Raw genomic sequence first — 1072956 nt, 5'->3', positions numbered from 1 at the left:
GTTAAATGTCACTACCAAACTATAAATTCACCCTTGGGATCAATGCAGTCTGTTTGACTATCTGCAAACCTTTGTGTGTATATGGCAGGCAACATATGCCATGTGGATGGATTACTAATCAAGAAATAGTGATGGATTAATAGAAAAAGTCAGAAACTGGAGAAATCTGACACATAATTATTATCCATCCATCTGTCCATCCATGCCACCTATACAGTACAGGGTTGTTATGAGCCTGACCAAGAAGGGCAGGGAGCAAGGCAATGGGTATGCCAGGAGCTGATTACTTACACAAAAATGTTCTTAGGGCAGAAAGAATACTGATTGGTTCAAAGATTTAACCAATCAGATTGTAGAGGCAGTGGGTTCAAGTGCTAGAGGAGGTGGGACCAACCAATGAGATGTCTTGGTCCCACCTCCTCTACAATCTGATTGGTTATCTTTCTGAACCAATCATTTTTCTTTCTGCCCTCAGAACATTTTAGTTTAAAACTTCCACAAGCCACCCTGGATGGGAGCCAGTTCAATGCAAGGAGCATACTCATATTACAGGTAATTTAGAGACATCAGCTGATCTAGCTGGACATCTTTGGACTCTGCTTGGAAGCCAGAGTTCGTAGAAAAAAAAATCAGCGTGAACATAAAGAGGACATAGAAAGAGCAGACACAGAACCAGGCGTGAGCATGAGGCCGGGAGCTCTAAAGCTAGAGTCTGTCGCAGAAAATCCCCTGTTGGTGCACGACAGAACCATATACAATGCAGTGTTAAAAACCAATCTGAAAGGCATTTCCAGTGCTATGACATTGCTTATTATGAATGACATTGTAATTATTTTACTCCGTCATTAGTTTCCTAGCAAGGGATATTTAATATGCAAAACCAGAAACCAGCCGATTTCAAACGGTGTAGGAACACAAAGACCACTGGGGATGGCTGCTGGAACCGAGAGTCATGAAATCGGAAACTGTGCGGCAATAAGGACGTGTGAAATGGGACCAGTTTAAAAAGGCTGCTGGGGAACTGGCCAGTGGAGCTGCTTGGAAGTCACCTATAGCTTTGTTTTTATAATCTTAAACGTTCAGCAATGTCACATACGCTTTCAATCTGCATAGCCATTTACTTTTAATATCTCGCGGTGAAACAATAAGAGCTGCTCAGTGTCACTGCTGGGTTTTCACTGTGTGACACTCGGCTCAGTGTTAATGACTTTCCTGCCTTGAACTGCTGTGTGCTTTTACCAAACGGCAAAGGTGCCATCCTGGATGTGGGCTGAGCTTGTATTCTGCGTGATTTGAATCGGTGCAGTTTTGACATTTGCGATGGTTTGTGTTTTGTGGTCAGTGCCATTGAAATTGGCAGCACAGGGAAAGATTCCACAGATGTATTGTAATTTTCAGTAAAGTGGTGCTATATAATTAAAATGAAAGTGAAACTTTTTTTAAAATTGATGGTAATAAAGCTCAATGAGGCCATGGAACAGTGCAGCTGCGTGCTCAGTGTCTAACCGGTCACATGGCGCTGGAGGATTGCCAACCTTGGCCGGATATCCAGGCCTTCTCTTCCACTCTTCTGCTCTCTGGTCTTGATTGCCAGGCCATCGTTGGCACCGTTTCTCCGTTGTTGTCCTGTACTGCCACAGTGTCCCATTTCCTCGGTGACCTCCATGTCGCGCTCAGCTCTGCCCCCCTCGGCAAATCACTCCTGATTGCTCACAGTCTGGCATCATCCATTCATTCCACCTCATCATACTTCAAACTGTGTCTCCCCGTAATGCTAACAATCAGCTTGACCCGGTTGCCTCAGAATGTCCAGACGCTTCCCAAGAAGCCACCCTTCCTATTCTGCCAGCTGTCTTGCCCATTCCCTCTCATTCACTTCCTGCCCTGCATGATCACCAAAAAGCCCATTTAGAACCATTGTCTTCTAGGATTAACTTCTCTGTGTATCTTTGTGTTGCACAACCCAAGCATTAAGGCCTAGAGCAGGGCTATTCAAATCGCTTTCCTCAAGATCTGAGCACTGCTGAATTTCCATCCTTCCTTTACCTGTGAGCTGGGTATGAAGCCTCTGGCCAATCAGAATCAGTAATTATTAAACTAACTACCTGGGAGAACTGAAAAACAAGGCCTGGATTTGGAATGGAGGGCCAGATTTGAAGAGCCTCGGCCTAGAAGAGACTCCTTCATTCCACTCTGCGGTTTCGTGTCTTAGGGTGGCTGCCTGTCAGCTGTGGTCTGCTGTCAATGACCCACCAAAGCTCCTCTTAAACAACTGACAGCGATCCCCTGCCCCTGCAGCCCTCTGCACTGTCCACACTGTTCTCTCCACCAAACTCCCCTCGTTTCACCAGCTGGCCCCCATCATTTTGACCCAGTCCCATCTCCCCTACTCCAGACTAACTCTTTGCACCTCATTTCTTTGACATAATTTCTTATAAACTCTCTTATACAATAAACTGCGAGTCCGATGGCTCTTCTCACTGCCGTTAATGAACCACCCCTTCTGAAGAAGCCAGCCCTCTATCAAAGTGCAGCTCCGCATTACACATCTCTCTCCTAACCTTCCTCTGCTCACCCTTAGAAGTTGCTGTTTTCTGCCATATGCATGTTATTCTCATAATAAAATACTAGTCATGTGAGTTCACATTCCAGACCAGGTTCCCGAGTGCCCTTCTAGTTTGTTTCGAAGACTTCCTTTGTTAACCCTTTACATCAGCACTCCTGGCTGCATGGCAGACCATCCTTTCTTGTTTGTCTAGCAGAAAAATCAGATTCTCTCCGCCAGACGGCCCAGTGCCCTGAACATTCTTCGTCACATTAAATGATTTGATAGTAACATCAGCAGCACCTGTCAAAGGAAGGATTCTCCTGTTCCCCCAAGTGTTCTATGTTCTATGCGCATGATCCAACATCCAGTAGATGTACAGGATAGCCCTGCTGAGACCAGCTGCTGAACTGGGCTATCCTAGACTCCTACAGCGCCACCCTGTTGGGCTTCTGGTTCCCCACACCAAACTGTTCCACCTCATTCAGAACCCTGCTGAACAAATTATGTTTAAGAACCCACCCCCCCCCCCACCCCCCACTCCCACTCACATATCTCTCCCTTCCTGGTCACCCCCCCCCCCCGACTGGCTACAGGGTTAAAGTTAATTTCCTTTACTGACCTTTAACTTGCTTCAGGAGAGAGTCTGGAAAATTAACAGATATAAATGTGTAACGGATGCGTAGTCAATCATGTATCTGTAATTCAGTTCAAATGTGAGTTATTTGACTATATGGCTTATGCTACCTTTCTAATTGTTATAAATGTCCAACAAGTTAGCAATCTGGTCTTAGTGCTATGGAGACAAGATTGATGATGCATTCCATTAACGTAATACAGTTATGTTAATGCTGGACCCAGCCATTTAGTTTACTTAAGACATCCAGCAGTAACGTTCAGCAGATGTAATTGTATCTTTAAATTTGCTTGGGGAAAACGGAAATACAGTACTTCATAATGCAGCAAGTACATGGCAGAATAAAATCACATTGCATTACTGCTTATTATACATCTGCTGCCACAGTGTGCAGCATTTAACTGACAGACTAAAATTAATATTAATACATTCCATGCTGTACATCATCTTAATTATCACGAAGCTTCATGTGGAGATTGCATGTTCTTCCTACAATTGCATGGATATTTCCCCTGTAACCTGGTTTGCTACTGCAGTCCAAAACCATTAAGTTGAATCGGTGTCTTTAAATTGGCCATAGTGTGTGAGCTTGTTCTCTGCGATGGACTGGCGATCCTCTCCAATGTCTCTCCAGTCTTTGTCCTGCAGAGGAACATTGCAATCCTGAACTGAATGTACTGTTATGGAAGACAGACAGATGGATGCACTTCTACTCTTACAAGAAATTTGATTTATGCTTTTAAGTAATAAAATTTCTGTGGCAATTGATACAGCTGGTTTAGATAATTACTGCACAAACCCAGATTAAGTACCATGCTCAAGGCTCCAACATATGATCTTTATGGAAATTCAGCCTGGAACATTCTGGCCAGAGCTGCAGTTTGGCCACTAGCATCCTCTTCCCTAAACTAAAAAACAAAAAAAACAAATGAGTGTGGGTAAGTCAAAGCAGGTCTACATGATTGCCTCTTATCTTCCTTGGCTGAAGGCACTGAGATGCAGGAATGCAATCTTCTGGTAATTTACAGCTCTTTCTCTTACTTGTGGGCTGCTCTGTCTATAGTCTGTGTGAAATCTACTTCAGTGCCAGGGACACCCTTAGCGATAAGACGACGATTCTTTTCTCCAGCATGTAATACGAAAGTACACACCCTGACCTCTAATCAGCCACTAGTCTGAAAAACTGTAATTTAACTCAGAAAGTCCAAAATCGATCTCCAGTTACTGCCAGTGGTCTCTCATCACACCAATTCATGAGATCTGGTTTGAATTTCTGATAATAAATATGGAAATCTGGTAGAGAGCACCACGCAGATCTCTTTTGTTAGCAGAACCTTTCAATTGAGGACCTTCTCAATTAAGGATAGATCAACACAGTAGTTATGGGTGAATGAATTCCTTCATGTGTGCAAGAATAATAGTTTCAGGCATCACCTTTATGTGTTATGGAAGAATTCCTGTATTTTTGTACGTATTTAAAGTGAACTTTAATTGACTTGCAGCTTTAAATTAAGAATATTTAAGGTTTTATTTTAATGGTGTTGATAAACTGTCTGACATACTGAATCAAACGTTATAGGTGGAAAATGGTGCCATAAAAGGCGGTTTTACTTGCATAAAAATGTTCTGAGAACAGAAGGAAAAATGATTGGTTCAGAGAGAGAACCAATCAGATTGCAGAGGAGGTGGGCCCAAAGCATCTTACTGGTTCAGAAAAAGAACCAATCAGTTTTCTTTCTCCCCTCAGAATGTTTTTGTGTAAATACAACTCCCACAAGCCTAGAAAAACACCATTGTGTACAGATTAAATAGGGAATGAATGATACAGAGTGGTATCCTCCCCAGCGTGTACTCTAGCCTTGTGGCCCGTGCTGCCTGGGATGGACAGCAGGCCCCATAAGCAGATTATATATAAACATTAAGGTGCATTTTAGATAGATTTTTTTCTTTCTTTTTTTATTTTTCTATATAATAGAATATTATATAAGTGTCACATGCCATTTGTGTGACTGTGCCTATTCTTTTGTTTACGTCTTCTCCCAATTCAGTGTATAGCGCTGTCGGAGTGTGACACCGGGCGTGACCATGTCCGTGAGCATGTTAAAATGCAGTGCTACTCCATGCCTGCCAGGAACAACAGAATAAGAGACCGGCTTGAAAATGGACGTCCACGTCTTGTGGCGATTGCTTCAGAGCTTTTTTTGCAGTCAGAAGCTTTGGCATCTCACCCAAGCTGAAAAAAAAAACAGATGGGCATTTCTGTGACTTACCCAGCCATGGGAAAACCCTTTAAATCCCCACTTATTTGCTGATGGTAGACGGTGCCAAGTGGAACAGATGATCCCATACCAACAGCAAACGATCTAAATCAGGTTTCTCTTCCAGACGTGCTTATGCAAACAGCTCCTGCTGTATTTACAAACCTGTCGGCTGTTTCCTCGCACAACGCATCGAACGTCGCTTAAATTGAAACAGGCGTTTCTCTGCGAGATGCTTACAGTTTATCTAACACTGATTCTTGACAGGCAGTCCTGCTTATCATTCTATTAGACGTGTTCCAGCACTAAACAAACAGCTACTGGAGGGTTTAACGCGTACTGAATACTTTAGGCTTCTGCGTTTCACTGCTGTGTGATGTGTTTCTATCAGCAGACAGAGAAACAGGACACATGGAGAATATGGTACAAGTTCAAATGTTTATAGGTCATTCTTAGGGTAACGTGGCTGACCAAATGGCATGGTCCAATTATGCATAGTGTGATTTGTTTTAGTTGAATTTGGGATGTCCTCTAATTAGCCACTTTAATGCTGCTTTCTTTGTGTCTGATTTTAAAAAATATATATTTTAAGTAGGGAATTGCATGAAAGTTATTCTATGCTGTAATTCGTATCGTAGCAATGTGAGAAATAATTTCACTGGCATACAGTGGTTTTGCTGCCAACGATGTCCGAATGGTTTTATATTAAGTTTATGGTGCTGATTAAGAATGTGGCTTCTGTTTTGCCTGAGATGAGTGTCTGAGATATTTAATAATTAATTAATTAACGCAACACATTTGAAAAGCATTCAGAATTGCAATTTTTTTTTTATTTTAGTTACAGCTAGTAAGTAAACAATCTAACATGATACAAAAAAAGAAATGTAAAATATCTAACAGTGACAGGAAAAGTTATGTATGATTTGATTAAATAATACAATATTAATTAGTTATTAATTGTTATTAATGTCAATGCTTCAAAGAAAAAGTACCGTGGCTGGTTGAAAAAGACGACTAATGTCTAGGAAGCGCGATGCGACCTTTGTGGAAAAGTCATCAAACTGGCAACAACGGGGTCTAAAGCCACCGACTCACATATCAGGGGAGAGAAGCACAAGCGTTTTGTCAAAAGTCAGACAACAGCTGTTCCCATTCAGTTGTTTGCCAGTCCTGCAAGTACAACCTCTACAGATAGACCTACACCCACTTTGGAGGTGTCTCCGGATCCCACGACAAGCAATGCCTTCAGTACATTCTCCTCAACCGACACACTGAAAGCAGAAGTGCTATGGGCTTTGCAAACGATTAGCCGACATCACTCCTATACGTCCAAGGATGACACTCACACTGTGGTGAGAAATTTGCTGGGACACAGTTAGTAATTGTAGGAAGTTGTGGCCTACATACCCTTCACAACTCATTCAAGACTGGTTTTGAAGTGTGGATGGTGGAGAAAGTGCTTAAAGCCCTACATTTTTTTTTCCACTCGGCACCAGCCAGAAGAGAGGACTTCACAGCTGCAACATCATCCTCAAGATCCCCTCTACCTTTCTGTGGCCATCGGTGGCTCAAAAATTTGCCAGCTGTCGAACGAGCATTGGAAGTCTGGCCCTCTGTTGTGAAATATGTGGACCTGGTGAAGTCAGAAAAGGTGAAAAACCCAGGGACGTCATCTGTTGACTGCATTTGTGAAGCCCGAATGGATCCCCTTCTTCTGGCCAAACTACATTTTTTCATCGCCCTATCACCAGCATTTCAACCATTTCTGGATAAATACCAGACAGATGTTCCCATGATGCCCTTCCTTTGGAAAGACTTGGCAGATTTGATCCGGGTAAATATTCACCACCACAGTAACAACAGCAATAAATAAACATGCAAACGCGCACATGGGTCAGTCCATGTCAAATCAACCAGGGGCTCCATGGGCATCATTCCTGATTTTGATGAAAACTTGGTATTTTGATCCTTATAGAGAACACTGAAAATTCCCCAAGTGTTGCTGAAAAATTCTGATGCAGTCCAAAGTTTGGCCCTTTCAAATTTGGGTGCCACGCCCCTTTTTTGCACTTGCGAATCGCGCATATAATTTGTAAGGGTTTTCAGGAGACCATATCTTCATTTCTAAGCATGCTAGAGAGCTGAAAATTGCTCTCCTTGCATACTTTTCCCTGCTCTTTCAGAATCATTAAAATTAAGCTAAGGATCAAAATACCAAGTTTTTATCAAAATCAGGAATGTTGCCCATGGAACTTTTCTGGACATTGGTTGATTTGGCTCGGACTGACCCACATGTGAACTTAACTCTGATTTTATTTTCAGACTCTCCTTCAACGCTTCATCATTCATTGCTTTACCTAAGACACTGTTAAAGAGTGAAAAGACAGACCAAAAGCTATTGCATTTGTTATCACATACAAGTCGCATTGGGGGAATGCATAATTTTCATGGATGTCTATTATCTCAGCAAAATTCAACAAAAGTAATGCGATTTTTGAATTCAGCATCCTCAAAATACCCTAAATCTATTCAAAAAACCTTGGCAACTGAAAAACTTTATTTTTTTTTTTGTAGACCTGTGTTACTATGGTCACATTCATAATGCATGAAAAATAAGGTTTGTGGCCGTTTAAAGACAATGTCTTTTAATTTACAGTTATTTGTATTTTATTAAGCAGACACATGCCCTAAGTAACATACAAGGCAGTTAGCTAGTGTCCATAATTTTGGGAACACCTAGTATTTTTGGCATTACGCCTTAAAGATTACTACCCAAATATCGGTGGCAATGTTGATGAGCATTCAAAGAATGTTTACAAATTTCATACCTTGGATCGTTAAATACGTAACTGGGGTATGGAATAAAGTTCAGCAGTCTCTAAAAATCGGAAGTGTTTCCACAATTTTTCCCACTGTTGTACATGCTGTGATGGAGTCGAATAGGCAGGAGTACAGCTAGGCTGAGCTTCCAGTGAATGCACAGGTTCGGGTGTGAGCAGCACTGGAACAAAGCAAACTATCATATATATCTACTGCAATAATAGGTTGAGACAGCCACGCTCACGGCCAGCTGTGCAATGGAGTGTGACTGGACCTCTGGGCTGCCGTTCCCAGAGGGGATTCCACCTCCAGCGTTCAAAGACTGGGGTCTGACAAAGGCCATGCCAAATAGGGAGGCACTTCAAACACAACATCAGCTGTTCTCTGTGCTTTAAAAATGCAATCTGCGCGATCAATAGTGGAGGTATCTCTGCCCCCTTCTCAAGTTGTATAATTAGACTCAGCTGGCATCTGGGTATTATTTCTCTGCCTCGTGTTTTTCTTCCGAATCGGTTCCCAGCCAGTATGGACGTCTCTGCTCCGCTGGGGAAAAGGGGAAATGCATATGGCCAGACATAATCTTTACAGTTCGACCTGCAGGCCGACAAGCAAAAACACAGCTTAGTGTAGGGTTACAGGCTTATTGACGTTTTATCATAAAGCTTCTTCGTCTTCCTGTATTTTGAGGTCCGTATCATGCAAGCGGAATGATATTTTAGGAAAAACAGCCACTGTGTGCACTGTGTGTATTGTGTGCACTGTTGCTGTTTATTTTTGTTTATCTCTTTGCTTTTCCGCACACAGAGGAGCCTTTTGAACATGGTATCCAGGTACTGAGCGGTTTACAAAGAAGAGACTTACAAACAGACTGCCATGCAGTCTACTATATAAAATATGTGAATTAAATGCAGTGGTCCATAATAATAGGTGCACATACTACTTTGTAATGATCATGAAAACATTGCTTGGCTTCAGAGCTCAATGGCTCAATGTACAGTACAGTATTATATGTGGATACTTGTATTATTACTGTTCTGACTTACCTATAAATTCAACCTCAAGACAGACATAGGGAATGGATCTTGTTGATAACCTGGGAACTGCCTGCAAATAGAAATTGTTGCCATATAAGGGAAACTTAATGACGTAGAGTAAACAATGCTGCTACGAACAGTACAGAAGAATAAACAAGGTCCATAAACAACGGCATAGAAACCATAAAATGAGGACTGTAAGATGTGTCAGATTTAAATGTCTGTATTAATAGTGATTTACATTTTCCGCTCATGTTTCATGTGGACAGGGGGACTCGTGGGGGGGGGGTGCTAATGCTGCACATCTGAGTGGAACCCCAAACACATCAAAGCCTCCCATGCATGTGTGTACCCTGAGATATATACTGGCATCCCAGCCCACCCCCCCCCCCCCCCAGGCTCTCTATTGGAGAAGTGGCTGGAAGCTGGATGGATGTTGCCCGTAGATATTTTCAGAAGTCCATGGATATTAACCTGTATGCACTGAGCAGGTGAGCAGCTCGCAGGTCTTAATCATTAATACGTGTTGCATGACTTTTTGGTCCCCCCCACATTTGTCAATGTAACATAATGTTCACACTCTCCTGTTTTCCTTATTCACTTTCCATTTTCTGATCCACAGGTGTCCATTAATGCCATTAGTAAAGGCTTAAGAGTAGCTTACATTAATACCAGATGCTCCTTGGCAATGGCACCAAAGTATTGTCTAACCGCCGATAATGAAGGACATGCCAAGAGGCATAAATGGCAACCTTGGTATTTATAAAACTGAAGTCACTGCTATTGAATCAGGATTCACTGCAGTTAGCAGTTAGCGGTTAGCAGTTAGCAGCATGGCTCTGGATTCCAGCAGGTATCCCCGTTAACTTCTGTATCCTTATAAAATGTCTAGCCAGTTCCCATAAATACATTATAACTGCATACCTACGGCTTCATATGCAGCCTCTGTTTTTATCCATAGTTAACAGTGAGTTTGTGTGATGTTATGCAAGATGTCTGGGTCAATGAACATTGTTCACACTGTACACTGTTCCAGACAAATGCTTGTTTTGCAGAGAAAAACAATTAATAGTTCCCTTTGTTACATTTCTTACATAATAATATGAATTGTAATTGTTGTTGCCACTGACATTGCTGTCGACTGCAGCTCCAGTCTGGACACACCTACCCATAGAGTTTATTTGTACTATTCTCTACAATTTAGAATAGTTATAAAGACATCAAAACTATAAAATCACAGACATGAAATATTGCACTGACCAAAAAACAATGACTTTGTTGGGAGGTGGGCAATGCATGTTCAGATCTGTGGGTTGAGACTCAGAAGGTTGCTGGCTGAAATCCCGAGGTCGGCACAGTGATCCTACCATTGTGCCCTTGAGCAAGGCCCTTAACTTCAGTTGACCCAGGAACTGGCTGGACTCAGCTTTCTCCTCTACACCATTTCCTGAGGTGGCCTCCTGGGATGTTTATACTCCACCAGTTGAGTATAAAGAGTCACAGTTACACTCGACTGGTTGGCTGAAACAAAATCTTGGTCTGGATTTGTACCTTCTGGACCTGAGATCCTGACCAGTATAATGCATTATAAAGGTATCTATAGTGCATTATAGATAAGAGCTTCAACGGAGCTTATGAAGTATTACAATCAACACAATGATGCCTTATGATTGTCAATAGAAGATGTTGTAATGCTTTATTAATTCTTATACTGACCATTATAATGTATTATGAAGGTATCTATAATGCATTATAGATGACAGCTTTAAGTAAAGTGTTACCGGTCTATCATTAAAAAACAGATGGCTGTCATTCAAGACTGTGGTGACACCAGATCGATTTTTCCTCTCCAAACTGAGAAAGAGGAAATCGATTCAAATTGCCAATGCGAAACCAACTGCGGCATTGAACAGCTGAGGTCAGAGGCTGGGGAGGGTAAAAATATCTCTGGTCATTGAAAGACGTTATTATGCAGAACACCCCCCCCCCCCAAAGGCCCCCACTGTGGTAGCATGAGGTTTAATGGGCCAATCAGAGTAAGACCATTCACTTCACTCCACGGTTTGCTGCTGGCTGACCAACTTCACACCAAGAAGAATGAAAGAAAATGCTGCCTTCCCAAGTGAATGAAGTTAGCTGGAATTTATTTTTATAAAAGAATCTCCTGCCAAATGTGCTCCAGCAGCACTGACTCAGTGGGATTAAACAGTCCGGCACTTTTTTTGGTTATTTTTTCCTTTGCTCTTTAACCTGTGACAGTGTTGTGTTTAATAATTATATATAGAGATTTTGACCTTAGTACAAAAAGTTCAGATAATGGTCATCAGTATGTAATCAGACATAAAAATACATTTTAATCACCTTCCACCGAAATGTTTGGGTATAGCTGTGAAATAACCCATGTTTCTAAGGATTTTTGAGGATGAAATAATATTTAATAATACAATTTTAAATCCAGCTCCTTCTCGTGATGAAAGCCCATCATTTTGCATAGTGTGGTTCTGTGGTAGTCATTTTTAAACATCTTCCCTGGATAGCCCAGCTTAGCTATTAAATGTAAAGTATGTACATTCATTTGCATAAGCAGTGGGTCCCAGTGTTATAAGCGCAGGAGGAGTTTTGTGCAATTCCCCATGAGCACTGCATCACCATTTACTGATGTACCAGTACGGTAATGAGGATTCTGTGCCGTACATGGGATGCAGCGTTTCCCAGGCAGCATGGGACACATTTTATGGGTTAAAATATGTATTGTGAGAGAAAAAAAACCCATAAAATCTGTTGTATTCATTAGTGGAAGTTCAGCAGTTCTTGGAAATCGTTGGTGATAAGTATCAATAGTTTTGTGTTAAGAAACGGTTCGTATGTTTATAGGTTAGATTTCATTTATTGTTGACATTTATTTCGTTTTATGCTGGAAAGATCATGAAGGTAAGGAAGAGGATTTGTTATTGTGTAGTTGGGGTGCCGGGACACAGAGCATGTGGTGGTAGCTGATTGAGCGACTATCTTCAGAGGTTGGAGGACGTGAGAGGTGGGATGGTTTTGATGACTGGACTAGTATTAGCACCACATGAAAGGTAAGGCAAGGTGATTCGCAGAAAATAAAAAAGAAATAACAGTCGTGAGTTACATATAGGCTCCGGATCCCTGAGACCCTGTATAGGACAAGCAGGTTTAGAAGATGGATGGATGGAGTTACAGAGACGTTGATCTATGGTAAACAAGGACTCGCGGGTTGGCTGTGGGTTGTTGTTTAGTTGATGCTTGGGCAGACACTGAGGTTACGGCGTAGGAGGGGGAGCCCAACAGAAGTGTGAGTGTGTCAGGGGTGCATTAAATCATTTGCCTGCAAACCAATGAAATGTGATTTCCTGATTAGTCAAGGGATAATCAAATAAGTATAAGAAGAGTTTTGTGAATTATGTGGGGAGAGACGCTATTCTCAGGAGTGGGACAGACTCTCCCTTTGATCAAGCACAAGAAAAAAGAAACCTGAAAATGCACTGGGCTGTTTTTGTCCGCTTTTCTTCTCTGTGGCATTTAGGAATTTGGGCATTTTCAATACCCACAGTATCGAACCAGAACTGGTGGTGAATCTGTATGTGTGACAGATGCAATGTTTTTTTTTCCAGTGATAATTTCCTTAGAGTGTTAGTGTCACCTGACCCCGTGTGTCTGTCCCTGTGAACAGTGTGTCTCCCTCGCTCTCCACGGCTGAACCGCTCCTCTCCGTCATTAATCGCCGTCCTGTCATTGTTTTCCCGCTGCCGCCACGTCAGCGCCGAGTTGTGATGGAGCTGCCCGCCGTGACGCTGACAGCCACCAGAGCACCTTTGCTTTGAACACACTGACCCCTCTTTGCTCATGGGCGCACCTCCTCCTCCACCTCCTTCTCCTCTGCTTCGTCCTCCTCTTCATCGAGGGAGTTCCAGACCCTGAGCGCCACCTCTCCTCCCTTGATGGAATGTAATCCCGTCCGGAGACCAGCCTGCAGAGGGAACGAGAGGAGGAAAACGGGAAGGGAAATGAAGGGTGAGAACGGGGGGCATCGCAATGAGTGAGCCGCGTCCCACTGATCCGCCAGGTGGGGGCCCCATGTGGCAGAATGAGCTTGGCAGGCCCAGCAAATTGCCCTGGCAATATTCTCTCCCGCATGGCGCTGATCTTGGCAGGGTCCCTGCTCCCACCTCCCCCCCCCCCCCCCCACACAGAGAGTCATGTATGCCCAGCTGTTTATCTGTGTCCTGGTTTTGTAAAGAGTGTAAATCCCAGGTGGACAAATAGCTGGGAAAGATGTTGTTAATCTGGCCACTCAGTCGCCCCCATGATCAAAGGCCCTGGAGGTGGGACCCACCTTCTTCCTGTCAAGTGTGCATCACTGCTGACTCATACAGACAGCTACTCACCGCCACATGTAAATCACCCTCTCCTAATTCCAAGATCTGCTTCAGTTAACTGATGCATTAACTGATACAGGCCCAATTTGCCATCCAATGACCCTTTTTCCCAAGGTGTAATGCACGCATATAAATATTGCATATGCTGGTAATATGTGCATCTGAGAGCTTTACGGCTGATTTCGGGCTGATTTAGGGTTGATTTCTTTGCTGGTCCCCCCAGGATGGTCCACCTGAAGGGGGTAACTGCACACCCACAGACGCGTACACACCCCTGGGCCTCCCTCGGCTGTGCCTGTGACTTTCTGGAGTGTCATGATGTGAACGATGTAGGCTGAAGTGTCATTCTCCCATAATCCCCTGTTTTTTGGTTTAGGAGCAGAGCCTAGATCCATGTTTCCCAGCATCATGTGCTCATCTCTCTCTCCTGTTTGATCTGGAGTGGCTATATGGGCTGGAAGTGGGTGGGGGCGGGGGGCACCTACAACCCAGTTTCATTTTGTTTATGTAATATCATCACCTCCGGGCCTCACCTTCGCCGCCTCTTCTGTAGCCAGTCTGCACAGCCTGTACCTCATGGATATTTCAGGGGGGTGTTGGGGGGGGTGGGGGCCAGGAAAAAAAAAAATTGTATTTCAGTCCCCAGTTGACTTCCCCTGATATAAGGAGAATGGGTTTTTATCTTTTTCCCCCACCAAGGAGATGGCATCCACATACATGACCAAAATCCAAAGGCATCCAAAGATGTCCAGAGTCACCACGATGACATCCACATGGGACAGTGCCTCGTGGATCGGCACCCAAACACGCTAACTTGCCGCAAATGCTGGCTATGCTAACAGGCTAACGCAGAGAGGGGCTGTGCCCGCACTCCGGCGTCGCGTATCACTGGGTGTCCGGCTCGTACCCTCCCCGGCTGCGGTGGCACGAGGCCAGCGGTCTCGCCAGCTGAGCAAATACAACACGGCTGGCACTCGGTGCTAAGGACCGGATCTGAGAGGAAGCTAGAGGATCACCAGCAGCCAATCAGCAGCAGGTTCCCTCTGCTGCAAGGGTTATTATTCCAAGTATGGGCATCAGAAACAGAGCTGCAGAGATAAAACAGTATCATGTCTCGGACGATGAGCGGCCAGTTGATGTTCTCCAGCATCAAACACGCAGGTCCCTGGATTGTTTTCTTCGTGGAAGTAGCTCTTGCTATAAATAAGGCTGGACACCTGGGTGTTTGGTTCAGATCCCGTCTCTGATCCATTTGTGAAGATTGCATCTTCTCTCTCTGTAGCCCAAAGACATGCAGTGAGGCTAAGTGGCATCTTTAAATTTCCTGTAGCGCATGACTAGGTGTCAGTATGGGGTCAATGAGAGACCAACATCCCAGCCATGTGCCTTTACTCTGCCTGGAATTGGCTCCAGCCCCCTGACTATGACAGGTGGATAGACGATGGATGCATATCTGTTGGTCATCTTCTTTCCTCATGAATGTAGTTTGTCCGCTAAACGTAAGAGAAAGGCCACAAACCATGGGTGCAGGATAACTAAGTATTTAAGGATGGTTATACCAAACGTGTAGGACTAATCAGCAGCTCCCTGAAGGGGGGAATAAAGCGAAACCAAAAAGACAATGAAGATGTGCCAGTAGTTTGCAGTCTGATATAACTTATCTTAGAATTACTTTTAAAACGACGTTTGAAATTCTAGTCAGGTAACCCTTTCAAGAGACCCCGTTCAGTGTTTCAGTATAATGTATTTAACCCTTTCTTTTCTAACTGAAGAATAAAAATTTTATGTGGACAGCTATCGAAGTCAGACGCGTGTGACCTTAATCAGAATGCGATGCAATGATCTGAGATAGTTTGCAGGATTAGAGCAGCTTTTACAGACGTGACGATTCTCCAGGGGCTCTTGCCGAAACGGTGGAGAAAGACCAGAGGTGGATGAAATGCCGCTGCTGCAGAACCTCTGGCACTGGACCGACTCACCTAGATATATTAGAAACAGTCTTTTATTTCTTGGACAAATCCCAAGACACAAATGTTCTGTGCGGCCCAGTTTCAGAGCGTGTGTTATCTTTTCTCTGGTCCGGGGTTTGGGACAATGGGATGTGAAAAATCGATCTTAGCCTTTATGTGGTGCGGCCCTGTGGTGAATTTCCTGCATCCTGGTTCGATGTTGCCTGATTGCATTTTAATTGAAACTGGACTGGCCTTGTGAAATCTTCAAGGACCCTGCAGGTAAATGAGGTATGTGGGGGGGGGGGGGGGGGACTGTGAGGACTGTCCGCATGCTGATTTGGTATTACCCCCCCCCCCCCGACAGTGGGGCTTGAATACACATACCTGCCGGTGCTCTAAGAGGCCACAGGAGCCCAAGGAGAGCGGCCTTATCACGTGATGGATCAGCACCGGTCTGAAGGGAGCCAGCATGAGAAGGATGAATTCTATAATAGAAATAAAGTGTATAATAGATATGAAGTGTGTAATAGATTCAAGCAGGAGCTCATCTTTATCTCAGCGTTATCATTTTAAGCTACACATGTAGGTTTCTTAGAAAAGCACGGCTCTATTTGGCGCCAGCCTTTTAAGATAAACCCGCGACCCGGGGAGAAGACGGATGGATCATATGATATTATGGAAGAAGTTACAGAAATAAAAACCACGAGAGGGTAAATATGGTTTACATTTTCAGCAGAGGAATGCGGGAGATAAAATAGAAAAAGGTACCTTTCTTGAGCCTTTAAGAGTATAGAGTTGAAGATTGGGGGGGGCTTTTTGTCATAACCCGCTCGTCCGATCCTCCTGAGTGCCACGCCCCCTCATCTACCCCGTGTGGATTCCCCGTGCTTACCAGCTGTTTTCTGTTATTTTCGATTACTTCAGTGTGTTTAAGTCCACGTCAGCGTATGTTTCCCCGGACCTGTCAATAACGTTGCGTGTACTTTAATGTCCCGGGTTAGGATGGTTTTCCTAATAAACCCCGCGCTCCCCGATTCTGGACTCCAGTTCATGTTTCCTCGCTCCGTGTCTCCCCGAGACGTGACACTTTTCACGTAAATGCCCCGGAAGAAAGCACAAGGGGAAGGCACTACCTTTCCTTTGGCTTGATTTGCATAATATGGCAAATAATTCATTCACTATTCAGTCTACTGTCTGTGATATCTTCATGCATTACACCATGCCTGATCTGTGTAGTGTCGCACTGCATTGTGGGTATAATTACGCTTCCTTGACAACACAGCAGATGTATTCGTTATTCAAGGGAATTTACATTATTTTTTTATGGACAACTGACCAATGATTCAGTAATTAGGTTGTAGTGATAATTAGAGTATGTCCCAGTGCTGACTATATTCAGGTTTAGTAATGAGATGCTTGTCAAACGTTAAATAAAGGCTAAAATAATTCATTACATCTTGAATCTGGTATCTGAGACATTGAAAATCAAGCTGGATGTCATCTTTTGCCTTTGGCGTATTATAAAAAACCCCTCCACAGCTCTTATCAGAATTATCAGAATCTGTTATGATAGCCGATGAGTTGGTAATTATTGATACAATAAATAGATTAGATGGAAATAGTGAGGTTATTAAATTGGCACGCCTGTGAATCACAGATGGGGGTCGATAATTCCTGATGCCATCGCTTGCTTCTGACTGGCGGTTATTGCCAGGCTTTCTCTCCTTTTCTCTCTCTCCTTTTCTCTCTCTCATCTCATATGTGCTTGCTTGACAAATCTTTTGTTGGGCGTCTTGCTTTTGAAGGGCCTTTAATAACCTGATCCACTTTGCAGATTAATTAGAGACTGTCACTGCTGCAAGACGCATCAAAAACACACAAATCTGTAGGTCTAATTAGGGACATTTAATTTCTGATGCATACTTATCAAAGGCCGCAATGATCTGCCTTTCAGGGCATCGAATGAAAGTGAATTTCTGATAGAGGGACATGCTTTAGGGTTTGTGTTGGCATGGTGTACAGAGTCCTGTGTCCTGGGGCAGAGAGCAATTTACAACAGTTACTCTCTTACCGCTGCATTTTGTGTGATGCTGTGAATATTATATGATACATGCGGAGTGCATTTCCTTTGTAAACTATTATCACTTGCCCAAGTAGGGCAACATGTAATATTTACAAAAATTTTTCAGTGCACAAATACTGTGAATTAAGATCTATTTCCAGTTTTGGGTTATTTCCAATAATGCAAATTACTTATTTTTCAGAAAAATCTTTATATATTCAGATAAATAACCATAAAAATCTGTGCTTGTATGTTTTACACAGTTATAACCACTGCACTTAATAATACAAAAATTATATCATAGTAGTATAGTTATTTTTGTTATGACATTACTGTATGTGACTCTCTTTGTTGCGTAGTTCAGTGTTTCCTAACCCTTTTCGAAAGTGGCACACTTAACGTAAGGCAGTTATTCCGGGCGACGCCATTGATTAACACGTAATATTAATTAGCCCTTATCTTCAACGTGAAACTTCAGTTTCAGGATCAAGTATGTTTTCTGAAATTTTCCTTTTTAAAAATTTGTCCAGGATCTTGTCTTTTCACTACAGGACAGTTTGCAAACTGTCGAACATGTGAATACAAAGTGGTGTCAGGCGTAGGGTGATCCTCATCCTGGCTGTATTTGATTACATGACCAATGCGTTTACAGCCGATTGGACAATCAAATGAATAATAAGTCACTTATGTACAAAGCTTTTTCTTCGTCAAAGCCACTTGGAGTAAATTGAAATGTAAGTATAAATACAAAAGCTTACCTTATGTACCTGGCCAGCTCTAACAGCATACTAGTGTGGCTGAAAAACACTGGTGTGGTTAATGCAGTGCTATTTAACTTTTATAAACGAAATATTTTATTTTCCGATGGTGATGCCAGGCTATGTGTTATAGAAACACTATTACAGCTTGTAAATTCGCACAGACACATATACAGCTATACTGGGACAGTGTCATTTTTATTCTGATTTGAAAAATTGCCTGAAGGTGCAGCCCCCCCCCCCCCCCCCCCCTGCCCCAATTCATTACTAAAAGCACAATTGTAAATGTTCCAAATGTGTAAATGTTGCATTTCAAATGTAAATCTAGGATTATAAGTATTATATATATATATATATTTATCTATCCCGTTTCATTAATTAAGGCTCCTCTGCTATGCTAGTTATGGTGATTCTCTGTGCTGTGATCGAATAACAAGAGAGTAGGTTGTAAATGTAAATGTAAACCTGTCTCTGCACCAGGACTGGGTGGGAGGGGGGCGAAGGTGCCAGTTAATTATGGATGGAGCATTTGCTGGTGCCATATCACTGGCGTGCATCTGGAAGCCTGCTGTTGTAACTCTAATAAAGCCGAAAATCCAATTTTCTTGCCTGCCCCTGCTTCTAGCTGGGGTCACGTATACTGAGCTAATTTGTTTGTCCGGCTCCTGCTTAGTACTAAACAAACGGTCAGTCATCTGAGTGTGGCTCCCAGTCACTCGCAGGACAGTAGATGCAAATGGTGGGGGCTCTTAAAATGTCTAAATATGAAAGGTGTTTTCTGGATCTGGCAGAGTCCTGTTAGAGCATGTGGTTTGCGGACGTGCGTTTGCGTTTGGCTCGGTGATGAAAGGATGCCAAGTTGATCTGCACTCCTTTGGGCGCTAAGGTGAGTGACTCAGTGGCCCGGGGGAGTCATTCGTCAGTTTTTTCAATGATGGAGACCTGCAGAGTCCCAGCCTTTGGGTTTCTCCAGCTCCAGTCACTCACTTATCTCACTTTGCTCTGCTAGCCACAAGGTGCCAGGCACAGTTAAGAGGCCAAGCTCCCTGGATCCTGTTACACTTCCACAGCCCATGTAAGCCTGACTGGTCTGCTTCGCTTGGGCTCCCAGTGCCACCGTCACTGAGTGTAAAGCTCATCTCTCGGCTGGGTTTGGAGTCTAGTTTCTGGGTGTGTTGAGTTGAGTTTAATGTCTCTGTGTTTTTTCTCTTGGTTCCTTTCTGCTTTTCGCACATCTTGTCACTGGCATCGTGGTTCTCTGTTCTAGTGTCTTGCTTCCAGTTTTACGGTTTCATTTCTCCTTGCATATCCTATCAGGTTCTATGGTTCTGTCTATGGTTCTTGTTTCCATGTTTGTGGTCATAGTTATTTGGAATTCTGCAGCTGGTGTGCTGAGTCGCTGGGGTCTTGTTTTTAGGTTTATTGTGATGGTCTGTTTTTGTGATTCAGTCCCATTCTCCAGTGCTTCACTCTTGAGTCTCCAGGTGTGGCGAAAATCAAGTACTTGTTTGTATGATCTCAGACTTTATACCTTACAAAAGAGCAATCAAATTTCCATCAGCTACCAGCCCCTTGTAATGCAGCATTAAATGTGCAAAGAAGATCCTGACTGATCAAAGAGGCATGTTACCAATGGCCTGCTTACGTACCTTAAACTGAATTTGACGTATAAATTGAAATTAAAGTATTGACTATAAATTGCATTTAATCATGAATATAATTAAATGTAAAACAGTCATATGAGCTGCTCTGAAGGACATCTCATGCCATCCTCTATCTGGGTGGTCCTCTTCTGCACAGCAGATTTTGCTTAATCTGCGCAAATGTGGGACAACGGCAGACGATAAGCATTTTGCATCCCGAAACGTTAACGTTCAAGAAAGTCGCGTAATGTTTAATGTTAGCGATTCTCTCCTCTGATATGCATACATACAAGCAAATGCACTATTCATTTACTGTCCTTTTACATTTCAAATGGCAGCGTTACATTTCTGTAAATATGGAATCATAAAATAAAAATTACAATTAACAACCTTTTTCTGAACGATCTCTTAAATCATTATGATTGCAGGCTTTGCAGATGCTAAATTGGGAAAATATCTCATCACACGAACCCCCATGCAAGACATCACACTTTGCTGAGCCTCACTGCAGACAGGCTGTTAACAGATTTTAACAGGAGATGTTCCAGGACGTATCTGCCACAAGGACGAATGACCTGTGGATCTGTGACCAGCAGATGGACATTAGCCTTTAGCGTGTCACATGCATTCACAACCTTTCCCAAACCCCACATCCTTACTTTATTAGTTTACCAATGATCAGCATGCAATGAAATGTATGACGCATTTGTGTCTGATGAAGGTGCCTATAGCATAAATGTATTATCACACTGTTCTATTCATAGGTAAAATGAATATTTTAACTTTTATAAATAAATTTCCTTGATACGGATGAATGGTGATGCTGGTTGCCAAGGGAACCAGAAGTCCATAAACTCCCCTGTGCAGCTTCCTGGGATGGTTGGTAGACACCTTAGGGTCTTTTGTCCTGCTTGCTTCTAAGCTAGGGCTCATAGCGTGACCATTTGAAGGTGTCATTAAAGAGGATTGTATTCAAAATGAAAATGAAAGCAAACGTGCCTTGAGGTCTGCAGGTTCTTTTTGTCGTCTTGGGATTTTCCTCACAGGCTGCATGTAGTTCAGTGGGAACCACCTCCATGCTTAGGACTTGTTCTCACGTTCGAGCAGGTTTTCCTGGGCATTCTGACTTCCTCCTGCCACTCGAATGCAGTTAGGAGAGCTGACCTCCTCAAACTGCCCATAGTGTGTGAGTGTGTGTATGTCCTGTGACACACTGACCTCCTGCCCTGGGTGTCCCCAGCCTGGTGCCCTGTGATGCCTGGGACAGGCTTCTGAAATTGGGTAGATGATACTTGTTGTGACTTGATTTAGGGCCCTATTTTAGATTGTCAGCATGTCTGACATTTACACAAAATAAAACAGTACATTTATAGCGGAGATAAACTGCAAAATATTTGCTGTGTAAAGGATTCACATTTTACTGTATTTAAACATTCCAATATCACTGCTCCTGTTTTCCAGACATTTATGTGATAACAAAGACTTATGTCTTTGGAATTCACATAGTGGGCAAGAAATATAGCAACATAATTCAAAATATTGTTCATATATTTACATAAAATAGTGCCACGTTACCCTATAACCTAGCATAGGCGGGGAAGTAATTATTGCTGAGTTTTCTTTCTTGTGGATTTTTAAATAGCAGGTTTAAACTTGTTCTTCCTTAACTTTGCTGTTCCGACCATTAAGAAAGATTTATCTCCCTCAGATTCAGCCTCAGTGTAACTTTCTTTTGGAGAATTTGTCTCCCTGATCCCTCAGAATGTCGACAGCGCCTGTATCTTATTCTCTCTGATGTGTCTGACCCTCAGAGATTACTGCTTTTTGGTACATGCCCCTCAGATTTATGCTCTTTCCATTTCTCCTACAACAGTCGGACTGCTCTCTGTGAAAGGCCACTGTAAATAAACACTGCAAATAACTGGACATGACACGAAGGTCCTGGTTTGCTGTATCTTGTGGTTTTACCGCTCTGCAGTACCATTCATCTCCCTCGGCTCGCTCCGTCTCCAGAATGTTCCAGCGTCCCAGTCCATGGACTGTGACAGGTGTTTTACTGAACGACACTAAATCAGTGACTCGTCGATTCACCCTGCAGCCTCGTGCCTCCTGAGGTGTGAGTTTGACTCCTATCCCTGGCAGTGTGGGTGGAGTTTCCCCATTTGTCTTATGTCTGTGCAGGTTTCCTGTCACAGTCCTAAAACGGCTTGACTGAAACATGTTTCTCTAACCTGCTTTGTGTCTGTGTGTGTGTCTGTGTATTCATATATATATTACATTGTACTGGAACACAATATTCACAGATTCTTATTAAAAAAAAAGATGCCCCCACAATGTGATAAAACCTGCTATTTTGACCTTATGGGGACATAAGACTCTATGAATGGAATTTATCAACTATATGTGCCAAAAGTGTTGTACTTAAGTTGGATACCTATAGTTAAGGTTGGGGGCGGCATGGTGGTGCAGTAGTTAGAGCTGTTGCCTCACACGTCTGGAACCCGGGTTCGAGTCTCCGCCTGGGTCACATGTGTGCGAAGTTTGCATGTTCTCCCCATGTCGTCGTGGGGTTTCCTCTGGGTACTCCAGTCTCCCCCCAAAGTCCAAAAACATGCTGAGGCTAATTGGAGTTGCTAAATTGCCCATAGGTGTACATGTGTGAGTGAATGGTGTGTGAGTGTGCCCTGCGATGGGCTGGCCCCCCTTCCTGGGTTGTTCCCTGCCTCATGCCCATTGCTTCCAGGATAGGCTCCAGACCCCCATGACCCAGTAAGATAAGCAGTTTGGAAAATGGATGGATGGATGGTTAGGGCTGCGTAGTGGTTAAGGTTGCCATTGTTGGGATTAGGAATTTTCCTATAGGAAAAAAAAAAAATATATATATATATATATATATATATAATACAAACGTGTGTGTGTGTGTGTGTGTGTATGTGCTTGTATGTACTGTATGTATGTATGTGTGCGTGTGTGTGTGTGTCCGACCTCTTCTGTGTTACCAGGAATAGACTCTGGACTGAATCGATTCGATACACTAAATCAAGTTAATTTCTAATAAAACTGATATAACTGCTTAATGTGAAATATCCATTTAAGCAAGCCGAATGGCCGTCGTTCATTTGAGGTGTTTCATATTCTTATATGCAGCAATTAATTTGTGACCTGTTGGCTTCCTGTGTACCATTTGCTTAACCACAGTAGAACATTGACCCAATAAGACTACAGTATATGAAAATATGGGTAAAAGTGACCCGTGTTCATAGATGAGAAACCGGCTAGCTTGGTGGTGTGGGGAGGGGCCCTGTTGCCTCACACCTCAGGAAGTTGGGGATGACGAGGCTTTCCCACAGCCAGTAAGAGTTTATCATTGTACGTTATGCGCAGCTGAGCCATACCCACGCTGACCCAGCAGGGCCGAAAGCGTGATCAATTCGACCTGGTTCTGTCGCCACCATCTGATTGAAATTCAGGGAGATACCGGTGTACTGCATTGATATGTATGGGTTATCCGAAGGAAAAAAGGGCTTATTCTACATATAGGATATTCCCAGGTTATGAATGAGACCTGTTCCCAAAGTCAAATTTGTAGGATGGTCGGAATAGGAAAAATACTGTACATAATAATAATAATTATTATATAGTAATAAAAGTAACAAATATCATACTGTACCTCTAGCCGAGGAACTGCTGAAGCCACGTGTTTTCTGAGTGTAACAAAGTATTGTGTGCGTTTGTCATTATGAGTCATTTAACTCAATTTTTTTATATAGTAGCCTTTATAGCAGTCTGTTCATAAGTTCAAGTTGCCTGTAAGTTGTGCGTTCTTAACCTCCTACTTAAAGTACTAGAGAACGGCTGAACAGAATGGATTTGTAATGCTAATTTACGCAAGTTAATGCTAATTGCGCTAGTGTTTGATGTTAAAATAGCACAGAGATTCTCACAGATGTGCTAACGGAAATTAGCACATAGTGAATCAGGATGTACATCCATTCAGTTTTACTTTATGAATCACTGTCGCTCTCCAAACTCGACGATGCCTTTACCGAGCCTGCCCTTCTGCAGTGGAAAACCGAAGTGAGCTGGAACCGTGCTGTAACTAGTGTCTTTTGTGGTATGGGTTGGGTACAGCCTGGTTCCTGTCTGCCAGTGGAAAAGTGCCATTAGTGTGCTGTGTGTGTGTATGTGCAGTTAGGAGAACTGGTATCTTTGAATTGTCAGTAGTGCGTCATTGTGTGTATTTGCAGGGCTGGACTGGGATCATACAACTACCTTGGGCCCTCGATAAACTGTGCTGCCAAGGGGTGGGGGGTGGGGGTTAGTCCCTCTCGATAAATTTTGTCAAACTTGGGGAGTGCAGTATCCTCAATATTCCCGATATTCTTCAGGATGCCGGTATACCAGGTGCCACATGGCCCCTTTCCACGCCTGTACATGCCTGTGTCTCCTACGATGGCCTGCAGCCCCACCCCGGGTGCCCTCCCCCCTTTTGTGCCCCATACCGCTTAAGAAATGTCTCCACAAAGCCGTCCCATTAACCTCCGTGACTCTGTACTGGATATGAAGTTGCAACAGGGATGGATATTATAGGAGGAATAGGGCATTTTCAGTGGCAATTTGGTGCAAGATGCTTCTCAAATGAAAGGGAGTTTCTTTATGCAATCAGAGTTGCACACACAGTATTTAATGGGATGAGGGAGTTATCCCCCGCTTGCAGATAGTGGCACCGGTGACCTGCCATGAAGCACCCGTGGATGTAACTGCTTACAGGCGGAAAGCTGTTTGGAGGTAAAGACTTCACCAGCTGGGGAGGCTGGGATCCTGCTGGAATCACTTCTCTCTTTCTTCCTGTTTTTTTCTGACTCTCGAACTACAAAAACTGGTTGGCATATTTTTAGCTGGGGAAGGATAAAAAGAGATACCAAGAATCGTGATTTCGTTGTGTTGAGTATTGCTCTCAGTGTAAAATAAATCAGAGCGCAATGTGAAATCCGCTATTACACAGCACACTGCTGTCATTTTCTGCAAGCAAAGCAAGTTTTAAAAGCATGTTACGAGTCTTGAAAAAGTATTTAAAATTTTTAAAACCTTAGTTGAAGTAGCTTAGTTGAAATAACTTTCAGTGAGAGTTACACTTGAGCATTTACATTTCATGTTTGTATAATACCATCTTCAAGCAATATGACCCAATTTCACTGACTTGTTATGTCCCAGTAAACTAAAATAAAGATCCTTTGTCATTCTGCTTCCAGTTGTCCTGGGATTTTAATCATATTCCTGCAGCCAGCTTCACTCGCCAGTCATTTTCAACACAGCTGGTTATTTTACTGTTTTATTCAAATATGTATATGTTGCACTGAATATTTTTTAATGAACAATGTGGGACATATAAGAAATGTTATTTAAAAAAAAATCCAGAAGTCCTTTAGCTTATGGGTCAGCCTGTGTTTTCTGTACGGATGATAGAAAGTTATCTAAATCAGATCTAGTTACATGGGAAATGGCTGTCTGTGTTTGTTTTGTAAATTATGTCCTGGGTATCAATAAGCCCTATCAGCCCACTGGCATACCTAAAAACGAAGCTATAGAACTGCGTTTGAAAATAAAATGTTAAGAAAAACGATTTATGACAGAAGACGGAACCCTCGGCCAGGAATAAAATCAGGGCCTAGAGTTGATGCGTATATTCAGAAAGAATCCGATTAAAACAAAAAATGAATCCCGGCATGTAGTTCGATCATCTCCCTTTACGGCTTTTCCGAATTAACATATCTAGTTTTCCCAGTAACATTTTTATATCTTCTATTCCATCTTTTCAGTTTGTAGGGGAAGAATAGCTTTCTAAGGCAGGAATTGTCTAAAGCAAAAATGTGTAAATGAAAATCCACACTGCATGCTGACTTCATAAAGTACTAGGAAGATTCCCTACCTGAGAGTAATCCAAGAGTTACCAAGCTCCTGGAGTAAATCACCCATAATGTCAAGGTTTATAGTCATTTTGCATTGATTTTTGGAGACTCGGTGAGCTGAATACAGATTTTCCTTGAAATTTCACGGCAAAGTGCTTTCATCGAGCAAAATAGCCAAACTTTCTGGGCACCATGCTGAAGCTGACAAAGGAGAAACAGCGAAAGGTCCTTACCCCAGAATAATTCTCCAGTTCTCCAATTGGGGTTGGCCCCTCCTGCCATCATCTTCTACCCCTGTTGGCTCCATGATTGACCAGGTGTCCTGCTAGGATTTCTGCCCCATGATCTCACCGGACTGACCAGCATCGCAGCTGAGCTCAGGGTGGTGAAGAGCCCAGCTCCGTTTCTTTTTGAAAGAAATTTAATCTGTGGATGAAAAGGGACCCTCAGGACCTAAAGGGGAGGCACTTTTGATCATCCAGGTAAACGGAGTAAGTGCTGAGACCCCACGACCCTGTTCCCTAAAACCATAAAATTTTATAGAACCGCGAGTACGACAAAAAAATAAAATTGTTCATTGTGTTCAAAAATTGTTTATGCAGCATTTAATTAGAACATTAGGGTTAATGTTTCTATAAAATGACTGATATCCACACTCAATAAATAAAGTTAGGATTGTCATTTCATAATCTACTTATGTTTGAATTAGAAGCTTTGTTTATTGTTTCACAAGTGGTCGAATGAAAAAAAGTTAGTTTAATAACAGCTATTGGGTTGGTGCTCATGAACTCTATAGAATGCAGTATTGGGATCACCCAGGGTGAACACGACCACATGGAACAGGGTGGAAGTGAGTTTCTAAAAGTCAGTAGCCATCAGCAAGGGTAGCACTCAGGTGTCAGATTATGGGCGGATCTTCAGCTACCATGTGGGGAGGAAACTGGACTTGGCTTCATATATATTAATCAGGAATCAGGATCAGCTGACCTTTGGCCACTTGACCTCATTTGCCGATTTGAAACATGCATATGAACATTACAGCCGTGTAGCTGTTACTTATAAATGTAATTGCATGTTCGATTTAGAGAATACCATATCATGACTGTAAACAGTATCCTTTTTGTAGTTTGTTTGCCTCTCGAAAAAAGAATATCGCTATGAACGTACTAAAATATTTTAAAAAACTTTACATTTTAGTTCGTGTTTCTTGTTTGTGTGTCTCTCGGAAAAAAGAATCTCACTCCAAATCTGCTAAGATATAAAGCAACACACAACAGCGTGTTCATGGAGGCAGCCATGTTTGTTCCGAGATGTGGTAGCTCGACCGGGAGATTGTCGGACGTGATGTCACTCACCTCGGGATTTCCCAGTCCTGAGATAATCGAATGCACCAACAGGACTGGGGGAGGGGGGTCATGGAAGGGAAGAAGGTCCTCATAGGTGTGGGCCAATTCCCACCAAACACCCACACCCGTCCAAAACAAGAGTCGCGTTTAGTTTACTAATTAGGCCTCACAGCTTTGATAGCACAGCCTACATGCTTGAACTGCTCACAGGTCTGTCTGCCTGTTGGTTTTTCCTATACAGGGAAACCAGAAGAAGTAGTGGAGTCAGATTTAATACAGATTGAGATTTAATACAGATAAGAAAACACTGTCTAACAACAGCAGTGCGATGTAACTGCACAGTTCTGTAGCAGTAAACCCTTATTGGGAAATCCAGTGAACTAAACATTATGCCAGTACCATTTGTGTGTGTGTGTGTGTGTGTGTCAGCATCATTTTAAGGGTATACGCAAGTACAAAGAACTAGGATGCTGGGAGTACGCACGCTACGCTGCTGCGCGGCGGGAGTAGCGGGCAGAAGTTGTACTAGGCAGAATTAGTGTGCAGAAAAAATTATATTACAGACAGGAAACGGGAGCCCAATGAACACAATTTGGACTTACTCTTTGGACTCTTTGTTCGTATGTCTGAAAGTTCGTAAACTGAAAGTTCATAAGTAGAGGAGTGTCTGTATATATTAGGGGTGGTACTTGATTAAAAAATTAATCTAATTAATTAGAAGCGTTGTAATTAATTAATCGAAATTAATCACATTTTAATCACATTTCAATATTTGACACGTGAAATAAGAAATTTTAATTTTCTTGATGAATGAATCAATATACATACAGGAAGCTTAAACTTCAAAATCTTGTTTATTTTCCCATCAGTTTACTACACAGACCAATAGATGAGTGTAGAAAACACAGAGCAAACTGTTTTCAGAACACTGAAAATTTTGACCAAAAATGCCAAAGTACTGATTGGGAACTGCTCCCATTTTTCAAACATCGTGTATGAAAAACGAGAAAAACCAAACAATCCAATTTCAGTCAAAAACTCCCTCAAGTATCCCTGGCCAAAAATAAACAGAACAACAGCTCAAGATAAAATGCTATGTCTACCATCTGTTAAGCTGTTAAGTGGTTCGCGATCTGTGAAAAAGGTAGTATAAACACTGAAGTGCTAATCGCGCTAGTGCGGCAATGGGATGTACAATGTTATATTAGCATCCCGCTAGTCGCTAGTTAATTTAACCGTTTGTAAGTGCAAAGTATTTATTGTGTATTGTTTGAATTGTAATATATGTAAGATGTGTTCAGTTTTACAGTGCCTCTTTTAGTAAACGTCTCAAGATTCAGTAAGCTATCTGTCAAGCTAAAAACTGCGCACTCACATTAGCAAGGACAGAATAGTGCAAGTGAAATGTGTAATCTTTTCTAATTTGTCATTTTTTCCGTAATTAATTTGCGGAATTAAATTAGCGCGCTAAACTATATATATATATATACACAACTATTATCATAAAAATGATAGTCTTGTGTAAGGAGAACCTGGACATCCATCCATCCATCCATCCATCACCTTCCATTTGTCCGGGGTTCAGGGGTAGCAGCTTCAGGAGAGATACCCATTTACATTACATTTACATTTACAGTATTTGGCAGACGCCCTTAGCCAGAGCGACTTACATAAGTGCTTTAAGACGCTGCGATTAATTTTTCCGATACTAGCTCAATAAGGACCCAGGCTATGAATAGCCTCCCTCTCAGCAGCTCCCAGACCTCCCTCTCAGCAGCTACCAGATCTTTGGGGGGGATGCTGAGATATTCCCAGGCCAGCCGAGAGATATAATCCCTCCAGCGTGTCCTGGGTCTGCCCCAGAGCCTCCTCCCTGTAGGACAGCTGCCCAGGAGACATCCGTGCCAGGTGTCCAAACCACCTCAACTGGCTCCATCCGTGCCAGGTGTCCAAACCACCTCAACTGGCTCCATCCGTGCCAGGTGTCCAAACCACCTCTACTGGCTCCATCCGTGCCAGGTGTCCAAACCACCTCAACTGGCTCCATCCGTGCCAGGTGTCCAAACCACCTCAACTGGCTCCATCCGTGCCAGGTGTCCAAACCACCTCAACTGGCTCCATCCGTGCCAGGTGTCCAAACCACCTCAACTGGCTCCATCCATGCCAGGTGTCCAAACCACCTTAACTGGCTCCATCCGTGCCAGGTGTCCAAACCACCTCTACTGGCTCCATCCGTGCCAGGTGTCCAAACCACCTCAACTGGCTCCATCCGTGCCAGGTGTCCAAACCACCTCAACTGGCTCCATCTGTGCCAGGTGTCCAAACCACCTCAACTGGCTCCATCCCTGCCAGGTGTCCAAACCACCTCTACTGGCTCCATCCGTGCCAGGTGTCCAAACCACCTCAACTGGCTCCTTTCAACGTGGAGAAGTAGCGGCTCTACTCGGAGACTCTCCCGGATGTCCGAACATCTCACCCTATCTCTAAGGGAGAGCCCAGACACCCTGCGGAGAAACCTCATTTTGGCTGCCTGTAGCCACAATCCCATTCTTTCTGTCATTACCCATAGCTGATGACCATAGGTGAGGGTAGGTACGAAGATGGTCCAATAGATTGAGAGCTTTGCTTTCAGTTCTTTCTTAGCCACGACGAACCGGTGAAGCGCCTGAAAAACTGCAGACGCTGCTCCTACTCGTCTGTCCAGCTCTCGATCTCTCCTACCCTCACTCGTGAACGAGACCCCAAGATACTTGAACTCCTCCACTTGAGGCAGTATCTCCGCCCTGATCTGAAGAGGGCAATCCACCTGCTTCCGATTGAGAACCATGGTCTCGGACTTGGAGGTGCTAATCCTCATCCCCGCTGCTTCGCACTCGGCTGCGAACCGCCCCAGAGCTCGCTGGAGGTCCCCAGCAGATGAAGCCAACAGGACAACATCATCCGCAAAAAGCAGCGATGCAATCCTGAGGCCACCAAACTGGACACCCTCAACACCCTGGCTGCGCCTAGACATCCTGTCCATAAATATTATAAACAGGACCGATGACAAAGGGCAGCCGTGGTGGAGCCCAACACGCACTGGGAACATTTATTACTGGTAATGCGGAGCAAACTTCTGCTCTGTTCATACAGGGACCGAATCGCCCACAATAGTGGACCCCCAACCCCATACTCCCAAAGCACCCCCCACAGCCCCCACAGCGGACCTCGGGGAGCCCGAGCCTTTTCCAAGTCCACAAAACACATGTTGACTGGATAAGCAAACTCCCAGGCCCCCTCCAGTATCCTCGCAGGGGTATAAAGCTGGTCCAGTGTTCCACAGCCAGGTCGAAAACCGCATTGTTCCTTCTGAATCCGAAATTCGACTATCGATCTCACCCTCCTCTCCAGTACCCCGAATAGACTTTCCCAGGAAGGCTGAGAAGTGGGATCCCCCTATAGTCGGAAGACTCCGGTCCGCTTTCTATTCTCTTAAAAATGATAGTCTTGTGTAAGCAGAACCTGGACAATTAGCACTTAATCTTCCTGACTAGTTATTATCACCACCAAGGTCATTTATTTATTTCTGTGTACAGATAAACACACCCGCCATGATCATTATGTTTAAAAAACAGAATCTGTCCATTTAGGAATGCAATGCAGAACATGGCTTTTAGGCCTGAACTCTGCCTGCCTTTCATATGATCATACCGATTATTAAGAAGTGTAGCAAATGACATTAATGAGATACTGTATGTTGCGGGGTTTGCTGCTTGCTGTGGTGAATTTTTCATTGGCTTTGCATGTGCTCCCTTTAAGCCAAGTTATTAATTCCAGGCACGTTTAAACAAAAAGAAAGACTGCTTACAACAACATTTCACTAGTCTCCCCAAAAGACTCCGCCAATATGAAAAGCAGATTCATTTCTAAACTCGTTTATATGCATACTGGTCCCTGGTCTCATTTCTTATATCTGCAGATTCTCTTTTGATTTATACCGAAGGCTCCGATTCTTCCGGAATTCAGGCAGAATGTAGCATCACCCTCTGCACATGTGTGAAAATGAGTACAAATGGACGCTAAACCTGCTGCATATCTGGTGCTGCTGTCATCTGTAATCATACTCACTGGTCGCTATGTCAGTGCACAGCCAATAGAGTTATAGACAGAACAACCACAGTGTACATAAATCACTCTTCTCATAGGTAACATTCCTACTTAAACGAATCCAGAAAGCTTACAAACATAATACTACGGACTAATAGTGTGAAAGAATATTGTGTTATTAAGTGAACTGGTTTCATCTGGAGAAAAGCGATACTGTTTTATGATTTTAGGTAATTAAGGTTCTTTGTTATTTTGTCCGTGACTCAAAGAGCTGTATAAGTAAATCACACTATTTCTAGGTCTGACATTACTGTGCTGAAATTATGCATAGTTTTTCAGTTCAGGCTATTATATTTTTCTTTTTTTTTTTCCTGGTATGAGCAAAAGATGTGCATTATATATGCAATAGTAGTGTGGTTGATGTAAATTCGATTTATCTCTTACTTTACTGTGTTTTCTAAATGTTAAATGTCAGCAGTTGTTCTTTGTAATCTCATAAAAGGATTCCAGTTTCATTGAGCCATGTTTTAATGTGACTTCAAAAGGCCCAGATATATCACCTGGATTAATTAGCTCAAAAGAGGCCCTGAACTTAAACCGCGGCGCTTGGAGGAACGAGTGTTAATCGGCACATCACACTTGGGCATGCTAGCTCTTTAATCTGAAAGACGGATGCTGCCCGTGATTATTTGATCATAATACGCCAAGTTAAATGTTACAGATTGGTGATGATAATGCCCATCAGTTTGTGATGTCATCTCTGCGCAACCACATGTGCCTCACGTGTATCACCTGATTCGTCGCACATCTGCTCTTTGTTTTATTAGCTTCCTGCATTGTTGGATGATGTTGTGTAGCTCTTGCTTCAGTAATAGACGCACATGTATCCATTGGAAGCTCAGCCTAGCTGCAGTTGTGCCTAGCTGACTCCTTGACAACATGTGTGTTTGTAATGTGCTATTTGCCTCAATCGTATGTCGCTTTGGACAAATGCACCTGCTAAATAAAAATAAATGTGAATTTCACCGAGGAGCAGAATTTTCACAATTTATAGAGAGCATTGATCATATACCAAGGAGTCCTTAAGTGCGTCAACAGGCAAATGGTAGGAAATGTACGATTCACAAACTAACTGCAAAGCGCAAAAATGATGTTCATTCACATTAAGCTAAAATAGCATTTTACGGAGATGTTTTTCAACAGCCACCTTGACAGCAGCAAATGAACATTTGCGACTAACTCTGTCAAACTGTCAAACTTGGCCAAGATTAGAGGAACTAGGCACAGGTATTGAAGTACTATTTCTTGCAGACAAAAAAAATCTTGCTATAACACATTTCTCTTTGCTTAATGATAACCTAACGATAGGTGTCACTGTGAAGTGAAAGCTCGGCTTTCTCACAATGGTACCGTCTGAGCGCGTGGACAACTCAGCCGTGTCTCTCATGGCAATGGGTGGCCCTAGAGATCTTCTGGAAAACCGTCTGCCGCCTCAGGAACAGTGGGTGGGGTCTTACTCAGGCGGTGTTAAGCCGGGATGGGGAAGTGTTAGCCAGCTCTGGGCGTATTGTCTAGTAGTGAAAATAACACTGAGAAGCTCCTTTACATGGCAGATGTGACATCTCGAAAGAACATGCACTTTCTGCAACTTTTTTGATCCTTCACCAATCCAGTCCAATACTTATCCAATGGGGGAATACTTGGTGACAGATCTTATGCTGAACTATGACTTTCTTCTGCTTCGTCTTCGTTTCCAGCAGGATGACTGACAGTCAGTGGGGGCATCAGAGCCAGAAATAAGCTCTGCTATTTCTATTATTTATGAAAATATGGGTCATTGGTCAAACAGAGTGGGAAATTAACAGCAAGTTGTGAAGTGAGCCCCGTGTTGCCACATCCCCTCATTACTTAACCCCTGGTGATCCCATTACGGGCACTTCAGCTTTCATTACACTGGATACAGTGTACGCTTTGTCCTCAGGACAGCGGGAGTCCTGGGGATCCCCTGGTAAGACTCTCACATTACATCTCTTGGGCTGAAGGAATGAATCCTGCCTCCTACTGGCCATGTGTTACATTTGCATCTTTTCTCTGTGTTTTATAGATTTTCTACACACATGCAGCTACAGTAGGCAGACTGACATCTCTGGAATTGCCCATAGTATGTGTGCCCTATGATGGACTGGCATCCCGGCCAGGGTTGTACCCTGAATTGTCATTCCCAGTCTCTGTTCTTAAAAGAAGAGACAAATCTCTGATCAACTGCAAGAGAACTTGGAAAAATCTCTGGTCAATGAGATTATTTCCTGTTACTAAATATTGAACTCCAGTTCATAACTTTAAATAATTAGGCGTTATACAGTATAATGGATTATAATTGCGAAATTATGTTTAAAAAATAACATATATCTACATAATAATACAACACAGAGGTGAAAAACCACACTGAATCCATTTACTGTTACACCTGCATATGAATCAGCCAGCTTGCTAATGATGATAATGGCCTTTGTAATCACACCCCAAGCAGGAAGTACGGGTAAGAGATGTAATTGACTCATGCAAATGGCAGCATTCCTTAAATATAATACTCAACATCACATGAAGTGCCTATTGTATTTGGCAGGAGAATACAGTACTTTTATAAACAGCCTAAGAGTGAGCAATTTCAGTGCTTGAGCACCCTGAAGGATAATAATTTCTGACCCCCGGCCTCTGTACTTTTTCACATGCAAATATACCGTATGATTCTATTTTTCTTTACAAGCATGCTTGAGGGTAAAATTTGTTACCGCTATGTTCAGTTAAAACTGGGGTGACAAAGGGATGTAAAATTTCTGATAAATTTCTGGAAACCTTCCATGGAAATATTAACATGGAAATTTTGAGAATTTGTAATGCATCCCAGTTTTGTATCTGCTTTTTGCTTTCACTTTTTACGAGGGATGGGCCGATCCACATTTTTTTTCTCAGCTCTGCTTCCGATACAGAACTGCCAGTACCGATACAGATTCTGAATATTAATAGTATCTTTAAAACTAGTAAATAGAAATGAAAAAATAATGTATGCCAAAAAATCTTTAATTAGGATAACATGCTGTTCCACCTCGTTTGTACATCTTGTTTTAAGCATTTGCAGTTCAATTTGGATACCTTCCAAGAGAGTATAAGCAAAGGGGCGAATGCTTAAAATGCCCCACAATGTTTCTCCCACTGGCAACAGTGTCACACTGCATTGTGACAGCAGCCCCTCGTGTATCACAAGCTGCAGTGAGTGTGCAAAACAGCCCAAGCCAGCGACACCCGAATCATCCTGTGCTTTTTTCCATATTGCTCACGTTGTGTCGCACAATTGCATTTGCTTTCTTTAGTGGGATTTTCCACTAAACGCTACTCCCAACCCTCAAAATTTTGTTTTTACAAGGGTTACAAATCGCTGTGTTACTAGTTGCTGTTAAAAGCGTAAAATACTTCTAGACCGTCACATTCTTATCTATGGCAAGCCATTTTAACATTTAATCAAGTCATACTCCCATCTGTAAATACATTTCAGATATCCATAATACCATTTCTCCTAGTGAAAATTGTATTTTCACTAGTCAGAATGGTAATTACAGATATCTACAATGACATTCTTAGTAGCAGAAATTGTATTCAAGATATCTAAAACTTTATTTATCCTAGTTAAAATTCTATTTAATAGATAGTATAAGATGGTATACTGTAAGTGGCCATTTTGACATTTAATAGGTAGACTGGATATGCATTGCAGATATATCTAATTCAATTCAAAAAGAGCATTTCAGATATCCACAATGACATTCTTCCTATCCACGATTGTCATTTCAGATATCCACAATGACATTCTTCCTATCCACGATTGTCATTTCAGATATCCACAATGTTGTTCACAAATTCCATCACTTTTGCCATTCATGTGTATTGGATTTCATATACTGTATGCCCAATTGCATTTGTACTAGTCATAATATAAATTGTAGATATCAATAATTATATTTTTACTTGTCCAAATGTATTTTTGGATATACAAAATTACATTTAAAAAATATGGATAGCCAGAGTGTTTTTTTATGTTGAATATCGGAAATCAAATAATGACTAGTAGCTACTAAGAGTTAGGAGTTTTTTCTAATAAGCATTCTTTTTCAGATATTCATAATGTTATTTTGGATATCTGAAACTGAAAGCCCAACAGACATGAATGTCAAAAATGACACAATTTGCCCTAGGAAGAATGTCCTTGTGGATATCTGAAATGTTCTTTTTAGCTAGAAAGAATTGAATTTCTGATATCTGCAACACATATCTATTCAAAATGACCAGATATACTTTGTAAATATTTAAAGATATCTTAAAAGAAATTGTGACTAGGAAAAATAAAGTTTTATATATCTTGAAATACAGTTTCTACTAGTAAGAATGTGATTGTGGATGTCTGTAATTGCCAATCTGACTAGTGAGAATATGATTTTGACTAGGAGAAAAGGTATTGTGCATATCTAAAACGTAGGTAGTCAAAGAACCCTTTTCATAGTAAAACGGCGACCTATATACTTATCGACAAATATCCACAGTACATAATATGAATTGTGAATATCTGTAATATCTGTAATGACATTTTTGCTAGCCACAATGTATTTTGGACATTCACCATTACATTATAGATATCTGGGATGGTGTTTCATTATTGATACCTGATATTAAAATTGTTAATTACAGTTGGATTGTAGATATTTGAAATGTGAGTCAGGTACTTTGGAATCTTGCTGGCTAATTTGTGTCACTGATGTTTCAGTAAAGTTTATTTTGTGATGATGTAACTCGGCCTCAGTCTGATGAAAAGGTCTTTGCTCATCCAAGGGCCTGTTTCCGGTTGGTCAAGTAATATTATGAATGCTACAACATCAGCTGCCTCTGAACAAGTTAAGTCTAAATGTCTTAAAAATCTCTTCCCTTTTTATTACTGTTTTTGTGTGTACACATAGATATATACATAGGAAACAATAAACACTTCAATATTTTCCATTAAGTCCAATAGAAAGTTCTCTCCACTGAAAATTCCTGGCATCCCATATAGGGTGTACCCCAGCCGCTTCACTGATCTGGTGTAATATTATTACAACTTAAAATACGCCCATGCTACCATTTTCAGGCTCCACAGCACAGCATATAACTAAATTTAAATCAGTTTCATGTATGTATTTAATTCACTGCACTTATCAACAGTCTTACAGATCTGATGTGTTTTCAGGAGGCATGGTGTGTGTTTTTCTTTTAAGATTGGTTGCTGATTTGGGTAACACTCTACTTGAGGGGGCACAAATAAGCACTAAGCAATTACGTATGTATTAATTAACCACAGACCAAGTCTAAGTTACATATTGATCTCAAAATGTTTATCATTAATCGTCATGCATCTTATCAAGTATGTCAAGTAGCTACGATATTTGTTCATGATTAGTACTTCAGTTGTAACTGAGTTATTACTGTTTGTGTCCTCTGAAGTGAAGTGTTACCTTGACTTGTTCTTAGTCATGGAAGAATCTTTTTAGCTAGAGAAGTGACCAAACTCTGAGTGTGCGGATCCCCATGTCAGTGGTCCTGTGGTTCTGACCCACAGTGGTATTATAAACATGGGAGACATGTAGACCTGTTATAGTGGGATGAAATACATATACTGTAATACAAATAAATTATATATATATATATATATTTATATATATATAATATTGTTTCCAATGGACCTGGGATTAGGGAAAGGCATTGCTCGGTGTTACAGCCAGTGTGCATAGCTTGGGAAGCGTGTAATTGAGTGCAGAGCCGTGGATCATTTAAAGGATTTATTCACAGTCATATCGGAGCTGCGATTCCTAGGGAAAACTCCAGTGGCGCTCAAATCTGCGGGCTCGCCGGGCTGTGAAGTGTGGCTTGTTCCAGCTGTGCGCTGTCATTGAGACAGATGTGCGTGCAGATGAGCAGAGCAGGCAGAGTCATTGTCGGGAAGAGGGGACTGAAAAGATGAGAGGGGCTCTGTTAAGCAGACCCTTCTTATATATCTGCTCAGCGCATGCGGTCTTGTGTCTCTGGCCATCGTCAACGGGACCACAAACTTAAGTTTAATTTTGGAATAAAGAAAGAAAAATGTTCTGCATGTATGACTGTCCATCTCTTTGTCTTCCATAGCCATTAATCTCATGAAGTAAATGAAGAACATGCGGACTCCACGCAGACATGGCCAAGGGAGAAATTGCAACCCCCAACACTGGAGGTGTGAGACTACAGTCTTGACGACGGAGCAAAAACATGGACTGTCTGTAGGCCCCCAAGGATCGGACTGGGAAATCAGTCCTCACAGGTTTAATCTTTGTCCTTCACTGTGTGCGAACAGCCGCTGTCCAGCATGGTGCCGCTGAACTTGTCTGTGGTCCCACTCTGCACCACTGCTCTGCCATGAAATATATTACAGGAGATATATGACCAGCAGAGAACGATATCAGATGTCTGACATCAGCTCAACAAACACGTCATGCAGACCGAGCTTGGAATCTGAAGCCACACGTTCTCTGTAGTGGGTAGGTGAGATTGGCGTATGGTGCTGCTGTTTAAGCTGTTCACGGACACCCCATAACTCTTCTGTGCAAAACAAAGTCAGGGCTACAAAGTAAATTTAAACTTAATTTTCCACTCAGGTGTGGTTTCTACATCAACTAAAAAATTTACAACCGGTCTTGAGTGGTTTGAAACACTGAAAAGCCCAGTGGGTCATTATTCTGGTTTTCAGTATCTTTGAGAATGTTGAGGTCCCTGGGATATGTCTGGCTGCTGCTTCAGTGAGGAGGGCAGCTGACCTTCTTGGTAAACCAGGTGGAACTCTGGCCAAGGTCATCTGTGATCACGTAAGTGACTAAGAACTGTTATTTTTGTGAAGCAGACGACGAAATCAACATTCTGTCAGTTTGTGTCATGTTTCTGCGGTTCTCCCTGGCTTATATTAAACCCTCCGCTGTGATCCGTGTGGGATTATGACGGGTTTAATTCCGCTGTGCGCAGCTGAGGTGAATCTATCAGCCTGATACAGTAGATCTTCCACACCACAGTGTTGTCTTACTGAGGGCCTTGGAACAATCGCCAATCAATCACTTTGTCTGGAATTGAAAACTCGATCCGTATGTCATCGGTCATTATTAAAGTGATGCAGCCACACAGTGGCGTCAAGCTCTCCTAGCCGACGTTTTCCAAGCGAAATATTTAGCGAGACATTGTTATGGGACTACGGGAATATATTTGCAGTGTGTTTGACACTCAAATGGCAGCATTATCACCCAGTCATCCATCTGTGCCCGCTGGCAGGATGCCCAATCACAGGGCTCAACCAGTACAGCCCAGTTGGCTCAGGATTATGGGTAATAATTAAGCACCAAAGAAGTTAGAAACAGGAAACGTGCAGAGAATGAAGGCAAACGCTCTGGTTCCTTATGTACTAGACCAGTCAGTGGTCTTTGGGGAGGTTATATAACAAGGTACATAATCAGGCGGGTGTGCCTGGGTGCAGTGGATCATGTGCTCACCGAGACGTGCGCTTTTCCATGCGAGGATTGAAGCCGGAGACGGGGTCCTCGCTGGCATCTCTAATTTATGCCGTGCTATTTATACGTGTGCGACTGTGATGATTTCCCTTTGCTATCTGACTCAGAACATGGCAACCCCAAAGCCTTGGGTGTTATATTTTCAGACAGGATGGTTAATGAGCAAAAAGACACATGGTAAGTTCCCATACATTCAATTTAAAATATTTGAAAATAAATGTAATATAAACTTTGACTGGGATCCTGTTGGAAAGCATCCCCCAGGCGTGTGCCCCACGCTGCCTGGGATTCGCTCCAGCCCCCCTGTGGGAAATCCTGCACCAAACAGGCATTTGGATGAATCTCTTGATAACTTTATAGAGTTTGTCTTGCGCCATGAGTTACAGTCATCCTCCTGACCTACGCCAGTACAGAAAAGCCGAGACCCTTTGGCCCGCTGTGCTGTATATTCAGAACCTCTCTTCCTGTTTGCCTTTATCCCTCCTTAGTTCCAAGTGATCTTTGACATTTGTTATAAATATTCTATTTTATTTAATTGTGGTGCCTAATTAAATTCACAGTATAATGTTCTTTGCTTTGCTGGCATCCGTCCTTTCACTGAGAATTGAAAGATAAAAGTCACCTTTCTTCAGTATTGTTTCATAGTCCTGGATATATAAGGCTGCACACAAAAGCCATATGTCTGAGTGAGAAATGAAAATCCCATTTGAAATTGCGGGATGAATAGGTCACAGTTATTATGCCACTTCGTAACATTAATTTGATAGCACATACAATGGTGTGAGTTAATACTCTGATTGATATCTCTGTCCTCCCATTTTAAAGTACAAGTTATGGCATATCTGTGTAAAAGTAACTGAATATTACACGGTTTGTGCGGTGAATGGTATGGCAGGCGATGCCAGATGCCATCAGACACAACGCGGGTGCGGGCTTTTTGATGGCTCCTCCCCAGATGCATTGTGGGAAGGTGCCGCTGCCTTTCTGATCATCTCCCGCGCATACACAGGAGGTCCTTGCGGGACCTCAGGCTTAGGCAGCTCGCAGGGATTAATTGTTAATAATCTAGCAGCATTGTGTTACCAGTTCAGCATGTTCACTTCACTGTTACTGCAGTGCTTGCTGTGCCAAAAATAGCTGCTGGTTTTTATGGACAAGAAAATATTGAACTTTTAATAAAGCTGCTGGGACCTGAATGTTACTGTGTTTTCAGGAGTTTAGGACTGCAGAGAGTAAACTGCTTCCTCTTTGCGTTAATTAGTAACCTGATTTTTGGTGTTCTTTGTATTGCAAGTTTAAATTAAAATATATACAAATAGGATTATTTTTCTATCGACAAGCTAAGAAAATCATTATAATTCAGAAATGAATCTTTGAAATTGATATTTTTCAAATTATATAAAAAATTAGAACTTGAAAATGCCATACTTGATATGAAAGAATTTCACTCCCTTTGTAATAACAATCTAAATTGGGAAAACTTTACATTTTCATAAGAAACGACGTTAGAACATAAACGAGCCTGACCTGTGTTGATGTTAGTCCGCCATGAATGCAGAATGCATGTTACTGACCTAGAGTAAAACAGATCAGTCATGCAGTTGTGAAGACCAAGGGATCGTGAGTTGGGATGTCGAGATGAAGGAGGAAAGGAACTGCAGAAGTTTATAAAGCTTCGAGCCATCCCAGAAGCACAGTTAAGTCCATTGTAACGAAATGTGCAAAGTACGGCATGACCCAGACGCCTGAAAAGGCAGGCCGTCCACACTAGCAGTGCCACAGAGCTCAGGGGCTGCGAAGCGATCAGCCGTCTCCTCAGCAGCACAGAGATTTTGGAGTCTTTAGGACAATAACAAAACAGAAGCCATTTCTGGGAAAGGCCAGTATTAAGTAATGTCTGGAGAGTGCTAGAAGCAATGTGACAGATACAGAAACAGTCTGGAAGAAGATTTCGTTATCTGATGAAAATAAAGCTCGGCCTGAATGCGGAGTGCTGCGTTTTGATCCAACATAGGCCGTCATCCAGGCAAGGCCACATCCTATTATGAGGAATGGTCAATTCCATTTTGATTTCGAGATATTTTTATATAGCACCTTTCACAACAGAGTCACCCCAAGGTGTTTTCCATGGCTGTGTTGTGATACATTCCTGCATCATTTACACACAATAATTTAAAACAGGCAAAGGGAAGAAAGAAGGAAGGAAGAAAGGAAGGAAGGAAGGAAGGAAAAGAAAAAAAGAAAATAAATGGTAGTGGAAACATCCTGATAGCAGGTATTTTCAGCAGCAAGGAACAGGAAGCTTGGGTAGGACCTGTTTCAGCATGCAAGCCCATAAAGATTCATCCCTAAAGATTCATCCCTAAAGATTCATCCCTAAAGATTCATTCCTAAAGATTCATTTTGCAGTAGAACGTGGAACCTTTTAAAGAAGTGTCTGAGCAGCAAGAAGGTCCGTATTCTGCAAGGCCCGGCCTAAAATCCTTTCGAAAGTCTATGCTCTGACCTTAAATTTGCTGTCCACAGCTTCTCTTCATCTCACTTGGCAGAATAGGGCGAATGTTCATAGAGGAATTGGCGCAGATCCTGAAATGGAAGTGGGCCAGCCTCATTCAGGCCTATCAGCAAAGACACAGAGCCGCAGTGGCTGCCAGATGAATGAGCGGCAAATATTGACATGAGGGATGATACTTCTGTAAATAAGACGTGCAAGTCTTTCATATTTGGAAACAAAGTTAACGGTTTTTATCCAATGTCATAAGTACGTCAAATGAATTGTGCCAGTGGAAAGGATTCTTCTGTTCATTCAAATTTTTTATGTGTCAGAGAACAGAGTGGTGAATGCTGTGTGTGCATATATATGTGTGTGTTTGGGGGGGGGGGGGGGGTTGGTTCCCCTACTTTGGTTGTGAATTAAAGTGCTACTTCAAGAAATTCCAGCCGTTGAACTAAGATCTGGTGCTTTCTAAATGTTAAAAAGGATGACAGAGATGGGCCCCCTATCACTAGACTGCACTATTCTGTGGATGTGTGACATCAGCTCTTTGATTTTGGGTAGTCAAATGCAAACGACTCTTTGATATCTGGTAAGTTTCTGTTTGTGCATGTATTATACGGAACTTGTCCTTATCCGTATGGAGTGGTACAGTTAACACAGTTTGTAGCATCTCCTATGTTTCCTGCACAAAAGTCACTTCCTCTAATGGCTTATATTAAATTTTACTGTCCGTTTAGGATGCAGAACATTTTATGAACATGAACCAGGAAATTTGCCCACAGGGTATAAAACAACAAATATGCTTTATTAAGCATTTGCGCAAATACAGGTATGTTGGAATTCTTCTCTTAGCCTACTCCATCTTGGTCACAGCACATGATCAGCTAACGTGCAGCACCCCTGGAGCTCGGGGTTAAGGGCCTTGCTCAAGGGCCCACAAACATGTGACTGCACTGTCGAGGTCAGCGCTCAAACTGGCGATCTTCTAATCACAGGCACAGAGACTTAGGCCACTAAGTCACTCACCGCCCCCAAAAAACTGCACAGAGGATTATGGGAGCCAATCCTGCCCACCTTTACCATCCCACCGTGACTAGGAGTGGGTGACTGGCAAGGACAGCACAGTCACATGATACTCTCTACTCCCTCTGCTACTCTCTACTTTGAAATGTCTACATTGCATTACTTGTCATTTGGAGTAACTTTTCTAGTAGCAACTTAGTTATAACAAGTTAAATCTCTCATATTCTTGCATTTTTCTTGATTAGCTGTTGCTTTTTGCAATATGAGCAACTTTCAGGCATTCATAATACTAGGTTTATTAAAGAAATAACTCCCATTAAGTGCTACTATTAAATATACTGCACAGCGGCCGGAAGTTAACTTCATAACGTGCTCTACTTCTCCCCAGCATGGTGCCTATTCCCAGTGCAATTTCGGTCCCCCAGGTTTCCCAGGATTACTGCAATTCCAATTTCCCCCCCCAAGGGACAATGTCTCTAACTAAGGATGGGCTCCTCCAGCTTGAGAATAAATGCTGCTCGAGGTAGCAAAGGCAATGAAGATAAAATCATTCGCAGTGTCAGCAAGAGATTAAACAGAATTAACAATGCTTGATATTATAGTGTTTCATCCGCCTCTGTGTGGTTTTTATAGAAAGACATTAATTTTTCAGCACTGCTTTCACTGTAGGTAATTGTGAGGCAAGCCTTTGAAACGTAATGTAAGTGCAATGAGCATTAGTTGGGAATAATTCAGACTCAAATGGCTCGGCTGGATTGGAGCAGTGGGGTTATTATGTAGGACTGAGCCCAAAGCACTTGAGGGTAGCACTCAGCTTTCAGATTGCATCACAATGTGCTACAAATTAAATGCCAAACTGTCCAGTTGGACCATGCTAGTTAGTCTGTAGACTTACGCAACTTGCCCGGAGAGATCCCTCTGCTTTACTCTGTAGGTTATAAGACTGACTTGTACATGTAAAAAATGTTGGAAGCTGGATTTTTTTATTTAGTTTAATAAATTATGTCCATCTTTTCCACTTATTGCAGGACACACACACACACACACAACAGGAAAATGGCAGTTTCTAGTTACTGGTTCAACTGAACTACATAACTACCAGTGTGGGAGGGAATTGGGTAACACAAGCAAACTCTACACACAGAGTCCTGAAGCCATGTGAGCTGACTGGGCTGTTCACAGAGGTAGAGGAAGGACAGCTCACAGTGTGAAGCAGGGGTGGGCACCAGGCCCAAAAACAGGAATAAAAACAACACAAACTGCTGGAATCATCCATCCATCCATCCATCCATCCATCCATCCATCCATCCATCCATCCATCCATCCATCTTCTGTTACCGCCTTGGCCTATTCAGGGTGACGGTGCTCGAGAGCCTAACCTGGAAGCAATGGGAACAAAGCAGGTAATAACCCAGGATGGGGCGCCAGCCCATCACAGACTCCTGGCATCAGTCTATTATGTCTATTTCATTTTAATGTGAATTGAGATCCTTGCCAGTCATGACATTGATTTTCAGCGTCCTTGGTACTAAGGCAACTCACCTGAAAAAAAGAAGCATAAATACTGAAGGAATGAAATCAAGCTCTGTGTGTTTGATGTGCACTTTAGCAACCCATCCTACAGTACTTTACACTTTAAAAGTTAATTCAATGTAAGTTCTAGAAGGCTTTCCCAGAGTTTTTGAGGAGATCTTTAAATCCAAATATCGTAATACAGAAGACCCCTTTGCTGCAGTTAGTGAAAATGCAGTACATCCATATGGATTATGCTATCATAAAACATGTAGAAACCAGCCACTCCTCTTACAGCAGTCTGCTCTAACAATGTCCCTTTGCACATCTCTGACCCAGGGATTAAATGGGTTCTATCCTGCCGGTAACTTAAGAAGGATCAGCAAATCTCCAAAGCCCCAGTAGAGATAAAAGCAATTATGTGGTAATAAAATTGCTCAACCATCCCCAAAATCTTCATTTGCATTTGTTTTACATTTTCTGGCTGTGGACGGGCTCTCTGGGCAAAGCCTGATGTACAAAATTCCACATTCTTCTCAGTTCCACTGGTCTCACGTATGAGCTGTCCAGAAGGTAGAGTGCATTTCTGCTTTGGGCTCTTTTAATTGATTCAGGAATTAAATAGGCCAGTATAAGTTTTCATCCTCCAAACTGTAGTTACAGTAGATCTCCTACATTTCTGCTGATTGGAAACTCCAAATATAAGATAGACGTGCTCTCTGATTCTCTGACAGAAAAGTAAGCTACAGTAGTTCTTTTGTTGTAGGTTTGCGACCACAACAGTGGTAATCATGCCTTTCCCATCTGACGGGTGACACTTACACTGATTTCAGGTTCTTCAAGCTTAATATTTGCCTAAGCTTTAAAGGAAATATAAATGTCAACATACTTCCTAGCCAATGCTCTGCCACCCATCTAGTTGTTGCTGTGGAAACATATAAAGAGATTCGTAGACAGTATGAGTCACTATGAATTTTGTCACCATGGAAACAGTTGGCTTTCACTTCGGCTTTGGGATCCTGCCTGTCTCTTCCTTCCTAAAAGCATCAATTCGACAATGTAGCGGAACCACCCCGGAGCTGACAAGTACACTGTGAGTGGTACTGTCATCAGCGCCGTCCACATTCCGCAATAATATGTCTATTTATCAGTATCCTAAATAAGCCTTGTGATGTGAATACACTTTCGTTAATAGTTGTATTCTGCTAGTTACTATATGCATTGTTTGGCTCAATAGGTTTGGGGGCTGTACCTGTCATTAGAAGGTTGTTGGATTGAATCCCTGGGTCAGTAGAGTGATTTTGCGGTTGGGCACGGCCCCGAACCCCATCCACTCCAGGGATAGCTTGACTCTGCTTTGTCAAATATATGTCGGTTTGGATGAAAATACATTATTTGCTAAATGTAAATGCAAAAATGCAACAACCCTAAGGCTGTGACAATGAGTATGTTTGTGTGTGTTCGTGTAACAATATGGACAACTTTCCTTTACAGCATGGAATTAACTGATGTTACAGCATCCTATTGGCATACTGGCATAGTCACATGTAGAACATCTCAGAGTGTACAAAAACTTTTGACTGGTAGTATATACATATATATATATATATATATATATATATATATATATATATATATATAGACAGTAATGACAAATATACATCTTAAAATATCACTAATTAGCTTATAGCATATGTTCAGCCAGCTCTGTTGGTTCCTGCAGGGTCTGCTGTGTGTCTGAGTTGACATTAATCTACTAGAACTGCAGCAGTTCATCAGCCCGTTTGAGGGACACGTCAGCAGACCTCCAGCACTTTTTTCCTGGATTTGACTTGTTTGTTGCCCGAGGCGAAGGGATTGCAGACAAGCTGCGCCGTAAGCGCACTCAAAATTGGCCCATGGTCATGAAGGAGCTCTTCGCATTGTGATGCCACAGCTCTGTCAAAATAAACAAAGGGAACCTTTTTATTATGCAGATGCTGGGACATGCTGGGCAGCAGGACCAGCTAATGATAGAGGATTAGGTAGAGACCTGTCATTCATTTATCCTGTTCCAGTTCTCTTTTTCACTTTAGGTTTCAGGACATACTGTATATCTGAGGGAACCTAACAGCGATGTTCTCTTGGGGTCCAAGCTCCACTTTTTAGCAGAGAGGGGATCTTGCTTATAGCCCATACATCAGTAGGCTAATCTCAATGTATTCCAACAGGAAATGAGTTTCAGCCCACCTGCTCTTTTTGTACTGATCAGCTTGGCCCTTTTTTTTTATCTCCCTGCCAAACCACTCTCCCACTGGAGTTATCAGGCTTGGACTAATACCTGACTTATTGTTCCAAATTCAATTGCACCAGAGAGTCTCTTTATAAAAAAAGAAGTCATATGCAGTTCCTGCAGGCTTTTGCAGAGCCTTCTGGTGGCTGCTTCCACCACAGAGAAAGGAAACTTGAATCCTGGAAGCAGTCAGTGCAAATGTGTTGCAGGTTACAGGCGCTGTAATGGGCACTTTGAGAACCGGCGCCTCATCACTGAAATTCAATCCCCGCATGTCGCACCTGTCGAAACCTGACGCCTAAGTGAGCATTTGCTGTCCTTAACACTGTAGGGTGTTGATGCCATTGTGTGAGGGAATGCAGGAAACCCTTTATCGGGGAATGGAAAGGTCCTGCCAAGGGCACAGTGTGACTGGGATTAAGGGTGGATATACTGTGGGATCTGTTATATAAAAAATTACTGATGCTTGCTTACAAAGGGTAGAGGATATGTCCTTTGAACACTCATTTTCATTTTAGGATAAAATGATGACATCAGCCAAACAGGAAGCCTTGCACCGGCTGCTATGGGACTGCAACTTGAATTCCAAGGACCACAGAACTTTCTGGAATTCAGCATCCATGAAGTAAGGACATTGTGGAAAGGGACAAAGACTTGGAACGGTGATCTTTGCTCAAAGAAGGTGTGTATTCAGTTTATTGCCACGTAAGAAATTTTAATATATAGTACAGAGAATATATAGAATACAAATCAACATCCGTAGAGAAGAAACCTCGATCAACATAAAAAATGGAGAATTAAATATATCGGCAAAACTGCTACAAAGAGTAATTTTGATGGGACAAATATTGCTCACCATTTCTCTTTATACTTAGAAATATTACACGTTGAAATAGCAAATTCCATTGACTTAAGATAAATAAAGGCTATGTAATGATGAAACACACTGGAATTCAGTTACTGTGCAACCATGGACCGTAGAAGGGCACTACAATAAGGTGTAACTCGTGTGCAGTGTTACGTCATTGACAATAACAATGCACGTATGCTATAAATACATATATATATATATATAAACACACACCATGAATTCCATGTATGTATATCTTAGTCAGGTTTCTTCATTATGAACCTTCTAATAATCTACTAATGATTTCAGACAGCAAACAAAGAAAATGAAGAGGCTGCTACCAGTATCAAACAGAAAAACACACTTTCCCTTGCCTCATGGCTCTGTGAATTGCAGCTCGCGGGTGGGATGGCGTGCAGCGTGTCCAGATTAGAGTTAAGCAGGCTTTTAGCTTCTACAAGAGCAGACAGAGATCCTAAGGATAATTGGATGGCCATTTTTCACATGGTATTCCATGTTTATGATTAGAAATATCTGAAAATCAAACGGGAGGCGCCAAAAAGATGGTATTAAGCATTATGGCACAATGAAGTAAGTAACCTGAAAAACTGGCCATTTGAAGCAATAATCGCTGATGAACAGAAAAATGGACGTATGAGAATGGTGTTCACATGTAATATCCAATATGTATAATCATATTTATTCTCATATTAAATTTCTATAAATTTAATTAAAAAAGAATTACATATTTTTGGCCAATATTAACCATGATATTCAAGATTTCATGCCTGTGATTTGAAGTCTCTGCAGTGGAGTTTCTGAGGGTTAAGCACATATAAGGCAACATTTGATCTGTTCCTAGACATTCAGATTCGCATTAAAAGCTGTAGTTTATAGCTTAGCTATTATATATATTTTCTATATTTCTATATGAATGTTTCTCCGCCAGAAAAAACCCATAATAATATTGTGAATAGTGTGTGTGTGTATAAATATATATATAATATGTGTGTGTGTGTGTGTACACATACATACATACATACACATAATTTCCTCAGATGAATGTTAGACATTATGTTCATGATACATGATACATGATACATAACTCTAGTTTCTAAATAACTGCAGTTTCTACTGCTCAGCTTTCCATTGGGGAGTAGATTTGTTCATTTATTATTTTCTTTTCAGAGAAGTGCTTGTCTCACTATTAATCTCAGTACTAACTCTCAGCTTGTCCTTTTCAATAACGCCATTATTTCCTCATACAACCTATGACACTCTTCAGGTAACGACAAAAGTTTCCAGTCCAGTGAATGGAGAATGGCTCCCACCCAACCCCTGACGTTATCGCATATCAGTTAATCTGAGCTTCCTTTATTTTACCGACAAACATTGCAGCCCAAGTCTGAGTTACTCACAAAAAGTATTTTGTTTTATTACTTGTATTATAACCACCTCAGGACAAGGTTGTGGGCTCCCTACAAGCATGCATGTTCTAGAACATTATTATTACTCTTATTATAAGTAATTTATAAAATTAGCTCGTAAGACATATATTTACAGCCATTTGGGTTTATTTCTGAAATATATAATCCAAGTCTAAATCACGGACTGCGTAAGGTGGACATGCATTCCTTAAACTTGTAAAAAACTAAAGCATAGTTTCCAATATTCTTTATAATGTTTCCTAATTAACTTGTATTTATTTTACATTAATATTTTTCTAATTACTGACTGAAAGCAAAATAATATTACAGAGACTTCATTGATTTATCACCCGAGAACCACAAGAACTCACATGTAGAGCAGCTTTTTCTGTTTGTACAATTTTTAGTGTCCCCAGTACCAAACACAGTAGCATTTATTTCTAGGAATTTGTATCACCTGTAGTTTGTTTTAATAACCAATATAATGATTCGTAATTCAGTTCTGCAGATGCATGTTCACACATTGCTAAACAAAAACGAGACTGAGGACTTTACATTTCCTAAATTAGACAACTTCTTCTGTCAGACTTAATTCTGCTGTCTTTAGCCAGCAGAAATTTGCAGTGACGTGGGAAACCCCTTGTGGGATCAGCCACCTGCTTTAGAGTAAATATGAAACAGCCAGAAATGGTGCCTGCTTCCCCAGATTCTCCCTCGATGCCTCATTGGATTAATAAATAAGGGGGAATTTTTTCACAGCCAATTAAAGGTCTGATCGTGATAGGAGATTAGGGACTTTCAGACTATAACAGTACATATAGAGCACAAATTCCTTATGCCATGTTCATTGCTTGCAGAAATATTGATCCTGAATGACCAGGTTGATTGGTTTAGGATGTAAGACTAGAACATATCCTGAAATATGACCTGGTAGCCATGTGCCCACTGAAGAAGCACCATAACCACTATTAAACTATATTGTTCTGCGGCTTTCTGCTGGCACGAGTCTCACCTTTATTCCACAAATCAAACATGGTGTGTTATTGAAATGTAAGAGGTATTGGCTGTACAATGACTAACACAGTGAGAACTGTCATCTGTTCCATTAAGCAGGGCCAATACAGCCCCTGGAATTCAGTGAAAAGCTTTTCACCGAAAGTTAAATGACCACCTGAGGGAACTGGAAGTAATTGGCATGTAATTCTTCATCCAGAGAAGGGGAAATGGGACGAAGAAAGGGCAGCGCAACATTAAACAAGGATGGATGGAAAATGATGATCTGCTGAAAGTCAGCTATTATTTCAGCGCCGACTGCAGCAGTCCCTCTACAGTATCGAGCATCAATTCGGTATCGAAAATGCTGAAAGATCGCTGCATCGACTGATTTTCCCACTCAAGTCGAGTATTTATATTAGTTGCACATAAACTGTCAACATGTCATGAATACAAACTGTTAGCAATACCAATGGACCTAATTTATAAACATTTGTAAAGTGGGTGATTAATACTTTTTAAAAATAAATACACATACAGTGTTTAATTCCAAAATAATTTTACAGAACATCAATATTATTCAAACCAATTTAAATAAATTAATCCATATTTTATATGGTACACGCACATGTGGATTGGTCCAGGAATACATTACTTACTAACTGTTTGGAACCGTATCATCTATACGCTATAAATAAGACCATTATGCAAAACTAGAATTTTCTAAACACACACAAGCACCGTATGTGGGAAACACAAACAAGGTTTCAGTTAGTGAGTCGAGCAAAGTTTCGGGTTACGAAGCACATGGGCCGGGTACAGAGCGATGGTAACCACAGCAGCACTGGGAGCTGAGGGCTAGATCCTCGGCACACACTGTCACTGTCACTGCGCACGCTCCAAACGCTCTAAGTGCCACTCTCAAAATTCCTGGTCATCAACAGGTTAACCAGGACGACAAGACGTTAAATGACCTTTGCTTCAGAGCCCCTCGTTAAATAAAACCATTTTAGCATATCTTACATTACAGTTTTTCATGTTAAAATCCTTGTTCTAATCTGGCAAATATATCAATATATCCAGATGAAATAATCAAATATTATATTGGGACCTTTTCATAGCTATACGCTTCTTGACATTCACTTTTATTGTATTACTTTCATAAAATCCAATAGATTTTGTAGTTCAATAACTGAATAATAACAATAACTAAGTATAACAATGAATAATAATTTGAAAACTAAATTTAATTACACAGAACTGTCAAGTAGCAATAGGTTATTGTTTTTCTCTGTTCGTCTGTCTTCCAGCTGCTTAATCTGGCCAGGGTTATGGGGAGGGTCTGCAGCCAGTCCCCGGCAGCTCAGGACACAAGGCTGGGGACGCCCGGGACAGGACACCAGTCCATCACAGCTATCATATGTGCATGTCTTTGGACCATGGAAGGAAACTGCAATAGCTGGAGAAAACCCACGCGATTTGGTAAGAACATGCAAAACACAGAGCAGAGGCTGGATGCCAAACCCTGACCTTGGAGGTGCTACCCAATTACTATCATTATCATTATCATTATTATCATTATTATTATTTTTATTGCTGCTAAATTATGACATAGTACTGAATATTCTGTATTATAAATAATATATAAAGACAAGATCTGCAGGAAACACTGAATTTAATATTTAATATCAAAAACCATGCAATGTTCAGCCATGCAGCTAGACAGAGCCTAAGCAGATTCATGAGGAATGTTCTCAGACTGGAGGGAATTCTGCACTTTCACAGTGGAGTTACACAGCTTTGTATAATGAGAAATCAGACATGCAGTCAAATTTAAAAAACAAAAAGGCTAACCCTAACCTTCGCTCTCATTAAATGTCTCTCGAGCTTCAAACACTGTGCATTTCTGCACTTTTAAAACCTGCAGTTGGTCCCGTTGTTGTAATGACAAAAATATTATTATATATTCTTGCCATCAGGAGTCCTGCCATTCAGTCAATAAGATATGTGCTCATTATGACTAATAATAATCAAACTTTTGTGTCTTCATCCTGCACTTTATATAAAAGTTAACCAAGGGAATTACTGGGTTCCAATTCAAAAATTACACTAATGGCTGCTATATTTCTGAATAGACATACAAAAGACAGCAGAAAAAGTTGCAAAATGTTCAAAATGTTGAGAAATAAAATAGTTAAAAATAGACATCCACATTTCTAAGCTTGTAGGGTGTGGTCTTCTTGTCACATAGACATCTTGCTTTTCTATTAATATTTTCCTCTTTCTTTCTGTCTTAGTGAGGATGTATGATGACAACAATGCCATAGGCATCACTAATTAGCAACACAGTGAACCGTCAGACATTTAAAGGAAGTTAAAGGAAGCCGTTCAGTCATTAAAGTTCTTTGCTATAACACGTCTTAAGTTTACCTTTTGCAAAATATTACAGACGGTGATTTTGGTTCTGGAGAGTCGATTGTGTGGTACACAGAAGGATGTTACTGGAAGCATCAAGGTAACTGTCATCTGGGCATGAGATCAACTGGAAAGATTCAATGCAAGCTGTGCTCTTCCTGCGTCTTCACTCTACACTGTAAAATCAACACCCTTAAGCCAAAGTAATACCGAATAAGCAAAATCAATACTCCCATGGATGCCTAGTGGTGGGTGAACTGCCCAGAGAGAGGATCCAGCCACAATTCCCTGCCACGCCTCACTAACCATCTGTGGTGGAGGGATGCCCCCCCCCCCCCCCCCATACCCTGTCTCTGCAGCGGGACAGTGCTCTGCCTCTGGACGTGTGAGTTAAAGGAAGCCTGTGGTTCTAGATGCACATGTCTGATAGCCTCTGCAGGTGCCCATGTTGAGCAAGAGATCTGCTAGAACTGGGGAATTCTATAAACTGGGACAATAAAGAATAAATCAGTGTTCAGCCGGGTACCACACACTGTACGAGTGTCTGGTTCATGATGCACTCTAAATAAATCTTTAACTTGTGTTTCTTTTCTTCCTAATTTTCCTAATATATACATATATCTTTAGCTGTTTGTAAGTTTAGCTCTTAGACACAAATGAACAATAAAAAACAAAGGCACAGCCCAACATATAGGAAACTGCATCAGAGGTCACACGGACAATAAGAGTTCGTTGTTGGTTTGCGTCGATTCCCCGTCTGCTGCTTGCAGTCCCTCCTTTCCTCCTCCTCATCAAGACTGACTCAGGAGGAGCACAGATGTGACCCCATCACCTGCATCTTCTAGTTATCGCCTCTGCTTCCTGGTAGATAATATCAGAGTCACTTTCCTTGCAAAGCTTAGCAGAAATCAGAAACCTTGATTATCTCACTGTTATGTCAATACAAATAGGCTTGGCCACCCCAAGGATCATTTGTTTTCCTTCTGGATGAGTCAAATAGGTTGGGTGTGACACACACACAACCAGGGCCACTGCTAATATTGCAGACACAGTCCAGGCTGCCATATCTGCCAGTTCGCTCTGAACGTTTATGAGCTGTGTGTTCGCCATCTCACATCACTGTGGATGCAGTGATTTCTGTGTTTTATAGTGGAAATCCCTCGTTTCTGTTACTGTAAATGAACACAATTATCATCACTTTTACTTTTCTGTTAACAAGGATTATGACCATCGATAGGAAGTTTTACTGCAGTGAGTGCGTCACATGGGCAGAACACGACATGGGATTATGGGATGCCCCTGCCGGCGCCTGTCCTCAGCGGACGTGGTGCAAATCCGCACTGCCTGGAACCAGGCCCTGATGGACCCCCATGCTTGTTTGTTTTTTCACTGTCAGGCTGAACAGGGAGAGGGGAGGGGGGTTGGTTGTGTGGGTGGGTAGTTGGCTGTAGGGGCAGGGTGGGGTCATGCCAATGACTCCCTCCTACACAGTCACCTCCGTCTTGCTGTTGGTGACAAAATAGGGGTGGAAGTGCTGGCCGCGGGCCGCATGCAGCTCATTGACCTCCTCCACGGTGCACTGCTTCTTGGACGTGTGGCCCTTCCGCCGCTCCGCGGTCTCTGTGCTGCCCCAACCCTTCAGCGCTCCTGGGCTGGTGATGCTGTTGCAGCTGTAGGCCTTGGGGTGGGTGCCATGGCCCTTGGTCATTTTGGATTTGTGGCCGTTCTGCTTGAGGCAGGGCTCCTCGGGGCTGTAGGGGCCGCCGGGGTTGTGGTCCAGCCGCACGGGGTGCAAGGGGAGGTTGCCCTTGGCCGCCAGCTCCGCCAGGTGCCGCCGCTTGCTGTAGAAGTCATCGCTGGCCTTTTCCGCTGGAGACAGAAAGCCCAGGATGTCAGAGCAAAGCCACAAACATTATTATTGTGCAAAGCAGGGTGCCTGCTTCTCCATCACGACTACACAGGGTGTTTTTTGGGACAGATTAACCTGCCCCTCCATTTCTGATGACCAATCAACAGGGCACCGCTGAAGCACCCTTCGCAGTAGTTAAGGCACGCCTCATTTCTAAACTGTTTTATAAATCAGGAGAACTATGAAGTGCCAGAAATTGTTAATGTCGACACACCACACAGTGCACAACAATGAAACGTGTCCTCTGCATTTAACCCATATGTGACATAGCATCCATCCATCCATTTTTCAAACCGCTTATCCTACTGGGTCGCGGGGGGTCCGGAGCCTATCCCGGAAGCAATGGGCACGAGGCAGGGAACAACCCAGGATGGGGGGCCAGCCCATCGCAGACGTGACATAGCAGTGGGCAGCTATTATTTTAGCGGCCAGGGAGCAGTGCTTGGGGGGGGGGGGGGGGCGATACCTTGCGCAGGGTGCCTCATTGGTACCTTGCTGCTTGAGGATTCAAACCAGCAACCTTTCAATCACACTTCCCTAACCGTTAGGTCACCACTGCCCCAGTGCTGGCAGGAAAATACCCAACAGGGTTGTGCATGAATATTGATCTATTCCCACACACTGGTTGGCGCCTGCGACTGCACCAGTAAGCTTCACCCTTTCAGGAAAGTAGTAAATGCCGTCAACAAAGAGCCTGTCTGTTATCCCAGCTCACGCAAACCTCCGAGCTCCATCGCAGGCCTGTGGGAACGGTACACTTAGACTGTCAAGCGGAGGGACCTCTCAAAGGCAAGGAGTTAAAGAAAACAGAGTGACAGATCTAATTTTGACTTGTGTAAAAATTATTGCCGAATCTAAATATCCAACTTTGCAGTAGTAACTAGAAATAAGTCAAGGCAGCGCGACAGCCTAGTGGAACGTAAGAGGCAAAATGCAATGTGGCTTTCCCTGCCTCCATTATCTACATACGGCCGCTCTTGTTTACCGAGAACGATAAGGTCTCCTGTCAAACCATCAGCTTGAGGAAACTTCTGAAAAGCTGCTCCACGGAAGCCACTCACAGGCAATCAATCATCTTTTTCTGCTGGCATTATTATTAAGATTATTATTATTTTTTTACTTTTTCCTGAAAACTCTCCCATCTCACTTTAGCTGTTTTTCAGATTCATTGTCACAAGATTGTGTTACGGGGGTCCCATGGTGGAGAATATATCTTATAATTGTCAGCAATGGATAAATTGGAGGCATTGCGCTCAGCAACTTATGCGTTATAATACATACTGTGTACGTCTAGCTGGGAAATTCTGCCAGTAGTGTAATCCGGTGCTTTTAAATAACTGCTGCAGGGTATCTGTTATATTGAGAAAAAAAGAAAAAAAATCAAATTTTACTTTCTAATAAAAACCCAAACCAATTTACTTTGAAATGGGAAAGTTTGGAAGTGAACTGTTCTAAAATAGCGTTTCTTCTGAAGAAAAGGGGTATATATTGCAAAACGAAAGCTCTTTTTGTTAACAGTTGAAAGTTTGCACTTAAGTTTACATGTACATTCTCTTCTGCTCAAATATATATGCAGGGGAATGTTTCACTGAGAGCTTAACAGAAGGATTAATTCATGGTGAGAGGGGGCAGAAATTGTTTCGGCATTTAAAAGTCAGGTTTAAAAAAACTACAGTGTAAAAGCAGTAAAAGAACTTAAATAGATTTTTAAGGGTTTTTAAGGTGTCATGAATAATTCATTCTGGCTAAGTGACGCTTACTTTGAATCCATGCCGTTAAGAGTTATTACCATCACGGCACGTGCCCTCTCAGCAAGAGGAGAACAGCTCCCGCCTGCAAGCCGCTGTGCACCACCATCCATTTGTCCTTCAATATCCATGCATGCGTGTGAAATGTTCAGCTGTCGTTTTATAATGTCTGTTTACCCCTGTCTGCCCATGATCTCCGTCCCATGACATCTCTGCACCTGCTGCCCCGTGTTTTTGCTGTGTTGAACTATTACAGTTCATTAAAGTTTAAAAAACAGGTGGGACGTCTGCCCTTTTGAGGGGGGTCTGGTGGGTGGAGTCAGGGGCCAAGTCAGGACAGTCAATCAGCTCACAGGTGCCTGACTACGGGATCATATCAGACTGGCTTTGGTTTCTTCTCCTGATCCCCAGAACTCATGCCATTCCAGAGCTGCCACACTGCTGTACCCCCCAGGTCCTCTTTTCCTACATCTTTCCCTTGCTGAAAGGCTGTCATTCTATGAAGTTCCCCCCCCCCATTCAGTTAAACCTGCCTCCCCTGCTCCCCAGGGCTGGCTCTGGCTCTAGGCAGCTGGCTTGGGCGCCTGAATTACCTACGTCAAGGAGAAAGTGAAATGATTATTAGTTCTCTTGGAGGGGGGAGCTCCCAAGTCCCAAGTAAAGCTTTGCCTAAGGCCCTTGAAAAGGTACAACCAGTCCTGCTGCTACCCCATGCCACTTCCTGGGGGGTGGGGGGCACCATAAGACAAGGTGAAAATCTAGCAGAGCGTTCTGTCACCCAAAGCCAAAAAGAAAGAGGAAAAGCAAAGAGGTATGTGTGTGTTTCTACAGAGTATATTAACATCCGCGTTTTTCATTATCATTATCACGATAAACCAATAAACGAAAATAAAAGAAAAGTTCTTTCAGTCACAATGAAAACCACACATTTGGAAAATGTTTATCGTGTTGAAAGGAGTGGCATTTGTGAACTCAGTTACGGAAGAACAGTAAAAATCCCAGACACCTTTTTCTACCCCATAGCAGGCCGATTTCGCTCCCCTGTGATTCCCCCATTATGTGGCAGGGGGGCGGCCCTTCAGGGGATTATAATTGGCAAAGTTTCCTCTGATCATCCAACACATTCACGCTTCCCCATGGCTCCTCTCCAGAATCTTCTACCAAACAATGAAAGCAGTCAGACGAATGAACATTCTGAAGAACTCTAGAATTGAGGGAATTTCTGATCCCTTAAAATTATTTTACGGGTTGCATACTCCTGCATTTATTCCTTATTTTCTGATAAGTAAGTCAATTTTATAAAGTGATTCCCGATTCTTAAATTGAGTTTTTGTGCATGATTAAGTCTCTTTAAAAGCCCCGACACTGCGAATGGGATCACTTATGTTCTTGCTGCCCACCCTACACCAGACGTGATCCTACAGTAGGATTTTTTAAGGTGGAGGGCCATAATTCATAGCCAATCTCATTAGCCAATGACATGCTTTGACTTGGCAGGGGAGGGGGCACCCTGGGGGCCAATCAACTTTCAGCTGGAGCCGGTGCCCCTGTGGCCCCTCCCTGCCCTGCACCTTATTTTGTAAGAACAATCCCTCTGAAACCATACAAGCAAACGACGAGGAGCTTTTGAAGGACAAAAATAAGGGTGTCAGACTGGACAAAGTGTGCATGTCTGCAATGTCCATTATTAGGCAGCCATTCGATTAGCTAGTCAAAGTTCTCCCAGCAGTGAAGATACACTATCAAAATACCTTCGGGCAAAAGTCCCCGCTACTTCTCCTTATTAGACACCATAGCTTCTAGAAGAAATCTGATAGCGTGACCTTACAGGCACATTTGGGGACGATGAAGAAAGAAGCTGATTGAGGTTTGTTTGTGGCTTATCAACTTACAGACAACAGACGCAGAGTCCTTAGGGGATTTAACAAGAAGGCAATTAGAGCCAAAACAAATCAAATGGCAGTAACTCCCGAAGTAGGAATTATTGACTCTTCTGGATCAAACTCTGGTTAAAGTCTTTCATCCCATGACCAACAAATGAGTCTGATAACCCCTGACCAGAAGGACTTAATGAGTGTTACCTGCACTGTAAACAATGATCACAGATTAGTACTTTTAATTTCTTGTTTTTCTCTGTGTTTATGAATATTCTGGAATATTCTTTCACGTCATCTAAAGCTATAATGAAAAAGAATAAAATATAGACAAACCTCTTCTTAAAATCATCTGTATAATACAGGCATGTCTTCATGGTTAATTACCGAATGTGTCATCTTACTAATAGTCTGGTGTTTGATCTGTAGAATATGTTAACCTCATTTAAATCTCTTTAAGAATCAGTCTGTGTGATTGTACATTGTACAACAATTGACCTGTTTGACTCATGACCTGAGCAGAAACTATGTAAAACACTGATTTCTTTTCTCATGAAATTATGCACATATTTAAATGCAACCGGGAAAAATGTTTTTACACCACTTGCAGGATGTTTAAAGACGTTCAACGAGCCCAGGTCAGAAAATGGCTTTCATGTGCCCATTTAAATGGAGGCTTAAAGTTTCACGTTAAGAAGATATGCTTTCATGTCATCTATCGTCAACGATCAGCACAAGTGCTCAACATCCCCTAAAGAACTACATGTTTTTCAAATGAGTAACTGTCAAACCCAAAAACCGGTCCCTTAAATAACAGAAACACAGAACGCCCAACTCCCATAACACTCCTCATGTGTTAATTGCATTAAATATGTGAGCGACTGATCACTAACATTCACGTCTGATTAAGGGTAATGTTACACAGAGGCAGAATGTCCCCCTTCCGATTGCACATGGAAACGTCATTTCTGCCGTTCACTGCAACGATGAACCAAATAAACAGAAGCAAAATGAAAAGCACTCCTTCCTTTCAATAGAAAGTGTCATGTAATTAGAGATCTCCCAGTAAACAATTAATATATTTACATGGAGAGAAAACATGGCCAGGAAAGCTCTGAAGGTTAATTAAAAGAGGTGTGTTTGGGTATTCCCTGCAGGGTGAGGAGAAATCCTATTAGCCTATTATCTTCATTTATTCTGTCCCCATGGGAACAGCCTCTTGGGAATTCCGGCATTTCTCATAACATTACAGTCACATGTCATAAAATTGCAAATTGACTCAGTGTAATAGACAGAGTGTGATTAAAGTCATACAGCGCGCCTTGGTGTGAAGGTACTGTTTACTTTGATTTAACTTCTTAAGTGTTCTACTGGCACCATTTAGTTTCTGATACTGATACTGAGAGCTTGGTACTGTTCTGGCACATTAGCTTAACCCTCTTGTAAAAGATCCAGGGCTGTTAAGTTTAGTGGTACAAAAAACTTTAGTGGTTATTAAAGAGGCATCATCGATTCATTGAATATTTCGCATGAGAAGCAATTGTCTGTAGGTCTGTTGGCTTATCGTAATTAATTACCGATATAACTTGGTGAGCAAAATTAACCGTTTCACATTTTACTGCTCAGAGCAGCTAACCTTCTGCTCCATGTTCAGCCCATGACGCTGTAATAAGGGATCACAAACGGCAGCTGTTACAGGAACCTGGACCAGGAAGTCCCATAAAAAAGATGTACACCACCCACTTTAATCTTTTTCACAGTTAATGTTTCTTGGTGCGAATGGGTTTATTCTTGTTAATGAAATTAAAATTATTAAATTGATACTAACAATGTAGCTAAATCAAAACAGAATTCAGTGACACACAGATGCTCTCCACGTATAGCATTTGGATGTCGGCGCCTCCTTACCCACGGCCTTCAGAGAGGCGTACTTGTTCATCTCCTTGTTGGGCTGCGGCTGCTCGTATGCGTGGACCAGCTGGCCCAGGGCCGGGTACGAGTGAGGCTGGGTCGTGGTGGGTAACAGCGGAGAGCCGGGGCCTATGTGGTTTACCTGGGCGCCCTCTACAGTCAAGACAGGGACAGGGGAAACTGCTGGAGCAGGGTGCTGGCAAAAGGTGGCATTCAGACAATGAAAAGCATCATGCAAATACCAAGTAGCATCACATTTATAGTCTGTGTATTGTTGCTTAGAAGGGTTATATAAAATTTGATCATGTTTATGGTTTTGGATTATATGGAAATCTGGAAATGAGAGAGGATGGTTATAGAGAGTCGATGTGAACACAACATTCACGGTAACTTTTTTACAAATACAAATCACTTAACGAGAAAAGAAACCCAGCCTGTATTCCTCTGACAAAACTTCTGTATGCGAATCTCAAAAGGAAAGTGGATTTTAGCTGTGATTAGCGATATGTTTTTTTTTTCCTAAAAAGATGTTTCTTAAACAGCTTGATGCGGATGAAAATCTCAACAGATTCGGAAACGAACGTCACAGCCTGGAACGTCAAACACTGGATGGAGCATTTGCTCAGCTCACTTTGACAGCTGGGAAAAAAAGAGCAGTGCCTTGTTGACTGGGGGCCGAGGGGCAGAGCGAGCAGATGTGCTGCTTTCAGTTTCACGGCGACAGACACAGTGGGACCATTGGCTTCACTCATCTTAACTGGGGTGGCAGGCAATATAAGTGAAGGTGCTGAAGTGAAAGTCCTGTCAGGTGAAGGAACATGCGGCTGTCAGGACCTGAGCAACAGATGGGTGCTGGATCGCAGGAAGGTTCTGCATTGTAATAAACATGCCAGGACCAGTTTGGGTGAGACTCAATGGGGAACCACCACCCGACACCACAAAGCTAACCAAAACATATCTGAGGCATTTATTGGAATGGGCTGTAATTCAGGTTCCCCTGCAGATGAAAATCTTCTTTCACAAGGGTTTATAAACAAAAATAGCACAGACAAAAAAGGGATTTTGACTTGTTCCTTTGCTTTCTGCAAATGTTTCTAGCAAATGCCCTCAAGGGAAAGTAATCAGTCGTCTGCAGCAAATTAACTGTTGCAATGTACTGGTGAAAAAAAATCATGGCATCTATCTACCACGCTGAGGCCTCAGTTGCCCCTCAATCTCTTCTTTAAGAAACTCTTTCCTATTTGTGTCTCCAGTGCAGTCTCACACTCACTCGCCATACAGAAGCAGGACAATACGCCTGAAAGCCAGAGAGAGTGCACTTCCATGGCTGCGGTAAGCATTCTGTGACGTTCGTGATCACACGGGCGGACCGTCTGGGAGGGGGCAGCAGTCACGAGCGGCTTGTTCCCACTCGAGGGACCTACGGTCACACATTAAGTTCACCAGAGCAGCATGTCTTTGGACCGAGAACAGGAAGAGAATCACGCAGGGAACAGACAAAGGAATGACGACGATCACAGACAGGTAAGTTACACGAGTGCTGCCACACAGAGACCATGTCCACGTAGACTAAGCGGGTTTCTGTGTAACTTCAGCGCTCAGTAAGAAAGTCAGGGCGTCTCTTTCATTTCCTTCCTCTGTGTTCTAAACTTTTTATGAATTTATACTTAAAGTGAGTGGTCATACATACTGATTCTGGAATGAAAAAACATTTGTCAGCTAGTGTTTGTTTTTTAACTGAAGCTATTTGTCTTACCTGTCAGAAAATCTGATTAATTTTATTTTCCTTGCTACATTTTTCCCCTCAAGGGTCCTGCTACAAAAAAGTATTTACATATCTCTCAACACACAAAACGGCTTTACAGCGCACAATTTCAGGAAAATAAAAGAAATATATTAAGTGTCTTAATTAACGAAAAATATCTCATTTACTTGTGGTTCATTCTGAAATCCACAACTTAACAAGCACCAAGGGCCCTGTCTACACCCCCCCCCCCCCAAAAAAAAAAAAGGTGAGAGTCGTCTAGGGGCCGCTAATTTGTTCTATAGCTACAGCACCGGATTGCTTACAGCAGAGTCATTTCAGTGCAAGGTCGACAGAGAGATAAAAGAGCATGTGTAGAGGGCACACAGGCTCTGAGGAGAACAGTCCTTCCAGAGAACATTTCAAACTATTCATTTCACTCTAATATCACCGGTATTGGTGCATGCGGCATCTTTTCATAGAACAGATTTATCATCCTACTCACTTGAAACATTGACAGAATGAAGTGGGACTGGCTCCACAGGTGCTTAAACTAGAATGCTTTGTTATATCTGTGTATTTCTTATCATTTTGTATCTATTTTTTAATGTACTAGAGGCTGACTCACCTCTATAGGGAAAAGTTTGAAAATATGTCATGGAAGCCCACTGTCACACAGTATCTGTTTCCATAACAGTTTCATTTAAGGCTTCAAAAGAAAACATATGTATCATTTTGAATGACTATTCTTGGGGTGTTGAAGCTCCACATTTTGGGCCTTTTTCTCCACATCTTCTCCCCAAACCCAAAGGTGCAGGTATTCACCCCAGATTTAAAAAAAAAAATCCAGACCATCAGCTTATTTGTTTATCCATCCATCCATTTTCCAAACTGCTTATCCTACTGGGTCACGGGGGGGGTCCGGAGCCTATCCCGGAAGCAATGGGCACGAGGCAGGGAACAACCCAGGATGGGGGGCCAGCCCATCGCAGGGCACACTCACACACCATTCACTCACATATGCACACCTACGGGCAACTTAGCAACTCCAATTAGCCTCAGCATGTTTTTGGACTGTGGGGGGAAACTGGAGTACCCGGAGGAAACCCCACGACGACATGGGGAGAACATGCAAACTCCACACACATGTGACCCAGGCAGAGACTCGAACCCGGGTCCCAGAGGTGTGAGGCAACAGTGCTAACCACTGCACCACCATACCACCCCCCCCCTTATTTGTTTATTTATTTGTAAATTGTTAAATCAAGCAACTAATAAAAAGTAAATGACAAAAGAAATAAACAATATTTGATACATTTTAATGACAATTAATGGTAATGAGTAACTGATAATTCATGGTAATTAACGGGGTACTGGCTTGGCTGGTTAGGACCCCATGCCAGAGATCAGAAGGTCACCGGTTCGAATCCCATGGCAGACATAGTGATGTCACCGCTGGGCCTCCTTTGACCCCAGCTGCACCAGGGACCGACTGACCCTTCTTTCTCAATTGTACGTCACTTTAGATAAAAGCATCTGATAAATAAAAAATGTATTTTTTATTGAACAAAATCAATTTAGTTCTTCCTAAATGAAATAAAATGATTTTTTGCTGCAAAAAGGGAGACAGAATAAGTACAAGGACAACACAGTCAAACAGATTTGTTTAATTCCCTCGGTGGTTGCGCACTTATGCATATAAATGTTAAATGGTTTAATGCTGTCAGAAAACAGCGAGCAGGTGAAAACCATACAAACGAATGCATTTTAATGAGGATATCAACACAGTCACTGTCAGGAGAACATCGTGCTGCTATTTCGACATAAGCATAACAGCCGAGAGGATTAGCTTTTCATTAACTGACTACCTCTTCTGTTCCCTTCTCATTTATTTTTGAATGTTACCCTTTTGTTACTTGTTCTTTTAAAGGAGTGTTTTAAATCTTTTCAGCTGAAATTTTCTAGTGGATTTTGTTAATAGAAATATAGAAATATGTACTGTAATCTGTATTAATTTGCACTACTGGTCGTACTATTGGGGATGGCTCTAATCAAATCCACTTTATTATTATTTTAAATTATTTGTTTATTCATCACATAATTCATGTTTATGTTTATTCATTAGACAAGTTGTGTTTGTTACATAGTTAATATTAGCAAGACCATGGAGCCAACAATGGAAGGGACCAAGGCCATAATTATCTATTTATATATGTGTGTATTGTGTGTATACACACGTGGACAAAATTGTTGGTACCCTTCGGTCAATGAAAGAAAAACTCACAATGGTCACAGAAATAACTTTAATCTGACAAAAGTAATAATAAATAAAAATTCTATGAAATTTAACCAATGAAAGTCAGACATTGCTTTTCAACCATGCGTCAACAGAATTATTTAAAAAAATAAACTCGTGAAACAAACTTGGAAAAAAATGATGGTTCCCCTAACTTAATATTTTGTTGCACAACCTTTTGAGGCAATTGCTGCAATCAAACGATTCCTGTAACTGTCAATGAGACTTCTGCACCTCTCAGCAGGTATTTCGGCCCACTCCTCATGAGCAAACTGCTCCAGTTGTCTCGGGTTTGAAGGGCGCCCTTTCCAGACGGCATGTTTCAGCTCCTTCCAAAGATGCTCAATGGGATTGAGGTCAGGGCTCATAGAAGGCCACTTTAGAATAGTCCAATGTTTTCCTCATTGGTTAAATTTCATAGAATTTTTTATTTATTATTACTATTGTCAGATTAAAGTTACTTCTGTGACCATTGTGAGTTTTTCTTTCATTGACCGAAGGGTACCAACAATTCTATGAAACGCAGAAATGGTGAGGCAAGCTGACCTCTGAGGAATTTTCACCTGCTCTGGGGGCATTTTAAGCAAAGTGCACCATTATCCCAAACTTTCACCACAGCGTCTATCAGTGCCCCTAAAAGTACATCTGTGTGGGATAAGACATCTGGGAAGTCCGAGCAGAGCGCTGAAAAAGAAAGATGCTTTCATGTGTTCAGGCTGATCACGCAGAGCTTTTCAGGCAGGAACAAAATATTCAGCAATGAAACAGCCCTTAGATCGAGGAGCTGGGCTCAGCGGCTACTGGGCAAAGAAAACAGACATAGAAACAATCTGTGGGAAATCTGTGGGTGACGATGCAGCAAAGACGTCGTCACCTGCTACAACAGCTCAGCTGTTCCACTTGGTTGACGCTGGGATTAAGAATGACATGAATGTAAATGTATAGCGTCCGAATGTCGCAAACCAGCTGACGCAAATGCAGAAAAGCTGTACGCAGAACAAAGATACCTTTCTAACAATTAAATGCACAAACTCCACTGTGATGTATGGTGAGTTTTTTTTCAGTGGCTGCATATCTAGTTGTGCTGGAAGGAAAAATCATCAAGGCGTGTCGGTGTCTCGGCCGAAACGCACCAATCAGAGCGCAGTCACATGCGCACATTGGCCTTCCTACAGTCACACAAGGTATCTACTTTTACATGTCTTTGGACTGGCAACGATATATAATCATACAAGCAGGCTACAATTAAACCGAAACTGAAAGTAAAACTCAACCCAAGCCAAACAGAAACTTCACAGTTGAATACGTGCACTTTCACAAACATTCCAGAATGATCTTGAGTTTTGTTACTAGCGAAGCCGTCGTAATGTGAGCTCACATGGCCTGACACAGATATACTGAATCCAAAATGGCTGCCTTTCCATTAATCCCCCCCCCAGATGAAGGGGTTATGCAATGCTGCCATCCCGGTGTCACAGGGTTGCCTGAAGCAAGACTTTCAGCAACAAATAACAAGAAATACAATTGGAAAAAAAATGAACTCATAAAAGACTACTTACAAGAACTTTCATTTTGTAAATGGACTTAGTGTGCCAAACAGATGAAAAGCAATGCATTAAAATACAGTGTTATCAAGTCCAAAGACAACTAGCCGGCCTGAAAACCCTAACTTATTAGGCTACAGGTTAGTAGCATATTAAGCGAGCAAAATCGATATATAACATTTCCCATCTGTTCCTGCTTCTATTCTTCTTACTCATTCTGCAATCATATTTCCATAATCAGTTTCATTTAGCGCAGAAAAAAAGCCCAAGAGAGACAACGGCTCATTCTGCAAATGGATCTCATAGTGGAAATTTCAGGCGCGCCTGCCCGATCACAATGAGCGCGACTGCTCCGCCTTGCCGAAAAAGCAGGAGGCTCCCATTCTCTGCTCGTTAATGAGGACACAAATGGCTTCAGAAAGCAGGCGGAATGGGGGACCGGTGTCATTTTTCAGCTCTGTATGGTGGAAGAAAAGTCTCTTACATCATACATCCTATACGTTTAAATTTTTCTTAAACTGTTCTTAAACACTGCGATGGGCTGGCCCCCCATCCTGGGTTGTTCCCTGCCTCGTGCCCATTGCTTCCGGGATAGGCTCCGGACCCCCCTGCGACCCAGTAGGACAAGCGGTTTGGAAAATGGATAGATGGATGGATGGATGGATGGATGGATGGATGTTCTTAAACAGGCTACATTTTCTAAGCTTTTGTTTCTATTTCCTTAACCTCTCCTTACAAAGATTTTTCATACTGGGTGGTATTTAATCCTTCCCATTTGTCCACTTAAAAAGCGTATCACTTTCTATAGGAATGATACTTGGCTACTTTACTATAAATAACTACAAATACTAAAAAACAGCCTTAAATTTGGCAGTAGGACTTGATTTAATCAAGCATCCTACTTGATCTGAAAGTGCCTCATTGAGATTGGTGGACACAGTGCTGGAAGGCCTGCTGAAAAGGCCTGAATTATCCGATGCTTGGGTGTCTTTGCTCTGCCACTTGTCCAGTCATATCTGCCGAGTCACATGAAAGGCTCTCATTATCCGTCGCTCAATCTCCAGCAGTATTGCCTGCACTGCAAATAACAAAGGGGGCTAAGCAGGTGACCTTTGAGGTGGGGGAAATAAAGCTGGAATGGGAGCACAGGCCCCCACGTAGCCCACATTCCAAATATATCGAGGTGCGCTAGCTGAGGAGAGCACAGAAAGCAGCTTATAGACCCACTGAGGCTACAGTGTGTGAGATGCCTGCTTCCAACATTCCACCTCGCTGCTGTGTCACTGCGTAGCTATTAGTGTAAAGCAGGCTGAGGTGGGAAAGGAAGGCATGTTGGCACTTTGGTTAGCACTGCTGCCTCACACACCTGGGACTAGAGCTCATGTCCTTGCGGGGAGTTTGCATGTTCAGCCCATGGATGGATGGATGGATGAATGGGTGGATGGGAAGGAAGAAAGTAGGATTTCATTTTAGAATGGAATTGACTGTTCGGAAGGAACGGGAACAAAAGACAGACAGGCACTAGGTCAGCATGGTGCCTGATGTATTTTCTATGCTTTTTTATTTATTATAGTTGCCATTTTTTAACCTTTTGGTGACCTATTTTAACCTTTAATTGTTATCAATTTCTACTGCACTGCCTCACCAGCTCAAATTCCGGTGTACCATATGCATTTGGCGAATAATGATTCTGAATGAGGGGCGGCATGGTGGTGCAGTGGTTAGCACTGTCGCCTCGCACCTCTGGAACCCGGGTTCGAGTCTCAGCCTAGGTCACACATGTGTGGAGTTTGCATGTTCTCCCCATGTCATCGTGGGGTTTCCTCCGGGTACTCCGGTTTCCCACCACAGTCCAAAAACTTGCTGAGGCTAATTGGAGATGTTAAATTGCCCATAGGAGTGCATGCGTGAGTGAATGGTGTGTGAGTGTGCCCTGTGATGGGCTGGCCCCCCATCCATGCCTCGTGCCCATTGCTTCCGGGATAGGCTCCGGACCCCCCACGACCCAGTAGGATAAGCGGTTTGGAAGATGGATGGATGGATGGATGGATGGATGATCTTCTTTAGGAAGAGGAACGGAGCTCATTGTTGCAGAATCGGCGATAAGACTCAAGGGAAGTAATAATCAGTGAATTTCTGACAGAAAGTTTCCATACAGCACTCTGGTCATGCCAGAATGGGCTGGCAGGCTGCTGTGACCGTGGGCGTAGCGGCGATCACACGTCACGCCTGAGTTACGCCTCCAAACGCTGCCACCGCGAACCGGCTGGGCCTCACAAGGAGGATGCTGGGAAACACTCGCGACTCATCAGTTCGAGCTGTTCTGGGCCATTCAGCCTCCACAGCTCTGGGGCAGGTGAGTCACGATGACTCCTAATTCATGACGACTTTAATTTGTATTTTCTCTTTGATGTGATCATTACTCTGAAAGACAAATAATTGTGTTCTTTGCTAAGCGTTAGATTTGGCACCGAGGGGGTTATTAATCATGGTGATGCAGCCTTCTAGGGTTGACTGCCTCTATTTTTAAATATTAACCTTTACCAGCCTTGATTGATATAGCCAGATTATGAGTGTAATAGCTGGGATCCACTGTAGGACAATAAGGACAGCATCCTCATTGTATTTAAATGGGGAATCATACCAGGGCCGCATGGATATCATTTAGCTATCATTTAACTCCTTCTTAGGATAAGTGCATGAGTCTCAAGAAATATGTTGACTGTCTATCATAGGCATGGTGCTGAGCTGCGCCTTTGATTTAATTCCAAAAACATAAACACTGATGGTACAGGACTGGGCTTTTGAAAATTCAGCCCCAATGCAAACAAATGGAGCATAGCTGACACTGCCAGTCATAAAGGTGCCTCAGACAGAGATGTGCACATCTGTGATTCGACCCGTCTTCTGTTAAAGCCTCAATTAAGGCATTTTAGTTGTTTAATAATATGCGCAGACCCAGAAAAGCATCTTCAGAAAAAAGATCCCTGAAATTGCTAAGAATCCCAGAATGGTTGATATCAATTTTCCTTTTAAATGACATATGCTGCAATTTACATATAAAATAAGAATGCTCATATTTTAGTCTCAGTCAACCTAAAAGAATAGTAAAGCATCATATAAATACCTTCAGAGTCTGTTATAATTAACTTATGATCATATTCCTTACAACAGTTTACTTCTAATTATAAACTTTATAAATATTAATACATAGTCAGAAATAAAGTGGTTAACATTTTTTACAATCCATATTGTTGTCATTAGTAAATGCCCACCTCACTGGATACTCAACACCCTCTCCAGTCCTGCCTATCCAGACCACTCCCACCTCACTGGATACTCAACACTCTCTGCAGCCCTGCCCAACCAGACCACGCCCACCTCACTGGATACTCAACACCCTCTGCAGCCCTGCCCAACCAGACCACCCCCACCTCACTGGATATTCAAAACTTTATACGGAATGATTCACTGGGGAAATTATGAGCTGAGACTGATTCTGAGTAATGTAAATGTATTACACCAATACAGTACCAGTCAAAAGTGTGGACAGGCCAAGGAGAGTCATAGCGTCATATTACATGACTTGGCCACCTGACCTAAACCCAGTAGAGATGGTTTTGGAGGCGTTTGCCCGGAGAATGAAGCAGCCCATGAGTGCTCAGCATATGTGGGCACTCTTTCATGACAGCTAGAGAAACATCCCAGGAGGTCACCTCATGGAACTGGCATAGAGGAGACAGTAGGGTCAGGGTTGGTACTCATGGATGTAAATAATGGGGGGAGGAGGGGTTGTAACCTCTCCAGTAATCAAAACCAGCAAATACAACTCCCTGGACCCCCTAAAATGTGTGGACACCTCAACCCCTTTATGCCCTTACCGGTACTGTAAGTGAGACCTCACTGAATGTGTTCTCACTCCATATAGGTACGTGACACACTGCCAGATAAGCCTTTATTCATGTCCATGCAAATCTACGCTTTACTTATAAAAATGCAAATAATGATGCAGTGAGGCATATAAGGCACAGCTTGTGTCCCCTGAGGACAGGAACCACCCACCCCTGGCTTAAGGAGGTTAATAAAGCATCCTATTAAAAACAATTACCAAGGTTTGCTAAACCAGGTGTGAGAGCGAGTCTGTAATGTTTTTAAAAAGTAAAATAACGATGTTTCCTGAGTAACTTAATCTTGTGTGAATAATCTCGTTCTTAGCTCAGGAATTTGCTTATTCAAGACTGAGGTCAGCACTGTTAACTCGTCAAAGATAAAGTCATGTTCATTTGAAACTTCTTAGTACTGTAGCTGTGTTTTCGTATCAAAACCGTGCATGTTGGGAAGCACAGCAGCTAAGAACTTAGATAAGTACACTGAAAACTGCTCAATCGAGTCCCGGGCCCTTGAGCAGACTACTTATCCTGAATGGCTCCTAGGAATTATTCCGCTGTATAAACTGTACGTTATCTCATACATAAGTGTCCAACAAGCAGCTAAAATGAAATATAAGTGCCAGTTAAACAGGATGACCCACTGAAAATCATTTGCATCCCGTTGACACTGTTTTCCGTGATACCGCTTCAGCATTACACATAATTTACAAATGGAGAATTCCAAATGCTGATGGCTTTTTTGTTATACACCTGTCAGCACTGATCACATAAACAGCCAAATGTGGGCTTTGCCGTATTCTGCTGGGCCGGATCAGAGCTACAGCGGGTTCGAGAATGCTGGCGCTGATATGCAAGTCAGTCTCTTCCTTGGTCTGACCTGTCAGTCAAGTCCTTCTGAATGACAGATTTTCGATCCTCAAAACGTCAAGAGGTAGGAGGCAAGCATTATCAGCATTAAATAAGGAATATTTCCCTCCCAGTGCAATGAGCATGCTAATGATTTACTCAAAGGATTCCTGAGATTATTCACACATATTACTGTGTATATATTTCTATAGCGATCTTTTTCTGCACAAAACATGTATCCATTTCTTACGTAAGGAATGCTTTACACTGCTCCAATTACTCAAAATTAGCTGATCATAAGTTCAGGGAGATAAGGTTAAAACAACTCCTTTGCTTTCCATCTTGCAAAAAAATCAATTTACAGTCTTGTGGGATTATGCAAACATTGTTAAAGGTACTGAACAGAAATGCTGTCAGAGCAGTGCTATGAATTACAGGGGGATACTGTGGGAGTGACCGTCCCTTGAGGGATAAACCTGAACATGAATCCATACCTTCACCGGTATTTTCCTGTCCAGACTGGAATTGACTTTTTCCTCAACAGACCATCCATCTTCTTATCAATATCAATATATATGCACAACGTTTCAGGTAGAATTTCTCCGGAAACAAATGTGAGTACATGAGTTGGTTTTATAAGCAGGGGGTGTAATATTAGGGAACACGGTCACTGTACTCAGGGGCGCTGCTAAGGATTTTGGGCCCCATGAAAAGAATCTTGACAGGGCCCCCAACACATTTATTGGGGGCTTCTCTGGGCCCCCTCTCAGTCATGGGCCCCGAGAATCATCATCGTTTACCCCCCCCCCCCCCTTTACAGCGCCCCGGACTGTACTATCAGCTTCTCCTTTTTTCCTGTCAGAAGGCCCCTCTTTTTGACCATATATACTTGTTTCTCATTTTCAGTGCAGACCACTTAGTTCCCTCTAAAAACGTGCTTCAGAACAACAGAGCAATACAAGATAGTAAACAAAAATTTCTCCATACAAGTACAGACAGTTGCAGTCAAACAATGTAAATATTTACGTTAATTTTCGTCTAAAACTGACGATGGAATTTAATTGTTCTAAATTTTTAAATTAAGACAAGGAAGAGAATTTGATAGCTGGTTGACATCTCATAACAGAGCGGCAGTCAAGCTGAGCGCTAAGCACGACTGTCATTTACATCGTGAGTCCGTAAAAGGAGAACTCAACCGATGACAGTGCAGATGTCATTATTCAGGGGAGATCAGTGCATGGAGGACATACTTACTGCAGCTGAGGGCTGCACCATATGTTTAGATGGGCCAATCCAGACAGTGCACTCCTGAAACTCAGACTGAGTCAGAATCTGGATGAGATGCGTCACCGATCTCACAACACTGGGCTTTAGCAGAAACCAAACAAACAACGTGTATTTATGAAATGAACTCATTCGCCGACAGTGTTTCATTCTTCCGACAGACACAGCGATACAGTACTGACTGAGCTACACACCGGGTATCCCAAAGCCTCTTATTTGCTTCCTGATGATGATGTTGCGGGCAGCACTGGGGTGGATGAGAAAAGTAAACAAAGAATAAACAAGAGCTGTGTGAAAATATGACACACACAAAGACACAGAAAAACACCATCTGCTTTTTTGTTGCAAACTAGCAACTTTGCTTTGGTGTGGAATTGTCATCGTTTTATCCCCAGTACAGCACAAGTTGTCACTGCTAACATATAGTTCCGGTGTTGTCCTCGTCTACCTACAGTAATGTGCACCTGCCACATATTCGTCACATAGTCTCACATATTCTTGGTCGCCTGGGAAAAGTCCACAATAAACAGTCAGTAGTACATTAATCAAAGGAAATATTTATGACTTATTTGTCATATCAGCTTACTTAGAGTAACAGACAAATAAGTATCAGCTGTCTGACTCCAGGATCCCAGATCCAGCCCAGGCCTTCATACAGCCTGCTACTGTGCTCCCATCACCATCTTCTGTGAAATGAAATAATCTGGGGGCTATTTCATTGTCTACCTAGTTAAACACCAGTCTCCGGCAGCTCACTGTGAAGTACTGAGAGATCTTCACCATACTGAGTAATTTTCCTCATGAATTAGCATTAGCGGAGTTATTCAACCGTTTGCCCGTTTACCAGACTTTGATACTTTGGATGACGATTCTGTTCTTGGTTCCATCTCGGTTTGGATTACTGACTATTCTGCAGAGGTGGAAGACCCAGAGAGTACAAATCCCGACAGAGATTCTGTTTCGACCAGCCAGTTGAGTACTCTGTCACTGACTTTATTTACACTTAGTTGGTCAAAACGAAATCTTGATCTAGATCTGTACTTTCTGGACCTGAACTTTCCACCTCTATTCTGCCTGTTTAAGTTCTGGAGAACCCTACACTGGCTTGTCACAATGAGAAAAATACAGAATAGTGATGTGCTCCAAAAGTCTAGGTATGTTAGTGTAATCAGTTAAATTGATAAATGATTTTTTTTTTCCCTTCAGAATGCTAGATTTTGCTTGCGTGTATTTTACGATAATTGATCTCTTTGACTTTCAAAGCAAAATTATTTTAATAAAACCTGAATAATAATTTGGAGATCAGTCAATGATTCTGTTACGGCTGAACAAACGTAAAATGTGCATTAGGTGAGACTGGCACTGCTAACATGGGAAATTTACCATGTTGATGCTACGTGATACATGTGAACGATACATAAAAACAATGCTGTACATTAACAGCACTGGTTTTATTCATCAGCAAAAAGAAACGTTTCAGTTTTACAGCAAACCAAAAATAATAATTAAAAATATTATATATTAGGTTCTAAATTCCTCTTCTTTAAATTCTTGAATTTCACATTTTTAAATGACGTGGAAATATTATTTTCTGTTAAAAACATCTAAGAAATAAGTCACAATAATTAAAATATGCTCAAATAAAAATGAAGTATAAAAAAAACATTCATTTGTGTTAAAATCAATATTTGATGTACGAAGGCATTCACATTTTTAAAGCTAACCTGTAAAATGTCACTTAAAATTTAGAAAAAGCAAATATGAGATCTGTCACTGGTGGATAGTTGACTGCCGTTTGGTCAGCTGAGGGGGGGGGGGGGGGGTCAGTTTGGTGAGTTAGCGGATCAGGTGCTAGACGAGCTAAACCTACCGCGGGTGTGATGAATTCATGCCATGTCCAAATTTCCCACTAGAGGTCTTTCATGCACTAAAGTTGATGAAACAACATTAATTATGTGACACACAGCAAATTCATGTACTAGATACAGGCAATATTAGATTAAACATATGATTTCAGATTTTTAAAAATACATTTTAGAAAAATTATATCGTATATTTATTGATTACTTCAGTCATGAGGATCACAGAAAATTCCTGCTTCAGATGTAAAATTCCATTTAATGTTTAACAGGTTTTATCTTTAAACTTGTTAAGAAAGCACCAGACCCCAAAGACATTACAAACTTTTGGGCTTTTTTCCAAATTAAATCTTGGTCTCGGGGTAATTGCAATACATCTACTCTTTTTATTAAGGCTGACTGAAACCCAGTCAAGACAGACTAAACCAAATCTAATGAAATCTGATGTGCTCACCGACATTTGCCTACATAAATGTTATCATCTTACAGAGCGAACTAAGCCGCTTTGAAAGAAACGACACGTCCCGACTCTTTGAGAACGAAATCGAAGATTACTGCAGATGGAGCACCGGAAGATCCAATCAAGACAAGAACTGAAATCTCCACCCAGACCAGGAAGCACAGCCTGAAGAAAGGAAGGTTTTTTGGGGGGGCAATGCAGGTTTCTGTCAGGGATTTCAGGAGCTTGTGACTTGCATTACTGTACTGCAGAAGTGAATGAAAGAAAGAAGGGAGGGTTGGGAGAGAGAAAAGAAAAAAGAAAAGAAAGCTTCTTCCGAACTGAGAAAACTCACTGTGAAATATGGAGCGCTACGCAATTCATCTATCGCGGCAATAAGCGGCACATGTACCCGCCCTCTCCTGGACTGCAATCACAGCAGTGCTGTTTGGGAAATAATACCTGCAACTCATCTTCGAAAAATTATAAAATACACCAGGAAAAGTCATTAAAACAGCAGAGTCCCAATTACTTTGGGCTTTGATTTGCCTATTTATATTATTGCAATAATCTGTAAGAACACATGTTTTTATTATGACATGAATTAATTACAATATAACGTTAACTTTATTCAAGCACCACTGTTTTCCCAAAATGTCCAAATCTCACACACACAGGCTCACACGCCCATTTTCCCTGCTTATGTTATTGATGCTGTTGGAGGAACAGCCCCAGCTAAACGATGCTAATGAATAAAACAATCCTATTTGCCCAGCCAAGCCTGGTTGGGGCGACCAGCGAGAGGAAACTGGGTCAAACGACAATCCCATATGGAAAGTCTTCACCCCACAGCAACATTCTCAGCTTCTGGCCATTTCTGTACTCCTACCAGCAAGAAGCGAGCACCTACCTTATGGCGCTGTTTAAAAAAGGAGGTCCGGCGAGATTGCGGGTGGCAGGAGGCAGGTTTATAAAAATGCCGGCCGACAGCTTGTGATAATCATCAAGAGGAGGAGGTTGTTGATGTTGGAGACTAATCCCACGGGAGCAATATCCCTCTCTTATGATCGACTGCACCAGCTGATGAAAATCCTCAGAGAAGCTGCATTCCGTTTGTTTAGCATTTCTTTGTTCTTACAAGCATAAAGATGCGGCTGTTTTGCTTTGGTTACAGGACATTCTCATCATCAAAGCTTAAAGTCAGAAGTACAGTCAATATGTAAAGAGTATGAAAGACAGGATATGAGACCCAAGAAGCCTGCATTACCCCTAGACCCTATTATTACTCCATATTATTACAAATTGGATTGTCATCCCCCTTTAATCTGCGGAGACCATGCTTATGCGCATGGATCCTTTGGTACTGAGCAGTAATCCTTAAATCAAGCTTAGTCTGTTGATTCTTCCCTTGACAGACAAAATTTTCCCCTTCCTTTGTTAATGATGTTGCGGTGTAATTTACGGCCGTAAAATACATAAGAAGGTATAGCAAATAAAATGCATTCAAAAGTGAGGAAGGGACGCCTCTTACTGCACAGGCGAGGTAAAATGAATTATCAGCAGCAAGGGCACGGATAGCCTGGCAGATGCAGGGGGCCCAGCGCTGTCCAGGGGCCTACGAGGGGTAACATTATACGTAAAATTTGGTGCAGGGGGGATTTCAGATTTCAATGGAGACACAGTCCTCAGAGTTTTAATGACTGCTTAACTTGGAATGGCTGGGAAGACAGAAAGGACAGGAGAATGTGTCCAGGAGTGACGTGAGGAGAGGTGCTGGTGGGAATGACGGAGAGGTAAGGAGCATCCCTCAGGATCCGCAGATCCGCACAGCGTGGCTGCTCCACACCATCTGTGCACCTTCTCCCTTACGCTTGCCTCTGCCATGTCTGTTTAAAGACACAGTCCCGCCACACGCAGTCTCTCTTTTTTTTTTTTGTACTAACAGTCATCGCATGCAAACTCACGTGTGCACGTCGCTCTTGTGGAGTAGTGATGAAATATTCACAGTCAGAATTTAATAGGAAGTGTTTTTAGAGTCTATTTGAATGGTGAAATGTTTGTTTAAATGTGTCCTACAGTGAGAATAACATAGTCTGATCTTGCCAAAATAAATTAGCAGGAGTCTGCAAAACGAATGTCACGCGGCAGACAGAGCAGCGTTAATCTGGGCTGAAGGAGGCTACAGGAACTCCATGGAAAAAAGCTTTATACCTTTACGAGTTCAGCTATTGTGTTTCTTGGCTAGAAACCAAGCAATTACAACAGAAACACAACTCAGGATGGCATGACACCAGGTAACTTTTACTCTCTAATAATATCCCCAAGATCTTTTAAGTAGAACTTTTACAAGAAGTGCCGCTAAATGTCTTGTCACAACTGTAAAGGGAAGTGAAGGACAGCTGAGATGAATGAGCCGTCTTGGCCAGCTCCCAAAGCACATTCCCCTAGAGAAGATTCAAAGTAGAGCACAAACAGCCTGGATCTCTGGGAGGTGCTGCAGAAAGACTGGGAAAGCAGAAGTTTTCTGCTGAAACTTCTCAACCGAATGCAACGTGTCTGTGAAGGTACTATCAAGACAAATGTTTGTCTTGAGGAAACTGAGATTTAAAGACATTTTTCAATATTCCTAGATGTGTTGCCGATTTAGTTGTCTGACTCTCCGCTGAATGAAAGCCTGGAAATAAGAAGGCCTTGTTAACAATATACTGTAAAGCTCACAGCAAAAGACCTTTCAGGATGTGACCAACTCACTTTTGCTAGTTTAACAGCAGACAAATCGTCGTTGTGCCAGGCACATGATCCAATAGGGTTCTACTCATAATTGTTGTGTTTGGTGAGTAACATGCTATAAACCAATCAGAGTGTCATCTCCCAGTCCCATTAAGGGACAGGGGCGTGCACCTTGCTGGATTGCTATTATAACCAAAAGGGCCTGGAGAATGCTCGTGTGCGGAGTGAAAGGGCGCGTTCCCACTGGACGTGTGGCACGGGACCATTGTTTCATCTCTGAATGCAGGAATGGGCAGCAAATGACTGCGAGAGCAGAAATGTATTTTTATTTTATCAAACTATTATTCATGAGTGAATGTAAAGCTGCATTAAATTTTCTGCTGAATAAAAGAAAAATAGGCTATTATCCCTTCATTTGGCTTTCACACAGCCAACGTTTTCTGGAACTTTTTGGCATTTTTAAAGTCCTTTGTCTAGTGAGCGTCCAGCTATTGATGGCAGAGCCTGCACAAGAATGTAAGGATGTAAGTGCCTGCTTAAGGAGAGATAAATATAAAACTATGCAACTACTTAATGCCAAAGTAAGTAAGGGGAAATCAGATATTTGGCAGTCCTGCTCATTGTAAGCGATCACAATGGGAGATACTTGCCTTTGGCTTATTGTGATGAATACAACCACATGCTATCATACACTGGGCACAAGTCTGGCACTTGAGGGCCACGTGTGTTCAGCTTCAAAGGGCCACTGACATTCACTGCAAGTGCAAGCAAATCAAACGAATTAAAAAACGGCAAAAAATGCCTTATGGGTGACTAGCCTACTATTATGTGAAAATGTAGCCTGTTCTAAATGTTACATGTTGAGCTTATTTGTTAAAGCTACTGGTCTGCCTTTTTCTTTACATGAAAATAAGCATATGTTTCCTATGGGTGGGAGCGGGACAAAATATCATAGAAAATATTTAATTATTTTATATGAAAGACCTGCAGCAAAGCCGTACAGTGAATGTGTGTCACGCTGGTTTCCACCGACTGAAGATTCTCAGACTAACCACTATGATATCCATCCATCCATCCATCCATTTTCCAAACCGCTTATCCTACTGGGTCGCGGGGGGGTCCGGAGCTTATCCTGGAAGCAATTGGCATGAGGCAGGGAACAGCCCAGGATGGGGGGCCAGCCCATCGCAGGGTACACTCACACACCAGTCACTCACACATGCACACCTATGGGCAATTTAGCAACTCCAATTAGCCTCAGCATGTTTTTGGACTGTGGGGGGAAACCGGAGTACCTGGAGGAAACCCCACGACGACATGGGGAGAACATGCAAACTCCACACACATGTGACCAAGGCGGAGATTCGAACCCGGGTCCCAGAGGTGTGAGGCAACAGTGCTAACCACTGCACCACCATGCCGCCCTACACTATCACACAGATTTCTTAAAATATTTCGATGTACAAATTAATAATGTTTCACATTGTAATCATATTAAGTAAATTTTGCAGCACATCCCTGTGTTTGTAACAAGCAGTGTACTGTATGTGCACTGTGCATTGATAACGCTCCCTTAAAATAACAGAAAATCTGTTCCATTGGCTTTAGACCATGGGGGTGTTCCACAGAGTAGTTTTTCTGAGTTACAGGTAGTGCACTCCTGAAAAACCTCGAGACACTTGCCTCATTTTGCGCTGGATGCTGAACGGTGCCCAGAGAGTTTTCAGTCTGATCAGTTCACTGCCTTTTTCAGGACTGCCGAACACTCACACCACTCAAGAAAAAGTCACAATCCACCTTTCAGCTACGTTTAAGATCCATCCATACTGTTCTGTGTCACTTTATTATTATTATTATTATTTATTATTATTTATGGGTGGTATCTTAGCAGCACTCTAGTCAAGCTAATACAACTACATTCTATCATAACATTTTCCATGAAAACATAAGAAAAATAACCAGCTGGGTCTGATTACATGTAGTTGGGATAGAGCAACATTCAGGGTATAACGTGTTTGATTTTGGAATATCTGTAAGTGAGGAAAATAAATCCTTTGGTTTGTTCAATCATCTATTATAGGTAATTACTGAAAACTTCAGGTGGATTTCCTTGTGCTGAATCACCCTAAAGACTGGAGAAAGGGCTTATTTGCTGGTTTCGGACTCAGGGGCAGAAAATGTAAGTATACACTTACCCCCGGTAATGTTAGATTGACATTACTTGACAGCCTGTGATAAATTTCCTATATTGCTTTATTGATTTAGCTACTTGTGATGGGCTGGCCCCCCCATACTGGGTGGTTTTCTGCGTCGTGCCCATTGCTTCCAGGATAGGCTCCGGACCACCCGCGACCCAGTAGGATAAGCGGTTTGGAAAATGGATGGATGGTTTAGCTACTGTACTTGGGGAAAAATATGTATAATACCCAGGGTTAAGAAAAGAATCTTAACTCAAGATGAAAATGCGAACTTCATTCCTAGGTAGAAAACCTATTTTTTTTTATTTAGAGTTTTATCTTTTATTTCTCTTTTGTGTGGTGTTAATACTGTAGCTATGCCACATACTACACTTAATATGCTCACATTTTACAGCATAGGGTGCCTAGTACTGCCGGCTCTGCGCTCTGACTGTCCAAGCTGCCTGTCCCTCACCTCTCTGACCCCGGTTAAGGCCACAGCGGGGTAAAACAGATGTACACTGGCACCTCGGTGTTCCTCCCCAGCCCAAAATGTGATTTACCGTTTTTTGTGTTTCTTCAAATGCTAGAGAGACCAATGGCATGTCATCAATGATAAGTTAATTAATGAATCGGGTTTTAAAATGCGGCGAGGATCATGTTAAAGAACAAAGCAGACCTGAGGACATTGTGTGAGAAAATCCTAAAATATTCAATGTCTTTATTAAGACTACTGATATTTTGTGTAAAAGGATTAATCCCCTCTGAGTGTGGACAAGATCATCTCCGAAATACTCCCACTCTTAAGGAAATTGTATATCCATGCATCTTCAAGTGCGAGAGAAGAGAGACTGATAGAATGAAATTGAAAAATCATCTGTTCTGCTGACTCGTTTCCCTGTAATTACTTCATTTTTCAGAGCAATAAGGGAACCCCCCCCCTCCCCCCCCCCCCCGGCCTCCTGACCTATTTTAATATGAAATTCATAAGGTGCTGGCAGCATGACTCTGGGGAGGGAGAACACAGTCGAAGGGTACATTTGCATTTCCATTCATGACTAAAAGTCGAGGCACAAAGAAACACTTTGCGGCACTTAATGTGGGGCTGCCATTAAAAGGTCACTATCAGGAGAAAGGTTAAAGAACACCTTTGTTAATTACTCTTCCACTGGTATGCCAAGAAAGTTATTTACTTCAAAGAGCTTAGACTTCCATCCGTCCGGAGCTTATCCTGGAAGCAATGGGCACGAGGCAGGGAACAACCCAGGATGGGGGGCCAGTCCATCGCAGGGCACACTCACACACCATTCACACACACACCGTTCACTCACACACCATTCACGCACACATGCACTCCTACAGGCAATTTAGCAAGTCCAATCAGCCTCAGCATGTTTTTGGACTGTGGGGGGAAACCGGAGTACCCGGAGGAAACCCCACAACGACATGGGGAGAACATGCGAACTCCGCACACATGTAACCCAGTCGGAGACTCGAACCCGGGTCCCAGAGGTGTGAGGTGACAGTGCTAACCACTGCACTGTCTTTATAACCTTATAGGGTCAACTTTTTCCTTACAGCTACGCTTTTGAAGTTCAGCAGTAAATAAATAAAATGGAACCGGAGGTGACTTTGGAAAATCAATCGATATCTCATTAATTATTAATTATCTGAAGCAGACAGGAGGCCCTCCAATCATTTAAAAAAAAAAAACAAAAAAAGTGCGTGTAGGAAATTCGGGGATTTTTTCAGATGTTCTTGGCGTTTTGCTTTTATGTGAGAAAGTTCAGATCAGCTGAGCAGGAAAAGAAGATTAGCATACAATATCTCCTGTTCACCATGCCCTATGAAAAAAATGACACTACATTCATTAAAATGTACTATAACAGCTTACTCTTGTCAAGAAAATACCATATTGAGCTAATTAAAAAACATCTGGCTGAGATGGGGGGCTTTTATCAGTGGCTCATTCAAGCTTCTGCAAAACTAAAATCCATGCAGTTCATTTGTCTCACACATGAATGAGATCTGATTTTCGGTGGTTCCATTCAATGTTAACAAACAGTGACACCAATGTCACAACATCCATCGAACCCCTTCACATTTTCCCGCGCATTGTCATTTTATGTTTGCATGCTTTTCAGTAACCAAATGATATTTGTTTTGACCTTAGGGGGAATAATTACACCATGGGTACAGTTAATTGTACGGAGTGCTTGCAGAACACTAACTTTTACTCTTTGGCTGTGCACATGAAGATTTATTTAAGGAAGCATTTGCTGAAGAATCACTCGCAATCTTTGGGATGGCACAGTGGTGCAGTGGTTAGTACTGTTGCCTCACAGCCCTAGGGTCTGTGTTTGAGCCTCTGCCATGGCTCCGTGTGTGTGGGGTTTGTGAATTATCACAGTACCATCGTGGGGTTTCCCCCCCACGGACTAACAACATGCTGACGGTAACTGGAGTTACCAATTTGCTCATAGGTGTACGCGTGTGAGTGAATAGTGCGTGAGTGTGTGTGTGTGTGTGTGTGTGTGTGTGTGTGTGTGTGTGTGTGTGTGTGTGTGTGTGTGTGTGTGTGTGTGTGTGTGTGTGTGCCTTGTGATGGGTTGGTGCCCCATCCTGGTTCGTTCGCTGCCTTGTGCCCTGTGATGGGTTGGTGCCCCATCCTGGGTTATTCCCTGCCTTGTGCCCTGTGATGGGTTGGTGCCCCATCCTGGGTTATTCCCTGCCTTGTGCCTTGTGATGGGTTGGTGCCCCATCCTGGGTTATTTCCTGCCTTGTGCCTTGTGATGGGTTGGTGCCCCATCCTGGGTTATTTCCTACCATGTACTTGTAGCCTCTGAGAAAGGCTCCTAATCCAATGTGACCCTGAATAGGACGAGTGGTTACAGAAAAGGGATGGATGGAGTGATGCTGTCTCCAGCCCCCATAACAGCACGGGGACTCATAGCATGCCTGAAGTCACCTTGTCCTTAACTGTCATACATAAACTGGAGTACTTTGATGTATGGAGCGAAACAAAATGTTATCTTCCTGCAGCAGACTGTCCCATTCTGAAACAATGCTTTCAATATAAACGTTTACTGCTATCAGAATAAGAGGCAAACCTATAGGGAAATTCCTGGCCAACATGTGATTCTTGTTACGGTGCTAAGCCGTTGTCTGCTAATAGGTAAATTACTAATTCTGACAGGGCTTCCACAAAAAAAAAAAAAAAAAAAAAAAAATATCTCTCCAAAATTTTCTAACGAACTTCCAAAAAGAAGCACAGTGACAAGCTATCACCATCCACACTTAAGTGCTAATTACTGAAATTTGCCTCTGAGCCGCAGAGCTTGGAGGAGAAGGTGGTATTTTTAACTGCTGAATAGCATTTATGATATGTAGATAAAATAGGATCCATAAAAGTTGTTTACGCACTACTAGCCCACATTAAGAGATAATAAAACACCCCAGGAGGGAGATTTCAGGGCCCTCTGCTCAGAAAACTTTTATAATGTATTACTGTTGTCTCACACCTCCTGTGTTGAAGGTCTGAACCCTGCCTGAACCCTGTGTGTGTTAAGTTTAGTTAATTGGCATCTCTAAACTGCCAATTGTGCATATTGGTGCCCAGTGATACTTTGGCATCCAATCCAAAATGCAGCCCAGCCTTGTGCCCGGGGCTGCCTCAGATAGGCTCCAGGCCCCCATGAACTGTACCATAATAAGTGGATAGAAGATGGATGGATGTACTTTGAACTCATCAGGGGTCCTTGAAGCATCATTACAGAACAAAGGGCAAAATAAAGTGACTCTGAAAGAAGTTCTCTCGTCGTAATTGCGGTGTGATGGTTCTTATTACAAACTTATGCGGACATAAATATATCTGTTATATGCTGTGGGTAACAGAATTGCCAGAAAAGAATAATGTTCACACCATCAGAGGACTATATTTGCAAAGCATGTGAGCGCGGCTCAGACTGTCAGCGGCACGTCTGCACACGCTCCCACACTCTGACGCACGTTGGACAGGCGCGCATCCCCGCGCACGATCACCCCCCCCCGGGAGCAAGCGGTCTGCCAGCCCGCCAGAACTGGCAAGGGGACCGAAGCTGTTGCTCCCTGGCCAAGGAGCGCAGACTCACCGGAGGGCCGTGAGCCACAGACGTAGGGCCGTGCGATGGCGGAGATCACGTTCACCGGCCCAAAGGATACCAACTGCTGCCCCGTGGAAGGTGGACATCGGTGAAAGCGTGTCAGGTACAGTGCCTCCTTCTGGCCCATCTGCTCCACACCTGCTTGTGGGAGTTTCACGTGCACAAAAATGTTCGGAGAGGAGAATGAAAAACAACTGGTTCAGAGAGAGAACCCATCAGATTGTAGAGGAGGTAGTTCTGAGCAACCAGAGGAAGTGCGACCAAGACAGATGATTGGCTGGACCCACCTCTTTTACAATCTGATTGGTTGTCTCTCAGAACCAATCATTTTTCATTCTGCCCTCAGAACATTTTTGTATAAGTGAACCTCCAACGAGCTCCACACCCTCCACTTCGCAAAGGACCAACTTCCCCCATCCCCTGCTTAACATTCCATTTGGGATCTCAAAAAGTGAGCCAGATTTCATACATACGCAATGATCAGTGTGGAACTCATCAGACATGCCGAAAGTTCTAGCTTGCCATAGTTCATTGTTATGTATATAGATCATTTTCGACTGTACAGTGACATTCAGGTTCATTATGTGTCTGCATTAACTAGCATTATTCAGGAAAAGTACAAGCTGGATATTAAAATTGAGTAGCAGTACTGTGTCCTTTCACAATCACCTGACATCAGAAATCGTTCCGTACTCAGGAAAGTAACAGGGACGTCACGATGCTTACTATACGTCTCACTTTCTGAGCTTATATTTTTCCAGGCTGTGTACCTTTATTAAAAAGTGTTATAAGTACTACTGTGAATGTGTGCCATTTATTAAACAACTTCACCATGATTTTTTTATTGAAATAATTGTCACTGAATAAACTAGACAAGATGCTGTCAGACTGACAACAGTGTACAGTCCTGAGCAACAAAAACTGGGCCAGACCCAGTACAGGACCTTTGTATTTATTTTAACAGCATAATACTCAAGGTGAGCAAGCATGTATATTGCAAAAAAGCTGAAAAAAAATGACATCGCCATATTCCCTGGCTGGCTGCGTCAGCCCCCCTCTCCCCTGTCTAATCACTACTCCACTCACCCCCCCCCAACCTTTATCTGTAGCCCCCCCAGAATAGGCTTTAGCAGTATCTAATTTTTAGATGCATTTTGCAGAAAGAAAATTTCACAATAAACTGAAAATATTACCGTAATTCTGCCCTAGCTTACCCTGCACAATCTACACACCTCTCCAAAAAACCTTTATTGAAAGCCAAACTGAAATGAAAATAAAATGATCCTTTATTTACTATTTGCACAAGTACAAGGTACATCAGAATAAATTTGCTAATCAGCTACTGGACTGCTACTGATAAAATCTGCCATGTGGGGGACTGGTAACGAAGAAATTACACATTAACTTTATTAAGAATACAGTGGCAACTTGGTATACGTCCGCTTTGGAATAAGTCCAACTTGCTGTACCTCCAGTTTGGACGCAAAACAGTTTGTTTGGTATGCGACCTTTCTTTGGAATATGACTCGCATGCTAGAACTTGTATGGGTCAAAATGAGTCACGACACCACACGCTGCCCTTGTTTATCTCAATCGAGACAAAGCCACGACTGCCCACGAGCGTCAGTACGCCAGTTGCTACCATTCAGTGAACAACCCGTGCTATAACACTCTTCATTTATTTCATCTAATCGCTTTTGTATCTATGTATTAAGCAGTGTTTACATTATTTTATACACCCCCATCAATGTATAATGTGCCAATAACAATATAATTTTTTTATGGCAACAGATTAATCATTTTCCCTTTATTTCTTATGGGAAAAATTTGTTTGGTATACGTCCTGTTTGGTCCAGGATCTGGAACATATTAAGGACGTTAACCGAGGTACTACTGTATTCCAAAAAAAATCTTGCGGCCCACAGTTTGAGAATCACTGACCAGTACAATGTTCCTGGGACGTTTGAAAGAGATTTCACATCACTGTGTTCACAAGATGGCATCTGCAAGCCTTCTTATCTGCCCTCTGCTGCCACCCATCCTTGCCGTTTCAATTTTGGGGCAATTTGCCTCAGGGCAATCAGGTAACTTAATGTATTTTGTCACGTCCCAGCCTGGAGAAGTCCTACTGATGTCACCCAGTTCACGTAGGCACTACTGTACGTGTCTCGATAACCACGCTCCCTGTGGAATTCCCATGAGCAATACTTGGCCACTCAGGGAAGCCCTGTTCCACATGCACCAGAATTCGCCAGTGATTCTTATTTGGGGTCATGACCCTTCCCGGTTGCAATCAGGCTTCCTGATTGTTTTGCTGTTTTAATGTGTTGGCACAACTGCCAAACGCAAGATCTTCTCCATTTCCTGAGAGGTTGAACATTTCCCTAGTGGTTCAGATTTTGTCTGCCTGGTTTTCTGATTCAGTTTTTGCCTCTAGATCTATTTTGCTTTGGCCTTTGATCGACCATCGAAAATGGCCTGACTTTCGCCTGCCCCTCGGCCTATGTCTCTGCCTGCCATTTTGGATTCTGTTTTGGTCTCTCTGGCTCTGACCTGGACAGTTTGACTTTGATTTGTGCTTGGGTTAATAAAAACAAGCAAATTCCTGAACCTGATCTGCAGTAGTGTCCTCTTTACTGTGCACTGTCAGAGTTTCTGTGAAGTGGTAATAAGATCCATCAAAGATCATATAAGTAATAATATGAAATACATTTATCCCATTTCACAAGGTCAAGCGTCTTATCCAAGTCACCCGTCCCTTTGCAGCTACGAAATGTCATTGCTTCAATTTTAGGGCAATGTGTCTTAGAATTTGAATAGGTCCAGATCGTCACCCATACAACATGCCTGCAAATTTGGAAAAGATCTGAAAAATAATTTTTGAGCTATCATGCTGACAAGGTCAAGTGACTGAGGCTGCTATTCTCTTTGCAATCACTATGCAGCATTGCTTCAATTTTGGTGTGATTTGTCTCAGAATTTCATCAGGTCGAGATCTTCACTCTTACAATGTGTCTGGAAAGGTTGAAAAGGATCTGTGAAATGCTTTTTGATTCGGTCAAAACCGCCCTTTTCTTTGCTATCGCTTTATGGCACTGCTTCAGTTTTGAGGCAATCCATTTCAAAATTGAATCACTTCCAGTTCGTAAAGTTGAAAAGAGGTCCATCAAATACTTCTTAAGTTATCGCACTGACAGTATCAAGCGTCAAAAGTGCCCTTTTTTGCTATCTTTATGCAGTCTCAGAATGTAATCAGAAAATATGTCTGCAAAGTTTCAAGAAGATGCATCAAATACTTTTTGAGTTATGCAGCAGCAGCAGACCAGTCCCAAAACCAGATGTTTTCTTTATCTGGGAAATACAATGAATATACCAAAAATAACTAATAAGCCAGAATTATTCTTTAGTTCCTTAGATATTTGTACATGTTTTCTAAGCCATAACCTTAACTTAATAGGCAGTTAATTTGCATACATGAGTTTATTTGACCAACACTTTTCTTGATAAAAGACTATCAGCAGAAGCCTTATGTACAGTAACATGGGTCATAACTGTCATTGTGAAATGTTGCAATATGGACTCACAATACTGTATAAAAGAAATTATATATGCTCAGTGCCCCAAGTGAATAGATGTGAAATGAGCCTCAGAAATCACACCATACATATAGAATACACACAAAATAGATTTATAGCAAGGGCTACTGGCAGTAGCTAAAACATGGATTCGGGTATTAGGGAAGACGAGGAAATCAGGGCATCAAATGTACATATGTGGGTATATATGCTGATATATATGCAGGTACATATGGAAGACTGTGCAGGGAGCCATGGATTACAGCCGTAAGTAGCACTAAATCTATAGAGGCACTAAATCTATCTGGTAGCCTATTGAATGAAATCCAGATGAGGGCAATAGTTCAGGGTTGAAGTGATGTCTAAGGAGGAGAGTTTGGGCTGCTTACTTTAAGTGTAGGAGGGACACTGCATTCTTTTGGCTAAGAGGAAACTCATTCCAGCAAAAAGGAGCGAAGATTTAAAAAGACAGGATTTGTACTGCATACCTTTCACATATAATAACGAAGACGACTTTATAGACCTTGAAGAAAAACTTAGGGTCAGTATAAATGTGAGTGATGTGATTGGATGGTCAAACTCAACTTGTACAGGGACATTGTGGAGGGCCAGAGCAGACTGATAGGCCATGCTGGGGGCCCTGTGAGGAACCATGGCCTGGACTGGAAGCTGGTCTGACAGTATTGTGGGCTTTTAACATATCTATAGGATATGGTATAACAGGAAACTGCTCCTAACTCCTGGTAGAAGGCAAAGTTTGTGTCAAGGATGACACCAGATTTTGACAGCTGTTAATGATGCTACCGTGGAGTTGTTTAGTGCGATGGTGAGCTTGCGATAAAGTGATGGCCTGCCGGAGATATGAAGTCTCGTTCCTCCACGGGTTATGCTAGAGATAATGGCCTGCCGTCCTCACGGAGATACGCTGCAATTCAACATCGAGTGTCAGAGTTGGGAAAAGGGATGGAAAGGGGCAGAGGAGCCATGAAAATGTTGGAGAGGCAGCAAATTACCTTAGCAGCAGATCTACAGCATCATCGTTCTATTTCAGTTTCCTAACATCTTTCATTGTCTCTATATCCTGCATAAGACAGAAGTAATCCATAAATCCATCAATTTTCCAAACAGCTTATCCTACTGGGTCGTGGGGGGTCCAGGCAGACAGAAGTAATACATTTGCAAAATAAAGGTTTTATTTAAAAATATAATTTTAATAAGCTTTTTATAAGTTTTTCTTCATGATAGTCAGAATTGTATGCAATGCCTGAAACAGAAATCCAAACCACCACCCATTAAGTAAGTAAAAAAAAAAATCCTTCTTCAATTCATTCTGAATCAGTCCCCAATCATTTCTATATGTGGTCTTCCATTCTCAAATGAGTTCCCTTGTGAGGGTCTTATTTATACTTCTCAGGATTATTTTAAGATTAGGATGGCCTTCAGTGATCTCAGGGGGAAGATTCTGGTGAGAATATGGTGCCCAGACAAGCATACATATAGTGCCAAATAAAGGACAAAACATAAAGCACAAAGACAACTCATGCGGTGCAAACACACAAGTATGGTGCAACGCTCGTAAATTTTGTTTAAATGTAAACATTTATACTTGTTCTTTTATTTTCTTAAGATTACTGCATTAAACGTGTACTTTCTAACTCGTGCAGCCACTCCTTAATCTCATTAGTTAGTCACTCTTTGCTGAACTTTTGTAACATAACAGCAGCACCGCATGGATGAGCACTGGAGGGTGCCCACAGCTCCTGGCACGTCAGCATTCGTCTCCCAAGGCGCAGGAGCCCACGTCCAGCACTGGGAGCCGTCCAAATAGACGCAGCTGCAGGTGAAGGACACGCAGGAGGAAGAAGAGGAGCCGGAGCAGAGACGGACCAGGGCTAATCCCACCCCAAAGGGTGAGAGGAGAACACAGCACTAAACCAGGCCTCACCTATGCTGCCATTCACCATCATTCTCACATTTAGATAATCGAAGACCTACAAGCAAAAATGTATCAAATCCTACCACTGATCAAGAATAAATAAATACATTTTATATATATAAGTATGTATGGTGAAGGTTATAACATTACATGTGCTAAGGTGGTATAGATGAAAACTGGGCAATTCACAGGTAAAGAATTTGACAAGCAGTGTCATTCATTTATTTTTATTTTACGATGCTAAATGACCATTGTTTAAAAAAAAAAAAAATATATAGATTTCTCTCTCTCCCATGAAAGACCTTCTGCGTAATGCAGTTCTGTTGAGATCCAGTTATATTCCCCAGTATCTACTGGGCTGCCAGTATCCGGCGTGACGCTCAGGCTTTCAGACTCTCACGCTCATGCAAGAAATCTTACAGCAAATCTATATTAGTACATTATAAACCTAAAATTGGCTACATCAAAGGTGTAATAAAAGGTAATAATAAAACTGTTACATACATGTAAGTGCGTGTGCATCTGTGTGCGGCCTTATCTTAAACTGAAAATCTCACGCCATGCAGCTGCCCAAAGCTGGCAGCCCTGCCTCTGTCAGCTTGAGGTTCAGCCTGCGGTCGGCCTGGGTCTCCCTCTAGCAGCAGCACGTCAGCGGCTGACACCTGGAAAGTGACCCTGAGGAGGCAGATCCCAGCACAGGGCAGAGCACGTGGCATCAGAGCAGCCGAGGGGGACAGAGTGTAGGCTGGGAGCCAGGGGGAGAGATCAAAGCCAAATCCAGACTGACGCCTACAAGGGCAAGTAGTGCAGGATGCTAGATAACGAATCGGCAAAATTCTGTGTCCGGTGACTCGATGGTCGAGGTTCCCACCGAAATGAACAAAACCCAGGGAGAGTCCAGCTAGGAGAACACTATCATTTACTGGCAGGGAGGAACCAGCGTACGCAGAAAAAATAACTCTCCTGCAAATGTACGTAAGAAACCGTAATGCAGCTGTACTCGAGCAAAGCACTGCTATACAGTTATTACGCAGTGAAGCTTCCCTTGTTCATCCACACAAGAACTGTACTCCAGCACAAAAGCTTGGAATCCAGACCAGGGGTCGCCAGTCCTGGAGAACTACTGTCCAGTAGGTTTTCTATCTTACCTGGCTTCTGATGAGCCACACCTGCTCTCAGGTAAATACCAGGTGTGGCTCATCAGAAGCCGGGTAGGATAGAAAACTTACTGGACAGTAGCTCCCTAGGACAGGAGTTGGAGACCAAAGATCTAGAATAAGCCCTAATCCCGAAGCCTGTGTTATTATTCAAAATATTTTATTTTCAATTGTAGCGGTTTGTGATAGGATTTGCTTTGTGATACTGTTTTATTTTGAGAATCTATTAGAATAAAACATCACTTATCTACAATAAAACATAGCTCATGACTCCCACTCAACCAAAGCTTCTGCAAAAGGCACCTTCTGGACCCTGACTGTTCATGAGCTTAAAGCTAAGAGGCACGAGGCACTAGTCCATTCCAGCCAATAATTATTTCGATAGCAAAATGAACCCTTTGGGTGCCCGTAGGGGTTGATGTATGTTACTGTGAAGGAATTGCGACACACCATTTTACACGCACAAGAGTGCCTGGTGTCTTGCAGAAAAGGCCACGTACTACATCAGCACCTGCAGTCAACCTGTGCAAATTTCAAATAATGACATCCATGAACAGCAAGGTCTCTCTGTCACACAGTTCAGTGTCCGTAGACAATGCAAGTAAACCTTTAAAGGAGGACCCTACCTATTACATCAGTAAGTTATTTCATGACAATGCTCAAATGGCTTGACGTCATTCAAAAACAACTTCTGAAGAAAGTGCCAATTAGTTCAAGAAAACGCTGCACGCGTAACAGATCCTGACGTAAGACCTTCCTCAGTGTCAAATAAATAAGGCACTTTTGAACATCAAAGCCCGCAAAATACTCCGGTAAGCTAACATGCCCCCGACATTTAAAAACACGTTTCCCTCCTTTTGGAGAGATGTGACAGCTGACGACTGAAGGACACCTTCTAGGACGTCGACTTGGTGACACCAACCATGGATTATTCAGTGAGTAAGAAGAGGAGCATCGATTTAAAGTCTGAAAAAAAATGAAAGCCATTGCAATTGGCAGAGAATGGAGTAATGCTATCTTTGTACCAGCTCTTAAAGAATCTGCCTAATAAATAACATGCCTCTGGAGTTCGAGGTCAAGCACCAAACAGCTTCAAGCTATACAAGGGAAAAAAATTCAGGCGATCAGCATCCCAATAAATCCCATTTAGAAAATCTCTGTACAGTTAAAGAGAACGTTCGACATTTGCAGAAAACGGAATCCCCCTGGCATGTCTAATTATGGGCCACTACTCCTCCCCGTAACCTAATACCTGCAAAATAAGCAACAAGAAGCTTGTAAGTCATCAGGTGGAAAAGTTCACCACAAACTCAAAACAAAAAGAAAAGCCCTGCTCTTTAAGTGATGATTGTAATATTTCTTTAATGTTAAGATTCAACAACAATTCTGGTATTAGACTGTTCAAATCACATTATTTTTCCCAGTGTAATTTTGTCCAGCTGTGTGTCTATTGTACGGACACCGATCTGTCTGAGGTGCCACCAGTGATATACACAAGCAGCAGCTGCTGGATGTAAGCGGAGCAATGCTTGCATGCTTCATTATAAACTAACCCCCTCAGCAGATCACACCCAATGACAAATCATATTAATATCACCCCAGATCCAAGCTCAGCTGCCGCTCAGCACCACAGGATAATGCCTAATTCGGGGCACCCTTACAGAAATACGGGCCGCACCTGAGGCGTTAACAAGGGCGGGTCGATTTCAGACGTCTGCTGTGGCCAAGGGGCCCAATAAACACGAGGTAATGGATTCACAGGCCTTCTGCGGGGGAAACACATTTAGCTAAGTGGTTTGCAGAAGGGAAAGGAAATGAGGTGGGCAGAGAGGCCGCGCCGGACGGAGTGGCCGCGATGAGGGTCCACACCGCCGCTGCACTTCAGAGAGGGATCCCCTCCACGTCCTTGAAAACATCAAGGTCGAGCTCTCTGTGCTTGGAGCGCCAGCACGCCGTGTGCAGACATGCCAAGGGCTTCTCTGGAAGATTCACTTCAGTTACAAAAAGCATTTGTCATTTATACTTATATGGCTTTTAAAAACTTATTTGTTCCAAGACACTTCAGAGGATATCGACCCAACGGTGATAAATAAGCACTGTAATGTCACGTTGCATATGAAAGACTCCTTTTGTTTGTGTGTGTGATTTAATTTATTTTACGTTTGCGTTGATATGTCACTGACACTGAATGCCCCGACCACCCCTGCTGTTCCATCACTAGCGCCTCCTGCAGTCAGTTTCTCGTAATGACAGGCAGCCAAACCTAACAAGCCTTTTTTTTATTTAGTGCATAACAGCAAAACACCACAAACTTTTATTAGCTGTCTTAAGAAAAAGACAAAAAAATAAACCAGTAACTCACTTCAGAAGCACTAAAAATTGCTTCCTGTCTTCTAAAGGAATCAATGTACCCAAAGTATATATTTATGAACCTACTAACCAAGTTATGTTGATATGAAAAAACAGTAAAAACACGTAGTGAATGTCTATAGTATTTTTATTTAGTTTATTTTGTTTACAGTCAGGAATCTCCTGCCAAAATGTCCCATTATTTTCATTGTTGTAGTCCTCCTATTAAATTTGTTTAATGCATTTAATGCTACGTTATACATGGTCATATGTTTTTGTTATTGTTCATCCACATATGACTGTGTTACAAGTGATTTACACAAATGAATCCATTTGAACAAAGCGTTTGTCTTGTTACATGGTCTGTAAGGCACACTCTTTATTTAAATGGAGGGAAATCTCACTCTATAAATTTGCCCAGCCAGCTAACCAGCGCTTAAATGAGTTAAATATTCCTGATATTTACTGCTAATGACTGTGCAGCTCAGAAAGGAGAAAGATTTATAGAAGCTGATGGGTGGCGAAGGCTGTTTTAAAATGAAATTCAGAGCCCTCAGCAGTTGACCTTGTACTCTGGAAAACACAAATGGTGCATTCTGATCCCACGTCATTCAAATAAATGAGATTTTAAATTCCAATCATTACCATTTTTGGCACAGGAAAGAAGGTTGCGTACTCTAAACTGACAGTTTACGTTGGCATCTAATACAGCCGGGCTTCAAAACTGCAATCAAGGAGTCGTATGCCTAGAATTTACCCTTCAGATGTCATCTTTTTGTTCAGTCATGCTGCTGCCCATAAAATTAGAAAATTATAAAGTTCTCTTTCTGGGAATAGATATTCTGGTACCAGAAGAGCTCCTGTGCCCTTTCTTCCAGGGATCTGGTGCCATCTGTCCTTTTTCTGCTGTGTATTTCTGATTTTTAAAAATGTGTTTACACATAAACTGCAATATCTGAAGCAGAAGAGCATTTTTTAACGTTTTGCTACTTTTGACAGTGTGCAGGCCTACAGAAGATATTTTATACATGATAATAAAACAGATGAGGCCTCTTCCCAGGATTGGCTAGAAATTGGTTTTGTTTCTTACTCGCAAATATCTTATGCAGTTCTATTTCAAACCCATAGCACTGTTTTAAATAATACTAAAATAATCACAGGTTCAATAACAAATTCTTAATCAATTACAAAGACAACAGACAAGGAGATGAAGAATTTTTAGGGAAGAGAAATGAGTTACCACTGTAGACAGGACTGTAGTACACAGTCTTTATTGCCTGTCAGTGTGATTTAGATTAATGGGTTTATGAGCAGGCTGACAATTTGAGAGAAAACTGTACAACGGAGGAAGAAACCATGAACACTAAACATATAATACATCTGCTGCTTCCGTGAAGAGATTTCAGTGCGATGCACCCAGGCCATATATGCGTGTTTAACAGCTGCTCTTTATGAAATTCTAATGCACTGACTTTAATATACATATATAGTATGTTTCTATTGAGTGAAACACTATTTTCATATAGCCTGTGTTTCATCTTATGGACTGGAAGACATGAACCATCCCGTTCACTAGTGAAATACACAGATGCTGGCATAGGCACACAGAAGAACACGTTACGACGGTGTTTAGGGTTTGTGTAGAAGCTCGATACGTTACATTCACACACAGGCTTAGCTGCATAGTGGAGAGAAACTTGGCTTCAATTATCTAAATGCAGTTGGCAGGGTGACGATACGCTTTAATTCACCCAATTAATATAATTTTCTTAAGTAACTATATGGTTATATGCTTCTATCTTTGTTTATTATTTATCATGATAACCCATGTCTGTTGACACTGCACCCAGTATATCTGCGAGGACGGACGGACGGACAGAAGTCCAGCAGTCAGTCCGTCCAGCAGTCCGTCCGTCCAGCAGTCAGTCCGTCCGTCCGTCCGTCCGTCCATCCATCCATCCATCCATCCATCCGTCCGTCCGTCCATCCATCCATCAGTCCATCCATCCATCAGTCCGTCCATCCATCCGTCCGTCCGTCCATCCATCCGTCCATCCATCCATCCATCCATCCGTCCATCAGTCCATCAGTCCGTCCATCTTCTCCTGAATAGAGGCATGAGTAGTACAATAAAAATTTTAATTTATATTGCACTTAGCAGCTCCAGCATCCCACAATCCTTGCCGTTTCTTTAGGACATCAGTCAAAATTATTGCAAAATAAAGTTCAGCCAATTGCTCCCAGCACATCGATTACTGCTATTGTGGCTCCTCTGTTATTATTACTGCAGTATTCCTTAGTTAGACTTACTGCATAAACTTGGATGGAAAGAAGATGAACAGCCCCCAGGCCCTGGTGCCAGTTTACAGTAATCTATAGAAGAGAGCCATTAAGGTGCTACCTCACACTAATGTAAGCACATAATCCAAGGGAAGCTACTGAATGTCCAAACATGGATTCTAGCAAGTGACACACAAGTGGTTCACCATATATGTGCATTTAGATGCATGTCCATGCAATTTAAAGCCACGGACGTTTGCTAAGTTATACTGAAGCTGCAGCACAGCGCGAGGCGGTATCACTGATGCACAAGCCTGGGTCGTGTTCCCAACACCGTACACGCGGGCTGTTGACACCACAGTCGCAGCCTTGCCAGCGCGTTCCGCATTTAGCGTCCCTAAAAGCGGAAAGCCGAGGAGGATGGGAAACTAGTGACGGTGTCGCAGACAGCACCTCGCCGCAGACACGCAGCAACAACGCCGCCGTCTCATCGCAGGCCCATGGAAATTCACACTAGAGGCGCCTCACTGCTGCCACCCATGCATGTCAAGGCCGACTTGAGAATCAGCTGATCATCCTCCACACACTTCATGGCTTTAGACAGCACAGAAGGCATTAATACACACAAAGCTGTTTTAACAGAGCCATTTGGGTGTCAGTAACGGCAGAGACCTTCCGTGCTTCATATCCAGTTTGAGTGACTTATGTGCCAATTTCCTGGATTGAAACAGCATAGGGATTAACCTTGATTGATCTTTAGTGCCGTTGCTCAGTGTATAAACGCAAGACGTGTATCTAAAATCCAGTGGTGGTGAAGGATTCTGAGTCCTTTGACGATGCCAGACAGGACATCAGTTTACTATGTTAAAGAAGCACGATGGCCTATTGGCATTTGACTGACAGAATCCAACTGTATGACTTTTTGGGGAGTAGAGATCAGTATCTCCCTCTCAATTTGGTTACGAAAGGTTCCAGTGAGGGTGAAAACTCCGCCTGAAAGACGTCTCTGAATGAAGGTTCTTGCTACGCTGACTGGGTTGAACAGGCTATGCAGTCACTCACATCCTTCCATGTGTCAAAGTGCCGTGAGCTGTTGTGAAGCAATCCAGGCAGACCCCACAAGTCCCGGTTAGGAGCCGTGTGCTTCCTCCTCTGCTGTGCAATAAAGTGATGCCTTCTGCACCGGTCAGAAAGACCTTGCGAGGCTTTTTCCCAGAGTAATGACCTTCTGCTGGTGGTGTTTTTCTGTGGTCTCCACCTCACTTTTATGTTATTACTCCAAAGAAATGAAAAACCACGCTGTTGATGCTAATGACAATAACTATGACCAGTCGATACCTTCCCTCTGACTTCCAGGCACTTATTCCGTTGAGGGTTATGTGGGGTGGGGGAGCTCAAGGGCACATAGCTGGACACATCCTCACAAACGCAGTAGGCGTTTCGGCACCCCCTCTTGGCCGCTCTGGCTTTCAGATGAGGGATTCTCAGCTGTCTCTGAATTAAAAGGGTATTCAGCTTGTACACAATTTGAAAGGTGGCATCTGATCACTGGCTCTGTAGGCATTTCATGGGTTAGGGAGCACAAAGTATAGCCAAAATTGGGCCCTTTCTAATGTACAGTGTAGTGAGGGTCCTTTGCCTCAGAGGGGCCCTTGAAAATACACTGATCTGAACCACAGTCCATCACTGGAGCAAAAGCTTCAGAACTTTCGAAATAGCTGGTCTTGATGTGACGTCTTCTATCTGTGTGGATTCCTATCCAGGAATTCCATGCCTTGGGCTCCGGCCCCCTCCCCGAACCCCACCCAGGATCGACGGCTCAAGGAAAGATGGATGGATGGATGTTACACTTCATGTGATTTCAACAGGCGAGAGAAACTGGCTTCTTACAAGCATGAACAAGAAATCAGTTACTTGACTGACATTTTTTTTTTACCTTTCTCAAAATGCCCTTGAACACACTTTCAAGGTTTAATCAACGTATGAAAAGGTTTATCTCAACATGTTCAGTACAAGTTATCCACATGCATAAATTCAGCATACATATATTAAAACCTACATGAAATAAACACTTACATGATGTTTTCTGAAGCTAAATGGATGATCTGCAAAGATTCCTGGAAAGGATACTGTCCATTTAAACTGAGATGAATGCTGAGTGACAATGACAGGCAGATACTGAGGGAAATGAAGAGGGAACCATCACTTTATGGGTGTCCGTGAAACAAGGCATTAAAAGATCTGAAAAATGCTGATTAACACACTAGAATCCCCCATTCCACTTTTTTTTCCTTTTAAACGTCTTTATGAACGCATTTAGATATCATATTAAATGTGTATTACACTGAATATTCAATCTGCATAACCCATTGCAGCAGCATGCATTCATGTACCGACATCCCTAAGCCATTACATATGAAATAGCCTTCTGAAAGTGACACGCCAGTAAAAATATCGCTTTTCTTAGGTGTTTTTTTTTCCAGTTTTTCGCACTGCATGAGATCCCTCCATTGTACTTCTGCACGTGAAAGATGTTCCCGATGTTCCAGAGATGATGTGGCAAAGACAAGCTGCCCTACCGAGATCCACCTTACGCCCTTTTCCGTGCAGGACATTACAGCTCGCCTTTGCGCATTCACATTACGGAAGGTTCGGAGTTCTTTGCCCACGGTTGTTCCAAAGTAAAATTCGGCTGTTGTCATTAAGGAGATGTGACATCCATTTTTGGAGTTTATGGTTGCAATGAATTGTACTCCAGGATAACAGGTACAAATCATAACCCAAAAGGACAGATACAAAATCGAGCGCAACTCAGCGCAGCGAGGAACAAGTTAAATACCTCGCAAGGGTTCAAATTTAGAGGTTTTTATGTCAATCTTAGTCAGAATTTAGGATATACAATGTCTGAAGGTCCAACAGCTTTCCTGTCCGCAATCACTCCCCACTGTAACTGGCTTGTGTTTCATCGATGCGTCCCTGCTCATCTCATGGAGACACAATCATTTAATACTTTTTAAATAATCATATAAAGTTTGACTTCTGTCATTTATTCTAGACTCAAGGCCATGTTCTCTCTCTTTCCACAACCTACCTGCTCAGTTTGCTACTCCATTTCCCTGGTCCTGAAGGCAAAATGGCTGCCATTCTCCTCTGTAGCTGCACACTGTTCTGCTGAAGCCACCTCTATCCCCACCCCCGTAACCCATTCTCCTTTCACGTGGCTGTTTCTTGTTCCCACCCCAAAAAAGTCTCACAGTTGTGTTAGAACTTTTTGAGCTGTCTTGCCATGAAAGCTATTCAAATCACTGTTCAGCAGCTCAGTGCATCATCTCGGTGCTTGGATGGAGTCTGCAGACAGACGCTCGTGCGCATTTAAATACAGAACGTGCTTATAAGTAATTCCCGTTTCCTCATATATATTTGATTTGCATAGCTTGAATATTTCTCCTACCAGTGTAATTGCGATGCTTTGGGGTGCTTCAGCACCATCCTCACTCAAGCATGTAAATAACATTGTGAAATAAGTGTTATTGATGCATCATATGTGCACCAATATTCTCTGCTAATTGCATTGCAATGCAGGCCTCATCATAACCCACATGGGTTTCCAGTGCGCCGGATAATTATTACACAAAGTGCGTCTGATCCTTATCTGCAGCGTCTCTTACGAACATTGCCAAGTGAGTTTTGGGCTGTTTTCACACTCCCGATATTTTGTTGAATTATACACAAAGTAACCTAGACTCTAATCATGTTCTAAAATTAGATATGACAAACAACAGGAGGTTGACTGGATTCTTCTCTCTAATTTGCACAGAATTCAATTGAGTGAACCATGCAAAATGAATAAGGACACCCATAAACAGCTGCCTGCAGATGGTATCGGGATATATCATGTGATAGGCGGTTTATTTCATTTCAAAGGTTTCCAGACAATCTTAAAGGGAGGCTAAAGATGGATTATAGCCATGGATCAGGGGCATGAGTGACAAAGTAGTCAAAGAACCTGGAGGAACAACAGTAGCCTGCAGGTTAGAAAAGGCAGGAGCAAAAAAATAAAAAAGTTGATTAAACGAGACAAAACTGATCTATCTATTTTCTGTACATGCTGATCCTATTCAGGGTCACAGGGGATTGGAGCCTAACCTGCAAGGCAGGGAATAACCCAGGATGGGGTACCAACCCATCACAGGGCACACACACACACACACACACACACACACACACACACACACACACACACACACACACACACACTCCCCATGTGGGAATAACCCAGGATGGGGTACCAACCCATCACAGGGCGCACACACACACACACACACACACACACACACACACACACACGGCCCATGTGGGAATAACCCAGGATGGGGTACCAACCCATCACAGGGCACACACACACACACACACACACACACACACACACACACACACACACACACACACACGGCCCATGTGGGAATAACCCAGGATGGGGTACCAACCCATCACAGGGCACACACACACACACACACACACACACACACACACACACACACACACACACACACACACACACACACACACGGCCCATGTGGGAATAACCCAGGATGGGGTACCAACCCATCACAGGGCACACACACACGCACACGCACACGCACACACACACACACACACACACACACACACACACGGCCCATGTGGGAATAACCCAGGATGGGGTACCAACCCATCACAGGGCACACACACACACGCACACACACACACACACACCCCATGGTTTTTCCATCTCATCTTTGCATGCTTTTGGACCATGGGAAAAAAACCCTACACAATCACATGCACCGCATGCAAACTCCACACACATGGAGCCAAGACAGAGATTCAAACTCTGGTGCCAGAGGTGCGAGGCAACAGCACTAACCACTGCAGCACCATGCCGCCCAAAGACAAAACCTTCCTTAAGAATGTCGCGCAGAACACACCACAGGAATTCACCTTGGACCACCTGAGCTGACTTCATGTAAATCAAACGAACATTTATATTCAGCAGAAACTATGGATTCCTATACTCATTTTGGTCATTTTCGCTAAGGAGCACCATAGTGGCCTTACACCTCCCTCTTTCATGAAAATAAAGTCATTTCTATATATTTAGGAAAAACAGAAGTCTGTGCAGTAGCCAGCTAGTAGCCATTCTTGAAGTATGACTGGCTTATGACATGAGAAGAGAAGCGTCGGCCCCATTTATCTTAAGCGCGGCCCGAATTTCCTTTCCACGAAGGAAATGCATTCAAATATAGCCCCGAACCGCTCTGGTACCAGTTGCAAATTACAAACGGCTGTACCTGTCTGATAAGCAAATCAACGCTGTGAGGACGACACGCACAAGAAGCCTTAAGCTTTAAGTCTGATTTTACAGTACAGGCATGCTGGCAGGGAAACAGAGGCTGATCTATGGGGATCTGGCATGACTGGCGGTGATTTCCTGTATGCAATCGTCTCTGGGGTCTCCTGCATGAAAGGCATGATAGCGATTTTGCGACTAACAATAGCACGGTCAATTAGTAAATAGCAGAATTGTAAGAGAGCATGTTAATCAGAGAATAATGGAAAGAGATCATTCTTACACACAAAGCACAGACCTTTAAATTGCCCATATTTCATCAAGAGCGCAAGAAATACAAATGAGAATATTGTCTCAGTGCATATTTAGGAAAAACATTATTAAATGTACAATTTCTTCTTATAATAAAAAAAAAATCTTGTTTTCCACAATAACCACTGCTAGAGCTAAATATTCATTACTGAATATGATGAGGCAAGACAGTGATATGGAGACCATTTTCTCCTCAGAGATGATTTCAGTTGGACTGAGTTACAGAAATTAAATTTCCAAAGATTTATTACAACCGAGAGAAACCTTTGTATTTCAGCAATGGGGCTAGAGTACAAAGTGCAGACACTTCAGAGAAAGCTGTAGATCAAGCAACTGCACAAAGCGTGACATTCATGGAGACAGACACTGCGACTGGGCTGTCGCACGAATTACCTAATCCTGGCCTGACGGACACACGTGCTGCCACGCCACGGACAGGACAGCCTCACCATCACTTTTTCAAAACAGCTGAGATAACCCAGAGCTGAATATGGTGGCTTGATAGGGCAGATTGGGTTCAGGTCCTTCCCCGACTTCCCCTGCCTGTGTAGAGTTTGTTTTTGATCGTCCTCCTTCTGTCAATACAAGTTTCCTCTTCCAGTGCAAAGATCTGCAGGTAGTGGTGCACCAATATGGAAATTTTGGCATCCCTTATTTCATCATATTGAAATGGAATAAAAGTGATTTATGAGTTGATGAAATCCCTCACCTACTGCTATGGAGAGCGGCTGACCATCTAATACCATCTTCTCCATTATTTTAACAGTTTAGTTATGGTGCTGCTAAATTCTAATGTCGACAAAGTTTAAATATCGACCAGCAGTTTTGCCCAAGACTCACACATTGGACCAATATGAATATCTTGATTTTTAACGACCATCGTTCGATACCATTAGGTGAATCGGTGCCTCTAATTACCAATAGTTTGTGAATGTGTGTGTTGGTCATGTATAATTATATTGTGGGAAACTAAATCTGCCCACAATGTGATAAAAACCTATTATATTTAAGTCCCCATAAGGGGAAACTCAATTTTATAAAAATTTGTGACTACAATAAAAATAACTAACAATGTCAAAGTCTTGCATTTTGTTCCAATTCATATGGATAAAGTTGGGGCTGGGTAGGGTTAAGGGTGCACTAGTTGGGATTAGGGTTATGTCCCCACAAAGATGTGAATGTGTGCATCCTGAGCTGGACTGGCAACCCTCCCAGGGTGTTATCCTGTCTGGTGACATACGCTTCCTGGGACAGGCTCTTTGCCTTCCAGGACCCCGCACTGGATAAGTGGTTATGAACGATGGAGGGATAGATGGATGGAGAGCAGTAAAATCAGTGGGGGTAAAAATGTCCCCATAAAACCCTGCAGAAGCATAGCAGTATGGCAGCCTATTTATCTATTAAAGTGAACCTTTTTGCTGCAGGGCCAGTGCCACTCACATTTTATGTTCTCCCATTATTTTTAGCATGTTTACTCTCTAGACATTTTCATTGTTATTTATTGACTTATTTGTATAAAGAAATATATCTTAATGGAATTTTAGGTGGCAGTAAAATTGCTTGCATTATGGTTTTACTTTCAGACAATTTATGACAGTATCCACCAAGGGACTTTTCTGTAATAATTCCTTTAGGCAATAAACAAATTACAGGATTAGCAAAATTTGCTCCAATCCATCTATAGCAAATTCCTACCAAAACCATCTTGAATCGTAGTCCTGTACCTAAAGTGTAAGACCACTCCCAGGTCCCAAGCCACCTAAAGAGTGCATCTTCAAGCTGCAGGAAAGGGAGGCTGACATAACGACAAGACTATGAAGCAGGCATGACAGGAATGACCAACAAAGATGGGATTTGATTACGCTTTTGCTGATATGATTCATGTCAAGCTTAGCACCCGAAAACAGAGTACATTACCTGCTAAGACTTAATTTTGGAATTACAATTTCTGCAAACAAAGATACGGACCTTAACAAAAATCATTCTCAGACAGGAGAAAATTCAGCTTGAAAATGAAATATCACTAGGTGAAATTACATCGTTAGTTATTTATGGAGAAAATGGATTGAATAATCCGGGCAAAAGCTTATTTGCTTTGCAGTTGGTCATGCATGGAAATGTAATGAGGAAATGTGACTGAACTCAACCACCTGTTAGATATTGACTTGGCAATTTTATTTTATTCTCATAGAAATAATTTGAAAGTTCACGCTTGTAGTTACAGATAAATCTGACCTTAAGACACATAATAAATCAAAAGCCCGTATTTTGCCTGATAAAAGTGACTGTTGATAAACCTCACATTAATCCTCAATGTACAGTAGTAATTTAAAAAGATTTCTGATTTATTTCTGTTTACTCCTTCAATTATTTCAACAAACTAATTCATAGTTTGAAGGCAGAAAATATTCACAATGCCCATAGAATTTGCCCAGTGAAGAATCAAATGTACCGAAGACACAGATGTACAAAGCTTCAGTCGCAAATCGATAATGAAGTTGATTCTCCCAACTGCCTTCAAGCAGGATTTTTTTTTAATTCATTAAAATAATTATTTTCCTCATTCGGTTCACATAACCTCACCCTGAAAGCAGACAAATTCAACATGTGTGTCCTGAGTTCCTGTCGGCTGTGAGTCAAGAAAACCATAAACAAAACTGGACAGTAATTTGTTACCTTTAGTATAAAATACCTCTACAAGATACTCTACGTCATCCTAATTTACATGATAGCTGTGCTTAAAAGAAACCCAGTATGGTTGTCAGAGTGTCAACACATACAGCACGATAAACTGACCAGATGGATAAATACATTTTATATTGCATTGACAGCAGCGAACCAGGGAATAACAACTGGCACCACAACTAAAATGACACACGTGTATCCTTCCAAAACTGTTATATGTTTTTATTTGAAAGTAAATAACTCATCTCCAAGACAAGACCCTTCAGGTCAACACAAACCAGAAATTCACAAACTGCAGAGTGGGCCTGGCCCATCAGTGTCTGTTCATATAACCCAAAGCAGAGGCATCACCCCCGAAGACACACGCTCACTACGATCATCAAAAACAAACATGACAACCTAAAGCAAATTATTAACTTGAAGGCTTAGGCAAGGGCGTAACTTTTGGCTAGAACATTGGGGGGGGGGGGCGGGGGTTGAGTTTTATAGAGCCCTTTTTATAGATCCTGAAGCCCTGAAGGCACACAGCAGCTCGACATCGTGCTGTTGCAGATATCTGATAACTGAACCCTCACCAACTAACACAAAAGGTAGCAGAAGCCTGAGGTCACACCCCCCCCCCCCCTCCCTCCGTGGGCAGGTACTCGGGTCATAATACCGCCCCATCAATATCGCTCTTTGCTTCTGGGCTTCGTAGCGACTCTGCAGTACGAGCTGCTGGTAGAAGCGCTGCAGTACTGCTCAAAGACTCTTAGAAACAGGAACATTCGCAAGCAGCTGCGTGACTTACGGAGGCTGTTAGCCGTCGCTCTAGCCTGAATGTTTTCATAGTGAGGAACGTGCATCCCCAAGCCGTCTTCACGTGGATGCTCTCCAGGGCAGGGACCTTGTTGGTTCATCACATTAGCAAGAGCCCTGAAACAAAACAGGCTCCCTTGGTCAGTCATCACGAGAGCTTCGTAACACACTGGGGACCAGAAAAGTACTTGTCAAACCTTAAATCCCCAGTTCAGTAACAACATTATTATTTTTAGTAGGACAGAACGTCACAAACCTCCTGAAAGATGTAAAATTCTGCATACACTTCATGACAGAGGCTGCTAGTTCATGTGTCCTGGTGAGACACTCTGCAGTTGGTCACTGGCAACAGACCAGTCCACTCCTAACTTCTGTATAGTTAACTGCTATGAACTGTCAGCCAGAAAAGTGAACTTACTAGTACTAACAGTCATAAAGTTACATATTCATTATTCAAGTATATAAAGTTTGTAAAGTGTTTTGCATAGCTTGAATGTACAGTAGGCTACTACACATCCAGTTAGATTAATATAACTACCTACCACTTCCCTACATCCTTCATCAAAACTAAATGTGTAGGAAAAAACAATAGTAAAAGATGTATTTCATTTAAATATATGAAATAAATCAGTGTCCTTACATTAAGATATTAAACACAGTTGAATCGCACTTATTTTGTGAACGCTGGGAATATGCTGCACAAAAAGAAGCAAAAATGGTCTCGCGTAACTAAAACACATTATAGACTTATAAGGTGTGTTCACTACAATTATGCATAAAATAATTTAAACTGTAATGTTGGTGGAGTAGTCCCAGGAGATGTTGCATATATAGGAAATTTCTATGTGCGGGTTGTTGGAGCAGTGTCTGAACTCGCGGAATATCCCGTTAGAATTTCAGCAAACTGGGTTTCTAGTGAATTGTCGCAAATAATATTAGCGCTGACATTGCGTGATCATATTAGTGCCTTGTGTCTTTATCCTTGGGGATTTGCTCTCACCTGTTCATTTTTAAATAGCAGGTTTGATCCAAGCTGCTACTGTTCGGGGGGAAAAAACCGCATGCATTCACGAGAATATAAAAGATTTGCGCGTAAGCTGATGCTACAGTTTGACGTAGAATTCATTGAGCAATAGCTGAGATCTCAGAGTAAACTCGAAGAAGCCATTTCGCCGGGAGCTCCTTAGAAAGTCCGTTCACTTTCGAATACAACTTGTTGTGGCCATTAGCGTGAATGTAAGATTTCTTTGGCTAAAACGTAGCGAAAACTTTTACTAGAGAAGAACTTAAGTGGTCATGAGTAACCTAGCTCTGGAATCCACAAATTAACCTTATAAATTCTGATAATACGAAGAAAGAGGGGATGAAGCTGGGACATCAGACTACCAAAATGTGTTGGCTGGAGGATGTTCTACTTTTTATTCTGACAAATACATTACGAGGAAAGCAAATTTTTAAAGTGAAAACGATATAAGTACTACTCTAGTTATGAAGCTAGGTCACATCTTTGAATAATCGATTGTGTTTAAACGTTGTCACTACCAGATGCATTTAATCATCTTTATTATGCAAGATGCTTCAGACCTTGCATAAACAATATGAAAGTAGCTTAAAAGCAGTTCCCATCATGAGACTGAGCACCTTGAGCATTTTATTTGGAGGAACATGGAATTAAACGTCAGCGTAGATCGCAGAGCTCGTGACTAAACTACATCTTAACTACCGCTGGCTGAGATACATGAGCGTCTAACGCTTGTATGTGTGCATGAGTAAACGGTAACTTGCAGGTTTTACATTTTAAAGGTAGTGCTTTGCACAAAACCAAGCCAAAAACCGAAAGCATTATCATTGTATTAAAAGCCTACCTGGACATATTCTCTCTTTGTGGTCGGTGAGCCTTTTCCAGTCCAAGTTTGGTGAATATCCCAACAAGCGCCATGATGGCCACTACTCCACAAATTATGTAAACAATCAAGTTAGTTTTATCCTTGGTGGGATCATGCCTGGGGTCGTTCTTTTTGAACGGGGTCTGGCCCGTCATCATCCATACAGGAGTGTCGTAGTTTTTGCAGGTTTCTTGATCGAGACGTGAGCTCTCAAAGGCGCAGCAGAAGCGGAAACCACAAGTCCCGCAACAGTACAAATAATTGCCGGTCTTGCAAACGAACGGTGGATCCCACTGGCCCATTACATCGTAATATCCACGGCATCGGTCTTCTGTGTGCGGGGTATGTGGAAAGCTATTGTCCGCTGATCCGTTGGACCCCGAAACCATCACGAATCCATCCAGGTTCTGCTGCCCAGGTTCGCCTCCGGCGTCGCATTCCGCCACCAGAACTTTGACCAAAAAGTAACCAAACAACAACCTCCTGTTTGTCATCCTGTAGTTTTCCCCTTTCGGTTTTCTTTAGAACGAATACAGAAAGGAAGAAAGTAGATGATACAGGTGAAGAGGGTTTGGTATCATAAAAAGTCAAGTACCATATTCCCAGTAGGTACATCACCGCGCTACCCTTAGCATTTTAGATTTTTTTTCTGCTTAAAACTTGAAACGAATGAAGCTTCAATATGATAACTACGTCGTTAAGATAGATCAAAGAAGTATAGGTAGATGCACTTGTGCAAGTTCAGCACGTTTCTGACACATGCATAGACACATACAGGTGTTTAGAGGAGTCCCTCAAGCGTCATTAACCCAGCCCTGACTCCTTTACTACTCCCTGCGCTTCCAGTCATTTTCTCCGCCAGCTTTGGAAAAACGTGCGATCACACGCAGCTCCTCTCTGCGTTTGCACAGATTAAACATCACAACAGATAGGAGAGTGAGGGAACACGATGAGAGGGATGTGGAGTTAGAAAACCCTGCGAGGTAGGGAGGGGGGAGGAGGCATTGAAACAATGAAAAAGCCTCCGTCATACGCTGCGATGTGTTCCGAAAACCCAGATGGTAGCCTAAATTGATAAGTAACAAATGCTTTTATGTTTGTCATAAATCGACCTCGAAGGTCAAACAGCCACCGCTCCTCCCTGGTTTTTCAGCATTGTTATTTTATTGTAGTAAGACATTTTAGTTCTACAAAAACCTTGGTGCGGGGAAAACACGAGTGCAGAGGTAACTTTGAATCATATAATAAATCAATACCAGTTAACACCGAGGGAAAATAAATCATGCTAATTCAAATGTGTTCTTGCGATGCACTCAGTGTCATTTCGGAAAACGTTCTTTTAAAATAAAGTAATTAAATATTCATTGTTGTTGCTGTTAATTGCGTTACAATAATTTTATTAGTGATACCTCATTCAATAATGGGAAACATTTTTCAGTATTTTAAATTGTTACGGAGAATCGCATCCATATTACAGAGCCTCTTCTTTCCCACCTGTATTGTAGTGTACTTGTTTTTTTATCCTTTGGCACTGCCGATTACCTCCGTTATATAGTACTGTGATATGCGCAAGCCGCTTTCCCTCTTCCCGTTTTGCGCATCTTTACCAAAAGTAGTATTGTTGTTGTTCTTATTATTGTTGTTGCTATAAGTAGCAGTAGGTATGTTTTTTTTAACCGTGGGCGTGTCTTTTTGGGATCATTTCGGTAGTTGTATATTCTGTTGTAATTGAAACAAAGAACGAAGCACAAAGATGTGCGTGTAAGTCGGGACGTGTATTGAGATTGTTGCGCAACGTGAGAAACGCCCTTGAACTAAGTTCAAATTTGTTTCCTAAACAATTAATATAAATCTATCAAACAATAAACCAAAAAGAACGATCTATTGAACCCTGGAGGCGTTGGTTAACCTGAGTATGTGAGAGCGGCAACGTTGCCACGTAAAATAAAATATTACTGCGCTTGCTTAGGTCATAAGGCAGAGTATGCATGTCATCTTGGAATGCAGCAGGTGGTGCGGCGTGAGCTGGACTTGAATTATCAAAATAAGCCACATATAATAAATATGATGTATAGCATTTCTATCCTTGAGTCAGCCGCTTGAACATAAAGATTTTAACTTTATAAACTTTTTATAAACTTCATAAGAGGATAAACAGTATTTCTGAGGGAAGTTAATGGTTTCATCAATTTGTTATTTAGGTCTATAGCAATCTCTATTGGGTTTCTCAGGTGACAAGGTGGCTCAGCATTTAGCACTGCATCCTAAACTCATCAATGGCTCTGTGCTTATGGGATTTTTATGTCCGTGTGAGCTTTCATAGATCAGTTGGTGTCGCTGAATTTCTCACAGTGTGCCTGTGTGTCCACATTGGGCTGGTTTCCTGCCTCTTCGCTGTTTCTTTTCATTGTGCCCTATTCTGCTCTAAGTTCCCCCATGATCCTGTATTGGACAAACAATTGGAAGATAGATGGAATGGACTACTACCGTTATCTATATACTCTTTATGTTCTTTAAGGTTTTTCCCCCCATTTTTCTGGATTATCTATATAAGAGTTCAGGCATATCGCCATATTTAACGTAAATATGTCATAATGCACATTTAAATATACATTTCAAGTAATGCATAGCATTGAATCCATATGTCCTATGAAGTTAAATATGTATATACATATTTGATTACTCCTTTACAATACCGAGTATCGGCGGAAGCCATGTGACGCCCTAGGCAACCTTGACCGCCAGCGCCCACTCGTAAGCCGCCCCACCCCGTGTATTTTGTTCATAAATCAAATACTTGTTTCATGGACATAAATGCTTTAACTCACATTAAAATATGCAATATACGCCATATTATCAAATCAGAATAAATGAAGTGCTGTCTGCTGATTCGCGTGTTTGAAACCATACTTTACGGACTACGATGGCCTTTCGGTATAACAAATAGAAAGCAGGGATTTTGTTTAAATATGTGTTGGGAAAAGTTGTGAAGTTGCCTTGGGGTATTGTTTTCATTCATATTCAGTAAATAATTTAAAGCAGAAGTAAAAAATAAAAAGACGTCCGCTTTAAGAGAATACAGGCAGAAACAATACATGATCGATATAATCGATCGATTCACGAGGAAGTCAAAGTGCATCAGGCTGCGACGTTACGCTTAGAAAAGCGGCTGTTCCGCGAAAGATTGACCATAATAAACCAGGACACACACAGGCAGCAAGAAAACAGGGCTTAAATTACAGGCCGAAACTATGGCAACGGAGGAGGATATGTTCCTTAGAGCCAAAGATCGGAGCTACCGCGGGCTGACTGAAGGTACCCGTTTATCATCGCTCGTTTCGCTGGTTTGTGTGTGTTTACGGCATCAAAGTGAAGGGCACGCAAAGCCGGCCGAGTACACGGGAGGTTTACTGATAATTACTCCTATCAGAATATAAATTTAACATAAAGTAATAATCCAATCCCAAAACGTATGGATAATAATGACACTCACTAAAGTGTATCCACCTTAGGCTGTTTCATTAATGACCTGAACATTTCCACAAACCCACTATGTGTCTGAGAGTGTGTGTTTATATGACACACACACACACACACACACACACACACACACACGCTTGCTTCGCTCCGCACGTTTGCACGCTTTATCTCTCCATCCAGCCACGATCCACATTCGGCTTGGTAGCAGAGATCGGGCTCGATCTATGGGGGAGAGAAAATGACCCGAAAGTCACAATCAATACAGCAGATTGTTCCAGAATGGTTAAGGTTACAAAACCCTAACGACCCCGAGACTTAGGACCCCCCGAAGCAGGCCTGGTTATCTTTTCTTAAGGCAGAGGAACATATTCCTTGGCAGTCATGGGATCTGAATATCTTAACCAGTGAAATTCGGAATGGTAAGACAAAGTTTTCTGAAAAGCAATAAGAGCAGACAAGTTACTGTTGTACATTGAAACTTCTTTCCAGCCTTCAATTAAAATATGTGCTTCTTCAGCAGTTAATTAGTTTTAGTTTTCTGTTTAGTGTCTTATTACCAAGAAATTAATTTGAGGTGTGGGATATCTTTTCAAACATGAATTAGTTTTTTTTTTGCTTTTGGGGAAATGCTTTCATCTTGAATTATTGTTTGTATTGTCTGAAAGCACCATCTGCCACCTGAGAAATCTTTTTTTTTTCTTTCTGAAGTTACTTCAGTGCAGCCATACATTTAGTTCCTATATTTACAGCCGACTGCCTGGGGTACTCTGGCCATTTTTCTCTGTTGATGTTTATAATGTTTTCTGAAAGTAGTTCACATGCTCCTCCAGGGATTTTACTTTTTACCAAAATCCAACATTTCAAGAGTAAGGAAGGACCCAAACTCTAGAAACAAGGGCAGTTTGTTAAAAATGACAGTCTTGTCTATATTACACATTTGTTTCTTTGATCTGAAAACACAATGACATCGTTGTCGGACTTCACTGGTAAACCACAATAACTCCCTCCTTGTCACTAATTTAGGCAGTTCTTAAACTATCATAACTCGCATATTATTCAAAATAATGTCATTTAGTTTAATAGTTAATGTGGTTTGTCATTTAATACCATATGGTTGAAATAAATAAACAAACAAACTGGCAGTCTGTCCAGGGTGTCCCCCTGCCTTGTTCACTACACTGCCTATAATAGGCTCAAGTCCACTCCCCCATTGGATGGATGGATAGAAGGATGGATGGACAGGAATACAAACCTTTTTGTCTGCAGAAAGTAGGACACTGAAACCATGTGCTTGTTACCCTGAAGTTAAGCAGCAATAGCTTGCCCGAGTAGCAGGTTGGGAGACACCCAACTGCTGTTGGTACACCTTTGTAGGGTGGGAAGGCAGAGCTCTTTGTACCTTGTTTTCTCACTGACTAAAAAAGGCCTGCAGTATTTGCGAAGCCACCTCATGCAGAAACTGGAATCTGATGCCTTTTAGGTTGAAAAATAGCACCCGGCACATGGGATCAATAGTCCAGCTCTCTGCACAGTGTGAAGGAAGGTGGGACGCCTGCACAGCCTTCGTTCAGTTTAAAGGAGAAGCCCCTATGGAATAAGCCAAGCCCTGGTGTCTCTGCTCGACATTCTCACTGCTCCTGTTTTAACAAAGCCCCGTTGAGGATGTTAATCATGCAATATTGACAGAATGTTGCTGTCCAAACAAAACACTTAAACTCTCTCCATTCCAGTCACTGAACCGAGTCGCGGATAGAAACAGTGGTAGTTTTTAACCTTGCCTTTTGTTCTTTTTTAGGTTATTGTTAGAATTTAGAAATTGGATTAGATTTTTTTAGAATACATTTATTTCTATCAAGATGCTATTTTAGAATAGTGACTACAGAAGATTCATGGATTGTATTTATTCAGTCATTTTTCCACATGATTGCCAAATAAAATGCATATAAATGATAGTAATCTGTAAATTTCGATCACAGTTAGTGCACCAGTCTAGCGCTAATCACGGTATTGCCAGTTATCAAAGTCCATTGACTGCTGTGTGGTGTTTCTGCTGTAAAAAGCTTTAATCTCCTTTCAGCCGCGGAGCAATGTTCTGAAATTCTCGAGTGCATCTTGAGTAAGTCAAAACACAATTAAAAACCTGTGAAAAGATTAAGTACCTTGATGTCTTGTGAGTTGGGGCATGTTTTTGATGAGGAGAGCTTTAAGATTTTAAAATGCTGACTACATTCAGATTCGTTCAGGGAAAAACCGGAATCCTCATTCCATTTCCCTTCTCGCATAATGAAAAAATAAAGGCGGAAATGACCAGGGGACGTTTGGTTCCTTTAATGCTTTTCACTGTAACCGCTGTAACAATAAGCTAGTTTATTAAGATAAATGTTTGTTTATTGCTGAAATCAACAGACTGGTATCATCTTACTTAATTTTACTTAGCAGGTGCCTTTCAAAAAAGCAACATACAAATGAGAGAGCAGAGTCACTCAGTACCGGGAGCAGTTGGGGTTAAGGGCCCAGCGATGACATGGTTATTTTGCTGGTAATGGGATTTGAACCTGCAACCTTCTGCACCCTAACTTAGAAAGCCACCATCTGAAGTGTAGTTTGCCTTGTGTTTTTTAATAAGTATTCATCACTGAGGCTGCTCTTCTCCCCCCAGACGAAGAGAAAAAGTGGAATGGCCCCTTCTACTTCATCCAGGCTGCCGACCCTCAGCTGGGCTTGATGAAAGCCTGGAAGATGGGAGACTGCGACGGTGGGGGGGATGAGTGGGACGACGAGGTGCGCCTCACAAGGCAGCTGGTGCAGGCCGTCAACAGACTGCAGCCCCGGCCGCGCTTCATGGTGCTTTGTGGGGACCTGGTCCACGCCATGCCGGGTAGGCCTGTAGCACCTCACCCCTCTGTAAGCTTATGGTTAGGAATCTGTGGGCCAGGGGTTGCAGATAGTTAGGGTTATGCAGGCTTCTGCCCATTTTTTCATCCTTGCTCCCTGATATTATATAATGTTATCTAACCTCGTTCTCTTAACACAAGGGTGGCCAGTGTTACTCAGAGCTGCAGCTCCCTAATTAGATTACTAATTAGAGTCCTCACACTTGGGTGTGAACAGCTGACCTACAGGTTATCCCCAAAAGCCGCATACACACCGGCCCTTTGCGGATAAGATTGGCCCCCCCTTTCGTAACATGTCCCCTATAGGTGAGTCTTATGTTCCAATAAGTCATATTATGAAGCAGCAGAAAATCTCCTTTGAGAATTTGTGATGGTCCCAAGACGTGTCCTAGGCTTCCCAGTAATGTCATAAAATCTTTGAAACTGGAGCTTCTTCTCCACTGTCTTTTAGGTACAGACTTGCTGTATTGTATCTGCTTTAATGATGCCAGATCGCTTGCATGTAAAGTGGATCAGATTTTGTGCTCTCTCCTCCTTATCAATACTGTGTTGCAGTAAGCAACCGGTAACCCAGTGACTGCATATCAATTGCTGCTCACAGGAGTGCTGTACACATGCTCTGCTCCGTATTAACAAGCTTTGACAGTTACTCACTGTATTACAGCATTGTTTGATTCTTTACTAGATTTACAGGCTGTTTGTGGTCTTGTTAATATTATGTGCTAGAGTAAAAAAAAAAAAAAAAACACATTTAACCCTTGAACAAAACTTCTGTAAAGAAACTAAAAGTGATTTAAATGAATCCCAGGTAATGTGCAGTAAATTGAAAAATCATACCACGCTTTAGTGCACATTTTTTAACCTTCCCCCTACAAAGAGAATTGGCCTTTTTTAAATCTTGATTTGTGTCTAGCTGTAGTGAAAATGTTCAATATCAGTCATATCTCATTTTTGTAAGAAACATATGCACTGTATATATACATGGGCTGTTACTTTCTTATCTGGCAATTCTACAATAATATGGGCAATAACAAAAAACAAGCTTAGTCCCCATTCACCCCCCCCCCCCCAATCAGTCATTAAACTTTTTATTTTTTTTCTCAGATTAGTTTGACTGGAGGGGAAAATATACTGGGGAGTTTGAATAAATATTGTCCTGTATACAAGGAATATCAATTCTTTTCAAATGATTGTTGAGTGTGGGCTCTGGGGCAACCAGATGTATTAATTATGTCGCAGATTCTCTTTATATTATGGATGCATTTTCGGTAGAGTGCCTTCCATGAGGGTTGCCTTTTGGGCAAAGGGGGGACACTTGGGGAGGGGGGGGGAAGCATGCAGTTTACAGTGGTTTTTGGGTTTGCTGGCCTCGTATTGCTGTTAAGCATGTCGGTACTGTGGGATACCCAGGGCCACGCAAAGGCATGACCGAGCCCCTGAAAGACTCTACCGAACAGATGACCACAGCATTTCTCTCAGACGCTCCCTAGTATCTTGGCCACAGAAAGTCATCCCCTTTCTCCTCCCTTATGGGGATACCAGAATCGGGGCTGGACTCCCAAACAGAGACACCTGGGATCCCTGAATCTGACCGTAACCCCATAAAATAAAGTCATTTCTAAGCGTGCCTTTGTTTTGAATGAGCGGTGCACGTGCGGCCCGGCAAGGCTCTCCAGGCTTCCTCATTTGGTTTGCGGACACATATTTTCCAGCTTAGGCACAGGTCTGAAGGCTGGAGCACTTGCTGATTCGCATGTCACGCTTTCACAGCGTAGTCATTCTCTCTGACGAAGCGTGCCTGTTTGTTTCCTTTGAAGCATTTTTGTTGAACGAAATTGGAGGGGAACAGAAGAAGCCGTCCGTCCAAAGCGGAGCCTCTTTGGCTCTCTTATTAGTGCAGTGGGAAACTAATTTGCCTAATTGCTTCCAACTTATCAGTAAATGTCTATAGAGCTGAGAAAAATGGATCTTTATTCCAGTGAAATGGAAATGAAGCAATGCCCTGTGCAGACAGCAGTCAGACGATAGGTCAGGAACCAGAGACTATTTGAAAGTGGTCGAGATGCCTTTACCATTGTGTCCCACTGCTGAATTATATGGAATTATTCAATGATATGGGTTATTTTCTTGATCCAGTACTGCTTGTACCAGGACATTCATTGGAAGCTCAGCCTAGCTACACTTATGCCTAGTTGACTCCTTAGCAGCCTGTATGTTTGCAAAGTATTGCTTACCTCACTTGTATGTAGCTCTGGATGGAAGCATCTGCTAAATAAAATAATTAATTTAGCATATTAGGAGCAGAGCCAGCCCTCCGCAAAGCTGTCTTGAGCGTCACACGGGGATCGAAATCACTAGACGTGCTGACGTAAGGGGCCGGTGCTGACGTAAGGGGCCGGGGCTGACGTAAGGGACCGGTGCTGACGTAAGGGGCCGGTGCTGACGTAAGGGGCCGGGGCTGACGTAAGGGGCCGGTGCTGACGTAAGGGGCCGGTGCTGACGTAAGGGGCCGGTGCAGACGGCGAGTCCGCTGTCTGTGTACAGCATGCTAAAGTACGGGGCTGCTCTTGCCCACTCTGCTAACAAGTAGCTTTTTAATAGATTATAATAAGCTCAGGCAGGACCTGCTCACCATACACTAAGCAAGTCAAGTATTTGAGAGGCACGTTAAAAATATGCACCTTCTCTTAAGTGGACCAGACAGCTCTGAATTCATTCATAAAACCGTAAGAAATAACATACATTTAAATTGCAATTTGTTTTTTTATTGTATCGACCATGAATACGTTACAATGAGGGTGATAATTGTTGTTACTGACAAAGCATTCGCACCCTCACACCAAGTTCAGTGGTATGTTCACGCTGATGCTTTCCTACTGATAAATCATACTGTTGGTACGTTTGAGGACGACAAATAAATCCTTTATTGGCCATTTGCGCAAGTACAAATAGAGGCAGAGTGGAATTTGTCTCTTCACCTAGCCCAGGGGTGGCCGATCTTATCCGCAACGGGCTGCTATGAGTAGCACTTGGGGACCGCAATGCGACCATAGTTTGCCGCAGTCCCACCCACTGCCGTAAAAATACCATACGTGAATCTGCTGTTCTCTGCTCACACATGATCAAAATGTATCATTTTTGCTCTGAGCTCGTAGCACAGCGACGCTGAGTGGCATACCCAAGCCAGATCGTGGAAACACACTGTTCACCTTACGACTGAAGCCCATCTATGAATTTGCTTGCTTATTGTACTGCTGCCTTGTGGCTTCACAGCCCCGAGGTTGCGGATCTAAGTTCAACCCCGTTTTGGTCCTGCTCTTGTCCTTGATTTTCCTCTGAGTCTTTGCAGGGCCTTCTGCTTTGAGCTGATTCACAGTGCCCTGACACACCCTACCCAGGTGTATACTGCTGTCAGGTTTTCAGGGTGGCCTCCAAGACCAGTTGGAAAAGTCCATTTTGATAATGGAAGGGGTTGATGAGGTGATTTTAATGGTGTTTAGCAGATGTTTTCAGCTGGGGTGCTGTGCAGAGGCTCCCAGTCCACGCAATAGCAGGCCTGCCCACTAGCATCTAAATAAGGGCTTCTGGCAGCAAGCCGTTTTCTGTTTCCTCGCTTCCATTTTCTGTGCCCTGCTGTCTCACGGTAAACAAAGGCTTCCATCGGGGGCTGTATAAAACTTACTCTGGTCAGGTGCGTGGAGGATGGAATGGGGGATTTCATTTTTTCAATTCAGTTTTATTTGTACTGTGCATTTCCACAACATTACATTGTCTCAAAGCGCTATATGTTATCCCTGCCCAAAGCCCGCGAGAGAGCAAGTCAGAGGCGACGGTGGCAAGGAAAAACTCCCTAGAAGGAAGAAGCCTTGGGAGGGACCAGACCCAAAGGGGGAGCCCATCCTCCAGGGGCTGGCAGAGGAAGTCAAATGAACATATTTGGGTATGGGTTTGACGAAACGGTAGAAAGGAAGTGATGGATGCCCATTCCATCTCCAACGCAGGGAGAAGAGACTGGTGTCAGGTCTTGAAGGACACCAATCACAGAGATCAGAATGTGTGATCTGGGCCAGGAGGAAATGACAGAAACCAGGAGCCCAGGCCACTGAACGTTCTCCTCGTCCAATTTTAAAATATAACTCAGGAATATGTATTTAGTTTTGCCTTTGTTCATTTTTAAAACTAAACATTAATACTCCTGCTCTGTGTTTCCATGCATGCTAAGCAGCTAACCTGAGCTTGGGATTTGCAAACCGTCTGTCTAATGACCTTAATGCTCATAGCAAACTTATTGCTCGGCCCACTGAAGACATTTCAATTTTCCCCACAGAAAGCCTCTGCAGCTTGCTGGTGAATGTATAAATCGCACGCATATACAAATTATAGCTGTTCATCTTTGAAAAGATAGTAGAGCCATATTTATGTGAAGAGGTAAAGGAAGGGAATCGTTGCTAATCTTTATTGTGTTCCGTCCAGCTGTGAACAATAATTCAAGCAGAATATTTCACTTTAGTGCAAATGAAATGCTGAAGAAAGGTAAAACATTGCCTAAGGTAACTGTACGGAACAATCTTCTTCCCGAAAAACATACCAAACGGTTTAATTTTAATAGCGAAATGGCGGCATCCTGCACCTGATGAAAGTGATGAACATTTCTGAATCTGAGCAGTTGTATGTCATGGTCTGAGCATTTTTGTCTTTAGTACTCATGAGGTACAATGTGTTTACAGCCCGTGAAGAGTTTTTGTGTATGGTTCAGCCGCAGGAAAATGCCGAACACCAACATTCCTTAGGCAATGGAGAAGCATCCCTTCACAGTGTCTTTTATGGTAACGGTGTCTCTACATCAGAGGCCATACAGCATGATTTTTCTGATATACTTCTACAGCCAGTCATTTCTATTTCTTATACATATTTTTTTTTCAGGATATTGCTGTAGTGCACTGACAGGTTATAACTTATAGAAGTCTTAAAGCCCAGCAATGCTATCATAAAAAATGTGTTGAAATTGAAACGCTAACAGCGATGTTCTCAGGGGTTTGCACAGTCCCAGAAAGTACAGAAATCCGAGGCTGCATTGGGCCAGTGGGAGGCGACGTTTGCCCGTTCCCTCTTTAAATGGATGCATCTAAAAAAATAAGAGGCAGTACTGTTCTTTTGCAAAGCACTTCTGCATAATTAGCTTTGAATAAGCAAGTTTTCCAGATCTGAAGAAGTCTACGAAACCTCGGCTGGAAAGGTTGTTGTAGTCATTTTTTTTTTTTAATCCCTCATCAACACTGAAGTATTTTTTTATTGGATGATACAGAATGTGTGGGCGTGGTCATTGCTGCTGTTCGGGTTAAAGACAGTTGTGTGTCAAAGATGGGTGCTGGTCATCTCCGCTGTTTTCTGGGTAAGGGGTAGGCTAAAGTAAATGGGATGATGAGTGGGGTGTCTGAAGCAGTCCCTGACGGAGCCCCTGGATATGAATGGTACAGTAATTACAGTGTGAGATAATCACTGCAAAGACTAATTAGAGCAGCAAGGAGGTGATGGGTGCTATGTTTACCTTCCCTGCTCTCTGTGTTCAATAAAGGAGCAAAGCCGGCTTCAGTCACGTCAAACCCGGCTCCCCGTGTCTCCCCAGAAGTCTGCCCGGCATAACCAACCCCCCCCACCCCACGTTAGGACATCTTTTCAGTTGGATGCTTGCTTGTTCTTTTCATCTGCTCTATCCATTCTCGGTTTTCGAGGGCCAGGTTAAGTCCTTGCCGCGGAGGACACGTGCGAGCAAGGGGAATGGTTACGGCAACTGTCCGCGATTCCAGGAATGAAACTGAATTGAATGAGGCAGTAATGGTCCGTCAGAAGGGCTGTGAAAGACTGAAGTGAAGATAAAAACACCTTAAGCGGTTCTTGTACGTTTTATGAACATATTGGGGAATAGTGAAGTGGTCAGGCAGAGAGACGAATGACGAGCCGGTGATGTGTTTAGTGGTAAATTGCTGTTAAACATGTGAGTGATAAATAATTCTCTGGTACATGCCGCTAGATATTCATGGGAAATAAAGAGTAGGCCGACACCTCTCATGGTGAGGAGTAGCCTGCAGACGCTGAGCTGAATCAGCAGTGAAAGGAGCCTCCGTGTTCAGGAGGGAAACGATATTGCGACTGAATGGTGCATACTCTGTGCGGTGAAAGGTTACTGTTCTTGTTGGCCTGGTTATTGATCCCTCATGGACATCATTATCACTATAATGTGATTGAGAAAACTTGATCTTTCACATGTCAACAACTACGCTGCCCTACAAAGGCAAAACACAATAACCGCACTGATATTTACAAAAGGGTTTTGCCTTGGTTGTGGTATGGATATTGTAGTTACTGTAATTTCTGCATTCTGTTTTCTTCAAAACCAAGCTCAGTTGAACTAAGATATTTTGTCATAATATAAAATGGAGCATCAGAGAATTACGGATTACCCTCATAACTCATTTTTGATTAAATATGCAGTTACTGCGTTCTGCCTTTCAAGGTCAGAATGTGTGAAATGTGCCGTGATTGGTGGGGCGAAACTGCTTTGCGGCATATCGAAATGTGTGTTTGCCGCCCTCGTGAAAACCCACGTTGGCCGTGCCCTCTTTCGGGGTGTTTAATTTATACCTGCCCCGCTGTTGGGGGTTTGCCGTGGGAACAAGGCAGCGGGTGGTGCCACGTTAATTACGAAGCTCTTTGCTGTATCAGCTCGGGCATCAGTGTGTTTGTTGTAAGGCTTGGTTCCTCCCTAGAATAAGAAGAGAGCTGTGTGTGGGCGTGCTGACCAGCTTCTTTGGAAAGCGCTCTATTGGCCGCATATAATTATTGCGGCATATCGGAAGGACCATTGTCTGCTCTGTGTTTATTTTGCAAATGTCTGCTTGACTAATGTTTTTTTTTTTTTCCTCCTGCGTTTGTGTCAATAGGGCTGTGAAGTCTGCTGGTTCTTTGTGTCCCAACACTCGAGTGATTCTATACTGGCGTCGCTTTGGCTGGGAATTCCGCCGCTTGGCGAGAAAATGGCATCACCCAGCCTTTGCAGGTGTGAGTAATTTACTGATCGGGCCACTTTCCAGTCAGCAGGTAATTTTCACTGCAAAAAAATGTGGGTGATGTACTGTTCTGTCGAAACAAAGTATTTTGACTGATGAGTGGAATATAACCCAGGCTCCTGGCCATCCTACGGCAATGGTGACCACCTTGGAAGTTTCACAACAGCAGACATGGAACCCATCTGTGAAATCCTTCATGTTGATATTGTTATGCAGATATAACTATACGACTATCATTCATTCATCTTCTAACTGCTCATCCTGGTCAAAATCATTATAGGCATAAGTTTAGCTTTACTGCTTGTCTTTGGACTGCAGGAGACACCTGGAGCTCTTACATATGTACTTACTTATACCGACAGGATGGGTGAGGCATGACTGACTTTCATGTCACATTTCATTCATTCTGGTCTTGAAAGGTAGAACACAGTAACTGGTACTTGTGCTTTTACTATATATGCAGGCATTTCAGTAATGGACAAAATGAAGAGCTGTTTGTTGCTTGCATTTGGGAAGCACACAGAATGTTATAGACTTAGAAAAAAATTAAGGATAAATTTATGATAATATAAAAATGCTTATCAACGTTTCGCGAATTATTTTTTTTTCTTTTCAAATATGTAAACGAACTGTCCTTCAAATGAATTCGTTGATCTTTTCTTGTTATGTATAAGCAAATGAGAGAGAGAAACATTGGAGCCACATCTGTTTTGGTGAGTCCCTGCGGTCTTTAAAGTAACAGAAAGACCTTAATTTGTCTGCAGAGTTCTGTGTGCATTGCTGATAGGAAAATTGAGCTCAGAAAACCAATCATTAAAAGGTATGAACAGAAGTTTCAGGCTGTTAATAGTCGGTGCCACGTTGAGAGTGACGTGTGAAAACTGCACATCATTCTTGTGTCAGACTTGATGTTGACCCGGTCAGGGCTTTGTGGAGTACACAAGTACAGACCAGTTTGTCTCAGAATGTAGCGTATTAAGCTGTTGTGGAATTGAAGGGAACTGAGAAACGTTCTGCCATTGGCAGGACTGGTCAGGCTCACGAAAGTGCAGTGAGGATTGAGCGAAACACCATTTAAGCCACGTGGCTTTGGAGCCCGTTAGCTGTGACAGAGGAGGGCCGTTTATCTAAGTGGGGGGGGGTATTTGTGGGGAAAGCTGAGGACCACTGTGGCCAGCTGTGGGGGTTGGGTGGGGGGCAGGGTGTTCTAGTGATACAAGAGTATTCAGCTTGCCAATCATAGTAAGATAACTGACGAATGGACACCAGGCCCTGTTAAACATTTCTGCTTACTGTAGAAAGGGGAACAGATTTTCAGTTCCTGTGCACACTGCATAATCCCATATTGGTGTAAATAATCTGTTCATTTTCAGTTGGCAGCAGCTGGATGTGTGCTGAGATTTTAGCCATTAATATCTGTGTAACTCTATGTAGGTGCTCGGATATCTATTTGCACCGAACCAAGCAGGTATGTTAATGCGGTGCCATGTGATATTCTTCCGTGTGTCTTTGCCTGCGTCTGACTGCCTTCTGAGGTGCATCCCGTCGTCGTTCCTGCAGTTTCCTTGTCTTCTCCCTCTCTTTGGCCTTGACATGGTTGTTCGCGTCTTCTGTGCTCATTTTGAACTGTTGGTGCTCCTGAAGTTTAAAGATGAGGACTTTTCTGGTGCTCAGTGCAAAAAAATCTGCTTTTATGCTCGTGTAAAATGTGCAGGTGGGATTGTTCCCATAATTTTTTATTCTGCAAAATAAATAATGAAACGGTGTTTTTGTGAATAACGTTTGTGAAATCCCTTAACATCCAATTTTGGAAGTGTTACCCAAACAAAATCCTCCTCATGCATATTGATATACTTACATATTGCTTTATATTCAGGACATTTGTTTTTAATCCATTTCTGCTTTACAAAAAACATAACAATAGGGTTAGGGTTTGTCTTGATGAGACTCTGTCATCATTACTGTGCCCTTAACATTTTTTGAAGGGGACCCTAAACCAGTAGATTATCATGGTATTTCTATATTTATGTCCATCACCGTAACCAAAGTTAAACTGTGACGTGCTTTATCAGAAATCTGGCACTTTCTGTAAATCAGATGTAGGGTGAATCCACTGAAGGTTTTTTTTTCCCCTGTCCTTCTTGAATTGCTTAGAAATGAACACACTGGATTGTATGCGGTTCTGTTGCCTTGTTTGGAATGCTGATCCACTTTCGGGTGGGGGGGGGGGTGTCTGACATTAGGGGCTCTGGAAGCTGAATTCTGCAACACTGAGGTTCACCTTGCTGAATGATAAAAGCCTTTCCCCCAAAAGCAGGCGTACAGAAGCACCATCTGAGGCTCGACTTACGAGCTGTAAATGCAGTCGAATGGGGATCACATATAAAGCATATCTTTATTACCATTTCCTAAAGGCACAGGAAAGCTGTTCGATCGGCGTGTTTCAAAGGGAGCTTAGCGAGCCGCTCTTGAGATGAAGTAGTGCACTTGTGCTTTTTCCTTTTCGCAGCTTTGAGGTAAACTGCCCGAGCTGCAATTAACTTAATCCCTTCTTTGAAGGAAGCTGGTCGTCTTATTGAAATGTTAATGTCCTTTTGATATGATACATTTTTGAATTTTCTTCCATCGCAGTCTAGCAGGCTTCATTTTTTATCAGTATACAAACATTACGCCTAAAGATTATTGCAGTATATCTTTAGAGCTTCAGGAAGGGCTAGACCTGTGTCACAAGCTACTCTGTGTTTTCTTTTCACCACAATTCTTTCCAAAGCCATCTCAATTAATGCAAGGTCATCTGTGCAGTTTGTGCTTCTGCGTTAGACTGATGCGTAGCGAAAGTGCTGTCTGTTGATTGGAAACCTCTGAACATCTAAGTGTCAACACGCATCATTGCTGTCGGAATCCATGACATTCAGCCACATTAGTCGACATGCTCCTAACAATCATTTCCCATCAACAATCCACAGGCCAGCTTGAATCTTGTCCAAAATGTCGAAGCTTTTATGACTTGGAGGGCTATGATGGACTTGTGTCGGGGAAGTGAATTTGATCCCTAGAGCTTTAGCTGTACTTAATGGCTTTTGGTTATCGGATTTTTTAGATATTTTTTCATAGTGTGGTGGAGACATTGCATGAATACAGTATAAGCATGATGTTAAATGTAAATAAAACACTGATTGGTCCGTGTGGTAGCATTCATTTTTTTGTGGGAGTGAAGACAGCATACATCCCAAGTATACTTACATCACTGATTGAAACTGAAGTGATGTTTATATCTAGCATTAAATAACCCACCCAAAGCATCTTAGCAGCAGATCTACAGAACTGCTCAGTATGGCTGCCAATTTCAGTAACCTACATTCAATGTATCCGTACTTTACAAGTTAAAAGTAGTATAGACACTAACTATAAAAGGAAACGTATAAAAAGTGACTTTGTAGCAGTTTGACATTCTTCCAACTTTGTCTACAGGAGATTTCCAGCTGCAAAAATATAATCAGGACTCCATAAATGGATACTTTGTTAGATGTTTGTATTTTGTTCTTTTTCAATCGCATGGTTTAAGAATTTGTGCACCGTGGGAAGACGATAAATGCAACATCCAAAACTGTATGCCACCTAGCATTTTGGCGGCGTAATTGCTGAGCCACACAGACACCCCAACGCACAAGTATAAATGCTCGCAACAGTGTCAGCCACTGGTGTAGGTCATGGTGTAGGTCATGGCGTAGGTCATGGCGTAGGTCATGGCGTAGGTCATGGTGTAGGCTCAACGCCGAAGTACAATTCAACCTTAACAATTTTGACACCAACCATCTCATTACTCTCAAAATAAGTCACCATTCTGTTTATTGTTAGAAGCTGCCTGGATCTTGTATCACATTATCATATTTTACTTGCAGGAAAATAAATTAATTATGTGTAGAAGCCTGAAAAATTCTGATATTCATCTCTGTCATAGGGATGAGCTTAAGAAAAACCAGAACACAGGTCTTAATCGATCTGTCTGCTCACCTTCATTAAACACTCACTTGTATACTTGACGGGTCTCTGTAAGACAAATCTGTAACCCGAAAATTCACATGCCTTAGAACAGCGGGCTAGCGGAACATGCTAAGGACATCGCAGTACCTGATGACTCGTTTTGCATCTGCGGTTGAAAGTGCTTGAGTTCTGCCGTTGAAGGGCTTCGTCCCATTGGCACAAGAGACGCACTTGGGCTTTGTGGAGAGGTCCTGTACTTAACGAGAGTGGCTGAAGGTAATGCCTGTGGGGTTATGCTGGAAGCCTGAGGAGAAGGTCAAGAGAAGTCTCTCTTTAACACGCCATTCCCTGCCTGGGATGCGTGAGCCCTTTAATTGCTCTTAGAAGTGGATAAATGAAGATCTCTGTGGAGTTGCTGTACATCAGTTGAGGTGACCAGAAGGGAACCAGTTATAAAAGAAGCCTTTGTCCGCATGTATATCTGCCTGATAGGTACTTCTGACTTGATGTGCTTTTAATGGGTTTCGCTGGGGCTGTGAGAGGTAGAGGTATGTATTAACCTGTGGGAGGAATGCTGGTAATAAATCATTAAAAAACACTTGACGCTTGTCACTTCATAATGACAATAAGTACAGTGGCTTTTTATCAAAGCCTGAAAAATGATCACAAATTTGATGCTCTGATAGAAGCGACTTGCTTTTTTCCGTTATTTCCTGTCGCTGTGTCAGGATTGTGCTGACTTGTATGGTATTTAGGCAGATTTTTTTAATGCAAAAATTAAGTGAAAATAGTTTTCTTGTTACTCAGAAATTCAGTAACAACTTGTGACTCCAGTAGCCACGAATTTCTTCCCGTACTTTATTCTGTATCAGGGGTGGCCAGTCTTATCCAGAAAGGGTTGCTGTGTATGCAGGTTTTTCTTTGCAATTCCCTAGTTGTATTACTAATTAGAGGACTGACTGGCTGCAGAGTCCTCACACCTGGGTTTGGGCAGCTGACCCTGATGTTATCCCAACAACCTGCATACACACTGGCCCTTTGCCCACCCCTGCCCTATATTAACAAGCAAAGAAGTATTTTGACTCACCCACCCGGCTGGCAGAATGTAGTCCCTTGCCCTTACTTACTCTGGTCAGACCCTCCCCTATCACCAGTGCCTCCAACTAGTGCTGTGTGGTATACTGGTTCATACCGAAAACTGTTTTTCATTATTGTTATGATATGAATTTTTCTTTTACCACAATACCGGTTTAAATAGCCTACACAACGTTCGGAAAGTGGCGCAGCTGGAAACTGTTTAAGGGCTGACATTTTTCACTGCTGTGTCACAAAAAATGTACCGCAAAAGATCAGAAATGGAAGATATAGCTGACGCTGGAGTTGAAAATGACACTGGGGTTGTCAAAAATCGATTCGCAGATATTAATCGATATTAAAAATTAGTATTTCATTAAATACTCATTTTCACCATTATTGACCAACAGTGTGCTTTTCGCCTCATTCGCCACACTTCACATAGCACCACTATAGCGCAGGCGCGCATGTACGCACACACATGCACACACACGCACTCACACACACGCACTCACGCACACGCTCACGCACACACTCCCACAGTGCAAACAGTGCTACAAAGTTGTGGCGAAGCATCTTAAAGACCGACATTCCTGTCTTTATGAGAAACTTCGCGAGGTCAGTAATGCTCACGTTTCAGCAACACTGAACTATTAAACACTCAGCAAAATTGTTAACTTTGCCGGTGCACACCATAACAGTAGCTGTTTATCTATGAGCAGTTAGCCAACAAACACATTAGCCGTATGTTATCATTAGCGGATAAGCGCAATAGCTAATAATAAAATAATATAGGGTATGGGAACAATGCAAAAACGTACAATAAAAATGTGTCCTGTAAAATGTGGTAAACGCCCAGTCATACTTTTAAAAAAAAATACCATCATATACCGTGAAACCGATAAAACCTTGAAAAATACCATGATATAAATTTTTGGTCATACCGCCCAGGTCTACCGCCCACCTCTCTGAGCTCCAGACCTGCAACAAACCAGTTAGGGACTCTGCCTGTTGCAGGCAAGGCTGACAAAGGTCCTTAGTATGACACACCGGGATCTCGCTGATGTGACCCTAACCCTAGTCCTAACCTCATATACCTGTTGGGTTTTCCTGAGCATCTTAGCTGCTCCCTAAATGCCAAAAAAGGGGCAGAAATTCTCATGTCATATAGCCAACAAGCCTGTGTACTGTGTCATCCATCACCCACCCTCCCGGCTGGTTAGTGTCTAGGCGTTGAGCCTATACACCGCACTAAAGGGATTACCGCTGTTGTGTTCACCAGGTACCCCCTACCGGGAGGCCCAGGAGAAGGATCTGAAGGCGGCTCTCAAGGACATGGACCCTTCCATCCCGCTGGTGTTTGTCAGCGGGAACCATGACCTGGGCAACACCCCCACAGCGCAGAGCGTGCAGCAGTACCGCCAGGGCTGGGGTGATGACTACTTCAGCTTCTGGGTGGGGGGCGCGCTCTTTCTGGTGCTCAACTCGCAGTTCTTCTTCGACAGCTCGGCCTGCCCCGAGCTGGGGGAGGCCCAGGATGCCTGGCTGGAGACGCAGCTGCAGATGGCCTCTGCCGCGTCCTGCCGCCACCTCGTGGTCTTCCAGCACATCCCGCTGTTCCTGCGCTCACCCGATGAGGACGACGACTACTTCAACCTACAGAGGGCCGTGAGAGAGAGGCTGATTGGCCGATTCCAGCAGGCGGGTATGTTTTGACCTGTGCTGCCGGGGGAGGCTGATTGGGCGATTCTAGCGAGGGGACGTGTGCCGACCTGTGCTGCTGGGGGCATCATCCAGCAAGATCCTCACACTCATGGTCAGATCAGGGCCCGATTAACTTCTCTGGGGGCCCTACACAGACATAAGGAGGCCCCTCAAGCTATTTTTAAGATGCAAGAGAAACAAGAGAAAGTTAAATAATAATGCAAGGTCAATAATGTGGGATTTAGGTGCCCGCAGATCACTGTTCCATTCCTCCCAATGGCAGGGTCCCCTGATTTCTTCGGCACCCTAGACTGCGACTATGCCCCTGGGTCAATCCCACCACCATTCAGACCTTTTCTCACCATCTTGGCATTTTTCTTCCTGTTTTGTGCAAGCTGTGACAGGCGCTGAGCATTTCGTATGCTTACTGTCACCCACAGCGTCTGTAAAATAAGCACTAGAGCATCTTCACTTACCAAGCAGGTTTGAGTAGGAGCAGATGGTATTTTATTTCACGGCTACTCAGTGACCGAGGCGAGTTCTCTGTATTTTCTAATGTGTGTCTAATGGTTCCTACCATGTTTGATTCCGGTTCTGACATCTTCAGACTGATCTTTCATGAGGAGTTTTTTTGTGGAGAACACAGTTTGAAGACTTCTATAAATTAAGGTATTTGTTCTAAAGATGAATGCTGAAATGCAAGATTTAAAAGGATGGGATTAGCATCGTAAAAATATATGCCTAGGTGGAAAGTTCAGGTCCAGAAAGTAAATATCCAGACCAAGATTTTGTTCCAACCAATCAGTTGAGTACTCACTGACTGTGACTCTTTAGGTTCAACTATGAGTAGTTTGTTGGAACAAAATCTTGGTCTGGATTTTTACTTTCTGGACCTGAACTATCCACCTGTTGATTTGTGTGGGTCTGTGCCAGTTTTCTGTCTGGTGGATTAGATGAATCTCCTTCAAGTTACTGAGGGCTCGGCTGTGGACTGCACTTTAACCCACAGGTTCACTGGGACAGGGTTACCAGTGTACATCAAGTCTGCTGGTATCTGAGAGGGGAAGACACATGTGTCACTTAGGCATAGGGATGTTTGACATGAGCTCCGCTTGATCTTTTTTAGTGAACGAAGCACCTGAGTGATTTTGAGGGGGAAAGAATAGCGTTGACCGTTTTGAGATCAAATCCGAACTTGTGCCGTAAAAGGTGAGCTTTAAACTGGGATCAGGCCCAACAGAGCACATCATCCTGTCAGCATCGTCCCTGCAGCACGAGGCCTCCTCTGCGGGGGACGGGAAAGCTTGTTCGGATTAAAGGGAAGAGGATGGGGCAGAGGAACAAAGAGACCGGCGGCCATCGCGGCCAAATGTCAGGCGCAGTGATTCGAGCAGTTACGCAACCGGCATTCTCTTCTTTCTTAATGTAAATGTAATAAAGCTAAAGAATAAACCATTTAGTAATTTTGCTCGGTGGGACAGCATAGAAAGAGCTGTACTTCAGGAAGCTGAATATCCCTGGTTTTCATATGTTGTGATGTGATATGACATAAAATGTATAGAAAAGGACTGAATGGCAGTGTGTTTGTGACGGAGGGGCGAGGTTTGGAGCCCACTCCAGCCCGACCCGGCCCAGACCGGTCCGCGCGCCTCTCTCGCTTCTTCGTCAGCGGCTCGTTTGTCCCGTATCCCTGAACATTGGAGGCAGATGGCAGAACCTGGCTCTGCAGTTGAAACTGGACCGGTGTCAGGAGCGGTCCTTTATTCCGGTGCAGTCAGTCAGACATTGATCGCTTGCATGTAGAGAATGTGACAGGCAGTCTGCCTTGATTGGGGTTACCCGTCTGAGTCACACAGGGGCCGTGCTCACTGGGGATGTGTACATGACCATATGTAATATACAGTATGGGTGCAGCACTGTAGTCTCACACCTCCAGGGTTAGGGGTTTGATTTCCAGCCCTGGGTCTGCATATGTGGAGTGTGCATGTCCTCCCAGTGCAATGGGGGTTTCCCCTGTGGTCTCTGGTTTCCTCCCACAGTCCAAAGACATGCAGTTTGGCTAATTGGTATCCCCAAATTCCCCACTGTGTGTGTGTGTTTGTGTGCCATGTGATGGACTGGCATCTCATCCAGGGTATACCCCAGCCTTGTGCCATGTGCTTCCTGGGACAAGCTTTGGCCTCCATGATCCAAACCAACATAACATGGATGGATGGATGGATCATGGGCTTAACTTTTGAGGTCTCCACCCATTTGAGGGGGTCCAGGTGGTTGTATTGACTGGTTTTGATTATTAGGAGGTTGCAACCCCTCCATACCCTTCATAATTTAGACTCGAATGGATGGGTGAATGGGTGGGTGAATGGATGGGTGAATGGGTGGGTGAATGGGTGGGTATGCATTATGCACTCAGTTGTCTTGTATAGTTTTGAAATTTTGGACACGGTAAAAATCCTTCTCTAGTCTTTATTGTCAAAATGCACATATGTGCACTCTCAAAGCTAAAACAATGAAATTATGTAAATTATGCTTAATTCTGTCCCATCAGTAAATAGAAAGGCCGTGTTGGTTTGTGACTCGCTGGCCTGGATATTTATTTGTTCGACTAAAGCCCCTTCCTACCGCTGGCCGTCATTCCCCTCCTTATCATCAGAGGTGTCAGGTCTTAAGAATTGAGCACTAATCCCGCTGCAGTCCAGCGACCCCTGCTTTGCAGGTGCCAGCTCTCAGCATTGACAAGCCACATCAATCAAGGATTTGTATTTCTCCTTTCTTCCCTCTCTCCCTGCTTATCCCCTTTCCCTGCTCTAAATGCCTTGCAGTCTGACAGCTCTATGGCCGGACTCCATGTCTTTGTGCTCCTCTCGGCGGTGCTATAAAGTGCTGAGCACCTGTAGCGTGCAGGATTATGGGTAAAAAGACGTGAGACCGTTTCTTAAAAAGAAACCTCAGTGTCTCTCTGGCCTGCATACCTGATGCTGGACACACATTGTGCTTTTATTTTAGATTGTGACTGTTGTGCCTTTTCTTTATTTCCGTGTTTTCCCATGCCTGATGCTGTTTAGGTCTCTTGTACTGTGGGTGTAAAACAATAGAGTCTTGTCCTCTTGTCCTGGTGACACCTGCCAGTCCATGCATTTTTTTCTTAGTCGGTTTCGAGTACCTTTTGCTTCGTGACAAATTTTACGGTCACGAGGAGACTTTGAAGCACCGGCACACATATGAAAGGCAGCACTGTCCAGGCCAGATAATGGAAAGTGAGCTTTCGGGGCCCCGTGCCATTATGTTACAGTGTGCCGCCGTGCACGGCTCTTCCCAGACAGAAGCAGACTTACAATGTGGGAGTGCAAGCAAACTCATTTCCCTACTTTATTGGAACCTTCAGAACCAATACAAGCAGTCAGATTCCATTTGCGTGATCTGAGAAATGCTTTATGTAAGCTGTCGCATGTTATCAGAAGCTCATCCATTCTTATACATGTAGCCCATCCTGCTGTAGCCTGTTATCGCAAAGCCTGCTCCCAAGTGCTTTCATTTCTAATAATCAAATTCATTCTGTTTTTTTTTTTTTGTGTCCATTTTGCATTTTCTGTCTGCTTTAAATTTCCCTTTTATAATCTCTCTTTTATACACATTGTTCTGCAGAAAGGTGGGTAACTTGGGAGGCCACAGTGAATTTTGTGGCATGCTTTGGGCTGATGACAGAGAGGGGCTGCTTTTCGCCTGGACATTCCCAGCGTGCATGGAGCCTGTTTCTTGGAGTTGTGTACTAGCAGGCCCTCAAGATGGTAACAGTTGACATCCACTGCTGAATTATATAACCTGATTGTTTTCTTTTGTTCCATTTTAGTGGAACTTTTCCCCCAAAATGCGACCTCTGCTGTCTTACAATCCCAGTATTTAATTATTATTAATTTGTTACAGTTTTGATTAAAAATTTGATCCTACGGTAGAAATCTGCCTTCGTAAATTGTCTTGGGGAAGAGATGATGGCATTATTTCCATAAACAGAAAAAACACATTTTCAGAGTGGCACAAATAACTGTTTAGGTGGGGTTTACTCACAGATGGGACCTGACACCAATTACTCTCCTCGTCAGAGTGCTGCTCCTGAATTAAGGAGCGCCGCTCCGAGTTTTTCCTGACTTGGATAAATATACAGAGTGTGAGAGCAGACAATTATTCCAGGAGAATGGACTGCAGAAATGTGTGTTTGTTGCCTGGTTGCCGTACACACTCCCTCTGCGCATGCAGCATGGGTGAGAGCCCTGATAGGCCAAACTGAATAGAGCATGGCATGTATTCATGATGTGTTGGGTCTCAACCGAATGATTCAGCTATAAAATCCCACCAAATATGTTTAGAAATCATCTTTTACATGTTTATTTGTCTCCAGGAAGCGGTGAAAAACCCGTGATGTCAGCAGAATCAGATCTGGCAATGTGCTGTAATGAGCCAGAGATCGTTTACCACTCCGTAACGTCCATCTGCGGAGGAGTGCCCCTTCTCGCGCTCTTTGCGGAAGCTTATCGGCTGCCACCTGTGGCGTTTCATTCGGCTGCTCTGGGATCCATCGCCCTGGCATTATCAGCACCTGTAGCAGATGTGGAGATGGTACCTGAATGTTCATTATCTGTCCTGCTTTTAAAAAATGTCAACGTTTGCCACAAAGTATTTTTTAGCTATTTTTTTGCAGTGTAAAAGGAGTAGTGTTTCACAGAGTGGTATAGCTGTTTTTCCATTGAACCAGAAAGAGAAAATTGCTTAAAAGAACATAGTTCATTACCTGGGTCCTGGGCCACCCTTTGTCACCATAGAGCTACCTGCCTAAGAATAGATAACACAGCCTGGTGTTTGCTGAGTCATGAATCAAGTCCTGCAGAGAGGTGCTTTGTCTTTCAGTCAGAAAACTGGAAATCTCAGAAGCACCCATAGCACCCCCTTGTCCCCGAGTGTCCCCCCCCCCAGAGCCCGCATGTGTGACTCAGCTGTTGTCAATCCGAGAGTTGACTTCCCATGACTATTAACATAGTCTAAACCACTGTAATGACTCTGTGGTGAGTGCTGTCATCTCATAGCCACAGGGTTGCGGGTTCGAATTCCATCCAATGCTCCCTTTGTCTCTGCACCTTTCCCCCAGTCTGTAGGAATGTAGCGCAGGCCAGCTGTTGACTGTTTTTTTGCCCTTGGTGCATGTTGGTGCGTCACGCATATGTACTATGTCAAGACATGCAATCTGGATTTCCGTGTCTCTGACTGGCTGCAAACCGGTGAATGTGGAAAAGCACGGGGATTCATCTCTGCCTTAGTGTGCGGAAAAGGTACCATGGCACTTTCAGGGCAGCAAGGGAGTGATAAGATGATTAATATCGGCTCGGCGTGTGACTGAGAATGACGCACCGTCAGTTATGAAATGTCCTTTTGGGATATCCAGAATGTTCATTTCCATGCGTGCTCATTGTTTAGCTAATGGGAAGTTAAAATTGATTTTTAAGTAGGACGTTCTTTTACATTTTTTCTGTTCTTTTTTAATGTAGTTTCTCCTGCTGTTATTTTCTCTTCTGTTACAGTGCAGAGCCGTAATGATCTAGGGGGGAGTGATATTCTGCCCAGCTTCAGTTCTGTGTCCCACATGTATTTTATTCCTGGTTCTGTTTTTCCTTTATCGCCCATCGATCATCCATCCATCTTCCAACTGCTTATTCGGTACAGATTCCCAGTTCCCCATGGATCATCCATCCATCTTCCAGCTGCTTATCCGGTACAAATTCCCAGTTCCCCATGGATCACTGCAAATTAAATCAATAGATCTATAATCTGGAGCAAGTGTGTGTGTGTGTGTGTGTGTGTGTGCGTGTGTGTGTGCGTGTGCGTGTGCGTGTGCGTGTGCGCGTGCGCGTGCGCGTGTGCGTGTGCGCGTGTGTGTCCACAATGTGGTAAAAACTTATTTTGACATTGTGGAGACCATTTTTCCGGTCGACGGGAAACTCAATTCTGTAAACATCTGTGACTGCAATCAAAAAAGTAAAAATGCAAAAAGTCTCATATTTTATTTGGTTACTTAGGGTTAAGGTTAGGCCTGGGTAGGGGTTAAGGGTGTCATTGTTGGTATTAGGGTTTTTCCCATAGAAATGAATGGGCCATCCCCACAAAGATATAGATACCTAATCTGTGTGTCTGTCTGTAATCATAATCTTACTGCCATTTTTTATAATCCAGTAATTTAAAAGAATTAGTATTTGAGATTGTATTTCTACTGTGCAGTCAGTAAACTGATGATGGTCATTTTCATCTTTATCTTATCGGTACTGTCGGCCAGTTTATCATGTTGTGTGGAAAGTTGTGACTCTGTGAGTTGGGTCTCTTTGCTGGCAATCGGAAGGTCATCGGTTCAAATCCCATGCTCAGAAGAGTGATGTCACTGTTGGGCACCGAGCAAGGCCCTGAACTCCCAGTTGCTCCAGAGACTGGTTGACCCTGCTTTATCAAAAAACGCAGTACGCCAAGTCAGTCAGGAGGGATCCTCAGAGTAACTGTCAGCTGAGAAGGCTATGGAGGCATGGCTGACTCTGTGAAAAAGGTTACTGACATTTACACATTTACTTTGTTTGGATTGTGCCGTATTCCAATAAATGGCAACAGTTACATTCTTGCTTTAGTGAGTACAGCATGAATTAGTTGTATATTATACCCACATGTGGACTGTGGGAGGCACCCAGAGCACCAGGAGGATTGGAACCTTGAGCCCTCTCTTTACATACACCTTGATAGTGAAAGACTACGGCCTTCTGGAACTTTCCAGTTCTGGTACATGTCCGCTGTGTGCATGCTGTTAGAGAGCATTATGGTTTAGTGGGTTTCTGAAATAGACAACTGCACCTTGCAGGTCATTCTTCTGCATGTTATTGAATGTGCTTGTTGCTCATTGAATTTGTCCAGACTGATAAAATTAAATACTGATGTACAAGTTCTAAAATAAATTCCTAAATGTAACTGAATCATCGGTGTATTCTACTGCAGTGACGAATGATTGTGATAAAATGAAATGATGCAGTAAATGCAATGCTCTGGTAATGATACTGTTGAGTATTGCCTGCCTGCCTCTGGTAAGGTCTGCATGGTCCAGCAGACGTCGTGTTGAATGCACATGCTCTACAGAAAGACGGGTGCGGGTCTCCAGCCTCTGCTGCATTGAGAGGTCACATGGAGGCAGCAGGCAGTTAGAGATGGAGAAGGTAGTGTTTATTGTACATCATGATAAAAACTACAGCGACATTACATGCTGATCTTTCCACCTCAGGCCAGGTGACTTTGCTAGCAAAAACAGACTGGGAAATGAACGTAAACCTTCCTGTCTTTTTGGGGTAAATGTAGTGGCTTTTTTTTGCCTGTATTTAGTTTTTTGTATACAAGACTGGTACCTTGCAGTGGTCAGTGACCTATGACGTATGACATATTCTGAGAGCTTTTTGCTGTTTTCTATTTGGTTTTGTCCAGTCAAGCCTTTGGGAAAACACTGGAGCTGAGCTACAGAATCTGTGAGCAGTGAAGCGCCTCGCCCAATCACTAGCTGTCCGAGCCTTCACATCAGGACATCACGGGCCCCGTGGTTTTCACCCAGACTCTGTAGTTAGTCGTTGAGTTTCTGCTCCAGTCTGCAGTCAAAACTCCTACAGGAGACAGAGAGAAATGCTTCCTAAATACTTATTTGATCAGCTCTTGTTCAGTTTGTCATGCCTAATTAGCCAGGCTGAGTGCAAGCTTCCTGTTGGATCAGATTCAATTCTTTAGAGATATTAGCAATGACACTTTGAGTCTCCCCTAACATACGATACTGGTGGGATGATTTTTATACAGTATAAGCTTGTCATACCTACATATAGGCCTGAGCCCTATAATGAGCCCTATAAAATTGCATATACCCAATATGCATCTTCTAGTGTAGGTATAACTGTTTCTGTCTTGTCAAAGGGAAATTTATGCAGGTATATCATTAATGCAGTTGGATTTCTGTGCTCCTGTGGATTTGGTGGTGAAATGCTGCTTATTAGATTGGTGAGGTTTAGCCTTAGGGCCTGGTTTAGACTCAGGATTAGCATTAGGCCCTGGCTCAGAATATGGTTAATCTGAGGATTAGCATTAGTTTTCGAGTCAGGGTTAGGCTCATGGTTAACGTTCAGCTCAGGGTTGGGATTAGGATTTATGTGGCACCTGGCTTTTGTGTGCAGGGTACTCTGGTTTTAGACTGATGACATACAGAAGCATGCACATTAAAATCAGACGTATAGCTCTTGTGTTTGAGGTAAGGAGCATGTACTGATTACAGCACCCACCACACGACCAAGCACCTAAGAGATAAGAACCTGAGTGTAGCTGCGTGGCAGGTGATACTTCAGCACCACACTAGTCCAAATAAACCAGTGTGAGTTTTTTTTTTCCAGTGGCTGGAGTGCCTATCTTGCCACCAACCCCCTTAAGTTGGAGGACCTCCTTATGGGGCTGGATGTAGATTAACATCATACCCAGGACAAAGCAATTGCAGGTTAAAGGCCTTGCTCAAATCACTCTAGGCATTCACAGGATTTGAACCAACAACCTTCCAGTTGCTGACACAGAGCCATCTGGCTGTCTCAGGCATCGCTTGTGTTTGGTAGGACACTAAATGCCATACCAGAGCAGAAATGATTTGTGCTGGTTTATTACAGTCGCTTCTGAGTAATGTGCACCTCGATTTATTTATCTGAAAAGCATATAAGCTGCTAATTGAAAATATCCACCTGTTTTTAGTACACTGCCACTCAGATGAATGCATCCTTGCTGCATGACAGCCTTTGTGTGAGTAACCGGTTAAATGCTGTGCTGTTTTATATCTTACAGCTCCAGATCATTTGTTTTCCTGATTTTATTTTTTTTTTCTCGTCTGCCAGTTTTATGCGCACAATTTAGTTTAATCTTTTTTATGACAACAGGAAATGTAATATAATCAGTTTGAGTACTGATATTTAGTCATCTTGGGTTTCTTTGAGGTTTCATACTGCTGCTGCTGCCTTCTTTGTTCAATAGTACCTTTAGTGCCACAGCACCTGGGGGCGGCTGGGGTTCCTGGATTAACGTGACGCTGTATAGTTAATTGTGTGATGGGATTAATCATAATTACCACCAATTAGGCTGCCACGTTTGGCAGGTGACTAAGAACATTGTACGGGACAGTGTATAGCAGGTATATCTGCTGTAGACACTGCCAGTCCTCCTACGGCAGGCTTCCTGGCCGCTGACCTTGGTTGTATGACACCAGCCCTTCCGTGTAATCGGACCCTGGTGACAAGGGCAGTTTTCAAACAAGCCGTGAAGCTGCCTGTGTCCATTGCAAGCTATCTACAGAGGAAGACTCTCTTAATGCCATTTTCACTGGTGACACTGTGACCCCCCAGCTAATAACAGAAGACGGTATCATGCACTCTGGCAATCAAAGTTTAATTTGCTCTGACTTGAATTCCTTGGCAGTTCTCATTTCATTTTAGCAAACAGTTAATTAGTACTTCAGAATCAAGTCTGCCATGTGATAATACACAGCGCAGCCCCGTTAGAATAATGACTTTCGATGCTTCTAATGGTAATGATGTTTTAAGTAATTTGTTGTGTGTTCAAATAGTACTTTGATTTTTAAATGTTGTTCTTGAGCAAATCAATATTTTCAATGAAATGAGTTCATTTTAGTTGAAGTAAAAGTTCAAGTTTTCAGTTAAAATTGGTTTTCCTCTGTTTGGCATCGAGTCCTTATTGAGTTTCTGTGAAAGTTTTTTTTTTTTATCTAAAATTATAAGTTGGGCCTAAAACGGTTTTTTAAATAATGTAGGGCCGAAAGAATTGACCTCAACTGCAGCAAAATGCTATTTATGTATTTTATGGTTTTTTTTCCCCCCAGTCCAATTCAAATTCTGCCTATTGAGCCAGAATTGTACAGTTTGATGATAAAATACAAGATTGCACTGCAGTGTGTCCATGGCTTTTGGGTTCACTGTCGCTCTTTGGTGTGTTTGACCCAGGAGTGAAGGCGGTGTTCTCAGGCCACTATCACCGCAACGCTGGAGCCTCGCACGACGGCCTGGACATGGTGGTGAGCTCGGCCGTCGGCTGCCAGCTGGGAGCGGACCCGCACGGCGTCAGGATAGTGGTGGTGACGGGGGACCGTCTGGTTCACCGCTACCACAGCCTGGATCAGCTGAGCGAGAAGGGCGTGGATGAGGATCTGATGAATCTCCTGGCCTGATCTCTCAACCCCCACTGCCCCTTCAGCAGATGGTGCTCCGAGCAGAAGTCCAGCGGGGGCGCCGTTACTGAGGAGAGCCGTTTGTCTTCCAGGATCTGTGATAGCCATCATTTTCCGGACCTGATCGGTGTATTGTAATGGTCTCTTTCACTGCCCGCCTTTCCTACATAGGCCTGTGAGTCTTTCTAAAAGGGATGCTGTCTGTACTAACCCAATGCTGCAGAACGAGAGTGAAATTATCACATGTGGACAGACGTGTTGCCTCCACATTTCAAACTGGGATTTGGGTTTGCCCGTCTCGTGATCTGAAATGTGATTAATGTGATGACAAGTCCGATTAATCCAACTGCCGTTCATGCTACGTCTCCGGTGAGAGAAATTGCGAGGGAAACGTATAAAACAAGGTCGACAGTGGTGGAAAGATGCTCATGTGACCTGTGAGCTGACCTCATTTCATGCTGTGTTGGACTATTCGATCTGCTCTTTCCTTTAAGCTTGAAAGTACAATGTGAAAGAAGGCATTGTAGACTTTAATATGATTATGTGACAGCTGACTGAAGCCAGCTCTCATCACTGCATTCTCAGGCTTTCATTCTCATGTTATAATCTTTTTATTCACCATCTGACGTTGGTTACTGGTGCTTCATTTCCACTTGCATTTAAGGTTTTGGTTGATCTATGCTTGCTTCAATTTCTATGGCTACATTCATTCCTAAAAACATGATTTGTAGGAATACAGTTTGCTAATTTCTTGTTAATGACAAATAACAGACATTACCAGTTAACATATAAATGGGAATGAACCAGAAAAAACTGAGCAATCAGGAGTCTGTTAAATAAAATCTGTATTTACCAAATGTATAATTGTGTCTGGTCCACATGCTGCTCACAGAGGTTACATATCACAGGCTGAGAACATATTTATTTAGTGCACTTCTGATTGAACTACCTGGTTGATTTATAGTCGACGTCAGGGGGTTGGCTGATACATGGGATATTAGCGAAAGTTTCTTGCCAATTACTCTGATGTGATACTTGTTTTAGGGTAACCTCAAACCCTCTGATATTCTCATAAACATTACCACTCATATATATTCCTATAGGATGAACACTGGAGGGAAGGATTCTGTTTTTTGTTTGTTTTTTTTTTTGAGCTGCGGACCATCTTCGTGTGATTGCTACATTCAAAAGGGCCATTATCCGAGGTCTGGGGTCTTCTCTAATGTAACACGAGTTTGAATCCAAGGGGCCCCTGTTCTTATCTCTTCCAACCTCTGTTTGGTTTGTTGGTTCTCTCAGGTTTACCATGACGAAGGTCTTTCTTCCGCTGTTCGTTGGAAGTTCAAGGTTACCTCCAGAGCCGCTCCTCCGTTCAGGTGGGGAGGCGCGGAGACAGTTGGGGGGGGGGGGCAGGACTCCTGCCGGTGACAAATGAGAGGGAGCAGTGAGTTATTGATCACATCTGCCCCTCTTCTGCCTCCTTATCCGTTCTGGGCACCGCGGCGACCTGCTATTGGATAGCTCTGATGGAACGCCGCTCTGCAGTCGTGCATGTCTCTCTCTCTCCCGCCGCCGAGATCAACCCCGGCTCCTAAAAATGGCGCTGCTGTCGCTGCCAGTAATTGCCCGACTCTCCGATTATGTGAGCTAATAGACACGAGGAATCTGTTAGCCTGTCAGCATTTGAAAATGGCTCTTTTGAGATGCTATATAATTAATCCAACCCTCTCCTCTTCCCTAATTTCTTTGTCAGCTGTATTCATTTGACTGAGCCGGAAAAAGAAACATTTAGGCTTGAACATGAACGCAGACGTGAATTTTGCAATGAAGCACGTAACCATCGATTTAAAGAGAATGTGTTCGGATAATAAGTCCTACAGCGTAGCTTTTTGAAATGCTTTTATACAAGGACAGTACAGACGTTCTGTTTTAACGACATGCAGTATCCCAGCCTGTTCACCCAGGCTGAGGTGCTGACCTGCTTATGGCAGCTTCGCTTCAGAAGTGTGGGCTTTGCTGCATTCATTTTGGCTAAGTATTGTACTTTTGCGCAGCTCGAATGTGCAACCTAACCTCTAAGTGGCTGCTTCGCTCCGCTGCTCCTAGTCTCACGGAATCACCGATGACGGCTCCGTGACCCCTGCTGCCCCTTCCTCCCACCCTCTGGACAGAGAGCTGGTTGCCTTGTCCATGTTTTGACAAGTATGCTGCTTGGCCTCCTGCTGATCCTGTGGTCTTAGGCCACAGAGCAGACCTCCTCCCTGAGTGCCTGGCCATGAGAAGGCTGCTCTTACTCACCCGTCTGCTCCCCCAGGAAGACTTGCCGCTGACTCTACATGCAAACTTTCTTTTGGACAGTTCCCCATCCGCATTCCACCCACCACCGCTCGCACAACCTCACCCTGGCCTGCTTCATTTGCATCTTTTTAAAAAAAAATAAAATTCAAAAGACGTACAATTTAAAAAGTTGGATCAGCCAATCCCTGTAGCAACTGGGGTTAAGGGGCTTTGTCAAGGACCCAACTGTGAAATCACCCTGCCACCCACAAGATTTGAACCAGCGAGCTTGTGATCATGGATGTTGGATCCTAACCCTCATGGTCCATAATGCCCCAAACCAGGCCGAACCATTAGATCTGTTCAAAAGTAACAGCAGCCCAATAGAGATGCATCCAAGTATTCTCTCAAATGTGATGCTAAGGCTTGGCGCTATGGCATAAAATTTATATCGCAGCATAATTTAAAGGACTATGTATCGCGGTATTTTTGTTTTAATTAAAATATTACTACAAATGCTTCTGAAGGAGTACAGCACTAATATGGCTACTGCGTGGCAGTTATTACTGTACTCAACTGTATTACTTGGACATATTTCACATAGTACACAGGTATTTTAATAACATCCAGTGATTTTTTTTAGAACCACTTATCCTATTCGGGGTTGCAGGGGGGCTGGAGCCTGCAACAGACTGATGCTGAGGCCTGCTCTACTGGATAACATGGTATTGTCCAAATCTATAACTTAGGGCAAATTTATACCAGTGTACGTATATTACACTGTCTGGCAATGAAGCCAGAACCACTTTCTGTTCTCTCAGGCTTTAATACTTCGTTGTGCTCTAAAATAAAAAAAAAAATGACTACTTCAGAAACCTTGCGTTGTGGTTTTTCAAAGTGCTGTTACTATAATGTGCAAGAAAAGGCTTTTAAAACTACTTTGTACATGTGCTGTAAATTTCACAGACTTTGATAGTTCCTGCTGAGCCTGTGTAACATCATGGGTTTTCCAGTCTTTTCCCCACCAGTCACATGAGTCCATCCTGGGATCACCACGAATCAGTCAGGACGTCGTTCCCCATCAGCCAGAAACGCTACGGCTGGCCGGTGTCTCCCAGTGATGGACTTTGAGTGCTTTTCCTGCAATGGCGACACTCGGTTAAAATTAGAGTCAGATGTGAAACGATGTGGGAATTAATAAACGTAAAGCTTGCCCAACATGAGTCACCCCAACTTAAACTAGCTGGAAAAGAATGAAGACCACACCAGTGACAGAGATCATCAGCGGGCACATATCGGGACAGGTGGCGAATCTGTGAAATAAAACTCAGCGTACCCCGTCATGGCTTGGCACAGGAGAAATAACCCTCTCACCATCTGCCCCTAGAGAGAGCACCATCTGGGAGCCCTCCGCCTCTCACTGCCCCATCCACGCCGTCTGTCTGGCCCGCGGCCCGCCTTACGGAGCATGAGCCTCTAAGAAGTTCCCCATCCCCTCCCCCGCCCCCCACTCTTACTTATTGGCACAAACAATATGTATTAACATATTAAAAATGAGAATAATCAGTGTGTCTGCCTGCCTGCTGTGTGACGGAAGCGTTCAGAAATATTTATAACTTCTTTCTAAACACGAGAGCTCAAGAGTGTCGACACGCACGGTGATCTTGCTGGGTTCGTTTGTTTATCGTTAGTTGCAGTGGGTGCATCGGAGGTGGGGGCAAAGCTAGGAATTCTGGGCCTCTGGCGAAATGTCACCTTGAAATCATCTTGGTCTTACGTCAGGGTCTCTGTAGCATATTTTGCCAAGCCTTGGAGTATAGATTTTGGGGCCCCTATGTTGCGCTGGGGCCCCCTGAATCTGCCAGGGTATCAATGCTCCTGTAACAAATGCTGTGAATATACCCTAATGCTGTCTTAGTCACTATCTAGACAGAAAGTTTATCTATTTTCTTTTTCTATTTTTTTGCTACATTGTCACAGTAGACATGGCAGCAAATGTTATCTTCGTTTCATTTTGGTTACAGTGAAGGCAAAGCTGTAATCCCACTGATATTTGAGTCGTATTTTTATTCCAAATGCCTCTGTCACAGATGATATTAGCTTATTAATCACAAAATTACACATGCTGTTTTTTTGTTTGTCTGCAAGGTTCAAAATAAGTAAATCGCTACTGCTGGTCTTGTTGCATCAACAGTGTTGCACGTGTCATATCTCAGCTGTGATGGAGATCATTGATTCGATTTCCAAGCTGTCAGTGTGTGTGGTCTGCAGACATGCTTCCAGTGTAATCGGTAACTGTCAATGGTTGCGTTTCATGTTATGATTTTGACAGACTCATTATAAGGACAAAACTTCACCAGAAATAATTTAAGGTCCCGCCACCAAAAATGACATTGCTTCACTTTGTTGTTAATCCCCATTGAGTTTCTGCAAAGAGGTATGAGACACAGACACAGGTTGTTTTCAAAAATAAAATCCCACTCTGACGTCATCAAAAGGTGTTGCTGTTGTGTTTTGCTGCTTATTTTTAATCACCTGTGTGTTTCTGATTATTTATCGTTAATGTAACATGCTCTGCATGTCCGAAATCTTTATATTTAAACGTAATTTATCATCATTTCCGCTTTTCAATGCAGCATTCTTAATTCTTTAATAGCCTACTGTAGTCCAGATGATGGTAAAATAGGTACTATGCATGAAATGAAGAACTACCAGCCGTAACTTTGTTTTATTATTTACAAAAATGAACTTGTTCAGCGTATATGTTGTGTAACATATTGTGTTTCTTTCCCTCATTTATAAAGTTAGTTTTGTCGGGAAAAATGGAAGGCTACTTTCTGGGTGCATTTTAGAAACTGTTTTGCAAGTGTAATTTATTAAAATATAAAAACGTATGGCAATATGTTATGAATGGTCAATCCTGACTGATGTATTAGCGTTTTGTGGCACCCCAACACTGGGCCGCTAGCTGGCGTTTGCTAACTGAGTTGCAATTGCCACAGTATCACTGTAGGGGTGCCCATGCCTGCAGGACAGGGAGAAACATGCACAGTTTGTCCACATTTCAATATTTCAAGCCCATTTGAAATGGGGTGTTAGTTTACGATGCACGGAAGGAAATTTATTCATGAGATTTCCTGTCGTGGGTCACGACCATGTGGAGGGTGCCTGAGTTATCATTTTAATGTATGGCAGGTACGGAAAGATCCCAGTCCTCGCCGGCGTTCATCTGAAGTCAGAATGAACCCTCCCCCCCCCCAGCCCCACTGGGCCTGTGCTGGATGAGAACAGAAGAGGGGAAGGGGACTTCGCTGTCAAGACGTGGGATTTCTCAGAAAAACATCAGTGATGTTCAGGATTCCACGCAACAATAGTATTGCTATCGTGGAAATTCAGCTCTGGTGCGGTGTTTGTGTGCTGTTTGTTCGGAATAGCACCAGACCACCCCGGGGAGAAGAGCTTTGCCGCTCGGCTGTGTAAATTGGTGTAAAACTGTAAGCTATGTGTGTCACTTTGGATGGGAGCATCTGCTCCGCAATTAAATAATGCAAATCCTGCAACACAGCGAGTGAGCGAACCATTGTTATCTCCTCAGATATGGGCCACGCAGATGAGTTTTCTATGGTTGCTGCTTGCTCGCTGTGGGCTGATGGTCATCAGTGTTTGTGTGACAAGTTTTTTGCATATAAACATTACTCAGCAACCCTGACTATTGTCAGCTTGGCTGGGGGTAGAAATAAACAGAATGACAGTTTGTCACACAGCACACCGAACTCTCTGGTTCTCTTCTTAAGTGCTGCAGCTCATAATGGAGACGATGTAAAATGTATAATCAGCATGTAAATCTCCCTGTGAATACTCTAAGAATCAGATTAAAAAACATTCAAAATGCTGATAGGAGATCCCGAGGTTGCTGCCTCCTGTGTAGTGAATACTAAATACAGACGCTCCACTACTTACGAACGAGATACGTTGCGAACGTTCGTAACTGGAAATGTTCGTAAGTCGATTTTAAACACGATTTTAAAACACGATTTTAAGGGTATACACAAGTACTAAGAACTAGGATGCTGGGAGTACGCACGCTACACTGCTGCATGGTGGGAGGACAGAAGTCGTACTAAACGGAATTGGACACAATTTGGACTTACAGTCCTCTTCGTTCGTATGTCTGAATGTTCGTAAGTTGAAAGTTCGTAAGTAGAGGAGCGTATGTACATTATTACCGGTTCAGTAAGTACATGGATCATAAAGATATTAGCACTGATGATACATATGATGTTGCCTTCAACTGCAAGATTTACTCTGGTCAGGCCAGTGAATACAAGCATGTCTCGGGTTTATGGGGAAGGGGGGTACAGATTGGGATTTAATTTCGACCCTGGAATGAATTTTGGGGGCTAGAATGAAAACATACAGTAATATAACAGCATCAGCTTGAGCACAAGGGAAACGCACCAGAAAATGATAGTGACTGTAGATCTTGGGTTAAGATTGAGATCAGGCAAAATGGCATGAACCACAATGGCCAAAACAGGTTATATGATTGGTAGTTGAATAGATGCTTAGTGCCCCCCCCCCCCCTCAGAAAAAAAGATTAGAATTTTCTCCTTAGGATAGGGATGAATGTGTTTTGTACAGGCCAGTGATGTACAGGGCTTAGGTGGGCCAAATGATCTGTTTACCCTGGAGAATATTGTGGTGCTTTCATCTGCTGACTGCAACTTGACCCAAACTCCTCTGGAGCACAAGCACGCCCCTATCTGTCATTTAGGATTAGTGTTTCTCTGGAGTATATAATAAACTGAGAGGATAGTGCACTGTCGCTGAGAGGATGCCTTTCAACAGACATCATAACAGATTTTTTTTTTTTTAAAAAAAGAAATGCTTTTCTGCATACACTTGTGTTCCTCAGAGATGTTTAATGCATAACCACAGTGAAAGAGATTATAATTTGCATTTGTGTGCACAGACGCGTCTGGGATATAGTGTTAGACACATTTTAGTTCAGCACTGTTATAAAAAAATGTTTCCCTCAACCGTGTATATGCTCAGTGTGACAGTGTCAGTTTCACAAGATGGAATATCCTGAAGTTGAGCAACAAGATTCAAAATTCAAGATCTTTCTTGGCCGTACGCAACATGGGCATTGGAATGCATGTTCATTCAGCCACACTTGGCTACAGACTGACTAAAGATACAATACAAGACAGAGAAAAATATTTACACAGCACTGCATAAAGTAGACAATATGTTGATAAAGTGACTGAAAGTGAATGTGGACACATGTAGAGGTACAAGGGAGGACAAAGCTGCTGACAGGCAATGGATCATTCGTCAGGTGAGTGAGCAGTCTGTAAACGCCTCCCACCAATCAGACATCCTGATTCACACAGCCGAGCTGGGGCTGCCTATTGGCTCCTGCTGCCAGTGGCCCAGCTGATGTCAGCTTGACGCCTGCTCACTTGTTTAGTCAGTCCGGCAACAGAAGGGACCGTGACATTTACCAGGTTGCCATCTTCCACAGAGCAAACTCAGGGTTTGCATGAGAGGCTCCTATTTTTTATTATAATTGCTCTGTTCCTAACTAAGCGCCTTTCTGGCAGTGCCAATAGCTTGAGTGTCAGCCATCTTGTTTGCTGAATACCTCTGGCTGCGATGGTTCCCCATGCCACCCTCCCTGATCCGATATCACAGCCGCCCTGCAGCATGCTGTCCCGGCTTCCTACATACCCCACCTGTGTCGTGGAGAGCACCACACTGCCATCACCTTGTTTTATCCTCAGAAACCGCCGCCATCGCTTCTACAATAGTAAATTTAACCAGTGATGCAAAATCTATTTTCTATTTCTTGCACCTATCCCCAATAGGTTTTTTTTTTTTACTATTATTGGATTTTGAATCACTTTTGATCCTGGCATAAATCTCCAATCCCTGTTGATGCGCTGAAAGTTTGCTGTAGTATTTTTCAGCATTTACTAGACGCTGATGCATGTTGGGGAAACAGCAGCTACAACTTCCTACTTTAAGCTGTGTGGCACCCTGATCTCATGGCACCCCTGAACTCCTGAAAGATGCATTTGCTTTAAGTCTGTAGGCTGGTACTGTCTCTGTCATAATAGAGCTCTTTTCGGGAGCAGCAGGCATTGGGAAACATTTAAGAAAATCAAGGGGGAAAATTCCCCAACGTGCTGAAAGTGCTATCAGATCCTCCAGCGGGACAAATGGTGAAACAGTGCTAGCAAGTAGCGTGAAAGAGGCTCGTCCCTGAAGGGGTGGAGCTGAGCTTCTTTTACTGACATGTTTACAGCAGCTCTGCCAGTCTGTCTGAATGAAAACAATACATTTGTCACATACAACTTAATATGACTTACGACTCATAGGATTTAAAGCACTGATTGAGCAGGCTAGCGGTGGTCAGGTTAGTGGTGGTCAGTCTACAGGCGGCATTTGGGCCAGTGTCTTCGTGGCGAGGAGCGCTTCTGCGCCTCCTTCCTCCGACTTGTTATTTCACGGCTCTCCTAGGAGCATCCAATATACTTTCTGCGTGTGACCACAGGCGAGAACAGAGACGACAGTGCGGGAACGGGGACTGAGGGAGGATGCTGGAGGGCTGCCCAGGTCCCCAGCAGGGGAAAGCTAACAGACTTTTGGGCTGATCCTATGGTTTCTGAGACGTCACAGTATATAATGGGCTTGTGTGCATCCTGGAGTTGTTATGCTAGGGAAGCACGCATGTCAGCAGCCTCTTCGCAGGTCTGCGCTGTGTCACCCTTATTCGGTTCCAGCTGGGGTGGTGAACAGACATTTTGGCATCAGAACATGCAGGAAAGAAAACACTATACATGAATAGTGCATCAATGTTATGTCGTCTATTGACGACGGCTGCTATGCTCCCTGTGATGTGACTCCCCAGAACTGCGTACATGGTTTTCTGCAGGGGTACCGTTCCAACAAAGCTAAGTGCTGCTGGGTGGGGGGGGGGGGGGGGGGGGGGGTTGGGGGGGGACTCATTTTCAGATCACACTTGAGGATTGCATCGCTTTTTGTCAACAGTGGACTAACATTCTTCCTGCTTGATCACCCTTCACTCCATTTATCCATTCTTCCTGCAGATGTGTTTTTCTACAAAGTTACAAAATACCCAACCTTGGAACCCTAACACAATTTGCCAAAGTCTTCAACCAAACAAACATTATCCTTATCTTGAACCGTCTTTGCCCACCGAATCAACGGGCCGATTCACCTTCATTCTCTCTGCTCTAACTATTCTGCCCTCTCACTGCAGTATCTGTCACATGATCACAGGCTGCTTGTCTTCTGATTTCATCTGAGAATGTCGAAACCATCCTGAAGGAACCTTGCTAATTCAACTTCATGAAGTCAACTGTGAGTGAATAAACATGTTTTTCTCTGACTGACAAAGTCAGTGTTACCAACCAAGTCTGCTTTAAAAGTTGTTTTATATCAAAACTCTTTACTCTTCCCCAGTGCTCTGTTCTCATTGCCAGTGCTCCTACCCTTTCACCAGTGCTCCTTACTCTTTATCAATACTCTTTACTCTTCCCCAGTGCTCTGTACTCATTGTCAGTGCTCCTACCCTTTCATCATTGTTCTTTACTCTTTATAAATACTCTTTACTCTTCCCCAGTGCTCTGTACTCATTGTCAGTGCTCCTACCCTTTCATCATTGCTCTCTACTCTTTATAAATACTCTTTCCTCTTCCCCAGTGCTCTATACCCGTTGCCAATGCTCTTTACTCTTCGCCGTTACTCCCATAGTAAAGCTCTCCTGAGCCTCAAATGCAGCCCCACCTCTTTTCCATGTTTACACTCTCCCACCAAGGATGTTCAGTCTTTCTCCTCCACAGCATTATCACCCCCCAGTGAAGAAACCCTCCTGCTCACCAGGGTGTTTTTGATTTGACCTTCACTGTGAACACCAGCATGGACATACCTACGCTAGTAGAGTGCCGGCCCCTTGGGGCTTAAAAGCCCATTGATCTCCTGAATAAGAGGAATTTCACAGCTACTTATGGCCATCCTGGGACTGCTGAGCTAATAACTGGCAGCACACACTGTAGGGGTACCGTCCTGTCTCTTACCAACAATGTGCTCCACTAAAAGAAAGCAGAGTACCTGGGGGAATCGGAGATGGGGGCCAATTATGAGTGTATGATTCATCGAATTTGTTTCACCCCTTCCGTGTCAACCTGCAAAGCAATTTGGTTTCAGAATGAATTCATCTTCAATAATTTATGAGTAATATATAGGACATCTAGGGAGCAGCATGGTGGTGTAGTAGTTAGCCCTGTTGCCTCACACTTCTGGAATCTGGGTTCGAGTCTCCGTCAGGTTCCATGGGTGTGGAGTTTGCATGTTCTCCCCGTGTCATCCTGGGGTTTCCTAAAGGTACTCCACAACATGCTGATGCTAATTGGAGTTACCAAATTGCCCATAGGTGTACGCGTGTGAGTGAATGGTGTGTGAGTGGTGCCCCATCCTGGGTTGTTCCTTGCTTTGCGCCCATAGCCTCCTGACTAGGCTCCTGACCCCTTGCAAACCTTAATAACACAAGTAGTTAGAGAAAATGATTGAATGGATGGATTTAGGAAGTCTGCTCAAAGGTATTAAGTGATACCTGCATGCATGGCAGAGGCTGAGTGAAACCCAGCACTGTTTTAGGTCCAGTCAGAGCCACTGCACCATTAGGGCCGTGCAACTGGAGTGGCTGCACTGCGCCCCATCCTCTATGGGGACCTGCTCAATAGAGAAACTTGGCTAGATAATTATAAGCTAAATTATACAGGACCCTGAAGTCCCAAAAAATTATATATTTTTTATCTTGCGCGTACAAGAAATTATATTGTGTGCACAATATATTATCTTGAGCGAAAAATAAATTAACTTGTATGCACAGTATAATTATCTTGTGCGTATAAGATGATTATGTTGAGCACACAATATATTACGGTGAGTGTACAAGAAATTTTATTGTGTGCACTAGATAATCGGGGTATTGAGCACACTTATGTGAACATGGGGTAGTAAACACAGCTCTTAAAATTCTATTTCCATCTTGAAATGTCTTGCAAAGACATTCTTGTTACACCATGATGAAGTATTCAGCCTTGAGGCTGTAATATCTTTTGACTAAAGCAAGCTAGATGGTTTTTAATCACAGATGTCCAGTACACAGACAGCAATTCACACTGAACGATTCAAGCCCTTTCACCCTTTGAAAGAATCAGCCTCCCCACTGGGACTGTCATACCCTCCTGTGTCTAGAGTTTACAGAGAATGGTGTGCTGAACAACAAGCATCCAGAGAGCGACATTTCTGTCAGTGAAAACACCTTGTTAATGAGTGAGGTCAGAGGAGACTGAGCAGACTAATGGGCTAAGCTAACAAAGGTGAAAAAATAACAGCTCAGTGCAGCAGTGTTTAGAGGAACAGCTTCTCTAAACGCACAACTTAACTTTTCTACATCAGGACTGATTCTAGGGACAAAGTGGGTCCTACCCAACGCTAGCTAGAATACGCTAAACATGTGTGTGTATCTCTCTGTGTATATACAGGTCTTTCCTCTTCCCCACTCTAGTGTCATTGTGCAAACATTTCAGTTACACCTACCTCTTATACACTTCTTTCTTTGTCACCGTTATAGAATGTTTCACGTGCTTTCAATAAAATACTTGCAATCATGTAACAATGAAAGGATTCCCCATTAAACGACATTAAAGTGGCCCAGTTTAATTGTCACCCGCCTGCTGTAGCGTGAATCGGGGCAGTTCTGATGCCGTGACGTGACTGGCCAGCTGAAGTCCATATGTCTGCATTTTACATCCCCCACCTGCACCAAGCTCTTTAATGATTTACAAACTTCCCAACAGTGCAACGCCATGCTTCTTCCCAAACCATTTAAAATGCAAAAATTCTCAATTTTCCTTTCGTTTAAAGCTTCCCCCAAGCATAAGTCGTAAATTATAATTAATGACTAATGGCAACAAAACTGTCCTGGTGTTTTAGTAATAAAGCAGCATTTTGCAAAAGCCATTAAAGTGTGGTAATTGGTGTGTGAGTGTTTTAAGCCATCCAGAATTAAAAACCAATTTTAGAGTCTGCTGGTCACATGAATAATCCGAGATTATTAGTGTTTTCGACTCTCTGCGTATTACCTATTCTATTCGCTGCTTCCTTTATAGAACAGTGTGGCCCTACGTAATTAAGGCGGGGCCTGTGGAGGAGGGTGTCACATGACATCACGTGAAATGCCTTCAGCTCCTGGACGGTTATGGGGTGCAGGGTCTGCATTTTGCGGGAAAAGGGGGGAAAGCAGCGTAGTCTTTGTCATCGCGGGGCTTTTTCTCTCTAAGCTCATGCAGAATTAACACGACTCAGTCTCTCCTCTGCATGTTAGTTTCTGCAAAAACGGAAACTGAAGCCAGTCACTGAGACACCAAACAGCAGCAGTGAAAAGTATAACTAGGCATTGGGTTTTTAAAATTATACTAATAAAATCACATGAAAGATCCCATAAATACAGACTTCACTGTGTAGCTTTGGGAATGCCACAGAATTTCAGGTTGTTTTGTGCATTTCCAAAGAGAGCGCATAAAGATGCATGTTTCACTACTGCACCAGCTCCTTTGCTGTGTGTGGTAAGCAGGCTCAGTGTCGCTGTTCTTACATCTATAAAACCCTAACCCTTCACTCAGGATCCAGGCTGTCATCCATAAATTAACAATTAATTTTGAACAATGAAGAAGTTATTTCATTAGGAAGAAAAATTGCACTGAGCTGAGTCGCCCAAGAGGAATTTATTAGAGAAGATCTTTGTCTCCTGATGAGCACACTTAGGGTCTTCACCAAACGAGGTCTGATTTCAGCTGTCCTATTTAAAGTTGTCTATTTATACTGGTGAAAGCTGATTCATAGGCCTGAGGGAGGGCAGCACAATGCGGCAATTCAGCTTTCACACAACACAGCACTGTTCAGGCCCCAAGATTGCTTCTTGATGGGTAGACTGGGTCCTGGTCTTTGGGTAGATTAAGTCCTGTTCTTTGGGTAGATTGGGTCTTGGTCTTTGAGTAGACTGGGTCCTGGTTTTTGGGTAGATTAAGTTTTGTTCTTTGGGTAGACTGGGTCCTGGTTTTTGGGTAGATTAAGTCTTGTTCTTTGGGTAGACTGGGTCCTGGTCTGTGGGTAGACTGGGTCTTGGTCTTTGGGTAGATTAGGTCCTGGTCTTTGGGTACAACTGGGTCCTGGTCTGTGGGTATATTGGGTCTTGGTCTTTATGTAGACCATTATATAATTATCTCTAAGATGTTGCTTGTCGTAACTGTAAAACATCTTTGTTCATTTAATGATGGTGTGTTGGACTCACATCGATGCCCTCCTGGGTAGTGAGTCCCAGGAACAGCAGATCGTGTTTTCTGGAACTGGCATCTCGTGTCTTCTGACAGTTCTGTCACTGCTGTCTTTCTCAGATGCCAGCCTCACCTCTGCATTTACCGAAACTCATACAAATATATCTCTTTGTCCATACATAGCATTTCCTGGGTGTTTAAGTAAAATTGTTTCGCTAAAAGAGACTTGACAAGCTGAAAATGTCCTTTGTACTGCATACCACAGCTTTATGAGTTCATCAAAAAGGTATATTGTTTTTTCCCATTGAGTTATTAATAGGCATACTTTACTTTCTGTCTATAGATGCCATATCGTAACATGTAAGAAGCCCCACGAGGAGCAATTCTCTTCCACTTAGGGATCCGCTGGATGGTAAGTCAATAAAAGCTGCTGTCAGGAGGTCTTTTTATTGTGTTTCACAGGGCCTCAGAGCAGCTTGCCTGCGGAAAACGCCAATCGCTCTCACTGCCAGCAGCTGGCAAATGGGCCAGGATGCTTTTTCACCTCAGACGTTACAGCCAGGCAGGACCGCAACAGCCTAAATGAATACTAATGGAGGCAAGGATCCTGGCTGCAATATCACGTGGATGATTTTTCATAGCCTTAGAAGGGCCGTGCTTCTCTGCTCATCAAGGCTCTGTGTCTGCAGCACTGCCTTTAGCCATAAGCTTGTTCTACAGCTGCATCCGGCTAGAAAGGGAGCTGCTGAGGAAGCTGACGGTGGAGCAGATTAGGGTTGGAAATGCAAATAGATCCAAAACTGAACTGCGCAGCGTCGGTGCGTGATGGACGGGAGCCGCTCAGAGATCATGGTGCCGGGTCTCGTGGAGGGGCAGCTTTCATGGGAGTGTTACCTTTCGAAGGAACATGACCTCAGTTAAGCCTCCATACTATCGGCAGTAGCATGCAGTTCATGCATTGAAAAACTGCTGAGGGATATTCACCAAATAAAAGGAACTAGTATGGGAAGATGCATGCTGTCGTGTTTATTATGGCCTAAAAGATCTAGGAGTGTCTCCCCCTTGTGTCAGTTCACACACAGCGCTCTCCTGCCAAACCTACACACATGTATTTTAACTACAACACCTACTAATACTACCATTACTACTACTACTTCTTCTACTACTACAACTATTACTACTACCAGTACTACTAGTAATAATAATTCTTCTTATTATTATTATGATTATGGTTATCATCATCATCATCATCATCATTATTGTCATCTTCATCATCATAAAAGTGTCTTTTCTTCACTTCCTTATGTGGCATGAGAACCTTATACAATTACAAGGTTGAGACCAGAAGTGGAGATTTCAGGTCCAGAGAGTACAAATCCAGACTAAGATTTTGTTTCAGCCAACCAGTTAAATACTCTGACTGAAACTTTATACTCAACTGTTTGGTTGAAACAAAATCTTGGTCTGGATTTGTACTCTCTGGACCTGAAATCTCCACCGATAGTTGAGACCAGTGGATAGAAAATGCTCTCTTACTGTAACCACATATACAGATTGTCAGCGCATTTAGATGCAGCCTTCACAAAGGTATACATGTGAGGCAGCCGTAATTGGACTGAGCCAAGTAAATGCCATATAACTGAAAAACTCATAAGTGTTCAAGAAGCTGCACACAGACGGCCCGCTTATTATAATGTTACCATACAGAATCAGTATCTCACTTGTTTTAAGTTTAATTGGACCATGGTCACATATTATTATAGATTTTTCAGGATGATCGGTGTCAGAATATAATTCTTGTTATTTCATTCCTTAAAACATCTTGTGAAAGTCCAACAACAGCAATGATGTTAACTTGCATAACATCGCTCTGAATTGAATGGCTGGTTGAGTCTCATCCCCTAAATCCATCCATCCATCCATCCATCCTTCTTCCAACCACCATTACACAGTCTGGGTTACCCTGGCACCTGTCCCAGGAAGCCCAGGAGACAAGGTAGGGGCTGCCCTACATAAAACGCCAATCCTTGGGCTGTCAGAAAACTGCCGGCAGAGGAACATCATTCAAACTCCACACACAGGCTTCAAACGAAGCAGCAACTCCCAGCATAATCACGCCACCCCACATGATTGCTGCACCTGATTATCGCATACTAGTTGCTACAATAATAATCGTGTTTATCTTGATTGTGTTTACTTGTAAGGACATAGTTGCTGCAGCTCAGGTACAGTTCATGTGATGCAGTATTTTTTGGCAATAATTTTGACAGGGTTCGGCCTCAGCTGTCCAATATATGCACTCAAGTCTTAGGTAGTCAAAGAAATTGATGTTTAAATGATCTCATTCATGTTGGTGTAAAATTATGATATTATGTTAGCTTGGCCATTTCAAAACCTCTTTTAAAGTCACCCCAGTATTCTGCAGCAACCATCCAAAACTCGCATGTATTTTTTGACTGGATCACTAACACATCTTCTAATTGGGGTGTAGTGATACTGTGTGCATACGGTTCGGTATGTATCTACATCGTGCTCCGATTTTATCGAACCATTTGGTATGCCATCTGCTGACGAGAAGTTTGGGAGCTGAAGCGATGTTCTTCAGGCCATCCAACACAATATCTGTGCTTTTTAAGATAACAAATGAAATTCTCGTTAGTTTTTACTATGTTACTGTTCATTTGCATATATTCCAGTGTTAAATTGTGTGTTTTTTTTTCCCTGAGCAAATATACACTCACTACCCAAATAAATAGCTTTCATCATTTTCTTTAACAGCCTAAGACTTTTGCACAGTACTGTATATCATACTAAACAGTTATTTACTGGACAGACCTGCAGCTGATCCATAAGAGATAACAGCTAGATGTGGAAAAATTGAGAAGGCGAGCCAACATCAAAGAATATGTTTTTTTAATGCCATTAAGCCATTAAGCAGACACTTTGCAAATTATTCTAATTTAATTTTACACCGACATATTTCACGGCCATCTCTCCTCAGATATTTTAACGTAGGCAGTGTAGCCTGTATTGGGAATTATTTGAACACCACAAAAAAAGTGATACATTAATGTACAAATACGCACACTTTGGACGGGGATTGACAGCTGAAGAAGAGCAGTGCATTTCTGATCTCTCAGTGCTTGTCCTCCACTGCACTGATTCCCTCTGCTTTCAGATGGCTTCACACAAACTCACAGAGTATCTGCGTAAACACACAAGGATATTCTGGACAGTAACCTGGCAAAATTAAGCATGGCAGGACTGGGGGGGGGTCTTACATCCAAACATATATGTACTTTTACATATACAACACAATTCTGTTTGGAGCCCATCTTGGGACACTCATTAGTTTATGCCTTTTAATGTTTTTGACAGACCTCACACTTGAAATATTCTTGTTGGATTGATCTTCCTCCTTTCTCTTTGGTTGTTCTGAATTAAGCTTTCATCTATCAACTTCAATAACCTCAAAATGGTTAACCTCAGTAACCTCAATAAGGTTACTGATTTTCATAATAGTAAATCAATAAATTAAAAAATGCTCAAGCTTTTTCTCCGTGAGCGCGGTGCCTATCCCAGCAAGCACAGGGCACCAGTCCATCGCAGTGCACGTTCACTGTAGGTGACTTAGGAACAGGAAGTCAGCTGACTGTGTTCTCAGACTACAGGAGGAAATTAAAGTACCCAGAGGAATCCCGTGCAGACATGGCGAGAAAAGGCAGGTCACACAGGGAGCCCCTGCCCTGCTAGGATGAGATAACTGCACTAACCACTGCCAAAAAGCAGTAAATCCCAAGATCATGGTGTATGTAACACACAGGCTAGTTTCATTAATGTGACTGACTGACTGACTGAATCATTCATTATATATTCATGGTTATCAGAAACACTTAATCATGAACTGAAGCTGATGTCTTACATTGTATCCTTTTCTTTGCAATATCATTTTTGCTGTATCTGTACCCATACTAGACAAGGAATGTTGTTTTAATGTTTTTTAAGAGGCCAAATCCTAGCCTCTACTGAGAAGTACAATAAAAGACCATTGGAGAATAAACACCCAACCACTTCAGAAAATGAATAAAATGGATGTTTGCAGAGACCAAAATGCAAAAATGTTCTCTTCTGCATTGATTTAGGGCACTATGTGAAGACAAGACTTACCATCAGTTGTACTATTTTCCTTTAATCACGTTATCTTGTTTTTTGTAAACTGATTCTTAAACGTCAGGGATAAATAAAATACATTTTTTTTGCAATAAAGCAGTACTCTACTCCCCTCTAGTGGTACTTACACGAAGTAAATTACAAAGCAACTTAATAAGCGATAATCGCATTGTGAAATCTATTACATTATTTGATTGCTACAGGGGATAAAACTGATCCCAATCTACTAAAGCAGGTAATTGTTTTTATTAAGTCATTATCTGCAGATTGTTGCTTATGTTTCCCTCATTTACATGCTTGCGGAGAGTAAGTTGTATCGCTGCACCCCTCCTTCCTACATTTATTTTGCAGACAGAAAGTGACATACGGTTGTGAGAACCGGATCATCCAATTGCTGGCCCAATTTGACGTATGACGCTGCTCTAAGGCCTAATTGTGAAATCATACTACCTGTGCATCAAGGGATTTGAACCAAAAATCTTCCAATCAGGAGCACAGCTTCCTAAACTGCTAACCCAAACACTGCCCCACTTAATACTACAAAAATACAACATTACATATATAATATCATTATTTGCCACATGCAGCCTGTCAGTCCTTACCGACTATGTTTCTTTAAGCATTCACATCAATAATCTTTAATCTTAATCGGATTTACTCTATACCCAGACTGTAAATGCACGACGGACATGATCTGCCCTTGAGAGAGATTATATTTTCTAACAAATGTATGTTCATTATTTTAAAATAACAGTAAAAATATATTTTCAAAAATGTGATAACTAGCAAAACACATAAGCATCAGAAATCAGCTTTTCGCAATTGGCATCATTAATCGCAGAAGCTGACATAGTGATGCATTTCTGGCTCATTGCAGGTTCTTTTCCCAGAGGAAATGCTGCAATTCTGGCAAGGAGGACGGCTATTAATCTCCATTACTCACTTAACACTATAAACACACCATCATCAACGCCTGTGTCGGCTGTGACAAAAAAAGATTGAATGGTCGGTCAGCTAATATATTATTACCCTGACACCTGTCTTCTGTCAGGGCTGATACTTGGCAGGTTAACAGGGTGTCGCGATTCACTTATAGATACATTCAAAAAGCCACACACAGCCAATAGCAGATACAGACCCATGTAGATTCCACACACAGCCAATAGCAGGGCCAGACCCATTCAGATTCCACACACAGCCAATAGCAGGGCCAGACCCATGCAGATTCCACACACAGCCAATAACAGGGCCAGACCCATGCAGATTCCACACACAGCCAATAGCAGATACAGACCCATGCAGATTCCACACACAGCCAATAGCAGGTACAGACCCATGCAAATTCCTCACAGGACTAACACCAGGTACAGACCCATGCAAATTCCACAGAAGTACAACACATTGCTGCACCCACCACATGGCAGACCAATGCAGGGGTGAGAATCTGAGTGCAGCCATGGAGTAGGCAGTACCTCAGCACCACACGAGTCCAACTGGTGCAGTGTGAGTTTCTTTTTTTTTTTAATTTTCCCCCAGTGGCTGGAGTACCAGTCCTACCACCAACCTTTCCCTGAAAGTTGCAAGACCTGCATGTAGATTAACATCATTCCCAGGACAAAGCAATTGCAGGTTAAGGGACTTGCCCAAGGGCCCAAAGGCGTAGAATCACTCCAGGTATTCATGAGATTTGAACCAGCAACCTTGTGGGCACAGACCCTTAGCATCAGAGCCACCACTCCACCCCTGTGCAAATTCTACACACAGTTACTGTCAGGTACAGACCCATGCAGATACCACAAATAGCTGATACTGGAATGATGTGAAAGCTGAACAAGGAAGAATCTTGGCAAGAGGAATTTCAATGACTTCGATATTTGGGGCCAGAGAAAACTTAAGAAAACTATGGACTGCAAGGGGAAAATAACTGCGGCCTTCTGAGTTCTTCAGTTGAACCAAAACTGACCGGACTGAAGCTGCCTTTTTTGGCCATGTTAGCAATAGCAGGGCCAGACCCATGCAAGACAAGAAACAACCCAGGATTGTAGGCTACACTCACACACCTGTCACTCACAGGTGTAACCAAGCCACCCAGTTATTATTATCCATCCATCCATCCATTTTCCAAACCGCTTATCCTACTGGGTCACGGGGGTCCGGAGCCTATCCCGGAAGCAATGGGCACAAGGCAGGGAACAACCCTGGATGGGGGGCCAGCCCATCGCAGGGCCCACTCACACACCAGTCACATGGGGAGAACATGCAAACTCCACACACATGTGACCCAGGCGGAGACTCGAACCCGGGTCCCAGAGGTGTGAGGCAACAGTGCTAACCACTGCACCACCATGCCGCCCCAGTTATTATGATGATTATTATTATTATTATTATTATTATTATTGTTGTTGTTGTTGTTGTTATTGTTATTATTATTATTGTCATTGTCATTGTTGTTGTAAATAATGAAATCAAATATCCTTTCCGTTATGTCTACCTGTAAATGAGTTGCTGATTAAACGAAAATTTCACGGACCGTAAGTGTTACTTGTGTTAGTTTGACTGTTCTGTTTGTTAGTCCCCCCATCCGCCAGAGGGCGGTACCGATTTCTGCGTATCCTTCCCAAAAAGAACGAGAGAACGGGACGTAGTCATGTGACATCAAAATTCAAAATATGGTGCCGCAATGTTTCCGGAATTGAACTTGATAACCGGTGGTAGATTATTTTTAGGGCAGGCGTTTTAAAAAGCATGTATCTAATGGTGAGAAGTATGTATTTATCTAACATAAAAACTTTTTATCAGTCATAACAGACATAAATTTCTTTTTTTTTGCGTTTTGACAGTTAGCGTGCTGCTTACGCGTCTTAAATTGTACAGTCTTCTGTGGTCCTGTTTCTAGCAATAATGATTATCAGTTTTGCCTTGGAGAAAACTTTAATCTTACTGAGAACGCCGATCGTTTGTGACAGTGTGTCGGATTATGTCAACATTAATTTTTTATGTCTTGTATAGCGTTGTTTGCAAAGGTTAGTCTTGCGTTCCACATTACTAATCGTCTGTGGAAAGCTTCATCACGATATGTCGATATATGTGACGGTAACTGTACAGCATTTTAGGAGAATTATCTACCTCAATCTATAAAAGGATTTGGAGTTACAATGGCCAAGCATTTAGTGGAGTTTGAGACTGAGATGTTTCTCGGTCTTTTCGAGACGGATGGATTGCTTGTAACAGCAGAGGGAATGGGCATTGACCGTATACTTCTGCAGTTTTTGCGGGTATACTCAGAGGAGGGGAGCCTTGTGCTTTTGTTAAATACTACTACTCCTGAACAGGTGAGTCTGTGTTCTCTACGTCTGACACAGGGGCATTTCTTCTTTTTCAGTTTAGAAGCACTACGTCGGGTTAACAATCAGAAACATAGGCAGAGAAAATATAAATCCGTGCAATCGAATGACTAAAGCGCGCCCTCATCTCGCTAATCCGGCACCTGGAATCAGCACTAACCAGGCAGGTATGTAGTGAGGTTAGATGGGATGCATTGAGCTTAACCTCCGGAAAGCAGATAATCAGAAACTACTTATTATTCAGCGGCCGCATTTAATACAGTATTCGTTTGATCTCGGATTAAAGTACATACAGTGGGTTCCGTTGTTAAGCGCGACTTTATATATTCCTGTCAAGTGTGTTTTATGTGAAAACGTCCTTAAAACTTAAAGCACAACGCGGAAGTCATCTGTCTAAGACCTAAGCTGCAAGCCTCACGATTTACCCCTTTAATACGACAGTTTTAAGTAATTTGAACGAACAGATATGTTTTCATTACTTCGTAGGAGTACTGCTCCGAGCGGTTGCGAGCAGAGGGGCTCAGCCACCTTCCGCGCACCGTGACCAGCGACGTGCAGAGCAGCGAGCGATACGACGTGTACACGCAAGGGGGCGTCCTCTTCGTCACTAGCCGCATCTTGGTGGTGGACTTTCTGACAGATCGCATCCCAGCACACCTTATCTCAGGTGGAATATCAGCTGCGTGTTAAGCGTGCTGGTCCAGACATTTTATTATGCTGTTATGTTTTTATTTGTGGCTCACACTGTATTTCTTTATTGTTGAATGTTTAAAAAAAATCTCCAGCAGCAGATGTGTCTGTGGAGGAAGACTTAATGTTTTTAAATGTAATGTCATATTTCTTTAGGGATCTTGGTGTATCGGGCCCATAAAATCATCGAGTCCTGTCAGGAAGCCTTCATCCTGAGGCTTTTCCGGCAGAAGAACAAGACCGGGTTCATCAAGGCTTTTACAGACAAGGCGACTGCTTTCTCATCTGGCTTCTGCCAGGTCGAGCGGGTCATGAGGAACCTTTTTGTCAAGAAGCTGTTTCTCTGGCCCAGGCTAGTGTCTTCATTTTGGCTGTACAGACACAGAGCTGAACTCCATGGTGTCTGCTTTTGAAAAACATATAATTCAGGCTTTTTCAGATAGTTTTCTCAGTGTGTGTTGAATTATTTTTAGGTAATTTTTCCACTGCATACTTAATGATTCTCCCGAATCCCCCCACGCACCCCCACCTATTCTGTGGCTTACACTGTAGTGTATGTACAATAAGTTTGATATTTTGGGGGTCACAACTTAATCATTTAAATACAAAAGTCTGTTTATTAAGGAGATAAATGAAGCGGTTTCTACATGCCTGTCTGTGTCCGTCAGACACCGGCTTTCGGTGTTAAATCCGGACATCCTCAAGTCCGCTCTCCTAAATGTCCGGCAGGTTCCACGCCGCAGTCAATTCAGTGCTGGATAGACACAAGCCGGATGTGGTGGAGCTGCACGTCTCCCTCACTCCGGCTATGAGGGCCATCCAGAGCTCTGTGCTGGATGTTATGAACGCCTGCCTTAAGGAACTCAAGCGGTACAACCCCACGCTGGAGGCGGAGGACCTGTCCCTGGAGAACTCGCTGGGCGGCGCCTTCGAGAAAGTGAGCAGCCTATTGACACACTTGGGCTTTTTTTTTAATCAAATATAATACAGGTTCTTTAAAGGGTCCAGCTTTAAAGGATGCTGTACAATGAGAAACTGCCCCATATTTCGTTCTTTGCTGTTTTACTGGGCAGTTAATGGACATTTAGCATTTTCTTGCTCGTGATCATATGTGAAATGTCTTCATGATCGGTGTGTTTTTCCCCGCAAAGACGATCCGCCATTACCTGGACCCACTCTGGCACCAGCTGGGGGCCAAGACCAAGGCCCTGGTTCACGATCTGAAGGTTCTGCGCACGCTGCTATTCTACCTGACGCAGTACGACTGTGTCACGTTTCTGAACCTCCTGGAGTCCCTGCGCTCCAGTCAGAAAGCCTTCGGAAGCAACTCGGGTAAAGGCCCGCGGAGCTCTGAATGCTCCAAGGCCGCCTTTATCCACCCATAGGTCCGAGTTCATGCATGTACATGCGCTGCTGATTTTACACGAATGCTACAATTTTCTGTAACTTAAACACCATTTCTGTACTACGATGATCTTTAATGATCCAGAACCACTGATAAGCTGCTGCTCTTCTTTAGTTCTGTGCATTCAGACCTTGGACGTGCAGATTGCGAGTGTCACTCTTGCTTGTGGCATCCTCACCTTGCTTTTCCCCTAACCGCCAGCTGCCCGATCGCGAATCGCATGCTGTTTCCGGCGTGCTGTTTCCCCTCCTCCTTAGCAGCATGCTCTTTCCACAGGCTGGTTGTTCTTGGATTCCAGTACGTCCATGTTTGTCAACGCCCGCGCTCGTGTTTACCGCGTGCTGGAGGCGCACAAGAAGCTGAAGGGAGGGAGCGACACTCAGAAGAAGCAGGACGGCACAGGTAGCTGACACCCCCCAGCCTGGTGTATGTCTAGGGGCAAAGGGGCTCACTTTTTACTGAACACGGAGGCCCTGATGAGTAGGTAGTCAGTCGCACATAACGGGATAATCGGTATACTGCCCAGAGACGCTAACTGCAGGCATCATGGTCACCAAACTGCCTTGCTTGGCCCCTGGCCTCCGTGTGCACATCCCCCTGCTCTCAATGAACTACCCCTTCCCCAAACTTCACCCACATACAGCCTCAGCTGAGGTGAGGAGGGAGCTCGTCCTGGAAAAGAGCCCTAAGTGGGATGCCCTGACTCAGGTGATGGAGGAGATCGAGAGAGAGAACAGCAGCTGCCAGGAAGACCCAGGTGAGCGACGGGGGCGAGTGGGGATAGCGGGCAGGGGAGCCCAGTCTGTGCCTGATCGCGGGCAGGAGCGTGGGTGGTGGGGGCGAGTGGGAGTGATTGCGGATAGTGGGCAGGGGAGCCCTGTCTGTGCCTGATTGCGGGCAAGAGGGCAGGAGCGTGGGCGGTGGGGGCGAGTGGGGATAGTGGGCAGGGGAGCCCAGTCTGTGCCTGATCGCGGGCAGGAGCGTGGACGGTGGGGGCGAGTGGGGATAGCGGGCAGGGGAGCCCAGTCTGTGTGCAACATCCGATCCTTTTCCATGACCAGAACATGATTCATGAATGTAGGACAATTTTTGACATATTACTCTAAAACATTCATTCATTCATTCATTCATTTGTTCATTCATTTACATTTTTCTAAAATTCAACTTTAAAACTGCAGGTGAATGCTCAGCTTCAGATTTGGTTAGAAACTTTTCAGTTATACCTAAAATGAATTTTAAAATCAATGAATGATCAGTCAATGCACTCATTTTAAAATGGTCATGCAAGTACATCTGTGTGACCGCATTGTATGCTAGTACAGCGTGTCCCCCTCCCGACTTTCAGGCCGGGTGCTGATATGCGCCAGCGATGACCGAACCTGCGCCCAGCTGCGCGAGTACATTAGCCGAGGTGGCGACCGCCTACTCAGCCGACTCTACGCTCGCACCCTGGGCAGGAGCGAGGCTCCCCGCGAGCCGTCCTTCGAGCGGAGGGGCGGAGCTCGGGATGGGAAGCAACCTGAGAAGGACGGGAGAGGCAGGAAATCCAAAGGCAAGCTGAAGAGGGACAAGAAGAGCCAGAACAAGGAACGTCTCACACTCACGCAGATGGTGAGGGAGGGCGTGCTGGAGGTTCAGAAGATGGGCAGCAGCGAGGATGAGGAGGAGGAAGAGGAGCTTCTCCTAGACCTACCCGGAGATGCCTACTATGGCATCCTGAAGGAGCCGCTGACTGTGATCCACCCGCTGAAGGGCTGCAGCGACCCCTACAGCCTGACACGGGTGCTGCACGAGGTGGAGCCTAAATACGTGGTGCTGTATGATGCGGAGCTGCCCTTTGTGCGGCAGCTGGAGATCTATAAAGCCAGCCGGCCAGGCAGAGCCATGAGGTAGGTGGACGTCAGTCAGGCTAACAGTTATAGCAGTGCCACCGTGTGTCATTTCTATGTCTTTATCATGATTCAGCAATTTTCCTTCAGGGTCTATTTCCTCATATACGGTGGCTCCACAGAGGAGCAGCGGTACCTGACTGCCCTGCGCAAAGAGAAGGAGGCCTTTGAACATCTCATCAGGTCAGCAGCCTGCAGTTGTAGCCATCTCTCCCTTCAGGGGAGGCCTCTGTTACTCTCCATGTCATTATGGCATGTAGTGACCGGCAGTGGTGTGATCTGTGGATATGTGCAGGGAGAAGGCAAGCATGGTGGTTCCTGAGGAGAGAGAAGGACGGGGAGACACCAACCTCGACCTGCTCCGCAGCCAGGAGGGAGCCGACAGCAGCTCCAGCACTCGCAAAGCAGGTGAGCCCACGCCCCGCCGCTCGTATCCTCTGTGTGTCTGCTCCGTGTCTGTGATTATCAGCAGCCCACGCCCCGCCGCTCCCCGCTCGTATCCTGGCTCAGTGTGATGTCACACGTATCCTCTGTGTGTCTGCTCCGTGTCTGTGATTATTAGCAGCCCACGCCCCGCCGCTCCCCGCTCGTATCCTGGCTCAGTGTGATGTCACACGTATCCTCTGTGTGTCTGCTCCGTGTCTGTGATTATTAGCAGCCCACGCCCCACCGCTCCCCGCTCGTATCCTGGCTCAGTGTGATGTCACACGTATCCTCTGTGTGTCTGCTCCGTGTCTGATTATTAGCAGCCCACGCCCCGCCGCTCCCCGCTCGTATCCTGGCTCAGTGCAATGTCACACGTATCCTCTGTGTGTCTGCTCCGTGTCTGTGATTATCAGCAGCCCACGCCCCGCCGCTCCCCGCTCGTATCCTGGCTCAGTGCGATGTCACACGTATCCTCTGTGTGTCTGCTCCGTGTCTGTGATTATTAGCAGCCCACGCCCTGCCGCTCCCCGCTCGTATCCTCTGTGTGTCTGCTCCATGTCTGTGATTATTAGCAGCCCACGCCCCGCCGCTCCCCGCTCGTATCCTGGCTCAGTGCGATGTCACACGTATCCTCTGTGTGTCTGCTCCGTGTCTGTGATTATTAGCAGCCCACGCCCTGCCGCTCCCCGCTCGTATCCTCTGTGTGTCTGCTCCATGTCTGTGATTATTAGCAGCCCACGCCCCGCCGCTCCCCGCTCGTATCCTGGCTCAGTGCGATGTCACACGTATCCTCTGTGTGTCTGCTCCGTGTCTGTGATTATTAGCAGCCCACGCCCTGCCGCTCCCCGCTCGTATCCTCTGTGTGTCTGCTCCGTGTCTGTGATTATTAGCAGCCCACGCCCCGCCTCTCCCCGCTCGTATCCTGGCTCAGTGTGATGTCACACCTATCCTCTGTGTGTCTGCTCCGTGTCTGTGATTATTAGCAGCCCACGCCCCGCCGCTCCCCGCTCGTATCCTCTGTGTGTCTGCTCCGTGTCTGTGATTATTAGCAGCCCACGCCCCGCCGCTCCCCGCTCGTATCCTGGCTCAGTGTGATGTCACACGTATCCTCTGTGTGTCTGCTCCGTGTCTGTGATTATTAGCAGCCCACGCCCCGCCGCTCCCCGCTCGTATCCTGGCTCAGTGTGATGTCACACCTATCCTCTGTGTGTCTGCTCCGTGTCTGTGATTATTAGCAGCCCACGCCCCGCCGCTCCCCGCTCGTATCCTGGCTCAGTGTGATGTCACACCTATCCTCTGTGTCTGCTCCGTGTCTGTGATTATTAGGAGGTCAGGACCCAGCGACGCCCCCCTCCCGTGTCATTGTGGACATGCGTGAGTTCCGCAGCGAGCTGCCATCCCTGCTGCACCGCCGGGGCCTGGACATCGAGCCTGTCACCCTGGAAGTAGGTGACTACATCCTCACAGCGGACATCTGCATAGAGCGCAAGAGCGTGAGCGACCTGATCGGCTCACTGCAGAGCGGCCGGCTCTACACACAGTGCCTCTCCATGACCCGCTTCTACCGGAGGCCAGTCCTCCTCATCGAGTTCGACCCGGCTAAGCCCTTCTCCCTGGTAGCCCGCTCCGACCTGCGGCAGGAGATCTCAGCCAGTGACGTCACCTCCAAGCTCACCCTGCTCACCTTACACTTCCCGCGGCTGCGCCTGCTCTGGTGTCCCTCCCCCCACGTCACGGCCGAGCTCTTCCAGGACCTGAAGCGCGGCCGGGCCGAGCCGGATGCCTCCGCCGCACAGGCCGTCACCGCTGAATCCGACACGGTGGCGGAGTCCGCTGACCTCTACAACCCCGGCCCCTACGACTTCCTGCTGCGTCTGCCCGGTGTCAATGCCAACAACTTCCGTGCCCTCATTAACAACGCCGGCAGCCTGGCGGACGTAGCCGCCCTCAGCCAGGACAGGCTGGTGGAAATCCTGGGCAGCACCATCAACGCCCGACTCCTGCACCAGTTCCTCCACGGCTCCATGCACGATCAGCAGGCTACAAGGGAGGCAGAGTCTCGGGACAGGAGGTGACCAGCATTTGTCTCTTCTAAAGCAGATGAGACCAAGAACTCCTACTCCTGCTGATCAAGATTCACACCCAGCTGATGTGTTAAGAACTGCACCCGACCATAAAATTTTGGAGCATCTGGCTCACAACTATTTATTTTTATACATTTTTAATGTATACATGTGGATGCTGTTTGCCATAGCATTTTAAAATATTTCAGTACAAAATCTCATAAAGCACAGTTTTCACTGCCTCTCTGCTAGTTTTTCTGGAAGCTCAGTCTTTCCTTGGAGACCCGCCACCTCCAGGTGAAATTATGGGATGCGCACAACTGTCTGTCTTACAAAACTTGTCCTAAGTGGGAGCTGAAAGCTCTGTCTTCAGCAGTATGAAGGGCTCTTAAATAATTCACTGCACATTAGATAACACCATATACAACCCATATATTCATTTATTTTCTCAAACGACGTTAATATCCGTATGTGCCAGTATTCTCAGAGATGCTGTTTGTAAGCCGTGATCACGTACCAGTACTGCTGTCTGTCTGTTCTGGCACAAAAACACTTTGTCTTGTGTTAATAGCTGACTTTCGTAACACTTGGGGTATCTCCAGGTGGTGAGATGCTTCCAGCCATTTGCCAAAGTATACTAAGCGACGGTTTACTTTGTTTCAAAATAGCTTAATGCAAGTACTTCCTTTAATATGCTTTGTTGCTCTTGGTAAGAAATCAACAGCAGCCCGTTTCCTTATTTTGGTATTTAGGGGAGGAAAGGAGACTTTGGGAAAATACTGTAAAGCGTGTGAAGTAAGACGTCCCGTTTCCTTTCTGAGAGTCTTTACAGCTGCTGAACGCAGGAAGGCCTTTTACAGGAAGGCCTTGGGTACACAATGTGCACCACACTGACCGGCAAGGCATCGGCCTACAATGTTGGGAATTGTGAAAATGATCCCCAGTCACAACACTAAGGTGATAAAATCATGCTGATCTAAGTGACAGGATCACCGTGCATCCGGCCATGTTCATCCTAATCGCTGATCCTTAATAAATTCATCCTGCATCACCTTTTCTTTTTTAGATCCACCAAGTTCACAAATCAGCTACATCTGCAGGCCATATTTTGCATTTATTTTATATTAATTCATTTACCTCCACAGAGGCAAATCACCAAGTGCAGGCTTGCCTTAAATTATGCTGGCCCCATAACCTATTTCAAAGCCCAAATCAAGTACTGAGTACCATTATAACAAGGCAAGGACATTAATAAACTGGAAATTGAATTTGCAGCTATTGTGTTACCAGTCAAACCGTTTATACCATGACATTTAAATGTAAAAAACACTAAACTGGATTTTAAAGCTAATGGTGTGCTAATGAGGTTTTTGTTAAATATCAATTGGAGGGTCCATGACCTTTTATTTACAAGTCCATTTACCCTCGAAATAACCCACAATTAAATGGTTTTATGCATTGATTTAGAAAATCGGGAAAAAGACGTTTGGAGAAAAAAAATCCTTCATAAGCCATGATGTAATCAATTACTTAGGAATCTAATTTCTTGTTTAAAAGAATCAATATGTGGTTAGTTCCTTAAAATGAATGAGAAAATGTTAGTGGCTTAATTTCCTAACCCACCATCCATCCATCCATCCATTTTCCAAACCGCTTATCCTACTGGGTCGCGGGGGGTCCGGAGCCTATCCCGGAAGCAATGGGCACGAGGCAGGGAACAACCCAGGATGGGGGGCCAGCCCATCGCAGGGCACACTCACACACCCCTAACCCACCACTGTTAGCCAAAATAAATACGGTTTATATAGACTCAGCAATGCAACCATACTGGCTATAGCAGCCTACTTTTTAGTGGGAAAAATTAAACAAATATCAACATAAGTGTGTGTGTGTGTGTGTGTGTGTGTACATCATATAATGTAAGAGGACGGGGGGGCAAAGATAAATTTTGTTAGGGGGGTCCAACTAATGTCCAACTACTCCCCTGTTTATCAATACGAATAACAAGGAGTGATTAAAGGAGGTGGACTTACTGCGGTTCAGTGTCCCAGGAGTCGCAAAATCAGTTTGATTAGCCTATATGTTTGTAAGACATTTCGTTAATTTAATGCAGACACACAGGAAGGCATACTTTTTATTCACGACTGTTCGCATTTGTCCCATATAAAGGTTGCAGAGCGTAAATGATCTTTACTTATTCCTGTACAGCTCTTCGGCGCACATGCAGGCTGCCTTCCTGCCTTGGGGACTTTAAAGAGTTAAGGGTAAGATCACCATCACGTCACCGAGTTAAACCCAAACTGAGCTGCAGCGGCCATCTTCTCCCAAGACCAGCAACTTCACTTCTACGGGAAAGGGACTATTTATTGATATTTGGCGTAATCGCAAACCTAGACGGGCGAAAATAACGGCTCGAAGGTGCTTCCATACGGGACGTCGGACGAGCCGGGTAAGATCCGCGATCGCCCGATCAGTATATGCGGCCAGCCGGCCGACGGGCTTCGCCGAGATGCGGCAGTAATAAGCAGCCGAGCCATAGTGTATCGGCGTGAGGGCAGAGCTGATAGACACGGTAACACAGGTTGTCTTCTGCTCCATCTGGTTTATTTTAGGGGAAACATCGTGGTTTGCTTCGGCACGTTAATCAACGGATCCTCCAAGTTCATCTCATGGGAGGCGGTGGTCCGTAGCATGATCTTCCTAAAATATTCCCACATTGGTCCGTAGCATGATCTTCCTAAAATATTCCCACATTGGTCTGTAACCGGCAGAATCGAGTAGAATATTCTCATATTGGTCGGCGTGTTCTACCTGAATCATTCCCACATTCCCACATTAACCCGAATGATTTCCTTACAGTATTCTTTCAGTTGCGTTATAACGTGACATGCACCGCTGATGGCATTATTTTCATTTGAGAGTTTTTAGTGGTCAGTCTACTGAAGTACTTGCATATGAAGTCAGGAAAGGCACGGTACACTACCCTGGTGCCTCGATCGCTCTCATGTAACGCTGTCACCGTGTCTTTTCTTACTCAGCCCATGTAAACAGTATCATGAGGCTTGTGGCTGTATTTTGAGCATATGCTACGGAACCCATAAAATTTATATGGGATTTGTCTACATTTGAGCTAGAATTAAACTCCAGGATATGGACTGAGTCATGTTATATGTGCCGGGATAGGATTCGCTAGCCCAGCAGCCTGCATTGGGTCTTACACATTTCAGTAGCCAAGTGGACAGTGCTGCTGGAATGTGTCCGAAATGAAAGCCTACCATGTTAACAAACACTGAAGACGATGTTTAGCGGCACTATACTAATTTGCAATACAGTTGTTTTTTTCAAATTGCTGTGTGATCACCCACGATAAGATGTGGTTATTCAGTTTCTGGTGTGTAGTGAGTTGTTACTATGATTATACCTTAACTTTAAAAGAACTCATGCAGTGCACCACACAAGGCAGTGTTATTACACAGAATGCAGAGACAGGGATTTTTAGAAACACGGATTACCTGACTGTGTGCCTTTGGGCTGTGTAAAGCAACCAGAGCACCTGGTCTTTCTTTCTTATATACTGAATTTTTTTAATTTGGTGATCAGTGGTCATTGTTGACACACCACAGCATACGACAACAAAATGTGACCTCTGCATTTAACCCATATGTGACATCGTGACATATCAGGGGGCAGCTAATTCAGCGCCCTGGGAGCAGTGCTTGGGGGCGGTACCTTGCTCAGCACACCTCAGTGGTGCTTTGCAGGTTGGGGATTCGAACCAACAATCTTTCTGTTGCAAGTGTACTTCCCTAACCATTAAACCCCCACTGCCCTGGCTTTGTGGTTTCTGGAATTTACTCATATTCAGAAGTCTCTGTAAAAGATTTTGCTGTTATTAAATTACAGTGTAAAATAAGAGACCATCATATCATATAATTCACTAGGTAATGACATCGAGTGATAATGCTGGCATTTTGTTCTGCATTTTATCCCCGGTGCGTGTGTGTAAAGGATGTCAGGCAAGCCGAGATACTAATGATTGCAAGAGTTTGCTAATCCCAAGTTATGCATACTAACAGTCTTCGAAATGTGGCTGCTGTATTTAAATGACAAATGTATTTGGCTTGGTTGGTAGGGTGGCGGCGCTGAGGTCTTCCAGCATGTGGGATGTTGTGGGTTAGACTTGGAAAAGCACATAGGCAAGCAGTGATGGTGGATATGGGCATGTGGATGTGACCCACTTTTGGGGACGGGACAGAAAAGTTTAAGTGTGTTCCAAAGAGCTATGGGACCCAAGGATTAACGACAGAGGGACCAGAGTTATTGGGAAGGATCAAGCCAGGTGGCTCTCTGAGGGGAGATAGGGCAGCTGGTAGGAGGATCATTTCAGTGTCTGTGGAGCCAGTCTTCTGTTTTTTTTCCCATTGAAAAATGTGCCAGTGTGGTCTCCTGTGAGACGTGAGGAGGAGGCAGAGGAGGTGGGTGGCTGGGGGGGGGGGGGGGGGGGGGGGAGTGATGCGCAGGTCGCAGGCAGTATGTGCGAGTTCGAACTGGACTGTTTCTGACTACTAATATTTATTCCTGGCAGCAGAGATGGTAGATTAGATATGATACTCCCCCCCCCCCCTTAATGCGCATATCAACCAGATTAGCAATACTCTGTCTCGTTTGCCGCGTGTCGGCTGGAGACGTACGGGCTAGTTTGGGGAACCTCAAGGTAGATGGGGTGTGATTGATCAGAACCAAATGTTCTGTTAGTCACTAGTCCAAAAGAAGCACTAATGGCGACAAAAGGATCGTTAACAAAAGGGAACATTACACTGGACAGTGTGCGGAAATTGGGGGAGTCACTGCACAGTCACAGTTTGTGCTGGCGGTGTGGAATGTAGACATTATACATGCATTTCACAGTAATGCAAATATGCAGACAGATGTTACAGCATGTACAAGTTTTCTACAGTATATTGGAGATACTTCTTTCATCTCTGTGGGTGCATTGTCTTTTCGCCTGTCCCATATTAGAATTTAGTGATTAATGGTCTGAATGGTCAATCTTTCAATTACGAGTGCGCTTCCTCAACCATTAAGCCACCACTGCCCACAATGCTCTATAAGACACACGGATTGGTTAGAGCAAGTTTTGGGGTCACAGTGCAGGGTCAGTCAGCGTCCAGTGCCCCTGGGGCAATTGGCCATGATGGCACGTTGTTTTTTCAACTGACATGTGTAGTTGAAGGATACTGGCCCAGCAGGGATATGGCCTTGATAAAGAAATAGTCTGGCTGTCTGGTTTTGGCTTTGATTGCTTTAAAATAAAAAAGTCTTGTATAAGCTTTTGAAATAAGTGAGGAGCAGGGTTTGGGAGATCTGCAGTGATCTTGGTGGCCTTTCTGGATTTGTAGAGCACCGCTACGGAAGGTTGGAGCCAGTCATCACCTAAGCATACTTGACAGTTCGCTGAAATTGGTTTTTGAACTGTGTGGTATTGGATTCACACCAGATGGTGATAGAAGAAGTTATCACACACTCAACAAAGTCTCTGTAGAACTGTACGAGAATAACTTGTTCAGTGCCAGGTGTCTTGGGATGTCTTAAGAAGCACATGTGCCACTGTGCTTTCTTTATAGTGCAAGTGACATTTTCATCCCGGTGGAGTTGGCTTGAGAATTTACAGGATTGCACCGGATTGACTGTAGTGTCCTGGCTAACTGGATGGGGGCTTGTGAGAGCCAAGTAAGGCTTGCTACTCAGTCTTAGTGCCGAGTAAGGCTTGCTACTCAGTCTTAGTGCCGAGTAAGGCTTGCTACTCAGTCTTAGTGCCGAGTAAGGCTTGCTCCTCAGACTTGGCGCCGAGTAAGGCTTGCTCCTCAGACTTAGCGCCGAGTAAGGCTTGCTCCTCAGACTTGGCGCCGAGTAAGGCTTGCTCCTCAGACTTGGCGCCGAGTAAGGCTTGCTCCTCAGACTTGGCACCGAGTAAGGCTTGCTCCTCAGACTTGGCGCCGAGTAAGGCTTGCTCCTCAGACTTGGCGCCGAGTAAGGCTTGCTACTCAGACTTAGCACCGAGTAAGGCTTGCTACTCAGACTTAGCACCGAGTAAGGCTTGCTACTCAGACTTAGCGCCAAGTAAGGCTTGCTATTCAGATTCAGTGCCGAGTAAGGCTTGCTACTCAGACTTAGTGCCGAGTAAGGCTTGCTATTCAGGCTTAGCGCCGAGTAAGGCTTGCTCCTCAGAATTACTCTAGTTAGTCTGGAAATGTGTGAATCTGTTTGCACAGGGAATGATTAATATTTATCTCGGAGAGTTTTCTCAGTAGTAGATCAGGGTTATGATTGTGTTAGATGCTGATGTAAAATCCATCCCTGGACATTAAAGCAGACTGTGCCACTGGGAGCAATGGGTCCTCAGGTGTCCTGGATGGATGTGTGACAAAGCACAGAGGGGGATTTTGGAAGATTTAACTTTTAGGAAGCATCACCCCCCCATCTGAATGGTCAAATCAGATACTTCTAAGGTGACACAACAAAAAGTCTTACGCTAAACAGACATGACTAATTATGGACGTGTGAAGAAATGAGGGAATATTTACCTGCACAAGCATCAGATGACGATGGCCATTGGAGATTTGCAGGGAATGGAGGAAATAAATCGTGGGATTCGTTTGGAATTCCATTCATAGTCAGTAGTCTTGTTCACTAGGATGTTTTAATGGCTGCAGAAATCCATGATGGCTTTCGCTATTTGTTGGGGCAAATATTTCATTCACTGCAGAAGAAGAGAGAAACATTCAGCTTCATAACAGCTGTTTCCCAATTTGGAGGCAGAAATTGAAAAAAAAAATGTTGGGAGAGCACCAATAAAGATATAGAAGATGAAAGATGGAAAGATAGAGATGAAAGTGAGTTCTGAAGTGATGCAGGTGCACATCAAACAGATTGTCTGATGAGCCCCGAGCTGCAGCGTCGACTCGTTATAAACCAGTGGCTTGTTCTTTTTTAAACAGTCACATTTAGATCATTTCTATGTAACAAGTCCAGACTATATTTGCAATCAGACTGAGCTTTGCAGGGAAATAAACCAATTATAATTTAGATTAAAGTTATTTATGTCTGTCTTTTAAATAGTAGTAATCATCGTTAGTTTCCGAAAGTTGTAGTGGACTTAATGGCTCAAGTAATTCAAGAACTTAGTCTGCTTGCTCATGCATTATACTGTATATTTTGTACTGAATCCATTCGCAAATATTCTGCTATTAAGTGGTCTTGGTGGTTTTGACTCAGCCCACAATACCTGTTTATATTTCTGCTTTCATGAACGTACTGAAAATCTCTCATTCAGTCACTTGTGATCTTTCACTTACCCTTTATTGTCTCAGTGAGATCACCATTCGTAACTGAGCAGTCATGCACAGGCTGGTGTGTACCTCTGTGGGCTTGGACACTGTGCTCATGGCTGGAAGGTTGTCAGTTCAAATCCCGTGACTGGCATAGTTGTTGTACAAACCCTAGCAGGCTTGTAAAATTAAGGCGCATGTTGAATCGTATGAATAGTGTAAATTCCTTCTTTAACTCTCATATGAATATTTGCCATAGATATGAAGTGACATTGGATTGTAATTCATCGCCCGGGGACCACCTGGACTGCCAAAGTCTCCAGATCTTTTTCCATTTGCTACTAAGCCTTAACATACCGAGTGTGGAATGGCTTGGCAAGCCCTGTGTTACTAATGTTACTGCGTAAGTTTTCCTGGGGTGCAGCAGCGTGTGCGAAACGCTGTCCTCCAGTAGGACGTCTGCTCAGTGTCAGCCATCTCCATCCACGCACGCTCTGCTCTGTCAGCGCTGGGCGGTGCGGCTTGCCGGAGAGAACGCTGCTCTCATGGAGCGCAGAGTAAATACCATGGGCTCAAATTTAAGGGCTCGTTCATCTGTGTGAGATGGTGCTTGCCGGTATCAAATACGCGCGCTGACGAGAAGCGTGAAACGATATCGTATCATCGATCTCACTGAGCTCACTGAAGGTTCTGCAAGATGAATTGCAGCTACATTATGCTCCCAGTTATACATTTTTCTGGATCTTCTTCTTTAAAAAAGTAAATCCCGCATTTAAGTTGGTGTGTCTTGATCGTTATTAGTAAAGAGAGTGTCTCGCATTCTGAAGGTTTCGCTTCGTTTGGCTCGCGGTAGCACAGGCATCTTAATCATCTCTTTATGGGATCATTTAAAAGCAGCTCGGCTTCCAATTTCCTCCTGAATATGTATTTATTAACTGCTTTGAACGCTGCCAACAATGCCGGTGCAGGGGCTTTTTGAGACCAAATCCTGCTTTCTGCCGTCCTAATGCTCTGATACTGATCCCTGACTGGCACATGGCGCAGGTCTGAGGAAAGTCGCGCATTCGCCTGCGCATTCGCCTGCGCCTGATTAACATGCATCTGATGCTGATGGATGTGGGACTCGCCTGCCCACAGAAGATCACGCTCTGCTGCCCACGAGCAATGTGCCTCTGCTGCTAGCCAGGCCAGGAAGAACCCTCTACTGATCCCTCTGGATCTTTCTATCATATCTGATGCTCTATGCCTCCCTTTGCTCTTTTGTTTTTATTGTCTATATTTATCTTTTTTTTTATTATATATGATGTTATTCACACACACACACACACATATATATGCCTTTATATTAGGCTGTGTGCCAGGTACTTCTATGGTGAGTAGCTTTCTGGAAAAGCTGGATTATCACTGTCGGGTGTGATGCTGTGACTGTTATGGTGGTTCTGTAGGTAGGACTGCTCCCTCACATCTCCAGGGTTGTGTGTTTGAATCCCACCTCCATTCCGTGTGTGGAGTTTGCATGCTCTCTCCGCATTATGCAGATTTCCTTCTCAAATGGAATGCATGCCTTTATGTTGCCCACGGTCTTTGTGCCCGGTGATGGTATCCCATCCAGAATAGAACCCAGCCTTGTCCCCTGTTCTGCCTGGGGTCAGCTCCAAGCCCCTTCGCCAACTCTGATCGGGATAAGCCGTAGGACGATAGGGGTTTAGGCTGAGTACCTTGCTTGCCATACTATACCGTGTTTCTGCCTGGAATGTAAATCGTCATATAAGTTTCAAGTTCAACGGCTGTCCAAATATAGTAGGAGACCCATGATCTAAAGAAGACTCGGGAATGCAGTCTGTCCACAGACCCTGCTCTGTTTCACCATCCATACAACATTGCTCTCTGACGAAGGCTTCGTTCCTTTTCCGAAAGTCTCCTCTGCTGATAGACGTGCTCAGTCTTTTCCCCTTACTGGCTTGGCAGCGGGTGCATGGCCCTCGTACCCTGCCGCTTCTGTCTTCCAGCATAGTCGCATGTTTACGGAGACCCTTGCAGGTCTGGCTTGTGTTTTCTGTCTCTCTTGCGTTGGAGTTTATTCTCGTACTGCTTTTAATGCCTGTCATTCATTAACTGCATGTATAGCAGTTACTGCTTGCTGTTAAACTCAACGTAATGTTAATGTTAACCTGTAAAGGAAAACCTGGTCTGTACTTTTAAATGAGCCTATAATCTGTCAGGAAATACCCCGTCAGGTGACTAATTACAATATGGTATTGTAGAGGGTACAAGCCAACCTAGAACATGAGATGGATTTGTCAGCCAGCAAGCCTTTCAAAAGTAGCACAAGACCTCGGAAACTGTCAACTGAGTCATTATTTAGTTTAAAAGTACAAAGAAAAGAATTAAAGTGAAAGAGGTGTGAGGTGCTTTCCAGGTTGCGTTTGCCTGTTCCTGACTGGTCGTGAATCCCGTCACTGTCGGCAGATTTGTTCTCCGGCTAAATGTCTCCTGTCGGTCGAGCCAGACCGTCCGCGCCCTGCAAAGTGCAAGATATGTGAGACGCTTGCATACTTCTAGATGCCTGGGGGACGCCTTATTGCGTGTCACCTGTGCTACGATGGAACACTTTCTTTGGCTACCATCATTGATCAGGGGAGGCCTGGGTCTTCACTCGAGAGTCATCACCGGTGCCCTTACGGTCCCTGTAAAATCCAGAAGCTTCTTTTCCTATTTTAATCTGTTTAGTTTCTTAGCAGACGTAAAGGGATGATGAAGCTCTTGCGCGCCTGTAGTTGAGGCCCCTTGAATTTCTTCAGAGTGAATGTGAGTGTTTTTTTTCCCCCCCTCTGTTTTCGTAACCCTCCCCCCCACCAACACACACACTGCAGTGTGGCTCTACTTCCTGCTGGCCGCTATTCTTAGCTTTCCAGCTGATTTGCTTTGTAGTGGTGACAGAGTAGAAGGGACAGGAGGTTCTATATGTATGTTTACACTGCGGCCCCTGATGAAGCTGCCCTCGCTGTATGCACGCCCCTGCTTCACCATTCCACCTCATCCTGTACCATTCGGTGAAACGTTCCCCTCTTGCTTTGAACCATTGGACTTTCCCATTCTAAAAACACCTCGCATGAAGGCTGAAAGCGTGTCTTGCTGGCGAATTGGCCCCTAACTTCTGCACCCTTCCTTGCACGCGAGCTTTTCCTCTTCATGGGGGGCCGTTTCCGACTCGCTATGGAGCGTTTGGACCCGACTATGTGGCATCAGATCACGCTGTTTGGAGTTTCTCAGCCACACGTGTTTTCTCTGCCGAGGGACCGAAAACCCTACGTGGGTGACTTGCAGCTTTTGTACTGGCAGTAGAGGCGGGACTGGCGGGGGGGGGGGGGGGGGGGGGGCGGGGTTGACTCCGGCTCGTTCTCGTTGGCACAGCCTCATTTGTGGCGTGACTTTGAGTGTGAACGTGGCCCCAGAGCTTTGCAGTGTTAAGTCTTCAGGTCACTGCACGTTAAGCCAGTCCAGCTGCTGTGACTCTGCAGTGTGGCCATGAATTTGTGCAGCCAGAATTGGCCTCCAGGAACACGTTCTGCCACTTCCCAAACCACATGGGACAGCGTCCCGTCGCGGCCAGATTCGCCGATTTAAAATAATAACTGTTTCACTCAGACGTAAAGCTGGACAGACTGGCTGTTGGCCTTGTTGTGTTGGCTTGTTGACCGGTGTCCATTTTGGGGCATTTTCACGCCTCCTGTTGTCAAATGAGCGATGTATCGGCTTTGCTCTCTTCTGTAGAAATGTTATTTCACGCAGTCGTAAGTTGCCACGCGTCTCCTGGACACTGAATTCTGCTGGCTGGCCCACCCCCATTCGCCGCACAGACAGAAATGCACCGCGGTCTATGTGGGACACATGAAGACAATTTCCCCACATGGATGAATGAAGAATTACTGTTCTACTTTATAAACTTCCTGCCGTGTTGCTGCTCAGTGGGCAGATTGCCCAGCTTGGGGTGTTAGACTGTGTGCTACATTCACAACTACATTGTTTCTTTTCCTCACGATTGCTCCGGTTTCATCCCACGAAAGGAAAGCATGTGTTTTAGGTGGATCGCTGTATTTGAGTGTCTCGTGTGTGTTAATTATGTGTCGGACTGGCATCCTGTACGGTTCAGTACTAAAACCCCAGCGCTAACATAGCATCGGTTCCCATATGATCAGTATGTACTGGACAATATTGCAGTGCAGATTTTTGGTGCCTCATTTCAGTGCCAAAGCACTGAAGTGCTTAAAGCCGTCAATTGAAGTATTTGCCCTCTGGTGCATAGGCAGGAGAAGCATCACTGTAGCCCACGCGCTATCGCTAGCTGACATTACACCGTTAGCTAGTAGCTACGTTAAACCCGGTTAAAATGCCTAAAGCTAAATGGTCTGAGGTGTAGCTGCATTTCACTTGAAAGGACTCTGATGCCAGGACGTACAACAAATGTTTCAAAAACAATTGTGTGTTTCCTGGGACACGTCTCAGGCTCTCCACAGTCCTGCACTGGAGAAGTGTTTATGGAAAAAGCATGAATGGATGGTGGGTGCTTGATATCGCCGTTCTCTTCAGCCCATGGCATCAAGCAGAGTGAATTAATTTCCTTCCCAAAGGTTTTTCTTCTTTCAGCCAAAAATTTATTCTCATACATTTTCTATTTATGCTTTGTTCTTTACGTCTTTACAAAGTTGCTTGAGAGTTTTTTTTTCCATCACCTGCCAATTGTATGACTCTATTAACCAGCGATATTGGTGGAGATAAAAATAAACTTGGATACATAGCAAGTCTTATCTGCTCCATATCCAGTGTGAAGATAACTGCAGCTGTGGTGCAATTTCAAAAATAATTTCTGGATATGAGGAAAAGTGCGTGTTTAGCAGATACCTGTTTCCACTGACGTCTGGGGGTGGCACGCAGCCTCTGGCAGTGACGCAGGAGCATTTAGGCAGCGGTTCTCTCACGCTACCTTTTGCAAATGCTGCTTTACTGAAGAGCCACTTATGTGTATAAAATCCGGTCCTGCTGTTGTTGCTCTTGTTGCATGTTCTTACGAATAATTTCCGTTTCCATAGCGATCAATGGGGATGGACTGTATACCAGACTCGAATCCCAGTCTACTTGACATTTTACGGTTGTGAATCTTAAATATATAGATGTGATAAACCCTCTCATCTGTCACTTGAAAGGGTCTGTCATCTTTTTATGATGATCCTTGGCTTTTTTCTTCCCAGAAAACAACCTGTTGGACTAGAATGAACCTTTGTAAGTTTGCTAGATCACCTGGAGGAGGGCCCAGTTTCTGTCCGTTTCCCTAGAACATATGTCACTTATTTTGCTCCTTCTCCCTCTTACAGGTTGCTCACAATGGCCTAGTGTGCTCTGGAGTGAACAGGCGAGGGCAGCTCTCCGCACAGCTGATCGGCACTTTCCCTCGCAGGTAAGTAGAGCCACTAGTTATCTGGTTTGTCACCGAGTTTGTTACATATAACCAAAACTTGTTAGAGGACCCCTGCAAGCCCCTTTACTGCATAAGGTTCGTTCTCTTGTGTCCCCTGGTGAATATTGTCAAGGTTGAAGTGCTGTCATCGCTCTAAGACAGAGGTAGTGTTTCCTGTGTGCGCCGCGTAGCTTGATGTGAACGAGCTTGTTTTCGGTACAGCATGAGGCATAACAGGTTGGATCGGCTGCAAACGCCTTGGGCTTCAGCTCACTTTTTAAACAAACCCTTTATTGGTGTGAGTACGGAGAAGTGGGAGGCTTTAATCAGCGGGATGCTGGCATTTCTGTCACCCATTCAGATCCTAGTGCACAGCTTGCTGGACCTTCAGTCACTGCGATGAAGCTTCATGGTTTCATTTAGCATTATATTCGTCTATTCATCCGTTTGTCTTTCATGCCGATTATCTAGTAAAATAAGATATAATGAGATTTATTGATTCTTCTGCATACAGCAGCAAAGTAGATAAAGTGCAGACAAATAAACATACATTTTCATGGGGGTGGGGGTGGGGGTGGGGGGGCAGCTTGGAGCTGAATCACAGGGCTCATGGGATGCCAGTGCATTTCTGAGCTCACACTCACACACAGTCACTCACTATGGGCTGTATACTTGTACAAAATGAAGCTAAAGCCCAGCGCAGCCTGCTGAGCTCTGACTGCTGCTGCACCGCGCAGTTGGGAGACCCTGGCTGACTGCTTCTCCCATCCCAGCCGCGCTCCGTCTCTCACGCCCTGCAGGCCGCCTGACCCAGACCCGAACCCGCCGTCGGCCGGCCTGCGATCCACACGCGAGGCCCCGCTGCTCTTCTCGGCGTCATAAGCAGCGTGAGTCTACAGACAGCAGGTGTGACCGTCCTGCCTGCAGGATTCTGAAGGTCGTTTGCTGGTTCCTGTAACCATTATGTCGGTCTGGGACGAGTTCAGGTTCTGGCTTGTTTTCTCTGTTTTAAATGACGACTCTGAGGTTTTCCTTTGCATGTTGGATAGTGAATAAACGAAAAGGCAAAGAGTGCGTTGGAATCGTCTCGGAGAAGCTGGGCTGGAGTCAGCGCGGCCTCGTGCACGTTCGCTAAAACGCGCCGATGGTGCCGCTGGAGTCCCAGGTGCAGAACTGCGCCTGTGCTGCGTCTCCCTCATTTCTTGCCTTTCTGTTCATGACCAGCTGCAGTTCATTAAGAGTTCCTTGTTACTTTTTGACTTATTGTGAATAATTTTGCATTTCCTTGGGCGGCTCACCACCTGTCTGTGCTTTTCTCCGGTGGAGCTGGAAGGTCTGCGTTGTTGCTTTCACCGGCACCTTTAGTGAGTAGGCGTGGAATGTTAGTAAAATGATGCATGTATTTACCTGCAAGGGAACTTGCAGAAAATGAATAAATGTGCAATGATATCTGTGTAAATACTAGCTACATAATGCAGACTGTTTATGACTCATGAATTGAATCTTATTTATTCTTTACCGGAATCCCTTAAGCATTTAATTAAAATCTAAACCAGGGAATTTCTGTTTCAGAACTTGTGGTGTTATATTCTTGCATGTATTTCTGTATGTTTTACATATATTTAGTTGATGCATTTTAGTCAACTAGTCCCTGGAGCAATTGTGGCGAAGTACTTTACTTAAGGACCCAACAATAATATTCCTCTACCGACCGTGGGATTTGAACCAGTAACCTTCTGATCACCAGCAGAGAATCCTAACCTGCAGAATAAAACACTGCCCCATTGGTATTTTGTGTAACATTTTCCATTAAAGTTGAATTTTTCAACAAAGGGAGACTATCCACCATGATACATAAGAAATTTTGTTGTTATATGGCAATTCTTTGTTACAGTAATATAAGCTTGGGTTAATGTCTAATTTACACCTGAAATTGTTGTCATGAAACCTATACAACTTTATCGAATTATCCTACCCTGGTTAGCTCAGCAACTGAGCACTGATCAAAGTACACCAGACCAGAAATGGAAACTAGTTGGGTATCAGTCTAAATGATAAAGAAGATGTTTTTTTTACACATTTATTTTACACAATTGGTAGTAGATGTATGGTAAGGAATTGCATTGTGTGGGTACGGTCTTTTGTTTTCCTAAACAAACAGTTTTACCTGCACTTAATAATTAATATCTTAAGATAGGCAGGCAGACACAACATCGTATTTATAAGACGTCTTTTCTTTTCCCTGAGGTCAACTCTGCATCCATGATTCACACACATTAAGGAGCAATGCAGGTGTTTGTGAGAAAAGAATATGACCACTGTTCCTTTTAACTTCCTTCTTATGGAAGGGAGAAGCTAAGCTTTTGGATTACATTGCTATACGGACGCTTCTCTACTTACGAATGAATTACGTTCCGAATGGCCGTTTGTAACTTGAAATGTTCGTAATTCATTATTCAGCATCATTTTTAGGGTATACGCACGTACTAAGAACTATGATGCTGGGAGTACGCATGCTACGCTGCTGCGCGGCGGGAGTAGTGGCCAGAAGTCGTACTAGGCGGAATTGGTATGCAGAAAAAAAAAATTATATTACGGACAGGAAACGGGAACCCAATGAACACAAATTGGACTTACAGTCCTCTTTGTTCATATGTCTGAAAGTTCGTAAGTTGAAAGTTTGTAAGTAGAGGAGAGTGTATTTTCTCACCATGTTAGGGTTACGGTTAGGGTTCCATTGGTTTATTGACATACCATATTAAAGTTCCATCGGTTCACTGACAAACCATGTTAGGGTTCCATTGGCTCATTGACATACCATGTTAAGGTTCCACACCGTGTTAGGGTTCCGCTGGTTTACTAACATACCATGTTAAGGTTCCATTGGTTTATTGACATACCATGTTTGGGTTCCGTTGGTTTATTAACATACCTTGTTAGGGTTCCGCTGGTTTATTGACATACCTTGTTAGGGTTCCGCTGGTTTATTGACATACCATGTTAGGGTTCCGCTTGTTTACTAACATACCATGTTAGGGTTCCGCTTGTTTACTAACATACCATGTTAGGGCTCCGCTGGTTTATTGACATACCATGTTTGGGTCCCGTTGGTTTATTGACATACCATATTTGAGTTCCATTGGTTTATTGACATACCATGTTAGGGTTCCGCTGGTTTATTGACATACCATGTTAGAGTTCCGCTTGTTTACTGACATACCATGTTAGGGTTCCGTTGGTTTATTGACATACCATGTCACATACTTCTTGCATTTTCATTCAAAGTTAGAAAACAAAGCCTGAAATAGCCAATTATACTGCCTTTCCACTGTAGGAACTGTCTGGCCAGCGTATCCAATTGACAGAAAGATGTGAAGATCTTTATCTACCTGTCTGAAAGATGCTGCCTCTATTCCTGTCCATTAAGGTCTGGGTGGTGGTGCTGCTAGGAGGGGGTCAGTTGTCCACACAGGTGCAGGTCAGGAGCCAGGCAGGACTGTAGCCCCCCCACAGCTGGCAGCCCCATGACCGTTCTGTGCTGCAGAAGATTTCCCTGCATCTGCCACAGCTTGAAGATCTGCTGTACCGGGTCCTTTGAAAACCTACCCTAGTGGAAAATGGGCTTTATGACAGAACAAACATGAATTGTGCTTTGGGAGGGGTCACAGATACATCTGATATCTGCTTGAACCCGAGTGTTCATCCGCAGGGAGTGCTCTTTGTTTCAACTTGGGTTCAGCTAAAGCAGGTTTGTGGTGAAAGCAGTACTTCACATGCCTAAGCTACATAATAAAGCCACATGGAATTCCTAAAATAGCTCTCTGTGTTAATTCCTTTAGGATTAGAAGGTGTTTAATGGGAATTTGCTGTAAACATTTAGCCCGATGTCACTGAATTTTTATATACTATTTAGATTTAGGTTCAAACAGTGTTCATTCTCTTTTTACCCTCCTGCCAACCAGCCTTGTCATCTGCCTTTGAACGTTCGTTTGTGCCGTGATGTTTGTCGTGGGGTGAGGAAAAAAGTTGAATTAGTTTGACAGATTTCGCATTGAACTTAATGGATCTAAGCAGAAATCAGCCCATGTTCCTGCTTTATGTGAAACGGTTTTGCTCTGAGTTTACTGCTCCTTTGTAGAACTTATTAAGAAATTAATGAGGGCGTGTGGTGAACGTTGCCAGTGGAGATCCGGGGGTGTAGATGTTTCACTTTGGGGAGGCAGGAGGGGAGGCACAAAGATTACAGAGGTATGGCACCTTTGCCAGAAGGAACAAGCTGCAGTGGGCAATGGGTGGAGATCTGCGGGAGTCATGGGCTCCATGGCTCCCAATGAGGAGCTTGTGAAGGGAATAGTGTAGGTACAGAGGACATAGCCAGCTCTTTTCCTTCCCACCTCTATCTCCTGCAGATCTGATTTTATCCCACTGCTGTATGGATGATGTCTTCAAGAGTCTCTTGTCTCTCTAAAGTCCACCGATGAGCTTCTGAGCTTCATCAGCATATTTTATAAAGATTTATATGTTAAGGAATTATATTTATTAAGAAGACTGTACTGCATGGCTTTCTAATCATAGTACAATGTAGTTGAATACTGAGGAGCTGCAGTTTGGCCCACTGTCTTGATTATGGCATTTACAGGAATCTCCTGCTTCGCAGGGTCTTTGAGTGCTTGCATCATACACATGGGATTATGTCCAGACAGAACGTGCTGTACTAAGAAGTGCGTGAGTGACCACAGCCATTCCTTGTGATTTTCATTAATAGTGCAAGTTCCACCCATGTGCCCAACAAAGCTGGTTGATTTCTTGCCAGACCCTGCTTTTCCTTATGGGAAACACCTTTCTCTTTTCATCTCATTTTATGACTCCCAGTCCATGTATCGGCTATTATTATATCCTTAGTTTGCCTTTTCTTAACAACTATCCAATAGTACAGGACACATTCCGGAACTCTGGAGCTGTTCTGGAGATGGGGCCGCAGGTGTTTGATTGAATGCTGGAGATCCATTCAAATCACTGTGAAGGATTATGCCCTATGAGCCCTCTTTGCTTTTCAGTGTTTGTTTAAATTTCTAAAACTCGTTTTGGTGACATACGTAAAGTGTGTTCTAGGTCTGTTAGACATTTTCAGGCAGCTCTGTCCTATCAGTTACATTGTTGCATTGTTACATTGTTACATTTTTGCATTGTTACATTGTTGCATTGTTGCAAGCTTAATTGTGTAACTGAGCAGGTAGCAACTATTTCGTATTTCTCCTTGTTTGTAGGTAACCTTCTATACATGTATATGTTGGCTTTTATTGAATGTGAGAACAGAAAAAACTGAAAAAGTTAAGAATTTTGATAATAAAAATCTGGGAGCCTGGCAGCTAAGAAAGTCTGTATTAGAGTGTCATGATCCCACACAATGATACAATGGATGATTCTCTCATAATGACTTTCATCACCCACCATAGAACCTCCTAATTGCTCATGTCATACTGAGTCTATCCAAAATGACTCAGACCTCTTAATTTATACACACCTGGAATTATTTATAATTGTTATTACATCAGAATTCTCAGGTAGGGGATGGTTTTAAAATCTGACATGAACATGTGTTCAAGCCAGTCCTTCACCTGAAATAATTTGAAAAAATTCTATTGATTCTGATCCATGACTGGAGAACCTGGAGTATTTATGAAATGCAATGGTTTACTTTTTCAGAAAAAAATATTTTATTTTTCTTTGAGAATTAAATGCTAAAAATATTCATCATGATTTAGAATCAATAGCCTGCTCGAGTCCCCAACAAGGATGTTGGTATTCTGCCAAGGATGGGATTCGAACTGACGACATTCTGATCAGAGTATCAGAGGCCTCAGTCGCTAAGTCACATACCGGCCCATAGATACCGCTGTGCATAGCTAAAACTGGGTCAGATCTTCTGGAAAGACCACTTAATGGTACCACTTCTGTGGAATGTCATGGCGGTCTGGGAGTTTCAGAGTTTTTTTGTATCATTTACAGGAAAACCAGAGTCTGCAGAACTGGGTGGGGATTAAATATGAGGCAGGATCCAGGGATGATGAGATCAAGTCTGGCTTCAGGATTCTGTGGTTTTAACCTCTGCGAATGCCTGCGAGACGGTTCTACATGTCCGTGTCCAAACCGCACTGTGACAACACTGCTGCCTCTTACTCCTTGATGGACATCGATGTTTACATGCCCATCATTGTAGGCAGGGTTGCGGCAGGCATATGGAGACCCTGACAGATTCAGGGCCCCCCAACACTTTACTTGGGCCCTTGAATACGTACAATTATGACTTTTATTAGGTGAGGGGGGCCCCAGGTGACATTTTGTCAGTGGGTTTACCGGTGAAAATGGGGACTTATGGCAAATTCTTGCACGGTGTTCGAGAATCAGTCCTGGAATGCTCTCATTTTCCTTTTCAGGCGCCTCATCTTCTTAGCTTTTACCTCGTCGTATCCCTTTTAGCCGTTTCTTTCGGAGTGAGTAAAGATTAAAAAGTGTGGGAATAAAATGTGTTTCCTTCCAGTGGGTAATCGGAATGCTTCGCAGCTCTAAAATTGCTCTCCGGGATATGCCGGGTAATTCTTTTCCTGCCTGCTTGGCCATACCTTGATAACAGGAAGAGAGTGTTGTCATCCAGCTGGGCTTCCATAGCAGTCACACCTACTTAACATGCCAGTAGCTGGGAGAACAAAGCGACTGGCTGAATAGTGCCTCCATTGTGTGTTATAGATCTAGTCGTTGGTTGTATATTCCGAGTAAAATGGGGTACTGAGTTTTGTTCTTTGGCAGAGAAGCTGCCATTCTCACTCATGAAGAATAAGCCGAGTGAGTATTGTAAACAGATCTTTCACCATAGCATGACTGAGATTCACTTGATAGCAGTTGGAGCTCAGCAAAGTCTGCTAAGCACTGCTAGCTCATTAGACTGAAATGCAGAATATCTTTCAAGGAGAGAGGGTTACTTTTTCCAAATGAAAACTAGTTTAAGTCGGGCGACCGAACCTCTACAAACACTCTGGTAGGTCAGCAGTTTGCTCTATATCCCAGAAGTCCCTCAAAAATAGGCTAATGTAGTCTGCTATCACAGAAGCTATCTTCTGGAGACTAGGGACCTAGCATTGGGTTCATGTTACAAGTGGCATTGGTGCATTGAGGTGGCAGATCTGAAACTGAGAGATCTTTATGGCTGCGTCGTGTCATTTGTAACCCTCTCAGAATTTTTGTTCCAGGGAGAAAGACCTCCTTTTTAGGAGAAAAGCTCTGCATGCCCCCTTCTTTTGGCCAAAGGGTTTGATTTGTTTTGATTACTGACAATCTTCCTTAATCTCTTAAAACATCACCAAACTTTTGGAAAGATTTTTCGTTTGCAGCTTTTCAGTGTAATTTATTTTTCTTTTGTTTTCCTGCTTTGAATAAGAGTCATTTTTCAACATCCTGGAGCCTTTTGCTGTCTTGGCTTCTGTGATTAGTTCCAGAAGACCTGGATCATGCCCTCGTTTCAGTGTGGATGACACGTCTAGCACATAGTGATTCAACACCAATATTTCACCAGAAATATTAGTAACGATGTTGAAGATACTGCAGGACTATCCCACTGATAGTGTTATAAGTATAGAACAGCCTCGAAAGTCGGAAGTTGATGAAATGCTAATCGAGGCACTATTTACAGAGCGAGTGAACACAGTCTCAATATGAAACCAATTACGAAGCAGTTTATCATTGCGGCTGGGCCTGTTTTGGATCCATGGTTACCGTGCTGTTTGTTTACTCACCAGAACTTTAAAATTTCTCTGTTCACCGAAGTGACGGTCCTATTTTCATCATTTCCAGTGTGGTGTATCTATTTCCATCGTACTTTTTAGAATGTTCTATGGTAGTAAATAAAGCACTGTCCTTAACGGACGAACTTCTAGTGTATGTTTTGGGTAATCCATGTTTTGAGTCTGATGTATGTCAACTTCTTTTTATAAACAGATCATATCACCCTGCCATGTCATTTTTGGGGGCCAACAGTGTATTAGAACTTTCAGCTTCATGAACAGGCTCTTATATATATCTCTTATATGACCTGCTTAGAATATTTTCTGTCATGATTATTTTATGCAATTGAAATTTAAAAATTTTGATTTGTCCACCATAAGTTCAGTTTTTGAGTAAGAATTATTTAAAAAATATGTACTGTAGTGTAGTGTAGTGTAGTACTCGAATTGTGATCATTTGTCAGGTAGATGGATGGATGAAAAGAACTGTATTGATATTGGGCCGAAAAAAGTTTATGGTAAATTGGGTGGGATACTTCCAAACTTTGTAGCTCGTGTTGGGGAACTTACCCAGAAAAGTAATCCATTACAGAGGTGGAAATTTTCATTATAGAAAGTACAAATCCAGACCAAGGTTAGGTTTCAACCAACCAACTGTGACTCTTTATGCTCCACTGGTTGGTTGAAACAAAACCTTGGTCTGGATTTGTACTTTCTGGACTGGAATTGTCCACCTCTTTCTCTAATGTATTACCTTTGTGAATAACTTCCCCAACACTGCTTATAGCATGCTAGCAACTGCAACTAGTTTATACTACACAGTGTTACTGTAAATCAGGCAATTTAGTTCATAGGATATGGATATACACTGAACTTAAATAAATTCTCTTCAATTTCCAGGCAGTACGTGGGAAGCACTGAGGGTCCGAGACTCAGTTCTTGCTGGTAGACCCCTGACTCCTTCCCGCAGGAGAGATGGAGCCTCAGGGGCTGCTGGATGTAGAGGGTGATGCAGGGATGCTGGGGCTGCTGGTTCCCAGTCCACAGAGTGAGACTGTGACCCACGAGCTGGAGGAACTGTCGCTGCAGCCTAACCAGAACCTGCCAACCCTCAACGAACGCAAGAATGGTAAGTAGTGGCTGTGTGTGGCCCTCAGGCATCTGATGTCTGGCCTCCCAACTCCCTGAAGCTTGAGTGTCACAGCATATCTTAGACCTGGCTTAGCAGTCTCAGTATGCTTTATTAGACAGGAATTATAGGGCCCCTTAGCCATTAGAAACACTCGTAATTTATCCCTTTATCTGCTGGGAAATTTGGTGGGAACCAAATTACACTTCATAATCATAATTAAAAGGGTTTCTAAAATCTGTTTATCTTCATTATTCAATTATATATTTTTTATCTTAAATAGTTTTAGATTGTATTTATTATCTTCTGGAAAGTATTCACTTCATAATTTTTAACTTCCTGTTGAAACTTTGCACTGTTTTCTGACAGAATTCCTTAAACTGATTCGTGAGAGCAAGGGCTGAAGGGTGGCATGTTTTCCGAAATCAGGGGTGTTTGCAGAGACCCAGGTTCAGTGACCTTTGATGCAGGAAGGCTTGAAATACCATCTGTCAAAATGATTCACTACCCAACTATAAGCTGTGAACCATGAATGGGGTATTTGTGCCCTCAGGCTGATTACAGATGACTTCTCAATGATTGTTTCCATAAAGTAGGTTAATACCATGGCAGAACTTATTAACTTATTAGGTTCCCCTTTTTGCTCTAGTCCCACTGATGTCATATTTACTGGTCTCTTATGTAGAGCAGTCTGAAGCACGACATGATCCCATTCCTATGTAGAGCAGTCTGAAGCATGACGTGATCCCACTCCTATGTAGGGCAGTCTGAAGCACGACATGATCCCACTCCTATGTAGGGCAGTCTGAAGCAGGACATGATCCCACTCCTATGTAGAGCAGTCTGAAGCACGACATGATCCCATTCCTATGTAGGGCAGTCTGAAGCATGACATGATCCCACTCCTATGTAGGGCAGTCTGAAGCAGGACATGATCCCACTCCTATGTAGAGCAGTCTGAAGCATGACATGATCCCACTCCTATGTAGAGCAGTCTGAAGCATGACATGATCCCATTGCTATGTAGTGCAGTCTGAAGCACGACATGATCCCACTCCTATGTAGAGCAGTCTGAAGCATAACATGATCCCATTCATATGTAGAGCAGTCTGAAGCATAACATGATCCCATTCATATGTAGAGCAGTCTGAAGCACGACATGATCCCATTCCTATGTAGAGCAGTCTGAAGCACGACATGATCCCATTCCTATGTAGAGCAGTCTGAAGCATGACATGATCCCACTCCTATGTAGGGCAGTCTGAAGCACGACGTGATCCCATTCCTATGTAGAGCAGTCTGAAGCATGACATGATCCCACTCCTATGTAGAGCAGTCTGAAGCATGACATGATCCCATTGCTATGTAGTGCAGTCTGAAGCACGACATGATCCCACTCCTATGTAGAGCAGTCTGAAGCATAACATGATCCCATTCATATGTAGAGCAGTCTGAAGCACGACATGATCCCATTCCTATGTAGAGCAGTCTGAAGCACGACATGATCCCATTCCTATGTAGAGCAGTCTGAAGCATGACATGATCCCACTCCTATGTAGGGCAGTCTGAAGCACGACGTGATCCCACTCCTATGTAGGGCAGTCTGAAGCACGACGTGATCCCACTCCTATGCAGAGCAGTCTGAAGCACGACATGATCCCACTCCTATGCAGAGCAGTCTGAAGCACGACGTGATCCCACTCCTATGCAGAGCAGTCTGAAGCACGACGTGATCCCACTCCTATGTAGAGCAGTCTGAAGCACGACGTGATCCCACTCCTATATAGGGCAGTCTGAAGCACGACGTGATCCCACTCCTATGCAGAGCAGTCTGAAGCACGACGTGATCCCACTCCTATGAAATATGAAAAAGACCATGCTGATGCTGTATGTACTGAGTATACTTTTTCAGAAATCAGCTATCATCCATGCGCTAATTAAGAAGGTTGTTCTAAAAGTGGAATATGGCAGGGTCATGTGAAACTCTGCTGTGTGAGCTTTTACTTATCAAATTAAAATCTGTTAAAAGCAATAAGGCATTTATTGTATCTCCATATAACTTTTTGGCAGTGCATTCTTTCTGCACACAGAATAAGTTTATGTAAGAAAAGGGAAACAGGGTGGTTTTGTCACAAAAAGCAGGTAGTAAATTGGATTTGTTGAGGTTATTTGTCATCATTCTGGCCGAATGCTGGAATGCACTCGTGTTGCAGGAAGAGCTGCACTGATGGTCTGCGATGGTTAGCTGCCTCCTGCCCTGACCTGACTGTTTGCAGGTCATTTGGAGAACCAGCTCTGCCAGAGGTCTCAGCTGAGGTCACGTCACCTTGACAGTGCCTGAAAATCACACTTTAGCTGACGTCTGACTTGACCTTGCCATTTCCTTCACCCGTTAACAGTTTGGGCACCGGCCTGTCTCCCCACCTTGTGAGATGTTTGTCTGTGTTCTTGTTTCTTTGTGAGTGGAGGTGTCACAATCCATAGAGACTGCCTGGACTGTTGCCATGGTTTCCCGCTGCCTTGCAGGTGGTCTAACCCATCCTTCAACTTTTAATATCATTACTTTTATTTGTTATGTGAGAGAGAAGATGTATTCTTCCTGGAGTTGACTAAAGTTCTTGCTTAGCAGCAAATAATAATGTTGTTTTGAGCATTTCTCTGATTCACAACTGTGGACCACAGAAGATTTAACTTTCTAACAGAAAACTTGATCCTTTACGACGTGTCCATTAATTAAGCAATCACAACAATGAAAGTTTCTACTAGTGTCTGACACAGTGCCACGTTGCTGACTGACATGTTTTTAACCAGATTTATTCTGATTAAAAAGGAAGTGCAAGTTATGGACAACATAAGAACTTAAATGCGTATGTGGTTGTGCTCAGCGCTGAGAGCAATGTGTCTGACACCAGCGAAGGCATAGCACTGGCCTCTCATTGGTGAAAGCTCCATCCTGCTGGCTCTCATTGGTGAAAATGCAAGAGAGGGGGCGGGATAAAAGGGGTTGAGGTATCGCTCCACAATGTCCCGGTCGGAGGCTCTTCCCACCTCTTTGTCCTACTTTATTTGGACCAGCACCAACGAGTCCAAACAGTGTCCACCTTCAGTGTCGTAATACGGGGGGGCGGCGGAGGGGAGGTGTAATTTAATGCAGGTGTGCTTGTCTGTTTCCTTTCCCCTGGTGACATCACCCCGGCCCCAGGCAGAAATCAGCTGCCTAACAGTGTGCTGCTGGATTTATGTCTTTCAGTAAAACAAAGGCTTTAAACGCTGAGTGATCCAGCCCTGGCTCTGTTTAAAAGCATGGTTTTCGATGTACTAATGATGTGATCGTGATAATCAAAGACCTCCTGTTCACTCTGGATTTGTATTTACGGTGATTAGGGCTGATCATACCTGTTTCCTGCGTTTATGTCCTTTTGCCTGATGATCGTTTGAGGTAGATTTCTATGGTTGAGTGCTGTTGGCTTATGTCTGTATATTGAGCTTAGTTGTGGTGAAGCTGCATTTTCACTGATAGCTGGATGATTTTTTTTTTTAAATAACAAACCATTAAGATCTGCAGATTGACTTCAGTACTTCAAAAACGAAACGATTTTGCGGTGCCCTGGTCATATTGGTGGATTTTGTTTTTCAGGTACCCACGTCATCACTGTCTGGTATTTATTTATTTTATTATATTGGTTATGTTTTCTGGCATGTAGAATTGCATATAACCACTTAGTCACAGATATTCCTGGTTTAGGGGTCTGATTTTTATTTCAGTAATTCTGCTGTCGAATCAGTCCGATCAGTTTTGCATATTTGGCTCACGATTTTATCTCTGTTGGGAAAGAGCCATTATTTGTGTTTCGCCAATTTCCACAAAAAAACAGACTATAGACGAAAACAATGGAAATATTTCCTTATCTTAACAGAAGTTAGCCTGCAGTAGGGGTGTCGTTAGCCCCACTAAAATGTTTCAGCCCCCCCAAATAATTGTGTGTTTATTAGTTTAAGTCATTAGTAACTTTTTGTTTTATATGTTTGTCACGCCCCCCCCCCCCCCCCCCCCCCCAGTAAGGCCCTGGCCTGCAGTACAATAATGAAGGCTATGCACTTAATGATTGCAGTTTTACGAAGACCTTCAAAACATGGAAGTCAGAATGTTCTCCTTTTGTTTACAGACATGATCTCAGGGCACTGTCACCTGTTACAGCACCTGTTACAGGATCTCCTTCTGCATTAGCGGTCAGACTGACAGCAGAAATGGCAGGATGTGCACTCTGGGCACCATTACCAGAAATATCTGAAGCAGAAACCATCCTTCAGGGCTGTCAGGGAAGCCTCTCGTAACTCGTAACTCCAAGCTGGCCTGGAACGGGGTCTCAGTGATCTCCCAGGCCTGCCTCTCACAGCTGCTGCGTTTATTTTTGCCGCTGTGAGTCAGTGTTTTTGTCGGACGGAGCGATATCTCTTACGGACTGCCAGCTCGAGTCGCTCACCTGAGACTCGCAGTGTCTCGTGGCTCAGGGCTTGCTCCTCGTAACATGTCAACAGTTCTGCGTACTCAGCTGCATTCTTTTGTATAACCAGCACCCTGAAGTTCGTGTTTAGGAATACTCGATAATTTTATGCATCCAGATGAATGTGTTTAAAGTACCCCGTGTCTCCATATTTTTCCTCAGCATTTTTAAGTCACTAAACCTAATGTACGTTTATGTTTCAGAAGAGTCTTAAGAAGCAGTTGACTATACATTTTAGAAGGAGATTCTGTATTTTCGTTTCCACATTGCTGTGTCGTTTCGGAGTGCAGGGACGTAGCCGCTCTGCAGTCTGGCAGAGTCATTTGCTAGTGCGTGATGGAGAGGAAATGCATAGGATGTTTGTGGCGCTCGGGCAGCGAAGCGTGTGCATTTTGGCTTTTCATGGTGGCAGTTTTCTCAGCATGGTCCTCGCAAAGAGAGCAACTGCTGAACTTCAGACCTTCTGAAGACGTCCTCATAAAACTGTTTTATGCACTTTTTTATTCTTTTAGGAACCATGCAATAAATCAAGAGTTTAATTCACTGGGAGGACTTAACAAAGAGAGAAATACAAGTGCATATCTGTGTGTGTGTGGCGGGGGGGGGGGGGATTATATTACACTGTGTCCCCACAATGTGATAAAAACTTATTATTTAGATGTTGAGGTCCCCACAAGGGGAAACTCAATTTTATAAAAATCTGTGACTGTAATCAAAAAACTAAAAATGCCAATACTTATGGTTGTGGTTAGGGCTGGGTAGGGGTTAAGGCTGTCATTGTTGGGAATAGGGTTTTTTTCCCATAGAAACACACATACACACGTGTGTGTATACGTGTTACATAACAGTACCTTCTGAATGGAACAGCACATCCTGCCCTGAGGAGCCCACAGGCAGGCAGAGAGTCTGACCCCCTGCTTTGTTGCTCCCACAGTCCTTCAGCTCCGACTGCAGCAGCGACGCACCCGGGAGCAGCTGGTGGACCAGGGCATCATGCCTCGTGAGTACGGCCGCCTGCCCGCTTGCTCGTCGCCTCCATGGGTCACGGGAACACAATGCCCAGGGGGCAGTGTCCCTGTAAACCTGCCCAGCGCCTGAGTACTTAAAGGTCATTCTCTCGTTACGTTTCCCATTTTATGCTGGACATTTGAGATTTTTGCGCTGAACATGTTTCAGCGAGGGGCGTGGCTCACAAAGCCTTTACTGCGACTTGTGTTTTAGGCCCATGTCCCTTGTTATCAGCTTGGCTCAAATACTTACTGATTGCATAGTTTGTAAAGAAAGCCACTAGTGGTAACAAAAGGCATCCATCCAAGTGTTTGTGATGCCAATGAACAGATTTCTCCAGCCCCCTTACAGACCTGAGTATGTTTCATGCTACATTTAAGGCAGCTTCACAATTTATTAAAAAGTGAAGGGTTTATCATGGGAAAAACATGGATTTCTCTACCTGTTAGTATCTCTCATGTTAGCAGAAATAATTGAAACCTGATCATGTCTGTGGCATGTCAACTCTCCGTCAAAATTCTCCCTGGTGTCCGTGTCATCTCCGGCTCCGTGCCATCCCGGGCTCCGTGTCCGGAATGGCGTTTTGGCTCATGGCAGCCAAACAGGAATGCTGTGTTTATAGAACAGTTTATAAACTGCCCTGAAGACATCGAACTCTGGTTCAGTGCTGGCACACGCCCTCCGGAGCAGGGTCTCCCCCAGGGACTGGCGTTACTAGGAAGGGAAGGAGGCTAGTGAATGTGAGCTGCAAGTGGGCTTCTCTCTATTACATCATGTTCCGGTAAACCAATCAGGCCCTGTGTTGGCCCAGGACAGCTGGACGGAGACAGTCTTGGTACCATGTGCTATTCCTACGGGTGTTTTCTACCAGCTGTGCCACAACAGCTTGTGGGCTGCAGTGTGAGGTGCCCTGGTGGGGGGGGGGGGGGGGGGTTTCTCTGTGACAGGGCTGGGGTTCTCCCAGAGTTTAGGTGCTCTACCTGTAGGTCTGGGACTGGGCTGTGTGCTTCAGATGCAGCCGCCTCCCATGTTAAATAGAGTGCATACAGAGGAGCAGGATGTACTTTGTACCAGGGCTGCGCGATATCACATAACGTGGGTGTAAGTAAACGCCCATATGTTACCAAAAAACTGGCATCCAGACGATTGTTTCGTCCGTCATCTGAAGCCCTGGTGATGATTCCGAGCCACATAATCGTCAGCACATTGCGATGTAATATCACTCAGCCCTACTTTGTACCATATGTGAACAAAGCAGTTAACATCAACTGTACTGAGTGAACATAGCCTCAGTGATATACCATACCTTCAATAAATACCATACCATTCAGATAATATCTGTTTATTTGTTTTCTAGCAGCAATAGCACACAGTGTCTCTCTTAGCGATTTCATGGGGGCTGCAAGTGCTGTTCCAAAATATAACTGATTATATTTATTTACTGATTATTACTGATTATAAAATGGTCGTTCCAATAAAATGTCTATGAAAGTTAAAAAAGTAACCATAAAGGACTGATCTAATGAGACCAGTCTTCCTTATTATCATAGTTTTCTGGACAATTTGTATAAGTACAGGCACACTGTAATGTTTTTTCCCATATTCCATACTGCTCTCCATACACATGCATGTAGAGGTGAGAGATTTGGGTCTGAGTACAGGATCAGCTGTCTGTCCAGCACTGCTGGAGCTTCTTTCAGGCTGTTAAAGGCCCTGCTCGAGGGCCCGGGGGGGATGTGGCTACTCTGCCAAGCACAGGATTCATACAGGCGACCACAGATCACAGACACAGAGGCCTGACCCGCTGAGCCGCACTGCTCCCCCCATGTTTAAAATGTGGCTTGAAACTGTCATTATCGGGATCATCAAACATCAGAACATGCTTTGCCGAGTCCCATGATCTGCTTCCTTCTTACAGAAGCAGGACTTAATTGTGCATTTAATGCCATGAATGAAACTACTAGAAATTCATGGCTTGTAAGCAAAAGATGTGAGTGTGTTTGAAGTGACCGGCGCTCAGCCGTGACCTTCCATGTCCCCCCTGCAGCTCTGAAGAGCCCCGCTGCCTTTCACGAGCAGATCCGCAGCCTGGAGAGAGCCAGGGTAAGCGGCATGCTACCGCATCTCTGCCGGGCCACTCCCCGAGTCTAGCCCCTTCGTCCTGGCTAGCCTCTGCCCAGTGGAACCAGATCAGAACTCTTTAAGCATCTCGTTAAGATGAGAATTTCCAGTATTGTTTAAAAATGCATGTTTCAATGTCCATTCAAAACCATGACAAAAATGGCCTCCATCTTGCAGACCGAGAACTTCCTTAAGCACAAGATCCGAAGCCGTCCTGAGCGATCTGAGCTCGTCCGCATGCACATCCTACAAGGTAAGCCCTGCCGCATGGCCGCAACGTCACAAGCTCATCTGCTTGGCGGGCTTTGAAGGTCAGAATTGACACCTGAAGCCTGCACCTCCTCTCCCAGTGGAGTGGGATGTGACTCCAGGCCCAGGTGTCCAGGGCCTCTTCAAGCGTCGGTAAACCTTGTATCGAAATTTTATGAGAAACCCAGGACAGTGGTGTTTTGTTGCAAGAACATGTCGCTTAATAATGAAGAAAACTTTAACTGTCTGGAGTTGACGGCAATTGTCGGAAGTATTAAAGTTTTTAAAATTAGTTTAAATCGGCAAAAAATAAACCATGTCACCTTACTTTGTTTTACCTGCATCGGGGGCGTGTAGTGCCGCCCTCACCTGAAGATCGCTATTCGCATTATAAATAGCCGCATTTCCGTGTATTCAAATCGCATTCGCATGGTAATTAGATGAACAACGCAAAGGTGAAACGCGATCCAGATACATCCCCATCAGCGCTATAAAAGGGGGGATGTGGCCAGGTGTGAATGGCTCATTTATACACATGAAATGACATATTCAATGAAAGGAGCCCAGAAATAGTGACATGAGTTTGGTTTTTCTTATTTATTTATCCAACTGAATGTTGCAACTACACCATTTAGTCATTTTTATGTAGTCAAGACTTTGGTGATCAGATATCTGGGATCAAAACAAACTGCCACCATTGCTTACTATGTACTTTCATAATGTTTCTGAAAGTGTTCCAAACTGCATTTTGCAATGTCTATACTTTGATGTCAAATTACATACTTCACATAAATCTGACACATTTATAAAGTACACTACGATTAAGATGAGTTTAATGCCAAAACAAATATAGAAGAAATAATTTATTTGCCATGAATTAAGTTTATGGTATTGAATGAAATGTGTGACCATGCCCCAGTCAGTGAAAGTCTGTTCCCTACCCTTAGAGCCCAGAGGGTTAAACTTTACGGCAAATGTTTGTGTCTGAAACAAACAGGCCTGAGATTTTCAAATTATATATAGAAATAGGATTGCCAACTTTAGTCAGCTGGCTGACATGAGATTTTCAATTTGAGACAAATCTTCACACTCATTTAGAGGTATGTAACATGTTTTTGCAAATAGCCTGTAGGGTTTGCAAACTACCCCAACACTTCTGACGTAGTTTAATTTTAGGTTTATAATGGAATAATATAGATTTGCTGTAAGATTGCTTACATGAGCCTGAGAGTCAGGAAGCGTGAGTGTCACGGCAGATTAGTGAGAGCTGGCAACCCTGATAGAAATGATGTCATATTAGCATATATGATTTGGATAGCGGGAAGTTGGACAGGTGAGCACTGCATTGTGGTGTTGTGCTGGGCCTAACCTGTGGGGCTTCACGGTGCTGTCAGAGACCCTGGCAGAACCCTCACTGCAGGCCACCCAGCTGAAACTGAAGAGGGCCCGGCTGGCCGATGACCTCAATGAGAAGATCGCACAGCGGCCGGGGCCCATGGAGCTGGTGGAGAAGAACATTCTGCCTGTGGACTCCAGCGTTAAGGAGGCTATCATTGGTGAGAAGCCGAAAGCATTATGGAAATTACTAAAAAATGAAGAGAACATTGATTCCAGACCTGCAAGTAAATGAAACTGGTAGAAGAACGAATAAAAATTCTACAGATATAATATTACCCACGCTATCCTCTAAAGTAGGAATTCCCTCTCTGACAGTGCTGGAGTAGCTACTGAGCATTTTATTATTATTTTTTGAGCATGAAATACCATATTCCATGCCTCGGTCACCAGATCTCCAGCCAGTCGAAGACTTAGCGGAGACTTTGGAGCAGCACCTGTGGCGACTGAAACACTGCGGTCGACCAATCAGACTAAACAGTTCAGTTTATCTTCTCATAGCATCTCAGCGCTGCCTCAGAGCTCCACGTCCAAGTCGGATCTCTGCCTGGGCAGCTATCTGAAGCTGCTCTATGAACTCAGGGTAGCACCGGAACCTGCTCAGCTACGCTGGTGCTTCAGTCATTTTGTAGTTACCCGTATATGTGTATAATTAAAATATTTTGGTGCTAAAATTATAAAGGAGTTTGTCGTATATGATGTGGAGGGGACTTCCCTCTGCTTTTTGTAGTGGTGAAAATGGTGTTGGGGTGAATCTTAGTTCCTTATTTCTTGCACTGATACCTCATGAAAGAGATGCTTGGTATAATTTCTGTGGCAATATTTTTCAACATTGCACACCTGACCTTGTTCTGACAAGCCATGCTCCTCTTTGTCCCCTGTGCCGGCCCCAAAGTGGGCCAGGTCAACTACCCCAAGACGCTGGACTCGTGCCCCTTTGAGGAAGACAGCAGTGATGCCCTGTCCCCAGAGCAGCCGGCTAGCCAGGAGTCCCAGGGATCTGCAGCTTCACCTGGGGAGCCCGAGGCCAAGCCCAGCGAGCCTTTGCTCTTGCTGCCCAGCTCCGGCCTGCAGGTACAGGTAACATTGCCTCTCAGGCAGTCCGTCATGGATTACAAGCGCCTTTGAGGAAGACAGCAGGTCATTTAGTCTCTGCTGTACAGCCCATCTGCTCCTATGAGCAAAAATGGTAATTCAGTTTCACATCAGCATCATATAACAGATGCTTATACCAGTATTAGTGTCTCATTATTAGTGAAGTGACAATAATAGCTTGCAGTTCTTGGTTATGTAGAGTAAGTCTGGGCGAAGTGTGGGTTTGATTGAAGTGAGTATGAGACTGTAGGTGTTTAGATGTTGTCTGATTTGTATTTTTGTCTCCTGGTAGAGTTTCTCTTCCTTTCTTACACAGCCGAGCAAAAATAGTCATCGTCTTGGGCCATATTGTTTATATTCATCTCTCCTCTCTGACGCAGAGCTATCTAACTGCCTGCCAGGTTACAGCTGACGTGCCCAAGCTGCTGTCCACTAGCGAGCAGCCAGCCAGTCGGGTGGTGATCAGTAGTCAAGCCGTACCCTCCGGATCAAAGGCCGGGCCCACCCTAGTGAAGGTAAACCAACGACACAACATGTTCTGATGCAGGGCCTGGTGTGTGGTTTAAACATGGGGAAGCCTTCCAGTTTGACAGATGAATGTGCTGCTCATTTAGCATCATTCTCAATTCTCTGTTCAGTGGATCTTCCCAGGTAGTATGTACTCCTTCAGCTTGAGTCTGCCTCGAGGTTCATCCGAAATCACATACTTGTTTACTATGTAGGAGTCGAAACATAATATGCAAAGTAATCAGTATGCTATGAATGGATGAGACAGTAGGTGAATGGTACCCGGATGACATACTATGTTCTGTGAAATTCCTGTGTGAAAAAGTGATGGATGCTACGCTGTCCCACAGGCCACACAAGGCCACTAGAACTGCAACCAGAGACGAATAATGTCACCTGCTCAGAAATTCGCCAATTGCTTAATTCCACTGGTTTCGTTGATACTTTTTATCAGTTTATTAACTTCCACGGGGGTCAAGCTACATCACTGGAAAACACCAAGGTCAGGCTACATGGCTACCGCGGTGTGTCCGAGTGCATACTGTACCTACTACATTAACGGCCAAGTAGTATGCTTCTAAATTGTATTGTAATCAGTATGTATTGTCTAAGTTGGCAATTTTGGATGCACCAAGGGAGTTTACTTCCCACTTCCTGCGGCTCGGGTCACTGAACTTACATTTTGAGTGTAGCTGCAATCTCAGGTTAGAAGTAAAATCCTGATTTTGAGAATAACAGAGAAGGGCAGGTGTGTCTGTTCTCTTCTGAGCATTCCTGTTTGGTCTGACAAGGTCATTGTCTCAGTTTAACATTTGATGGGTGCTGTTATTTAGGGTTATTTATTTGGTGTATCCTGTAACAAAGTCACATCCCGTATCAAATTATGTTCCTGTTCCTACGTGACCTTATCCTGTCTTTCCAGACAAAAGCTGATGTTTCAGTGAGAGACACTGAGGGCTTTCATTTACACTGCCAGCATTTCTATTTGGATTAACCATCTCTAGTTCACTTGCTTTGTAATCGTAGCCAATATTCAGTGATACACTCACACAGCCATTGTTCTGCTTCTTATTGTTGATATGTATGTGGAGATATTTCAGGTTAAATTCCTCCTCCTAGAGACACTCGCAGCCCCCCCCCCCCTCCCACCCCGGGGCTCCTGTTGTCGGCCTTTTGATAACCTGAAGGGGAGGCTCGCTTTTACTCCCTTCTATGAAGCCCTCCTTTTCTTATCCCTTCTGTTCTCCTTCCCTCACTGTAGCAAAGCCAGCCCAAGCAAGCAAATGACAAGAGTCGCAGTAAGAAGGGCAAGGAGGCCAGACCCCGGGTGAAGAAACTGAAGTACCACCAATACATCCCCCCTGACCAGAAGGCGGAGCCCAGCGAGGCCCCCATGGACTCCTCCTACGCCCGACTCCTGCAGCAGCAGCAGCTCTTCCTGCAGCTGCAGATTCTGAGCCAGCAACAGCAGCAGCACTACAACTACCAGACCATCCTACCCGCCCCCCTCAAGTAGGCCACACCCCCAGCCCTACCTCGTTGATTTGAGAGAATGTGGTCTGTCAGATAGCAGGTTCCTTGACCCACCATGAGCCTGGCTTTACGCTCCCCAGGCACCTTTCCCCTAACCCTAACCTTACTAGACCATCATATCCACCCTCTGAAGTAGGCCACGCCCCTAGCCCTGCCTTGCTGATCCGGGAGGATGTGGTCCACCTGATAGGAGATCCTGCAACCACAGGCACATGGAAGTCACTGGTCCCTGACAGGAAAATGGAGGGAACAGCAGGCAAAAAAATACCCTGAGATCCGAGTGAACAATCAGGAAGCACGAGCGAGTGACCAATCAGGAAGCACAAGCGAGTGACCAATCAGGAAGCACAAGCGAGTGAACTTGGGCCAGAAGCCACCAAGAGGGTTTTTTCCCAGCATCTGTGGGTTTTGCGGAAATGGTTGGAGTCACACTTCAGACAGCGTGACAGATACTGATTGAGATCTTTTATCTCTCCTACATCTAAACAGTTACATTTATAGAGTCATCGTTTGTTTCTGTCTGGTTGGTTAATAGAATATTTGAAGTAGCAGTAATGATTTATAAAATAAACAGTAGTTGTACTGCACCTTTAGATGAATAAGCTGGGCTTATGTTACCCTTGCTGGCCATTTTAATGCAATTTCCATATCACTGTTAATGGAGAAGAGTGTTTATTTCAATTCCATTCATTGAGTTTCAGTATTTTTAGTAACTTACTGTGGAATACTTGTGGATGATTTAAAATGAGTATGAATTATAATCCAAGCCAAAATCAAAGAAAAAGGTCGATTAGCTGCATTCAGTGGCATTAAAATCAGCTGGGGGTTGATGCATTTCTCCTTCATACCATCATTTCTGTTTTGATGGGAATATTGTGTGACTCTCGCCGCCGTTTCCATCTCTCATTGTTCCGCTATTTCCCGAGCAGGAAGTCTAGCCAGACTCTTCCCCTCACCCCCCTCTTCCTTCCCCTGTAGGACGCTGACTGACGGGCAGGTAGCAACCGCCGGCGTAGCCCTCAACAGCAACAATGCTCTGCCCAACTCAATCGTGGTGTCCTTGCCCACCGCTGCCGCCATAAGGCCTAGCAACACCCTGGCCAATCGCAAGCCTGGCCCACTGCCGCCGAACCTGGAGGAGATGAAGGTGAGAGATTTGATGGATGCAGGGATTCCGCTGACCCTGATGCATGAGTAATGCACCATTTGAGAAGTGAACAGTGATGTCTGGAAGCTAGCAGATGAAATATGTTTGAAACGGCTGGTAAAATGTTTCGGCAGGTGGCCGAGCTAAAGATGGAGCTGAAATTGAGAGGCCTGCCCGTGTCAGGGACGAAGACAGACCTCATAGAGCGGCTGCGGCCTTACCAAGAGAGCTCCTGCAGCGGCGCACCACAGGCCACCTCCACCAGCACCGGTCTGCCCCTTGCCTCTATGGAAGTGACCACCTCGTTGTCCAGTCAGCACCTGTCATCTATCCAGCAGGGGGCGACAGAGTGCATGAACGCTACTCCCCCCTCTTCCCCCGTGCCCTCGGAGCTCTCCAGCGCCAGCCTGGAGGAGGTGCTGGCATCAGAAGTCTCGAAATCACCGCACAGAGTGGGCCCTGAGGAGAAGGACCGGCGCCTCCATGAGAAGGAGCGACAGATCGAGGAGCTGATGCGCAAGTTAGAACAGGAGCAGCGGCTGGTGGAGGCGCTGAAGATGCAGCTGGAGGTGGAGAAGAGGGCCCAGCAGGTCTGCCAGGCCGCAGAACCGCCCCCTGCTGCCGTCGTGAAGGAGGAGAGCTGCATCCCCCCGAACTGCTCGACTGTGTGGACCCCCCTCGTCCATCCAGCCTCGCTTACGGTCAAGCAGGAGGAGCCTGTCACACCTTCTCCTCCAGTCCCCATCCCCTCGGTCGCACTGCCCCCCTTTTTCATCCACCCGCACGTGCCCCAGGTCCTCGGGCAGCCCCAGGCCCTGATCCCCACCCAGGCTGGCACAACCCAAATCCTAGTGCCCGTCTCTCTCCCTACCAGCGCCACCACCATCCAGCTACCCAGCGCCAGTGTTAGCCTCAAGGTACCGTGGCCATACCTGGGGGCGGAGTCCACTGCTGCCCAATCACAATGCAGACTGCGGGGTGGGCTTTTGATAGCGCGAGATTGTCCTCAGAATCGCCCCAAGGTCTGGGTTAGGAAACGGCGGCTTACGTCATGGAATTAATCTTGGTTATTTTTATGTGTGTAAAGCTAATCATTAGCCTTTGTTGGAAATTATTATAATTTATTTTAATTGTCATATATATAAAAATATTAATTAATATGCTTATTAAATTATACTCCAATATTATTTTTATTAAAGTGATATCATGGTTGGACAAAGCCTTTCAGTTGTAAAGTGTTATTAGGAGTAGGTGTTAAATAAAGAGAAAGGTGCGTCAGGTGATTTCTGTCTTTAAGTGTGCTTTTCTTGACTGTTTAGACCCAGCCAGTTATCCAGGCCGCTGTCCCAGTTCAGAGCCAAGGTATCCTGCAGTCTTCTGCCCCGAAAACAGACAAGTCGCCCTCACAATACAGCAGGCAAGAACATCACATTGCTAAGGTGAGTCAGACTTAATGAGTGCCGGGCTTGGGGAGAAAGAGGTGAGGTTTTACTGAAGCAATCACTGCGAAAAGATTACAACACTCCTCTGAAAAACAACCTTTATGGATGAAAGAAACCTTCAGTCACCAATGAGAAGACATCTGTGGTTTGCAAACCTTCTTGGTAAGTCACACGTGATGGGACCTGTTAAAAGGCCGATTTAAACGGCAGAAAAACAAGTCAAGTGCACAATTTGGCTGAAGGTTTAAAAGTATAATATGTAATGAAACTGATTTTAAGTGTCTGCGTGTTATGCTATGCAGTGGTACCTCAGTACTCAAACTCATTAGAACTCGAATTTCTTAAAAGTGGAACCAACCAGTTCGAAAAAAAATGACCTAGAACTCGAAATGAATCTCAGAAGTCGAACCGTGAACACCGACCTAAGATAACTTGTACCCGCAGGGAAATGAGTCACGCGGCGCGTCTCTCAGCGGAAACAAATGTTTCAGTTTCAGCCTCGCATACGCTGTGATAGCATCGTTTGTTGGTGATAGTGTTTTTTATTGAAAATATCAGGTAATACACTGAACTTTATATCATTTTGGTAGCCATTGCTCACCAAAAAGTTACGCAGTAGTTGTACAAATGTTACAACTTAAAAGTTTGCAATTTACGAACAAATTAACGAATACAGAGTAATAATAAATATGAACAACGGACCGCATGTCATAGTCTGGTGTTGCCGTTGTGTCTTGGTTTATGGAAAAGGTATCATTGGTTTTTTTTTAACTTTACATATTGTTTGGATAGATTTATTTTCTTACTTCACAAATGACTGTTTTAACCAGGCATTAATTGGTTTTCCATTATTTCTTATGGGGAAAATTTGATCAGAACTCAAACTTTTTAGGATTCGAACCACAGTTTTGAACGTATTAAGTTCGAGTTCTGAGGTACCACTGTACTTTGCCTTTTTAGTGTTTTGTGAGAGCCTTAACCTTAATCATGTAAATGACAAACGTCACTCAAGCAATAACATCTATATCATCACAAAATTATACAGCAAAATTCCAGCAAAGTAGTAATTAATTAGAACATATTTTGAATATTCCAGTGACTTTACCTCCGAGGGGATGTACTTCTTTGTGCAGAGGTCACCGGCTGTCAGTTTTTAGTTCTTACATTCAGTCTTATGAAATGACTGAAGTATTTTACTGTCTTTGTAAATGCTAGTCACGCACAATAGGTGTTGCAATGGCCACTTCTTAGTTAATGACTGTGATATTTATTTGCTCTGCTATGGTGTAAGATGTACTTAGTGAAAATTCGACTGCCTCTGCAGACAATGAGTGATGAGAGATGTAAGCCTTTGAAATGTGACAGAATAAAATGTGCAAACAGATAAATTACTGCTTATTCTACAGAGTATAATTCTAAAATGGCCTGGAAGGATTTGCTGGTGACCCTAGAAAAGATGATAAATAACTGGATTATAGTGATTTTTCAAACTGTTCTCTTTAATTAGCATTGCTTATCTTCTATCGTGTAATCAGCCATTCAGCCTGTTTAAATGGAGAAAAGTGGTCACTGCTGTTTGGTATCTTTGTGTGAACTACACAGAACATGGACCAGAGAAAGCAATGGAGAGAGCTGTCTGAGGAGATCATAAGGAAAATTATAGATACGCTTGTTAAACACAAAGGCTATAATAAGATCCATGGGACTGTAGCCAACCTCTTTGGGTGTGGAAGAGGAAAACGGAACCCAGATTGAGCAGGAGGATAGTAAGAATGGTGGACAAAAAAACCAAAGACGGGTTCCAAAGAGATACAAGATAAATTCCAAGGTCTAGGTCCAGCAGCGTCTGGTCGCACCATCCGTCACTTTTTCAGCAACAGTGGGCTCAGTGCAAGAAGAACCAGGCGGATTCCACTGTCAAAAGAAAATGTGAAAAAGCCAGTCTGAAATTTGCTAAAATGCAGATTAACAAGCCCCGGTGCTTCTGGGAGAACGTCCTTTGGACATATCAGACAAAACTGGAGCTTTTTGGCAAGTGACATCATCTCTATGTCCACAGACGACAAAAAAAATGAAGGTTTACAAGAAAAGGAAAGAAGGTCACATAATTTTGCCCGTGCTATTTCCATTTGTGCTATTTCAAATATTCTGCTTGATCACAAGCAAAGTTTGATTTTTATTAAATGTGGAATGAGCAATGATGGGTGCAAATTACTTTTGTCAGTTTCTCAATCATTTTTCCCATGAATGGAAGTTATTTCAGAGACAGTTGTGGGTTGTTCTTTTGTCATGGAAGGGTATCAATAAATTTACCCACATCTGCATATGTAACTGCAATGTGTGCACTTTGGTCCCTAAACTCTCCTCCCAACCCGTGCCGATTGGGGACCCGTCACTCGCTGATACGCGCTAGCTGGACATGTCCCAGACCTCTGGGTGGCTAAGGGCCCTGGGCCTCACTCCCCACAGGGGATTGCTGGGACTTTACCAGGCTTTAGGCAAACTCTGCCGGCCCTCTAGTTTCTGTTCTGCAACCCAGTCCCATGATCAAAGGGGAATTTCTAAACAAAGCCTTGCAGTGGTAAATGTGCTTGTTCCTGGAAACTGCCATTGTATATTGTAGACTACCTGAAATGAACCGTATTAATACCTAAAGCAACTTGAGGCATGGTTATTGCTGTGTATTGAAGTACTTCAAATAACGACAGGTAATTTATGATACATGTTCACGTTAATTTGTATTAACAGTGGGTAAATAAAAATCTTTTCAAGAGCAATAAGTTGGCACACTGAGTTAGTTGGGACACAGTTCTTATTTAATTTTCTGCTTATATTGTCATCTTTTACACTTTTGCAACATGCTCTTTTTTCACGTGAATCAGGAACCCCCCCCCACACTTCAGCCATTCTCACTTTCAGGCCATTTTTCCTTTTCATATTGCTCTGCAGACCTTTCCAGTATGCACCACTCCAGAAACTGGTTTCCAGTACAGCACCAACCAGAACCATCTATTGAAAGACATACCCCAGTGCTTCCTGAACAGCTCCCCGGAGAGCAGACCCTCCACCGTTCTCCCCAACGGTCCCGTGAGCGAGGTACCGCATCTGTCCTCCGCGCACCAACACATGCCGAATGTGTGACGTTATCCACAGTGTCGCGCCTGGAATGTTCCATTAAGAAAAGCCTCCCTGCCTTCCCTCCAGGCTCCATCCTCCTCTCCTCCCACTTTCATCCTCCAGTCATCTACCTTCCAAAGCCACGCCCCCAAGAGCAAAGACCCGCCCCGCTATGAGGAGGCTGTCAAGCAGACACGCAGCCTGCAGGCTCCGACTGTGACCCAGGTGACTGTGGCCACTTTATCCATGATAAGCAGAAGCTTTAACAGCTTACGCCTCATTCTCGCTGCTTTTTAAGTTGCCAGGTGCACAACTAGCACAGAAACTAGCCGCCGTACCGCAGATGGGTCGACCAGGAGGGAGCAGGAACTATTACAGTAATCCAGTCTACTGGAGATAAAAGCACACATATGTTTCTCTAGGTCTTGTTTCTCTAGGTAGACAGCATCTGAGTTATATTTTTGATGTGGTTGGTGAAGGTCCACGTCTATTATGATACCAAGATTGGGAGCATATAAAGTTTAAATTGGAGGGGCCCCGGAATTGATCCTTGAGGGACTCCATACTTCATGGTAGTATATTTGGACTAATAACTGTGTATGGTACCTTCTAGGTACAGTTTGACCCATTTAAACACTCGATAGGCCTTCCCAGTTTTCAAACCTATCTAACAATATTTTTTGGTCAACCAAGGCAGTACTGAGGTCCTGCATCACCAGGATGTTTAATTCACCTGAATCTACAGACGAATGTCATGCATTACCTTTATTAGCGCGGTCTCAGTACTGTGATGTGGATGGAAACCATATTGAGAATGGTTACGGTAGTTATTCATGATGAAGAAGTTTGTAATTTGGGTAATGACTGTTTTCTCAATCATTTTTCCCATGAATGGAAGACTTGAGGTGGGCCTATAGTTATGAAGTACTGAGGCATTCAGGTGTCTCTTTCTTAAGAGGAGTTCAAGAGCGGCAGTTTTCAATGAGGCCAGGAAAGCTGCCCGACAGTAGAAAGCAATTAAGTATTTGCAGTAAATCTAATGAAAGGCAACTAAAAACACTTTTTAGAAAATCAGCAGGCAGGATATCAAGGCAGCAGGTAGAGGGTTTAAGGTGGTGTACCCTGTTCTCCAGGGTTTTGTAGCTGATAGCATTAAATTCTAACATGACAGGCATGTTCTGCTTGTGTAAGATAGTTGTCGTGTCATTGCCTAAGGGGCTGGAACAAATGAGTGATTTATTGTCTTTAATTTTGTTGCTGGAAAAAGATGCAAACTCATTACACTTTTGAAGAGAATTTAAGGATTAACTGTGTTGGGGTATTTGGTAATTTGTCCACAATAGCAAATAGTTTCTCTCGATGCTTTCGTTAATCATATTAGAGGATAAATCTGCCTGGCCTTGCTTAGCTCAGAGTTGTATATTCAAAGTCTTTCTTTATAAATGTCAAGGTGACTCTGAAGCCTCCATTTACACTCTGCATCCTGTGCTCTGTCTCCTGTTACAGACCCCTACAGTCACCAGTCAGCAAATGGATGACCTGTTCGATATCCTGATAGAGAGCGGAGGTACGCATGTTCTGTTTTTCAGCTGTGGCAAAACACTTTTTAGTAATACTTGTGTGCCTCAAATATGATTTATTATGAACCAATGCTTCAAAATGTTCTACCTGTTCATTTTCATGGCCACATGTACGATGGCGTTCATTGATATAAGAAACTTCATTAAATGTTCCTGGCATGCTGGGCTAAGATTGGGCTTAACCCCAGCCTAGACGAACACAATGCGAGTGTATATAATTATCAAGAAGCTGACTGTTTTCATACGGTCAGGAGTGAGGCAGCAGTGGAGCTCTGCACATCACTTTGCCAAAAACACAGATCAGTTTTTTACCAAGATGCATCATGTTGTCTCCCTGGAAACCCACTGAGAATGACATCACTTCTATTCCACTGTCGGTGTCCTGGACCATGTGTCAGGGTCATTGCCTGTCTGATCCTGTCCTATGTGTCTTGTCCCCTTTTGACCAGCAGGCATCACTGGTCATCCTGTTTCCCCCCCCTCTCAGATTTGGATCCCTTCAACCCCTAGTGTTTTTCCCTGCTCCCCAGGCTGGGCTCTTGGTTTTCTGGTTCCTTAGTGTCTGTTATTTGTTATCTCTGTGTCCCTGTTTATGGCTTACCCTGCTTGTGCCTGGTTTAATTCTCTTCTCCTTGTATCGATGATCCTAGTCTTTCCTAGCGTTAAGCCCTCAGTGTTCATCAATGTCCTCTAGTTCCTGGGTTCTAATTTATTCTCGTTGTCCTGCATCTTTATTGATTGGTTGACTTTGTTCTGGTCCACACCTGCCCCTTGTTAGTCCTTGTATCTCTGTGTATTTAAGTGCCTGCTCTGTTCCCTAGTGTATTAATTCGTGGTTCTTTTAGTTAGTTCTTATTTTTCCTGTTTTGTTCTTCACCCCTTGTGGTCCCTTTCCCTCCTGTTTAATAAGCTCTTTTTTGTGAGTTGCTTTGTGGATTGTCACTCTGTTTCCACCTGCGCCATGCCCCGCCTTAACACCATGTGGTCCGAGAAGGAAATAAACAAACACTAATGTTAATACTAAGTATGGTATGTAGGTCTACAGCCTGTCATGATGTTTATAATATAAGGGATCACTGTTTGCAGAACTTCATAGGCAGATTGTTGTGTTGCTTCTTGCACAGAGATCTCCCCCCTCATTCGACAAGACCTGCCCTCGGTGAGGAAAGTGCTGCCCGTGACAGCCAGCATCACCACCCTCCCTGTCAACACCGTGCTGTCCCGCCCCCCGCCCCAAGTGCAGCTGGCCCCAGCCGCCTCCATGACCCTCGACTCCACACCCAACCTGGCCATGCTGGCCTCGGACAACCAGCTGGAAGCTCTTCTGAACGGCACTCTGTCGGAAGACCCCGAGCCCCACACACTGGGACTGGTGGAGGAGCTTCAATGCCAGCTGCTGGAACAGCCTCACTCTCCCATGGACACATCGGAACTGACGTTTGCCGACGCCGTCCCTGTCACCTCCTTTGACCTCCAGGACGCTAATCTGGACAACATGGAGTGGCTGGACCTGACCATGCCGGGCCCCCCAGGTGGGCTCACGCCACTGGGTATATCCTCCGACATACTTGACGCTCACGACCTCCACTTACACTGGGACTGATGCTGAACAGGCCCCATCACTTCTAGGATGCACAGAGAACCGAAGCGGGCGGTTGCCTCCCGTTACTGCCTGAGCCAAGGTGGACGCTAAACACATCGCTAGCAGTTAGAGGGCTGGTCACATGTGCTCCCAGTGGGGGTCCCACTCTAAGGCCCTGTGAGGTCACACTCTCCACATTCGGTGGAATCCGATGATGGACTCATTCTTCCGCACACTATTTACTTAAGCACCACTGACTGACTTTTATTTTGATTGCTGTGTGTGTGTGTGTGTGTGTTTTTTTATCCCTTTTTTAAGCTGGCTGTCCTTCAGGGCTGTGCTGGTATCTGAAATTGTTCATAATCATGTGCTCTAACAGCTGGAAAGAATTTCTTGATTTTATTATTGTAGTTTTGTATGCTGTGGCAACAGGGATCATTGGCTGCTACATATCACTATAAAAGCGGTCAAAATGCAGGTAGAATGTGAGCGTTAAAAGGGTATTTTGAAAAGCTGTTGGTCCTTCAGGTTGATCACACTATGCTGTCTTTCTTGTTCATCCATACTGTAACGGCCCTTCTCTTCCCCACATACCCTACAGCAAACAGCTCGGCACATTTAATTACATCAGTATGGGTGAGCACCACCGCTGTTCCCCTCAAAGGGATCTGACTGACATTAAATGTTCCTTCGTCCTGCTCCAGCCCACTGATTGCTGCTGGCAGCCCACTTGCTTACTGTCATCTCTGTGCTCAACACTAAGACCACACACTAGTGTAGGTCCTCCCACTCTTTACAAACTGGAAACAGGTGATTTCTTAGAATTTTTTTTTTTTTTTTTTTTTGCATAACAGAAAAGAATGAGGAGCTGAATTATGAAAGAATCTCACACATGAAAAAACACAGTGCATTAATTTCTTCCTCGACCCACAAACGTTGCCTCCATCTGGTCTTTTATGTGCCATTCAGGTGGTCAGAGGGAAAAGCCGTGCTGCATTTTAGCAGGATGTCGGGGGTGGGGGGGGTGCTTTGCGTTTCCCCTAGAGGATGCTGGGGTCCCATCCTCGCTTCTGCGCCACATCACTATTGAGTTCTGACTGGCGTCTAAGGAACCCTCTTGAGCTCCTGAGGTGGTCGAAAGAGAGGTACACGTCTGCTTTCGCTTGGCCGGCAGGCGTTTGCTTAACTGTTTGAGAAAAGATCACTGTTGGAGGAGCTTACTTTAGCCATTTGTCCTTGTACAAAAAAAAATGAATGCTTTGACCATCATGTAAATACATGTAAATTGAACAAGCAGTCTATTGTGTAAATACTTCAATAAGTAAATTATGATGAGGGTGATGTTAGTTGGGATTTTTAATAACATTTAACTGCTGTACAGTCTTGCTGGAATTTTACTGGATACATGCACATCTAGGGTGTGGAAGAGTCGCATATTCTGTAAAATTTGGTGATGCTGTGAAATGAGATACAGTGAGTGTGTGTGTGTGTGTGTGTGTGTGTGTGTGTGTGTGTGTGTATGCATATACAGGCGCACGCACATGTCTGTCTGTCGTTTTCTCTATCTGTGTATATGTCTGTGTGAGCGCAAGAGTTCAAAGATGGTAGAGTAAACCTGTTACTGGTGTCTCTACAGCTGGTTCTGGACCAATTCATTGTTTTGGGCACAGATACCAGTAAGGGTTACCAAAAAAATGCATGAGATTAATAACCTGCACAAGGCATCGGTGTGCGCCATTTATTTCATGTCACGTTTTGCACATCTTATATTCGTGCTGCAGAACAATGTTTTGCTGAAATTCGCTGGGAATTCAGATGGAGAAACAAATTAGGGCACTTGGATGAATGTAGCGCTCTGTTGTTAAGTCCTCTCACTGGCGCCATCTGCTGTTGTAGCATGCATATTACAGAGATTATTATTTTGCTGCACTTAACACCAGTGCTCACCTAAATGAGAATCGCAGACTTTCTGCCGAAGTTGATAGCTGTTAATGAGATTGTGCTTATTGGGTGGGGGGAGGGGTGATTCATTTGAGGTTTAGAATAGTCAGATGTACACTGAGAAACACAAGGGATCCGCCTGATGAATCAGTGTTGTTAAGCAGTAGTACCGCTTGCCTTGCGAACACCAGAGATTATATCATCATATGTGTCCACCTGCCCCACAGCACAGTATTCCTGTGCTTATAATAAAGTAAACAACACAGTAGAGGGACAGCATGGTTGCCACAATGGCTTTGCTGTGCTTCCCTCTTTTCTGCCTTGTATGCTGGGGCTCATGCTCTCCCCACGCCTACTGCTTGGTGAGGTCACGACATACAGAATGCTGGAGATGTGGTATCGACTGCAGCAGCCATGTTTTTGTAGTATCCCAGAGGATCACAGTGAAGCAATTTGCTCTGAAGCTTATATGCGTCACTGCATTTATCCAGGGCTTTGATAGACCCCTTTTACTGGGACAAGCGCCCCAGTATTTATGTAAAATCTCACGTTCAGCTTTCAAAAATTATATGGGTATTGGGGGAGTGGGGGGGCCTGTGTCCCCGTAGAACTTCAGGTCTAGCAGCGCTCCTGGTATCCCATCGTGGCCCTGGCCCTCCGAAGTACCAAGAGATACACGTATGACATTAAGTTCCACTGACACTTTTCTTATCTCCCCGGGTAATAGGATGGAAGCCAAATATAGATCATCATTCTCATCCGATTAATAATACACATTCTAAATAGTGTGGCACTTGGTTTTAGGTCTGAGGGTAAGAGTGGAAAAGAAGAAAGTAGGAGTTTAGTTCAGAAGTAGTGTAATTCAGTTAAATACCCCCAGCAGTAGGGGGAGCCATTTATCTGTGGAAGATGGAACTCAGTGGGAGTCTAATCATATAGTCCATACATTTTGCCAAAGAGGGTGGTAAATTAGTGATGCCCCTTACCTGCTTTTATTTTCTATGGTTTTGTTGACGTGAACAATCATTTTTGTGTCCTTCAGTGGATGGTGCAGATGTACATAGATTTACTTTTTTTATTTTAAATGGATATTTTATAGTAAGAAGCACTTGACAGCCAAATAGGCCAAACGAAAGGGGGGAAAAAATCTCCGTGTTTCATTGTTTCAGTCCCCTGACCTGAAACACTGAGTCAGCCATTTATGATCTGGGTGTCAAAAGACAGGAACATATGAGCAGCGGGCATTGGCATCGTGCTGGATGTGGAATCAGTGTATTGCCGCACCATGGCGATCTTAGAGCAGTTATTCTGAAGCACACTGCTTATGTCGTTGTTCTAGCTTTAAGGAGGCTCATTTTAACTTAAGAACCTAAGGATAATATGACAGTTTCAGCTGAAAGCTGATTGGGTATAACTGAGATATGTCTGACAGCCTTCTCTGTGCAACTGCCCATCAGTCCTTCCTTGTGAATTATCCGTGTCTTCCACGTCTTCATTATTTTCTGTTGCAGAAATAAAACTATTGAGAACTATTCCAAGGAGGTATCAAAGATCTGATCATCGTTTTAAAGCCTTTTCTTGCTCTGTCTCTATTGTTTGTATGCTATGTTTTGCACACAGTGTATATATTTATATAGATGTAATGCATATTTTTATATGTGGCATATTCATGAGCTCTATCTTGTAAATATTTGAAATGAATACACTGTCTAGTGTGTGTGTGTTTGTTTATATATATGTACATATATAATACACTCATTTCTGTCAATAAAACTGGTGATGTGCAGTGAGAATGCGGGTTTGTTTTTGTAAATTATTCTCATTTTCCAACACGGGACTATATGCCTGTGGTAGGTTAAAATGGTTCTTTATTTGGGCTATTTTTACACATCAGTAAGACTTGGGATGAATTATGTAACGTATGCAAAATAAATCAACATCTTAATAAAAATGCACTTACAACTGTTTAAGGTTTAGACACAGGTTTGTTCATTATAAAACGGTTTGATGACAAATGTTAACCTTTGAGTTACACGCATTTATATTTTTCAGAATTTATATGGAATATAAATACATAAAACGATACATTTCCAAAGTGATTAAATTACAGTAATGCATGATTAAATCATTTGCTTTTCTTATGTCAACTGCATTGATTCATTGTTAATAAAATGTTGAATTTTGAAGAAAAAAGAAAACATCAGGCATTGTTATTCATCAAGTATTTCTTTGAATTTACTATGCAATTTCTTAATGTACTGCTTCATTAATTCAGGTGAAGGCATCCCTTCACAGTTTTATGGTTAGGGTTAACCCCTCGCAGATCTCTTTAGGTGAGTGGTTCTAAACCTTTTTGCACTGCGACCCAATCTTTACCATCTCAACTCAGTCGGCAACCTAGATAAAGTTTAGGTTTAAATTAACGCTAGATCCAAGCATGCAGTGCGCTCTGAAATTTACGCCAATGAATGCCTATCGCACAACCCTGATTGGATGTGCCAATGAATTTTAAATTAAGCGTCTGTGGTTTGGTTTCTTGGATTGGTTTAGCGTTCGCTAGTTTTGCGCTAAGCGATTGCAGACCTAAGATCCATTTATATAAGTTCTATGACTCGGCTGGTAGATCTGATCGTGGATCAGCATAGGAGCTTGCTCATTTTTAAATGCTTTTCCAACTCTGTCTCGTGACTCTTTCTGAACTTAGCGTGCCCCGAATTTTGGGTTGAGAATCGCTGCTTTTGGTGCTTCCATTCATTAACCTTTATAATAGCTCGTAGAACCCTTCGTCTGTTTATAGATTTTAAGGCAGTAGTGACGGTCTCTAGCATTATAACAGTCTGATTACATTTTAAACCATTTGATAAATCATTTCAATCTTCGGCCATGTAGTTAAATAAAAATTGTGTCCACCTTTAAAGTTACAGCAAATTTTCCTTTGGTGTCCTACAACTTATCACCTATTTTACCTTTTAAACCGTACATTCAAATCTTTGCTGTAATCATTTTAGATTTTTCTAACAGAATTTCCGTTTATATTACCTGTGCTCACAGAGAAATGTAGCTTTAATAAAGATTATTTTTTAAAATTACCTTTTTATATTTAAAACACTAGCTCTTACTCTGCCCAATACATGCCAGAGTGGTAGGGCAGTGTATTGAGATCTTTCTGCTGGATAGGCATTCATTCATAGTCTGTCGTTGCTTCATAAATTCACCAATAGATGTCACTCTAAGATAAAGTACTGCTGTACTTTGCCTTACAGTCTAGCAGCTCTAGCTTGCCTCAGCTCCTGGGGCTGACGTCACAGCCACACCTACAGGTCTCATGAGGTCTCTGTGCAGACTCACGAAGCTACGAATGGATGTCAATGCGCGTCTGTGGGATGTAACTCTGTAACACAGCGGCGCGTTTAATGAAGGCTGGACTGCAAGAAACACAGATAAGACCTGGTCACTCTGACTGCTGGCCTTTGATTAGCCCCCAGTGACTGTGGATCTCATACTTTAAATCTACCTAATGCTTAGTTCAGGACTAATGAGACCTTGTCCTTTTAAAGGATTAAATTCTTTGAATGCAATCAAAAAACAAAAAAATGCCAAAAGTCTTGTATTCTGCTTGGTTAATTATGGTTAAGGTTAGGGCTGGGTGGGGGTTAAGGGTGTCATAGTTATAAAGAGTTAGGGGTTATGCTCATAGAAATGAATGGAGAGTCCACACAAATATTTAGATACCTAATCTGTGTGTGTGTGTGTGTGTGTGCGTATGTGTGTGCAGGCGTACGCCCTGTAATGGACTGGCATCCAGTCTACGGTGTATCTCAGCCTTCTACACTGTGCTGCCTTGGTATGGTTCTATACGCCCATGGATCCCACCCCTCCCAACCCTGACCAGGATGTGCGGGTAGGAGGCGGATGAAAAGATTGTGAAAATTGAATCGCCTTGTTCCCAAGAGGAATGGCCTTGTTACCCTCACTGGAGGCTCTTCGCTTTATCTGGAGCGTTTCACATCCAGCAGCAGACGGCAGATACAAGCAGGCGTTACTGGCTGAGAAAAAACTAGAGAGAAAACGATAATAAAAGGCTGTTATTGAGTTAGAGGGCATTACTGCTGTTTGTTGTGAGCGATAATTTATAGCTATTTATGTCCTGTGCCTTTGTTCCTGAACAATCAGATTCACAGCACATTTACATTTATTTATTTAGCAGATGCTTTTGACTGAAGTGAAATATCAGCCGGGATAAGAGACCGGGGTCAGACGGTGTCCCAGAGGACTTGGGGGGGTAGTGGCTTTGCTCGAGGGCCCAGTGCTGAAACCACTCTGCAAGCCATTGAATTTCAACCGGCAACATTCTGATCGTTGAGTCCAAGCCCACAGGGCCACACACTGTGCTGAACCACCATAAACAAAACTGATAACTGCATGGCTATCTGGTATCTCTGTAAATCAATGATATGCATATAAAATATTAGCTTTCTCTCTTTATAGGACAGGGGTGTCACTCCAGTCCTGGGGGGCCGGAGCCCTGTGCTGCTTAGTTCTCTCCCTGTTCCACCAGAAATGATTCAGCTCAAGAGCTGTGTGGTAATTAGGACAAGGAGCTGAATCAGGTGTGTTAAATGAGGGGAAACCAAAAATGTGCAGGGCCCCCCAGGACTGGGGTTTGACACCCCTGCTATAGAGGATGAAGTCCTCGGTAAACGTTGCCCGAGACAGTGTAGCTCCCATTCACTGCATTCATCTGAGCAAATTCCATTGCGTATGGCCACAATGTGCTCTTCTGTCTCCGCCTTTTCTGAATGAAAACATTGACAGCCACTTCCTGCTTGCGGCGAACAGCTGGAGCCTCGCTGTGAGTAACGAGGAGGGAATGAAAACGCCGACACATGAGAAGATCCCAGCTGGCCACGAAACGCTGCTCTGTGGCGCCGTCGCCTTGAAAGTTACCCAGGGCTGCTCCCTCTGTGCCCCCCATCCCACCCACTACCACATCTCAGTACCCAGGCGTGACCACCCCATGTGACCATCGGCTCCGGGATGTGTAAAGTGTAAAAACTACACAGCGCGCAGCTGGACTCCGTCAACAGACAGGCATAGGAGAATTAGGACATAAAGTCAGAGGTTCTTAGAAAAAACACACTTTGAAATTTAAATATTTCCCGCTGAAGTTTAAGATTTCGTAAGCTTAATATTGGATTAATATACATGTGCAAATAGGCAAATTTACTCACCAGATTATGTCTTCATAATTATGGGGATGTCAAGAAAATAAAAGGCTAAAATAAATGCCAATAGACACTCTGATGTAGAGTAATATCCCACATACAGTGACAGACGCCTGGCTGAGTGTCACAGCCTCCTCACTCACACCTGTCAACAGATAACCAGTGTTATCAGTGCTTTTACACAAATCCATAAACAGCAACTAAATTCAGACACTAAATTCTCATTTATTACATTTACTATTGCCTGAGGAACATTAGCCTACACAGAGATCATTTACACAGAGCCAGCAGCTGAAACATGCTCTTCAGAAGTGACAGCTGAGGCATTAGATACATCAAAGTTCCATTATTACCAAATATCCTGGCCTCTTCTTACCAACGGCACATTCTTACATCAACACCCAAATATGTCACTGGTCCTGGCATAAGCACACATGGAAGAGGGAGTCAGCACAGAGAACAAAGCCAGCCTTTTGGAAGGTGGGGGGGGACATATTAATGCAGTGGGAAACCTCCAGAGGACACTGACCCCCCTACCTTCTCACCCTGGACTCAGAGCACATGTTTCACAGGACCAATCAGCAGCCGCGTTACTGAAATCACTGTCACTCACCCTGCAGCTGGATAGCAGAGGAGCTGCAAATGTACTCAGTGCAGCTGTGAAGGCGGCGAGGGTATAAGGTGCAGTGAGGGTTGCTGGGAAGTGCCACCACAAAATGCAATGTCAAGGTATCTTCTTGCTGGCATGTTTGTGTTTACTGCCTTCAGACCTTTCATTCCAAATGGAGTACTGCCTGTGTAACGCAGAATGCTGATGAACGATAATCTGAAAATGCCCCTCCTCCACCATCCTCTCCTCTCCTCTACTCTCCCCCCCGCTGCAGCACTCGCGCCCCCCATCTCTTACCACCTCCCTCTGTCCTCTTTATGCATAATCTGCAATTTTACCTGCACTTGCTTCACTTTGGGTGAAGTCCTCTCTTCACAGAGCTCCTCACGCAATGGCGAGGCATTAACTATGCATGACCTTTAGCTCACGGTGAAGCCGACGCCCCACAGCCCTGACACATTAGCTGCTGAGCGCACAGGACGCCAGAGCATGTCAGAGCGACACGCTGCCCACGATTGGCCTTGGATTGATGAATACTTATGGCTTTGTGCATTTTCCTGTGTTTTTAAGGCAGCCATCGTAGGCTTGGCCGCCACTCACTGTGTACCTGTGACCTCACAAACCTTATACAACAGCGGGTTGGCCGGGGATCTGCTGATGCTTATTGTAATGTCTTTCCTTCCCCGTCGACAGCTCCGCATACACCTTCAGGCACATCTCCATGCCTCCCTGCTTCCCAGTCTGAGCCCTTGAGGAGCTACAGCTTCTCCATGTTTCCATGGGCTGATTTGTGCAGAAGACCTCATTTCCAAGGCTGCCACCCAGCCGGGGCCTATGGGGAAACAACACCTAAGAACAGCCCATCTGCATTCCCATTAGGACAAGACTGTGTCGAGATCTGGCTCTGGCTGTTTTGCTACAGCACAGAACGATGTGATTATGACATCTGTCATGTTATTTATGTAGCGGCCTAATCGAGTGCGATAAACATAGCTTATGCAGCCAGATATTTACAAAGATGATTTAGGTCAAGTTTTCTCGCTCACGTGAAAAACGTTGCCGTCGGCCCATTTTTGCACTGTTGGTACTGTACATTTGTCTTGTTTTATTAATATGCAGACTCCAGTCAGTTCATATAAATATTTAATAGACAGTAGTTCATACCTCATATTGATGACTTGCACAGCAAGATTCGTCAGTGGGGTTTACCTGGTCGGTAGGGCGGCTGCTCTACCGACCAGATTTACATATTTAATGGTGGCGACGCCCATGGCGTAACTAAGGTAACAGGCTTGTTACTACGTATAGTACAGGCATCATCCAGGATATTCCTGGACGGGAGGAGCGGGAGGGGCACGCACCACTGACACACCTTCCGATGTAGCGGGAGGAACACGCACCACTGACACACCCTCCGGTGTAGCGGGAGCGACACGCACCACTGACACACCTTCCGATGTAGCGGGAGGGACACGCACCACTGACACACCCTCCGGTGTAGCGGGAGGGACACGCACCACTGACACACCCTCCGGTGTAGCGGGAGGGACACGCACCACTGACACACCCTCCGGTGTAGCGGGAGGGACACGCACCACTGACACACCTTCCGGTGTAGCGGGAGGGACACGCACCACTGACAAACCCTCCGGTGCAGCGGGAGGGACACGCACCACTGACACACCTTCCGATGCAGCGGGAGGGACAGGCACCACTGACACACCCTCCGACGTAGCGGGGGAGACACGGCACCACTGACTGTAGGGTGGAGTTTCTAGTAGAAATGATTCCCTGTTTGTATGCTGTGACCCTAACAGAAGGTCAAGGGAATGAGATATGGTTGTGAGGCAACTACACGATCGTCCGACCTATCATGTAGACTGAAATAATGCAGCTTAAGTACCGTTTGCAGGGACAGTGGGACATCGCCAGACTGAGGGTTTTAGCTTACAGCCGACTCTTGCTGAGGTCAGTCTCCTCACGTGGCTCGTGAAATAGAACTACAAAAATAACATGAGTCACAAGTGTATTTCGTGCAAAGCTGGGACCAGTAAGGTATCCGTAATACAAAATTGACAGCAGCAAAGTGTTAAGCCAATGCTGTCATTGTAGTTTTGTATTACAGTGATTCAATTACAGGTGCAGAACATATATGGCAGACTGTGAAACGTGGCATGTCGAGAGAAGAGACTAGAGAAAATCTTCTCTTTGGGTCTCTCTACAGCAAACCTTACCATCAATTTTGGCCGTAACATTGAGCAATACCTCAAATGGCTCCATGAAACTGAATCAATTTGTCAGTTATTATAGCTTTAACCTTTGGAAGCTCCAAAAACGGTAGCTGTGCTTTGTGGCACAGAGAGATAAATCAGGTCTGAGTCACTGTGCAGCTGCTTTTCAGAGCATCTATGTCTACGGTTTGCTGCCCCAGCCAGGTAAAATGCTTATTCTCAATTTGTAGTGAAGTACTTCGAAGCAGTGCTTCACTGCAGAAATGAGAAAGATGGTGGAACACTGAAGAAAAGCCTCTGCACATTTAAAATCTGGTGTTCCCATTAAAGATAATAATTAAAAAACTGCTCCCAAATCTTTTAAATATGTGTTTAGGCTTATGTGGGTAGGTTAGGGTTAGTAGTAGTCAGTAGTCAGTGTGTATGTCAGTGTGAGGCTGTGGCTGCACAGCTGTCTTCCCTCATGACATCAGCTCCTGGGCAGCTGGGGAAAGGGAGGGGTGGGTCTTACGGCTCAGTGGCAAGATGGCAAAGATTTGCAAAATCTGTGACACGCTACATCTCCTTTAAATTAAACTCTTAGTAACTCCTTCACATGAGGCCATTAAAAAGAAATAGAAAGTCATATATGCAAGTAATGGTCATTGTTTAAACTGCATTTAACAAAAGGCATTTTGATATAATAATAAGCGAAAAAGGTGAAGAAACATTCTCTGGTGGGAGGTGAGAGTTTTGAAAAGGGGAACCGGGTGACCAGGTTCGATGTCCTGCTTAATGATTGATTAATGCTCATGCTCTTGATGGGTAATACTGGCGTTTTCTAGTAACTTGGCAGGATCTCCATTCTTATAAATATGTTTCACTGTCTCTGGCCTCCCAGCACTTTCCTCAGCCTGACTGCTGTCAATCAATCCATGCTGAAATGCATAATGCAATGTATGCTATCTGTCCTGTTCCTACCCTACTTTGCTCTCCATAAAAATGATATTTTCCCCAAAATAAAGTTTGTTTCCTGTTCAGTCCCATATCTTGTGGTTCTATCTGCTGTCCTGGCTATTCTTGCAAAATGTCATCCTCTTCCCAGGCTGTCTAGACAGGTGTGGGTTGATTTGTTTACTGTAATGTTTGTAAGATGAGGGCACTTCTGCTAATTTACAGAATGACAACGGGCACAGGATTTGGACATAAAATATTTATTTAAAAACACAAATATGATAAGTTAATTATCAGGTAGTCCACAAATATTGTGGGAATGGTATCAATACAGTCAGAGGGAGAAGAAACATACATGGAAAAATCTTTCAGGAACAGATGATCCTACAATATTTTGATTAGAAAATTCTTTTAAAATTTTAAAATGAACAAAATCAGATCAAAAGGACAGTAATATTAATCCTCATTTGAATTGTTCACTCTGTCTTCTCTTCAGAGAAAAATGACATAACACTTGTTTTAATAACAGGACAGTAAAAAAATGTGATGAATCCTAGTCTGAATTTGCATATCTCTGCTCGCCATCTCCCTGTAAAATATCTTCCCTCATTTCAAGAGCATATAGTCAAAATTTAAGTGTAATACTCTTAAAAAGTTAATTGGAAAACAAGAGAAACTGATGTATATTTGCATGTGTGTTTACTTAAAACAGACGGTAAACATTTAAACATATCATGCAAAAAAGTAAAGTCTGCTCAAAACTTTAATAGTAGTCTGATTTTGTAGCTTTTTAAAATTGATTTTTTTTTTCCCCAGGGGAAATATGTAAATGCCCCCAATGTAAAATAAACCATGATTTAGAATAACTCTGCAGAAAGACTTTATTTCTCAAGTCCATGTTCATAAATTCATTGCGATGTTTCTATTGAATAAAATAAATCAGATGTAATTATTTAAACCCAGTTTCATCAAAGTTGTAATTAACAGCTGAGATCCCTAATTGGCTAATAAAGTCAGGTGACTGCTGAGGTAAGCAGTGTCCCATCTGCCCCTGGGGTGGAAAATGTGTCCGGGTTGGTTCATTGAGTGGTATGTATGCAGGTGTGTGAAAAGGCAACACACCATACATGCATTAAGGATGAAGAGTGAGTGGGAAAAGAAACATAATCATCAGCGAAGGACATCCACACTCCTCACGCGGCGCAGACACTGGCAGTGGAGGCCTGAGGTTCGGCACAGATACCAGATCCGGAGGGAGATGAGAGTTTTGGTAAAAGCGTGTGGCCAATCAAGCCCACAGACATATTTAACAAACAATATGAAGAAGCGATCCAGGGCTGAGATGTAACATGAGTCTTTTGTAATTCCATTTGAGGGATCAAATGGAACCTAACAAAACCTCCCATGGCATTTGTGATAAAGTTAATAATGTGCGCGTCTTTTCTTTACCTTTTATTAGCTGTGTGTTGGTTGTTCCCCTTAACAGTCCGCGTTGCTCACTCGTCTTGATTTCGGAGCCCATACCCACCTTCCAAGATTCTCCACCAGTAAAAGTGAACAGAAAATCCACCAGCCACTTACCCCCCTCCCCAACCCTCCCACTGTCCAGCCCCCCCCCTGCCCCCCCCCCCCCCCCCCCAGTATAGTGAGAGACCCACAGCGTCCAGGCCCTCATCTCTCCGCTTCCATGACAACGCTGGCCTTCTGTTCAGCAGAGGCTTGCTGAGTGACTGCGGCGGGCCAGCCAGGAGGGGGCGCCTGAGAGGCCGCCTGTCCCTGTGTCCACAGTCCCTGTTGCACGGTCCCTGGCGGAGGGGAGGTGGCCACGGAGCTGCTGCTGCCGCCGTTGAAGCTTTCGGAGGCTTTCAGGCGTGAGAACATGGTCAGAGCGTCGGGGAAGTTGGGGGGCGTGGCGGGCGTGTTGGCCGGAGTGCACATCTGAAGTGAGACGAGAGAGGGCAGAGGCACGTCACGCATACAAGCGGGGCACGATGGGGGGCTTCGCTAGCATCCCTGACGGACTGTCAATCCTATTTCCCTTTGCCACAGAGGTGTTTCCTGCTTGAAGGTTAGTGCTATTAGTAACAGTTACTAGCTGTTTGTACAGGAATCTCCATGTTGTTGTTTTTCTGTTCACCTCTTAGAAGGAGGGAGAGGAATGGAAACAGTCCCCCCCAATAATCCCCAAAGACCATGCCGACATTCCTGCCCCCAGCCTGGAGTTCCTCCTGTTTATTTAGAGTCATCCACTCAATGGCTCTGTTTCCTGTATCCGAGCTCAAGCCTGGCATCACCCTGTCCCTGCTCTGGTGCCCGCTCCCTTCCGCACGATGACCTTGCCTGACCCGACCCTGCATTGTTCTCCCTGCGAATGCCTCAGCAGACAATATCTCTCCCCCCATCAAGGACGACTGCCTCCCCCTTTGTGACACCTGCTCCACCAACAACCCTCCGGAGCAGAAAAACACGGTCACAGTGGACACCATCCACGTGGGTCAGGGCAAGGACACGTTGTGACCGGCACCGGGGCACAGCAGCTACCGAGAGACACAGCAAACGCCTGTTTAGACGATGATGTGGGCCGTGCCGTAACCGGAAGGCGTGCACAGCAACTGCAGGGTTCACGTGCTATTCTTGGCAAGTCCCAATTTGCTTAACATAAAAATCTGTTAAATGACACAGAATTATGTTTGCTTTAAGCCCAGTTCCACTCATCGTTTTCCAGTACAGGAATGATACTGGGCCAAGCCCAGCCCAGGTATTGGATATCCTGGACAGGAACCAGTCCATCACAGGGCCACAGGACCCACACACTAGGGTTGTAACGGTACACGGTATATTATCAAACCGTTTGGTACGCCCCCAATGGATCAATATGCACATGTGAACCACGGTAATTACGGTATCCCTGTCATTTTGCTTTGTCTACTGGCACAAATAATAGACCAGAGTTTTTTTTTCGAGGACTAGAATTTGAATGTCATTATACAACAGCAGATGTTGTAAATGATCCACCTCCTGGCTAAAGGTAGCCACATAATTTGTGATCGTCATTTTAGCAATACGACACTGTATGAGCGGTGATCCCACCCACTGGCGACAACTGGCTGACATAATGTGACTCTGTGGGCTTGGTCAGCAGTCGGCATGCTTTTACCACATCGCACTTATCTTTAAATGGTGAAATTAATTTGTGTATTTATGTTACTTGTATATGTAAATGTCGTATCTCTATAATGTTTGGTGGTGTGTGCGTTTCATTAGCGTGTAACTGCGAGTGTCATGTAAACTGTTGGTTTCCTTATCAGTGTCACTGCTATTATTAAACTGATATTGACTGTTAATAAAAAGAGTATTTCATTTTAAAAGAGCCATCATGTTCTTTATTAAAATACTTTTTTTTTACCCCATTTATGTGGGTCTGCTGCACCAATAACATTCCACACTGTCTTGGGTTGTGCAGTTTGAAATTTTCATTATCTATCTATCTATAATTACTATGCTGTCATTGCATGTTTTTGCTTTTTAACTTCCTATAGGTTCGTTATAAAGAAAAATTATTTTACTTGACAAGATAAATTTGGTATTCCAAAAGTTTTCTAAAAATTTAAGCAATATTGCCTGTACAGGTATTGTACATAGTACAGTGTATACATTGATCATTTAAAATAGTACTGACTAAACACCTACAGGTTATCAAAGTTACCATATAGAGCCACTTTGTCTGCGTGTCCGTGGACTGTGACAGGAGACTGGAGAACCGAAACAGAACTGGGATTCGAACCCCCAGCCTTGGAGGTACGAGATTGCAGAACTGCCACTGAGTCCCTGTAATCAAAATTCTGGGGTCTTAATGCTAATTTATTACCATATTGAGTCAGATTAAGCAAGTCCTTTAACACGATGAATATAAAAGACTAAACGACAAGCATGGCCTCCCGAGCACCTGGGTCAGGAAGCATCTGGCCTTTCGGAGCAGACAAACCCTCTTATCAGAACTACATGAGTGCACATGCTGCTCTGGGCATCATCCTAGCTGCTCATCATCACAGGGGGTCCTACTGCGGGCACAAGTGCCACTAAACCTGGCATGGGACACAAAGAAGGAGCATGAAGGTGCCCGCATCGGTGGCCCGGCCGGTCCGTGACGGAAAGAGGCGTGTGCCCTGAAACCCGGGGGAGTCTCTGCCAAATGCTCAATAAGTCAAGAGGAAGGGATGAATCTGTCGGCCTGCATTGCCTTAGCTTAGCATTACTGCAGATTCTCTCTCCTAGAATATGAAAATAAATAAATAAATAAATAAATACAGCCACTGAGCAATTCTGCCCACCCAGATAAGCTACACTGTTAGATTGTCTTACGCTGAATCCACATCTGGCGAGCTCACACAGATCTGCAGCCCCGTCTTTGCTGGAACAACCTTGACTGGGACTTATCGATCAGCAATAAGAGAATCCGGAACGGAGCCCATTATAAATGTACAGCCGGTTATGGAAGCCAGTACACTGCACCAAGCAGGGTGCCCAAGTAACGGAGAGCATTTGGGAGCGACATCCAAGCCGAGTGTAACACGCCCCATGAAAAAGCTGGCTAAGCCCCACTGAGGGGGGGGGGGGGGGGGCAGGGGTTTTGCAGGGAAGGGGGGATGCAGAAAGCCCAGTGCTGCTCTGCTATTAAGGCAACTAAATCCATGCATGCCAGAAACAGTCGCTGCGGAAATGCTATCTGTCGGCCGGGACAGAAAGTGAGCACCCTCTGCCTTTGGACCACGTCAGTCCATGCTGACATTCTGTTCAATTTTATGTCATCAAAAGAACAAGAAAAAACAAACAGGCATCCCAAAGAAGTCCTGCTGTACCACAGCCAGACGAGCTAAAACCCAGCTTGGCTTGTGTTCTTCAAAGAATTCACGATGAAACTGTACACACTGTACAAACTGCAAATTAACTGAAACATGCAGTGATTTTTTTACAATCTGATTTTCAGTCTCATTCCAGAAAGCCAACAATATGCCTCAATTAGTCACGTTTTCAGTGGATTGGGGTTAATTTACTTACTTGCAACTGCAATTTTGCACTTATATACTGAGAATCATTTTATCACTTAATTTGTTTACTATTATTATTATTACTACTTTTATTCAGATTTTTTTTTTATTTTATTTGTTCTATTTCTTTAATGTCTGGTTCTATGTCTGTGCAACACTGCTCTACGTGCCTCGAATTGCCCCTCGGGGACAAATTTGATTTGATGTAGGAAATTTCATCATTGTTACAATTCCCGACGGGTCAGGCGTCGTTCAGCATAATCTAACCTGTGCCACATGTCAAAAGCAGGGAGTAGAAAATCGAGGCCTGGAATTTAAACCCCATAAAGAATCTGTGGCCAATCTTCAAGCCAATCTTCTACCTTCGTGGAGTGGAAGGTACCACAAAAGATAAGCTTATTCAAGCATAATTCAAGTACAGTACTGGGACCCCAAGATCATGAAAGACTTAAAATTGCAGGACGCTATGTCAAATCACATCCAAAAAACAGAGGAGGCCATATTATATATTGAAATGTCAATATGTTGAATTTGGTTCAATGAATTTACACGAGAGTGTATTTCGTGTGGTACATGCAGCATTCTTGGAAATGGCTCGTTTATGTGTGATTTACACAGACAGATTACCAATTATTAATTATGATTTTTGGAAAAGAAATTGAACACTTGAGTGTGAGGTTATCCTTGTCCCCCACATCCTTCTTGGTCACATGGCTTTCAGACAGAGTGTATTCTCGCCATTATTTGACTCTGGGCCTGTAACATCTTGTATTTGTCACTTCCCAAGGCAGCATAAATCATGAGGAGAAGCTACTGCTCTGGCTTCTCAGAGGCAGCAGGTTAACGACAGACTATTACACTGAAGGTTCCTGGGATGGTCCCCTCAAAGGAACTAGCAACAACAAAGAATACGTAACTCCAGTTAATCCAGTGAAAGAGCAAACTGGATGAGAGGCCTCCACTGTGGGCCCAGCTAATCCACAGGCCTCCCCATCCCTCCTGGCTCCCTGGGAGTGCTGGTGAGCACAGCAGAGGCTCTGAACCCTCCGTTTACAACTTTCCCCATCCCTCCGTGCCATCTGGGATTAGTTCCGGGCCTCTGCTGTGGGTTTAGGTGCAGAAATCAGCTGGCACTCGGCCCAATAAGTGATTCACTGTTGATAAGATCTGAACATCCGCTGTCAAATTCTCAAATGCCAACTAGGAACACATATCTTTACTGTGGAATAAGCACCAAATAAAAAAATGTAACAATAAAATCAGAAAATAGGTTTCTATCAAATCTCAATGAATGTACAAAGAATGCTTCATTATTCCACATACTAATGTGTGTTGCTACGGAGCTCTAAAAGCTAACAGCTTTATAAACGCAGTAGCACTCAGGTTACCGCTGATGCTTCAGACTCGCACCCTCACCCCAGCTCAGGGGGGGTGCAGTTCACCTCATTGCAAGGAGTTTTCCTCCCACGGTCCAAAAACATGACTGTCTATGGGCGCCACTCTGACCAGGATAAACAGTTTGGGGATGGACAGTTGGAAGTTATTAAAGCAATTCGTGGCGTCAGATTGATATTGCAAGTTAAAGTACATGGCAAATAAACACAGGACCTTCCCCCACCGAGCCAGGTCTGTACAGCCATTTCTACTCTATTACCTAAGTGTGATAAACAGGCAGCGTGAAACAGGAATTTCCTCTAATAAAAAACAAATCCAGCATCAACCAGCACCTTAATTGTGGGAGGATTATCATAGAGAGGGCAGACTGATCATTAACCCACCTCAGGCTGACTGTTGACACGGCAGTGATGTTTTCCCATCAATAAGCGTGGTGATAAAATCCTCCACGTGTGCTCATTAGGAAAGGGAGAGGACTGGAGGAAAAATATCAGATAAAGAACAGCCACATTTTCCTAAAAAGGGGGTTTATCTGCATGGGCGGTCCAGGCTGACCCATAGCGATTGACTATGAATCAAGAAGTTTGCATGCATTGTGTGGTTTATGGGAACGAGCCCTAAGCCCCCATTAGACTGTATAGGTGAACGAGCCCTAAGCCCCCATTAGACTGTATAGGTGAACAAGCCCAAAGCCCCCATTAGACTGTATAGGTGAACGAGCCCAAAGCCCCCATTAGACTGTATAGGTGAACGAGCCCTAAGCCCCCATTAGACTGTATAGGTGAACGAGCCCTAAGCCCCCATTAGACTGTATAGGGGTAAAAATCCATACTCTTGCCTCAGTTGAGGTCTGAGGTGGACTAAGAGTCCCACCGCTGACACATATCCAAGAGTTATGCGGGAGAAAGATGAGTGCTGATATTTATTTCCCTGAGAAGGTCATGGTTTAGCTTAGCTATTTATCTCCCCCTTTGCCACACTCTCACACTCACAAAACACCTGAAGAGAGACAGCTGTGCGGCTGGAAAACATGTATGAACCAGCAGCAGCAAACGGTCAGCTCACATCTGCTCCTCACCCTCCTCTGCTCAGCCCTGGGAACATTTCTTCCCGGAAACCAAGCTTGACAGTGGAACCATGGCCAGACCTCAGCAGTGGGGCTACCATTCAGATGGGACTATGTAGCCCTGAGCAGATGCCACTTAAAACACACATAGAGGATCCATAAGTCCGTCTGGCACTCAACCACTCCACAATCAAGAAAAAGCTATAACATCTCGTTATAACATCCAAGGAAATATCATAAAGAAAAAAACAATCGCAGTTCCATCTAAGGAACAAGCAACTGACCATGTAGAAACACAACCCAGGAGACAGAAAAACACCGTTTCATAACTCACAGGACACCAAGGGCACGGTGACCTTGGCGAAAGTAACAACACGGCTTCTATGGAAACTTGACCTGACTTTGTAAAACTTCACCCCTCCCCATAGCAATTAGCCCACACTCCAAAGTCATGCTCTCAGGTCTGGAACTGAAAACACTGTTAAACTTTGACTCTCCTTATCAGCATATTTCATTATTACTTCTGTTTTGCTCTCCAAAACACCTGGAGTCTTGTGCATTAGGGTTCCGGGTGCCTTTCCAAAATGAGAAACTCCTTTCATTAACAGAAGAAGACTCTCGTGCTTCCTTAAATATTTATTGTTGTTATTGTTAATTATTGTTTATTGTCAGTTGTTGTTCTATATCAGATTTTTGAGACAACTAAATGGATGCTCTTCTCCGCAAAACTGTTCATTCTGACTTTTTCTAGCCCCTTTGTGTCCAATACTAAGGACACACCCCAGAATGTACACTGAGTCAGTAGGAAGCAGACTGGAGGAAAGGCTGGGGAACAGGTCTCACAGAAAGTCCCCCACACTTCTCCATTTTAAAAGTGACAGTTATGGCCTAGTGAAGCGCCCCTCAGAAGGTTCTGGAGGAAGCCCACGCACGTTGGTACCAAAAGTCACAAACCGATAATTCCGCCTTTACCAGGATGACATGACACAATAACAACCCCATGAATGTTAACCCAGCTGAGAACCCAACACGGTGCACAGAAGCTCTACATTTTTTCCCCAAACACTGAACACAGCTCACAATTAGCACCTCACTAGATGACAAACTGTCTAAAAATCATACGTAACACCATTTTGATAGATAGCTTACTGTACACTCAATACACTACAACTGCTCTCCAACAATATTAAATTCAATGAACTGAAGCAATATATATGGGGCGTTTTCACAGAACGGCAATTTAATGTCACACTGAAATATCAGTTTGATATTATTGCATTTCTTATATTACAAAACACCTCTTCACTGTTACAGATCAATACAGCAAAGCACTAGATGAGTGAGCATTGTGCTTATCTTAGTAAGCAAAATATAACAAGGTGTCTAGAGACTCAATGAACAGTAACACACAGAGAAACTTCAACACGCAGACCAGCACCGTATATAAACTGGGTCCTCTTTACTGACATTATGTAATACTGGGATTTTTTGGTATTTTCATGGAGGAAACAGCCTTAACCCAGAACGTGGTCAACAGCAATTGGTTTAAAAAATATATATATAAATAATGATAATAATAATGATAATAGTAGTAAATAATAATAGTAAATGTTCTCAGGCCTAAAGTCAAACTGCTATCCTTTTGCTAACTTTTTTTCTCCATTCGGCCTCAAGCTACAGAAAGTGACCGTTTTCTGGGTGTGCAAACTGAGGAAACATTTGTGTTTATACACGCCGGTTGTTCGATTCCTGGTGGCTGAAGGAAGGACAGTCATTGGAGAGGGGGGGTGTGAGGGGTGGAAAATACCGGTGACCAAAATACAAACACGGCAGGGCATTCTGAGCCGTTCAGGGTCAGCAGGTGGCGTGGTAATTAAAGTACTGAACTCTCGTCCACATTCAACTCCACCCCCTCAGAAAAATTTCACTTTAGAAAAACACATTCGTAAGCCATCCGGCTAAAGGGGTGAAAATAAAACTAAGCTTCACCAGCCCCTCGAGAGAGTGGTGTCTGTTTGGCAAACAGGCCATGTAAATATTGGACAGCCGGCCTATAGACCAAGAGCTCCGCCAAAGGCTGTACAGAGAGAAACCTCACTGCTGACCTACAGACAGCGTAACAGGCTGGCCACTTGCTTCACGGGAGGATAGCCACACTTTAAATCACGAGATATACCCACTTTCATTAAAATGCTTTCAGATATTCTTTCTCAAAAGGTACAGTGGCGGGAACCCTGCTTGGACTTGGGAATGGTCAGAGAGTAAAACAGTGACAGTGCGATTTCATGAAGAGCACACAGGGCAAGAGACACGCCTCAGTGCAATGGCAGCTCTACCCTGTCCCAAAGGACCTTGGGCATCACACTCCTAAGGAGAGGAGGTGCACCCAGAGAGCAAAGCTCTGCAGTCACCAAAGCTACATCACTGCTGTGGAGCTTGAGCCTAAGAGTGAGCTGGTCCACACCAGCGAGACCATGCACCCCTACCTACTCGACCGTTCTACCATGAACCAAAAGGTTTTCAGGAGAGTAACTCTATTAATGCTGACGTTAAGCTATAGCTTGGTTTCCTATCAAGTACTAGAGTGCTAAACTGAGACTGGGGGCCTGCCTGAAGTAATGCAGCATCACCGATTTACAAATATTTATGCTAAATTCCAGATTCCCAGGACACTCCCAAGTCGGCCCTAGCTGACACTATGCAGTTATAAAACTGGTCTTTTTCATTGCATGGCATAAGTATGAATACAAGTCTGTGTGAAAGTTTGCCACATCTGAAACCTCTGTTCATCTGATTACCAGTCAACTAACCAGAAACCCAGATAGCAAATGACTAAAAGAGTTTGACATGGAGGTAGACCAACGGCATTTTGGATTGCATGATGAGAAAGAAAGCAACAACATCACTCTGCATTTTAGTGTGCATAACATTCCTTTTTGCTTCTCCTGCAATCAAGGAGTATAATTTATGCACCCCTGTAGACGACTCAAGCACACCGGAACAGAACCTCAGAGCGTGCCTGTACACATCCCCCACCATCCAACATATCATCAGCCTGTTTAAAGTGAGATTTCATGAAGCCTAACCAGCCTCGAAGGTCAGGCCATGTTTTACTAAGCTGCAATTGGCTGGTTTCTACATAGCAGAACAGTTTCACCTTGTAACATTATTAAACCTTAAGGGGGGGGGGATCACAAATTATAAAAGCACTTTCTAAATCAAAATTCAAAATCAAAAATTATCACTAAATTGCCAAAGATTGTAACATCAGTTGCGACTGGGTTCATTTCCAAGGTAGAATTCAATTACAACAATTTCAGAAGTACTGCAGATTAATAGGCAGCCCCTTCATGAATATTAGCTTTCAGAAGTACTTCAGCGTTGAATTTCTTCTTAGATGATTAGTGCACTATGAATAGTGCACACGTTTCTCTATACAAGCAGCTTCGCTTGCATCATATATGTCTGCAAATATATGATATATGAAAACGTTTTTGTGTACAATTTGGCATAAATTAACTTTAAACAGGTTTCCTTAATTTAATTACGCTTAAGCTTTGCATTTTCACCAGCAAAATCCCAGGATTTTGCAAACCCAAAGAAAGAAAGAAAGCAGGCAAGTGAACCCACAGGAGTTTTCTACAAAGCTAAAATGCAACGTTTCTGGAAAGGAAAGAATATTCCATAGACATCCGTCTATCTTCCATAACCACTTATCCAGCATAATGGTGCGCTGAGTCCGGAGCCAGTCACAAGAAGCAGAAGGTACGTCAGTCCATTGCAGGGCACACTCTATTATATTGAATTTCTCTACAAATCACCCCGAATTCTTCGAGTGACCTGACCACTACATTTCTACGTAGATGTCACACACTGATCATTTTTGAAAAATATGGTTATATAAATATAGCTATGGTATAACCCAACCTGAAATGTATGGACATTTCAACAAAAGAGTGACACCTTAATAATCTGTCTAAGCTACACCATAACCACCGTTAACTAGCCAAGCAGACTGACAATAAATAATCATCGTAATGTAATCATCGACTGAAATATTTCTCATTGTCCATTGTCCGACTGTACAACCATATTCATTAATAAATAAAAGTAGAAAGCAGGCAGCAGAGTCTTTAAGCACAGGCGGTATGCATGCCCAGTATTTACTAATAACGATGCCCTGGGGTATAATGAAGGCAAATGTGAACAGAGAAAAGAAAAGGGGAGGGAAAACTGCAGCACAATGCTGGTCATGTTCCTGGAAACACCCGCCCCACGCTTGTGAGATACGCTTCCAGTGCCGCAATAAAAACACGGACAATGAGGCGGTGAGGGGATGGCGGCCGTGCTGCACTTGCTCCCGGCCGCCACGTCTCATTTCAGACGCTGCCGCGTGAAATTAAGCATTGTGGACATTTCACTGCATGCTAGAAATGTGAGACTGGGAGTTTTTAACGTGGCAAACTGTGTTTATTTGCGGCTGCCTCGCGTCTCCGCAACATGGCGGACAATGACACAATGGTGCTAGTAGTAATAGTGATAGTAGTAGTAGTAGTAGTAGTAATAGTATTAATAATAATAATAGTATTAATAACAATAATAATACTCACCATTTGATGGTGGTGGCTGTATGGGATATTTGTTTCTTGAAAAAAGGCACTAAGTGCAGTCTAAACAAAAAGAAAACAAATTACCTAGTTACAAAATATCACTATATTGTTCCTTTCCTTCAGTGCTTTGGATAATAAGGTCATTATTTAGATAACGCGCGCAAATCATTAAAATTATTTTCAAAACGTGCCGTCCACATCATTCTGTTAATTGTGTAGTCTTCCTTACTAACCAACAATCAAAACTGCACTCGTTTCTGTTCATTTCTCAGCAGGGATCTCCTCCTGAGTTAGAAGGAAACGCTTTATACTGTTTACAGTTAAGTACAGTCGTAAACGTTTATCCACGTTTAATTTTTTATTGTAATGCAACGATCAAATATCTAAAGAAAAACATATGTGTATAATAAGTATGGATGAATAAAATATCTTGCATAATTCATGACACAAACCAACAATCAACATGGCAATCCGATTTAAGTCATGAATACACTGTCACATCCACAATATACTAGCTTGCTAGCTAGCCGAGTGTCCTTACCTCGAACTGCCAATGTGCCGCTTGTAAAAGCTGCTTCGCCTGGTCCGCCGCACATCCCGCTGTCAGGACAAACTGGTTTATCATTACTTGGTGCTTCAGTTCGTCCATATTTGCCGGAGCGGATTTTCTAAGCGTGTATTTAGTGTTGAGCCTGGGGTTCAGTCTTTGTAGTTTTTTCCCCCTTTTTCCTGTGGTTCCTCTCTCAGTCATCCACCATTACAGCCGGCTGAGCAAACACAAATATTTACTGTATGAGCATTGCCAATGTACTGAACGGTACGGGATTGACAGGTCGGAGCAGCCAATGAAAAAGACGAACGGCCACCGGTGGGGGTGGGGACATACAAAAGAACCGCCTCTACTGAGGGTTCTGCTGAGAAACGGTTTGTTGTAGGTTGCCAAAGAAACATATCGTATATAACATCCGTTGAAAATGTGGACTTAGAAAGCTTCCTCTACTATTAATAAAGAATACTAATACATATTTATAACTGTGACCACATATATAGATAAGTACAAATATATAATATATCCTTATTTGAGCCACCTTCTTTGTTTTTGCTTGGCTTTGGACTACAAGTCCCGGCAGCACACGTTTTGTTTGTAAAATTCAGCAGGAGAAAAATTTGTGAATGACGGCCACTCCTGCCCAGTTTCCATGCGCTGTCACTAGCTTACCAAATAAGGTAAACAAATGTTTAAGCACCAATAAAATCGAGCCTGGGCGGCGCCGTCTTGTATGCCTGCGTGTGTCGTTGGAGAACGACTGTGTGAATAGGTCACATATTTACGCATTCAGGTTTAAAATGTCTGAGTATTCTTACCTAAGTAACGACACAGCTGTCTGGATGCTGTCTCAAACTACAACATACTTCTTTTTCTGTATATTATTTAATACTTGTAGATAATGGATATCCACACCACAAAATTCTGAAAAGTATGTGGTTTGTAAATTATACATTGGGTACGGCTTGAACGCTTATGGAATTGTTTTGGAATGAGACATCTTTACTATTATTATTATTATTATTATTATTATTGTTGTTGTTGTTATTTTATTTAAATATTTAAACAGCATTTATTGATTATTGATGTGACAGTTCCATATATGGAAATTCATATTTGACGTTATGGTTAAATTATAAATTAAAATCGTGTAATTAAAAAAAATATATATTTATTAAAATACACATTTACAATTCATTGCTTATAAGTTATAACTGACAACATATAAATATGTAATATGTGTTATCCAATATGTACATATGAAATCCTAAAAGGTACATTTCTTTTTATGGTACAGCTTGCTATTGTTATTTAGTTATTTGTTTGTTTGTTTTTACTACCTATCATTGTGTTCCATTTCGTTTTGTGTTTCAGTGAAGGGGTGTTACTCAGTTTTCCATTTTGGATGTCCATGCTAAACTGCATTACGTCGTGTCTCTGAGTCACTTGGGGATAAATTCCAACTCGATTCTGAAGAATGGGAAATTTTTACCAGATTAATTGTTAAACGAGGTCATACAAACTGTGCTCTGGACAGACTGGGGAGGTCATACATATCTTATTTCTGGTATGAGGTAATCTGGATCAGAACCCCCCAAATTCTGTTACTTAAATATGAGCAATCTGTCTATCCTTTTGTGTACCCAAAATATATTCACGACAGGCATGCATTAAATCTCTCTGTTGCAAGTAGTTCTGGTATTTATACTTCTGTTATGTGAACTTACTACTGCGTGTGCACCAGCTTGTGATAAAGTCACTGCTATGTTTTACTTGAGGCTGAATTCCATTAACGTTATCTTTCCCTCTGATTTGCATGTGATAAGAGATGAATAATATTTAACTGGAAATAAAACTGCTAAACTTCTATTTCTGCAGATTTGATGTTGTGAGTGTTCGATGAACAAATGGGCGATTGTTTCCACTTGAATGGTTGCAATGAAAGCACAGATTATGTTTGTATTTTGTTTAAACCGAAGGGCCCTGTTGAATGAATGTTCCAGGGTTAGAGTTAGTCATGTGGGATTCAAATGGCCTGCCCCGTGAGGCAGTAGTGCTACCCACTAAGACACCTCATTGTCATTGAGTATTTTTTTTTTTAATATTTGTAAATGCCAGATGGCTGGTTATTTCACGTGAACTGCTACTCAGCTAACATACAGTAATTGGATTCCAGAATTAAATAATCAAGGAGCTGCAACAGTTACATTTGCAGCATTTTCAGAGAGCGATCACAATGAAAAGATGTCCATGGGTGCTATGGAATTGCCAGTTGCCTGAAATATTAGCCATCTTATTTTCCTACCTCCTCTCCTGGTGGGGATTGCTGTAGATGCATGTTGAACAGGTCTGACCAAACCAGACTCCTCTTTCCATCACCACAGACTGTAAATCATACTGGGGGGTCCTTAAACATTTCCTTAGTCCTCTCCTAGACGTCCCCTCTGAAGCCCTCTCTTGCCAAACTGGTCTGTAGAGAGCGGCTGGATAAAACATGAGCCAATAAAAAGCGGAGATGAAAACTACCTAGAAAAACCACGATGAACAGTCAATAATAGGTTTACTGGGACCCAGCTGCCATGTGTACCATCATTAACCCATATATTTGCATGGGGCGGCTGAGGTTTGGGGGCCTCTGTTGGCCACAAACACTCACTACACTAGGGGGGCACCCCAAAATGACATTCTCAGTCCCTGCTAAGACGTACCTTTGGAGTTAGACGTGGGGCTGCTATTCACCAGTGAGCAGCCCGGTAACCCAGGCGGGCTCCTCCCAAAATGGGACGACCCATGAGTGTAAGGATTAACATTCCAGATAGACTGAAATGTTACTGACATTAAAAATTGATATTAATGGCTAGGTGACATACAAACGAATTAAAGCTATGGTACTTTCCCCGAATATTTATGTATAATTTTATTTATCTAGCAGATAGTTCTTATCCAAAGCAGCATACATTTTTTGAAAGAGAGCGGTGCTAAGGAAAAATTAAGGATCGAGGGCTTTTCTAAGGGCCTTAACGACAAAATTACTTTTTTGAATCAGGGATTTGAATCGGCCAGCTTCTGATCATAATCACAGCATCCTAACTCGCTGAGCTACCCGCTCAGAAGATGCCTGTGTGAAAAAATGAGAGCTTAGTTTCATTTCCTCTAGAAACACATGTTAAAAAAGTACAGTTTTGAAATACAATTGACCACGCATAACGCACAGCGGTCAGTGATACTTTTTGAACTACACTTCCCACAATCCTGCCCACATTCTTCCACCCATCGCGCGAAGTACTGGAAACGGGGAGTGAAAAAAACCATCCCGTGCTGTGTTTGTTTTGTTTTTCTTTTCTTTCTTTTTAATTTTTCGTAAATGTTCCGTAACTAACGACCATCGTATATATTATAGCTTAATACACTTAGGAATAAGGAAACGTTCTTAAAAACCGTTACTGGCGAAGGCAACATAGAAAATTGTCTTTGTAACTAGAGCAGCTACTCAGACTTGTTACCCTGGAAAACATCGACGTAGGTGGACCAGGCAGGACTTAGGGTTAAACTGATATAACGTTTGGTTTGCATTTACACGATGTATTTGTTTTGAGAAAAAAATACTGAAAGAGCGAGCTTTCGTGGGAGCTGTGGTTGTCGCTTCGGTGTACGCTTTAATCTGTTGTAAAGATGGGATCCATTCTCAGCCGAAGAATTGCTGGCGTTGAGGACATCGATATCCAAGCAAATTCAGCCTACAGATATCCTCCAAAATCTGGTAAGTAACTGTAAACTGATTTCACATCATTCGATTGTGTTATTTCAACCCCTGAAATGAACAGAGGCACAATTGAAACAGATATTCATCAGTGTTTCGGACTGCCCGAACTTTTTGTATTAGTTCTTCATGGAAATGGCCTCGCAGTAAATGTATTGGCCTATTGAACATATTAACTGATGTCCACGGAGAGACCATGTTTTCCCTTAGAATAAAATTAGTTATATTTAAGGCAACGAAAGCTTTTAATTAGACAACCCATAGAGCTGAATGAATTATTTATAGCTTATCTGTAATTGAAGGGACTTGTGTTTACCTTCTAGTTTTGAAGAAACTGCTCTACATTAGAATCAAGTTCACACCCGATATCACTGGTTTAATATTATGTGATTAAATGCATTTTTAAAAGTTAGTAAATTTATTTATTTGGAAGTAAAAGATCAATATCAGTCTTCACCTGATGTTTAATACTTACCAAAGTAATATTGTTAAAATGTTTTAATGAAATGAGTGAACAAGGCAACTTGATCAGAAACGAGAGTAAAAAAAAAAGCAATATTGGAGTGCCCTGGCATATTTGACTGTAAATTTTTCATGGGTCCGTTCCTTAAGCAGTCACCATGAATCTCACTTCTAAACAAACTGCTCTCAAGTTAAAAATAAATTGCGGGATGTTAAAACCTAACCTTTCTCCTGGTTGTGTAACCTTTTAAACATTTTACATTAGCATATTTCAGCTGTTGGTAAGGGGCTGTGAAACCTGAAAAGATAATCATTGCTTAGAGTGGTAGACCGATGATGACCCATGCAGAGTCTCATGTTTGCTTATTGTCCACCAAGAGGGATGTTTTAGAAGAGCCTGAGTTTGGCTTATGTCCTCATATAAAATTATTTACATTTCTCTGAAACAGTTTCAAGTTTGTCTGAAAAGTTTTTTTTTCTTTTCAGTCTAAGACAGGGGTGTCAAACTCCAGTCCTGGGGGGGGCAAAGCCCTGCACAGTTTTTGGTTTACCCTCATTTAACACACCTGATTCAGCTCCTTGTGCTAATTACCACACAGCTCTTGAGCTGAATCATTTCTGGTGGAACAGGGAGAGAACTAAGCTACACAGGGCTCTGGCCCCCCAGGACTGGAGTTTGAGACCCCTGGTCTAGGAGTCATTTCCTGGTTTCCAAGGTGATGGGCTAACCCAGTGCAAGTCTAGTGGGCAGATTAGCATGAAAGCTAAGAGGACTCCTTCAGTGCATGAAGTTAAGCATAAAGCCTCCCTGTGGGGTGAACCTGACCTTGTAATTCATTGACTTTGTGAAAGCGTCTGCTTGGGGGGGGGGCTTTATGTTTGTGGGCTTGTGATATATGCAGCTACTTTGGGTTTTATTAAACAGTGATTCACCTTAAAATTCTTTGTATCCTTCTATACTGAGCCAAATGACCATCTAAAGGAAATGCGTAGGTGTTCAAGGATAATGATAGATGGAGAGATTACTGCTGACCACTTTTTTTTGGCTTTTTGAAAATGTTTTTAAAAACAAATAAAAATCCAAAGCAAAGAATTTTATACAGTCGAATACAGAACTTTCTTTATATTTTTGGATTCTTTTTGGTGATACCTCCGGAGATGTTTGAACTTAGGAAGATAAAAGGATAATTGTACTAAATGTAATTATGATAATTTACTTACTCTTATTACTTAATGGGTCATAGCCTATGAATATATAAACTGAGTGAGGGATTCATCTTAAGTGCAGTTAGAATTTGTAATTTCTATTGCAAACTTTGAATGTCAATCGAAAGGTGACCAGAAAAGTCAGTGTACTGCATGTTCAGTAGATGTGTATCCGAATCAGATGGTCCCATATGCTTTTAAATTCAGTATAACTCAAACCAAGGCCGGTGGCTTTCTGTAAGTGTCGTGTCATGCAGGATACCGGAAAATAAAATCATTATGCTTTGGAATGACTCTGGATTAATTTGCAGTTTATGTACGGTGCTGAAATGGGCAAAGCTGAGACCTGAGATTACTCATGTTGTCACTTGTATGTTGTAGTTTTCCTTATGGTTCCAGTGCTAGAAAGCTTCTGTGGGTTGTGTTAGTCATTCTGCAGCCGGAACAAAAATGTCAAGAATGGTGTACAGATCTCTTTTCTTATTCATTACTCAAGGTATCATGTCATTATGTTAAGGCATGCTGGATTTGCTGTTCTGATTCAGATGGCATCCTGCTTTAACACAAGCTGATGCAGAAGACGCCATCTGGCACTGAGCCACAGCAATGCAGTTTGGGTGCAGTGCGTACGTGTCCTCAAGTGTGACATGCGGCATCCCAGCTGATGTGTCACATGGAGTATTTTGGGAAATTCTTTTTGTGACAGTTTATCATCTTTTCTTTTCCTCAAGGAAACTATTTTGCCAGTCACTTTTTTATGGGTGGGGAGAAGTTCGACACCCCGCATCCTGAGGGATACCTGTTTGGGGAAAACATGGACCTGAACTTCCTTGGCAACAGACCTGTGCAGGTAATAGGGCTAGGAGTCGAACATTGTTATTCTAATGAGATTAGCTTATCGACCTTAACCTTATTTGAATAATGTAATTTGAATTAAAAAAAAATTACATATGAAATATTCAAATTTTTGAAGATTTATGTGGGTTAAGTCATCTAACACATTTCCACATTTTTGTTTTGCCTAATTGCCCTTGTCGCTTAAACAGAATACAAGATTTGCTTTTAGAGGCTGACTGCCATATTAATTGTGCTAGCCAACATGGTTGAAGGTAGCCAGCACAGAAACTAGTGAAATAATGTGTGAATCAGAAGAACAGTAGCTCTCAAAAACCTGAAGAGGTTTTTGCCCTCAAAGTCTGGAAACTTTGGGTTTTGCCTTCAGTTTTTAACATGCAGACCCTTAGGTAAATAAATTTACACATGTTGTTATATATATTTTTGCTCTGTCATTTTCCTCTTTTAAGACAATAGTAGACTAGCGTTGCAAGTTTCACCTTTCATGGTTGGTTGCACACAATTGACTTAGGCTTCTGTGCAATGAGGGGCCGGATCTGTAGTATAACTGTAATTAATATTAGAATTTCTTTGAATGATAAATCTGTTGTTATATAAATTCAAAGTTTCCCAGCCCTAGCAGCCTCAACTTGCAAAGGGACATAGAGCCTGAAAGGAAAATAGTCTTTTCTGAAGTCTAAAGAAGAGCAGTGTTTTAATTGCACTATCCCCTATTGCTTTTAGACGTATCCTTTACTCATTGTTGTGATGCCTGGCCAATCTGATGGAAAAACTGACAGTCATTGTGGTGTTTATATGTCCTTTTAGGTAAAACCACCATAGTGCTGATGCTATATTGGGTTCCACTCGCATAGCGTTGACTGCATCTACAACAGTTAATCATTATAACGATTTATATCATGTTTTTTATTGTGCAGTTGTCTGGGGAACTCGCAGGCTGGCCTCTTATTTCTGATTTCACAGGAAGGTACACCCACTGATAAGAATGCAGTAGTTCATAGGGCTGATCTTGCAAAGGATATTTAAAAATAAATATTAACTCATTCACCGGCCGACGCGTCTGTTTCCATTGTTTTTAATGCTGTCTAAATGATGTGGAAAGGGGTGTTTAATGGAGCTTAAGGCGTAGGAACATGGTTAACTGGTGTCTGTTCTTGGTGCCCAGTTTCCTTATGTGACCCCAGCTCCACACGAAGCTGTGAAGACATTGAGAAGCCTGGTGAACATCAGGAAGGACTCTCTACGACTCGTCAGGTGATACCATGGATCCACCAGGTCACAGCTAGAAGCCTTGTATCATGGTGTCCAATATGTGTCTTGCAGTCCTCTGTGACACGGACCTACTTGCACCATTAGCAGGCAGAGCTTTAGTGTAATATTTGTAGGGTAACTATGGCAGTTAAATCCTGTAATATTTGTATGTACAGAATGCTTTTTCTGTGTTAGATGTGCTTTCTTTGGTAGAACGAGGAGGTCTTATGAAGGTTGTTGTTGCCTATTGGCAGGTATAAGGATGATTCGGACAGTCCTACGGAGGACGGGGGGAGGCCCCGAGTGGTATATAGCGTGGAGTTTACATTTGATGCGGATGCCCGGGTGGCCATCACCCTGTATTGCCAGGCCTTTGAGGAGTTCACCAACGGCATGGCCATGTAAGACAGCAGATCAGATCATTAAAACCAGCAGAGTCATGTTGAACTTTCAATTAAAGCTGCTTTTAGCCTTTAGCATTTTATGTATAACTGTGCATATCTGTAGGCTTTGTCAGTGGGTGGTTTTTTTCCCCCAGAATTTTCGGTGTGTCAAACACACAGGTATTTACTTGAGTTCTCCTACTCTGGGAACTCGTATCCACACCGTCGCCATGCATTATTGATAAGCTCACGTCACCGTTGACTGGAGCAGCATATTCGTTGTCTACTGTTAAGGCCTGAGAATGGAAATTGCCTTATTTCCTTTGAAGCTATACTCCCAAGAATCCCATGATGGTGTCAGAAACAGTACACTACAAACGAGGAGTGAGCCAGCAGTTCTCACTCCCGTCCTTCAAAATCGATTTCACCGAGTGGAAAGAGGAAGAGGTGAGTGTCACTCAAAAGGCTTCTTGGGCCTAGCGGGGGGGCGGTGCTTCCTCTACCCTTCCCTGCCAAACTAAACTGGGGAGCTTATACCCTCAGGCCATCAGGCTTCTCAACATGGACTTCATCTTCATTCTTTTGGTGCAGTCGCAGGAGAAAGCCAGATTTTCATTTCACTGCCAAGTACCAGTATAACTGTGCATGTGTCAAATAAAATATTCAATCTTGAATAAGCCTTATGGCCCCTGCTGCTGAAAAGCTTCGGCAGCCGAACCAAAGAACGACCCGGGATTGCTTATTTTCCTCAGTGGTCTAGCATATCATCTGTAGATGTGACGGAGGCCCATTTCACCCCCGACATCATTGTCTTCTGCGTAATTGCGATATCATCTCCCACCACAATTATTATTATTGGGTTACTGGGTGCAGAGGAAAGCAGCTGTGCTGTTTTTTTTTTTGACGGCTGGTGATGGAAAAAGGAAAATTTGATTAGTGCAACACAACTGGAGAATATAGAAAATTGACAGCCTTTAATGTCCCATTGTAAACACAAGTGCCTGAGTGCCAGCACAAGAGTGCTTTATAGACCTGAATTCATAGATTTCCCATCTATCCAGTACATTTTTTTCTAGTTATAGTCCTGCTTGTGTGTAAGTTTCTCAGAGTGCTATCGGAAATATGATTCTCCCACTCCCCTTTCTAGCTCAGCTTTGATTTGGACAGAGGAGTCTTTCCAATGGTGATTCAGGCTGTCGTGGATGACGGCGATGGTAAGTGCATTTCAGAGCACTCCTCACACGCAGCTGGAGGCAGACCGCATCTGCGTCCACTGTGCTCTCTGCTAGTTAAAGGCACGACTCTCTGCCGTGTCATCAAGAAGTGACCTCATTCACCACACCATTCATCTTTTATTATTAATGTTCTTCTCCTTTTATAGAAGTTTCTGGACATGCACATGTGCTGCTGGCTGCCTTTGAAAGAGTAAGTATCATTTTCAAAGTTCTCATTGGGTTTGGGGCTAATTTTTCTGCATGGCATTTAACATTAAAGCCTAATGTGTTGCAGTGACTCCAGATTACTTTTGCAGAAAACCGCAGTGGAGTGAAAGTGGTTCTTGGTTAATCATCTGCATTAGCTTTATTTTTTAATAGCGCTATATTTATGGTTGACTTTGTTGTTTGGACTAAAAAGAAGAAAAATTATGTGTTTGTACTCCCAGACAAAACGCAGCATTCTGTTTTGTTTGATTTTATGCAGGGCTGGCTGTGCTGGGCTCACCACCAGGAAAAGCCATTAGCACTTATGAAAGCGTTTAGCTCAAAAAGACATATAACAGCAATTATCTTTTTAACAAAGATGCTGGGCTTGACATTGCATAACACAGATACCATGGGGCAGCATGCAGCCAATGGAAAAGATACTTAATTCCAGGAACAAGTATAACCTATTTGGAAAGTAAAACAATTCTTCTCTTGTCAGCATGTAGATGGCAGTTTCTCTGTGAAGCCATTGAAGCAGAAGCAGATCGTGAGTAAATACTCCCCTAAGTGTGGACTCTGCATGTTTTGTACAGACCCAGGCTTTTGTTTTGAAGCCTTTCTCATTATTACATAACGGATTTCTTGGATATTCCAAAAATAGTATCAATCATGAAATAACTAGGTTTTCCATTGACTGTTTAATTCTAAAACCAATTCTATGCATCCAACCAGAGTTAAACATCAACCCATGTTTGCTTGGGATTCTGCCCTACAGATAGGAACAGAGAGGTAACTGTGTGGAAAGACTGAACTGTGGAAGGATCCTGCTCGAAAGAAATATTAGATTTCATAGTGTATAAAAAGAGAGAATATGTAAATATTGGTCACATGGAGGAGACCGTCACCATGCAAGGAAAATTTCCTCTCGGAAGAGAAAATTACATTTTTAGCAGGCTCCTAATGGCCTTTTGATGTTGTCTCAAAGCTGGGTAGCTATGAGCTGGTTTCTTTAACCCCACATAATGTGCATTTTTATTCAGTCAAAAACAGATAAACCCTTTTGCGTCAACAGTCTGTGCTCATACCAGCAGTGTAGATTTAGGTTTGGATAAATGACATGTCTACCAATATTATGGGGGAGGGCATGTGTGGAAAAACCAGTTAGAGCAAGTAATGAGCTCATTTGCAGGTTCCCAGTGATAGACAACATACAGCTTCTGCTTCTTTGCGATGTCTCTGCCCAGGTGGATCGAGTCAGCTACCTGTTACAGGAGATCTATGGTATCGAGAACAAGAACAACCAAGAGACCAAGGTACGTCTGTTTTGCTGTTTGCCATCCTCTGGTTGGTCAACCAGAATTTAAAAGTGAAAAGCAGTTTTTTCAGGTACAATGTCCAGAATAAATGAGTGTACCCCAAAGAATTTCTCAGAAAAGCAACTGTCGCTCTTTAGAATTAATACTTTCTATGGGATCCTATACCATCAAATCTGTTTTTTTTGGTTGCAAAAATGAGTACAAGCCCAATGAAGTTCTAAAGAATAAAACGACGAAATGTTAACAGGAATCAACAACAGATGATTCTACTCGGTCATCACACAGGTGGCCAAATAACTGACAATTAAGGGTGATATTTAACAAATAAAATCCCCTCCCACACAATCTTGACAGTAATGGAAGAGAAATGTGACAAAAATTGAGTCATTTCTTTACACAAAAAGGGTTAGGTGACCAGAAAACCTATATTGAAGGCCACTGCTGCATTTCTGAGGAAGAATAGGGTGAAAGTGATTCAGTGGCCAAGCATGTCAGCTGACCTCAACCTAAAGGGCACCTGTGGGGAGTTCTAGGACAGGCTGAGCATCATTCTCCATCCAGCATCCAGGCTCGGAATGAGCTCATCGTTCTTCAGTAATAGAGAGATGTAGATGTGGGAGAATGTCCCACAACTTCATGTCTACAAGAGTGCTGTTCTTAAAAATCATGGAGGCCATGCAAAATATTAGAATTGGTGGAATTTGTTATAGGGTGTATTCATTTTTACAACTTGAATAAAATGTTTTTTTTTATTATCTTAATGCTGGTGATCAAGATTTTATGTTAATGAAATGAATGTTTAATAAAAATCAGTTTAACTCATAATTGTTCTGTGCCCACTGAGAAATGTATACAAATCTACAATTTTCAAAGTGGGTTTACTCAGTTATACTGAGCGCTGTGTATAGTGGCCAGTCTATAGCAGTGTTTCCCAACTATGTCCTCGGGGACCCACAGACAGTCCACATTTTTGCTCCTCCCAGCTCCCTGCTAGATAGTCCACATTTTTGCTTCCTCCCAGCACCCGGTATTGTCTGTGGATCCCCAAGGACTCGATTAGGAATCACTGATCTGTTGGTCCTTGAGGATATGTGCTTGTTCACCTTACATTTCTTTGTGATGTTGAAGTGTAGCTGATTCACTCCGTTAGTTGCACGAAGCTTGTCGGGAGCCGTCTGGCAGTCACTGAATCATACAAATCTCATTTTGTTTGCAGCCAACAGATGATGAGAACAGCGACAATAGCAACGAGTGCGTTGTCTGCCTCTCGGACCTGCGCGACACGCTTATTCTGCCTTGCAGGCACCTATGCCTGTGCAACTCGTGCGCAGACACACTGCGCTACCAGGCCAACAACTGCCCCATATGCCGACTGCGTGAGTTTGTCGAAACGCAAACACAGAGATGTGAAAGTGTTGAAATGCAAGGCTTATCCATGTATACCTCCCAGAATAAAACTGGAGTAAATTCAGAGTTGATAAGATTACTGTTTAATTTTTTATACTTCGTATTCAGGTAAAGTAGCTCACCATAGAATAGTCATTTGCCAAATGGTTGTCCCTAGATAGACATTTTGTTTTCAAGCCAAAATGGTTTTGTTTGTGTTTTTCAGTTCTTATCCACAGTAAGCACATCTGTGCCGGTTTTCGTGTAGTTGGAAAAATGGAGACACCTGGTGGACAGTGTATTTATTCAGACCCACAAAAGTTACACATGACCATGGATTAGAGCAAAATCTAATCCAGTGTTCTACTAGATGCAATAACCATGTGACAGTTTACATTAAACAAACAAAAATAAAATTCCCAAGCAGATCATGATCTGACCGTTAGACTTTTGTACTTTAGTAGGGAAAGAGAACCTCATGGTCACCCCTCCTCTTTTGAAAGATGCCCCGGGGTCTTTTATGATCTCAGAGAGTCAGGATCTCAGTTTTATGTCTCATCCGTCGGATGGCACCATTTTTACAGCACACAGTATCACCGTCACTGTAAATTCCATAGGTGCATATGTCCTCGCCCTAATCTGTCGTTGTTGTTGTTTGTTTAAATTGCCCTGTGCACCTTTGTGAAGTGTCTGCTGCTGAAGCAACTGTACTGCAGGTCGCAAGAGTGAGACCAGGCATTGCTTTTATTCCGAGTTGACTTTCTCACACATGCCATGTGGCACTCTGACGTGACGTGTCCAAACGCATCCTTCCAGCTTTCCGGGCCCTGCTCCAGATCCGTGCTGTTAGGAAGAAGCCCGGGGCGCTGTCTCCTGTGTCCTTCAGCCCGGTCTTAGCGCAGACCATGGAGCACGATGAGCATTCGGTACGGCACTTCGGGCTCGTCTTTTACAGTTTACAGCTTGTCCCGTGAGTCTGAATGGATGGCTGCTTTTTGGAAGGTTTACACTGATAGGAACTCCCACTCCCCACCTTTGCCCCAGTTAACTTGGGATTAGCTTACTGGGGGGAGAGAGAGAGCAGAACACTTTGGAAATGGAAGACCACGCATTTGATCGCTGCACGGCAGACAGCAGAAGTCTGTAACTGTATTGACGTCCCTCAGAATTTCTCACATGCTGCCGACGTGGCTTGAAATTGAATGTGGGAAATGTGGGAAATCAGACAGAAAAGTACTTTTCCACATTAGAGTGCGGACCTCTGTACTGCGCTGCTGCAATATTGGAAAATGGTAACTGGAGGGGCCAGGCTCCTCCCCCTGCCCCACCCCCAGCCTGCTTATTGCACATTTTACCACCAAGAAACGTGGGCTCCTTAAATAGCTCTGGCTTCCTTCCCAGGCCCCAGCAGCCATCCATGAAGCAACAATGCTCTGAAATGTTGTGTCTGACAGAGAATGAAAGGCAGTCAGGCAGATATTGCGCAGCCTCCGCATTGACCTCATTGAAACTGGGAATTTGAATGTGTCTGTGTGTGTCGGGTCTGTGTCTGTGTGCCTGTGTCTGTGTGTGTCTGTGTCTGTGTCTGTGTGCATGCATATGCGCTGAATGTAACCTGGCCCTCCGCCGATCTTGCTGCAGAATTCGGACAACGTCCCGCCCGGTTTTGAGCCCATCTCCCTCCTGGAGGCGCTCAATGGCCTGCGCTCCATTTCTCCCAGCATCCCCTTGGTCCCCCTCTATGACGACATCCATTTCTCCAGCGGGCTTGGGGATCCCTTACCGCTGTCGGGTCGGCCGCTTGGATCGGTGGAGCGCTCCGGAGATGCGGGACGAGGTCAGAAGGGCAAGGTCAGCAAGTCACCTGACAGGTGAGAGCATGCCCCGCAATTAAACATTAACCTTGGCTGTGTTGTGCTCCAGTTCCCCTAGCCACAAAATACATAGAATTATTACAGCCCCTTTTTATTCATTTATGTGTATATTTTAATAAAAACGCTCATAGAGGCAAGAGTAGCAAGTCTGTACTCTGACGTTATCTACCAGGAGCACAAACGATTAAACATTTTTGGAGGCAGATGGAGAATTTAGAGCTTCGACCCACCCCTCCGGTGTCCCACTGCATGCGCGACTTCAGCTGTGCGTCTTCAGTGTCCAGTGTTATACAAGACCCATACGCCAGTTTGTACTTGGCACTGAAATGTGATTAGACACACTGCTGACACACACAAAAACAGCTTTTGGTTGGGAGCAGAGCTGCTTAAGAAGTCAGCGTTTTCAGTTATTAAGCCATAAATTATGTCTGTTTTTCCACAGGTCAGGAATGACAGTCGCTCTCGTGCGTAAAATAAAGATTGTAGCCAAAACCTCAGTGAAAAATGCTCGGGTTAGAGTGCCAGGGTTAAAACTAGACTTAATATACATTAAAAGTGAGGAATTGTCAATGTATACTTACAATTTTTGGTACTACAGAGGGTCAGAACACAGTGTCACTGTAATTTGTGGTATACACAGTGTTTCTGACAAAAAAAAAAAACAAAATATCAGTCCTTTGTTATGACTTGATATAAATAACAGAATAATTATGGGTTAAATGTCCCAGATACACACAAGCATATGGTTCCCCTGTATGTGTAAAGTATTAGTTAATCCATGTGAATTGGTCTGTGTGAAATCCGTGTGAATAATACATATTTCCTATATTTAATATATCCTGGTCACATTACTTAGTTTGTAAAAATACAATAAAACAAATGAGTGCATCCTTAAATCATCTATTATACAGTTGAAAATGCGAATAAAACAAAAAGCAGTAATTGGTAAATGCAGTTTTACTCATAAATAATTGAAAATACATAATATGTAAAGTTTGAACTAATCAGCTTCATTTTTTTTATAAAACACTTATTCTAAGTGTGATGTTTGCAGTATGTTTGGAAAAAAAGTGTGACGGGGCTTGTTTTCCAATGATTTATGTGACTTTTGCTTTCGATGACATTAAATTGTTTGGGAACGGACATTAATTGTAATTTTGAAAGTATAATTTTTGCCCCCATTCCTGCTTGATTTAGGACTTCAGCTGTTCACCACTACTGGGGTCTCCTTTGCCATATTTTGCGCTTCTTGGTGCGGCACATATTCTCAGTGGGAGACCGGTCTGGACTGCAGGAGGCCAGCCAGCGTAGCACCCACACTCTGTGACTACGAAGTCGCACTGTTGTAATACATACAGAACATGGCTTAGCAAAGTCTTGCTGAAATAACCAAAGGTGTCCCTGGAAAAGGTGTCATCTAGATGCCAACATATGTTGCCTATGTTCCTTCAGGGTTTGTAGTGTCTTCACAGATGTGTAAGCTCCCCATACCACACCCGCATATCATGACCGACCCTGGCGTATGAATTTGGCATTGAGAATAAGAATGATCCTTTTCCTCTTTGGCTTGTGAAACACAACATACGTTTTCCTCAAATATAAGTTGAAAGGTGGACTGGTCAGCCTGCACCACGTGTCCCCACTTTATGCAACCGAATCAGAATCTTTATCATTGTACAATGAAATTGGATGCAGTCCCTTTCAGTGCAAAATGATTTTAAAAGGTAAATAAAAGTTTGAATTGAAAAGCTAGTACGACTTTTGGCCGCTACTCCTGCCGCGCAGCAGCGTAGCGTGCGTACTCCCAGCATCCTAGTTCTTAGTACTTGCGTATACCCTTAAAATGATGTTGAATAACAACTTATGAACATTTACGGCAGTTCAGAACATAACTCGTTCGTAAGTAGAGGAGCGTCTGTACACTAAAAATAAATTTTATTTATATATATATATATATATATATATATATATACACACACACACACACACACACACACACACACACACACACAGTGCACCGTATTGCACCATATTGCACATGGAAATGAGAATGTATGTGACAATGGACATACATTGCAGTGGATGCTCAGTGTTGTACAGTGAGAGACTGGATAATCATTCATTTCTGTTCGTTGTCCATAACAGCAGTAGTCCTGGGATATGTACTGTCTGTCTATATGAGCTTTAATTGCTCTGTACCTCCTGTCTGAGGGCAGCAGTTCAGACCAGTGGTGTGCTGGATGTGACGGTTCCTTTAGGATGCTCCTGGCTGTTCTGTAGCAGCTGGACTTGTAGAGCTCCTCTAAGGACAGGAGAGCACAGCCGATGCTTTTCTGGGCCGAGTGAATGACCCTCTGCATCTTGGGCTTTCTGGATGTAGCCGTCGCATGGCTTCTGCTTTGCACAGCAGACTATTAAAGTGCCTAATATTTCTACACATATTACGTAGTTCTTCTCATCAACCCAATATCGTCAGTTCACATTAGCCTCCAATTAAAAATGGACCGTATCAACATAGAGCATAACCAGCAGTACTTTCTGATTGGAGTAAAACCATGGACACTTTCCTGTGAAGAATTATTAAGCAAATGCATTATTACTATTAAAATGAGTCAGAAAAGGACCTTGCAGAGAGTTGGGGGAAAACAAAATGGTAAAATTCCTGTCAGAGGAATTCAAGACACAAAATGGGAAGTGAGTAGAGAGATGATGACAAATCAAAGATGTGTGTCAAATTAAAGGGGAGATTTTCAGAAACACTTTAGCAACAAATACCGCTGTTTTTTTCAAAACCTTAATATGAATCGAATTTCTGGAAGTACCAGGTGCTGTACTATGCGTCGTTGCTAAGGTCACAAAGGCTGAAACACAACCTTCACTCAAGTGCACTGAAAAGAATGACCAATAGTTTATTCTTCATGCTGACTGAATAACTAAAATGTTTATTATTATTTATATAGATGTTGAAGAGAGAAAAATCCACTTAGTTTCTGATTGCCTATCAATTGTACACACTGATAGTCAAATGTTTTTCTTTTATTTCTGTTCATGACAGACTAATGTGATATTGACTCTAAATTTACTTGCCGCAAAAGAGAACTTGTAAATTCACTTTTATAACTCTGCCGAGGTTCTGCTGAAAATTATCTCAAGGAACAATACTAGCCTAATAAATCCGCACACAGTGTAGATGCTGTGACTGATTGTGTTTACCACCATTGCTTTGCAGAATATTGCCAAGCACGTTTGCTTACAGTCATCACAAGAGAGTGTCAGTTTTCAGTGCAGTGCCGTCTGAGGGCTTGAAGATCACAGGAATCCCATATTGATTTGCAGTCTTGCCTTTTATGCACATTGCTTTCTTTGGATTCTCCGATTCTTGTAGGGATGTTATGGACCATAGATGGTGGAATCCCTGAATTCCTTGTAATCATCCATTGAGAAATGTTGTTTCTAAACTGTTGAGCTCGGCTCATCCTTTCTTGTACACAGCTGAGTCTTTTGTGGATTCTCCTTTCTTTACCAATCAGAATAGTCTCACCTGTTATCCATATTCACAGAATGTCCCAGTTTAAAAAAAAAAAAAAAAACATTCCACTGGAAAAAAGCCCCCCCTCTCAACTTTCTGAGCTTATATTTACAAAAATAACTGTTAAGTTCAGTTCAAACTTATGTCTTTGTGGCATTTTCAGTTACATTTAGGTAAAATAGAATCTACCAGTCATCGCTTTTAGTTATTTGTATTTTCACACGGTCCCTGCTTCTTTGGAAATGGGGTTGTAGATTTGATATGGAATGACTCCTTTTGATGTGGAATGACTGTAAAACATCCGGTGAAATGTCTGACGCATGGGTCTGTTCCCAGCAGCACCCTGAGGTCCCCATCGTCGCCCATTCAGGAGGAGGATGAGGAGAAGCTGTCTGAGGTATCTGACAGCCAGCCTCACGCCCTGCTCTCCAGCAGTCCCGCCTCCACCGAGGTAGGATCCCCCCCACCTCCCCATCCTCCCGGCCTGCTGCTCCCTATAGCGTTCTGCTAAGAGTGAAGCTGTTTCTCCTCTCGTCTCCTGCAGGCCATTGCTGCCGAGGAAGGCCCTGGGTCTGTCACTCCTGATGAAGGTCAGTGATGGGGTGCAGGGTAACAGGGTGTGCTCTAAGTGTAAGTGGTGTCATAGGGAGTGTGGCAAAGCCCGCTCAAGTTTCACAGCTAAGACACATACTTATTAGACTGTTATGTGTGGGGATATTTTAGTTATTAAAAACGAAAGCTTGCAACCAATGATTCCGAATTTCCAGAAGGAACTTAGTAAGGGCGGCATGGTGGTGCAGTGGTTGGCACTGTTGCCTCACACCTCTGGGACCCGGGTTCGAGTCTCCGCCTGGATCACGTGTGTGGAGTTTGCATGTTCTCCCCATGTCGTTGTGGGGTTTCCTCCGGGTACTCCGGTTTCCCCCCCACAGTCCAAAGACTGCTGAGGCTGATTGGAGTTGTGTAGGTGTGAGTGACTGGTGTGTGAGTGTGCCCTGCGATGGGCTGGCCCCCCATCCAGACTTGTTCCCTGCCTTGTGCCCATTGCTTCCGGGATAGGCTCCGGACCCCCCGCGACCCAGTAGGATAAGTGGTTTGGAAAATGGATGGATGGATGGACTTGGTAAGGTACTTGCAGACAAAAAAACAAGGAAATAGGAGGAGGAACTAGCAGTGTGCATGTTCAGATTACTTATTAACTCTGTTTTCTGGTTAGCTTTGCATATCGTTACATGAATGAGAACACTTCATTTTTCATTTGTTGAAGCTGTTCTCAGCCACATTTTTACATTAAGCACATTTTGCAAACATACTTTTTAAGTCATACATCTCTGCTTCCACTGTGCAGAAGATCGACTTCACTCTATGGGTGAGATCTTTCATGACAGCAGCAGTGAGCACAGCCGTCTAACAAAGACCGAGAGTGACCCACCCGTGGAGCTGTCCCTACCAGGTGACACTGTCTCCCCCCGTCAGTGCCTGTTCCTCTCTTGCTGTCAATGCATACTCCCTTCTCTGGAACTTTCCTGCTATCATGGAGAACTAATCCCTTCCCATCTGTGCCCAATTTGTCTGCCTTTGCTGCTGCACGAAGAATTTCTGCTTTTTGTCCTGGTCTTTACCTTGGTATTGGTCTGCAGTTTGCATGCACAAAAGGAATCAGATTGTTGAATTAATGCTTCAGTGTAGATGGTCTTTCGTTGGGGCCCGGTTGTATAAATTGCTTGCTATTCTTGCATTGTTCCTGCACCTCACCTGTACTCTGCTTTTCTCCTTGGTTTTTATAACCCTTCTGCCCTGCCCTGCCCTTCCCTTTCCTACCCTGCCCGCTTGCTTGCTTTCTTGATGGGACAGCCCCAGTTCCTGACTCCTGCCGTGTTCCTATTGAGAAATAACACCGGTAGGTTCCGACTGTCCTCTCTCCTCCACCACTGGCGTTCTCACCAACTTGCAACTTTTTTTTTTTCATAATATTATTGTTGATTGTGTTTTGTTGTACTTGTAGAAAATGTATCTATAATAAGACAAATGTCTTGTGTGCATTATATACAGTACTGTGCAAATGTATCTATTTATCTGGGTCATAAGTATATATTTGCTCAGGAACAAAATAGGCAAGTTAAAAGTAACCTAATAATAACTAACAAGAATTGTTTATGTTCTGCAAAGAAAAGTTCCTGATGTCTTGTTGGATGGCTAGAAGAACCACCACTTCAGTTCCCAAACCTCTCCTCAGGGGCACCCCAGCCATTCCATGTGTTTGTTACATTTTGCCACCAACTCACTTAATTTAACTAAATTAATGAACTTGATGGCGTATTAATTAACCAAATATGGTATGCTAGCGGTATAGGCTAACCTGTTGACAGACATCATAGTTTTACACCAACGTGAGATTATTTATACATCTTTTTCTTTGATGGCCTTAGACCTTCTCGCAGTACCATGTGCTTATGTATATTCTGAATAGTACTGATAGCATTGTACACAAACGGGATGAGTATGGTGTACACCTCTCCCTTTCTGTTGTGGGTACATTTCTGCTCCTCTAATTCCCCTTCACCTCTCCTCGCTCCTTGCATCCACAGGCTCGTCAGAGTCTACGGAAAGTCTGAAGAGCCAGAGCACCAACAGCTCTAGCCAGCCTCTCCTGTGCCCCCCCAGCAGTCTGCACATTGAGGATGAGCAGCTCATCCCCTAGCGCTGGGCGTGTTCTCTAGACCCCTGTTGCCCTGTCCCAAGACCTGCCTGGTCTAGCTGTCATCCACCTTCTCTGTCCTTATTGTCGTCCGTTTGTCCGATGGATCGCGCCTGGTTGCATTCAACCTTGGGATGACTAGTGCCAATCAGCACTTGTACAAATGTCGTCATCACCTACCATGTCTTCAGTGTCCTAGCCTTTATGTGTCGGTGGAAAAACTGCAAACTCCAGGAATCACCCCTCTCACCTATGAAGAGCAGCTACGCTACCTTTTAGTGCAAAACCAATGCACTCGAAACAGGCACTTTTCCCCAGTCAGCTCCAACCAGAGGCCCCGTTGCCGGCACTCGGCCAATCTGTGCCAGTGGCAGACTGGACTGTTCTACCAGACAGCAGAGATCACAACTGAAAATGGCACAGGACTGTCCATACCTGGTAGCACAAACACACATCTGAATTGCCATTTTGATAAATCTGATTTCGCTCCTCATCAAACTGATTTTAATGGCTGAAAATGATCACGCTGATAACCTCCCAAGGTTATGTGGTTGACCCATGACCTTACTTTTAGGGAAATTAAATATTTTTTTGTCGCACATGAATTATACTAATGTCCAGGGTGCCTTGAGAACGTAACCCCCAACACTTGAACGGGGAAAGGTGGAAGATTCACATGTAGTGATGTCACCCTAAATCATCATTATTCACAGTGACTAAATCAGAAACCGTGTATTCCAGTGGTTTGCACTGCTGGTGAAATACCCCCTGCATGCTGGCTGTCAGTGCAAATCGTTATCTTAGAAGAGAAACTACAATCATATATGTCTGTGGTCATTATGCTCATGTCTCCCCGCGTTTCCCTGCTCTGTCTGGCCAACATTGCATCCTCGCATGTGACTAGGCCACTGAAAGGTCAGGCTTACCAAAGGTTGTTGGTCAGGAGCTGTTTTCTCTGTGTTCAAAGCTCAAAATCTAAGAAATCATTTCAAATACTTGGATCTAAGCATCGTTTCACTAAATAATAGTATTTTTCAATCAAGCTTTTATTCTTTGTTTTATATTGCTGATTTTAGCTGAAGATTTATATATGCATACACTTGTATATTTTACTTGCTAACTAGCAAAGCAGATTTTAACAAGTCTGCTATCCTGTATGCATGTTTTAGCTTGAGGGATAGCTATAATTTAAATACCCTATTACCTTTTTCATACCTAGTGCATTTGTAAATTAAAAATAAAGGTTTCTTGCATACATATATTTTTTGATTCACTTATGTAAACAGCATTGTCATACAAGTACAATTTAACAATGCTGTCTTCTATACAGGAATTACAGTATAATCTTCAGTAGTGACTTTGTAAAGCACAAAAATATGTAACTTTTTCCTCATAGAAAATGATGCACCCTGATGCAGTAAGCAGTGGATTTTGTTAATGCGACCCAGAAATCGCACATTTTGCTGTATGTTCCTTTACGGTCACACTCTGGCATGGCTGCCTGGCAGAAATTATAGGCTTTGTTTTTTTTTCCCTTTTAAAAATAAAATCTCTACTCTAAAGTATCCAGAACTTACACATTTGAGTTGCTTTGAAGGGCTTTTATACAATTCTGCCGTAAAGGTGCTGTCTTGGGGGTCAGATTTAACTTTCAGTCTCTTTTAACTGTCATTCACAAACTAAGAATATACCCAAAAATCGAAAATACATCTGGGAAATGGGCAGGGATGATGGGCACAAATGAGGTGTCACTTCTGATAACAGTTCAGCTTCACATTTTCCATCAACACATTTGCTGCTTTTCTTACAGTCATCTACCTTTTAACTATTTTGGGAAAAGTTACTCAGCTTTGCAATGAATGTCTAGTTCTGGGGTGGGAAATCTTACCCAGAAAGGGACACTGTATGTAGGTTTTTGCTGTGACTCCCTAATTATATTACTAATCAGAGGACTGATTGGCTGAAGAGTTCTCACACCTGGGTTTGGACAGCTGACCTAAAGGTTACCCCAAAAACCTGCATACACACTGTCCTTTGTGGACAGGATTGCCCACCCCTGGTCTAGGAAGTGTAAAAGGTGCCTTATTTGTCCCAGAAAGTCATTTTAATGAGTGATGCTTGTTTATTATAATTCACTGTAGGGGAACTAGTGCTTGATCGTGGAAATAGCAAGGTTTCCTTTAGATGGTGCCTTTTCAAAATCATAATCATATCAGAATTAAACCTCTTAAATGTGTTATTCTAGAGAGGTATATTTTAATAAACAAAAAGTTACCTCTGCCCCCCCTCCCAAATTCATATATTTTTTACTGCACAATATTTACTGTTGGTTATATGCATGTCATTCAGTACATATTATAGCATCTAAAGTCATTCACTGTCCATTTACCTGTATTGTTATTTTTTGCAGTTTTGGCAGCAATTTATACCGGTAGAGCAATGAAGTAACTTGAGTTTAGCACGTATTAGAGGGTGGAGACAGGCGAGCAGTTCTTTAATCAAGTCGGGATTCCTTTTTAAATATCTTAAGATGTTTAGGATAGAATTTTTTGGAGTAGTATATAATGAAAATATTTTCTGCCAAGTAGGAAACAAGCCTGTAAGAATCTTCCATTATTTTATATCTACAGGATGACAGCTGAGAGTAAAGGCCTTTTGTCTTGCTTATTTTGCATGGAAATTTACTCTCTGTTAAAACTATTAAACAATTTTTTGAAAAAGGATGTGCAGTATCTAGTCTTTGAAGTGTTGGCTTTTACTGGACGTTAAGCTGCAATGAAGGCAGAGTTAATTGAATAGTGTGGCATCTCAACTTAACAGGGATCTAAATAATATGACTGCATTGATTGGCTTCTGCATTTAAAATTATGATAAAATGTTCAAAGGAGACCACCTCCACTATTTTGCATTAGCAATAGGGTTTAACAATTTTGTTTCAAGTTTCTAATGCTATATTAATATTAGTATTAATGTTGGTTTGTATTAATCCGATATGCTCAAGTTTTTTTTAAAGCTTCCTATGCACTAGTATCCATTACTTGTCAGATTAATACATTTTCAATTTATATTACAAAGTTCATGCTGGAGAGTGGCACAGTGGCCACAGCATCACATCTTCAAAGCTTTTTCGGCTCTGTGTATGTTACATGTTCTGTGTAGCTCAGGTCTCCTATCAAAATATGGCTACACATAAAGTACAGTATACTGACAAATGTGTGAAGACGTCTGGCCATTACACCTACAGTAATTTTTATGACATCCTGTTAGCTGCAAATCTTCTAGGAAGGCTTTCCACAGGATTTTGGAGTGTGTCTTCAGAAATCTTTGCTGATTCATCCAGAAGCACATTTGGGAGGTAAGGCACTGATGTTGGATGTGAAGGCCTGGCTCTCGATCTCCGTCCTAGTTAATCCTAAAGGTATTTGATGTGGTTGAGGTCAGGGCTCTTCCACATCAAACCCACCCAACCATCTGTGTATGGACCTTGCTTTGTGCACTGGGGTACCGTTATGCTGGAACAGAATAGGGCCTTCTTCAAACTGAATCCACAAAGTTGGAGGCGTAGAATTGCCCAAAGTGTCTTGGTGTGCTTAAGGATTAAGAGTTCCCTTCACTGGAACTATGGGGTCTAACCCAACCCCTGAAAAACAACCCACTGGAATAGAGCATCCAGAGGAATTCCAGCAGAGACTCGGGCCTGTGCCTGAGATGTGAGGCAGTGGTGCTAACCACTGTGCCATCATATTGCCCCCCCAGTTCAGCCCTTGCCTTTGAAGATTGCAGGTGTTCTACTCAATTTCTGGGAGGTAGTAATTCAAGTCCATTCTGACACAAAACCTTGTTTATTTGTGTCATACGTATTTCCTGGTACTTGTGAAGTGTGGGCCCACAGTATAGTCTCATAGGAAAAGACTTGCTAGATGCCCACGCTTTAAGTGGACAGGGAAGTAAGCCTGTTTGCTGTTGCAAAAACAACCTCTAGATGGCAGTGAATCGTTCAGCATTTTTTTTTTTAGTCAATGAGCATAGATGTTGGTCCCCATTTTAAAATGAAACCAACTTGTGAATCCTGTAGCTGATTAATGTTTTGCCCAAAAGCCACATCTGCCAATGTTTGCAGGGATTCTCATTACAGCACAGCCTAGATATTTCATACTGTTCCCGGTGTGACTGTAGCACACAGGGGGGCACACTATGCAAACTTCTCTCTCTGCACCCACCATCCCCCTGAAAATGCTGTCCCGCCAGCACCGTGCACGCTGATTAGTGGCTTATTGCTGTTGCATCATTTTTAATTCTCTCTCATTTCTATTTCAGCCCAAGTGGCATGCTTGGGGGGGAGGGGGGGGGGGGTCCTAGTGATGTCAAGTTAATCCGCTCTTGACTAAAAATATGAAATCCAATGCACATGCCTATATAAAAAACAAATTAAATATATAAAAGCACACATCCATCTATACATTATGTCATCAGCAGCTTATCCTCATTTCCTTTTCTCTGAGCCAAAAATTAGACAGGCATCCCCAATAGGTGGCCCAAATCAAATGATTGGTCCATGTGACCAATCCCCCTGGTTGGCAAGTTTTACAGCAGCGGCCCTTGAATTGTGTTTCTTATGCAATTTCAGGAGCGATAACTGAGGAACCTTCTTGGGGAAAGACACTGGGCCACTGCTCCCATACATATATTTTCTCTCTCTATGAATATATCAGGCTGATATCATTTTCCTTAGACAGCAAAGCTGCATCTTTGACTGTCAAAATATTGCATTAAAGATATTTAGCATCAATTGCTTATTTTTTTTTTAATTCATGTGGTACAAAGTTTATATAAGATGTGCTTTATCTAACTTGAGCTGCATGTCTTGAAGAAAGGCTTTAATAGCTAAGATTTCATTAGGCACTAAGCAAAAGTAGGTACCCAGCTTGACTCTGCCCCAGACGTTGTTTACTTAGCAGTCTACTGATTTTCTGTCACCTCCACTTCATAAAGAAACCAATTTGCCCGCAATCCAACATAAAATGCACCTCTAATGATGCGCAGTGCAGGTCCAGAGAGCGGCTGAAGTGCTACATTATCTAGGAAATGCCCTAACCTTACATTGAAAGGAAATTGAAAAATAATAGTAAGGAAGTGATTTTTTTTTCTCAAAAACTGTATTCAGAAAAAAAGCGAAGCTCTCAAATTCAAAGATTTTAAATGCCAGAATGCTTGTCGGTAGTGCCTAAAATGTTAAAACGCTCCATGTTCTCCATTTGGAACAAATGTCAACCGTAATAGTCTCCAGCCAATTTTCAACAAGTGATTTAATAGTGTTGTGCATTCATGGTTTGCAATGCCAGAACTGCAGAACTTCAGTTAATTAACTAACTGATTGATGGGTTGGTTGGTTGGTTGATTTCTCCATTCAAGCTTTATTGTTGCGTATTTGGTGAATACAACAGAATTCTTGGGCTTCATCACCCTGTTTGCCACAACATGCGGTTGGATGAGAGGGTTGGAACACGGAACAACACAGTGATGTAGTTCAGCAAGGTGGCACTAATTAATAAGTAGTTTTTAATTTTAGTTATACTTTGAATTTTAGTTATGCTGAGAAGCTGAGTATGCCAACAATTCCTAAAGAATGAATGGAAACATACAGTGTGTAAGATCTGAGTTTCCTTCACCCAGTGACAGAACTGGAAGTAAAAAAGCATTTTCTGTTATTCACTCACTTCAAATGATAATACTCCATGCCATTTTTTGTTTCTTTTTTCATTTTTGTGGCCAGTTCTTGAAAGTCACTGTAAGTATTAATACCTCTTAGCCCCCTATTTGTGGGAAGGTGGGGATTTGGAAGAGGTGGGAGCAAATACCTGGCAGATAGATGGAACTGACGCTGATGTCAGGTCACCAATAGGCAACTGAAGAACATCTGGAACTCTAAGAACCAACTCTACAAACAAGAATCAGACTGTTCAACTCCAGTATCAAGTCGGTCCTTCTATATGGAGCAGAGACCTGGAGGACAACAGCTGAAACAATGAGGAAAGTGCGGACCTTTGTCAGCACCTTCCAGATCCATTGGCCAAACACCATGAGTAACCAGGACCTTTGGCGGAGAACCAACCAGCATCCTGTAGAAGATGAGATTCTTGAACGGCTCTGGAGATGGATCAGCCGCACGCACCCCAAGCCAGCCTCAAATGTCACCAAGCAAGTGCTCACATGGAATCCCCAAGGAAAGAGAAACGGAGGACGGCCAAGAAATATGTGGCGCTGAGACCTTGAGGCAGACACCAAAAGAATGGGATACACCTGGAGTCAGCTGGAGACCCAGGACTGAGATGCCTGGGAGGTAGGTTGTTAGAGATGTTCCCTTGCTCCTTTGTTGGCAGGCTATGCCCCAGGAGGGGTAGTAGGTAGAAGAAGCCCCCAATTTAAAAGTAGCACATGCAACAGGACTTTCACGAAATAAAATGCTTAAAACACTCAAACAATTTGAACATGTCCAAACACAGTCTAGTTAAAACACAGACACTTGGTGTCGTATCTCGGACCGGGGAAGCAGGAGCAGGGAGATGAAGAATCGGGGAATCAAGGGATTTATTCAGGACACGTCATTCAGGAACATAAAATGGCAGACGCTGCAATGCTAATGACCGGACTGGGGAACCGCACTTAAACGCAGACTTAAATACACAGGACTAATGACAGCAACTCGAAACAGCTGATCACACGGGGATTCCACACGAAGTAGGTGAGATGGGCGTGGCACACGGGAGGAGCGGACGAACGGGCATGACACTCAGAAGATACTAACCAAAGACAAACTGATTTTTGTAAGTTTTACTTATACGAATAAACTTGTCTGAACTGGTTCAGCAACTGCTCCATTTAGTCACCTTTTCTCACAGCACCTCCAGTTTACCTGGCCTTAAAAACTGCAAATAAAAGTGTTAAAAAGTACCTTATGGGAAGATGGTGGCGCAGGAGGTAGTGTTATCGTTCGACATCTGGAGGGTTGCCGGTTCAAGCCCTGGTTCCAACTGACCCTATCAGAGTGTCCTTGAGCAAGACACTGAACCCCAAATTTCTCCCGATGAGCAGGTTGGCGCCTTGCATGGCAGCCTCTACCAATGTGGTGTGTGGATGGGTGAATGTGAGGCATGAAACGTAAAGTGCTTTGAGTACTCATAAGAGTAGAAAAGTGCTATATAAATGCAGTCCATTTACCTTACCTGTGATTAGTTGTAGGTCTTTCTGCCAATCCTTTGTTTGCTAAGTTTTGTTCCTGTTTCATGGGGCTACAGGATGTTGGGTGGCCTAGAGGTGCCTAAAAAGGGAGGGTCCATAGTTCCCATGTTATGAGTCAGTTGGCTGGAAAGCCTTGCCATGCAGCATAAATCGAACAAATAGGCCCATATCCCTTTGTTAAGTAGGCTGACAACGATGTGTTGAACACTGTAGCTCATGTGTGTACACAGTGTAGGTGCTGAAATCCACAGGTGAAAACTGATGATGTCACAGATGCTATATTTATAGGGATAGTTTTCTCTGTTTTCAAGCATTATAGCTCGTTTTAACCCTAAAGTCCTAAAAACAATATCGATCTTTGGAGTCTTACTGCAATAGAAATGCCAAGATCAACATACTTTGAGTGTTATGTTAGCCATAAACAAACAAGAAGTGTACAATCTGCCTAGTGGCCATATTGAAATGCTAGCAAATTTTATTAATATTTTAGTGACTTTATGTCTGAATGATGTTTTTTTTTAAATATTTGGAATATTTGGTGTTTTACTACAATTAAGTAATTTTCAGCCAGAATTTTTTAACTCTACAATATTTTTATTGAAGTCTGGAAACTAGCAAGTCCAATAAACAGATTACTATTGTAATGACTAGTAGACCCAGGCATTGCTGAGGCAAGAACATAAGAGAAGAGATGGTTGTAAAGGGAACATGCACCTGAATTACAGCCCTTAGAAGGACTAAGACAGACACTAATCACGTCATCGACATGAATAACGGGGAAACATGGGGGGGTCTGACACCAGAATGGAAGGGGAGGGCTGAGGGCATGGAATCGGGGCACACACAGGTAAACACACTTACATAAACTGGGGACACAGCACATGTATTTACAATAGCAATTACACATGGGGCCATTTACAGAGCTTGCAAGCATGCCGTGAAATCCTAATGGACTCCACTATGCATCTCACCGGTGCTACATTGCCCTCCCCTTAAAGATTGTCTGTCCCTGTGACCACCACACCCAGTCCCAACTCAGCTGTGAAACAAGTTCCAGAGGTCCGGTGGCAGCCACCAGTATGAGGAGACCAGGTGGCTGGCAGACACTTAGCTGCTGATGGGTGCTGGCATTGCAGGTCTCCCTGGGCTCCAACCCTTCACCTTATGTGGCTTTGTGGGAACTTGCTGCCCCTCCTGCTCTCTGGGTTGGGCGTCTTCATGTAGCCGCTCCAGGTTCTACTGGGCCTCCTAAATGGAGCACGCCCCCTCCTAGTTAAGCAGCACATTCAGGCAACGCTGCTCTTGTTTGGGGACTTACAAAGCTGCTCCCAATCCTGCTGCTTCCACTCCCACTGCTCGTTTAGCTCCTGAGCCTTCCGCCAGTGGCATGCCTCCTCACGGCCGAGCAGAGCAGCCTCTGCCCACTGCCTCTGTCGGTCGCAGTCACAGCTGGCAAGCTGAGAGCCCTCAATGGCCGGTGAGTGATCAGAGTCTGCAGTGGCGACCACCTTCTTTGGTAGCTGACATCTTCTCAGACAGGGCACCAGCAGGCTGGCAAGGACGGCTTGAAGATGCACTGCATGGTTCCGGGGCGTTTCAGCGACTGGGCGGCACCTCCCACGCTGCTCTGCTCCCAGCTCGTCTGCTAGTTAAGGCAGACTACCGGGCAAAGCCCGTACCCGGTGTGCCCTCTTGCCGCAGCCCCAGCAAACAAGACTAGACATGAAACTGCCACCTTTCCACAATCGCCACTCTACAGATACCTGCAGGTCTGCCAGGCTGCAGCAGGCTTGCCGAAGGAGTCAAGGAGTGCCCGCTCCAGCAGTGCTAGCGGGCTCACTTCTGGCATCCTGCTTCTGACACCGATGTCATTACCAGCAGACTGAAGCTTCGCGGCTGTAGGAATGTAAAAGATGACACGGTTGTAAAGAGAACATGCTCTTTAATTACAGCCCTTACAAGGACTAACACAGAGACCAATTACCTCATCAACACACATAACTGGCCAACACAGGGAGGTCTGATGCCAGACAATAAGGCACAGATGGCAACTATTTACAGAGGGTACAAAAGCACATGAGTAACCGAGTAACTGGAACAGATTGGGCACACAAAGGTAAACACACATGCATAAACTGGGGACACAGTACAACTATTTACAATAACAATTACACACAAAGATATTTACATGGCTGGTGAGGATGCCAGAATATCCTATTGGGGTTTTCTGAACCATCTCACCGACGCTACACTATGGTCAAATATATTTACATATAATATATTTTAATGACTTAAGACTTAATGGAATTTACAAATTTAAGTGTAAACATTTAATATGGTAAATTCAGATTATAGCAATGCTTTTAACCAGTGATGTCAGGCATTCATTCATACAGTTGGCAGTACAGTGGGATCTGCAATTAACACGCCAGCTCTCACTTCTGCGGTTGAGGATTTGTGTGTGTTGCGTGTGTTCGCATCGGTTTCCCCCATGTTTCCTGGCTTCCTGTCCAACACCTCCAGTGCCTTGTGACCTAACCTGGGATAGATTCCACATTAGACCTACTATGAAACTGCAGTAAGTGAGCAGTCAAGAAAGATGGATGAAAAAAGACGACTGAATGAATCAGTAACGGTCCTAGCTAATGAGGTGCCCTGGGCAAGCACCTTCGCTGATGCCACCCATCTGAGGGAAAGTGAGATTGGCTGGCAAGTCAGCGTCCCCTCAAAAGTTGGTGCCCTAGGTGGACACCTATGTTGCCAATAGGATTGACCGGCCCTCGAATGAAGGATAAGAACCTGTGCTTCCATTCACACATATATTGTCCACATTTAAGCAAAACTAACATTTTTCGCTGTTGAACAAAGTCCAGCCAACGTTAATTACAGGGGGGATATGGAGGTCGTAACACCCCCAATAATCATGTCTCCCCCTCAATGGGTGGAGATCTTAGCCCTCTCAATGTTCAAACCAAAGTTACACCCTTGTGTTACCTTATATGTATTGGATGTCATTCACCTCTTGGTTAGCGTTCAGTTAGGACAAGCGACACAGTAGGTGTGGAATGTGGACAAGAACCTGCCGGGCGAAGCAGGTCTGGAGGCGCGAATTCCCAGTGCAGTTGGTCTGGAGGTACGAATTCCCAGTGCAGCTGGACTGGCATTAATCGCCTAGCCGAAGTTTTCAGTCTAAAATAAAACAGTTTCTATTTAAGGCAAACTGTATGATTTCACAAATAATGCAAACGGCAGATTCATATTATATATCATATACTTACATGTATAGGCCAATATGTCTAAAGGCAAATGTTGGACTTTAAATAAATGGGGTGCACAATATCACACCAGTGGTCACTCTTGCAGCCCAGATTGATTAATACCACCTCAGTAATTTTCAACCACAAAATCTGATGCAAAAAATATCACTTTTACAGTAGGCCTAGGTATTATTAGACTAGCTATAAAGTAAGACAACATGCACCTACTAATTAATTACTGAAAAGAAGTAAATTAGCTTGATGTTATTGGAAAGTGGTAAACAGCAGTTCATTAACTACAGCTCTTGAAAAAGACCACAGCAAATTTTTCATTTTCACTCATTTCTCAATTTATGGGTAAGCGCCTGCGTAAAATATACTTTTTTTTTTTTTGCAAACTCTAACCTGGTTCTTCCCTGTTTCTCATTGATGAAGGGCTTCTTCCTTGCTTTATGGATCTTCAGTCCTGCTTCTAGGAGCCTGATACAAACTTGTTCTAGCCGTGCACTTCACACCACTTAATGTTTCCCATTCGTTTTGAATGTCATTTGGGGTCATCCTTTGATTTATAAAGTACTGTCAGATAAGTTGATGATCATCTCTGGCATTAGAAAGTTGCTTCTGCCCTCTACCCGGCTGGTTTCTGCTCATTCCCAGTGTCTTCACCTTGTTTTTACGTCCTGCTGTCTTAGAAACTTTGAGTCTGGAAGCAGCCTGCCTCATAGTGTAGCTTTCTGTCAGCAGAACCAGGATTTGAAAAAGCAGATTTTTAAAAAAAATATAGAGTGGTCTTTTTTATTTTTCCCATAGCTGTGTATGCTCACCAGTTCACTAACTGGTGTTTGGTTTTCAGTCATTTGCCATTTTACTTTTAATAGTTTTGATTTGTGATTTTTCTGTATTTTTGAATTCAGAAAAACATTTGTTTCTCTCCCCAAAACTGAACTGACGATAAATTGAGACTCGGTAGTGCTATCTCGCTTGTACTGCAGAAAGTGGTGCATTTATAGAAACGCACCTTCGTTTTTCCTTTTGCGCTTTTTGTTGTTGACGCTCCCTAATGGTTTCAAGGCACGCTCCGTTCGAGCCAGTGAAAATGGATGGAAAGCTGAAACCTGGATACCATTTAACCAATCAGCGACACGCGATGTGCTTCCAGGATTATTAGAGTCCTTGGCATTCTCAAGGAGGGGAAGGAAACGTTCGTGGCTCGTGTGTTATTGTCAGTGAATAACAAATCGTTTTCAGTGATATTATTTTAGATGCACACGGATATAAGTTGCTCATTTGAGTGTTTGCATTTAAAGATCCAGACGTTTGTAATTTCATATAGAGAAAAAGAAGAAATCCGATTATTTGTACAGGTTTGCTTAAGATCTTCCCTATACACTTGTTGCACATTGGACAACTGCACCTCAGAGACGTTTGAGAAAGCCAGGTAACATCCAAGGATTGCAGTACATCTTGCGATCGTCTCATCATCTCTCAGCTAAAGAGGGATGTAACTCGGGATAGTGACTGCGAGAGGTTCGCGTATTTTCTAAAGAGGGACATTTCATTTATACTTCATTCTTGTTTTTATTTCGGAGATTATAAAGTATTCCGGTAGATTATAAAGTAACGTTTTTTTCTGAACTTGCCAAATTATCGTTTAATGTAAATAAAATATATTAAATGAACTGCATGTGAAATATTCGACAAACTACTGTGCATAATTACTAACACAAATACATCGTATACGTTATTGCATATTGTTTCAGCTGCGAGGAAGACGGATTGACAATATTGTGATATTCAGAAACTGACTGTTCTTTATCTCTCAGGTCACTATCTGCGCGTCACTCATCAAGACCTCTTATTTCATGATTGCTGCTAATTTACTCGCAATGCCCGTGCTCACGAGTCCAGAAATTGCCAACAAGTTTAAGGAGAAATGGATGATGCTCCATCCGGAGGATGTGGACAATGTCAGCGGCTCGGTTCATCTTGACGACAGTCTTACCAGCCTCCAGTGGCTTCAGGATTTTTCGATCCTGAGCGCCTACCTGGAAATACCCCCCAGCTCCGGTGATCTTCCGCAAAATGTCGCGCTTCACAAACACGTGTGTCCGCGGGGTAACAGCTCGCCGGCGAGTCCAACCGCAGGAGATACGGCTGCTACAGGAATGCCCCAGAGTTTGGGAAAGCCTGTTACCTCCAGCAGCGTCTCAGCCATCGTTACTAGCACCAGTTATCTGCATCAACCCTTAACCCACAATCAACAAGTCTCAACACTCAGCAACCCTCATGAGGAAATAGACTATACGATCAACCACCAAGTAAAACCTCCATATTCTTATGCCACGCTTATTTGCATGGCCATGCAAGCTAGCAAGAAAACTAAAATCACTCTCTCTGCCATATATAACTGGATCACAGAAAACTTCTGCTACTACAGACACGCAGATCCCAGCTGGCAGGTAAGGGACTCCGCTCAATTTATTATTAACGAGGGACAAGGTAAGTGAGGGTGAAGGTAAAAAAAGAAAGTATATAAACACAAAAATATATATATTGAATGAAATGATATTGAACGTGTTTGACGTATGTAGCCCAACAGACGAATAGCAAACTAATAATTTAAATAACCATGTTTAAAGAGTCGCTTTCGATTTGATGTTTTGACAGTTGCTTTTTCGAGTTTATATCACAATGCCTGTGAAGAAATCGCACTGCTTGGTATAATATCAGCAATCGATATGGACTCACAGGAGCGGATGCCACTAATAAAGGGCCGATTCTCCGCAAATGATGTGAACACTACCCGCTGGTTAAAAAATGCATGAGCTGTTCCTGGCAGTAGAAGGGTGCGTGTGACAGGTGCACACAAAGGGGCTTAATAGTCGCTCGTATGGCCCAAAATGGTCATGAAGTTTTACCTTCTTTATCGTATTGAGGCTTTACTATAGGAGTAGCAGCGTATTAACAAGAAGGGAACAAGTTTTTTTTTTTTTTTAAGTGATAATAGTATCCTGTGTGCGTGGAAGAAACATTTTGCTTTTGACAGCGAAAAATTAAGAATAATACTGTAAAATGCTTTGCATTACAAGTGAATGTGATGCATGCTTGAAATGTGGATTATACAGTTTTTTCTGGCTCTACCCTGCCTCCTGTCCTAGGGAGTCTTATCAATGGGAGCTTGTTTCCCTAAGCAAATCTGGATGTTTAATATTTGAAATCCACACAGCTTTCATACTGGAAATCGTTGCATGTGTTATACTTTGGTGTGTTTTTTCCCATTTGCTTCTTACTTCCTTTAAACGATCAGTTAAAAGCCTCCTCACCTATACAATATGTAATGACACAGCATGGGTTCTGCAAACTGTTATCTTTTTGGGACTGTGCTCCATGCACACTGCTGATAAGGTTTTGCCGTCTAGTCACTGAGTAAATTGACGTAGCCTAAATGCAGAATCACACAATAAGCCGAATGATATCGTTGAGTGGAATGGAAGTGAATATCACTTTTAGGGCTGAATGACTGGTTCCGTGTTTTTGATTTAGCATGAAATATGTGTGTGAAGATTTTTTTTTTTTTTACATTTTGATTGGCATTAAGAGTTTTCGCGCAAAAAAACAAGTGCGCTAAATTACGGTGTTTGGCGGCGTGCCGCGAGGCAACAGTGAAATCATAAAACATATGCAAATGACAGGGGTAATCTGGATGTCAGTGATAGACCACACGGAGCCTGATGAATCTGTGTAATAAGAAGGGCCATTATTTGCTGCAAGTGCAGGCAGATATGGCAGTGCGCTTTATACGCCTAGTCACTGGGTAACACAACATTCACATCTTTTCTGGTAGGCCTATAGCTAGCTGGGTCTTCTTGTTTATTTAAACAGAAACCGCAAATATACACATATAGTCAGGCTCTGGGGGAAAGCTAGAACAGCCTTACTCACAAGGGAGGAGAGAAGAGCTGATGTGCATAATTTGTATTTCTATTGATGAAAAAGGTCTTTTAGATATATTTGGAATATGTGGAGGGGAAAATAAATCAGTTATTCTTCTTTACCACTGATTATTGCATTTTTAGTGATTTGGTCAATTTTTCCTGACTTCTTGCCATGTTCTCCACAGAATTCGATCCGCCATAACCTGTCACTCAACAAGTGCTTCATGAAGGTGCCCAGGCAGAAGGATGAGCCTGGGAAGGGGGGTTTCTGGCAGATCGATCCGCAGTACGCCGACATGTTCGTCAACGGCGTCTTCAAACGTCGGCGGATGCCTTCTAATCACTTCAGCTCCCAGAGGCAGAGCAAGATCTCATCTGCTTCAGAGGCCTCTTACTGTCCGATGGGCCTGGGGTATCAAAATGGCTACCAGCTTGGCTTTGGGCAGTTTCAGACTAACGGAGGATTCCAGAGAGGGGCAGGACTAGGCAACAAACGCAAGCAGTCCTCCCCTAAGCGAAGCTGTAAAGTGGCAAGGCCCAAAGAAGAGGCGTTTGCCCCTGAGGTGAAGGAAACAGAGGTGCTTAAAGGGGATTTTGACTGGTGCTCTGTGTTTGATGATGTATTCAGCGGCAGCAGCAGTAACTTCGAGGACCTGGACATCAACGCAGCACTCAGCTCTCTGGGGTGTGAGCCGGACCTCTCCACGCAGGGCCGGAATATGGCTGCTGCTGGCAAGTGGTACAGCGGCGGGTTCGAGCAGCCTTGCAGTTACTTGGAGGGGGCTAGTGCCATGGGTGCCCTGCCGTACGACGCCCTGCAGCAGGCCCCCGTGCTGGCACAGCACTTTGAGGAGGTGTCTGTGGAGCCTCCACGACATCCATGGGAGGAGTTCAAGGAGGAGGCACAGGCCATCCCACTTCCACTGGAGCACGGCTTCCCCTTCTGTGAGGGCTTCATGAACGAGATGCAGCCCTGGGAAAGGCCAGAGTCATATCTGTGACACTGTCCACTTAATCTGCTGGACCTAAATAAACACTTCAGTTTTGCTATATTAGCACCATAAACACAGATGAACAATCTGTATTCTTGATGTATGTTTTGTCCTTTGTTGCTTTTCAAACAGAAACATTATTCATTTGCAGTTGATTCTTAATTCTTGTGTCGGGCTATTGGCATCACTTTGAAGCATCGTTGTTTTCATGTGTCAGCTACAGTATGTATGGCCTATAGTTTAGAGTCATTTATAAATTACTGATCCAGATTATATTGCAAATTTTTAAAAGGGAGAGTATGAAGAAGCACAATAAATGACTTCCAGACTTCCATGCACGTGCACTTTGACAGACTACAGTTCATGGAAGGGTAGAGAAAATCTACTTCTGTCGCATATTCATTCTCCTTTATTGTTTCACAGAGACATTTTAAAGACCAACAGAGATTATTGCAACACAGTATAATGCAGTTTTACACAGTTAATGTTGCACAAATGCTTGAAATGCCACCTTATTGTACTTGAATAAAATCCAACAACTGTTCACATCAATGCAAGTGATTTGAAAATTTTTTAAGGGTATTTGAGATTTGTAATGAAGTCTGCGATTGATTGTCGGCCTCTGCTAATTCTCAGACTTTGTATAACGAAACACAATTGATGTGAAAATATAACCTTGATTCTTGATTTCTTTTGAGATTTGATTGACAATTATCCTGCTGAGGTCAAACACAAAGAACTTTTGCTCCTAATGTTTTTGTGATATGATCCCAATAAATTCAAATGTTCATTGGAGACTTTGGTCCTCCTTTATCATATAGAAACTAAGTTACATGTAACCTACCACTTTATTATTATTTGATTAAAACAAAAAGTGAGTTACTGATTTGTATCCAACACTTTTTTGAGAATACTGCTGAAGGATTATGTCAATGCATTGGAAATTATCATAGCTGTGTACTGGTCCTGCTATTTAGAAGAAACTATGGTAGCTACATATAGCTTTGTACGATTATTGTCTGTAAGTATACGTACCTATTGTAGATTTTAAAATGATTCGCACCAAGGTGCCAGTGTGTGACTCCGCTGCTCAGCTATCATTGTAATGCTTCCATTTTTATGATGAAGTTTTAAAAATATTGAATGCTATTTGAATTTCATGAGAAGACATTTCATGAAAATGCTTTTTTTTCACAATTATGGCTTCAACATGCAGGGGTAATTTGTTTTTTGATTATTCATTAGGATTGTTTCTTCTTTTAAGGTGACATGCACTGATTGTGTAAATGGAAAAACATGAAGAGACAATGACAGAAGTTTATTACCAGAAATCGCGGGTCATCCAAAGGACCATGAAGTCTGTGCAGTGATTTTTTATTATTTGTATTCCTAAGCACTCCATGCAATAAATATAGTGGATTTATTGAAATGTCTTATGGTCTTATGGTGTCGTGTTCCATAGCAATACTGGGTTTTCTTGTGCAAAGGTTACCTAGATTATGTAGATGAAGTGAGCATACAAAGCAAGGCATTAAAAAGTCTGTACCTCCAGTTTTCAGCAGCATAAATTTATAGGCAATCGGTTGGAATGCCAGTCCATCAGAGGGCACAAGGTAGGGCGGCACCTCGGATGGGATGCCAGTCCATCAGAGGGCACAAGGTAGGGCGGCACCTCGGATGGGATGCCAGTCCATCAGAGGGCACAAGGTAGGGCGGCACCTCGGATGGGATGCCAGTCCATCAGAGGGCACAAGGTAGGGCGGCACCTCGGATGGGATGCCAGTCCATCAGAGGCCACAAGGTAGGGCTGCACATCAGTTGGGATGCCAGTCCATCAGAGGGCACAAGGTAGGGCTGCACATCGGATGGGATGCCAGTCCATCAGAGGGCACAAGGTAGGGCGGCACCTCGGATGGGATGCCAGTCCATTAGAGGGCACAAGGTAGGGCGGCACCTCGGATGGGATGCCAGTCCATCAGAGGGCACAAGGTAGGGCGGCACCTCGGATGGGATGCCAGTCCATCAGAGGGCACAAGGTAGGGCGGCACCTCGGATGGGATGCCAGTCCATCAGAGGCCACAAGGTAGGGCTGCACATCAGTTGGGATGCCAGTCCATCAGAGGGCACAAGGTAGGGCTGCACATCGGATGGGATGCCAGTCCATCAGAGGGCACAAGGTAGGGCTGCACATCGGATGGGATGCCAGTCCATCAGAGGGCACAAGGTAGGGCTGCACATCGGTTGGGATGCCAGTCCATCACAGGGCACAAGGTAAGGCTGCACATCGGTTGGGATTCCAGTCCATCACAGGGCACAAGGAAGGGCTGCACCTCGGATGGGATGCCAGTCCATCACAGGGCACAAGGCAGGGATCACCTCGGATGGGATGCCAGTCCATCACAAGGCACAAACACTAGAGAGTAAAAATGTGTGACAACCATCCCTATTCTCCCCTATTATTTGACCTGTCATTCACGTGTTAGAAAAAACTGCAATATTTCTTCAAAAATAGTAACCAAGAAAGACTTCCATGTACACATCAACACTTCCCGCGTTCTTCACATGTCCTTCAATCACTGGGAGCCATCAAAAGGAGTTTTCTGTCCCAGCTTAACACTGTCCTTGAATTTTGAATTCCTGCACTAATAGTCTGCAGTTGCAGAACCAATACCAGTGCCTGCATAAAGGCAGTCTGTGTCTATAAAGTAAATGGTACTCAAGGTCTATGACTGGTAAGGTCAAATATTTTTTATGTTCCATTTGCATTTAGACCCTCTTGGCGTCATTGTAGACTGAACATTGGAAAATTGGTTTATTTTAAATGAGTGTATCTCAGCATAAAATGTCACTAGATTAGAGACATGAGTAGGCATGTAGTTTTATACAGTGAGGAAAATAATTATTTGACCCCCTGTTGAATTACTAACTAGTCCCATTTATTCAAAAATGAGAATCTATCTGTAATTTCACTGGTAGGTTCATTTAATACCAGAAGACAGATTTTCAACAAAACAAACAAGAAAAAAATCATCATGTAACTGGTACAAATTAAATCATTTATCTGGGGAAATAATTATTTGTTCCCCTACAAGCCAGCAAGACTTTTGGTCAAGTACATGTGCACTAACACAACACAAGTAGTACTTAATTAAGTATTAACAAATACCAAGCCATCATTGTCATTTAATGGCATTACTTTGTTAAACAGTATTCTTGGGTCACTAACCTGTCTACATCTTCAATCTTATCACAATGGGAAATAACAAAGAGCTAAGACAAGATTGTGGACCTTCACTAAGGTGGAATGGGCTACATGACCATCAGCAAGCAGCTTGGTGAGAAAGCGACAACTGTTGGTGCAATTTTTACAAATGGAAGAAAGACAAGATAACTGTCAATCACCCTCAGTCTGGGGCCCCAAGGAAGATCTCATCTCATGCAGCATCAATGATCTTAAGAACTGTGAGGTCTAACTCCAGAACTACATGGGAGGAGCTCGCTAATGATCTCAAACCAGCAGGGACCACAGTCAACAAGAAAACCATCAGTAACACATCATGCCGTTACAGTTTGAAATCCTGCAGTGCTCCCTAAGTACCCCTGCTCAAGAGGGCCCGTGTTCAGGCCTGTGTGAAGTATGTCAGTGGACACTTGAATAATTCCAATGAGGCTTGAAAGAATGTGACATGGTCAGATGAGACCGAAATCAAGCTGTTTGGCATCAACTCTACTCGCCGTGTTTGGAGGGAAAGGAATGCTGACTATAAGCCCAGGAAGACCATCCCTACCGTCAAACAGGAGGTGGAAGCATTGTGCTTTGGGGGTGTTTTTCTGCAAAGGGTACAGGGCGGCTGCACTGCATTGAAGGAAAGATGGATGGAGCAATGTACCGTAAAATCATGGATGAGAACCTTCTTCCTTCAGTCACCCCTTCAGTGGGTCTTCCAGCAAGACAACCACCCTAGGCATACGGCTAAAGCAACAAAGGAGTGATTCAAGAAGCAGCACATTAAGGTCATGGGGGGCCCTTGCCAGTCTCCAGACTTTAATCCAATAGAAACCTATGGAGGGAACTCAAGCTTCATCTATCCAAGTCACAGCCTAAAAACCTTAAAGATTTGAAGGAAGTCTGCAAAGATGAGTGGATGAAAATTCCTGATGATCTGCACACAATCCTGGTGACCAACTACAAGAAACGTTTGACAGCTGTGCTTCCAAACAATGGTTATTACACCAAACACTAAAGCATGTGTTCTAAGGGATTAAATAATGATTTCCTGAGATGAATGAAAGATTGGTTTGTAACTGTTACATAATGATATTTTCTTGCTTGTTTTGTTGATAATCTATTTTTTGCTGTTAAAATAAACCTACCAGTGAAATTATAGACTTCTCATTTATTTATTAATGGATCAACTTAAGAATACAGCAGAGGGTCAAATATTTCCCCTAAGTAATGCAAATATTATTCACTGTATGTTCAGCTCAAATCTCTCCCTATATATATTTTTCGAAAATATGCATTTTTAAGTCCTGGTTTAATCGTGGATCTGCTGACAGGGGGCTACACTGCAAGGCAGGCTGCTTCCAGGCTCAGTCTTTCAAAGACAGTGGTACACAAGAATGAGGTGAAGCAGGAGACACTGGGAAAGACCAGAAACTAGTCAGGTAATGGGCTGAAGCAGTTTTCTAATACCGGAGATGACCGTCAACTTATCCGGCAGTGCCTCATAAATTGGAGGTTGACCTCTAGTGACCTTCAAGAAGAATGGGAAACATTAAGTGGTGTGAAGTCACTGCTAGGACAGTTCATAAGCAGGACCGAAGATGCATAAAGCAAGGAAGAAGCCCTTCATCACTGAGAAATAGGGAAGAGCCAAGCTGGAGTTTGCAAAAAAATGTATATTTGACACAGGCACCTACCCATAAATTGAGCAATGAGTGAAACTGCGAATGTTGGTATCTTCTAATTTTTTCCAGAGCTGTAGTTAATAAACCGCTGTTGTCCACTTTCAACTGATGTCAACTACATAACTACCCCCTGCACAAACGGTTTTGAGCATTACAGCATTTTTAGTTGACTGATTCTGTCCTCCTTACACAATAACAAAGGCTGTTGCTCATTGACAAAGGCAAACATACCACAGTCAGGCCCAAACTTGTCTGGCTTCAAAAAAAATTACAGTATCCACTGGACAAATAACTTCAGTGGAACTTGATCTTCTTTCTGGCCTCCACTTTAAAACAGGTAGAGGATGGTGCTCGGTAAAAGTGTCAAGTGGAAGTACTGGGGCAGGCCCAGGCACGTTGGACGCATTGTACATGTCACCTTAGCTGTACACTAGACACCTGGCATGGGATTTGGGCTGCAAAATCTGCATTTCAATACCAAGCAAACACCGAATGACCGGACATATCCACATACATCAGTAATAAAACTGGTTTTGAATATAATAATGGAGAAATAGCAACTAATCTCTCTTATGTGCAATATTTTGTGAAATATACAGTATATGCTTAGTATACTTTATGCTGATCACCCTGAGGATCTAGATATTAATTACACTGCAGTTCTTTTAATCTTATTTTAGCTGGTATGTATTTTTTATGTGTTGTTTTAAATGGACAACTCAGGGAATGCCATTGTAATCTTATTGCTTGCTGTGTGTGTGTGTGTGTGTGTGTGTGTGTATGGGTGTATATATATATATATAGTAAAGGCTGTTTGCTTTTGCATCTGAAATGATGTTTACATGAGTGACAAAGAAATGTACTGTCTGCATAATTACATAAAAATCTTTTTTTAATTAAAGACTAAGAAGCAGCAAAATTAAAAGAAAGGGGATTATGACGTCGCTTTAGTCTCAATCCCACTGACAATAGGTCAAAGGTAAAGATCACGCGGAATTCTGGGAATTTTTCAGATTCCAAGAAACACTAAGCTGTAAAAATAATAGACTCAAATAGAAGGCTGTGCTGAAAAACTGTATAACCAAGAACTTTTGACATAAGACTGATGCTTAGTTGTTCTCGGGAGGCGGAAGAAAGGGAAGCGCTTCTTTGTAAGTGGACATCTGATTTAACATGGGAGTTAAGGGACGTTTGTCATTGTGGTGATGATATGGGGCCGAAAGTGTAATGTTTCACACTGCAGACTGTTAGGGCAGAGGAGATGAATCTTCAGATCACAGCTCCTGGAGTGGAGAGATAATGCTATCTCCCTGGAAGCAGTGCCCAGTGCTCCATTCACACACCATGCTGCCATAATGCCACACCAGACAGTTCTGTCAGCAGCAACAAGGTCAGCTGTCAGGCCAGGCTGCACTGCTTTATGTCCCCCCAGGACATCAGTGCGGGGAGCAATTACAGAGGTACTCGGTGGAAAAAGCCAAGCCACAATCCCAGAAATAGAGGGAAAAGGCTACATGGCTAATCTGTGCTTATATGTAGTGGGCAAAGTTGCTCATTCCAGCTCAAAAGGCACTATACTACGTATTGCATTTTTTAACTACAATGTGCCCTTTAGGGCTACTTAAACTATACTTCAACATCGTCATCATTTTACACTGAAGGGTAATTCAAGTGCTAAACTTAAGTTTAGAGCCAACGACGATACCTAACAGTGCCAATGAAGCTGCAGGATGAACCTACTCGGCTGCCCTGTAAAGCAGGGACTGATGTTTATTCTCTTACTCAGCAACTTACAGTAACACCGCAGCACCATTTTGCTGTTCCAAGCTTCATATTGGAATATTTTGGGTAGGCAAGACAGCTTAGGGCACTGCACTAAGTGCTATGCTGTTAGAATGTTGAAAGAGTACCAGAAGTACGTAGGTTTCCCTGCAAAAACTGGCAGGGTATTTTGTACTGAATTCATAGAATAGGTTTAGTATGTAAGACTAGGCGATGTGCAGCATTAATACCAACATTGCATGTTATGCACAGGCAAATACTTACAATGCAAGGACTGCGATAGCCAGATGGGTTGAGGATAATGCAGGGGTTTCACTAAAACAATTTTACTCAGTCATAGTAAATAAAACTTAGCAAACTTTGCAATCTTAATGATTGTTCCTTTTCAAGATTATCTAGTATATGTTTAAAAAAAACTGTTTGTAGTTTACCATCACTGCTTTCGCATGAGCGCTGCATGCGCTCTCTCAGCCAATCATAATCATTTTCCTCCTTGCTGTTTAAATCATTCCCAGATGGGATTCTGAGAAATGTATTTATTTTCATCTCCTTTTTTACTTTATAAATATCCCCATATTTATTTCTGCAAATTCACATTTGAATATTTGAAAAATTTCTAATATCATGTAGCCGTAGTATATTATAGCAAATGCTTTTTTATTTCTTGTCATGCATATCTCTTTGAATCTCTTATTCGGACCCAATCACAATTAAAGTTTGGGTCTCCATTTGTTCACGCATCCATTACAATTACATTTCTTTTTTACTTACTTTACCATTGTTTTCTGAGTTTGTAACTACACTTTTTAAGGATTATTATTTTCAGGCTTACAGTGGATACATTTAGTGTTTGGGGCGGCAGGTTATTTGCATAAACAATAGAAAATAAACATGTTTGCAAGTCTTGCTCCAAAGTCCTGAAGAAGGACCTCCGCTGATTTGGTTCTTTTGGTCCTGGTACTTTTGGTCCTGGTACTTTTGGTATTGGTACCTGACTGGAAATCAACGAAAAGAGGAAAGTACTGAATTTTGAACAGTATTGAACAGTACCTGGTACAGTGGAAAGGTGCCCTTAGTTACATATTTTGGACTGAGAGGGCTAGTATAGACAGTTAACAGGAAGCAAAAGCGATTTAGTTCATTCTAGAAAAACTCATAGTTAGGCCAAGACTGCTCATACGTACCAAGGTCTTGAGGACGGACACTTATTTTTGCAGGAAATGGCTATACTGGTAGGTGCCCCATGATGGCATACACTACTCTGTGTTGTGGGACAGGTATTTTTATTAAACAGCAGAGATATACCAATTCCAGTTTAAATATAGCCAGAAAGCTAATTAAGCTACCAACAAGCAATATAGTAATATCCCACAGAGCACAATGTCCACAAGCTAACCCTAACCCTAAACTTATCCCTAAAGTCTTGTAACAACCCTAAGCCTAAATCTAACCCTTTGGGTAACCCTAATCCTGTAGCTCTAACCATAATAGGCACCCTAACCATAACCTGAGCTCTAACCTATTACCAACCCTAACTCTACCCATAGCTCTAACCATTATGGCAACCCTAATCCTAGCTCTAAACCTTATGGAAAAGCAGTTCTGCATTTCCAGAGCTGTTAGCCTGAAAAGAGAAAACAGAGAATATCTAGTATATAGGTTCAGGATGTCAAAAAAAACATCTTCACATCATCACACTCTGTCAATAATAAGACTTTCTGGTGGCTGCATATAGTTATAAAAGTGTTCGGTGGAAATATTGTTAAAACGTGGCTAATCAGCATAGCAATCACATGGTAGGAGCCCATAGTGGCCTGGAAGCGTCTCTGCTGTGGAGGTGCTCAGGGAGCTGAATAGACAGATCTGACTCCACTGCCCTGGACATGCGGCGTTTTGATTACTTCCCAAGGACGTTTTCTCCTCTCTCACGCTTCTCTATAGCATTTCTCAGGGCTTCTGGAAAAAGAAGATGCTGTCAAGACACAGCTGTCACTGAAAATTTTTAAATATTTTTCAGTCTGAACTGCAAACATTTGGTATAAACGTTATTTGTATCTGTAGTCTGTGTGACTAATAGTATTAGTTTTATATCATTATAATATCTCATTTTATAGGGGCTCATTTATCCTGCTGCATGAGTCAAGACAAAACACTGAAGTTCAGATGTATTCATATGAATTCAGTGATAGATTCTGAAAACAGTCGTGTATTAATGTCTAGTTGAAATGCTATTCGTCATCAGCCTGCTGAGATTAAGGGAAAATACAGCTAGTAATATAAGGTGCAGCTGATCACCAGCAGAGTTGGGGTTACAGTGCTGAGGCTGCCAAAAGCCCCTCTCAGAGATCTGCTACTAAGAAGGTCGACCCATTAACGTTTTGGCACAACGATTTTGCTAATTAATATTGTTTCCATCTGGAAACAGATTAGGCAACATTTTCAGAATCATTCATATAAGATATATACAGTTTCTGATTTGCATCACAATACAGTAAAACAATAATGAGTGCAGGTTATAAAATATCTGCTTTTCTTAAATTGCTTGGATAGGTCCCCCCCCCCCCCCCCCGCCCCCCTGCGACCATACATCACAAAAGTGGGTATTGAAAATGTATTTATGGATAATATAGCATATATAATATGTGACACTAGTATTACAACAGTTTGCATTTCCCAAGTAAATTGGATAAAACAAATCACCTGGACTGAAAGAAAATCTCGTAGGATGTGTAACGTATTAACTGATGTGTGCAGGAGTTGACGTGAAAGGATGCAGCTGTTGTGTGAAGCGGGAAATGGACAGAACGAGGACAAAAACTCTTCAGGCGAGTTAATTTTCATCCTGAGACTTGTTTTCTTAAAGAAATAACTCCAGAGCACGGGTTGGGCAGGCCTACAAACCTGTATGGTCCAAGTTAATCAATACCAAATCCTCCTTGGTATATGTTTAACAGCTGTAATTAATCATAGCTTGTTTTTATATGGTAGGACAGCTTAGGGTAAACTAAATTAAATAGAGTAAAATAAAATAAAACCTCACAGAACCTCTAAAACGTATACAGCGCACTTAAACAATGACTCTGCACATGTGCTTGAACGAGAATTGGATGTGGGGTGTTAGGGTTATCTTCTTCTGAAGATACGCTGGAAACCAACCAGTCTCTGAACACAGAACAACACAGACAGCTGCAGTGACTTTTTACTTGCTGCAAGGGAAGTCCGGTCTCGACCCTGAGGTGTCAGCCTCCCAGCCTGACACAGGCAACTTCGAAGGAGGAAGTCCCCTCGTAGTATCTTTTATTGAGGTACACAACCAGGATATGCAAGTAACATTCAACATTGTTTATCACCATGTATGGGGTGGAAATATTCAAGCGACAGTTCTTAAGACGTGTTATTGCTAAATTAAGATCAAGCTGCTGCAGGGTGTTATTTCTAAGAAATGGCATCTAGCAAAATGACAATAAAAAAGTACATATTTCTCTAACATGGGGTTGTAATTGGCTATAATTATTACAACACTTTTTCTTTAATCATGAGTATGTTTTTTTCTGCAATTATTTCACATTATTCATATTACTTGGCATATTGGTTTTTCTCATTTAGATTTTAAGACAAGTAGCAGAAACTAAGAAAATCATAACAACAGCAATGCTTGATTTTTAAAAGATACACTAGTTTCTATTTTTGTTCTTTCAAAAAGATGTCGTGTTAATCTTCAGTCTTCTCCGATAATAGTTTCATTTTACTTATCACCCCATATGACATTAAATTGGCTTTCAACCAACTGTCAACCTTTAAATATTCATAATATTTACAATATTCTGGGAAAGTATTTTAAGCTCAACATTTGCAAAATGTTTCCATAACAACCACAGGAAATTCCTTGTATACTTGTATACTGTATTTAAAGGTAGGAGGTAAACTGCATAGGATCCGCATAGAGTAACTCATCAGTAACAAAGTATTTATTTTTTCTGTAGAAAATACACCAAACAACTATAACATTAAAACCACTGGCAGATGGGCTGTGTAGCTGCAGACTGGTCAGAACACCCATACTGACACCTGCCCACCACCAAAAGTGCCAACAATGGGCACGTGGGAATCAGAACTGGACCATGGAGCAATGGAAGAAGGTGGCCTGGTCTTATGAGCTACGTTTTCTGTTACATCATGTGGAAGGCCATGTGTGTGTGTGTGTCGTTTACCTGGGGAAGCGATGGCAGCAGGATGCATTGTGGGAAGAAGCCAAGCCAGAGGCAGCGTGATGCTCTGGGCAATGTTCTGCTGGGAAACCTTGGGTCCTGACATTCATGTGGATGCTACTCTGACACGTACCACCTACATACAACATTGTTGAGGCCCAAGTACATCCCTTCATGGCAGCAGTATTCTCCAATGGCAGTGACCTCTTTTAGCAGGATTGTACGCCCTGCCTCACAGCCAAAACTGTTTAGGAATGGTTTGAAGCGCGTGAAAAAGAGTTCAAGGTGTTGACTTGCTCTCCAAATTCCCCCACATCTCAATCTGATCAAGCATCTGTGGGATGTGCTGGACAAACAAGTCTGTGGTCCCACCTCACAACTTACATTTGAAAGGATCTGCTGGTGCCAGATACCACAGGACACCTTCAGAGGTTTTGTGGAGTCCATGCCTTGGTGGGTCAGAGCTGTTTCGGCGGCACGTGGGTGACCTAAACAATATTAGGCAGGGGGTTCTAATCTTATGACTGATCAGTGTACATCCTCAGTGAAATTATTACATGCTTTTCCTAAGATGTTATATAAAAATTGAATGATTCCCAAGAAAATAATAATGTTTGCTATTAGCTGAATATTGAACAGAAATAAACAGAATATTGTCTGACAGTTCATTACAGTTGGTGATGAGCAGTAACATTTTGACATTTATTTTCTTTAGCAGATGCTTTTGTCCAAAGCGATGAGCAATTGAGACACAAATGTAACTAGGCTGAGCCTCCAATGGATGCCCAGGTACATGTGTAAGCAGTGCTGAAGCAAGAGCTACACAACACCTTCTAACAATGCAAGAACATCATGATAAGACAATTCAATGTAACAGGGGTCAAATGGCACTGTTGCTTCCTATTGCAATGGTTTGGGGTGAAACTCCAGTTTCTTGCTGCAGTACAAAACATGCAAATAGGCAAAATCTTGTCAGTAAATTGCCTATAGTGTATGTGGGCCCAGTTTTGGATGACCATCCTATCCAGGGTGTTGCCCTGTCTTATGCTGCCCAAAAATAGTACTGGATAAGCAGATAAATAATGAATGGGCTGATATGTAATTAACGTAATTTAAGCCATTTAAGTATCATAAATAGTATGGTTAGTTTGTTTTGACCAACAAACATGGAATTCTGGACTTCCTTGCCAATGTACTACCAAGATTAACATTAGAGCTCAAATACCATAGGGCCCAATGCATTTGCTCAATTTTTATTTTAATGGCATAATTCCATTTATTCGGACACACACAGACACACAAAAATCCCCACATGCCAAGACCACGGAAAGATCTCTCGCATACAGTTGTGTTTAAGGTCTCAATGTTAATTTCTCTACGGAATGGAAAGGAGATGACATTTCTTTTAGGAGGGAAGACAAAGATTCTTATTGCATTATTGATTATATTGCAAAATAAATCACATTGCTACATACAAACACAGCTGTCGTAGTTATTTGGGCAGAGATCTGTCACAGAGACTGGACATAAGGATTAAAAAAGGTGACAAGGTCCTTTAATGAAAGGCATCAGCCGGACCCTAACAAAACCCCCAAGCTGAGCACTTCATCAAGCTTCTGTCAAAATACGCGTCAGCACGACACAGCTCACTAGAAAAGTACTTTCATACCAGCTCTCCTGAAGTCCCCACAGTTGACCCTATCTAAAGCTTAACAAAGATGGAGGGTGGGGGTGGGGGAGGGGTAGCCTAATTATGGTCAGCTGGGCTTCATTTCCTGAAGAGCTCCTTGGCTCTGGGCTAGTGATCAATTGCTATGGATATGCAAATGATCAGTTTTACCCATCACCTGGTCTTTGCTGTTGTCCCCATTGGCTCACATAAGCACAGCTGATACACGCGTCTCTAAGATGAACAGAAATACAGTATCGTATTGGTTATTCTACTCAAGAGAAATGACAGATTTATCAGTGTAAACAAGCGAAGTTTCATTCAAGCTGACCACGTAACCATTACGCAGGAAATGCGAAGCAGAGCCCCTCTTGGAGTTCCATGCTCTTGAATGCTATGCTGCCCACGGCGCCTTTATTTCTTGTGATATAACGTTATTTCAGCATTAAAGCTGAAAACAGCACCAATATTCACTTTGTTGCGCAATTTAGTATCATTTATGGTCATTATTTTAACAGCACTACTACATCATAATAACAATCCAAAGACAGCAAGTGGAATATTTGTGCCCCAGTTCTATAACAAATAATTTAAAAACCGAATACATTATATTTTGCTCAGCTTATGGCATTTCCAGGTAGTACGATTATGCTATTATCGCTCCATTTTCCACAAACACACACACACAGACGCGCAAACACATACAAATAAGTACATTGTTAATCACAGCGAAATGAATTTGTATTATCCCTTCTGTTGTTTGATCAAAATTACGTGTATATTTAGGAACTACACGAACTGGCACTTTCATGTCATGTTACAAACTAGATCTAAATTGCTTGTATTTTTTCTTTGTATGTGTGTGTAGCTTAATATGCAGAGCTATGCCAGTGTTGTGTTGGATCTATTTCAGAGACACACCTAATTTAGTTGTACATTCATACAATGACAATAAAAGGCATTGTGAACCATCTATAGGTGCAAGCTGTCAAAAAAAGATGACATAGGTCATGTGGGTGAAAGTAATGATGAGCATAACTCTGGTAAGATCCATCATTCAAACACTAACTAATGATGTGGACTTTGTTTTGAGGGATGTGGTGCCAGCAGATATTTGATGAGAAATGCTGGGCTGGACATCCTGTAAAGTAGGGGTGGGGAACCTGGTCTATGGAGGGCCGGTGTGGGTGCGGGTTTTTGGGATGGCCTCTCAATCAGCCAATAACAGCGGGACGCCAGGACTAGAGTTGAGAACCCTGCTTTATTATTGGCTGATTGAGAGGCCATCCCAAAATCCCGCACCGGCTCTCCATGGATCATGTTCCCCACCTGTGCTGTAAAGGTTCTTATATACTGTATGTAAATCACAGACAGGAAACATAATGGAAGGATGATCTGGGTTGTTCCACACACACAGGCTGCTGCTCTACCAGGTTACCGCAGAGCACATGATAGAAAGGGTCTAACTGAAAAAGGCCCACTGATTAGATTCTGTGGCTGCAGACAAAGGAAGGTATTAGTTTATGAACCTGTCTAGTTAACTCTGCCCAATGCATGTATTTCTTTTTTGATCAGAGGAGACATTTAATAAAGGGCATTTTTTGCCACCGTATGCTGCCTTACGCAAACTAAACAGAGGAAAAGCATTAATTTTGCGCTTGTTATGTACACTACAAAAATCACAGGAACAATTAAACACCTAGCATTTTTATCATTACACTTTAAAAATTACTACACAATTTACAAACAATCAAAGAATGTTATAAATATCTTACAATGGATGATTAAACAAGTATCTGGAGCAACAGTTTAATGAAGTACTGCAATCTCTAAAAACTGGATATGTTTCCACACTTTTGGCCACTAGTCTATTTATTCCCATTTTAATCTACAAATACTTCATCATAACAATATGAAACCATTTAGGGATTCAGAAACAATTCAAAAAGACCAAAGGACTTCATGAGTGAAGTGGCTAGGTCAGGGTGAACATGAGTTCCAGTGGCTTACACTGGAATTTCTGAGGCTGAACCTCAGAAGCTGCTGTTTGGGAGTGGGATAAGGCAAACACTCTGCAAGCACGTAAAAGGGGGCAGCTTCTGCCACTGTTGCAGCTTTGCACGCTCATTTTACTTACACAAAAATATTCTGAGGACAGAAGGAAAAATGATTGGTTCAAAGGGATTACCAATCAGAGAAGGTGGGACTTAAGCAACTAGAGGAGGCAGGACCAAGACCTCTGATTGGTTCATCCCACCTCCTCTAGTTGCTTGGACCCACCTCCTCTACAATCTGATTGGTTATCTCTCTGAACCAATCAGTTTTCCTTCTACCCTCAGAACATTTCTGTGTAAGTAAAACTCCCATAAGTGCCTTGCACTCTCATCCTTTATGTCAGCTTGTTTCCTTCCTGCAAAACCACAATATTAAAGCTATGAATCTTTTCGCATTTCTTTCCATGTGCCTTTTTGAAGTAAAATTATTATTTTTTTTTATGTGGGTATCATATCCCACTGCATCTGCACATTCTACGTCTAATCAGACTTTCTACAACGATAGAGAACAGAAAAACTGAAACACTCCTTTCCTGGTTTTTACAAGCCCTCAGATAGAGAAACGCCAGGTTGAAACATAACGGGAGCTTATTTATCAGGAGTCATTTTCTCCTTTTTTTATGCAGTCAGAATAAATGCTCTCACAGCTTCCAACGACTCCCCATAATGAAGCATTTTTAAGCCAAGAAAGTGATCAGTGCTACAGTATCTGTGGAGATGAGCTCAAATGTGGACATACCTGCTTACATACATTTTCTCATTTATTTCATTTATCCGTTTATCCAAGGCGTCATTGTTCTCTGCAATAATAAAGGCTGAAAAATTAAAAAAAAAAAAACGGTAACGTATAACCCAGCCTATAATAGTACCGAGCATGTCATTTAACATATACAGTATGTATACACAGTGAAGACAACATGACTTTGTGGGTCTGCAATGATGAGAACAAATGTCAGAAGCAAAGAAGATGTCAGAATGCAAGGGGAATGCGGCACGTATTGCGTATTTTGTAAAACAGTCACCAAAGGCTTTTTCCTGCACATCAAAGTTAAAAATGTGTTACTTCGGCCTTAGGGAATTTCAATGATGCACAGAAGTTGTGCCTGTTATCGTGATTTTCGCAGCTCTCATGCTTTCTGAGTGGGAAGAACTCTGCATAACAAGGAACCTCTTGTTGCTCAGAGAGATGCATGCAGAGCAATATGTTATGTGCACGAAGTCCAGCCGTGCTCATGACTTTGGGTTTACGTCTTTTCCTTAGCACTCATGCAACTGGATTTAACCCTGCATTTCTAACACGTTTTTTTGCATATTTATTTGTGATTTGTGAACCTTTACCGTTTCCACCCATGTTTAGTCTTTTTTTTTTGCATCCAAACTCCCAAGACAATGTATTATTGTATTAGGTTGTAACTGTTCTTGGTAATTTTGATTCGTAAATACTGCAGCCCTTTGCATGTTGCCAGGTACCTTTGTCGTGTCACACTGGAAAGAATCTTTTTCAATGTATAAAACACAAGCATGCATTAGATGTCATGTTTCACACAAGAAATAAATGAGTCATTCTTGCTCGGGCAGTCTTACTGATAATGCATTCTGAAAAATAGCTTGATTGAGGATGTGGTCCATATGGTTCATATGTAAAAAATAATATAAAACAAACATTGTGACCAATGTGCGAAGAAATAATTATACATACATGTAAATATTACAAATGTACCATGAATAGAATGTGGGCAGTTAGTTTGCAGGGGCTGTTTTTATGTGTTTTGCAATATTTAATAATCAATGTTTTTTTTGTGCAAATGAAACATGATGATATATTTACCAAATTCAAAAATATTTCTTTTTCATAATGAACATATCATTTTGGCATTGGTAAAATGTTCTGCTGCCTGGATACTTAATGTCTGTAATAGGGATTTTGTTTATATTAACATGAATTAATAAATGATTAATTATTTAGCAGTTGTGAGCTGAAGAAGCTGGCTGTCGGCGGCCAGGCGCCTGCAGGTGGACATAACGTGTAAATGGGAAGGCCTCACGGGGCCCAGGAGGTTGCGGGCAGGAACGGCAGCTGCGGAGAGGGGCCACAGACGCTCACTGGGGGTTAATTAAGAAGCAGCTCAATCCACCTGGGACCTCACCTGATCCTGGCAGGCGCTCTCCTTCGCACACATCTGCCATCTTATCATGAGGGGCTGGGGGGGTGGAGCTCTGTATGTCCTGGGGAGGGGGGCAGGGCTACCTCCACCCCCCAACCCCCCAAGACTGCCTGCAGGTGCATGTGGGGCAGCCATATCACCTGACAGCGCTTCAGTATTCATGGCTCACTTTGGTTCTCCCAGATCAGCTGGCACGCTGGTGGATTCTGTCAGATGACTAGGGATGTCTCGCACAGACACACGCACGCATGCACCATCTTGTTTACGTGCAAACGTGCTCCTTCAGTCTTTAGTAACTTATTGGTCCCTTTGACGTGCAGTCAGTCTGCATGACCTACAAACCCAGTTAACAGCAAGCAGCCCTACAGACATCATGGCGGTGGCCGGCAATCAGTCAGATCCAGGCTGAAACCTGCAGAAGGTGGAGTGGCATGGTTTACTGTGGCAGAGAAACCTCCCCCCCATACCCCAAAGGACCAGCCAGGCTGTCCTCTGTCTGGGCTGGGTGTTAAATCACTGCTTCACTGTGGGGAGGGGGAATTACTGCAGCGGTGGAAATGTGCACCTTACGCTGTTGTGGCAGGTTTCTGGAAGCCTAATTGGACGCTGGAGTACTGGGGATGCGAAAGGTCTCCTCTGGGCTTTGGGGCGGAACACGGTAGTGCAACAGAGAAGTACAGAGATACGTGTTTGTGCATCTGCGGATGATAGCATGTTTGTGTCTCGGTACAAAATGGATGATCAGGACTCATGAGTGTGTTCAGCCATGATAATTACTAGACATATTTGCTAACATCCACGTGTAGTGTAACTAATTTAAACCTCCATTGTGGTTATACACCTTTGGGTACAGTCGCGCCTCGAACAAACAAATGTACAGTTAAGAAGCTCTGAATTTATTGTTTGTCATTTAGAATATTTATGCTCTCGATGTACTACTGTAGTCCTAAGAGCTCTTGTCAGACCGAACTTCTGCTTCGCATGTAGTATATTTTTTATGCTTTGCATACACTATTAAACACTTCTACAAGATTTTACAGCAACAAGAGAAGCTTCAGAAATATTATTATTATTATTATTTAACTGCCCCATGATTGTTGGGTCCGTGCTCAGTGAGAGTTTACTTCAAATTGTTTTACTGAGGTTGTAGGCGGGAGGAAATTAATGGACCTTCTGCGGTTGTACAGGTGTCCCTTGGGACGTTTGTGTGGCATCGTGATGCCGTCAGGAGGATCAAGGGGGAAAAACATGTACAGCTGGGGTCATGCAGCAGATTCTTATGTTAAGGCAGGGAAGCAAAAGGGCATCCATGCTATTGCCTTTCTCAGTGCACAAAATATGGCCAAGGGCTATTGCACTTTTAGTGGTAGCTGATATATGCATGTAAATGAATGCTTTCTTTTAAGAAAGAAAATTCTTTAGGACGAGACAATGTGTTTAAGTTTTCATTGATTTAACCATATCATTTCTGTGTTGTGGTTTACAGTGATCTAAATCATGCTCACTCACACACACACACACATACACACACATGTATGTAGGGTATCACGTTATGGGGACATTGTGTTTCCATAAGGATAGGTATACCAGCTCGCACATACACAGACACACACACACACACACACACACACAGAGTTGTGTAATCATATCTAGATTTTTATAAAATAGAGTTTTCTCATATGTGGACCAGGAAACTGGTCCCCACAAGGTCAGGTATATCTGGACCACACACACACACACACATGCATTCACCCTCCAGCTAGACACCTGCACTAATGCATATGTTTATGGTCATTAACTAAGCCTCAATCATGGATCTTTCAGGAAATTTCTCTTTAACGTCACATTTTCTCACATTTATCTTTCGTGTTGCACTTTTTCCAGCAGGGTGACTCCTTATCCCTCTAGTTTGAAGGTGCATTTCATGTCATTTTGCAGAGAGAATTATATGTTGGTAACATCCTTCGGGGAAGTGGTTGGGGGTGATGCTGTGGACCGAGTGGGTAGGGGGGTAATTACAGAGCTGGGCTTTGGCGGACGGGGGTACATAGAAGAGGAGGTGTCTTGGCTCTTGCTAATAATGCCTGAGATGCTGACATGTGAAGAGGAATAGTTGGGGATTTGAAAGTGGGGGGAGGGCTGGACTCCTTAAGCCCTGTCACCTACAGAGATGCTGCCCACAACTCTGCCAGCTGCACCTGAATGGACGTCACTGCATCAACGCATCACACGCTCAACATTTCAGTGAAGAGTAATAAAAATGCTCTCATTTAAGTCACCTTCTCCCTCCCCACAATTCTCATTTTTCATTCGCTGCTAGACATGCTGTGTCATCGCAGCGGCAGTCATTTCCTCGCTTGTTTTGTTTTGGTGTTGGAGGGTTTCCTGCATGTTCCTCCTGGAGAATCCCTTTGCGGCCAAAGCTTTGAACAAAGTTCTTGATGTCTCCACCTTCTGTGGAGGTCAGATTTTTTTTTCAGCCGTTTGGATTCATGCTTGGGGTGGAGACTCTTTCTGTGAAAAACTTAATATATACCTGTGTCTTAAAAACTACTTTTGTGTTAAATTTGTACAGTGGAAAGTGGGTATTTTTAAGTGGTCATATCTAAGAAGTCTATGGGTGTGTGTGTTTTAGGTCTTTCAGGTTGTGAGTCTGTGTATGTATTAAAATACAATATGCTGGTTTTTCTTCACGTGTCTCAAATATCCTCCCTTTCCAGTTAGCCATGTAGATATTTGCATAAGAAGGGGAAAGCTTCTTCCCCATTGCTATGCCATAATATTACCAGATCTGACCATTGAATCCAAAGTCATTCTTGTTAGGCTAATCTCCAGTAACTGGATCAGCTCATTGTCTATTCTGTCGCTGTCAACGTACCTATTCGTCGATTTTCAAACAGCTTTTAATCCCACCGCTGTTTGCATGTTTGTGAACACCCTGTCAGTGTCTACTGTGAAGGAAATGCGTTTCAACTACTGTGGTCTTAATTTTTTTGCAAATTTAGCCTTGTGGAGGGTGGGTGTAGGAAGCCGACTGCGACACGATGGACTGCCCAGCCCAAATTCTATAAGGAATGATCCAGTGTTTGGATCCAGATGAATTTTGGAAAAAGGTGAAGTATTTTCTTTACCTTTCAGATCTACTTTCTTTGCCCGCTGATGTAATGACTGTGTTCACCTCCTGGTTCCCAGGTTGAAAGTCTTTCTTGATTTTACTTTTTCATCTCTCCATTTGTTTTCTGTAGTTCTCATGCTGGCCTTTATCCCATAGGCTAACATAATCCTCTATCACAGTGTTACCCAATCCACTCTTTGGGGACGCCAGACAGTCCACCTTTTTGCTCCCTCCCTACTGTAAGCTGGGAGGGAGCAAAAATGAGAACTGCCTAGGGGGTCCCCAAGCACTGGACTGGGAAACACTGCTCTATCAGATTGAATTTGGTGGTCAGCATGATAATAGTCTTCTTCATCTATCAAGTTTACCACCTGGTCAAGATTTATCCTGACAATGTGTGGAGTTCAGTGCATCATTAGCACGATCATTTCAAAGCCCTACAGCTACAGCAAATAGGGTATATTTCTCCTGATACACCTGCTTTTTTTCTTCCAGATTATTCCGGGCCCTGGGAGTAGTTAATAAGAAGGATCCAAATGTCTGTTGCCGGGAATACCTCTTCCGCTTCTCTGAGCATTACTTACAGTCGATTGATTACAGTTCCTTGTGGTTTTTGTTCCCTGTTGTTGATGTCAGACGATAAGGTCACTTCCTGGATCCTTATCTTTGGGCTCAGTTTCTGTAGTTTTTCCCCAGCTGTTTTTGACATTTTACGTCTAAGTGATACCGCATCATCTATGAATGTGTGACTTAGTTACTAAGCTAATCATCTCAGCCTGTTCCATGAATGTTATTTTGCATGTAACCTAATGCACACAGTTATCTCACTGAGTAATAAGGTCCGTTAACTTATACTCCCTATTCAATGGAAGCTTTGGATGATACATAATGCAAATTCTTAGTTATGGAAACCTGACCAGAGACAACCAGGATCAGGACGAGGTTTCTGTCAGGTTTTCTCTTTTAAACATGTCAGCAGTTTTTGTCCAACACCCTTCCCTTTAGTTACTGATCCCAGTCAGCACGATACCACCAGAATACAAGTAAAATATAAAACTCTTAATTACCTCCATAATTAGTAGTATAATCTCCCAAAACACAGTGGCTCTATTTTAATTCAAGAGGTCTTGAAGAGGTCTAAACTGTGATTCCCATCATGTACACATTACAGACTGGGTACCATTATGGTGAAAACTTATAAATAATTGATGACTAGAGACCGGAGACGCGCGTGGTACATTCTACTAGCAGGCAGGCTAAAGCTTACTTCAGGCGTAAATAAATATTTACACTGCAGCAAAGAAGTCAGTTTTAATTCCTTTACAATAAATATGCATAGGTTTACGGTGGCAACGGAGGGAACATTTTACAACAAAATTCTATAAAGAATTTCAATTTTAAATACTGTATTTATGCAAGCTAAACTCGGTAAAGTGTTATGTTTTCATTTTTGATTTTTCTGCACAAATGTTATATTTCCTGTTATATTATTCACTGGTGTTTTATTGTTAATAAGGCAGGGGGAAAAATAATAAATCGCAATCCTGGTTTTGACAATTGGACAAGTCTTTTCCAAGCACGTGAATATACGGAAGAGATTAAATAGGTACTTTATTCTCACACCAATCATTTTCAGTACACTGTTCACGGTGACAAGAAATAACGTTATATAAAAGCAAAATAAATAAAAACCAACCATCTAAAGAGAAAACGGATATCATTGGATGTGATCTTCTGTCAGTTTTGAGAATATTGTTATCTGTCTGTCGTGGGTAACAGTGAAATAAATGAAAGCGACTAAAAGTATACAGGTATAGTTCATATATTTCTGGCTGAATACAAGAACTATAGAGGGAAAAGTGTCAGCGAAATATGTCGGTCCATTAATGGGTAAATACAAGAATAAATTTCATACTTATTATTATAATGTAATCCAGTCGGGGACTTGTGAAGTGATGACTGATTCCCGGCACAATACCCGTATGTTCCTCGAATAAGACTCTAATTTATGTTTTGGCATATATCTTTAAGTTAAAATCCTTCTGAAACACGGCGCGTGAGTTTTAGACTTGCCTGTTTTTATTTTCAGCCATTCTATTCAGTTAGAAGTAATGTTTTTGTGCTTTAAGGAACTCTACTCATATGTTCCACAGATAAAAAGATTTTAGGTATACAAGCCTTTTCCTTACTGGTTTTCACAGTTTGCTTCAGGTGATTCTGCATTTGCAAAGAGTCCATATTTAGGATTATTATAACTTGTGCCGAAACTTGTTTTTAGGGCCTTCACCCACTGTGGAGCAGAAATATGCTGGAAGAGAGGTGTCTAGGATGTGAGGGTGAGACGTTTGGCCACTTCATCATCCATGATGAATGCAGGTCATCAGGGGAGGCTGACACCAATGATTTTCTCAGCATACTGCAAAATGCACTAAAGTGTCCACTTAGATTATGAAGCTACAGAGACTGGTTCCTTGAGGTTGGTTCGGATGCTGTTCCCATAAGCAAATTTCTTCACCTGATTCGGGAGGTAACAGTGATTTTGGGCAATACTGCTGTCCCACTTGATATCCTGTGAAGTGACATCCAGGAGTTTGAATGACCTGGTTCTGCTTACTCTGGTGCACTGAATTTCCAGTGGAGATCATGAACATCATTAACTCCACACCACCAATCGATTTCCTCCCAGCAAGTGGACTTGTCACAGTTTGTGGTTGAGTCTAAGCAGAATAGGGTCACCTGAAAATTTTGGAAGTTTCACAAATTCCCTTCATGGCGTAAAGTCATTTGTGTACAAAGAGTACAGCAAGTGCACACAGTCTTTTGGAACCTCCACTGGCATCACTGGCCCATGTTTTCATAGACATCTACAGCATCTTTGTCCCTGTCCACCTTGTCCCTGTCCAGCTATCAAAAGGATAGTAATTGTTCCACTGCAGAAAAGCTTTAATGTTTGAATAACCTCTGACAAGTGGCACTATCCTCAGTGGACCCACTATAGTTTGCGTACCGGAGGTCAAAAGATGTCACTGTCTCTGACTTGCTCCTCACACCACCCTCGAACACCTGGGCAGAAGAACTTTAGCCCAGTATCCTACAAGACCGGTTAGGAGAGAAATTCAGGGAACTGGGCTTCCGTATAACCATTTTCATTTGGGCCCTGAGCTTCCTGACAAACAGATTACAGGGGATTAGATATGACACTTCAGAGATATTTTAACGGTGTGTTAATGGTATGTCAGCAAGACTAGCGAAAAGCAGACAGCAGTTGAAGACACGTGTACAAACCACGTGGGACAGCACGGACATGCTAGGCAGACAGACGCCAGCAAGTTAAGCAAGGCTGATGTTAATATACTAACAAACAGCGACATCATTAATGTTATACATTCAATGAAGAAAGATTCTGCTACGCAGTGTACAGGTGTTATGGAGGCACTAAATGGCATTAGAACTAAGTTAAGTTAAACTCAATAAGGATTGAGGAAGGGGAGGATAGAATCACACAAGCAGAAGAGCATGTCTTGGCCCTCCAGCAAAGAGTTAAGAGACTTGAAAATACAGTGGAAATATTAAATGGCAGGATGCAAGATACGGAAGATTGAGGGAGACGCTCCAATCTGCGGATAGCTGGTGTGCCTGAAAAAGCAGGGGGGGGGGCAATTTGTGTGCTTTTCTAAAAAACTGGGCGATGTATTCACCTCTGTCCCCCTTATAAAGCGAACACATTGTGCGGGACAACTTAATCCAAATCGCCTCTCCATCTTAGAACAACAGTGGGGAAGTTTCTTCGTTACCAAGATTGTGAGAGCACGCTAAGAGTAGCAAGGCGTCTTAAAGAAGCGCAGTATGAAGACCATCAAACTCCTCTCTTCCCTGACTTCTCTGCCGAGACATCTAAGCGTAAGTGGTAGTTTCTGGGTATTGGATATCCACTGTGGCACATTCCTGCCGCCCACCTGATAATCACGCACGCTGGCCAGCACACCATCTTTAAATTGGTACAAGAGGCAGAAGACTTCCTCTGAGGGACACAAACCCCTACAGAACCAGCGACATACTGTAAGTTTGCTGGAAATTAATGCTGGTCTTGATATCCTTAAGATGTCCTACTGAGTGTAGCTAATCACTCCCACACGCATGGATAATGAGACACATTAACACGATACATTGTTTCTTCTATGTGGGTGAATCTGTAAGTGGCTGACCCCAACATTTACATACTTGTTTTTTTTATCATTTAATAACATTTTCTTCCAAAATTAAAACATATTACTATGATAGTAACACTTGACTGACAGGGGTGGTGTATGCTTACTCTATAATGTCCTGCTAACTGAATCTAAAGAAAATTCCTGTTTGTATCTATTTGCGTGAGAAAAAATGATCTATGGACTCTATGGATAACTAGAGACGACTGGGAAAAGGCATGCTGTTTAACTCAAACCAGCTCCATTAATAAAGTATTATAATACAAATGGCTTTTGAGAAGTTATGTACGCCTCTCAAATTTTTATTTTGATTTTATTCTGATATACTGGATACATGCATGAATTGTAATGAGGCAGTTGGTAACCATTTTCATTGTTTCTGGCAAGGATGGAAGTTCAGATGTTTTGGAAAGGGGTGCTTCAACTAGTATTTGATTTAACTGAGATAATCGTTTAATTTCTTAGTGAAGTTTATTTCATATCTATCCTTTGAATTCTAGTGTAAAGAGACGAAAACATGATTTCTGTTTATTGTAAGTAAAATGAGTGATTGCTATAAAAGGGAAAGATGTAAGATGTAGAAACACTGACACGAATAATCAGAGAGGCTTACAGCAGGCTGTACAAAAGCCATTTTTATAATTTGTAACCAGATAACCAAGTTGTGAATTTGGGGTTGAAACTGAATGGAGAATTTAACGTATATGCCAACAATATAATCAATGGAAATCAGTATTAAATAATAAAACAACCAGTAAATTGCTGTAAACCTAATTTCTTTGCTTATGATAGCAGAGTGGAGGGTGGGTGGTGGGATTAAAAATGCTCTTTTTCTTGTTTGATCTCATATGTTTGTGCATGAATACATAATGAGATTATTTCAATAAAGATATTTCTAAGAAAAGAAATCAAACTTGTGCAGGGCTGCTGTATGAGCCGTGGGCCGTACTCCCTCTTGACGCGTGACTCAAATAGCACCATAACAATAACCTCACCCTGACTATCAATAAAACAAAAGAGATTTGTGGGGCATGGCAGAAGTCACACACCAAATACCACCTATGACTCTCATCAGGGTCCCTGAGCTCCAGATCTGCAGGTCGAGGTGGACAGAGAGCAGTCCTCACTATAGCCTGTCGACGTCTTCACTTCTTGTGATGGCCAAGGAAATGGGGGATGAACAAAGCCACAGATACGATGTTCTACTGCAATACCAGTGAAAGTGTCACATGACATAACAACACTAAATTATCAGCTACACTGTATACTAAGGCTACCTACTAAAGCAACGTTATCTACCAGCAACCGTGACAGAAATGCATGGGGTTATGGGGCCATCTTGTGGTGAAACTCTGCTACTACCCTAACACGAACGTACATTATTGTACTCGTAAGGTATACAACTTGTATAGAGGTTCTTTTAACGATACATTGAGTTCATATTTTCTTTTGTTAAGCTAAATCAAGTGAAATTTGCAAATTCAAGAAATACAAAGGATTATATTTAATGGTCTGTTTCTGCTGTGAAACGGATAGGCCGGTGGTTCGGGGGGGGGTACCTATGTTGCCTTGTGTGTATCTGTGTGTAGTTTGGACATTCCACGATTTAAGCCATGATCTGATACAATGGGTCTATTGGGATGAATCTGAAAAGGGACTGTACAGGTGTCTGACTTTTTATGATTTTTTTATTTTTAGGGCTTATACAAGGGGGCGGCATGGTGGTGCAGTGGTTAGCACTGCTGCCTCACACCTCTGGGACCCGGGTTCGAGTCTCCGCCTGGGTTACATGCGTGTGGAGTTCACATGTTCTCCCCATGTCATCGTGGGGTTTCCTCCGGGTACTCCGGTTTCCCCCCACAGTCTAAAAACATGCTAAGGCTAATTTGAGTTACTAAACTGCCCATAGGAGTGCATGTGTGTGTGAATGGTGTGTGAATCTGGCCCCCCATCTTGGGTTGTTCCCTGCCTCGTGCCCATTGCTTCCGGGATAGGCTCCGGACCCCCCACAACCCAGTAGGATAAGCGGTTTGGAAAATGGATGGATGGATGGATGGGATTATACATCAAATACTATGACTTACGTGAAGAGTTTGTTATTTATATTCGGACATGACAGAAATCATTTGGTCCTTATTAGAAGTCTGATAAACATCTATTTCAAATTCAAAATCTGGTTCAAGTATCACAGAAATCTAGTAATGGAAAACAATACACCTACCACATCACTATTACTCTGTATTCTGTATGTTACTGCAGTATTTTTATTACAGTGGTGTTAGTAGACAGCAATTAGCAGGTGTAGCAGATTTAAAACAGTTAGCCCTGAAAACTGACTTTGCAGGGATAACAGGGATAACAGACTTCAAAAGCATAGCTAGGAAAAGAGAACAGCAGAGTTGGCACAGTTAGCTGGGATCGAACCACACACCCTAGTTCACACTATTGTGTGCTTATGTTGCACTGGCTACAAAATGTTTATTTATTCCAATTCCTATTTTTATGTATTCCTCTTCAAATCATATAAGTTAATTTAAAACTTTTTACGGCCTTCCAACATTATGTTGTTAATATTCCATTCAGTGGCAACAGCAGCGTCTTTTCAGATCAGTGGCAAGGTAAGTAAATGCAGATTCCGTTTATTTTGTCATTTTGAATTTAATCTTGAAAGTCAACAAAGCTGAGTTCAGAAGGAAGGACAAAAAATAGGGATGAAAAAAGAGGTTAAGGTTAGAGAAGGGTTAACCCACACCTGTCCTTTGTTATCTGTGTATTTAAGTGTCTGTCTTCGTTCGTTTCTTCAGTCAGTTATTGTAGATGTTACTGTGTGCTTGTCTCCCAGTTTTGCTCCCAATTTTGCTCTGGTTCCCTAATTAGTGTTCTTTTTCTTTGTGATTAACTTAGTTTCTTCTATTACCTGTTCTGGTTTTGACCCCTTGTTGTACCTTTATTTTCTGGCTATCCCCTTTGTATTCTTTTTGGAGATTAATTAATTCTTTTGGTTTGTGGTGAGCTGCTTCGTGGATCGTCCGTCTTTCCTTTGCCATGCCTCGCCATAAACTCACCACCAAGCTTATTCCCAACCCAAGCCCAAATCTAAAAGGACCTAAGGGCAACAAGGAACAGGTGAGGACAATTAATGGATACAACGGGAAAAAAACACCAAAGGAAACTAAAACAGGGACAACTGAACATAATACAACCAGGGAGCAAACAGAATGGACTGTAACAGGACACATGTTAAATCAAGAGAACACAAAACATCAAGCATGAAATCACAACCCAAAGGGGATTAACGATGGATGACCGCTCAGCCTGTTAAGCAACACGGTGGTTTGGAGAATAGGGAAAGACAGAGGGACATTTGGGACAGAGGAGCTACAAGACAGAGGGGAGAACAGGGTGGCCATTGACACTTGCTGGCCAAATGGGGACAAGACACATGGGACAGGGTCAAACAGGCACTGATCCTGACAGATGAAAATTAAGGTCACTCAAAAGCAGCCCTACAGCCTGTTGTCTAATTAGTTTCTACAGTTTCATATTTGTTTCAAATTAAATAACACGGCATGATTACAACTAGGCCTGTCACAGTAGATTGATCGTGATTATTTGAGCTGACCCTGATTATTTTTGCATAATTGCTATAGAGTCGTTTCCAGTCATCTATATAAAAATAGCTTAATCAGACCGCCATATATCTATTACTATTTCCTTGTGGTTTTCTACCTTGCAATGTTTGACTGGCCCTTGTAGCAATTGCCCTATTTGTAGCTCGCACGACCCAAACTGATCCCCAATATTTCTTTTCACTGCAGCAGATTAATTTCACGTTTTGCTTATCAGCAATCTCCACCAGTGGAACGAGTGTATGTGTCCCCGACAGCTCCCACTAATATGCAGCTACGTCAGTATATTATGCCAATACAGTAAAGAACTAGATAACATATGTTATTTTCTCTATTTTTCTCTATTTACCGTGCTTTTAACCTTTATGTGGCTCATTTGTACTTCTTTCGCGGTATAAATTAAGGGTAAAATGCAGTGATTTCTTGTCATAAGAGCGCGAATGCACATAAATACATAGGCCTATTTACTTATTTCGCCCTTCATATAAAAAATGTTGAAACAAACATATTGAAACTCCATATTTCAGTTTAGAGTGAACCAAAGCTATATGTAACCAAAATACCATATTATATGCATGTCCTCAGCTAATATTTAACGTTGGCCCAACGTTGGTAGAACGTCGGACACAACGTCAGCCCAACGTCATTAGCAGACGTTGGCTGGATGTGCATCTACACATCGGGTTTACGTCAACTCAACGTCTGCAGCGAACGTCAAATGCACGTTGTCCCAACGTTCAGTAAACCAAGTAGTGATAAGCAAATGTGTGCAATTCCCTGTGGCCAACGTAAAACCAACATCCCACGGACATTATGGGGACCATTATGGGGACTTTCAATGTCTGGGTTACGTCAACTCAACGTCTGCAGCTAACGTAAAATGCACGTTGTGCCAACGCTCAGTAAACTAAATATAATGAAGTAGAAAATGATCAAAATTCTCTAAAAAGGGAACAAAAAGACACACATACTCAAATTTTACATATTAAATTTATTATATTGTCTTAAATTTTACAAGGGATATGAAATATTAAAATCCCCATAATATCTAACTTTTTACATGTACAAAGTTCCGAGGTACCAAGTAAAACTGACATCAAGAAATACACAGCATCTTGAACATCAAGCATTACCCAGGATGACATCAACAACCCAAATACATGTAATATAGAATGTTTGAGGTCACAACTTGTTGCCTATAATTTATTTCAGGTAACCCTTAACATTCCAGTTGTTATGATAACAGCTATGTTAACAGGACATTGATAAATAATTCAACTCAGCAGTAACAATGAAAAATGAACATCATTAAATTGCATCACAAATAATAAAATCACCTTGAATTTTAAAACATTTGTATCCAATTATGTTAATTTTCTTGTACTTTCACTACAGGTACTTGTATTCTATGTACATAACACATGGTCCATTGTGAATGCTACAGTTTAATAAAGAAATATTAATATGACATTACCCTGCTTACACAATACATGTTTATGCAGAAAATGATTTAAAAGATATGCAGTTATATATCAGTTTTTTGGTCCCTGTCACAACTGTGGAATGTGTTAAACAAGTATCTGTACTCCGACCTAACACACAGCCCATTTATAAAATACCTATTTTAATCAGTTACTTGTTAGGCATTGATTCAAACAATTTTAACCTAATATTCAGGAACACTTCAAAATGAAAGCCATTATAAACTACTTCACAGAAGCAGATATTTAAACAAATATTAGAACATTTAAGACTAGTTAGAATAGTGGATGCCAACAGGACCAAATAATGTATCAACGCCTTTTTTAGTTATAAATGTGACCCATCACAACAAAACCGGTCATAAGTCGCTCTGAACTTGACCAGGTTAATATGGACTCGTCGTTCATTTCCCTTTTGTAAGCTTATTGTGAAATAAGAGTGCAACAGATTAACTCAGATTTCACAAATTGCTGTCAAGTTCAGCGCGACTTATAACCGGTTTTGTTGTGATAGGTCACAAATAAGGTAAGTGTAAGTGACTAGCTCTACATTTTGAGATACAATCTGCAAATAGGCACAGTTTCAACAGCCAAAATGACAACTTTCTTTCAAACATTTGCAACTATGAAATTTTTAAATAAAGGATGGACAGAATATTACACCAGTCTCTACAGGAGTTATACAAAAGATATTTATAAAGTATAGACTAGATTATAATTTATAGTGAAACTGAAAGTGTGCAACACAAGATTCATCTCACAAAATCCGAACAGTACTTGTGATTTTACAAATTCCACCAATCACCAATATGATACATAAGCGAAAATTAATTCTTTATTAGATAAAAAATGTTCCAACCTTGAAAAGGATTCAAAACCAAATTGCCTGCTTTCCATAATGTAAATTTACTTAAATAACTTTATTAGTAGCACCAAAATAGATAGAAAAAATGAACAACTCCAGATTTGTGAAATATCGAACGTGTCCTAATAAATTAATTGTATCTCCAAAACTATTCACCTCAGCAGAGGCTCATCACGAGGTGAGCGAATACCCAGACATGTACTTTCAAAAGGTAAAATAAGATATCTTCTAGGGTAAAGACAGAGTTATCTCTCATCAACTTTAAAATTACAGATCTTCATTTGGCAGAAAAATTGTTTGTGTACAAAACTAAATCATTGTGTAAAATATTGGTTAATGGAAGTACCCACAAACGTGCTCATCTCATCTCATCATCACTTTTGTCACTCAAGACAAATAGGTTAGGTTTAGGATATGTTTTGGTAATTACTATAGTAGTTTTCATTAGTTTTGTCAACTAGATGTTTCTATTTTCTCTAAGACCGGTCTGTATACTTAGTCTTGGGTTGATAATTAGATTCACTAAACTATTTACATTCTTCCCTTCAGCAACTCTCAATCTGAAAGAGTGTGCAACTCTTTCTATAGCGTCTTTCTTGAATGTACTGACCTTTTAAATCAGTGTTCTTTTAGGATACAGCTGAAAATATACTATTCAACTCAAACCATATGAACAACATGGCAAAAGAATTCAATAATGAACAGTACATTACATAGGATGTTTTTATAATATGATTCAGTTCAATGTTCCGTTCAGTCCTCATTCATTTAATCAATGAGAGGTAATTGCACAATCCTACCACAATATCAGTGAGATTATTTTTCCTACTGGAAGACTAAGTTCAAACCGTGTCCCTTCGAGCCGGTTGTGACGTTGTCTCAGCCTCTTAAAGCGCGAAATCCTGGGGCAAACCTCGCCGTCTGATGTCCTTGTGCACGCGCGTCTCCTCACACATGCACATGAACTTTCGTCGTTGTCCCTCGATGCCCGGGAAACTCTCCCGGGTGGAATAAAAACCTGGCCAAAACTTCTCTGGTTAAGGTCGCTACCGTTTCAACAATCTGCAACACTGTTTTAACTAGAAAAGATCCGAAATTCACCTTGAAAACTACAAAATAATTCAAACTTCGCATCTCTGCTGCTTCTTTAGGCTGTTGCCGTTAGTCTCTCTCTCTCCTATGCACTACATTACTGCGCATGCACGAGGAGAAGGGAGGGGCACAACGTTTTTTTTGATATGTAAATGTTTTCACGTGTAAATTACACTATTTTATAAATCTTTGTTTTATGTCTTATCTTATAGTTATTTATTTACTAACTATTTATTTATTTTATTATTTACAATATTTGTAACCTGGGTTACAGACGCGATGAACGTCTGTCGGTAAGCTGACGAAAACTTTCAACAGGATCAAGTTTATTTATTAGACACGCCTTGATAATAGCAATATAATTAAGTGTCTAAAATAATCGTTGGGACAACGTGCATTTTGACGTTCACTGCAGACGTTGAGTTGACGTAAACCCGATGTGCAGATGCACGTCTGGCCAACGTCTGCTAATGACGTTGGGCCGACGTTATGTCCGACGTTCTACCAACGTTGGGCCGACGTTAAATGTTAGCTCGGAAGCTGTCATGGTTGTGGTATACTGTACATTCTGGACGTTGGCTGCACGTCTGGCCAACGTCCTGGACTGACCATGAGTTAGTCAATACCCGACGCTGTCAGAACATGAAGCCAACAGAGTAAAGGGATTGTTATGGAATACTTTAAACTTTTTCTGTGGAGGTATAGGTTGTACAGTTCATCTTGATCTGAAAAGAAATCTGTATAAATTCGATCTTAGACATAGAGTAAAGGTCTACGAGACGTCTGCCAGACGTTACGCAGACGAAAAATTTGGACGACATCAAGTGTATTTCATCGATTCAGAAAGAAAGGAAATTAGCCTATTAAAAGGCAGTTAGTGTATCTAACAAACAATAATATCCAAAAATCTTATTTTCATTATGTTGGCCAGACGTTGTGTCGACGTCCGCTTTTGACCATCGACATAACGACCAACAGCCGACGTCGGCCCAACGAAGCAGCTGGGTCGTTGGATAGCAGCAATTACAACTGATGGAAATATAAAGAAAAAACATTTCAGATATGGGATATTTAGGTAATACTGTTGATCCGGGCGAAAACTTAAAATGACAAGCAAAGAAAATGTACTATTTTTAAGTCAACGGAATCATTAACACTACGGGTCTATAGCCTATCATGTTTCACGAAGCCGGATTTCTTGCTTAGCCGGATAACTTGTCAGATTTAAAGTGCCCCAGTTTAAATGGAATTCATTGAATTCACTTATATTTTCCCCAGACTACCTCAATTCCAATAACGTATCTGGCCTAGTTTGCTGTAAATGTTGACAATACGGTTTGCCGTAAAATTGCAGGATGAACGATCGGGCAGTCCTGACGTGCGGGTTAAAATCGCGTATGTGGTACGGATCGGGTAGTGACAACAATTGGACCTACTGCTTGTCTTGAGGCGTAAAAACAAATCATTGATAACAATTTTGAAGATATTAATCATGACAATCATTGAGCAAAATGAAACAATTTGAATTACAGTTTGTCATACTCTGGTAATTTTACCGGTGAGGCGTTCACCTCTAGTTCTCTCACACTGCCACACAAACGCAGTCACACAGACAGAGCGAAAGTGTGAACTTTCAGCAGGAGCTACTGAGAGCTGGCGAGCCTGCCAAGAAACCCCTGATTAGGATTCCATCAACATAAAAATAAGTGGTTAGTGTGATATGAGAACTAGCTGCAGTCGGCCACTGAGCTACTGAAGAAGCATGACGATCTTTACTGTGGTGTAACCTGAGCACCTTTGCCAGTTCTACTACCAAAAGCAGCTAGCCTTGAAGAGACCCCTAAGCACGTCATTCTGATTTTTGCAGCATTTTACTGCCCCGTAGTGACGACAGTGTGAGTACACATATGAAAACAAAGCTGACCTCATTGCAAAGAAGAATAAAATGCCCCAAATGTTCAGCGACTAGTGCAACGATGAAATATTTGCTACATTACTTGTTTAATGATAGCATGGCGCACCTCGTCCAACAATCTAACATTCAGAAAAATATCATTTCCAAAATATGTTTTTTATACATACAGGAACAGCACCCTCTATCGTTGCACATAAAGAACACATACGCCTTGGAAATACGGCCGATTTAACATTCAACATAATCTGTTGGTCGTACGAATAATGGTGATGTTTCCTTGCATTGTGCTTGGTGATTTTCTTTCCTGTGCACAGATAGTCTTGTGCATGTTGTACGCTGGGGGTATAGTACAATAACAAATACACTATAATCAAAGATTCTCGTCATTTACCAGTTTCTTGTAGTTGGAATTGTATGCTCTGGTTATGAAATGGATAAAATATGGATAGTATTGCCATAAACATCAACCAATAACAGCTGAGTTATATTTAGTTTCTGACAGGTCAGGAGTGCACATCTTCTCTCTTTCTGTAGCAGTCGGTTGCTTACTGTTTGCTCATTGTAATATTTATTTATAGAAGAAGAACTCATGATGATTGCAGTCATTATGTCAAGAATATCAGGATATTAAAGATGAACTATTTGGGGCAAATAACACAGATATCATCATTGCTAATGATGCAAATATAATATGCAAATATAATTAAAATGTGAATGCTACATCAGTGTCATGCTGTTTACCAGATCTTGTTATACTGAAATATCCAACTTGTATTTCTTGCCAGGAAAACTACAGGCAGGTGGTTTCAGGCAAGGAGGCATCAGGTATGCAGGCATCAGGTAAACAAGCATCAGGCAAGCAGGCATTTGGCTGTAGGCATCAGACAAGCAGGCATTAGGCTGCAGGCATCAGGTAAGCAGGCACTAGGCAAGCAGGCATCAGGCAAGCATGCATCAGGCTGCAGGCATCAGGTAAGCAGGCACTAGGCAAGCAGGCATCAGGCTGCAGGCATCAGGTAAGCAGGCTGCAGGCATCAGGTAAGCAGGCATTCGGTTGCAGGCATCAGGTAAGCAGGCATCAGGTAGGCAGGCATCAGGCAAGCAGGCATTAGGCATGCAGGCATCAGGTAGGCAGGCAAGCAGGCATTAGGCATGCAGGCATTGGGCTGAGGGCAGGCAGGCATCAGATAAGCAGGCACCAGGCAAGCAGGCATTAGGCTGAGGGCATGAGGAATTAAAATGGCTATAAAGTGTGTTTAATGTCTTTAGAATGAAAAAAAAATCAGTTTGTTCTTACCGTGAATCATTCTTTGCCTGTGCCCTGACATCCACTCCTAGCTGAAATGCAAAAGTCTTCAGGCTCCTGGCTTATAATTGTAATTAAAACCTATAAATAGGGCTCCAGAGGCCCCTGGCATTAAGTGGAGGTTGATCTGTCTGGTCCATGGTATCACTGTAACCCCCTCGCTGCGCTCTTTCTCCAGCCTTAATCGAATCAGCCCCCAGAGATTTTCCTAACCAGCCTGGCGCCACATTTGTCACAGATTTCCCTCCTCTTTGCGAGGCCCAGCCAGACTTGTTCAGGATCCCACCTACTGTGGATGGCATTAGGCTCCTGCCGAGGAAAATCGTAGCAAACTCTGCGCTCCGTGCACCACCATGGCTCCCAATGTATGACTTGAGAGTTTTGCATAATTTACGTATCATACACATCACGTATGGATTTCCATTATAATATGACTGACAATCCCTGTCTCCAAGCAACCAAAAGTGAAGAACAGATGGAAACTGCTAAATAAATTAAAAAAAAAAACACCTTTTTTTTTTTTTAAACGTGATTATTTTCTGGGGACTCCCACAATATCGTATTTACTGTATAATGCTGTGCCAATAGCAAAATTTGTCCCAAAACTATAGCAAGCACACACATTCTGGTGATTGCAGAAGGTTTTTATTTAAGATAAATCAAATAGCTTTCCATGTAATGGGGACATTGAAATTGAATGTTTGACATCTGTGTGAACCTGGACCTTGTCATCCTCTTCCCTTAGTCTTCCATTCCAATGTACCCAGAGGTACAGCGACAGGACAGGCAGGGCAGGCAATGGCCTGGGGCCAGTTACATAGCACATTACAAAGACACGTCTGCTACATTTGTGTATTCTGCTTTTCACAAAAGTGAAAATAAAGGTATTGTGCTTATTAAATTTTCTTTGTTGATATTGTAAATTTTACCCTTCACAGTAAAATAAAAGTAACACATTTTACCATGTCGGGTGGGGTGCGTTGTGGGGCCCCATGAAGTTTTTTGCCCGGAGTTCCCAGAATGGGCTCTGAACGTAGCGACTGAGACAGGGTCAACATGTGACCCACAAACACACACAGGTGCTTCAGCACAGAAGTTAACCCATTTCCCGTACCTCAGTCGACCCGCACATCCCCTCCGCTCTCTCCTTTTTATTTTCATCAGCATGACCTTTTCAGGATCATGCAACTGCAGCCCAATGCCTGAGGTAGTCTTAATATTAGCAGAGGTGGCTGCAAGTCATATTTCCTCTCTTTCTTCCGCAAGGCCGGCTTTCATCCGTTCATATCAGCATGTCTCAGGGGCTAATCGTTATGCCAGTCGATTCTGGCAGGGACTGGAGAAGGAGGCTTGGAGATAGGGAGGGATTGAGAAAGTAACAAAATCACAGGCAATTTGGACTGAGATGAGATAGAGAGGACCTGGGGTGTGTTCGGACCCTGCTGGGTGGCGACTGATTGAATTAGAAATGCACTGGGGGGGTTTAGGTTCTAACAGAGGTGTCAGTATCTGTCTGACTTTAAAAGACATATTGAGACACTGGGGTGGTTCATGCTACATGTCATTATCATTGGGATTAGAGTTTTGGTCCAGATTTGTAAGACAATCTACCTGTCTTCAGTTATTGCTCTGTTGGTTTGCAGCACATAATGAACATTTGGGTGCAGCGTATGATGTCATGAATCACATAGTCATGTGACGAATTGACAGGCAGTATAGTGCCAGCACTATGGCATCTGTTTAACTAACCTGCACTTTTCACAGCATGTGGTTCTGTAAAATCCCATAGAAACAACTGCAGCACGTGCTGGTAGGTGCCAGCCGGTCCAGTGAGAGTAAGTCCTTTAACCAAGTGTTTCCCAATCAGGGGATCCACAGACAGTACACGTTTTTGCTCCCTCCCAGTTCCAGGCAGCAGAAAAGTGGACTGTCTAGCAGGGAGCACAGGAGGTTGATCCTCCACATCCACCGTGGGCTATCCGTTCTTGTTCCTGCTGCCTCTCTGTAAAACCTTACTGGATTAATATCTAAAGATGAAGTTAAAAATTTCGAGTATCCCTAAGCAAAAAAAAACACCTCACAAAACTAGTTCTCAAACCATAAATTTGTCCATATTATCAAGTCCCCACTACATCTGTATATTGTCCTTCTAATGTCTAGGTTTTGGCTGTTCAACCAGCAACAACAGACTGACAGTGGATTCTTAACCGGACACTAGCAGCTACACACTGCCTACCCTGAGTGCTTCATGTCCCTGTAGATGGATGGATAGAGGAGTCAGTGCAGGTGGGACCTGGAGGGCAGGTTAGGGGGACACAGGAAGCTGCAGCAGTGGACATTCATATCAAGAAAGGCCTCGTTTAGATGGCATCAGAGCTCAAGGGTAGAGAGCTTAGCTGGAGTTAGGTAGTCACACAGCCAGTGATGGGATCTCACTTGATAAAGGGGAGGTAGGCAGAGGAGGTGGGGTGTGATTAATCACACACAGTCCCACTAACTGGCCTCATGCACCTAGATATAAACCTTGTCGAGTCAGAGGGGCATTGGCATACTCGTAGGGAGACTTTGCAGACGCTCCTGAGTTCCATGAGCCGATGCATTCCAAAGGCAGAGGCCCTGAGCTCTCAAACGCAGACATGCAGGATAGGAAGGGTAAGACAAGCCGGGAGATCGGGCGGGGCAAACTGGACAGGGAAGACCGGGGTGGTGCAACTGGCGTGGCCACAATGGCGCGACTCTACCAGGGCTTCGACCCAACCGCATACCTGCAGTACAATTACACGCCTCCCCGGGCTGACTTCAGCCGCGCCGACAGCATCATGCGCTGGAAACTGGCCTGCCTGCACCGAACCTTCACTGAAGGTGAGCTCGAGCGTGTACAGTGCACGCCTCTGTTATTCTGAATTGTAATTCGCAAGCTCAAAACATGGATCGAGTGCTTTTTTTACATCCATCTTCCATAACTCTACCGCTCAGGATCGCAGTGATTGAGCGTAAATCTTTTATTTGCATGAGTACATTGTACTGCTTCTCTTTGCATATTCTTGCATATCCTGCACTCCGTGGGACACACAGACACATATGCAGGTGAGAGCAAGCCTGAGAGTCACAGTGCCGGATCAGCCAGTGTGCAGTGCCCCAGGAGCTGAGGATTAGGGGCCTTGCCCAAGGGTCCACGGACAAGTGACCATTCTGCTGAGGCCTGAGCCATCGAACTTCTGTACCCAGACACTTAGCCCACTGAGCCTAGATCAGGGGTGAGCAATCTTATCACAAAGGGCCAGTGTGTATGCAGGTACTTGGGATAACATTTAGGTCAGCTGTTAAAACCCTAGTGTGAGGACTCTGCAGCCAATATTTAATAATCTAATTAGGGAGTTGCAACGAAAACCTGTATATCTTTCTGGATAATATTGCCCAGCCCTGGGAAGCCTCTTTTCCTGTCTCTTTTTTGAAGATTTTTTCCTAAGCTTGATGCCTGCCTTTCACCCTTATCCATCCCCCTGATTGGTCTGCATCCCTCCTTTCTGATATATTTTCACACTTCCTAAATCTGTAGGAATATTGTCTCCTCTCCTCTGCCTCCTCTGTTATCCTTCTGTCCTTCTCCTTTCTCCATATCCTACAGGCGACGTACAGGGAGAGACGCTGGTGGACATTGGATCTGGTCCCACTCTGTATCAGGTTCTGAGTGGCTGCGAGGTTTTCAGCCGCGTGGTTCTGACGGACTTCCTGGATGTGAACCGGCGGGAGCTGCAGCGCTGGCTGGCAGGCCAGGAGGGCGCCTTTGACTGGGCGCCGTACTTGCAGCACGTCTGCCAGCTGGAGGGACGAAGGTGAGAGCTTCTGGAGCTGTTGCAGAACACGCAGGGAACTCACTCAGAGCACACTCAGAAGTCAGAACTCACTCAGAGCACACTCAGAAGTCAGAACACACTCAGAGCACACTTGGATGTCAGAACATTTCATACTTTGTATCACTTATTCACCACACAACTCGGCAGCTAAGGGACAATACCAGTATATGATTAGATGATTACTTCTGATGACCAGTACATGATTACCTAGGTATGATTACCCTCTTGTGATTGTCTATGTGGCATTAGCTGCATGTAATTGCTGTTATTATTATTAAAATGATTATAACGTACTGGAATCCCATTCACAATGTACCCTGGCCATGTGCCCAGTGCAGCCTGGGATAGGCTCCAGACCAGCCGAGTCTGACCAGGATAAGAGAATAACTGCTCAGAGGATAGATGGCAGGATGACTATAATATTTCTTAGATAACTCGTATTACATGTAATCTGTGACATTAATGGTTGTGCGTTCATTGTATTCAATGAAATGCCAAGTGTGTGTGACGGTATGCTGAGTGAGGTTTATCTCAAAATCACCGAATGTCCAGCTCATGTCTGTAGCCTGCACCATGTCTGCGTGAGAGTATTGCCAAATGTACACTGCGTGCCGTTGTGTGCCGTGCCAGCCCCTCTGCTTGGCGTGAGAAAGCAGCCCGCCTGCGCTCGGTGGTGTCCGATGTCCTGCCCATCGACGTGCACCAAGCTTCCCCGCTGGCCGAGGGCAGCCTGCCCCCCTCAGGGGCCGACTGCTTGGTTTCCTCCTTCTGCCTGGAGAGCGTGAGCCCCAACTTGCCCTGCTTCACCCAGGCTCTGCGCCACATCGGCTCCCTGCTGCGTCCCGGGGGCTGCTTGCTCCTCATCGGGGCCCTGGGGGAGACCTATTACATGGGGGGGCCGGGCGTGCGCATCCCCGTGGTGCCGCTGGATGAGATGCAGGTCTGCGCAAGCCTGAGGGCCAGCGGCTACCTGCTAACCCAGCTCTGCGTCTACACCCTTCCTGCAGACATGAAGGTGGGCGTGGATGATGTCACCGGGATATTTTACGTGAAGGCGAAGAAAGCTGTAGGATAGCTTACTGTAGGAGAGGAGTGACAGCCAATAAGCTGGAATAGCCAGTTAATAGCAGTTAAATAGCCAGTTAATAGGAGACACCACCTGCTGGAATATTGTATGGCTGCTACACACTTAAATACTGTTATCATGCAGTTACACATAATTTCCTTATAAATGAAACAATAATTAAAGAATTAGTTGCGTTTGCAACTGGAAGGCCACTATAGGTGGTTATATGATTTATTATTATTATTATTGTTATTATTATTATTATATGTCACATATGTGTTCTGTGTAATATATTACGTTTTCATGTTTTCTCTTTACCTTAATATGACCTGTTTAGCCTATAGTATGTTTAGATGGGTTTAAGCTTAAGTATTGGTTTTTTTCTGTCCTTGAATTTGCATTGTATTGCAGTGTTAATGTATGTCAGACAGTATTATAATATATTATAATTGTCGTTACCCTGTCCATAGTCCTTTTGTTCTATATCTCTCAATTTAAATAAATCTGTTAGGATACAGAATGTTTTTTCAGGTCACGTACTCTTTGGACTGCGTGCACTGTCATGTAGAAGTCTGGTTTGGCCGTGATATTATCTACAAAGAGACCATATATTTTTCTTTGCAGGGAAGTTGATTAAGTTGGGAAAATAAACTATATCTTTCCGGTTCAGAGGACCTGGGATTTCCATTATGACACATTAGTTCCCATACAGGAACATTACATCGTGAAGCAGGAAATCACTGTATTTAATTGTTATTGCACATTTGTAACCATAAGCAGAGTGACGATGCAAGAGCCTGAGTAATGAACGTATCCTGTTGGCAACATTTCTAGTTCACCTGAAACTCTCACTAACTCTGTGGAGTAAACACAGTGCAGGACTGCCTTCATGCCTGCTTGACTTTATGACCCCGTTGTATCAAAAGCCTAATACTGTATATGACTGCCATTTTAGCTTAGGCAGCCAAAGTCAGCAGGGGCGATCCGAGGACGTAGTTGGGGCATGAAACGAGAGGTCAGAGAAGCCAGGGAAGTCAAACTGAGGATGGCCATGAGACGTGGGGAAGGAAGACACAGGCAGGACCCGAGGAAGCGGGGAGGAACGGGAGGACCACCGGAGGACAGGACTAGGGCTGTGCTCAGTAAATTGCTTCCAAGTATGAACAAAACCTCGCGCTGGAGTGTCGTGAGTTCAGTCTATTTAAAGCTGCCTCCACGCTTTACTGGCAGGTGTGCTCTGCTTGTCGGGGGTGTGACTGGGGTGTGACAACTAGATAAGACTAAATAACAATACAGGGTAATAATCAGTGAATTTTAGGTATACCAATAGTCAATGATTAGTAATAATTAGTGTTATTAATCTACCACTCCACTACAGTCTATCTGGACACATATCCAGTAATGCATATAAACTCAAAATGATCTTCAGTAATTACTGCGTCTCAAACCTTCATATAAGGTTTACGTGACATTCATACACGCTTTGGAGACTGATTACGAAAAACCGGATGTGTAATCCCATTATACAGTATTAGAGACTTTTTCACAGATATATACTGTATTATTGGGGTTGTGCTGTGGCCCACTGGGTGGCACTATTGCCCCTTCTCTGTGAGTTCAGTTCTTAGCTGTGCATGTGTGGCGTTTGCTGGCTCCTTGTGCTCGTGGGTCTCTTCCTGCAGTCCAAACACAGGATTCTGAATGATCATTGGCAGTAAATTCCTTATAATTTGTGCCTGTGACATAGGATGGCTTATGCACTGTGTTTTCTTGGATAGACTCCAGGTAGCCTGAGACCCTATAATGAATTAGAGGGTATAGTGGATAGAAGGAGAACAATGACTGTTTAAGTGCAGTCAGTGAGTTTTAAGGGAACTGAGTGCCTCCTTTTTAACCTTTGAATATAGTACCTGTCTGTCAGATCATCTCTGCACAGCCCCGCCTGTGAGAATCCAGCCTTGCTCACTCATGTAATAATACATTTCAATGCCAATACCATCATAGCAATTCACCTTTCATTACTAAGGTGGAGTGGTGGCTCTGTACCAGCAGTCAGTAGGTTGTTGATTTGAATGCCAATGCCAGGACTGGTCCTGCTCCATCGGGGCTTTGAGGAAGATCTTTAACCTGTAATCGCTCTATCCTGGGTCTGATGTTAGTTTCACCCTTTTTTTACAGTAGAAAACGTTTCTGCTTCACTGGAATTTTAAAATGATTGGGTCCATAATAATTTCGCTCCTCCTTTTCTTCTTCCTCTCTCTTCTGCCCCCCCAGTCTTTTTTAACAACCCACCTCCACTTATGCTTCCTGCGCCGCCGTCTGCTGCTGCCACTGCCCCCACGCCGCTGCACACCCAGGCTAACATTTAAAACTCTGTAATTAATCAGCACGGTGCTGGCTAATCTGGAAGCTCTTCTATTTTTAAAGCCATGTTGCTGAGTTGGTAAAACGGGGGAAAAAGAAGACAAAAGCACAGAGGGGTTAGAAGGAGAAACGTAACAGGTGCTCTCTGTGAAAATTACATTAATTCCGAATTTGTTTTAAGAAAAAAAGAAGGAGAAGAAAAACGGACAATGGGATCCAAATTCCCCTTCTGTGGGCAGGAATTTCTGATGCATAATCCTAGTTAAATAGCTTTTCAATGTGGTGCTTCGATGAGTAGAGCTTGAACCGCCTTCTTTGCTGTTCTCGTTAAGCCGAGGATCAGCAGAGGAAATGGTGCATTTGCGTTATGAAAGGGCTGCTCAGATTTATAGGCACTCAGAGCAATGGGCCGCTGGGGAGGCATCTCTGCTGCCTCATCATCGCTCTCACACTGATATTCACGGTGAAGGTAAGCATGTCACGTCATGCGTCGTCGCCGTACTCACGGTAAAGGCTCTGGCCTCTTGTGGTGCCACTGATATTCAGGATGCAACTTCATCATGCTCTCTGGGAGAAGCAGATCCAGAGCCAGTGGCACAAGCAGAGCTAATGTGAAAGGAGGGCAGTGGAGGGAAACTGTAGATGTACCTGAGGAGAGTAGATGGCTACCGCTGTCTGTGCTGACCTGTGCCAGAAAGAAAGTGTTTTGCTACAGGACGCACAAGTACATTGAGGTCAAAGTTTGCACTGCTTCAGTTATTCCATATCTCTCAATTGTGCCACCCCCTACACACACACACACACACGTTTGTATTCATATCTTTGTGGGGACCATCCATTCATTTCTATGGGAAAAAACACATAGTATTTGGTCCCCACAACGTACTGTAATATATACATAACTCTCCCACCCCCCCACTCACAAAATTCTCTACAGTGAGCACAGTCATTGCCTTAATTGCATGGCATCGCAGTGTCTATTACCGCCAGTCGGTTGCCATGGCTACCCCCACCTGTTAGGACAGACCCAGCAATGGGGTGGAAGTGATAGTAGGAGATGTGCACTTTACTGTGGAAGGATTGGGAGCCAGACTTAAGCAATCCACTCACTAATAATGTCCAGCGCTCTTGTTAACATGACAACGTAACTTTAAAAACCCCCTTCGAGAAAATGTTTTTCCCTTCTTTTCTTGAAGCTGAAGGTCACCCTTCTTTGTATTTCTCTGATCCCAGTGACTCATTCAGGCGACACTGCTGAGCTTCTGTCCTGGCTGCAAAGCACCTTCACAGCAGTCAGCTCTGCCTGGCTTCCACCTGCAGGAGACTGAAGAATGGGCCTGACACTTTAAGTTTCAATGAAAGCCAAAGATGAAAGGTGAAGCCAAAGAGGCCCAGGGTGTGAGCTTTATAAGCATGTTAGACCTCTAACTGATTGAATTGCTACAGTATAACCCCCCCTCCGCAATTTCTGGCACCTCCTTTTGTTTACAATAAAGTATCCAGAATTTACACTCCAAGATCTCTCATGCAATATCAGTCCACAACCTAGCAGACGTGCCCTTACAGTTGTTGTAGATATGTCCACATTTTCAGCATTAGACATTCACAGAAGGTACTGCTATGAAGTATCTTCATGCAATTGGGATTCAATACTTCAGCCTTCCTGTGCGGTACATGCATTAGACACTGTGGTCTCTCATGTCTTATTAGGGCATGTTATGTACATGCAAAATGTTTTGAAACTTTCAGCCTACTTCAGTCCGGTGATCGTGTGTCACCTGGGATGGAGACCAGTAAACTTGAAAACAAGAGTTTGGATGAATGCGCCACCCACTGACACCACCTTTCTGATGACAAATGGAGGTAACGTCCTGAACGGTGACCGAGGGCAGTAGGAGCGAGCCAGGCTGTCCATTATCCCACCCCCAATTAACAGCTTCCTCTTGTCTGTGAAGTCTGTTGATCCCATAAGAGCAGAACCATGGATTCAAGGTTCCTACTGCTCACTTTTCTTTCTTCAAGCGACGTCCAGTGTTCATCTCTGGTGCCCAGATTCAGGGTGAGTCAGAGTAACCTTTAAACAAGTTTCTTTAACTTTTTTCCCTTTCTCTTCTGGAAAGTAGCTATCAGTCGTTAGTCTGTTTGCTGTCATCCCACTGTGACACCGGCTGGCATCCTGCAGGTGTTAGGCGATGGAAAATGAAGTCCTCACAGTGAAGAGCTTCCAGGACATTCTGCGTCCTTCATCGCAGTGTCAGCATGAAAGGTGAACTGACAAACCTACTGTATGTGTTTATACTGACTGACTGGGCCAACACAGCATAACAAGCCCCTGTAAAAATAAGCCTACTTTGCAAAGTTGCTCCCTAGGCAGGGCAAGACAGAGGAACATGTTGGGAGAAGTCTAGTCATACCCTGTTATTTATTCTAAAATCGGAATATCACACAATAACGGACCAAAAAACAAAGAGCCCCAAGTCACATCTTGAGAACTGGTCTATACTCCAATCCAACATACAGCTCAGGAAAAAATATCTTTTATCTAATATATATAATATATTTTTTTAAATCCACATTTGTAAATCCTGGTTTAATCCTGGTTCTGAAAGCAGGAGGCTATACTGCCAGGCAGGCCGCTTCCAGACTCAATATTTCTAAGACAGCAAGACACAAGAACAAGGTGAAGCAGGAGACACTGGCAATAAGCAAAAACCAGCCAGGTAGAGGGCCGAAGCAACTTTCTAATGCCAGATATGATCATGAACTTTGTCTGACAATGCCTCATGAATTTGAGGATGACACCAAGTGTCATTCACAAAGAACGGGAAGCATAAGTGGTGTGAAATGCACTGCTACAGTGGGATAATTCATAACAGGCTCCTAGAAGCAGGATTGAAGACCCATAGAGCAAGGAAGAACTCCTTCATCAACGAGAAGCAGAGAAGAGCCAGGCTAGAGTTTGCAAAAAAAAAAATGCTTATTTCACACAGAAGCATACCCATAAATCGAGAAACTAAAAATTTTGCAGAAGTCTCTTCATTATTTTCCAGAGCTGTATGTTCTTCTAAGTGAATGAATCTCCTTTTCATAGTTAAACGCAGCAATTCTAGGAGCAATCCCAAGGATGTTATGGTGTCTGCCTTCCATATTGGTTCCTCCTGGAGACCGAGCTATACTGGCAACAGAAGCAGAATGAGGACTCATACATTGCTTCAACCTTACAGGTGGAAATTAAGTGAGAGTTACCATTTGTGGAAGTACAGCTACATAGGAGCTCTTTGATTTTCACATCTCTCATCTTGCTTTCCCATGAGACCAGACACACATGTACAGGTGATAACAAAGTGCAGAGTCTGACATTTATCCGGTGCCCGTGGAACAGTTTTAAGAGTTAAGGGTGTCACTCAAAACTGAAAAGTGTTGTGATACAGTCCACACAGACTTTTTCAAGTGATCCAAAAAAGGGCATGTAGTGCTGGGAACAGTATAGGCTGTGAGACCTTGACAGAAATGATTCTGACTTCATCCGCAGTTCATAGTTTTATAGATTGCTTTAATCTTTAATTAAGCTATTTTCTGAATTCTCAGACATTCTAGATATTGATTTGACTTTGTATATCCAGCCATCCATCCATTTTCCAAACCACTTAACCTACTGGGTCGCAGGGGGTCCGGAGCCTATCCCGGAAGCAATGGGCAAAAGGCAGGGAACAACCCAGGATGGGGGACCAGCCCATCACAGGGCACACTCACACACCATTCACACACACATGCAATTTAGCAACTCCAATTAGCCTCAGCATGTTTTTGGACTGTGGGGGGAAACCGGGGAAACCGGAGTACCCGGAGGAAACCCCACTACGACATGGGGAGAACATGCAAACTCCGCACACATGTGACCCAGGCGGAGACTCAAACCCGGGTCCCAGAGGTGTGAGGCAACAGTGTTAACCACTGCACCACCATGCCGCCCCACTTTGTATGTTATTAAAAAATAATAATAAAAGACTAGACAGCTGCTAGACAGCTATGAAATTTTGGTGAAACCAAAATGAAACTATAGCTTATTTCTGCAGTCCCTTATTTTTTTTTCTCCAGAGCAAAAAGACACACACAGTCTCATACTAGCCTCCCTTTAGGTTCCATAAGAGATATCATCAAGCTCTATAATAGTTCTTAAGCTGGGTGCACACAAAGCCGACAGCAGCAAAGCAACGCTAACCAAGACCGATTAATGGTCAGGTCCTATCAGCTCCCTCTGTTTGCAAAAAGCTTTGCTGGAACACACCAGCATGAGGTGATGATTGGCATCATGCCCAGTCAGAAAACTCAGTTTCCCCAGTTAGCTTCAATGTTGATTCTAACTGCTAAACTGGCCAAAACAGCAGAGGCAGGGGCCAGCTGTGTCTGACCATGTCACACCTACCAACCCAACTGGCAGTCACCGGCACTCGCGTTCAGAATACGAAATCAAAAATGAAATAAACGAAATAAAGTACGAAATAAAGTGAGGGCGATCGCACTACTCATTCAACTTCCTCACTTTTTTTTCTATCTTCAGCAGCAAGAGTAAAACCCTCAGATAAACTGGAGCCCTGACGCTGATGAAGCAGCGTGCTGCTTGATCTGAAGCTTTGTTAGTCATAACAGACTTTTAAACATTTTCTCTATGAGCTGATACATACAGAATGTTAAATCTTAAACAGTTTGATATTGACTGAAATACAGGATGCTTTGACTGTTTCTTATGGAAGGAATTAACACATACAGCTAAAAACTACAAGTGCTGTATAGGTACTGTATAGGGGTTTGTAAGAAGTCTGCACATGACCCTGACACCTACCCCCCCCCCCAACCCCCCGTGTGAGTTTTCCTCAGTGACAGCCAGGAAAGGTCAGCTCTTAGCCTGCTACCTGTTGTGCGCTAACTGTAATGTCTTTCTACATTTTGTCCAAGAAAGCATAAAGACTTCAAAACGAAATCAAAATGTGCACAGAATTGATATCAGCATCTTGTATTTCGTGGACAGGAGGCTCAATGTATCTGTTTTCATTATTAAAAAAGTAAGAAAGTAATTTTGTTCACAAAATGCATTCTGTCAATTTAATAAATTAATTTTGTGTATAAAATGCATTTTATGAATGAAAATCATTTTATGGACCCTGTAGAGATAAGTGCATATGTGTGTGGGTTTTCAGCTCTTAGATGGAGTGAGAGGTCTGGTTTGAAAGGACCATCAGAGGCAGTTATTAGTAAACCATCAGTAAGGGGTTGATAGCACTGCTGTCAATATGACCTCATTCCCATCACTGCAGTTCCCCAAGACCAGGACAAGTACTTTTAATGCTTAAGTCATATGATTTTATAGCTCACTGTATTAGGTAACAGAGTCTATGGGTATCTTTGACATCTGAACCAAAATAGAGAGTCTTTTTACTAAACCATTGACTTAACGTCACTAGCCAGCCCCTCTCATGGGTAATTTCCCATAGAAGCTTCTTCTGTCAGGGTGCAGTGATACATGGTCGCTCTTCATCAATTACATGGCAGTCAGGGAGACAATTGCTTCAGCTAATCTTTTGAATTTTTTACGAGCTGCTGGATGCACGGATGCAGCCTCTTATTTTGCGGCTTCACTTACACGACGGCCAGCGTGAGCAGATACTGGGCTCCAGTTGGATTGCCCTCCAAATGGACTGTGATCCGGATGGACTCCAGACAGACTTTACTTCAGGAAGGCCTGCACTCCAGACAAGCTAAGCTTCTGACTCTCTGGGGAGCCAAAGGTAGACGGCCGTTGAGGATAAAGGGATTTGTTTGATAATCCAATATTTGCATCACCCAGGTGTAAAATTGGATGATAATAGAACAGTAATGTGGGAAAAATAATTGTGAATTGATAGAATGCTGCTAGAAGCTATTTGTAAGGTAGGGTGGGGAGGGGGTGGAGAGGGGTGGAGATATCCCCAGGCAAGATGAATTCACCTGAATATGATATATGATATAGGGACAGACCACACACTCAGATCTTCTTGCCTCAGTTGTAGACTTTTCACCCCAGATTTTCATTCCCACCCTTGCATACAGTATGTGCTTTTCTTTTCCGTATGCTTGTGTGAGTTTCCCTGCAGTTTCCCATAATGTGTAATGGAGCATTTCATAGTGGGGGTCATGTGTTCCGAGACACTGACCTGGGAGAGGCTGCAGTCACACTGTAACCCTGTACTAGATCAGCAGTTTCGGATGATAGACTTCCCGAAAAGACATGCATAATCCTGATCTGCTGCACAAAAGGACAAATAATAATATAATAATAACATGAATCCTGTTCCTCTGATGACCCGGTCTTCTCACAACAGGAGAGGGGAATTCCAGTACATCAGGGTTACAGTCATACAAGTTTTGTATTAATCTGAATCAGGGATGATTCAGCCATGAGGCTGAATAGACTTACTCACTGTCCAAAGAACAACCTGTCAATCCAAAGCCAAGGTCCCCCATGGTCCCAGAACTCCCCATTCACCCAGTAGATTATAAGGTAGGTGCTGGTTATGCTTCTTTCCCCCCCATCATGCATTTCGAAACTTATCTTCTCCATTGAGTCACTGATAAATTCCACACCTCCCACTTGCTGCTCTGTGAACATCATTTATTCCAGTCACTGCTTGTCAGGTTTGACCCCTGTTGTCTCAGGCTTTTGTGTCCCTTCCCTGTTTGGCCAGCAGGCGTCACTGTCCCTCCTGTCCCTCCTGTTAGTCTTTCTGTTTGCCCTGTTTCCTGTTAGCCACATAGCTCAACTTATTGAGCATGTGGTTGTCTGTGAATAAGGATTTATTTAATCCCCACGTTCCCAACATCAGATAAATGCCACAGTAAGGCACCAAAATTATGTTATATCCCTGACAGACTCTTCTTGCTGTGTTGGTTTATTTTTGTTAACAACTGGCCCCCGCATTGCCAAAGGTTTTACCTACATTTAATGTGACATGTGACTAAAAATAATCTGTACAATTTCAGAAACCAATTGTTACTGCTCTGCAAAGGCATTTCTAACTCAATATTTGTTTTCAATTTCCTGTCAAACTCATTTTCCTTCTGCCCTATTCCGCTCACACTCCACTGGTTCTGAAAGTCTGAGAAAACAATGATTCTAGTTTTGGGCTCTCAGTGATCAAACAATATCAATGTCCTGAGTCTGCAATTATGTGGATTATTCAGCATTTTGGCCTTGTTGGACAAAAGCCATATTCATACTGGATGGCTTATACTAACTCAAAATAAAGACAGAAAGAACAACAAAAATGCTGTTTTAAAAATAATTATGTTAACAGATATTTTAAATTCAATCACTTAATAATAGTTTAAATGTGGGGTGGTGTCATGCCCGGCTCGTCCGCTCCTCCTGTGTGCCACGCCCCCTGATTACCCACGTGTTTTCTCCCGATTGTACCCAGCTGTGTCTAGTTAATTTGCTCAGTCCTGTGTATTTCAGTCCGTGTCTTACCTGAGTCTATTGTCTGTCATTGATGTTGTCAATGCCTGTGTTCCATCCCGCTGTACTCGCTCCGTTTTCCTCAATTAAACCCCCGTTTTCCCCGTATCCCGCTTCCCTGCCTGCTCCTTGCTCGCTCGCCTGCCTGAACGATCGCCCGCTCCGACCACGGACGTGACAGGTGGCATGGTGGTGCAGTGGTTAGAGCTGCTGCCTCACATCGTGAAGGTTCCGGGTTGGATCAGGTAGGGTATAGGTCCTTTCTCTGTGGGGTTCGCACACTCTCCCCGTGTTCACACGGGTTTCTGCCAGGGGCTCCGGGTTCCTCCCATGGTCCAAAAGTGTGCAGGGCAGGTTGATTGGTGAGTCTAAAGCCTGTGCTCACCCTGTGGTGTGTTGGTTCCTGCCTACACCCCTTGTTTCCAGGATAGGCCCTGGTCCCCATTGTGACACCAGTTGAGATTAAACAGTTATGGCGATGGATGGATGTATAGTTTAAAGGCTGAAAAGTAGAAATCCGTGTCTTAGTTCCAATAAAGTAAATGCTTGCAAACAATGCATAGAGAACATATGCCACCATATTCAATCAGAATCTCTCTGTCTGTCCACTGGGGAGTCATCTGCTTATTTGGGAATTATTGTAATCACAATGACACTCGGGGAACAAGCTCCAATTCAGCATGTGAACTTCTCTGCAGTTTTCAAGACCAGAAACCCTGATACTATAGTCAAAACATAAAAGAATACTCAACCCCGGAAGTGTAGTAATTGTACTTAGCCAAGGCTGCTTCTAATGGCTTTCCATTTGTACTTTCATTCCGTAAAACCCATCAGAGCAATGCTTCCAAATGGACCACCTGCTTTTACTCTCTCTACTTTCCCTTCATCTGTCTCCAGTCTCATCTGTATTGCCAAAGCTGTTCATGTGGTTTAATGTACATTACAGTGTGCCATTGCAAACTCTGAGACTGTACCCCTAAATGAAATAACTGATGATGTTCACCAGATGTCCAGGAAATACAGTCGCCACTCGCATTGTCTCCAAGCCCAATTTTAACTTTTCTTATTTTTGCTATTTGTTATCTGGTTACAGCTCATAAAGATGTGAGAGTGTAGTTCTCTTAAAATGTATCCAAGCCAACCATCAGATGTGAGTTGTAAACTTTTTGTTATCTTAATTATTTAACAATAAATTATTTTATTATAGCGTATTGATTTTTATGCATCCACAAGCCAGATATTATATTCCATGTGAGTTTTCCTGGAAACCTGCTGGTAACATACAGTATACGTACATATATACATAAATATGTATACAGCTGCGGAAAAAATTAAGAGACTGCAGCACAATTTTTTTTTTGTTTCACTCATTTCTCAATTTATGTGTCTGTCAATAATATATATTTTTTGCAAACTACAGCCGGGTGCTTCTCATTGATGAAGGGCTTCTTCTTTGCTTTATGGGTCTTCAGTCCTGCTTCTAGGAGCCTGATACACACTGTCCTAGCAGTGCACTTCACACCTGCACTTAATGTTCCCCATTCCTTCTGAAGGTCACTTGATGTCATCCTTCGATTCATGAGAAACAGTCGGATAGTTTGAGAGTCGTCTCTGGCATTAGAATGTCACTTCCGCCCTTTTACCTGGCTGGTTTCTGGTCGTTCCCAGTGTCTCCTGCTTCACCTTGATCTTGTGTGCTGCCATCTTACAAATTTTGAACCTGGAAAAAGCTCAGTGTGGCTTTCTGCCAGAAGAACCACAATTACCAAGGGTTTAAAAATGCAGATTTGTTTAAAAAAATATAGAGAGGTCTCGTACTTTTTTCTGCAGCTTTTTTTCTGTATGCACACACACACACACACACACACACACATATATATATATATATGTGTGTGTGTGTGTGTGTGTAATCTGCATGTTTTAAAATCACATTCTGATCTCACCATGAAACACTGGATTAATGATTTTCAGAGATAACCATTTGCTGTCCCCATTCATCACCTCCGGTTATCTGAAGTACAGAGCATAACACTTCACTCATTCTAACAATAAACCTGTGATGGTCAGGGCTTGAAGTGAGGAAAAGCACACGCTGCTACTCCCCTTGTTATTCAGTACCTGGCGATAATGAGACGTGCCAGTACTCTGAAGGGAAAAACAAAGAGGTGCTGCTACTGCGCACTGCTGAGTATTGTCCTACACTTCATGCACTGGTGTTGGCAGATAATGTTCCTTTGATTGTCATGACAAGACATTTTAGAAACTTAGTTTTCAAATAAATTGATAGCATGGGGCACCTACAGTGAGTTTTCAAACATGCAAAAGATTTTATTATTCTTCTTGTTATTATTCTGAAAAACCTAAATTTGTCAACGGGGAAATTCCATGAATATCAAATGCTAATGGCTTGGGAATCTTGCTCATAATGTCGAGACTTCAGCCGTCTTTGTTTATTCAGCCATGGCAAACCTGCGTCACGGTCCCACCTCAGCAGTTTGCTCTCCAGCTGCATCCTGTCGTTCAATAGACCCACCCCAGGAAACAAAGAACAAAGAGAACAAAAAAATAGTTACCCATCATCCACATAACTGTCATTGTTTAATTGTTTTTATACCCCTTTGTACAATGACTGAATAGAATTTTCACAAACATCACTGTCATATTTGGGCTGCCTTTAAACTGAAAATCCCAGTTAATATTGTTGCATATCAGCATTATTTTCATTTACGTGGGTTAAACAACGTATCACTACCCAACTCTGTTCTAAATACAGTCTAGGAATGTCTTTTCCTCCATCATGTCACATACTCTAGTCACAGGTTAATATTCAGAGCAATTTCACTCATTATCACTGGGTTTGCACAAAGCAGTACACCTACAGATGCACTGTAAACATTTTAAACAGTTCTTTGATCAGAGTGTTTTCTGTGTTCCTTTCGAAGCTGAGGTAACGGCAGTGGGAGGGGGCACCAAAAGCCTGAGAGAAAGAGAGAGCTGTGCGGGGGCAAAGAAATATTAGATTCTATCCTTTATCTGTGATCCCACGTAAGCTGGAGTTTGAGTACTTTCAACACCTACCTCTCTCAGGCGTAACCTACTGTCCTGTTCTGGATGGACTGGACTGGGTAGATAAGCTCCTAGCACCAAATGCAACAAAAACACATTTTTCTGTTTATTTTTGCACCACTTAATATTTTCACATGTCTAATAAACCATACATCCTATTCAGTAATTCTGAACTTAAATGGTTTTCTACATTTAGTCGCATAATAATACGTTTAACAATAAATCACTTTTATTGTGTAATGTCAACATAAATATAGAAACTTCAAACATAGTTCAATAAAAACATGTACTGCATTTTTAATGCACTGTACTATAAATTTCCCACAATGACATAAACCAAATACTTGATAAATAAAGAGGAAACGGTTTATTATAACTAATAGTCCTGCCCAGTTTTCCCCACTTGGCCAGCAGTTGGTACTGCGCCTCCCGTTTGGTGTGTCTCCGCCTCCTCAGGTCCCAGTGTAGCTCACTGGATTGCGCATGGTGCTCCGAGATTGATGTTCCTTTTTGGTTACCCCGCCCGTGCCTTGCTCATGTTCTGTTTAATTGTGTCCCTTGATTTCTCCTGGTGTTCATAGTCCACTGTGTTTCTTACTGTTTCCTGGTCACTGGGGTCTGTCAATTGAAATTTACTCCATCTGTTTCTCTGCTGCCCCATGCCCTTAGCGATTGGTTAATTTGGTTGTGCTCCTCACCTATCCAGCATCATGCCTTCTTAGCAATGTATTTAAGTGCCTGGTCCCCTGCTTTTCCTCAGTGGTTCATTGTGGCTGTTTCCTTGTCTTGCAGTGAGCTTCTTAATTCTAGTTAGCTCATGTTAAATGGCAGTTTGCTGTGTTTCTACCTACCGCTGGTATTGTTGTTCCTGGTGTTGCTCCCTGCCTTAGTTTGGTTCTGAAACCCCAAGGTCCCCTTTATTTTCTAGTCCTCCCTTGATGTTCTGTTTTGTTAATAAACCCCTGTCTTGTTGGAGCCACTTCATAGATCCTCTCCTCTGTCATCACCCCCCATAACACATATAGAATTAAATCTTACATCCCATTGAGCTTGTTTCTTGTTTCCTTACCTGCGTCACCAATATGATCGTTCATATTTAATAATTCCTTGTACATTTACATTCCTAGTGATGCGTATCATGGGAAGCATCTAAGAGCAGAGGACTGGACCAACAACAGCTATTCTCCTATGGCCCTGACACTGGAACAGCAACCAAGTGCTTGAATAAGCTAACAGATCATTTAGTATCTCAATACATATTTCAGTATAGAATATAATGTTCAGTTTAAATAAGCAATTCGAAACATTCTTTAAAATTGGTGAGTTTGGTGAACAAATGAAGTAATAAATGTTATAAATGATAAGGGAATGCAGAGAAATTAAGTGACTAAAGTATATTAGAGTCAGAATGATTTTCAAGTCCACAGATATTGTCTCCACATTTGAGTCATGTCAACATACATGTTGCATGTTTTATGCATATATTTCATAACTAATAACGAATTGTCTGATATATTTTACAGCCTATGATGATTAAAAATGTTTTATTTGTTTTATGGGGGGATTTCAAATGTGACAAAACAAACATTAATTAACATCAGATATGGCGATTATGATATAAAGGTTATTGTTTCCTCCCCGCGACCCATAGGATAAGTGGTTTGGAAAATGGATGGATGGATGGATGTTTCCTATCACTATTAAATCCACTGGTCAGGTTCGTGCAAAGTGTAAATTGCACGATGAATAAATAATTAGTAAATTAATAAATATGCAGTTCGTATTAGCTGCAGGAATTTTGGAAGCGAATGACATACATGTTCGTTGAAGGTGTTTTTGTTATTAATTCATACGGCTGCACTCAACATCACCTGCAGGAGGTTACCCTCTTGGACTACATACATACAACCTATGTTAACACCTGAGTGTCTTGTAGTCCTGGTTGCATTTTAGACATCAGTCACAATTGTTTTAACATTCAGGGGGTATAATTTATTGTCTTCTCACCTCCCATCTTTCATACACTTGGAGCAACGTAGCGCTTCTATGGTTACTGAAAATGGGTGAATGTGTTTATAATATTTTTTCAGCAGTAGCTGTGTGAAACAGCCACTACGATCCTGGCACTTCATTCAGGGAGCGAATCGGCTAATTTGCATATTTCTAAAATTATACCGTATTTAACTGATACTAAATCGCATATGAATAACCCATGTGCCACTATTAAGAAGCAGTACTGAATATGAAATCAAATGCATGGCACATTAAAACGAAAAGTAATACACTAAAAGTAAAACAGAACATTTGAAACTTTTATTATTAAGTAATTTAATATTAGTTCCGTGAAGAGAGTCTATCTATAACAGAACAAGCATCACAAAAATATTAATAAGGACCTAATTTCGAGGAATATGTTCTGTAGTACAAAATCATGCAAAGCAACGGTTTGAAATCACCAAACAATAAATACACATACTTTTCAATATAATCTTAAATTTGGCATATAAAATTAAAATAATGTGTTTTTAATAAAAACAACTGATTAGCATACGCATTCCCTGTAACTTTAGCACCTTTATCAACATGCCATACAGAAATTTTATAAATTATACCAAACTATAATTTGTTGGCATCTCCTAAAAAGTTGTTTACACGCATATTGAATTTCGTGCCATAATTTTCCTTTAAATACCCCCGACGGGAAATATCACACTGCATTTCTGACTGCAAGCACCCTCACGTATTCCGGGGCCAGAAATTTTGAAAGTATCATTCAGTTAAGGCCGATGATGACTGCCTCGACGTCCCTGGAAGGTCTCCTGTCTGTGACCAGAAAGTTAATCATACTTTCCGATTTTATCATAAGATTGCATCCGAGAAAAAAAATTCCAAACATCACCGTCAGCGAAAGGACGCACAGCACTGCGATCTGGGCTATCCTGCGATCTGGGCTATCCGCTTCAGGTGGCAGAACCAGGGAGCCGCCGTCGTCGGTGGTGACTATACTCCCATTACAGCAGCGGATTAGTGTCTCGTCGCTTTCCTGGCTTCGGTTGAAAATGTCGCGCATAGTCATAGTTTCGTTGAAAAACGTGCCATTCATCTTTCAATGACTAAAACGCGCAACAGGAGAGTAAAGAGATGTGGTGTGGTTCTGTCTTGCTCCGATTTGCTCAAAAAAGTCGTAAGAAGTGATGTGAAACTGATAAGCTATTTAGAAGGTGTTTTGTAGAAGGTATTTTCAGCTTTTTTATAGATTCTTATAGTATCACCAGTCATTACCTTTATCTTCGCAAGTCAGTGCAATACTAATAAATGATTTGTAGGTCTGTTTTGCGCCTGTCACAATAACTATACACAGTCTCCGACGATTTATCTTGAATATTCCATGCAAACAGGTTTGTATCCTTGTTAAAATCCACGGGGGGGATCTAGCAGTAGTTGCATCTTCAGTCGCCTGTACTCTTGTTCAAAAAGAGCTGCATCTTTTCTAATGGGTTACGGTTCCCATCGGACGACACCCCCATAGCACGAGGGGAGTTTGCATGAAGCGCTGGAATGAGCCAACAAGCCCCACACGCACCTCTGAGCTCAGTGTTCTCCACTGCGATGGTTTGTGGCCAAGACCGAGACATTTAAAGTACGATTTGAAAGTTGAACAGCTGTGGATGAATGCCAGTGCATACTTACGATAAAGTTTATTGTACTATTTCTGTTTGCTTCCGTTCCCCGGGATGTGAATGCAAAACAACCTTAATTTAAAAATCAATATTTTGAAATGTGACCAATAAATTATTGAATATGTATGTTGACATGAAACAAATGTGGAGACACCATATCTGTGGACTGAGTAATATTGAATATCATACACTAAATGTTTCCCGATAAACATTCCTTAAATTTAATGGTGATTAAGTAGGCGTACAGGAAATGTGTATTCATACAAAATAGGCTGTTGCTAGCTTTAGTTTGTCTATTGTCTGATATGTATAACCATACTAATTTCGCCTACATGCCACTTTTATGATCAGAGAAGAATTAGGATAGCTTTTTTTTTCTTTGTAAGCCTTGTGAGAATAGGGTACTCCAAAATCATCATATTGCCACCAAGTGTACATTTATTTGAGTGAGGTTTTTTGAGCAATTTCTGCGGAAGGGTCCCATTTGCGACAACGCATTTCGCGCGATCGTCCTTTCATTATTCTATTCATATTGGAATTGGCGATCCAGTCCAAGATTACAATAGATCTTCGATTTCATTCTACGAAACACAGCACCAGTGGTCCAGTAGAGTGCACCCACCAGAACTGCATGACGATACAAGAGTCATAATCATTATTGTCTAATATAACAGAATCTGGCGTTTTTTGAGCCGAAAGAAATCTATTGTCTACATTGTGTATAAGTGTGACTGTCACTTGCATAGAACTGGATTCCTGAGGTTAACTGGGCTTTAAGTAGGAAGCTGCAGTACCCGGAATAATCTTGGGAGATGCAAACTGTCCACAGAAAAAGCCAGCAGTCAGACTCCAGTCTGCTATAAACCGAGAGCCCGTGCCACCCTTTGGTCTTATATTATAATTACTTTTCTTCAAAAATGACTAACTTCTTTAATAGTTTATAAAGTTTTTTTCTGAAATGTGCCCTTGAGAGGTAAAGAGGGCTATCCCACAAAAATAAAGTTTCTTCACCAACAGATGCCCCACAGCTGCTGGACCCCACGACCCTGCCCAACACCCAGTCCATACAAACCTTGAACAGTGTAGGAGCAACAACACATCCCTGGCGAACCCCAGAATCAAGTGGGGTTCTTCCTCCACTCTGCACAGCACTCACTGTACCAGTGTACAGGCCAGACATGACGTCCAGCAACTTCTGGGGCCGGAAGTAAACATTGCCAACATTGCCCACAGTGCCAGGAGGACAGCCTTACCACCAGCCTGGAGAAGTTAACTCCAGATATCAGAGATCCCTGCAGCCTTCCCTACCTCCAGTTGATTCACCACCCATGCAATCTCAGTGTGATTGGATGTTTCACAATCAAATTGTAGACCCAGAGATGTCTAACGTTCTAGCCAGAGGATCAGCTTTAAACAACTGTTCAAGTCAACTCAGCTGGTCACAACTGCAGTGTCATCCGTAAGGACTGTTCCATCACCCTCCCTGACTGCAAGTCTCTAAGGAACAGATTCAGATGTGCATATTGCTTCAGTTCTTCTGTCAGCAGGACGTGGGTCACTGGACCACATACGATGTGTAACCTGCTCACAGATTCATCTAACAAACAGGTCCTTATCTACCCTCAGAACCCTCATAGCTTCCTTCTCAGTTCCCAGTACAGACTGGAGTTGCCACCAAGTCATGCCCGGCGAGATGAAACACCTCCTTCTGAAAACCGCGGCTACACCAACACAAAGTTCAGCAACCATCAGGGTCTGATCACAGAAGGTCTCCCACATCACATTAGAGTCAGCAGTCACACCCCAGCCTGCAAGTTCCTCACAGAAACTACATGCAAACTCATCAGAAACAGCCTGATCTTGGAGTCTGGCCAAGTCCAGCCTCATTCTCCTAGTAGATGGTAGCCTACTGGATCTAAGCTGAATGTTCAGAATAGCAACAACAAGTCTGTGGTCAGAATTCACAAACTGGGAACTTCCACAAGGATGCGATCGATCTCCTTCACTGCCCCACCAGTATTGGAGCACCAAGTCCAACGATGTGGCTCAGGGTGTTGGAACCAGGATCCAATCAGCCGCAGCCCCTGATCTTTCACAAAGTCAAGGAAGATGGAGCCACTCTCACCCCAGTCTCCAGACCCATGGGGACCAACACAATCCTCATAGCAAGTGTCACCTCGTGGGAACCCATCAACCACCAAGCGAAGTTGCGAGTAAAATGTCTCCCTCAATGAGTCAACACTCATCGCAATTGAGGTATGCATTGAGACACAGACAAAGGAGGCATTGAGACAAGGAAGGAGTGCCTCATAATGAGCAGGCGATGCCTGAACTGCACAGCAGGCCCGATTCCCAAGAGGCCTGACCCTATTAGCTCTCTGACGGTTGCGACTCTTCTGGGGATGAGGCTCCTAAAGGTTTTCCCTCATCCCCTTCATGATGCGTGCAGCCGTCCTGTGGGCAGCTGCAGCAGAGCTACTCCCACGGAGAGCAGAAAGGTAACATGCCTGTTTAGACCGAGCCATTGTGAGCTGTTTTACTGTGGCTGGAGTGCCAATCCCGCCACCAATCCCCAATTTTTTTCCCAGCAAGTCGGAGGAACGCTTGCAGGGCCAGATGCAGTTTAACATCATACCCACGACAGGGGTCCTGAGGGGCCCCCACCGCCATAAAATCTTTGGAAGTTGAGTACATGTTGAGCATATGTTGCGGGCCAGTGTGTTCTGTTTATGACGGATTTGCAATGATAATAAGTTTATGAAAATGTAGCAAGACAGAAGCACAAAAACAAAAAATAAAAAGAGTTTGATTCATGATCTGGCTGTGAAAATGGGACATAATATAAATAATCAATTAAATTAGAATGCAAAATAATGGCCTTGTAAATCACTGTAACAAATAGTGTCATTCGGTTTAGCTTAGTTTATCAGTTAATGTTTAGGTCTACCTGTATATTTAAGTCATACTTAAACACCTATATAGCTCACGTTAAATGTTAAGGTACCTTTACAACTAAATCTTTAGTGGTGTGCGCGCCATTCCTCAGAAATGTTTCCATTTGCAGCATGGGTTTGTATTTGAGATAAGCTGGATATTTGGTGGACTCTCCAAATATAAAAATACACTAACTGTTGTGCAACTGACACAATATTTCATAATTTATCTGAAAGGTTTGTCTTTGTGGGGTCAGCTGTGGCCTCAGGAATGAAGGCATGTATCCTTTTGTATATTCATTACATTTATGCAAACACATATTCTGGTTAATGTTGCTACCTCGAAGAGAGTAACCCATAATTCTAACAGATGGTAAATAAAGTTGTTTAGGCATTTTAAGAGATTGAATGGAGAGAGTTGGTACTTTACCAAACCCCCCCCCCTAACAACCAAGCAAATTTTGTGACAGGTAACCGATTCCAAAAAAGTAAATCAAAATCAGTACTTCTGACTGAAACAACTGGTGATTTATCTCAATAAAGCCATAACAGCCTTGTAATGTCTGCAAGGCTCATTCTAGGTAAATTCAAGATAATGCTTTATAACTGTGGAAGCACAGTCACAAGACTGTGGCACAAGATTTTTGGCATTCGTTTCACCGATTGTTCATTGAAACAACATTACTGCATTGCTGGGGAGAGAAACATTGTGCCAGACAACGATAATGTCTTTATTAATTATTCATTAAGTTGCATTAAGGAGATAATGGGTGTGCTGTAACGAGTGCTTACATGGGTCAGGGCATGTTCTCTCTCCCTCATTAGGATTTCATGGCCTAACTGAATCAAATTTCTATTTATACATTGGCGTATATATAAGGTTACAAACATACAGCTATGCAAGACAAACCTCTCTAAAGTATCTCAGTCGAACATGCCATGCTTGTGCATTGAAAAATTGTTTATTTATAATCATTGTCTTTATGTATCTGTAGGAAAAATACAACTGAATGAGCTGGACATTTAACGTTCCAAATCAAATCAGCTGTGAGAGTTTTTGGTTTAGGTGCCGTTTCAGACAAAAGCCAATATGATTCCCAAGTTAATGAAACAAATGAAGGGAAAATCCACGTGGAAGAAACATTTGACAAGGAAAACACTGACTTGTATTGAGTGGTTATTAGGTAGTGGGATGTCCCACTGGCATTTAATCTTATGAATGATGAGGGGGACAATAAGAAGGACTGCAATTCACTCCTTTTAATGGTTTAAAGAATATCTCAACTCAGAAGTTATTCTTGCTTATTAGTTTTAGTGAACGATTGAGAAAAGGTAGTGTGAGTGTTTGCAGAGTCCTTACAACTCAGTAAGAAAGGAGTCAGTAAGAAGACACATTTAACCGTAAAAGCTTCTCAGGCATGTGTCTTATAATGGACTGGGACTGAATGCAAACATATTATTATTAATTATCCCGATGTTTCAAATTAACCTAACAACCACTGGGTCGACAACATAAAGTTTAAGCATTTCGTGAGTTATGAAATCATTATCCCCTAGAGGGCGATATATTCCTACTAACCGCGAAAATAAATAAATAATGATCCTATTACATACGACAGTTGAGATACATTTAACAACACACAAGTTTCATTAGATATATTAGTAGTATTAGTTCCTGCCCTATACATATTGCCCTTCATCTTCAATATTTGTGTATTACTAGAGAGAAGACATTTGGTAAACTGCGTTTACAAACGACATTTACTACTAGTCCCATCTACCAAACAAGCCTTACAAAACAAACATGGGTAATTTCAATCCAGAATATACTAACTCACAAAACTTAAACACTCGTCGAAACATTATTTGAATGTTAATTGTCCAAGAAAACGATGTCAATGTCATTGAGTGACGGTAAGTAATTCCAGGTAAGGCAGTTGGGAAAAAGTTGCGCCAGTTTTCTAGATCATTAAATCAAATCCATTGGTGAGGTTTCTAGCACAGCCCCCTGGATGGTCCCTCCCTTCTGGTCGACTCAACTTTCCGCTGGGAAACTTGGTCCATGTATGCTGTTCAGTGATTCCGATGTAGAAGCAGTCATTTGGAGTGACAGGGAACGGGGAACTAACGGCTTGGCACTGGACAGAGGGCACTCTGAGATACCGTATCGCTTTCACTATGAACTCTTTCACACATCAGCTCAGCTTCTGTATAACTTATCTGGTTTTGTTTGCTTCATCGCCTGGTTTCGGTAAGCCAAACCGCTGAAATTCTACTATTGTAACAGTAATCATCATAAGCTTCTTAAGTTACCATGGCTTTTGCAGTATGTTTTTTTGGGCTTGTATATTTTGAATTATTTGTACACGCGGTGGTTCTTTGACATGACTTGTGTAGTACATACATGTACGCCTAGTATTTAATGGACATGGGGAAATCCACGAAGTGGGAATGCAGGTTCTTAATTGGGATAGTGAAATGCACAAGCCCTTATATGGATGTCGAATCTTTCTACGCGATGAGCTTGTTTTTCGTGTAATAGCAGTGACTGGTATGGGAAATATGACTGTAGGTATCACGAAATTGGATGTTTAGAAATGAAAAACTTTGTTGTGTACAATATTACTATTTGGTAATTGTGATGGACTTAAGTTTTATAACAATTTTTTTTTGACAGCCAGTTTCTTTCCTTTCCACTTAGTAAATCAATGTTTTATAATTACATATGTTTAAATAAGGATTATGGAACAACCACCCAGCCAATGGCAGTTTTGTATCGTAATGTTTCTCTTTCCACTGTGCAGCGGCAGTTTGGTTTCAGTGACGGCAGTAATTTGTTGGGCATAATTTGTTTGCATTTTACGGGGGGGCGGGGGGGCCTTCAAAGTATGCCAAACTGGGGCTAATTAAGGTACAGTATACGAAAATAGGGGATGAATCGCTTAAATGGGTTTATAAAAAAAAATCAAGAGGTCTAAAACACCCCTAAATAGGGTCTTGAATGATGGTAGCCATTGTTTACATTCTAGGGTGTAAGTTTGGTTCCACCATTTGTAAGGGCGAAATCAGCCCAAAATCCCCCGTCCCCCTAAACACGCACGTACTTAGAATAATGGTAGGGATCCGTCGCTACAGTTCATACCCCAATCTGCGCCCCTGTCTACATTATGCCACCCATAAACTGACACGTTCATATTTCATTGCCCTGCGAATGAATAATATGAAGAGAGCTATAGAAAAGAATGCATACAAATGTTTATTTAAACACAATGCCCTTTAATTAGCACGATGAGCCTTAAAATTAATTCATAATAATTAGTAAGTCGGTTAAATTTGAAAAAGAATACTGTTCGGTGTTAGGTGTTAGTTCTTAAAAGTGTGGACATAATATTATCCATCCATCCATTTTCCAAACTGCTTATCCTACTAGGTAGTAGTGGGCATGGGCATGAGGCAGGGAACAACCCCATCGCAGGGCACACTCACACACCATCCACTCCTGTGGACAATTTAGCAAGTCCAATTAGCCTCAGCATGTTTTTGGACTGTGGGGGGAAACTGGAGTACCCAGAGGAAACCCCACGGTGTCATGGGGAGAACATGCAAACTCCACACACGTGACCCAGGCAGAGACTCAAACCCGGGTCCCAGAGGTGTGAGGTAACAGTGCTAACCACTGCGCCACCATGCCGCCCCCATAATACTATCCATTTCACTTAATGTTCATGTGATTTTAAACATAATGTAGAATACCTCAAAGAATTTGTGTAGCTTGTTTTCTCAAGGTGGCAAATAACAATTCAGTAAGGAGAGAGTACCAGGAAGTCTTTAGAGTGTCTGTTTTATGAGAAAGACACTTATCACACGGCAGATCTGTGTATTCTGGTTCCAGGAACTTTTGAACATGAGGATTTTTATTACTGACGGCTCTTATCATTTTTGTTTATACCCTTATTAAGAATGTAGGCTGGTGTAGCGATAACCAAGGAGAAGATTATTCAATGCAGGAGGGGGGTGGCGTTTAAGGAATGTGGAGGGAGAGCAGCAGTTTGGTTGTCATGCACAGTGAATTGAGGTGTGATGGAGTGGTAGGGAGAGTACGTGTATATGAGCAGTGGAGAGGGGAAATGGACAGTGTTTGTTAAACACTGAGAGGGCTCATATAAAAACAAAGGACAAACACAAAAGGGAACAACTTCTAGTCTGAACATTCGTCCTAGATATAGTTGAATACTTACATCACATTTACATAAATTGAGCTTGGAACAGAAAATGTTAGACGGTGCATTATAAAGCTTTGGATTGGTTGCAGTTCTATAAGTGGAAGAATGTCAACATGCATAATTGAAATGTGGAACTTCCTCTATTGTTTGTAGAACGTTTTGTAATCATTTAAATGATTAGCGATAAAGCTGTGAGAGCAGCTGGAGGCAAATGCGGGAGGTTCATGCAGTTAAATGGATGTGCTGTATAAAATAGGTCAGCCGAGTAGCCTGTATGCAGCGTTTCTTAGAACGTAAAAGTGTTTGTGTTAACTATGTCATGTCTCAGCTAGAGATTTTGGACCCCAGATTTTGGAAGGCATATCATATTATATCAGGCCCCCAACCCAGACCAATCCAAATATATTCTATTTTTAGGGCCCCTTGTCACTCAGGGGCCACTGGAATCATCCCCCGTCCCAGGTTGTTGAGTTGAGTACCTTTCTCATTCCCCTATGCATTGCCTGTTTACTTGTTTGTGAAACACTGCAAGAAGCAGGCGATGATCATTTTGGACTTGTCATGTCAGGTCTCTCGTAACGTACGTGTGTCATTTACTTGTGGGCTTTCAGCAACATCTCAGTCTTTGCACAATTACAACATTTACAGTGTTAGCATTGCACAAGAGACTCTTATGACAGATCCTTACCACACTGCTGGTACTCACCTGCCCTGGTGTGACTGTCTGGTCTGCAGTTTCTTCCTTGTACCTATATCTCCACATAAACACAATTATGAGCTTAGCTTTGGGGAATGATGGGTTGCCAGAGGGGCTTGGGTGGAGCAAAGCTGTTTGCTTATGAAACCTTATCCTCCCTTAGGCTCCAATATCTGCACGTCTCGAGGGGTCAGCACCTGTAAGCAGTGTTTGGCTGTCCATGCCAGCTGCGCCTGGTGCTTCCAGGAGGTAAGGATGTAACTGCCATTTCTAGCTGTGGTGGGTAACACTCCTGTCCTTTGTCCCTCTTCATTCCTCCCGGATATTATAACGCTACCTCCAGACAATTTCCCACAAAACCACGCACTGTGGGTTTACACCCATGCTGTTCGCATTTGACATGTTGACTGCAGATTTTTAAAAAGCACTGCATTTTAATATACAATGTAACATGATGTCTAGGTTTGTTTGTATTTCTTTTTTTTTGTTTTTCAAACATGTAAAACAGATTTCCATAAAAACCGGCGGTGGTAATTTAACACTAGTAGTGTTACTCTGGGCACTGCTGAAATTTGTTAACACTCAGAGTGTTGAATTAGTATTTTCAATTCTGTCATGCATTTATATACAAAGGTGCTGACTGAGTATAAGTATACAACATCACAGAGTATAAGCACTTCACTTCTTTGCAGTGAGTGAGTCATAGCACTGAATGCTTGGTTCTGCAAGGCAGGGATGTGGTCCCTCCCTGTATGATCTGTCCAGCCCTGTGATCCTCAACTGTTGCTCAGAGACTCTCAATTTATCCACTTTTTCTCTCAGTTTTGTGTATTTGTGTATCAACTGTACCAGTGCAAAAGTCTAATGCTTTTTTTTTTAAAAAAAAATAATATCAGTCAGTGACTTAAAACACAGCCCCTTAGCTTCATCCCATAGCAGTCGAAAGGTTTCTGCTGGTGTTGGTGGTTGCATCCAGAAGTGTTAAAACACTATGACAGTTTTAAAAAGTTTTTAAGAAGTTTTCAAAGGTGCCTTACTGTAAAGTTAAGGAGCACTGGGTACTGTAACTTTGGTAATAACTAATAAGTCAAAGGCCAGTCCAGCTTTTTGGGTGAGAGAGAATTTTCTTTTGCTAAGTTTCCAGTCAATAGGCCATGACAGAGAACAAGTGGTTTTTTTTTGCAGCTTTCTTTCTTTATTTATTTCTTAGCAGAAATGCACGGCTTTCTGTTGAGGGAAGCTTGTCCTCAGAATTCCCAGGGACTCTTGTGTCTTTCGATACACCATTGATGTATTTTTTGTGTGACAGTGCAGTTTGGGTCTCTGTAGGAAAACGCTGCGCTCTTTTCCCCAGCGGTGCACTGCAGACTCTGATGGGTAGTGAGCTCACCGCAGACTGATGAGTGTTTTCTAATGTTCTCTGGCTTAAGCTTTCTGAAAATAAAACAGAACACCACAAACAGAACATTACTATTACTAGAATACTACTTTGCCACTGAGGTGAGACAAAGAAGAAAAAAAATTCTGTGCTTCTTGTTCTCAGCACTCTTACGTTGTCCTGACACCTGTCGTTTATAATTTTTTTTAACTTGTCAGTGAGAATCCTCCCTGATGACAGTCCTCACTTTCCCTTGCTCCGCTGTGGCAGGACTTCGGACAGGGGACAGCGAGCTTGTCCCGCTGTGATCGCAGGGAGAACCTGGTGGCGGCCGGGTGCAGAGCAAACGCCCTGGAGTTCCCGTCCAGCCGGCTGCGGGTGAACGAGGACCTCCCGCTGAGCGACAGAGCCTCCTCAGCAGCTGCTGATGTCACACAAATTCGGCCTCAGAAGCTACAGGTCACCCTGCGGCCAGGTGAGGCTGCTCATACACACACACACCCACACACACCCGTGCATGCATACAAACACATGGATTAGGTATCTATATTTTGGTGGGGGCTCTCCATTCATGTCTATGGACATAACCTATTATTATTATTATCATTATTATTAATTATTAATTATACAAATGATACTACTGCTACTAATACTACTACTACTGATACTACTAATAATAATGACCCTAAATAACCAAACAATATACTTTTGAAATTTTAGTTTTTTGATGGACGTCAAAGATTTTTATAAAACTGATTTTCCCCTGTGGGGACTAGAAAAATATTATATAAACATGACCGTGCGTGCACACACACACACACACACAGGGTTGTAATTATATCTTTGTGGGGACTCTCCATTCATTTCTATGGGGAAAACTAATCCCAACAATGACAACATTAACCCCCAGCAATCCAGAACCATAAGTAACTAGATATACAAATCCTTTGGCATTTTTAGTTTTGTGATTGCAGTCATAGATTTTTATAAAATTGAATTTCCCCTTGTGGGGACTGAAAAAATGCCCCCCACAATGTCAAAACCACAGGTTTTTATTACTTATGTATCGTGGCCTGATTCTGCTATTATATATTTATCTTTTTTTTTTTGTAGCAGATACTTTATCTCAAGTGCCGTGAGAGCATCCGGGTCAGACAGTCCCTGGAGTAACTGGGGGGTTACGCGCCTTGCTTAAATCACTGGGATTTGAACTGGCAACCTTCCGATCGCAGGCACAGCATTCCCATACCATATCAGCAAAAGCTTATCTTAACTTTAAAAGTGTTGCTTTTCATGTGTAAGATTTAAAATAGTTTGCTTCGCTTTGTCAAATGGATGCTGAAGAAATGGCTTTTCAGAATGAGGAAAGACTGCCATGGATACAAATAAGATGAGGGGTGGTGGAGTTTAAATAGTTTGTTACTTAGCTAGCCGGATCCGGCACACTTGTGTAAATGTTTATGTCACACGTATCTGTTTTGTTGGCCTGGCAGAGGTTGCTATCCTTTGCAGCTTGCTTTAGTCATTTTATATGCAGTCATCCCTAGGGAAGATGTTCACTTTAAGTATGTTCCTCAAGAGCTAAATGCTCAGAATGACGTCACTTTGGCTTCCCTGCAGCATGTCGAAGTGCTTTTAATTAAAAGCAGCAGTTCTGATCCACATTCAGACATGCAACCAATTTTGGAAGAAAAAAAAAAAAACAAAATAAAAGCAAGATCGGCATCAACGGGACTCAAAACGAAACTGATGGTTCTACGAATAACCTCACCAGATATGTTCATAAAAAGATTCTGCGTTTTTTTTTATTTATAAGAAGTGCATGTCACAAAGTCACAATCCGTTTTGATGCAAAAACTTTTATAGCAGTTTCTATTTCATGATTTCACTGCTGTTTGTCGGAAAACATTATCTTAACTGTTGGTAAACTGCGACAGCCAGTTTTAATTATTGATTTTGATTAAGCAGATGCATTTTTGCAAAGAGACCAAGGAGGCAAGATAGCCTTAGCATTACTAAGCATATTGTGAATGGGGGGGGGGGGGGGAGGCTCCCTGTTTATTTCAATTTGAAGTCCAATTCCTACTGGCATGTGAAACTATATATTAAAAATGTTCATATATACAGAAGTATTGGTGATGTCACAACAGACACAACACATGACTGTCTTTGCAGTGAAGTATCTGAGTCTATGTTGTCTGCCCTGTCCCGGTTTACTTGCACACTTTTGAAACACCTTCCGAGCCTCATGAGGATGCCATAACCCTTTGCAGGAGACTCGCAACGTTTCACTGTGAAGGTCCGACAGGTTGAGGACTACCCTGTGGACCTCTACTACTTGATGGACCTTTCCTATTCCATGAAGGATGACCTGGCCCGCTTGCGCTCGCTGGGCAATGACCTGGCCCAAGCCATGGGCCGCACCACCAGCAATCTGCGCATGGGGTTTGGGGCCTTTGTGGACAAGCCCATGTCCCCCTACATGTATATCTCCCCCAAGGAGGCGGTGGAGAACCCCTGCTTCAGGTATGTCGCCATTGTTAGTTCTCACATTCATTTTTATTGTGAACTCAATGAGTGGGGCTGTTTTCCAGGATTGGAAGAATTACTTGGAAGAATATCGGGCAGCATCCTGTTCTGATCTTCAAAAACCTTCAAAATTTAATAGTTTTAAGTCCCTTTTCACAACAGTACAACAGTATTTCACAACCGTACAAAAGTCTTGTTTTATCCTATTTGTACACCTAAATATTTAGCTTGCACAGTTCAAACAAAATGTCTTGGTGAAAGATACGCAGCGGTACACAAGCAAAACTGGATCTTACATAAGAAACTGTACTGGCTTTTATTCACTGCCCCTGCCTCGAACCTTAAATTCTTCAGTGATGCCGTAAGAACAGGATATAAGTGAAACCAGTGCAGCAGATATACATTAGTTGTTACCAGATGAGTCTTGTTTGTTCATCATTTGACAGCACACTGCCCAGGATGCTTTAACCCAGCACTTGTCCAACGTGTTGTTTTCCTCCCTGTGGTCACTGCAGCATCCATATGACCTGCCTGCCGCAGTTCGGCTACAAGCACGTGCTGTCGCTGACGGAGCAAGTAAGCCGCTTCACGGAGGAGGTGAAGAAACAGAGTGTGTCCCGCAACAGGGACGCCCCCGAAGGTGGCTTTGATGCCATCATCCAGGCCGCGGTCTGCAAGGTGACACGCCCCCGGGCACAATGCCTGCCGTTTCCTCACTCGCCCTCACGTTCCCTTGCATGTGTTTTCTTCGCACGTCACATGGTTACCTGTTATCAGTTCAGAGTGACTGCATTGTAGAGCCGCTATTGTCAGCTAGTGGTGATTACTGGCATGTAGTCAGGGTTCAAGAGGTCAGTGGAACACAATACATAAAGAACAGAGTATCTCATTCCCTTTTATATCTATGTGAACAATTTCTAGTGGTTTATCTGTCTCTATCTATCTATCTATCTATCTATCTATCTATCTATCTATCTATCATAAACTTAATTAAAATGTAAGACTGCAAACTATAGGACACACTATATATTGTCATGTAAATGGGTGCTGGGCCGTTATACCACAGATGGAAAGATGAAGGTCTGAGATGTTTCCCGTTTCCTTTTGCTCTCAGGAGAAGATTGGCTGGCGTCAGGGTGCCTCCCACTTACTGGTGTTCACCACGGATGCCAAAACCCACGTGGCACTGGACGGCCGCCTGGCAGGAATCGTGCAGCCTAATGACGGGCGCTGTCACATGGGCAACGACAACAACTACAACATGTCGACCACGCTTGTGAGTGTCCCTTTGACGCCCGCAAATGTGACCACAAAGGGACGAAAGCCAGGCGGATTAAACGGCTACGTTTGACGTTGCTGTTTCCATGTCTCCCCCATGCAGGATTACCCCTCCTTGGCCTTGATAACCGAAAAGATGTCAGAGAACAACATCAACCTGATATTTGCTGTGACCAACCACGTGGTGCCCCTTTACCAGGTGGGTGCACCCCCCCCCCCCCCAAGCACACGGCTATGGAATATCATTCGGCATTTTTTTAGTCTTACACAGATGACTCAGCTTCCCTGCTACACAAACTCACCCGCCACGTCCTTTCCCCCCCGCCCTACTTTTGTCTGGTCAGAACTACAGCGAGCTGATTCCGGGAACCACGGTGGGCACGCTGTCGGATGACTCGGGGAACGTGATCCAGCTGATCCTGGATGCTTACGCGGTGAGTAGCGGTCAGCTGCTGGGGGCCAGGGGAACGTGCAGAGCGAGAGCATCAAGGGCCAGGGGAACGTGCAGAGCGAGAGCATCAAGGGCCAGGGGAACGTGCAGAGCGAGAGCATCAAGGGCCAGGGGAACGTGCAGAGCGAGAGCATCAAGGGCCAGGGGAACGTGCAGAGCGAGAGCATCAAGGGCCAGGGGAACGTGCAGAGCGAGAGCATCAAGGGCCAGGGGAACGTGCAGAGCGAGAGCATCAAGGGCCAGGGGAACGTGCAGAGCGAGAGCATCAAGGGCCAGGGGAACGTGCAGAGCGAGAACATCAAGGGCCAGGGGAACGTGCAGAGCGAGAGCATCAAGGGCCAGGGGAACGTGCAGAGCGAGAGCATCAAGGGCCAGGGGAACGTGCAGAGCGAGAGCATCAAGGGCCAGGGGAACGTGCAGAGCGAGAGTGACATCACACCCCCCAGCAAATCACACATGTTAGCTTGACATGTTGCATGTGCAAACAGAGCTGTTAGTCAGTGTGACAGACTGCACTGCAAGGAGCAGGACCATCACCAAACTGCAGGCGCTTCAAATACTGTGTGTACCTTAGAAAGGGGCTCCTTTATCTATGTAAAGAATATGGTGTAACACTGTGTAAGCCCCTTTGCCATATTCATTTAATGTGACATTTAAAAATCCTAAATGAACCTGTGATCCTGGCATGAATAAGCCATTGGAGGATGGATGGATGGTTGAATGGATGGATGGTTGGATGGATAATCCAAAATCCAGCACTGATAGTAACACGCCTATTAACACGAGCGTCCACTGTCCACTTGATCTCTGTTGTGTAGCGATATTATTTTTGCGCTTTAAAAATGTTCTTTTGGGATAGAAAATTCGCTCGAAGGTGGAGCTGGAGCTGCTGGACGTGCCGGAGGAGCTGTCCCTGTCCTTTAACGCCACCTGCCTGAACGGGGAGGTCATCCCGGGGATCAGGTCCTGCTCCGGCCTCAAGATCGGAGACACCGTCAGTTTCATTTCCCTCTTCTCATCTTCGTCTCTGTCACCTCATGCTAGCCGCCTACCGTTTATTTTATTCATAATCATAAATGACACGACATTTGCACAAGGAGCACCTGCGCAGCCTTTCGCCTTAGCAAGCTGCATAGTCCCCCTAACAGCTGGCGTAATGTCAGTCTGAGAATGCGGCCATCGCACTCCATCACACATCCAAACGGTGATTCTGAAGTGACAGGCATGGCGGCTCATTAGCTGATGCAGTGTCGGGATGTGGGGCGTAGGTCGGCCACATGGCCCGGATAGAAGCAGCAGAGGGTGGGACAGCAGGGTTAGTCAAACAAAAGGAATTTTTTAAAGGGGTAGAGGCCCAACTCAAAACTAGGTCAAGGCCTCTTTAAGAAAACCCGCTGAAAAATTGGGGAATGCAGGAAAACCCACCCAGCTAACGCTATAAAGTCCAAGGCAATTAGTCCAACCAGGACCATCTGGGTTTTATTAACCGCATTACATGTAAGCACTGGGCTAGTGATTGATTGCTATGGAAATACAACGGCCGGCCTAAACCTGGGCCCGTGCCACCGCAGGAAATGCAATGGCTTTCGCATTTTTTTTTCTCCTTTTGTTGTCACAGCCGTGTTTCTTTCCACCAACCTGTCCATTGCTGGGCTCGAAAACGACAGATAACAAAATTAGGTTAAAGGAAGACTTTCTTCCTTTCCTCCGCTTCTCATTTAATCGCAAACATGCCGAAAAGCGCGACTAACAAGCACGTGAGGCAGAAGATGTAGTTAAGCTTTAGCGGTGCTGTGTGCAGTGTGCAGTGTGTGCAGTGGGTAGCTGAAATGTCACTGATGTACATTATGCAGACAAAACAGCATCTGGGAATAATGTTTTGCAAAACACGCTTGTATTGGCTAATATGTGAGCCCGCGGGGGGGGGGGGGGCAGCTCAGAGAGGACGGCTCTGTCTGACTCACCTCAGCTGGTGTCAGCTGACTGTCTGGCTGGGATTTTTTGCCGCCAGTCAGAAGCTTGTCTGTAACTCAGTACATTCATTGACTGCCTCAGTCGCCACCAACACGATAAATGCCCAAAAATGGACTCACCACTTCCTGTCAGATATCGCTGTAAATCAGTAGTCTCCAACCTTTTTTACAATGTGCTGCATTTACAAAGAAAACATTCTGGCGAGCTACCGAATCGTCCAGTATATTTCGCCAACCCCCTCGGTATATTTTGCCGACTGCGTGGGAATGGGGGTCGTGTCATGTTCCACTCAAAGTGCTCGCTCACCACCACTGCGCATGCTTGTTTGCGGCCTGCCTCCGCCAATCCCTGCAGGTGTCCTTCAGCGTGGAGGCCCGGGCCCGTAGCTGTCCCACAGACATGCGCAAGACCTTCACCATAAAGCCGGTGGGCTTCAAGGACGCACTGCAGATCACCGTGGACTTCGAGTGCGACTGCAAGTGCCAAGCACAAGCACAAGAATCCAGCCCGGCGTGCAACCAAGGCAACGGCACCTACGAGTGTGGCATCTGCCTGTGCCACCCAGGGAGGCTGGGCCCACGCTGCGAGTGTGCCGAGGGTGACTACAGCCCCACAGAGCAGGACCACTGCAACGCCAGCCCCGACGCGCCCGTCTGCAGCAGCCGCGGTGACTGCGTCTGCGGCCAGTGCGTCTGCCACAGCAGTGACTTTGGCAGGGTGTGGGGCAAGCTCTGCGAGTGTGATGACTTCAACTGCCTGCGCTACAAGGGCGAGCTCTGCTCAGGTAGGCCACATGGCGTCCCAGCTGGGTGATGTCACAGCTACTAAATCTCTCATTGGCCGTTTGGCGATGGTGGGTGACTGTGGAGTTTTTATCTATTAGCTTTGGTAATTTATTTAGAAATTTCTCTTGTAATGTATTTATACCAGCAGCACTATGGACAGACTTATCAAAGTGTGATTTTTTTCAAGGGTGGAAAGTTCAGGTCCAGAAAGTACAAATCCAGACCAAAGTTTTGTTTGAACCAACCAGTTGAACATAAAGAGTCACATTCACAGAGTACTCAGCTAGTTGGTTGAAACAAAATCGTGGTCTGGATTTGTACTATCTGGACCTGAACTTTCCACCTCTTTTCAGGATAAAGCTGCTTTCCCGAGTTTCTTTTTAAGTCTCAATAAAAACTCTGCTGGATTGTTTCTATTATTGGCAAAAAAAATATATGATCAGTTTCATCCCTCTGTTATACTGGATAAGCGATTGGCTGGACGTTCACTTTTAATGAGTGCAGAAATGTGTGCAAAAATAATAGACAAATCGCCAAAGTGATTTAGAAAAATAATTTTTCAGGGGAGACAAAAAAGTGGGCTGAAGCCTCCCGAATAGGGTCTGGAATCACCTACTGTATGTCTGTTACTAAGCAGGGAATGTTTCAGTTTAAGTGGCACCTGCAGAAGTTTGGGTCTCTCTGTTTGGGGTTTGCATATTCCCTCATGTTTTGTGGGTTTCCTTCCACAATCCAAAAACATGTGGTCAGGTTAAATGGTGTCTTTAAAGAGACTACAAGTGTGTGTGTGTGTGTGTGTGCCCTGTGAAGGACTGGCATCATGCCCAGGGTGTCACCTGCCATTTGCTTTCTCCTGGGAATGAAGATGGTTGGATGCCCTCAATTATATTGTTCAGGAAATTAATAATACTGTGAGATGGAATTGTTATTGACAGCAGTGAACGAGCTGATATGAAAGACTCTGAGCCATGTGTGACTGTACGTGTCCATTAATTGCACTGTTGAAAAGGCTAAAATGGGAAATTAAGGCCTAAACGTGCAGGTGTACAGTCAAGGAGTTAAGTTATTCCTCCATGTGCATGATACTCTGGATTCAGGTTTAATAGTGGTGTCTTCAGGCTTTGCAGACCGATCTCCAATCCTTCTTCTCTTCTCAAGGAAGACGATCTCCAAAACACATTTTTAGTGCTTCGGTTTGTCACCTCTTGTTCTGTTTCCCAGGCTACAGCAAGATAGGGCTACAGGACACATTTGAATGTTTACTGGCCAATCAGAATTGAGTATTTAGTGAAGTAATGTTTATGTCATGTGCTTCGAATGATACATTTCACTTCCTTGCTAGGCAGCAGGAATTAATAGCAACAGTCAGTGGTGTTGGAAGGATTTTGATATTGGGGGGAGCGGATTTGTCCTGGCAGCGCAGTGGGTGGGGTGGGTGCGCTGTTTATTGCAATGGGCATACATGCCATGAAAGGATGCAATGTAAGAAAGATTTAAAAATAATTTTAGAGTAATAAAAATTTCATTAAACTGAGACTAATACTGTTTAGGGTACCTTTTCACTTCTGAACATAGGTAAAAAAAATTACTGATCCATATGATAAACTGAGTTTGTCTGATATAGCCATCTATCCATTGTCCAAACCACTTATCCTATTGGGTCGCGGGGGGTCCAGAGCCTATCCCGGAAGCAATGGGCACGAGGCTGGGAACAACCCAGGATGGGGGGCCAACCCATCACAGGGCACACTCACACACCATTCACTCTCACATTCATTCCTACGAGAAACTTAGCAACTCCAATTAGCCTCAGCATGTTTTTGGACTGTGGGGGGAAACCGGACACACCCGGAGGAAACCCCACGACGACATGGGGAGAACATGCAAACTCCACACACATGTGACCCAGGCGGAGATTCGAACCCGGGTCCCAGAGGTGTGAGGCAACAGTGCTAACCACTGCACCACCATGCCGCCCCGTTTGTCTGATACAGGTTTAGAAAACTTTGATAGGTGTGTTGTGGTGCTTGGCAGACCAAAGCATCACAGCAGCAGCAAAATGAGGTAGCAACGCGGTTTTACACGGAGATGCACTTTACTGTAGTCCAGGGGTGTCACACTCCAGTCCTGGGGGCCCTTAGCCCTGTGTAGCTTAGCTTGTTCCCAGTTCCACTGCAAAATGTTCAGCTCCAGGGCTGTGTGGTAATTAGCACAAAGAGGTACAAGGAGTTGAATCGGTGTGTTAAGTGAACGGAAACCCAAAAATGTGCAGGACTCCAGCCCTCCAGACATTCAAACAGCAACATCCATCCATCCATTTTCCAAACCGCTTATCCTACTGGGTCGCGGGGGGGTCCGGAGCCTATCCTGGAAGCAATGGGCACGAGGCAGGGAGCAACCCAGGATGGGGGGCCAGCCCATCGCAGGGCACACTCACACACCATTCACTCATACATGCACACCTATGGGCAATTTAGCAACTGTGGGGGGAAACCGGAGTACCCGGAGGAAACCCCACAACGACATGGGGAGAACATGCAAACTCCGCACACATGTGACCCAGGCGGAGACTCAAACCTGGGCAAATAGCAACAACACTCTGATATCCACATAGCAGGGAAACAGAGAGAGGTCCCATAATGGAAGGGAAGGCTCACACACAGTAGGTCGCTACACAATGCTAGAGCATGTCAGAATTACACATATAACACACGCGCATATCGGGAGCACAACAAGTATTTACATTAAGCACAGACAGCTATTTATAACAAGCTATATACATGGCTAGTAACCATGCTGGGATTTGCTAATCCCGCTGGCGCTACGCTACCCTTTCCCCAGTGGTCGGCTGTCCTGGTGCCCACCAGCCCCCAGTCCTGACCTCGACTCTGGGACACGGTCTACTGGTGTGTCTCCCATGAAGGGACGAAGCCGTCAGCTCCCAAGCTTGCAAGCACTGGTAATGCTTAGCTGCCGGCAGGCGCTGGCATGACAGGTTGCCCTGGCCACTGACCCTTCAACTTTTGTGGCTTAGAGGGGACCTGCTGCCCCTCCTGCAGCCAGCATCAGGTGGTCTTGCCACCTCTTCCTGCAGCTCACGGTGCTCCTCAGCCAGCCGGGCTTCGAGAGCACGGCGCACCTTCTTTTGCTCACACAGTGTGGCCTCAACCTCCTGCTTCAGCTTTGGCATGTGGTCATGTATCACCACCGGCATCTCCTCTCACAGGCAGTCCCGCCCCTCTAAAGAGAACTTCCGGAACTTGTCCTCCTCCTCCCGCAGCCATCACTGTTGTTCCGCCAGTTCGCTGTGCTCCTGGGCCAGCTGGATCTGCTCGTCTGGACCGGACTTATAGCTCGATTTTGAGTAAGACCTGATCTAGCCCTGCCAATGGGGTTGCTTCTGGCGTTCTACTTCTGACTGCACTGCAGCACCGAGCAGAGTGTCGCAGCGGCAAATGACGAGGAGGTTCCTTTATGGAGAGAACACATCCTTTTATTATAACCCTACAAAGGACTGACACATGAACTCAGCAAGCACCGGGACCAGTACAGAATGGTACACATGTTAGGTACTTCATACAATGACTAGAGGCACTTGAAGATCGGAAAGGGTTCGCATATGACAGGGAAATGCACATGCAACTAGCAGGAGAACGACAAGTATTTACACTAAACCCAGACAGCTGTTTATAACAAGACATACACAGGGGTTATATACATGGCCCTTGAACACGCAGGGATACACTATTCCTGCGGGCACTACAATGTGTTTTGTCCTTGCACTCTGCATGCACAGCGAATTGGCCTGAGTAATACGTGGATTCACAATTCCTAATGATTATTATTAATGTTTTTTTGGGGTGGTGGGGGTTTACCCCCTATTTCCATTGCCCTTGGCAATAGTCACCTATAAAAATGGTTAGAGGTGAAATGCACAAGGCATACATTTGTAATAAAGCATGAAGGTGCACAGCCAGAAGAAATTGCACAGTTTGGGAAACATGCGATGATTCTGCATTTCTGCTGGGTAGCTCAACATGCCGCAAAACCCAGGAAACGCATGGTGATATGCGTAGACTTGTTAATGTTTGACTTTTTCTGACAAGGCTGCTTCCCTGATGTTTCTATAAAATGCCACTAAAAGGCTCAGCGAAAGCTCACTGGGGATAATGCAGGAGAATTAGTATTTAATTTTACATAGAAATGGTTTATATATATATTGAGGTATGTAAAATGCGTGCCTTTGAACTAAATATTTAATAGTGCGTATTTCACTCCAGTGCTGGCTGTTCCCCTGAACACTCTGCAGAGTGAGTTGAGTAACTATGGCTCAATCTGCAGTTCGCCACACCATTGATTCTATGACAATCTGTAGATTGCCTGTGACTCTTTGTATTAATCCGTTCATAGTCGCCATTTTATTGTCGCATTCTGTACACAGCCTACCCTGTGTGTCTGGACAGTGTTATTCAGAGGAAAGTGGCACGGTAACACAGTCTACAATTGGAGGGAATCGACGCTGAGATTTTTCATTGGCTTAGAAATATTAAAAACGTAATAAAAATAGTGATACTAATGAGTACATACAACAGTAAAAGTATGACTTATCTGTATTTTTATTACATTTAAATTCCAGCTAAACGTGATTACATGGGACTGCAAAATCAAAGGTGACACTCCACCTTCTGGTCATGGGCCGTTACTACTCCCCCCACAGGTACTTCGTACCTTTCATGACTCGGCGAAAGACAAAATGCATTTCATGGTTCCACAGAAACAATATCGTCCGCAAAATGACTTCCTTTCACTCACGAATTGCATTTTGTGAATGAAATGATTTTCTTTTTATTCGTGACAGCAGATACATTCAACCTTCTGACCGTGAAACGATATCAATTCTGTGCACAAAATAGGTTCAAGGTTCAAAGTGCAGTAACAGAGTAAAATAAATAAATATTTTAAATATTTTAATAAATATTTTAATTAAATATTTTAATAAATAGGACGATAAATAGACATATTTATAGTTGTAAAATTAACAATGCTGAAATGGATGCATGATGCGGCAGTAACAGTGGACAGTAAGTAAAGTGCCGTTGCAATTTAGAGGTAATTTGTGTATGCAGAAATGAAACATTCATTTCGATTTCTGTACACGAAAGTGAAGTCTTTACACTTCTGAAGACAAAATGTAGGCCTAACTGAAGTTTGTCTTTCTACAGACAAAATGCAGCGAGGCGTTACTTGATTTTGCCATTAAATAATGTTTTTTGTGCACAGAATGTATTTTCCACATGAAAATGAGCGCTTGACACTGGCCAACCCATAGTCTAACACCGTCAGGCTATGTGGGCAGTTCTATAGCCAGCCTTGTGTGTGAAGTTTGTCCGTTCTCTTCTCTGCATCCATTTGGATGTTCTAGCCCCACATTGAAAAAAGCATGTAGTGATAAAATATTATTAGAAATTTCCAGCAAGGTTTAAGTGTGTGTCCTGCAACAAATGTACATCCTCTACAGGATGTGTGCTATGCTGCCTGACAAAGGCTTCAAGATCAGCACAACTTTGTGTAGAGAAGAAGTTATGGTAGATGGAAGGAATAAAAAATATATATATATTATTCTGCATTTTGTTTATAGCTCTACATTTTTGTGAGTAATTTAAAACACAAGCAGTAATGATGTCATGAACCGCCTTGAAACTAACCTTTAAGGGGTTGGCTGATCATTCCGGTCATTCTTTCATACATTTTTTTACTTGCCCTTTGAACCTCTGCGCATACCCTCTTTCAAAACAAGCCAACACTGACCAACCACACACAGCATCCGTAACAGCAAGGTCAACAGACATTTATGAATAAGAATGTGGTTTGGATGAGAGGAGCTGGTTAGTGCCCAGCGGCCAAACACATCAGATGCATATAGCTGGTTGTGAGGAGGGATGTTGTCCAATCTGGCATCCTGGCATGAAGTTGGTTACACAGCTGATATGTCTGCATTCTGTTGAGCCAAACTAGTTACAGTCCAAGTTGTGAACCAATATCAGACCAATATAAATTCATATAAATTTCAGCCAAGAGGGCTGGAATCGTAACAAGGCAGGATTTAAATTCTGATGCCAACAGAAGCAGAAACTAACCAGATGGACATTGGTAATTCCCACTGGACGTCTTTACAGATCATTGGACCCCATTCTGGTGCAGCAGTATTGTACAGCATAATTGATTGGATGTCAACTGACATCCTGTCCAGGGTGTCACTGCCTTTCGGGTTTCAGGTTCCCCTGACCAGGAGTAGCATTTGAAAGATGGTTGGGTGTAGGGGCGTTGTGCAAACCAAATGTATGGGCAGGCACCAAAACCACACACAGGACAAGAAAAATATACATATGCAGATATTAATGTTCTTGTAACTTTATGCAACTACTATGCATTGAGATATATCCAGCTAACCTTGTTTACTGCAGCTGAGATGCGAGTTGTCAGTGTCACAGCATGATGATGTGGAGAGTTATGGGTAGAAGATGGAATTGATAATGGGGGGTATTAAGAGATGCGACCCGGTGGGGGAAGCTGGCTCATTGGCCAGCTTATCCGTACCGCAAGTATACTGTAAGTTTAGCGATGTGTTATTCACAGTACATGTAGGCACGTTATTGGATGATTAAATTATTTATTTATTCGTTACATTTTTACAAATGATTGGGTGCCTACCTAGAACATCTGCCTAATTTGATTGGGGCAACACCACTTGATGGACAAATGGATGCTTTTAATGTTACTTTTACTAGGAACCCTGGGGCCAGAATATACTGAATGTCGGATTACTTGCTTAGCCGGATAACTTGTCGGATTAAATGTTCAGCTCAGTCTACCTTAAGTCTGACAAGTAAGAAATCCTACTTCGGGATACGGACTCCTGATCCCCAACGCAGTTGTTACTTAAACAATGACTTGCTTTAGCAAATAATCCCTAAAATAATGACTTACTTAAACAAGCTCAGACTGCAGCTGAAAGTGCTGTTGGGTAATGATGTTTGCTTCTCTCGGTGGTTAGAGTAAATGTTGGGTATGAATGCGGAGGAGGGGAGCCTGTCAGTCCTCCTGCAGATGAGTGTCCATGCTTCTGCTTGCGGTGTAACATTTATCCCCATCCTGCTAATTTTGTTTCCTCACATTCCTCCTCCTTCCCTAACTCAACCATTTCATTTTCCATCCCCGGATGGAGATTCTGGCTCAATCAACACTGAGTTTTTTTTTTTTTTTGCGGCATAAGCAGTGCATCCCTCAGGGAGCAAGAACATTTCACAAGGCTGCTCTTGCATCCACCCAACACCAAATCGGCATGGAAAACCAAAGTCTCGCCCAGATGAAGCTCACTTAGTACCCTCAGCCCATCCCGCTGCTGACCTCGTGTGGGAGGCACAGACAATGACAACACACCATGCTTTTCATTCGTTTAGGAAGCCACTGCAGTCTGTAATTAACACGACCGCACTGCGTGGGTTCCGGCGGGAACATTGCACTATGGTGTAGAGTGTATGTTTGTGTCATAAGAGGCTGCCCTCCCCAGGGACTAAAGTGTGGTAGTTTTTTTTATAGTGACAGTAGTAAATAGGTCGTTAGGGATGGCTATTTATATTACCTTGTTTTCATCTGGCTAGACCTTTAGCTAAGTAGCTGAACTGGCATAGCTAACAGACAATGACCAACATAAGCAAACAGTGCATGTTAAATACATCTAATTCACTATGACTGTGAATTGCTGTGAAAGCACCAGAGTACAGCCCACATATACAGTTCCTGCTAGTTAGTAAGTAATAATCAGAGTCAGAATCACAATTCATTTTATTGGTCAGGTACAACTGCATGTACTAGGATTGTGTTTTGACAGTGTTGGTGCTTACATTCACTCACTAGTGTGTGTGTATGCGTGTGTGTGTGTGTGTGCATGCATGTGTGTGTGTATGCGTGTGTGTGCCCTGAAATTTGTACAATGCTGCTTGGGGTAGGTTTCATGATGTTCGTAAATTTATAAACAGTTGAAAGCTGGATGGATGGATGGATAGATGGATGCATTATCTGCCCATGCAATCAAAACCAGCCAAAACAACCCCCTGGACCGCCTTAAATGGGTAGCAACCTCAACCCCCCTATGCTCAACCCAAAGTTATGCCCTTGGATGGATGGTACATCCACAGTATCCTTTGCCTTCACTTCAGTGTTCTAAACAAGGAAGTGCCTTTCTAGGGCATGGCTGTCAGCTGCTGATTGTTCACAGCAACTCTATTGCTCTGAATCCCCCTTGAATTTCATCTCTCATCTTCCAGTAGCCTACCTTTCATACAAATGAGGTATCTCTGACGTCAGCACCAGGCCAGAAGAGGAAAGGCTGTGGCTACAGCAGCATTATGCAATATTACAGTTCCTTTTAAAGGCTGATATTAATATCCAGCATCCAGCTTTTTTGCAAAAATTACAAGCAAACATAATTTGATGCACAAGCAAATGCTTTGCAATAGGTGTGTAGTTCGGACCGGTATTTGAAAAACATTAACCTGTGTAATCTAGCGTGTACCGGTAATTTTGAACCACGAGTATTCTTTTATTAGTGGTCCAAGTCTACTTTAAAAGTGCTATTTCATATTAAATTATTCATTACATAAAAATGCATAAGTCACCAATCAGACTAAAGTCTTAGCTATTGTGAATAATAGCAGATAATACAGAAATGTTGAGCTGACCTGGCTGGCCACACCACTGCAATCATGGTAAAACAAGAAGCATGTGAGTCACCAATGCATACAGTAGAAAGCATTGTACTGTTGTACTTCATGCTGGATGCTCATACACTAACAGCTTACTTTTTTTGTAATGTGTCTGTGTTTCATGCACTCTACAGCCATAAGGATTTTTCCGGCAAAAAGACTCTTTGAAAAGGCTATTCTGCATTGTCACCGTAGCTGGTGATGTCACAGCCTGTGCTGTCGTAATGGTCGATACTAACCAGTTCAGAAGACCTTCTGATAACGGCGTCTAACTTTAGCGTGTAGCAGGCTTAGCGCAAAACACAGGAAGCTGTGATGAGTTTCATTGGTATCAGAGCGAGCCAGTCCGAAACATGGGAATGAGAGGCCAACGGGGAGCATCGGATCACTTCCTGTGTAGCATGTTATCTGGGCCTGCTGTGTGTTGCTATCCTGCTAGACTGAGCATGGCATTACCAGCCATGCTCATAAAGACAGTACAGTTAACAGACGCACACGGGTGGAAGGAAATGACAGAGTTAATCCTGCAGGCTAGAGATCTGGGTTTTGCAAAGGCAAACAGTTTGGAAAAAAATATAGCTCATGGAGATAAGGGAAGTGACAAATGCGAAAATGATGATAAGCTTATTTAAAAAATTTTTTTGTCAAAGCAGAAACTAAGGCAGAAATGCAGCCCTTAATATCAGCACCAACCCATGACTTGGTCAGCTCACTTGGAGAGAGCTGGATTTCATCACCTCTGGCGTTTGCAGGCAGAAAGGCTGCCAGTGAGGCACGCCTTATATTTTGTTTTCTAATCATTCCGAAATTCCCGTTCCTCCCATCCTCATTCCCCAAGGTCACGGCAAGTGTTACTGCGGCTTCTGCCAGTGTGATGCTGACTGGAAGGGTGAGAACTGCAACTGCTCCACACGCACAGACACCTGCATGTCCAGTTTGGGCCTCCTGTGCAGTGGGCGTGGCCAGTGTGTCTGCGGCAGCTGCGACTGTACCCAACCAGGTGCCTACGGAGCCACCTGTGACAAATGCCCCACCTGCCCCGATGCCTGTACCCTCAAAAAGTGAGTCCTGAGCCTGGTGCCTATGATGGGGCGGGCTGGGGGGAGGGCTGGACCAAAACACATGTTTTGAGGGTATAAGTGCACCATCACGTTGCAACATTCTTCCTTGTAGCTTCCTCAAAAACATCTCCTACCCATGCTGCTGCTCTGAGATGACCCAGCTACCCTTACTACCCTCCAGTGAGGACTTGACACATGTCAGGCTTATGCCAAAATCATTCCTTCTCCATAAGGAAGCATTTGATTTTTGTCTGTATTGTCACCAAATGAAATGAATTGAAGCTTTATTTGCCAATTGCACAAGTATAATTGGAATGCTTCAGGTTTGGCGTCTGTTCTACTTTGAGACAGATACACACATATACAGTTGAGTGCAAAGCTTGGGGGCTGAGCACACGGTCAGGCCATTTGTCCAGCATCTCTGAAGTATTTCTGGGGGGTTAAGGGCCTTGGTCAATGGCCCAGTGTACTTGGTACTGTGGTGGAAGCCGTTTAAATTGCCGACCATCTGATCATAGGAACAGAGACCTAACTCTGAGCCTCCAGCCACCACCCCCCCACCATAACCTTGTCTCTGTAAATTGGTGTTTTTCATTGAAAGGGGCTCACATGTACAATTTTTACAAATTTATACTGTTGAATGGTTTTACTGTAGCAGCTCAGGTTTAAGTACGTTTCTCAAAGGTAGCACAATTACTGCTACCCATCAATGTTGAGATGGTGTCAGTGACTGGATCTGATTGGATGGCTATGGTGTCCGTTGATGAGGACGACACAGGCCAGCAAAACCGACGGTTGTGTTGGTCACAGGGAATGTGTGGAGTGCAAGCACTTCAAAAGAGGGAAGCTCTTAGACGAGGGCACCTGTGGTCGGATCTGTCGGGATGAGATCGAGCTGGTGGAGGACCTTGGTGAGTGGAATGCTGCAAATTCCATCCTGGAACGTCATTACATCATCTGTACATTGCCCAATTTGATTTAAGCCCTTAGTGTTTCTTTTGCTCTTTTGATTCGTGGTATTAAGCATGACGTTGCTTTTGGCATATATTGTTAAACTAATTATTTTACAATGATTATTATCTTGAGATTTCATCGCACCATACAGAAACTTTCAGTTTCCCAATGTAATTTTTTTGGAAACATCTCAAATATGTTTATATCTTCATTTTTGTATCAAAACTATATTTAAAAAAATGTGGGATTTTCTCTGGCCTCCTTAAGAATAACCCTGCATTTGTGGCCTCAGTACTCACCTCTGGCTCCATTCATGAGCCCATAAACTTAATTAAAGGCTGAATGTGCCTCAGGACAAAGTGTATGGTCTCACTGGCTTTATATAAACAAGTTGTTCTTGCCGCATTTCCTGTTAATGGTCTGTCTGGGTTCCCTGGGGTGTTAAACAGAGGCTGTTGTGGGTGTGGAGCTTCTAGACTTCTCTGGTAACGTCCAAAACGTCCTGCTGTCTCCCACCTTCCCCCTGTCCGCTCATTCTCCTCTCCTGCCCGCTTTCCTCTCCTTCAGTCTTCCATGACAAAAATGCTGTGAACTGCACATATAAAGATGAGAACGACTGTGTAGAGCGGTTCCAGTACTATGAGGATGCCAGCGGAAAGTCCATCTTGTTTGTGGTCAAGGAGCCAGGTAGAGTGTCTCTCTGTGTCCCTCTTATGCCATACCAGCGCACACATCATCATACACACACATCACACACACACATCATCATACACACACCATCTTACACACACATCATCATACACACACATCACACACACACATCATCATACACACACATCATCATACACACACATCACACACACACATCATCATACACACACATCATCATACACACACCATCATACACACACATCATCATACACACATCACACACACACCATCATACACACACATCATCATACACACACATCATCATACACACATCACACACACACCATCATACACACATCATCACACAAACACACATCACACACCATCATACACACATCATCACACAAACACACATCACACACACCATCATACACACATCATCACACGAACACACATCACACACACACCATCACACACATCATCACACAAACACACATCACACACACACATCATCACACACACCATCATACACACACACATCACACACACCATCATACACACACATCATCACACGAACACACATCACACAAACACACATCACACACATACATCATCACACACATCATCACACAAACACACATCACACACACATCATCACACACCATTATATATACATAATCACACACACATCATCACAGAAACACACATCACGCACACATCATCATACACACACATCATCACGCAAACACACATCACACACACATCATCACACACATCATCACACAAACACACATCACACACACACATAATCACACACACATCATCACAGAAACACACATCACACACACATCATCACACACACACATCATCACACAAACACACATCACACACACACATAATCACACACACATCATCACAGAAACACACATCACACACACATCATCACACACACACATCATCACACAAACACACTATCACACGCAGTGTGCATCATCTCACGGATGAGGTCGTGTTTAAATTTCTAGCACTGAAATGTATCTTCAAACATCCTGGAGCCCTCCCACCCTAGGTCCATAATATGCACCTCCCCACACACACACTGGCACAGTGTAGTGCCAAAATCTACTGTCCCAGCAGGAGCAAACTGCTTGTTAAACCTACAAGTTCACAAATTGAGCAGGAAGAGGGGGTGGAGCCAGGCCGGTAAGACACTCTCACCCAAAGAACGCTTTGCCTGCAGTATAAGCAACATGTGCAAAGACTGAAAAAGTCTTTAAGCAGTACAGTATCACTTCCAGTTCCTACATGCTGTATAGAAAACAGTGAAACTATAGTATATTGGCAGCACAGTGTTTATGCAGCACAGTGATAGCACTGTAAAGGAAAAGTCTTCTTAGGCAAGTTATGTAATCTGGGATATAAAGCAAACATGCAGTAATCCCGATTATTTAATAGGTGTCTTCAGATATAGAATTCATAGAGATTTAATGTGCCTTTTTGTATTTTGACAGTTTCTGAAGATAAAGATTTTCTACTGGCACTGCTTTGAGTTTTCTCATAGAAATGCCCTGTATTTTAGCAAATGGTCTCCATTTCAACTTTAATTTCTGTAGTCTAATAGCATGTGTTACATGCTTAACTCCCCCCCCCCCATCCAATTAAGCCGGAGGTAAAAGTCAGTTAGGGTCGAACCAGAAGCAGTTCCTGCAGAGAGAATCTGTAAGGCAGACCCTCCCCCCCCCAATGGGCCCACATGTGGAATCTGGCCTAAGCTAAGCAGAACAGAGTCAGAGCCTTGAAGAAAGAACAGCTCCCTTTGTAAAACACAGCAGTAAATGGCATCGTAGCTTCTGGGTGTCTCGCTGACACGGCACACACCACCATCGGTGATCTGCGGAGGGAGAGGGAGGGGAAGGGAGAAATGTAAACAAGGAAAACATGGTTCCACTTAGATACTCTTGATGACTGTGGAGGGAAGTCGAAGCAAAAGCAAACCCTTCCTAGTTTTTACGCTCCATCTGACCAAAGGGGCACTTCTGAGTATCATCAAATGACTTGAGGTCAGTACCAAGAATAAGATGCCATTTGACTGAGAATTCTGGACCCTCCCCCTGCTTTGCAGATTGCCCTAAGGGGCCCGACATCCTGGTGGTGCTGCTCTCCGTGGCTGGGGCCATCCTTTTCCTGGGCCTGGCGGCACTGCTCGTTTGGAAACTGCTGGTCACCATCCACGACCGGCGCGAGTTTGCTAAGTTTGAGGAGGAGCGGAGTCGCGCCAAGTGGGATGCGGTGAGAGAACGGGCGATTGAGTGAATGAGACGTGGAAATGCACCTAAGCAAAAGCACACAACTCTCTCTGGAACACCTACTGTACGTCTATGCAAACACCAGTGGTGTGTGACTCTGCAGGTTAGGACTCGTGGTGCCCAGGACTGGAAGGTTACTGGTTGATATCCCATGTCTGGTAGAGTAGTGCTACCATTGGACACTGGGGCAAGTTCCTTAATCTCAATTACTCCAGGGGTTCTGGACACTGGCTGTCACTGCACTGTGACCTTAGAATCCTTGCTCTCACTTGTATGTGTGTCTGTACGTTTCATGGAGAGAGAGAGAAGGGATAGGTGGAAAATGACCCAATATCCCCAAGGGGATGAATGAAGTATCACTGGTCAGTGGTCACATACATACTTTCCATATCAACATGGATATGCACACATAGTATTTTAATAATTTTACTCTAGACAAATGCACACACACACACACACACACACACACACGCACACACACATATATATATATATATATAGCATTACACAGATACAGTGAAACAAGACAGTCATTTAAGCAAACAAACAAGGGGATTTTGCTGTGGAACCCCATGCATGTGGTTTAATAAAGGATATACTGTACAAAACGGTAGCATCTGTAACATTTAAAGTAGCCTACACTTTTAAAACAAAGCAAAATAAATAAATGTACCAAAGTTTATCCAAACTACATCCAAAATATATTTTTCAAATAAAACTATCGTTGTGTTTTGTTGTAAACCATGAGGAGATGGGGAATGTGAGAGGAAGTCTGGACAGTATGGCTGACCATGTTTCACAAACAAAATTGTGCCTATTCTTTGGGATCAAAAGCTTGTTTTTATATCAGGCAATGCTAATTAGGATTTCCTGCCAACCAGAGCTGTTTGTTTTATGCTGATTTCCTCACATTTAGCAGCATCTTGTGAAACATATCTAGATTTCTCTGTAACAGGTTCCTTCGTAGGTAAACCTGACTAACCATTTTAACTTAAAGATGCTCTCGTGAATTTGTGCTATAATAATCCCACAGATTAATTGTAATCATGTTAGAAATGACTGTAGACCTTTCTGTTTTGTCAGGGTAACAATCCACTCTACAAAGGAGCCACTTCTACCTTCACTAATGTGACCTACCGTGGCAAAGACTGACACTGGTCCGGGACAAAAATGTTCCAGCAAAACTCAGGGGTCAAAAAGGTGAAGGTTTCAGGATGGGGGGACTTATACTGTTTTTGAGCTTCTTTTATTGTGGGGTGTTTTGTGTGCAGACTCTACTGTCGCAGGACAGAATAACTAAATATTTTCAGCAATTGTAAATATGTATGATAATTTAAAGAGCAGAATTATATTAGGACTAGTGACACGTAAATTACAGGCTCACCACTGGCCATACCCCTCTGTCTTTTCCGTACAGCAACATTCAACCTGCTGATGAACTATGGGAAAGAATCTCACGTTCACCCTTTGCTGTAGGATTCTGTCGTAAGAAGCATAAGGGCAGAGAATTATTTTACAAAAGGAAAATCCCTCCATCACTAATGTCCAGTTTCACAAATTAAATCCCCTACACATAACACAAAACACAGAACGAGAGGTGGATATGTCCACGTGTGATCAGACAATGGATCCAGTGTTAGCGGAATGCTAATGCTGCACATTTTTAATTTCATCCTTATTTGTACATTTATACATTTTGAGATGTAGGTATGTACGATTTAAGCCATGAATCCAGAGATACCGTGTTTGCCCGTCACTAATTGAAAGTCAAGAGTCTTCAATCTTAATCAGATATCTATTGACGTCAAATATTTTAATAGCTTGGAAATAAAAACAAATTAACCCAGAAAGGAAATTTTTTTAACTTATCAATGATAAATTACTTCTTTAACAAGTCATACCGTGTCACACTAGAATGTTGGGCGTGAACATCTACAGACGGCTTAAGAAATTAAACAAACGGAGTGAGATGTTTCATAACTACAGCCCCAGAAAAAATTACGAGACCACAGCACAATTTTTTTGCTTCACTTCTCAATGTATTGGTGTGCGTCTGAGAATAATATATATATTTTTTGCAAACTGGTTCTTCTCTGTTGCTCATTGATTAAGGGCTGCTTCTTTGCTTTATGGAACTTCAGTCCTGCTTCTAGGAGCCTGATACACACTGTCCTAGCAGTGCACTTCACACCTGCACTTAATGTTCCCCATTCCTGCTGAAGGTGATTTCATGTCATCCTCCCATTCATGAACTGTTGGATAAGTTAACGGTCATCTCTGCCATTAGAATGGAACTTCCGCCCTTTACCTGGCTGGTTTCTCGTCATTCCCAATGTCTTCTTTTTCACTTTATTCTTGAGTACTGCTGTCTTAGAAATTTTTTACCTGGAAGCAACCAGCTGCTCAGTATAGCCTTCTGCCAGCAGAACCACGATTAAACCAGGATTTTAAAATGTAGATTAAGAAAAAATATATAGAGTGGTCTCTTAATTTTTTTCTGCACTTTCACACAGACTACTACGAAGGGTTTTCAACAAATGTAAATTTGTTGTTTCTCCTACCCTGAAGGCACATAGTTCTTCCAGGAATTATCTCCACTGGTAATCTGTTATATTTTCAGGGACAAGACTGTGCTACTTTAAGTAAAATAAAGGCATTACAGCCAAGGTGTTTAATTTTATTTAAGCATTTAATATTACTGATCTCCAAGAACATCAAAGAGAGTACCCACTGAGAATTTATTATTTTAAAATAACTAATGCAATATTGATTTTTTTTTTATTTGTCTTGGTTGCCTTTGTGGCTTTGGCTTAATTAGGCATAAAATCCTGCAAATATCCCCAGCATCTTTCCTGCCCTGTTTTTGCCTTCTGTAAAGCGATTGGATCTTAGGGAATAGGCATAAATGCAATTTTTTATTTATTTCTGATTTTAATTACTTCATACTGAGCAAAATACTGTAAATCTGAAGATTGTTTTGGGGGGGGTGAGAAGTATTATTTTCTGCTTTCTGGCTGTTTACATTCATGTTACCCCACAGAGACTTACATCTGAAATAAAATGGTTGGAATTAAAGTAAGGAAATGAGGCTAATCTTTGTAGATTTGCTGCCCCAAACAATGATTCAGATGGCTATGCGTAAAAATAACATGGTACACCCACTTACACTGTGAAATATAAGTGGGAATGAAAGCTGACTGTTGAACTCTGCTGCCCCCCTCTGGGATGAATGTACATTTCAAACTCTGTCCTTCAGCTGCCACTGATGCTGAACTGTTCAAATCCACCCCATCCTCTGAGACATATTAAAAGTATAAGAAATATAAATAAATATTATAAATAAATAATGTATAGAAAGTAAGGCAACATTTTACATAAAGCAATTATCATAATGCATTACAAATACCTTATAATGCATTCATAAAGTATTATAAATGTGGCTATAATTGTTTGTAAAGGCATAAACCATTTTAGCCATGTTTATTATGCATTATGAATGCTCTAGGAAGCTCTCATCTATAATGCACTATATGTATGTTTATAATGCATTATAATGTCAGCTGTGTTTATAATACTTTATGATTGCATTATAATGCATTATGAAGGTATCTATACTGCTTTATACATGAATACTTTAAGGGAAGAGTTACCAAAAGGAATAATAATCATATTTTCCTTAGGTTGTGAAATTTCATATGGTGCCTTTATGATATACATAAAGCTGCTTGTTCTTTTCCATATACACATATGCTTAAACCTTTCACAGAGCCACAAAGACACACTTCTTTTAAATGATATTAATAAAAATGAATAAAAAAAGAAATGTAAAGTTATAGAAACATTATACTCTTATGGGTCAATCAGAGAAATAGTGTTTTTTTTGCAACCGAACCCAAAATGTCACCATAATCTATACATTAAAAGGTCAGATACATACTGTTGTTCTATTTCAGTACCATTCAAAATGAAGTTATATATATTAAAACCACACAAAACGCATTACACACATGGAACCATGGTGGAGACTAGAACCCAGGTCCCAGAGGTGTGATGTGACAGAGCCAACCGCTGCACCATTGCACCTCTCAGTAGAAATAATCTCTTCTAATAAAAAAAGCAAAATCAATAACTGAAAATCAATAAAATTTTGGAAAAAAATGGAGGACATTATGGTAGTGAGTTTCCTTACGCAGTCCAATGACAAGCAGTTTGGCATCTCTAAATTGCCCCTGGCATATGCCCGCGTGTGAGTGTATGCATGTAGGTGCCCCGTATTGGACTGTCCTGCATGGGATAGGCTCCACCCCCTGCCCCCAAGTCTTGGTTCAAAATAAGCAGTTGAAGATGGATGGAAATCATATGCAAGTCAAATCTAAGTAATGTCATGCATTTTGCAGAGTACAATCTGTTTATGTGCACTGGATCAGATAAAAAAATCATGGAGACCCTGGAGCCTATCTGAGTAAGCGGAAGCCAGGTCACCCTGCCCAGAGGGGGGCCCTCACCCACACATCGACACACTACAGGGACTCATGCAAGCTGGGGCCAGGTATTGAACTGTTAATTGTTCAGGAATTATTATTTAAGTAGGGGAGGCACAGTGGCTGAAAGGACAAGTCTGCTACCTCACACCTCCAGTCAGGCATCTGAATCCTATCCCTTTTCTTTGTGTGTGGAGTTTGCATGTTCTCTGCATGACCCACAAGCTTTCATCTCACATGAGTGGTAAATTGCCAGTGTATGTGAGTGTGTGTGTGTGTGTGTGTGCCTTGTGATGTGACTCTCCAGCATGTATCTGTGCCCCGTGTTACTTAGGATAGACACCAGGCTATTATCAACATTGTACTGAATAAACACCTGGAAATTGGTTATAATAAACTCACAAGAACACAATAAAAAAATCACACTGATCTTATTGCATACGAAAAGCAGATGCATGCTTTGGGACCCGAATGAGAGAATTGCCCCTATAAATGTTTGTCTTGTAATAGTTTATCGGAATAGACTGATTTCTGAATGACTTTACCTATTACTAAATTAACTGTGAAAAATAATCCTTCTGAAGATGCTGAACTGCAACTTTTAACGTTAACTTTCCCGTAAGACTTAACGGTACGCTTAACTTTTCTACTGCCTCTCCTGAGATAATCTCTAAATTAGTAAAACATGCACCGAATAGTGAAACGTAAATAATCTGTTTCACATGGGTCACCTGTATACGAACCAAGGCTTCGCCCGTTAATATACATCATCATCATCATCTTGTTCACGCAAGAGAAGCGAGTGGCACAGGGCAGGCAAATGCAGATTGATGGTCAAGTTTCGGAGGACCCGCTTCACAGGTCTCGCTTTCCAGCGAATCGACTTATTCACGTTGGTCGGGGACAAGCTTCAGTGGGGTAGGGAAAAACACACCCGATACCATGATCTCACGAGACATAATGAGATTTACCGATTGTTGTTTACATTGTTAAAAAATACCCAGAACCGAACCGATCCGATCCGACCCAGATTTACACGCCGTGCTTGCTTGCAAAATGAAATTAATGGGAGACGAGATCATTTCCGCGGCAGCCCGCTGACTGCATGAGTCCATTTTTTTGCATATTGGCCGAAGCGGCTCTGCATCCTTTTAATTTAGGTTAGCGGCTTGGTTGTCGTGTCTCATTCCAAGAAAATAGAAGAAAAGGAGGAAGAGGACGAGGAAGAGGAATACGGCCGCGCAGTTTTATTGTGACATGCATCGGATGAACGTCTCGGGGTGATCCCGACTGTTCATCACAGGCAGAGACGGGGCCTGATACGGCAGGAAGGCGGATGAGCCCGTGATACTGGCATAGGGCAGCGGCGGACGGCGCCAGGCGACGCCGAGGATCTGCGGGCCTCCGCGCGGGTGAGCCGGGTGGCTTTCGGAGAAGGTCGGCCGCGGCCTCCGCGCCCCGGAGCCCCCGACACGAAAAGAAGGCGAAACGGCGGTGGACTCGGCGGGTGGGCCCCTCTCGTCGGGGTGGGGGAGAGTGGAGCGCCCTGGGCCTCCGGGGAGGAAACGCAGGTATGTTGGGCAGCCGGGCACCTCCGAGATGGGGACGCCGCGTCCCTCCATTGTGGACACACTGCAGCGGCAGCCGGGGATGAAATGAATTAGTAAAAAAAAAATCAATTTACACAGAGAAGAGGTGTTTCATGGGCGAGCTCATGTGGTTGGTACATTTTGAGCAATTTCTTCGCGAACAGGTATAAAATATTTGGAGTAAAATAACAAGTCCTCCATCTCCCGTGTGTTTACGTATGGTCACCTAACCAGCCGGTAACCCTGCCCGGTAACTCAGGGCAGCCGGACCGGGACTTGGTGGCTCACCTAATAATAAACGTGGACCAGACTACAAGTCTTATAGAAATGTCTGGAAAATCACTGGACAGACTTCTCAGATTTGCCAGTTGATTGCTTTATTATTTCTCATCCACTAAGACTAAAAGAGAAGAGTCATTGTCATTGATAGTTTCATCTCATAACGGACCCGTAGAGAAATATTGCCCATCAGATATGTGTTTTATCTTTGCTTCTTCCACTTACTTTAATGGTGTTAGAAATGTATATGGAGACAGTTCAGTGTTGAGTATCCATTAAATGTCATTCGGATAGTGATGGATCATAAGAAAGGAAGGATGTAGTAAAGCTTTGTTTCTGTACAGTGGTTCATCTCCTGCCCTCTTCTGAACAGCAAGCTTCTGAGTAACACTATATATATATAAAAAAAGTAGGTGGCTGAACTGTCCTGGTCTTGATTTGTCATTGTGGCCAGGGTTTACTAAGAAATCTGAGTCAAATTTGGTTTGTTGATTTTGGCGTGGGCTTTTGGCTTACTATATGTCTAAGTGCCTGTTTCTCTAGCAAGTGGAGTTACTTTGTTTTCCTACCAGATCAAAACTGATGTTGAGTCTGGCCACAGAGATGTGATTTGGTAATGATTGCTTTCTTGTTCGGCGTCAAAGCCTGCATAGCCTGTTTTGGTCTGTAAAACTTTATCAGGGGGATCAAGTCTCCCTTCAAATATGATCACGCAACAGTATAGATGCAACCAGAGTGCCTGAGTTATTGCTGCGTCAGATATTGTGAATTTTTTTTAATGATTAGTGTACTAGACATTGTATCGCATCATTACATTAAACTGTTAATAAAGCAGATTGCATAATTTGTGTCACAAATACTTCCTAATATAGCCCCCCTTCCCACCAGCCTTTCTGCAGATATGATGGAGGAACTGCACAGCCTGGACCCTCGGCGGCAGGAGCTACTAGAGGCCCGTTTCACCGGAGTCGGCGTGGCTAAGGTCTGGGACTGTCTCCATCACAGCTGTCTTATCCTTAGGTCATGTAGTTCCTCTTACCTAATAGAAAAGGGGTTTGGGACCCCTGCATTCGTTTTTTGTGAATCCGAATCGCTGCTTGTGAGGGGGATGGCTGGCAGTAGCGTGGTGGGGGTTGGGGGGGGGGGAGTAATGATGGGTTTGGGCAGAATAAGGAAATTCCGGCACAAAGGTTGCCAGGTTCAGAAAGTCTGCCACCATAATAATGTTGTAGGATGAATTGAGGCTTCGAGTGGTCCCTGTGTCTTCTGCTCTTTGTTGAAAGTGCTGTGAGCAAGTGGCCGTTGATGGGGCGTGAAAGTGAGCACAGTGCCAGAGTCGTGGGCCAGCTGCCAGGCACCAGCGCTGGGCAGCTCGCAGGAAAATGGCGGTTGCGGGATCCCAGCAGGCCGCACGATTCTGACTCGTGTCGCATGAAAACAGGCAGTGGTGGTAAAGCTAGTGCTGGGGTCTGATCCACGCATCTACTGTGGAAGCCTTGAGGACCCTAGTACATCTGGCTTCCATGTTTTTAACTCGTTGATGGCCATGCAGCTAGCAGATTTTTGTCAGGCGAGTTTGTGAAATCTCTCCTTAGTGGAAAAGGTACCTGTGGTGGTTTCGTCAGCCTTCACGGCAGTGTTGCTTCACTTGGCACTTTGTGCTGTACGTGAGATTCGGTTTGCGTCCATTTCAGAAGCCGTGCAGAACTCAGGCCTTAGATTTCTGGCCTGCATCCTCTGACAGACTCTTCCCAAATATGTTGGTTTTTGTTTACCCCTGTTGCCCTGCTTCATGTGGTGCTGCTGACAGCCTGTTGGAACGTCTTCTGTTGGTGGCATTGAGGTGAAAACTAAGAATCTGATCTGTGAAAGCAGAGGCTTTATAAAACATTTGGACAGGGCAGTGATTTTTTCTGACCAGTTGCTCCTTTCAGTAGCTTTTTGAGCAACGCTCCTCAGTTTAGTCATTAAAGTTCTGCAGTTTTGTGTGTAAATGGCAACATACCTGTTCCTTTATGGTTTTCTTTTTATTCTATAGGGTCCAGGAAATAACGAATCATCCAATCACAGTCTGTGCAGCATCGGCTCTCTCAGCGACAAAGAGTTGGAGGTCTGCAAACCTTTTCATGGGGGCTTTCTGGAGCATGTCTGATATTCATGCGATATGCTGTTTCGCTGTAGCTACGCCATGCTAATAATTATGCCCTGGCATCAGAGACACTTTTACCCAACTTAAGCATAGCCTTAAAGCTTTGTTCAAGTTGCGGCATCGTTTTTCTTATACCTGCATGGTTAGTTTGTGTTGTGGATGATTGCAGTGTGTCATCTCGGCCCAGACGATGACATCATTGTGTTTCAAAATTCTTTAGACTCCTGAGAAAAAGCCAAATGACCAGAGAGCAAGGAAGCGGAAAGGAGACTCTTACGAAGGCAGTCAAGGCATGTGTCACTTTTGGCTGTGAATTTTGCATGATGTGCATTAATTGCGTTGGGGGCTGCAGTCACTCTCCTTTCTGTACCTTTACATGTCATCTTTCCCACTTTCAGGAAAAGGTGGAGGGAGGGGACATAAAATCAGCGATTATTTTGAGGTGAATAACCTGAAACAATACCCTGTTGTCATGCTGTGTTTGGGGGGGGAGCTTTGTGGTAATGGGGGGGAGATATCGAAAAATCCTGAAAATGATTCAGTCAGCCTTTGCACATTGTCAGCCTGCTGGCTTGAACTGAACAGGCTTGCCTTACTGAGGTCTATGTTCTTCTTCTCTTCCTCATTTCCATTCTTTTTTTCTTCTCCATTTTCTTCCTCCTCCTGGACCACCCCCCCCCCCCCCCTTTAGTTTGCGGGTGGTAGCGGACCTGGTACCAGTCCCGGTCGCAGTGTCCCACTGGTGGTCCGCTCTTCCCCACAGCACTCCCTCTCTAATCCCCCAGTGTCGGTGAGCTCGGACACCTCTTCTCTGAAACTGCCCTTTTCCTGCCTTGATATGTTCACCCTCACTGTCTCGTTACCCCTGCAAAGCTGCCTTCCTCAGTCCAGCACAAAGGACCTATACAAATACTGTCATGGCATAGCATCAGTTGATCTTTTGTGGGAAAAGGTCTTAATTAAAAGTAATGTCAGGGTGTTATAGTAATTGTATTGTGCTGGATTTAAATCTGGCCCAAGGCAGTGCTGCCAGTGAGCCGATCGTCACTGTCCTTTGGATGTATCTATGCCACAGGTTCAGCAGGGCAGCCCCTCCTCCGTCAGCTCCGCCAATACGGATCACTCCAGCAACTCCCTGAAACCAGCAGCACTCCACGCACTCCACAAAGCCACGCAGGTGAGCGGCTCTGCGCCAGAGTTCCCTCTACTGCCTCCGGCCCCGAGCACACGTACCACCTCCCAGGCAGGGCAGGGCCGGAGAGCAGGGATCCTACACAGTGTGGAAAAGTATGCAATTTGATTTTGAGGGTTTCCATGTCGGGTAAGTATGGAAAAAGGACAGAAAGCTTGGAAATATTTTGGTATTTCGAGACTATTGCAACAGATAGGTCTATATATTCTATATCAAATATTTGAATTTACTTTTTAATGTTTTTGATGAAATCACCAAGTTATGCCGGTTGGCAGTGCCAGATTATGCTTATGGTGCACATTGATGAGTAATGTCCCAAACTCCAGAATGGGGATGTGTCTCTGGGGAGGATGCGCTTGATTAATCTCCAGTAAGAAATATTGATGTGGGCTAGTTTGCAGTTTACTTGCATTAGGGAATTGCATGTGTTTAACTGGTTGCCGTGCCTATGTTAAATGCTAAATGTGTGTGGAATATGTACCCCTGGTTGACAATTTGTACCCAAATTGTACCCAGATTGTCTCCACGCCCCTAAAGTATGGAAAAGTATCACATTTAAAAATAGGAAGTGAGTTGGAATCATGGTAGAGGGAAATCCCAAGGAAACAGCAGGAACCGTGGCAATCATTGCACAGTAATAGTGAATATGTGCAAACCTGTCCATTTAATATTGACCTTAGCAAGGCATGGCAACCTGACTGGCCAGGCTTCACGTCGAGCTCATCCTGCCACTTCACCGCATCCTTTTTACCTTCCCTGTAGTCTGACCTAACAGTAGAGAAGCTAATTGCACTGGAAAACAACAAGAACTCGGACCTGGAGAAGAAAGAGGGGCGAATAGACGACCTCTTGCGGGTGAGACTGAAATCTTGCTCATCTTTGGTTTTGGCTGTTTAGTTTTTATTTATTTATTTATATGAAAAATAAAGGTATAGTAAATATCTGTGATGCCCGGTAACCAGGCTGTAATAGTGGTGCTCGTTTTCATTGCGTTGCTGTGCAACGTGGAGCGGATTCCTGCAGCCGCTGGCGTCTCCTCTGACAGGTAAACTGTGACCTGAGGCGGCAGCTTGACGAGCAGCAGCGCATGCTGGAGAGGTACAAGGAGCGACTGAACAAGTGCGTGACCATGAGCAAGAAGCTTTTGATCGAGAAGGTGAGCCCACCCTGTCACGCATCTGTCTGTCTCTGCTTGAGGAGAGAATGTATCCAAAGTAGCAGAGGTGATATGAAATGACATCACGACAAGATGTCTGCTGCTGTGCCATCTACTGTCCTGGAAAATGTATGGCTAAGTCAGCAGTGCGTGTAGCTGTAATGAGTATGGATTGGCAGAAGTCAGATTAGCTCAAGAATGGACTGTGTCTGCAGTGATGTCATCATGACATTATGATATAATCATTATTAGGTTTCCTGTTTATAAGAGAGGATTGTGATGATCTGTCATTTCCAGTTTTGCATTTTCATTAACTGCTTCCGCAGCTAAAACCACAGTATCCTGGAGCCCATAGAGTGTTCGGCTCGTAAACCTCGAATTGGATGCTAGTCCAGCGCCTATGATGGCGGCAGCAGTGATGTTTGAGTTTAACCCAGCCATTAGGATTGTATATCCAAACCCAAGTTTGAGCATATGTTACAGCACATGATGTGATTAGCCTCAGGACTCATGTGCCTTCTGTCTGTGTGCCCCCAGTCCAAGCAGGAGAAGATGGCCTGCAGGGAGAAGAGCATGCAGGATCGCCTGCGGCTGGGCCACTTCACCACGGTGCGGCACGGCGCCTCCTTCACGGAGCAGTGGACCGACGGCTACGCCTTCCAGAACCTCATCAAGTGAGGCTGCCCCCCAGCTCCACTCCTCTCTTGGATGTGGTCTCATTGTCCTTCCTTCATCCCAGTTTGGAACACAAGTTCCCTTGATGCAGCGGTTCTCAATCCTGCCGCTGGCCACCCCCTGCCAGAATGTTTTCATTCCAATCCACACTGATTTCATTAGTAGCCTATGAAGGATCATATAAGCCTGATTAAGGTCAGCTTGGAATGATGGCGGGTGGGGCGTGCCAAGAACAGGTCTGAGAACTTCTACTTTAATGGCCGTTGGTTGTATTTTGTATGTATTGTCTTCCTTTTTAATTGGTATTCAGAAATTCCGAAACATTACAGTATCCAAAAACCTTTTTTGTTGACAGAACATCCATACATTTAATAGGTGAGCGTGTATGTGCTGGATTAGGTAATAGGGTTTAGTGGATTTGTTTCTTATTTTTTGTTGAGATCTGAGGTGATATATTGTTGCTGCATCCTTCCCGCATTACCACATGTTTTGTGCTTAATCTCACATTAGTCTAAATGTATGTTAATTTGTCCCAGATCTCAGGAAAATTGTAGGATTTCTCTTGGTTTTGTATCCCTCCTCTCCACTTCTGCAAAGCTGTCCTCTGTACCCTGACCTCCAATAACCTCGAAAAACTGTCCGCAAAGAGTTAGACCTTACTGTTCCTCTCTGCCTCCCCTCCCCTCGTCCCCAGACAGCAAGAGAGGATCAACTCCCAGAGGGAGGACATCGAAAGGCAGCGGAAGCTCCTGGCCAAGCGGAAGCCTCCTGCGATGGGGCAGACTCCTCCCCCCAGCCTGGAACAGAACAAGCGCAAGAGCAAAGCCAACGGAGCAGAGAACGAGGCGTAGGGGCCCCTCCCTTTGTCACCTCCTGCTTGCTTTCACAGTCGCCTTTCACGGAATGCATTTCGCTTCTGATGTGTGTCCAAACACACGTTAATCTCTGCCATGTCTGCATCAGCGTTCTTCACTGAAGAAGTGTATAGAAGCTTGCATGCTTTCTGATCTCTTCAGTCAGGAGTTTCTCGCGTCTTTAAAAAAACCTCTTTCCCAATACAAGTATTTTTACGTTAGAGGGAGCCATGAGTAATTTTAGTTCTAATTCCAGATAAATTTTTGCTGAGTTTGCACTTTACGCCTGCTTCAGCATATTCGGAACTGCCGCCATCCAAAATGGCTACTGCATGGAAAAACCTGGTTTTGTCTGTCTGATCCGTGCTCTCCTGGCCCACGCAGGTTGTCGCTTGCGGAGTATCATGAGCAGGAGGAAATCTTCAAGCTGAGGCTGGGTCACCTCAAGAAGGTGTGTCTCCCGTCTGGTCTCCTTTATATGACGCCTTCTTATCAGGGTTCGGTGAAGATTGTATCAGCAGAGCCACGTCTGTGACCTTCTCCGTAGCCTGTAGTCCATCCAGGTGGAAGATCCTCTGACGTTGTGGATTTCTTTACCTTTATCTTTACTCTGCTTTATTCTATCTGCGTATGGTTTTTGATCCGGTCACTTTTCTGCAGGAAGAAGCAGAGATCCAAGCAGAGCTGGAGAGGTTAGAGCGAGTAAGAAACCTTCACATCCGGGAACTGAAGCGGATACACAACGAGGACAACTCTCAGTGGGTCCTGTCGCCTTCTCCACATTCTTACATTATGGGGGTGGGAAGTTTCTAGAATTTACTTTGCCTGACTTTGTTACACAAACATGTACTAATTTCCAGAATCAACGGGTGTATGTTTTCAATTTCAACTTGAACATTCACCCTTCTTGCTAAGGACGAGGATCTTCTGGTATTTTTTTCTAGATTCAAAGACCATCCCACGCTGAATGACCGGTACCTTCTCTTGCATTTGTTAGGCCGAGGGGGCTTTAGCGAAGTCTATAAGGTGAGGAGCTTTCGGGAACGTCTGTAACCGTTGAAATGTATTAACCCACACACAGAATGTGCCAGTGTATTTGAGAAACAGCCGTCGCTCTATATTGTTAATGGAGATCACGGGTCATTCTCGCAGGCTTTCGACTTGACAGAGCAGAGATACGTGGCCGTTAAAATACACCAGCTGAACAAGAACTGGCGAGACGAGAAGAAGGAGAACTACCATAAGTGAGTGAATCGCTGTTGGCGTGGAGGCCTTGACTCAGTCGCTCGTTCTAGAATGACCTTCCGAGTAAGCAGTGGTGGAGACCCTTCCCTATACTGGGATCTGTAGATTTCTGTAGATGTGACATGTCACATTTTAAAGAAGCGATTGTGGGCGGAGACTTTTGGGTGTTGTTTTTGTGAACATGTGTGTTGACGTGTTTCAGGCACGCTTGTAGGGAATATCGTATCCACAAGGAGCTGGACCATCCTAGGATAGTCAAGCTCTACGACTACTTCTCCCTTGACACAGACTCGTAAGTCACGTACAAAGCATGAGCCGCGGGGCGTCAGCTGGCACAGAAATGAATCCCTGTCTGTCCTCTGGAAATGAACTGGCTGTCATTCCTTCAGAAAAGGATGATTTTTAATTTTTTTTTACATTTCTAAATTTCATAATCCTGTTCCCACCATGTAGGCAGAGCTTTACAGCTGAGCTCTAGTCTTGATGAATTCAAATGTCCTGGGGAGAACAGATTCTTTAATTCTATTCTTTCCTTTTTTTTGTATCTCCAGTCATGTAAGAGCTCATTTTTGAGTTCACTTGCACAGGTATTCCTCAACTGTTTTGTTAAAATGTTGCAGGAATATTACATAAAGCAGTTTAAAAGTTAGTTATTAGGAAAGTGCAGAAGTACATTTCTGAGGACAAAACAACTGCAGACTGCATTTACTCGTGGTGTGAAGTTGTACTTCTAAACAGTCCTGAAGGGATGGTGTGATTACCACGTTCTGCTGGATACCACGTTTACCTCTGAACACATGCAATGCACATTTATTATTTTAGTTAACAAATGCTTACTTAACAATTCCCAAAGGTGGAGCAGGTGTTTTTGCTTTGTCCATTCTATAAATAGCTGAGTATTTAACTTTTTGTTAAATACGATATTAAATATTGTCCCGTGACCTGAAATCTTGCGTATTGAATTTGAAGGTTTTGCACGGTGTTGGAGTTCTGCGAGGGGAACGACCTGGACTTCTACCTGAAGCAGCACAAGCTAATGTCTGAGAAGGAGGCCCGCTCCATCATCATGCAAGTCGTCAATGCACTCAAGTACCTCAATGACATCCGGCCACCTATCATTCACTACGACCTCAAGCCCGGTAAGTCGGGCTCTCACTAGCTGCCACCTCCATCCTCTCTGAGTGTTCAATCTGACACATGAACATATTTAACAGTCAAGTATGATTATACCATACAATGTGGTACCAGAAAAGTCATTCAGCTGGTCCTAATGGACGTGGTTCCATCCTTGAATCCAGCCGGGCAGCACTGTGCCTCTGTTGCTGCTCATATGGTTAAATACTGACTTTTTTGATCATGACAGGTAACATCCTTCTAGTGAATGGTACAGCCTGCGGGGAGATCAAGATCACCGACTTTGGCCTCTCTAAGATAATGGACGACGACAGCTACAACTCTGTGGACGGGATGGAGCTGACGTCACAAGGAGCAGGGACCTACTGGTAACCATGGCGCCACCGAACACCCCCCAACAAAACAAACAGGGCCAGTCAAGTCGTCACAAAGGGACTAGTTTGCCGTCAAGTTAGAAAACGGACCCAGGGTTATGGGAGCGATCCTGGTAGCCGTTGTTTTACAATGGGACTGTGATGCTGGACCCAGGGCACACCCACCTCTGCCTATTTGCATCTCTGACGTGTTGCCACTCTGGGCAGCGGAGGTAATCCATGCCTCAAATGTGACATTCCAATCGTGCGCACAATCCTATTGGCCGGCAGTCATGCTGATGTCATCTTTTGGCACCCTGCAGGTACCTGCCCCCGGAGTGCTTTGTGGTTGGGAAGGAGCCACCCAAAATCTCTAACAAGGTGGACGTCTGGTCGGTGGGGGTCATCTTTTACCAGAGCCTGTATGGACGGAAGGTACTGGTGCCCATAATAGGCGTAAAATGGCAGCTCACACTCCCATATAATGGTTTGCCTGGTTTAATTTTGTTTTGCCTTCTGTCTTGTAGCCATTCGGGCACAACCAGTCACAGCAGGACATCTTGCAGGAGAACACCATCCTCAAAGCCACAGAAGTGCAGTTTCCACCCAAACCGGTCGTCTCACCAGAAGCCAAGGTATGCTGAGGGGATTGTACATGCTGTAGCGGACAGGCGTGCTTTCCGTTTCGCACTTAACGGCCATGCGATGTGAGCAAGATCTTCCAGCCCGGGGATGAGGAGCTTGCTCTAAGATTAGCAAGTTAAATGCAAGAAAAAGGAAAAGACACCAGTGCTAATCATCACTATTCCTAAGCCAGTAAAAATATATACGACAGAATTCTAGGCAATTTAATACTTTTAAGCAAGCAGTCAATTTGGATATTTTTTTAATCACTCTAGAAAGATACTTATAAGATTTCATGCTGAATAGCACCTCATTCTATAGAAATGGCCAAGGGTCAAGGTTCTGTTACATACAGTAAGCACTTCCATGGAAAAATAAATGCGACTAACTTATTGCAAATGTAGAAGTTTGTCCAATTGGTTTTATCCCAGTTGTTGGTGATGGGACCAGCTATATTGATGCTTGGTTGTGGCACTTATACTAAAGCCTGGTCCGTACTTTACTTTTATGTGTATACTTTCAGGCTGGGGACGGCCTTCCGCACAGCCGCTTATGTTCATACTACGTTTGGCTGCGGATGCGTATGGTTGCGGTCGGTACATGCATACAGCAATGATATTCCACCAGACCTGGAAAGGACAGATGTATTGCAACAAACACAAATACAAGCAGTGTAGTGAAAGGGGTAAATTTTATGAACAGCTTTAAAGTTATTAGTCAAGACTTGGGCAGTATTACATTAATAAGGCATACCATCGTATTTTGAAATCCTTATGACAGAATTAGCTGGTACCAACCCTTCCACCCATTCGGCGAATATTTTCACCAAAATTTCAAAACGCCAGAATAATGCTGCTTTTTAATATACTGTATGCCTCGGAATAATGTCTGTACGTTATTAAAAAATGTGATATGTAGGTACCTCCAACCATCCTCATGCAACTGCTCATCATAACTACACCAACAACAGCATCTCTTCTTCCTCTACTCCTTCGTCGTTGACTGCTGATCTGTGAAAGTTGCCGGTGCCACCTACTGGAAATTCTCATTCAGTTATCTTATACTCCCACTGTCAGGGACGCACCTGGTTTGCGTTAGACAAAAATCTGCGCGACACGTGCACTGACCGCAGCCGTTCACAGCCAACCCCTAATGACGAAATTCACCTCGCGTCCCCACGTCCGCACGTAGGAACGAACCACAGCAGGCGAAAGTGAAGCATAACCCTCTGAATTTGATACTGTCCCACAACTAGACAAATGAACCAGTGTTTGACATCACTGTGGTCAAAGTGTGTGTGCGTGCGTGTGCCTGTGAACGTATGCAGTCTGACGCTGTTCAACGTCTTTGCGCCCCAGGCCTTTATCCGCCGTTGCCTGGCCTACCGCAAGGAGGACCGCATCGATGTGCACCAGCTATCCTGTGACCCCTTCCTGATGCCTCACATTCGCAAGTCAGTGGGCAGCACTGGGGCGCCGGGGCCTGCCACGCCCTCCACCTCCAGCTCCTTTAACAGCAGCGCTTCAAACTGAGACTCCTGCCCTTCTGCCTGTGCCCCCCTACCCCCCCGCCACTTTGGCTGTTATGCTCGAAGAGGTGGGTGGGCTGCCCAGTGAGGACTCTCCCAGGATACTGATGCCATGATCATAGAATGTGTCCATGCAGAGAAGAGGATGTGCGCCAGGGATGTGAACGGAGCCCTGAGCTCACATCTCTCACCCCCCTCCCCATCTCCACCTCCTCTCGTCATCCCTTCTTCATCCTCGCCCCTGAAATGAGACATTTTAGGGAGGATTTGAGAGCACACTGCTGGTGAATATGAGAAGGGCTTTTACTTTTATGTTAAGCATCCTTCAAGAGATGACGTCAGAACCCAAAGTGGTCAGACAGCATCTGCGTCTAAGATCCCCGCCAGCAGGTTCGTCTTATTGCAAGAGATTCAGTGGATCTTTTTTCCTCTCTGTCCACGATGAGCACAAATTTCTTCATAAGAATTAATGTCATCCTTCATTAAATGGTTCAATACCCAAACACTCAAAGCTTCTGTGTGCCCATGACCTGTTCCAGTTGTCCTCCATTTTGGGCTCATATGGAAGTCTTTCTTTTTGATGACCAAAGTTCAAGACTGCCTGTTGGTGGCACTGTTCTGTTGGTGTTTTGGGTTTATTTTTTTTTTTGTAATAGCGAGAAGTTGGAAACAGAGGTTCCTGTTTCTTAAAGTAACAATTTCAAGTAATTTAGTATTTTAACAGCTAATTGGACTTTTAACTGGTTTTTTCAATCCATCTGTATTCAAAAATCTTCCTCCCCCATTTTATTTTTAAGTCCTTGGGGGATGCAATATCAATGTCTACTGTGAGGTGGCGAGAGGGCCTTAGCAGAGAATTGCATATAAAACCATTAAATACTATTGTTTTGAAAATGGTTGTTTGCAGTTTCCTTTTCATCCCATTGTTCATGTGCAGTTCCAGGGCCTTGTGCTTCCAGCACTTGACACTGTACCAGTTATATCGCTGATAATACAGTATTATTCTGAGCTCTTGTTGGAGTGGTGTTATTCAGATTTGCCCGTTGGCAGATTCATAAGTTCTAACCCTAATTGACATCTCTTGGGTGAAAGGCTGTAGCACTCCGCATTCAATTGCACCAAATTGCAGTTGATACCATATTTTTATGTGTGAGTTTGGAGTTTTATAGTGATCCTCAAGTAACACCCAGTTTCTGAAGTGGTGCTTCATTTGGCTGTAGAAAGCTGTGATCAGACACGCTAGTCTGTCTATGGTGCCTTGTTAGTTTACTGGAAGCAGTTGCAAACGTTACAGTCCATTTTCATGGTAGACCTCATATCAAGTTATCCCACTGGGACATTAATGAATCTAATTTGATTGTACTCGGTTATTCCAAACCACAAACTATTTTACACTTGTGCACCATTTGTCTTTTGTAAAGGGTTTAGTCATAAATTTATAGTGGGGATATTTGACTTGTGGCAGCAGTCGAATAGAAACCGATGCTATAGTTTATACCGCAGGGCTGGAAGTGCTTGTCTAAACTGCATCATCTAATTCCTGAGAGAGACTCTGTAGGTGGTGCAGCGGTTACCAGTGTCGCCTCACACCTCTGGGACCTGGATTCCAGTCTCCGCCAGAGTTACATATGTGTGCAGTTTGCTTGTTCTCCCCGTGTCATCATGGGGTCTCTTCCGGGTGTCTCTGGTTTCCTCCCACAGTCCAAAAACATGCAGAGGCTAAATGGAGTTGCCAAATTGCATATAGGTTATGTCTGTGTGGATGGTGTGTGAGTTTGCCCTGCAATGGGCTGCCCCCCCATCCAGGGCTGTGTCCCGATAGCCTCCAGGATAAGGCTCCAGATCCCCTTGAGTTGGACAAGCGATTTCAGGAAATGGATGGATGGACTCTGTAGACTTATTGAGCTTTTAACTCACAAGATAATTCTGTATTAAGTGAGGCCACAAGGTTTCCCATTAAACTGCCACGTAGCAGAAAGATCCTCTACATGAAATCATAGTGACCACGTCGTAAAAACCCTCCCTAACATCCAGCCCACCAGTCTAATGCACCTACAAGTACTGTGTTTCCGGGGTTTTACAGCCAACCTTTTCCAAAGAAATGCTTGCTACTTTTTTTGTCCAGATGTCAAAAATCAGAGTTTTCCCACCCACACAGGAATTTACTCATTCCAGCTGTTATTTAGGACCAGTGAGCCTAGAAAATAATGTTGCTGGGAAATGATCCCAGGGCTCAATTAAGCATAACTTGTCTCCATATAATATCTTTGACCTTTTTAAAACATTTTCCCACGCTCTGTTTCTTTTTTCACCTTACAGCTCATAGTGTACTTTTAGCACATTGATGGGTTGAAAGTATTCACACTGAAGGCAGGATTATCTTTGTTAGAATAAAGGTCACACATTTGGCAGTTGTGTGTTGCTCTCGGTCGTTGTCGTTGACCAATAATAACCAGATGCATTTGGTTGGGCAGCGTGAGTGTCATGACTAGACCTGTCTAGCAGCAGTGGTGGTCTCTCTTCTACTGGCACACTGGCTCTGCTGACTAGCAGGCGCATTGGAGGGGCATATTCAGGGGGCCCTGTAGTGTATAGGGCTGCAGAATCTACCAAGGCTTCCCTGGTCAGCAAAATGGGAACCCAGTACTTCTACCTACTCTTCAGCTAAGCTGGTACCAATATGTGTGCACCTACAAAATAGAATAGAGAAACTGGAAGAAAATTATCTAATAGTTAATATTCCCATATAAATATAAATTACAAGGTGATCAAAACAACAGAATATAAGTAATTCAGAAATCAACTAGTAGGTCATGTTTTCCTTTATAACACCCAGCCTACAGGTAATAAGCTCTTGTCAATGCTACCTGCATACCATATTAAACACAATTTTTGTCATCTAGTCATACTACAAAATAAAATTTGTGGTTATAATACTTAGATACTTCATCAAAAGATATAATATTTAAATACCATTTAAATACCAATGGCATAAGCCATTATAATGCATTATGAAGGTATTTATAGTGCATTTTAGATGATTCATAATGCATAATAAACTTGGTTTATTTTGGTTTATAACTATTTTGTAGATAGTTATAGCTGTGTTTATAATACATGAATGCATCTGTTACGTGCGATGCCCGTAGCTGCGCCCGTTGTGCGGGTGTGTGTGTGTGTGTGTCTCTGTCTGCTGTGCGCGCATGCCTCGTTTTCATGAATAACGCATTATGAGGCTATCTATTATGCATTATTCATGAGTGCTTTAAATAAAATGCTACCAGAAATTTTACTTATACTTTACCATTAAATAAAATGCTGGCCCAGATTACCTTAGTTACCCGTAGGTAACAATATTTGTTGATCGAGAATCTGTATGTCTTATATTTTCCATATTAACTACGGATTCCAATTAGTACAATAGGACTTTTTGTTGTTTTGCTATCTGCAAATTAACATGCATAACATCACTTTGGAGGCACTGAACTGAAACAGCTGACGATTAAGTTTGGGAGGGAGGTTTTGTCTCCGGTTATTCCTCCCTTATATTTCTAAATACCAAACTACCTTTGCTCACATATAATTGCATCTGTAAGGTATTTGCTGCTGCAGTTATTAGTTTCAGCAGCATAATTTGCTGTCAGGTCCACGATGCCTTCTGATGACCTACAATCTGCGTATCTGTGGTTCAGGTTAATGGTCTGTCTTGATTTACCCAAGAATCCACTTCTTCGCTTTCCTTGCAGTCCATGGTATTCTTACGCATCTTTGCCAGCAAAGATGTTCAAAGGAATTAATACTCTTTATTTTACTGCTTCTTTACAACATTCTGAACAATTCTGACCATTATCCTTAAAAGATACATCAGTATTTTCATCTAGGTTTTTTTCTGCCAAGTGCTGGTCTGCAACATAATACTGTCCTCAAATTACTGTTGGATCTTTTGTTGTTGATGATTCTTCCAAGTAGGCAAAAACTCCCTATAATGTCTCAGAAATGCATCAGAAATGATGTTTCTTGTTCTATCACCTTTCCTTCTACAGCAGGATATAATGATTTTTATTTGAAACAATGGACGCTGTACTTGATACATAAAAATTGATAAAATTGATCAGTTCCCTCCTTTGTCTTGTGGGCACTTAAGCATAGTACACATGGCTTCTTGGGGGCGTGGCTTAGTGCTGAGTCCTTGGCCTCTATCTTCCAGGACTTACCTGTGACACTCGGGAACTTGCATGCTGCCAGGCAGCTAAGAATGGTGATTTATCCGCATAAGATGCTTTTCACAAAGGCAACAATGTTTGAAATGCAAAGTAACAACAGTGTAAATGACAGACATAGCAGTAAAATTATAAACAAGGTGAAAACAAATATAAAATATAAACGTGCAGACTTTAAAGTGGCACTAATAAATGAATAGTAAAAGTTTGCCATTTCAGAGAAAGGTACTTTGCCCTTCGGTGTTGTTTGGAAGCATTCTGGATTAGGAACCTAATGTCCTAATCCGTTTAATACCAACCAGCAAGAGAGCAGGATTGTTTATCATATAGCAACCATTTGATCTTGTGTGTGCAGTTGGAGGATAATGCTTCCTGCATTTTTCTAGCTCCCCCTTCATCCACAGCATGTTTTGAACAGTTTTAGGGATCCCAACCCGAAAGCAAGCAAAGGGAGACATGGATACGGACAACGGACTTTATTGCAGGGTAACACACGTAAAAACACCGGTAACAATAATGACAGGACTAGGGAAACAAACTGAAACGTGGACTAAAAACGGACTGATGACAGGCAACAGGAACAGCTGGTGAACATGGGGTTAACGAGGGGGCGTGGTTGACGAGAGGGCAAGACAAACGGAGCATGACATTAAACCCCCCCCCCCCCTCAAAGGTGCTTACACTGGACGCGCCCAAGGGGAGTGAGAGGATGAGACTGGGAACCGACAGGACCTGGGGAACAAGAACAAAACATCAACGAGGGACCGGGAACAGGACGGACACACAGACACTGGGATAAGAAGCAGGACAACCACTGACAAACCAGACAGACAGACACAGGGGCACCAAGAAGGGAGACACCAGGGAAACACTAACAGGAGGAACAGAAGGACCAGGAGCGAAGGAAGACACAGAGGGACAAGGAGCAGACACAGGGGGCACAAAAACAGGAGGCAGGAAGGCAGAGGACGGGGGAAACACAAAGACTGACAGGAGGGACAGGAGGGACAGTGACGCCTGCTGGCCAAACGGGGAAGGGACACGAAAGACTGAGACAACAGGGGCCAACCCTGATAGAACAGTGTGTCTGTGTGCAGCCCATTACAGAGCCTTGACTGCCAACTGAGATGCTGAGCAGAGTAATGCTTGTCCCTCCCATCCTGAACAGCCTGGGGGCCACAGCAGCCGTCCTGATGCCAGCGCCGGGCATCCTGACCAGTTTTGGTAGCTTCCATTCACTTCATGTTCATAGTTGTAACCTTCACTGTCAGAATTATTAAACACCAGAGGTGTGACCATGAGCTTCAAAGTAAAACAAGGGTTTACAGTTGATGAAATGACATGTTTAAGGTCGAATTATAAACTTTGTGATAGAATTATGAATAATTAAGGTTTAATTAATAACTTCACAGGCTTGCTTTGAACTTCACAGTGCATTTTGTTCCTGCAGGAGTTTTGATTTGTCATTTATTTTCCCAACTTTTTGCTGGCCATCATGTGCTGAATTGTAGGGGTTCCCAACCTTTTGATGGCCATGGTTTACGTCATTCAGCCCCCAGCGTCCCGCAGACCGGGGATAGGTAGCCCTCCTGTACTGCACTAATGTTTGTTCTCCCTCCCCAAGACCCTTCCCTCAAATGTGGCACAAGAATTTCACTGTGTTCCCCAAATACATGCAACAATAAAAACCTTAAACTTGAATTAAAAAACTTAAGGTTTGATGTGTTCCACTCTGTAATGTCACTTACTTATATTACAAAGACAGAAGCCAGAGAGATTTAAAGATGATATCACTCTTGATGTTAGAGACGTTTTAAAATTTTTAAGTTAATATTGTAACTGTGGATATTGCCACCATGAGTGTGCTGTGTGGATGACAGCAAACCAACACGACATATATGGCTGCCCCTGCGGATGGCCCACAGCACAAGGGCTGCATCAGCATTGACCAGGAGAATGACCGCATGTAGTGGGCAGTATATTTTCTGGGCTGTAGGAACCTGCTGCCAGAGCAGTTTGCAGGCAACTCCTGGACTAAAACTTGTTACAGTCTGTGAACTGTGAGGATCAGATCTGCTTAATGTCACAATTCACAATTGGGCCGACTTCAATGGTGAGTTGGAGATGTACACAAGCATCTATGGGCTTATGCAAACGCTCCCCGGTGTCGCTGAATGTGTAGACATCCTGAAAATGTCACCAAAACATCACTGGGGGCTGGAAGTGGGTGGACACCTCACTACACAAATTCCCCAGTTGGCCTGTCAGAGTGCAGAAGGTGAAGATTGAGGAGTCTCTACTACTGGGATGTTCCTCAATACCAAGAACACAAAGAACTTACTTGTGCTCTTGGCAAGACCAGTCTGGCTAACTTTGTGGTTGGAATGTAATGAATCATGGGGCTGCCGTCATTTGGTGAGGACGCAACCAATGAATTCTTGATATTTGGAGTGGAGCAAGAACAACATCCGGGGATTTTTACCTTCCTTTTAATTGGCACTGGTCTTCGGCAATGAAAGACGGTGTAAAACGGGTACATGAGAACACAAGTATGGTCAAGTACTCATATTGAGAAACCCCTCTGGTTTTCTTCTGTCCCTCTCTGCACTGAACACAGACTATGCTGAAGAGCAGAACCATCGTGATCCTGACAGACACAGGGTATTGACTGATCCATACATCTGTCCAACAATCACAGAGATACTGCAGGCTTCTCCACCTTCTCTCAATCGTCTCAGCACTTGGGGACCTGCCTTTGCAATAGTGACAAGCACAGGCTCCGAACAGACTGACGTCATTCTAAATGAGACACGGTCCGCTCATGCATCCCAGAGTTACGCTCAGCTGCTGCAGCCCTCTTCCCCTGAATCCTATTCTCCAGTCATTCTGCTGTATCACCACAGCCACTCACCTCTAGTGTATCTCCTCGTTCTCTTCCACCTACCTGGAGGTCTGCTGGGCGGATAAGGGCCAGTGTGGTGTGAGCTGGGAGCTTTGGAGGTCTCAGCAGGCTTTTATAACACAGTGGAGGAGAAACAGGCACCAGGAGGCACAGGAGACCTGCCAGGGGGTGATGGCCAGGCTGCTCGACACCTAGGCGTCAGCCTGAGCTGGAGCTCCACATCCACAGCTTCAGGAGATTTGTGGGAGGCATTGAAATACCCATATTTGCCCTTATTTTTTCCTGCTATCAGTAGCACAAACAGACACACCCACGTTATTATCTGCAGTGATACTAACAGCCAAGCATGAAGGAGAACACTGCAACAGATGGAAGAGACTTACAGTAAAAATTCCAGTGAGACATGAGCAATGCAGTAGAGGTAATAATCACATGAAACTTATATACTACAGTAGAAGGAAAGTGACCTGTTACCTCCAGGTTGCTGTCATTGTCCTTTGAGGGATCTTGGATTTTTACACTTTAGTGACCAACTTCCCCTAATATCTTCAGTAACTTCAGTCACTTGGAGGTAAATGCAAAGGAACACTTCTGTACTTACTTTTATGCCACTGGCCATATACTTTGAAATTACATCTTTTTACATAAATTGATATACCTGTTTGAGCGAATCCTGTTGATTTTTTGACCAACTTGAACTTGGTTTTTAATGTTAGTATTGCTGCAGTTCATTATTTACGAAGAGCTTAATGAAAATATCATTTTACCACCATGTGGGGCTGAATTTATGGCCTAGACCAAACAACTTTGGCTGGAAACTCAATAAATATATACTTATGTATACTATACATACACACTGTCAGAATACTTTGGCCCATGTTTTCATGGATAATGGCAACAAGAGTATAAACTCCTTTAACTGCAGCGTTATACAAAGTGTGACATAGCTTTACCTTCTTCATCTAGACTGAGTACACTGTGTTCCTCCAGTCTAATCTGCTACAAACAAAGCCAATATGGATTTTTCTGATTTTTTCTGACAGGCAGACATCATCCTATTGTTTCAGCATATCCAGGGTGATACAATTTGACTGATAATTAAATGAGGTAAAGAAAAAAAAAAAAAGCAATTGCTCACAGCCAGAAAAGCCTTCCCAAACATCAGCATATGTAGGGAGAACAACACTGGTCCCAGAACAGAATCCAGGTGGAAATCTGCATCTGCCTGATGGTAGTGATGAAGCAGCATATTGAAATCTATGAACATAATGAAAAATAATTACATAAAAGAAGAAAATGTTTAAGAACATATCAAGACAGGCAGACATACTACTGAAGCACATTTAGAAAATAATAAGCCAAAGCAGCACAGAGTTATGGAAAATGACTGTTGTCACCTTTCTTTATCGGATAACAGCATTTCAGTTATACATTTCATTATAGTAGTTATTTTGGGGCTAGGACAGAATAAAACTGTTTTATTTTACATAAAAATTCAAGATATTTAAGAGGAAGGCAGAGATGACCTTTATTATTAAGTCCAAGTCGGGTTTCTTAAACATCGGCCTGATTACAGCCTTTGTTCTCCGGTTCAGGTTTGCAGCACTCATGAAACTAGAATCTCCTTCGAACTTCTGCCAAACAAGCATTTTTCACTTTTTTCATCTGGTGCCTGCCTCGCTGCTACACTGCAGTTATGTGGACGTTAAGCAACGCGTTCCTAGCCTTGAACTTCACATTGCTTTATATTATATGTGGTTCTGAGCCAGGTTTCTGTGGGCAGCTGAAGTACAGAGTGATAACATTAACCAGAGCAAGGATGGACATTTAAAAGTGAGCCTCTCAAAATAACCCAATGAGGGTTATACAATCACATAATGGAGTTACTAGCCCAGGGGAGTGTACTTCTTAACTCTTGACTTCTTGTATTACATGTGCATTTCACCTGTAAAATATTTTGGCGGACTGTGCAAGTACAGAACCACATGGAGCCAGAAGTCATTGAGTAGGATTTGTTCTGCATGTCAGACCCACACAGACATGAGCAGTGGGGTGGAATGGTATCTCGTGATCTCTCGTGGAGCAGATAAACTCTGTTCAGGTGGGTCCATGAGAGGTGATTCTCCTGCATGTTCCACTGTGTTGCTATTCTTCTTTTATCTGATTTGATGAATGCCAGAGGGAGTATGTTTCCAAGGAGACCACAGGGATCTCGCTGAGGAGTGGCTGGGTCTGTCAGTTCCACAGCTGTAGTCTTTGGTCGAGGTTCAAACTCGCTTCATGCAAGGTTACACTGACAACAGTATCAAACTTTAAAATAAAAGGGATTATACTTTGATTGCACTATTCCGATTATATTGTATGCTTCAATCAACTTCTGATGTTTTGCATCCCTGACAACAGCCTAGAGAGGTAAGGAGCCTGCACTAATTACAGTGTGTTGCCACACCCACCACATGACAAACCACCTCCAGGATGAGAACCTGAGTGCAGCCAGGTGGCGGGTGATACCTCAGCACCACACTAGTCCGAATGGACCAGTATGAGTTTTTTTTCCCAGTGGGTAGACTGCCAATCCTGCCACCAACCCCTACGTTTTTCTCTGTAAGTTGGAGGACCTCCTTATAGAGCTAGATGTACATTAACGTCATACGCAGGACAAAGCAATTGCAGGTTAAGGGCATTACTCAAGGGCCCAATGGAGTAGAATCACTCTGGGCATTCATAGGATTTGAACCAGCAACCTTCCAGTCGCTATCACAGATCCCTAGCCTCAGAGTCACCACTCCACCTGGAGAGGAATGAGGATATTTTTATATGGATACTGGGAGTCCTGTCACCGAATAAGGCAGATGGTCCGCTCACCTTCCAGAAACTTCTGTGCACCTCCCCCATTTGTTCTATAAATTCTGATTAAATGAGTAATAAATTCAGGGAGATAATCTTTAGCAGAACTCTTCAGGCCTTTATTGTTGTAATTCACAGCAAACCCCTCCCTCTGTCTCCCCCATTTCCTCATAAATTGGCTGCCTGTCACCCCTGCTCTTCATTCTTACACACCCAGTCTCGCAGCCTTTCAAATGTGGTGATGGCCTCATTCCTGTTTATGTGTCATGTTTTGGGGAAAATCAAGAACAGACAGACATATGAGACTGGGTCATTTAGGGGACTGGATTAAAAAAAGACCTTGTTAATCACTAAATACTGAGGGTCGGCAGTGCCTTGGTCATCATACTCAAACAGTTCATTTAAATGTCGAAGTCTCAAGCTGCAAACGGTCCATGTTTACCTGGGAGAGGCCAGTGAGAATGGATAGTCTGTGGGTCCCCGAGGACCAGGATGGCAAACACGGCTCTATGGGGTCAGATGACCACTAACCATTTTGTTTGGCTTGCTATATAAACGACAGAGAACATGTTGGATTTTACTCATCTGTCCTTCTTTCATCCAACCAATAAAGGTCATCACTCTCTCACCAATCAGAGCGAACTTCATAGTCCTGTTCTAAAACAGAATGCCAGCCCCGTTTATTTACCATGGCAGAGCAGTACAGTTACGGCCTACACCTCCAGCGAAGGTAAACCATAGCAGCAGAGAGGAGGACAAGCCCCCCCACCGAGCCCATTCACTCTAGGGGGAGAGCTGCAAGTGCTGATCGTAAATATAATCTGCTAACCCCTTAAAGAGTTGCTTTAAGTGTTAATCTTAGTCTCAAATATAAAACCTGCTCAAACTATATATTAAGGAAATATGTGAAGGAAAAAACCTACACAATAATTCTGAAATTGCCTTTTTTATCTTTTAATGATACAGCTTTTCTTAAATGTATCAAAACCCAGTTCTTCCATCATTTATTTACAGTTGTATTTGCTAAATGAAAGGCAAATTTCTGCATACGCAGATCATCTTTGCTGTGTGTGAAAAAGCAATGATCCCCATAAGAAGAAGGAAAGGTTATACTCCTATTCCTAAAAACTTTCAAGACATGTCTAACGACGAGAGGAGAGTTGCTCTCTCAGTACGCATCTGCCATCTCTCAAAATAAACACTTTAGAAATATGAGGGAAATGTAGATGTCAGCAAATCACACATCTGTAAATCATTTTCAGCATTATCCTAGACATTGAAGCAAATGCTAAGGGTGGTTACTGTGACAAAAGGGATTTGTTTCCACCCCAAGGACTGATGATCCTTGAAAGCTTGATTGCACATAATACATTATCATATACAGTTTGAGGACCTGCACTTACGATCAGTCCAAATGAATGACTACTATACAAAGGGATTCGCTTCAAAAGAAGCTGAGGCTGCTTCAGTTCCACTGTACATCTTGTTCTTGCCAGGACCCTTTTGCGTGGCCCCAGACCGGGGCTGGCTTCCATCTTGTGGCCGTCCTCACTTGTTGTAAAACTGAGAAGACACCCAAGCTAAGCCCCACTTGAGATTGGTGAGCATGAACTTCAATGCCTTGGTCCACTGCTCCTCAGAGTTGAACTGCGTCTTAATGGAGTACGAGCCGCCACTGCCGCCTGTGTCCTCGATCTTCCCCTTTTCTACATCCATCCTAGGTCACAAGGTTAAATAAAGGTGAGACAATTGACCTTAAGTGGCTACATACTTGCTCTGACTATTTAGACTAAAATTATTTTCCTTAACTGGCATAACAGCTTTAAAAATTTGCTGAAAACTCAATGCAATAAAATCTAATGATTATGACCATCACAATAGTTACCATAGAATGCTGATACTTTATTCCCCCCCCCCCCCCCCCCCCATCCCATGTTGCTCTCCATGAGACACGAGGATACATATAGAGGTCAGAGTAAGTTTTGGGAGCACAGTGCAGGTTCAGACACTGTCCAGTGCTCCTCGGGCAAGTGGGGCTAAAAGCCTTGGATAAGGACTCCAGGCCAGCATCAGTATACAGGCCCCCGGGATTCGAACCAGCGACCTTCTCATCACTAAGCTGACCACCCAAGCCAAAGACTTCCAAATATACACTATCGGGACAAAAGTATTGGGACACGCTTCTTAATCATTGAATTCAGGTGTTTCATTCGGATCCATTGCCACAGAGGTGCTTGACTTTATACAAAACCATGCAGTCAGGTTTACAAACATTTGTGAAAGAATGTGTCATTCTGAAGAGCTCGGTGAATTCAAGCGTGATACTGTCATAGGATGCCACCTTTGCAATAAGTTAATTTGTGAAATCTCTTCCCTGCTAGATATTCCAGCGTTAACTGTAAATAGTATTGTTGCATAGTGGAAGCATTTAGAAACAACAGAAGCTCAGAGATCACGTAATGCAGCAAAGCGGGACATGGAATGGGCTTCATGGAATGGGCTTCTATGGCCGAGCAGCTGCATGCAAGCCTCACAACACCAAACACAATGCCAAGCATTGGATGGAGTGGTGGATTCTGGAACAGCGGAAACGTGTTCTGAGGAGTGACGAGTCACGCTTCTCTGTCTGGTAGTCTGATGGACAAGTCAGGGTTTGGCAAGTGCCAGGAGAACGGTACCTGCTTGACTGCCTTATGCCAGCTATAGAATTTGGTGGAGGAAGGATAACAGTGTGGGTTGACTGGCCCGCAGAGCCCTGACCTCAACCCCATCAAACACCTTTGGATAAACTAGAACAGAGATTGTGAGCCAGGCCTTCACATCCAGCATCAGTGCCTGACCTCAAAAATGCTCTTCTGAATGAATGGGCAAAAATTCCCACAGTTATACTCCAAAATCTTCTGGAAAGCCTTTCCAGAAGAGAGGCAGCTGTTATAGCTGCAAAGGGACAGGACCAGCTCCATATTGATGCCAATAGATATATAATAAGATGTCATAGAAGTTCCTGGGGGTTTAAAGGCCAGGTATCCCAATGCTTTTGCCCATATAGTCAATATTCAATCAGATTTTACAAACACTCTCTCTGACAAGCACCACTCAAATGATACGATAAACCAGCTTAGCTATTCTCTTTCATACATTCAAGCATGTTTATTAAGGTATGAATATTTTTTGCCACCTCTGAATGTCAAATGACAATGGACTTCCTCTGATACGAATTACAGTAATTCAGAGAAGATTATACTGAAGGAAATAAGTGGCTTTGAGCCATGACTCCCAGCTCCCCCTCCCCCCCACCGGCCATGACCCACCTGTACGGCAGACAGAACCCAGTGTCGCCTTTCTCCACCTCTTCCTTGAACTGTTGCACACAGTCCAGGAAGGCCACCATGGCGTGGTCGAACTTGTTATCCCAGAAAAAGCGCAGGCCTCCAGAACAGTAAAGAGGCAACTCCTGGGGGGTAAGGAAAGGGAGAGCTTTTACTACAAACATAAAAGCCAGATACATACAAGATACAGAAACGTCATCTAAACAAAAACACATGCAAACAGAAATTCTCGTCTAACCTTGGACTTGTCTGTCAGAGACTCCAAATAGGAGTGGTTCCCATACGGGACCAAGCGGTACCTGTGAAGGGCAGACAGGTACTTACTATTCGGGATACCAGTATGTCAACACAGTCGTGGAGCGGTACTTCTATCAAATCCACCCAATGAGGTACACAGAAGACCCGCTGTTTGAGAAGGACAAGCGCATCTTTCCAAACTACTGCCAGTAGCACTGGCATCGTATTACCATACAGAAATCAAATACAAATTTAAATGAAAAAAATCCTGTCATTTGCACAGCTTTATTTTCACAGAAGCAGCTTGTGATAAATATTCTGCTTATTACAGAGCAGTGTTGGGGGTGACACTCTACAATGCACTGTACTGTACTGTACTGTAATCCCTGTAATCTAGGATTGTGCGATATGACCAAAATCACATATCCCGGTAACAATATACATCATGGCTGCACCTCGTATTTATGGATTTTTTCTACAGATTAGCAGCCACTTTCCGGCAAACCCCCCTGGTATTCTCGCTTGATGATGTATGTGGGGATATGCAGATTTATACTGAAATGTTCCAGAAAGACGGTTCAAGTTTGAACCTTATCTCCAACACCGTGGTAATGTTACCTTTATATGCAGTTTCCGCTTGGAATATCTTTCAATGGTTGTCATATATTTCAGTCTTTTTATGTGTGTGTTCAATAGCCCAGCTGTCTTGCTATTAATAAATACATATAAAACACGATATGAAAGTTACATGGTGTACATTGTCCCCTGTAGTTTAATACTTAAAGCACACTTTGCAAGACATGTCTGTATTATTTAGATTTATCCATACCATCACGTTGCAGCAAACAGCAAGTGGGCACGTGTAGTGGGATCTATTGCAAGTGAACACAAAACTTTAAAAAAATATTTTCCCACCCAGACCTCTTAGGGGCTCCGTAGCTTTACAAACCGGACAAAAATCCACAAAAATCGACAGGAGGGACGTCACAAATGTACCATAATCCACAAATACACAGAACGGGATCCACGAATGTGCAAAACACCTCTCACATGTACAAATCACTCTATTTTTGTGGACATGATTTTACACAACACAAATAAAAAAAAAACATATGTGGATAGTTAAATATTTGTGAATCACGGTACATATTTGTGGATTGTCTTTAGGTTACAAATAAAAAGTCTGATAAAAACTTCCATACAAGTGACACATTCCATGTGGTGGTAAACTGTCATCCAAATGAACAAATGTCGCCCTAAGCAGTGAATTTCAGGACTCCACAAAATAAACGGTAGAGTGTATTGTCATTTCACACAGCCCTCCTGTAATCTAATCCCCTCTCTCTGTAACAAAGTAGTGTAATGGACTACAATTTAAATTTTTGTAATCATATTACACTTTCTACCTTAAATTTCAAAAATATATACAGGTCATTCCATATCAAATCACCGAGAGGATTCCAGGTCACTGTCAGATTGGCCTCAATATTCACTCCTAGACCAAACTTATTAAAAGTCACAAATATTAGGTCTGTATCGTTAACAGTTCTGAAACTACAGCTTTTTGAAATTTTAAATAATTTTGTGCATTTTGCAGACTTTGCGTTTTAATCCACCCTTCAACATTCATAGCTCCTTTGATATGGCATGTACAGCTTTGAAACTCTGTGAGTAGGGCTAACTTTAATAAATGAATAAAACTGTCTAACTCGAAAAAAAAAACAATGTTCTTAATTTTCACTATTTTTATTAATTTATGAACGGGTACTATGTTCCTTTCCTTGGGAAAAAGTGTATCAGGCAATTCTGACACAGAACTACACAACACCTGTGTTTTGGTTGAATTTCTCAGCTCGTTCTTTGAAAAAAAAATCATAACATTAGAAGGATGTTCAGCAACTACACCAAATTTTTGGTTAAGAATACATGGAAAAAAATATGAAACTGATGGTTCGATTAATTTTTTGTTGATTCATAGGAGTTTGAGAGAGCAATTAAGAATATGATCAAATTTTCTGGAAGTAATCTGTAAAGTAATCCGGTTACAATCTGTTATGGATTGCTTTTTTTCAGTAACTTCCCCAACATCATTCACGAGTAGAATAGCAGTACTCCTTACTGGAAGAAAAATGTCTGATTCTGCTCAAAAACCCAGCCGCTTAACCAGCAAACTGTCACTCGGCCTCACACGAGTGCGGGGGGCACCCTGGACCAGCATGTCTCACCTCTGGAAACGCAGCCCCATCTTGTTGGCCAGCGCATGCAGGAGCAGCACCGTCTGCCCCCAGGCCGCATTGATCTCGTTCCACTCCACGGGCACGCTGGGCAGCCGGCCCAGACGGAAGTTGTTGATTGTCCCAAACTGACCACTATGCCTAACAACAGGCAGGGGTATTTGAGGGGGGGAGAGAAGCATGATGTGATCAGTATGTGCTATTCATGCGATCTATAACCACACCCAGAGCGGTTTGCATGTATAAGATAACATTAACACACCACAACCACCCCTGGCTCCTAGTGGTACCTTCCTATACCCCCCTTAGTTTGTACCACTCCACTTCCCTCTAAATTATCGCTACATTTGACTTCTTAAAGGCAGTCCAGGGCAGCAGGAAGAGCCCAGCCCATTCAATCAGCAACAGCTGGCACTCGGTGCTCAATGAACAGAGTCTCATTTAAATTTCTCCTCTGCAGAACCTTACCCATTAATGTCAATGCATTTCCTCCTTCCCTTATCTCATTTCTAATTTTCTAACTATATAATCATAGTTTTGCTGAATTATTAATATTGTTAATTCTTAATGTCGCCAGCTGTTAATCTGATTATTATGCATAAATAAATCTGTTCCATTTTTGGAGCCGATTTAGAGCAGCACATGTATTTGTTCATTAGCCGTTACAGTTGCTGAGCAAGCATTTGTATGCGATTACACAGCTTCAGGTTTGTTTTTTCCTCATTTGCATGACTGGGCATGGTAATGTAGGATTTTAGGACAGGAGCTTGAGTGTAAAATGGCCAGGCCCTCTTGGGACTGGAACCAATAACCACCCATTACCCTCCAGGTCCCGCTGGAGCAGCACTATTCACTAATCGTTGCGTATTGAATCTACACCCATTTGGAGGTGAACGGAGGTCGGCAGGCTACCAGATGTGGAAGGTGGCGTTGAAGACGTTGGTCTTCTTCAGCCGGTCAAGCTGGATCTGAGCATAGCGCATCTGGTTGTCGGCGCTCTTCAGCTCGTCGTCCAGCTCCAGCTGCTGCCGTTTGAACTCGCTGTACTCCTTCTGGTACCTGAGCGTGGGGGCAGACAGGGCACAGGGAGTCCATCACTCAGCACCCGCATAGCTGATGCTCAGCTTCTGCTATGATCCAACGTAGACGCGCATTTCACGCGAGGCCTGTGCATAACTCTTTATAAACCGAAAGCATCTCTGCTTAGACCCAGACCCGTACCCAATTAGTTTCCATTGGCTGCCTGGTGTTTTTGAAGCATTGCAACTCAAGGTTCTCCATTACACTCAGGACTGTGCGTGTGACATAAGCCCTCAGCTGCCCTGCTTTATGCTAAATAACTTAGCATCATTGACTTAGCATCATGATAGCACTGTGGACCACCCCCTTTATAAGCAGAAGGACATGAGGTCCGAGGCCACTTCCTGCCGCAGACACTCACTGCAGCTCCTCGCTGTCCAGCTGCTGCGTGAGGCTGCGGCCCTGGGACAGCTCGTGGGCGACCACCCCCCTCTGCTCCTCAATGGCCTCCAGTTGCTGGATCAATGACTCCTCTTCCTCCTTCAGCTGCTGCAGTTCTGCCAGCAGGGTATCTTCCTCTTCCTCACGCAACTGGGAGAGAAGCTCAAGACAGCTCCTATAGTGGATTGGGGGAGGCAGGGGGGAGTTAAGAGCAGTAACCACAACGAATGAAGAGACCTATGAAAGCGTATCGTATTGGCCCCCCAACCTGAACCAATGCAATTATTTTCCAATTATTTTCCTCCCTTTACAGAACCCCTGCACTGAAGACATGCATTTATTCTATATAACCTCAACCGGAGGTAATGATTTATTTTAACAATATAAAATATGTAGCTAAATTAGGCTTGCATAATGTGTAATGTTAATATCAACACCGCATGTTACGCATGTAAAACTGACACATAAAGGAGCGCAATTCTGGTATTTTAAATCCTTGGCAACAAAATTCGCCGGAGTGCTGAGGGGGGGATGTTTCCAAATGGAGATCATCAAGTTTTGCTATTATAACATTCTGTTTTTACTCTGCCAAGGGAAATATACCTTTCCAAGCTTTGCAATTCTAATGATCATTTGCTGCTGTTTTTGTATCACAATCATCTTCCTCCATACTGTTAAAATCACTCCCAGACAGTGTAGTGCGTTTGTGAGAAGTTCATTGGAAGCTCAGCCTAGCTGCACTTATGCCTAGTTGACTCCTTGACAGGATGAATGTTTGCAATGTGCCATTTGCCTCGCTTGTACATTGCTTTGGACAAAGTGCCTGCTAAAATTGAAAAAGTAAATGCAGATACGAAGTTCTATTTGGCTCATTTTTTGACTTTTATAAAAACCACAATATATATCTCAAAAAAATAAACATACTGAGATACTTCAATTTTCTAGTATTGTGCAGTACTAAACGTAACCAATGCCACCAAAATGACATGCTTCTAAAGGGTCACATTTTCACAGACAATTTATGAGTCCAGCAGGTGGCGGCAAAGAGCCACTTTGCGTTCCTTGTTGACTCGCCTGTAGTTCTGGCACTCATTCTCTGTGATGTTGAGCTGTGTGTCCAAGTGGTCCAGCAGAGTGTCAGTGCACTCTTCACACAAGGGATGGTCCACATCAGTTTGACCTGACATGATGTCAAAGAGGTCGCTTGTCACCTGTAGAAGTCGGAGAGGGTTGAACGTAGATGTATGTTGAGTGGTTCTCAAGCTGCTCCACTTGATGAGATTTTTCAGAATATGTAAATGTAAAACTATAGGCATGGGCTTTAACTTGAGTTTCTTTGTCACTCATAAATATACTTTCTTCTCAATCAACAATTCTGTTAATTAAGGGCACTGAACTTATCAAGTAACTCAATAAAATAATCATGATAATTTGTTCTGAGACAAAATATATATATTTATTTATTCGCTAATGCAACGAGAAAAAAAATGCCTAGATTAATCAGAATTTAATCAGCAGTAATCAAGCCTAATTAACAAAAAGCTCAGCAGGAACAGAAACTAGCAGATGCAGAGTTACGCCAGGACCGAGTTTGATCTCTGTGGCTGGATGCAAGACAGAACCTCTCACCTTCAGCCTACGGCTTAGGTTTTCCATGGTGCCTCCATCGGATGCCTCTCCAATCAGCGTGAAGCTGTTGGCACTTTCTGTGGACATCATCCTGCAAAGGATACAACATCAGGGTGGAGCATAAAGGTCCGTGGTCTGTGCACTGGTAGACAAGTCTGCTTTGTTAAGTGAGCCAGCTGAATGCTTACAGACTTATGCTCCAGTATTGCACAACAGCAATGATATAATCTTACCATTAGGGTAAAATTAAACCATTTATCAGCTACTTTCTATACTGAGAGGGATTAAGACTTGATGCTAAACATGTGACTCTTAAAAGCATCCTACACATCTCTTGCCATGAGTCAGTTCTGTTTAAACATGGGTATCTTCTGGAGAAGGTAGAGATAACACATATTACCGTGCTGGGGGTATGTACTTCCTTGCCACTCCATCTTGTTTGCTTTCCACAAATGTTTCCTTTAAAAAAAGTGTAATAATGAAAAACAAAAGCTTAAGAGAATTGCGTAAACATTTTAAACCAGTGGTTCTCAACGTTTTTTGCACCGCAACCCAATTTTTACCTTCCCAACTCAGTTGCTACCCTATATAAAGTAAAGGTTTAAATTAAAGCTATGATCAGGCATGCAGTGCACTCTGCAGTTTGCGCCAATCAATGTCTATCACACAAACCTGATTGGATGAGGCAGTGAATTATAAATTAAGCATCTGTGGTTTGGCTTTTTGGATTGGTTGAGTTTTCACTAGTTTTGCGCTAAACATTTGCAGTGCCAAGACCTGTTTATATAGATGAATTCTAGGGTTATAGCTGGAAAATCTGATCGTGGATCAGCATAGGAGCTCGCTGGTTTTTAAAATGCATGATTTTAAAATTACATTTCCAACTCTGCTTCAGAACTTGCCACGACCCAGCCACAGGTTGAGAATCTCTGTTTTAAACAACACTAATGACCCCTCTTGACACAGACTACCAATTCATGCTTAAATATGACATTTAAAACAAAACATGTCAAAAAGATTCTGCTTACAAAGCTGCAAATTTGCTTATTCAGGCAAAAAAAAAAAACAGGTTTGTGATGGAGAGCTACTGGGTTTGACTAAATGGGCTCAAAACAACGTTTCACATAAACACACCAGTGGCATGAAACGTGGAGGCGACTGACCGCTACACACCTCTGTGGCGCTCTCTTCCTCAGTGCTCTCCACCTGTTTGCTTTGTGTCACTGTCACTAATGGGGCTACAGGGCAAAAAAGATGGAGAAAAAATAATCGTTATACGTGTTATGCATGTTAATGCAATAATGTTGGCTCTGTTCTGCTAAATTCCCAAAGTATCATCCAAATCCTGCCCTCTGAAATATACAGTGCTTTGGACATAAGAATATGCTAAATGAAAAATAAATTATATAAATGTTAAACTTCACATTTTTGGACTGCAGATTTTTTAAAAGTGTAATGACTGTGAAATATAACAATGTCTCGTTAATATCATTTAAATGAAAAAGCACAGGATTAAATAAGTTTAGCATTGAAGCGCCGTATAGAGAGCCGTCCTACCTATGAGCTCCTGGATGGTGACGCGATCCAGCACGTTGAAGGATGTGTCCAGTTTGAGAGGCTGACTGCAGCGCTGACACACGAAGCTAACCTGCATGGTGGAGCTGGAGGACTTGGAGCCCTCCATAGCTGAGCTCTAAAACGGGGTTTTACAGATGTAGCTAAATCAGTTCACAAGTGCTGAGCTGGGAAGAGGAGGTGAGATTCACACAATATGACATCTCCCGAAATACAATGTTTCATCTGACACTTCAATCACTTAAAGTCATGAAAAAGCAATATCACCAACAGCAATAAAACATCGCAATTACCGTTACATTTAAATGGAACAGAAAATGTCACAAATAAAGCAGAATGAAAATTATAAGATGGTTGGCCAACCATCCTTTCATTGCACTTGTAATGACTGTCTTGGTGAAATGTGATATGGAATGAGAAAAACAGGCTGACGTGATACAGCTTCTGCTTTAAGCTAAACCAATCGCAGACTTGAAAACAGTACAAGTACGGCAAGTATTTGCACTGGAGCTTCTTATCAGACTCGTCGTTTTACATTACGCAAATAAACCAAATTAAAACGGGTAGCAAACGCATAACACCTATAATGGCAAAAAAGATACAGTATTTACCTATTTATACACCAGCCGTTGAGTTACAGTTGTTGACGGTAGCTAATCCTTCTGTTGTCGAGTTCAGGAATAAAATCTGTAAAATCAAATCTGAATCTTTCCGCTGAAACACTTGTAAGCTTTTAATGGCCTAGTCGACAATAAACACTAAACGGGAAATTTCAAAACTGCATCACTAGTAGTTAGCTAATAAGGCTAATGGGAAAAGCTGCGTTCATAATTGTAAGACATTTCCGGCACTGTACTTGTTTATTGCGGAAATTACGCAATGATAGTGCGTCAGGACTTCTAGAGGCTGCCCATGTGTAGTTCTTTAGCAGGAAGGTAGCCTGTTCACAGATGAACGAACGCACCAAGAATGTTTTTGAAAAAGTGAATTTCAGAGTTTTGTATACTAATTTTGGGAGACATACAATAGAATTTATCTATATTTTGTATATGCACTGAAAGTACATTAACTAAGCCAAAACAAACGCAGACAAGAAACGTAAGCGCGGGTTGGCTGTAAAGCGGTCATGTGACAGCAAAGTTGCGGGAAAACCGAAAAAGACTCCAGCTGGTGAACTGGTCTAGTGTTTGTCTCCTCATATCCTCTAATTTTGTTCCAGATCCATAATTTTGCCTGGTATGTTATCAATTTCCGCAAACTTAATAATAATCTTTGTAATTATTTGTAATGTATGCGTAGGTAGGTAACTGTCAGTGGACTACTAGTGTCGGATGAAGTAGTAGGGCCGTCAAACCAGCACACTTAGACAGTAGGGCCGTCAAATCAGGACGTTAGGGAGCGATCTCTAGGTGAGTATTGCAGTGACTGAAACGACTGCAACGTTTAAAGTCGGATCAACTGCGAAATGTTATTCTTACGTGCTGTTACATTTACTATGTCACTATTATAGGTTTGCTGGTTTGGTATCTGGATCATAACTGGATTTTTAGAATGTGCTCTGTAACACTTAAAATGTTTGGGTTGGATCAGAAATCGATAGACTGTCCGTACACGGACAAACGTGTCTATGGCAAGTCACATATGTATAGTGTCAAAATATTTTGAGTGGAAAAAAAAACACGTAGGCTATGTTTTTAAATGCGATGTCCGTATAAAAATAGCATTTTTTATCAAAATGTGCTTCAGAATTCGTCATGGATTTTACTGTACGTAAAGAGTATTTTGTAATTATGTGATATTTTTTACAGATGCAGTAAAAAAAAAAAGTTCTTTTAGTTGTCTGGATAAAGTTATGGAAGAGCCGAAGATTGAAGAAGTGAGACGGAGTATTTATGTCATTTGGGAAAACCTCCAATGTCCAATATGGTGAGTGAAACCGTGCAGGAAGTGAACCTGAATGAGTAAAGTGACTTATGAAGCTCCACTCTTTTAAATTAACCTTTACTGTAATTACATTTTATTTTATAAATCAAGATTATAGAGGAAGATAAGTTAAAGTATGTTAATTAATGGATACATTTTTAAATGTTAACTTTTAATTATGGAAATACAAATGGAGAAATTGCATGGCTGCTTCTTCATGTTGAGTGGGGTCAGCTGGGGTGCTTTGGGCATCTTATATGGATGCCACCTGTGTGGTACCGAAGGGGGCTCTAATAGGTGGTGGCGGCCCCAGGATGTGTGCAAGAGGGATTACATCTGCTATCTGGCGTGGGAACATCTGGGAATCTCTCAGAATGAGCTGCAGAGCCCGAGGTTTGGCCTGACATTAGGGGTTTCACCATATTCTGGTATTTGTGGTAACCATTAAATTGCTGCTATTCAGCGATGTGATATTTTGCTCGTCTTATAGCTTTGATTCACTCTGCATTGAAATATGAAGTTTGGTGTATTTTGTGTTTGTTTCAGCCATTCTCCAAATTACTTGGGGGGGGGGGGGGGGTAGCCTTGGTTATTTTTTCGTCATCCATTAAGAAGTGTTATTGTCTACATTTTCTATACATATCACAGTAATATCTTTATCATGAATAGTTTTGCCCGTGATAATTGTGTAGTGAATACACACAGCCCTATCTGACATGCTTGGCATGTGAGAAGCCATACGACGGTGAATGGGAGCAGAGTAAAATAACAGAGGTAATAGCATTTAAGTACTTTGTATGACATCACATCCATGTCAAAACTAGAGTTATGGTGTTAAACTAGACTCGGCGCAACCTGAATTTGAATTTATTTACCCAAATTTGAATGTTTACCCGAGCTTGAATTTCATTACCTGAATCCCAGAACGTGAATTTTAATGTTTCCCTGAACTTGAATTCATTACCCAAACTTGAATTTATGTTGCTTGTGTGGTAATAAATATTCAAGTTCAGGTTGTAAAATTCAGCTCTTTGGTTTGTAAGATTCCGGTCAAGAAAATCAGGGTTGAGATATGCTCAGAAAAAGCAAAGGGGCTTGGATCTAAATGAGCATCATCCTGGCCAATCACAAGACAGGTCTCCAGTCATTTGAGTTGGGGTTTTATACATCCGCCACCCTAATACGGTGGCCAATAACATGCTGCAAACTCGGGAAACACAAATTCCATTAAACATGCAAAACAAAACAAAAAAACAATTCAAATCCGGTCACAACACAGCAGAAGTTTCCGGGGGACAATGAAACTTGACAAACTATTGGGGCTGCGTGATAAATTGAATGTTTATAGTGTGTGTGTGTATATGTGTATATGTATATATCTATCTATCTATAAATAACTATCAAATCGAGAATGGAAAAAAACATTCAAGTAGAATTGAGCACAATATTGTAATATTGAGCACGATATTACGAGTATGACGCAAATGCACGCAATTCTTTCTCTGCTCACGAGTTTCATATTTGTGCTCATGAATGGGATTTTTACATGTGCAACATGAAAAAAATAAACCTGCAAACACCTCGTGTTTTATCGCCCTCTATTTCTGACATGGATGTGACGCCATACTCTGCGTATAAAAGTGTTGTTTAAATTTTATGTATATTACAGACTATTTTATCAAAAGTAACGCACAGTTGACAGCAGGGTGAGCTTGGGGGTGAAGGAGGGGTCTCACAAAAGGTTGACAGGGGAGGGGGTGGGTTCCTCTTGGTAAAATTTGCATACCTGGGTGAGGGGGGGGGGGTGAATTGATGCAAATTCTACGTGATTTTATATGAACTACTGACCTTCCGAGCACAGGCCCAACTCACGGAGCACACACAGAGCACCGTAAAATAAATGAAATGTAAATGAAATTGTAACTACCTTGCATGATTGTGTGAAGCAGAGATTTGTGCATGCTGGGTTTAAGGCAAGAAAGCACAGGGTGTAAATACAAGGTGGCTGATCTGATCATCTATAGTGAAGCCACACTTAACCACTCAGGCTAAGTACCCAAGAGAATTTCCTGCTAGATGCTTAATCTGATCAGTTGTGTAACTGTCAGTTTAAAAATGATCTAAGCAGGGTGGAAAAATAAATAAAATATCATCAGCATAAAATATATATATCTGTAATGATATCTGTTCTGTCATCACTTACACTGGGACCTTGACCTTGACCAGACCCCTTGTCTGTTTTTCCACTGTGGGCTCAGCTGTTGCATGGTCATTTTGTTTCCCAGTGTTATTGATCAGAAGTGCAGACAGCCGTTGATCAATTTGCTTGCTGTTCTCTTTGTGGGCTGCGACGTTTCTGGTCACGTCACTGGCATATGGGAAAAACTGGTGTGTTTTTTTTTCCCCGGTTTGATTTATGACCTTTTTGTTTTGTAATTCTGGTTCCTTTTGCTGAGATTTTATGATTAATTTTTAATTTTTCATTGTTTTAATCCAGTATATTCATGGTTTGTTATATAGTTTTATATTATTGTCATTTCTGTTCCTATAGTTTGGATTTGATGAGCTCTCCCGTCTCCACAAAATGTGACCATCAGTTTTGCAGGTGAGTCTCAGTATAATGTCACTTTTAAGAAGGTACATATTAAGTTCTAGATCTGCAACCTTTATGCTAATATAGTACCCAAGGCTTATTTGAATAAGGTTAGTTAACATTAATCTAAAATACCGTAGCCCTGCTTTATTCATCTTGGTTGCTTGTCAAATCCTTATCAGGTTTTGCATAATGAAGCTGCTGGACAATGGCAAGACGCGGGAGGCCAGCTGTCCAGTTTGCAAAGCGAAGGTGACTAAAAGGTGAGTCATCTGATTTTCTGCAGAGTCATAGAGAGCTTTTTCAAGCTGCTGTCTTGGTCTGGAATTGCTAATAAATTCCTGTAACTGTTATCAGTTGATTGCACGCTCCGTCATGTCCTAAAAAGCTAAAAAGCTATTCTTTGTCTTTAAGGTCAGCATTGCCTGCATGGTATATGTATGTGATGCAGATTTGTAAGTGAATGCCCCGTGAGGCTTAACTCCCCAGCACTCTTCAATACTGTCCACAGAAGTTTGCAGGAGAGCCCTGGGTTCAAGAGACTGGTGGAGGGACTGAAGGGTTTGGTGCAGGCCTTTGAAGACGACACTTGTGTGGGATGTGAGTCTGTCTGTAGTTGCAGCTTGGGATGCCTCCGATGGTGCATGTGAAATGTGTTCAGGCTGTTTTTCAGTGTGCGACCTGTTCTTTTCCTAGATAACAATAAAGTGTCCCAGAAGCTAGAAAACTATGGGTAAGTACAATATTAAATTTTGATATGGCAGGAATATACAATTTTTGGTTATTCTCTTGGTAAAATAATACAATTATATGGCTTAGCTGGATATTGTGGGTGTCATTTGTTACTTTGAAAGCAAGCGTTTTCAGAGGTTAGCCCGTTTGAGGAAGGAAAAACATGTAGGGCAGTTTTATCTCTATTTGTCAAGTGCTGTGGAGAGGAGATGCAAAGAGGTTCAGCTCGAGGAAGGAACCACGTCTGAAAGCAGACCTGTAAAAAGCACTGCTGACAATAGCCAGTCCAAAGGATCTGAGGACATTACAACTCCTTCCGCTGAAGGTAAAATCCTGTTGCCTGATTTCCTGTCATTCTCTCAAAAAAAAGCCATAAGACAATTAGCAAGTGCTGTCAAGAATTTGTTGTGAAACACTTATTACAGCAGATCACAGCAATTTTGGTTAAGATGTTTCCCTTTCTACTTTTGTTTAGTTAAGGAAGGTTTCGCAAGACTCATGGACCTTAAAGATTCCTGTGCCATCACCTCTGACAGAGAGGATTTGGAGAGCGCAGCTGCTGACTTTCAGCGTACCTCTGGAGGAAAAGCGGATAAGAACAGCAGGTCTGGTCATTCTGGTCCAGAAACGCAGGTTCCACCTCTACAATTTAAAAAGCATGTATCCACAGATAGGAGAAATTCCCAGACGATAAGTGTAAAAAAAAATAATAAAAAAACACTGTCAACTGATGATCTTTCACTTGACAGGAAGGTCGCTGGTGAAGAAGACACAATCCCAAAAGAAACGGAGGGGCAAATCAGTGAAGGTGGAGAAACACGACCCTCAGATCCAGATGCGATTTTAGACAAAAGACAGAAGAAAAGCCTGGAAAAGGTATCTGAGTGGCTTTTAAATATCTCCCCAAGTGCCGCAGGCAAAGGTGGTTCAGATCCCAGTTGCAGTTCCCAGCGTGAGTCAGAGGACTGCTTGTCTGATGGAAACACTAGTTCATCCACGGTGGAAAAAGAGAAAGATGAGGATGAAATTAGGAAACCTAAGAGGTCTGGACACAGCCTTTGTCTTGAGGAAAAAGTGTTTGGAGTGGTCTACAAGAGGGGTCGAAAGTCTGTGAGACCCCAGGTAAACAGCTGTTTAGAAAAAGTGAAGGCTAGTGAGATCTCACACCTGTCTCCTTCCAGTCCGATTAAGACACCAACGAAAGCTGCTAAGAGGAGTAGCAGCAAATTGAGTCCTGATTTTATTAAGAGACCTCACATTGAACTGGAGGATGGAAATTCTGGGAAAAGGGTGAGTGGCACAGAATTGTGTGAAATGGGAGAAATCAATGGGAAGGAGACAAAGGGATGTGAGTCTTCAGAAGAGAAGGAAGAACTAAAAGTCAGCCCTGTCTTTGAGGTGCCGCTTCAAACTACAAGGACACACAAAACTAAAATGCAGGGGGTGTCGCAAGAGGCAGGAAGCAACCTGGTACAGATGGACAAAGTGGAGGAAAACGCTAAAGAAAATAATGCATCAAGTGATAAAAAGTGCCTGTCTAATAAGAAAAGGAAAACCGTGGCTCGTAAGAGGCTTTCTAAAGGAACTAAGGCACTGGACCTGGTTACTGTTGAAATAAACGACCCAGATCCCGTGCTGAAACCCACAAAAGGAATTCCCATTGAGGCCGATGTTCAGATCGACAGCTACTCCAGTAGTGAGGACCCAGGGACCCCTGGTCTCAAGTCATTCAGGCGGAGTGAAAGGTTGAAGCTGTTTACAGAGGAGGTTCAAGGAAACAGAAAGAAGGCCTTGCCAAAGAGGTCCACAAAGAATGGGCAGGAGAAGAATATTACAGCACCTGACGCAGTTGAAAAGGTTCTTACTCCATTGACAATGGAGGCGAAGAAGACTGTTGTTAGGAATGGGTGTGTAGCTTTTGTGGATTTGTCAGGCATTGAGGACGACAAGTTAAGTGTTGGCAGAAACTTGGGCCAGTGCGACCAGAAGCCGTGCCATACTGAAACAGACCTTCCTATGTCTAATAGTGTTGTAGAAGGTCTTCAGGTTACCCTGGCATGTTCACCTGTCTTGACTGACCACCCAGTGTCCCCAAGGAAACATGGGTCAGATGCTGTAGTACCTCTATCCCCTGGGAACTTAACAAATGAGCTAACAGATGCTGAGTTTAAACAAGATAGAATCGACAGTGAATTAGACACTGAACAGTTGCTGAAAACCTTTAAAACCACAAAGAGAAGATCTTTCTGCATCGGTAGTCCCAGTAACAAATGGTTGAACAGAGGTTTATTTAATTCTGAAAAGCTGCCGAATCCAGAGGTTAAGCAGAGTAAAGATAAAATACTCACAACACCCGAGTTAGTTTGCGTGGCTGATTCTGCAGAATTAGTGCAGCAAGATGCAGAGAGCTTGTCTTTAGGTGTGGAAAATCATTCAGTTTCCACAGATTCATCTAATCCTAAAGGGTCTCCTAAGAGCAGTAGGGTTGGATGCCTAAGGAAGAGTGATGCACTTCTGAATATATCAGCATCTAAGTCCAAGGATTCGGTAGAGCAGCTATGTTTAAATGCCTTGGAAAATAATCACAGTCGTTCAGTCTGTGGTTCTAGTGGTATGGTTGAGTCCAATGGAGTCAAATTCCCTGTAAGAAAACAAAAAAAACAAAGTTCTGCACATATAGTCAGCAATGAGGAAGTGGGCCCTGAGCTTGTCTTCACTGCTTCTGAAGAGGAACCACAAAACCCTTCTGGAAGGATCACTGAGGAGCCGCACCCAGGACTACAGAGTACAACTCCTGGAGACCCTTCAGGAAGTGCAGATGTTGGAGCTTGTAACTTGGATACAGTGTCTCCTGTGTGGGGAGTCAATAACTTATCGACATCCTCCATGACCCCAGATGATCTACTGCCTCCAAATATTGTTGTTCTCGCTTCCAGCAGAAGTGCAGCTAGTTCCAGATCAGAGGATCTTCCGCTTCAGTTGTGCAGTCAGATAAATTTATTGAAGCGGAGAAGACCTCAGAAACTGGAGTCTTCAGAGTCTGAGGACAGCGGAGAAGATGACCAGCTCCCTTCACTGGCCAAGCTGTTAGGACATACCAGCTCTCATTCGGAGGATCTCCCCCTCCTGGGCCAAGAATGTTCTAAAAAACGTTCCAGTGGTGAGGCATATCTTTCTGAAGTGCCAGACAGATGCCTGAGTCCCTGCTCTGCTCCAGAGGGAGTCCCTGCCAGCCAGGTGTCTGTTGACCTCTTTGGAACTCCAGAAGAGTGTGAGTTGCTTGCATATTTCCTTGTTTACTTATAATTCCTTTGGTCTTCCTTTTAGCCAATAGGTCTGTCCTTGCTTATCTCTCTAACTTTCTGTGCATCCAGGTGAAGGTGGTGCTAGTGGGCATGGATTCTCTGGAGACTCTTCACAATTTTCCAGTGAAATTATTGGCACCCAGGTGAGGACATGCTTGTGTTTTTCACAGAGTTAAGTTCCCGATTCTGCTAAATAATGTAAATTAAACCCATTTTTCTTCTCCGTGGTTGATATCAGGGCATTTTCATGTCTTATCAATAACCTACAACACAGAAACATCAATTGGTAATCATGACAATCTGATATGTCAGTTCTCTAGTGTCGACAGACAGGCTGATGAACGACATATTTCACTTCTTTGTTAGTATTGAGCCTGATGCTTTTTTTTTGTAAAATGCATTGAATTTGTTTTTTCCCGTAATATTTCGTAGTATGTTTTATCATTTGTGTAATGTGGTGATAACCTCAGTTACTGTTGAAGGATTATCAGATTTAAATGTCCTGCATGCCTTTTTTGTCTTGGCAAATTAGTCTCTAAGCAGGCTCTTTTTATCATCTTTTTGATGCAGTCATGCTGGACCAGATAAATGAAAAGGAAAGGTATCTTTTGGTTGATTATTCCCTACTCACCGCAGCTGCTTCTGCAGTTTGCGTGAGTTATGGGCATAACCACTAGGTGGACATCCTGCAACTTGGTATGGCAATATGTGACATTCTGGAGGCAGACTGGGTTTTGCTGGAAAGCCTGCTTTGGGCAAACTTTGAATTGCGTTTTTTTTCCCAGACATGCATTCACTGCACTATCCATATAGTTGTTGTTAATCCACTGGTACCTTTGATACTGGGTGGCTTTGTGGCAATCCAGATGTGCAGTGCCCTGTGGCCTTAGGATTTGTCACATAGTTTTTCTGCTGGAGTTTCTGTTGAGAGTAGATTACAGCTCCCCCTGTCTTCCAGTGCCTTGGCTGGGGGCTCCTGGTTCTGCTTTAACGTTCCACTGTTCAGGTAACATGGTCTGTGATAATGAGTGCCTTAGAAACCCCTTATAACATGCTGTTCCACCTCGTTTGTACATCTTGTTTATAGCGTTTATGAGGCATTGGCAGTTCACCTTGAATATCTTCCAAGAGAGTATAAGCAAAGGAGCAAATGCTTAAAATGCCCCACAAATGTTTCTCCCACTGGCAACAGTGTCACACTGCATTGTGACAGCAGCCCCTCGTGTATCACAAGCTGCAGTGAGTGTGCAAAACAGCCCAAGCCAGCGACTCCCGAATTATTCATTGTTTTTTTCCATATTTCTCGCGTTCTCTGACACAATTGTCTGTGCTTTGTTTAGTGGGATTTTTCACCTTTTCAAATTTTTTTTTTTCTTTTTTTCAATGACTGCAAATGTCTGTGCTACTAGTTGTTAAACGCGTAAAATGCTTCCTGATTGTCACCTTCTTATCTGATGATTTTCCACTGCCCCTACTGCATAAGGGTATACTCATGACGTCACAGCAAGCGGAGTCACTGCGCTCACACCTACTGAGTGACAAATAAACTGAGAGGAAGCGTTAGCGTGCAGCTTGAATGCCGCAAAAAACGCATGTAACACAGGAATGGGCTGTCATGCAATTGATTGTAGAAATAGATTTAACAAGAAATAGGAGCCGTCTTTTTACAGACTGCCGAAAAAGTAAATAAGTAAGTAACCGATGTGGATTGATCACTTATGGCCAATACCCAATCCGTCTAATAGGTCTGGATCGATGATGATACCGTTCTGAATATCGGATTAGTGCGACTCTACTTCAGACCAATGCTTTTACTGGGCGACAGTGGTGACGGACCCTAAACAGTCATTCTCCCCACTCTTCAGCAAAAGCTAGCCATGCAGCAGGAGCTGCGCAGGCTACAGCAGATGATGGTTCTCGTCACAGAGGCCCTGCACCAGAAGGAGGGTGGCGGCAAGCCGAGGCCACCTCCCCCCTCTGCGTCTGCAGTGAGCGCAGGTGCCGTTGGCTCGGTCTCCCTCTCCTTGTCAGATGAACAGTGAATTAAAGTTGTCCCGTTTCTTCTCATTTGCTGTGAATCCCAGGCCAGCACATGAAGAACTTGCCTTTGAATGTCTTTTTCAGGCGCCCATCCCTGCCCGACCTCACCCTGTGACAGCCGGACAAGAGCGAGCATCTCTAGGTAATTCGTGGACCTTTTAATCCTAATGACTTCAAGAAATAAGTACTTCCCCTTGATTATCATTAATTAATTTAAAGTTGACCTTTTATGCAAACCATTCAGTTACATTCTTTTTTTTTTTGTTTTTACATTCTAAAGTGGTTGTGGCTGAATCTTTTTAGTAAAATACGTTGATGCTTAATCAGAAGTACAACCTTTGATTCTTGAGCATTCAAGAGTTTTTTCGGACAGGGTCCGGTTTCTTTAACCAGTCTGTAATTCATTCGCAGCCACTGGGATATCTCAGCTCTTCAGGAGGCTGATTTATTTCTGCGGGTGTAGGGTATGTAGGGTCTGAATTTTCAGAGTGTAGAGTAGCTAATAATCTCCCTAATGAAGCCAGCGCCTCCCCATGCTGCGAAGAATGAGGACGCTATTAGCAGCCTCGTTGTATTTGTCATTTTGAGGCACTTGAAGGGGGAAGCTGTAGAGCAGTTATAATTTATCTCCCCTGCTTCGGTGCTCCTCTCACAGGGAGGTAAGTGCTCCCCTCAGTGACGGCGAGGGAGCAGAGCTACACAAGGCGCTACGTAGCTTTTCATTTAGCTGCAAACTCTTATGAGGCGATAACGCTTCGTGTCCGTGAGACTGCAGGTGACTCTGTGCAAGAGGTCGAGGTTCCGCCAGGTCCAGGCTGCAGGTGACATCACTGTGCCTTTCCCCCCTGGTCTTCTGCCAGACCCCAGACCCCCCCGCCTGGCCAGGCCCTCGTATCCCCCACCCAGAAGCGGACCCTGGATCCTGTCTGCACCCTTCCTGGTCCTTTAGCCTCAGAAGTCCAACAAGATGAAGGCAACATCGCAGCAGGTTAAAAAAATGTGACTCTAACTTTGACCATGATGGGTTTTTAAAGTTTGCATTAGTAGTAAAGTATGGTAAGTAAATATAGTGGATGTTTGCAAATAAAGTGACCAGACTGTTTGACTGTAACAGCATTATGGGGGAAGTATTTCTGCAAGGGTTTAATTTTTTCCCAGCATTAAACACTGAGACATTACAGAAGGGAGATGGAATCTGGAAGCAGGGAATGGACTGACAATAGGCTCCTTGTATAGGTGGTGCAGGGATACGTTTGGGTCTGAGTGCGTGAAGCCGGACCTCTGGCAACCTGATGATGATTCTGGGCTGCAGCTGGTATGAGCATGGGGCAGTTATCCGCGTTAGGGGCAGTTATCCGCGTTAGGGGCAGTTATCCGCGTTAGGGGCAGTTATCCGCGTTAGGGGCAGGCTGTGATGTCGGCGCTCAGGCCGGCTCTGCATTCGGAGCTCTGACAGGGCCAAGGGGCTAATCGGCTCCTTGGTATGAAATCAAAGGCACTGAAGTTTCCACGCGTAACGGTATGGGGGTGTGGGCTTGGCATGAGGAATAATGATGAGATGGCATGATTGGGGAATAATGATGAGATGCGAGTCGTTAGGAATGATCCATCGTTGATGTCGTAAAAGCAGACTGGCAGACATATGTGTCTGTGTGAAAAGTGGAAGTGATCCTCGCTTAGGGCCAAGACCACGCCCTCGGACTTCCATCCCAGCCCAAACGTGTGCGGGTAAAACCCAGTAACTGTGTCCATCTTTACTTTCTTTATGCTCTGGGGCTTCTGGGAGTGCTGGGTAGACTGGCACTGCTCTGGTGCCAGCTCTTCACTTCGTGTAAACCCAGTGGTGTTTCTGCCATCTACCCAAGTGCTTTGTCATCTCTTCCCATTTGCAGGGAGGCCAAAGTGTCCATCTCAGGCTTCTTAAGAATTGTCCTTCAGAAGTGAATGCATTTTATGCTGTTTTTTTATAAAAATTAACCTAGTTTATTATGGTGGTTTGGTGCTTTCTGTGTTCACACTCACGGTCCGACATTTTACATTTATCTGACACTTTTATCCAGAGTCACTTAGAGCAGAGGGAAGGGTTACAATTTAGATGTACTCCCTGGGATTTGAACCCACAACCTATGTTGGTGCAGTGCTTTACTATTGGATTATAGCATCCATAACGACTGCTTCGTTTTGTATGTAAAAGTGTGGTCCCTTGTTGGGACACGCTGTTCTATTTCCAGGCACTGGAAAGCCTGTCTCCTGAAGGACACACCCTGTGTAGCCAGCTGGGCTTTAAAACGCAGTTTCCTGCCGCAGAGACTGAGGGGCTGTTTGGGGCTGAGGTTGTTACCCACGCAAACACAGCCGTAGATGGCATAAGCCACCTCCTTGAGACACCATGATGGATTGTGTGTTCAGGGACAGGAGTCGTTGTTTATGACCCATGTGTTGCAAACACTCGTCTGCAGAACCAGTGGAGCACCCGCCTGGTGCTAGTCTGGGCTAGCTCCTCTGGGCTTGTTCTCCAACGTGTCAGACACTTTGTGAATGTTCCGTCCTCCATTGCATTTGGGTGGAGTGGTGGCTCTAAGGCTAGGGACCTGTGCCAGCAACTGGAAGGTTGCTGGTTCAAATCCCATGAATGCCTAGAGTGATCCTACTCTATTGGCCCCTTGAGCAAGGCCCTTAACCTGCAATTGCTTCGTCTTGGGTAATGACGTTAATCTACATCCAGCCCTATAAGGAGGTCCTCCAATTTACAGTGAATAACTTGGGGGATGGTGTCAGGATTTGCTGAGGTATCACCCACCACCTGGCTGCACTCAGGTTCCCATCCCAGAGGTGATTTCTCGTGTGGTGGGTGCGGCAGCGCACTGTAATCAGTGCAGGCTCCTTACATCTCTCTCTCCATTCCATTAGCCTAAATGCTGAATGTTTTGATTTATTTTAACAATGATAATCTTCAGAAATGTTTTCAGTGATTATCTCCCGTGGCTCTGGGTTAGACCCTAATATTTAGAATACAGTTTCCTTCTGGTTCTCCAGATTCCCTCTACGGAACATGCTAAGGTGAACTGGAGTTGCCAAAATGGTGTGAATGTGTGTGTGAATGGTGTGTGTGCCCTGCCATGGGTTGGCATCCAATCCTGGGGTCTTCTCTGCCCTAAACCTGCTCAGGACAACTGGGTAGAGAAGCTGGGTCGAAAAGTAAGTAAAGTTACAGACTGGAATCCAGCTGTGTCTGCTGCTTATGCCAGACTGGGATTGTTGTGTCTCTGTATGTTATGTTTTATGTTTTATATTAAATGCAGAATTCTGATTATTCTTCTAGTCTAAAGCTGAAAAGTTCTATACGGTCAGTCTCACAATCAGCTGTATGCCTGTACATCAGAGGGCGACGGAGACGAGATCGCTACGGCGACACTGGAACGGAGAGAGGGCAGAGCCCGACACTGCTCCACCGGAATGCCCGTGGGGACCACAGGGGTGGAGCATGGCCCGAGAGGTGAAACCTGCTTGCCCCCATCGCAGCCGCGTAGCGACACGCCCAGGCAGCCGACCCAAAGCCGCGCCAGATGCGGCAAAATGCTTCTTGTGGCTTCTGGGCTGAGCACGGCAGAGCTGGTGAGTGAGGAACATACTTGGAACCTATCGCTGGCGCGGCAAAAAGTGCATGAGAGACGAACTCGCCGTACTTAATTTTACTTCATTTTGTTCCTGCCATCTGCCCTCCTTTAACGTAAATGATCTGCACAGTTAGCACCGAGAACCATGAGTCAGATGTATTTTGACTCATGTTCTTTGTCCCTGCCATTCCCACCCTCATCCCCCTCCTCCATTATTTAGTCAGTGGTAAAGAAGTTTGCCAGAAAGATGGGGGGCAGTGTGTGTGCGGAGGTGACCCCAGAAACTACCCACATCATCATCAAGACGGGTGAGTCATGTACCAGAGGGCCCCCCAGTTAGCACTCAGTATTATTATTAGTGGTCGTAGTAATACTTGTAGTAGAATGGATGGCTTCAGCTTTAATCAGTAAAAGCACAGTTGCAAAACCCACCAGGTCTTAATTGCTTCTCTTTATTCTGTCCTCAAAGTCTTCTCATCCAAAGCCTCACATCTGTGGACTAGTAATGAAAATGTTTCCCTGGCAACAAGCAAATGGAATTTCTGGCTCGTGAACTGAAGGCGGGGGGAGGGGGGTGTTGACGATAGGTGGCAGGACCTGGAGAGGTGGACGGGAAGTAACATAACATTGTTCTTGGTTGGGCGGGAGGGGTCAAATTTTTATTGTTCCGGCCCCCCTCTGGGTGTGAATAAGAGTCTGCCCAGACAGTTGTGATCAATAGCGTCAATTTGAAATATAAAAATGCCCCATTACTACACTTATACTGGTTTACTAAAGTCAGCTCCATGGTCCTGGTGCTATGATTTGCCTTTTTTAATGTTCCTGACTGGGGCTGTATTGGCTCATCAGACTCATTTAGCCGTAATAGGTGGCGGTTTTCTGTGGTTTCGCCGATGGCCCAGTCATGTGCGTGTCTGATGAGCCCTGTGTCGCCCTTTGGGTCGACCACGCTCTGCGAGGGCCTGCTCTGCGAGGGCCTGCTCCCCGAGGTCCTACTCTGCTCCTTTGGCGAAGGCGGTCACTGGACTGCTGTGCTGGCTGAAATATGGTGTACAAACCTGTACAAAGCCAGTGCACCTGGAATTGTATTTGGGTTACCGAACCTTGGCATGTACCCAGCTGATCTACATCAGCTGTTTCGCACTCTGAAGATCAGCTTTTATCCGGATCGATGTCGTCACGTCTGCAGAGGGTAACGTTAGCATTGAGGTTGCTGGTGCGGCTGTTTAACAGTGGTCAGTGTGGTGGTACTATATCGACAGCATCCACATCAATGCCATGCACTAGCTCATTAAAGCAAGCAATCATATATGCATAATTAGGGGGGGAGACCTTATAAATGAAGGGTGCTCTTTTGTTATGGGGGGGCAGGTTTTGCTGTTTACTTTGTTACTGACGTGCTCACTGCTGCAAGCTTTTAGGGGGGTAGGACATGTGACTGGGAGGTGGCAGACAAAGCAGATTAATAAATAATGGAGTGCTGTGGGGGGTGATTTCTCTTGTTTCGTTACACCCCCCCCCCCCCCCCCCCAAAAAAAAAAAAAAAAAAAAAAAAAAAAAACCTGACTGGGCTAGACTTGTATTCAACTTTCAGCAGCGAGGAGAAGCAACTGGCTACAGTAGATTTCAGTGCTGTAGGCTAACAGTATTGATTGCCAATTAAGATTGCGATTCGACCTGTCTGTTCAGCAGGGAACATGGTACACTAAGGCATTTTCTGGAACATTCCTGTAACTTGGGGTCGCCAAGTAATGAAAGATGTTGTTTAACTTGGCATTTGAAACTACTAACAAAGTCAGACTCTACAGAATCCGGGGGAGTGTTTCACAAAACTGGATTTCTCATTTAGCTGGGTCAACTTAGGATAGAAGTCATGGTCATCCAATAAGAGTTTAGGTGAAGGGCAAACCTATTGGATAATCATGACTTCTAGCTTAAGTTAACCCAGCTAACTAAGAGATTCCGCTTCGTGGAACACACCCCCCTTGGTGTGTGAAGAGATTCCGCTTTACCTTAAAGTATGGTTAGCATTTTTCCCTGTATAATGGCTTCCTACCACTAATTTAATGAGTTAAAAGCAGGTGTTTGGGTCAGAAGTCAGGAAAATATAGCGAATACACAGCTGCATAAAGTGCTTTAAAATATTCTTGGGTCTTTTGCAAGAACTATGTGCAAAAAAAAAGTTAATTATGAGAAGCAGCAGTCTGGCTTATCCATCTGCAAAACAAACAATATTTTGCTCTGGGACCATAAATCTCACTGGAGGCTGGGGTTGTAGCTCTGAATCAGCAAAGTAAGAGCTGGAATTGGCTGCTTGAAGACAAACAATGTCTTCTTTGGAAATTTTAAGGAAATTTAAATGGTGATTTTGTTTGTTTTTGTCCAGACAGATGAGTCTCTCCCTTTGTTCAGTAGTTCCATTCTTCTGTGACCTGTGTGAGCAAGACACAGTGTGTACACAGAAGCGTGTTTCCGTGCGACATCGCCTGTTGTGCCGCTTGGCAGTGCCCCAGCCACCCTACCTCACCACCTTGTTCTGCTCGTGCTGTTTGCAGACGGCAAGCTTGTGTGTGAACGCACGCTGAAGTACTTTCTGGGCATCGCCGGGCGCAAGTGGGTGGTCAGCTTCCACTGTAAGTGTCCCGTGGCGCCTTACGCCCAAGTGGCTTGAAACCTTCTGTTTTTATACAAGTTTCACGAGTAATACTGTCTGTGACGACCCATAATGCCTCTGTGCTGCTTCCCTGCAGGGGTCACTCAGTGCTTCAAACAAGGAAGGCTCCTGCAGGAAGTGAGCTCTCTCTTCTGCAACCATTCTAACTTCTAAAATGATTTCTGCCCCCCTAAATCACCCCCATATGTTTCCCATGTGGTCTGTGTAAACCTGAAAACCTGTGCTTTGTTACCCCTATAAACCCCCCATAACTGGCCTTTCATTGTGTGTGTGTGTGTGTGTGTGGGGGGAGGGTAATTTAGTTATCACATTGCGGTGTTTAAAAACCTATAACTTTTTACCTTGTGAGGACATTTCTCTAGTACCCAAAAAGGAAAAATGCTATAAAAACTTTAAACTAAAAATGCCAAAAGTCTTGCATTTTGTTTGTTTACTTTTGGTTGAGGTTAGAGCTGGGTAGGGGTTAAGGTCATCATAGTTGGGATTACGGTTTTGCCCATAGAAATCAATGGAGAGTCCCCATAATGTATGAATATCAACGTGTGTGTGTGTCCATCCTTCCTTTAGGCACTGTTTGAGGTTCGAGGTGACACTGCAAATGGGCCAGACCACCAAGGTCCAATGCGAGCCCGCATCACCGATGAGCAGAAGGTGACCACATATATCTTTTGCATTCATTGCTGGAACGTTCCTGGTTTAAAATTCCATTTTAAGCAGGCTGTCGAACCACCAGGCTCCAGGTCTGTGCCCTCGGTAATCAGACCGGCTGAATGAGCAGAGTCACTCCACCTGTCATGGCCCTGTGGAAGCAGCCACAGCTGGCTCAGTGGCGACCTCTCAGGCCCGGTACAGATGGAACACGGCGGTCTGGGAGATGATGTGCCTCCGCCAGTGCCTGACGCGCTCTCTAACAATGCAAATTGGCATGATTAATTAGCGGCCAGTAAGAGGAGCCATGTTAATCGGACCTTCTGTCTGGTCACCCACTCCTGCCTGCTGTCCAGCTCATGGTCTGCGTAGCTGCCAGCTGGGTACTGGAATTGATATAGTGAGTTGACACTCTTTGCTCTCCTCACCCTCACTGGAACAACAGGCAAGCACATCTTCTCATCCTGCCCCCAACCCCTCCTACCCATTTTTTTGGGAACAGGCAGGAGTAGCACTGGATAAAAGCCTGCTGGCTTTTATTTTGTCCCTTTCATACCTGGCTTTGAGATTCTGACTGTGAAGGCTGCTCCCTCCGTCTCGCTCAGACGGCCAAGCACCCCCGTCTCCTGCCTCACTGCTTCGCACTTGGCTCCTTTGAAGTGCCCTAATTGAATTATTCTTTAATTTCAGGCCTATTAAAGACTTAATCGTCATTTTCTTTTTTCCAAACTTGGAAGAATTCAGGGAGTCTGGTGAGCCGTTGTCCCTGTGTGGAAAGCTATGCTACAAAAGAGAGAGGTTAATTGTCTTTTGGCATTGGTCACAAAGCAAGGGGATTGGGGGGGGTGGTTCTCCCAACCAGCAAGGACCTAAACTGGAAATCAAAACTGTGGATTTTTATTCTGAAACACGTGCTGCTGATAATCACTGGAGAGGGGCAAAGACCCAACATATTTAATGTTTTTGCATTATGAGTTTTTATGGGGTGTTGAGTGACTCAGCGGGTTAAGGACTTTCTGCCTGTGATCAGAAGGTCACCGGTTTAAATCCCCTGACTGGCAGATTGGTGCCACCATTGAGCCCTCGGCAAGGCCCTTAACCCCAATTGCTCTAGGAGTGCTGGACCCTACCTGACCCTACGCTCTAACCCCCTGCCTTTTTTTTGTCTCTTGGTGAGCACAGTGGCATTCCCCATATGGATGAATAATGTATCTGTATATTTGTGGGTCATTGCCATATATAACAGTCTTCGCTCTTTTTTTTTTTGGTATAGGCACAGAGCCTGATTGGCTGGTGGTTGCTGTCCTGGGTGTGCTCCCGTCTGCACCACAAACACCAATCAAACTATTGTGTCCCCTGTATATTCACAGAGGGTGTAGTAGGGGGGGCTTGTGCAGTGTGTAATTAGAAAGACCAAACCTTCACAGTTGGACTCTGCTGAATGTGGCCCCCACTGCTACTCATCTACTGTGTTTTACTTCATGCCTCTTAGTGCCTGTCTCTCTCTCCCACACCCCAGCTGCTGATGAGAGGCTTTGAGATCTGCTTCCAAGGCTCCTTCACCAACATGACATCAGGTACGAGAGACCCAGAGAGTCCGAATCTGTCAGATACACCTTTACCATGATCAAGCCTCCAGACGCTAACTGATTCACCCAGATGGGTTCTTCCTAGTTTACCCATCGTTAATTTGGGAAACATGGCGGTATGTTTATTCTGTGATTCAGTTTACGTGGCATTTAAGAGAAGATGAACTTTATTAATTGCATGAAGGGAAATTTTGTGTTACAGCAGCAGTTAAAAGGATCAAACACTGCACACAGTATAAGAGCACAGTATGAAGGGATGTGTTTATGTGCATAGATGTGTAAAATATACGATGGACTGTATACAGACATTCAAATAGTAGCCAGAGTATAAGACCTGGAGTAGTATTATAGAAAGTGAGGACTGCCAGAATATGCAAGCATAGGCCATGAGGTTAGATGCTTCTGAGCAGACATAGCAAATAACAGGAATAATAATGACAGCACCAGCAGCAACGACAACAGCAAGAATATCAATGATAATTTCCTCATGTTGCGATTATGCTGTAGAGACGGGAAGAAGATTTTACAATGAAAACTGGGTGCTGAGCATGGATGCGAAGATATTTAGCTTATTTTAGAATGTGAAAGTGAAGATTTGGGTTTTAAAAATTGCTACACAACTAGAGCTTAAGGGGTGTTACTACTGACTAACCAGGTGCAGGAGGGGAAAAAAACGATTTTGCTGCAATAAGCGATGCTTCGGGTTGTGATTCTTATGTCACCACCAGAGTTACAAACACATTTCTAAATGTCAGTATAAACATAGGTTACTGTAATTATACTACTTTGGAATGGTTTTAAACCGCTAGGAACAGTTGTAAACCAAACAATAGACAATATGTCTGACAGCATGTCCAAATAACAAATCCTAAAAGACATTTGTTTGCACAGTAGAAAAATATGTAAAATAGGTAAAAATTAAAAAATGACTGGATCATAGCAATGATAATTAACTGAATCCCTCGCTCTCTACTAGTAGTGCTAGCAGACTTCTGCTGAATATGGCTGCATATCTATAGAGATAATCACTCCTGCACCCTTAGTTATTGTTTTAGCCTAGTTTGAATTTCCTGGCAAAAGCACCTTAAAGGGAGACTTAACTTGCAGAGGTGATTTTTGCCTTGTTCCTGTTGCAAATAGACTTGAATAATGTCATCTGGAACGAGTTAGCATGTTCGATGTATTTACTGAAACATATCAGTTTGGTGTAACAAGACCAAGACTGCCTGTTGGCACTATCAGCTACTCTCGGGTGTTCATGTAATTTATTGAGAAACCGAAACGTTCCCCAACTGTTTATTATGACTGAGTGACTAACCAGCATTAGCTGTAACCAACTCACAGCCACAATTTCCATAATGTTTTTCATGTTGAATATCTACTTCTGAGTTTAGGTTCGCCTGTGTCAAAGTTCCAGATAACGTCATTCGATATTAAAAATTTTTAAATGTTAAATAAAGTTTGTAATTTTACGAATTTCGATATTTATGAGGCTATTATCGTTGTTATCGTGGTTTTAAACTGAACGAAAACTGTGAACGCACAAACCGACAGTTCCAGTATGCAACTGCTGCACCAAGGGGGCTACACATCTAACCCTGCAAAACCTCCGTCGCTCGCTGACCCTGATCCATACAAGGAGTTTAAAGAACAAATGCAGTATTGTATCTCGTGTTTGTTTTCATGTTCAGCCGACATGCAAGTCCAATCATATCTCTTTCCCCAGTGACGTAAAGTAGGATAGGCTGAATGACTAATGGAATAAACACAAATATTAACTTAACATTAGGATATTGTCGATGAGATTTTGTAAAAGCTCAGGCCAGATTAATATCAGAATCTGTGTATTGAATGTATTGTCTAATTTATACATGTTTCACTGATAATGTTAAAACATTTCAATTCCACATGATTTTTAAACAGGGATGTTTTATAGTATCAATTTAAGTATTGATTTTTGTATTGAACATGAGGTACGAAAGCTGGTATCAGTATCAAAGTCAAAATTTTGGTATCGATCCAACTATAGTGCCAGATACTCGGTTTTTGAAGGAAATGTTATCTAACCTCAACTGCCTTGATTCTGAATGCCTGCTGAGTCGCGTTTCCTGCACCGTTATGCCTCTTGAACTGGCAGTTGAAATGCTTTGGCTATTGTCAGCAATGGTTCAGAAGCACAAGCTCGGATGCTGTCAAGGTTATACAGAGTCCTGTCTGCTGAGTGAAAAGGCGCAGGGTATGTGGTGGTTAGGTTTCCGGAACTCCACATCTTTGTCCAGCTCCCCGATAGGAACTTTCTCCCGCACCCATTATGCATGTGCTGCGCCTGAATCGCCCGAATTAAAAGCCAACAGTACAAGTAGGGAACAAAACGTACAGTATGAGCGCTCGTTGATTTTGCATAAACATGTTTTGCATGCAGGCAAGCAGTAATGAGGAAAGGTAAGTAACCTTTAATTTTAAGGAGGATTAATCCCTGCAGCTGTGCTCCAGTTGAACCCAGGGTTTTGTAGGGGCGTTCGAGAGGACCTCAGTTTGAGAAGGCGCACCGACCAGAATATGTTTCACAAACACTTTCGTTAGAAGAGTAATTGAAAAAAACACCACCTGCAGACCTGGCGGCTGACCAGGAACTGATTACGGGGTTTGTGGCACTTTAGCTAGTTTTAAAACCATTTCCCTTAGAATCAACTAAAGGTGTTTTTGTCCAGCCTTGATAGGGGCTTAATGGCACTGTTAGGTACGGCACTGGAGAGCTTAGAAACAGTAGCTGTGGTAGATTCTTTGAGTTAATCTTCCAAGGGATGTTTTATGGAGCAACTAAAATACATTGTAAATCTGTATACTCGTCCTGTATTGAGCCCAGTAAGGCTCAAGGATGAAAGTGCAAAAAGATCATTCAGCACCTTTTCCCGGGTTAGTCAGTCTCACTGTCAAGGTCATCTTTTCACTAAGTTATTTCCTTGACCCAGGCTTTGTCTTTGAAGCCAAGTGCTTCGAATAGAATGGCACTTCAAAAATGCTGTACATTCATCCATCTGTTTTCCAGAAATGCTCTTCTAGCTTAGGGATGCAGTGAGTCTGTAGCCCATCATGAAGAGCAGAAACCCTAGACAGCATGCCAGATCACTGCTGGGCACGTGCACACACTCACGCTGTGGCCAATTTAAACACACCGGCTCACCAAACGGCATGGGAGGTGTGAGGCTGTGCGGCTGAGCCCATATGCCCCCCAGGCGTAAACTAAAGAGCAGTAATGATTTAAGACGTCAGAGAAATATCTGTCCGATCTTCCATCTTCCAGCAGTTTTTTTTTCCTGGTCAGGGTCAAGGGGACAGAAATGTCCTGCTTATAAAATTAACCTCATGAGGCACGTTGGGGAGTTTGCCAGAGAGCAGATGCTGAACACACTTAAAATCTTTCGGTAGCCTCTGCCAGAGTTTTTATACGTTCTCGGGACCCAAATTTGTTGAGACGAAAAAGGCGCTGAGCTAGTGAAAGCCGAGCAGTGGACACATTTACGTTCTGCCGGCAGTAATTGCGTTCTGGATGAGTCTCCTCATCCTGTCATGAGAATTGGCTCTGCTGTTTTCATTTGTGCTGTGATTTTGATTAATAAGTGGGTGAGCGAGCAGCCTGATTATAAATGTGCATGAGTGATACACCTATACAAATGCAAGAATTAAATAGGGATGCTGATTTAATGCCCAATCAGACCTTTTGAAGGGCCACTGGCTCAAAGGATTCTTCAGATTTTACAAGCCACATAACCCCACTTAATTTAACCATCTTTATTTTGGGAAACAAGGTGATGCTTTTGTTTTTGTTTTGGAAGGTTCTGATCTTTATCACCAGTTCTGCTTTCCATCCACAAAGTCTAACTGTGTGTGTGTGTGTGTGTGTGTGTGTGTGTGTGTGTGTGTGTGTGTGTGTGTGTGTGTGTGTGTGTGTGTGTGTGTGTGTGTGTGTGTGTGTGTGTGTGTGTGTGTGTGTGTGTGTGTGTGTGTGTGTGTGTGTGTGTGTGTGTGTGGGGGGGGGGGGGGGGGTATACATTACATTGTGGAGATGAATGTCCCCACAATGTGATTTAAAAACCTGTTATTTTAGTGTCATTGGAACCATTTTTTCAATTCCCACAAGAGGAATTTAATTTAATAAAAACCTGTGACTGCAATCTAAAAACTAAAAATGCCAAAAGTCTTGAACTTTGTTTGGATACCCATGATTGAGGATTGGGCTGGGTAGGGGGTAAAGGTTGTCATTGCTGGGAGTAGGGGTTTTCCCATAGAAATGAATGGACAGTTCCCACAAAGATATGAGTACAGGTGTGTGTGTGTGTGAGAGAGATGCTTTGCATGGATATGAGCTTTTTTGTTGGCAGCATGCCATGGCTTACTGATGTCTGGCACATTGATAGGGATCTGTCACGCAGGCATTTCAGCTGCTGACTGGCTGATCAGTGTGCAGGCTTGGGGTAGAGCCGTCCTTAATGGAATGTCTTCTCTTGGTGTGTTTCCCAAGAAACACAAGGTCCAGTTATTCCCTTCCGCTTGATCTCCTTCACAGGAAGTTAATTTATTTATCCAGTTCCTAGGAGCAGATTCATTGAAAAGCTCAACTCTGTATTACACTTAGGACTGAAACAGACATGTGACATGTGGTCTGAAAGAGAAGATTAGAAGTTAATGAAACCCAATGCTAAATCGAATGTTATTGCCAGTTTGGGTTGCAGTGGGCATGAGCATGAGCCTGGGGTTGAAAAAGAAGGTACCGGTTGTTAATGCCAACTGCGTCTTGGTCTCTCCCAGGTCAGATGGAGTGGATGGTGCAGCTGTGTGGGGCGATAGTGGTTAAAGATCCTTCCCTCTTCACAGCAGAATGTGTAAGATTAAAACATCTTATTTTTTCCTTACTTCCCCGTCGCTCTCCCTACCCCCTCCTTTGCATGCCCTTTCTCCCTCTGCTCACTATCCACTTTTCCTCCAATTACTTTTTCTTATCTCATGCACTGGCTGGAGGAAGTGGGCAGACCTGTGCTGAGCATGCTGGGAAATGCTGAGCATGCTGGGAAATGCTGAGCATGCTGGGAAATGTTGAGCTCTGCATCGCCTCCTTGAGACAAGCCGCTTCTCTCAGCTATGGCACTGATGGCTGACCTGTGTACTGCTCTGTCATCTGTACTGTAGAATTCCAGCCCGGTTCCATCTTTCTTTTTTCTTTTTTTTGCCTCAAAAATCGATATCACTCTGTCATTATTACAGTTTGTTTAAAAAAAAAAAAAGAAAAACAATAAAGCCCCTTGTTCATCAGTTTCCAGACTCCGTTACCCTCCGTTATACGTCTGTGATGCTGAAATAGTGAGGGAGGTGACTGTGGGGAGTGACATATTTACTGCAGTCTCAAACTGTTTTAAATGAATATTTAACATTTTTTTATTTATGTATTTTTTTAATTGATAAGGTAATAAGTGTTATTGAATTTATTCATTGATTTATCAATAATAGTATTTATTAATGTGAGGCATAAAATGCCTGCCCTCCTTACTAAATATAAATCTAATGCTTTATTGAGATTAGTCTTCTGTCAAACACTGTTTTCTAATCCCTGAATTGCTTATGCATCTTATGCGCTAATGACTGAAATGTCAAGTAATCTGTTTAAGAAGTTTTTGTTTTTGTACTTTGGCTCTGCTCTCTGCTGTATTAAGGCAGATTTGTGGTTATTAGATAGAGGTTTTAGCTTCGGGAACCATCAAAGAATTACATAGAAAGTAACTGGAATTTCAAGAAGTTTTATGGAATGTCTTAAGCTCAAATAATTCTGTAAGAAATGAAGAATTAATTGTTTGTTGCCACTGTTCAATTCTGCCTTGTTCAAGTAGTTTCTTTGAGTCTGAAACTGTCGTCTGTTGCACATGACTCCTCTATACCATGAAGACGGAGGCTGTGAGCTTGTTCTCACACAAAGTACTGTCAGACCATGTCAGTGTATCAGTTTGCCTCATCACGACCCACACAGTGCTGTGAAGGGGACTCCGTGCCGGCTGACACATCTCTCACCATCGAGCTTTAAGGCGCCCGACTCACAACAGAGAATAATGGCTGTTACATCACACCGTCTTCATTGGCCAGTGGCACAAGGCGGTCTCAGTTGTCCAGTGACACAAGGCGGTCTCAGTTGTCCAGTGACACAAGGCGGTCTCAGTTGTCCAATGACACAAGGCGGTCTCAGTTGTCCAATGACACAAGGCGGTCTGTTGGCCGGTGGCATGGCGCCATTAGCTGCATAAGTCAGGCTGAACTACATAGAAGTTCTTTGGTTTCCAGAGTTGTTTGGACACACAATGTTTTTTTTTGCTTCTTGATCTTTGCTGTTCTATTGGAGATCATACCGGGTCTAATCTTGTACGTTTTCCCATGTTCTTCTCCTATAGAAGTCTAACCTACGGTTTGTGGTGGTGCCTGGAGATTCCCAGACGGATTACAAAGGTGAGCCAGTAGGCAAAATCTAGTCTGCCGTCTGCACTGCAGGACTCAAAGCTCCTGCTGTTTGGTTGGCTGCTATGAAATTCCCATTTAGGAGAAACGTTTGTTGTAAGAAAGTTCAGGCATTCCCTATCAGAGCAGTGCTGACTCTGTAAATTGGTATGGTTCTGCTTGGGGGTTCAACAGGATAGCTGCCGTTTTTGAAAAGCCCTGTTTTTAGCTGCTGGCCTGAGCCCTCTCCCTTCATCCACCTGCCACTGTTTTATCCACAGCTGTCCAGCAGAGGGCGATGGTGGTGTCCCGGGCCTGGTTACTGGACTCTGTGGCTACTTACACCCTCCAGAATCCTGACGACTATACAGTCTGAGCTGGCTGTCCCGGGGGGGGGGGTACTCTGGGCCGTGGGCCCTCCCCAGCATGGTCTTGAAATACTGTGGGAGATGTCAGCTTTTTTTTCACCCCCACCACAGTTCTCAGCACTTTATGTCCCCCCCCCCTCTTTTTTTTAATGTATGCTGCAGCATCTTTGGTCCTGGGACCCATTTGAATGTACGCGTTTGTATGCAAAAAAGACAAACCCACACATTTTGCTCTCATTTTTGACCCATGACCTCATTCTTTATCAGCGTATCCCGTGTTGCACCAATATAAATGTTGTTTTTGTGTTTACTTTCACTTCTGTGTTCCTCCTGCATCAAAGGGGGAAAAACTGCATCGAAAGCTGTCTGCAGGCCTGGGGAGGGAGGGGGGGGGGGGGGTTCATTTGAGGCTATTGCTACTGTAAGTGATTAAATATTTGTATTACCTCCTCATGTCTTTCGGGGGCAGCGCAGTAAATTACATTTGAAGAGGTCCCCCTGTCCCTGACGTCTACCTGTTCTGTTCCCATCTTCACACCTTCCATCTCCCCTTGTTTTACTCTTATTATTATGATGTTTTAAATCACAGGCCCTGTGTTCACCATCTCCGTCTTACTCGTGTCCGCCCACTCCTGGCTGCCTCTGACATTTACCGTGTGCAGTGTCATGAATGGATAAGCTGTCTGAGCAAATGTCATACTCGGATTCTGACGGCGAATGCTGAGCCGGGCAGGGCCGTGGGCGGAGAGTGGGGGAAGATCTCTCCTGGGGTGCCCTGGCCTTTCCCGGCTGCTGTCTGCTCTGCAGATATGCCGTGCAGCTCTGGCGCAGAGTGGCGTCTCCGGCACCGCTGGCTTGGCTTCCCTGCATCAGCGGGCATCTCCTCACTTTCAGCTCTGTTTGACCTTCACCTGACTGCCGTTATCTCGCCTCTCCTCGCTTGTCTTATGCATTGGATGGAGGCGTAATGCAGAGAGAGAGAATGAATGAGTGGTTTGCCGTAACTCGGTAAACAGGGCTGGTGGGTTCAGCAAAGTATGGAGTCCTTCCCTCTGGGTGTGGCGACGCTCTTTGAGCTGTGATCTTGAGAGCCCTATAAAATGAGAGGACAGCACACCTGCAAAAAATGCTTGATGACAAGCGGCTTTTTTTGAAGTTAAAACATTTCAGTTACTTTCACTGAGAAACGAACAGGTGTGTATTTCATCGAGACATTTCCGTGCTGCTGGTAGGGACAGTGGGAATTTTTTAGTTGTGTTGTTTCTGTTCTTGAATATCCAGCCTTTAACCACGGCGAGGCCCTGAACGCCAAACTTTCCTGCTTTGCCTTAGGAGAGAGCGTGGTTCTTGCGATTTAGGAACACGGATCTCTTTGTCTCTGGATTTTATCATAATTTCATGCACGTCAAGATCCCAAAGAGTTCACTATTCTGTTGGGTTTGTTTGACGGTCGGAGAAGCTGTTTTACTTTGTTTTTAATTCCTAAAATTTGAGGTGAAACTGAAGGTACGCACGTCTGTCTCAGATCCGGTATGACTGAGTCAGATGAGTCTGCAGTTGACCTTTGGTGTAATATAACCGTCACTTTGGTCTGCATTCCGCACCTTGTCATCCAGGCTTTCGTCTAGCCTTTAGGTAGAGATTAGTATGAGAGCGTCATGGTTTTTGTATGTTAATGATATTGTAACACCAGGCAAACCAAGGAATTGCGAGAGCAGTGAAGGACAATGAGACCTGCTTGCTGGGGCTGAACATGCTCTTTATTGTAGTCCTGAACAGGACTGTAACAGACACCCAACGAGCACCCAACCGAGGATAAGCAGGGAAAATCAGGGAGGCTAGATGCTGGGAATCAAGGTACACACACGGTGGGTAATTTACACAATAACTTGAGACGCATGAGGATTGAACAGGGACCACATAAGACATCAGTGAACATACAAGGCACAAATGGGAATTGCAAGTATTAACTATAAAAATGCAACAATACAACAATTACATTTACAATTACATGCCAGGCATGCTGGGACATTTACCGTTTTGTGCAAAAAGGCTTAGATTTCCAAAAAGATTTAAAGCTACTGAATGAAATATATTTCCTTATGAAAAATCAGTTTTACGTTAGAATATATACAAATAAACAGTGCTATACTGAAGTAACAAGAATTTTTTGTTTTTTTACACATTGCCGACATCTTATTGGACGGTAAGCATGTAAACCTCTCCTTAAGGGCCCCCCAGCCAATGTGTAAAATTTGTTCAATTCCTTCTCAACCTCAATCACTGCGATTTGTTAACTTAATGAGGTTCTAATTATCTACTATGCCACTGGTTGAACTTCAGCAAATGGATATATTGGATGATCACTGCAATTATTGGAGTAACTTGAGGGGGGGATTTTGAAATGACAAAGCTGAGATACTAGGAAAGATTATATAAGTCATAGGGATGCATCAATATAAATCAAGTCAGGCTTTTTCTGTGGCAGCCTAAGAAAGCACTTAATATAAACATGCTACATAATATAATGTTGCATGCACATACTGATCTGTCCAATAACTGCTTCTCTAGCACAGGGTACAAAGCTGGGAATTCTTGCCATTGGGTGGCGTATAGTACGCATTATATATTGCAGTGCTTCTGTTGTAAATGGTGTTGCACTTCAGTGTACAGTGCATCATTTATACTGTCCTACAGATGCCAAATACAGTAATTCTGCCGATACTGAAACTGGAATAAAGTTTTATTGTCCATCCTTACAGCACTATGCAAAAGTCTTAGGTAGTCAAAAGAAATGTTTAAAGCTGTTTATTTGTGTGGTCAGCGCACATTTGCTCAGAACAAAAGAGCACAATTTAACATAAAATAACATAAAATAAGCAAATAAAGAGCGATGTAGTAAAAACTAGTAATTTCTTCTGTTCTCCAAAACGTTACTGATGTCTAGCTGGATGGCTAGATGAACACCGCTTCAGTTCCCAAACCTCTCCTCAGGGGCACCCAGCCATTCCATGTGTTTAAATTTCCCCACCAGCTCACTTAACTAACTTAATTTTAACTAATTAAGTTGTTCTAGTGGTCAGGTAAAAAATACATGGGTATATTATATGGTTGCTGGATATAATGAGCTGGATGTATAGAGCAGCGTGCGATTCTGCCCTTTCCTGGCACATCTTGCCTTCACACGTGCATATTCACCCTTCCCTGTGCTGCACAGACTTCCTACATCTGCTGATGTTTCAGCAAAACAAAAAAAAAATTATCCTTGGCTGCCTGGCAATGCATGATCTACAATTTGTTCTGTTAAAACTACAAACAAGCCTTTGACCAGCAGATCGAACCTTAAAAAGGGTGATTAAAATTAATGAACTGGGCTTCTTCAACAGGCTATAATTTAGCAATCTGGACGCATATCCGAAAGAAAAAAAAAATCTTCATTGTGCTTATTCAGTGCCAGTATTAAATCCAACTCTCATTTAGGCTTAATTAAGGGGTCAGCTGGAGTGGGACTCAGCATATACATTTAGGGCACGTTTTGTGGGTTTGTTGGCTCTGCCCCTTGTCACGAGCCCAGTGGGTCCTGGCTGAAAAACTGGCTGTGATTCATTTTGCAGGATGGAAATTGGGCAACAGCTTGGGCCAAAGACTCCATAGGAGGGTAAAACTGGAGACTGACCATTTTCAAAAAAAAAAAAAAAAGCTAAGCTTGAACTTGGAACTGATCAGACATTTTTAGAAAGGGTTCTAATTATATTAGTCTGAATTCTTACCTGGAATCCTTAGTCTGGTTACATACACAACCAGGTTATGTACTGACCCAAGCTTGTGTTCATTTCGAATGTTACTTCTTAGCCAGTGTAGTTGTAAACATGTAGTCAGTGTGGTCACCCATCTCTCCAGGTGGCTGTGTTTATGCAGCTCTATCCATCAGTCTCCAAATGTTCAGTTAAGTAAATTAGTGACTAAATCATCATGTCTATGTGTGCCCTGCACTGGACTGGCATCCCATCTATGGTGTCCCCAACTTGTGATTCCTGGGATAGTCTCAATGTCACTGAAATTCTTTATTAGATGCATAGATATGGAACATGGATGTTAATTTTTAAGTGTATCGCTATAAGTAAATTGTGACCAAATACTAGATGAGCAGGATAGATGAAATATGGAGCGAGTGTTTCTAATTACTTCCAGTCTGCGAAAGCATCACAAGCTGTCCCATCATCCTTTTGGCGAACGGTGGAGTTTTTGACTTTTTTAGCTCACTCATGGCAAGTAAAGTACTGGTGGTGATTCAGTCCCATCTGAGTGGAGTTGGACCTACTATCAGAGCCAGGAGCTACTGGTAGAAGCCCAGCAAAAAAAAAAAGTGCAGTGAACAGGGACATCATCACCAGCTGTCTCAGGTCATTTGTCGTTAGAGAGAAAAAACAAGATCATTTGTATGATCAGTTTGTACGATGGTCAGGGGTGCCTGGAGCACGCTCAGTACGCATGGCTTTCCACAGGCTGCCGCTCATCTGATACGTTTCTCATCCAGACACTGCATCATGTGAGGGGGGAAGCTATTACTTCTGTATTATACCATCTGTTCTAGATGTTGATGATATTTATGTCATACAGTTATTGGGCAGCGTCTTTCAAACTCATCACATGACCTTGCACGCTGAAGGTCAGAAACTGAAGCAATGCCACAGCTCTCGAAAGCCACAGTTAAGCATTCAAAAGAGTTTCGTGAGATGTCCATGTCATGGAGTGTGGTGAAGGTTCGCGCCATTGACGCAGCTAGAATGCTGTTCCCGTCCCTCAGGAAGCACACGATGGCAGCCAGAGAGCATTAATGGAAGCGTGAGGCCCGGCCCGGCCAGGAACCAGTTGGGCGGCCTGCTGGGAGAGGCCCGGTAATCACACTTCACCTCCTGCGCGTGGACAGGCAGCTTCACACCCCACAGGAACGTTCACAAGCGGCCAACCTGACAGGAAGCACGCTGCCTGTTTCTTGTCCCCCATTATTGCGATGATAAATGTACGCTCATTTTGTTCTAAGTGGGGGAAAAAGATCATGAATGTGTCATTAACGGCAAATGAAATCGCGGTGCCTCCAAAGTCTTATTTTTTTTTAAAGCTTTTTCATTGGGTGCATTAGTTTCAATAGACCAGTGTTACTCAACTCAGTCCTTGAGGACTCTCAGACAGTTCATGTTTTTGCTACCTCCAAGCACGTGGCAGGGAGCAAAAACATGGGGGTCCTTGTGGACCGGGTTGAGAAACACTGCTATAGACCCATGAGAAGGTCATGAGTGAAGGCCATCTGAGTGTATGTCTATGCCCTCTCTGCTCCTGTTGGCACCATTAGGCTTCATTCCATTTTGTCCCATAATGATCCCTCCCCAAGTAGGTAGGTAAACACTATTTGGCTCAAGAAACTTTTTTTTTTTTTGCATTGCGGTCCTGTTTATGGAGAGTTGGGACAGCATGCAACTCGTCTGATAATCCAGTGACCCATGACTCACCAGCTTAACCTACCCTTAAACACCTTTACACTCATCGTCCAAATGAAAGGCTAATATATCCGCGCCCTGAATATATCAGCGTGTAAAGGAGTTTCCTTCCTCAGCGGCATCTTGTGCTTTTATTTGCTGGGGAAAACATCTTGTCAGCCGAAGTCAGGTTTGAGGTTCTTTCATTTCGTGTGGTTTATGCGAAAGCAGGACACATTTACATGTGCTTTATGCCCTGGTACACATTAACAACCCTGACCATATACACATTGTCATGCACCGATGTAGTAAATTTATGAAAGGCAACACAGGCCCAGTGACAAATCTGAATCTCCTTTTTAGGGACGTTGTTAGAATCTGGATGGAGATAATAGAAACTATCCCTGATGTTGTCATTCCCTTTTGTACTAAGTTTTGATATACACACAAAAACAAGAACATTAGCATTAACATCATTGTTTTGCCTCTGAGGGCTTTTCAAGCACCAGATGGTCATTTTAACATTGTAGATAACGATATTTTTTTCATCAGCTCCTTTGCAAATAATGAGGCCTTTCATCAGCGAACGGGCACGAATGGAAGAGCAACTGAGCGGCTGAAATGATCTTGAATGACTGATAAGGGACAGGATGTCAGAGGAAAATATGAAAATGGATTTCGAAAATTCCATCGCTGTTTCCTCCACCCCAGGGATTTAGCATTAACACCCAAGTCTCCCATATAATTAACTTATAATTTTTTTTTTTTTTACGAGATATTGAAGTAGGTCAATAGACAATCGAGGACATTGTGCGCTATCTGCTAATATTACTGTTTTTGATTATTTTTATATGTTTAATCAAGGGGAAAATAATGAAGGATACGACTGTCCCAGCAGGCCCGGCATTCATGTAGTATGTCAAGATAGCGTTATTATTTGTAGATGACCTTACATAATCCTTCCATAATTCTAGCTCATCATAAATGATTGACCTCTTCATTAAACAGAAACATATCCCAATAAATCAAACCTACAATCTAATCCATAAATTTTTGTTTGACTTTGAAAATTGAACTTTATCAGTATTTACATCTCCCTCTGCAAAATTGTGTACTACATATTTCAGGCTAGTTGCGTCATGTCTAATGTTGGATAGCTGATAGGAGCAGTGACAGGTTGCGTGTTGACAGTGTCTGACATAAAGGGTCATGCTCACAGTAGACATATTGCATGGCTGGGATTTTCAGCTACCTACATTTACTTAAACGGGATGCGTCATACATCTCAGCTCTGAAATTTGATCTGTTCCATCGATTATCGCAGCAGATGTTTACGTCAGAAAGGATAGTATGTGCAGCTAATCTTTACTTGCCTTGAAAGCAGAAAGAAGTGCAGAGGTGACAATAGTTCAGTTGAACTGCTTCTTGGTTCAGTCAGGCTTAGAGGTGTGAGTAAAATCATGACTGTGATCTAGCCTGAAAAGTTCAGGATTGTTTATTCGTTAGACGATACAAAGAAAATCTCACGAAAGTGTCTTCACCGTCCTGTTTCTCTTTCTGCTGCTTAATGGCACATTTTCAGCTTCACTCCTTCTTGGAATGCTGTCATATAAGTCCTGACCTGTGTCTAGTAGATTAATGGATGGTCCTTCAGGAGAAAAACTCTTGCAGTTTGAGGGATGAAGCAGGTAGAAATCTACTTTTTCATTAACTCCAGAGCTATGCAAAAAAGATCTATGAAGTTTATATCTTGTTTGACAAAATACTTTTATATATTTTTTTTAAATGTTTGCACTTCAGGCACAGGTAATTTGGCATTTTTGGAACTCATGATGTTTTCAAAACTCATTTATCAAAATGCTTGTTAGACGGCTTTTGTATCTGGGACGCGCTGTTACTTGGCATTTAACCTCATGACTCACCTTTATGGCTCTATTTGTAATTGGGGTTTAGTTACTTCATGGTCCTTTTTTGTGGTGTTTCTATAATCCTTGTGTGTGTGTGTGTGTGTGTGTGTGTGTGTGTGTGTGTGTGTGTGTGTGTGTGTGTGTGAGCGTGTGAGCGAGCGAGCGGGTATACCTATCCTTATGGGGACACAATGTCCCCATAACGTGATAAATATCCGTTTTTTTTCCCCTTATGGGGACCGGTTTCCTGGGGGTTCAGTTCCTGTGTGAAATGTGTGGCGTAAGCATTAGAACAGCTAAGATGTAGGATCCAAGTCATTTTAACTGTAGTCTGATTGTTGGTGTCAGACAAAAATCAGGCCTGTTCCATAGGCTCCGGCTCAGCAAAACAACCAGAATAAGTCAGGGAAATAAAACCTTTCTATCTTCTTTTTTTGAGAACGTGTTTCTTTCAGGGGGCGGCATGGTGGTGCAGTGGTTAGCACTGTCGCCTCACACCTCTGGGACCCGGGTTCGAGTCTCCGCCTGGGTCACATGTGTGCGGAGTTTGCATGTTCTCCCCGTGTCGTCGTGGGGTTTCCGCCGGGTACTCCGGTTTCCCCCCACAGTCCAAAAACATGCTGAGGCTAATTGGAGTTGCTGAATTGCCCGTAGGTGTGCATGTGTGAGTGAATGGTGTGTGAGTGTGCCCTGCGATGGGCTGGCCCCCCATCCTGGGTTGTTCCCTGCCTCGTGCCCATTGATTCCGGGATAGGCTCCGGACCCCCCGCGACCCAATAGGATAAGCGGTTTGGAAAATGGATGGATGGATGTTTCTTTCATTACTGAAAACAGCATCAAGCCAAATCACCTAAGGATGATCAGCCTAATTTGAGCTGGATCCTTCAGCTGGATGAAAACAGTTAGCTATTTTTAAAGTTTTGGTGACAGTTTAGTTGAGCTGCAAAAGTAACTTATTAACTCAAATACAAATCATGTACAAATACGGTAGCTTATAGTTAGGGGAAGTTATGATTGATAAATGATGTTTTTATGTTTGATGTTTTACGTCGTAGGATGATGTTTTTACTTTGTAGCACTTTGTGATTTGTTTCAAATGTAAACAAGTATGATACAAATGATATGTATTATTATTGTCATTATTATTGATATTAATAATAATGAATGAACGTGTACATGTAACTAATACTTAATTTCTGGTTAATTCATTCATTACGTAAGAATATACAGTACTGCTACATTATTTGTGCCCCCTCAAGTAAAATGTTTTTATTCTTTCATTCTGTTTTATTTTTCTTAAATGATAAAAAATGCAGGGTCGTCTGACAGTAGTAATGTGTAACAAACTGTAGTTTCATCTCTCAACCAAATTAACTGGGTTTGGCTTATTGGAGGCACCTTTTGAGCGGAAAGTCACAGATAATTGGACAGCATAAGATCCGAAATCCTTAGCGGAATCCCTACTGAACAATAAACAAGAACATGCTCCATTATGGCCTCAAGCTGTTTCACGGCACAAGATCCTAAGAGCATGTTAATCTAGTCAGTCTGAGTCCCCTGTTAATTAGCTGAGGTAATCAGCAGATCCTCACTGGAGGAGGCTACAATAAATAGAGTCATCGCAGTGAGTGGAAACTGGGTCCATGCTGAAGGTGCTGGTTAGTGTGCCTGATGTGATTAATGCTCAATGCTTACTGCGGATTCTGTGTTCAACCTGCATTATGAGTTAAAGCTCATCTACTGCTTGCTCTATAGATACTGTGTTAATCAGGCCCCAAACCTAGAAAAACACATCCTCCGCCTTCTAGAGCAGATTTATGATATCAGGGTAACAGCTTCTCCAGTTTCTCGGAGGAGCACAGGGCTTGGTGGGGTATCTGAGTACAGCTGCTGCGTTGGGGGAGAGCCGAACACTAACGGGGGAGTTCCGGATGGGGGCTGCATGGAAGGCAGAGTCAATGCAACCGGTGCAGGCATCTCAAGTTTGATAAGATGAGTAATAACAATAGTTTATAGGTGCCGTGTTCCCCTCTAGCTGGAGGAATGGATGGAACGTGTTTCACAGATGTGAAATTACTGGAGTGTGGTCCCATTTCCCCGAACGGATGGTACCAATTTAAGGGCTTCACGGGGGAAATTAATTTGGAAGGGAGTATTCACTGGAGCCAAAGAAAGTAATGTGTGCTTTGGAGGATGTAAGAACGTGGGGTGCAAGCATGTTTGCGTGCATCTCAGGGTAATTTAGTGGCATGTTGTGTGTGTCTAAGAAATGAAAAGGAATTTAACTTCCATCGCCTCATCAAAGTGTAGAACAATTATTAGTATATAAATCTAAACCACGTGCAGAATTGTAGAGCAAAGACTATTTCTTAAGGGTGTTATCCATAAAATGTAAGCATAAAAATGCACACTTATTTAGAGAGAAAATGTTACATAACTCAGTTACAAACACTTATAAAAAAAACACTACCACTGTGCTTGAACTTTAGGCACAATCTGATTGCATGTCTCTCTTTCACCATGAACATACAAAAAAGTGTTGGCCATTCTTAACAGTACGTTTTTTAGGTTAATGTCGTCATTAACCCATCAGGAACCATTATCCATTGAACCAGTCAAGGTTTTATATCACGTTCACTTATTTATGTGCCTTTGAGAGGTAAAGTGGGCTATCCCACAAAAACAAAGTTTTGAGAAAATGAGCTCCAGAGTTGAAATATTTTCATAAAATCAGTGTGCCTATACCCTACAATTCATATACATCATAGGTAGCACAGATCTTGGTAAATTTCAACTATATATAGACCCTCAATAATTGGACACTAAACTCATTTTTGACTGACATGTGGGATAGCCCACTTTACCTCTCAAGGGCATTTATTTCATAGATGCCTTTGTCTAAAGCAGTGGTTCTCAAAGTCCCCACTGCCCTGCTTGTTTTCCTGCTATCCCTGCCCCACACACAAGTCCCAGCTGTCTTTCAGCTTCAGATTGACTGAACACACCTGATCCAGGTAATCAGCAGTGTGTAGGGCAGGGATAGCTGGGAAGATAAGCAAGGCAGTGGGGCCTGAGGACTGAGTGTGAGAACCTCTGGTCTAAAGCAACATACATGTGAAGATTATAGAGCAGGGTCAGCCCTGGCGAAATAATGGAGTTAGGGCCATGCTTGAGGACGGTAACACGATTGCCCTGCCATCCCCGGGATTTGGGTTATCTCCCTTCCAGACGTGAGCACACATCCCAAACTCACTGAGATACACACCATTACTCATCCTGCATTAGGCTGGGCAGTTACGACAGCCTCCCCGCATTCTCAGCCCCAGAGAAATGCACTCCTTGCTACTTTGGTAAATCTCACACCTAAGTACAGTGCAGTGGTTCTTATGGGGTTTGAACGCAAGTGATGAAAGGTGCCAGTAGCATTCAGTTTGTGGTTAAATCCCTGCTTGTGTTTTTTTCTGTGTCGATGGAGAACTTGTACTCCCAGCCTCAGCCTGACAAAATGAGCTATATTGCATCATTGCTGACAGTGCAGGGAAACCTGACCAGAGCAATACAAACACCATAGCCTGAGGTCCCATCCCTGCAGTGATCCAGACAGATAATTGGAAAACATAAAAAGCCCTCCTTTCTAATGATCTGTTTTGCAATCCATTTTTTGAAAATATATTCTGCAAAGCTAAGTCGTCCTGTTTATGTAAGCGTGAGCCTTTGCAGGATTAGACATAGTCATCCATCAGATCTTCCCATCTGCTCATTCTCAGCTTTACATCATGGGGACTGCACTGCGATCATGGGGACTGCACTGCGATCATGGGGACTGCACTGCGATGGCTCGAGTTTTTTCCTTTCAGATACATCCTTGCTTTTTTCTCTGGGACAGTGGTATCAAAGTCACATCATGCAACAATTGATGTGCCCCAAGATTTGATTGTTGGGGCTGCCCCTTCTCTTTGCATACCATCTCTCCTTTCCTTCCACCACCACACAGATGATATCCATCTCTACCTGATCTTCCCTCCAGAGGACACCACCGTCTCAGCACATATTTCTGCTTGCCTCATAGACAGCACAGCCTGGATTAGGGAACTTCTGCTCAATCTGCTACTGCTATGTGGATGACATCCAATTCTACCTGACCTTCACTCCAGAGGACACTAGTCTCAGCACATATTTCTGCATGATTCACAGACGTTGATGCCTGGATGAGGGAACTTAAGCTGAATCTCTCAAATATAGAGCTTCTTATCTACCCTGCCAGCTGTACTATTCAACACAACATCACTGTCCAGCTTGGAACGTCAATGTTATCCCTGTCAAGTTATAGTAAGAGTAATGACAACCTATATGTGTGTGTGTGTGTGTGTGTGTGTGTGTGTACGTACATTTATTCAATCAGCCTAGATGCAGGATACATCCCTCTGTCTCCCTTGAACGGCTTCCTATTGCTGCTTGCATCGAATTCAAGTCCTTGATGCTCAGCTATCAATAGAACAATCAATAGAACCTTCATCAAATTATCATGTCACCAGAGGCTGTATTACATCCAACCTTTTAACACTGACAGGTGAATGGTGCCTAATAATTTATCCACGGCATGGAAACAAGACTCTTGCTCGATGTTTTACTCTGCGGGTCATTGACAGTGCGGTGAGCTAATGTGGAGTCTCTGACATCCTTAAATAGCAACTTAAGACTCATCTCTTCCTCAAAAACGTCAGCCCTACCACTGACCCTTACTGATTATCTACTATTGACTTTGTGAAGTGGTTTGTTTGGCCCTACTAATGGTTCTTCTGTGTCATTGTGTGTTCCACGTAGTTTCTTTCTAGATTCTCTGTTGGGAGTTGCTTGTGTGTTGATTGTCTCACATCTACGATTGCCTACAGTAACATGCTTATAGCATTTCCTCTACAGATATTTTTTTTTAGCAGCGTTTGTGTATCTTTTGCCCACAACGATCTTTCGCTTGTTTGTGGTACTGATGCTGTCTTTGGAAGTTTAGCCTAATAGTCGCAGAGCTGGCTCCTTGATAGCTCCTCTTCATAAAAGTTTTAATCAAAACATTTATTCCTGAGATTTAGTAAATATAAATTACATAGAAACACAAAGATTCACAGCATAATACTCCACCTTCTCAATTTACCACATGCAGAGTGTCCCTTGCCTTGGCACTCTGCTGTCTGGGATAGACTCCAGGCCCTCCTCGCAACAAAGGGAGCGGGAAGGCAGCTGGTGGATGGAAGGAGGGGTAGATCTAATGGACTAATAAATGAAAGGTCGTCAAATGACAGTTATAATAAGTGGTGTAAAAACACATTTGTATGAAATGAATAATAATAATGCATTTAGCTTTTTTTCTGTCATTAGGATTTTTAAGGCATTTTTACTCATTTGAAACTTTACATAATAGATGTAATAGGGTTTTACTAGCAGGGCTGTTTGATCATCTCAGATCCTACCTTGTGTGCTTGATACCCGCCATCTAATCGTAGCTTGGACACAAAGCTAATATGTTACTTAATGTATGTAATACCACAAATATTTTCAACGGCAGTACAGTGGAAACACTTTATATTGTAAAACATATGCTTTAGCTATGTTTCCCCTTTTTGTCTATGTATTATGTTTATAAATTTACACAAAAGTTAGGAACTGGAAATCAATTAGGCGAGGTATATTACAGAATTTACTGTTGAGCATGTTGAACTGCATTGTTTAATACGACAACACAAAGTTTCAGATTATGCTGTCATTACTGTGTATAGCTTTTAATCAACTACATTTTAATAAGGCAAAATCTACTAGAAATATATAGACAGGAACCTTAGTGAATAAAGTATCTGATGTTGATATTACTTGTGTATCTACGGGTTATGCAGTGTCCCACTGCATGAAAACATAACTCTTCTTTGAAAATGAATTCTCTGGCCCAGAGCAGAATTCATAGGTCTTTCAATAACAGCGTCCAAAGTTCAGGTGCAATAAAGCATCCTGAAACTACGACACCACCTACACCACACTTTACCATTGATTGGAGGCTTTTACCATGGAATGTAGTGTTTAGTTTTCACCAGACATGACAGGCATCATGGTTAGCTTAGCTCACCTTGGCTAGTGTGGCGTTTCAGCACATTGCCCTCAGTGAGTAGTGATTCCTGCCTTGGTATGCTACCTTGAACATAATCAGTACTGATGTTGAGTTCATTGCAATCTTCTAAATGATGGTGTAGCAGACAACAATAATATGATTAATATGATATTAGGCATGGCCTAATCTGGCCTGATTGTTTAAAAAGGTGACCACAGTTGGCCCTAATTATCAGACGGACTGCAACAGTTTTTTTCCAAAGACTCCTTGACTGATTAAACCAAACAAATGAAAGAAGAACAAATGCATGGTATAATTTGCCCTCTATATATAACTGTGTGTGTGTGGGGGGGGGGGGGGGGGGTTAACAAATGTCTCCACAATATGATAAAACCTGTTATTTGGACAATGTGGAGTCCATTTTTACAGTCCCAACAATGTGTAACTCAATTTTATAAAAATCTGCAACTGCAATCAAAAAACTAGAATAGCCAAAAATCGTGTATTATGTTTGGTTACTTGTGGTTAGGGTTAGGGCTGGGTTGTGGTTAAGGCTGTTATTGTTTTGGATGGGGTTTTGCCCGTAGACATGATACATAAAGATATGAATATACAAAAATACACCACTGGCCATTACTAATGACCTTAAATGATATTTCCAGGGCCCTGTCTTCATTGACTGTTTACAGAAGCACCTTAAAGTGCTTAAAGTTCCTCAGCTAGTAAGAATTGCTCCTGGAGCCAAAGGGCAGTTCTGAAAACAAGTTATACAGGATGAGCGAGAGTGCAGGGAGAGATGTTAGCGCAATGGTATGTTTTTCTTCTCTATTATTTTATAAAATTGATGACAAAAGCACTGAACAAAAGTAACTGCATTTTCTATCAGACCCAAAACTGTATATTAGTTGCAGAGATGTGCCATGCAGTGGCGGTTCTAGACCAGTTTGATTTGGGGAGGCAGAATGGAACCAGTTGTTCTGTTAGTGGGGGGCCAGATGCATTTGACCTCAGCGTCCTGCAATTATTACTTACACACAACTGCCAGTGTTAAGAAGCAAAAGACAATTCTGAAAACCAGTGTTATTTATGCAGTGCTTTGCAGTCACGTTTGTCTGTTTTTACAAATATGTAACTCACTGACAATTTAGACTGTCTTTCTTCCACAAGCTTGATTTTTTTTCTGTCTTTAGCTCAATAACCCAGCGCACCTGCATTGAGTTCTTCAAAAATATGTGCTTACGTTTGTGCTTCACCTGTTCCCAGCGCACAAAATTATAGCCCACATATGTTAATGTAAATAATGATAAAGGTAATAAAAATACATTTATTTCAGACCCAAGTGGCATACATATTTACTGGGGCCACAGGAGGGCCATACATGTTGTCACTGGGGCACTGACCGCCCCCCCCCCCCCCAACCTCCCCTAGGGCTGTGGGTACTAATCTAAGTGTTTTTTATGTTAATGCCCAGTTGAGGATTCACCCGGATAACCGGCAGCTATCTCAAGCGTGACGCTCTCCTGGAAATACCTGTTTCTCTGGAGAGCCAAAGTGGGCGAGATGCCACTATGAATCCACTTGGTTCATCTGCAGTGTGTAAACAACATCCCCCCCCCCCCCCCCCCCGCAACATGTCTGCACCTTTGCCATTTGATCTCCTTTTTGGAAGAACATCAGGCTTCACTGTACCACTGCCACTTAGAAATAGAAGCTGCTGCGCAATGGTGCCACTGTAACATCTCTCTGAGCGAAGGTCCTACACCACGGCAGCGACATCCTCCGTCAGGGCCTACGGCGGAATCTGAGCATGTGAGGGCTGCACACCTGTGTGGGGGAACCTTTGAAGAAATATGCTGCGAGATGGCCAAGGTCACTGGATCTTAATATGTCTCACCAACTAGGGAACAGCCATTAACTGTACTTAATTTGATTGGTTACCCCTTTAAATTCATATATGAAGCGAATCCAAAATATATCATATGAACAGCACATGGGGCACATATGGAAATGAAGAATGGAAACGTGCGTGTGGGGAGTTGGACATGTTCAGGGATTTCCTGGCTCCTGTTGCTCCGTCCTGGTGCTGGTGCTGTGACAATGATGGCTGGCAGAGTGTGGCAGTCTGAGAAGCAGATGGCGCAGGGTCCCCGCTGCCTCGGGGGGCATGGAGCGGGGGGCTACATCTTAGCATCACAGTGCAGCGGTGCTACTGTAAATAATTAGTGTAGCTGTCAGTGGCCAGACCCGTCTGCCTCCCCACCGCTGCGGCTCTGTCACCTAAGGCCCCTCACCTCTCTTCACCCTCTTCCCCCCGTCGCTGCCCCCCCCCCGTCTATCCACATGTCACCATGAGGCTTGTTTTCGCCTCCTCTCCTCTGTCTTCCCCCAGTTGTCCATGTCCATCACAGACACACACAATCACCAGTTAAATAGAGTTAAATCCTTATCTTTTTATGAGGGAAAAATGAACATTAATGCCCACTGGGAATCCAGAAAGGATCTTTCTCTTTGAGGAACGGAAGGCGAGCTGGAAGTATATTTTTAATCTGATTAATTATGCAAGCTGTGTAAATGGACCATGCATTTTTAATGTCAGCCTTCTGGTAACAAAAACGACGACAGCATCATTTCTGGACACCACTCAGATATGTTTTTATTGTGACTAAAAACATATGAAGCGTTTGTGTGTGTGTGAGTGGGGGGGGGTGAATAATAATTTTTTTTTAATGAAAGGAGGTGGGCTTTGTTCTTTCAGCTGGGCAATTTGGGGGGTTTATAAAGGGAGGGGGGTTAAAATGAAACCCAGGCCTGGAGCTGGATGGTGTAAAATGACCTTCATCACCCACCGCAACTACTCCAGGCCAGAGAGGGAAGCAGTTGTGCTTCTGAGGACAGGTGACCAGAGACCGTCAGCCCTGTCAGGGGGGTGTCCTTTGACCTGCATCTACAGTATGTACACCTTGTCTACAGGTGGTCTTACTGCTGGCTTAAGTGGTGATGAAGCAGGAAACATTCATGAGACCCTGAGGAGAGGCATGTCGGTGCTGGACTGGGGTGGCCCTAGGGAGACGACCAATCCGTTGCTGTCAGGCAAGCCAGCCACACCGTCAGACTCAGGACTGGAAAGTAACAAAATCCGTCGGGGGGTTGTATTTTAATCTGAAGGAGACCTGTGCATTTATTTGTGATCTGAGGCATGAATGAATTTTAAAATGTTTTTCAAAGAAGCAGAGGCTGGCAAAAACTCTGATTCTGAGTCTCTGATGGCCTAACGACAGAGTTAAGAGGAAATTTGACCAGCGGCAGAATTGAAGTAAAGAACATCAAAGTATGTGAATGCTGGACAGGGCACTGTTGGAGTTAATCCAAAAGCGTGGTATTTCTGCTCACATCCTGGGGCTCAGGTCCCACATGAATGTAAACAGCAGTACCAATAATAAATATTATTTATGCAAGAAGAATTCATGACACATGCTTTCTCAATAAACTTGCCATTCACTTATATACATAAATATAACAGACATACACTATATTGCCAAAATTATTGGGACACTTGCCTTTACACACACATGAACTTTAATGACATCCCATTCCTAATACATTCGCTTTAATATGGAGTTGGCCCACCCTTTGCAGCTATAAGTCTTCTGGGAGACTGTCCACAAGGTTTAGGAGTGTGTTTATGGGAATTGTTGACCATTCCTCCAGGAGAGCATTTGTGAGGTCAGGCACTGATGTTGGATGAGAAGGCCTGGCTCTCAGTCTCCGCTCTAATCCATCCCAAAGGTGTTCTGTTGGGTTAAGGTCAGGGGTCTGTGCAGGCCAGTCAAGTTCCTCCACACCAGAGTCGCTCATCCATGTCCTATGGACCTTGCTTTGTGCACTGGTGTGCAGTCATGTTGGAACAGGAAGGGGCCATCCCCAAACTGTTCCCACATAGTTGGGAGCATAAAATTGTGGTTTTGAGTACTGCAGCAATAATAGTTCCTTTCACTGGAACTAAGGGGCCAAGCCCAACCCCTGAAAAACAACCCCACACCATAATCCCCCCCCCCCCACCAAACTTCACACTTGGAACAATGCAGTCAGTCTGGTGACCACCAAACCCAGACTCATCCATCGGTTTGCCAGACAGAGAAGCGTGATTCGTCACTCCAGAGAACACGTCTCCACTATTCTAGAGTCCAGTGGCGGTGTGCTTTACACCACTGCATCCAATGCTTTGCATTGTACTTGGTGATGTAAGGCTTGGATGCAACTGCTTGGCCATGGAATCCCATTCCATGAAGTTCTCTACGCACTTGTTCTTCAGCTAATCTGAAGGCCACATGAAGTTTGGAGGTCTGTAGCTATTGACTCTGCAGACAGTTGGTGACTTCTGCACTCTGTGTGCCTCAGCATGCGCTGTCCCCGCTCTGTGATTTTACATGACCTACCTCCTTGTGTCTGAGGTCTGATTTTTAATAGCGAGGAAATTTCACAAATGGACTTATTTCACAAGTGGCATCCTATCACGGTGTCATGTTTGAATTCACTGAGCTCCTCAGAGGGGCCCATTCTCTCATAAATGTTTGTAGAAGCAGTCTGCATGCCTAGGTGCTTCATTTTATACACCTGTGGCTATGGAAGTGATTGGAATACCTGAATTCAATGATTTGTAGGAGTGTTCCAATATTTTTGGCAATATAGTGTAAGTATTATTAAATGAAATATTTCAAATGAAATGCACCAATCATATGGAGGATATTGGCCATCCCTGTGAATGGAGTACACCATCACGCCCCTTGAACAGATTACCACAGGTGTGTTACCTACTGCAGATTTCTCAGTTCACTGCAGATTTCTCAGTTCACTGTCGCCTCTCAGCACCACTCTTTGTCCACTTGGCACACACCCCACCCCATTCCCTGTGTTCATTTCTTGCCTTGTATTCCTCCCTATCTCTCACTTGCTGTTTAATCATTTCTGTTTACCATGCTTTCTACTCCGGTCCCTTCCTCTTTTTCTCTCCTGCTCTGCCTAAACTTACCTACCCCGTGTGTAGGGGGTAGGGGGGGTGGAACTGCAATCCAAAAATGAAAATACCCCAAAGTCTTCAGGGTAGGGGTTAAGGTTACCATAGATGGGATTAGGGCTTTTTACATAGAAATGAATGGAGAGTCCCTGCAAAGATATCGATACCTAATGTGTGTGTGTGTGTGTGTGTGTGCGTGTGTGTGTGTGTGTGTGTGTGTGTGCGCAAGAGAGAGAAATGCTGCCAGGGTTTACCATTCAGCTGGAGAGTGTCAACTTGTGTTTTTCCCCCTAAAAACAACTGTAAAAAATAAGATGCTGCTTCAGTCTGCTACAGACATTTCTAGCAGGGTTTCCCGCTGCCTCTTTGAGGCTGGGCGATGCTACAAAACAAACTGTGCCTCTTCCATACTGACTCTGTGTTCATGTACAGGTATCCATCCATTTTGAGTTTTCCAGAGCAGCTGCAAGCAGAGCATGTGCACACCACACTCCCATGAACACACAAACTCACTCTCGCCTTTAGCACTGAAGCCTGCCAATAACTAATGGCTTGGAGAAAACACAGCGATTATGCAAATGGACTTGCACATGTGCCACTCGCTCTCATTGCATGGATCAATGAGGCAGTTGCTTTTTTAAAAAAAAGAAAAGAAAAAAATCATCTAGGACGCAAAAAGAGAAATGTGGGTACTGCAATTTAAAGGGTTGTCAGTCTTCTTTGTGTGATCAATTAGAGGGTGAGGGGAAAACAAACAGCATGATTAATTATTCACTCACTTTAGCAGCAGTGAGGAGGGGCTATGTGCACAGTAACCGGTCCTGCTTCTCTGCACCAGCCTTATACAGGTTTGTCTGAGCTTTGATTTGTTGCAGTGCACGGACTTCACGTACAGTGCTGCTTCACATTGTGTATTCAGTTATTAATTGTTTTTCATAAAACAGTCCTTGTAGATGTATCCTTTGCCGTTCGACACAATATACTGAAGGAAAAACAAAATGCAAAAATTCAATGATACATTTGCTGGATGAATTATTGATACACCATTGCGTATACCGAGAGACATCTCATTTTGTTTTTGTCTGAATTATTTAAATAATTATGAGTGCCAAACTTTTTCAGTCATGCTGCTTGAAAATCAAAGTAGGAAGAGGTCTTGTAGTTAAATAACCAGAAAATGGAAGGTGGACCTTCCAGGAGGCAGAAACGAAATCTGCCCTAGTGTTGCAGCTATCCAACTTCCCAAATGAATGTTAAAAATAAAGACTAACAAAAAAGATGGATGCTTTATCGAGGTCTGACTTTATGAACCTTGTTCACATGTAGAGGCATGGATCTTCTCCTGGAGCTCACCTGTATCTTCTTTTAATTCAACTGATTGATCGAAGGTTAGCCTGCCTTCGAAGACCAGAAAACATAAGTCAATTCCGGGGGTTTCTAAGGAACATTGTTTCCCAATCCAGTCCTCGGGGACCCCCAGACAGTCCACATTTTTGCTCTGTCCCAGCTCCCTGCCACACAGTAGTTTTCCATGATAAAACATGGTTTTATTTAGTAATTTTCCCATTTTAACTTCTTTAATACACCGTACCAACATTTCCAGCGTAAGTGCTTAGTGGACCATATCATCCTGATTTATAAATTCAAAGAATTTAGAGTTCCGCTAAACAACATTCTTTTTATGGAACATTCACAGGAAATTAATGTGCAGCAAAAATCTCCCATACAAAGTAACTTTGTTGGTTTGTCACAGTGCTCATTGACAGTAGAACAAGCTTGCTGCGATTGTGTACAAGGACAATGATTAAAATACATCTTTGTGTTAAGTCTTTCGTAAACCTTGTTGGTATGAAAAATTCTCTGACCTGTCAGGTGTTCTGTAAGGAGCGGCCACAGGCATTTTACCCTGAAAAATAGCTCAGCAGGCATCGGCTGTAATTTCCCACTGAAACTGAATGGCAGCCAGAAGCCTTCCAGGCTGCATTCCAGCTCCTGACCTGCCCAGAACTACGTTGGGTCCTCCTCCACGCCCATGCTGTCGAGGTAGCGTGATGTGAGCTAACAGTCCCATGAAGTACCTTGGTGTCGTCGTCAGACCAGCAGAGCAGCCTCACTGGATCCAGAGGTGGGGAGGTAAGGGATGGGATAAGCCCTGCACGAGCCTGTATAAAGTCACAGATATTTGGCACAAATTCATTTATTTTTCATTGTTAGTTCAACATCAAAGCATAACAAGCCTTATTCGGGACATTATTTCCTGTCTGTGTACCACGTTATGCAGTGTTTTGATTATGACAGTCCTATACATCTAGGCAAGGCCAACACCCATAGGAAAGAATTCTTTGTCAGTCTAGTGCCAGGCTTCTCTGAAATGTATGTAAGTCACTCTCACAGATCTGTCGCAGCTTAGCAAATCGTGGGAAAATGGAAACAACTGTGATACCTTCTACAAATCCTCTAAGAGGGCGTAATTGTAATGGGACATGTAGAAAGCCACGGAGAGCGTGATTACATTTATTTATTTAGTGCTGCATCAAAGCTGAGATTAGTCAAATCGACCATCCTAAGCCTTCGGTATGCAACAGAATGTTTTAACAGCACTTGCTCCTGAAGCACTGGACCATTCTTTACCTGACTGCACCCTGTGGGGTGTTTTTCAAGGTCCTCCTTTGCACTGATGCGCATTCATGCTCTGTTTGTGCAGTTACTGCACTCAGGTTCTTATTAGTCAAGTTATATTCTTATAGCTAGCCACCCAATCATGGGATACCAGAGTAAAAATACACCTACAAAATTATTTGATGGTTCATTTGAGTACATACAGTATGTGCTGGAAATATAAATACATCAAATGTAATGGGAAAAAAAATCCAAACACAAGAGATCGGGGTTTAATCAAACACAGACAACATGACTGAATATTTACTTGTGGCCAAAGGTTTGGAATCTAAAGTCTGGCAATGTGTCTTTCTAAAAATATCAGTTTCTGTGCATGACCGAGTGTGCCACAGCTTCCGCTGGGAACTACTATTCTCATCTCCGTCATGGAGGCCTTTGGTCTCATTAACACTGTGGGAAAGGTGCCCCACTTCAAATGACTGCTTCCCCTCCACCCCAACCATCTGACCAGCAGGCTGTGCCTCTACAAAGATGGATAACGTCACTCCTGATCTGTCTTTAGAAGATCGCACGCAGGTGTCCTTGATTACGGCGCGGGAACGAGGATGCGATTAAACGAGGAGAGCACGTCGCGCGCCTAATCCTTATTCAGCACACGTGGAGTTCCAGCAGCATAACGATAAAGAGCTCCGTCTCCTGGAGACCATGATGACGTTCATTTATTCTACAGTGAGAATTAATAAACCACCAAAATGATCCATAATCGCAACGTGAAACAGTGTCGTAAAACGACGGATGTTTGGACGTGTTTTTTTCCCTTTACTTATGGTGGCAACACACACAAATCTTAATAATCATGGCAAAATATTCATGTTGTACGAACGTTATGAAATAAACGTTATGACAAAAGTTTAGTTTAAGCATATATATTATTTTGCGTAATAACCAATTCAATTAACTTAACTGTGTGCGCTGGTGGAGTTAATTCTGTTAAAGAATTTAATTAGTAATTTACGTGTCCCAGCGCGAGCCACCAATTGTTTATCTGTGGTAAAAAAAATTCATATGAGAAATTCGTATTGAGAATCGTAACGTAACCAAAAATTGTTTAATTTGAAATTTCATTATTATTATTCTTTGTTTTCGGTAATAATTATAATAAGAATAACATCATGTGTGCGTCTAAATATAATGAAATAAATAAATATAAATATGACCAATATAAATAGATCCAGCAATATGGTCTCCCTGGCATTATTATTTAATAGGATTCAATGTACATCACCGGCCCAGACAAGAAGTATCTCATTTCCTACCATTGTTTTGTGGCCAAGAAACACCGATATTTGTGAACTGTGAAGGAAAACGTATTTATTTTTAAATTCTTATTCTTCTTATTTCCATTCTCACTTCGATCATTTTCGCCGTCATGTCTCTGGAAATTATTAGGTCGTTTATTAATTCTCATTTACTGAGGTTTCGGGGAAGAAGCTGGGTGTATATTATTTTGCTCAATTTTATGTAAGTTTGTAAGGCTTAGTCTTATATTGGAAAAAAAAATTAATATTTAAATGTAGTAGTTTTGCACGACATAACTTGATATTATATGCTATAGTTTGTCATTTCGATGAGCAGATCTGATTATCTCTTTGCAATACGTATGTTTCCGTTTTTAATCATTATTTTATTTCTACTTTTGAATGCCATCTTAATTTTCAAATGTCCTCTAAAACATAATCACGAATCGTTTGTAGAAGCCCTTACGGGATGAGGTTTTTATAGTCACCATTGCTGTGACTCATAATATGCATATTACGCTCTTTCGGTGCATGCAGATCACTGTTTTTATTTGTATTTTGCTAATGTCTCCATAAACTGGAGACTTTGATCATCTGACCATGATCAAACCCGTAGTCATGCCATTATCGAGGCATTTTTAATTTATTGCTTTCGATGAATCTGAGTTTGTAGGCAATTTTTATTCACAGTTTTCAAAATATGTATACCTTGTTTCACACTGGGATTTAGCATTTTTTATATGTCAGGAAAGATTAAATCCCTCCGAAGTGGTTGGTGACACATGTGTACAAATGTGATAGGCTTCTAGGCCTAGTACTAAAAAGTCGATTGATGACAATATTTCAGTATGATCTTAACTACTTGCCACTGAAAGAACAAGGCAGACCAAAACTGTATTCCAGGGCTATTCAAATCACGGTCCTCAAGGGCTGAGCCCTGCTGATTTCCCAGCATTCCTTTACCTGTGAGCCAGGTGGGCAGCCTCTGGCCAATCAGAATCAGTAATAATTAAACCAACTACCTGGGACAACTGAAAACAAGGCATGGATTTGGAATGTAGGTCCAGATTGGAAGAGCCTTGCTTTATTCTCACCTGCAGTCCTGCTGTTAATCCGGATTTATACTATAGGTACGCCTATAATGGATTAATGTTAGGAAATGTGTCTTATTAAGGTGCAATGTTTTTACCAAACATGCCAACGATGCAGTCACTGTGCAGTATTCTCGGACATACCATAATGCGTCGAACGCACTGAACATCTGATATTAACAATCTGTGACGTAAATCCAATTCCTGTATCATTTACTCGATTTTAATTGCTTATTTGAATGTAATTTCTTGCTGTTTCACTCGGTTCAGTGCTTGTTCATTCTCTTTCTCATCTAGACCGATCTGCTACAGTTTGTGGTAAAAAAAAAAAAAAACAAACATTTTTTTAAATTGCACAAGGCAGTGACTGATTCTAAAAAATATGTAGGTGTGTTTGTGATTCGCAATTAACATCCAATGAATTCATGGACTGTTACCATGAAGGAATGAGTCAAAGAAAATAATTATCATTTGTTTACTTTGGTGTTAGTCGTGATGTTTCTCTGTCTTGCCTACAGCTAAGACACCACACTCTGGATTTGCACAGCAACAGGGGCCCTGTCAGTCATGGATTGGTCTTTGGTTTCTGACTCTGTCAATGAAATCCAAGAAGAAGGCTCCCTATGTTTCGATGTTAGCCATGTGTGGATGGTTAGCTTTTGGGCCACCACTGAGGATTCAGTATTGAACGATTACAAAAACAAAAACCTACAAATAATGTCAAGTAAACCATCCATCTTTTGTAGCCATTTGTTGTATTCGGCATCCTGAGCCTATGGGTGTAAAGCAGGGCACAGCTGAGGCTGGGACACCTACACATCACAGGGGGACACACACCAAAGGACAGCCAGCCTCAGTTCACCTCAGCATATTTCTGCACTCAAGTACCCAGACAAATCTCTATACTAATACACAGAGAAAACACGCTCAGAGACACACACAGAACCACGGTGTGGACTTAAGCCCAGGTCGCAGAGGTGTGCAGGAACAGTGTTAACCCCTGCAGCACCACACCACACCTATTGCAAAGTGTTAACATTTTATTATACAGTCTTTTTAAGCAGGAAGTTATATCCGAGTTTTTCAAACGTAGCCCCACTTGTTCGGATGGCAGTCTGCCATCCACATAGCCATGTCCTTCTTCATGTACACCTTCACCTACTGTGTATGTACTGTGTCCTTCAAGCATATATACTCAGTAAATATTTCACTATGCACTCTTATTCATTAATGTAAAAGGCCTACTGTACTAAACAGTGAGGCAATATGCAAAAAAAAGCCAAGAGGTGGATTTACTGCATAGCTAGGCATTAAAATGGCTAAGATGTGTAATCTAAGTCAGTGTTTCTCAACCCAGTCCTCAGGGACACCCACACAGTCCATGTTTTTGCTCCCTCCCAGACAGACCACATTTTTGGTAGGGAGCTGGGAAGGAGCAAAAACGTGAACCAGCTGGGACCGGATTGAGAAACACTGATCTAAGTGACATTCAATGTGACGTGATTGTTGGTGGCAGACATGGTGGTTCCAGCTTGTAAGAAGGAAGACCATAGTGCCTAGAGATTACAGAGAATGGTCCCACATGCAAAACATATCCAGTCAGCAGCAATTCTGTTTCCAAAGACATGTTGTTAATGAGGCATCACCAAACGCAGAACTAATCAGTCTATGGTGTGGATCTGGGGACAATAAAGGGGTCCTACCTGACACTATTGACGAGACACCTAATAAAGTGGCCACTAGATGTAATTAGGTGTAATTCACCATGTACTCCACTCAAAGTCTGAGTGTGTGCCAAGGACTTCGGAGAGCCGTGTACCCCCTCCCTCCAGAAAAACAGGGAATTATGAGCGTGCATTCTCACTGGCCCGCAAGGTACCGGCAGCCCCCCAGAGTCGCTGAGGTGATCCCAAACATGTCTGCCTGGACAGGGCCGGTGCCTTCAGTGGCTTGTTACAGAAAGCTGTAATTAATGTGCTGTGACAGGAGCACGTTCAGTTCCCAGAGTGGGAGGGTGGCTGAGCTGGGCCGGGGCAGCCCTGCTTTCAGAGCTGTGGGATTTGTGGGCTTGACCGGGGGGGGGGTTGTGACTTCTGATTGTGGGTGTCAGAACAGCTGCCACTTTTGAGGTGAATTGAGGGGAGGCTGGCAGTAGCAGTGTGACACTTCTCATATTCCCAAGCGTCAGTCCAACTCTGAACTGTTCAAACATTTTACCAATCAAACTGGAGGCTCTTTCTTGCTCTAAAAAGCTTGTTTCTTTTAATCAATGACTCATATGAGGCAGGACATTATACCTTTTGGTAATAATACCCCAGGTGTTTGTATGATAAATAGAATAGATTAGACTGAGCACTTCTGGAAAACCGTGAAACAATAATCAGTGGCTACAAATAAAATGCATTATTCAGCGGTAATCAGAACAAGCATGTGGGAATTATGAGCAGCTGTATGCGATTGTATGTGCTGCTTTAGGGTGTTTTAGTAGTTAATGTGTCGGCGGCGATGGAGATTTTGCCGTCGCCTGGTGGTATCTGCACTAGGAGCCCGCTCACCGGGGTCCGTCCACCAGCACCGAAACCCTTCAGGAACTCAGCTACGGCCTTTGTCTAAAGATAAAGGTGATAGACAGTCCCAGGTTTGGTGGAGCTTAATGATTCAGGGGAAGCCAAGGGCCAGCTTTAGCCTGCTCTCTTGTCTCACCTCCCTTGGATCTACAATGCTAATCCGCTTACTTTTCACACACCCGCTAGGGGCATCTGTCTATCTACGCAACGTGCGGGCACCAGGGCGATGGCCCCCTCTTTCCTGACCCCTTTATTATTTAGAACAGGTCTGTACAGAGCTGTCTATATTGTATTGCGTTATGGTCTCTCAGACCCTGTCACATTCTAGGTAACTTCCCCGTGACACGCAAAGCACTTTGACACAAGAAGCCCCTGACTTTCCATCCACGATGTGCTCCCAGGTCTCAGCGCAGCGTCAAAGCCACAAAATGTCACCTTGTCACTCTTCCCTCTTATCCCAGAGTCCCTGTGGACTGCAAGACGTTCTTTCAGACCTGGGCAAATTGAGGAGATCTGCTGCATGAAGAGTCCGGGCAGCTGAACTCCTGAGTATCTTGAGGGTCCCTATAGATCAATATGCAGATTTCCCAAATACTTGTAGCCAGCAGACCAACCACCATCAGGTTACAGAATGGCTGGAAGCAACATATATATATATATATATATATATATATATATATATATATATATATTTATTTATTTATCAAGCACAATCTACAGCCAGCAGAGGTTGGCAGGAAGCTAAAGTCAATGGGACTAAGGATGTTACCAACAAGAAAGAGAAGTTGGTAGCGCGAACAGACCCGGAACCGTGCCGGCTGAGCGGTTGCCAGGTGTCACACGAACAACAAAGCTGGCCTTCTCTGTGAACGAAACCCCCAGAAGCCAGTCACTGAATGAGTCAATTTATTTCCGCATCACACATACACATCCCAAAATACTGCGAAACAGCCCGATACCATTATTCTGGTCTCCGGTTAATGTTACAACATAAAAATCTGACAGAAAGATAAAAAAAAGACAGAAAGAAAGGTTCTAAATAAAGTTTAACGCAATCCGTATTTTGAAAACAATCGAAAGAAAAACAGATAAATTATAAAATTAAATGTGTAGAAATATAAAGTGACTTTAACTTGAAAGCACTTGTGGTTTAGAGAATTAGTCCTGCAGGATTTCAAAACCTGAAAACATACTGAAACACTCTCTAGCCTCTCTAGTCATCCCACAAGCTGCTTTTACCCCTCAATTTTCTATTATAGTTGTGCAATTATTTTATCACAGTTTTTTTTTGTTACAAATTGCTAGAGTAGGATATTCTATATGACAGTAAGTTGTGGTCTCAGCTCTAAGCTAAGAGCAGAAGTCATTGTTTTTACAGATCACAGGTCAACCACTTATTGATTCTGATGTCAACTGATCAGGACCAGCCACCAAAACATTTAAAGCCATTATGTGGCCACATGTCACACTGCGCAAAAGGCCCAATGCTCCAGAAATCCCCACTCAACCTATTTCCATTGCAAATCGCTGCATTTGACTACTGAGATCCCCAATCCTTCTACATCTCCATTCTTCTCACCTCCAGTGCTCAGCTTGCCATCAGCTGCTTGGCACAGCCAAAATGCACAGTGGAACATTACTTAAGTCCCACAGTTCAGCACAAATAAAAGTGAAGTCTGTACGCTCGGTCGTTTATATTTTTAATTTATGACATAAAGCCTCGTCTGCCCCAAGAACTTAAGCAAATCGAAGGGTCACCCAACAGCCCTCCGCAGCTTCATGTCCTTTGCTGCTTTCCTTGTCTTTTCTCTCAGCAGTGCAAAGATGACATAGAAAACAATAAATAGAGTTCCTCTATCATACATATAGATCTCTGTTTCTCTGCCTTTCTACATAAGCACGCAGCTCTTGGCCCGCTCCTTCCTCAAGCCCGGGGTGTGATCCAGGACCTCTTGTTGGCTGGGTGGCTGAGAGATCCTCTTCAGGCCACGTCGGGTCGTGGTGCGCTTCAGGAGTTGGCTGCCTACTGACGCCAGCGTGGTCACGTGGAAGACGTCCCGCACGCTGTTCTCTGACATTTTGGAGGAGCATTCCGTATAAGCCACCGCGCCGATCTGCCGCGCCAGCATGCTGCCCTGGGGGAGAGGAGATGGGGTCAGGAGCTTTGCCCTACTTCCTGTTTCAGTGTGTTACCCTCACTGATAGTACTGACCATACTCCTGCATGGTGCGGAGTTATCATGCCAAACACATTCCCACCAATCTAATGCTTTCACCTCCAAGTTAACCAGAAGGGAACCTTTGGACCCCAAGCCCCTGTCCCGTGCCCTACATAAAAAGTATAGCTACACAGACAATGATAGTGTCGGGCTGGAAATGAAAATGAAAGTGGCTTAGGTTGGGCTGGGCGTCACTCCTGGACTGATCAAAAGACTGAAGAATATGCTAATTAAACTGTAAGTGCACCTACATATAACTAGACTCAATTAGGGGATATCTAACTAGATATCTAATAAGGCTTTTTTTGATATATACGTAGGTCACTATGGTGAAAAAGAGATTAAGGTGGGGAGGCAAGACGACAAGAAGCCTGAATTTTTTGAAGCTGACTGGCTTTTAACCATGAAGCCCTAGTAGATAAGCATGGCCCACTATGATACCATAATCATGCGAGACTCCCTCATTTAAACTGATAAGGGGATCGTAGCCCATTGTGATGTCATAACAAATAAATAAACAATGGAGAATGAAACATGTGGGAAGCCCATTATATTCTCACTGGAGTTATTTGTGTATTCTTGGCCTTTTCAGGTTTAGGCTCATTACCGAAATGCTCTCTTTTCAAATCCATGGAAGGATGCTGCTGTTGCACTTTCTGCACTTTCTAAGCCACCAATCTTTAAGCAACTTAACAAATTTATATAAGTTCAATATATAAATTCTACAATATATATATAAGTAGAATTCTTCGGAACAATTGATTTACTGAAAATCTACTCAAGGAGTTCATTGTCAATTAGTACAAAATAACAGTCCCCATCAATGTTGCCACTGTCCCCACACATGCGTATCAAATTCCTTGAATGTTTTCAGCAGTGACAGACCCAGAACCATCTCATTTTAGGGTGTAATTCTAGGGTGGGGGGATGTAATTGAGTTACAAAGATAATTTGGAAGTATTTCCTCTCAGTGGATTTGTTAAACTCTGATTGGTTAAAAGAACTATCTGGGAAGAAATGGGACACTGACAATTTGTTTTGTGCCCAAAGAGCGAATTAAAACCTTGTGAGGACTTAACAGTTGTGGTCCTGTGGAGACTGAATTATTAATTTTCTTGAATTTTCTTGAAGACTGTTAGGTAACTGTGTCTTGGAACATAACTTAGTTACGTTGGGTTAAGATTTTCTATCTGCTTTATCTCATTCGCTTCACGCCCGCTATGTTCCCCTCTATCACCCTTCTTTTTGACCAGAATGCAAACATTCATTTTCAATCCAGGCTTCCTCAGAGGGAAAGATAATTAACAGCAGCATTGAAATCAGTGTTGTACGGGACTCAATTTACATGGAAAGAGGCTATTAAAATACGCAGATTAAGAAAACAAAGGTTTGTGTTGCGTGTACCTGGGGGACACTATGGCAGACAATCATAGTACTCATAAATTTCATTTTGTTCTGCATTCAAGTCCTTTGATAGTTGCATAAAAAAAAAATGTCACGTTCAGTGGAAAAGCTGCTATACTGACCCAATGCAGCCAAAAATAAAGATAAATAGCAAACACATAACAAACAGGATTTTTAACAGAAAACAACAAAGCAGGATCTATGAGGGTTTGTTAACTGTAAATACGTCCCCCTTATACCATATGCCCTTTGTGGATTAGTCAGTCTAACTCAGGCATTTAGTCAGGTGCCGAACGAAAACATCCACCACAGCCGAGAAAGCTTGGGAATTTCCCACACTGTCGCCTGTGCCTCTCTCAGAAGCCAAAACATGCCTCCTCGCAGCAATCACACACAAAACATGGCAACAAATTCCAAAGGAAAAATAAGTTCAAACCACAGAATTTGCATAACACCGAATCCCATGTCAAGCAACCCAAACAGATGACACCCATTTGAATAATGTCAAACGATGATCCTAGTGCTCATGTGAAAGTCAAATCCTGGGCTTTGTTTTCACCTAAGTGCTTATCTGTGTAATCGGCATTAGGCATCATAAGGTGTGGCGCTAAGCTGCCATCGATATTGACAATGGGCCCACCAGCATTCCTTCGGTCACCCTGCTTGGCAATGTAACGGCAGAGCCGGGGGTGACCTCACCTGCTCATGAGTGACGGGGATGAGCCTCTGCTTGGACAGCTCCCTTAGCGTGCTCAGGTCCGTCCGCTTGTCCAGCTTGCAGCCCACCAGGACCACCTTGGCGTTGGGGCAGTACTCCTGGGTCTCCCCTTGCCACTGCAAAGGGGACGAACAGAAAGAGGGGGCACTGTGAGCACACGTCTGAGGTGACAGCCTCAGGGATGTTAACAGCACACTGCAGACGAGGCTGCAGACTCAGGCTGTGTTGCATGAGATCACCTATACAGTGACCTAATTACACCACTTCATTATAAGATGACACAGGGCCAGTCACACTTTCACGCTGCATCTCTATGGAACCTGAAGACAAGGATTTTCCTTAAGATGTCCTGGATAATGGTCACTGTGAAAGAGCGACAGTGAACGATGCTGAAATCACATGTACGGTGCAGGTGTTGTGGGAGAGCAGTGGGGGTTTATGTTCCTGAACCTGTTAGCAGAGAAACCGTCTCTCACAGAACAATGCATTTTGCAGAAGCGCAAGTCGTCATGACGTAAACCTGCCAACATGTTTTAACTCAACCTTTGCTGAGTTTACTTGCTGTCTTTTAGCCACTACAGCCCGATTCTGAAGTATTTCACTGAAAGCATCAAATAAACTACTGGCAGAATTTAACCTTTAACCCTGAGGTCTAGATATTTAAAGCCTAAAATATATAACCCATCACTTCTTAACCCGCCTCAGCCAAAGTATGTGTGTTGCTTGGGTAGCCAATCTTGACCCTGAACGCTTAATGTTGTCTGCTCTCATACAAAATCTAGCTATACTTACTGTGTGAACACGTTTTCTGTTTTATATACTTCCATGCATAAATGACTCACCTATGATTATGTAAAGTGCTATTGTTCTTCAGCTGTCATTATTTAATTGTTTCTATTATTTACAAATTAAGGGCTTCCTTTATCTTGCAGAAACTGGGACAGTTTTTTTTCATCCCACTGTGGCACTGGAAAGTGAAGAGTGCACAAGCACAGCTCTCACACTTAGAAATCATGCACTGCATTATACTGTAGCCATTGCCTGCGAGTCAACAAAACCTAGGAACCCTCCCCCATCCCGGTGCAGAGGAACACACAGCCTATGATGTCGTGGCTCTTGAACCGTTGGCTGAAAGCCGTGAATAACGTGGAAATCCAGGTGCGGGACACACACTGTCCCCCTCACTGAACAATCAGAGATAATTGAATTATATACTGTAGCTCTGGTCCCCTGATTAGTTAATCATTTCGCATGTCGCGTTTTTCTTTCATATGTTACGGGAAAGTTCTGAAGTAGCTCTTTACGTTTCCTTAAATAGAAGAACGGTTCTCTGGACTTTGACCAACAAGGAGGGTCTCCTAATACATATTCAGCAGACAGCAGATTAGAGGGCATTATGCTGGCGGGGGTCAGGCCCCCCACTCTCACCACTCCCCAAAAACGGTAAGGGAGAGGAGGCACTGTGTTCTCACCTATAAAAGCTTATGCAGGTTCAACAAATCTCCAGCGATGAGAGTAAGTGTGATACATCCTGCGGGGGCCATTGGGGGGTGGGGTTAGTTGGGGAGCGGCCGTGGGGGCTGGGTGACTAATAGACAACGGGCTGAAAAATATACAGGCAACAAACGCAACCAAAGCTCTGAAGTAGAGAGGCTCAGACAAGCCTTACATTTACAGAAGAACTTTGCTTTTTTACTTTGAAATGCCTTAAGATTCTTATGGCATTGGGAAAATCAGCACCAAATCCATCCATCCAAACATTAATTTTCCATTCTCACTTGGGGGGGGGGGGGGTGGAGTTTATCCCGGAAACAACAGGCACAAGCAGGGAATAACCCAAGATGGGGCACCAACCCATTGTGGGGCAGCATCAGATCCGTTGAACAATTAAACAAAACAATTAAGCTACTTATGATGAATTTATGTTTGCCTCTGTATTCTTTATATCTATTCAGTAGTGATTTTTACATTCTATTTTGTGCCTGGGTAACTGAAGTAATTTCATTTCACTTATTCATTATGTCAGTGTCTCCCAAGCTGAGTCTATTTGGGGGTCGATTTCTCTTTCATGAAACATCAGACTTTGAACCCGAGTCACAAGACCTTCACATGCGCGGGACTCTAAAGCTGCTCCTCCTCCTGTCCGCTTTGTTTCTCAACATCTGCCTCATTCCCAAGAGGCTCAGAGGGTCAAATAAGCTCCCAGAAAAGGGGCCTGGCTAAGTGCCAAATCAGTGTATATACAACAAACCTCCCCTTTCCACTCAGCCTGAGGATATATACATTAAAGTATATACTTAAAAAACTACAAATCTATCTTCCAACCACTTCTCCATTTCAAGGTGGCAACACATAGTAACAAATTTCCGATTTCTTATTTATAATAAATATTTATTCAGCATTATGGAATGTAACAGTAAACTAGTAGCCAAAATTTAACATTTTTGGTATTACTCTTTAAAAATTACTACACAAATATTGGCAGTAATGTTTATAAACAATCAAAGAATATTATAAATATCAAACATTGGGCTATTAAATAAGTAACTGGAGCAACAGTTGAATTGTTCTGCGATCTCTAAGAACTGGAAGTGTCTCCACAATTGTGGCCACTACTGTACAGTGCTTTGGCTATATAAATAAAATACGGCGATTAGCTTGGCAGCAAAAATAATTCCTAGCTGCCTTTAGTTTCTTTAGCCTTGTGAGCTCTGTGCTGTAATCCGGTAATTTGCTGAGGTCGCCAAAAAATGACAGAGACCTTTGGGTCTCACCAGTCATTGGGGGCAATACTGGCAGCTGTAGGTCGCGTCCCCAGTCAGCCCTGAGATCTAATGTGCTGTGGGGGGGTGGGGAGTATTAGAAACTGGTACCTTCTGCACTCTCTGACAGGAATAGCACATCGGGGAAGTGACCATATAACTGCACGTGCAACTAATTCATAGCAGGAAAATGTCTCTGGTGTTAAAAGAGCTTCCTGGGCCTGTAAGAGCTGGGGTTGGTGGATTTATTAGATTTTCAGATATTTGGTATATGTGACAATAAGACGTACAGTGTTTGGGAATCAGGTGTAATTATTGCTGTGAGAATAATGATGCGTGAGAGAAGAGATTGATGATGTGAACAGGAGCAAGAGAAGTTCTGACCTTCTTCAGTACGCTGTCCAGCGTCTCCGGGCGGCTGACATCAAAGCAGATGAGCACGGCGTCCGAGTCCGGGTAGGCCAGAGGTCGCACGTTGTCATAGTACGAAGAACCTGTGCACACACACACACACACACACACACGTCAATGTCAATCCTGTCTCATGGAGGGATTTCTGCACTAGCACAGACCGCACTTAGCATACAGGCAGGATCCCGAACACACACAGAGCCCCCCCCCTCCCCAAGCCCAGTTATATCAACACTTTGGCCCCATTCCGCCATCACCCTGCGACTCTTCGTCACACCCCAAACCTAGACAGGGTGTGCAGAGCCACACGCCGCCACTGGGGGAGCTGTGCATGAAATGTGCATTAAATAAACGATCACTCAAAGTGTCACACCCTGAAGCCGAGTGACACATGCCCTCCAGCACACCTGCGAGAGGTCAGATGACCTACTAGGCTTCAGAGCACACCCACCCCCAGCCCGTATAGGGCACCCCGGGAGAAAGGCCAGACAGAAGGCTGTGCCCTTTTCCCCGGCCCGTACCGCCACCCCTCATTACGCTTCGCCCCCTAAGGCGGCTCTTCAGTGCCAGCTGCACATGCTGTGGATGCAATGGAGACACGACACCCCGGTTCTGGCCTCCCCAACCTCCATTAAAGCCCCCAGAGAGGAGCAGCAGCCTCCACCACTTCCGGCTGCATCTGGGTGCCATTCTTGCCAGCCCCCCAATGCCAATGCACCCCTCTGAAAGCAGCAGAGTGCCAGGAAGACAATGCTCCATTCAGCGTTCTGCAGTGTGGCTTTGCTGGCTTAAGATTCTTTTAGCCTGTCATGGATCCTACTGACGAGCACACAACTAATACAATAATTCTATTTGCACTGTCTGGGGTGTCACTGCCTGCGATGCATGATGGGAAAGGAAATGAATCCTGCATATTTCAGCGTGGCTCCACCCCTTCAGAATTCGATATGGTATAGCACACCTGCGACAAGTTAAGAAACTGCCCTCCTAGCCGCAGGCAAAGCCTTCGGCTAGCAGGGCGGCGGCCTAGCGCAGCGAGTTTGCTCAGCCCATACTTTACTGCTGCCCCAGCAGCTCCTCCCTTGTACACGGGCCCCGCTTGCCTTCCCTGCTACGCGCCGTGCCCCACCGGCGCAGTGCTACGCCCAGCTCTCAACAGGAATGCGGCTTAATTGGTCACACATGGCGGCGAGGGGCAGTTAACGGCGGTGTGTAATACACGTTCACACGGCCGGGGTTAGGAAAGGCGCCAGGGGCACGGAGAGGGGGGGGGGGGGGGCGACATGAGAGAGAGGAAAGGAGACAAATAAAGAAGGGGGAGAGGAAGGAGGGGAAAATAACAAATAAAGGATGGAGAGTTGAAAGAGGGGGAGGTAGGCTCGAGTAAGGCCCGGGGCAGCCGGGAATATATGTCAGGGGATGTTGTCGTGGAAGGAACCAGAATTATTAGGAAAGGCGTAGGAGCTAGCGGACGTGAAGAAGAGCGACTTAAAATATCGCAACGCCCAGTGGGCAGCAGGCTGACACTCCGACATCCTCCAGGAGGCCTAAGCGAACTGGATGGACGTCAAATAAGCAATGTTGACAAAAAAAAACAAAGGTATATGGAAGACACGGACAGCACGAGACATCCTATTCAGCCCAGCCAGGAGGGAAAAAGGAACTATAACAACCAACTGCCTGAATATGACGAAAAACGGGGCGCCTGGCTTCAAACACAAGCACCTTCACAATCATACGCTCCTCGTGGCTAGAACAGAATTATTCAGTTATGCATGCCCCAAAGTGGCTGATGTTTCCCCAACACTGCACTAGTGTAACTCGTTCTTTTTCCAGGCCATGGTGTAGTAATGTTTTAGCTTTTTACTGGGCTTCAAGAATAGAGCAAACTCGAAGTCCTAGGGGCAGTCAGAGTCCAGAAGATATTATAGACACGTCAGCTACAATGTGAGTCAAAAGCACTGTCTGTGTGTCAGTTGACTTTAATAAGGCCATCAAGACCTGGGGCGGAATTAAACCCAGAGTCTCCTGCTGCATCCACCCTGTGACTGGAAACCGACTCATCACTCTCACACGCAATTCACACGGTGAAGAATCGTTACCGTCTGTCTCCGTTTGAGAATTATATCCGTTTCGTCTGAATACGTCAGCAGCCCATTGGCCTCAGATTGAATCCTTTGAATTATGAAACTAAGCTAAGAAAATGTTTCCTGGCAAATAACAGAACTGGGCGATTTAGCAGGAATGCAGCACATGACTGCTGGTCATAGGAAAGACACATTTGTCATGCACCTTCTAACGAACATGAATCGTCCTTTGATTGACTTGTCATCCTAAACACGAATGAAAATGAAAGTGACAGCAAAGAGAAAAACACTTTTAGTGAAAACCCAAATTGCGAAGTCTGTACATCATTTATATTTCTGGTCAACCTGCAGATGCTAGAAGGTTTTTGACCACTCTAACGCTAATGGTCAGGCCAGCATTACGATGGGCCAATACTCTAATTCCACATAATTATTTCATGAGATTCAATATAGATGCTGCAGTTTCACATCAGGCCATTGCATTCTGCTTTATTTTGAGTTTTCTCGGCAAGTTTCTTTTTAAACGATGTAATGAGCGATGAGGAAAGATGCGTCTCCATGACCTCTGAATAGGAACCATCTAAAATGCTGTGCGGGACAATTAGCATAAGCAGACAATGCAATCACATTTGGCGTGCAGCTTTGATTATTTCAGATTAATTTTATGCTGCACTGAAACTCCCCTCACAGCCCCGCCCTGTTCAAAAATATAAACATTTCTGCTACTTAAGGTCAGGGTTTGCACCCCGATCCAGTTTTCCACCAGGCCACAGAACGCTGGGAGTAGAGTTACCACCCGTACTGTATATTAAGGCATCACCGCATATTGGGAAAAAATACAGTAGTCCGTATTGATCTGATTTGTCTTGTATTTCTGTACCAGTGTGTGACATTTTTGTGCAATATAAACCAGCCCGCAGACATCAAAAGGACAGAAACTCCTGATGTCCTCCACAATCACAACCCTGCTTTGTTAACCTCCAGCACTATAACAAACAACAAAAACTAGGCTGAATCTCACAAAACATTGCAAAAAAAATGATGAGAACACTTCATTCATAAATTATGTATTAAATAACCCCTGTCCCAAAAATATGTGTTTCTAAACGGGGATAAAAATAGCGTGTAACTGCAGTACTACAAGCTTGACAAAAGGGTTACTTGAAAACCCATAACAGCATTATGAATCATGTGTTAATCTCTAGCACCTGACTCCTGTCTGGCCATTACCAACAGGCTGCCAATGCCTTATAAGTGCCCATTAGCTTACATTATAGCCCTCAGCCAGGTGATTATTGATCTTATATCCCTGTGCCAGGGGCCTCTCAGGAAAGCAAGACCATTCCCAGCTGCACTAGGACGACAGTCTATCATGTTCAGCTCTGTAACTGGCTCGGAAAGAGCTAAAAACTGGAGCGATGAAAGTTACAAGGTGACAGTACAGGCCCGTTCAGCTTTTCTCTCGTTTCCTTCTGATATTTTGTTGCACCCCGCTGTCACAAAGCAGAGCTATTGGTATATTTGATTTTTTTTGTTGCATTTTTGATCTCTCACGCTCCCTTCCTGTTCCTATCTGTCTGCATGCCAATGTGTCTGACATTTCCTCAGTTAAAAGAAGACCGTGTTCCCAAAATACTGGTTTTAATCAAAAGCAAGCATGTGTCTTTCTCTGTCTGAACTGCTAATGGCGCTCTACTGAACTGGGAGGGGGGGGGTCCCTGAAACAGCCACTCTGCACAGCACAGTGTGTCATATCTACCCTTCACGTTCACCCAAAAACAGATTATACATGACAGCGTACGTAAATATGCAAACAATGTTATGTTGACAACAGGAACAAAGGGACCAGACAGGAAATTCCAGTTTAGGACTAATTTGCCTGGTGGTTTTATCAGCTGGAAGTGCGATGGGAACTGAAGAGATGGGCATACCTGTTTTTTTGGGGGAAGTGAGGGGATGAAGCGAGCTCTCCCGCCCATTGTTTGCCGCCCTTCCGCATGCACACCCAAGTACCAGTAAAAATGGCACCACCTTTCAACACAATGTTCCTCCATCACACTTTGAACTGCCGCCTGAAAGTCTCCTAAAAAGCATGAATTGCGAGCTCTGGACTCCGATCTACGATCTATATAAAAGGCTCGGCTTGCAGACACGTCAATACAAACTGGGGCCATTAGCGTAGTCCGACCGTGAACTTGCCAGCTGTTTCACAGTCACGTTATTTTAGCTGATTCTCAGAAACTCCATTATGCAGTTACTCGTGCTTTAGAGCCGTGTGTGAGCCGCCTCGCCGAGAAGCTATGCGCTGTCACCTGCCCTTCCCTAATGTTTTTAATTGCTGCTTTTGAAGAAAGAAAAAAAAAAACAAGCACATACACAAGAGAAGAAATTATGCTTTCACTCAAAACAGCGAAAAAAGCACCACCTCCGAAACCTGGGTCGCACGCTCTCATTTAAAGAAACGCAGAAGAGGATGTCACTCCTGCACGTGAGCAAACCTTGGAGCCAATGATCCAACACCCACATAAATGAAATGTCACTAACTGATTCTGCTCTTACCGCACTGGCACAGTATTTTAATAGTTCAACCTTCCAGGTTGCTTCAGTACAAAAAGCACAACGGTTTAAAGCTTCTCTCCTCTCTTTTTTTCAGTCTTCTTCCTGCCTGGAAGAATCACCCTTGCACGTCGTCACGGCCATATTGGGGGGTCTGATTTGCGGCTGAGGTGCACAGCGGGTCTGAGATGACGCGAGATGAGGAATAATGAGCCGCGTTTCTGCGGTGGCCAGAAGGGGTAAGACACCCAATTACTCAAAGGCATTCGCACGGGAGTCGTGTGAGGAGAGTATGACATTATGACAAAGTTCCTGATGACTTCAGAAAGAAGGTGGCAGGGCCCAGCCGGTTTAATGGCCAAACGATCTGCTTCAGACACACACCCGTGACAGGCCATGCACCCCCCGGCAGCCATGTGGCCTCACACATACCCCCCATGCCTGAGGGGCGTTAGATTCGCTGTAGGATAGAAAGGGAATAGAGGTCACAAGGGTGGGGGAAGGGACAGCAGCGAGGTCACCCCCCCCCCCTCCCAGCCAGACAGGCCCTGCATTATTAAACAGGAAGCGCATTTGTCTCTGCTGTCCCAGGAAAAATCATCGTATTGCATTTTCGGGAAAAGAAACACGGTCAGCGAATGGGGTGAGAGTAGCCATTGACTCGGAGCGTCGCCTTTGTTGGAAAGTATCATGCCACAGTCTATAGGGGGAAGGGGGGGGTAGGACTGGCACATTATGACTGTCTGCGGCTCTTCATCCAGCCCCACCTCCCTTCACACACACAAAGCACGGCATCGTCATGCGCTTCTCCTGCTTGGCTCCATGCTGCCTATAGAGTCGGGGGCCACTGGGACACACAGGGCTGTCTTCTACCACGAGGGCGGCAAAATAAAAATGTAAATGTAGTTGAACAGGAGCCAGGAAGAAGATGGGAAGAAGCCTAAAGGAGAAGGCAGCAGACGGTAGGTGGACTCTGAGTGGCTTAATAGCCAGTGGACCAATTTCATGGGAGGAATGACGGGTAGGTCAGAGGCACAAGGCCTCTAGCAGGCCAGCTGCCATGAGCCCCTCCAGGCAAGAGGAGAGCCACTGGAAATGGGGGGTGCTGAAGGGGAGACACTAGCACTGTGTAAAGTCCTGCATTCTCAGACCCTCATGCCCTCAACCTGGGGGCCGTAGGGTTGAGGCACAAAGACTGCGGAATCGGGTCTGTTTTAATTGCCATAACAGGCACAGAAGGTTGGCGTCACTGGGGATATGCGAGCGTACTGGTAGGAGCGCTCTGGAAAACCTGCGCGCATCATATCACCCAGTCCTGCCTGCACTTTTTACTTTATTTTTCGACCGGTGTAAGTATAGATGGTGATAGACACCAGTGTATGAACATTTAACTTGCAATAATAGCTGCTAATGTGTAGCCTAACAGGAAATAGCTGTTCTCTTGCTACTTAACACCGAGACGAAGTCAAGCGGAACCCATGAGCTCATGACAGTAGGACACAGAGGACTTCACCCCGGAACAGTGGTGCACAGTTATGTCACAAGACTTGTTACTATGAGATCAGTTGTACCAATAGCAAGAAAGAAAAACAAATCTTCTACAAGTAGCAGGTCTGTTTCTGCTTCTCGCGGCTTCCTCCTCACAGGGGACCTTGTGGGAGTTGGGCCATGCGGCACAAGAGCGAAGCAGCAATCATAAGCAGACTGTTAATTCTACACCTGTTCCACCTACTCCCTCATGTCTCCCGTTGCTCCTCCCATGGTCTCATCAAAAATACATTCTCCTTCACTCTCTGAACCCCCCCGGCAGCTGAGAAAATGGGCCAAGCAGCACAGTTACTCAGAACTTCTGACTGGCCCTTCACCCTGTTCAGTCCATCCGAACTCTCCTCCCCCGTTTTTCTGATCAGCTTAGATGTAACAGAGAGGTCAGTGGGTCAGGGCTGCTGGGATTCCCATGGGGGGGGGGGGGGGGGGGGTTGTGGCTTAATGAGGAGTAGGTTCGCCTCTCCATTCAGGTCCATTCTGGGGCGGCATGGCATGCGTGAGAACTATGAGTTCAAGTGTTCAAAGCATGAGGAAATGCTTGGGGCGGTACCAGACCTGCAACTTAACGTCCTTTATGCAAAAAGGCCGTTAAGGAAGCTCGCCATCAATCTAGCTGGTTCATCTATGGACAGATTTTCATGATAACCGAAAGACAACGAGTGCCTTAACCACAAACTGGTATTATTGAATTCCTTTGTGAGCCTTCTGCCAGAACTACCTGTGAAGTAAATCCTACAGGGAAATAAACTCCGTTTGGATGACTGTGGTGGTAGAGCTGAAGTTCTGCTCAGTTAATGGCATTATATGCTTCTGTACCTTAAAGGTTTAACCCATGTAAAATATGGTTTGTTTTCCTAATGAATGCACCAATTTCATTAGTTGCAGTAATGGCGAGATTATAACTATGACCCTCTAGATAAACCACTGAATTAATTAATAATAGAATTTCTCATAGTAGTAGTCATTTAATTGGGTTCTTGCTTCGTTTACTTGTGGCTCTGGTACCAGCACGTACCTAGACATTCACTGGAAGCTCATCCCAGCCTCACTTATGTCCAGTCGTCTCCCTAACAGCCATAAGTTTCTAACGCGCTATTTGCCTGACTTGTACGTTGATTTGCACAGTACCATGTCTGTCACAGTGTGTGTCAGAAGCACAGTGCTAGATCACAATAAATGTAAATGCAAGATGTGATAATAATACCGAGGACGAAGTGTGAGAAGGAGGGTATCACGCATGAATGCGTAAGGTAAAAACAGAGTACCACAAGAAAGCAGACAGAAGTAATGGAGCTTTACTTAAGCTGCATTGAAGCTTTAGGAAAACATGTTATGCTGAAGGAGGAAGGGGAGGGGCTAGTTAGCGACGACGAGAGGAACACTGGCTGAACAAGGAAGAACGACAGGGCTAATTGCCGCTCCCGTGTTCCTGTCAGCAGACGGGTCTCCCCGGAATCTCTTACACCATGTCCCCAGCTTGCAGTTAATCATGGTACTAATGACCTGGAGAAAAGAAGGGAGAGGGGGAAACAAACTCCACCCCATCTGTCCTCCCTGCCAGGCTTATTGTCCCATGGGCTAAAGTTACAGGGCAAAACTCTGAAGCAACAACCCTACTGGGGTGAAAAGACCCAGGTATGAACTACATCTCCCAGAAGCACCTCTGTTTAAACAGACGCATGTATCTGTGTTTAGGGACACATGGAACCCACAAGGTCACCGGTTCCTTGAACACAAGCACGGAGACAAACAGTGACAGCTCATATGACCAGGCCCCATCAGCGCACCCTGCCCCCCCAAAACTCTCAGCCATTCATGAAGAGGAAAAGTCAGGCTCAACTCTCATAACGCAGGAACCCAGAGCCATCCATGACAGTTACGGCAGGCAGGTCCACGGAGGATGAGGTAAGGCCCCAGGGGAATCCGCTTCAGACTCAAGGGAGCCATGCTGCAGCCTTTTATCCCTCAAATCCCCAGAGCGCTGGTCTCTGGACACACCGTCCCCTTTGCGTTCCCTAGTGACAACCCCCCCCACCCTCCTCCAGGGGCTTAGGGCACTCCCACTGCAATTTAGGCTTATCCCAGCATGTCTGAAGTGAGACTACTGACAAGCCTCAGTACACAGCACTGACATAAGCAGCAGTCAGCAAACCAGCAGCAATATATGTGTGGTGATAAGCACTGTGTACCGTGATGTCATAATGGGGGGTGGGCAGGGGGTGGGCTGGTTTGGAGTGGCTTCACTTCATGCATTGATCAGTTGTTCAGCTAAATAAAAATAAAGTTGTCCTCCGAAGAGGGGCAGTGATGGTTGGGCATTAAAAAAAAAAGAAAGCATGTAATGCCTCTGGATAGATCTCATATCGGCACTAAGGTCCCCCAGGTTAGCTGGCGCTGCTACGCCAGGGCTGGGGGGTTTGTCACATATTCATTCCAAGCTAACACTCCCTCAGCTGCTATGAGGAGTGTGTAGTCAGGTGCCTTGGCAGTTGTTGGTTGGGTTTTGGGGGGGAGGGGTAAAATATGCATAAACAACTTTTCAGTGGGGCAGATTCTCCTACTGAATGCTATAAAAAGGTTTCTAGGGAAATTGCCCAATGATGAGTTGGATGCCTATTAGCTGCGTTTAGAAAGACCTGTATTTACCTCAATGGGAGTGTCAATGTCCACCCCCATGCAACAGGTGTTATAGGCAGCACGTACATCTAATCAGACTCTCTGTGTAGCGCTACTAATAGCAGCTGAGTAACTGTTTGCCCAGTTACCAAGACCTGTATTATCAGATTATGATGATTGTCAGCAATCACTGGCTTTCCATTCCAGCTGCTCAAATGAGGGGAAAGAATGTTACACTGTAATAGATATTTTCAGGAGAACTGTACTAGAGGCCAAGCACCAGAATCTCTAATCAAAGCTGGCTGATGATTTTAGCATTTACTCCCCACATTACCATTGACATGTGAAGCTCTTTGCACCGAACAGCAAAGCTATTGTCAATGGGCAACTATGCCAAGTTTCCAGAACTAGTCAGATACCATGTAAGGAATCTGTCTGGCACACCTGGAGCACACACCCAGCCATTGTGTCCCTGTCTCTCTAGAGCTACAGCTCTGCGCGTAACGGGGCTTCTTTGCTTCTTAATCACCAAAAAATTGGGAGAGGCCTTTAAATGCAGGTGCGTACACCTGTTTTTCCAGCCCGTGGCAGTTATGAGATTCGACTTTAACCAAGAGAAAATTCCAGACAAAGAAGAAGCACAGTGAAATAAATATTTTTCAAAATACCACGATGCAACCATATGTTTGTAATGACTTGTTGAGTTATGTCTCGAGCTTCCGAACATTTGCACTTTAAGAAAACTTAGTGGAGCGCGCAGCAGAGCGTGCAACCGATGCTGCTTCTCAGCCCAGCTGAAGATGTCAAAAACAACATGATTTGGCAGCGAGTGAATTGCTGTGCAGTGTTGCGCAGACAGAATGAGGATATGGAGGATGTGAACTGAAAATGTGTCACATGAAAGGATCGTAGAGTATGTTCACCCTTCATATTTTATCCATTGGATCTATGATAACATCCCCCCCCCCCCCCCCCCGCACTCAAATAGCTTCTAAGGAGTTATAGTAATGGAAAGTTTGGGCAACAGAGCTGACATCTCTTGCAGAAATAAAGTGATTGACTCTAAGCCCCTTGTTGGTCTGCACCCTTGCCCAAAAGCAGCTACGTGCCTCCAGAACTGTGGCCTCCAGCATTCCTGCTTCGCCCACAGGTAGAAGTTACCTGAGTCACCGCGGCTTTGCCCAGTCCAGCTCAAGGTCGACATAACTCACTCTATTCTTGTTATGAGTCAAGCTAGTCTCATTTATTCTCTCAAACACCTAAGTCTCCTATGTAAACATGCCGCCATCAGTAATTAGCATTTTCCTGCTGCTTTCCACACCTGGAAGGAACCAGACTGGTTAAATGGCTCAACCTCCTGTCGCCACGTTAATCAACGGACACAGCGGCATTATCAATTGTAATGCGTACCCTGCAGAACAAACAGTGATTACAGGTGCAAACGATCATTCTACAGATATTGCTCCACATTGTCTGCAAATTAGATCACATAGGGGCACTCAGACAAACATGACAGGACAGGTGGCCAAGTTCCACTAATGTGTGTTTTGTTTACACTTTGTTTTTTTTTCCAGTGTGAAACTCAAACAGTCGTGTAATCCCCAGAGAGGACAGGTCTTTTGTTCTCACCAAAGGGGTTTAACAAGGACTGTATGCTGGGAAGACAGGCCAGTAACACTGAGCGTAGAACTTTATCCAGTTAAAACCAGAGGGATTAGCCAATGGCCGGACTCCAGTGGTAATAACTGCTGAGGACTTGGCTATGTACTGCCCAGTTCTATGTCTATAGAAGCCACATGCCTTTGTGGTAGCGTGTGTATTTTAGTGCATAAATGTGAACAGGAGGGAAGCTAATGATGTGTGTATGTGTGTGTGTGTGTGAGAGAGAGAGAGAGAGAGAGAGATATGAAGCAGTGTCAGATTACCTTATATTTATTTTCTTACTCATTCAGGCTTAATGTCAAGCTCTCAGTTGTGATCATGACGTAATTTTTCAGCGATTGGCAGGGGGTTCTTTGCTAAGGAGGAAGAGCTAATCACTGGCTAAGTATCACTGGGTCTGCTAGGAATGGATTTAAAACTGCTACTATGCACTTTCCAGCTTTGGAAGGCATTAAACAAAGAAAGGAAATCAAAGCTGAATGCAACACCCATTGTTTTCTGAGTCAATGAATCAGTGTCAGTTATGGGAACAAATGATTTTCAGTGTCAATAAAAATGCAGCAAATTAAAAAAAAAATCCATCCAACTACCACATACCACAGCTATGCTAAATTTACATGTAAATGGCCACACACCAGTAAAGTTATCACCTTCGGGTACCGTCGTTAGATCCTATAGTAAAAGCTATGATACAGGGGAAACCGGTGCGATGCAGAAAACGTGGGCCGAGCATCATCCGATGGCATCAGTAGCGCGCAATGAGACGGGAGAGTCACTGACGTGGTAAGTTGTTTTAATAATCGTATGTCAGAAACCCCCAAGATAAAAAACACACTAAAATTATAACTACTTATATGTAGTAAATACAGAATGATCTGGTCAAATCAACCACAGCCGCGTCAGGTGGTCGACAAAATACATCTATAAGAATTTCCCATGTATTTCAAACAAATTTAACCATTGCTATACTGACATGTGTGTGCGTTTCTACTCTTAAACCCTGACTGTAGTGCCCTTACTTTTACTTGGACAAAGTCCAGTATCCCGCATAGTACTCATACGATTAGACCATCTGTTCGAGTGTATGTCAATAAAAAACCACGTCTAGTCATTGCGTTTACCGGGAGAAATAATATAACTGTTGCTTTTATATTTAAGCCATAAATACAAGAAACAAGTCATGGCTATTTACCTGACGTGTCCCACATGTTCAGTTCAATCCTTTGTTTGTCGATTTCAAAACTAGCAGTGTAGTTTTCGAAGACTGTAGGGGCGTAATTCTGCGGAGAAAATCATGTTTTACGGCATTAAAACGCCAATCCGTCCATTCAACAAATTCGGTTAATTAAACACGGTCGCAATGATCCACGTTTGTTTCCGAGTTTTTTAGGACTACCGGTAATTTTACTGGTAGTTATCCAGTACTCGCGTATCTTATCTGTGTATTGGTGCCGTCATTTCTATTGTTTTTGCTTTTACTTTTTGTACCTTAGTGATAATAAGAAAACAACTACAATAACGTCGAGGAAATACGGTTAAGTAAGAAGAACTTAGTGTCATTATCTTGGGTAGATATACTAGGGCTCAGTAAACGAATGCACCTATTAAAAGTGTTATGATTTTAAAACATATTCAACATAGCCTATTCAGAATCACTTACACCTCTATATCATAAAATAAAAAGAACCATGCAATAATCTCACAATCGCTTAGATTCAAAGCAGGCAGGTGCTAAATGAATATTCGCCTTCAATTAATTGTTAATTTCGTGAGTTCAATAAACGTCATTTCATAGGAAAGTGTGTGAGTCTAAACAGTCAACCTGTAAATTTTTAAATTGATTTATTTATACATTTTCGTTTCCCATAAATACAGTATCGGAGGTGATGTCTAGATAAAACAGTTTGATACTTCTGCGCACACGCTGTACCGTAATTATACAATCACTCTTATAACATCACTTTCAAAAAGAGACACATGAGACACGTACCTGAGGATAGTAGTCCTTCGCGAACACATGTAACAAGGCTGTTTTGCCACATTGCATATCCCCAACTACAACAATCTTACATCGGATGCCCTTACTCGCCATTATGGTCTGTCAGTGTCCCTTCTGGACCAGACTCCTTTTAGGGTCCGATGGGCTTTGGGCTAAAACTGGATGCGTGAAAATCCAAAGGGCAGCAGAGAAGCTGCGTCGCGCTCCTCGGTCCTCCGGCTTTCCGCTCCCTTCAGTCGCCTCGTCCCCACTCAGCCTTTCAGCCTCCCCTGTTCCCACGGTGACACTTATGCACTAGGCGGCTGCAGACTCATCGCCCGAGCATGCCGCTTCCTATAAACTTAATTCTTTTTTTTTTCTTTTGGGCCCCTCCCAGCAGCTGATATCGCCCAATAAGATTGAGGCGAATCCTACTGGTTTTTAATTCAGATAGATAGATAAATGGATGTACGTGGGTGTTTTAAAGTACAGCTTTACGGCTTCTGAAATTTGTGGGGAGAAAATATTATTTTTAAGCAAAGGAGGGAAAAATACATGACCATTTATGATTATATGGCAATACCAACTTTTATAATAAAATAAACCAAATTATAAGTAACATTCGCCAAATGTAATCATTCATCTTTCTGGCTTCTATGTTGTAATTTATGTTTAGATGGCTAATAATCCCTGGTCCCCCAACTATGCTAAGACATGTACTGTTACAAAATTTGTAGATAAATGGATGGATCGACGTATGTTAGATGGATGGGTGATGCCCATTATTTTATGCTGAATTATTTGCCATACATTGATATTAGCTGAATGCAGCTTTTGCTGTTTCTTTTCCCCCAATAACTGTCGTTTGCTCTTATTCGCCATTTATGTCCGCTGACTTCTTAAACTTTCCTGTACGGTGATTCGGAAGCGAATGTACAAGACAGTAGCCATATAAAGCCTAAATATCACACTTAACTTACTGTTGAAGGCGAAGTAATAAGAGCTCTGCGTTTTTTTCTGTTCATTTGATTGACAAAGTGAAACTATCAAATTCTGCTACGAACCCGAATTGTTTATTACCAGTTTACTTTCTGCCATTGGGCTCAAACACCCTGGTACATGTTTGTCACACATGCGAAGTGAAACGTCACTGGCGACCCGTAATAGCTCGAGATGATTGTTCCAAATGTCAACGCATGTGTTAGCAATCAAACACCTCTGATTTCATCATAACTTTAACCTTTACTTTGTTTCAATCACGACCCTTATCTGTGTGATTTTTTAATTAACTCCTTTTTATCTGGGATTTTTTTCATAGCCTATAATTTGGTTATTTGGTTTATGGAAACGCAAAAAAGGCCTACATACTGGCACCGATGGCTATGAACTGGTATGTTGTCGCCATCTATCGTCTTAGATATGAATTTCTTCTTCTAGGAATTCCTTGTCAGAATACGTAACTTCATTGCGGAATATCAGTCATCATATGTAAAAATGCATCTCCTCAAATTTTGTGAATCTTCAGTGAAAATGAGGACTGGGTCAATAATAAAAAGTGTACAATTATTTCAACTGTTGTGGTTGTGGTGAGCAGACTGAAGAGGGTCTGTGATGAACCTTTGGTGTGACGGGGTCAGGAACTGAAACATTTTCATAATTTTTGAGTCCATTTCTCTTATCCTTCTTTGGAACAGGAATGACGACGGGCGTTATAAAGCAAGCAGGAACCCTGCACTGGTCCCAGGACCAGTTAAACAGATCAGTGCATCTAGCTGGTTAGCACAAGTTCTCCAGTGATACAGGAGAGAGTTCATCCAGAGCAGCAGCTTTCCTGCAGTACTGCCTCCTGAACAGCCTTCAGATCAGACCTCTTTGATGAAGAGGTGATGTGGTGGAGGTGTTAAGCAGACAAGAAAGGTCGGGTTGTAAGTGTCCAGGGAGCGACAGGGACATGGGGGCTGAGGATGGCGGGAGTCAGACTGAATGGCTAGAGGTGAGAAATACAGTCGTTAGTTGTCTGGCTGTTTTAATTGTAGCCTCACTGAGAGTTCTGTGATCAAATGGGATTCCTTGCAGTTTTGATCATTTTTGCTGAGTTCTGCTACTGCCTTCTCGCAGTCCTCGTGATTCTCACTCTTGTGGGCCGCCTGCTCACCGCACAGAATTTGCGGCTGTTTAGCGAACCATGGATGGTCATTGTGGACAAAGGTTTTGCTAGAGATGCAGGGCTTCTCACAGAACCTGATGGGGAATGAGAGAGTGTCAGTGTACTCATCAATATCATCACCACATGCAGCTCATAAAACACACATATAAGGAAATGTAAGATATTTCACTGAAAGGTTATTTTTTTAATATCAAATGATCTCTGGATTGAATGAACAACAAAAATAAAACACTTTAAATGTTAAACTAAATGCCTTAACTGAAGTAATAGTTTTCTGGTAGTATTCTAGTGTCATTGTAATGTTAAACAATGATTTCTTTTTAATATGTCTTGGTCTTATTGCTTTAAATTATTAATACAGTGTTTGACTAACCTTGACTCACTCAAATGAAATGACATTTTTTAAAATTACTATAGATACCACTGAAAGGGAACGTCTTTTAATAATAGGTGTAAGCTTTTTAAAATAATGGCTAATGTGATTGTGGATAATGTGATTAGGTAAGGTATTCTGTAATGCAATTTGAATCTCACAATACATTTGATTAACATAATTTAATAAGTCTAATTGACAGCTCAACTAGACCAAAAGGCAGACACCATTTATCACAGTTGGGAAATTCTATGTATAATGTTGGTTCATAGTCCTCTGATGACTTTCTCAACGGTGTATTTCGAAAAATGTATCAGAACAAGTAGCCTAACCAGGAAAAGGGATGAGTGTTGCATTACGTTAACTATAAATGCTTATGCCTTAGGGAGTCAACAGACAGTCAGTCTATTCTGGGTGACGTAGGTTACAAGTTTAGGGACACCCTAGACTGGAAGTGGAAGCTAACTAGATAAAATGTAAATAGAGCTGCTTTCAGTGAAAGGCCATACAAACTAGCAGCAAGGCCTAGACGTATATTCACACACAATCAGACACAGAGTAAACGACAGGCCTGTATCACAAAGTCAGTTAACTTAATGGATGTAAGATATTCCAATTCAAATAAAATTTTCTTACTCCAGACCACCTTAAATACAAAAAGTTATCTGGCTAATGTTGGTCTTACACCAAATGACTTTTCATGCAATTTCCCTGTCACAGACAAATTTCCAGTGTTGGAATAAGATCACGAGTGTTTTGCTGCAGTTGTGGCTTGTTCCTGTATTCTTGATTACTTAGTTTCAGGTGGTCAGGATAGCTGTCTTAAGGCAGTCTTTTTCTTGACGTTCCAATAAAATCAACCATGTTTAATATTATCATAGATTTTAGTTCACACAAAGACTGACAATGACATTGTCAACAACCAATAGGATAGCTCTTTCCAGCACCAAACAGGAAGTAGCAAAGTGGGTACAGAATCTAATATAGGACAGAGTGACATGAAGGAGCAGGTACAGTATATCATACAGTAAATATCACCAACATGGTGTCTGTGGGCACCAGGATGCCCCCAAGGACCACATGAGTCGCCCGCGGATCTGTTCTAAAAATAGCACAACTCACCAGTGAGCAGCGTCTACAATTTAATTTGATCCTGTTGCCATTCTTCTTTAATCACATTTACTTTCATATAGATTTGAAAATGACAATATCTAAAAAAAACACATTTAAAACATGTTTATTATACATGAAGTTTAGATAAGTTTAGAAGCATTTCAAACTGGTAGCCCTTGGTATGGCTCAGTACCCATGAAGTAGTTCTCAGTTTCAAAAAGTTTGGTGACCCCTGGTGTAGAGGTACAGTTTTTTGAATGTAGGTTGCATTGAATTTCCACTGCATTTGAAAGTCACTGTTCTATTTCACACTATTACATCCTATTGTGCAGTGTTGTTTTTCTAAGAATTATGGTCTTTATTGCATTTATTCTATGTACAACAATTCTGTATGTACAGCAATTCTGTACAATTTTTTGTTGTACAAAATTACAGAAAAATCTGAAGGAATCTAGTTGCAGTCTTGCAATTCGTGAGCCTGTAGGATCCCCAGTTTTTGCAAAATCATAGTCTGTGGCAAAAAAAAATCTTAAGAGAAAAGGGCAAACTGGATCTAACCAGATAAAGAAGTGAAAGGCCTAGATGCAAAACTGCAGAAGATGGTATGCACTCCAGGGTCTGTAGTTTGAGAAACTGGTGTCTTACAGGTCTCTGGCTGGCCACTTCCTTAAATACACACGTGGACAAAATTGTTGGTACCCTTCAGTCAATGAAAGAAAAACTCACAATGGTCACAGAAATAACTTTAATCTGACAAAAGTAATAATAAATAAAAATTCTATGAAATTTAACTAATAAAAGTCAGACATTGATTTTTAACCATGCTTCAACAGAATTAATTTAAAAAAAACTCATGAAACAGGCCTGGACAAAAATTATGGTACCCCTAACTTAATATTTTGTTGCACAACCTTTTGAGGCAATCACTGCAATCAAACGATTCCTGTAACTGTCAATGAGACTTCTGCACTTCTCAGCAGGTATTTTGCCCCACTCCTCATGAGCAAACTGCTCCAGTTGTCTCAGGTTTGCAGGGTGCCTTTTCCAGACGGCATGTTTCAGCTCTTTCCAAAGATGCTCAATAGGATTGAGGTCAGGGCTCATAGAAGGCCACTTTAGAATAGTCCAGTGTTTTCCTCGTAGCCATTCTTTGGTGTTTTTAGCTGTGTGTTTTGGGTCATTGTCCTGTTGCAAGACCCATGACCTGCGACTGAGACCAAGCTTTCTGACACTGGCCAGCACATTTCTCTCTAGAATCCCTTGATAGTCTTGAGATTTCATTGTACCCTGCACAGATTCAAGACACCCTGTGCCAGATACAGCAAAGCAGCCCCAGAACATAACAGAGCCTCCTCCATGTTTCACAGAAGGGACAGTGTTCTTTTCTTGATATGCTTCATTTTTCCGTCTGTGAACATAGAGCTGATGTGCCTTGGCAAAAAGTTCAATTTTTGTCTCATCTGTCCATAGGACATTCTCCCAGAATCTTTGTGGCTTGTCCACATGTAGTTTGGCAAATTCCAGTCTGGCTTTTTTATGACTTGTTTTCAACAATGGTGTCCTCCTTGGTCGTCTCCCATGAAGTCCACTTTGGCTCAAACAACGACGGATAGTGCGATCTGACACTGATATTCCTTGAGCTTGAAGTTCACCTTGGATCTCTTTAGAAGTTTTTCTGGGCTCTTTTGTTACCATTCGTATTATCCGTCTCTTTGATTTGTCATCAATTTTCCTCCTGCGGCCACGAGGTTGGCTACAGTCCCATGGATCTTAAATTTCTGAATAATATGTGCAACTGTAGTCACAGGAACATCAAGCTGCTTCGAGATGGTCTTATAGCCTTTACCTTTGACATGCTTGTCTATAATTTTCTTTCTAATCTCCTGAGACAACTCTTTCCTTCGCTTCCTCTGGTCCATGTTGAGTGTGGTACACACCATGTCACCAAACAACACAGTGACTACCTGGAGCCCTATATATAGGTCCACTGACTGATTACAAGATTGTAGACACCTGTGATGCTAATTAGTGGACACACCTTGGATTAACATGTCCCTTTGGTCACATTATTTTCAGTCTTTTCTAGGGGTACCATCATTTTTGTCCAGGCCTGTTTCATGAGTTTTTTTTTTATTAATTCTGTTGAAGCATGGTTAAAAATCAATGTCTGACTTTTATTAGTTAAATTTCATAGAATTATTTATTATTACTTTTGTCAGATTAAAGTTATTTCTGTGACCATTGTGAGTTTTTCTTTCATTGACTGAAGGGTACCAACAATTTTGTCCACGTGTGTAGTTCATGCTAAATATCACTGTCATCTGCATCTGAGACGACACCGGGATGCTGGCCATAGAGGCACAGTTAAAACACAAGGCATATCTAAAATTAGAAAATAAAAAGGAAAGGTTAAAATGGGCAAAAATATACAGACTTTGACTGGTGGATGCTTGGAAAAGCACATTATGGATGGATTAATCTAAGTTTAAGGTATCTCGATCAAGTAGGAGAACAAATGCAAAAAGGATGCTGGTGGGCTGCTTGTTACAATGCATTAAGTAATAATACTGCATTGTGTAATAACTTGACTAAGTGTCAACGAAGACATCCATTTTGGTTGTTTATTGCATAAGGCACAGTAAGACATTTTCATCATTAAAAGGCACCACTCCCACATTTTGTAATAACCATCACAAGAGGTAATAGTTTACACGGAAATTCATTACATATTGTTTTCAAGTTGTCTATTACAAAACTCAATTACAAAACACGGGTGCTGTTACACAATGAAGTGAAAATTTGTTACTTTTTGTTGAGTTGTTGAGTTGCCTCCCCTCCCGGGCCTATCAATGTCCAATTTTACTTACATTATTATTTAATTTTACATTACCATATACATAATGCGGTAATATTACATATAGTACTGTATTGTAACACTGCTTGATGCCTTCTGGCAAGCATGGTGGAGGAAATGTTGGGACTACTTTGGTGCTGGGAGATGGGAGATCGAAACAAGGTGCGAGGCCTGTAGTTAGCATTTAATGTTAATATTAAAAGTAATTTAATATAGAACAGTAAATGAAACAGGCAAAATACTGGACTGCTAAAAACTAATGTTAACTTGGAGGTGGATGGAGACTACATTGAATAAATGTAGTAAAATGGACACTCAGCTCTTCGGACGGTTCTGTCGAATTTGGTTTCTTCACTTGCATAGGATTAAAACATAGGCCTTATATGTTGGTTATGCTGCCTATGGTTCTATGCCAATACCGAGTGTCTGTCAGTTGTTGTTGCTTTAATATTGTCATAGCAGTATTACTAGCATTACTGTTGGTGGGTTGAACTGTGCCCCCTACACGATGTGTAGCCCATCTAGCACAACAGTTCTGGTGCCAGGGCTGGGTGTAGAAAGAGGAAGCCAGAATACAGTCTTTCCTGAACAGGCTGGTGCAATTATCAGATGTGAACCATTGAGATCCTGTCGGAAGAGCGTCACTGTGAGGTCTCAGAAAATGCACTAAAGCTACCTCTGAGAAAAGCATGAAGGCATGAGTTGAAATTTCCTTGAATATCTTCAAAAACCGACAAATAAAGCCAAAGGTATAATTGCTGGAAAGTGAGGATTCCTTGAAGAATGCAAAGTTTGATGAATACAGCAAATGATATGAATTAAAAAGAATGTTATGACACTATGAGTGTACTGACTACAATTCCTGATTGGTTTAATGCTACCTTGGTGAATAAAAGTATGTGTTTCTACCAAAAAAAAGTTCTGGGTGATTCCAAACTTTTGAGTACTACTGTATTTCATTCTTATGTTTATTTGACCATGATGGGGACCTTGATTTTTCAAACGGAAAGCAGTGCTTGGAGGGGTTGAGTTCAGTTGAGGTTTTGAGAGGAGAATGACATTACAGGTCCAGAAAATTCTAGCCTTGGTTTTATCTTTCCTTCTTCAGACTGATTTTCCAGGTGAGGGTTGCAGAGGCAGCACACCAAGAAAGTCAGATCAGAGTTCTTTCTCCAAGGCCTCCAGCTCCTTCAGCAGAAATCCAGCTGAGAGATATCATCCCTTTTTACATGCCCCTGCTGTCCTATCTAAGAAGAAGGATGGCACTTGGCAGTTCTATGTTGACTACTGTTGACTGAACTGGTTGAGTTTCTCAAACCAGTTCTGCAGTGTTAGCTTCCATGCTTCTAGCAGAACGGGTCCTTAAGCCCACGGGAGGTCGACAGCCCATGCGTGTATAGGCTGAAGATACAGCCTGCACAATCCAGTGGAAAAACCTCTGGTGGGACAGTAGCGTGCCCCTCCGGGGGTTAGCCCAAGATAGGAACAGCTGATCATGACTCCTGAAGCCCAATGTCCTGTCTATATACACAAAAGGGGTCAAAGGTAGAAGCAGCGTTGCCCTGCGAGAGAGATATTTCAACCTCACTCCATTTAAAGGCTCAAAGGGGTGATGAAACAGGGCATCCAACCCCATAGACAAATCCCACAATGGAACCGATACTTGCAGTATCGACAACTGTTGGGAACAGGTCTGCAGGTCTTCAGGTTCCACCACTCATGGGCTAAACTCAAAGAGTTATGTTGTCTGGGTGGGGATGATAGATTTCTCCTCCCGTCTGTGACACAGGATCCTGGCATGGTGGAAGGAGTCATGGTGGAGACCTCAACAGCTGAATCTCAGTCACACAATATCTGGATAGCCAATTTCAGTGGCAGACCCTGCTCCCTTACCCTGATTAAATGTGGAGGAAAATTAGACTCGATTAGACAGAATTAGGGGAGGAAATGCATGGAGGAGGGTGTTTGACCACGGGTGGGTTAGAGCATCCACACCCAACGGTGCATTTTCATCCAACAGGGCAAAGTACAGCGGACACTGAGCATTTTCCTGCAAGGTGAAGAGATCTACAGTCGCCCATCTGTCACACCCCGACCGCAACCCCAACATGCACAGAGCACCAGCTAATCAACAGGGAATTGCCCACACCTGAAGAAGCGTCAATGTGAGGCATTGTTGGTTTTGATGTAACTTACTGAGCGCTTTCTCTTTGTCTTCTGTACAGCCCTAGTCCTGTCCTCTCGTGGTGCTCCCGTTTCTCCCCACTTCTCCAGAACCCGCCTGTGTTCTCCTTCCCCTCGTTTAGTGACAACCCTCAGCTTGACTTCCCTGGCTTCTCCGACCTCTTGCTTCGTGCCGTTTCCGTATCTGGACTGGCCCTTCTGACTCTGGGGGGGGGGGGGGGGGGGGGGGGGGGGGCAACACACCATTTAAAACCCTGCCCATCAAGGTTGCATCCCACCCTGACTGGGACCCATCTGTTGTCAGCGTCACTCTCGGAGACACCACCCCTAAAGGGATGCCCAATGTGGGAGAAGTCAGTTGAAATAACAGTGAGGGCAAAGATGTAATTGCACCACCCAGCACTGAAAATCCCTTAACATGAGGAGACCTAAATGCACCACGATATCACTGACACCATGAGTCTTAGCAGACACAGACAGAGTCTGGTTGAAACCACTTACCCTAATGGAAAGCGGGCAAGATACAGCGTGGAAGACAGTATCCTCCTCTCTTCTGTTACCCGATCGGAGAGGGAGTCATTGTGGAGACCCAAGTTTTCCATGAGCTGAAAGGGGATCACATGGCTCTTTTCCTGAATCCTGAATCCCAGATCCCTGAAATGAGTCCAAACCATTTTGGAATCTCTGACTGCTTGCTCCTTCAAACGGGAACATATTAAATAGTCGAATATCCTGATGCTGCAATGGCCCAAGAGCCACATCCATGCACTTTCTGAACACCCTCCGAATGTGATCCACTGATACTCGTGTGTCAGAAAACACAGCAAATGTTGATGCATGAAGCTTCACCACGCAGATCTCATCCCAATGGACCAGGTTTGGTACCCCTGAGTCCACCTGTTGGTCCATTTTCTCCAAGATCTCTGCCTGGTATGCAGACAGCAGTCTGACTGCATTCAGAGAACACAATACCCATACATCTTCTGGAAAGTGGATGTGGTCAGGCCGTCCAGCTTATCAGGCAGAGAAATGTGGGAGCAAGCACAGATGGATCGGCAATTTGGCTAGAGGTGATAAGCCACTGGGGGCTCCACCACTGGGGGTCCAGCCAGCCCCAGCTCCTCCATCCCCTAGATTTCCAGCTTAGAGTAGCCCTTGGTAGCAGGCTTAACCTTAAATGGGCTGGACCAGAAGCAATGCATCTCCTTCATGCAAGCCAGAACTGTAGGTAGGAGTTGTCGTGCTGAGGGCTGCACAAGTATAAGTCTCTTCCCATTGTACAAGTCCCTCTCTGTCCCTCCTGCATCCAGAGCTGCAGGCCAGGGTATGCCAAGCTTAACTGCCGCTCGCTTGCAAACCTTATACAGGTTGCCGTCTTCCTCTATATCTTCTCCGCATGAAGCAGGTAGGATGCAGCCTCATTGCCTTTTGGCTCAGGCCCTTTAGCAGGGGTAATGGCCATTGACATAGTGGACTGAGGGGAAGGAAATGGATAACACTGAAGCGTAGAACCCAAAAGACTCCTCATGACACATTAGTCTGTAGGTTTTTTGGTTCACCAGATGGGAAGTAACTCAAAACGCATAATATGCAAGCTAACCAGCTAGAGTATTCACGCAATAAGCTCACCTTGATGCAGTTAGCCTGGGCAACTTAAATTAATACTGGATAGTTGGAAAAACAGTAATTGCTTGAAAGACCACACTAAGTGACTGTCGAGTAACCCGACGGATAGTTCGCCACGATCGCTAATCTGACAATGCTGACTGAACAGCCAGAATAAAACTTTCTCAACGTCTGAATTACTCAGCACTAGAGCCAAAATCGTGTCGATGGACTCCAATGATGGGCCACCTTTGATAAGCTAAATCAGCTTATTAGCTTGGCTGAGGAAGCTTGTAGCAGGGTTGCTACCTCTCACACATCTGGTGTGACACACTTTCAGACTCATGCTGACGCAAGAAATCTTACGGCAAATCTATATTATTCCAAATAAACCTAAAATTAGCTGCTTCAAAAGCAATGGGGTAGTATCAGAATCAGCTTTATTGTTATTCAAACCACTTGACATTATAAGAACAAAACATAGTTTCTCAGGTCTCGGTGTACACAGCGTGACTACTAAACAGTAAATAAATAAAATAGTAAAATACTAGAACAAAATATCTAAGAAAGGTAGGGTTTGGTAACTATATAGACTATTTGAAAGGTAATAATACTGTTACATACCTGTATATGTGTATGCAGACTTACCTTGCATGCAACTTACACTCCAATCAGCTGACTAAAATTCAGGGGAGGTTTTAGACCATTCGGGGGTGGGCAGATTGGGGGCAGTTGTTCGGTTGGGGGGGGGCAGATGCATTTGACCTTCATCATGTCCTCCATGAATGAATTACACTAGATTGCCAGCATTAAGGTAGCAAAATTTCGAAAACGGATGTTCTTTATGCAACGATTTGCGGTTAAAAGTCAGTCAAGGAAATGTGCTTACGTTTGTGTTTCACGTGTCCCCAAAGAGCAAAATATTAGCTCACATATATAAATGCAAATAATAGTAATAATAAAAATCATACGTTTATTTCAGTCCCAAGTAGCATACGTATTTAAGGGGGGCACATGTATGTCGTCACGGGGGCGCTGTCAACCCACCCTTACAAAGTTAGCAATATTGTTCCGCTTCCTTACGGGAAGAAAGCGTGAACAACTCTCGACCGCCTTTCAAGTTCAAGGGCGGAGCCTGGGGCTTCAGTAACTGTTTACGCCCAAAGCGATTTCCAGAATTACAGGGCGAAGTTAGAAAAAGTTAGGAAGAGAAAGTTTCGGTTTGCAGTCAGAGGAAGAATTTATTACCATGTCCGTCGAAGAAGCATCTGCGCTGCAGCAAATTCAAGAAACTGAACTAAGCAAGGAGCCTAATGAGGAAGAGTCGCAGCCATCCTCCGACACAGCTGCTGCCAGCCCGGCGGCTGAGGAAGACGCCTTCACCTACCGCTCCTTGGTACTCTGCGGCCACGGTGGCTACGATAAAGTAAAGCTGCAGGTTATGCAGGGGATGCCCGTCCCGAAGAAGGGAGAGCTGATGATCCGCGTCAAAGCATGCGGGCTGAACTTCGCGGACCTAGTGGCCAGGCAGGGTCTGTACGAGCGGCTGCCACCTCCACCGGTCACACTGGGCATGGAGTGCTCCGGGGTGGTGGAGGCTGTGGGTGAAGGAGTGACGGGGAGGAAGGTGAGTCCTCTTTCAACTCCGTTTTTATCGGCGACCTCCTAATCCACATATTATCGACCAGGGGCGTAGTACACCATCTTGGGCCCTGGACACAGCAGTGCCACTAATTTGTTTACTGAAAAATAAGTTTTCAAAACAAATATACATATACGAAAAGAAAAAAATATCAAAGTCATAAGCCAAAGATGCAATAATAAATTCTGGGGAAAGAGAAAAGGGTGCCACTTTACAGTAAGGCTACCCATATAAGGAGTTTGTGAATGGTTCATAATCTGGGTACTGATTAGGTTGTAACACTTTGTAAATCTTTAATAGACAATTTTAAACAAGTTATAACACAGTTTTCTTTTTATTAATGAGTTGCTACCATTTACAAATTGCAAAAGGGAGCCTTATTGTAAAGTGGTACCGAAAAAAGAAACACATAAGGGGCTTTACGTAACAAAATCAGGATACATCAGCGATTTGTTACTAGCAAAGTGGAGGCTGTATGTAAAAGCGAACGTATCTTGCTTGTCTCCGTGTGCTTAACATAATCAGATTAACCGCAGATCAAACGGTTAACCACTGAAAGCGGGCCACGTGCAAAAATTGTACCAAACACAATCATCTGAAATTCTCGTGGAGTGTGTTTACAACTAACAAATCATATGATACTGGTGATCATGTTATCTGTGGCTGCAAGGAGTCACAAACCTCTCGCGATCTGAACTTTACAGTAGGCCTCAATACTTTTAGTTTCCTCTCCTCATCTCATCCGTGATGAGAGAGTGAGACTGATGATGAAGACAACAAAATACTAGTAAATTGATGATTAATACTGGAATACATAGAGAGGCTATGGGGTGGGTCCTCTCTGTAAATTGTCGCTGATTCTGTATGATGGTCTGTAATGAGGACTGGCAGTGGTTAGCACTGTAAGGGGCAGCATGGTGGTGCAGTGGTTAGCACTGTAAGGGGCAGCATGGTGGTGCAGTGGTTAGCACTGTTGCCTCACATCTCTGGGACCCAGGTTTGAGTCTCCGACTGGGTTACATGTGTGCGGAGTTCGCATGTTCTCCCCATGTCGTTGTGGGGTTTCCTCCGGGTGCCCCGGTTTCCCCCCACAGTCCAAAAACATGCTGAGGCTAATTGGAGTTACTAAATTGCCCATAGGAGTGCACATGTGAGTGAATGGTGTGTGAGTGTGCCCTGCGATGGACTGGCCCCCCATTCTGGGTTGTTCCCTGCCTCGTGCCCATTGTTTCTGGGATAGGCTCTGGACCCCCCACAACCCAGTAGGATAAGCGATTTGGAAGATGGATGCTGTGTGAGTGGATGCTGTGTGAGTGGATGCTGTGTGAGTGGATGCTGTGTGAGTGGATGCTGTGTGAGTGGATGCTGTGTGAGTGTGCCCTGCGATGGGCTCCCACTACCATGAACACCGTGATCACCTTGGATGTCTCCAGAATTGCCTTGAGGATGGGGGAGTGTGGGAGGGGGAACTCATTAAAGCAAGGGTTTAAAAAATATCTACAAAGATTTGTTTAGGTAGTGTTTTCTCATTTATTAACATTAAATCAGACCCCTCTAGTAAAATATGTTTTCATATGTTTGTAGTAACAATCCAGCACTCCATTCTACGGCTCCCTCTTCGCTGCGTGTCAGTGAGCTCTGTCAGCCTTCTGTATTTTCAGTTAGCTTCTTCTGCCCTGCATTGCTGGTCTGGCCCTTCGTCCCTGAGCCCAGTCTTGAAAAACAGGGAAAAAAACCAAAATGAGTAGGTAGGGTTTTAGAGAGGAAGTAGATGTTTCTGTAGATTAGTGTGCAGTGAGCTTAAATGGCTACTGTAACACGGACCGCTAATGTCTTCAAAAGGCAGCCATCAAATCTGAAAAACAAAGATCAAATGTCTTAAGGTAACAGAAAGTCCTTGAACCGGTATGTGCTGCACTGTGCTGTGTGAGACTCAGACTGTGATAGCATTACACATTGTGAGAGTTGCTTTACAGATTTCTGTGGTCTTGGGAGAGTGTCTGACTGCACCTGAAAATGTCCTTTTTTGGAGGGGTATGGCAGTATGAGTACAGGGGAGACTTATGAGAACAAGGAGCATTTAACCTATACTCAATGCAAGGAACCCCAATCTAGAATGGCTACCCAGTTTGCAAATGTTATCCATTATAGGCATCCCAGTCCTCTGCATGACAATCTCACCCAAGTCGAATCTTATTCATTCTCTGCTGCTTATCTGGGGGCGGAGCAGTGACAGATCTTGAACATTTTTCATGGTGTAGCAAGAATGTCTAGCAGGACATGGAGTTCTCATAAAGCAATGTAATTGTACTTCTAGAGGTAAATGTACTAAACAAAGCATCCAGAAATACATTTTTACAATATTTTTAGCATTTTGTTAATACATACTGATCCAAGTTTATGTGAATCGACAACAGGAACAACAGGTCAGTGTTCATGCAAACCACTGTGTGGCTCTTGCAGGCTCTGCATCACCTATCTAGTCATGTCTGACCAAATTTTTTTGACAGCTTAAGGCGATGGTTGTTGTGCTGTGCAGAAAAAGAAATATATCCAAATTAAATGCTTTTGCATACTCGTGGTCAATGCGGCGAACAGCTAGATTCCTCATGTGGTCATTTGCCACGGTTGCAGTGAATTTCCAAGCTGAAAAGCTATCTTCAAACCTTACAGTCCCCTCTGGCAACCCACTGCTTAAATGTTACGGATTCAGATATACCAGTGTGTGGCAGCCGTTTTGACTAAAACGAAAGCTAGCTCATTAAATCTAAAATGCTCCTGAAGATTATCTCTTTCAACTCCGTTTAGTGAGCGAATTTAGTCTACTTTTGGCTGACATTAAGGTAATGCACTCTTATTGTCACCATTTGCATGCAAGACATTGTCAATTTAGCTTAAATTACATTAATTACTAATTACAGTAACAGTGCTGTAGCTAAGTTTTTTTACAAGTACAATACCAAATTTGCCTTTGAAATGTTTCTATGGACCCTGTTACTGATACTGTCCCCTTCATAAGCTGTTTATTTTATGTGAATGACATTATGTGAAATGTTAGCCTAAGCTAACCCATTTAGCGTAATATGAAAAAAGCCCAATCTTTAACATGGTCAGAGTAGTCTAGACTTCGCTTGTATGTAACATGTTTCCTACAATTATGGGGGTGCAGTGGTCCTGTGATCATCCTAGGTTGTTCCCTGCCTTGCACCCGTAGCCTCCAGGATAGGCTCAGGGTCCTTAGCTCAGCAATTCAGCACATTATGAGGATGATAATGATCAATGGCCCCCATCCCCCACCCACCTGTTTCTCTGTTTTCAGGTGGGAGACAAGGTGTTTGTTGTGAACGCTTTTGGACTGTGGCAGGAAGTGGTTTTAACGGTCGAACAGTTTACTTTCCCCATGCCGGAGGGGATGAGCTTCGAGGAGGCTGCTGCCTTTCCTGTCAACTACATGACTGCCTACCTGCTGCTCTTCAAACTTGCCAACCTGCAGCCCCAACAGAGTGTGCTGGTGCACATGGCGGCAGGTAAGGAGCGCCAACAAGATCCATAGCGCTGCTGAAAATGGCGACATCTGGTGTTTGAGGAGCACATTGTCATTCGGCATGTGTCGTAATTACCCATGGAGTGATCCTTCTAAAATTTAGCAACTACAAATAGCATTCCAGTTAAAGTTGGAGATCCATGTCTGGTAATAGAGAAATGAAAGCTATGTGTGTGTGTGTGTGTGTGTGTCTCGTGTATTTGAGTGAAGCATGCAGACATGCTTGGGGGGGTCAGCCTGGGTTTGCATTGAGAATGAGTGAGTAGCTGCAAAGGATTAGCAATTAGCAATGTGCACATGATTATTGAAGAAAGCATAGCAGTGCTGAAGCCAGGTGAAATGTTTCTATCCATTAATTAAAGTGCTGAAATGGCAGTGGAGCTGTCTTTGACATTTAATTAAGGTGTCTCTCCATATCCCTTCATCTCTGTGTTTCTGTGCGCTCTCTCTCTCTCTTTCCTACCTCTCTCTTCTTGATGGGAGCCCTTTAAACGCGAAACCCCAGGCTGTTATGCTACCGTGAGGTGTTTCTATGACGCTGGGAGGTGTTTGGCTCTGCAGGTTCTAGCTGTTCTGTGGATAGATGTTTGACTTTAACTGGGGTGGAACTACTTCAGAATGTCCTTTCCTACTATCAAGGAAGACACGAATTTGGGATTTCGTGTAAAAAGTTGTGTGTGCACATTTTGGGTGTCCTTTTGGTCTTGCATCTCCCCTTGTCTCTACTACCTCTCCTCAGGTGGTGTAGGCACCGCGGTCACACAGCTCTGCAAGTTGGTAGAGGGTGTGACTCTCTTCGGAACGGCATCAGCCAGCAAGCATGAAGCCATCAAGCAGGAGGGAGTCACTCACCCCATCGAGTACCAGAACTATGTGGACGACATCCGCAAGATCTGCCCCAAAGGTCATTCCAGGATCGTTATCGTATTTCAGTATGTGGTAGGCATACTGCCAGTGAGGGCACACGCCCTCTAGCTGGTGCCGCGGGAGACTGCCCCGCCCCGCAGCTGGTGCCGCGGGAGACTGCCCCGCCCTCTAGCTGGTGCCGCGGGAGACTGCCCCGCCCTCTAGCTGGTGCCGCGGGAGACTGCCCCGCCCTCTAGCTGGTGCCGCGGGAGACTGCCCCGCCCTCTAGCTGGTGCCGCGGGAGACTGCCCCGCCCCGCAGCTGGTGCCGCGGGAGACTGCCCCGCCCCATAGCTGGGACAGTTCTTAGTCTCCTGCATGGCGCTGATTGTCTCCTACTGGTGTGCAATGGCCTTCACATCATGAGTTTTCAGAACTGTTGAAACACAATCCTTGAACAGCCGTTATTGTTCTAACACTGTGCTTAATTTATCAATTCAACTTTATACTCATTCTCAGTATTATGTTATATGCATTGTAACAAAATTCACTTGTTGAAACGTTCTGGTAAGCGACCAAACTCTCACAGTTAATGTGCAGCAGCGCTGACCGTTTGCGTTTTGAGAGCATCAGCAGCAGCATTAACAAGTTTGAATAAGTTGTTTTGGTTCTTATTTTATTTCACTGTGGGTATGACTCACCAGTCAATAAAAAAGCCCCCGCTATGATAATTTATGAAGCAATTGAATATATTAAACACAGCTATTAGTTATATCAGGGATTTTCTAAAATGAGGTCAAGGTGTGGATCTTCTTGGCTCCGATCACACACACTACCCATCACCTTAGGGCTTGCAACAACATTCAAGTACGACAGCATCATATGAAAAGCACCCAGTTACGGTGGCTGCCTGGTGAAGCACAATCCTCAAATGACAGTTACTCTTCCTTGAATAAATATAGATATTTTTATGCTTTTTGTTTTAAAATGCTTAAGCACAAGGTCAGGGCACTGTGACCTGATAATTACACACATAGTTCCTCTGATGTCACCTCATTCTTCTCTTATCATTCCAAAGGTTTGGACATTGTGCTGGAGCCTCTGGGAGGCTCAGACGTCCAGCAGGGCTTTGACCTCCTGAAGCCCATGGGCAGACTTGTTACTTACGGTAAGAGTGAAAATGAATGAATACACCTCATTTGGATCACCTAAATATAGACCTGAGCATCCTAGACTGGACGCACATGTATAGCATCCCTCCCCAGGATCTAAAGAAAGCAAATGCTGTCCTGGGCCTATCAAGGAACCAAAAGTCCCGAATTCAATACTTGTCATGAGGAATATTTGGCTGTTAGGGAAAGGTTTCCATTTCATGTTTCAGTTTCCACAGACAGTCCAAAAACTGACTCTTGTGTCTCTGCTGTGGTCGTAATTGATCAACTGCATGTTGGTATTCACATACCAGAAAGCTCAATGTTTACATCGGATTCCGGTGCCCTTCTGTTGGTGCTTCATTATATTGAACGTGAGCAGCAGAAGGCCTCTTTTAGTGTTGCACCATTGTAAAGATGTAGACCAAGCTAGCTAAACAGATTATTAGTATTCATTCTTGTTGGGTTCCAGGTCATTGAGAGAACTCAACGACTTTACTCAGCTAGTTCCAGAAAATCATTAAATATCCACTGGAGTAATTGCATATACTGATGGCATATTCTGAGTCTAATTGGTTTAAACATTCAGCATGTCCGAGGTTTTCGAACTAATTAAGAGTAAGTGCTTAGTTGAAGTAATATGTTTCACTCTACAATCCAAATAATACTTTTTAAATATATATTGTAGAGTTATCACATTTTATCTCTGTATATATTTCAAATAATCTTAAGTGTGTCATACAACATCTGCTTTACTGTCCTTGTCTGTTTAGAATTGTGATCGAATTGTGATATTGCTTGGTGAGCAGAGACGATTCTAATCTTCCTCACTATCCTCACCAGGTTTTGCCAATGCACTGACGGGTCCAAAGAAGAACCGGATGGCTTTGGCCAAAATGTGGTACAACGAGTTCTCTATCAAGGCCATGTCTCTCATGCAGTCCAACAAGGTAGTATGTGGCCTCCACTTGGGCTACCTCTACAAGGAGCGTGAGATCTTTGTAGAGGTGGTGGGCAAGCTGCTGGAGCTGTACAAGCAAGGCAAGATAAAGCCACGTGTGGACTCTGTCCACCACTTCGAGCAGGTGAGCAGAGATGAAGAGATTGACCAGCAAGTGTGAATGGTAAACTAGATTAGTGATAAGATGTTTATCACCTTGAACAGAAATCTATTTGATCTCATCACTCTGTTTTATCTTTAATGGATCTTATTACCACTATAGAAGAACACGTGGATGAGAATCTACACGTTATACACCTGAAACAAATCACCCTTAAACTGAAGCAGCAGCGATAGGTGGCAGCAGAGGACATCTCGAACATAATCTTCTAAGCATATTTTCTGGATTGTTCTTCAGCCTTCACAGGAGCTTACAGGAGTTCTCCAGCCTTTACATTATTCTGGTCAGCAGTTCTCAAACTGTAGGGACGTGAGATGATTTTCTGAATATTCTAATACTCTAAGATAAAAAAAATGTGTGTGCAAACTTTTTCATCAGGCCCCCCACTTTGCACAATTTATCAGTAGCAGCCAGGTAGCAGTTCCACGAAATTTATCCTGAGGAACTTGCCAAAATTTATTGGGGTAGATTTTTAATTAAAGTTAGGCTTTTAATAAGGATTTTCTGAGAGATGTGTGGAGTGTGTGGTTTCAGCTCAGGTGGTATGACAGTGATATTGTCCTTGTAATGCATTAGATTTTCTTGTAATGAATTAGATATTGCCAAAGCCTGCTGTAGGGGGTCTACAGAGGGGGATTTGGAGGGAATAGGAGTAGTAGTGATCATATAGGGTGATTAGGGGTGACAGGGCTGTCCGGGGGATACATCTGACAGCATCCTTTTTAGTTTCAATATATGTACGTTTTTTTATAATGACAAATAACCGCATATCAGTATGTGATGCGCAAATCTTAGCCATTGTTCCACTTCGATCCTTATTAAGCGCCTGCTAAGTCATCTGGTTCGATGTTTAATGTATGTCCCATTTATTTATTTACACTAGTAAATACAGTATCACTGCTTCAATATCAGAGCCCCCCACCCGTATCTCTTTACTTCAGTCATCACCTCAGATTTGCCCTCTTCCCCTTGCTCTGTGTGTGAATGTCAACCATCCACTTCAAAGAGACAAATGATTGTTGCTTTGGAACGCGCCACCGTTGCTGTTCGGTGGTCAAGTTGCTGGTGATGAGTGACACAGTAAGATGGCGATAGTCTGACTCCTTGCCGTCCACAGGAACGGGGTTAAGGGGAGGACGTCTGTTGTTCTGTTGCTTTTGCAGGCACGTAGGCAAACCAGCTCCTGTATTCTTTCATTATTTCTCCTCCTCCTCCTCCTCCTCCTCCTCCTCTCAGGATTCTTGAAATGATGCATCTTTTAACCAAATTGAAGTACATTGGAATGCTTTTCTCACTCGTCCCATCTTGCTCATTTTCGGATATACGCACATGTACAGTTGAGAGCGATGCTTGGGGGGGGATCTGGTTAATGTTGGGACAGGTGAAGGAAAATGATGTCCGACCACCCCTCTCATCCACCATTTTTTTTGTTTTTTATTCTCCGTCTCTCCCCCTTTCCGCTCTCTCCAAAAACCTCTTCACCCAATGCCACAGGTGGGCGATGCTATGAGGCGTATGCAGGAGCGACTCAACATCGGCAAGGTGATCCTTCTGCCAGAGCCCAAGAAGGAGAAGGAGGAGGAGTCGAAGGATGAGGCCAAGAAGGAGGCGGAACTCAAGGATAACGCAGCACAAGATGAGGAACCTGTGAAGGAAGAGAATTGAGAGGAGGAAGCATGACTTTTTAGATGACTGGTCTCTTTCTGCTGTGCCCTGCCCATGATTCTCAGTCATGGAGTCCTGCATGGGCTCGGCTGCTCACGGCTACAATTTATTGTATTTTTTTCATTATGTAAAAAAAACACTCTTTGCTCCAACTAATTGCTTTGTAAAATCACTGTGGATCTGTGCTGGTGCATCTCTGTGTCTCCCTCTTCTCTCTCAGGATTCAATGCGTTGGTCGACATTGTCGCTTCAGCTATGAAATGAAATGGGTAGAAATCACCTATACTGAGGAGATTTTTTTTTTTTTTTAGTATTTCAATAGGATGGATTTCTCTAGGCTTTAAGAAGGTGATTGCTAGGATTAACTTAATTCCTCCATACTAAACCAGCCTGCATTCTGGCACCAGACTGTGGTTCCTGTCTGATACCTGGATGTTCTGTATTCAGGAACTGTAGTTTGTTAGCATTGCCCACGGGATGTAAACGGGTAGTGTGTGGCTCTGCAGGTTAGGCTGCCGTAGTTGCTTGCTATTAGTGATGGCCAAAACAACGTTTTCTGTATTTTTTTTTTAACCCACTAGGTGGTGCCCTCTCTGTTTAAAAATGGGCTCAAAGCATGACTGAGAAAGCCAAGAGTGCCATCTAGTGGAGTTAAAAATACAACAAATGGTTCATGAGGCATCTTTTTGGTCATCTAGTTCTCATATAAAGAGAGAAATCCACATATTAGTAACTCCATCCATTCATATTCTACATGATCAGTTTCACTTTCTTTGACTTTGCAACAGTGTCATATCGATGCAATTCATGTAATACATGTTTGACAGTATATGACTTAGCTGACTAGTGCATGTTAGTATTTACACAATCAGCATGATATATACATGTGAGAGTAACGAAATTCAAAAGAAAAACTGTGTAATCCATTTTCATGACAATGAGAGACAATTGTACTTGCACAATTGCATGAATTGATCCGTCATTTCAATTTTGCGTCAAAGCAATGAGAAATGCTTATAATGATATGAATAAATGTGATGATGAAATAGAGAATTACAGTATTCAATGAAGAGTAACTGTCATTTGAGGATTGTGCTTCACCAGGCAGCCACCGTAACTGGGTGCTTTTCATATGATGCTGTCGTACTTGAATGTTGTTGCAAGCCCTAAGGTGATGGGTAGTGTGTGTGATCGGAGCCAAGAAGATCCACACCTTGACCTCATTTTAGAAAATCCCTGATATAACTAATAGCTGTGTTTAATATATTCAATTGCTTCATAAATTACCATAGCGGGGGCTTTTCTATTGACTGGTGAGTCATGCCCACGGTGAAATAAAATAAGAACCAAAACAATTTATTCAAACTTGTTAATGCTGCTGCTGCTGATGCTCTTGAAACACAAAAGGTCAGCGCTGCTCCACATTAGCTGTGAGAGTTTGGTCATTTTGTATAATTAATTTTCTCCCATTTCCGGATCAAAAGAGCAGCCATGACGACAGACTTACTGTCACCCAGTGGTGGTCAGTTTCACAGAGACACACAATGGAGGGAGGGCAGCAAACTTAGCTTTCAGAAATAAAGTTTTCTAAATCCTAGAAAAAATATTCTATAATTCTACAGAATATCCTTCCTTGGCTACAAGAAATACCAAGTTTTTGGTAAAGTGCTTAAATTAAAGGAGCAACTGAGGGTTTGGCACCAAAGAATGAAATATAAGATATTGCTTTGAACTAGTTGGATATCAAAGAGAGTGAGATATTTTATTGTCAATTCACATTATATGTGCAAGACATACATGGGAACCGAACTGCCGTTTCTCGTTCACTGACCAGTGTTTCCCAGTCCAGTCATCAGGGACCCACAGACTAAATCATGTCTAAATCTTTGCTCAGATAAGCGAAAATACAGACTGTCTGGCAAGGAGCTGGACCATCTGTGGGTCCCAGAGGACCAGGTTGGGAAACACTACACTAGACCAATAGCCTATACATAAGCAGATGGTAGGAAATTCCCCCAGACCATACTTTGAAGATCAGACACTCCAATACATTAGTTACTCAAAACCTTCAGTAAATAATTACCTTTAACTGAAATCTTAACCATAAAAAGAACAATTAAAGGCGCTCATGTGATTTTCAAGGCTGCTGGACAATTGTATGTAGAAAAATCTCCCCCTGTATCTCATCCCTTCTTGTTAGTGAGATCAAGATGTGTTAGTTTTTTATGCAAATCTTTATGTGAACACAGTAATAACCGTTCCAGCTTCGGTCTTTTTCATCCTCTAGAATTTATTATTCTATTTAGTGGATCAAATCTGTATATCTGGTAGAAAATTTAAAACTACAATCTCTCTCTGCAACTTTCATGGACTTTACACTTCTGTTTTGCTTCATACAAATGTAATTACTATTATAAAACACCATAAACAGGCTATTACACAGAATATGGTGATGGGTTTAGATAACAGAATTGTAGAATTGTACATTTCCCTGTAGATTTAATTTACATTCAGGCCTGCATGTCAGAGAATAACGTGTGCAGTACAGCCAGCAAATATGTTTTTCTAATGATGCCATGGCTCAACCACATTCAAACATAAAGCAGGTGGAGCTTACGGAGTTCGGATTATCTTTGCGTTTCTCTCTCAAAAAAAAAAAAATGACCCTCCTACTTATTCAACGTGGAGCAAGACAGCTTTGCTGACAATGGGCTAACTGGCCCGTCATGTCGTACACTGTTACAGAAACCCAGAGGACCTGGAGGAAATCAGTGCAGAGGGAACACATACATACACGTGCATTCAAATTGGGGTTAAACCCGCAATCCTGAAGGGAAACCGCAGTGCTACTTACACATCCATTGTTACAATGCTATTGTTTAAAAAAAAAAACAGTCCCACAAAAACATATTAGTCATTTCCAAGTTTTTAAATCAAACAATAATAATATATAAATTTTCTCACCGTCAATAAAATTGTTAATGATAATGTTACATACTATACCATGTAAGACATGACTGTGTAGTTGCTGTGAGTAAGCAGAATGGTGTAACTTGCATGCTGTGGAAGATTCCGAATGCCAACGCTCCATCCAAGACTAACTGTTTTTAACTGTGAATATTCCTGTAATATTCTAGCTGCCTCCTTTGTATATTGCTTTGGACAAAAGCATTTGGTAAATAAATAAATGCAGAAATACAAGGAACACAGTTATTGCTTCTTCAGTGATATGCATAAACCGTGGTACCCGGGCCTTTCATTAATGTGGCTTATCCTCAAATGGGCACATCAGTATTATCCAGTGGTTGATGCTTGTCCACATTAGACTGACAAACAGCAGATGTCAGGAGTCCTACTTGCACGTATAAACATATCCTCAGTAGGTTTTTATCTCCATCTAAATTTTCCAACAAAATTAAAAAAATTTGGTATCAATTTTTACTCTGTAAAAAATCAGTTTAACCGTTTACTAAACCTGATAGCCCAGAATATGTTCCTCAAAAGCTTGGTAAAATGAACAGAAAATTATTTTTGAGTTTTCATGTTAGCATGGATGTCTTTATACTATGTTTTATTAAAATTCTGGAAGAGTATGCGGTATAGAAAGGCTAACAAGATTATCAAGTGCACATGGTTTTCTACATTGTGGTAGCTTCTGTCAAAAATGCACTTCAGCTGTTAGTTGCATAATTAAGACTGCAAAATATATAGAAAAAAACAGTTAATGTGACATGCCCTGCACAGGACTGGCATCCTATCCAGGGGGCACCTCTGCCTTATGCCCTATACTTAAAGGGATAGGCTCCAGTCCACCCCTCCCCCCCCCCCCCCCCCCCCCCGAAACCTGTAATGGATATGCAGTTAAAATATGGACGGACTGGAACAGATTGTTACAAATTACCTGTTCATAATTTACAAGTGATTACAAGTAATTTTCAAATCTATCATTATATACTGATGTAAAGGCACATAGAGTAAATGCGGGTTAGAAAATATTCAGGTTTTGTTCTTTTCATGTCTTCTTGTACTTTCTCTGCCATCTTCAAGTTACCAAGGCCGTCAGCACTTCACTTAACGTTTTGAGGTAGCTGGAGTCTGGGTATCCATTTCTGCAAAGAAAAAGCAGAGGATGATGCTGAGATGCGAACCTCAGCCTTTATCTCACCATGCAGTGAGCTGTTGTGTTCTTACACATACCACATTGAACCATAGACTGACTCACTTTGACTTGAGTTCCACACTGGTCTTGTGTGGGATGCTGCCCCAGATAACCTGGCCTTCCTCAGAGACAGTGAAAGTCAGGCCCCGAGCAAAAGCCTTCTCCAGCAGTGGTCCCAGCCTCCGCACCTGTTCGTTGAGTGGGAGGTACGCATAAAATGTGCCTCCTTGAAAAGGGGCCCCTGGATTTGGATGATTCTCCTGCAAAATGGGAAAGATGACAAGCAGCAACTGAATATTTATTGGCCATTCGTGTAAACACAACTGTCAGCCACAATTAGTAAATACAAAATATATGTAGCACTTCAGTGTCACTGTAAATGCAGAACCAGTCAAAAGTCTGGAGACACATGCTTTTACTGGATTGGTCTCTCTTTTAGCTGTCATTCACCTTACAGTTAAAGGCTGCAGGGTAATTAAGTGATACAGTTGTGCTCAAAAGTTTACATACCCTGGCAGAATTTGTGATGTTTTGGCCATTTTTCAGAGAATATGAATGATAACACAATAACCTCTCTGTCACTCGTGGTTAGTGGTTGGGTGAAGCCATTTATTATCAAATAATTGTGTTTGCCTTTTTTACATCATAATGACAACAGAAAATATCCAAATGACCCCGATCAAAAGTTTACATACCCTGGAAATTCTGGCATGATAACATAGACACAGGTTGACACACACAGGTGTAAATGACTACTAAAGATTACCATCCTCACCTGTGATCTGTTTGCTTGTAATTAGTGGGTGTGTATAAAAAGTCAATGAGTTTCTAGGCTCCTGACATGAGTCATTCAGTATTGCACTGATTTTTGTTGGATTCCGAGCCATGGGGAAAGCAAAAGAATTATCAAAGGATCTGCGGGAGAAGGTTGTTGAACTTCATAAAACAGGAAAAAGATATAAAAAGATTTCCAAGCAATTAAGAATGCCAGTCAGCAGTGTTCAGACCCTAATTAAGAAGTGGAAAATGAGGGATTCTGTTGAAACCAAACCACGATCAGGTAGACTAACAAAACTTTCAGCCACAACTGCCAGGAAAATTGTTCGGGATGCAAAGAAAAACCCACAAATAACTTCAGCTGACATACAGGAGTCTCTGAAAAAAAGTGGTGTGGATGTATGAAGATGCACAATAAGGAGGCACTTGAAGAAAAATGGGCTGCATGGTCGAGTGGCCAGAAGAAAGCCATTACTGCGCAAATGCCACAAAATAGCTCGCTTACAATATGCCAAACAGCACCGAGACAAGCCTCAAAACTTCTGGAACAAAGTTATTTGGAGTGATGAGACTAAAATTAAACGTTACATTTGGAGAGGACTCAACAATGCCCATGATGAAAAGTACACCATCCCTACTGTGAAACACGGAGGTGGATCGCTGATGTTTTGGGGGTGTGTGAGCTACACAGGCACAGGGAACTTGGCCAGAATTGATGGCAAGATGAATGCAGCACATTATCAGAAAATACTGGAGGAACATTTGCACTCATCAGCTCGGAAGCTGCGCATGGGACGCTCTTGGACATTCCAACATGACAACGATCCAAAGCACAAGGCCAAGTCAACTTGTCAATGGCTACAGCAGAAAAAAGTGAAGGTTCTGGAATGGCCATCTCAGTCTCCTGACCTCAATATCATTGAGCCACTTTGGGGAGATCTCAAACGTGCAGTTCATGCAAGACAGCCCAAGAATGTACAGGAACTGGAGACATTTTGCCAAGAAGAATGGGCAGCTTTACCATCTGAGAAGATAAAGTGTCTCATCCACAACTATCACAAAAGACTTCAAGCTGTCATTGATGCTAAAGGAGGCAATACAAGGTATTAAGAACTAGGGTATGTAAACTTTTGATCGGGGTCATTTGGATATTTTCTGTTGTCATTATGATGTAAAAAAGGCAAACACAATTGTTTGATAATAAATGGCTTCACCCAACGACTAACCACGAGTGACAGAGAGGTTATTGTGTTATCATTCATATTCTCTGAAAAATGGCCAAAACATCACAAATTCTGCCAGGGTATGTAAACTTTTGAGCACAACTGTACATATCAAATACTGCAAACATCTCAAAGTTCTCTCAGATTTTAGACTCTTCAAGCCCCCTTTTGCTTCTATGATACATTGCAGACTCATTCTTTCAACCGGTTTCCAAATGTGGCCACCTAGAAGATTGCTCCAACAGTTGTGAAAGTGTTTCCACAAATTTTTGGCACAAGTTTCCTACCCTGCTGTTACTCTTCGTTCTTACTCACCCCAAACCAGCTCTATATGGTTTAGGTCGGGGGGGTGTTGCAGTACTCCAACTCTTTCCTTGTTCACAAGATAATACTCACCACATATCCACAAGGTGTGCTTAGGGTCATTATCTTGTTCAGTAAGTGTCTCCAGACTTATGACTGGTATAGGTATCTGCTGTTTAACATCCACATTATGTTCTCTTAAACAGTACGTTAAACGATGTGGACGCTGATCAAACATTACCATAGTCACAAGTTTAGGCTACTCTGCACTGCCGTAGTCTAAGATGCCTTTAACTACTGTACTAAGTAGTGTAGATAGTGCATATTTTAAACTTCATTATGGGTTAAAACACAATAAGAAAACATTTAGTACAGAACAGTAATGCACAGTCATTCTTTTCTTTTTATTTTTTATAACACATGAAACCCTTACTGTGCATAGTATCAATCACATATCACGCGTAGTAGCATGTCAGTTTTAAGAAGTTCTGTATTCAAATAGTCTTTAAACATCGGGCAGCTCTGTACTGTACCGTGTTTTTGTTGGCTGTCAGTGCTACCTACAGCCTGCCCATGCATTTTAAAAAACAGCGGCCGCTATGTCCAGCATTAAGACACAGATTTTATTTTTTATTATAACACGGCTACAGCCGTTCACGCGAATAGATGGGGGATATCTGTACTTTACATGCCATTCGCATTGTCTCTAGTTTCTCGTTTTTATCCCATAGTGTCCGACAGTTCCATCCATCTGCCTCCGCTTATATACAAACAGGAAGCATGAAAAGGGGAACATCTGCTTACATATAGCCTTCAAGAGTTAAGACTAAAATCCCAGCAATTCCAGCTATGGTTTTCAAAAACTTATTTTAATGGGAAAAACTTACCCCTTGGATGCCATTCGGAATGATGTAGGTAATCTTGAGTGTCATGTTCTTTGGGTATCCAGGCAAACTCAAGGACAATTCACTGAAAATAATTCTGCCCTTGATGCCACTTACTTCACCTGCTTTGTGGCAGACCTTGCAAGTGGAATGGGTTTGTACAAGGCACTTGGAGCAGAAGGGGGCACCGCAAGCCATCCTGACCACTGGTCCCTCATTCATTCCACATGAACATGTCGTGCTTTCATATTCCTGAGTCTGGCTCTCCTCGTGTGTCCACCTCGAGGTTTTGGGATCCTTCTGTTTGGAGTTCTCCCAAAGTGGATTTTTTTGGTCTTCTGGATCAAGACAAGAGTGGTTATTAAGAGCGTTCACCTGTGTATTTTTTTCTTCTGCCCCCAAGATGTTCTGAGTCTTATAAGCAGAGGATGACTGTAATTTTGGTCGACTCTGTGTCCCAGCAATCTGGCTGGCCTCTCTTAGCAGAGTCTGAGGAGTATCAGTATTGAGGCTCGCTCGGCCTTTTGTGCCATGCTGTCCCAGCGTAAGCTTCATGATAGAATCTTTCTTCATAACAGACTGATTACTTTCACCCTGATTGGTTGCCAAATCACATGTCTGGATATTGTTTTTTCCTAGTCTGCTGGGCACACTTCCATCTTCTCTCTGTGTGCCTTCACTGCCCAGAGTACTACTGCTACTGCTAAGACACCGAAGTAGGCTTCCATTGATTAATCTGCCACTTTTGTAGGGAATCTCTTGGTCCATATGGAATTCGATCTGTTCCTGAGGGGGGAGGTGCTGAGTCTGACTGGGAGCTAAATTGGTATGGTTGGCATTCACCCCGAAGATCTCTTCTTCCTTTGACGTCTTCCTTTTTGTTGTATTACTTAAGGCCCCTAATATACTGGAATACACCTCATCACACAACAGTTTTGGTCCCGAAAGATAAATGGCCTCTGGATTTTGAACAATCATTACCTTATGAAACTTTCTTCTCAATTCCATGCAACAAACCTCCAAGGTCCTGTTTAGGTCTTTTGCGTTCAGCTTTGTCAGTGACAGCTCCTGTACACTAAAGTCAGCAGAAACAGCAGATACGTGCTTCTTAACCTCCTGCTGGCAGTTGCTGAGCTTTTTTAGGTCAGTCCCACTCAACTTGAGAGTGAAAAAGTCAGCCGATTTAATTTCCTTGATATTCACAGAGGACTTTATGTCCTCAACCCAAGTGTGATACATATTCTTCATGTAAATCCATGTATCTTTTAAAACAAGCACCTCCAGACTGTAGATGTACCCTATGCTGTCACTGACACCAGTAGTTCCAGTTTTACTCTTTCTTTGGTTGCCCTTTGACACATCTCTTTCTTTCTCATCCTGCTGAGAGCGCACTAAGCCAGAAAAACTGTTACTCCTTCTCAGAGTAGACTGGGCTCCCAGTTTTGGTGAAGGTGCTACAGTATCGAAGAGACTTCTTTCCTGAAATAGGTCGCTCTGCAAGGTAGAAGGAGTGCCTGTAAAATATTTTGCTTTATTGGGTAACACAGCACTGGTTGGCACCAAGGTCCGGAGTGAACTAACTTCACTTGTGGAGGCAGATGCAGAGTCGGTCCTCTTCAGAAGCTTGCTCTGGCCGGGATCGCTTAGTCCTTGAAGGATAGGTAACCTTTGAAATCCACCCCCATCTTTAACTCGTCCACTGCCTAACCTCTGCTCATTACTTGTCATCTGTTTTAAATCAGCAGAGGAGAAATCTCTCTGTGTATCCACATGTGAAAATGTATCATCTGGTGAGGATTTTACCGAGTTTTCCGCAGGAGTTTCATTCATGACTTCCTTGAACTTGGGAGCTAGCATGTACTGCCTACCTGCCTCTGCTCCCATAGCTCTTGTACCTTTGTACGGCTTGTCCTCATTGCTGTCAAGTTTTTTGGCCGTGGAGGTGAAAAGACGTACATCCCTCACCTCCTGTTCCCCTGACTGAGTGTGACTTGCTCCCTTCTGCTTAGAATCTTCCTCCGAATCTCGAATGTAAAGGAGATGCTGTTTAGCCTCAGAGACGTCGCTGCTGCTGCCCACGAGGTAAATATATGTTTCATCATCAGTGAGCATCAGCTTGGGCATCTGCAGCTGCAGGGCCTCGCAAGTTGCCTTGAGGTCAGTCGTGAGAAGGTACCTCTTGGGAAGCTGCTCCTTTCGTAACCTGATCTCCGTCTCCTGGTACAACTGGCTCAGCTCCCCGTGCACCTGCTGTATACGATCCAGCTGCTTCCTCGAACCACCTTTTGCTCCCTCTAGAGCCCGCAGATAGAGTGTGGTGACATCCTGGGTGGTAACATCCACGACCTCCACCCTGTGCTGTCTTAAAATCTGCATGTATTCTTCACCACAGAACTGCTGCAGGTAGCGGAAGATGTCAGAGTCCAGAACCAAGAAGTAGTCCTCCAGTGAAAGCTCCTCTCTACGGGCTGCCCGCACCCCATAATCATCCAGTTCAAGGCCAGAGTAATGAAGTCTCTCTGACTTCACTTCCCCTGATATTCCAACATTCAAATCAAGGGCTTTTCCAGGCTGTGTGGTCTTCTCCTGACTTCTGCTGCTCCTGTGGTGATGCTTTCCCTTACTGTCATGGTTCTTTTTGCTTCCCTGTCCATCTGTCCCAAGCACAGAGGTGGCTTCAGGTTCCTGCGTCTCTAAAAGGCCCAGAAGCTGGTTGATCAGGGCCTGAACCTCAGAGTAGCTACCACTCAAGGTACAAAGATCTTTCTCAGGGTTGAATTTGAGCTCCACATTAGGGAAGCCTTTTTGTAGGCGGGTCACTGTCCCTTTTCCCAGTGGAAGTTGGCTGTAGTTTACAGTGAGCTGTAACTGTACAAGAACCTAAAGGAGAGAGTAAGATGACAGAAGGGCAAGAGAGATAAATAAAGGACATGAAGTAACATTAATTAATATCTGAATTTTATGTGAAATAACGATAATCCTTCATAATGCGCACGTATTTTACTCTAACATGCCCATGTAAGATTTTAAATTCACCAGAAGGCACAAATAGTGAGGTGATGGAATCGAGGCTTGAAAGAGGGTGTGATTTGATTTACTTGTTCTTCTTACCTCCTCTCGGTTCACATTTTTCTTGAACAAACTCACAGAAAGCTCGTATTTCTCATCGTCAACCAGTAGGATGTGTTTCCTGTGCTGAACTACCCTCTGAGCCACTGCATTGCAAAAAACATCATTGTTACTTTGAACAGGCACCAACAGACAGATGTGGTCCTTCAAATCCATATCTAACATCAAACTACTTGTAAGTAGTATCTTTATTTCCTGGTGATAAGATAATTCCATGGTAACCTTGATCGCGGATCCTTCCCCATCCAAATTTTTTTTATTATTATTTTTCTGTGTGTCATGTATTGACATTCTTCAAATTGCACTGACCTGTACGGTCCTCAAAGGTAATCAGTGCACAGCCAGGATGGACTTTGGTGATGGTGACTGAGGCTATTTCCCCACCTCCGTTTCTCTGCCTCAAAAAGTGGATGTAGAGCTTATCTGTTAGCTTTTCTTCCTCGATATCAGTCGGTAGTCCACATACCCTGACAGTCTGTTCATCTCCTTCCATCTTGCAAATAGAGGTTTGGCCGTATTTACAGCTGAACTCAGAAAAGAAAATTAAACAATGCAACATTAAAGCAATACTCGTACATACTGCAATTTTATCATGCATTTTAATATGTACGTACTTTTCTGTTATAAGATGTCTAGCTGCTATGCTTATAAGCTGTGTACTTGACAACAGTAGGCATAGTAATTGAGTTAAACACACTGCTTAAACCTACGTCGTGCATTGAACAACGTTGTTAGTTATTAATAATTCATCGTTAGTTTAACTGGAAATGGAGACATGCACTGGAACTTCTAATGCAACATCTCGGGAAAAAAACTGACATGCAAATATTAACAAATGCATTTACCTATTTCTCCTTCAGCATGTGCGACACTACAAGCCCTATTTCTTGAGACGATAAAATCCTCCTCCGCATGCTAAGAAAAAAGTAAAAACAACAAACTTACACGAAGTACAGTTTAGTTTATTTTTTTCAATGTATTTTCACGGGGTTTTGGCATCCGTGTATTAGAGTATATTTGAAATAAATAACGCAGTTTTATAGAATCCCAAATTACCTATTATTTCCTTCTCAAAATGAGGACTGTTTACGTGCACCGACATTTTCAAGAAAGAGAAAGTAAAACAAGATTGTACGCGTTGTTTCTTCTGAAACGCTAGATGGCGTATAGTTACGCCAGAGACGTGGGAAGGTGTTATTCACGTGTAGGTTATGTTTAGCAAGCTTTTTTTTGGAATCAGGATTATATGTACTTTTGTAAATGATCTTTAAAATGTGATATACAAAATGATGTGCGCTGGACAGCATATAAATGTTGTTTTTTTTTTCATTTTTGGACTCTTGTGCTTCTTCCTTTTCTAAAATAATGGATAGTTCTGATAATTATTTATATACACTCATTGAAATAAAGTATATTAGAAGCAGAGTGCATTTCATAACTTCATATAATGATCACATAATGTAAAATGTTAAACATTTAGCTCCAACATATTTTGCCGTATGATGAATGTATCTGGTTTTTTGGACATGAATTTCAATCGCTGACCACTAGCATTGTGAGAAATATAAAATAACCTATTTTACAGAAAATGGATGGATGGATAACATATTTTGTCTTGAGGACAGAACCTTTCATCCATCCATCCATCCATTTTCCAAACCCTACATCCATCCATTTTCCATTATCCTACTGGGTCGCGGGGGGTCCGGAGCCTATCCCGGAAGCAATGGGCACGAGGCAGGGAACAACCCAGGATGGGGGACCAGCCCATCGCAGAGTACACTCACACACCATGCACTCTCACATGCACACCCACGGGCAATTTAGTAACTCCAATTAGCCTCAGCATGTTTTTGGACTGTGGGGGGAAACCGGAGTACCCGGAGGAAACCCCACGACGACATGGGGAGAACATGCAAACTCCACACACATGTGACCCAGGCGGAGATTTGAACCCGGGTCCCAGAGGTGTGAGGCAACAGCCACCATGCCCCCCCCCCAGAACCTTTCACTTGTATATTATTACTTTTTCAGGATAAGCAATTGGAAGTTGGATGGATGGTACATTTTTAACGATAAATGATTTATAGAGTAGCACAGGAAAGTCTGGGGGAAGTCATAGTGTTGTTTTATATATTAGTATGATTTTATTTTAATTGAAATACCTATGTATTTAACATAACGCTTCAGAAGCAAGCTGGAATTCTGGTGTGACAATGGCGACATTAAAACTACAAATCCCGGTATGTTTATTGCTGCAGAGTCTAGCCAATCAGGAAAGAGGTTGTTAAAATTGGTAGGCATGCGCTAAGGACAATTCAATGTGCGCGTTGGTGCTTGTACGGAGCAGTGTGCTGGAGGTCATACCGAAGGATCAGACCGGTGAATAAAGCAGGTAATTTGGTTTTATTTGTCACAGAATGAAGCGCAGTCGTAAATTGTACATGCTGTTCATGTCTCGTAAATGGAGTTTAAACTGAGAAATATACTTAACATACTGAATTGTCAACTTTCCGATAATTCTGCATAGATATGGCAGTATAGCGAAAACTGGCAGCCTGGCCTTTTAAGATTTGTCTAGATATTTAAAGAATACCGTTTTACCGAAAAGTCGTAACATGTAGTGATAACTGCGAGTGTATTCGGTATTTAAACGTTATCTGAGTCGGAGCATGCCAGCTAAGCGCCAGCGTGTGTGATTAACCCAACGGGATAGGCCGGTCGCAGGTGGCGGACAGGGAAGGCCAGGTTGCAGCTACATTTAGATTTTATATTAAAGTAGCTAGGTGGTCGTTTCAGTTCTTTTCGGTTTTCGGTAAAGTGACGCCCGAAGATCCCAGTTCAAAGCTGCATTGTAATTTGTCCTTGACTTTCCGAGAAATGTGAGAGGTAGAATGTAATTTTGTATTTCTAAATTTTGGAAAAAATACGATGTACAAAGATTTTGCCTAGGATAATGAGCCCTTTCTATTTTTCCTTTTTATATTAATCCAATGAGCATTTTAAAATAAGATTATGTGAGTCATTGTAGTTGTCACATAAATGTTTACAGACAGAAAATGATTCAATTTGGACTGATCCGTTGCTTCTGAAGTGTGTTCATGGTTGCCACTGTGCAGTGAAGTTTCTGTAGTTAACCATGCGATGTTCCCTTTCCTTGCAGGGCTGCGAATAGTCAGCATGGCAAAATTGTTTGAGTCTCTTGGGAAGTTGGGTCTGGCCCTGGCTATTGGCGGTGGGGTGGTGAACTCAGCACTTTACAATGGTGAGAATGCAGAGAAATTTGTTTATGTTCATTTAGCGCTCTACTTTTAAAAAGTTAAGAGAAGTGAACTTACCAGTATGTATCCTGTGTTTGATTAATATATTTCAAATGTGACAAACATTTTAAACAAGGTGTGTATCATATAGTATTTGTATGATGTTTTTAAAAATATGTTTCAGTGGATGCTGGCCATCAGGCTGTGATCTTCGACAGATTTCGGGGGGTGCAGGAGACCGTGGTGGGGGAGGGGACCCACTTTGTCATTCCTTGGGTGCAAAAACCAATTATCTTCGACTGCCGCTCTCGCCCCCGCAACGTCCCTGTGATCACCGGCAGCAAAGGTGTGTGCGTGTGTGCGTGTGCGTGTGTGTGCGTGTGTGCGCGTGCGTGCGGTCCATCTCCCAGCCAACATGTCTGTTAGACAGCAGCCAGGTACACTGATTTGCTGCTCTACATTTCACCATTCATTAATTTCTGTCCTGTTTAATACTCCTTTCATTCTCTACCTTGCTGTTTTAGTGAGTAAAAATCAACTGTTTTTGTGTTATTTCCTCATGGACTAAAATATAAAAATTATACCGTGAATTAGGCAGTTTAATCATCCAGAGCATGATCAAAACCTGACTCGGGTGTCTTTGAATGAGGCACAATAAGTTTTATTGGGCTTGATTCAGTTCTGGCTTTGATCCCTGAGACGGTTCCTTACCTCCTGCTCATGACCTACCATCCCTGTCCTCCACAGATCTGCAGAATGTGAACATCACGCTGCGCATCCTCTTCCGGCCATTGGGCAGCCAGCTGCCACGCATTTTCACCAGCATCGGGGAGGACTACGACGAGAGGGTGCTGCCTTCCATTACCACAGAGGTCCTCAAGTCTGTGGTGGTGAGCACCTGAGTGGGAGGGCTGGGTTCCGGAGCCGGTGAGGCACAGGGGATGTGGCTCTCTGTGACTTTCTCAGCCATGAATGATGCTAATGAGCTTGGGTGGAAATGGGCAAGATGTTTCTTCAGTGGTGAATTAATTGTGTGTGTTCCCATGCCTTTCTCTTTTCTAAAGGCTAGGTTTGATGCTGGAGAGCTTATTACCCAGAGAGAGCTGGTGTCCAGGCAAGTCAGCGAGGACCTGACAGAAAGGGCCTCCACCTTTGGGCTCATTCTGGATGATGTGTCATTGGTATGTTGCCTTTCCGACCAGATGTGCTGATCCAAGGTAGCGTTCCTGTGACGGCTCAGCTTTAGGGTTCACATCCCCTGCCCCCTTTCCCACAGACCCACTTGACATTTGGGAAGGAGTTCACAGAAGCTGTGGAAATGAAACAGGTGGCCCAACAGGAAGCCGAGAGGGCGCGGTTCGTTGTGGAGAAGGTGCGAGGGGCTTCGGCATGTGAGAGAGACATTGCGGGGGGGGGGGGTACACAACACCCGGGGGAGGCCCTGTTCTCAGGGACCTTTAACTCATTAGTTCCTAATGCCGATGAACCCAACAGGTAAAACTCTTGCCTTACAGAATTGTGTTAGGGATACAGTCAATGGTTACAGTAAAGTCCCAAACTGTGTGGGTGGTCAGATGCTCCAGGCAGCCATTTCCAGGTCTGTCACGTCATTCCTGCCGATCGCAGGCTTGTTAAATATGGAAAGATGCCAGTTGACTTATTAAGCATCGCTCTGTATAATTTATCATTAATATAATGATTACGGAAGCCTGGCTCTTGACGCTTGATTCCCAAATGAGAGTTCTGGTCCGACCCCTTGCTGTTCTCCTCCTCCTCCCCAAAAGGCTGAGCAGCAGAAGCAGGCAGCGATCATCTCAGCGGAGGGCGACTCCCAAGCAGCTCTGCTCATCGCTAACTCCCTGGCCACAGCGGGCGACGGCCTGGTGGAGCTGCGCAAGCTGGAGGCGGCCGAAGACATCGCCTTCCAGCTCTCCCGTTCCCGCAACATCACCTACCTGCCCTCGGGCCAGGGCACGCTGCTTCAGCTGCCCCAGTAGACCCACCCCCTTCACGTTCTTGCCCCCCAACCCTCATTGGTTGAGACTGTCACCCACTTGCGAGTGGTCTAGATTGTGAAGTGTATGCCCAGCTCTCATCTAACTGGGGTCCAGTGGAAGCGAAGCCTTGAAGAAGCTTGGAACTTTGGGGGAGTGTGTGTATATGTGTGTGTTTGCCAGAGTCTGCGGGCAGTGGATCCTACAGCAATTGACCATTTATCCCAATCAGAATGCTATAGTATGTGCCCTGCTGTAGTAACTCTGATTCTCAGGCTCTGTCCACTTCATGTGTGAATGCAGCTGTGGGTGTGTCCTCCTCTGTGACTGAGAGCTGGGGGGCAAATGTGTCACTGGGGGGATTTGAAGGTGTCTAAAGTTCAGCAACCCGTTCAGTCCTGGAAACCTGTGGAAGGAACGGGATACAAATGGAAGTTTTTTTTTTTTTTTTTTTTTTTTATTAAATTAATAACCACCCTTTATTATAAGCTCTAATGTAAGAGTCAGTGGGTTTGGTCTATCCCTGAAGTACAGTGAGATGATTTCCCAGTCTGGCTTTCCAGGAGAGATGTCCCCCAGTGCCATTTTGTCTAGAAACAAAGTTTTCATTCCACTGTATGTCTCAGCTGAACTATTAAAGTATACAATTTCTACTCCGCCTTGGTGTCTGCTGTGTTGGTATGTATGTCACACAGTCCTGGGTGACATTATAGCATACTCTTAGCTAGTCCTGGAATTGTTTTAGTACTGTTACTCATTTAGTGAAACAGTAATTGACTGCAAATGAAAGTCCTACCCACGCTGGAATTTGAATCCTCCTCGCTGTCCACTGGATGGCGACAATCTGCTTAAACGGCTCTGAAGTAACTAAAACTTATTCTGATGCAGCAGTAGCTTTTCCACCAGTTCAAGAAAAAAAAAAACGTTGAATTTATTTACATCAGAAACTGTCCATACTGTGAAACATCCCCTGCAGTATTTAGGTATAGATTTTAGAGTACATGTAAGTTAGAGTATAATTAGGTGATGTAAATGTTATCCTGTGTGTCTTTTGTTTTCCTGGTTTTCATACTTTCTGGTTTAGTGGGTATTGTAACACTCGAAGGGGATGTTCATTAGTGGTCAATATTCCTGTCTTGATTAGTGGAATACCATATACTGAAGAGCGGACTATGCTAGACAGTTCTTTCAAGTGTGATTTTTGGTGTTGTGGTCATTCGATGGTGGGGTTTGTGTTTGGGCTGGTGTCGTCAGATCCATATATCTGGTTACTTAATGCTGTACAGTGACTCACTGGTGATCGCCTTCTACGTGCCATCATCTAATTGGAAGTTGAGGCATCTCAACATGTGTGAAACCGGTCGATTTTTTTAAGTACAGGAAGTTGTGTTTCCTGTTTATTTTCTTCTCCAGTCCGATACAGGTCTGTGCACTTAGCCACGCTTGGGCTCTGCACGGGGTTGTCTTGTTCCGATAATGTTGTACGTTTCATCCTTGAATTTCCATAATGCTCATTGTTACCACAGTGAGATGAATAAAGTTCAGTTATTCAGCTGCAGGTTCCAGTGAAAACTGGAAAAACTGTGATTTTGTTCCAGAAGGAAGCACCCTGCTGTATTTCTCACTTGATGTGGGCAGAGATTCAGATCCATCTCAACCTAGATCCCAGCACTAGCATGAAGATGCAGTTTTATATAATAAACAAATGTAATGTAATGCAATGATATAATACCGCTTTAAACTCACGGTTATATTTAGTGTAATGCAGCTGTCGCATTTTGCTTATGTGATGTACACATATGTAACAGACATCTGTGCAATACTGCTCAACTTCTCACTGCAATATCTGCTCTTTGGTAATATCTGATTTTCATTAATAAAAAAAAAAACTATATATATATATGTGTGTGTGTGTGTGTGTGTGTATTCTCCCTGTTCAAATTGTGGTAAATTCTTGGATCATTAATCAAGTTAATCTTAGTCTTAATTTTAACAAATGGATTCATAGCGTGCGTAACTGGTCGCCTTAAGTCACTGTACTGTTTGGTAGATAATTCCATATAGTTTTTTCCGATATGTCAGCAGTAATACATGGGCTGCCAACTCTCGCGCGTCTGGCGTGACACACGCTTTCTCACTGTTACTCTCACGCAAGAAATCTTACGGAAAATCTATATTATACCATTATAATCCTAAAAATTTGCTACATCAAAAGCGCTGGAGCAGTTTGCAAACCATACAGACTATTTACAAGGTAATAAAACTCTTACATTTAAATGTGTGTGCAGGCTTGTTTCGAATTGAAAATCTCACGCCAGCTACGCTTAGAAAAAAAGGGTACGAGTTTGGACCTCTGCTTGTCACTGGGACTGTACCATCAGGGGCCTGCCAGTTGTACCCTTAGCTGTAGGTAACTGTACCTTTTAAGGTACAGAAATAGACTCTAGCCTTTTTTTCTCAGAGTGTAGCTAACCGAAGTTGGCAACCCTCTAATACTGCCAATAAATATTATACTGTAAGATTTCGACGCAGGCCTACGTGAATTTAATTGGCATAAGTTTTTAAATAAATGCGTATTACTAGTATATAATTACTTGCTGCTGAGAGTGGAACAGTAGGCTGGCTGTTCAGAGAAGCAGCGAAGCGCGCAGCGTAGTTAAAAAGAGGCGCACGGGTGCGCATCCCATAGCAAACGGCGGAGGAGAGGGCGCTGTATATGCAGGGTGAGTATGCGCGTCTTACGGCTTATACTGCGATAGCGAATGCCCTTTATTTAACTAACATGGGAAAGAATCGCAGGAATAAGAAATGCTATCTTTAAAGCGAGTTTTGTTTTTGTTTGGGTGGGGGCATCCGTCGAAGGTTTAGTTTCCTATTTTACAGTTTTGTTTTAAACAGATTCCACGCAAACTAGGATTTTTTTATCATTTTGGGTGGAGAGTAAAAAGAGTAATCCGTTCGAAGGAGACGGAAATGTGCCTTCCTTGAGTAATGCATGCTACGTAACGGTTTGAAAAGTATACTATTCATGTCCAAACTTGACACTAGCCGCAGTACTGAAGTGATCGAGATAGTAGTAGTAATACGGGGACGGTATTGAGACTGACAGCCGAGGGCAGTCGCCGAATTTTCTGAATGATTGAGCGCGTGAAAGTGCTCGAATTCACGCGGATTTCAAACCAAGTGTACGCAGCGATATAGATGCTTGAAGCTCGTGACTAACTCTTTTTTTCTACTAACATTTCTAAATGAATTGAAATTCTATCTGAGCATTTGATGGAGTGATTAGAACTGAAAAGTCTTGATTGATTGTGTTACCGGTCTTATTTGTCCAATCTAGTATGACAATTTTTCCTTTATCTATGATAGTTCACACTTGAATGATACAGCCTTGAGTGATGCTTTTAAATGGTTTGTTGGCAGTACACGCATTGTCAAGCTTTGCTAACCACTCAGAGTGAAATTCCACTGGGTTATGCCGCAAACACGGTGAGAGGTTTTGGTTTTGGAGATATCTGCAACATAAGTCAATGTATATTATGTTAGGTAGGCTATCAGTGCAGCAGCGGGAAAGTAAGCCAATTCTTAAAATCCACAGCTGCTGTACGTGATTAACATTCATAGCTGTGAGTGTTTGTGTTGATGATCGGAGGTGATGCAGTCGATACGTAGAGACACAAAATAGTTTTACCATAAGATGGAGCTCCTGGCTTTGAAAACAGCCACTAGTCAGCCAAAGTTGAAAGCAGCGTTCTGTAAAATATTGTGGCTCTTTGTGGTTTTGTCTTTTCATTTCTAAACTCTTTGAAAGACACCCACGTAGTGCTTCGCCCGCAGCGTAGGCGTAGTAATCATTGGAAATCAGCCCAGAGGTTTCTCTACGAAAAGCCGACGTACCTGACTTCCTGTGAAACTCACTTTACCGACAGGCAAAAGCAAAAACAGTCACGATGTCCTCTGTCCTTTCTTGGAAATCACAGTGTCACTAAGCTGTGTTTCAATCCAAAGTTTTTCAGAATGTTTTAGAAATGTTCCAGATCTTTTCCTAAAAGTACTATTCTCTCCATGGACGATGAAAGATTTATAGGCTAGTTCAGGGGGTTCTAACATTTATAAAACCACCGACCCCCAAATGAAAACAGACACACCCAGCCTCTCTTCTGATTTTTGTTACAAGGGGAGATCATGCCCAAATTCACATGTGACACTCCTTTTTTGAAAAGTGCGGATTTTAAACCATCTTGGGGTCGTTAGTGGGTGATGTTTGCCAGGTCTGTGTCAGAGCAACCTTCATCCATCATCAGCATCTAGGTCCTGACAGCTAAACATTTTCTTTATTCCTTTACCCCCAGATTTACTCATTTGATTATATATAATTCCACTGTAATGTCTCCCATAATGTATATTTGTGATTTTCATCTTGGTCCAGTTTCCCCTGTGGGTCCTCAAGTGCCTCGTCTTTGAGTCATCTTGACACACACAGGTTAGATTTCTTCAAAGGTACACAGTAGGGCCTGTTGTGGACCTGATACATTTTGCACAAATGTTCATTAAGTTAACCATTGTATTGCCTAGTGTCGAATTCAAGAAATTAGAGACAAACTGCGCAGTCAGAGAATATGGTATTTTGTGCTTTTGTTTGCTGAAGAACAAATGTGATTAAGATCTGAAAACATTCACTGACAACACAGGGTTGAATCTCGGATATCGCCTTGAAGTTTGCTGTCGTTATGGGTCATATGACACCGCAACACTCAGGCAGGAGACTTGCTCTCCTAGCCAGTCTGCACACCAGAAACACAGTGACTAACAATATGAACAGTCATTTCATTTTTGTGTTTATAAATTACCGAGTTTAAATTTTTCACAGAAAGAAAAATTTTGACTGATATTTTGGAAATGTTTAAATTGCATTAACAAAATAGGATTTTGGTATTTATAATTATTCATTTGGATCAGAATTTAATTGTATGGTATATATGCATTTGCATTTAATCATGACTGAGTTCAATAATTTGTTCACCTATGTTTTGAAAAATATAGATTTTTCCTTTATGCACGTTTTGTTCAGGTTAACCGTATGTTTAGTTATTAAAGCCATGCACTTACACTGATCAGCCATAACATTAAGACCACCTACCTAATATTGTAGGTCCCACTCATCCCACCAAAACAGCTCTGATCTGTCGAGGCCTGGACTCCACAAGATCTCTGAAGGTGTCCTGTGATATCGGGAACTAAATTGTTAGCAGCAGATCCTTCCAAGGTGGGGCCTCCATGGAACAGACTTGTTTGTCCAGCACAGCTGCTTAATCAGATTGAGATGTGGGGAATTTGGAGACCAAGTCAACACCTTGAACTCTTTCACGTCCCTCACACTATTCCTGAACAATTTTTGCAGTGAGGCAGGGCGCACAATCCTGCTGAAAGAGGTCACTGCCATTGGAGAATACTGCTGCCATGAAGGGATGTACTTGGGCCTCAACAATGTTGTATGTAGGTGGTACGTGTCAGAGTAGCATCCACATGAATGTCAGGACCCAAGGTTTCCCAACAGAACATTGCCCAGAGCATCACGCTGCCTCTGGCTTGCCTTCTTCCCACAATGCATCCTGCTGCCATCGCTTCCCCAAGTAAACGACACACACACACACACACCTGGCCTTCCACATGATGTAACAGAAAACGTAGCTCATAAGACCAGGCCACCTTCTTCCATTGCTCCATGGTCCAGTTCTGATTCCCACGTGCCCATTGTTGGCACTTTTGGTGGTGGGCAGGTGTCAGTATGGGTGTTCTGACCAGTCTGCAGCTACACAGCCCCATATGCAGCAAGCTGCATTGTACTGTGTGTTCTTACACCTTTCTATTATAGCCAGCATTAACTGTTGCAGCAATTCGTGCTACAGTAGCTCTCCTGCGGGATCAGACCAGACGAGCTAGCCTTCACTCCCCATGCACATCAGAAAGCCTTGGGCGCCCATGTCCCTGTCATTGGTTCACCAGTTGGTCTTCCTCTGACCCCTTTTTTTAGGTATTGACTACTGCATACTGGGAACACCCCACAATACCTGCTGTTTCGGACATACTATGACCCAGCCATCTATCCATCACGATTTGGCCCTTGGCAAAGTCACTCCTTATTCTTGGTCATTTTTTCTGCTTCCATCACATCAACTTCAAGAACTGGCTGTTTGCTTCCCCAGTATATAATGGTTCCCTCAACAGGTACCATTGAAATGAGATAATCAATGTTATTCACTTCACCTGCCAGTGGTTTTAATGTTATGACTAATTGGTATATGTAAGCTGATAAACAGGAACAGGAACTGTCTAGCATGAGTGATGGGGGGGGGGGGGGTATGCAAGCCAAGGGTTGACTGGAAAAGTGACATTCACAACCATTTTCATTAAATGCAGCAGCATGTATACAAACATACAGGGCTGGGCTACAGTGTGGGGTTTGAAGGAAGATAAGAGAGTGATATAACCTTATTGTTCATGAGTAAACTAATCAAACATGTATACAGATATCATAAAGCTTATTGATTTGCCGTATATATTGTAAAATTGATTGCAAAATAATCAATCATTAAGAGATTAAGCTGATAAAACACATAAGGTGTGCTTATGGAAGAATAATTTAAACAAATGCTGAGATTGCTAAAATTGGCATATACACATAGGTTGCTAAACTGAATCTGGAAAAGGGAAGAAAGTAGCATCCAAAGAAGAGCAAGATGGATCTGAAGATATCGTTCTGGGTTTGAAAGAGATATAATGCAAAAGATCGGGTTATTTAGAGAAATTGGGAAGCATTGCAAAACAGGGTTAGTCAAGTGAAAACCTAAAGAGGTGATCTGGAGTGTGTGCTTTGGGAAACATCGAAACAGTTGGGAGCCAATATCAATTCAGCTGAAGTAAGCAAGTAAGGGGACACAAGTCATAGAATGAAGGTGAGATGATTTTGGCCATCCATCCATCCATTTTCCAAACCGCTTATCCTATTGGGTCGCGGGGGGGTCCGGAGCCTATCCCGGAAGCAATGGGCACGAGGCAGGGAACAACCCAGGATGGGGGGCCAGCCCATCGCAGGGCACACTCACACATCATTCACTCACACATGCACACCTATGGGCAATTTAGCGACTCCAATTAGCCTCAGCATGTTTTTGGATTGTGGGGGGAAACCGGAGTACCCGGAGGAAACCCCACGACGACATGGGGAGAACATGCAAACTCCACACACATGTGACCCAGGCGGAGACTCGAACCCGGGTCCCAGAGGTGTGAGGCAACAGTGCTAACCACTGCACCACCATGCCGTCCTGATTTTGGCCAGTCACAGGGAAATGTATATATGTCACTAAAACACATGTAACCTGGAATCATCTGCAATGGAGCTGAGACACCCTGAGAGAAATCTTAGGTGTGGCTCTTGCATGTAAAGCAAATAAACAAACCTAGAAATGAAAGAAGCTCTCCACCAGCCTCGTCTTTGATATTTGTTTATTGCTAATCTGCTGAGATGCAGTTTTTCCACCACATGACTTCCTGGGGGGTGGAATTCAATTCAGTTCAAAAAACTTTATTTGTCCCCGAATACCTCTGCCAAGGGAAATATGTCTGAGAATAGTTGACTAGTCTGACCCTCACTTCACATGATGTGACTGTGCTTGTATTTGAGTGCAAGACCTGCAAGAGAGGGACACGTCCATGTGTTAGCTGCGTCTCAGGAGAGGTAGCATTTGTGTCACTCAAACTGGCTTTTGACAGGGCGGGTCACGTACTGTATGCACTAGTGTTGACACTGTGCAACCTTGTCCCTAATCCGCCGTGCCATGTGTGGTTTTCTGGTACTGAAATGAAAGCCCTGCGGTGAGGGACTGTAGACTTTTCTGCATGAGAAAAGCCAGACTTTAGTTTTGCTTTGCTGTTGTTTGCCTGCGGAGATTCTGCCATGGTGCCCAGGGTAGAGGAGGGGGGAGCGACTGGGGTTTGAAAAAACCTCTGGATTTTTAAATGACCTCCTCTGACTCACCCCTTCTCTGCCTTTCTGCAGATCATGATCTTGTAAAACCGCCTCCCTCTTATGCTTTAGGCAACATCTGAATACCAGCCTTGCCACCACCCAGCCCCCGTCTCCAGTGGACCAGCGCCACCGATGAGCTGCCATACTTGCTAGTAGAAGGACATGATAACTTGGTAGAGCAGTTTCCTTACTGGCATGAGCCTCTCGCCTCGTCATTTTCCTGATTTAGTGCGGAGTCGCATACCTGTGGAATGTGTATGAGCCCCTTTGAGCCGTTTTACACTTTCAGTGGTGCATTTAGGTGTATGCTGTGTTTTTAAAGCATTTTTATAAATATTTTTTACTTGTTTTTGTTTCTGGGGATTGTGGAACCACTGTTTGTTATCCTTTAACTTGAAAGGGGGCACGGAGGATACACACTTTCAGGAAACGAGGCCAGCTGAAGCAGTCTTCTCTCTCTGCTGCTCTTATAATATCTCGTCAACACCTTCAGAGAGGGTCTGGGATGAGGATGACTCAGAATGGCAGCCAGAGAACACGGGAAGCTGAGTTGTACCCTCGCCAGGAGGAGGATTTGGGACAAATGCAGCCTCTGGCCCAGGTGGGCCCTCGGCTGTGCCCAATAGAGGCTGTGGAGGAGTGCAGTGTGGGTCAGTCTTGTAGTTACTTTGTGCAATCAGTGGATTTGGAGGAAGAAGCTGCCAAGCTGGAGGAAGAGCCCTACCCACAGGAACAAATAATTGTGGAGGTGAATCTCAACAATCAGACTCTCAGTGTCTGCAAGGGGGACAAGTTGGCTACCCCCACCGAGCCTCCCCCCCAGGGCCATGTCACCGTGGTAGAGGCGGATTGGCTGAACTCTGTGGATGAGGAGCAGCAGAGCAAAAGGAGATATCTGAAGAGTTGGACAGCAAAGGACATAAGGACCTGCAGACCGTGGGAGGTTGATGTGTCACTTCCCACAAGGGGGAGCCAGAGGGCTATTAGCGTTACACATTCCTTCTCAAGGACACTTGGCCAGCAGAAGGCTAGGGAGCAGCCTGAAAGAATGCAGCTGTCACCCCAAGACCCCCAGAGGGCGCTGTCCACTCACTCCAGCAAGCGCCCCCGCACTTTGAGCACCTCCAGGTCTGAGCAGAAGTATGGGAGCACCATGCACCAGCACATGCATGTCTGCAACAAATGCGATAAGAAGTTTTTGCGGGATAGCGATCTGGCCCTGCACCAGCACACAGATTGTGAGAAGAACATACAGGTATGGCCTCCCGAGTCTGGCATGTTAAAGGGGCGGTTCATCCAAATACAGAAAAAAAGTATGTTTTAGGGGGACGTTAGAGCTATCAGTCAGTCCAGGTTGCTATGCTGGGAGTTGCCTAGTTTTGGAGATATCGGCCGTAGGAATGTCAATCAAGACCGGCCACAGTGAAGATGCAACTCCGGCATGCTGGCCTTCTAGGCAGAATTGCAGAGAAAAAGCTGTATCTCAGAATGGCCAATAGAAAGGATAGATTGAGATGGGCTGACGGTATTCTGTGTATAATAGAGCGGCCAACTACAGTCACCGCATCTCAACGCTATTGAGCAATTATGGGAGCAGCTTGACCGAATGCTACGTAAGAAGTGCTCATCAAACCAATCCAACTTGTGGGAGATGCTTCAGGAAGCCCGGGGTGAAATCTCATCAGATTCCCTCAACAAACTGGCATCTAGAATGTCTTTGACGAAAGCAAAGTTTGAATAACACAATTATTATTTTAATTTCAAAAATGATTATTTCCTACTTTGTCAACAACTATTTCCTGTTTGTTTAGCTATATTTCCTGGAAAGACATTTCTAAATGACCCCAAATTTTTGAACAGTAGTGTATATTTTTCAGTTTTGGGGTTGAACTACCCCTTTAACCTACAGAGCTCTGCTTTATTTGGGACCCCCCCCCCCCCCCCCCCCGCCCCCCATTTAAGAAGACCAAATGTATTACTGCTTCATTGCTATTGTTTCACAGCTTCAAACCAATGTGATCAGTAAGCGTAGTTTTGCTTTGCCAAAGAGGATGGACACCCCTGTTGAACGGACTGCAGGTCCCTTTGCCTCATGTAGACCTAAGCCTGCATTGTTGGTGTCTGATGCAGAATCTGGATAGGGTTCCCTTAGCAAGGCTCTCAACACTCGGTATGTCCTAATACTCAGAGTTCATGCTAACCAAATAGATCTGAGATGACATACCTTCACCACCAAACTGTAAGCGGTTCGTGACTAAACTGAGATGTTTCGGTGTGATAAGTGGGTCAGATAAGTTGAATGATGTGACATGTGGAAACAATGCCTTATTTTGGACAATAGAGGGCAGCACAGATTCACCCATATACAGTATATCAGGACTTTTTAATATAAAAAAATTATTCTAATTTGTAGTAGTTGCATCTTATTTGTATGAATGAATGTAATAAGATTTAATATGAAAAATTCTACTTAGATAAAGGCACAATGCTGTTAGGAAAGACAGGCTTTTAAAATCATGGACTTGATATTAATCAGATGATGTATTAGATATATGTACAGTAGGTGATATTATTTTATTGGTCTATATCTGCTTGACTGAATCTTCTGTGAAGGCCAGACTTGATTTCTGGTAGCAAGTGTTCTTACCTTCAGTCTTGGGCTGGGGTGACCAAATAATCTATGTCAAGGAAAAAACTTGGAGATACTTCAGGTTTTACAAGCTACTTTAATGCTGAAAGATTCCCATGCTTGGCTAAATAGTTCATTTCCTCTTGCACTTTGATCTGTTTCACTGATTGAAAGACCCATCCAGCTGTTTAACATTAGTGACTCATGACTATAGATGACTGACCAATCAGCACACAGCAAGGACTCAGTGCTTGAAACCCAGGTCCTTGTAATTAAAATGGTGGTTTACAAATCCTGTCCCAGCCCTGACATGGATTATCTGGTCACCCCACTTGGACCCAGTGAGTCCATATTGCTAACGGTAACAGAGAAGTGTGTGAGCGACACTGGGTCTGCCCTGTCTCTGCCTCCAGTGCACGTCATGCAGCAGGTCTTTCCAGGAGCTCTGGGTCCTGCACAGGCACCTAATGGCTGTGCACAACCTTCCGGAGAAGAAGTTCACATGCCAGCTATGTGACAAGAAGTTCTACACGCTGACGCATGTTCGCAAACATATGGTCGGTAGGTGAGGCCTGACTTTGCATCACATGTTTGAAGACCAAAGCACCGGAATCTCTTGTTTGTTGCCTGTGCTTTCTTGTTTCTGTAACCAACCTTTAACCAGCATTGTATCAAACTGGACTTTGTTACTCTGGTCACTTAGTAAACGCTTTAATTTACAAAGCTAGTTAGCCTCCAGCTCTGTACAGTTTTTCCATAACTGCTTTTCCAGTTCCAGCCTTGTCACTCATGAAGAAACCCAGTCCAGTACAGATTCAAACTGTCCTAGCAGTACTGTCATATAATGTAGCCTGTAAACAAGAGTATTTTTAATGACTTTGACTATTTAAAAAAGCATTTTACCTGTCATTTACATTTAATTAGCAGAGATTTTTATCCAAAGTGATGTACAATTTGTAAAGCTGGGTAAGCAAGTCTGGAGCAACTGCCTGGGGGCTATTTTAAACTGAAATTTTAAATCGTTTGACGTGATTTCAGAGTAAGTCAGGAAATGATCTGCCGCAGGCCATGCTAACAATCTCCGGTCCCAGTGACTCCTGTCACATGTCTTCCATGTCCCCAGCCTGTAACCACCCTCTGTCCTGTGACCCAGCATCTAATGTTAGCTGTTCTCTCCCCCCCCCCCCCCCCCCCCCGCCCCCCAAACCACCAACAGCTCACACAAAAGACATGCCGTTCACCTGTGAGATGTGTGGTAAATCCTTCAAGCGCAGCATGTCCCTGAAGGTGCATGCCCTGCTGCACTCTGGGGAGAAGCCCTTTCCCTGTCAGGTGAGCCCTGTGTCATGCAGCCTTTGCAGTACTTTTCCCTCAGTGGTCCTCAAACCCGGACCTGGAGACCTTTACTCAGCAGTGTGATTATTCCAGCCTTTCTGGGTTGTACCAGAACACTGATTCCACTTATAACCGTATCGGTACTCCATTTGATTTTATTTTTTAATATACAGTACTTTGTGGATATTGCGCAAATTACTATTTAACTGTACAATAGCCACAGAGTAATCAAGCAGAAAGAAATCTTTACTTTTGCCCTTATCAGTATAAATAAGTCTTTGAAATGCTCAGAGAATTCAAGAAGATCCAAGTTTGTCATGGTTAGACTTTAACTCCGGCTCCTGGCTGACATGCGGCTGGTGTGGTGGTGTCAGCTCAGGGCATCACCCCGCAGGAAGGCTGTGGGGGGCATTTAAGGCAGTGGTCTCTTATGGAAAACTGCCGACTTACAAATGAAACATTGTTGTTGTTCTTATTGACTCATTCTCCGTTCATATAAAAGGTATGTTTTTGTTCTTAAAAGGCTGGAGTAAATAAACGTTTGTAGAGAGGTTTGCAGGGGAGGTAAGCACGCTCGGGGTGACTCAGATGCCAAAACAGTCATCTACCTTTACGGTTTCCACTCCATGACACCAGGATAGTCATCCTCTCCCCATGACGACACAGCTGTAATGGTAATTACCTGCACTGTTGTGATTGTAATGTGGAGACATTGACAGTGATATCAACAGCGTCTGGTCCCACTGTGCAGTGTCATATATTACTGTCATATAATGTTCCCAAGAAGGTTTTGGCGCCGGTCATAGGTGACTCCGGGCTTTTCTCCTATGGGGTATGAGGGGAGAGAAGCCAACCAGTCATTCATTTGGAAAAAATGAATTTATAAAAAAACATAGCAGATGCATTTGGAACCACCTGGGTTATTCCCTGCCTTGTCTGTAGCTTCAGGGATTGGCTCTGGACCCCTGTGACCCTGCATAGGACAAGCGGGTACAGAAAATGGATGGATGAATATGTTCAAATAGCATTTTCATCTGACCAATAAATGAGCGGCGCTATTACATCCTTGGTAAAATCACCTGTGGTGCAGGTTGAATTACCCATAGTGTGTGTGTGTGTGTGTGTGTGTGTGTGTGTGTGTGTGAGCGGGTATACCTATCCTTATGGGGACACAATGTCCCCATAACGTGATAAATATCCGTTTTTTTCCCTTATGGGGACCGGTTTCCTCTATTTAATAAAAATCAGTGACTGCTATGAAAAAACTAAAAATGCAAAAAAACGTGTATTTTGCTTGGTTACTTATGGTTATGGTTAGGGCAGTGTGGGATTTAAGGTTGTCATAGTCAGCGTTAGCATTTTTCCCATAGAAGTGAATGAGTGGGCCCCAAAAGGACAGGTATACCCTACGTGTGTGTGTGTGTGTGTGTGTGTGCCTAATACCCTTAGCTTCCTAATATACTGTAGGTTCCAGGTTCACTCCTTCCTATTACTTTGGATGGATGGATGGATGGATGGATGGATGGATGGATGGGTTTGAGCTACACTTTAGGGCCTGGTGACATCTACCGCTGCACTGGCAGTTGACTTTCCCTTTAGGTTTGGATTAGCTTCTCTGTTTGCGAATAACATGTGACAAACTTCTGCTTCATTTAGCGGTCACTCTTGCCCTGGGCAGCTTTGTTGGCGCAGTCTGCCTGAGGCTGAACAGGATGCAAAATGCAGGGAAATTAAAGAAATTAGGCCTCTCTCTCTGCATGGCAGAACTGTGACAAGAGGTTCCAGTACAAATACCAGCTACGGTCCCACATGAGTGTTCACGTCGGACACAAGCAGTTCAAGTGCCATTGCGGCAAGGACTTCAACATGAAGCAGTACTTCGATGAGCATGTGAAGACCCACACAGGTGAGAGAGGGAGTGCTTATGAATGCATACTAATGAACAAAGTGTTTTCTTTTCCTTTATCGTTAGCTCTGTTTGGAAAATCATTTGTATCAGCTTCTGAAGAAATGCTTCTAAAAGATTTCATTGATTGCATTTTTAAACATGCTGTATGTTTATGCTTCAAACATTTGTTTGATCTTTCATGGCTCCTTTCTTCTGCGGTCTGATGTTCTTGCGTTACACTTTCATATTACTTTGTAGAACAAATGTTATCTTGGTTTTTATCTCAGTATATGATTGATGTCAGAATGTTGCCACCCTTATATCATCCCTAAGAGAAATAATGTCATCGACAATTCAGCGAAGAAAAAATTTACCATCGTCAACTTCTAGCCTTTTTGTCATGCAGACGTTTTCTGACAATTGCAAAACTTAAAGATGCAGAACGTACACCTCTGGAATATTAATAAAGGCATACTATCCATTCTTGATCATGGTGGGGCAAAGTGAACTTTGGAATACACAGTAAACATTTGCACATAAAACGCCTTTTTATAGATTGCAGTCTGCTGTGCTATTGTGTGCTTGTTTGTATAGCTGCATCCTGGTCCGAGGTTATGCCTGTCAGTTCAATGTATGTAAGAAAACACGCAAGCGACATATGTGAGGTGGAGGCCTGGAGAGGGCCAAGGTGGTAAACCATGGGAGATGTGTGCTTTGTCTACAGCATGGCCCCAGGATTAAAGAGGGATTAATCTCAACAATGAGACCAGCACACAAGGGCAGTGGTTAATGTGGTCACCTCACATCTCTGCAGACCAGGGTTTCATTCTCCACTGTGTGCAGGTAGTTTGCATGTTCTTGCTGTTGTTGGGTATCCTCTGAGGTGAATTGGAGTTCCCTGACTGTTTATGAATGGTATGTGTGCCCTGCAATGGCTTGGCACCTCATCCTGGGTTATTCCCTGCCTTGTGGCCATTGTACAATGTCTTGAATGCGTGATGCGATCATGCTTCAGTACAAAAGGAGCATCCGTAAAAGGCTCAGTTGTTTACGGGCAAGGATGGGTCTAGGCTCGCCGCTATACGCAAAACTGCGTGAGCAAATAATCCACCAGCTTAAAACTGTTTCTCGACATACAATGCAAAAGAATTTAAGGATTCCATTCTCTACCATGCATAATATTATTAGATGATTCAGAGAATCTCTACTGTTAATAATTGAGGTGTGTTTTAAAAAATAATAAATATCAAGTGAAAATCTCTGTGACATGATACATGTGATGTCAAGTTAAAGTTGTAGCATTGGAATGTAAGATTATTAGTCCCTAAGGTATTGCCTATTCGTGATCTCATAACTGACGTAAGTCTCACTACCTTATAACAGAAATCTGGTTTAAACAAGACGGCTTCATGGCACTAAATGAACCTGGCCCCTTTGGACATACTTGCACAACCCTCATTTAAATCGTTGTTCTTAATGTTGCCGGCTCAAACTTATAGTTCTTCTTTATTGTGATTTACTTTTGTTATTGTCCACAGATCTGGGGCCTGCATCACCAAGCCGGATTTCTTGCTTACCTGAGTAACTTGTCAGATTTAAGGTAGCCCAGTTTAAATGGACTTTATCTTCGTTCACTTGCATTTAGCCCAGGCTACTGTACCTTAAATTCAACAAGTTATCTTGCTAACCCAAGAATCCAGATTCGTGAGACAGGCCTCTGTTATTTTAGTCGTTTTAAAAACGAGTTTTCAGACTTCCTGACTAATCGGTTCATTTGCTCAGATGAAGCTTTCATTGTTGGGGATTTTAATATTGATATGGTAAATTCTCTTCCATGGAACATGTGTCTGTTCTTCCACTAAATCCCCCTGTCTCAAATAATTTAGTTTTGTGGATTAACTAAAGCTTGCTACTCAGAGCTTTGCCCATTGTATCACTTCAGTACTTGCAGCAGCCTTTCTTAGCAGACTTCCATAGTCCCTGATGTGGGCCTATGTGGCCTCTATTGAAACCGAACTAGCATCTACAAATACTAAGCTTTTTTGTAGTAGCTGTGGTCTGTTTGCTTCATTTAAGAAAAGACTTATGAAATGTACAGCCTGACATATTGGTCATACTCATAAAATTTAAACTTCACACAAACTAATGTGCCGTTCAGTTACAATAGAGCAGGGGTGTCAAACTCCAGCCCTGGGGGGCCAGAGCCCTGTGTAGCTTAGTTCTCTCCCTGTTCCACCAGAAATGATTCAGCTCAAGAGCTGTGTGGTAATTAGCACAAGGAGCTGAATCAGGTGTGTTAAATGAGGGTGAACTAAAAACTGTGCAGGGCTTCAGCCCCCCAGGACTGGAGTTTGACACCCCTGTATTAGAGGTTTACAAGACTGTCTGTCTGATTTTGCTGTTTGTTAGAACCAATTTTTCACTCACATGGGAGAGTCTTCATTTCTGTGCTTGCATTTCTTACTCTTGTTATGCTATGTATGTACTCTGGATAAAAGGATCTGCCAACAAAACACATCTGCAAGCCTTGAATATCTCCCAAAACCTCTTAAAATTTACGTCATTTGATCTCTCCTTAAAAAAACAAGTCTAAAATCTATTTACTATACAAATTTACAAGTTATCACTAATCTACCACTTGTCTCAAAGATCTGGGAAATTCAATTGCTATTAAATTTTCTTCTACAGAGGAAGGGCAATTCATTATCACCTTAGACCCCATCACAGTATGAGTAGAAAAACTGCATTTGTGAAAAATTATATATATATTATGTCCCACAAATTGTGATTTTTTTTTTGTCCATGGTGGTCCTGTTAGATAAAACTACAGAATTCAATACTGTTGACTATGGTATTGTTTTGTACCAGCTAGAATGCTCAGTCGGTATTAAAGGGCAGGCCCTCTCCTGGTTTCAGTGCTGCTATCAGGTTCTTCATGTAAACAGCCATTCTCGTGAATCCACCACAGTAAAGTATGGTGTCCCACAAGGACCAATTCTGGGCCTGGTGTTGACTTGATTATGTACTAGACAGACCAATACAGGATTTTTTGATACCAATACAGATTTCGATATTTGAGGATTTAAAAATCCGGTAATGAAATATCAGCCAATTTTGATTTAATTTATTTTACATTATTCCGCAGAAACTTGTAATATAAACAAAGATTTCCCTAACATTTGTTACATGTTATAGTTTAGAAGTCCTCACCAAGCTAACATGACATAATGTATTTTAAAAATAAATTTTGTCTAAATAGTACTTTTGGACAAAAACACGACAAAATACATTGACATTTTAATAAGAGTCAAATGTATAAAAATACAAGCAAAAGTTTGTGGCATTCGAAAACACGTGTTGTCGGCAGGGGAGGTGCAGTGTGCCCTCTGGTGGACAAACTTTGCAACGACAACAATCATGGTTGAAGGATCCGTCTTCCATCTGTTTCTTTTTGTCATTTATTGGCTGTTATAAAAGCCAGTCCTGATTTATCTGCAATTAGCTCATATTGGCCAATGATATCGGCATGCTGATTTATCAGTCAAGCAGATATTATGTACAGCAAATACGTATCATTCAAACCAGGTGAGCTGTCAACAATTGAAGACTCTATTATACATTGTAGATATATGAAGCTGGACAACCAGTAACTTCCTCTTATTTAACACAGATAAAACAGAATTATTGTTAATTGCCAACATTGTTATTATAGTTGGCCCTTAATGATGAAAAACTTAGGGTTTTCCGATAAATGCAGGACAGTGGTTGAAAATTCTGATGTCATAGTTCTGACGCTCACATTCAAAATGTTGCTTCACCAGTTTTCCTCCGTCCAAGGAACATAGCCAGGCAAGGAAGATGCTGTCCATCTCTAATATGGAAAATGCATGCCGTCATAACTTCTTTACCGTAGCACTTATGATTAATGTTACACTTAGTGCTCTTACTGGGACTTCCTCTTGACTTCCTGATAAACTTCACATATATTATAAGCTATTACTCCTAACCCATAAAACTCTGGTTGACTTTACCGCAGGTACTCGCGTGATCTTTTCTATACAACACCCCTTGCTGGCTTCAATTTCAAGGGCCAGGTTATCTGTTTCCAGAGTGGAAAGGACCGCATTTGGCTGTAGGGTTTTCTCTTACAGAGCTTACAGATAGAAGTCTTCCAGCAACGAAGGAATCAGGCCCATTTTCGAGCTTTTTAACTCTGTGCTAACAACTCTTGTTTAGTTTACTTATACTGCATTGCTTTTACCTCCAAGGCTAGAAGTCAGAGTAGGGATTAGCATCACACCCGAGTTAACTGCGTTCCAGTACAGCAAGTCAGAAAACCATTTAGCAAAACCAGGGACCTGTTTCAAAAAGCAAGATTTCTTGCTTAGCCGGACAACGTGTCGCATTTAATTTACCCCAGTATAAATGGCCTTTATCTTCGTTGAGTTTCATTTAGCCCAGACTCCCTTAAATTTCACTAATTATCCGGCTAAGCAAGAAATCCTGCTTCCTGAAACAGGCCCCTGTTCTAGCCCGGTTATTTGTTAGCCATTGTTAGCAATATCAGTTGATAACAACACATTACACGATATTTTGCACGAATAACACGAAAGTGCTAATAAACAGTGTAAAACTTCAGCTGTTGATAAAGGGCACAGCCATCTTAAATTCTGAGGTCAGGGTTGTGTAGATTCCTCCAACTTTATGAGTAGGAATTCCGACTTCAGGGGGGCGTTCCAGTTGAAATTTCCAGGAACTTGGAATTTCCGAGCTACGAGTTCAAATGGAATGCAGCATTATAGCAGGGGTGGGCAATATTATCCAGAAAGGGCCACTGTGTATGCAGATTTTTGCTACAACTCCCTTATTATATTACTAATTAGACGATTGATTGGCTGAAGAGTTCTCACACATGGGTTTGAACAGCTGACCTAAAGGTTATCCGAAAAGCCTGCGTACACTCTGGTCTTATGTGGTTAAGATTACCCACCCCTGGCTTAGGGGGGCACTAGCTGTCAGTGCAGTTAGCCTTGCTTTGCCTGTGGCCTCATTTACTGCTGGAGTGCAGGGATTCCTCATGCCTGTGTTCTCACCTGCCTCTCCAAAGCTAGACCTACCTGAGCTTGCATGTCGTGCATTGTCAGTATCCTCTTCCTCATTTGCCAGTGCACTTTCCTTTTCCCCTCCCCTCTCTTTGGTGAAGCAATTGGAAGGCTAGATACAAGGGCGTTCCCTGCCTTCTCAATGGCCTGACATGTCTCTGCCTACCTGTCTCCTGTCTGTTCCAAACTACCTACCTAATCCACCTCACCTGCCTGCCTCACTGCTGGTATGACTACCTGCCTAACTGCGCTATCCTACCACCTTCTACTGCCAAGTGCCAGCTACAGGAGGATGGGTTTCCCCTGATTTCTGCCAAGGTTTATTCCCCTCTCCCATTGGTGGATGCCGCTCTCCCATTGGTGGATGCCGCTCTCCTATTGGTGGATTCCGCTTCCTTGCCACTGTCACTTCAGGCCTGCAGCCTGGCTGTGTAAAAGTCAATGTTCCTTTTTAAAAGTGCTTTATACTGGAAATACAACTCTATTGGATATATTAAAATCAGTTACGGATGTTGAGATATTTCAGGTGGCTTGTTCCCTAATAAAGTTTTTTTTTTTTTATGTTTGCTTTTTATGACTCGCTGATTAGTAGATTTATCCGTGGGTTAACGTCCAATGGCCAGCTCATCTGTTGCTTTTCTACCTGCACTGTTTGCCTCCAGGAGAAAAGCCTTTTATCTGTGATTTCTGCGGGAAGAGTTTCACCAGCCGGCCCAACATGAAGCGGCACCAGCGGACCCACACGGGCGAGAAGCCGTACCCCTGCCAGGTGTGTGGCCAGCGCTTCCGCTTCTCCAACATGCTGAAGTCCCACAAGCAGAAGTGCTTCCCGCTATCTGGTTCTGTCACTGACGTGCTGGCCAGTGGTTGTGAGGCCCCGCCTCCACCATCCCATCCTAGTCACTGCCCTACTGGAACTGTCTCTTCCTCCTCGTCCTGGAGCCCCAACCCTCAGCCCAGTGAGTGGGACACTTCCTCACTGGTCAGGCACCCAGTTCTCCCCCACTGTCTCCCCCCCTGCGTCATCCCCCCTTCCAGTGCCTCCACAATCTTTAAAACTGAGTCCCCCAAACAACTAGGGTATGAAGACATTATACTGCTTCATTAGAACACATCTGCAGGCCAGAAGCACTGCTGACATCCAACTGGGGGAGGGGGGGTGCACATCTTTATGGAGAAAAATAAAGCCATATTCAAAGATCATCATCACTGCCCTGCAGTGGAATGGCATCCCATCCAGGATGTACTCTGCCTTGAGCCCTGTGGTTCTATCTGTAAGTTTTAGCCTCCCCGTGATCCTGACCAGGATAAGTGGTTTGAGGATGGATGGATGGATGGATGGATGGATGGATAATGTCTGCCAATAATAATGAATGCACTTCTGTCAGACAGTGTTAAAAGACCTCCTTGAATTATCCCGTATCCACTATGATTGTGAACTGCACCAGGTGTGGTGCTTTTCAGACTTTTGTTTCCGGTGGTTGGGGGTTGTATGTTTTGCAAACTCTCATCAGACAATGTGGAACCATGCTACCTTTGTGCTTCTAATGGGCAGGTCTCACAGACCTGTTCTGTCATAAAACCAAGCTTATCAAAATCATGTATTTATATTGTGCTTTGGGAGACTTTCATTTCAATGAAGAATTATGATATAACCTGGTAACTGCTCCTTGTTTCCATCTGTCCTTTTGGAATAAATCCATATAATTTGTTCAGGCAATTCATATCCCCCCAACAAAGAGAAATCTCAGTCCTTGCCACAATAACAATGTTGATTTCTGTCATAGGTGTTTCATTTAGCTTGCATGAAAGCAGTGTGGGATAGGGGTTGAAGTGGTCTGTCAGCACTCATACTTCTTGCTTGTGGGAGTTTTGCTTACACAAAAATGTTCTGAGGGCAGAAGCGAAAATGATTGTTTCAGCGAGATAATCAGATTGTAGAGGAGGTGGGTCCAAGCAACTAGAGGAGGCAGGATCAAGACATCTGATTGGTTGGTCCTCCCTCCTTTAGTTGCTTGGACCCACCTCCTCTACAATTTGAATGGTTATCACTCTGATCCAATCATTAATCTTTCTGCCCTGAGAACATTTTTCAGTTCTGAATATAATACATAATGTAACCTGTGTCTGTATGGATCATAGCCAGAAGAAGCATGTTGTCTTGATCCAATTTTTACACTAAAAACAAATCCTATTCATGTGGTATTGAAGGAAAAACAGTAGTGACAAATGTAAGTCTAAATAAGGTTGATCAGACTTAATTAGTTTGTTTGTGGTTGTACACAATAATGAATCACAAGAATGCAATTGTATGAATCTGACGCAAAATCCAGTAATGACCAGTCACTTACTCCTAGTGGTTAATTTGTGGAGTCCTCATGGGAGATTAGATTAGATCTCTGTTTATTGTATCATACCCGGCGCACTTCTGACGTTAAATGCTGGTTCATTGTGCATTAGTTTCTTTGGGCACTGGTTAATCGTTGCAATTACACTGTACTTTAATGTGTTTGATTCTGTTGTTTAAGTAGGCCCATTGACTACAGTAGAATTACTGAGAGTGAGTTGCTTAGCTCTGAACTGGACACTGCACTATTCTGCCTTCACAGACATCCTCTTATGAGTAGCTACATCTCAATGTTACTCTTCAGACCACTGTAGCCCTTGATTGGGGATCCTTTGAATCCATAACCAAGCTCACAAAAACATGATTCCATTCCCATTCATGACATTCTGACCATTGTCTTTGCAGAACCTTGTTCCTGTTTGTGCTGTAGATGGGTGACTTATTTATGGTTGTGTTTTCATGTTTGACCTGTTGCAGTGTCCCTTTGTGTCTGGGAAGGAGAGATAGAGCTGCATATCTGTTTACGTCTCTCAGTCATAGTGATCTGTCCACTTGAGAACTGTTAGATGGGTCAGTGGCTCAAATTTCTCATTTTCACTTCTGCTTCAGCATTACTTTTGTAAGAGACCAGTCAGCTTCTGTGGGTATTTCCGGGTGAATGATTCACCAGATCATGCATTTAAACAGTATTATGCATAAATCAAAATTCAAAGGCAACGTTTAAAGCTATTTGAACATTTGTGTGTGTGTGTGTGTGTGTGTGTGTGTGTGTGTGTGTGTGCGCGCGCGTGAGTGTCCGGATGTTCCCACAACATGATAAAAGCCTGTTATTTTGACGTTTTGGGGACCATTTTTCTGGTCCCCATAAGGATAACATCAGTTTTATAAAAATTGGTGACTGCAAGCAACTAAACATGCCAAAAGTCTTGCATTTTGTTTGGCTACTTATATTTAAGGGTAGGGCTGGGTAGGGGTTAAGGTCATCTTCTTTGAATTTTGGTGTTTCCCATATAATTGAATGGATGGTCCCCACAAAGATATGACTATAGGTCTGTGCGTGTGTGTGTGTGTGTGTGTGGGAGAGAGAGAGAGAGAGAGAGAGAGAGGAAAAAGAATTCTTTGCACTCACTTCTTTGTAATGCTGAAAAGTGTAAAAAACTTGCTTCAAAAAAATAAATGTATTGTTATATTTAATGTATGTATAATTTATACCACTGGATGTAAGATGTAATATATTTCGCATTATCTATGCTGGCATCTTGTACATAGCGTGAAACTTTTTTTAATGATTTAAAAAAAAGTTAATACATGTTTAACAGCTAATGGAATAAAACCTAGTCATAGATCTTCAGCATTTCCTGTGTTTGTTGTCCTTGTGTTTGAAGGAAATGACTCATTATGACTTTGCTGTGCTAGCTATGTCTACTCACTGTGACTGACCGCTATGCTGAAAGCCCATTGATTCAGTCCTTATTTCACAAAAGGCCTTCCACTGCCCTGTCTTGTGTAAAGGCTGGTAACTTCCCTAAGCACGGTCAGCTTTATGTGTTACTAAACATTCCTGTTTACCACTGACTTACCTCACTTTTTTTGGACTTTGGAGCTGATGAAATGCATTGGACCTGTTATCAGAATTGTTACTAAATGAAGACCTGCATCCAAAGGGCTCATAGGTGCAGAAGATTTGTGCTTTAGCGCCGATCAGATTTGCCATTTTGCTTTGTCAGGTGTTGGACTTTCTGCTCGTAACAAAGAAGACAGTGTGCGAATTAAGTGAAAAGGACAGAGCATCTAAGGACTGTATTGCTAATGAAGCCAAGTCTACCAACGTGGGCTAAACATTCATACATAAAGGTAGCTTTAGAAACCCCATTTTAATCTTAATTATACTATAACGATTAACGATTGTTCATTTTCTTAGAGTCAAACGGCTCTATAGCGACAAACACAAAAAGTGCAACAGGAGGCCACATATCAAAGTCATAACAAAAATAGCGATATAATATTTAAAACAATCTTGGAGAAGAAGCACTTTGAACTATAAAGCAGAGTACACAAAGCAAAAGGTGATCAAATTGTAAAAAAGCTTAAAAATTATCCCGCAAAGATATAGCAGTAGGTCAAATGGTTGTTAACACAAGATATAATGCTCTTTAATAGCTTTTGTTATGGGACAAAGACTGGCATGTTCCACCATAACTTGAGCCACATATTGAAGCATTTAGTGACTATTATTATTAGGTTTTATGGTGTTAAATCACGTTGTGAAAATTCTAAATATGTGACCCATCAACTATGCCTTTTTTGGCAGTCTGTTCCATGGAGTTCAATAGCTGGTAGAGGAAACTGTGCTGACTCATGTGCCGTATTAGTGTCTTCCTAAAATGCTGTGCGTGACTCCCGTTCTTGGCAAGCAGAGTTGTTTAATGTTTGATCATGGCTTGGGAAACTCTGACTGGCCCTGTCCTGTATGAGCCGGTACGATTCTTCCTACCGCCCTAGAAGCCTAGAAGTGTTATCTTCCTCTTAATTGCATAGTGTAAGACTACATCAGCCTCTGATTAGCATAGAACGGAGGCTCAGTAACGTGTGTGTGTGTATCAATCAAACAGTCGGCGGACCCCCACAGTCGCTCAAAGTGTTAGGTGTGTTGCCACGTACGGCGAAATGAGATGGGAGTCGTTGATTCATGGTGAGGAACTGAAGAAATAATGTTAGACTTCGCAGAACCGCGACCCACGCTGGCACGTAGTCTGCTCCTAAAATAACTGCCCATCAGGCTGTAATTTGAGCTGCCCCTAAACAGGGTAGTCACTCGTCCTCCGGAAAAGAGAGGGTGAGAAAGAGACAGGTATACTCAGACAACACAGGGAGATACTGCAAGCAGCTCCTCAACGAGTTGCGCAGCTTGCCGACAGCTTCCAAATGAAATGCTCCCATCTGAACAGTAAAGCAGGGCTTCAAAGCAGACTTGCTAGTGGCTGTTGTAGTACTTTGTGCATCTCCCACTCAGACAACGCGCTAACTTCTGGACAACTGCCTCAGGCAGGACTGAATGTGCAAGAACACTCCATAAAGGCAAAACCGCTTCCGTGGGCATTTCTATTATACAGAGCAAACTCTGTTTTCATAGTGATTCCAAACAAACAATGCTGGTCGCATGCAATAAACAGGCTACAGGAGGCTTCCTTCTTTATACTATCTTCCCTTCCTCTCGAAAGCTAAATAAACTGTGCTGCACGAACGCAGCTCACTTATGAATTCAAGCAAAATGCAGAACAAACGTTTGATACCATAGTTTTAATTCGTCATTAAAATATACTTAGGTTAGATCAGATGAACTTTATTGATCTCAGAGGGAAATTCTTGAGCATGCAGCAGCAAGTACATAGAGCACAGATGAAATTACATATAGTGGAAAACAGACAAGGTGCAAAGCGCACACAAACAGCGCAAAATGAAAAATAACACAGTGTACAAACACAGTCCTGAAAAAAAAACAATATTATGGAGCTTTAATGGAATAATAAACCTTAGGAATAACATCCACAATAATAATAATAATAATAATAAGAAGAAGAAGAAGAAGAAGAAGAATTATATCAAATTAGCAGATGGTAAAAAAGACAACATCGATTATATCTTAAAAAGTTTAAATAAATACTAGAAGTAATTAACTAATATAAATCTTTTCTAATTCTGACCAACTAACTACTTAACTAGTCCTGATGATCCCAACACCCTAATATTCACACATAAAATGGCAAAAATTTGTACATTTGCTTGTCACCCTTGTAATTGTACCTTTTAAGGTACAAAAAATGGACTCTGAGGAACATCCCAAAGGTACAAACAGCAATAATGTTCCATCAATGGTACATAATGTTCCATTTCTGTAGCTTAAAAGGTACAGTTACCTACAGCCAAGGGTACAATAGGCGGACCCATGAGACAAAACCGTAAAACTGATTTAGAGTAAGAATACTTCACCAGTAACTGTTTGTAATGCCATATTTTAATGTGTTTGGTTATAGCGATATTAGGTTAAGTGTGTAAATTGTAATTAAAATACGTAAATGACCATCAAAAAATAAAATAAAATCAGCGGCTTTGATAATAAACGCATGGCCACAAAGACCCTTTAAGTAGTAGGGATAGGAGCGCGCCTCATTGGCCCGTTGCCCCAGACGTCATCGGTACAGCCCCGCACGGTGCCGCTTTGACAGTCCATATTACAGGGCCGAAAATACCCTGTTCCAGCTGGAGAAATATACCCGTGTCCAAGGTATGGATATTCCTCAGTGATTTCACACGAAAGAAAAGTGAGTGATTTAAGGAACAGGGGGTTTCCTCGTAGCTTAAACCGAACCGGGACAAAAAATGTATATCTTTCTAAATGCACTTTTCTCCTTATGCGTACAGTGTAACGGGACTGAAATGAATATTACGGCTAATATGTTAGAATGTCTATTTTATTCAGCTTTGTTTTCCTCCTTTCTTTTTAATTCCGCAGTTGTCCCGGACTCCGCGGTTCTGGGATTAACGCTGTTTTATTAAGGGTAACTATAAGGATTTATTTATAATTTATATCCAACCTTACATCAGCGTACCGCTTTAAAGTTCATTTATTTATTTATTCATTAAGTGCGCTTGAAAAGCGGGGTACAACATATGCAGACTACCTCTAAACCGCAGTCAGACCCAGCTATGCGGGTAATTGCGGTACAGGCTGAATTAGCTCACTGCAGTGACCGCTACCGCACTGGAAATTGTCCTCACACAGTGATGGCATGTCTGACCGACACATCCTACCACACGTGTCCGCCTATACGCTGAGCCGGAGAGACAACTTTTTAAAAGATATTCGCTCATTAAATAGTATAAATATTATCACATTTTTAGTAATGTTTCATAATGAGATAAACACGTGTATCATTGTTTCTGATAATGAATTGAAGGTGTTGACAATTCCATTCTGTCCCACTGTCTCTGTTTCAATAAACTGGTATCAGTAAAATATATTAAGACTGTTCGAGATCTATTGCGTTCCATCTCGGAGTAAATTTTTAACCTATGTGCTATTTCGTTTCCATGCAATATTTATAATCTTATTTACTCTAATAAGTACGATACGTAATGAAAATGAGAAGCGTGCTTAAAATAACCTTGGCCAGATCGAGTAACATTGCAGTGTCTTAATGTCATTGTCGGATTCGTCTGTGATCGTTTCACGGTTTTTTTTTATATACCCACCTTTTGAATGTTCCCTCACTCCATTGACCTGTGTCCTGTGAAAGCGGCGACGCAGGATTTTATTTTGACTCTTTCTGTCTGAGCCTCGGACTCCGCGTTCAGTATCCGGCCAAGCGTGTTAAACACTCCCGGCCACTGCAGTCTTGATGAGAGCTCGGATTTATTTGCCGAGGCTGCTCTCCGTGTTCCGTCCAGTCGCTACTTCTTCACCTTACCGCAGTGTGGCGCACTAGCTCTGGAAAGTAAAAACTGGTTGTAACCTTATCGGCTTCAAGTCGGTTAACGTCCAGTGGTGTTGGTTTACTGCTAGAAATTTGGGTATTGCGGTGTTTTATTTCGTTCCATGTCGTGGCTTATCCTTTTAAAATCTCCCTTTAGAGTATTGAGCGTATGGTTGCTTGTGCATTTTGGTTCAGACTCTAACAGTCTGGAGAAGGCGTTTTAACACTTTAGGAGTCTGGGGTATTTAATTTGTACAGTAATCTAGGATAATTTTTAGTTGGTCATATGAAAAATAAAAATTAGACTTGCTAATTGAAATCCATACGCTAATGACATTTATTTCATTTGTAGAAATGCAATGGTTTACTTTCTCTTCCAGAAGATGCAGAATAGTAGCAAAATAAATGACATTCTCTATCCACCCATGTGTTTTGAATAGTTATGTGTGAACAGATCAGGTTTACAAGGGTCACTTTATTAATGCGCACCCTCTGGTGGAAGTCAATCACTCAAATTTTGTTCCGGAACAATATATTTTGTCGACTTGCAGTAATGATCCCCCAAAATAAATTTTGCCGGCCCACATACCCATTGACTCATCAGTACAGCAGATGGCTAGCCCTGTCCTGCCCCTGCCCTGATGTCTGTCCTGCCCCCTGTCCTGCCCCTGCCCTGATGTCTGTCCTGCCCCCTGTCCTTTCCCTTGTCCTGCCTCCTGCCCTGCCCCTGTCTTGTCCCCTTTCCTGCCCCCTGCCCTGATGTCTGTCCTACCCCCTGCTCTGCCCCCTGCTCTGCCCCCTGTCCTGCCCCCTTCCCTGCCCCCTGTCCGCCACCATGTCAGCTAAAATACATTTACAGCTAGCCAAGTATATGGACCATATATGTTCATACTGAGAACTTGTACTCTGCCAACATTCTCTGCTCTGTTTGTCTCCTTATCCCTCACCTGTGCATCAGAGAAGGGAGACCTTTTAAGTGAATGAAATGCATTTGTATGATGACAGAAGCTGTATGTTTTCGTCCGCTCTCTAGGTGAGGTCTCCTTGCATTCAGACAGCATGGAGGACCAGAGCATCCCCGGTGGCATGAGCTCACGCTTCCTCATCATCTTCGACTTCGACGAGACCATCGTGCACGCGAACAGCGATGACGTCATGGTGCAGGTAGCGCCAGGGAAGCAGCTGCCCGATTGGCTGAAGGACTCATTCCGTCCGGGACACTTCAATGAGAACACGCAGCGTGTGTTAGCCTACATGGCGGAACAGGGCGTTCCCCTAGACACCATCCGCTCGGCCATCGAACAAATCCCCCCCTCGCCTGGCATCCTCGATCTTTTCCAGTTTCTGCAATCCCATCCCCATGACTTTGAGACGGTGCTGGTATCCGATGCCAACATGTACTTCATTGAAGCATGGCTTCATAGGGCCGGCGCACGCCAGCTCTTCCTTAAGATCTTCACCAATCCAGCCAGTATTAACACCAAAGGCCAGCTGCTGCTGCTGCCCTACCACTCTCACAGATGCCCCCGCTGTCCAGACAACATGTGTAAGCAGGTGATCCTGCGGGATTACCTAGCACAGCGGACTAAGGAGCGTGGGGGCCCTTTCCAGAGGGTCTGCTATGTGGGAGATGGTGCCAATGACTTCTGTCCCTCTCTGGCCCTGGGGCCCAGCGACGTGGTCTTTCCCCGGGAAGGCTACCCCATGCACAAGATGATCACAGCGACTCAACAGGGCGAGCCTTCAGGTTTCAAGGCTGCCATGGTGCCTTGGGTCAGCGGGGAGGACGTGGTAGCACATCTCAAGAGGCTGGTGGAGGAGAGGTGAGGGAGGGGTGCCTGGCGGAGGAGGTTGCAGGCAAAAATCAAGAAGCCGTGATCTCCTGTGACACCCCTTCACGCGGTGGCGTACAATCAAGCATACGGTCTCAGCTCAGAGAAACCCTGAGCTGGAGGATGTCATGCTGTGTGAGGCGTGTATTCTTTATGCTGTGACTTCTGACCCCAGTTGCCTTGAGAAATTCACTCACTTTTTTTTTTTTTAAAAGTAAAGTCAACAAACCCCAGTACTGAACCACAGACAGAGAAGAACCACGGTCAAAGGGCCAACAGAGAGAAATCAGAAACTCCAGTCGGACTTTCAGACTTGGACTCTTTTCTGAGGTTGTCAGCTGACTCAAGGGAAGAAATCACATTTTTCTCCATGATGATTTGACGGTAAAAACTAAAAAATAGCACATTACTTTTGGAACAGATTTTAACTATAAACTCTTGAACTTGAAACACGCCAGTATATAGAGAATGTTATAGGTACAGAATTTATGTAACTTGAAATAATTTTTAATATATCACACTAGAACCCTAGGAAATATTTTCTGTCATTTTCAGACTGTGGAGAATGACAGATGTGTGGATTTATTTTACATGTGCTGCATGAAAGATGTAAAATTATTCAGGGTAATTTAATCTGTTTATTTTCAACACTTTATGCATAATTTTGGTGCTATTTAACCTACCCTGGGAAGGATTAGAGCGTGTATAACATTTTTATAAATTATATCTAGTGTTCTGTGTTGTCCTTCATATTTTAAATGTGTAAACTTGCACATTCTTTGTACACAGTAAATTAATTGGCCCCATCCCTGTTGGGTTAGGGTTAGGGTTAGGGTTAGGGTTAGGTGGAAAGTGAAAATTTGGAACAGCTGCCATTTACTGACTACTACATGGAAGTATATTCAAGTGTGCAAGTATGTAAATTAATATATGGAACATACATATAATTTGAATTATATAAATTATATTATTATTATATTGTCATTATATTATTGAAATTATATTATTAAGATGTAATAAATATTAAATATTCATATATAATACACATTCATGCACTGTTCATTTTATTAGGAAAGGCTGTTGACCTGCTCATTCATGCAATAATCAGCCAATCATGTGCCAGCGGCTCAGTGTATAAAATTGTGTTGCCAAGAGCTTTGGATGATGATTATATCCAACACCATAGTGGGGGGAAATGCGGTTGTTGGTGCCAGATGGGACCGCTTGAGTATTTCAGTACCTGCTGGTCTCCCGGGGTTTCAAGCTGACAGGAGTGTTACGGTAAATCTGATAACCTCTCTTTGCATGACACCGTATTTTGAGCTGGATGGGTTACAGCAGTAAAAAATGACACCGGGTCCATGTCAGCTAAGAAAGGGAAGCTGAAGTTACAGTGTGCACGGGCTCAGGGAAACATGACAGCTTGTTGCCTGCTCTGATGAATCTTGATTTCTGCATGCAGACAGTTTGGCATAACCAGCATGGATCCAACCAATGGATTCAGCCAGACCTAAATTGTTCAGGATGGTGGTGGTGTGGTGATGTAGCGATGTGGTGGATGTTATATTGGTGGACATTGGGCTGCCTAATACCAATCAGGCATTGTTTACAGGCCACAGCCAACCTGAATATTGTTAATGACCATGTGCATTTCTGGATGGCCACAGTTTACTATTGGCCACTTCCAACAGAATCTTAAACCAGTTCCCTGTATATGACAACGAGTTCTGTGTACTTCAGTGGTCTCCCCAGTCATCAGATCTGAATCCAGTGTATCGCTGCTCTGGGATGTTGTGGGATGGGAGATTCTACACATGAATCTGCAGCTAAAACCTGCAGCAATTACTTAATTTAACTCAGTATTATCATATTAACATTGCCCATTTTCCTGGTTTAGTAACTAAAACGCTTCCTTGAACACTTATTAAATTGTTTTAGTTATGTTTTTACACAGTTTTATAAAGCAATGTATCATAATTAATTCTGAATCATTCATACCAGAGAATAACACAATTTTATACTGACGATCTGACTGGAAAATCAGTTCAGTGTTAATAAGGGTAACGAAGGGCAATGGAGACATAAAGTATTAAATGGGCAATGTTGAGGACCCCGGGGGGAGTGTTTGATTGAAGCTGAAACTACTTGACCTATTCTTTTAAGGAGGCCAAGTATTTTGAAATATCTGACATAGTTATTATACTTGTGTTCCGAATAACTTTAATCGAAACTGTACATTGGGTTTGGACTGTCTTCATCCCTATCGTCAATGAACTGAATAATTACATTCATAAGCAAAAAAGGGGAACACAGTGTAAGAGAATTCGATGTTGAATAAGTAACTACTTATTAAATAAAGGCACCCAGTCAGTTAAAGAATTAGTTTTGTCACAAAAATTGCTGTGGGTGTTCTGATTAGTCATTGCAAGCACTGGCCATAATCCATGACTTCATTTTGCAATTTTATGTGAGCGGATGATTCACACAAATGTTAGAAATTTCTGGAGCAAATGAAGCAGGCTATTCTTCCAGTAGCTCATAGCTAAACTTCATGAACAATATTAAAAACAAATAAAAAATAAACAACACATGAATTAAAAATAACAAACAAAAACCTTTCCAGTTTAAATTTTGCTGTGTATTTTTTTTTTCATGTAATACATTTTCAATGCCAAAACAACGTTATTCAACACCTCCAGCTAACATCGTTTATTTTTTTAAAGTTTCGTTTGTCACTTTTACACTTGTACATGCATTTATTTTTATGAAGGGTGACATATTTATTGGAAATGTGAGATTTGACAGTGGATGTGAAGACCTGTATCCGGGTAGTGGACCGACATCCCTGAGGGACCAGAGTCAAAAAGGGATTCCACTGAACATTCTGACCCTATATAGATTCAGCAGATCCCAGAGATCCTGATGAATTGTGTATTTTGTTAAGCGCCTGTATTCAGACTGACCTCTACCTTCTACCCTGGGCTTGCTGGCCTTGGCCATAGGCTCATTGTGACCATATACTGGGTAAGTGGGTATGGATGAACTGCAATCTGGAAGGTCAATAGCAGAGTTTTGCACTTGACCCAAGTATTAAAGGAGACCAGGAGGGATCAGATGTGGGACCATACAGACAGAATTACGACAAGGCTCACAGCAGCGTGTTGAGTAAGGTGCAATAGCACTGACTGATTGTCTGACCATAAGGGGAGGGGGGTGCAATATTATAGAGTACCATAGCCTGGACTAGGGGAGGGGAAAGCTAAAGATGTGTTTATGCTGAGCGGATGCTAGGACCAGCTCTAGCTATAGGCAGAATAAGGTCTAGGATTCCTGAACTACTAAAACTTTTCCTCAGAACACCAGGAACCAGATTGCTTGCATACAGATCCTTCTCCCAATCTGCATAAAAGTCTGAATAATATGGGGAGTACTGATACGTGTTTATTTTTTTCCCCACCTCAAGTACATGTCGTGATAGATGATGTAGCTGCGCTTATTGGGTTTTGGTTACATATAGTGACCACTAGATGGGGCCAATACTGTTCAGATCACCAGCACAGATAAGGTCCTGCTGTTACGGTACGCCACGGTTTTTTACGGGTATCCTATTTAAGGTAGTCAGGAAGATAGCCATACTGAAATCAGTCTCTAATTAATCAAAAGAGATTTACTTTAAATATTTACAACACGTTGTTGGAAGCATGGCAGGAGAGTAGATCAGCAGGAAGAAAGGCCAAAAAATAATAGGTTAACCCAAATCCCTACAGACAGAACAATGACTGGGAATAAACTCTGAGAAACAGGCTTATTCTTACACCAGGGCCAACAGAGGGGAATGGACACGCTGGCAGATTCATCCAGCACTATAGGGGCTCTTGGGTAGACCAAATTATGAATTATACATGGCAAGGAACTTTATTCAATAAAATGCTATACACTGCTACACTATGGACATTGTTACCATGGGGAACAGCCCTCTCCCCACAAAATTTAATCGTCAAGGGGTGGCATCCCATATTTCTTTGCAAAGTGGCAACCCTAGTAGAGGGCCCAAGGCAACATTTTGTCAGGGGGTGCTGAAGTGCCCCCGCTGTCAGCTATTAACAGTGAAAGCAAAAGAAGACCGACCTAAGAAACCTGACTGCTTGGTAACACTGTGTCTTACAGTTCAGAGAACAAGAATAGCAGAGGGAGTATATTTAATCCTTAACAGCAGACAAGCAATACTGGCAAGCAATACTGTACGGGAAGTGGAAATCATAAACTTCATGTTAGGATTACCATTAGCCTGTGTACACCCCCCCCCCCCCCCACCAGATGGGTTGTTGACCAGCACTGCGTAGAAGATACATGAATAGGGACATGAAATAGTACTGTGCTGTTGGATGTTACTGGCTGTTCTGTTGAATGAACTGGATGAACAGTGATATGAATGACATGATAATTCATTAATTTTAATGGTGATATTATGTCACCCAAGTGATGTACAAAGTACATTGTATAAAGTATTAACCTTCCACTAGTGCTTTACGTTTTAATTCACTACGGTTTGTGTGCATTGCGGTCACATGATAAATAAATATTGTATCTTGCTAAACTGTTTTTGTATCACTAATTAACCATTCCTGATTAGTTGAATTCCTCTGAGGCGTTAAATCGGCTTAGTTTTGAGTCTGTTAACTTTCTCAGTCAGTTGAATCTACTGTTATCAAGTCTGGCTTTAAGGTTCCAGCTTCACCACAACTCTGTACTGGATGAGTGGTCATGGACAATGGTTTAATGGAAATTTGTTTCCTGAAGTTTGGCCTTAATATGCAGAGGATGCTGTTTGGAAACATCTGCAGGAGCTACACCATCAACATCATCCTGAAGAACATCATCCTAGGGTCTCCTAATCTGCACATTGACTCTTAGAAAGTTGAAGGATTACTTCTGCAGCTGGCATGGTCAGGTGTTAGTTTTTTTCACCTTAGTTATCTTTACACCAATGCCACAATTCTGGGTTTTTTTTTAATTCTTTGAGTGTTTTAAGAGTAGTGTTGAGTGTTAAATTAAACAAAGGCAGTAGCTTTGTCATTAGTTCTTATTTGTGTTTTCTACAGTTGACTTCAGAATCTTTTAATATTGGGTTGCGATGTTTGCAATCTCGAATGGAAAATGCTGTGTTTTCCCAGGCTTGACAGGCCCAGCTAAAGCTACGTTTAAACTAGACCTTGAACCCATCGTTACAGTAACCACCACTGTGCCAAATGGAATTAAACCTGGCTGGCCGCAAAGACATCAAGCTATGACAATTTTTAAAATAAACATCCATCCATCCATCTTCCAAACTGGTTGCGGGGGGTCCGGATCCTATCCCGGAAGCTATGGGCATGAGGCAGGGAACAACCCAGGACAGGGGGCCAGCCCATCACAGTTAAAATGAACAAAATTAGAAAAATAAATTGCCATAATACTGTCATATAGAAGCAGTTTTTTCTAGATTTATTTAGTAATTTCCATTTGCCCACCAATGGATCTATGCAACTGTAGCACATAAGTTCATTTACTGAGTTCATAGACTTTGTTTTTAGCCACGTCTTTACCCTGTTTGTGATTGATCTGTTGAAACCTCTGTATTCCTGTTCTTAGTGTCAAGCCTTCAGTTTGGATAAACTGAATATTATTTAATTTTACTGGACCTGAAACTTGCCTGAATTTTGACTATGGATTTTTGGACTTTGTTGTTGGGTTGTGTTTCAAATTATGATTCATTACACTTAACTTTGCATTACTTATTGCCTACCTGGTTATATGAACACCAGGGGCGCCGCTAAGGGGGGGAAAGTTGGGACAATTCTAAGGGCCCACGCCCTTTAGGGGCCCCCAGAGATCTGAATGGGTGTGGTAGGGGGGCCCAACCTCATATTTTGTCATAGGGCCCAAAATTGCTAGCGGCGCCCCTGATGAACACACAACACAGTTGTTCTGACTAGACCTCCAAGATATATCCTTAATTAGATACTCTTAGAGACACTCTTCAGAGACAATCCTGTCCCCTCCACCTCTGTTCCTGTCTTCAGCTTTTCAGCCATAAGTAACAGTGGAAAATTTGACTAGCATCAACAGCTTATTATATCAAATGATGGTTTAATACCCATGGGCTTGGATGGAAATACTCCATTCATTTCTCCCTCATCGGTGTCCCTCACTAACACACTTGATAAGGCACTTTGCCATCTCATGCCCATCAGTGATTTGGCCACAGTTAATTGATTGGCTTTTCTCCTTCCAATTACAAACTGAACTTGGTTGAAAACTGAGGTCACTTGGAGTTGGAGATTATTAATGGGTTCCCTTCTGTTTTTGATCCAATCTTCCTCATAATCATAGCCTTCAGTGATGTTCGCCAAAACAGGGACTGAAACGCTGCTTAAGATCTATTGCACATTTTCCCAACATTATAATAAAGAAAAAGAAAACATTGTTTTCAGCAGATCTGCTGCTGTACTAGATCACAGGCCTCTCTGTACATAAAATGACAAAAAGAATTATGAGGTACGAAATAATGTGGTTCTAAACGATTTTAGACAAGATTATCAGGGGGACTGATGCCTCAAAAGAAGTAAGTGCCCTTCATCATGCAGCATGCCTCAGATACTGTGTCTCATTAGCTGTCAGGTCTGCTTGTCTTTCTTGGTAATAGTGATACTTCTGCAAGCTCCTCATTTGCTCACTGTGAGTTCTTGCCAACTCAGATGCACTGACACTGCTTTTTCCAGTGGTGGGCAGTGCCTTGTACTCAGCAACTGTCAAAAAGCAATTCCAGTTTTGGGATGTTTTTATTAACTACTTTATGCTTTACAGAAATGTGGCTAATGAGTGATTATTGTGCAAAACACATAAATGCAGAATTTATTGTTATGTAGCAGGACATTTCTCAGGTGAAATTCTTTCCAAACAGGGAACATTTATTGTATGGTTTCTCATTGGTGCAATAACTCAAATAGTATTTGACAAGATCTTTTGCAAGATCTTTTTTTGTCTTGTTTTGTTGGTGACAAACTGTAACTAAATTTTAAAGGGTAGAGTCGGACAGCACCAGCCATACAGGATGATAAATGAAAAGTATTTGAAGGATCTTTTTCAAATTTTGCAGACATATTGCATGAGTGAGGAATTGGAACTGATCAAAGTTTGAAACAACTCACCCCGAAATTGTGGGTGTGTTAGTAGTGGCAAAGGTAAGGGTGACTGCAGATTACATTTGACCTTATGAATGAGATTAGTCAAAAAGTACTTGATGAATTGGTAGCACTTTACCTGACGGGGCACCAATATTTAGTATTAAGTCATTTACTACTGAAGTACAAATCATGAACAAATATAGTCGCTGCTTGAGAAAATGCGTCATGATTCATTAACGATGAACAAACCTGAGATCAATATTTCATTTTTGTTATTCATTACTTGTTCCTTCAGTGATTCACAAAGGTTTACAGAGTAAGATATAGTAACAAATATACTAATTGCTTGAGATAAACAACCACGATTCATTAAGGATGAATTAACGTGAGATCGGTATGTAACTAGGACTTCGTTTGTGGTTAATTAATACATACCTGTGAAGGTGTTACAGATGAATTGTATTCACAATTCACAAAAAAAATATATATATGAATGAAAATCTACATTTGATTTCACTTTGAGACAAACTGCCCAAAATATTAAGCAGAAGAGCTATGTGGCAGGAAAAGAAGGAAAGAGCAGCTGTTGAAGATACTGGTCTTGTGAAAACAGCCCCTCCAGGGCCCAGAATATACCCTTGGTGCGTCTGTTACAGATCTCACTGATATGTCACAGAAAATGTTCATCACAGTACACATGAGAAATAGAACATAAATATTTAGACATATGAAGAATATAAGTAATCGAAATGATATTTTAAGACATGGACATTAAGACATACACAGAAAAATACCATTAACCACCTAAGGGATGGGGAATGACGGTGCAAACTGGCATATAAGTGTAAATGTACAATAAATGAACAGGTGTAGTTTCAGTTATGTGTCATGAAAAGGACCCAAGCATTCAGGTAAAACACACTAATTGGCTTTAACATTTCCAGTTGAGTAAGTGGGGGGAGGGAGACATTGATGTGGTTGAAAGAGCTTCTTTTCTAGTTTATATTTTTAAATCACCTCAGCGTTCTGCTTTGTTAACCTCAGTTTCAATATCCCCTGAAGCCACAACGCTGTGGTTTAATTCCCAGTAGCCCCAAAAGAGAACGCTGCCCCCGAGAGTCTCTATAAAGCTAGACCTTGTTTACCTATTTCCAGCAGGAGATCTCGGTCATAATGAGAATCTCAGTATGGCTGCATCGTGTGCAGCATATCAGTACTCCAGCTGGGCCAGGCCTTCCCAGCCTTGCGCCAGTCCAATTTATCCAGCTAGGGGAACTCAGTTCATGCAACACTGAAAGAGCAGAGCAGTGCTGACATGCTTTTAACCTTCTATGTAAACAACCGACGGGTTAAGTAAATGTTTAAGGCCAAAACATACTCACTGTGCAATATACGTTAATTATGGCCATATTCAGTTTATATAAGCAGCCATGTTGTACAGTGTACAGTTTTTGTGACTATAATCTTTATGTTGTTTCAAATGTATTTAGAATTGCAGAAGACTGTGGAGGATGTAATACATTTTCCTTTAAAAATATCCTAAAACATCTCATTTTAAGAAGTGTTTGTCAAACATTTTTGGAGATTCCTCCCAAACCTACTCCAGAATAATGTCCTGACCAGCAGTTATATATATATATATATATATATATATATATATATATATATATATATAGGAGACAAATACAAGTCTTTTGTAAATGTGTGGGTTGGTACAATGAAAAAATGTGAGAGGACTTATATAGCCTACGTACTCATTCCTTAGTAAATGTCCAAAGAACTCATCGCCGACTACACTAAAATTTCTTTTAGAAGGTTAATAGTTTTTCTTTTTGAGGACATTTATGCAATAGCTTATATATTTGTAGTATCCTTAAAATAGTAAGCCAGCTAAGTTACCACTACATTTAGTGACATCATCTTTCGTTCAGCTTAATGCATTTTCCAAAGTCTGTGCTACCATAAACAAGTCAGTAATTCAACCTTTTTATTGTTCGCTCAGACACTGCATAAAAGTGAAAATGACAGAATACAGCTTTGCCGTTTCGTTCAGTATATAAATTATCTACTGCATCTGGCCAAATATAGCTTGACCTAGAACATATTTCCTAAAATCATTTTTATCATTTAAGTTATACTTTCATATTACAGTTGTAATTTTTGATAGAAGCAGTACAGTAATTGTATTGCCTTCATGCACATATACCATATCTCTAACAAGATGTTTCTTAACACACAATGATAATATTAAAGACATGGGAAATATACCATGTGCTTTTTGTGCTTATTAATGTTAGGCCTACTCAATGAAAAAGTCCAAAAGTGTGCTGTAATGCGATTGTAATAAATCACATTTTCAAAAAAATCTGTTGAAGTGGGCGCTGGGCTGTCCCAAGCAGCGCCCCCCTCCGGGGCTGGCCGCCGTCTGGCAGCAGTGCTGGATCCGCCTCACATGGACTGAAGTGTCATCGGGACGGAGGAAAGTGTGATCCGTCGGAGGAATTACCATCCCAGACCAGTGAAGGGTACAAAGGGAGCGCAGATTCAGAGGCGCGCAGTCCGGCCGCGGCGTCCCATGGAGGGGGTCCGGTCGCCGCTTTCGCCCGAAGCTTTGGAGGTGAGTCAATCGGCATGCTGGGGCTGCTGGTGCGGGGCGGGGGAACGGGCTACCAGGCGGGGTATCGGCAGGGTTTAGGCGTTTGTTACATGGGTACGGGGTTTAAATATAAAGCCGGAGGGATATATTTACGGATGGAGCCATTTGTTTTTTCTTTTTTCTTTTTATTCTATTGGACCTGAAGCGTTCGCTGGTTCCCGACAGCAGTTTTAGCAATCCAAATTAGCAAGTTAGCTTTTCGTTCACTTTCGTAAAGTAAAGGGGAAAAAAATAAGAAAAAAAGTACTATTACAAATAACGGTGCACTTAATAGACAGTTAACAGTTAATAACATTGCGATGGATGCGGTGCTAATGAGCCCAAGAGAGCGCGAACCGCTTTTAAATCCACCGGGTAACGGCGGAGTTTGACGTCGAAAAGACCGTGAAGGAACCCGCATAAGGAACCCGCATAAAACGGAGGGACAACCGAGACCGAATACAAGACAGCTATATTATTATTATTAATAATAAAATTAATATTACTAATAATAATAAATTAATTAAATGCGGACTCCCCAACTTCTTTGGCTGTATGCCAGTTAACCAGCTAAAACTTTACACTCTGGAAAAAAAGGTTTCAGGCGTACTTTGGATTTAATCAGCATGTTAAACTGTAGAAGTAAAATAACTGCAGTTTTAATGCTGCAGAAATAATTGTGAGCTGCCCGTGTTACCAAGCACGCACTTATAGTATTTCCCATACATCTTGTTGTCCATCCATCCATCCATTTTCCAAACCGCTTATCCTACTGGGTCGCGGGCATCTTGTTGTCATGCAGTATTATTATGACCAAGTCATTTTGCACCACCCTCACCGAATTACACTGAAGTGATCCATAAAAACTTCTCAGACTGGTGTATATAACTGTCTGGTGTGCAGTTCTTATAAGGAGGACGTGCACATGGGTGTGTTTTTTGTGTTTATCTTTCATGTATCGACGGTAAACCCGCGTCAGTACGATACAACTGCAGCTGACACAAAGCAGCTCTCCTCGGCCGATTCCAAGTGGTAAAGCGCTACCGTAATGTTCATTTGCAAGTGGCTTTTTGTGGGTTGTGTTCAGATGTAGCCAGCAGAAGGCAGTAAGTGTTAGTTCTGTCTATCTGGAGGGATGGAAATTGCCCCCTGGGCACAGCATGGAAGCAAGGATTCCATGCGGCTGCAAAGCCTGTACCCAGAGCACCCATTCATGAATGATTTCTGTAGTACATACGCATTTCTACTCAACTCTCATCTGTTCAGTCTGAATTTATATTTCATGCTGTGTTTTATAGGTGTTGAAATACTTACTTCTTGCTTTTATCCTGTCGTTACTGTTGTATGTGTGTGTGAGTGTTCGTGCGTGTGTGTGTGTGGGTTTGCATAGATCACATTTGAGGACCAAATTGTTCCCAAAGTGTAGTAAAACCTGACATTTCCCTACTTTTGGGGACATCTTTTGAGGTCCCCATCTGGATAACCTCAATTTTATAAAAATCTGTGAATGCAATCATAAAAGAAAAAATGCTTTTTTAAAAAATGGTTAGGGCTGGGTAGGGGTTAAGGGTGCCGTGATTGGGATTAGGGTTTTTCTCATAGAAATGAATGGAAGGTCCCCATTTAGATAGGTACGCCATCGTGTATGTGTTTGTGTGTGTGTGTGTGTGTGTGTGTGTCCGCGCGTGTGGTTTCAAAAGTCTTAGGCAGTTTAAGAAAATGATATGTAAATGATCTTCCTGTTGGTGTGAAACTATGGTATTATGCCTGTCAAACCATTTCAAAACCTCTCCTAAAGTAACCCCAGTGAATCAATGGATCGTATACTTTTCTAATTAATTAAAGTATTTAATTAAGTGAGCTGGCGGTGAAATTTAAAGAATACATGGAATGGATGGAGTTAATTTTCATATGCTCTAATGTTAAACTGAGTTTTTGTTCTGAGTGCATGTACACCTACTACCCTGATAAATAGCTTTAAACATTCCCTTTGGCTCCCTAAGACTTTTGCAAAGTACTAATTAATTTCCAGTTATCTGTCACATTTTGCTGCTCCATACTCCTTTTATTTATGTTGACCTTTGCAAAAAATATAAAACTACAGGTCTTTAATATTTTTCTGTGTGTAAGTTTAGTCCCTTATATGTCACCAGTAAAATTCTTTACCCCAGTTTGCTATCTTGTATCCTTTGGGATTGTTTTATATGGGTTTTAATTACCTGGATTCTAAGCTAGATGAGACACAAAATGCATAAAACAGGTATGCTATTTATAGCACTTTTATGTTCCTGTGCTGCACAGTTAAGTTTGACAGTTAAATTATCAATTTAAAATGTGTTGTTAAGAATAGGTTGGATATCATACTTAAGGAAAAAGTCATTTTATTCAGAACTGGTGATTTAAAAGTATGTTTATGATTGATGAATGATGAATGAACATCAGGATCAGTACATGACTAAAACTTTGTTTCTAGTTAATTGATACATTAAGTAAGAGTATATTACTATATTACAGTATTTGTGCCCCTTCCAGTAAAGTGTCACCAGATTTCTGCCATAATATTCTCAATGACAGACTTTCTCTTGGGTCTATAAAACATTGTCTGAAATTTTTGGCTCCTTTATGTTGTCATTGATTGGCAGTTTTTGACTATATCATTAGGGCTGGGTGATATATCGATAAAATATTGTATTGCAATTATTATCATATTGTCATCCGTTTGAATATCATAAGTGTTGTGATATAGTCTAAACACTTTTTTCTTGCATAATTAACTGTTATAATTCACTATTTTTACACAAATTCCATCAAGATATGAGTCTGTCGTTGGTGTAATTTAGCATTATGCCTGTCACAGAACTACCAATTAAACAATTTGGTCATCAGAAAAACTCTGATCTACCTGTTATATTTTACTGTTTTCTATATTTTTCAATTTTAGAATATTGTGATAAATATTATTATTGTGAAAATATCAGAAAATATTGTGATATCATTGTTATTTCATATTGCCCAGCCTTATTCAAACTCCCTCCTTGGAACGAACAGCGAAGCAGTCAGAAGAAGCTGGTAACCAAACGTACTGTCTGCATTTTCTAGTGTTATGCCCTATAATAAAAAAGCTTATTTTCATATGATTTATTCGTTAAAATTAGATTTCAGTTCGTGGTCCATTCAATTAGTCACCTTTTTCATGTTCTGAATTAGACTAAGCTCAATTTTAAGGGAATTTTAAGCAACAATGGAGCATTGAAGCAACAAAATAATGACATGATTTGTACTTAGCTTACGGATGTCCATTTTGGATTTTTTGGTAACCGATAGTCGACACTTATTAATGAACTATTAACCGCTAACAGATAAGAAAAATTTTAATATTTAGAACAGATGCAAGTCCGGCACTGAATACTAAAATAACAATACAAAAAACTCTTTAGGAATTAGAAGTGCTTTATTTTTTTCAAGTGCAAACACTTCATAATTTTGAAAGTTTCTTACTTCATAATGCATTTTTTAAGTTGTCAGTACCTTAATGGTAGCTGAATGGATGGTCAGCATAAACTCTCCAGTGAGACCTATATAATCAGCACAGAGAAATTGGTTAATTTACCACTGAGGGTGTTTATTTGACAGCCGTTTGATGTGTGCTGCATAAATCTCCAGATTCAGGGTGCTGTATGCGTGTGTAGTTTTTTTGTTATACCATTCAGCATTTATCATTGATCTACTTTTTGCTGTATAAGTACTGTGGCCAAACAGTTGTACATAAAATTTTCAATGGCCTACAGAGGCTGGAGTCAGGACAACATTCTGCACAAACCCATTTCAGTACTTTTCAAAGTGATTACAAATTCATTGCAAGTAATTACCTAAATGGAGCCCTCCATCCACAATGAAATGATTCTTCTTTAATTTACTGCGCTCACTCAACAACTGTCTGGACCTGTTTACGGTCAGAAAACTCAGGATCGGGATACTGACAAGACAGTTGGATTGTTCGCAGTACATTTTCGAGTTGTGAAACTGTGTGTTTTGCTAGAGTGGGACAGAGTCTGAGATTGGGAAAAGGAAGTGGGGGTGGACATTTATTGTGTGCTTTGAGTGTGTTACTGACTGTTTCTGTATCCAAAGGGTTCAGAGGTTGCTTTCAAAGAAAAAAAATGTTTCCGTTTTCCAAAAATGTGGAACGTTTGATTGACCATGTAAAATTGTCTTCATAGTTCTTCATAGTCTTGCAGGCATTAAATATAAGCTTTTTATGGTAATCATGCATTAGTGTTCCATTTTAACTTAAATCCATCCATTTTCTGAAACCGCTGAACCCCATTTTAACTCAAATAAACCTGTAAAAAGACTTAGATTTGCTGTTATAATAAACAATAGGTTAATATAGACTCTTTTTTTAATTAGTCCGGGAAAGCCAACTATGAAATCAGCTAAGTTGGATTTATTCAACGGCACTGTTGAATTCTGAAACCTGATAGGTCAGAATAGTGTTGATTAATTTTCTATATCTGCGCATGTAGTGCTAGCCAGGCGAATTGCAGTAGTAAATCGATGCACTGTTAAAATATTTAATTCTAGCATCACTTAAAATTCCAGATGTAGAACACAATTTAATTAAGAGAAACTAAATGGAAATGTGTAATCATTGGTGGGAAAAGTAGTTCTATTAGTAATTGTGTTTTCGGCTTATAAACATGAAAATAATGTCTATGGGTATAAGTGTGCGAGCCAAATGTGTAGTAACCGTGGTATACTGTAAGCGGGTTATTGCACTCCAAACTGTGCATTATATATTTTTAAATGGACTTCATGGAGGGAACTGTACGCCACTGTTAGTGTTTAAAAACATATTATACACAGCTTGTCATGCATTAACCCTTACATAATGCATTTTCCATCTTGATATTCAAAATGATTATTTAAACAATGGAGTTGTGTGTGTATATATACTACTTAGTCTGTCATGTCTAAGTATAAATTTGAAGTACCCCCTCTATGGAATGCATGAATATAATGTCTGGATAATATAAGAGTATGGAAATTAGATGCCTCTCAAGCCTAATATAAACTTCTTTAAAATGTATGTGATATTGGTTTGGACAAACGGTTGTGCTGTGTTTTGAAGATGCTGATATTTGGGATCTAGCATGACTGCAGGGTGTGCTGACCCAGAAGAAGAGGATGTACTGAACCCCCTCAGGGTACTTGGACAGACCCCAGACAATAAACAGTTTCCATCATTAAAGAACATAGGATCCCACCCTGTAGATTTTATTGGCACTTGTACTTAGAGTTTCCACTGTGAGGTCTTTTTCCATTGTGTGAAGAAAAATAACCATACAGGGAACAGCAGATAAACAGATTTTTTTTCAGTTAAAATGAAGTGCTCAGAACTGAGGTATTGCTTTCTGATCTTTTCTCTATACCTGCTTGCACCATAGTGTGCAACTGAGTCTAGCTTCTGTGTCTGTATGTGTATAAGGTCTGCCTTTCAGCATTAACAGACCTCCTACCTCACATAAGGTCTGCCTTTCAGCATTAACAGACCTCCTGCCTCTCATAAGGTCTGCCTTTCTGCATTAACAGACCTCCTGCCTCACTTAAGGTCCACCTTTCAGCATTAAAAGACCTCCTGCCTCACATACGGTCTGCCTTTCAGCATTAACAGACCTCCTGTCTAACATACGGTCTGTCTTTCAGCATTAACAGACCTCTTACCTTACATAAGGTCTGCCTTTCACCATTAACAGACCTCCTGTCTCACATACGGTCTACATTTCAGCATTAACAGACCTCCTGCCTCACATAAGGTCTGCCTTTCAACATTAACAGACCTCCTACCTCACATAAGGTCTGCCTTTCAGCATTAACAGACCTCCTGCTTCACATAAGGTCTGCCTTTCAACATCAACAGACCTCCTACCTCACATAAAGTCTGCCTTTCAGCATTAACAGACCTCCTGCTTCACATAAGGTCTGCCTTTCAACATTAACAGACCTCCTGCCTCACATAAGGTCTGCCTTTCAGCATTAACAGACCTCCTGCTTCACATAAGGTCTGCCTTTCAACATCAACAGACCTCCTACCTCACATAAAGTCTGCCTTTCAGCATTAACAGACCTCCTGCTTCACATAAGGTCTGCCTTTCAACATCAACAGACCTCCTACCTCACATAAAGTCTGCCTTTCAACATCAACAGACCTCCTACCTCACATAAAGTCTGCCTTTCAGCATTAAAAGACCTCCTGCCTCACATACGGTCTGCCTTTCAGCATTAACAGACCTGCCTCACTGCCTTGTCATAGGAGCTTAGACAAGGTGCAAACTAAAGTTAACCTTGGCTTGCAGAAATAATATTCCTGGTTTGTAGACGCCACACTTCATGTCAGTTCGTAGGAATGGCTTGAGAAATCTGCCTATAAATTATTTTACATTAAAAGTCACATAGTCAGCATTATTGGATGAAAATGCATCGTGTACCAGGGTACATCCTGAAAAAAATTATCCAATTCAAAAAGAATATTTTTTCATGCACTTTATACATCTTAAACATAAAATTAAAATGAAGTGACAAAAATATAATCCGGTATTTTTGAAGTGGTGACTTTCACTTGTTTAACAGATCTAACCTATTACAGTTATATATTCTTAAGTGCAGTGATTGAAAGACTGACAGCTTTCATGTTAGAAAGTGGAAGAACTGGATTAATAACCAAGTACAGGACTTTCATGGACGTCTAATGAATAAAGATCCCTTCATAGTGTGCTATGGGAATCTCCCTGGCTGCTTTTGAAGAGCTGCAATGGGAATCCTCTCTCGCGAAAAAAATGAGTTAAGAAACGTCACCTTGGGTGTGCTGTTTTTGTACTGCACAGCTTTGAGTCGTGACTATGTAACCCTTCTGCTGAAAGGAAATGACTCATAGTCCCCAAGAAGTAAACTGAAATCCTTCAGTTTGTGCCATTTTCGCACGTAACTCATAGTTCTTTCTAAGGTGTAGCCATTCTGAAATACAAAACCAGACAAGCCCTCTTCCCACACACTATTCAGGCATATTCTACATAAATGAGCCTATATTATATTCATCCATGAACAGAATAGTCATGCTGGTGGGGGTACACCCTGGAGAGGATGCCAGTCCATGGTAGGGCATACGTACACGTATACAATTTAGGTAATTCCAGTTCACATGATTACTTGTGTTTGAACTGTGGGAGAAAACCTTTGTGATACGGGTACAATATGCAAACTCCTAAAGCACAGAGCAGAGGTGGTACTCAAACCCCGCACCCTGAACAGGCGAGGTCACCTTGGTTTAGATAGATAACGGTGATAAATCTGCAAAACTTTATTCAGTAGTTATTCATCAGTTTAGCAGAAGTCTCTCATAGTTACTTGCATATGCCTAACTTTGCTCTCTGAAGGGTGGCCCTGTGCTCATGCTTTGCTGTCAGTTCCTTTCAGGGAATGAAAATTCCATTCTGAGAAAGTCATTTTCCATATAAGCAGTTATCAGATTGCAGAGTGCTTTTGTGTCAGTGGCATTGGTTGTGACCCTGACAGATCGAGGATGAGGGAAGGCTGAGACGGCTGGGGAAAAAAGAATGGATAGACAGTGATTCACAGCCACTAAGGAGGCGGGAGAGATGTGGCAGGAAGTGTCCAATTCCTTTTAAGTTGTCCAGTCTGAATCAGATTTTTCCCTCCTTTTTCACCAATTCTTGTTGAAATTTATTCTCCTAGCAATTTAACCAGAAAGCTCTTCATAGTGTAGTCAGGACTGCTGAAAAACACTTACCAGTCCAGGTACATATTTATTAGCCCGCAATGTACAATGGAATTTTCATTTATAAAGAGCTTCACATCTTACAAGAATAAATTTCCATGTAAAAAACTTATTTTCAGTATACCTTTTATTAATTTCCATAAACAATTTACTCATTCAGAGTAATCACACGATATTCAAAAATGTCCTGATTCTCGCTCCCTCTAAAGCTTAACTGATTAATGTGGTGATTTATAATACATATTTTATAGTCTGTATATTCAGTGTAGAAATTCAATTCTATTTCAAATCTTTGCTCATATCAAAATGAATGCAATTAAAGTTAACATGATTAAAGAAATAACACATTATATCATGCGTTAACTTTAACAACCCTAGTTTATTTGCACACCTACATTTTTATTTATGAAAGATGTTTTTGATTTGCATTTCTTTTGTAGCATTTGTTAAAAATGTATTTAAATGTAATAAATATGTTATTATTATATAATGTTACTAACTGTTATTTATTGAGTTATTATATTAGCCATTTACACATTATTCATTTTGGCATCACATGTGGAATCTGGCAGGACATTGGCATCGAAGGTTGTCTAGGGTGCTACTAATGCTTTGATTGACCCTGAGTTTCAAAGTAAGGTTGACTTAGAAGGATGTTGAAGATGTCATCACCCCAGAGACCTTTTAGACAGACAGTGGTCTACATGCCTATGCTAAGAAATGAATATGCAGTGTAGTGTGTTTTTTTTTTTTGTAATCTGACATGCCTTTTTTTACTAGCTATAGAGATTGTGTTTAGTTTTTGTGCTCCCCTTTTGTCTAAATTACTTGAGGCGGGCAAGCTTAATTTCCAGCCCTAGCTGAGCACATCTGAACCCCACTACAGGTCAATCTCATCCTCCACAACCCGCTGCCACAGTCTCCATAAAGCCCTAAACACTGACTCAAATTGCCCGTTTACCATCTGGCAAATAATTTTGGACTATGTACACTCACACGCTTCCAGACCATGGAACTTCCCTCCCTAGAGCAGTCACACTCTTCTGTTATAAAACCAGCAAACCTCTAATTTAGCTGTTTTTATATTTATCGTGTTCATACTGAAATCACACTTACCCACTTACTGTTAGTTGCTGCTCATTGCTCGTTTTAGCCCCCTGTAGAAATTCCCTCTGGAATGATCATTACATTTATACTCATATTCTATATTGGGTTAATTATTCTTTTTTGTATTTATTTATTTATTTATTTGTTTGTTTGTTTGTTTATGTATGTATGTATGTATGTATTTATTTATTATACCGCTTCTGGAAAGTAGGGACTCCTGATCTTGTTGTACTAGCATAATGACAAGTAAGACTTTGAACTTGAACCTTGGTCTTACAGTCAGTAGTATCTGGAACTCATTACTCTTTCGTGTTTAAGCCCTTCTTCTCTGCCTCACTCCTGACTTTTCCTCACTTCTTCTCACATAACCAGGCCTACCATCCCCTTCCCACACGCGGTAGCCATGCAGCTGCTGCTCTGTCAGTTTCACTCCTGTTCTGTGTGCTGTTGTCCCAGCTGGCGACATCAAGGCCCTGGCTGCCTCCCGTGCTCAGTGCCAGTTAGAAACTGTATAACTGGCAATGTTGTAAAACATACTGCTTCCGCCACACCAGTAATAAATAGATCGATAACATCCAGGTCCAGTATGAAATCAGTTAGGCCCACTGCACGGTGCCCAACAGCTTGTTTCAGGCAGAGAACGGGTCTTTCTATGACTTCTTTGCTAGATTTTGATACCCTGGATTCTAGAAGGGCTCTCTGTTTACTTGGATGGTATGATGCTTAAACATTCACTCTGTTCTGTGATACTAAAAGTTTCTAGATACATGTGGTATGGATGCTGACAGGCATAGAAGTGAGTTATGTATGTAGGTATGTATGGCTCTTAGATTAATCAGTAATGTATTTTTTACATTTTAATAAAGGACACATGATGTGGCACTGCTGTCTCAAACCACCTGGTACTGATATGGTATCTCTGTGCCAAATGGGTTTCCTCCTGCAGCTCATTGACGTTCAGTTAGGTTGAACAATAGCTGAACAAACATTGCCATAGTATTGCCATTGTATAGCTCAGCGACTCAGTGATGTGCCCTGAAGTTCCTTTGAACAAACTCAACTGGCCAACCAGAGGTATAGATGATATAGAAGCAGCCCAGCATTGTCCATTATAGAAGCTCAGTTGTTTGCAGTCCCACCAGGAAAAGTGGCAGAAACGATCTGAAACTCTATAACTGGTAATGTTGTAGAAATATTGAACAGATTGTCATGTGTGGAACACAAATCGCTAAATCTACTGAAAACATACTGCTACTGCTTTGTCCCAAAAAAAGCATCGCTAAGGTGTTTAATCTGTCCCCAGGTTTTGTTTTTTGTTTCTTATCAGTCTTGTAGAACAACGTATGTTGTGTGGATGTGTCTCACAGGGAACATAGAACAACTAAGTACTGGGGGCCGTCAGGTCAGGTGCTAAGAAAAAGTTTATATTCTTTTAAAAGTGTCTGTTGTTACGGTGAACAAGGGCACGGACCGAGGGAGCAGAGGCAGGACTTGAGGTGTCGGGAAAATACGGGATTTAATCGAAGGAAGGACACAGTCTGGAGACAATTACACCACATAACGTCGATGACCGGACTGGGGAAACATACTCGAACGCGGACTTAAATACATCAGATTAAGTAACAACAACGAGAAACAGCTGGTAACATGAGGATTCCACACGAGGTAGCGAGGGGGCGTGGCACACGGGAGAACCGGACGAGCAGGGGGTGACATCTGTGTCCTTTACACTGTATTTGTGAAATATCTCTTGGGAGTAGTACCCCTACAGTCAGGAGAAGACTATAGACCTTTTCCCCTCTCTAGTGTCATAGTCACGGGCAGAAAACTCCTTTCAGGATGAGGATGGATTGATGGCTCCTCTATCATCACACTGAAGTGAAGGACAGACTTCCCTATATCTACACTGCTTCCCAGTTTCTCCCCAAATATTGCCCTGGCAGTACAGCTCAATCTTTTGGAAGCTCAGTCTGTTTTGCAGTTAAGCTTTTTTTTACAGTTCTGTATTTACAGTATCTGCCGTCTTTAATATATTCAACCCTTGAATAATTTGAAATTAAAAGCAGAGCTAAATGACATGGCAAGGCTATGCTGATGAGTAAAGAGACGTCCTTCTTTCACTCAAGGAACTGCAAGTCCTAACAAGGGCAACAATCGGAAAATATGAATGCAGTATTATCTATTGACAGGAGGATGAAAACAGCAAAGACTGTAACATTTCTCTGGCTGCCAGCTAGATCTTTATAGTATACAATGGGTCGTTAGACACCCTGTGAAGAAGTGGTAGGCATTCTTTTGAAGGGCTACAGTATAATGGAGGTACAGATGTAGCTATAAGAAATGCCCTTGTTTTGTAGTGCGTGGCCAATTAACAACAGGGGTCATGGCCAATGTGACAGCTGCTGTATCTTTTGCGGACTTAATGGCTCCTTGATTCTAATTCTGTCAAAGAGACAAAGTTATAGAAGCTTATGGAGGAGCTTATGGAGGCTTCATCATTCATCATGCAGAAAATTTTACCGTCACATGCAAGATAAAGCATTTAAAAATCGGTATGCAGATGAACCTCAAGAATCACCTGGAAAGAAAATGGGGTGTTGGGTAGGCGGCGGGGAGACCAGGCTTTGTTGTGGTTTAACCCCTTTATGGTAAATGGAATTAAAAAGGCAGAAGCCAGATCTTCATGCCCCCACAGCACAGCATGCGGCTGTCTTTAAGATGTGCAAGCAAGCTGTGTATTTCCTTTCAAGTCCAAAATTAAAATATCTTTTTTGTTTTACTGCCTCGTTTAAGTCGGGTGTTGCTGGGTTACATCAGACATCTGGGCACACAGAAGGTATGTTCATCTGCAGGCATGTAATTCAGCATCTTCCCCTAGACTTCTCTTCAGAATTTCTACGTGTATTGCTGTGTTGGTCTTGGATTTGTATTTAGTATTATTAGCAGTGAGCATTTAAATCCAAATGCTTATTTATGTATTTACTTTTTAATCAGCTATTTAAAGAATTCCCTTTTCATCCTGTTAACTGCAATAAAATTAGTATCTCCTAGTCATCTCAGACCCTACCACACTACCTATTTTCACTACTTGATGTTAGTTTATCTTGACTTGCCTAATGATTGAATCCAGTCAGATAAGAGGAGAGGATTCCTCAGCATGAAAGTCCATGATGGAGTTTTGGGGTGGCGGAGGTCACCAGTATACTAGTATACCATCATAAATAATTATAACAACACTGATGGCTATACGGGTGGTCAGTGTAGAGGCATGTGGTTTGATGCAAATAAAATGTTAACTGTGAAACAGGTGCAAATGATGCCTGGTGCTGGTGGAAATTAACAAGGACTCAGGGTAATTTGCAGTAATGAAAATTGGGGAAAAAGTCATTATCCCATTAATTTTAATATGTTCTTTCCAGCAGAAAAACATTTTTTTCTATTTTGAGTCCAAATTGTGTATAATCAAGTAAGAACAGCGTAACTTTAATATTAATTCATATATAGGGCTCCAGAATCTTGCAGGTTGTTCCTGCTGCTGTTGGATTTGAGATGATGCTTGCAGTACCAGAACTTTTCCCATAAAAGTTTCCAAAGGTCCATACATTCCTGGAGCCAGTCTATGTCCCAAATGGGCAGGGCCTTGCACAGCCCCTCCAGATGGTTCTTATTAGATGTTTTCTGTGCTGAAAACTCAAAACAAAAAGGAACTTTTATTCTGTTACAAGGTAATTTGCGATGATGAATGATAAATTTTAGGTACTTGCATGTATCACTGGTTCCAGTTCTGAAGCACCACAAACATTCAGCAGATGACTAACTCTGTGAATATGTTGCAATACTGGAAAAGACAGGTTAAGGAGTTACAAAATTCAGATTTCTATTAACGCACCCCAATTATCAGTACAGTTGTCTTGTAGTGATACTGTTAAGAATCTAGACTGAATCATCGCTTGGTGCTGTAAACATGTCGTTATGGCTTATATGCAGTTCATGTGCCTTTGTGCTTTGGGGGAGAAGTTCTACTTGTAATGGTCAAAAGCAGAATATTATTTGTCAAAATGGCAGCAGCAAGGCAACCAGTCTTAGCTGCTTTTGATTGTGTATTTGTTAATTCAGCCTGCCGAGGCCAGTGACATCCTGCAGCAGGCTGGATGACTACCACACACAGATGGTTACAGCGGGAGACACAGTGGACAGCTCAGAGAGATGGCACTTGGGGTGATAGGGGTTAGCACCTCAAAGTGCAGATTCTGTGCGGAAGAACCCAAATCAGCTACATTAAACCTCTTTCGGGTCCCTCAATTGAGGGGAAGACGGGCAGTTTATCCAGATGAAAACACTGGAAATGACCCAAGAGAACAGAACATCAACTGCGAGTGCAAAGACCTGTATGAGGTCTGCAAAAGCCCATGTGAACTATGCACAGGAATGAAACCTAGTGAGATGCAGGGGGAGCCAGGCCCGGAGTGACCTCCGCAGTTTATGGAACCTCCAGGGGCTGCTGGCTCAACCCCAAGGTAGAGGAGTCAAGTGGCTTCTGGCTAATGAAGAGAGTGGCTGACAAGGATCTGGAAGGGGTTGTCATAATAATAATAATTGATACTTTATTGTTTCCCATGGGGAAGTCATTTTTACAACTTGCTCTTTGTAGAGTAAGTTGTCTGCAAAGGGCAGCCACCTGTTGGGGTGCCCTGGGAGCTGGGGGTTAAGGGCTTTGCTCAAGGGCCCTCAGACAGGCTGAGGTTGGGTTTGAACCGGCAACCTTCTGATTACAGGCACAGCCCACAGAGCCACACTCTGCCCCCCATAAAGCCGTAACCATGAACCATGAAGTCATAACCATGGCAATGAAAATCAGCAGCTCCAGGTAATAACAATAAGCATCATAAGCAAAAGGGAAGGTAGCCCAGCAATAAATATTTGCAGAGGATGTCCAAATTCCAAGGGAGGAGAACTCAGCCAATAACAAGCAGTTCAGGGTCATCCCCTTCTTCAGTGTGGAAGGCCAGGTGATTTTAGCATTCTTTCCAAATGCCTGAACTCCTCCTACATTGACACTTGAATGCAGAGGGTATCCCAAGAGTGTCAAGGTGTATTGAGCACACACAGATTTGCCCATTTGATCAGAGAAGTGGAGAGGAGACCACACTGTTTTGCAGCTGGATCTTGTAATGCCTATGGTTCTGTATCTAGCAAGCTGATGAACACTGAACCGGCAACATGTCCCAGGCAAGATCTGGAATCTAATTTTGGACTCTTACACCAGCTTAATATGAGATTCATCCCTTGAAGAATATCAGCATGGCATCAGTTGGAGAAGGGGATCATCACTCGTTACACCATTTCATTCATCTTGCTCACCTTAGCTGGAGATATGCTGGTCATGTCAGCAGAAGTGGATTTCAGAGACCTAACTGACTAAGCATGGGGTCTGGCTGCCCCCCATCAAAGCATTTATGGATTGATCTGACAGTGACAACATTATCATGCCTGGATTGCAGATGGGTTCCTCAAGGGATTAAAGAGCTCATTAACTCAACTTGTGTGTCCTTTAAGACAGCAAAATCCAGCTTCCTGGTTTTGAAGAGGGGGAACACAACAGACAAGTTTTCTTTCTTCATCGGAGGGTGTCCTGATTCCAGGAGTCATACAGGAACCAATCTAGAGCCAGAGCAAGTTCTTTGATGATGCCCTGAAGGACACGGCAGCATCCCAGGTGATCAGCTGGAAATTGGAGTCATGGCAACTATAGGAGAAGTTATGGCTGCCTGAGAAATGGGATCTACCAGCATGGTATCATCCCACAAATCCACTGCCTCTTCATGAAATTCCACACACTGCTGTCAAAGGCTTTGAAAGGAATATCAGTCACTTCCTTAGTAGGTGGCTGAGCCTACTACAAAATCGAAGCAGCATTGCTTTGCATGGGAACAACAAGCAATGCCTCCCATTCAGCAGTCTGCACGAGGTATTTATGGTTATCTCTGTAGGAGAGGTCATACTGTACAGAGACCCAGTACACAATAAAGTCTTAGAAGCCTTAGAAATGAGGACTGGGAGGAAGTGGAGGGCGCAGGATGCAGTGGACCGGGTGAGTGTGGTACAGTCTTTCCACTGCATAATTCCCTGACCAACTAAAGAGCACATTCAGTATCTGACTTGTACAACTGCTCTGTTCTCGGAAGTGTTAACTGCAGGGGATCTTTTCTGCCAGTTGCCTTCAGACTGTATGACAGATGTATGAATCATCTAGCATTTATCTTAATAATTGTGCCAGTGGGGGTGGCATGGTGGTGCAGCGGTTAGTGGTGTTGCCTCACAGCTCTGGGATCTGGGTTCAAGTCTCTGCTTGGGTTCTGTTTGTGGAGTTTGCATCTTCTCCCCGTGGGGTTTCCTCCAGGTGCTTTGGTTTCCCCCCACAGTCCAAAAACATACTGAAGCTGACTGAGTCGCCAAATTGGCCATAGGTGTGCTTGGATGAGTGAATAGTGTGTGAGTGTGCTCTGTAATGGGCTGGTGCCCCATTCTGGGTTGTCCCCCACCTTGCCTGTAGGCTATGGATCCCACTGTTACCCTGAATAGGACAAGTGGTTACAGAAGATGGATGGATGGAATAGTTGTGAAGATGAATTGCTCTCAAAGTTCATTTTAAAGTAATCTTACTATGAAATACTTTCACGGCCTCTGCTCATGTGAAAGCCATCGGTGCAGTGGCTCAGAGTGACTTGCAGGTGCGTGGACAGTGTTAGTGATTGTTACTACTGAAGTCAACTAACTTTATAAGACTTCAGGTGAATCTCAAATGGCAGTTTCCAGCTGACATGATTTAGAGGGGACTGTGTGTTGGCCTGGTTTGTTTTCGGTTGGTACTATATGACTATCAGAAAGAAACAGAAGGGGCGATGGGTCAGTGTGGTTGTGTATGTGTTTGACTTGTTAGACTTTTATTAAATACATGTTCTGTACAAATTCTGGATAAATTTGGACCTCTAGTCTAGCAGATTGTTCTTTATTAGGAGTGGAAAAACGTGCGCATGCTGCCTTCGGAGCTTGCCAGCACTGAACCTAAGGCAATAGCCTGGAGCCCGTGTGCTCAAATTTACTGGTGGAAGGGATGAAAAGAGCTGCATTACGGAACTGCGAAGAGGTACCTGTGCAAATCTCCTGCCGGTGGGAGAAACCCTTCAAAAATCTACAGGTGCCCTATGTAGTGGGGAGCAGGTGCAAGGATAGGAGGGCAAGAGTCTGGCCCGTGTCAGCTTGTGCACAGAAGGTTGTTTGATCTAAGCATCGTTTGTGTACACAGGAAGTGTGCCAGTGACTGGAGCAAGATAACTAAGACTGCAGAAGGCCCTCTTTGTCCTCAGGGAGGTGAGTGGAAGAGGCGCAGAATGCTGAAAACTTACTGCCCTTGTGCTCTGATTAACAGCAGGAGGGTTTCTCTGTGGACCTGTTGTGTTTTTTTTTCTATGTACCAGTACAGCAAAACGCATTAGTAAAAATATTTAGTCAGGAGCAGAGGTGGAGATTTCAGGTCCAGAAAGTACAAATCCAGACCAGGATTTTGTTTCAACCAACAAGTTGAGCATAAAGAGTCACAAGTCACAGAGTTTAGTCACTGGATTTTAGTCACAAGTCACTGGATTTAAACTTTCTGGACCTGAAATCTTCACCTCTGGTCAGGAGTGTGTTTAGTGCTGGTCCACCTAATGTGTATTTGTTATCTGGAGGTTAGGATGACTGTTCTTTCTTTTACAGCTGTATATTTTACTTCTCAGGGCACTTTCTGAGTCTTAGGCTGGCAGCTTTGTTACTCCTTGTATTCAGCATGCACTGTGTTTTGGAGCCGATAGGTTATATATAGCAGCCCGTGCGGAAACTCGAGCCTGTTGCTTTTTGTAGGCAGACGTCTCTGTGCTGTTTATGCTGCTTCTTGTCAGTGAAGCTCAGACTGAGGTCGATACTGACCCATGGGGCTTCATCCTGACATACAAGGAGCATGTGTGTGTGTGTGTGTGCTCATGTTCAAGGGAATGAGGGAACACAGGAGCTCTCCACATAGTGTAGCTGATATGAGAGAACAACGTTTTAATAACTTCTCTGTTGTGTTATTACATTCACAGCTGGAGTATGATGTGCTTAACTACTCATGTAGTTAGGCTAAATCATTCTATATTTTTGACAATATTGGACAAAATAAATGTATGTAGGATGCTAAGATATTCCTTTAGAGTCTTAGCAATTTGTTGGTTAGATACTTTTGTTGCATGTTAAGATGAATTTTTGCTTTTAATTCCAGGCTTCCCATAGTGTTTGCCATTAGCTACAAACCATAAGGCTATATTAAAACCTGACTACATCCCCATTCACATTGAGAATTTTGGATCAGCAAAGAAATGATGCAGTATCTGCAGTGATGGTCAAGGTCATAATGTCCTGGTCAGAAGACTGCCTCTGGAATGGCGCGCTGGAGAAAGTCACCCACTCCATACTGCCTACTTCTCTGGGAATCAGGTCCCTGTCAGCTTGCTTCCTCTCTGTGCTTTATGTGAACATTCAGGTCCAGAGGGCGCTGGGTCACAACAGGACCTAAGTTAACTGTACACTAAGGTGGCTGTCACCACTACACTTACCATTTGCGGTTATTTGAGCCTAGGACCATCCCCTTTTGCCCTCTCCCTGAATGGGCTGGTTCCCCTTGGTGACCCAGTAGAACAGGCCTGCAGCATGGCCAGAGGTGCTGCTTCTGCCACCGTCCCCATTTTCATCACTCTGTCACGGCCTGCTTATTGAGTCCCCGGTTGCTCCCATTTTTGGGCATGGTTCACAGCAGTTCTATTCTGCTGGACATTCAATGCGTTCCTTCTCATCTGCCTTCTGATAGTGATTAATTCTTCTCCGTCTGCGTGAGACGTTTCCGCTAACTGAATGTTGGCACAGCTGCAAAATGTGACATAGCTGCCTATCAGGAAATAGGGGGGGCAGGTACGCCATGCATTGTGTTGGCCCAGCGTTGGTGCCAGCCTGCGCCCCTTGTTCCTGGGATTGGGATTGGGATTGTCCCTTGTTCCCCCTATTGACCCCGGTTTGGATTAAGCGGTTACACCAGGGGTAGGGAACCTGATCCATGGAGAGCCGGTGTGGGTGCGGGTTTTTGGGGTGACCTCTCAATCAGCCAATAACAGTGGATTCCAAGGACTGGAGTTGAGAATCGCTGCTTTATTATTGGCTGACTGAGAGGCCATCCCAAAAACCCGCAACCACACCGGCTCTCCATGGATCAGGTTCCCTACCCCTGGGTTACACTAATGGATGGATGGATGGATGGATGGATGGAGTTACAGGTAGCTATGGCTGCTGATAGCAACCATCTAAGCCCAGCCAAGGTGGAAGCAGTAGGCAGCATGGTGCTTGAGATTCATCAAAACCTAATATGACCCACTTTCGAAACTGACAGTAGTGGGAGTATTTTCTACATGTGGGAGAAAAACGATGGATACAGGGAATCCACAACTGGCAAAGTCGTCTTGTTGGCATTCCCTTATTTTAAAGTCAGAACAACTTTGACTTATGTCTCTTTAAGCCTATAAGAAAATTATTCATTTCTGAACCACCAGCTGCAAACTAGGTGTGACCTTTCCTTAAATGTCTGTGTTAATGTTACAGAATGGGGGTGAATCATACGTTAATGTAGTCTGATGCAGGGGGAAAATATTTGAAATGAATCGACTGGGCAGAAAAGGTATTTTTGTCCTAAAAGTTAGAGGTCTTTGGTGTCTTTTTGTATTATAACCACACAATCATACCCTAGAATCAGCAGGCATAATTTAGAATGACTTCAGAAGTACGGGAGTAACATACTGCATCACAGATGGAATAGATTTGGGTCTGTAAACACTGACAGCTTGTGATTGCAGTCTTTGTCCGGATGAGGAGCGCAGTGCAGTCGAGGACATATGCACAAATGATCATTTCAAATTATTTTAAATGTGGACTTTTTGTGAATAGAATAGTGATACTTTACTAATTCATGTGGGGAAAGTGTTTTTTTTTTCTATTTTCCGATCTCATCTTACTTCCCATGCGGCACACAGACACATACAAGTGACAGCAAGTAGTCAGTGCTACTTTATCTTTTTGAATTCCCAAAAAATGAGTAGCATAATAGTAACATTCCTGACTTATGTGTATACAGCACTCGCAGAAAGTCTTAGGCCGCTTGCTTTTAATTCTGTAAAAATGTTGCAATTCATTTGTTTCATGACGGAAGTCCTTTGACAAGCAGTGTTTAACATATTTGCACATATCTTCAGCAGAAACATTTTTTACTCTCATTCAGTTCTGCTTTTCTGTTAATGCAATTGTAGCTATTGGCCCCCAAAGGGACACTAAACACAAATGTTTGGTGTTTTATGTTATTGCGAAGGTGCTACTAATTAAAAAGCACCCAGTGAAACTGCTTGTTAATTAACATTTCTTTATCTCAGAACAGCTCTTTTAAGAGTAGAATTTGGGTTTCTTGGGGTTCGATTTATTATTGAATAACTAAATAAATGTTTTACTTAAAACTACTGGTTGTTTGTAATGTGACAAATTAAGCAATGATGTCTGTTATAAAACCAATAAAATTGTAGTATTTTTACTGAATTAATGAAGTATCCCACGACTCTCCTAGCACTGTGAGTACAGGCATGTGTAGCTGTGCTTTTCGGCTGCTCGTCCAGGATGCCTAAGTTACACCTCGTGGCAGTTCTCTCTCCCATAACATATATATATTATCTAATAATTGCTTATTTCCATTTGGAAACTTGCCAGTGCCCATGGCCTTTAGCACTACGCTACCTGCTGTCCAAACATGCCCCTGAATCCTAATACCAAAGAGACTGTGTTTTGTTCTGCCGCTGGATAAATATAGCTTTACATGGCTACTATATTGTATTAAAAAGCAGTATCCCAACGTGTCTGCACCTACTGATACGATTAAAGCTTTTCAGTTTGGAGAACTTGAAGAGGTTCATGTTATCTTACCTTTGTATTTTTAGAATGTTCTGCTTGTTTTGTGGGTATTTTTTCAGTTCCCACAAGGCGAAGCTCAGTTTTATAAAAATCTGACTGCAATCAAACAACTAAAAATGTCAAAAGACTTGTATTTTGTTGGGTTACTTATGGTTAAGGTTAGGGCTTAAGGTTGTCATTGGAATTCGATTTTTCATATAGAAATGAATGGACGGTCCACACAAAGATATTAATAAAATGAATATGTGGACTGTGTGTGTATGTGTCGGGGTTACGCTCTGTTAGTCCTGTTTCTCAGTTTAGTGTATCACTATAGACATGCTCTCCTAAATAATGGACATTATTGAAGTATGTGTACAAACACTTAGAAGAGAATTTCTCTGACATCTGCTTTGCCCATCACCATCCTATACATTCCTGATAGATCAGGTGTCGGCTACAGCAGTATCCCTCCTCCACCTTTTCTCCAACTGCTGGCCCATTTTAACGTTCTTCCTCTAAAGGGGGAACACTCACTCCTCTCCAGTATTCATCAGTACTGACACTGCCAGCTTCAAAGGCTGAGCCCTGACCTTATAAGGGCACAGCAATCAATTCCGTGCATATTTAAAGGAAAAGCATCTGTACAGTAGTGCTGCATCTCGTTAAAGGCGGGGTTTGATGTATAAGTGCGGCGGGCAGAGATCCAGACTTCTAGCCAGCAATAGCTCAGTTTTAATTGCCCGATGGAGGGACAATGTTTGGATCAAGTGGGCAATAATTAGAAGTTGCTGTCATCTCCATAAAAGCTGCTTGGCTGTGTAAGACGAGTTATAAGCAGACACGCATGGACATGGGGCACTGGTAGAAACACAGGCTGACTTTGTCAGAGTCAAGGAAGCACAAGGCCAAACTCTGCCAGTCCACACTGTTCTCCTGGGTGTCCTGGATGTCTCCTCCTCAAGCTGTCATGTTCCATTACACTCCGTTCCTTTGTCACTTTCACAGCATTTCACATTCATTTCAATTCCTCTTCCTGATAACTGGCTAAAGTAGAAAAGGTATTCCGTTATTTCTGGCAAAACTTTTTACATTGTATTCCACAAAAGTCAAACTCCCCCTGCGTCATCCAGCAGGTAGGCCTGGATTTGTGCTTCAGAAGCCTATGGAAGCTGAGTATCTGCTCCAACTGATCCATCATTTAGGCTTAACTGTTTCTTACAGTCACTTGCTCTCTTTCTGCCTGGGCCAGTGCTGCTGGTGCTGTTTCTATTAGCGCTGTTCTAATCATCGGGCTGATCTAATGCCGGCCACCAACCATGACTGCTGTGATGTTCTTCAACCACCAACAGATTTACTTGTTCATGTTGGGTCACAGCATGCATCTGCCTTTGCCTGTCTTGTTGTGTTGTGTCTCTTACTACCCTGAATGTGTTCTGCATTATGTTTTGGCAGGACGCCCCTGTTGATTTTGCAGTTAGCCGTTGTCTAAGCTGGGTGGTTATGTTCTGTTTCTATTTTATTTATTTAAAAGCCTGTGTTGCTTCTGGCATTTGAATCGCTCATACTTTCTACAGTTCACAAAGGCAGTGTAATATTTCAGCATTATTGCATACAGATGTAGGAAGATCACATTTTTAGTCTGCTTTGTAATGCTTTGTAGCAGAAATATGGATTCTTCACCTGCATGAAAGTTACAGAAACATATCTCTCAAAACAAGTTCACTTTAGGTGCACCATTATAATTCTGGATAGGGCCCCCTTTGCTCTCAGGAAAGCCTGACTTCTTTGTAACATGGACTGAAAATGGTGCTGGAAGGACAGATTCTGATCTGTGTTGATTGTATCGCATAATTGCAGATTTGTCAGTCGCATATTCATGCTTCTAACCTCTTCCACTAACCCCTTCCATTACCCTAAGTTTCTTTGCTGGATTCAGATCCGGTGACTGGGGAGGTCATTGAAGCCCACAGAACTAATTGTGAGATTCATGGAACCAGTTAGAGTTTACTTGTGTTGGTAGTGAAGCTATGTGTAAATGCTGAAAGAATATGCATGTGTGAATTAGGTTTATATTATATTGTGAGGACCAAATGTTCCCCACAATGTTATAAAACCTGTGATTTTGATCTGTCAATGCAGTCAAAAAACTAAAAACGCCAAAAGCCACAAAAATATAATTACAAACTTCTGTCTATGTGTATATTATTATTATTATGCCCCTGCAGTAATCAGGTGTATATAAACCAAAAGATCCAGAGGGAGGTCAAACAGCTGGGATGGTGCTTTTTCAGTCATATGGTGAAACATGCCCAGTCCACCTGCAGTGTGTGATAATTATAGGACCTAGAACCTAGAGCTGGGCCGTATGACCAAAAATTTATATCACGGTATTTAAGTTATATCGGTTTCACTGTATACGATGGTATTTTTTTGTGGTAAGCGTTTACCACATTTTACAGGATTTTACAGGACACGTTTTTGTTATACATTTTTGCATTGTTCCCACATTAACTATATTATTTTAATTTAGCCATTGCGCCTATCCGCTGCCTTAATGATAACATACGGCTAATGTGTTTGTTGGCTAACTGCTTATAGATAAAAAGCTAATGTTAAGGTGTGCACTGGCCAAGTTAACGATTTTGATAAGTGTTTAATACTTTAAAAGTGTCACCCCTTAAACAGTTTCTGGCTGTGACACTTTCCGAACATTGTGTAGGCGATTTAAATCGATATTGCGGTATAAGAAAAATTAATGTAACAATAATAAAAAACGTTTTTCAGTATGAACCGGTACACCGCCCAGCACTAGACCAATGGTATAATCACTCCTAGCATTTGACCTGGCACCCATTCCAATCATGCGCACAGAGTCCTAACCCGCAGCTAAATACATGGCTAAATACGATACTAGACAAAAGTGTTGACACATCTACTGAAAATTATTTGCACACCTCGAGGTTATGTAGTAAGCGTTACCTTTGGAAAAGGTAAGCAATGGAGTACTGCGACATGACCTGGCCCCCACAACCCCCTGACCTAAACCCTTTAGACCTTGTTTGGGATGAGTAGGATTGATGAGTAAGAGCAGCTAACTTGTGCCCAGAACTTGTGGAAACTCCTTCAGGATTGTTGGAGAAGCATTCCAGGTGGCTACATCTGGAAGCTGGCTGAAAGTATGTCAAGTCTCTCTCATCAAAGCAAAAATGGGCAATTTTGAAGAGTCTAAAACTTGAGCAAACTTTGAGATTTCGAGCACATTACAATATTTTATATGTAACACTTCATTACTCTCAGAACTTTTACTATAAGGTGAATAACAGCTGAAATTGAGACTGATGCATTAAAGTCAGGTGTGTCCAGACTTTTAATTGGTATTCAACGTGCTTCTTGTACATAGATTTTTACTGGAAAGTAAGGCAGTAGTGTCGTACATGTCCAGTGTGACTTTTTTAAGCGGCACAGTCCTAGCCTTGTTGCTGATGCTCTTTCCTGTCCCCCACAGAGTGAATGAGTGGTGCAACGTATCTACCGTTGGCTTGTCAACACCATGAGCTGGAGCTTCCTCACCCGACTGCTGGAGGAGATTCATAACCACTCCACCTTTGTGGGGAAGCTGTGGCTGACAGTGCTCATCATCTTCCGAATCGTGCTGACCGCCGTGGGCGGGGAGTCCATCTATTATGATGAGCAGAGTAAGTTTGTGTGCAACTCAGACCAACCAGGCTGTGAAAATGTCTGCTACGACTCCTTCGCGCCCCTGTCGCACGTGCGCTTCTGGATCTTCCAAATCATATTGGTGTCCTCGCCTTCGCTCATGTACCTCAGCTATGCCATCAACAAGATCGCCCGTTTGGAGGCAGGGAAGGAAGAGGGCATCTCTGGGCGACACAAGGCGCAGAGGATGTTCTTCAGCAACCGGAAGCAGCACCGAGGTTTGGAGGAGGCGGAGGACGACCAGGAGGAGGACCCCATGATCTACGAGGTCCCCGAGATGAGTGGCCCCAACGAGCCCGTAACCAAAGGAAAAGCTAAGGTCCAGCATGATGGGAGGAGACGCATCAAAGCGGATGGTCTTATGCGCATCTATGTGCTACAGCTACTCACTCGCACGCTGCTGGAGGTGGGCTTTTTGGTGGGTCAGTACGTCCTCTACGGCTTCTCCGTCTCCCCCCTATATGAGTGCACTAGAAACCCCTGCCCTCACACGGTGGACTGCTTCGTGTCAAGGCCCACTGAGAAGACGATCTTCCTGCTCATCATGTACGGGGTCACCGTGTTCTGCCTGCTGCTAAACGTGTGGGAGATGCTGCACCTGGGAGTGGGCACCATCTACGACGTCTTCCACAGCCGCCACGCCCCACACGAGGAGGGCGAGTACCGGCTGGGCAGCAGACCCAGCATCTCCGTGGGCAAGGCAGGAGTTGAGGAGACCTATGGGAGCTACCCCTTCTCGTGGAACGCTCCCTCAGCCCCACCAGGCTTCAATATTGTGGTGAAGCCTGAGCAGATCAAGTTTACAGACCTGAGCAACGGCAAGACGGTGTGCAAACAGAACAGGGCTAATATTGCTCAGGAGGAGCAGCAGCAGTTCGGAGGCAGTGAGGACAACCTCCTCGCTGCCGACATGCGCGGAGCCCTTCAGAAGGACATACAGCAGGCCCAGGACAGGCTGGATGCTGCTATCCAAGCCTACGGCCAGCAGTGCCACAATGACAGCAACCACAGCAATGTGAGCCAGTTGCACCATGACCACAAACATCGCTCGGGAGCCAAGAATGGCAACAACAAGGACAACTCGCGCGGGGGCAGCAGCAGTAACAGCAGCAAGTCAATGGAGGGGAAGCCCTCTGTGTGGATCTGACAGGTGACCCAAACCTGCCCAGCTCCACCTAAGTTATTCTCCGTAATCCTCGTACTGTTACATATTGTCAGTTATGTATTTGTGTCTCTGTCTCGGGGTACTTTGGAAAAGATCAACACTAAATACTTGAATCCAGCAGCAGAGCATATGTTTTGCATCAGCTTTGAATTCCAGTTCCAAGAAACTGGCAAATCAGTTGAAAAGGGAAATGAAATTATAAAAAAAAAAAAGGAAAAAGTTTTTCCTTGGATTAACGGGAAAATCAACAGCAAAAATATTACTGTACCACTTTTGTCAACCTAGCTACCCAAAGACAGCACACAGCAGATAGAGGACAGACTGGTGTAACTGCCGTTCTTAATTGCCATGTATTGGCAGCCAAAATATGTGGCAGTTGATTCCCTGCTCAGTCATACTAAAAGGAGCTTGTTAGACTGTGAAACTATGTCAAGCTGTAGAGTCTAGTTACATATCAAACACACCCCATCTCCACTATGGTAGCCAGGCTGCTGTGAATGGGCCTGATCTGTGGATGTGGTCAAAACCCGACACCCCACTGACACTCCCACCGTGACCACCATCTGCTATTTCTAATTAAGGGTATTTACAGGGTTATATCAGGTGCCATAAAAAGTAGCTGTTTTTGTGAATTAAAAGCAGTTGGGTTATGTTAATGTGCTGAAATTTGATGTAATATTGTGCCTGATGAAGGAGACCGGCTTAGGCCTGGTTTCACTGCTCTGTACCACCATCACTGTGGAGGAAAAGTAGAACTCAGTTCAATGCCTTAAAATCGTACTTGGTGGAAGCAGCCATTGCAGAGTGTGGATGCGCACGGTGATGGTGGGAGACGGTGCTGATGCCTGCGTACTGAGGTGTGATGCACCGGTCACGTCCAGGTTCCCCCCCAGGTCAGCGGTGGCTTCCAGTCTGGTGTCCGCCAGCCAGCACTTTTCACAACCGTTCTATCCACTGTGCGAATGGGGCTGGAGAGGGGGGGTGCAGTAACTGATGTAGCTGACACTTAGTGACATTAAATTAATACGCTGCGATTTCTTAGCCGTGACTGCAGTGAAGGTTCATTTAGATCCATCTTGAGAATGTGTGTTCTGTAGTGCCTCTCTCACCCTTTATTACGACCCCTGCAGTGCTTTGTCATTCTTATATACAATGGCCCATTATTTTATTCTACATGCTTTTCCATTCTGAGATATGATCTCAATTTTTTCGTTGAATGTAGTTTCATCATTAAGTTTTGGATGAAGTTGGTATTTTACTGTTTGTCTGGTACAGTGAAATACAAATTTAAAGCTCCGAATACTTTTCCCTTACGTAATTCATATGTCACTGAAAGACTTCTACTTCTCTTTTTTGGTGCACGATGGCGTCGTGTTACACCGTCATCCATTCATTACATGACATTTGCTGGCTCTTGGGAGCCCTCTGGAGGTCAGTGGAACAAACACACCTCCCGGTACGTTCCAACCCTCCTATGGTTTACTTAACCCTAAAATCTGACTCAAATTTACGTTTTGTAATAGGAAAAACAAAAGGGTTGTCGATGATCTCATTTTTATGCAGTGGAAAAAAGCTAATTCCTCTTTCCTAAAATGAAGATCAGGTCAAGATCATCCTATGATGACTGCTGTACATATTTGTGTTTCCATAATGTCAGCTACAGATGACTGTTTCATTGTAGATCCACAAATCCACATTTAGGCATACAAATGTTTGAAAAGAATGCAGGTTGTTGATGTAAAAATGTCTTATGGTACAGTACGAGGATTCAGAAGAACCCTGTGCCACATTAAGACTAGACACTCTATTAGTCACGAAGCGCTCTTTAGTAAAATGTCAAGTTATGTTGTAGTTTGACTGTCTTTGAGAAAGGAGAACAGGATGCATGTTATACTACAGTAAAATGGAAGGTTTTGTTTCAAAACAGTGTTTATATTTTCATAATTTAAAAGTAGCTTTAAATTCATTTCGTAGGTTCATTTCATTTCCGTTTAGTGTGAGACACACTTAAGCAATTCATTTTTCTACTGAAGTTTTGAGTTTTGTAATGTTATTTTTTTAAAGAAATGGAACATATTCATTGCCAATTTTCTTGAACTTACTATATGATTGTTATATTGCCTTTTTTATAAACAGTTATCTTCTGCAAGTTACTTGTAATAAATAAAACTTGTAATAAATAATTTGTCAGCATATTTTCACAGTGTGTTGTAAAATGTTTTCCCGTCCTGTTAATAGAGGGATTTCAACATTTTTGAGTGGGCAGGACTCTTGATCACTTCATGACGCAGAGATGTTTAAACATTAATTTATTGTAATGATACAGTAAACCATCTTCTGTAAGAGGTCCCCCTGAGGACCGCTAACCATTCTACTGACAACTCTGATTAAACTAATCTTAGACTAATCTAATCTTCAAGCTCATAAGACGAACTACGGTAAAATAATGTGTGGTTATGTAGGCTAGGACTCCAATCCTGTGCATTGTGGAGTGATGTCACCTTTGGGCCCTTGAAAACTGTCTGAGCCTGCCCCCGAATTCTTCCTAGTATGTCCCTTTGTATGTCCCTGTAAACAAAAGGAAATAGCTGCCTTTCTCATCATAATAGTTTAAAGATACTTTATGAGATTCTATATAATGTTTTCCACTGTTAAGTTTGTGGAACCTTAATATTGCAAAGTGACAATCCACTGGGAGTTTGCTTGTGCACCAGCAGAGGGCGATCAGCATCAACGGGGAAATGGTAACTGTGGTTTCGAACAGTAAACCATGAGGAGTGCTAATAGGACACAACTGGAGGCTGCTAATTTTCCCAGTCAGGGGGCAGGTCTGCTTTCCTTAGTGCATCTAGAAGCCTGTGGTGGGGAGATGATCAGGGAAAGGAGAAAAAGGGTGAGTTACTTATGTGGACACCGTCCACAAAACTGGATAGCCTTTCATTAGAACTGCATTACTGTTTTGTAGGGTCAACTGTAAACGTAGGTGTCACTTTTGACACATTTCTGTCATCTTAACCCTGGTTGTTTGCATGGTGAATGAAGTTTGTGTATCTATCCATAGCTGCAAAGACTATCTCAATGCCAGGAAGCACAAATTATACTCTCTGCCCTTCAGTGAACTAATGTTGCAGTGAGAATCATACCCAGGAGTAGAAAATATGACCACATTGCACATGTTCTCTTTACCCTGCTATGTTCCAGAAATCCGATGAACTACTTTTCATTTGGGCAGCTTTGAAAGGCCAGGTCCCTGCCTATCTAACAGGGCTGATGGCTGAATGTAATCCAGATATCATCCATTTAATTGCCATAATAAGTAAAAAAAAAAAAAAAAAAACTGTTGCCATTGAAACATCATCTGAAGGGTTTATAACCTACATGGACATTTTATAAGTAATGTAAAGGATTTCCATCTCTCAGTGAATAGCCTAAATACAAGCAAAAGTCCTGTTTTAGATTTATTTAACCTGGCTGGTCTTAGTTAAACTTACCACTGGTTTTATACCACTGTGTAACTGCTGTGTCTCTTGTGATGCTTTGTGTGCTAAGATTAAACTAAGGCAATTATGCTGGGATAAATGCGATATAAACACTGGTGGTACTAAATTAAAATCTTTTAGATAGCCTCCTTAATTATGCTTCATTGTGGAAGACGTCCCTTCCCTCATCTTAAGAGGCTCAGCGCAAAGTTTTTGCATCTCTTTCATTTGATACGAATCGTGCATATTTGTATAATTTCTGTGAATTAAATTTTCAGGATTGAAGCATGGAATATTAAGCAATGTTTCTAAAGCTGGAACATTTTTATATAAGAAGTTGTGTCCATTTTCCAAACCGTTTCTTTGAACAAAAAGCGTCATTCAAATCAGGACATTAGTAGCGTCACTTTCGTACACAATGTTACTTCTTTCAGCTTATGACATGTTGTAAATGATGTGAAATCCTGCTCATTTTAACTATTCATTCCTGTGCACCTGTACTGGTGGGCCTCGGTGGTCCTGAGACCACCCAGATGGAACTCAGGCCCATCCATTAACCGTTTACAGTGAGCAACACGGTATCATGTCTGACAGGTATATGTGTGTGTGGTTAGATCAATTGGAGGAAATGTACTATTGAAAGGCAAATGACTTTTCATTACTGGTCTTAGTATTGCATGGTATATCTATAGTGATAATTATCTCTTTATTTCAATAGAACACCATAAAAAACATGAAGGCACAGCCGTTCTTGGCTTCCATAGTATGTGTGTAGAGCTGTTTCACACTTTTAGAGTGATGCTAGTTGTTCATGGGGGGCAGGTAGGGAGGAGGGGAAAAGGAGGACAAGGGGGCTAAAAGGAGGACACCCAACAGCAATCTGGACAGAAGGCTGGAAAACCAGACTGTCCACACTTAATCTAACCGAGTGGACACCCTAGGTCTGGGGTATATACTTCTGCCTTGATAACCTGACCAAAATATGTGGTTGGAAGAAGTCTGTCAGTCCAAGGAAAACATGCCCTATTCGTGATATCTCATAAAGGAGACTGGTGTGTGTGTGTGTGTGTGCGTGTGTGTGGGGGGGGGGGGTTGCATAGTTCACATCTGAGGACCAAAGTGTAGTAAAACCTTAAATTTCTTTTGAGGTCCCCATTTGAATAACCTCAGTTTTATAAAAAAAAAAAAAAAAAATCTGAATGCAATCAAAAAAGTAAAAGTGCTAAAAGTCTTGTATTTGAGTTGGTTAGTTATGGTTAAGGTTAGGGCTGGGTAGGGGTTAAGGGTGTCGTGATTGGGATTAGTGTTTTCTCATAGAACTGAATGGACGGTCCCCATTTAGATAGGTACACCAACTTGTGTGTGTGTGTGAGGACAAGGCACTAAACAGGAACTGTATAACATGATATTTATGTTTTCTGTTTCAGGTCGATGGCTGAAATTTATCGGACCTGTCCTCGTGCTCAGGTCTGACTTTGGGCACTTTGTGTAATTAAACATGGGCAAGAAGCTATTGAGGAGTGGTTGCAGGATTGCCGACTTCGGTCAGCTGGCTGGGGTTAGATTTTCAATTTGAGATAACTCTGCACATTCATTTACATGTATGTAGTAGTTTTATTACCCTGTAAATAATCTTTAGGGTTTGCAATCTGCCCCACTTTGATGTAGTTAATTTTTAGTTTATGATGGAATAATATAGACGTGACGAAAGATTTCTTGCGTGAGCATGAGTCTGAAAGTGTGAGTGTCACGGAGGATGTGCAAGAGTTGGCAACCCTGTGGTTCGAAAATAGATGGATGGGTTTTCTAATCATTAGAAAAGATATAGAACTAAGGAAAATGTGCAATGCCAATAATCGTATGTCTATTCATCAAATGCTTGATCAATGAGCGGACAGGCCTACGGAGCAGCGATATATTGAACATTCAAGCATAGGTATTTTGAATCGCTGAGAGTGTTTTGTCCCAGTTGGCGAGCCATAGCATAGAGGGAATGTCCCGGATGTAAACAGGAGGGCAGTTTCAAAGCTTGATAATGGAGCTGGGAAGAGGAGGGAGTGTGGAAGTCTGTTGAGGTCAGTTGTTAATTACTGTGAAATGTTATTACTATAGATTTTAACAAAGGTTTTGAATCTTAAGATGATCAGTTTGTATGAGTTAGCTAACAGTGTACTGTGAGGATCCGTGTTATTATTATTTAAATACCTGTGCCGCCATGTGTTTATTTAATCCCCTAACCAGCCAACAAGTTATTGATGGCTAATGAGTTTTTACTATAATCAGTACCCCGGTGATTGTGCACACTATACTTTTTTGTCAATTTGTGTACTATAAACTTTACATTTACACCAAATACGTTTTCAAAACACAGTTTGTGTTTTCAGTTGTGGCGAATTTGTTATTCGCTAAGGTAAGGTTTAGCGGTGGTATTGACATTGTGAGAGGTAAACAGCGTCACGCGATGGTTTAGACGTTCTGTTGGCAGATGGAGGTGATGCAGCGCCGGCCGCAGGTGCAAGACCTGCTGGGGCCGCTGTCTCCGGGGGTGCGGCAGCTGGAGGGAAAGACTTTTTACCTGGATGCTGTGCGAAGCCGCTCCTCTGCTCTGCTCGCAGAGGCTATAGCCCGTCTTGGAGGGGTATGGAACCAGATGGGGGGAACTACCATGTAAAGGGAGTGGGGGGCCTGGCAATTTATTGGGGGCAACTTAATGTAACTGAAGGTCTAGCTTGCTGCATGAGAAGTTTGCTTAAGTTTTCAAATAAATGCTGTATTTTTAGGCTGTTGAGTCATGTGATTTGTGTATATGATGACATGATGGATGTAGATTGTGTTTCATGTCCAGTGTGATCGTTATGTCCCTTTGCAGAAAGTGGAAAGCTTCCTTAATAAGGACGTGACCTTTGTGGTCTCTGGGAGTCGGGACAACTGGCAGGGTTGGCAGTCTGTCCAGGAAGGGGAGGGCCCTAAGAAGGTTGCAGTGGACAGCCCCCCAGTTTCCTCCCATCACCGGCAAGCTCAGGGCAGCTGCAGTAGCACCAGTCAGCGCACTGCTACTCCCAGACCTCAAGTAAGTTTCTCTCTCTTAATCATGTCTGTTACAGTCATCTTTAACTGGAATTTAATACTGGAACGGCTTATCATTGTTGCTTTGTAGTCTTTCATATGCTGTGTTTGGTCACACTGTAGTTGTAGTGGAATTTTTCAAAATGGCGTCTTGTTAACGAGCACCATACTATGCTGGCTGTGCAGGCGTACAGAAGCCGTGGAAGGGCCCTACTGGAGAGGGCCATCCGTAGCAATGTAAGTCCTCATGTGTGAAACGTTGCATTATCCATAGTGATTATGAAATCATTAATATGAAGAAGCATATTAAGGGTAAAAGTGACAAATTTAGTTTTGTTAAGTCGTCCTGAATTTGGGATTGGTACTGGTGAGTTTAGGATGATGGTTATAATGGCCGCTCTCAGCTTGAGATGTGAGCCATTCACGCTGTTGGCCCTTTATGATCATTCCCGTGGTGTTGAGCAGGAACGCTGTCCGGCGACCGGTGTCCTGGCCAACGCTGTCTCTTGGGGCATCAAAATTCTCCATGTGGATGGTATCCTTTTTTCCAGCAAAGACCTCCGAGAGAAGCTGGGCTTATGTGCTGAGGTCTTACTGTATGAGGAAACGCTTCCGTTTGCTTGTTAGACACAGTTCGCATTGAAGATGCAAAGAAATACATTATCTTGTGCCCACCAGAATGTCTTGCCTGCAACAAGATCCTGTAACTGATTCTCTTTCGTTGAGGTTGCTTTTAAATAAATAGAAGCTTGTTTGTCAAGCTGCCAGCAGGGGGCGACATGGACATCAATCTCACAAACTGCAGGAATAAAGGAATGAAGCAAAAGTACAAAAGAGAACGGGATCGTTTATTGGAGGGGACCTGACAAAATTCATTTTTGTTTCCTTCTCCTGTGCTGCTCTCCTTCACTTATTAAAATGATTTATAATTAAGGACTAATTCGCTGGGGGATTCTGGGGAGTTTGGAGGTTTTTTCTGATGTCGGTGCTAAAACGATTTAAAGCTTTTAAATACAGTGCTGGTCCCCGAACCAGTATTTTAAAAAACTAAAAGCACAAAACGAAGGTCGACATTCATGGGGGCCGTAATCTGCATTGCATTACGGTCCAGTGCATAGCTGTTTTATATGAACTGGTGCCATATTGTCACTGGGTGTCAGTACCCACCTTTAATGAACCTCTCCTTCTCAGCATTGTTATAATAAATCCAAAGCGAAGATGTTAGCCTTTCATTGCTAAAGGGTTCTGACTTGCCACCAGATCATAGAACTATTAAAAAAATAAAGATACACTTAGTGACAAAAAAGTGAAGGATCCAGATGGAGTGGTGGAAATGAAATGAATGTGCACGTGGTGAAAGGTCAGGTGACTGAATCACAATGATTATAATATCAGATCAAACAGACAACAGAGTTGGCAGTATGGGCACACCGCTGGTCAGTAGGGTGTGGAACCCCCCCTCCCCCCCATAGGCTGGATACATGTGGCAAAACGGTGCAGTAGGGAGTCATACAGCTGTTGTATCCTCTTCTGCTGCAAGTCAGCCCACAGCTGTTGTAACTGGCCCTCGAGATCCTGCAGATTGGCACTGGGTCTGAGTTGATGTCAGAGCCGATCCCACACATGTTCGATTGGGGAAGGATCGGGGGACCTGGCTGGCCATGGGAGGACCTTATCATGACGCAGGCAGTCCATAGACACACGTGTTGTGTGTGGACGGGCATTGTCATCTTTAAAGACTGTACCGGGGTGCTGTCTCAGGAGGGGTAAGACATGCAGGCGCAGGATGTCACTGACGTAGCACTGTGCTGTCAGGGTCCCCCGAATCACTACCAGAGATGATCTAAAATCATACCCTATGGCTCCTTACACCATGATGCCAGGGGTAATGTAGGTGTGTCTCTCCACAACATTGGCAGGATTGGCCCCCCCTGCCATACGCGCAAGTAACGGTCATCTGTGGTAATGCAGAACAGAGATTCATCACTGAACATGGGACAATGGGACTTGTCATCAGTCCATAACTCCTGCTTCTGTGCTGGTGTTAACGGCACAGTGGGACAGTGATCCAGTAGTCTGGCTGATGCCAGTCATCGAGACACGGTGCAGGATGACACAGGGTTGTAGAGAGTCCAGTACCTGTGTCTAGATGGCAGGCACAGATGTCATGGGGTTCTGTAATGCTTGGCGCACAATACAACGATCCTTACTTGGTGTGGTCTGTCTTGGGTGACCGGAACCTTCACGACGTGTGTGGGTGTCCTTACATTCCCATCGGTTCTAACTTCGGGCGACTATGCCCCACACACCAGGCAATTGCACGATACGATCGCTCAACCTCATGCAAACCCACAATGTGACCCCTATCAAACTCCGTCAAGTGCTGGTAATGCTGTCTAATGCACCCAGGAGGCATCCTCTGTGGTGACTAGACATGTCAGCTTGCAAATCGAATCATTTACATGCCCATTGCTGGTCTGCACATGTGCCAAATTACATCCAAATCGGGCCATTACCTTTGGGTGCTTCACTTTTTGCATCAGTTTGATCTTTTAGTCTTGGCTTATTACTGCCTGCTGATATTCAGACTTAATTTTGACTGATAGCCGATACATTTTTCCACATAGGTGCACCACTAAATGTACAGATTGTCCCTTAAGTCCCTAGAGCAGAGTTCCTGCTATACTTAAACCGACTTACGGAGGAAAGCTCCCGAGCCAGGAGCAGGGAACTGCAGGTAACTTGGCATTTTTATTAGTCTGTGTTCCTATTAAAAGTAATTTGTTTTCCCTTTATGGATGATGCAGTGTTTTTGAAGAAGGCAATGCCGGAATGGTGAATGCTGACTTTGTATGCATTACTCCTACAGAAAATGGGAAAGTCTTCGGCATGGGTTGTCAAAGGTGAGTAATGTTCAGCATCCTAGTAATGAGATGATGTGGTGGGCTCATGCTTTGGGCTATTTTTTGTGTATTAATTAACAGTCAGTCCATCTGAAACATTCAAGAGGATGGCATTGTGAAAGAACAGCCATGTTTTCTTGCTAAGTACCCCCACACACACACACACACACACACTCATTAACTGTCCTCTGTCTCTTCTTTCATCACCAGCCGGAACCCTGAAGTCTCCCTACATTAAGATTGAAGATTCCAGCAGGTCAGTGGATGTTGGGTGTCGGAAAGACAAACCTGGTCCATCTCCCCTTTGCAGCAGCCCCTGTTGGCCCTGATGTCTGTCTTTTTCTTAAACCCAAACTGCTGCGTCATTGTGATAAATTGGTTGAGTTGCTAAAATGTAGTTTAAAAAAAAACAAAAACGTTGAGGCTCGAGTTGTAATGGAAACCAGCAGCCACCACTCCAGCTGGCCCCGGGTGTCCAGACTTTCCCCACTCAACTGCCTCTGACCCCCCCGGGCATGTAAAGGGATCCGGTCAGGAGCCCCATGGTTAAAGTTTAAACACAATCAGGGGAGACACCCGGAACAGAGCTGGTGGTAATGTGCATGCATGTTGCCTGTGGGAGAGGGCTGAGGTTTCTCCGCCGTTTCTGCCGCTGCCTCCACGCTTGGAGAGACCGCAGGTCTTTCCGGCCGCATCCGCGGCTCGGCTAGTGAGCCACCAAGGGAAGCAGGTGGCTGCGGCTGACAGCACGAACAAATCCAAGCCTGAAACACCTTCGGTCCTCCACCCGCTGGGGTGGCTCTTTTTCTCCTGCATGTTCCTCAGATGCACCGCCTGCTATCGGCCTGTGGGACAGGAAGGCGGCGATCATCCTAAGGACAGTCTAGGTCTAGTGTAGGTTTCTGTAATGGAAAGAAATTGTCTGCAAATTATAGGTCGTATATGACCCCTCAAAACAAACAAACTAATTCATGAATATCAGCAAGTTGTGTGTATGTATTTTTTTCTCCTTTCTGTACAGCTTAGTAACTGCAGGATAGTTTTTCTATGTTTTTTTTTATGGCTGGTTTGTTTAAGTTTGGTGTGTGTGTGTGTGCAGCAGTCTGACGGCTCTTCCCGTCTTTTGTAAATAGGAAATACAGACCCCTTCACACGCAGTCAGCGGTCTTCCCCATGCTGGACTTCACTGGCAAGTTTAGTCCGTTTGAGCCACCTGCCCCTCTGCCTCTTACAAAGAGGAAGAACCAGGAGGATGATCAACACATCAAAGCAAAGTCAGTCGTCATGCGGTCCCCGCCTTGTCATCAGTTCTCCTTTGCAGGGTTACAGGCCAGGGAGACTTTTGTTGACTCTGACTCTGCCGCAGTGACAACCTGCCAAGTGAATGTTTTTTATTTGCAAACATCTGATTAGGTTGAAGACGCTGAAAACTTTCCCTCCAGCAGTGGTTGTGCTTGAATTGACAATAGTAACTGGTTTTGGTTAATGTGGTTTGGCATGCTGTCATGTTCAGTAGCCAGAGTTTGGTAATTCAGGTCCCCTGAACTGTGACTTTGACTCTCTGGACCTGAATTACCCAACTCAGTGAGAAGCACATGTGTGTTTTTGGCGTGGGTTGAATGTCAGTCGTCTCGCACCTGCACCACAACGTTCCAGGAAAAGGAATGTGGATGCTGGAAGCAGCCGATGCACGGCTGGATGGGACCTTCCGCCGACTCTGACTCCTTCGCCTCCCAGGATGCGCAGGAAAACCCAGGGATTCTGCGAATGCTGCCAGCTCTCTTTCAAGGAGCAGGCAGAGGTGAGAGCGTGCCCCCCTCCCCCCCCTCGGTGCTAACCCTGGGGACCCGCTGGGCACACAGCACTGCCATCCAGCAGCATGCCAGGTTAATTAGGCCTTGCTGAGCTGTTGATTAAATTCTTGCTGTGATTTAACACATCGTGGTATTTGCGGGTGCTGGAGGTTGTTTGTGCTGATATACAGGTGAAAGGGGGTCTCTTTTTGTAGAATAAAATAAACATATTTACATTAAAGACTTTTTATTGGTAAACACCCCTAAGTAGTACTTATAGATTTTATTTCCACTGTTCTATTTGGGTAAATGCTTTACCGGTTCACCTGCATTACCTTATAAAAGTCGTGTAGCTGTTAAGTGATGTTAAATCTGCAGTGATACGTCATAAATGCTCAGTCACAAGGACCACAATATACAGCCTGGTCCTGGAATTGGCAGTGAGACGCATTCTTCACTAAGGGTATCGGACGGAGGAGCCCTTTCTCAGCGTGTGCGCTGCCTTGCACCCACAGCACCTGCAGTCAGACCAGCACCGCCAGTTTGCCCGAGACGAGTCCCACTATGTCGTGGTGGACAGGCTGATCTCCCTCATGCAGCCAAACTTCTCTGAGATCATGGTCCACGGTCACATGCTGATGCGGTGAGTCCCAGCTTCCGTTAATCTCCATACTAGCTGACATCTGAGGTGACTTCTGTGTTTCTGCTAGGTGTAATTACACTGATGCGGTTTGTAATTAAACTTGATTTGTGTTCCTAATGTCCAAGTATGTATGTAAATAAAAATTTACTAAGTAGCTTAACTGGTGGCAGTGTGGGATACACGTTGTACAGTTGTACAAACTGAAATTTCTTTTACAATTTATACAAGTGCTATAATTGCTGTTCTTTTTTCCTTTATTTTAGCGTTAACTGTTATTTCCTGGCTGGCTCTGTGGTACAGATATAACGATTCGGTTCCATAGACGATACAGGGCTCATGTACACTAACAATATATTTAGCTGTATAATACTGTAGGGCTGAACAGTGTACGGAAAATATCTAAGCACAATTTTTCCGACGGGTGAATATCACTTTTTAAAAGTGAAGCTTCAGTTCAATATTCAGTGTGTAATCAATTTACAGTGTGACGCAGCATCGTCATACGACATACTATCAACATATTAAATGGTCTATATTCTACTGCAAGGATGAGAACTTAAACATGTGAATTGCCTCCAACATGTATGTATTGCTTTTTTTTAATTAGTAGAGAACAATCAAACATAAAAATCACACAATCTGACTCAGTTAAGCAAAATAAGGTAATAATAAACAGTCCGATAATACTGAAAACAAACTAAGATCTCAGTGCTTATTCCTTTTTACGCATGCACATTTACAAGAAAAGCTGTTTTCTAACCATTTCTGTTTTCTTTCAGTTCTTTCAGTCAAAACTAAGATGCCACCTATTGCACCTTCTTGCATTAACATTAATAAATGATTTAATGCCACAGTGCCTTGTTACATCCCTACAATGCATACATGCACATTTTTGAATCGCAAATATGTTGTGCCACAGTGCGTAGATACACATCTACTCTGTGCGTTTCACTGCCGCCGTACATCTTCAGGGATTGGGTGCATGAATCCTGCCTCCAGTCTGTATGCAGAGTCGGCCTGTTCTGGCAAAGTTTATGCAGTTTTTCCTCCAAGGACTCTAGTGACTGTAAATTACCCATAATATGTATGTGAGAAAGACAGACAGACTGACGGAGTGAGTGAGTATGTGCCCAGTGCCAGACTGCCCCTGTGCTGGAAGACGGAGGAATGGATTGTGTTTTTCAGGCTGGTATCTATTAGTGAGATGATCATGTTGTGTGGTTTTGTTGCCCCTCAGGTCTCCTCCTCAATTTTTCCACACACATCCATGCCTGGATCTAGAGCCCCAGGTGAACAGTGATGCAGAGCAGGCCTTGCAGGCCCTGCTGTCGCCGTTCCAGCCAAACGGCAGCCCAGCTGCCCAGGAAATGGAAGATTCCAGGTCCACCTCCATCACAACGAGCACCGCCCCTTCTGTCTCACCAAAGCAGGAAGCGGTGAAGTCGGTGCCCGCAGATTTCACTCCCTGCATCACAGTAGCTAGCACTGTGTGCCCTCTGCAGCAGTCCTGTAAACCCCAGACCAGGACTGCGTGTGGGACTAGAGGTGGTGAAGCAGGATCCGGGCCGAGGAAGCTTACAGAGGACGTGGCAAAGTGTAGCTCACCGCCCAGCGCCCGGCCATTGATATCCCGAAATGGCAGAAAACGTGGCAGGTCATGCAGTCTGAGTCCCAGGGTCAGAAAGAAGCGGAGGACTACAGCGTCAGTACCCTTTAGCCGCTGTGCCGCTGTCCCGGCAGCCCTGCATGGGGAGCCTTACCTGAGGCCCCCCCTCAACACGCGGGTGACTCCGGCCACTGCCAGGCCCCAGCTTCTCACCACGCCACCTCCTGGAGAAGCTTCCAGCTCAGATCAGCTTGTGTACACTGCAGTGAGACCGGATACGCGTCTTGCTGCAGGTGAAATTCCATGTACGTCTACTGAAGATGAGCTCCTTGGTGCGTGCGGTGCCCCCGGAGAAGGTCTTCCACCAGTACTTTGTAATGAGATGCTGCCGCCTGTGACACCCTCTGCCTCGGGGGGGCAGCTGGGTTTGGTGTCATCTGGCGTGGCGCTCGGTAAAGAATCTGACCCACCGCTGACCCCTTTGGGCTCGACCCATAAGGCGCCTTTACCCGTCAGTGCTACCTCAGCCACCGCTCTGCACCAGACCGTCCCATCCCTGCTCTCCCCACCACCTTTTCAGCTGGTACCCCTCCCATCCCCGCCTCAAGGCAGCCACCCGCTCCTGGACGACAGTCCAGATTCCAGCCCTGCCCCTCTGTCCCACTCATTCTCCTCCGTCCGCATCGAAGCCTCCCTGCTCCCAGACCCCTCGGCCTGCTCCCCGTCCTCCTCCGTGTCGTCAGACTGGGACTGCGACCTGCTCTCCTGGATGTCCCGACCCGCCGCGGGTGGAGGCTGCATCCTGGACCTCGAGTTTCTACAGAGGCCCTGCATGACAGTGCGGGATGTGGCCTACGAGTCGCGGCTCTGCTCTGTGCTGCACCCCCCAACCCCACCTCGGTCGCTCTGTGAGGAGGACACAGACCCCACCTTCAGGACCTTCGAGCACACTGCAGAAACCCCTGTCGCTCAATGACAGCATTCAGCATCAACAATGAACCTCAAGAGTTTGGAATACGGATGGAGTTCTCAGTGACGCGGCCTGTCGCTGGTGTGTATTTGTTATGCAGCGGTGTTAATTAACTCCACCTGTGTCGGGCTGCTTTGACACTAATTGGCAGCTGGATGTCTGTTATGCAGTGACCCCATCAGAGCATTAATGTCAGTGGCTGACTGCAAGTGACTCTCAAGCTTTATGTCAGTTGGCCTCCTTGGCACCCTTTAGTGTTAAGTGTTTCTGTACTCAGTAGAAGGATATCTGAGGGTTACTGGGAAGCTCGGTGCATTAGTCTAAGTCTTACAGCTGGGCAGGGTTCTGTGAACCCCCCCCCCCCCACCACCCTTCCATATTGATTTTGTAATATTTTTTTTTACGAGGGAGGTGTCTATTCTCAGAGACCCATGTGAATGTAGATGAGTCAGCATGTTTTGTTTCCTGTGAAGTCAAAAGGATGAACCCGTCTCCCCTTCTGAATGAAGGTCCGCTCAGTTCCGGCGTCAGAAATCTCAGCTCACCTTCAACGCGGCACCATCTCGCCCGGGCAGCGTTAGCGTACGCCCCCCCCCCCCGCAGACATTGCTGTCAGAAAGGCTGTGCTGATTTGCAGGGATGATCTGCGTTGTCATGAAATGAAGCTTCCCAGAGCTCCTTATTTACCGGTTCTATATGAAGCTACAGTATTTAGGCCCGCTAGGCCCTCGGTCGGGGGGGACGTTGTGGCTGGAGAGCTGGTGACTGTTTCCTTTAGGTCCAGCCCCCCCCCAGTTACAGGGACCCCCTCAAGGTGGAGGGGTCATGTTCATGTTGAGAATGCCGACATGCAGCAGTATTACAGAAGAACTGTTTGAAATGTGTTTTGTTTTTACTGATCTTATGAAATAAACCTGAAATAAAAAGTGATCTTCAGACATTTGTTTTATTCTCCGTATAGGGGGGTGTCTGTCTCAGCGCTGGCCGTCTCATAGCCCATCATTTAAGTATGGCCGTATAGGATATAGCCTATGTCGTGTGATAATGAAGAAACTAAAGGATTTAGGCTTTGGGGTGACAAAATCTCGATCGACCTATATAACTTACTTTCATTCGCAATTAAGCAGAGACGGAGACCTGATTGTGTATGTGCCTATGGTTAGAAATACCAATAATTACAGGAATAGTTAAATTTTACTTTGTGCCCCCTGTTTCTATTAATTGCCTTTCTGCCTTGCACGCCCCAGACGAAGTGAATTTATTGCCGATAAATTATCGTTTTTTTTGTTTGTTTTTTGTTTTACACTGGCTTAAACCCGGACCTCAATTTGATCAATCTTCGTCCTCTGACAATCACTTCTTTTTTTTTGCTATAAACGCAGCAAGTTCTTCTACTGGAAATTGTAGGTGTTTTCTCAGAACACGAGGAGGAGGAGGAGGAGGGATACTCTCTGGGAAAAAGGGAGGGCTCTGCAGGGCCCACGTGCTCCCCCAAGCGCAGATCCGACGCTCCTCTCCCCTCCCTCTCTAGCCGCCGCTTGCAGAACCGCAGTGGTATCGAAGACGAATGACCCTCGCACCCTAGCTGGGAATCATGTCCGTGAACATAGTTATCCCCCCTCCGCACACTTTTCGCGTTTTCGCTTCCGATTTCCATTCACTGACTGTTACTGCGTCCTTTTTCCGCACAGTCACGATGCTCTTCAGATTTGCCAGGGGGGCTTTTTATAACTAAAAAGCAGCAATGCCGGGGGAAATACGAGAAAACCGTTAGAGATTTAATATCAGCTATATTTTTCATCGTCATCTGCAGTTCATCTTTGATCCCCCCTCCCCATTATACACTGTTCATTCCTCGCACTTCATGTCATTGCCGGGGACTATGTGAACATCATGCTGGCGATGCGGTGTCTGGTGTTTGCTGCAGTGAGTGCACGGTTCGCCGTGACAGGTAAGGGAGACGGAGTGAGGGAGGGGAAAATACGCGATGCTTTTCGTTTATCAACTTTTCTCCTCCCTTGACACGTTCAGTGTTTTGCACCAATAATCACTTTTCCTACTTTTGATAACGATTCGGCGGTAAGTCACTGCTGGCTTTTGTCGGTTCGCATTTGCGTCCCTCTCGTCAGCTGAAGCGATGCGATGGATTTGCTGCATTGACAGATTTTTCCCCGCAGCTCGTCTGCAGAACTAAAACCGTACTGCATATAAAACGGGCAATGGCAAAAGAAAAATCGTTCGTGCTATCCGGTTGGGCGTTTATTGCAATTGATGCATTGCCTTGGTAGTCACGTTTTTAATTTACGATTGCAAAACAGATTAATCACCTCCCCCGCCACCTTGCCTGCAATGTGTCCCGCATTTCAGCCTGGAGCGTCCCCGTGGTGGCGGATGAGGGAGCATGGCAATGGCCAGCACCGAAGGACCGCGGAGACCGGACCGGTTCCGAAGAGGAGGTCACCAAACCCAAGCGGCTCCTGCAGCAGATCGATTCAGATGGGGAGGTTATTCACAGCCGTCTGGACACCAGGGTGAAAAATACCACGGAGGGGGCACAGGTGAGTGAAAACTAACTGTGCCTAACTTCTGGTTTCATTGTATCAAAACATCGATCGATTTGAAATGGATATGAAATATGGTAATGATGCAGCCATTTATCTACATGAAATCCTCTGGGAAATGCCCTATGCAGTTTTTGAATACTTCAAAAGTTGAGCTATATTTAGACTTCTTCAGGTAACACCATAAATGTTCCCATGAGAGACATTAGTAGTTGTGTGTCTTTCATTTTTTCCTCTAATCGGTGCTGCTTGACACTGTTCAGCTCGCACCTGACCAGCCTTTTACTCACCATCTCGAAATTCCACCTGCTTAGTAGCCCCCCTGACCCCCGACTTCGGTATATCTGCACGTTAGCACCGAGCCAGAGCTATAGGATATCAAAAGTGAAACTCCCAAGTTGCTTAAATACCTCCCTGCCAATCACCAGTAACTAGAGAAGCCCGCTATTGCAGATTGTTGTCATTCTAAGTCCGATTTAACCTGAACTGCAGTGCCAATCCTGACTTGAATAACCCAAGCAGTTCCTGAATTTGAGTAATTATTGTCTCTGTAGTAGGTTTTCCAACATTATCGCTGTCTTTGCCAATGCTTACCTCCTTAACTAGGTGCGGTTTGTGGGTCGCAGATGCGCAGAAGCAGGAGGACAGTCAGGGGTAGCGGCTTAGGGCTCAGGTGGGGCCAGATACAAACAGCTGTACACCAGCATAGCCCGTGTGGACATGTGACATATGGATGCACTTTTGAGCAATAATGCTCCCCGGTATGGTTGCTGGATTTTGAGTAACCCCTAACACAGAAATAGTTTGTGAACCACTGGCACAATACTGATCATAAAAATGAGCGTAAAGGGTTGTGTTGTAGTCGAGGAAGTAATCTGTCTGTAACATGGAGGTGTGTGGCTTAGTGCATTTGGACGCTGTGCCTGTGGTCAGGAGGTTGTTGGTTTAAGTCCTGTGCTCGGTCCTTGGGTGAGGCCCTTAGCTCCTGCTGTACCAGGGTCTGGCTTTCTCAGTTGTATGTTGCTTTGGATAAGCTCGTCCTCTAAATACGGAACCGTAGGTGCTGTGGTGCAGACCTCATATGGTGCATGAAGACCCTTTAAATGGGAGGTTTTCTGTGATGGTCTCGTGGTTTAGATATGCTGTTATTTAAAGAAATTTCATTGGCAGCTGATTTGAACAAAATTCTGAATGCTGATGCAAAATGGAAAAATAATGCAACACATACTTCAGTCCTAAAAAAAAAAAAAGCGTACGTGAGCTCAGTGAAGGAAATCCTGAAGCACACATTTCCATGCTAGGATAGGGTTAGGATAGGGTTAGGGATCTATTGATATTCAGGGGTGTGTTAAATAATTAACCTGTTGGTAAACTGGAGAGCGGACATGGGGAGGGTTGCACTACATCCTAGTGATGAAAAACGAGTGAAAAGGAGAAATACCTTATTTGCTTAATAGAATATATTATCAGAGGTCATTAACCTAATTAGAGGTTCAGGTTTAGTGAAGGTGGGGCTGGTGTCAGTTCTGGTAGCACAGACTGTTTGTTATGGTGTCTGTCCGTATTGAATTTTCAAGCAGGGACCCCTTGGAAGTTTCTGGCGTGTTGTGTGTGTGTGTGTGTGAGTGAGTGAGTGTGTGTGTGTGTGTGTGTGTGTGTGTGTGTGTGAGCAGGTATACCTATCCTCATGGGAACACAATGTCCCCATAACATGATAAATATTAATTTTTTTCCCTTATGGGGACCGGTTTCCTGGTCCCCATAAGGGAAAACTCTATTTAATAAAAATCAGTGACTGCTATGAAAAAACTAAAAATGCAAAAACTCTTATATTTTGCTTGGTTACTTATGGTTATGGTTAGGGCAGGGTGGGGGTTAAGGTTGTCATAGTTAGCGTTAGCATTTTTCCCATAGAAGTGAATGAGTGGGCCCCTACATATACCCTACATGTGCCCTACATGTGGGTATACCCTACGTGTGTGTGTGTGTGTGTGTGTGTGTGAACACCACAGTGTCTGACTACATGCTACACAGGTTCTGCAAGAGCCCATGATCTTCCTGGAGGGGGGTCGTGACCCTAAATGGGTGTGCCTGTTGCCCCACTGCTCCTAGGTGACAGATCACCAGGGGCCCGCTCCAACACACAGGCATGCCTGTCGCAGGGCCCCAACGCCCCTGATTACGTTTCACACCTTGCCCTCTCCTGTTACCACCTCTATAAATATTGTCTGTCAATCAATGTCCGTCTCTCTCCGGTCATCGCAGTCGGGCGACCTTGGTCTGCCCTGAGCATATGTTTCAGCCGTCTCCGGCTCCTGCACAAACCAGATCGGGGCAAGGTTTCATGTCCTGGGCAAGGGACTGGATGCCCTCTTGCCAGCCAGGTGAATGGCCCCAGTCCTTTTTCCGGAAACTCTATAAGTAAATGGAGTCTAGTTCTGTCTTATCCTGTGTCACTTCAGTTCTAATCGGCCATTCTAGCCAGTGTTCCTGAATTTGTGTAATTATTGTCTTTGTAGTTTGTAAGTCATACATGATTTCCAACAGTTTTTGAAATGCGACAGAATTACCATAAGGTTAAGTCTCCAGGAGGCAAACAAACTTAATCGCAGTACAGGCAGTCCCTGGGTTAAATATGTCCGTCTTACGGATAACTTGTACTTACTTCATACTTATGAACGGACTGCTGTAAAGCCTATCATATAAAAAATATGGGGTGCTTTGTGACGCTCGTGAAACCATTGTGTAGTATAGTACTGTATGTAGTAACGTCTACTGTATTATTATTCATATAATTAACAATTAATTATTAATAATAATAGATTGACAGAAACTTAAATACAGACTTAGGGAATGGATCTCATTCGTAATCTGGGCACTGCCTGTCATCCCGTCTTTACTTTCTAGGTCGGTAATAATTGCTGCAACTAGCCTCCGTTAATATAACGGCAGATAAGAAGGAACTGGTCACCAGTTAGGGACTGGGAGCCACAGCCTGACTGTCTGACTCCACCCACCCCACGCAAACAGTCAGGGCTCCTCCACAGCACCCACAACCTCATCATTTCTGTTCACATCATTTTTAAATAATCACAATGTTTCATTCTTTCATCCTCTATGACACCGGGTTCATTGGCAGTTGTGACCAGTCTTGTAAACCTCGCACACCTGTGCCTGTAACCTGGTTCTTAGTCATTTCCTAATTACCATGGAAAACTTGCCAAAATTAACTCTGAGGGTCGGACCACTGTTCCCTATTACTCACACACTAACTAACGTGTCGCTAATTAGATTGGAAGAACATTAATGTCATTGTGGCTTTAAGGATGAGATAGCCAATAAACTGGGGTTTGTTTTTCAGTGACGCACCATAAACATTCCCGTTTGTTCCGCCCTGTAAGCGTCTTTCTGTGTCCTCAGGCTCAGCCCCTCCATCTGGCCCAGAGCAGTTTCCTGGTGGAAGCCTTTAGGACCTCCTTCATCTTGGACCTGGAGTTAAACCAGTGAGTGGATCCTTTGGACTTGGACGTGTGACGCTGTCCTCATGCTTCAGTTGACGCGTTTGCTTGTAGTCTCTCTAAAAAAAGAATGACCATATGGAGATAGAAGGGTATCGATGGGAGTCATTACTGTGAGGTCCCTGGTCCCTGCATGCACACACCACACTCACACACGCACACGCACGCGCACATGCACGGTCCCCACTATTGCTAAGTACACCATTCCACTGCTTCCTGCTTAACCCCAGGAGAAGTTGTGCGATCAGCACACTGCATTATTCATGTTTGTAAAATGTAGAGCTGCCCCCATGATGAACAGAAAACCCCAAGGTATACCATGCAGGACTGGGGGGGTGAGATATCGGTTACTCTAAGCAGATTGCGATGAAGAAGAGGGTTATGACTCCATTAACCATCAAGAAGCTGTAACACTGATAAGGCCGGTCATTCGTCTCGAGAGTATGTCACATTGGTGCTCGCTTACCCCGCATGCTGCGGTGGTATCTACTGCATGAATCATTTAAAGTTCGACTGAAATTCCCAGCTGTCAGAAAATCACTGGCGTCTACCTGACGGTCATCCAGGGCCTGACCGGTGTATGGGTGTTAACCTGCGGTCAGGGGAGCGCACGTAAGTTCAGCAGTGCAGTAGGAATGCATGCTGTCACACACCACAGAGGCAAAGACCTCTGAAATAGCAACAGACCAACCCAGTCTAGGCTGAGCAAAATCAACATGGCATCTCTGCCTGTACCTGTGCCGATTAACTGACTCTCAGATAATATTTCTGTTCCCTGCACAGCAACCTCCTGTCTTCGGATTATGTGGAGAGACACTTTGACAAAGATGGAAAGCCGTCACAGACCTTGGTAGGAGAAGAAGCCGGCTGAGGATCTTGTTGAGGGGGGGGGGGGGGGGGGGGATTGACAGAGTTAGCTACTGGTTACTGTGGGGTGGGAGGTATTACAGGATGAGATATGGTTAAGCGCTAGGAGACTCATTTTGTAGACTTTCGATCTATAGACTGGCTTGTTCATCCACCTTCCAGCTGCTTATCCAGTAGAAGATCACAGGATTATCAGCTTATAATGATGTAAAAAGTGAAAAACAGCTTTATAAATAACAGATCCCTCCCCAATTCTTCTTTTAATTAGTCTGTTACATTACAGTCTGACTTGACTTTGTAAACAGGATGTTGCATTAATTTTTGTATAATGTAATTTTTTTTTTTTACTTAGTGCATTTTTGTATCTCAGTGTTTATGCATTTTCAAGAGCACAATTCCAAAAAATTTTCAAGAACATTTCTGTGGACCTGGTGAGTTTTGGATATTTGATTCGAGTTCTTCCCTGGATTAGATGAGGACTTGTGGAAATGTGCTTTTCATTTGCGGCGTGTGGAGGTCATGCTTCCCCCAACTGGGACGCCAATGAACCCAGTCAGGCTGACTCACTGCCCTGAATGGTGATGTAGATAAAGGCGGCACTAATGGGTCTGATGAAAGACTGAAATAAACGGAAATCATTTAGAGGAAGCTGTATATGCTTATTACAGCAGAAGTGAGGATATTGACTTTCAATGGGGAAAAGGGTTTACTGCCTCTGACAGCCGCTGCAGCTTAATACCACAAACCTCAAATCGCCATGCAGCTGCCTGCTACACCTAGAACAGTGTGTTGAACCTTTTGAAGCGTCCTGATTGGCCCAAGGGCCAGTGTTGTGCCACGTGTTCAGATTAACCAGCTTGTCTGATTGGTCCTGGACATGAGTCTGCATTTCTTTTTTAAGGGACATAGGAAAGACCTCCTGGACAGGGCTTTGGGACGTCGGTAATACCCGTGGACAGGGCTCACCCACTGAAAATTGTATTGGGGGTGACAAATGGGAAAGTTCTAGGCTGAGTGATGTGCTTGGCGCAGAAGAGAAATTTCCATGATGGTGGGCAGACACGTGCATGACGGAAACAGGGCACCTTCCCGGCAAAAAAAGCATAATCGAGCGGGATGTGGGTGGTGTCATGGTCTGAGTGCTGGAGCCCAGCAGCATCTCTTTCCCCGTGTAGAGCATCTCTGAAAAGGAGGAGACTGGCGCAGTTAAGCACGAGGAGCAAAGCACTGCCCCTCCACCCACTCTTTCCGAAGTCTCGCACGCCTACATAGCCAATCAGGTGGCGGTTCCCATGGCAACCACTACCTAGAAGCCCCGGCCCACACTGGCCCAGTCCTGTCACTCAGCAGTCGGCAGTGCGCACAGAAAGAAAAGAGAAAATAAAGAATTGTGGAAATTTTTCAAAGACAGGGATGAAATGCATAGATGATAAATAATTACCCATTATCTGAAAGTCCTTTGCTACTGAGGGCTGTAGTCAGATCTTAAATTCTTTCTGTTTTACTGACCTAGTTATTTCTCAGTCTCTGTAGCTATTTCCTGAACTACCCTCTCGAATTGTTTGCTTGTTAGCTTTAAGTTATGCAAGGTTTACGCGTGGGCTTGGAGAATGTGCACGGGAGTTTAAAAGTTTTAACACCCTCCCGGGAAGCAAGTGGGAGGCTGCCCGAGACTGCATGTCAACCACGGAGAGATGGGGGGGACAAAGGGGTCGAGTGGAGAGAGAGAGTCCAGATGTCTTTTTCCCTTGGACAGAAATAGTCAGACCGCTGAAGGTAAAGGAAAGCTAACGTGTTTGGGCTACGGAGGGAGGTGGGTACAGTTACGGCCGTCTGTCGAGCCCAAGGTCGTCCTAATCGGAGGGCATCAGGAATCAATTCTTGCTCTCTTCTCATTTCTATATGCGCAGTAAATCTGCCCTGCAATAGAACCTCACACACTTAGGAGAAGCACATCTCTGACGGGCGTCATCGTGTTGGGTGCCCTATGCTTCTGTACCTTAACCTCCGCCAGCCGGAAACCTGTAAGCGAAGGTCCCTGAGGCACCAAACGGTGCGCTGCGATGCGATGTTACGTCAGAGCAAAGAGCACCTGTCAGGCCGGTGGGCGGCGACCGAGGAAGAGCGTGGAGGACTAATGTGCGAAAACAGAGTCAGTTTGCCCTGTCAGGCAGCTATCTCCTGTGCTGCTTGGCAGGAGTGGGTGAGATGGACTAAAAATTGTATTGCAATACTTTTAGTGTTGTGGATTACATTTCGAGCCTTTCCAGTTTGTTGTTCATTTTAAATGCAGTATATTTCAAGAGATACGTCCACTTTAAACAAATCCCGCTTCTCTTAATTTAAAGAAACTTCATGAAGTCTTCATGATTCTGTGCAAGTGTCAGGAAGGCTGTACCTGCACCTCCAGGTTGGTCAGCCCGCTATCCTGGCGTATCTGCATTTGTTCGCCGCCCCCCGGCATTCCTGAGGGCACGTCTATGGGCTCCAGCTGGAGGCCTGGCCTGGCTTGGAAGGCAGATGTTATGTAATATCCGCAGTCCCCTGGAGGCGTGTCGGCACGCAGTATGGCAGACGCCTGCAGTGGTTCGCACGCACACAGGGAGCTGCCGTCCTGCACGGTGACCCCCGTGTCCACACTCAGTCACGAGCGCATGCTTCCGCAGTCCCTTGCTGTCTCATACTGACGGGGCATATCGTGGACTAAGCCCTTCAGGTTCCAGTCATGCTCGATCGGGATGTTGCATGCACAAGTATGAATCCACATATATATAGTTATTTCAAGTGTTATGATTATTTTAGACCCCATACTTTCCTATCCTATCATTTAGTCCTCATTTTTCACACGGGTTATGAGCACCTGCAGTGTCTATGCAGACCTATGCATTCGTGCTGCAAGGTGACCCATCATGTCGCAGCATCAAGTCCAAATGAAGGATCTGTGCCACCCAGGAGCCAAAATACACCTGTGTAATGTACAGCGGTGTGTGTGTGTGCACCAAGCTTTTGTGAAAAGGGGACGACCTGCGAGGAATGTGTGCTGCGCTAACCATAGTCTTTGCTAACACTGCAGAATGGACACCTGATACTCTTTTGCTAACAGCCTGCCGGGATGCAATCCGATTTCCTCCATTTACCCCCCTGTGATCTCTGACCTTATTTATTTATTTCACCGCGGATAAGTGCTGCACACGTGCCCGGTAATGCCTGCGGACACTCTTAAGTGGCTGTAGTGCGTCTGCTGCAGAATGCTTTATGCATTTCCTGCCAGTTTAAAGCTTGGTTTTTTATGGTGATTCACTATATCTGAGTAAGGTGGGGCTGGTGCCCCCCCCACCCCCCCCACCCCCACTATAGGCTTCATGGGCTGCTGCAGGAGAAGAGAGAGGAAATGTCCGGCTCTCCGTCATGTTTCTTAGGGAGGATCAGTGGGTCGCACTTCCTCCTCCCTTCCTTTAGCCTTTGATTCCCACCCCAGCTGCCTGTGTTCGGTTTGCATATCCTCCCCCAGGGCTTCCGGATTCCTCCTGCAGACCAGAGACTTGTGGCTGAATGGGTGACCTTCCAGTAAGGGGAACCCCTCTCCTCCTCATCATGGGATCCATGTTAACCATAATCCTGTGCTGGATAAGCAGTTGTGGAATGCGGATGAGTGCACAGCTATATATCTATAATCCTTGCTGGGGGGACTGTTTATGTTGGGGAGGTATACCAGTGCAGCCTTGGGGTGACTGATGCCCGCTTGTGTCTGCAGGGGGGGGAGCACTGTTACTACCACGGGCGGGTGAGGAATGTGCCAGGCTCTTGGGCGGCTCTTTCCACCTGCCACGGCCTCCAGTGAGTAGCTGCACATCATGTTCTTCATGGCAGACTTCTGCACCTCTCTGTGTAGCTGAGGACTGCAGTTCCTCTGGAAAAGCATCTTCCGGGCTTCTCCCGGCATGAACCCAACCTCTCATTTCTCTGTGATGTCTGCCTCCTATAGGGGCATGTTCTCCGATGGGAATTTCTCCTATGGAATCGAGCCCGTTCTCCACGGCGGTGATCAGGTAAGCTGGAAGTCTGGAATGCAGGTGTTAGCCCTGTTACTCTTACCAAAACTCGAGGTACATTGTGGCATATCATATTATTCTATCACTCGACAATGACAGTATGAGAGGGTTAGGAATTGTACCCACCCCCTCATGCGGAATCAAGGGAAGTCTTTGTGTCACTGGTTTGGGGTAAGATATAGCAAGACGTGCCCTGGACCAGATGGGCGATATGGATGCCAACAGCAAGGCAAACGCAGCGTAGGGCCCCTCGATGGTGACGCTGACAGCCTGGCTGTGACAGGTGGCGCGTGTGTTGGTGTCTGCAGGCTGGCGGCCAGTGACCCGTTCTCTGCTGCGGAGGGCCGTTGAATTAATCATCAACCCAGTACGCTCCAGCCCTCCGCTGCACAGCCAGACGCACACATGCGCTCGGCAGTCTGCGTAGAGAGCAGCCGTCTCTTCAGACAGCATTTGTGTGGCTCCAGACGGAGAAACCGTTTGGGATGAAGAGTGGAAACTTCTCTTCTACCCCTCTTTGGCAGATCCCCCAAAATCATTTCTCGAGTGTCTTCTGGCTCATTCGAAGCATGCATCCTCCCATTAGGTGTGTCTGAAAAAGAGCAGCCCTTCTTACTTCGCTGTCGAATTGTTCCCCCGTCACAGGATGGAAAGCAATGAGCTGATGCTCTATCCCACAGCAGGCTACTGTCCTAATTGACATTGGGAGTGAGGTGGAGTGGGGATTTCATGGCAGCTGCGGCTGTAAGCAGCCACGTCGCTCGCATAGGTACCAGACAACCTCGACACGTCTATCTGTGGTTGGAGTAGCAGGATGAGAAAATCAGCCCCTCTTGCGCCACAGATGTTTTCCAGAACCTTCGTCCACGCATCACCATGGCCTAGAACAAACAGACCGTGAATGACTAAGTCAGAAGGTCCACTTTATGTGATTTATTTATGAGTGTCCTAAATTTACAGCTCTATATTGATGTTTGCAAAGTGCTTATATATCTGACCTCTCTGAATCTGGGACTCTGTTTTGTACAGAACATAGTTTACCAGTTTTTGTCACTCATACCACCTACTACATTATTTTAGTGCATACACTTTCTTTCCTATTCACTTCCTTCTACACAATTATTTAATTCCTGTGGGCATCTCTGACTGAGACGCTGAGGTCAGAGCGACCTGAGCTATTCCCAGTTATGACTCCGGGGGATATAGGTAGAGTTCCATTTCATTCCTTTGCAAGACGTATCGACCAAACCTTTCTCCGGAACATTCAATACCTTCTGTTCCCCCTGCTTTCCCCTTGTGGCATATAATGGGGTATTTTTATAAAGTAACGTGTCGTCTAAGGCTACTGTTACCTCCTAATTTTATAGGCCAATCCAATTCTAATGCTTTTACAGCAAATGATGGAGGGTCGTATATGGTGTAGAGCCATATATTTTTAATAGGATCGATTCTGTGATTTTGTCGCAGTGCTGTGAGCGTGTGGCGCGATCTCACTGTAACGCTGCAGCTGATGTGGCTGTGATTGGTGTTTGTTTGGTGTAGAAGGAGGATGCCCATCTGGTGCACCGGATGCCCCCCCTGGAGCTGCCACCCATCTGTCCAGGTGTGAAGCTTCTTAGGGTGTCTACCCCCATCCTCCCTGTCTGCTGGTTCTTTTGCTCTTCGTCTTCTTCCTCTTCATTTTTCTGGCCTCTCCCAGTGTCTCAGCTCCCCCCACCCCACACACCTATACCTCAGAAGCCCCCAGAATTTCCTGTGTGAAATCCTCCGGTCCCATGGCTCTGGTTCATCCATGCTTCTCCTCTTCCATCTAATATCTCCTCAGTGTGTTTCAAGTCTCTCGGACCCATTTTCCAAAATTGGATATTAGTTCCATGAAATAAATGATGGAGACATATATCATTTTTCTCATTTATCCTCTTCTCGAGCCCTCATTCCTTATTCCCAATCCTTCCGGTCCCACCTCTCCGAAACCACCATCCCATTCTTCTCCCAACAGGATGCACACAGAAGAGCAGAGACGCGGGCGAGGACGAAGACATCAATGGTGACAGCAGCCCAGAGTCGGGGGAGCCCACGTTTACAGAGGGGCTGAGGCGCTCCAGAAGACAAGTGAGGCCTCTTCTCCAAGAGCAGCTTCTCACTGCTGTATGAACAATGTGCAGTGCAAGAAGATGGCAGCATGTCTTACTGACCAATACAGGGAATAAATTAACATAGCCTTGGAACCAAGTGTGAGACTTACCACTTGATCAGCCTTGCTGATTATTTAGTTACAGATCTGGGTAAACTCAATATTAGATTACAGGTTGAATTAATAGGTTGAACTTACCTTTTTTTACTGCCCCCCCCCCAGGTGCGTCGAACTCAGCATACAGTCCAAACTGAAACTAAGTACATTGAGCTGATGGTGGTCAATGACCATCACCTGGTGAGTCTGTGCTCTTCCAATACAGAAGGAAGCATGTCCTGCAGAAATACCTGCAAGTGAAATACCTGCAAATAGTCTTTGCAACTACGATAATGTACATTATCAGCAAATGTGAAGAGCACATTCAGTATGGAATGCAAATGATGTTTCGGCTTAGAGAATACATTTTAAATACGTATGTGAAAATATATTAAAAGCATTATATATGCATGTCTTAAAACATGAAATATGTACACCAGAACTTGAATGGTTTATTTTTAATAAACTGCTGTGTGGCTTAATGGGCTAAGCAGGTGACTGTGTCATCCAGGCTGCCATGTTATTGTGGGTTTGAGCCTGGCCTCAAACCCACGGTAACATATGGGCGGTTATGGCTTAATGGTTAGGGAAGCGCACTTGTAATTGAAAGACTGCAGGTTCGAATCCCCGACCAGCAAGGCACCACTGAGGTACTCTGAGCAACACATACAGGTTTCGCCTGACATCCAAAGCGTTCCTGTGAAACCTTTTGTAAGCCGAAATAGCATAAAGTGGAGAACAAATTCGTATGGGGAAATTATTTGAGCGTTCCAAGACCAAAAAATTTATCAAATAACACATAAAACCTAAAATAACACTAACATATAGTAAAAGTGGGGACGATATTATAAACACACGGCCCCTGTAGAAATAATGTACGTACAGTGTAGTTTCACATACCAGAATCAATACACAGGTGGCATCCTATTACGGTACCATACTTGAATTCACTGAGCTCCTCAGAGTGACCCATTCTCTCATAAATGTTTGTAGAAGCAGTCTGCATGCCCTAGGTGCTTCATTTTATACACCTGTGGCTATGGAAGTGATTGGAACACCTGAATTCAATGATTTGGAGGGGTGTCCCAATATAGTGTATATTAAAGCTGTTAAGGTATGTTAGGATGGTAAGGTATACTTACATAGTACTTATGACTGCATTATGAATGCATTATGAATCTATTATGAAGGTGCGCTGAATATTCCATGAATGTATTGTAACAGCATTATGAAGGTGCAGTTAATGTAAAGCATGACTAAATATATTTACAGAAACCTAGATGGTATAACTTACTACACAATATATAAGATATAGCCTAAATAACAATATAAAGTTCAGTATAGTAAATACATAAATCAGTAACATAGTTGTTTATTAGCTTTATGAAGTACTGTGTGTTGTACATGATTGTATGTGTTATACTTTATATGACTGGCACTGCGCTTGCACTGTGACGTTACAACGGCTACTATGTCGCTAGGTGATTGGAATTTTTCAGCTCCATTATAATCTTATGGAACCACTGTCATATTTGTGGTTTGTCTTTGACCGAAATCTCATTATGTGACGCATGACTGTATATCTGTAATTGGCTCGCTGATAAACACACACTGAATGCTGTTTTCACTTTTCTCCTCTTTTCATAAAAGCAAAAATCCTCTTTGGATTTGTGTTGTTTGGTAACGAAAAACATGCTAAAGTAGGTCTTTTGTAAAAGCGAATGTTTGTAAAGTTGTGGGAAATTTTTATGGATTAAAAACTGGGTGGTTGGGAACCACCTGTCGAGAGTGCTTCTGCCCTTGGTCTCGCTCTCCTACTGACATGTACTTGTTTGCCCTGTCCATCCCCTCTGCCTTCCTTAACCTCAGTTCCTGCAGCTGCGCAGTTCCACTTCTCAGACCAGGAACTTCGCTAAGGCCGTGGTCAACATGGCCGATGCTGTGAGCACTCTTTTTTACCTGCATCACATCTCGGCGGTCACAGTAACCCAAACTCTTATAGGCATGTGCATGTGTATATGACTGCTGCCTAGTGGGAAATACATTGGCAGTGCGATTGTTCACGACAATTCTCTGAGTGTAACTTACTGTGCTCCAGATGTTAAATATTAATCACAGATTTAACTTAACATCACAGGGCCTCGAGAGTGTGTGTGTTTTGCACTAGCGCCATATGTACTTGTTGTTTCCAACGTGTTAAACATTATTGAGTCGAAGGGAGGAGGACGGTGCGGATCTCAGACACTTGTCATTGGCTGCTGGTCACCGTTATTGTGCTGACCTGATTGCAGATCTACAAGGAACAGCTGAACACCAGGATAGTTTTGGTTGCCATGGAAACCTGGTCATCACAGAATATGGTTTCTGTTGGCAATGACCCCCTCCTGACCCTGCGTGACTTTATGAAGTACAGAAAAGAGAGCATCAAAGAGCACAGTGACGCCACTCACCTACTCTCGTGGGTACTCTTTCTCCCCCCCCCCCCCCCCCCCCCCATTAATGGAAGGGATAAGCGATAGCATTGGTGAAATGCAAGGGGTGTGATGGGTGCATTGAGTAGGATGGGGTGCATTATGCAAGGCAAAGGCTTGTTAGAATGAGTAAGTGTCTGTGAGAGTTGGGGAGGGATCTGTGCTGCTGCCAATAATCCAGGCTGCTGATGCTGACATTGCTGGCGAATTTCCTCCTCGCCTCCAGAGGGCGCACCTTCCAGAGCAGCCGCAGTGGGACGGCCTACATTGGCGGCATCTGTTCCATCACTCGAGGTGGAGGCGTCAATGAGGTGAGGGTTTCGTGCCATTATAGTTCTCCATTTCTTTATCATTTTATCCATCGGAGACCCTGCATATTCAATTTTTTCCTCGATTATTCTCCTCACCTACAGCTCTTCTTCCCCTTGTGATCTCGTCTGTCTTCCCAGCAGACTCTCAGCCCTGTTGGCAGGGACGTTGCATCCCTCCCCATGTTTCCTGGCACTTTCATAATGATCTCAGTGCTAGAAATATCCTGCCCGTGTACCGTAGCGCGTGCTTGCCGTGGCGTTTCGGGCATCGGCTCACGGTTTTATGAGGCTGCCGACCCCCGAGACCATCCCGTCACGGCCTCTGTCCTTACTTACCGTCTGTGTGTTTTCCAGTATGGCAATGTGGGCCCTATGGCCATCACTCTGTGCCAGAGCCTGGGCCAGAACATCGGAATGATGTGGAACAAGGACCAGACAACCGCAGGTAACGTCCCTAAAACCCGCCCACAATTCCATGCCACCTGCTCCATGCTTTCCCAGGGCTAGGAAACCCCTACTAACTCCAGAGTTTGGGAAGCACACAGGGATCATCTTCCGTGCTGAGTGGCTGTGCTTAGAACCCTCTGCTGGATGGTGATTAGTCATCGTAGCTGCCTGCTCTGTGAAGGGACGCCTGGAACAGCTCGACTTATTAGCGCTGCAGTCCTGCTCCAGCATTTGCGATCATGCAGGATCAGCTCCAAACTCAGAAGCTTTTGCTGGGGTTATAATCTACGCGACTGGTCATCTGGTCATGTTCAATGGGCCATTTTAGAGTAGAGCGCTGACTTATTTTGAGTGTCCGCCAACCCTTTTATGACGTTCTGTGTCACTGGCCACTTTGCCACGAGTAGCCAGAGCATGTTTAGTAGCTGTAGCTGCTTCTTACTCCATGGCAGTTTGGCCTGCTGGGAAACCCCCTGAGGAGTACTGTAGGCCATCCGTAATTAAGCGACAGACCAATTTCCACGAGGTCGGCGGCCTTTAGAATGGGCAGGCTGCTGAGGAATGAGTCAGTCCAAAAGAACTTGCTCTGTGACTCCGGCTTCTGGTCAGGTCAAGTTAGGCCACAAGTTCACCATCATTTAGTGTATAATGACCTATTGTGCGTACTACACAAAAATTGTTGTTATGTTGGTAGAAAGACCCAGATTACAGTCTAGGTTCTGGTGGACTGATCAGATAATGTAATGCAAAAATGAAGCGAGGAAGGAATGAGTGCGTGAATGAACGGGTGAGTGAGTAAATGAATAAACAAACGAGAGGGTTTCTTCTTGAATTTTGGTTCGGGAAACGTTCCAACTATACACAAAAAACTCCAGTGCTGACATGATCCCCTACTGTAGAGTGTCTTAACGCCAACGGTGGAAAGATATGGACAGTAATCAATAGTAAGTAATAATAATATAGTACCTGTAGTTATACTGTGTTATTATTATACTGTAGCAATAATACTTCCATCAAGGGTTGTTCCATGCTTTGTGCCCATAGCTTCCGGTCTCCAGATCCCTGAGAGATAAGGTGGGTGTAAAGAATGGATGGATGAATTTAATACAATAATAATACAGTATACGTTATCCGAATCGGTATAGAAAGACACAAAATTATAATGTAAAATACATTTTTGTATATTGTTGGTGGAGGGGGGGGGTCTTAGATATTCTTAGAGATTCTATTATAGCTGTCCTTCATGGAACCGTGAAAGCGTAGGTCTAACCAAGGGAAAGGCTGCTGTCATTATCATTAATATTCCTAACTTATTGAGAATGACGTGTGAAAGATTTTGGTTAAAGTTATCTAGATGGCTAGTTAGCAGACTGGAGCAGAGTCTCACACTCAGACATGCAAATAAAACGTGACAATGCTGATGTGAGACCAGTGAGTACTGTACTCAGCAATTAAACATTATAATATTTAAAGCCCAGATTATTTTTTTCAAACTCTGACAGGAGCTCAGTTCCCTTTACTTCCCATTGTTAGTAATTATAGATAAAAGGCTGCCAGGAATTGCTGTGATTGGATATTAGGTATTCCTTGATTATTGGGTAGTGGAGAGTGGGCTTGAAATCACGGTTGTGTAGCTCTGCTATGACCTCTCAGTGCTGGGTGCACTGCCCTGTGGCCTTGGTTATAGTCCTGGTAGACTCTGATGGCTCTCCTGAATTGCTGTGGTTCTCTACTGCCCCTGCAGGCTTCATGGGTGACCGTATATTTCAGCTGGTAGCATTGGAAATGGCTTATGCCTGCTCTTGGTTTCCCTCCTGGCTTTGATTTAACGATGCAAGGTTTGGGATGAGGGCTTGGGATGAGCAGTTGGTTGAGGGCCTCCTTGGGTAGGGCCATGATCCTTATGCTGTTACGGTGGTTAGTCAGCTTTGATTGATCAGCTCTGTACTCTAAAATGGTCCATTGCACATGACTAGATGACCAGTCGCGTAGATTATAACCCCAGCAAAAGCTTCTGAAGTGTTTGGAGCTGATCCTGCATGATCGCAAATGTTGCGTAACCATGTTCTGTCTTAGATCAGCGGCTTTAGCTTTTAGCTGGACATCGCTGTTGGATAGCGCTCCGCTTATCGTTTCCAGTGCTTGCATGTGTTCGCTAAGTAGGTTCGCACTGCATTCAGTGTAAGCGATCCGCTGGGCAGACTGCGTGACGTGAAGCTTTGGATGTAATAGTAGACTTGAACTCGGTGGTCTTCTAAGAGGCTGACAGGGTTGCCACGTTTAAATCATCAGAGATGGCGAGTGCTTCCTGTCAGACACTATTAGTGTCCTACCTAACTTGCTTGGTGGAATTCGTACCTTTATCTGGCATCTATCTTAGTTGTTGAATTCTCCAGATAATGTGTCAAACAAGGTACTTTGGGGCATTTTGTCTATTCCATTTATACCGGCTCAATGAGGCTTCGGTTAGATCCGGCGATTTGGAGCTTCTCGTTTTCCTGTACACCTGTCAGATGTGCAGGCAACCCACAAGCTGTCTCCAACTTGGACTCTGCTTATCTCTGACTCCAGCCCTCTCTCACAGGAGACTGCAGGTGCCCTGATGCCTGGCTCGGCTGCATCATGGAGGACACTGGGTATGCACCACCCTCCACTAGCTGGGCACGTCTTAGTAACACCATGCACTTTAGTCCCACCGATGGATGACTAAAAATATTTGATCCTCATATATGCATCACAAGTCAATGTGATGCATTTTTTTTCTCGTTTAGAACACAATAGAATTTGGAGCAAAGCTAACGTTGACCACACTGCCCAGTAATACCCAGCAATGTCATTTCATCATGGCCATTCTTCTTGGCTCTGTCTCATTAGGTATTACTTGCCCCGCAAGTTTTCTCACTGCAGTGTGGAGGAGTACATTCGCTTCCTGCAGCAAGGGGGCGGCAGCTGTCTCTTCAACAAGCCCAGCAAGGTGAGCAAAGTGGGACAAGGTGCTGGGGCTGGTCCACTACGCCCTCCGCCTCTCAGCGGACGTGGGCGTCCCGCAGCGGCTGGCTAAGTTGGCAGCCCCACAGAAGTCGGCGCCCTACATGGTACAGCCGCTCTGCGCCGGTACTTCTAGGGGCTCGAGAAAGTTCACTTTGTCTAGAACGTGCGTGCCGTGCACAACTGAAAACAGCTGGATGTGTCGGTGCCCCCCTCAGACGTCAGTGCCATAGGCACCCCCCTTTGTCGGCCACGGTTGAGCCCTGGTGGTTCCATTGTTGTTGTGAAGTACGCCGAAGTGCTGAATCTTAGTGTGTGATATACCAGAGTCGGCATCAGATTAAAGAACCTTCAAGTCTGTAGTCCATTCAAAGCGGTTTAGAGGCAGCCCAACAAGAATACTTAGGAAATATGTACCATGACGAGGTCATGACATTTTATTGGTTTTCACCCTTCTGTGCCTTGACCCTTAGCTGCTGGACCCTCCCGAGTGTGGGAATGGTTTCGTGGAAACGGGTGAGGAATGCGACTGTGGCTCTCAGGTGGTGAGTCTCTATCGCGGCTCAGCGCTCCCCCTAGTGGTCTTTTGTGGTGACAGAGCTGAGAGGCAGAGCAGGGGAGCATGAATACTGCAGACTTAATAAATCAGGATTTATCCATTTATTACTGATTAACTGATTTTTCCAAATATTTTGATTTAGCTCAGGTCAGCTTCTCACTCATGTACTTTCTGATAGTGTTCTAGGTTAACCAGTAAGATTTTGGTTCCCAACCGCCGATTTTGTTGGTACCTCCAACTATTTCATGCCACTCTCTGTTTTGTATTAAAAACCTGACACATAAGACTGGCCAGCTATCTACATCTTTCTCTTATCCACATTTGCATTATGTTTACATTTCACTACATTACGTTGTTCCATGTCTGCATATTTATTGTAATAATTGTATATATTGTCCTCCTGAATGCACCTTAATTTATACTTGCCTTCTCCATAGTAGAACTGACTGTTTACTGTGCATAGGACAATAAGCTTTTAAATCTTGAATCTCATGCCGCCTGGTAATTGTGTAGTCTGAGTAGATCTGTCGGCTGTGTCCCCGCAGGAGTGTGCACGTAGGGGGGGTGCTTGCTGTAAGAAGTGCACTCTGACACATGACGCTATGTGCAGCAACGGCCTGTGCTGCCGCGGCTGCAGGGTAAGAACCCTGTGCTCCTTTACTGTGCATCCTCTGCCTCTGCTCTGCTGCTCTTGGCATCATTGAGCCCTGATTCTCTGCTTCCCAATCCCTGTTTCCGTGTACTGTGTTCTCTCAGTCTGTGCCCCATAATCCCTGTTTCTGTGTGCTGTGTTCTCTCAGTCTGTGCCCCATAATCCCTGTTTTTTTGTGCTGTGTTCTCTCCGTCTGTGCCCCACAATCCCTGTTTCTGTGTGCTGTGTTCTCTCAGTCTTTGCCCCACAATCCCTGTTTCTGTGTGCTGTGATCTTTCAGTCAGTGGCCCACAATCCCTGTTTCTGTGTGCCGTGTTCTCTCAGTCTGTGTCCCACAATCCCTGTTTCTGTGTGCTGTGATCTTTCAGTCAGTGCCCCACAATCCCTGTTTCTGTATGCTGTGTTCTCTCAGTCAGTGCCTCACAATCCCTGTTTCTGTGTGCTGTGTTCTCTCAGTCAGTGCCTCACAATCCCTGTTTTTGTGTGCTGTGTTCTCTCAGTCAGTGCCTCACAATCCCTGTTTCTGTGTGCTGTGTTCTCTCAGTCTGTGCCCCACAATCCCTGTTTCTGTGTGCTGTGTTCTCTCAGTCAGTGCCCCACAATCCCTGTTTCTGTGTGCTTTGTTCTCTCAGTCTTTGCCCCACAATCCCTGTTTCTATGTGCTGTGATCTTTCAGTCAGTGCCCCACAATCCCTGTTTCTGTGTACTGTGATCTCTCAGTCAGTGCCTCACAATCCCTGTTTTTGTGTGCTGTGTTCTCTCAGTCAGTGCCTCACAATCCCTGTTTCTGTGTGCTGTGTTCTCTCAGTCAGTGCCTCACAATTCCTGTTTCTGTGTGCTGGGTTCTCTCAGTCAGTGCCCCACAATCCCTGTTTCTGTGTACTGTGATCTCTCAGTCAGTGCCTCACAATCCCTGTTTTTGTGTGCTGTGTTCTCTCAGTCAGTGCCTCACAATCCCTGTTTCTGTGTGCTGTGTTCTCTCAGTCAGTGCCTCACAATCCCTGTTTCTGTGTGCTGTGTTCTCTCAGTCTTTGCCCCACAATCCCTGTTTCTATGTGCTGTGTTCTTTCAGTCAGTGCCCCACAATCCCTGTTTCTGTGTACTGTGATCTCTCAGTCAGTGCCTCACAATCCCTGTTTCTGTGTGCTGTGTTCTCTCAGTCAGTGCCTCACAATCCCTGTTTCTGTGTGCTGGGTTCTCTCAGTCAGTGCCTCACAATTCCTGTTTCTGTGTGCTGGGTTCTCTCAGTCAGTGCCCCACAATCCCTGTTTCTGTGTACTGTGATCTCTCAGTCAGTGCCTCACAATCCCTGTTTTTGTGTGCTGTGTTCTCTCAGTCAGTGCCTCACAATCCCTGTTTCTGTGTGCTGTGTTCTCTCAGTCAGTGCCTCACAATTCCTGTTTCTGTGTGCTGGGTTCTCTCAGTCAGTGCCTCACAATCCCTGTTTCTGTGTGCTGTGTTCTCTCAGTCAGTGCCCCACAATCCCTGTTTCTGTGTGCTGTGTTCTCTCAGTCTGTGTCCCACAATCCCTGTTTCTGTGTGCTGTGTTCTCTCAGTCTGTGTCCCACAATCCCTGTTTCTGTGTGCTGTGTTCTCTCAGTCTGTGCCCCACAATCCTTGTTTCTGTGTGCTGTGTTCTCTCAGTCTTTGCCTCACAATCCCTGTTTCTGTGTGCTGTGATCTTTCAGTCAGTGCCCCACAATCCCTGTTTCTGTGTGCTGTGATCTCTCAGTCAGTGCCTCACAATCCCTGTTTTTGTGTGCTGTGTTCTCTCAGTCAGTGCCTCACAATCCCTGTTTCTGTGTGCTGTGTTCTCTCAGTCAGTGCCTCACAATCCCTGTTTCTGTGTGCTGTGTTCTCTCAGTCAGTGCCTCACAATCCCTGTTTCTGTGTGCTGGGTTCTCTCAGTCTGTGTCCCACAATCCCTGTTTCTGTGTGCTGTGTTCTCTCAGTCTGTGCCCCACAATCCCTGTTTTTGTATGCTGTGTTGTCTCCATCTGTGCCCCACAATCCCTGTTTCTGTGTACTGTGTTCTCTCAGTCAATGCCCCACAATCCCTGTTTCTGTGTGCTGTGATCTTTCAGTCAGTGCCTCACAATCCCTGTTTCTGTGTGCTGTGTTCTCTCAGTCAGTGCCTCACAATCCCTGTTTCTGTGTGCTGTGCTCTCTCAGTCTGTTCCCCACATTCCCTGTTTCTGTGTGCTGCATCGTATTTCAAGTCATTTCCGTGTGTCACATCTTTTATTTATGTAACATACATTCAGCATGGAGCAGGAGTTGTGTAACCATGTTCTGTGTTAGAGTTTTGGTATGTGTTGTTTGTGGCAGTACGAGTTAAGAGGAGTGGTCTGTCGAGAGCCGGTCAATGACTGCGACGTCCCAGAGATGTGCACTGGAGACTCTAGCCAGGTATAGCCAGTGCCGCCAGTGCCTGCGTGGTGCCAGCGTAGTACTGTTCTCTGGCATTTATGATCAGACATTTAATATGACTGAATCCTTTGTGAAACTGTCCCCAATGCAGTGTCCTCACAATGTTCACAAGCTGGATGGGTACTTTTGTGACAACAGCCAGGTAATGGCTCAGTTGCCCTTGTGCCTGAATTACAGGGCTGTGTGTGCATGAATGCATGGTTGTTTGGGTAGGCCTGTTTGCAAACCCCAGCTATGCAGTGCTGATGCTCTCTGTCTCCTTCAGGGCCGCTGTTATGGAGGGCACTGCAAGACTCTGGATGCACAGTGCAGAAGCCTGTGGGGCCACAGTAAGTGCAGACATACTCCTCTCTTCATCTCTCCCGCATTCACCCTTGTAGATTTTGCAGTTTATCTCAGTGGCTTTAGTACATTCCTACATTTTCAATTCTTTATGACATGTTGCTCAAAACGTATTGTACCGCTACTCTGCCGAATAGTCTTACAGACATGGACAAATTTGTTGGTAGCCTTCCACAAAAAACAAAAAAGCACAACTGTCTCTGAAATAACTTGAAACTGACAAAAGTTTAATGTAATCTCTTATTCTTTATTCCGTATTTAATTGTTTTGGATTATTGATTCAGTTGAATATTTTATATAATTAAACAAATGAAAATGACGTGCACAAAAAAGATGGTACCCTTAATTTAATCATTTGTGGCATCACCTTTTGCAGCAATCACTGCCATCATGTGATCTCTGTACTTCACAGTGAGACGTCTGCATTTGCCAGCAGGTAGTCTGGCCCACTCTTCCTGAGCAAACTGCTCAAGCCGTCTGGGTGGCGTCTCCACACTGCAGTTTTCAGATCTTTCCATAGATGTTCAATAGGATTAAGATCTGGGTTCATGAAGGGTCATTTAAGAATAGTCCAATGGTTTTTTTCTTAGCCATTCTTGAGTAGCTGTATGTTTTGGGTCATACCTGGGCAGTATGTTTCACTCCAGGATGCCTTGGTAGTCTTCAGACTTAATTGTGTCCTGCTCAGATTCAAGGTTCCCTGTGCCAGATGCCGCAAAGCAGCCCCAAAATAAACCCGAGCCCCCTCCATATTTCACAGCTGGTATGGTGTTATTCTCTGTTAAATCTTCATTTTTCCTTCTGTAAACACAGGGCTGATGTGACTGGCCAAAATGCTCCAGTTTTGTCTCATCAGTCCAAAGGACATTCTCCCAGAAACTGTGCGGTTTGTCAAGATGCATTTTGGCAAATTCCACTCTGGCTTTTTTCATGTTTTTCTGTCAGTAGTGGAGCCCCCTGGGTCTTCATCCATGGAGCCCATTATCGTTTAAAATGCGATGGATGGTGTGATCAGAAAGTGATGCACCTCGACCTTGGAGCTCAGCTTGAATGGTTTTGGATGGTTTCCTTGGCACTTTCTCTACCATCCACACTATCCTTCTGATCAACCTGGGCTTGCATTTCCTCTTGTGTTCCCGTCCTGGGAGGTTGGCTACAGTCCCATGAACCTTATACGTCTTAATAATATTGTGTAATACTGTGGTCACAGGAACATGAAGCTGCAAGGAGATGATCGTATAGCTTTTACCTTTAACATGGTTATCTGTAATCTTCTTTCTGAGCTCCTCACACAGCTCTCTCCTTTGCTTTCTCTGGTCCACGTTCAGTATGATGCACACAATGATACCAAACAGCACAGTAGCATGTTCTTTCCCTTTAAATGGGCTGAATGGCTGATGAAAAGCTTAAAGCCACCAGTGATACTAATTCAGGTTAAACACTTAGTTTGAAACACGACTATAATGTAAGGATAAATAGTCTCTTTAGGGGCACCAGCAAGTCTATCTGTATTATTTTTGCATAACTTTGTAAAATAAACAACAAATCCTTTCTTTTCATAATTTTATTGGTTTACTCTATCACATGCTAAAGGCATGCAGGTATACATTAGACACTTGCTTTTAATTGAATCACTTTTCAGAAGAAGTGAAGCATTGTTTCTTGAGCTGTAAGGGTACCCGCAAATCTGTCCATGTCTATACTCCCCAGAATATCTAGGCATTAGTTTATTATATAAGTTACAAAATGCTTGAACCAGTTGTCATAATCAATGAAGCAAATTCTCTATACATCTCTTTTGCAATTTTTTTCATATAAATCTGTCCTGAATTGATGAATTGCTCTCAGCTGAATCTTGACTTTCACCGATATAGTAGAAAGTGTTAGATCAACCAGTGATCAACCATGAAGTATAATTGTGCATTTTCAATCAATGTCATCAAAACCTTCATAGTTCACAGTCATAGTTCACATCGGAAAATACTTAGAGTACACTACTGTTCTATTGACAACATGGCTGAGCATTTTGACTGTCTTGTTCATGAACAATGACACAAAGACTTGTCATTCCGGGGGCACTGACAGGTTCATTGAAATAAATATTTCTTTAGAGGGATTCTGAGAAAGTTACAGGCTTTTGCAGGTGATCCGTCATGTGGTGCTGTTTGTACGAATTGTTTTGAGAAATGCACTTACCGTTTTGCAAATGTTTAGGATGATTCGAGAAATGTACCAAAGCGACTGAGGAAAACTGTACAACCGCTGCTTAATAGAGATATAGGGTAGTGAAATGAAGGAGGTTGTCAGTTTGTACAAGACCCATCTTGTGCTAGGAATGTCGCATTAGATTGAAATGGGAAATTTTACCTAGAATCATTAAGTCTGCAACCACCTTGAGCTAATGCCAACCTTATATTGTAAAGTTTTGTCAGGTGCTATATATACATTGCTATTGTGAGAAGTATTTTTTTATTCAAATTGTCAAAGACATGGTATAGTGGCATGTAGTGTTGTAGTAGTGAGTCAAGTCTTGGTCTCGAGACCACTTTCTCTCTTATTTGGTCTCGTCCTGGAATTGAAAGCATTTGTCTTTAGTCTTTAGTCGGTCTCGGACTATAGTGTTTATGTTCGAATTTGTAATTTTAGAATCAGACGCGAGACTGGGTGTTTTTTCACCCCATTGATAAAATTTTATTCACCTTCATTGTGCTAAGCTGTGTAGCGATTTATTTTGTCTGATTCATTTTTGAAAAGACGGTGACACTACCCTGGAAATAACTCTTCAGAACAGATACGATGCTGTTATTCGATTTGGCGTCGTTAATAATACAAGTAATGTTCTCAAATGCAAGCACACTCTGCTACAGTCCTTCGATTGCTTTGCCTTTTCATTACCATGTCAGCTTTGCATGCAGCAGGATCGGCTTGTAGAAAAAAACAGCAGTTGTATCACATGTGACATAAACCACAAATCATTTCTCTTTATTTTTCATCTTGACTGGTTTCAGACTTTGCTGAGCTAATAAAACTGAAGAGGGAAAACTGTTCAGACTGTTCTGTTCCAAATTGAGTGAGTTGGCACTCACCCTGTATATGGCACTCCCTCCCTTGCCACAGCAAAAAAAACCAGTTGGAACCCCCCCTTTAAGGACAGGGTGGGTGATAATTATGATGGTGCTAACTATCCATCCATACATTTTCCAAACCGCTTGTCCTACTGGGTCGCGGGGGGTCCGGAGCCTATCCCGGAAGCAATGGGCATGAGGCAGGGAACAGCCCAGGATGGGGGGCCAGTCCATCGCAGGGCACACTCACACACCATTCACACCTATGGGCAATTTAGCAACAACAATTAGCCTCAGCATGTTTTTGGACTGTGGGGGGAAACCGGAGTACCCGGAGGAAACCCCACGACGACATGGGGAGAACATGCAAACTCCACACACGTGACCCAGGCGGAGACTCAAACCCGGGTCCCAGAGGTGTGAGGTAACAATGCTAACCACTGCACTGTGCTAACTACGGAAATCTAAAACTGTGTTTGAAATTAAAGGATTGTAAATAATGAAACAATGCTTTTAATTATTAGCCGTGGTGATGATCAATATAATTAAAACCATGGTCTTGAAAACGGACTTTATATTTTCTGGTCTCAGTCTTGTCTCTGTCTTTAGTCTCCGCACCCCCCAAATTCTCAGTCTGGACTTGATCGCGACCCCCTCTAAGTCTTGGTCTTGACTTGGACTCTGTCCTCCAAGGTCTTGGTCATGCACTCGATATAAATGGGTCTGTCACGATATTGTGCTCATTAGTTCTTATACGGTTTATTTAACATTCACTTTCATCTAAAGCCGTAGAGTAAGAATGAGAGCAGAAAGGGTCTCTGGAGCATTTGGAGTTAACAGCCTTGCTCAAGGGCCCAACAGTGACATCACTCTGTTGGTCATTGGATTCCAGCTGGCAGTCTTCCAAACTCACAGTCCAAGCCCCAGTGTTTATGGCTTTATGGCGTTTCTACCCATCTAGTGGATGAGTGTGGTATTGCATCGCACCAGTGCTACATGCCAAATAAAGTTCAGCCTGTGTCTTGCAGACTCCGCCGACCGCTTCTGCTATGAGAAGCTGAACAGCGAAGGCACAGAGAAGGGAAACTGTGGTCGCGATGCCAGCAGCCAGGTCTGGGCGCCATGCAACAAGCAGTGAGTCCGCAGCCTCGCAGTCACCTCAGCCTTTTTTTCTTAATAGACATTCCCTCTTATGAACATCCTGTCATCCTTTTTACTCTCAGACATGTGACCATTTTTACACGTTTCTTTTTCTTCGCATTTTGCATTTTTCCGTTTTTCACTATTGCTTATTTTTCTAGCACCCATTGACTCATCTCATTGCATCATGCTGTACGCCTTTACTCCCCCCCCACCCCCCCCCACCCCCCCCGTTCTGAAATGTCTCTTCTCCTGCTCCACCCCTCTGCCCCGATCCTCCTGACTCATGCTGTCAGGGATGTGCTTTGCGGATTGCTGCTGTGCTCCAACATGACTGTGAAGCCGAAAGTGGGGGAGGTGCAGGGCGAGGTCACCAGCCTGACCATCTACCACCAGAACAAGTACATGGCCTGCCGGTGAGCTTCCCACAGCACTGGGAGACCGACTTAACTGATATTTGGTCGGAAACCATTTGCAGACAGTGTTTGTAAAAAGACACATTGTGTAATTTCACAGCACGTCAGACTTATTGCAATAACTTGATTTTGGCACAAGTGAAGAATGTACATTTCCAACAAACCTCTGCACTCCATATCCATTAGAACTGAATGTTTCTCAGCTTTTGAGTGAACCTAAAACCCTTCCATTTGGTCATGCACAATACTACTGCCTTCCAAAAGTTTGGATCCCATTTAAATATGGACCGGCATTCTTAGCAAGTCGGACTTATTGAGTTCAGCTTATTTTTATATAACATATTTCACAACAGAGTCGCCCCAAGGCATTTGACAAGGGCGTGTGGCAATCCATTATTACATCATTTATACAGAATGGTGCATGAAACTGGAAAAAGATGGACAGAAAGAAAGCCATGGCAACGGAGGAGAGGAACCAAAAACTCCCAAGTAGCGAAATTAAAATCTTCTGGAGGTCCTAAGTCAACCAGCTGCCCAACTCGCCCCCCCCGGGCATTCGAACATCAGAAAAGAGAGAAAATAGGCCCAAAAGCTTTTAATATAAGCAAGGCGTTAACAATTGTCATGCTTAAAGTCCATCATGGAGTCAGATTTCCGTGCAATTCTGTGTGAGTCGGCAGGTCTTAGGTCACACCCATGATGTCACAGTTCATAAGCTACATCTCCGATGTCATGCTTCCTTGTGACAAAGCCAACACTCTGGCTTAGACGGACTTAGTGACACTAATGCTTCGTGTAGGAAGGTCTTCTGACCTCCTGTATAATGATGTCCATTTTGAGGTTGCCACAATTCCATTTCTCCTGATGGATCTTCAAGTTGAGGTGGGAGCTCTGTATTAATCAATGGTCCATCGTTTGTAATGTTGTGAAAACCATCCATCCATATATGCCAGGGGTGGTCATGCCATGCTTGAAGATGGGTCAGATCTGGGCTATGTGGAGGACGGCACACCCTGCGGGCCCAGCATGATGTGCTTGGACCGCCGCTGCCTCCCCTTGGCTGCCTTCAATCTCAGCACCTGTCCCGGTTCCTCCCCATCGTCCTCCCGTATCTGCTCACACCATGGGGTGAGGGATGGGGCGAGATCTCCAATTACTGGCTGCTGCTCTGGGTCAGCATGGCGCTACACAAGAGAACACAGCATGAAAAAAATACGTGCTCTAGGTAGCTGTTCTGCTTGGAGGTCTAGCATAGCTGTGGATGTGGGTTTGATTTCCTTCCTTTCTGTATATACATTCACACCGATGAACCACAACATCATGACCACCTCCATTTGAAGCGAATAATGTTGACTATCTCATAAGAATGGTGTGTGTCAAAGACTGGGATATATGAGATGGTAAGACAACGTTCAGAACACATAGGCGACATGTTGAATGCAGAAAAATTGGCCAGGAGTGAAGATCTGAGTGATCTTAACAAGCACCTAATCATTATGGCCAGACAATTGCATCAGAACGTCTCCAAAATGGCAAGGCTTGTGGAGTGCTGGTGGTCAGCTGTGGCGAGTACCTACTGAGAGGGAAAAACCATGATCTGCCAATAGATTGCAGGGTGGCAGAGACTCATCAATGCAGGATATGAACAAAGGCTGTCCCATCTGGTCCAGACTCACAGTAGGGCCACTGCGACACAAAAGGCTGATAATTATGATGGGTAGGGGAGCGATGCGTCACGACACCGAGGCATCAAGATCTGCTGCGTGTGGGACGGTGTAGCTGCGGATCGAACATGTCGGTTCAACGCATCCCACAAATGCTTGATACTTACCCGTCTGTCCACATGATGCAACAGGAAATGAGATTCTTTGCACCATGTGACCTTCTTCCATTAATCCAAGGTCTAATTCCGATGCTCGCATGTCCGTTGTAGGTGCTTTTGACAGTAGGCAGGGTCAGCATTGGCGCTCTGACTGATCCCTGGCTACCCAACCCCATACACAGCAGGGCTTGATGCACTGTGTGTCGTGACGCATCACTCGCAAGACCGTCATCAAAAATTATCTGCCATTTTTGCCACAGTTGGCACTGTGCAGCTGCTGTAGCCTTTGTTCCTCTCGCATTGACACCCCGCACCCAACTGGCGGTTCATGGTGTTTCCCTCCTTGGATCACTCTCAGTAGGTACTCCCCATGGCTGACCAGGAGCACTTGACAACCCTTGTCATTTCAGACATGCTTCGATGCAGATCTAGCCCTTGTGAAAGTCACTCAGATCTTTTTCCCTGCCCATTTCTTCTGCGTTCAACATGTTCATCACCTATACTGAATATTAGCTTACTAATATATCCCAGAGAAATTTAACATGATTCACTTTACATGGGGGTGGTCATGATGTTTTGGCTCATGAGTGCATATCGAGTTTGCATGTTCTACTCATGACGTGACATGTTCTTTTTTTTTATGGGTCTTCTGGTTTTCCTTCACCACAACACGCAGCTTTGGTCAGTCGGTGTCTCTTCATTGCCTTTTGTGTGTCTGTGTCTGTGTCTACGAACCCTGTAGTGGACTTGTATCCCATCCCAGGTGTGACCTGCATTGTGACCTTTGTTTGGGTTCGGCTTCAGATTGCATCTCGACCCTGCATCAGAAAAGCAATTATGCGAAAATAGCTTCATCCACTAATTAAATTACTGCTATCATGAATGTCGCTAGTTAAATCAAGAATAACATTTGGTAGTAGGGTCAATATCTCCTCAACCCTACCTTGATACCTTTCAGTACCTTGGTAGGTGGTTTTTTTTATTGTATGAATGCAGAAATGTATTTTAAAATGGACTAGCACTGGCAATATCTATGGTCTTAGAATTAATCATGATCATCTGCACACATGCAGATTTATGCTTGATATATGTACAGCTTTCACAGAATAACACTGAAATGGGAGGCGTTGTAATAAACACTGACTCTCTTTCTAACTCTTCGTTATTTCCATGTCAGACTTGCAGTAATGAAGTAAAATGTATCTGCGACCGCGACTACACTGGGAAGGACTGCAGCGTTTATGACCCCATTCCCGACCCCAAACTCCCGGATGGCTTTGAGAAATACAAAGGTTCGTACCACACTGCCTCTCTACGCGTGCATATCGCTCTCAAACAGGAGCCTGTAGTTTGCTCCATCTCCACACATCTGTATTTCACAGTACAAATCTTTTACCTGCTTTCCATTTGCATCTGCAGAGTTCATGTTTTAAATAAATCCCTGTGATCTGAATATATTTCAAGGATGATGTAACCTCCTTGTGGGATGTATATTGAGTTTGTGTTGGGATCTCTTCTCCTGTGCGTGCACACACGCACACGCACACCCTAAAGAGTGCCACCACCGAGCTTATATAACACAGGGCAGGCTGAAGCAGGAGTTCCCCATCTAGGAGGACCTAAGAGATCTAGCACCTCACCAGTTGCAGCTTTAGTCTGTATGTCCTGATCTGTATATGCAGCAGGCATTAAGCTCCTGCCTCAAATGTGTCTTGCTTATTTTCTTACAGTGTGCCAATGAGAAGGGGGGGGCTTTATGGCAATTTGCTTGTGCAAAACAAAAACCACCACAAAGCAAGCGGATGCCCTGCAAACTAAGAGTGGTGGGGGGGGGGGGGACAGGCAGAAGTAACAGTAAAAGTCACACTGCTTTCTTCATTGACTGTCGTCTCCGTGCCCACCCTCCTTCCCCCCTTCCCTTTTCCAGCCGGCTGTGTTTCGGTGCTCCTGCTCCATTCTGACGTGTTTGGTGGTACTGACCCCCTCCCACCATTCTTCCCCTCCTCCTTTATACAGGTCCCAGTGGCACCAATATCATAATAGGGTCCATTGCGGGTGCAATTCTCCTGGCAGCTATAGTCCTGGGGGGGACAGGATGGGGATTTAAGTAAGAGCCTTCGCATGCCTGTGTGATTCTGTCTGCTTGTAACCGGTACCCAGAAAATACCCAACAAGCACTTTGTGTGGCAAGAGGACTCCTGGTTCCATCAGGGATGAAGATGGGGAACTACAGGCAGGGGGCAGGACATAGTGCAGATTAATTTGCTAATTTAATTTGCAGGTTTTAACTCCCTAGCAATGAACTCACCCCCTTTGCAGCACATTCCATGATTTTGTAAGTTCAGGCGAAGTAAGAAAATTTGACTTGCACATTTTGAATTGTCATAGTCATTCGAAGTCCCTCTGTCATGGTGCAGGTTTTGATCTCACTTGCTCATACAGCCGCTGAACTCTACTCATGGGAGTATTGTAGAGGTAGAATTCCTCATTTAAAATTGGGTCCCTGTAATATGAAATTCCTGAAATGCCAGGGTAGGAGTCTGGGCGAGTCCTACCTCTTTTCCTGAACTTTATGTTCGGGCTGCCAGGGACTTGTTTCATCTCAGTAAATGCCCCATCCTGCCCTGCGTGCTTGTAATGGATGTTCTTGTTGGGTGTTGTGCTCTGGGGAGGGACTGGGGCTTAGTATGCATGACTGCATGGCCTGTAGCTATTGGTGGAGGTTGAGGCAGCAGCAAAGATGGGTTTTGACCGTTCCTTTGTTCCAGCGTTATCCCAGCGATTAACACAATGAATTTTCTATCTCCGCTAATGTCCATCACTAACCAGTCTTTACTAAAACCCAACAAGGTCTGCTGAAATTCAGTGCCACCTGTTCAGTGCTTTGGGCCAACCATGCTGGGCAAATATACATTATTTTATGATATAAAAAATAAATTGAAGTGGATTTTGCTGCATGTGCTTGTATCTCCATGTATTTCCATCTGTATGTTTTGCAGCCCTGCTGTAGTACAGCTAAACACAGTACTCAGTGTAATGTGAGTAAATAATTAGAAGTGAAAGCTAGATAAATACATTGGGAGCCTCTTTGGGCAAAAGCATCATCTATCAATGCCTGACACAGAGTACTTAATTCTGGATCAAATTCTGATTTACTCAAAATTGTAATTGCTTCAAGCAATGATCAGTATTTTTTTTATATCTATATTTATTCTTATTTTATTTGAAAAAGGTTCTGTTTGTTTCAGATTAAGGGATTTCTACTTGTATAACATTGTCAGAGACAGAATGTTTCTTTGTGAGTTAGAATTCCAGAAACACAATGAAGTATCTGTTTCTTTATACACTACTTCTAACCTGTCCCCTCCCTCTCCCTCACCCATTCCTTCCATTACGGCTCTCATAAAGAAACATCCGGAGAGGAAGGTACGACCCAGCCCAGCAGGCTAAGCTGTGAACTCCCTACTCATTTTAAGAGCCTTACCTTGTTTGTGCCCAGGCTGTCTCCTAATATTGTGTAATCATACAGTACTCGGTAATCGTTTGCATTGCATTGGATACATGCACTGGGATTTTTACCAAAAGTCTGTCCTGACAGTTAAATTAAAAACCGCATGGTGCTTGGTTACCTCCGAGGAATGTGACCTATGTAGCCCAAGACCAAAATTCTTCTCTTCCTCTGCTTTGTTTTTAAAAATCTGGAATCGAATTCTAATTCTGCTAATGTTTCTTATAGTATATTTAAGTATGACAGTCTTCTAATTTCAGCAACAATGACAAATTCAAAGAAAAACCGCATTCATTCCCCCGAAGGAAGCAACGGATGTCGTTGTTAGAGATCTTAGGTCCGATCACTGCTCACTGAGACATCTTGGTTTTATGAGCTTCAGATTAACGTCACAATACAAGTCATGTTAACATAAATTATTGGTGCAATGTAGTACATGAAATTAGACATAACAGATCTTTTTAAATTCCTGAAGACAGAAGCAATTATACAACTTGTAACCACATTATTTAAGACTGAAGAAAGTAAAAAGGATTTGTAATAAAACCGATATATATATTATTGATTGCTAAAGAAATGTGACATATTTACTTATATAACGTATATCTTGTCCCCCAATGCCAACTAATTTAAACATTTCAAAAGCCACTTCAGGTCATTATTACACCATAGAAGGTCTTAAACGTTGAGCTATTATAACATTTTACAAATGATATGAGTTGCTTTAAATTTTAAGTGCAGTGAAACTTATAATGACATTTTACAGTAATTGAAATGTGTCCATAACCGTTTTGCTAATATGGGAAATAATGATGTCAGAGCAATTTAAAAGTCAAAAAGTGAAAATAAATAAATTCCATACATGGCAGAGTGACCTAGTGTCTTTTTGAATATGCTGTTGTATTTTGCTTAGAAGACTTTTTCCATTTCTTAACATCCTTGTAATATTTTTCTGCCAGTCTTGTTTTATCTCTACACACGTCTTCAGCTGTCTCTCTTATTTCTCTTCTAGATCTGGTGGTGGTTAGGCTCACGGTCTCTCAGTTCCTCTTTTTCTGCACTGTGTCCTTTTCACTGAGGAGGAATTAAGAAGAAAAAGTCTTCCACTCATCGCTGTACTCCCGCACCTTGAGTGACCTGTCCAGTTATTCCACCCTTCTGTAATCTCCTCCGTTCCAGCCTATCTCCACACGCATCTTCCTCCTCACATGGTCAAAAACCAGGCATTCCAGTAAGAACCAACTGCCAGTCGTTTCTTCAAGCACAATTCAGATCTCCAAAAAAAAGTGGACTTCCAGTGGCAAGAAGGATTTCTTCCAGTGTCCCAAAAGCTTTATCTTTTTTTTTCTCAATTTCTATTTTCTATTCTATTTTTCATTTTTATTACTGCGAACCAGATGAATGAGACACTGCATTTCTCAGTCATATTTCACAGAACTCCATACACTGGACTAGAAGTTTTGGTTCTCCAGAATACAGACTGATGCCTGTTTAAATGAATTGGAACATTTGAGAATTTCGAGTTATTTTTATTTTTGATCAGGGTAAAGGCTAAAGCGAATGAAGCGTGCCACACTTCTTCCTCATCCAGTTGTCCCACATTGCGGGAGCCACTGGTGGGTGTGAAGGAAGAGGGAGATTGTGGAATCACCTTTTGCCTCTGTCTTAGATTTTCTGTACTTTATGTCTTAAGTGTTGGCACTTACCGGGTAGAAGCGCCCCATATATTCTCAGCACTGCCACCTCTTTCCAGATCGGTGCAGTGGACCGCATGGAGTACTGTGCCAACTCACAGCAGAGTTTTGTATCTGTTCTCTGTCTACTTCAACTACTCTGTTTGTTTATCATATGGCTACTTTTATCTTGTATCTACTAACATTCCAGCCAATGTAACTGTAATAATATTTTTATATTTTATTTATATTTATATATGTATATTTCAAGATTATGCCACACTTTAGCTGGGTCCTGCAGTGAGCTCTCTCACACACTGTGAAACAGCTGTTTTTTTCCCCTTAACTCTTTTCCATGCAAGCAAATGTCTGTGTGCATGCATGGGCATCTACGTCAATATGTGTCCACATGGGCACACCAGCTGGTGGCTGGGGAAAAAAGGCAGTACCATGCATTTTTTTTTTTTTGCGTATGAAGATGTGAAGTGTAGACTGTAAGATACAGTTCTCACCTGTGATGGAATCACCGTCCTTAAATGGACGCATCTGAGTATCTGTAAACGTATGTCATCCCGGGGGGGGCGATTTGCTCGTTGTCTGGAAGCTATACTGTTTCATAGGTGCCAGGCATTTATGAACACTGATGTGTAAGTGGATCTAGGTCTCTCGTCTCTACCACCATAACTGGACTTTGTGTACCTGTTTCAGAACCTTATCAGACTAATTCCCATTGTCAGTTTGTGCATGTGCTTGAGAATGAAGGTTCCATGGCAGTAGGAAGCTCTATGGATTGCAAACTGCAAAGGTAACTGATGTTTGTTACGCTGAAAGTAAAACTAAAATTGGATCTTATTGGATCTAAGATCCTGAATATTGAATTGTTACTTATAATTATTTGTTACTTTGTGTGGCCTCTCAGTATCCCCTAACAGTGAGCCACTCTATCTAAATTCTGATAAACAGGTGAAAAAAAGATTACAGGCTGGAATTGCAGTATTTATTTCTGATTTTGCAAAACAAAAATACACCACTGGCCAAAATCATGGAAATGGTATTTCTGGCATTACGCTTTAAGAACTACTATACGAATATTGCCGCTAATGTTAATAAATAATCAACGAATCAAGTATCATGCACTGGGGGATTAAATAAGTAACTGGAATACAGTTGGATGTGTTTCCACAATTTTGGCTACTAGTGTAAGTAAATGAACAGTATTGTATCAATCTGTAAAATAATCAACAAAAAAAAATCAATGATTAAGGAAAGAAAGCCCCATACATAGACCCTGTATTTAGTACATTTCATGGTAGCCACTCCAAATACGTCATGCCTGGAATAAGCATCCCTGTGCCGCTCTGATCTGCCTGCTCAGTCGGCATGCCTTCTGTCTCCCTCATCTAGTCTTTCACTGGCAAACACACAGCATGATGAATGCAGTGCACCACCCGATAACTTCAGACGCTATGCTCACTTCATACTTTTGAATAATACCGTCTAGTTCCATTTGTGATTTGTTACTTGCTGGAAATCATGTGATAGGGTGGCACAATATAATTTTTTTTCTGGCAAGAAAAAGGCCAACTGCTGGTAGAATAATTCCGTTCCTTGCTAATGTTTCCTAATACTGCCACCATGTTGCTATACTTCTCAGGCGATTTCCCACTGTTGCGCTGGGCAGAGGATCCAAGTCAATGTCCTGTTCAAGTCCTAAAGCCAGCTTCACAGGAAGTGTTTGGTGGCTAGTTCATTAGTTCGGTTGACTTTCACAGGATAAAATGACAGAGGTCAAAGGGCATATTAGAGCAAGACCTGGTGATCGGATAGCAGCCGCTAGAAACTCAGGAACAAACTGTGTCTGTGCTACGTTACATGAAGACTCCAGAAGCGGATGGAGTGTTGTGTACAGTAGTTTGACTTTGCACATTATGGGGAAAAAAAATTCTTTGGGAAAAAAGGCCATTATGAGCAGCTTGCACACTACCTAGACCTATAATCCATTAGTGAGAGTTTTGTCTAAGATGAAATTCAATCCAAAATGAATCCAAGATCATTTCCAAGCCCTTGAAAATGTATCATAGCTATCAATGCCTTGTTTAATCAATGTACACACCTTAAAGAGCAAAATTCCCTTGCTTCTGTAAATGTGTATAATACTGTGTGTATTGACTGTATATGTTGACTATGATATGACTGTAAACATAGAAGACTCATGAATACACAATACGGATATACGTTATAAGGTAATATTTACAGAGATGGATATGATCCATCTCTCCACCTTGTACCTAAGAAAGTATATTCCAGCTCATATTCATACTCACGATTGTTAAACTGTGTATATTTGTTGAGCATTTGACTAGGTGTCTCATTGTAAAAATATTCTGAGTTTATTTAATCATATCTCTCAGTGAAATGTTCACCCACCCTCCATGCATTCCTGTTTGTGTTATGATTTGAACGCCATCATAGATAAGGCCATATAACACATATTAAAAACAGAGAAGGCCTTTCTCAAATATCAAGTCTAATTTTTAAGGTTTCTTTACCACTTAATGAGCAGGTGCCACCAATAAATTAAACTCTGTGAATAAACAACTAGAATTAAAATGAAAAAAGAAATTATTTCTGTGTGCATTATTTTGCTTGCTTGTTTCTGTGTGTGTGTGTGTGGGGGGGGGTGTCATGTATATATCATGTTGTGGGGACAATGTGATAAAAACCTGTTTTTTATGTTGTGGGGGCCACTTGAATATAATGAGCAAAGCTGAACGACAACATTCCCCATTTCCAAAAGTTTGACTTTTACTGTACTTCCTGTTTTATGAGACCATAACATGATTTCATCTTTAGATACAATATTCAAGGCATTCTTTGTGATTGTACTAAACGAATGTTGTTAAACACACAAAAAAACCATTTCAAAATCATGTTGCATATTTCTGACATTTTTTGTTTTTAATGGCTCTATATTGCCATACAGTCCTTTCAATGGATTGCTACCTTACAATGTCAGGGAGGCTCATGTGTCCTAAGAGATGCCATCTGTTGTGATATTTGTTCATTGCCAGTGTTTCCCATAGCAATACAATTAAATGGAGGTCCTAGGGAAAGCAGGACCAGTGTATGCTGTATATGTAAGTGGTGGAAGCTGATCCTGGTCATTATGAATTTGACAAATCTAACAATACATTCCATCTACAAGGAATTTCATTCTGGCTTTCTGGAATTCCTGGATTTTCATGATTTCCAGGGTTGACTGTGCAAGGCCCTACCTGATAGGTATATAAATATTAATTTAATTGTTTCAGCTAGATAAAATAGTTCAAGAATTATTCATTTTTATCATTGTGAACAATCACTTGCAATATAAAAGCCCCATTGCTTCACTATATTTGAAATAAAAACTAGGCATACCTTCAATTAACCATTCTGTAAGTAGATATAGACATAGATTTATGACTTTTGACTGATTTAATTTCTTTAAGAAATGTTAACTCTCAATTAATTTATTTTCAATAAAGTTGCCCCTATGAGAGACAACTTATGCATTTGGGTTACGATCCAGTCACATAAAAATATACATTTCAGACACCTCAGCTGATCAATCAATGATGATGATTGTTGTTCATTTTTAAAATATATCCCAATCAATTGGAATACAAAAGGGCCCCTTTGCACTAATATACATTACTCAATAAGTTAGGGATATTGTAATGTACACGAGTGCTTCTCCAATTTGCTCTGAATATTAATGAAATATGTAAAAGTTCCCTTTGATATTACTAATAATGTAGAGAAGAAACAACATTGTCATTAGCTTAATATTTATTACCCCAAAAATTTAGACAACAGGGACAGCCCCAAATAACAAAAATTGACAATGTCAGTAGCGGGTGTTTCCACCATTTGCCGCAATGACAGCTTGACAGCGACGTCTCATGCTCCTCACTAGCTTCATGATGTTGTCCTGAGGCAATGCATTCCAGTCTTCCACAAGTGCTACACGCAGTTCTGCCAGGTCACATGGGGGTGGGGTACGATCATCCAGTCTCTGCTTCAATTGGTCCCAGACGTGCTCTATGGGGTTCAGGTCAGGGGACATTGATGGCCATACCATATGAGGCATTCCAACTTCCTGAAGTCGAGCTGTGACAATTCTGCCACGACGTGGCAATTCTGCCTTCATAACGCCTATTTTAAAAAAGGGGATAGAAGTAATTTGTCTAACTATAGGCCAATCAGTCTAACTTGTATAACTGGTAAAGTTATGGAGGCTATAATCAAAGAGAAAATGGTAGATTACCTGGACTCTAATAACATTTTGCGGGATAGCCAGCATGGATTTAGGAGAGGTAGATCCTGTTTAACAAATCTGTTGGAGTTTTTTGAGGAAGCTACTCAGGAAGTTGATGATAAGAAGGCCTATGATGTCATCTACTTAGATTTCCAAAAGGCTTTTGATGTTGTCCCCCACAACAGGCTCCTACTTAAACTCAAAGCGACAGGTATTTTAGGTACCGTAGCGACCTGGATTGATAACTGGTTAACAGATAGGAAACAGCGAGTAGTTATAAGAGGCACAATGTCAAAGTGGGCTTGCGTTCATAGTGGGGTACCGCAGGGTTCGATTTTAGGACCACTATTGTTCCTAATTTACATAAATGATATGGATACCAATATATACAGTAAACTGGTGAAATTTGCAGATGACACCAAGGTGGGTGGTGTAGCAGATACTGAATTAGTGGCTCAGCAGCTACAGCGGGATCTTGATTTAATTAGTGACTGGGCCGATACCTGGCAGATGAAATTTAACATCGATAAATGTAAGGTACTCCATCTAGGGAGCAGAAATATAAAGTACAGGTATTTCATGGGTGTCACTGAAATAAAGGTAGCTGATCATGAGAAAGACCTTGGTGTGTATGTTGATGCTTCCATGTCCCATTCTCGCCAGTGTGGGGAAGCAATAAAAAAGGCCAATAGGATGTTGGGGTATATCTCCAGGTGTGTGGAGTTTAAGTCAAGGGAGGTAATGCTAAGATTATACAATTCCTTGGTGAGACCTCACCTAGAATATTGTGTGCAGGTTTGGTCACCATATCTTAAAAAGGACATTGTGGCCTTAGAAAAGGTGCAGCGTAGGGCCACAAAAATGATTCCTGGTCTTAGAGGAATGTCATACGAGGAACGGTTACTTGAGCTAAATCTGTTCAGTCTCAAGCAAAGGAGACTGAGGGGGGACATGATCCAGGTATATAAGATTCTAACAGGTTTGGATGCTGTTCAACCAAATAGTTACTTCAGCATTAGTTTAAATACACGAACTCGTGGCCATAGGTGGAAATTAGCAGGAGAACACTTCAAGCTGGATTTAAGGAAGCACTTCTTTACACAGCGTGTAGTCAGAGTATGGAATACCCTTCCTGATAATGTAGTGCAAGCTGAATCCTTGGGTTCCTTTAAATCAGAGCTAGATAAGATTTTAACGACTCTGAGCTATTAGTTTAGTTCTCCCCAAGCGAGCTTGATGGGCCGAATGGCCTCCTCTCGTTTGTATAGTTCTTATGTTCTTATGTTCTAATAACATCCATGAACAGAAAGTTGGGGGTGTGCTGGCGGAATTGGGGGATGATGATGGGTTCAATGATGTCTCTGAGGTAAGAACGTGCAGTGACTGAGCCATGGACAATAACCAGATCTGTTTTGCTCTGACTGGTGATGCCTGCCCAGACTGTTGCACCTCCTCCACCAAAGCAAACCCTGGGGACCATATTGACCTCAGCATATCGCTCTCCTCGCCGTCTCCAGCAACGCTGACAGCCATCATTTCTGTGCAAGGTGACCTGACACTCATCAGTGAACAGGACAGTAGACCACTGCTGCATTGTCCAGGTCACATGGTCTTGTGCCCACTGCAAACGTTCACGGCGGTGTCTTAGTGTCAGTCGAGTCACCTGCAACGGTCGTCTGGCATTCAAGCCAAAGCGGTGGAGTCGGTTGCGAATGGTTTGTCTGGAAACCGTAGTACCCCGCGCGTCTCGTAAATGGGCCTGCAGCTGTGTGGCAGTTGCATAACGATGTCTGAGTGCAGTGGTCCTTAGGTACTGGTCTTCGTTGCGGTCTGTCACTCGTGGCGCTCCACTCCTGGGTCTGTCCTGAACTCTGCCAGTAGTTCTGTGTCTTGATGCAAGTCTGCTGATGACACTTTGAGACACACCAAGTTCACGAGCAACATCTGACTGTCTGCCACCGACCCGAAGGCGCCATGGCCAGGTGGCGCTGGTTGTCCATGAAGTGTTGTCGTGTGTTCATGGCTGTTTGACTGATGAACTTGGAATGACTTGCTGACAATACCAGCTTTTTATCCCCACAAACTGTTGAAATTGATGCCACATTGAAAAAGGTTGTGTTGTGGCATTGGCCCCAATAAGGCACACCAGTACACAATGAGACCATTACATGGAAAACACAAGATGAGGTGTGTCTATCACCCCAATACAATTGCCTCCCAATCCCAAAAATGTCTGAAGTGGAACAAACACCGTATGTATGACATCCACTGAGTCTCTCACAATATCCCTAACTTATTGTGAGTAGTGTATTTCAAATAAAAATTAGGCAGGACTTCAATTTAGGAACAGGAAATTATAATGAAACAGTGATGTTAAATGTTTACTGCCAGTGGGTGTCAGTAGGTGGTCCATGTTAATAAAATACAGGAAATGTTCCTTTTTCAGAATAATGACACTGAATTGCATTTGTATTTCTGCATTGAGAAGATCTGTATGCAGAAAGGAGACCAGAGGATTTGGATTTGTACAGAAATATTAGTGTCATTTGCATCATGCTCAAAGATTTCTCCAAAGACAGAATTTTCAATAATTGCATTTCGTTTGAGACCATTAAAGAACAAGTGTGAGGTTTTTATAGCATGCATGATTTACTTTCAAATTATTATGATATCTGCATATTTAAATGTAACTACTGTTAAAATGCATCAAACAATTTCTGAAATTTAAATAGAAAACCCTCATTGTGTTGATTTACAGCAATTTTATATGTGTACATCTGGGAAAATAGGCAGCAGTAAATGTTGGTCATCATGAGACATGAAAACTCCTTTCACCACTCTCACCTAAGCCATATAACATAGGTGTGGATACCAACTCTGCTAGAATGTGACTGTGGTGGGACTGGAAAAATCTATTTCTGTGCCAGCAAAGTAAATATAATCCATCTCAAAGGGGAATTCAAGTTTCAATGGGCTTAACATTTCAAGCACTATTGTCACGCCGTAATATCTACAAGTTTATGCATAATTTCCCTCTAGCTGGTTAACTAATGCAGAGTTAGAGTTGCACTCGGAGCCCATCCCCGGTACTGCATGGCAGGGGAACTCCGGACTGTATGTCCGTCTATAGCAGGGTCACATGTATGTAACCTTTTTGAGATACCAGTTCACTTTTAGGAGTAAACACAAGAACTTTTTCCTCACACGTACAGCAGGGAAGGAGTTTTAACTGTGCAAGGCTAAAAAAAATAAACAGAACAATTTTTTAAATGACTGAACAGTGTTGTTTCATTCAATACTGATTAGCATCTTCCTCAAATCAACAATTTTACTGAATTTCCACTGTATAAAAGCAGCCAGTATATGAAACTATTTAAATGTGTCTCTGACTTTTTTAGCCTTACACTTTTGTTTAAACATGATGGTGCTTGTGTGGTATTTGGCTAGAGGCTATTTTTTAATTGGACACAGCAAGTAATATTCCTTGTCACCACCACCACAGTAGAACTCATAAATACAATTTGATTAACCTAGAAACATAACAAATAAATAACACAAGCACGCCATGTACATTAACATTAGTGTTGCTGATTCATATATTGCAGCTTTTTTTGATTGGTTTGGCACATTTCATGAAACATTGACATTCTCACAACTGTAAGATCATGTCTCAACTTAATTCATGCGTATAGCAAGACAGTAATGTTAAGCTGCAAAAGGCTGTAAAATCGCCCAAAACAATTAACTCATGTCTAAAAGCAAATAATTCCTTTATTAATTAGTCAGTGCCACCAAATTTAGTATAATCAGCATCATTTTAACCATAAGGGTCAAAATGCATTAAATATATTGTCAGCATGTGAGTGTAAGTCAGCTCCTGAACTCCATGGATCTGAATGGTCATCATTTCCCACTTTCTCATTGTCACTGACTGGTCATTTTTCTACATCAGTTTCAACATTGCAAGTTCTGCATTATACAGTACATAAAGTTCACTGGGGAGGGAAAGCACTCGCAGGCATTTTTCAGTCACTGTGCAATTCAAAAACAGCAAAATGACAATGAATCTATTTTTAAATCATTCTGAAAGCTTGGTGAACTGTTTTGCATGTGCTGGCTAATATAATGGTTACTTACATATATAATTTTGGGTGTAACATTATTACAAGTGATTGTACACTAATTTGTATTTGTATGAAAAAATGTCGTTCTGTTGTGCAGAAGTTAAATTATGATATGGGGATTACACTAGCTGTTCTGTGAATGTTAATTGTCATATGAGATATATACCAAAGCAATAAAAAAAATCTATTTTTGTATAGTGCTTCCATGTACAGTGCAGTCATGAACTATTTTTCTATTTCAAATTATGTACACATTTGAATTAATTTGTACCTTGTGCTGGCTGTTAAAATGCATCATAAAGTTCATTATGCATCTTACCCATAATAAATGATCTATCTTTCACTCAGTTTTGATTTCTGAATAACCTGTGAGTAAATCAGAAAACATTTTTTAGAATGTGATCATACTTTTCGAATCCATCAATTTATACAGTCGACCCTTCTGCATTGCGGTTATCCCCATTGCGATATCAGTATATCGCAGAGTCGACATAAGAAAATATCTGGTATTTTTCTGGAGTTTTGCGTAAGCCGCAGAAAAGACACAAATGTTTAGTAATTAATAAATTCATAAAATATATGTACAGTGCTGGTTTGGAGGAGGCCAAGCTTGTTTACGGCAACCGATCATATGATCTTGCAGTGATCTCGCAGTGATCTCGCAGTGATCTTTCAGTGATCTTTCAGTGATCTTTGTATCTCACATTTCTTGTGTCTTTTTGGTTTACTTTACTCACAGAGGATAAAAAACTTTTATGTGGTTTTTCCAGATGGCGGGGGCATTGTGAAAGGGTCGATTGTACATACATTGATCTTCCAGTCCCACATATCCATTATAAGGATATGGTAGGCAAGATCAACTCTAGGGGTGCCACCCATCGCTTATAATATGGGATTGTCCCATAAAATAAACGGCTGTGTCCTATATTATAAGGGACGGGTGGCAGCCCTAATCCTTTCTAAGAAAGCATAATGCATGAGGCAGGAGACACCCTGGATGGGATGCCAGGTCGCACCCTCAGACCTAACCACTCGTTACTAGACCTTTTGAGGAAATCAAAGATCCCCAAAAAAGATATGCAGGCCTGGGGGGGAACTCCAGCCCTGGAGGTGTGAGATCGCAGTGCGACTTTATTTGTTTCCCGATGCTTGACGAAGTGGTTACTGTGGGAAATTCTAAAACTTGCTAATGCTGCCATGATGCAGCAACCAAAAAACCAACCCCAGTGCTTTGGAGTCTCGTGAAACGTTAAGATGTCAGACATAACGAAGGAACACTCAATTCATTCTTAATTAAGGGTCTAAATTATGAACAGCTTAAATAACGATCTGGTTATGATTATTAGCATGTGTTGCAGCGTGTCTGTGCAAATGACTGTGAGTGTAAACACAATGGCTTATGAGTGCAGTGCAAATTCCCTACAAATAGCTACACTGAGTCGACACCTCGTCGTGCTGAGAAACAAATATCTTGCACTGAGTTTGACATGCAGTATGTTAGTTATGTTTCTAATAGAATCAAACTGTGATCTGTGAGCTCTTGTGTTGGTGGTGAGTCAGCATATTATTTGCTGTAACCTGTTGAGAAAGAGCCTGCAGACAAACGCCCCGCAAGTACCATCCTGCTACTGTTTGAACAAGTGGATTCAGCTTGTTCCCTTAGTTTTCCTCAGTTGCCTAAGCACATTTATCGAAATGCCATTAAAATTTAAGTGCAGTCAGCGTATCAATTTATTCCGCGCAACAACACGCTAGATTGTGCCCGCAAAGGGGCATCATTTAATTAAAATATTTAACTCATGTTTCAAAATCACAGATATCCATCAGAGAACACAATTAATGTCACGTGAGATATCCCATCATAGTTTGCACTTACAGTCAAAAGAATGTTTCATAAAATGTTTTATAAAACTGACCCAATCAGCGGACACAAACTTGAAGCATAATCCTTGGATGACAGTTATTTTTCTTTAAACACCTTGTTTAAATGTCCACATGGCATTTTGTGCAGCATTTCAAGCATTTCTTATTGCATTCACACAGCAATTTATTTTATCTTAAACCATTCTAAAAATTTGGTGGAATACGTATGGTGGCTTACGGTGGTTTACGTTTTTAGTTTATATATAATTATTTCACTGCGTCACTGCACAATCTATTTTGACCAACAAGGCTTACAGTTTTTCTCGATTGCTTTGGCAGATTTCTCAAATCACAATTAACATTTGCAAAACAAGCTTTGTAATGCCACACCATGATGCTCTTGTTCATAGCATATCATCAATTCTCATCGTTTCCCTCAAATTGCTAATGTTTTAGTACATGTATGCAAATTATCATGTACAATTGTCCTAAACTGGCACAATAATCAGTTGTCTTGTTGTTAAAATGCAGTATGTAGTTCTCCAGTAAGTAATTTTATACCCAGAGCTATATATGTAAGTGATCATCATCTCAGCCACTACATGCAGAGCAGTTCACCAAGCTTTCAGAATGATCCAAGAATATATTCCATAAAATGCAGTTATGTGGCACTGGTCCCAATCCTCAAGGTTTACCTGTATTTTTAGGCATCTCACAGCTTGTCATCCAAAATTTATTGTGGCTCACTGTTTTTTAACCAAATTTTGCAGGTTTTTTTTTATCACCCATCTCACTGTTTTCACTGCAGCCAGGACATTATGTACTATTTTTGTTGGCATCTTGTTACTTCTGTTTTATCATTGTGTTATACTGCTGTGGCACTGTGTCTAAAGACCATTTCAGTACAGATCTGAAGATGTTATGCATGTATGCAAGTCAGGGCCGGCCCAAGGCATAATCAAAGGCAAAAGGACCCAGCGGCCACGAGCTCCCCCCCCACACACACACACACACATACCACCCCACCCCACCCAATCTGATCAGCCTGTCTGAATGGAAAACAAAATGAAAAATGACAAATTTTGCTTAGGGCTCAAAAAAGGGTTGGGTGATGTGAGTGCTTTCTCATACCAGTGAACTTCACACACTGTAAACTGGAGCCTTACAAAATTCAAACCGTCTTTGACATAAGTAATACGCAGTTTGGTAAAAAGTTTGGCAAAGAGAACTGATCAGTCAGTTACAATGAGAAAGCATGAAATGACTGTCATGTAGAATGGTGGAGATGAAGCACATACTTTGTACAATATATCTAAGTATTTTAATTCATGCTTTGAAGATGATGAAGGCATTTTTTCATTTAGGTAGCACTGACCAATTCATTGTCAGAATCATTTGCTTTTGACACACAAGTTAATTGTTTGGGAGAGTTATACCCGTCTGCAGCAGAAACACCCTATTGTGCTGTATGAATAAACTTTTGAAAAATGCACTTACATTATGAGAATGTTAATCATATAAACCAAAGCAACTGGAAAAAAAACTCAAAAATTTGCAATTTGTGTGAAACAATGAGAAACACTGTGCTGCTGTGCAAAAGTGACTTCATGGGGTGGGGGTCACACACCTTGTTTTGTAAATGTCAATAGTCATTTGAGAAATGTGCCAAAGCATTCAACCTTTAACAGGGAAAACAGTCCAACCGACAGTCATACACTGCCAAACATACATATTACATAAACTGAAGTGATCACACCTAAACCTTAGCTTTTAGCTAAAACTGCCAGTTCTGAAACACATTTTTGCCAAAGGGGTGAAACAAAAAAATTGACAGTTCATGAATATGGAACGTCCAAATATCACAGGAACTAGCATTAGAATAGGGGGTGGTTTGATAAGGGGTAGATGGGCTCGTATCACAAGGAAGAGGAAGGTAGACACTCGAAAGAAGATTCGATGAAATGTGGCTAACAGATATAAACCATGAAATCAACCAAGTACGATAGAAGTCGATTAGAGGGGAGCCACACCTGAATCTGTCCACAGTGTCATCAATCATCTGAATATTCTGGAGGAAACCGGGTGTGCCTTCATATAACATTTATTCATGGTGCTCCAGTAAACAGCCGTCTCATTTTAATTTAAGAGTTCAGTGCATTTACTTATTACATTCACTATTGTTCTTAATATATTTCAAAGCATTTTCTCATGTTACAGTATTATATTGTGCAAGTATTTTTGCATTTTCTATTTCATACCTCCATAAAAGGTACCTAACATATAAAGAAATGTGAATATACATGTTTGCTGAGATTGGCATGAGTTAATAATATTATTCATTTGAGTACAGATACACTTTAAGCTCATTTTTCAGGGGTAGTTATGTCAGTGGCAATGATACATGTAGCAAATAAGCACACCTGAGGGGCATCCTGTCATATTGACACTATTCACTTGGAATGAATAATTGTGGCTTAAGTAATAATAACAGGATATGCCATTTTGATAACATCACATTCATTGATGCAGTTGTGTGATTTCGAAATATGAGTGAATGAACATGGTTAAATTATAGCCTTTTGCAGGTGAAATCTAGTGTTTAGCTACACAGTACAGAGTGATAAATTGACTGCACTTAAATCTTAACAGCATTGCAAAAAGGTTGTTTAAACAATTGAGAAACTGCAGTAAAACACAAGATTAACCTTTTTCGCTTTCTTTGAAGCTGCAATAATGCCAGATCACAGCAAATTATATGACATGTGTGATACTGCAATTAATGTGACTTGTGTGGCAGTTTCTGACTGTTGGTTGTGCAGTTTTGCCTATTAAGATTGGCAATGAGCATGTCGATATTTACACTGTAATCCATTCTGATGACCGAGGTTTACTCTATGTACCATTAGGCAAAACTGGAGATTAGTGGACTTACTCGGCTGCATAAATTTGAATTTTGTGCAAAAGCAATGGAAAATGCGTATAGTCCAGTGAATAAACGCAGTGCTGATGTGGGGATTTACACTCTCTGTCTGAAGAAGAATAACTGAGAAACTCTGCAACACTTAATATAACATGAGGGCTTGAAACATGACATTAAGAAATTATTCTTGACAGCATCTGAAATACTACATAATTCCAGTGTGACGGAATAAATAATTACGTGTACATGATCTGAAAGAAGACAATAGTACATGACAGTATATCTACTTATTCTATACACTTTAACTGCTAAAACAAGTTTTTTACTCCATCAATGGTTTTTATGGTTTGCTTGTGTTAATTTGTGTTATTCATAATGGAATCACACTGTAATCTACTTTTATGGTGGAAAGCAGGCATTATATTTGCTGTAACATGTTTGAAAATGTCCCTCTAGACAAATACCGTGCAGGAATAATCATGCTACTGTTTGAACAAGTGGGTGAGGACAGGAAAGCTGTAGACCTCTTTGAATGTATTCCACAAAGCTTGTATCTCCCCTGTGCAGTGAAAATACAGGAAAACTGTTTATTTTTGAATCTTTTTTTTTATTTATTTTTTCATTGGCTTGATAACCAGAAGCTTGCACATTGATACCAGTACTGAAAGAAACAAAAACGTCATTCGCAAAAAGATAGCAGAATTTGTCTTTCTGCCGCACGCTAATTTTCATATTTGTCACAGTATATAAACTGAAAAGGATACTTCTGGCAGTGTGGGAAAAAAACTAAAATGCTGAAACATGTAAACCTGTAGCTGACATTCACACCTTCTTACTGCAATGTGTTTTCGCAAATCAAAAAGAAACTATTGATCAGTAATACACAGAAGCATTGTAATTGTACAATTTTTGATTTTTCTTTTTTGTTTTTCTTTAAACTAAAAGCTAGTTAAAGAAGAACTAGAATAAATTACATGTCTGGGAAATTACTATTAATGAAGAAAGTGAATGAAATGGGAGCTGAGAATGCAGTCTCTGACCCTCTTATCATGTTACCATGAAATCAGCGAATTTGTTAGGTAACTTCCCCTGTTGCACTTCATCTGTCTATAATATTTAACTTTACACTTTAGAAGGGCGCTGGATTTGCGCACGTTACAGAATCTGTAATACTGCATCCCTCCACCAGATGGCACTAAACAGAGATGGACAGAAGTCTCCTCCCCTATGCCCCTACACTCCCTCCTTGTTCTTCCACCTCCCTGGTGGCTTTGCAGTATAAAAGAATCAGACACTGTCCAGCTGCACTGTACTCATTTCTCTCCAGCCAGAAAAGCGTCTGACGCTACCAAAGCAAACATGACGACCACTATGAACCGAAGCTTTGCGTCTTCATCTGGATCTATGAGAGGTCCCACTGCGAGCCTCTCATCTGTTTCCATGACTGGTGGCGGTCGAATTAGTAAAATGCGTGCCCCCAGTGTGCACGCTGGTGCTGGTGGTAAAGGCATCCGCATTTCAAGTGCCACTAATTACTTCTCTGCTGGAGGTGGTGGAGGTGGTGGTTATGGTGCCGGTTTTGGTGCTGGGTTTGGTTCTGGTGCTGGGTTTGGTTCTGGCGGCGGGTTTGGTTCTGGCGGTGGACTTGGGTCTGGCGGCGGATTTGGTTTTGGTGGTGGGTTCGGTGCTGGTGGTGGCGGAGGGGGCGGATTTGGCATGGGGGACGCAAATGTCGCTGCCAATGAGAAAGCCACCATGCAGAACCTTAATGACCGGCTGGCGTCCTACCTGGACAAGGTACGGTCACTGGAGAAGGCTAATGCTGACCTGGAGCTGAAAATTCGCCAATTCCTGGACAAAAAGACCTCCCCAAAAGCTCGAGACACCAGTGCCTACGAAGCCACTATCCGTGATTTGCAAGACAAAGTAAGTCTTTCGTTACAGGAATGATCTAAGGAAAGAGTTACAATATTACAGTAATACATCATTCATGTTTATGGATTATACCATATACATGAGTATGATTTGTTGTTATTGTAATGAACAACAAACAAGAATTCCAGAGCAACTTATTTGAAAATATATTCACTGCATGCAAAGCGAAATGACGTGGCTGCTGCGTAAATGGCACTGCTGCAGAAAAAAACTACGATCTGTTTCCCTTTTCAGATCCTGGATGCTACTCGTGTCAATGGTGGGATCTATCTCAGTATTGACAATGCCAAGCTGGCTGCCGATGACTTCAGAGTGAAGTGAGTTTCTTCATGAGCAAAATATTCTGAGATTTTATTTCCCCAACCCACTGTTAGAATACACCTGAAAGTTTTAAACAATACTTTTATATTGGAGTGTTGTGCTGATAATTGGAGCATGGCAAATATCACAGAAGGAAATAATCAAATAATCTGATGATTGTCAGGTATGAGAATGAGCTGGGTATGCGACAGTCTGTGGAAGGAGATATTGCTGGACTAAGGAGAGCTCTAGATGAGCTGACCTTGGCCAGATCTGACTTGGAAATGCAGATTGAGGGTCTGAAGGACGAGCTTATCTATCTTAAGAAGAACCATGAAGAGGTAGGTCTGAAAAAAAAAACCTTCAAATATTACAGTTCAACACGCACAGAAGAATTTCAAATTACAGTGTTAGTAATAGTTCTTCTCTCTTATTATAAAGTTATCCCTTTATCTTGGAAAAGTTTTTTTTTGTACTAGAAAATTGAATATTTTCACTAAAACGATCACTGATACGTAAAGCAAAGAATACAATCAAATAAAAATAGAAAAAAAGGGAAAATGAAAATAAACAAATTAGCTTAACTAGTTCTCAATGTTAAGGCTGGCGTTTAATATATTACAACAGATTGCCTCTAATAATTTAAGGTTCTGACCAAATATATGTGATTCTTCAGGAGCTTCAAGCCTTGAGAACACAGATGACTGGCCAGGTTCATGTTGAAGTTGACGCGGCACCACAGGAGGATCTTAGCAGGGTGATGGCTGAAATCCGTGAGCAGTATGAGGCTTTGGCCGGTAAAAACCAGAGAGAACTGGAAAACTGGTTCCAGACTAAGGTAAATACTGGGTAGAATTTAATTATTTTGTCCACAGACATGCAGTTAGGTGAATTTGTATCTCTATCAGAGTATGATGGTGTGTGTGAGTGTATGTGTATGTATCTAGTATCCCATCTTACGTGTGCCCCTAATTTGTGCCTTGCTGCCTGGGATAGGCTCCTGCTCCCTCTGACCAAGATTAGCAGTGAAAAAATTATGACTGGATAAATGTAATATGCCCGTTTGCAGAAGTGGAAACTTCAAGGTTCAGAAGGTTTAAATCCAGACCAAGATTTTATTTCAACCAACCACTTGAGTATGAAGAGTCACATTCACAGAGTACTTGGCTGAAACAATATCTGGATTTATACTTTCTGGACCTGAACTTTTCAACTTTGCACATTTGTTCTGAAAAATATATTCTGCAAAATGTAAAATCTGTATCATAGTTTCATGACTGTCACAGAAGAAAAGTCCATAAACACTTCCTGCATATGTCTACTCTCATGTATCTGGTAATACCTCTTGCTTAGTGGCATATTTTTATTATTACAGACAGAAACATTGAATAAAGAAACTGCAGTCAGCACACAGAATCTGGAAACATCAAAAAGTGAAATCACCGAAATCAGGCGTACTCTGCAAGGTCTCGAGATTGAGTTGCAGTCCCAGCTCAGTATGGTAAGAACATGCATATATATCTAATGCAAAAAATGCCAAACGGTCATCGGGGTTTGATAAAACTCTGTTGCCCATTCTCTCTTCGGTCGTCCACAGAAAGCCTCTCTGGAAGGTACACTTGCGGACACGGAGGCTCGCTACTCCATGCAGTTGGCTAGCCTTCAGATGCAAGTGAGTGGCTTGGAAGAGCAGATCATGCAACTCCGTGCTGATATGGACCGTCAAGGACAGGAGTATAAGACGCTCTTAGACATCAAAACTCGCCTGGAAATGGAGATTGCTGAGTACAGGAGGCTGCTGGATGGAGAGATTAGCAGGTTTGTCCCAAAGCTATTTAAAAATACATTATTATGAAATTAACTTTCCAGTGATTTTTTTGTGTGTGTGACTCTCTCAAACCAATGTCTGTCCACAGCAGTGGCCCCACAGTAACTACATCCAAGAAACGTGAGGTGATAACCATTATGGAGGAAGTCGTGGACGGCAAGGTGGTTTCTTCATCTTCCAGCAGTGTCACCGGGTCGGTGTGAATTATCTCGACGACATCCATCGCCCCGTTGCCCTTCACACCACTTACCCTGTGCAGGGATGCATATGAAAAAAAAAACAATCTGAACAGAAATTATGAAACAAATACTGTCATCCATATTTGATTAAATAAAAGTGAAATGGTGTTGAAATATGTATACTCATTTTTTGAATGTTTCATATTACACTATGCATTACTATTCATTTTCATAATACATAATACAAGATGAGGGGCGGCCCAGTCCAGACTGAGAATTTGGGGGGTGCGGAGACTAAAGACAGAGACCAGAAAATATAAAGTCTGTTTTCAAGACCATGGTTTTAATTATACTGATCATCACTCCAGCTAATAAGTAAAAGCATTGTTTCATTATTTACAATCCTTTAATTTCAAACACAGTTTTAGATTTCCGTAGTTAGCACAGTGCAGTGGTTAGCACTGTTGCCTCACACCTCTGGGACCCGGGTTTGAGTCTCACCCTGGGTCACGTGTGTGGAGTTTGCATGTTCTCCCCATGTCGTTGTGGGGTTTCCTCCAGGTACTCCGGTTTCCCCCCACAGTCCAAAGACATACTAGGCTAATTGGACTTGCTAAATTGCCCGTAGGAGTGCATGTGTGAGTGACTGGTGTGTGAATGTGCCCTGCGATGGGCTGGCCCCCCATCCTGGGTTGTTCCCTGCCTCGTGCCCATTGCTTCTGGGATAGGCTCCGGACCCCCCGCGACCCAGTAGGATAAGCGGTTTGGAAAATGGATGGATGGATGGATGGATAATACAAGATGAAAATCTTACCAGAAAAGAAGACTTATTCTTAATTTGGACTGACACAGGTGTAAATGAAACTAGTTTTTAAAATATGCATTTAAATATATCTGCTTTTTATACCAAAATAACAATAATCCCTTTTGGTACTAATGCATGCAAATGCATAAAATCACCATTGCACTGTATGTTAATTCATTCACCAATCTTCCAACCACTTGTCCTCGTCAGGGCTGTGAAGCTGTACATTAATGCCTTTCGAAATTACTTCCAGTTGAACATTTTCTAATATAAATTCATGTGGTAACGTTAAGCGTTAAAAAGTACGGAGGGGTCCATGACAGACAGGTGCTATTTACAATTGTGCTGATCTGCCTTCACGATCATGAAAGTAACAAAAGGAGACTTATTCTTAATTTGGAGTGACCAGTGTTTATAAAGATAAGCACTAGCTACCTTGCAGTATTGTCGTTTTTTTGAAACGTGTATAATACTGAACGTCTGAACATGCAAACTCCACACACAAAGCTACTGAAGGTAAAATATAGTAACATGGTGAGGTTTCTATAAATACTAATGGCAGAGGCCAATATGTTACACACCTAGCACAGGATTTGGAATTGCATTATTTATCAAATGAGTCTGAATGCTGGAGCAGAATGAATAGGGTCACAGTGCTGTATTCAGGTCCACCTTAGTCAAATTCAACCATATCTCTAACAAACTGGGTCTGAGTTAAGACTAAGTCCATTAACGGAGCTGGGTAGCTGAATCCAAGTCCAGAAAAACACAAGTTTATGCTAGACCATGAATCTGAATTCACAAACCATTAATTGAAGACTAAACAAATGCCTCGCATTTTTACATTTATTTATATAAATAAATAAATTTATATAATTTATAAGTATTTATTTAAGTATAACAATTATTATAAGACAGCAGCTAGGCAGATAGCTATTGCTAGATTGCTATACAAAACAAATATTGGCTGGACAATTGAGTAGCATTTTCCCTCTAAACCAGGGCTGGCCAACCTTATCGGCAAATGGCCGGTGTGTATGCAGGTTTTTGGGATAACCTATATATGCAAAACAACAACTGGCATTGCTCTGACATGTTTATTGTGTTGTATGTATTTTTTTACTTTAGCGGCACAATCTAGACTTTATTTTAATTACTATATTTATGTTATACCTGTACTTCTGTAGAATCCGGATAGTCCACAGTGTATTGTTTCAATTCTTTTGAAAATGTTATGACCCCATCTAGAGTTCAAATTGCAAAATGCAGTCTAGTGACTTTGCTTTAGTAATCTAACGGGCAATTTTTTGGGTCATTCTAGGCCTATTACTTGATTGGAGAAGCTTATAATAAGACGGATCTTGAACTTGCATCTACTGGCTATCTTGCTTTGTAGTAGCCTTGGTCTGTTTGTTTCACTTAAATAGGAAAAAAAATTTGAAAAATATACACCCTGATATACAAGTCATATTCATAGTGTCAGGGAAGCTACTCACAGATGTAATCCATTACAGACAAAGGTGGAAAATTCAGGTCCAGAAAGCACAAATTCAGTCCAATGTTTTATTTCAACCAACCAGTTGTGTACTCTGTGACTGTGACTCTTTATACTCAACTGGTTGGTTGAAACAGAACCTTGGTCTGGATTTGTACTTTCTGAACCTGAACTTTCCGCCTCCGTCTTTAATAGATTACTTTTGTGAGTAACTTCCCCAACTCTGCATATTCATGAAATTTGAACTTCATGCAAATTAGTAAAATAGATGTTTTAAAGGTAGTCTGTAAATAAGCATACAGTTGCAGGTGAGGGGGCAGGTACATTGGGTGATATGACAGACAAGAGTACAATATAAGGCAGGACAGTGCAATACAGGAATAAGCAATTGTTATGTTACAAACAAGCCATAGTCATAACTACATAGAGAAAGCAAATAAGATCAAAGGAAGAATTCATTATTTACAAATCACTATCAGCTCCAATGTGTATTAAGATTTCCACCGCAGCCACTCTCTGTCATGTCAGTTATTCTCAAGTTTCCCTAGCTAGGGTTTGCTTGTTATAAGATTAGGTTCTAGACTCTAGAACCTAAATAAATATGAATTTTCTGAGGCCCAGTTCCCTGAGTTCTACCAACTACTGGCACAATCATGTAAAGGCTGCCATGCAGTCAGCTAATGAAGTTCTGGCATAACTGACCCACAAATCCAGGGCTTTAAGGGTCATGGGAATAACCTAAGACAACATTGTCGACTAAATAGTTCTTCAGGTGTACAACCTGCAAGGGGGTTAGGGTGCCTTTCATCAGCATCTGTTCATCAAGCTACTCTGTCACCAGTCTTGCTGTGTGTATTGCTGCATTATCATCCTGATACACGGCACCACCTTCAGGGTACCACTGGGTGAACATGGTCAGCCTCTTTGGGGCTTCTCCACACTGTAACCCTTCTGCATGTGGGAAGGACAGTGGAGGTGGACTCATGAGAGAACAATGCATGTTTCACATTGTCCACAGCCCAAGATTTGCACTTATAGCACCATTGAGACTGACGTTTGCTGTTGGCACGAGTGACCTAAGGTTTGGCCATGGCAGCTTGGTCATAAATATTGACCCTGTGGAGCTCCTGAAGAACAGTTTTGGTGGAAACAGGAGAGTCAAAGTGCGCATTTAATTTTGCAGCATGTTGGGCAGCTGTGGTTTTGTTTTTTTTTCAGGTTAAAACCCGGACATCTATTTCAGGCAGCTTGCTCTTGCATCGACAGGAATTCTTGTTGGATGTGGTCCGTTCTTCATGGTGCTATGCCAACATTACCTTGGATACCATGACACTCGATATAACACAAAAACTTGCAGTCCTGGTCACAGATGTGCCAGCGAGACACGCACCAATTTGTCCTCTTTTGAGCTCTGATATGTCTCCATGTATTTTGTGTACATCACAATATTTATGTACAGCTGTGCTGTTACTGTGCTAATTCAGTCTTCTCGCTCTTACTGATGGAATGTGCAATCAGTGAAGGTTGGCCACCAGGCCACACATATATAGGCATGAAACAGCAGTTTAGTCAATGTTTGTTTCCCCATGTAGGTCCTGTGAAGTAGCAAATACGATTTATCTGCTCTAAGTGCTCTGTATTAAAAGGTGTGTGTCTAGTAAAATGCCAGCTAGTTAAATATTATCTCCCTATCTTCAAGTCAGTGATTTTTGTAAGGGATTTTATAGCAAGATCTTATAGCACACAGGCTACATTAATATCAGGAAACTAGTATCTTTACCTACCAGTTATTATGCTCAGCTGCGTTTTAAGTAGTTAAATAATCAAGCCTAATGCACTGCGTGGGAAGTTTTCATATATTTATAGAGCAGATAAATGGAAGAAAGCAGAAGGAACTGCTGTGACCTTTCTGGGTACTCATGTTATCATACTAAAGAATGGTTGTTTATAATATTATTCCTGAGAACTCTGCCATCTCTTTGGTCGGCAAAGTGGGGGGGGGGGTGTTCTTCCTCTGGCCAATGTGTGATACAGCAGTGGGACTCAAAATTGTGCAAATATCAAAGACGTCCAATTTTGTCAAAGAGCAAGAAACATAATCTGAGTGGGTTTGAACGCGGCACGATTGTTGGTGCCAGACGTAGCGGTTCCAGCATCTCAGAAACGGCCGCCCTCCTGGGATTTTCACGTACTACTGTGGCTAGAGTTTACAAAGAATGATGTAATAACAATAAAACATCCAGTCAGCGGCAGCTCTGTGGGCGAAAACACCTTGTGGATGAGAAAGGCCAGAGGAAGATAATCATTGATGCCAACAGGAAGGCTATAATCTCAAAAATAACAGCTTGATATAACAGTGGTATGCAGAAAGGCGTCTCTGAACGCACAAGTCGTGAAACACTGAAGCGGATGTGCTACGTGAAAAGTCCTGCTGTAGTTTAATATCGCAGTTTAATTGCAATGCAGGTGAGATAAACTGAAATATCACACACATGTCATGTTTTGTCAAATATGACACTGACACTGAGCCTACACAGACACTCATCATAGTCCTAATATGGGCCAGGCTGATGGGTGATCAAGATCAGGATGCTGTGTCAGAATATGGGGGGTCATCAGAGTGAGCAGGCCAAGGGTGACACCAGAGTGCTTTACAGGAAAAGAAAATAAAACACACAAGGAAACCAAAGCAAGCATATAAGGTAGGCTTTTAGCTTAGCCTTAAAGAGGCTAACGGAGGAGGCAGACCTAACATGCAACAGTAGCTTGTTCCATAGACGTGGAGTAGTTACTGCAAAAGTGTGATTTCCCCCCCCCCCCCCCCCATATCTTAAGCCTAGACCGGGAGAAACTAGTAGTAACTGATTGGATGATTTAATAGAGCTTGCCAATGAAGAGAAGCAAAGATGGTCCGCAAGGTATGAAGGAGCCAGCTCATGCAAGGCATTGTACACCATCAGCAAAATCTTGAAGTCAATCCTATATCTTATAGGTCACTAGTGAAGAGAGGCTAGAACAAGGGAAATATGGTTGATAATGACTCAGTATCCCAGTTAAAAGCCTAGCTGCTGGGTTTTGTACATACTGGAGGCGTTACAAAAGAGACTGGTTAATTGTTAAATATAGTGAATTACAGTAATAGTGAGAGAAGTCCTGATCAGGTCAGTTGGTGAGAGAATGGTCCTAATCTTTGCACGCAGATTTAGCAGAAAGAAACTATTTCTAGAGAAGGTGGCCATTGAACCCAAACTCATATCAGGAAGGTGAACAGTTGAATAGGTGCCAAATAAAATGATGACCGTTTCATTTTCATTAATCCAAAGGAAATTTAAGGCCATCCAGTCACTTAGATCCTTTAGACAAGCCATAGCAGACGACCTTGAACTATTGCATAAGGGTAAATGAATTTGTATATCATCAGCATAACAATGGAACTAAATATAATATTGTACTTTCTCAGAATGAAACAGTGGGGATAGATAGAGGGCAAAGGGAATAGGAGCACGCAGTGCCAGTCAACCCTATAGGTGACAGAGATGGCCGATTGAGCACCAACTGTCAATTGGCCAGCCAATTTTACTTTGCCTTGGATTGGACTGGGGGGCAGTGGCAGTGATGCTCGCTTAGGGTGCCACATCAGCAAGGAAGTACCAGTCGCAAGTATGGATCCTTGAGGAATGCCACAGTTTAGGTGAGACAGGGAAGAAAAGAAATGGCCCATTATAACTGAAAACGTTCTGCTTAGGGCGAGCAGCAGACAGGTTCAAGAGTATCAGGGCTTGCAGCTGGGATCCCTGAATCTGTAATTAAAAGAATATCATTTAAAACTTTTAAAAGGTCTCCATGCTGTGATGGGTCTTAAACCTGTTTGAAGAGGTTCTTAGAAGCAAGATAAGTAGTTAATTGAATCAAAACAATGTTCTCTCAAAACTTTGGCAGTAAAAGGCAGCTGTGATATAGGCCAGAAGGTCAGAAGGGGGATTTTTAAGAAGCTGACGAATAACCGCATGTTTAATATGACCTGGGACTGAACCTGTACGGAGACAGCTATTAATAATATTTAAAATTCTTGGCCCAGTTACATTAAGCATATACTTAAGTAGATCAGCGGGAATGATGTCTGAGACATGGTTTGCAGATTTTAGGATGCTCAAGCAAAACCGCAAGTGAGATCGGTTCTAACTGGCCTAAAGAAACAGGCCAGTGAACCAGCACAGATGGATCATATAATAGAGCTGTGATGGCAGACCTTAAAGAATCAATTTTGTTCCTAAATACGCTGTCAAAAAAAATGTCTTTTGACACCTCAAAACCTGACTTAGGAGGGTGAAATACAGCAAAGCCATGATCGTGGCAGTTAAACCCTAAGCTCCTGCCAGCTAAAGCTGAAAACAGGTTTGGGTCAGAGTATGATAACTGATGCATGCTTATCTGGTCTAGGTGCCAAGTTTAACTAACTCTGAGGTACCATATGGGTCAGGTGTTACACCTGCTGGATGCAACTGACCCCCCCCCCCCCCTCCCAGAAATGTAGCACAGCACACAATTCAAACAAAAACAAACACTACTTAGTTCATATAAAGCAAAATGTTTGTGCATGTGCTATTGACCAGTGAGTGACTTATTATGTAATGTGGTGTACACATGTGTGAGCAGGAGCATGCGCCTATGTGAGTAGCCCCGATATTTTTGTCCAGCTGCGATCATGCGCGTTCATCATGCACGTGTTAAATAATTGACTAGGTATTTCCAGTAGGTGGCAGCGCCGACTTTCACAGAGCAGAGATTATCCAAGAAAGAGTAGAGGAAGAATGTTTGTTGTTGTTCTTGTTGTTATGGTAAGCAGCTGTATTAGGAGGTGCGTTCGTGCCCGCATATATTTTTTTTAATAATACGGTATTTCAAAAGCAACTCTATTCCTGGATTTTTCTAATCTTGGCGATAAAATTCTCCGATCGGGCGGTGTCCCTGGTTAATTTTGACGCAGGCCTAAGTACTTCAAAACACCAGTATGTCGTATTACTTTAATACCGCCCAAGCCAGACATCTTGTTCTTAAAAAGTCCACCCCGTTTCACCACACTGCGTGCATATATGTTTGCTGCAATACATCTGCCCTCTCCTGGTCTGGTGGAATATCACTGCTGTATGCATGTATGAAACACGAATATCTGCGTCCGCGGCTAAATGTACTAAAGGCTGAAACATGGACGTCATTAGCTCCATTAGGACCACTTAGTTAATGAGAACAATCCCATAATTCGTTGCATCCCAAGTTCGTTCTTAGGAGATAAGCTAGCAAGAATACTCTCCAAAAACACAAGGGCTTTACGTTCTTAGCGTAAAGACAACTTTTTGTGGCTTTGAACTATGCATGCGTGTTTTCGACGTTTTTCTTTAAGTGAAGCTCACCAGTAACACTACCTTTCTAGCAATATTATTATAACACTGCATTGGTGTTCGTTGATATATTGAAAAAAAATATGTCAGTGTCGTTTTTCAAAACATGTTCAAATAAAAGGAAGATGGATTTAGGCACTTTAAAATGATTTATTTTTCATACTTTTAAACAGTATATTTGTTCCAAATATCCAATACACTATAAACAACAACAATATATGATATGAACGGATGTTTACGAATGTTGTTTTGTAATGTCGTAAAATATTACCTGGACGATAGCTTTGTCGTAAAATGTCTCGCGGTATACGCATGCGCGAAGCCGTGCTCATTCGGTCGCTGATCGGGCAGTGACAAACCAATACAAAGCACCATTTTAGAAAGACTTGAAAATTGTGTACGGTACTCATATTACAATTAAAAAAAGATCAAAAAGCGCGAGACTCCGTTGTCTTTCCAAAGAAAAACGAATATAAAGACTTTCAGTAAGAAGACTGAAAATCTCTCCACATATGGGCACAGGCAAACTGTTGGCCAGAAAACGCACAAAACCTAACGGTGGTAATAATGAAGCAATTATATATCTCTGTCCTTCGTACTGTTGTAATACCATTGCATTTGCAAGACTAGCGAAGTGAAAATGAGCCATACTCGCTTCTGTACTGCGTAGCCAATGGTAGTTTAATATATTGCAATCTGGCTGTTAGGGGATTGTTTTGTTAGGTTTCTGTAGATTTGTCTGTTTAGTTATGATGACAAACTAAACCCCAACATGTTACACCATTGGCCGTTGCATTTGTTCGTTTATTTATGACTGTCACTGTATTGGTGGTTAGAAACTGTGGAGTGGTAGTATGTACTTTGCCTTCTGTATTTTGCACCACAACCCAGTTTAGCTGTTTTACTGGATTGATTTGCCGTGATTGGTCAGATCTAAAACGATTCTCTTTATGTAGAATGAGTTGGGCCCAGTGTTTTTTTTTTTTTTTTTTTACTAATTTTGTGCAAAACCACTGTGAAATCGAAAGCTCCAACTTCTTAACGGTCATAAGTGCGACAATTATGTGTGTGCAATAACTTTGTTGGTTGTTAAGTTCAACTGCTGCTATCAGTACCATTTCCTGTGTTTTCTCCTATAGATTGCTTTGCTGATGCAACTGAGGGTGGTTGTCTTTAAGCTTGAACAGAAGACTGCATCCACATAAGAATACAGAAACTGAACAGCAGGAAAATAGTCTACTGTTCAGAGAACAGCTGACGACTGTGACAGCTAGAGATGGTCAAGGCCTTTAAAAAGGTAGGTAATGGTGTTCTACTGAAGGGTCTAGTTTTATATGTTTTACAGCATTGAATTATATGGTTTTGGTATATCTACCTGTTTATTTCCTTTTAGATTTTGCTTCTCTCTCTCCACCAGATCATCTTTCACCAAGCAAAACACCCGAAGACCTGCTGATTCTGAATGCATTTTACTAATTTTAATCGACAGGTTTCCTTTATTAAGGGTGATCAGCTATATATACTCATTGACCACTTCATTAGGGACCCTGTTAACAAAAGTGATCAATAACTCCTCTGGATGCAACTCAGTATAAAATTCACCGACATCATCAAGAAGTTCAGTTACTGTTTGACTAAGCTGTAGAATGGGCAAGAAGCATGATCTGAGTGAGTTTGAACGCGGCATGATTGTTGGTGCCAGACGTAGCGGTTCCAGCATCTCAGAAACGGCCGCCCTCCTGGGATTTTCACGTACTACTGTGGCTAGAGTTTACAGAGAATGGTGTAATAACAATAAAACATCCAGTCAGCGGCAGCTCTGTGGGCGAAAACACCTTGTGGATGAGAAAGGCCAGAGGAAGATGTCCAGAATCATTGACGGCAACAGGAAGGCTACCATTGCAAAAATAACAGCTCAGTACAACAGTGATGAGCAGAAAGGCATCTCTGAACGCACAACTCGTCGAACACTGAAACGAATGGGCTACGTGCACAGAAGACCACTGAAGGCCAGAACAGCATCCTCCCAAACAACAGAAATTACTAAGTAGATTCACTTGTCTACCTTTTGTCGATGGAAAAAGTCTCATGTCGTGTTATAGCATCTCAATCACTCATTGTTAATACTCACAGTGGCTTATCAAAAATATATTGGTTATAGTTCTGGAAATGTGTTCAGTTGCATAATTTACTTACCTATTCTATTAATGTCTGTAAGACTACATGTAAGGATCCAAGTTCTGAGAAAAAACTGGGCAGCAGGCATTGAACCTTCTGCAAAAATACCCTCCAACCATATATAATCAAATGCAAATGGAATTACTTCATACACTGAAAATGCATGTAACTATCTTAACAGTCCAAATAAAATTCTAAACAAATGTAGACTTATTTGATGCCTGTTGGTGTAGTTTGCAGCCCTAACCCAGCATTCAAGGGTTGTTAAAAGCAATGTGGAGGACATCAGCTATATAAATTGATGTGTTTGTGCTTCAAATATTTCTTCTAAGGAATCAGGAACTTGCAGAGAAATCAAGGGGAGCGAGGTAGTTATTTAACAGAGTTGGGTAATTCAGATCCAGAGAATAAAATTCCACAATGTGACTGTGACTCTTTATGCTCAACTGGTCAATCTTGGTCTGGACTTTTACCCTCTGGGACCTGAATTACCCAACTCTGTTCCTTAATATGTGAGACTGCTAAATGGTGGTCTGGCCAGGGAAAACCAGCTCTCCCGGCATGTCAATCATTCATGTTTGCAATTGGTGAAGTTCTTATCTTGCTTAATTGCCAATTTACAGTAGCAAATACATTCATTGGCAAACAGTTGTCTTGAAAAATGAACAAAAGAGATGCAAATGTTTTTTTTTTAACCACAGTGGGAGGGATTAGCATACTTAAAATGCGGTTACTACTGTAAGATGGCCTGTAGCCAGAGCTCCCACGCGGTACTTGGTTGTTCTGCCCGGACAAGTACTGGCAGTTAATGGATATTATCAAACTTACTGGAGATTCATACTAGTGGCCATCCTGAGGCATCTGTAAAAAGATTGCTAAGGATGTGAGGTGGACCACCCCAGTCAGAGACATTATGCCTGTTTCTCCCAAAGAGGAGTGACATGTACATCCATTATGAATGGAAGCCAACGGATACCATTGGACATTCCTGAAACACATCCTGTATCATTGCAGGTTATAGTCGGACTCTATACTACTTGTGACAAAAAAACCCTTGAATCGTTGGTATCTAATTAGGAGGCATCCTAATTAGATACCTGAACCACCTCAACGATGTGGAGGAGCAGCGGCTTTTCTGAGCTCCTCCCTCTATGGCTGAGCCCAGGCATTCTGCAAAGGAAACCAATCTCTGACACTTGTATCTGCAATCTCATTCTTTCTGTCACTAACCAAAACTTGTGAACAGAGGTGAGAAACAAAATATGAGTTTTGGTAAATAATAGTGAAATATATAAAAATACAAATAAATATATCAGGTCTATTATAAATTACAGGGTACAAATACTAATGAACATTAAAGAAAATTCTGTGTGTGTGGGTTATGTATATATGTTACATTGTTGAGACAATTGCTTTAGTTCCCACAAGGGGAAACTCAATTTTAAAAAAATTTGTGATTGCAATCAAAAAACTAAAAATGTCAAAAAGTCTTGTATTTTGTTTGATTACTTATGAGTAAAGTTAGGGGTGGGTAATGTTGTTGTTGGAATTGGGGTTTTGCCCATATTAATGAATGGTCGGTCCCAACAAAGATATGAGTACAAACGCGTGTGTATGTTGCGTTGCGTGCTGTGTGCCCTCTGGTGGACAAACTGAGGAATTACAACACGTATAACATACTGTAAACGCCAACACTGATTTATCTGCAATTAGCTCATACTGGGGGCGGCATGGTGGTGCAGTGGTTAGCACTGTTGTCTCACGCCTCTGGGACCCGTGTTCGAGTCTCCGCCTGGGTCACATGTGTGCAGAGTTTGCATGTTCTCCCCATGTCATCGTGGGGTTTCCCCTGGGTACTCCGGTTTCCCCCCCACAGTCCAAAAACATGCTGAGGCTAATTGGAGTTACTAAATTGCCCATAGGAGTGCATGTATGAGTGAATGGTGTGTGAGTGTGCCCTGCGATGGGCTGGCCCCCCATCCTGGGTTGTTCCCTGCCTCGTGCCCATTGCTTCCGGGATAGGCTCCGGACCCCCCGCGACCCAATAGGATAAGCGGTTTGGAGGGATGGATAGCTCATACTGGCCGATAACATTGTCATGCAAATTTATCGGTCAGGCTACCGAGTGAGGCTGCGAAAAGCTGTGAAGGCTTTTCACTATAAACAAAAAGACTTTCCCAATGTCACGGATAAGTCAAAAAGGAATTGGAATGGATCCACGGAACATTATTTCATTGCTCCAGAGTCCAGTGGCAGCATGCTTTACACCACTCCATCTGATGCTTGGCAATGCATTTGGTGATGTGAGGCTTACATGCAGCTGCTTGGTCACAGAAGCCCATTCCATCCAGCTCCCAGTGCACAGTTCTTGCCCTGGGGTTAATGCCAGAGGAAGTTTGGAACTGCAGTTATTGAGTCAACAGGGAGCTGGTGACTTTTATGTGCTGTGCGCCTCGGCACTCTGATCCCGCTCCATAACTTTACATGGTCTGCCACTTCATGGTTGAGTTTCCTCTGTTCCTAAACACTTCCACGTTGTAATCATGCTACTTACAGTTGACCATGGAATATCTGTCAGGGAAGAAATTTCAGAAACTGACTTATTACAAATCTGGCATCCTATGACAGCACCACACATGAATTCACTGAGCTTTTCAGAGTGACCCATTCTTTTAAAAATGTTTGTAAACCTGACTGCATGACTAGGTGCCTGCTATTATACAACTGTGGAAATAGGTATGAATGAAACACCTGAATTAAATGATTAAAAGGTGTGTTCCAATACTTGTGTCTATATAGTGTACCTTAAGAATAAAAATATTACTCATATAATTATGCATACATAAAGGTACAGTTGTGGTCAAACGTTTACATACACTTGTAAAGAACATAATATCATGGCTCTCTTGAGTTTCCCGTTATATCCACAACTCTGATTTTTCTCTGATAGAGTGATTGGAACAGATACTTCTTTGTCACAAAAAACATTCATGAAGTTTGGTTCTTTCATGACTTTATTATGGGTTAACAGAAAAAAGTGATCATATCTGCTGGGTCAAAAATATACATACAGCAACATAAATTCGCAATTTTGGTGACTTAGAAAGTTGTGTCAGTGAAATGAGCTTCATAGCATGGCCTCTTAACTTCTTGTGAGTGATTATGAGTGACTACAGCTGGTGACTTCTCTGAGGCCATTTAAATAGGGCTCATTGGATACAAACGTCCACAAACGCTACAATGGGAAAGTCAAAGGAGCTCAGTATGGATCTGAAAAAGCGAATTATTGACTTGAACAAGTCAGGAAAGTCACTTGGAGCCATTTCAAAGCAGCTGCAGGTCCCAAGAGCAACAGTGCAAACAGTTGTTTGTAAGTATAAAGTGCATGGCACTATTTCATCACTACCACGTTCAGGAAGAAAACGCAAGCTATCACCTGCTGCTGAGAGAAAATTGGTCAGGAGAGTAAAGAGTCAACCGAGAACCACCAAAAAGCATCTCTGCCAAGAATTAGAAGCTGCTGGAACACAGGTGTCATTGTCCACAGTCAAGCGTGTTTTGCATCTCCATGGACTGAGAGGCTGCCGTGCCAGAAGGAAGCCCTTGCTCCATAAGCGGCACCTTAAGGCTCGACTGAAGTTTGCTGCTGATCACATGGACAAAGATAAGACCTTCTGGAGGAAAGTTCTGTGGTCAGACGAAACAAAAATCGAGCTTTTTGGCCACAATGCCTAGCAATATGTTTGGAGGAGAAAAGGTGAGGCCTTTAACCCCAAGAACACCATGCCTACCATCAAGCACGGTGGTGGTAGTATTATGCTGTGGGGCTGTTTTGCTGCCAATGGAACTGGTGCTTTACAGAGTAAATGGGATAAGGAAGAAGGAGGATTACCTTCAAATTCTTCAACATAACCTAAAATCATGAGCCCGAAGGTTGGGTCTTGGGCGCAGTTGGGTGTTCCAACAGGACAATGACCCCAAACACACATCAAAAGTGGTAAAGTAATGGCTAAATCAGGCTAGAATTAGGGTCCTGACTTAAACCCTATTGAAAACATGTGGACAATGCTGAAGAAACAAGTCCATGTCAGAAAGCCATCAAATTTAACTGAACTGCACCAATTCTGTCAAGAGGAGTGGTCAAAGATTCAACCAGAAGCTTGTGGATGGCTACCAAAAGCGCCTAATTGAAGTGAAAATGGCTAAGGGACATGTAACCAAATATTAGCATTGTTGTATGTATATTTTTGACCCAGCAGATATGATCACTTTTTTCTGTTAACCCATAATAAAGTCATGAAAGAACCAAACTTCATGAATGTTTTTTGTGACAAAGAAGTATCTGTTCCAATCACTCTATCAGAGAAAAATCAGAGTTGTAGAAATAACGGGAAACTCAAGAGAGCCATGATATTATGTTCTTTACAAGTGTATGTAAACTTTTGACCACAACTGTATGTGGTCAAAGAAGCATTTGTTTTGTATAATATGTTAAATTGTATAGAATAACTCCACGACCCTTATCAGGACACATAGTTATAATTCTGAGATGTATGTATATAATAACAGTATTTTGCTTATTCTATCTGTTATAGTGTCCTGTTATGCCCCCTCCATATTCTTTAACGTTTAAGACTTATTTTGACATTATTCTCTGCACGCCGGGTCCAATCTGCCTAGGGTCCGATAAATGATGTAGACCTCATCCCGCAATTGGCAAAATCTCCCCAGACCCCAACTGGCAAAGCGTGTCTGGTGCCCCCCACCTCAGATCAGTGGAACATATTGAGGTATAACCTCCACTCCCTGATCAAGGAAACCAAATGAGAACCCCCACCTGAAATTTATTTCTGAATATGGGCCCCTGCAAAACTAGGTACTACAAGTAGTGTGTGTGTGTGTGTGTGTGTGTGTGATTTTAGAATATAATATTATTTTAAAGAACACAGAAACACACACTTAACGCTATGAATGACCAATTATAAAACCTATGTACTAAGGCACATACAGAGCTGAACAGAACAAATGTAAAATCTCCTTGCTTTGGACAGCAGCCCAAAATACTCCCATTATCGTCATTCGATGGAGGAATAACGTCAGTCGACGTCCATTGCCTTTTAGGGCGTAGGAGCTGTAAGCCCTGGATTCCTTACGCTGGTCGCCATTTTGTGAAGACTCTGCTGTTGTGTCCGGCAGTCGAACCTGCGTTTATATCGCAATACATAAGAACAAAAAGCGCCAGAGCCAGTTATCTTCCTAAAGGAAAGTGAATCTTATCGTATGTCCGCTATCCAGAACCTCCAGACTTTCGGTAAGATGATTTAAGAACACGTAAGATTAAAATCGCATGGGAACGTTTGTAATTATCGCTGGTCAGGCAGTTTCGGCTGACGTCGTTTGAATTTTGACTTCGTTCACTACGTTTGAAAGTGTAAGACAGCCATTAATGTTAGTCATTTTCGGAATTGACTTTAAAATAAATATGTTCGGTCGATAGCCTTTTATAATATTTAAAGTAATACATCAGAAGTTAAGTAATATCGCCTAGTACGACTATCTCGACGCTTCAAATTTTACGGAATCTTCCGGTTTTGAAACCGTTCGGTTGGCTTTTTTTCTGATAATTTGGCTATGTGGCTAATTTTTTCCACGAAAAAAAGTATGACTTATTAAACGTCACGTATGTGACAGGCGTAGCCGAAATAACGCTCCAGTCTGCAGGCCTCCCTGGGCCGTGGTTGGTAGGCAGGCCTGCAGTCAAAGGCCTGTTCCACTGTACTTCGCCGACATTTTATTTTTAGAGCTAAAACGTGAATGTCCTCTGCGACACATTATTTTAAGGGGTTTTAATTGTGGCCAAACGGATTAATCCCGGCATTTACTACGTCGGTGCCTGGGTTATACAAATACATTTAGACATACTTATATTAGGTGCGGATGTGAAGCTGTATTCACACATTTGCTGTTAACTTTGCTAGGAGGGTTGTTTTCTCTCTCATGGTTGTTTCGGCATGTTGGACGTGGTAGAATACAAATGTACAGAAACTTAAGTCACAATTTTACACCTACTTTCCATGGTTATTATTACGATGCCATTACCTTTGCATGACGGAAACCACGCTTTTCATGACTGCATAGCCAAGGAAACGTTTTATACAATTTGTGCTTACTCCTACAGACCCCTTTGCTGATGCAACTAAGGGTGATGACCGTCTCCCGGCTGGGACTGAAGACTACATCCACATAAGAATACAGCAGCGGAACGGCAGGAAAACACTGACTACAGTTCAGGGAATTGCAGATGACTATGACAAGAAAAAATTAGTCAAGGCCTTTAAAAAGGTAGGTATTGGTATTCCAGTCAAGGTGTATCTGACTATGTTGCGCAAGAGTGAATTCATAGTTGTCATTCTAAGCTTGCGGCATATCTACTTTCAGAAATTTGCCTGCAACGGCACTGTGATTGAACATCCGGAGTATGGTGAAGTGATCCAGCTGCAGGGCGACCAGCGCAAGAATATCTGCCAGTTCCTTACTGAGGTATGTTAACACTTCATTGCCGGTTTTTTTTATATATAAATTTAACTTGTTTGGGTGAAAATCTCATTAACTGAATGAATATTCAGTGTCTGATTACTGAAACACTGCCTCAGACTAGTTACTAAACTTTACTTTTTTATTCCGGATTCTCTCAACTAGATTGGCCTGGCGAAAGAAGAACAGCTGAAAGTCCACGGATTCTAAATGCAGCAGCGTCGTTCCCCTGCCCCTCAACTCTGTTTAATGCATAGCAACCCCTGTAGAGTTTCTTAGAATGGTGACTTCTCATTTGACTAATTTCCTGTACTTTGAGAACAGGGTGAACAGCTGTATACACTCAGTGACCACTTTATTAGGTATACCTGCTAGCAAATGCAAACAGCCTGCTTCTCCAAACAGCATCCTTTATAAAGCACACAGAGGGCATCAAGAAGTCGTTAGTTGGACTAAGCTGTAGAATGGGAAAGAAGTGTGATCTGAGTGACTTAACGCGGCTTGATGTTGATTCCAGCATCTCAGAAACGGCCACCCTCTTGGGATTTTCACATACTGCTGTGGCTAGAGTTTACAGAGAATGGTACAATTACAAAAAAACATCCAATCAGCAGCAACACTGTAGGTGAAAACCTCTTGTTGATGTGAGAGGCCAAACTAGCTTGGCCAGAATCATTGACACTAGCAGGAAGTCTACAATTGCGAAAATAACAGCTTGATACCACAGTGCTGGGCAGAAAGGCATCTCTGCACACAACTCGTCAAATATTGAAACGAATGGGCTACATGAGCAGGAGACCATGCCAGGTCCTACAACAATGTAGTTTTAAACCTACAGTTCAAACTTCTCTAGAATGAGGATTTACAATTCAGGTGGTATTTATTGAAATTTGTGTGCGAGTGTGTTTTCTTGGCATTCATTGGGCCCCTTAGTACCATTCAAGGGTTATTTTGAACACAGTAGCGTCACTAAGCCGTGCGTTCCTTCATGGCCACCGTCTTCCCTTTTTAGATGTATACTTTCCAGAAGGATGATGTGCCATGTCACAGAGTTTGTATCATCTCAGGGTGGTTCCTTGAACATGACTCAGAATTCACTACCCTCAGTTCCCCTTCCCAAACCCCAGATATCATCCCGAATAGACGTATGACTGGAACATCTGCAGGAAGTCCAAGATGATACAAGTCTGCATGGACCAAAATATTTCCAGCAGTTTCTTGAATCCATGCCCTGAAAAAACTATGGCTATTCTGAAGGCAAAGGGAGGTTGTGGGGTGGGAGGGTATAATACTTGGTCTTAGGCAGGTGCACCTAAAAAAATGGCCGCTGAATGTTTGTGGTCAACGGAAGCAGGAGAATGTCCTCCGTTTTATTTTATTTGTATATTGCTTCTGAATCAAGATTTAATGCCTCACTTTTTGTAAAATGGTTAAATAAATTGAGTAACTAACATATGAGTGTTGTGCTCATTTTTGTAAATAAGTGATGGACATGGCATGGTGGCTGTATGGCATTGAGACAGAGGGTTTGGTTGCTGCTCTGGATCTGTGCATGTGGATTTTGCATTTTATGCCTTTGTATGGCTACTCTGGGTATTTCTCTCATGGGCTGGTATCCAATCAAGAGTGTCACCTTCCTCATGTCCTGTGCTTTGGGTAAATTTCAAGTTTGCTTTCACCTTGTGCCACACAAGTAGTTACCCAAGATGGATGCATCATATGTGGTTATATGGCATGATATGAACTGGGTAAATTGAGAAGTTGGTAACTACTTGTGTAGTGAGATGCAGAATTTAATGTATAAATGAAAATTCACAACAATTTCATGAGCACTTATTTAGCAGCATTAATTTATATCAATATGAGTATTCAGATGTTATATAGAATGCACGTACAGTGGTGCCTGCGGTTAACGAACACAATCCGTCCAAGGAAAGTGGTCGTGAACCAATCTGTATGAAAACCAAGGCAATTTTTCCCCATAAGAAAGCATTGAAATTCGTTCATAAGCCTACCAAATAATTTTTGTTAATTAATTTTCTGGGTTTTATAGTAAAAACATTAAAGAAAAACACAATATCGCGTGGCGACGGGCGGACCGAGGCATCGCGGGAGGAGAGAGAGACATGGAGACTTACTTGCCGGGGAATTCACACTCTTTATTAGCAGTCCTTAACCATCGTATTGTTGTTATTGTTAATGTTAATGGTTGCATATCCATATTGTCGCGCGTGTGTTTGCCCGTGTCTTGTGTGTACCCGGTCTCATCCTCGCGTGTATTTAGCGTATCTAAATCTTCCACCTTCTGTGCACCTTGCAGTTCGACGTCTGACAACCTTGTGTTTCCCGTCTGTGATTTGGGTTCGGTGCTCGTTGGGTTCCTGTTATGGTCCTTCTATTTACAATTACAGGGGGGGAGTGCTGGGATATGCGTCCCTAGTATAAAACAGGAATCTCTTCGTCAACCAAATTCTGTACGCGAACCAATGCATTTTTTTTCACAAAATTTTTGGTCGTGAACTAAATTGTTCGTGAACCGCAGGTACCCTGTATGTAGTCAGGAGAGCACTTACCACTGAATGTGCCAAATGTTGTCTTAGTTGCTAAGGACAACTCTTTGTATTTTGAGAAGTGGAATGATACTAGCGTCATTAGGCTGAAAGTCAATATTCGGTCCATGGCATTTGCATGCTAATGGGGTGGCAGGTGGCTTTATGTAAGCATTTATGCTCCTATGCATCTGAAAGCAGTGTTTCCTATTGATATATTTTGTGGTTCTGTGACATTTTGTGACTATTGTTTTATGACACCTCTCAGTTGCATTGGGAAACCATCTGCTCTGAATATCAATATATGTGATGTTGAAGCAAGCACATATTGTGCACAGAGTCTCAATAAATTACCAAACCTACGTAACTGCCTAATTAAAACACTCTCAACCTGTTGCGGATCTGTTAGGCTGACCAGCATAGTATCTCCTAATGGCTACGTTTAGCTTGGGAATCGATTTAGTGGGGACTCCAGAGCCTAATCCGGCTCTGCAAGCTGGTCATATAGATGCTCGAAAACTAGAGTCAATGTAGATAGCACAGGCCACAAATTTCTTTAACATTTTACAATATAATCATTTAAAAAATAAAGCGACACTTTCGGTAAAACTCCAAAGAACTACAACGTCCCTTAACTTCTAAACATTACAAAACATAATAAGCTACAACACCTTTGGATTAATATTCAGACTGCAGTTGTTTTGAAATGTTGATGCATTACAGATGATACAGGCAAATCATTGGCCAGACTTTATCCATCCGTTCATTTTCTGTACCCGCTTGTCTTATGGAGGGTTGTGGGGGTACAGAGCCTATCCTGGAAGCTATGGGCAGAAGGTAGGGAAAAAATCAGAATGGGGCTCAAATCTGTCTTGGGCTTTCACATCATTCACACCTACGGATAATTTGACAACCCCAATTCTTCTCTGTGTTTTGGACTGTAGGGGGAAACTGGAGGAGCCCAAGGAAACACCACAATGACATGGGGAGAACATTCCAACTCCATGCACATACAGCTGGTAACCATTCCGCCACTACACTGCTCCTGTACAGACATTATTTTTATTGATGTAGTTTTTGATTTGCTCTTGTGCATGAAACTTTCATATTGCATATTAGCTTTAAAAAATTTGAGTAAGTCACCCTCCAATAAAAACCGCAAATGGATAAAGATTTGTCTGTTATCTCCAATCCAGCAGTATTTTAAAAGTTTACAAAATCTGAATATTTTCGCAAGGTGCAACATTAGGCAACACTGAGCATGGTCAATAAGAATATAGATTTGTACCATTTAGAATACAGATTTGTACTATTGTACCATTTGTACCAATACACACGGCCCACCCGCCCCACCTTGGAAAAAACTGTTTCCCAATCCGGTCCTAGGGGAGCCCCCAGACAGACCACTGGGAGCTGGTACGGAGAAAAACATGGACCGTCTGTGGCTCTCTGAGGACCAAATTGGGAAGGACCGCCCTAGATAATCCTGTGGTCCATCCAACAATTTAAGGCTGGAGCCAGATCTGATTTGTACTAAAACACTACAGTCACTACAGTCATCAGGAAAACCGACGTCAGCACATTATGTTTTCTTAATGTATCATGATCATATGCTGACAACTATGCTAGGCAACTAGTAAATCCATGCATCTTGGTTCTTAAAGTCCAAAAGCAGAATCTCTTACTTCATTCTTTCAAATAAAGCAAAATTAATCAGTACAGCATAAACGACCCTGGATATCGCATGTGCTTTCCTTATTGTCCATACTGCAAGTTCCTAGTTCAGGCTGAGCTCACTACATGATCTTCCCTCCACTCACGAATCACCAGCAGTAATATAATTTTACCTGAAACAGTTAAAACCAAGCAAATGCAACCTATCCATTCATGGAGCATTTAAGCAGTACCAGACCATGAGAAGGGGAGTCTTGGAGCCTATCCCAGACAGCTGAGGGTGTAAGCCAAGGTACACCCTGGATGGGATGCCTGTTCATTGTATAATGAACCCAAGTAAACACTAACACAATCACATACTCTCAGCAAGATAAGTGGTTAAAAGATACAAGTTGCTTGATGGCTTATGCTTTTAGGAAAAACAAGAATATGATATATCCATCCATCCATTTTCCAAACCGTTTATCCTACTGGGTCGCGGGGGGTCCAGAGCCTATCCCGGAAGCAATGGGCACAAGGCAGGGAACAACCCAGGATGGGGGGCCAGCCCATCACAGGGCACAAGAATATGATATATCTTATGTCAAATTATTATGATTCCTCAAATCATACAGTTTATGAGTATTAAGTGAACATACATTTTCTTCCTCTTTAAATACCACACATAGCTACTAATCTTTTCATGGAAAAATTTCGGAATCAGATTATATATCTACATGTTTTTAATTTTCGAAAGGGACAAAATTTTACAATCAGTTGCCATTGACAAACAAATTGAGACATGGGTATTGTAATCGATATAACATATGTTTATGTTGATTACCTTTCAGTCAATAGTGACGCAAACCTGTATCACGATGGTGTGCTCTGTTGAAAAAAAATCTTTATGCAAATAAATGTCCTACTTAAGATGTCATCTTTGCCCCAGCTCTGATAACACAGTTGGATTTACGATTCTGAATATTCACATGACAATCCTTCATGCAAGCATATCCATTTTGTGATTTCCCAAATTAAAAAGTAGTTTCTAATCAATGTACTTCTTATCTTCCTGCTTCTGTATATATAGCGTATATAAACAAATCCGTGTATATAAGACACTACCAGAAAGGAGGTTCAGGATCATCTCCTTCACTTCTCAGGTATGGCTTACATGCACGCCGTTTGATACATGTGTAACACTTTTAATTGTAATATAATTTTTAACTCACTGATATGCTTCAAACAAGGCATGCTTGGTAAATCGTTTTTTTGCTTTATCGCAATGAAACAGTTTGTTGGAATGTTCAGTTGACGGATTAAACATGCAATGTAATAGTAGGGTTTTCTACAGATATGACAGGCAAAGGAGTGTATGTGTGTGCAGTGACAGCTGCCGTTCTTGCGACATGCCTGACTACGGCTCCACTGGGGTCTGAGCACCCTGAAGTCCAAGGGCCAGTTATGCAGCTCAAAAAGACATTGACTTCAGAGGACTCCATTCTAAAGGCTGCCGATCGAGTAACACGACAAGAGAAAATGTTGCAAACTGCAGTGGAAGGACATGATCGTTTGGGTCCCGTGATGGAAGATCAGCGCGATTTTATGTCTAAACAAATCCTACAAACAATTATAGGTAAAGTACAATAGGATTGCATTAAAATATTTAATTGTTACTGATTGCTTGTCAGTGTTGAAAACAAGCTGATAATTTATTCTAAAAGAAATGCATTTCTAATGCATCTATAACCACAATGTTGTAAATAAGTGTAAGATATATGTGAAATGAATTATACTATACAAGTAACGTTTACAATAAAGATGTGAAGTGTATTGCAAATGGATTTTACTTTCGTTTGTGATTTTTCCATCTTGCTGGCAGAACATATGGACAAGGGAGGTTGTTTCAGAGATCATCCATTCTCCAACCGTGACTACCAAGGCTGGATGGATTTTGGACGGCGAAGCTCTGAAAAACAGGAAGAACACTAAATAACATTCATCCTGCTGCAGGACTTCTCATTTCAGCAATGATAATTTTGCCAACTCAAATACACAACTGTAAACTCTGGTTCCAGCAGCTCAATTTGGCTGGAATTTGTTTTATTCAGATTGTATGAAACATATACATAAAACTATATATTTTTTTCCATTTTTTTGTCTTCCAGTGGCTTATTTTGATTATGATTGCAGGGTGGTTTGCTGTCTATATCTCAAGCAGGAGAACACCGTAGGCAGGAAGCTAGTCCACTGTAGGACATATACATTCATACACTAAAGACGATTCAGAGATGGGATTTAGCCTAAATGCATGTCTTTGGACGATATTTTCTGTTTAACCGCAAATTTAATGATCAATGCATGTTTAAAACCTAAGCACTATTCACTTTCTGAATCAAAAAAGTAAAATTCACACAGGATGCATAAACTGATAATCTGGAAGTAGCAGCTTGTAAAAAGTGTATCATTGTACTACAATAAATTTTAAATGCAATGTTTTTGTTATTGTTTTTTTTATGGTCAATAATAATAATGTTAAGTTCCATTCATTTCCTTGTCATAAATGATCTCATCATGCAACAATAGAGGATACTGAGTTGGACTGTATTCAAGACCTCATTCAGTGCAGAAGGCGATGCTTCTTTCCCAAACTAAAATAGGTTTTAGGCTATTGACCACTGGGCATGCATAAAGGCTATTTTCTTCTTAGTAGTTAGGCTATGGGGTGCCAGCTAGTAATCCTCGGTGAGGTGTAGGGTGGAAATTAAATGAGCCTTACCCAGATGAGCTCACCCACACAAGGCACAGGGTAGCCATTGAATCAGGAAATCTCGTTCAGCGCTCAGAAACATCATGATGGGACCAGACCAGGGATGGGGAGCCTGATCCATGGAGAGCTGGTGGGTGCAGGTCTTTGGCACGTCCTCTCAGTCAGTCAATAATTAAGCAGTGGCTCTCAACTCCTGGGGACCCACTGTTATTATTATTGGCTGACTAAGAGGCCATCCCAAAAACCTGCACCCATACCAGCTCTCCATGGATCAGGTTCCCCATCCCTGGACTGGACCATGGGCTTTGGGACTCCTTGATCACACTCGGCTACTGATCGATATCATGCTTTTGATCTGTAACAAACAAGATGGGGAGGGTCCTCAACATCAGTTGGGGTGGCTGGCGAGTAGCAGCGATACCTGTCACATCATAGGCCCTTCCGATTCTAGAGTTAAGCATTGTAGAAGGTTTTAAATCCCAAGAAGGCTCCACCTAGGGGCAGGGCCACCGGGATGTTGGCTACCAACCCAACCGTTAAGGGCCTCTCCCCGGGTGGGGCAGAAACCAACCACACACGCCTCTCAGACAGCCAGTGGGGAAGGTGCCGTCAGAGGTGACGCCCAGAAGGGTGGACGGGTGACCCAGCGTAACTATGTCTGTGTCAGACGTCCCTAGACTTGCATCGTCGTAGCGAGAAACTGGGTCAAGTTCCCTGGTGAATATTACAGCCAGATAACTAAATTTTGAGGGTTGCTGTCACCCCAGAGTTGGGGGCGTTTGTTCTCAGAGAGACACCATGACTCTCCATTGGAGGTGCTGAGACACTCGTACCTGAGGATTATCCATCCGCTTAAGGCTCTTTTCTAGGCACTTTTTTTCTCCACAAGGGCTATTTTCCCTCCCTTCTTTCATCATGGCCTGGTTGGCTCTGACCCCTCAGTAGCCATGTCCACCAGCATACTGATGCCTGCTTGCCAGTCAGTTTGCCGTTCTACCCTGGGCAGGGCCCCTAGGAACCCGTCTTTGACTCAGTTTGACTATCTGTTGGGTGGAGCAGGGTTACGTGGGAATCCACTTCAAGGAGGCCTGTACCAGTTGGCTCACTGGGAACCTGACCATCTGGCCAGCTTGGAACATCCAGTCGTGGAAATGCTGCACAGCAGCAACTGGGGGCAGTCCTGTCTGTATCAGGATCTCTGCTTTATGGTAGTTCTAACCCTCTGATCCTCTGACAGGGCAGGGAGTGGTAGGCAGCTTGCACTTTACTCGTTATTCTGAACATGGAGAGGTAAGCTTACATATCACCCAAGTGAGTCAACTTGATCAAAGTCCATGGGAAATCCAGAAAACTGTACCAAAGGATTGTGCTGTTGGACAGGTTTTTATTACATATGTTGTTGATCTCCTTCCAGGCCTTATTTAACCTGACCTTTTATTCTAACTGCTCTGTAATACCGAAAGAGTAAAGTATAGTAGAGAAACTGTATATAACCATCCACCCATTTTCCAGTTGTTTACCTTGATCGGGGCTGCAGGAAACACCCTGGACAGCCATATATATATAAATAAATAAATAAATATATATATATATATATATATATATATATATATATATATATATATATATATATATAGGATTTTGTTTATAAAATATTATGATTATACAAAATTGGTTGATTTGCATTTGTTTCTTAAGATATTGTACATTTCTATATAAACAGCCAATAATTATGACCGGCCTTTGTATGTGTGTCTGTTCATGTAATTTGTATAACTGGAAAAAATCTGTTTAGTTATCTTTTAATGATGGTTTGTGGTGGTTATGATAGATTTACATCTCATCAATTTTTAACCAGAATGGCAGTGTAGTTCAGTAAGGTAAGGCTGTGCCTATGTCTGCAAGGTAATGGGATCAATTTCTATAGTTGGAAGAGTAAACATTGCACCTGTAGCAAGGGCCTAACCCTAACTGCGTTCTGGGTAATGCTGCACTTTCACCTCAAAGGTCTTTCACATCAAGAACAAGTGCTGAACAAATGGAAATCATCTACCTGTCATATTGATATTTCTGTTTGTGTATTTACTGTGGTGTCAGTGAATATCTATTAATGAGTTATATCTATATCTCCTATAATGTGAGCATTCATTAGTCAGATAAATTGATATGTTATAATAATACAATGAATCTGGCAAGATAATAAAAAATAAACACCTCACAGTACTTTAAAAGTATTTAGTTAATTTCAATGATCAAGAAGACTTAAGAACCTCATATATCTAAAATGTAATGATCTTGTGGTATCAGCATCAGTTCAAAACTCTCCTGGACCTACATTTATCCAATAATGAAAGTAAGTGGCAAAACATTGAAAACAGTCAGCAAGTACAATGGAGGTATTGAAGGTTTTCCCGCCATGCTTCTGTCCATAAACATCATCTCATATTTAATTATACGACAGGTGCGTTTCATTCATTTCATTTCACTACTGACCAAAGACTCTTTTTCGTGCCCATCACTCCATCTTGTCCTTCCAGCTTCACTGTGCCCCACTTCTGTACTCTCTCTATCTCATCTCTCCCTGTCCCATCTGGCTGAGGAAAGCCACATGCCTTTCTGCATGTATCCAGTTCCCACTGCCACTGTGACAGAGGACTTCAGATAAGCCTGGAACTGCCTGAGAGCTTCACGTGGTGGAATCCAAGGTCAGGGGGCCATAATGCAGAAATAAGCATATGTTGTACAGCAAAGGTTAATATGTTGCATGAATGACACTTATGTGATGTTAACTTAAACAAACATAACTTAAAAATGTAATCAACTATGTATAGAATTATTATTATTATTATTATAAAAATAATAATGATGATTATATTTGCTGGCCAATGGATAAGTTCTTGTGAAACTTTGCTATTATATCAGTATGAATATATGTCAGTATGAAAGAAGTTAGGAAATGACCTTTGTATTAATATAATATTAAGCGTCCTTGAGTGTGAGAAAGGCACTATAAAAATAAAACTTATTATTATTATTATTATTATTAAATCTGATTTGTGGCTAACAAACATTGAACAAAGAAGGTGGTTCTAAGGAGGTATTAAAAATTTAATAATGACAATTTATAGATATTAAAATTCAATTGCTTTAGTTCAGATTACCACTAATGAGTAAAGTTCTTAAAATCTGCTACTTCTTTCCAAATGAATGACATAATAATCATTTTATCGTTCATTGTGTAGAAAAAGCACAATGAAGGATAAAAAGTTCTATTACAGAACCCAGATCCACACTTTACCATTGTCAGCATAAATTACACTGTACAGTTCTTGCTCTGATACCAATTACATTCTTCGTTGGGCATTCATTGGAAGTTCAGACTTTCTGCACTTACGTCTGGTTGACTCTTTGTTGTACTAATCGCATCATTGGTACGTCAATCTGGACAAAAGTATAAGGTAAATAAATAAATGCAAATGTAATTTTTAGTTGTAAAATCTAATTATTCTGAATGGTGACAGACCCACAGAATAAATTTCAAAGGGTCTTTCCTTCAAGCAGGAAGTCTGTTTCTGGGTGTGTGTCCCATTAGATATACAGAAGTGTGCAAAAGCCTTAGGCAGTGAAAGTCAAAAGGAAAAAGCTATTTGGGAAACGAGCATATATTTACTCAGTACAAAAAACACAATCTAACGTTAGAACAACAATAAAAAAAACTAAGAAACATTTCTTCTGTTTTCCGAAAAGTTACTGACATCTTGTCGGATGGTTAGATGAGCAGGACACCCCAGCCATCCCATATATTCCTTAAGTAAATGAAAATTTCACCACCAGATCACTAAATGAATTTAATTTATTCAAAAGTCAATGAAGTATTGATTAGCCATATGCGGTGTCCTAATGGTCCATTAAAAAAATTCATGGGTGTGTTACTGCAGATCCTGGGATCACTTTAGGACAGGTTTCAGTTCGGTTAAGCTGACACACAATTACTGACATCATATCAGTCTTACACCAACAGGAAGGTCGTCATTTTCTTTGATTGCCTAACACTACTGCACAGAGCTGTTTAACTCCAAGAAACAGATCAGTGTCACTGTCCTGCGTATATCACCCCTTTAAAGAAAGCATATTTCACATTAACGTCCTCAACCATAAAGTTCAAGGTGATATCTCTGGGTATCCGGTAAGGGCTGCTAACAAAAGTTCCAAATTCAAATATTGTTCATAAATTTCAAGATAACAGGACTCCAAAAACATTGTTTCTGACACTCCAATGCTTTAACATGACGACTTTAAACATGAAAATATGATACAAAAGTATGACAGATATATTCAAAATACAAAATGAAGCATACAATATACAGGAAATGTGAAAAGAGTATAGAAATAAATAGTGAGTCAAAAGACCCATAAAATACTATAAACTCCATTTGATTCATCCGGAATGTGAACTGGCTGAGTTTCCATTATAAATATTCCCGTAAATATCAGAAGAAACAATGGGATGCTGGGTAACGATGACCCCACTTCCCTCATACATCAGCCAACTGTTGTTACAGTTCCTTGGATATTGCTTGATTGCCTATTACTTACATTAGGATGTTCTGCTATGAATGGTTGGTAACGGGGATAGAGCATACCTCACTGAAATGAACATGAACGGAAATGGGAGGAATGGCCTCCTCTCGTTTGTAAATTTCTTATGAAAAATGCAACTCAGTTTAGAATAAATGCAAAGTAATGTGCGAAGCAAATACATGTTTTTCCCTGAGTATTTATGTGTCTGGCAACAGAATCAAAAAGCACAGATGTTGCTTAAATACGCTTACAAATGCACAAGATTTGGATACGCTTACAAATGCACAAGAAATCTAATCACTTCAATCTCGAAAGTTTTAATGACGACAGAACTTGTTATACTTTTTTTGCTCACTAGAGGGAAGTATTACAGTAGTGAAGACTAAAGCCGATTGTTCTTTATTTCCTGCTTCTACTGTATTACGAAAAGTGCATAAGGCTCATCTAAAAAATAAAAAGCAGCAGTTGTACTTTGAGATTGAACACACATTGGAATAGAAGTTGCTTTCATAAATAAGATTTGAAATGTCAAGAATAAAATCGAAATTTCAACATTTAACTTGCAAAGTGATGAATAGGCCTACAGCTGAAATTATATTCCGAGAACATATCGAATGCAAAGTTTTGTGTTCAGGTTAGAGTTTTTTTTTCTAGCTGATTGCGATGATTTGATCTGATCACTGATTTTGGTGGGGTTTTTTTCAGACTTGCTTACCATTTAGACTGTATGTCTGAAGTACAGATATGATCATATATTGAAGGACAGAATGACAGAGAAAGAATCGTAAACCTCAAAATTCTCTCTAAATTCTCAATATTTAGAGGCACGCCTGATACTGGTATTCTTTGTTATACCCAAACCTGTTTAGTATGCTTTGGAACATTTGTTACAATGGGAACTAAAAGAAAATAAGAGTACCTGAAACAAAAAAGATAATAATGTAACATTTTCATAAATAATGCTCTGTATTATGTCTCCTGCTTTTTAGACGTCACCTGGATCCTGAAACCAGGACACCACCCTTGGGAAAGAAGGAGAATCAAAACTCAGATAGCAATGAGCCTCCCCAGATAAAGAGTAGGGCGGGGCCCATGGAGGGAGAGGGGAGGGGCCAAGCTGTAGGAGAGATTTAATTTCTGCAGCCTCAGATCCGTAAGATTCAATGTGCCTGTTTTCAGCTTCAACTGTTCCCCAGTTTAGCAATTCCGGTTCTGCAGTTCCTGTCCGGGTGGAGGACGAACCTCACAAGGCTGACTCATGATAATGATTTTTTTTTTCTCTCTGTGGAACCTGAACAGACAAGAAGAATGCAGTGCGGAACCTGAACAGACAAGAAGAATGCAGTGCGGATCTAAAGAGAGTGGCCATGCTTGTACAACTCTGATGCATTCTGGGATGCACTGGGAACTGTAAAGGCATCGTGGTCGTCTGCCTGTGCGGAGGTATATGTGCAGATGTCTTTGCCACTCCCAGTCCCTGTACAAGGTACAAATATACAAACTCCACTGTCACTTGCCAGTAGAGAGCTTGCTGTCTAGATATTAGTAATTGCCGCAGCCACCCTACCTGACGGGCTCAACAAGGCAGGCGTCGCCAGCTGGAAGCTATCTAATGGTGCCACCTATTCGGGAGGAGTAGGCCAGCCCCGACAAGGAATATGGAAATGGAACTTGCCCGGGGGTGAATGGACTGTAAGCTGCACTTGTGTTTTGAACCAAGGGGATGTATATTTTGCCCCCACCGAGTCTTCCTGCTATATCACATGTGTTCCAAGTTGACATAAAGCTAAGGAGAGTGATGTGCAACCTGCACAGTGCAGAGGGTAGTTTTACTGACACTATCCCATGGCCAAATACACACATTTGGCCTTTATAAGATTAAATGGTTTCGGAGGTTTTCAATTCCCTGACTGGTTTTTCAGTTTGCAAATAAATGTGTATTGAAATGCTTATCAAGATACAGACATTCAAATACTAATTGCTGAGCATTTTTATGTTCTTGCCCTTTAGATATATGTTTGGTTTCTTCTTCGTTTTAGACAATCCTTTCTGTTTTGGCAGCGTCACAGATAACCTTTTTGCCTTGCCAATACAGATTTCTCTGGTGAGAGTTGCTTGCAGAGAATGAAGAAAAATAAATGTACATTCATGTTGCATCAAGTTTTACTGTCACTCCCAGGTAACGCCTGGAAATAAGGCTACTACTGAAGCGGCACAACATTTAGCCAGGGGGTGGAGGGAGGGGTCGGGCCGATGTGACTAGACTTGTCTAGTCTACAGAGAATTGGAACTGCTGGTTTTCACATCAGAAACACCATTTGCAAATTCTTTTTAGGTGATTATTAATGATTACTCACAATGTGAAAGCAGTTATGAGAAATACTGGTTTCTAAGCTTTATTAATATGGTATATAAGTCAAACACAACCAGTTGTATGAGGAATATTAATATTTCTACTTTCCATTTTTTAACTCAAGGTGAGTTAAGAACACAATATTTCGCACAGGAAAAACTCCATTGGTTTTTGTTTATTAATCTGTTTTCAATGAGAATATTCAAATTTGCAAGGATGAAGTGGGGATGGTGTGTTTGAATGATTCAAATGTAACTGGACGACTGCGGGCTCAAGTCCTGTGGTCAGTAAAGTGATGTCACCGTGGGGCCCTAAGCAGGGCCTGTAGTCGCAGTCACTGTTGGGACTCGCTGACTCATCCATCCATTTTCCAAACTGCTTATCCTACTGGGTCGCGGCGGGTCCGGAGCCTATCTCAGAAGCAATGGGCACGAGGCAGGGAACAAACCCAGGTTGGGGAGCCAGCCCATCGCAGGGCACACTCACTATTCAATCTCAATTAGCAAGTCCAACTAGCCTTTTTGGACTGTGGGGGGAAACCGGAGTACCCGGAGGAAACCCCAGGACGACATGGGGAGAACATGCAAACTCTGCACACATGTGAGTCAGGTGGAGATTCGAACCCGGGTCCCAAAGGTGTGAGGCAACAGTGCTAACCACTGCACCACCATGCCACCCCCTTGCTGACCCTGCTTTCTCAAATGTATATTACCTTGGATAAAAGCATCTACCAAATAGAGATCAATGTAAAACAAAGCAGCAACAAACGTATTACCTGTCAAAACGCAATAAAGAAAATTTAGCCTCCCATCATGCCATAACGCCCAAGGTAATCTGACTCCCCGAAGCACTCTAACAAAAATGAGTTTACTTAAAAATGTTTTCAGTAAACAAAGCGAACGCTTTATTAGAGATAACAACAAATGGACAGATGAATTTCTGCTGTAGACATTAGCCAACAATGCTTTGATTAAACAAAATATTATTAGAGAATAAGAAATGGACCGATTAATTTCTTATTTTCTGATTTTCTGTACAATATTAGGAATAAACATCAAACGACACGCTCCATCAGCTTGGATGAGAAATACCATTAGTTCATGGGCACTGTAAAATGATAAAAATAATGGTGATCGGGTTTAGACCCAATCTCTGTTACTTTGATCTTCTATCTTTACCCTTTGGCAGGAGACCCAAAGCCTTCAAAGACACACGGGGACTTTCTTTCCCACAGCAGTGTCCCCCACCAGCAATAATCAACCTGCTAACAACTGGCACTTTAGTCAGCTGGAATCCTATAACTCTTCCTGGCATCACCCTCCTTCCGTTTCCTTACGTTCACTATTTATTTCACCCTTTATTAAACCCCATACGGCTTCAGATTATCAGTAGATAGTCTAGCATAAAAAGTATTTGCTAAATTTTCTTGCTTACATACTTTTAAACTGTCGGGCTTATTATATGTTATAGCAGGGACACACATACCAAGACAAATTCCTTGTATGTTTAATATACTTGGCCAGTAAAGATCTTTGATTCTGATGACATAACAACGTTAAATTTGGTAATTTTGCTCACACACCAGTACAGGCACAATCCAAGCCCCCAGCGATGGATGTGTGAGGCACGTGTGCTACTTGTATAGCTCAGTTGAAAGCTTTACAGTTTTTACGTTGAATCAATTACGGCATGGCCAAGGCCACATGATATATTGGACCTAATTAAAAACACTGAGGGGAATGTTTCAGCTTGGCTGAACAAAGCGACATTGTAACGGAGTTTCTCCTAGCCCTGGACAGACAACAAAGTGCACATGATAAAGGACACAAATAAAACGCCTTAACACCAGATAAAAGAGGTGAATATTACTTCTTTTATCTGCTTAGCAAGACCAATAAGCAGTTGACATCATTTCTGGGTGTTGGATAATTACTAAAAATATATTAGATCACATTCAATTATCAGTTTTTCAACCTTGGCCTGCTTCTTCACAGATATTACCTTAACCCTTCAATTAACAGACTGATAAGGTCAATTGACGGTTGGAAAATATCCTGTGCAGGCGATGGATGGAGCTGCTCAGTCATGGGCATCAGCCACAAGATTTCAGTTTGGAAGATAATGGGACCACCATGACAGCATGTAGGTAGCTGGCTTATTTTGTGTTGTCAGGTGTTGCAGCTGTAGTGTTTGCAGGCAGTGAAGGGGCTGATCCTGCATGTACTTATTCTCAGAGAGGGGAGGAGTCAGCAGCAAGGGGGGCCATCGCCACTGTGTGTAGCCTTGCTGCCTCTACTCATTGGTTTTAAATTGCCATCTGTATTTTTTGAATGTACTATTTTTGCAATTTACCTGTAATAGAGAAAGTTGTAAAATGTATACAGAAAACGGAGACTGAGTGCTGTCTGTCATTGCTGTGCAGAAAAGGGAGATAGAGTGCAGTCATTTGAGCACCAACTTCACGGTTAAAACGAAACTAATACACGATTAAAAACTATGGAATGGTGAGGAGGCGTGACACCATCTGGCAGATCATGTCAGACCACAAGAGAAGAGAGACTCGTACAAAAGTCTTTTATTATAAGGATGTTTTTTTTCCCAGAGAGCTACATAAATGAGACAATCAAAAAAGAAAAATAAGTATCTTATACAAATATAAGATACTGGAAAACTTCCCTGTATAAGGTACATCACCTTAATTAACTGTATCGGTCATATGACGTTGTGTGTCTCTTATCTGAAATGGCTTTGTGGTCTCCACTGGTGGAATCAGTTAAGTTCTTGAGAACAACAATTTCCTGGGATCTTTGATGGGAGGAGAAGATGGGACACACCAGCATGTGCTCTTTCTACACAGCTGCGGAAACACAACCTGCTTCAGGCCCTAATGATGCAGTTTTACACTGTTATCATCGAGGCAATCCTCACTACCTCCATCACTGTGTGGTTCAGTTCATCCACATCACAGCAACATATCAAAATCCAATGAATCATCAAGGCAGCAGAAAAGATTACTGGGTGTAGTCTGCCAACGCTCCCAGACGTCTACAACAGCAACGTTGTGAAACGCAGGATGGAGCTTAGAGCTGACCCCTTTTGCCCAGGGCACCAGGTTCTACCCTTTGGCAGGAGACCCGAAGCCTTCAAAGACACATGGGGACTTTCTTTCCCACTGCAGTGTCCCCCACCAGCAATAATCAACCTGCTAACAACTGGCACTTTAGTCAGCTGGAATCCTATAACTCTTCCTGGCATCACCCCCCTCCCGTTTCCTTACGTTCACTATTTATTTAACCCTTTATTAAACCCCATACGGCTTCAGATTATCAGTAGATAGTCTAGCATAAAAAGTATTTGCTAAATTTTCTTGCTTACATACTTTTAAATTGTCGGGCTTATTATATGTTATAGCAGGGACACGCATACCAAGACAAATTCCTTGTATGTTTAATATACTTGGCCAGTAAAGATCTTTGACTCTGATGACATAACGACGTTAAATTTAGTAATTTTGCTCACGCACCAGTACAGGCACAATTCAAGCCCCCAGCGATGGATGTGTGAGGCACGTGTGCTACCCACTGATACACCTTCATAATATTCTACTATGACTATTAACAATAAAAATAATAAAATAATAAAAGGTTCCTTTTGGAATGTTTGTATGCACCTGATAAAATGGCTGTTTTCTATAATAGCGATATTTTAAGCCACAAGCCCCCTGTGCCTGTGATCTGAAGGTTGTTCAAGCCTGGCTTTTGCATAACAGTCACATCTGTGGGCCCTTCAGCGAGGCCCTTAACTCCCAGCTCCACGGGCACCGCTGCAGGTGGCTGCCCTTCACTGCCAAGCTTGTGATCACCAACACGTGTGTCTGTATGTCACATTAAGATCTTTACCGAAAGTTGGAGAGTGCTAGAGAGTGTGAAAATCTGGAACCATGATCGGTATACAGCACACTATTCTGTATAGCTTGTAACAAGGTCATTTGTGGGGATTCTTCATTAATGCATTTCAGCCATGACATCTCAGTGCTAAGTGTGCAGAGACTTCCGAGAATCAGGCCGTCATGGACAGCTGCCAAGGCGCCACTACTGCAGGATAAAAATAAGGAAAAGAGACTTTTGGGGTCAAAAAACACAGTCAGTGACATCAGACTGGTGCGAATCTGTCCTTTGGTCAGAAGGGTCCAAATCTGAGATTTTTGGTCCTCAGCACCATGAACTTGTAAGACACAGGGTAGGTGGCAGGATGATCTCTGCAAGCGTCATGCTTACGGCGAAGCATGAGAAGGGTGGTGCAATGACCTGGGGTGCCTGGTTGGTGACACTGTCGGTAATAAATTTAGGATAGAAGGCACACTTAACCAGCGTGCCCAGCACAGCACACGGCAGCGACACACCACCCCATGTTTCTGCGTAACTGCAATGACTACTGGCACACCTCAAGGCTGCATTAGAGCTATTTGTCAAGAAATGAGAGTGATAGTGTGCCGCAGCTGACCTGGGCCTCACAATCACCAAATTTAAATCCTCACTGCATAATTCCACATGACTTGTTAAAGAAACTTTTGACTGGTAGTGCATATATTTTATACCAATATACATACATATATACAGTGTTTTTTACTGTACAAAAGTCTTAATCGACCATTTTGAAATTATGTCGGTGTAAAACTGTCATTTTAAAACTTCTCAGAAAGTCACCCCGGTATTTGCAGTGACCATCCAGTATACCCACGTATTTGTTGACTCAACCACTAACATATTATATTCATTAAGTGAGCCAGTGGTGAAATTAACAAATACATGAAATGGCTGGAGAGCCCCACACTTTGGGACCCGAAGCAGTGTTCTTCTAGCCATCCAACAAGATATCAGTTATTGCCTAAGTTTTTCAGGTAAGTATTAAATAGCAAATGGAACATATTTTGTCTTGTCTGTATCGATTTACTCTGACGTTACTGAATGTCGTTTGCAAAATGCCAGTGTGTAAGGAACTGTTACGCCACTAACAATCTACCTCATTCAATTAAAGCACAATGGCGTAATTCATTATAAACACAAAGCAAGATCTGAACTGATTCAAAGACTTTTCATTGATGCCACATGAAAAGATTACAGCTAAGCCTTTTATTCCAACTAATAATTTACTATGGCGTCCATTAAACTGGACATTCCAGTATTCTGTCTTCCATTTGCTGCACAATCGGTCCTGTACTGCTAGAAGTAGGAAACAGTCGCCTAAACAGACTTATGATTACCATATGACAAAAAAAACAACAAGAACAAAGATTGCATAAGAAAGTATGGCCATTATAGAAACATTGCTGCCTTCAAGCTGACTTAGAGTTTAAGCTTAGAAAGCTTGTGTGAACTGTATGTGAATTTCCCAGGAAGATAACAATCTGTTGACAAGATTTTTTAATACACAGTATTAAAAGTAGAATGGACTAGAGAAACCTCACTTTGTTGAGACTAACCTTTTTGCTGATGTCACTGACGAAAACAAAGACAAGACAATATTACAATATATAACAATTTCTAAACTTATTCATAATAATTATGACCTATACTCGGCTAATCTCTTGGATGTTCAACAATGCGACAAGATAGTCAGTGAGGCTTCCAGCGCGCAGAGGTACTAACCTTGAACTATTTCTTCCATTCATTTTTCATAAATCCTTGCAGGACCACAGTCAGCTCAAAGTCTGCCCTGGGAAGCATAGGCTATAAAGCTGAATTACTCCAGGAACCAACTCGCATCATATCACTTTAAACTTTCTGCTTTTCATAGGCAAATTCCATTTTATTTGAGCACATCTTAACATGCAAACTCTACAAGGATTCAAGGGAAAGGATTCAAATCCCCACCCATAGAGACGTAAAGCGCAATGCTAGCCACTGAATCATAATGCTGCCTTACATATGAATGGATGAATGAATGAATCTTCCCATCTAGAATCAGTCCAGAATGATGAGCCAGTGTTCTTTAAACTATTCTGAGATACATACACAATCATATAATGTTAATGGCAGGGGTGATTTTCCTGTTGCCCTATGTCAATTGTCAATTTATTAATTTAACAAAGACATTTAACAAAGAATAAAGGTTACATTCATTGTCCAAAACAATGACCTTTAGCTAATAACTAGACCCCCAAAATTGAGGTGGTAGCAGATGACTATTTTAGAGCTTCAATGGAAGCAATAATGAACAAACTCGATAATGTATACAACTATAAATGCCGGTGCACCTTAGTGAATTGTTGATGCATTGCCATTTTGACATATATATCATTCTTAAGAAGACTTCGTTTGCCCTGTTTCACATAGATATCTAGTTCCCGACTACTTTGCATGACTCACTTCTTTCCTGGGAACAGTTTCATGATGTTTGCTAGGTGTGGCCACTCTGCTTTGCAACCACTTAAACATGGTTTTGTTATGTGAAAATAAAGAGTTGGGAAGTGATCGAGAACTCAAAACAATATCTTAAACTGCAGTGAAAACGAAAAACTGCGAAAACCAACCAAATTTATCGTGAATAAGTACCCATAGCGAGAGCCCATCTTGCACACTTTTTCTTTTTTTTCTACCTACGACTGCTAACGCGTTTTACAGTACAGAACTGCTGTTAGCCAACAACACCTGTATTTTTATTGCAGCCAATGAGGATGGAAAGATGAGACCGTAGGCGGGGCTGTGATGCCAGGGGCGGAGACTTCCGTAAAAGCATATCTGACAGTCTCATTGTTCGCAACGAAATCCAGACCAGAAACTGATCGTACTTCAGGGGAGACTGCCGACGGAGGAAAGTTCATTTTTGGAGCGTTACGTACCTGAAGTACACGAAAAATTTCCTTCATTATAAAGGTAATATATCATTTTGATGGAACGAACTACTCATTTAAAATCCGTTTCAGCTCAAAATAATATAATCTAAATGCAGTATCTTTCGACGACTTTTGTAACTATGTACTGTGATCTCGGGGTGGTGTTCGGTCCATTTCAAATGAATTATTGCGTGCAGGCAAGATTTTTCATTTCGTGATAAGACGTGCAAAGCCTTCCTTCCTACAGTGTTTGATCTATTGTGTTTTGTAGTACCTTGCTTGATTTTTTTTTATTTTTACGTTTTATACATTTACGCGTATTCATATGTGAATTATACGTGCTTACACACAGTACCGATTATGTTTTATATATGAACGGTTGGAATAATTGTTCTGCTTTTTTGCATATGATATGACAAGTCACAACGTCTGATAGGGAAAAGGAAGGGTAGGGCACGGTTTAATCTTCATCTCATACGGAGGAAGTTGCACTGGGTATAACAGGCAAACAGTGGAATGTTGCCGTAAAAGCGATATCATGATTTCGTGGAGGCGATGTTGCTTTCAGTATTCGCGATACGCTACTCGCTGGGAAACAGCGGTGAAGAAAAAGGAGATCACATAGGGGTGAATAGCAATATGTCCCTCTGGTTCGCGGAAACAACAGGAAATCCCAAAAGAAAACAATGATAATATTTCTTATGGAAATGTAGATACGTTGTTACCTTTCCAGCTGGCGGTACAACTTATACCCAACGGTACCGGAGTAGTTTGAGTTGACTGGGGTCATTGCGTCTGGCGAATGGAGCAGTGAGGTCACGGCAATAGGGTGGATCAGCCACACCCGTGTGTTACCCCAAGAAAAGGTCAAGTTATCTCGCCGTATAGTTTTATGGCCTGTTTTATTGTGTACTGTGTTTGGTGGTATACGGGCAAACTATGATTTCTGCACATTTTTGTTGAGCAATTCACTGTTTCTTTCATGTCAGATTTGGTTAGATTTTATCATTTTTCAACCAGAAAATGAACTAGGGAGAGGTGGGACTTCTCGGAACGGGCTTATCTCAATTACTCACTGTCTAAAACATGTGTGGGCAACAGCTCCAGCCATACAAGTTTTACATGTATATTAGTGCATGACTTATTTGCTTGTTAAAAAATGTTATAAGTGATTCGTTCTTTAAACACTCAAAGAATTGTCTTTTCCACTCACTTACCTTAGAAAATTCTCAGTATCTGAATAGTTGTGTTGTCTGTTATTACAAATTGGAATATATATGTATATATCACTATATATCATGTGTATAGGCAAATTGGATATTGCAGTTGAGCAGGATTGGTGTTGGTTGACCTGTAGAAGATGTAATGTGCTGATTCTTTCATTGACTCATAACCATTAAAGATTCACATATAGCAAAGCACTAACTGTACTGGTACAGAAATTATTTAAAAATTGCTTGCTACATTAAGGATACATAGGTTTAAGTTAAATCATGTTTAAGTTAATCAAATATATTTGATTGCTAATCCATATTGTATACTACAATGGTAGATTCATTTCTCAATGGGTATTGTTTCTCTAGCATGGTTTTTGGAACATTATGAGAAAAAGGAGGTTATTGCTGGCAAGCTAGGTGCAGGTATGAATCAGCTATGACCTTTTGAAAACAAAACTGATTTCATTGACTTAAAAATAATTGTATCTTTTTGGCTGAGCATATACTAGTGCAAGACTCATTGAATAATTTATGACTTGTGCTTTGGGTTTTCATTTGTTATTTCTTAGTATCATTTTTCCTCTGTCCAGTGCTACAGTACAGTATTGAGCCAGCTAGAACCAATTCCTCGTTGAGGACATTACATTTCAGTTGTTTAACAATGGATTAAATTATAGAAAGATATTCAAATATGCAGCTTTAATATTTTGTCAGATTAGTGCAGTGTGTAGCAGTGTTGCCCTGTTCCTCTGAGGTTGGGGGCTCAAACCACCCCACCCCTCTGTGTGTCAGGAGTTCGCATGTTCTCCACATGTTCTCCCCATGCTGTACAGGTCTCCTTAGACTGTTTTCTTTTCCACCCACAGTCCAAAGACATGCATGTAGAAATCGAACCATCGAATCATGAATTTGCATGTAGTGTGTTACCGCATTTAGTACATTCATGACAACATTCCCGTGTTGGAAACACCTTTAGCATTTTACATTAAATAAAGCTTTAGTCAAAATAATAATAAAAAAAAACTTTGAGTTCATATGCTCACATTCATGCTGCTAGATCGATTGCTTTCAATCGACTAAGTATATGCTTCATAACATGTGCTTTATCAGACCGATGGCTTTGCTATCCATTCATGCACCATCGCAGCCTGATGTAAACACACACAGCTTCGCTCTTGTGCATGTATGCAGCATCCAAACACATTTTAAAATCTTTTTTTTTTTAATCCTTCAGTGTCCCTTGAGATTTATTGAACCTTAATGAAGCCCAGCAGGGGAAACATAGTGTCTAAATCATCTTAATCCAGTCCACAATCTGCTTGCTGTTTGTACAGTATATTTCCTGCATCTCGTTAGGTGGCAGTTAGGCTGGAGTGGCTCCCTAAATGCCCTTATTTTCTCATCATAAGTCGCGATGTCTTTATTCCGTAGCTTTCTGGGTGGCTGTGCCACCTGGCTGGGATATTGTATGTGCTGTTATTTACTGCTCCCTGGTCATTCCCTTTGTAATTCCTACTCTGTTGAAATCCTTGATATTTTTTCCACTGCAGAACACCAAAAGCCATTCAATTAAATCCAATGGTCTATAAATATATTTTACAATGAGCCATCAAAGAAAATGATTTTTCTTTCCATAACTAAATAATAGACATGTAAAAAGGGATATGCTGCACCAATGGAAATGTTTTGGATTCCCATGTTTAATTCCTAATCATTATAAAGATATATAATTTGAACTGTGATGAAGACAGGTGATTGTTATACATGACAACCCAAAACGTTTTTCTCATAAGATAAAATTGTGATTCCTGGAAACCCTATGCTTCACAGCGTCCATCATGACCTCTTTCCCATCTAAACCAAGATTTTATTGAAAATGTTGCAATCCCTGCCCAGCAGCAAATGCTAGACCGGGAGATTCGAATAGGAGATCGCCATTTAGATAGATAATCATTTGCAAATGGTGCTGTTGGTACAGCTTTTCTGTCACATTATATGATTGTGATGGCATTTACTGCTTTACCTCACACTGGATTTCAGCACTGCTCTGTAACTTTGAATAAACAGCAGCATGTCAGTTTTCTCACAGACTTCTGAGTTGCCATGATTGTGATGCAGTGGCTCTGCATGGTTTCATGTCTGGGGCTGCTCTGCTGGATGTAATAAGAATGGATGTTTCCAGTGAATGCTGTTGCCGTGCAGTGAGTCGTGACTTTCTCATTTGAAGGTGTGAACTGTCAGAGCAGTAAATGTGTGTATCAGTACATGTCTGTGGTGAAAGGGTGGTTACTCATAGGTGTTGTCTTTTCTGCAAGAATCTTGCCACCCAAACACACCCAGGTCGCACCCTTACTCATAACTGCAATGGCATGTGAAGTCAGCCATTGAGTATGACCACATATCCTTTGTTTAACATGGAAAAAATAAAAAAACATTCTGAGGGAATATGTGCCTGTATTAATTATATTACATTTTCTAATTGCTGTATTTTCTTTATTCGTTGAAGGGAGTGGCTAAAGCTGGCTGCTGCTAGAGATTTGTAAATAAAGAACCATTCATTTAGTAATTCTAGCTGCTGTATTTCATATTTAAATGAATTGGAATCTACACCAGATTGTTTCACGATTTTCTTTGTGCGTGGAATGGCAGCTGTGTGAGTAGCACTGTTGCCTTTTGCCTCCAGGCCAGGGGTTCAGACTCCCCCCCCCATTCACGGTTCCTCTGGGTGTTCCAGTTTTCCCCTGTAGTTCGAAGACAGGTAGTTAGATGAACTGGCATTTCTAAATGAGCATGTTTTTTATCCTGTGTCCTCGACTGGTGATATTAAGGTTGATGTTTAGAGTTTTTTTTTTCTGCAGCATAGATCAATGGAGCAATTTCATTGATATTTATTATTATTATTTCTGTTGTTGTTTTGTTTTGCAGTTGTATGAATATCCATATTTAAATTACTATTTATGTACTATGCCTTATAATTGCTAGTCTGTGAAACCAGAAATATCCTTAAGGGTTTAAGTGAAAGTCCCCCTTCTCCCATCATGGCAGTACAACTATAAATTTTATATATTTCATTGATATATATATATCCTACACAAATGCAGTATAGTATACAGAGAGTGGCAGCCTGGTTTGTCCTCAGCAGTAATATCAAGTATCAAACCTGGGTCTCAGTTTTCCTGCCTTTTGCCTTCATTTACACGATCCGTGATGTTCTTGTGTCGTCGGCTGTGTAACGACTTGGAAGGGCTGACTGCGGCCTGTGACAGGGCGAGCTCTGACGATATTCTCTTACTGAGTGTTGGAAAGAAAGCAAAGGAGTAACTCTTTAAACCTTGCGATCATCAGAAACTACACAAGAACAAGAAAAATAAAGCTCTCGTTCAGCATGTCAGCTAGTTCTTTCACTGTGGCTGAACTGATATGGTTTCTCCTTTAATCCTTTCCAGTAATCCTGTCAGTAGGAATACATCTTAAAAAGTCTGTATGAATGGTTTGTGTCACTGATGTTAATATTCAAACTATTATAAAAGAAATTAGAAATGAAAGCTTATTTAGGCCGGGAGTTAAACCAGGAATAAAATGTACATAATATATAACTTGTCAGAGTTTGTTTGTGTGTGTGTGTGTGTGTGTGTGTGTGTGTGTGTGTGTGTGTGTGTGTGTGTGTGTGTTCCCATTGCCAGTGGTTCTCAGACCTGTGAGCTGTACAAGATGTACTCCACCTGCAACTAGTGGAAAACAAAGCTGGACCGAAGCTAAAATCCTCGACTTTTCATACCACAACAATTTGTACCAGTCATTACCCCTCCCTCTCCCCAAGGTGGAAAATTGAGTTTCACTAACAGTGATATAACCTAAGCATATAACCGGCTTTCTGTGCCTTACACCAGGCTGAACCACATGTTCTTATGGGTGCAGGTCTCCCTGTATGTCCTACATGTAACACGCCTTTGACTATTAAACACTTTTTTTGTATTTTCCTTCTTTTAACTCCCTTTGGCATATTTTCATTTTCCTGCCTCTTTAACAGGTTTTTAGTGAAGTCAAACCAGAGGCTTTTTAATTTAATTTTATTTTTTAAATATCAGGAACTATTCTTAAACATCTGTCTAATCTTAAAATCTGTTTCGGTTGTTTTGGCTGTTTGTAACAATTTCTAATTGCTTATGACATCTCAACCTTTTTATTTGTTCGATCTGTTTTACTGACAATTTGCTTGCTATGAATTTAGCCCTGGTTACTGGCAAGGCATTAAAAGTCAACATCGGTGTCTAACTCTGTGACTCACAGGTTTTTAACATTTTTGCTTAGTATCTTCTGTTTAATCTTCCAAGTGAAGAGATGTGTGTGGAATTTGCCTCTCGTACTGCTAGTTGTTCAAACAAAAAGAAATTGTATACTGAATTACCTGGGGGGTGCACAAAAGAAACTACACGTCGGTCTATTGAGAAAGCAGGAGAAATGGGAAGCGAAGTGCAAAGATAGTGGTTTTGAAAAATAGTGGTCTGAAATTTACTAAATTATGGATGTCAAGGATACATTATGGAGGAGTCGTGTTCTATATTGCGTGCCCGTCCCTGATATCTCTCCCACTTGTTTGTCGCTTACTGGGACTTCATTAGCTCGTTTAAATATTGCCATTGTACTTGGTCATCGCGGAAGCAGATTCCGATGAAGGTGGGAGGAGTGGGTTGGCTCCTGTTCTCTAATTGCTTGGGAGATACCAAACACTAATGTCCACTTTACATTGGAAGAAGAGCTGAAATGCCTTGGTTGCTTTTTCTTGTAAAAGTGAGTTGAAGTCTTAGGATGTCAGTCCTCTTTTGAAACTAATGCGCTATCCATTTATCAAATTAAGACCAGTGCAACACAACAGTAAACACAAACCTATTACCTTGCCTGTGTGTTCCACTGATCATATTGCATACACTTTGTTACACCCATAAGAAATGCATCTGATATCTAATTTTAGTATGTATTTTTTTTTCTGAATACTAGAACTTTGTCCAGTTTATCACCAGTATATCACTGATATCCCTGCATGCATCAGTTTGATCTGCACCAAATATTTTGCTCTTAACTCCGGAATTGCATGCAGAATCCATGCCTTTTTCTGGAATAGTGAACTTATTCTCGTTTTCCCATTGAACCCGCGTGTTTACCTTTTCACCTACCTAGGCACCAATGAAATATTCATTATGCGGTGCACTGCCTCCAAGCAACAACACACTCGTCTAACCTGTCTTTTAATATGCAAAGGCTAGTGCAGCATGGGCTGGATTGCGTCACTTACTAACTACACTAGTAGTCGTCAACACGGTAATTTGCTCCTATGCTACAGCAAGCTTCATGAAATGGTTTTAAAGTTGTTTTCTTATTTGTTAGCTAATTTTTGCAGCTGCTTTGCCCAAAAGATATGACTGCTTAAAGAATTTGCACTATCACCACTCTTTCTGTTACTCTTCTGTTACATGGTATTATTTAGCAGGATAGTGACTTGTAATGTTCTTTTTTTTGCAGCAGCAGTGTCTTTGATTTTTTTTGACAAATTTTAAACGTTTATGATAATTTTGCACAAAATTTTTTATTTTTTTTTTGTAGCCTACGAGGTTGTTTTAGTAGAATTTTGGAAAACTAATTATTATGGCTGAGGATGACCCAGGAGGTCAGAAATATGTGCAGCCTATGAAATCAAGACAGTCTGTGTCTGCATACTAATAATAGTTCTGTTTGTTTTGACCAATATTTAAACAATGAAATACTTTAGGGAAAAACCAGCTCTGGCCTTTCCGAGGAACCTTGTGGAATCTGGCCTGATGTTAGTCTGACAAGTTCTGAAATTAATTTATATTAATAGAAACATTACCGCAAGGTCAGTACATCCAGTGTAACTGCAGTACGAAAAACATTCATCAACACACTGCCACATACTGCCTTTCTTGGAATTTCAGCAGTGTGATGTATAATTTATCCAGCTAACAATCACCATCCAAGCATCTAGTGTGACAGCCCGACAAAGCATTCACTACAGTTATATTTAAAATATAATAATGTGCAATTATGAAAAAATCAGTCATGGCCGATCAAGGAAATTTTATAAAAGTCTTGTACCCAAATCAAAAAATCTACTTTGTACTAGGTACATGTACTAGGTGCTTGAGAACACTTTTTCTTACCCACATCATACATACCCAGTGTTTTATGTTACTCATAGCATAAGCATTCAGTGTAGTTCTTATATTTTACCTACTTTTATTTCCTTTACTGTTCTTGTATGTACCTATCTGTCAATACATATGTACGCTCGTATGCATTTATGAACTTTGTGTCGACTGATGCGTCATACAACATACATGCGCAGACACACAAATTAGTAAACTACTAGTTAAAAAGCCATGTACAATACTTAGATTTAAGTATACTAATGTGTATTTTAATAATGTATGAGGAATATATTCCGGGTTGTGTTCTCTCTCTATTCACTTCTGTTATTTTCTTATCTAATAGTATTCGGAGTGTAAGAATTCCATTCTGGGTTGCACTTTACACATGGAAATACATTTTGGGACAAAGATCATTGTTCAAGTGATTGGTCAGCATATGTGTGAGCAAATCAGCTTCATTGTGTGTAACAGGATATATGTATGTGTGGTTTTGCATACCTGTCTGTCCGTCTTTCTGTCTGTCTGTGTATATAGTATTTGTTTCATAAACATTAAGGGTGCAGTATTCTTGATAGTTTAACTATTACATTTCCCCTGTTAACCATTTTGCGTATTTGTTTATTTTATTTTTTTTTCCTTCTATGGACTTTGCTCATGCGGAAGTTTGTTTTGGTAATTCAGCCAGTAATGCATCAAGGTCAGCAGCTGACAATGAGATACACAGACCAGCCTCCCCCTCCCCCAATGGTATTCCCCTTTCTGTTCTTTAGTAATCAAGGGAGGGGAGGGGGAGGCAGCCTTAAATAATGCACTGGTGACTCCCGACGAAGCAGGAACTCTTGCCTGGCAATTTGGCTTTTGAGAAATGTCTGTGTGTGTCCATGCTGGCATAATTCCGGTAATTAGACAAATAAACATCACTGTGACTTTAATGGACTGGGTGCATTTGCACGCTGGCTACCGGAGATTGGAATCGCATGGGCAGTTTTTTTGGAAAAACTCGCATTGCTAAACCATTTATTTAAATCACTTTTATTGTGATGAGTACCTGTTTTTTTTTTACTTTGATTTTGCCACTTTGGAACTAAATACCTCTTAAATTAAACAACAGCAAAAGGAGTAATACAAACTGATCCGTGACTAGTTCTTTAAAGTGAAATTTTATTTGCCTCAGTAAAATTATATATGATTGCCCATTAACTGATTTATTTAATCGTTGTGATTTTTAAATGCTTTTTCGTTATTTAATTCAGAACAGGTTCAAAGCATCTCCTTTGAAACACAAATTAATATTTTCCCTCCAACATGCCATGTTGAAGGGGAAAAAGTACTATGTGGGTCAGAAGAAGAATAAATCCTATAAGTAAAATGAGGTTAAGAGTTAAATGAGGCAGACATTGCAGAATGCTTGCTGTGCTGCATGGTTTGTGTTCTTAAGTGGTTTTTCAGCTGCCCCTGAAGCTGTAAGGTGGGAGAGTGGCCCTCTGCCACTTTCCATTCACATCACTGTCTTGGGCTAATAGCTGTTCTTGAGTGAACTGAGAAGTCATGATGTATTTAGCCAGTGTACTCCAGATTCAGGAGGAGCCGAAGACTCGGTGGCAAAAGGGCAGTGAAGCAAGAGACTGAACATTTACCGATGTGTGCTTGGCATCAATGACCTGGTGCTGGTGTGCTGCTGTTTTCAAGGTGATTTAGGGAAAAGAATATCTTGGGTAATTTTTATACTTCCACACGAGGTGAGAATTTTATATTTCCATATTGAAATCACCTATCCAGATCAACTGCAGTACTATCTACGTATTTTCTTTTTAGGAAGTATAGTTACTGTCTGTTACTTCCATTATGGCCAATACTGAATCCCCTAGTAACAAGGTCACATGGCTAACAAGTTTAAAAAAGTAATGTCCTGAAAGATACTCTGTCCAAATAAGTCTGATACAAAGTGAGGACACCATTCTGATTATGTTAGTTGGACACAACTTTAACTGATGTTATACATGTGGTGCATATGTGCATGCAGTATAGAGTATTAGCGGACATCGGTTACTCCCTGAGTGCGATCAGTCGCAGGGTACATATGTGCATGCAGTCATGGAGTATTAGCGGACATCGGTTATCCTAACAGCTCATATCTGTACTGAGTAAGGAAACCAATGAGCTCTGCGGAGAGTATTCATACTCCACACACAAACCCACAAGTTCTGAAGGTATGACACTACAGTACACATTCAAGATGTACGTTTGCAAGCACAAACATAGACATTCATTTTATTTTCTTAAAATTCAGGATGGCTGTCCTGTCCAGGCATAGCTGGCTTATAAGTTTGAGTGGGGTGTCACTCACTGTTGTTTTGTATATTGAGTAGTTGTCAATGTTTAGATATCTTTAATATTTATACAGCATGCAAGAGCATGTTCAATGTGTGGAAGCATTTTTACATTTAAAATAATAGCTTTTAAAATATGGAATCTGAGGGAAAGCTTCATGAAAATTTCGAAAGATGCTTGCGTTTTTAGGTGGTATTCAAGGTAGTATGAGATCTCGTCCATAGTAGAATTCTCAGTAGTGAAACCAGAGAAGCTGGGTCTTCATAGGTATTCATTGGATAATAGGCGTATTCGGGTGTGGCTGTGTCTTGCCTGCCCTGATACTGGAATTGTGTTGATTCATTAAAACCTAAATAACAGTGGGTGTGTGAAAAAATAAGCTTGCCTTCTTGGTCAGTGGTTCGTGAGATATTCTGTCTTGATACAAGTAATCATGGCAGGCCTTTGTCATCACTGGATTAAGACATAGAGGGCTTTTGTTGTGTGTTTAGCATGGTCTGGTAACTGAGGCTGACCAAGTAAAGCCAATGTTTTTCATTCAGAACATCCTGTCCAGAGAAATGAGTGCCTGCTGAAGAATGTCACACCTAGTGTAGAGAGAGCTGCCCAGGAGGCCGCTGCAGTTGGATGCCGTTTTTTATTAGCTGCTGTTAAAGTTATGACTATTATCTTTGAAATTATGAATCTCATTTACAGCAGTCTTTCAAACCAGTTGTCTCATGGGGTTATATAAACTGAGTAGACGGATCTGAACAAAATGTACGGAACTGTGGAGTTACGGACTTTACTTATATTTAATTAGTCATTTAACTGCAGCTGTGTCCAAAAGTAAAGTTCTCATTTCATTTTTAATTCTGTTTCTGAACCAACCAGCTGTTGAAATAGATAAAAGGGGCTATTTGTGATGCTGATGACTATACACACCAACATGAAGGCTAGAATAAGATATTGTATTTTTCTGATTGTTTGCATTGATTGAAATCTTGAACCCAAAGTCAAGCATGCAAGCTCTAACTTCAAACTTGCTGTCATGAAGGAAAATCTGGAAATGGTCCATTTTTAAAGTAAAAAAAAAATACATTAACAAATTCAAGTGGCTCATTTAAACATGATTATTATGTGACTTCAAGGAAATGGTCAAACAAGGGCTATTTGTGTGACTTTTTACTGAAGTCCAATTCCCAAACTGGTGCTTGTTGTGAAGGAACACCTCCATTGCAGTCTGCGATTTTACAGTACTTCTCATGCTGATTGGTTCAGTATACCTCTCCAGACTATAGTACTGAATTATAAGTATTAATGGATCATAACTTGCATTTTATGGAGCCATGTGGTAGCCACTGGCATTTGCTCAAAGATTCTTAAGTAATAACTACTCTTTTGGAGGTACGTTTAAGCATGTACCATAAACCGTAACATTTAGCTGGAATCTCTGGAATTTGTATTGACATGTTTCAACCAGCAAAAAGTGTGTGTGTGTCTGTGTGTAATATATTACATTGATATATACCATATTGGGGAACCCAGAAGCTATAACAAGAAATTCTTTATACAGACTTTTTTGTTTTCATATATTAATTAGGTTTGTATTTCACCCTTTTGACACAAAATGTTGGTAACGTATTTCAATATGTCAAAGAAAATCACAAGGAGCCTTTTAGATCATGAGAACTAAGGAAAAAATGTAAAACTACTTGCGCTTTATCTTACACTTCACTGACACATGAGCTATGAGTCACTTTTGGTTTTTAATTTGCGTGCATTTGTGTTCAGTACTTTTGATAGTATTTAAAAATGAGAAAATACCTACATTTCTGGCACTGGTATTGAACAGAAATTATAATACAGATTTGATTGTGAAATCAGACATTGAGACCCAGGAACTGATTCTTTTTACACTGGTTGCAGGGCCGAAAAATTATGAGAATAAATTATTTCTGCCTCCTGCTGCTGCTGCTGTTGTGTTTGCTGTTGTTTTTGTCGCAATCAAAATATAAACGTTTTACTGACATTCCTTAAGGAAGCTACATGTAGAACATTTAAGAACGTATGTATGTGCACACATACACCTGCGAGACACTCTGATACATATATCTGAAATTACCCTAAAAAATAAGGGTGCAACACACAAATGCATGTGTCAATGTATGCAGAAGCATTTCTAGTCATATTACCTAGCAAACAGGTTTTTCTGGTTTGGTGTTTATCTGCCAAAAACTCCCAAGGAAGGGTATGGTTAATGCAAGCTAGAACTACGTTATCGTAAATGATACGAACATGTCTCCATAGTTTTATACTTTAGGAAAACGCTTTTTCCCCGTGATACATATGATACAAATAAACAGGCTGCAGTTGTTTTTTTTATTGTAAATGTCTTATAGTCTTTTGTTTTGTTTAGTTTCGTTTTGTTTTGTTTTCTTAGTGATCTGTGTAACTTTAAACCTTTGGATTCAGTGCAGTTAGAATTGAATGTCTTTCTTGCGATTATCACAAGACCAAACCTGTTAAATTACAGTATGTTATCTTGAAGGACTTTGTTGCTCTGCATTTATGCTGTCTGATTCAAGATTTAAAATTACACAAAGTGATTTTTCTGTTTTTTTTTTTTTTTTTTTTTATGCTTTTAAAACCAATTTTAATATTTTGCTTACATAGTGTTTGCCGGTATGCATTTGTATTCAGCTAAGTACCTACATGGGGGGGGGGGGGGGGGGGAATAAAAAATTCATTTGTAAATTTTGAGGAAGGATAGGATGAGATGTATGCCTTATTTTTTTATTTTATTTTTTTTTTAAAAGATATTGTCGTTCATCTTTTTTTTTTTTTTGTCCCAAATTCACCGAAGAACTCATACACAGTCAGAATATTAAGGCCAAACAAAAGTGCAGACTCCGTGCTCTGGAGTAGAGCGAGAATGTCAGTGAAACTGGGCACAAACTGAAAATGAAGCACATTTAAAGGAGTGTCAGCATGAGGTATGCAGACTCCTCCACCCTTTGGCCCTCGCCATCCAAGAGATCAGATTACACCACACCCACATCCTGGCCCTGAAGTCGGAAGGGCTGAGAATGTGAAAGGGTGGATAGAGACAATAACCTAACTGTTGGAAAAATGAGATTCGTAAGTGATTTTACAGTTAGCATGGATCAAAAATACCAAAGAACTACTACTGAGAAACTTTGAAGATTGGGAAAATATTAAAAGCTTTGATACATGAATTCCATAGTGTATTGTGCGGGCATATACTTAATTGATGCAATGGGGAAGAGCAGTGGGTGTGTGTGCAGACTCATAGAACTTGCTTTGATCAGAGTTTGAATGATATTTTCTATGTGTGAAGGACATGGGTCAAGTGGCCCCACTTGCAGTATATGTGTGGGCTTTCATAGCAGCAGACATGAAATCACTTAGGACAACTTAAAGGCGCATTCCCGTTTAATTTCTGTCGTGCTTTTACTTCCACTTGAACTGCACACAATTCACCTACATATCACTTATTGTATGATGTCATTTAGAAAAGGAGCGGTTGTTCATTTAGAAATTTTTAAGCATTGTCCACTAATGACATCGATTCTGTCTTCTAGGTAGACGTTAAGACCCATAGGTGAAAATGGCACTGAAGAGTAAGTATTTTATTTAATGCTGTACATAATGCAGCATCAATAGTGGGTGCAGTGTATGGCCCTTAAGCCCAAAAGCTGCCCCAGGGGTCCCAGAAAAATGACTGACCTCATAATCTGATCGCATGCTTCAGACTTTGATGGGATACGTGAAGACCAATTCCTTTTTTATTTCAGTACAAATAGCAAATATAATTATTAAACTTTTCATATGGAAAGGGCACCGCATATATTTCGGTCTCTGTTGTTTTCCTCGTGTTTGCCCATCTGAATTCACCAGTAGTAATTCTTGTGGTATTTAAAATTTTAATGCTTTTTAAAATATATAAATGTATTACTGGCATTGTGTCCAGGGCGTATTCCAGCCTTGGATGGATGGGTAGATGCAATATGCAGATTTTTGGCAGTTGGATTGTTTAAATTCCGTTAATTATTACTCGGGTAACTTTGGGGGAATGCATCATTGTCATATGTTTAAATGATACATTGAACATGCTGTTAAACTCTGAGAACATCCCTTTATTTTATTATCCTTAGTGGGTGAAGCAGAGGGCGCAATGAAGGTAACTGAATGGCAGCAGACGTACTACACTGCAGATTCAGGCATCCAGTCGGGTGCCACCACTGTACGAGGGCTGATGGATGATGACCCCACAGATTATAGCAAGAAGTTCACACTCACCACCACAGTTACTGAGACTCCTGCAGGTAAGATACAAATACAGACAAATACTCAATTGGTATAAGAACTGTTCCTCATCTTAATTACTTTACGCTATGCAATAAGTTAGTGCTTGGCACTGTTATTAGGGGTCCAGTGCTGGTTATTGGTTTGTTATAATGTTTATGCTGGTTGATGGAGTGATAGTATGGCGGCTTGAGGGGTTATACTGTAGCCTCATACTTCTAGGGTAGAGGATTTCGCTTCCATCTCCACTGCGTGGAGTTTGCATGTTGTATGGGTTTCCACTTTCAGTCCAAAAACCTATTCGGATGAATGTTGTGTCTGTGTGTGTCTTAAATTGCCTAAGACAGGCTTCTGCCCCACCCGCACCCTTATACTGGTTAAATAGGTAGAAGAATAGATGGTCGATTCCCGTAACAAGACTTTAGAAGCGCAAAGCAGCTGCTGTTGTATGAATTTAATGAATATTTGATAAGAATAATAATCATAGAGAGTCATGGTAAAGGAAGGAAAGGTGGGACTGTGGCGCACAGGGTATCAGATCCTCTTGATATATGAATATGAACAGCATCTCGGGTTCTTTTAGTCCATGATGAATATTGGTTCAACAGGTGGGTAGGCGTGGCGGTTCAGTGATTAGCTGTGTCACTTTAATCCTCTAGGGTTGGGCGTTTGGGTCCCACCCCCACTATGTACGTGTGTGGAGGTTGTAAGGAGCAAGCAGCCACTCTCCCAGCTACCTTTCTGCAGCAGCGTTTGTCTGTATCAGAATATTAGCCAGTGTTTGAACTTCCCCAATTTCCCAAACCTGCAGATGTGGAGTCCCAGTACGCATTTACACGGGCCCAGAGAGTGCGGGCAGCCATGTACCCGGAGACTATTACAGAGGGGACATCCATCTTGTCCACACAAATTGACGCAGGGCAACAAACCAATGTACAGCGCCTTGCCGAGCCCTCTCAGCTGCTTAAAGCGGCCATTATGCATCTCATCAACTACCAGGACGACGCTGAGCTTGCCACTCGCGCTGTGCCTGAGCTCACAAAGCTGCTGAATGACGACGACCAGGTAAGGAAGGGATCAGGAAGTTCCTTGAATAGTATAAAACTCCTCTTTATAGAGAATGGCTGTAAAATGAAGAGATGTTGTTTTTTTATAAATTCATTCACAAAACTGCATTTCCTTAAGAGCTTTTATGAGCTACACCAAAGTTTAATGTCTTTCCACCATAATTTTATTATTATAAGACTGTGCAAGATAGCAATTAGTAAAATGATGCATTACGTTTCTCCCATCATCTTCTACTCATGGAACATAATCATTGTTCAAAGCAGTTTTGGATACTTGGTTCTGTACTTAGCTTCAGTGGCCAATGGAATACCTTTCCATATTTTAGTTTCTAAATATAGCAGTATTCTGTAGGTCCTGCTATACTATTTCTGTCATTGTATCCACATGTTGCGTATATTTATCTTTTTTGGATTGTGATCTTGGATGTTGGAAATGGATGTTTTAATGCAAAAAATGCCACTTTTTGGGGCAGGTGGTAGTAAACAAGGCAGCCATGATTGTCAACCAGCTGTCGCGCAAGGATGCATCCCGTCGAGTTCTGATGCAGTCGCCACAGATGGTGGCTGCGGTGGTGCGCACCATGCAGAGCACCAATGACATGGAGACTGCCAGGTGCACGGCCAGCATCCTCCACAACCTCTCTCACCAGCGTGAGGGCCTCTTGTCCATTTTCAAGTCTGGAGGCATCCCAGCCCTGGTCCGCATGCTCAGGTGAGACAATCGCTATATATGTGTCACGCCAGCCAGTTAAACTTGCATGACTTTCATTTTGCATCGTTCCTTGTTCCATAAGTCGCTGACTCTTGCAGGTAAAATCGAAGCTTTGTTGAATAAAAGGCGCTAAGAGGTTTACTTTCGTGTATTACAAACTGAAACTTTTTGGGAACTCATCCTGTGTTAGCTTAACTTGGTTATGCATTACAAGTTAAGTGATGATGTCATATAAATTATATTTCCTGGAGTTCATCAGTCTTTGAATAAGCAAAATTCATCAAATGTAATTTTATGCATTAAAGCTGCCCCTGCTAATACATGGTAGCTTTAATGAACATTTCAGTCTTTTTTCAGTTGGCAGTAGCCTGTTCTCAGGGAATGAAATGCCACAGAAGTGCATTCCCGTGCGGGGTTCCCTTAAATTGGCCCATTTTTCTCAGTAACAGCATGCTTATCAGTACACAGTTACATATTTCATCACAAATGAAGCTCATACACAGCAACACCTTTAATTAATGATGTTCATTGTTGCGAGCTGGATTATTTTCATCATATTGCTGACTTCTGCAGATATGTACCATATTGGCCCAAATATGAGATGGTATTTTTTTTCCCCCAAAAAACAACATCTAAAAAAACTGGGGTCATCTTATTTGGACCAATATGGTCCCAGTAATAAATCAGTCAGTTTTTTCTTTTAACATGCGTAGGTAAAACCGTTTGGGAAAGGATGCATCGTTTTAACGCATTTGCTCACACAAACAACAAACATAAAGCAGCATGAACCCATCAGCACCGGCATCCCATCTACCCATTCTGGCCATGGAGGGGACCTTTGCTATGTAGCTCAGCGGCTTTGGACTCTGAGCCTGTGTCTGGAAGATCGTGGGTTTGAATCCTGTGGCAGGCAGAGTAATCAGCTCTTAAACCTAAGCTTACCCTTTGCTCTGACCCCAAGCTTTGTTCTCACGTGTGTGTGTGTGTGTGTGTGTGTGTGTGTGTGTGTGTGTGTGTGTGTGTGTGTGTGTGTGTGTGTGTGTGTGTGCACTTTGAGTCAAATGAAATATATGAAGGTTTTACAGTATCCTATGGGACTTGTTTTAGATAACATTTCCATCCATCCATTTTCCAAACCACTTATCCTTCTGGGTCACGGGGGGTCCAGAGCCTATCCCGGAAGCAATGGGCAACAGTGCTAACCACTGCACCACCATGCCGTCATAGATTACATTTGTATATAGTAATTGTACTTTCTTCAAATGTCTCTTTCTATCAAACCAACGACTTAAAGGTTCTTAAGATAAGATAGATCATTATTGTCACTATTACAAATATAGTGAAAAACAGATTAGCAGCTCTCTGTTTAGCAGCACAAGTTAAAGTATTAAATAGGAGAAATAAGAACAACATAGACAGACATCCTATTACAGTATGAGTGTCTGAGTGCAATGAGTGCAGTATGTTAGTCTGTATAGAAGACTTATATATATAAGGGTAAGCTTAGGTTTAAGAGCTGATTTTACACACACACACACACACACACACACACGTGTGTGTGTGAGAGAGAGCGAGAGACAGAAACATAAAAAAACTGCAATAAACTCATTTTTGTATTGAGGCCCAACAATCGTTCATCTATTTTTAACAATCTCTTACTCCAGGGTGTATAAGGGGCAGGGGACACCCATGGCATCATAATAGTCATTCACCATTGAAGCAGGATATGACAGCATAAATAGTAATTGTAGTAATTTTCGTCTTTTAGTTCTCCCATGGAGCCTGTGCTTTTCTACGCCATTACCACCTTGCACAACTTGCTCCTGCATCAGGAAGGAGCGAAAATGGCAGTAAGGCTGACTGATGGGCTGCAGAGGATGGTGCCCCTCTTGAAGAAGAGCAACCCCAAGTTCCTAGCAATCACCACTGACTGTCTACAGTTACTTTCCTATGGCAACCAGGAGAGTAAGGTAGGTAGAGGAGTGTAATGGGGACAAAGCTGGTTTGCCAGCGAAGCAGTTTAGCATTATTTGGCCTAGTTCATTATTGTGACTTGGCCGTGATGTTCGCTGTACTATCTGGATGGTGCATTTTTCTCAGTGTACTGCTACACCATCAGTGTCTCATTCAGTGCTGACTCTTTATAACTCAGTTGATCATCTTGGCCAATGGTGGTCCAGAGGGTTTGGTGCACATCATGAGGACCTACAATTATGAAAAACTGCTGTGGACCACCAGTCGCGTGCTGAAGGTGCTGTCGGTCTGCCCCAGCAACAAGCCTGCAATCGTGGAGGCTGGTAAGTATAATAATGGTCTTGGAGACTGTAGGGGCAGCTCCACCATGGAAAATGCAGGCGCTCCCCGTGTTACGATGGTCTGTGTTACGATATTTCTACTTTACGATGAGTATGATTATGCAATAAATTACATGATATTCAACACTTGATTATAAAGTAGGCTTTGTATTAATAATTTTGCCCAGCTGTGGGTTAATGAAAGTGTTCTAAGCATGTTTAAGGTAGGCTAGGCTATGATGTTTCATAGGCTAAGTGTACTGTATTAAAATGCATTTTCGCCTTACAGTAGGTATATCGGAATGTAACCCCATCGTAACCCAGGGAGCGTCTGTATGAGTATTACCTCTTTGTAATTACAGCAATAAAGAATATTTATTCTTTTTTAGCATGCACCTAAGTTAGCAACTTTAAGAAAATGTATTTGTTGTGCAACCTTTTCTCTCTCACTTCCTTTCAGGTGGAATGCAGGCTCTGGGAAAACACCTGAATGGATCAAGTCCACGTCTCATGCAGAACTGTATGTGGACTCTGCGCAATCTGTCTGATGCTGCCACCAAGCAGGTTCGCTAATCAACTCTATTATGCTTCCGAATAATATTGATATAATGTGCATACAGTCAAACTTCGGATTGCGAGTAACTTGGTTTGCGAGTATTTTGCAAGGTGAGCAAAAGTTTGTAATAAATTTTAACTTGATAAATGAGCGAGGTCTTGCAGTACGATTATTACGTAAACGCTTTGTCTGCCTAGCGTCACGTAACTGAGCCTATGGTTCTTCTCTCTCTCACGCTGTGGGATTGTGGATAATTGTTTCCCATGCTCGGCCCCAGTTGGCATGCCCCACTCGTATAGTCAAAATTTAGTAGAAAAGCACCACCTGAATAAGGCCGTACCAGTACGAGCGATGAATCTGTTTAACGACAATGCAATTCCCACATTTCCGTTAAATCGAAGAGGAGTCAAAAGCGACTAATTGGATAAGTTCCTTGTTAAAGCTGCACAAAAAGAGAAAAGATTCCAGTGAGCCAACAGATAGCAGTGATTCCGTTAGTTATAGTGAAAATCATCCTACAAAATAACCCTCCCAGTCTCTTCTCTCTCGTCTCCCTCACACCATCCATGATTCTTTTCAAAGGTAAAGTGCAGGTTAATTTGTTTTATGTATTTTTGCTTTATATTTTGTATTAATCATTTTCTTATGAATATTTTTGGGTTGTGGGACGAATCATCCGAGTTTACATTATTTCTAATGGGAAAATTTGCTTTGATATATGAGTGCTTTGGATTACGAGCATGCTTCCGGAACGAATTATGCTCGCAATCCGAGGTTTTACTGTATATGTGTGTGTGTGTATATATACTGCTTAATGAATAGAATTGTTCTGAGAGCGTTTCTGATCTGAAGGTTTAAAAACTTTTTTTTCATATTAGTTTTGTATATTGGTACTTTTACTGACTTTTATCTATGCTCCACTTGCTATTAAACTCTTTCATGAACCCAAATCTTTTTGCTCCTCCTGTTTCCTTCTGCTGCCCCTGAGATGCATGTCGTGCCAACTGTCAATGTCACCCTTTGTGCAGGATGGTCTGGACGGGCTGCTGCAGGTGCTGGTAGGACTGCTGGGATCAGATGATATCAATATGCTGACATGCGCGACAGGCACCCTTTCCAACCTGACCTGCAACAACGCCCGCAACAAGACACTGGTCACCCAGTGCAATGGGGTTGAATCGCTGATCCATGCTCTGCTGCGAGCCAGTGATAAGGAGGATGTGGCAGAGCCTGCCGTCTGTGCTCTTCGTCATCTCACTAGCCGACACCCCGATGCAGATTTAGCCCAGAATGCTGTGCGTCAGCACTATGGCATCCCTGCTATTGTCAAACTGCTCAACCAGCCTTACTGGCCTGTCATCAAGGTAAAATGGAAATGTATACATGCATCTGTGTCTGGGTCCGATAGCCTATTTATGTCTTTGTTTGTATGTCAGGCAAATAATTGCCTCTAAATGTACCTTAGAGTATGACTGTGTGTTGTGAATATGTTCACATGACCCTGACTAGAATAACTGCTTAGAAGATGGCTGAACATCTGCATCTCATTTGTGTCTTTTCCTTTTGCTAAAGGATTCTAAAATGTCTGGGGCTAAAATCAAAGGTGGGTAGTTCAGATCCCGAGAGTAAATGTCCAGACCAAGATTTTGTTTCAACCAACCTCAGTACTCTGTGACTGTGACTCCTTATACTCAACTGGTTTGTTGAAGCAAAATCTTGGTCTGGACTTTTACTCTCTGGACCTGAATTACCCCCCTCTGGCTAAAATACTATTAGTCTGTTAGTACTGCTTTTTGCATTGAATGTTTTTGGTTGAATATTTGAATACAGTACTCAGACAAAATGTACTTATTGTGATACTCTCTGCCAAAGGCTACTGTTGGTCTGATCCGCAACTTAGCATTGTGCCCAGAAAACCAGGCGCCTCTGAGGGATGCGGGTACTATTCCCCGACTGGTAAACCTGCTACAGAAAGCCCATCAGGATGCTCAGAGACATGCAACTTCCAGCTCTCAGCAGACCTATCAGGTCAGTCAAAATTTAGCTTCACATGACATGATCATAATTATTTTCACCTCTGTCTCTTGTACCGTCTGGTATAACATTGCCATAAGTTCAATTTTTTTCAAGTTACTTCTTTAAGCTTATATTAGTTAATGCAAGGCTGGTAACTGATATTTAGTAAATGAACACTTGCTAGGAAGTACACCCGCCTTTCCTTTTGCATCACATGCCGTGCAACAGTGCTTAGGCAGAATTAATCAGCTCAACTTTGTGGTCCTTTTCTGACAGGATGGTGTTAGAATGGAGGAAATAGTTGAAGGTTGCACGGGTGCCTTACACATTCTGGCCCGGGATCCTAACAACAGGAATGACATTGCAAACCTGCAGACTATTCCTCTGTTTGTACAGGTAACACGCAGTAACAATAGTTTTCACATTTGTGTTGCTTTTGTTGCATAGTGCTGTGCAAAAGTCTTAGGTTGCCAGAGAAAATCATGCTTAAGATCTGTATATGGGCAGTAAACAGCCTAAGACTTCTGCATAGTTTGCATGTCTGTGCATGCGTGTGTGTGCATGCATGCGTGTGTGTGTGCCTGTGTGTGTGTGCGTTCTTACTAGGCTATTTCAGCCACAGTAATACACTGTGCTTTCCATTCTCTGTGCCCCAGCTGCTGTACTCTCCTGTTGAGAACATAAAGAGGGTGGCTGCCGGCGTTCTCTGCGAGCTCTCTCTGGATAAGCATTATGCCGAACTGATCGACGCTGAAGGGGCCTCTGCCCCACTGATGGAGCTGCTGCACTCCAACAATGAGGGCATTGGTATGGGGGCGGGGCTTCAAAAAATGTCATCCAATAACACAGAAGGGAGAAAATGGGATGTCATAGTGCCTTTAAAAAACGAGTGTATAATAAAAGCAATGTCCAAACGTGGTAGAGAGAGAGAAGAAGCTTCATAAGCTGAGAAACATCTCTCTGTGACCAGTTCTTCCCAGTCATCCACTAGAGCAGGGGTGGGCAACCTGATCCATGGAGAGCCGGTGTGGGTGCTGGTTTTTGGGGTGACCTCTCAGTCAGCCAATTACAGTGGGTCCCCAGAATTGGAGTTGAGAATCACTGTTTTATTATTGGCTGTTTGGAAGGTCAACCCAAAAACCTGCACCCACACTGGCCCTCTTTGGAACAGTTTGCCCACCCCTGCTCTAGAACTTCCTGTGTTCTGGACTTAATGTTTAGTTTGGTTCCCTGGTTTTAAATGTTTAAGTGGTAAGGGAAAATTACAGCAGATTCAGTGAATAAAACACAAACTCTTTAGGTGTGCTGAATGTTGACCCAGTTGTTCTGAAATTTGCCCCCCTCATCTAGCGACGTACGCTGCCGCTGTCCTTTACCGCATTTCTGAGGACAAGACTGCAGACTACAGGAAGCGTATTTCAGTAGAACTGACACACTCCCTGTTCAAGCATGACCCTGCTGCCTGGGAGATGGTAAGTGTACTTGAACCATGGATCCTGTAATACTGAAGCATTTATAATGACACTGCACTAGTGCTCTTCTCGATATATTGTAGTAAAATAGTATTAAGGATATTCTTAAATTTCAAGGCATCTATACACGGGTGTCTATAATGACTCGTGCTAAGTTTGTTATGCTGGACGTACCCCTCAGACAGGCTGCCAGTCAATCACAACATTGATATGGGGGGGATATCTGTGTTTCACTGTCTTATTTTAAAGTTACACTTCTTCGTCCACAGGCCCACAATGCCATACCTATGGATGCTGGCTATTTAGCAGATGGTGAGTTTCAAGTAAAGCGAGTATTCCAGTGTATCGGATATTGATAGCAAAATCCAGAATGCATCAGGCGTCTGTCTAACTTGCATATGTTTATGTACAAATAATGTGTTTATTGTGGTTATTTTGGAAATGGAGAGTTTGGAAGTTATCTTCACATTCTTGAATATTTCCCATCATCCTGCTCCAACACACACTTCTCATTAACATTTAATGTTAAGCATGCGGCTTATTGTTAGACATGACCCAGTCAGAAAGGTGAATAGAAGTGCGATTTCTTCAAGGGGAAACAAGTGAAAGCATCCAGCCATCAGAGTCAAACTTATAAAAACTCACTTTGAATGACTTTTGGGCACCAGTACGTTTTTCCTGCTGCTAAATGCTAATACTACAGATATTTCAACTCCCAAGTATTTCTAGATAAATAATGCAGAAAGCACATTATTTAGTAAATTGTTTCATTCACTATAATAATGGTTACATAATGACTGTGGTTTCTGGGTGTATAAATAAGGAAGTTACATTGTGCTATATTCTAGATTGTCATTATTTTCAATATGATTCTAACTAAGAACAAAATTTGTCATGTTGAAAAGGCTGTCAATATCAGTATTAAAATCCATTTTTTATAAAGTGTATGGAATCTAATTACACATGGCAAATGGGCTATGGATGTAAACAATTTTTGTTTGGGGTAGAATTTAGGTGGTGGCTGTGATTTTTACACCACTGCACTGGCGTACAATTACAGTAGGCATCTAATACTGGTGTGTAACTATATTAGTTGGTAACATAAGTGATAAAGATAGAGACCAAGTAAATGAAAATTGCATGAAATTCTGCAGTTTAGAATCATGTGATTACAATTACAGCAGATTTATTCAATGTTTCACAAGAAGTATCAAACATTGAGACATACTTGGCCACAAATCAATTAACGAGAGATTTTTCTGGTTCAGCCTTGCACTGTATTCTTCCTGAAATAGCCCAAGTGACTCTGGGATGGGTGGATGGATGGGTGGATGGATGGATGGGTGGATGGACGTGACTTTGAGATGGATGTTTGAATTCAAAGCAGCAGCATTAAGTTCAGCTTTTGGTTCAGATGGGAAATAAACCTAGAAACCTTGCTGATGAAAACACTGTGCTGATAGTAGGCTTGGGCAGTATCTAATTTTTCATATCATTATACCATCCAGACATTTAAAGCGCAGTATACGGTATTTTGGTCTCACACAGAAACATGTTTGTCTTAATAAAGTTGATCAAACGGAATGCATTTTTCAAGGCATGTTGATGTGTATTGTACAGAAATGCCACCTGACCAGTATCTGTTTGCTGTAGAAACTGACATGGCCTACCCTTATGCGTACGGTGCTGAGGATATGCACCCAGACAGAGACGGCCTAGAAGACTACCCCACCAGCATGGCTTATGACACCATGCACAGACAAGCCTATGCTGATCACTACTAATACAGGTCTAAGTGAGTATCGCACTAAGGAACATGCTGTTCACTGCTGCACACGCTGAAGACTGGTTATGTAATGAATGTGTTTATTGTGATTGGGGAATCCGTATACATGGAACACCAGCCTTAGAGCCTGTATGACAATGCCGGATTTCTTGCTTAGCTGCATAAGTTGTCAGATTTAAAGTGCCCCAGTTTAAATGGACTTTATCTTCATTCACTTACAATTAGGCCAAACTGCCTTAAAACTGAGAAGTTATCTGACCAAGCAGGAAATCCTGCTTTGTGATACAGCACCCTAGTCTATATAACTCCCTAATTCTCTATAAAATGCGGATAACAACACTATTGCTGTCATATCTGCTGTTTATTTTCAGACGTGCATGGGACAGGCATGACGGACACAGATAGGGTGGAAGGTCATGAGGATATTCTCATCTAAAGTCAGTCTGCGGAGGAAGGGCAATCAGAGACTATAAATGAACAAACGTTCTTGAGGGGATTCAATACACTGAAATGTTGACTAACGTTCTTAAATTCATTGCTTCACTACTGATAACACTAGTAACATTTTGTTAGTTTTCCTTTTATAAACATTTTAAGTTTCTTGTATACATTTTTTTATTGATCATATATATTATATATTTTTAGAAAGATGCTCTCTAAAGCACAGCTTATTGGGTGCAGTGTTGGTGTGTTTATTTCTAAATAACACCAACAAGTGTTAGTGACTTGTTTTCTTTTTTTGTAAAAAGAGGAAGAAATCAGATTATTGAAACTTAAGACTGGCTCTGAAATCTTTAGTGATCAGCTTGTTGACTGAGACTTCAGCTGAAAACAACTGAAAAATACACTGGAATCACAATCCTTTATATGTTCCATAGCCTTTTTCCTTTTGCTTTGTAATGTATAGACTTCCTTATTACTGATATTTAGCATATTTTAATAGATTCTCTTATTAATATTGCTATTTTTTTAATCCAAATGGTGTGCATTGTTTAAGGGGACTTAAAGGATATGGGGAGAATGTATGGCAAAATATGCCAAAGATTTTATTTTGTGAAGATAATCATGATATATTTTTTTTTAGTCTGAAAACTTTGAAAGAACATTTTTAGACTTTTGTTTTCAGCCTTTCTCAGTGGCACTGCTGTTTTCACTCCTGTGTTCACATTTAAGAACTGTTTGTTGTAACTATGTATCTTATTGTTAACATAAGAAATATGTATGTAATGCTTAACCAAAATCCAAGATATTAAGATCAGCTACACATCCTTAATTACTGAAGTCCCGAAAAGGTTATATTGAAAGAACAGTAATTTTTGTTTAGAAATATTCTCAGTAAAAAAAACAAACACCCACAGATTGTGCTTTAATTGTTGGTTATTACTTTTGTTTTAGAAACTTGCAGATGGTAAACAGATTAATCTCCAGTAACTGTTTCTCATTACCATCTTAACTTTTCATTTAAGATTTGTTTCAATTTTCATAAAATGGTACATAAAGAAAAATAAACTTTATAGAAAAAAACCAGACTTTTTAATATATTTTTAAATTCCATTGTTTGTTTGTTTTTTTTTACGTTGTAGGAGTCGGACAAATATTATTCATAACTTTTGAAATAAGAATGTATACCATTGGGGAGTAAAAACAGTATGATCACAGGCCACAAGCCAGTCAGAGTGCCCAACCCTTACGACGAACGAGAAAGCATCGGAACTGCACCTTAGAGCAATGGAAGGAGATAACCTGCTCCCATGATTCTCATTTTCTACTGCATCATGTGGACGTCCAAGAACATGTCGAGCATCGGTGGGATGTGGTGGACTGAGAAGTCGATCCACGTCTACATAACCTCCACGTACCATGTGTTGTGCCACATGATAATCGCAATTATTCGCCATTTGTACCACAGTAGCCCTTATGTTGGTATGCGCTACATATATCCCTCATTCACATCTGACATTGCTGAGTCTTAGCCACCCAACACCCCGTTCACCATAGCTGACCGTAAGGGCTCCACAAGTCTTGCGTGAGCTGTCTGACAATAATGATTTGGTCCTTCTCAAACTCACTCAGATCTTTATCTCTGCACATTTACTTTGCATTCAGCATGTCAAGCAGGAGTACCAAACGTTAGCTTACCTTCCAATATATCCCAGACTTTTACAGGCACCCTTTTCAGGAGATGGTAAACATTATTTGCGTCAAATGGGTATAGTCATGACATTGTGGGGATCATTTTTTTCATGTGTGTGTCTGGCAGCCTGTGGCACGGGAAATATTACAAACGTAAAATAAAGATTCATAAAAAGTGTGAAAATAATGTAACAGCGGAAAATATGTATGTATTTTGTGTGCATTTGTGCCGATATAAGGAACTACCGTGCATTTTAACCTTCTTTCTGCCCTCAGTACATTTGTGTAAGTAACCGTACATGAAGTACGAATTGGCATACAAAGGTTAAAATGCACAATGATATCGCTGCGAATGCACATAGAATACGTACGCATTCACACTGTGAATCGAGTGCCTATCGCTTTTAAAGGTGAATGCGTACTTGCAAATTAATGCCCTGGGGTCCATTAAGAAACTGAGGTGGAAAAGAGCTTGGATATTTCAGCAAGATAACAATCCAAAAAGTACGTACAGGCTTTGGAATGGCCTTTGCAATCCCTAAATTTGAATATGCTTGCAAAATCTGTGGGGAGATATCAGAGTGGAAGCAAGAAGACAAAATATTTCTCAGCTGTAAAAGTTTTTGGAAATGGTGATTTCTTCCTTCTTTCTTTTTACTAAGTAGCAACTGACAACGCCTACTCAAAGCGCTTTACATTTCATGCCTCACATTCACCCATCCACACACTCATTCACACACCGGTGGCGGAGGCTGCCATGCAAGGTGCCAACCTGCTCACCGGGAGCAATTTGGGGTTCAGTGTCTTGCTCAAGGACACTTTGATGGGGTCAGGAGGAACCAGGGCTCGAACCTGCAACCCTCCAGTTCCGAATGAAAGCACTACCTCCTGTGCCACCATCTTCCCCAATGAACGTCATGTTCATTGTTTTTCAATCTTCATTCTTTTCAGTCAGGAATTACATAAAACATTGAATCAAGCACTTTGAATTTGGGTGGCCAGGACAAAATCAATGTATTAAAAACCATGTACCTATAGTGATACATGTACTAATTTAATCAAGGTTGTACATACGGGCAGCACAGTTGCTCACTGGGTAGCAAACCTACTGTCTAGGGTGTTCCTAGTCTGAATCCCGTGCTGCCTGGGATAGGCTGCAGACCTCCCATGACCCTATACAAACAGCTAGAGGACAGACTGATGGGTTGATGAGTTGACGGATAAATCACAGTCAACTCCACAGGTGAGTCATATTAAACTGAATACAATTAACAGTATGGGAGTTCAAATGGTGACATGACTAAACATGACAGCAAAATGACAGGTGCATTAGTCACAAATGAAACATTGGGAGGAACAGTTTCAAAACATTGCAACTTGTGCCAACAAACAGCATTGGCAAAGTCAACGCTGGTAGACACTTAACAGGATGGTTGCTAAACATGACACAAAGCACAGCCACAAAAATAACCCAAAGTGATATCTTGTGTTAACCTGGCGCGTATCCCAGGTAGCATATAGCATTAAACTTGTGCGTAATATTGTCAGATGAGCTGGTCATGCAAACACTCATCTATCCTGATTTTCTCATATTGGAGTGTGATAATGTCCCCTTAAACACTGCTAAACAAATTAGAATGAAACAACTTCCATCACCAACTGTAATGGGAAGTTGTGGAGTGAAAAGTGCTAAACAAATTTCTGCTTCCTTTATCCTGAAAAAACCTGGAATATCCCACTACACGAAGTTCAAGACATGTATGACTGCTTATATACTTTGTTGGTTACTTGATATTTGTATATTATTTGGTGTTCGCATAATTTTGTCAACCCCTTGAGTTTCCTAAAGTAATTTTTAAACTGTATATGGTCATCAATGACTGGACTGAAAATTCACATTAGCAATGTCCGTGGCACTGATGCAGAAACTAGATATTTCTTCCAGTCTTTCATGCAGCCTTGCAATAAAGTATTGCCTCGTTATCCACAGTCTGCGATTCACACAACAGCCAATCAAGTGACAGCTTTGTATTATTTCACATCACTATGAATAACTTATAAATACTATGAATATGTATGGATGCATTGCTATTTTACTGGATTCTTGCAAAATGCTGTTTTGCTGAAATGAATTGCTACTTAAATGGCTGCAAACAAATGCAATATTAGCAGGTCTGAAGATTGGTGGCACAGAGTAAATCTTGCATATGATCCAACGTCACCCAAGGCAGTTTGCTGAGCGACAAGGAATCAAAGTAAAATGCTGCACTTATTGTGATGTCCCTGAGCAGATAACCCATGTCAGGGGGACACTTTGAGCTACTTTGGGTTTTACGAACTACTTTAAAACTGAAAGGCTCCTGTGCTTGGCTACATAGTTCAGTTCCTCTTGCTCTTTTACTTGTTTCCTTGATTGAAAAACTCATCCAGCTGTTTCACATTAACATTAGTGGCACATGTGATTATTGGAGACTGACCAATCAGCACATAGCAAGAACTCAGTGCTTACGTGAACTTTAGACCCTGTTACCTAATATAGTAGTTTACAAATCCTGTCCTAGCTTCCTCCCCGACATGGATTATATGGTCACCCTACCTGATTTGAACCATCAAGGTTTAGCTTGTGTCTTGATTTGTATTTGATATAGTATCCACTGCCTTTTCACTTTGTTGGAACAGTTGTTAGTCCTTAACATTCTTCAAAGGGAGTTTATACATTGACAAATCCCTTTGAAAACTTTGTTGTGTAAAAACAAAGGTACAGTAATGGAAACGCAAACCTTTATCTGTTCAGGAGTATCCAGTAAAAAGAAAGACCTGCCATTGTTAATGGGAAGACCAAAGGAGTTATAGCACAAAGAGTAACTGCTCCCCTAGGAACCTTCCTTCAGCTACGCTATGATGAACATTTGAACCTGACAGGAATTCTCAATGAGGTCCTATCCCTCAGAAATTAGTTCTCTTGACTCGCATGACTGTATGCTTACCCACACCATCATACCTGGTTCACAGCCTCATCTCATTAGTCCTACCCAAAACCAGGGCATAAAAGGAAGTCTCACAAAAAGTCACCCCTTGATCAATTCTGGCAAATCAAATGTCTTGGACCCACATCCTCTATAATCTGATTGGCTATCTCACTGAACCAATCTTTCTGCCCTCAGTACATTTGTGTAAGTAAAACTCCGAGCTCTGTTTATGCAGCAGTCTCCATGGATACCCAGAGATAACAGTTGTCTCTTTTATACTCTACACTGAACGGTGCACCTTGATACGGCAATGATAAATACTCTGATAAACAAAAGAGGTGACAGGTCCACTTCATGAAAATAAAAGCTCGACATATATCTTACAAAGTCCAGGCTGCAGATGTAACTGGCCATCCATCCATTTTCCAAACCGCGTATCCTACTGGGTCGCGGGGGGTCAGGAGCCTATCCCAGAAGCAATGGGCACGAGGTAAGGAACAACCCAGGATGGGGGCCAGCCCATCACAGGGCGCACTCACATGCCATTCACTCACACATGCAATCCTACGGGCAATTTAGCAACTCCGATCAGCCTCAGCATGTTTTTGGACTGTGGGGGGGAAACCGGAGTACCCGGAGGAAACCCAACAACGACATGGGGAGAACATGCAAACTCCACACACACACACACACGTGACCCAGGCGGAGACTCAAACCCGGGTCCCAGAGGTGTGAGGCAACAGTGCTAACCACTGCACCACCATGCCGCCCCCGTAACTGGCCAATACATGTAAATTATTTCATTTTCATTTTGTTTATAATGGCACAAGTTTCTATTACATTACTTTTCCTATATCATAACATCTTTTACATTTAACTTAAGGAAATTTCGCTTGCATATACTGAAAGAGAATTTGAAAGGAACCAAAAAAAAACAATTTTTGGGTTTTTTGTGTGGGACTCGTAACTTGGTATATGCAAAGTTAACCAGAGAAAAGCGTGTTGAGGCTTGAAAGAATGATGCAGCGAAGCTGTAGTGTGGGAGGCGAGGTTATAATTGAACATCTATGGTATTTATAACACGACAGCGACTTTTGAGCTGGTTTTTTGTTCCACTGAATGGATCAAACGACTAGATTATATAAATTGCAAGATTCAAATACAGCTTTTACATTTTGTTCAACCAGATTTGTTAAAACAGACCTTTATTGCTTAAAATGTGACAATGAAATAGCTAAAGGACTTATTGATGGACATAAGGAAGTGTTATGGATACCGTCCATTGCATTGGAAATTAAAATACATACTAACAACAATGCACCTGCAATTTAAGGCAGGTAGGGAAACACAGCACATGCCGCTATAATGCATATAATATTCAACAACTATGGTTTAAGAATTTGTAAATATAAATATGTCACTTAAAACAGGGGGGCACAGAGGTGCAGTGGTTAGCACTGTTGCTTCCCACCTGTGGGACCAGGGGCTTCAGTCTCTGCTCCGGCTGTGTGTGTGGGGGGGGGGGTTTGTTCCCTACGGGTTTCATGGGGTTTCCCCCCCACAGTCCAAAGACATGCTAAGGCAGAGGTTTTCAACTGCAGTCCTTAAAAGTTTATGCCCGAGGTCAAAGGGAAATGTACACCCTCTGAACAAAACGTTGAAACAACCAAAAGTCTGTTTTGGAAATAATCCTGATGGGGGCTGTAATACTTTTTCCTAGAATTCTGCACAAAGTGTCAAACCACTAGTTTCAAATATGCTATTCTGCATTGCCGTTCAATTTACGAATGCAAATACTACCTGTCATTTAGAATTGAATGACCATGCAATTCTAATTTCCCATTTTAAGCATCAACATTAAACCAGAAACATTCCAAAGTGACCACAGCTGTAACAGCATGAAAGGAAACCACTAACCAGGGTTATGAGGGGGCGTGTATCCCAGGTAGCATATAGCAAAAGGCTGGGGAACACCCTGAACAGGATGCCAGTCCACCACAGAGCAAATACAGGCTCAGTCTATGGGCAATTCACAGATACCAATTAGCTAAGCTACATGTCTCTGAGCAGCAATACTAAATTTGCACAACATCCAGACTCCACGTGCAGGACAGAACCAGCAACCCTGGAGGTATGAGCTAACAATGCTGCCCGGCGATATCATACCGATATTATATCACGCATGAGTAAAAACCACCAGGGCTTCAGGTGATGGGCAAAAACATTTGGCCTGACGCCAGCTTTTCTGCACCATACAAACATTTATTCATGCAAACAATTTGGTAAGCAGTTTAGTAGTACAGCTAAAATATTGAGGCCCAATGCCCAAGAGTCAGCAATCAGTATAAATTCGGCATATCCTGGTTTAAAAAAAATGTCGGATTTTAAACTGCAAAAAGTACCACCACACCACTAACGTCTTTTTACCTTGCTTATCCTTGCTTCACCGCCATTTCAGTGCATATCACACTGAAGGATACCAAACCATAGTATAACAGACCGCAATCACGCGGTGTGCTCCACCTATGAAACTTAAACAAAAATGCCAAGTTCATACATATCACTAACTTTTGAGCATCACAAAACGCATCTCATTAATATTTTTGCCATACTACTAACCTGCTTACCAAATTACAGGAGCAAACAAGAGTCCGTATAGTACCGAAAACTGGCATCCGACCAAATATTTCACCCGTCATCTAAAGCAGTGTTTCCCAACCTTTTTTGAATTGTGTACCCCCTGAGAGATTTTCTCATACCACAAGTACCCCCTTTGTCAAATGTGTTGATGATTCAATAGTTTATGTCTTTTTTTGCTCTTTTCATTGATAAAAGCTGGGTTTGTTATTCATTAAGCAACACATCCCAGATAGATTTTCTTTCTATACCAAGGCACAGCTAATGGAATGGCTGATAATATTTACCCATCATCAGGGAAATTAAATATAAAAATTTTTTCCACGTACCCCCTGTAATGTGCTCGCGTACCACTAGGGGTACGCGTACCCCCGGTTGGGAATCACTGATCTAAAGCCCTGGTGATTATTGCACATGAACAATAATTATAATAACGACATGCTATCGCCCAACCCTACTGCCCACTGAGCCATCCATACAATTTCAGGTCATCTGAAATTTCATTTGAACTAATGCTCACCAGACCGAAAAGCACGAATGGTGTAATTCTTGTTCGAACTCTGTACTTATTTTAATGCACATTTTCATACAAGTCAGATTTTCTCAGTTGCCCATTGCAAGTAAAGCAATATTAATACTAATTGTTAAAACAGACTATTGTACAACTTTATTTGAACTAGGTGATGTGACAATAAAACACTGGCCAGCCAAAGAACCAAAATAATAAAAGCATAAAAAGTAAGCTAGGATACACCACTGAAATACCAAGCTACATGAAGCACACAAAATATCCATTTCCAGCCACAAACTGATGCATGTCCAGAAATCATGGAAGACCAGCTGATAAAATGCTGCCAAGGAGTGCGCGGTCTTTCAAGGCATTCTCCACATCCCTCTCTTCAATCTTTAGAGACACCTAGAAAGATGTTTTAAAGAAAACATCTCAATCTGCAACCAAGGCAGAGTCATGCAACGGTGCTACCCGCCGAGTCACACCGAAATGAACAAACATTCTCTTTCATATTTGCAATGTGCCTGGAAAATTAAAAGTTTTAAAAGATACTTGCCTGGATAATGATTTTCCCTATAAAATGTATAAAATTTCAGTGTCTATAAGTGCAGAGCATAAAGTATAAAACCCCAACACTACCATTTCAAAGTTTGTTCTTTTGCAGACAGTTTAAGGTGTGGTTTATTCTGCCATGGTTTACTAGCTATACATCAAACCACTAGGTGGCAGTAAAGACATGCATATGAACGGTGGGAAAAAATTAAAGGAACAAGCTAAGAATGAGGTCAGTGGACGCACCTTTGTGAGGCGTGCCTCTTTGGCCTTCCTGAGGGAGAAGATCCCTCTGCTCTCCAACAGACTGCACAGGGATAGACACTCACTTTGGCCGACACCCACCACTTGCTTTTCAGCACACAGACGACTATATGCCTCCTGAAGCTGGACAAGAGGGATGGAAACATTGCTTGTTAAAATAATTCATCTTAACTAAATACTCTACTGTACAACACCTTCTAGACCCTGTAATGGGCTCATATGGTTCAGTCATTCTGACTGGTCTACATAAAGGAATGCTTTACACCCTGCATTGTATATCACAATCCACTGGGATAGAAACATACGATGCATTGAACACCTCTCACCCCAGCTGATTGGATCCGAGTCATATGTAATCACATGTAACCAGCGACAAGGACTTCACCTTTCCAAGATGGACTTCACGGCTTTTCCCCTGGCGTATCAGCATCAGCAGACAGCAGACCAGCAGCTTTTGCTGGAGAGGGAAGCTCTCATCAGCCCCTCCTCCTGCAGCCATACGATCCCCGTAGACCTCGGACAGCACCTGCGCCACCTGGGGCACGCTCACTCGTAATTCTGCAGGCGAAGTTCAGAAGGACGCTCAGGACATGGAAGTATGAGTCAGACCACAGAAAGAGCCCAAGTTCCCGAATGTAAAAGTGCTCCAGTGGTGGTGTGAGGTGCGTGCTATTAGCTAAGGCGGCAAGATAATGGACGTTTTTCAAATATCCTAACGTGAACTTCTTGGGATACATATCGCTAAATCTACAGAGCAAAATAGGAGCTGAAAAACAGAACTTATCAAAAGCTGATGGTGTTACCACATGATGTCATACACAAAGCAGTGGCAACAACACTTGCTTTGCCTCAATACCATCTATGTGGAATGCAAAATATTTCTATACAGCCCAAGTCTCTTGTCCTACACCCACCACTGTTTAGTCAATGTGTTCTGGTGACCACTACTTCTCTGCTTTTCTCCTCCCGACCAACTTTCGTTAAATTTCTCAAAAGCATCCGAGTCAGACGGCAAAGACAAAAATGATTATGATCAACGTGGAGAGCGCAAGAAGAGCTCATGCAAAAGCAGGAGCGGTACAGTTTACGGTGGTGCAACATACCCTAGATAATCTTCAAAAAAAAGAACCATTAACACTAAGAACATAAAGAACCATGTTTTGTTTCCTATGACAGAGTGAAACGCTTTACTTCTACTAACAGATGATCACACTCTTCGGGAATACAGTGGTGTATTGAAATATAAAATTCGCCAAATGGCACATTTTACCACGGGAGGCTCTCCGGCTAATTTGGCTGCCGACATTTCAAAATATTGAAGAAACACTGCTTTTGAAAATACCAAAATTTGCGGTCCTTGAGATGTGACGACTGCATGCACATAACCTGACATAGCGGTATCACCATCACATGTCGTGCAGTATTAGCACTGGCAGCTCCTACCTCTCTGTTCAGACGACTGATTAGGCATGTTGGCCCTAGACTCCACCATCTCCACAGCCCTCCTACAAAGAAGCAGCACAATATAAAGTCACATATTAATATTTTCTTAGTCCAAGCGTCAGTCTCTGGGCCGACTGCAGTATCTGCACAAAAGTTTCAAAACAACGGGAAAGCAAGGCGCTGCAAATGTATTTCATGCTCTAAAAACAGGTTCATGGAAGTTTCTGGTTTAAGGTTCTTTAACAGAATTCATGCCCCATTATGTTGCAGGACACGAGACGTCATACAACTACTTACCTACAGATGTCTAACGCTTTTCGAGCATCTCCTGAAACTGCAGACACTTTTCTGGCACAAAACTGCACTGCGGCCGCGTCCAAGACAGCACTGCCTGGAACCTGACATGCACATATAGCTTTAATGACTTGCAAAATCAGCACACAGCAGCATGACGTCTTCAATTTGTTCCTTTCCCCTTAGTAATGCGACATTCTTTGGCTCTGGGCACTGCCAACAACATGGGAGCCAAAATACACAGCACCACAAAAATGTAGCTTAGTATAGTGCAAGGAAATCTCACAGAATAAAAGCACGACTTCGGCCGCAAAGTGTGGACACGAGCACAGCTGAGACAAGCCGACCAAACTCTGCTGAACATAAATGAGCAAAGAGCCAAATAGGACCTGCCAGGTGGCCCATAAACTGCACGGAATTTTAGCCAACATACAGAATCCTTACTTTTGAGAGCCTATCCTGAACTATAGCGGTCAGCTCCTGTCTGCTGTAAGGCGGGAAGTGAAGCAATTGGGGCCGACAGTTGGGTCGAGCCTGTAATCGGGGCAGGATGCGATCCGTCAGGTCCAGCGCATTGGCAATACCTGGAAAAGAAAAGGAAAAAAAACAAACACATACGCACATTTTGAGAAATGGATGTGGAGAAAATGTCCTTCTCTCAGTCGAGCCACAGAAGTTCCACAAACCAAATCTGCACTCCCACCAACGCAAGTATTGCCATGCAAGAAATAACTCCTTAGTGCTCACCAATGAGACAGAGGCGAGATCCAGGCAGGTGAGGCCACTCAAAGAGTGAATAAAGAACGTCCTGAGCTTTACTGTCCAGCTGATCCATCTCATCTAGGACCAGAAGTCTGAAGGAGAAGGACAGAGGCGTCTTAATACATTAAAGTCACAAACCAGAATGTTGGCATAAGCAGCGTAACTTACACTGTAGGGCCTGCTTTGGTTAGAAGCTTTTCGAGACATCGGTTATCCCCAGAAACCCCAAGCCGTTTGCACAGCAGGGGAAATATGGAGTGGGAAGTGCGCAGAGTCATGCAGTTGACGACTATTGTCTGCACAGCCCGAAGATCATTCTGAGAAATAAATCACACAATGTTAATAAACAACGCGTCCAAAAGAAATGCACAATCCAAAATATTCCTTTTCAACAAATTAATCATGCTTTTAGAATTTGTAAACGACACTATATGTTCTGTCACAACCATGACAACCTTATATTTGACACACTAAACAGTAGCAGTTTATATCCTACTCAACATTTGACCGAACTTGTCATTAAGTTTACAGATTCACTGTACGCAAAATATCATTATGTTGATGGCTAAGCAGCCAAACTTGCATGTGGCTTAGGATGCACTTTGTGCGATTCGTACAAGCACAGGTAGAGACAGGTACATTGTATTTATTTGGGTTCTGCGTATCCTTTCGTGCACCGAGAGCGAAACCTAAATTCCGAGCACTTGGTCAGCATTTTCCAGGCCCATCAGTGATATGATTACCGTCAGTCAAGGGATATAAACCAGCGACCTTCCGAACATTGACAAGGATTTCTAACTCACAGTGCTGCTGTCGCCCTTTTTTGTTAACCTAAGAGACTGTCTCACACTGCGCGGGGACAGGCTTGCACACGTTGTACAGATCGGCTTGATAAACAAAAGCAAACAGAGGTTTTAATACTTACTATAATAACCGGTTTAAATATCATTTAAACTCTTTTTACTGTCATCACAGAAGCTCCAGTCTCACCTCCATCTCTTCCAGCATACAGTTAAGGCAGGCTGTCTTGCCTGTGCCCGGTGCCCCAGAAACATAGAGGCTCGAAGGAAGTCCTCTCAACACCCGCTCCACCAAAAAGGAACGGATGGTTGCCCGCTCAGCTTCCCGGGAAAGCAAGCACTCCGGAACTGTTGTGTGAAGGGCCTGTTTCACACTCTGATAGAGAGACTCTGAAACAGGAAATTGTCACAAATTGTGTTATGTTCATACATGTATATAGTAGTGCTCTCGACTGCCCAAGAATTAGCCAGTTATGCAAAATGAACTGACCTTCTGAGGGAAATAGCCGGACGACGGGTGCACGCTTCCCAGGACAGGACCGGGTGCTGCCGGGAGTCTGTGAAGAACAATTTACGGGCGAGTGGGAGTTCAATGGCTCCTGCTCAGAACAGGTAGACTTGGGGGAAGCTGGGTCTTTGTGCTGAACAGAACACACTGGGCTGTTCTCATCAAAAGTCAGCTTGCGGGGTGAAGATGCTGGCAACCTTCGGCAGATCAATTTTGGAGGCGATCCCTTAAGTTGTGAGGGCAGGTTGCACCCATTTTCATCTCCTGAAACACAATAATATTACCATAACAGATTGCATGATATGAGGCTCTGAGGGGGGAAAAGGTAGGATGACTGCATGGTACTGCTGCGCAACTACTGAGGGTTCAGAGAAACCGGCACTGACCTGTGCGTTTCCGAGGACTAAGGGGCAAAACACCTTGTCTGGGGCTCCGTGGGGCACCTTTGTCGTTTCTCACAGTGGTAGACTTTGAGGAAGGCGACTGTTGCAAAGCACCATTGAGTTTTATGCTGCCAGGGTCAGGAGACTGAACCACGTTCTTCGGCGTGGAGTTCACCCTGGACGACTTCCTGCGGGGGAACTGCAGGGTGGGCTGACTCTGAGAACGAGTGCTGGGCATCTTTGTTTCTCTGAATCAACGAGAATTATGAAAAACGTTAAGTTTCACGCAGAACCCAACATGCAAAAAAGCTGAGGACAGATAGAGGTTCAGGACATTGTATTATGAAAACACATGGTGGGATCATAGAATAAAAGCAGTCAACTAATACTTAAATTAAGTCTCTAGACTACTTTTATACTGTAATGCAAAATATACTGAACTAGGCACTAAACTGGGGATGCGTTTTCATAAGTGTATCCTAATACAAGTTTAAAAGAGGTCAGAGAAATTGCTTTCTTAGCAATTAACATGACTAAATACTTCATTGATTAAGTGTCATGTATGAAAATGACAGTTGACATAAAAAAATATATTTCTGCTCCGATAGGCCTAATGCAAGTTAGAATGCATTCTACTGAAAACAAGAAATATAAATTATATTTATTGACCAGACCAGATCAGACAAACTCAAGACGGCAAGGGGCAGATCACGCCTGAAATGGCGAAACTACTTAGAAAGGTTACGTCGCAAAAATTACTATACGAGTATAGTTTTAAAATGAATGCCCAAATAAAGTGTTTAGTGATCGTTTTCTCACCGCAATAATACAAAATTTCATTCGTACCTTTAAAATGTTTAGCTACCGCGAAACACATTGCAAAATAGTTCGGACACCGATAAGTTGGCCTTTAGCGGATGTCCTAATTTCCAGTCGCAGACTTTAAATACAGAAACAGTCATATACAGCAACCTAGCATAGTTTGCCAGTTGTGAATTACGGTAGGCGTATAAAACTGTAATATTACCGAAGATATCGTTCATGAAGCGCATACCTACCTTTCGCAGCAGCAACAATGCACGACCACCAGCGTCGCCGACGAATGAAAGCAAAAGCCCTGCTGCAGAATTCGCGCGAAATCCACACAAAACACGTCACCGCCCAGCGCTGGCTTCTCATTGGTCGGACCGAATGATTTCATTGGCGGAAAATATCCCGTCGCGCCAATTTTTAATAACAGAATCAGAGTTGAAAACAGTAATACCACAAACAGCTTTAAAGAACAGATTAATCTGATACACCTCTTGTGGATAGACAACACTTCTTCAGAAACATAAGTTCTCTTTTATAAATCGGTAGGAATCGTGTTATGGCGCTTCGTTGACTTTACACAGCTGCCATTATGTTGCGGGACTTTGCGCGTTTCACTGACGCGAGATTTCAAGTGGTTTGTTGAGGTGGGATGAAATACGTAGTCAGTTTTGTCTACTTTGTATACTAGTTCTTAAAGCATGTATTGGGATACCACCTAATCATGTCAAGTAGAATATTTTGAGCTAGGACAAGATTTAAGAACTATCATTTCAATAGAAAACATGGATTTCGTTTAAGCGCCGAGCTCTTGCTGCGTACTGATTGGTCAATCTCCTGTATTCATGTACGCTTCACTAAAGTTAACGTGAAACAGATCAGTGAGTCTTTCAATCAAGGAAATATACCAGTTATAGCACAAGAACAGAACCACTTAGCCAAGCAGAGGAGCCTTTCTGTTTTGAAGTAGTTTTTTCCTTACATAGACTAGGTCAGGGGTCTCGAACTCCAGTCCTGGAGAGTTACTATCCAGTACGTTTTCTATCCTACCTGGCTTCTGATGAGCCACACCTGCTCTCATCAGAAGCCAGGTAGAATAGAAAATCTCCCCCACCCCCACCACCACAATTCAAGGGCCCTTGGCAGCCAGACGCCCTCCCCATAGGGTCAGGGGCCCTTGTAGGCAGAGGATCAAAGAATGTAGGCCCTCTAAAATAGACAAACGAAAATACATTGTTGATAAGCGTTACAAATTGTTTTGGGCTAGGGGCCTCATGGGCCCCCTGCACCCCAAGGGCCCCTGGGCAGCGGCCCCACTGGCCCTGTCCGTAATCCGTCCCTGCCTGGACCAAGTGGTAACCCTAAAAGTTACTCTTTTGAAAGAATATCATCAATCCTTGTTGGTCTTTGTGGTCTTATTGACTTAGGATGGAGAATGGAGGTTCTATTACAGTAATAAATGGGCATTTATTAATTCCACTTAAATCTGCTGTTCTGTACCTCTTTTCCACAGGTAAGTTAAACAATCATTTTGGCATGTAATGATTTACCGTTTATTCAGCACAGGGTGAACCAGGAGCCTGTCCCAGGAAGGCAGGTGGACACCCAGTGCATTACGGGCTTAACTGGTGTCATAAATTAAAACCCTGTTTAAAGATTTTGTAGTTATGAAGTTGACATATATATTTCAGGAATTGTTTTGGAAACTTTCATATAAGCGTGTCAGTTTAGGCTACTTTAAAAAATAATTTAAAATAGGAAACAATTAAGTTTATGAAGTAGAGGTGATTATCTTAAAGTGTCATGGTGGCAAAAGAGTTCACACTTCCAGGCTTTTTTTGTAGTGTGTGGATTATACTTATAGAAGAATTAATTCTAGTCACATAATATAAAAACGCCAAGATATATAGACATGGTGGAGGCTGTTTGTGCAGTTAGAAACTGATATATGTGAAAGTAGAACAATAAATCGACAGTCTTATTGATATTCTTCTTCATATAACCTAAAGATAAAAAAGCCGAAATTGAGGATTCAGAAATTGCCCAACTACCACATTATTTTCTCCCCGTCTTCCACCATCATTAAAATAGTTTCACCACACTATCACGTTCTTCTGATGACCTGCATATATCAACAGGAAAATTTATTTTCTGTGTTCTATCTGTACTGAACTATCAATTGAACGATATTACAAAAGCCAAACTACATTTGTTACTGAAAAAAAAGCATTAAAGATTATAACAGCTGGATATGCACAATTATGAATATTACCAGGTTTAATAATTAGATAATTAAAACTGACCAGAAAACATTTGTTCTGGCTGGTCATTTAAATTCCCATTTCATGATGAATTTCGATACAAAAGTTTGGTTGAAATAAACATTTGTGACAGGAAGGCACTGCAGTTTTTTTTTTATAAACAATCAGTTATGGTTGTAGAGATCCAAATCCTTAAATTAAACTTGGCATCAGTTGAAATGCATTTTTTCCACATTGTGTAAGAAAACTATAGAAGAACAAGCAAACAACCTGTAGACATACAAAATCAAATGCACCATGAATTATAATTATGCTTTACATTTATGTTAAGAATTATGATCTCATGCAAAGGCAAGCTTTCCTTTCCTGATGACACTATGCAAAAGGGAAACAGTTCCTGCCATTTCTGGCTGCCCCCCATAGGCAGCAGCCAGAATTACGCCCACACATATTTCCCCCCACATTATTTACCTACACACACACACACACAAAACAAGCATTGTTTGAGGTTTTATTTTATTTTAACAGGAAAAACATGGCTGACAGTCAAAGTGAAATGACCCCTGCAGAACAAATTGTAAGCACTGATAGAGTAAAAATAGACAGAGAGAGAGAGAGAAAAGGAAAAGAAAACCAGAATATCCCTCAATGTGAGTAAAAGCACTTCCTGTTAATACAGCCACAAAAGTTCATGGTAAAAGACACAGAGATGCAGAACAGAGACTTGGCTTAATTTGTCTCTGGCCTCCAATAAAACCCTCACCTCATTTGTTACCTACTTTTGTCATTTTGTTTCCTATATTACAAGCTTTATACAACAAAAATAGATCAAAAGCTATGATTACCTTAATTACCATATTTTGTGTAAATATACATATTATTTATTATGGTCTTTTTAATAGTTTAATTTTTAAAACAATTTTACTTGTACCGATGATCACAGATGCATAAGGCAAAAGACCAGCTAGGTTTTCAATGAGTGATGAATGGTATGGGTGTAAGGGTTCAGTGCCAAAAAAATACATCGCCTCAACATGATCAAATGGATACATTTTTAAATCAACATTATAAATTAGGCGGGATATCTTTAGAAAAATAAATCATTGTTTAAGTTCAAAGAATAATTTTTGTCATTAACTCTTAGGGTATATTATTGCCAATTGAAATTTCTAAATAAATGCACCAGATTTCCATTGCATAGCAAAGCACCCAAAACCATTTGCTCCATTCCTTAGTTTGCACAGTCACAGATTCTTTTCAAAAATGCTCATCTAGAACAATGGAAAGAATATAAAAATGTTTAGTTATAGCAGAGTTGTCATTTAAGGGGTGTGACAAGAATAATTAGCATACACAGATAGCTGATACGTGTCCACAGTAATAGTCCAGAATGAAATTTAATGGAAACCAGTGTAGGTACTGCTACTGACAAAATGAGTCAGGATGTGATTACAATGGAAAGGTCACTGGGGAGTAGCAAAAATATAAATTTCACTGTTGACTCCTTGCATGCATATATATATATATATATATATATATATATATATATATATATATATAATCTGTTAATTGACTGATGAGTCTCTCTCTAAACCTCATTCACTTATGGACCTATCATAATAAAACAAAGTCATCATATGCAAGCTTCAAATTTCTCTCAGTCCTCCTGGTTGATAAGTCGTATTATTTAGGTGGTATTTCAACTTCTAACTTTTGCCATATTTGACACAGTGTGAGACATTTAGTTTTGTTATATCAGGCCATATAGTTACCTGTATCAAACATTGCAGTTACTATATATATATATATATATATATATATATATATTTGCATTTTGTTGTCATAGGCAAAGTGGCCAAATTAAGGAGCTTTACACTTAAACATAAAACCAATGTAATTCTGTCACATTATGCCTTTCAAGTTTTGCTAAGGAAAGATTTACATTTTCCTCTTGATCCTAAAACAAAAAAAGTATCGATACATTTTAAAGGGTACCGTTGCCTCAAACTGCCATTACTCTTGTTTGAAATCCACCTTAATACATAATTTTTAAGCATTAACAGGCAGCATCAACTCTTCTGAAATTTGTACTGACTTTGATGATGCAAGTACTGCAAAAGCACCTTAAATTAAAAAGGGACAACAATAATAATGTACCCATCAGCTGGCTGGTACCAAAAGCTATCAGACTGCTCTCTTTCACCAGTCTAAACACTCGGGTTTTGTAATGCATGAAGATTCGTGTTCAAACAAATAAACTGTCAACTCTTCCAATAACCACTCGCAAGCCACACCCCACATCCAAAAAGGCAAAGCTCGTAGTTTGTGTCATCCAAAACAATGTGGATTTTTGGAACATTACTGGCACATCGTATGGCTAAAGCTAGATCTTCATCAGTTTTAAAAATAAGGCTCCATTCATACAAATTCATGAAATTTGGAGATGCAGTTTAACACATGAAAGATAATGCATACAAGTGTTAAGTTTCTGTGAGAAGACTGGTTTGCCACAGTGAAAGCTTATGACCGTAACACCAACATACTGTCTAAGTCCCAAAAAAAAAACAACCTTAGCTTGTACCTTAAGACAGAATTCAGTGTTTCATCTACAAAACATTTGGCCTGAATGAGCATCTGTCAACAGATGGAGGTTTCAGTTTTGTACACCCTAATCGAACGAAACAGTTGTGACAAGTGACTTTTCCATTCGCTTCTGTAGTTTTCTTCAAAAGAACGGGCACCATTTTCAGAAAAGGGGGAAAAAAACTGTCTTTAGTGAAAAGTTACCATGAGACAACCCAGGCAACAGTGATTTGAATATTTGCACAGCAGAGAGGAAACACGACATCACTATTGCTATATATTCTGCATCCCCAGCAAAGATGAGAAATTTATGAACTCGGACTGTGCATGCAGAGACCAGTATTGTCAAAAATAAAACTTAGGGGAACAGGTATCAATAAAACAAACTGAAAAAATTAAACAGTACATGCCAACACATGCAAGGAGTGAATTTTCATCCCAAATTTCCCCTCTCAAAATATTGCACTCATTCAAAGTCGTTGTTCCTGGCAAGTTTGGTTATCATTGCAAGCATGGGAATGACAGAAGGCAAGGCAGCCATTAAACAGCTCTTCCATTCACCTGGAATCTTGACTGCTCACAATAAAAAAGTAAGTATTTAAATCAACAAAATAAAAATTCTTGGCCACTTATTTGTCATGTTGCATTTCTTTTCATGCCAAAAAAAAGGAGATGGAATGCATGGCGATTATACTTTTTTTGTGTGGGTAATTGCCCAAGTTTGGTCTTGTCCTTTTGCTGGAATTTCTTTGACTTTGCAGTTATCACATTCCACTGATGAATAAGTGCAGGGCCATGCTCAAAGTCATAAAGGATTTGTGCCAGAAAGAGAAATATGAGTGAATACAGGTGTCAGTGGGTTGGTCAAGTAAACTGAGCAGGATGACATGGTACAGGCTGGTAGTTACATGTTTATGCTGTGTATTTTTTTTGTGTGTGTAACCCTTATCTCCTGTGTATCAATAGTGATCTGTCACAGTTTTCACCTTCCTACAGGTGGTAATGGCGGGGCGCCCCTCATCACGGCTGAAGCAGACAGAAAGAGGGGAGGGCAAAAAGAAACAATGTATACATTTAATCAAACATATTTCACATAACATTTATCTACTGTCACAATATGCAGCCATTCAGCTCACTTCAACATTTCTTTTGAAGAAAACCATCAAAGACAAAAACAGGGGAGTGTAAAGTATATATACCCCATAAGGACATATTTGTTTTGGGAACTATCTATACCCTTTAACATATTAATATTCTTCCTTAAAATCCCACAAGCAAGCATTATTCAGAATCTAAAGTTGTACTAATCACAACTGGGAAAGCATTGTTTGACTTACCTCTGTTTGTTTTACTGGGGTAGATTTTTGTGAAATGCCTGTATTCCTCTGGAGGTGGAAATTCCTCCATAGAGTGGAAAGAGTACTTTGACTCAAAATCATCTAAAAGGAGACCATTAAAAAAAAAAAAAAAAAAAAAAACTTAGCAAAAGTTCTTGTATCAGTGGTAGAACTGCATAAAAACCTGGATTATCTGATCCTCTTACCTATGAAGGACTTTGAGATGGAAGTATGTCCATTGCGAATGGGTGGTGGAGGTGGTGGGGGCCCGGCAGGGGTTCGTGAAGGGGGGGGGTGGGGGTTTTCCTCGGGTAAGAGGCTCAGTAGTGGTGTGAGCAGCAGTGCCATGCATTCTGTACGGCGGGGGAGGAGGGGGGGCATCCCGGCCACCATTCCTCATCACAGGAGGCGGCACTGGTGGAGCTACACAAAGCAGAAGAAACACAAAAGGGCTCATATGGGAATTTATCTGTCCATCCATGATGCAAAGGTAATAATTCAGGTCCAGAAAGTACAAATCCAGACCAAGATTTTGTTTCAACCAACCAGTTAAGTACTCTGCTACTGCAACTCTTCATATTCAAGTGGTTGGTTGAAACAAAACTTTGAACTAACACACATATATCAATTAGCCTAACTGCATGTCTCTGGGCTGCCAGAAATTTGCTTGGCTAAAGAAAACTCTGCACATAGAATCAGGTTTCGCAAAGAACGAAATTATATAATTTCATAGATTCGTTTCACTTCTTGTGCTGTTCAACCTGACAAATAAAAGAAATAAATACTGTGAAGTTCAAAAGATGCTAAAAAATGTCTTCAGGTCATTCAAAAAGACAGATGGAGCCATTAGCAAGATAAAAAAGTTCTGTTCAATACTGCTGCAGACTTGTTAAAACACAAAACATGCAAAAAAATCCCGCAAAAAATAAAGATGACTGGTTATCACAAAGAGAACTGCCCAAGAAGGCCAAAAAAAACACAAGTGAAATATAATGTATTTGACATAAATACACTATCAGAAATAAAGACATAAATTTTCCATTGCAATAATGGGCAGAAATCTTAAATCGTCAATATAAAAGACAATGAATGGAAGCATTGCATCTCTTTGTAAAGGCTTCTGTGATCCATAGGGCTATGTCACTCTGAGCTTGAGGCTACCCTGCCTAGGCCAAGGCTGCCAGGACATAGAACCAGATGAGGGTGCTCTCTGGAAAGCCACAGGGGACTAACCGAGCAAAGACTATGAGAAGATATCTTGTGAAGGCATCATCTACAAGGTGCAAGAGCAATGCCAGCTGGGCGCCAAGCATGAGAGGGAAGGCACCAGACACATGAGATTCTGGCAGCGGATAACAGATTTGGAAAAGTCTCCGTGTGATCTCTGGCGGGTAAAGGGGCTGAGTGCAAGAAGTATGAGGAGTACTCTCAGGTGAAAGACCTCGCAGATGGATGCGTGAACACAAGTCCCAGGCTGAGTACCGTGCCATTCGTTTTTCCCCGGTGAACATTGGCTCCATGTGACCGAGTTGCAGGATTTCTTTGTTTGAAGTATAGTTTAGAGGATCCTGATTACTTAAGAGAAAGTGTTCAAAAGGGTAACCTTTCAGACTTCAATGCGCAACTGGAGAATGAAGATACCTGGAGGGGTTTGACTGGACATGATGATATCATAGATCTAAACCCAAGCAGTGAGGAGTTGTTGTATTTCAGTGCCAGCTATAGACTGTCTGATCCAAACACCGAGGGCAAACACAAGGCTGCTCTTACTGTAAGTGTACTTGGTACCAGAGCATCCGATGTCAAGGATCAGTGACCGACGCTGTAACTTGGTCAGCTCCCTTAAGTGCATTTTGGACACTTAGGTGAAGTGAAGATCAGAGCGGTCAATTGACCATGATTTCAGTTGGATTTGGCACACAGGATGAGCTGTGTTTTCTGAGAGTGAGATGCGAGACTTCTATATCCCCATATGTCGTGAACCAAGAGAATCCATCCATCCATCCATTTTCCAAACCGCTTATCCTACTGGGTCGCGGGGGGTCCGGAGCCTATCCCGGAAGCAATGGGCACGAGGCAGGACCAAGAGAATCCAGGGACACTGAATTTGAGTGCGCTGTATATTAAATAGATTATTCTGAAGAAATAAATTCTGAACACATTTGCTAACATATCGATCTTTACGCTTCATAAGAACATAAGAAATTTATAAATGAGAGGAGGCCATTCGGCCCATCAAGCTCGTTTGGGGAGAACTTAACTAATAGGTCAGAGCAGTTAAAACCTTATCTAGCTCTGATTTAAAGGAACCCAGAGTTTTAGCTTGGGCTACACTAGCAGGAAGACTATTCCATACTCCAACTACACGCTGTGTAAAAAAGTGCTTCCTCAAATTCAGTTTAAAATGTTCTCCCGCTAATGTCCACTTATGACCACAAGTGCTAGTATTTAAACTAATATTGAAATAGCCATTTGGCTGAACATCTTCTCGAACTGTCAGAATCTTATACATACGGATCATGTCCCCCCTTAGTCTCCTTTGCTCAAGGCTAAACAGATTCAGCTCAGCTAACCTCTCCTCATAAGACGTAACTCTAAAACCAGGAATCATTCTCGTCGCCCTACGTTGCACCTTTTCCAAGGCAACAATGTCCTTCTTAAGGACCAAACCGGCAAACAATATTCTAGGTGGGGGGGGGGAGAAGCGGTCGTTTATGCAGGGCCCTGCAGTCCCCAAGCCTGACATGACTGGTCCCCCGGGCAAATAAGGCTGTGCTACACCACCCACCTTGGTGTCGTCTGCAAATTTAACCAGTTTACTGTATGTATTGGTGTCAATATCGTTAATGTAAATTATGAACAATAGTGGTCATAAAATTGAACCCTGCAGTACCCCACTATGAACGCAGGCCCACTGTGACATTGTGCCACTGATAGTTACTCGCCGCTTTCTGACTGGTAAGCAGTTTTTGACCCAAGCTGCTAGTTCCTAAAATCCCTGCAGCTTAAGCAAGAGCCATTTGTGGAGAACAACATCAAAGGCCTTCTGGAAATCCAAGTAGATCACATCGTAGGCCTTTTTGTGATCAATTTCTCTTGTAGCTTCCTCAAAGAACTCAAGCAAATTAGTTAAACAGGATCTACCTCTCCTACATCCATGTTGGCTATCCCTCAGAATGTTATTTACGTTTCCAATTAGGATCAATCGTTTAAGATTCTGGATCTTTCCAATAGTGTATTTAGTTTATTAAACACAAAATATATAGCTTATCAAAACAAGTTTGTTTGTCTTCTAGATTAGCTATTTAAACCATCAAGTGCATATCTTACATGTTGAGTGAAGAGTCACTGATTCATCAATATATTTCACTAGTTAGTAATAAAAAATAACTTCCAATAGAAATGCACTCAATCAAAATAATCACTATAATATAAAAATAATCTACAGTAGATTTAAGACACAACTGTGATTAGAACTGTACCTGCTCCACGTCCCGGTGGTTCTCGGGCTGGCGGGGGAGGTCGGCTGCTCTGAGTAGATGGAGAAGGTGGTGGAGGAGGTGCCTGGGCTCGGGGCTGGGCGCTAGAAGGTATCTTTTTGTGCAAGGAATTATGTCTCTGTGGAAGCTCAGGAGCTGCCTCATTACTAGGGCTGGATGGACCATTAGGGACCCCAGGGGGCTGCCGATAGGGTGGAGGAGGTGGTGCGAGGGAGGTAGAGCCCACTCCACTTGTGGGTCGGGAAGAGTTGAGCGGGGATGGAGGAGGTTTGACTGGAGGAGGTGGAGCAGCATCCCGGCCTGACAAAGGTGGCGCTCTGTGTCCAGGGGTCGGGGGCAGCGGTTTTTCCCTGCTATAGGGGGGAGCAGTAGCCTTCTGCTGGGGAGCAGGGGGTGCGTTGCCACGACGATTTATAGGTGGGGGTGGGGGTGGGGCAGAGGAACTGTGTTTCATCCCCCCAGAATTGCTGCTAGAACTTGGCGGCCGGGATATATCAGGGAGAGAGGGCCTGTGGGAGCGGGGAGGCTCCGGAGGAGAGGCCCGCAAGCTAGCGATCTCGCTGTCAGCCTGTCGCCCGGAACCAGAAGAAGTGCTGGTCACATTTGGGCGCGGAGCAGAAGGTTTGGACCCAGGTGGCTGTAGTGCTGATCTTCCCACTGTACCATCTGAAAAGCACAGAGAGCAAAGAGTAAAGAAACAGCATAATAAACCCAACAACACCATTGCCAATTTATATATTGTGTGTGTGTATATATATATATATATAATATACATATATACAGATAGATAGATATACAGACAGACAGATAAACATAGAAACATATAAACACAATGTTGTCTTGCCTCCTACTGGCCGAAGTTTAGGGACCCCCCCCTGGAATAAGCCCCCCATTGGCTTCCCGGCTGCCGGTCCAGCTCCAATCGCACCAGCATTGCCGCCGCCTCCTCCCTTTGGTTCTGCAGTCATTAAAGTTTTCTGATACTTGTTATCTGATGACAATTTCCATGACATTTTTCATTTATTCAAACACCAATAGAGACCACATGTGAGAAAAGCCTCACCAGATCAACATTAAGTGCAACAGTATACAACTAACGTTATACTGAAGGTTAGCAGCCATCTATGAAAAAACTACTGGACAATTTTGCTTTTAGGAAGTTACACAAGATATCAACTGGTGTCACACAACTGCTTAAACCAGTAAAACCAACTCATTTGATGAACCACCTTCTCAAATGAGACGTCACCATTCCACCACAGAAACTACTTACTCTCAATAATTGGTGCACTCCTATCACTGACAACAGCAACCTTCTTCAGCCTGGCCCCTTTGCATATGTCTGATAGCAGGGCATCTCTACCTTTAGCTTCATCGCGGTTCAGTTTTGGCGGGTTAGTATTTGCCTGGTGAAACAGTGTAACGTCAGAATTTGTTTTCAAATGGTTCCTGAATATCTCATCACATTTTGTTACTTAATAGGATTAAGTCACAACCTTAAATATAGAGTTAATTTCTTGGAAAGTAAACTACAAAGAGACAAAAAGGTACACATGCAAATATGTATCTCACAATTTGCATGTCACAGATATGCCACTGCGAATATACTAGTTTGGCAAACTAGACAGCAGAGCAAGTCTTGGTTTGGATTCATTTTGCAGGCTTTACAACAAAAACAGATTAGTTCATTTAACTATTAATGTTCACTAAATTCAAATTATGAGTCTGGAAAATGTCTACAAATGTAGCGGTCGTCTATGTTCTCCTTTGTCTCATTGAATTAAATAATTGTTGTTGCAAAGAAGAATTCAGTTATGGTTTAATTATAATTACATTTATTATTTGTCTATAGATCTATCATTCACATACACAGTAATATTTCAATGCATCATTCATTATATTAAAAATAATCACCAACTCAGTTGTGCTACTGACCTGGCTGAATGTGGGAGGGGGGGGGGGTCCTCCAGGGGGCGGTGGGGGAGGGGGAGGAATTGGCATCCTGTACACGTTGCTTCTTCAAAGTTTCACCTGAGCGTGTCTCTGTCCACACACAAACCTATAACACACAAATTTTATTTTTTATTTATATATATATATATATATATATATATATATATATATATATATATATATATATATATATATATATATATATATATATATATTACATTACTACACACATGAATGTGTGTGTGTGTATATTAAAAAAAATCTTTATTTTCAAACAAATTAAAAACCCATAAGGTTCAAATGACTGCAGTAACAGAAATGAAGCACTCAAAAATTTGCTTGTGCATACAGCATCAAATAAAACAAATCTCGGTACTAAATGCCCATAATCTGTTTAAACTCTAGTCATAGTATATTACCAGCGAGTATCATCTCAGGTTTCATTTCCCCCACTTTATGGTAAAGACCATCTTGCATACGTGTCTGAACAAGTTTTCAGAGTAGAACTGGAATGTCACTCTACAAGCTTGACAGTCTGACGAATTTCAAAAGGAATGATAAAGGAATGTTCCGTAAACAACCAACACATTAAGGAAAAACTCCAGAATGCTTTTGATTTGAGAATCTGTCATTCGCCTTATTCACTCCAGAGAATTAAATGAGAATAACAGAGCACAACAGAATCCTAAATAAATATATAAAAATGAGACAAAGTGGTACAGTAACATAAAATAAAATGCCAGAATAGACCAGGTAAGTTCTAAAGAAATATTTTATATAGCACATTTGAATACCAAAATGCATTTTTGTGCTCGCATTTGGCAATGCAATTTTTTGTCCTGCTAAAATGAACAGGAATACTCGCATTCAAGGATGTTACAATAAATCACATAAACAAAACAACTCATTAGCAATTAAATAACTTACAGAAATTTCTGCCTAGTTTGAGGAGATCTTAAATAAAGCTTAATTTCTCCCAACCTACAGTAATCAAGACATATTTGCAAATGACAATTTAAAAAAACAAAATCTGTCAAAAGCATTCTTGTGAAAATAACAATGGAGATTACATTTAGACTAATGCCAATTTGAAATAACTCCATCAACCAACAAAAATTAGTTTATGTCCCAGACTTCTTCAAAGATCTCTTAAATAAAATGTATAAACAAGAATTGTATTTCTCACCTCATATATTATGTATCTACTAATACTAAATCTTAAGACATCAATTATTGTGTGCAGTTACTTGGCAGTTGATATTTCACAAGAAATTAAGTAACTAATGCAGAATTTTCTATATACAGGGCACTAGGGTACCAAAAAACAAAATTCATATTAAATGCCTCAGTCACAGGCATTAGAAAGGCCTTTGATATGCATTTGAGCCATAGAGTATTTTGAATATTATAAGTGGCCAAAGATAAAACTGACCTTAATCAATTGTAAATGCTACGCAAAAATCTGTTTACTAACCTTTGTTTTTTTTAATATGACTGGAATGTGTATACTGACAAAGGAAATATCTCCTTTGATTTGTGCCTTTCTGCATGTACATGTCCAATAAAAATAAACGCAACCTTTGATAATTTTGCAGAGTCTTAGGTTGCTATGTTCACGTTACAAGTAGGAAAAAAAAAATATTGTACAATTTTTAATGTCCTGTGTGCTTTTGCATGACATAAACCAACAAACCATGAAAGTTTTGGTGTTGCTGCATACCAGAAACCATCAAGGCCATGAATCACAGAAATGCATATTTAACACATTACTCTTCAAAAAAAAGAATTTCTTTTCAGGACAGCAACTTTCATTTTTCAGCGTACAGTGCTTCATATTCTGATCCTCTATAGGTATCTATACAACTTGCAAATTTAACATCTATTGCTTCTTGGTTAAGAAAAGCAGAGTAATATGCTAATTAAATTAAACAAATGTTTATATGCTCAGCTGGTGTGTCTTAAGATTGTTCCTCATTTTTTTTTAATCAAGTATTTTGTGAAATTAACAATACAGCTACTAACCATTCAACCCCATTCTTGCTTGACATGACAGGAGAAAAATTACAATACACTTATCTTTATTATTATTCTTAAATGTACAAGACATTTTGGAACTATTTTAAAATTTATTTAGCATTTTTATTCAAATCGACATACAATTAGGAAAACCGGGTGAGACATTTCCTGGCACAAGTGATGTGGAGCATTAAAGGGTAACACTGTTAAACTCTCCATCCAGCAAAGGAAATATTCTAATAAAGTTCATAATTCGATACATCTATATTTACAGTTCTGTTATGACAGATTTCCTGAAAATGCAAGAGAATACAACAGAATGCCTGTTATTGTCACTGTACATAACAGGTACAATGAAATGCAAAACTAAACATTTAATGATCAAACATTATCTTAATCCAAATTCTGATTCTTTCATCGGCCAGTTTCACTGATCATACGTTTAAAAAACCTGCACTGTAATTATTTTGTTACAATGCATAAATTACAACCAACAGTGATTTGGCATAATCATCCTAAGTATCTTTTAAAATGAAATATGGGTAGCAGGAGAAATGCATTCATCACAATGACCTATTTCACTACCCAGATCACTCCAATGATGATTATGGGGGAATGTTACACGTTTGTAAATGTTAGTTCTACTAAAAACCAATGGCATTAGACTTCCTATTGCCTTTTAAACTTAGCTTTAAGAACAGTTTCACAGCCCTATGTCCACTAATCCACGCTGAATATTAGTTTTGTAGCATTTGTATATAACACTGGGTTATGCATATGCATCATTATCCATATTTGGACTCAATGAAATTAAAAACCGTAAATGATAAGAGTTAATAATTTGATGATATTTATCCTGGTCAGGATGACGGAAGACCGGCACCAAATTCCAGGCAGCATAAGTCACAAGGCTGCTGTACACCCTGGATGAGATGCCAACCCAACACTCAAATAATCAGATTCTTTGGGCAATCTAGTGACACCACTCAACCTAACCAGATGTCTTTGGACTGTGAGATTAAATTAAAGTGTCCGGAGGAAACAGGGTTGAAACTCCGGAAGAACGTACAAGCTCTACATCAGGGTTAGGCAACCCTGATCCTGAAGGTCCGCTATCCAGCAGGTTTTCCATCCTACCTGGTCTCGGATGAACCACAGCTGATCTCAGGCAGTAAAACTCAAAACCTGCAGGATACCGACACTCCAGGAACAGGGTTGCCCACCCCTGCTCTACATTCTCACAAGTAGGATGTAAATCTCCACTCCTGAAAGTGTGAGGTAGCTGTGATGCCCACTGCCCCACCATGCCACACATTTCTGATAATAAACATCCTACAACGCCCTACAACTTCCTCCTTTATCCAGGTATGCAAAGTATGGTCTTAACCAAACCTTTAGCACTGCCGTTAAAGACAGTACATTGCACATACAAAGAAGTACAAGTAAAGTTATTAAATGCGGACTGTTAAAACCTATTAACATACTGCAGGCCAAACATAGCAAAGGTAACCATACAAGACCCACCGTGATAATATGTTAAATGAATCTTCACAAAGCATTGTTTTATGGGTTTTAATTAACAACAATCGTCAAAAGTATGTCTGAATAAAAGAAGCAAATCTTGTCCATTATTTTAACTTGAAAAAATTAATCTACAGTAGTAAAATTACGAAAAACATTAATATATAATACTTTGATATGGTTAATATCAAACAAATGTTGTGTGTTACTGGGAAATTTACCATTAGATATATCAAATGAAACCTCTGAACCAGGGGAAAGCAACTTTTGACATCTTAAGCTGATGAATATGTTGGCTGCAGGGCCAGCTGTGTTGGTAATCATTTTTGACAGACTGTGTCATTTTACCATTCAAATCCCACTGCAACAAAGCTACATTAGCTACATTGAAGCTACATTTCAAATCATAATATGCATTGACAAAAGCTTAAAAATAAATTTGCCCATTTTAAATGTTCAATTTGCAAATAAAACTGGTTTTAAGTTTCACAAACTTCCAAAAAAAAGCAAACATTTTAATAGCACAAATGTACTCGCAAATGTACCGTCGTTTTAGTTCACTAAAACTGAAAAGAAGCCAAGTCCTCAAACTGAATTTTAGCCTGACTTGACTATTACGGTGCTTTGAAATCAAACTGAGAGCTCAGCAATATTGAAACTAGTATACCAGGCCTAGAATAGCCCACATAGAGGCAAACAGCAAAAAGTTATCTTACCACTGTCACAAATGACTGCTAATATATGCTTTGAGGGACACCTCTATATTATTTAATAACATAAGTGTAATATTAAGTATTGTTGTCGATTGTTTAATTAGTACACACCAAAAGCACTGCTGGAGCCCAATATGTATAGACAACCCGTTTTTTTAATAGTATAATTTACACAGACGGAACACACTATTATCAGCTTTAGAAAACACTTAAAGTTTTATCTGCCGAGCGGATTTCTTCAGTATTATTAGCGACATTTTATCACGACAGTGAAGGAATCGGCTCATACCAGGCGACTTTGTATTCGAAGAAACCTGCCTTTCTGCGCCTGGAACAGGAACTAGATCGCACAGATTCCACAGTCATTCTGCATTTTGCCATATCCGAGAATAATACCGGGTTCAGAAACACGCGAAGAGCGTCCATGTACAGCGCAGCACACACACACACACACACACACACACACACACACACACACACACACACACACACACGTATACCTGACTTATACTTCACATTATTAAACTGGAGTACAGGCCGTGAAGTCCGAACACCGCGCCGCAGCTCCCCCTAAGCTGGACTTCAGCAGCAGCTTTTTAAATGAAAAGACCCAGTAAATTAAAATCCACCGTTTCACTTAGAGCATAAAACAATTTATGAAAATGTTACTACACGGAAATGCGAAAGGTTATATTTATGTAACCGGGCTGTTGGCAGGTGCCGGAGTAGACGGCGCCACACCTGCCCCCGAAGGTGGTGGCCGGACAAAACTACCCTAAAAATCATGATTTGCCACGCAGCTGAACGTTTGACAGTCGTCTGAAGGTAATTTAAGTCGGTAACTCTTCAATGCAGTGATTTAACTAGAAGCGTAGACCGCTCATAAATAACATCTCCTACCGATAATACACGCATAGGGTAGTTACATCAGTAAAGGCGGATAATCTGCTCAGTTTCCTCGTACCACGTCGTGTAATTATCGATAGGTTTCTTGTCGTTTTCCCCTCTGCATGTAAATGTCATTTAGAAAAAATGAGAGCCGGCTGCCTGGCGCAGTTTCGCCCGTTCTTGCTGCGTTTTGTCCGGTGTGTCTGTACTCACCTAGTCGGGAGCGAAGATCGGCAGTCCGTCGCCTCAGATAACAACATCGATTAAAGATCAGCGGTGCGATTTGAGACAAAAGCCTTCAGCAGCTAGCTGGTCAATGAACAACAAGTTGTATAAATGCATAAACGGGAATTTAACGGCTATTATCGCTGCCTTCTTCTTTACTGCCCATCCATTCGGCTGTTGTTGCGATCGTAACTCGTAATTGTGCCGTCGGCCATGCAGCCAGCTAGCTACCGCCAGCCTGTTCGTCCCCACTATCTGAAAAACGGAGAAAGTCGCAGTCTGTTGCCCATCTGAAACTAGTCAGAGACACCGGATTAAAAAACCCCAACTGGCCCAATATCTGCCTGATTGTATGGCGCAGTGGCCGAGGTTAAGAGGCTGGCTATCGGCTGTCCCCACAGCTAGTTAGCCGGACGAGCCTTTCCCATTCTTTCCTCCGTTTGCTGGAAAACCCGGAAACGAATTCTTCATCCTGACAAAATGGAGGAAGACAGGCGAAAGAAATACCCGATAAGGGCCGTGCTGCGAAGTACAGCGCAATCCGGTGGCTTCATCTCAGTGTGCTTTTTTTAAATCCATTATGCTGAGCGGTAATTTTAAGATTAATGCTGTAAGCATAAATTGAAGCGGAGGACGTACATGCAAAAACGATACATATAAAGTCCATGTAAAGGAAAGCTGCCATTATGCCAAATAATCTGAAGTGCATTATTTTTTCAGCAAATGCATTTGTTCATTGTTCATCCCAAACATCTACACGACAAAATAACATAAACTGCATAGTTAAATGTTACCAGATTAAGAATGTTTTATTGGCCATGTGCAAAAAATGCATTGGAATGACGAGTTGTTTTAGCTACACAAGTATTTAAAAAAAAACCCAACATATTTAAATACATTAACTGCAAATAGACAATAGATGTACATTGTGTGCAGTTAAAATATAATTAATTTATAATTCATATCAGACGCAGGTGCAAGAAATATTGTTGGAGTCTAAGTAATCCATATTGCTATTAATAATGTGGATGGTTTGAGGGGGAAAAACAGTTCTTGAATCTGGTAATCAGTATTCTGATGCTGTAAAACCTCATGCTAGACTCCAGGGTTGAGAATTGTTAATACTCAGGAGAGTTTGGATCCCCAAGTATACTTTATACTTATTTTGCAGCAGCAGTTGACATAGCCTATACCTAGTCAATGGATGAAGATTGTTCCCTATGATCCTTTGGGCCAACCTCACTGCCCAATGTAAGGCCTCCCTTTTATGAGCAGTGGCTGCACTATGCCATGGTGTAATATGGTCTATGAAGGCTACATTCAGTGGTAAGTGTGGTCTTCCTTAGCTGTCTCAGGAAGTGAAGGGGCTAACAGGCTTTTGTGAGGATTGATCCACCTTAACCTTTCTGAGATCTGGAGGCCACTGAACCTGAAGCTGCTTGACAGTATCCGTTGGAGAGCTATCAGTGGTGATTAGTGTGTGGCTTCTGCTGGGCCTCCTGTAGTCCACAACAATCTCCTTTTGTTTTAGCAATGTAGGTATATGACAAAGTATATCTTGCTTTCATTTTGAGTGGTATTCCAGATGGGGAAGAGAACTATAGAACACTATTCTAAAATTCAGATCATCTCCAGGTCTGTAAAAGGTGATTAGCAACATGAACAGCTTTCACATCATAATGCGATACAGAGGAAGCTGCCACAGGGTTACCTACTCTCACGCACCTGGCGTGGCACTGCTCACGCAAGAAATATTACGGTAAATCTATATTATTCTACTATAAACCTAAAATTATCCATATCAAAAGTGATGGGGTAGTGTGCCAACCCTACAGACTATTTACAAGGTCATAAAATTGTTGCATACATGTAAATGCGTGTGCGGACTTGTGTTGAAAATCTTACACCAGCCAGCTGACCAAAGTTGGCAATCCTGCTATGACAAAAGTCAGCTAGTAAAATCAGTTTCATTTGCATACACAAATAGATTAAAGACCAAAAAGCCATTTTGCTAAGGGACTAATCTTGGCAACCTTCAAATATAAATGCAGTATTTAAGTTTCTTAAGCATTATTATTAAACGTTCATTATACTTGAACATTTAGCATTTATTGAAATATATTTCATGCACTTTCACATCAAAAAGAAATTGATATAACCTAAACAATAGCTAATATTCATGGTTTTGTGTTTTTAGTTGTGTTATTATCTGTTTATCATGTTGCTTCAAAAGTTGTAGTCTAAGTTGCTTAAATAGTAAATTAACAGGTATGAAACATCGTTATTGTAGTGAGCCTTCCCTTCTAGTGAAGTCTAGCATAAGTTTCCTGGTTTATTATGGAAATTTTCTTCATGCATTGCTTTACATCTAGATACAGTGCGTTGAAGTAAGCAGCGGAATTCCCTGTGTATAACTGACTTCTTAATTGGATAAATGCAGAACATTATCTTGGAGGAGGGAGGGCAGATTTTCCCTGCCTGCACTAATTCTTAGTGTTGACTGCTGACAATTCTAGGGCAGTACTTCTACTAGATTTGGGAGGTACAGTTTTAGGATATTGTGGATGAATTCATACTTGTTATGAAATATAGAGGGAGCTCTAAGCTTTGAAAACTTATGTTGTGAACTCAGGAAGGCTGTGGTTCTAAATCAACCTTTTTGTTGATTTAATTCTGGGGTTCTGTGTAAAATCATGACAAGTGCTTTTGTGCTGCTTACTACCAGTGAGGTATACTATTGGGTTCTATTAAAAATCTCTAAAAAAGCCTTCATTTCAACGCACAAAGTATACTGATCTAAACAATATTGTGTTATCCTGTAACAATAGTAATGGCATATTTTTTTCTATGCTTTTCAAATTGAGCAACCCACCCTCTGTTCTCGCTGTGGGCCCCTATTGGGCCATAGGTCCTAGTTGAGAACCACTGAACTAAGGGATCGTTGAATAAAAGATTCACAGTGAATTCAGAATGAAAAACATTGTCAAAGTCATATAGAGTTGATATTTTATTGAGTGTTCATCGATCAGCCATACTATTAAACCCACCTGCCTTATATTGTGCAGGCTTCCCTTGTGCCACCAAAACATCTCTGACCTGTCGAGACCTCTGGAGGTGTCCTGCCATTACTGGCATCAAGATATGAGCTGCAGATCCTTTAAATCCTGTAAATTACAAGGATGGGCTGGGTTGTTCCCTGCGAAACACCCGCAGCCTCTGGGATGGTCTCTGGGTCCCCACAACCCTGAATAAGATAAGCGGTTGCAGAAAACCGACGGATTGATGGACAGATGGAGGGGTGGATGGAATTTTTCCACGAAACTTGTTTAGCTAGTGTCCACAATTTTATTCTATTCTTTATGTCTGGAACCCGCACTGCAAAATTGTGGGAAATGCATGTTATCCCTTTAAAACAGGTCTACACACATCTGTCATAAAGATGTCCCAAAATGTACCATATTAAATATATAATGTTTTTAAGGCCCAATTTTCCACTTTGGGATCAAACAAATGTATTACCCTAATGTAATCTAATTAAAATATAATTCTCATTTAAATTTGTATACTTCGTTTAATTTGTGTCATTTCTGTACTATGTCCATCATGCTTTCGGTACTGATCTCTATGCAGAATGCAGGCTTAACAAGGTGCTAAGGGCAAGAGGAAGCCTAGCTGATGGGATTTTATTCCTGTGTGTGCAGTATGGATGGTGACTTAGAAAGCTGCAGAGCAGAAAAACAGATTACAGTCAGCAGTTTCTAAACCTAGGGCCTGTAGCGTTTTTCAAAAGGAAAAGTAGTGAAAAGACATATGGAAGACGGTGTGTATGTTGCTGCTTCCAAGTCCCACTCTTGCCAGTGTAGGGAAGCAATAAAAAAGGCCAATAGGATGTTAGGTTACATCTCTAGATGTGTGGAGTTTAAGTCAAGGGAGGTGATGCTACGATTATATAAATCCTTGGTAAGACCCCACCTACAATATTTTGTGCAGGTTTGGTCACCATACCTTAAGAAGGACATTGCTGCCTTGGAAAAGGTGCAACGTAGGGCGACAAGAATGATTCCTGGTCTTAGGGGAATGTCTTATGAGGAGAGGTTAGCTGAGCTGAATCTGTTCAGCCTCGGGCAAAGGAGACTAAGGGGGGACATGATCCAGCAGTTAGACTCTGACAGGTCTGGATGCTGTTCAGCCAAATAGCTATTTCAATATTAGTTTAAGGAGATAAGTAGAAATTAGCGGGAGAACATTTTAAACTGAATTTGAGGAAGCACTTCTTTATACCACGTGTAGTTAGAGTATGGGATAGTCTTCCTGCTAGTGTAGCACAAGCTAAAACCCTGGGTTCCTTTAAATCAGAGCTAGATAAGATTTTAACAACTCTGAGCTATTAGTTAAGTTCTCCCCAAACAAGCTTGATGTGTCGAATGGCCTCCTCTCGTTTGTAAATTTCTTATGTTCTTAAGACCAACACCTTATGCACTTAGTATTAAGAGTTTCAGTGTATTTTTGCTTGCTGTGGCTTTTTTAAAGGCTCTTACTACCCAGCGACTCTCTGACTGCCTGCAGATGTAAAAATTAGTAAGTTTGGTTTCAGCCTGAACTCCACATAACTAGTAGGTTTGTATTGTTTTTTTGTTTAGTTTTTTTTTTTTTTTTTTACATTTTATGTATTGTATTTATTGTGAGTATTTTATGTATGAACATCTACAATGACAAATTCTTTGAATGTGCAAACCTTCTCAGCTAATTGTTGTCAACGCTATTCTATTTAAAGTGTACAACAGGAGTCACCAACATGGTTGCCCCCAAGGACCACATGAGTCGCCCACAGACAACTCACCAGTGTGCAGCGACTAAAATTTAATTTGATCCTGTTGCTATTCTTCTTTAATCATCCATCCATTTTCCAAACCGCTTATCCTACTGGGTCGTGGGGGGTCCAGAGCCTATCCCAGAAGCAATGGGCACGAGGCAGGGAACAACCCTGGATGGGGGGGCCAGCCCATCACAGGGCAAACTCACACAGCATTCACTCATACATGCACACCTATGGGCAATTTAGCATGTCCAATTAGCCTCAGCATGTTTTTGGACTGTGGGGGGAAACTGGAGTACCCGGAGGAAACCCCACGACGACATGGGGAGAACATGCAAACTCCGCACACATGTGAGTCAGGTGGAGACTCGAACCTGGGTCCCAGAGGTGTGAGGCAAGAGTGCTAACCACTGCACCACCATGCCACCCCTACATAAAACATGTGACTGCAAATTTATGCAATAAAATGCAATGTGCAATGATGCAACAAAAATCAATAATAAAAATTCATAATAAGAACAAAGAGTTTCAACAATAAACAATCCTTGTATATTCTAGAAATAAAATTTAGTTTTTTTTTTTTTGTCCTCCATATAGATCACTCTTCCATGAGGTAAAATACTGTTTATTTGTAATGAGCTAAATCTGAACTAATGAGTGAAACTGAGGGGCCCAGGTGGCACCCGATTAACCCTAATACACTGCCAAGAAATGGCCAGGGGGGGTCTCATCTGGGTTCTTGTTGGGGGGGGAGGAGATATTATTGGTTGCCCCAAGGATAAAGAATAAGACAATCATATGGTAAGGTAATACTGGACAATCAATGGATTTGTGAGAATATTATCTTCCAAAGCATCTTAATAGGTAGACAAGCCCATATACAATGTGACAATGTATCCACAGAGACTTTACATTTAGTGCATGGATTTGACCTGAAAAGTCTATGAACAATTTGAAAGTGCCTCTGCGCAATGATGATGAATGAGTTAAGGTTTGAGTGAATACAGCCTAGGATATCATCCCATTTATCATCTGCAATAGCCATGTTAACGTCCATTTCCCACCCAATTCTATTAGCATTGATACCGTGTTTGCTTCACTTACACTGTAAGATCTTAAAGTGTTTAAATTTAGAATCAGAAGTCAGTGGTAGGCAGGGCAGTGTTAATAAAAACTCACACTTTGCAGATAATGGTAATTGTGGCTTTGGGTTTAAAAAAATCTTTCTTTATCTTCCTCAAAAGATTTGTGATTATCTTGATCCCATGAGACAATGATTGAAGAAGCAACCAGGCTACCCTGAGAGAAGGGTTAGGGGGAGATTCTGGGCTCCCCATGAATGAAACAAAGAACCTATCCAAGGTTTGGTTTTAGAGTATCATTTTATCTTAGTCCAAATTAGTGCTGTTAAGGATATGTTGATAACCAACATTCCTTTTCCAGTGCTTTTCATGGATAACAAGCAGGTAAGTGGGGATGGGCGGCAATAATTATGATTTCATGTCTATTCACCAAAAGGCCATCTCTCTAATAAAACATTCTTTAATACGTTTAAGGTGACTTGTCAATTATAAAACTTTGTATTACAAAGGCAGAGTCCCCTAAATCCAGCTGACAGCTGTACGTTTCTATATGTACGTTTTGGCTTCTTCCCTGCCCAGATAAAGGCACAAATATATGAGTTGAAAAATGTAATGTCCTTATCTGAAGGAGGTACAGTGATCATTTCTGAAATGTACAGTATTTTAAGCAGACTATTTATTTTCAGTATACTTATTCTCCACATCAGCAATAAAGGAAGACAGGTTCAGCGATGGAGATCATTTTTAATCCTATGTATAACAGAAGGAACATTATGCAGATTGTATCCAAACACTGGCCAGTAATCTCCCCAAAGCCCCACATGGTACAGCACCTAAACATATAACTCAACATTACCCTTTAAAACGCTTTTATAGCATCAAAATCTAACAAGAATTTTTCTTGCGCTTTCTGGGTAAATTGTATAACATTTCACACACATCTGACATTAGAAGAATTTTGCTCTTTACAAAACCCAGTTTGGCAAAATCTTACGATGATTCTTTAAATCGGCTAGCATTTTGCCCTGAACCCATGAGGACCAGGGCTTTTATTATAAGGAAAATTTATAAATCTGTTATTTTTCTCCCCTTCAGTGTGTTATTCAATGGAGTTCTATCTTCTCGGAATTAATTCATACCTGAAACAAGATTGCTGCATTGCAACTTATAAGCTCCCCAGGAACTTTGTAACAATTTTGTTAATATCTTTACTTAGTCTTTCTGTTTTTTTTGCTTTACCTCTCACTGAAGGTATAAATGAACTCCCTCTTTTTTTTCCTTCAAGGTTTGCCATATTTATCTAGCAAAGAGATGAATGTCACCGTCTTCCATGTTAATAACATGGAAAGACGTGCCTGTACTGCCATGAGCTTTCTAGCTATAGTTTTGCTTGGGTTTTCAATTATGAAATTCCCTAGATCAGCAATATCTCTCTCTCACTCAGCTTCCTTCTTTTCGTAAGAGAGATATAATATTACCATTAATCTAATATTGGCTTTCAGCATTTCCCAAATCAAAGGGGGCCCAGAGGACTCAGTAATAATTATGGACGGTATATCTTATCAACTGTGTATGCAATAAAATGGGGATCCCTATCTAGATATGCAGGAAATCTCCAAAGTAGCAGTTTTTTTCTCATTATCAATCCATATGACTATAGAAATTACAATCTCCCCAAATGAACAACGGACAACATTATGTACTTCAATCCAGAAAATCTTAAATTCTTGAAGAAATTCAGTGTACTACTGAAAGATGTGTACATTGTTTCACCTTGGGATTACATAGTCGCCATATGTTAAACATGTTACTTAATTCTTCTAGTCAGGGACATGCATGCACATGAAAGGGCTGGATGCATCTAATGTAATATCATGTTTCCATCCAAAACAACATGATCACATGCCCACTTTCTTGCCTTAGTGTACATGTAAAGAAGTTAAAATCAAAAACAGCGAGAGGCATAAATTTTAACCAGAAACAATGACTTCCCTAGCACTAGCAACAGTGTACATAGTCCTCAATGACAAGTAGCATGTTCTTATGTTTAAATATCACCATCCCTGGTATTATGAAGAGTAACATACTTGCCCTAGTCAGTTTTATTTCAGTTCTTCATGCTCCTCATTACTGTGATGAGTTTCTTGAAGGACAGCAATATGCGCGTTTAGATTTAAAAAAGTTCAGTACTTTCCCCCTTTTTATTGAATGATGAATGCTTTTGATATTCCAGGGAAGAAACCCTAATGTCACCTCCATCCATAAAGAGTTCACACTGAGACTCGTAAGATCAGAGCACATGTTCGGGTAGCAGGGATTTCTCAAACAAGTCGGTGAGTAGATATCCACACCTCTGGCTGAAGATGGGAGTATTTTCATAATAAACATGGACATTCTGACAGAAAATGCAAAAAAAAAAAAAACAAGACAACAGCAAGTATTTGTGGAACTGAAAGACTCGAGATAAACAAAACAAGCATTGATATTGACTGTGTACTTTTTCATTGACATAGTTTTAATTATATTTGGCATACACACAAACATACATCGTACATGTGTGTAGTGAAATGTCTTAACATTTAACATTTAACAAGTGAAAACATTGCAAGTCTGAGTCAGTCTCAAGTCATGTGCCCTCAAATCCAAGTTGAGTCCCTGTCATTCCATCATTTTTCCTGTCAAGTCACAAATCATAACATTTGTGTCTCATGTCCAAGTCAAATTGTGAGTCATGTCACTTGACTCCCTACCTATGTCAGATGTTTTTCTTACCTTGCTGCAGCAAAAACCTGCCAGAGTACATTGTAGGTAAAGTCCCTCAAAAGCAGAAATAGGTTGGAAAGAGAGGACATGATACATGTTTCCAACTAACTATCTCAGGAGACCTTGCATTCAGCCAAATGAAAATGCAGACAACACAGAATTGATATACAATGAAATTATAAAATTAACTTTATGGTATCCAGAGGGGAGACTATAGCCTCAAGTCTTCTCGAGCCGTAAAGTCCAAGTCTTGAGTCATTTGCCCTCAAGTCCAAGTCGAGTCCAAGTCATTCCATGTGTTTTGCTGAGTCGAGTCACAAGTCATCAAATTTGACTTGAGTCCAAGTCGAGTTACGTGTCAGTCACTTGAGTCCCCACCTCTGGTAATTCTATGGACTAAACATCCCATGCAGTGCGAACAGCAAGTTTAGTAGTAATGAAATGTGACCAGTTTGGAGCATGACGATCAGGCTGTGAATGCAAAGTTGGAATGGGTGCATTCAGTCTTCAGAATATCTCTTTCCATTACCAACCCAAAAATTTTGTACATCCATGTCTTAAGACTATCAATGGGAGACCGGCCCTCTGTTTTCTCAGCAATCTCAGTAGTTCTCAAATTGTTCCCTGTTCTCCCTATTTTTGAGTTTACCCACTTTCTCTTTTCATTTTGAGCGATACCTCATCACCAGATTCCATGTCCTTGGCAGCGCTAATTCCAGCTTTGGCTCCTTGGCCTCCTTGCAGCATCAGCTTGGATCAACAAAAGGAGTCAATTGTCCAAGTTTTTCATTGAGAATGTTCAATACTTCTTGAACAAAGCAGGTATAGAAAATGGACAGATGGATAATGAATGAGAACATCCATGATGGTGGTACGCTTGCCATCTCGCATTGTGCCTAGTTGTTTGATCACGGTATGAGCCTCTAGATGTCCCCTTTAACTCGTCCAGAGACATCATGATTTACAACTGTCTGTCAGTTCAAATGCTAAAATAAAAACCTAAATATCAGAGATAATATATGAAAAAATTGCATCTATTAGGTTCTCCCATGCGCACATCCCCAGTTAATAATAGTGATTGATAATGTGCTTGTAATGTGAAAAATAAGCTACTAATTATTAAATGTGTTTGTATTGTAAAATACATAACACTTGTTCTTCACTAAACTGCACATAATATGCTTCAAGTGCATAAACCTGGTCAAGAGACATGCAACATTTATAACAATATTTCGCCCCCCAGTGTATAAATTGGCCCTTTAACTAGGCATTAACTTGGATGCTGGTTAAGATTATGAAACTTGGTAACGGGGACGAGTGTCTTTGTAATACTTGCAATAACATGTTTCATCTGCTACATACTAAAAAGGACACCCTATGTCACTCTGCTGGTACCCTGTGTCGTCCTCCTGGTACCCCATGTCGTCCTGCTTGTACCCTATGTCATCCTGCCGGTACCCTGTGTTGTCCTGCTTGTACCATGTCGTCCTCCTGGTACCCTGTGTCATCTTGCTTGTACCCTGTACCATTCTGCTTGCACCCTGTGCCAACGCTGCTTGTACCATATGTCATCCTGCCGGTACTCTGTGTTGTCCTGCTTGTACCATGTCGTCCTCCTGGTATCCTGTGTTGCCCTGCTTGTACCCTCTGTTGTCCTGCTTGTACCGTGTGGTCCTCCTGGTACCCTGTGTCATCCTGCTTGTACCCTGTACCATTCTGCTTGTACCCTGTGTCGTCCTGCTTGTACCCTGTGTCGTCCACCTAGTATCCTGTGTTGTCTTGCTAGTATCCTGTGTTGCCCTGCTTGTACCCAATGTCATCCTGCCGGTGCCCTCTGTCGCCCTGCTTGTACAGTGTCATCCTCCTGGTACCCTGTGTCGTCCTTTATAAATCATTATTAAGACCTTTAAGGACACGTTCATATTGGCCTGTTGCTTAACAAAGCTGTACTATACAATTAGATGAACACAGTGTCAGCACAAGTGATGTCAGTAAGCAGACATATTCATCAGAACAGGCTTTATTTAGGGCATAATGTCCACAGCCAGAATTCAAAGCTCTTTCATGCAGACAGCCTGCTAGCTGCATTTCTATTGGAGGCCAGGCTTAATACAACAATTTATCAAGAATGAAGATTGACTTCTTTACAAAAACAAGAACAAATTCTTCAAAAACAACAAAAAAAATTAAAGAATCTATACAATTCCTCAACCTCAGCAGCCTTCATTTTGTACACAGCTTTAACTGTACACTGTTATCAAATTTACAAAACAAATTCTCTTTTATAGGACCATCTCTTGGCTCATACATAAAATAGAGTTTCCTGTCTATTAACTATTTACAATTATATACAGATTTATGATACAGGCAGCACGTGCAACCCTCCACAAGGTCCCAGTGCAGGAAGTGTTAAGTGCATTTCACCACCGACAAAAATACTTCCACTTTTCGGGTCCCCACTCATGATAGTATGTAACCAGTGATGGTAAGTGCCCATATGAAAATGATTGTCCTTCTTCCGAGGCAGTGCCTCTACCAATACTGAGCAATTCAGACGACAGAGTGCCTAGAAGATTTTAGTTACCAAATCCAAGTAGTCAAAGTGGAGTCAATTGTCAGACATTATATAACATTAGCGGTATTTTCCAGATTTCTAATTCTTTTCAGTTATGTAACATTAAAAATAAAGCAGGTCTCCTAACATGAATATGGAGAAAATTATTAATATAACTGTACACTTCCCAATCAAATACACATACATTCCTCTTTCTCTTCCAAAAAAACCTTCTGCAATTCATGATAATAAGATTTTTATACATCTAAACACATATAGCTTCAGGAAAAAAGCAAACAAAATGGGTCCCATACAATAGACAACTATATAGCATTGTGTTAAAATATATGCGAAATCCCAGTGTGCATCGGGTAGTGCATTTAACACTCTTTAGGTTCCAGCTTACAGGACATGTCAAACAGCAGGTTTTGATTGTCAATTACTTGCAACTGACGCACGTAAGCCTTGGTCTGAAGATGGGAGGGGGATGGTTCCATATCGACAACTGCAGAGAAAGAATTCATTAAAGTAAGCCACACTGACAAAATATAACCACCAGGGGGAGCTTTTAGAACAATTCTTAACTCTTTCTTAAATAATTCTTAACTCCAAGATCTTACTGTCATTAAATGGGGGGGGGGATATTTTAAAAGGTAACTAACAACAGAAATACCTGTAAATCGTAAAAATCACAGTGTCATGAAAGTAATTCTGGGTGAGAGATCTAAAATAGGTCATAGTCTTCATGCACATTTTGCATTATTTTGATAAAAGGCAGAGTGCATAAATTGCAGCAACATCAGAGCAATTTGATTCTACATAATATTAACAAAGAATTGTATCAGTTACTATTCTCCTTAACTTGAATGACACTTTTTGATTTCCAGATTTCCGTAATATCAAAAGGTGCTGAATGTGGCACTGAAGTGCTGTTCGTATTGAAGTTCACCATCTGACTAAATCGCCTCAGGACTGTACTGTACTGATGGGTGAGGTAGGTTGAAAGTGTCTGCTCTTAAAAATATAAATCCTCTGTAAGGAGGGGTGAAAGGAGTGGTTTCTTTCACTGTTCTCTGTTCTCTTCACTTTGACAATGCTCTTCACAATGCTTGCATGTCTCGTATTTTGATACATTTCATTTTGATCTATTTGTATGTTTTGGGCATTCATCTGAAGCTCAGCATTGCTGCATCGCACCCGCATGGCTACTCGACTGCTGTATTTATCTAATGTGCCATTTGTCTCGTTTGCTCTGGAAAAATAATATGAAAATAATGAAAGAGGAAAATAAAAGTGAAACTCACCCAGCTGGCCGGTCCGATACCTTCTGATACCTCGTACCATCTCAGCCACTTTGTGCTTAAGAAAATAAAATGTGTGGCATTTTGAGAAGAGCTAAGAACTAAAAAAATTATATGACTAATACAGTAGATTATACTAAATGCAAATTCTAGATGCATTTCTGAGATGCATAACAGATAGTGATCTAATACAGCAGTGTTGATTCTGGGTTAAATAACTTACCATCTTCTCAAAATTGACCAGTTCGCCATGGAAGGTCTTGCAGCTCTCATGAAGAAAGGTCAGATCTGAGAAACAAGAGATTAAAGGAAAATTTAAACATAAAAGAGAGTTATGCTGTTATTCACACACAGTTTCTTCATTGGTGCTTATGAACTTGGCTGAACTATGTAACATCTAACTAACGCCAGGGTACTTTTCACATTAAATATACATACCTTAGTTCAGCTTTCATGCCATCTGGCCAATACCAGTTACATTTGTGTTCTAATTAACTCACCAGGCCCAAAATATGTGTTTTAGAATTTGTGTTGGATACATTAGAGCTTGCCAAAATAATAAAAATTAACTTTGGGGTGTACAGAAACTGGGAACTGAAAGCAATGCTTTATTTTCGGTTACATCTGGAGGAATATTTACTAGAAAACATTTACAACATTTTACACTGCACAAGAGTTGAAGAAGTAGTTCAAGCATCGTAAAAGCACAATGTTTGCCTGTCTGTCTATCTAGCCTAAAGACCCCTGCCAGTTCTGTTCCAGGTCATAGTTCAGCTTGTCTCCTGCTAATGAACCCTAATGTGTTTGAGTCAATTTGCTATTTGAAGTGTTTAATAGAAAGGCAGAAGGGAGCAGAGACTTAACACCCCCGAGTTCGAGCTTTTCAGTGCTGAACCTTAGGCATGCATTCTCTACTTACAACAGTAAGCAAAATGATTCTCAACCATTATTTCTGAAATGAAGGCTTGTGTAAGAAATAAACGACAAAGTCTCAATTCAGGAACAAACACTGTTTCAAAATATTATGTACACCTAGGTATTGTGCAAATACACCATTATCAACCCCATGTCTGCAGAAATATATACATGTACAGGGAGGTAAACACTGTTCCCCCAAACGCCTAATCCATGCCTTTGTCGGCCCCATCATACAAGGAAGTGGAGCTGCTAAGTGTTCAGTAAAATGAAGGTGATTAGGGAAGGTTATTAAACACAAGGGCTGAGTCTTTAGGTAGGGTTCTCCTAGAAAGCTACTAGATTTTTTCAGCATTGCTGGTTGGCTGGGGATATTTAAGAGAGCACATCTGGGGAGCAGCTGTGTGAGAATGACAGAGCAGGGCTGACCTGCAGCCTTCTTGTGCTACTGGTGGGATGTACGTCTTGTTAAATACCGATTCTGATACCACGCACGCAAGCTACCCGTTTAACCTCCCGATATACCCTGATCCTTTGAGCAAAGAGAATTTCAACTTTCACAGTAAATTCTGGCTAAAAAGGAATTGCTCCTAATGGTATTTACCAAATTCTTTTTCTTGTAACTTTTAAAATCACCGTGGTATAGATAATAATTATATTCATATATAAAAATACTCACCTTTCAGCAGCAATGGCGTAAAAGGGATTAGCGGTGGGCGAAGACTTGTCACTAACTCCCGGTACGATTTGTGATTTCTAGATGGATCCTGACAGGAAAAATGCACCAGTCAACTACACAACCACATCCACAGAACCAGGATCCTTTCTTTACTGCTTCCATTTATCGATACTCAACTGCAATGCTCTCAAACTGTTGGAACTGCTTCTTGAACTTTCCAGGCAGCCCCTGAAATAGACGATTCAATCAGCAAGACTATACTGTCTATACTTTATACACAAAAAAAACTCACATCAGAGAACATAATCACTATATTGACATGTGAATCGCATATTTCTTGCATTTACAGTTAAATGCTACGGGTGTTAGTTTATCAGATTACGTCATTTCTACTATTTTAGAGTCCCGCAGTGCTTCTATGGAAATTAACATCCAAAATGTTCTGGTCTTGAGCACCAAACATTAAATTTCTGTCAGCAACATTTATGTTTTTCAGAATGATAACACTCAAAACATTTAGTTAGTGTATCAATTCACTGAGGAACTGAAGCACCACTCTGCTGGGTTTCAATGTCATCACAACGTATTCAAGAAGCATCATGTAACAGCATCAATATTTACCTCCCAAGTCAGGCGAAGCCGACTGACAGCTGGATTGTCCAGCCCAAGAACTATGGCAAGGAAAGACAATAGATTCTGCTGCTGCTTGCACCTGAAAACATATGAATGCTTATTTATGCAAACCAAAAAGGTACCATCAGTTATACTAACTTACAGTAATGGGGGACAAGTCCTTTTTGGTGTAAAATTTCTATGATTGATTAAGACTTGCAATCCTGGACCAACAGCTACATTGAGTTGACTGATAGTGGATCTTTGCTCTACATAACTTATTCCATCTCATTCCACAAATGTTTAATTGGAATGAGACTTGGTCACTGTATCAAGCAGCATTCACTGTCAAGTTCAGGAACCATTCCTGGATAATATTAACTGTGCGGCACAGGGCATTTTCCAGTTATATTACAGTTTCTGCACGTGGTTGTATTTTGAGTTTTTGTTTCTTTATTTTATCTAACAGCATTCACATGACATGCTGTCGCATTTGTTGATTCTACAGCAACTAATCAGGCACTTAAACTAGGCCTGCACTTAAATCACCATGTGACTGATTTTATATTTAAAAACCTGTAATATTTTCAGTTAATGACATCGTTTAAATATAATACAAAAATATCAAAAACAAAAATTTGAATGATTTCTTTAATTTACATTGCTCCAGGGTCTTCAGATATACTTCATGTATGTAATGAATTTCAGCACAAACAAGCATCATGAATGATGCTTTTTTTCTGCCTACCTGCAGGGTCACACACACAGAGATACAGCAATACAAACATTTACTTACAATGCTGCCATCTTGATAAACTTCCGCAACAGCTGCACCCTCTTAGGAAGAGACTGACACTGAAGGATTTCAGTGGCGATCCAGTGCTGCACTTCACTGCAGCGCTGCAGTACTAGCTCCAAGTTAAGGGGGCGCCAGCGAGCTTGCTCACCATGGAAAACATAGCACACAAACTCCACCTGTCCAAATGAGAATAAAAATAAACCCTCTTTTAAATGAACAGTTAATATAACCCATCAGTGAAAACTCAAACTGAAAACCTATACATCTTCTCCGCTGAGGCACCACATTACCCCCGCAGAATAAAGAATAGTAACCTACAAACATGTGCCAGTGTGTCCATCCCTATTAGTTTCTGTTTTGCCTTCTGACCTCATGCACGCAGCTGAAGAGCTCCCAGTCAAATGCAACCAGCTGATTGGCCACTTCCTCTGCACTCATGTCATGCAGCTTGCTGTCTCCGGGAGTCCAGTGAATTTCCTCTGGCAATGGCAGCTATGACACAGACAGATCAAGAATTGAAAACCGAGAAGAAGCAAAACAAAAACACGACTAGAACTACAAGTTCCTGCATTAATGTGCTTTGTATGCCTCCATATTTTTTTTCAGTCTCAGTATCACTATACATTTTATAATTATGTTAAATCCTCCTATACATGACTGCAACAATTTAAAAAAACAACACTGTTAGACGAGCTGCTCCTCGACTTATGATGTGGTTGTGTTTCAATGAACCCATCGTAAGATGAAGACATCAGAAGTGGAATATGAATATGATACGATAGGACACGCTTGGGCATTTAGTAGACATAATAGACTTGGGAATATCTGGGTAAAAAAAAAAATACGATAAAACACTGTTTTAGACATTTACAGTTGAGATTGCTATAGAGAGTGAACGTGTGGCTGGGTGAATGTTGCCATCGCATGCTCTCACAAGAATGTATCGTGTGGCATTGTGCCAGCCCATAAACAGATCAAAATTCTAAATCTGATGACGACTACTGAATGATGACTACTGAATGATGACTACTGAATGATGACTACTGAATGCGCCTCCCTGCTGCACCATTGTAAAGTCAAGATATCCCGGAAGTTGATCTATCGTAAAACAAAGAGCATCTGTTGTCATCAGTGATGACAGGTATATCACTCAATTTTTACTTCAAATAATTAAAATAACTGCGCGCCAGCAAGAGAGAGACAAACCAACAGGGAACAAAACCGTTTTCAACATTTCCCGACCACACAGATCATGTGAAATGGCCCCTGCAATTTCTCATTATCTACACCTGCCCCAATTGTTCTTTGCTCCTGTAAAATTCATACCCCAGCAACCACCATTATATGTCTCACCAGGGTTTCCAGTTCTTGTGGCTCACAGGCAAACAGGTGGGTATTGACACCTAAAGTGGTGAAGACAGCCTCATCGCTTGGACGGAACACAGCTTTTTCTATAAAGGCACACAAACATTTGGAAATGGCATTAGGTTAATCCTATATAGAACTGATGAGTTTTATATTTCTGTAAATTCTAACTAGTCTTAGGCAATTAAGTGTGTATGATTATATAAATCATTTGTTACAATCAATTAACATTATTTACAATATTGAGATATAAAATTTTATACACTGAAGGCACCCTCATTTACACAGACATTTAAAACTATGCTACTAATTCTAGTTTTTGCAGGGAACAATAAACCTGCAAGTATTACCTCCAGAGGATGTTACCGCCACAAGTATCAAGGTTCCTGGGCGACTGGGTTGGTCCTCGCTGTACTGCAGCTTCTCCTGCACAAGGGCGAGGATCTCGCCCACGCGGCACGACAGCCGGCTTCGGATGGTCACGTAGGAGTGGTCTGGCATGTACACCCTACAGAAAACTATACAGGAAAAAAAAGAGACTCATTTAAGTCTTCAGTACATGCTTTTCACATCCATTTCTAGAACTATTGTCTTCTGACAAAAAAATTTAAAATCACTGGCCATAGATTAACAGCACACAGCAGTTGCTACAGCAGCTCCTTAAAAACATTCTCATTTAACACTGGAGTGTTCAAATTATAATCTCCTTCATCATTTAGTCTGCCAACATCGTTTAATGTACAAGAAAATAAATATAATTGTCTAGATCTATTGTAAGCTAACAAGCTTTGTTCCACCTTGATTTTTGTTGTTACTAATAAAGAACACATGGATTACTTACTTTCGTCAGAACCCCGAAAGGCCTCTCGTGGCTGCAGGCAAGCATCAATGCGGCGGAAGTGTCGAAACAGCGGTCGTACCTGCTTCTTTTTGCTGTCCTTGTCTTCCTCCGTTCTAGAAACAGTGCCAACCAGGATTATTCTAGCCATCGAGCTGTCTGAGCAGAACACTACATGATTTGTGTACATTTTTAATTTTTGCAAGTCCATATTACACCATTGTGGTCTGTGCACTGCAGTGCTGAATTGGATGGCTTCCTTGGTTTTGACCGTCTTTTAAGACGGAGAGTTGTTAACGTTGGAGTGTGAGTCTGAACTGGCGCTCATGTTAGTTAAATTCCAAGTAAAAAATTGGTGTTGTTTTAACCATGTAATCCGCAGCCAGTTTTGAACTATTAAGCTTAGCAGCATTTTCTGCAGTCTGAGCTGACACATACTGATCTTCTCACCATTACTGCATGTGGGCGTGGGGCTTCCAAGCAGCACTTTACTCAGTAGAAAGCCCGTTATTCCTATTTTTTCCTGTTGACACTGTGCAGTAGGGAATTCCTTTATTGCCGTGGCCTCCACTCTCTTGTAGTGCCTGCAGCATTTATTTTTTTGTACTGAGTGGGCTGGCTTGGGTGTCTCTTTTGAAGCTCAAAGCTCAAGCTGAAGTTGGCTGGGGGTGAGGGAAATGGTAAAACTGAACAAGCTTGGCAATCAGCTAAAAGGGTTTTATAGGCTACTGCTTTGGCAGCAGCAATTGTGTTGATAGCGTGTATTGATGCATTTAGTGGCAAGCAACGAATAGTGTAGCGTAGTGATGTCTGGAGCGGCGGTCGTGGTTGTGCTGAGCATGTTCACTCACTGACTCTGTAGAATTTCAGTCCACCGCTGCAGTTTAAGAACATCCTCTACCAGCTCTGGATATCTGCTCAACTCCTGAGCAGCGCATAAATACAGCTCCTGAAAGCAATAGTGAGAAAGAGGAACATAAAACAATGCTGGCACTCTTTGTACATTTACCACAATAAAATATAAAAGGTCGAAATTAAAGCACTGCAAAAATGATATCTTCAGCTGCACGTAGTATTAGGTTAGGTAACTCCCTGGACTTTGACAAACCTAACAGCCCCCCCCCCCCCCCCCCCCGTAGGAGTAACAAAGCAAACATGCTGATAAAAAAAGCATTTCAAAAATGTACAGGTTTGAGTAACTAATTGCACAAACACTAACACGTGATTTCAAAGGTATTTGCTCTAAACTTAAACAAATTCTTTGAAATATAGGCTTTGAAATGGCATCATACAGTTCAGGATTCAATATCTCATGCTTGTATGTATATATAAGTTGATGTGATTGTTAATAAAAGAACAGAGCTTTGCGTTTTAGTGCAGTTATGTAATGAAAAAAAAAAATCGATGCATAGGGGCACCTTGGGGAAGGTGTTCGATTTCTCTCCCTCTTCTTGCAGTAGGTCTCGATAGGTGTCCAGGTAGCGGAATGCCACACTCAAGACAGCTTGCTTTCTCTCCACCCCATCCCAGCCAGGCCAGCCCTCCCCCTGCTTCCCCTCCACCCCAAATCTGACCCAAATGTCAAGGAGAAGCTGAATTTCTGTAGCACTTGGCAAAGCGGCTGACAAATGCATACATTTTTACATAAACACCAACCCACACTGGCCTGTAGTAGGCAATGTCACCTTAACAAAAAGTGTTGCATTATGCATATCAAAAGTTTTATTTTCTGTAGGGTTATTATATATTTCACAAAAAGCAAACAATGATCAGTAGCCTGAAAAGGCTTCATGAAAAACATTAAATTATTAAAATGACAACAAATTTGAGCTTTGCACATGTTCATGCACTGCACATTGTTACATAACAGTTCAGTCCAGGGCAAAACTACATTCAGGAACATTCAGGTGAAGACAAACACACAGACACACACATCCTGTAAGCTGCCACACAAAGAAGGAAAAACACACAGTATGTCCAGATGTAAGGTGTAATTACAGCCATGCCCAAACTGTTCAGGCACAGAGACACACCCGTAACACCCACGATTTCTTGCCTCACCCATTTCTCTCATAAACAAGAAAATGGACGGAACACAGCACCAAAACTCATTTTGTGGAAAAGCTTGACAGAGTAGTCCAGTGAATCAAAATAACCACAGAGCAATTAGGTGTCTTATTTCACAATTTATCATTGAAGAACTGCCTGTGTGAAATCAAAACTGCAAGAGAAACGTCATGCATTTTATATATAATTAAAATGTGCAGAACTCTAATAATGTTTTTTTATATATATATAACACACCCATTGTGGTTTTATTAGAATTAAATTAAGATTCATTGCATATTCATTATAGATAATTATCCTGAAAAAATCCCTACATGGCTACGCTCTGAAGTTTTGTACAAGTTGTTTGCTTGATGTAAATGAATACAAATGCACTGATTAAGACATGATGGTGCTTTTTTTGTAAGAAGTCTGCCTACTGAAATAAACATCACATGGTGACAGTGATTTGAACTGCAAAATGGTGGTTACATCTAATCTGGGTTCTTGCTTTAGTGTTTTGTCAATTTAAATATGCAGGCTGTTTTCCCAGCATTGTCAGAATGAGGAAACTGGGAGTTCCCAGGTTGCTTTAAGCATCTTTAACATTGGGCATGCCTTTCCACCTTCTATAAGGAGGAATATCAAAACAGACCAAGGACGTGTGTTTATACCATTGTTTTTGCATGACATTCTCCTGCAACCTAGCATTCTGTAATTCTGTGTTGGTAAGTGTTGGTATCTGAACTGACAGGGAAACAGCAGGCAGCCAGAGACTTCAATGTGAGTTAGATTCCATCAAGGATTACAAAGGTATTACCAAGGACTTGAACTGTTTCAACAGATATCTGGAATGCAGGAATATCTGGGCCCCAGAATTGATGTCTAAGGAGCATGTTTATAAGACTTCTGGTCCAGTTGGATTTTTAAATTTCTTTATAATGCACAACTTAAGCAACAACTTGTTTAGATTCAAGTTGCAATAATTGTCTGTGAGCCCCCTACATTTGGGTTAATTAACGCTGTAGTACCAGACAACTGGTGTGATGTTTTTAAAAGTTCTTTTGCTCAGATGTGTGCTCAAATAAATGTATACAATGGAAACTCTTTGTTGCACAATGGTTCTGCATCTTTTGCACATTTCTGTAGGCATCAGCTGTTTCCAGTTAAATGCGTGTTACATAAATGACACTTATCAAGATGATATAATAATTTTGAATTGCACTCTCATGTACAGAGCAACATCACAAAGGAAAATGTATCACCAGCCATAAAGTTATTCTCTTTGCACTGTTGGATGCTACTGCCAATTTTAACTTGGTCTGAAGGATGATCAGTTGAATAAGATCATGTTTCTGATGCAGTGGTTCCAAGACCAGTAAGACCAAAATCTAAGGGTTCCCAGAAATACTGAGGTCCATTATTAATACATCCTTCTCAAGTTGTGGCTTGTTTCACATAAGGCAGCAGCATTTGACACTACAGCACACTCACTGGGAGAAGATACAGAAGGAGCTTTAATTACACTAGACCATGACACACTTAAGAGATTACTGAAAGAGTAAGTGTTAATAATACCTCCATGCTACCATTCTCCGTTACGGTCAGTGAAATCATTTAGTTTCCCTAATATGTTCCACTGTCCAGAACCAGTTCCCTAAGTGATCTTGTAGAATTTCTGGCTACTTTTTGGCTGGATCCCATACAGTAAATTGCATAACAAAAGTGCGTAAGAGTCAGTAGCAGTAGTCAGGCATTGTCGCAGTAACAAAAGCAATGGATCTGTTATTAACCAGGGTAAGCATGTGGAACTCACATTCTGGAAGAAAGGGGATTATAATGGCTGTATGGGGCAAACCGTATCGTCTACAGCTGTGACCACATAGAAGTCCATAAATCATTTTGCCTGGATCATCCACATTAAGACCTTCACCCATTTCTGGATGGAAACAGCATGGACATTTCCCACAGGCATTTTTACAATATACTATAGCATGGGGAGTCAAGCAAACAGGCGTCGCAAGTTATCCTGTGCATGACTGAAGCTACAGACCCAGAGGAGCCGAACATCACAACCCAGGAGATGTTGTCTATCCATCTATTTTTCTATAAATATATTTAAGTTAACTTTAGTAACGTGAATTATACTAATAATTACATAAGGTATAAATGATTAATTTTCTAAAAAAAAAAAACAAAAAAAAAAAAACAGCAATGTCGCTTGACCAGTGTTCTCTTTCGGTTTTGTGCTACCAAGCAGTCTTCCTAGTATAAACTGCGGTTCAGCTAAACTGTCATCTGTGATCTGGTGTTTAACTACGAGTGAATGTGTGCATACCATTTACCTCCATCCCTCCCAAAGTGTACTTTGCCTTTTCTTGTGGTGCTACTGAAATAGGCTGCAGCAAATCACATATTATCAAGGTGATAGGCCAACCAAATATTTTTTGTTCTTACTTTAGATGATAGTATTTGCATTGCAGAAAGTACAAAGTAAAAACAGAACATTCTAAAACTGTAGGAATACAAAATGAAAAAGACGATTTAATTCCAAACTCGTCTTTTTTTTTTTTCTTCAAAAAATTAAGTTTCTAACTTTACTATTATGTAACTTAAATGAAGGCACAACAAACTAATAGGTCCAAAATGTAGAATTTATTGAAGACCTAGATCTGTGGGCGTGCAGTTTATGGTTAAACTGAGGCTCTAAGGCACTTCAGAAATGCCCAGAAATGTTTGGCAGGGATAAACTTTTAATTGACAACCAAATCTGGTGTCAAATTGTTAATGAATAAACTTTTATGGTACAAAATGGGTTTCCTGAAAGGAAATCCAATGGGAAATAAGGGTTCATATTATAATAGATCAACTGGTAACAATCAAGGAAAAATAGGTCATATATGCCTGAACATTGAAAAATTACATTGGAATTGGTTTTTGGAGGTTGTGTGCTTCACTTACCTTCATCACAATTCAATATTTGTGTGGAAAAACATGCATCCGTGGTAGTGAAATTGAACTATGACAGAAGATATTTTCACTACAAATGAGACACTCCGTTTGCACAAGCTTTCTTTGGTCAATGGAGAGGTGCAACTCACTCTGGTTAATATGGGCAGACATTTAAAAATATCTACAACAAAAATAACTGTTCTCATGTACACCAGCTCCTGAGAGCAATTGCAATTTTATCTGTGATGCTATTAGGGTAAATTCTGCTGAAGTACTTTCCTTTTTTTTCCTATTTCTTAAATATTTTTTTATGAAACTAAAATTAACACTGCGTTAGTTTGCTGGACACCATTTTATATGCATTATTTAAAAGGTGAATTGCCATCACAAAATCCTAAAACATCTTGCTTGAATCATGAGTGCTACTCATTATGTCACATCCTTAGCAGCTCTGTATGCAGTGGGGTATTTAGCGATGCTGAATGAAGCCCCCACAGTGGTTTGGCCCAAATCCATGGTTATCCATTCCATATTACAGCATTGATTCTTGGCTAAAATTAATAGATTATTCAAGGTCTTAAAAGCTGGAGAGAAACAAAAAAATAAGGCGGTACAAATCACTCGGGTAGAACAAGATATAGTGTAACTCGAAGAAAACATATATTCATTTGCGTTTAAATAAATATTAGAGCCGCACTGTGTTTTTAAATCCTAAAAAAAAAAATATGTACATGTATCCTTCAGAGAGGATACATCTTGTATTAGATGTTGGGTAAAGAATAGCACACATACAGAGAGGAAGAGGAAAATGCTGCTTTTCTCATTTATCCTGACACCTTCCCTGTCAGACATACAGGCTGGCCTACTTAAGCAAGCTGTTGTGTGACGATTTTCTAAAATTTTCACACAGATGCACGTTTTACTTCCTCACTGGGAGGAATGTAGGCAAAGACAATAATAAAAAAAAATAGAATGAAAAAACAATTTTACTTTCTACATTTATACAACTTATAAAATCAATTCTGAGGTACAGGGTTATTTCCTGAAGCAAATTTCCCCCAAACTTAATAGATATAAAACTACAGCGAAAAGCTACAGCAAAGAGGCAAACATTCAGGCAGACAGACATGCACACGGTGACAAACATTGCATACTGAGTAGGATACTGCTGAAGGAGGACCTGCTGGAACCTGTCAGGGGCCAGGAAGATGGGGTGTGTCAGCATGAAGTCATCCAGGAGTATCTCTGCTACACCGTGAAGAGAGGAGAGGGGGAGGGAATGGGTAGAGTATGAGTTAGCAATACTCTTTTAGAACTTTAAAAGAGCCAACAAATCCTTCTTTACAAGGTGATAATTCTTGACGTCAGAGTTTATCAGATTAGTAACTTTTAGTAATTAAAGACTGCTCATTTGTACAGTATTGTTTTTAGTATCATCATCAACATTTGTGTACAGTACAATATTAACAATGTAATATATTTATGTAATATATAAACAGCACATCACACTACTAATATTACAATGTAATTGATCTAAAGAGGTTAATATTTTATTGCTATTTTTCTTATTTTTTGTTTCAGCCATCAAGAATCATATTCAGCCAATTCATCAGAAACCTTTGTCACGCTTGCTGACATAGCCTCTGCATTTTATCTAGCACATGTAAAGAATAATGTGGAAATTACGTTTACACTCTATTCACTGATTACTTATTGAGTCTTCATCTATCACAGAAATACACTATCATAGAAAAATATACATTCATATGAACTGGAAAAGTAGACAACGTGAATAAAAGCTGGGTCAAAAATATAAATCTGTTTAAATTGTATACTGACATTCTAACTCTGTAGCTCCAATGTTATAACAGTAATGTTAACTTGAGACTCAGGGCTGGGAGTGCTTAATCCTTGGTCCTTAAAAGCCGTAGGTTATACCCCCATTTCCCCCTAAGCCAAAACTCTTAAAAATATTTATTAAGAATAATGAACTTCACTAATTGATTGTCCATTTTTATGCGGAATTCGGATACGTTAAATCCATAGGTTACTGATAATGCTGGATTTTAAATGGGGATGCCGAAGTTCTATTAGGATTTTATATGCACATCTCAGTCAACTTCAGAGCTAAATCAAGGTTAATTAGTGAATCAATAACTTCTTACATAACACTGGCATCTACAGTAATATCAGTACATTTCTAATTGATGTAAAAAGACACTACTGATATAAGGATTTACTCACAAAAGTATTTCAATAAAAGTGGATCAGATCTTGTGGCGTCCAGATTTTGAATATCATTACCTTACAAAAATATCTTTTCTAGTTCTGAGTAATGTACACTTTCAACAATGAACCAAGCTTTACTCCAGCCAACTACAAGCCTTCCTCAAACCAAAACACGCACCTACATTTTTATATTGCGTATGAAATCCCCACCCTCCTCCAGTACAACACAGCAACTGCAGGACCATAGGCGGTGACAGTTCACTCCCTGTAACATGCCATAAACATTGTGACCAAATGATTTACACTTGCCTGCAATTTATAAAAATGAACAAAAAAAAAAGTGGTCAGTCAATCAATAAAAACCCCCAGTACATGATAAATATGCTGTATAAAATGCTGTAAATCACTATATAAAGAGCTACTAGGGTTTATGCATTAATTTTTCTCTTTGCTAGGAGACAATTGCAAGTCCAGGCGTGTCTACCTTTTTCCTGTACACTCACTTAGCTTGTGATTAAAAGCTGATACACTTGCTTGGTAACGGAAGGATTTACGGTAAATGTTGGAAGGAACTGTATTCAAACAAATGCAATCATAGGGACTGATCAGACAGGATTTTTCTCAGCAAATTGTTATACACAGGCCTATATCTCCATTTTTTTCAATCACTTATCCTGGTCAGGATCATGGAGGAAGCTGGAGTCAAATTCCACACAGCACTGAGCACATAGCAAGGATTCACCCAGGCTGACATGCCAGTCTATCAAAGGATAAATACACACACATACACACACGATTAAAGGATGTCTTATAGGCCAAGGACTGCAGAAAGAAACACACGTGACACACAGGCAGCATGCAAACTCCACACACACAGCACAGGCAGAAATCAGACCTCCAGCCCGGGAGGAATCAAGTGGCAGCACCAACCAAGACGCCACTGTGCCACCCGGAACCATGACATGCCTTTTATAAAACACAATAAAACATTTTTGCATAACATAATTAAATACTTCACTTTAAGGCAAGTTCCTTCCAGATATAAATGTAACACGAAAGAATTACGAACTTGCTCACTGGTGACCTAGACAAATATAGGTTCCTCCCAAGTTGCACACAGTGGAAAGAAATTATATTCAAACATAATTAAAAACAAATACTTTCATCTCTACTCCTTTTTACTCTGACACATATACCTTCAAGTAGGCAAATGTCCATTCCGCAATTAGTTATTTTTTAACATCGCCTATTTAAACAACCACCTTAATACTGCATTAATTACTGTCATATTAAAAGTTAAATAGATCACACCGCAGTGCCCTGGAATTATTGTATCATTTCTAGTTGGACATCTTCTGCAGTCACGTGGAAAGACTGCAGTGTGTCTGTTGTGTATTCCTGCGAGGATATTGTGTGCATATTTTCAACCTCTTTTTCCCCAGCGTTGCCTGGGAGACGCACTGTTGAGTGGCTGTGGTGACAGAACCCCCCGGAGGGGGGGGGGATACAGAGAGGAGAGAGGAGAGTGAAGAGGCAGCTGCTGCAAATGAGATTCTTACTGAAAGAAGCTAAATGCAAAATGCTAAAATCAAAGCAAATGGGCAGAAAATTCAGAAATGGAGGTTACAATTATGGCCGCAATCAGGGCTTCTCCTTGCCATAACATTCCAGTGGTTGTAAGGAAACCATGGCGCTTACTGGATGTGTGTTAACCTGTAAAAGACACTGAATTTGTTTATGTGTTCGATAAATGCAAAAGGGAACTTCTGGAGGCTGTTCACAAGCTGCGTGGGCTGTAGCGACTCTGGATGAACAGAGCAGGCACTCACAGTGTCTATTCCTCTCCTTCGCCCATCTGTCTATTCTCTCATTTGTTTCTGAGCAAATAAGATACATAAATGCTAAATACATTGCTTGTTATTTAAAATATATAATGAACATTGTTCAAATAGTTTAATGGCTGTTATATTATTATAGCCACATTTGATACATTTTCAATTTTTAATAAATTCCCTCTGCTTTGATGCCATATATATATATATATATATATATATATATATATATATATATATATATATATATATATATATATATAATATTATTCCAAATATTATTTATGAGTAAACATATTAAAAAAATAGAAAAATTTATTTTCTTATTTATCGATTGATGGATGGGTCCATGAAAGTGTCCATTTGAACTACATTACCAAAAGATATGATCTAGGGTTATGAAATTGTGGAATTTACAGGCAACACTTCCTACTTGAGGAAGGAAGATGAGTAAGCTTTAGTATTTTCACAGGTCATTGCATAAGCATCCCCTATACATCTGTGATTCAGCGCTAACTCTCCTGTACAGTGCAATGTGATGAAGACTGAGTAAGAACTACCTGGTTTTCTGTCTGAAGCAGTTTTTAGGACTTCACTTTGAAAATCATTAAAATGAGATAAAAAATCAGACCAAAGAGCTGGGGGAAAATATATATTATAGAGAACATCAAGAAGAAAAACAATGACACAGTAAGATACTTATGTAAATCAAGGTCCCGATAGAATTATATTAAGCTTTTGTGTGAAAAACAGATTATAGTGGTAATTAACAGTATATTGCTTATTAAATATCTTGGTCCTATGCTGCCTGGGATAGGCTCCAGGCCCACCCCCATGACCCTGCACTGAATGAGGAGTTGGATGATGGATGGACGGACGGATGGATGGATGGATGGATGGATGGACATAATATTTAAAATAATCTGAAAATATGTTCATAACAACTCAGCAAGTGAGGAGTCCAAAGGAAAGTCTGTCTGAATGCGACACTATGCTTCCACAGTGATACTGTATCACTGCACAACATATCCTATTATATTCAATGTGCTTAATTATCTCACTCTTAATCAAACACCTGCATAACTTATAGATGAACACCAGCGAAGTTTTTATGATAAAGTATTTATGTCCTTGTTTCATGATCCTTGATACTGTGCTCTGTCCACAGTACTGCTACTTTTACTCGCCCATACATGACCACCACGTATCCAGTGTTATCTAGGTCAGCTTGCAGCTCTATAGTCAGAGGTCAACAAAATAGAGCTTGCGCTCTTCCAGAGGATACTAGTGCTTTATAAATAACAGCACATTATGCTATTCTCAGATTTCCTGAGAGCATGTATGTTAAACAGTCTGGGTGGTATGAAACCACTTCACCCTTGTCTTCTTTCCATAAGTCAATGACTGCTTGCTCTATCTGGGTCTACATATTCCCCACACACACACACACACACACACACACACACACACACACACACACACACACACACCATCTATACTAGAAAATCTTCATCTGAAGGGGGCCATTTAGACCTGATTACATGAAGTCTGTGTATCATCAAGCAACAGAGGTTTTAATTAACTGACGAGTAAAGACCAAAATTTACAGGTGTGCCTTGACTCTAGAGCAAGGCTGGGCAATCTTATCCAGAAAGGGCCACTGTATGTGTGTTCTTGCTGCAACCAGATTACTAATTACTGATGGGCTGAAGAGTCCTCACACCTGGGTTTGGACAGCTGACCTAAAGGTTACCCCAAAATCCTGCATACACACCGGCCCTTTGTGGACAGGATTGGCCAGCCCTGCTCTAGAGGGATGTTTCCAGCTATGGCATGGCAGCATATATTAACCAGCGTCCACAATGTTCTGCCCATAATAAATACCTGCACCATGCCCGCTAACTAACTAGCACCAGTTGTGTCAGGCGGCACTTACATAACAGGCTTCTATAGTAGATCAGAACAACAAGATTCTAGTAGCTCATTGCTCTGCAATCATATTTTTGATCACCCTTGCAAGAAAAAAAAAATCTTTTTTTCAGTACCCAGGAAATTAGGATCTGGTGAGACTAGGTTAGTTTTAGTGGATTATCTTTGTCTTGTTATGGGTCCTGAACTTCTCCATGCATTGTGAACTAGCTCTGGGAAGTTTCTGATGACATGCCCCAAAAACAACAGATGGGTAAGAGGTTTCCCCATGACACTTCGTTATGCTAGCAGCAAATGATGTCTCTCTATGTAGCTAGGCTCCATCTTTATGTATATTGCATTCCTCATGCAGATTATTCATTTATGCTGCCCCCCGTCCCATTTTACAGACTAACAGCTCTGCTATATCCAAGCATTTCAATGCTCTCTCACACCCCCTCCTCTATAATTCTCCCTTCCATTCCTCCTACTCCTTCTCGATGCACTGGTTGCCATGTGAACTGGGCCTGTGGGTTGCCATGTAAACACACAGCCCCACGCACCCACACACACACACACACAGCAAGACGATGGTAGCAAGACAGTCAACCAGCCTCCAGCCCCTTCAAGCTCTACTCATTGTGAAGTGTGACTGAAGTGTGTGTGCTAGGAGCAGGGTGGCGTGCATCCATAAGCCGCACGGCCAGGCAATGGAGGGCTGCCTGTGTTACATAAGACGACTCCCACACAAAACCCAAAACGTTCCTCTTTGATCATGTTGCAGTGCACATAGTATTTGTTGCTTCTATACAAGTGCTCATGTGGTCCTTAGTAACTGAGGTAGCATAGTTAGAAAGATACAGGTGGAAGCAATACCTGAGAAATCCCTATCAACCTTCTATACCTGCTTGTTCTATGCAGGGTCCTGAGGGTCATGTCCCGGAAGCTACCGGCACAAGGCAAGGAATGACCCAACGCAGGCATACATACATGCGCGCGCACATACACACACGTTTGTATTCATGTCTTTGCAGGGACCATCCATTCATTTCTGTGGGCAAAACCCTTATCCCAACTACGACAACCTTATCCCATATCCAGCCCTAACCTTAACCATAAGTAACCAAATAATATACAAGACCTCTGGCTATTTTAGTTTTTTGGTTGAAGATTTTTATAAAACCAAAATAATGGTCCCCATATCATCAGAATAACAGTTTTTTAATTGTCACATTACGGGGAAATTTGATCCCCACAATGCAATATATACATGCCCCCCCCCCCCCCCCACACACACACACACACACACACTGGCAATATGGCAACTCAAATTCAACCTAGCAAGATTTTGGGCTGTGGGAACCCCAAGCCAACAAGGGGAGAACATGCAAACTCCACGTGCAAAGCCTGGGCAAAGACTCAACTGCACTGCAGAAGCTGGTGGGAATTTTTGATGAAAAGTATCAAAGTTGAATGACCAGTTTTTTTTTCATTATATTACTTGGGAAAATGTTGCCAGAACATGGACTGAATTTTTCCTAAGAAAAACAACTCAAACAATGCTGAGAAATAGAAAAAAAAAGTAATGTAACTGAGATACTTCTCCTGAAAAACTGGTCTAGAGACTTGCCAGGATCAAGTATTGATTGAGCAGTATGGGGGAAAAATCTAACACAGGTATTAAAATATCGAACAATTCAGTCTACATCAGTAATCTGATGATTTAAACTAGAAACCATTCCACAGCCCGTTCTTCCCAAACCCTTAACTGTTGCCTTTCTATCAACCCATTTTCTATAATCTCTTGACTAGTCCACATCAGGCCATACACTTCACTAACAGGAATGTAACATCGCCAACTCACACGAATGCATTCATGCAAGCTTGACACAGACAGGATTTGCACCCCTAACTCTAGAGTCGTGAGGCCAATGTGCCATACCACCTGAATACAGTCTATTTGAAAATTATCTTAACACCCTACCCTAATCATACAGGTAATATTCCAGACATACAAATATAGTTAACTTTATTTTGTTATCAAATAAAACTTATTGTTGCAGTTCAATCTCCTCTCAAAGAGTCAAAAATAATATTAATACAAATATAGTAACAAATAATTTACTTTTAAAAATAAATAGCTTTTAATGAATTTATATTCCCAGTGTAATTTGGGATGAAGGCTCAGTTGGTAGTATTACACTTCGAGTGCTGGGGGTCAAATCCCTCAACTACCCTCTGTGTGTGTTGGGGGGGGGGGATTAGGTTTATATTACATTGTGGGGAACATTTGGTCCCCACAATAATAATAGTAATAAAACAGTAATAAAATAGTAATAGTAATAAAAACTTGTTATTTTGACGTTGTGGGGACCATTTTTCAAAGTCTGGTGTTTTGTTTTATTACTTGTGGTTAATGTTAGGGCTGGGTAGGGGTTAAGGTCCTCATGTTAGGGTTAGAGTTTTCCTCATAGAAATGAATGGCCCCACAAAGATATAATTACAAACCTCTTTGTGTATGTGTGTGTGTGTGTGTGTGTGTGTGTCATCCAATGGACTGGAATCCCATACAGGGTTGTCCTCTGCCTTGTGCTCTATCCTGCCTGAGATAATACTGAATAAGTCTTAGGAAGATGGACGGTCTTACCAGTACAGCATAAAGTTTAACTGTAGTATTAGTAGTTTTACAGTAAGCTGTGCAAACTTACACCATGAACATGAATACCGGCTTCTAAGCATTTGTCCAGTTCAAATGGATGCCCATATTTAAAAGTCATTATCCTACTGATACCGTTCATGGACCTAAAATGTTATCCAACAAAAAAAGTGAAACTGGACGTTTCTAATTAATTGCCGGAAGAATTTCTCAGGTGAAACTAAATAAATAATAAATAAAAAAACACAATATAGCAAAATAAAAACAATACACAATTTTTTTTCTCTTATAAATTGATATATTGCTATTCCTTACATTGACATTTTATTTTTTCCTTATTGTACATAGCATAATACTCCTTACATTTCTACGCCCTTCTTTCAACTAGAAGCAAAACTTTTAAACGTTTATTTCCCACTACAGATAAAATAACAATATGCTACCTGGTGGCAGCTAAAGGGGATTTCAGATTCAGTAGCACATGTACTTCATTCATTTTTAATTCCGCATCTGTGTTTAACCATGCCTACCTGCACGGTACACACACACACACACACACAAAATGCTAGACGTGTATTTTGGTGAATCATACGATTGATGTAATTTAATAGGAATGCTAGGCTTACAATTGACCTTTGGAGTCTATCTAAGGTGGAGTAGTGTGTGGACAGCTTTCCTGTTAGATCTCAAAGTACAACATGCAAAGTTCCACGAAGAGAAGAATGACAACAGCCCCATTCTCTGTATAAGCTTTACCTACAAAAAATGTAGTCGGCATTTTAAATATTCAAATACAACGCAAAGTTTTTAACAATCTAAGTTCATGTTGCAATTACTCTAAATTTACATACATCTCATAGTTATAAATTTCCATTTACTGATAAAATTTGATTAGTAAAGCTGAAATAAAGTTGATTATAGACCTTTTTTTTTAGGTTAGCAACCCACACGGGAAGACACTGTCATCTTACCCTCTATTCACAAATAATTTTGACATTTTTTTTGTCCCAAGTTATCTAATATCAACTTAAATCAATTCAAAAATTCAAATCAGTTGAAAATGTGTATATAGGACATAAACAGACTTTAACGTTCCGAAAGTGACTTGAACCCCATAGAGATCTCATCCGAGAATTTCAACATCTGCATCATCTTGGCAGCTTCATCTGTTACCCCAGATTTTGGTGGCCAAGTCGGCCCATACTATATTCCCATAGTTATGGTTTATCTACAGCTTGTGACACACAAAATAAACCCCATAATGTAACATTGGCGCAAAAGAAGAAATGTTCATGAACTCTGCAAGACCATAAAGCATAAAACAAGATATTATTGTATATTAGCATGCAGGTAAATCTAATACTGATTATGATGACCTATGGTACCCAAGAATTCTAATTAATTGCTCCACCCTAAATGGTAAATACCTGTCATATACAGTCTACAAGGAGACTTTTCATCCAACACTTGGCTTGGCTGAGTTTGATCAGATTTACTTCCTAAAATAATACTGGATAATATAAAGCATGTGTAATAAGAGAACTGTCGCCATTTCGGCAAAGTAGGCTTTTAAAAAATCTCATGCGCTAAGACTGAGAAAGGCGCCAAATTGATACCACAAGCACAGCATTATGCTGAAATCTAGCACATTTAGTTGGGGCAGAAAAAAAATGTTACCGGTTTTAATCATATAAATTAAAGCCTTCTACGGGATTATGTTAACCTTGTCTAAAGGTCATAGGCATACACAATTAAATGTTATACGAACCGCGGTCAGAATATCAAGCAAACTACGTGGATAAATTTAATTTTAGATTGACTTTACAGATGATAAAATTAGTGTGTAATAAACCTCACCATGAAGCGTAGTAATGCTAGCTTCCATTTCGCTTTCATGGTGGACACCCATCTGATGCCTCACAATATTACAGCTATAAGCAGTCAAAAGTCAGCCGTCACATATTACATAACTGCTTCAAAAAACTGCCGCTGTGCTGTCAGCGCACACATTTCGCGACCACCTACATCCAGACTACGCACAGGAGCAATAATTCATACCCCTAACCTACAAATGTCTTAAACATTGTTCTCGTGTACATCTTGTGCAACGACGTTTTATCCTATTAAAGCTACGCATGACCCCTTAATCCATTTGAAGCAGCGTTTAATCGCAGTCATTTTGAAGCGACGAGCACATCCTTCATTTCCACAGCAGGATGTTCCCATTCCAAGTCGTTAACCGCACGGATGTAGCGTTGAATTAAAATGAGCTCCTGTTGAAAACTTCAGTGTAACAGTTACAATGTAACAACAAGCTATTTAAAAAGTAAACAGGCTGTCAATGCGCATCTGGCAGAACGGAGCTGTCCGCTTACCTGAGCAGTTGCCTTGCCGCCTGCATCCGGCCACACTGTCCAGGACCGCCAGGGCGATGTTTTCCGGGGTGTCCGCGGGTAGTGGGGTCCACGCCGTCTCCAGGCTGGCCTCGGAGCTCTGCTCATCACTGGACAGAGACGGACTCCTGATGTCCACCGCGGCCGGGAGCCAGCACGGCGGCTCCTCAGTTTCCGGGCTAAACACCTCCCGAGCCGGCCCGCCGTCCGGGGAGGTCTCCCTGAAAAACGGCACGACCCGCGAGAGGCTCGGCCGCCGCCTGGTCGCCCCCGTGCCGCTCGCCTTTTCCCCGAAGCCGCCGGCACGAGTAAGCGCGTTTGTCTGTTTCTTCAAAAACTTTTCCAGTGGCTTCATTCCTGCCGGCATTTTTGATACACGATGAAAAATGAATTTTCGGTTACGGCTGTTCTAATAATAATGCAATGAATACAGAATAACGTGTTTCTGTTTTTCTTCTTCCTAGACAATATTTTAAACGCTCGCGGATCCTTTACATCAGTAGTCGATAATAGTAATAAATAAACGCAGCGCTATTCTGCAGCTACGACGTTTTCACATAAATGGGAGCACTGGCGGAAAAAAAACCTGCTCCACACAGCGCTTCTCGAGGACGGCTTTGCACTTGTTTACCCCCTCAGCAACTGCCTCTGGAAATGCCGTCAAAAATAAATTAAAAAAAAAAAGGCTACGGCATGTGGAAAACCAAAAACGGTCGTTCAAATTGCAGCGATCACCTCTGCTGCAAAGCAGTCGTTTTCTTGCAGTAAGACTGTTAAATATTCGCTCAATGCCACGACATAAAGGACGCGAAAAACAAAGCGATTGAACTGGCACGGCGCTGAAGCAGTACCTCTGTCCCTTTGGATTTTATGCGATCTTACGAATTTTCTGCGGGGTCGTGTAGCTGAATGTTATTGCAATAGTCAGTAGCTACATTGGTGGTAATGCCAACGTGAGCTCGCTCTGGTCGCTTTATTAGAGATCCTCATGTATTGAAAGCGTGTTCAGTGTGGCCCCTCCCTGCTAACTCCGTCTGCCGGTCTATGTAGGCTTTGTAACGTTCAACCTGCCCCTCCTTTTCTTTTGTAGGTGTGTGTGTGCATGCTGCATAGGAGAAACCCAGTATTACGTTTTCCATTTAACACGTACCTTTGTAGGAGCTGTCTTCATTTTTTGCTTAGATATGACTCACTCTTAGTGCAAGAGTAAGGATATGTGGCCAATGACTGGAAAACATAAATTTCCCCATAATTACATCGGTCGATTGTGGGATTCACTCTGTTATAGTTGATTCTTAATAATGCGTGCTTATTAACCCCTTTCTTGCCACAGCAAGTCACAGTACTGATGATTTTACAACGAAGAATGCAAAAGTACTCCGATATTCAAATGAAAAACAGTATATTGAGCATATACACCATGCCATATTTTACTGACCTCACTAATACTTTTTATCTGCAAATCGATATAATATCCATAAGCTAAGCAATGCAGTGGGAACAGTCGTGCATGACTTCTGCAGTACGTGTCATGGCTATGACAAAAGAAATAGCTGGGCGAAAACTACTGGTCTGCAGCGAGACTGCATAAGAAGAAGATGCTGAAGAAGTATTTTAAATTGGATTAATTCAAGTTTTAAAATACATGTAAATCTCACCATTTATTGTCTTGAGCTCTGAATTCCAAGTTTTTTCCTTAAATGTAAACCTCGCAATTTGGGAATATTCCCAGAGGAATCATTCACTGGAGCCAACATAAATCCAGTTCATCATAGCTTGATAGACTGACAGAGAGCCTTTCAGTGTCAGTGGGCATGTGTAGCGATGGGCATAGCGACTGGCGACAGTGGCAGAGAAAGGCACTTTGAACAAACTGCTTCCCATTATGGATTAATGTCAGGCCCCCTCTGCACAGTGTCATAAGCAACCAGAGGAGTCAGTGACAGGATGCTGCTCCTCAAATCCAGAACCAACAGACTTAAAAATCCCTTTGTCCCGCATGCCATCAAACTGTCCAATTCCTCACTGGCAGGGGAACGGGGGGGCAGAAGGACTTTCTATTAACTTTACAATAGACTACATGACTGTGCAATTAACCCATGCAATAATTATTTATTATTACTATCATCACACTGCTATTTATAACTCTTTCCTATATTTTTTAGCTTAGATTTTTTTTGTAGTTGTAACTGTACTATTAGGCCAGTGTATTGTTGCTGCTAGAAAACTGGATTTCCCGGAGGGACCTTCCCGAGGGATTAATAAAGTCTGTCTGTCTGTCTGTCTGTCTAGGGATGCAGCATGAGTGAAGGCATCAGGAGACACTGAGTTGGTGGGTGGCCCTGTGGCCCCATACCTCTGTGGATTTGACTTCTGCCCCAGCCTTTGTATTTCTGGAGAATGTATGATCTTCATGTTCCTGTGTGGGTTTACTCTGGGTATTTGACAGGAAAATGACGCTTCAGAGTCATTTTCAGTGGAATAATCTCTCTAAATTGCCTGTTGTGTCTTTGTGTGTCCTGTGACTGAAATCCCATCCAGGGTGCATTTTGCCTTATATCCCGTGCTTCTTGGGATAGGCTTGCCCAGCGGACATAATTCTCCAAGGACCACATAGGAAGCCAATGGAGGACTTTGTCTTATAGTGCAAGGAGAACCACCTGCAGCTCGGCATCAGCTAGACAAAAGAGTTGGCGGCGGATTTCTGGCATGCCAGAGATCCCCTAAGACCAGTCACTATCCAGGAAGAGGAAATGAAGGTGGTGCAGTGCAGTTACAATTACCTGGGGGTCCACTTGAGTTGTAAACCGCACTGGGTGGACAACACTGTAGCATTATGCAAGAAAGGCACTCGACTTCCTAAGGAGGCTCCGGTCTTTTGATGCGCGCAGCAAATTATTAGACATGTTTGACTAGTTCATGGTGGCCAGCATACTTCTGTACACTGTGTACTGCTGTGGAAGCAAGATAAGTTCAAGCAATGCCAAATGCCTGAACAAACGCATCAGAAAAGCCAGCTCCATCAAATCATTTGCAGGGTGCTCTCTTTGAGCATGGCCAGCCACCAGTTCATTGCACCACAGCATGCTAAGGACTGCTGGGGCCTTTCCTGCCTGCTGCTGTCAGGCACTGCAGTGCCTCCTGCTGATGTGCCCACACTCTGCATAACACGCCAAGACATTTAAAGACAGATATCAAGAGCCTACATAATTATATCCATCCATGTCCTTGTTGATTTATAGTTATCTATTCATGTATGCACAACCTCGATTGCACTGTGCATTTACAGCTTGTCCTTTTGCGTTATTGCTTTTGTGTTCGTGCACCTTCTTTGCTGCTATATGCAAATATATCTTCCCTCCATCATCCATACATCTGTCCATTTATCCATCAAACCTGCATTTTTTTCTTATGCTTCGCAAAGACATTTTCTACAGTCGTTTTCTGTGTAATAAAAATGTAGCAAGTGACTCGGCACAAAATTATCATTGCAGATTGTTTTTTTTTTTTTTTTAAAAAAAAAAAACTACATTTGTGGGTATATCTATGACCATGCAAATAGCAAACATCTGCTCACATTGCTGCATTTTCTTTTCAAGCATTACATAATGCAGCCCGGAGTCCTCAAGCTAACTGAAGATATAGGCGTTTGAGAGAGAGCGAGAGAGGGGAGTGTGAGAGAGATGTTTTTAATGCACTTCTTAAGACATCTTGAAATAAGGGGTGGCCTGCTGGCTCAGTGATTAGCTCTATAATCTGCATCATCGCTTCATACCTCCGGGGTTCTAGGTGTAACGTCCAGTCCCTCCTTGTCTGGAGTTTTCTTGTTTTTCCAGTGTTTCCATGGGTTTCCCCTGGAACCCCAGCTCCCTGTCGCAGTGTTTGTGAGAGTACAACCCGTGACAGGCTGGAATCCCGCTAAAGGTGTTCTGTACCTCATGCCCTGTGCTTCCTGTGATAAGCTCAACACAGTCGTGTGCTGGATAAGGTGGAAGGTGACTGCAGAAAAATACAGGACAGATTAAGGGGAGAGTTGTTGGGGAAAATGATTCTGGGTTAGAAGGATTTTTATAACATTAGGGAGTCACCCGTTAATGCATTTTTAACCGGGAATGGGAGAAACGGCATTTATATTCACAGACTGAATAGCTGAAGGGGGAGACAGAGGGATCGTTAAGGGAGTAATGATGAGACGTCAAACATGACAGACCAGCAACGGACAGAGCAGATGAACGAACAGGGAAATGTAATATACAGGGAATGGTGGAGCGTGACTGTGAGGAAGAGAGTGGGAGAGCGTGGGAGTGTGAGAAAATGTGGGAGGACTGAAAAAAAGAAAGAGTGACAGTAAGTAAAGCAGGCAGTAACACCGGGAAGGTAAGAGGACAGAATTTGATTTTTTTTCTATAATGGTGGAAAAAAAAATCATTACATAACAAACATGCCTGGGCCTGCAATGCGTGCAATGAGCAAGGCAGCACCTGGGGCATACTGAAGCTGACCTACCAGTTAGCAGTTCAACCAGCACTGCAGGATTTCTAGTACAACTCCTATAAGCCAAAATTATTCAGTGCACAGATCACAACACAAAACCCACTTGTGAGCAAGTCGCGCCCCCCCCCCCGCCCATTTTAATGTTATTTTTGTATGTTTACTTATGTTATAATATTGTATCATTGCAGGCTTAAATTTGTAGGTAGGCGAATGACCAAACTGCAGAACTTCATTCCGACTGCCATTTCTCATCTTTCTCGATAAGCTGTGAGATCATCAAATAGCCTGTGTCATGCTAAAAGAGGCGCAGACGTTTACAGCTGTATAGGAAATCTTTTTGTTTTGATTTGCAGTATGCGACCCTTGACTTCAATCCACAAATACAGGACTTGCATCCACTGGTTGCAACCACTGCTCACCAAAATTCAATTCACTGAAATGTGGCAGGGAAGGTGACATTAGAGAAGTTTGTGTTTCACGCCCTGAAACGGACCTCAAACTGACTGGTGCAACCAGACAGAACACTCGAATGGAACAGCAGGCTAGCCAAAAAAAAAAAGAAAAAGTCTTCTTTCAGTTTGTGACTGGTACCACTTGCCCCTTTTGTTCACACAAAAAAAAAAACTATATTTGCAAATCTGTATTCCCTGTCGATTCCAGCCAGAGTAGCCACGTTGTCACAAACATAATTACCATTTAAATATCTAAATGTTTGTGTGTTCAGTCAAGTTACTAGAAGTAATTCCCGTATTTCTGATCAGCCTGGAAGCTTAAGAAAACAAAAAAAAACCGAGAAAAGGACAGCACTCTCAAAACCCATTCTGACTTCTTTCCAAACAGTTCTTTATACTGCCCGATTGTACAAACTTTACAGACTCACATTCATGTCCTGCTGATTATGGTAAATAGCTTGCCTCACTGCCTGCCTGACTTAACTTAAAAATGGGAGATATAAGAGAACTGTACAGAGATTGGGGTAGCTTGGAAAAGTTTAAATTTGGACAATTAGTATCAGAGTATTTCATTACAGAAGACGTGGAGGTTGGTGGGGTTTATGGCAAACTAGTGTAGTTGTCAAATTAGGTGCCTTGAACTGTGATATTTTGGGTGAGTTTAAGAAATTACAAGTGAGCTTGTGAGGAGGTTTCACAACCCAGCAATGTCATCTCACAAGGTTCACATCTGTAATGACTCAGACAGCAGTCAACTGCAGTCCCTGGTGTGTGACAAACCAACAGATCTCACAAATCTGACTGCTAGGTCTGACCTTCCTCCAGATGGGTGCTAATTTTCTCCCCCTACACAAGAGGGCTCCCAGTCAGCCAGTGAACAATGGCTCGGATTCATAAGCAACAGTTACTCCGCACTAACTCCAGTTCGCATTTTGATCTCACTCTGGGATGGCCAGTTACTCTGATTTTAGGTCTTTCCTCAAAGTGTGAAGCTGATGCAAACTCTCACCATTTCATACACTTGTACATGACCACAGCAGGAACTCAAACCCAGACTCTCACAGGACACATCTTGCTTTGACCCACCTACTACTGAGGATTCAGAGAGGTCAACTACACTACTACTACCATGTCTCTGCACATCTCTGAAATAACTGATACGCACATATATCCCACTGAACACTGGGGAAGGCAGACATGCAACCAAAAGTCTCACATCTTAATATTAATCCTTTCCGTTTCTGTCACTTATGCCAGTGTTTACCTGTAATGCCGCAAGACAAACTGGGGTGGGTATCTACTACAAGTTTCACAATGCTGCCATCTGTTGCCGGTTAAGCACATTCAAATCAAACCAAATTGTCAGTCTTCTGATTAAGCTTCCCTTATGCCCGCATACCTCCTGCACTAGAACGTCAAAAATATCTATTTAATTTACACCACACCAAGTTCGATGTCAGCTGGTTGTAGCCAGAGTTAGAAAACACACACACACGCAGACATTTTCACTCAAATTTAATTTTCCACCAGTGCCACAGACAAAAACCTAAATTTACAAATCCACACACCAATAATAAACAAGCCCTCACAGTGTTAACTGGTCTACAGAAAGTTAAAATTACACGTAAAACCAAGAAGACAATTAAGGCAGAGAAGGTACACTGTTTTATTAGAACGATCACCTCTTTAACAAAAACGGTAATAAAATTACAGATCACACTTCTGCTCACCAAAATTAAAGGAAATGACTGGTTTTAGTCGAGTTGAAGTCTATGTATTTATTCAAGCATGCAAGTGTTGTACATTATTGAATGATTAAATAGACTTTGCCTTAACCGACCATAATATCTTTCACTGCATCAAGGCCTTTCAACACTGACACTCTGGAATTAAGTTTAATTGCATTTAATTAAAAAGAAAGCATTCCGCAGAGAAAACAAAAATAAAAGCACAATTTCATCATACTAGCTCACACAGTGAATCAATATCATTGTGCGCCCATAGAATACAAGCCAACTTAATTCCTTGGTGTTGCACCACAGGTCTGTATACAGATATATTTATGCACAAAACTTATTTCCCTGCAGAATAAATATCAGCCAGTTTTAGGCAAAATTAACATGTTATTCACAAATGCGTTAATGAGCTGATGGTACACTTGTATGGCTATGCAGAAACAATATTTGTCCAATTAGCAAGCACCATCAACGTTGCTACAGTACTTTATACCCAATAACTGTTCTATCCATTACTGTCAGATATATATATTTAAAAAAAATGTTCTGCAGATTTAAAAGTGGTTTCTAGTGAAGAGTGGAGAGGGAGGCATGGCTGGAAGAGGGGACAAACATTTACAGAATGCAAATTCATTTCCTCACAGTACATGGCAAGACAGAAACAACAACCTAACGTTTAATCTGAGAACAAAGTGTAACTGATAGGCAACGTTTCCCAAACCATAAGTACAAATTTGTGATGGAATGTAATTGTAAAAGAACATCCAAATTCCATGCTTTCAACTTGAAAGAAACTGTAGCACAATTAATCAAACCTTTCAGTCAAGGGAGTCTGGCCCCATGCGTCAAGTGAAATGACACCCAAAGATCCTCCTAGACAAATCAAATTCGATGAAACGTTTCCTTCATATATTAAAGTGGCCCAAGCTTGATTCGGAGATGGTAGTAAACGGTCTTAAATTAATATGTATTAAATTGTACCTCCCTTGCAAATCCTTTAGCTTACAATAGATGCAGCCTTAAATCTCATTGATATGCAATCTGAAACACTACAGCTGGACTTCACTGACAACAACCCCAGCATAAAGCATTCTGCATCATGCCACTCAAACTGGTCAACTAAGGTCTCACTTTGTTACCCCAACTGAAAGGATCAATAGGAAAAAAAAATACTGGCTATACATTCCATTGCTCTGCATGAAGGTCACATTCTTCAGTTCCACCATAACCTAGAAATCTACAAGACCGGTGGTCACTATGCTCAAGCAAAACTTTAACACAGAAACTCTCCTCCTACCAGACAAGAGTCTGATTTAATTTTTTTCAATTACAGCATTTCCATTTAAAAAGAAGCTGTAGGTCAGACACTAAATTCTAATATTTCCGAGACAAGAGAGTAAGTCAAAAAAGGGCCTTGAGTGCAATCATTTTACTACTTTTCAGCTGCATCACTGGACAGCACCACCACAATACACATCCATATCATTCGGATGGATCAGAGACATGGCAGGGGCAGAACAGAACAGAACAAAACAAAAAGTACTGCGCCATTGGATGTTTCAGTAAATTCCTGTTTATTACACACTTCCTTAGTTCAAATGTGTCTCATGCACTCCCTAAATTCTTCCACACATTTTGCTGGTCCTTAAATAGTGATCCATTCAACTAACTACTTTTGTCCTTTTCCTTTCCATTCTTCTCTCCCTGGAAAGAAAGAAAAAAAAAGTAAGGATTAGAAGATTTTGGGATCCGGGAGACACCAAGGACGAATGGTGTAAAATAGCCTTTACACAAAGCTGTATACAGCACCACTCTCATTAAAAAGGTTCAAAGTGAATAGTAACAAAGGGTGTTTTCACACCGCTAGAACTTTTCAGGAACCTGAGCCTTTTTCCAGAACCAGGAACTTTTGTGTGGACAATCCAGATACTCTGCCTGATTGTAATTCCGGAGGCCCTTTTCCGTCCCTGCTCCAGACTAGGAACTTTTAGTTCAAACATGAGCTATTGGGGAGGTGTGTACAGCGATAGATTGCTGACTGGTTGACCACAAGCACCAGCGTTAACTGAAAAGTAGCGGAGCAAAAATTGGGCAGATGGAATTATTTTTGTACCTAAAATTACATGTGAGGCATCAATGAATACCTATTCGCTTGTGTCTCCATATTTATGTCAGAAGATTCGAATAACCAATACACTTATCTAATATCTCCAGTGCTGGTGATCAAACTTGCCAGTGCTAATTAGCAGAGTAACATTTTTTTCTGCAGAAAACAAAAGATCTAACTGCTGGCCAGATTTAATAATGAATTATAAGCATGTCACAGGTTGGTTGGATAAATAAAATACAAATAAGGGGCTTTCCCCCATTTTGCTCTTGATCGACTCTCTCAGCTACAAAACAGCCTGTTCATCTTCTATTGTTTTTTGGTGGTGTAGTTTCGCATGACATTGTGTGAGGTTTGACCTACACGCTTTTTGTCCCACTTCCTGTTGTGCAATGAGACAGCAACGCACAAAAGCGGTCAGGAGCTACACAAGTCCCCAGTGGACACCAGGGACCAGGTTCTGGAACTTTGGTGTGAATGCACCCAAGGCTTCCTTTCCCCAGTTTGCAATAAATTGTGAAATGGAATCAAATTCTGCCTCTACAGTGTACAGGTTCACATAAAAGCACTGCATGTACAATGTCAGACCAACTTTGGCATTAGTCTGCAGAAAAAAGAATCAAGGTTTGATCAAATTGTGTGTTTTCAAAAAAAACAAACAAAAACACACCAAACTCCATTGAGCTGAGGCCTTCAAAAGACTGAATACAGAAGTGTTTAAGTACCACTACTGTCATACAAGAAAGACAGGCTTCTCCCACGATCACTCATTTTACAACATGAAAGCCCAAAGAAGTAGGTAAGGGTACATTCATATCCTTTTTTTCCTCCAAGGGTGAAGTAAAATATACCTCAGGAGGTGGGGGCTTGATAGTGACTGGCTGGGAGGAGCGGCGTGGAGGGGAAGGCTTGGGCTGAGCTTGTTGTTGCATAGTATCATAGTATGTAACTCCACCATAAACCTGGGCCTGTGCCTGCAAGAGGAAGAAAATGAGGGTAAGGATTAAAGCCATGCAGTACACTGAGAACGGGGGAAACTGAATGGATATTTTCACAACCGCTGTGCTTCTAGCATTACATTTCGATACCATTAATGTTCACTTAGGCATTAGGCAGCCAAAACTAGATTCATCCAATGCTGCATAACAGATGAATAGAGAAATCTGCCATTGCATGTTCTGGCATTCAAGGCCCAGACATCACCATAATTCTCAACAAAACAAGAAACCTGTAAGCAAAGAGGCACAAAATAAAATACCAGCAAGTTAACTTCCGTATGTTTGAATGTTTGGACTACATTCCATAATTTATAGTCATCAAGCAAGAGTTGAGCTTGAAAAATGTACAACACATTTTATAGAAATATATTAAACAAAATTTGGCAATAAAGACTTAATCCTGAATATTCCAATCCCTCATCTTTCAGGGCTTTAGAGGCAAAAACTTGATACTATTCTGAGAAGCAATGGTATAAAAACCAATCCAATGTTAGACCTTAGATTTACATCTGAGCAAAAGAATGTGAGGCAACTAAAATGTTGAAAGCAGAAGAGGACGAGGACAATCAGCAACAAGGCAGGTGGACTCAATCATGTTCAATGAACAATGTCATTGGAAAATCTGAAAGCCCAGAGAAGACAGAACATTCTGGAGAGGTGCCTTCTGTATGGTTGCCAGAAGCGGACGTTAAATTGGCAGAAAATATATTAGGGCTTATATCAGTAGCAGAAGTAAAATTCATAATCACGATCCTTAATCTAATCAGGTGTGCAACTGAAGACATTTCGTTGGAGACCACTGTTGCGCAACATCTGGATCTGGAGAAATTTAATGCAGCGACACTGACAATATCCCCCTTTCAAATGCCGGATTTAATAGACAGCATATTGCTTGACTTATCAATTGCTAGCAGTCAGACAGACGTACTTGAGGGTTTGGGTACATTGGTGGAAGGGTAGCACCAGCAGGGTAGGGAAAGTTTGTGTTTCCAAAAGCCATGACTCCGGGAGGTGGATAGAATGGAGGAGCCATCAGCTGCTGAGGGGGTGGCTGCCCAGGGGACATGGAGACGGGGGGCCCCGCATACATCGCAGGGTTGGGGATGGCGGCACCAGACTGATGAGGGTGCAGACCTGCAGAAATGGGAAGGGTGAAATTTTTTTAAAAGGGCACGAACGCCAATAAGTGCAGACAGAACAACACCTGCTTGTACTTGGCAAAGCACAAAGCACCCTTCAATAAACTTAATGAAGACACCAAATACTTTATTCCAGCAGTTAAAGTGATTAAAATACAATGACTGTCAAAAATTTCTAAACACTCAAGACACCAAGACTTACGTATTGCAAATAACATTAGTACACAAAGAAAATTGAAAAAAAAAGACTTAGAAATGTTGGCTAGATTTACAGTTAGCTTTCCTAATGCCAGTGTGAAAATGAGTCAGCATTCAGTACTCAGTTATTCAAATACAATTAAACTTAATGCCATTAAGCACATTAATGGCAAATGGGAAGCTCTCATACACTATGGCAGAAACTCCAAGCAACAATTCTAGCAAGAAATACACTGACCTGGATGGCCAGGATGAGCTGGGTGTGTGAGGTGCATCTCGGGTTGGACCAGCATGCCCTGCGGGGGCATAGGCGTGGGGCTCTCGCTGTGTGTGTATATTGGTCCTTGAAAAGACACTGCAGCAAAAGGAAGAAACTTTATTTTGTAGGATATGATGCATCGAACATAAAGCATGAGTGGCTCATTCGAGTCCCATTCGATAAGGGACAAGCATTTCGTGCAAATACTACACCAGCACACAAGAATATGAAAAGTGATTCCGTCAACGCAGGAGGAACCTGTATAACGCTGGCCTCTAGCAGCACTGCACTCACTGGGGTCATAGTAGTGACCTTCCATTATGCCGATGTGCATCGGCGCGGGCTCAGGGACAGGTCTTTGGCGCTGAGAGGAATACCGCTTCGCTCGGCCACCGCCAACACCCTGAAGACAAGAGAACAAGGGAAGATTTCTGGTGTAAACATGGACATTAAGCATTTTACCCCAATTCCCATAACCACAACTCAAATATATAACTATAGGTTTATAACGGCTATCATCACCATCTTACGATGGACTGACAACCAGCGTCAGAATAAAAGCAAAAATATGGGTAAGGGTGTCCTGGTCGCACTCACAATTTCCTCTAAGCGGCCGAACTGGGGAGGCCCACCGGGCATGTGCATGGAATTATGAATACCTGCCGAGAAAGAGAAATTTAGATTCCTGCATTTAAAGAAATGAAAATGACCCTGCGTTTTGAGCTTCGATTCTAAAAGCTAGTTCTATAAAATGTTACTTACACTGATCCAGCACGCAAACGTTAAAATCAAAGGGTCAGAATGTTTCAAGTGCATAAATGAACCAGTGGAAATTAGTCTGATGTATCTTTAATGGTAAATACAATTATGCGATGAATTCGGGTCTATTAGACCTGATCATATCTTAAATACCACCTCCAAGACCAGATCATGTTATGCGCTTCCATGTCTGTAACCAAGTGTGTATGCATGTATCGTTTACATTTTACATGACACTCATACAAAGCAGCTTGCAATAGAGGTAAGGGTTACAATTTATATCCATAGGACAGCTTCATTTGAGTAAAGTTACTTGGGAAACTGATCTAAGTAAAAGCTTGGTATTTTGAAAAAAATACATAACGGAGCACATGAGGTAAACATAAGCTTAAAACCAATTTAGGGCTTAGTTTAAATAATGGTCAGTGCTAAAAAGCTAGACATCTCTCATCAGATACCCATAAAACGTCAAAGCCCCATGAAACGTTTTCGAATGGGGTAGTACAAAGGAGGTCAGAGGAGGTGGTAAACATACTTACCCCTCATCTCTGCACGCAAGTATGAAGGAGGGCTCTGGGCCCAGTTTTGTCCAGCCAGGCTGAGCCTGGCCAGGTCCTGATCAAGGCCTGAGAGCCCCCCCTGAACACCAGAACAATCTGCAGGAGGTTCCCAGTTTTCACTCTTGACAGAAGGCAGGGCTTGCTGGGGGGCAGATGAAGCCTGAGGAGCAGGATCATCTAAAGAAGCCTGTTTGCTTAAATCCGTAAGCTTGTTGCGAGTCCTGCGAGCCAGGGAGTACGATTTCCGTTCCACTGTCCTTTCAGGGGCTGCAGGAGAGGCGTCTCTGGGAAGAGCGGCCTCCGACAGCTCCTCTTCCTGCCGACGAGGCTGAGGGCTATCACGAGAAGCACTCTCAGATTGCTTGTTATAGTAGCCAGGCTGCTGCCTTGGCTGCTCCTCATCCTCATGGTACAGTTCTTCCTCCACCAACACCGACGGACTGCACTCTGCCTCAGCATTCCTAGCCGGCTGTCCAGAGCCCCGTTCACTCTCATGATGTACATAGCCCCCCCTGCCAAACGCTCCTTGATTGTGTTGCTGGGAGTGATTCTCCTCACATGCTTTATAATTTACGCGATTATCCCGGTACGAGGCTGCGAGGGGTCGACTGCCATGAAAGCTGCGGGACTGGCTGTGCGAAACAGTTCTTCCACCACCACTGTGAAACCGTGACGGATGGGGTGCAGATGAAGTCGGCTGGGCAGATGAGTGCGAGGTGTTGGCTGCGGAGTTCGTGCTGCTTCCACCGTTGGGCCAAGACGTGCGATTTGGCTTCTCGCCATTCCGCCACCGCTTCACTCTGCTCGGAGAGGTGCTGTACCTGCACGGAGTGTAGCAGAAAAGTCACACCATGCCAGACACCAAGAGGGGTGTTAGGAGTATATAATTCTTGGCCAGTGCCAATGCATTAGAAGCATCAATGATCTGGAAATACCAAGCGTTTTATTCACAGAAATCCTTCTTTTTGAAGAAAGAAGCGTGTTTACTATATCATGAAAATGTTTTTTGACTTTCTTTTTGCCTAGCTGTCTACCTGTGCAGTTAAAGTATTTCAACTGGCGAACCATTTGCTAAAACTACTCGTGTGACTAATTTGCAACTACTTGCACTGGGATTACTGGAAGTTGAATAAATGAAATAGAACAAAGCAAACAAATGGCTGGGTTCATATGACTTACGTTGAAATATAAAAAAGAAACTGGCGTCAAAAATAAGCATGGACATACTAGGGCTTCAGTATAAGAGGATCTATGCGATTAAGTTCCAGCCTACTGAAGGACAAGGAAGACCTCAAAGGCAAGTATCACCAAAATATTTAACAAGGTCAGATAAACAGAAGAACCAAAGGAAGAACATTTCAGACTAGGCCTGAGATCAACAGGGAAATGGAAATCCAGAATACAGAAAGGAAGAGCTTGATTATACAGTAAAATCCCGTTATAACAGACTTCAAGGAACCTGGCAAAACAGTCCATTATATCCAATGTCTGTTACATCCAGAGTTGCTGTATGCCCAGAACATGGACACCATTTACTCATGATACACCCCAGCAGACACACTTGTGGTATAGATTATTATATCGTACATGTAGTAATCCAACTTTACCTGACCAGATGTGTGATTATTAATAATCCCGACTACATATCTGCGCTGGATATCACCGGCACGCCACATGCCTTGTGGGCGGATCTTGCATGTCCGTTATAGCTCAACAAAATTACAGCTAAAAGCGACCCTGGGGACCAAAGTATTTGCCCATTATAAGCGAAATTCCGTTATATGCGAGTCCGTTATATCCGATGCTTTTTCTGCATGTTCTTAAAAGGTGCATGTCCGAGACCAGTGGACCTCGTCCGTTATAGACAATATTCCGTTATAAGTGAATCCACTATAACGGGATTATACTGTATTCCAAAACTAAAGAAAGCATGAGAACCTTAAAATGAAATGCCTGATGCATGAGGTGGATTCAAGGAACACAACATACTTGCTGACATACTAGTCAGATAAACAATGCATTAATAAACATAGCTCTGAAAAAGACACTCGATGGGATATTTTAGAAGGCAGAATATATTCTTAAAATCATCATGCACAGTTTCACCCAAAAATCCCTTGACAGGGATTGTATTAAGGGAGTACCTGGGCTTGCGGGCACGATAAAGCCGACCATCACTGGGGCCATTAGCATTGCGAATGTCGTAGCCATACATAGCAATCAGCTCCTCCCGAGACTTAGGGGCCTGCTCATCCTCTCGAAACTTATCATGCTCCCAGCGACCTTCATCCTTCCAAAGCTTCCTGTGCCGAGTCTTTGGCCTATGGACAGAAACAGAAGAGGCGGGGTTTAAATGCTTAAGAATATGCCACAGACTACTAGCCTCAAAATCTTTGTCATACCGTGATATTCAAGGATTCACCTACGACAGACTGCCTTGCAGGTCAGTACCATTTGCTTGATACTACAAAGCAATTCTATTCTCCACATCCACGTGATAAGTCATGTTTTCATTTTCTGTTCTCTAAACATCAGCTATCAAACTTACCGTATGTCATCGGCATGGGCCTGCCCTCTTACATCATGTTCAAAGAAAAGCCCCTTCCGAGGAATGTAGGCTGGATTCTTGCGATCCTCATCATCATCCAGCTTCTTGCTTGCCTTTCCCCTCGTCTTATTCTCTGGGTCATCAGTGCTTTCCTGAAATTTTAGGCAAACCAAAACATACAAACATAAAACATAAATACAAACTGCCAGGAAAAACATTTAATGAACATGCTAATTTTGGTTGCATGAATAAACCCCAACCGTGTTCCCTCCCTGGGTTATAAACAGTTTTTTTTCCTTCTTTAAGTCTAACCAATATCAGAACACCACTGTCTGTAAACTGTGCAGGAAAACCATTCGGACCAAGAGCAAGAATAAAACAAGCTTATTTTATCACCATAGCAGCTTTCATTCTATCGTCATATAAAACTGAAACAATGATAAAACAAATTCCCACATACTGTCGATAAGGAACATTGCTTGATAACACAGTCTATCATCACAGAAACGAATGCAATTCCAATCAATCAAATTGTTTTGATAATGGATATCCTATGGGGAACAAACGCACAGCAAAGTTTACGGAGTAAGCAGAGCAGGAGTCGCAGGAGAGGTAAGCGGTAGAGACAGCGGTGGTGTGGCTGCACTTTGACAATTTAAAGAAGCCTACAACACGTAACAGGCTGGTGCTGTGTGTCGTAATTTCTGCCAAAAAACTTGTGCCGACAAACTGAAAATACTATTAATTTGTTCGCCACTGCTGGCATTGCCATCCAGCAGAACAAACAGAATGCAAGCACTTATAGTCACAGACAACAACAGTGTTGCAACATTCAGTCACATCCAAAACATTGATATTGATACTCCTAATGACCAAATTTTTTTTTAAAAAAGCGCATTCAATTTCTCATCTTTTCATGCTCTATTTAAGGGGTCTTTGTATAAGGGGAATCCTAAGGGAATTCTTAAGCATAAATGGAGTCCTGAAGTAAAGAAACAATGACTTATTATTGGAAATAATGATCAATGAATTATATTGTGATAATTATCGATGTCAACTGATATGAAAAATTGTTGATCAAATATTTTGCCATAATCACCGATCCCTACCATAAAGGGTACGTTTGCACTTAATATGCCTTATGTATAAATTATCAATGAAAACACATATGCAAAACTAATCTGTGAAAGCTCCAGACTAGTGCAGTTTTAAGGACAAGAAAGAACAGCCAACATGCCTGCCCATCTCCACTCTGTCTCTCGCCAGCTAGGTTCCCTCTGTCTTCTGTCTTCACGTCTTTACCCCGGTCTCCCTCATCATCTTCCCCCTGGTCTACAACTACAACCTGCTCCAACAGCTCTACACCGGGTTTATCATCCGAAGATCTGTCCTCAGCATGGGGCTTGGAACCTTCTTCATCACTGAACTGCTTTCCACCAATATCTTCCTCTTCACCCTGAGAAAGAGGACACATTTTTCTAGCATATACACCGCCTCATACTACTATAACGCTGTGCATGTATCACATTATATCATACTTAGACTTTATGAAAGCTTAATTTATACATGGTTTAGGCAATAAGACTGACGTCAATGCAGGTTGTCCACAGAAACCCAACAGCATCCTTTAAACAATCACTGAACTGAATGATACAGGCTAGCTGGTCATAAGGCCAGGAGTTTATTTTTGTGTGTTTTTTTTTAAGTGTCTCATATTTCAAAAGTGATACATTTTAGCAGACTCCCAGGTTCATATTTGGCTTAACATATTTATTTATTTAACACTTTAGTATATATTGGTCTTACACCAACATGAACCTAGTTACCTCAGATTGAGAACAGTTTTCTTCTGGATCTGCACTGTCGTAGTCTGACAACACAGCTGGAACGAACCATAGGTGAATCAGTAATTTGTGCCCTTCTCAATTGTGGTTTTTGCAAACACAAATTGGTATTATCATACTTACCCTCTCCAATGCCATCCTCACTCTCCTGGATCAAAAATACGAACAAATAGTAGATTAAGGCTACAGCCAACACAGTAACATTAGGTTGGCCATTAGACTACAATGCCTGTCGTACTGTACAAAACAGTTTCTTTAATCAAGGTCGCAGGGTAACACAAAAGCGTCATATTTGGGAAATACAATTTAAATTACAGTTATCGACTTGACCCATTTAACGTGGTAATTCCGGTCACTCAACTTCTCGTCAAAACCATCCACAATATGGTTTAACAATACGAGTACAAATTTGCATATCAGACTCGTGTATACCAGAGGCAACACAGACCGCAGTCGGTCCTCATAGCACAAGCGGAAAATGATAGAAGGCGGAATTATATTACCAAACCATCAAGTTTTCCGCTCATTAACGACGATTATTTATGACAAACTTCTCTGGCTTAAAATATTTTAAGCAAAAAACATGCTTCAATTGGCCCCCTCAATCTTTTATAGACCCAGCTAATAACACAGCAAGTTTGAGAACCAGACTCACGATTTTCTTTACATTCGAAGTTAGTTTGGATTGTTTCTATAAGTCGTTTCCCGTTAAATATGTCGTGTATAAAATGATGATACCACGAGGCCTGTAGAAGAGGAGGTAGCAAGGCAAGTGTCCTGCCCTAAAAACGAAGGGATATGGTCACTCACACACTCGGACTCCTCCTCGCTTTTCGACCGAATGCGGGGACTGGGTAACGCAACAGATTCGACATCATTCACGCCAGCTTTTCCCGGAGCAGAACCCAAGCCCCCGCTTTCAGTACTCGAACCAGACTCGTCCTCTTCTTCGCTATCCTGAGACGCGCGCTTCCGTCGCCTCCTATCCGCCATCTTGGAAATCAGATGATTGAAAAAAATCCCAGGCACCGCACAGCACCATGGGAGTTTTGGTTGAATCCGAAAGTGAAGGATCTGCGCTGCTCTCCGTTAAACGCAGGCCGAGAAGTAGCCAATTAAAACGAGGTGCTGTGAGGTCAATGGGTATATTAAACGTCTGAAAAAGCCACATGCTCGTCAACAAATTGCGTGTTTTACAGGAAATACATTTAAGGAAAAAAACAGCTTTAAATGATTTTTCCCTCTTTTTCCTGTGATTTCAAATATTTAAGTGCTAGCTTATGTAGGTGGGGATTATTAGGTTTTGATTACTGTATTTTATTTTTTGCACTAGTGGTAGAAAATGATTGTCACGAAGAACATTGATTTTAACTTCAAGGGCAGGATAGATAGTCGCCAAACAGCCGCGACTTAACAGTTACCACAGTAAGAATCATATCATAAACTGTATGTGGTGTGCTTCACAAAGATCCAATTTATAATAGGACTGCCTGTGAGAAACTCTTTGTATCAAAAACCAATGAACAAATACAAAAAAAATGATCTGATGATCTGAGTTACCTTTTCTGAATTTATATCTGGAGAGAATTTAAGGATGCCTTTAAACAAGGTCTCTCATCTAATGTTAAACCCTGTTGTTCCATGATGTTCCCATATTCCATATGCCCCCATACACTGCCAAACATATTCAAGGGTGGGTTCATACACCTCATGCTAAAGTAGAATTTCTTCCATGACCTTCCCAAACACCAGACCTAAACATTCATGCAGAGTGCAAAATGTATTAAAGCATCGGTTGGTGTTTTTATTGTCCCCACTCCCTGTGTGTTTTCAATGTGCAATGATTGATGTAAAACCAAGTTTTTTTTTAAATAATTATAAAACTGATAGTGCTACACAGTGACTCTGCGGGTAGTGCTAAGACTTCACACATACCCCCACCTCAGGATAGACATAATTTGCATATTTCACTGCCCCCCCACCCCCATGTGCACTGTGAAGAGTGGCATTCTATCTATCTTTGTCACAGAGGCCACATTATTAGGAACACCTGAACAACAGCTTGTTCATTTCAAGCGTATATATAATCGTCATTATTGGTATTCAGTTATTTGGATTTTATTTTCTTTATATTCAACTCTTTTCATAAGAAAAATATCCCTTATAACTATTTCACAGTCTGTGTGTATGTGTTCCCTGCAATGAACTGGCATCTCAAACAGGATGTGCTCTGCTTCATGCCCTGAGCATCCTGGGATAGGCTCCAGGCTCACCGGGACACTGAACTGCATAAGCAGTCATGATGGATGGAATTACACAATCCACCCACAACCAGATAATCGGTTTATATAACACCATACACACATTGCACTTTAATTCAACATCTCACCCTTGATTCAGCAATACTAATATCTTATTGGGATACAACATAAACTAAATCTACATAAAGTTATACATAGATTGCAATATGTCATGTCCCTTTCCAATAATTCAGATTTTCCATAGTCTGCCTTAGAATTTGATGATACCGCTTTGTAGGCCTATATTTCGCTCTGGACGATACAACTATTTTAGGGGATCAAAGCATTCAAAGGATGATTTGTTATATATTTTCATTAACATTCGAAATCCCGAGTGTAACTGCACCCTAGCCCTGGCACACTACTAAGTCAATGGATTTCGCTATATCGACTAATCTCCCCGATTTTAGATTAAAGTATGCAAGTTAGACTACAATTGAAATGAAAACCTTCTTAAAGTGCAGCGTTGTTACTAACGACCATGAAAAAAAAAATAGTTTCAATCATACACAATTTCGTTTACGTTTTGAGGCATTGCCATGACTGCAATTTTGTAAAAAGAGTACAAATAACGGCCCCGGCACTATGTATACGGAATTTGCACATTCTCTAGGCTATATGCATCTCTCCTCTGGGTAACCTTGGTTTCCTTCCGCAGTCCAAAAACATGCGTTCAGATTACTGGTAGTACCGCAATTGATTTTCAAGTAGCGTTGACCGACGAGCCTCTTATCCCATGGTCTAAGCATTGCTTTTTCTCTAATGATATATCACTAGTGATAATAATGTATCACTACCCACAGTGCAACTGTTTTAAAATGCGGTAAACTACTGTACTGTTTTAAACGTTCATAGCATCATCAAAGAGCTTATCCCGACGAATAAAATATATAGGCAATAAATAAGGAAGTACAAATTCAAAACCCATAATGGTCTAGGAGTTTTTCCAAGTACAGTCTGGGAGACTAGGATGTATAACTGCTCTGCTGACGACTATTTATCTGCTTGTTAAAATCATGATGAAAATCTAAGCAGCGATCGTATCTTCATTTTAACTATTTGGTAATGAAATAAGAAGCGTGTTGATTAGATTAATATGGCATGTATTACAATTTTTGTTTACTTTATTTTGGCTGTGTCATATTTTAGGCGACTATAAAAGAATATTTTTGGCGACTACTTTAAAGAATAATCTCATTCTTTTTCATACTATATATTAAGGACTGATTTTTTCCATTCTAGCATGGCAAGCACCACCTATCCCTCCCAAACAAAACTCCCAGTATTTTAACTGCAAAAACAGCGCTAACCCTGAAAACCGCGTCTGAACCTCCATTTCACGTCGGCTGGCTGTAATTTCGTCTTTTCCCCTTTAACACTCGGAAGCTGCAGTCTCCGGGCTGCGCATGCGCAAATTGACAGACGTTTTTAAACACGTACCGAGGAGCGTGGAACATGAGGGTGATAGGTGAGTTGGAGTGGGCCAGTGAAATGGGGGGACAATGGTAAAAAGAGTCTTTGGGAAGGAAGTAATAATAATAATAAAACAATACGAGATCTGGCGCGAAGTGTGTAATTTACTGGTGTTCCATCTGCATTAGAAAACTGGTATTTGAGGTTTACGATTCGCCCTTAACTGCATAGTGCGAGAGTGTTATTGTTTTTTTTTTCTTCGCAGCAATCTAAAATGGAGGAGCTCTGCTGTGGCAATGGACAGTTCTTGCGCTTATTCGTTTTAGAGATATACGTACGTTTAATTTTACTTATTGGACCGAAAGGACATTAAAAGACGTAAATATAAATAACTGACCAGGCAAATGCTTTATTTAATAGAGTTTAACGTGCCGGTCTGATGTAGTGTTTTTGTAACTAGTCGCGGGTTAAAACGAAGCGCGGTGGATGGTTCGCTCACTTGCGTCGTCGGCGCTTTTTAAGACGTTAGATCGCCGACATAATGGGGGTGAGCGATGTCTGTTGACCGTAGTCTGATCGAGGTATGATTCTAGAAAATGGAGGCGATTTTCTGCGGAGAAACGAGAAGGGGGAAGCGACTTTAACCGAGGGGGGGGGGGAGAAAAAAACCACAGCGCATATCGGGTTGGCCCAGTGACTAAACAACAAGGTAGGTCGAGGCCCGCTTTTCCAGTCATTTAAAAATCCGGCATGTGGGGAGAAATTCGATGTGAGGGGCGAGGGCGACTGCAGTGCGGCGCCGCATTTGTATACTTCGCACGCAGCAGTGACACCCAGGCTGGCCGGCTGGCTTTGGAAGAGCCAGTTAACCAGACGGACTGTTTCTACCTGTTTAATTTGCCTCGTTGTTTGTCGCAGGATGAAGAGTGACAGTTGACCTCCCGTCGCACCCGCCCATCCCAAATAAACAAATGTTTTTGTGGGAGATCTCAAAGCATTCGGACTCCACTGGCCGTCTACCTTACAGCTAGCTAATAAGCATTTTGCATCTAACGAGCGATCACAGCCAGGTGTGGGGGGGCGGCTAGGCCGCTTGCTCGGGAGTCGGGGGGGGGCTGGTGTTTGCTCGCCATGAATATGAGATCCACTGTGTTTGCCACTGCGGGATACAAGCTGGACACGGAGATAAACGACAAATCCCAGACGGGACCCGGCAACTCGGTCAGCATAAAGAGAGAGTGCGGCTTCGGGGACGAGCTCCACGACGTGCTGGGGGATATCAGGAACAGCGGCGAGCAGAAACCGCACGGCAAGTCCAGGAAACTCGGCCTCGGTCACGCCGGCAGAGCTGGTCGGACCCTAGCGGTAGGGGGACAGAACAAGCCTGGTGCCGCAGAGGGACAAGAGGAGAACTGGGTAAACGCAGGGACCCTGACAGTCCCGGCTAAACAGATGGGGGGCGAGGGCACCCCGGTGAAGAGTAAAACGCTGTTCGGACATAACAACAGTATGGACAAAATAGAAGTGACTGCGGCAAACGCTAACAATAGCTCTAGGGATGCTGGCACGGAGGGTGGCGACAGAGTTGCCGCCGCAGGACCTTTTAACATCTCTCCGCTGGAGCTCGGTTCGGAGGGAAAGTGGAGAAGCGTGAGGAAGAGCAGCAGCCACTCCCCCGCACAGGCCACCTGCCTCCGGCAGATTCTGCTGCTGCAGCTGGACCTGATTGAGCAGCAGCAGCAGCAGCTGCAGTCCAAGGACAAGGAAATAGATGAGCTGAAAGCGGACAAGGAGACGGTATGCAAAGAGTTAACTTAGAGATCTAAGGTGAAGCGTGTTTGCGGCATATGGCCGGTTGGAATGTTTAACATTAGACATGACCCCCCCCCCCATATATATATATATACACACACACACACACACAGCCATAATTTTGCGTGTGGAGTATGTTCTCATATTTGGTGTATTTTGATTTAAAGTGACGCTTTATATATTAAGATGAGACGGTCGTGATTTAGATGTAAACTTTTATTCAAATCTCAGCCTAATTTTATGAGCACATAATTATATATTTTTTGGAGATGCCCAACCTAATGGAATCGTGGAACCCTTAATTATGTATACTGAAAATAACGTTATTCCTCTGTATAGTTTGTCAAATTAACATTTCAGTCTAAATGAAGTAAGTTGTATGTACAGTATTTTTTATGGTTATCTTCTAGTATGTGGTTCTGGGTATTGTCTCATTCTTATGTAGAAATGTGTATTGTTTATTTAAAGGGGGATAGTAGCTTTCAAATGATTTACTCTAATGCATGGGCAGACTATACACAAAAAGTATATAGAAGATATAGTTTACTTGTTTGTATACAGCTGCTGGCACGGATTGAGCGCATGGAGCGCCGCTTGCAGCTGGTGAAAAAGGATTCACGTGACAAGCGCCTCTTCCAGCCTCTCGAACCCTGGACACCCGACAAGGATGATGACTTAGAGGGTATAGTTGGTGACAGTGCACCAGTATATACCCCGAAGACCCCGTCATTTGGCCGAGGTGGCAAAGGCCATAAAAGGTATCGACAGAAATGGTATGCCTCGCTTAAATGTGCAGATATTGTTACTATGTGCATAATTTATAATTTTTTTTTGTCTACTACAAAACTAGCAACATGTTAACAATTGTTTATTGAATAGCTACTGACTGGCAGGAAATTGTTCATATTAATTTTGGAATTTGTTGTGAATTATAGTGGTTATATTTAGCCATAGTAAGTGTAAATCACAATTTTTTAACAATGTTTTCTGCTTTATTTCTTATGCACCTGATAACTAGATGACTTAATTGAATACTTTGGCTTTTCATTTATAGGAAGTACTGTTTTCTGGAATCCAAGGCACAGAAGTCTCGGGGAAAATCAAAATTTTCACCCCAAAAGTTAGAGACTGAAGGCTTCCAAAGGGAGTTGCGCAGCAAAGAGACCCCAGAGAAGGTTGGGGTGGGACAACCTCCAAGTCCACCTCAGTCCAAAGAGTTACCACAAAGCTCTGCTCAGATGGAGGAACTTCCCTACATGTCCACTACAGAGATGTACCTGTGTCGCTGGCATCAGCCACCCCCCTCTCCTTTACGTGAACCCTCCCCCAAGAAGGAGGAAGTTGTGGCTAGTAAGTCCTTTACACAGTCATTGCAGTAGATGGTTATCGGTCGGCGTCTTCTTCATGAGCTCCTGTTTGGGACAGTGTTGCTGGATATTCACATAGATTCCGCCGGGTGTAGTTTGTGTAAAAGGTACAATATCGCATGATAATGTAACATGCAGTAACACTCCTTGTGTCCTGTGCTTAGTCCCGTCTTGGAGAGAAAATGCCATGATACCCCTGGAAAAAGAAGCAGTCTCTGACATCCCAGAGGTAATGGAAAGTGTTTCAGTAGCATAGGCTAAGCCTCTGTTCTGTGTGTAAGTGTTTCCAAGAATCAAGATGGGAAGCTTCTCTAGATGTACTCATGCACTTTTACGTATGTATGCATGCATGCAAACATCCATATTCTCCAACTGCTAGTCTCCTACAGAGATTTAGTGAGTCTGGAGCCTAATTGGAGGTTTCTGTTACATGTAATATTATTACTGGTTTCTGATGTCGAAAACGAAGTATCTGCTTGTTCTCGGCTATGCATGTTTCAGATATCAATGTCTGTGCCAATAGATGGTGGTCAGTTGCGGGAAAGTAAATCATGAAGCACTTTGTTAGGTCAGTCGTCCAATTCATGCTCCTCACACAAGATGCTAACCTAGATTAATGGTAGAAGGCAAATTTAATTCCAGAGGAAGGGTGGTCAGCAAAATTATCCAACCAATACTCACACTTGCATACTGCACATAATAAAAACAATGACTGTTATCGTGAACACAGTGTTTCAATGCCTGACTGTAGTTTTGTGTGTTAAAACTAATAAATGTAAAAAGAATGTGAGCATACTACCATTTCTGAATGTTAAGAAGAATGTAAACATTAGAACTAATTACAAATCATAACATGGAGGTTTGAGGAATTTTTAACCCAACAAGCTGGTTTAATTACTCATTACATTTGTGTCGTGAGGTATTCCAGTATTTGCCGTGGTCCCCTGCTCTCTAGAAAGGCAGAGCAGATGGTCATAGGTTCCCTGCATGCATGCACCTGAATATGGTATGTGTGCTCTCAAGGTCAATGCTGGTTATGTTTGTTTTGAAGACTGCTGATATAACCCACCAAAATCAGTGTTGTGTGAGACAGTGGATGCTGTTATATCCTAGGCCTGCACCAACAGAAAATGTTTATATTTTTTTGTATCTGAGATATAGAATGTATTGATACTTCTGTAAGGGCAAAAAGGTTTAACGAAAAGCACTAATGGTTTACTATCACAATTACCTACATTTAGGTTTAACAAGCTAACGTCATGTCTCATTATTTCATACCTTACTCTTTCATACATGTATTCGTTTGCTTTTGCATATTTCACTGCACATAACCATCCCACACCTATATGAAAACACGCCACATCACTTATTGCTTGACTTTCTCCTGCCACCCCCCTCCCTTTAATTACCATGCGTGTAAGTGTCGCTATTGCCACTTTACATTAAGTATACAGACTGAACATGTAATTTTCTTTGTGTCCCATGAAATGCATACTTTTTATATGAAACATTTTTGAAATGATTGAATATTTTTTTTGCAAGTCTGTCGTTCCAATTTTAATATATTTGTTCCTGGCAGCCTGTAAGGCTGCAAGTTTTGTGTGGTATCTTAAGAGATGACAGGGCAGCTCAGTGGGTATATTTGTAGCCTCACACCTCCAGGTTGTGGGGTCACATCCCCAGCTCCGTGTGTAGAGCGTTTGCCCAAGTGCAAGGTGAACATACAGGTTTTCCCCAAGTGCTCAGAATTGCTCTTTGTATTTTTACATCCTGCAGTAGTCTGGTATCCCTCCCAACCAGACTGTTGCTTGCCTTGTGCCCTGTGTTTTTTGGGATAGGTTCTAGGCTCGCTGTGAGTAAGCAGTTAATGAATGGGTTATTATATATCTGCATGCATATTTGTGATGATTAACGTCATAAACTTTTATAAGGAATTCAGTTGGATTAACTTTTAAGGGGAATGACTTGTTTGTTTGCATGGTGCTTTGGACACATTGAAATTGGTGCTTTCTTGACACCTAAACTAAATAAGCTAGTTATGACAAGACAGCTATACTAAAAACAGTTCAGCTTTGTGCTTCGTGAGGCTGGGTGACATGTTGAGGCTTGGTACTGAATAAGGCATGTACTCCGTGCGCTACACCCACAGCATTGAAAGTCGGTAGATTTGTATCAATTAAGTTGCATGCCATTTATCAGCTCACACAAACAGAACTGCATTATGCAGCTCACACCAATGCAATAGAATTTAGAATTTAAATGCAATAGATGCAATGCAATACCAATGCAATAGAATTTAAATTAACATTCTTTTGTTTAGTGGTGCTATTTAATCTTGTGCATGGTGGATTATTTCACATTTTGACCATTGCTGACCTTATCCTCAGTTTAATGTAAAGGATTGCAAGTACATCCAAAGGCAAATGTAGTGAGTCTCGAGGTGACAGTGCATAACTTAAGGATTTAACTCGCTCAGAACCCGTCCGTATTTGCCACCCAAGGTCTGTGCCTCTGACACATCCTTCTGTAAATGTAGAGTAGTGATGATAATTTTTAACTTTACTGCAAAGTGTGGTACCTGTTAGTACATGAGAAATAGTCTCTCTCTCTCTCTTCTCCCTCCCGCAAAATAGAATTTGGACGATGGTGTTTTTTTGAAACGACATGCGAAGCTGGAACTGGATGAAAAAAGAAGGAAAAGGTAATGACTGTTCTGAGACCGGTCCTCCTTTTACTGAACCGTTTCCCCCAAGTCCTTGTCCTTTATTAGATACAGTGCCTTTGCCTGTCTCATGCCCACATTCAGATGGGATATCCAGCGCATTCGTGAGCAGCGCATGTTCCAGCGGCTGCAGCAGCGCATGAACAAGAAGAAGGGCATCCAGGAGAGTGAACCAGAGGTGTCGTCCTTCTACCCCGATGCCGAAGATGGTATGCTTAAGTTTCATTTTTTTGACACTGCATTTTTCTGTTCATTAAACAAAATATATGCTTCTGTTTGGGATAATTGACTATTTGTCAGGGAGAGTATCACAAATTGCAAATTTAGGTTCTATTAAAGTTTTGTTCCTCTGTAGTCACCCTTGGTGAAATAATAATAAAAAATACTATTAGCTTTCACATTTAGATACTAGAGCGTTTCAGTTGACTTGTTCTTCAGTGGTCATTTAACTTTACAAATGAGCCATTGGTCAGTTTTATACAGTGTTCCAGAAGACTTGTAGTTTAGCTTGCCGTAGTCTGTTAGCAGTGTATTGCGAAGTTAAAATTGGAGTATATAAATTACCCCATATTGTTTTGAGTTTAAAATACCTTAATGAAAGTCTTTCATTTTGAGGATAAACAGAATATGGTGATTCCTCTGATCACTTTTGCAACCTTTGCTGGAAAGCTGCTGTTTGGACGATTTTGTTTTTGCACTGCCAAAAAGTACTGACAATTTCCATTTGTCTTTGAATGATTATAGTTAATCTTTAATACTTTAGATGAATGTTAGAAATTGCCTGGACAAATAAGAAAATGGACAGTTGTGTTTAAGTTATGGATACATCACTTATTATACAGCTTTTCAAACTCACACTGATGTCATGCTGGATGTGAGTTTTGTGCTTTTGGGTGCAATGCATTATGGTCCCTGTTATTTTGATGATTGTTTCTGTTGCGGTTTCCATTTGACAACATTTTAAAAGCACAATAAAGCAATTACAATACTGATAACTTTCAGCATTGATATTGGTTAATGGTGTCATCACAATTTATTTCTCCTCCGTCCTCAAGTGGAGTCACTACTGATCACACCTTTCCTGCCTGTGGTGGCGTTTGGACGACCGCTGCCCAAACTGACTCAACAGTAAGTCTAGTGCGCAGTGTTTTGCCCTTTTCAGCTTAACGTCACCTTTCCCCAACAATGCAGAGTAACTAATTAGGCTGAATGTTTAATGGAAAGGAAGAGTTCAGCTGACCAGCAGGTGTCCATTGTGTCAAGGGATGTGTGTGTGGGGGTGCATTTTCATATTCTCTCCTTAGTGGGGAAAACTAAACCCATGTTGAAGCCAACTTAATCCAAGAATTAAGCTTTTGTGTGTTTCAAACCAATTGGTCTGTAATGCCCTGTGAAATAAAGGAAATAATATGGAAATAATGATTGACTGTTTGTTTGTTGTGTAGGCTTCATGGCCCGAGGTTTGCTTGTTCATTTAACTGTCAGCCGTTTCACCCATAAACGGCGCTCGCAGTGAGATCTCTCCCTCTCTCCTAAAGGAACTTTGAACTTCCCTGGCTTGATGAACGTAGTCGCTGTCGCATCGAAATGCAGAAGAAACAGACTCCTCACAGAACTTGTCGGAAGTGAGGGACCTTCAAGCCAAGCAAGATTGAAATGGCGGCTAAAAATCTCACAGAACGAGATTCTTCTAAGAATGAACTGGAGTGTGCACAAAAGTACCCGCTGTCGTAGCATGTAACATGTCCTCTTTGGCATGTCCGTCCTTCAGAACAGATTTCCTCAAATATCGTGAGAATGGAGACTCTCAAAGGCAGGGTCCCAGGGAGGCGTTCCTGGCCTTCTGGTAGTTCTGGTTGAAAATGATACAGCAGCTACATTAAATATGGCACACATGTAACAATGGATTTGTGTTTGTTAAAAAATAAACTTACAATATTTGGTTTGTTACTCAATATCCCAGCATTGTTTATCTTTTTGTAATATGGTCTCTAAAAAGCTTAAGCCTCTTAACACCGAATTAAGCCTCCCGAAGTCGATCACCCTGCCTGATTATACAGTTAAACTTTAAACGGTGAGGGTGGCGTGAACTTAAGATGCCTGAAATTCCCCGTCCATTTTCGATTCATTGATGTACATGTTCACATCAATGTAGCACTAGTCATAAGTCCATGCAATACGAATGTACATGGAAATGCTTTGCAAAAAAGGATACCAAAAGTTCCACTAGTGTAGCAGTTGTGAAGGTTTTGCCTTACACCTGAAATGGGCTGTGATGTACGGCAGTGTTTGGCAGTCATGCATAAGCATATTGTACGTAACATCAGTGATATTTGGTATTTTGGGAATATAACGCGTAGTGTTTTTGTTTTACATTTATTATGAGTGTAGTAAATTTTAAAGGCAAGATTATAGCCCTAGGTTATAATGACCTTGCATCAATAAGCTATCAGCCTTAGTTGCTGTGATGTTCTTACTAACATTGCAAAAGTTTGATACTGATTGTGCTCCACAGGGGTCTTTAACATGGCGGTGAATGTCAGTGCGGAGCACCATCCACTAATGTACATGAGCGCGATATTTCCATTTCTAAAATGTAAATGTATACAACAGTAGCTGATGTTGGCGAAAATCCACAAAGGATGATGCTGTAATATACAGATATTCGCCACACAAGGGCCGCGTTTCCCCCCTTCATTTGGGCCTTTTTGTTAAGATTAAATATGCTAAATCTACAGAATTGGCTGGCAAAGATGGGCTGGCAAATGTATTTTTGTTGTGGAAAACCAGCAGAGGAAAACGTACATGAACCTGTCAGATTTGCTTTGATGATGACGTGAAATGTGTCAAGTTAACACAGTTATGATGCCGGTTACTCTGTAATGTATTAGCTGAGGTATCCTTCTCTGTGAAGTTGCTTAGAAAAATATGCCCCTCCCGATGGTCGGCAGCAATGTTGATAGCAAACATTAGTGTGTTCATTTCATCAGTTCATATTGTCTGCTGGTAGTCCTGAGAAACTGATTCATATCAAGGTTTATCATTTCTCACCTTTAGAAACCGTTTTTGTGGCTCATTACTGACTTTCATTTTTCATTTCATAAGCCTGTGTACTTCTTGTGTGTAACTTCTTTTGGGTGTGCCCCAAAACGAAACGGCTTTTCATCTTAAAGACTCTTCTAAAATCAAAAATATTGTAAGCTGAACACCTCTGCTATATTAAATTTCCCGCCTACAGTCTTGTAAATGGACGGTATTTTGTGACAAAGCAGTACCAGTGATGTTTGGGCCATTTAATAAGCACTGTTGAACTCTTCTTTTGTTCTCACTTAGCAATGCTTTCTGATATGTGCCTGGGTCACGTTGACACTATGTTTGTTAAATGCGTTGTGTTGTCATACTGCTTGACCATTGGAAACTGATGGATTGACCCCTGCAGTTCTACAGAAATCAAGTTAAATGTTTGAAGCGCAAAGTCAGTTCCTATGTACATAACCTCCTGAAACAAAATGCTGTATATCTGGAAAACATGCCTGTTATTTTTATATTATTTAAAGTTTGAGTGTTAAGTATGTTCAGTATTGATATTCTTTAAAAAAGAGCTTGTATGTTGATAAATTGACAAGTTTGTTTTGCAATAAAATACAAAAATTGAGAATGTATATCTTAGTTTAAATGGTTCCTCCTCTGAGCTCTTCTACATTATAACAGTTCTATTGTGGTACATATGCAATTTTATTATATTAGGGCCAACCTTCTATGCTTATTCGTATCTCTACTGACAGCTGGTGATTAGTCGACCACTGGTATTGGTTTTATATAAAGATTACTTCTGTAACCTGCGTAAACTGTATAAAATTTTTTGATAATATTCAGCAGCATAAAAATATAAATACATGAAAGTGTCCATTAAACTGGACAGACCATGTCACTTTAAGATGTAGCAAAATACTGATTTCTTTTAAAATACAGGTAAAGCTGTAAGGTAGGATCAGTACCATCAAAGAGAAACCTATACTGACAAAATAGCCATTGGTACTGACTGGATACTGAGTGCTTTTCTTAACAGTTGAAACCATTTGACTTAAAATGAAAAGGATTATCTAGAACTTATCATATACAATCTACTGACAACTGGTGATTAGTCGACTACTGCTTCAGCCAAGCTAAAGGTTTGATATTTACCAACTAGTGAGGACTATGCCTGAAATTGCAATTATAAGCACAATTATAATATGTTTAGCGATAAAGCTCAATGGGTAGTACCGTTCCCTCACATCTCCAGACCTGGAGGTTGAAATAAAATACAAAACATAAAATATTCATTAGATTTACAGATTACATCCACATGGTCTAAATCCAAATTAGCTAGGCATATTCAAGAGATTTATGTGACGTTGTGGTAGGTGACCTCAGGAACACGGATACCCCTACAGACACACCAGCCCAGCAGATCAGAACAGGTTCACAAAACAATTACAACTGAATTTACTAATTACAACTAATTTACTCTGTTGAATTAGAATCCCATCCAGTGTGTGCTATGCCTTGGCCCCAGTGCTGTATGTGAAAAGGGTGAGAGAAGGATGGATTGATAAGGTTTTAAAAGGATGTCATGGTGAACTAATGGTAGTAGGGGTGTAAATCAGGATGTCTATTATGATTGCTAAGGGAATCTATATCGCGATTAATTTAATCCATTGTTTTTATTATCTAAATTGAAACCCTTTTTTTGTCAATGAAAAAAACACATATATTACCATGACAAATTAATGACACACTATTAATGAAATACAAGGAAAGTTAATTCCCAGAACATTTATTTTATTGTCATTATTAAACAAGGAGAACACGCCAGTGTAAAACTGTCAAAAAGATAACTAATGAACTGTACAGAAAAAAAACATTAAAACATTAAAGGAATCGTTAGTTGATTTGGGGGGAGAGGGCTGCCGAAGCAGATTAGCAGAATAACGTTACATCGTTATTAAATGCTGTGAAAAACGAAAAAATAATCTACGGGCCATGTCGCAGGCAGAAACTTTAAGACCTCCTCTAGTGGTGAATGAGCCCACTAAATTCCTCGTCCTCCACTACGGAAAATGGCTGATCGTCCAACGCAACCCATCCATCCATCCATCCATCCATCCGTTTTCTGAAACAGCTTGTACTATCCAGGGTTCCGGAGTCTATCCAATGCAGTCTTTTCCATTATTTTACAGCACTCGCCTATTTAGTTCTAGTGCTGCTAACTTTGATGTCAGCCGGCAACATCAGAGTTTTGACACATCAGGCCGATGCCGACATTGTGTTTTTTTAACGGATATCGACCAATACCGATATGATAACCAATATGTCACACATTTTTAAGACTAGCATTACGTTTACTCTGCTACCTACCTACCTCAGGGTCTTGCAAAAATGACGACTTTTTTGTGCTACAATACAGAGGCGTTTCCCAATAGCGTCTTAGCTCAAAGATCAAGCAGCGTCTCCTTCGTGAATATCAGCCATCCTACGTTTTGGAAAATCACTAGCCAGCGCGGCTAGTTTGCGCTTCTACCTGAGCAGCATGTGAACGCAAGACCAAGCAAACCGGAAGTAGAGGAATCATTATTCCACCCCAAATCGCCACATTAAAAAATGACTCGTTATGATATTTACACCTCCACTGGTAAGCACTTTTCATGGAAAACACTTTAAAGAATTCGTGCGCGGTGAGACAGGGACTTTCTGAAAATAAAACGAGGCTTCGGTTTGCAACGTGTCTCATGTGTTTACACAATATTTTGATGAAGATGATGGAGCTTGCACTTCCACCACCGCCATCTCGTCTTGCACTTCCGCCACCTCCACCTTTACTTGCACTTCCTCCACCTTTACTTGCACTTCCGCCACCTCCATCTCGTCTTGCACTTCCACCACCTCCATCTCGTCTTGCACTTCCACCACCCCCATCTCGTCTTGCACTTCCACCACCCCCATCTCGTCTTGCACTTCCGTCACCTCCACCTTTACTTGCACTTCCGCTACCTCCACCTTTACTTGCACTTCCGCCACCTCCATCTCGTCTTGCACTTCCACCACCCCCATCTCGTCTTGCACTTCCGCCACCTCCACCTCGTCTTGCACTTCCGCCACCTCCCTGTTCCTTGGACTTGCCGGCTGGAATCGTCTCAAATATACCTGGATTCCGATGTCAGGGACGAAATCAGTATATCACTGCTTAAACGGAGGACAGTTGATCTTCCAGACCGCTCGGACTCATTAAGAAAACGCTCTTTCGCTTCTAGGTTCACATTTCGCGCGTCCAACCTGCGTGGGATTCTTTTTCGCCTTAGGCTACAGCAGCCGTATGAGGTAATTGGCGCGATTCAGCATGCCAGAAGAAATCATTGCCGATCACCGTATTTCAAACGGAAACTGCAGCGGAATTCACAAGTAAAACCCCGCTAGCCTGTTACAACCTCAATCTTTTAAAACCTCCACTGTTGAGGGGGACAATATATGCCTTCCCCTCCTTTTGAATAATCAGGTGGCAGTTGAATCTAGCTACTGTATAGCAGTTTTTCTCCCGTGTGACATGCCTAAGGACACGGCTGCTTTATGTGGCGATGGCAGTTCCAAAATTGTATTTATAATTGACGGATGGTAGGTTCCATCCAGCTGTCAGTCCATGATGTACCTAAACTAGTCCCAGACTTTCCCTTTCACTTCTCACACCAGTGCTAACTTATTGGACCTCGATCTTTTTACCACTTGGATTCTCCCTCTGCCATTTTAACCATCAGCTCACTGTGGCAGCAGTACGCAGCCCTATTGGAGGGGCTAGGCTGTCTCCCTGCATTTAATCATCAGCCCCTACTTAATTCATCTGTCACCCCACTAATTCAGCCTTGCATCAGGTATCAGTGGCCCTTCCTGACCGTGTTACTGCTGAGCTGCGCCACCTGCTGGGGGGAAGTAATATTGAGCCAGTTAATACTTCTCCATCGATCTCAAAAATTGCCATAGCTACAAAGAAATGTGAAAGCCTGCGTTTCAGCATTGACCTCCAGGCTGTAAACAAGGCTGTCATTCCCGACACATACTTCATTGGTTAAACTTACCTCCTACTTTCATGGCTTGATTATACTTACAAAACTGGACCTTCATTAGGGCTATCTGCAGATTCCTCTCCAACTTGACACTCTTGTAATGCACGCTGGGGTGTTTCAGTACACAAAGGTCCTGTTTGGGCTTAGATCTGCTGCCAGCTGTTTCAGAAGGTTATTCTTCACTGGTATACCTGGGGTGGACATCTATCTGGATAATATTGTTGTCCATGGACCTGTAGCTATCAACCATGAAGGGCACCTCCACAGAGTGTTTGAGGTGTTAACTAAACACCACCTCACACTTACCAAAAATGTCACTGACCTCTTTGCGCAAAGGGGAATTCCTCCACCTATCACAACAGATAATGGGCCCCGATTTGTGCAGAGTTTCTGGCAGAGCGAGGTATCTGTCACATGCACACAGCTGAATATCACCAGCAGGTCAACGGTGGAGTGGAGCATCTTAATCGGACCCTTAAATATGGCATCAGAGCTCACTTAGTTGAAGGTCACCCTTTTTCAGCAGCGTTCCTCCATACACTGTTCCATTACAGAGCCACCAAGCGCACTGGCTGCTTGATTGCTAATGATGTTGGGCAGTGAATTGTAACTTTATTTCGATAAATTTATACTTTGTTTCAAAAGACACATTTGAGCAGTTTCATTGCTTCAACGCATAACATTTGCTCATCTTTTACAAGTTTATTTTTGAATCAAAAATTATTTAGAAATTTTATACCTAAAAAAAATCAGAAATATTTTAGATACTTGTGGAAATGCACAAAAAAAATGTAACATGTTGAACAGTTTCTGAAAGCTTACTTTTGCCCATTGTTGAGAAAGATCTGAAAACTCATTAGATAAAAGAAGCTTAAAAGAGCAGCACTAGGTAACAGTCTGAACCTGTACCGAGACCCCATGGGATATATAGCACTTATTACAACTAAACACAGGTGCAAGCTAAATATGTATAACCTAGAAGGCAAAAGTCACACCTGAGCTAATTATCGATGCCTATTAAAGTGCATGCATGCACTAACCCGTACATTTTCTGAATGTATTGGCTTTTGGTACTAAATGTGTTACCTTGTGCTTGGGGAACAGAATAATTTCCAAAATTAATACATGTTTTCCAAAAAATTAATACAACTTAATTGTATTGTATTACAAATTAATAATTAGATTTCAAATTACATAACAATCCTTATGATGGCGACATGGTGGTGCCTCACACCTCTGGGACCCGGGTTCGAGTCTCCGCCTGGGTCACATGTGTGTGGAGTTTGCATGTTCTCCCCATGTCGCCGTGGAGTTTCCTCTGGGTACTCCGGTTTCCCCCCACAGTCCAAAAACATGCTGAGGCTAATTGGAGTTGCTAAATTGCCCGTAGGTGTGCATGTGTGAGTGAATGGTGTGTGAGTATGCCCTGCGATGGGCTGGCCCCCCCATCCTGGGTTGTTCCCTGCCTCGTGCCCATTGCTTCCGGGATAGGCTCCGGACCCCCCGCGACCCAGTAGGATAAGCGGTTTGGACAATGGATGGCTATACAGCATTTAAAATGCTGGCCCTTACTATTCATGCTTTTGATGAATGCATGATTATGATTGCTTTGAAAAGCAAACGAATGAAAGACTCACAGAAGTGTGACCGATTTTTACTCTATTCCTCTACACATGGCTGTGACTCATAGGTCCTACTTCAAGTCTTTGCCGAGAAGGAGACAGATTGCATTTCACTCGCAGTACTTCAATCCTAAAGAAATATGAACACCAGCAGCATTAACAAAAAAAGACAAAGCAATTAGGACAAGAATCCTCATTTCTCTTGTTTTAATAACACATTGTTTCTATGCTCTGTTTACAAGGAGTAAAAACAAGTGTTGAGGGCAAAAAGAGGCATAAACAATGAATAACAGAAGAAGGACCAGAGACGCCATGACTCAAAATGAAAAGGCCGGGTAAACATTACCCTCCCTTATTACTACCAACCTCCTTTTTCATAAAGAGGTACGTGTCATGGTGTTCTGGAACTTCTTGCCATATTAGTATGTTGCATTTCACAGAGAAAGAGATCTAATGCATGAAAACAAGAAATACAATCCAATGTCATTTTAAAATGCAATTCAGAAACACAAGAAGGAGAATTCGGAGTTAAAACACAAGTCTAATCAAAGGGGAAAAAAAAATGTAATGGAAAAATTAATGTTTTTAAAAGATTGCTCTTTATCACCCTCATTTCATTTTTCTTTTTGTCATGTTCTAAAAACGATTACTAATAATGAAGAGAAAAATCTTTGGAAGAAGTAGAAGTACTTAAAAAAAAAAACTACAGTATATGGAGATGCCACTACCCAGCTTTGTATTTATTATTTATTCATTTAATTATTGTGTTTTTGAGTTTTTTTTTAATTATTTAGCATTTTACTATGTTTTCTAAGAGGTAGATCAACAAAACAATTACATGATCACAGGGATGGAGGGATTGTGGGAAGGGGAGTCAATGGCTGAGGTGATCTGTGTCAAAGGGAGCAGAGTAAAACAGAGTATGGTTTCAGAGGTATAGTGAATTTCTATGTTCACATCAGGAGTTACATATTATTATCTTTCACTGAGTGATTTTTATGTTCATCCAGTGCAAAACTTAAAAACTATGGTGGTAAATGGACACTTTCACCACTATGTGACAGACTGAACCCGTTTCAAGACATGGAACATAATTTATTAGAAAGTGTTGCTTCTCAATCATGAATGCTCCACTCGCCCCTCATATCTGCCAAAGCATGAGCCACCAGGACCAAGTCCTCCAACCGTGCCTTTCACCCGGACCGCTCCTCATCCCTCCCTCACCATTTCAACCTTTGCCTTTTCTTTTTACAGTCTCAACTTTGAGCCAGAGAGATAATAAAAGTAGGGAAAAAAAAGGGAAAATGAGAGAAAGAAATTAAAATATACTTGCACCAATGATTTTTTTCTGGATGAGTAACAATCATATGGCTAAGTCTTGAGGTAGCATTCCTAGTTATATGTGAGGTTAATATTTTGTAGCACCTACGACTCCATGTGAAATTTTAAAATCACAGTGAATATATTTTATACGAAATATACTATACCCTGCTTTTCCATGCTAGTTTGACCTAGCATATTGTACAGTACATGAGATGAAATGTGTCAGACGTGGAAGAGGGAGATTAAATGCAATAAACTGCAGCTGATTATTACTTGATTGCCACTAAAAAAACAAGAAGTATGAGACAGCCTATTGATGGTACTTCCATGTACTGAATAAGGGCATATTTTTGAAGAATCGTATATTGTAGTAGAAGAGAACTTTCCCCATGTAGGAGTCCATGTGTTTTCAATACAATAGCAGTATTTTTTGAACATCTCAGTGATGACAAGTAACTGTACTAACTGCTGAGAAATGAATCAATGCTTCTTACATGCTTTTGTTCATATATGGCCAAACAACCTTCTCCTGTCATTTAAAATTACAATTTGGCACAGTCATCACAATCATCATGAGTGTATTTTATTTTGATAAGCTCAAGAGACATACTATTAAAACATGTATGACAACTACTTTCTCCAGGCAAGCTATGGGAAAAATACATAAAATTGCCATTAAAATAATGAATGGAAGTGAGTAAAAATTACAAATAAGGCCAGATGAAGAGGGTGTAGAACTTAGTAGTCATCTAGTCTTTCATTCTAAAACAACTCAGGCTCAAAAGTTCAATGATTTTAGAATCCACTTTTCCATAGTACAAAAACGTCTTTTCTTTTAAAGGTGAAGGTGAGAACAAGGAGGGCTGAGTTAGAGGTCTATAGAGGAACAGGGATAGAAAGAATGTTTCATTTCATCTAGTGGACAGCAGTAGGAGAGAGAAATATACTTCTAAATTCTGGATAAAGCAAATGAAACATTTGATCCATTTAACCTACTTTATAATGGGCAAGACCACAATTTCTGCGATTGGCCAATCTCAATATAAGAATTACTTCAAAGAGGCCACAATGTGACAATTCTTTATATCGATTTTCATAAAGCAATAATGCCAGCAGTACAGAAGATGGCACCACTGCTAACCTGTGTGCATCTCTGTCACTACCTATCTCCCTCAGACATTGGTTACCACAAGTAAATCTAACAACATACTTTATATCCCCAAATCACTGCAATAAGTGACTATTCCTCCTTCATCTTTTCACTCGTTTTATACCAGAAAAAAAAATTTTCCTTGTATTTGCATCACTAAAATTTCCGCAGTACATATATATATATTTTGTGAAATACTAAATAACCAGATGTCATGTCCAAAAAAAGCTTGCTGTTCAACATGGAACAATAAAAAAGAAAAAAGAAAATAAAATGAAAAAAGACTGCAGTCCAAACTGTGTGTGCATGAGTCTTTTAGTTTTTTTTTTTGTTTTTTTTTTTTTTTTGAACAGAGCACTATGGTTTTCAAGAGAACCCCTAATTTTTATTTGACTGAGGAATTCTGTGACATCTTAAAAGATCTGGCGGCATTTTGAAGCCCTTGCAACCCTGATGGCAGTAAGTATATCCCAGTGTACAAACTCCAGAAGAAATCCATTGTACAACATTAGATACTGAAAAGGCTGTAGGCATGAGACCAAAATAACAAGGGCCTTGTGTGTGTGTGTCTGACAGGTATGACGGTTCAAATAATGCCGAAACACTGCAATATCACACTCAGAATTCCTTTCTTTCAAATAATAAAAACCCCAAAAGTATGTTGCTGCCTCTTAACAGAATGGAAGCACAAACGGCAGAATAGATCTTTAGTTACTGAGAATAAGTGAGCATTTGCCGACGATGGAATACTGTAATAGCCTGGAAAAGGTACAATCGTTCAGGTTGGTAAAATATCCTTTCACATCTTGCCTTTTTATGTCTTTTTATATTTTTAATTTTCTTTTTCTAAATCTTTAAAAAATACAAAACCTTTTCTTTTAGCTGCTCTTTTACATATGTACATATTAAACCTAGTTATCTCATTTGAACTCATTCATTTCTCATGTTTGTTTAGGTGCCTCCATTTTAAAACTTTTAAACATTCTCTGTTCATAATAAAAATTGCTTAAAAAGATTAAAAGAATAAACTGAGGCTAAAGGTTCTCTTTCTAATTCTCTGCCCCCATCCCAATAATCCCACTTAAAACCATTTTATTTATTAATTACAAAAAATGAAAACATGCACACAGACCCACACATGCACACAAACAGCACAATCAATGAGGAGGACAAAGTTTTATCAGCATTCTATAAATATTCACATTCAAAAAGACTTTAAACATATTATTCGATACAAAAGAGAACACTTGTCTTTAAGGTCTATATCAATGTTTGTTTTTTTATGATGGACAAATCTGTAATGCCCTGTGGGACATGTGACATAAGAATACCTCAAAAGTTGGGTGCCGAAAATATTATTCCATAAGCTCACGGCAATGGTGGAAACGTTAGCCATTGGTTCAATTCATGATTCTACAAGTTGGCAGAATTAAATTATCAAGATTATCTCAGATCAGCTGATACATTGAACTGCTTTATTAATGCTATATGATGTGAGACCACAAGAAAGCCAATCACATTCCAGTGTTCCAGTCATGAGCCAATTGTTTTTTTTGGGGGGAAACCAAGTAAAGCCATTTATCTAAAGGTTTTTTCACATCTCTTGTTTTTGATCTTAACTTTAACCATATCGTAATTTTAGGGTAATTAGAGAAACGATAGCTTGATGATAAAAATTGTTACTATATTACTCTTATGAGAGTAAAAATATATTGCAAACATGACTATTATGCTGCTGCTTAGCTCAAAGAATAACTGATCGCCATAAGCAACTCTGCTCCCCATTGATAACTGTACTCAAAGCATACTTCAGCTAGAACCAGAGATAACCCCAAAAATTGTAATGTGAATGTCTGTTGTCACTCATTCCACCTCAATATCTTTTGTTACTGGTATTTGGATTAGTACAATCCCAGGATTATTCTCATTAAATGAAAAAAAAAAAACATAAAAAATCTAAAAAAAAAAAAAACCCTTAAAAAAATAAAAATATTCAAGACTATCAGCTTTATATAAAACACCAGCAAGCAAAAAATGGTACAGACAAACACTGAGGTAACAATACCCTGAGGTAGGTTTTTCATATTTAATCTTTTATATTTTAAGTGATAACTCCAATTTTTCCCCTTATAGGAGTTCACTAGTAGAGCTTCGGTGACCTGGGAGAGTAAGGGTACAACCACTTCCACAGAAATCTTGTAATACTCTAATCAGAAGCAAACAGGGGAAATTACAAGTGCTTCAGAGTAGATATTTTCCATTCTCAGCGTGGCACTGGTCACATGACTGAGGCAGATTTTAGGTCAGTCAGCTGAGAACATTTGTACACTACGCAATCAAACGATATTTCATGCATTCTTCCAAAATCAATAAGAAAAGCAACGGAGGCACAGGAATCTCTTACTTCAAAAAGTCATACTAGTGCCCCTCATCTGCAAATGAATTTAACCCATTTTTTCCTTTTTCTATAAGAGATGAATGTCGTTAACGTACGTGACCCAGTACCCCACTGCGCAGTGCTCTCTAAATGACACTGAGGTTCATCACACTGCTTGAACACGCTGCTGCAAACAGTGTTCCCATTTCTCTCCCATTTCCACCTCACTACACACTGCATTTTCTCAACAAAGTTTATCTTCATCTTATATATATATAGTCTTATATATATATATATATATGTGTGTATATATATATATATATACATATATACACATGTATGTATATATACATAAATATATACATATACAGTATATATATATATAATATTTAAAAACCACCTTTAAAATCAAGACTGACTGGAAACGAATGTCTGCTGACATAGTAGAAGCAGCCACATTGTGTATTTGCGATGGAGATAGCAAACCACCCATAAGATGCATCCTGCCCACGACACAAAGTGTGTCAACTCAATCAGCACCTGCTGCCTTTAAGCGGCCCCATGTAAGCCGTCACACTGAGGGTGCTTGTCTTATTCTTATTCTTATTTCACGGCATTCCAAAGTCTCCCTTTGTGTGCCTGCTATCTCCCTGTGCTCCAACATGGCTTTCTGCTACTTCTCTTCATTTCCAGTCACTCTCTGGCCTAGCATCAGGTCTTTCATTTTCTCCATTTAATTTCCGTATGATTCTCCTCTCTTACTCCCTCTCTCTGGCATGCATCCTCCCTGTCTCCACCTGGGTTGTTGTTGCGCTTCTCTATTTCTGTGCCTACAGATGCAGGGCAGGGAAATGGCACGATCTCTTACTTTCTCCGGGCAGGCTGGGGACCCTGTGCCAGTCCCTGGGGAACGCCAAGCTCAGACGAAGGCGCTGGGTGTGGCCCCTGGCCACCCCCCATGCCCCCTTTCTGCTGCTGCTGCTTTACTTGCATTAGAATATCCCTGATCTTCCTCTGTGCCAGCTGTGGATCACAGGTCGAAATAGTCAATTCAATGGAAATAGTCAATTCAAGCATCATGAATTTAAATCCCTATTATTAGATAAAATTGTATAACTGGTATAAAACTAAGTTTGTCTGTATCTCATGAGTAGCGTGAAATGGATAACATCTTATCTATGAGAAAGGATCCTGCTAGGGAATTAGCATCTTAGGACGGTGGATCTCACCTGGCTTGCATAGAAGTGTCCAATGATCTTGACAATGACCTGATCATTCTCGTCAGGGGTCTGTTCGCGTGGGACCACCACCTCTGCTGCTGTCAGATTCTGCAACTCATTCACCTACAGTGGAAAATCAATGGAAAATGACACAGCAAGGTTCAGCTGTCAATAACATTACTTTCACGTCAGGAACACATTTTATGCTGTACAGTAATAGTCGCTGGCCTTTGATGTTAAAGGTTAAGTTGCAGATTATTAGCCAGGGGGTTAAAAATAAAGGACGGCAGAGGAGCTCAGTGGGCAGCACTTGTCTCACACCTCCCAGGCTGAGGGTTTGAATCTCTGCCTCTGTCCAGCAGTGATATTTCCACAGACCTTTTTACATTATGGGTACCATTTTTCAGGTCCCCACAAAGATCTGTGAATGCAATCGAAAAACTAAAAATCTTATATGGTTAAGGTTAGGGCTGCGTAGGGGTTAAGGTTGTCATGTTGGGATTAGAGTTTTCCCCACAGAAACAAATGAAGAGTCCCCACAAAGATATAATTACAAACCTGTGTGTGTGTATGATCGCATGAGGTGGTGTTTGTGGTGAGTTGAAGAAGAATTAATTCAATATTTTTTATACTTAACTAACTCTACTTTGGTGATTTAGGGTTACACAGCAAGCCCATGAAAAGTATTAAAAAGTTATTCAAAATGGAATCATAATTTGTAAATTATGATTCCATATACACAGTTATGTTTGGTGATTCTATGCAAATTGCTACATTAAAAACAAGGATACCTCAATATATATTACTCACAGGTCATAATTTATTGGTAGGGATGCACCAAAACCTATACTAGTCTGATACCGTGCTCATGTCCTCACACTAGTCCTTGTGACAATGTGTCTGTGCCTATAACTGACACCATCTAATGACATATCAGTGATTTCATAAACCAGCAAAGATATGGGACAATATGTCTGCGATGCGAAGTTAACAACGAGATCCAAAGCATAACAAACTCAAATTGTAATCTATTAAACCATCTTTAAGAGGAGGTGCAAAATCAGGTTCATGAAATCCACTAATCTATTTAAGCATCTAAAAACTAAATACAAGAAAGTACATGACAAAATTACCAGCAGCATATAAATTGTGCAATAAATTTATGTAAACACTGCTAGTGTATGTGGCGTGTATATGGTGCCCTCATGTAGTGTGGATTTCCTCCTGTTTTCCACAGTGGATCCAGTAGCATACAGCTAAGATAACTGTGGTATCTAAATTGCTGTTAGTGTATGAGAGTGTAGGTACAGTGTGATGGACTGGCATCTCCTCAAGGGTGCATCGCAGTCATGAGTCCCATGCTGCGGGAGATAAGCTCCAGGAATCTTTGACCAGGATCAGATGGATGGATGAATAATCAAATTTAGATGAGAAATCACTCGATGATGAGATGCACGGGGGGGCATGCCTTGTTCACACTCAATGGGAATAAGTGCAGGTCTGTCTATTTACAGAATACTCCTACTGTAGATCATTGATGCGAAATGTACAGTGGCCTGAAATCATGTATAGAGAAACTTTGTGAGATAAAAATCTCGCTAAACTGTGCCATAGTAGTGTACCAATGTACTAAATTTTAGTCTGCTTTAAAATAATTCAATACTTAAAATTAGGGGATGAACGTAGCGTTTGGGGTATGGGTCAGGCCACTGTCCAGCCACCAACCGGAGATGAAGCTCTTACTGTTTTGCCGCCTTTTCCGATGACACGCCCGGCGGCTGTGGCAGCCACTTTGATGTGGGTCTCCAGCTTCACCTCCTCCTTAGGGCCAAAGAAATTTTCCTCTTTCAACTTCCCATAGATCCTGCCCTGGGCCTGCATAGAAAAACAGGATGCATAAAATACATACAAAATATGAAAGTATGAAAAAAAATATTGTAAATATGGGAACAGCAGTAGGGATAATATATTCATTGTACCTTAAACTGAGCCTCCGGGGGTCCAGTCACTATGACCATCCGCATTTTAGAGTCCGGAGCCTCTGCTGGAGCAATCTAGGGATGATTTATTAATGCATGTTTAGGTCAAGCCAAAATGCCAAACTCTCAGCCTTATCATGATCTCTTGATGACATTTTTCACATTGCATGCGTTTTAATGAATTCTGTTTTCAGAGGACTGTTTTTCTGTGTCTGTGAATACTTTGGGAAAATCACCTTCATTAACCAATCATGCTGACATGGCTACATAGTATAAACAAATACCAACACTAAAGGTATCATTACTGTACACAGCATCTCGTTTCCTTAACAATAAAAAAAGCCTCCACTTGTGCTGCGAAGGACAAAATAAATTAACAAGTGGGATAATTACTTTTACATTTTTAAATGGTAGGAGATTATATAAATCATGCAGGCACAGCACAATTCTATCATGCTGATGCTTGCAGTGTACTTTATTCCCATACTTCATTTTCATTCTCATACTTCATCTTCATTCCCATACTTCATTTTTCACCACTTGTAGTTCTCTTACTTCCAGTCAGTCATGCCAATGTCAGGCTGCAAAAATACTTACTTCCATTTCTGATCTCCATTTGCAGTTTTTATACGGAGTATATAAAATTCCACTGCAATATAAAAAGAGCTAACTGGTGATGACTACGTAGCTGCACGTTTTCACTGAGACGCACATAAGCCTTCTCTGGAGGCTGCTGAATGTAACTGAGAAAAGTTCACCCACTGTGACATGGAAGTAGATGCAACATCCATCCATCTGTGTTCAACCACTGATCTAGTACAGATCTGCAGGGAAGCTGAAGGCCATCCTCGGCAGTGAGGACACTGGTGAGAGTGCATGCTATATGGACAATTTATAGACACCAATTTGCCTGAGCGCACGTTTTTAGACTCTGCATTGTACAAGCCGTAAGCAGAAATGGATATCCTGCAGAACTTGACAACAGCAATTGAGGATATCATCCTTAGATTTTAAAGCAGAGAAATAAATGCAAAATTGTGTCATTTAAATGTCTTTAAAAATTGTTTATTATTTAAAATTGTTAGCCAGGCTAACTTTACGTTTTATTACTATATTTTATGCATACAGCATATTGATAATAAATGTTACAAGACAGGTGATTAATTCGGAGAAGCTGCTGTCCTTTTCCATGTGGGAGATCAACCACCAGTTGCATAGGCTGCCCCCTACTGGTGAAACAGCGAGCTACAAATGGGGATATCCCTCTTATCGAGTGTTGAAAGCACATTAACTTGATGTTTACTTCAATGTTGAATAAATGCTGCCATGTAAGACCCTGGACATGAAACTGCTATGCAATTTGTTTTATAACTGGTATGTGTATTTTTTTTCATCAATTTCATAGTATTTATGGACAGTTTATGAATTTGTGGATAACTGTAAAATATAGAAACGCTGAATAATACTGACAAAATGCATGAGATTTAATAGTAATAAGGGAAATCTCTCAAATTTTGTATTTTTTTTTAATCAGGATTAAAATCAGGTTTTTTATTCATTCATTCCAAAATGCACAATTTCTTCTGCTTCAACTATTCTATTGTAGATTTCGTAGAATGTTCTGGATAACTACTATAATGCATGACGCGCTTTCTGTAATGCTTTAGTTTATAGACAAAGACCCTTGCACTCTCCTGTTGGGTTTCCTGATACAATCCATAAGTTACTGTCCACTGAACAAGTCAAAGTGGTCAGTTTGCTTAGTACAGACTCGCCATCTTTCATCGTTGAGATTTGGTTCTCGTGTTGTTGATTATATTTCCCACTTGTTCCCACCATTGTCTCATCTGTCCAAAACTAAATAAAAATTTGCAACAATCTTTTGGATTTTCATGTAAAGCGGCATAGTAGCTCTGTTTACTGTACTGTGGCCTCACATCTCCAGGGCGTTTGCTTCTTGCCCCCAGCTTTGCAGGCATTGTTTGCATTTCATAGGTTTCCCTCCCACAGTCCCAGATCATGTGGATGGGTGCCTGAATATCAGAGCGTGCCCTGTGATGGACTGGCATTCTCTCCGGGGTGTTCCCTGCCCTGTGGCTGAATACGCGATTACGTAAGACTGACATTTTCCTCCTTGGAATCCTCTCACAGCCATTCTTGCTCCTTGTCTTTCCATGTGGCAGGGTGATTAACTGACATTAGCCACTTTAAGAGAGTCTACAGAATTACAGCCTGCAACTGAGTGATTCTTTGAGATCTCGCATCTGCAATGGCTTTTTCTGGACACTCCTGGGAAAAGCAACAACCATGATTACATTCTTGTTTTCTACCCGAGCGTCTGTGGACCTGAAGGTCAAAGCCTTTCCAGCCTCCAGAGCAACGGCAACGTTTTCAAAAGTCCTCAGAAATATCTTTAAAATTCTGCACAATCCACTTCCACAACGGAATGTTGCCCCACAACCTAGTCCAGGATAAAAGTTTGGATGATGGATGGATGAATGGAAGCAGCACTGTTGTGAATAAGAACAGTAAGCTCCCCTCCTCAGGAAATAGGTTTATCTCTCTGGTTTATCCCATTAATTGGAACATCTGCTTCAAATTTCCCCCTAAATACAAGGTGTTACAGGATCACATGTATTCCCACAAGACAAATAAGCTTTGTATCTGTGATTGTCATGAAAAAATAATCTGTTTAATCTGTTAAAATCTGGGCCAAGTGTCCATGATAAGATTCCACTGATTCAAACCCCACAATCCAATTTAGAAGGAAATTGGCCAAAAAAACTACACAGATGCTACAAAGTGATACATTGTATTTTATCTCTCATTTAAGTTCTAGTTCCTTAGCAATTTCACATGTGTGTTTACACTCATGAACTTTGGACTCTGGACTTTTTCCCTGCAGAGAATGTTTCTACAGAACAGTTCCAGGTTGTAGTCACAACACCCCAGTTTCACTGACTCCACTTAACAGGCATCAAACTTCACAGAAGTTGTTTGCATTGATAGTTGTACTAAGAGTTTAAATATAGACAGAGCCCCATGGAGCCACCTTTTGTCCAAAGCTCACCTTGCTGGAGTGAAGTACCTCCAGCTTTAGCATTAACCTTTTGTAATGTCCCAAATTTAGTAAAAGATTCTAATAAAATGTCAGTTTGGCACCAAAAATCATATTTTTTCCATCAGCTCTAATGTTGATTTTCATTAGTAGCTCTGTCCAGACATTCATTTCTCTAGTGGATGAGATATTCCTACATAACACCTTTTTTGTCGCATGTTTTTGTATTCAGACTTATTTTGCTTGCCGTATCGCTGCCAAAACTTCGCTTACTAGTTTGACTTTGCCAGACGTATGATGTGTTTACTGTAAGAAGGGATCTGTGAATAATTAGATATTTTAATGCATTTTCACGAGAACTTCGCAAATGAATAAGAAAGCGTATTACTTGTAGCGATAAGCCATGTTATGCTATGTTATGCTATGTTTCAGAAAAACAAAAACAAAAGAAACTAGTAGCCCCGCCCTGGGTGATTCCCTGCTTTGCGCCCATAGCCTCTGGGATAGGCTCCAGACCCCACCCCCCCACGACCCTGAATAGGTCAAGCGGTTTCAGAAACTGGATGGATGGGTCATTTTTTTAGTTCTATTTTGTACTGATTTAAAGTGGCAATAACACGCCGACAAATGGACATACTGTGTTTTTAAGACCATGATCACAAATACATATGATAATTCGATAAACAAATGCGCGGAGCGGCTTATTCGGGACTTCTTGCTAACGTATGGCCATTACAACTTTTAACTCAATGCAGTTTTGTTACAAAGGTGTAAACGACGATAAAACGTGGAAGGCACAACATACGCCCATCGGTGCACACGGATTAGCCTTCGCCGGAAGCCGATTCTCACCTTGATGGAGGCCCCAGCGAAGCGGCTGAGCTGCTTGATGTGCTGACCCTTCTTACCGATGATGGCGCCTACTGCCTGGGCCGGGATGTACACATGGACCGTCTCCTGCTCGGGGGTCTGAGGGGAGAGTGAGAATGCATGTCAATCCGCAAAATGGCACTGCTACTCTTTGTATAAACCTATTTATTTTACTCTGGCTGCTATTCTCTTATTAAATACCGCATAACTACTACTACTACGAAAATGCTATTGGGACGCATGAACAGAACATAGAATGTTCTGGAGAAATGCCATCCACATAGCTGCCAGGAGTCAACACTGACTTCGCAACAGCTAATAACTATAACTATTACTAATAATAACAATAAACATTTTACTTGAGAATTTCCCTTAATAATAATAATAATAATAATAATGATATCTGTCTACATCACTCACTCATTAACAGATCTAGCAACAATTTACATAAGCAGTGACTGTCTGTAATAACGGCAGTGCTTCGGCAAATCCATTCGGCATCTCGCATTGCATTTAACACAATTTGCGTATACCACTGAAAGTAACCATTTGTGATGATTTGAAGAATTTACAGGATGGACCACGGTGTCTCAGATTAGCTATGAAATGTACTTACTCCAAAAGAGCCATACAGAGCACCAGAAGCAGAGTTCCCAGGGGGTGGGGGTGGCATCGAGGAGGAGGGGGGGAACAGCCCCAGAGCACTAAGGTTGAGCCCTGGAATGAGATGGGTCTGTTGCTGGAAAAAAAGAGTGAGGATGAGGGGATGATCTGCACAATATCACACATTCCCAGGGGAAGAGACAAATACAAATGATTTGTATTTTTGTACTTAAAAATAACCTGTGATGGTTACTCCAGTCAAATGCAACAATTTATGATGTCGGCCTTAATACTGTGTGTTTGATGTTGGTTAATCTATGCTTTCAGATGACATATTTAACTGAGGTTTCAACAGGTGATGTGCATAAAATGAGGCCTGTAAGATACCAACGGGAATTGGATACACAAACCGCTGTTCTATTGTTTATATTATTATTGTTTAAAAACAGTTTGACAGTTTAGTCAATTGTTCTCCAAGTTTTCTTTTTCCAAAAATGAAAGCTACTTTTATAAAGAAAAAAATCTGGATCTTGACGCTATATTTTGTTAACTTGGGGTGTCTCTTGGTAACTTTTGATGATGGGGGTGTGGGGTTTATAAAGGTGACGGTCTGATTGTTGCAATCAACAGCGGTAGTCAACCACTGCTGCTAAATACACAATGTCTCATTCGGAGTACATTAACATACAAAACTTGCTAAAGTAAAGGAATATTAATTTGGCCCAATTAAGTGCTTATGACTAACTGGAAACTTTCTACTAAATGTTTGATAAACCTTAATGGCACGGTTCCCCGATCTTCATTTAAAACAGTAATACAAGCTTCATTTTCATTTTTACTGTGGATGTCAGGTTCAGGTTGGAGCTCTGTGTATACAATGTTCCTACACACACACACACACACACACACGTTGCGTAAACATATCTTTATGGGGACCGCTCATTCATTTCTATAGGAAAAATGCTAACGCTAACTATGACAACCTTAACCCCCACCCTGCCCTAACCATAACCATAAGTAACCAAACAAAAAAAAATTGTTTCTGCATTTTTGTTTTTTTCATTGCAGTCACAGATTTTTATAAAATAGAGTTTTCCCTTATGGGGACCAGAAAACTAAAAACTGGACCACACACGCACACACACACACACACACATACACACACGCACACACACGCACACACACCTGACCTGTGAGACAATGATTTTTAAGCAAGTGAGCACAGTAATGAACATTAAATGTCTACTGAACTGAAGTGATAATTTTTTTATGAAATTGCTTGTTACATGACATGGAAGTAAAAATCCTGGAACTATAAGAAATGCTATTGAAATTATACTTAGCAGCTGCCTAATTTCACAACCTGCACTTTTTCCACAATCTCTCGTTATTCGCCTTGCACTACCAGGTTATTATGGTGTTTTTACCAAAGCACCAACAGTACCACCATGTTTACTAGCTAATCGCTAATTGTGTATGCAGTAAGCCCAGTATGTATTGGTTTTACAAAATCATTTGATCCTTATAAAGTCACATTATTAAAACTTTTTATTTCTGTTTTTTATCGGTGAACAAGCCGAACTCACGTTCATAGCAGCGATGTCGTTATCATAAGCCTCTCGCACTTTCTTCATGATTTCCTGCTCAGCCAGACAGCATGCCTCAATAGCTCCCTTCACTGTGATAGTCCTTTCTGGGTTGTATAGAGTCAAGTCCTGCAGCCTAAAGATGAGAAAAGAGCAGAATAAAGAGGCCAAGACAAATGAGGTGGAGACCCACGACCATCAGTTTAGTTAGCAGCCAAATGCTAGCAGGATTTGCCTTTGGTTTGTCAGCACTACTTCTACATGTCCACCTTTTGGAGTATTTTCCAGAATGAGGGTTGTGAGACTTGCATATTAACAGCAGGTTAAGTTGATCTGGGTACCACTTTATACAAGCAAGTGAGTCACTTACGGCGAAATAGTGATCTTAGTGTCAGTATCTTGTTCCACCTTCTTTAAGTTGCGTCCCTCCTTGCCGATCAATCGGCCAACAAAATTGTTGTGGGCGAGAATCTTGAGGGGCACCTCTTCAGCTCTAAGGACACATGAAATACTACGATGATGGCAATACTATCATCATATGCAGGAATGTGTCACGTCTCTATGGGCCTCACTATGGCAACTGCCAAAATATCCAGAATATCAGAATACAACGTCAGGACACAATAACTCATTAGAAATTCATTAGAAACAGTAAGTCTAACAGTAAGTAACAATAAGCACATTACATAGTCAAAGTAAAAACCATAGTACAACGACTTTCCACTGTACTAAACTACACTGCGTTCCCAATTGTTATAGGGTCACCAAATATATTTAGATTAAAACTGCATCGAGAACAGCAAGGTGAACAGTGTTGAAGTGAGAGAAAAAAAAAAATCGTGCATTTGCAAATAATTTAAAGTCTAGCTACACATTTCCTCAAGCCATGTACCATAAGCAGACATAAACCTCCCAACCCTGTTGCATAGATTGCAGCCTCCTTAGGGCCCCTCCACTCACGTCTTGGTGTCCTTGGCCTCCTGGTGCATGATATCAAGGATCATGCGGCATGCAGCTGAGCAGCCCTCGGGGGTGGAGTGGATGCTGATGGGCTTTTCTGCAGCTCCAGCATTCTCCTTACGGTGGACATCAATTCTTCAGAGGATGGACAGCACAAAGCACAGTCAGGGTGGTTCCCTCGTGTAATATCCTACCAAAGGCTAACAGTAACTAAGCTGTGGAGACAATCCTACCAATGGTGTCATTGCGGGTTACAGGGGTGGCAGAATCTTTTCAAGACAAAATTATGGGCAGCATACTGTACAGCATCATTAACTTTGTAACTTCATCAGATCATCGAACTACTGGATCTACATTTGGAACATGTAGTAACTCACTTGCTTTGGGTCTGCTTGGTGATATTGCGAATGGTTGAGCCTTCCTTCCCAATGATGGCTCCAACATACTGAGTGGGAACCAGCAAACGCAAAGGGATATCAGTGTGCTGGTGTTTGGGTGGGGCACCAGAGCTGGGGGAGCCTTGTCTGGGCCCTCCGCGGGGCCCATACTGTGGGCGCCGGCCATTGTCAGGCCCCTGGTGGCCCTCAGCAGCCGATGTCTCATCTGGGATGTAGGAAACGCGAAGGGCATTGTTCTCCAACTGGTGACCGTTGAGCTTCTGGATGGCTCTAAATGGAATCAAAATACAAACAACGGATGAATGACCTAATTGACAGTAAACATGTCCCACCAAATAACATCTAGAAAATAAATTAGGACGATGTCTACAATCTGCAAAACAATACAACAGAACAGAATCTTTATTGTTTGCCACGTGCCAAGCGTACAAGGAATTCCTCTTGGTGCAGATGTGAACATAAAGAGATATACAAAATAAAAGATAAATAAAAACATAAACAGACCATAAAAAGCAAACTGCAAGTAGAAAGGATGTGCGATGACAATGTAACATTAAAGTGCAACTTGCATATGTGTACTGGCTGCAGTGGTGGAACTGGTAAGGTTCTTGCACGGAAGGATTATGGTATGGCAGTGTTTCCCCTATCATTATATTAAGGAGGCATCCTGCCCCCCCTAATGGCACCTCCCGCCCCCCCTTTAAGGTGAAGTTAATTTTATTTAATTTTATTTTCTATATAACGCCAGATCACAACATAAGTCATTTCAGGTTACCTTTCGTATAGAAAAGGTCCATACATTATTTTGTTTAACAAAAGGACAAATAGCCTTATGTTATTTATCTTATTTACACAACAGCTTGTCATTTTTGTCTCTACACGGTCGCACGTTTACAGTTCCCCTTTGCTCTCTGTATTGCGCATGGTGGAGTTCCACCCCGATGCACACGCACAAACACGTGTGCGCACACACAGGCAAGCACACTCCTAGCAGCGGACAGAGAGCGCGCATCGGAAAATATGTCGCGTCAACCACCCGGTCAGCAGTGTAAACTGTGAGAGGGACTTCTCAACCGTGAGCAGGGTAATAAATATGTTTCACAATGGGGTTTTCTGCTTTAAACTATCACTATTATAAGCTATCAACTATATCAACTACGACTTTTAAAGCCTAACGGTTAGTGTATTTGCAGGCCAAGACAAACATCTGCAATAGGCTGCAAGCAGACCATCTTGCAGCCTGCCCCCCCCAAAGCTTTAAACCAAGAGGAAACACTGTATGGCACGGGATAGATATTACAATGTGTCTAATAAAGAACTAGTGCTGCAGTGGTCAAAAGCAAATTTTCATGGTTCATAAGAGAAATGATCATGATACAGTTTTGGTCTTCACAGAAAATAGTTACTGCTATTTTACAAATCAAAATGACTATAATTCAATTATCCACTAGAGGTCAGCAATACACCACAGCAATCCGGAAAAACACACACACACACACACACACACACACACACACACACACACACACACAAGTATTGTTCTTAGGTAGACACTGTAAATAAAACAATAGGAAATGCAACTTTCTCATGAGCTGAAACATATTTGAACATATTCCTCACAAAAAAACAAGGAAGCTCATTACTCAAAATCAGAAAAAGTATGTGCTAAATGTTTCGTTTTAGTCTATGTAACTAGACCTAACAATTATGCATGACAAAGTATTCTATAGTTCTATAGTTGATTTGGAATAGAAGAGATAAGTGTCACTCACTGCCTGGCCTGTTCCCGGGTCCCATACGTAACATTGACCACAGCTGTTTCACTCTCAGTGTTCACTGTTTAATAAAGAGAAGAGAGAAAGAGTAACTGCATTTACCTTAAGCTTTTGCTGAATAAATACATCACACGTACAGGAGCAAAGTTTCCAGATTATTTCTCAAAACATTACTATGAAAAAAATGAAAAAAAATTGCATGACCTCATTATTCTTAATAGAGGAAACTGGAAAAAGGAGAAAAACTGAATGAAATAGAAACAGACAAGCTTGTTGAACACTTTGAAATATGGTCATTATGGCGGAGATGGTTTCAGGTATGTTCAGGTTATTAATTGTGACCTAGTTCTTGTACTGCGATATTTCAGTCAGCTACAGACATGATGCAGCTGAATTACAATCTGCGAGCAGAAAATGAAGGCAAACAACACATAGATCCAGCACAGATCTCGAGATCATTTATAGATAATTATGCCGTATGCAGAGCAAAGATGAGAGATCGAAGATTAACAGAACTTTAGGAAGGAAAAAAAAGTGAAAAATCAGGAAGGACAGAACACTGGATGAATGTGGCAGTAACCGTACCTTGTTCACAGTTTTCCACAGTACCAAACTGGGCCAGCAGGCCATCAAGTACCTGGGAAATATATTGATAAAAGTCATGGACTAAACTTTAATACATACACTGGAAGTCAGTGGAAGAACACACTGTATGAGAATTTTTCCATATTGATGCCAGACATCATCAGTTGTAAATGTAGTGTGATACCACATCACGTTACATGGTAAGATGAAGTCAAGTTTTCTGTAGCTACAGTCCTCCGAAGCTACTTAGAAGCTACTCCCCACTAAGTCTATCAGTGTGTAATGAATTGGTACTGGGGGTGAAAGAGGGTGCACTTCCCACCACTGCAAGTTTCGGCGAGTGCATGAGAGGTTAATATTCTAGCAGCACAGAACTGTCTTCTTGTGTATCCCCAGTGGAGACCTCGTTTTAATTAGAATAATTCCCGGAGAACTAATTTTGTTAATTGAAAATCACACAACAATACAGACTTAAAATACAAATAATCTCAAGTTCTACTTTCTAAAGTAAAATGTGAACGTTTCAAGCCCATGACAATTCTGCTGACGACGGCTAAGCATCAGCTGAACCCATCTCAGGATGCGCTGTTCTGCGTTACGTACGTCCAGCAATCTGGGTGCAAATCATGGCTAAATCTATATGATGCACCAAAACATCCACTAATCTCTAAACCTGTGATTGAACAGAATAAAGAAAATATTCCAAACATACTAGAAAAATATATGATTATTCCAATGCAAAGATCACTTTCTGATTTTTGTAGTGGATATGCTTTGCTCTTATTAAAATTAATTACTTTGAAAATACCAATATTCAAAAAATAAATTATAATTTAATATATAATTTTTCAGTAATCCAAGTGTGAAAGCGCATGCAGGAATACTGTCCGTGTTACTCCTGCAGTCTCCTGCTCACATATTGATCCGTTATACTATACGATTCCTCAGCGACTGCCTCAGTTTTCAGGTGGTAATATCTAGGCGACCTTCCTTTACAGTGGTGCATATTGTGTGCAAACCGATGTGATTTTGTAGGCAGTGAAGATTCAAAAAGACACTTATGATGATGAGGGACAATTCCGAAACACAAAGGTGTCATAGTTGAAATAAAAAATTTTCACTTTAAAGTTTCATACATTGTAGCCTCCTATAGCTTGTAGCAAAAAGTTTGACTTTTATCATCTGGAAATAATTATTTGTTTACAATTATTCCTGGTACCTATGAAAGATATGAATGCGTGCTGCAAATGAAATAACAGTAACTGACATGCAATACATCATTTTTTTAGGCAGTAACATATGTAATATCTACATAATTTATTAAGAAAGCTAGCAACTTATGGATCATCATCACCTTTGACTGTATATTTATAAAGCAAAGCCACCCAAGGATGCACACTCACCTCCCACTGCATATGTGGTGGAATGTTCCGGATCTGGAGTTTCCTGGTCCTGCAATCAAAAAAAAGAGCCCTTGATGAGTACAGAGCAAATCAGCAGACCGTCTTATGTACTAAGACTGGACACATTGGAAGCTGCTGTGTAATAAATAAACAATGTGGACAGGCAGAAGCTTCCTTTCAGCTCTACTGTAATCCTGCTATAATGTTAACTTGGAAAAAATAAATAGCAATAAATTTCCTGACAAAGCCAAAATTCTGAACTACACAAAAAGAAAACACCACACGCCATAAGGAATTTCAGAAAAAAGTCCCTGTCACACCTTTCATGTATAATAGGCGACAGTCAATGTTATGATGAACGTTTAATAAAAAACATAAAGAATGAAGAAACCATCAACCAATAAACTTGGGGGCAGGAAGATGCCCATTGATGTCCATGAACAGGACTGTTGATGAAAACAAACTCCTTTACATGTCGATTTCCAGTGATGGTTTGTGGCTTTAACAAAACAAGGCAATCACCTGTCATTTTTCATATAGCATGAGTTGTGAAGCGGGTTGTGGATTCATCCATTTCCACTTGCCCCACCTCCAAAAGATACAGGAAAACCAACTTCCTGTTCAGCACCCAGTTCTCTACGTTCTATAACGTGACGTTTAATTTTGCCAAATGAGACACTCCATCATCAAACAGCAAGCTTATCTCTCCTGTAAAATGAAGCTAGATCCTGAGTCTAAAGTATAAATCATGTAACCTCCAGCAGTTTGCAGTACAACTAAACCTCTGAGCCAATCCATACGAATTAAAGGCAAACAAGAGGAACAAGCATTTCATCAATATATTTTTTCCCTTTTTTTCCTTTTTTTCTTTTTTCCCCTTTTTCTTCTTTTTTTCCATCAATATTTTGCATTAGACTCTTCTGCATTTCCATAAGTAGGAGGAAGTGAGAGAGCACCTCCTCCTCAATTCAAAATACAAGTATTGTCCAGATACTTACATATTTGCAAACACCCAAAGGACAGACCACAAGAGGGAGACTTGCAATACCTGATGTTCCCTCAACAGCTGCTGAATTACACCACATAAGCACTGTCACTAATTTTTACACCACAAATATACAAATTAATCAATTAGCAAACAAACAGATTGACTTGCTAATACTGTGCTGCTATTAAAGTTTAATTGACCAATTATATAATGTATCAAAAGAGTCCCTTAACAAAAATACATTTTACTGGATAATAAATACTTTAATGTGTGAAACTTCAATTAAAAATTATCCTCACCCTGAACTATTTTAGGTTACCAGAAGGTTTACATCACAACATGTTGAAAATAAACTGAAATATGCTGTTTGCAAAAGTTAATTGTTTCACTGTGGTTACGTGCACAAGATTAACCGTAACAAGCCACCCAGTCAGTTAAAAGCCCTTTTCCAGTGTGCAACAACAGCGGTTCACAATGAATAAACACAAATTTCACGATAAAAACAAATATCTACGAGGTCCCTCGGATAATGAATTCTGAAGTAAATACATCTTGAAGACCAAGAAGCTTCCAAAGAAAGTCATAGCAAACCATAGATTAAAAGAATGGTACAAAAAAAATCAGTCCTTCAACACCCCTGACAGTACAATATAGTCACCAGGAAATGGAAGAAGCATCATACAATACAGACACAGCCTAGATCAGATCATCTTTCCACAGTGAGCATCTGGGCAAGGTGGAAACGTGTAAGAAATGACCAACAATAACTTTGAAGGAGTTGCAAATATCAGAGGCCATAATGGGAGAGGATGTGCATCAGACAACCATTCTGAGATCAATGCATGGAAGTGGCAAGAAGGAAGCCACTGCTTAAGATGATCCACATCAGAATTTACCTAGAGCACCTGAGAAAACATAGTGCTGTGGTCAGATGAAATAAAAATTGGGCATCAGTAGGGTAGAGGTGGGAGATGTAGTCAAAACGTTGCATTACAATGCTTTTGGTTAAAATCACAATCCATGATACAGATCATAATTTTTGTTTGTGTTTACAAACAAACCAACCAAACTGGAATGTAGGTAATAATTAATTCTCTGACCATTTAACCAGCAAGCAGAACTGCTTGTAGCATTACGATAATAAACTTATTAAAGCATGCATACTGTACATATAAAAGAGACTGACTCATTACAGCAGAAGTGTTTTTATTATGCTGAAGTTTCAAAAGCTTTTGAGCACAAATGAATCAGAACCTTTTTTGGAACCAATTATTCCACATAAGCCGTGCTGCACGCCCTGGTCCTTTGACAGCACAGCTACCGTGCGACACAAGTCCAATGCGGTCTAATGGCTTAAATACAAAAGATTTTGAATTCTTTTCTTATTTTTAACCAAGTCGTAAAAACTGGTTAGAAAATACAAATTTATTTTTAGGTTCAAGATCGAGCCATTAAACTGACATTGACTGAGATTATTGACAAAGAAGTGAGATATATAGACAGTCCTGAAATCTGCAGGCTGAAATCGCTTTGTTTCATATCGGTCCATTTTTGCTGCCCAGTTGCAAGTTCCAAACTTGCAGACATCACTTGATAGGTGCTAGTGGGTTTATTCTGTTATTATAATAACTAGTACTTAAATAGTGCTGTACCACGATTCTCGCAATAACTCACATGGATACAATTGCAACCGGTGACAATTATTGTCATATTAGCCATCACTAACGAAGCTTTATGTTTGGCACAGACCAAACACAGCACATCACCAGGTAATGCCGTCCCTGCAGTAAAACACAACGTTATGGGGCTGCTTTTCATCAGCAGGGGCTGGAAGGCTTGCAACAAATGAAGGAAGAATAGACAGTGCAAAATACAGGCAAATACTAGAGGAAAACCTAATTCAATATGCTTAACTTTTATACTTAAAACTAGACTAATTTTTAACAGGACAACAACCTCAAACATAAGGCCAAAGCCGCCCTAGAATGACCTAAAGTGATGGAGTCAAAATGCAGTTGAGACTCAGTGGCATGACTTGATAACAAACAATATCCAAGAAACTGGAGAAACTTCGAACAGTTATGCCAAACAGAACAGGCAAAAATTGCACCAAGTGGAAAAACCAGTAGGGATTAACATTAAACAAATCATGTTATAAATTGTTGCCAAAGTTGTTAGCGTTACATATTGAGTTTAAGCGTTATAATATATGAATTTATATATATTACAATCATATTTCTGGTTCTTTTTTTATGTATTTTCATTTTTTTATAACTTAAAATAATTTGTAATATTATTTCAAATGAAACTGTTACATACAATAATTACTTAAAGCATACTTTTGTAGAATTTGCTTGTACTTTATACCTGTAAACACACACACACACACACACACACACACACACGATTGTATTCATATCTTTGTGGGGACCATCCATTCATTTCTTTGGGATATTTTTTTAAATGAGTTCTACCATAATTCTTGGAATCCCAAAGACCATTAACACATACAAACATGATAATAACGTAACTTAAGATTAGAAAATATTATGCAATAATTATACATAAACACACACACACACACACACACACACACACACACACACACACACACACACACACATATATATATATATATATATATATATATATATATATATATCTCACTGCAACAGACACTGTGCCTGTCCATAAAGTTCTTGGTTCTGCCTGCCTTTTGCAAAGCAAACCATAGCAATACTGTCCCCCCTCCCCACTGGGCTCAGATTGCACTTAATGCTTAACGTCCGGGGCTTCAGCACGCTTTCATCATCACCGTATGACGTTTCGTGTCGAAAAAATCACAGGAAGGAAAGCACTATCGCACAGTACAATGGAGTCCAAGATTAACATCTTTTGGAGTCGTTACGAGTGAGATGACACACAGCGTTCATACACATCTATTGCGCATGCAACACAGCAATTTTCATTTAATCGTGCTGCATGTATAAAAAGATGCTCTCGTATAAAATGTCCCGTATTTTGCCAAATGTTTCAGAGTTTTTATGTGTTGCGTTCAGCTGTTCCTGGATACTCGCGTCAACCTTAAATTTCCAGCGTACACTGCACCTCTGCCATAGACCAAAGTGATCCCTCTGCCGCAATGACTGCTAAGTTGCTACCCGATCCGTTCCTTCCTTGTCTGCATCATGTATAGTGTACATCTGCGCATGCGTGTGCCAGTTGCACCACTGACATCATATCTGTGTTCTGGGCTCAGGCACGGTTAGCAATCCAACAGGAGCTGTGTTCGAATTCAGAGGCTACATCCTTTGAAGGATGCGGTCTATATAGTCTTTGTAGGCGGTGTCCTTCAAAGACCGACACTGTGAATCTTGGGATATGTTGGACTGCGAAGGATCCATCCTGTGGATCCTTAGCGACTTGGCCAAAGAACACGTTGTTAGACCAATCTGAAGGAACCTTTGAAATAGGACAGCTTTTTTGCACCCCTGTGACGCATTTGATCTTCAAATGCAGTCTTAGAAGAATTTCACCCATGAATTTGGACACAGCCTATACGCGTACCGTGCCCAAGTCCAACTGAGCGGTGCTCTTTCAGCGGGTCTGGGCACGGTACGCAGCGATCACACTAGTCAAACGAACTGTACTTTGGGGGTCAAACATGCTCAGGCACGGTACGGATCAAAAAACGCGAGTACACCCCAAGTGACTTTGAAGAGAGATCGATGGGTTTGTATGTAATGCAGATTCCACACGAACGTGAGTCTTTCGGTGGGGGTTGAGTGAATTAATTTACTGAAACTGAACAACGCATAGCCGCTGTAGCATACTACCAGCTGTCCTCTCAGCATCCACAAACATGGGCACTTTTTATAATGAGGGCAAAGCAGGGGGAGTTATGACCAGCAGACATTATAAACTACCAAGGCCCAAGTGTCAGTGCAATAACACTAATTAAAATGCTCCTAGATACGGAGGATCTGGCAGTACTGAAAGAAGTGAATATGGGAAAATGGGATATGTTTGAAAGCAAAAACTCTTCCTAAATTAAATAAACGAACAACTTGTCATCCAGAAAAACAGACGTTCAACTCAAGTCAGCATCTCAGCATGAAAACATTTTTAATAGCAAGATAAATGTAAGATACATGTAAGATTATGACATCAATTTAAATAATATCCATCCATCATCTGGCTGCATATGATCATCAGTGTTGTGGGAAGGCTGGGAACCAAATCCAGGCATCACAGGTCATAAGGCAAGGGTGCCCCCTGACTGGGATGCCAGTCCACTGAAAGGGTGTGTAAAATTATATCTTTGTGGGGACTCTCCATTCATTTCTATGGGGAAAACGCTAATGACAATATGACGACCGTAACCCCTACCCAGGCCTAACCTTAACCATAAGTAACCAAACAATATACAAGACTTTTTACTTTTTTTATTGTATATCTAATCAACACGTGTATATATATATATATATATATATATATATATATATATATATATATATATATATATATATATATATATATATATATATATATATATATATACATACACACATACACACACACACACACACACAAGATTGTATTCATATCTTTTTTTATTATTAGTTCCATCATAATGCCTTGAATCCCATTGCCAAAGACATACAAACATGATAATAATGCAACTTAAGATTAGAAAGTATTACGCAATAATTACTTCCCCTTTACCCTCGTCCATCTATTCAACTTCCAGGCACCGTAGGGCACAATTACACTCTATGTTCACCTTATGGACGCAGCAGTGCCACCCACTGAGTCCCCTTTGATCTCAACCTAAAATGCAAAAAAATTATATAACATGTTTGGGACGGACTAAAGTAGATTATCACACTGTTTTCCGATAACATGAGAAAATTGTTCTATGCAGATACTTATAATTACATTAACTAGTGGAGTAGTGGACAACAAAATTTAGAATAGAAACTACAGAAAAGAAATGCTCATCATTTCATATAATCTAAAAGCATATCCTGAGCAGGTAAGACATTGCCATGACTTACTGAAGCACACCTCTCATACGTATATTCATTATATTAGCATGTTTAGCAACATATCACACTTTTGTACAAAGCTCTGGAAACGGCTGACTGATGCACATTGTCTCTCACTGCAGCGGCTGACGGAAAACTTTGGGTGAATCCTGTACGACACCTTTGCAGCAGTTAAATGGGGCAAGCGTGTGGGAGGATGGGCAAAGAGGAAGAGCTTCATGAATGCTGCAGACAGGAAAGCTCATCTACTTCCTACCACCAATCAGCTATAGTTCTGAAGTCACATGATGAAAAGAGGAAGAACAAGGGCAGTAAAGGCCACACTTCAGATTCAAATGCTGCACGTTCACTTCGCTGGGTGACCATGAAGGAACAAATGGGTGAAGGGGGCAAAGAGGGGTGTATATTACGTTATGGTCCACCCTGGCTGCAGTTGCCGGAACATTCCTTTTGGACCATCCGTGGTTGAAGACATATATGAATATAAACATGATAAGTGTGTGACTGTTGTGCCCTGTATATGCATGTAAATACATATGCTAAGATATGCCTGAATTCTGAAATCTGCTGCTCTAACAGAGTGGTAGGTGAAGCGTGGAAAACGTCTCTTCCCAGCCTGGACTCCTGACCTCATGGAGGAGTGGGAAATGCTATCACAGGCACAAAAAGAAAGATGACATGGTTGTTTCTTGAGTATGATGGCATGAATTAAACCACAGCGTGTGGCACTTCAGATGCCTGAATTCCAGTCTCGTTCGTAATATATTGTGCAGCTCTTTCTCCCATGCAAACGTGAGCTTGCTACTGGTCATTCATTGGAAGCTCAGCCTTGCCACCTAGCTGGCTCCATGACAGCTGTGTGCTTATAATGCACGACCTGCCTCACTTGTATGTTGCTTCATTCAAAAGAATCTGCCAAGTAAATAAATGTAAAAGGTAAATAACTGAACCCTATGAAAATGTAAATCTCTGAACACCACAGACTGCATCTCCTTAATGTGGAAGATTAGGCAACACTACTTCTTCACTCGCTGGCAAGCCTGTTTGAGGGATTCAGCTAAAGTACAACATGCAAATACACCACGTCCAATCCTATGCAAAGCTTCATAGCACAGTATGTTCTATACTATGAATATAACAATGCAATATATATACAGGATATATAAAAAACATGTTTTAGTAGGTGGTTTCCCAAATGCTCTGCACTTGCACCACTTATTTGCAGCCACATGAAATCTGAATCAGTCCAAATCAGTTCGCTGAGAGAACATTTCCTTACATTTGGAGTTGGAGACAAAAGCTGTATCACAGCAATGTGTGACAGATCTAGAGGTTTACAAAATATTGCGGCAGATAAAACTATTACATTTTTCTAAAATCATCTGAAAGTACCACATCAGTGGAATCACATTCTGTTCACTGTATCCCATCCATACATCCATCCATCTTCTAACTGCTTATCCAGTAAAGGACCACAGAGAGCTGGGATCCCACCCCAGGAAACACAGGGCACCGTACGCTACATATCAATGCCATTCATTTTGCTTTTGACAGTACTCCACATACAAGTGCAGCTTAATCTCATCTTGACTGTACCCCATATACCAATACGATTGTTTCTTAAGAAGAAAGGCATCATGCGGTTCCCTCCCCCTCACTTCCTTGTGCTTTTCTTCCTTCATCCATTCTGTATCCCTCAGCCTCCTGACAAAGCACTACATCTGGATGATGCTAGTCCTCTGTGCAAAGACACCCCTGCAGCCACAGCTGTTTTTTTCCTCTAGTTTGCAGACACAGGGCACTTCTACCCCACAGAAAGAGATAGAGAGTCTCCTGCTGTCTTCACCTTTACGCTTTATGCTACTAACACCCACCAACAGCTTTCTGCTTGCAAAAGACCACTTGCAGCAGTAAAACAAACAAATACATACATACTTTTACAGAAGCAAAAATTGAACCATTTGGTAAGTATGATATATAGGACAGACTTAGGCAGGCAGAGAAAATGTTTAAGGCTATTTATCTACGTAGTAACTGCATATTTGCTCAGAAAAAAATAACGCCATTTAACATTGCCGCATATGTAAAAATTAACAGTAACACATAAAAAAGAATTTCTTCTGTTCTCCAAAAAGTTACTGGTATGTTGTTGGATGACTAGATGAACTATACTTCAGTTCCCAAACCTCTCCTCAGTGGAACCTCAGCTATTCCATGTATTCATGAAATTTCTCCACCAGCTCAATTAATTAATTAACTTAATTCGTCAAATAACTCAATGAGGTATATTGATTAACCACACTAGGTGGGATAGTGGCCAAGTCAAAAAATACATTGGTGTATTAAATAACTCAGCGAGGTATTGATTAACCAAAGGAGGTGGGATAGCGGTGAAGTCAAAAACTACACAGATTTATTGGATGGTTGCTACAAATACTGAGATGACTTCAGGGCAGGTTTTGAAACGGTCAGGCTGAGAATCTTTGACACTCATAATATAGTTTTACACAAACATGAAGACCATTTAAGCAGCATTTTCCTTTTCTGCCTAAGACTTTTGCACAGTTCTGTATATTCATACAACACACCTTAATAACCAGTAATGGTAAAAAAGCAACCTTCAGTTTATTCATTTGACTCTTAGTTCAATTAATCTATAAGCAGACCTTTGAATGTGATTCTCTAATCTAATTAAATGTAAGGTAATTAATATGAAACACATATAACACTTTATTAGTGAAACAATCACGTAAAATCAAGTAAGGTAAACCCATATGATCTCTCTGTATGTTGAGATCGCCAAAATCAGTTAAGATTGTTATAATCAGCTAAGACTTACTGGGAAAATAATGAACAGAGATCTGACATACGACAGAAAAACTTCAGCGATTTGGACAAAAACTGGTACCCTAATTATATTATAATCCACTGTTCAACTGAGGAGCATCTACAAGAACAAGCAATGAAAATGCAGACCTACTAAGATGTGTAATGGCACAACGGCAGGAAATGGGGGCTGTACTTCCTAGATCCTCCTGTCATTCAGGTAGTTGCCAGTTATAGCTCAGAAAGTTACAAACCTGAAAGAGGAGGCTGATGAGGACGCAGCGGAGAAGCTCCGTCTCAGTCTTTAATGCCAGAGATAGAACAGAACAGCGCCACTGCACTGCCTGAAGGAGGGGGAACCCTGCTTCCCGTGGACACAACGGCAAGAAATTAGTTAGCAGTAATTTATGTGACTTTGTAATTTGGGAAGCTGGGCAACAGGTTAATGGAAACATTAAACAACCGTAATATGCAGGGTCTGCATTTCAATTTCATGCAAATAACTAAATTTGTACATTCCTATAAGACACCACCTAACATTTCAAAATATCATAAATATCTAAATGTTACACCCCACATCTACACTCTGCATTTAAATGAAGGGATGTGTGCTATAGTTTTACGGTCATGTTCATAGCCTCAAAGGGTAGCACAGCATCCACCATGCATGTATGTGGATCACCTGTGACTCCGGGTGGATCTGGTATGCATACAGGTCCCGTCTTCTACAGTTATAATTCCGTTCCTTATCCCTGTTGCCCCCCCCCCCCCATTCTGTACTTTACACCAGTCATATCTTGAATATTTTCATCAGCTGCTCCTTTCACTGCTTACTGAGTGCTATTGATCTATATTTTGTCACCTTTCTTGCCATCAATCTACAGACGTGAATGTTAATTTTATTGAATATACACCGACAGGCAAAGTACTTTGGAGAAGACGGCATTCAAGAATAGCTGAAGAAGATAAAATGTGTTTTTTAGTTTTCCTTTTGCGTTTTATTTTTTTTTTTTTAGAGCAAAGGCCACCAAAGCTAATTTTTCCAGGAAACACGGGGCGACGTCTGCTTTGCATTAGAAAAGGCCCCTGTGTGCCACCTATTAAAAAGTTTTGAATGCATGATGGACCACCACAGGATATCCAGAGTGGGGATGGTGTAGGACGTAGCAATATACACTATGGCTATGGATACAATATAAACAATATAACCACAAATATTCAGGTATGCAACTATGCCGACTTCTATATTCTGTCTGTTGATGCCATCATACCATTTAACCAATGACAAGAGTCTTTAATAACATGTCTAGTTTGTAAACAAGATTTTTATCACACATAAGGGCAACTGCAGTAAAATTGAGGAAGTCAGTCAAAAGAATTAAATGTGAAAAAACTAAAACTACTCAATCATTGCAAGGGGCAATGGGTAAGACTGGAGGGGGGGGGGGGAATCCATTTTATCATGATTCATATCTTGAAATATTGTAGTGAAGAGTCTGGGGAAGAGTAAAGTAAAAACCTACAGCACAACACAGACCTGATGTCATTAGATTAACTAAAGCACCCGCAGATGATATCAGTGATTGCGGAAGAAACACTGCGTGCACAAAATCACAGCACTCATCATCATTATCTTTTCTCAAGTGCAACTTTTTTTGCTGAAACTGCCACCAGTCAGTGGAAAGAGAGACAAAAGGTTACCCAAGCGGACAAAAACTAAAGAAATGACTGAAGATAACTTGTTCATGACCAAAGATTATTCTTAATTCAAAGCAGTCTTATTAATGTCCCACATAATCAGTTCATGATATTTTAATCATAAAATGAAAAGAAATGAAGAAAAGATTAGACAAACATTTGTCATTAAAAAGCAAAACACAAATCATCTAAGATACACACAACTAAGTCTTATATAAGAAATATGTCAAAACTTCAGGGTGAATGTATTTAAACAGTGGAAAAACCAGAAGACATTAAGAAAACCATAGCTCATTCTTTCCCTTAGATCAACACCAACCAGTTTTCTCAATTAAAGCACAGTAGGCAAATACCCACGTCTCACTCATGCAGTTTGTACAAATCTGTTTCCATGTGGCTTAGTTTGTTGCACTTTGAATTAGCGATGTGTGGAGTCAAATGCAATAGCAATAAAAGACTATGTGACAGCAGACTGGTTTGCAATAATACCTTAACTTTGCTATCACTATCTTTTACCATGCTTGAGATTTTACCTCTCTTTGATGTCTTTTATGAACCAAATTGGTACGGCATTACGAAGGCTTCAATTAAAAAAAAAACTTACATTTTACAGCTCTTCACAGGGGAACATTTTATGAGAAACGAAATGTCTAAGAATATAACAAAAGATTACCTCTTGAACCACAAAGCCTGAGTTTAAATCATAATTTCTTTTACCATAATTAGGCCACCATCTCACAAGACATTTGTTTTTAGTTTTGAGCATTTACTAATCAGTTGATTAGTGAGTGAGCAGTATTCTTCTTCTTAATGGTCTTATTTTAAAATGTATATGCTCAATGCTCAGGTACCAATTAACTTAATTTGCTAAATATTTGGGTGATATATGTCCATGCGCTAAGGAAGCCTATGCGATCTTTGTGAAGGCTTTCTATATGGCAAAACTAGCATAAAACAACTACTTAAGAGCACTCTCTATTTTTATGGGATTAACAGTAAATATCTGAACTGTTGTCTAATGAAGGAGTACAACAATGCACACCGAAACTAATATATGCTTTTTGAATGTATGCTACTTGTTTACCCACAGCAAAGAATTCATTAAAAACTTGGATAAGTTTGTCTTTCCCTCCTGAGCACATGAAGCTTACTCCATGCTCAGCTCAATTTAAGATGATTATTCTTAAAGAGACAGATTATAAGGAAGAAGTCAATGAAATGTCTCATTAGTGAAACAAAGTATTTATATTACTCTACGTTTCTTGTGCACCACAACAAATTCAAACACATATATTTTCAGAATATACCAATACAGATTTATCTTCAGTTAACGTCTGCTTCTTCTACACAACAAATAGTGATCTTAAACCAGAAGAAGATCAAAAGAATAAACTGTTGTGAAAGACCCCTCCCCCAAACCCATCACCGCTACTCTGCTGATCATCCCTCTCTCCTTCCCCCCTTTTGCATTCCTTATCAACCAATCCCCTTAGGCGCTATCCCCACTGGAGGTGAAAGGTCACTCCACAAGACAGGAAAACAGGAGATGCTGATGTGACATTAACCCTTTGTCAGTCAGATCTGAGCTTTGTCTGCACGACAAAAGCAACTTCTGTCACCACCCCCACTGCACTGGTTCACTGCAACAGTTGCAATTGTCTTGAATTCCACAACTATTCTCATTTCTTATAATTTGTTAGTGGCACAAATTCACAGAAAATACTACCGACATACAGCTTAGAAGGATGATCCATTGCGTTTGAAACACAAAAGCAATTGGGCAAAAATGGTACATACAATTTCAGATTTCATTACAAATAGATTATTAGATCAAGACTGGTTGGATGACGAGGCGGCATGAATAAATAAATACATCCATGAAAAGCACACGCTGAATGGTGCTGTATCTTAAAAAAATCATGCAGACATATCAAAAATACCAAGCAGTATAAGTGCATGAAGTGAACGCTTAATGTTGAGTGACCTGAGCTAAACAAAAGCATAATTCTTAATCTTATATAATTACATAATTCTTTCTTCTTTCTTAAAGCCATTGATACATTCCATATTAAAACCCTTAAGGTTGTTAATCTGGTCATTTTGATGATATTGGTGATATTGATTTTATATTCTTTTCTGGGCAAATCTTTATTTATAAAACAAATATACACAAAACATTAAACCGAGTAGTACCAATCATGTGTATTCAGCCAGTCAAACCTGTGTAACCATATATCATACAGTATCACCATATAACCAAATATCGTGGAGTATCACGATATAACATCAGTCTTCTGAATTAGATTTTATGGTAACACATTATTTGGACAGTCCACCCATAGAGTGTAACATTTCAGCAACTTAGTTGACATTCAATAATTCAGCTGTTTCACTGTATATGTAAAAGAATATAGAGTATACAGAGTATATGTAACGATTGATGAACATACCTACATATTCTTAAAATAATTTAGTTGAATTTGACTGCTCACTCAACCTATGTTAAATTATTTTTTGATTCTCAACTAATAAGTTGTTGAAATGTTAAAAATACAAATACTCTGTACACCATCCATAGGCAGACGATCCAAATAAAGTATTACTGATTTTATCACTGAAACATGATTCACTTTTCAAATACACTAGTTGGAGATGCATTTATTATCAGAAGATTTGGTTGATGACTCACAAATAACCACATAGAAAATAGTACTAGAAATACAAATTTATATGCTCATGAAATTAAATAAACATGGCTGACTATGGAGCTGATTAGTCTGCGTTTCTCTTCTGTTTACATTTATTTTCTCAACTGAGAATTCACAATAGCTGAAGCTCTAAAAACTATTCTCAAAAATACCAGGTAATTACTTGCATATAGTTATTACAAACGTGTATATGTGTCAGTTCTAAAGGATGTTGTATTATAATGCATTTTCTAAATATATTTTTTTTATATAAAATGTGTTTTACATTTTTTCAATAAAATATCAGATGGTGAATTTTGAACAAGCAATAAAGGAGCAATGTAAAGTTGAGCTTTAGGTTTAAACTTTCAGTATTTTTAACAACAATGAATGAACAATCATAATCTACTCATCTTCAGCCTCTTATCCTGGAACGGGTTGCAGAGGGCGCTAGGCATGAGGCAGGGATACACTCTGTATGTAATGATAGCCAATTGAACACATACATACATGCACACACATGCACATAGTAGGTGTGATTTTGATATCCCAATCAGTCAAACTGTTATCTCTGGACGGCAATAAAGTTTATATCCAAATATTTGTGGGGACTGTCCATTCATTTCTATAAGAAAAATCCTAATCACAACAATGACAACCTTAACCCCTAACCAGCCCTTTAACCACAAGTAATTAAACAAAATACAACAAGATTTTTATAAAGTTTCCTCTTGTGGGGACTGAAAAATTAGGTCAAAATGACAGGTTTGGGATGTGAGGGGGCCACTCATTGAGTACACAGTGCTGCGCAGCAACCATAATTGTTTGCTAAATTGTTAACAACCATCCATCCATCCATCCACCTATTGCTTTTCCTAGTAAGGCGTTGCAATAATTGCTAATATCATAATATAAAATGTTTAGGACTCTCACTGTCTTTTGGGAAGTGGGAATGCTACTGAACGGGAATAACACATCAAAAGTGTCCACTTCCCTCACCCCACAATGCACTTCTACAGATAATGACAGAAGATAGTTTCCCAAAGAATTCCAGAATCAACCAGAGATCAGCCTACACCTGTCATCAAGTTTACAAAAGTAATCTATTTTAAAGTGCTTTTGAGTTTTTCAACTCAATATGCAGAAACTTAAACGAAGAAATATTCTAACAGTAATCTTACTCAGGGTGGAAATGGATTTAGAGATAAAAAAAAAAAATGTTATATTAGTACCCATGATACTATATATTGTAGCTCAATATTGTTGGAAACAAAATGGTATAACCCTCCAAACCTGACACAGCACAAAAAGGTTTTGAGTGACTAAGTGAACCTCAGACTTGGTGTGTAAAATAAATGAAGGGGCTGTTATTGGATTTTTGTAAGCAGATTTAAATTTGTTGACCACCCATATTACTAAAGCAAAAAAAACACGGGGAAGTTAAGAAAAACCACAGCACAGTGAAATGTAATCGCACCCCATCTGAACATTGCTGGGGAAAAAAACAAAACAAAAAAAGTATTTGTGTGTGTTGTTTTACAGTATTTTTAAACAGTGTTTTGTCATATATGTTACCTAGGATAAATTCATAAGTTCGCAATTACAATTTTTCTCTATATATAAGTGTAAGTCTGAAACTCTACAAAGTGAAATATGATTAAACAGCATGTCTTAATATAAACTGAACTATTGAGAAATTGAGATTATATATATAAAATAAAAAGTTAATTTTGTACATCACCTAACAAATGTTACATTAGTTCTGAGTTTCATGATATAATGCAATAATTCATATTATGAATCAAAAAAATATACAAATACAAAAGATCAAAATTATGCTGTGAGGGAACACAAAAATAGCACTACCTGGTCACACTGGGATCATTCTATTGAGTTTAATTCACAATTTTCCATAAACCCATTGTATTTTCAAGAGTACTCTAAAGGAAGACTAAATGCTCCGAGAATTGTAGGACACTACCAGAGTAAAGCAACCACAAAGGAAACACACGTGAAACTTATGTTAAAAGAATGCCAATTTTATGTGGAGTATGCAAGTATACAACCCTACTGATTATTACTGTGAGTGAGAGAGTTCCTCAATGCCTCATTCATAATCGATTGCAAGTTCTCACATGTGAGAAAAAGAACTTAAGAGAAAAATGACCATATAAAGACTTAACACATTTAAACATATTTATCAGCAATATAGTAATATAAATTGTGTCATCATTACACAATACTTCATTTTAATAGACTTAAAAGTAAAGTAATTCTCAAAGATATATAAATGCAAAGTACAGTTTGAATGTATTAAATAAATGCAAAGTGCAATTATCAGCTAGGTGAGTGTGGTTTACATTTATATTATGTAACATTACATAACTAAAATTATTGCCAGAATATCCTGCCAGCAATAATAACTAGTATCAAATGCCAAGGAAAAAAAACACTAACGAACACAATGGGCTGTTACAGAAATGTTAAGCATGGTTCATAGCGTAAAGATGTTTAGAATCAAAATTGCTCAACATTGTCTGACAGCCACTCTTCAAAGCACAAGAAACACAGACACACTCAAACTCTAGAGTAGTACTACTAAATGTAATACTGCTATTGTTACCATTAGCCATCTATCCGTCTCTCACCTGCTTATCCTGGTCTCGGTCATATGACATTATTATTATTATTATTAAAATGACACTATTAAGAAATAAAAACAAACATATTCTAGGAAGTTCATAGTGTTCTGGAGTGATATTACTGTATTATGAAAATTAATATGGTGGTTTTAATAACTTACGTTTTGGGGGCAAACACAGACATGTGGATTAACAGGACAGGATTCCTGCGTCACCCAGCGCTATAGTGAGAGCAAAACACAGGCTCTCTTCATGCAGTGTCACGTTCGTAACCCCCAGTCCTTTCCTCACTCACTCTCTTTTGCTCTTTTTCATACAGCGAAAATTCCAAAGAGCAAAGAAAGTGAAGACTGGTGCCTACAAATAGTGTTTCACCCCCATTTTCCCATCAAGCGGGCTGATAATTCCCAACGTCTCATCTCGACCTCTGACCCTAAGCTAGATTTGGAATCCTCTGCTTACTGAGTTTAAAAGGCATGGAGGGCAATCTGGGGCAGGGGGAAGGGCAGCAAACAATTGCACTTTCAAAGGGAGCCATAGCTTTAAGAGAGGTGTATGGCGAGTAATGAATGGGCTCTGATTTTCTACCAAGTATCAATAAATAAAACCTATACATTAGTGAATTACTATATATTACTTTACACATCTAACAAAATATTTATAACTATTAACTTCGCCAAAAAACGTGTGCTCGTTTAAATAGAACATTGAGGTAAATATGAAAGTTCTTTTTTTTTTTCAACCGCAAAACCCATGCCGTTTAAAAAGAAAGCCTACAAAAGCGTTCCTAACAAGCTGATGAAAACACACCCAAAAATACATTACCATTAGTTTGCTTTGTTATAGTATTTTATAAACCACAGAGCACAGTCGTTATAATAATTCTCGATATTGGATTCTGATAGGAATCGTGCGTGTGCACGTTTTCTAGGGTACGTTAAGTCTAGTGAAAGTGCTGCTCACTATATGTTACCGTGCAGTTGTAATGGCTTAGGGGTAATGTGCTCAGAGCGGTGCTGTTCGCGTATGGAGTATGTTGGCTGGTGATGTGGAAAGACACATGGCAAAAAAAAATCTCTGGAATCCATTTGGTAGTAGAGGGGACATGCCTTCACTGAAACTTGGTTCATACTCCCACAAATGACCTGCCCCATAATCAGAAGATGGCAGTCAGCTTACCCTCCATTTTGTGCGTTACGTCAAATATACAAGTGTCCTCCAGCGCAGGATTGAAAATGGGTGAAAGGGGGCGGGAATCCTCGCTGCTAGCTACTACCCAGCAGTTTTTATTGTAGTGAACTAAGATTAGCTACACGCAATTTAGAAGGGGCGTTGGACTTGTGCACTTATGTACAACACAAGATAAAATTGAAATTGCTTAAAATAACTTTTTTTCTGGAATTGGCGTGCCATGTACAAGACAGGCCAAATGGCGTTGGGGCAGTTTTAACCATTTTGAAGGCATTCAGAAATATTTTTTCTGGATCTGAGAATAATACATTTAAGAAAATACCTTTGGCGTGATTTCCGCGAACTGCAAGCCATTTATTTAGCAAACGAACTAGGGCACGTATCTTAAAGCTACGAATCTAATTTTGTAATGCAAGCAGTTATACAAAATGGATTGATGGGAATAGTTTTTTTTAATCCACTACGCCCAAAAATATATACATATCCAGTGATGTCTTAAGAAAATGGACCTGTAAATCGTACGAAGAGGTGTTAAATGAGAAATATACCCTCTTTCGATACAGCTCATTCGGTCTAAAATGACCCAGATTACACGCTTAAAAATCTGAAGGTTGCCCCTTATGAAATTTCTGCCTCATTTTCATCTGACCGGCCAATTTATCAAATGAATACTGAAATGCATCTACATCACATTTTAGAAGCTATGAAGAATAGACCACGGCCATTCTGATTAACTGACTGGGAAGACACAGGCAGGCGGCAGCACAATTCGACTAATTCATTCATATGTGATGTTAGCCTGCGTAAATAATTAGTACATTTGACTAATGTTTCTCCAGTAACATGAATGTTGCAAAATTGCATATATTTGCGAAATTTTGTTAAAAACAGCAGGACTCGGTAAGATGGAACACGCTCGCCGACGCGCTGTACGGCCCTGACGTGCCACACCCTGAAATTGCAGAGAGCTCAGCGCCATTTTTCTTTGACTACGCCCAATTAAGAGCATGAATCAGTACCAGGTGGCTGTGCGTAAAAGTGGAACAATAAATAAATTTCCGTGTTAGCGAGAAAAGCACGTTTCGGTAAATATTCACCTTACATGAAAAATAACTGACAGCCACTTTCGTGTACATTAGATAGTACAATAGATGTTTGAATAATACATCTGTGTATATGGACAATTTTACTCCAAGCATGTAACATAAAATATGTTCTTGCAATACCATCATTAAATGAAATGATAACTTCTGTCTATCCAACACATTCACAGGATTATTTGCAACAGAACAAACTAAAAGTGTGTTCTTCATGATACTAGTTTTTGCCTAATGCAAATACTTAATATGTTTAAATTATATATTTTTATTTTATTACAACGTGTAATCTCCCTTTAATCTTAGGTAAAGAGATTTAACGTGGGATTCCTTTCGAATTATAAAAAGAAAAACGCTGTCGCACGGTGTGCTTGCAAATATTAGAAGCATTCTCAGTTTCGTTTCCTTCTGTGTTGCAGGACTAAGGCAGTTCCAGCAAGCTTGCTCCACTATGCTAAACCCCCCAGGCGAAGGGGATCGCTTCAGCTTCACATTCACGGAGGAGGGAAACGTGCCTTCATTCATAAAGTCTGTAAACTACTGCAGACTACTACAGTGCCGCGAAAAAGGCGGCGCCCGAAGACACTGCACCGCCCACTCAAGAGAGCCGGAGAGAATCAGAGAAAGAGAGGGAGGGGGGAAGAGAGGGAGGGAGTGTGAGAGCGGAGCTCAGACAAGCACTCTCGCAGTGTTAAAGCGCTGTAAAGGCAGCTAATAAAAAGTTAAGGGAAATGGAAAGAGCTGGGTTTCTCCTGCGAAGTCGTGTTTTAAAATAATGCCACCTGGTTACAAAAAACTAAATGTCCCATTTTGAAGCTCTAAGCCGATACTTAAATAGGTACCTGTAATAACAGGACTGAAACACGTGACACGTTTAAAAATTCAATGTGTCCTACAAAATTGCATAGTAATAATATACACAAATGTATAAGTAATTAAGAACTGTAAGAATCTTTCTGTAAGGACAATAATAAGGCTCATACGTTTTGCTGTCCGTCAACCTCTATAGAAGATATTTAACCACATAAAATGACTTACATTCCTGAAACTACAAATCATTATCACCGTTGTAAAGGTCATTTTCAGCAGTCAATCTTCAGGCAAAGTGCAACACATGGTATAATAGCCTAATCGAAGTTTGATCATTTACCTTGTTTTTGATCATGTAAAAAAATAACCTTTTTGCTTTTACATGAAACCAGCCAATTATCCAATTCATCCAGAATGCTGCACCAGAGTCCTCACTAACACCAAGAAAACAGAGCATATCACACCCCAGATCACTGCACTGGCTTCCTATGCATCACAGGATTGATTTAAAAGCATTATTACTTGTGTACAAAGCACTAAATGGTCTCAGGCCCAAATACATTTCTGGTTTACTCGAACTTCATGATACATCCGGAACCCTGATGTCACCTGGGAAAGGTTTACTATGTGTTCCCAGAATCAAGACCAAGCAAGGTGAAGCAGTGTTTAGGTTCTGTGCTCCCTGTCTGTGAAACAAGCTGCTTGAAGACCCGATGGCTGCTGAAACTGTCAGCTCATGTAAATCAAGGTTTAAAACATTACTGTTTGCTGCTGCTTTTCAATACATTAAACCAGTTTAATCATACACTGTGACAACAACGTAACTTCTTTTCAGTTAATTATTTAGGCTTTCGGGCTGTTTTGTCCATTAAATATGATTTTAATGTCTTTTATTTAAACATATCCTTCTGCCTTTGTAAAGCACTTTGAATTGCCTTGTGTCTGCATTGTGGTATAGAAATGAACTTGCTGTGCCCAAAGCGTCGACAAATTATACTAGAGATTATAAGAAGTCCAGTTAACTACTATGGAAAAAGTGAAATAAGGAAAATGTGATTTTTTTTTTCTTTAAACTAAAGAGAGAAGAAATATAGAAACACAAATAAAACAAGTGAATTTGAACATAACTAAACAGCTACATAAACGATTTACTAATAAGAACATCAAAAAATAAGAAAATCGAAAATAATGGATGAAGTCATCTTTCTACCTAATAACTCTACATTGTAATTAGGAGGGTCTGAATACTCCAAAAATAAAGTTCACAGAATCAGTTATGAATAAAGTCTTTCCAAAATTTGCTTCCACAACTTTTCATTAAAAATAAATGACGATTTTTCAAATAATTCTTGTTTTGGCTAATATATAATGAATACATACATGCAATGGCTAAAACAGAAATACTCATTAGCTACCTAATCAGACTATAATTAAACAATATTTATGGCTTTGCTGTAACAATCACTCCAGAACTCAGATTAAAAGAAATATTTTCTTCTCCCTGAATCATATGGTATGACATCAAAAAGAACACTTAAAAAGTCTATTTTGGAAGGAAGTTAGCAAAACAAAACAGTACATATTTCATGTCTGGAACAGTTATCACCCAAGCCTGTTTTGTTCATAAATCCAGGAGTTAAAAGTTTATCGACTTTATAGACAGCTGTAAGTTTCATCACTGAAAACTATGTATTTATAGCACAACTTCCTTTGTCACTTTTCATGAGTAACAAAAACATAAATCCCACCCTGTCTCTTTAAGATACTACACATTACTCTGTTCGTGACCATGGAAATGATAAAAAATAAATACACAAATACACTTAAAATTATTATTCAAAATCTTATCTTCTACTGTACATTTGAAATCTGATGAACTCTGATATTATTAACAAATGCTTCATTACATCTAAATACAATTTTAAATGTACATATAAGTGCAAAATTCTATAAAATGTTTGATTTCATTTGAGGGATTACTCTGGCTTGACCAGAACAGTAGTGGCTGTTGTGAATCCAAAATCCCAAAGACTTAAAATCACACAAGATACATAAGATCACACAAGTTCTACTGTGGGATCGCAAACTGCTAATCATACCTTTGCTAAGACAAAGCCTTATGAATTCATCGGAACTTTAAAAATGTCTAAGGCAGATGGGTCATGGACTAAATCTACAAAATCTTAACTGTAATACACATTCCTCAATCATTAAGATACAAACATTAAATTTCATTTTTGGGTAAATCTGAAAATTTGCTCTCAGCTGTTTCTCTACTGACATAAGAATTACTTGGCAGGATATGAATGAATGGGATTGGTGTAGTAAATTATTTGTATAAATGAATGAGAATTGCTATTCAAATATCACCAGATCTTAGTCAACACACTATTTTTAATGAGGCAAATAAATATCCTTTCATTCAGTGATTGAAATGTTAATTTAAAAGTATTAACAAATGTTCTTTTTTGCCAGATTTATGTTATGAAATGTCAGTATCATTTTAAAATGTGATCTCAAGAATTTATATTTTGAAATAAAGTCAAAAACACAACCTGATTTTTAAGATAAGAATGTATACATTAAAACCAGAATTCTTTATCAAAATATCCATTAATTAGTTTGCTGAACAAATTTTGGACCATGAGAAAATGCACACATATCCATATTGTAAGAAAATTTGTATTTGTTCACTAATAAATGCTGTAACTGAAATCACATTTCTAAACCTAAAATACAAAACTGCAAAAATGTAAAACAAAAAAATCCTGCATAAACACTTATCAGATAAAATTACTTCTCACTGTAATTTAGGAAGCTACAACTATTCAAGCGCAGTATTTAATTTTCACACATTTTTGATTGATTTAGAAAGCAGTCTCCCAAAAATCCTCTTCAAAAAGGTGCGGAATAAAACAAACTTAATTTTTTAAAAAGAACCAATAAGCTGGAACGAAATAAAATACACTTCCATGGAGAAAAGGACTGACTACTGGTTAAGAAGAGTCACATGACTAGCATTTACTGCTGTGGCAGGAGTCGCACATGGACTGGAAGTAGGGGTATACCCACTCTCTTTCTATACACTCTATGTTTGTGGTATATGTGATAAGCACTGTGACCACAGTAGCACAAGCCTGATTTAAAAACATGTGACCCAAACACTTGAAGGACCAGTTATACGTGAAGGAAAAAGAGCCATTTCTGAAGGCAATTCTGCCATGAACATATAGACCTATCGCACTTGCAAGCGCACACAGTGTTACAGAAATTGATTTATATACACCAAAGCCCCCTGTTTATCAAATGATATATTTAACTGTAAAGTCATTTAAAAGCATCGGGTAAAAATACACTCACCTGATTTGTTATAAATAACCAGGTACTTGAAACTATAAAGGACCTTTGAGACTTACAAAGAATGGGGGAATCTGGCCTAGATTTTATTACAACTCACAGATATGATTTCAAATAATTAGTGCAAACTTTTTTTAAAAAAAGAAGCCTGGTAGCGTTTGTTTCTAGAATACACCGTGCTGTGCAGTAACATCAAGTTTGTAGGCAAAACTCCTAAAAACATATTTTCCCAATCTATATCTCGTGCAATCAAGCAATCCTATACCATATTTTAGTCTGAATATTTACCTTTTTATATTCAAAGAGAACTATGAATTATGTTATAAACCTTAGCATTCATATTAACTACAATTACAGAACAATTAGAGCTGCATTATTCTTTGGCGAGAACAAGACATTGGACAATGATGCTAAGGACAAGAACTAACTGAGAGTCACAGTCTGGTTTAATTGTGATGTTTGGGGTGAGCTGGTGCAGGGTAAAAGCGTGGCTCCTGTGCGCGGGGGAGGGGAACTGGCAGGTGGGGGAGGGGAGATCAGGCACTCCCTATTCAAAAGAACCCACTTCACTGACTGAACATGCATCATTTCCAGCAAACAGTGGCCTGTTTGATTAAAAAACATTGTTGAGTCTATGTTAATTGTTAAAATAAGTTTTATGCAAACAATAATACATAATAAACAACTGATATAAATATGCCTAGTTCTACTGCAAAATTAAGTTTGAGGCGATGATTTAACAATAATCTGTTAAAAAATCATATATCTGGAATCAAACAAGTTTTGCACCGAAGTTCGATATTTTTAACCCAAGCATTAGTCTAAACACAGGTACAGCAATTGGCATATTGCAAGTAATTTTACTGTGCTTGTTGTTGCATTATTGTTAGTTGACAGTCATAAAAAAAATAAAACAGATCCGGTTAAAAGTAATTTGTGAGCAGTTTTCTTTCTTTCTTTAATTTTAAAACATAGGACACCAGATAGTTTTGTCAAGAGATCGTGAAATTCTCACGCTCTCTAAACAAATGTTGCCCATCATCTACATTTTAGGGCCATCATGCAATGTTTCACAAATTTACTATGACTCTCGCCGTATTTGTTACATTTTACTTGTAAATACTTTTTTCTTCAAATGAAGAAGTGTATCAGAAAACATACTCCAGTCAATCCACCCCACAATTATACCACATATGTAACTAGAATACTCCATCGACAGTCAACTGTGCACAACTGATAAACAGTGTAAAACCCTAAACCTAATATTATAAGATGTCTTTCTTTTGGGATTAATTAGATATTAAATCAAATGTTTAAAAAATACTTTACAATAAGATATGGGGAGAACTTTAGTAATGTTCACTACCAGATTTCACTTACGCTGATGTGTGGAACAAAGGTGTAATCTCTGGTGTGCAATTTCAACATAAAAGACACTGATTACAAAGAGGAAAATGGGAAGTTCTTTAAAAGACGTCGGACATAGTTCTGTAAATAATAAATTAAAACTACAAAAAGTAAATGAAAATCAACCTATTAAGATTTATTTTCTTAAACGTATATATGTTGAGCTGAGAATGCACAAAAAATGGTAACTTATTGTTGCTATAATCTTTCTAAGGCTTTTGAATGCATCATTGGTAGAGATGTGCTGTACTGTTTACGGCAGGTCGGACATGATGTTCTCCAGCTTTATTCATGCAAACCAATCAAGCACTTAATGATAAGTGTGTAAAAATATCTAACTAAATTAATTAAATAATTAACTTTTCCGTGACTTTTCTAGTCGCCCATGTTATTACTGGATTATTTGAAAACCAGTACAAAACGATTAAGATAGCACACCGTTTCCCATTATACAGAGTATGACTAAGTTGTGTGTTGACTATAGGCATCGTTAGGTCCGATCATTCAGGGCTATAGCACTAAGTATTTTAAGCCTATAGCCCCAAATATTTTAGCCCTGATGCCAATCTTCCTTCAAAAACAAAAAAGGTAAACCTGACTTAGCCCCTGATCATTCCGATATTTAAAGACTTCCTTGGTGTTGACTGCGTACTTGTGTATCTCTGCCCTGTTCCTTATGCTGCCTGGGACAGGCTCTATGACCTTGCCCACGACAGGCAGTTAGAAGATGGATGAAACGGAGAAGGGTGGATGAAATGTTTCTCATTATTGCCCACATTTTACTCCTGTTTTCACAAGGCATATATTGCTAGCAGCAAAATAAGAGGAACACATCCTTATATCTTTCCGCTTACGTCAAGGAAAAACGTCACAATTATTTGATGCTTCAAATTTAAAGATCGCTCCCTATAAGAACACGTTCTGATGATCTAACCATCACAGAAAGCCTCCCGAAAAACATTCTGAAGGTGCAAATCCATTCTCCTAAGTAAAGGCAGTACACAACCCAAGGAACTATAGTTAAAACACATGCTTGGTGCCATAAGGCATAGCCTCACACTTTCTGGGAGTGGAACTTGACTATCTTCATGGCTTCAATGTGCCCAGATTCTTTAATGAAGTCTAAGAAATTCAATAAATCTTTGATGTAACATCCTTTCTTTATTATGGGTCCATAAGCGTATTGTCTTTGAAGTCAATATACATTCTACTATTTAACTTAAAATGTATTTGCAACTTCTAACCTCCAAATGTCACTAAAACCAACGTCCTCTAAGAGGGTATCATTAGATTTTTTTACAGAAGTCTTTAATTGACAATGAAGATTGTTTGTAGCACATTGTGTCAAACAGAATTTGTCTGCCATCATAGCTGTTTTGATGTAAGACATATTCATAATTCAACGACTACAGGGTTACACACCGACACACATACAGCACTCTAATACAAACACAGCACAAAATATCATGTGTTCAAGAGCCACCATTTTAACCCTTGGTTTCTTATATGTTAAGTAACTTACACCTAATCCCATGTGACATTGCTAACACTTCCAAAAGACATTTGTATTGAGGGAGTCAGAATGCATGTGACAGTGTTCAGAAGCTATTGAGCCACCCATGCTAGCAGAGATACCAGGATATTGGGACTGAGCCCCTTTAAAAACAGGACAGATGGTTCGAACCAGAGTGGAGAAGGAAGATACATGAGCGTTGGGGGTTTCTTAAAGAGACAGTGTACTTCTCATTCCTTGTGATATTTATACTCATACATATATATTCTTTCTCACAAGGTATTTAGGTCTGAAATATAACTTTTCATAAGATGCACTCCTCTGTATTACAATAACTATGACAAGCATTTAAGTAATACGAATGAAGCACCAGATCACATGACTACATAAGTATTTATCCTTATGTATGTGTGTTTATTGTGGATTTTTTAACATGCTCTACCCCTGGCAGGACACATCTAACCATAAATACATCATGCATGAATAATAAGACCTAATTTAATTAAATTTAATTACTTATAACTGTATCTTGTGGCTCCGTTACTTTCCCATTTTTCTCAAACAATATTGTCATTGTAGGCTGAACAACAATTGTTCAGGTAACTCCAATATGATGCTTGTTGTTTGAATAATTCCAGCCGAACACTGCAGGTTTAATGGTTACTGAAAATGGAAGATAGCATTAAAAACACTGAGTAGCCTAAGGTCTACCTTTTCACCACATTGAACAATGTAAACTAACATACATTCAGTTGGTTACTCAGGGGTTTTCATGTAGTTTACCATTTACAAATAAAGAGGCTGAAAAAGAGAGCAGACTGTCACTTCTGAAACAGAACACAAGTGGGTAAAACGTGTATAAATAATGCATTTCCCACCAAATGAAAATAGCAATTTACCCCTTTCTTTCATGTCTTTGGGAAAACTGCTTCAACACAACTGTGTTAGCAGGCTGCTCGTGCAAACGAAATATTCATTACTAAAGTTGAGACAGGCAATTGTGGAGGGGGAGGAGGACGTAGGTGAAGGTCTGCTTGAGAAATGCCCAAAAGCCCTAACTGTCCATCATGTGACTTTTCTTATTTCAAATGCAGCATGATCAAGACCAATATTACCTAAACTTTACTGCATATTGTCACTGTGTCAGTGCATGGCTACACGATCACTTTTGAGATCTGAATCGTTCTTGCACAATGGCTGCAGTGTGAAACTTTGAAAATACCACACAGGCACCAATAATTAATCTGGCTGTCCTACCATCTCTGCTGTCAAAGTCCACTACAAACTAAGATTAATCAACCTTTTTTCACTATGCTATATCACATCAGAAGATAATGATACCTGTTGACAATTCGGCATTATAAAACTAGCATTATCGGTTCACTGACTCATTGCTACTTCCCAAAAGATTAAGTTGATAAATCAGAATTTTGCACAAACTTTCAGAGAATACATTTTAAAATCTGAGTGTTCAGACTTATCAGGAAATTAAGTGAATTGTGATTTTTTTTTTCAAAAGACGCGTACCTTTTCCATCACAAACCAAGCTGCTGCAGAATGGCAAGCTGTTTAATAAAAAAACAAATAAACAAACAAACAAACAAAAATAATAGCAATAATAAAATGCCCTGTCTCACTACATGGTCCTTCCTTCAGTAAACTACGTGATCAATATGTTCATCATCAGCCTGTAAGTACTATCAGATCAGTCTGAAGATTCTCTTACCGTTTATTCGGATGTCAGACAAAAATACTATTCACAAGCAAGGAATCAAGTCATCATATAAGCATGCAGTAAGTGTGCAATGTAGGCCTAATTATATATAAATATTTTAGCTCCATCATGAGGTCTAAACTTCATTTTCTCACTGACATTCAAGTATTTGGATAGTCTGCTACGAAAGGAGGAAAGGTCACAGCGGCCACAAAGCCAAGGTTAGTTTCATAAAGTTTAAAATACTTTATTATATAATGTATTTTAAATACTTAGTCTGCAAGCAAAATACAGCTGTCGTTCCTCATAGATTTTTTACCACCAATAGCGCTGAATGTTCTTTTCCTCATTTTGGCCACTACTAATACTATCACACCCACAAAACACACTATTCTTTGGGTAGTAAATGACGGCAAACACACACTCTCTTACAAATAATAGATATGAATTCATGATACATTAGAAACCACGTCGTGCCACCTGAATAGTGAAATAATACATTTCATTTCAAAATGCATTTTCTTCCCCCAGAATGAGGCAAGCAGCTAAACAGAAAGCATGAAACTCACCAACAGAGCAAACTTCAAAGAAACGGACAACGTCACATATTATATTTGAACAAATAATTCCATAAACACGCCAGTAAGTAGCGTAGAGTCATTATCGCAACGTTCTGGCTACCGTCATAATTACTACCATGGCAGAAATACCTAAATTTGCTGAAGCACATTTGATTAGGAAACATTACATAATTTAAAATAACTAGTATAAAAGTAAAAATGCGTTCGACTCATGATCCAGGAATAACTATCTACGTTTATGAAGTGAAAACGAATACTATGAACACAGGAATTACCAATACGACTGATTCCAAGTGTGACTGCCTTAAATGCTAGTTAATTAGGCATAAAAAATATATATACACATAACAGCAATGTACCTAACACAAGACTTGCGGACCAGTCACTTATCATTTGTGTTACCCGGACTATTAGGTTATTGTCATGATTATACGCATGTATGTATGTATGTATGTATGTATGAAAGCAGACACACACACACATACACACATACATATATATAACTTTGGAAAGAACTACAGGGAGGGAAGGATAGAGAAGAGAGAGGGGAGGGGACAACTAGGAAGTATAGTGTGGGGGAGGGGTGAAAAACTATGGTAAATTCTTTTAATGAACACGCAGCCATTTTATTTTTTTTTCATTCGATCTGTTGTTGATCCAAAATATTTTCCAAAATCGATTTTGTACAGTAATACAAAACGTTGGTGGTGATTTTAAAACATGTAAGTTATTTATTTACAAAGCCCGTGTGGTACGGCGAAAAGCCTTGAATGAGGCCTATGTGGTCATTTAAATCTAAAACGAAGAAAATGTTTCATGAAAAAACGTGAGCTCCAATAAAGACATCAAAGACGCTCTCCACGTAATTTTTTGCGTATTTATATACGCATATCTAACATCTAGGCCCAGAACATCGCACAGGCCTCCACAGAGCCACGTGAATGTTCATAGTCTAACACTTACATAATTATACTAACATGTAAACACCTTTACGACTAAATATGATAGTATTTGAACAATGTGACGTGTCCTAACAAACTTTCGACCGGCAGGAGAAGAGAAATGAGTGATAGAATTGTAAATACCATTGATTCAAACGGCTTCTCGACAAGGCGTAAACTAAAACTACGGACTTGCGCAAAATATCACCCTTATAACCGTTTAACCAATAACTTGCATTTTTGCTACTATATTGCATAAAAGGAGGATTCTGTGTGAAATGTATTTGTGTAAAGCAAAACAAATCAATGTTTTCACTGTGAACAGGCACTCCTTCAAATAAATGAGTAAACAAATAAATAAAGAAAGAAACGAATGGATAAATAAATAAATAATGTTGTCTGTGCATGGTTGGTGTAGGCCCAGGCTTCACAAGGGATTCGTCATTTCGACATTCATGCATTCTGAAATAATTAAAATGTTGAATAAAAAGAAACACGTACACACACACGCCCATACATACATACATGAATATCCAGGAACAACATTTCGCGTTAGTTCTGAAACTAAAAAATTGGCCTTTACCTTTGTTTCTTGGGGACAGAATGCTCGACCTCAATACATTTGCCATGCAGTTCCACTTTACCTGAAAAATAAATGTTTGAGATAAAAGTTCAACCGTATTCTACCCCCATCATCGAAAATATTTAATCTGTAACTGAACACTTACTGATCAATATCAATTATTACTTTGCCGAAACACTACGCTAAGTGTAAAGTTCCTGCGTCCGTCAACTTTGTGATGGATTATGTATCATACAAAAAATTCATACGGCATGCGTAACACAACACAAATATGAGCCTTATAAAATAGAACGTTCATGTAGCTTTGCATTTATTTCAGTTATTTTGTGCTGTTTATTTTAGTGTGCAAAAGCCTAAAACAACATTTTAAATTTCCAATGTAATGCTTATAATAGTAGTAATTCTGGATTCCAGGCATTTATTGTAACATTTATGATATAATTAAATATGCTACTTGCTTGCCCTAGGTTTGGTGGAGATCTATATTGTAGTACAGGAACAGCATGGCGACCTTCGCGCTATATGGAACACACATCACACGCTACATATTCACAAATCATGGACATTTTACTAATTCATACACCTCTCAGGATTACAGCAACAAATCTGAAGGTAGAATCTTAGACTAAAACATAAAAGAAACGTGTAATCTCACTGATATATTTGTAAAACATGCATAGGTAGATAGGTAACCAACGGATTTCCTATCTGTCGCTAATGGCCTTTTATCCAAAAGGGGGAGGGGTACAATTGAATTCTATAGCTTGAACGATGATACCGATTGTAAAACTTCAGTAAAGGCATTGTGAAATACTAAGTACACTACTATGACTGCAAAACTATGTCCTACAACCATTTTATGTTCCATATATGTTCCGTCTAAACAGATACAACCGACCAAGGAATATACTCTATTAGTACAGTCTTTTACAGAATAAGTCAATCTTGTTACGCCCCCCACCCCCTTTAAAAGTTGAGTGTCATGTCGGTCACCTCACGCTGAGATTTTAGACACATTCCTTGGAATAATCAAACAATTAAAAAAGAATAATATTTATTCTCTAGAGCAGTCATTTCCATACTCTCGCGTCTTCAAAATACTCAAAACACGGGTGACGAGAACCAGCTAAAGTTAGTCAAAGGGACACGCTTTACGAATTAGTCCCTTATACATTCTGTCCATTTTATAACATTACGTGAAATGAATACTTCCATTATAATTTAAGCATATCCAGTTACTTACCCGAAAATGTTTCAATTGCTTTCATAGCCCATTGGTCATCTGGACAGTCAACAAACGCATAGCCAGTTTTAAGTAGAAACTGTCCAGAGAAAGGAATCTTGCAGTCTTCAAAGACTTTTACCAAGTCTTCTGAAGTCACATTTTCACTCAGATTTCCAATGTACAACTTGTTCATGTTGAAGGATGAAACCACGGTAGAAGTCCACCGGCAAAATAAAAAATAAATAGCAGTAAAATTGTTTAAAAGACGCCAAAATAGTAGAGTCGATGAGATAAATAGCCAATCCAATTTGTAATTTACACGAATAATGAAACAGAAATATATTTTTTAAATCCAAATAATGATCAAAAGTTGTAAATGGTAATATGGTATGACTTAGTCTCTGCAAGATCTTAGAATAGTGGCGGAAAAGCGACAATGTAACACCCTTAATTGGTAATCGCACACTGTATCTGTATTTTAGCTTGGATTAATCCGACTGGTATGATGGTGGTAAAAAAAAAGTAGCACGGCTATGGCGGGATCAGAAGAAAAAAAAAATTTCCTCTCTCGCTGCCCCGAAACCTCGAGTTGTACCCAACACCGATCCTTATGCTTAATGACGGCACCGCCTCTAAAACGATCTGGAAAAAAAATACTCATTTTTTTGTTTGCGAAGAGGAAACCACGTGGTCTCGGAGTACCGACGGAGGGGTTGGCCCTCAGCAGCGAAGGAGAGGGTGGGTGTGCGAGTGCTGTAGTATGCCGGCTGACGACGTAAAAGCTGGGTTATGTCCTGTAAACCACCCACATGTAGTGCACATATACGTGAGTTTACATATTTATTAAATGTGTCATCAGAGCAAATAAAAATGGTAAGCGTGTGTTTTTTATTAGAAAGCGGCGAGCTGTGTGATGGCCAATGAAGGGTCTCGGCAGGGATTGTGCGCTGGTTAATATTCATACATCTTACTAGATAAGATATTTAACCTGAAAAGTACGAAGGAGTGTTTTTTGCCTACTGATAATACTGTTAAAATCTAAGTCATGAACTGAAATACCAATTTGTCAAAAAAGTAGTGCGACTCTAAGCATTGATTAACATTTGACTGCTTAAAGGGTTTAAATGAGTTGCAAAACGTGCAAGAAATGTGTAGGCCAACGTTTCCAGTCATATCCTAGTGAAAGTCATGCACATCTGACGAAAGCTATATTAGTCTAGTGAATGTAACACACATCTGACGTTAGGTTGTATTAGATATTTCAAATATTTTTTCTTTCTTCATTTGAAGGTCTAATGGTGTTTTCGCCAATGAATGATTGGAGTTGAATTTAAGAAAATGTCCGAAACTCCCGCTGACACGAATGGCCCCTTCCACTTCCCTACTTCTGAAGACAGTCAGTTACATGAAGGCCCTCGGCAAGATTTACAACGTGCAGTAGAAGCTCGTTTGTTCATGCTTCCAAGCAGCTCGGAATCTCGGAAACTACGCAGCAATACGACTTCTCGTCGTCTTCTAGTTCATCCGTGGTTTGCTACTGGATTACATTTACCAGGCTGATAGCGTCTTTGACGGCAGAGAACATTAAATGCAGAGGAATAACCTCAGATATATATGTCGTGTTTTGTTCTACACGGTCTTTGCATTTCAAAATGGTGGTACGTGAGGCACCAGGCCTGCAAGGGAGCTGTGCAGCTTGCTGGCGTCCACGACGGCGAGGGACAGTCCCTGCTACGCTTGCAGGCGTAGGCTACTTTTGTGTGTCGTTCTTTTCTGTGCTGCTGTCCTGAAATTAAATTTGAAGTACAAATATGCACAAGAGATTAAATAGTCTCTCTTATCATTAATATATACTAATAGTAGATCATCGTTTCCCCCAGATGTTATTCTTTTTTGCTCAAAATAATTATCAACGTGTTTCAACAGGTTGATTCTAAGAGTATATAGTTATACACTTCATCTGTTTTTTTACGCGAAACATCAGGTAAAATATTTTTGGTGGTAATATGTATTTTAATGTGCTTTTAGTTAGAAAGATAATTATACGTGAACATATTGAGTGCAAAATTAACATGTTAAATGACGATAAGGAGCCACGTTTTCCTTGTTCTTTTATAAACGCTCACGTTTAGCTAAGTCTGTATAGGAAAATCATGTGTTTTCGTAACTTAAGCAAGTTATAACCTCTAGAGGGAAAAGAGCTACTTCAAGTTTTATCAAATGAAAACTCTTTACATAATGAATGTGTAAAGCTATTTTTGCTTGGTCCATGTAAAAAAAGATGAGTATTGCAAATGGGAATTCCTGCGTTTGTTTCAAAGGCATACTGATATTAGAGGGGGTGATACTGCACTCAGGGGACATCACAACTAATACTAATAGTTGGGAAAACTTCAAACATTAGTGTGCCTTGGAAATTTACTGTCATTGATGCCTGAATTTTTCAGGGTGATGCAGCAGCAGTGGTTATCTGTTTAGTATTTTTTTCTTTTTATGTACTAGAGAGGTGCTGGAGAGTATTGTATAATACAGAAATCCACCTCCGTCGACACGCCACTGTCTTGTCAGGCCCTGTTGATTGTATCCCAAACATAATTTTGAACAAGTTTGAGCAAAGCATGTTATCTTGTATGTAACTCACGTAAAAGATAAAATAGTCTTTCATGTAGAAGCCACATTGTTTAAATGTAATTTTATTAAATAAAAGTTGATATTCTTGTTCAGGTAAATGCTAATTTATGTAAGATATCTTTGTTTAGTATAATTGTTTTGTTCAAAAGTACTGGTATAAACCCCATGACCCTAACCAGGGTAAATGGTTAGGAGATGGGTGGACGGTAAGAGTATAAATTGGTATATCTGTAGTGGTCAGATGAATCTCTAAGAAGTACAGTAGTAAGGATATCTTTTCAGATCAAAGTATCTTAAGGACTATGGAATAAATAAGTACTTCAATCTTTACACCAGATTCACATTTTGATTTGCATGTGTTTTTTGGACAAAAATGTCTGTTAAATAAATGTACATTTTTTAAATAATATATACTGTAATATAAAAATATGAATACAGTTGCTCTGCACTTAAATACTGCCAAATCGTAACATTAATACTGAACAACAGTAGTGACTTTGAATGAATTCCAAGGGCTGAATCAGGATTCTTTATCTATCTATCTATCTATCTATCTATCTATCTATCTATCTATCTATTCAAATTTTTATTCACAATACACACTAAGTCTGTAATATTTTGTGACGTATGTATTTACACAACAAGTTTCCCTGAAATACTACAATGCTTGTGCCACACACAAACCTAATAGTGTACAGGTGTGATTAAGTCACTTAAAATGCATTCTGTAGTGTTTAGATAGAATTGTGCAATTTGTACATAGATATGAAACTTAGAGTCATTGGATGCTAATTGGTTATTTTTATGAATGGAGAATCTCAAGGGATGTGAAGTACAATAATGAAGTTCACGTGAAAAATTCCGATTCAGTGGCTGTAGAGTCACATCCTCAGTTTAAATGGAGGTGGGGGAGGATCGGTAAGACTGCAGAAAGCAAAGAAGGCAAGAGTTTTGCTACACATGAAGGGCCAATGGTATTTTTCTTTTCCTTCCTTAGTAGTAATTATGGCGTAAGTACAAGATGTAGAAGATTCGGGCTTTAAAAAACGTCCAAAAAATGTATTTCTGTCTCAGAAATCCCGAATGCAAATATATACGTGTCATGAAGTTCAACGCTCTAGCCAGCAAGGCTCAAACCTCTCATTTTGTTCCCTTTGCTTGGGGTTAAAGAACTCCAGAGTAATACTATTCCCGTTTACGATTTTGTTTAATCAACAAATAACGGAACCGGTTACAATAATACATACGGCATACAAAGTGCAATAAAGCAACAGCTGGAGCACTTCCGTTTTATTTCTATAACAGTACTTTACCAATCTGTTACTTTCAAATGAAAAGTACAGATATTGCACCAATAAAAAACGCGCGCAAAACCCCGCAAACTCTTTTCGAAACTTTTGAAATTACGGAATATATCCCATATCTCCAAATTATTTATAGTTGATCGAAAATGGTCTTAAGCTAGAGGTGTAATTCAATTTAGAATAAATATTTAACATACAGTCATTCCACCCTTGAAGATATATGACTAGTTACATATTAAGATAAAAGCATTATGGATATATTTAATAACTTTAATATTTTACATATTTTATTATGCATTAATTACTTATCCAAAAGTGGTATATGAACATTTGTATATGTGTTTACTGGTCATTAGGTTTAACCCTTGTTTTACAGCAGGCTGGCAGACCGAGTCGTTTAATTGGGTGTGTTTTTATACCTAATATAAAATATTGCAACGTGACCTGATATTTAACATTACTCTTCAACAAACGATTCCTATTATAAATAGGCCTATTTCGTTCTGAAGTCTTTTGTTGATTTCATTGTTATTTGCAGGACTGACAAGTAGCAGTAGGTATGGTAAACTTGCAAAACAACTACAAAAATACCTACTGAGGGGACATGGAATTAGAAAACAATTAAGACTTAAACTAATTTTGAAAGATGAGTTGATTGAAATTGAGTAAATGGCTGAAACCTCGCCCCTTACGTCACAATGCATTGATAAGAGGCTACTTTTTATTTGGGTTGACTCGAATGATTCGAGAACTTTTCCTACTGTTATGCAGGCGCCTGCTACCACCATGCGGACGAATGAAGATAATACATTCTGTACACAATTCAGCTTGGTTGTTCTTCAAGAAAAATTCCAGGAGCAGAAATTTGTTTTGCTGTCGTATTATATATAAACGATTCTAGAAAAGCAAAAAAGTACGCACTTTGGCAATTCAAAAAAGTCGCTGCTCATAAATGTATAACTAGGTAAAGACATCAATTACCATACATTTCTTGTCTTCAAATAATCGCCTAAGTTATATATTGGACCTGTATGTCTTTGGAAACATTTTGCAACGTTACATCTTCCAACGTTATAAATATGAATTGCACTGTATATTAACTGTTGCGTTTATTAATTCAAATGGACAGCAAGACGTAGCCTAACAGCGGAGCTTGACTTAATATAATTTGTTTGACTTCTGCGTCAGTTTATTTAAAGGTATACTTATAATTTCAAAAAATCATAAATCACCTTTTCGCTGAGGTGTGTGAATGAAAGCTAAACGCAACAACACTTCAATTGCTTCAGTTATACATTTGCTTCGTTCAAGGAAAACTCCAAATTCATCGCTCGAGAACGAAATCTCAAAGGTACCGTTTACAGATGAGCTGTATCATTGTTTTGTAGAAATGCCTACTATTTGTACATACTCGAAATAATTAAATAAGTCGTAAACAAATAATTGATTATTTGTCAAAGTACCCGAGTTTCAGTTTTTGCGTGCCAGAGCAGAAAACAAAACTGAGCACGTTTAAAATGAAGTTATTAATTGCTCCGGTATCAAGGATGTAATATTATGAATTTATATTGTTTATAGGTATTATTCGTAGGCAAGTTCATTAATGACGGCAGTTCAATTAACATACACTTTTGGGAAATCTAATTCACATCGAAATAAAAGGTTTTAGTATAAAATCTGGTCACAAAGTAAATATAAATACTTAAATTAAACGGAAAAAACTTGATTAAGCCAACAAAACGTGGTTTGTGGCAACCGAGAAAGTACAAAGTACAGTGATTTACTTCGTTTCTTGTTTCAGTAGCAACAACCAGTAACTTTTGATGAAATTAAGTTATTAAACATCCGTGTGGGAGCTCCCATTATTCTGTAGCAAATAAGTATTCCATTGTAATAAAAACATTTCCGTACGATAAGGAAAAACAATGCTGATATCAAAGATATTGTCATTGCACAATCTGCACGTGCACAATTTTTTTCTGAATATCAGCGAACCAACAGCAATTAAGTGCTCGAACAAAAACCGATTATGAATAACATATTGAACAACTTATTTCTAACGATAAATAAATATTATATAAATTAAAAAAGGATTTAAAAATATGAAATGAATACGTCAGTTTACCTACAATCAGTTTCCTATTCATGTCTAGGTCAAAATTGCTGAGGAACATTTTAAATCGCCATATTTAATTCGACTTGATTTTACATCTTTTGTATGTACTTCAAAAGTGGGCTTTGAAGCATCTAGAAGAAGCGATACGCATACTTCAAAACGTATATTAGGCATAACGTGATGTGTCTGCATACTTGTATTAGCAATTATTTGTTGCAATGTTCCACAAATAAAATATTTCCCGATTAAGAAATTGGATTGAAAACTGAAGCACACATCCCCAATGTTAAAAGAGGATACTATACCGTATTGTTACACATTTTCCCCCTGTTAATAAAGTTTCATTCCATATTCCAGAGACCGGGATCATTTGCAATGGCTATACTATCACAACGCGTATGCGTGTGCTAATGCATTATGATGGGGTGACATAGTATACCCAGAAGATACTATGTGTTGCCAAGGTTGGGCTCTATATCATCTTGAACAGCGGAAATAACAGTCAGTGAATGGATTTGATGTCAATAGATGGAATTTTAAAAACTGGATCTGAACTCCACAGTTACCATTATCACAGTGATAATATATTTACATTTTAAACATAGTAAACGACCCCTAAGAGTTTGTAGGGATCAAGAAAAAAATCAGCACTGGCATTGACTGATTCTTTTTGAATGGTGAATTTAAATTTAAATAAGTAAAGGAAGAAAATCACTGTGTAGGATGCTATGGTGGTTAGGTGGATTTGAAAGTATAGAGATAGATGTATCTAAGTGGATTGAGAGGATGAGCAGTGACTGGCAGTTCATGAGAGATTGATTTAAAGGATTACGACGTTTTGTAATGGAGAATGGTGAAATGGAACCGAATAAGGTTAGGGAACAGAGAATCTGGGATAGAAATTAAGAGGGTGAAGTCAGTGAAACTCAGTGGAGTTGGTTTGTTTGTCCTAGTTGGTACTATTTTTAGGCTGATTATAAATATATTACATATTATAAGTTCTCTTATAGGTAGATGGTTTATCAATCCAGAAGGTAGTTGCAGGTTTACAGTAGCTGAATACACACAAGTAGACTGTTAAAAGACATTTAGACCTTAATAGACAGTTATGATAAATAATAGACAACTATAACCAGTAACAATGGAAGGAATGTTAGCGAACATATTGCATGGAATTCTGTAGTAACAGCTCAGAAATAAATTGCATTATTTTCATGTAATCAATTTCTGAAAGGATGAATCAGCTGAGTCACAAACAAAATGTGATAAGAAATAAAACAATTCAAATAATTTATGTGTAATTTAAGTCAGAAAAGGCTGATGTTTTTAATTTTTTATGTTAAATATTTCAATAGAGTTTTTGGCATTAACTTGACACATATTGTTTGATGATTGATTTTAAGTGGTTTGTTTAAGTATGCAGGTGATGCTGTGGTTAGCATGGGTGCTTCTCACCACTGGAAAGCAGTGTTCGAGTGTCTGCCCTGGCTCTGCTTGTGCGTGCAGTTTGCATGCTCTCCCTGTATCATTGTGGGCTTTTATCCAATTGCTAAGGTGAACTGGAGTTGCCAAATTGGCTATAGATGTGATGGGTTGGAGTCCCTTTCTGGGTAATTCCCTGTCTTGTACCCCTTGCTTCCAGAATAATCACTGCACCCATGCAACCCTGCATAGGAGAAGGAGGTATGTAAAATGAATGAACTATTTAGACTGCTCTAATGATTGGCCATCTGATAATTGGATTGGATTATATATTCTTTGTACTGCAGTGGACTTCCAGATGTGATAGAAGTCACAGTACAAGTCATTAATATACCCTAACAATTAATATAGACACACTTCAGGGCTTGAAAAGCACAAACATGATAAACTGCCTTCAAGTCTTTTATCCTTGTCGGGGAAAATGAGCTTATCCCAAGCAGTACAAAGCCCAGGCAGAACCTCAACAGGATAAAAGTCCTTGTCAGGGTGCATGAACATCCATCCATCCATTTTCCAAACCGCTTATCCTACTGGGTCCTGGGCAATTTAGCAAGTCCAGTTAGCCTCAGCATGTCTTTGGACTGTGGGGGGAAACCAGAGTTATAATATATATATATATATATATATATATATATATATATATATATATATATATATATAACAAATGATGTTTTATATGATCACACATTTTGGACAATGCCTGTTCACCTAAATAGATGTTTTTGGATTGTTAAAGGAATCCTGCAAAACAAACAGAGAACATGCAAACTACCACCTGAGTCACCATGCTGACTGAAATCAATATCATTATGCTAGACATCATCACAGATACATGTACACATGTCTCATACTTTCAATACTGGTGGTTCAAATCCAGTCTGTGTGCAGTGTGCATGTGTTCCTCTTGTGTTGCAGTGTTTCCTTTTGGTAAGTGTATAGATATGCAGTGAAATGAATTGATGTGTGGTCTACCCTGGGCGGGACAAGGCACAAGGCACATGTACATATCCATATCCAGTACAGTGCACACTGTACTGGATAAACAGCAGGGTTGGACATTTCAGGTCCAGAAGTTGAAAATCCAGACCAAGGTTTTGTTTCCACCAACCAGGTGAGACCGTGAGTTTTTATGCTCTATTCCGAATAATATGGAGGAAGCAGACGAACCACAAAGGGGCGCTATAAAAATAGCTCTTCGGTGATTTTGTGCTGGTCACCTCTTACAACAGGAAGAAATCATCCGTATGTACTACGAGCACCAGGAAGAGGAGTATACCGACTTCCTGTTTTCAAGAGGCGAACTTTTCAGATAAAATGATGTGATATTTGTAGTTACTCGGTTAACAATCTGCAGCGTCAAGGCAGTGTATATACGGCAACTGTGCAGAGCGGCCCGGATCGGTCGTCTTTTAAATGATCTGGTATCAATCGGTCTGTCCATTGTAAGAGGAGGCTGAATTGATATTGACAGATCAAAATATTGGGTGTCTGCCGTACGGGCTGAGTGTGAGGTTTGCGGAGCACGGTCAAGATGCACCGCAGAGGTGTGGGAGCCGGCGCTATAGCCAAGAAAAAGCTGGCAGAGGTAATCAACCTGCAGCCCGTTCCACACCGACAGCATATTTCGTTCGAGGTCTAAGGACAGCCAGTTCAGCATCGTCTTGGTGGCAAAATAACCAGCCATTCGACGGTTTTCAGGACAATATGAGTCATGTAACGAGATTAAATTGTTTTCCCAATTGATCATAGTGTGAATAACTAATAAATACAATCGAATATAAATAGGTAAGACATACACGCATAAGACATAAAATATGAGGCAAACATATAGGCTACATTTAAACGCCTGATTTGGTGGGACGAGTATGCAAACAGGCAATAGTATTGAATGAATAGATGAGGAGAATGTGAAATGAACAGATGAAATGGATTGAGAGAAGTTACTGGCTGTTTAGCGGCAATACTTTTATAATGCGATTTATTTGCCAAAACGATTATGGCAGTGAATGTTTTCGTTAAGCGTTGATAATCGACTGTGTACATGATTTATGCATGATTTATGCGTTTCCGTAGGTGTACATACGTGATTATTAGAATAAAAGTAACGGCAGTGTTTTCCGATTCATTTATTTTTTTCAGGCCAAGTATAAAGAAAGAGGAACGGTCCTTGCAGAAGATCAGATTGCACAGGTTAGTCGGCATACTTTTGTGCAGTTTCTCAGTAATTTTTTAAACTAGCAACTCATATGTGCTAATCTAGGCCGTAGGATGTATTCCTGGTGGAACACTTGCCGTGGACAGCAACAACAGAGTAGGGAAATTTGTCACATACCCAACTGGTTTTGCAGGCAAAGGATGAAATTTGGAGGATGTGGAATAATGCACTTGGGGGGGTTGTAGTTTTAAGGGGACAATTCACTAAAGTAAATAACAGGGGATGTAATTGCCTAGTGTACTGACCCTGTGAACGTCAGTATTGGTATATTCTCACCAAGCCCAACTATAAAGCAATGCACACGCAGTCCGACAGACACCTAGGGCAAGTGACTGAAACTATTATGGTTGGAATAGTAAAGAAGGCCATTTCACAGCACAGTGGAGAAGTTCTGGCTGTAGAGTGTGAAGGCTGCTCCATAATATAAGTGAAAGAGTTGCAAAGAAGGAATTTGTAGACGACTATCAAGGATTTTTTGCAATGTTCTTATTTCAAAAGGGAGTTAACAATGGTGCTTGTCTTGTTTGACCATCCAAGTCAGAAACTCAAAATTCCCACCAGGAAGTTGCACTTGAATGGCTGACATTGTGGGGCTGCTGACTGGAAGATTGAAGTTGGCGATGTGGCAACGTGGAACTTCTCAGCTTAAAAGAATGACACATACTCTACCACTGCAACGGGCACTGCTAAAGCAACACTATTCTGGCATTTTGAAATCTTCATGATAAAAATCGCTGAGCCGTGGGTGGGTCCTTGATAATCTTGTCGTAAAGATTTCAAAATATCACGGTATGCCATATTAATGTAATACTGCCCAAGCCAAACTATAACAACTTGAAAACTGTTCATAAAAGTTCACCTGTTTCACTGCATTGCTTGTATTTGTGTTTGTTGCAATACATCTGCCCTCTCCTGGTTCGATGGCACATTACTGCTGTATGCATGTACCGACCACAACCATCCACATCTGCAGCCAAATGTAGTATGAACACAAGCTTTGGCACACATGACTGTCCTCAGCCTGAAAGTGCACGTGGAAATTTGAAGTATGAATTGGTCTTTACACTCTGTTATATTTTGAATTGTGTGTAGGTCTTCAGCTGAGATGTATGTTGGTATAGGCAAAATATTATTAAACATTGTGTTTCTTTCTAGATGTCCAAACAGCTGGAAACCTTCAAAACCCACTTAGAAGAGTTTGCCAGTAAGCATAAGCAGGAGATCCGGAAAAACTCCCAGTTTCGTGTGCAGTTCCAGGAAATGTGCGCTACCATTGGAGTGGACCCTCTAGCCTGTAAGATCCATATTCCTGATTTCGTCAGAGTGCGTGTGCAAGCTGATAGAAGTGAAGTATAAGGATTTTTTTTAAACAATCTGTTATACGTGTATTATTTTGACAAAAAATGCTCAGGTTTCCAAAATTTAGCTCAACTTTTTAAATATTTGGTCCCCTACCAATGAACACTGAAGCAATCCATCCATTCATCTTCCATATGCTAATCTTAGTCAAGGTTCTGCACAAGGTGCAGGCCTGGGTATGTGTCCTGTACCGGATATGTCCGCAGCAGATACATTGATGGACATATTCCTTTAGTCAACATGGCACTCTTTCTATGTACTTTGAGTCGTTTAATGACACACTACTAAAAGAAAGTTAATTTCACTTTTTGATATCGGCAGAACCTTAGCATGAATCCATGCCAGCTGCAGTATTGACCCGTTTTTCACTTTCTGCAATGGGCTTTACATGGTCTTAAGCCTTACAGTTTTAAGTAGATAATTGCATTTACCTTTTCAAGGTCTATAACACGTTTTTCCATTCTTTTTTTATTCATTGACCACTGTATTCTCATAAACCCAAGTGCTTTGCCAAACAATTTCAAATATAGTACTGTTCGGTTTCAGTGTGTCTGACCTTTTTAACTTGTAACTCGTATATTCTTGTCAGTTGACAGGAGAATACATCATATGGACTAATGAGTCAAAATATTTGGCCATATTTGTTTACAACTGACTGTAGGGCTCAAATAGTGAGCACATGAGATTTGCATGCATGGGACCCACTAATAATGCATGGAGGATTCAGTGTCATGATCTGGGGTCGCTTTGGTGTTGATGGTCTTTCCTATATCCCTGCTAAATAATGTCAACCAGCATGTCTACATGTACATGAGCATGTAATGCCATCAGCTTCATGTCTGATTTGGCAGTTTTCAATTCTTTATCAAGAGGATAACCCAAAATGCAAAATGACTCTAGAACGAGTCATGAAGGGAAGGACAATTAACAGTACTGATTTGGCCCAGTCTCCAGATCGATGCTGAGAATAGGGGTTCCCAATCCTTGGCGATTATTCCATGGCCATGGAACGTTGGGGGTTTTGGAAGGGGGCAGTGAACTTCCATAAATAAACTATATGCTTCCAAAGCACATATTTTTTTAGTTTTTATTTTGTAGAATGGAAACTGTTACTTACGAAATCTGTCCAATCCACTCTCCCCCCTCCCCCCAATCAGGTAGCACTTCCTTTTAATGATTTTATTCTGTATAGTTCAGTAGTTAGCCTTTTCACAATTTTACGCTAGCATGTTCTCTTTCTTTTATAACAATAAAAAATATATGTATGTTTTCTGATTCTTTGTACCCAGAAGCGTGCAGGATAGGTTGATTGGTGTGTCTAAATTGGCCCTGTAGTTGTGTAAGTGTGTGCGCCCTGCGGTGTGTTGCCGACTGCCCAGTGTTGGTTCCCGCCTGCGCCCATTGTTCCCAGTATAGGCTCCGGTACCCCCCGCGACCCTAGTTGGGAATCAGTGGTTTCAGAAGATGGATGGATGGAGATTCTTTGTATTCCGTTAATCGTGTATATTTAATATTTTATAATTTTTTCAGTAAAGAATCGAATAATCAGATTGTGATAGAAATGAAAGATTTCCGAAGCACCTAGTTGTATCCTAAATAATTGTGATCAAATTGCCTTGGGGCCAATGATTTACAACCTACAGATTTGCCATCCTTTGCTCAACTCCTTAAAATATAGCTGCCTGTATACAGCAGCTTGTATGGAATGTGAAGACAGGTGTAGCCTGTTAGTGCATTAAATCTTAATGGCACTAATTCTCCACGTACAATGTGGTTTTCACAAGTACATCTGACTTGCTCTTCTAACTGCTGACATATTTCTGTATGTTGAACAGCGGGTAAAGGGTTCTGGTCAGAAATGCTTGGCGTCGGGGATTTCTATTATGAGCTTGGAGTGCAGATCATTGAAGTGTGTTTGGCCTTGAAACACAGAAACGGAGGTGAGCGCTCTATTTCTTTTTCTTCTTTGTTATGCCCATATGCCCCCTGCTGGAATTGGATAAAATGTGGTGTCGTTAGTTTTTTTTTTTGTTGAATGTGCATTATTCAGAATAACTTCAAAGACTGATGTTTTGGTTTCCCATAAACAAGGCAAAATGTGACTGTTGTCTATATCCCAGACATTATCCCTAGATAATTTAAAAGAGCTTAAACAAACCTTTTTGATGTGTAAAGCTGATAGAATCTTTACTTAACACTTGTAGCTGTTAGCACAATTTTCATGACAGGCCTATCGACTTATCGCACCATACATGGACATAACTTTGATCATTTTTGTCTGACCTCCATATTGGCAAATTGTGTTTACATAACAATGAACGTCCCCCACTTTTTAGCCTGTAACGCTGCTGCTGCCCCAGTCCCAGTGTATATGGGAAAGCTCTGAAGTCAGATATATGAAGAATAAATAAGAATTTTACTAAAACGATGTACTTACAGTACACAAGGCAAAGTTATAATTATTAATGAAAACATTAACGTAAAATAAGATACGAAAATAAAACTAAGACTAGACAAAATCTATAAATATTGGTCCTGAAACCAAATGAGGTAAAAATAACTAATGTACAGTACTTATTGTTACTGTTACTTTTAAATGCTATTTAGCTAAAGTGAAGTTTTGTATCTTTGGCCCTCTTGTGTAAAGAACTTAAACTGTAGAAATAGCAAACAGTGCCACATCGCAACATTTTGTGGTAGCAAGAAAAGTCCAGTAACTTTGTCTACCCCGAGAAATATTAATAAAGTGTAAAGTAAAATGTATAACAATTACATTTAAAAATAAAAACGGATGAAACCATACCTAAAAATAAACTAGAAATGAAAATAAAAAAATATAAAAACTATATTAATAAATCAAAATGCTAGTGACACTGCCAGACATACAGAGGTATATCGTGTTGCAGTACAAACGTATTTTAAGTTTGTAGCCATCTGGGAGTCTTTATAATCCTGTAGCGATGAATCATAGATGATGGTATTTTCCGGACTTTCTCATTCAACCGTTCTTCAAATCCGCTATCCATTCTGGTTATCATTCGAGCATAGATGGTAGAAAAAGGTATTTATATACAATCTTTGGTCTGATTTTTTTCTGACTTCCTGCTACTTTTCCCCTGGCCAATAAACGATCGAGGTCACTCTGCAAATCTGGGTTGGCGGTATATTGTCCGTAAAGGAATGAATGACTGTATAGATTCCTGTGCCAAATGTTTCATGTATAATGCAGTTTTTGTTAACAGAGCGGTAGAGTCCATTTTATCTATTTTTTATGTTTCATTTATTTAGGATATTTACATTTTTTGACATTACATCCGTCCATCCATTTTCTGTGACTTCTTATCCTATTTAGAGTAGAAGGAGGTCCGCAGCCTATCCAAGAGGCTACGGCCACAAGGCAGGGAACAACCCAGAATTGGGCACTAGCCCATTGCAGGGCACACTCGCACACCAATCCTTTTGACATTACAATGTCTGTATATTCTTAAGAATTAAAAGTTCATTGCTATTTGAAAGGCTATACATGCATTATTATACTATTATTATTATCAGTGGCTTAAAATGATTTAAAAATGAGAATAATATCGTTTATCTCATTTTTTTTCTGGGATAATACATCAGCCAATGGAAACTGTTGTTGTGACAGGCCTAGCTGTTGCTGCTATAACCACAAAATTATGGAGAGCTCATTGTAACTTTTATCATCTCAGACAATGTGGCATCAATGGGAGGATTTAACTACTATTGAAATGCCCTGTACACATTTTAAATTTACATCTTATTGAGGAATGCATTTTCTTGAAATACCTATTCTCTGTAATGTAGCATAGAGTGATAGATCACCAGTATGGTGAGTGAGTACATGACCACTTATGAACACCCTGCAATGGATTGCCTTCCCATCCAGGATAGGCCTTCACTTAGGGTATAATAAACTAATTTGATTTGATTAGCTGTTACTATAACTGAATGTGCAGTCTCAGGTGTCTCTAAGAGTAATTTTGTCTTGAACTGTTTAACATAATGATGTGTTATTAATTTTTCTGTTCCTGTTTCAGGACTCATTACTTTGGATGAACTCCATCAACGAGTACTTAAGGGAAGGGGGAAGTTTGCTCAGGATGTCAGCCAGTGAGTACTGTTTACTAGCTGCCTTGTTACACTTTTTACGCAAAAAAACGGGTATTGATAAGGCAGACAGAGTAAGGGATTGTCTCACAGGGATGACCTGGTACGAGCCATCAAGAAGCTAAAGGCCATGGGCAATGGCTTCGGGATGATCCCCGTGGGAGGATCTTACCTCGTACAGTCAGTCCCAGCGGAACTGAACATGGATCATACTGTAGTCTTGCAGCTTGCTGAGGTAAGTGGGATTACAGAATAAGAGTCTCCAGTCTTTATTTACTGAAGCATTTTATAAATACTCCTAGCTGAAAGTGAATTTGGGTATTAAAGACCTATTTCCCTTAACTGTTGGAGTGCCAAGTGAACCACATTTCATTATCTAAAACAAAGGAAGTTGAAACTGTCGAAGAAGATCTGAAGAACAAGTGCAGTAGATTCATTTCTTTTTTTCTTCAACAGAAGAAGGGCTATGTGACAGTGAGTGAGATCAAGGAAAGCCTGAAGTGGGAAACGGAGCGGGCCAGCCATGTTCTGGTAGGTGGAGACTTAGACTGATGAATGGAACAGGCTAGAGCAAAAGTCATTCTATAGACATGGCTTACAGGCTGTACAATGAATTTGTCTCTACTGTTGTTTAAGGAGTGTTAGCGCTGTAATCTTCTTGGATGCAATATAGAAGATAAGCATAGTAGTCTGATGAGAGTTCATTTTCAGGTTATTTTTTTTATAAGGATGTACAAATATTAAGTTAGTGCCACCTGAGATCACAAAACGTGTTTCAGTATCTGGTCGATGCTTAAGCCCGGTTTGCTGCCTTGACCTCCTTTTTAGGACCACCTGCTGAAAGAAGGTCTGGCCTGGCTGGACACCCAAGCTTCGGGGGAATCTCAGTATTGGCTTCCTGCCCTCTTCTCTGAGCTGTCCTCGCAAGATGTCACACCTGAGGAGGCCAATCAGATGGTCCCCTGAAATAGTCTGTTTTAGCAAATTGGAAGGAAGTTCAAATGGAAAAAAGGTTATTTTCTGCTTGTGAAAAGATTTTCAATGTATCCCGAATGATATATATGTATATATTATATATACACACACGTGTTTTTTTTTCATATTAGATATATATTTCTAATTAACTGAACAAAACATGGTGAATGTTATATAATTTTTAAAATTCATTTAGTTTTATTTTAGCTGCAGATTAAAGTTGATAGCAAACATTTTGTACTCAATTTCAGTTTTCATGTTTTTGTACAAACAGGCAAAGGATTAACATTTTAACCTTCTCTCTCCCTTTGTTCAATAAACATGTTAATGGAGGAAGCATTCTGAGCTGCAGTGTGAGGTATACAAACTGCAAACTCGATTTATTTTAAGAGGAAAAAGCTTTAAAACAATTATAGATGCTCCTCTACTTACGAATGAGATACGAATGGGTGTTCGTAACTTGATATGTTCGGAAGTCGTTATTGAACATCATTTTAATGGTATATGCAAGTACTAAGAACTAGGATGCTGGCAGTACGCACGCTACACTGCTGCACGGTGGGAGTAGCGGCCAGAAGTTGTACTAGATGGAATTGGTGTGCAGAAAAAATATTTGTTGTGGACAGGAAATAGGAGCCCAATGAACATAATTTGGACTTACAGTCCTCTTTGTTAATATGTCTGAAAGTTCATAAGCAGAGGAGTGTCTGTACATAATTTATAAGTGTAAAGTGTTTCCTCAAGAATTAAGCAGATGCACGGACAAGATTGATTAAGACAACACAGTCTCAGTTATGGGACCAAGCTGCGGAGTTCCCTGATCATTGCTTGAAATATCACAGCTGTTTCTTCTGCATAGCTAATGTGCACCTGCCCCATGAACTCATCTTTTTCACACCTGAATTCTTTGCTCGCACCTCCTGACTTGTGGGCTGTTATTGACTTATCCTTGTGCTTCCATGTTCCATGGTGTATTTGCGACCAAAAATATGCATGAGGTTGAGATGGATCCACTACTGCCAATAGTGCCCTGTGCTTCCTGGGAGAAGCTTCAGGTTCACTCTGACCATGTGTTGTGCTTATGCAAGATGGATGGAAAATGATTATTATATTGCCAATTTTGTTTTTATCCCTTGTTTTCCATAACTGCTCATCCTGTGCAGTTTTGCACTGGGTCTATCCCCAGGGGGTTTGCACATTTCCATTTGTTTGCACAGATTTCTTCCAGCAAACGTCACTAAACTGGGCATAATAAACGTTTGTCACTGAAGAGCTGGCCTCCCATCCAGGGAATACCAAGCCTGGGACAGGTTCAAGGTGTGCGATAACCCTAAACTGAATAAACAGTTATGAAAGATGGACGGGCACAATTCTTGGAATACATTCTCATTTCTTTAAAGAAAATGCTTTCCTCTTTATAGGGATCCAGTATTGCTGGTGCTTATACCTGTATTATTATTTTATTATTAACAAAGGTACAAATAACAATGGGCAAAGTATCCCAATATAGTAAAATTCATCAAGGAGTGAAAGCATACACATCAGTGAACACAGAAAAGCAGTTGATTTGGCTAGTTGCTAAGTACATTGCTGTTGACGTTGTTAAGAGTCGATTTCGTTGGATCTTTTCATTGAAAATCTGCGTTTTACAGGATTTACAAAAACACAGCTCCTTCAGTGTTCCAAGTATCTACCAAGGTAAAATTAGCATCCCCTCAACGTCACATCCTACCTCCTCCTCGGTAATTCTCTCAAAACGATTTTTTTTCAATGGTGGGGAGGGGTCATAAACACACCGCGTTGATGACGTCACTTATGCGACAGAATAATTAAAAAACAGCCGAAAACGTCATGTGATCGCGCGTCCGAAATTGATCGTTTTGTTTTTTGCTGCGAAGGTGTAGTGCATAGTGGGAAATGATTTTCCTAATGAGAAGTACTGTTTGAACAATCCGCCTTTCCCGTGGAGAGATCAACTTCATGGATGCCTGCCAGCCACCCAGGTCACGCCCTCTTCACACTCCTGCCCTCTGGAAAGCACTGCCGGTGCATCAACAACCGCGCGACCTGTTTCAGAGACTTTCTTTTCCCAAGCCATCAGGTGACCTACATATATCCAGCTACCGCATTGCATTGCATACTGTTGTCAATATACCACTTATGCATTTGGTCGGTATTTACCATGCCGTTTGAAATTTGCCATAATAATTTAATTACTACTGTTGTATTTAACCTATATGCAGCTCTACTGGAAACCAGAACTCACCTATGAAAAAAAACTGCATTTTCAGTAATAAGTAAATTTTGAATTCATACATTCAACTGTATACATTTTAAAGTCAGTATTAAATTCAGTAAACCTTGAGGCTCCTGCTGGAGCATCATAGCTGTTTCTCCATCCCTTTTGCTTATCCCATGTTGCTCTCCATGAATGACACACATGCTGTATACTGGTGAGAGCAGGTTTTGGGGTGGGGTGGCTACAGTGCAGGGTTAGCAAGTGTGCAACACCCATGGAGCAAATGGAGTTAAGGGCCTTGCTCAGGAACCCAATGGTAGCATAAGTCTACTGGTCCTGGGATTTGAACCAGTAAGCTTCTAATCATAGGCACAAAGTCCTAACCTGCTGAGCTACACAGAGCCCCCTCTTTGGCCCCAGCTTACCGTAGCAGTACCTAGGAAGTGGCCACCCAGTTTGGCCATGTCAGCCATCTCAGCAGGGGTTGCTGGCTCCACTTGGCAGATGAATGGCACTTCGGCATGAGACAGTCCTCACAAACAGGTCCATAGTGACCTTTTCCACCGCCTACTGCCAGCACTGCACCAGATGAAGAATAACAAATCTGGCTGAGGCAGATAACTCCAGCTGTGAAAATGGAACACCACAGTGATGGGAGAAAGGCTTGACTGAGCCAGTAACTCTGCCTTCAGGCCATCACTCTTCTGACTCCATCTAGAGTAGGGAGTGGTTGATAGCCTGTATCTCCCGCATAAGATATGGAGCCAGGATACAGGTCCTGTCCTGGTGCAACCGCACTCCATCCCCACAGTATTATTGTGAGATAAGCCGCTGTTTCATCCTTAGCCATCAATTTGATAAGGAATGGATGTGACAAGGGGCAGGCTACCGGATTCCTGTCCAGGCCCAGGCATAGAGCAGCAGCAGATTAGAAGTAGTGGACGATCACATGGAGCCTGGCAATGATCTACTGACGACTCCACAGGAACGTTAGCAACAGCTGCCACAGAAATTTGGTGATTGTGTCTCCCTCTGTCCCTCATTTGGGGGGCGGGAGACCACACGTTGGGTCGGTGTCACATTGTATTATGTATGCAATAAATAATAATAATAATTTGCTACTGCCACGTTATACATATTCAATTGCACTACAGAACTAGTCTAAACTCCAACGCAAAAACGTCATATTTATGTAAGCCAGTTCTCCCATTTTTAAACATTATCTTAATATTTTAGATATTAAAATAATATAATACATATTTATTTATTATAAATTTATATTATATAAAAGTTTAAATGGTTTAACTATGTACCACTGCCACACAAAAAAGATTAAAAGTAGAATCTAGGTGTGCATAACATAACCATAAAGTTATCAATCTGACCTACTTGTGTATCATTCTGTCACAAGCTACAGAGACGTTCAGAGTGCAGAATCACAAAGAAATGTATCTATAATAACCCACCCATTTTCCATAACTACTTCTCTGTAGGGTTGGTGTGAACTTGGAGCTGACCACCGTGCTACCCACTGAGCCCCTACACCACACACATAAATATTATATAACATTAATATGATATGAATTTAAACTGAGGCAAGGTGGAAGCAGAAAGCACAGCAAGTAAAAGCCAGACAATCGTGGATTTACTCACTTTTCAATGCATATTTGGCTCCTTTAATATTTCCACTTCACCAACAATAACCTGGTTTTGAGTAGTTCACATTTCTAAACTTGGACAAGTACAGCAAATTTTTAGATTCCTCACAGCACTTGGACAATGTGACAACACTGGCCAGTTCTTCCAGAGTTCTTACAAAACTGCCAAATCCCACTTTAGCGGAACTGCATTCTGCGTTATGTTAACCATCTACTGTTTAACATGAATAATCGCAATTTGCTAGTTCATTACCTTGTAGTACCACCCTCTGCTGTCATATGAATAAAGGACGAGAGAACATATAAGATGAGGAAGATCAAGACACAAAAATAAACAACCTTCTGTAAAGGCTTCCATTTGCATCAGGAAATTCCAAAATAGGCACTTTAATGAGAGATGTCAGTTAAAGTTTGTTATAACAGTCCAGTTCATTGCTGTAGTCATATACGTTGGTCTAATGTTTCATATTCCATTAATTAAAGCGCACCAGCCCCTTTATTTTATGAAAATAATACTTGTGTCATCACTGGTGCAAAGCATGCTGGCATCTGGGCATCTCTGTTCTTGGAAAGGTGAAGAATCAAATACAAACTGACCATTCTGGTTAAGTTCTGCTTTGCCTAACCAAATAATTATTAACACATGCATAAACAGCATTATTTGAAGACCAAATATATGGACCCGATAATCAAGTCATATAGACGAAATAGAATATGAATTGCCGGAAAAAATTTATGTGAATTTCAACACGAATTAATCTCGATAATTGTATATCGTATTTTTTGTTTTAAATTTGTATTAGCCCAAAAGTCTAAATCTGGTGCTTATTTAAAAGACAAAATTAGCAAGACAGCCTATTTTTATTTGACATTATTGGACTGAATTTACGTTGTGATAGCTTGAAGATTAAAACACCAGCATTGCGGAGCTTAAAATGCAACATCTACCACCCGCAATAGTGAAGAGAGTTATAGCCTTGATTGGGAGCAGATGACATTTAAACTTTGAGAGGATGCAAAACTTCAAAAGACAATTTGTACATTGAAAATGAAAAAAAAAACAGAAAAAGAAAATCAATCTAAATATCTCCATGCACAAAAAGACCATCCACCGTGTCCCCTGAGACATGAAGAACTGAATGATCACATTTCAACAGGTTGCAGATACAACCATTCTAAAGAAGTATTCTATATACAACTGTGCTGCCTAGAATCATTTTCAGAAACCAGTCATACGGCTTCGTCCTATGCATCGCTGCAATTCAGCTTGCTAAACCAAGGGCAGCCATTGTTTTCAATCAAAATATTTCCCCATTACAAGGTTTCTTATTATACATAACAGGTGGGTAAGATTCATGTTTAGTAATTATTATTATTATTATTATTTTTTTTACAAAACTCCTCCAGGTATTTACATTAGAGAAGCTGGCACTGCAAACTATCAAAACACAGGATGGAATCTCAGCCCCGGAAAACATCCACAAACTGATAATATGTATATCCGTGAAGCCTTATCTTTCCATTAAACTTTATCCAGGTAAATATCTAATTATTACAAATGTGATTTTTAACCTTTTTACACCATCTTTAATCTTTCAGAACTTTATATATATATATATAGGTATTTATTAGCACTGTTTTGCCATTTGAATTATAATCCTTCTCATGATACAAAAACTGATTCCAAACTATTAACTCCTAAAGAAAAATCCACTCGCACACACACACTAGAATTGCAAGACACAGGACTGGGTGTGTGCTTGTAATGTATCTCACTTTAAAACTCTTCCACGTAAGACTTACCATACTCTATGGAACATGACTGCTCCATCAACCCAAAGAAATGCTATCAAATAGCAGTTCCTAATAGTGGTAGTACATCTTAGACAATCTAGCAGATGCAGAAAGGTCTACCATATTAAGTTTCTGTATTAATCCACTGGTCTGAAATCCATCATAAGGAACCATGATGAGCAGGACGCATATCCAGTCCCTCCTTCACGTTCTTGCCATCACTGTGTCCTTAGAAATCTCCTTCTGGAAGCATGAGATATCATTGGTGTGAGAACGACAGAGCAGGTGCTGAATGAAGACAACCAAACAGTACAAAGATATAGATGCGCCTCTTGTCTATTGCCAGTCAGAAACCATTGCCTGTTGGTGTACAGGAACTGTTCTTTTTATTATTACCTAAACCTGTCCAGCTCTTAAAAATGAATCTTCGTCCAGAACCCACAGAACTCACAGAACCCTTGCTTTGTTTATGTTAAAGTTTCCATGAATGGAGAAGAATGCATCTCCCAGATCCACAGCAAAGTTGAGTATCAAGCGCTCCGCAGGAGTTGGGGTTAGTTCACGTGTCGGCCCAGGGTTACAGCTTGGAGCTGCCCTGGCTATCCGGGTCTGTGCCAGAGGAGCTGGTGTCAGAGTCCGTATCAGCGTCATTGTCCTCCATCTGGCATTTCTCACGTACCCGCTGCTGGACGGCTTGGAGTCTCACCAGCAGGCTTTGGTAGTCGAAATGGCCCCGTTTTTCTCCAAATGGGTCCTCCAAGAAACAAACAAAATAAGCAAAACCATATTTTATTTTAAACATGAATACACATTCAATTTATTTATATCAGTGAAATATAACGCATCAATGTGTAAGGTTAACAAGTTAATGCGTTTTTTATTGCATGGAGTATTTTGTTGCCAAAATGTGAGAATAGTATGAGGAAAGTTTCAAACAGAGACCTAAAGATATGACAACGGTGTGCTAAAGCAAAAAAAATAATTAATAATACCAACTACAAATAACTGCACCAAGATAAAGTGCTTCTACTAATCACTGAGATTAGGAGGACCCAGAAAAATTAATTTCACCATTTTGAGTTCAGCGTAAAAGACTTCACCTTCATAACTTCCGTTTAATGATTCAGATGTTTGATTAAATATGTCTCATTTTGCAATTCCTAAATACTCTCTCACACATAAACACTAATTCAGGCTGGTTAGTAATTTACTATTTTATATTACTATTATTATTAGTAGTAGTATTATAATTTTTGAGTTATTGGCATTTCCTGGAAACAATGAATAACAGTAAATTGTTTGCACAGTATTTTTCTAATCTTAACTATAGCAATGGTTATAATATCAGTATGATGAAGTATTTATTTACTCTGTAACCTAACTTGAAAGTTGCTATCCTTTATCATTAGCACATTATAGCCCTCTAAACGTTATACTGACTTACTGTAAACCTGAAACTGAAGCCATGTTACCTGCATGGTCTGTCCCTGGAGATGTAGGCGCTCTTTGCACACACTTTCGTAAAAGTCATAGTACTCCAGGAAGGACTTTTCCATTACACTCCTATAACAAAAGTAACACATATATTCCAACAGGAAAGCACAAGTACCACCACAAACCTCTAAAATGGTTTGGAGGTTTACGGTCAAGAAAATGAGTGACAGCAAACAGCCGGCAATAACTTCCCCATGAATGACTTTTATCATACACATGTGCATGAATGTCTTTGTATGTAGAAAATGGGGGAAATATATGTTTGTATTCACTGAATATGCAAACAGGTGAAGGTAGAAAAAGCTACATTACATTATTTAATTCCGCAGACACTTATCCAAAGTGAAGATAATGCCATTCAGAAGGCAAGGTCTGGAAGATCAGACTGTGGTCAGCAGAGTAACATCACCCAGATATTACTCAGCATCCAGGGATACTGCACATTGGCTGATACCGGTGCTCTAAACCCCAAAATTGCCTGACCTGTGCATTAATGTGTCAGTGTCTCTCATGATGAATAAGAGGTGATAGGCAAAAACTACTCATTTTCCCCAAGGGGATTAAGTACAGTTATTTAACTTGTATAAATTTAATTTTTACACAGCTAACTTTAGCAAGGGCCTAATTATATTAACAGATGTAAGAGAACTTTCATAGACAAACATTCCGGCAGAGAGAATTATTAGAACAAGACCACTTAGAGACGTAATGGAAGTTGTGCTAGAGGCAATAAACCCTTCAATGGCAATTTTCAGAGAGCCTGCCATCGTTCTGCATTCTTTTGCTGCTTTGTTTTTTAAAATACGGGTAAGAGAAAACTTACCAGAGGGCCTCGGGGCAGGGGCACTTCCCGTCGAGCATGTCACACACGGCCACTCGCATCGTCTCATGGCGGATGCATTCATTGTAGTTCTTACTGTCGCCTGGGTGTCTTTCCTGTGACAGACACACGAGCTCAGAACTTGAGAATAGGGCTGCATGATTTCACACTGCGGTGTAACTGAGATCACATGGCGCATGCGCAATAAGAGGACGGGTGGAACATTAGTCCGGTCGCTGGTGTTTTTGTACTATATGGTCGTTTACTTATGCCCACAATTTGGTAAGCAGATTAGAAATACGCCTAATTAGAGAGGTGTATTGCGACGCCCAAATTTAGTAATCTGTATAAATTCAGCACGTCCTTATGTTTATTAAATTGTGTTAGCGGAGCCTGCCACAAATGACTGTTTTGCTAATAATAATAATTAATATTTGGTAATATTAATCTGCTTGGTATAAAGCACTGACGTGCCTATGAGGAAAAGGACAGATCAAAAGCCACAGCATCTTTTAAACAGGAGATATCATAGATAATCCCGCGGTGTCACAGATACTCCTTGCAGTTTAAAGTCTGACAAGGTTATTAAAGATACACCGAATCTATATAGATTACTAACTTTTGGGCATCAAAAAACACGTCTCAGCAATATTTTTGGTGCACTACTAATCTGCTCACCAAAAAAAGTAATTGTCCATATAGTACAAAAACACCAGCGTCTGGACTGTTTCACCCGCTGTCCAAAGCCCAGGTGATCATTGGGCATATGCCATATAATTATGATGGGATATCCTGCACCCCTACTTGCAAGTTTTCATTGGCTTTTAAAACCTTATTACAAGCTGAGTCTTCTCCCTTTTTAGCTCAGGGACTTGCAAAGCCCCAAACTGTACAGTAGCATTCATTACCTGTCGGCATTTGGCACAATGTAAAGTTTTGTGTATGATAGACATGTTTATAATTGTCAAGAAGTTTAGCCCGGCTGCACACCTGTTCGAAGCCAGGCTCGTTATGATAGGGGTTCTCTGTCATAAGGGACTGAATGGAGATCAGAACAGAGGAAATGCTCTGGGCTGGACTCCATGCCGGACCAGTCCATGTCCTGCAAAATGACATAGAACAGGGAAAGGGACATTTCAACTATATAAATTAAATCATAATATAAAAAGAAACTAGGTTAAACAGAACATGATGTACCTCACAGATCTTCTTGTGTTTGGGTGAGTGTTTGCTACATGAGAGGTCTACAGCAACTCCAACTGGAATGCAGTGGTGAGGCAGTGTTCGTGATGAAAGTCTGCTTTTCAGTTAAGATGCTATAAGCTTGTGTAAAAGAATAAAATGTACTGAACACTAACTGTGTAGGATGATACATGTCAGCATATTATGTAATTGACTTTTGAGCTTAATAATGTCATACAGTTCCACCTTGACATTTAATGTTCTTGAGTAAAGGACAAGTGGTGACACCCTGAAGAACTTTATACTCAACTGCGCTTGATTTCAGTTATGAAAAACTGCCATTCATTAGCATTGCCAAGAGGAAATAGTTTTAATAAAGAGATCCTGTCATCGTTGACAAGTTCCACAAACTGTGACAGAGGTGTCTATCACAATGGTGTTCACTGGAAAAATCTCCAGCAACTGACACTGTCTTATTAGGAATTCCAGTAGCAGAGCTGCAGTTATCTATTGTTTTTTTTGTGCTGATTATTATTCCAAGAATATTTTTGTACTTTGAACAAACATTAATGACCTTGAACTCTGAAACTACTTTTATTTCTTAACTGTTTATTTAATTCTGACTAAATAAAGTATATTCCTTCCATGTCAATCAAAAACACGGTGACATGTGAAAATACACTCGTGGAAGCAGATATGGTTATTTACCCGAGGATACTGAGGCACACTTTCCCATTGCGGTAGAAATTTGGGTTGAAGCGCACAGTGTTGTTGCCTGTGGTGATGAGTTTCACCCGAGGTGGATGTATTGGATAATCGGGGGGACAGCGAAACAGGAAGAGGAAGAACCCCCCTTCATAGGGGGTGTCGAAAGGTCCAGTGATCAGGGCATGGATCTGGTGAAAAAGGACATACAACTTAACACAGACCTAAAAGCATGAAACTATGATAGCAGCAACAAAGCAAAAGTTCTGCCAGTGTAGTGCGACCCAGCAGTTTGGCAGCTGGACAGTCTCCAAATCAGTAAACAGTCTGAGAGAACAGCTGATCTTTACCTTTGTCATGTCATGAGGATCTGGAACCACGAACATGCCTGGAGGAGGTTCCTTGTAAATGGACATAATATCCCTATAAGAGAAATAAATGTGTAAAAAATAAAATAAAAAAAAATATATAATAAAAATATTTCATCATCCGGGTAGGACAGACACCTATCTACGTCAAGGGAAAAACAAATAACCAAAAAGTCATTATCAGGGGCGTCCTTAGGCCTATTTTATGGGGGTTACCCAAATAACGTGTATTTATTGGCTTAAGTCATGAATAGTTTGCCATCAGCAAACTCAGCCCCCCCTGTCTATCCATCTCTAACTGCCCCTGTTCATTTCCTTTGCCAATTCGGGTAGTTCCGAAAGGCTACTTCCAAAGTCAAATAACTGTCAATGACTGAAGGCCTTTTAACAGCCCAATTAAAAAAAGCTTCAGTTTGTAAGGAAGACGCTAAAGGTTGCTTTTTAAATCAATCAAACACATCACACATATAGTCTGATTAGATTTCCGGTATTTTAGAAAATAAAATGGCATAACACACAATTTATTTTTCGATGTGCTTTTTCTTTTAACTGGCACCAACATTTTTTACATAACCGTAAATTGTCGCACCGTGAATCGGAATGATTTTATAGCTTTTGTAACTATTATGAAAAAAGCATAGGAAAATGGTGTCTCTTATGGTATCATGAGCCACAAACATGAAGAGCCAGCACAGTATTTACGTGAATATTTACAGTACCTCTTTATCCGGAGAATGCATTGCTGAGACGGCTTCTCGTTATCCCAGTCGGTACTTAGGGTCGGATCCCAGAAAGTAGAGTGTATCTGAGACAGCAGACCTGCCCCGGCCAGGTTCGGGCTTCCCGTTACCCCCAGCCCTATATTATGAACTGCGGGGGCCGCATTTGATGGCGCAAGGATGGCAGTGCCCACTGCGGTACCAAGAACACCTATGGTGGTACCAAAGCCGCTCCCCATAGTCGGTAGAGGAATATCTCCAATGCCCGGGGCCATCACGGCTAGGCCGGTCTCGGCAGCCGTAGCAGGGGACGGCGAAGCCGGGCTGTTTCCACTCGAGTCCGCTGACAGAGAATTCCCCAACGCCGGTAGCTGTGTACCGCTGCCCTGGCTGGCTCCGGCAGTCAAGCCCATTCCACCTGTCACCTCCTGCGCCGCGCTGTCCGCCATGGCCTTCAGATCCCCTTTATTCGCCGTGTATCACGACGCCGAGCCGATGCTGCGAAGTACCTCGCAATAACAGTGTTTTATCTCCCGATACAGGCCTAACCCACTGCTCCCACCGCGACCGAGGATGACTACAGTATCGAGGAAGAAAGAGGAAGGGCTCCTACAGCTGGCTGGCCTATCCAGCAAGCCGAACAGGAATTAAATATTTTTTGACAAAATCACGCGACATTGAAGACCGTTAACCGATTTTCTGAAATATTTTTCACAACGAAATTGTAACTACCAGCAACAAGCTTTACTTTCTCTTTCCATTCTGTTTTCCACCAGCGATCACTTCCTCCTTTTTTGAAAAATGCTGCTCTCTAGCGCTTACTTTCTGAACGACAATTTCTGCGCTTTAATTTCCAGCTATTTCTTGCTGACTGTAAAATACAATGATAAAGGACACAAAACGGCACATAAGGTTCTATTTATAGAATAAACAGCTATAATCTATTCATTAGCAGTCGTCTCATGAAAGCATTTTATGTTTCGGTGATATACATTTAGTATAATATTATGTACAGTTCGTAATTTATGTATGACACGAAGAATCATAGTACAGGAAAAAAAAAATCTATTCGGACAAATTTATTTCTGTAATCTATTCTAAAAAAAAGCACCCATTAACTTTTTCAGCCTTCAAATTTCAGAGCTGCTACAGGAATAGAATTTATTCTATTATTATTGGGTGAATAAATTATTCACTTCATTAATTAATGTCTTTAAATTACATCAAATTTTGCTTCTAGGGTGAATGATGAAGCACCTAAAACTGAATGCATTTAAGCGATAAGTATAAGTGATAGAAGGTTGAGTAAGAGGGATCACAGCTGATATCTCTGACAGAAATGGGGGCCCAAAGAGGGCAGATGGGCCCATTTCCCCAGAGCATCAGGAGGCTATTGGTTTATATGAGTGCCGATGTTATACTGCATTATGAACCATTGGAAATCAAACTATATACACTCAGTGACAAAAAGTGAAGCACCCAGAAATAATGGTCCGATTTGGATGTAATTTGGCACATGTGCAGACCAGCAATGGGCATGTAAATGATTCAATTTGCAAGGAGCTGACATGTCTAGTCACCACAGAGGATGCCTCCTGGGTGCATTAGACAGCATTACCAGCACTTGACGGAGTTTGATAGGGGTCACATTGTGGGTTTGCATGAGGTTGGGCGATTGTATCGTGCAATTGCCTGGTGTGTGGGGCAAGACAGACCACACCAAGTAAGGATCGTTGTATTGTGCGCCAAGCATTACAGAACCCCATGACATCTGTGCCTGCCATCTTGACACAGGTATTGGACTCTCTACAACCCTGTGTCATCCTGCACCGTGTCTCGATGACTGGCATCAGCCAGACTACTGGATCACTGTCCCACTGTGCCGTTAACACCAGCACACAAGCAGGAGTTATGGACTGATGACAAGTCCCATCGTCCCATGTTCAGTGATGAATCTCTGTTCTGCATTACCACAGATGACTTGTCATACTTGCGCGTATGGCAGGGGGGGCCAATCCTGCCAATGTTGTGGAGAGACACACCTACGTTACCCCTGGCATCACGGTGTAAGGAGCCATAGGGTATGATTTTAGATCATCTCTGGTAGTGATTCGGGGGACCCTGACAGCACAGTGCTACGTCAGTGACATCCTGCGTCTGCATGTCTTACCCCTCCTGAGACAGCACCCCGGTACAGTCTTTAAAGACGACAATGCCCGTCCACACACAACACGTGTGTCTATGGACTGCCTGCGTCATGATAAGGTCCTCCATGGCCAGCCAGGTCCCCCGATCTTTCCCCAATCGAACATGTGTGGGATCGGCTCTGACGTCAACTCAGACCCAGTGCCAATCTGCAGGATCTCGAGGGCCAGTTACAACAGCTGTGGACTGACTTGCCGCAGGAGAGGATACAACAGCTGTATGACTCTCTCCTGCACTGTATCCAAACATGTATCCAGCCCATGGGTGGGGGGGTTCCACACCCTACTGACCAGCGGTGTGCCCATACTGCCAACTCTGTTCTCTGTTTGATCTGATATTATAATCATTGTGATTCAGTCACCTGACCTTTCACCACGTGCACATTCATTTCATTTCCACCACTCTGTCTGGATCCTTCACTTTTTTTTCACTGAGGGTATATACTTTTGTTAAATTTAAAATTTTTATGGCAAGTTTATAAAAGTTAATATTCTAAAGCATATTTCACAAAGATACATGGTACATCTGTAACATTTAACCATTAAAAGCCAGAGACTTTGTTTGCATGCAAGGATATATGTGCAGAAATGAGGAGGGGAAGTGGGCCGATTTACCTTTAAAGAAAACGTCTCTGGATGACATGAGAACATTTTTGATCGTAATGTGAACTCTGTGAAAAAAAAATATATATGCAAAAAAAAAAAAGCAGAAGGCTATTGTGACCACTTCCTGAATGTAAAACATCTCACTTACATGTCATATTTTCACTGTGTATTTATGTCGCAGTAAAACTGGATTTGGTATCAAATCAGACATGTCACAGATAAAAAACAACCATGGTTCCTGAAATGCAAGGTTTTTTGAGGCGCAATTCCCACGTTTGTCGAACGGCTTACTTCATGAAACATATGACTGCTGGGAATGGGTTGACTGACATACCACATCAATCCTAAGGCAAAATGAAATTTATCTTTTAAAATATGCCACTGCAATTCAGTTCTCTCTTCCTAAATGAACCATCTGAGCTACTTACTCTTACTGCCCAGTTTTCCTCTCGCTTACTACTATGTGGTGTCTTCAGTATCCATGTTGACCAACATAACTGTCCCATGACAATAATCTCTCCCATTACAAAGACAACCTTGGCACTGCTGGAACCGATATTACTCCACCACGCCTTTCAGTGGCACCAACAGAAAGCCTTGAACTCTTTTTTTTTTCTACTGTTAAAGTGTTACTGTTACTGGGGCAGAGTGTAACAGGCTCAGTGGGTTAAGCCTGTGTGTCTGTAATCCGAAAGTCACTGGTGCAAACCCAGCCTCCTTGAGCAAAGCCCTTAACCTCCAGCTTTCTGGGTGCTGCTGCAGGTGGCAAAAAGAGCAGGATGAGGGAGGTATCAAAGCAATTTCCCCATGGGGAAAATTAGTAAAAAATAAAGTACCAATTATTATTAAAAAACTACTAAAACCTCCAGATATTACCTACACCTTCCCCTGATCAATCTACTGCTTTTTTGGCTCTTTTCAGGCTAGAATTTCCCCTGTTCACATTTTTTGGTTACCATCCTTTCCTGTCATTTCTCCACCTATGATCTTACTGCCTGTCTGTTATACCCCCCCCCCCCCCCCCCCCGCCCCACAGTTGGGTCTCTGCCTTCACGCCTCTTAACACCTCCGATGTATATTCAGTGTGTTCAAGACCACCATATGCCTTGGATTGTCTCCCATCTAACTTATCTAAGGTCTCCCTGTCTATTGTTAGGTTTCTAATTAGTCTCTATCTCTTGAATTGATACCCTCTATTTACAAGACTTCTGCTGCAACACCCATCCTAAAAAAAACCTAGTCTCAATCCAGCTAACGTCAATAATTACCAACCTATTTCTTGCTTTTCTTTTCTCTCCAAGATTCTGACATTTGCCTTTATGTGCTAGTCAGCTCTTAGCCAATCGGCAACTTAAAATTAGTTTGATCCACTTCAGTCTGGCTTTCACTCTCTCCACAGCACTGTACCATCTTAAAAAGTCTAACATCTGCTGACTACAGTGCCCTCAACATCCTGATCCTGCCGACATCAAGGCAGCCTTTGACACAGTGGCCCACAGTATCCTCCCCTCAAGACTCTGACTTGGCCATTGAAGGTACCACAAGAGACTGATTCTCATCATACCTGATGGGCAGGATAGTGTTTTTTTCTTTGGTTATTCCCCTTCCTCCTCTGCGGTCACTCAGTCACTCTACAGTCCCCCAGGTTCGGTTTTCAGGGCACTGCTCTTCATGCTACACATCCTCCCAATTTCCTGCATTTTTTGACAACCTCAGTTTCACTGCTATGCTGATGACACCCACATCTACCTCAACACTAAATCAATCCACTCTCCACCCTTGTTCCAATTTAAAACATGCTTATCTGCAGTGAATAGCTGGGTGACTTACAATTTCCTCCGGATGAAGAGCAATAAAGCTGAGTTTATATTTACTGGCCCTAAATTCGTTCTCAAAAAACTGACTTGTTTCCACTCCTCAACGATGGCACGTCAGTTCATCCCTCTTCGACAATTCGGGTCATTCTGGACCCATTTCTCATTAAACAGTCATGTTTCATCCATGACCAATACCCTTCCCCACTTAAGTAGCAGCGCCCACATCAGACCTTGCCTCTCTAAACCTACTGCTGAATTCCTCATCCCCGCCTTAATTTCCAACCGCCTTGACTACAGTAACTGCCTCCTGATTGGGATCAGCTCTGAATTTCTGTACAAGTTTCAAAGAGTCCAAAACACTGCAACTTACCTCTTGACCATCGCCTGGACCCACCTACACATTTCTCCTGTTCTCTGCAATCGGCATTGGCTCTCCATTAAATTTTACATCAAAAATTATTTTCTTCACCTATAAGCCCCTCAATAATCTTGCTCCTTCCGTCTGATCTTCTTTTGCTCTACCATCCTCCTTATGCTCTAAGATCTTCTGGACTCCTCACTGTTTCTCCATCCAAACTCCACAGCTTTGAAGATCAAGCTTTCGCTAGAGTTAGTCATCGTAATGGTGTAAATTTGGATATGTAGTTTGGGCTTGTTGCTTGCTTTCTGTGGTCCATGATCAGTTCCTTATTTTACTGACCTTGGGAGACAGGTTGTTATTATAGCACTATTGCGTCAAGGTTCTGTCACCTCTCTATCGGCTACATTATTGTTGCTGCCGATCAGGCCCACAGTCATCAGGTCATCAGCAAATTTGGGAAGGATGTTGGTGTTTCAGTGGTTACATGACATGGGTTTAAAGGGAGGATAGAAGCGGATTGAAGTCACATCCCTGAGGGACTCCTGTGCTGAGGGTTAGCATAGCAGAAGTATTGGTATGCATTCTCCCTACTTGGGGTAGGTGGTCAGAAAATCAGAGACCAGAGGCATAGGCAGGAGTTTGGGCCTGGAGTCCTGAGCTTAGTGATGTGTTGGGAGGGCATTATGGGTTTAAATGCTGGGCTGTGATCAACAAACGACATTGTAACATAGGTGTTTTTCCTGAAAGGTGAGAGAGGGTTATGTGAAGTGTGCTGGAACTGCATTTTTTTGCACGCAGTGTTCACTGAAGTGTTCCCCCAGTGTGTCTTGTATTTTTGTCTTGTATTTCATGTTTGACACTGGACCAAAAACAATTGTGGTATGTTTGCACATGTTGACAATAAAGTGAGTTTTGATTCTGATTCTTATCATCTGTGGATCTTGTTTTCAGTGGTGGGTCCTTAATACACCTGTTAAAGCACTTACTGATGATAGAAGTCAGGGCAATCAGGCAATGGTAGCCAGTCATTTAAGCAGGTTACTTCGTTCTGTTTTGGTACAGGCACAGCAGTGGACATCTAAAAACAGGTAGGGACTGTAGACAAAGAAAGGGAGAGGTTACAGGTACTGCCAAACACAGCAGCTAGTTGGAAGTGCATACTCAAAGAATGCAGCCAGGAATGTCTGCTGTGCTGGCTGCGTTGCAGGTGTAAACACACTTGAAAGATCTATGAATATTCTCTATGGAAATTGAAAAGTTGCTGATCTCATCCCTCAGAGGGGGCTCTCTCTGGGTGGTTGGCTTTGGTTACCTTGAAACCGGTGAACAGATTTATTTATTTACTGTCTGATAAATAAATGAATTTAAATGTAATGCAGGATTTGAGTGCCTGCAACCCTGGTAGTGTTAGTCACCATGCCTGTAAAAAGCAGGACAGAAAATATTAGCTGTATTACTATCTGGTTTGGGAATTGCAAAGTCTCAGACACAAGTCTCTGCAGTGGATAATGCATACACTAGGATATATGTCGGGAGCTCTCCCCCTGCATTAAAGACACTTTCCTCAAATGATGTCCCTGCAAAGCATCCAGCATTGTGCAGGACCCCTCCCACCCTGCCTGTTCCTGTCCGGCAGGAGATACAGGAGCATCTGAGGCAGTTCTGCCTGAATTGACAACAGCTTCCTCCGCAGGCTGTGAAGACACCCTGCTGCTCCCCCTAAAAATACCCACACCCTTCCTCACTGGCACTCGCTACTATACTTTACTTTCTTATATATTCATATTCTGCTTCTACTATATTTATTATACTGCTCTATTAGATTACTTTTTGCACAATTTCTTCACAGGTGTGGAAAAATTTGTCGGTACTTACAGTTCATTGAAACAATGTTTCATTTCTCTTGAAAAGTGATTCAATTAAAAACAATAGTCTAATGTATACAGTACCTGCATGCATTTAGTATGTGATAAAGCAGCAAAATTGTGAAAAGAAATGATTTGTTGTTTATTTTGCAAAATATATGCTAAAATACTGCGGACAGATTTGCTGGTATCCCTAAAGAGACTATTTATCCTTACATTATAGTCGTGTTTCAAACTAAGTGTTAGTAATACAGATAGTAATACTGCTAATAAGTATTACTTACTGTAATTAGTATCACTGGTGGCTTTAAGCTTTTCATCAGTCATCAGCCTATTTAAAGGGACAGAACATGCTACTGTGCTGTTTGGTATCATTGTGTGCATCATACTGAACGTGGACCAGAGAAAGCAAAGGAGAGAGCTGTGTGAGGAGCTCAGAGAGAAGATTACAGATAACCATGTTAAAGGTAAAAGCTATACGATCATCTCCATGCAGCTTCATGTTCCTGTGACCACAGTATTACACAATATTATTAAGACGTATAAGGTTCATGGGACTGTAGCCAACCTCCCAGGACGTGGACACAAGAGGAAATGCAAGCCCAGGTTGATCAGAAGGATAGTGTGGATGGTAGAGAAAGCGCCAAGGAAACCATCCAAAACCATTCAAGCTGAGCTCCAAGGTCAAGGTGCATCACTTTCTGATCACACCATCCATCACATTTTAAACGATAATGGGCTCCATGGATGAAGACCCAGGGGGCTCCACTACTGACAGAAAAACATGAAAAAAGCCAGAGTGGAATTTGCCAAAGTGCATCTTGACAAACCGCATAGTTTCTGGGAGAATGTGGGCAGCGACATAAGTAGGAATGTTAAAGGATTTGTCTTATCACACTTTGGCAGTTAAAGACATACATCACATGATAATAATCACATTTACTCAATAGGGGGATTGACACGCTATTTAATTCCAACCGCATGATCCATTTAACATCTTGAGCCTATTTGGCAAATTGAAGCTTGATAACCACTGAAAGTACGCTTTATAACATGAAGAATCTTAAGATTTTAAGGTATGTCTTCAATAAAATAAAGCAAATATTGCAAACAACATTTGCAGTATTTGCAAATATCGCAGCGTGTGGCTCAGTGGGCTACGCCTGTGTGCCTGTAATCAGAAGGTTGCCAGTTCAAAGCAGAGCATGACCCTTAACCCCCAGCTCCTGGTCATCGCTACAGGTGGCTGCCCTTCATGGATGACTTACTCTATAAAAAGAGGAAGTTGAAGGAGGTTTAAAGACATTTTCCCCATAGGGATCAATAAAGTATCTATTATTTATGCTATGGATACCTCCATCTGGCAATATTTTAAAAATGAAATCAAGCAAGTATCATTATTTTCCCTGTGAGATACTAACTGAATATTTTACCTCTGAATTCTGGAATTCTGCACAAAGGCATGATAGAAACTCCCATGTTGTTAACAGCCAAGAAGGAATATTAGAGGTCTTTATTAAAATCTGTGCTCAGACTTTTCTCCCATGTGGGTGACAGAATACGGCACATGATCAAAGAAATAATAATGGAAGAAATTTCCTAGCCCTGATGATTTCATAATATTTTATTGTTTTACGAATTTTATTGTTACAGTGCACCAAATACAGTACTATGCAGAATACTCTATCACATTAAAAAGAAACTTTTGAAACATTTTCAGAATGCATGCACATATGTGTAAGTTCCAGTTCCCACCAATACCACACATTGATTATACATATTTATACATATTTTAACATTTACTATATATTGCCTAATATATTACCTGTACAATCATGAGAAAACCAATGTCAAAATAGCACGTTTCTTTACATTTATAACTTTCCTTTACCTTCCTGTAGAAAATTTTGAAACAAATCATATTTCAATACTTATATTTTTCTCAAAAATCAGTCCAGATTTAAACATGCAAAGTTTATGTCCTATTACCAAACTGCAAGCATGAATATATATCTTTCAGGTTATTTAAAAGTCAACAAGAAAGTTCTAAATCAAACTGATAAGTATTATTTTGCTTAGTTTATTTTGTAACTTGGTTATAACTTGATTTCTGTAGTCAGCATCATCTCAGCTTTGCTCCTATTCTTCATGGCTATAGACATGATTTTCAAACTCATCTTGCTCCATGGAATCGCAGATGAGGCTGCAAAATGGACACATCCTGTGGCTCTGTTGGTGAAGTTCCAGCTCTATCATGTTAATACCAGGAAATTTTTCCTTGCAGTAGCGGCACATCCTCTGAAAAGCACACAGTACGGAATCATCTTTAGAAGAATACTGGTCATCGTTATTATCATCATTGTAGCAATAGTAGTAGAAATAATTATGCATATACCGTAGCTGAAAACAGATATGGGAATCGCAATAAAATGTACAAAAGAACTGGAGTCAAAAAGCGATTTTTTAAATGACAATGTTATAGTACAAAATAGTTATTCTATTGTGGGTTAATGTTGAATATGACACCAGTCACACGGAACATTCATACACAGTTTGTTCAATTATAATTCTCTTGAACCGCATGTCTTAGACCAAAGGGACGAAACTGGAATACAAATAAATGCGGAAACAGTTAATGTACAAACTCTGCATGCACTGAACCAGTCAGATTTTAACCAATGAGATTGGAGCTCTGAAGAGACAATTTTACATTCTGTGCCAGGAAACAATTAGCATGAGATTCACTTAATCTGAGGTATAAACAAGCTATTGAACTAATTTTTTTTTCTTTTGACACTATTTAAAAAATTCCAAAAGTGGCCACATCAGTCACATTTTCTTTCTGTTACAATTCAGCATCTGACTCACACCTGTAATACTACATAATGGTAACTGGCTGAAATAATCGTGAGTGAGCTATATGATATAATAATTGCAAATGATGTTGACAGACAGAACTTGATCTTAGTGCTGCTTTCAACCATTTTCTTTTGTTACACAGGCTTCAATCTGAAGTTGGTTGGTATGAGAATTGAGGTTGTGCTGTTTTATGCCAAGAGCAGAGACAGAGCTGCTGTAATTTCAGCACACATCTCTGGGAGTGTAAACTTTGGCCTCAGCAGTTTGACATGGAATCTTGGTGTAATTTTAGATACACGCTTCCCATTCCAATCATGTTGAAATAGTACCAAAGGTGTTTTCACATTGCTAACATTGCTACAAAAGGGTGTTTTCACTCTGGTATTTGCTAGTTATGCTGGCGATATTTGTAACATTCGCTGGACTGCTCAGTCTTGCTCTACGGAAGTAACAACTATTGTAAAAATGAAAGATGAACCCAATACTACCCACATTAGAATTTTTATCTGTGATTTTTTTAGTTGCAGATGAAACTTTGGTTTTGTTCTCTGTCTCTGCTGTTGTCATTTTTCCATCCTCCACTACATAATACATGTTTTTGCATACAGAAGTTAGATTACTGAAGGCTCTTCTGTCATTACTCTGCATGTTTAACCTTGCAGCAATTAATCTTTTATCCCAAAATATAAGCCTATACTAGTTGCATTAAATGATGCCAAGTAAACTGCAAAGCACACAATACACTGGGTTTGCAAAACAAACATCATGGAATCCTGGTATAAAATACAGATCAATAAAAAATGTAATTGCCGTAATCAGAAATCATAATGAAATATATGAGGAAACTTCATCAAAACTTAAAAGCTCACGATTTCCTAAAAGTGGAGTGGATCGCCAATCCCAAATATACACACATATACATTTCCAACACAACATGTCTGCTGTATATAATACATTTTTAACACACACATACATGTGAAAAGATATCAGTCCACATGCACAACCAAGGTCCGCATCCCGGCACAAGTGTTTTATAATATTAAAATATGTTCAACCATTATATCCAACTGTTATGTTAAACCACAATAGAAAATTATAAATACCATAATGTGATTGTAGAATGATAGCATGGAACTATAGGCTTCAAACTGTTAGCTAACTAAGATTAGAAAATAAGGCAGACAAAATGAAAACATCGGCATAAAGGTACATGCTGGATACATGGTTTGAATAAACGTCTGCCGGACTCTCACCTTCCATCTCTAAGGCTTTGCAATCTAGTGAAACTCCGGAAATAAACAATACATAGGGCTAATCCTACCCTCAGGGGCATTTTAAACAGATATGCCCTATAATGTAAGTCACCTTCCATTAACAAATACAGTCATTGCCCAATAATGATGTGTATGTTACTATTTCTCTATTCAAATGGAACACACCATGAGTCAACTCATGGCACAGGAAAGGCACGTGACACGCTGCTGTAATGTTTAAGGTGGCCCTACACTTCAGATGAAACAGACGGAATGTAACTGAGTGTTGTGCGAATTGCTGGCTTCCCTATCTGCGCTGCTGCTAGTAGTAAACCAACAGAGGGTATTAATATAGAGAGCAACTTCCATTTTAAAAGAGCTGCAATCTCCTTTATTAAAATGACTCACGCACACGCCACAACACATTTATTTGCACTCTATATGTGGGTCTGCTGTGCCGAAAACATCCTGTGCCCTCTCTGGTTGTTCTGGGACATAGAACGAGCAAGGTGGTGATGTTATTTTAAGTCTGCCACAGATTGTTCTCGTCAATATATTTGATCGCATTTTGCCTGGAATTTCTGTTAAGTATACAGCTGCCGTTAGACTTTTATAACACGAGTGATTGATTAGATGAGTTTTTTAACAACAATTACTCTACATCTAATAGTGAATATAACCACAATGTGATGTGTGTTACTTTACTTTATTTTCCTTTCATCTATAAACTTGTATCTGTTAATATCTGTTCACTTAATAAGCATTTTTTCCCCAGACTCTAAAATTGCAGAGAGATAAGACCTGAATTTGATTCTCCGTTGTACGTATATATAAACTTTATCATTCAGACAATTTGGTGTAACATTTGCCTAGTAAAGTGTTCTGAGGAGTTGCATAAATGCACTTAGAATACAGTAGGATAATCTCACCTTGCATAATTACACGTTTATGCCAATTCAGTTGTATTTTGGCTCATTTTCTAAATAGCATAAATAGACTATTCTTACCTCTTCATCTGTAGTTGTACCATCTGGAACAATAAAATAATATGTGTTAGTTTTGCAAAGCAAACTTACCTGTAAAGAAGGCTAACAAATAAAGACTGACAAGTAATATTGTGGACTGATACGGGAGATATCTAAAGAAGGCTGTTAAAGATAACATAGGCAACGGAGACTGGAACTGTTTATTATAAGCATGACTGAAAACATGCACATTTGAGTAATACCTGATGGCAAGGTACAGAGAGTAACTCTCACAATTTCTTGTTTGTTTATCAGGACAATGTATTGTGGAAGGTTTTGACTTAGAGCAACATGGTACCATATCGCACCATATCCGAGAGAGGAAGAGCTTCATTGTACCTGACTGAAAGGGATTCCCATACACGAGGGAGCTGCCCATAGATCCCACAGGACTGGGGCATAATCGTGATGGGGAGTATGGATTGGAATTCTGAAGGGAGATGGAGCCAACAGATCTGGTTTCGATATCAGAAAGCTGCCTCTGCAGTGTCTGGATATCTCCTCTTAATTTCTGAGGGAACACACATGTAAGACAGAACAAATAAGCCTCACATTATACAACTTTATTGTCTAAAATGTCGATTTTGCCTCTGAGTTAATCAATTAATGTGTAAATTAATGTGTAGTAAAAGAATTGACAATACAAAACAACTGATGAAAGTACATCGTAGTATACCAATTCACCGTCTATCGTGGGTTACAAATACCATAATTTGAACAGTATAAGTTAAGGGAATTTCAATTGCTGTGTACAAAATTTTAAGACTATATTTCAGTGTAACATTTCATTTTTTTCGAAGGATCCTCATGTTCCTGAGAATGCACAAATATAGGTGTAGTAGGTCACCTCCAAGCTTTCACTTTCAGACTCAATGGGTTTCTGTGGATTTCAATTAGGTTCACGATGTAAAGTAAACAGTCCATATTCACTGAAGGCATAACCCCCTTTTGCTTCTAGGGGAATTAATTGTACTTTTTGCATGGCTGCGCCTTCTTCTTTGGGCATGTCCGCGCTCGTAAGGGGAGAGTACGTACTCGACAGCACGTAACTCTTTAAGCACTTCTTTGACTTTAGCACCTGATAGGAGAATAGCCCCCCCATGCATTGTGGAGGGAGACCCAAGACTGAGATAACCAACACGGGAAAACACACATATTAGTGCATGTCACTCTGCTGTAGGTCAGCTGGAATTAATGGCTAAATGCTAGGCTTGCATATATAGATAATGAAAACCAGAATTTCTTACCTGGTTTTCATGGGAAAGTTCCTCTTTCTCTGATTTGGCAATCCCCGCCATGCAAACTTGCTCCTGTACTCCTCTGCGTGTCTCCATCAGCTGATTCTGATGGAGAATAGAATACTGTAACTTCAGCGTCTTCCTATTCTGATCTACTTATTTTGCTGTAGATTTTTATCCATTACACCATGTGTAAAAACAACTTGTAAGGGTTTAATTTTAAGGGTGATACCTCCAGTTTTCTGATAAACTGTTCCTTTTCTGCCAGAGATACAGCTTGTCTCCCCATCTGCTTCTTGACGTCCTCTAGCTCCTGCTGGAACCTTTGGGCCCGACTGCATGCTTCCTCAAATCTTTGAATCTCCTGCAGCTGCTGTGTGTTTGACTCCTGAAGCTGCCCGGCAAAAACAGGGTAATCTGTAATCGTTCATAGTCATTGCTAAAGTAATAGGAGGAAATGGAGGAAGCCCATGACCAGCAGTGATCAGATAAGGAACAAATATGACTACGCAATGGAAATCACCTATCAAGGACTCCCATCTTTGCTCTGTGTATGTGCAGTTTGCATATTCTTCCCAGATCAGAAGGATTTCTTCCCAAAGTCCAAAGGCATGCAGTCAGACTAACTGGCTTCTCTAAGTTGCCCAAAGTGTGTGTGTGTGTGTGTGTGTGTGTGTGCGCGCGCCATGGAGTGGATTACCATCTCCTCCAAGGTATCCCACAGCCTTTTGCTTTAAGCTCCTTAGGACAGGCTCCAACCTCCCAGATGTAAATAGCTATTTAGTGGAATTGAAAGAGTACTAGGTAGACAGGGTATCCGGTACAATTGGAGGAAGATTTGAGACAAGATCTGATAGCACATTTTGATACCATGCTTTTCATAGTATATGTGTGGCTCATACTACAGACCGGCAGCAAACAACAATAGCCAAGATTTATGAGTTACAAATATTTGGAAAAATGGAAGGAATAAGGCTACAAATAATGCTATAAAAGCATTAAAAAATAAATAATTAAACCACAGGACAAATTCCGTAAACTATCTGACGAATTATAAATAATTTATGAATTACATAGTAATAATTATTAATTTTGAGTGAAATGGAAAAAATTATCGTGATAAAACATTTTGCCATATCATCCAGCCCTAAACAGAAGTAAAAATTCTGAATGTGGCATATAATTCTTCTTTGTTGTTAGTCACAATTAATGAAATGAATTCTTGCTATCAACCTGAAAAGCAGTACCTGCGTAGGTTCATAAACCTTCAGAAGTTTAATATATAAACTGTTGCTAACTATTGTTATTGTTCTGCTTTTGCCGTTTTCCCACTTCCTTTATAATATTTTTTGCAAGTTTAAGACCTTCGTAAAACAATAATTTTTGGGTTATTTAACTTATTATGATCCTCAAAATACATGTCAGAAAATAGCTGACAGTAGTATGTAGTGTAAATATTAACTTTTCCCCAAAAATACAATATATATAATTCACATCAATGATGCAACTCACTTCTGTTTATTCAAAACTAGTCTTTGTTTATGCCATTTATCCAATTGGTTAAATTCTGTTGCACATATTACCTGCGCAATCAAATCAAACTCAGTCAGACTGGGCGGAGTACGCCCCCATCTAGGATGGACCCACTGAACATATCATTGGTTACCGTGCGTCGCCCTGCCCTTTCTTTCACAAAGATGGCTGAAGTTGCAACACAAAATAAAAAAGCAGCACAGTTAAGCAATAATATATGAATATATTTAGCAAATTATTATATTTTCTGAAAAAGGGATGTGTTTACATTCAACAAAAAGGGTGGTGGGGGCAATTGCCCTCCTGCCTGTAGTCCCGATCATAACCTTCGCTGACCAGGGGGGGGGGGGGGGGGGGGAATCAATCACGTGGTTTCGGTTCCAACTGTGTTTCGGTCCAGATGTGAACTTGAAAAACCTGCACCAGTGACTGCTGCTGTTGACTATGTATGAATGTGCATAATAAAAGTACAGTTTTTTTCTAAATGCTGCTATTGTATTGTTTTCAAAATTTTAGCACCTCAATTTTTTTTTCATTTTTTGTGCAACCCTGCCTATAAGAGTCAAATATCAGTCTTTTATTTATTGAAAGTAACTTCCAGCGTGGAGTGTGACCTACCCGAGTTTTCTCCTGTTCCCGCTCCAACAGGCTACTGTGTAACAACTGGTTCTCAGACTGCAGCTCTGTAATCTTCTTCCCTTGGGCACGCAGCTCCCGAAGCTCTCCGGATAACTTCACACTGTCCTTTTGACTGCTTTGCAGGTCCACCTGAAAGTACAAGGAATTGGCTAATTCGACAGAGAAGCAGAACATCTTAGACGAATGGTACACACATCGCAGGACAGCAATCCTCAAACCTGCAGCAGCTGAATTTGGTCCTGCAGCCTGACTTGCTTCTCGTTGCACTGCTGTCTCTCCCTTTCAAGCTCTCTAGCCTGGGAATTTAGTCTAGAGAGTTACAGGAGATGGCAATACTTAGGTCAACACATGTTCCACTCAACAACTGTCTTGCCGATAAAGCAAGATCCGAGGCCACAATACAACAAGCAAGTTACCCAAATCTTATACATTGGAAATATAACAGCAATATTAAATAATCAAACAAGCCAGTGGGAACTATGAATTTCAATCCTGCTTTTTTTAAAAAAAAATAAAAAATCTGTTTTGGCAGAAATGTTCTGCCTGACTATTTGTTGATTTATATACTGGATAAAGGATAATTATGTAATGGCAATATATGATCAAAGATATGGTGTTCTACAAAGTGCGTTATCCTTTATGAACTTACTGCGCAATTTCAGTTTCCTGAGCCTTGACCTTTTTTTTCAGCTCTTCTCGTTCATTTTTAAGATGGTTGATCTTAGGTTTTGCTTTTTCCTGTTTCTCTTTCATGGTAGACAAAGTCTGTTGAAGCTCCTAGGCAGAAGGAACACATTGTTATGCAACAAAAATATCATATCCTTTAACCTTGATGAGCAAAAGACAGACTGACTGAAATAAAATTTTATGTAGAATAATATGTTTTATGTCTCTTCAGAAATCATTTTAGCTTTCCATTGATCGATTTATTAGCAGGTAAACCAAAAAGTAACATATGAAGTATTTAAATTCTGAACAACGTATCATTTTATCGTATCGTTTAATTGTATCAATTTATCATATTGTCTTGTTGTATTATTTTACCATACAGTTTTACCATGATCATTTTGCCATGTTGTTTTGTTGAGTCATTTTATTGTTTTGTTGTTGTGTTGTAATTTAGTTTTTAAATTGTAAAGCAGTTTGTGACTATGTATAAGAAAGGTTCTCCACAAATCAACTTTTCTTGCTTGCACCTAAAACACCAAACACAAAGAATGACTGGACACAGCTTAGACATACACTGGAGGTTACAATAGTCACCTTGTTTTCTTTCTCCATATCTTTCATTCTCAGGTGATCCTCCTGGGTGACCAGTGTCTCAGTTTCCTTCTTCACTTCCAGCGTTTTGTCATCTTTTAAAAGAGTTTGTTCAACTTTCTGCTCCTTCTCTCTATCAGTCTGCTGTTGCTGAAGCCTACTTACTTCCTCGCTAAGCTCCGCATTGGATTTCTGAAGGAGAAAAGGAACCATAAATCTTGCATTACCATTCACCTGATCATTTTCAGTGTTTTAAAGCAGTGTTTCTCAACCTGGTCCTTGGGGATCCCCAGACAGTCCATGTTTTTGCTCCCTTCCAGTTCCTTGAGCAAAAATGCAGACTTGCAGGAACTTGGGAGGGAGCAAAAACGTGGACTGTCTGGGAGTCCCCAAGGACTGGAATGGGAAACACTTATTTAAAGCATGATGTCTATAGGATAGACAAAGAGGAACAGATGTGCTGAGATACCCTGAGAAGACTGATCTCCAGCAGCTTCTCATCCAGGTTGGCTTTTAACTCTTCAATGGTCAGCTTCTGTGCTTCCATATCCTCATAAAAATCTTGCTTTTCATTTTCAAGTTGACCCTGCAATCACAGACAGACGGGCTCTAGTTGTGCAATGTCTGCATGCCAAAGAAGCTCTTGTTAACTCAGTACTGTCATAGAATGTACCTGTGTTGAGATGACAAGGAGGTCATTTTCTAAACTGTATTGCAAGTTCAAGTCCTCGGGGTTTTTAAAGCAGAAGGGGGTGCTCGCACCCCTCACTTGACCAGCGCTATCAACATAGCAGAACTGATAAAACTCTCCATCTTCCTTGGGCAGATAATATGCTGCAACAGCACATGAAGTTCATTAGATTCCCAAGGGCTATCTGCTTGTGTGTATATATCTCTCTATCACACACACAGGCACACACACCCACCCACACACTCTAATAAAACCTTGACTAGACTTACAGTATGAAAGAGTAGCTACTTTATGTTATGTAGAATAAAAATACTAAATTTAATGTAGAGGTCCTACCATCAAAAAGCACATGTGGTTTCTCTTGATTCTCCTTCTGAGGGTCAGATGAAGAATTTGCCCACACGAAGGTATAATAATCCCGTGTGGTATTCCAGCCAACCTATACATCATCAAGAGAAATATAAATGACATAGAAAGACTGCGCATACATGTATTTGCAGTAACACTAGCCAAAGCAATAACACCACTAAAAGATTAACGCGAGAAAACCTCCTGAAGAACAGCATGTAAGAAAAAAATCCCAGATATGTTCACTTGTGAGCAACACAATGAGTCCACATACTTGTGCATTGTACTGTAGCGTACAGCAAACTTGCCATATATTTGCACTTTACTCACAGATGCAGTAGGCCGACCAGTTTTATGAGTTTGTTGACAGTTATAAAATAATTTCTGGTAGGCTGAATTAAACCCAATTAAAAAAATTGAAAAACTACATAAAAGGTCATTGTAATAATTCTTTGTCATCACAACTTATTTATAATGTCAGTGGTAACTAATATTCTGTTCAGTAAGACACATATAGTAACATTTATTCCAATATAATACCTTAATGCATAAATCTATTGAATTAATGTTTACTTGCCCATATTCCCAAAAATGATTTTATCTCCAGTTCTTACACTGGATAGCAATTTCTGTGTTACTTGACTGTTAAATAGCTTATCAACCATGTAACCCATTATTAACTTTTAATGTCCTTTGTTTTGCTATCTGATTGTGGTTATGGTCTTTGTTTTAGGCACCCCTGATCCTGCAGTGTCTGTATCCACCAGGATTTCCATCCTACCTGACTAGATACTATTTGTGGGATATAATGTGTGGTTCATCAGAAACCAGGTAGGATAGAAAACCTGCTGGATACAGGATTTCCAGGATCAGGGTTGCCTGCTCCTGCTTTGCATCAACAAACCTGTTACACAGTTTTATTACCTACAGCTATGATACAACTGGCAGTCCCAGGATCATGAGAGTTTTACTTACACAACAATGTTTTCAGGGTAGAATGAAAAATTATTGGTTCAGTGAGATAACCAATCAGATTGTAGAGGAGGTGGGTGCCAGCAAGTTGAGGAGGTGGGACCAAGACATCTGATTGGTTGGCCCAGCCTCCTCTAGTTCCTTGGACCCACCTCTTCTACACTCTAATTGGTTAGCTGTCTGAACTAATCATTTTTTGTTCTGGCCTCCTACTCAAGTAAAACTCCCAAGAGTTCACCATTGACAAGCAAAAGTAAAAACTGGTATTTATTTTAACAGTGCAGCAAAATGAAAATGCAGCATGACTCAGAGGCATGTATGCAAATCACCCAAGAGCTGAGTAAACAGTCAACAGTCAGACAATGGCAACAGAGAAGGCAAACACCGGAACTATTGTGAAAATTGAAAATACAATACAAATTAATAAAAAACAATAAAAACATCGATATTACAAGTATTACAAGAGCCAATTTTATTTTAATAAGGTGCTCTTACATCAGCTGCTTACTTGTTTGACAAAGTCTATTAGGCATTAATTTATAATTCAAGATTGATTACACATACAGTATGTATAAATATTTCTGATTTTCAATCTGCAGAAACTGAATGGCTAAGGGCCTGAACCTCAAATTGTTGGTACACAGAAATAATTTATTAGGAAAACAATCATTTGCATTACATGACATCACAAGGCAAAATAGCCTCATTTTATATGAACAAGTGAAAATGAAAACAGAAAGGGTAACATTACGCGTCTGAAGCATAATATTAACAATATTTTTATTTTTAAAAGGCGTTGATGTGAGTTAGCGGGTTAGAAGGAAATCGATTCAAAACCTGTAATTAACAGTTTTACTTTTGCACGTTCATTGTTTCCGCTATTTAATACCACACCCTGAATTAGTTAGCGTGAAAACCTCTTGCCCCAGGTCCCATCCACTTTACATCTAAATTTATTGTAAACGCTTATCCGGGTTAGAGTCGCGCGGTACATTCTCACCTTGAAAATGCCGACCCAGTCTCGGCGATCAGGTTGGATAGCAGCAGTCACCATGTAGATGCATTTTAATGGGACATTTGGGGGATAGGACTTCGGGACTTCGTTGAAGATGATCTGTGAATATGCTGTCGATCGATCCATAACAAGAGAAGTCGGAGGAGCCTCACTGCATTCAGACATTTTCTGCGACTGTTTAAAAATAAAGACGTATTTCAGTGTAATGTATATGTGTCTATTATAAAATTTATATAACAACCTAGCATAGATCATGTGTTGTCAATGTATGTTAAAAACAAATACAAATAAACAGAAGTTAACGTTTCACTTTCGATTTACTGCCACGTCGATTTACTGCCCCTTCACATCTATACTCAACTTTTACTATTTTTAAAATTTAATCTAAAAATCAATGTTTCTTGTCAATGTGCTTAAAAGCATTTAACTGTATACATTAAATCATTAAACATTAAAGCCTTTGGCCAAAGGGAAGTGAACTAAGTTTTAAAAGATTTTTATTTCACACATAACCCCGAAAAAATTGAACAAATAATTTACACAAATTTCTCATAGCCGCTCAAAAGAATTACCTGAAGACCTCCGTTGCTGTTGATAATTCTTATCTGAAAATCCGAAAGCACAACAACCACCGAGTAAGCTTTGACGTCTGGTACTTCGCTCTAAGACAAAGAAGCATGCGGAAATACTCGCGCATATGCGTACATAATATTCCCCTAGCAATACATGATCTCACAGACGGACAAATCGAAAGCTTTTTAAGCTATGATAACATCGAAAAGCAATTTTTAAATTTCTAATTGGAACACAAATTTAAACGAACAAACAAGCAAACAATACTAGTGGCAGGGAAATTTTAGTCACGTGACTTTGGATATTTAATTTCAGAGGACAGTTTTAGCTGTAGGTCTGTCTCAAAGGTCTAAAGTACAGTGTTATATACGCAGTGGGGGAACTGCAGTGGGATACCTACTCATCAAAGGAATATTGAAATATTCTATTGAAACTGAACTGGCATTTACACTAATTACAGAGACACAGATTTTGGGCCCCATTAAAGTGCATCATACTGGGCCCACAATCCAGACCAATCCAATTTTGTTCCAAATTTTTTAGAGACCCCTGTCACTCGTAGGTCCTTGGAATCACCCTAACTTTCCACTCCTTATGGTGTCCCTGCATGGTGGCGTATCCTTAAGACAAATGTAATGAACTGAGAACTGCCAGTTTGACAGTTCTAAATGAGATGGAAAGGAATACTTATCACTATGGGGAGGTAAATACACAATACAAAATAAATTCAAATATATATTTTTTTATTTTTAGTTTTACAGTATAAAAATCTAAAAATCAGGCGAACCACTGATGTTATTATAAAGGATTAGGAATGACTTTTTAAATAGCCTATATTTGATTTTCCTGACAAATGAATAAATATCCATCCATCCATTTTCCAAACCGCTTATCCTACTGGGTCACGGGGGGTCCGGAGCCTATCCCAGAAGCTATGGGCACAAGGCAGGGAACAACCCAGGATGGCGGGCCAGTCCATCGCAGGGCACACTCACACACCAGTCACTCACGCCTATGGGCAATTTAGTAACTCCAATCAGCCTCAGCATGTCTTTGGACTGTGAGGGGAAACCGGAGTACCTGGAGGAAACCCCACGATGACATGGGGAGAACATGCAAACTCCACACACATGTGACCCAGGCGGAGACTCGAACCCGGGTCCCAGAGGTGTGAAGCTTGACTAATATGGGCCCCAACTGACAGGCCTGGCTACCCTAACAGCATCCTTGACACCAGTCCCACCCCCATCATTGCGTAGCTGCACTGCTGAGACCACAAGAACTTCCAGGGACACCAACTTAGCCATTTACTGTAATGAAATTTATCATTAAACTGAGGGACAAAAAGTTAAATTTGATAGGATGTTTCTCCAGACACAGAAGATTATGAGGTATTTGCTCCTACCTGTATTACTTCCTGTTTGACCGAATGCTGTTCCTCCTCTCAGCACTAGCCAAATTTAAAAAGCTATGAGAGGGACAGACGATGAATACTGGGAAGTGATAAATGGAAAGAGGTGATTTGATGGGGAAATGAGGAAGAGTCATCATCCACAACACCTCCCTCTAACCAGTTTAGCTCATGTAGTGGAGCCTTGGGTGCTGGTTAAGTGGAAGTCGATGTCTCTCCAAATGTATTACAGGAACAAAAAGAAAAGAAGTCGAAAGACCAGAAATGAAAACCAGGCAGCTGAAAAAAAAGACAGATGAGGTTGGCTGTCGCGATCGGGGTTGGGCGAAGCGGCGATCGTGCGGGTCGGCAGGTAAGGAAAGGCAAACAGGCAGTAATCAGGGCAAAACTGGGGTTTATTACGGAAGACAGAATCAGGAAACATTCACCACACCGAATCCACAACTAACTACAATGACGGACAAGGGGAACAGGTCAGACCAGGACTTAAATACACAAAGACTAATCAAAGGAAGCAGACACAGCAGGAGACGATCAGGGAAGCATACATGGGTACCCAGGGGGCGTGGCACACACGAGGAGCGGACGAGCCGGGCATGACAGAACCCCCCCCCCCCCTCAAAGGCGCGCTTCTCCGTGGGCGCCTAGGAGGAGGCGACGGACGGGACAAGGGAAAAACCGGGTCTGTAAAACAAGAACAGGGGAATTAATGCAAGACCGGGAACAGGACCGAAGTACAAAACACGGCAAGGGACAAGACGTAGGACAAAACCTGACATAGGACCGGGAAAGCAGAAAGACATACCAGGGAGGGAGAAATAGCAGGGACATGCGGGACACAAGGATCGGGAGTGCCAGGAGGGAACATCGGGAAACACGGAGCAGAAACGGGAAGAACAGAGGGGCGAGGAACAGAGAACGGAGGGGCAAAGACAGGCGGAGGAGTCAACACTGGAGGGACAGAGACCGGAAAGTAGGGAGAGAAGGAGGGGGAAGAAAGGGGCGTCCGAGGAAGCCCCAGCGGGCGACGGGTGGCAGCTGGAGGGGCTACAGGCGGCCGGGAGACCGGAGCCGGAGGGGACCTCGGAGGGGCCGAGGAGGTAGGGCGAGGGACCGACGAAGGGGTCGAGGAGGGAGTCGGAGGGATGACCAGGGAAGGGGATGAGGGAGCAGCAAGGGACCCTGGCGAAGGCAAGGAGAGAGGGGGAGCCGCTGCAGGCGGCGACGTCTTCCGCCGCGCTTGAGCGGGAGGATCTGTAGGTGACTGAGGAGCCGCCCACAGGGGACCCGCAGGCGACTGCCGAGGAACCGGCGGAGGGAGCGAGGCAGGGCGACGAGGTCGTGATTGGGGACCCGCAGGCGATCGCTGACCAGGCGTACCAGGACCCGCAGGCGCCGACCTAGCCGCAGCGCCGGCGAGTGAGGACGATCCAGGGGGTCGGGGCGGGAGGGACCCCAGTCCTACATCTGTGCCCCCTCCCCTTGCGGGACACAGACATACCGACCCCTGGTCAGGGTCGATGTCGCCGGGGTGAGGGCGAAGGAGTCACAAGCAAGGTCCCCGAGGGGTCCCATTCAAGCTCCTCCACCTCCGGAGAGGGAGGAGCCAAGATGGAGTCCTCTGGGACCTCCTCGGGGACTAGGGCAGAAGGGACTGGAGTGGGGTCAGGAGCAAAAGTCTCAGGGGCCACAGTCATGGGGAAGGCAGGTAGGGCCTCAGGCGTGGGCGTGGGAGCAGCTGCAAGCGGAAGGAGTGCCTCCGGAGTAGGCGCGGGAGCCGGGTCTGCAGGCCGAGGGAGCGCCTGCTCGGGAGCCGGGTCTGCAGGCTGAGGGGGCTGCGCAGGCGGCATCAGAGGCAGCTGTGCAGGCGGCAGCGGAGGCGGCTGCGCAGGATGCGCTGGTGGCCCCGGAAGCGGCTGCTCGGGAGCAGGGTCTGCCGGTAATCGCGGCTGCTCGGGAGCGGGGTCTGCCGGTAATCGCGGCTGCTCGGGAGCGGGGTCCGCCGGTAATGGTGGCTGCTCGGGAACGGGGACCGCAGCCCTCTGGAGCTGGAGGAGCTGCCGAACGTCCTCTGCCAACCTCTCGAGGTCTTCTCGATCGGAGGCGGGGGTAAACGCATCGAAGGTCCTCCTGAGACGCGTGGTAAGTTCTTCCACCTCCTGGCTTACAGGAGCTGCCAAACCCTCCAATACCCTCCAATAGAGCCCTTGGAGGGCGAAGAATTGGTTGGCTAGGGCAGCCATCCTCCCTGGGAGAGGCGAGGGGTGCGCCTCCGGGGTGGCTGCCGCAGGAGGCGGTACTGGTACGTCCGGCGCAGATGAGGTAGGCGTGGCCCCTTCTGGGATGCGGGGCACACGCGGGATGGCTTCGCTCGTCGCCCCTGCTCCTTTCCCGTTATCCGGCCGCTCGGGCCGGATTAAGATCCGCTCGGGGGGTGGTCGTTGCTCCCCTAGGGCAGACTCCGGGAAGAGGAAGGGTTCTTCCTCCTCATCCTCGCTCGAGGGCCAGAACAAGGACACCGGGCAGGCATTCTGATGGATCGGCCCCAGGGCTGGGGCAAGGACGGGTACCTCCCCCTCTTCCTCCGGAGGGAGCCATTGTCTGGAGAGCAAGCAGGCTCCCAGACGGATCGGCTTGTCTTGGTTCCTCCTCTTCCTCCGCTTGCTCTTCTTCTCTTTTAGGTCCGTCATTCTGTCACGATTGGGGTCGGGCGAAGCGGCGATCGTGCGGGTCGGCAGGTAAGGAGAGGCAAACAGGCAGTAATCAGGGCAAAACTGGAGTTTATTACGGAAGACAGGATCAGGAAACATTCACCACACCGAATCCACAACTAACTACAATGACGGACAAGGGGAACAGGTCAGACCAGGACTTAAATACACAAAGACTAATGAAAGGAAGCGGACACAGCAGGAGACGATCAGGGAAGCACACGTGGGTAACCAGGGGGCATGGCACACACGAGGAGCGGACGAGCCGGGCATGACATTGGCCTTGGAGGACCAAAGGTGAAGACTGAAGAGTGCAAGGAGCTGCATCAAGTGGAGGCTACAGAACGAGAGGTCACGTGACGCTCGTCGCTAATGGCTGCCTAACTCTGCTCGTCCGCGCGTCCCATCCACCTATTTGCCCTTTAGTCAGTCCCCTTGCCACTTACCCGTTCGCAATTCTGTACGAATTCGGCGCTCATTCTTTTATTTTTCCTGATGGCTGCTAATCAGCGCAGACCTCGCCCAGTTCTTTCCAGTCCGGAGAAGAAAGTGCCCCGCTCTGATGGCGGCGCTTCTGAAGAGGCCCTTTCCCCTCTTCTGGCACCTTTTCTTGAGGAAATGAAGAACTTCGTTTCCGAACAGGTGAACTCCTTAAATGGCACGCTCCAGCAACACCATTCGGAGCTCCGCGCTGACCTGAACTCGCTGAGGGCGGACTTTAAATCTATTCAAAAAGAAGTCGCCTCTGTGAAGTCTGTGACCGATCGACACTCCAGGGAGCTGGCTGATTTTAATAAGGGCCTACTTTCCCTGGATGTTAAAATCACTGAGATTGAGGACCGCAGCCGTCGCCTTAATCTTAAAGTAGTTGGGATTAAACTAGGGCGCGAAGGGGGCGATATGCGGTCTTTTCTTAACAGCCTCTGGCCAGCTATTTTCCCCCATCTCCCTAATTTCCAGCCAGCCATTGACCATGCCCACAGGCTGCATGGCCGGTCCGATACCTCTTCTCGTCCGCCTCCCATCCTCATGCACTTCATGGACTTCCGTGACCGGCAGGCTGTGGTACGTGAAGCCCGCAAAGTCCAGGACCTCAGTTTTGAAGGTGGGAGAATTTTCTTCTTTCAAGACTTTAGCGCCAAGACGGCTGCAGCCAGGAAGGCGATGAACGCGCCGATCCGGAGAGCGAAGGAGTTGGGTCTTTCTCCTTTCCTGATTTTCCCTGCGCGGCTGAAGCTGTCTTTTGGAAGCCAGCAGGTCATGTCCGCTACTCCGGAGGACGCGAATACCGCCATGGATCATTTTCAGTCTCTTGGGACTCTTCCCGTATAATTATTTCGCTCCCCTTTGGGTTTGCCGTTTTCTTTTTTATATATTATTATTATTCATTTATTTTTACATTTATTTTAATTTTTCTGCGATCGCTGTGGGTCCTGTATATTGTTTTGTTATGGGATGTTTTTGTTTTTGTTTTACTCTGCACTTTTCGCCTGCTTCTATTAGTTTATTAATTGGATGTCTGCTTTAGTGCTATTGCCTGACTACTCCAATTTGCCGTTTTTCCTGTTCTGTACACGGGGCAGCAGCAGTGGCACGGGGTCTGTTTTATCTGTGTCTCTGTTACTCAGAATGGGCTGGGGGACGTGTGCGCGGAGTTAGTCTGTTTTGCGGCTTAGCTTCGGGCGCCACGTGCGCGCAGTTTCTGACTTCGGTCGGAGGGGGCGGGAGGGGGGTTGTTCTGGACCTGGCCGCAGTCCCGATTAGTTTTTTAATGTCTTCTATGTTACTGCTGCGTTGCCTGTCCGGAGCATGGGTCTGGGGGATTTTTGTGTCTGCTTGGGGGGGTGGGAAGGGGTTTTTCCCTGAGACTTACTTCTTGAAGTCACGGTTCATCGACCGGCACATTCAGCTTCTGGTTCATGTCTGGCATATTGAGATTTTGTTAACTTGTTTTTTTTTCCTTGTTTACATCTTACTGTCTGTTTTGTTTTGATCATGGCCAATATAAATATAGCTTCCTGGAATGTTAGGGCTCTGAATACTCCCAAAAAACGGTCCAGTGTGACTGATTTTTTGAAGAGGCAGCACGTTGACCTTGCCTTTTTAATTGAGACCCACCTTCTCCAGCGAGATGCACTGCGGGCGGCCTCCAGGTTCTACAGGGTTATCTCCACTTCATCAGCTTCCTCACGTAGATGTGGAGTAGCCATATTAGTCAAGCGGTCCCTTCAGATTCATATTCTTAACTCTGGGGGGGATGCTGACGGCAGGTACTGTTACGCCCTCTCTGACCTGGGGGGTAGGAAGGTCTGCTTTGTTGCCGCATACGCTCCCACTCCCCCACGCGCCTCATTCTTTCGGGATCTTTCTGACCACCTTCTTAAATTTCAGGAATTTGACCTTGTTATTGGAACTGATGCTAACGCTGTCCACAACCCTGTCCTTGATAAATCTCCCTCTCTCGTGGGTAGCCGGGTGCCTCCCTCCACACGTTCCCTGTGTAAATTCGTGGAGGACTTGAATTTGGTCGATTCATTCCGCCTAATTAACCCCTCCGCCAGAGAATTTTCCTTCTTCTCACCTCGCTTCAAATCCCAGTCTCGCATAGACTATATCTTTGTTTCTCGCTCTCTTGCCTCTGCTGTTTCTAATGCTTCTCTGATTTCTTCCTCTTTGTCTGACCACAAGTGTGCTCTCCTCCACTTAGCTGTACCTACTCTTTCTCCTCGGGCCCCAAGATGGAGGCTCAACACTTCTTTGCTTCAAAACTCTAAATATATAGCCTATCTGACTCCTAGACTTGAAGAATTTATTTCAATTAATACAGGCTCAACTGATGACCCAGTCTACTGCTGGATGGCAATAAAGGGCTTTCTCCGCGATGCCACGGTTGCTTTTGCCAGTGGCCTGGCTCGCGAACGTCACCGGAAGATCTGTGATCTCGAAAGGCAGCTAGCTCACTTAGAGAGTGCTCGTCCTGTAGTGGTTGATCCGGATCATGAGACCCTCATTTTAAACACCAGGGCGGAGCTAAATGTCCTTCTGTCACACCGCGCTGAGTTTATGGTTCATCGCACTAGGTCACGATATTATGTCTCAGGTGCTAGGCCCAGTAAGTTGTTGGCTCTCAGGCTCCGGCAATGTGACTCTTTCTCCTCAATTTCTTCTGTTAGAACCAAGGACGGAGCTCTCACCACTGACCCACAGGAAATTAACAGTAGCTTTTTTCAATTTTACTCAGATCTATTCTCCTCTCCCACTGTCTTTCCACCCTCTGACCCTGATTCGTTTCTTGACTCTGTACCACTTCCTTGTCTCTCAGGCCCAGAAGCCTCTATGCTCGAGGCTCCCCTTTCAATGTCAGAACTTAAAGAGGCTCTGGACTCCATGAGCCCTGGGAAGTCTCCAGGGCCCGATGGCCTCCCTCCGGAACTCCTTTCTGCCTTCTGGAAGCAGCTCTCTATTCCGCTCTTCCACATGCTGAATTCTGCCATTTCTGCCTCCCATCTCCATCCTTCTCTTAATCAGTCCTTGATGACTTTGTTGCTCAAACAAGGTAAGGACCCTACAGATTGCTCCAGCTATCGCCCGTTGTCCCTTATGAATTCAGACATCAAACTGCTTGCCAAGGTGCTTGCCCGTCGACTGCAGGCAGTGATTTCCAAATTGATTCACCCAGACCAAACTGGTTTTATTAAATCCCGTCACGCGGCCGACAACATCCGTCGCCTCCTCCATGTACTTCACACTGCTCCTTCCTTTCCCTTCCCTGCCGCCCTTCTCTCTTTAGACGCAGAGAAGGCTTTCGATAGGATGAATTGGTCTTTTTTGTGGAGGGTCCTGCATAGAATGGGTTTTGGCTCTTATTTTACCAACCTAGTCCAGACCCTTTACTCCTCCCCCTCTTCTGTCCTTTTGACTAATGCTAACATTTCTCCTCCTTTTCGGCTTCTTCAGGGGGCCAGGCAGGGCTGTCCCCTCTCCCCCCTACTCTTTAATCTGTCGTTGGAGCCTCTGGCTGCCGCTCTCCGTCACTCAGATGTTATTTCCCCTATCCTAGTGAAAGGTGTCCCTCAGACAGTTTCTTTATATGCTGATGATCTGCTTCTTTACCTCGGCAATGCTCCTGTGGATCTCCCTCATGTCCTTAGCCTGTTTCAGTCATACGAATCCCTGTCTGGCTATAGGATTAACTGGGCAAAATCCTCTCTCCTTCCGTTGAATCCTGCCTGCCGCTCCTCTTCACTTCCTCCTTCTATTCCTCAGGCAGGGTCTTTCAGATACCTGGGGTTGGACATTTACCCATCAGTTGCAGAGCTCACAGCTGCTGGCTTCCGCCGCACTCTCGAGGGCATTAAAGCCTCGATCTCCTCGTGGTCTTCTCTTCCCCTCTCATTTCGGGCTAGGCTGGCTGTTATTAAGATGAACGTGCTCCCTAGAATTAATTTTATGAGTTCCATGCTTCCCCTCTCCCCTCCACCTGGGTACTGGGCCTCAGTTAAGTCTACTATTTCTACTTTTCTTTGGGATGGCAAGAGACCCTCCGTCAGACACTCTACCCTAATCCGTGACCGGTTGGATGGAGGCGTCTCTCTACCGGACTTCGAAATTTACCACCTTGCTTTTACTCTAAGGCCAGTTTGGAGCTGGATCAGTCCTCCCCAGCATCCCCCTGCCTGGCTTCCTATCGAAGCAGAATATGTTCTCCCCCATCGTCTAGCCTCGCTCCCTTTCCTCCCTGTTAAATTTAAATCCATCTCTGCCTCAGTCGGTCCGATTATCTGTCAGGCCCTTCGCACATGGAGAAGGGTTGAGAAATTGTTGGGCCCCTTCCCAAAATGGCACCCCAGTGTTCCGTTGCTCCATAATCCTGTCCTGAACATTGGAGGCCGCCCCATCTCTTCCTCGCCGTGGTCTCAGTCAGGTATCTCCACCCTGGGTGATATTTTTGATAGCTCGGGTCTCAAATTGTTCCAGTCTCTTAAGGTCACATTTAATCTTCCCTCTTCTTCATATTTTTTCTACCTCCAGCTGAGGTCCATGCTTAGGGCCTGTAATATCTCCTTTTCCTCACCTCTTCCGTTTCACCCGCTGTGCAGATTTGCTCTGTCCCTTTCTCCTGTTTCTAAGCCCGTGTCCAGTCTCTATTCCCTCCTCCGCAAATCCTCTCATAAACCTCTCCCCATAATTGCTGTCTGGCAGGGGGAGCTCTCTCCCACCCCCGTCTTATCTTGGAGTGTTATTTTTCATAATATTAAAAATTGTTCTAAAAATCCCAATCACCAGCAAACACAATTTAAGTTTGTTCACAGATTATACCCCACTCCCAGGAAACGCCATCTCATGGGCTTAGAGCCTGACCCCTTGTGTCATCTTTGTCCCCTCCAGGTCCCTGGTACCTTTCTCCATATGTTCTGGGACTGTCCTCCAGTGGCTGCTCTTTGGGATTATGTGGCCAGATCTCTCTCTTCAGTTCTTTCCTCTCCCATCCCCCTGTCTCCCATGGTCCTTCTTCTCCTGGACTTCTCTTCTCTCTCTCTCTCTCGCTTCCAGCAGAGGCTTCTGATGTCTGCCTCCTTAGCGGCCAAGTTGTTATTAGCCTCTCGTTGGAAGTCTCCTGATCGTGCCATTCCTTCTGTCTGGAAGTCCACCTTTCTTGATCTGCTTCTGCTGGAACTCTCTGCAGCCCGGATTAACAACTCGTCTGGTTCTACAATCCAGAGCTGGGTCCATGACGTGCAGCTGGTCAAAGATTGGTTGCAGGTCATGTCCTGAGGCCATATTCCTTGTTTTTTGTTTTGATTTTACTTTCCTAATTCTAACATTTTTCAGTGGTATAAGTGTGTTATTTCTTTTATCCTCAATTTTTAGCTGTGCTCTCCGTGGCTGGGTGTGCCGGTGACCTTTATTGGTTTTTTGTTTCTTTATATTTGAACTGCTGTCTCAGGGTGTATTGGGGGTGGGGTGGGGGTGGAGTATGTTCTGTTTTGTTCCATTTTGTTCTTTGTTATAAAAATCTCTAATAAAAATTTGGTCACAAAAAAAAAGTGGAGGCTACAGAGGTGGAGGGAGCGAAGGTCACGATTAAAGCCACAGATGATAAAATTGTTCAAACTGAAGTTCTTGACCTATAAGTAGGTCTATTGGAGCTTGATGAACTCATCCAAGGTGACGCCAGTTTGGGTGACACCAGTTTTATGGGGCTGGAGATCTTGGAAGTCACAGACGGTGAAGAACAGTGAAGAGGCAAAAGTTAAAGTGGAAGTCATAATTGTAAACTGTTAATGCCAAGCAAATAAAGTCCGTGACCTCCAAATGGAGAAAGTAGTACTACGGCAAGATGACTTTCATGAGAACAAAGCAGGAAAAGTGAAAGTGGCAGCGGTAGGTGGGAATGTGGTGGAGGTGCCACTGAGGACCTCCAGCACCTGTAGACAAAAGAAAAAAAGAAGGTAAAGTTAGGAGTGGAAGCCATATTAAAACAGTCTGGCTACCTCTCCTGTTTGGCCTAATCGGAGGCTCCTCCAACTTCTCTCGTCATGGATCGATCGACTGCATTACCTAAGGAAGATCTGGCAAGCGTCTACACAATGCAAGACTGACCAATCCTCTGCTGCCAGCAACAAGAACATCCTTCTCAGACTTTTAACTCAGAATTACTGTTAGCTATTAATAAATAATTACATTTAATGTGGCTAGTCTGAAGTGTGTTCTTTAAGACCATATTAGGATGATGAGAGAAAAGTTTCGAACTTTAACAGCAACAAATCACATGGTTTCTTAAACTTAATTCTGATGTCCTCTAAGTCAGCAGTTTAAGTTTAAATTGCGTTTTAAACTAATCCCACTTGCTGTGTCTCTGTAGAAATCATGTAATCCATATGAGAGAGTGTCTTTTTCTGGGGATTTTCTTCAATCTGCCCTGTGCATGGTTTAGCTGCGGTTTAAGGAGAAATTGTCATAGTTTAAACACATGCCCAAAATGGATCCATCCATCCATTTTCTGAAACCACTTCTCCTATTCAGGGTCATGGGAGGTCCGGAGCCTATCCTGGAGGCTACAGGCACAAGGCAGGAAACAACTCAGGATGGGGTGCCAACCAATCGCAGGGCACACTCACACACCATCCACACACACATGCACACGTACAGGCAATTTGGCAACACCAGTTAGCATCAGCATGCTTTTGCACTGTAGGAGGAGACCTTATGATGACATGGGGAGGACATGCAAACCTCACACATATGGAACCCAGGCAGAGACTCCCAGATCCCAGAGCTGTGAGGAGACAGTGCTAACCACTGCACGACTGTGCCCCCCCCCAACCCCAAAATGGATATTATTAGTAAATGATTTAATACTTTCTTCCTCTGGGCTATTGCATTATGCAAATAACCATAGGCGCGACTTTGAACAAATGGCATTGTGGGTCATTCCATGTAAAATCAACAGAAGCCTCTCAATTGACCATCTTGGATTTGGTTCATACTTTATGTAAGTAATGTCACTGTACCCAGTAACTAAGGTTCAGAATTTTTGGTTTGTATTTTCTTTGGTTTCTGAGATTTGGAGGGTTTAAAAAGGGGATGTGGTTCTTACTAATCAAGTGGTGCCAAGAATCATTACTTTTGAACCATGAATGCTGTGAAGCTGGTGCCTTGAACCAAATTATATTTAAGCCATGTTTTACTGCAAACAGTCATTCTGGAAAACCCTGTTGTACGATAAAACCAACTGCAGTATCAGGAAATGAAAATCTTTGAAGAAATAAAGCGTAATATTAGAGTCTGGACAATGTACCGATGTCCCTTTCCAAATGCGATGGAAGTGTAAACTACCCTGGCCTTCCATTTGCCTTCAAGTTTCCTTCTATACTGTAATTAGTAATGTAATTAGGGAATTGCAGTGAAAACCCCCATACACAACAGCCCTTTCTGAATAAGATTGGCCACCCCTCCTGTACGGAAAACAATTGGGAGTACAGGACTTGATCTACACAGTAGCCCAGTCGATTGTTGGATTGTGCTGCTATAGCCAGGGATGTCCAAGAATGACACCGTCTGCCAATGGAAGAAGTATTAGTAGCTGGATCTCTTAATGGTGCAATGCTCCCACCTGCAGGATCAGTGGGCAGTATGATGCGAGACAACCTAGGAAGTCAGTGATGAGCCGTCCACAACTCAGACATTCAGAGGGGTAGTCAGGTTTCAGCAGGATCACGTCTTGCTGGACTAACTAGGGTTCAATGAAAATTCTGGAAGCCCCAGAATCGAGGAGGAGTTCTATTTGTTTCCCCTCCCAGGACAACATTAATGGAACCACTACCTGTTTATGAGCAATACTGAGCAAGCATGACATTGGATATGAGGGAGTCCAGGATTTTAAAGGGAATTGGCTAGTTTTTCCCACTCAGGGGTTACTCATGCTGCATTTGCTCATGGATCATGACACTTGCACTTCCCAGCACCACTAATTCAACTCACTTTCACAGGTAAAATTTAGACAAATTGTTTCTTTCCTTTCTCCACTTCATCTGTACATCATCAATCATCAATCAATCAATCAATCTTTGTTTTAATTCCCATTTATACGGAACCAGTCAAAGGTATTCACACACAATAAGACTTTCTACATTTGCAAGTTACTCACTTAACATTTACTAAAAATACACTCAATATTCTTTGTTAATAAAAAAATTTACAGCATGTTCACCATTTGAGTACCTTTATTAGCAGTTATATCAGCAGAGAAATATATAGAGGAGGGGACCTAGATGGACCAAACAACAGGGCAGGAGACATATGGGACTAATACTACACCTGGGCCAGAGAGACACATTAGCTTGGACTGGATTGGGCAGGACAAAATACTGGAAGGGTACCAATGCAGGATGTGTGACCAGATATAGAACAGCACTAGGGACATGGGACAAACCAGGACAAGAGCAGGGCCAGCAGGAGACACACCCAAACAGGATGGACAAGCAGATGGGCACCAAAAACTGGAACATATACAGGTGAGAACCACAGTGGATGCAGGCCAGAGAAAAACAAAGGCGGGACTTTGCAATGGGGCAAAAACTGAGGCAGGGACAAGGGGAATTGAGTTCCTCTAGGGCCCAAGAAGCTGGGGGCTGACTTTAGGAAGTGGATATTCCTGGGTCTCAGGGGGTCCATGGGACTGGGTGGGGCTGAGAAACTTGCAGGGCTGGGACCAAAGGGGGTCCAAGGGCCCACAGGGCCGGAACTACAGGACTCCAAGGGAACTGCTGGGCTGGGACTGGGACTGGAACTGGAACCAGAGCACGGAGGCACAATAAGAATGGCAGAGCAGGGACTGGAAGGAGCCACAGAAACTGCAGGACCAAATCAGAAATACGGATTGGCAGAGGAACAGAAGACCGCTGAGGAGGCTGCAAGGCAGGAGGGCACTGTCGAGAGTGCAGGACTGGAGGCTGCCACCATTTCTGCAGGGCAGGAGGATATCTAGAGGCCTACAGGAGATGGAGACTTATCCTATGTTTCTTTGGAGTCCTCACATGCACCGAGTCATAGGACCTGGTCATAGCACCTGTGTGACCAAAGTGGGGCCCTTGGACTGGAACTCATGGCCAGGCCTAGGGGATCTCACTCCTGGTCCTTGGGCCAGACGTCATTGGGATCGGGCCAATCCTGGACAACAAGAGAAGACGAGGTGAGCGCAGGTGGCACTTCGGAGAACGACAAGGTGAGTGCCAACAGGACCTCAGGGTGTGACACGATGGATGCTGATGGGACCTCAGGGTGCTGTGAGATGGGTGCTGACTGGACATCCGGGGACAGTGATGTGGGCGCTGGTGGGACCTCAGGGCGCTGCGAGATGGGTGCTGACTGGACATCCGGGGACAGTGATGTGGGCGCTGGTGGGACCTCAGGGCGCTGCGAGATGGGTGCTGACTGGACATCCGGGGACAGTGATGTGGGCGCTGGTGGGACCTCAGGGCGCTGCGAGATGGGTGCTGACTGGACATCCGGGGACAGTGATGTGGGCGCTGGTGGGACCTCAGGGCGCTGCGAGATGGGTGCTGACTGGACATCCGGGGACAGTGATGTCGGCGCTGGTGGGGCCTCAGGGCGCTGCGAGATGGGTGCTGACTGGACATCCGGGGACAGTGGCCGGGGCATTACACAACCCGAAAGGCATAACGGTATATTGTAGGAATACGTCGGGGGTAGCAAATGCGGAAATCACAGAGGCACAAGGGGTTAGAGGAACTTGCAAATAGCCCTTTAGTAAATCTAATTTGGTAACACATTTTGCAGCACCGATGTGATTAACACAATCATCCATGCATGGAAGAGGGTAGGCATGCGGACGAGTCACAGCATTAACCCTCCGGTAATCCGTACAAAACCTGAACGTTGCCAACAGGCTTGGGGACCAGCAACCACGGGGAACTAAATAATACATAATTGGTAGGACTAAGTTTCGCCTGGACTATATATGGACCTGAAAATCGGGGGGGTCATGAGGAACCAGGCAGCTGCAGAAGGACTAAGACACGATCCTCTGGTCCTTGGTCCTTGCAGACTTAATTAATCTTCCTTTCATTTTCTCCTGCGCAGCTCCCAGAGAATGAAGTGCTAATTCCCTAACAGCAGACATCCTTTCTTGAAGAGAGGTAACAAATTTGGACACATTTTGTGGTGGGGATGATGCACCTGGGGACAACCACTGCTCCTGTTAGGTCTTCAGGGGGCCTCGAACAGTGTGGCTGAACACTAGCTCTGCAGGGGGTTCATTTGAAGCCGGCACCTGGCGATATTTCGCCGCCTGTGGGTAAGTACATTGCCGGCTACTTTCAGTTGTTGAAAAACAAATCTGCCTCTGTTCCCAGAATCAAACGGTCAGCACTCGGTGCCACAATAAAAGATTTATTTTGCAGAAATTTCCGTGTTCTTTTTCCGTCTTAGCTTGGCTTTCTTAATTCTTATCTTCGTTTTGATTGGCTATTTTTGGCAAGCTTTTATTCTGCATTTTCTGATTGGCTGATTGAGGCAAGTGGGCAAAATGGCGTCTAGAAAGCGAAGCAGCCTTCTTGACCAGTGGCTGCAACCAAGCGCGAAATTGCCCAGGACTGAGGGAACTGAAGGTGAGTTTAATACTTAATGAAGTGAGACCAGCATGGCGTAACACTATACTATTTCATCCCGGTGTCGTCGCTTCGGTTGCCGCATGCATTGCATTGACATACGACTCCACTCGTCGACTTATTCACACAGTACAGATGCATGTGGATCAGACCAGCAGCAGACGATCGATATCTTCGTTGGTTCGAGCCAACATCGGCGTAAAATTGGTGAAAAAGATGGGGAGATATTGCATGACACTGATTTTGTTTGAAAGCTAAGGCCGACAGCTGATTTCCAAAGTGAAATATTCTGACAAAAAAAAAAAAAACGACAAAACGCTGGAGCATCTGAACTCGCTGATCTAGTTGTGTGTGTAGGCTAGCTACTATTACTAGCCATGTAATGTACAGCGATGACGTCACGATCAGCCGAGCCTGTTTACAAACATTAACACGCGTTCCAAGTTAACCCATTCTGACAGTTTTTATACCATGCGTGAAAATTCAGTCTTTCTTAGTAAATTCAGTCTTTCTTATTTGATTTTCAGATTCATTATTTACCCTGTACTGTGCCTGTGGAATATTTCTAGCCAAGTGGTAAGGGACATTTTCTCTTAATGTATACTAGTATTGCTTTGTTATTGTTGTCCCTGTCTACTCTCTGGTGGTTGGCTGTCTTATCTTAACTTTTAGTATACATGTAACTTTTCAACTCGCACAACAAACTGTGCATGGTTTGTGTCTTGTTATCCGCTGCTTGCCTGCCAGGTTAACCTATTCTGCTTTCAGAAACAAATTATTGACTTTGGTTTATACCACGTACACTGCTTCTCCTGCTTCTCTCCAGACACAGGTGTTGGTGGCACTGCTTACTACCTTCTGAATAGAATTTTAACTGAATCGTGACTCATGTCATCTGTTTTTTCAGCCAATGCTGCAACTCAGTCTTCTTTGCATACATCAAGTACTAATCCTGCTGTTATTGACGATGAAGAAGACATCATATCCATACCTATAGAGCACAATTCAGCAGGTTGGTATTCACTAGCAGAGTGGTTTTTTTCTGGTTAAGTTTCATAGCTAGAAATCGCTGCAGTTTACAATGTTTAGAGATGGGTGTTGAACATGATGGTTAACCACCAATAAATACCCACATGTTAACTGTAAATATATTTCTTTCCACTCCAGGCAGAGCATCAATTTCAGGACAGGCAGACAACCTCCCAGTGCCACTGCAGGCAGAAGTAACAGAGATAGATGCAGTAACCATGGGGGAAATTATTGGCAGCCTTTTTGATGATTCTGCATTGAGTGGTCATCTTCACACACATTGAGAAAGAACTATCATTTTGCAAAAAAACTGGGATTTGGTGGCTCTGCTATGTAGAAAATGATGGCATGTATTGTCTCCTCTGTAAAAAAAACACAATGCTAGCAATCCTCAAAACAATGCTGTGGAGTATAACAATAAGGCTGCCGAACGTTTAAAGAAATCTGCAGTAAAAGATCACGCTGCCACTGGTAAACACAAAGCAGCAGTGTCTGATGAACTTATGAAAAGATTGTCGATTTTTGATAAAGAGCATAGGGAACGGGAGCAGACAAAGGGAACTACACTGTATAATGCCTTCCTTGCGGCTTATTGGCGAAGGAAGAGGTAGCCAATAAGAAACTGTATTCACTCATTCGCCTATTTGAAAAGGTTGGGTTGACAAATATGAAGTATTTCACCTACTCCAGTGTGGGTTTTCTCAGGGAGATATTCTTGCTCCTGGGTGAATCTGTCAGGAGCAGGTGAATAGGTCGTGTAAAGGAAGCCCACTGCTATGGGGTACTGACTGACGAAGTGACAGATATTTCTGTAACTCAGGTTTTGGTCACCTTCATTCAGTACATCCATGAAGATGTTGTCGTTACAGATTTTCTTAGTGCTGAAAACGTTCTTGCAGATTCTGACAGTGCCAGCGCCGAGACCATTACCAGAGTCCTGTCCAGTCTTCAGAAGTTAGGTATAGTGGCAGCAAACATGACATCTTTTGTCTCCGATGGGGCCAGTGTCATGACTGGGAGAGAAAATGGTGTGGGGGTGAGACTGACACGACAGGTGAACAATTCTCTCATAACGGTTCACTGTGTCTGCCACAAGTTGGCCCTTGCTTGCACCGACACATGCACTGCAATAACTTACATAAACAAGGTACATGACTGGCTTACATCGCTCTGGCACCTTTTTGAGAAAAGTGGCAAAAACCTTGCAGTATACCTAAAGATACAACTTAAACTCAAGAACATAACTATCAATGACCAAAAACGGTCAGTTGTTCAAAGGCGTTTCAAGAAGGCCTGCAGCACAAGGTTGCTTTCCTTTGATAACTCCATTCAAGCAATGCATCAGGACTATGTTGTAGTATTGTTGACGCTAAGTGCCCTTTCGGCAAAAAACCCAAAGGCAAGGGGTATGATAGCTGAATTTCGGACACCAAAGTTTATGGGGACTGTCTACATACTGTATTATGTACTGCCACATCTGCCTATACTGCGTAAAATGCTCCAGCGGGGTGATGTACACCATTCTGACCTCCAGCCAGCCCTTGAATTAACAGAAGAGAAACTACAGGAAATTTCAGAAACACAGTCTCCAATAAAGGCACTCAAGGCTGATCTCCATCCCACTACATGCCGGCTGCAACTGATATCAAACATGGCTGTTCTTGCAGATGATGAAGCCACTGTTGAATTAGCTGATGACCCACCCTTGATAGATGAGCAGGATGAAGGTCCATGGCATGGTTTAGAGGATCTTGTGGAGCCAGCTGACCATCAAGACGTAGTCCCAGAGGACTTGCCATTGGCAGATCAGCTTAAAGCTATCACTGGGGTCTCTGTGCAAGTGCATCAGGAAGGTGTCCTTGCAAACTTGTTAGGTAAGTATGTCACTGCATTAACTAACAATATGAGAGACAGATTTGGCAGAGGATTTAAAGTTCTAAATGCCTTTCATATATTTAACCCAACTCTTCTCCCAGAAAAGGGAACCCCTGCATTCAAAAACTATGGTGAAAAGGAACTGAATGAAATTATAGAACATTTTTACCCCAATGATCAAGCAAGAGCTGATAAGTTGACTGCCGAATGGCAGCTGTTCAAATACCAGTTTGCCAAGTGGAAAGATGATATTAACAACATCAATGGAGGAGTAGGAGGAAATCCCACCCTATGGTGTCTCAAGCGTCTGTTGAAGCTAAGGCAAAGTCTACAGTATGAGGTATTGGTGCACTTGGCAGAGGTTGTTCTCACTGCTCCAATCTCTAATGCATGGCCAGAACGGGGGGCAAGTGTAGTAAAACGAATAAAAACACGTCTCAGAAGTTCCATCAATATGGAAATGCTTGATGCACTCCTTCAGATTCCCATCAATGGACCAGCCTTAGACTCTCCTGAAGCATCACAGGTAATTCAGGGAGCTGTTCACAAATTCCAGACAATCAAGTCAAGGAGGATGAGAAATGTGAAGTGTGCATCCAAGTCTCAGGTAAAAAAAATTGAAGAATCTGAGGGACCCATAGAGCTGACAGAAGAGGAAGACATGTCTGACTCTGCTGAAGCTACACTTGATGAAGCTCTCACTGCTCTGAATCTCCCCCTTTCAGAGCTTGATGGTGACTGCAGCTCAGATTCAGATGAGAATTTGGAATGAGCCGGTTCCTTTTCATGGTTTGTTTGCACAAGTATCACCTCACCAAGGAGGATCTTGAATCAGTGTAAATGATTTTAATATTATTTCAGATTGGTAGTAGTAGAACACTGGGTCCCTTTGGCTTAGTATGGTTGTTAGGATGACCTTCAAACTTAGTTGATAGTCCATTTATTTTATTAGTAAATTTTCTACCTGGTTATACATACCTAAGAGATTTATTTAATTTCCAACAGAAGTTCTCTTGTAGTTTCTTACTCAATATATATAGTTGAATTACAATAAAAACAAACAGGAATTGTTAGCAACAAATCCCTCATATTTACAGACCAGTTACAAATACAACTAGTATGTAATTGGCTTAATTAGTATGACATGGTTTGAGTTGGGGGGCGGCATGGTGGTGCAGTGGTTAGCACTGTCGCCTCACACCTCTGGGACCCGGGTTCGAGTCTCCGCCTGGGTCACATGTGTGCGGAGTTTGCATGTTCTCCCCGTGTCGTCGTGGGGTTTCCTCCGGGTACTCCGGTTTCCCCCCACAGTCCAAAAACATGCTGAGGCTAATTGGAGTTGCTGAATTGCCCGTAGGTGTGCATGTGTGAGTGAATGGTGTGTGAGTGTGCCCTGCGATGGGCTGGCCCCCCATCCTGGGTTGTTCCCTGCCTCGTGCCCATTGATTCCGGGATAGGCTCCGGACCCCCCGCGACCCAATAGGATAAGCGGTTTGGAAAATGGATGGATGGATGGATGGTTTGAGTTGTTCACACAGTAATTAATGCCAGTCAGTTCCTGTTATAGTTAGGCTTTGGATTAGGATTTAAGTGGAGAAACTGTTTAGTATCTGTAACTGTACTTGTTTTTGTGGCTGAATACATCCAAGAGTCAAGTCAGACATCGTTTATCTTCTATCCCGGTTATACAAGTTTCAATCTTCTTGCCCCAAGGTTGTCATGACACTGACCTCATTTTGGATAAGGCTGTTCCTCTGCTGAATGGTCTTTAGTTTCTGGCACTGCAGCAGCAGGCAATTTGTACTGGAATTTAATTCACACTATTTACTCTTTTTCCTCCTGTTGCTTATTATGGCTGTCAGTCAGCACTTACTAGCAGTATTACTTTATTTCATGCTGTTGTTAAAAGTTTGTTTCAGAATACGGTGCCTCTGGGCGAAATACATCCGACATGTTTCTGAGGGAAAACATCTGACCAAAACCACAATGATTAAGACACAAAATGCTTCTGTCTAAAAACTTTGAGATACCACCATTTCGTAGTGTAAGGATTGGGAACCACTGTTTATGAACCTACATCAGTTTGGCTCAGAGGCAAAGACTTTTAGTTGGTAACTTGGATTGGTTGTTTTTTTCATGAGTACTAGTATTTCATGGGCATGACATGAGTGTACCTGGTAGGATTATGGAATTATTTTGATTTAGGAGACCACAGAATTTACTGAATGAAGAAGCTACACTCAGACAGTTGTAGGTTCCTTTAACATGTCTAATAGGGTGTGAAATAAATAAATGAAGTCAGACATAATTTCCTTTGTTATGTTAACTTTTTTAAATGATTGGTTAATGGTTAAAAGTCTTATTTCAGACACTGGTAAGATGACCTATTGTTGATGATACCATTACTTGATAATTGAGCACTGCAACTGACCAGTACATCAATCATTAATCAACATAATCTGAGAATGAGATACATTTGGTGTCCTCAGTAACAGACCGCTATTACTACTTAGTACTACTACTGTATGATGAAAAATAACCCAGAGTGTGTGTCAGTAAAATTTGGTGGAATGAGGCTTCTAAGATGCCTGAAAAAGGGACTATTAAAGGGTCTACATTTCAAAATGTTCTCAGAAGGACCCCTACAACCCCCTGAAATTGGTTTACGTCTCATGTCTCACAGTTTGCGTGTCGAGTTTCCCTGAACAATGGTAGCCACCTGCTTTCAAGGTGGTAGCCTCCTTCTCTTGAAACTAATGAACCCCCTGGCTCTGCAGGATTGAATCTGCTGGATTCCCGTACGGCATTGCGTATCACAAAAAAGATCACACTCTTTCCCTGAATCCCAGCAAAAGGTATGAAGCAAGTGTTTAAAAGACTGATGAAACTGCTGCAAAACCCCCTGGCTCTCGGGGTGATAGGTGCTGGAGACTATATGACACACTTCCAATTCGCGAACAATGTGAGTAAATAGGTTGGACGTGAAGTTGGTACCTTGGTCGGATTGCACATTTCTTGGAAGCCCAAACGTTGTAAAGAACTTGCTCAACTGCCTAACTATTACAGGGGTCTGAAGACTACGAACAGGGATGGCTTCCTGGAATCGAGTAGCGGTACACAGCAGGGTAAACAGGTTATTTCCTGAGCGAGTTTTTGGTAAGGGACCAACACAGTCGATGAGCATGTGCTCAAACGTTTCTCCTATTGCAGAGATCGGACGTAAGGGAGCCGGCGCAATGGTCTGGTTCGGCTTACCCACTATCTGGCAAACATGACAAGAGTTACAGTACTGTCACACGTCAGTGTTCACACCAGGCCAGAAGTAGTATGTCAGGAGACGAGCTAGCTTTTTCCGGATTCCGAGATGACCTGAACACGGGTAATCGTGAGCGAGAGACAATACATAAGCACGATATAAACATGGGACTACCACCTGAAATACAGTAGCCCACTCGAAAGGTGAGTCTGGAGGGGTCCACTTCTGCCTCAACAATTGGTTGCGATAGAAATATGCGGTGGGGAGATCCTTTAACTCAGCCTTTTCCACGGCGGAGATACAACACGCCTCCAAGGAGAACTCATCCACCTGTGCCATGATCAGAGCGTCCGTAGTGGAGGGGACCTCAGGGGAAACAACAAATTTCACGGGGACTGGGAATTTGGGATCACTTTTCGTCGAAGGAGCTGCCAGAGCAGGTCCTGACATAAATGAATCATCCAAGTCAATATCCGCGAGCCTGTGTCGCTGGGTGTGAGTAAGCACGCAAGCAGGAAACACGGTTGGGAGTTCCACCGTAACATCATTTTCATATAACACTGGATCTGCGATGACTTCAGGTAGAGGGACAAGCCTCTCTCCCACAATGTCATTTCCCAGAACAAACGTGACACCGGGGACAGGTAATTGTTTCTGCACTGCAACACGCATGAACCCTGAAAAGTCAAGGGTCCTCAAGTATACAGTATGTAGGGGGACAGTGGTCACACGTAGATCGATGCCTTGAACTAACACATCCGTACCACAGTGTGACGTATCGCTGAGTGGAGCAACGCCTTCCACTAGGAACGACTGGGCAGCACCCGTATGCCACAGGATAGTTACAGGGTGTTGCTCCTCATCCTCACCGAGCAAAACAGTACCGGTGAACACAAATGGTTGAAAGGTAGGTTCGACAGACAGGGTTGACAGTGAAGCATGGTCAACACGAGCAGCGATCTGCACCTTTCTGGAAGCAACATTGCCATCCTTCCTTTTAAGGGCCGGACAAATCGAGATGACGTGGTCCACCTCGTGGCAGTAGAAGCATTCTCTTCTCTACAGATGATGGAGTGAAACTATGGGATGGCTCCTGGCGATAGGGGACATAAAGGTGGTTCTGGCTCGCGTTTTGGGGGTAGATGGAATGAAGAGACTGCTGCGAAGCAGTGGCCTGGCAGCGGCAACAGGGACTCCTGTGAATGATGCATGTCACTTTGATGGTTACCATGCCGACCTCTGGCACCAGCTGTGACTAATGTTTCCTCCAAGGCTGAGTGTGGCTGAAATGAAGGTGGAGCCCATAAAGGAGGGGGAGAGCCCAGCTGCCTATCTGCAAGCTCAAGAAAAGCAGTGGCGCACTGAGACAGAGCAGGACCTGCACAATCCGGCATTCAGAGGTCTGTACCGGAGGGCACTACAGGATACAGAAGTCAGTGAGAAGCAGGCTAAGGCATGTTGTCCTATGCCTGAGGAGCAGTACCGTGAGCAGCTGATCCATGTTATTGACTTGTACAGAGAGGAGGAGGACTCTGCAAAAGAGTGTGTTCATCATCCACCTCATGTTCTCCTTGGTGCAGGCCAGCTTAGCACAGGACAAAGCTATTCCTCGAGTCTATATGGATGTAGTGTGGGGCTTGGCAGTGCCAGTGGGCGGGGCGGCCCTGGCCTCGCTGATCCTGGCCGTGGTTCTACTCTGGCGGCTGCGGCGGATCAGAGACGCTGGGGTGCGGCGCTGCTGCTCCTGCTGCTCGCCACCATCATCAGGCTTTGCACGCTCACCACCACCTTTGTCGTTGACCACGATGAGCATGCCTGCATCGCCCGGCGTGCTCTCTGGGGACCGCTCTTCGCCCTGTGCTTTGCCAGCCTCCTCATCCATGGTGTGCGGCTGTGCTGGCTGGCACGAGGCACCCATTGCCCCACTGGATGGTCCCTGGTAGGCCTAGCAGTGGCCCTGGCCATACTGGACCCTGAATGGGTCCTTCTGATCAATGTCGTACATAAGGGCCAGCCAGCCTGTCAATTTGAAGCAATAGACTTCATAGTGGGCTGCTGTTACTTGCTGGGCCTTCTGCTGTTGGCTGCAGCCTGTAGCCTATGTAAGAAGCAGCTGCAGGCTAAGTGGAGAGCTGCATGGCCACTCACCACATGCCTGACTTCCACCCTGCTGTGGGTGGGCTGGATGGTATTCCACCTTTATGGCAAGGTGGCGCTCGGCCTCTCGGACTGGGACAACCTTGTGCAGGCGGTGGTGTTGGTGGCGCAGCTATGGCTGCTGCTGCTGTTTCACGCAGCCCCTGAGACGCATTTCTATCTGCGCCCATCCACACGCTGTCCGAGGGAGGCCAGCAACTCAGGTATGGTCATTTCTTTTTACTGCTTTGACCTTCTGTGTGTGTTTGTGTATTTGAGAGAGTGTAGCCCTCACTATTTCCTTCCACCCTTAGGTGCAGCCTGTCCTGGAGGTCATCAGAATGGCAACAGGGACGACAGTGTCAAGCAGCCCATCGAGGTGGTCGTTATTGTGAACGAGGAAGCAGTGAGTGTAGCTTCTCATTCAGCAGCTAACGCGCACACGCACTGAGGCAGCCCAAACAATGAACTCAAAATATGGATTTGGTTCCTGGGCCTCACCTGACAAAAGCCTAAACACCATGGGGGTCACATCAGAACTGAGATACACCCCCACCAGTCCAAATTACATAATATTGTTACAGGGCTGCATGTATACAAAAGTACCCCATTTGCAATATCAATCAAAATTTTCAAGTGCTCCACTGACCTGCTGAAGGATGTTTTCATTAAATCTGAATACCTGTCTCTCACACCTACACAGGAAGGTGGCTCTGGAGAATGTTAGGGTGGGAGGGGAGAGGAGACTAGTCCTCAGACTAACTGATGGACATTTGAATCCCTTTTTTTGCTGTTGTCGTCATTGTTTTCTGACAGTTCATTACTAACAGGAATTCCTGCACTTTATTATACAGAGCCGTCTGTGAGGCTGAGGAGGACAATCCATACTCCTTCGGCTGTGGACACACTGTGCCAGTCTACTGCAGTAAATGTTAAAAATAAATAACATGTATGAAAATTGAACTTGTAAGGTTTTTTTTTAGCTAAAGGGTGAAAACTTTTAATTATCTTTTAACTATTAGTAGCCCAACCACTCGTCAGTTCCTTCACTGTTACAGATTTTGAGAAAACAGCCATTTTTAACATGTGGATGTTTCAACTATATCAGGATGATTGTTGTAGTTTGCACTTCATGAAGAATGTAAAACAGAATTTGCTTATGAATAAATTAACATTACATTTATATAGCACTTTGCAAGACTCAGCCTTAGAGATAGGGTGTGGAGCACCTTTAAAAAAGCAAAAAAATATTTGTAAACAAATGATCAGATGACTGGTAGCAACAGCTGCCAAGTAAAAACCATAAAATGAAAGTAAAATATCACAATTCAAATTGAGTGAAAAAACTTAAGTGAAAATGCCATGTTTAATTTTTTTTTTGATAATTAGCCAATTTGCAGTCAACCTATCAGCGATGGTGGTAAATCTAAGAAGGGTAAACGTAGTCACCGTGTAAGTATGAAATGTAATAATCTTTAATACCTAACGAAATAATCTAGCTCTACGATCACACAAAATGTGAAGTGGTCTGAAAATGTAGTTTGAAACGTAATTGTTGTGTGGGTCTGTGGTGATAAGTACGGTATGATTGTACATTAGTCAGTAACTGTTTGTAGTAAGCAATAGGGAGAATTCTCAGACTGCAAAGTATTCTATTTGCAAAAAAAAAAAAAAAAAGGGGAGAAAGGGGGGGGGGCATTAGGGGCCAAGCATGTTTTCTATTAACCGCTGTCGTACTTGTAAGCCTGCATAATGAGATCCATCATCCTCAACATGGCCTTCTTCGGCCTCCTCTGCCTGCACCTCATTGTCAGGCAGCTGTATGCTTGCTGTGACAGCCATGGTTTTTTTTTTTTTTTTGAAAATTAGCCAATTTGCAGTCAACCTCAGAGTTAGATGAGAGGGTGCATACCCTTCTCTTCACTGTGCTTGCAATGAATGCCCAGTCTGACACTGTTAATCTAGTTTAGTATAATTCACTGGGAGTAGATGTCTAGCTATAACCTATAACTCCTAAAAGGGATGGCATCCATTTCTAGTGAATTATACTAGGCAAATGGTGTCAGACTGGGCATTGCAAAAAGAGAGAAGAGAAGCAAATGCACCCTCTTATGTAACTCTAGGGTTGACTGCAAATGAGCAAATCAAAAAGCTGGTGTTTTCCTTTAACATAAGCTCAAGAGTAACACTTACTTTAGAAGAATAAACTGATAAAACCATAAAGAATTATACAAGTATGCCTATGGCACTAAATACAATGCAAAGATTCAGTTTTGTAGAATTAGGCCTACAGTACAATACTAAACTGAACAACTACATTTAGTATTGTACAGACCCATAGTTTTTAAACTGGTGATCAAGTGTGGGAGTGGTCTAGGGGGCTCCTCGGCCAATGCCTCCCGCAACATTATTCAAAGATTAAAAGTTTAAAGTGTGCTTCGTACCTCCCTGTCAGTTGGATCACAAAAATGTAATACAAACCCGGGACATTATTGCAGAGGTGTAGTCTGCACTAAATATTTTTTTATATGTTTTGACCAAACATACATTGAAACCATGAAAGGTGACAGTGCACTGTACCCCATAAATAGTTATCCTCTTCCAAACTGGTAGTAGTCCACTGGATCCTTGGTACATCAAGAAGGGGTGGGGTGAGAGAGAGAAGACAATAACATTAAAATCTAACATTCAAAATAGAAGGTTAACTTTGGCAAAATAAAACAGCAACAATAAAAAAACAGTAGAAAGTATTTTGAGGTGAAGAGATGGGATCTAATATATAACAAAACACGATGAAAATCATCTGGCCCTTACCAGGTTCTAAAACAAATCTAACCACAAGGGTATAAAAACACAGATTCCACCATTCATTATGTATTAAAAAAAAAACAAAAAAACAAAATGGATAAAACATGAAAAAGCGCACGCTTGCCGCTTCCTGTTCTGCCACACAAGACATGAACAGACAGTTCCGGGCAGCCAAGTTTATCAGACGAGACAAAAGGGAGAGTCGCGGGCCGTTCCGGGGTCGTGCGCCGAGTGCCGAATGAGCTGAGATCGTGGTGAAGAACCGGGAAGCTGAAGGTCGAAGAGGCAGTGACACCAACTTAGAAGTTAAATGTTAAAGTAATGTAAAACTAATAGGATTTACCTCAAAAATACAAAGAAAAATGCTACAAATTTAGTATGGTCATAAATCTTTAAATTATGAGTTACATTTTAATTTACAGTCAATTGTTGTGAATTTACATAAATTTGTACGTAATTTGATAAAGTGGGAAACATACCGTATAAATTAAACAGTATTTTTCCTTTTAAAAATGTGAAATGCATGCCATTTTTCATTACTGGAGTTATGCGTAAATTAAAAGTTTGTTTATTAATTCAGAGATAATATCTGTAATTTTACAGTTTTGCACGCAGCTTTCAAAAAGGAGAAAGATCTATAAAAAATGACGGTTATTTTCTGTAAAATTACATTTTTTTTTTTCTGCAGTATGTATTTTTACACAGCGGTCATTGAGTCTGTCCTCAGTTTGTCCATCACAGTCTGGTTTAGACCAGAAGGACAATTACAGGCTATAACGAAAAGTTAGGTCAGCTGCAAAGATCATTGCTGTTAACCTGCCCATCCTCCCGGACCTGTATTCTTCTCGAGTCAAGAAATGGGCAAGCAAAACCATCAAAGATCCCTCATACCTGGACTCAGTAGCGCAAAAATGGGGTTTGCAGTATATGTGGTGCACATGGGCACATTGCCAGAGGGGGGGCGCCAAAACAAGGGAGGGACAAAAAAAAAAAAATCATTGACATCTGTGTTTTAAAACTGTTCTGACTATGCTGCACTCATGACTATGCTGTAAATATTCATCCATCCATTTTCCAAACCGTTTATCCTACTGGATCACGGGGGGGTCCGGAGCCTATCCTGGAAGCAGTGGGCATGAGGCGCGGAACAACCCAGGATGGGGGGCCAGCCCATCGCAGGGCACACTCACACACCATACACTCACATGCACTCCTACGGGCAATTTACCAACTCCAATTAGCCTCGGCATGTTTTTGGACTGTGGGGGGAAACCGGAGTACCCGGAGGAAACCCCACGACGACATGGGGAGAACATGCAAACTCCACACACATGTAACCTAGGCAGAGACTTGAACCCGGGTCCCAGAGGTGTGAGGCAACAGTGCTAACCACTGCACCACCATGCTGCCCTTGCTGTAAATATGCTGTTTAAAATATTTAAGAAACGTAAGGCCTGGCCACTGGCAGTAGATGTTATGAGCAGCGATGTTGCTGCGACAGGCACCGTCTTCTTTACTTTCCCCAGTGCTTGTTCACCCCAGTGGAAGGAGGGGGGGGGGCACTGCTGAGCATCTATTTAGTAGTAGCCAGACTGGTAGTAGCCTGTCGCTCATTGACGTGGTGGGGCGTCTATTTGCGGCAGGATGGAGAGAGCAAGAAAGTTATCAGGTGCTCAAGGCAGAAAGAGGAAAAAAGAAAAGGAGAAGGTGTGTGAGGGGATGCGGCAAAGATCGCTGATGTGGGTGAAAGACAGCAACAGGTATGAACTATGATGGAAAGAAATGTCACTTATGTGCAAGCTTGTGCCCAGCGTCAGGGATTAGGCAATGAACTTCACAGAAACCTGGCTAGATAGTGCTGCTGCTAGCTGGCTTGTTTGAGTTAGGCAAGCTGAAATTGCATAGTGATTTCTTACTTATGCACACAAGATTGTTGTTGCATACCCCCAAAAAGTGAGTAGTTGTGCCCCTGCCTGGACTACAACCTCTTTGCACTTCTCCTCCCTGGAAGGCGCTACAGATCACCGAACACTAAAAAGATGACACCAGAATACTTTCTCATGAACAGCTGACTCAGCTCCATCTGCATTTTACTCCCCCCCCCCCATTACCACACAATACCTCATCATTGTAAATTGTAAATACTAACACACTGCACTTATTGTTTTGTTTTGTATTGAGTCGTTCCTTGCCACTGTCGCCTCTGGCTTTCTGCCCTCTGGAGACATTGGGCAGGGGCAATGTAAAGTGCTTTGAGGCAATGTAAGGTGGAAATGAGCTATACAAATAAAATTGAAGTAAACTGACCTGAATTAATTCCAACATTCCATGCACTGACATGCACTCCTGCAAGCACGCTGTTTATATGAACTCGAATGGTGTTGCTATATTGCCCATAGGTATGCATGTATGTGTAGATGGTGTGTGAGTGTGCCCTGTAATCTGTTGGTGTCCCATCCTGTGCTATTCCCTGCCCTGCACCCATACCTTCTGGGATAGGCTCCGGACCCCCCCTCCCCCCCCGCAACCCTGAATAAGACAGTTACAGAAAATGGATGGATGGATGGATGGATGGATGTATCTACTGTATGTTGTGCTAAGTGAAATTCCCTCTGTACATGAACATACAAGACCAATAAAACTGATTCTCATTCTTAATCCCTGGCTACTCATATAGTGGATTGTGTTTGATGAATGTGCAGTACAGGGTTTGTACCACAGGGTGACAGCAAAGTCTTCACCAAGTCAATGTGTTACACTTTGAGATAAAGGACTTTTTGTATATGCTATTTTGCAAACAATCACTGCAATTGTGTTTCTGCCACTTTTTGTGTTTAAAGGCATAATTTTTCATCCACATTGTATTCATCAATCTATTGTTTATTTAAATTCAAGTTGCTTGTGGATTGGTTAAGATATATTATTCACTAATCTGTGCCTGAATTGTGAGCAAATTAACACACATTTTTACAGTACCGCTGACATTATTAAACTTCCATCCACCCATTGTCCAAACCGCTTATCCTACTGGGTCGTGGGGGGTCCGGAGCCTATCCTGGAAGCAGTGGGCAGGAGGCACGGAACAACCCAGGATGGGGGGCCAGCCCATCGCAGGGCACACTCACACATCATACACTCACATGCACTCCTACGCGCAATTTACCAACTCCAATTAGCCTCAGCATGTCTTTGGACTGTGGGGGGAAACCGGAGTACCCGGAGGAAACCCCACGACGACATGGGGAGAACATGCAAACTCCGCACACGTGTAACCCAGGTGGAGACTACAAATGTATTATGACATGTATATTTCATTCATGAATCCACTTTGGTATGTATAGTAAATGCAGTGAGCCCATTTTGATTCTTCAGGTTGTGCATAGCAGATTGGAAATAGACATTTCAGTAAGTAATTACACACAGTGGGTCCCCGGTATGTTTCTCATTAACTTTATTGAGGCAGAACATTTAAAGTTTAAAGGTTGAAACTATGCTTTAAATTTTCTGGGATTACCATAATTAATTTGGCTACAAAAATGGTCTCCGTATAAAATTACAAAAATAGGTGTTTCTGGTGAAGTGCACATTCTTAATGCCAGCTATTAATTTGAGGGGGCTTGTGTCCTCTTCATGGCCCATGTTTGTCTGTGTGCCAGTTCTCTTCCAGATGACTGTCGAACGATGTCTGCAGCTGCAAATATGAGAGCGGTAGGCTTTCCCGCTGAATCAAGTGAATGAGGGCTGTCAAGATACCTTTTCATGTTGAGTGCGAATTGATATTGATTGTACTTGAGAAAAATATGCTTTAGAATATTAAATAAAACAACAGTAGTGATGTGAGGTGGGGGATAGGAAGGTATTACAATTGTGTAATTGTAGCACTGCGCTGCTTTTTGTAAAACATTGCAGTGTGTGCCGTAAATTAAAATGTAGAGTCATAGAATAAATAATCTTGTAATGAGTACAGCTAATGTGAATTTAACATGTAGCTATACAAGATTATGAATGCTATATGAAGCCTTTATATTGCATTATAAGAGTATCTATAGTGCATTATAGATGAGATATTAGATGAGATGTTATGTGTTTTTATATGTATAGCCATGTTTATAATGCTTTATGAATGCATCATGAATGTGTTTATAAATTACTAAAAATATAGCCTTAAGTAAAGTGTTACCAAGATATTCAGCTATATATAGTTAATTTGCACATGAACCTACACAGGAAAGGCATTTTTCAATAGGTCAGTAAATGTTTTGCATAAAATGTGTTTTCTCATGCACAAGTCATAGTCACTTGTAATAATTTCTTACAATTTCGCTTAGATTTTATGTGTAAAATTCCTGTTTTCGTGGGTTTTATGAGCTGGAAGCCCAAATTATGTAAACATAAGCAACTAAGTACTTGAAATCGTTTAAGTTGTGGACCCTGAATCTATAATCTATGAAAGTTTAACGTTTTGAATGGAATTATGGAAATAAATCTACTTTTCCATGATATTCTAATTTTTTGGAAAGGGCCTGTATGTACACAGCAACCTGTGGAGAGGCATTTTGATTGATGCTCTTGGCACTGAGTAGATCAGGAGATAATTGTGCTGACAAAGGAGTTGTCATTATTGTAAGTGCCAGGCTGATTGAAAAATACCAAGGATTCAGCAATAAAAGCTATTTTAGTTCAGGAAAAGAACTGTCTCCTTTGTAGTTTTCTATCAGAATGGTAAATCTTTTAATTTGAAAACATGAATTTTAACATGAAGTCTGTTATTTATCAGAGCTGCATGATATCAAGACAAGAGCATGCATTTTGATAAGACTGTGCAGTTCTATGCAAACACCATCATTTTGTTTTTCACCAGGAAACCTAAAAAAAAAAAATATATATATATATATATATATATATATATATATATATATATATATATATATATATATATAAACAGATGGCCTCTATGTCACGCCCGGCTCTTCGATCCTCGTGTGTGCCACGCCCCCCAGATTATCCACGTGTGCTTCCCCAGTCATACCCAGCTGTGCCTTGTTATTTCGCCATGTCTTCTGTGTATTTAGTCCAGGTCTTGCCCTGTCTTGTTGTCCGTCATTGATGTTAGTCTATGTCAGATATTTCCTGGTCTCCGTTTCCCTGGTTCCTTTAATAAATCCCTGTTCTCCCCGACTTTCGCCTCCTTGTCTGCTTCCTGACGGCGATCCTGCCCGCTTGCCTGCCTGTCCACTTACCCGATCCTGACACTGTATACACATTTTTGGTAGATGACAATGAAGAGTGAGTTTTGTGCCAATGATTCACCTTTTGTTACCAGTTTCATGATTGTGGGCACTTTGTGTTTGTTTATGGCATTGTTAGTCAGGTGCATGTAAATATTGTCCTGACGAAAAAGTGGAAGGGGGTTTTCAGAAAGGCAGCCCAGTCACAGCATTTATATCTGTCAATGTTGCCAAGAAGATGTTTATTACTGCTGTAAAATCTGTGACCTTGGTTCAAGGTCATCTGCGAATTTCATTCACTGATAACTTCTTAGCTGAAAATAGAAACAATCTGAGAACATGCATACTGGGAGGCAAATTCATTACAGTGAACAAGTGAGCTTTGAGAAGGCAAGGCTGGCCAAAGGAATGTTCAAACACAGAAAGGCATTTTTCAATAGGTCAGTAAATGTTTTGCATAAAATGTGCTTTCTCATGCACAAGTCATAGTCACTTGTAATAATTTCTTACAATTTCGCTTAGATTTTATGTGTATTAGACAGTTTTCCAGTTTCTCAAACTTTTGTGGTTGTAGAGTAAATAATCCATCTAATGTTCAGTCACTTACTCAGGTCACAGGGAAAGCAAAATATAACTTCCAACATGAACATTTACCTGCATATTTCAAAGTAACTGACAAATACCTGCACACTGAAGGGACACCACTTGCCAAGCCCATTTACCACCACATATGGTTCATACGTTTTAATTTACAACTTACATCGCAATGTCATACAAACAATAATGCAGCGTTATGTTAGGCAGTTATGATATCTTCCTGTCCCTCACCCTGTCCCCTGCCCCCATACTTGATATTTTTCTCAATATGATCTATCTGTAGGTAGAAACAAACTGAATGTAGTATTGTGGCAGTCTTAAAAATTTTAGGCAGTCAAAATAAATGTTTAAAGCTATTTATCTGGTTAGTAAGTGCACATTTGCTCAGAACAAAAAACACAATTTATCATTAGAACAATTAAGAGTAACACAATAAAAACTATGAAGAATTTCTTCTGTTCTTCAAAAAGTTACTGATGTCTAGCTGGATGGCTAGATGAACACCGGTTCAGTTCCCAAACCTCTCCTCAGGGGCACCCCAGCCATTCAATATGTTTATTAAATTTCACCTCCAACTCACTTAATTAACTTAATTAGTTAAAAAAAATCTGATGGGGTGATTTTAGCAGAGGTTTTGGAATGGCTGACACACTTTGATAGTCATGGCAGCATAGTTTTACAGCAACACAAAGATCATTCAAGCATGATTTTCTTTGGCTGCCTAAGACTTTTGCACAGTACTATATATTGTTATGACACCATCTTATGGATTACATCATAGTGGGACATGCCAGAATATACTGATATGAGTAAATGAAACATCCATATGTCCATCTCCCATAACTACTTATCCAATATACAGACCCTTTCCAAAAAATTAGAATATCATGGAAAAGTTGATTTATTTCCATAATTCCATTCAAAACGTTAAACTTTCATAGATTATAGATTCAGGGTCCACAACTTAAACGATTTCAAGTACTTAGTTGCTTATGTTTACATAATTTGGGCTTCCAGCTGATGAAAGCCACGAAAACAGGAATTCAAAAAATTAGAATACTATTAAAACATCACCATTTACTTTGCAGTTTTTGCAGAAAAAAAGAAAGAAATTAGGGTCACATCAAATCAGTCAAAATATGGTACTTTCAAAATGATATGTCAATCTTAAACACTTTTAGGGGAATCCCTTTGCCTTAATCACTGCCTCGATGTGCCGTGGCACTGAGGCAATCAGCCTGTGGCATTGCCTGGAAGTTATGGAAGCCCAGATTTCCTTGATACTTGCTGTCAGCCCTTCTTTGTGTTTGGGTCTGTTGGACCTCATTTTCCTCTTGATAATACCCTATAGATTCTCAATGGGGTTTAGGTCCGGCAAGTTGGCTGGCCAGTCAAGCACTGTGATGGCATGGTCATCAAGCCAGGTTTTGGTGCTTCTGGCGGTATGGGCAGGGGCCAGGTCCTGCGGGAAGATGAAATCTGTATCTCCATATAGATCATCAGCAGAAGGAATCATGGAGTCCTCTAAGACATTCTGGTAGACTGTTGCGGTGACCTTGGATATTTAGAAAGCAGAGTTTACCAACACCTGCACCGCACATTGCACCCCAAATCATGACTGACTGTGGATATTTCACACTGGACCTCAGGCAGCTTGGGTTCTGTTCCTCACTCATCTTCCTCCAAACCCTTGGACCTTGATTCCCGAATGAAAGGCACACTTTACTTTCATCAGAAAAGAGACTCTTGGACCACTGGCCAACAGTCCAGTCCTTCTTCTCCTTGGCCCAGTTGAGACGCTTCTGACGTTGGCTCGGGCTCAGAAATGGTTTGATCCGAGGAACCCGACAGTTGTAGCCCATCTCCCGGATGCGTCTGAATGTGGTGGTTTTTGAAGCTGTGACTCCTGCCCATGGTCATCTCTTCTGCTGGTGCATCTTCTCCTGCCACATTTTGCCCTTCCACTAGACTTTCCATTGATATGCTTGGACACAGCACTCTGTGAACAGCCAGCCTCCTTAGCTATGAATTTTTGTGGCTTACCCATCCTATGGAGGGTATCAATGATGCTCTTCTGGCCAGTTGTCAAGTCTGCAGTCTTCCCCATATTGAACCTAACTGAGACAATTGAACCAAAGTGAAGCGATTTAATGACACCTGGGGAAACCTGTGCAGGTGCTTTGAGTTTAGTAGATGAGTTGTGTGTGACACTCAGTTTAAAACATTCATGCCCTGTAAAATTTGGGCTGATGTCTTCACAGTATTCTAATTTTTTGAATTCCTGTTTTCGTGGGTTTTATGAGCTGGAAGCCCAAATTATGTACAAATCAGAATCAGAATCAGAATCAGAATCGTGTTTATTGGCCAAGTATGTGCAAGCACATACAAGGAATTTGATTCCGGTAGATGTTGTCTCTCAAGTAGTGTAAAAAGAAAACAAAAAACAAAACAGCAGTGTGTAAGGATACAATGAACAATATCCAGAGCAAGTGTAAATACTATAATATACAGTTACAATATGACTGTGAATATGGATTGTTCTACAGTATAAGACAAGTGTTAACAGGTGTATGTAAGTGTTGTTTGTACATATTGTATAATAATATGTTTATTCTATTTATAAATATATATATAATAAATATAAATATATGTATGTATGTACATAGTATATATATGTGTGTATAAATGAGCAATGAACAGTACAATAAAATAATCTAAATCTTATAAGCAGAAAAAAAAAACAGAGATTACAGAATAGATACCAGAATATATACAGATATATACCAAGGAGTGTACATAAAGTGCAGTGCAGTGCTGAAGGTGTTTGGCAGTGCGACAGTTCAGCTGTTTAGGAGGGAGATGGCGAGGGGAAAGAAACTGTTCCTGTGTCGGGTGGTGCTGGTCTGCAGGCTTCTATAACGTCTGCCGGAGGGCAGCAGGTCAAAAAGTCTGTGTCCAGGGTGTGCGGGGTCTGTGATGATTTTTCCTGCCCTTTTCTTGGATCTTGAGAGGTACAGGTCCTGGATGGAGGGCAGGGGGGCACCGGTGATCCTTTCTGCTGTCCGTACGGTCCGCTGCAGTCTGTTCCTGTCTTGTTTAGTGGCAGCTCCATACCAGACAGTGATGGAGGAGCACAGGACAGACTCAATGACCGCAGTGTAGAACTGGATCAGCAGCTCCTGTGGAAGACTGTACTTCTCCAGTTGCCTCAGGAAGTACATCCTCTGCTGGGTCTTTTTGAGGATGGAGGAGATGTTGGTCTCCCACTTCAGGTCCTGGGAAATTGTGGTGCCCAGGAACTTGAAGGTCTCCACAATAGACACCGGGCTGTCTGCTATGGTGAGGGGGGACAGTGTCGTGGGATGTCTCCTGAAGTCCACTGCCATCTCTACCGTCTTGAGAGTGTTCAACTCCAGGTTGTGCTGACTGCACCATAGTACCAGCCGCTCCACTTCCTGCCGGTATGCAGACTCATCACCATCCTGAATGAGCCCAATGACGGTGGTGTCATCTGCAAACTTCAGGAGTTTTACAGCTGAGTTCCTGGAGGTGCAGTCATTTGTGTAGAGGGAGAAGAGCAGTGGGGAGAGGACACATCCTTGAGGGGCACCAGTACTGAGTGACCGTGTTACAGAAGTGATCTCCCCCAGCCTCACTTGCTGCTTCCTGTCTGTCAGGAAGCTGGTGATCCACTGACAGGTAGCTGGTGGCACGCTGAGCTGGGAGAGTTTGGAGGAGAGGAGTTCAGGCACAATGGTGTTGAACGCCGAACTAAAGTCCACAAACAGGATCCTGGCGTAAGTTCCCGGGCGGTCGAGATGTTGTAGGATGTAATGCAGCCCCATATTCACTACATCATCCACCGACCTGTTTGCCCGGTAGGCAAACTGCAGGGGGTCCAGCTGGTGTCCTGTAATGTCCTTCAGATGGGCTAACACCAGGCGTTCAAAGGATTTCATGACTACAGACGTCAAGGCAACAGGTCTGTAGTCATTCAGTCCAGAGATGGTGGGTTTCTTGGGGACCGGAATAATGGTGGAGCGTTTGAAGCAGGTGGGAACTTCACACAGTTCCAAGGATCTATTGAAGATGCGGGTGAAGATGGGAGCCAGCTGATCAGCACAGGCTTTGAGGCAGGAGGGGGAGACACCGTCTGGACCTGCGGCTTTCCTGGTCTTCTGTTTCTGGAACAGTCGGCTCACATCCTCTACGTGTATTCTGAGTTCCAGGGGGGAGGGTAGGGGGTTGAGAGGTGTGATGGGGGTCGTTGACTCTGGGGTGGGGTGGGTGAGGGGTGTGTATCTGTCCGTCTCAAACCTGCAGTAGAAGGTGTTCAGCTCGTCTGCCAGGTCTTTGTTTGCTGCAGCAGGGGGTGGGGGTCGTCTGTAGTTGGTGATGGTTCGCAGACCTCTCCACACTGACGCAGGGTCGTTGGCTGAGAACCGTTCCTTCAGCTTCTCAGAGTAGCTTCTTTTAGCCACTTTGATCTCCCTGGTCAGCGTGTTCCTGGCTTGTTTGTACAGGGCCCTATCACCACTTCTGTAGGCATCCTCCTTGGCCCGGCGAAGATGTTGCAGTTTGGGAGTGAACCATGGTTTATTGTTGTTGTAAGTGCAGAAGGTCTTGGTTGGCACACATACATCTTCACAAAAGCTGATGTATGATGTCACCGTGTCTGTGAGCTCATCCAGATTATCAGATGCAGCCTCAAAAACAGTCCAATCAGTGCAGTCAAAACAGTCCTGCAGTTCCTGCTTTGCTGCATTGGTCCACTTCTTCACAGTTTTGACTACAGGCTTGGCACGCTTAAGTTGTTGCCTGTAAACTGGAATAAGATGGACCAGACAGTGATCAGAATGACCCAAAGCTGCCCGGGGGACAGAGCGATAGCCATCTTTTAGAGTGGTAAATAAACAACTAAGTACTTGAAATGGTTTAAATTGTGGACCCTGAATCTATAATCTATGAAAGTTTAATGTTTTGAATGGAATTATGGAAATAAATCAACTTTTTTTTGTAAAGGGTCTGTACATTCCGCCAGGCCAGAATTTCAAGCAGTCGGCTAATCTAATGTGACATAAAATATGCAGCACTGACCATTTTCATTTGCCTGTAAACCTTCGAATGCAAATAATCTCTGCCCAATAAACACTGAAACTTTCACCCAGAAATCATTTAAAAAATCATTTGGAAAATACTTAAATTTCTCTGTGCCTCTGTGTTCCTACTGTAAATGTTTGTTTTGGACAAATAACTGACAGATGAACACGATTTTTCTTCACTCATCAATGACAGTTTTTTTCCACACAATTTATGTATTGCCCATGTTGTTAGGGTTCCGGGTAGATTTGGAGTGACGACGAGGCAAGATACAGGCAGGAAAGGTGGGCGACCCACTTGCGGCTCACCAGACAGGGATTATTTATTCACAAAAGTGGATAAACAAAGACTAAATTTACAAAAGGGTCAAGACTACAAACAGAATATTCAAAACTTCACTAACATCCAACTAATATATATATACCACAAAAAATATACCACTAGGGACTAAAACAAATACCATTAAATACAAAATCTGAATGGGGTAATGACAGGCAGGAGTGAAACAGACAATTAACCAATAGGGGAAGGTGCAGAGGGGCAGCATGGTGGTGCATTGGTTAGCACTGTTGCCTCACACCTCTGGGACCCCAATTAGCCTCAGCATGTCTTTGGACTGTGGGGGGAAACTGGAGTACCCGGAGGAAACCGGGAGTACATGTGTGATGTGTGAGTGATTGGTGTACCTACCTTTAATAGGCACCTATAGGAGCCATGTGCTGCAATACAGAGATTTGGGATGACAGTGCCCATCATACTCTAAAGCACAATTACAACACCTACTACCCTCAACATTTTACTAACAGTCCCTGCTTTGAGTTCCTAGGCTTTTATGCCTTATATATGCTTTTTAAACAGATTTCATCATTTTGTATCGAACTATATTTTTGTACAGCATTTATCTGTCTTGTATGTGCACATTGCATGTGTATAACAAACTCTGGTAGCACTTTATTTGAGGGAGGCACAAGTATTTATTAACTCAGTTACTACTCAAGAACAAAGCATGAACAAATATAGTAACTGCATGAAATACATGAACTATTATGGCTGATTAATGATGAACAAACATTGGATTAGTAAGCAACTAACACTTCGTTTCTGGTTAATTAATACATTAAGTAGGAGTCTACTACTACATTTTTATGTTCGTCCCAACATTTTTATGTTACCTCAGATGAGTATTTATGCTACTTGGCATGCATTTTTCCTGTTTACCAAACATCTTTACCTTATTGCCATGTAGGATTATATGCACATATACATCTGTAGTGTTTTTTTAATATCTGCCTCTGTGCTTGTTCTTTATTTCACAGGGCCTGCATGTCTCGCTGTGGCAGGGGCTCAGGGAATCACCCCCCCAGCTTCAACACAAACTCCAAGCTTAACAATGCAGTGAAAAACAGCCTTCTGTGCGACACACCGGTCTTCATTAACCTGGGAGCTTGTGGTTGTCATAACATCATGGAGGAGGAGAACCACCGACTTAAACAGAGATCACAGCAGAATTGTTCTTGGGAGGACAGTTACAGCTCAGACTCTGAAGCACATACAGGGTTTAAAAGTGTAAAAGCAATGTGGCAATAAAATATGTAAATGCCTGCCTGAGCACTGCAAACAGCTGTTACATGCCACCCTCTGGTATTTTTGTAAAACTAAAGATATAGCATAAACAAAATATATTGTAAAGAGAACAGTAGATCAGTATATTATTAGATCAAAAAACATTATTATTAACTGTTGAGTAAGAACATGTACTTATTATTTAGAAATAAACGATACAGATATACAGCGTTTTTATTATGTAGGAAGAATACAAGAGAGGGCAAAAAAAAACAGTTATTTTCGCTGTTTATTCATTTTTTCAGTCTTCTGCATGAGTTTTCTCCTTTAGTCAAAAGACATGCAGTGAGCTGGATTTGTTTCTACAGATTTCCCATGTTGTGTGCGCATAGCATACCTCTTTATATCCTCTCTCAGAGGATTGAGAAGCTGCATCAAAACCATAAGGCCAGCATGGAGAGAATGCAAAGACATAAGGCCAAGCAGGTGGGTGTCTTCTGCAGGATCTTCCCTTGCAATGGCAAAGTAGCGTGACAAATATTTTAAACACAACAGCTCCTGGTCGTAAAAAAACTGCTGCCACAAAGGTCAGGAAGGAGTTTATAAGGTAAACACCCTGTTCTGAACATACACACTGACACAAGAGCAAAAGAGCAACTGCATACTCTGGAGAAAATGTTATCCTTATATTGAATTGTAATAATATGCATTATTAACACTACAATAAATTGGCAGGAGAATTGTTGATATTGCTGCAATGTTGTAAAACAGATTTCTTCTCAGGATTGACACATAGCTGCAGTACCTAGCAGCTTGCCCAAGAAAAGAAATGGCTGTCTACTTTATAGTAAGATTATACTTGGCAGCCATTCTCGGTGTATCTCCTTGAGATTTTCCGGATTCCCTGAAACTTTTAATGCTATATTTGGTACTACACACGATATACTGCGGTTTTATGTTTTAATAGCCCTATGGTAGTACTTGTTGATTGTTCCGACATTTACTGTAATACAGTGGAATCTGCATATAGTGTTCACGTGGTTTGGGTGGCATTGAGCAGTCTATGCGGATTTTTCCGTTTTTCTTTATGTCTCAGGCAGATTACCATCTAATTGAAATTTTTATATTTATTGCACGAATATAAGGTAATAAAACGGACAGCATCTCTATTTACAGAATTTAATTGACTCAAAATACAATACAGTTGTTTCAGACCTTTTCAAATTACACCCATCCGTCCATCCATCCATTTTCCAAACCGCTTATCCTACTGGGTCGCGGGGGGTCCGGAGCCTATCCCGGAAGCAATGGGCACGAGGCAGGGAACAACCCAGGATGGGGGGCCAGCCCATCGCAGGGCACACTCACACACCATTCACTCACACATGCACTTCTAATTTAGCAAGTCCAATTAACCTCAGCATGTTTTATTACCTTATGTAATAAATATTAAAAAAATGTCAATCAGATGGGAATTTGCCTGAGACAAAAAGAAAAAGGGGAAAACAGTTATAATTATAACTATAAGAGATTTCCCCTGTATATGACTGGGTTGTTTCTTTTGTTGGAGATGTTATTTCTTTCCTCACAGGCTGTACGACAAGCATTATTTCCTCCCGACTGAGGCGGTATCCTAAGTAATTCGTTCGTTTAGTGTCTCCATGACATTGCGACGTGGATTGACAGCAGCCACTTTGCAACTGTTTGTGAATTGGTCTTAGTGACTTAGAAGTCCTCTCGTTTACTTTTTAGTTCTCCCAGACTTACGTGTAATTTTTAGCGCTAAGGGGTTTTGTGAATTGCTCTTAGCCAAAAAAGTCCTACACTTAGGACTGACACGCCCATTATTTTTGAACAGTTTCTCCTAAATCAGCAAGTCAGGAGCTACTTTTAGCTTTAAGATGCTTTGTGAATACCAGCCCTGGCCAACTAAATAATTAAAATGGCCAGGTATTCCATATGCCATATCTCACATACTCTTCCTTTTCAGCCACTGTAATGAACAAAGTTACCTATTATGATACAGTTCTAGCTTATGAGTGAAGAACAAATAAGCTATATACAGTATGTATCTACCTTATGTTTAGTAGCGAAACAATAACCTTAGCTAGGTAATCATTCAATTTTCCATACAATCTTATTTGGCACTTTCACACTGCAGGAACTTTTCTCAGGAACCAGAACCTTTTTCCAACCTTTTGTCCTATTCACAGTACAAGAACTTGGGCCGAAAGTAGTTCCTCTGAAGCAATTCTGGAATCCCTTTTCAGTCCATGGCTGTGTCTGATTTCAGGGACTGCATCCTTTTCAGGCTGCATTCAAAGACCAAATGTGTCACAGTGGTGCAATAAGGCTGTCCCACTTTGAAGGTTCCTGCAGAAGGAACCTAGAAATTTATTATAAAAGAAATGGGCAATAAGAACAACCTTGTAATCGTTGAATATTCCAGTCAATAGCTATATTTCTGGAATGGATGGAAGTCAGATTAATTATAGTACCAGTATTTGTTATTTAATGTAATAATGTCGATTGACAAGTGAGGTTGCATGAAACAGTTGGCATTGGGCTTGTATAAGTATTACTCCTTTGCTTAAAGAGTTTAATACCAAAAATGTAGCTGGTTTCTGGATGTTCACATAGGCGACGTTGTCTTCTGGGATTCCATCACCACCGTACCTGTTACGGAGACCCAGCAAAGACACTACTGGTGTCCTTCTACCACTGTCAATAGTGTAATGAGTTATAGCATCTCTGTATGGTTCACCAGCTGTTCCTCAGCAGACAGGGAACACTCTGGGGGGTCATTTTCACTGCCCAGAAAATCATTGGCTACCCAGTTCCTTCCCTTGAGGACATTTCCAGCTCGCACTGTCTCAGCAGAGCCACCAGCATTATCAGAGACTGATCTCACCTGTGACATCACCTATTTGAACTGTTGCCCTCTGAATGATGCTGCAGGGCCATCACATCAAGAACAAACAGGCTCAAAAACATTTTTTATCCCAGAATCATTATCTCACTCAATTCGCCCAGCCTTGAACACCTTGAACATGCTTTAGACCTCACCCTATATTGTGGCGATGACTAAAAACAACGGTTCGTGAGCCATTTGCTGTATTTTTTGACCCCACTAGATGGTGCTCTCTGTTCAAGAAAGGGCTCGAAGCATGACTCAGAGCAAACCAGTGTTTCATATGGTGAGGTCGGGGCTACAGTGGATGGTTCATGAAGCATCGTTTTGCATCACTATCTATTAGCATGTGCAATATTTTCTTAATAACACTGCTTTGTGTTTCGTGTGAAACTGAATCACAAGGGGAGAAATACCTATACCATTTTATTTAAATGCTTTTTGTCAGTCATGTTTTCTATTTTTATTTACATTGTTTACATTCAATTCTTTACACCTCTTTTCTATTCGCTTTTATATTCTATATATCTATATACTATTTATATTCGTATTCTGTCTTCTGTTTATTCTGTTTATATTTTGTTTAACATTCTATTCATCTTACTTCATTCTGTATTTGTATTCTTCCTGATTCCTTTCTTTCATGCGCCACCAAGAAAAATCTTCCAGTGTCGTTGTAGCTTGTGCAATGGCCATAAAAGCATTCATTCATTCATATCAGTCACAAAGAAAAAGTGAGATTTTATGAATGAATATAGGGTGAAAAAAAGCTTTTCAGCTGGCAACCGGTGCATGTTGGGTAACAGATCTTATACTGCATCCACTCCACCTATACCATGCAACTTAACTTGTTAATGACCCGAAGACCTAGAATGATGTGGTGTCCCAGTTCTGACCAGATCATGTCAGCAATAGACCAATTGATTGAGTAGAGGAATCAGTTCAGGCAGCTGGAGTGCAGCTAAACCTGTTTTGTATGGTCTGTGGAAAGACCTCACAGTCCTGTAGGAGGGGGTCGATTGGGAACAAACAGTATTTCCTGCTATATCGCCTGAGAAGGAAAAAAACAATATTTGTAAAACATATATTGATTTATATGTAGCTTGTCTATTGTCAGCTTCTTCTTTGTGCGTCGATACACATAATAACACGCTCTTCCACAAGGAAAATATGTCGTATCGATTGCCCCTTTTAAAGACCGGCGTGTTGTTTTCTCGGAGGCGCCGAGGTGGCAGATAGAGGTGCTAATTGTCTTGGTTCTCGGACCTGCCTTTGTACTTTTGTTAAGGGGATTTTAAACCTGCTTCCTTTCTTTTTATTAGGAAAGAAGCTACCCGCAATGTTAAACCAGCCGTGATTGTTCTGTGTTGCTTGAACTGTTTCCGAAGGACAATAACTTGGGCTACATCCTAACGACTTCGGACGACTGGGATAATATGACTGTTTCAAGTAACTGCATGTTACAATAAATTAATTTCACATTTAATGTAATACAATATTTAAATAATACAGGCCGACTTCAACGTAAATAACTATCTAGGCCTACCTAACAATATTAATATTCAATTAATATTCAATTTTTCATCAAGTTTTCATCAACATTTCTCTTGGAAACGAAAAATATGAACCGTATTTAGATTGTTAACACGAATATGCCCATATGAAAATAAAAATATAGTTTTGAATGTCGGTATTAGTAATAATAAAATTGTCATTCCTTCCATTACCATTATTTATTTCGGCTTAATTACGGTCTGCAGTACTTTTTTCTAGTGCCGCCGCCGCATGGTTGTAGTATTCATCCAAATTAGTTATGAACATGAATATTACGAGATTTTTTTTCTAGTATACTTCGACAGAACGGGTATGATCGTATAATGGTATGTCCCCAGATGAAATAGAAAGGCTTGTGATAGAAAGAGTACCTTGGGAAACAAAACAAAACAAAACAAAACAAAAAAACGCACCCCTGCTCCATCGTCAGTTGTCGCTCGTTTTAAGGATCACAAATGTCTCCAGCCGTGTTGCTCATTCAGCGGAAGAGAATTCAGGGGAAACAGTGACGGAGAAAGATGACTGATTGGAGACGTCAAATTCACTCAGTGGCACATAGTTCCACAATAGATACTTCAAAGTATTTTTAAATGAAGAGAAACCAAGGATTGGTTTTTGAATTTTCGAAATTTACTGTTCATTTGTTGGCATGCTTCGCATTTTATTCTATTATTTTAGTATTATTTATTTTGCATGATTATTAATCATGCTAAATATGAGATTGTTTTTGAACACAGAAGATTTCCATCCACCTTCCAAACACTTATCCTGGTCAGAAACCTATCCTACATACTGTAACCATAGTTGCTGTGCACATCATATATTTTTTGGATTATTTTAATTAAGTGTATGTCACTGATTTATGTTGTATATGATTATTATGCTTTGCAGTAATTTTATGAAGGTTAATATATATTTATTTACATTACAATGTTGTGTTGAATGATCAGATTTAATTATTATTATTTTATCTTATTTATTATCAGTTACAGTACTGTATTATTTCAGTTATATTTACATGTGTTACATTAACGTTCAGTATGTTCTCTTAGTTAATTGTATTATTAGTTCCTATTTGCCCTGGTACACAGGGGGACAGTTTAGAGTGAAGCGCGGGAAGGGAGGTTGGAGCGCGGCTGGAAAAGCTGTAGGTACTGTGTTGCCGAGTAGTGATTATTAAAGAACGATTACAAAAGGAACTGTAGCCCGCTTATTACCCACAGCCCGAGAGAGAGACTGGCACGCGCTACCCATTAATCGAGAAATCAGGGTTACAATACTAAAAAAAAAAACAAAGTACTAATATGTAGCTGAAAGTGTGCAAAGGTTTGTCTATGGCGCTGTACCCTATTCAGTGGGAATATTGTTATGTAGGCCTATATACGTTAGAAATTTCTATTTATTAAATACATGTACCATAAATCACAAAAATGTACCTTTCACCACTGGTACACTAATGTACTTTTTCAATAGGTGCTAATATGTCCCTTGAATGGTACAACCCCAGTGACAACTCATTTTAGACCTCGAAGTAGCAAAAATGAAATAACCAGACATACAGAGTAAATCTTTCTTTACTGTATATTTCTATTAGACACATTTTCTTCTTATTATTATTATTATTAGGTTGTTCATGTTGTTGTTATTATTTTTATGTTATTCTTTCTTTTTGACCATAATGGATTAACGATTTCCAATTCATCTTCATAAAATGCAGACGCGGGGCTTGTGGGTGGTCTTTGAAATACAAATGCTCTTTAAAATTAACTCCATCAGTGTACTCTGTCAAAATCTGGTCATCGCTAATTTTTGCAAATGTCTCTTCCCACACACCCAAAGAGCAGTATTTTTTAAGTACCTGGGTGACTGGAACATAGGAATAGCTGGCAATATCTTTTCCAGAAAAATCTCTGAATTTGTAGTGAACAGGTTCAGTCAAATCCATCACAGATTTATAATGCTCCTTTATCATGTGTGGTGAATATATTACATCAAAAACCTTAAGAAGTCAGACATCAATAACAATTGCTAAAGTTGTGGACATTCAGAGATTTGGAACCCATTTTTTCCTGATGATTTGAGATGAATGAATCACAGTTTTCTTTGAAAAAGCTAAACAAGAACTTAATATCTCTGATAATATCTTGCTGGACTTACATAGAAAGGTTGATATGTCAGTGGAAAACCAACACCTTGAAGTATCATACTTAGCAAAAGTGCAGTACCTGGTGCAGTGGAAAAGCACCCAAAGTCGGCATTAGTGAGAAATTCTTCTACATTGGGTTCTTCAAGAATCTCATTCTCAGAAGAAAGAATAATATTGTGTTTGTGTTTCCTGTAAAGATGTCATCTATAATAATGAAATTTAGAAAACCTAGACTGGCAGTCATTTATACCACAAATTATGCTGAAATTATGTTCATGTGCATGAACAAGTCCAACATGCGAGAGAGGCTTCACAAGGGAGAAAGTCTATCGTGAGCGTTTTGGACAAAGGTGTAGCTGAGGCAAAGTACTGTAAGTTTAATATAAAAAATTTATCGTTCTAGTCACAGTTATTGGCAGTGGTTTGTCTCCCTCCTGTACGATGTTTTCAATACAGTGCCGAAGGAAGGATAATGTGTTTTTCAGGTATGCTAGGTATGTCATGTTACAAGCACAATACATACAAAAGGATGTGACTAAGACCTCATTGAGTACACCTGAACTCAATCAACTTTCACAACACCGTGACTTTGCCAGTGGATGGCAATTTTCCAGTCCTGGCCTATCAGATGAATGGATGGATATGGAGTAACACACTCCTCCTGTATGAGGGATAGTTGTTGATGTATTTATGCGAATATGAAAGACTATAATGCTGAACATATGACAAGTTTGCCTGTCAATATGCCCTGTGAGGTCCAAGTGGTTTACCTCTCCAAGAATAACAAATTGCTCAATCTTCTCCTTGAAGATTGATGACAAAATGAGAAGTCTAGCTCTGAAGTCAATGGCTGGAAGACAACAGAAAAACAATTTCAAATAACCATTTCATGCGAAAATGTTACAATGATATATTGACAATTTACTAACATAATTATTAGACTGCACAATACTATTGCAGCCCTCCTAGTGTGCCCCTAGTGGTCTGGCATCCCCAGCAAATGTCCAGAACTCCCTTTAGGCATCGGATTTGACCTAATTGGCTAATTTTCTAGTGCCAGTAATTGCCTACTCTGCTGCATGGAATTGGTATTTTCTCTAGCACCCAAGAAGAGATATTTGAATTAGACTGAGTGAGAGGAGGTTGAACATGAAACAGATTTCATCCCAAACATATAGATTTTTTAAATATATATTGCACATTGTTGTGCATTTTCAACACGTACACACTTAACTATAGCAAATTGTTGTTTATTTAAAAATGCATATTTTAGAAAAATAAAAAATCTTTTAATCTAGGGAGGGTGGTTCTCTAGCACCCTCTATTGACCAGCCGCCACTGGTAACATCTACAATGACTGACTGTGAAAGTGAACAAAGGCAGGCATTTAAATACACAGATGATTATGAGTAACGAAGGACAGGTATGGACCATCAGAAAAAAATCAACCAATCAAAAAAGGAGCAGGACAACAATCAACAGTTGGAATAAATCACAGTTAACAAACACAGGAACTAGGAAACATCGGCAACACTGAAGGCTAACATTAGGGAACACTAGGAACAAGCACAACAAGGTAAAACAGGGCACAAGCAGAGCTAACCAAAACAGGGACACAAAGATACACCATAACAGACACCAAGGAAAAACCAAAAGCAAAGGAAAAATAAAACCCGAAAGTTTAAACAAAAGGTGAGGCAGGCCTCAGGCCAGCTTAGAACCCAGGACTGGAGGAATGTTAGCTTCTGAGCGACTCACTCAACCCATTGAACTTTGCAGTGGTCTAGGGAGCTGGGAAACACTGACTTTGACAAAGTGAGAATTGGTGTGCGTGTGTGTGTATACCTATCCTTATGGGGACACAATGTCCCCATAATGTGATAAATATCAATTTTTTTCCCCTTATGGGGACTGGTTTCCTGGTCCCCATAAGGGAAAACTCTATTTTATAAAAGCCAGTGACTGCTATGCAAAATGCAAAAACTTGTATTTTGCTTGGTTACTTATGGTTATGGTTAGGGCAGGGTGGGGGTTAAGGTTGTCATAGTTAGCGTTAGCATTTTTCCCATAGAAGTGAATGAGCTGGCCCCATAAGGATAGGTATACCTTACGCGTGTATGTCTGTGTGTGTCTGTGTGTGTGTGTGTGTGTGTGTGTGTGTGTGTGGGTATGTGTGTGTGTGTGTGTGTGAGCGCGCGCATGCGAGTGAGTGAACTTTTTTTCTGGAACCTGGAATTTCTGTCAGTTCCCACTGCAGGAATTTTTTTATTTGATTGTATTGTCTTGGAGGCACTACTGGGTGGGGCCTGTAGTGATATCTTGCTGATTGGTTGGCCACAAGCACTAGTGCTAACTTGACAGTTTTCTGGAAGTGCAGGGAACAGAGATAAGGCCAAGAGAAACAGTATTCCAGCAGATGGAGTTATTTTTATACCCCAATTACATTTAATATATCAATGAATATTTTTTGCTTGAGTCGACATATTTCTACATTGGAAAATTTGATCTATAACCAATATAGTTTTATTTTTGTCCAATAGTTTGTACCTATAGTTTTGGGTGGAGGTGTAGTTTCCTATAAAATTATGTTAAGTTTATGTTAAGTTTAACCTACGAACTTTTTGCGTCTCCTGTGCTTCTTTAGCATGAAGGTCCCAGTATGTGTTGTGCAGTCAAAAAGTCACAAGGAACTACAAATGTTTCCGGTTGAGATGAGTCAGGAATTATGTTTCTGAATTTCAGTCTGGAAAGTGCCTCATGAAACACTCATAAAGCACAACAACAGCATAATCTATGCAGGGACAAATGCACTGACGGAATAGCAGTTTCCCCCATACCTCATGTTTACCTTTGTAAATGTATTATTTAATATTTATGTTTTTAAAAGCACCATTTAACTTAATGTTTGTTTCTCTTAAGCACTATTTCACTTTGACTTTTCCCTTTAAAATAAAACATGACACGGCTATTTCTGTAAATTGTATATTCATTACGAAAACGTTTATCAGAAATACAAAAAATATGTATGTGTTACATTGCATTTGATTTAAGTGGTGCACCTAAATTTTATGCTGGTGCTCCTAAAATTTTCACTAGGGAGCACCACTGCTACTAGTGGAAAATGTAATCCAGAACCCTGTAAACAGTATGTTGTTCTGTCAAATGTGAACAGTATTTAAGAGGTGTAATTGGAGAAAAAAAGGACAACTGCAGTATGTACTTCTTCTTTCTTCCATTTGCTGCAATACTCAGTTTAACAGTTGTATTGTCCTAACAATGCCCTAACTCCTGGGGATGTCTTCAGAAAAGGGTATTTCATCAATATATCCTCAGTGGCCATGTCATTTGCTATTTCTTGTAAAGGTTTTCTTCATATAGTCTTTCACGATTGACATGTCAGGTTGAGTCTTTCTATGCTGTTCATGCAATGCCTTAAAGTGGGCATCAGCAGAGACAGAATCCTTCCCAACCATGCATGAGTTCTTTATAAAAGTAGACAAAAGGAGCAATAAATCCCATGCACAACATACTCTGCAAATTACTCACGTTTTCCTTTACCCTTAAATCTTAAAATTCTGGTTGGGCCAAATAAATTGAACCTGGAAAGCCATTATCACAATTGTAACTGCAGGCTTGTGCATTGCTATCATGTAAATTTACTTTCAAGCAACTTGCACTAAAACACTGATAAACAACTAATTTTCAGTTTAGTAGTTAGGTAAATGCAGTAGTTCTTTGTTGCCCCTGGCCTATATGAATCCTCTTCATGGAGCACTGCAAGTAAAGTAAGCCTTAAAATACTTACATTGTGCGCTGTGCTGTCATTTCATAGTGTTCTGATTGTTTTATTCTTGTATCTTGAAATCTTTGATATTGTTCTTTGGCTTTTAAACATTTTTTGACATAATTTGAAAAATGCTGTACAGGTAGAATATTTGACCACTTACCTTTCGACTGCTGTGCACTGAGGCAGCTGTCTCTGGTGTCACCTCTACAAAGTAATTTTAACTGTTTTTTGAAAGACATGTCAAACAGATAAGTTATCATACTGTAGCGTCGGTGAGATCTGCTCATCCCGGCGAGCCTCTCGAGTGCGTGTATACAGCCCTGTGTCTGTGTATTGTAAATAGCCCTTGTTGTACTGTTGTTGTTAATGGTTGCATTTCCCTATTGTCGCGTGTGTGTTTGCCCGAGTCTTATGTGTACCCTGCCTGATCCATGTGAGCTCTTAGCTTGTATAGATCTCCCACTGTGTGTGCACCTTAGTTCCCCATCTGACCACTTCGTGTTTCCACTGTTAGTCGCTTTTCCCATTAAAATAAAATGTAGGCCTATTTAAATTCAATGGTCTTTACCTTTCTATATCAAATTAGGTGAGTTAAGTTGTCTAAAACACGCTAATTTTCAGTAGGCTAGTAGTAGTCACTTATAGATAAGTCAGTCCAAGTCCCACCACCTTATTAGTGATTTAAAAATATAAATTTACCACACGTTCATAAGCGAAATCATAAATTACACCCATATATAACATTATCGTATTAATATGTATGTAATATAACAATGTACAGGTACTACAACCATGTAAGGAAACCTTACCAGAGCTGTTAAAATTCAACCTCATTACTGTTCATTTCACCTACAATTAACCTAGCAAGCAATAAAAGTGGCATTAAATAAGCTGAACTGTCGACACTGTGCATCAATCAGTTCACAAAATTAACATACCTTTGAATTTCTGTGTCCCCATATGAAATATCAATGCGTGCCTCTTCCACAAGCTTTTCAATGAGCGCCTCAGTCATTAAACCCCTGAGTAACATTTTTTTCACTGGTGTTAGACAATTTCTTGCACAAAAATCGGAGAAAGTGATGATTTGGTGCAGACCAACCATTATATTTGAAGATGGTGTGAGGTTGAAATAGTTTCTTCCTGCCTTTTTAATACTGCATCCTGCGGTGCCGCTAACTGGGTGGAGGAGAGAGTTTAATTGCGTCTCTGAGCCACCTTCCAGGTCTTCCTTTCGGTGGGCTAGACATGTTGTCTGGTTTGTCATGTTAATGATTTGGGCTCAAAACTTGCAGGTTCATCAACGAAATAACAGTTCAAGCATCCATAAGTCAAATAAGACTGAGTTCATAAAACACTGAGTACATTAAGTTCTATAAAAACGAATAAAACTTAAATGCAAACAAATTTTGCATAATTAATTTATTGCAGTTCACCAATAATTTAATTGTATGTAACTTCCCTTTATCATGTTAATCTTAGCAAAGCTATGAAACTGATCACTCCTGACTAGCATTACAACTGCCTTTAGAAATACTAAAAAATGCTATCTTAAAAAAAAATTAATCATAATACAATATTGTGACTCGGGGATGAGCTCTGGACCCCCCCCCCCCCCCCCAACACTGAAGAGGACAAACGGGCTCAGAAAATGAATGGATGGATAATACAGTATCATATAAGTGCCTAATAGCTTTTAGTGGGAGACCTGGTGAATGTTACAAATATAGCATGCTGGCTGTACTATGCTTTGAGGAGTAAGTGGTACTAGTTAGTTAGTACCTTTTCAGTTAGTTAACGGTGCATATTTGGTCTCATAAAGCCTAACCTTGTACTGCGGAGGGTGCATTCTTAAAAAGTGTACTTGTGAGTACCGGACTGTACCTGTTTCATACCCCTGTTTTATAGTGTGTAGTCAGAAAAGGGCCCAAGGCAGAGGTTCACCTCAATGGAATATGCAGGGTATATTGACAAGCATACAAGTATATGACGCACCATCCCTTCAGTTCAGAGCTGTAACGAAACTTAGAACTCTTCATTTTTAATGGAGGCATTTATATTCATATTCATTTTGATCTATTCGTCCTACTATTTCTGCATACATCTTCCAAATGCTTTTCCTGGTCAGGGTCTTGGAGTATACCTTTGATGAATTGTCATGGTATAATTTAGTAATGTACGTCATGAGGAGTAACGGCACTGGACTGCCCCCCCGTGCAGAGCATCCCCTCCCTTATGCACCATGCTTACTGTTAGGGGTTCTACGCTCACTGTGACCCTGTTATAAGCTGATGAATGAAACCTTATTTTCGAGCTGCCCATTTAAAAACATCTGCATGGTCATGAAGGATTACTGATTCTGCAACACGGTGACCTTCAGCGAATTCCTCCTCAGCAATAAAATCTGCCATTACTTTCTCCAACATGCCCGACAGCTCCCCAGAAAGCTTTCCAAACTGTGCATGGCGCAAAACCAGACTGGGACCATTTCCAGAAATTTTAATGTCATTTAGGTCATGTTGGTGTAGTTGTGAATTATATATTTATTCAGATTAATACTGCACTGTGCTGTTATGATTGTGTTTTTTATTAAAGATCTTTATTTTTTAATGCTATCAAGAATCAATCAATAGTTTTAATGTTATTATAATAGTTGGTATATTACCTCACACATCAGGAGTTGTGGACTCAGTTTCTGCTCTTTACTCTGTATGTGGGTTTTATTTTTTAAATGTTTGTACAGCTTTCCTTGTTGTATTCCGGGTTTCTCCTTCAGTCCATCCATCCATCCATCTATCCATCCATCCATTTTCCAACATACAACTGCACATAATGAGCTATTTGGAAACACAAAATGACATAAATCGAAACTGAGTAAAGGCCCAGAGTAGCCAGAGGAAAATTATGCAACACAGGGAGAAAATAGAAATTTCACATGCAAAAAGTCGGGGTAGGATTCAAATGCAGCAACCCAGTATGGCACCAATGCAAATATAGAGCTAGAATTGCTTTTATGCTAATTATTGTTAGTGTTACTCTTATACAATAATTATATTTTAATTGTTTATCTCCCCTTACGCGATGTGCATAAAGGCAGTAGTTAGATTATTGTTATAGTATAATGCACTTGTACTGTATGCCCACAACCTCTAGGTCAAACAGTGAATTATTATGTAAATGATTATTAGATACATCCAAATGCTTGTACTTTCAGTCACTTTCTTGTGACTGTAGCTTTCGGCCAGGAGAAGGCATTATCCTGCAGTTGGCGGGTTGGCAATGTTGGCTTCTCTTCGCTTCCAGCTCAATTCCTCAAACCTATTCCAAAGCCAACAAGAGGATCTTTCTGCTGCCTCCCACAACCTCTGTGCAGCTGTGTTCCTTTCTCTTCCTGCTAGTCCCAAAGCTGTGAAATATCTTCACACAGATTTTGCTGGGACACTCTGCACAGACTGTGCTGGGAAGCCTACCAACCTCTGTCCCTGCATTGTTGGACCAGGTCTTGGTCACACAGACTGTGCTGGGAAGTCTACCAACCTCCGTCCCTGCATTGTCGGACCAGGTCTTGGTCACACAAACTGTGCTGGGAAGTCTACCAAGCTCTGCCCCTGCATTGTTGGACCAGGTCTTGGTCACACAGACTGTGCTGGGAAGCCTACCAACCTCCGTCCCTGCATTGTCGGACCAGGTCTTGGTCACACAGACTGTGCTGGGAAGTCTACCAACCTCTGTCCCTGCTTTGTTGGACCAGGTCTTGGTCACGCAGACTGTGCTGGAAAGCCTACAGTACCAACCTCTGTCCCTGCATTGTTGGACCAGGTCTTGGTCACACAGACTGTGCTGGGAAGCCTACCAACCTCTGTCTCTGCATTGTTGGACCAGGTCTTGGTGGCTTTCTTTTATGAGACCTCTTGGCAACCGTCTTCCCATGGGATTGTCAGTTCGATACGGATAATCCTCTTCAGCCTGTATAAGCCTATATGAGCAATGGCACAAAAGCTGAAATAAAAGTTGCGTTATTGTCATAACATAAGAAAATACTCTATATGCTTCAGTTTTACCTACTAAGGAATCTTCCAAGGTGCTTTTTTGGCCCTCATTGAAAATGTATTAGAGAAATGTGTTAATGAACCCACAGTGTCAACTCTCATCAACCTCATGAATTAAAATTTTGATATGTTGTGACTTTGCCACAATTACAGAGGTGTGTGCATTCCAGGGCCATCGGAAATAGGGGGAAAGCGAATTTGTTTACTAAGCATGCTGACGTAATATGTCACTTGAATCCTGCCTATTGGTAATATATTTGTATATACAGTGCTCGGCATAAATTAGTACACAAAGTGAGATTTTAATCAATAGCTCAATAAGCACAAGAAAAAAATTCAAAAATTTTGACAATGCTGAGTTTTAAGATTAAAAGATTAAGATTAAAATATGCTTATTTCATGAACATGAAAGCACAGTTAGTAATATAACTTAGATTACAAAATCTTCAGTTTTACTCAAATCAGGTAATGCAAAAATGGATACACCCCACAACAAAAACTACTAAATCTAATATTTTGTGTAACCTCCATGGTTTTTACGGACAGCACCAAGTCTTCTAGACATGGAATGAACAAGTTGCTGACATATTGCAACATCTATCTTTTTCCATTCTTCAAGAATGACCTCTTTTAGAGCCTGGATGCTGGATGGAGAGTGACGCTCTTCAGAATTCCCATAGGTGTTCAGTTAGGTTCAGATCAGGAGACATACTTGGCCACTGAATCACTTTCACCCTGTTCTTCAGAAATGCAACAGTGGCCTTAGATGTGCGTTTTGGATCATTGTCATGTTTGAAAAGTGCACAACGACAAAGGGCATAGAGTGATGGTAGCATCTTCTCTTTCAATACAGAGCGGTACATCTGTGAGTTCATGATACCATCAGTGAAATGCAGCTCCCCGACCCCAGCAGCACTCATGCAGCCCCACATAAGGACCCTGCTGCCACCATGTTTTGAAGCCACCAGTTCCAGAAACTGATATCTTGGTCTCGTCACTCCAGAGTATCTTCGTCTTTTTCCAGCATGGGCTCTGGCAGGTTCTGGCTTTAGGAGAGGCTTCTTTCGTGGACGACACACACACATGCCATTCCTCTGCAGTGTACGCAGTATTGTGTCACGGGAAACACTCACCATAGTTTGGATTTCTACTGTTTAGCTCACTGCAGGGAACTTGCGTATCTTTTTCTTCATCCCTTTTCATCAGAAGACGCTCCTGTCGAGGTGTTAACTTCCATGGACGTCTCTGTGAGATGGTTGCAGTTCCATCTTTCTTAAGTTTTTGTATCGCTTTTGTTACAGTATTTTGATAAGTACAGCAATGCTGATCTTGTAGCCGTCACCATTCTTGTGCAAAGAAATTATTTTCTCTTCCATGTGGTGCCATTGCTGACAGGATGGAATGGGGAGGGGTTTCTTTGTTATATAATGTCCTTTATAGTCAAAAAGCCTGTTTAATGAATAATTAGACTCTGATTAGAGTTGATAATTAGATAATTAGAATAATTAGAGTTGATTTTTGGTTAATTAGAATTTTATAGTGTAAAATTTAGCCTGGCTCCTAAGACTTTCAATGGGGTGTACTCATTGTTCCAACATGGTCTTGAATGAATTTGTTAGGACATTTACTTTTTTTTGTATGAGCAAATTAGCAAATTTTGTTTGCAATCAATGGCCCACATTTGTGGGAGTTTTTGGGTTTATAGTATCCCATAGAAAATGTTGATTCTGAAAGGAAACTAAAGGTTTTCTGACAAATCTGTTGAGGTGTACTCATTTATGCTGAGTACTGTACTCATATGTTTCTATACACTATAGTGTTATAGAATTCTTATATAATACTGATATAATCATTTGCGTTTCGGATTGTAACATTTTCTTCCGAATCAATGTAAAACAAAAACGTTCGTTTTGTTTCATTTTCTGGGTTCTGAACACTGCGGTATTGCGTTTGGGCATGCGGCGTTTGGCGCGTAACTTAATACAGCCCCCCCCCCCCCCCCCCCCCACCCGAATCGCGTATAGTGGCAGAAAGGGTCGTTATATGCAACACACACATATTTAGGTGTTTCTCCTCTCAGAGTCTGGAGTTAAATCAATGGGAGCGTATACTTAATTGAAAAAAGCGCGCAGCTATGCATTTTTGTGCTAATTTATAACCTACAATATAATTGTATTTTGTGATAGGCCAAGTAACATATTCTTCTTTCTCTTATTATTATTAGTATTATTATTATTATTATTATTATTATTATTATTATTAGGTTGCTGTTTTTATTGTTGTTGTTATCGTTGTTGTCCAAAGAGGAGCGTCAGTGTGTTTTTTGTGATTTATTTCGGGGTGACCTCTGTGTCTCTGACAGAATAATAGTCAAAAGTTAGAAAATAACTAGTGGCTCGTATAACTCCTTTACTTACGAACAAGATTTGGAACTGCATTAGTTACGAAGGGTTACAGAAAAGACTCACTAATTAACGAAAGATTTTAAGTACGAGATAACGAAGTACTTAGCTGAAGCCTTCATGAAACGCACCCCGGATTCATTATATAGCAGCGACTCAAAGTTAATCGATTAATTATAATCGAACGAATAAGGCAGTTATGTTCATAACTACAGTGTTTAAATGAAATATATTTTAACAGATTGAGAAGTGTTATATTATTTGTTTTGTAAAGAAAAACAACAGATCTACTAACAGCAAGAAATCACCGACGACGATGACCACAGCGTTATTAATAAAAAATAGTAACAACAAATAAATAATCATTTATAATTTTCATTTAGGATTTGAAAAGCGTTGAAGTCACAAGTTTGTTCAAATAGTATGTCGTTCTTCTACAATTTATTCTAAATATACAATAAATAAATTACGCTTCACTGTGGCTGGCATTATAGACCTACTTGGTTTTATAAAAAGGAACTTCTGTTGATAATTTATGATTGTTTGGCTTTATGGTATATACGCTCTACACAACAAATGAAGATATGCTCGTAAAATGAATATACAAAACCATGTAAAACGGTATATTTCTTTTTCGATTTTATTAAATATATGTCAAACTGTTCACTGTACTCCACAATCGAAATTTTGTATTAAATTGCACCACGCTACATTTAAATAATCGCTATGGTTTTGCAGTTGATTTGAATATATTAATAATGACAAAGCTTTTTTAAATAACAAGCACTCAAATGATTTTATTCGCAAACGTTTTTTGAGTTTTCCCTTACTATCAAAATAAACAACTTGAAGTTAAAGTTTTCATTATTTTCTAGGAGGTGAGAGAGGGACAGACATATGGTCATGGAAGCAGCGTATGATCAGCCCAACCTACTCCAGGGGTTATAGCTGGTCACAGCGACACAGACTACAGCGCTTCAGGCAGTAAGTAACAGCCTGGGTGGTTCACAGGGCTGATTAAAAGTACCTCAAATTCAGCACCTTATTTATTATCTCATATTATCTAAAATGAGGTCAGCCCCATTTATGGAGAAATGTGAGTCATTAAAGGTTGGCGGAAATATGCCGTACGAAATATGGAAGTATGACACAGGGTTCACGAGAAAATCTATGACACTAGCACATAGTCATTTTGTACATTAGCTTTTATAAAAATCATAAACTATTTTGCATTTACTGTTTACTGTGTGTAATTTTATATATTTCTAGAGAGACAAAAAAACATGTTCATGCATATCCCATAAGAAATAAAAATGCTACTTATGTGACAATACAGTTTTTACAACTGAAAATACCATGATTATTTAGACTTTAAGTGTTTTTAAAAATCCATGGGAAAAAAATTAGAACAACAGTAAATTACTAGAAATATCAAATAATGCATACATGTATATTCTATTAATACACATGTAAATAATGGACAATACAATCAAAGTTCTTGTTTTATTTCAAGCTCTAACATACATGGATATATACAATACTGTGCAAACGCCTTGAACCCATTGTTTCCTAGGATAAGCTCCAAACCCTCACAACCTAGATATATCATATAAAAAATTAATGAATGAATGAATGAATGAGTGAGTGAGTGAGTGAATGAACATAATCGAAACATCATTTCCTTCCACACTGTACTGTATATCAATCTGGCATCTCTGGACAAGGCCATAGAGAAGATTACTATGCATATATTAACTGATATGCCTCTAAAGCACTGGCATGGTTAGCATTGTTGCCTCACACCTCTGAGACCAAGTTTTGAGTCTCTGCCCTGCCTCTACATGTATGGAGTTTGCATGTTCTCCCTGCCTCCTTGTAGGCTTTCCTCCAGTTTCTCTCCACCGTCGAAAAACATTGTAAAGTGAATCACCAAATCATTCCAAGGTGAGTCACTGAGTTGTGTGCATAGTGTACGTTCCATGTCATGGGTTCGTGCCCCATTCTGGGATATTCCCTGCCTTGTGCCCATAGCTTATGGGATGGGCTGCAGACCACCATGATCCTGCGTAGGACAAGTGGGTTTAGAAAATGGATGGATGCCCCCTGACGAATTAGCGGCATTTCTGGACAAGGTCATTAACAAAATGTATAGGCATGTATTAGCTAATGTGCCTGCAGACCATACCCTGTGCAGATTTCTACATTTATAAGCAGGTGACTGGCATTCTTATTACATAGTTTTTTGAGTCGTTTTTTGAAGCGGGAGAAGTTGGACTGTTCCCCTAGGAAGCTGTAGAATCAAAAATTGTTTCTCTGCATTGTGATATGGAATAGTGCCGTACAGGGGCGCTGTAAAGGGGGGGTAAACGATGACGATTCTCGGGGCCCATGACTGAGAGGGGGCCCAGAGAAGCCCCCAATAAATGTGTTGGGGGCCCTGTCAAGATTCTTTTCAGGCCCAAAATCCTTTGCAGTGCCCCTGGTGCCGTATGACATTCTGTGTTAGGTCCTTTTTAATTTTTTATTGCGCCGTCTCAGTTATCTGGCTGTAGGTCACATAACAATTCTGTCATGTCTATCATTTTTTCCATCAAAGCACTTTTTTTTGGTGGCACTTGCATGTATTCAGCCCTCCAGCTTATAACCAATAGTACAAAAGTGTCTACAATATTTTCTACAATAGAATATCTTTACTGTCATTGTACGTGTGATTCATGATATTGTTAATTTGAAAGTCATGCTTCTCTTGTAAATTTTTTTGTCTGTATGTGTCCTATGTGTGATCACATTGACTGCATATTTGACAATGCATTGAAGAAGCTGCGAAGGAACAGATATGCAGGCAGAAGTATCCCTTTGCAGGTAGCGCATTTTGTGATGCTGTAGTTTGTTTCCTAGGTCCCCCTGAGGTTCTTCCTCTCCTTTAGTGTTGTACACTCTCACTAGTCTGCTTTGGCATCCATAAGGCCAGAGACTACATAAGAGCAATTGTACTTCAATTGTACAGACATGTATGTTCCTCCAGACTACTCTTTATGAATCCGAGCCTCAGACTCTTCACATTTCTCCTAATTTAGCCCTGAAGAGGGTAGAAACGTGTTTTTGATCTGGTGGTGCGTGAGACCATTTTCAGTAGGTTGTGGAGTATAGAATATATAATTTCACAGCAAAGAAAATGGGAGTTTGTAAAATTAGTATGAAGAAACAGTAAATTCTTGCAACGTAAACTGAAATGTTATGAGTCATCGCCATTGCAGTACAGAATCGTCATGTAACCTCTGGATGTGGTTCCTTCAGTCTATGGTTTCAAGTTCAAGTCCAGGCAATGGCTTCTCATCCAAGTGGAGTTTGTATGTTCTTACCAAGGTTAATTAAATAATCTGCATCCAACGCATTGCCATAGGGGCCGGCAAGATTAATCTGGATCTCTCAAACCTTGCACAAAAGCTGTTCCAGGTTTTTACTCATGGCAGATGTCTAAGATCCCTACTGACAAAAACCTACTTTATCAGGAAAACTGCCTGAACGATCAAGATGTTACTGGAGTACTGCCTGGCTTCATATAATGACCTTACCCATGTAAAGTGCATCCCCCTAGCAATGTTAATTGACTTATGAGTACCCATTGTGCATATGGTATTAATCCATCAACCAATCCAACTTCCAACTATTCATCATATTTAGGGGAGGGCCCCTCCTGCTACGGTTATGTAGGTATGTAGATTGGATAACTGGTGTCCTTAAAAGTGCCCAAAGACTGTGACTCTCTGTGAGTGTCTGTGCCTTGTAGTGGACCGGCATCCTACACAGAGTGTATTACCAGTCCTGTGTCCTATATGCTTGGGACACCATATGCTTTAACCAACAACTTCTGTAATCTTTACAAGTACAACATCATATTATATTTATATATTTTAATTCAAATGTAATTGCACATATTATCTATGTAATATATATATATATATATATATATATATATATATATATATATATATATATATATATATATCTTATGTACATATATATGTATGTATGTATGTATGTGTGCGTATATACATATTCGATTCCTCGCATTCTGATAATTACCAAATAAAAGTTACATTTATTTAATTTTTTCGTATCACGCCTGACAAATTGTTATTTGAAATGATTACATATATTGCAATGTATTATAATGCTTGAGGTCGTAGACTATTGCGTTGAAGATTAATTGTTTTAAACGTAAATTGAAAACATACTGGCAATTGTCTACGTCATTTATACATTCATTCAACGCGGACCCAAACTTTGCTTTGTATGCGTTAAAAACATTCTAAAACAAATCCCAAATCAGCAGCTCTTGTTTATTTTATAACACGAATGAAAAATTGTTCGAAAAATAAAAAGCCGATTAGTCTTTGATTATATATCTGATTCTTTAAAGATTATGCCAAGTTTCCACTCGACCCATTAAAGATTACACTAGGTACACTCCCACCCAATTTCCAAAATTAAAAATGTATATTCCATTAATAAAATTGATTTTTTTAAAGCATACGTCTTGAAAAAGCATCAGTATCCATCGAACCTATACTATACTTGTATCGTTTTGTTTGCTTGATTCATATTCTAGCATTTCTCATCTTCAAATCTTCAAATCATCCTTTATGTAATAAAATTGATTATTGGGGAAATGGCAAAATATTTAAAATTGAAATTATATTGTTTTCTTTGTAGTTTCAGAATTCGTAGTTATTTATTTTAATCAACGGATCCATCTATAATGAAGCAGTAGGCTATTTACTTTCATAATTACATTGTTGTACAGTGACGAACTGTGGTTTTAATGACATTTCTGATTTCTTATCTATTGAGTTTTTTTTTTCGCAGAATATTTAAACGAAATTGCTTTCATATGGCTTTCTCAGGAATTGATCTACTAAACTACGCAAATCAACAAAATCATTTTATAGACGACGTTTTTGGTTTATCTGTGCAGAAATGAACAGTTTTAAAGGCGACATACCGATCATACCGATTTTTTGAAAACAGACACAGTACACATGCCTTCTGTGAATTCAGTGCTTCCCCTTGCAAGTTAATAGTCCTCGCATTTGGATATAATTTGCTTTGGTCTTAGAAAAATTAAAGAAAAATACTATGATCGCTTCCTTATAATTTTCACCTAACGATTTTTCATCCATTATATCTCATTCTTAGTAGATTTACACATGCATATATATATATATTACATTTAAAAAGTAGTCTGCATTAAACAACTGATCTTACAGTTCTCTTGCTGTTGGCTCTGGTTGAATATAGAGATTGACACCTTTTCATTCTAGAATAGCTTTTAAATATTCCACGCTCTAGCTTTTGTAACATGACATCTGGCAGGACATTTAACGGATATTAAGAGGTATTAAGCTTTTCCAAGCTTCATTGGTTACGTAGGTTAAGCGATATAACCTCCAATACTGTAGAACAAATTTTTCGAATATACAGCTCCACAACGCCTACAGCCAGTTTGAATGTAAAGAAGCAATCGTTTGGGAACAGTGAACGCACGGACAACATTAGAAAAAAGTTGTGGTTTCATAAAGCTATATGTCAATCTAATTTCATTTCTATAGAAATTATAATACACTTTCCTTAGATATATGTAGTAGGCCTAGCGTTAATGCCCTAAATGTAGACTAGGAAATGTCTAACGTCCTACATCTTCATATCGACTGTTTTTGTTTCAGTGCAAATTCAGCCTTTAGACAATTAATTGGCGAAGTCGTAAACTTGACCTTGCTTCTGCGGCTACCGTCTGGCTGGATTGTTTGTTCCTGATTGGAACCCTTAAAGAGGCTAGACTTTTAACTTTAAACTTGGCCTTGACCTTGAGGGCTGTGTCTGACCTATATGTAAAGAAGCTTGAGGAAAAGAAATGGGGAGGTGGATACAAAGGTTACCAAGTGCATCCTTTCGAAATGGGTGGTCGGAGCTATGCTAGACGCAGAATGTGTCATACACTATAATGGCAGCACACCTCAGTTCTGCCTCTTTCTGGAGAGACTGCCTTTTAAGCCTCCGACTCATTAAACGCATCCAAACCGATATCTAAACCAAAAACAGGAAAAAAAACTGAAAACAAAAACCTATGAAAATGGGTCGATCCTCCGACTTATTTCACATGTAGCCTGCAAATAAGTCACAAGTTATTACTTAAGACATTTAGATAATAACGTTTTATTTTGATAGGAAATTGACGTGTAGTCAGTTTTAAAATTTCAAAAGTAGATTAATACAAAACCCAAATACAAATTATCCTTTACTAAATTTAATCGTATAAGCATGACAATACGGATTATTCATTTTAAGCTGTGTCGAATATTAACATAATTTCCCAGTTACTCGATTTCCTGATTTTTACCGAAATTATGCGTAAAAATTAACTTGTTCTTAACCAGTAATGACAATCGAGAACGTTTAATATTTCGGTTGTCTTCACACAAAACAACAAAAAATTCTTTATTTTAATGTCTATGTAATACTTTATATTCAGCACGCCGAAAGTATGCCTATTTGACATATTAATAGTTATATATTGTAGGCAATATTAAAATAGATCTAAAATGAATGTTCCATTCATAAGTTCATTTAGTAACACTAATTAAAGTAATGTTTGAGATTTCTGTTAAAACACAAATTCGGCTGATCTTGCTAAGTATATTGCTGAAATAAAGAAATATTTGAATATATTTGATTTGTAAATAATAATAATAATAATAATAATATTAAACTGAACCATTACATCTGTTATCTTCAGGATAAGAGAATAGATTTCCATTATAAATGCAAAATACAGTCTTAGTTATGCAGTGCTGTTTCGTGTTGCTGCTCTCTGCACCACGCATATATATGCACGATACTAAGGTCCGATAGGCTCTCCTCCATGTTAAAACATGCCAGGATGTTGATATTTTGAGATGTTGCTTATTTCAGACAAAATAAAATGTCTTCTGTTGCATTTTGGTGCTTTCATGCCATATTAAAAATATTTAGGTTCATGTACTGATCCGTTTTCCATAACTGTTTATTACATGCACAGCTGGTCCAAGTGAGCTTTGGCAGGAGCCAGAGCAAATCATAGGCTGGATTCCCACCACGGCACGCCGTCTCTCACACTTATACACACTAAGGACAATTTATAGACAATGATTTACATCAAGCATAATTTTGGGGGCTCAGGGGAAGCCGTAGTACACAGAAAAAACCCCACAAAACCAAGACTGAAGCCACAACTCGAGATTCTAATCACCAGTGACAGCCACAGATAAAAACATATATATTCAGAAAATGTAACCCTGGTGCTTTCACAATAATTGTTTTCTAAGAGTGTGCGTCTTCCTTGAGATATTAAAGTATGAGGTTTCAAAAGAATTTTAGCGTACAAAGTACAACATAATAAAGATTATACAGACATTTCAAAAGCAATTCCAAATCATTGTTCTGACAGGCATCTACAAGGTTACGTTTTGTATACCACGTGACCACTTTTCAGCCAATGGATCTTAATTGTTTCGAGCCTAATCCTTGCGTCAGGACATTTCTTTGGATGTATTCGCGTGTGCTCCTCTGGATTTGTCTTTAACTCAGAATTCCTTCGCTGAATGGTGAGCGTGATATGACCTCCTCCCTGGTTCTAAATCCTCGTTGGGCTGACACGGTTATGTTTGTATATGAAAACAACTTGGATGAGCTGAACAAGAACATGGAAGGTCTGGTCGGTGCGGGCAATTTCGCAACTAACCAGTGCAGAAATCTAATGGCTCACTCTGCTTTGGGAGGTCATCCCTCTAGCCTTGTACACACCTCCAACTATTCCATGGAAGGGTCTGCTTCAGGTTCGGGGGAAACGGGCAAACAGTGTCCCCCGTGCCAGGCAGTTCCTCAGGGCTCCTCCGCTACGCCTCTTCCATATGGGTATTTCGGTAACGGCTATTATTCTTGCAGAATGGGGAGGGGATCTTTAAAATCCTGTACCCAGTCCAGTCCCCTTACCAGCTATTCGGCAGCCGAAAAGTACATGGACACTTCAGTTCCAACAGAAGAATATTCCAGTAGACCGAAAGAATTTGCATTTTACCATGGTTATGCCAACCCTTACCAGCCGATGGCGAGCTATTTGGACGTTTCAGTAGTGCAAACAATCGGTCCAGGGGAACCTCGGCATGAGACTCTTCTGCCAATGGACAGCTTTCAACCGTGGGCGCTAACTAACGGATGGGGAAGTCAAATGTACTGCTCCAAAGACCAAAGTCAGACGGGACACCTTTGGAAGTCTGCACTAGCAGGTAATATATATTTTTTTGCTAATTATACATATAGCACATACACTAATTTTCGTAATTCTTTAGCTAAAAGACACACTACTTCTAAATCGCGTAAGGACGCTACATAGGCCTTATGAGGTTTACAACACATATTTTCCTTGAAAACAAATTACTTCCAAGCAGTTTGTGATTGCGTCCTTTTAAATGACATAAGAGTCTGTTGGAAAATCTGCCAAATGTCTTATGTCCTTTTCGTAAGTATTCACATTTCACTACGTTTCTTGAATTTGTTTCTTGAATATTACAATGTGGGAATGTTGTGTTCAGATCGGTTTCCGGTCTGAAATATCAACTACTGACGGGAAACGCGGCTATATTTTTATGATGATTTCCAGACGTAGTGGGCCACCAGCAAGACGGCAGTTCCTTCCGTCGCGGGAGGAAGAAAAGGATACCTTACACCAAGGTGCAGCTTAAGGAACTGGAAAGAGAATATGCTGCAAATAAATTCATCACCAAAGACAAAAGAAGGAAAATCTCCGCACTAACCAACTTGTCCGAGAGACAAATTACTATCTGGTTTCAAAACAGAAGAGTGAAGGAAAAGAAATTTGTGGCAAAAGTGAAGAACCCTGCTCCGTAAAGGCCGATGGTGAAATATACGAATGACTTAAAATCGTGTTTATATTTTCTTCATTATTCATTTTACACACATGTATGTTTTGCATTTCGGATTGTATTGCTTGCCTGTGAAATCGCCGAAGCGACCCTTTAAAAGGTATGTTCCCAAATGGAGATGCAATAATTGGGAAAGATTCCAATGTATTAGTAAGAGACTGAAATTAAACTCTCCTTACACCTTTAACCTTTGCGCTTTCATATATACTTTACCGTTTATTTCGCTGTCTGATAACTTTTGTGGTGCTCATTCTTATTTTCGTTATTATCAGCACTCCTGCATTAGATTTAGCATCATATATACCATCTTTAGTGTTTTTCGAAGAGGGAAACATGCATGCTGAAAAACACTTAATCTTGAAGAATAATTATATAATTTCATTATAATTTCAATAAGGCAATTTATATATTAAGATATTACGAAGACCGTGTTTTCTGTGTCAGTCGTTTGTTAGTATGACGTCATCGTTGGTGAATGAATTCATATAACGCAATTATGGGTTGTAGCTTCAAAAGAGTTCAGTTTTTTATTGTTTCGATTTAAATGTCGTAGTTGCATGAAAAAATATTAGTATTGTCCTAACCCCGCTGCATGAACACGCACGCAATATTCCGCTTTGTGTCCTGTAAAATGCAGCACTTAAAAGCTTTTCATGATGGATTGGAATATGAATAATGAATAATATAAAATTAACCACAACTGTCTTGTAATTCATGTAAGACCGTAACCATTTAAATATCTTTCAATGAATAGGTTCCTACGATTATTTTTTTTAAGAAAATGCCATTTGAAATACGTTTCGGAGAAATGGGCATGTTAACATTTAAATATGACTGTCTTTACTGTCTATCTTTTGAAATATTGTATCTGTATTTTGTGTCTCTCTGAATAAAACTATAAAACAATCTAAATTAATAATTAAATATCTTGTCTGCATATGTCAGATATCAAAAATACCCCCTAAGAGAGCTGTAAATTGAGTTAGGATTGTGTTATACTTGGAAGAGGGACATTTTAAATGTTAAACTTTTTTTTTATATCTGTACACAATTAAAAATCTCTACTAGCCATCATTCCTTTTCTCTGTGGGACATCAGTAGTGTCCATGGAGCTTCTCTAAATCCCTTCTTAACCTTGACCTTCAGCGTCACATGCACTGCAGCTAAACAACGACCTTGACTCCATGCAACTAGACATGAATAGTAAAGCAGGGATCGGTTGTTATTGCAGATGGTGTGAATAGCCAGCAAATCGCTCCTACATAGATCTTGGTCCCATCTAAGCATGTGTATCATTTGATTCCGGTTTATTTAAACATTCTAAAAATTCGACATCTGATAATACCATATTTTTCAGTTAATAAAAATAAGCTCTTTCTGTAATTCTTTTAATGGCGTTTTCGTGGATAATTTATTAATGTCTATGGTTCAACAGTTAAATTATCCAGCAGCAGAGCGTCACCGTGTACTTTTTACCTGCGTATTGATACAGTTTAAAATGATTCTATTTTTGTTTTAATAATGATTTAAACATCTTCACATGACGCACACAAACATCCTTCCTGTTATTCTATATACGTACTTGTCAGCTTCATTACTGAACGACAAACTTAGGATAAATCCAACTTGTAAAAAAATGCAAGTGCCTTTATTTTAAACACACACACACACACACACACATACGCCCAACATGCACACACACGTGAAATATATGTAAAAATTAATGAAAATACATAAGAAGAAATATTAAATAGCTTAGACATTAAATATCTAAATGGACTGACGGTAATATTGCGATATATGCACGATTTTTTTTTTATTTTTAAAAAACGTCCAGTCCTGATCACACATAGGCCTATTACACGAGATGCTACAATCGTGCAATTATAAAACAGGAAGTGAACAATACACTGTAGGCTATATAAACACAAGTACACACAAAACCTGTTTACGTTACTGTTTTGCGCTTCCAAAGAACTTCTTATGTTTGTTTCGAATAATAACTGAACTGAATATCTAACACAACATGAAAAATCAGATATCTCAAAGATTTGTAATGAAAATAAATGAAAAATACGTTGCGAAAATTTCTTGATAAATTCCACAAGCTCCGTATTTAATATTTGTTGTGTCTATCCCTAAAAGTGCATAATTTGAACCCTTTGTGGTTTTTCCTAATATCCTGTATTTCCTATGTCTCGCATTTGAAATTTAATGATTAATTTTGTATATAATAATTCTTATCTTCATATAACTAAAGTTTCAGTATTAAAGTTTTTATTTCATGACGTTATTCTTGCTTATGGACATACAGACCATCTTAATGACCATCTTACTATAACGATAGCAACCCGTGATACGATTTTATCCATTTTCTTCGAAAAGACTCAAGTGTACCGTTATGCACGTCGGTTTGTATCTATAAACAAGATGAAAACATGGACGTACATGTAAGATAATTAAATAGAATAGACTGGTACCCCAAAGCGATTACTTTGCTCTCATGGTCGAAAGCATTTCCATATGTATCTCTATTTCTGAAAACAGCTCAGTGGTTAGACTGCTCGGCCCCTTTCGGCCTAGTAGTCTTTACTGCATTCCTGGTTAGAAAAACGTCAGGAGAACATTCATCAAGTTCACGTGCAGTCTCCCCACCTCCATGCTACAACTTCACCACTCGTTTTTCCCGTTCCGGCTGTCTGCATTGCGGGTATTCTTTTGTTACATGGTTGACTTTGCAGTTGAACTTGAGACATCTTGTAAACAATTAGTAGTCTGTCCTGTCTGGACTAAGATGACAAATGAGTTTAGGGAGAATCTCTGTTCCAGCGAACGCAAATAAATAACGGTAACAAGAAACTAAAGGAAACAAATAAATAAATTTTGGTTAGCATAAATATAAACATTATAAAATACAATTAAAAAAACTTAGTAAAAAATAATAATGCAAAGAGTGAACAAAATTAACCACATCTGGTACCTCTCGGTACAATTCTGAAAAAGTTTGAATAGTTCTAGAAATCTGAAGACGATAAGTAACATTTGTCTGCAACCAATTGCAATATTTGCTTTTAACGTGCTACTTTAATAAAAATAAATTTACAGCTATTGCGGTTACAGCCATTGAATGTTTAGTTTCAGCCTCGCAGATTTAGCATCGCGTCACAAACTAGCACTATGTTTGACATTTGAAAAATTGCTTGAGGTTTCCCTTCCATTGCGCGCTGTTACTAGCTGATTGCACTTTGAGACCTATTATCGGTGGTTAAGATGCTAGCCTTTCCAAACTGCTATGATTTAAACACTGTTGGTATATGAATGCTGAAAATGAGTTTTAATGTGGGCACAATAATAACACAAAATATGCTAAATAATACTTCTTGAGGAGATATTTAAGATAAGAGTAAGTCTTCTGAGAATTACCGTAGGACCTGTGCACCCGAAGCTGTTTTCACAATACTTAATAGAGACCATTATTTGAAGAGTGTATGTTTAACGTATTTGATCTTTGCTTGTAGTTACCAAATTGCCCGTACGTATGCATGTGTGTGTAGATGTTGTGTGAGTGTGCTCTGCGATGGGTTGGCACCCCATCCTCTGTTGTTCCCTGCCTTGGCCCATAGCCTCCAGGATAGGCTCTGGACCCCCCGCGACTCTGAATAGGATACGCGTTGCAGAAAATGGATGGATGGATTTTGGCTTGTTACCATATTTCATTAAAACAAACCACAAACATATTCTACACATTACAAGGTCAGCAGGTGTTTGAATGGACGGCGAACGTAGGTATCTATATATAATTTATTTTTCAAAGTACTGCAGATAGGTATCAAAGCACATTTTCCTTAAATTAAAACGCTTAAAAAAATTTATGCGTGTCTCTTTCAAATCACTCCTAAATGTCATTTTGACAGTCGGTTCTGTTCCGGAGGTCCCTATACGTGAATCCAGGTAATTTAACTTTGCAATTCAGAATATATTCAAGCATTTTGAAAAGTTACATTTAATTCAACGTAACTATATATATATATACACACACACGCGCGCAACTCAGACGGTTAATGCTATTTATTCTTAAAACGTCAAAAATGTATGTATTTTCAGTTTTATTGAATCAATTTTTCACTCCGCTGCTTAAAGTGTATTTATACTACTTTATTATATTTTTTACAAATGTTATTCCAAGTTTACACATAGATTCCCCTGAGTAATAACACAAATAAGGGCTTTGCGTATTTGCGCGTTGCATAACAATTCATTAGAACAGTCGTACTTCAGACGTACTTTTCTCGGGGTGATTTCGCTTCGTTTTGTGTACAATATCTGTGATTCCCTATATTATTTTCCAGGGTCTATGCTAAATAAACGGCTATGAGTGTAATTTCTTAATAATACTGTTATTACTGTTTATGTGTAGGAGCTTATCTTAGTAGGCCTATGTTACATTGTGTTACGCAGTTTCATATTAATTAGTCTCGCTGTTAAAATATGGTGCGATATATTTTAATAATATCTTTTATAAGTGTAATAATAGCTTAAAATAATAGTAGTGATATTAACAATAACAGCCTGGCCTACCGTCTGCATTCCACGTTAAGTTATCAGCCTTGTATGAACGTAGCCGTTACGTAAAACTGATGACCTATTGACTACCAATTTATTTTCTTACAAAACTTGAGTTGAGACAAACGTGGAAGATTGTATGTAATACATTTCTTAGCGCTAGTTCTCAACGAAACAATGCTTTGTGAATTTTCACGGGGCAGAATTATAAAATGTATTTTAAGGCAGAGAATGTATATGTACATTTAAATAATACATATTTGACAAAAAAAGCTATTTGAACTTTTTATTAACGGTATTTTACCACAAGTTGGATAAAGGCACAAAATTCCCATCACCATTAACAGCCGATCGGTTATAGAAAGGAATGCATGCATAAATTATATAGTTCACTTACTCTGTATTGTGAAATTTAATGAATGATATGGTAATCCCAGCAACCATTAAATTACTAACTGTAAAGCTCACTGGCAGTCGAAGGAAATCCAGCGTTCGGCTTAACGGACTTTCCTCGTTTTTATTCACCAAGGCCTTTATTCTACAGTTCCATTAGATACTTTATGATATTAAAAGAGGTGGTTTATTTGCACCCCAGGACCGGCCACAGGGAAAATTTATATGCATGACACTGATATTAGGAAGTTGAATGAGAGTGGTAGTATATGCAGTGGTGTGAGGCTGCAGTGTCTCTCAGCAGGTTAGGCTGGGGCTGTGATTGGAAAGGCACTGTGTTGAATTGTAGGGTTGGCTCAGTGATTTCAGTGTTAGGATCCCAAGTAAGGTCCTTAACCCTCAGTTTCTCCAGGAACAGTCCAACTATGCCTTATCAGTTATACATTGCATTGGATAAAAGCGTAAGCTAAATAAATAAAATGTAATACAACCCACTAGGATTGGGTGAGATGATTGTATTATTAATATAGCATTCCAGTGTCAGTATCTGACAGTGATAAACCACTGTTGCCTTTCTTAGAGACATAGGTTTAGGCCACACACAGAACAGGATAATCAAAGGCTTTATGATTTGGTTTACAGTTCAGCCTTCCAGCCTTTCTTTCTGATGCAGTCTTTTATTTTCATTTTTAAAAAAAGCAGAAGCATTGCCTGTTGCAGTGTGTTCCCCACTCTTGGAAGTGGAGAAGCTTGACATTATCACATCCTAAGTTTTTATCTTCCGGTCAGTCGCTTCAAGCTTCCCAACTTATGTGAGTGGTCGAAAAAGGTGAGAGCTTACCATTGTTAACTCTCTTTCAAGATAAGGAAATTGCTGACCACCTCTTGATAGCCTAGCTACGAATTCCTTCTTTACAGCATCTCTCATTTATGTGAGGGAGCAGTCTTTACAGGCCAAAACCTGGTATACAAGAAAAAAGAACCACTGACAATTTTAGGTGCCCAGTCCTGGGTTATTCCCTGTCTTGCAGTGTACAAACAGTCCCAAACTGAAAAATAAAATGCCGTGTCCCAAATTGATCCATGAAAATACGTGATTTGTCTTGTAGTCCTGTACCCCTTTCCTATGCCCCTCCCCCCAGTCTGGGAACTTTTATCACCTACTTCCATGCAGGTTTTACTCATCACATTTGCTTATTCTGCTTGTATGTAAAAAATCGAAACTGCTAAGTTAATGTAGGGCTGTGACTATTGACCGTGCAAACCTCTGTGGTGTGTGTGTGTGTGTGGGGGGGGGGGGGGGATGACTCAACCCACTAACATCACCCATGTGACTCCTGTAATTAAAGTTATAACTGAGTGCAATGCCTGACTATTATTCATTTTATGCCCAGTGTAATTAGAATGTCATTTCATTGAAAGTCACTCTCACCTTTCTTTGGTGAGGGTTATAGAATATTTATAGAATATTATTAGAGTGTTTGAATATGCATCTTTATGCTGAGCTTCATTTTAATTGTTTATAGCAAACTCAGGGGATAACAATTTGTCTGACAAAATAAAAAAATATATTTAAAAGAGAAGGGCAATGAAAGCCCCAGTTGCCTGCAAGGGTGTATATTTGGGAATGGACAGTATGAATGTGTTCCTACCAATATTTTGGGTGTTCTGTGTGTGTTTGGGGGGGGGGGCGAGGGGTTGGGGGCTTGTTGAAGCCAAATCTACATCCACGAAGGTGGGGTTCTGTCCTGGCAGCCTTAATCATGGAATTTACCTTAAGGCATTAGTGAGGAAATAAGCATGGGTCAAACTCATGGATCAAATTATAAAACTGGCCTCTCTAATCATTGATGCATAATCTATAAGATTTAATATTTATATTACCATATACTATATTATGTCTTACTCTGAAATAAACAAAATTCTATTCAAAATGTTGCAGTGATTGATGCATGATCTTTTAATATTGAGCAGAATCGATAACACTGGTGTGATGACTCAGTTGTTTACATTGTAGCTACACACCTCTGTAATTCTGTGCTTCATTCCCAACCCCCTTGTAAAATGAGCGGTGGGTGTGCGGTGGGTGTGCGGTAGGTGTGCGGTAGGTGTGCGGTAGGTGTGCGGTAGGTGTGCGCCCTGAGAGCTAGTGCACACAATTATTTCACCTTTTTCTCGCATCATGTCTTTAAAAGAGAACGAGTTTGATTTCTATTCCGTGTTTTTACGGCCCTTACAGTGAGGCAGATGTCTCCTGCTATTTGCTGCCCTTGTCTGTCTCAGATTCTGTGCAAACAATTTTGCTGTCATTTCCTTTGATCCCTGCGTCCCTGGGTTACATGCACATCCCCACCCAGGGTGCTTCTTTTCAGTCACCTTTCCTTGCCGTACTGTTGATCTTCTCTATAGCTTTTTCTATAGTATACTGTATATTATTCTGGTCATCGGAGTGTTTTCTTCTATCTGCATTAGGTTTCTGAATATGTTTTCACTGTTTCTTTTTTTTTTATTAAGTTTTGCCGGTTGTCTTCTACCCTGACATCATACTGGATATTCAGTGTGAAAGTTGGATAATTGATTGGCATCTTTAATGGTCAGAAAGTAGGCAGTTACAAAACCCTAAAGGCTGACGCTTGATTCACAAGGCCCTGAAGATAAAAATAAAGAAGTTGATTTTCAAGCATATTTCCCACCCTGCAATTGTGTTACACTCGTAAAGTCAGTGGCCAGTTTATTAGGTACACCTGCTTGTTAATGCAAACAACCTGCACTTACAAACAGTGAATCATGTGGCTGGATAACAAATGCAGCGCTTAAACGGATCAAGAGGTTCGGTTATAGTTCAGCTGTGCGTCAGAACTGTGTCTGATCTAAGTGATGTTGAATGTGGTATGATTGTTTTTGGTGGTTTTTGCATTTCAGAAACGGCCATCCTTTTGGGATTTGCACACACTACAGTGTCACCAGTTTACAGAGAATAGTGTGAAGAACAAAAACAAAATCCATCAGTGGCATTTCAGTGGCCAAATACGTCTTGTTAATCAGAGAAGTCAGAGGAGAAACTCTCCAAAAGCAACAGGAAGCCAAAAAGTGCAAAAATAACAGCATAGCAAAAAGGTTTCCTGGAAGCTACAACCCACTCTACCCTTAAACTGGTTCTAGAGGGAACTGTGGGTCCTACCTGGTATTACCTAGGTCAATCTAAGAAATTGCCCACTGAGCGTACATGCTATGTTTTAGTGTCTTAACAATGCACAGTCATCAACATTGAGGTTGTATAATGTAAGTACAGGCAATCTGACGTCTGACTTATGGACAGCTCGTACTTACCAACAGACTGCTGTAAAGCTTAATATGTTAAACGTTTGGGTTAAATATAGTGCTTTGTAATAACCAGCACATGCACTACTTTGTAATACTCATTAACATATTGTGCACCTTCAGCAGTTCATTGGCTGAAGGTACAGGAAAGTATCATATGCATGTACTTATTATTATTATTATTATTATTATTATTATTGTATTGGTTTTATGTAGAGTATTATTATTTCTTTAACCTACCTACAAATTCGATTTAGAGAATGGGTGTCATTCATATGCAGGGGACTGCCTGTACACGTTGATACCTTTCTCCAGTCTACAGATTTATTTATGTATATTTCTACTTGATAATTATAAGTGCATGTGTTTTTTTGGGTAGATTCATAGTACACATAAAGCAAAACATGCATCAAGATTAAAAATTGCATGTCATATTTTGTGGGTCTGATTTATGTAATTAACGATGCGGGATAATCTGTGTTAGAGCAATTCATTCCAATTGATTGCTTTTGGTTTATTTTCAATTCTTCCTCTTTAGAGGAAGTATAATACTGTCAAATCCATCCTTGAAGTACAATTCCTGGGAAGGATCATGTGGGTATGGGGAGCTTACCCCCGCAGCACAGAGCGCAAGACTGGGGTAAACCATGGATGAGATGTCAGTCCATCGCATGCAACGCATGGGGGCAGCGTGTGGCTCTGTGGGCTAAGCCCGTGTGTTTGTAATCAGAAGGTTGCTTGTTCAAAGCTCATCTGCGGCTCCTTGAGCAAAGCCCTTAACCCCCAGCTCCCAGAGCACCCCAACAGGCAGCTGCCCTTTGCAGACAGCTTACTTTACAAAGAGCTAGTTGGGGGAGGCAGAAAGACAATTTCCCCCGCAGGGATCAATAAAGTATCACTTATTATTATACATGTACACTATGGATGCCAATTAACCCAACTGCATGTTTTGTGTGGGATTGTAACCCTGGAGGTGCAACGCATCAGTGCTAATTCCATCCATCCATCCATCCATCATCTTCCGCTTAATCCGGGGTCGGGTCGCGGGGGCAGCAGCCTCAGCAGGGAGACCCAGACTTCCCTCTCCCCGGCCACTTCGTCCAGCTCCTCTGGGGGGATCCCGAGGCGTTCCCAGGCCAGCCGAGAGACATAGTCTCTCCAGCGTGTCCTGGGTCTTCCCCGGGGTCTCCTCCCAGTGGGACATGCCCGGAACACCTCCCCAGGGAGGCGTCCCGGAGGCATCCTGATCAGATGCCCGAGCCACCTCATCTGGCATCCTCTCGATGCGGAGGAGCAGCGGCTCTACTCCGAGTCCCTCCCGAATGACTGTGCTCCTCACCCTATCTCTAAGGGAGAGCCCAGCCACCCTGCGGAGGAAACTCATTTCGGCCGCTTGCACCCGCGATCTCGTTCTTTCGGTCACTACCCATAGCTCATGACCATAGGTGAGGGTAGGAACGTAGATCGACTGGTAAATCGAGAGCTTCGCCTTTTGGCTCAGCTCTCTCTTCACCATGACAGACCGATGCAGCGCCCGCATGACTGCTGACGCCGCACCGATCCGCCTGTCGATCTCCCGCTCCATCGTTCCCCCACTCGTGAACAAGATCCCGAGATACTTAAACTCCTCCACTTGGGGGAGGACCCCATCCCCAACCCGGAGAGAGCATTCTACCCTTTTCCGGCTGAGAACCATGGTCTCGGATTTGGAGGTACTGATTCTCATCCCAGCCGCTTCACACTCGGCTGCGAACTGCTCCAGTGAGAGCTGAAGGTCACGGTCTGATGAGGCCAACAGAACCACATCATCTGCAAAAAGCAGAGACCTAATCCTGAGGTCACCGAACCAGACACCCTCAACGCCCTGGCTGCGCCCTGGCTGCGCCTAGAAATTCTGTCCATTAAAGCTATGAACAGAATTGGTGACAAAGGGCAGCCCTGACGGAGTCCAACCCTCACCGGAAACAAGTCCGACTTATTGCCGCCCATGCAGACCAGGCTCTGGCACCAGTCATACAGGGACCGAACCGCCCTTAAAAGGAAGCCCGGTACCCCATACTCCCGGAGCACTCCCCACAGGACTCCCCGAGGGACACGGTCGAATGCCCACAAAACACATGTAGACTGGTCGGGCAAACTCCCATGAACCCTCCAAAACCCTGCTGAGAGTATAGAGCTGGTCCACAGTTCCACGGCCAGGGCGAAAACCACACTGCTCCTCCTGAATCCGAGGTTCGACAATCCGGCGGACCCTCCTCTCCAGGACCCCCGAATAGACCTTCCAAGGAAGGCTGAGGAGTGTGATCCCCCTATAGTTGGAGCACACCCTCCGGTCCCCTTTCTTAAAGAGGGGGACCACCACCCCGGTCTGCCAGTCCAGAGAACCTGCCCCCGATGACCACGCGATGCCGCAGATGCATGTCAGCCAGGACAGCCCCACAGCATCCAGAGCCTTGAGGAACTCCGGGCGAATCTCATCCACCCCCGGGGCCCGGCTAATTTATTTAGATTATTATAATAAATCTGGGATGAAGTATGGTATGCACTATATGTATATGCAGTAATACAGTAGTAAGTTACAGATAGGTAGTATAAAATATGACATACTTTTAAATATGTCCTATTTGAATCCATTATCGTCATTTTCTTCTCCTGTTGAATGTTGCGCTGACAGCATGCCGACTAGATTAGACCAGACCTCTCTTTCCAACACTACAGATTCTTTCTCTGGGATTTCTGGGAATTCCCTGGATGTTCCCAAACTAGCTAGGAGACACAACCCCTCTGATATTTCCTCTGATCATTACTCATGAAGAAATCCCTAGGAACTTCTTCACTAAGGGTAGACTCTCCCCCCTCACCTAAGAGGAGAAGTTCATTCTTTTTCAGGAGAGCAGCATGGCCTCAGATTCTGAGGCGCTGATTCTCATCGCTGCTTCTTCAGACTTTGCACTGAACCATTTGAATGAGTCCTGGGGGTCCTAGTCAGATAAGGCCGGAAGCACGACATCACCTGTTAGCAGAGCTTTCACTTATGCTGTCTCTATACTGATCCCTCTGCTCCATGCCATGAATGACGGGTGATACGTCATATACTTGCTGTAGGCCAAGACCACTCGAAATGACTTTGATTCTGTGCCCAGTATCTGGGGCAGGGAAGAAGGGACCAGGAGATCGACTGACAGATCAGTGCAGCGTCGACAGTAATACGGACGCTGTACCATTCTGTTGTGATGATGAGAGAACTGATCCGGAAGGCAAACCTTTCGATGTACAAGTCGATCTACATTCCTACCCTCACCTGTGGTCATGAGCTCTGGATAGTGACTGAAAGAATGAGATTTCAGATACAAGCAGAAGAAATGAGTTTACTCCTCAGGGTGTCTGGGCTCAGCCTTAGAGATAGAGTGAGGAGCTCCGACATTCAGGAGGAGCTCAAAGTAGAGCCGCTGCTCCTCCACATTGAAAGGAGCTAGTTGAGGTGGTTCGGGCATCTATCTAGGATGCCTCCTGGAAGGCTCCCTGGGGAGGTGTTTCGGGCATGTCCAACTGGGAGAAAGCCCTGGGGCAGATCCAGGACACGCTGGAGAGATTACATCTCTCGACTGGCCTAGGAATACCTTGGAATTTCCCCAGTGGAGCTGGAGGAGGTGGCTGGTGAGAGGGAGGTCAGGCCATCCTTGCTTAGACTGCTGCCCCCAAGACCTGACCCTGGAAAAGCAGCAGGTAATGGATGGATGGATGCATGGATAGATGGATAGATGCTGGGCGCAGATTAACGCACTCACAGCATGCAGCAATGGTACACATATTCAGTATCACATATTCATATGCATTGACAGCCTGCTGCCACCCTGACCATGACCCTGACCAGGAGCAGCATTATGCAGATGATACAAAGTATGTTTCTGCAGTCAAGCCACACCAGAACATAACATGGTTCAGTTTTTTGTATAACATACATGGCTGCATAATAAACACCGAAAAGCTATGGAATGCATGATGATTGTGCCAATAATCATAAGGAGAATGACCGCATCAAATATCACATTCTATGATGGGTTAAATGCTAGCTCGTCACACCCTTGATGACATTCTTAATGAAGAACATTTTCCATTTGATTAATTTTCCTTTTCTGTGGCCTGTACTATGAAGCGGGGTTACTGGCTTATTGGGGAAACTTGTCAGATTTAAGGTACCACAGTTTAAATTTACTTCATATTCGTTCACTTGCATTTAACCAGACTACCTTAAATCCGTAACCCCGCTTCATAGTACAGGCCCCAGGACAGTGTTTTTTATTAAATGCTGATAATATAAAGTTAAACAGTGTTGGAAACAAGTTATACTTGTTTTCCATCAATTTTCTCAGTCAAACCTATGCAATTAAATCTTTTTTTTGTTTGCACTCTAGAGCCCTTAATATTCTATGCTTTTATTGTAAAAAAAAATATATATTTTTAAAACTGCAACATCCAGTGCTTTTTATTCATGCAGTCCCAGGGAGCAGCGGATTTACAGTGCAACATTGAAATCTATTTTTTTTTCAAATGGTAATGATTTGCATTTGCTTTTTTACACTGTAAATGTATTTTCTAGGTGTTTCTTTTATACATATTCATATATGCTTCAGGTTATTACAGCACGAGTCATCAACCAGTACTGTTATAGTGTTACATGACTTTTTTATTGTGACGTTACACTTGTATGACATGGAAATTCTATTTTAAATGCATTTGTTCTGCGGTACTAACACTTACCAGGCAGAGACGGATAAGCCACACAAAACTCCTTTCAGACTGTATACGTTGACAGTTGTGAATTCAGTAATTAGACAGAGTCGAATAAATAAATAATCTGGCAGCCTATTTAGGGCTGAGCTGCAACTAAAATGTAAGAGTGATCAGCTTTAAGCAATGTGCATTGAACAGGGTGTCTCAACCAAGAAAACCACATACAGCTCATGTAAAATGCATTTTATTGAGACAAGGTGCTGATGCATTCCTTGTTTTTTCCACAAACACCATCTTGCGCTACATGACAGATGAAGGTTTAAACTGCAGGGCCAGCCAGCACTCTGGGGGTTAAGAGCCTTTCATAAGGGTTCAGTGCTGACCCACGCAGCCACAAGATTCAAACCCACAACCTTCTGTATGCAGATCTACATACATAACTCACTGAACTACACAACACCCAAGAGCAACTTGTATGGCTCATTTGTCAAAGTTATTCATGAGACACAACAATATCAAAATGTTATCCTTGGTAATTCCTAAATTAAGTTGCTCTAACTGCAAAATGGCACGTTAAAAATGGCAAACGTTTGGGCGTTCTATATAGCATCATGCAATAAATATATCCAATGCACAGTTAGCTAGCCAGCTATTACGTTCTGATGATCAACTTGAGAGAGATTCTGAACGTAAAGCTGTTTCAAATTTTTCCTCTGTTTTCTTTTTGTAGGCATTGGCAGGCAAATTTGAAATCATGACAGATACATCACATTAACTAAGCAGGCGCTTTTATCAAAAGTAACATGGATTTTTCTTTTAAAGAAAGCCGGTGAAATCATTCTGCCAAGTCTGGGACTTGGGAAACCTTCCGATTATATGCACAGCACCCTAATCTGGTTAGTCAGCGAATTGTTTCTAGTTGTGCACTGCGTATTAAGCTTAGAACTGCATACAAATAAAACGCATGACTGAATGTTTTGGTGGTGCTGTAGCACAGGAGTTAGCACTGTTGCCTCACACTTCTGGGACTTGAGCATGTTCTCTCAAGATTGAAGATTCTCTGGCTTGTTATGGGGTTTCTCCAGCCCCCCACCCCTCCCCCACCCCACAGTCCATTAATTATACTTTCCAAATTGTGACTGTGTCTGCCCTGCAATGGGCTGGCGTCCCGTCCTGAGTTATTCCCCGCCTTGTGCCTGTAGTTTCCGGCAAAGATTCTGGACTCCCTGTGACCCTGTGTAAGACAAGCAGGTACAGAAAATGAAACAGAAAGTCAAATGGACGACACTTCTGTTTTTGTCTGGGTTTTTAAAGAGAAAGATTTTAAAATAAATGTTTTGCTTCATTGCAGCTCTTAAATTTGTTGATTATGTAATATTAGACACTTGGATTAGCAAAGCCGCATGCAATTGTTAGTAACACACAAACAGGATACAAAAAAATCTAAATGACAGTAAGCAATTATTAATTGTATTCTACATACATTTCATTTGTGCCAAATTACATCATCAGACAGGCTATATAATGATTTTGCTGCAGAGCCATCATTAGGGCAGCACAACCACGCCCCCTAGGGGATCCTGCTCAAAAGGGAAACCTGCCTAAATAATGAGAGGCTAAATAACAATGTTATTAATTATTTGCATTGATTATTCACAGCTATATTTAACCTGAAAACATCGGTTTAACTAAATATTTGGGGTGCAACAATACATGCAGGGTATTCATTGTGTACAATCATTTTTGGTTCAGTACACACAATGAAATGAATGAATCCATTTACTGACATGGGTGTAACCTAAATTAACAAGTGCATGTTAAGCACAGAAAGCATTATGCTAAATGTGGCTGTGAATTGGTTATGGCTAATGCTGATTACAGTCAGGCATAATCGGTGGTTTGGGAACATTTTGGTTTCCCAATAAAGTATACGAGCACTGAAAAGGGAGTAGTTAATAAGACCAAGGCTGTCTGTCTGCCGTCGTATCCTGTGCACGACCGGAGCAAAGCAGAATCACCCTGTGCAAGTTAGTCTCCGCATGGCATTTATGGTGATTTTACTTGGAAATTCAGACTGGTAACTCTGAGCTGTAGAGATGTTTATTGTTATAGATATGCAGCAAAACTCTGCAGTAGAGAACAGGCAGTTTAGTTCATTATGATTGTTATATTTGATATATTTTTTCAAAATATATTTTATATAATTGTTTTTGCAATGTGCAAATAAGCGTCTATTACGTTTTGCAATTCAGACACGTCGGCAGATGCATTGCCTTTGGATTGCAACTGTTTCTAATCGTGTTTGTGTTTGCAGTTTTAATAAAAAATTCATTCAGATTCTATTTCTCTGCTGTGCAGAAATTGCACCGAATTATGAACTAAACTGAGGTTTGTACCGAACTCTGAATCCTGTGTACTGTTACACCCCAACTAAATATACACTGGAAATACACTTAATTGAAATCACGTCTTGGTCATGTAATCATATAGCCTGGGCAAACATAACCTAATAATAATAATAACTGACCCTTTATTGATCCCTGTGGGGAAATTGCCTTTACACCTCCCTCAGCTTGCTCTTTGCAGAGTAAAGTGCACCCAGGGAGCTGGGGGTTAAGGCCCTTGCTTAAGGATCCACAGATGTGCAGAGGCTGGGTTTGAACTGGCAACCTTCTGACGACTGGCACACTGGCTTAGCCCACTACGCCACACGCTGCTCCATGCTGCTGTTTCTCTATAGCTACTCCAGAAAGTCTAGAATGGTCATATTGTAGACTGGCAGTAATTATTTTTCATGATACTTGCTTCTGTATTACCATGTCCAAGCAGTAGGAGGCAGAATGATTTCCATTACATGATCTGTTTCAGCCTCAGCTGGAGCTCCAAATATGCTGGCTTGCCCTGCGCTCCATCCCTCATCAGACATGGGCCTGTTTCACTGGCTGTATGTACACCAAAGAGCCAAAACATTATTACCACCCACAGATGATAATAATCAATAAAAACGATTATCTCAGAACAACTGCACTTATCAAGACCTGGGATATAATAAATTGCAAGAGAACAATCGGTTTTCATGGGTGACGATTTGGATGCTTGAGAAATGACCGAGTGTAAAGATCGGACTGACTTTGACAGGGGATAAATTGTCATGGCCAGACGGTTCAGAGCATCTCCAAACCACCAAGGGTTATGGGGTTCTCTCTGCGGAGCCCCGCTCATGACTTCACAATAAAAACTATGAATATTGTGGTCATGTTTTACTAATCTGCTCCCGCTTTGTATTAAGCGGGGATAACGGATTTCCCTTGGCACCTGGAAAATCCATTTTTCCCTTCCTTACTGGTTGTCGAAGTATGAACGGTGGCGGAAAATCATCCAGAAACATATGTACCTGTAGCAAAGTTAACACAATGAGCAACGTTGTTTAGAAACACTGTCAAATTTCAGCAGTGGGAACAGATTTTCTTTGGCACTGAGTAAATCCATTTCCCCTTCTTACTGGACGTAGGAGTAAGCGGGGTGACTGAAAGTCATTCAGATACATGTGTAGTGTGTAGTATTAAAAGTACTGAGGCCCAGAGTTGGCCTGAGAACATAATCTGTTTAACAGGGGCAACCATATGTTCGCATCCTGGGCTGTGTTTCCTGATAATGGTCACTTTTAGTGTCGCGCAAAGACTTGAAAGGTATACCTTACTAAAGTTCTTTACTCTTTTATACGTGCTTCCAGAACAATCCCTTAAGAGATTGCTTAAGGCACAGCCTCTTAATTGCGATGTTAGTAGGTGCCAAGACACCTAATTGGTTGACATCGATGGCTCAAGAATTGATTATTCCCTCCATGTAGCAATGTGTGACTGCCGCATGAGAGAAAGTGTTCTTTGTAAATATCCCTCTGCAGCAATCCTAGAAATATTGCATTAATCAGAGCAGGGGAGAACCTAAAAATGAAATACAAAATTAACAAACTAAATCATCTAACCGTAAATATGACTTTCGCCGATTGGGTGCATGAACCCGCCTTCCCAGATTGTATTTTTTTAATTTTAATTTGTTCTATAAACCCATTTAATTTTTGCTTCTTCTATAGAACATCTGCATGTACAAATATGTGTGCGTGTCATTGAGACTGGGATGAGCAACGGCACAAAAGCTGAAAGAAAAGTTGCATTACTGTCATAACATAAGAGAACGTCCAATGCGCTTCAGTATTGACTACTAAGGACTATTCCAGGGTATTTCTTTAGGAAAAATGTATTAGATTTACATATAATTTAACTGTCAGTGTCGACTCTCACCAGCCTCCTGAACCAAAGTTTTGCTATACTGTGACTTTGACACATCTACAGAGGTGCATTCCAGGAGCATCAGAAATATCAGCGCACCTCTCCCCCCCCCCCCCCCCCCCCCCCTTTATTACTGATTGGTAAATAAATACATAATAAAGAAGTGCGCTCCTTATCATTCATTCTTTCATTAGGAATCTGTGTGGTATTGATTCCTATTCAAACAGCAAGTGCGAAACTTAACGAAGATTGCAGTCTGGTATTGGACAAAATTATTTTATCATATGGATGAGTTATTTTTTTATTAAATGATCTTTGGTTATGAAACTATACCCGTAACAATATTAATCTTATTTTAAATGAGCAGTATGAGCAGACAACAGCGATAACAGACAGCTAAGAGAGGCTCAGACCAACCTTATGAAAGAATATCTTACGGAAGATATACTTTAATAATGTTTTGGGAAACACGTTGGAGCGTTAAGATATAACTTAAGGTACAACTTACGAACAACGCAGCATAAGAAGGTTTCGGGAAACGCACCCTTGGATTTCAGGAGATAATGTGTAGGCCTATGTAAGATGGCTGAAAGTTATTCAGGTACGTAATTACTTGCGCATAAACTAGTATTATTGAGCATTTAGTATAGTAATATTGAGGTCCAGAGTTGCTGTGTGTGTTTTAGATGGGGTAACCATATATTCCAGACTTAAGGATATACAGTAAGTCTGCAGATTTTTCTTGAACTGAAAGTCACACGCCAAACAGCTGACCAAATCAATCTATCTATCTATTTCTCTCTCTCTCTCTCTCTTTCTCTCTCTCTCTCTCTTTCTCTCAAAACACACACACACACACACACACACACACACATACCATTTTCTCCAGTGGATTCTGGCTCAGCTGACTGCAGCAGCTCATCATAACCATCACTGCCTGCACTGGCTGTGCTGTTTGTAGTCTCTGAACAACACAAATTTATGTAGATATTAAGGTTACATCCATGACAAAAACTATTTTTTTCTTTTTTGTTCCTATATAGCATGTATGTAGGTCTATGTGTTTTGTTTCCCAAGTGTATGCTTTGGCGATCCTGTTTCTTATGGTCATGTCAATGGACGCATTCACACCGCAGCAATTCGGCCCGATTGTAGTTCCTCCTGGAGGCGGTTCTAGAACCTTTTTAACACCTACTCCAGACTAGGTACTTTTTATTGAAACACAAGCTACTGGGGAGGTGCTTGCAGGGATAGTTTGCTGATTGGTTGACCACAAGCACCGTCGCTAGAAGTTAAAAATTATGTGAAAGTGCAGGAAAACAGATAAATATAGCAGAGCAAAGGTTCCAGGTCCTGTTCTGTGGTGTAAAAGCAAAAATTGAGCCGAAGGAATAATTTTTGTAGGCTACCTCAATTACAATTCGACTGATAACCGATATACTTCTCTCTAATAACTCTGGTGGGGTGGTGAAACTTGGCAGCGCTTATTAGTGGAATAACATTTTAATCATTTTTCATTCTGTGAAACTGTAAGATTGATCTGCCAGTGAGATTTAATAATGAAATACAGACACTGCTCATTTAACGGCCAAGTTCCATTCCTACGACTAGGTCATTAAGCGAACTGGCCGATAAGTAATTTCAAGCATATCGTACTGGTTGCTGGTTTGTGTTAAGCATCTTTAGATATTATTTTAAAGTCACCCTTTTTCAGTGCGAAAATACTTGTGGCTAGGCTTAAAAATACTCGGGGTTATAGCCCTGACTGATCAGACCTAACAACAAGTATGTCTTGCTGCGACCAGCGGGAAGGCAGGATTGGATATCCAGCCTGACCTACGGTACATCACCTCATGAGCCATTATTGTATATTTTTCAGTTACTTATGGTTAAGAATAGGGTTTGGTATGGGTTAGAGGTTAGGTTAGCCAAGCTCCCCTTAGCTCCCCTTTCATTTGAATCATGGAGTTGTACTTATACACTATGACTGTCCCGGCATGTTGTTTTACAGCAAACTTTTTTCTTTTTATTAAGTGAAAAGAGTACGCTCTAAAATGTGGAAGGGGGTGGATGTCCAAACCCGCCTTCCCATAGGTCGCAGTCAGCTAACAATATCAATTGGTTGACGTCACAATTCAAATCAGCTCATCAAGGGGGTAACATGGGGGACAGAATCTCCCATAACACCGGCACCATCGCCATGGACAGATACGTTGCACTTAATAAGCTAACTTTAAGCAACCTCTTAAGTAAGGTATACTTTTCAAGTCTTTGTAACATCTTAAGGTACTATTATTGGAGAACGCATCCCTGAACTTTACTGACTTCTTCCCACTCTTCTGGTGGAGTCTTTTCCCAATTCAACGCCGCACATAATGTTTCCCATCTGAACCAACTAGATTAAATTTACTGTCATTACTGAAATCCACTCTGGCCTAGGGATGAGTTCTCCGAAACCTTTTTAACGCTATGGAGTTCCTAATTTCTACCTCCAGTTGTAGCATAATGTTTCGAGGTGCTTGGGTTCTCAGAAGCCCTCTTAACGCAACATCATTCAGAAATTCTGCCTTCAGTTGTACCTTAACATTCCAATATGGTTCCTAAATCATCCTTAAGATGGTTAAGTATGCCTTCTTTCTGACATACTTTTAAAAAGTTGGTCTGAGCCTCTCTTAGCTGTCTCTTATTGCTGGTGTCGGCTCATACTGCTCATTTAAAATAAGATGAACATCGTTAGGGGTACAGCTTCAAAACTAAACATCACTTAACTAAAAAAAACTGATCCATGTAATAAAATCATTTTGTCTGATACATGACAACAATCTTTGTTAGGTATTTGTTTAATCTCCGGGTTCTGAATATGCAGTGAATTGACCTCAGTAATGCATGGATTAATAATAAAGATAAGAAACGTGCTGATCTATCTATCTATCTATCTATCTATCTATCTATCTATCTATCTATCTATCTATCTATCTATCTAAATCTATTTGCTATTTGTTTGTTTTTTTCTTTATTTATTTCAATGGAAGGAAGGAGGGGAGGTATATTGGAGGGGGGTCTTCTCCCCATTTCCAACGTCCTTGGAATGCACACACTTCTTTTGTAATGTGACAAAGTCACAGTCACAGTGTATGCAGCTTCATTTACATATAAATCTAATACATTCTCCCACCAAAAAAGTACCCTGTAATAGTCCTTAGAAGTCAATGAAGCACACTGGACATTCCCTTATGTTACGACAGCAACACAACTTTTCTTTCAGCTATTGTGCCATTGCTCATCCCACTATCAATGACATGCACAAATATTGGTGCACACAGGTGTTTTAGGCTTATAGAATAAATAAAAAATAAATGGTGTGATACTACAATCTACCCCGCGACCCAGTTGGATAAGCGGTTTGGAAAATGGATGGATGGATGGATACTACAATCTAGGGAGGCGAGCTTGTCCATCCAGTCAGGGAACATCATGTTTACAGTGATTCAGTTAGTTAATTCCGTGTTTTATTTTCATGTTCCCCACTGTTCTGATTAATGCAAGTGCGACTGCAGTGTTGGACTGATCCCCCAATGAGTCTCTCTGTCACTCCCTTGTGTGCTCGTCTTACATGGGCAACTGGCCTTTTTAGGGACTTGAATAATTAGTTTCTTTGTACAGCTTCAATATTCGTGAAACAAAGATCTTGTAATACCTCTCTTCTCTTCCAGTGTCTAAGAGAGTCAACCCACCAGCCTTGATCTGAACAGTCTGACCCCAAAGGGTTTCCGTCGCCTCTGAGGGGCCCAGCATTCTGCTAAATGCCTACCAGTGTTGCCAAATAGATTGGGGTTGCCAGATATTTCAAGATATTTCAGATCAGAATCAAAAACTATCAAGTACAACAAACTGTTCTCTAATTTTGATTGCAGACCTTTTTCGAATTTCTTGTTTAAACCTTTTATTTTGTGCTGTGCAATAGTTTTCACTGATGAATTCTGATTAAAATATATTTCTTCTATTCTGTTAGAATGACTGAATTCCTGTACACAAAAATGTCTCTCGTTCTCTGATTTTGATCACTACTGTATGCACATATATAAATAGTAGCCTATATTTCTATGATGGTGACTGTCAATTAAAAAACAACCAATATGATGATGCTCTTATGACTTCACTACAATAGTGACATTATCTTGAAAGTCTATGAGAAGACATGCTTTCTGCCTAGCTGAATAATTTTTACAATAATTATTGAAACACTTCAATATTGGGGCATATTAATATACTGTCGATTCACAATTTAGTCTGAATTAAACAATAATAATTATAATAATAATAATAATAATAATACATTTTATTTATACCCCCTTTCAAGACACTGAAGCACACTGTACAATCACAATAATCAACAGTCTCAATATAAAATAATTCACAATAATAATCGTTTGCAGTTACCATAAAACCCGTATTATAAATAATAATTATGAAATCATTCCCATTTACCATTAATATGGTAGACTGAGTACTTCCTATATCATGTTTGTTTCATCCTTCAGTTAAGTCCCACAGTCATGTAGTTTATCTAAACGTCGAATGAAAATTAGATCGTATCTGTTAGGTTTGTGTTGTTGCAGTGCAATTGAGTGGAATCCAGCCCAGTGTGTATCATTGTCTTATTCCGGGTGCTTTCTCGAATAGGCACCATTCCGCATTCCAACCCTGATCAAGACAAGAGATTGGACGATGTTTGAACTCGGGTTGTGTAAGAGTGCCCCCTGGTGTTTCAATACAAGAGGGCATTTGATTTCGAAAACATGCAATCTGCTTAGAATCTCCTCATATGTGTTTTATAGTTTTTCCTCAATGTCTATGGGTTTTATCTACGACTTTCCAGTAATAATTTAAAATGTAAATTTACTTGCACAGGTGACCCAAAATTCATATGTATTTTATGAATTACAGCAACTGCACAATAGAATTGTGCTGAAAATAGAAACAATAATATTTTAACACTATAATCCAAATAGTCTCAAAATTGCCCATAATGTATGTGTATGTACCCTGTGTTGGACTAGTATCCCATCTTGGGTGAACCATGTGCCCTATGCTGTTCAGGACAGATGGCTGATAAGGATGAAAACGGAAATAGGGCACTTAATGCACATGATGATGATGATGATGATTATTATTATTATTATTATTATTATTATTATTATTATTATTAACATTAGCAGTGGTAGTATTGCTGTTGTCATTCTTGGTCTTGTTGTTTATGCTGTTGCTTTTGAACAAGGGTGTAGATTTGACTATGCACAGTAAGGATGTGTTCCTCCCAATACTGTGAGAGTACTATGTGTGTTAAGGGGGACAGGGAGTTACGGGCTGGTTTGGCCCTTACCAATGCTGAAACCAAAGCTATACACGCTTGCTTTTGAAGAAGTAGCTGAAGTCCAGCTACAGAATTAGAATGACCTTCGTATAGTATAAGACTTTTCATAGGCAGTTAAAACCATCACTTCTTTTAGTGCTGCAGAAAAAAATGTCGGTCGATTATTATGTAAAACTCATCATCTGGTAAAATATCAATTTTAATGTATATACTGCTATGTCGACTTAAATTTATCTTTAACATTTTTTTAGATTAACAAATTCACCTTTACTTTTCTAACTTTTTTTAGAAATAATTCGAAATTCCAGTCGCGTTCTACTACAACACGCAATTGAATTATAATAAAAGCCGGAAAACATGCCAATGCAAAAGAGGAATAGATAATAGCACTGAAAACGACACATCCATACTTGACTTGCTTCATGTACGGAATTTTAATTTGATGCAGTTGTGCAATGATGATCGAAACGTTTGAAAGTATCAGTTTTTGTTTGATTATATTAAAACAGAAGCAAAAATTTATCCAATCATATTTTACGAGGAATATTTCCAAAAAATATATTCTACATTGTTAATGGTTAATCCATTCATATCGTAAGTAATTTTTTTGCGAATTTTTGCAGTGTTAACATATCAGTTGCTGAGTACCCGACTGTAAAATATTTGGTTAAAGACATGTCTGGGTTAGTCTGCTCTCGTATTCAGATTTACTCATGATGTCCTGTTTCTAAAATGCTAAAAAGATTTTAATTACTTTTCATTACTTTTTTAGGGAGATCTATGTCATTAAATGTAATATTAAATACAGGGGAATTGGTAGAAAATGGTTTTTGAATGCGAGAAGCAAAACGTAAAGAAAATAATAGATTTTCTATTCGTTTCAGAGGACATACGCCTAATACAAATAACATTGCAGATAGTGGCAAGGTTTCTACAAAAATATAGAAGCAGGGCTACCTAAATTTTGCAGGTGAGAGAAAACACCTATCAACAAACATAATGTAATTAGGAATTATTAAATAAGCATGACTTGACAGTAGTTTCAACCATTTGTTCTGGGTTTTGGAACTAGATGTACTTCGTGTTCAGTCCATTCTAAATAACAACCAACTGGGAGCAATTAGAATTCACATCTCTAGACCGATATGACATTCAGGCAAATTCGTTGATCGATGTCATATAACTTTGTACGATGGTTAGTTATCAAACTCAATAACATTAAAGTATCTCTGAATTAACAGTGAAAACAGTAAAAATACACAAGATCATATGCGACAGCCTATATATAGATATTAAAAACATGATGCAATGATGCAAGCATTAAGCAGACTACAGCATATCAACTGATATGTTTAAATATAGGGAAATTATTGAACTGTACCAAATGGCTATTATTTGCACAAATTTAACTATCATAAAATATTTTAACTTGGGTTTTGTTTTGTTATACTTTAGTAGTATTAGTACTGTAGCAGTCCTACTATAGCAGTAGTAGGAGGAGTAGCAGTTGTAATAGTAGTAGAATTCTTTAGCATAATTAGTAGCATATGATCAGTATAGTAGGCTTTAGTTAAAATGGAATCACCGTTAATGTCTGATCCAAATCGGAACCTCCGTCAACATCACTCTGTGTACCGTACACTATAGAGAGAAGTCTTCGTCAAAACGCACCTTGGCAAACTATCGACAGTACAGGGCTTCCTTTTGACATTTTAAAAGTCTGCCTGTAGAGACAGCAACCACTTTGGAAACAAATTTGGAAAGAGTAACGTTACATACTCGATCCGCTCCTGGATCGGTTCCTTATTTTACGTTTTGAACAGAATGAAGGCTTAATAAAATTGCATGTTGTGCTTAGAAGAGAAGTCGAGAGTGTTAGCCGACGTTCTTGCTTTAAGGGGCCATCGTCCACACCAATACAATACGTGACCGTGAATAAACCCAATTATTTCATGAGACCAAAACTTATCGATAACTGCAGCTTCCCCGACTTGCTTCCACTGCAACTTCTCAGCCTATTCCACCCCACTGCCCAGCGACAAATCAACTTGGAAATCCAATAATTATTTGTAATTATGCCCGTTCAGAACAGAGGACCAGTAAGCTGCAACTCATCATTCCTATCTGCCTGCAAGAAATAACATAAAACCACATCTAAACAGGCGGCAAGTATATATAAGTAAAATGACTGATAGGCAGTATGCAAAACAGTATGTGAATTTACAGTATGTAAATGTTTCAACTTCGAACAGAATAAGCCGTCAAGGGGAGAGTTCCTCTATTCTTAAATACTGCAGGTTCTTACAAACGTTACAATGGCTCGGAATCGAGACGACTGGGCTCAAATTGATTTTATAACCCTCAATTTCCACCCTCAATTTCCATCTAGGTCTGCATACACGATCCCTTCCGTATTCTCGGGAAAACCATGGTGTGAAATTGGCTTGAGTATAGATTTATGAGAAGCATTCAACTACCATTTTCACTTCCTTAGGAAAAAATAATAAACACTGGGATACTGCAAAATTATTAGCAATCATCGTTCACTGTATACGGCTTTTACGTGACAAACAATTCTTCTAATGAAAATTATTGTTTTTATGGCAACGGCGACAGTGCATTTCATGAAATATTCTATAAGGATTTTTACGAAAGCGTTTATTGTTGGTAGCCAATTTATTTTTGAATCCACAGATGCTGAGATATTTCAGCGAAGCTGAAATCTATACGTCTTATATTCGTTGCATATATGCATTTAAAATTGACGTTTGGTAATTCACAACCCTTTAGAAAATGCATTTTAGATTTGATTTTTAATTAATTTCATGTGTTGATTGCGATTCTATTGATTAATTAAATCAATAAATGATTTTTCTTGTATGTAATTGAAATTTTGATTATTGCTATATACTTTTTATATAGTAAGAACTGGAATACAGCCTATATTACATCATACATTCATTTATTGACTGCGTGATTAACCTAAATATTTATACTACAGTGACCACAGAGCAGTACTGAATCTATAGATATATGAGAGACACTTGAAACGTTTTTTTAAAACAATATTAATAATAATATCGACGCATAGCCTAGAAACTAGAAAAGCTACTCTTGGAATGTATTTTTTAAAGGATGTCTGAAACGGTCAGTTTCTTAAAAAGTCCAGTAATGTTTTGAAAAATGAAGAAAATATATGTGTTGAAAGACGATTTCTAGACAAACAGTTAGCATTTAAAAGTCGCTAAATATTTCAGAACACAAAATGAACAGTATTTTGTTGCATCGTTTTCTAACTGCAAAAGTTCATCCCAGTAACGCGGCCAACAGATTTCTTTCTGTTCTTAATTTGCGAAATAGGCGCCAATATATTAAAAAGTGTACAACTTCATGAAACAGGAAGGCGTAGAATAACTTGTAAAACTGTTGTTCTGGTATTTCTAATGACCGAAGTAAACACTTGCGGGCAGATGCCGTCACAAAACAGAATATTGCGATATAAAAAACCGAGATCTGGATTTTAACATGCAGATTGTAACGTGAAAGTGAATCGACGATGGCGAATGCAAGCGACAAACGTTATATTCTGAAACAAAACGCTTTTAGAAGTGTTTCTAGTCCAGAGCGCCGCCTTCAGATCGGTTGCAGTGTAAGTCACTCTGTGACAAGAAACATCTTTTCAGAGCCGGACCGGCGTGTTTACGGTTTTTTGTCCTCTATTTTCTCGTGAGATCGCGGCAATAACCCTAAGAAGCAAACACCGGAAGTAGCATTTTGCTTCAGATTCGGACAGAATACCCAAACCATAAAACTTCAGTTAAGAGAGCAAAAGCTGTCGCATGACCAGACTTAAGCAAAGTGCATCTTTTGGGTAATTTACATATATTATGTGTTGTTTGTTAAAACACGACGTGCCTTTCTTTTGTGCTTATCTGTTTAATCACTTGTTACGTTTATAGTTAAGGCAGTTGTAAAGTGCACAGGCATATTGAAAACGTGACTTTTTTTTACAAAAATGTGTAGAACAAAATACATTGCATTGCTTGTTAATCAGTCTTTCAACACGCTTATATGTATGTTAACGTTTCTATTCCAATTTATGTGTAATTAATTACATATGAATAAAAATGCTAAGCGCATAACATATACCAAGTTGCGATATTTCAGATGTACTTTATGTATTTTTCTTATAGATGTGTAGTTTCTTTATGAGTCTTTATCCGTGCATCATTCACTCTTGTAAACTTTTTTAAAAAGCAATAGGCCTACTTGTAATTTCCTTTCAGTTTTAAGCATCATTTCATATTGCAATAAGTTATAGATCCCACAAAAGCTACACTATTTATGTTATTCATCTATCTATCTATCTATCTATCTATCTATCTATCTATCTATCTATCTATCTATCTATCTATCTATCTATCTATCTATGTGTGTGAATACGCAGATGTTATTTACACAGATGTAACTGTTTGTGGTGCAACAACGTTATGATTTTTTAACCAAATTGGCATTGCCAGAGTTTTAAACCTCGTATAGCCTACAGAAGTGTCCCAGTATAGGCTTCTACAGAAAATGTTATTTATTCAGATTATCCAGCAACACTAACCATAGTCTGTTTCTTCAAACTATAAATATACGGTTTACGCAGTTGAGTTATGGAATTTTTAGCAGACAATTTTCATTTCTCAGAAATTTCATTAACAGGAAATACACTGCAAAATTTTACTGTTATTCCATTTTCAATAGAGTCACATGAAACTCGAAACATCGTTGTTTGCTTCGGCAATGTGGTCCTGTTGAGTGTTATCCAACTCAATATAGCTATTGTTTTCTTGATGGATATTTACCATTGAAATAGATTGTTAAATGAGTTTATCGTTTATTCTGGTAATGAAAACTTAGTTCGAAACTAACCTATGTTTTGTAATAAAACTTGTGATTTGCGGACAGTGCATGTAAAGCTCACATACTTTGAATGGATTCTCCGTCTATTATGCTACTTCGTCTACTAAATGGATAGCGTAAGTTATAGCACTAAAGCCGCCATGTTGGGAACGCACCATTTTATGTATTAGCGACGTGCTATATTATATCCAGGTTTTTGTGGCGTGCATGATATGCAAATTTAATAGTATGTGGTGTATCTGAACTCTGCCTTTTAGGAATATTATTATCCTGTACAATACTTTACACAATTCTATTAGTCGTATAGTATATATACAACTGGACTTATTTTACATTCGGCAATTTGTTTTTGTTACATTTTTTTTTAAATAACGCTTTTATTTTCTTACCTAGAGATCATCTTGTAGATGTTGCTGGTCGTGCTCATTCCCGGCGGCGGTGTTTCTTGGCAATGAATTCTCGACCAGTGCTTGGGTCGATGATGTCATTGCTGAAATAGCTCTGAACCTGGGAAAGCTGAAATACCGTACGGTTTAGGTCGGATGGTATTGTTTGGCTGTACGTTTATTGCTACAATGACTTAAAACTTTATGAATTTCTACAGTAATAGGTACCACGCCTTAAAACAGTCCAATATCTGTCGTAATAATGATTTAAAAAAATCGGTAACGTTATTACTAAAAGACTGCGCATTTTAAAGCCTTGAAAATCAATTATATAGGCCTACATTTGATATGTTTGACACATGTGTTAGTCGGATAGGTGTCAGTCATATCCATTAGCTCAATAACAGGCTAAAATTGATTTTTCAATCATTTACCGTACATCTGTGATAAAAATATATATATATGCATAATTTTTGCTAAATGTAGTTTATAGATGAAGCAACTTTTTCTGATATTTCGAATTTTCGAATTCCGTGCACACAGAGAACGTGTGATGTACGGGTTTGACTATACTTAAGGGCGTAACGCATTACAATAATCTGATCAAGTCCATACGGTATTGTATTTAGTGGTATATTCAAATGTCTGGTGTCTTCTATTTGAACAAGATCCCACCGAGAATGTCTGCAGATTCGGGAAATTTATTCACTATCCTTTATATGTTCATTAACAGATTTCTGAGCAATTCATAGCATAAATATAGCCGTAATTAAATATATACAATTTTTGCAAGACTGTAGGAAAAAGTGTTAGTTAAAGACCTAACAATATCTCAATTTATTGCGAAAGACGCCTACAACGAATTATTCACAAGTGTCTTCATTTGTGAAAATAATATGTTGATGTAAAGTATTCTTTTTATTGTCTGACTATCTGGGGGCAGGTAACCCATGTCTATATTCGTATGTATATCTCTTTTAGTGACATGTTTCGCGTTCACTTGGCTACCACAGAACTTCATGCGACGTCAAAACTGCAAAACAATTCTCGTATTAATGTATATTATGAACGATGCAAATTTGTGTCCGAAACATGCAAAGCCATCATTCACCTCTATTTCATCGATATCTCTATAAGCATATCAAACCATATCAAGAAGTGCAAATGTACGAGATATTACTAGTTACGTTAATGTAAATGTACGAGTTACGTTATAGTGTAATAAATGATTACTGCGCTTTTCTGTTTCTCTAATGTTATAATGGCATATACATCATTGACATTAAGTTACGGATTCTCTATTCGCCTTTTCAAAAGCAGTTTATCTTATTAGTTTAATATTTCCCAGTCCATCATTGGAAAACAAATATTTCCAGTGCAGTCACATAATGCAGTGGTTTTTCATGCTCCGCATATATAATAAAATTAAATTTAGTATGATATAAAACAATATGTTCAAACACACATATTATAATCGCTGTCATATTGGTTTGGTCGCAATTACAATGCTGCTGCTGCATTCATTGATGACGAAACAAACGTTTAACATTTCATACAGAAAAATAACCAGAAAAGTATGTAATGGTTTTTAATCTGCCACGGTTTCATCAAATCTCACCCTATAAAATACAAAACTTCTGTCTTATGCTAATTTTGTATTAATTACAGTACTTTGTTCGTATGAATGTTGTGTAGAATTTGGAAATTATGGTTCAAGATTTCCGTTTATGGTGTTTGAGTCCGGCTGTATATCAAGTCCATAAAATCAGAGCTTCCTGATGCAGCTTTTATTACACCATTTAACTAGCAAAAACTTGTAAGCACTTTCGTCCATAAATTTTGAGGGTGTGCTTTACATTTATGATTAGCACAAATATTTAACATTCTTTTCCTAGAGAGATCTATATTAGCTTGACATTACAACTTTCTAATAAGTTACACCATTCATAAAGGGCCGAAATAAACTAAGCATTATTATTATTATTATTATTATTATTATTATTATTATCGCTAATGCTACAACTACGAGTATATAGACCTTGTTTTGAATAAGCAGATGGATGATTGAATGGATTCATTATTGTTTTTATTCTTCTTAGATCTATTGGTTAATCCCTTTGTGCTACTATGTGGAGGTTTATTCCCATTTTCCCATTTAGTACATTAAAAAACATACTGTTACTACTTTAAAATAAGGTAGGCGCGAGCAGAGGAGCGATGCTGGTTGCCCCTTTGCTGGACTGATTTATGCCTCATTGAAGCTTTATCAGGCTCAGGGAAAAAGGCTGACCAATCACTTCACTGGGAGCGCGCAGCACAACAGCCTACCCTACTTTGTTGGCTGAGAAGTCGAGAAGAGTAGCATGCAAATCTTCCTGTCTCCTATATATTTTTTCTTTAATGAATCGTGAGTTGTATAATGTCTGAGAATGTCAATTTCTGGAACTCTTAGCAACTACTATGTCGATTCTTTAATAAGTCATGAAAACGAAGACCCGACTTCAGCCAAGTTCTATAATGCACAATATCAGAGTTCCAGGCAGCCAGGAGGACAGGGTGATCATCCCGAATTTCCGTCCTGCAGCTTCCAACCAAAACCTCCGGTTTTCAGCGCTCCCTGGAGTCCTTTCAATTCTTACCCGTCCAACAGTTTACCATCGGTTTACCATTCTTATGTCCCAGCTCACCCTGTTCCTTCACCGGATGCTAGGTACCTTAGCACTTGGCTGGATCCTGCCTCGAGACCGGAATCCATAACTGGACAGGGGCAGGTGAAGCTAGAGCCGCTGCTTGGACATCTCGGAGAGCCGCCTAAAATTGGAGGATCCGAGTATACCGTGGAGTCGTCTTCTGCTAGAGAGGTTAATTCCAATCGTGTCTCTGGTTTCGAGGACAATAAGGATATTTGCGAAAGCAGCGAAGACAAAGAGGGGCCAGATCAAAGTAAGTTATAAAAAGAGGAAGTAAACAGTCTGTAAAGCGTTTAAAGGCTGTCATAAAACAGGAACAAAGAAAAGAGAAACCACAAGAACGCATGCTGCCGAATCTAGTGGAAGAGTACGGCAAACTCCTTTATTTTGTATAAGAATGGCGTGTTAGTTACTGAATACGTACGTTTGTAAAGGGATTATATGCATCTCAGTCTACGAGACTTATGTTTTCCGGTGGATGCAGAACGAACTACTGCGATAACAGGATTATTTACCCGTATAAAGGCTGCAGAAGGCGAGTTGTTATAATTTTACATTTTTTTCTTTGTCAATACTGGGTCAAAGTGGAGCCTCGGATCTTTTTGTTTTATTCGTTTTATTCTAGTCTAAGTGGATATTTGACTAACTGAAACGGAACGTTGCGGTAATTTTTGGAATGAGATCGGATTTATTTAGACTGAAATATTAAGAAAATGTATCAACAAGGCGATTTGCAGACGCATAGTTCTTAATATTTTGCCCACACAAACAGGCTGCACATATATTTAGCTAAGAAAGCTAAGAAAAGGTAATAATTATGTTTTCCTGACAGATCAACATATAATATATTGATAATATCACTCAGTAATGCAGCAATTCAGCGTACTTCTTTGGAACGTAACTGTGTGCTACATAGCCACGACAGTGCATATTGTGGTTTATATCTCATAAACTAATTACAGAAATGAATGGGGACTGAGCTCCATTTAAAAGGCTCATTGGAATAAAGTTTCAAGTAAAAAGAACAAGTTAAAATATAGATAGATAGATAGATAGATAGATAGATAGATAGATAGATAGATAGATAGATAGATAGATAGATAGATAGATAGATAGATAGATAGATAGATAGATGGATGGATGGATGGATGGATGCCAGTTAGGGTAAATTGGCTATTTGGCTTCTGCATTGAACTCACTTTGATAGCTAAAAGTTTTTGAATTCTACAAATGTGCTTATTTTCCAACGTTTGTCTTACCGGTTCAGAAATGTGCTGTATTGAGCTATGCAAGCTTCCAGTATAGAGTGCAGAGCACAAGCAACGGAATTTAGGACTCGACGTTCTTCTGCTTTTTCAGTGGCCATTCATTTTCAAGAGAACATTAAACCTGCGATTTGTACTTTGATCATATGTGTAGGTTGAATATATGAGACTTATATTGATGGTGTCCTGTATAAGAATAACAATTATTATTAAATTAGCAAAGAAAATGTTGCGTTATATTCCCAACACCATAAACACGTTGGATTTGCATTTTTACAGATTCGTGTTTAAATCCATCAGTCTTCCATGGCCCCGCACTTCAAATTTTCAATAAAATTCTAAAGATACAATGTAACAAAATCCTCTGGCGTATTCCAGTCAATGCAACGGAACACAATTATACCTCTTCTTGAAGCGGAACATACATATTGTTACGTGCTATCATCATTTGCCGCTTTAGTTTAATGTATACTTATTAAAATAGCCAATATTGGCAAACCAGAACCCAAACGGGCCGATTTTGCAACCCAACGACCCAAATGCTGGCCGATTCTATGAAACTTATACTTAATGGTTTTCATTCTGCTTAGGTGTTTAGGTTTTGTTTAAAATTACGTAATAGTTAAGCAATAAGTTGTGTAATAGTAACTCATTTCAGACAAAGAGTGTTTGCTAAGAATAAAAATGTGTATACACGTGCTATACTTTATCATTATACTGTCCACTTGCACGTATTTACAAGTAATTGCCAGTTATATACAAAAGGAGTGTTGGTTGCAACACTTGTTGAAATGTATTAAGCTATGTTTATATCCTTTGAATTTAAAAATGTGACGTGATTGTAATCTTCGTATTTGTGGGTGTACCAGTTATTTGTTTTGAGTGACGAGCACATGCTCAAACCTTTATTCAATTCTATTTTCAGACGACCCATCGTCCAACTGGTTGCATGCCCGTTCCTCTCGGAAGAAACGTTGTCCATATACCAAATTCCAAACCCTGGAACTGGAAAAGGAATTCCTCTTTAACATGTACCTCACACGGGACAGGAGACATGAGGTTGCACGTCAATTGAACTTGACAGAGCGACAAGTTAAAATATGGTTCCAGAATCGACGGATGAAAATGAAGAAAATGAATAAGGACCAACTCAAGGATTAGAAAGCTCACAAGAAAACATCAGCAATCCTTCCAGTTGTGTGACTGTTTCTTTGTGTCAGGTTTGCCTCAAATAGTTGTTTTGATACGACTTTGAATAATATTTTGTTTAAATAAAACATTCCTTTGTTTAAAGATAATCTCTTATGCCAAGCTTTGTCGTCAATTATCGATTATTATTAGTAATAATAATAATAACAACAACAACAACAACGGTAATAATGCTGTCATTATTAAACAAAATCATCGATATGTAATTCGGTTTGTTCATATGTTCTAAAAGTTTGATATGTTCATGACAGGGATATGAACAAATTATTGTTTTGTTATTGTGGTTACTAACGATATTGGTATTCTTGTTACTTCTCATGCTGTGGCTTTCAGTCTAATTGTAGCTCTAGCTATTATTATTATTATTATTATTATTACTGCTGTTATTACTATTATTATTGTTGTTGTTAATGATAATGATGATGATGATGTATTATTTTTGTTTAAACTTTCTTTGTAACCTAATGGGAGGTTTTTCTTTGTATTTTTTCAGTGTTGTATTAAATCTAAGGGCTGGTGATGTCTCATTAGTTAGTCAAAGTTATTAATGCTGAGTGTATTATTGTTGTCATTCAAATTATTTATATTGTTCAAGATATCTTGTGTGTCATGTGACCCCTTTGATTCTAGAATAAAAATAAATGCACATAGTAATCGTTTACCCATGTCTTTTTAATTGATTTATAATTCAATTTCCCATCAGGACAGTCACGGGAGATATAACATGATTTTTCAAAAGTGTATACATCACATGTGGACATATACATATACGGCAACCACGTCTTTGCGTCATTTTGGCAACTACATCTGTTGAGAGAAAATGTCTAGTTGTTTTTCTCGACGACTGACACATAAACTGCTGTCAGTTTTAACACTATCAGGGATCGCTAAAACACTGAAACTATGATCAATCTCTTGTACTACACTTTAGATAGGTGAAATAATGGACGTTATATGTATTGATGTACGTAGGATGATCGAGGGAAAGGGCCGCATACTTGAGAATTTGAACCTTTTTGACAACCGCTTTGTTGGCGTCATATCATTCTTCTGTTTTTTCCAGTGAAGGGCATATGCGCATAACTTTAAAATGTACATTTATTGCTTTTAAGATATTAATAATTTTATCGTTTATTAGAAATTATTTCATTGTAAAGAATGTGTTCATTCAGTGTATTCATGGGAAAGGCGACAAGGCATTCACTGTTGCCGACTGTTATATTTATGATAGTGTGATAAATATCTAAATGTCTTGCGTACCTTATATTCTTTCCCTTTAATTAAACAAGTGCATTCTTCATCTGTATAAATGTACTTTAACTTTCTACACTGTTGTGCTCGATATTAGGGAAACATTGAAGTGCTGCCAAGGAAGTAATTGGTGTGACTTTCGCGTGTTTGGAAGTGAGATTATTTCGGCATCCCTACAGCTCAGAGTAAAAGATATCTGCATTAATCCATATGAATTCTTATCAGCTTCTCACTGAAGCATCATTTAACGTCATTCTCTTAAGGAAAGCAGACACTGTAGAATTACTTTCTATATACTCTTTCTCGCTGTCTGTTGGCCTGTAATTATGCAGGTACGCGGATCTACAGCTGAATTAATTTCAAATAAACGAACTTTGTGTAAATAATCGTATTTATACAGATGTATAAATGTATTTTATTTTCATTAATTATTTCAAGATTAAAAGAGAGAATGAGATTTAGAAGTTAGATGTTTAAAACGGACCATATTTTTAGTTTTGCTTGTGTTCACCACATCGCTTAGTCCCAGGCTTTGCTGTTCTACTATTTTTTAATCTTAATGAAGGACATGTGCTTAAAATTTCATCCATGCGCTCAAACATTTGTCTCCAATTGTGGATAAAGGAAACGGCTATAAACCGATGACTCTTCTGAAGATTACAATTTTAATCTTATCCAGGGCATCGATGGCGTACATGAAATTATTCGCATGATACTTTTGTAATACATATTATGCGAGTTACAGGAATATTTGCTGTTGAGGCGAATATCGATCAAGGGTCTTTAGAATCACGAGGTAAGTTTTCATAAGATTTTATTTTATTTTAATTTAATTTCGTCTGTAAACAGGCATTAGTCTGAATTGCATTGTAATGCCTTACACTACACTATTACAACGCTACTTTTGTCGTGTTTGTCATTTAAATCACATTTTTTAAAAATACACTCAGCATATACTTACTGTCATAATTCCGGTTCATTTCTATGCGATTGATAATCACCTTTTATGTAGGACAATTCAGCTGAATTCCTATATTCACATTTTTTTGCAAACAATATATGCCGAAGAGACAAAAGAACAGACAGTGGCATACATGATTTGTGCAGTACAACTTCCAGTACAATTTTACTCGAAACAAACATAATGTTTTTTAAAAACAATTAAAATTTAATAAGAATTTTGGCCTGCGCCAACAAGGGTATTGCCAGCAGTTAATTGCTTTGAAATACTTTATTAAATCTTTGTAGTCCGGTTTGTTTTATATATGGAATATTTTTTATGGAGAAAATGTTTTAAAAGGTTAGTGTGCAGCGATTGTTGAATATATTTTGCTTATCTATTTTATCCGAAGGTGTTTTGTTTTGTTTCTCCCGACGGGAAACAACAAAAAGGGCTTCAAGCATGATCTGAAAAAAAGGGATGGGAAGTGGGCTGTCATAAACGCGAGAAAGTAAATTCAATGCAGTGTGCCGCAATAAAAGAATATGACTGCAATAAAAGTTTATAGGGTATAAATTTCTGAAGGTTAAGAACTAAACGGCTGTAAAGCAAACACGGGAAAGGGAAAAGTTTCAAGACCTAAATAACTGTTGCAGAGCCATAAGCGATCCTTGGCAGAGTTATTTATTTATTTCGTTTGTCCAGCATTTGTCGTGTGAAGATTCTTTGTGGAGCGGGGGACTGCGCGGCAGGGCCTGGCCCTCCATATGCCTGTCTTATTCAAATGTTTGGAACGTCTTCCTTTGTTCCATTTCCGAGGTCTCCCAGTCTGCCCGATAAGGGGCAATAAAACCGAACAAAAATGTTCTGGCGAGACGTCTGGGTTAATCTGCCAACCTTAATCTCTTCACATCTTAATGCCAATGTTCAATTCATCTCTTTGTAACACAATACCGATTGTTGTCCTGAATAGAAAATCCTAGCTTGTTTCCTTCTTTCGTCTTTTTCTTCTTCAACTTCTGAACATCATCATCAACAACAACAACAACAACAATAATAATAATAATAATAATAATAATAATAATAATAATAATAATAATTGTGGGTTTGCACAATTTGAATCAGAAATTATAATTTTGTAACCCTCTCATTCCAAACTGAAAAATCAGTAATGAAATATATACACTATGTTTGTAAATCTTTCAACAATAATAATGTTAAAAGATAATTTTTATTTTTGGTTTAACATTTGTCAGTTTAGTTTTAGGTGGCATAAATGTAATACTTTCCTTGACGTGCTTTACTCCCTTTACGCTCAACTAAAAAATATATATGCATGTATATATATATATACACACACAAAACAATTCAGAATATGTGCATCGACAAATGGTAAATCCGTGTGTGTGTGTGTGTGTGTGTGTGTGTGTGTGTGTAGGTGTGTGCACGGGCGCGCACGCATTTTTGCATTGTTGTATGTTTAGCTTGTGCTTATCGTGCTTCCAAATGGATCCAAGACGTAATGTTTAATATTGGCCAAAAGATGGCGGTATTGCTCTACAAAACACTGTGATTCCTTTGTTTTCCCTTACCAAGATTTCAGGACCATAAAGATTGTATTACTCGGCTTAACTTATTTTACATTATACTCAGAAGTAATTTAAATATTTGGAAATTCCCTTTTGAAGGAATGAGTTTAGTGTAGGTCCGTATACGAAATCACAGACCAGTGAAACACTGCTGTTATTGTTTACTTTCTGCATACAGCAATCATAAACGCTACATAAAAACGTTCACTACAATCTTTGTTATATAAACAATTTTATTTCATTTTCTTAACGCAATAATAAACATTTTTGTAATAAAATATATTTTGTTATGTTACACTTGAAACATACATTACTTATTAAAATACAATTTAAATATATGTGACTACCATAACATTTATAAATTAACAAGTTTGTAATGCAATTTAATTATAATGATATTCTTCTCACTTTTGCGTCACTAATTTGAGAACACATCATTGTAATCTTACACACATAAGTTGTATATGAACGTACATTCATGCATCACAAAACTATTCGAAATCTACAACAAATGTCGGTCCAAACGTCATATTTTTATATGCTATCGGCCTAGTTATAATAATTAAGTACCAAGACACCAATTTCCACTTGGAAAAACCCTAGTAATTTTAAATATTTGAATCTTATGCGGTAGCATTATATTTTGTGACAATTACATGCGATTTCGCTGATTTGAACAAAAACATAATTAGATTATTTTATGAAGTCCTTACTCTTTAATTGTCATCGACTAATATCTACACTTTGTTGTTTTCTTTTCCTGCTCTATTTACTATTTTATTAATTTGTTTTTTAATTGTATATGGATCTTTAGTTCTGGTTTCTGTTACATCAGTCTAAGAACAAGCAATAATTAAACTATACCGATATAGTAAACAGGTTTTTGAGAGAATACGGAGAAAATGCCTGAAGAATATGTAACAACACAATACCAACAGAATTAATGTTACCATTGCAGCTTTTCCGAAAATGGCATTTGTAACAAATATCCTTGGCGTTTCTTACATTGTACAGTTTGTCACATGGTTTACAATCGGTTATCGTATTATAAACACTACTCTTTCCCTTCTTAAGCTTTTTAATCTTTCATGACATATCTGAACGTATGATCATTAAAACGTTAGGATATGAGTATTTCGGTTGCACTGAATGGGCTTACACCAGTGAGTTAGATGTTTTCACAAGTTGTTTAAAACTGGCAATTACATTTATAGGACCTAATTAAGTCGTGTACACTCACAATTTATTAATGCAACCCTGACATTTAAAAATGAATTCACCTCGTTAGAATTACGAATTAAGAGCTAGGATTGCTTTATTTCAGGCTACCTATTAGCTACAACATAAAAAGTAATCTTTTTAAAGGGGTAGGTGTACATTTGATCTAACGTAAAGCGGCAGATATCTCATTAAGTATCCGGTTGAATATATTAATGCGCATATTCTCCCCTCCTCTCTCACCCCTTTCTCTCTCACTCCCTCTCCCTCTCACCCTTTTCTTTTTTCCCTTTTTCATTCTCTCACTCTCTCCATACCACAAGCGCGCCGTTCAGTGCCCGTGCGGAAATGCCAAAGCCAATGGGATAAGGATTCCATAATAGATGCAAATTGTCGTGAAAAGACACTGCAAAATATGAAAAAAACTCATTTTCGGCGGAGTAAATCACAGAAAACTGTTTACGATCTGGCATTTTGGACTGGAATTGTAATGCAGGAATATAACAGAAGATGCGATTGTATGGAATCGATATAATTGTGGCGTGAACATTGACAGGGATTCTCGAAATACAGCATATATCTATATACTGGGAATCGCTGAACCTACGGGTATCTTCGGAAGTCTTTATTTCCTTCAGCGGACAGAAATTTAATATACAAACAACAATAAGAGCTGAAACAAGAACAATAACAACAACCCGAACAACAAAAGATGAGTTCCTATTTCGTAAATTCTCTGTTCTCAAAATACAAAAGTGGTGATACATTGCGCCCAAATTATTATGAATGTGCAAGTTTCGCACAGGACCTGGGAAGTAGACCAACAGTAGTTTACGGACCCAGTACTGGAGGAACTTTCCAACATCCAAGTCAGATTCAGGAGTTTTACCATCACGGCGCATCCACGCTCTCCAGTACCCCTTACCAACAAAATCCTTGCGCCGTAACTTGCCACGGAGAACCTGGCAACTTCTACGGGTACGACGCGCTGCAAAGGCAAACCCTTTTCGGAACCCAAGAAACGGATCTGGTTCAGTACGGCGACTGCAAGCTGACCTCGAACAGCATCGGAGAGGAAGCAGAGAACACAGAGCTAAGTCCTTCACCTACACAACTCTTCCCATGGATGAGACCTCAAGGTGAGACAATACAAAACACGAACTACTGTTTGTTAGGCAAGGGTCGGGTACAGAGGCGCATTTCCTGTGTAAATGCCGAAAAACGTCCTTTTACTGTTTTATGAGGTCTAACTTGTGAATTACTTTATTGTTTAATTACCCTGTGAGAACCGGGGATAAGTGAAATTCTTTCTCCACTCTGAGTTTTATTGCACATTTTATGACATACTGTTATCTTGGAGTTATTTCTTGGTGTAAGTTAAATCTAGTAACGTAGGACATATGTGTTTAGGATCTTGCTTAAATGTGTATCGGTACTGATGCATGCAAACCTGCTTTCAGTTGAGCACAATATTATGCTTTTGTTTGGCAAGAAATCTGCTTTTACATGCAAAATGACAACTGAGGTTTAAATTAACCTAAATAATTTTTATTTTCTATGGAAATGCTCACTGATGTTTTATGTGTTATTTGTAATAGTCTTAAAATTGCGTTCGTTTATTTTGCCAGTAGCTGCCGGACGAAGGCGAGGCCGGCAAACCTACAGCCGCTACCAAACGCTGGAGCTAGAGAAGGAGTTCTTGTTCAACCCATACCTGACCCGCAAGCGGCGAATCGAGGTATCACACGCTCTGGGACTGACTGAAAGGCAGGTCAAAATCTGGTTTCAGAACAGGAGGATGAAATGGAAAAAAGAGAACAACAAAGACAAATTTCCCAGTAGCAAATCAGAGCAGGAGGAAATAGAGAAACGAAAAAAAGAAAATGAACAAGACGAACAGGCACGAGTGGCTCGAGAAGAAGACAGCGAAAAAGCTAAACAAATATAGGACTACAAGCACGGAGTTCAACATTCTAACGTCGCTGGAGAACTTACAAATCTGAACTTTTGCTTAAGAACCATTAAATTCTTATGGTTATTGCTCATTGTTTAGGGTGATGTCAAAACAGGAAATGAAAATAAATATCGTATCCAGTGTAAAGAAGTTAAAATGATCTGACAGAGAGATACTGCATTTCTACCTAATGCTGGAAAATATTATAGTGACATAAAGTAGCTACCTTTATTTGTGGAATAATTAATGTGAAACATTTTTGATGTTAGAATATTACTCTAAAATATACTTTGGCAGCTGTGTAGGTTTATTAATTGGTGCACTTTTTACTGTTCCCGTTAATCTTATGGTAATTAACGTAGCAAACTATGAAATCCAACAACATGAAACTGCCTATTTATGATGTAGGTGCTCTCTCTTTTTACGTTAATCCTTTGATAGTCCGTTTAGTTGTTATTGGTATTGTATTTTCTATTCTTGGATAGGCATGCGCACAGGGCAAAATAATTAAATAAAAGGCTTCGGTGACTGTGACACATAATGTATACTGTACTCGTGAATTACTTTATGGGCACTTGTTGTCATGCTTTGTTGTTCTTCACCTCTTTGTCTTTTGTCTAAACCTGGAAACGGCGGAAAAAGGAGGGCACAATAAAGTTTACAAGAAAGAATCCATAATAATTTTACTGTCTTCTGCTACTTTTCACCTAAAGCGTCAGTCTTAGAGATTATGATCACTAACACGCGTATTAAACCTTCAGAAATATATATCGCATTTTATAGTCTCTGAATGTGTTTTATTGACCTCGTATGGGTTTAGGTTGTGACATTAGCATCGATGGTGATCAATGGCGAACAGTAAAGTATAAGTTTGCGAAAATGCAAAAAACTTCAGCTATTTTATTTTAGAGAATTACTTACAGACCCCACACATTGTCAATATAGATTTAATTAGCAAATGCTCGATAGGCAACGCGCTTTGCAAGGGTTTATTTTTTCCACCCAAACCTATTGACTTTAGAAATCTGTGTATTATTTTGAATATTTAAATATGCTCCTTTCCGTTAAATTGCAGAAATTACAATTGTTTAAACCAAAAACATCATAAATTCTGATAGACAAAACCGTCGAGTTGATATATATGGCTTGCAGACAGAGACTAACCACAATCTTAGATAACTCAGAATCTCAGGCGACTTGAAGGGAAAAGTGTGTATAGAAAATAGATGGATAAATGGATGGATAACAGGTTTTCATAATGTGTATAAAACATGCAAACCAGTAAGGTGTCTTTAAAGGTAGTGAATATTTTTGGTGTTAACCTAATATATTTTTTACAGTACAGGTTAGATTGCAAGACTGTTAAACACCTCATCAATATATCTCAATGTTCAATTGTAATTTTGTATAATCATTGAAGGTAAACTCACCAATAACATCTTTTTTTAAAATCAAGACTACTGCATATTTCCATGTTAGTTGTACAGTGTGAAGTCCATTTACCATTGGATGACACTAAATCACGTGTCTGTTATCACGTGGCCCCTGAGGAAAAAGAGGTGCTTTTTGGTGTAAATCTGGATTGCTATTCTGTAATATATCACAGTACCTCGTAAAACCGACAGTAAAACCTCCCGGCCTACAAATCACCTGGTCAAAATATGAGTTCACTGTATTATGCGAATACTCTGTTTTCCAAATATCAGGCTGCAAGTTCGGCTTTTCCACCCGGGATTATTCCCGATCAAAGTTCTTGCGCATTTGCGTCCAGCTCTCAGCGATCCAGCAGCTATGTATCGGGATCTCGTTCCGCTGCCTTCCCCCCCTCACTGTCGGGTCTCTACAGGAACAGCGGGAGCATTCATCCTCAGAACCAGAGCATGTATTCCGGCAGGTATGATATTAACAGCTCCTTCAACATTCACAGTCCCACCTATGAGCAAAATGTGTCCATGCGTTCTGGAGATGTGTCGAAGCAGTCCGACAGTGGTAAAACGGCGGAACGGGACAGTGATCAACAAAGTGAAAGCACCTTTCGGATCTATCCTTGGATGAGAATCTCAGGTACGTTAAATAAAATAGGTGTGAAAGAAAAATGAGGGCATCACGTTAGGTAAAACATCTCTGAGAGCAGATCGTTTTCCTGTGTGGGAGCCATAATCCGTCAGACGCCAGTTATCTAAGCAAAACTTTTATGACTATATACGACCCCAGAAAGCCGTAATGTTTGTCACTTACATATTTATTAGTTGGTATTGCATAGCTAATAATCGGCCTGCTTCAGCCTTGGATTGGGTGTCCATCGGTCTCGTCAAAACAAGAAAAGATCTGGGGCACTGGTATCTGGTATTTTGTGTGAGTAACCTTCCAAAATAGATTTCATGTGTTCGTTTATAGTTGACTTCCAAATGCGTTTGTAAAAAGCATAGGCAGTTCTCGTAAATATGTTAATTGCGCGGCATGATTTTTTGTTTTTTGAGTTTTAAAACAACTGACAGACTGTTCTTATGCAACACCGCACACGAGCGTGTTATGGCGGCCTGCACGGATACGTATACATATTTAGCTAGAAACACGGCTTTCGACGCGTCGATATCGCTTGCTGATTACAGCTATGTATTCGTACATTTTACAGAAACCTTGCCATATTTTAGGTATATTGCTCATCAGCGTTGTTTTCAAAAACAGGACAGATGAGGTTTGACGTGTTACGTGCATCCTAACGTGCGCGAGGGTGTTTGTATCCTGCTTTATATGCTGTACTCATGCACCGTCTTCACTGTCGAAACAGCTTTCAACAAGTATTGCTCTACGTATAGATGCAGCACTTTAAATGACTTTTTTAATAAGCTCAAAGAGCTGTTTCATGCTTGTTTGATAAAAGTTTGTAAAGCTTCACACATTAATAGCAGTACATAATCATATTTCAATAATATCTGTAATTGTTTCTCTTTAAAAGTTTGAACAAATGTGCATTTTTACATTTTGTTTGTCTCAGGTTTACAGATTTTAATTCCACTTAAAGGAGAAAGTGGTAGTCAGTCATTATATTAGGAAGCATAGCCCATGTTTATAACAGGAAAGGCACGCAGTTTACATTCGTACTTACCGCGGGCGTCTGTTACGGACTATCCTCTTTTATCCTCCAGTCTAGCAGTTGCATTTCTTTTAATCCTGATCTTACATCGTGTACTAGATGCATCACCATGCAAAATTGACACTCAAAAGCTAAACTACGCACATTGTTACAGTCAACGGCGCAACAGGATGAGGTCCCGAAATATCCAACAAAATTTTAATGTGGCGGTAAGGTATTATTGTCTTTGCTATAAACCCGACTGCTTTTGCTCACATAACTATCGTAGTACAACTCCATCAAGTCGACGTGGTTTAATTTAAACACTGAGCTTGCATTTAACCAGGGAGAATACACGTGCTGGAAAATATATTAAATATGCTACACATTTTAGTCGGGAGAGTAATTTCCATAAGATTGTTAGAGAAGATTTAATTCAGATACGTTTATATAGGGCTAAATAAAAAGTGAGTAACTTTAAAGTTCGTGTGAAATCATTGTTCAACAGTAAACTTCTAGTACCTCCAGATTTTCAAGTCATAATTATTTTTTTTTCATAACAAATTTTAGATCTGTAGTAAGTGCTGACATGCGGATTTTCGTAATCTTATACTGCGGGAGCTGTAAGAAGTACATTTCCGGCATAAATATATGATTATAACCCGTGTTTGCTGAACGTGGTCAAATGCATCTGAAGTTACTTGATTTAATATTATTTTTGACCACTTCAAATTAAACCAAGTAAAAACAGTTATCATAAAATATTGACATGCTTTCTACTGTATGCATTAAACGGAATACAATTACGTCATTCTGTTAACTGAATAACATAAAAGCCATTGCCTTGAACATACTTTTAAACTTTATCTTACATAAATAAAAAAGTTTCCATCTCATCTCCATCAAAAAATTACTTTTGGTGTGATTTGAAATAGACTGTAGGCCTACGATTTACGTGCGATTGGGAAAGAAACGGCGTAACTTTTTTTCTCTTTTTTTTTTAAAAAAAAGAAAACTAGGAACATATATTATTTGGAACTATTAAATAATATTAACTATTAAACAGAGATGATACATTTAAATAGGAGGCTGGCGATTTCTTAGGATTCTCAAACTTGGTTTGATCCGTGTGTGTGTGTGTGTGTGCGCCCGAGCGTCTGTTTATGCGTGCAGTACCATTAATACTATAAATTAAGCTTCAGTGTTTCTGCCTTTGATGATAATTCAGAAATCTAAGAAGTATTTCTGACATGTATTAGTAAATGTTAGCTAATGTTGCTACATATTACTAGTTACATTAATATCACCGATTAATTAGCAAAAAATAAACATAATTGCCCCAACAGTAAGTTAGTTACACTAGTATTCATTTTCTTAAAATTATGTATATTTATGTTAATATTTTCGTAATTGATATGCTATATCCATGTTTCGTATATGATAATATATATTTATTTTATAAGGTGACGCCATCCTCTAGAATGTCTGTTTAATGTACAAAGTATTATCTTTTGTATTCATGTTCAATTCAATGCATACGGTTCAATTCATGTCTTAATATGCTGTCGCTATTTTAAGGTGTGGACAGAAAGCGAGGCCGGCAGACCTACACACGATACCAGACACTGGAGCTTGAAAAGGAATTCCACTTCAACCGCTACCTGACAAGGCGGAGACGCAGTGAAATAGCCCACGCTCTCTGTCTCTCTGAGCGCCAGATCAAAATTTGGTTCCAGAACCGACGTATGAAATGGAAGAAAGAGAATAAGGTTTCCGATTTAAGTTCCTGCACCGAGGACAGGCCGGGCTGCGAGGAGGAGGAGGAGGAGGAAGCAGAAGAAGAGTAGCGAAGAGTTTATACAAGTCAGTCGAGTAACAGTATACTAGAATGACATTCAGTCCGATGTTGGCTTTAATTTTCCCATTTTAGGACAATGAAAGTAAAGAACCGCACTACCTATTTGTATTTTGAAATTACATATTATATAGGAATTTATATGTCTACTTATGAAATCACATTCATTTAGTTTTGTCTATTTTTTAAGTATTTTAATCTTAGGTTTTACGTTTGAAGATCCTTGCGTCCTGGTTAGCAAAATCCAGTACGATACAGTTTGCGCGTATTTGTGATGTAAGTTACTTTTGAAAAGAAATCATAAACCATCCAAAAAGGGATATCATATATCGTAGCATATCTATATTGTACATACAATAAACATTTACATCGCTACATTTTAACTTGATGTGTATGGTTATTTCTGTTTTGTAAATAATCTTAGATTATCTTTCCCAAACAGCGGACCACAAGCAGTAGGTATTGATATTTTGTCTGAAGGACAACACTGTGAAATGTTGAATTTTTGCATGTGTAATCTTTAGTAACAATAAATAAAAGGAATTTTATTTATATGCATATGAATGCTATTTTAATTATTACAGTCTACAATCTTTATTCTTCCTTATTCTTTTCTTCTTCTTCTTCTTCTTCTTCTTCATCTTAATACTACTACTACTACTACTAATAATAATAATAATAATAATAATTTAATTTAAGAATAGTTTATATTATCAATTCACGACTGTCATAGTACAACTCCATCAAGTAAGCATAGTTTAATTGCTCTGGTGTTGTTGATTCGTTTTATGGTTGTACTGAGGCTACTGTAAAACATGATACTACTTTTGACGTTTCCTTTTTCGTAAAATGAAAACCTCCGTAAGATTAAAGTATTCAATGCTATTAATTTAGAAGCAATATAAACCATTATTTAAGCACGTCCTTTGAGTTTCCATACATTGTCATCAGTTATTGTTTCTACTATTAATTTTACAGCTATTGTTATGAAATGGGTCATTAGAAGTTTTCACTGTTTCACTGGACTGTTGGTTAAATTTGTCGGCGAGTATGTATGCAAATTATTCATAAAATGTGGATACCCTAAATTTGAAAGCAAGTACGTTATTATTGCACCCAGGATGAGTGTATGTGTCAGATTGGCCTACCTCGAAATACTTGTTTGTGCCATACACCTAAAACTGTCTACAAATGCAGGAACGAGGCATTACGATACTAATTCTAATATGTATAAGCATGGCTATAGGAACAATAAGGTGGAATTAATTCAGATTACATATAATGCCGCACTAGTTGTCCATCGTTATATGGAGTCTGAATACACACGTGTGTGTGGTTGTTGATTTAAAAGTTACTTAACCGGTTATTGAAAACTGGTTTTCTATCATTTTGCTTAGCCTAGATCTGAGCTAATCTTCTTAGCATGTTCTATATGTTGTGCTTTGTTTTCAAATCAAGTGTTTTCATGTCTTAATCAGGTGAGTCAACTAAGAACGTTTTCATTTGCATTCTTTTCAGTCTATCGAAAATTATCTTCAGACTATCCTCCATATTATGCCTTTAAATTGTCTAAATTGTCTCAGTATATCTCCAGCAAAGCAATTTCGCTGGAGCTTATAAATTTAAAAAAGTTGAAGATTTTGCGTGTGAGCCTAAACATTTTAATCATAAACGAGGGTATTAGCATGAAAACGTACACGGATAGCTCTTTGGGGTTTGTAGAGAAAAAGATGGCGACGGTAAGATGACTGCTTCTAAACCACTCGCGAAGAAATGCAATAAATTCCTTGTTGTTTTATGAAAATTTACAACTTTGTGATAGAACTTTATGAGTGGCTGAGTTCTAGGATTGGCCGAGGACGGTCATGTGGATAGTTAACCGTGAACATGAACTTTTTATGATTTCCCAAGTGGTTATATTGGAGCATTCTTTTGGTCACCGCGCCTTCAGTAGCAACACTGCCCTCCTTAAAGGTTCTTGGCTCCTCTTCATATTTTTTTTATAAATGAAAAATATCAATTTGCTTAGTGTCATAGTTCATGATATCGATGAACAGAGTACGCGAACAGCCTACTCCGTGCTGCTATGCTAATGCGCCCTGGTCTGATTGGGATTTCCGCTGCAATGAAGGGTGAATAAGAAATCTGGGCTCGATGGAGATCATCTCATTTTTCATATAGGGATCTTTCTCACTTTGCTAGTATAAATGATAGGAATGGAGGAGACGGAGACTTGCGCTAATGGCGGAACAGATTGGAGCAACTATAAGGTCAGACTAAAAGCAAGAAACTAACGATTTCCTCTGGGCCATCAAGAGGCGTAATGAAGGATTATAAACAAAGGTAGGATTTGGTCTCCTTCACCATTCGTTCTTCATGCTTTGAATCCTAAACATAGCGACGTAACACATATGCGCGACAAACGAATTTCTTTAGAAATGCCGGATTATGTGTACTACATATATTCTACCGGATATGTGAACTTCTGGCGTTAAGATGAATTGTGACATATCACACAAGTTGTTCCGCATCCACAACTTGCATCTATTTCTATGCTTAGAGCAACTTTCAGTGTAACCAGTACCTACTTAGACATGGTTTATGCATTCTCTCTACTTCGTTTCAGAATGTTAGTAATTTCCGGGTGTAGCAGAGACTCTGGGGTTTAATAGTTGTGTGTCCTGAATTTTGCTGAAACGTCTTGGTTCGGTTCTTTCTTGGAATGTTTCACCTGGAGGCAAACTGCTATGCGACATTCTGTCCTGTCCGTACTCGGCTTTGCGCAGTACGAAAGATCAATAAAGCAAACCACAACTATCATAACCATTTCATTCAACAATTATTAAAACATACTGTTATGAAAAAGCAAGCCAGAAAACGCATCGTTTCATTTTACACGTGATGAATTGCTTCCCAATAAAATAACATGAATGAGAATCGGCAATACCATTTCTTATATATATACCTTAAATAGTGGTGAACTTGCTTTTATATGCCTTACGAAAAAAACTGTTGTTTATTTTGCTATTAAGTGTTTTACCATTACGTGTGCTACGACATTTGGCCTACATTTGAATTCTACCACTGCGGCTGTTGCCAGATATGACGATATTTCTAGCGGCCATAATTACGGCAATTGCGTGGATGGCATATATTTACTATTTTTCAATAATGCCTGATCACCCAAATAAGACACACTGAAACGTGTTTCATGTTATTCGTGTATTTGGATGACCTCACATTAATAAAAATATCCTATTTCTGAACAAGATGACTTTTAATATATATTATATACTAGTGTGTGTTTATATAATTATTACATTATATATGACTATTTATTTTGGTTATAAGATCTGCGTATAGATTTCTTCTTCTAACAAGAACAAAACCAATAATAATAACACTTTAAAGTTTATATATATGATTCTTGGGGATCGTGATGAAATGAGACTGTCTAGGGTTTCTCGATTTAATCCATTCCAAATCTGCAGTCGTTCTGCGTCAACCTTCAGCGATTCTCTGCTCTTTGAGGCCATCTAGTGTTCATTTGGCAAAATGATTTCAAAAAAATCTTCAGAGGCCGTGGCAAATTGGAACTGGAGGAAGTGATCTTGTTTATGAAAAGTGTTGCCTCGTTTTTCGCAACGAAACTAAGGACAATAAAAAAGAAGTCGGGTTAGGCTGAATGCTAGTGGTGGAGAGAAGCTTATGGAACAATAGGAAAGATGCCATTGAGCGTAGATTTTCGCTGTTGCGTACTTCTCTAAACCAAGCTCTTAGTAGTATTTGACATGCTTAAGTTGTACACATCCATCGTCCCCTGTCCCAGGCTTAAAACCACTGGAAGTGAGAAATGTGTCTTCCGTTTCTTTCACCCTTCCATAGCGTTTGACTTTGCCCGTGGACGTCCTGGTTTTAAAGGTTATTTTTTTCATGTGTTGCAAAACCGCGACCCGTGGCCTCTGCTAAACTTTCACTACTGACTGTCAAACTAGATGTTTCATTTTAGTAATTAAAGCAAAAGAGCTGATGAAAATATTAGAATTATTAAATGATTTAAAAAAAAGTGTATGCAAAGAGCAACAGAATGGTTATTCTTCTTATTATTATTATTATGATTGTTTTATTATTAAAAATACTACTATACTACTACTAATAATAATAATAATTATTATTATTATGATTGTTATGATTGTTATTATTATTATTATAGGGGCTACTGTTGCTTGCATTAGTTGATTCCAGATAACTAAGTTTATGAAATTAAAGTGAAGCAGATTAAACTGAATAGGGGCAATAAAATATTAATATATTTGTCTGTGCGAATGAAACAAAAATTATATAACTTAGCGATGTGACAAACTTAGAATGCAAAGTCTGTGAAGGAAATACAAATAGACTGCGAAAAGGAGAATGCAGCCTGCAGTCTGTTTATATGATTTAACGTATTCTTACAGTACAGCTATTTTAAAAAAAGTTTCAAATACACGTGTTCATTTGTGATTTAAACCTGTGCTTTGTCTGGTGATTTTAATTCAGACACTCATCCAGCAGAAATCAGGTGAAAAATCAACAAAAATTTAACTTCCAACAAGTTTGCCCTGTATTAGAGTCGCATTACATAAGCCTACAGTTCTCTGTTAAACTTATTTTTTGTTCTCTTTCCATTTCTCTTTCGTCTGAGCGATTCAAAACAATGTATGTATTGTTTTGCGATAAGCACATACTACACAGTTTCCTGCGGGAAGTTTATAGCTATTTATTTATTTATTTATTTATTTATTTATTTATTTTTGCGGCATATGCATTTACTAAAAAGTAACCCACGTTCTTTAGCGAGCACAAAAAGAACCATCTACATGTGATTTTATCGTTTGTTAGTTTTTGACTGTCAGGTGGGAATAATGTCCTATTGATTGAATACGATCGAATCATTGGTGGATATAGGAAACTCGGGTTCTATATGGCTAGTTCAATCACAATATTCCATTATAAGGTCAGCTATTCTATGTCCTTTCCTGATGAGCTAACTTAATTTTTTTAATGAAATAAATAAAATAATGAAAACACACGTATAGTTAATCTTTTTAATAATCATATAACAAAAACACATTGCACATTTTATATTGAAAATGCAAATGCATATACAATACAAAACAGAGGGGGTTTTCAGAAAAATGTATCAATGTTTAAGTACCTCACACCACGCACTTCATAGTACTCTACACTCTATAATATAACCCAATAGAACAACATTCAAATTATATAATACAGTATATACTTCAACGTGAACAGAATTATAATCAAATGACTAAAAAGTAAACAAATATAGTTCCGAACACCATATAAGTAATAATTATATAATATCTTATATACTTACACGTTGCCCGACACTCAAATTGGGAGCTTTTCAAGATAACCTATAGTCAAGACAGAATAGGTTCCTTTTATTTTGCAAGTTGAACTTAAATTGTCCTCATAGATATACATGCTGGCAGGAGTTTCCGTCTCTTTTCCATGCTCGTCCTTCCATTTTCCACTTATTTCCGCCTCCAAAGAAACGTTTCTATCTTTGAATCCAAACGCTCCACAAATTAAAGTTCTGCAAAGCGAAGAAAATGTACATTATTAAACTGACAGCTGGGAAGTAGTTTCCTTCAGCATAGCTGTTTAGAACTTTACCGTGCGTATTCCACGTGAACACTTGGATGTTACTTTTAATAGAACACTTTGAAAATGAAATTTTGTGTGAATTTAATTGTGTAAAAGCAGATGGGAAGTGTATATAAAACATCCGCATTTTCTGCACCAGGTCACTTTATGATTAATGAAATATTATAACGTTCAAAAAAATAAAAGTTTTGTTTATAAATTTTTGTTAATAGTATTTTTTATGATGCAAATATTAAATTGATAAAGATATGTAATATTTTGTCACTTTTATATTTTTACTCTAAACAGAAGAGGTTTACATTATTCTTAGCTTTAACTTTTTTCGCGTTATTTTTCCCTGATTTTGTATGTGAGGCGAAATAGATGGCTTTTCTACATCAAATTAGCACGCAAACAGTAAAAAGCTTTATTTTAGTCCACCACACGCTACAGGGAAGTCGAACTGAGTAAATCGATAAATTACTTTAGTACATTGAACGGATGATATTGTCCTTGCACTGTTTAGTATATACGGAAGACGAATGTAGCATTTTCCAGAGATCTCTGCACTGCAATTTTGTGGTAGGTTTAGTCTTGAAGTTATAATTTATGCATATCTGTATTGTTTTTATAATTCGCAAAAAAATAATTTATAGGATTTCATTATCTATAACTAAAACGTTAAGAATTCGTGCAAAAAGTAAAACCGAAACCTATTAACCAAAATATTTGCCTATTGCACCCAGGCGGAATGATATAATATGCATATATATTCAAATATTATTAAATACATTTTATATATAATAAAATTTGTATAAAAAACAACATGCACAGGTAAATCTGAATAAATCTGGTTTTGAAGACGAGGATTTGCCCACAATGGGCTGAACTGTAAGTTTTAACGCATCATGTAAGAATGTGTGTGTGCGTGCGTGTCCGCATGGTAATATGAATGTGTGTGTATGTCCGTGTGTTTAGTTTTGAGTTTTCAGTCCTTGAATGATTCAGATTGCGTGATTTCATTGGAAGGAGAAAGGAGACATCTAAGCTTTCTGGTTTGCGCTGGGGTCCCCGGCGCATGCAATCAGAACCCCCTCATGGGTGCTATTTTGCTATCACAGAAGCTCGTGATTGGTCAACCACTGATCAGATGGTATAGTTCCCCTCTGTCCCACACTGGCACCTCGCCACCCCCTTTCAGCTAAAACCCAATCTCCGATAAACTACTAATAGCTAAACCACTTGGAATATATAACACAACAAATCATAAACCCAGGAAAAGAACGGTACCCTCCCAATGAGTTCCTATTTTGTAAATTCAACTTTCCCTGTTACTCTGCCCGGAGGACAAGAGTCTTTCTTGGGACAGATACCGTTATACTCTTCTGGATACACGGATCCTTTAAGACACTATCCCGGAGCTGCATATGGAGCTACCAGTGTCCAGGACAAGTCTTACCCATCTTATTATCACCAAACTAACAGTGGCTACGGCCGGACAAATACCGCTGCTAGTGCGTGCGATTATGCAGCAGCCAGTTTTTACAGAGAAAAGGACCCCGCCTGCGCGTTCGCCAGCCTAGAAGAACATTCGCTTGTTCTAAGCCCAGACCAGCGGAAATCAGACTCTACAGGGCAAAGTAAAAATATATTCGCTGATAACGATGAACTGAAGTCGTCTGCACCAGTCTATCCGTGGATGCAAAGGATGAATTCGTGCAATGGTGAGTCAGTACCTTCTGTCATTTTCGTGTTGTTGTTCTCGATAATTTGAAGAGTGTGGCGTCCATCCTAATGTACAGTATACGGAGCAGACTTTACAGTGGAAACACATGAAATCGCTGTGGCAGTCAAAGAATACTATCTCAGGCTGAAGCTAGAGGGAGCTTAACCATTGCAAAGTTTTGGTGTGCTGATGTGATATTATCAAATTACACCTTTATACAGTAACATTGTACCATTTGCTTACATCATATATACCATTCTATCAAATTAATGCACCGGTGCGTGCTTACATTCAGTTTAACACGTTGTATTAATGCATTAAGTATTGATGCATAGCTGCAAATATAAATAAATGCATTTCCGTCCATTTGTGAGGTGGGACTGTCCGAATAAACCGCCCAAATTGTCCCTTATACCGTAAATAGTCTGTAGGCAGTTTTATTTATCTAAATATTGCAATAAATTGACTTCGTGTATCATATTCTGTATGGGAATAGAGTTAAAAACAGTCGTATTTTTGAAAAGAAAGGCGTTTGTTGCGTATTATTAGAAACAGTAATAAAACTCTCGTTATAATTAGTAACATAATAGGGAAACTGAATTTTTACAGTAAGGGCGGAAAGTACTTAATATATTGTTATAGCTGTCGTTGCCTGCAGTAGCATTAACAGTCGTGATAGCTGTCATTGTTGCAGCTGTGATACTATAGATGTATTTTTGTACCATTATTGTATTATTGCATTCCTGTTGTTGTAGTAACTGTGCTACACATGTACATGCTTGTCATTGTCATAACTATGTCTTTTCTGACTGATTTTGTATAGGGACTTTTGGGAACACCGGCCGCAGAGGTCGTCAAACCTACACCCGATACCAGACGCTGGAGTTAGAGAAAGAGTTTCATTTTAACAGGTATCTGACCAGGCGGCGTCGAATTGAGATTGCGCACGCACTGTGCCTGACTGAACGCCAGATAAAGATTTGGTTCCAGAACCGCCGGATGAAGTGGAAAAAAGAAAACAAACTGATAAACTCTTCACAAAACACAGCTGACGAGGAAGAAGAAAAGAGGACGGAATAATGGACAAGAAAAAGGGAAAAAAATGCAAATGACTAGTGTGCAATTGAATAAAATCGAGTTGCCTCTTTTTAAAAATGTGCAGCAGTTTAGTCATGCTAAGAAATGGTGTAGCATTCCAAACGTTTATCGCATTTCCATTTGTGATTTTTTACTATTTCGGGAAAACTATATGTTTGTGCCTCGTCTTCTCTTATGACTAAGTACCGTGTCAAAACTAATTGAAATACGTGTCATTCTCATTATGATATTTACGCAGTATGTAATTAAAAGGAAACTGCTCCTAACACATTGATATAGTGTATTTCCTTTGAATCTCTCTTTGAATGTTACCGACGTGCAAACTCTGCGAAAGAATAATAAGCGAATTTATTACAGAGTGCAAAGCAGATTACAAAAATTGACAACACTATTTATGTTTTATTAATTTTATATGTAAATGTGTTTGTACATTTGTGCTGGGAGGTATCTAATCAGTCAGTATGTTTTGGTAATTTTAAAAGCTAAATAACTTGTTGTAGGTGTAATAAGGATACATTTTGGACAACAGCCTGTCTAATAAACTCCAGTGAAAAGTAGTTTAAAGATTTTCTGACGGTTTCAGTTTTGCTGCCATATTAAATCATACCTTCCGCTTCAGGTGACCACTAACATATTGTCTTTATTTACTGCAGACACGTTCATAACCTTATCTATACCACAGATAACATACGTGCAGTAACGTTTGAGAGACAAAAACTGAGCGGGGGAATGAAAAAATAAATGTTTAACTCGTATCCAGGTATGCTCCTACACCCTGTTAGGTTCAACATCTTTTAATGGGTTTCAGAAACGATCCGAAATGTACATCCTTCGGATATGTTAAGGGTCCAGATCATTTCAATTTGAAGCAAGTCCTCAACTTCCGAATGCAAAAACCTACAATATGCAAGTCGAATTTGTCACAATAATTCACACCAAAAGGAATATGTGTGTGTGTGTGTGTGTATGTGTGTGTGTGCGTGTGCTTGTGTGTGTGTATTTATCCATCTCTCTTTAAAGAGTTAGGGGTTATTACGACTAAATGTTGAAATTCTCAGTAGATACTAGATGCTGCCAACGTCACCTCATATCTAATGTAAATGATTTATATCAAAAACAGAAAATTATTATAATTATTTTTACACGACTTAGAAGATTCATCCTCCTTTCCCATCACTTTCATTGCACCACACACCGCGCACCACCTGCAGCCACCGCAAACAATTTTCAACATGTATGTACGTGTATTTCTGTGCTATATATGACCGGATATTTTTGCGCTCTGAACATGTATAAAGGCGTAGTCATAAGAAATCGGGGCAAATAACCACGAAATAGCATAAAAACTTGATATTATTTTTTAGTGAAGCGTGTTTTATTTAGTTTCAAGATCTGAAGATAGATTTTTCACTAAAGCTGCTACTATGGCAAATGTTAACCCGAAAACAACATTGATTCCCTCTATATCTAATCGATGTAACAAGTAACAATTAACTAACCACTTATAGTTCACGACGTTAACAACAGTATCAATGGTTATTTGGAAGAAATTTCCTTTACATATACTGACAATTTTTCCAAAAGCCCCATACAGTTCCATGCCAATCTAAGTATCTAAAATAACGCAAATGCTAATATAGACTACTGGTAAAACAATTTCAACTATTAAAAACAACAGTTAACATCTTGTCACTCTGGAAAATATTAGCTTTCTTTAACTTTTACGGTAGCCGATGTTAGTCTGGCCGTTTTATATTGCTCTGTTTCATTTTATAAACGATAGAAATTACCCTGTTTGTGACTCTGTAAACTAGGTATTTGGTACATAGTCAATCACCATCTTAATATTAGTCGATATATTAAATAAAACAAAGAGAATATATGTTCAACATTGAAGAAATAATACATAAAAACGAAATAAAATTGGAAAGAGATTATTTTTCGCTGCAATAAATTATGTTCCCAGTAGGTGACGCTCTCTGCCAACATGGAGCACAACCTTGCTATTGAGAAGCACACATTGCGTTGAGCTTAACGATTCTCATCTCGTCATCATTTGTAACCACAGAGCATGAATTACCTCTTGAAGTCATCAGTGAGAATTTACGACTGGTCAACAAAAGCACGTGATTCCTAAACGCACCCCCACCCCCATATTTGGCTGCATACATAGCAAAAACGAAGTACAGTGCATTGCTATAATTCATTAATACATCATAAATCGTGAAGCACAGCGTTATAACGACCAAGATCTACAAATCAAGCCCTCTACAATAACCTAAATGAGCTCTTACTTTGTAAACTCGTTCTCAGGGCGCTACCCAAATGGCCCCGACTACCAGTTACTAAATTATGGAACTAGCAGCAGCGCTATGAACGGTTCGTACAGGGACTCCGGCACGATGCATTCGGGCTCTTATGGCTACAGCTACAATGGGATGGACTTAAGCGTCAATCGTTCAACCACCAACAACCACTTTGGGGCTGTTGGGGATAACTCCCGGGGTTTCCAGTCTCCAGCCCCGGAGTCTCGGTTCAGACAGCCGTCTAGCTGCTCGCTTTCGTCTCCCGACTCCCTTTCTTGCGCCAACACCGAAACTCTGGGACCCAAAAGCTCCTCTCCCCCTTCCGACCAGAGCAACACCACCGCCAGCAATAACCTCAACAACAGCACACATTTCACAGAATTAGACGAAACTAGCGCTTCTTCTGAGACCGAAGAAGGTTCCCACAGAAGCAGCAATCCCACTACCCGGACACAGCAACAGGAATCTACCGCAACCTCCACCACAGCATCGACCGATGGGCAAGCGCCACAAATATTCCCTTGGATGCGGAAGCTACATATTAACCATGGTATATATGCCGACGCATTGCAAACTTGCCTTTAGTATCGATAGAATTGTGTAATGCTTTTTGTTCATCTAATATTTGTAGTCGGGTTCAGCTTTTCTTTAGCACTAACTCCAAAAAGCGCCATAAATCTCTTAAATGCAGGCTAGCAAACTCAAAGAGAATGGAGACCGAGAAACAGGGCATAAACAGGAAGCACCGTTAAGTTTTCATTTAACTGTAAACTTATCTTTATTGCGTGTGGTGAGTTGTTTATATTTGGGGAAGAATATCAAAAATAAATTTGAAGGAACGAGAAAAAAACACGAAACCGAAAAGTTGTGTTATGTGGCTATTGTGGACCAAGAACTAACACGTTAAAAAAGATATTCGACCCTTTGAATTACAGTTAGAATTGAATGTTTAAGTCAGGGCAAGAACAGATTCGAAGAAAAATCGTCAGTGTATTCAGCAATGTATAACATTTCTTTCTCACACACCATCACGAACGTGCAGATCTACTTAAATATTGGTTATTACCATGTACATGTATGCTATTATAAAACTTGATTATATATTGTTGAGCATTATTGTCTGATAAAATGATATATTTTCAGTAATGGTTATTCTTACGTTTTGTTCATGCTATTCAGATATGACTGGACCAGATGGGAAAAGGGCCCGAACTGCGTACACCCGCTACCAGACGCTAGAGCTGGAAAAAGAATTTCATTTCAATAGATATTTAACTAGAAGAAGGAGAATAGAGATAGCCCACGCGCTATGTCTGTCGGAACGACAAATTAAGATATGGTTCCAGAATCGGAGGATGAAATGGAAGAAAGACAATAAACTGAAAAGTATGAGTCTTGCAACTGCAGGTAGCGCCTTCCAGCCCTGAATATTACCCATACAAATGAAATGAGAAGGAAAATGGGGAAATAAATAAATAAATAGATAGATAAAAATACTATTCCTCTGAGTACTGTACAGCGCAGCACCTTCGGTATGTCGTTGATGTTTTAGACATCTTAAAATTCCAGTATGGTACTGCTAACATAAACATGATAACTTGTGTTTAACTGTTGCTGTTTTTATTGCTATGGTAATTATTATTTTAAAAAAGAAGAATGCTCTCCAATGCCTGTTGCTATTGTTACACGTATAGTTTATGTGTTAAGTGCTATGGTGATGCTTTCTTGAAGGTTAGCATGTTTCACGTGAACTCTTAAATGTTATAACTTATTTACGATCTATAACAAGTGTATAGTTCTAAGTTTACAATATGAAATGAATCAGTATAGACTAGTTGCAGTTGCAGTGCTTTTTCAGAAACCACATTGTGTGTTCCATATTCTCTTTAATGTTACATTCGTGTTAACTTCTTTTATTTTTATCGGGTTATTAGATCGTTGACTTATTTCTGGAAAAAAAATGAAAATTATTGTAAGGACTAGCCTCTTGTCTCCGTACATACGTGTGTATAATTCTGTTAAAATTGCAGTTGTATATTGCTGAATCACCTCTATGTCCCAAACCAGATGTAAATATTACACATTTTTATTGTGACCAATAGATTATTTGTAGTGGGCAGAGTGAATAACAAGCGTTCTGTGGAAAATGGCAACTGTCACGTCGGACTGCCTGTAAGCATTTTGCCAATAAGCTTTTTGTATTTGTTTGTAGCTTAACTTGAAGTAAAAACCAACAAGACAATAAAGTTTCTCTTACGTAGATCACGTCTTACTCATTCTAATCCATCTGTTAGTTATCGCCATGTTATTATACTATTTACTTGGTTTCAACCATAAATCATCCATTAGACTGCAGTAACAGAATCTTTAACCAACATATGTCTATGCTTGTACGTATTTGTACGCTTATTCCTGCGTGTGAGCGCGTCAGAGCAAATGCAAATTAAATAATGCTGACATGTAGAACTCCGTAGATTTTGAGGAGTCTTGAAAAATCATGATCTAACTCGCAGCCAGCTTTTGAAAATGGTTATTCAGCATAGCGATAAACATCATTCCATCCTCATTTATAATCTTTAAAATCTTGTCACTTATGATACCAGATTTTCCCACAACAATATAAGCCACTTTCAATGGCAAGGCAGAGCAAGCCATTAATGACTTAACCGAAAAATAATGTAACAGCATACATAATGTTTTGACGCAATTCACTTACGCAGCTTGGATTTTGGAATTGTCCGTCCTATGAGAATTTTGTTTTCAGTTTGAACGATTTTCGCAGTAAAAGATGCCTACCCCGCCATATCAAGATTAGGCTTCGTTCATAATAAGCAAACTTTGAACTTTCAAACTTACCAATTACTCCACCACTTATGATACTTCATACGCTATTTTTGAGGGATGATCAGCAGTTCTGCAAAGAAAACTGTAGCCGTTTGCCATTGCCTGTCTTTAGAAATTTTGCTTTGCCAAACTATACCAAAAGTAGCTATGACATTTACATGTCAAATGGATGAGGGTTTTATCTTCAAGTTAGATCGTAAAAATTACCCAGGCCATAGACAGATACCCCTCACTGGCTCTCAAAAGTCACGTGGGATCCATAAAGTTAGTTTTATGGTTTTGGGGAGTTGACAATGTACTATATATTTCACATTCTAGAATGTAAGTGACGGTTTAACTGCTTCGAAGAGATTCCAAAGGGTCAGTAACAACTAGGGACATTGCAGAGCCAGTCCTAGACTTGCCCTGTTCTCCGTACATGCCTTGATTGCCATCCGATTTCGTCATTGGGTTATATTTTGAGGAGGAAATCTAATGATAAAGGATTGTTTCACTTTAAAGTAAGAGTAGATTCTTCACAACCTAAATTTGCTGATGACCGTATCTTGGGCTAGGAAGGAAGGCGGGATGAACCTATCCAATCGTGGTGTCATTACTAATAGCCCGTTTGACTGTCCTTCCCAGTTGATTGCAGTGTTGGTGAGTCTTTGGAATTCTGTACGTTTACGCAATTATAAAACATTATACATTAGCTCATTAAGAATGTTAGATGTGTGTATTTGTGTATACATGCATGTAGCCTATCCCTGGATGGCTGTCCTGAAAAAAAAACTATATTAATCCGTAGCTGTACTACCCTATTTTCTATGAATATTGTGTGGTATTTTGCCTGGAATATATGCAGAAGAATACTCGATGGTCTGGTACATTCGAATGTTCAAACCCGTTTTTTGTTCAGTATAATCATGTGTAAAGGAGTTGTTGTATTCCTGTATAAGTTTACTTCTTAATACAACAACTAACAATAAAATAAAATGTACATTTTGGGCATACGTTTAAAGATGTTTCAATTAACGATTTACATGATGTGTGTAGATTTGAGATACAAGACTCAAAGTAAGATCACACAAAAAAAAAACAAATTCCTCTGAAATTTTCCAAAAAAATCTACCAGAATTTATATAGCACGTCAGTGAATTAAGATGTAGGCGTGTGCGGTGTTTTAGAGTGCGGTGCATAATTAGAGATAACTGATATTTCATTGCAATTTTTACACTCTAGACGGGCGTATAAGTGTAATAAAAAGTGGAAAACAATGCAAAAAAATATCGAGAGAACCACTAAAAGCTACCTAATACAAAGCATTAGACTACTTTTAATTGATAAAGGAGATAAGGGGGTGGGTTTTCCGAGTATTTCTCCTCATGTCTGGCTACTTCAGCTTTGATATTTAAAGATTTGATTCTTATTGCTGTGTCTCTTCAGTAGTCGTGATATAGCGTAAAGCGCCATAGCCAAGTCACGCGATATCAAAAGCTCTTTGGTAGTTGTTTTCTATTTTTTTTGTCGGAAGTTATAAAACAAAGTTTCTGAAAATACCGAAATAGCTTCCAAGCAACAGAGCTTAATGAGCATCACTCTATATCGGTTTTGTATGCTTAACACTAAAGTGCTGACAATGAAAAGTACATGGTTGCAGATGTTTCACATTCATGCTATTATCTTACATCAGATTTTATGATAGTTGCCTTCGTTGAAAGATGTGTTTAGGTGATTAAAATAGTTCTTAAAAATAGTTTCACCTTTACACCTACATTTTTAACCTTTAAAGTGCATTCATGAAGGTCATTTGGAGACTTATTGTAACATAAGCTTATAATATGATAAAAAGCTTTACCATTTTTGTTTACTACAGTCGGTACTTGCTTGTATTTTGCATTCTAGACTTAATGCCACCCTCTGGTATATATTACAGTATGGTCTTGGGAGGTCATCCATATTTCCTCCCCTTTAATAAACTAAGGAAGTTTAAGGGAGTAAACAGGAAATCAAAGCTCTAACTGTGAAGAAAGACCAGGACTTCCATTCCATTTTTCATCAGTTTCCTTTCTTTAATGATATGGTCAGGAGGTTCAGCCCTTCGGCCTACACTTACGCACGAAATCTCTGCAATGCAACAGACTCAGATATCAGAACTGGCAACCCATGTTACAGTGTTTCTAGTGCAGTTTTCATAGATTTTTCCTGCCTTCACGTGAGTTTTTCTCCTGTATATATTAGACTGAAAACAAACATGGACTCTTTGCCCCTGGCTTTGGCATCACAGGTACTGGCAACAAGCACCTGTATAGTCAGTGGCATAGCTCAGAAGATTTGTTCATACTAAAGACAATCTCATTACTGGAAAGATGTCATTATGTACGAACCTAAGGCCCTGGAATTGTTTTCAAAAACATCGTCCCAGGTGCCTATTTATATATACCTAGCATTAACTTTGATATTCAATATTATCAGAATACAAAGCATACTTTTCCTTTTATCTTGCAAAATGAAGTTATATATAATACATGAATAAGCAAATAAATAAATTGACAAATAAATAAATAAGTAAATAAACAAATAAATAAACAAGCATGCTCTAGTGGCACAGGTTCTAAACCTTTTCAACAAAGCAATTTTAACGTATTAAATTGCCATTTTAACAGTGTAATGCGTTTTGCATATTGATAGGGGTAATCTGTGAGCAGATCTCATCAATAATTCATAGGGATGGGATCATCGCGAGGTCAGCAGACGAGCTGTGCAAAAAGACTCTGTTTCGAAGAGAAGGCTTCCTACAATACAATGAGTTCATCTGACACAATTATGCTTTCCCTGGGATATCAACACAACAATTGAAAAAAGTAGAGCTTCGGTTTTGTTTGTTTTTTTATTTCATTTCTCGATGTCAGGAACTTACCTGAAACTTTTTACAAATTTTAAATTTTGAATTTCAATAGTTTTCGTATTTTGTTAGTAAAGTGTGTGTGTGCGTACGCGTATTTGTGTGTAACTTCTATCCTTGATTTTCGTCTTTCGACGTACTTCGTAATAGTATTAGTTTGTGCTTGGTTTTTTTTTTTTTACCGTATTTCATTTTAAAATGATAAAAAGCAATTAATGATTTTAGTGAACTGTAGTGTGTTAAGGAACAAGTCTGAAACGCCCAGAGTACGCCATTCATGCAGTGGTATGAAGAGGTCACTGTTCCAGGAAGGTTAGAGTAATTATTGATAATGTGGCGCATATGAAACGGAATTTAGAGGGTTTATTGCCTAGCAGTTGGTTTTCTGAATATTTATGTCATATACATCAGTTTATAATCTCTATAGATTCAATAACATAAAGCGAGATTGAACGCGATACTGGTGGAAGCGAACGCGTTATTACCATACTGATATTTTATAAATTGAATTATTATTTCAAGCATATTTGCTGCAGTAAAAAACTTTAATGCTACTAAACCCCACCTAATTTTTTATTTTCTAAACCTCAGAAACTGGTCTGATGCTACTAGCTGTTATCAGAATGTTGGAAAGTTTTTTGTATTGAATTATGAACTAAACATCGCAATATATGAGCTACATTGACTGATACGTTTATTTACTTCGGTTTAAGTGTTTTAGTATTCTAATTACCTAGCAATAATTAACCGACAAAATATATTATTTAATGTGTTTTATTACAATATTTATTTTTTGTGTTGTAACCAAGTTTTTTGTTTGCTTGTGTCACGAAGAAATCTATGAAAATACTTGTCAAGAACGAAAAATGCAAACATAATTAGAAAATAATTGTTAATTCTGGCGCTTTCTGAGTTTTTAGGATTAAAATAACCGGCACAGAGATATATATATATATCCCAACAACTAAAGCAAATACTTTGCCCATTTTAACATCACGCTCCAAGATAATTAAAAATAATATAATTCTGTGTACGGATTTTTGATTTTCACATACCTCATGTGACACGTATAAGTATGCACGCTTTTATTGTTAAGACTAGAATTTATTTCATTTTAAACGCTGTAACGCCTCTTTATCGCCAGCAGAGCCCGCTTTAGACCAAGTTCACCACCATTCTTCGAGCGCTCTCATACACCTTTTTGTTTTTTTACGATGGAGCGCCTTTCTTTTTCATCGACTCCTTTCGTTTTACTAGAGCAACCAAATATCTAAATTTAAAATGTGTTGCCTTACTCTGCATATCATATTAAACATCGGGTAAATAATAAAGCTGTACATAAATAGTGTTCTAACATTCCAGATCTTTTGAAAATCCATTAAGTATGTTAATAATGCCTCTGTGTATCTTGTTTTACCTCCCCTTACATTTATAGAATTCTACATTATATACACAAGCGACAAAATATCAAATGGGCCGCTTAAATATTTCTCTCCATTCGCATGAAGTGAAGGTGAAGCCGGCTTGTTAGCGCAGCTGTATAGCCGGAGGGGTCAAAAAGTTGAGGGTCAAAAGTTTACGTCGTGCGTGACTCTGTCAGCAGTTGACTCTGAATTCTAGACCAATTGCTGGATGTCAATGACAAAAAGAAGATGAAAAAATGGGAAGAAATGGAGAGGGGGTGCAGCATGCACGAAGAGAAATTATTTAAAAGCCAGTAAGGGGATTGAAGTGTCGACCTTCATAGTGTCCCAACCAAAGCAGAGCAAAGGTGAAAAATGGATAGACAATGTAGAGATAGAAAGATATTCGATGGGCGGGGGCATAATGCTGTCTTTTGTCGTTCACGAAGTTCACGAAACGGGTTTTATAATGTCCACTTGTTACATTATTTTTGTTTTAAGTTGTCATTATACGTAATTTTCAGATGCAGAATTTACAGCCACAAATCACTGTAAACGAGACTTTGGTAGCTCTAAATGATGCAACCCACATGGTATCTCGATTGTTTTGTGACTGGCGATAGCTTGACAACTGAATTACATGAGACATGTAAGTGGAATATGATTACGTTATTTAAGTAAACATCATAATAACTGTAGAGAACATTACAGCAAGTATCACGGCTAAATTCACTGTATTTCGATTTCTTATTTTCTTTACAAAACTACAAGCAAATCTAAAAAAAAGAACGAATTTCTTCTGACTGAATTATGTGGTTCGTTTAAAATATGACAATTTACAGTTATCAAATTTTTTTGATTACGACTATAGATGCTTCAAGTCATTCGAATGTTGAAACTTACTGAATCAGGGAATTCGCGTTTACATTTTAATTTTAAATAACTTACATATTTAAATTTATATTGGCCTAATAGTACAAAAGGAATGTTTTCACAATGAAAAAAAGAGTAACTGATCCAAAAACAGCGGAACAAATGTTAGGAATTTATAGGCGGATAACGCTGCTAAAGCAAATGTACTGTACACCCTCCGCGAATTTCCTACACTGCTAATGCACGCAGATAATATTATATTTTGTTCTAGTGTAACGTATATGTGAAAAAAGTCGAACTATCAGCAAAGATAAGCTTAATAATAATTGCACCACTATAATGTTAAATTGCATTTTACACCTGGAATCGACTTAAATGAAACGCGGTAGGTATTAAACATGTTTAGAATGAATGAGTTTGTAACTAACCATGAGCTTTTCGTCTGGTGGAGATTTGTAGTAGCAGGGAGCAAAAATGCATTTAGCAAATGTATGCATTATGCTGGAAATATTTGAACAGAAACAACATATAAAGTTAGAGAAAGGTATCATTCAATTTCATTTTATTATGGTTATAAAAGTGGTTAAATAATACTTCTCACATGGGGTTCATGCAGAGGTCACTGAATTAATTTCTGTTCCACTGAACCTGCGCCATTGCCTGATAAAACCTTTCTGTTCGTTTTAATATCTATATAAACGCCAGCAATGTTAAACATGTTAAAGCAACTGCATTTATTTATCGATTTCAATAGAACAATTTAACACTTAAATATTGCTGAATACCCAGAATTTATTTTTTATAAAAGTCTGTGATACTTATCTCGATTTAATTGTAAACTCACTGGCCATGTGTTATTTTTTTAGGAAAGAAAGACGGGAAATTGATTATAGAACTGTTGGAAGTATTGGGAAATTGTTTTGTACAGTTACTTTAGAATTTTACTCTGCTTTTAAAATCTGAATCCTATAACTATTTTTTTTATTTTTCAGAATACAAACAGAGAAAGATATTTACGGAAAACCTTGTCAATGTGTCAAACTTCGTACAGCAGCGACAGGCACTGGTTACATTATTTTGTGAACTTATTGTGTTATTCAATCAAAATGAAAAAAGCATGCCATGAGGCATTATTTCTAAATTAAACTGAATTCGGTTAATTTGTAAATATTTATATAATAAACGAAACTCAAGAAGCATGTCACAGTTCAGCTGTTTTGTAGCCCTGGTGTCTGTATCGAATGAACCCGCCTTCATTTCTCTTCGAAGTAATGACCTAGCCACAATTCAATATAACCAAGCAAGCTATGCATATATTACCATAGAAGTGGCAAGTGGGAGAGACTCTAAGACGGGGTGAAACTCAGGTCAAAGCGTCTAACAAATATTAAAATGTACCGGGCTTACGACACGCCTAGCTGTTTAACAAAGAATGCCAAACTATGAGATTAATACGAAAACTTGCGAGTTCGCAACAAAATGCTTTGGAGCACCTAGTGGTTAGTCACATTTATAATAGTAGTAGTGCTTTGTATGTTTTAGATGTCTTGGGGGAGATGGTAGTGTAGTATGAGAGAGAGCACTCATTGTCGTTGATGCAAGGTTAAAGCGACAATTGCGCGACTGCGGTCGCTTGGTAGAAGACATTGATCCCTGGCTGTGTTTTACCTTAAATTTCCATGATATTATGATTCTATATGCGTTGTCCACTGTTTGATGCCTAGGACTGTTTAAAATTCACTCGCTTAGTAAAACTATTGAAAACCGAAACTGGCGCTTTACGACGCCGTGAGGGTGGATGATGTGAGGAAGGTATCACGGAAAGGTCACGGGCTCAACCTGTGGCGCAAGAGAAAGGAAAGGGGTTAGACTCACGGGATGGGGAGCTAAGGATGGAAAGAGATAATAACCGAAGAAGGACCGCATAGTGAGTGAAGGAGGAAATGGAGTTCGAAATCAGGTGAATTGTGCGAAGCTGGTCACAACGCTGAAAATAAGAGTAAGTAGCAGCTTAATTAACACGCAATATTGTCTTGTTGCTATCGCGAAAGTCTCTAGCAGGTGCTCGCTTCTACAGACCACGTGCTTAGAACGACAGCAGGTCAATTCTTTTATTGTAATCGACTGAAGAGCTAAAATTAATTGGTGGTGTTTGTTCGTCATGTTTTTGAAATATGTTTATTTTTGTAATGGTTTCTTTTAATTTCGCTGGTTATTTTGGTCGATTTGCCTTTCATTCCACAATGAGTATATGCGTTCACCTCCATGTCAGAAAGTTATCGAAAGTCAGAAATTCATAGATAAGTAATATCTTAGTAGATGTATTAGGGTTATATAAATAGAGTATGATGTACTTTAGACTTTATATTTATGATAAAACCCTCGAGTTTTCTTATATTCTTTCCATCTTAGCAATACAATCAGCTTGCAGAAAAATATACATTTAAAAATGCTATCAAATAAATATAAGCAATACCCATTTTGCGGAACTAAAATGTAAAAATAGGACAAATGACCAAATGAGAACGTTGGAAATTGCCATCGAAAAACAATTTCTTCAAGGCCCATACAAAGTTTTTTTGTTTAAACGCTAGGGGTGCTCTTGAATTTTATAATGTGTCCTTGTTTTGGAAAGCAATTAGTAAAGCATCTATTTATAATGAAAAATATTATAATTAAAAAATGGCTGTTTCGGGTGCAAGCATTTCTGAATATTTCTCCACCATAAACGAAGCTCCAAACTAGCATTTTATTTTCTATTTTGACAAATACGCATAATTTATTTTATAAACAAGAGTTGATACAATAACTCTTTAAACTGGAAATTGTTTTATTCATGCAATGATTGCAATGATGTTGCTTATATATTTATCCTACTAACAAAAAGTACGTTTAATTTGCAGCTATTCAAAATGGGCGCTGGGTTATCAAAGGAAATCAATGAAAGCAAATGCATTAACAGCACGGACTTCTGTTTTCAACTATATCGAGGGTGATATAAATTTTAACTTCTTAGAAATGCATTTTATATTTCACGTTAAAAATGCGCATATTTTATTGCCAAATCAAATAAATATAATGTTCATTTTATGTTTACTATATATTCAAAAAGGCAACCGTCTACAGTATATTAATTCGCTGTTCTGTAGAATAGCTTCGATGTCTCATTTTCCCTCTTTCTCTATACTTTCCTTTAAGATTGTTTTAAACTACGCCATTATACCTGACACCCTGGTACTTGGCAATAATACTTTAAATTCAGTGTTGAAAAAGGTCTTACCTTGACTCACGACATTTGTAGAAACTCGACAGTTCGGGTTTTACTTTTTCTTACTGCGTCTCCAGAGGTTGAGAACTGTGTTTCTGAAATAGAATAAAGCAGTAACGCTTTCCTGGGCGTTGAAAGACAATGTTTTATGTGAGAGAGAATGTGTAAAAGTCGTAAATTGCATTGTAATGCTTTGAGGATGTGAAGAGTTTCGAATTTCTTCCGGTCTGCATATTTTATTGTTTTATTATACGTCCTCATCCCGGATATCGGTAGTCCGAGTTGGTTTACAAGCAGTTACAGCCTACCATAAAAACAAATGTTAATCTGTTTCGACGCCTGCTTTTAAAATTTTCTCCCCTTTTGCCTCAGCATTTACTGTTGTAGTTCTCTGTGCGATGTCAGAGAGTTACAGTATTTTAGCACACGGGCAAACATTAAGTGTTATAGATGTGAGATTGTTTGTAATTTCTCTGCATTTTTGTTAATGTTTAAAATGTGTGAATTGTAAATATTTTGCTGGCATGAAAAAAAAACATGTTTTTATAAGATAGCTTTCTTTTCGGGATACTTTATGTACAGCTAAAACGACCATAAAGTTAACGGTCAATTTTGGAGGACAATTAGCGGGCTGGGGTCGGGACAGGGTCATCCAGGTAGCAGAGAACACCTGTCATCTATATATACCCTGTAGATCCGAATTTGTGTGAATAGAAACTCGGTCACAAATTCGTACCTAGGGGAGTATGTAGTTGACATAAACACTTCGCCACTGCAGAATTATGAACATGGGCGAACATAATTTAATATTTATCTTAGTGCATTATCTTTTTTTACACTACGCTTAATATGAAGATACGTCTCTTATTTGTTTTAAGTGTCTTCCCATTATATAGTTCTGAATGTTGTGTAAAAAGAATGACTAGACAAAACACAAAGTCAATACAGAATTGACGACATTGAGTAACATATTATTGTTTTATTAGAAGAATTCTAAGAAAATAAAACATCTGCTTCAATGTAACCTTCAGAATACTCGTAATGTTGACAACACTGGGGTTATTAATATTTACAATTTGTATGCAAGGTGTGCGAATTTGCGTGCTCCATTAACTCGGTCATTGTAAAGGTTTAGCTGGCTTCGTTTTAATGCAAGGGTCTAACTGTGATTTAGAAGGCCCAGTAACCCGAATTAGTTGATGAATTTTCTATTGATCCAAAACAAGCCTAGATTTATCTCTGACAAGGTTTGGCCCCACGCTTAAGAGCGTTTTTTCCAGTTCTATTAGTAACTACATTCAAAGTCTGAAGGAGATTGCACCGTCTTGCATTTATTTTCACGAATGCTAGCCGAAATATGTCCCAAGTTAAAATGTGACTGATAGCCGAAAGCAACATTGCCTGCCCTTGATTAGTTTAAAAAATGAAGGTAAACGGGAGGCCGTCCTCGCCGGAGCGGACTTCCTATTGTTGAACCAAGGATGCCTTTCACTTGGCATTTTTATTCATGTAACTGGTGCGATTCACTCTGTTTATAATGCGCATGCCGGTGGATGAAATGTATGCAGATAACATTAGAGAAACTCAAACTATGCACAGATGATGTTTCAGATCTGCTAAATCTAATCCCATTTCCTTATCCGGGAATCGCTGGGAACCACGCCATTGGTTCATGGTGTCACATGGATTTTTAACTTTGTTCACTTGACAGAAAGTAGGAGGGTTTTATCAAACAGGAAAACGAGTAAAGGGATAGAAATAAATTTTCTTGTGTTTTGTGTGCAATTCAAAGAAATTAATGGCCATGAGTTCCTTTTTGATAAACTCCAACTATGTGGATCCGAAGTTTCCACCCTGCGAAGAATATTCGCAGAATGATTACCTGCCCAGCCATTCGCCAGACTATTACGGCGCCCAGAGACGAGAGGCTGCCTTCCAGCATGAGGCGATGTACCATCAGCGGTCGGGCTGTACCGAACCTCCGTACTCATCGTGCCATGGTTCCGGGGAACCTACAGCGGTTATGTCTCCGAGAGGTCACGTCTTACCCCCGCCTGGACTCCCTACTCCGCTCCCTGAGCAAAACCACCATTGCGATTCTGTAACACCGAGCCCTCCATCCGTGTGTGTCCAGAACTCCGTCAGACAAACCAATTCTTCTTCCAGTTCATGTAAAGAGCCAGTGGTTTACCCTTGGATGAAGAAAGTCCATGTAAACATTGGTAAGTGTTTCTAAGTTCTATTTCTCTGGTTGTTCAACGTGATTATTCGAACCCGTGTGTAGAATTGACTGATCGGTGTTAAATCTTTTGGTGCACTGTGAAGTAGCCCCTGAGATTTACGATCGGTTGTTTTCAGGGCAGTATAATTACATCCTCAATAAATTTTTATTGCGCTCACTTGTACAAGCACTTTGAAGTCTTTGCAACCTTACCCTTACTATTTCTCTAGGGGAAGTGTTTTTAGAAAGGATTCCTAAGTTGAATGCTCTCGTAACATGTTTCTCAGTAGAAATGTGCTGCGCATGGGAGATCCCATGTTTTGTGCGTAGTTAGATAAAGTTTGTAGATTTCAATAACAGCTAAACACTATAAATAATTAAATCATATTAAAGTGTATATAAAATTTCAGTGCCCTTGGGGACTCCATATTTTTGGAGGGGTTTATTAAAACGTACCTGTAAAAAAGAAAAACGTAACTTTTTGTGGCATCACCCTAAAATGTAAAGTCGCTACCGCTTGAATACAACTCAAATAAATTGTATATGAACAGAATAGATTTTATCTTATATATCTTAACTAGTGGCGCAGTATGATACTTTTGTGAAGTTGTGCTCGTTTAAAATAATTTGGTAATCTTATACACGCTCTTAGCCATCAGACCCAAACACGTGGATGAATTAACACCGTTTTCCGTGTATTTTTTGGCGGAATTGACATATTTCATTTATTCTGCAGTGTAAAAATGACATGAGTTTAAATATATCGCTCTTGTATCCTCCAAACAGTGAACCCAAATTACACAGGAGGGGAACCAAAGCGGTCACGGACAGCCTACACAAGACAGCAGGTTTTGGAGTTAGAAAAGGAGTTCCACTACAACCGCTATTTGACCCGGAGACGTAGAGTGGAGATTGCTCATACCCTGTGCCTTTCCGAGCGTCAAATCAAAATATGGTTTCAGAACAGACGGATGAAATGGAAAAAAGACCACAAGCTCCCTAACACCAAGATCAGATCAGCTGCCTCCTCAAGCACAAACTCAAACAGCAGCCAAGTGCTGGGGAACTCTCAGAACCGATCCAGTGGACAACCATCAAGTCTATAGCTTTATGCACACCTACCCATGCACACTTTACACCTCACCGTATGGCGCATATTCGTTGTTATTTTTTCTGTTTTTTATTCGTATTTTTTTTATAATTATTATTATTATTATTATTATTTTGTAAATGAAGAGAATAGCGCGATGTGGAAAATGAAGAAAACACTCGAAATTGCCGTTATTTATGAAACGATGAAGACTGAAATAAAGCACAGATGCTCCTTTTTGTGCCATTCTAATTCTTTGTTCCCATTTCATTCTAGCTCCCCCTCCATTAATGCCAATGGTTGCAGATAGCAGTTTTCAGATTTTGTGAAGATGGATCCGTTGTTTCGTCTTTAATCATGCCAAACCCAGTCCCATTTGTCATGTTTACTCTGCAGTACAAAGGATGACCGTGGGCCTGCAGTTACCTCGACATCCAACATTGTGCTTAATAAATGATCAACGGTTTCTTCAAGAAGCGACGTTTTTAAAGTTGTTTTTTTTTGTACCTTATTTAATATCTTGAAGACCCGGATTTTTAGTGTCACTTACCATATAATGCTAGGTGACTAAAACATTAATGAACAAGACGGAAAACGATTGTGTATGTCATTAGTAGTTAGTTTTGAGAAATAAATGTTTATCACTTTACCGGATTTATTATGAACTATTAATCGAATGAGGTATATTGTTCAATCTGAAGTCTAAAAGCAATGACATTATAATATTGAACATATAAATACCTTAAGCAGATAAGAACCAAAGGCCCCAAAGACCATTTCATTCTCGAAAAAGCACTAAATGGTAGATTTAAAAGATTTTAATTACTTTCAATGTTATTTTCTTGTTTAATTTTGTCTTTATGCGTTAACTACGTTGAGACCCTTTTCATATGATTTGCCCTGCAAATTTTCGACATAATGTTCAGTCATTTCTTGTAAACCAAATGTAAAGTAAAAACTAGAGAAGAGCAAAGGTGGGTATATGCATGATTAACGTTTCTTAATTTCTTTTTTTGTTAATTTGTTCTCTGCACACGATTACACACTTGCTTCTTTCTAGTCATTATAGGTAATTCATTTCATCTCTTCTTTGCATTCCGGTCCTCCCTTGTTATGACAGAAATGTGATCTTCCATATTTGTATTTCGGTCGTTTCTTTCTCATACTTCGTGTATCTATACCTTAATATTTGTAAATAGTGATAGAATGAATAAAACAAGACGAAATGTTATTATCACCTTTGTGTCCTTTTATCTCTCCTTCTTCGTAATAAGCATATATAAGCATATGCAGTAATATCTGCAATCTGAATCACACTATTCCCAATAAGAAACAATTTATTATACAAACACTTTTTCATTTTTAAAGGCAGATTTCTGTTTGTGCATACGTATCTTAAACAACGTTTTTCTTTTCGGTCATTTTGTATGCCTCATGGACGAGTAGTCCTGTTAAATTGTGTCTTTTGTCTTGTTTTTAATCAAAATCCCCGTTTCTCTTATTTTATCCGTCTTTGCTGTTGCAGTCTGCTGATGGCGAAGAGATAAGTGAAACGAGAATCCCAACTGAGGACGTTTTATAAGTTGCCTTGCTCAAAAAACGTTTATTGCATTAATGATTGTAATTTTTATACGGACGTTTCTTCGTGTTTGTAGATTTTGTCTTTTTTAATGGAACGGATCTGTGTCATATCTCAAACCCTGTCAAACAAAAAGATAATCAAAAAGATAAATGGTTTCTTTTGCGAGGCGCAGCCTCTGTATTAATTTTCATTTTCTTTCTGTGCAGAAGTATTGGAAGAATAGCACACATGAAAATAGCCTTTTCTTTTCCCAATTTGGAAGTTACACGAGAAATATGCCCTTTTATTGCTAAGTGAAAATTTCATGGCTCAGAACAGATTTTCTCTTTACTCCAATGATGATTAGCTGCTGAAATTGTCATTTACTTCACATCTCACCTGGTACTCCTGGTAAAGCATTTAAATAATCTGAATGATGGTTGTTAAACGAAACAAATAACACTTTTCATGCTCTGACGTCATTTTCTTAAAATAATCCCAACTGGTTATATGGTGGAGAGAATCTTACTGCATTTGGAAAGTACGAAACTCTTTAACCTTGTGTAGCTCGAATTTGTAAATTTTGCATCATCTAATATACTCTGTAAATAAACGTTCATTTTAGCGTATTAAAACAGCCCACCGTATATACGGGCTTACAGCTGCAGGACTTTATTCACGTGGTTTATTGCATTGTGATCCCTGTATTGGAGCTTGTGGAAAAAAATGAATTTGTGTGCAGAATATATGCACATAGGAATTCTTTTCCTATTCTCTGTATCCGAGTTTCTTCCCTAGTCGTGTGAATAAGAGTAAGACAGATTTCAAAAGAGCTTAAAGTTCACAGCCATTATTTGGAGACAGACGCTAAGAAAAATGCGAGAATTATACAGAAAATCATTAATCACTTCTTTTCTTTAAATACTCATTCTCTTCTATTGTTATTCAGCAGCAAATCTGTACGGACCTTCTGCGGGGAGGGGGAGAGTTCTTGGAGGACACTTGAAGATTCTTCCTTTTTTTACCTCCTATTCCCTCTTTTCAAGCAATTCCATAAGAAACTTTTTTTTTTTTTAAAGAACATCCCAGTTTCACACTGACGTGAGACACTTTGGAGCACAGAAGATGGGATCAAAACAGGTAACGGCTGAATGTTCTTTGATTGTTAAGTTTTATTGTTTTATTGCCCTATCCTCACAGTCGGGTATCACAAGCGCATTTGTTGATGCTGATAACTGAAGGTTTTATGGCCGCTGTGATCGAAGAGCTGTTGTGTATGTTTTTTAGTTTTATTCTTTTATCTTCGTAATTTGGTAAAAAAGTTTTTAATTTTAAATTATTTAAACCCCAGCTTTAGTTTAAATGTATGTGCTAATGTACAAAGAATGGTTAATTTTATTGAAAAGGTAGGGTTTTTTTTAGAATATAAAACAGTATACGTAAAGAAGCGATACCTTTCACGTTAGTCAGCTTACACCTAGTAAAACATTTCCTCTTTGATAATAATTATTTATTTAACGCTATTTTTATGCACATTTAAATTCTATTGGTCATATTGTCTTTGATCTTCTACAAAGGTTAGTAAACCAGGGGATTCTTTTCTGTGTATTTGGTACAATGCGCTCTGCTTTATGATAAAGTAGTCTAATAGATAAATAGCAAAAATATTCCGCATTGTACAGATGAAGAGAAGTGAGGGAGAGAATAAAATCGATGCGAGGATTCAACAGTAAAAATCGTCAAGCTGGGTTCAACAAGGGGACACGTTTTCTAAGCGATTAGGTCCGTTGTGAAGTCACAGACTGACCCCTGGAACCCTTGACCTCTTTTGGACTGGACACCGCTCCGTGTTACATTCTCAACATAAACCAGGAGCCGGTTACTCATAACAGCGCGGTGGGAGCCCTGCAACCTCGAGGGCAGGGCCTGCCGGTGACATTTTGTGTAAACTTGGTGGACACAAACTAAGACGTAGGTAGTCTCATCCGTGTTTAAGAAACAGGACCCCTTCCATGTTTACAGCAAATGCACATACCGAGAACCTGTCCCTTCTGTGGGTATTCTTTTGGTGCTGGTGTACCCTTAAGAACGATATTGAAAATGTGTCATGCCATCTAGGCTTTGATATCGTCTCCCTTACCCCTCTGGCGTTTTATCCACATAAAGTTGTACACTTGCTATTGGCACGATACAGGATTTCTCACAGAAGTATGATTTATTCCGTCGGCGATTTACATAATAGGTTTTTCAGCGTGGAAGGTGGGTGGCTGTGTGAGTTGCCAACACATTGAATTAGGTCTTCTGTGGTGGGAAACTCCTCCTTTGCCAAGACAGGCTATGTTTGGAGCCTTGACTGACTTACCCATATAGTTGCGGTCTACTGTGGTCTGCTGCCTGTTTTCGATCACACCGCTAATTGCGAAACAAATAAGTCTGGTCTTTCGTGTAAAAGTGTAGCTTCCAAAAGCGGTGGAGTGGATGCCCTCGCTGTGCACAAGATGAACAAGTTGTGGTCCTTGTGGACTTTTAAAGAGAACGAGGGCATCTTCGAATTGATAAATTTGACATTTCGTTTGGAGTATTTTAATAGACGGTGCAGTAATACGATGCTATTTTGTCCCTTTACCCTGTGCTAAAATGCACTACTGTTTCTGGCTTTACTAAAACTCTTCCTACATATTAAATTCTAAAATTTGTCAATCAAAAATGTTCAATGATCAGTATACTTCATTCTTATAATACAAAAAAAATATGCATTTTAATTGTTAAGTAAAAGCCCGATTTTAGTTTCGGGCTATACGTCCAATATAGATAGTTACAAAAAAAAAAACACCACTGAAAAATCTGTATTCTCAACTAGCAAACGGCTTTCGTGCATTTTAATACGTCACATATTCTCAATTAGTTAAGGTTAGAGCAACTATCGTATACTACTTCAAAGAACAGAGCAATTTTTGTCAAAATCGTGAGCATGGCTGAGATGAAAAGACAAGCGGATGAGGCAGGCTGCTTGTCTGCAGGTCGAAATCCACGCGAAACGCAGAGGCGACGCCATTACTTTAAATAGATTCTGCGCCCAGTACTCGCTTTGACAGATTTATGATCCTCAATAAAAGCGGTAATGTTCGGCTCCGTAAATCAATCCCATATCCTCCAATATAAACTTACACTGTAGTAAATTCAATGTTTGTATAAGCTTACTGCTACCTAAACTGATATATTCATGGTCCCAAAATTTAACATTTGAATCGATTTAAAAATGCTTTAATTCGTATATTTGTTTAAAAAAATGCTGTACTAACAGAATTCGAAGTATTGCAACATTATGAACAAATAACTAGGAAAAAAATACAAAAATGCAACTTAATGAGTCTTGACAGCGGGAGTAATACCGACTGAGCATTTTTAACTATCTTCTTTTTATTTGGTGTATGCCCGTGCATGATTATGATTTTGAAAAATATTTTCTACATTCTTCATTATTTTTTAAATCTGAAACATATGTAACACAAGGTATAACTCAACCATTATATCATTTGGCAGTTTTAATACCTGACATAATTTATTTAATTGCTCGAATATAGGCAAGATATTACCAGACGATTTTTTAAAATAACATGAATCTTACTGTAATGAATTATTTGATTGTACTTGGAACACTTTGTTGTGTAGTGGACTTTGCCGGAAAGTGGTCACTCTGCCTCTATACGTCACCTTTCAGTTGTTTTTAAGTATATGGTAATAACAATTAGAAAGTGAGATGTGTATTTTTTTATATCAATAAAAGGAAGAACACTTCGATCTTTTATTTGACCTTCAGCAACCAACCATAAATACGCTTGTACTTCGATACGGTCTGAAGTCTATTGTTCGAGAATGCTAAGGCTTCACTACATACACTACGGGAGTGATACAGTATTGTCCATTGTTTCTTAGTATTCTTTGTAGGGCTTTTGTCATGTGAAGCAAATTGTTGATATTGTCTATTATTATTATTATCATCATCATCATCATCATCGTCATCATTACTACTATTGCTATTCCATGGACTACACGTATAACGACACACTGTATGAAAACACAAGATTTAATAATTCTTAACTTTACTTCATAATTCAAGAAGACGGATGTTAATACCATATACTTTCCATAAAGTAAACGATTAGATGCTTATCAATATTAAATCTCCTTCCATAATAATAATAATAATAATAATAATGTCTTTTTATTACTGTTCACTTGTATTGCATTGTTTAATCTCCTCTCCTCTATGATATGTCATATATCACATGACATGTTTGCAGAAGCAACATAAAAGCACGGTGCTTGATTTTAGCTGAAAACTTATATCATACCATATCATGGATAGTAACCCAAATGACACAGGATTCGACATGGAAATGGATATGACGGAAATCGCCATGCTTATTTTGAAAATAATTTAAAGGAAATGAATAGGTGAAAGATTTTAGCAGTATGTTTAGTTCTGTCGACACCTGTCAGTTTTCATAACTTTCATTCATAATAATTTTAAGGATACAAAAGTCCTTTACCATATCTTTAAAATGAAGTATCTTGTTTTTTAATGCTTTGAGCCCAGTGTTAGGTCAGAGTGGTCCCGCGAGCGAGAGCGGTGAAGACCCCCATCCCCCTCGCGGTCACGTGATTCATTAAATAATTAATGCAGAGGTTGCAGAATAGATATGTATTCGTCAGGATAATCGCAGACATGGTCTCCCTGTGTCTGACGTGAAATTCAACTGTCCTTTTAAAAACAAGCCTATAGGAGAGGAAAAAAGAGAGGGAGAGACACAGAGAGGCTGCAATAAAACAAATTTGGAGGGGAGAGAGTCTCGCCGTGTGGATATTGTAAGTATAACGGAAAGAAGAGATACTACCTCTTTTCAAGTGCTTGCTGTGCGGTGTTTCCAAGTATAGGCATTATTTGCAGTGATATTGTGGTAAATATGTAAAAATAATCAAATTATTGCTATTTTCTAGTATATTCCGCGTGAATGGCATTTTATGTTCTTATTCTTTGACTATATATATATATATATATATATATATATATATATATATATATATATATATGCAGTATGTGTGTATGCATGTATTCTGCTTATGCTGTAATTTGCCATTACATTTTCCTAACTGTTCCACCCCTCACTACTCATATTTCGCACTCTCTTCCACTCTCTCTCTTTTCTTCACCAGCACTTGCCTTGATTTATAGTGATACGTGTGTCAGCGGTAGCGCGGCTGCCATTGTATGTTTGTGAGAGAGTTGTGTTGTTTATGGCAGCGTCCACGATAAATCATTTTTTCTGAGAAAATGATGCACAAACGATGATACTTTGGAATGAGGAAGAGATTCCATGATCCTCGCTCTTCACTGGCTTCCCCGTTGTCGTCTACTGTGCTTCTCAGTTTGATTATTGTGGACGATTTACAGTAATGGATCAGCTATTAATATGAAGGCTCTACAGCTTTGTGTCTTGAGTTACAGCATATGCGATTACCAATTAAGGGAAGATTTGTTTAAATTTGGGAGAACGGGAACGCCTCGTCGCCATATAAATCTCGTAAAAGAGCAGGATCCAATGAAAAAGTTCATGAGTTCTAGACGAGGCATTCCATATTATTCGAGCGGAGACTGATTGACTTTTATCCGCAATACAACGACCGTGGACAATAAACTTAAGAGGACTCCAAAAGTGTAGTAGGCTTTGTAAGGAATCTAGGTTGTAAGGTGCCGACGACATATCAGGAACGAATATCCTTCATTTCTAGCCAATGGAATCTCGGACCAGTGTCCATGTATGTTTTATTTAGAATTTTATTTAATTATTTATTTATTCACAAAACATAAAAATGGTTTAAAGTGTTTTTGCAAGCTAGAGAAGTATGGGCTTGGATCAAACGATTTATCAGAGGAACCTCTTCAGATTCTAACTATGTAGAAAAAAATATCGCGTTTTTATTGCATGCCATTCGTTTTATTGTGTGGGTGTGCGTGGCTACAGATTTCGTTAACAATAGCAATGCTGTATATATAATGATTTCCTGAAGAGCAATGTAGATGGCTGTAAATTTAAGGTGAGAACTGAAGCTTTGTAGAATGGATAGGCCAGTACTGTTTACATTGTGTGCAATGCTTCTACACGGATTAGGCGTGATGGCCGCGAGAGGATTCATTTTATTATAAGTAGCAAGTCCAAAGAGAACAATAAATAAATGATCACTTTGACTTTCTGGAGAGTACATTTCAATAATCAACTATATTTAAAACTGATCTATTGTATTTTAACGAGAATGTATGAAAGTTTAAATTATACCACTGTAGCGTCTCAATAGTATGAAGCCTTTTCTCAGTACCTTTGTACTTTAAACCTTCATGTACAAACAAATACATGTCCCAGACTTCTATTGAGTATTACTGGGCGCAGCAGTACGGTGTAACAATTAAGATACGCGTGTACGGAGGGCTTTGTCTAAAACTATCTGTGTACTAATTTTGTAGTTTGGGACTCATTGTGGAAACAGAAGTGTATTTAATACTATAACATTTGCATCACATTTGATCATATCTTGGAAATGCTACAGTATTGAGTCAAACATTTTCTGCATAACATTTGTCATACTGTGTGTGTTAGTATAATAGTAGCCGTAATAATAATAATAATAATAATAATAATAATAATAATAATAATAATAATAATAATAATAAATGAATAAAGATTGTTGTTGTTAATATTATTTTTATATTATTATCATCACTTTCTACATTCTTATGGATATTTGAGTTATTGTTAAACGTTTAGTTCATTTTGTGCGAAAAAATATGATGCAACAATTGATCGAGGCCGAGCTCTGCGTCGTAAGTACGATGCTTAATGTATTTATTACCTATGCAATTCATTTATTTACTTATAGTCGGCTACGGAGTGCAAGTCATGTTTATTTTCTTACATGAATGAATGAAGCATATCTGTCATGCTATGCGGTTACTGACAAAATAATAAGCAATAAGTAAGCAATAAAAATACTTTACCAGTTACTTCCAAAACTGTATTTTCAAATTGAGTTAGATTCCTTGCAGAAAGAGAATAAACTTATCTTCGGTCTAATTCAGGTATTCCTATAAATCATCATCTAATTTGTGGTATGCTTAAACTATCCATGGTCAAATATAACGTAAACAAACATAGAGGAAGGTTAGACAAAATTCACTCGTTCATTTTAACCATGAAATTTTTCGTTTTTCTTATCATTGTAGTAATGTCTTCGTTAATATGTATTTTATATATTTTGTATCATAAATTCTAACCCCAGTAAAAAAATAAACAATAAATAAAACGGTCTTGAGACGCACTTAAAGTGGCGTTCTATATCAGAATCGTTAATAAAATTTCACTCTCTTATATTCAAGATACCAAAGATCCACCTATTATCTTTAGGAAGCACTCTCTTAATAATAATAATAATAATAATAATAATAATAATAATAATAATAATTTGAGGGATGTGGAGATAAGTAACATCATTCAAAACCCAGGAAATTAATTGGTGCATCAAACAGCCATACAAAACCTGTTTTATTCTTTAAAATTTAGCAGAACTATTCAAATGCCAAATCAGAAATCAGGATTACAAGAAGTTCAAAGCGAATATTAACTCATGTATGCCTTCGTCATTTTTTCAGTGGAAGAATTCTGTAAGCAATGGCGTGCACATACGTGGGCGCTTGTGTGTGTATGTGTGTGTTTGTGTGGGAAGCACATTCATAACACACAATAGTCTCGAACCAAGCCAAATCAAAGCCAAGTGCGCCAGTCACGAGGAATAAATAAACGTGTTTTTTTAAACACTTAAGTGATTATAATATATTATCGCAACTGGGTCTATATTTTAAGAAGAATGGTTTAGATTTAACCGGATATTAATATTGAAGATCCGATTGAAAATTCATATTTTTCTTAGCAGTTTATAGCTTTTAATGTCTTCAGCACTTCAGCATATGTGCTAAGCAGGTGACGCTTCTAAGCTTTTCACAGACATGTATGCTCAGGTATCCAATTCGGGGAAAACGTCGGTTTTAAGAATCAGATGAACATGACTACTTGTAATCCTACAGAAGTTCATAGGTTTTAGCTACCATGTATCCTCGATATCGACCTAGCCGCCGTACAATTCCTCTTTTTTTATTGTCTCGGTGCATAAAGTCCATCTTGCCAACGTTCGCTCAAGACGATGAGTTGAAATATAGACCAGTAATCCGGTTTCAATTTGGAACTTGCAGAAACTTCGGCGGAAGTAATCGGTTAGAAAAAAAGCCCTCTGGTCGCTCCTAAATGTCCGTTTTTTTTGGTGCAGGCGTCCTTGCGCGTGTTTCAGTGGCAGTAGGCGCCGTGGTATGTTTCTCTTATGCCTTGTGGATAAATTGTGCCTGAAACCATCGATGATCATTTAGCCCTTAAAAGATGCACCAACTCCCCAATTCACACTGCGACCATTATAAATATCCGGATATCTAAATATTTTTACGTTTAAATGAAGTTGCATAAGTAATATAAAAGCATGACTTTAAGAGGCGCCTTAAGAATTTGCCCTCCCTTATCTGTTAAATGTACTCGACTACTGCACAGACAGGTAAGGCTTGCTAGCTAGGACTGACTAGAGCTGTATGAGTTTCAGAAGAAAGAGCTATAATTAGTCAACCATTGTATGACCTATGCAGGAGCCATCTGATGACCTACAAGACTAAGCAAAAATTCTAGCACATCAAGTCATTTCCATTCAAATAGGTAACTGCGAGGTTAAAGAACAACCAGCTCCTCTCTCTCTTCCTTGCTATTATTTCCTGTTCGTTTACTCTGTTTCGCTTGCTGCTAACTCAGTTCATAAACGCGTAATGTTTAAGGCAAAACAATATATAAGCACTACGTAAATGTTACGAACGGGTAACGAGTGTGATTGAATGTGTGTGTGACTGTGTGGTCCCTTAGAAATAATAGATTCCGTGTCTTTATAAATCCTGTTTTTTGACAAAACAATTAAATTGAATAAATGACAATACCAAAGACGTACTTCTTAATATCACGTTTTTCGTCTTTAATATGGAGCAAATAGGTCTCAAACAGACTCATTTATCAGTTATGTCACTGGATATACAAGATACAGTTGCATAAATACATAACGGGTCTTGTGCTTCCCGTATGTCTGATACGTTTTTTGTTCACATATATGTCTGGTAAGTTACAACGCTTTCAATTTAATGGCGTGAAATTATTTTTTACACGTTTTATTATTATTATTATTATTATTATTATTATTATTATTATTATTATTGATGTGACTGTTGCCGAAAAGCCATGTTATTGTTTCAGTATGTGGAATTTATTGATAACTTTGCTTGTTAAACTCCATATCTTATAATACTATAGGATAAAATTCTGAATAGGAAATGTAATACCAAAAGAGCTTATATACAGAGCTACATACGGAATCAATTTAGATATAAACAAAAAAGAACTATGACAAAATAAAACGTAAAGAACAAGGTAAGTGCTGATGTGTGTGAATGTTTTCAGCGTGTCAATTTCCGTGCTAAATGGTCACTCTCAGTTTTATGTGTGTTATAATATCCTTCAGATATGAAAAGCGTATTCAATTTTATGTAAATATACAACAATATATTCCAATTGTTTGCGTAAATATCGCGATTTGCATAAAATCTAATACACGTCCCTTAAATTGGCTATGTAATTTGTGATATGCTTCATTTGTATTTTATTTTAATATTTACTTAATTTGATGATTCTTAAGTGGAACTAGAGGTCAGTCTGAGAGTCGCCTGTTCAGGGTTGGCTGCGATATAGCTGCTTACGCACTGAACGCAGTTAAAGATTACCTAAATGGTTTAATTAAAAATTAAGCTGCCGACCAAAGAATGGCCTGATGAACGAATTGTGCTCTTTTTCGGAGGGACGAGCGTGGACGATCAAAGCAATATGCACAGTTCTGGTGGGTAATTGATCTTTGAAAGGCAATCTTAGAGACTGGCATTCCTCCACTTTCTCCTATTAAACTGCTATAATCTATTATAAATATCATCAGTGGACGGTCAGGGAGCAGATGGTCGGTCACCCCTCGAAGATAGCCAACGTGGTATAGCCACAGAACTCGCGTGGCTATGTTCCAGTTGTCTTTTGTACATGCAATTACCTCAAATTATGAAATGTAGTTTAGAGGAAAAGGTGCGTCGAGAGTAATGTTGCTCTGCAGTCTATTTATAGACGCACACTGATTCCAATAAAAATGATAGATCATCTAATTATAATTATCTGACAATAACCATAGATTCTATGAAATGTAATATATAATTGTAATGCATTTAGGTTTGTATATATATATATATATATATACACACACACACAGACGTACACATATATATGTATTGTGTGAGTGTGTGTGTATGGGCCTCTAAGCGTTATTTTGCGGTGCAACTGCATGAAGAGCGCTTCATTTCAGAACTGCCTTTAAAATGAGCCAGAGTTGACGTATGAAGTCACGTGAGTGCATAACTCAATGCATTATTTTGGCATTTGGATGGAAAGGGCCTTGTCGTCTCGCGGCGGTGTTTCACCCAGTCACTAACTGAGCTATTAACAACTGCTTCATAATAACATACCAAATGGGATGAGATCGGGGTTTCGCAAACCGCTGATTTTAAAGAAGACATAATGCGGGTTCTTTAAAAGCTTAAGAAAACAGGCTGGGATTTATTCAAACACTTATAATATGTGTGGAGGCAATTCAAAAGTGCTTCATTTGATTGACCATTAATCTGGTGAGTTACTATTATCCAACGCAATGGTCACTCGAAAAACCGAAAATCTGTCAAATGAAGACCGTCATTCCGCATACCTCCCCTGTTTATTTCAAAGTTTAATAACATAGGCCTATTTCGCATTGCATGTTTCAGAGATGGGGGTATATTATAGTTTCAGCTTCTGTGTAGCTAAAGACATTGGAACAAATGTGCGCATGGGGTAATAATAAGAGAACTTTATAATAAAGTTTGAGCTATCGTTTTATAACAAATCTTTTCGGATATTTGTGCATTGTTATATTAAAAGGAAGTTTAAAACAAAAAATGTCCATAGATTGTGTAGTATAAGTAGTTTATGTGTTTGTAAAGGAAGGATTAAGCAATGAATTTTATCATTATATATTGCATAAATAATCGAATCTTCATTCATCTGCTAATATTTACAGATGAAGTTTAATTTATGTGCTAGGTTTGATGGTAACCATTGACTAAGACGGTCTAAAATCGCTCCATGCCCTTTTTTGAAGAAAAAAACCTGACTGATCACTTATTCTTTGCAAGGTTTCCCTTCCTTTTGTTCTACCTAATGTCAGCTTTGGGCGGTTGTAGGCTGTATTTTATAAGTTACTTATTTCTCTGAGCGCAGCTTCAACTCATTTGCGTGGTATCGGCGCGGAAAATCAGCTGAGGGGACTTCATAACGAATTATGCCTGCAGTAAAGCATAGTCGCGCTGGATCTAGGCAAGCCAAATCGGGTTGTGAGTGTGTGGAGGCAATAAATAACTTTATAGCACTATAGGCCGCACAGCTGAGGAGGTCAGGGAATCCTCTGTTTGATTTATGTGTTTGGGTATCTGTCAGGACTTGAACGCACAAGTGCGCCGGACGTTTTATTTTACTTTAATAAGAGGCCTGTATGCAAAGTATGATAGACATTTTGTCCTACCGCATCTTAGCATTTAAATCTTCGATTTCTTGCATGTAGTCTATTTATTTATATGTGCATGTCTGTTTATAGGTGTGATTTTGTGTTTTCAATTGTATACATGAAAGTATAATATAGACATAAATGAATAGTATGCAGATACATTTCGTTTAACATCATTCTGAAACCACTTTCAATATGTACTATATAATTTTTTAGCAAAACACTACTCATTTTCTAACTAGTAATTGTTGTCTTTCTTCCTTCCAAAATGCAAATCTATAATAGTAATTATAGCCTATTACTTACTAATAATTCCAATAATGGTATTATTGTAAACACCACATCACACCTACGAGGTGAAGGAGACTATTACAATTTATTTAGTATTTCAATCGATTATGTATTATAGATTAATACAGTTATAACAACAGTGGATCTAGACTATGGATATACGCTCCTCCATTAAAATGGGTCTGATTGTCTGTATTTTGCTTGAACAAATCCCAATCTTGTCTTTAAAAGGCAAATGGATGCTAAATACTCAGTATACAACTATTCGTTATTAATCATGTGGCACATATTTAGCGAGAAAAATGAGTTTGTTATATTTTAGTTACCTTATAACGTTTCTCTTTGTCTTTAAATAACAAAATGCATATATATATATATATATATATATATATATATATATATATATATATATATATATATATATATATATCGTATATATATATATGTGTGTGTGTTTGTGTGCGTGAATCTTCTTATTACGAATGAATTACAATGTAACGTTAAAAACTTTTTTTGCGTAGTACCAGTGCATGTGGCCCACGTGAAAAAAGACCATACACGTGAATAATACATTTTGAAGGAAAGATATATACTGGGAAATATATTCATTCAAATTAATCAAATAGTAATTTACCTGTAATTTCATATGAGTAAAAAACATTCATAAATACGTACTTCGATGGACATGGTAGGTTTGCTTGCATTTATTAGAATTTTCAGTTTTCTCATTCGATTTAATGTTTTGGCCTTTTTCTCCCTAGACGATACAACTTATCAAGACGCTTTCTGATTGTATAATCTCTTGTCGTGATAAAGGACGCATAAGCGGTGAGTGATTTTACGTAAATTCCTTTCAAATACAGCTGCATACAAAACTTGAATTTTATTTTTAGTTGGCTTTTAAGTGTCTAATACACACATGTCCATTGTTTATGCACAGGAATATTTGCATTATTTCGTATAGTTGTTTATATAACAGCTTTCCTAACAGGAATGGCTCAACGAATTGTTTTATGTAATTGTATGCAGTCATCTAAAGGTAAATACTAGCCCTACCTTAAATGGCACCGAATCACTGTATTTCCTTGACTAAGAATTCTATCTTTGCAGCATTCATTCCCGTAAAATTTCCTAACGTACTGAATAATTACTAGATTTGACATTGTTCAACGTCAACAGATTATCGTCTATCTAAATATTACAGAACTGCTATATTACATACATTGCCCATGCATTACATAGAAAATACCTGGAGCACAGACCATTATAAGAATCAATTCCTCATAAATCCGAACTTAAATGTAACGCTAGCACTCACCGGCAATTAAAACGTCTACCAGCATTATACTATTTAAACGTAACTATAATTACACTTTTTTAACGATAAGAAAAAAAACATCGAAATTTTATGTTAAACTACATCCAAACGAACATGCTGCACTTTTATATAGATCTTACATCCCCACAATGGATTGCGATGAACCATCCTTAAGTCTGTTAACGCTTTTTCAGATTTAAAAAGGAATATCTTGAAATATCCGGTTCCAAAACATTTCAAATGAAGCTTTTATTATTTGGATAATGGATCGAAATAATCAGCAAGAAACGGTAGTAAGACAGTAATCCAGAATGAGGGTTTACGACTATTTCCGTAAAATTAGTCGGCAGATTTTTCACAGTTCATCCCGAGTAGTCCCGTTTCTTTGACTCTGAAAAGCAAAACACAATTTTGATGTTGTCAGTAGTAGGGGTTCCTTTCCTTTTCCGAGCTTTAGTTTTTGCTGCAAAGTCACTAACAATGCAAAAGAAAAAAGTTGCAAACACCTACATTTTTCTCCCCTGTTCTCCTCCTACGTCGGGTAAGAGCCTTTCTATTGGAGTACCTACACGAAATGCATCTTTTTAAAGTTGCAGTTTACAGCTGCTACGTGTGGTCGAAGTCATAAATCTTGTGCGGCTATGAACGACAGGGGTAGTGTCCTGAATAACAAAATGGAGAAAGACGGGTGAGAGAGATAAGCAAAGTTAATGGGAGGACGAGGAACACCTTCATACTATTCCCCGCATTTTCATTCGTTTCAGCTTTCGCTCCTTCATTTCCTTTTCTGTCTTTGAAATGAAGATTTACTGTCTTTGCCCTACAGGTAAAAATCAATTTTACGAAGTTTTTTTATACCGTTTTATAGACGTCTTTGTGGTTCACATATCCATATCTGTTAAATATCACAGAATACTTTTGTCTCTTGTTTATACACCCCTCCCTCGCCTCTGTGGTCCGCCTGTTGTCTGTTCACCAAAACTTTTTTTTTTTCATGCTATGCCACGCATTAATTATGATAGGAGCCCTGTGTGTGTGTGGGGGGGGAGTCTTGAAACATAAACAACACAGATAGTACAATGTTTCTACCGCTAGTCAATAGCGGGCCAGAGCAAGTAACGTGATATGCACTTGAGAGGGGAAACCTGAAGCTTTGCCTCCATACTAAATAACATTAGCATAGATTGACACTGAACTGTGAAACACGTGAATCAAAAATCACTGGCTTGCCATCGGAGGCCTCTGTCCACCACGTCTGCAATTAGCATAATTTTTCACTAGTGACGCTGTGTTTGATGGGGATTAACACTCCTGCCCGGTACTCCATACAGCCCCGGTATTTTAAAATTGCACAAAGGCCTTGTGTTGACAATACGACCGTTAGCCATCTCCATAAAATTATATGTAAGAGGAAATTTTCACTACGAAACGAGATTTGGATTATGTTGTTAAGCTTTGTGCTGTGAAAGAAGGGGGGAAATCTGAGGCCATTGTTATCAGCGAGCAGGGCGTACCAGTCGACGGGGCAGCCAGGATCTCACAGCCTGTCCATTTGCAGCCCCGAGCTTTCCTCAGATCTTTGATGCTAAACCGTCTCGCCTTTCCTAACGGAGGTAATCTGTACGAGAATAACTGCGAGTTTGGGAGTGGGCAGCCGCTACACAGATACATTTTTTTTAATATTCGTCACGATTTCAAAGAACATAACTCCTGCTTATTGATTGCTGTGAAGCTGGATGTGAAAATATATTATGCCTACCCGTGCTTTCCTCGTCAGAGGCTAAGGTAAGCTGGACTGAAATAGGCTATCAGTTTGTGAATGGCGGAGTGTATGTCCCAGTGATTTATGACCATATGACTCCAATCGCGGTTCAAGAAGAGTTCACAATGCTTTAAGCTTCCTTCCTCACAGCTACTCCTTTTCTTTTTCTTCTCATCTCTATAAAACGAACTTATTTGAATCCTAGCTTTTAGCTGCAAAGAACGAGGACAAATGTTTTTAGCATATTTTTTAAATCGCTAACCGTGTGCTGAGGTCCCGGACAGAGCTTTCATTATAAATTAGATCATTTTACAACTACGATCTTCTTTCAGTTTGTGCCTGTTTGTGTCTTACTCTGGAATGTGTTTGAATTTGAATTTAAATAATTTACAGAGGTCTCTGGGCTTTATGACGTTCGATTTGCTGAAGACCTCATGATTTTGGGTCAGAAATACGAACAGGATTGCTATGATTTCGCATCGTATTGAAACCTTTGAAAACAATATGTTAATTCCACACACACACGTATGTGTGTGCGTGTGTGTAGTTTTGACAATGCTATAGCTAAATTCCGTTTTCATGTCTTCATCGCTGCTGACGGTGCAGTTGTACGGTATACGGATTATGTTTCACGTCGTAATTGTGTTAAAGAAATGTACTGGAAACTTTGATAGCGTTACGGTAACAAGCAGGCCGAAGGGGTCTGTTTTCAGGTTAATTGCAACACGATATAATTTAACATTTATTATTCCTGCTGTGATTTTTCTACAAATCCTTGGAGTAAATAATTAGGATTCCAGCCGTCCACAGGAAAGATAAATGACCGACATTTGTGACGTGATGGGAGTTGATATACAAAAGCTCTAGGTTCCCCGACAAGCAGAGATATGACTCGCTTTATTTCATTTACATTGATACAATGATTTTTTTGCTCTACTTTTTATTTTATTAACAAAAATCAACTATGACGTACATTATGTTTCAATGTCATGTGCACTGTAAAATTAATCTTAGCTACATCACACCAGTCGGACACAATGCTGTTTAAGAGTTTCTTTTGTTCTGAAATTTATTAATTTGGAGTTTTCTTGTACTGAACAGCTTATTTTGGAATTTACGTAGCCATGTTGACATTTTGTTGATTTATTGAAAACAAATTTGCTTTATAATTTATTTGTATGCTGTCTTGATTACCTATTTGATATTTTAAACAGAACCTAAGCGAAACTCGAAGAAATGTAATATGGATTTTATGTTAAATGGCATTATTTCCAAAAACATTAAATGAAATCAATGCAGTTGTGTTTTGTCTGTTTAATTAATAATGATTTAATACAGACCGTTAAGTGTGCCAGAACATTTAGATTTTTGAGACATCATGGTAAAAAGATTCAAAAAGATTTTGTTAAATACAACCATAACTTTACATTTTCTGTACAAATCGATTGTATTTTCAGACCAGCAAAGTGGATGTCATTATAAATCTTGAGATTTCACTTTCAAAGACAGAGAGTTTCAGATAAAACCATGAAATGTGACCTCTCTGTGGTCCAAAATGAAATGTAGTTGCAGAGAAGACGCATCACACCTGATCAGTAAGCTATCGGAACCACACCTAGTTTTTTAATGCTTTCTGTTTTGGCCAAATGACCCTCTTGCGTCAGAATCCATGGATGATACGTCTCCCAGTATTCAATTTTCACTGGCGTTTAAAAATCCTTAAACATAAATGACAAGAGGCACAACTGCAGTTTCCTGCTGTTTAATATAACCGAAAAATATTTTTGCGATTGAATAGTAGAATAAACAAAAAGATTCACTCACAGTAAAACGATTAACTACATAACATTTTGGCAGTAACATTTTATATGTTTATGCATATCGTTCTTCAGGCTGTGTCTAAGTGTGTAGCATTTGCATGAATTACTATAATAAAATCTATTAGTATTTTATACTATTTTATAAGGACACTACTCACCAATAATGAGTATTCCTTGAGTTAATGATTTTTTTGTTTAGAAAATATTACATAAAGAGAACAAACCTTGAATCAATATATGGTACAATACCCCAAATACTGTTTTCCTATCATTTTGCCATCACATGTAATGCTACTTAAATCTAAGAAACAACGTATTCTCATACTAAAATTACAGCGCAATAATTTATATTTTACATGAAAAAATATACGAATGAAAAAAGAGAGTAAAACCAGAATGCATGTAAAAAGGCAAAGAAATAATCAAACTAAATTATACCAATTAAATATGTGGAAATTGCACTTTCAGATAAATCACGTTTATTTGTTCGTGATGGTTAGTACACTTTGCTCTTCAATTTTGTAAGCGGTTTCGGGGAAGGAACAGAAAATAAATCTAGCTCCATCTAACAATGTAAGCCGCATTTGGAAACTCGCTATTCATGTCATGACGCTTTTCAGTGGTGAAGATGGATTTATGCCTGAGCTTCTCTTATTTGATTCTTATAACCCTTCAGGTCAGCTTCCAAGAGGCAATTGGAAAGAGACTGTCACGTGACCTCTGGTGCCAATGTTCTTCCAGAAGGTCGTCAAGACCTTGGTAGCTGGTGAAAATATTTTCGGAAATGCAGAAAACGTCTTATTACGACAACTCTACACTTTTCGGAGGCTACTCGTACCAAGCCAACGGGTTTGGTTATGATGCCGCGCAACCAGTATACCAGTCCTCAGGGCACTTGGAGAGCGACTACCAGAGATCCGCCTGTTCCCTCCAGTCCCTTGGCAACAGCACCCCACAGCAGCACACGAAGACGAAAGAAATCAATGGGAGCTGCATGCGCCACAGTCTACCACCTGAACATCATCAAGCACCCCCAGTCTCCCCTCCCCAGAATCCATCCAACAGTACCAACAGCAGTACAACGCAACAGCCGGCTAGCAGCAGCAGCAGCAGCAACGCAAAAGCAGCCCCCACCAAGTCCCCCACCCTCCCTCCCAACGCCACACTCGCCAAACAGATCTTTCCTTGGATGAAAGAGTCAAGGCAGAACTCTAAACAGAAAAACAGCTCCCCGTGCGCAACTACAGCTAACGGTGTGTCTCCGATTGCTTCGTTCATTTGCTGTGTTTGTAGGTGTACACCACCGAATGTCATTTTGAAACAGAAACACTGATATTGACCGTACTTATTTTAGATACAGAAAAATGCAAGGAGATTTTGTACATTGCAAACAATGACTTGCTCCCAAAAGGCGCAAGGAACAATTAGATGAAATCATTAAAGATATAAATTAACCGAAAATAACATTTTAAAATAGCCGTTACATTTTGGTTGTAGTGCTGGGTCAATATTTGTAAATCGTCAGAACTAGTACGTTCTACTAAAGAACTGCTGTTATCTGTTTTAATATTTTCTAGTTTTCGCTGAAATGTGTCAAGACCGGTAAAATTCTGAAATATAATTGTCGCATTATGCTTTAAAATGTTCGGACAGTTTTAATAGGCTTTACCTATTAAAAATAATTAAGCTGCTGATCCTAAGTGTATCTATTCTCAGTACTACGGCGGCTGATGCAATTTAAATATACCAGGTCAGTGTTGAGCTCAGTGCTCTTAATAAATGCCAGTTAGGAAACAGAAAGGACTAATATAAAGGGGTTAAGTTTCCATGGTTTATTAGTAAATGGTGCATTCAATTTTTGAAGTTAGTAATTATGTTTCATTTCATTTCCACCCAGTGGAGAGCTGCAGTGGTGAGAAAAGCCCTCCGGGTTCGGCGGCTTCCAAAAGAGCGCGCACAGCCTACACGAGCGCGCAGCTGGTGGAGCTGGAGAAAGAATTCCACTTCAATCGGTACCTGTGCCGGCCGCGGCGCGTGGAGATGGCCAACTTACTCAATCTCAGTGAGCGGCAGATAAAAATATGGTTCCAAAACCGAAGAATGAAGTACAAAAAGGATCAAAAATTGAAGGGAATGGGCTCCTCCTCTGGTGGTGCGTCTCCGACTGGAAGCCCCCCCCTCCCCATGCAATCATCTGCTGGTTTTATGAACCCCATGCATTCAATGAGTGGTACCTTTGAGGACACCTCTCCACCATCATTCAATAAGCCTCATCAGAATTCTTATGCCATGTCAACAGCCTACCAAACCCCTATGAAACCATGTCCTTCTCAACAGAAGTATGGCAATACCGCACCAGAATATGACCCTCATGGTCTACAGGGTAACGGTGGTAATTATGGGACTCCGAATATTCAGGGTAGCCCTGTGTATGTTGGAGGAAACTATATGGATTCAATTCCCACATCAGGGCCATCTCTATATGGTCTCAATCACCTGCCACATCACCAGTCTAATAATATTGACTACAATGGTGCAGCACAGATGCCAAGTAACCAGCATCATGGACCATGTGACTCCCACCCAACATACACAGACCTTTCAGCGCACCATCCTTCTCAGGGTAGAATCCAGGAGGCTCCCAAGCTAACGCATCTGTAGCAGGTTTGGAAAAGAAATTATATTAATACATGGGGCGCTGCAACGGGATTTATCAAATGATCCAGTGGTTTCGTATAGTGTCTAAATATGTCCCTGTTGATGTTGCCATATTTTTGTTCTAAGTGATATTAATCGTAAATTTAATTGCATTTAAAATTTTTGCTGCCAACCCCTATTAAGGCCCACTTAGAATTATGACAAAAGTCGAAAGTGGTGAAGTATCCCACAGTTTTTTTTTTTTTTACATAACATACTTGCATTGGGCCATTTTGATAAATGAATCTGGTTTATTACTCTGCACAACTTACAAGCACGTATGAAAATGTGTAATAGTCTAGAGTTTTTTAAATTTGATTTAAAAATGTTTTTATATATATATACATATATATATGTATGTATATGTGTATATATATATATATATATATATATATATATATACACACACATACATACGCACACACACACACACACACATACACAAAGCTATTCTGCTTATTGCAGAAAACCACTGGATTGTTTTAGTTTACTTTCCCTTTCATATTACCTCTCTACCTAAACCTATCACCTTAACTGGCCAACCTGCAGTAAACGCATTAACTCTTCTGTGCCAATACAAGGGGGGAAAGGTCATGTGTTCTCTAACATTACTGAATGCCCATCACTTCTTGTTCATGCTGTGGGGTTGCTATCTGTAAATGTTAGCATCCAGAAAATGTCGATAAATTCTGGAAATATTTGCCTTGTCTTAAGCACAGTATTTGCGTTAGACTCCAAATATGTACTACCTTAATTTCTCCCTTTATCTGAAGCATATTCTCTCAAATTTTCATACATTAGGCCATTCTTCTCTAAAGTTCATTTATAAAAGCCCATCTCCTTTCCTTTCTTGACCTAACGTGAAAACAGGGTATATTTGAACAAAATGTATGACCGAGATATCGAGCTTAAGTGATGGCTTCCAGAAGTTCACTAAAGCTTTCTTGTCTGGGCATCATTGTTGCACTTAGAGTTTACATTTTAAAGGGTAGATAAAAATATTTTGAAATGGAAGAGCCCAGGCAGCTCAATCGTGGGTGTCTTCTTATGTGTTAGAGTGAGCATTCATAAATATATATTTATTTGTTATAGCCAATATTTCTTTTTTATTATTTATCCCCTCAATATTATGTATTTATAACAAGAAAATGTACTTTTTTAGTATTTACCTGTTATAAAAGATGTGTTATTGTCATTGTAAGCACATTTATTTTAGTTATTGTATTTTAGAAATTAGTAGTTTATGTTATTCTTGTACATAAAAAATAATGTATTGGGTTTTGCTGGAGGCATGAGGACGGGATCAGACTGACTGTTACTGCATAGTCGAGAATTAGCTAAAACTCTGTTTGAGAGCCTTTGTTCTTGGTAGATACATTTATTTCCTTGCTAAGAGTTGTCTGTGGAACAATTCTTAAATAAAAATTTCTGTTATGCAGTTCCGTTGGTCTTTTAAACGCCACAAGTGAGAATACGTAATAATTCTCCACACCACCACTGTCCTCTTTATACACGGAGACCCACTGAATTACGCACAAAGTATTATAAAAAGGGATATACTCGTTGTTTCTCAATCTAACTCTTCCATCGGAGCATGCGTTCTTTAAGTGTTCTTGCTAGTGCTTTCAGTCAGACCAATCCCAGTAAGCATCGAATGCCTCCGCTGTCGTCTGCAGGTCACGTGGTATCATGCCATTGTAGGCTCACGGGTTCATCTGGAATATATACAAAGAAAATACATTCAGACCTCCCAGTCTATGAATATTAAAGTTAAATGCTGGGATTTCCAAAATTTTATTAATTCAAGGGTGGTTATGTTCTAAAGCAAGTTTGTATTACAAATGAAAAACAACTATACAACGAAGTATGCTAATGGTGGTTACATTATATATAATTAATGTATCAATAGAACATTTTGGCTGTTTTAGTTAAAATCAAACTGGGTATTTAATTATCTGCATCTCTGTGTTCCTTGGACATTTTATACTAATGGCTTATACACGCTGCATCTCATATTGTAGATGCACAGTAATATATTTCCTTGGTTTAAAGATGAATCCTTTAAGTGTTGCTTTTATGTGCTTTACAGTTGTGCCAACGTATATCCCTAGGAAAACAATAATAAGGGAACCGCCAAAAATGATGGTTTGGAGTGGTGGCACAATCAAAGCCAACTGACCAAACTATAACAAAGACAACGGATCTGTATATTCTGTCACATATTCTGTCGAAGTCGTTTCATTTAAGTGTTCAGCCAATTTATATACGTATGTTTATATCATTATATAAAATCAAGATCTTTTATACCGTTATACACCTAAGCATCAGTGCAACTGGACAGACAAAACTAATTTCCAAGTTATGCCCAATTTTAGCAATGTAACACACTACTACTGCTGCTGCTGCTGCTGCTGCTGCTGCTACTACTACTACTACTAATAATAATAATAATATTAATAATAATAATAATAATAATAATAATAATAATAATAATAATTGCCAAACATGTCAGGAGAAGACGATCTCCCTGATATTCCTTTGCTTCATCTTGTTCACGGTTCCCTTGAATGTAGCCGGAACTTGCTTTGTGCCTCTTTAAAATGCTTCTAACACCCACACACATTTTCTGATCTCTTTTACGAGAAATCGCGCAATTGCGCAGTTTCTCCAGGCGATTAAATACACGGATCAGCCAATTCAGTTTCCTACAAATACGCGACATACATACCTTGTGATGTATAAATATGCGCTGTTACACCTCTTGGGTAACATTTACTTTGCAGAAACAAAGATCTCGCTCCATGAGGCAGGAGAGAGGGTTTTCTTTGTTTTGAACAGGAGGTACAGAGATGCATTCTTGAGGGTGGTTGCTGCGTTAGCTGTCAAGCGCTTTGCCGAGGAAAAGATTGATCACTGCCATTATGCCATTTCGTTTCTAAAAATATCTCTCTAACTACTTCTGAAAATTTCTAACAGCTACTCACATAATCCGTATTTACATACAATTCATTGTTTTCCTTTCCAATAGTTGATCTAAATAAAAGTGCCTGCTTATGTCTGGGTCGCAAACATTTGAAATTAGATCAGTGCATAGACCACTATTCGTACCGAATGTAAATACATTGTTTTCAATTAAAACAATTTTCAGAATAACCGTGCTATTTATTTGAGCAACCTAACGAATTATACAATCAGACACATTTAACCGACATCAATATACTGTAAATCAGAAGACAACGTCGTATGCCTCTGATAATCATTTGAAGAGATTTAATTAAAAACCTCTGCCACAAGGGCTCCGTGCAAAATGTTACAATATTATAATGTTATATGCTGTTTTCAGATAAATGGCTGTTGATCCTTCAAGAATTTAAGACTACAAAAACACCAGCAGCTTTTGCTGTGCAGTCAGTCATTTCTGCGATCATTTTTGGTAATGAATTACAGAAGAAGAGAGAGATCTATCCATTTTTAATTGAGCATCAGTAAATTTTCACATTACGTTTAGAGACAGACAAAACCAAATATTTTACTGACGTTTACCGCCCTTCTTCCCCATAGGTACACATTTAATATTCTGTGTTTTCGAGAATTTGAGAAAATAATGCTTTCCTTTTCCACCAGGCCCTGAATTACCATTGGTTGTTTTGACCATGTGACCAGGAATTGGCTGTAATTTCGCCCTTGTCTCCAGTTTAGAAGACCAAGGTCCCCATACGCCTGTAATATCACTATTAAACACAATTATTGAAGCCTACTAATAAACCGTAATCGGGACAATTGCAGCTTTAAAATAGTTTTATTTGAATACCTCACTAGTGTTTTCACCAGAAGAAGCTATGAATTTTGAATTTGAGAGGGAAATCGGGTTCATAAACAGCCAGCCTTCCCTTGCAGAGTGCCTGACGTCTTTTCCCGCTGTACTGGAGTCATTTCAAACTTCATCAATCAAGGACTCGACATTAATTCCTCCTCCTTTTGAGCACACCATCCCAAGCCTGAATCCTTGCTCTAGCAGCCAGGCACGACCGAGAAGCCAAAAAAGAATTTCAAATGGCCTCCTCCTCCGGACCCCGCCACCGCAAGGCCATGCACCGCCGGCGAGCAACGGCTCGCTGGCACCCGAGTTTCCATGGATGAAGGAGAAGAAATCCTCGAAAAAGAGCCAGCAACAGGGACAAGCCATTGCCGCCTCCTCCCCACCTTCAGCTTCCTCCGGCTTTGTAGTCTCGGGGCTGGAATCTCCGACAGGTTAGTACATGAGTTTTGTTGCAGACACGGTTTGCCTGCGGATTTTTGTGTTTTATGACATTTCGCTGCAAGGTTGCACGCTTCCTGTCTTTTCCTGTTCTGAATCTAACACAGACTGTGCATTAAATTCGTAAGCTATAATAATTGTTTGCGTTTTAATTTACAAAGCAGTAATATTTGAAATATTATCCGGTTATAAATCATAGCCGAAAATGGATTATCTAATTGTTTACCTACACAAGGCAGATGTCTATTAAATTCGCGTTCGTTTTAGAGTAAAGTATGTTTTATTAATGTCATTTTCGCACAGTAGCCTGTGTGCTTGTACTCTACAAAACGACTAGTTTAAGAACGTGATCATTATTCTGTGAATCCAGACATTTCTATAAATGGCAAACATAGCCACGTCGTATAACTGACAAGCAAACGCGTAACGTACATAGGCTTCTAAAATGCGGTTTCGGTCTTTATGAGGTATTTATTATTATTACCACTCTAAAGCATGAAGTGGCCATATTAGAGGTATTAAATTTCACAGTGTCTTACTCAGTAAGGCTTGAAAAATGCAATAAACATAGCTGGAATAATAATCTGGGGGCATAAAAGAAAAAAAATGTGTGTAAATTAGAACAGCTACAATTCCAGTATTTTTTCTCAAGGACATTTACTGTGAACATTTATTACTGTATATATTTCTTACGCATTATATTCTCTTTGGTGTTGCTTCAATTGCAGAGTCTGCAAGCGGACAGGATAACGGAAATAACTCAAGACGACTAAGGACAGCCTACACAAACACGCAGCTTTTGGAGCTGGAGAAGGAATTTCACTTCAACAAATATCTATGCCGTCCTCGAAGGGTGGAGATCGCCGCTTTACTGGATCTTACTGAAAGACAAGTTAAAGTTTGGTTCCAGAACCGGAGAATGAAGCACAAGCGGCAAACAACCCATTACAAGGACGGCCAAGAAAGCGAAAACGGTGGTTTCGAATCTTTGGAGGGTGCGGATGCCGCGTCCCCCTTCTCAAATCAGTTTATAGATGCATCAGTGTCTGCAAGCTTGGAAAAAGAGCCTTCTTCGTACCCTAACAGCAATGACAATAACCAGCCCACTCCCGAGAAGACACAGCCAACCAGCCGGAAGGCTCCATCTTCTCCCGACAAAACCGCAAGATCTCCACTCTACCCGACGCCCACTGCAGTTAACCTTCCAACAATGGGTGATAGATCTCCATCTGGGCCAGATAATTCATTTTCAGAGTCTCGTGATGCCGCCCAGCTCTCCGATTTGAATTTCTATTCTTCCGATTCCTGTCTTCAAATTTCGGATGCGCTATCGCCTAGCTTGCAGAGCTCACTAGACAGCCCGGTAGATTTTTCTGAAGAGGACTTTGACTTGTTCACGAGCACTCTCTGTACAATAGATTTGCAGCATCTACAGTTCTAACGTGAATGTAAGGTGCAAAAGAGGGTAGTCATTTCCCAGAATTAATAATTATATCACGTTATTTCTTTGGAGTTGTTTTGTACATGTATTTCTGGAAAGAATAGCCAGACTGTTTAAATATTTTAAGAACTTACTCGCATTCGATGATCGAAGCGATTGTTCATCCACATGTACCATTTTATTGTATTCCAGCCAGGACCTACCTGTCCAAATATGAGGTATTTAATTGATTTCATTTTATCGTCACGTTAAAGGTAATTTAGGATTATGATAGACAATGTGCGGAAATGGTCAGTATAGCCTAAACTCAATCGTCTAAATCTCAGGAATTGTTGGATAGATTATTCTTAGAAATTCTTACGAGAAGGGTTTCCTCCCTCTTAAGTTTTAGAATTAGTTTATTTATTGAGATTCTTTAATAGTAAATGGAAATTATTTATTGTACATTATTTTCATAGGTGAAATAAAGAATTTATAAGATTAAGTGTGTGTTTTAATTCTCCAAAATATTTAAATGAACAGTAGATTTTACGTCGTTTCATTGCAATTATTTTTAAACTCAGCCACCGCTATTGATTTGTAATAAAAACCCGAAGCGTCTACTTAAGAATGGTAATACAACTTATTGCTTAAAGTAAACCGATCGATGAAATGGTGTGTATGAATTCCTTTGAATATTAATGCAATAACGTTATTCAAAAATGTACACAACGACTCCAATAGGCTTGTAGCGGGATTTGGATGCGTTACATTATGATATTTGCTATTATTTTCAAATCATAAAACGTATTTTTAAATTACCTGTGAATTTAAGTATATCGGTTTTAAAATCTTTCATTTTAAGTTTAATTTTAAATAATTATACTGTACATATTCCTAAATACATATTTTGAAGTAATTTGAATACCACGTTCAGTTCCGGATTAAATATTGATAGCATAAAAAACAAGTTGTCCATTCTACATAAAATAATTATGTTGCGCGATCCCCTGCGAATATGTTCTTACGTGCGAAGTTTTAAGTGTCATACCAAAAGCGTTTTCGTCAGGAGCGCACAATTCATATATCAAAATCCTTTACAAATGGAAAGGGTCAGTCGAGGACGCAACTGCCATAACACAGAAATAAATCATGGAGCGTCTTTGTTACTAGTTCCTATTTGGAATGAAACAAATTCAGACGACGTTGAGCTGAGTTACTATTAAAGCGGTCACGGAAAGCGTGTTGTCTAGCAGATGTTATGGTTGCTGTCGTCTTTATTTAAAATGGCGCTGGGACCACGATGGGCGATATGAACAAAAAGTGGGCAGCCATTATGCTACAATGTGTAGAGAAAGGGGTTTAGAGGCAATAGAATTTAAGAAGTAGACCTTGTTGGGCCCAGAATGACCAGAATTTGAAACTCTTTATTGTGCAACATATGTTGCAATGTTGAATGACAATACAGTGGATTAATTAAATATGGTGGTAGATTAATGCAGTGTCTAATGCGATTTTGTCCATAGATCATATTTATACAGTTGCATAATCATATTTTGATTACTGAATAACTAGTCCCTACCATATGATGTTTGAAAATAACATAATTAACAATAATTTAAATGGATATATTTTATGTAAGTATAGACAACAACAATAATACACAGCTATTGAATGGGAAGCATTGATTAATATTATGATTTGTGCTATAGGAAGATGATATTTATGAGGTACAACGATACAGCATAGGGCACTTGCTGTGCTGGATAAATATATTACTCTTCACAGGAATATGCTGGGCAAATTAATTGATTCTGTAGATTCTTGTCTTACCAAACACAAGATACAGTTTAGGTGTTTTGCATTAGTGAAAGAAATCGAGAGAAAGTAAAAGAGTGGACAAGTGATGTGCATTTGGGAGCAAATGCCTTCAAACATTGGAGGAAGACTAATTAATGATGGGTGAATCGGCTAAGTTCAGTCCCACAAAACCACTGACATGTTATCAATAGAAACATTCTAGGCCATTCCTATTGTCAGTGACAGATACAAATCAATACAAGTCCAATGAACCCAAATGAAGTGACCAAAGAATTTGATTAACTCAATTTCTGTTAGATTATTGAACATCATAGTGTAAAAGAAGTCTAAAAATTAAGTTTATTTTTATGACATAGACCACCCACATCTGCCAGAGATTTCAGATTAAAAATGTAGACTTCTTATATTCAACATTGCTTATCTTTTCTTTGAACTGCTGCAAAGAGTAGAAAAAAGATTTAACAGCACAAGACCCATGGTTATTTTTCTACATTTGCAAGATTATAGGTTCAGTCTCAGTATGTATGGAATTATGATCTGTTTTTTGTGTCAAATACACAAGCATCCACTACACATGTGCAGTGCTTTTTCCATGAACTGATTTTCGGATTTTGGACAAAGTAATATATTTGTTTAAATGTCTTCATATGATGTGTGTATGTATGTATGTATGTATGTATGTATGCATGTATGCATGTGTGTAAGTAATATTATGCTTGAGACATTCATATGATTTTCACAAAATAATTTACTGTAAACATATGAAATGCCATGTCACTCTGGCTAAAGCTAAAGGCTTGTTCATTCACTGGGAATGAAAACATTGGAAACAGCAAACACTAAAATAGAATAGTCCTTTGAACAAAAACAGCATTACTTCCACAGAACACAGATATTCTGGGAAGTAATTTTACGGTTAAAAATGGCAGCTCAATAGCAATACTTAACATACAATATGAGGAGTTTAAGTGTTTTCTCATTAGAGCATAATAGCACACATTAACAAAAAAATGTACCAATATGCAAAATAGAACCAACAAAATCTCATGGTATCAGTGTGAACAATTAAATAATATATATTAATTATCAGGATACAGAAAAAAACAAATTTGAGAAATGTTGGTTGAGTTTAGTGGCTCTGTAAATATGAATGGTTAATGCATGAATAGTTGCTTGTAGATCAGGCCTTTTTGGACAATTGGTCTGCTTATGTTTTATGTTGGTGACACAGGTGGCATAGTTGTAGGGCAGACATTTTTGTTCACTGGAAACCTTACCTGCCTCTGTGCCCAGAAGGCAAGAAAGACCAGAGTATCAGCTTTCTATTAAGGAAATAATCATCAAAGTTGGGCTTATGCATAGGCTAATCTGCACTGTAGCTGGGCTATTGAGCTGGGCTGTAGCCCAGGGCCCCAGATTGCAGGTGGCCCCATGTTTTTCTGGTTGTTACAGTAGCATTTTATGCTGCAGGTAGGGACCCAACAATGACTTTAACGCAGGGGCCCCCCACTCTCCTAGATTCAGTCATGATCTTCATGTATACCTGGAAATTAGTGTTAAGATTGGAATAAATGCGTGACTTTAGTCACTGTATTTTGGTCAGGTGGCTGTGCTTGTGTTTGGGCTTCAGGGCAGTCACCTGCACTTTATTTCTGTGGATGCTACTGTGTCATGAGAAATGAGAAGGTGTCAGAATAAAGAGCCTCTGGTGGAAAAGATGAGATGTGTGAGCAGCAGTCCAGAATAGAAAGCTTACTAAGCACTGAACCAGAAAAGGGCTTTGGGACTGCAGGCAAACTCTTGAAATATGTATAATGAAGTAGCACAGTGACAGGACATTCATATGTGATTTGATATTTGGGACAAACATTTATTTTTAATAAAATACTCTCATATATAGCCCTTTTAGAATAAAATATTCAGAAAATGATCAATATTACTGAAGAACAATTATGTGAAAAAAGGCAAGAAGCAACAAGAAAGAATTTCAGAATAGTACATCTGCAAACATTTCGTTGTGATTGCAAAGTCTCTCATAATAATAAAGTCCATAAAGCAAATGCAATATTTTTACAACAATGGCTGATCACTGCAACAAGCAGTGGGCTGTGAAGAATCCGTAGATGACATTAAATATTCTTAGAGGCAAACATGAAAGGTTTGCAGAGACAATTATGTAGCCTTTTTAAACTATTTTAAAAAGGAAATTGCTGGGGGTGTAACAGTTCGTTTCTAGATACAACTTAACAAATAACAAAGAATGTAAACTGAATGTTTCTTTGCATTGAAATTAAAGAGCACAACCCCCTATCTGCCCCTAGTTATAGGAGCAGGTGGAGTTATTGAATAGAGGACTTCTGTATTGTATATAATATCATAGCCTTAAACCTGCAGTTTGTGCTCCAGTCCTACATGAAATATGTCCAGAGTGGTACATAAAATTGCAGTAAATGACAGTTAAACATCCTGTTAAATATCTACTGTGTTAGAATCTCTCTGTTTCTAGGACAGATCATTGTAATGTTGCCAATGCTATTCCCGTTATAGGTGTGGAGTATTACTGCATTTGAGATAGCTGAGGTCATGGTCCTGTTTTCCTTTACTAATAGTAGGACAGTGCCACCCTAGTTCCTCTGAAACTCTGTCATCAGCCATCAGAAGGTTAATTTTATGTCAGGTTGTCCGTGGTCATCCTATATTCTTATTGGCATATTTCTGTTTTGTGAAAGTATTGCAAAAATCTATTCTCTACAGTCTTCCTTATAATGAAAAATCAAACAACTAAGTCTCTCCCTATAAGAAATTGATTAATATCATATCATTGATGTTTAATAGTAGTTTTTCCATTTTGCAATATATTATTAACACGGTTGATTCCTGCAATACTTTTCTTTACTTTTTTCTAGTTATAGGTGCAGTTGGAGTTATTGTACGCAGGGCTATTGTAATGTATAGAATGTCATGGCAGTACTTTGTGTCACTTGCAGTACTTTCTGATCACAGAGTTGATGTTGCTACTCTGAAGATTCAGCTTAGGTCCAGTGGGCTACCACCTACTAGGAGAATGAGGCTGGACTTCCAAGATCAGATTCCAAGATCAGGCTGTTTCTAATGAGTTTTCATACAATCTGTATGAGGAACTTGCAGACTTGGGAGCTACTACTAATTCTAATGTGATTTTGGAGACCTTTTGTGACAAGACCCTGAAGGTTGCTGAGGGTTGTGTTGGTGTGACCAGTGTTTTCAAAAGGAGGTGCTTCATTTTGCAGGGCACCCTGGATATTATTGAGAGGAGTCGTAGTGCACACTTGATAGCAACTCCAGTCTTTACCGGGAGAAGGACGGCTGTGAGGGCTCTGAGGGCAGATAAGGAGGCATTTGTTAGGGGAATCTGTGAGAAAGTGACACATCATCTATGGTCTAGCAACCCATGTCCTGTTTTCAGAGGAATCGGAGCATTACGCACATCCGAATCTTTTCCTCTGAGAATTGCAATCAGGGCGGGTGATGGAACGGTCCTTACGGATGACACTGCAGTTGTGACCCACTGGGCCGGCTACTTTGAGCAGTTGTTTAAAGCTGATTGTTTGGCGAGGACATTAGACATCTCTGGGTCTATAGTTCTTGAGGCTGTGAAAACTGGACTTGTTGTCCCTATCTGGAAAGGGAAGGGTGACCGTCTCGATTGCGGTAACTACAGGGGGATAACACTGCTCTCAGTGCCGGTTAAGGTCCTTGCTAGGGTCAAACTCAACAGTATCCATGATCACTTGCTGACTTACCAGCGACCAGAACAGTCTGGTATTATGCCTAAGAAGTCTATCATCGACCGCATCCTGACACTGAGGGTTCTCATCAAGTGAAAACATGAATATCAACAGAGTTTCTTTGCAGCTTTTGTCGATTTATGTAAAATGTTTGACTCAGTTGATCGAGTCACCTTGTGAGACATTTTGAGATTGTGGAATCCCCCAAAGTTGCTGGATAGCATGACCCGTCTGTACACTGGTACTGTGGGTGCTGTGCAGAGAGGAGACTGAACCTCTGAGTTCTTCCCAGTTGATTCTGGGGTTCGTCAGGGGTGTGTTCTTGTTCCTACTCTGTTCAGTGCTTGCATGGACTGGGTCCCGGGCAGGGTTGTGAGGTCCAGTGGCAGTGGGGCATCTATTGGTGAAGAAAGATTCTCTGATCTTGACTTTGCTGATGATGCTGTGATCGGGGCTCTCGAGAGACTGAATGAGGAGTGTCTGTGCTTGCGAGTGTCCTGGATACAAACCAAGAACCAGGCCTTTAATGACCTCTTGGGCACAGCTATCAGCAGTGTGTCTGTCTGTGGAGAGAATGTCGACCGCGTTGAAAGGTTCACGTACCTCAGCAGCTACATTCATGTCTCTGGTGACTTTTCCTATGAAGTCAGCAGATGGATTGGGAGAGCATGGGGGGTCATGAGGTCGCTGGAAAGGGGTGTGTGGTGTTCCCAATATCTTTGTAAGAGTATGAAGGTGAAACCCTTTAGTGTCCTCATGTTCCCTGTATTGCTGTATGGCTGCAAGACATGGATGCTATCCAGTGTTCTGAGACAAAGACTAAATTGCTTTGGTACTGTGGTTTGACTTTGTGCTGGACAAGCAGTTGCTCGGGGAGGTCCAGTACAGCCACATTGCCTGCATTGTGTGGGAGTGCCTGTTATGGCATTGTGTCCATGTGGTGTGATTCCCTGAGGGTGATCCGGCTCACAGGATCCTTGTTGCCGAGGACCTGAGTGGCTAGACCAGGCCAAGGGGACGCCCACGTGACACCTGGCTGCAGCAAATACACGGCCATTCCCGGAGGGTAGTACTAGAATACATGCCGGCTGGAGGAGGTCACCAACCAGGGTCTAGAGGTGTTTTATTGTGTGGTGGGTGGGGCAATGCAATGTACCAATATATGCTCCCCAACCTGACTTGACCTGCAATATATTATAGTCAAGATTTACCATGATAAAGAAATATAATGATTTAGTCATTTAGAATTTTGAATAGATCAAATTTGGAATATAAGAGAAGCAATTAATTAAAAGAGCTGAAAAGAGCGTATCAGACTCGAAAGTTTTATAGTTTTCATGTGTACAAAGAACAGTAAAATTCTTATTTGTGTGCATCCATCAGACTATACTGGCAATAAAAACTACACAATAAAAGCAACAGTAAATGTCAGTCAGCAATCAACAAATAGCAACAAATATCATCACTGTAAACAGTCCTGGTCCTGATGTGAGCATCACCACCGGTGCCTCCAGTCCCAGGCAACAAATATCATCACTGTTAACCGTCCTGGTCCTAGCTGATGTGAGCATCACCACCGGTGCCTCCAGTCTGAGGCAACAAATATCATCACTGTAAACCGTCCTGGTCCTAGCTGATGTGAGCATCACCACCGGTGCCTCCAGTCTGAGGCAACAAATATCATCACTGTTAACCGTCCTGGTCCTAGCTGATGTGAGCATCACCACCGGTGCCTCCAGTCCGAGGCAACAAATATCATCACTGTAAACCGTCCTGGTCCTAGCTGATGTGAGCATCACCACCGGTGCCTCCAGTCCGAGGCAACAAATATCATCACTGTAAACCGTCCTGGTCCTAGCTGATGTGAGCATCACCACCGGTGCCTCCAGTCCGAGGCAACAAATATCATCACTGTAAACCGTCCTGGTCCTAGCTGATGTGAGCATCACCACCGGTGCCTCCAGTCCGAGGCAACAAATATCATCATTGTAAACAGTCCTGGTCCTAGCTGATGTGAGCATCACCACCAGTGCCTCCAGTCTGAGGCAACAAATATCATCACTGTAAACCGTCCTGGTCCTAGCTGATGTGAGCATCACCACCGGTGCCTCCAGTCTGAGGCAACAAATATCATCACTGTAAACAGTCCTGGTCATAGCTGATGTGAGCATCACCACCGGTGCCTCTAGTCTGAGGCAACAAATATCATCACTGTAAACCGTCCTGGTCCTAGCTGATGTGAGCATCACCACCGGTGCCTCTAGTCTGAGGCAACAAATATCATCACTGTAAACAGTCCTGGTCATAGCTGATGTGAGCATCACCACCGGTGCCTCCAGTCCGAGGCAACAAATATCATCACTGTAAACAGTCCTGGTCCTAGCTGATGTGAGCATCACCACCGGTGCCTCTAGTCTGAGGCAACAAATATCATCACTGTAAACAGTCCTGGTCCTAGCTGATGTGAGCATCACCACCGGTGCCTCTAGTCTGAGGCAACAAATATCATCACTGTAAACAGTCCTGGTCATAGCTGATGTGAGCATCACCACCGGTGCCTCCAGTCTGAGGCAACAAATATCATCACTGTAAACAGTCCTGGTCCTAGCTGATGTGAGCATCACCACCGGTGCCTCCAGTCCGAGGCAACAAATATCATCACTGTAAACAGTCCTGGTCCTAGCTGATGTGACCATCACCACCAGTCGCTGCCTCCTCAGAAGCTGGTGCCCTAGGCAGCTGCCTATGTCTTCCATAGAATTAACCAGCCCTGATAGTGAATAACACTTAAGATACACATACAAAACACACATAAGAGGTAGAATTTGGGTAGAACTTTATTTTAGTCTGTTGGATATTAATAGGGGGGGGTGGCATGGTGGTGTAGTGGTTAGCACTCTGGGACCCGGGTTCAAGTCTCCGCCTGGGTTACACGTGTGTGGAGTTTGCATGTTCTCCCCATGTCATCGTGGGGTTTCCTCCCGGTACTCCAGTTTCCCCCCACAGTCCAAAGACATGCTGAGGCTAATTGGAGTTGCTAAATTGTACATGTAATATGTGCAATGGACTGGCCCCCCATCCTGGGTTGTTCCCTGCCTCATGCCCATTGCTTCCGGGATAGGCTCCGGACCCCCCACGACCCAGTAGGATAAACTAGCCCTAACAATTAAAATACTTACTGGATATGTCAACACCTAGGTAGCTTGCTTCCTCCATTATTATTAAAGCTTTCGGTACAACAGCTAGAACTAATATTTGTCACAATAATTTTCTAGTTTTATTTTGTTATTAACTCTTTAACCAGTTCTAAGTTGACCGTTAAACCGTTCATTTAATGAGAAAATTCAAAGCACAGACAGCTAGTGGAACTGACAGTTGGAGCAACCTAACTGCCAGTAACTACTTGCAGTATACAGTATATGCAATCAGATGAATACGTGTGATCAACCAAGGATTGTTCTCTGTGCGTGTGTGTGTGTGTGGGTGGAGTTGGTTGTTCATCCCACAGCTGTTCAAACATGTAGTAAGACTCTGTAAGTGTGCAAACACCTTTTGGCAATATATGCATATACATATATGTATATATAACTTAGATCCCAGTCAGCAGGTCCATAATGGTAGAAAATTATTCTCTCGTTACTATATTTGTGAATATAGCATAGGATCATGAAGATAACAGCAGCAATGTTAAATACCAGTGTTTGTAGCAATATTTGGTTTTACAATGTGGACAGAATGGTTTTAAAGGTTAAAAAGCTCCACTGGTTTCCAGCATGCTATTTCAGTAATGGGAGAACCATGTCATGTGACTTTAAAAGCTTTAGTGTCTGCTACTATGTTAATTTAATTTTGATTATTATAAAATAAGCAATGAATTATTGCTTCAGAAATGTAAGGCTCTCTAACCTTTCTAAAACCTTTTTCAGAAATCACTTTTAGGGCTTCGTGCAGATGTCAGAGTAAGCCAATGGGCCAACAACAGCTCAGTGAAACACTATGTCACTAATGGAATTTAATGCCAAGGATATTTTACTGGAATGTTTTTGCAAACTACTAGGGAATGAATAATAATTTGAGTTTTATAATAGGGGGGGGGGGGGGGGAATATGTAATGGGCTGAAACCAAGGTATACATTGCTTTGTTAATTGTCCCTGTGCAAGTAAACCAAGTGTAATCTTCTTAACATTGTGAATTTTCACTATACTATGTCACTAGTTGCAACATAGCCTCAAATGAAAGTATTTAAGTCAGAAATGCTGGTCAAAGAATACCATTTAACTGATGGTTTCCATGTTTTGAAAGTTGCAATACGAAAGATTTTCAATTCTGTGTTTTATAAATTACTTGTTTTCTCCCGGAACAATGTTTTACTTGAATGTAGGTTCTAAATAAAATATAGAGTCAAACATGAATGGTTTGTCGAACAATTATTTAGCCTGTTTATTTTAAAAAGGGAATCGCTGGGAATGTAACAGTTTATTACTAGCTGCAGCTTAAAAACGAACAAAGTAAAAAAGTTTTCTTTGCATTGAAATCAAAGAGCACAACCCCCCACCCAAATTCAATGTACTGGTCCCCAGTTATGTTTAGTTGGAGTTATTAAGGGAAGGCTTCTGTACTGTATGTAATGTCATTGCCCAACACTTGCAACTGGCGCCCTGGTCCTACATGAAATATGTACAGGATGGTACATGTAATGGCAGTAAGTGACAGTTAAACTTAATGTTAATATTTCTCAAGCGGCACCTGAGTTAAAGCAGCAAAAAGAGTCTGTGTATTGCATACAAATCCGGGTTTCATTAAAATAATCTGCTTAAAAGATAGAATCCTGCTTTCACCAGAAATACTTAAATAAACCAGGATTTCAGACAAAGAAAAATCAGTTCAGTGTGAAGATACACTGATTGTTATAGCTTTTAAAATGACGCCTTATAAATAGTTTCAGTTTGTGGGGGGGGGGGGGGGGGTAATGTGTGTACCCTGCAGTGGGCTGGAATTCTGGCTTGAGCCTTGTACTTCCCTTCCTCCCCCGCCTGTCTGCCACGACCATGACCAGGATAGATAGACGGAAAAGGGGATGAATGAATTATATGTTACCTGGGGCCAGTGAGGGTAATAAGCGTATGAGTTTTGTTACTATAAACATGAGTTTTGTGACTGACGCTGGAGCTGTTCTTCATTACCATCAGCACAGACTTACAAGGGACTTTTCAGAAGCTTTTCAGGAAGAGCTATATTGCACACATGGGAGGTGTGACATGGGGGTTAGGCGCGTAAGCCCCTCTGAATGCATAGTGAGAGTCAGACTTTTAGATCTGACCTTAAATGGAGTTCTTAGTAAGGTGAGTTCTGTGTAAAACTGTGTAATGCAGCTTTGTGATTGTGTGATAAAAATTTAGATTATATATAATATATGTGCGCGTGTGTCTGTCTGTGTATATATATATATATATATATATATATATATATATATATATATATATATATATATATCTTTTTTTCCTCAGGATATGTATAGCCCCTACCCAAAACTCCCTTTAAAACAGCCCAAGTAACCTATTTCAAATTGACCTGAATACAACATTGAGAGACTGTAATTCAATCATGCTATACCAGTAATGATATTTTTTAAAACAGCTAGTGCAGGATATGACCAGCAAACTTAAATGAAGATGTAATATGTCTGTACTTGACCTAAAGAAAAGGCTTATGTACAAAGTATATTGTTTTTAGATGACTGTGATGTTCCCATATATTCCATTAGTGTTTGCTTTTCAATTCTCTTTTGAATTGAAAACCATCACAATCAATTAAAGTTTTTGTCATTATAATGGAAACCAAGAAGACTTCTTTCTGTACTGCTGATTAAGTGTCATCATATTACTAGGGAGCCTTACAGAAGAATATTTTTCACATTGCTCTGTATACTTTTTTTCCTTTTTTTGTACAGAACTGTTGAATGGAGCATTGTAGAGGTTTATAAATGTATACCTTCTATATTTTGTCATGAGAACGTAGTATTTGTTTTTTGGCTTTCAGTCCTTAAAAGTCTACATAAGCCTCATTTCATTGGCTTATCTCAGGCAAAGGTAACAGGGCGGCAGGAAGCCAATCCCAAGAAGCATAGATATGCCAAGACACCTCGGACAGGATGCCAGTCCATCACAGGGCAAGTTAGAGACAATGACTGGTCTACCTAAGGAAAGGAACCCACGTGACACAGAGAGAACATGCAAACTGCAGTCTTTGCTCTGATTAGATCCCTCAAATGAGAACCTACACTGAGCCAGCTGTCCTACACAGAAGTCTGTCCAGCAAGCTACAGGCACATATCCCAGGATGGGGTGCCAACCCATCGCAGGGCACACTCACATGCCATTCATGCACACCATAAATCCTCTGTCTTGTAAGAGGGTGGCTGACTGAGGAGCTGGATGGGCTTGTTTAAGCTCAGGACCACATCCAAATGTATGTTCTGGAAGTAGGATTTTTATATGGGAGTCTTTGATTAACAGGCTGGTTTGGTCTAGTTTGGTTTTTGTTCTTGTTTGGCATAATATAGATTAAAAAACATTATAAAGCTGTCAATGACTAGCAGGGGCATAGGAACCAGGGGGGCGGGGAGGTGGGTACCTCCCAATATTTCATTTGAATTCATTCACACCCCCCCCCAAAAAAAAAATGGACCATTAAGACCCCCAATATCAGAATTAAACTCTCATGTTTTTGGTTGGTTCATTTCTGCTTTAATTGTTGATTTTCCACTTGTATATTTAGGCACAGGAACACTTTCATTATTATTGTACTCTTGGATTATCCATAAAATGGTATATTTTAGAAATATTAAATATATCTTTGAATAATTAAAAGGAATAATTTAAAAAATTGTATTTTGTACTGTTTATATACTACATTGTGTATTCACTGTTTATATTGTGTATGTCTAATATACAGTTAAACGTATCGCTGATGAATAGCATGCTAACCTATAACTAACATTTTCCGTATTAATTAAGTAATAAAACGGCTTCAAGAGTTTATTCAGCTATACCGGGGTGTCATTATTTCTGCATCAATCTGATATAGTGAGAAAAGGATTTCCGTTAATAAAGGCTACACGCCTTCACTGCTACACTGCGCCACGTGTGGCAGGCAGCGGTATTGTCCCCACAGGCAGCAAAAAAAAAAAAGAGAAGAAAATCGCGAACCAATAAAAAGCCTTTCTTAGCTGCTCTCCTGTTCTCATTCTCTGTCTTGGGATAGTTTACGTTCACGTTGTGTACGACATCAGGTAGCAACGAGATCAACTAGCAACTAGAGTAATGGACTTTGTCTGAGGTCAGTCAGTTTCCCGCTGTTCGGGGCATGCCCGCTTGGGTTCGCTATGTAGCACGCCAGTATATCCTTCCGATACAATGCGGATGTTGTATACGAATACCTCAACGTATTAGAAAGCTTGCAGAGTTTCAGATATAATTTCGTTTATTCCATTTCATTGGTCCATAGCCAGAAATATATTTCTGGACCGTGCTGGGGCTCCGCACATTCTGCCGGGGGTTTCAAATATAAAATATTAATTTTATTACATGGCTACGTGCTTCATCAGTAGTAAAGAAAATGTGGGGGGTGTGGTCAAACCCTTTCTTTTACTACGTGCTACGCGCATGCTTGATGGTCCTTCGTCTATCCTGTCTCTGTGAGTAGCATTTGCGTGAAGACATGTAGTCAGGCTAATAGCTGACCCAAAATTGACCATGTAGCGTATGTGTGCTCTGTAATAGACTCGCATCCTGTCCCAGGTCTGCTCCAGCCATGTGTCCTGGGCTACCTTGGATGGCACCCCCCCCCCCCTGCCCCCACCCCACCTGTGACCTTGACCAGGGTAAGTGGTTAGAAACTGAAAGATAACTCATGCTTATGTAGACACTGAATTTGTTGTAGTGTCTATGTTTAGTGTAATAAGTACCAACCAACCAAAACCTGATTATTAACTGGTAGCCGAATGATTAATGGGCCATTGGTTATTGCAATTAAACAATTGTTAAATGCAGTATTGAAGTGTCATTGATTCTTTCATAATGAAATGCATTCAAGGTTTTAAATTAAAAATGTCCTGGTTGTATTAATGGCATTATTCTCAAAGCTTAGACCTAATTAGCAGTCCGATGGTAAATGACTATAGGGACTGAGGACTACAAATCGCTGGCAGAATGTGTCCTGCTTTGTGAACTCTGCTTCTTGGCTTTGATTTCAGGGTCAGTCAGGCACTGGTTAGGTGGCATGTGACGCTGTGGGTTAGCACTCTGTGTTTGTGCTCAGAAGATCGTCGGTTCAAATCCCGTGACTGGTGAAATGATGTTACTGATGCTCCCTTGGGCAAAGTCCATATCCCCAGTTGTTAGGGACTGGGTGACCTTGCTCTCTGATACTGCCTTGTATGTCAGTTTGGACAAAAGCGTTGGCTAAATAAATGTAAAAGCTAAATTTTCCTTTAGATAACAATACTCACACCTTTGATAAGCATCATGCATATACAAATTCTGAAACTATGCCAGGTTGATGTTGAACATCGTTTTCTAAATTCTCTTGATCTCGCCTGGATCTTGGTTTGCAATGCAGAAAAATGACTGTAATTACCATGACAATGACAGTTTTTACCATCAAAAGGCTTGGTTGGTGTTTTTTCAAAGAATAAATAATCGAATTTAAATCAGGGTAAAATTGTGACTCACAAAATCGTGTCCCTTTCTTTATGGTACATCCCCAGTTACAAGGAGTAAAATTAAATGTGCATGTGATTAAATGCAGCATAAACAAAAATACTAACATTGTTCAAGTACATTTCAGAAAATATGAATGCAGCTGTTTTCTGACTAATTCAAGTAAATTTCTCTTTTGAAAATTAAGCTTGATGTCTGTAAATATGCTTAATTTTTTATAATATAATCTTATTTGAAAGAATATACTCCTTCATCCATAAGCATGATAAATACAACTTAAATGCACATGTTGAGAGGGTCTATAGCCTTAATCATGCAGACAGCCAACTTATACATGCACGTCACATTTCTGTGGGCCTGCCTTGGGAGGAGTTATCCCAAAACACTGCTGCACCGCATAATTTGGATTTAAATGGCAATTTCCACTATGCTTTTAGGAGCATGGACAGGGAGTGTAAATCAGGCACAATAAGCATATCACCAAAAGGGCAGTACAGTTATTAATAAAATGATCAACTTGCAATAAAATAATGAGCTTTTGGAACTTAAAGATTGTTTTATGGGATTGGTAGGTTTTAACATTTTGAATTTATTCATCATAACATAAAAATGATGGTTTATGAAAACCATTAAATCACATTAATGCTCTTAGGATAAAGCCTAGTCGGTACTAGGGCCGTATTTAAAACACAAGTCTTTAAATTATAAGGCTGTAACATAAACAAAATTTCAATGTGCTTGACGTAGTAAAATGAATAAAGCACCATATAATGTATGTAGTATTATTGAAAAACAGAATGATATATTTTCGTCGCTGTTAAATTATATAATCACTTTTTTGCAAAATGATAAAATTTTCTGGTAAGAAAATCAGTCATTTTTAAATCATGAAATTATGACAAGAATTTTTTTATAGGATGAGTCACACTGTAGCACGAGCAGAACTGCACCAAAGTCGGTTTTTAAAAACAGTCACACTAGTACACATTTTAAGTACACCATTTTTTTTTCGGTGGGGGGGGGGGGTGTTGAAAAAAGCCCCCCCGTCCCACTTGGTACTAAACCCCTGGACCCAGTGAATTTTAATCAACATCCAATGCACAATGGATGCATGGATGTCTCCGGTAGAAGTGAAAAATTTTACCCGATCATTAAGAGCTTCAGGAAGTTTAGCTGAAGAATCCATAGTTGTTTGAGTTCCAATTTATTTTAATAATGTTTTATTTTATCAACATTTACAGAAATTTATTAGTTTTGAACTCTTAATGTACGATATGATGAATTGCTCTTATACATCAAAATTGCTAGTAAGTACAATAACAGTAGAAAACAAAGGGGTAATTAAAAGGAAATAGGATCCTTTGTCGTAAATGTTGAGGCCTGTTGTAGCCAGTTTATTTATTATTTTTTGTTAGCCATACTTCCAAATTATTTTTGACGTACCAATGGTATGTATAGCCTACTGTTATCTTGGCAGTGTTGTAGAGGAATCTGCAAAAACGTCCTTAGATACCATTTGCAAAGTACCTTGAAAGAAACACTGACGCTACTATTCATTCGTAGCATATTGATTGTTATTCTAAACAAGGTTACGTTCAAATTGTATCTGTACTTTTTGGCCTTTTGGCTCTAAATTGTAATTTTTGATATGTAGCAATCACAGGATAACTCATATATAGTTTTACTAAATCTCTAAATAATTAACAAACAACAATAAATGAACACTTCAGTATCTTACATTTTTGGGCATGTCTCATAATTATGAAACTATTACGAAGGATTCATGTAAAAATTACAAATAAAGCAAGTCTTTGATTGGTTCACTGCCTTTTGAAGGCTGTAACAGATGAATCATAAAATTAAACAATTGGCTAAAGAAAATGTAACTTTGTTGTGGCTAAATTTCAGTAGGTAAACCTTTCAGGTGCAAACACCAAACAAAGTCATAGAGTTAAACTTTTCGGAATGTTTACAAAATAAGGCCTGTTGCCAAAAATAACGTAGACCTATTAAGGACAATAATTTAAAAAAAGTAATTCAAAAGTCCAGATAGAGTAGGTTATGGTCTAACAGCTCCATTGAGCTTACTGATTGCCAGTAGCATGAATATCTGTATTCACAATGCTGGTAGCGTAATTTCTCTCTAAATCATAATTTATTGTTTACCTTTATTAATGAAAATAATTTAATTAATTCTATCCGAAAAATAAGAAGGATCTAAGTAGATTTCAAATATATATTAATGTTGCCAATGCTCTTCTGCGTTTACAACCCATAATAATGCCATTTGGGCAAAAGTACTTAATATAATTTAAGTGCCCTCGAAGGAAGACAAGAATAAGCTAGGGAAAAACATGAAGCAGGCCTTCTCTGTCTTACTGTGAACTTTTGGCCCAACAGCCATTATTTTCCCAAGGATGGGAGCCAGCAGTAAATATCCTGACAAGTAACAAATTACTGTGGGCGTCATATTGTTAGCGTCTCTTGTCCTCCATGTACCAACAAGTAAATAAATGCTAGATACTTGTGGCCTTCCATTGAAAGCACGCCTTCCTAGTCTTGTGCTGACATCTAATAATTACCCTTTTAGAATTTGCTAAGCGAAATGCAGTAACTTCTCCGTAACAGAATAACGAAACGAACTATTCTAGAGTTATCCATGTGAATGCTATTGAATGCCACAGAAATATGCATATTCCTTTCGCTAAACAGTTGTGTTTTTGTTCCATTTTTTTTTTTAAATCTTATTTTCGATGCTAAAATCTAGAATCATTGTCTTATGCATGGCCATTATTTACGTATGCATTTTTTCGCGGTGGATACCAGAAGGCAAGCTGTCCGCCTAACTTCATTTCTGTAACAGATCAGTTTATTGATTTAATTAGAATAATCCAGACCCGACTCAGAAAATCCAGACGGCAATTTTGTGTAATTTTGTCTAACAACATATTTTTTTGTTATAAACCTCCACCCCATATACAGCATTACCCTCCGTAATAAAAAGTAACTATGATTCAGTGATTTAGTTCACTGATCATGCGAGAGTCCACTAAGTGTGACTACACGTGCTCTAAAAAGCATACTATGGTTTTAGAACGGTATCTCAAATATCAGTTTGATAAAAATGTTCCAAAATAGCAAGGAAAAGTTTTCAAACGTGGGGAAAAGAGAAAAATAGACATTAGGTACTTTCTTTCTCACACTCGCGGTAATAGAAGCCTTTGAAGGAAGGTTTGACGTGTGCGTGTTGTTATCAGATTGATGGGCTGGGTTTGATTGAAGTGTCTTTGTCATGCAAATGTAAAGCGTTTGATGGATGATCGCCGCGCGCTGACAAACTGTTTCTCGTGCTTTCCCATTGGCGCATTCCGAGTCACATGATTTGCCACCGAGAAGATATGTGTTTTAGGAAGCCCAGGCCAACTCATGGTGGAAGGAGTTTTACAGCTTTGACATACTATCTAAAGGTTGTAGGGCAGGGCATATACCGTAAAACGTAGTCCGATCCTCCTTCATCACTTGCGTCTGGACAATACCAAAATGAACTCTTTCCTAGAGTATACAATTTGTAACCGTGGGACAAACGCCTACTCACCCAAACCAGGATACCATCATTTGGAGCAAGGAAATGGAGCAACGTTCTCTCACAGTGCAGGTACAACAAGTGACAACTATAATGCTGATGGGCGTTTTTTTGTGGGTAGTAGCCCGCCGGCTGCTGCTGCTCAACATCAGCACCAGAACACGGCCTATACTCATCACCAACAGCTGCATCTTAGCAACGCGGGCCTATCGTATCCTGGTTCAGGAGGGGGCACGTATGGGTCGCAGATGTGCTCGAATTCGGACTATGGACATCATCAATATTTCATCAACCAAGAGCAGGAGGGAATGTATTTCCAAAGCTCTGGCTTTTCTGCTCCGAACATTGCTCCCAACCTTGCTCCCCTTGGGTACTGCGGACAGCCTGGGTCTATGCCTACCAGTGGCTATCAACACGGATGTGGTAGTCAGGAACACCAACAAAGTTACTTACAGGGCGCCTACCCAAACGTGTCGTCTTCTCAGAGTGGAGAGAAAGATCTAAGTTGCCACCCAGAGTCACTTCCATCTGGAAAGACGTTCGACTGGATGAAAGTTAAGAGGAACCCCCCTAAAACAGGTTAGTTATAATTTGGCCGTTTTAAAAACAAGTAATTGAAAAATTCAGAAACCGATAAGTCCAGTATAAGACGTATAAAGCACATACGAACGTTTTAAAGTCGTGTTTTTAGAAAAATACGCTCTTTTTGCTGAAATTGTTTGTCCCAGTCTGTTCTCGTCGTGGTGGAAGGTTATTTATACTTTCTCTACTCCGAGATTCTCAACCTAAATCGGTTTCATTTTAATACTACTTCTCTATTCCGGATTTGTCCCAGTAGTTAATCGATCTTGCCAGCCCAGGGTCTTACTTTTGCCTCTTTATTTAACGCTTTATTGTGCTATTACGTTTATCAGACGTGTTATTTTCCACACCAGTAAACTATTGCCCATATCTGTCATTTTCTGTCAAAGAAATCCTATCGGCGAACTGTTCTTTGGTATTCCTTCGATCTTACATTACTGCTAAAACCGTACTGCATACTCAGAAGTGTTTAGCTGTATTTCTGTAATCATGCAAACTGCTATTATTTCTGTTCTGTTCATTGCTTTCCCATTAATTTTGAGTATATTGTCTCAAATACTGCTGCCCACACAATCTTTTAAATATTTTAAAATGTTTCAGTATTTCAGCTGTATTTATGAATCGGCATCCAATGACGTGCATTAATTTTTCGCATTTATTTTGTCATTACAGCTAAACTCACAGATTTTGGCATCCACGGTCCCCAAAATTCGATCCGGACCAATTTTACCACCAAGCAGCTCACCGAGCTGGAGAAGGAGTTTCACTTCAGCAAGTACCTGACCAGGGCCCGTCGTGTGGAGATCGCTGCAACTCTCGAGTTGAACGAAACCCAAGTGAAAATTTGGTTTCAGAACCGTAGAATGAAACAGAAGAAACGAGAGAAAGAAAGACTGATTCCAGCCGTTAGTTCGTCAAAAGATCTCGCAGACAACTCGGACCACTCCATTTCCTCTTCTCCTGATGGATCTCCCAGCTCCGAGAACTAAATGTTTCATTACTAACACTGCACTGCTGATTATAAACTAAGCTTTTAAACATTCCGTTAAGGTAGTTGCAGTGTTCTATAAACGGTGCAAGGCAGGACTTAAAAAACTGCGAATTTAACGTCTGTAATTAAATTCAGATTATTCTTAAGGAAATCAAAGAGACTGTAAATGAAAAAAGATAGCAAGCACACCCACTGTTTTCTAAAGTTCAGCCAGTTCCTTGGCTTTTTTTGCCTTTCGAATGATCTGAAGCCGAGGATATTGGTTGCATTTTATGACACTCTCAGGATTACCTCAGGAGAACTGTTTTTCACACCCATATTGGGACGCACTTTCGCATGTTTACAAACCTGATAACAGTGATAATAGTTGGTATTACTGTTACTGATTTTAACATTTCTAGTACACTGGTTACAAAACTTTTATTCAATTCCTTGAAATATAATGTCTCATTTTAAGTGATTTTTCCCTCTATAGCTATATTTTTTAAAAGAAATCGTTGCTGCGTGTATTCTACAGGATATAGCGCCTTAAATGTCCAGTAGGGCAGAATGGTACTGGGATATTGACTTTTTGCACTATATGGTTAACAGGGTATTTCTTACCATACGAGGAGCGAATGTATCTCAGAACAGATTCAATATTTTCATTTTTTTTGTTTAGTAAACTTTATAGAGTTAGTTAACAACCTGTAAGCTGACTTTCCGGTAGAATGAATCAGTAAATGCGATATAAAGTTATCGATTAATTTTTGAAATAGAAGTGGTATGTGATTACAGACATAATTTGACTGACAAATGACAGCTTGAATGAGTATTTATTTAATTTAATGTGAAGGTGTCATGTGAATAAAAATACTGCTCCAAACGTTACGTTGTTGTTCACATCAATCAGTAAAATAAATGGATCGAGCATGTCTGAACAGCGCCATATGACAGCAACCTGGAAATTGTTGTAGAGCAACAGTTTTTATGTCAAGCGTGTTTTATGACATACATTTACAAAGACTGAATGATGTTGGAATACGTGATGATGGGTTTACAGGCAGACTGAGTTTTATTAGTTTATGTCTGAACTTTTGCTTCCCCAAGGGTCTGTGATTCCCAATTAAATGTCTGTAAATATCTAAAAAATAAACCGAACATGTTTCATGAAAAGCGTTTTATTTTCCATGTTTCATATATTCTCCATTTCTCATTTAGTTTTTAACCGAAGGTTGATTAAGTTGACCTAAAACTGGTCAGCCAGGGTTGGATTATGAAATGTCTAAATTTGAACAAATTAATCCAGCACAATCATATATTTCGTTTTTTTTCTGTTTCACACCGGAACTACTGACTCTGCTAACCTCTTACCCCCATTACTTTGGAACGTCGAAAGGATAAAATGGACTACTGGGTACTGAGTGCAACATCTACCGAGAGAAAAGTATGTCTACCGATACATAGAGAGAGAAAGAGAGAGAGAGAGAGAGAGAGAGAGAGAGAGAGAGAGAGAGAGAGAAGTAAAACAGTTTGGGTTTATTCAGAAATCACTTTTCAAAAATGTCAAAATATTCAGCAGTTGTACCTTTAGGATTTGGTTAACTGCTTGCAAATTTACAATATCTACGTATTAGTATTTATTTAATAATTTCTGTAAACAGGTGTCAACATGGTGATGTTTCATTTATGAGGACCCGATTAAAAAGTTACATGAATGACTTTCTGTCTGCGTAGGATATTTGAACAACATTGAAAAAAATATTATCAGTATCACAATTGCAAGTGTTGAAAAAGCATTATATAGTGCATATAGGCCTGTACTACGAGAATAAATATAGGAGCCAAAGGCTTTTCGAAGATTCGAATGGTCAGAGTGACGATGTTGAGTTGAAGTTTTATTGCGTTGATGGGTTAATGCCATAGCCGTATTCTAATATTAGATGCAATGCCGATGAAATAGTTACATTTGTTCATCTTCTAACCGCTTATCCTAATCAGGGTCAGAAGTACGGAAATACTGACCTCACCATATGTATATTTCCTGAATAGAGCAATACATTTTTTCTTTAGCTGTGTCATCTAGGTTAACTGCAACAACAGCAGCATCATCATCATGAACAACAACAACAACAACAATAACAACAACAACAACAACAACAATAATAATAATAATAATAATAATAGCCACATAACAACACAAAACTAAAACACATGTGCAACACGTTGAGAAAATCAGTGGTTGAAGTGGAATGCCGAGTGTTGTAGTGAGTATGAACTTCTGTTGCCATCTGCCACAGCGGTGGGTGACAATCCCGCCGATGTAACGTTTGTCCTCTCCCCGTGCTTCACTTTGATCTACTCGCAGAAGCCTTTTGTATGCGTGCCATTTTTTTCAGATTCTCTCAGTCGTTAATCACGTGTCTTCTGCATTTCAAAAAACTGCCTAAGGGTAGTAAGAATGCATTATACAGTATTGAGATACAATACAAACGCAATTGTTATTGAATTACGGGAAAATAGCATCTGCATATTTAGTCTTATGATCGAAAACATGAAATGTGCGTCTTAAATTCCTAATTTAGAGTAGATCGGTTTTTGTTGAACAACCCGAAAGGTAATGAACAAATATAATCCAAGTAATAGATTTAAATTTGGCAGCTATTCATTCTTAATTTCAGACAAGATCCTTCAGAAATTTTGTAATCGGTAATTATGATAATAAAGGAACTATTTCATCTGAATTCAACGTTTCGATAAAATTGCTTTATTTAAAGTCCCGGAACGATTATTTAATGCATTTTAATGTGTAATTCATGTTTACATAGTGCTTGAAGTCTTCAGCGACATTAAATATTTATAAACATGTATCATTACTAATGATGGTTTACATGCATAACATGCCATAGCATAGAACACAAAATACTTATTGCATTTAACTTAAAATAAAAGTTTAACAGGTACAAAGTTAGCTACATTTATATTACAATGGCATTAATTCTAAAGAAAAGGAATTGTAAAAAAATTATGACAGTATTACAGATCAAAATCTGTGCTTTGTAAAAGTTTTAGGCTGCCATTCTAATCCAAATTCCGATTACAAAATCCCAGACCTTTCGCAATAAGAAAATGCCACTTTGGAGAACTCGTTCTGCAGTTTTCTGGCTTGCTTTTTTTGCTCCGATATTATTCTGAGTGTGCCAAATTTTTATATTAATGTTTTTTAAATGTCGCTGAATTGGAAGGTGAACTCGCACAAGTTTAACAGGCGGTTAGTTTTTAGAACCAGGGGGATGGCGAAACGAGGTGGTCTCATTTGAGGAAACATGCATTCTCTCGGGGCCTCACCTCTTTTTAAAAGTTTACGTGGACCTGACAGCCCCATTTCATCCCCTGGTCCTCAGATGGACTGCTTCAATATTTACACAGGCTGATAGGTTTGCCCAGGGCTTGCCTCAAACAGCTCTGCACTACCAGCCCACACTCCCTAAAGCCCAGGTTCATGTAGAGTTCAGACCCAAATTAATTCACGAAAAGCATGGGTCAGGCTGTCAGGAGCCGGGGTATGCTTCCATCTCACAGGGGTCAACCGCAGGTCTCCGTCCTTCTCACCCTCCAGTTTGCTTTGTCGTGTTAAATTTCAAAGTCTCCCCCATGTTCTCCTTTTAGGTCGCCATTTACAACTTAAACTGTAGGTGTTTTCCGCTTTACCCGGATCCTTTTTTCTTTTTCTTTTGTCAAGTACAGTGTAAATTGTAAACTCCTTCAATACGCATTGAATAAGAAAATAGGGAAAAGGCTTTCATAGACAGACAGACAGGCAGACATGCAGACAGACAGACAGAGAGACAGATAGATAGATAGATAGATAGATAGATAGATAGATAGATAGATAACTTAAAAATGACGCACTACACGAATCAAATCAAATTAAGTTACCTGAGGAATCATAAAACATTATTTAACATATTGCTATATCAGACCGGCTTCTTCAGGAATTTTTAGTGTTCTTAGGCGTGTTAGCAGCCCAATATAAAGTAGGAGGATACTTGCTGAAATGTCTAGGTTAACTTCTTTAGCCAAATACATTTTCCCGTTTATCTCCAGTTTCATACTGACGTCAAAAACACGATTTAATGCTGAAATATATTATATAGTGTTACATATACAATGATTTTTAAGGCAATTGTTATTTTTGCGGTAACATTTGTGTTATTGCGTCTTGCGAAATGCATTATATATATGAATTTATTTGCATGTATATGTATTTAAATAGGCTTAAGACAGATACAGTATCAGATTTTGTAAAGTGTAATGTTTTTCAATTTTACTGAATCGAATTGCATCGATTTTCCATCGAAGCCGGAGTGGTCGCATAAGGGCGTATTTTGTTTAATTTTGTGACGCAATTTTTTGGAATAATCTTTCTTTTACTGTGTTGTGATATGTATTTTGAAACCGGACATTCGGAAAGTGTGGTGGGAAAGTTGTATAAGCGACCTCAATAACGGAACTTATGTGTTATACTTATGTATCTTTAATTAAGAATGTACGACGTTATACCATGCACGCGTCATGCAGGGCTCATTGATCGATCCAGATACATATAGCAGTTTGGGGTGTATTTGATAATGACTGCTTACTTTTCGTTATAAATATCTATACATCAATTTAAATATCAGAACTCTACACATCATGCAGTTTTTAATTTAGATTATATTTTCAGAAATATTGTCGTATAAGTTACTACAAAATATTTTAAAATGTCTCAAATACATCGACAGCTTAGAAATTATATTAAAAACTACTTATGTATAAAATATAATTAGATACACTTTTAAATATGAGTTAGATATAGGTGGTAAAACTTAAAATTTATCACACTATATTTGTAATAGCGTTGTTCATACTGATATATTGAAAAAGACTCATTATTTCGTTTACACAAGAGTGTCTTTGATAATTTTTATTTAATTATTTTCCAGTTAAAGTTAATTTGTCTGCATTTTGACAAAAGAATGTTGATTTTTGAGCCTAAAAGGTATTACAGGCTGTGTATGTGTGTGCCTGTTTGTGTATACACACACACACACACACACACACACACACACACACACACACGTGCATATAACTATAACTATTATCCAATAATGATTCTTTCTAATAATACTTGATACTGAAGAATTAATCCGATAGCTTTCAGTGGGTACTGGGGTGGGGGGGGGGGGAGGTAATAGATTGCAACTCTATTTAAAAAAACAATGTAATAAGTCTTTGAAACATAATTACTAAACAAAATCCTGACTTTATTCCAACATATATTTTACAACATATTTTGTAAATTTGTAACCTTAGAATTTAACATTGCAACAGAAATGTTTTAATTTACCTGAAATTATTATTGAAAACATACATTTTAACAAACATTAATAATGTCTTTGGTTATAAATATAATTTTAATTATTATCAGAATAGATAATAGGGTTCATGGCTCCAGCTTATATTACATTTTTGGTTTAAATCACACCAAAGGGTTATCAGGAAGAACTGTGAAAGGTTTCAAACATTTTTCGCATTTAATACATTAGAACAATTTGAATAGCATGAGTTAATTCAACATAAAATCTTTGGTAGAATGTGGTAAAACTCTTATACACCTTGACTCGCACATTATCAATTTAAATTATGCCTTGATTTTATACAACACATAATCTCAACATTTCTACTGATGGATGCATTTTCATTTAAGATTAAATTACTATTCTATGTGTAAAATCAACAGATTTGAATATGATATTAACCAGTCCTGCCAGTTCACAGTAAAGTGTAAAACTAACTGTGTTGTACTGTGCAGCAGTGCTTATGTTAATGATATCAGTTTAATTTAATTTAAACAAAGATTAAAAATGTAACAGTGCAGCCTCAGGAATATTGCTTTATGTTTTACTTTTTGATGCAGCGCCACACATTCTTTTCATTTTATGAATTACGATACATTTTTTTGGTATGTGCTCCTCAATGATGCAACTGCCATGAACATCACCTTGCATATTGTTTTACTCACACACCTATAGGATGTGTTTCATTACCATGGCGTCTGTATAAACATTTAATCGGTGGGGCGGGGCCTGGATGTGGCATCGGCAGTAATTATTATCAGTGCCCTGCAGTTGCTCTGTCCCTGAGCCCATTGCTAATGTTTACCTGCGTAAGGTGAGCCCATCGTCTCTAACCCCCTAGGAATGTACGAGGCACAAAGGCTGCACTTACTTCTCATCAAGAGATAACTTTATACTGATTTAGCTGCTTATGTAAGAAGAATAAGTCAGAAATCCCTGCCTTTCTCTCTGTTACAGTACTCAAGTGATACATTATTCACCGAGTCTGTGAATTATTCGGCTGCAGGTCTTCCATTGCCAGTTAGAAAAGAACGCCAAGGATCTCCAGACAGCT

At 41.5% G+C, this 1072956-nt stretch overlaps 46 protein-coding genes and 7 long non-coding RNA genes across 114 annotated transcripts; 34 read left to right on the top strand and 19 right to left on the bottom strand.

Moving 5' to 3' along the window:
• Window positions 1–29693: 29693 nt before the first annotated feature.
• Window positions 29694–30384, bottom strand: LOC125742436 (uncharacterized). Its single transcript, XM_049014424.1, has one exon. The coding sequence runs from the start codon at window positions 30375–30377 to the stop codon at window positions 29694–29696; it is 684 nt and encodes a 227-aa protein (XP_048870381.1). The 5' UTR covers window positions 30378–30384.
• Window positions 30385–46707: 16323 nt separating this feature from the next.
• LOC125742801 (uncharacterized) lies at window positions 46708–52204 on the top strand. The gene is made up of 3 exons (XR_007398205.1): window positions 46708–47043; window positions 50942–51113; window positions 52081–52204. It is a non-coding gene; the product is annotated as an uncharacterized LOC125742801 (long non-coding RNA).
• Window positions 47056–105721, bottom strand: shisa9a (shisa family member 9a). Of its 2 annotated transcripts, XM_049015143.1 has the most exons (4): window positions 104726–105719; window positions 102853–102977; window positions 59486–59641; window positions 47056–53915 (listed from the first exon to the last, which is right to left on the bottom strand). In XM_049015143.1, exons 1-4 carry the CDS (start codon window positions 105238–105240, stop codon window positions 53530–53532), a joined length of 1182 nt encoding a protein of 393 aa, XP_048871100.1. In that variant the 5' UTR covers window positions 105241–105719; the 3' UTR covers window positions 47056–53529. The 2 variants fall into 2 exon arrangements, with proteins under 2 accessions (XP_048871100.1, XP_048871101.1); XM_049015144.1 differs by lacking the exon at window positions 59486–59641 and having other exon boundaries at window positions 104726–105721.
• On the top strand, window positions 105023–136083 carry cpped1 (calcineurin-like phosphoesterase domain containing 1). 2 transcript variants are annotated; one of them, XM_049015148.1, is made up of 4 exons: window positions 105023–105164; window positions 110886–111104; window positions 124528–124950; window positions 134996–136083. In XM_049015148.1, the coding sequence occupies exons 2-4, from the start codon at window positions 110951–110953 to the stop codon at window positions 135217–135219; spliced, it is 801 nt and encodes a 266-aa protein (XP_048871105.1). In that variant the 5' UTR covers window positions 105023–105164; window positions 110886–110950; the 3' UTR covers window positions 135220–136083. The 2 variants fall into 2 exon arrangements, with proteins under 2 accessions (XP_048871105.1, XP_048871104.1); XM_049015147.1 differs by lacking the exon at window positions 105023–105164 and adding an exon at window positions 107839–108061.
• Window positions 136084–155694: 19611 nt separating this feature from the next.
• ercc4 (excision repair cross-complementation group 4) lies at window positions 155695–163094 on the top strand. 2 transcript variants are annotated; one of them, XM_049015108.1, is made up of 11 exons: window positions 155695–156367; window positions 156866–157046; window positions 157226–157421; window positions 157799–158006; window positions 158221–158401; window positions 158751–158876; window positions 159118–159231; window positions 159820–160363; window positions 160454–160546; window positions 160659–160771; window positions 162116–163094. In XM_049015108.1, the coding sequence occupies exons 1-11, from the start codon at window positions 156191–156193 to the stop codon at window positions 162862–162864; spliced, it is 2682 nt and encodes an 893-aa protein (XP_048871065.1). In that variant the 5' UTR covers window positions 155695–156190; the 3' UTR covers window positions 162865–163094. The 2 variants fall into 2 exon arrangements, with proteins under 2 accessions (XP_048871065.1, XP_048871066.1); XM_049015109.1 differs by lacking the exon at window positions 156866–157046 and having other exon boundaries at window positions 156236–156367.
• Window positions 163095–165132: 2038 nt separating this feature from the next.
• mrtfba (myocardin related transcription factor Ba) lies at window positions 165133–209557 on the top strand. Of its 7 annotated transcripts, XM_049015104.1 has the most exons (19): window positions 165133–165301; window positions 175553–175635; window positions 176436–176541; window positions 176685–176999; window positions 184314–184542; window positions 189982–190047; window positions 192103–192158; window positions 192354–192429; window positions 193820–193981; window positions 194716–194900; window positions 195296–195430; window positions 196684–196934; window positions 197934–198102; window positions 198237–199019; window positions 199422–199541; window positions 202494–202640; window positions 202749–202886; window positions 204168–204228; window positions 205366–209557. In XM_049015104.1, exons 5-19 carry the CDS (start codon window positions 184389–184391, stop codon window positions 205842–205844), a joined length of 2982 nt encoding a protein of 993 aa, XP_048871061.1. In that variant the 5' UTR covers window positions 165133–165301; window positions 175553–175635; window positions 176436–176541; window positions 176685–176999; window positions 184314–184388; the 3' UTR covers window positions 205845–209557. The 7 variants fall into 7 exon arrangements, with proteins under 7 accessions (XP_048871061.1, XP_048871060.1, XP_048871059.1 ...); XM_049015103.1 differs by lacking the exon at window positions 176685–176999 and having other exon boundaries at window positions 176436–176522; XM_049015102.1 differs by lacking the exon at window positions 176685–176999.
• An 8846-nt stretch (window positions 209558–218403) lies between these two features.
• Window positions 218404–619202, bottom strand: ubald1a (UBA-like domain containing 1a). Of its 2 annotated transcripts, XM_049015156.1 has the most exons (4): window positions 619199–619202; window positions 229424–229602; window positions 228883–228942; window positions 218404–218701 (listed from the first exon to the last, which is right to left on the bottom strand). In XM_049015156.1, exons 2-4 carry the CDS (start codon window positions 229529–229531, stop codon window positions 218435–218437), a joined length of 435 nt encoding a protein of 144 aa, XP_048871113.1. In that variant the 5' UTR covers window positions 229532–229602; window positions 619199–619202; the 3' UTR covers window positions 218404–218434. The 2 variants fall into 2 exon arrangements, with proteins under 2 accessions (XP_048871113.1, XP_048871112.1); XM_049015155.1 differs by lacking the exon at window positions 619199–619202 and having other exon boundaries at window positions 229424–229687.
• mgrn1a (mahogunin, ring finger 1a) lies at window positions 232671–252296 on the top strand. Of its 3 annotated transcripts, XM_049015126.1 has the most exons (17): window positions 232671–233189; window positions 235589–235707; window positions 236878–236966; window positions 237218–237364; window positions 237676–237793; window positions 238494–238560; window positions 238728–238771; window positions 239270–239317; window positions 240015–240083; window positions 241303–241462; window positions 242289–242398; window positions 243114–243343; window positions 247212–247326; window positions 247420–247465; window positions 248224–248328; window positions 248730–248775; window positions 249464–252296. In XM_049015126.1, exons 1-16 carry the CDS (start codon window positions 233102–233104, stop codon window positions 248768–248770), a joined length of 1596 nt encoding a protein of 531 aa, XP_048871083.1. In that variant the 5' UTR covers window positions 232671–233101; the 3' UTR covers window positions 248771–248775; window positions 249464–252296. The 3 variants fall into 3 exon arrangements, with proteins under 3 accessions (XP_048871083.1, XP_048871079.1, XP_048871082.1); XM_049015122.1 differs by lacking the exon at window positions 248730–248775 and having other exon boundaries at window positions 232673–233189; XM_049015125.1 differs by lacking the exon at window positions 248730–248775 and having other exon boundaries at window positions 232674–233189; window positions 247215–247326.
• foxj1b (forkhead box J1b) lies at window positions 261271–266419 on the top strand. The gene is made up of 3 exons (XM_049015136.1): window positions 261271–261507; window positions 261893–262528; window positions 264190–266419. The coding sequence occupies exons 2-3, from the start codon at window positions 261932–261934 to the stop codon at window positions 265003–265005; spliced, it is 1413 nt and encodes a 470-aa protein (XP_048871093.1). The 5' UTR covers window positions 261271–261507; window positions 261893–261931; the 3' UTR covers window positions 265006–266419.
• On the top strand, window positions 296051–304839 carry LOC125742792 (phenylethanolamine N-methyltransferase). The gene is made up of 4 exons (XM_049015145.1): window positions 296051–298070; window positions 298876–302258; window positions 303025–303232; window positions 303884–304839. The coding sequence occupies exons 2-4, from the start codon at window positions 301991–301993 to the stop codon at window positions 304326–304328; spliced, it is 921 nt and encodes a 306-aa protein (XP_048871102.1). The 5' UTR covers window positions 296051–298070; window positions 298876–301990; the 3' UTR covers window positions 304329–304839.
• LOC125742778 (integrin beta-3-like) lies at window positions 325896–352991 on the top strand. Its single transcript, XM_049015116.1, has 15 exons — window positions 325896–326105; window positions 328938–329023; window positions 330423–330627; window positions 332426–332678; window positions 333197–333359; window positions 333796–333957; window positions 334063–334158; window positions 334304–334393; window positions 335270–335404; window positions 336739–337168; window positions 346773–346995; window positions 347806–347906; window positions 348517–348636; window positions 350723–350889; window positions 351990–352991. Exons 1-15 carry the CDS (start codon window positions 326033–326035, stop codon window positions 352056–352058), a joined length of 2373 nt encoding a protein of 790 aa, XP_048871073.1. The 5' UTR covers window positions 325896–326032; the 3' UTR covers window positions 352059–352991.
• On the top strand, window positions 356123–369061 carry LOC125742780 (serine/threonine-protein kinase tousled-like 2). 2 transcript variants are annotated; one of them, XM_049015118.1, is made up of 21 exons: window positions 356123–356958; window positions 358144–358237; window positions 359294–359365; window positions 359625–359694; window positions 359803–359846; window positions 360096–360194; window positions 360480–360581; window positions 361359–361451; window positions 361642–361752; window positions 362290–362426; window positions 363122–363274; window positions 363666–363732; window positions 363942–364039; window positions 364226–364307; window positions 364434–364525; window positions 364729–364818; window positions 365496–365665; window positions 365890–366028; window positions 366337–366448; window positions 366541–366648; window positions 367996–369061. In XM_049015118.1, exons 2-21 carry the CDS (start codon window positions 358157–358159, stop codon window positions 368167–368169), a joined length of 2094 nt encoding a protein of 697 aa, XP_048871075.1. In that variant the 5' UTR covers window positions 356123–356958; window positions 358144–358156; the 3' UTR covers window positions 368170–369061. The 2 variants fall into 2 exon arrangements, with proteins under 2 accessions (XP_048871075.1, XP_048871076.1); XM_049015119.1 differs by lacking the exon at window positions 360096–360194 and having other exon boundaries at window positions 356127–356958.
• becn1 (beclin 1, autophagy related) lies at window positions 379065–389446 on the bottom strand. Of its 2 annotated transcripts, none has more exons than XM_049015138.1 (12): window positions 389211–389446; window positions 388582–388766; window positions 388198–388262; window positions 387425–387483; window positions 387025–387115; window positions 386470–386606; window positions 385376–385570; window positions 384847–384993; window positions 383926–384075; window positions 381702–381762; window positions 381446–381588; window positions 379065–379851 (listed from the first exon to the last, which is right to left on the bottom strand). In XM_049015138.1, exons 2-12 carry the CDS (start codon window positions 388706–388708, stop codon window positions 379683–379685), a joined length of 1344 nt encoding a protein of 447 aa, XP_048871095.1. In that variant the 5' UTR covers window positions 388709–388766; window positions 389211–389446; the 3' UTR covers window positions 379065–379682. The 2 variants fall into 2 exon arrangements, with proteins under 2 accessions (XP_048871095.1, XP_048871094.1); XM_049015137.1 differs by having other exon boundaries at window positions 388582–388717.
• Window positions 389454–414938, top strand: LOC125742770 (breast cancer type 1 susceptibility protein homolog). Of its 3 annotated transcripts, none has more exons than XM_049015096.1 (22): window positions 389454–389835; window positions 390408–390525; window positions 393074–393127; window positions 393298–393378; window positions 393627–393715; window positions 393812–393848; window positions 394042–394172; window positions 394323–394503; window positions 394597–397118; window positions 397222–397295; window positions 399018–399150; window positions 399277–399334; window positions 400053–400180; window positions 402575–402807; window positions 403030–403117; window positions 405365–405442; window positions 405560–405600; window positions 406051–406134; window positions 407651–407708; window positions 412530–412603; window positions 414155–414209; window positions 414479–414938. In XM_049015096.1, exons 2-22 carry the CDS (start codon window positions 390452–390454, stop codon window positions 414571–414573), a joined length of 4368 nt encoding a protein of 1455 aa, XP_048871053.1. In that variant the 5' UTR covers window positions 389454–389835; window positions 390408–390451; the 3' UTR covers window positions 414574–414938. The 3 variants fall into 3 exon arrangements, with proteins under 3 accessions (XP_048871053.1, XP_048871054.1, XP_048871052.1); XM_049015097.1 differs by having other exon boundaries at window positions 389454–390008; window positions 394323–394452; XM_049015095.1 differs by having other exon boundaries at window positions 389454–390008.
• Window positions 441522–460941, bottom strand: rnd2 (Rho family GTPase 2). The gene is made up of 5 exons (XM_049015154.1): window positions 460605–460941; window positions 459807–459894; window positions 448119–448228; window positions 444954–445088; window positions 441522–442767 (listed from the first exon to the last, which is right to left on the bottom strand). Exons 1-5 carry the CDS (start codon window positions 460704–460706, stop codon window positions 442522–442524), a joined length of 681 nt encoding a protein of 226 aa, XP_048871111.1. The 5' UTR covers window positions 460707–460941; the 3' UTR covers window positions 441522–442521.
• vat1 (vesicle amine transport 1) lies at window positions 471963–481909 on the top strand. The gene is made up of 6 exons (XM_049015142.1): window positions 471963–472515; window positions 475850–476057; window positions 476814–476978; window positions 477998–478087; window positions 478914–479155; window positions 480686–481909. The coding sequence occupies exons 1-6, from the start codon at window positions 472138–472140 to the stop codon at window positions 480854–480856; spliced, it is 1254 nt and encodes a 417-aa protein (XP_048871099.1). The 5' UTR covers window positions 471963–472137; the 3' UTR covers window positions 480857–481909.
• On the bottom strand, window positions 482593–492473 carry si:busm1-163l24.3 (uncharacterized). Of its 2 annotated transcripts, XM_049015099.1 has the most exons (8): window positions 492388–492473; window positions 492177–492246; window positions 491641–491855; window positions 491314–491417; window positions 488489–491082; window positions 488206–488458; window positions 485079–485275; window positions 482593–484965 (listed from the first exon to the last, which is right to left on the bottom strand). In XM_049015099.1, the coding sequence occupies exons 3-8, from the start codon at window positions 491822–491824 to the stop codon at window positions 484899–484901; spliced, it is 3399 nt and encodes a 1132-aa protein (XP_048871056.1). In that variant the 5' UTR covers window positions 491825–491855; window positions 492177–492246; window positions 492388–492473; the 3' UTR covers window positions 482593–484898. The 2 variants fall into 2 exon arrangements, with proteins under 2 accessions (XP_048871056.1, XP_048871055.1); XM_049015098.1 differs by having other exon boundaries at window positions 488206–491082.
• Window positions 493609–497238, top strand: phb (prohibitin). Its single transcript, XM_049015149.1, has 7 exons — window positions 493609–493726; window positions 494495–494596; window positions 494776–494937; window positions 495339–495481; window positions 495656–495772; window positions 495868–495963; window positions 496376–497238. The coding sequence occupies exons 2-7, from the start codon at window positions 494512–494514 to the stop codon at window positions 496586–496588; spliced, it is 816 nt and encodes a 271-aa protein (XP_048871106.1). The 5' UTR covers window positions 493609–493726; window positions 494495–494511; the 3' UTR covers window positions 496589–497238.
• On the top strand, window positions 498671–519272 carry LOC125742784 (zinc finger protein 652-like). 9 transcript variants are annotated; one of them, XR_007398203.1, is made up of 7 exons: window positions 498851–499308; window positions 504648–505872; window positions 507660–507807; window positions 508463–508578; window positions 510346–510487; window positions 511194–512069; window positions 516234–516370. XR_007398203.1 is itself a non-coding variant. In XM_049015132.1 (7 exons), the coding sequence occupies exons 3-7, from the start codon at window positions 505123–505125 to the stop codon at window positions 516677–516679; spliced, it is 1602 nt and encodes a 533-aa protein (XP_048871089.1). In that variant the 5' UTR covers window positions 498851–499308; window positions 504687–504790; window positions 505018–505122; the 3' UTR covers window positions 516680–519272. The 9 variants fall into 9 exon arrangements, 6 of the variants coding, with proteins under 6 accessions (XP_048871086.1, XP_048871089.1, XP_048871085.1 ...); XR_007398202.1 differs by having other exon boundaries at window positions 510346–511315; window positions 512008–512069; XM_049015132.1 differs by lacking the exon at window positions 511194–512069 and having other exon boundaries at window positions 504687–504790; window positions 505018–505872; window positions 516234–519272.
• LOC125742795 (probable phosphatase phospho1) lies at window positions 522065–527796 on the top strand. Of its 4 annotated transcripts, none has more exons than XM_049015150.1 (3): window positions 522082–522240; window positions 522432–522477; window positions 524426–527795. In XM_049015150.1, exon 3 carries the CDS (start codon window positions 524452–524454, stop codon window positions 525217–525219), a length of 768 nt encoding a protein of 255 aa, XP_048871107.1. In that variant the 5' UTR covers window positions 522082–522240; window positions 522432–522477; window positions 524426–524451; the 3' UTR covers window positions 525220–527795. The 4 variants fall into 4 exon arrangements, with proteins under 4 accessions (XP_048871109.1, XP_048871107.1, XP_048871110.1 ...); XM_049015151.1 differs by having other exon boundaries at window positions 522090–522203; XM_049015152.1 differs by lacking the exon at window positions 522432–522477 and having other exon boundaries at window positions 522065–522240.
• Window positions 534626–560849, top strand: LOC125742788 (gap junction gamma-1 protein-like). Of its 3 annotated transcripts, XM_049015140.1 has the most exons (3): window positions 534626–535007; window positions 551234–551298; window positions 558431–560849. In XM_049015140.1, the coding sequence occupies exon 3, from the start codon at window positions 558476–558478 to the stop codon at window positions 559787–559789; it is 1314 nt and encodes a 437-aa protein (XP_048871097.1). In that variant the 5' UTR covers window positions 534626–535007; window positions 551234–551298; window positions 558431–558475; the 3' UTR covers window positions 559790–560849. The 3 variants fall into 3 exon arrangements, with proteins under 3 accessions (XP_048871097.1, XP_048871096.1, XP_048871098.1); XM_049015139.1 differs by lacking the exon at window positions 551234–551298 and having other exon boundaries at window positions 534631–535007; XM_049015141.1 differs by lacking the exons at window positions 534626–535007; window positions 551234–551298 and adding an exon at window positions 536039–536057.
• Window positions 565244–575197, top strand: dbf4b (DBF4 zinc finger B). Of its 2 annotated transcripts, none has more exons than XM_049015114.1 (12): window positions 565244–565361; window positions 565772–565924; window positions 566156–566356; window positions 566539–566589; window positions 566818–566887; window positions 569025–569089; window positions 569222–569255; window positions 569466–569511; window positions 570389–570529; window positions 570912–571056; window positions 571564–571691; window positions 572929–575197. In XM_049015114.1, the coding sequence occupies exons 2-12, from the start codon at window positions 565772–565774 to the stop codon at window positions 574271–574273; spliced, it is 2379 nt and encodes a 792-aa protein (XP_048871071.1). In that variant the 5' UTR covers window positions 565244–565361; the 3' UTR covers window positions 574274–575197. The 2 variants fall into 2 exon arrangements, with proteins under 2 accessions (XP_048871071.1, XP_048871072.1); XM_049015115.1 differs by having other exon boundaries at window positions 565296–565361; window positions 565757–565924.
• adam11 (ADAM metallopeptidase domain 11) lies at window positions 575788–611941 on the top strand. 4 transcript variants are annotated; one of them, XM_049015111.1, is made up of 27 exons: window positions 575788–576218; window positions 576635–576825; window positions 580249–580331; window positions 581130–581196; window positions 584968–585050; window positions 585199–585262; window positions 586808–586868; window positions 587265–587377; window positions 587622–587696; window positions 589365–589436; window positions 589787–589953; window positions 590193–590277; window positions 590632–590722; window positions 593309–593360; window positions 593599–593698; window positions 594186–594257; window positions 594817–594909; window positions 597252–597332; window positions 597445–597495; window positions 597619–597682; window positions 601789–601894; window positions 602197–602316; window positions 603270–603444; window positions 605316–605430; window positions 606155–606245; window positions 607547–607564; window positions 608659–611941. In XM_049015111.1, exons 1-27 carry the CDS (start codon window positions 576161–576163, stop codon window positions 608672–608674), a joined length of 2364 nt encoding a protein of 787 aa, XP_048871068.1. In that variant the 5' UTR covers window positions 575788–576160; the 3' UTR covers window positions 608675–611941. The 4 variants fall into 4 exon arrangements, with proteins under 4 accessions (XP_048871068.1, XP_048871070.1, XP_048871067.1 ...); XM_049015113.1 differs by lacking the exon at window positions 606155–606245; XM_049015110.1 differs by lacking the exon at window positions 608659–611941 and having other exon boundaries at window positions 607547–608509.
• A 4618-nt stretch (window positions 619203–623820) lies between the features above and the next one.
• Window positions 623821–626939, top strand: LOC125742785 (keratin, type I cytoskeletal 50 kDa-like). Of its 2 annotated transcripts, none has more exons than XM_049015135.1 (7): window positions 623821–624449; window positions 624693–624775; window positions 624943–625099; window positions 625435–625596; window positions 626134–626259; window positions 626356–626576; window positions 626678–626939. In XM_049015135.1, exons 1-7 carry the CDS (start codon window positions 623883–623885, stop codon window positions 626787–626789), a joined length of 1428 nt encoding a protein of 475 aa, XP_048871092.1. In that variant the 5' UTR covers window positions 623821–623882; the 3' UTR covers window positions 626790–626939. The 2 variants fall into 2 exon arrangements, with proteins under 2 accessions (XP_048871092.1, XP_048871091.1); XM_049015134.1 differs by having other exon boundaries at window positions 626675–626939.
• A 7830-nt stretch (window positions 626940–634769) lies between these two features.
• On the top strand, window positions 634770–636849 carry LOC125742800 (uncharacterized). The gene is made up of 3 exons (XR_007398204.1): window positions 634770–635025; window positions 635604–635761; window positions 635882–636849. It is a non-coding gene; the product is annotated as an uncharacterized LOC125742800 (long non-coding RNA).
• A 4931-nt stretch (window positions 636850–641780) lies between these two features.
• On the top strand, window positions 641781–644629 carry eif1 (eukaryotic translation initiation factor 1). The gene is made up of 4 exons (XM_049015157.1): window positions 641781–641953; window positions 642821–642984; window positions 643081–643182; window positions 643342–644629. Exons 1-4 carry the CDS (start codon window positions 641923–641925, stop codon window positions 643384–643386), a joined length of 342 nt encoding a protein of 113 aa, XP_048871114.1. The 5' UTR covers window positions 641781–641922; the 3' UTR covers window positions 643387–644629.
• A 19175-nt stretch (window positions 644630–663804) lies between these two features.
• Window positions 663805–689197, top strand: LOC125742779 (junction plakoglobin-like). Its single transcript, XM_049015117.1, has 16 exons — window positions 663805–663957; window positions 677214–677252; window positions 677787–677957; window positions 678749–679002; window positions 679478–679716; window positions 681485–681686; window positions 681869–682013; window positions 682471–682574; window positions 683595–683930; window positions 684439–684594; window positions 684859–684978; window positions 685239–685389; window positions 685933–686054; window positions 686324–686366; window positions 687708–687849; window positions 688212–689197. Exons 2-15 carry the CDS (start codon window positions 677240–677242, stop codon window positions 687836–687838), a joined length of 2187 nt encoding a protein of 728 aa, XP_048871074.1. The 5' UTR covers window positions 663805–663957; window positions 677214–677239; the 3' UTR covers window positions 687839–687849; window positions 688212–689197.
• Window positions 689198–690593: 1396 nt separating this feature from the next.
• Window positions 690594–702966, bottom strand: cdc6 (cell division cycle 6 homolog (S. cerevisiae)). Of its 2 annotated transcripts, none has more exons than XM_049015120.1 (12): window positions 702889–702966; window positions 701100–701344; window positions 700696–700977; window positions 700396–700595; window positions 699574–699722; window positions 699391–699497; window positions 699088–699227; window positions 698647–698747; window positions 698350–698411; window positions 697292–697464; window positions 696889–697029; window positions 690594–696495 (listed from the first exon to the last, which is right to left on the bottom strand). In XM_049015120.1, the coding sequence occupies exons 2-12, from the start codon at window positions 701332–701334 to the stop codon at window positions 696406–696408; spliced, it is 1680 nt and encodes a 559-aa protein (XP_048871077.1). In that variant the 5' UTR covers window positions 701335–701344; window positions 702889–702966; the 3' UTR covers window positions 690594–696405. The 2 variants fall into 2 exon arrangements, with proteins under 2 accessions (XP_048871077.1, XP_048871078.1); XM_049015121.1 differs by lacking the exon at window positions 702889–702966 and adding an exon at window positions 702155–702244.
• A 2995-nt stretch (window positions 702967–705961) lies between these two features.
• On the bottom strand, window positions 705962–719395 carry LOC125742251 (WAS/WASL-interacting protein family member 2-like). Its single transcript, XM_049014095.1, is given in 9 exon segments — window positions 705962–707776; window positions 708088–708189; window positions 708294–708381; window positions 708383–708510; window positions 711570–712253; window positions 712432–712545; window positions 712861–712993; window positions 713523–713646; window positions 718892–719395. Coding segments are annotated over 8 exon segments (1359 nt in total). The 5' UTR covers window positions 713589–713646; window positions 718892–719395; the 3' UTR covers window positions 705962–707732.
• Window positions 719396–729568: 10173 nt separating this feature from the next.
• rapgefl1 (Rap guanine nucleotide exchange factor (GEF)-like 1) lies at window positions 729569–753681 on the bottom strand. 2 transcript variants are annotated; one of them, XM_049012779.1, is made up of 15 exons: window positions 752626–753681; window positions 742792–742873; window positions 738046–738196; window positions 737479–737576; window positions 736631–736743; window positions 736140–736307; window positions 735778–735875; window positions 734794–734916; window positions 734422–734600; window positions 733635–733725; window positions 733191–733241; window positions 733014–733101; window positions 731643–731707; window positions 731423–731477; window positions 729569–730623 (listed from the first exon to the last, which is right to left on the bottom strand). In XM_049012779.1, exons 1-15 carry the CDS (start codon window positions 753008–753010, stop codon window positions 730499–730501), a joined length of 1872 nt encoding a protein of 623 aa, XP_048868736.1. In that variant the 5' UTR covers window positions 753011–753681; the 3' UTR covers window positions 729569–730498. The 2 variants fall into 2 exon arrangements, with proteins under 2 accessions (XP_048868736.1, XP_048868737.1); XM_049012780.1 differs by having other exon boundaries at window positions 742792–742870.
• Window positions 753682–754941: 1260 nt separating this feature from the next.
• On the top strand, window positions 754942–756113 carry LOC125742459 (uncharacterized). Its single transcript, XR_007398115.1, has 2 exons — window positions 754942–755045; window positions 755185–756113. It is a non-coding gene; the product is annotated as an uncharacterized LOC125742459 (long non-coding RNA).
• A 2976-nt stretch (window positions 756114–759089) lies between these two features.
• Window positions 759090–770802, bottom strand: casc3 (casc3 exon junction complex subunit). The gene is made up of 13 exons (XM_049015715.1): window positions 770548–770802; window positions 769861–769885; window positions 769720–769775; window positions 769131–769349; window positions 767894–768045; window positions 767490–767666; window positions 765325–766166; window positions 764624–764685; window positions 764321–764429; window positions 764006–764122; window positions 763359–763564; window positions 762284–762406; window positions 759090–761029 (listed from the first exon to the last, which is right to left on the bottom strand). Exons 1-13 carry the CDS (start codon window positions 770728–770730, stop codon window positions 760991–760993), a joined length of 2310 nt encoding a protein of 769 aa, XP_048871672.1. The 5' UTR covers window positions 770731–770802; the 3' UTR covers window positions 759090–760990.
• Window positions 770803–773425: 2623 nt separating this feature from the next.
• msl1a (MSL complex subunit 1a) lies at window positions 773426–783013 on the top strand. 5 transcript variants are annotated; one of them, XM_049015719.1, is made up of 10 exons: window positions 773483–773505; window positions 773716–774159; window positions 774369–775247; window positions 775824–776035; window positions 776317–776612; window positions 776794–776858; window positions 779263–779330; window positions 779436–779560; window positions 780407–780479; window positions 780890–783013. In XM_049015719.1, the coding sequence occupies exons 3-10, from the start codon at window positions 774582–774584 to the stop codon at window positions 780978–780980; spliced, it is 1596 nt and encodes a 531-aa protein (XP_048871676.1). In that variant the 5' UTR covers window positions 773483–773505; window positions 773716–774159; window positions 774369–774581; the 3' UTR covers window positions 780981–783013. The 5 variants fall into 5 exon arrangements, with proteins under 5 accessions (XP_048871675.1, XP_048871676.1, XP_048871677.1 ...); XM_049015718.1 differs by lacking the exon at window positions 773716–774159 and having other exon boundaries at window positions 773426–773505; XM_049015720.1 differs by lacking the exon at window positions 773483–773505 and having other exon boundaries at window positions 773512–773784.
• Window positions 783014–784158: 1145 nt separating this feature from the next.
• On the bottom strand, window positions 784159–786781 carry LOC125743078 (uncharacterized). Its single transcript, XR_007398274.1, has 2 exons — window positions 785385–786781; window positions 784159–785228 (listed from the first exon to the last, which is right to left on the bottom strand). It is a non-coding gene; the product is annotated as an uncharacterized LOC125743078 (long non-coding RNA).
• Window positions 786782–793322: 6541 nt separating this feature from the next.
• igf2bp1 (insulin-like growth factor 2 mRNA binding protein 1) lies at window positions 793323–838235 on the bottom strand. The gene is made up of 15 exons (XM_049015716.1): window positions 837684–838235; window positions 836441–836501; window positions 807358–807406; window positions 805955–806006; window positions 805367–805430; window positions 803574–803864; window positions 803197–803331; window positions 802607–802729; window positions 802237–802372; window positions 800664–800786; window positions 800030–800146; window positions 796120–796194; window positions 795884–796015; window positions 794150–794263; window positions 793323–793943 (listed from the first exon to the last, which is right to left on the bottom strand). Exons 1-15 carry the CDS (start codon window positions 837856–837858, stop codon window positions 793785–793787), a joined length of 1806 nt encoding a protein of 601 aa, XP_048871673.1. The 5' UTR covers window positions 837859–838235; the 3' UTR covers window positions 793323–793784.
• An 8193-nt stretch (window positions 838236–846428) lies between these two features.
• Window positions 846429–854211, top strand: snf8 (SNF8 subunit of ESCRT-II). Of its 4 annotated transcripts, none has more exons than XM_049015728.1 (9): window positions 846429–846783; window positions 847338–847388; window positions 847975–848158; window positions 848569–848707; window positions 850608–850712; window positions 852831–852903; window positions 852994–853135; window positions 853357–853431; window positions 853729–854211. In XM_049015728.1, exons 3-9 carry the CDS (start codon window positions 848135–848137, stop codon window positions 853864–853866), a joined length of 696 nt encoding a protein of 231 aa, XP_048871685.1. In that variant the 5' UTR covers window positions 846429–846783; window positions 847338–847388; window positions 847975–848134; the 3' UTR covers window positions 853867–854211. The 4 variants fall into 4 exon arrangements, with proteins under 4 accessions (XP_048871685.1, XP_048871684.1, XP_048871683.1 ...); XM_049015727.1 differs by having other exon boundaries at window positions 847951–848158; XM_049015726.1 differs by lacking the exon at window positions 847975–848158 and having other exon boundaries at window positions 853360–853431.
• A 3556-nt stretch (window positions 854212–857767) lies between these two features.
• Window positions 857768–865662, bottom strand: ube2z (ubiquitin-conjugating enzyme E2Z). Of its 2 annotated transcripts, XM_049015724.1 has the most exons (8): window positions 864855–865662; window positions 864118–864190; window positions 863771–863958; window positions 862871–862982; window positions 861884–861996; window positions 861039–861129; window positions 860246–860320; window positions 857768–859809 (listed from the first exon to the last, which is right to left on the bottom strand). In XM_049015724.1, exons 1-8 carry the CDS (start codon window positions 865301–865303, stop codon window positions 859771–859773), a joined length of 1140 nt encoding a protein of 379 aa, XP_048871681.1. In that variant the 5' UTR covers window positions 865304–865662; the 3' UTR covers window positions 857768–859770. The 2 variants fall into 2 exon arrangements, with proteins under 2 accessions (XP_048871681.1, XP_048871680.1); XM_049015723.1 differs by having other exon boundaries at window positions 857768–860320; window positions 864855–865661.
• Window positions 865663–873316: 7654 nt separating this feature from the next.
• On the bottom strand, window positions 873317–885334 carry calcoco2 (calcium binding and coiled-coil domain 2). The gene is made up of 14 exons (XM_049014265.1): window positions 885113–885334; window positions 884526–884714; window positions 882542–882644; window positions 882188–882348; window positions 881984–882100; window positions 881518–881706; window positions 880904–881031; window positions 880473–880563; window positions 880234–880383; window positions 878315–878476; window positions 878092–878187; window positions 877184–877355; window positions 876827–876849; window positions 873317–874005 (listed from the first exon to the last, which is right to left on the bottom strand). Exons 2-14 carry the CDS (start codon window positions 884703–884705, stop codon window positions 873847–873849), a joined length of 1731 nt encoding a protein of 576 aa, XP_048870222.1. The 5' UTR covers window positions 884706–884714; window positions 885113–885334; the 3' UTR covers window positions 873317–873846.
• Window positions 885335–898862: 13528 nt separating this feature from the next.
• Window positions 898863–899399, bottom strand: LOC125742435 (uncharacterized). The gene has a single exon (XM_049014422.1). The coding sequence runs from the start codon at window positions 899397–899399 to the stop codon at window positions 898863–898865; it is 537 nt and encodes a 178-aa protein (XP_048870379.1).
• A 19242-nt stretch (window positions 899400–918641) lies between these two features.
• Window positions 918642–923621, bottom strand: LOC125742434 (uncharacterized). The gene is made up of 6 exons (XM_049014421.1): window positions 923615–923621; window positions 921614–922190; window positions 921262–921514; window positions 920564–920778; window positions 919060–919171; window positions 918642–918851 (listed from the first exon to the last, which is right to left on the bottom strand). Exons 1-6 carry the CDS (start codon window positions 923619–923621, stop codon window positions 918642–918644), a joined length of 1374 nt encoding a protein of 457 aa, XP_048870378.1.
• A 24814-nt stretch (window positions 923622–948435) lies between these two features.
• On the top strand, window positions 948436–949754 carry hoxb13a (homeobox B13a). The gene is made up of 2 exons (XM_049014439.1): window positions 948436–949132; window positions 949507–949754. Exons 1-2 carry the CDS (start codon window positions 948463–948465, stop codon window positions 949752–949754), a joined length of 918 nt encoding a protein of 305 aa, XP_048870396.1. The 5' UTR covers window positions 948436–948462.
• Window positions 949755–963028: 13274 nt separating this feature from the next.
• Window positions 963029–965588, bottom strand: LOC125742991 (uncharacterized). The gene is made up of 2 exons (XR_007398255.1): window positions 965328–965588; window positions 963029–964034 (listed from the first exon to the last, which is right to left on the bottom strand). It is a non-coding gene; the product is annotated as an uncharacterized LOC125742991 (long non-coding RNA).
• A 14457-nt stretch (window positions 965589–980045) lies between these two features.
• Window positions 980046–983562, top strand: hoxb9a (homeobox B9a). The gene is made up of 2 exons (XM_049015522.1): window positions 980046–980700; window positions 982638–983562. The coding sequence occupies exons 1-2, from the start codon at window positions 980187–980189 to the stop codon at window positions 982871–982873; spliced, it is 750 nt and encodes a 249-aa protein (XP_048871479.1). The 5' UTR covers window positions 980046–980186; the 3' UTR covers window positions 982874–983562.
• A 3726-nt stretch (window positions 983563–987288) lies between these two features.
• On the top strand, window positions 987289–990554 carry hoxb8a (homeobox B8a). Of its 2 annotated transcripts, none has more exons than XM_049015729.1 (2): window positions 987289–989058; window positions 989548–990554. In XM_049015729.1, the coding sequence occupies exons 1-2, from the start codon at window positions 988632–988634 to the stop codon at window positions 989865–989867; spliced, it is 747 nt and encodes a 248-aa protein (XP_048871686.1). In that variant the 5' UTR covers window positions 987289–988631; the 3' UTR covers window positions 989868–990554. The 2 variants fall into 2 exon arrangements, with proteins under 2 accessions (XP_048871686.1, XP_048871688.1); XM_049015731.1 differs by having other exon boundaries at window positions 987291–989058; window positions 989551–990554.
• An 874-nt stretch (window positions 990555–991428) lies between these two features.
• On the top strand, window positions 991429–995362 carry hoxb7a (homeobox B7a). Its single transcript, XM_049015654.1, has 2 exons — window positions 991429–991937; window positions 994528–995362. Exons 1-2 carry the CDS (start codon window positions 991535–991537, stop codon window positions 994794–994796), a joined length of 672 nt encoding a protein of 223 aa, XP_048871611.1. The 5' UTR covers window positions 991429–991534; the 3' UTR covers window positions 994797–995362.
• An 825-nt stretch (window positions 995363–996187) lies between these two features.
• On the top strand, window positions 996188–1041667 carry hoxb3a (homeobox B3a). 16 transcript variants are annotated; one of them, XM_049014022.1, is made up of 6 exons: window positions 996188–996282; window positions 997007–997147; window positions 1022680–1022870; window positions 1034546–1034612; window positions 1039361–1039937; window positions 1040582–1041667. In XM_049014022.1, the coding sequence occupies exons 5-6, from the start codon at window positions 1039469–1039471 to the stop codon at window positions 1041343–1041345; spliced, it is 1233 nt and encodes a 410-aa protein (XP_048869979.1). In that variant the 5' UTR covers window positions 996188–996282; window positions 997007–997147; window positions 1022680–1022870; window positions 1034546–1034612; window positions 1039361–1039468; the 3' UTR covers window positions 1041346–1041667. The 16 variants fall into 16 exon arrangements, with proteins under 16 accessions (XP_048869979.1, XP_048869980.1, XP_048869981.1 ...); XM_049014023.1 differs by lacking the exon at window positions 996188–996282 and adding an exon at window positions 996394–996778; XM_049014024.1 differs by lacking the exon at window positions 996188–996282 and having other exon boundaries at window positions 996394–997147; window positions 1022810–1022870.
• On the bottom strand, window positions 999878–1008583 carry LOC125742225 (uncharacterized). The gene is made up of 2 exons (XR_007398051.1): window positions 1008443–1008583; window positions 999878–1000406 (listed from the first exon to the last, which is right to left on the bottom strand). It is a non-coding gene; the product is annotated as an uncharacterized LOC125742225 (long non-coding RNA).
• Window positions 1001261–1003898, top strand: hoxb6a (homeobox B6a). The gene is made up of 2 exons (XM_049014040.1): window positions 1001261–1002180; window positions 1003006–1003898. The coding sequence occupies exons 1-2, from the start codon at window positions 1001754–1001756 to the stop codon at window positions 1003260–1003262; spliced, it is 684 nt and encodes a 227-aa protein (XP_048869997.1). The 5' UTR covers window positions 1001261–1001753; the 3' UTR covers window positions 1003263–1003898.
• On the top strand, window positions 1004606–1007848 carry hoxb5a (homeobox B5a). Its single transcript, XM_049014038.1, has 2 exons — window positions 1004606–1006136; window positions 1006766–1007848. The coding sequence occupies exons 1-2, from the start codon at window positions 1005563–1005565 to the stop codon at window positions 1007011–1007013; spliced, it is 822 nt and encodes a 273-aa protein (XP_048869995.1). The 5' UTR covers window positions 1004606–1005562; the 3' UTR covers window positions 1007014–1007848.
• On the top strand, window positions 1017596–1021406 carry hoxb4a (homeobox B4a). Its single transcript, XM_049014039.1, has 2 exons — window positions 1017596–1019080; window positions 1019866–1021406. Exons 1-2 carry the CDS (start codon window positions 1018657–1018659, stop codon window positions 1020183–1020185), a joined length of 744 nt encoding a protein of 247 aa, XP_048869996.1. The 5' UTR covers window positions 1017596–1018656; the 3' UTR covers window positions 1020186–1021406.
• LOC125742224 (uncharacterized) lies at window positions 1035327–1036058 on the bottom strand. Its single transcript, XR_007398050.1, has 2 exons — window positions 1035961–1036058; window positions 1035327–1035764 (listed from the first exon to the last, which is right to left on the bottom strand). It is a non-coding gene; the product is annotated as an uncharacterized LOC125742224 (long non-coding RNA).
• A 3080-nt stretch (window positions 1041668–1044747) lies between the features above and the next one.
• Window positions 1044748–1047564, top strand: hoxb2a (homeobox B2a). Its single transcript, XM_049014037.1, has 2 exons — window positions 1044748–1045632; window positions 1046368–1047564. Exons 1-2 carry the CDS (start codon window positions 1045221–1045223, stop codon window positions 1047078–1047080), a joined length of 1125 nt encoding a protein of 374 aa, XP_048869994.1. The 5' UTR covers window positions 1044748–1045220; the 3' UTR covers window positions 1047081–1047564.
• A 14850-nt stretch (window positions 1047565–1062414) lies between these two features.
• LOC125743164 (homeobox protein Hox-B1a-like) lies at window positions 1062415–1067389 on the top strand. The gene is made up of 2 exons (XM_049015882.1): window positions 1062415–1065530; window positions 1066206–1067389. The coding sequence occupies exons 1-2, from the start codon at window positions 1064909–1064911 to the stop codon at window positions 1066520–1066522; spliced, it is 939 nt and encodes a 312-aa protein (XP_048871839.1). The 5' UTR covers window positions 1062415–1064908; the 3' UTR covers window positions 1066523–1067389.
• Window positions 1067390–1072956: the final 5567 nt, after the last annotated feature.

This window comes from Brienomyrus brachyistius, chromosome 5 (assembly GCF_023856365.1).
Source record: "Brienomyrus brachyistius isolate T26 chromosome 5, BBRACH_0.4, whole genome shotgun sequence".
NCBI classification, from domain to species: domain Eukaryota; kingdom Metazoa; phylum Chordata; class Actinopteri; order Osteoglossiformes; family Mormyridae; genus Brienomyrus; species Brienomyrus brachyistius.
Note: the sequence above shows the minus strand (reverse complement) of the source record. Positions and strands in the feature narration are given on the sequence as shown.

Bases quoted from the DNA above. Each gene is read 5' to 3' on its own strand.
- LOC125742436 (XM_049014424.1), bottom strand. From the start codon at position 30,377: ATGTCTAGGCGCAGCCAGGGTGTTGAGGGTGTCCAGTTTGGTGGCCTC.
- shisa9a (XM_049015143.1), bottom strand. From the start codon at position 105,240: ATGACAAACAGGAGGTTGTTGTTTGGTTACTTTTTGGTCAAAGTTCTG. The intron at 102,978-104,725 runs GTAGGCTTTTAA...GTTTTGTTTCAG, and splicing joins CAAAGAGAGAATATGTCCAG to GGCTCTTGCTAATGTGATGA. The intron at 59,642-102,852 runs GTAAGTCACGCA...TCTTGACTGTAG, and splicing joins AGCGACGGCTAACAGCCTCC to AGGGCGCCCAGGTAAACCAC.
- cpped1 (XM_049015147.1), top strand. From the start codon at position 107,998: ATGGCAACGGAGGAGGATATGTTCCTTAGAGCCAAAGATCGGAGCTAC. The intron at 111,105-124,527 runs GTAGGCCTGTAG...TGTGTTCACCAG, and splicing joins CCTGGTCCACGCCATGCCGG to GTACCCCCTACCGGGAGGCC. The intron at 124,951-134,995 runs GTATGTTTTGAC...TGTTTGACCCAG, and splicing joins TGGCCGATTCCAGCAGGCGG to GAGTGAAGGCGGTGTTCTCA.
- ercc4 (XM_049015108.1), top strand. From the start codon at position 156,191: ATGGCCAAGCATTTAGTGGAGTTTGAGACTGAGATGTTTCTCGGTCTT. The intron at 157,422-157,798 runs GCTAGTGTCTTC...AATGTCCGGCAG, and splicing joins AAGCTGTTTCTCTGGCCCAG to GTTCCACGCCGCAGTCAATT. The intron at 160,772-162,115 runs GTGAGCCCACGC...TGTGATTATTAG, and splicing joins CTCCAGCACTCGCAAAGCAG to GAGGTCAGGACCCAGCGACG.
- mrtfba (XM_049015100.1), top strand. From the start codon at position 184,389: ATGGAGCCTCAGGGGCTGCTGGATGTAGAGGGTGATGCAGGGATGCTG. The intron at 202,641-202,748 runs GTACCGCATCTG...CCTTCCCTCCAG, and splicing joins CCAACGGTCCCGTGAGCGAG to GCTCCATCCTCCTCTCCTCC. The intron at 202,887-204,167 runs GTGACTGTGGCC...CTCCTGTTACAG, and splicing joins AGGCTCCGACTGTGACCCAG to ACCCCTACAGTCACCAGTCA.
- ubald1a (XM_049015155.1), bottom strand. From the start codon at position 229,633: ATGACTGAGAGAGGAACCACAGGAAAAAGGGGGAAAAAACTACAAAGA. The intron at 228,943-229,423 runs GTAAGGACACTC...CTTTTTGTTTAG, and splicing joins CGGCACATTGGCAGTTCGAG to ACTGCACTTAGTGCCTTTTT. The intron at 218,702-228,882 runs GTGAGTATTATT...GTCTCACTTCAG, and splicing joins ACAGCCACCACCATCAAATG to ATGTGCACTCCGGCCAACAC.
- mgrn1a (XM_049015122.1), top strand. From the start codon at position 233,102: ATGGGATCCATTCTCAGCCGAAGAATTGCTGGCGTTGAGGACATCGAT. The intron at 235,708-236,877 runs GTAATAGGGCTA...CTTGGTGCCCAG, and splicing joins TTGGCAACAGACCTGTGCAG to TTTCCTTATGTGACCCCAGC. The intron at 237,365-237,675 runs GTAAGACAGCAG...TTTCCTTTGAAG, and splicing joins TTCACCAACGGCATGGCCAT to CTATACTCCCAAGAATCCCA.
- foxj1b (XM_049015136.1), top strand. From the start codon at position 261,932: ATGATTGCTGCTAATTTACTCGCAATGCCCGTGCTCACGAGTCCAGAA. The intron at 262,529-264,189 runs GTAAGGGACTCC...TGTTCTCCACAG, and splicing joins ACGCAGATCCCAGCTGGCAG to AATTCGATCCGCCATAACCT.
- LOC125742792 (XM_049015145.1), top strand. From the start codon at position 301,991: ATGCATTCCAAAGGCAGAGGCCCTGAGCTCTCAAACGCAGACATGCAG. The intron at 302,259-303,024 runs GTGAGCTCGAGC...CATATCCTACAG, and splicing joins GCACCGAACCTTCACTGAAG to GCGACGTACAGGGAGAGACG. The intron at 303,233-303,883 runs GTGAGAGCTTCT...GTGCCGTGCCAG, and splicing joins TGCCAGCTGGAGGGACGAAG to CCCCTCTGCTTGGCGTGAGA.
- LOC125742778 (XM_049015116.1), top strand. From the start codon at position 326,033: ATGAACTCTTTCACACATCAGCTCAGCTTCTGTATAACTTATCTGGTT. The intron at 330,628-332,425 runs GTGAGGCTGCTC...AACCCTTTGCAG, and splicing joins ACAGGTCACCCTGCGGCCAG to GAGACTCGCAACGTTTCACT. The intron at 333,958-334,062 runs GTGAGTGTCCCT...TCCCCCATGCAG, and splicing joins ACAACATGTCGACCACGCTT to GATTACCCCTCCTTGGCCTT.
- LOC125742780 (XM_049015118.1), top strand. From the start codon at position 358,157: ATGATGGAGGAACTGCACAGCCTGGACCCTCGGCGGCAGGAGCTACTA. The intron at 360,195-360,479 runs GTGAGCTCGGAC...TCTATGCCACAG, and splicing joins TCTCTAATCCCCCAGTGTCG to GTTCAGCAGGGCAGCCCCTC. The intron at 363,275-363,665 runs GTAGGGGCCCCT...TGGCCCACGCAG, and splicing joins AACGGAGCAGAGAACGAGGC to GTTGTCGCTTGCGGAGTATC.
- becn1 (XM_049015138.1), bottom strand. From the start codon at position 388,708: ATGGAGGGCTCCAAGTCCTCCAGCTCCACCATGCAGGTTAGCTTCGTG. The intron at 384,994-385,375 runs GTGAGTGTCTGC...CCCCACGCTCAG, and splicing joins CTGGACAGCGAGGAGCTGCA to GTACCAGAAGGAGTACAGCG. The intron at 379,852-381,445 runs GTGGGTCATGGC...CTTGTGACCTAG, and splicing joins GGGTTCTGTCTGCCGTACAG to GATGGATGTAGAAAAGGGGA.
- LOC125742770 (XM_049015096.1), top strand. From the start codon at position 390,452: ATGGAAGAGCCGAAGATTGAAGAAGTGAGACGGAGTATTTATGTCATT. The intron at 394,173-394,322 runs GTAAAATCCTGT...ACTTTTGTTTAG, and splicing joins TACAACTCCTTCCGCTGAAG to TTAAGGAAGGTTTCGCAAGA. The intron at 399,335-400,052 runs GTAATTCGTGGA...GTCTTCTGCCAG, and splicing joins ACAAGAGCGAGCATCTCTAG to ACCCCAGACCCCCCCGCCTG.
- rnd2 (XM_049015154.1), bottom strand. From the start codon at position 460,706: ATGGCGAGTAAGGGCATCCGATGTAAGATTGTTGTAGTTGGGGATATG. The intron at 459,895-460,604 runs GTACGTGTCTCA...TTTTCTCCGCAG, and splicing joins CGAAGGACTACTATCCTCAG to AATTACGCCCCTACAGTCTT. The intron at 448,229-459,806 runs GTAAATAGCCAT...GTGTGTGCACAG, and splicing joins GAACATGTGGGACACGTCAG to GTTCTTCGTACTATGACAAC.
- vat1 (XM_049015142.1), top strand. From the start codon at position 472,138: ATGTCCGTCGAAGAAGCATCTGCGCTGCAGCAAATTCAAGAAACTGAA. The intron at 476,979-477,997 runs GTCATTCCAGGA...ATCATTCCAAAG, and splicing joins CCGCAAGATCTGCCCCAAAG to GTTTGGACATTGTGCTGGAG. The intron at 478,088-478,913 runs GTAAGAGTGAAA...TATCCTCACCAG, and splicing joins GGGCAGACTTGTTACTTACG to GTTTTGCCAATGCACTGACG.
- si:busm1-163l24.3 (XM_049015098.1), bottom strand. From the start codon at position 491,824: ATGGAAGGAGATGAACAGACTGTCAGGGTATGTGGACTACCGACTGAT. The intron at 491,418-491,640 runs GTCAGTGCAATT...TTTGCAATGCAG, and splicing joins TACCTTTGAGGACCGTACAG to TGGCTCAGAGGGTAGTTCAG. The intron at 484,966-485,078 runs GTGAGTCAGTCT...TTTTCTTTGCAG, and splicing joins AGTGTGGAACTCAAGTCAAA to AAATGGATACCCAGACTCCA.
- phb (XM_049015149.1), top strand. From the start codon at position 494,512: ATGGCAAAATTGTTTGAGTCTCTTGGGAAGTTGGGTCTGGCCCTGGCT. The intron at 494,597-494,775 runs GTGAGAATGCAG...AATATGTTTCAG, and splicing joins GAACTCAGCACTTTACAATG to TGGATGCTGGCCATCAGGCT. The intron at 495,773-495,867 runs GTATGTTGCCTT...CCTTTCCCACAG, and splicing joins TTCTGGATGATGTGTCATTG to ACCCACTTGACATTTGGGAA.
- LOC125742784 (XM_049015129.1), top strand. From the start codon at position 505,123: ATGAGGATGACTCAGAATGGCAGCCAGAGAACACGGGAAGCTGAGTTG. The intron at 508,579-510,345 runs GTGAGCCCTGTG...TCTGCATGGCAG, and splicing joins AGAAGCCCTTTCCCTGTCAG to AACTGTGACAAGAGGTTCCA. The intron at 510,488-516,233 runs GTGAGAGAGGGA...GTTTGCCTCCAG, and splicing joins GCATGTGAAGACCCACACAG to GAGAAAAGCCTTTTATCTGT.
- LOC125742795 (XM_049015153.1), top strand. From the start codon at position 524,452: ATGGAGGACCAGAGCATCCCCGGTGGCATGAGCTCACGCTTCCTCATC.
- LOC125742788 (XM_049015140.1), top strand. From the start codon at position 558,476: ATGAGCTGGAGCTTCCTCACCCGACTGCTGGAGGAGATTCATAACCAC.
- dbf4b (XM_049015114.1), top strand. From the start codon at position 565,772: ATGGAGGTGATGCAGCGCCGGCCGCAGGTGCAAGACCTGCTGGGGCCG. The intron at 570,530-570,911 runs GTCAGTCGTCAT...ACAACGTTCCAG, and splicing joins GATCAACACATCAAAGCAAA to GAAAAGGAATGTGGATGCTG. The intron at 571,057-571,563 runs GTGAGAGCGTGC...TTGCACCCACAG, and splicing joins CTTTCAAGGAGCAGGCAGAG to CACCTGCAGTCAGACCAGCA.
- adam11 (XM_049015110.1), top strand. From the start codon at position 576,161: ATGCTGGCGATGCGGTGTCTGGTGTTTGCTGCAGTGAGTGCACGGTTC. The intron at 576,219-576,634 runs GTAAGGGAGACG...CCCGCATTTCAG, and splicing joins TGCACGGTTCGCCGTGACAG to CCTGGAGCGTCCCCGTGGTG. The intron at 593,699-594,185 runs GTGAGCAAAGTG...CTTGACCCTTAG, and splicing joins TCTTCAACAAGCCCAGCAAG to CTGCTGGACCCTCCCGAGTG.
- LOC125742785 (XM_049015134.1), top strand. From the start codon at position 623,883: ATGACGACCACTATGAACCGAAGCTTTGCGTCTTCATCTGGATCTATG. The intron at 624,450-624,692 runs GTAAGTCTTTCG...TTCCCTTTTCAG, and splicing joins TCCGTGATTTGCAAGACAAA to ATCCTGGATGCTACTCGTGT. The intron at 625,597-626,133 runs GTAAATACTGGG...TTATTATTACAG, and splicing joins AAAACTGGTTCCAGACTAAG to ACAGAAACATTGAATAAAGA.
- eif1 (XM_049015157.1), top strand. From the start codon at position 641,923: ATGTCCGCTATCCAGAACCTCCAGACTTTCG. The intron at 641,954-642,820 runs GTAAGATGATTT...TTACTCCTACAG, and splicing joins CCAGAACCTCCAGACTTTCG to ACCCCTTTGCTGATGCAACT. The intron at 642,985-643,080 runs GTAGGTATTGGT...ATCTACTTTCAG, and splicing joins TAGTCAAGGCCTTTAAAAAG to AAATTTGCCTGCAACGGCAC.
- LOC125742779 (XM_049015117.1), top strand. The intron at 679,717-681,484 runs GTGAGACAATCG...TTCGTCTTTTAG, and splicing joins GCCCTGGTCCGCATGCTCAG to TTCTCCCATGGAGCCTGTGC. The intron at 686,055-686,323 runs GTAAGTGTACTT...CTTCGTCCACAG, and splicing joins ACCCTGCTGCCTGGGAGATG to GCCCACAATGCCATACCTAT.
- cdc6 (XM_049015120.1), bottom strand. From the start codon at position 701,334: ATGCCCAGCACTCGTTCTCAGAGTCAGCCCACCCTGCAGTTCCCCCGC. The intron at 699,723-700,395 runs GTGAGACTGGAG...TTTATTTCTCAG, and splicing joins GTATGCTGGAAGAGATGGAG to AATGATCTTCGGGCTGTGCA. The intron at 699,228-699,390 runs GTGAGCACTAAG...TTTCTTTTCCAG, and splicing joins ATCTCGCCTCTGTCTCATTG to GTATTGCCAATGCGCTGGAC.
- rapgefl1 (XM_049012779.1), bottom strand. From the start codon at position 753,010: ATGCCGGCAGGAATGAAGCCACTGGAAAAGTTTTTGAAGAAACAGACA. The intron at 737,577-738,045 runs GTGCCCCTATGC...TATTGCTTTCAG, and splicing joins AATCGAACACCTTCCCCAAG to GAGCTGTATTTATGCGCTGC. The intron at 734,601-734,793 runs GTCAGAAGGCAA...TCATTTGGACAG, and splicing joins TCTTCAGCTGCGTGCATGAG to GTGGAGTTTGTGTGCTATGT.
- casc3 (XM_049015715.1), bottom strand. From the start codon at position 770,730: ATGGCGGATAGGAGGCGACGGAAGCGCGCGTCTCAGGATAGCGAAGAA. The intron at 767,667-767,893 runs GTAAGTTTGATA...TTCTGTCCATAG, and splicing joins GCCCATGCCGATGACATACG to GCCAAAGACTCGGCACAGGA. The intron at 761,030-762,283 runs GTATATTTTACT...CTTTCTTTCCAG, and splicing joins TCAAGCCCCCACCTCCTGAG to GGAGAGAAGAATGGAAAGGA.
- msl1a (XM_049015718.1), top strand. From the start codon at position 774,582: ATGAATATGAGATCCACTGTGTTTGCCACTGCGGGATACAAGCTGGAC. The intron at 776,036-776,316 runs GTATGCCTCGCT...TTTCATTTATAG, and splicing joins AAAAGGTATCGACAGAAATG to GAAGTACTGTTTTCTGGAAT. The intron at 779,561-780,406 runs GTATGCTTAAGT...TCCGTCCTCAAG, and splicing joins CTACCCCGATGCCGAAGATG to TGGAGTCACTACTGATCACA.
- igf2bp1 (XM_049015716.1), bottom strand. From the start codon at position 837,858: ATGAACAAGTTGTACATTGGAAATCTGAGTGAAAATGTGACTTCAGAA. The intron at 806,007-807,357 runs GTGAGTGTGCAT...TATATTTCCCAG, and splicing joins CACCACATATGCAGTGGGAG to GTACTTGATGGCCTGCTGGC. The intron at 796,016-796,119 runs GTACAATGAATA...TTTTCTATGCAG, and splicing joins CCCCGGAGGCTCAGTTTAAG to GCCCAGGGCAGGATCTATGG.
- snf8 (XM_049015725.1), top strand. From the start codon at position 846,730: ATGCACCGCAGAGGTGTGGGAGCCGGCGCTATAGCCAAGAAAAAGCTG. The intron at 850,713-852,830 runs GTGAGCGCTCTA...TTCCTGTTTCAG, and splicing joins CTTGAAACACAGAAACGGAG to GACTCATTACTTTGGATGAA. The intron at 852,904-852,993 runs GTGAGTACTGTT...ATTGTCTCACAG, and splicing joins TTTGCTCAGGATGTCAGCCA to GGATGACCTGGTACGAGCCA.
- ube2z (XM_049015723.1), bottom strand. From the start codon at position 865,303: ATGGCGGACAGCGCGGCGCAGGAGGTGACAGGTGGAATGGGCTTGACT. The intron at 862,983-863,770 runs GTAAATAACCAT...GTCATTTTGCAG, and splicing joins GTGTGCCTCAGTATCCTCGG to GACATGGACTGGTCCGGCAT. The intron at 860,321-861,038 runs GTAACATGGCTT...TGTTTCTTGGAG, and splicing joins TCCAGGGACAGACCATGCAG to GACCCATTTGGAGAAAAACG.
- calcoco2 (XM_049014265.1), bottom strand. From the start codon at position 884,705: ATGTCTGAATGCAGTGAGGCTCCTCCGACTTCTCTTGTTATGGATCGA. The intron at 882,101-882,187 runs GTACATTCTATG...CTGTGATTGCAG, and splicing joins TCCTTGTCATCTCAACACAG to GGTCAACTTGAAAATGAAAA. The intron at 880,384-880,472 runs GTTTGAGGATTG...TTGTACTTTCAG, and splicing joins ACCAAATTCAGCTGCTGCAG to GTGGACCTGCAAAGCAGTCA.
- LOC125742435 (XM_049014422.1), bottom strand. From the start codon at position 899,399: ATGCCCCGGCCACTGTCCCCGGATGTCCAGTCAGCACCCATCTCGCAG.
- LOC125742434 (XM_049014421.1), bottom strand. The intron at 920,779-921,261 runs GTAGTCATGAAA...GGGCTCATTCAG, and splicing joins GACCTGTTGCCTTGACGTCT to GATGGTGATGAGTCTGCATA. The intron at 918,852-919,059 runs GTTGGCCAGTGG...TAAATATCCAAG, and splicing joins AGGAGAAGAAGGACTGGACT to GTCACCGCAACAGTCTACCA.
- hoxb13a (XM_049014439.1), top strand. From the start codon at position 948,463: ATGACCTCCTCCCTGGTTCTAAATCCTCGTTGGGCTGACACGGTTATG. The intron at 949,133-949,506 runs GTAATATATATT...GATGATTTCCAG, and splicing joins TTGGAAGTCTGCACTAGCAG to ACGTAGTGGGCCACCAGCAA.
- hoxb9a (XM_049015522.1), top strand. From the start codon at position 980,187: ATGTCAATTTCTGGAACTCTTAGCAACTACTATGTCGATTCTTTAATA. The intron at 980,701-982,637 runs GTAAGTTATAAA...TTCTATTTTCAG, and splicing joins CAAAGAGGGGCCAGATCAAA to ACGACCCATCGTCCAACTGG.
- hoxb8a (XM_049015729.1), top strand. From the start codon at position 988,632: ATGAGTTCCTATTTCGTAAATTCTCTGTTCTCAAAATACAAAAGTGGT. The intron at 989,059-989,547 runs GTGAGACAATAC...TTATTTTGCCAG, and splicing joins CCCATGGATGAGACCTCAAG to TAGCTGCCGGACGAAGGCGA.
- hoxb7a (XM_049015654.1), top strand. From the start codon at position 991,535: ATGAGTTCACTGTATTATGCGAATACTCTGTTTTCCAAATATCAGGCT. The intron at 991,938-994,527 runs GTACGTTAAATA...CGCTATTTTAAG, and splicing joins TCCTTGGATGAGAATCTCAG to GTGTGGACAGAAAGCGAGGC.
- hoxb6a (XM_049014040.1), top strand. From the start codon at position 1,001,754: ATGAGTTCCTATTTTGTAAATTCAACTTTCCCTGTTACTCTGCCCGGA. The intron at 1,002,181-1,003,005 runs GTGAGTCAGTAC...GATTTTGTATAG, and splicing joins AAGGATGAATTCGTGCAATG to GGACTTTTGGGAACACCGGC.
- hoxb5a (XM_049014038.1), top strand. From the start codon at position 1,005,563: ATGAGCTCTTACTTTGTAAACTCGTTCTCAGGGCGCTACCCAAATGGC. The intron at 1,006,137-1,006,765 runs GTATATATGCCG...CATGCTATTCAG, and splicing joins GAAGCTACATATTAACCATG to ATATGACTGGACCAGATGGG.
- hoxb4a (XM_049014039.1), top strand. From the start codon at position 1,018,657: ATGGCCATGAGTTCCTTTTTGATAAACTCCAACTATGTGGATCCGAAG. The intron at 1,019,081-1,019,865 runs GTAAGTGTTTCT...TCCTCCAAACAG, and splicing joins GAAAGTCCATGTAAACATTG to TGAACCCAAATTACACAGGA.
- hoxb3a (XM_049014022.1), top strand. From the start codon at position 1,039,469: ATGCAGAAAACGTCTTATTACGACAACTCTACACTTTTCGGAGGCTAC. The intron at 1,039,938-1,040,581 runs GTGTGTCTCCGA...ATTTCCACCCAG, and splicing joins GTGCGCAACTACAGCTAACG to TGGAGAGCTGCAGTGGTGAG.
- hoxb2a (XM_049014037.1), top strand. From the start codon at position 1,045,221: ATGAATTTTGAATTTGAGAGGGAAATCGGGTTCATAAACAGCCAGCCT. The intron at 1,045,633-1,046,367 runs GTTAGTACATGA...CTTCAATTGCAG, and splicing joins GGGGCTGGAATCTCCGACAG to AGTCTGCAAGCGGACAGGAT.
- LOC125743164 (XM_049015882.1), top strand. From the start codon at position 1,064,909: ATGAACTCTTTCCTAGAGTATACAATTTGTAACCGTGGGACAAACGCC. The intron at 1,065,531-1,066,205 runs GTTAGTTATAAT...TTGTCATTACAG, and splicing joins GAGGAACCCCCCTAAAACAG to CTAAACTCACAGATTTTGGC.